General features: G+C 42.9%; 15 protein-coding genes, 2 long non-coding RNA genes, 2 other non-coding genes and 11 pseudogenes across 89 annotated transcripts; 12 read left to right on the top strand and 18 right to left on the bottom strand.

Moving 5' to 3' along the window:
• Nucleotides 1-7,635: 7,635 nt before the first annotated feature.
• On the bottom strand, nt 7,636-139,769 carry SCP2 (sterol carrier protein 2). 7 transcript variants are annotated; one of them, XM_055235250.2, is made up of 16 exons: nt 139,539-139,769; nt 125,565-125,622; nt 112,472-112,543; nt 109,678-109,809; nt 105,813-105,877; nt 99,642-99,768; nt 85,844-85,907; nt 83,908-83,994; nt 82,301-82,451; nt 80,130-80,277; nt 68,474-68,581; nt 43,822-43,975; nt 31,146-31,248; nt 20,209-20,338; nt 11,304-11,383; nt 7,636-8,640 (listed from the first exon to the last, which is right to left on the bottom strand). In XM_055235250.2, the coding sequence occupies exons 1-16, from the start codon at nt 139,605-139,607 to the stop codon at nt 8,545-8,547; spliced, it is 1,644 nt and encodes a 547-aa protein (XP_055091225.1). In that variant the 5' UTR covers nt 139,608-139,769; the 3' UTR covers nt 7,636-8,544. The 7 variants fall into 7 exon arrangements, with proteins under 7 accessions (XP_055091225.1, XP_063469918.1, XP_055091221.1 ...); XM_063613848.1 differs by lacking the exon at nt 125,565-125,622 and having other exon boundaries at nt 139,539-139,749; XM_055235246.2 differs by lacking the exon at nt 109,678-109,809 and having other exon boundaries at nt 139,539-139,730.
• On the bottom strand, nt 60,088-65,917 carry LOC129458880 (tubulin beta chain-like; annotated as a pseudogene).
• Nucleotides 71,605-73,143, top strand: LOC129458887 (DNA-binding death effector domain-containing protein 2-like; annotated as a pseudogene).
• Nucleotides 139,770-139,911: 142 nt separating the features above from the next.
• Nucleotides 139,912-142,708, top strand: LOC134731987 (ATP synthase subunit ATP5MJ, mitochondrial-like; annotated as a pseudogene).
• A 3,903-nt stretch (nt 142,709-146,611) lies between these two features.
• Nucleotides 146,612-182,121, top strand: ECHDC2 (enoyl-CoA hydratase domain containing 2). 13 transcript variants are annotated; one of them, XM_055235257.2, is made up of 10 exons: nt 146,612-147,244; nt 164,720-164,787; nt 164,857-164,944; nt 169,179-169,265; nt 170,490-170,582; nt 172,011-172,067; nt 172,329-172,453; nt 179,139-179,189; nt 180,866-180,913; nt 181,752-182,121. In XM_055235257.2, the coding sequence occupies exons 1-10, from the start codon at nt 147,124-147,126 to the stop codon at nt 181,827-181,829; spliced, it is 816 nt and encodes a 271-aa protein (XP_055091232.1). In that variant the 5' UTR covers nt 146,612-147,123; the 3' UTR covers nt 181,830-182,121. The 13 variants fall into 13 exon arrangements, with proteins under 13 accessions (XP_055091232.1, XP_055091244.1, XP_055091235.1 ...); XM_055235255.2 differs by having other exon boundaries at nt 146,618-147,244; nt 172,266-172,453; XM_055235262.2 differs by lacking the exon at nt 146,612-147,244 and adding an exon at nt 154,689-154,882 and having other exon boundaries at nt 172,266-172,453.
• On the bottom strand, nt 148,042-148,932 carry LOC129458890 (translation machinery-associated protein 7-like). Its single transcript, XM_055235276.2, has one exon. The coding sequence runs from the start codon at nt 148,390-148,392 to the stop codon at nt 148,201-148,203; it is 192 nt and encodes a 63-aa protein (XP_055091251.1). The 5' UTR covers nt 148,393-148,932; the 3' UTR covers nt 148,042-148,200.
• Nucleotides 182,122-183,780: 1,659 nt separating the features above from the next.
• ZYG11A (zyg-11 family member A, cell cycle regulator) lies at nt 183,781-247,503 on the bottom strand. Its single transcript, XM_055235239.2, has 14 exons — nt 247,290-247,503; nt 235,210-235,375; nt 224,068-224,819; nt 219,066-219,206; nt 215,773-215,949; nt 212,627-212,691; nt 211,559-211,658; nt 211,420-211,470; nt 201,344-201,505; nt 201,218-201,262; nt 197,578-197,772; nt 192,469-192,530; nt 191,335-191,432; nt 183,781-185,562 (listed from the first exon to the last, which is right to left on the bottom strand). Exons 1-14 carry the CDS (start codon nt 247,377-247,379, stop codon nt 185,387-185,389), a joined length of 2,280 nt encoding a protein of 759 aa, XP_055091214.1. The 5' UTR covers nt 247,380-247,503; the 3' UTR covers nt 183,781-185,386.
• On the top strand, nt 197,613-198,026 carry LOC134731988 (uncharacterized). Its single transcript, XR_010114765.1, has 2 exons — nt 197,613-197,643; nt 197,779-198,026. It is a non-coding gene; the product is annotated as an uncharacterized lncRNA (long non-coding RNA).
• Nucleotides 247,504-249,583: 2,080 nt separating the features above from the next.
• Nucleotides 249,584-366,366, bottom strand: ZYG11B (zyg-11 family member B, cell cycle regulator). Of its 4 annotated transcripts, none has more exons than XM_063613842.1 (14): nt 366,082-366,308; nt 335,545-335,710; nt 318,190-318,944; nt 309,970-310,110; nt 305,076-305,252; nt 299,467-299,531; nt 291,045-291,144; nt 290,655-290,705; nt 284,371-284,532; nt 284,212-284,259; nt 272,072-272,269; nt 271,893-271,945; nt 269,110-269,207; nt 249,584-255,584 (listed from the first exon to the last, which is right to left on the bottom strand). In XM_063613842.1, the coding sequence occupies exons 1-14, from the start codon at nt 366,109-366,111 to the stop codon at nt 255,508-255,510; spliced, it is 2,121 nt and encodes a 706-aa protein (XP_063469912.1). In that variant the 5' UTR covers nt 366,112-366,308; the 3' UTR covers nt 249,584-255,507. The 4 variants fall into 4 exon arrangements, with proteins under 4 accessions (XP_063469912.1, XP_055091218.1, XP_063469913.1 ...); XM_055235243.2 differs by lacking the exon at nt 249,584-255,584 and adding an exon at nt 257,557-264,397 and having other exon boundaries at nt 366,082-366,366; XM_063613843.1 differs by lacking the exons at nt 249,584-255,584; nt 284,212-284,259; nt 284,371-284,532 and adding an exon at nt 257,557-264,397 and having other exon boundaries at nt 366,082-366,328.
• Nucleotides 281,231-281,335, top strand: LOC129459037 (U6 spliceosomal RNA). Its single transcript, XR_008649853.1, has one exon. It is a non-coding gene; the product is annotated as a U6 spliceosomal RNA (small nuclear RNA).
• LOC129459012 (U4 spliceosomal RNA) lies at nt 284,000-284,137 on the bottom strand. The gene has a single exon (XR_008649831.1). It is a non-coding gene; the product is annotated as a U4 spliceosomal RNA (small nuclear RNA).
• LOC129459000 (uncharacterized) lies at nt 337,673-337,827 on the bottom strand (annotated as a pseudogene).
• Nucleotides 366,367-383,576: 17,210 nt separating the features above from the next.
• On the bottom strand, nt 383,577-383,984 carry LOC129458253 (NADH dehydrogenase [ubiquinone] iron-sulfur protein 5-like; annotated as a pseudogene).
• Nucleotides 383,985-395,850: 11,866 nt separating this feature from the next.
• On the top strand, nt 395,851-427,626 carry COA7 (cytochrome c oxidase assembly factor 7). Of its 2 annotated transcripts, none has more exons than XM_055235270.2 (3): nt 395,851-396,092; nt 401,768-401,908; nt 407,295-408,580. In XM_055235270.2, exons 1-3 carry the CDS (start codon nt 395,987-395,989, stop codon nt 407,741-407,743), a joined length of 696 nt encoding a protein of 231 aa, XP_055091245.1. In that variant the 5' UTR covers nt 395,851-395,986; the 3' UTR covers nt 407,744-408,580. The 2 variants fall into 2 exon arrangements, with proteins under 2 accessions (XP_055091245.1, XP_055091246.1); XM_055235271.2 differs by lacking the exon at nt 407,295-408,580 and adding an exon at nt 423,115-427,626 and having other exon boundaries at nt 395,919-396,092.
• Nucleotides 427,627-437,117: 9,491 nt separating this feature from the next.
• Nucleotides 437,118-464,068, bottom strand: SHISAL2A (shisa like 2A). 3 transcript variants are annotated; one of them, XM_055235273.2, is made up of 4 exons: nt 463,887-464,068; nt 454,826-454,965; nt 448,866-449,040; nt 439,701-439,976 (listed from the first exon to the last, which is right to left on the bottom strand). In XM_055235273.2, exons 1-4 carry the CDS (start codon nt 464,066-464,068, stop codon nt 439,970-439,972), a joined length of 504 nt encoding a protein of 167 aa, XP_055091248.1. In that variant the 3' UTR covers nt 439,701-439,969. The 3 variants fall into 3 exon arrangements, with proteins under 3 accessions (XP_055091249.1, XP_055091248.1, XP_055091247.1); XM_055235274.2 differs by lacking the exons at nt 439,701-439,976; nt 448,866-449,040 and adding an exon at nt 437,118-437,323; XM_055235272.2 differs by lacking the exon at nt 448,866-449,040.
• TUT4 (terminal uridylyl transferase 4) lies at nt 463,948-687,333 on the top strand. Of its 30 annotated transcripts, XM_063613823.1 has the most exons (32): nt 553,433-553,456; nt 553,780-553,939; nt 574,616-574,731; nt 580,670-581,479; nt 591,931-592,094; nt 598,526-598,642; nt 612,239-612,416; nt 613,901-613,989; nt 615,756-615,807; nt 618,592-618,661; nt 620,379-620,505; nt 627,500-627,619; nt 627,802-628,014; nt 631,532-631,706; nt 634,062-634,765; nt 637,439-637,589; nt 641,524-641,610; nt 644,578-644,681; nt 647,997-648,054; nt 648,149-648,252; nt 648,548-648,637; nt 651,638-651,751; nt 663,760-663,837; nt 663,974-664,151; nt 664,413-664,460; nt 664,548-664,630; nt 671,925-672,040; nt 673,283-673,482; nt 674,782-674,882; nt 679,107-679,554; nt 685,099-685,257; nt 686,606-687,333. In XM_063613823.1, the coding sequence occupies exons 4-32, from the start codon at nt 580,762-580,764 to the stop codon at nt 686,671-686,673; spliced, it is 4,914 nt and encodes a 1,637-aa protein (XP_063469893.1). In that variant the 5' UTR covers nt 553,433-553,456; nt 553,780-553,939; nt 574,616-574,731; nt 580,670-580,761; the 3' UTR covers nt 686,674-687,333. The 30 variants fall into 30 exon arrangements, with proteins under 30 accessions (XP_063469894.1, XP_063469885.1, XP_063469902.1 ...); XM_063613831.1 differs by lacking the exon at nt 627,802-628,014; XM_055235217.2 differs by lacking the exon at nt 553,433-553,456 and having other exon boundaries at nt 553,782-553,939; nt 673,268-673,482; nt 686,695-687,333.
• On the bottom strand, nt 494,862-503,608 carry GPX7 (glutathione peroxidase 7). Of its 2 annotated transcripts, none has more exons than XM_055235275.2 (3): nt 501,278-503,608; nt 496,840-497,101; nt 494,862-495,521 (listed from the first exon to the last, which is right to left on the bottom strand). In XM_055235275.2, the coding sequence occupies exons 1-3, from the start codon at nt 501,413-501,415 to the stop codon at nt 495,358-495,360; spliced, it is 564 nt and encodes a 187-aa protein (XP_055091250.1). In that variant the 5' UTR covers nt 501,416-503,608; the 3' UTR covers nt 494,862-495,357. The 2 variants fall into 2 exon arrangements, with proteins under 2 accessions (XP_055091250.1, XP_063469883.1); XM_063613813.1 differs by lacking the exon at nt 501,278-503,608 and adding an exon at nt 500,241-501,102.
• On the bottom strand, nt 532,436-533,137 carry LOC129458252 (elongation factor 1-gamma-like; annotated as a pseudogene).
• On the bottom strand, nt 599,492-603,198 carry LOC134731986 (uncharacterized). Its single transcript, XM_063613850.1, has one exon. It carries the CDS (start codon nt 601,524-601,526, stop codon nt 600,885-600,887), a length of 642 nt encoding a protein of 213 aa, XP_063469920.1. The 5' UTR covers nt 601,527-603,198; the 3' UTR covers nt 599,492-600,884.
• A 6,378-nt stretch (nt 687,334-693,711) lies between the features above and the next one.
• Nucleotides 693,712-708,145, bottom strand: PRPF38A (pre-mRNA processing factor 38A). Of its 2 annotated transcripts, XR_010114764.1 has the most exons (11): nt 707,711-708,041; nt 706,755-706,914; nt 703,552-703,673; nt 701,061-701,146; nt 699,641-699,751; nt 698,270-698,382; nt 697,616-697,642; nt 697,404-697,501; nt 696,877-696,925; nt 695,328-695,530; nt 693,712-694,172 (listed from the first exon to the last, which is right to left on the bottom strand). XR_010114764.1 is itself a non-coding variant. In XM_055235254.2 (10 exons), the coding sequence occupies exons 1-10, from the start codon at nt 707,838-707,840 to the stop codon at nt 695,488-695,490; spliced, it is 939 nt and encodes a 312-aa protein (XP_055091229.1). In that variant the 5' UTR covers nt 707,841-708,145; the 3' UTR covers nt 693,849-695,487. The 2 variants fall into 2 exon arrangements, 1 of the variants encoding a protein (XP_055091229.1); XM_055235254.2 differs by having other exon boundaries at nt 693,849-695,530; nt 707,711-708,145.
• LOC129459101 (uncharacterized) lies at nt 700,743-700,822 on the bottom strand (annotated as a pseudogene).
• Nucleotides 708,121-741,752, top strand: ORC1 (origin recognition complex subunit 1). 8 transcript variants are annotated; one of them, XM_055235232.2, is made up of 17 exons: nt 708,121-708,344; nt 710,364-710,460; nt 711,100-711,227; nt 714,682-714,860; nt 716,188-716,506; nt 718,751-719,105; nt 723,546-723,650; nt 724,231-724,426; nt 726,911-727,008; nt 727,598-727,699; nt 728,134-728,305; nt 728,919-729,026; nt 729,286-729,435; nt 731,094-731,213; nt 738,977-739,146; nt 739,672-739,759; nt 741,205-741,752. In XM_055235232.2, the coding sequence occupies exons 2-17, from the start codon at nt 710,366-710,368 to the stop codon at nt 741,397-741,399; spliced, it is 2,580 nt and encodes an 859-aa protein (XP_055091207.1). In that variant the 5' UTR covers nt 708,121-708,344; nt 710,364-710,365; the 3' UTR covers nt 741,400-741,752. The 8 variants fall into 8 exon arrangements, with proteins under 8 accessions (XP_055091207.1, XP_055091206.1, XP_063469907.1 ...); XM_055235231.2 differs by having other exon boundaries at nt 710,361-710,460; XM_063613837.1 differs by having other exon boundaries at nt 708,147-708,344; nt 710,361-710,460; nt 729,352-729,435.
• A 2,843-nt stretch (nt 741,753-744,595) lies between these two features.
• LOC134731985 (group XIIA secretory phospholipase A2-like) lies at nt 744,596-747,963 on the bottom strand (annotated as a pseudogene).
• Nucleotides 747,964-748,014: 51 nt separating this feature from the next.
• CC2D1B (coiled-coil and C2 domain containing 1B) lies at nt 748,015-768,576 on the top strand. Of its 6 annotated transcripts, none has more exons than XM_063613841.1 (25): nt 748,015-748,163; nt 749,623-749,705; nt 751,192-751,336; nt 752,321-752,427; nt 752,799-752,954; nt 753,385-753,510; nt 753,701-753,860; nt 754,051-754,229; nt 754,401-754,476; nt 754,578-754,685; nt 754,778-754,908; nt 755,178-755,250; nt 755,474-755,604; nt 756,037-756,154; nt 756,237-756,409; nt 756,809-756,934; nt 757,498-757,556; nt 757,638-757,754; nt 758,102-758,175; nt 758,285-758,343; nt 758,502-758,553; nt 759,012-759,111; nt 759,253-759,343; nt 760,293-760,422; nt 768,085-768,576. In XM_063613841.1, exons 2-24 carry the CDS (start codon nt 749,637-749,639, stop codon nt 760,419-760,421), a joined length of 2,559 nt encoding a protein of 852 aa, XP_063469911.1. In that variant the 5' UTR covers nt 748,015-748,163; nt 749,623-749,636; the 3' UTR covers nt 760,422; nt 768,085-768,576. The 6 variants fall into 6 exon arrangements, with proteins under 6 accessions (XP_063469911.1, XP_055091211.1, XP_063469910.1 ...); XM_055235236.2 differs by lacking the exon at nt 768,085-768,576 and adding an exon at nt 760,702-761,409; XM_063613840.1 differs by lacking the exon at nt 768,085-768,576 and adding an exon at nt 760,667-761,409.
• On the bottom strand, nt 765,484-968,160 carry ZFYVE9 (zinc finger FYVE-type containing 9). Of its 4 annotated transcripts, XR_010114760.1 has the most exons (20): nt 967,667-968,160; nt 897,323-897,428; nt 880,559-880,664; nt 876,675-878,770; nt 852,574-852,673; nt 849,625-849,801; nt 847,827-847,996; nt 841,904-842,024; nt 838,044-838,166; nt 835,157-835,312; nt 823,611-823,835; nt 821,339-821,421; nt 813,391-813,495; nt 783,608-783,758; nt 779,809-779,889; nt 776,664-776,826; nt 774,358-774,463; nt 769,339-769,515; nt 767,398-768,228; nt 765,484-765,771 (listed from the first exon to the last, which is right to left on the bottom strand). XR_010114760.1 is itself a non-coding variant. In XM_055235227.2 (19 exons), exons 3-19 carry the CDS (start codon nt 880,626-880,628, stop codon nt 768,067-768,069), a joined length of 4,266 nt encoding a protein of 1,421 aa, XP_055091202.1. In that variant the 5' UTR covers nt 880,629-880,664; nt 897,323-897,428; nt 967,667-968,009; the 3' UTR covers nt 766,594-768,066. The 4 variants fall into 4 exon arrangements, 2 of the variants coding, with proteins under 2 accessions (XP_055091202.1, XP_055091203.1); XR_010114761.1 differs by lacking the exon at nt 849,625-849,801 and having other exon boundaries at nt 967,667-967,982; XM_055235227.2 differs by lacking the exon at nt 765,484-765,771 and having other exon boundaries at nt 766,594-768,228; nt 967,667-968,009.
• Nucleotides 862,120-862,708, bottom strand: LOC129458892 (anaphase-promoting complex subunit 10-like; the record flags this gene model as incomplete). The annotated part of the gene is made up of 2 exons (XM_055235277.2): nt 862,120-862,379; nt 862,501-862,708. Coding segments are annotated over 2 exons (255 nt in total), but the record flags the coding sequence as incomplete, so codon positions are not given.
• LOC129458790 (mitochondrial import inner membrane translocase subunit TIM14-like) lies at nt 863,145-864,369 on the top strand (annotated as a pseudogene).
• On the bottom strand, nt 934,210-936,008 carry LOC129458885 (phosducin-like protein 3; annotated as a pseudogene).
• On the top strand, nt 945,727-948,379 carry LOC129458884 (transformer-2 protein homolog alpha-like; annotated as a pseudogene).
• A 95,763-nt stretch (nt 968,161-1,063,923) lies between the features above and the next one.
• On the top strand, nt 1,063,924-1,066,129 carry LOC129458191 (uncharacterized). The gene is made up of 3 exons (XR_008649558.1): nt 1,063,924-1,064,040; nt 1,065,156-1,065,261; nt 1,066,095-1,066,129. It is a non-coding gene; the product is annotated as an uncharacterized lncRNA (long non-coding RNA).
• The last annotated feature ends 38,112 nt before the right edge of the window (nt 1,066,130-1,104,241 follow it).

The raw sequence follows: 1,104,241 nt of genomic DNA, 5'->3' as shown, positions 1-1,104,241 counted from the left end.
AGGAAGTTTATTCTGGATTATCCTGGTGGGCCTAATCACATGAGCCCTAAAAAACAGAGAACTTTCTCTAGCTGGAGAGAGAGGAGATGAAGCAGAAGAGGAGGTCAGAGAGATTTGAAACGTCAAAAGGACTTGACTAGCTTTAAAGATGAAGAGGGTCATAAGCTAGAGAATAAGGCAGCCTCTAGAAGGTGAAACAACCGTAGGCTGCCAGGAAGGGTACAGGGACTTCAGTCCTATAGCGGCATGAAACAGAATTCTGCCAGCATCTGAATGAATGTGGGAGCAGAGCCATCTTCTCCTCTGGAGCCTCCAGATAAGAGCCCAGGGCAGCAATACTTTGACTTCAGCCTTGTGAGACCCAGAGCAAAGAAATCAGTCAAACCCGACCAGACTTCTAGGCTATAGAACTGTGAGATAACAAATTTATGATCACTACTTTGTGATCATCTGTTTCAGCAACAATAGAAAATAAAACAAACATGAATAACTAAAACTGGTACACACTTTCCCACACACAGTTTCACTTGATCTTCACAGCAAGCCTGTTGGTATTATTGCCCCCTTATTTTAGAAAAGGGATGCTCAGGGAGGATATGCAACTTGTTCAGGTGACCCAGCTAATGAGTGCTTGAGTCAGAATTCAAACTCAGTCTTCAGGTTCCAACTCCAGTGAGAGTTGTCTCCCACACTGTAGCCAGCCAACTAGCTGTTACCTTAAGCTAAATAAAAATGGATGAAAAAAAAAGACAAAAAACAAACTCAGACTCCTTTCATACTACAAAAACTTGAAGCTTTTGAATTCTCATTTCTTTTGAAGACCGTTTCTTCCAAAGGTAGTCATGTTTCTTCCAAATTAAGTTATAAACCAGTCAGGGTATAAACAAGTAAGCGAAAAGATCTCAAGTCTTCCTTCTAGCATATAGAAGAAAAAAAGATTTTGATCAACTGCAAAAGGAGAAATCCTCAAGAGCGGCTGTCAATGAAATACCACTTTCTCCTGTTCAGATGATCTTTCAGCCACTATTAAGATACATCTCCCACAATGACATGCCCTGTTTTTGCCATGTGGGTCTAGAAATAGCTCTGTGGTTGGGGCTTCTAGTCCACTTATGACCAATTTTTATTGTCTGGAAATTCAATGGTATTCAGTCTGAAATTTCTCTTTCTGTGTTTCTTCCCCTTACTTCTAATAACTAAGCAAAATAATTCCTCTCCCTCTTTGGTCTTTCCATCTCTTGAATATTCGTGAACTGATATCACACCCTGCATCTGGGTATCATTTTGCTAAGCTTAAGGCTTCTTTCAGCCTGCCGTAGTCAATTGTTCCTATACTACTGTGTCTTCATGTCAAATTATTTTCTATTTCTGTTCTAATAAAGTGTCTAATCTTGAACAGAGTGCTCTGTACACAACAGAAGGTGCCATATTCTAAAAGGTGAATCACACAACAACTTCCAGAGAGAGAAAAAAACATCACTGTTTGGTAGTTGGTTAGACAACTACCTGCAATTTAAATGAACAGCAGACTACAATTAATTTCCCCCAGTTCTACATGAAAGTTTATGGCCATAAATTCAGAAACAAAAAGGTCAAGCACTTACTACATGCTGCTGGAAACAGTACTGTGAATATTTACAAAGTATTTAAATGACCATTAATAGAATAGATAGACCAAATGCACATGACTTTTTGCAATAAGCTTTGGTTACATTTTAAAAAAATTATTTCCCCTAGAAGTCTGGCTAAAATTCCATACCAAATTAAACTTCCAGCCAAATGGAATCAGACTCCACATTTCTTAAGGGCCAGAAATCTGGCCCAATATTCTTTGTTCTTACCAAGAACTAAAGAGCTGTTTGTTCGCAGCAGTCTCCAGATAGATATAATACGAGACTGTTCCAGAAGATTTTGTAACTCTCTATTGAGAAAAACTCTAAAATTTGGCCAGATATGGCTGTAGTTCCTAATAGCTCATAAATCTTTTAGGCCCCTCATTAGCTGTTTAGTACCATACTCCACATTCCTAATTCATATCATTGTGGTCTCTAAACAAGCTTACTCCCACAGGGTAATTTGCCCAGAGGTACAATCTGGCTGATTACCATTTTTTTTTCCTAGTCAATAACATCAAGTGACTTCTTTCTGTTCAAAAAGTAATCATGGCATGGGCAGCTAGAATTTAATCTTTGGCTAAAATGCAAAACTTCTGAAAGTCAAACTAAATAATTCTATATCCATTCACTTAAGTATAGAGACCATTAAATTTTAATAGTTCTTGAGGAAAACATAAGGATGTAAACAGTTAATAAAAGCAAATTGTCCTCAATCTGAAGCCAGCTGATGATGTGAACTCAAAAGAGTATCATGGGCTGGGCACAGTGGCTCACGCCTGTAATCCCAGCACTTTGGGGAGGCAGAGGCGGGAGGATCACAAGGTCAGGAGATCGAGAACATCCTGGCCAACATGGTGAAACCCCATCTCTACTAAAAAAAATACAAAAAATTAGCTGAGTGTGATGGTGCACACCTGTAGTCCCAGCTACTTGGGAGGCTGAGGCAGGGGAATTGCTTGAACCAGGGAGGTGGAGGTTGCACTGAGCAGTGATCATGCCACTGCACTCCAGCCTGGGTGACAGAGCAAGACTCTGTCTCAAAAAAAAAAAAAAAAAAAAAGATTATCACAAAATGTTCCAATGAATAAATTTCATGTTAAAAAAAATTACTTAAATAACATTTTGCAGCATCTACTCAGTACCTACTAGGTGCTTGACATATTACAGCTGCAATTGCTCATCTTCCTAACAACCAGGAAGGCAGACATTATGAGTCCCTTTTCACAGAGGGAGAAAGTCTCAGAGTCTTTCCTTATTATTAGCTCAAGGTGGTCCCAAAGTTGTGTAAGTGCCAAAGGTAGAAATAGAACCCACTCTGATGGGCCCCAAAGTTTTCCCATTATACCAGGCTGTTCTAAATGTACTATTTTCTTTCTTTCTTTTTTTTCAGACAGCATCTTGCTCTGTTGCCCAAGTTGGAGTGCAGTGGCGTGATCTCGGCTCATTGCAACCTCCGCCTTCCGGGTACAAGTGATTCTCCTGCCTCAGCCTCCCAAGTAGCTGGTACTACAGGCGCGTGCCACCACACCCGGCGAATTTTTTCTATTTTTAGTAGAGACAGGGTTTCACGTTAGCCAGGATGCTCTCGATCTCCTGACCTCATGATCTGCCCGCCTCAGCCTCCCAAAGTGCTGGGATTACAGGTGTGAGCCACTGTGCCCGGCCAAATGTACTATTTTCTGAGACTGCTAAAGTTTCAGAAGATAAAGCTGTTAATTGTAGGATTTAATTTCATTTTTTTTCTAAGATGACATATATGGGGAAAACAGAGGGAACTTATATGTAATTGAACCTGTCACAAAGTATTTTACAATTTAAAAATAGCATTAATGATCATTGTCTAACACTTATTTGTCCGAGAAACAGTTATTGATGCTACTCTGGTGGACACTGAATTAACACTAGAGACACAGAGATGAGTAACAGAGTTACTGCATTCAAGATGTATAGTCTAATGAGAGTGACTGTAAAAAAAAAAAACAAAAAAATTCAACAGTGTCCCTCCTTTGCAGAGGCAGAAACTAAAACTAAATGCTGGTGAGGCTTAAATGCCTTACCCTAACTTAGCTTCCAGGAGGCAGAGACAGGACTTTTTGACCTGAAATTTCTCAGTGACTCCTTTGTCATACCCCCACCTCTACATGGACTTGACATGCTAGGAATGCTTTCCATTATTTTTCCTCTACACATCCAACAAAAATTGTAGAAATCTGAGAGTGTGAATTCATCTGAAAAAGTACAGCAACAAGACTAATGATTTTAATGCAGAAAGAACCCACCAGGCAACTTTTTATTTATTTATTTAAGACAGGGTCTCACTCTGTCACCCAGGCTGGAGTGCAGTGGCAGCAATCTCCTGGCTCAAGAGATTCTCATGCCTCAGCCTCCCAAGTAGCTGGGATTACAGGCGTGCACCACCACACCCAGTTAATTTTTAAATTTTTAGTAAAGATGGGGTTTCACCATGTTGGCCAGCCTGGTCTTGAACTCCTGGCCTCATGTGATCAGCCCACCTCAGGCTCCCAAAGTGCTGGGATTACAGGCATGAGCCACCACGCCCAGCCGCCACTTTGTTTTTAAAAACATAAAAAGACCATTAATAAACAGATTTTTCTTACTACTTCCAGTTGTTTCAGTCTGAAGTTGAAAGATTGTTATGGGAAGCTGCAAATATTTTCAAAGAAAAATTAGGAAAAGTTAGGCTAAGGGAAAAATTTTTAATATTCTCTTTCATCATCAGGGCTACAAAAAGTCTTTGTAACAGAGAATGCAATTCTGTGACTAGGCTCTCATCCTCAGAAATGCTCCCTCTGTGAATATAAAATTGTTATTCGCCTATCTCCTTCATTCATTTAACAACAGTAAGCCAAGACTATGCTGGAGATCTCAAAATGGATGCATGAGGCAGTCTTTTCCTTTAAGAACCTCTCTACTGGGTGGGAGACAGAAACAAATGACCAGGAAGGAATGATTAGCTCTACTGTGTAACAAACCGGGACAGCTTCCTGAAAGTGAAGGTACCTAAGCAGGTCTTGAAGGATGAAGAGAATTTGCCAAGTGGACTGTGTGGTGGGGGGCAAGAGTGGGGACGGGGAGAATGGTGAGGGCAGGCACAGAGAACGGCATGTGCAAGATGACCTAGCTTAGACCTGTACTAGCTAATGTGCTTGCTCTATATTCGTCACTTCGAAACTCAGCATATCACTACCAAATGGAACTCTTCTGTTCCTATTTTTCGTAAAACTTTATGAAACCAATTCCAATATAGCTTTTATCCCTACTGCTCCACTGTTTTTTTTGTTTTGTTTTGAAACTGATTTTGCAGTGATCACCAGTGACTTTCGTGTTGCCAAATTTAACCCAGTAGACACTTTTCAGAGATCATCCTACTTGACCTCTCTATTGAGATCAAGTGACATGGTTGACCATTCCCATTTTGGCCATACTCTCTTCTTGGAGTTCTCCCTCTACCTCTCTGGCCCCTTGTCCTCCTCTACCAGACCTCAAAAAGCTGAAGTTCCTCAAGGATTACCGTAACCTTCCTTTTCCCCAACCCAGGTAATATCCATTCCTGTAGCTTTAAATTCAAACCACGTATTCATGACTTCCAAGTGTGTATCTCCAAGATGACCTCACCTCTAAGCTCGTCAAATCCAACCCTCTCCTTAATATCTCTATTTGCAAATCTCTCAGGCATCTCCAAGTTAAAATTTCAAAAGCAGAACTTATTTTAACTACTGCCCCTGAAACCTGCTTATGTCACTGCCAGTCCAGTCACGATCCACCATTCGGCTGGCCCGTCACTAGAAGTCACTCTTGCCACCCGCTCCCCCACCCTGCCCCGCCCCCAACATTCAGTTACCAAGTTCTGTCAGCTCTACCTCTGCCTGTTTTTCCACATCTATCTCTACTACCGACACCCTAGTCCAGGACGCCATCTTCTTGCACCCGGACAGCCATTCTCCAGCCCTCTGCCACCAGTACATTCTCCACACACCAGCTACAGTGATAGTTTAAATTATTTCATTCCCATTTGCAGCCCTTCTGGTGGTCATCAGTTCTCTTCACGAATGTTCCCACTCTACTTTCTCCTTCTGGTACATGTTAGGTTTCTGAAGTTAGGTGGGGCATGTGACTTTCTTTGGTCAAGGAGATGGGAGCAAAAGTGGTATGTATCACTTCAGGCAGAAGCTTTAAGAGCCAACATGCACTTCACCTTTTTCTCTTCATCTGCCATGATGGTCATGATGTTCCAGGTAGTGGTTACTCCGTTAGTCTGGGTTCCAGACCTAGGATATGATGGCAAGATGAATATGTGGCCTAAGTAAGAAATAAACATCTGTAAAGCTATATTGTCAACAGCTCCTGACTTCACTAAGAATGAAATACAAAAAAAGCCTTACCACAATGAACAAATCCCAATGAAACTAGCTTCTGTGTGTCTATCCGATCTTATCTCAGGCCTATCCTTCCTGCTCACTATTCCACTCACACCGGCCCCCTTGCAATTTTTGGAACAAGTCAAGCCTGTTTCTACCCTTTCATGCAATGTTCTTTGCATGGTTTGCTCCTTCTTAACCTTCAGATCTCAGCTTAAAAATTACTTCCTCGAAGACATCTCGTTTAACTACTTTATCAAGGTCCCTCGCTATGACTGCTTATCACAGCACCCTAACCATTTCCTGCTGGGCACTTCATAGTCAATAATAATTGTCTCTGACTGACTGTCTCACCCATTAGAATGTAAGCACCTTGAGAAAAAGAGCTGACTAGTACCTCCAGTGAGATTATGCCTTCTATATAGTACTCTGTATATGGTGGGCACTCAATAAATACTTGTTAAATGAATCAAACGAAAGACTCCAAAAGTGGGACATAACACTACAAACATCATTATCACATATCACAGGAGCAAGTGGTGCTGCTAATGGTGAGAAGAGCAAGGGAACTCACATTTACTGAATGACTACCCTAAACTAGCAACTGCTGTAGGTACTTTACATGTTATCTCTCTCGCTTCTCATAATCCTAGGAAGCCGCTATTAGTATCTCCACTTTATCAATCAGGCAACTGAGACTTGATCTCTTCAACTAACACAATTAGTAACGGCAGTTTTAACTCAAATTAAAACTTAATCTCCTTCCTCCAAACTATAATACCAGAAGGGGGAAAAATCAAACTATTTTATCACTAAGTACTTTTCTATCATGCAACAAATTATGTCATCTATGAACATATTCCTACCCTAAGAACCAGTTTTTGTTTTTCCTTTTAGTTTTTGAGTTTCATCCTAAAGCCTATTTCAGGTATCTCTTGTTATCTGGGGCAAGTGAGGACAGAATGATGCAGTGAATCCAAACTACAGAGAAATCAGACATTTTGTTGAAACTCTTTTCTTGAAGTCTTTGTCTTCTCAGAGTAAGAAGCTACTATGATTAGGAAGTAGGTCTGTGTTCTGAATTCATTTTATGGAACTTGGGATCAACTTCTATTGGCTTAATGTATCCTCTTTCCCTATCACCAAATGCTGTTCTGCTGGTCACAGAACATGCAAAGCTAAATGGTCTTAGGAGATCTGATCCATAGTCCTGACTATATTAGCAAGGGCTCCAAACACCTAAACAAATGAAACCAGCTGGTTTTCTACCTCTGACCACCTTTGGGTGAAGTAATGAGTTAATAACAGAAAGGTGGGGCCTGGATAATTCCCAAACCATTCTACTGGGCTCCGAGGAAACTCACAGGATTCTGAGCAGAAGGGACCTTTGGGATCATCTACTTAAAATCTCCTAATAGTTTAGCAAACAGGTCCAGGCAGGCAGTTATCTGCCTAAGAGAAGCAAGTCTCTTGGCTCCCAGTCAAGTGCTCTTTCTATTATACCACACTGCCTCCCCAATCAAAAATCAGTGATTATGTCCAGATAACATTCAGTTTATAAATCCCCCAATGTTTCTCTTTATTCTGCATTATCTAGAGAGCCCTGAACAAGAAGAACATACACAGTAAAAACAAGGGAGGCCAGAAAACGTTATTTTAATTTTCTATTAAACATTCTTCTCAAAGCATTATTTTATTCCATATCTCACTGAATTTTAAGAAATAACATTAGTATTAGAAAAACTAGGAAAAAAGATAAATGCAGATAATTAAACTTATATGAAAAAGGAAAATTATAACAAAAGACCGAGACTTTATAAATTGAAATGAGATTATAATTTGAAAACTGTGCATCTCAAAGCAAACTTTATTGTTCAATTATTCTTAATAATAGTGTTTTATGACTAATACACTGATTTTTCAAGAAGGAAACCCATTTTAAAAAATATTTTTATTTTAAAAATAAGCCTGTGTTCAAGCTCTGATCATATTTCTTTTATTTTTGATTTGGGAAGAAAATACTGTTCCTGATAGCATGAAGTGCAAAATTTTTAGATTTTTTTTTAATCTCACTAATTTTAAAAACTATTGAGAAATTGATTAATGACATTAAGTGCACAACACTAATTACTGGCCAGCTGTTGGCACTGTGTTTCTTAGTTCTCCCAAGGAAAACTCTTAAATTGAATCTTCAGCAGAATAATCCTTAAATATACTTTGTAAGCAAAACAAAAGCTTTTTTGTTTACATAGTTCTTTGGATTTTACTGTTCCTAATTTTATTCTGAAACTCAATGTTACCCCAGACCATAATTACCATATTAACTTTGTAATGCACAGTTGTATGCAATTCTGCAAAGCAGTAGTATACCATCAGGCTCTATTCACCCAGAGCACAGGAAAAACAGGATTGGTCACACCCATTAAGAAACAAATCTATCCCACACTATTTGCCAATGTGTAGTTTCAGTCTAAATTCTGACAATGAAATGTATGGATATATATCTATATATCTCATCTTGATTTTCAAAAGTAGCCAAAGGGAGTTCTTCAGAGCTTAGCATTGCCTGGCTGAAGCTGAAGATTCTGTAACTTCATAGCCAGACCCATGTTGCCAGTGATTTTCAATTTGCCTTGAAAGAAGGCCTGTGAATAAGAAAGAAAATTCATTACTTGGTGTTTTTTTTGTTTTAAGATTGCTAATGTTTCTACACTATCTAGCCCTGAGATCATTTATTTATCCAGGTCACATGACTTTCTCTAAAATATGAAACTTGGCTTTCTGGAATAGATTTGGAACCAGATTCTTCAAAAGGAAGAATTTGTAAAGGCCATGCTTTTCGCAGAGCAGCAGAAAGGAGCAGGTTTCCCAAATTTCTCATAGAAATTGAGCCTGTTTTCACCTGTCCTCCTCAAAGTGGGTTCATACTAGTCTGATTCTGTTTTAAAACATTCCATGTAGGTGGGAAATATGAACTCCAATTTTTAGCAGGCTGCTGAGAGAAAAAGCATACACAAAAAACACAGAAACTCTTGGGATTCAATCCAATGTGCATGTGGATGAAATGCCACCAATGATAAAGGACTTGTCCCTACAGAGGGCACAGAGCCTGCTGAGAATGAGGTGCTTGTGTTACTCTTTGGCTCAATAAGAAGAATCAAACCAATCTGAAGTGCAGAGCCACAATTTGTTCCATTTAACAACTGCCTGGGATTAGATCACATGATGTTTGCTAAATTTACCATGTAACAAAATCCCAGGAAAACTTAAGAGAAATAGCAAAATTGGGAACATAGCATAATTTCCCTGCCATGATCTCAGTATTTTAACTGAATGCTTAAAATAAGGAAGAGCTAGATTTTTTAAAAGTTTCTCGTAGTCCTAGGTTTTTAACAGTACATTAAGAAGCTAGGAGCTCTTCTACATCATCCATGGGAATGTAAGGAGCTCTGTTTTTTTCTGTACCTCCTGGTAAGGGTGACTAATTCCTTTTTTTCCCCTTCCTCTGACTGGACAAACTAAATGTTTCCTTTCTATATGGCACAGTCTTCTGTCTGATGGCTTAAAGGTCAGGTGTCTCAGAACACAATATACTGAACAAACACCATTTAAAAATATGGACCAGTAGTACAGAAGAAACTCGCCACCTTTCCCCTTTTAAGTTAACAAAGAAAATCACTTTCTATTTACTAACAATAGAGAAAACATGAATCGTCACCCTTTAGAGAGTCCATACACAAAGATGATTTTAATCTGGCCCCTAGGTGTTCTTCATGTACACTTGCTGCTGGAGCCAAACACTGAAATTAGAATTTCCACTGCATTTAACGATTTCCAGTCAAATCCTCTGGAAATCCTCTGAGCATAAGGGAAGTCCATTAGCACATTAACAGAAAGGTCTGCTATTTTCATCTTTAATTCCTTTGGGTGTTAACAGGTGCTGAAGGAAAATAAGCTGACACCTTGTCCCCAAAATGGGCAGTACAAAGATAAATGGAGAGAATGAAGCCAGCTGATGTGTGAAGTCTGAACAGCCTGCCAAAGCTGTGCATGGCATGTGCAGTGGGTGGGAAGGAGGATGCCAGCCACCTCCTATACTGGTGGCCTCTGTTCTGTCCAGATTTCTGGAGCGGGCTCAGTGGAAATGTCAGTGCCGATGGTGTGTATTCAGCTGAAACATCACAGATGCAAATCTCTCACCTGTCATGGCATCAACTAAAATGTGCTTGGTTACTTAGAAAAAGCATTTTAAAAAAGCAAGTGGGAGTGAGATTTAGTTGTTTTATCCAATCTTGCAAATTACCAGAGAACTACAGGAATAAAACCTAAAACAAACCAGACTGAGACAACAAAAAAATTAAGTTACATTGGAAAGAAACATCTTAGTTTCTTTTTTATTAACGGAAAGCTCAGTATATCAAGTTGACAGAAATCTCACTATATCAAGTCCATTCAACACTGCAGCTGAAGAGTCTAAGAGGACCCTTGACAATGTGGGGACCAGGAAAATCTATACGAGGCATAAACACACTAGACAAATGCAATTTAGTCCAACGGTTGTTTATAGAATACCTAAAAACGTCAGATACTGTGCTAAATTCTGGAAACATAAAGACAAATAAGATGTGCTTTGATGCTTTGAGACACTCACAGCCTAACAGGGAAGAGAGAGAGGCATATTATGACTGACATAACACGACAGGCACTAAGCTGGCAGTCCAGTATGTGGCTCAGGAGAGGGACTGGTTACAGCTCCCCAGCAACTTGGAAAGAGGTCCTTGGAGATAACATCTGAGCCAATTTTGAAAGACAAGTCATTTGTCAGGTAAGGACAGGTCAGGCAAAAGGAAGAACATGGGGAAATAAATGGAATGTAAAAGGTCATGCCTTTGTTCATGCCACCCCTCCCTCCTCCTGGAACGCTCCTCCTTTCCACCTGGGCACTAAGCTCAAGAGCTGCTTCCTCTGTGGGGCTCTCCTTGATGGCCCAGAGAGATATAGCTGTTCCTGCCTTCATCCTCCCTGACCACAAGCCAGGTATGGCACCTTGGATCTCTGGCTGCACTCACTCTTTTACAGATCTGTGGATGCCCTGGGCGTGGGAACTATTTCTTATTCTTCTGGGCACTTCCAGCACACAAGACAGTGTCTGGCACATAGTTTGCTCCACAGACGTTTGTCAACTGTTTGGAGAACACTGAGTTTTGTGAGTCTGACCACTTTGCACTTTACAGTCTGAGTCAGGAGATGGAGTAGAAAGGGCTGCAAGACCTACCTACTAGCAGGATATAAGCTCTATCATACTTACCGACTGAGGATTCATTTTACCAGTCATTAAAGCCAGGAAGTCTGAGTCAGCCATTGTGATTGTGCAGTCAGCCTTCTTATCTAAAACAGATACACAGGAGAAGGAAGGAGAAAAGGAGGTGTTCAGTTTCACATACACATTTTTGTCAAGAGCCACTGACTGCAACAGAATTACAACCAGCACTGAGGCAGTGTGGGGAAATGGGCACTCACATATACTTCTATGGCAGCCTGGTAAAATGTGACATAAACCACAAGCAATCCTGACATTTAACAAGACGGAATTGATTAAATAAATTATGGTATATTCAAATAGTGAGGTATGATACAAGCCACAATAAGAAATGATATGGATCTGGACTTACTGACATGAAAAAAATGTTCATGTTACATTATTCATGATATTATTATATAAGCCAGTTACAAAAGAAACTGTATGATGCCATTTTTGCATAAAAACAGAATTCAACTATATAGATATAGAAAAACATCTGTAAACTTAAGACACCAATATATTACTAACTGTGACAGACTCTAAGGTGATCCTCCTGGTGTACATCCCCTTCCTTCCAGTGTGAGAAGAACCTGTGACTTGCTTCTAGCCAACAGAATATGGCAAAGATAATGAGATGTCACGCTTGTCATTTTGTTACATTAAATGATTCCACCTTGCTAGAAGACTCATTCTTGCTCTCCTGCTGGCTCTGAATGAGCTCACTGCTATGTTGTGGACTTCCTATGGAGAGGGCCACGTGGCAGGGAACTGGCCGTTAGGAGCTGAAGGCCAGCTCTGGCCTATAGCCAGTAAAAGAGGAAAGCTATCATTCCCAAGGCCACAGGGAAATGAATTCTGCCAGCAACCTGAATGAACTTGGACATGGATCCTTCCCCAGTGAAGCCTCCAGATGAGAGCCCAGCCCTGGCCAACACGTTGACTGTAGCCTTGTGTGACTCTATGCAGAGGACCCAGCTAAGCTGTCCTCAGCCTACTTATCCATGGAAACTGTGGGCTAATAAATGTGGGCATTGTTTTAAGCTACTAAATTTGTGGCAATTTGTTATGCAGTAATAGAAAATGAATACAGTTATCCAGATCGAGGGTTAACAAACTTTCTGTAACGGATCAGACACTAAATATTTTAGGCTTTGCAGGTCAGTAGGTCTCTATCACAACTACTCAATTCTGCTCTTGTAGTGCAAAAGCAGCCATAGATAATACATAAACAAATGTTGGCTATGTTCCAATAAAATTATTTTAAACAGGTGGCAGACAGAGAGAGAAAAAGATATTTGCAACTCATATATCTCTGACAAAGAACTTGTATCCAGACTATATGAACTCCTTTCTAAGGTACAGTGGATTACAGGAAAAGAAAAAAAAAAGAACTCCTACTGCTCAACTAGAAAAGGTTAGACGATCCAATATAAAAATGTGCAAATGACACATATAGGCGTTATATAAAAGAAGATCTCCAAATGGCCAAGAAACACATGAAACAGTGCTTCACTTCATTAACCATCGGAAAATTCACACTAAAATCATGATGAGTGCCACATACCTACTAGAACAAATTAAAAAAAAAAAAGACAATACCCAGTGTTAGTGAGGATGTGAAACAAATGAAAGGTCAACATAATACCAAAAAGACTGTAAAATGATACAGCCACTTTAAGAAAACAGTCTGGAAGTTTCACGTAAAGCTAAACATACACATACTATATGAACTAGCAATCCTACTTCTAGGTATTTACCGAAGAAAAATGAAAACTTATGTCCACACAAAAACCTGTACGTGAATGCTTATAGTGGCTTTATTCATAATTGCCAAAAGCTGGAAAAAACCCAAATGTGCATCAATTGGTGAAGGGGTAACCATTCAGCAGCAAAAAAGAACAAAATACTTGATGATCCATGCAACAACATGTATAAATTTCAGTGAAAGAAGGAGGCTCAAAAAGCTACATACTGTATCATTTCATGTGTATGACTTCCTAGGGAAAGCAAAACTACAGGGAGAGAAATCAAACTAGTGGCTGAAAGGGCCTGAGGGGGCTGACTATAGAGGGACATGATGACACTTTCTGGGGCAATTGAAACAGTCTGTCTATATCTTGATTTCTGGTGATAGTTACACAAGTGTATGCATTTGTCTAAATTCACAGAATTATACATCTAAAAAGGGTTGATTTTATTGTTTATTGTTAATTGTACATCAATTAACCTGATTTTTTAAAAAACCTGGCAAGTACTGTCAAAAATGCGGAGGAGCTAAAACTCTCATATAATGTGGAAAGAAATGTAGAATAGTACATCCACACCAAAAACCTGTTTGGCTATACTGTACTTTATCACCTAGCCCTGGGTACATGTCCAGTGGAAATAAGTATAATGGAAATGTCCACTAAAAGACATCTATAAGAATATTCGTAACAACTTTATTCATCAGGCCCCCAAATTGAAACAATGCAAAGATACATCAAATGCACAGGGAATAAATTCTGGGGTATTTGCATAGTAAACACAAACTACTGCCACACGCAAGCATATGAATGAATCTTATGCTGTTGAACAAAAAAAAGCCAGACCTAAAAAACAGTAAATGTTATTGTTCTATGGTTCTATTTGTATGAATTTCTAAAATAAATAAAATCAAGCTATGGTGATAGAATTCGAAATAATGGTTCCTTTTGGGAGTGAATAGTGATAGCAGGGGGGCAGGAGGGAGGCTTCTGGAGTACTGGCAACATTCTGTGTCTTGACCTTGGAGGTGTATTCATTTGTAAACATTGATCAGGTGGTACACTCTGGAATTATGCCCTTTACTACAGGCTAGACTTCAATAAAAATTTTACAAAACGCAAAATAAAAAAACAGGTGATGGGCTAGAATTGGTCTGCAGGGCATAATCTGCCAACTCCTAACCTGGACAGTGGAATTTTGGTAGGGTAGTTCTTCGTTTTCTTTGTCTATTTTTTCTAATTTTTTTTACATCAAGTGTATGCAATTTTAATAATACAAAGCTTTTAAAATATTAATTTTATTATCAAAGTAAAATAGTGGAAAAAAAGACTGGACAACAAAGACTAATATCTCATTGCTTAATCAGCCATGTCTACCTTGTCCAAATGAAAGGTTTCAAGTGCAAAAAGAAAAATTCACCAAGAAATCAACATTTTCAGCAGTCAACGTTTTAGGCAATCAATTAATATAACGATAGGATTCCAACAGTTGGCTCCTCCTCTCATTAAGAATTAGCTCAAATTAAAGCTGGCCTCTCCCTGAAATGAAGTCATATTTTATTCACAGTGCACTGATCTGAAACTACTTATATGTGTATGTGTTTTCTGTCTGTATTCGTCCAATAGAATGAAAACTTCAAGGGGGCAGAGCCCTTGTCAGTGTTGATCACTGCTATATCCACAGGCCCTTGAAGAGTACTTGACACATAGGAAATCAATAAATACTTGTTGAATAAATGAATAGATTATGTGAATTTCAAAAGATGATCAAATTATGTCATAATAGCTAATCAGATAATCTGTGCCTTAATAAAAGAGATGGAATAGAAGCCGGGCACGGTGGCTCACATCTGCAATCCCAACACTTTGGGAGGCTGAGGTGGGTGGATCACCTGAGGTCAGGAGTTTGAGACTAGCCTGGCCAACATGGTGAAACCCCATCTCTATTAAAAATACAAAATTTAGCCGAGCATGGTGGCAGGTGCCTGTAATCCCAGCTACTCGGGAGGCTGAGGCAGGAGAATCGCTTGAACCCAGGAGCAGAGGTTGCAGTGAGCCAAGTTCATGCCATTGCACTCCAACCTGTGTGACAAGAGTGAGACTCCATCTCAAAAAAAAAAAGAGAGATGGAATAAACTGTTAAAGCAAAGTATGCCTATAGTATTAAATAACTGAAACAAGATAGAAAAAAAGGTTTTATTATGTGTCTTACAACTCAGGGATTGCCCCTAAAAAGACTGAGATTCAATGGTCATCCTAACTTAGCTGCTAAGAAAATTTTCTCTTAATACTGGAAAAAAGGTCTAAATCCTTAAAAAATAAACAAATTTACAGCCTAGAAAATCCAGTTCTATTGCAGATATATAACATCAAAGAGCACGAGGTAAAAAACAAACTGAGATAGTTGGACCTGGTCGTAATAGTCCAAAAAGGACTCTTGGTCATTGAAAGGGGGCTTCAGGAAGTAAAATCTGCTACTGCTGCTGCTATAATATCAGCATTTATTGAGCTTTCACTATGCTGAACACCTCAACATATCTGGTCTCATCTGATCTTTATAACAATCCTATAAGGGTCAGAGGGACCAAATAACGTGCCCAAGACCACATAGCTAGTAAGTAGCTGAGCTACATCTGAATGCAGATTCCTGTTGCCAAAGCTCATACTCCCAATTCCTATGCTCTACTGCTTCCTTTTGTTTTAGGAAGTATGTAAACATTCAACAGCTCAGTTTTAACTGCACCTTCACTGATTCATAGCATTTGATGAATCCCAGATGGTTTCCAAGTTTTCAAAGTCCTTTTGAGGGGCTGAGACAAACCTATGTGTCTAAGCAAAATTAATGTTTAACATATGGTCTGGGGAGGAAACAATGATTTACTGAGCACTTACTATGCTAGATGCTCTATCTTCCTTATCTCATTTAATCCCCACAACAGTTCTATGGATAGAAATTATTCTCATCATATTCTAGATAAGACCATTGGACTCAGGGAAGGTATATACCCTCTGAGTGACAGAGCCTAGATCTGAACCCAGGTTTGGCAGTTTCTAAAAGGCTATGCTCTTTCTAGTTTACCTTGGGGATAGGAGACCCTGAAGCTTTCTGTATCATGCTGCCCATAAAGGGACAGAGTTGAGAACTCAAGGTGCTGAAGGGGCAGAAAAAAGGAATGAAGGAATAATATGTTATGTTAGATTAATCACAGTTGGCCTCCTGGAGATATGCTATATGAGTCATTTCAAAGGAGATGAGGGAAAGGCAGAACTCATGGAGAAGATACTAAAAGGTACCCAGGCAGCAAAAGAGATGATGGAAAATGCACAAAATCTAAAAATCCATAATATAATCATCTCAGTAATCATTACCAAGCTCTTACAAATTACATTTAAGTAAATCTTACTTTGTTAACAATAAACAAACCCCCTAACATTATGTACATGCCAAATGAACTAGCAATTCTCCTTAAGATGCCGGTTCAAACTAGGACAGGTTATTAATGCTTTAATGTAGCTAATCTCTAACAAATAGCCATTTGTTGGTTGATGTAAAAGGAGCTGGCAATTTCCAGTGATGGCTTTTCTTGGTAAGTCTGTATTTCAACACCACTCTTGGCTGCCAATAAGTGTCAGTTTCAGCAGAAACTATCCTTCCCCAGGGTAAGATCCCTTGGGGTCTGGGGTACAGCACCTAATGTGGGAAGAACATGGCAAGAATCTATCTGGAGGGAACACAGCTTTTCAAAATCATTCAACAGCTTTCCATCAGCATATGATCTTTGATGACAAACCAACGCTATCAACCAACAACAACAAAATAGGAGGAAAAGGAGAAATTTTTAAAAAAAACAACCTTAATATCAGTATGGGCATATCTAAATATAAAAGTAACCATTAACCTTCAGTCATTAAAAAAAAAAAGATCATTACTATAATTCCTGAAGTTCTTTCTATTTCTAAAAGCTGGAATCCAGATAAAGCCTTTAGCTTTTCTTTGTACACCACCTTAGAGTGGCAGCTCATAGAATGCAAAGTTATGGCCATTTTTTTCCCATTCATTTTGGAAGGAAAAAAGGGGACTCTATAATTCAGGAACCTTCCACAACAAAGCCATGCTGCCCACACTAGATGGATGCCCTAACTACTGCTCAATTTTTCTTTCATTCATCTCTCATCAATCCCTTAATCAACCGTGCATGTGGTGCTCTTCACTTTTTCTCCTGACTCCAAGCTCTACACTCTACTCCAGGAGCTCACCAACCTCCTCTCCTGTCAAAATGCCCCTGAATATTTAACTACCCTTGCAGAGAAAGAAGTTTCCATCCATCCCTTCTTACTAAAGGTAACCTTGCTTCCACCTGTGCTCCCAATGTCATCCTTTCCTACAGGACCTCCCTCAAAAATGGGTCAGTAATGAAATTTCACCACCTTTGACAGACATGCTTCTTCTATACAATTCCCAGGTCCCATTACCTTCACCTCCAGTATCTCTGGCATCCACTGCTAGAACACTTACTTTTCCCACTGCCTACACTAAGGCTGGCCATCCTCTCCGCTCACTTAGACAGTGGCAACATCTATCCTCCTGATGGCCCTCTCTGCTTCTGATCTCTCACCCCTTTCAATTCATCAGGTCTAATGTACCAGCTTCCTCCTCTAAAACACAGCTCTGACTTCACTTTTCTATTTAGGAAGCTCTAATGTATATTAAAAAGCTTTGGTATACTGGTTATATACCAAATGACTTTCAAAGTTCCTATCATGGCATTTTTTTTTTATTCTCAAGACAGAGTCTTGCTCTGTCGCCCAGGCTGGAGTGCAATGGTGCCATCTCAGCTCACTGCAACCTCCGCCTCCTGGGTTCAAGCAATTCTCCTGCCTCAGCCTCCCAGGTAGCTGGGATTACTGGCACGCACCACACGCCCAGCTAATTTTTTGTATTTTTAGTAGAGACAGGGTTTCACCATGTTGGCCAGGCTGGTCTCGAACTCCTGACCTCGTGATCCGCCCGCCTCGGCCTCCCAAAGTGCTGGGATTACAGGCGTGAGCCACCGTGCCCAGCCCCTATCATGGCATTTTAAGCCCTCCAAAAAGCTGGTCCCAATCCATAGTGTTTCTAAATAACCCTAGGCTCTCTCCAACAAGAGAAGCATAACAGTACAGTACAGCTACCATTTACTGAATGCTTACTCGATGCCATTCAATCATTCTGTTGTCCATTTTTAAATTATTCATTTTTGAAGGCCTTCCATGTGTCAGGTACATTCTAAACACTGGGAATGCAGCAGTGTACCTCAGACAAAAAGCTCTGTCTTCAAGGAACTTACAATTCAAGTGAGAGAGATGGACAATAAGAAAATAAGTAAAATATTACATGGTATATCAGATGGTAATAAGCGCTATGGAGAAAAATAAGGCAGAAAAGGGCAATAGGGAATAGTAATGGGGGTAAGATTTTTTTTTTTTTTTTTTTTTTAGATGGAGTCTCGCTCTGTCGCCCAGGCTGGAGTGCAGTGGCGTGATCTTGGCTCACTGCAAGCTCCGCCTCCTGGGTTCACGCCATTCTCCTGCCTCAGCCTCCTGAGTAGCTGGGGCTACAGGTGCCTGCCACTATGCCCGGCTAATTTTCTTGTATTTTTAGTAGAGATGGGGTTTCACCGTGGGGGTAAGATTTTAAAAAGGTGGTTAGGGAGTGGCTCACTCAGAAGCTGAAATTTGAGCAAAGATCCAAAGGAAAGGAGGGAATGGGCCACAAGGATATCTGGGAGAAGGTAATTCTGGACAGTGAACAGAGAGTAGAAAGCCCCCAACCAAGAGAATCCCACATTCATGCAACAGCAAAAAAGTCAGTGTTCCTGGAGCCAAGTGAGCAAGGACATACATAGTAAGACAGTGAAAACTGGGGCCAGATCATACAGTGCAATTTTAAGAACTTTGCTTTTACATGCAGTGAGACAAAGCTATTGGATGCTTTTGAGCAGAGGAAGGTAACAATTCGACAAGTTTTTCAATGATCACTCTGGCATGTGTGCAGAGTAGTGGGCAAGAATAGAATCGGGGAGACCAGATAAAACAATGATGCTGGCTTAGACCAGGGTGGTGGTGGTTACAGAGGAGGACAAGATGTGTTGATGGGTTAAGCTGTGGAGTATAAGAGAAAAAGAAGTGGCCAAAGATGACTTCAAGGCTTTTAGACCAAGGAACCAGTAGGACACAGGAGCAATTTACCAAGAATGGGAATAACAGCAGGAGGAGTACATACTTAGAGGGGAGAAGAAGAAAGATCAGTAGTTCAGTTTCACACATTAGCTTTGTGATACCTATCAGGTGTCCAAGTAAACTTGTCAGTTAAGCAGCTGGATGTATACCTTGTAGTTCAGTGGCTGGGTCCACACTAAAGACAAAGTCATCAGTGTAGAAACTGTTTCAAAGCATAGGACTAGTTAAGATCCCCAAGGAATTAAGGCAAATAGAACCGAGCCTTGGAACACTCCAATGCTTAGAAATTTGAAGACAAAAAGAAACCATCAAGAGAGGCCAAGGAGGAACAGCCAGTAGGTAAGGAAAACGTGTAAGTGTAATATCATGCAGGCTGGGAATTAACCACTGAATTTAGCAATGTGGTAGTCACTGGTGACCTTGACAGGAACAGTCTGGGGATAGTGATGAGGACAAAAGCTGACTAGAGTGGGGTCAAAAAAGATTTGGATAAGAATAACCGGCGATTGTGATTTATGGACAGGTCTTCCAAGGCCACTAGCCATGCACTGGACTGTGTGCTTTACAGGTTAATTAAGAAAGAATCCTCTTAATCTTCATACCAACCTTATGAAAAGGGGCCATTTATTAAGCCCATTTACAGAAGAGAAAACCGAGTCTCAGAAAGTTAAATAACTTGTTCAAGGTCACATTATGTGAATGGCATGGATGGGACTCCAACCCAAGTTTGCCTAATTCCAAAGCGTAAGATTGGCAACTCTGTGATGGAGGCTCCAAATCCTTGGGAGGAGGTGGCTTTGACCTGTTCCTGTTCCCTGGAATTTACTGGTTCTTTAACATTAAAAGCCAGTCCTTTTTGGGAACAGTAAAGCAGACCCCCATTTTCCCAGCTGACAGCCTTCGTAAACTTGTCAGTGCTCCTAGAATGAAGTCATTCCCAAACTAACCTGAGTTAGGAAGCACTGATCCTTTGCCATTCTTCACATCCACCACCCAGGTGGCCTCTTTACCCCCAGGGCCATCTTTCACCTTGAAGGCAAAAATACCACCGATTTTCTTCACAAACTGTTCCCCTTCCTGGAAAGAAAAATAACACTGGGGTTACATTAAGTCCATTTCTCTGGCTTTCTCCTCAAGCAAATTCATGTTTAAATAGATACATGATATGAGTATCTGGGCCAGGGAGCAGTCCCCAAGGTCCCTTATGATCTTTTACCCAGAAAAGTCTGAAAGGCAAGCAGGCAACAACTCCCACATCTGCCAAGTCTTTTATTAAAAATGGCTTTTTAAGCCAGGCACGGTGGCTCATTCCTGTAATCCCAGCACTTTGGGAGGCAGAGGTGGGGGGATAACTTGAGCCCAAGAGTTGGAGGCCAACCTGGGCAACATAGTAAGACCCGGTCTCTACTAAAAATAAAAAAGTTAGCCAGGCATAGTGGTGCACGCCTGTGGTCCCACCTACTCAGGAGGCTGAAATGGGAGGATCACTTGAGCCCAGGAGTTTGAGGTGATGGTGAGCTATGATCATGCCACTGCACTCCAGCCTGGGCAACAAAGCAAGACCTTGTCTCAATAAAAAACAAAAAGGGCTTTTTAGATGTAACTGGTAGAAGGGAAGGAGGGACAGGGCAGCATTTTCTGCCAAAATAGCCCTCGTATGTTTCAATAATTTGGGAAAGATTCACTCTGGAATCTTTAATGTAAAGATCCCAACCTGCCCTTCTCCGTGTGTGTGTGTGTGTGTGTGTGTGTACACACACATATATAAATGACATATATATATATATATATAAGCATATAAATGGTATATATATAAACACATATAAATTATATATATACACACATATAGGCTTTTTTTCTTTTTTTTGAGACAAGGTCTCACTCTGTCATGCAGGCTGGAGTGCAGTGGCACAATCAGGGCTCACTGCAGGGTTGATCTCCAGTGCTCAAGCAACCTTATACTTCAGCCTCCCCCAAGTAGTTGAGATTACAAGCATGTGCCACCACAACTGGTTAATTGAATGTGTGTGTGTGTGTGTGTGTGTGTGTGTGTGTGTGTGTAGAGAGACAGGATCTGGATCTGTCTGTGTGAGTGTGTATATGTGTGTGTGTATAGAGACAGGATCTGGATCTGTGTGTGTGTGTGTGTGTGTGTGTGTGTGTGTGTAGAGACAGGATCTCCCTATGTTGCCCAGGCTGCTCTCAAACTCCTGGGCTCAAGCAATCCTCCTGCCTCAGCCTCTCAAAGTGCTAGGATACAGGGGTTAGCCACCACAGCTAGCCTTACGTATATTTTTGGTTCCTTGCAATCAGAACTTAAAGACAAGTGGTTCTGAAATCAAGGCCTTTTTTGTTGTTGTTGTTCAACTCATTTTCTCTATCAGTATAAAGAATTATATGAGTAATATACCATCCACCACTTGCTTTTGGACATTGGGGAAAGAAGCTGGCCTAAATACAGAAAAAAAACTCAGACCTGTATCTCTGCAAAGGGGTTTCCCTTCTCCCTCCCGTCCTCTTTTTCCCTTCATTCCCAGTCTTTCCTTCCTGAAGCATTTATTGAGCTAAATATTGTTACAGGCACCAAGGATATAGAGATAGGAGTCAGAAAAGTAAGTAATGTCAATACGCTATGATCACTATGACAATACACTGGGATCAAGAGAAACACAGGGGACTGCAGGAGCACAGAGGAGCAGCTAAGCCAGCTGGCAGGGTGAATAATGAAAGGAGGACAACAACCTCACACACCTTGTTTAAAAAAAACAAGAGCAACATAATAATTTTATTGAAAAAAAAATGTTTAGAGAAGGAACATTTATTTCACTGTGGAAAAATTAGAATACCAGTAAGCAAGAAGAAGAAAATATAAATCATTCATAATTTTTTATTATTATTATTTTTTGAGACAGAGTCTTGCTCTCTCGCCCAGGCTGGAGTGCAATAGCACGATCTTGCCTCACTGCAACCTCTGCCTCCTGGGTTCGAGCGACTCTCTTGCCTCAGCCTCCTGAGTAGCTGGGACTACAGCACACACTACCATGCTATTTTTTCGTATTTTTAGTAGAGACAGGGTTTAACTATGTTGGCCAGGCTGGTCTCGAACTCCTGACCTCAAGTGATCCACCGCCTCAGCCTCCCAAAGTGCTAGGATTACAGGCGTGAGCCACTGCACCCGGCCAAAATCATTCATAATTTTATCACTCAAAGAAAATCATTTTTGGTACATATATATGCAGACAAAAAAATGAGTTTTGTACCAAAAACAAGAAAATCTTTCTGTAAACAGAAAAAATAGATTACAAAATATGATCTCATTTAAGATATATATCTTTTAAATGGAATCTGTTTAGTTATATTAAACAGAAAAGATTATATATGTATCTTAAATGGGATCTGTTTAATTATATTAAACAGAAAAAGTAGATTACAAAACAATATGATCCCACTTAAGATATATATATAAGATTTATAGATGCTATATATGCTATATATATTATTATATATATTCAAGAAGGTCTAATAACTTAGCTAGGTCTGTATTAGTACATGGAAGAGCAAGAATTCAAACCTATTTTGATTCCCAGATTTGGTGTTCTTAATTAGCAAAGTTTAATTCTAGGGATTTACCCTTAAATAAATGAGGCCCTGTAAAAATATTTAGATATGAGAATGTTATTCACAGCATTGTGATAAGAGCCAGAAGTTAGCACGAACCTGAATAACAATTAACAGGGTACTGATTAAATAAAATATAGTATATATATGTTATATATAAAGCTTTTATATATATATATATATATCTTAAATGGGATCATATTTTTATAATCCACTTTTTTTGTTTAATATAATTATCCTAATTACTATGTCACTAATATTCTACATAATTTTAAATGGTCATATATAGTCTTTAATTGTAAAAGTATACCATATTTATTTAACCAATATCCTGTTGATTGTTATCAACAAGTTAGCCAAGTTATTAGACCTTTCTGAATCTCAGTTTTCATTTTTTTCTTTTTTTTTTTTGAGACAGAGTCTCGTTCTGTCACCCAGGCTGGAGTGCAGTGGTGCGATCTTGGCTCACTGCAAGCTCCGCCTCCTGGGTTCACACCATTCTCCTGCCTCAGCCACCCTAGTAGCTGGGACTACAGGTGCCCAACACCACGCCCGGCTAATTTTTTGTATTTTTGTATGATTCTCAGTTTTCTTATCTGTTAAATGGGAATAAAACAGTAACTACCCTCGTAGAGCTGTATGAGAATTATATAAATACCCACAACACACAGAGTACTCAATGAATGTTAGCATTTTGTTGTTGTTGTTTTATTCTATGATCTAGCTGCTATTTCTGTGCCAATATTATAGCTTTATAATACACTTTACTCTTTGACACAGCAAATCTCAATTATAATTCCTCTCTTCCAAATATTCTTGGCTATTTTTGAATTTTTTTGGACACATTTTCCTTTATATGTACTTTATAATCACTTAGTTCTTCTCCCAAAATGTTGTTGGAGTTGGATGGGGTTACATAAAATATATAGATCTGTTTAGGGGAGAGGTAATATCTTCACAATATTAAGTCTTCCCATCCATGAATATAGTAAATCTTCACCTTTTCTTTAATGTCCTTTGGGAAAATGTTGCCTTTTTTTTCCCAACATAGCCTTCTGTACATTTCTTGATAAGTTTATTCTTAGGCATTTTATATTGTTTTTGTTAATAACACAGCTTTGCATTAAATTTTATGGCTAGGTTATTTCAAATATATAGAAAATATACTAATCTTTTAATGTTTATTTTGGAACTGGCTACCTGTTCTCTTTAATTTCTAATAGCTTTTATTTCCTATCTTCTTTATTTCAGCCTTACATATCTGCAATAATTTATACACAAAATTCTTCCTTTTGGTATCATATTAATTTTTTTTTTTTTTTTTTTTGAGACAGAGTCTCACTGTGTCACCCAGGCTGAAGTGCAGTGGCACGATCTCGGCTTACTGCAAGCTCCGCCTCCCAGGTTCATGCCATTCTCCTGCCTCAGCCTCCTGAGTAGCTAGGACTACAGGTGCCCGCCACCACGCCCGGCTAATTTTTTGTATTTTTAGTAGAGTCAGGGTTTCACTGTGTTAGTCAGGATGGTCTCGATCTCCTGACCTCGTGATCCGCCCGCCTTGGCCTCCCAAAGTGCTGGGATTACAGGCGTGAGCCACCGTGCCTGGCCTCATAATATTAATTATTTTAAGAAAGACTTAAGTGTTTACAGTGTTCAGGCACTGTGATAAGTACCTGAAATACGCAAATAATTACTGCCTCTGAGGAACTTACATAAACTGACATTAGATACTAACCTCTGTTTCTAAGTATGCAGAGAGCCTGGCCTAAGTTCACTATTTCTTTTTGCTGTGTTTTGTGTTATAACAGCATTGAGATATAATTTATATCCTATAAAATTCACTCTTTTAAAGTATTCAATTTAGTGGTTGTTTTAGTATATTCAAGGTTGTGCAACCAAAACCACTATCTAATTGTAGAGCATTCTCATTAACCCCAAAAGAAACTCATACCCATTAGCAGTCATTCCCTGTCTCCTCCATCCCTCAGCCCCCGGCAACCACTAATCTACTTCCTGTCTCTATAGATTTGCTTATTGTGGACATTTCATATAAATGAAATCATATATTTGTGACTGCTTCTTTCACTTAGCATGATGTTTTCAAAGTTTATCCACATTGACAAATACATCGATCAGTCTTTCAATCCTTTTTTTTTTTGAAATGGAGTCACTTTGTCACCCAGGCTGGAGTGCAGTGGCATGTTTCAAACTCACTGCAACCTCCTCCCAGGTTCAAGTGATTCTCCTGCCTCTGCCTCCCAAGTAGCTGAGACTACAGGCATGCACCACCATGTGCCAAAAAAAGTACTAAAAATTTTGGTGTTTTTAGTAGAGATGGGGTTTTACCATGTTGGCCTGGCTGGTCTCAAACTCCTGACCTCGAGTGATCCACCCACCTCGGCCTCCCAAAGTGCTGGGATTACAGGCATAAGCCACCATGCCCGGCCTCCTTCAATCCTTTCTACAGCTAAATAATATTCCATTGTATGGATATAACATATTTTGTTTATGTATTCAGCAGTTGATGGTTGTTTTCATTTTTTCCTATTATGCATAATACTGCTATAGACATTTGTGTACAAGTTTTTGTGTGAACATAGGCTCCTAATTTCTTTTGGTTACATATCTAGAAGTGGAATTGATGGGTCATAAGGTGATGTTTAATTATTTAAGGCACTCCCAAAGTGGCTACATCATGTCACAATCCTACCAGCAATTAATGAGGGTTTCAAATTTCTCCACGTCCTCACAAACAATTGTTATTGTCTTTTTTATTTTAGTCATCCTACTGGGTGTATCAACCTTTTTTTTTTTTTTTTTGAGATGGAGTTTTGCTCTGTCTCCCAGGCTGGAGTGCTGTGGTGCAATCTCGGCTCACTGCAACGTCTGCCTCCTGGGTTCAAGCGATTCTCCCGTCTCAGCCTCCTGAGTAGCTGGGATTACAGGCACACGCTACCACACACAGCTAATTTTTTTGTATTTTTGGTAAAGATGGGGTTTCACCATGTTGGCCAGGCTGGTCTTGAACTCCCGGCCTCAAGTGATCCACCCACCTCGGCCTCCCAAGTGCTGAGATTACAGGCATGAGCCACCGTGCCCAGTATGTCAACCTTTTTCTTATATATAGGTACATTCCCTGAGAGCCAACTGGAATCTTGGACATGGGTCTTAGGACAAAACACTTGTTTTGTCCTAAAATATTTAGTCAGGGACTACTTATCTCAATAGTCATGGCGGCATCTCTTACATGTGAGTATCCTGAAATTAACTACCAATATTTTCTACTTAAACCAAGAAACCAAAATGACTGTCAGGTTTTTCTTTTAAGTGAAAAAGAAATTCTCTTATGTTGGCTTCCCTTAAAAGAGCTCACTTAAATTATTTTAAGTTAACTGTAGAAAAAAACTACTAACAATACTAATATTTTGAGGGGCCTTCAAGTTGTTAATACTTTTGTATATATAATTTCTTTAATCTTCACAAAACCATACAAATAGTTGGGCAGACATTAGTATTAGCTCATTAAGCAGAAAAAGCAATTGAGGCTTATAAAGATTAAGAATGCTTCTCCTCTATACTGCTGCCAAGTAGTCCATCTAATACTAACATATCCTTCTGACACTCTCAGGCTTGAACTTCTTAGTGGCTCCCCACAGCCAACAGGATGAAGTCTGTCTTTACATATTATCCTAGAGTCTTCATGATCCGAAGGATATTTGTCTGTTATCTCCAGCCACTTTCTCTTCCTCTTCATCTCTGGATTCCATGAACATGTTGAATTCCATGAACTTATGTGCCAAGTGCTTGTATGCCTCCATGCCCTTACTCCTACCCCATACCAGCACACTCACTTCTTCCTAGCCTCCACTCCCACCCCTGACCTCATCATTCAAATCTCAGCTCACATGCTAACTCTTTTGGAAAGGAGTCTCTATCTCCACCAGTTATTTTGATGGCCCTCTGCACAAAAACCCATGTTACTTTTTTCTGGAAATATTTTTCCATGTCTCTCTTCCCACTAAACTCTGTGTTCCCTGAGAGGCAGGGACATATGATAGTGAGTAGTAAAACCAGAACTCAATCCCAGGTTGCTTTAATCCCAAATTCAATGCTACTTCCATTTGACCATAACACACTGAAACTGCAGGTCACATCAATATTTCTAAACTTTAGCCAATGACAGCAGAGCTGTATCTGCCACCATAAAATGAAGAAAGTTCAAAGTCTTCTTCACATTCCTTAAAATCTTTTATCTCTCAAGGTTCTGTGGAAATAATATATGAGAGGGGGTTAATGACATTAGTGTGTTAGGCCACCTGAGAGGAAGGCTTCCTCTAGGGCCAGTGGCCCATGAATTACTATTTCCAGGTGCATCCATGCCATCTGCTTGCACAGTGCCTCAGAAATACAGCTATGTGCAGACACCAACAAGTTACAGCAGGAAAACACCAGCAAACATTTAGAAATTCTACCTGCATACTTGAAGAGAAATTCCTATAACCTTACTACTTCTCCTCCCATCTCCTTAAAATAGATAGAGAATAATTTGCGCTTGCTGTTACTTTTCAGAAACAGCTGATCCTCTTATAAAATCACATCCCTTCGACAATAAAACATTTTCAATTGAAGTGGGAGTGAGAGAGGGTAAGGAAACTGATGAGGAGAGAGAGTTAAAAGGGAAAATAAAATACAGTTGTGAAATTGGAGATCATTAGTACTGAGAAAGTTCTGAGTGCCTCCTTGCTTGAAGAAAAGTACTTCTTTCTGAGTAGGCAAAAGGTTAAGGAGTAGGTCCTGTGGCAAACTTAATAGGGACAAAAAATTAAGACAGAATTCAAAGAAGGGCAATGGAGAATTGCTAACAAAGACAAAAGTGGAAATAAAATCTTTTGCCAGGCTGCCTTTGCTAATCAGAAATTGCATGAATTGACAAAAGATTCCAAGACTTTTACTTTCTAGTGCTGCAAACACTTAGGAAACTGACAATCGTGGGAAGGAGAAAGAAACAAGGGAACAAGGTTGGTAGGGAGGTTATAGAGAAAAGAATTAAATGGAGCAAGCGGCATACATTTGCAAAGCTAAAGGAATACTGTAAAATAAAAACCACACTAATTTGTTAATCCCAGTAATGAAGTATTCAATGATTGATACACTGCCATCCCTCATACTTCATAGTAGATAATCTCTATATTAATTTAGTTGATTTTATTTTTAGATGGAATAGGGTTGAAATAAATGAAGCAACTTGTCAGACACAACTATCCTATGTGTTCCTCTGCAGGAATATATTGGCAGCATTTATAAAAACCAAAACTTTTAAGCCGAGACTTTATAGAGTGCAACTTCATTTTATAGGAACACTTGTAATGAAAGAAGTTCAAGAAACAATGAGATATTTTTTCCTACTAGGTTGGCAAAGACTTTTTTTTTTTTTTTTTAATTTTTTGAGGTGGAGTCTCGCTCTGTCACCCAGGCTGGAGTGCAGTGGCATGATCTTGGCTCACTGCAACCTCCGCCTTCCAGGTTCAAGCGATTCTCCTGCCTCAGCCTCTCCAGTAGCTGGGACTACAGGTGTGCGCCATCATGCCTGGCTAATTTTTGTATTTTTAGTAGAGACAGGGTTTTGCTATGTTGGCCAGGTTGGTCTTGAACTCCTGACATCAAGTGATCCACCCGCCTCAGCTCCCACAATGCTGGGATAACAGGAGTGAGCCACTGTGCCCAGCCCAAAGATTTTTTTAAAAACCAGCCAACATAGTATCAGAAGTGTGAAGTAAAAATAGTTACTCTCCAACATAGCAAGACCCCATCTTTACAAAAATAAAAATAAATGTTTTAAAATGAAAAGATAGTCACTCTCATGAATTGGTAACGTTTATAAATTAGTACTTTCTTTGTGGTGGGTAGTTTGGCAATATGTATCAACATACAAAATGCACATAGCCAACCACCCAACAATTTTCCTCCTTTATTTATATTAAATTGATCATAGCTTAAATACTTAAATATGAGTGCAAAAGGAAATTTATTACAGCACTGTTTTACTTGAAAATGTTAAATACAACCTGATATTCATCACAGGAAGCTACTTAAATTTTGACAAATGCATATGAATACGTACTATGTATTAAAAATGAGGATAAACGGCCGGGCACGGTGGCTCATGCCTGTAATCCCAGCACTTTGGGAGGCCAAGGCGGGCAGATCACGAGGTCAGGAGATAAAAGATCATCCTGGCAAACATGGTGAAACCCCATCTCTACTAAAAATACAAAAATTAGCTGGGTGTGGTGGCACATGCCTGTAATGCCAGCTACTCGGGAGGCTGAGGCACAAGAATCGCTTGAACCCGGGAGGTGGAGGTTGCAGTGAGCCAAGATCACACCACTGCACTCCAGCCTGGGTGACAGAGCAAGACTTTGTTTCAAAAAAAAAAAAAAAAATGAGAGTAAAGATTTAGATTTATGGCCATGGAACGTACTGTCAAAAGAAAAACACAGGTTATAAAACAGGTAGCCCCATGTGGATGCATCCCAAGATGGTTGCAGGACAGGTCTGCAGCTTCTAGGCCAATGCCTGGCCCTGCTCTCCCTCAGGACGGTTGTAGATTATAATGAGTCCTGGTAATATTGGGTTCTTTCACAAGACACATCAGTTATATCACCTGTATTCCCATCCACAGTGCAATCGTCTCAGATATTAAGTAGTCCTCTGGCCTACAATAAGGGTTATGAGATAAGCACAATGTTTGCCTTTCACACCGTGGCTCTAACGTGAGTGAAATACAGTTTAAACATTCTATTTATTCCAGCCCACTTTGATCACCTTAATAGATGTGTAATTTGCATTGTGATTATGGCTGTAACCATGCCTTGAATGGTCTCAGATCTAAAATCAATAATGAAATACATCCAGGCAGAGGCTCACGCCTGTAATCCCAACACTTTGGGAGGCCAAGCTGAAAGGATCACTTGAGCCCAGGGGCTCAAGGCTGCAGTGAGCCGTGATCATGCCACTGCACTCCATTCTGGGCGACAAAGTGAGACTCTGTTTCAAAAAAAAAAAAACAGAAAGAGATCACAAGATTCTTCTAAGTTTAAAACAATGAAATAAATATCAATTTTGCCTGAAGAGAATAACTCTCTTTCTGGAGAGTTATTTTTAGATTGCCTTAGTATGATTATTACCTATCAAGAACTAATTATTGTACATAAAAATAGATCTGCATATATAATAAAAAACAACAGATGTAGTGGGCACGGTGGCTTACCCCTGTAATCCCAGCACTTTGGGAGGCCAAGGAGGGTGGATCACTTGAGGTAAGGAGTTCAAGACCAGCCTGACCAACATGGTGAAACCCTGTCTCTACTAAAAATACAAAAATTAGCCTGGCGTGGTGGTGGGTGCCTGTAATCCCAGCTACTCAGGAGGCAGAGGCACAAGAATCACTTGAACCCGGGAGGTGAAGGTTGCAGTGACCCAAGATCGTACCACTGCACTCCAGCCTGGGCGACAGAGCAAGACCCTGTCTCAAAACAAAACAAAACAAAACAAAACAAAAAACAACAGGTTTTTTTGACCCTAGGTTAAAATTGTAAGTTAATATACACAGAGATGTCTGAAAGAATGTTAACCACTGTTAACATTTCAGTAAACTCTGAGTGGCAGAATTTGGGGAGATTTTAAACTTTCATTTAAAAGGTTAAAACAAAAGTATAGTATAAAATTTATACTATTCATAAACATATATTTCTGTATAGTATAAATTTTTTAAATTAGCATCATTCTTAAAACAAAAAAAATTTTTAAACTACTTTAAGAAATCAAAACACAATTTCTTTTTACAAAGAATTTTGATATATGTACAAAAAAAGGCTTATTTTAAATATTATTCTTTGGAATGATTTTAACTAAGACCTTTTTAATTCAAAGGAAATTATACCAAAATAAATTAGAATCCCTTTACATTTGAACTTTGCCCATAACTGAATGACCCTCTGACAAAGAGGACCTAGAAAAGAGTGACAATTTTAACAGTATTTACTATAGTTCTTTAGCTCAAATCTGGAGATTCATACATTTCTGAAATGCATTCCTTTTAGAATTACAAGGAAGCCTTAATAGACACTCAGAAATCTAACTACACTCAATACTTGACAACATGATATAAATTTTCAATTGTACCACCTTGTGGCAACACCTGAAACCTGTGTCTGCTTCCTCTAGCCTCAAGGTCCTTCCTGGCAATATTTTACATAAATCTTACCTCTTCAAGTTTCTTCTCAATCTCCTTAAAAACAAGATTTGCCTTAAATCCATCACTTGCAGAGCTCGTTGGAACAGCTTCAATTTGATGAGTTCTAAAAGAACTGGCGGAAAGAAACCATTTCAATTCATGGAGTCACATAGGTACTCGGTTTTTCAACATTTATAAAATAGTAATTTTCAAAATTTTCAAAAACCCTAAGAACAGAGATGTTGCAAATCTTACCCAAAGGAAATCTTTAGTTAAGCATATAAAATAATTAAGCTTGGCCGGGCGCGATGGCTCAATGCCTGTAGTACCTGCACTTTGGGAGGCCGAGGCGAGCGGATCACCTGAAGTCGGGAGTTCGAGACCAGCCTGGCCACCACGGAGAAATCCCGTCTCTACTAAAAATACAAAAATTAGCTGGGCATGGTGGCACATGCCTGTAATCACAGCGACTCAGGAGGCTGAGGTAGGAGAATCGCTTGAACCTAGGAGGCAGAGGTTGCAGTGAGCCGAGATGGCGCCATTGCACTCCATGCTGGGCAACAAGAGCGAAACTCCGTCACAAACAAAGAGACAATTAAGCTCTTCTCCTCATTTTTTCAACACATAATCAGCTCATTAGGAGCTAGAAGTTTTTCTTGAAAATACAGTAAACCAAAGAAGCTACCCTCATGAATCTTACATGCTAGTGGAGGAGACAATTTAGAAACAACAAAAAAAAATATAGTTAGCCAGGCACAGTGGCTCACACCTGTAATCCTAGCACTTTGGGAGGCCGAAGCAGACAGATCGCTTGAGCTCAGGAGTTCGAGACCAGCCTGGGCAACATGTTGAAACCCCTTCTATAAAAAATACAAAAACTGGCCTGATGTGGTGGCGTGTGCCTGTAGTCCCAGCTACTCAGGAGGCTGAGATGGAAGGATTGCTTGAGCCTGGGTGATGGAACCAGACCACTTCTAAATAAATAAGTTATTTATTAACTCTATTATGGTGGCATGTGTCTGTAGTCCTAGCTACTCAGGAGGCTAGAGTGGAAAGATCACCTGAGCCTGGGAGATAGAGGCTACAGTGAGCTATGATGACACCACTGCACCCCAGCCTGGGTGACAGAGTGGGATCCTGTCAAAAAAAAAAAAAAAAAAAAAGTGCAGCAGTTGTTCAATAAGCATCTATCTTTTTCTACCCCTCTCCTCTCATGTATGTCTCCCTGCAGTCCTCCAATCCATTTCTCCTTCCTCTTTCCCTTTTCCTTCTATTATTTCATACTTTTTCTCTCTCTCTCTCCCACAGTGACTCTGTCGCCCAGGCTGGGATGCAGTAGTCCAATCACAGCTTACTGTAACCTCGAACTCCTGGGCTCAGGCAATCTTGCCTCAGCCTCCCGAGTAAGCTGGGACTATAGGTGCATGCCACCATGCCCAGCTAATTTTTCAAATTTTTTGTAGAGGCAGAGGCCTTGTTATGTTGCCCAGGCTGGTCTCAAACTCCTGGGCTCAATCGATCCTCCCACATTGGCCTCCCAAGGTGCTGAGATTACAGATGTGAGCCACTGTGCCTGGCCTGGTTTCATAAATATTTAATGACTTCTTGCTACATGCCAAGTAAGACATTTCAAAACACTGGGGATATGATAGTGAACAGATCAGACCCAGTCCTTGCACTCACTGAGTTTATATTCTTCCAGTGGAGGAGAAAAAGAAGTAAACACAAAATAACTGCAAACTGTACCAAGTATTATGAAACAGGAGTAGGGTGACTATAGTTTACTATACATTTACATTTCTAAATAGCAAAAAGAGAATAATCAAAAGAGAATAATTCAAATGTTTCTAGAATAAAGAAAAGACAAATATTTAAGGTGATGGATATCCCAAGTATACTGATTTGATTTTCACAAATTACATGAATGTATTAAATTATTACTTGTACCCTGAGACTGTGTACATCAGTTATGCATCAATAAAAAATAATTTTAAATTTAAAAAAAAAAGGAACCTACTTTAGGAAGTACAGTCAAGGAATGACCTCTAAGACCTTATTAAAGGAAGAAAAGGAGCTAGCCATTCAAAGAGGAAACTGCAAAGATCCTGAGGGAGAAAGGAGTATGTTAAAAGAAAGTCAAATAAGACCAGAGTCTCTATAATACAGTAGGTATGGGGAGAGTGACATGAAATGAAATTGGAGAACTAGGCAGGCCACATGATGATGCAGGCAGGCCAAAGTAGGGAATTTGGAAATACACAGAAATGGTAACAGGGAAGTGAAATTGTTTGATTTGTGATTATTCTTACAACAGTGTGCTGAATGAATGACGATGGAGAGAGGAGCAAGAGGAGTGGGCACTAGTTAGGAGGCTGTTGGAATAATCCAGATAGGAGGTGATGGTGTCCTGGACTTACAGAGGCAGTCTGCCAGTAGATAGAGAGTGGGAATAGATTCAAAATAGAAATAGAATCCACAAGCCTTGCTGTGGGGGTGAGGGAGATACAAAGAGGAAAGGGCAAGGATTATCCAGGCATTTGGCCTAAATAACTGGGTGATGCAGATGCCATTACTAGGACAAGGAGGAATGTAGTGGGAATAGAGGGCATCCAAGTTCTGTTTAAGGCACAGTAAGTATAATATTTTATAAAACAAGAAAGCCATTGGATATGAGAGTCTGGAGCTCAGTGGAGAGGGCCAGCTAGAGATAAAATGGAGTAATCATCAGCATAGTGAAAGCATTTAAATCCCTGGGCAGGGACTGTAAGAGAATTATAGAGAAACAAGAGAGCCCAGCACAATGCCCTTTAGACCTCCATTACTCAGAGTCAGGGACAGAAGAGAAAGCAGCAGCCAGTGATGCAAGAGGAAAACCAGAAGAGCATGGTGTCATAGGAGCCGGGAGCAAGATTCCAGGAGGGAGGGGCAAACTATCAAATGCTGCCACAAGGTCAAGTATCCACTAGATGTGCACATGGAGAGTACAGATGACCTGACCTTGACAAAAGCAGTTTTCAGTGGAGGGTGGAAGTCAGATTATAGTGAATTGAAGAGTGAATAGAAGAGGGAAATAGACACGGCGTGGCTCTTTTGAGACATTAGTTTTAGTGGAACAGTAAAATGAGGTGGTTTCTGGAGAGGAAGGTGGTGGTATCAAGGAAGAGTTGTGGGGTTTTTTTTGGTGGGGGGGATAAAGATGACATCTTTATTTTGACTAATCTCTTAAAGAAATGTAGCATTTCTGGGCATGTGTGGTAGCTCATGTCTGTAATCCCAGCACTTTGGGAGGCCGAGGCAGGTGGATCACCTGATGTCAGGAGTTCGAGACCAGTCTGACTAACATAGTGAAACTCCATCTCTACTAAAAATACAAAAATTAGCCAGGCATTGTGGTGCATGCCTGTAAACTCAGCTACTCGGGAGTCTGAAGCAGGAGAATTCGCTTGAACCCAGGAGACAAAGGTTGCAGTGAGCAGAGATCATGCCACTGCACTCCAACCTGGGCAACAGAGCAAGACTCCGTCTCAAAAAAAAAAAGAAAGAAAGAAAGAAAGAAATGTAGCATTTCCTTCTAGATGTGGGCATACGAGAGTCCTGTAACTTTTAAAAAATATTTTATTTTCCAATTTTTTATTGTGTTAAAATATACATAAAATTTACCATCCTAACCATATTTAAGTGTTCAGTTTAGTAGTATTAAATACAGTCATAATGTTGTGCAACCATCACCACCTTTCATCTGCATAACTCTTTTCATCTTGCAAAACTGAAACTCTACCCATTAAAGAGTGACTCCTCACTTCCCCCTGCTTCCAACCCCTGGCAACCACCATTCTACTTTCTGTCTCTATAATTTTGAATACTCTAGGTACCACTAGGTACTATGAAGTGGAATCATATAGCATTTGTCTTTTTGTGACTGACATATCACTTGGCATAATGTTCTCAAGGATCATCCATCTTGTAGCACATCAGGATTTTTAAAAAGGCTGGGTTTCATTTTAAGATGAACAAATCAGAACAGGTATGCCTGATGATGGTAAGGAACCTGGAGAAAGGAGATGGAAGGAGAGAAATCTTGTGGCCTGTGACAGGACAAGGAGACTCAAGCAAAGAAAGAGGATCAGATGGGCGTAATTCTAGTGTAGTGAGTCTGTAGGTCTTGGATGGAAGTTAAGGAAGTTTGGGTTTAATGGCTTCTATTTCTCAACAAAGTATAAGGCAAAGTAATCAGCAGAGAGTGAGGGTGAAAGGGAGGGTGTGGACAGTCTAAATTGAAAAGAGAACCTACTAGAGGAATCATATTAATATATGAACAGAGAATGGAACCTTAGCTCCAGCAAGCAGACTCTGTGCAGTCCTGGTTGCACAGAATGCCACCTCACACCTCTATGCCTTTGCCACTGCTGCTCCCTGGGTCCAGAATACCTCCATCTTAGCAAACTCCATTTCTCCCTTCGAGACCCAGCCCTTTCAGGAAACTCCTTTTCTGTGAAACCCTACTAAATGTCAATGGCTTAAGAGCAGATACCATACCTTTTCTTTAAAAAAAATCTCTGTATTTTCCAGTTCCCAGCAAATCATAGGCATTTAGTGAATAGTGACTGAATGGAACTGAAGTTATCCTGAATTCTCCCTTGCCTAACTCCTAATTCCTTCCTGTTCCATTCAGAGCAGAATTATCTATGGTACACTATATCGTCTTGGTCAAAAGTCTGAATATGTGACCTAAAATCAAGTAGCCACAACTAGTTCTCCACAACCCAATTTCATTTCATTGGTCCAATTTTTCAGTTACTTTTAATCATCATTGTGCCCTTTTCCAAACTTGCCACGTCTTGCATGTTCCCAAAGGTCACAGGTGTGTCTTTTATCTTGCTTATTTTGAAAAGCTCATGAAGTTAGTGATGAACCAACTTTTCATCCAGATTAAGATAAAAGTTAATATGTAAAGTTTTATCAATATTTTCTGAAAACCCCTCATTCCTTAAAATTTATATATGTGCCCTGCTCTAAGAAAACCGAATATATCAACTTAAACTCAGAGAGTATTCACATTCACAAAAGGATGTTCCTCATGATTTCTTTACATAAAAAGTTCTTTTATCAGAAACTAAATTCCAGTTGGTTTTATTTTTTTAAATTTGGTTTATATATGTTTCCTGGAATAAATCTAGTATATAAACATTGAAAGGAAACTTGAAGATAAAAACCAGCAAATATCCTACTCAGCATATGAATTCCCTCCATGATTCTTGAAAATTTTCATTCTAAGGCCTAAAACAGGCTCTGCTACAACAATGTCAAAGACTGAGAGCACAGAGTAGCCAGGAAAACAGAAGCACCGCACTCAGCTACCTTGATTCCTACCACTCAAGGCTCTCTCTCCTTAGATAAGTTATTTTAACTCTGATCATCAATCTCATCTATAAACAGAAATACCTAATGTGTGGGACTTTTATGAGGATTAAACAAAGAAGTACATGTGAAACACGTAGGCCCTCAAAAAGTGATTGTGAAAGAACTCTTACAACTCAATAATTAAAATACAAAGACCCCAATTTTCAAATGCCAAAGGATCTGAATAGGCTTTTCTCCAAGGAAGATATGCATATAGCCAATAAACATGAAAAGATGCTGATCATCAATAGCCATCAGGGAAATGCAAAGCACAATGAAATACCACTTCACAACCACTAGGATGGCTAACACTAAAAAGATAGGTAACAAGAAGTAATGACAGAATGTGGAGAAATTGGAACCTTCAGCCATATAAAGGAATCAAGTACTGATATCTGCCACAACATGGATGAATCTTGACAACATTATGCTAAATGAAAGAAGCCAGTCACCAAAGGCCATACAAGGTATGATTTCATTTACATACAATGTCCGTAACAGGCAAATCCATAGAGACAGAAAGTAGGTTAGTGTTTGCCAGAGACTGCAAGAAGGAGGGATTACTAATGGGTACACACTTTCTCTTGAGGTGATGAAAACGTTCTAAGATTAATTGCAGTAATGACTGCACAACTTTGTGATATGCTAAAAACCACTGAACGTACACTTAAAATGCGTGAATTGTGGGCATGTGAATTAGGTCTTAATAAAGTTATCTGAAATAATTTTTAAAAAATGGTTGATGAGGCCGGGCATGGTGGCTCATGCCTGTAATCCCAGCACTTTGGGAGTTCAAGACAGGTGGATCACATGAGGCCAGGAGTTCAAGACCAGCCTGGAAAAAATGGCAAAACACTGTCTCTACTAAAAATACAAAAATTAGCTGGGCCTGTGACTGTAGTCCCAGCTACTCGGGAGTCTGAGGCACAAGAATCGCTTGAACCCAGGATGCAGAGGTTGTAGTGAGATAAGATCATACCACTGCACTACAGCCTGGGTGACAAGGCAAGACTCTGTCTCAAAAAAAAAAAAAAGTGGTTGACGGCCAGGCATGGTGGCTCATGCCTGTCATCTCAGCACTTTGGGAGGCCAAGGCAGGTGGATCACTTGAGCCCAAGAGTTCAAGACCAACCTGGGCAACATGGCGAAACCCTACCTCTACAAAAAAAATACAAAAATTAGCTGGGCATGACGGTGTGTGCCTGTGGTCCGAACTACTCAGGAGGCTGAGGTAGGAAGATTATCTGAGCCTGGGGAGGTCGAAGCTGCAGTGACCCATGATAACACCACTGCAATCCAGCCTGGATGACAGAGTGAGACTCTGTCTAAAAAAAAAAGTGGTTGCTGTTATTCTTAGTGTTTGGGAAGATTATAAAGTACTGCATTGTAATCAAACCTTCATCCCTAAAACAAAAATTTAACCAGTAATCAGTTTGTTCTGATTGGAGACGGTTGTACAGTACACATAAGTTTCAGGGAATATCAAGTTCATTTGTAATCAGCTACTCCCCATGACCTCAGAGCAGGCACATGGTTCCATCACACATAGAAATACAGCCCACAGAGTTGAGAGTTGGAAGACAAACAAAGAAATCTCATAGAGGTATGGTGGGAGATATGATAAGATCCTCTTTGGCCAAGCTGTGGGCTTCAATGAGTTGGATATGTTCCCCATTCTGTACTAAAAATTTAAGTTCATTTTTTCCTAAACCCCTAAGTAATATTTATAATTAATAAATAAAACCATTTTCAGGCTGGGCGCAGTGGCTCACACCTGTAATTTCAGCACTACAGGAGGCCGAGGTGGGCAGATTGCTTGACTCCAGGAGTCTGAGACCAGCCTGGGCAACATAGCGAAACCCTGTCTCTATAAAATTGAATTAAATTAAACTAAGATAAAACCATTTTTGACCTTTAACCAGTGACACGACTAGAGAAATAGGAAAGAAGAAAGGAAAATGCACTGGGAAATAAAAAACCAACAGTTTATTGAGCAACTACAATGTGTGGCAGATATTTTTAGTTTGTTATTTTCTGATCCCTAAAGTACGTATTTTCAGTATTTTCTAAATAAGGAAAAGGCTAAATTAATATGCTCAAAGCCAGTAATGTGATCAAAAAGTTGATAAGGTGCTCTTCCCACTGATCAAAACTGTCTCTGATGGCATGGCATGGTGGCTCACGTCTGTAATCCCAGCACTTTGGGAGGCTGAGGCAGGCGGATCACTTGAGTTCAGGAGTTCAAGACCAGCCTGGACAACATGGCAAAACTCCGTCTCTACTAAAAATACAAAAATTAGCCAGGCATGGTGGCACGCACCTGTAATCCCACTTACTCAGGAGGCTGAGGCACAAGAATTGCATGAACCCAGGAGGTGGAAGTTGCAGTGAGCCGAGAATGTGCTACTGTGCTCCAGCCTGGATGACAGAGGGAGACTCCGTCTCAAAAAAAAACAAAAATCTGTCTCCGGTAACTCTAGTCTATAAAATTTAAAAAGTTGTCACATACAAGTGACATTTAACTAGTTTTATAAATTCCTCATTCTAACTGCTAACAAACTGGTGGCTACGTGAGTATGGAAACAGATACACATCACATTAAGATTATTGCATGCATTCCTTAAATATCTGTTTTAAAACAAAACTAAAGTAATGCTTGTATGTGCTACTGCGCTTGCTGAAAAGGCCTAGAAGTAATAATAACAAGCACACAGCTAACAGCCATTTGTGGTTTCCATATACCATTCTCTACTAAAAGGAACCAGGACTCAGAGAAATGACTGATCCTAGGGCTGAGGCATGGAAAGCACAGGACGAGCCTGGAATACCTTCTTGTGCCAGAAAGTAAGGAACTACTAAAAGGAATCATAGGGAAAAATGAATCAACTTGATCAGGTTCCCACTGGCCAAATCAGGGGCATTTTGAAAATCAAAATAATTGATACCACTTTACTATAACCCAGTGAATACAATAAGAATTCATCAGTTTGTATGTATACATATATAAATATATGAATAAATTTTGAAATAGAAGACAAGGGAAAGCTCTTCTTTACAGAATAATGCCAGTTAATAAGTATAGAAAAAATGGTATCATCTCAAAGCATCGTGCTACAAATTACTTATTAATTACAAGGAAAAGAACAGCAACTTTTCAGAGGAAAACATGGTAGATGCCACATTAAGTGATTAAAGCTAACAATATCAGTATGGGTTAAACAACCTCATGCACCTCCAGATATGATGCACCTAGAAGGACACAACATAATTTCATGCTGCAAAAAATGTATAATCTGAATCTAATTTGGGGAAACATTAGGCAATTGCAAATTGAGAAACATTCTACTATTAAAGAATATACTTGTACTCTTAAAAAAAAATCATGGTCAAGAAATACAAAGAAAGTCTGAGGGATCATTTCACATTAAAGGAAACTAGAGAAACAAGACAGCTAAATGCATTTTTAGGGATTTCTCCTGACAGGGAGGAAAAATAAAGCTTAGAGTATATTTTATAAATATATTATTGGGACAGTTGTTGAACTGTGACTATGTGTTATTTGAATGAGTTCATAGTATTGTATCCATGTTTTTTCTTTTTTCTTTTTTTTTTGAAACAGAGTCTTGCTCTGTTGCCCAGGCTGGAGTTCAGTGGCGTGATCTCAGCTCACCGCAACCTCTGCCTCCCAGGCTGAAGCGATTCTTGTGCCACAGCCCCCTGAGTAGCTGGGACTACAGGCGTGTGCTACCATGCCTGGCTGATTTTTGTATTTTTAGTAGAGAGGGGGTTTCACCATGTTGTCCAGGCTGGTCTCAAACTCCTGACCGCAAGCCATCCACTCGCCTCAGCCTCCCAAAGTTCTGGGATTACAGGCATGAGATACCACGCCCAACCCTATTAAGTTTCTTGAGTTTTACAACTACTATGGTTAAGCAAAAGCATATCATTGTTTCTACAATTACACACTGAAATATTTAGGGATAAAGAAGCATAACAACTCCACCTTTGCTCTCAGATAGTTAAGAAAAAAATATATACAGATATAAATATATGTAGAGGAAAAATGATAAAGCAAATGGGCAAAATGTCAACAATTGGTAAATCTAGGTAGAAGGTATAAGGGAGTTCCTTGTATTATTCTTAGAATTTTTTCCTGTTTGTTTGTAACTACCTAACAGGTTCTAATTGAAAAAGAAATTCAGGCCAGGTGCAATGGTCCATGCCTGTAATCTCAGCACTTTGGGAGGCAGAGGCAGGTGGATTACCTGAGGTCAGGAGTTCGAGACCAGCCTGGCCAACATGGTGAAACCCTGTCTTTACTAAAAATACAAAAATAAGCCGGGCGTGGTGGTGAGCACCTGTAATCCCAGCTACCTGGGAGGCTGAGGCAGGAGAATCACTTGAACCTGGGAGGCGGAGGTTGCAGTGAGCTGAGATCATGCCACTGCACTGCAGCCTGGGTGACAAAAGCCAAACTCTGTCTCAAAAAAAAAGAAAAGAAAAAAGAAAATATGAACAAGTTAATCACCTGCAATGCTACTACTCCGACAATTTTTCTCTATCCATTTTTCTGTATTGCTTCTCGTTGTCATTTATGGGCATGCATACAGTTGTAATCATTATATAGAAACAATTTTTACTTCTAATTTGACTTCTTATATCACTTAGGATCTTCAAATAGTACCCACTGGGTTAAACTTTCAAGCTAACTTAGTTTTCCATTAAAAAGAAAATGGGAATAATCCAAATATGCCTCAACCAAAGAATGGGTAAGCAACTAACACTTCCATACTATGGAATATTATTGAGCAATAAAAGGGGCAAATTACTGATACACACAATAATGTGGATGAATTTTAAAATGTGTAATATTAAATGAAAGAAGCCAGACTCAAAGGCTTTTTGATTCCATTCACATGACACTCTGCAAAAAGGAATACTACAGGGGTGGAAAACAGATCAGTGGTTGCCAGAGGCCAGAAGAGAAGGAGAAGGGTTGACTGCACAGGTGCACAAGGAATTTTTTGGGCAATAAAACTATTTTATATCTTGATTATGGTGGTAGTAACATGACTGTGTGTTTATCAAAACTTGTGGAAATACAATACAAAGAATGAATTTTACTGTATGTAAATTATACCTTAATTTTAAAAAAAGAAATACAAACAAAGTTGGGCTTTAAAATGGGGTTTTATTTAACAGAATATAGAATACAAACCTATTCTCAGACTGCAGCACAAAAGCTCCTCTCTTACATAAAATGAATAGGATGTTATAATACAAAGTTGATATTCATGTTCAAAACTGGTCTAAATTAAAGTTTAATTGTGAATCAAATGTAGTTGTTCACAGCTCTTAAATGTGACCTCTCCTCTTCATTGTTCACAGCCTGTGTTGCAACACTAAAGATTTCTCCTCCACACTCCTACCAACAGCTTCCTAAGCATTCCTGGCCTCTGGTCTCTCCACCACCAGCTCAGAGTAATGCCAGACTGATCTACCTAATGTGTAATATAGTCACATGATCTTTTGCTAATGAGTATCTTTCCATATTCTATAGGATAAATTCCAAACTCCTAAGCATTGCATCTGAATCATTTCAAAACCATAATCCCACTTTGTCCCTCTACCCAGGCACACACAAAATAATCTACTCTGTACCCACACAGCACAACCACTTGTCAAACCTTTTTGTATTTTCAAATTTCTATACCTATGTACAGACTTGGAATGCCCTTCCCCTATACTTCTCCTGGGCAATCCTAGTCATCTCAGCTCAAATTTACTTTCTTCATAATAATTTCTTCCTCTGAGCTTCTACAGCATTTTGAAAAAAGTATGTTGCCTTCCCCATATATTTAGAGGACCACACAAGACTCTGTCTCAAAAAAGAAAAAAAACCCACAAAAACTTAAGATTCAATACCTTTTATTCCCATTCAATAAACATATGAGAGATTCTAGGAACAAGAGATGTAAGTCACAGTCTTAGGCCTCAAGGATTTCATATAATAAGGGGAATTAAAAGCTGAATACAGTGCAACCAAACCAACTAGATAGTACCCAAAAACATACAAAGTGCTGTGGATATTCAAAAAGAGATGATATTTGAGACGGGCTTTAAATTATAAGTTTTACAACAGAAATTATATTCTGGGCAGAGAAAGAGGAGAAGACAAGAGATCTAAGAGCTTACAGAAGAATCAAATAGACTCAATAAAAGAAGCGTGTCTCCATGTATACATATGTAACAAACCTGCAAGTTGTGCACATGTACCCTACAACTTAAAGTATAATAATAAAAAAAAAGAAGTGTTTCTCATATCCTTTGTTGGAGAAACAAAAAAGTGTGAATAAATGATTAAATAATTACCAAGAATTTCAAAAGAAAAAAGGGAGCCAATTAATGTCAAAAGCTACAGCAGGGTTAAAGAGAGTAAATAGGGAAAATAAAGACAAGGTTATTCAATTTCATTTAGATCCTGGTGGCCTTATCTGACACTGACCTCGGTGGTGAGGTAAAAAATTAGACTGTGAGGTATTCCGGCTTGGAAAAATAAAGGTGGCTCAACATAAAACGCTCATCATGAACAACAACAATTAAGGCAAGGAGAAAAAGAGATCTAAGGGAAGACCTGAACATGTATGCTGACAGAGGGAAAGGAGTCAATGGAAAGATAACCAAGTTAAGAAAGTGACTGGAAACAAAAGCATGGAACAAGGAAAGCTGAGCCTTTCACAGGAGGGGCGCTTTTTTCCTCTGGGGAGGAACACTTCTCTGAGAGATGAGCAAGGGAGTTGAGGGATCCTGAGTGGGATGGGAAAGAAAGTGCCTGCAAATTGAGGAGCATGGGTAGTTGAAGGAGAGGAAGAAATTCAGCAAGAGACAAAAAGAATTCTAGCAGCAACGAGGGCTTATTAGCTGGACTCGGAAATACAAATTTGCAAAGATCCAATCAGCACATTTAGTGACTCCCTAAACCACCGCAGCCTGGAAGGCCATGAGGAGACCTGCCTAAATAACCCAGGTTGCTAGGGCGGAGACCCATACCCAGCCAGCTCGGGCTTCTAGTTCAGTACTCCCGTGACTATCCTGGGTCCTTTTTTCAACAGAATTCTCCTAAAGTTGGTTAAATTTAAAACCTGATGGCCACTTTTAAAGCCATGTTCTTAAAACAATGTAATGAGATACTTTTCCTTAAATACTAAGACAATAAAATATTTAAGAAATTTTTACATGTAAAACATCATCAACTGTGAAAAGTCAGAAGGATTAATTGACACACAAAACTCAGAATGTCACTCACCTGGCGGCTTCCGGAAACCCCATCTTGTAGAGTGTTACAACCACAGCTCCTCCAATGCCTAAATTGTGCTGCAGAGCCACCTTTGCACCGGGAACTTGCCTCTTTCCGGCTTCTCCTCTCAGCTGCCAGCAGAGTTCTGCACACTGAGCAAGACCTAACAAATCGAACACAGAGCACTGAGTCTGTTGGATTAGAAAGCTGCTTCCACCAGCTTTCTCAAGCCAGAAAAGGGATGTTTGTGACTTTAAATTAAAGCATTTGATTAAGCCGAGGCCATGTTTGTGTAAATAGTAACTTCTCTTAAAACACTGAAGGGTTTTGCAGCTAGTTATTTTCTAAATTTCTTTCCTGCACTCTTTCAACTTACTCAACCTGTCGTTTTCTGGCATGTTGAAAGAGAAAACATCGAATCTACAATTCTCTAGTCCAGGGAAAATGGCATAAAAATAATTTAATTTTACCATTTTTAATGTATTAAAAGAAAATAAACAAGGATTTGGAAGTTCACATTCCCTAAAAAGGTTAGCTGGTATGGGAAATTTTTCCTATTATTTTCCTCGAAGTAGTTCCCAACAGGAATGAGTTGTTTTCCAGACCTATTCACAGCTACTCACAAGAAAAGTTCTGGATTCACAAGGATAACATTCTGTCCCCTGAATAATAAAATCAAAGATGTTTAGAGCTGAAAGGAACTTACTGATGTAAACACTGAGGAACAGAAAGGTTAATCTGTGAATGGTTACAAAGCAGGCTAATTCCAGAGGTAAGGTTAGAACCCATGACTCCAGATGTACATTTGTTTGCCTTTCTATCGGACCAGCTATTGAAAGAGAGCTGGATTAAGAATGTTCTATCAGGGCCGGGCGCGGTGGCTCACGCCTGTAATCCCAGCACTTTGGTAGGCCGAGGCGGGTGGATCACGAGGTCAGGAGATCGAGACCATCCTGGCTAACACGGTGAAACCCTGTCTCTACTAAAAATACACACACACACACAAAAAATTAGCCGGGCGTGGTGGCGGGCGCCTCTAGTCCCAACTACTCGGGAGGCTGAGGCAGGAGAATGGCGTGAACCCGGGAGGCAGAGCTTGCAGTGATCCCAGATCGGGCCACTGCACTCCAGCCTGGGCGATAGAGCAAGACTCCGTCTCAAAAAAAAAAAAAAAAAAAAAAGAATGTGTTCTATCAGGACAGACTGGTCTGCAGGTCTACTACTTACAGTGCCTATTCTTCCATGCACATCCCCAGCCACAACTTCCAATTCCTGAGTACCTGTGACAATTTCCTGTATAAACCCCAACTTCCCCAAGAAATTTAACTGCTGCTTTTCATTTCTAAGCAGTGTCTATATATTTACAGACCATGTATCTTAAACACTATTTTAAAATAGGTAGCTCCCAGCGTGGACAACATAGCAAGACCTAATCTCTACTAAAAATAAATTTATTTTATTTATTTATTTTTGAGATGGAGTCTTGCTCTGTTGCCCAGGATAGAGTGCAGTAGCACGATCTTGGCTCACCGCAACCTCCGCCTCCCAGGTTCCAGCGATTCTCCTGCCTCAGCCTGCCAAGTAGCCGGGACTCCAGGCATGCGCCACCACTCCCAGCTAATTTTTCATTTTTTTATTTTTTAGTAGAGACGGGGTTTCACCATATATGCCAGGCTGGTCTTGAACTCCTGACCTCATGATCTGCCCACCTTGGCCTCCCCAAGTGCTGGGATTACAGGCGCAAGCCACCGCACCCGGCCTAAAAATAAAATTTTTTTAAATCAGCCAGGCATGGGGACACGTGTCTGTAGGCCTAGCTACTCAAGAGGCTGAGGAAGGAGGATGGTCTGAGCCCAGGAAGTCAAGGCTGCAGTGAGCTATAATCATGCCACTGCACTCCAGCAGGGCGAGATTATAGGGTGAGACCCTGTCTCAAAAAAAAAGGTAGTTCCACACCTGGTAATAACTTTTTGAATTGTGAACATTTTAGAAATTAATGAGGAAGGTCAAATTGAAATGACTCTATTATACCCAAACTTGGGGACAATCAGTTTTACTGGAAATCTGCCTTTATAAATGAATATGTAAAACAAAAAAGACAAAAAAAATTCAAACTGGTCTTAGATACACTGCTAGTTGTCTTCACAAAAGAACGGATGCAATTTACAACTATTTGAGAAAATACTCGATCTCGCCATTGATAAAAATCAAATAGATACCATTTTACGCCAATCAAATTGGTAAGAATATTTAAAAATGGGAATAATCAATGCAAGCAAAACTACAGCAAGATAGCCACCTCTATACAGAACTGGTCAAAGTTTAAACCAGGACAACCTTTTTGGAAAGCAATGTACAAAGTTATGAAGAGTCTTTAAAATGCCTTCAAAACCATTCCATGGAAATAATCAAATAAATGTAGGGAAAGTTTTACACACAAAGCTATCTGTTCATCATATTGTTATAACAGTGAAAAACTAGATAATCTAGAATTGAAATAACTGGGGAATGGTTATGTAGAGAAGGGCAAAGGGAGCAAATTCTCCTTGGCCCACTGAAGGTTTCCTGAAAAATCAACTTGCAAAAGTCAGATTAATTAGAGAAAGGGTATACAAATTTAACGTGTATACATAGGAGCATTCGGAATAAAGACCCAAAGATACAGGGGAAGTTGTCCATTTTATGCTTAGGTTCAACAAAGTATGGAACAGCCGTGTAGAAATATGACTGGACAAAAAGCATATGATCTAATGCTAATAGACTGAGTGGGGAAACCCAGCCAGGCCTGTCCATCTAGGTTCTTCTTGGCCTCTCTGAACATGCATTCCTTCCTTCTGGGCGTGGGGCAGGAACCTTTCTGGAATGGGGGTCTTATGACCTACAGTCAAACAAGATAGGTCAGATAATTTCTTTATGGCCAGTTTTTACACAGAAAGGTGAAGGAAGTTATAGTAGTATTCTAGGTATTATGACTGGCTTTGGGGAAAAGGGGTTAGGGTTTTCATGATCTGCCTTGAGGAAGAGGGATTCTAGTTTCTATGGCTGGCCTTGGTGGGGAGAATGGGACTGAGAGACAGGAGGCCAGGAGAAGGCCAGAGAAAAATTGTTGCTTCTGAGGCTTTTATTTTGGTGTATTGTTTTCTAAGCCCTAACAGTGATGTAAATTAAAAGCTAGATATAAATAGAAAAAGCAAGCTGTTTTTCCTCTCTACTCAACATACTCACAGCACACTTCTGTGACCAGATGTCGGGAAGTTGAGGGCTTCCCCCAGATACCAAATCGATTCTTTTACAGACACCAATGAGGTATGCTGTAATTCGTTTCAATTCTAACACTATTTACCTGGAGATAGTGTCAGATCCCATGGGTTGAGGGCTGAGTCCCACCAGGCTGTTCATACTTCAGATGCCAAATGCAAGTCCAGGCCACCTGTACTTCCAACCAACTGGTTACAAACCATCTTGCTGCAAACATTTCCTAACAAGATGTTGGTCAACCTTTTTACATGAAAGTAACTGACCTAGGTAGGACTCAGCTACATAGATAAGGGTATACAATCTGGTTGCTTCTAAAAATGAACCATTTGAACATGTATCAAGCATTCTACCAAATGTTAAAGATAACAGAGGATTCACAGTGTAATGTAAATGCAAAGTGCTAACAAAGATAAGGATGTTAAGTGCTATGAATAGACATAGAATGGAAAAGCTATAGGGGATAAAATTTTGAGTTATGATCTGAGGTCTTTTCTTCCTTCTCCTTGAACCTATAAACCTTCCTATACTATCAAGACAGCCAAGTACAATAAAGTCATAATTCGGCTTTAGTTTCAAATTAGACATTTAAATGCTTTTCCAAAAACAACATTAAAAAGCATGGTTTTCTACTATCAGAGCCTGAATTTTTGAGGAAGAAAAGCCTTGTTGAGCTTCAAACAGCAAAAAGTTTTCACAGACTCAGCATACACTGAAGAATGTATATTTATAATAGAGCAGTTTTTCTCTCCAAAAGATAAAAAATTTGTCACGCGCGTCCGTGTGAAGAGACCACCCAACAGGCTTTGTGTAAGCAACAAGGCTGTTTATTTCACCTGGGTGCAGGCGGGCTGAGTCCAAAAAAGGAGTCAGCAAAGGGTGGTGGGATTATCATTAGTTCTTATAGGTTTTGGGAGAGGTGGTGGAGTTAGGAGCAATTTTTTCCGGGCAGGGGGTGGATCTCACAAAGTACGTTCTCAAGGGCAGGGAGAATACTACAAAGTACCTTTTTTTATTATTATACTTTAAGTTCTAGGGTCCATGTGCACAATGTGCAGCTTTGTTACATATGTATACATGTGCCATGTTGGTGTGCCGCACCCATTAACTCGTCATTTACATTAGTATATCTCCTAATGCTATCTCTTCCCCCTTCCCCCACCTGACGACAGGCCCTGGTGTGTGATGTTCCCCACCATGTGTCCAAGTGTTCTCATTGTTCAATTCCCACCTATGAGCGAGAACACGTGGTGTTTGGTTTTCCGTCCTTGTGATAGTTTGCTCAGAATGATGGTTTCCAGCTTCATCCATGTCCCTACAAAGGAGATGAACTCATCCCTTTTTACGGCTGCATAGTATTCCATGGTGTATATGTGCCACATTTTCTTAATCCACTATATCACTGATGGACATGTGGGTTGGTTCCAAGTCTTTGCTATTGTGAATAGTGCCGCAATAAACATATATGTGCATGTGTCTTTATAGCAGCATGATTTATAATCCTTTGGGTATATACACAGTAATGGAATGGCTGGGTCAAACGCGATTTCTAGTTCTAGATCCCTGAGGAATCGCCACACTGTCTTCCATAATGGTTGAACTAGTTTACAGTCCCACCAACAGTGTAAAAGTGTTCCTATTTCTCCACATCCTCTCTAGCACCTGTTGTTCCCTGACTTTTTAATGATTGCCATTCTAACTGGTGTGAGATGGTATCTCATTGTGGTTTTGATTTGCATTTCTCTGATGGCCAGTGATGATGAGCATTTTTTCATGTGTCTGTTGGCTGCATAAATGTCTTCTTTTGAGGAGTGTCTGTTCATATCCTTCACCCACTTTTTGATGGGGTTGTTTGATTTTTTCTTGTAAATTTGTTTAAGTTCTTTGTAGATTCTTTGTAGATATATATATATATATGGTACCATGCTGTTTTGGCTACTGTAGCCTTGTAGTATAGTTTGAAGTCAGGTAGCATGATGCCTCCACTTTGTTCTTTTGGCTTAGGATTGTCTTGGCAATGCGGGCTCTTTTTTGGTTTCATATGAACTTTAAAGTAGTTTTTTCCAATTCTGTGAAGGTCATTGGTAACTTGGTGGGGATGGCACTGAATCTATAAATTACCTTGGGCAGTATGGCCATTTTCACAATATTCATTCTTCCTATCCATGAGCATGGAATGTTCTTCCATTTGTTTGTATCCTCTTTTATTTCGTTGAGCAGTGGTTTGTAGTTCTCCTTGAAGGGGTCCTTCACATCCCTTGTAAGTTGGATTCCTAGGTATTTTATTCTCTTTGAAGCAGTTGTGAATGGGAGTTCACTCATGATTTGGCTGTTTGTCTGTTATTGGTGTATAGGAATGCTTGTGATTTTTGCACATTGATTTTGTACCCTGAGACTTTGCTGAAGTTGCTTATCAGCTTAAGGAGATTTTGGGCTGAGACGATGGGGTTTGCTAAATATACAATCATGTCATCTGCAAACAGAGACAATTTGACTTCCTCTTTTCTGAATTGAATACCCTTTATTTCTTTCTCCTGCCTGATTGCCCTGGCCAGAACTTCCAACACTATGTTGAATAGGAGTGGTGAGAGAGGGCATTCCTGTCTTGTGCCAGTTTTCAAAGGGAATGCTTCCAGTTTTTGCCCATTCAGTATGACATTGGCTGTGGGTTTGTCATAAACAGCTATTATTTTGAGATATGTCCCATCAATACCTAGTTTATTGAGAGTTTTCAGCATGAAGGGCTGTTGAATTTTGTCAAAGGCCTTTTCTGCATCTTTGAGATAATCATGTGGTTTTTGTGTTTGGTTCTGTTTATATGATGGATTATGTTTACTGATTTGCATATGTCAAACCAGCCTTGCATCCCAGGGATGAAGCCAACTTGATCATGATGGATAAGCTTTTTGATGTGTTGCTGGATTTAGTTTGCCAGTATTTTATTGAGAACTTTTGCATCAATGTTCATCAGGGATATTGGTCTAAAATTCTCTTTTTTTGTTGTGTCTCTGCCAGGCTTTGGTATCAGGATGATGCTGGCCTCATAAATTGAGTTAGTGAGGATTCCCTCTTTTTCTATTGATTGGAATAGTTTCAGAAGGAATGGTACCAGCTTCTCTTTGTGCCCTGGTAGAATTCGGCTGTGAATCTGTCTGGTCCTGGACTTTTTTTGGTTTGTAGGCTATTAATTATTGCCTCAATTTCAGAGCCTGTATTGGTCTATTCAGGGATTCAACTTCTTCCTGGTTTAGTCTTGGGAAAGAATTTCATATCCAGCCAAACTAAGCTTCAAAAGTGAAGGAGAAATAAAATCCTTTACAGATGAGCAAATGCTGAGAGATTTTGTCACCACCAGGCCTGCCTTAGAAGAGCTCCTGAAGGAAGCACTAAACATGGAAAGGAACAACCGGTACAAGCCACTGCAAAAACATGCCAAATTGTAAAGATCATCGATGCTAGGAAGAAACTGCATCAACTAATGAGCAAAATAACCAGCTAACATCATAATGACCGGATCAAATTCACACATAACAATATTAACCTTAAATGTAAATGGGCTAAATGCTCCAATTAAAAGACACAGACTGGCAAATTGGATAAAGAGTCAAGACCCATCAGTGTGCTGTATTCAGGAGACTCATCTAACATGCAAAGACACACATAGGCTCAAAATAAAGGGATGGAGGAAAATCTACCAAGCAAATGGAAAACAAAAAAAAGCAGGGGTTGCAATCCTAGTCTCTGATAAAACAGACTTTAAACCAACAAAGATCAAAAGAGACAAAGAAGGCCATTACATAATGGTAAAGGGATCAATTCAACAAGAAGAGCTAACTATCCTAAATACATATTCACCCAATACAGGAGCACCCAGATTAATAAAGCAAGTCTTTAGAGACCTACAAAGAGACTTAGACTCCCACACAATAATAATGGGAGACTTTAACACCCCACTGTCAACATTAGATCAACAAGACAGAAAGTTAACAAGGATATCCAGGACTTGAACTCAGCTCTGCACCAAGCAGCCCTAATAGACATCTACAGAACTCTCCACCCCAAATCAACAGAATATGTATTCTTCTCAGCACCACATCACACTTATTCCAAAACTGACCATGTAGTTGGAAGTAAACCACTCCTCAGCAAATGTAAAAGAACAGAAATTATAACAAACTGTCTCTCAGATCACAGTGCAATCAAACTAGAACTCAGGATTAAGAAACTCACTCAAAACCGCTCAACTACATGGAAACCGAACAGCCTGCTCCTGAATGACTACTGGGTACACAACGAAATGAAGGCAGAAATAAAGATGTTCTTTAAAACCAATGAGAACAAAGACACAACATACCAGAATCTCTGGGACACATTTAAAGCAGTGTGTAGAGGGAAATTTATAGCACTAAATGGCCACAAGAGAAAGCAGGAAAGATCTAAAATTGACACCCTAACATCACAATTAAAAGAACTAGAAAAGCAAGAGCAAACACATTCAAAAGCTAGCAGAAGGCAAGAAATAACTAAGATCAGAGCAAAACTGAAGGAGATAGAGACACAAAAAAACCCTTCAAAAAATCAATGAATCCAGGAGCTAGTTTTTTGAAGAGATCAACAAAATTGATAGACAGCTAGCAAGACTAATAAAGAAGAAAAGAGAGAAGAATCAAATAGACGCAATAAAAAATGATAAAGGGGATATCATCACCGATTCCACAGAAATACAAACTACCATCAGAGAATACTATAAACACCTCTACTCAAATAAACTAGAAAATCTAGAAGAAATGGATAAATTCCTGGACACATACAGCTTAGTTTGGCTGGATATGAAATTCTGGGTTGAAAATTCTTTTCTTTAAGAACGTTGAATATTGGCCCCCACTCTCTTCTGGCTTGTGGAGTTTCTGCCAAGAGATCCGCTGTTAGTCTGATGGGCTTCCCTTTGTGGGCAACTCGACCTTTCTCTGTGGCTGCCCTTAATATTTTTTCCTTCATTTCAACTTTAGTGAATCTGACAATTATGTGTCTTGGAGCTGCTCTTCTCGAGGAGTATCTTTGTGGCGTTCTCTGTATTTCCTGAATTTGAATGTTGGCCTGCCTAGCTAGGTTGGGGAAGTTCTCCTGGATAATATCCTGAAGAGTGTTTTCCAACTTGGTTCCATTCTCCCCGTCACTTTCAGGTACACCAATCAGACGTAGATTTGGTCTTTTCACATAGTCCCATATTTCTTGGAAGCTTTGTTCGTTTCTTTTTATTCTTTTTTCTCTTAACTTCTCTTCTCACTTCATTTCATTCATTTGATCTTCAATCACTGATATCCTTTCTTCCACTTGATCAAATCAGCTACTGAAGCTTGTGCATGTGTCACATAGTTCTCGTGCCATGGTTTTCAGCTCCATCAGGTCATTTAAGGTCTTCTCTATGCTGTTTATTCTAGTTAGCCATTTGTCTAATCTTTTTTCAAGGTTTTTAGCTTCTTTGTGATGGGTCTGAACGTCCTCCTTTAGCTCGGAGAAGTTTGTTACTACCGATCGTCTGAAGCCTTCTTCTCTCAACTCGTCAAAGTCATTCTCTGTCCAGCTTTGTTCCATTGCTGGTGAGGAGCTGTGCTCCTTTGGAGGGAAGAGGCGCTCTGATTTTTAGAATTTTCAGCTTTTCTGCTCTGGTTTCTCCCCATCTTTGTGGTTTTATCTACCTTTGGTCTTTGATGATGGTGACGTACAGATGGGGTTTTGGTGTGGATGTCCTTTCTGTTTGTTAATTTTCCTTCTAACAGTCAGGACCCTCAACTGCAGGTCTGTTGGAGTTTGCTGGAGGTCCACTCCAGACCCCGTTTGCCTGGGTATCACCAGCGGAGGCTGCAGAACAGCAAATATTGCAGAATGGCAAATGTTGCTGCCTGATCCTTCCCTTGGACGCATCATCTCAGAGGGGCACCCGGCTGTATGAGGTGTCGGTCAGCCCTTACTGGGGCTACCTACTGGGAGGTGTCTCCCAGGTAGGTTACTCAGGGGTCAGGGACGCACTTGAGGCAGTCTGTTCGTTCTCAGATCTCAAACTCCGTGCTGGGAGAACCACTACTCTCCTCAAAGCTGTCAGAAAGGGACGTTTAAGTCTGCAGAAGTTTCTGCTGCCTTTTGTTCAGCTATGCCCTGCCCCCAGAGGTGGAGTCTACAGAGGCAGGCAGGCCTCGTTGAGCTGCGGTGGGCTCCACCCAGTTCAAGCTTCCCGACCACTTTGTTTACCTACTCAAGCCTCAGCAATGGCGGACACCCCTCCCCAAGCCTCGCTGCCGCCTTGCAGTTTGATCTCAGACTGCTGTGCTAGCAGCGAGCGAGGCTCCATGGGTGTGGGACCCTCCAAGCCAGGCGTGGGATATGATCTCCTGGTGTGCCGTTTGCTAAGACCGTTGGAAAAGCGCAGTATTAGGGTGGGAGTGTCCCGATTTTCCAGGTACCATCTGTCACGGCTTCCCTTGGCTAGGAAAGGGAATTCCCCGACCCCTTGTACTTCCCGGGTGAGGCAATGCCCTGCCCTGCTTCAGCTCACACTCTGTGGACTGCACCCACTCTCCAACAAGCCCCAGTGAGATGAACCTGGTACCTCAGTTGGAAATGCAGAAATCACCCATCTTCTGCATCACTCACGCTGGGAGCTGTAGACTGGAGCTGCTCCTATTTGGCCATCTTGGAACCTTCTTAAGGGCGGGGAGGGTATATTGTACAAAGGACATTCACAAGGGCGGGCGAACATCACAAAGTAGACTATCGCAAGGGTGAGGAGGATGTATTGTCACAAAGTCAATTGATCAGTTAGAGTGGGGCAGGAACAGATCACAATGGTGGCATGTCATCAGTTAAGGCAGGAACAGACTATTTTCACTTCTTTTGTGGATCTTCAGCTGCTTCAGGCCATCTGGATGTATACGTGCAGGTCACAGAGGATATGATGGCTTAGTTTGGGCTCAGAGGCCTGACAAAATTACCTATCACATGTAAAATATATTTCAAAAACAAAAGTAAAATACAGTAGTGCCCTCACATCCATGGTTTCACTTTCCAGTTTCAGTTACCCTCAGCCGATTACAGTCTAAAAATATTGAATAGAAAATGCCAGAAATAAACAATTCATAAGTTTTAAGTTGCATGCTGTTCTGAGTAGCATGATAAAATCTCGCACCATTCAGCTCCATCCCACCTGGGATGTGAATCATCCCTTTGCCCAGCATATCCAAGTGGTACATCCTACCCACCCATTAGTCAGTTAGTAGCTATCTTTGTTATTAGAACGACTGTGATGGGTATTGCAGTGCTCGTGTTCAAGTCATCCTTAGTTTACTTAATGATGGCCCCAAAGCACAAGAGGAGTGAAGTGGCGATTCAGATGTGCATACAAGTGCTTCCTTTAAGTGAAAAGGTGGAAGTTCCCAACTTTAAGGGAAAAAAATGATATGCTGAGGTTGCTAAGATCTACGGTAACAATGAATCTTCTACCCGTGAAATTGTGAAGAAAGAAAAAGGGGCCAGGTGTGGTGACTCACGCCTGTAATCCCAGCTTTTGGGGAGGCCGAGGAGAGAGGACCGCTTGAGCCCAGGACTTTGAGACCAGCCTGGGAAGCATAGGGAGACCCCACCTCTACAAAAGAAAAAATAAAATAAAATTAGCTGGGCATAATGGTATGCACCTGTGGTCCCAGCTACTTGGGAGACTGAGGTGGGAGGATCACTTGAGCCCAAGAAGTAGAGACTGCAGTGAGCATGTTTGCACCATGTTTGCACTGCACTTCAGCCTGGGCAACAGGGGAAGACTCTACCTCAAAAAAAAAAAAGAAGGCATGACAGCTCATGCCTATAATCTCAGCACTTTGGAAGGCCAACATGGGCGGATCGCTTTAGCCCAGGAGTTTGAGACCAGCCTAGGCAGCATGGCAAAAGCCCATCTCTACCAAAAATGTAAAAAATTAGCCAGTATGAAGGTGTGTGCCTGTAGTCCCAACTACTTGGGAGACTGAGATAGGAGAATCATTTGAGCCCAAGAAATCGAGGCTACAACGAGCTGTGATCATGCCACTGCACTCCAGCCAGAGCAACAGAGCAAAACCCTGATTTCAAAAATTAAAAAAAGAAATAGAAATAGAAATTCAGGGCTTTCTCCTAGTTATCTCTAGCTAGCAACAGGTATCTAGAGTAGACACCGTCTCCTGGGCTCCATTTGTCCTGGCACAGAGTTTAATGATAAAATTTACCTCTCCTCACATTGCAGTGGTAAAAATGCAAAACTCTGGGCAATGGAAATAAGGATGGGTAGCCTGGAGGATATGCTGAAAGGTAAAATAGAAACTTTGGTGAAAAGCTAATCAGCCCTTACTGACTTGCTGGCTTTTTAAGAGCTTATATTGGATTTAGGTCTTACCAGTCATTGTCCTAGGATTTATTTTGGCAACCTCTTACAGAGTAGACAAGCTAAGCCATGGCTTGATTTGAAAATGCTAGGTCCCTTGGCTAAAATTCCACTTATTCTCACATCATTTTCACCCAAATTCTTAAGACCTGAGAAGTTTATAATGCCTTTAAAAGTACTGAAACATGTAAACAAAAATCACAGGATAGAATAATAATATACGTGTCATTAAAAACATCAAGAATTATGTGAATGCAGAAAAAGAAATAATTACTTCCCATAGGAGATCAGAGAATCTTACAATAGAATTGAAAAGGATCTATGAATTCATCAAATCCAAGGCCCAACAGATGGGCAAACTTCTCCTTACAACATTCCTATCAAGTTGTTACATGTATTTTTTGTGCACAGCCTCTGTGACAGGTAAACGCATGCTCTCAGGAGGCAACCTATTCCATTTTTGAGAAGCCATGTTAGAAAGTTCTGTCTTGTATCCGGCCAAAATCTAACTTCCAATGAATTCTTCCTAATGATCCTAATTCTTCCCACATTAAACAAATGTATTCCCTTTGCTCCATGCCACGTTCTAGATGTTAAAGGAGCAATAATATATTCAACTATCCCTTTAAATATGCAATGTATTGCGCACCGTTCAAGGTAGAGAGACAAATGAAATATGCATCCTGACTTCATAGGCTGTTAAATAGGGAAGTTTTTTTTTCTCTTTCTTTTCTTTTTTTTTTTTTTTTTTTTGAGACAGAGTCTTGCTCTGTCGCCCAGGCTGGAGTGCAGTGGCGCAATCTCGGCTCACTGCATGCTCTGCCGCCTCCCAGGTTCACGCCATTCTCCTGCCTCAGCCTCCCGAGTAGCTGGGACTACAGGTGCCTGCCACCACACCCAGCTAATTTTTTGTATTTTTAGTAGAGACGGGGTTTCACCATGTTAGCCAGGATGGTCTCGATCTCCTGACCTCATGATCTGCCCGTCTTGACCTCCCAAAGTGCTGGGATTACAGGCATGAGCCACCACACCCGGCCTAAATAGGGAAGTTTTTTTAAACCTTATAAATAATTATAATATATACTATGAGCATAAATGTCAAAAGAAAAGTACTGAGAAAGTATAGGAGTTCAGAAAAGGGAAAGATTAATTCAATCTATGGAAAGAATCAGTGAAACAAGAAAAGCTTCATAAGGTGGATAACATTTGAGAGAGCACTTGAAGATGTGCGTTTCCACTGAGGAAAGGACACTGAAGCACAGCATAATGGTTAAGACCCTGGAAGCTAGGAATACATAGCCTGCGTTTGAATCTTAGCTTTGCCGCTCTCTAGCTGGATGACTTCATACAAATCATTTAAACTCTCCATGCCTCTATTTTCTTCTTCTGTAAAACAGAAAAATTGATATGAAAATTGAATGCACTTGTACATGAAGTGTACTTAGAACAGTGTATTATTATTGGGAAAATAACAAAGGTAGAGTTTGTATAGGCAAGAAGGAATTAAACCTGTTTGGTAAAAGCAAACAGTTTGGTTTAAACGTGCTTCCTCTTTGTGCATCTCCTTCCCCAAAACTCAAGTAGATAGAAATGCTGGCAAAACACCAGGCATATGATGGGATTTAGCAAATCTTCGTGACCCTGCCATCCTCCTTTCCCTTTTTCCCCTCTTCATACTTCTGCTTTGTGCTTCCCCTACAGCACATTCTGCCTTGTATTATAATTACTTATTTAAATGTATAAGTATTTGTGTTCTTGTATTATCTGCCTCTTACACACTTCCTGAGGCTAGTAGTTACCTTGTATATCCTAACCCTAGCCCTCAAATCTGGCTATGCATGAGAAGCTCTGGGGGAACTTTAAAAAAATATAAATTGTTTAGGACCAACCCAGACCCAAGAAAATGTCTAAGGGTAGGACAGGAACATATATATATATATATTTTATTTATATATATATATATATTATATAGAGAACATATACAATATATATAATAGAACATACATAATTATATATAATATATAGGACATATATAATATATATATTATATATAGAACATATATTTTTTATATATATATATATATAATTTTTTTTTTTTGGAGACAAGGTCTGGCTCTACCACACAGGTTGGAGTGTAGTGGCATGATCTCAGCTCACTGCAACTTCTGCCTACTGGGCTCAAGCTATCCTCCCACCTCAGGCTCCCGAGTAGCTGGGACTACAGGTATGCACCATCACGCCTGGCTAATTTTTGCATTTTTTGTAGAGACAGGGTTTCACCATCTTGCCCAGGTTGGTCTCGAACTCCTGAGCTCAAGCGATCTGCCCGCCTCAGCCTCCCAAAATGCTGACATTATAGGCATAAGCCACCACACTCAGGCAGGAACATAGACTTTTAAAAGCTTCAGGAGGCTCCGAATTGGTCTATGAGTAGACCTCGTATTTCACAGCCCTACAGTACCTAATGATGAGGTGGGTGCACAATAAGTCACTACTGAACTGATGTTGACTGAATAACAGAAGATCAGGACCTAACACTAGGTTGAAGCCTACTGGAAAGGCACAGAGGCCTTTCTTAAAGGCCTAAAAGGCCATGCTGAACTACGACAAAAGGCCAAACTAAAAAAACCCACTTCTAGCTTCAAAGTAATCAATAATCCTTTGTCAGGAGCTTTATCTCAAAGGCACTTTCATGTCCTTTCAGTAGATTACAGACATTAATATGGATTTTTTAAAAAGTAGAGATAGCTAAGAATAAACTAAAGCCAAATTTTACTTATTCTTTTTTTTTTTTTTGGTAGAAACCAGGGTCTCGCTTTGTTGCCCTGGCTGGTCTCGAACTCCTGGCTTCAAGCTATCCTCTTGCCTTGGCCTCCCAATGTGCCGGGATTATGGGCATGAGCCACCATGTCCAACCTTTATTCATTTAAAACAAGTGATCAGGCTGGGTGTGACAGCTCACGCCTGTAATCCCAGTACTTTGGAAGGTGGATCACTTGAGGTCAGTAGTTTGAGGCCAGCCTGGCCAACATGGTGAAACCCCATCTCTACTAAAAATACAAAAATTAGCCGGACGTGGTGATGGGTCCCTGTAATCCCAGCTACTCCAGAGGTTGAGGCAGAAGAATCACTTGAACCTGGGAGGCGGAGGTTGCAGTGAGCTGAGATCATACCACTGTACTCCAGCCTGGGCAACAGAGTAAGACTCTGTCTCAAAAAAAAAAAAAAAAAAAAAAAAAAAAGTGTTCAGTAGGTGTTGGACAGTATATGTAAAAGCACTTTGAAAACTGGAAGAAAATACGACATTATTACCTGAACACTAATGTGTTTTTTGTCATACGATCACTGCAAAGTAATCAAAAAAAGTTCAAGTTTAATGTAATTTTCCTGAATGGAAATCTAAAAGGAATTAATGTTTTTAAACTAACAATGAACAAAAGAATACTTAATTCGAATGCTGAAAAGTACAATTTTCTTCTATTATTGAGACTGTTATGGCAGCTAGAAACTTTCATCCAGATCTAAACAAAATCAGAAACCAGTATCACGAAGCTTTAACTTTTAAAGCTAATTCCCCAATACTGAGTTCCCAACCAAAGTAGCACTGTCTTACAATTGAATTAATACCATTTACAGAAGAGAATCTTACACTCTCATCACGAGGCTTAACACATTTTGGAACTTCGCTTGACCATTTTCTGAACCTCTTAGAATCCTATTGCAGTTTGTTATCCAAGTAACTAGAGAAAAAATGTTTAAGCTACTCATAACTGTCATTGTGATATAAATTCAAGGAGTCTGAATTCTTTCTTGGGGCACATTACAGCTAATGGCCATGTGCCAAATTTACTTGAAATATATCCAAATCCTTAATATGCAGCAAGGAAACATTTACTTTTCAATAATTCCTCATCCCAATTCAGACTACATACTCAAATGTTAGAAAGGGTTATCAAAGGATACTGCAGGAAATGCGAGTCTCTCTTTGAATATTTAAAAATTGAGTAAATTCTATCTTCCTGGGGTGTTTTAGGTTACCTTTTCAGTACCCAGGGAAGAAAAACAGATGACCTGTCAAGACTGGCAAAATTTTTAACATTTGAGGAAAAAATCCAGTATTAACAAGACTGAAGGAAAAGAGGCACTCTCTTACTCTGCTGTTGGAAATATACACTGATACAATCTTTTCTGAAGAAAATTTGGCAATCTCCACTGATTTTTAAATGTATACTACCCTTTGACACAATGAGTCCACTGTTTGAAATTTATCCTCTGGATATACCTGCAAAAGTATGGAAAGACATAGGTAGCTGGGACCACAGACATGCGCCACCACGCCTGACTAATTTTTGTATTTTTTGTAGAGATGGGGTTTCACCATGTTGCCCAGGCTGGTCTCAAACTCCTGGGCTCAAGCAATCCCCCTACCTCGGCCTCTTGGGTAGCTGGGACTACTGGTGCATGCTATTGCTCCCAGTTAATTTTTTAATATTTTGTAGAGACAAAGTCTTGCTTTGCTGCCCAGGCCGGTCTCAAATTCCTGGCTTCAAGCAATCCTCCCACCTCAGCCTCCCAAAGTGCTGGGATTACAAGCGTGAGCTACTGCACCTGGCCTTTTTGACAGTTACTCATATGGATCTCTCCTATGACCCAGAAATTTTGCTCCAAGTTATCAACCCAAGAGAAATAAAAGTATATGTCTCCAAATAGACTTTTATACAAACATTCATAGCAATTTTATTCATGCAGCCCTAAACAGGAAACAATTCAAATAGCCATCCACAGGACAATGGATAAGCAAACTGATATATTTCAACAATAGAATACTACTTGGCAATAAAAAAGAACTACTGATAAAAAGAAAAACTTGGATTAATTTTATAATCTGCTGAGTGAAAGAAGGCAAACACAAAAGAAAATATACATGTGCTGTATGATTCCATTTATATGAAGTTCTAGGATCAGCAAAACTAATCTACCATGAGAGAAGTCAAACATCTCAGCCTGGTGGTGGTGGAGAGTGAGAGAGAAGTGTTTCAGGGAGGCCAGAGGATTGACTGGAAATAGACAGGCTAGAACTTTTGGGGGTAATGAAAATGTTTTTGATCTTGTTTTGGCTGGTTGCTACCTGGATGTATATAATTTTCAAAAACAATTATCGATTTAAAGTGTATAATTCAGTAGTTTTTAGTGTATTCACAAAGTTGTGCAACTATCACCACAGTCAATTTTAGGACATTTTCATCATCTCAAAAAGAAACTCCAACCCTTTAGTTATCTCTCTCCTGTGTTCCCTAGTCCAAAGCAATCACTAATCTATTTTCTGTCTCTATGGATTTGCCTATTCTGGACATGTCATAAAAATGGAATTTAAAAATGTTTTCAAGGTTCATCTATATTGCAGCATATTTCAGTACCTCATTCCTTTCATGGCCAAAAAATATTCCATAGTATAAATATACCACATTTTGGCCGGACACAGTGGCTCCTGGGAGGCCGAGGCAGGCGGACCATTTGAGGTCAGGAGTTTGAGACCAGCCTGGCCAACATAATGAAACTCTGTCTCTACTAAAAATACAAAAATTAGCTGGGCATGGTGGCAGGTGTCTGTAATCCCACATACTCAGGAGGCTGAGGCAGGAGAATCACTTGAACCAGGGAGGCAGAGGTTGTAGTGAGCCAAGATCGCACCACTGCACTCTAGCCTCGGGGACAGAGTGAGACTGTCTGGAAAAAAATCTAAAAAAATAAAAATAAATATACCACATTTTGCTCATCAGTTGATGATAGACATCTGGCTTGTTTCCAGCTTTTGACTATTATGAATAATGCTGCTGTAAACACTCGTGTACACATTTTTGTGAGAACTGTGCATTTTTTTTTTCCAATTCCCATTTATTTTTGGCTCTTGGAGCAATGTCACATTTTCAATATGAAAAAAAGCAGCAAGTTCAAAATAGAAATCTGTAGTGTGGGACAGAACAAAACCAAGTGTAAGCGGGAAAAAAGCAACAGCAAAAGGAAGATAGGAGATGTTGCAAAGAAGATGGAGGAGGGTTCCCCTTTCCTCTGGGGAATGACTCAAACACTGATGTGACAGTATATACCATCCCACATAAAGTCAGGGATGTTAATCCTTTTTGGGGGTTAAGAAAAGGTGGAGATTAGGAGGGCATTTCTGGAGGCCTAGGCACCAAGGCTGATCTCTTTCCCCCCTTGATCTCTTTTTCTAATCAGGGGAAAGGGAGGAATTCAATATGTGAGAGAGGTAGAGTCAGAGAGGGAAAGATTCCACTTGACAAAGTGGGGAAGACCTCTCCAAAGGGCAGAGCTTGGAGGGAGACTGAAAATGGAGAAAATACTGCTAACACCTCCCTTGAAGCTGAGAAATGGAAAATGGAAATACCTGGAAATTATGACTTTAATAGCCTGGATTTCCCTCTCCAAAACTTTTAGGATGGAAAATCCCATCCCCTTCCTTGCAGTGACTTCTACCTGCCACCTTCTACCATCTTTCGCTTTGGGATTAGGATGGTGGCCATTATCCACATGGGCTTTCAAAACCCAGTTGGTTCTAAATGAGATCTGGATGAGACCCAGCTTCTTGGAAATTTTAAAAAGGAGGAAATATTAACTGGACAGATGGAAGGGATGGGCACCAGAAGGAAATACAGGGCCACCCAGAGTGGCAGAAACCTAGGCTTCCCAGAGTGGAAAGAGAAAGGAAACATTCAACAAACAAGTACTTATTGAGTGCCTACTACGTGCTAGGCACTGTTCTAGATCTAGATTTGTGTTTGAGGCAGCAAACACAAATTCTGAGGGAGAGAAAAGGGGCAGGTGAGTAAGATGGCTAAGGGAACTGAGAAGCCTGAGGCGGTGGGGGCTCTGCCTTAGGCCTCCTCTTCAGCCTCCTCACCAAAATCCTCCTCCTCTTCTGTGGTGGCATCCTGGTACTGCTGATACTCAGAGACAAGGTCGTTCATGTTGCTCTCAGCCTTGGTGAACTCTTATCTCACCCATGCCCTCGCCTGTGTACCAGTGGAGGAAGGCCTTCCAGGGGAACCTGGCAGTGAACTGCTCCAAGATGTGCCTGAAGAGCTCCTGGATGGCTGTGCTGTTGCCGATTAAGGTGACCGCCATCTTGAGGCCATGAGGTGGGATGTCACAGACAGCTGTCTTGATGTTGTTGGGGATCCATTCCACAAAGTAGCTGCTGTTCTGGTTCTGCACGTTGAGCATCTGCTCATGGACATCCATCCACAAAGACAGCAGCCACAGTGAGATATAAGCTGTAGCAGGGGTCACAGGCAGCCATTATGTTCTTGGCATCGAAATCCTGCTGGATGAGTTCAGGCACTGTGAAAGCTCGATGCTGCTGGCTTCCACAGCTGGTGAGAGGGCAAAGCCAGCCATGAAGTAGTGGAGACATGGCAAGGGCACAGTTTGACTGCCAACTTACGGAGGTCAGCATTGAGCTGGCCAGGGAAGTGGAGATAGGTGGTAACACTGCTTATGGTAGCTGAGACAAGGTGGTTCAAGTCCCCATAGTTTGGTGTGGTCAGCTTCAAAGTGAGGAAGTAGATGTCATAGAGGGCCTCGTTGTCAATGCAGTAGGTCTCATCTGTGTTCTCTACCGACTGATGGACGGAGAGGGTGATGTTGTAGGGCTGAACCATGGTGTCAGACACTTCGGGTGGAGGCACCACACTGAAGGTGTTCATCATGCAATCAGGGCACTCTTCTCGGATCTTGCTGATAAGCAGAGTACCCATTCCAGAGCCCATTGAGTGGGTCAGCTGGAAACCCTGCAGGCAGTCACACCTCTCTGCCTCCTCCTGCACCACATCTACAACTGAAGCAATCAGCTTGGCCCCTTCTATGTAGTGGCCTTTGGCCCAGTTGTTGCCTGCTCTAGACTGACCAAAAAACAAAGTTGTCTGGTTTAAGCACCTGGCCAAAAAGGCCTGAGCTAGCAGAGTCCACGGTCCCAGGTTCTAGATCCACCAGGATAGCACAAGGAACATATTTGCCATCTGTGGCTTCACTGTAGTACATGGAGACACAGTCCAGCTGCAGATCACTGTCCCGTGTTAGGTGCTGGTGGGGTCGATTTCACATTCATCACTGATCACATCCCAGCACTTGCCACACTGACTGGCCTGGATGTGCACGATTTCCCTCATGGTTAAAATTTATTTTAATTTTTTTGCTCACCTCAAGGTATGCATGGGGCAAGAAAATATGTAATTTTTTTTCTCTGCTAGTTGCAAGCTGAAAGGATGGAATGCACCCCAGAGGCTAGAGCAGCAAGGTGCAAACGCGGCAGCAGGAAGGTTCTGAGAGGCAGAACTGTGCATTTTATTGTATAAAAATTAGATCTAAATTTTAATAACAAATATAGATACGAAAAATTATATTGTTACTATAAAGCATGATTTCTGAGTATTTCAGTGGATGGCAGAACAAAAATATCTAATAATGGCAATCAAGCAAATTATAATAAAAACATGCTATTTCACAGGAGAAAAACGTTGTATGTCAACAAGAACAACTAAAATGAAATATCATATTCATCTCCTAATGAAACAGAGGTTTCCTAGATGAGTAAGGAAGCTGTCTGAAAGGAGGATTTAAGTCACTTCTTTACACACAAACTACAACATAACTCTTAAAGGCTTCAGTGACCATACCACAGGAATATTTATTATCATCCAGACATCTCCATGTCCCATTAGCAACAAAATCAACACTGAAGTATGATCTAATTCTTTTGAGGAATAAAGAAAACAGTTTAGTCTATTTACCAAAGGCAGAAAATAGTTTTAAAATAATGTCTGTGTAGCATTGGGCAAAACATTTATATACAGATACAGTACCTTGAGGGTGTCACACTAGAAAATAAATCTTCTTTACAAATTAAAGAACATTCTTTTCTAAAAATGGTTAAAAATTATTTTTCATACTGTGATAAAAACAAAAAGTTTGGGCTGGGCGCGTTGGCTCATGCCTGTAATCCCAGAACTTTGGGAGGCCGAGGCGGCCAGATCATAAGGTCAGGAGTTCAAGACCAGCCTCACCAACCTGGTGAAACCCCATCTCTACTAAAAATACAAAAATTAGCTGGGCGTGGTGGCACATGCCCGTAATCCCAGCTACTTGGGAGGCTGAGGCAGAAGAATCGCTTGAACCTGGGAGGCGGAGGTTGCAGTGAGCCAAGATTGCGCTACTGCACTCCAGGCTGGGCGACAGAGCAAGATTCCGTTTCAAGAAAAAATAAAAGAAAAAAAAACAAGAGGTTTATTACTGGCAAACAAACAAACAAGAACCAGTTTAGTAGATCCATCATGGCTCCCTTTTGTAGTTGGGAAGAAAATTCTGGAAGTTATTGTGTTCCTACCCTTTTTGGGGGACTCTACTATATACTTTACATACATATATTTCCTCATTTAATCCACAGAACAGCCTTATAAGGTAGGTACTATATTCCCATTCTATAGATAAGAAACTAGGATTAACTGGCTAAGCTACATACTAAAGAGAGTGAAAAGGCTAGGTTCAAACCCAAGACTTCATTCATACAGAACACATACCTATAATTCAGGTACATCCCTTACATATATATCACTTGCCATTCATAGCCACTATTTCTACAAGTGTACCTGCACTATTATTGCCACTTTCTCACTTATAATACTTTCTGAATCTCATCTGCTTCCATGCAAAACACTTCTTCAAAATTGCTCCAGGATTGCCAACGACTTTGTAACAGCCAAATCCGAAGGACACTTTTCATTCTTTATCTAACTTTTGTGGCCTGATCTCTTACTTTTGAAACACTCTCCTTCCTTGGATAACTGAGCATTCCCTCTCATTATTCTTAAATGGTTCTTCTTCTCCACCTATACCTTTAATTTTTTTTTTTTTTTTTTGAGATGGAGTCTCGCTCTGTCATCCAGGCTGGAATGCAGTGGCACGATCTCGGCTCAGCAAGCTCCGCTTCCCGGGTTCACACCATTCTCCTGCCTCAGCCTCCCAAGTAGCTGGGACTACAGGCACCCGCCACTGCGCCCAGCTAACTTTTTGTATTTTTAGTAGAGACGGTGTTTCACCACGTTAGCCAGGATGGTCTTGATCTCCTGACCTCATGATCCGCCCGCCTCAGCCTCCCGAAGTGCTGGGATTACAGGCATGAGCCACCGCGCCCGGCCCCTATACCTTTAATTTTGATGTCCACTAAAATTTAGGGTTTTATCCTTGATGTCTTGTGCTAGATTTATTTTCAACTCCAGAATTTCTATTTCTATTTTCTATAATTTCCTTGGTTTTTTGTTTTTTATTTTTATTTTTTTGTTTTTTTACACTCTGTTCCCCAGGCTGGAATGCTGGAATGCAGTGGCGCAATCACAGTTCACTGCAGCTTTAACCTCCTGGGCTCAAGTGATCCTCCTGCCTCAGTCTCCCAAGTAGCTGGGATGACAGGTGCACGCCACCACACTCAGCCAATTTTTTATTTTTAGTAGAAAGGAGGTCTCACTATGTTGCCTGGGCTAGTTTCGAACTCCTGGGCTCAATCCTCCCACTTTGGCCTCCCAAAGTGCTGGGATTACAGGTGTGACCCACTGTGCCTGGTTGTCTTTTTTATAATTTCCATTTATTCATATTCTCTACCTGGAGAAACACTGTTCTCATACTTTCCTTTAGTTCTTTATGTATGGTTTCCTTTAATATATTTAAAATAGCTAGTTAAAGTCTTTGTCTAGTAAGTCCAATGTTTTGGCTTCCTTGGGGATAGTTTCTATTGACTGCTTTTTTTCCTAGGTATATAGGTCACCCTTTATTGTTTATCTGCAAGTCTTTCTTTTTTTGTTGTTGAAAACTGGACATTTTAAATAATATAATGTAGCTTCTCTAAAAATCAATCAAATCCTCCTCTTTCCCAGTTTGTTGTTGTTGTTGCTGTTTATTGTTGTGGTTGTTTATTTAGTGACTTTTCCAAGCTAATTCTATGAAGTCTGTAATCTTTGTCCCACATGGCCACTGAATTTTCTCTTCCCTCAGCTACTGACTGGACAGAGATGTCCTTAAATGACTGAACTAAAAAGTCTCCTGGTCTTTACTGGACCTCTACCTGCATAATGTGGTACTCAGCCAGGCAGTTTACAATTCTACCTTAGCCTTTGCCTTTTGCTTGTGCAGAGCCCCACGTTCAGCCAGAGGTGAGCTTAGGACCTTCTCAGGTCTTTCCTGAGCATGCACACAACTCTGACCTTATATATGCTACTAGCCTTCTAGATTCTCAGGAACATATCAGATCTTTTCAAAGCCCTCTATGGACATCTTACTCCCCAACTTTTCCTTTTAAGTTTTTTGGTTATTTTGTTGTTTACCCCAATTGGCACCTGAGGTAGCTACTTTGTTGAACAGTTGTGGCTGATTTTTCTTAACAATTGCCTCTAGGGAAAATACTCTGCACTGGGTGAGTTTTCAGTGAGGTGAAATAAAGACAAAAGCTTTCAAGTGGGACACTGCCAGACAGGTCATATAATGACAGTTCTCTGAGGAAGGGGCTTTGAAAGAGCTCCAACTCTGTTCTGATTTGTTCAGTGCCAGCTAGGCTGCTAATTTTCACCATGACTGCAAGCTGTAGGTTTTCAAGGCTACAGTGGAGCTGCAGAAAGGGGGAGGTGTTAAGGCAGGTGAAAATGCCACAAAGCTTGTTGCTCTCACAGAGATTATGCTCTTTGTTGTTGTTTTAAGCACCCCCCACCTCCACTCCCAACAGATTGTTGTAAATCTGGTTAATTTTTAAAGTTATGGAAAAAGTTGATCTTGACAATTTTTGCCAGTGTTCTCCAAACTTTTATAAAGGACAGGATTTTTGGATGTTGTTATTTTGCCACTTCCCATAACATCACTGATCATCCCCATCATTTTTAGGTTTCTTTGAAAGATATTAGATTGTTTAAAGCAACAATAATAATAGTATATCATGGGGGTTATAATATACTTAGGAGTAACTGTATGGAAACAATAACACAAAAGATAGGAGAAGGTAAATAGATAGGCAGCTGTAACAGTCTTACATTATATGCAAAATGGCATAACACTACTTGAAGGTAGACTGTGATATATTAAAAATGCATGTTGTGGCCACGTGTGGCCCATGCCGGTAATCCCAGCACTCTGGGAGGCCGAGGCAGGTGAATCATTTGAGGTCAGGAGTTCACGACCAGCCTGGCCAACATGGTGAAACCCCATCTCTACTAAAAAAAAAAATACAAAAATTAGCTGGGCATAGTGGCACAAGCCTGTAGCCCCAGCTACTCAGGAGGCTGAGGCAGGAGAGTGGCTTGAACCCGGGAGGCAGGGGTTGCAGTGAGCAGAAATTGTGCCACTTCTTTCCAGCCTGGGCAACAGAGACTCCATCTCAAAAAAAGAAAAGGAAAGAAAAGAAAGAAAGAAAAAAGGAATTGCATGGTGAGGTTTGGGCTTAATTTTTTATTTAAAAAAAAAAGAAACTGCATTGTACATGTTTGTCATTTTATAATTAAGGAATTAAAAGTTAAAGTGATTGACTGATAAAAATAGTTTCACACGGCCGGCCAGTCAACAGCAGAGCCATAGTAAAATTCTTACTTTATAAATTCTAGTCCAGTTGTTTCAAGAGAAAATAATTTCCATGCAATGTCAACCATGTATACAACTACATATAAATAACATGCTCGTTTCAAATGATTCTTATTTAGCAGATCTAGTAAGATCTCTATTTGGAAACATCCTGAATTTAGTTTTAATTAATTCAAATTCTCATCAATTAATGAAGATTATTTAAGTGTGCTCTACTTAATGGAACATCAAAAATATTGCAATTAAACAATCATTTAAAGCACCAGCTACCAAGTTCAGGGAATATAATCTTTCATTCAAATGAAAGACTAACTCGTTCACATTTAAGGAAAAAATGATTTAAAAATGTATGAAATCTGTATGTAGCATTACCTGTAGCGCCTAGTGGGTGTCCCTTTGAAATCAGTCCACCACTAGGATTTATGACCCACTTTCCTCCATATGTATTATCTCCTCTATCAACCAGCGTTGCACCTTGTCCTATAGAAGAAAAAATAATATTCACAAATGTTAATATTAACAATAGAACAAATGATATGCTTTTAAATTCCAAGAATTTCTTGGAGCAAATATTTCTTAACAGTTCAAACTAACAACAATTTGACACAAGCACTTTTAAAAGTAATAAACACTTACATTTTCAGAACATTTCCTGTATGAAACAAAAGCTCCTATTAGTTCCTTAGAGCTCTCTGGCTTCCAAAATTGCTCTAAATATGATACAGATTCAGAGAACTAGGAGAATAGAACTGAAATGAATATAATGCTATAACTAAAATAACTGTCAGCTTTAAAAATGCATAATTTTGCCAAAATGTATTCTTTTCTGTTTTCATCTATACTGCTATATACTATATAAGTATTTTTAAGAAATATGGAAAAACAGGAGAAAAAAGGCACTTTCATAAAATGAGGAGAAATGTCTGAAAACACTGTTGAGCCACAAAAGTAAGGTTAAAGAAAAAATTACTTCACATGCTTGGTGGCTTCAATGTTCCTGTCAATTTCCTGGTCATTTGGTCATTCTTCCAGATGCTTAAGAAGTAAATAAAAATGTATGTAGTGTATAAAATTGTCTTCCACATCATATTTACGATAAAGTAATAAGATGTGGATGCTCCAAATAATGATAGTAATGATGGTGGCAATGCTGTCAAAGGTAGCTAATAGCTTTGAGCACTCACTCTGGGTCAGCTCTTGTTCTAATTATTTTCTGTATATATAGTCAGCATCCATGGGTTCTACATCATGGATTCAACCATCCACAAATCAAAAATATTCAGAAGAGGCTGGGCACCATGGCTGATGCCTGTAATCCCAGCGCTTTGGGAGGCAGAGGCAGGTAGATTACCTGAGGTCAGGAGTTTGAGACCAGCCTGGCCAACATGGTGAAACCCCATCTCTACTAAAAATACAAAAATTAGCCAGGCATGGTGGCGCACCCCTGTAATCCCAGGTACTTGGGAGGCTGACACAGGAGAATCGCTTGAACCTGGGAGGCAGAGGTTGCAATGAGCCAAGGTCGTGCCATTGCACTCCAGCCTGGGCGACAAGAGCAAAAGTCTGTCTCAAAAAAAAACAAAAAACAAAATATATATATATATGCAGAAGAAAAAAATTACAAAAAGCAAAACTTCAATTTGTATGTGCTGAGTACTACATTGAATCCATGTGAATGAAGTGATATGTAGTTATTATAGGTAATCTAGAGATTATTTAAAGTATACGGGAGGGTGTGCATAGGTTATATGCAAAAATTATGCCATTTTATATAAGCAACTTCCATGGATTTTGGCATCTGTGGGAGGTCTTAGAAAAAAAAACCCACAGATACTGAGAGATAACTATTTATAAAATTTAATATTCAATCCTATGAAGTAGGTGCTATCATTCTCATTTCCTAGATGAGAAAACAGACAGAGATATTAAGAAATCAAGCAAGGCAACAGCAAGAGATCTAGGATTAATACTCAGGGAGCCTGCTCTACAGCCGTGTTCTCAGCTAATATATTATACTGCCTTCAAAAACGAAAGTTCCTCTGTTGGTAAAATGAAATACACTAATTACAGGATTTTAGATGACTGATACTTCTAATTTGGCTTTAAATCTAGGTTATAGATAAAACCATTGGTTAAGGCATTCTCTCTTTTATTTTTTGGTATGTTTCTACCTTAGAAATTGCTCTGAGGCTGTAGTCATAAGAGATACATCTATCTACTATTGCTACTTACAAACTGCTAAATATTGTTTCTGTAGCAAGTAATAGCAAACTAAACACAAGCTAACCCCTAAAAGTGAATAATTCACTACACTTTTCCTATAATATATACAATCTTGTAAAGTATTAAAAGATTCCAAAGGGAAGTTATCTTGAACTCATCAACTAAAAATATTCAGAGATTAAAGTACTGTAAATGAACACTCTCACCTAGCATAGATAGGAAAACAAATGCATACGCTTTTGGAAAACAATTATTATACCTGCTCTGTGCCAAAAACTAAACTAGGAACTTATGGATACAATAGTGAACCAAACGAAAATCCCTACTATCATGGAGTTTAAGTTATTGTGGGGAGAGGGGTGAGGAAAAGACAGACAATATATAAAATAAGTAAAGAAATATGTAAAGTGGTGATAAATGCCAAGGGAAAAAAGAAAGCTGGAAAAGGGTATAGGACACATTGAGACAAGGAAGATGGAGGTGAGTGGTTTATATTTCAAACAAAGTGATCGGAGAAGGCTTCCACTGAGAAGGACATTAGTCAAAGACCTGAAGGGAGTGAGGGAGCAAATCATGTATGTTTGGAACAAAGGCCCTGAAACAGGAGCGAGCTTCCAGTGCTTGAAGAAGGAAGCCAATGTGGCTGCAGCAGAGTAGAAAATTCAGAGAAAAGCAGAGGAAGTCAGAGATGGGAGTGGGGAGTAAGGAGGACAGATCATATTTGGCTTGCTCGTCTGAGTGAGTTGAGAAACTACTGGGTTTTGAATGAATTAATTAACTGATTTGCTGCACATTCTAGCTTCAGTCTAGAGAGACAAGGCAGAAGCACGGGACCAGCCGTAAGATTCCAACAATAATATAAATGAGAAACGATGCTGTTCTGCACTAGGCTGGCAGTGACAAAAGTGGTGAGATGTGGTCATATACTGGATTTACTTTGAAGGTAGCGTCCATAGCCAACAGGACTTAGAGATAGATTTAATGATGATTGTGTGAGAGAGAAAAGAATTCAAGCCTGATGGTTTCCAGTTTAAGCAACAGGAGGATGGGGAAGACTGAGGGAGAAGAAAGTTTGAAAAATATCCATAGCTCAATTTTGGACTTAGGTTTGAGATGCTTATGAGACATCCGAAGACACCCCTAAAACGTAGGCAGCTGGATTCTTGAGTCTAGAGGTTGGAGAAGCAGTTCAAGCAAGGAGTATAAGTTTGAAAGTAGGGGGCTCAGGGCGAGGAGACGCGCCTGCGCAGTTCTCCGGGTCACTCCCGGGCTAAGCGTCGGAAAGTTCTGTAGAGAAATGCCGGCAACCTTTGTGTCTCCAGAACGCTATAGCTATGGCACCTCCAGCTCTTCAAAGAGGACAGAGGGTAGCTGCCGTCGCCGTCGGCAGTCAAGCAGTTCTGCAAATTCTCAGCAGGGTCAGTGGGAGACAGGCTCCCCACCAACCAAGAGGCAGCGGCGGAGTCGGGGCCGGCCCAGTGGTGGTGCCAGACGGAGGCGGAGAGGGGCCCCAGCCGCACCCTAGCAGCAGCCAGAGCCCGCCAGACCTTCCTCCGAAGGCAAAGTGACCTGTGACATCCAGCTCCGGGTTCGAGCAGAGTACTGTGAGCATGGGCCAGCCTTGGAGCAGGGCGTGGCATCCCGGCGGCCCCAGGCGCTGGCGCGGCAGCTGGACGTGTTTGGGCAGGCCACCGCAGTGCTGCGCTCAAGGGACCTGGGCTCCGTGGTTTGTGACATCAAGTTCTCAGAGCTCTCCTATCTGGACGCCTTCTGGGGCGATTACCTGAGTGGCGCCCTGCTGCAGGCCCTGCGGGGCGTGTTCCTGACTGAGGCCCTGCGAGAGGCTGTGGGCCGGGAGGCCGTTCGCCTGCTGGTCAGTGTGGATGAGGCTGACTATGAGGCTGGCCGGCGCCGCCTATTGCTGATGGAGGAGGAAGGGGGGCGGCGCCCGACAGAGGCCTCCTGATCCAGGACTGGCAGGATTGATCCCACCTCTGAGTCTCCGGGCCACCTTCTCCTGGGAGGACGACCATCTCTACCCCTAGAGGACTGTCACTAGCATCTTTGAGGACTGCGACAGGACCAGGACAGCAGGCCCCTTGACAGCCCCTCCCACAGGATGTGGGCTCTGAGGCCTAAACCATTTCCAGCTGTTTCCTTCCCAAACTCCTCCTACCCCCAGGTGTGCTCACTTAGCCTCTGGAGGCGGGGGCTGGGCCTGTATCTCAGAAGGGAGGGGCACAGCCACACACTCACCAAAGGCCCCCCTGCACATTGTATCTCTGATCTTGGGCTAGCTGCACTCTCACAGGTGCACCCACTCGCTCATGCTCGCACTGCCCCTGCTGAGATCTTCCCTGGGCCTCTGCCCTGGCCTGCTTCCCAGCACACGCTTCTTTGGCCTAAGGGCTTCTCTCTCAAGACCTCTAATTTGACCACACCCAACCTGGGCTTCAGCCACACACCAGTGGGCACTGGAGCTGGGGTGCACATGGGGCCTGCTCACCTTGCCCACACATCTCCAGCCAGCCAGGGCCCTGCCCAGCTTCAATTTACAGACCTGACTCTCCTCACCTTCCCCCTGCTGCCCAGAGCTGAACATAGACTTGCACTTGGACTCTCACCTGGGGTGTCACATGGGAGTGTGGCAGCATCAGACCAAGGCCTACTGGCACATGAGGCCAAAACCAATAAACAGCCGCCTTCTTAGAAAGGGAATGCAAAGGCTTTGGGGGTGATGGAAAAGACCTTTTACAAATGATACCAATTAAACTGCCCTGGAAAGGGCATAGGTGGGCAAAAAAAAAAAAAAAAAGAAAGTAATCATTTTGGCCAGGCGTGGTGGCTCACACCTGTAATCCCAGCACTTTGGGAGGCCGGGGTGGGTGGATCACCTGAGGTCAGGAGTTCGAGATCAGCCTGACCAACATGGTGAAATCCCGTCTCTACTAAAAAAAATGCAAAAATTAGCCAGGCGTGGTGGCATACCCCTGTAATCCCAGCTACTCGGGAGGCTGAGGCAGGGGAATCGCCTGAACCCAAGAAGGGGAGGTTGCAGTGAGCTGAGATCTCACCATTGTACTCCAGCCTGGGCAGCGAGAGCAAAACTCTCTCTCGGAAAAAAAAAAAAAGAAAGAAAAGCTGGGTATGGTGGCTCACACCTATAATCCCAGCACTTTGGGAGGCCAAGGTGGGCAGATCACCTGAGGTCAGGAGTTCGAGACCAGCCTGGCCAACATGGTGAAACCCCGTCTCTACTAAAAATACAAAATTAGCTGGGCATGGTGGCACATGCCTGCAATCCCAGCTACTCAGGAGGCTGAGGCAGGAGAATCGCTTGAACCCAGGTGGTGGAGGTTGTGGTGAGCCGAGATAGTGCCATTGCACTCCAGCCTGGGCAACAAGAGAGAAACTCCATCTCAAAGAAAAAAAAAAAAAAGAAAGTAATCATTTTATATCTCTATCTATATAAAATATTTAACTTTCAGATTAAGTTCCATATTAGGCAGAATATGTTCACTACAGTTTATCTCTTGCATTGATTACAGCTGAAAACACTGGATATAAAAATAAAAATAAAAAAAACTACCTGAGGACTCTGAAAAGTAAATAAAAGCAGGGGAATTATAGAGCAAGTCAAAACTTGGAGAAGCCACTGCATAAGGGTGAGGTCCTGGTTGTCTTTTTTTCTTTTTAGGCTCTCTCTCAACAGCTTTGCCCCAAGGTTGAGCACAGCCCTGGAACAGCATGGCAGCAGAAGCAGCAAAGGTAGCTAAAACTCTAATAGAAACCCCATCTTCCTAACCAAAGGAATTAGGAAAAGAAATCTCTGCAGGCTGGAGAGTAAGGGAAGAAGTCCACAGTGGAGAGAGCCAGAGAAGAGGATCTCCTAATTCTCTGTATAGACCTGTACAAGTCTCAGGCTCACTCTGACATACGCATACGTTTAGAGAGCTGAGCAAAGACTTTAACCACCACTCTCAGAAGTCAAGACAGAACTTATTGTCAGAACATACTGGCTTAAATGCTTGCTAAAACAAAAACATCAACATTCTCCAAAGGATCTATATAATAGGACATTCACCCTATCCAGGATACAATCCAAAATTATTTGCTATACAAAGAATCAGAAAATATAACCAATACTCTCAAGGTAAAAGACAATCAACAGATGCAAAACCCAAGAAAGCCCAGATTATGGAATTATTAAAGACTTTAAAACAGCTGTTAGAACTACAAGGTAAAGAAAGCCCACTAGAAATGAACAAAAAGATGTAAGCTCTCAGCAGAGAAACAGAAACTATGAAATGAACCAAATGGAAATTTTAGAACTGAAAATACAATATTTGAAATAGAAAACTCATTAGAATGGTTCATGAGTAGAAAGAAGATGAAGGGCTTCCTTCCTTCCTTCCTTCCTTCCTTCCTTTCTTTCTTTCTTCCTTTCTTTCCTTTCCCGCTCTGGCCCAGGCTACAATCTACTCGGCTTGCTGCAGCCCGCTGGGACTGCCGGCGCGCGCGACCGCTGCCTGCCTTTTCTCCTTTCGATACATGCACGCGTTCGCCATCTTGGCCACGCTGGTCGCCAGCTCCTGACGCCGAGTGCTCTGCCCGCCTCAGCCTCCCGAGGTACTGGGACTACAGACGGAGTCTCGCTCACCCGGTGCTCGCTGTTGCCCGGGCTGGAGTGCGGTGGCGTGATCTGCCCTCGCGGCAGCCTCTGCCCCCCAGCCGCCTGCCTTGGCCTACCAGGGTGCTGGGATTGCAGCCCCTGCCCGGCCGCCGCCCCATCTAGGAGGTGGGGAGCGCCTCTGCCCAGCCGCCCCGTCTGGGAAGTGAGGAGCGCCTCTGCCCGGCCACCCACCGTCTGGGAAGTGAGGAGCGCCTCTGCCCGGCCACCCACCACCGTCTGGGAAGTGAGGAGCGCCTCTGCCCGGCCACCCACCACCGTCTGGGAAGTGAGGAGCGCCTCCGCCCGGCCACCCACCGTCTGGGAAATGAGGAGCGCCTCTGCCCGGCTGCCCCATCTGGGAAGTGAGGAGCGCCTCTGCCCGGCCACCCATCATCTGGGAAGTGAGGAGCACCTCTGCCCGGCCACCCATCATCTGGGAAGTGAGGAGCGCCTCTGCCCGGCCACCCCATCTGGGAAGTGAGGAGCGCCTCTGCCCGGCCGCCCCGTCTGGGAAGTGAGGAGCGCCTCTGCCCGGTCACCCACCGTCTGGGAAGTGAGGAGCGCCTCTGCCCGGCCACCCACCGTCTGGGAAGTGAGGAGCGCCTCTGCCCGGCCACCCACCGTCTGGGAAGTGAGGAGCGCCTCTGCCCGGCCACCCACCGTCTGGGAAGTGAGGAGCGCCTCTGCCCGGCCACCCACCGTCTGGGAAGTGAGGAGCGCCTCTGCCCGGCCACCCACCGTCTGGGAAGTGAGGAGCGCCTCTGCCCGGCCACCCACCGTCTGGGAAGTGAGGAGCGCCTCTGCCCGGCCACCCACCGTCTGGGAAGTGAGGAGCGCCTCTGCCCGGCCGCCCCGTCTGGGAAGTGAGGAGCGCCTCTGCCCGGCCACCCATCGTCTGGGAAGTGAGGAGCGCCTCTGCCCGGCCACCCATCATCTGGGAAGTGAGGAGCGCCTCTGCCCGGCCACCCCATCTGGGAAGTGAGGAGCGCCTCTGCCCGGCCACCCCGTCTGGGAAGTGAGGAACGCCTCTGCCCGGCCACCCATCGTCTGGGAGGTGAGGAGCGCCTCTGCCCGGCCTGCCATCGTCTGGGAGGTGAGGAGCGCCTCTGCCCGGCCGCCCCGTCCGGGAGGAAGTGAGGAGCGCCTCTGCCCGGCCGCCCCGTCCGGGAAGAAGTGAGGAGCGCCTCTGCCCGGCCGCCCCATCTGGGAAGTGAGGAGCGCCTCTGCCCGGCTGCCCCGTCTGGGAAGAAATGAGGAGCGCCTCTGCCCGGGCGCCCCATCCGGGAAGAAGTGAGGAGCGCCTCTGCCCGGCCGCCCCATCCGGGAAGAAGTGAGGAGCGCCTCTGCCCGGCCACCCATCGTCTGGGAGGTGAGGAGCGCCTCTGCCCGGCCACCCATCGTCTGGAAAGTGAGGAGCGCCTCTGCCCGGCTGCCCCATCTGGGAAGTGAGGAGCGCCTCTGCCCGGCCACCCATCGTCTGGGAGGTGAGGAGCGCCTGTTCCCGGCCACCCATCGTCTGGGAAGTGAGGAGCGCCTCTGCCCGGCCACCCATCGTCTGGGAAGTGAGGAGCGCCTGTGCCCGGCCACCCATCGTCTGGGAAGTGAGGAGCGCCTCTGCCCGGCCACCTATCGTCTGGGAAGAAGTGAGGAGCGTCTCTGCCTGGCCGCCCCGTCTGGGAAGTGAGGAGCTCCTCTGCCCGGCCGCCCCGTGTCTGGGTAGAAGTGAGGAGCTCCTCTGCCTGGCCGCTCCGTCTGGGAGGTCTACCACGGAGGCCAGAAGCAATGTGGGGGCTGGACGTGGTGGCTCACGCCTGTGGTCCCGGCACTCTGGGGGGCGAGGCGGGTTGATCACTTCGGGCTAGGAGTTCGAGACCAGTCTGGCCAACTTGGCGAAACATGAAGAATACAACAGACAAACCAACCAACCAACTCAGTGACAACAAAACAGGTCTACCCTGGAGTCATACTCTAATTTTTTCTATTTTCCTCCCTTTCTGATCCTTTATCCCACTTTCTTTTTCTTCCTCTTCCTTCTCCCTCTTCTTTGTCAAATAGAGGATTGAGTTATTATCACTGATCCATATAAAGTCCCTCTCTCATTTATTTTAACTCCCACCCCCATTTCTATTCCCCGACTTCCCATGTGCAACCTTCCTAATATGTTTGATACGCATCTTTTTGTTTGTATGTATTTTTAGAAAATGTTTATTGTTTTTGTATGCAAAAAAAATTAATAAAAAAAAATAAATAAAAATTAAAAAAAAAAAAGATGAAGGAAGAGTTAGTGAATTTAAAGATATATCAACATAAATTATCAAATGTGGAGAACAGAGAGAAAAGGGATTCAAAGTGAACAGTTTCAGGGACCTATGGGACAATATCCAAAGGTCTAATATATGCATCATTGGAAGTCCAAAAGAAGAGGAGAAAAAAATTGGGACAGAACATACATTTAAAGAAATAATGCCGGGTGCGGTGGCTCACGCCTATAATCCCAGCACTTTGGGAAGCTGAGGCGGGCAGATCACGAGGTCAGGAGATCGAGACCATCCTGGCTAACATGGTGAAACCCTGTCTCTACTAAAAATACAAAAAATTAGCTGGGCGAGGTGGCAGGCACCTGTAGTCCCAGCTACTCAGGAGGCTGAGGCAGGAGAATGGCATGAACTCTGGGGGGCAGAGCCTGCAGTGAGCCGAGATCGCGCCACTGCACTCCAGCCTAGGCGACAGCGAGACTCTGTCTCAAAAAAAAAAAGAAAAAAAAAAAGAAATAATGGCTGAACACTTGCCAAATTTGGTAAAAGATATGCATTTTCAGACTTAAGAAACTCAGAAAACCCAAGAGAGAATAAATTAAAAGAAAACCATGCCTAGACATGGCACAATCAAACTGCTAAAAATCTTGAGAACAGCTAGAGAAAAATGGCCCATCACATACAGAGAAACAACAATTTGAACGACCACAACTCCTCATTAGAAACTATGGAGGTCAGAAGACTGAAACAACATGTTTTAAGTGCTAAAAGACCTGTCAACCTAGAATTCTATAATCAGCCCAGAGTTCCTTTAGGAATTAAGGTTAAGAAAAGACATTTTCAGTTGAAGGAAAACTAAGAATTAATCTCCAAGAGATCTGCTTTATAAAAAATGCTACAAAAAAGTTCCTTAGGCTAAAGAAAATGATTACAGAGAAAAACTTGGGTGTTCAAGAATGAAGAAAGAGCAACAAAAACTGCTCAATATCTGGATAAGTATAAAATACTTTTTCCCTCTTAGTGTCTTTAAAATTATGTGTGACATTTCTACCCATGACATATAACAGACATCTAAGTGTATGACTGTTAAAAGCAAAACTTATAATATTATATATTGGGGTTTTCTATGTAAATAGATATAACACATATGACAATTATAACATAAGGGACAGTGTAGGGCAAAGGGGAGTCAGTGAATGGACCTATACGGTTGCAAGGCTTCTACATTTTATGTGAAGTGGTACAATATTAACTCAAAGGAGATGCTTAGGGAGGCATACTATAATTCTTATCGCAGTTGTTCTCAACTGGGAGAGTTTTTTTAGTTTTTTGTTTTTTGTTTTTTTTTTTTTTGAGACAGAGTCTCGCTCTGTCGCCCAGGCTGGAGTGCAGTGGCGTGATATCGGCTCCCTGCAAGCTCCGCCTCCTGGGTTCACGCCATTCTCCTGCCTCAGCGTCCCGAGTAGCTGGGAATACAGACGCCCAACACCATGCCTGGCTAATTTTTTGTATTTTTAGTAGAGAGGGGGTTTCACCGTGTTAGCCAGGATGGTCTCGATCTCCTGACCTCGTTATCCACCCGCCTTGGCCTCCCAAAGTGCTGGGATTACAGGCGTGAGCCACCGCACCCGGCCAACTGTGAGAGATTTTACCCCCCAGAAGACATTTGACAATATTTGGAGAGAGTTTATGGTTGTTACAACTGTGGGGGGTGGTGCTACTGGCATTTAGTAGATAAGAGGTAGGGATATTGCTGAATATCCTACCATGCACAAGCTGTATCACAAGAATGATAGAGCTCAAATGTCAGTAGTGCCAAGGTTGATAAACCATGCTCTATAGCAACCACTGGGATAAACAAAGAAGAAGAAACAAAGAGATATGGTGAAAAAAACAATCGATAAGTTGAAATGGCATACTAAAAATATTTAAATAATGCAAAAGTCAAGAGGAGGGGCACAGAGGAACAAAAATTACAGAAGACAAATAGAAAACAGATAATTAAATGACCAGCCTAAATCCTACTATATCAATAATTACATTAATGATTTAAATAAATATTGTCCAACAGAAATATAATGCCCACACAATACTTTAAAATTTTCTAGTATATATTTTATTTAATATATACATTTTATATACATATAAAAAATATTTTCATTCAACATGTAATCAACATAAAAAAATTACCAGTGGGCCAGGTGGCTCATGCCTGTAACCCCAGCACTTTGGGAGGCCTAGGCGGGTGGATCACCTGAGGTCAGGAGTTTGAGACCAGCCTGGCCAACATGGTGAAACCCTGTCTCTACTAAAAATACAAAAATTAGCCGGGCGTGTTGGCGAGTGCCTGTAATCCCAGCTACACAGGAGGCTGAGGCAGGAGAATCACTTGAACCCAGGAGGTGGAGGTTGCAGTGAGCAGAGATTGCACCACTGCACTCCAGCCTGGGCTACAGAGAGAGACTCCATCTCAGAAAAACAAAAAAACAAAAAAAAATTATTGCTTACATGCTGCCTATAAGAGATACACTTTAAATAAATTAACATAAATAGGTTGAAGGCAAATGAATAAAATCTTATGCAAAGAATAAGCATAAGAAAGATGGAGTCGCTATTTTGGCCAGATAAAAGAGCCTTCCAGACAAATAATATAATCATAATACAAATTATTTGGACACTCCATCATCTTAGTGTTGGTACTGCCTAATACCACAAGTTCTAAAAAGTCCACCACCAAAACAGCTTACATTCACTTCCCACAGTGTGGCAGAGCCAATGTTAAGGGAAAAGTGAATGGTGAATTCTTTTATCTAATGGTCAAAGTGAAGTTTTTTCAGTGAAATTTACTGAATTAATCTGCCCTATTCAAAGACGTTACCTTCTGGACAGAGTCCCAATGCTTCATAAGTAAGAAGTTCGTTGGTAGAAAAGCAATCGTGAAGTTCTATTACGTCAATATCATTTGGTGTCAGGCCAGATTTCTCATAGCATTTTCTTGCAGCTTCTTTACTCATATCAAAGCCAACCTAAAACCAAAACCGTATATAAATAAAGAGCACCAAAACTGGGCCTTTAAACAAGTATTTTAAGAGATTAATAGATGCATAACCTTAACAACTGATAATTGACCACATATATTAAAATCTTGGCCAGGTGCATTGGCTCATGCCTCTAATCCAAGCACTTTGGGAAGCTGAGGCAGGAGGATCGCTTGAGCTCAGGAGTTTGAGACAAGCCTGGGCAACAATGGAAGATCCTGTCTCTACAAATAATTTAAAAATTAGCCTGGCGTGATAGTATGTCCCTGTGGTCCCAGATACTCGGGAGGCTAAGCTGGGAGGAGCGTTTGAGCCCAGGAGGTCAAGGCTGCAGTGAACCAGGATCACCCCACTGAATTCCAGCCTGGATGAAAGAGCAAGATCCTGTCTCAAAAAAAAAAAAAAAAAAAAAAGAAGAGAAGAAGAAAAGAAAGAAAGAGAGGAAAGGGAAAGGGAAAGAAAGGAAGGAAGGGAGGGAGGGAAGGAGGGTCGGTCAATTGATTCTATATTACACAGAAAGTCTAAATAAAATAACATCTAGGAGAAGGATGTACATATTCAATTTTGTACTAAAAAAATTACAGAATTTTTAAATAAAATATATAAAAAGGACCCAGAATTCGTCAGAGCATATCTTGTGCTAAGTTACAAAACTTCTGTCAAACTACAATATATAGTTGTGATAAACAAGTTGAAGACATTTATTACCAGATCATTATGAGTCAGATACACTGAAAAATATGGGAGAATTTCTATATAAAATGACACGATCTTCTTTTAGAAAATCATCTAGGATTCAAACCATTTTTCCAAAGTCCATGCTCTTAACATGTCTTTGGCCTCAAATAATAAAATAACTTTTCTTCAAGGAATAAAACCGTGAGGCCAGGCGTGGTGGCTCATGCCTGTAATCCCAGCACTTTGGCACTTTGGGAGGCCAAGGCAGGTGAATTGCTTGAGTCCAGGAGTTCAAGACCAGCCTGGGTAACATGGCGAAACCCTGTCTTTACACACACAAAAAAAATATATACAAAAATTTAGCCAGGTGTGGTGGCACATGCCTGTAGTCCCATTTACTCGAGAGGCTGAAGTGGGAGGATTGCTTGAGCCTAGGAGGCAGAGGTTGCAGTGAGCTATGATCGCACCACCACGCTCCAGCCTGGGCAACAAAGCAAGATCCTGTCTCAAAGAGAAAAAGAAAAAGAAATAAAACTGTGGTATAATGAAAAATGTACTATAACCAGGAAACTTAAATATAAATTCCACCTCTGCCACAACCTAACTGTGATCTTGGGCAGTTACAAAAACATCTTCCAATTCACAGTGTTGTTGTAAAATCATTTGTAAACTATAATTTAGCATGCAATTTTGTGTATTGTGTGTATGTCTTCAAATATTCAACTAACTCTAGGTCTGAATTTTCATCTTTTTTACTTCTTCTATTTTGTACTCAATCTTTAATCAGTATTTTTAAAGTGCTGAGGGTCAAGAAAGTTCATTAAAATCATCTTTGTGGCAGTGTGTGGTGATTCACGCCTGTAATCCCAGCACTTTGGAAGGCTGAGGCAGGTGGATCACTTGAGCCAGGAATTCAAGACCAGCCTGGGAAACATGGCAAAACTGTGTCTCTACAAAAAAATACAAACATTAGCCGGCAGTTGTGGCATATGCCTGTAGTCCCAGCCACTTGGGAGGCTGAAGTGGGAGGATTGATTGAGCCTGGGATGTGGAAGTTATAGTAAGCTGAGATCGCACTACTGCACTGCAGCCTGAGTGACAGAGTAAGACCCTGTCGAAAGAAAGAAAAGAAAAGAAAAGAAACAACAAAACAAAACAATCGTTTTTCCCTTAACTCTGTAAGATTGGAGTTGTAGGCATAGTCAACTTAAAATAATGACAAATAGCATGTCTAGTTAATTAAAAGTTATTATATAATAATGCATGGCTCCATCACAAGAAGCATGAGCCTCTATCTTAAAAATAAAAATAACAAATAGAATCTCAGACATACCATTTTAATAACGCTTTTTTCTTCAAACGAGCTTGGCAAATCAGTCATCATTTCCTGTGCCAAAATTTCCACAGCTTTGGATTGCAGGCCATACTTCTGTACAAATGCTTCACTGGCCAAAATTGCTGCTGCAGCACCATCTGAAGTGGGACTAAGAGGAAGTAAAAATAATTCTCCACACCCAGTAGCACCTGATCGGAGGATTTCAGACTAGGAGTTCCTTCTATGTGAAAGGAAAGGCCAAATATGCCTGCTGGTCAGTGGATTGTCTTCTTTGTGATATCTACAGTTGTAAATCACACCTGCTTCCCACCTGAGGACTGAACCTCTATCAAGAACTTAAATGTTGTCAATCACTACTTGGTATCTAAGAGTCCCAAAAAGTTCTTTTTTTTTTTTTTTTTTTTTTGAGATGGAGTTTCGCTCTTGTTGCCCAGGCTGGAGTGTAATGGTGTGATCTTGGCTCACTGCAACTGCAACCTCCTCCTCCCAGGTTCAAGTGATTCTTCTGCCTCAGCCTCCCGAGTAGCTGAGATTACAGGCATGCGCTACCACGCCTGGCTAATTTTGTATTTTCAGTAGAGACGGAGTTTCTCCATGTTGGTCAGGTTGGTCTCAAACTCCCAACCTCAGGTGATCCGCCCGCCTCAGCCTTCCAATGTGCTGGGATTACAGGCGTGAGCTACCGCGCCCAGCCCTAAAAAGTTCTTATTGCAAAGAATCACCAATTTGCCTCTGGAGATGCATAAGGCATCTTCTGAGGAGTGAGTCCAAAAGGTTATTCCTATCCTAGTACAATAAAGATTCTCCTACAGACCGCCCGAGCTCCAACTTTGCTATCTCCAAATAACTCAGTCCTGAAATGCTTTTGGAAACTGGGAAAAGATAGCTTGGGAATACTAAACCATCTGCTTTAGTTAAGACTCTCGAGATCTTAAATAGATCTTTTTCTTACAGCAAACAGTGATGGAAGGTAGCAAACACATGAAGCCTTCTGGGAGTTCAGTTAGACTTTCTAAATGGGCACACCCTCATATCACAACAAATAAAAGCTGACCCGACTTATTTCTTTCCATCCCGGCCTGTATCTACAGGGCACAGCTAGGTGTTAACTAGGACACAGGCAGGAGCTAGGCAGTACTCACTCAATTGTCTAGGAGACAGATACTGTCAAGCACTTTGCAAGAAACAACTACTATCATCATTAGAGCTATGAATTTTTCCTTGTTTTACTTTTACTCATAGCTACTATTATAGAGTAGAATTTCCTGTAGTAGAAGTACATAGCAGGGAAAACAAAATGCTTTGGGCTCCACTGGCCCCCAAGCCACAGTTTAATGAATAAATACAATTGAAATCACCAAAGTAGATAGAAGTCCTGCAAGAAGAAGTAAAATACATCATTTTCCAAGAGAAGACACAGTCTGTCTCCAGGCAGGAGTAAGAAGTAAGGGTACTCCAGTGAAGTGACCCAGAGAGGGGAGGGCACTGGGAGGAGTTCTGTGAAAGCTCCACCCAGATACAGAGCCTAAGGTTTAACCACAGGGGGGTGGCAGGAAGGGGAGCAGTTACTTCCCTCATTAAATGTTAAAATATATTTTTCTTACCAACATTGTAAGATAGTCAAAAAATCAAAAACTTCTTTAGATGCCATCACTTCATCTAAGCTGTATTCATCTTGGAACTGGGAATACCTAAATACGAAATAAATATTAGTTACAGAATGTGAGATAGCAACTGTAATTTTTGTTGCAGAGTTAGAAACAGAATAATATGTAAATATTCTTTTCACAATCAGAAGACAGATTTTTATGAATAGCCATAAATGTCATCTGAGTTGACCTTTTAAAAAATCCTAACTCTAAAATACAGTATGTTTTATTTTTTAAAATTTGGTCTTTGTCCTGGGTTCCTGGCTTGGAGCTTCCAAAGCCCTTGGAATTTCCTGAATGATAGAAGTGTCTTTGTTATGCTAATGAGGTCACTTATAGTGGGCCTTGTTATCTTGAAAATGGGAGACTGACCACCAAAAGACCAACCATGTGGTTACAGAGTTGAGACTTTTGAGCCAGCTCAACCTCTGAGAAGAAGAGGAAAGCTGGAGATTGAGTTCAGTTACGTGGCCAGTGATTTAATCTAGCATGCCGACATAATGAAGCCCCAGCAAAAAGTCTGGACATGGTTTTCAGCGGGGCTTCCTGATTGGTGAACATCTTGATGTATCTGGAGGATGACATGCCCTGACTCCATAGGGAAAAGGCAAGAAATCTTTGCTTGGGATGCTCCCAGACCTCACTCTATATGCCTCTTCATTTGACTGTTTCTGATTTATATCCTTTATAATAAAACTGTAATTTTAAGTGCTTTCCTGAGTTCTGTAAGTTGTTCTAGTGAATTATTGAACCTGAGGAAGTCATGGGAGCCCCTGGATTTGTGGTCAGTTGGTCAAAATACAGGTGGCATGGGCATCCCACTTGCAGCTAATGTCTGACGTATGAGCAGTCTTGTGGAGGACTGGGTCCTTAATTCATGGAGTTTGCATTAACTCCCAGGCGCTTCATGCCGGAATTGAGTTGCAATATACCCAGCTGGTGTTAGACCAGTTGGGGATTAAAACAGAATACCATATTTATGTTTCCTGGCAAATTAAAGAATACTAGTTCCTTAAAAGCAAAATCAAATGACTTGCAATTCAGCCAACTTTTGAGCTGATAATATTATACATTAATTAAGGCTAATGGAGCTTTTAAATAAATGTACAAAATAGCCAGGTGTGGTGGCTCACACCTGTAACCCCAGCACTTTCGGAGGCCAAGGCAGGAAGATCACCTGAGTTCAGGAGTTCAAGACCAGCCTGGCCAACATGGCAAAACCTCGTCTCAACTAAAAATACAGGCTGGGTGCAGTGGCTCACACCTGTAATCCCAGCACTTTGGGAGGCAGAGGCAGGTGGATCACGAGGTCAAAGTTCAAGACCAGCCTGGCCAAGATGGTGAAACCCTGTCTGTACTAAAAATACAAAAATTAGCCAGGTGCTGTGGCAGGTGCCTGTAATCCCAGCTACTCGGGAGGCTGAGGCAGGAGAATCACTTGAACCCAGGGCACAGAGGTTGCAGTGAGCCGAGATTGTACCACTGCATTCCAGCCTGGGCGACAGAGTGAGATGCCATCTAAAAAAAAAAAGAAAAAAAAAATTAGCCGGGCATGGTGGCTCCTGTAGTCCCAGCTACTAGGGAGGTAGAGGTTACAGTCAGCCAAGATCACGCCAATGCACTCCAGCCTGGGTGACACAGCGAGACTCTGTCTCAAAAAAAAAAAAAATGAGTCATTAGCTTAAATGATATTCTAAATATAAAGTGGCCAAAAACTGGAACCGAAAAGTTGTCAAAAGTTTACTTGTGTATAAGCCTTTTGTAAGAAAAAAAATAAAACATTCTAGTTAACATATTTGAGATCTCGGCATTTGCTTTTCAAGTATAAAATTGCATATTATACAGTAGGATAACCCAGATTTTCATTATTTCATGTCTCTGAAATACTTACGGGTTATTAACTGAATGTTTATGATTTTTCCATCCAATTTTTGCAAAGTGTTCAATTTTTGTTCCTGTAAAGAAAGCAAACATCTACCAGTGGGTGAATGTTTTTCCGCTGCTTATTAACAAATCTTGCAATGGTACTCAGTGTTCTGCTAAATATTTCCATATTTTCCCTTTCATATATATCATCAGTATTAAAGACTTCAGCACTGTTCCCTCAAAAAATTTTTATTTATAATTAAATGTGGGCCTAATTAATGAACTGAATCTACTAATAGGCACATAAGATAAAAACAGTTCAAACTCATCTATTCTAATTAAAATAAGTAGAACCCAGTTTCAAAAACAAGAAACATAGTGGTTTTAAGGCAGGAGAACACTGCAATTCCTCTAGGAGTCTGTCAAACACCCCAGTACCCTAGACTGAGAGAATTTTACACAACTCACACCCTCCAGGGCATGATAAGATATTTCATCTTCCTCCCTTTCCTTATGATAAAACAGAAAAGTTTTTAGAAGAGTTATATCCTGATAAGAAATATGTATGCCTTTTAAATTCCTTAACAGAAAATTTAAATAATCGTGTCAGGAAAATTAAAAAAAAGTACAGTAATGAAGTAAAACATGCAAAAAAAATTTTTTTTACTACTTTTAAAAAGACAAAACAGAATAAAATATGCTTTGAATTCTCATTTGGTGCTGTAAAGGCCAAAGAAAAAAGAAAGCCACCAATTAGAGCTGATAATGTTATATTAATGGCACAGTAAAGTACAAAGTTCCCATGTCTGTTTTATCTCTCTCTTCTCTATCAAGGAGGATGATCTTCAGAGCAAAAATGACATACATATAATTAAGCAAATCTTATCCCAATTCTAATAAAAAGAGAAGATAAATTCCACACTTGTGATCTTCTAGCAATAAAAATAGCGATCAGGGCCAGGCGCGATGGCTCATGCCCATAACCCCAGCATTTTGGGAAGCCAAGGTGGGTGGATCATTTGAGGCCAGGAGTTCAAGACCAGACTAGCCAATATGGTGAAACTCCGTCTCTAGTAAAACTACAAAAATTAGCCAGGCATAGTAAAAACACAAAAATTAGCTAGGTATAGTGGCATACACCTGTCATCTCGGCTACTTGGGAGGCTGAGGCAGGAGAATCACTTGAACCCGGGAGACGGAGATTGCAGTGAGCCGAGATTGCGCCACTGCACTCCAGTCTAGGTGACAGCGTGAGACTCCATCTCAAAAAAAGAATAATGATCAGGAGGAGGCCAATATGGGCTCAATAAGAATAAGACAAGTCAAATTATATGTTATCTTTTCGTGACTGAATTGACTGTTATATCAAAGAAAACAGTATCTGGATAGCAGCAAGAAAATTAACAAAATTTCTCAAAACATTTTGGACGAGATAAGGAGATATTGTAGTGTGGGATTTTGAGGGGTTATTTTCATTTTTATCTTTCTGGTGTTACCAAAAAAAAAAAAAAAAAAAAAAGAGTGTTCTTCTGTCAAGTAAGTTCAGACTATGGTTAAACAAAGCTAAACATTTGTCTTTACTGTAAGACATTTGGAGTCTTTACTATTGCACTATGTGCATTACGACCATCTAGAAGAGGATTAAAGTATGAAGCATTTCCCAATATTACACTCATGTGAAACAACAGGCATTAATTAATGCATTGACCTAGAGAAAAGTTTCTAGCACTAACTTCTAACCTCAGCTCTGGTCTTGTTAATATTTCTATTACAAAGTGAGTAAGAAAACTAGAGGTTCTCTCACCAAACCTAAAGCTGGAAGGGACTGCTATAATGTTGAATTTCAACAAGGTCTATCAATAGGATGGATCAGAACATAAATTAAAAGCTCAGTTCTATTCTTGAACTCCCACAACAACCTGCAAAAAGGAGCAACAACTATGAGAAACCTCAAGCTCAGTGAGATTTCATAGTGTGATGTGACTAGCAGAATAGCTTACATGGGATCACAGTACAGCAATTAGACTGGTTATGGGTTATGAAACAAGTCTAATGAGAGTAGTTAAGAGAAGAAATTAAATATAGGGTCAGGCTGGCTTCAGATATTTGAAGGGCTACAAGGTAAAATAGGCTTTTCTGTCATTCTCAGAAGACAAAAACAAGACCATGGATGCAAACCATAGGGTGAGAGATTTGAGTTCAACATGAAAAAGGGAGTTGTAACAATTGGAATCTCCTAAAAATTGGGATTGGTGACCTCAGTTGGTGACAAATTCCTTGTTTTAGGAAGTACACATGCTTTATTTTCTCTATTAGATTTGCAAGCAATCCATGCCTAGATTGGTAGGAAGAAGGGTGGCTAAAACAGTAGAGTATTTCGCATGGTGTCTGACATGAGAGATGTCCAATAATGTTCGTATCTTTTCTTCCTTTTTTCGTAACATGGGATCTGATTAATCAATAAAAGATAGCATCCCCTTGAAAAATATTCTGCCAGTCACTTACATATTTATTAAGCCTGGGCACTGATGAAGGGCTTATTGACTACTGATTCTGAATTGCCAATTAAGATATTTGGCTATTCAAAAGCTATGCCTTTATGTCAAACTATTTTAATATCCTATAATTTAATTATGAAACCACAAAATCGGCTGGTTCTACAAATGATTTAAGCTACTGTAAGCTTTCTTACATATTCATTTCTAGTGCACATTCACAACATTCACAAACAGCAATTTTAAATAACAATTTAAATCATATAAAATTCTACAATTCATTTAGAAATCTGTTGAATGAAGAATAAAGAAACAATATCCCAAAATGATAGCCTCAGAAGCAAAAGTTTTCCACTGACCTTCTCCTACCCTCCTGTCTCTCAGGCCCATTCTCTCCCGAGGCTAACCATAGAAACTAGAATCCCTCTTCCCCAAGGCAGGTCATAGAAACCAGAACTCCTTTTCCCCAAAGCCAGTCATAAAACCTAGAAATATTACTTTAACTTCCTCCACCTTTCTGTGTAAAAACTGGTCATAAACAAATTATCTGACCTATCTTGTTTGACTGTGGGTCATAAGATCCCCATTCCAGAAAGGGACCTGCACCACGCCCAGAAGGAAGGAATGCACGCTCAGAGAGGTCAAGAAGAACCTAGATGGACAGGCCTGGCTGGGTTTCCCCACTCAGTCTATTAGCATTAGATCATATGCTTTTTGTCCAATCATATTTCTATTCGGCTGTTCCATACTTTGTTGAACCTAAGCATAAAAATGGACAATTTCCAGGCCGGGCGCGGTGGCTCACGCTTGTAATCCCAGCACTTTGGGAGGCCGAGGCGGGCGGATCACGAGGTCAGGAGATCGAGACCACGGTGAAACCCCGTCTCTACTAAAAATATAAAAAAAATTAGCCGGGCGTGGTGGCGGGCGCCTGTAGTCCCAGCTACTCGGAGAGGCTGAGGCAGAGACTCCGTCTCAAAAAAAAAAAAAAAAAAAAGGACAATTTCCCATTTCTTTGAGTCTTCATTCTGAATGTTCCCGTGTACACACGTTAAATAAATTTGTATGCCTTTTCTCCTGTTAATCTGCCTCATGTCAGTGATTTTCAGTGAAGCTTCAGAGGGTCAAGGCCCTTGTTCCCTGCAATGACATTTCCACTAAAATAGTGTACATTTATATTTCAAATTTTAGACTAGAAAACTGTCCAATTATTCTGAGCAATGTAAAACCTAAGAAAATATATACACTTAAAAACACACCAGCAACAGGATTTCCAGGTAATTGAGGAAAAAATGGAGGCCACGTAAATCTGTGTCTCTCGGCCGGGTGCGGTGGCTCACGCCTGTATTCCCAGCACTTGGGGAGGCCAAGGCGGACGGATCACGAGGTCAGTTGATCGAGACCATCCTGGCTAACATGGTGAAAGCCCATCTCTACTAAAAATACAGAAAAATTAGCCAGGCGTGGTGGCGGGCATCTGTAGTCCCAGCTGCTCGGGAGGCTGAGGCGGGAAAATGGCGTGAACCCGGAAGGCGGAGCTTGCCCTGGGCCGAGATCGCACCACTGCACTCCAGCCTAGGCGACAGAGTGAGACTCTGTCTCAAAAAAAAAAACACTGTGTCTCTCTATAGCCTCTAACACCAATACAGAATAACCAGAAAAAATAAAATAGCACAAATCATACTCTCAGCATAACTAGAAAATAGAAAATGGCAAATTTCAAATTATCTATGTTAAAAAAAAAAAAAGAAAGAAAAAGAAAAGAAAAAATATATAAGACCAAATCCCAGCCAACAACTGCTCACGTTTCTACACAAACCTTTAAGGGTACAAAGGCAGGCTGATGAAACTGTGCAGAGAAGAGGGGAGATAATGGCAGGCCAACAACTGCTCTAAACTACCAAGAAAAGAAAGACCTCCTCCCCAAGTGTGAAAATATTCCTATAAATCAAACCATGACTATATGGAACGGGCTGAAAAACACAGGAGATCTGAGATGGGAATCTTAAAGGTATAGGTTCTGAGAGGGAAAAAAAAAAAAAGCAAAATGAAAGGGCAAGGTCCCTTTTGGTGCAATTGAGCAGTGAAGGAGAAAAGCAGCAAAAGAGGACATTTGTATGTAAGAGGACATTTGTATGTAAGAGGACATTTGTATGGTGCAATTGAGTGGTGAAGGAGAAAAGCAGCAAAAGAGGACATTTGTACGTAAGAGGACATTTGTATGGTGCAATTGAGTGGTGAAGGAGAAAAGCAGCAAAAGAGGACAAGGCATACCTGTAGTCCCAGTGACTCAGGACGCTGAGACAGGAGTATTGCCTGAGCCCAGGGGTTTGTGGCGGTGGTGCACCATGATTGCACCTAAAAAGAGTCAGCCTGGGTAATATTGCAAGACCCCATTCTACTACACTTACAGAAGAGGGCACCATAGAACTAAGAATCTCCTCAACCTACAAACACACTCAAATCACCAGGCAATAAAACTAGAAATTACTAATAAAATTAAAAGTCCACCTGAAAATTTAAAAAATATTTCCATGAAATAATTCTTGGGTAAAAAATGAAAATAGAAATGGCAATTATAGAACTTATCAGAAAATAATGATAATGAAAATACTACATATCAGAATCAATGTGATACATTTAACACAGTAATCAGGAAAATATATACCACTAATCATTTATTAATAAGAATAAATGACATAAGGCATATTATTAAGCAGTAAAAAGGAATGAGGTCCTAATATATGCTATGACATGAATGAACAGTGAAAATATACTAACTTAAAGAAGCCAGTCACAAAAAGACACTTTTTTTTTCTGTTTTTTTTGCTTTGTTTTGTTTTGAGATGGAGTCTAGCTCTGTCGCCCGGGCTGGAGTGCAGAGGTGCAATCTTGGCTCACTGCAACCTCCACCTCCCAGGCTCAAACAGTTCTCCTGCCTCAGCCTCCCCAGTTGCTGGGATTACAGGCACATGCAACCACGCCCAGCTAATTTTTGTATTTTAGTAGAGATGGGGTGTCACCATGTTGGCCAGGCTGGTCTCAAACTCCAGACCTCAGGGGATGCCCCCACCTCAGCCTCCCAAAGTGCTGGGATTACAGGTGTGAGCCACCGTGCCTGGCCTTTTTAGAAAAAACAAAAAACAAAAAACAAAAAACGGTCTCACTCTGTCAACCAGGCTGGAATGGAGAGGTGCGACTTTGGCTCACTGCAGCCTCCTCCTTCCAGGCTCAAGCAGTCCTCCCACTTCAGCCTCCCAAGTAGCTGAGACTATAGGCATGTGCCACCACACCAGCTAACTTTAGTGTTTTTTGGAGAGATGAGGTTTCACCATGTTGCCCAGGCTAGTCTTGAACTCCTGGGCTCAAGCGATCTACCTGCCTCAGCCTCCCAAAGTGCTGGGATTACAGGTGTGTACCACCGTATCCAGAAAGGCCACATATTAATTATATTTGACTCTTGAACAACACAGGTTTAAGCTGCACGGGTCCACTATAAGGGGACTTTTTTCAATGACAGTTACATCAGGTATGCCTGCCTCTTCTGCCTCCTCTTCTACCTCTTCTGTCTCTGCCACCTGGGACAGCAAGACCAACCTTCCCCTTCCTCCTCAGCCTACTCAACAAGAAAATGAAGGAGAGCAACAAGGATGAAGATCTTTAAGATGATCACCTTCCACTTAATGAATAGTAACTATATTTTCTCTTCCTTATGATTTTAATAACATTTTCTTTTGTCTAGCTTACTTTATTATAAGAGTATAGTGTATAATATATGTAACATACAAAATATGTGTAAATCAATTGTTTATGTTATCACTAAGGCTTCTGGTCAAGAGCAGGCTATTAGTTAAATTCAGGGGGAATCAAAAGTTATACACGAATTTCTGACTGTGCAGGTCAGTACCACTAAACCCCCTATTGTTCAAGGGCCAACTATACATTTACATAAAATCTCCAGAATAGGCAAATCCAAAGAAAAACAAAGTAGATGAGTGGCTGCCAGGAACTAGAAGAGGAGGTAATGGACTGCTAATGGGTACAGGGTTTCATTTTTGGTTAATGAAATGTTCTGAAATTAATCATGGTGATGGTCATGCAACTCTGTGAATATATTAAAAATCACTGAATTGTACACTTCAAAAGAGTAAATTATATGATATATGAATTATACCTCAATAAAGCTGTTATATTAACAAGAAATAAAATATTAAATTCTCCAAGTCAAAAAACTAAAGATAAGAACAAAGTAAACCAAAAGAAAGTACCAGGAAGATGAAGAAATGAATGAGAGTAAAGAATAGAAAGAATAGACATAATTAATCAAAATCCTGTTATTTTGAAAAATTTAACAGAAGAGACAAACTACCAGCTAATTTCATCAAGGGAAAAGGGAGAAACCATAAATGCACACAAAGAATAAATGACAAGAGAGGCCCGCGTGGTGGCTAACAGCTGTAATCTGGCACTTTGGGAGGCCAAGGCGGGCCGATCACCTGAGGTCGGGAGTTAGAGACCAGCCTGACCAACATGGAGAAATGGCATGTCTACTAAAAATACAAAAAATTAGCCGGGCATGGTGGCACTCACCTGTAGTCTCAGCTACTCAGGAGGCTGAGGCAGGAGAATTGCTTGAACCTGGGAGGCAGAGTGTTACAGGCCGAAAGAATGAGGGTCGTGACCAACTCAGTATACCACTGGAGGCTATATAAGCAAACAGGAAACTGGATGAAAGCAGGATGTTGGAAAACTGACAACTGCATCTGCTGCCAGAAGGGGTGCTCAGGGCAGTCACACCCCAAGCACAGTGTTCCTTGTGATTATCTATAGGAACATCAGAAGCCTGCTGTACAAAGAAAGCAATTGTGTGTACCTGTGATAAATCAAGCAGCAGACCAACAGTTACCTCTGCCTTCCTGCTCTTTCTACCCAATAAATATGAAGGGCTGTAAAAGCTCAGGGCGCTTGTTCACTAGAAGCAAGGAGCCCCCCGACCCCTTCTTTCAAAACAGATCTTTTTGTCTTTCTCTTCATTTCTGTGTTTGTCCCCCTTTGTTCAATTCCGTAGCAACCGACAGCCACAGTGGAGGTTGCAGTGAGCCAAGATAGCACCACTGCACTCCAGCCTGGGCAATAGAGCAAGACTCCATCTCAAAATAAACAAATGACAAGAGGAGAATATCATTGAAATAGAAATAAAAATTTACATTGTTAAAATACTACTTTTCAGACTTCTATACAAATTGATTTGAAAATCTAAATGACGTGGATAATTTCCTGGAGAACTACAGACTACCAAAATTGGCCCCATTGTATATAGAATGTTTAAACATAAAAAAAAAAAAAATAGGCCGGGCATGGTGGCACACGCTTGTAATCCCAGCACTTTGGGAGGCCGAGGCGGGCGGATCACGAGGTCAGGAGATCGAGACCACGGTGAAACCCCGACTCTACTGAAAATACAAAAAGTTAGCCGGGCATGGTGGCGGGCACCTATAGTCCCAGCTACTTGGAGAGGCTGAGGCAGGAGAATGGTGTGAACCCAGGAGGCGGAGCTTGCAGTGAGCCGAGATTGTGCCACTGCACTCCAGCCTGGGTGACAGAGCAAGACTCCGTCTCAAAAAAAAAAAAAAAATAGATTACCAAGCAACTACCAAGCCAAAAAAAAGAACCAGGCCCAGATGTCTCACAAGGAATTCTACCAAACCTACAAAGCAGTTGGTTTCAATGTTCCATAAATTGTTTCAGAGCATTAAAATAGCTTCCTATTTCTTTCTTTTTTTTTTTTTTTTTTTTTTAATTGAGAAGTCCCAGTCTGTTGCCCAGGCTGGAGTGCAGTGGCACAATCTCGGCTCACTGCAACCTCCACCTCCCAGGTTCAAGCCATTCTCCTGCCTCAGCCTCCTGAGTAGCTAGGATTACAGGCGCCTGCCACCACACCTGACTAATTTTTTTGTATTCTTAGTAGAGACAGGGTTTCACCATGCTGACCAGGCTGATCTCGAACTCCTGACCTCAGGTAATCCGTCCACCTTAGCCTCCCAAAGTGCTGGGATTACAGGCATGAGCCATCGCGCGTGGCTCCTATTTCTTTTTAAGACGGAGTCTTGTCCTGTCACCCAGGCTGGAGTACAATGGCATGATCTCGGCTCACTGCAACCTCCACCTCCTGGGTTCAAGTGATTCTCCTGCCTTAGCCTCCCAAATAGCTGGGATTACAGGTGCACGTCACCATGCCGGCTAATTTTTTTTTTTTTTTGGTATCTTTAGTAGAAACGGGGTTTTGCCATGTTGGCCAGGCTGGTCTCGAAGTTCTGACCTCGTGATGTGCCCGCCTCTGCCTCCCAAAGTGCTGGGATTACAGGCGTAAGCCACCACACCCAGCCCCTATTTCTTTAGTATAAAATTAACACCCAAACTTGATAACAATAAAATATATATATATATCACTTACAAATAATGATTTGAAATTACTAAATAAAATAATAGCAACAGAACCTAATTCCATGTTAAAAACAGCAATACACCATGATCAACTGGCATTTATTCCAGATATGCAAACTTGGTTTACTGTTAGGAATCCATTACTAAAATAGTTTAGCCATAGATCTAAGTGGGGAACATAATGCAATTATCTCCATAGATACTGGAAAAGCTACAAAATTCAATACCCATTCCTGGAAAAAAAAAAACTCAAGAAAACAGACACTGACGGATACTTTTTCAACATATAATAGCTATATCTGTGTGCTTAACTCAGTACCTTACTTAAAAGAAAACACCAAGATCAGGAACAGGACAAGGATGCTTACTGTCTTCCACTGCTACTTAACATTGTACTGATGGTATTTGCAAATACAATTAGATAAGTCAGTTCAAATATTACAATGAGCAAAGGAGTAGTAAAACCATCTCTTTTTGTAGATGATATAATATAGCTGCATATGTGGAAACCCCTATAAGTAAAATCAATAATAAAACTAACTCAAAAATTAAAAACTTCAGTGAGATAGCAAGTCATAAGATTAATATATAAAACTCAATAGCCAGCCGGGCATGTGGCTCACACCTGTAATCCCAGCACTTTGGGATGCTGAGGTAGGTGGATCACTTGAAGTCAGGAGTTCAAGACCAGCCTGGCCAACATGGTAAAACCATGTCTCTAAAAAAAAAAAAAAAAAAAAACTACAAAAATCAGCCAAGCTTGGTGATGCACGCCTGTAATCCCAGCTACTTGGGAGGCTAAGGCAGAAGAATCGCTTGAATCCAGGAGATGGAGATTGCAGTAAGCCAAGATCATGCCCTTGCACTCCATCCTGGGCAGTGGAGCAAGACTCCATGTTGGGGGGAAAAAAAAAATCAGTAGCCTTTGTATAAACAAGTAACGACCAGTTTAGAGGATATAACACCAGTGAAAAGTCCATGTGCAACAGCAGCAACAAGGATGATTAAAGGAATTAAAGAAGGTATTTAGGAATAAGTATAACAAGAAATTAAACACTTAGATGTGAAGAAAACTAAAACACTCCTGAAAGACACAAAGACAGAACTGAATAAATAAAAAGATAATTCCTATTCTTTGACAGGACAATTCAGCCTCATAAATACATCAGTTTTCCCTAAATTAATTTAACAAGATTAATACAATCCTAGTAAAAATACCAATAAGGTTTTTTATGGAGCTCAACAAATTGAATGTAAAGTTCAAATGGAGAAAAAAAAAAAAAACCCATGCACATAACCTATGCATAAATGGAGACAAGAAAACACTGAAAAAGGAAAACTGAGGGCTCTTGGGCCAGAAAAAGATGTTAGTGAGATAACTGGTGAAATTTAGAATGAGGTCTGTAGATTATATAATCGTATCATATCATTATTAACTTCCCAATTTTTATCACTGTAGTGACTATGAAAGAACTGCAACTTACTCTCAAACTTTTTTAAATTAATTTTGTTGTTGTTTGTTTGGTTTGTTTTTTTTTTTTTTTTTTTGAGATGGAGTCTCACTCTGTTGCCCAGGCTAGAGTGCAGTGGCGCGATCTCGGCTCACAACCTCTACCTCTCGGGTTCAAGCGATTCTCCTGCCTCAGCCTCCCAAGTAGCTGGGACTACAGGTGTACACCACCAGGCTCGGCTAATTTTTTGTATTTTTAGTAGAGACGGGGTTTCACCATGTTGGCCAGGCTGGTCTTGAACTCCTGACCTCATGATCCATCCACCTTGGCCTCCCAAAGTGCTGGGATTACAGGCGTGAGCCACAGCACCCAGCCTTACATTTTTTTAAAATTACATAGCAATATAGATAAAAAGAATTCATTAAAACAACAAGCATGGCAAAATGTTAATTTTTAGAAAATCTAGAGGAAAAGTATTAGGAATTCTTGTACTATTTTGGCAACATTCTTGTTCAGTCTGAAATTACTTCTAAACAAAATATTTTTAAAGTATATTACAATATACCTCTAAAAATGAAGCATATCATCTTTTAAAATTGACAAACCTGGGCCAGGCGCGGTGGCTCACGCCTGTAATCCCAACAATTTGGGAGGCTGAGTTGGGCAGATCACGAGGTCAGGAGATTGAGACCATCCCGGCTAACATGGTGAAACCCCGTCTCTACTAAAAATACAAAAAATGCCATGTGTGGTGGTCGGGTGCCTATAGTCGCAGCTACTCGGGAGGCTGAGGCAGAAGAATGGCGTGAACTCGGCAGGCGGAGCTTGCAGTGAGCCAAGATCATGCCACTGCACTCCAAAGCGAGACTCTGTCTCAAAAAAAAAGAGAAAGGAAAAAAAATTGACAAACCAAAAAAAAATGACAACCATAAACAAATTTAATTTCAAATTATAATCTGGCCACATTCATTATCTAATTAAGTAATTTAAAATATTTATGATTTTTAAACAAAAATGCTATTACAATATTCAGTTTTCCTTCCCCTTCACAAAATAGGTCAAAAAAGAAAAAAGGAAAGCCAAGCACAAATGAAAATTCCAAGCAAAACATGTTTCTGTACCTATAATAAATGCTAACAAAAAGTACTTAATGTCCCTCAACTATGTACAGGAATGATAAGAAAACAAAAAGTTAATATACAGTAAAAGCTTTTTATTATTTAAAATTAAATATAGCTATATGAGAAACAATGAAAAGAATGGAGGTTTTATAGCATGGCAGATTTGAGTGTGAAACCCTCTCCTATCACCTATTAGAAGAAGTTACTCAAATTCTTCAAGCTTCAGGTTCCTCATATGAAAAATAGGCATACACTTACCTCTTAAAATAGTTGTTATATTTGGTATGTTAAATATCTAAGATGTGTGAGGCAGGCAACAAAGAGCAGCTACTATTGCTGGGAGAAAGGGCTACACAAGGGCTTTTGAGTGAGACAGAAATAGAATGGAACACAGGCTCTGCTACTTATTGACCCTATGATCCTGGTCAAAAACTTGTCTGAATATCAGATTCTTCTGGTATAAAATGAGATAATAACACCTCCAATAACAGATTCTTGTGATAGCTGAATGACATAACATACATATGGAAATTCACTCCTTCATTCAATAAATGTTTGTTGAGTATTTAAATATGCTGCAGACTATAGAAGAGAAAAAAAAAACTTCTTTCTGGTTAAATAACATGCCAAGCTCTGTGCTTGGCTGTGTATATCAAGGTAAACAAAGCAGACATGGCCCCTGCTTTCATGGAGTTTACAGACTAATAAGGAAGACGAAAATTAAACAAGTAAAACCACATATGATAAATATACAAATATAAATAGTGCTAAGTGCTGTGAAGGAAGCAATATGAAGCTATTTAAGAAAGAGAATAACAGGAGGGGGCTACTGTGATTTGAATAGTCATGGAGGGTCTTTCTAAATTTTAAAGATGAACTAATTACACAACACTGACTTGTGCCAGGCACTATTCTTTTTTTTTTTTTTATCCTTGGTTTAGCCAGGTACTATTCTATATTAACAATCAATGTGCAGGAAATAAGACAAATAAAAATCCATGCTTTTGTTGAACTTATATTCTGGTTGGAAGAGTCAATAAACAAGAATATATATATATACATCTCATGTCATATGGCAACTATAATAATCTGACATATATGTACGTGTCAGATATATGTCAGATTATTATAGGTGCCATATAAGATGATAAAGCAGGAGATAGTGAATAGGAAGTTCTGGGAAGGAGAGTGATGAAAGAAAGCAGAAGGTGGCTTTTAAGCAAAGACCTGATGGAAGCAAGGGAGCTGGCTCTGATGATCTTAGGGTAGAGGCTAAGGCCCTACCTGAAGAAAAGCTTGGGAAGAACAGAAAGAAAGGATAGTGTGGTTGGAGCAGACTAGTGAAAGAAAAAAATGGTGGGAGATAAGGTCAGAGAGCTAATGAGGGAGGAGGGCATCATCATGTAGAAGCTCATAGGCCATAAGAAGACATTTGGGTTTCAATCTGAATGTCATGAGAAACAATGGAGAATTTTAAGCACAGGAGTGAAATGATCTGACATATTTTAAAAGCATGGCTCTGGCTATAAAGTAGAGAATTGACTCTGGAGGTGCATAAGCAGAATTAAAGAAACCAGTTAGAACACTCCTAAATTTCAGGTGCGAAATTATGCCACTACAGCAAAAGTAGCAGAAATGGTGAGAAATGGATATTACTGAGAATACAGAGAAAAGGCTTACTGATATATTGAATGTAGAGTATGAATAGCTTGATCTTTCACCTCTTCTTGGTTGACATTTTAAGATCCTCAATTTATAGTCCATGGCCAGTCATGGTGGCTCACGCCTGTAATCCCAACACTTTGGGAGGCCAAGACAGGTGGATCACCTGAGCTCAGGAGTTTGAGACCAGCCTGGGCAACATGGCAAAAAGCCACCTCTACCAAAAATACAAAAAATTAGCCAAACATGGTGGTGCACATCTGTAGTCCCAGCTACTCAAGAGGCTGGGGTGGAAGGATCGCTTGAGCCTGGGAGGTGGAAGTTGCAGTGAGCCGAGATCGCACCACTGCACTCCAACCTGCATAACAGAGTGAAACCCTCAGCTTGGAAAAAAATAATTTATAGTCCATGATTAAAGGAGACAAGATTTGTGTTATTTTTCCTATTTCAACTTCCTGCTATAGAGTACTCTAGGTACTTCCCATACCATAGTCTATATATAAATACTTTCTCTATGACTAAGTTCTACAAGAACTATTACTTCGATTTACATCCTGGCATCCTCCACAGTTCCTTAATAAATAACTGTCATTTCTCATCTCATGTATATAACTAGTAGGATGCCTCAAAGTTTTTTAACTGTAACATACCATATTTTTCCATATGTTCTTTTCCAGCATACCCAAACATCTGAGGAGCAACTGGGTGAGCAGACAATCCATACTTATTGATCAGGAGGTCAAGATGCTTATCAGTGGGAATGGTCCTATCCAAAAACTAAGAGGGGGGGACAAAATTTCATAAGTAGCTGACATGATAAGTGTCTCTTTCAAAACTACTACAGTGCTATTAAGACATTTATTTATTCTAAACACATAGTACACCAGAAATGGTCAATGTGAATAAAATCAGTTAAGACATGCTCCACAGGGAAACATGGGAAGAAGAAAAAATAATCATGTGACCAAAGAGGTATTAACTCTTTCAAGAAATATTTATTGGGCATCCAGTATGTGCCAGTAACTATTCCATCCTGTCATGGGGTGGGGGCTGGGGGGAGGATAGCATTAGGAGATATACCTAATGTAAATGACGAGTTAATGGGTGCAACACACCAACATGGCACATGTATACATATGCAACAAACCTGCACATTGTGCACATGTACCCTAGAACTTAAAGTATAAAAAAAAAAAAAAAGAACCAAAGGAAATAGGCTGGGTGCAGTGGCTCACGCCTGTAATCCTAGCACTTTGGGAGGCTGAGATGGGTGGGTCACTTGAGCTCAGGAGTTCAAGACCAGCCTGGCCAACAGGGTGAACCCCATCTCTTCTAAAAATACATAAATTAGCCAGGTGTGGTGGTATGCACCTACAGTCCCAGCTATTCGGGAGGCTGAGGTGGGAGAACTGCTTGAACCCAGGAGGTGAAGATTGCAGTGAGCCGAGATCACACCACTACTGCACTCCAGCCTGGGCGACAGAGTGAGACTCTGTCTTGGGAATGAATAAATATATATATACACACACACATGCACATAATATATACACACACATATATACATACTATATATATATATACAGTAGCCAGGCATGGTGGGTCATGCCTGTAATCCCAACACTTTGGGAGGCCCAGGTGGAAGGCCCACCTGAGCCCAGGAGTTCGAGACCAGCATGGACAACATAGCAAGATTCCATCTCTGCAAAAAATTAGCTGGGCATGGCTAATTTAAAATAAAGAATAAATTAAACCCAAAGTAAGGAGAAGAAAGGAAACATCAAGAATGAGAACAGATTGAAATAGAAAATGAGCAGAATGAAAAAGAATGGGTAGAAGTGAGCAGAATAAACTAGAAAAAAGAATATAGGCCATTCACCACGGCTCACACCTGTAATCCCAGCAATTTGGGAGGCCAGGCGTGTGGATCACGAGGTCAGGAGTTTGAGGCCAGCCTGGCCAACATGGTGAAACCCGGTCACTAGTAAAAATAAAAAAATTAGCTGAGCGTGGTGGCAGGCGCCTGTAATCCCAGCTACTCAGGAGGCTGAAGCAGAAGAATTGCTTGAACCCAGGAGGCAGAGGTTGTAGTGAGCTGAGATCATGCCATTGCACTCCAGCCTGGGTGACAGAGTGAGAGTCTGTCTCAAAAAAAAAAAAAAAAAAAAAAAAAAAAAAAGAAGAGTATATAGAAAATCAGTGAAAACAAAAGCTGGTCCTTTTATTGTAAACTTTCTTTTTCCATGATCACTCTGACAAAAGATGACCATGGAAAAAAGAGGGAAGATAAAAATTACCAACAACAGAAGAAGGGAAGGGAAAAGATATGTCCAAAGATCCTGCATTAAAAAGACGGGAATAACATGAATGACTTTTTACCAATAAGGTTAGCAATTTGGATGAACTACACAAATTCCATGAAGGACATAAACTATCAACACTCACTTTACAAAAAAAATAGACAACCTGAAAAGTAATATATTTACTAAATATATATATATTTATATATAAACTTAGAAGATTGAAAACTTTCCCATAAAGAAATCACCAGGCCATGACCCAAAGATGAGAATGCAAAAAAAAAATATTTTTTAAATTAAAAATATTTTAGGGCTGGGCGCGGTGGCTCATGCCTGTAATCCCACTTTGGGAGGCCGAGGTGGGTGGATCACCTGAAGTTGGGAGTTCAAGACCAGACTGACCAACATGGAGAAATCCTGTCTCTACTAACAATACAAAATTAGCATGGCATCATGGCACATGCCTGTAATCCCAGCTACTCGGGAGGCTGAGGCAGGAGAATTGCTTGAACCTGGGAGGTGGAGGTTGCAGTGAGCCGAGATTGCACCATTGTACCCAGCTTGGGCAACAAGAGCAAAATCCATCTCAAAAAAAAAATTAAAAAAGAAAAGAAGTCATCAGACCAGATGTGAACTGGTGAATTCTACCAAAAATTTAAAAGAAAAAAATACCAATTTACGTACAAACTATTCCAAAAAACAGAAGAGAAGAGAACACTTCCCAGCTATTCTATGAGGCCAGCATTATTCTCGTATTAAAACTAGACTGGGTATGGTGGCCCACACCTGTAATCCCAAAACTGTGGGAAGCCAAGGTGGGCAGATCACTTGAGCCCTGAAGTTCAAGACCAACCTGCACAATGGAAAGAAAAAAACAAACCAACACCCTTGCGGACATAAACACAAAAATCCGTAACAAAATTTTAACATATCAGGCCCGGCGCGGTGGCTCACACCTGTAATCCCAGCACTTTAGGAGTCCAAGGCAGGTGCATCGCCTGAGGTCAGGAGTTCGAGACCAGCCTGGTCAACATGGGAAAACCCCGTCTCTACTAAAAATACAAAAATTAGCCCGGCATGGCGGTGGGAGCCTGTAATCCCACTTACTTCAGAGGTTGAAGCAGGAGAATCTCTTGAAACAGGGAGGCAGAGGTTGCAGTGAGCCAAGATTGTGCCACCGCACTCCACTCCAGCCTGGGTAACAGAGACTCTGTCTCAAAAAAAAAAAAAAAAAAAATTGTGAAAAAATTCAACAGAAGGACTGACACTACTCAATTTCAAGACTTATCTAAAGCTGCAGTAATTAAGACAGTGTGGTATTGACAAAAAAAATTCAGACAAATTAGACAAATAGATAAATGGAACAGAATAAAGAGTTCAGACATAGACCTACATAAATATAGTCAACTGATCTTTGACAAAGAAGCAAAAGCAATATAATGGAAAAAAGATAATCTTTTCAACAAATGGTGCTGGGACAACTGGACATCCACATGAAAATAATGAATCCAGGCACAGACCTTACACCCTTCACAAAAATTAACTCAAAATAGATCGCAGACCTACATGTAAAACACATGTGACAGAAAACCTAGATGACCTTGGGTTTGGCATTGGCGTTTTAGATACATCACAAAAGGCACAATTCATGAGAGAAAGAATTGAAAAGCTGGACTTTGTTAAAATTAAATTTTCCTCTGTTGCCCAGGTTTGGGGTGCAGTGGCACAATCATGGCTCACTGTATATCAATATGTTCTAACCAGGAAAGATGTTCAACTGTTAATTGAAAAAGTAACATGTAAAATATCATTAATCTTATCTATATATTTACAAAGGTTTTTTATGTGTGGTGTTTTGTTTTTTTGGCAGAGCTAGCTGAGGTTTTATTTTGGAAAAAAAAACAATTGAATTGTTTTGTAGCTGGAGGCATGGGCAAGGGGGGTACCCCAGGCAGTAAATTTACAAAAGTTTTTTAACATGTATGTGTGTATATGCATATGAATGCTTACTTACATGTGTCTGTATTAATTTGGGAAAACGGCAGGAGATATAGATACTTAATTATTAACATTGGTTACCTCTGAGGGACAAGATTAAATAGACAGAAGGGGCTAGGGGCCAGGGGCGGTGGCTCACACCTGTAATCCCAGCACTTTGGGAGGCCGAGGCGGGCGGATCACGAGGTCAGAAGTTCGAGACTAGGCTGGCCAATATGGTGAAACCCCATCTCTGCTAAAAATGCAAAAATTAGCCAGCCGTGGTGGTGGGCGCCTGTAGTCACAGCTACTCAGGAGGCTGAGGCAGGAGAATCGCTTGAACCCAGGAGGCAGAGGTTGCAGTGAGCCGAGATCGCACCACTGCACTCCAGCCTGGGTGACAGAGGGAGACTTGGTCTCAAAAAAAAAAAAAAAAGGCAGAAGGAGGGACTTTTAATTTATATATATTTCTTTTTAATTGTACTATGGGATGAATTTTACTATTTTATAATTTTCAATAATTTTCAAATAAAAGTCACCAGAGTATGTACCATTCACTGCTGAAAAAAACACATATTTTTCATGTGTCATAAACATTATATATTCACTTACACAACCTTATTTCTCAGTCTTCTCCAGCTGCCACTCTAATCCAGACAGTTTTTAAAACTGTTCCCTGGGTATATCATATTCATTCAAACACCCATGACTAGGCTCATGATGCTTTCCCTGACATCTAGGAAGAGCTCATTTCCCCTTACCGACTCCTAAATTATCTTTAAGATCCAACCTAACTTCTACCACTTTTTAAAGGCATTCTTTAAAGAGGGAAACAACTCATTGATTTCAATGCCTATTAAGTGCCACTTTTGTGGTTTCTAAGAAATATTATCACATGTATTTCACTTAATTTGGGGTAGAGGTCCTTTAAAGTTTCAACAGAGAAAATGGGATCAGGTTGATCACATAAGTTAGATAATAGTATAATCTTAGATAACAGTAAAAAATTATCTTCAACCCATTTTCTTTCTTTTTTTTTTTTTTTTTTTTTGAAACAGAGTCTCACTCTGTCGCCCAGGCTGGAGTGCAATGGCACATCTTGGCTCACTGCAACCTCCACCTCCTGGGCTCAGGCGATTCTCCTGCCTCAGCCTCCCGAGTAGCTGGGATTACAGGCGCGTACCACCACACCCGGCTAATTTTTTGTATTTTTAGTAGAGACGGGTTTTGCCATGTTGGCCAGGCTGGTCTCGAACTTCTGGCCTCAAGTGATCCGCCCATCTCAGCCTCTCAAAGTGCTGGGATTACAGGCATGAGTGAATTTTTAATTTTATTTATGTCATTTTTCTTTTCTATAAATTCCATTTAGGTTTTTTTTTTTCATGCCAATAATGTTCTTTTTTGTAGTTTCCTATAGCCTAAAGCGGTTCCTAAGCTGTCTTTTATTTCTCTAAACATAACAAACATGGTTAAATCTGCATCCAATAAATCTAGTTTTGGCGGTCTTCAGAGATTACTTCTTACTGCTCCTTCTTTCTTTCGTTTCTCAATTGTGGTGTCTTGTTTCTTTAATCCTTGGTTATCTTTAACTGCGTGTCCTTGAAATTTTACTTGAAGGGTTCTCAAAGCCTCAAGAAGGGTGCTTTCCTCCAGAAGAAAATTTGTCTAGGTTACTACCATTCTGGAACTAATTTAGATTCAATTCATGGTTTGAGGTTTCCTGGACGACTTAGATAATGAGAATGTTGGCAGTGATCCCACATGAGGGCTAGTCTGTGATTTATTAACTCAATGAAAGGTTTTATTGGGTTTTTTATTCTTTCTCTTTTTTTTTCTCCCCTGTTTCACTGGATGCCATGGTAACTCTCCCTATCATCTCATGGAAGTGGGCAGTTTTACTTCAGGTTCGTCCTACCCAAAGAGTTTACCTTACTTAGTATCAATTTAATGTGGGTATTAAACTTCTGATCTTGGGAAGGCCTGAGCTTTGACTACTTCCCCTTTCGTTCCAGGGGGCTGTTAAAATTGTGGCTCACAGCTGCCTGATCAGCAAAGATCTTCAAGGCAAAAGTAGCTGCAAATGCTGATGTTAATTCTCTGGCACTCATCTGCAGTTCCTCTCTCTTGCTAGTTCTTCAAGACCTTTAGGATTTCTTTTTTCATATTCTATCCAAATATTTTAGTTGTCATCAGTGAGAGAACTGGCTCAAAAAACTTGGCTTGCCATTACCAAAATTAGAAGTCCCACATTTTATTAACTCTCTTCAATTTGTTGAAAGAATTTCATTTATTGAATGTAATTCGTTTATCAAAAAAATGAATACATTAATGGCTTTCAAATTAAATAGATAAATCAACTTCAAATTCAATAACCTCATATCTTTGAACACCAGTTTCATCATTGGTAAAATAAACAGTTTGAACAAAATTATCTCTAAGATTCTTCACTGTTCTAAAATACCAAGATCTACGCATATATATAAGTATCACCTTTCAACTTTTGGGTTATATTAGCTCATTTAGTAACTATGCCAAAATAACACTCACTTTTATTCCAAGGCTTCCCTTACTCATCTTCTCAAACCCAAGAGCCAAGACACATTCTGCCACACCTTAAAGGAAAATGTAATTATTTTGAAAATTCAAATTTCCAAACACCAACAAAATACCATTAAATACTTCAATTCAAATAAATACGTCAAGTGAGCGCACAGTGGCTCGAACTTATAGTCCCATCAGTTTGGGAGATCAAAGCAGATGAACTGCTTGAGGCCAGGAGGTCAAGACCAGCCAGGCAACATAGTAAGACTCTGTCTCCACAAAAATTTAAAAAATTAAAATGTTTGAAAAATTAGCTGAGTGTGGTGGTACACACCCTGTAACAGTCCTAGTGACTTGGTAGGCTGAGGCAGGAGGTCACTTGAGCCCAGAAATTCTGTCTCTAAATAAATAAGCCCATTTAAATAAAATATAAAAACATACTATAATCCCACAAAGGTTTTTGTTTTTGTTGTTGTTGTTGTTTGTTTGCTTTTTTTTTTTTTGACACAAAGTTTCAGTCTGTCACCAAAACTGGAGCATAGTGGCAGGCTCACAGCTCACTGCGGCTTCAACCTCTCAGGCTCAAACGATCCTCCCACCTCAGCTCTCTATTAGCTGAATGGGGTGACACAGGAATGTGCCACCCCATTCAGCTAATTTTTGTATTTTTTGTAGAGAGAGTGTTACCGTGCTGCTCAGGCTGGTCTTGAACTCCTGGGCTCAAGCGATCTGTCCACCCTGGCCTCCCATGTGTTAGGATTACAGGCATGAGCCACTGTGCCCAGCACCACAAAGGTTTTATTGGGTTTTGGTTGTTTTTTTTTTGTTTTTTTGTTTTGAGACAGTGTCTCACTCTGTCACCCAGGCTGGAGTGCAGTAGTGCAATCATGGCTCACTGAAGCCTAGACCTCCTGGGCTCAAGCAGTCTGCATGTAGCTGGGACTGCAGGCCTGTGACACCATGACCAGTTTCCTCGCATTTTTTTTTTTTTTTTTTTTGCAGAGATGGAGTCTCACCATGTTGCCCAGGCTGGTCTCAAATTCCTGGGCTCAAGTGATCCACCCACCTCAGCTTCCCAAAGTGCTGGGATTACAGACATAAGCCACCAACCAGCCAAAGTTTTTAATAACAGAAAAATTACAGAGAAAATCTTTATATTCTTCTAGATAAGAGGAAAAATCGGGCCAGGCGCGGTGAATCACGCCTGTAATCCCAAAACTTTGGGAGGCCAAGGCAGATGTATCGCTTGAGACCAGGAGTTCAAGACCAGTCTGGGCAACATGGCAAGACCCTGTCTCTACAAAATATACAAAAATTAGTTGGGTGTGGTGGCGCACGCCTATGATCCCAATTATTAATACTTAGGAGGCTGAGATGGGAGGATCACCTGAGGCCAAGAGGCACAGGTGGCAGGAGCTGAGATCATGCTAGCACACCCTTGCCTTGGTGAGAGAGTGAGGCCCTGTTTCTAAAAAAAGAAAAGAGGAAAAATCAATAAGGTGCTTAATTCTTCTCTTGAGTCTCAATATGTTAATAAAATTTCATGTTAATGTAGAAATATGTTTCAGTAATGAATATAAAAAGGTAATTTAGAATCACATTTAGAAAAACATTTAAAATTTGAAATTAAAAATTAAAAAATGAACCCAATGAAAATCTCAAAAGAATCATTTTTAGAGAGAGGGGGCACCTAAAAATGATGTTAAAGTTCAACTGAAGAGCCAAATATTCCTGCAGGAGCTGAATTAAAAAAAAAAAAAAAAGACAGAATTGCCACATTTTTTCTTAAAAAAAAATAAGAGAACAGAAACAGGGACCAGTAGCATTATCAAACAATGTAAAGTTCCAGTAATTAAAACGCTGGGTAGTGAAATAATAATCAACAATCAAATCAGTGGAACAGAGAGAGGACCTAACAAAAAATCCTAGAATATATGGAAACAAGGGATATGATACATATACAAAAGAACTGAAAATACACGGCCACACACACAAAAAATTATACACAATGTTTACAATGTCATTATCTTCGCCCTCCCCCCTACCCTGATTTTTAAAAGACAGTGTCTTGCTCTGTTGCCCAGGCTGGAGTATAGTGGCGCAGTCATAGCAAAATGCAGCCTCAGTCTCCTAGGCTCAAGTGATACTCCCGCCTCAGCCTCCCAAGAAGCTAGGATTATAGGTGCCAGACACCATGCCCACTATGGCAGCATTATTCATAACAGCCAAAAAATAGAAACAATCCCTCAACTGATGGAAACAAAAAATTGCAAGCAGCAATGTCCATCAACTGGTAAACAGGTAGAAGAAATGTGGTGTAGCCATCCTAGCACTTTGAGGGGCCAAGGCAGGAAGATCACTTAAAGCCATTAGCTCAAGATCAGCCTGGGCAACGTAGCAAGATCTCATTTCTACTTATTTTATTTTTTATTTTTCTTGTACATTTAAAATACAGTCCATCTATTTTTTAATGTGATATATCCATACAACGGAATATTAGTTGGCCATGAAAAGGAATTAAGTACTGATATATGCTACAACATGAATAAACTGTGAAAACATTGTGTTAAGTGAAATAAACCACAAAAGGCCATGTATTGTACAATTCCATTTATATAAATATTCAGAATATGAAAATCCACAAAGAGAAAGTAAATTAGTGGTTTCTAGGGACTGAGGGAAGAAGAAAATGGAGACTGAATGCTAATGGGTACAGGGTTTCTTTCTGTGGTGATAAAAATGTTCTAATATGATGAGGTGTGGTGGCTCACACCTGTAATCCCAGCACTTTGTGAGGCCAAGGTGGGCAGATCACTTGAGGTCAGGAGTTTGAGACCAGCCTGGCTAACATAGTGAAACCCCTCTCTATTAAAAATACAAAAAAATTAGCCAGGCATGGTGGTGGGTACCTGTAATCCCAGCTACTTGGGAGGCTGAGGCATGAGAATCACTTGAACCCGGGAGGTGGAGGTTGCACTGAGCTGAGATGGCACAACAGCACTCCAGTCCAGGCAACAGAGCAAGACTCCCTCTCAAAAAAAAAAAAAGTTATAATATTACATAGTGGTGATAGGTATACAATTCTGTGAATATACAAAAAACACTGAATTGTACACTTTTAAAAGGTGAGTTTTATGGTCTATAAATTATATCTCACAATGCCTTTTTATTTTACCTTAATTAATCTTTTTTTTTTTTTTAGAGACGGTCTCACCGTGTGGCCCAGGCTACAGTGCAGTGGTATGATCATACATCCTCCAGCCTCAGCCTCCTGAGTAGCTGGAACCACCATGCCTGGCTAATTTTTTTTAATTTTGTATAAACACAGGGTCTCACTACATTGCCCAGCCTGGTCTTGAACTCCTGGGCTCAAGTGATGCTCTTGCCTTGGTCCCCCAGAGTGTTGAAATTATGAGTGTGAGCCACCATGCCTGGCTGATAAAGCCTTTTTTGTGTGTTTTTTTGGGTGGTTTTTTTGAGACAAGGTCTGGCTCTATCGCCCAAGCTGGAGTGCAGTGGTGCCGTCTAGGCTCACTGCAATCTCTGTCTCCCAGGTCCAAGTCATCCTCCCACCTCAGCCTCCCAGGTAGCTGGGACTACAGATGCACGCCACCATACCTGGCTAATTTTTGTATTTTTTCTAGAGACGGGGTTTTGTTATGTTGCCCAGGGCTAGTCTCAAATTCACGAGCTCAAACAATCCACCAACCTCGGCCTCCCAAAGTGCTGGGGTTACAAGCATAAGCCACCACACCCGGCCTGATAAAGCCTTTTTAAAAACAAGTACATTATAAAATAATTCCTCTGATGGTCGTGTGATTAAATGATTAAAATGGGGCATATTTAAGTACACTAGACAAGCACTCCTTACCACCCTGAATCAGCTGGCGGGCCATAAACAAAGCAGTAGAACCAGTAGCGCAGTTATTGTTGACGTTGATTATAGGAATTCCAGTCATTCCCAAACTGTGATAGATAGCCCTCTGCCCACAGGTAGAGTCACCTGAATAGAAAAACAAAAATTTTAATATAGAGAATTATGGAGCTGCAATGCAACATAATACTACATTATAGGTTTTTTCAATATTATACCTTTGCCTAGCATATAACATGTGCAAGACAGGAAATATCTTAGAAACAGTTTTAACACTAACCATCATTTACTCTGCAAAAAAGACTGAAAACAGAATATATGTGCACTTTCTTTGTATAATACAGAGGTAGAGAAGTAAAGAAATAATCAGTTAATGGAAAACAATTCCATCTGGCTAAGGCTATATGATAAAGAAAGCAATATTTCATTAACACCTAAATGTCAGAAAAAAATCTTTAAACCTTGGCCAGGCGTGGTGGCTCATGCTTGTAATCCCAGCACTTTGGGAGGCGGAGGCGGGCAGATGATGAGGTCAGGAGATCGAGACCATCCTGGCTAACATGGTGAAACTCCATCTCTACTAAAAATACAAAAAATTAGCCAGGCGTGGTGGCACGCACCTGTAATCCCAGCTACTTGGGAGGCTGAGGCAGAAGAATGACTTGAACCAGGAGGCAGAGGTTGCAGTGAGCCGAGATTGCACCACTGCACTCCAGCCTGGGCGACAGAGCAAGACTCGATCTCAAATAAATAAATAAATAAATAAATAAATAAATAAAATCTTTAAACCTATGCCAGTGATTAAAGGCCATGATTTACTTTTCATATAAAGATTTCACAACTTCAAAAAGTTTAAAAGACCCTGCATGCCAAGGCATTCCAGGAAAACATGATCCATGTTAAATACACATGTGACTTCATTTCCCAAGTGTAAAAAGTAAAGTAGAGGTTCCTCTTCAAAGACTTTCCTCCTCATTTAATTAGGAACAAATAGTAACTTCTCTTAGAAGCAAAATTTATTCAAAGACCTGTGCTAATATTCTTAAATATCTGCTAGCCATGGTAAAGAAATCATTATACTTTATGTTCTTAGCTCCCACAATTTAGCCTAAATATTTGCCCTGGCCTGCTTATACTGGTCTAAGCAAGCATTAAGTCACAGCCTGTTCCTCTTCCTTATTTGAAGGTGTTTTTACCTTTCTCAGCATTCCACAAGTTACTTCCTCCTTCCTTTGTTCTCCTCTGCCTTTGCCTCTTTTAAAAAGTTCTAAGTTGCTAGCCAATCAGGACAAATACAGAATGTGAGGTCCCGTTCCAGCCAATGGAACTGGACACAGCAGTAGGGTGGACGCATCAGGTTATAAATGACCCTGTCTCCTTTGTTCAGTGTACTCTCGTGGCAAAACTGCTGGCGAGTGTACCCTTTCTGCAGGAAGTAAAAATGGCCTTGCTGAGTAAATTAAATTTATGTTCAAGTGCTATTTCTTTACAGCACCAAGGAACAAGCATTTCAAACACAAGTAACATGACCACCAAGGTAGCTATGCTGGAGCAGTGTGATGGGAACATCTGAAGGTACAGGCTCCAGGAGTCTTCAGCAAAATCAGGAAAGTTAGGGATCTGCTTTTCAATAAATATATTCTGCATCCCTTTAACCCAGTACGTTTCACTTCTAGAATTCTCTTGATATCTTGATATCTCAAAGAAAGAAATCATAGATATGCACAAATATTCACCTATAGTAACACCTACTATAGTATTTTAATAATACTGTATATATTCATAGAATTTTTATAATAACTAGAAATTAGAAAATATCATTACTACTTCTAAATAAGCTATAGTAGATCTTCAAGAGTAGAATATCATATAATCATTTAAAATGATGTAGGGGTTCCCACCCCTTTGCCAAAAACAAAAAAAAATGTTGTTGGGGTTAGGGGAAACAGAGATGTTAGTCAAATGGTACAAACTTCCAGTTATAAGATGAACAAGTTCTGTGGATCTAACGTACAGCATGGGTGGTAATTAATGGCTAATTAACTGGATTGTGGTAATTATTATACAATATATACATAAATCATCTTATTTTATACCTTGAATATATTCAATCTTTATTTGACAATTAAGTATTTTTTAAATTCTGTGAAAAGACTGGAACTTTTAAATATCCATTAAAAGTGGATTGATAAAATAAATTATAATACATTTATTCAATGAAATACTATGTTTTTTTTTTTTTTTTGAGATGGAGTCTTGCTGTGTTGCCCAGGCTGGAGTGCAGTGGCATGATCTCAGCTCACTGCAACCTCTGCCTCCCGGGTTCAAGCGATTCTCCTGCCTCTCCCTCCTGAGTAGCTGAGACTACAGGCACATTTTTTGTATTTTTAGTAAAGGAAGGGTTTCACCGTATTAGCCAGATGGTCTCGATCTCCTGACCTCGTGATCCGCCCGCCTCAGCCTCCCAAAGTGCTGGGATTATAGGTATGAGCCACAGTGCCTGGCCATATTTTTAAAAAGACTAAAGAAGATCTTTACAGTATGATTTGGAATAGTCACCAAAAGAAAAATTACACTAGGTTGACACATAAGGAAAATCTATAAATAGTGGTAATTCCCTTAAATCAGACTTTGAATTCTGAGGGTTTTTTTCTTTTTTTCTTCAATGCAAATATAATTGAATGAATTCTGAGTTTTTGAGGGTTAAAATTCACAAATGCCTCTGCATTGTTTGTGTAGTTGCTGCTAGATTTAGGTAAAAAAATGTTAGAATACACAGTTTAATACATACCAAAAACATAGCCAACACACGCCTGGTCCACTGCTGAATAAGGGATCTGTGCATCAGCTAAAGCCTTCTTGCCTATAAAAACAAAAGGTTTTTATCAAAAAGTGCTTTAAGTATTTGTTTTAGGAGAGTAAAAATTAAGTTTAGAGTTTTCTCAAAGTAAACTACCTCTATATAGTCTATGCTCAATTCAAATGACAAATCCTTCATCAAATAATCTCAGATCTCTATTTTCAGAAGTAATCATTTTTTCCTGTAAGCTACTGCATCACTTTTCCATATCTCCCTTTTGGTACTTAACACTTTCTGTTATAACTTCACATCTATCTACATTAAATCTGAAGAGTCTTACAGCTCCTTAATGACAAGGTCCTTGCCTTATTCATCCCTGTAGCTCCACTGCACATCTAGAGGGTAAAATGAGAAAGACTGTCATTACTGGGAGCAGATGGCACTAATGTGCTCATCTTACAAAGCAAAGATCAAGAGATGACTCTGTCTATAGAACAAGAAAGAGAGCTTAAGGATGCTATCAAACTGGCAGAAATAACTAGTGGAGGAACTGAGAAAAATTATGTAAGTAAATGGGGAAAATTATGTAAGTAAACTGGAAAGAGGACAGTGAGATTGAAAAAAAAAGTGTGAGCTAAATCCTCATTTATGACAGTGAGAAGCAAACAGACATCTAAAACTGACAAATCAAAAACTTGAGGAAGTATTTAGATAACCACCAGAAGAACTAAAGCAAAACGAGTTAAAAGAAGTTGTCCATGGGGGACAGGCCTGAGAATTATAAGCCACTCTTCATTCTTTTTTTTTTTTTTTCTTTTGAGGACAAGGTCTCTCTCTGTCACTGGAGTGCAGTGGTGTGATCATAACCCACTGCAGTCTCAAACTCCTGGGCTTAAGTGATCCTCCCACTTCGGCTTCCCAAAGTGAGGGGATAAGAGACATGAGTCACCACACCTGGCCCTGTATTCCTGTATTTTCCATTTTTTTTTTTTTTTTTTTTGAGACAGAGTCTTGCTCTGTCACCCAGGCTGGAGTGCAAGGGCGTGATCTCGGCTCACTGCAACCTCCACCTCCCAGGTTCAAGTGATTCTCCTGCTTCAGCCTCCCAAGTAACTGGGATTACAGGGATAACAGGCGTCCACCACCACATTACTTTTTGTATTTTTAGTAGGGGGTTTCGCTATGTTGGCCAGGCTGGTCTCAAACTCCTGACCTCAAGTGATCTGCCTCCCTTGGCCTCCCAAGGTGCTGGAATTACAGGCGTGAACCACCAAGCCTGGCTTCTTTATTTATTTATTTTTTAAAAACCATATAAATGTATTTGAAATTTTTTTAATTCACAAAGATACTAATTATAATAATCAATTATTATAATTTATGAAGTAATTGATTACAGAATTGGGTTAGTCAAACAATGAGTTATCCTTTCCTGCTTAATGTATGGGCAAAAAAATAAATGTCTTATAATAATGTTTATGAGACTATGTTGAGAAGAACATTCTCATATGTTGCCAATGAGACTCTAAGGGTGTAAACGCTGAAAATTAATTTGGCAAGAATCTTGGTTGACACGGTGGCTTACTGTACTTTAGGAGGCTGAAGTGCAAGGATCACTTGAGCCCAGGAGTTTGAGACCAGCCTGGGACCCCATCTCTACAAAAACTAAAAATTAGCCAGGTGTGGTAGCATACACCTGTGGTCTCAGGTACTTGGGAAGCTGAAGAGAGAGGATCACTTGAATCCTGGAGGTCAAGGCTACAGTGAGCCGTGATGTCACCACTGCACTCTAGCCTGGGCAACAGAGCCAGACCCTGTTTCAAACAAACAAAAAAAAAGAGGCCAGGCATAGTGGCTCATGCCTGTAATCCTTGCACTTTGGGAGACCAAGGCAGGAGCATTCCTTGAGCCCAGGAGCTCGAGACCAACCTGGGCAACATGGCAAAACCCCGTCTCTACAAAAAATACAAAAATTAGGGAGGCATGGTAGTGTGCGTCTGTGGTCCCAGCTAGTTGGGAGGCTGAGGTAGGAGGATTGCTTGAGCCCAGGAGGTCAAGGCTGCAGTGAGCCATGATCACACTACTGCATTCCAGCCTACTGCACACTACTGCATTCCAGAGGAAGACCACGTCTCAATTAAAAAAAAAAAAAAACTTAAAAATGATCGTATTCACTATTCCTACGATTCCACTTCTAGACTCTTTTCTCAAAAATAAACAGAGATTATGTTAGGTGACGCAAGGCACCAAAAGATGGCGCTGGTTCCGGGTTCTTCTTCACCCAGCACTACGTCGGCCCGCCAAATGAGACCCAATAAAAGAAGGCACCTCCTACTCCTCCCTTCAGGCCTGCCCCCCATCCAATCATCAGTGCCCATATAGCCCTGGGGGCTATAAATTACTCCACCCAACAGCTCTCTCTCTCTCTCTCCCCCTCCCCTGTGCGACCTGACCTCAACCTCTCCAATAAAGATCTCTTGGCCGTACTCGGTGTGGTTTGAGTTTGCCGCATCCCTTTCATTTGGTGCCGTGACTGGGATCGAGACTCCCCACTTTTAGTGGGATCCCGATCTCTTCTTAGACTCAACCCAAACCCCTGACCGGCCTTCACCCATTCTGTTCGCCAAGCTGTTCACCCAACACTGGCCTCGTCTCGGTAAGTCTTCCCTTCTGGGGTCTACCTCTCTAGGCAGGCAAGAGACCCCACGAAGCGCCTCACCTCAAGCCCCTAAGGCCACACTAGACCCCAAATAGCAAAACTGGCCCACATATCCCCTAGACAACCAAAGCAAATGGCCCACTTATGGGTCTCTCGATCCTAACATTCTCCAGGATCTCTACAATTATTGCGAGCGAACAGGAAAATGGGTAGAGATCCCATATATCCACGGCTTCTTTCTCCTACGGGATAGACCTAACCTTTGTCTCCCTTGCAAACCGCAGCAGCTCCTTGCTCTCTTCCTCTGCCCCTGACTTCGACCCAGCCGACAAACCCCCCCATACCACCACCCTCCACCACACCCTCTGGCGGCCACCCAACCGGAAGTCGCCCAGCCTCCCGCTGCCCCCACCTCTCCACAACCTCAACCGCCTATCCCGTCAGCCCCGGCCTTCAGCACCCCCACCACTTGCTCAAAGTCACACCCCCACCTCCTTGTCCCCCTTAGAGAGGTGGCAGGAGCTGAAGGTATTGTCTGAGTCCACGTCCCCTTTTCTATGGCTGACTTATCACAAATAGAAAAATGCCTAGGCTCCTACACTTCCAATTCTGCTTTATATATCAAAGAATTCCAATACTTTATCCAAGCTTATAGCCTTACCTTCCATGACATCTATATGATTCTCTCTAACACCCCCCTCCCCGAGGAGCGTAGGTGAGTCTAGGAACAAGCTCGAACTTATGCAGATGAGGTTCATCAAACAACCCCAGCCCTACCGCTAGGAGCGCAGGCAGTACCTGAGCATGAGCCCAATTGGGATTATAACACCCAAAATGGAGTATCAGCCCGAGACCATTTCGCTACTTGCATCATAGCCGGTCTACGGAGGGCAGCTCAAAAGGCAGTTAACTTTGAAAAACTTCATGAAGTCATACAGTATAAAAATGAAAACCCGTCCGCTTTTCTAGACCACCTTACACAGGCACTCCAACAATACACCAACATAGATCCCGAAACCCCAGACGGTAGGCAACTCCTCATGTCCCGTTTTTTTGCTCAGAGTTTTCCTGATATCAAAGGTAAACTAAAAAAACTGGACAAAGGCCCCCTCACCCCTCAAACAGAGATCTTAGCGACGGCATTTAAGGTGTATCACAATCGAGATGAGAAGGCAAAGAGGCAAAAGTACCAGTTACTGGCACAAGCCCTTCAAGCCTCCCCTGGATCACATGGCCATAAGTTGTCATCTGCCCATCCATCCCAACATCGGCCCCCAGGGCCCTGTTTCAAATGCAGAAATGAAGGGCACTGGGTCCGAGAGTGCCCAAATCCCAGGCCCCCCAACTGGCCATGTCCTAAATGCCACCAATCTGGCCATTGGGGCATAGACTGCCCCGGCTCCCGAAGGGGGGCCAGGCTGGCCACCATCCCAACTCCCGATCTTCTAGGATTGGCCATTCAAGACTGACAGGGCCTTGGGACTTCCTTCCCGACACAAATCATCACCACACAGGAGCCCAGGGTCTCTTTAACAGTGGATGGACGTCCCATCACCTTTCTCCTAGACACCAGAGCTACTTTCTTGGTTTTAAGGGAATTTTGGGGCACCACTTCCCTCTTTGGATCTCCCATAGTTGGGGTCGGAGGCCAAACCATACGTCCAAGAGCCACTCCTCCCCTCTCCTGCACTTTCTCCGGCCACATCTTTTCCCATCGATTCCTAGTCATGCCACAATGGCCACTCCCTTTGTTAAGAAGAGACATTCTCTCTAAATTTAAAACCTCCATCACCTTCAACCCAATCACCCTCCCGCAATCCACCTCACTCACTGCCTTGGTGGTGAGTTCCATAGATCAAACTCTTGCTCCTACTCTGCCTTCACTCCCAGCCAGCATCAACCCCATAGTGTGGGACACCACCATCCCCTCAATAGCACTCTGTCCTCTCGTACAAATATTCCTTAAAAACCCACACCACTTCCCCAGCCAACCCCAATATCCTCTCCCCATCTCCAGCCTGAAAGGATTACAACCAATTATTTTAGACCTCTTAAGAAAAGGGTTCCTCAGGCCAACCCATTCTCCATTTAACACCCCTATTCTAGCAGTAAAAAACGCAATGGTATGTTCCGCCTCGTCCAAGACCTCAGCTCTTATCCTCTATTCCTCCTAGTGCCACACATTTCTCAGTCATAGATCTTAAAGATGCCTTTTTCACCATTCCCCTCTCCCCTCAGTCACAAGACCTGTTCGCCTTCACTTGGACTGACCCAGACACTAAACAGTCACAACAGCTCACGTGGACAGTGCTTCCCCAAGGGTTCAGAGATAGCCCCCATATCTTTGGTCAAACTCTTGCCTCAGACCTACAAAAATTACACTTTCCCCAGTCCACCCTCCTACAATATGTTAATGACCTCCTCCTATGCAGTCCCTCTCTAACTGTCTCACAAACCGACACCACCTCTTTTCTCAACTTCCTTGCTGACCGAGGCTACTGAGTATCCCCCCAAAAGGTCCAGCTCTCCCTCACTCAAGTCACCTATCTAGGAGTCCTCCTTGCCATGACTCAAAGGCCATCACCCTAGACCGAAAGTGCTTCATTAGATGTCTTCCCATCCCAAAAACCAAACAAGAGATACTCTCCTTCTTAGGACTAGCAGGCTACTTTAGAACTTGGATCCCCAACTACTCTTTATTAGCAAAGCCCCTATATGATCTCTCCCGAGGTACCCCATCCGAGCCTGTAGAGACCACAGTCAACCAGCCCTTCCTGTCACTCCAACAGGCACTACTCAAAGCCCCCAGCCCTACATCTTCCAGACTTACAACAACATTTCATTACATGAGCACAATGGCTTGGCTCTTGGAGTCCTAGGTCAGATGCACGGACCCACCTTTGCAGCAGTTGCATACCAATCCAAACAATTCTGAGAGTGAACTCGGCCCACAGGGAACTGAGTTTTCTCCTTTCCCTCCTCATTCGTCCAGCCTGGGTTTCCTCCCTTCTCTCGCTCAAAAAATCCTGGTACCAGGTAACCCACGGCCCTCGGCCTTACAGAGGCCCATCAGTTCTTTCGTTTCGGTGAAGACCGGCTCGAAGGTTCTGACTCGCAACACGGCCATCGGCTAATAGGGGACGCCCTGTTCATCCAGCTGCCACATACATATGCCCCTTCCTCTCTCACCGTGGGAGGCTCTGCATCCCTGCTGGCCGACTAGACCCCACCGTGCAAGGGTGGGCCCCCTGCCTTCGGGCCCTGGCTGCAGCCTACCTACTACTTCAAGAGTCAAAGAAATTAACGTTTAGGGCAGCTGTTGTCATTATCTCCCCCCATCAACTCAAGGAACTCCTGACCTACAAAAGTCTACAAACCCTTCCCCCTTGCCACGTACTGTCTCTCCTAGTTTCCTTCCTGCACGATTCCACTGTAACTTTCCAAACATGTGCACCCCTCAATCCCGCCACCCTCCTGCCTGCTCTCCTTAAACACAAACCCACAAACCCCTCTAAAGCCAGGCATGCCCGTACCCCACAACCCTCTCAAAGTTTGCATTTCTAAAATGCCCTCCCTTCCTACTATTCCTAAGGCGTAAGCTGCCGCCCTCATGCCTGCTCTGAGCCCGCTCTTCTGGCTCTCCTCCTCTTACATCTTCTTCTACGGACCCTCCTCCGCCAACATGCCCCCTTCACAACCCTACTACCTGTTCACCCTCAAAGAAACCTACAACGATAACCGGAGGTCACACACCAATGTCATCAGTTACACCCGATGCTCCATGGACGCATCCTCAGTAGACCTTACCCTCCCTAAACTCACCATGATAGATAGCGGTTGGGACCCTTATTTCCACATGTTCCACTTTGCCATTTGCTTTCCACACCAATAATCCTGCAGTGCCTGTAAAACTGAATGGCCCCAAAACTATGGGTGTCCCTGGTCCAGCTGTGTTATGAATTGAATCACCAAAAAAAACAGACAGACAGACCCCCTCATCTTGAGCAATTCACATCACCGACCCAGCCAACGCAATCTGGGGCCAGGCAGCAACAGGGGGAATATACCCAAGCAATGCCTGGTCTTATCCAGCACAAACTATAACCATCACCCGTACCGTAAAAACTGACTCCCAATAGGTTCTAGCCAAAATTAACACACCTATTTCTCAAAGAGAGACTGAACTACAATCCTAGCTACACCCACAGGCCGACACAACCTCCATACAGGCTTCCTGGCTTCTGTTCCTCAATCAAGGATTACTACTACTAAACACCTCTCAGGTCCCTACTTCGATTGTTTCTTATGCGCAAACATCAACAAACCCCCTCTTGCTGCGGTTCCACTATCTAGCTCCATAAACACAAGCAACTCCTCCCCGCCCAACCACCGGCTTTGTAATCTCCCATGTCCCCCTCCTTGCCAACCTCAGCGTTCCTATCCCTACCTGTTACAACACCAGCTACCACCCCCCATCGCCCCACAATGTAACATGCAAACAAACTGTCACACCCCCCAACTTTCCAGCTCCAGACAGCCTTTTTTTTTTTGGTGTAACGGCCATTAATTCCTCTATCCCTGGCCCCTGCATACCCACCACACTAGTCCCTCAACTCACATTGCTCTCCTTCTCTGAAGGCCTTCAAGCCTATCAGTTTAATCACCCTAAACCCAACTCTCCTGAGGACCGTCAGAAAAAAAAAAAAAGCAATCTTCCTACCTATCATGCTTGAAATCTCTCTAACAACCTCTCTCATAGGTATACAGCATATCCCAATTTTCAGACGGCCATTGAGGAAACGGCTCAGTCTCTAGCCGCCCTCCAACGACAAATCACACCTCTAGCTGGTGTCACCCTTCAAAACCGCCATCGACCTACTCACAGCCGAAAAAGGCGGTACTTGTATCTTCTTACAGGAGAACTGTTGTTATTACATTAATGAGTCCCAAGTAATCAAAACTAGCATTAAAACCTACATCAGATAAAACGTAAACTAATGAATGCTAGCACTACTACCTCCCTTTGGGAAACCCTCAAAACCCCCCTCTTAGCTTGGCTCCTTCCCTTTTTAGGCCCCCAATGGGTATCCTCGCTTTCTGCGCACTACTCCCATGCCTCATTAAGTTTCTCTTCCATATCTAGCCAAACATTTACCCAGCTTCTCCTCAGAAACTACCAACTTTTAGCCACCAGCGAGGACAGGACAGATTCCACAGACGGGCTCACAACCTGCTAACCCAAGTCAGTCATGACAACCGCCAACCGATTCCACAAATTTCTCAACGATCTCCACGCCGACAGCTGGCTCACAGCCAATCCATCACTACCCTTCGAATGGATCACAATGTTAGAGGAACCTTCACGGACTTCACACCCCAAGAGGTGTTTACATACACCGCCACACTACTCGGGCTTATTCTACTGATAGATGCCCCCAACAGTCCTCCCTTTACTCCCCCTCAATGCCCCCACTCAGCAGGAAGTAGCCACATGAGATACGACACCCCTCCACCCATCTCTAAGACAAACAAAAGGGAGGAATGTTAGGTGACGCAAGGCGCCAAAAGATGGCGCTGGTTCCAGGTTCTTCTTCACCCAGCACTACGTCGGCCCGCCATATGAGACCCAATAAAAGAAGGCACCTCCTACTCCTCCCTTCAGGCCTGCCCCCCATCCAATCATCAGTGCCCATATAGCCCTGGGGGCTATAAATTACTCCACCCAACAGCTCGCTCTCTCCCCTGAACGACCTGACCTCAACCTCTCCAATAAAGATCTCTTGGCCATACTCGGTGTGGTTTGAGTTTGCCGGCATCCTTTTCAGATTAGAACAAACATTTATTTAGCAAAATGTTCACTACAATTTTTCTAAAATATCAAAAACTTGGGAACCTAAATTTACAACAAAAATAATGGCATATATATATATATATAACAATATATTGTGCACAACTTAAACATTCTTTTTCAAACAATTTTTTTTTTGAGGCACAGTCTCACTCTGTTGTCCAGGCTAGAGTGCAGTGGTGCTAACTCAGCTCACTGCAAGCTCCACCTCCCGGGTTCCCACCATTCTCCTGCCTCAGCTGCCTGAGTAGCTGGGACTACAGGCGACCACCACCACATCTGGCTAACTTTTTGTATTTTTGGTTGAGATGGAGTTTTCACCGTGTTAGCCAGGATGGTCTCAAACCCTTGACCTCAGGTGATCTGCCCTCCTCAGCCTCCCAAAGTGCTGGGATTACAGGCATGAGCCACCACGCCTGGCCCTTTTCCAAACAATTTTAAGTAAAAGGGGAAATGCCCATGATAAAATAAATTTCAGAAATTAGGATACAAGCCAGGCACGGTGGCAAGTACCTGTAGTCCCAGCTACTCAGGAGGACTGCTTGGGCCCAGGAGTTTGATGTGGAGTGCACTATGACTGGACCTGTGAATAGCCACTGCACTCCAGCCTGGGCAGCATAGTGAGATGTTGTCTTTAAAAATATATAAATAAATAAATAGGATATGAAACTACAAATGTGATCCCATATAGCCACAGGGGAAAAATGCTAACATAGTATAACACCAAGATACTAATAGTGACTAGGTCTGGGTCAAAATTTTGTTTTCATTAGTACATAATTATTTGTTACAATAAAACACATGCATTGCTCTTATATTCAGTGGGAAAGAATGAGTTACAAAAAGGTATGTTTAGCTGGTACTCTGTACCTCCTTTAAATGCTAACAGCAGGCCAGGCACGGTGGCTCACGCCTGTAATCCTAGTGAGAGGTGACTGCGTGCTGGCAGTCCTCACAGCCCTCGCTTGCTCTTGGCGCCTCCTCTGCCTGGGCTCCCACTTTGGCGGCACTTGGGTAGCCCTGCAGCCCACCGCTGCACTGTGGGAGCCCCTTTCTGGGCTGGCCAAGGCGGAAGCCGGCTCCCTCGGCTTGCGGGGAGGTGTGGAGGAAGAAGCGCGAGCGGGCACTGGGGCTGCGCGTGGTGCTTGCGGGCAAGCTGGAGTTCTGGGTGGGCGTGGGCTTGGCGGGCCCCACACTTGGAGCAGCCGGCGGGCCCTGCAGGCCCCAGGCAATGTGGGACTTAGCACCCAGGCCAGAGGCTGCAGAGGGTGTACTGGGTCCCCCAGCAGTGCCGACCCACCGGCACTGCGCTCGATTTCTCACCGGACCTTAGCTGCCTTCCCGCGGGGCAGGGCTCAGGACCTGCAGCCCGCCATGCCTGAGCCTCCCACCCCCTCCATGGGCTCCTGTGCGGCCCGAGCCTCCCCGACGAGCGCCACCCCCTGCTCTACGGCGCCCAGTCCCATCAACCACCCAAGGGCTAAGGAGTGCAAGCGCACGGCGCAGGACTGGCAGGCAGCTCCACCTGCAGCCCTGGTGCAGGATCCACTGGGTGAAGCCAGCTGGGCTCCTGAGTCCGGTGGAGATGTCTGGTGAAACCCTATCTTTACTAAAAATACAAAAGTTAGCTTCAGGTGCTCCGCCTGCCTCGGCCTCCCAAAGTGTTGGGATTACAGGCGTGAGTCACCATACCCGGCCAGATTTCTTATTACTAGTCAATCCCCAGAGTTAATTTCAAACACCATAACTTTACCTCAGTATTAATCATTTTATAATCAAAATGTTATATACACACTAAAGTAACTTCAAATTTTTTAATGAAATAAAAGAAATTGGTCAAAAAATATAGAGAAAACTGATCAAAGCATCTCCCACTTCAGAGACAGGCAGAAGCTATTTGGAGGCATCAATTAAGAGGAGAACATTTAACAACGCAGAAGATAAACATTAAATGAATAGTGTCTGCCCTGAGAACCACTGCAATTAATATAATCTCTTGAACCTTCCTTTTGGAGGACAGACATGCTCTGATTTCTTGTATAACATTTAAGTATTGAGTTGAATAATAAGAGTTGATGTTGAAGGAATGGTTAGAAAGAGAAAAAAGAAAACAAAAAAAAAGTTGAAGCAAAATCTAAATATGTATGCACTGGATTTCCCCATAATATTACTTATGGTAATAAGCAGGAACATCTAAGGAATAAACGCAGTAACTCCTTTTGGGTTGCCTGGCAACAAGGTAGCAGGAATTGAGTTGGGGAGGCTCCCTAGGAAAAGGACTGTGCCTAACAACTTACGGGATGAAAGAGAAGGTCTCCAAGTGTTGACAGCAGGTATTTCCCAAAATTCCCCTAAACAACTGGCACCTAAGCTTAGAGTACTTGCTCCCAAACCAAAACATTTATTTAGGTGTTCCAGCAGCTGCTGCCCCTCTCTATCACCAGCACCACCTCTAGCTGGCAGAATTCCACCCAAAGAAGGAGGGTAAGTAAGGAGGTCTCTATACCATGGCTAGTACAAAGCTGACTGCCCAAAATCAACCAGTGGTAAAGCATCCAGGAAGCAACTGGCTATAAAAGCCACTCGCAAGAGTGTGCCCTCTACTGCAGGGGTGAAGAAACCTCATCATTACAGGCCTGGTACTGTGGCACTCGGTGAAATCAGATGTTATCAGAAGTCCACTAAACTGATTCGCAAATCTCCCTTCCGGCATCTGGTGCAACAAATTGCTCAGGACTTAAAAACAGATTGGCACTTCCAAAGTGCAGCTATTGGTGCTTTGCAAGAAGTGAGGCCTATCTTGTTGGCCTTTTTGAAGACACCAACTTGTGCACTATCCATGCCAAATGAGTAACAGTGACGCTAACGGACATCAAGCTAGCATACTACATATGCAGAGAATGTGCTTAAGAACCCACTATGGGCCGGGCGCGGTGGCTCACGCCTGTAATCGCAGCACTTTGGGAGGCCGAGGCGCAGATCACGAAGTCAGGAGATCGAGACCATCCTGGCTAACACGGTGAAACCCCGTCTCTACTAAAAATACAAAAAATTAGCCGGGCATGGTGGAGGGTGCCTGTAGTCCCAGCTACTCAGGAGGCTGAGACAGGAGAATGGCGTGAACCTGGGAGGCAGAGCTTGCAGTGAGCCGAGATTGCACCACTGCACTCCAGCCTGGGTGACAGAGCAAGACTCCGTCTCAAAAAAAAAAAAGAACCCACTATGTTGGGAACCATTTCATTCTCAGAAACAAAAATATTCTCTTCTTCTTGTTATTGGTAGTTCTGAATATTAGATTTTTTTTCCCCATGGAGTCAAAAGGCACCTAAGCATATGATTGCAAGTGGAAAAATAGGAGACAGAAATCAAGTATTTGTAGTTTTTCCATTTTCATGCGTGTGTGAATTTTTACTATAACTGAAGGGATATAAAGAAGCCCGTCAGGCTGGGCGCAGTGGCACACGCCTGTAATCCCAGCATTTTGGGAGGCCGAGGTGGGCGGATCACCTGAGGTCAGGAGTTCGAGGCCAGCCTAGCTAACATGGTGAAACCCCGTTTCTACTAAAAATACAAAAAAATTAGCCTGGCATGGAGGTGCGTGCCTGTAATCCCAGCTACTCAGGAGGGTGAGGCAGGAGAATCACTTGAACCTGGGAGGCCGAGGTTGCAGTGAACTGAGATCATCCATTGCACTCCACCTTGGGCAACAAGAGTGAAACTCCATCTCAAAAAAAAAAGCCTGTTAAATTTTTCTGGCAATGCCAGCATTTGGATTTTTAAAAAATAATTAAATTTCTTATTGATGGCAAAAAAAATTCTTTATATATATCACGTAAAGAAGCTTTCATACTTGTCCCCTTTTTTTAAAAAAAAGAAGAGGTGGGGGAAAAGAGGAACAATGGGTGGGGATCTCTCTGCTACAACTCAGACCCACGGTGCAGCCAGATGCAGCCTGGCCGTGGCATGTCTCTAAAGAATGCTGAATGCTTAGAGAACCAGGACCCATACACCTGTAGATCCTTCTCCCTGTTAGTTCCACTCACACCAATATTCACCCGTCTTTTGCTCAAAAGTACTAATACTCATTAGAATAAACAATAACAAACTGCATCACCTCCTTTAGTCATGCAGTAATCTAGTGACAGAAAAAGAATTCTCTATGTTGGCTCAGTGAAGTGAAGAAAACCACCATATAGGTATTTAATACATTTTGAATGTGATTATCCCTTTTCCAGGAAAGGAAGACACTAATTTTGTTAGAACTCCTGAAGTTAACACACACTAGAATGATGTTATCCCTTTTAATGACCCTACCTCTCTCTCCCACAGATCCCTTAACCATCTCAACACATATTCGGATAGCACATAAAATTGTAAGCCACTCTCTGCTCTGGCTATGTAGCTGCTAAGAATGCCCAAGCTCTTTTCCTTTGTAGTGAAGTCACTAGGCATTTCTCCGCACAGGTTCTTCTCCCTTGACTGGGCTTCCTTTTGTGCTTGCAGGGCTGCCCCATCCGTGAAATCAAGACAGACCACATAATAAACTATGAATGTTCAAAGATCTAAATGTTCTATGTTACCTGCTTCTCCTGCCAAGTCAGGGTAGTCTCTTGAATTCTCAGCTCCAGGCTTCACGAACTAGAGATATATAAAGAGATAATAAATACAAACAAGTATAGTTACATTTTTTTTTTTTTTTGAGACGGAGTCTTGCTCTGTCACCCAGGCTGGAGTGCAGTGGCATGATCCCGGCTCACTGCAACCTCTGCCTCCTGGGTTCAAGCCATTCTCCTGGCTCAGTCACCCCAGTAGCTGGGATTACAGGGGCATACCACCATGCCCAGCTAATTTTTCTATTTTTAGTAAAGACGAGGTTTCACCATGTTGGCTAGGCTGGTCTCAAACTCCTGACCTCGTGATCCGCCCACCTCGGCCTCCCAAAGTGCTGGGATTACAGGCGTGAGCCACCGCACCCAACCAAGTATAGTTACATTTTCTACACAATAAAAATCTATTCATTCACTACTCATTCAAACAAAAAACACATTATTAGACTCTAATAATAAATAATATAAAATCCTTGCCCTCAGGGTGCTTCCAGTCTAACCTAAGACAGATAGTTACACTACAGTGTCAGAAGCACAGAATGTCTTGACAGAGACATCTACCCAGACTTGGAGGGAGGACAAGAAAGGCTTCCCAGAGAAACTGCCATTTAAATTAAGTTCTTATGGATGAGTAGCAGTTAGCAAAGTGAAAGAGAAGGAAATTTTGGAGTAAAGGTCTAGAAGTGAGAGAATACAGCAGCTTTTTTCTCGTGGAAGAACTGTAAATAATTTGTATGACATAGGTTAAAACACAAACTGGAAAGTGTTAAGGATGGCTGGGTGTGGTGGCTCCCGCCTGTAATTCCAGTACTTTGGGAGGCCGAGGTGGGAGGATCACTGAGGTCAGGAGTTCAAGACCAGCCTGGCCAACATGGTAAAACCCTGTCTCTACTAAAAATACAAAAGTTATCCAGGCATGGCAGTACACACCTGTGATCCCAGCTCCTCAGGAGGCTGAGGCAGAAGAATCACTCGAACCAGGAGGCAGAGGTTGCAGTGAGCCGAGATAGTGCCACTGCACTCCAGCCTGGATGACAGAATGAAACTCTGTCTCCAAAAATAAAATAAAATAAAATAAAAGTGATATGAACATAAAAGTAACTTAGGTCCAAACAATGATAACAACTAATATTTATTGGGCGCTTACTGTGGTACGCATTGTGTTAAGCATTTCACATGTATTTACTCATTTAATCCTCACAACCATCCTAAAAGGTAGGTTCCATGCATTACAGATAAGAAAACTAGGACACAGAGAGATAAACAACTAACCCAGGGGCATAGAGCTAATAAGTAATGGAGCTGAAAGTTTAATCTAGCTCTGGAGGCAACTCACAAGGGACCCTTTATGCCCTGCAATGCTGGTCTGGGCTTTATCCTGAAGACAGTGTTTTTGTTTGTTTGTTTTTTGAGACAAGGTCTTGCTCTGTCACCCAGGCTGGAGTGCAGTGGTATGATCACAACTTACTGCAGCCTCAACCACCCTGACTCAAGCAATCCTCCCACCTCAGCTCCCTTTGCACCCACAGTAGCTGGGACTACAGGCGCACACCACCACGCTAAGTTAATTTTTGTATTTTTTGTAGAGATGGGGTATTGCCATGTTGCCCAGGCTGGTCTCAAATTCCTGGGCTCAAGTGATGCTCCTGCCTCAGCTTCCAAAGTGCTGCAATTACAGGTGTGAGCCACCATGCCCAGATGACAATGTTTTTTAAAATGAGACTGGAATAAAACAACAATCAGATACCACTATTAATTAGAATGGCAAAAATCCAAAACACTGACATCGAATGCTGGCAAGGATATGGAGCAATAGGAAGTTTGGCAATTTCTTACAAAACTAAACATGTACAGGCTGGGCATGGTGGCACACATCTGTAATCCCAGCACTTTAGGAAGCCGAGGTGGGTGGATCATTGGAGGTCAGGAATTCGAGACCAGACTGGTCAACATGATGAAACTTTGTCTCTACTAAAAATACAAAAATTAGCCGGTCGTGGTGGCCAGCACCTATAATCCCAGCTACTCGGGAGGCTGAGACAGGAAAACTCAGGAGGCAGAGGTTGCAGTGAGCCGAGATTGTGCCATTGCACTCCAGCCTGGGCAACAGAGCAAGACTCAGTTTCAATAAATAAATAAATAAAGCAAAAATAAAGCATACACAATACATGTATGAATTAGCAATAGCACTCCTTGGCATTTACCCAAAGGAGTTGAAAAATTATGTCCATATAAAAACCTACAAATGGATGTTTTTTGTTGTTGTTTTGTTTTGTTGAGATGGAGTCTCACTCTGTTGCCCAGGCTGGAGTGCAGTGGTGTGATCACAGCTCACTGCAGCTTCAACTTCCCGGGCTCAAGCAATCCTCCCACCTCAGCCTACTGAGTAGCTGAGATCACAGGTGCTCATAATCATCCCTGGCTAATTTTTAAGTTTTTTTGTAGAGATGGATCTCACTATGTTGCCCAGGCTGACCTCAAACTCCTGGGCTCAAGCAATCCTCCTGCCTCAGCCTCTCAAAGTGCTGGGATTACAGTCATGAGCCACTATGATGGAACCACACAGATGTTTATATTAGCTTTATTCATAACTGTAAAAACTTGGAAGCAATCAAGATGTCCTTCAGGAGGTAAAAGGATAAACTGTGGTACATCCAAACAATGGAATATTATTCAGTGCTAAAAAGAAATGAGCTATCAAGCTATGAGAAAACATGGAAGAACCTTAAATACATATCATATTACATGAAAGAAGCCAATCTTAAAAGACTACAAACTATGATTCCAAGTAAATGACACTCTGGAAAAGGTAAAATTTATAGAGACAGTAAAAAGATCAGTGGTTGCCAGGAGGTGGTGGGAGAGAAGGATGAATATGTGGAACACAGGATATTTAAGGCAGTGAAACTATTCTGTATGATCCTATAATACTGGATACAGGTCATTACACATTTTTCAAAATCCATAGAATGTACAATACCAAGAGTGAACACTAAAGTAAATTATGGTCTCTGGGTGATAATGATGTGTTAATGTATGTTCATCGATCATAACAAATGTATCACTCTGGGTGTGCCCTTGCTGATAGTGGGAGAGGCTGTATATGGAGGGATAGGGGAAACACATGGGAAATCTCTGCACCTTGTACTCAATTTTGCTGTAAACCTAAAATTTCTCTTAAAATGTCTATTTTTAAAAAGAGAAAGAGACTGGGATGACGAGACTTGCATTGTAGATCATCCTAGACACAATGTGGGAAATGATGAAAGGAGCATGGCAGGAGGCAGCGAGACCAACTAGCATAATTCTGAAACAGGCCAGGTGAGGGCTAAGACAGAAGCAAAAAAGAAAGAAATAGACCTCAGAAATACAAGGGAAGTAAAATCTACTGATCTTGATGACTGATTAGGTAAGATGTAGTGCTTTGCTGGTGAGTGGTCACATTAAAGAGAAATGGCTTTGAATATTCTTTTGACTGCAAACCAAAATAAAATACATTTTACAACACAACCCAGTACACGCATATATACATACACAAGTGAAGCAAAACTTTCATGAAATATTTATTCTTGTTATTTCAAGGTAGGATACCAACAGGACTTGTTTCCCAAGCCTCAGTCACTACTGATCACCCTGCTGATCAAAAAAGGATGTGACAAATATACCAGCTGAAATCAGCTAAGACCAAGATGGCAATGCAAGCAACCTCTAGTTGCCCTCATTGCTCATTATATGCAAATTATAACACATTTACATAAGACACAACCACCAGCAGCATGACAATTTAACTATTATGCTGTGGCAATGCCTCAGAAGTTATCTTATATGACTCTGGGGACTCCCTGCCCCTTTTCCAGAAAGTTCATGAATAACCCACTCCTTTTAACAGTGGGTATAAATATAGCTGTCCAGCAATCCAATGGGCTACTCTGGGCTGCTCTGCCTATGGGACAGCCCTGCTCTGTCTATGGAGCAGCCATTTTGCTGTACCTCGTTGTTCTAACTTGCTTTCTTTCACTGTTGGCTCACTCTAAATGAAGCCGAGAACCCTCCCAAGATAAGCCCCGATTTGTGGGCTTGCTGGCATCAATATTTTCTGTTCTATTTCAATTTTTAATTCTAAGACAACCTTCTAAATTGAGTTCACGACTCACTAATGGGTCACAAAAGTTTGAAACATGATATGTGACTTAAATGCCACATTTCATTGCATAGTACCAAAACACTTAATGTGTTCCTAACTCTGACCCATCCCAATTCTTCTCCATAATTCTTCAATTACAGAAAGTTTTTTAAGGTTTAAGCCAGAATTAATCTAGCACATTAAGGGTCAGAAGTCAGAATAATAGTAACCCTTTGAAGGCAAGGGGTCAGTGGCTGGAAGAGGACACAAGAGGGCCTTCTGAGGTGCTAGCAATGTTCTATTTATATTTTATTTTTTCATAAAAGAAATTCAAAAACAAAAGACAAAAGTACCACAAACTTTATAATAAAAACAGCAATCCTGTTTCACTACTCTGCACCCAGTAGTCTTATTTGCTCCCAAAACATCCAATTTCAATTCTTTCAGATATTTCTTATTAGAAACTGACATGTTTCTAAATATTCTTATACTACTATTTCTTTCTTCATCAATGTAAGAAGTCATATCATAATCTCTTATAAGGACCAATGAGGATCAGGCCTTTTCTGCCACCCCACATATACGTTAGTTTACATATCTCTTACCCTCCTTACATAGCAGAATCACAATTTGGTGTTAATTTAATTCTCAGTGTTTGCTTTATTAAGTACATTTTTTTCAACTGCTGGGCCAGTTGTCTACTTACAATTCCATTTCCTTACTGTACAATTTTTAGGATTTTTTTTTCTGGAGTTAAATTCATATCCTAATGAATTGTTTTAAGGCAAACACCCTTGCTACCATCACCCAGATCAAGAAATAGAACTTTGCCCTCCACCCCAGAAACTCCTCCATGTACTCTGTCCCAATCTCAATCCCCACTCTACCCCCAAAGTAATTACTATCCCAATTCTTACAGTAATTACACTCTTGGAATATTTCATACTTTATCACCCAAATATGCATCCAAAGACATTCTAGTTTAGTCTTGCCCATTTATTAAAAAAAAAAAAAAGTTTAGTCTTGCCCATTTATTTATTTAATTCTCTTTTAATCTACAGGCTTCCCTCTACTACTTTCTTTTCCTTTCAAATACAGTAAGATGTGTCTGTTGAAGAACCAAAGCATTTGACCTACAATTTCCCAGAGTCTGGATTTTGCAGATTGCATACTCATGTAGTTGAACATGTACTTCTGTTCTCTGTATTTCCTGTAAATTGGCAACTGGATCCAAAATTTGATTGTACATTCTATCCCTTTGACAAAACTACAGGTAGTAGTGTATTCTTTCATTAGGAAGCATATATCTGATTGTTTCTCTGTGTTGTTAGCAGCAGAGACTAGGTCCAGGGATTCTCAAACTTCTTAGTCTCAGGACCCCTTTACACTCTTCAGGATTATTGGAAATGCCAAAGAGCTTTTGATTATGAAGGTTATATCTACCAATAGCTATCATAATAGAACTTAAAACTAAAGACATTTTAAAAGATTTTCCAATTCATCAAAAACAATAAATCCATTACATGTTAACATAAATAATTTCTATGAAAAATAATTATATTTTCCAAAATAAAGTGAGAAGAATGGCATTGTTTAGCATTTCTGCAATTCTCTTTAATTCAGGAGACAGCTGAATTCCCATATCTGCTTCTTCATTCAAACTTTAGCATTATGTTGTTTCAGCTGAAGTCTATGAAGTACATCATGTGACCTAACACAGACATGTAGTTGGAAAAGGGAAGAGTATTGGAATTGTGGATATTCTTTTTTTTTTTTAAAGATAGGTTCTTGCTCTGTCACCCAGGCTGCAGTACAGTGGCATGAACATAGCTCCCTGCAGCCTCGAACTCCTGGGCTAGAGCAATCCTCCTGCCTCAGCCTCCTGAGTAGCTGGTACTACAGGCAGGCACTACTGCACCCGGCTAATTTTTCTATCTTTTGTAGAGACGGGGTCTTGCCATGTTGCCCAGACCGGTCTCAAACTCCTGGGCTCAAGTAAGCCTTCAACCTCAGCCTCCCCAACAACTGAGTGTGGACCTTCCTTTTTTTTTTTTCTTGAGACAGGAGGTTTCTTTTTTTTTTTTGACTGAGTCTCACACTGTGGCTGAGGCTGAAGTGCAGCGGCACAATCTCAGCTCAATGCAACCTCCACCTCCTGGGTTCAAGTGATTCTCCTGCCTCAGCCTCTCGAGTAGCTGGGATTACAGGCATCCACCACCACGCCTGGCTAATTTTTGTATTTTTAATAAAAACGGGGTTTCGCGGTTTTGCCATGTTGACCAGGCTGGTCTCGAATTTCTGACCTCAGGTAATCCACCCTCCTCGGCTTCTCAAAGGGCTGGGATTACAGGCATGAGCCACCACGCCCAGCCAAGTGGAGGTTTCTTTTTTTCTTTTCTTTTCATTTTTGAAACGGAGTTTCACTCTTGTTGCCCAAGCTGGAGTGCAATGGGCGATCTCGGCTCCCTGCAACCTCCGCCTCCTGGGTTCATGCGATTCTCGTGCCTCAGCCTCCTGAGTAGTTGGGATTATAGGTGCGCGCCACCATACCCGGCTAATTTTTTGTATTTTTAGTAGAAACGGAGTTTCACCACGTTAGCCAGGCTGGTCTCAAACTCCTAACCTCAGGTGATCAGCCCACCTTGGCCTCCCAAAGTGCTGGGATTACAGGCGTGAGCCACTGCCCCTGGGCCGAGGTTTCTTAAAAGTTAGCTGGAATGTAGAATTTGAAACCGTATCAATGAACTCTTCATACTCTTGTTATAATAAAATCTTGTATTTGAATGGATCTCTTACTGATCCATTCAATGGATCCATAAATGAGTGGATTATTATTTAAAGAATGCAGAACATCATTGGTTTTTTGGAAAAATAGCGGCTCCATGAGTTATACAGCCCTTTCAAATTTTGACTTTATATAATTCCAAAAACTTACCTTTGTTAATATTACCTATCCTGTTAAAAAACAAAAAAACAACTTTTAAGTAGTAGGAAGGTATCAAGCAGATACCAGTTTTCTAAAATTCCAATTTTCACTTGAAAGCCCAAATTTTATCTTTAGAAACAAACACTTCAGTTGTTTTCCTTGAAGTGATTGCTGACTTCATTCATTTTTGAGAAAATGTCTGTAAAATACTCAAGTATGAATTAACCATCACATGTGTGCCATTTGTTCTCTCAAGTAAAACGTGTTTCATGAAAAAAGTAGTTGGTTTAGCTCATAATGCAAATCATCTCTTAAGGGTTGAGATTCAATAAAATTAACAAATGTTTTCTGCTTCATCGAGGTCTTAAGTGAAAATTAGTGCTTTTCTTTTTCCTGTGAATGCATAAGTGCATGACAAATACAGTGACTACTAGTTTGGTGCCAGTGCTTTGATTCATGCTAAGATGCCAACAGTGTTACCCACCATTACTTTTGCACCATCAGTGTAAATGTCAACATACAATGAAAATGGCAAACAATATCTTAGTGTTATTATGAATAGTCTTGATCTTTCAGGTCCCCTCAAAGGGTCTCAGAGACTACCCCAAGGACTCCACAAACCATATTTTGAGAACCCCTGCTAGATCAATTCATTGGCAGCTGTCAAAAATGATGGTAATGTTCTGTCATTTCTTTTTCAGTTATTACTTAAATACATTTATAGAAGACACTACTCCTCATCTACTATTTAATTATCCAGTGATACAGTTCATACAGGAAAACAATAAACATATGATTGTTTCCCTTTGTCAATTTTCAAGACAATGAGTAGGTTCCCTGTTATCCTCCAAAGACTATAATTAGTTGATTTTTAAAATATTATCACAAACTCATGTTTACACATACTTGATGGGTTTTTTTTCTTAATTTTTGATTTTTATTTTTTTAGTAGAGACGAGGTTTCGCCATGTTGCCCAGGCTGGTTTCAAACTCCTGGGCTTAATTAAGGCTCGGCCTCCCAAAGTGCTACGATTACAGGCATGAGCCACCATGCCCAGCCTGATGGGTTTTAATCAATTGCAATTACTATCTTTTTTAAAGCTCAAATTTTCTCAGCTTTGGTAAGTGAGAACTACAGGTTGGCTCCTGAATCCTTTCAGCATCACTCAAGTAGGCTTTGATAACTTCCTTGCAATTAGGAGTGACAAAATATTCTAGACTCACGTTGTACATTTCCTGCCCTATGTGGAATAAGCAATTTCTGCAACCAGCCATTTCTTCTAGTAGAAAAAGAATTTTAAGATCACAATGGTATGGATGTAACAGATTTGGTCATTATTTCTAAGCTTCTTCAGTGGACAGAGCCAGAAAAATATTTAAAGATGAAATATTAATTAAAGTTTATACTAATACTTTTTCAGAATTATAGAATTTTTTACCTACTCCCTTCTGTATTACATCTGTATCTCTTTTCTTCTCCACCAAGAATCTTAATTCTCAAGCACCAAGGGATGAAGTAGAATTCTATTTATTTATGTATTTTAAGCCATGTTACACACATAATAATCTCATAACAATACTAATGCTAATGCTCAGTAACATAATTACTGAGTTTAATTTGCCTAACTCATGTATTTCATTTGCTTTTTATATGCCTAACTCCAACTCTAATATACTCACCTCAAAAATCTCTCCTAAAACCATAGTCCACATGGTCAAAATGTTTTTTTCTAGAGACCTCCCTCCTGGAACCACCCAGAACATATTCCGAACTGAGTCATTGCACAGACGCCATCCTGGGGCTTTTCTCACTATTCTATGTTACCCTGTTTCCAGGATCCAGTATCTTCTTCCTTGGTTTACTCCACCATTTTGGTGGACACATTCATTCTCTAATTAGCTTTATGAGTAGGGATGTGTAAAAAGTTAATTTTTTAGTGCTTACATTAAAAAATTTTTTTCTACCCTCAAATTTGGATTATTTATTAGGGAATAGAATTCTAGGATAAAAAATTTTACTTAAGAATTTTGAAAGCATTATTCTGTCATTTGTAGCTTCCAAGGTTTCTGTTGAGAAATCTAATGCTACGGTTCTGATATTTCATGATAATGTGCCTTGATATGAGTTTTCTTTTTATTCATTGGATTGGCTTTTCAAACTGAAAAATTCAGTTCGGAAAATTCTCTATTATTTCTCTGATAATTTCCTAGCTTCTGTGTTCTCAGTTCTTTTTCTAGAACTCATTAACTAGATATTGGATCTTTTTTATTAGTCATTTAATTTTATTTTCTTTCCTAATACCCATTTCTTTGTTCTTGCTCCATTTTCCAGATTTCCTTTACGTTATCTTCTATTGAATATTTTGTTTTGGTCAAAATATGTTTAATTTCCTAAGAGCTCTTTCCTATGTCTTTTTTTTTTTAATAGCATTCAGTTCTTTGAGATGTAGTATTTTCGCTTATCTCCCTGAGGTTGTTGCAGTTTAGGTTTTCTTTTGTTCCCTAAGTGTCTTCTGATCCCTCTTCCAAATTTTTTCCTTAGTATTTTGTTGTTTTTGAGTGGGGGGTTGAGGTTGTCTTGTTGGAAATTTTCCTTGAATATCTGGTGATCCTTGGCTATTTGTTCATAATTAAAACAATTAAAAGCCTGAAGGAAGCTCTCTGCATGAATGAAGCTTATCAACTGCTGATCTTCACCACAAGATGATGGAGTAGCAAGCTGGCTTTTCTCTGGAGCCGTTTCAAATAGTTTTCCAAATCTCTGCCAGGAAGGTAGTATATGTGTGACTACCAGTGTTGCTTCTCACAGCTAGGAAGTACTACTACCCTTTAGCATGCAGAATTCAATTTAATTCCCTTTTTTTCAACTTGGGCCTAACAGCTCAGATGATTCTAGAGCCTCTTCATCTGTTCAGTTTCCCCAGAGAAAAAGTCTCCAATACTCTGCTAAGAAAAGGTAAAGTCACCTGGTAATAAAAGATATCTTGGGACCTAACTGTTCCTTAGAATAGTCTTTTTCTTCTTTCCCACCCTACCTGGCACCTAGTATATCCAAGTTTTGGGCCTTCTGGAGTTCTGCTGGGAGACTCAACCAGTATAACCCCTCTTCAGGAACTCAGGTAGTGGTCCCTCTGCTCTGAGTCAGTGACCACTTTTCCATCAACTTTAGAATCTTCCAAAAATTTTCCACTATCTCTCAGCTATTGTTTCCTTTCCTACTCACTTTGCCCTTGTGGATTAATATCATTTTCTTTCCTTATTGTTGCTTTAGTGGGATATGGAAAGCACCAACAGAGATAAATTCATGTTCTCAATCTGCCATGTTTAACCAGATATCTCAAATAATCTTATTTAAACTACTGGTTTATTCTTTTCTCCTCCAGATTAGACATTTCTTTAAAACACGAACTTTGTTTTTTTCATTTTTGCATCTCTAGCATATAACCCATAGAATATTTACTGAATATATGTTTCAATGATAAATTATAACAGTAGTATACAGTAGAGATGGCATGGAAAGAGCACAAGATTTTAAGAAAGGCAGTTCCAAAACTTAAAAGCTGCACCAAAATAAAGTACTTAGCCCCTCTGAGCCTCAGAGTCAGATAATTGAATGGATATAAAAATCCATTACATGGTGAGAATTAAATAATGTAATATTTTTCAAACTGAAATTTGAACTTATTAGATTATGACCAAATCAATTTAGTAGGTTGTGAGCAGCACTTTTTTTTTTTTCTGAGACAGAGTCTCCTCCCATTATCCGGGCTGCAGTGTGGTGGCTCAAACAGGGCTCACTGCAGCCTCGACTTCCCAGGCTCAGGTGATCCTCCCAGCTAAGCCTCCCGAGTGGTTGGGACTATAGATGTGCGCCACTAAGCCCAGCTAATTTTTTGTATTTTTAGTAGAGATGGGGTTTTGCCAATATCGCCCAGGCTGTTCTCAAATCCTGGGCTCAAGAGATACACCCGCCGCAGCCTCCTAAAGTGCTGAGATTTGAGGCATGAGCTACCACATCCAGCCAAGCAGCAATTTTTTTTTTTTAAGATATACCTTAGGGATACCAAGAGTTCACCACATGTAATAAGCGTTGTTTTAACAAATTGTTTCAGTTGTTACAAATAAGTTTTGTATGTGTGTACTGGATTGTGATGTAAAATGTATTTCATGAAATTACCACACATAAAAGTACTAGAAAACTGAAGTGCTAAATTATATGTTCTGACTATAAGGGCACCAGAATTTCAAAAAAGGTGACCAGTGTAACTTAGAGTAGTCTGAGGAAGTTTTAAGAAGGTATGGGACTTAGACTAGTTCTTGAAAGATAAAATTTAAGTAGATGAAAAGAGGGTATATCAGGAGATAGGCAGCATAAGTCAAGAGGCTTGCTGTCAGCCAGATGGCAGCTGTGACTTAGTTGTGTCAAAACCTGTTGACGGCCAGGTGCGGTGGCTCACGCCTGTAATCCCAGCACTTTGGGAGTCCAAGGCGGGTGGATCACGAGATCTGGAGGTTAAGACCATCCTGGCTAACACGGTGAAACCCCATATCTACTAAAAAATACAAAAAATTAGCCGGATGTGGTAGTGGGCGCCTGTAGTCCCAGCTACTCGGGAGGCTGAGGCAGGAGAATGGCGTGAATCCAGGAGGAGGAGCTTGCAGTGAGCCGAGATCCCGCCACTGCATTCCGGCCTGGGCAACAGAGCAAGAATCTGTGTCAAAAAATAATTAAATAAAAATACAAAAAGTAGCTGGGCATGGTGGCACACACCTGTAATCCCACCTACTTGGGAGGCTAAGCAGAAGAATCACTTGAACCTGGGAGGCAGAGGTTGCAGTGAGCTGAGATTGCCCCACTGCACTCCAGACTGGGGGACAGAGTAAGACTCTGTCTCAAAAAATAAAAATAAAAATAAAGTATTATGATAAATTATAACAGTAATATATGGTAGAAATGAGACCCATCTAGTAGTAAGCAGTGAGACCCTGTCTCTACAAAAAAAAATTTTTTTTAATTAGGCAGGTATAGTAGCATGCCTGTAGTCCTAGCTACTTGGGAGGATTGCTAGAGTCCAGGAGTTCAAGGCTGCAGTGAGCTATGATTGCACCACTGCATTCCCATCTGGTTGACGGAGCAAAACCCTGCCTTCCAAAAAAAAAAAAAAAAAAAGTGTTACAGTGTTGTCTGGTCAATATTTCTCCCTCCTCCATCAAACTCTGCCCCAAGGTGCAGAAGACCAGACCCATAGGAAAGTACACTGGCCAAACAGGCACATCATTAATGGCACTACCCAAACTCCTCACCACATTCCTCTGGACTGTAACACCTCCCCAACCTCTAACTCCCAACTTGAGGAAAAAGGAATACAGCTATTTCCCAAAGGTTTAGACAACTGTGTTTTTCCATACAGCACATATAATCAGGCATTCAGCAGCCAGAGGAAGGTTTGACTGCATTAATACCTTACTTCGAAAGATCTTACTGTCCACCTGTGTTAGAAGCCTCCCCTTCTGCCAAACACTAGGGTGATGTCCTTCTGCTTCATAAGGATTGGTCCACTTTTCCATTTACATGGATATTTTTCGTTTTTGTTGAGACAAGGACTGACTCTATGGCCCAGGCTGAGGTGCAGCTGCGTGATCTCAGCTCACTGCAACCTCCATCTCTCAGGCTCAAGCAATCCTCCCACCTCAGCCTCCCGAATAGCTGGCGTATGCTACCATGCCCGGCTAATTTTTGTATTTTTAATAGAGATGGGGTTTCACCATGTTGGCCAGGCTGGTCTCGAAATCTTGACCTCAGGTGATCCACCTGCCTTGGCCTCCCAAAGTGCTGGGATTACAGGCGTGAGCCACCGGCCTCGGCCTATTTACATGTTGGACTGGATTAGGTATGCTCAGCCCACTGGTAAAATAATAAACATTTTAGGGCTGTTTTCTCAGAAATAGAACTCTCCCTAGAACTCTTTCACAAAGCATATCCATTTAGTATTGTTCAACTAACATTCACTGAGGGTCTTCAGGCATCAGGAACGTTCAGGACGAGGGGCACAGCAGTGAATAAGCCAGGTACTCGGTCTAGAGGAGCTGCCATGCTAAGGGGGCGCGCAGACGCATATGAGCTTCGGTACTGCCCGGTACTGCAGAGCACAGTAAGTGCAGGACAGAGGTAAGCACAGTGCAAGGCTCTAGGGGAAAGTCAGGAGGATCCGAGGCGTCCTGGAGAAGATCCGATCTGAACGGATCCTTTCAGGATGCACAAAAGTTAACAGGTGAAGATACACGGTACAAACAGAACAGAAGCAAAGCAACAGAGGCATCAGACAACTGCGTCCGGGGAGAAACGAAAGGCAGTTTGGCATTAAGGAGCATGCGGGCGATGAGGGGAAAACGGCCATGGGAGCCTGCGGCGTCCGGGTCCCAAGCAGTCACTGGAGGGACAGAGGGAGGCCGGCATCTGCCACTCGGGCCGGGCGCTGGGCATCAGGAGCGTTTCTCCTCGCCATCCACATCTGGAGCTGTCTCTACGAGGGCTCCTGTGGGGGCTGCTCCTGGGAGGGCCGAGCAGGCGGCATTCGCGACCTGCCTCCCTCCGGGACAAGCCAGCCCACACACCTTGGGACTCCGCTCAGAAGCTAAAGAGGTGAGATCCTTGGATTATCTCGGGGCTGCCTCATGAACTCTGACCAGAAGAAAAGGGAAGGAGGAAGCAGAAGGCCGCAGGAACCAGCCCGAGACGCTATGACCCCAGAGATTCCGCAGATTACAAGCCACCAAGTCGCCACGCCGATGCCCCACGCGCGGAGCAGCAGAAGCTAGGAGACCGGAGGGACAGAGAAACCCAGGCACCGACCGCCCCCGAGCCTCAGCGGGCCAGCCGGGCCGCTGCTCGGTTTACCTTGGTCATGCCAACCCCCACCACGAACACCCGGCGCAGGGGCGCAGGCTCCCACTGGGAAGAGGACATGGCTGCACCAGTGCGGGACCGGGGCGGGCGCCGAGGATGACTTTCGGCTCTGACAGGCGGAGACTGCACCAGAGCTCCCTGAGGCCCGAAGGCAGGGCCGCTGGCGGCAACACAGGCGCGTGAGAGTGCGCGTGCGTGGGGGGAGAAGGAGGGGGCGGGGCGCGGGCGGGGCGCGTCCTGTGGGGCGGGGAGAGTTCTCTAGCCCTTAGGCAGCCGAAGCCCTAATTTGCGGACTTGGGCGTGGAACTGAGTCAGCCCGTTCCCATCTCTGATCCTGTGCTTAGGTTCTGTACGGTGAGCGGGAGTAGGCTTGCAGTGGGGCCTAAGACTGAGAGGAGGGGTTGGCCGGAAAGCGGACTCATGAAAGGTGACCCTGAGGAGAGCCGTTGGGGTTCGTGTTGGAATTGGCCTGTGTCCTGTTAGCGGTGGCAGTTGAGAGTGAATTCATGAATTAAAACTCACAGGACACCAAGAAAGCGGGGATGGGCAGGATTTCACACATGGATACAATGTCTAAATCAAAAAACCCAGGCTCCGTCACCAGCTGCCTGACCTTCTTTTTAAATCTTGTGAACAAAAGTTCTCCGAAAAGGAATTTGGAAGACAGAGACTTTATTCCAGCAAACCGGGGAGAAACAGCCTTCCATGTTTATTTGTTTGTTTGTTTATTTGAGACCTGAGTCTCGCTCTGTCGCCCAGGCTGGAGTGCAATGCCGCGAACTCGGCTCACTGCAACCTCCGCCTCCAGGGTTCAAGCAATCCTCCTGCCTCAGCCTCCCGAGTATCTGGGATTACAGGCGCGCGCCACCACGCCCCGCTAATTTTTGTATTTTTAGTAGAGATGGGGTTTCGCCATGTTGGCCAGGCTGGTCTGGAACTCCTGACCTCAGGTGATCTACCCACCTTGGCCTCCCAAAGTGCTGGGATTACAAGCGTGAGCCACCGCGCCCGGCCCCCAGGCTTATTTTATCTTATGTAAAAATGCAGATTCATTGAGCTAGATGAATGCATAAGTGACTATTTCTCTACCCGCCTCTCACATGTGAAGGCTGATCAAAGACTCAGAAGAATGCAACCGTTTGCCTCTTATCTACCCACATCTTTTTTAAATTTATTCATCCTTCCCCAATATCTGCCCCTTCCGCTATAAAAACTGAAGCCCTCAAAATCATCTTTGGAGAAAGGCACGGACCTGTCTCCAAAGATGATGCACGTCCTTAAACTTGGCAAAATTAACTTCTAAATTAATTGAGATCTGTTTCATATACTTTTTGGTTTGCAGTATCAGCATTTAGAAAGGCTCTCCTAGAAGATTCTAAGGATTGCTTCTTGGCCATTTGGCTAAGATCAAGTTTAGGAGATTCTAAGAAGCCCCCTCTGTGCTAAGTAAAGAACTACTGAGCTAGGACTAGACCAACTTAGTAAAATCTGCTGTGCTCAGTGATGCACGCCTCCCATCTGCTCAGGAGGCTTCGGCAGAAGGATCACTGGAGCCTGGGAATTCAAGGCTACAAATGTGCTATGATTACCCCTCTGAATAGCCACTGCAGTCCAGCCTGGGCAACATACCAAGACAATGTCTCTAAAAAAACAAAACGAAACAAAAAAAAAAAAAAAAAGAAAAACAAGCACAAGTCAGGGCACTGACGTGTACAGTTGTTTCTCAAAACTGATGGACTGACAAGACAGCAATATGATTGGTAGATCAGACAAAGTTACCAACCTAATAGAACAACAAGTCCTAAGGTCAAGATTAATTGTTATGTAACAAATGCTGGCTGTCCACTGGATATTGCTTTCAAAATAAGAGTCCATAGAGGGGCAGAGGGGATAGATAGTAACATAAAAGGTATTTGTTAATACCGAAAAGACTGAGAAAAAACACTTCCCTTTCCAAGTGAAGGACTAAATAAGCCAAACATTTCCCACTATAAAACACAGACTTTTCTAAGTCATTGGTTGTGGGGCTCTGGGGTAGCCTGAGCTGTTTGTCCCACACCAATATGCTTCAAAACATTATTAAAAATGTTTGGATCCCCATGAAGCCCTATTATACCCAAGTTTATCAGGAGATTTGAGTAGGAATGGGGTTGATGAACCTCATCATTTATAAAATCAGGAGTACTGATACAATAAGTAAAACAGTGAAAGCTTCTGCACCTGCTTATGGTCATCACTAACCAGCTTCACTTAGCGTGCACATGAAATGAAACATTAGTCGACCTGTGAATTTAAGCAAGCTATGTTAGAAAGGAACCTGGTAAATCACTGTACACTTACATAAGTACCACTTACTTTGTGGCATGAATAAGTGCACCAAAAAAAAACACCCAGAAATGCCAGATAAAATATAACAAATATCCTTTTAAGCTGGGTGTGGTGGTACACGACTGTAATCCCATGTACTTGAGGAGCTGAGGCAGAAAGGCTGCTTGAGTCCAGGAGTTCAAGGCTGCAATGAGCTATGATTATGCCTGTGAATAGCCACTGCGCTCCAGCCTGGACAGCATAGTGAGACCTTTTCTGTAAAAACAAAAAGACAAAAAGCAGCAAGGCACAGTGGCTCATGCCTGTAATCCCAGCACTTTGGGAGGCCAAAATGGGAGGACTGATTGAGCCCAAGAATTCAAGACCAACTTGGGCAACATAGCTCCCTATCTCTAAAAAAAAGAAGAAAAACAAGAAAAATCTTTTTAAATGGGTGGAGGCCAGTCATGGGGGCTCGCACCTGTAATCCCAGCACTTTGGGAGGCTGAGGTGGGAGGATCACTTGAGGCCAGGAGTTTGAAACCAGCCTGGGCAACATAGGGAGACCTCTGTCTCTACGAAAAATTTAACAATGAGCTGAGTATGGTGGCCCACTCCTGTAGTCCCAGCTACTTGGAAGGCTGAGACAGGAGGATCCCCTGAGCCCAGGAGTCTGAGGTTGTAGTGAACTGATGGCACCACTGTGCTCCAACGTGGGCAACAGAGCGAGACCCTGCCTCAATAAAATAGAATACAATAAATGCATGGAATATGGAGGAGGGAGGGTTTTTCTTTTAATCTTATACCTAACTATAGTTTGTATGTTTTGTTTTTGCTACCTTTTTTTTTTTTTTTTTTTTAAGACAGAATCTCACTCTGTTGCCCAGAGTGGAGTGCAGTTGTGTGATCTCGGCTCACTACAACCTCCACCTCCTGGGTTCAAGTGATTCTTGTGCCTCAGCCTCCTGAGTAGCTGGGATTACAGGCGCCCACCACCACACCTGGCTAATTTTTGTATTTTTAGTAGAGACAGGGTTTCACCATGTTGGCTAGGCTGGTCTTAAACTCCTGACCTCAGGTGACCCACCCACCTCAGCCTCCTAAAGTACAGGGATTACCGGCATGAGCCACCAGGCCTGGCTAGTTTGTATGTTTTGATTTTGTGTATATATTAGTTTTATTTTTATTTTTGCTAAGGCATGTTTTTAATTTTTGTCATTGTGCTTTATTTTCATTTTCATTATTTATTTTGAGTAAGTTATACTTCAAACATCAAGATTCAAAAAGTATAAAAGGGGCCAGGCATGCTGGTTCACACCTGTAATGCCAGCACTTTGGAAGGCCAAGGTGGGCAAATCACTTGAGCTCAGGAATTCGAGACCAACCTTGGCAACATGGCAAAACCCCATCTCTACAAGAAATACAAAAATTAGCCAATGTTGTGGCATGTACCTGTGGTCCTAGCTACTCAGGAGGGTGAGGTGGGAGGATCACCTGAGCCCAGGAGGCAGAAGCTACAGTGAGCCAAGATACTGCCACTGCACCCTCCAATCTGGGCAACAACAACATCCCATGTCCAAAAAAGTGTAACAGGTCAAACTGTAAAACTTGTCTCTGTTACCCCTATTCCCAGCCTCTCAGTTCTTCCCCCCATCCTTCCAAAGCTATTTTATGTAAATACAATCAAATATACACATGCATACTGTTATCCCCTTTGTTAACACAAATTTTTGTTTTCTTTATTATTTCTTTTAATAGAGGTGGGGTTTTGCTACGTTGGCTAGGTTGGTCTTGAACTCCTGGCCTCAAGCAATCCTCCTGCCTCGGCCTCCCAAAGTGCTAGGTTCATGAGCATGAGCCACCAGACCCGGCCAAATTTTAGCTTTCTTTACACACTATTCTGCATTTTGACTTGTTTCATATACCAATAGATTTTGAAGATTGTTTCATATCAATGCATAAACGTTTCCTGTGTTTTGTTATAGCTGCATAGTATTCAGATTCTCGATGTACTTTTTTTTTTTTCTTAAGTAGAGATAGGGGCTTGCTATGTTTCCCAGGCTGCTTTCAAACTCCTGGCTTCCAGTGACGGACCTGCCTTAGCCTTCCGAAGTGTTGGAATAATAGGGCGAGCCACCACACACAGCCCCATAATTTATTTAACCAACCCTCTATTGATGGATATTAAGACTGTGATATAGTTTGGGTGTTTGACCCCTCCAAATCTCATGTTGAAATATGATTCCCAATGTTGGAGGTGGGCCCTGTTGGGAGGTGATTGGATCATAGCGACAGATCCCTTGTGAATGGTTTAGCGCCAACCCCTTGGTGATAAACTGGGACCTCCCCACCTCATTTTCTTGTTCCTATTCTCGCCACGTGACATGCTGGATCCCTGTCACCTTGAGCCATGATTGTAAGCTTCCTGAGGCCTCACCAGAAGCACATGCCAGCACCATATGCTTCCAATCTTTTGCTATTATAAACAATGCTGCAATGTACAGCCATGAACACATGTCATTTCACAGCTGTGTGGATTTATCTGTAGGTTAAATTTTTTAAATTGGAATTTCTGGGGCAATGAGCTTGTGCATTTATAATTTTGATATAAATTACCAGTTGCTTTTCATTTAAAGATATTCACATCAGCAGTGTGTATATGCTGTGTTTAAAACTAATAGAGTAAACTTTTTTTTTGAGACAGAGTTTCGCTCATTGCCCAGCCTGGAGTGCAGTGGCGCAATCTCAGCTCACTGAACCTGTGCCTTCTGAGTTCAGGTGATTCTCCTGCTTCAGCCTCCCAAGTAGCTGGGATTACAGGCGCCCGCCACCATGCCCAGCTAATTTTTTTGTATGTTTAATAGAGACAGGGTTTCATCATGTTGGCCAGGCTTGTCTCAAACTCCTGACTATTGCGGGATCTGGCCAGCAGCCCGCAATGCAACGGGGCTCTCTCTTTGTTCCCAGGCGGATTGGCAGGTTGAGAAATAATAGACACACACAAGATAGTGAAAGCTGGGTCCAGGGGAGTCACCGCCTTCTGGTCCCGTGGTGCCAACAATGCACTGGATATACCAGCATTTATTATTAAGTTTAGTGAGGGCAGGGGTAGGTTAGTGAGGGATTTAGGGTCATTTGATTATGAGGTGAGATGGTCACATGGGGATGAAGTAATTCTTTAACATAACATTTGTATGTAGAAGTACAGTACATTTGTATGTAGAAGTACAGTATACAGAGATAAGAATTTACAGTATAGTGTGTGCATCAGTAATTTCTAACTGAGCCTTCCAATAGAAACACAATCTTTCCATAACCTATGATTAGCAAGATATTAATCAGCAGTAACAATTGCAACAAAAGCTGGTTACAAACAATCCATGGAAATAGGACGTGAAGCTAGACAATGGTTAGACCAGAAATTCTCAGAAGGGAGTATGCCTTAACCCTAAAGAGGCCTAGAAGAGCCGTGGCAAGATGAGGGCCTTATAGCCCTATCTTACCCATATGGACAGGCACCCCCCCATGCGTCCGTTTATAGGCTCTCCACAAGGGTCGCATTCCATTCCCAGAGTTATGAACATCTGCTTTTCTGGGATAGGGAATCTTGGTGATGTGAAACCTCCCTGACTGCACGTCCATTCATAGGCTCTCTGCAGGGGGAAGCACATCAAGCACTGTTGGCTCGTTCTGGCAGTCCCACCTGGCATTGTCTTTACACAATCCTGCACGTAATTTTGTATTTACAATAATCAGGAGCATTTCATCTTTTATTCCGTTGCAATAGTTTCAGGGGGTCTCCCTACATTTACCCGTGTAATGACAAACATGCACATGTACCCCTGGAGCCTGAAAGGAAAGTAGAAGAAGGAAACAAATAAACTACCCAATCAGGACTCAGTTATTTTCAGCCAACTGGGACTGAAATGTAAATCCTTTATTTGCATATGTAGACCTATTTGAGAGCTAGAGAGGAAACTTCCTGTTTAAGCCAGTTCCCCTCTACTCCAGAATGTGGTGCAATTTACACCAGAGGCAGTGTCTCCCCAATCTGCAGATTACTTTTGGTTTTTAAGAAAATAGGCCATCTTGTCCCAGCTGCCGGGGAGACTGAGACAGAAGAGTGGAGTGAACCCGGGAGGCGGAGCTTGCAGTGAGCTGAGATCATGCCACTGCACTCCAGCCTGGGTGACAGAGCAAGACTCCATCTCAAAAAAAAAAAAAAAAAAGAAAAGAAAATAGGCTGGGTGCAGTGGCTCACACCTATAATCCCAGCACTTCACAAGGCCAACATCAGCGGATCACCTCAGGTCAAGAGTCTGAGACCAGCCTGGCCAACATAGTGAAACCCTGTCTCTACTAAAAATACAAAAATTAGCCGAGCATGGTGGTGCATGCCTGTATTCCTAGCTACTTGGGAGGCTGAGGCAGGAGAATCACTTGAACCCAGGAGACGGAGGGTGCAGCAAGCCAAGATCTTGGCACTCCAGCCTGGGCAACAAAACGAGACTCTGTCTCAAAAAAAAAAAAAAAAAAAAAAAAAAAAAAAAAGGCTGGGCGCGGTGGCTCATGCCTGTAATCCCAGCACTTTGGGAGGCCGAGGCGGGCAGATCATGAGGTCAAGAAATCAAGACCATCCTGGCCAACATGGTGAAACCCCGTCTCTACTAAAAATACAAAAATTACCTGGGCATGGTGACGCACACCTGTAGTCCCAGCTACTTGGGAGGTTGAGGCATGAGAATCGCTTGAACCCAGAGGCGGAGGTTACAGTGAGCCAAGATCAAGGCACTGCACTCCAGCCTGGGCGACACAGCTAGACTCCGTCTCAAAAAAAAAAAAAAAAGTGAGGCGCAAATGGGAGGTGAAGCAGTGAAGTTTGCGAGTGTAGACACGCTCAAGGGACTCCTTAAATGTCATTTCATTTAAAAAATGAAATTGAGCATATGTGCAAGCAAGGTTCACACACCCCATTTAATCTTCACACCACCACAGGGTAGTCACTATTATCCCCATTTTACAGGATTAAAACACTGACGCTGGGAGGTTGACAGGGTTACCCCAAATCACACAGAGGAGCTGGGCTTCCCCCGACCTCCTCCGCTCAAGTCTCCCTGCCCCCAGGAGGTGCGGAAGGAGGCAACAGACGCTTGGCCCATAGGTGGAGCAATTGGCGAAGGCTTCGCCCGCCGCCGGAACTGCGAGCTCTCAGCGGGAGCCGAGACGGTGCAGGGCCGGAGAAGCACCTTCACTCCCAGCCTGCGCCCGGATGCTGCGCGTTCTGTGCCTCCTGCGCCCCTGGAGGCCCCTTCGGGCCCGCGGCTGCGCTTCCGACGGGGCGGCCAGGGGCTCCGAGATCCAAGTGCGCGCCCTGGCGGGTCCGGACCAAGGTAAATGCGCAGTCCCGGGGCGCGCGCATGACGCGACTGGGACTAGGCCGGGTCCGGAGGCAGCTGGGGGCACGCAGGTGGGCCGCTCAGTGCGTTGAAGGATTCGATCCCCAGTCCCTCCCTCCCAGTTCTAGGCGCCCCAAACCGCTCCAGGCCCGAGAGGTGGGCGGCCGCCTTAGTGGCTTCCGACTCTAGCTGGGGGCGGGGGGCCTCTGGCAACCTCGGTCTCTTCAAACCTTTGGGGTCTTCCGACTGTGTGGAAGGGGAAGCGGGGTCCGCACGGGTAGGACTGGGTCCCGCGGCCCCCAGGCCAGGAGCGTTCAAGTGCGCGTTCCCCTCCCCCGCCAAGGGTCCCGGCCCGGTTCGGGGGCGGAGGCAGCGGAGCCAGTCCCAGTGCCCAGTGCGGCAGCGGTCAGAGTGAGAAGGGTGCTTCTCCAGCCGCGCCCCGCCCTGGGCCGCTAGCGAACCTTTGCGTCCTTCTGGCTCCAGGGAAAAGTTCGCTGTTTCTCCGCCTTTTGGCCAAGATCAAGGGTAGTATGGAGCGGGGGCGGGGGTTGGGGACAAAGTTCGCGGGTCACTGGCAGAAAACACCTCCGATCGCGTGTTGCGTTTTTGTTGTTGTTGTTGTTTGGACTTCTGGAGCATTCAGTGGTGCTGATAACGCTCCTCAGTCCTCTGCTCGTAACCATCAGGGCTAGGCGCTTCTCCTGCCTTGGGTCTCCTCCCCCCATCTCATCCCGTCTCCTGCATTTGATACACAGATGGCATTGTACTGTACATTTCGTTGTATTGCTTCCTTTTTTTTTTTTTACAAAAGTTTATTCTTAAATGTACAACAGCTCCAAGACAACACTTAATTCCAGCTATAGGTGGCAAAAGATGTTATGGCAGGGAATAGAGGGGTTTAAATACGGATGAAATAAAGGGTCACCATCTCCGTAGGCACAAGGAACAGCTTACTTTTTGCCAGATTTCTTAATTCCACTTGTGGCTAAGGGCCTCTTCCCCGTGGCCTTCGATTTTAGCTCCTCGAGTTTCTTCTGCTTCTCCTTTTGTTTCTGCTTGAAAGCCTTATCTTCCTCGTCCATCTCCTTGGCCTGCTTCTTGGGCTGTTTCAGTGGCTTCTTGCCACCTTCGTGGCCGGACATGGCGCCTGCCGCCCCTTCCCCAGCAGTATTGCTTCCTTTTTACCGGCTTGACACCAAGTTTGAAGGGGGGCTTTGCCATAAAATCCAGTTCCTTGCTGCCTGCTGTTGCCCACTGTTCCCAAGTGTGCATCTACCACTTTCAGTGGACACGGACAGGCCACCTAGTGTCCCACTGCACCGCTTGGTGAGAATTTCCTTGAACGGTTGATATTGCTGAACCTTATACCCCCAATCTCATGCTTAGTTCACTACCCAACTGGCAACAGCTCTTGAGACAGTCAAGATTATTCTCCCCACTTTACAGATTAAAAACCTGAGGCACAGAAGGTTAAGTTATTTGAACCAGGTCTGATTTCAAAGCCTGTGTTCTCAACCATTAGGTAATCACCGGCTCTTCTAGTAATTCAGTGACTCAAAATACAGACTTGTACATCTGCAAACACAAAATTGTCATGGGTTAAAGACCTTTAGGTTCACTTGCAAATATCGGGAATCATTTTTCCAAACAAGAATGACAAGTATCAGCAGATTAAGCCTCTGCCCCTGCCAGAGGGCTCAAAGGGCAGGAAAAGTCAGTGAGAGAAGGAGAGACAGAAACCAAGATGACAGTGCGGAGGAGGCATGGGGACGAGATCACACAAGGAACCCTCACAGGGAATGAGTTGGGGTCATTTGATGTTCATATTAGAAGCTGCGGGTTCCGCCTTCCACTGGGGCTGATGGCACAAGAGCACTGTTATATTTTACCTGCTGCCCTTGAGCTTGAGGTTGGGTGGTAAACCACTCTTCACTGTTCTTAGCAGCTTTATTTCTCATAGAGTCATGTGTTGCTTAACAACGGGACTACATTCTGAGAAATGGATTATTAGGTGATTGTGGTCATTGTGGGAGCATCACAGAGTGCACCTACACAGTCCTAGATGGGGTAGCCTACTGCACACTGAGGCTACGTGGTGTATAGCCTGTTGCTCCTAGAATACAAACCTGGACAGCATGGTACTGGGCTGAATACTGTAGGCAACTGTAACACAATGGTAAATGTGTATCTGAACATAGAAAAGACACAGTATAATACAGTCTAAAAGATTTTTTAAATAGTACACCTGTATTGGGCAGTTACCATAAATGGAGCTTGCGGGACTGGAAGCTGCACTGGGTGAGTCAGCGAGTGAATGGTGAGTGAATGTGAAGGCCTAGGACAGCAGGGACTGGTTTGGCACCAGGGACTGTTTTCATGAAAGACAGTTTTTCCACGGACTTGCGGGGGGCCAGATGGTTTGGGGATGAAACTGTTCCACCTCAGATGATCAGGCATTAGATTCTCATAAGGAGCTCGCAACAACCTAGATCCCTCACATGCACAGTTCACAATAGGGTTCTCACTCCTATGAGATTCTGATGCCACCACTGATCTGATAGGAGGTGGAACTCAGGTGGTAATTCAAGCCATGGGGAGCTGCTGTAAATACAGATGAGGCTGCTCACCTCCTGCTGTGTGGCCCAGTTCCTAGCAGGCCACAGACTGGGATGGGTCCACAGCCCGGGGGTGGGGGACCCCTGGCCTAGGACATTACTGTACACTACTGTAGACTCTATAACACTGTACACCTAGGCTACACTAAATTTGCTTTACAAATGTTTCTTTCTTCAATGATAAATTAACCTTAGCTTACTGTTTTTACTTTATAAACTTTTCAATTTTTTCAACTTTTGACTCTTTTGTAGTAACAACTTAAAACACAAACACATTGTACAGCTGTACAAAAAATGTTTTCTTCTTTAGATCCTTATTTTATAAGCTTTTAAAAATTTTAATTCTTAAACTTTTTTTGTTAAAAACAAAGACACAGGCACACACACGAGCCTAGGCCTGCCACTGTCTTCCACCTCCACATCTTGTCCCACTGGAAGGTCTTCAGGGGTGATAACATGCATGGAGCTGTCATCTCCTATGATAACAATCAGGAATACCTACTGAAGGACCTGCCTGAGGCTGTGTTACACTGAACTTTTTTCTTTTTTTTTTTTTTTAAATAAGTAGGAGTACACATGGCCCAGGCCAGGTACAGTGGCTCACCTGGCTCACTCTTGTAATCCCAGAACTTTGAGAGGGTGAGGCAGGCAGATTGCTTTAGCCCAGGAGTTTGAGACCAGCCTGGGAAACATGGTGAAACCCCTTCTCTGCAAAAAAATACAAAAATTATCCAAGTATGGTTGTGCATACCTGTAGCCCCTGCTACTCAGGAGGCTGAGGTGGGAGGATGGCTTGAGCCAGGGAGGTCAAGGCTGTCCAATATGAAGGATTCCTGATATTTGCAAGTGAGCCCAAAGGTCTTTAACCCATGAGCGAGCCATGATCGTGTTACTGCACTCCAGCCTGGGCAACAGAGTTAAGACCCTGTCTCAAAAAAATTAAAAATAAAAAGTAGGAGTATACTCTAAAATAATGGTAAAAATAATATTGTAAATATGTAAACCCAAAACATAGTAATTTATTATCATTATCAAGTATTATGTTGTGGGCCTAATTGTATGTGCTGTGCTTTTGTATCACTGGTAAAGCCGGCTAGTTTACACCAGCCTCACCACCAGCATATGAGTGTTGCATTGCGCTATGATGTTACGACAGCTATAGTGTCACTAGGCAATAGGAATTTTTCAGCTCCATTACAGTCTGATGGGACTTGTATGTCTTATATGTGGTCTGTAGCTGACTAACTAAAACATCATCATGCTGCCCATGACTGTAATTAATGGCTGTCCTTCAACTCCTTAGCTGCACTAAGGTTCTCCACCACAAGCTGACCTTTCCATCCTCCCTCCTCTACCCATGGGCTCATTTGAAGGTGTGTTACCTCTGTGTTTTGCCCTAGCTGTGCCCTGACTTGGCTCCTCTTCCTTCCTTTCTGCCTATGGAAATCTTTTTGGAACTCCCCTGCTCTGCTGCCCCATCCCCCACACTGTCCTTTTATGTTTCATGTGTCTGAACTTGTCTCTCTTCTAGGCTGTTAGCTCTTTGAGAGTCAGGATTGCCAGCTGGGTCCAGCTGTTATTTGAGCAAATCCTCTTTGTTTCGGGCGTCAGTTTCCTCTTCTGTATAGTAAAGGTTGTTAAATCAGTTGTTCTCCACACTACCCTCCAGTGGTTTCTTTTTTTTTTTTTTTCTTTGAGATGGTCTCACTCTGTTGCCCAGGCCGGAGTGCAGTGGTATGATTTCGGCCCACTGCAGCCTCCGCCTCCTGGGTTCAAACGATTCTTTGCCCCAGCCTCCCAAGTAGCTGGGATTATAGGCGTGTGCCACCACGCCTGGCTAATTTTTGTCTTTTTAGTCAAGACAGGGTTTCACCATTTTGGTCAGGCTGGTCTTGAACTCCTGACTCAGGTGATCCACCCGCCTCGGCCTCCCAAAGTGCTGGGATTACAGGCGTGAGCCACCACGCCCGGCCCTTCCAGTGCTTTCTGTTGACTTCTACCCACACCACCTCGCCTGTGACCCAAGCCATCTGGACAGAAGTGATCGTAGGTCAGCTGCTCAGTGGTATGGTAAGTTTGGTAAGAGTGGGAAGGGTGCAGCACCGCCCCGTCCCCGCTGCTGGGGCCAGAAGGGCAATGTTCCCAGCATTGGGGCTAGACTAAGAACACAGGGACCTTGGCTGATTACTCTCCATTTCTCCAGGACCTGGCATGTGGTAGTGCAAATTAAATGTTGCACAATTGAATGTTGGCAGCCAAAGACACCCTGCCTGGCTCCTGGGGGGCTCCCAGCTTAAAGTTCAGACACTGTATTAGGTCCAAGACTTGCCCTAGTATCTGGGCGTTTTACACAAACTCTGGTTAGACACTTCAGTGCATTATCTCTTTTTAATCCTAACAATAACCTTTTTATTATTTCTCTTACAGATCAGGAAATTGAAGGCCAGAAGGGTAAAGTGGTTTGCCCAAGGCCATGGGGGTGGTGTGTGGCTGAGTTGTGGCTTGAGCTAAGGGCTGTTAAGAGTTGGCAGTCAGTATTCCGAGACGGAGATGTAGATGGAGACAGGAGATGAAGCTGAAAGACAAGAGACAGTCAGCCACAGAGAATGGAAGGAAAGAACAGGAAAGCAGAGAGAGAAGTGTCTGCCAGTCCTAGGACACCACGGCTATATCAGCTTTCTATTACTACCTAACAAATGATCACAAACTTTCATACTCAAAGTCACACACATTTATCATTTTTTAGTTTCTGTATGTCAGAAGTCAAGGCACAACCTAGCAGAGTTCTCTGCTTCAGGTCTTGCCAGGCTGGGCTGCAGTCAGGAGTTGTCCAGGGCTGTGGTCTCATCCCAGGCTCGACGGGAAAGATCTGCTTCCAAGGTCGTCAGGTTGTTGAGACCTGAATTCACCTCCTATGGTTGTTGGACTGAAGTCCTGTTCTCTTGCTGATTGTTGGCCGGGGGTCACTCTCAGCAATTAGAGGTTGCCCGCAGTTCTTTGCTACTTGACCCTCTCCTTAGGCCCATGAGTGTCTCTAATAAGACAGAGCCTTTTATATACTATAACCGAATTACAGAAGTCACATTACCTTTGCCATATAACTTAACCTAATCTTGGGAGTGACATTGTATAACCTTTGCTGTATACTATTGCTTAGAAGCAATTCACAGGTCCCACCCACATGCAAGGGAGGGGATTATTCAGGATATAAACATGGCCACTCTGGGGACCTTGGATCTAGACTGCTCTGAAGTTTGTGGGGGTCAGGGTCCTTGACTCCTCCTGATCTGGCATCTCTCTATCCACTGCAGTCTCCCTTCTCCAGAGTTGCCCCATTTTCTCTCCTGGAGCACTGGTGCTGGAAGCGACCTTATGGCCATCTGCACACTTCCCTGGAGCCTCCAGACCTGCTGGGCTCTAAGAGCTCTTTGCAGGTTTCTGGGGAGGCTAAGGAAGTCCAGTTTGCCTGAATGTTACAGTTCTTTGCCCCTAGCCATAGTTCTGTAATTCCCGACTGAACACCCTGTCCGTTGAGAGCCCAGAAGCTTTCATTGGCCTTTCTGTGTCTCTGATCAGCTTACACTGAGAATGCCAACTTCATAAACACTGCTTGTTCACAGACAAAGCCGAGGACCCTGGGAGATAATAATAAGGGTCTTTGAAGGCCAAAGGGTTGGGAAACACTCCTCTGGGCACCTCCTGGATTTCAGCCCTGGGAAGACCTGAAATGTCCATCCTGATATTTCGTAGGAGGAGAAACAGCCTAGAAGGGATGATAAGGGTGTGAGCTCCTTCCCAGAGCCCATCTCTCTTCCCCAGACCCTGACTAGATGGTGGGGGTGAATTGGGGCCAGAGTGGGTGCAAGAGTCAGATTGCAGGGGCCTTGTGGTCGGTATTAAGGAGTTGAACTTTATTTTGAGGAAAAGAAGGGGGAAGGGGAGGGGTGTGGTCGGATTGGGGTAAGAAAGATGACTGTGACCCAAGTGTGGGAACGAATGTATGTGTGCTGGGAGGGAGCAAGACTGAGGACTCAAGGGCCAGGTGGGTGATCCGAGGGATGCAGGAAAGAGCCTATGCCAGGTTAGTGGCTGTGAGAAGCAGTGTGAGCTGAGAGGCCTGAGATCTCTTTAAGAGGTTGGATTAGCAGGCCTCAGTGACTGAGTGCATTTTGTAGGTGAGGTAAGAGCGAGGTGACAGGATCAACTTCTGGGTTGATAGCAAGGTCATTGGCTCACCAATGGAGCAGGACATATCAGTTGAGATATCAAGTAGGCATTTGGCTATTCAGGCCTGGGGTGCAGAGGAGAGCTCTGGGCTCCTGGGCACACACAGGAGCCCTGGGTGTACAGGGGGCGGGCGTGTGTGAGCTGTGGAAGGGAGGTCCCTCCTGCCTCAGCTTATCCTGCTCTCCCTCCGCCTGAACTCCTCCAGTTCTGGAAGGCACCCTGCAGTCCCACACCTGGGCCCTCTTCTCTGCTGCTCCCTCTGCCTGCAACAGGCTTCTCTCCTGGACTGTCCCCTTCCCTGCACCTTGCCAACATGCATGCACACACACAGGCACTCATGCACACACTCACATACGCACCCATGCATACACACTTACATGCATACATGCACTCTTACATCTTTTGCCTGGCCAATTCCTACTCTCCTGTCAGCTCTTAGCTTAAAGGCCACTTCCTCCTCTGAGAACTCATTGCTGACCTTCTATACTAGGGCTCCCCTCTGCCCACTGGAGGCCCCTTACCTGTTTGTCCTTTTTCTCCAAGTTCTCCTCACAAATATTAATTATTTAATGTCTGTCTTCCCTGCTGGGCTGTAGGTTCCATGAGGACGGGCCTTGAGTCTGTCCTGGTCTCTGGAATCATGGTGTCTAGTAGAGGCCAGCACACAGCAAATATATAAATGTACAAATAAGTGAATGAAGAGAATCTGATTGGCCTTAAGGAACTTACGCACTTAAAATAATTGGGCAGAAGAGAAGCAGTGAAGGAGTGCAGAGGCATCACCTGAAAGGTAGGAGGAAGGAGAATGGGGGCCTGCCAAAGCCAAGGCAGATACGTGTCGTTATGCATCTGTGTAAACCCACAGAGTGTACACCACCAAGAGCGAACCCCAATGTACGCTAGGGCCCCCGGGTGGCGACAGTGCATCAGCGTAGGTTCGTCAGTTGCAACACACGTGCCTCTCTCTGTTGGGGGATGGGGATTGCGGAAGGGGCTATGCCTGTGTAGGGACAGGGAGTATATGTGAACTATATTGAATTGTATTTTCCACTCCATTTTGCTGTGACCCTAAAACTGATCTAAGAAAATCATCTATTTATAAACAAATACATATTCTTCTAAGAAGCCAAAGCAGAAAACGATCAAGCGGAGTGTGTTAATGTCAGTAGAGGTTTTTGCCACCACGAGGTTGAGGCAAGGAGAGAAACGTGTCCCTTGGTTAGTGATGTGGCTATATTCATCACTTTAATGAGAATAATGTCTGCTGAGTGACGGGGCTGGAACCTAGATTGGAGAAGGTTTGAGCGAATGGAAGGTAAGGAAGTGACTAAATGAGTATAGAAAACTAGCAAGAAGCTTGGCTGTTGCTGGTGAAAGAATATTACACAAGTAGGGCCAGGGTTACTGTCTTGCTAAACAGGACAGAACACCAAGCCTCTGTATTTAGTTGCTAATTTCTTTTTTTTTTTTATTATACTTTAGGTTTTAGGGTACATGTGCACAATGTGCAGGTTTGTTACATATGTATCCATGTGCCATGTTGGTGTGCTGCACCCATTAACTCGTCATTTAGCATTAGGTATATCTCCTAATGCTGTCCATCCCCCCTCCCCCCACCCCACAACAGTCCCCGGAGTGTGATTAGTTGCTAATTTCTTTTTTTTTTTTTTTTTTTGTTTTGTTTTTTTTTTTTTTTTTCACTTGCACGCATGCTTTATTCATGTTTAAATAAAACCACGAAAACTGCAAAAAAAAAAAGTAACACCAAAAATGTGATGAAGCATCAAAAGCACGTGGAACCTGCTACCGCCACTGTGAACACCAGTCATAGCCTTTTATTCTAGGAATAATAACTAGGGCAAAGCTTTCTTCACAAAAGAAATCAAACACAGAGAAATCTGGGCTCCCTGTATAGAGCAGCAGGATAGATGGATTGTAGTGCTGTTGACTGAGATGACATTGACACTGCAATTGTGCCTTCCTGAGGAAGACATCCAGTCCCCTATTCAAGTAATTGGCACCCACACCAACATTTTGTTCATGTCATATTTAGGAATCCAGAGGCCTCATTTCAAAAAAAATTTTTTTGAAACAGGGTCTTACTGTGTTGCCCAGGCTGGAGAGCAGCGGCACAGTCTCGGCTCACTGCAGCCTCGACCTCCTGGGCTCAAGCGATCCTCCCACCTCAGCCTCCCGAGTAGCTGGGGCTACAGCCATGTGCAACCATGCCCAGCTAATTTTTAAACTTTTCTGTAGAGACGGGGTCTCCCTATGTTACCCAGACTGGCCTCAAATTCCTGGGCTTAAGTGATTTTCCTGCCTCAGCCTCCCAAAGTGCTGAGATTACAAGCACGAGCCACTGTGCCCGGCTTCCAGAGGCCTCATTTTACAAATGCAGGAACAGAGACTCAGAGAGGTGAAGGACTTCTCAGGTCCACACAGTGAATTAAGCCCAAGTCTTCTGGCTTCTAGGAAAGATTTCTTTATTCTTTTTTTTTTTTTTTTTTTTTTTTTTTTTTTTTTTTTTGGCAAATAAATAGCTCAGATTTATTTTGTTTCATTATAGTTTTGTTTTTTCCTTCAATGATCAAATTCATTTTTATTATCCTAGAAATTTCCCTGAATATTCTTGTATACATCTCCTAGTCCTAAATTTTAAAAAATGAATGATACTCCGGGTTCTAATTAATTGATGAAACCTTATATGGCCATTACAAATGATGTTTTTACAAAGATTTTTAAGAATACAGAGGAATGCTTATAACATAAAGTAGCACCATGTAAATTAGGAGGAAGCCAGGCTTCCCCCTCCCACCTCCTCAAGAAAACATCTAGAAAACAGATGGGAAAGTTTCATTGTGCTATCATTGGGTAGGAAAATTAGGAATAATTTCCTATGTACTTTTCTTAACTTTCTATAAAATTTTTTTTTTTCATACAAAAACAATAAACATTTTCTAAAAATACATACAAACAAAAAGATGCATATCAAACATATTAGGAAGGTTGCACATGGGAAGTCGGGGAATAGAAATGGGGGTGGGAGTTAAAATAAATGAGAGAGGGACTTTATATGGATCAGTGATAATAACTCAATCCTCTATTTGACAAAGAAGAGGGAGAAGGAAGAGGAAGAAAAAGAAAGTGGGATAAAGGATCAGAAAGGGAGGAAAATAGAAAAAATTAGAGTATGACTCCAGGGTAGACCTGTTTTGTTGTCATTGAGTTGGTTGGTTGGTTTGTCTGTTGTATTCTTCATGTTTCGCCAAGTTGGCCAGACTGGTCTCGAACTCCTAGCCCGAAGTGATCAACCCGCCTCGCCCCCCAGAGTGCCGGGACCACAGGCGTGAGCCACCACGTCCAGCCCCCACATTGCTTCTGGCCTCCGTGGTAGACCTCCCAGACGGAGCGGCCAGGCAGAGGAGCTCCTCACTTCTACCCAGACACGGGGCGGCCGGGCAGAGGGGCTCCTCACTTCCCAGACGGGGCGGCCAGGCAGAGACACTCCTCACTTCTTCCCAGACGATAGGTGGCCGGGCAGAGACGCTCCTCACTTCCCAGACGATGGGTGGTCGGGCAGAGGCGCTCCTCACTTTCCAGACGATGGGTGGCCGGGCAGAGGCGCTCCTCACCTCCCAGACGATGGGTGGCCGGGCAGAGGCGCTCCTCACCTCCCAGACGATGGGTGGCCGGGCAGAGGCGCTCCTCACCTCCCAGACGGGGCGGCCGGGCAGAGGCGCTCCTCACTTCTTCCCGGACGGGGCGGCCGGGCAGAGGCGCTCCTCACTTCTTCCCGACGGGGCGGCCGGGTAGAGGCGCTCCTCACTTCTTCCCGGACGGGGCGGCCGGGCAGAGGCGCTCCTCCCCTCTTCCCGGACGGGGCGGCCGGGCAGAGGCGCTCCTCACTTCTTCCCGGACGGGGCGGCCGGGCAGAGGCGCTCCTCACTTCTTCCCGGACGGGGCGGCCGGGCAGAGGCGCTCCTCACTTCCCAGACGGTGGGTGGCCGGGCAGAGGCGCTCCTCACTTCCCAGACGGTGGGTGGCCGGGCAGAGGCGCTCCTCACTTCCCAGACGGTGGGTGGCCGGGCAGAGGCACTCCTCACTTCCCAGACGGTGGGTGGCCGGGCAGAGGCGCTCCTCACTTCCCAGACGGTGGGTGGCCGGGCAGAGGCGCTCCTCACTTCCCAGACGGGGCGGCCGGGCAGAGGCGCTCCTCACTTCCCAGACGGTGGGTGGCCAGGCAGAGGCGCTCCTCACTTCCCAGACGATGGGTGGCCGGGCAGAGGCACTCCTCACTTCTTCCCGGATGGGGCGGCCGGGCAGAGGCACTCCTCACTTCTTCCCAGATGGGGCGCCTGGGCAGAGGCGCTCCTCATTTCTTCCCGGACGGGGCGGCCGGGCAGAGGCGCTCCTCACTTCTTCCCGGACGGGGCGGCCAGGCAGAGGCGCTCCTCACTTCTTCCCGGACGGGGCGACCGGGCAGAGGCGCTCCTCACCTCCCAGACGGGGCGGCCGGGCAGAGGCGCTCCTCACTTCTTCCCGGACGGGGCGGCCGGGCAGAGGCGCTCCTCACTTCTTCCCGACGGGGCGGCCGGGTAGAGGCGCTCCTCACTTCTTCCCGGACGGGGCGGCCGGGCAGAGGCGCTCCTCCCCTCTTCCCGGACGGGGCGGCCGGGCAGAGGCGCTCCTCACTTCTTCCCGGACGGGGCGGCCGGGCAGAGGCGCTCCTCACTTCTTCCCGGACGGGGCGGCCGGGCAGAGGCGCTCCTCACTTCCCAGACGGTGGGTGGCCGGGCAGAGGCGCTCCTCACTTCCCAGACGATGGGTGGCCGGGCAGAGGCCCTCCTCACTTCTTCCCGGATGGGGCGGCCGGGCAGAGGCGCTCCTCACTTCTTCCCGGATGGGGCGCCCGGGCAGAGGCGCTCCTCATTTCTTCCCGGACGGGGCGGCCGGGCAGAGGCGCTCCTCACTTCCCAGACGGGGCGGCCGGGCAGAGGCGCTCCTCACTTCTTCCCGGACGGGGCGGCCGGGCAGAGGCGCTCCTCACTTCCTCCCGGACGGGGCGGCCGGGCAGAGGCGCTCCTCACTTCCTCCCGGACGGGGCGGCCAGGCAGAGGTGCTCCTCACCTCCCAGACGGGGCGGCCGGGCAGAGGCACTCCTCACTTCCCAGATGATGGGTGGCCGGGCAGAGGCGCTCCTCACTTCCCAGACGGGGTGGCCAGGCAGAGGCGCTCCTCACTTCCCAGACGGGGCGGCCGGGCAGAGGCGCTCCTCACCTCCCAGACGGTGGGTGGCCGGGCAGAGGCGCTCCTCACTTCCCAGACGATGGGCGGCCGGGCAGAGGCGCTCCTCACTTCCCAGACGGTGGGTGGCCGGGCAGAGGCGCTCCTCACTTCCCAGACGGTGGGTGGCCGGGCAGAGGCGCTCCTCACTTCCCAGACGGTGGGTGGCCGGGCAGAGGCGCTCCTCACTTCCCAGACGGGGCGGCCGGGCAGAGGCGCTCCTCACTTCCCAGACGGTGGGTGGCCGGGCAGAGGCGCTCCTCACTTCCCAGACGATGGGTGGCCGGGCAGAGGCACTCCTCACTTCTTCCCGGATGGGGCGGCCGGGCAGAGGCACTCCTCACTTCTTCCCAGATGGGGCGCCTGGGCAGAGGCGCTCCTCATTTCTTCCCGGACGGGGCGGCCGGGCAGAGGCGCTCCTCACTTCTTCCCGGACGGGGCGGCCAGGCAGAGGCGCTCCTCACTTCTTCCCGGACGGGGCGACCGGGCAGAGGCGCTCCTCACTTCCCAGACGGGGCGGCCGGGCAGAGGCGCTCCTCACTTCTTCCCGGACGGGGCGGCCGGGCAGAGGCGCTCCTCACTTCTTCCCGGACGGGGCGGCCGGGCAGAGGCGCTCCTCACTTCTTCCCGGACGGGGCGGCCGGGCAGAGGCGCTCCTCACTTCCCAGACGGTGGGTGGCCGGGCAGAGGCGCTCCTCACTTCCCAGACGATGGGTGGCCGGGCAGAGGCCCTCCTCACTTCTTCCCGGATGGGGCGGCCGGGCAGAGGCGCTCCTCACTTCTTCCCGGATGGGGCGCCCGGGCAGAGGCGCTCCTCATTTCTTCCCGGACGGGGCGGCCGGGCAGAGGCGCTCCTCACTTCCCAGACGGGGCGGCCGGGCAGAGGCGCTCCTCACTTCTTCCCGGACGGGGCGGCCGGGCAGAGGCGCTCCTCACTTCCTCCCGGACGGGGCGGCCGGGCAGAGGCGCTCCTCACTTCCTCCCGGACGGGGCGGCCGGGCAGAGGTGCTCCTCACCTCCCAGACGGGGCGGCCGGGCAGAGGCACTCCTCACTTCCCAGATGATGGGTGGCCGGGCAGAGGCGCTCCTCACTTCCCAGACGGGGTGGCCAGGCAGAGGCGCTCCTCACTTCCCAGACGGGGCGGCCGGGCAGAGGCGCTCCTCACCTCCCAGACGGTGGGTGGCCGGGCAGAGGCGCTCCTCACTTCCCAGACGATGGGCGGCCGGGCAGAGGCGCTCCTCACTTCCCAGACGGTGGGTGGCCGGGCAGAGGCGCTCCTCACTTCCCAGACGGTGGGTGGCCGGGCAGAGGCGCTCCTCACTTCCCAGACGGTGGGTGGCCGGGCAGAGGCGCTCCTCACTTCCCAGACGGGGCGGCCGGGCAGAGGCGCTCCTCACTTCCCAGACGGTGGGTGGCCAGGCAGAGGCGCTCCTCACTTCCCAGACGATGGGTGGCCGGGCAGAGGCACTCCTCACTTCTTCCCGGATGGGGCGGCCGGGCAGAGGCACTCCTCACTTCTTCCCAGATGGGGCGCCTGGGCAGAGGCGCTCCTCATTTCTTCCCGGACGGGGCGGCCGGGCAGAGGCGCTCCTCACTTCTTCCCGGACGGGGCGGCCAGGCAGAGGCGCTCCTCACTTCTTCCCGGACGGGGCGACCGGGCAGAGGCGCTCCTCACTTCCCAGACGGGGCGGCCGGGCAGAGGCGCTCCTCACTTCTTCCCGGACGGGGCGGCCGGGCAGAGGCGCTCCTCACTTCTTCCCGGACGGGGCGGCCGGGCAGAGGTGCTCCTCACTTCCCAGACGGGGCGGCCGGGCAGAGGCACTTCTCACTTCCCAGACGATGGGTGGCCGGGCAGAGGCGCTCCTCACTTCTTCCCGGATGGGGCGGCCGGGCAGAGGCGCTCCTTACTTCTTCCCGGATGGGGCGCCCGGGCAGAGGCGCTCCTCATTTCTTCCCGGACGGGGCGGCCGGGCAGAGGCACTCCTCACTTCCCAGACGGGGCGGCCGGGCAGAGGCGCTCCTCACTTCTTCCCGGACGGGGGCGGCCGGGCAGAGGTGCTCCTCACTTCTTCCCGGACGGGGCAGCCGGGCAGAGGCGCTCCTCACTTCTTCCCGGACGGGGGCGGCCGGGCAGAGGCGCTCCTCACTTCTTCCCGGACGGGGCGGCCGGGCAGAGGCGCTCCTCACTTCTTCCCGGACGGGGCAGCCGGGCAGAGGCGCTCCTCACTTCTTCCCGGACGGGGCGGCCGGGCAGAGGCGCTCCTCACTTCTTCCCGGACGGGGCGGCCGGGCAGAGGCGCTCCTCACCTCTTCCCGGATGGGGCGGCCGGGCAGAGGCGCTCCTCACCTCCCAGACGATGGGAGGCCGGGCAGAGGCGCTCCTCACCTCCCAGACGATGGGAGGCCGGGCAGAGGCGCTCCTCACTTCCCAGACGGGGTGGCCGGGCAGAGGCGCTCCTCACTTCCCAGATGGGGTGGCCGGGCAGAGGCGCTCCTCACTTCCCAGACAGGGTGGCCGGGCAGAGGCGCTCCTCACTTCCCAGACGATGGGTGGCCGGGCAGAGGTGCTCCTCACTTCCCAGACGATGGGTGGCCGGGCAGAGGCGCTCCTCACTTCCCAGACGGGGTGGCCGGGCAGAGGCGCTCCTCACCTCCCAGACGGGGTGGCCGGGCAGAGGCGCTCCTCACCTCCCAGACGGTGGGTGGCCGGGCAGAGGCGCTCCTCACCTCCCAGACGGTGGGTGGCCGGGCAGAGGCGCTCCTCACCTCCCAGACGGTGGGTGGCCGGGCAGAGGCGCTCCTCACCTCCCAGACGGTGGGTGGCCGGGCAGAGGCGCTCCTCACCTCCCAGACGGTGGGTGGCCGGGCAGAGGCGCTCCTCACCTCCCAGACGGTGGGCGGCCGGGCAGAGGCGCTCCTCACTTCCCAGACGGTGGGCGGCCGGGCATAGGCGCTCCTCACTTCCCAGACGGTGGGCGGCCGGGCAGAGGCGCTCCTCACTTCCCAGACGGTGGGCGGCCGGGCAGTGGCGCTCCTCACTTCCCAGACGGGGCGGCCGGGCAGAGGCGCTCCTCACTTCCCAGACGGGGCGGCCGGGCAGAGGCGCTCCTCACCTCCCAGACGGGGCGGCCGGGCAGAGGCGCCCCTCACCTCCCAGACGGGGCGGCCGGGCAGAGACGTTCCCCACCTTCCAGATGGGGCGGCGGCCGCGCAGGGGTTGCAATCCCAGCACCCTGGCAGGCCAAGGCAGGCGGCCGGGGGGTAGAGGCTGCCGCGAGGCCAGATCACGCCACCGCACTCCAGCCCGGGCAACACCGAGCACTGGGTGAGCAAGACTCCGTCTGTAGTCCCAGCACCACGGGAGGCTGAGGCGGGCAGAGCAGTCGGCGTCAGGAGCCGGCGACCAGCGTGGCCAAGATGGCGAACGCGTGCCTGCATCCAAAGGAGAAAAGGCAGGCAGCGGTGGCGCGCGCCGGCAGTCCCAGGCAGTCCGTGGCGCGGCCAGCAGCAAACCGAGTAGATTGCAGCGTGGGCCAGAGAGGGAAAGAAAGAAAGAAAGAAAGAAAGGAAGAAAGGAAGGAAGGAAGGAAGGAAGGAAGGAAGGAAGGAAGGAAGGAAGCAAGCAAGCAAGCAAGCAAGCAAGCAAGCAAGCCTGGGCCAGAGAGGGAAAGAAAGAAAGGAAGGAAGGAAGGAAGGAAGGAAGGAAGGAAGGAAGGAAGGAAGGAAGCAAGCTAGCCTGGGCCAGAGAGGGAAAGAAAGAAAGGAAGGAAGGAAGGAAGGAAGGAAGGAAGGAAGGAAGGAAGGAAGCTAGCCTGGGCCAGAGAGGGAAAGAAAGAAAAGAAAAGAAAAGAAAAAAAGAAAGAAAGAAAGAAAGAAAGAAAGAAAGAAAGAAAGCTAGTTGCTAATTTCTTGTGACAGAGGATCATATTGATCTGTCACCGTGGTTGTGCAGTTAGCAAAACCCAGGCTTTGAGAAAACCTATAGATCAAATGCCCCAGGCTCCTCCACAGATAATCTCTGAGGGAAAGACAGAGTTGTGGGGAGCATGTGGGGATTGTACCAGGATTTAAAAGATACATGGCAATTTTAGAAATTAGCGAGTCTAAACTATGATACCTAAGGATGCACACCTGGGTGATAAAATTATAAAGAAATGGCCAGGTGCGGTGGCTCACACCTGTAATCCCAGCACTTTGGGAGGCCGAGGTGGGTGGATTACCTGAGGTCAGGAGTTCGAGACCAGCCTGACCAACATGGAGAAACCTCGTCTCTACTAAAAATACAAAATTAGCCAGGCGTGGTGGCACATGCCTGTAATCCCAGCTACTCCGGAGGCTGAGGCAGGAGAATTGCTTGAACCTGGGAGGCAGAGGTTGTGGGGAGCCGAGGCAACAAGAGTGAAACTCTGTCTCAAAAAAAAAATTATAAAGAAATACACAGAGGTGATTACTATAAGTCAGAGCGTTACTTGTTCAGGGGGAAGGAGGGAGCTACGATTGAGTCAGGGCGTGTGGTGGGGTTTCTGAGGTGGCCGGCACAGTTCTATTTCTTTATTTGGGTGGTGGTTATAAGGGTATTTGCCTTATCATAACTCCTCAAACTCTAGAGGAAGAAGTCTGCTGTGAAGAAAAGATTGAGGCCGCATGGTGGCTCACACCTGTAATCCCAGCACTTTGGGAGGCCGAGGTGGGCAGATTGCTCGAGCTCAGGAGTTTGAGACGAGGCTGGGCCAGATGGCGAAACCTCGTCTCTACAAAAACACAAAAATCAGCCAGGTGTAATGGCGCATGCTTATAGTCCCAGCTATTTCAGGGGTTGAGGGAGGAGAATTGCTTGAGCCCAGGAGGTTGAGGCTACAGTGAGCCGTGTTTACACCACTGTACTCCAGCCTGGGTGACAGAGTTGAGACCCTGTCTTAAAAAAAAAAAAACAAAACTCTCCCCCGCCCAAAAATAAAAAAGAAAAGATGAATATGGAGGGAGCTGTAAAATTAAAGAAGGTACATGGGTGCATGTGTGCTTGTGTGTGTGTGTGTCTGTCTAACAACAGCAGAAGCAGGCAAGGGCTACTGTGGTGGTCATTCTTGTTCCTCTCCCCATTTTGCTCCACAGTTTACAAGCCCTTCCACTTTCTCTCTGAGGCAGAAAGAGCAAGGGTTTTTCTCTCCATTTTATGGTTGGGAAAATTGAGGCCCGCCTGAGTGTATGACTTGTGGCAAGTCACTCTGGTCATCTGGGGCAGAGGCTCCCCAGAGCCCAGGCCTCCTGCCTCCAGTCCCCAGCCCGCAGCCCAGGATTAGGCAGAGCCAGCTGCTTTCCCGTGGCTGCCCTGACTCCTTACAGGGATCACTGAGATTCTGATGAACAGACCTTCTGCCCGCAATGCCTTGGGGAATGTCTTTGTCAGTGAGGTAAGAAAGGGCGGGCACCAGGGTGGGCTGGGGATGGGCTGGCAGTATCTAACTGGGTGTCCTCTGTAGCTGCTGGAAAGTCTGGCCCAGCTGCGGGAGGACTGGCAGGTGCGTGTCCTGCTCTTCAGAAGTGGAGTGAAGGGCGTGTTCTGTGCAGGTAGGTTCTCTCTCCTGCCCCCATCTGGGCTCTGCAGCGTGCCCACCAGCCTCCAGGGGTTGGGGGAAACCTTAGATTAGCTCCAGCATGGGACTCATTGTTGCCATTTTACAGATGTGAATGCAGAGACTCAGGGAGGAAAATTCCATTGCCTAGGATCACATAGCTAGTAAGAGGTAGGATAGACTTTAGTTTGAACTTGGTCTCTCTAACCCTTAGATCCTAGTTATTTCGGCTATGCCATGCTTTGTTCTGACCCTTCACGGGGGAAATAAGAAAATGGAGTCCAAGACAGGTGCAGTGGCTCACATCTGTAATTCCAGCACTTTGGGAGGCTGAGGTGGGTAGACCACTTGAGGCCCGAGTTCGAGACCAGCCTCACCAACATGGTGAAACCCTTTCTCTACTAAAAAATACAAAAATTAGCTGGGTGTGGTGGCAGGCATCTGTAGTCCCAGCTACTCAGGAGGCTGAGGCAGGAGAATCTCTTGAACCCGGGAGGCAGAGGGTGCAGTGAGCTGAGGTTGCACCACTGCACTCCAGCCTGGGAAAAAAAAAAAAGAGAAAATGGAGCCCAAAGATGCTCATAAGGTCAGTGGCCAAGATGGAACTCTATGCCCTTTTGCCTACCAATAGGGTCTCATTCCCTGTCACCAAAGCCCTCCACTGTCCCTGTGTCATTTGGTCCTCACAACTGGGTAAGCACCATGAACTTGCATTTTAGAGATTGGAGGAAAAACGTACACCAGGCCCACAAGAAGCAAGTCAGCTGCCAGTAGAGCTGAGCTGAGAACAGACTCTGAGACGGTGGTCGGGGAGAGGCCGACAGGGGCCACTGTGGATCAGGAGGAGACTGTGGAGGGATGGGAAAGGGGTAGCATGATGCTCAGGAGATTTCAAGGGGAGGTGGCTCAGCCCTTAGGTCTGAGCGGTCAGGGTCAGGGTGCCCGGCCTGAGGTCTGCGCTGACAAGTGCACAGACCAGTCGGCCTGACCCAGCTGCTCTGCCTGAGGTCTTTACCCTACCCTGGCCTCTTCCTTTGGCTCCATCTCTGACCTCTGTGAAGGTCATGTCATACCTGCTCTCTCCTGTTAGCTTTGATCACTCTCCCAGCTAAGCACAGAGAAGGAAGGGGCTGCATGAGGCTCAGGTCTGCCTCAACTAGCTCTAGAATTCCTGGGCTAGTTCCTGCCCCTCTCTGAGCTTCAGTTTCCCCATCTCTCACAGAAGGGCTGGAACTAATCAAAGATTCCAAAGGCTTTCCCAGCTCTGACTTCCTGTAGTCTAGGACTGGAAGAGTCTATTTACCCCCTACTCCTGCTCACCCCTGCATCTGGCCTTTGAGGACCCCACCACGGTCACTCTTCCCGCCAAGGCGCTTACCCACCTGCATGCCACTGTATCTTGTGCTCACTTCCGTTCTCTTTTACTTGACCTTTGACCTCTCAGCCTTCTTGGACCTTGCTGACTCTGCCTGTAAAAATGCGTCAATTTTTAATTTTCTTATTACTTACATATTTTAGAAATTGTGGGCCGGGTGCAATGGCTCACGCCTGTAATCCCAACACTTTGGGAGGCCGAGGTGGGTGGATCACCTGAGGTCAGGAGTTCGAGACCAGCCTGACCAATATGGTGAAACCCCATCTCTACCAAAAATACAAAAATTAGCCGGGCATTGTGGCCAGTGCCTGTAATCCCAGCTACTCGGGAGGCTGAGACGGGAGAATTGCTTGAACCTGGGAGGTGGAGGTTACAGTGAGCTGAGATCATGCTACTGCACTCCAGCCTGGGTGACAGAGCACAACTCCATCTCAAAAAAAAAAAAAAAAAAGAAAAAGAAATTGTGGTGAAATATAAGTAACACAAAATTTACCATTTTAATTGTTTTTAAGTGTACAATTCAGAGTGGCATTAAGTACATTCACAATGTTGTGCAATGTCACCGCTATCCATTCCCAGAACTTCTTTATCATACCAAACAAACTCAGCCTGTTCAGACAATGACTCCCATTCCCCCTTCCCCTCCAGCCTGGGTAACCTCTATAGTACTTTGTCTCTATGCATTTATCTATTCTAAATACCTCATACCAGTAGAATCATATCGTATTTGTTTTTTGGTGCCTGGCTTATTTTACTTAACATGTTCTCGAGGTTCCTCCAAGTTGTGGCGAGTGTCAGAACTCCATTCCTTTCTATGGAGTAACATTCTATTGTAATGAGCAGCATCCTATTGTATATATACCACATTTTGTTTACCCAATCATCTGTTGATAGATACTTGGGTTGCTTTCACTTTTGGCCACTGTGAAGAATGTCCCCAAGTACATTGGTGTACAAGTACCATCAGCCCTCTGCATCTGCAGGTTCCGCACCCACAGACTCAACCAACCGCAGATTGAAAATGTTAATGACAAAAATAACAATGCAACAATAAAAAATGATACAGATAAAAACAACACAGTACAACAGTTTACATAGTATTTACATTGTATTAGGTATTATACGTAATCTAGAGATGATTTAGAGCAAGCTTGTCCATTGTCCAACCCTTGGCCTCTGGGCCGCCTATGGCCCAGGACGGCTTTGAATGTGGCCCAACACAAATTTGTAAACTTCTTAAGACATTATAAGATTTTTTTTTTTTGTGTGTGTGTGTGTGTGTTTTTTTTTTTAGCTCATCAGTTACCGTTAGCGTTAGTGTATTTTATATGTGTAGGCCAAGACGATTCTTCCAATGTGGCCCAGGAAAGCCAAAAGATTGGAACCCCTGGCTTAGAGTATACAGGAGGATATATGGGCATAGGTCATATTGCAAATACTACAATATTTTATACAAGGGGCTTGAGCATCCATGGATTTTTGTATCTGAGGGGTCCTGGAACCAGTCCCCCACGGATAAGGAGGGACTGTATCTGTTTGAGTCCTTGCTTTCAACTCTTTTGGGTATATACTTAGGACTAGAATTGTGTGGTAATTCTGTTTAACATTTTGGAACTGGTTTCCACAGCAGCTACATGGGTTTACACTCCCACCAGCAATGCACCAGGGTTCCATGTCTCCACATCCATGCCAACTTTTTGTTTTGTTTGTTTTAAAAGCCATTCTAATAGATGTGAGGTAGTATCTCATTGTGGTTTTGATTTGCATTTGTCTAATGACGATGATATTGAGCAACTTTTCAAGTGCTTATTGACTATCTGTATATCTCCTCTGGAGAAATGTCTATTCAAGTCCTTTTTCCTTTTTTTTTTTTTTGAGACTCTGTCACCTAGGGTGGAGCGCAGTGGCACGATCTTGGCTCACTGCAACCTCTGCCTTCTGGGCTCACGCGATTCTCCTGCCTCAGCCTCAACCTCCCTAGTAGCTGGGATTACAGGTGCCCACCAACACACCTGGCTAATTCTTGTATTTTTAGTAAAGACACTGTTTCACCATGTTGGCCAAGCTGGTCTCGAACTCATGACCTCAGGTAATGTGCCCACCTCGGCCTCCCAAAGTGCTGGGATTACAGGTATGAGCCACTGAGCCTAGCTAGCCCTTTGCCCATTTTTGAATTGGGTTGTTTTGTTGTTTAGTTGGAGGAGTTCTTTATATATCCTAGATATTAAACCTTTATCAAATATATGATTTACACATATTTTCTTCCATTCTGTGTGTTGTCTTTTCTTTTTTTCTTTTTTCTTTTTTGAATCGGAGTCTTGCTCGTCACCGAGGCTGGAGTGCAGTTGCTGCGATCTGAGCTCACTGCAGCCTTCACCTCCTGGGTTCAAGTGATTCTCCTGCCTCCACCACCTGAGTAGCTGGGATTATAGGTGTCCGCCACCACGCCTGGCTAATTTTTGTATTTTTAGTGGAGACAGGGTTTCACCATGTTGATCTTGAACTACTGACCTCAGGTGATATACCTGCCTCAGCCTCCCAAAGTGCTGAGATTGTAAGCATGAGCCACTGCACTCAGCCATTTCTGTGGGTTGTCTTTGTATTCTATTGATAGTGTCCTCTGACACACAGAAGGTTTCCGTTTTGATGGAGTCCAGTTCACCTTTCTGCTGTGTCACACAACTCCTTGTTCGATGCTCCTCTTTTCCCTTGACTTCCTTGCCCGGGTTCCTCGTGTTTCTCCTTCCTCGCTGGCTGCCTGTCCTCAAGTCTTCTTTGCTGGATCCTTTAACCACCTGGGATTCCGTAAAGTGCCATTTTCCTAAGGGCTGGTACCAACCCTCGCCATCTGCAGGTGCAGACCTGAAGGAGCGGGAACAGATGAGTGAAGCAGAGGTGGGGGTGTTTGTCCAGCGACTCCGGGGCCTGATGAATGACATCGGTGAGGATCTGGGTGTGAGGTGGAGAAGGGGGTTTGGGGGTCCCCGCCAATGACAGCCCCGCCACCCCCACCAGCATCTAAGGAGAGTCTTCTTTCTGTTTGGAGTTCTGTGGTAAGACAGATGACTCACCCAGGGGGATGGGGGAGGATGACCGAGGGCAATTCTCTCAGGGAGTTCTGGCTCTTCAACTTTTGTGTCCCGCCCCACCCTCAGGGTTCAAGCCTGGCCATTCCAAAGCAGTTAAGTTTCCGCAAGCATGCTTTCAAGTTTTGACAACTGCTGTTCCCTTTGCCTGAGATACCCCTTCTTGGTTACTTGAACTTTTACTTGTCCTTCAAGCCCTCTAGTACCTCCTCCTCCAGGAAGCCTTCCCAACCCACCCTCTGAGCTTTTTACTGGAGCACTGATGATCCTGGGTCAATAATGCCTAATACACATTTGTCTTCCCCATGAGACCGAGCCCCATGGGAACAAAGGCTATGTCTGATTCATTCTGTGTTCCCAGTTCCCAGCACCCAGCACAAGGCTTGGCACACAGAAAGGGAGGTCCCAGGGAGGCCAGCGGATTAGGCCTGAACAGGGATCATCCATCCCATCCTCCCATTCCTCTTCCCTGGCTGATTCCATAACTTTCCCTAAAGGGAAAATTGGCTTCTGAGATAACCTGGCTGCGGGAAGCAGAGGTGAGCAGAGATTGTGCCGTTGCACTCCAGCCTGGGTGACAATAGCAAGACTCCATCTCAAAAACAAAAAACAAAAACAAAACAAAGAGGCCGGGCGCGGTGGCTCATTCCTGTAATCCCAGCACTTTGGGAGGCGGGCGGATCACGAGGTCAGGAGTTCAAGACCAGCCTGGCCAACATGGTGAAACCCCGTCTCTACTTAAAAAAAAATACAAAAAAATTAGCTGGGCGTGGTGGCGCACATTTGTAATCCCAGCTACTCAGGAGGTTGAGGCAGGAGAATCACTTGAACCTGGGAGGCAGAGGTTGCAGTGAGCCAAGATCGTGCCACTGCACTCCAGCCTGGGTGACAGAACTAGACTCTGTCTCAAAAAAAAAAAAAAAAAAAGAATAAGATAACCTGGCTGAGGTTCCATATAATGTCCCCAGACCTGGGTCCACTGAGGCCTCTGTCCCAACCAGCTTGCCCCTCCCCAGCCTTGAGTCTCTATCCTGGTCCCACCAGGGCCTCGCAGGCTGAGCCTTGCTTCCTCTCCACAGCAGCCTTCCCTGCACCCACCATTGCGGCTATGGATGGGTTTGCCTTGGGCGGAGGCCTGGAGCTTGCCCTGGCCTGTGACCTCCGAGTGGCAGGTACTGGGCCAGGACTGGGGGCAGGGGGTGGGGCTAGGGAGTCGGGGGTGAGGGAAACAGGGTGAGTCTGGGCATTCTGCGGTCAGCCACTGTTCTTGGCATCCAACCAAAAGCAAAACTAAGGCAAGGCAGAGCACAGAGGGTGCTCAGACAGAAGCTGCTTCCCCTCCTGGTGCAGCCACTAGCTGCTGTAGTATCTGTGACCTGTCAGAATCTGCTTCCTTCATTTTGGGAATATTTGACCAGCCTCAGAACAATTGCTGTTACGAGCCAAGGAGGTCAAAGAGCAATGGCCAGTCTTCCCATTCTGTCCAAGTCAGATTTATCTACGAAGTTTCAGAAAAAGGTGAGCCCCAGGGATAGTTTGTCAATGGCTGGGCTAATCACAAAGGTGCCTGGGCAGGAATACTGGCACCAGCCAAATTTGCATTACTTGTTCTGAGCAACTGAGCTTTGTTTGAAGAATGGGAGGGGACAAAGAAGATAACTGATCATTTTCTCAGGTGACTGACCTGGTGATTAGGAGCAGCCTTCTTGGATGCAGTTAGGCACAGTCTGAATGTCCTCTCTTCTCCCCCCACCGCTCTCTCCTGCCACCCCAGGAGCAACATATAAAAATGTATAACTCCATTCATGAAAGTCGCTTCTGTCTACACAATGCAGGTCAAAGAGAAGGAACTGACCAGGTGTCCAGACACCAAAATACCAGGCTGGTCTAGCCCCAACTCTGCTTCTCACATGCCCATGTTCAGGCGACTAACTCACAGGGTTTTGGGGAAGACTAAGACAGAGTGAATGTAAAACCCACTCCCTTCTGCCCACGTTCACATGGCCCATGCTGAGGGAATTCAGAAAAAGAGACAGACCCGGGGAGGTGCGCCAGTCAAGGCAAGTTTCTCGAAGGAAGGAAGCAGAACTCAGGAGGACATGGACTGGAACAGTCAGGGCAATTTCAGGTTGTGACAAGGCTGGAACGGACGACTGTAGCAGGAGCAGGAGTCACTGACATTCTAGGCCAGGCCAGGGCTAAGCCAGAGAACCTATTAATAGTAATTCACAAATAGATATGGGGCACCTCCTAGGAACTCTCCTTGTTCCAAGCATCGTACCTCGTGTGATCCTTAGCGGCTCTCTGAAGCAGACAGAAGAGGGCCAGCCATCTTTCTTCCACCTTTGAGGCTTGGGAAGGGTGAGACTTGCTGGTGACACACAACTCCACCAAAGGGGCATGGTGAAATAACGGCCTGGGCTCCTGACTTCTGGGCTAGGGCTCTTCCAAAGGCAGAGTCTGGAGAGGCCTGGCTGTGGCCAGACCATGGGGCAAGTGGCTAGAGGGGCGAGTAGACAGCAGAGGCAGGTGTGGCCCCAGGGATTAGCACTGGGGGACTGGATGGGGGAGGGAGGCCTCACTTTGTTCTATCTGAGCAGCTTCCTCGGCTGTCATGGGACTGATTGAGACCACGCGAGGGCTCCTCCCGGGGGCAGGTAATCGCAACTACAGCACCCGCCCAATTCCACCCCATCCAGGGTCCTTGGCTGCTTTCCTTTTTTGCCCTGTTGTGGGCTCTGCCCTCCCACCTGAACCCTGCTCCTCTGAGAAGTCTTGGCTGAGTCCCAGGCTGGGCCTTCTCTGGGTTCCCACTTCTCATGCTGATTCCCACCCTGCTCCCTTCATCCTGGCAGGAGGGACTCAGAGGCTGCCCCGTTGTCTGGGGGTGGCCCTGGCGAAGGAGCTCATCTTCACAGGCCGACGACTGAGTGGAACGGAGGCCCACGCACTGGGGCTGGTGAATCACGCTGTGGCCCAGAATGAGGAGGGGCACGCCGCCTACCAGCGGGCACGAGCACTGGCCCGGGAGATCCTGCCCCAGGTATAGTGACAGCTCGGCACCAGAAGGAGGGCCGGAGTCATGGGGAGGGATGTGTGGGGCAGGGTGTCCCCTTGGGCTGCACATCCATTCACCCAGAGACATATGATTAACCCTCTTTGGAGTTTGTTTAACCATCCAGTAAACACAATCAAGTCAAATTTTAATTTTGAATTAAAATGTAAATTGAATTCCAAAAGGCTAGAACCAAATGGGCTTGAAAGCCCTCTGAATGTAACAGTGTCCAGTAGACCATTCTGAGATGAGATAAATGTTCTATACTTGTGCTTATCCAGTATGGGAGCCACTAGCCAAATGATTTAAATTACAGAAAATGAATGCAGTTCCTCATTCACACTAGCCACATTTCAAATGCTAATAGCCACATGTGGCTTGTGGCTACTATACTATATAGCACAGCCTTAAAATCCCCCAAAGACTGAAAAAGCAAGATTCTAAAATAGATACAGAACTTCCAACCCATATTTCCTACCATACTGCCTGGTGGAGATATTCTTGAAATACACCATGTGGGCTGGGCATGGTGGCTCACACCTGTAATCCCAGCACTTTGGGAGGCTGAGGCGGGTGTATCACGAGGTTAAGAGTTCAAGACCACCCTGGCCAATATGGTGAAACCCTGTCTCTATTAAAAATACAAAAATTAGCTGGGTGTGGAGGTACGTGCCTGTAATCCCAGCTACTCGGGAGGTTGAGGCAGGAGAATCGCTTGAACCTGGGAGGCGGAGGTTGCAGTGAGCCGAGATCGCGCCATTGCACTCCAGCCTGGGCGACAGGGCGAGACTTCGTCTCAAAAAAAAAAAAAAAAAAGAAATACAATATGCAGGACATGTATTAAGCATTTTTTTTCTTTGAAGAGATAGGGTCTCGCTCTGTCATCCAGGCTGGAGTGCAGTGGTGCAATCATGGCTCACTGCAGTTTTAAACCCCTGGGCTCAAGTGATTCTCCTGCCTCAGCCTCCCAAAGTGTTAGAATTACAAGCATGAACCACTGTGACAGGCCAGGACTCATGTTTTAGCCAGATGTGGTAGTTCGAGCCTGTAATCCCAGTTATTTGGGAAAAAGCATTGCTTGAACCCATGAATTCAAAGCTGCAGTAAGCTGGTCACGCCACTGCACTTCCAGCCTGGGCAACAAAGCAAAATCCCGTTGCTAAAAACAAACAAACAAAAACAAAAAGCCAAAAAAAAAAAAACCAAAAAACCCCTCATTAAAAAAAATCCTCAAATAGCATGGGAAGGGGTGAGGGATAAAAGACTACACATTGGGTACGGTGCACCAAAATCTTAGAAATCACCACTAAATTACTTATCCATGTAACTAAAAGCCACCTGTTTCCTAAAATCTATTGAAATAAAAGAAAAAAATAAAAAATCCTCAAAGAATAACCTCTCAGCATGGTATCCCACAAGGGTACCATGCTCAGTAGGGAGCAGGTTAGGCCCTGCCCAGGTGCAACCCTACCAGCTGCAGGGCCCAAAGCCCTCAGCAGGGATATCTGGGATCTGGCTGTCTGGGGTCTCCAAGGCCCTGCAAGGGTCTGCTGGCTTCTCCCAACTCTCAGGGGGCCCAGGATAGAGGGGGTTGAGTAGAGGAGATCCCAAATTTCCATAAAGATTAAAAGTGGCTTAAATGGAGCTAAGTTAGACTAATTTATAATAAATTTGTCTTAGCCTATAATGCCAGGTACCTTAATATAGTGTCTCAGCTCTGAGAATAATCCAGTTGAACTGATTATCCCCATTTTATTTGTGAGAAAACCCATAAAAGTTCAGTGACTTGCTCATCAAGGTCACAAAGAGTGATTGCAGTATTAGAAAAAAAAAACCACTGGTATTTTGGCATTTATTTTGCACAATACAGAATGCAATATAAAAAAGGTATTTTAAGAGAGCAAAATATGTACCAAATTTTAAAAACTGAAACTAAATATTTAATGCATTTCAAATACAAAAATTTACAAACATGTCACAAAACAAAGTTAACCATACATCATTTTAATATTGACATATATTGAATTAATCATATAAAAGTAACCATTTTGGCTTGGCATGGTGGCTCACGCCTGTAATCCCAGCACTTTGGGAGGCTGAGGTGGGACCAGCCTGGGCAACATAGTGAGACCTCGTTTGTATTAAAAAAGAAAAGAAGCTGGGTGCAGTGGCTCATTGCTGTAATCCCAGCACTTTGGGAGGTCAAGACAGGCGGATCACTTGATGCCAGGAGTTTGAGACCAGCCTGGCCAACATGGCAAAACCCGTCTTTACTAAAATTACAAAATTTAGCTGGGCATGGTGGCTCATGCCTGTAATTACAGCTACTCAGGAGGCTGAGGCACGAGAATCACTTGAGCCTGGGAGGTGGAGGTTGCAGTGAGCCAAGATCGCACCACTGCACTCCAGCCCAAGTGACAGAGCAAGATTCTGTTAATAAAATAGTATAATTTTGAACAAAAATCCTTTCTTTCCTGTCTCTCAAATGTAAATAATCCTAATACTTCTTAAAACAGATCTTCTTTAATTTGGAGGTGAGGGACTATAGCTTTTTGAAAGCATTTGTTTAGTCTTTTTTTTTTTAAGTTTCATCATATATAAATGAAGAGTCTGATGCTATTGCCTAGACAATATTAATGCCGTCAAGTTTCTATTATACTTGGTTAGAAAGTCTCTGAACTAATACAGAACTCTGGGTCACTCAATGGAGTGGCTGATTGCAGCTTTCATATCTAGACCTGTAGACTATAGGGTTTGTCTTTTTGCATTAACTAAATAACAATCACAAAATAATTCAGATTTCCAAATATACTAAAATATTGGTACTATATAATTATTGATATTTTCAGTACTGAAAAGTGGCTTTGTATACCGAAACACCAGTCTACCAAAAACAGGTACTGGCATGAGTAATCCCAGAGCTGAGACCTTCTGGGTCAGCCTGAAAAACAAAACTTCAACTTCCACCTATGTTACTGTGTGCTCAGAATAAAGGTTTCCGGATAGGAGAGGGCCAGGGATGGTGTAGATGGCCACCATCTAGTGGACAAACCACTCTGATAGGGTAGCAAATGGTTCCAGAGTTTTCTCAGCCCAGAAAAAAACTGTCAATATCTATAGTTTGCATCAGATTTCCTTCTTAAATAGTAAATACACATTACACTTTGAGAAATGGATTCAGCTGTGTTTTTTTTCTTTTCTTTTTAGAGACAGGATCTTGCTCTGTTGCCCAGGCTGGAGTGCAGTGGCACGATCATAGCTCACCACAGCCTTGAAGCCCTGGGCCTGAGCAGTCCTTCCACCTCAGCCTCTGAATAGCTGGGACTACAGGTGCAAGCTACTGACTTGGCTAGAATTGGGCTGTTTTCACTCACAAACATATGTACATACCGTTTTTAACTTTAATAAAAGGTTACTTTTTTTTTTTTGTTTTGAGACAGGGTCTGGCTCTGTTGCCCAAGCTGGAGTGCAGTGGCATGATCACAGCTCACTGGAGCATTGACCTCCCAGGCTCAAGTGATCCTTCCACCTAAGACTACTGAGTAGCTGAGACTACAGGTGCAAGTCACCACACCCAGCTAATTTTTTATTTTTTGTAGAGATGGGATCTCACGATGATGCCCAGGCTGGTCTCAAACTCTTTGGGCTCAAGCAATCCTCCTGCCTCAGCCTCTCAAAGCCCTGTGATTACAGGTGTAAGCCACTGCACCTGGCCAAGATTACTTCCTTTATTGGGTAGTTACCTAAATAATAACACATATGGCAAGCAAATCTAAAAGAACAGAGGAGTAAGAAGGGCAAAGGTAAAAATCAAAGGCAAGATGACCAGCTAGTCCTGGTTTACCTGTGACTATCCCAGTTTTAAAAGTGGAAGTCCCACATCCCAGTAACCCATCAGTCACAAGCAAACCCAAACAGCTCTTCATTTCCCAATCCCTCTCTCTCCCCAGATCATCACTATTAAGTTTCCATACTCTTCCAGAAGTTTCCATACTCTTCCAGAAATTTCCATCGCATATAGAAGGATGTGTATTATGCACATATGCTTACATATTTAAATAAATTCCTTTTAATGGCTTAGAGGACAAGAAATATCTTTCGAGGCTAATCTGGTTCTAACAAATTTTAAAAACAAAATTTAAATATGCATAGTAAGGAATTCAAACATGGAAGAATATAAAACAAAACCTTCACTTTATATAACAAAACATTTATAAACCTTCGTTTGAATCTTCCATGTTTGAATCCTTTACTCCATTTCTCCCTAAAGGTATGTTGTACAAATATTTTATGCAAATTGTATCATAATATACATACTACGATGCACCCTTTTTTTTTTTAATTGAGATGGAGTCTTGCTCTGTTGCCCAGGCTGGAGTGCAGTGGCACAATCTGGGCTCACTGCAACCTCCGCCTCCCAGGTTCAAGCAATTCTCCTGCCTTAGCCTCCCGAGTAGCTGGGTTTACAGGCACCTGCCACCGCAGCCAGCTAATTTTTGTATTTTTAGTAGAGATGAAGTTTCGCCATGTTGGCCAGGCTTGTCTTGAAATACCGACCTCAAGTGATCCCCCCTGCCTCGGCCTCCCAAAGTGTTGGATTACAGGCGTGACCCACCATGCCCAGCCTGCTTTTTTTATTTAGTATCTTTTGGAGATTTTTCCATTTCAGTGCATAACTGACCTCATTCTTTTCAACAACTGTACACTCTCATTCGTGGTAGGGATGTGCTGTCATTTAACCAGTACTCTAACAATAAATCTTCCTGTTGTTCCTTTTTGCTACCACAAGACAGCTGGAGTGAATATACAAGTGCCTACAGGAGCCACAGCTCAGAGAGCATGCACACCAGCATTTTGCCAGTTTTTGCCAAATTGCTCTCCTGTGGCATACTCTTTTACTTTTCTATCAATAATGTATGTAAATACTGGTTTCCCCAGTCTCGGCAGTAGTAGGCATATTGATATTTTAGTATTTGCTGGTCTGAAGTGAAAGGGCACAGTACCTCACTGTTTTGATTTGCCTTTCAAGCCTGTAGCAGCTGCTGGACATCCTTCACGTTCATACTTCTTTTCCGGTGAAGGATCTTTACATACTCTTTTGTAAATGGTTTAAAAGTTACTTTATACTAACTTTTTTGTAAATCAAGGAAATTCATCTGTCATAAGAAGCACTGCAATTCTTTTTCCCAGTGGTTTTTTTTTTTTTTTTTTTTTTTTTGAGACAGAGTCTCACTCTGTCGCCCAGGCTGAAGTGCAGTGGCCCGATCTCGGCTCACTGCAGCCTCCGCCTCCCGGGTTCAAGCATCCTGCCTCAGCCTCCCATGTAGCTGGGATTACGGGGGCCCACCACTACGCCCGGCTAATTTTTGTATTTTTATTAGAGATGGGGTTTCACCATGTTGGCCAGGCTGGTCTCAAACTCCTGACCTCAAGTAATCCACCCGCCTCAGCCTTCCAAAGTGTTGGGATTACAGGCGTGAGCCACCACACCCAGCCGTTTTTCCCAGTTTTTTGTCTTTTTTTTTTTTTGAGACGGAGTCTCACTCTGTCGCCCAGGCTGGAGTGCAGTGGTGCAATCTCGGGTCACTGCAAGCTCCACCTCCCGGGTTCACGCCATTCTCCTGCCTGAGCCTCCCAAGTAGCTGGGACTACAGGCGCCTGCCACCAGGCCCGGCTAATTTTTTGTATTTTCAGTAGAGACGGGGTTTCACTGTGTTAGCCAGGATGGTCTTGATCTCCTGACCTCGTGATCCGCCTGCCTCGGCCTCCCAAAGTGCTGGGATTACAGGCGTGAGCCACCGTGCCTGGCCTACTTTTGTCTTTTAGTCATGGTGTTTTTCCCAATTGGAAGTTCTTCATTTTTATGTAGCTAGCATTTTCATTTATAGTTTTTATGCTAATAGACTTTAAAAATGGACTTTTCCTGAGAAAGTTTTATAAACACTTCAAGTAATATGATAAAAGAAGTAATTCCTCCTTGCCTGGAAGTGGGGCTGAGACTGGAGTGCTAGGGCTGGTGTAGAACCAAGGCCAGTGACAAAGCAGACACTGTTGCTTCTACGTGGCTGTATTAAAATGCACCCGCCCCTCCGCACTGCCCCACAGACCAGGATTTCAACACAGCCCTGTCGACTTGAAAGCCCAAGTTCCTAACCCTGACTTTGTTTCACTCTGCTGGGGTAAAACCTGCTTACCGCAGAGGCTGGCATTTGCTGAAATGAGGTCGAGGAAGTGGGAAAGGTGGTTGGGAGTCCAATCCAAGTCTCACCAATGATTGGATAAACACAGCCAAGTGCTTCACCTCCCTGCACTGCAATCTCACAGCTGTAAAATCACAGCTGGGTGATCAGTGATGACACCAGCCTGGAAGTGTGGGTAGCACCATTAGATGAGTCTGTGGGGAGGAAAGCACTTTGTAAACTAGTTATGTTGTGCATGTTGGAAGGATGGGCTGAATAACAAGAAACCCTGGGATCAGAGTCTGGCTTCTTTCATGATAGAAAAAGAACCTCAGCTAACAGGTTATAGGACTAACGCTAAAGAAACGTGTCAGTAGAATGGCTGGAACTAGACCCAGACATCTGCCTCCCTCCTTCAAAACAAAGCTGTGCACCTCAGACCTGCAACTATCAGCCTTGATCCCCTCCTCAACCAACACTTTGCTTTTCCCCAGGCCCCCATTGCTGTGCGGCTGGGCAAAGTAGCCATTGACCGAGGAATGGAGGTGAGAGGGTTTTGGGTTGGGACTTGGGTCCACTAAGGTTGGTCATGGCTGGGACGCAGTGCTTTCAGAGCTCAGACAGACAGCACAGCTGGAAAGAACTCAGGAAGTGGACTCTTCTAACAGACTTTGACTCTGACCTCGTGCTCTACCTCAGTTTACACATCTGCGAATTGGAAGTTTGGCCAGACGATATTATTGTTTACATTCTATCCTCATCTTTCTCCCTTGGAGAGAGGATGAGATTGAGGTTAAGAAGGGGTAAATGATTTGCCCAAGGTCTCAGAGGAAGTGAGTAGAAAGAACCTGGGTCTATGTGGCTGCCAGTCCATGCTGCAAGATTTGTGCTGGCAGTCAGTAATGTGGCCTCAGGGCAGGGCTTGGGGTGATGCCTTGGGTGTGGCTAATCCATCTGTCCACCTCAACTCTCCCATCTATTCACTCATCACACACTGAATCCAGACCAAAGCTGGGAATTGGGATACAGATGGATGAGTTAAACATGGTCACTGCCCCCGGGAGGGGGCAGATACAGACACAAATCAAGGATAATGGTACCACGCTGACACCCCAGAGAGGTTAGAGCTTTGCAGTCCATTATGATATCCATGTGTGGCTTTTAAATTAAAAGTAAAATGTGGCCAGGCACAGTGGCTCACGCCTGTAATCCCAGCACTTTGGGAGGCTGAGCGGGCCGATCACGAGGTCAGGAGATCGAGACCATCCTGGCTAACACAGTGAAACCCCGTCTCTACTAAAAATACAAAAAATTAGCCAGGTGTGGTGGCGGGCACCTGTAGTCCCAGCTACTCGGGAGGCTGAGGAAGGAGAAGCGCTTGAACCCAGGAGGTGGAGCTTGCAGCGAGCCGAGATCACGCCACTGCACTCCAGCCTGGGCGACAGAGCAAGACTCCGTCTCAAAATAAATAAATAAATAAAATAAAATAAAATGTTCAGTTTCTCCTTCACACTAATCACAGTTCAAGTACTTGACATTCACATGTGGCTAGTGGCTACCATACTGGGCAGTGCTGGGTTAAAGAATGTTTTCTACAGTTGGACTGTGGGAAGGATAAGAATTCCAGAGGAAAAGTATGGGCAAAGGCACAGAGGAGGATAAGCAAGCAGCTCGTCCAGATGACAGTGAGGAAAGAAGACAGTGCAAGTTTGAGGCACTGGGCTGTCTGGGTTCAAAGACCTGCTCTTCCACATACTGTTGTGAACTTTGACAAATTATTTCACCTTTCTATGCCTCAGGTTTCTCACTGTAGAAAAGGGATACTAACCCTTGCTGTGAAAATTAAGTTCACACACGGTACTTTTCTTAGAATGAGGCTTTTAAGTGCCAGTCAGTGGGCCCTAGAGGCTGCAGCAATTGCCAGGGCCCAGGTCATAAAGGTTCAGGAATTAACGGGTGACAGGAAGCGTGGTGAGGCAGCCAGATGGGAAGGAGAACTCTTCTCTGGCAAAATGTCTCAGTCTGTCTCTTGTTTCTCCCAGCACTGTTTTGTCATAGTTTTATGGTGTTTATGAATGGTGTTTCTTCTCTAGGAAGGGAATTCCTTCTCATAGCTATCCCTGCTCATATAGATGTCTGTAGGCAATAGGGTGGGCTGGCTTCCAGTGTGGGTGAAGATGGACAAGGTCAGACCAATCCAGGGAGCACGTCTTTCTTGCAGGTGGACATTGCATCCGGGATGGCCATTGAAGGGATGTGCTATGCCCAGGTATGTAGCAACCAGCCCAAGCCTGCTTGTTAACATAGGCTGGGCCAGGCTGGAGGGACTTTGTATGGTACATGACCAATTTAGAAGGTTCCTCTCAACACAGTCTGACCGCATCCATCGTCCCTCAAGTCACCTGGAGTGGCTTGAGGAGAGCCACAGTGCTTCTCTCTGGGACTTTTCCCTCAACCATCTAATGTACTGGGGTTCATCCTGCCCACTTAATGCCGAGAATCACAGAATACAGGTCCTTAAGAGGAAGAACCGCTTCTTTTGCCTCTGTATCAGTTGCCACTGTAAAGGTCAGGGTGGAGTTGGGAGGTCAAGGGCTTGGTTGTAGCCTGCAGGCTGTGTTCAATGTAGGGGCTGTACACTTGGGACTGACCTATTAAAATTAAATCTCTTACTCATGGGTGAGTAAAAAATGCTAATCTCCAGGTTAACAGATATCCAAAATACTCCTAAGGGGTCCTGGGACTTGGAGAAACTAGTGTGAACCTGGATTCAAAGCCAGATTTCTTACTGCAAAGAATTTTTTTCTCTACTGAGCAGCTTCATGTCAGACCACTGCAGATGGCAGTTGAGTTCTCAGGAGGCATGAAAGCAGTGTGCAAGTGGAGGCTAATGCTGATGGGGCACAGAGAATACAAAGGCTGGCCTGTCTTCCCCAGGAGACAAAGCAGCCATGGAGGCTTATACCTTTGCATGCCTCAAGACCAGAGTCCAGAGACAATGGAAACACTTGGACCCTGGCTTTGTCATGGGCTGGACAAGCTTAAGCAACTCTTTTTAGGCCTCTGGCCCTGCTCCCCCAAAACTAATATTTTGTACCTTGTTGCAGAACATTCCAACCAGGGACCGGCTAGAGGGCATGGCAGCCTTCAGGGAGAAGCGGCCCCCCAAATTTGTTGGCAAATGACCCCCATTTTAACCTTCAGCATGGGAGATGCATGCCCTGAAGAGCAGGATCCAGAAGGAAGATTTGTGGCCGGATTGCCTTCATCATTTCACCTCTCCAGGCTTCCGTTTCTTCACAAGGATGATGATGGAGATAAAATGACTGGCGTGATGCCTGGAACCAAGGTGCTGATCCTACCACCTACTGCTACCTTCCTTAGCTTCACCCTGACTAGAAATAAATAATCACGAGGGTTGGGTTTGCTTTGGAAAAGGCCTGTCTCTCTACTTGAATGATAAAGAATTAGATTAGATCTCTCTGAGTCTTGGTATCATTGGCTCTCAGCCCCTGACCTCTCTCAGTTGTCAGGCACTCACTAGAGATGTCAGAAAATTTTAAGATACCCCTAGTTTCTTCCTGTGGACAACAGAGGTAATAAATAAACTCTGACATTGGTTGAACATGTGTCAGGAGTCAGACTGCAGATCCCAGTCTCTGCCAGTTACTTGCTATATAACCTTGGACAAATTGTTTAAACGCTCTGGGCCTCAGCTTCCTCACCTACAAAACAAAACTTGTGAAGATTTAGCAAAATAAAAACACTTCATATTCAATAAATATGTTTTAATTGTTAACTTACAGTGTTTTCGTGAGGACCAAATGAAATCATCACTGTGAAACACTTTTGTAAACTATAGGGTGGCAGAAAATTCTTTCTTTTTATTTTTTGAGACAGGGTCTCACTCTGCCACCCAGGCTCCAGGCTAGAGTGCAGTGGCACCATCTCAGCTCACTGCAGCCTCCACTTCCCAGGCTCAAGTGATCCTCCCACCTCAGCCTCTGGAGTAGCTGGGACTACTGGCGAATGCCACCATGCCCAGCTAATTTTTGTATTGTTTTGTAGAGACAGGATTTCGCCATATCACCCAGGCTGGTCTTGAACTACTGGGCTCAAGCAATCCGCCCGCCTGGGCCTCCCAAAGTGCTGGGATTACAGGTGTATGCCACTACACCTAGCCTCCAGGAGACTCTGATAGCATTTAGGAGCACTGAGAAGGGGGGAATTACTCTAATGGAAAGAAGGGAGGATCTGGAAATGGGCAAGTAACATTGGAATTGAAGCCTGAAGGATTAAGGAACATTTCAAGTACAGAAGAGGAAGCTTGACACAGCATGAGCAAAGCTGAGGAAGAAGATGATACACTTAGAAAACCAAGAGCAGGCTGATACATAACCATACTGGTCCCATTACCCTTCCCTCCTCTGGTACCAAGGCTACATCTTAAGCTATGGCCTTGCAGTCATTCTCCAACAGGATCTGGGCGCTGGTTAAGCTTAGCCTCGGCCTGGCCTAGAGTCACTAAACCATGGGCATGGATACAACATAAGTAACATTGCTGATTTCTGCAAAATACAAATGTGCTCCCAGGGTTATGCTTGTATCCTGGAAGGGAGAGTAACATAGGAGAGCCCAGGCCTTTACAGTCAGCACAAACCACACCAGCTATGACAACCCAGGAAAGTAACCACCTTACTCAACTTCCTTTTTCTCATCTGTTAAGTGAGGAAAATAAAACTCACCTACCCATGAGGATTGTTGTGAATGACACAGAACTTGAAGGGATGTCTTGTCCAGAATTGGACTTAACACACTGGTTCCCATAACACATCCTCATATTAGCATAAGCTAGCATCTGATAACAATGCTGTGAGGTACTAGAACCCAGGTCAGGAAGATATCCTTTTGGAATCATGCAAGAGTGTGAAAAAATACAGTACAGTTTAAGGACTATGGAAGGAAGTAACGTTATAAATTCTGCTTATCTGGTTGGACTCTGGTAATAGTTTAGAACATGGTTTAGAATAAGTGAAAATGAGCTTCTTCCTCATTTGATTTCCAAAGACAGTACATGATACTCTAGTTAAGAATCTGAACCAAGCCAGCTAAAAGCACAAAAATCTAGTCCTAAAATGTGCTAATAAACAGAAATTTACTTTTATTTTCTGAAAAACTTAAACAGATAAATGACAAAACATGTTCATTAACAGTCAACAATAAGGCAAGGAAGGAATTCACACTCTATTCCTCAGAGCAGCTCCGCAGGGCTTATCAAATAAGCTTCTGATACAGTTTATACTGTAGTTGAAGCTGGTTTCAGAAAAGCCCATGTTTTCTTTAGTCAGCATGCTGGGTAAGAAAACTCCGTGAACTCTTTGGCAAAGTCTCTTTCTGGCCTTTCCTCTTCCTACCAGTTTTGGTCATGGTCCCACCCAAATAAAATGGAGGGATTCAGATTTATCTTACATATAATCTTTCATCTAAACACTGTCTGCAAATGCCTAAGTCCCACCACGCCCTACAAGCTCACTCACATACACAGCATGTCATGCTCACATAACAGGAAACATGCCAAAGATAGACACCCAAAATTGTAAAAAGGCCAGGTGCAGTGACTCACACCTGTAGTCCCAGCACTTTGGGAGGCCAAGGCGGGCGGATCACGAGGTCAGGAGTTCGAGACCAGCCTGACCAATATGGTGAAACCCTGTCTCTACTAAAAAATACAAAAATTAGCTGACGTGGTGGCATGTGCCTGTAGTCTCAGCTACTCAGGAAGGCTGAGGCAGGAGAATCGCTGGAACCTGGGAGGCGGAGGTTGCAGTGAGCCGAGATTACTCCAGCCTGGGCGACAGGGCAAAACCCCGTCACAAAAAAAAAAAAAAAAAGTAAAAAAATATATTTCTCTTTTCTCCACCCCTCTATTCTTTTGAGATGAGGTCTCACTCTGTCACCCAGGCTGGAGTGCAGTGGTGCAATCTCGGCTCACTGCAACCTCTGCCTCCTGGGCTCAAGTGGTCCTCCCACCTCAGCCTCCAAGTAGCTAGGAGTAAAGGTGCACACCACCACGCTCAGCTAATTTTGTATTTTTTTGGTAGAGATGGAGTTAGTTTTGCCATATTGGCAAGGCTGATCTCGAACTCCTGAGGTCAGACAATCCACCCGCCTTGGCCTCCCAAAGTGCTGGGATTACAGGCGTGAGCCACCATACCCAGCCATAGATAAATAAATAAGTAAATACTTTTCCCCACTCTCCAACAGGGGTTCTGCCTTCTAAACACCACATTTTGAAGCATATGCTTCCCAAGCTTTTCTCATAGCTTCACATGACGATAACAACTAAGGAAATTTAATATAAATATCAATGCTCCCTGTAGGTCTTTCCTTTCTCTTCTAGTGAATAGGTCCCGCTCCCATGACAAGCTCCCAAAGGGAAAAAATTGTCCAGGGCTAGAGAAAAGTAACTGGCATAGCTGTTCCAACACAAGCTCCCAGGTCTTCCCAGAGTCCACGGTTTGAGTCTTCAAAATTGCTGCTGAAAGGCTGCAGAATGAGTCCAACTTGACTTGGGATTACGGCTATCATACAAATCCAACCTTTTGTAACATATATAAAATCAACAATCAAAGGCCAATGAGACAGCCAACTCACAAACTCCAATGATAACTGATGTGCAATTACTGCCAGGGCAGAACACCTGGCATTGAGGAAGAGCACACACCTCTGAAGTCCCTTAGGTTCAGAAGGGCATTTGACACAGAGTGGGCCTCTGATAATTCATGAAATGCATTCTGAAGTCATCCAGAATGGACGCTGCAATCTGCTGTGCTTGGGGGGTTGCCTCACTGTGCTCCTGGATATCACACAAAAGCTGCAACCCTTCTTCTTCAACTAACATTTTGCAGTATTTGCTGGCTGAAAGAAAATCAAGCAGAGACACTCCATGGACAACTGGCATTTTAAATATTCCCATGTCACCACATTCACCTTGCTGAAGAAAGAATACAAAGGTCTAAGCTCTTTGGCCTAGGAATTAACAGATAAAATGAGTCAATTCTAAAGCAGTACGTCAAAACTGAAATAATGCTTGGCTTGTAGGAGATAACAGATGCTCATTTTAGTATGTTTACTTCCAGACAACTCTATGCTTCAAACATTTTTTTTTTTTTTTTTTTTTTTTGAGACAGAGTTTTGCTCTTGTTGCCCAGGCTGGAGTGCAGTAGCGCAATCTCGGTTCACTGCAACCTCCACCTCCCGGGCTCAAGCAATTCTCCTGCCTCAGCCTCCCAAATAGCTGGGATTACAGGCATGCGCCACCACACCTGGCTAATGTTTTTGTATTTATAATAGAGATGGGTTTCACCATGTTAGTCAGGCTGGTTTGAACTCCTGACCTCAGGTGATCCACCTGCCTCAGCCTCCCAAAGTGTTGGGATTACAGGTGTGAGCCACCACGCCTGGCCCAAACATCTTTAATCCTAGCTAAATGATGTTGAAAACACCAGATGTGGCCGGACGCAGTGGCTCATGCCTGTAATCCCAACACTTTGGGAGGCTGAGGCGGGCAGATCACAAGGTCAGGAGATCGAGACCATTCTGGCTAACACAGTGAAACCGTTTCTACTAAAAATACAAAAAAATTAGCCGGGCATGGTGGCGGGCACCTGTAGTCCCAGCTACTTGGGAGGCTGAGGCAGGAGAATGGCGTCAACCTGGGAAGTGGAGCTTGCACTGAGCCGAGATCGTGCCACTGCACTCCAGCCTGGGTGACAGAGCAAGACTCCGTCTCAAAAAAAAAAAAAAAAAAAAAAAACACCAGATGTTAAATAAAATATAATTCATAAAATTTTTAATGCATAGATGAATGTACAAACTAAAGGAATTTTCCAGGAGCTGGAAACAAAGAGCACTTCAGCTAGTGTAAGCTAACCTGCAGCTAAGCCTGCAGCAGAAAGAAACTGGTGGTCTTAGTAATCGAGGCATTTCAATTTCAGCTTGCAGAGTTGGAGGCAAAATCCATACATAAAAGTAGACCCACAAACGGCTAGATAAGAAAAGGGATAAGATACTGAAGCATCTCTGTCATGGATGGGGCTGTAGGGGTATACGGGAGTAGGAGAGGAGAAATCTTCTCATGACCACAATCCCAAGTGGGTAATAAGGTTTGAATTTACACTACCTGAATGTTGCTGAGAAATTAATATAAAAAAATGAGCACAAGCCTAGGGAAACCTCTGGAGCACTTCACAGAAGCGAATACAAAACCGCCGCAGGGACACGCCAATCCATTCTAAAATGAATTCTCAGAAAAACAAGCCCTGCTAAAGTTGACTTCACAATCCAAAATTGCCCCCCCTCAACATTAGCACACATAAGATCAGATAAAGACCACAAAATAATTACTTTTAAAGAAGAAAAAAATAGGAATATCTGGAAAAGAAGCAAATAAAATGTTCAGGCATTTAAAAATGTATCACTGAAATTAAAGACTTCAGTCCAAGAGCAGATTTAGACCCAGTTGGCTGGGTGCGGTAGCTCACACCTATAATCCCAGCACTTTGGGAGGCTGAGGTGGGTGGGTCACCTGAGGTCAGGAGTTTGAGACCAGCCTGTCCGACATGGTGAAATCCCATCTCTACTAAAAATACAAAAAATTAGACGGGCATAGTGGTGGGCCTCTGTAATTCCAGCTACTCGGGAGGCTGAGGCAGGAGAGTCACTTGAACCCAGGAGGCAGAGGTTGCAGTGAGCTGACATCATGCCACTGCACTCCAGCTTGGGCAACAAGAGCGAAACTGTCTCAAAAAAAAAAAAAAAAAAAAGAAAAGAAAAAGATTTAGACCCAGTTAAAGAGAAATAGGCCAGACACAGTGGTTCATTCCTGTAATCTCAGCACTTTAGGATGCCTGGGCAGGAGGATCAAGGCAATGTAGTGAGACCATGTCTCCACAAAAAATAAAAAAATTAGCTGGGTGTGATGCTACATAGTCCCAGCTATTCAGGAGGCTGAAGTAGGAGAGTGACCTGAGCCCAGGAAGTTGAAGCTGCAGGGAGCTGTGACTGTGCCACTGCAGTCCAGCCTGGGCGACAGAGTGAGAGTGAGACCCTATTTCAAAAAAAAAGAAAAAGAAAAATTACCTATCAAGAAATGATAATTAGGCTGACAGTAGACCCCAACAGCAACGATAGAAAATAATGAAAATGGCCAGGCGTCGTGGCTCATGCCTGTAATCCCAGCACTCTGGGAGGCTGAGGCGAACATCTGAGGTCAGGAGTTTGAGACCCAGAATGGCCAACATGATGAAACCCCGTCTCTACTAAAAATACACAAAAAATTAGCCAGGTGTGGTGGTGCATGCCTATAGTTCCAGCTACTCAGGAGGCTGAGGCAGGAGAACCCCTTGAACCTGTGAGGCAGAGATCACGCCACCACACTCCAGTCTGGGCGACAGCGACAGACTGTCTCCAAAAAAAAAAAAAAAAAAAAAAAAAAAACTAAAAGAAAATATTTTTCTCCCAAATGCTAAAATACAGTAACTATCTGGAATTCTACACCCAGCTATATTATTAAGAGTAAGAATAGGGGTGGGGTGACAAAGAGATTTTGTCAGTAATACACTATCAAAACCTGAATCCAGAAAAGGAGTGGTGGGGGCTAAAAAAAAAAACAAAAAAAAACAAGCAGTGATGAGCAAAGAAAATGGTATTCAGCAAATTGAGGCTGGGCGCAGTGGCTCATGCCTGTAATCCTAGCACTTTGGGAGGCTGAGGCGGGCGGATCATGAGGTCAGGAGATCAAGACCATCCTGGCTAACACGGTGAAACCCCGTCTCTACTAAAAATACAAAAAAATTTAGCCGGGCATGGTAGCAAGCAGCTGTAGTCCCAGCTGCCTGGGAGGCTGAGGCAGGAGAATGGCGTGAGCCCAGGAGGCAGAGCTTGCAGTGAGCCGAGATTGCACCACTGCACTCCAGCCTGGATGAGAGCGAGACTCCGTCTCAAAAAAAAAAAAAAAAAGAAAAGAAAATGGTATTTAGCAAATTGAAATAAGCCTTGACTGTAAAATAGTAACACCTAAACTATCTTTAAGGATATGAAAACAAGGTAGAACTAAACTATATTGATTAGTCATGTTCTTGGATAGAAATACTCATTTGTGGCTGAACATGGTGGCTCATGCCTGTAATCCTAGCACTTTGGGAGGCTGATGCAGGAGGATCACTCAAGCCCAGGAGTTCACAACCAGCCTGGGCAACATAGCAAGACCCTGTTGCTTTTTGTTTTGAGGTGTTTTTTTTTTTTCAATTTAAAAGAAAAAAAATTAAATACATTTTTTAAAGAAATACTCATTTGTCATAGGGATGGGAATTCTCTTTAGGTTGACTTATAAATCTAACATGATGCTGATAAAAATACTGTAAGGGTTGCTCTTTTTGGAGAGAACCCCAGGCATGGTGGTGTACACCCATAGTCCCAGCTATTTGAGAGGCTGAGGTGACAGCATCACCTGAGCTGAGACTGCAGTGAGCTGTGATCAAGCCACTGCACTTCAGCCTTGGCAATGAAGTGAGACCTTGTCTCAAAAATAAAATAAATTAAATTTAAATTAAATTTTAAAAATAAAATAAGATGCTTATCCTTCTAGTTGTTGTGAAGATTAAATGAGTTACTCATAAAGTGCTTACAACATTGCCTGGCACATAATAAGTACTCAACTGAATTCTAGTTGTGGTTAGTTTCTCCTGTTATAACTGTATGAGTCTGTTTCAGGGCTATTCTGATCCAATCATCTGCTGTCTATCTATTCATATGTCAGAACCATTCATGGCACCGTTTTACAATGTTAAGAGAAGTCTACGGGCAAGCTCCTAAAAACCACATTTCTTTCTTTCTTTCTTATCTTAGAGACAAGAGTCTAGCTCTGTTCCCCAGGCTGGAAGTAGGCAGTTGCCTGATCATGGCTCACTGTGGCCTTGAACTCCTGCACAAGTGATCCTCCTATCTTGGCCTCTCAAAGTGCTGGGAATAAAAGTGTGAGCCACCAGGCTGAGCCCATAAAACACATTTTTCTGGCCAGGAGCAGTGGCTCACGCCTATAATTCCAACACTTTGGGAGGCCGAGGCGGGCAGATCACCTGAGGTCACAAGTTCGAGACCAGCCTGGCCAACATTGTGAAACTCTAACAAAAATATAAAAATTAGCCAGGTGTGGTGGTGGGCACTTGTAATCCCAGCTACTCGGGAGGCTGAGGCAGGAGAATTGCTTGAACCCAAGAGGCAGAGGTTGCAGTGAGCCAAGATAGCACCATTGCACTCCAGCCTGGGCAACAAGAGTGAAACTCCGTCTCAGAAAAAAACAAACAAACAAACATTTTTCTTTGTTAGTTCTTTCCTGTTGATTCTATCAGATAAACTTTAGAATAATTTTCAGATCCTCCATCTCTTACCTATTCATTTGAATTATATTACATTAATAAACTGAAAAGAAATGACATCTATATATCTAATAGGTCATTCCATCTTAGAAAATGGAATGCTCTCATAATTATTTCAGGCTTTTAAATGATCTCAGTTTACTGCATGTCTCATTACCTGTTAAAGGCATTTTAAAATATTTTATGTTTTTGTTAATAAAGTGAGCGATGGTATATTTTCCCTTAATTACATTTTCTGATTTTTGCTGGCATAAAACTATTGGTTTTTATACACTTGCTTTACAGCTAGATAACAAGCTAAACTTTTAATTCTAAAAGTTGTCTCTTGGGTTTCCTGTTGTAAAATAATAGCTTATATCTCCTATAATACAATGAAAAATTGTATAACAATTCTCAACAAAGGATATCAACAGAAAATTCTCAAAGGGGATTTTACTTTTTTAAGACAGAATGCAGTGGCACTATCATAGATCACTGCAGCCTCGAAATCCTGAGCTTAAGGGATACTTCCACCTTGGCTTCACGAGTAGCTGCGACTATAGATGCATGCCATGCATACCTGGCTAATTTTTTTTTTTAATGGAAAAAACGTGGGTGGGGTCTTGCTATGTTGCCCAGGCTGGTCTCAAACTCCTGGCCTCAAGCGATCTCCTGCCTCGGCCTCCCAAAGTGCTATAATCCCAGCACTTTGGGAGACACCTCACCTGGCCTCAAAAGGGATTTTAAATTGCAAAACATGCAGAAATATTTAATCTGTCTGGGAAATAACCCCTGACTCCTGGCCTCCCAGTCTCCCATAGACCATTACACAGAAGTAGGTCCACGTTTTACTAAAGAAGAATGTCAGCAATAAACTGTTGAGTGAAAAGACCAAGCTATAGGACAGCATGCACAGAATGAGCCCATTTTGTTAAAAAATATATTTCATATATACAGCACCTACTAAATATAGCATGGATATAGAAAAGTATCTGGGAGATTAGGTATCAAATTATTAATGGTGCTTGTCTGTGGGGAATACAAGTAGGAGCAAACTTTTACTTTCTATTTTGCTTGCTATCTACCCCCAAATAGATTACTAATTCTGAAGCATTGCTTTAAGCTAGTAAGATCTTTTTTCAGTTTCTTTTTAAACACACCTAAATTCAGAGGACAGAGGTAGACAATTTTTGCACATCCATCTCGAACTTAATCATTACACAGAAAAATAGGTGGAAAACTATTATGTTTTGAATATATGTTGAATACATACGATTTTTACTGCAGACATGATACATAGCCCATAGTGCCCAGAGCTGAACCTCTGGTTGAGAGAAGTTGCCAAGGAGTGGGAAAAATGTCTTGAAAGATCTAAAACAAAAAGAAGTACAAAGATGTTAATCCCGAACTCAGGCCAGTGTTCAGGGATATAATAATTTATACTACATAATTAATATAATAATGTATATAATTTTCACAGCCGGGCATGGTGGCTCATGCCTGTAATCCCAGCACTTTGGGAGGCCATGGCAGGTAGATTGTTTGAGCTCAGGAATTCGGGACCAGCCTAGGCAACAAGGTGAGCCCCCATCTCTACAAAACAAACAAACAAAATTAGCTGGGCCTGGTGGCACATGCCTGTGGGGCCAAGAGGGAGGATCCTCAAGTGGGAGGATCACTTGAGCCTGGGAAGTCAAGGCTGCATTGAGATGTGATCCCGCCACTGCATTCCAGCTCCAGCCTGGGCAACAGAGTGAGACCCTGACTCAAAAGGTTGAAAAAAAAAAGAAATTTCAACATTTTCCCCACAGGGTCAACTCCTCCCTGTGACCGAGCATACAATGAAGCTATTATTTAAGAAACTGCATTCTGTGTTAAACTCTTTATATGTTCAATATCTCATTGCATCCTCAATCTTGCACACTGTCAGCTTCATTTTACAGACAAGGAAAGCTGACCTTCTAGAAATGACCTTCCCAATATCACAGAGAAATAGGATTTGAACATAAGGCTAACTGACTCTAACACACTATCACTGTATCACTGAGTACGGCCTTTAAGAAAAGCACAACATTGGGCCAGGCACGGTGGCTCACGCCTGTAATCCCAGCACTTTAGGAGGCCGAGGCAGGCAGATCACGAGGTCAGGAGATCGAGACCATCCTGGCTAACATGGTGAAACCCCGTCTCTACTAAAAATACAAAAAATTAGCCTGGCATGGTGGCGGGTGCCTGTAGTCCCAGCTACTCAGGAGGCTGAGGCAGGAGAATGGTGTGAACCCAGGAGGCGGAGCTTGCAGTGAGCCAAGATTGCACCACTGCACTCCAGCCTGGGTGACAGAGCAAGATTCCATCTCAAAAAAAAAAAAAAAAAAAGAAGAAGAAAAACACAATGCCATGAAATTACCTATAGGTCACCAATGCTGTCATCTTACAACTTGAACTTGGCCAATTCTGTATGGTTGCATGCTACTCCAAAAACAAGAGAGAGAAACCAAGATTTGAATAATCCATCATTTACAACAAAATGTTTCAAAATCTGGGAATGGTTGAACAAATTTAGATACATTTACTTGGCAAAATATCAATCACATAACGATTATATACATAGAATATCTTAATAATGTGGGAAAAATTACAAGAACAAGGGGCATCTGTTTAAAGATACTGGACTGAGCACACATTTACCTCTACTCCCTCCATAATCCCATTAACAGAAAGTAAAACAAAGAACAATGCACATGGAAAAATGGTAACTGATTTAATACCTAGCACTTGGAAAGGTTAAAACACAAACCAGGCTGGGCGCAGTGGCTCACGCCTGTAATCCCAGCACTTTGGGAGGTCAAGGCAGGCAGATCACGTGGTCAGGAGATTGAGACCATCCTGGCTAACACGGTGAAATCCCGTCTCTACTAAAAATACAAAAAAAAATTAGCCGGGCATCACACACACAAAAAAAAACCACACACACAAAACAAAACAAAACAAAAAACACAAACCAATTTGAAGAGAACCCCTAAGAGACTTAAAAATTTGGCACATGAGGCTGGGCGTGGTGGCTCACGCCTGTAATCCCAGCACTTTGGGAGGCCGAGGCGGGCGAATCACGAGGTCAGGAGATCAAGACCATCCTGGCTAACAGGGTGAAACCCCGTCTCTACTAAAAATACAAAAAACTAGCTGGGCGCAGTGGGGGCGCCTGTAGTCCCAACTACTCGGGAGGCTGAGGCAGGAGGATGTCATGAACCCGGGAGGCGGAGCTTGCAGTGAGCCGAGATTGCGCCACTGCAGTCTGGCCTGGGCGAAAGAGCAAGACTCCATCTCAAAAAAAAAAAAAAAAAAAAAAAATTGACACATGAGGTACTTCCTGAAGTAAAATTACAGGTAGGGCTGAAAATAGGAGGAGTGGGCCAGGCACGGTGGCTCATGCCTGTAATCCCAGCACTTTGGGAGGCCAAGGTGGGTAGATCACCTGGGGTCAGGAGTTCGAGACCAGCCTGGCCAACACAGTGAAACCCCGTCTCTACTAAAAAAAATACAAAAATTAGCCGGGTATGGTGGTGTGTGCCTGTAATCCCAGCTACTCAGGAGACTGAGGCAGGAGAATTGCTTAAAGCCAGGAGGCAGAGGTTGCAGTGAGCCGAGATGGCGCCACTGCACTGTACTCCAGCCTGGACGACAGAGCGAGACTCCATTTTGGAAAAAAAAAAAAAGAAAGAAAAAGAAAATAGGAAGACTGGTTCAAAGGATTCGGACTCCCCGATTTCTTCTGTGATCCTTAATAAAAACGTCTGGACTGGGCAACCCCATAAACAGTTCAGGGTGGGAACACCATGCTAAAAACGGGTGTGTCTGGAGTTAAAACCTAAATACTAAATGTTGAGATTCCCCGCCCCTCAACTCTCTTCTTTTACTAGGTTTTCAGACTATTGGCAATGAAGCTCATAATTTTTTTTTTTTTTTGGAAGATGAATTTTCACTCTTGTTGCCCAGGCTCATGGAGTGCGATGGCACGATCTCGGCTCACTGTAACCTCTGCTTCCTGAGTTCAAGCAATTCTCCTGTCTCAGCCTCCCAAGTAGCTGGGATTACAGGTGCCCACCACCATGCCTGGCTTTTTTTTTTTTTTTTTTTTGAGGCGGAGTCTCATTCTGTCACCCAGGCTGGAGTGCAGTGGCGCGATCTCGGCTCACTGCAAGCTCCGCCTCCCGGGTTCACGCCATTCTCCTGCCTCAGCCTCCCGAGTAGCTGGGACTACAGGCGCCCGCCACCACGCCCGGCTAATTTTTTGTATTTTTAGTAGAGACAGGGTTTCACCGTGTTAGCCAGGATGGTCTTGATCTCCTGACCTTGTGATCCGCCCGCCTCGGCCTCCCAAAGTGCTGGGATTACAGGCGTGAGCCACCGCACCCGACCATGCCCAGCTAATTTTTTTTTTTTTTTAATTTTATTTATTGGCTGGGTGCAGTGCCTGACTCCTGTAATCCCAGCACTTTGGGAGGCTGAGGTGGGTGGATCACCTAAGGTCAGCAGTTTGAGACAAGCCTGACCAACATGGTGAAACCCCGTCTCTACTAAAAAAAAAAAAAAAAAAAAAAAAAAAAAAATACAAAAATTAGCTGGGCGTGGTGGCAGGCCCCTGTAATCCCAGCTACTCGGGAGGTGGAGGGATCACTTGAACCCAGGAAGCAGAGGCAGCAGTGAGCTATGATCGTGCCATTGCACTCCAGCCGGGGCGACAGAGCGAGCCTCTGACACATTCTACCTGTCTGCAGTTTTCAATCAGTCCCACTCTTAGCTGTCCTCACGGACAGCTCAGGATCACCCTAACTTTAGGAAAATCTCTAACACAATGGAACAAAATAAATAGGAAAAAAAGCAACTTGCAGGAAACGAACAGGAAAACTTAAAAATTAGGCTGGGCATGATGGCTCATGTGTGTAATCCCAGTACTTTTGGAGGCTGAGGTGGGCAGATCCCTTAAGGTCAGGAGTTTACAACTAGCCTGGCCAACATGGTGAAACCCTGTCACTACTAAAAATACAAAAGTTAGTCAGGTGTGGTAGCACACAGCTATAGTCCAGCGACTTGGGAGGCTGAGGTGGGAGGATAACTTGAACCCAGGAGGTGGAGGATGCAATGAGCTGAGATCACACCACTGCACTCCAGCCTGGACAACAGACCGAGACTCATCTCAAAAAAAAAAAAAATCTCTTTTTTAAATTGGCCGGGCATGGTGGCTCACGCCTGTAATCCTAGCACTACAGGTGGCCAAGGCAGGTGGATTGCTTGAGGTCAGGAGTTCTAGACCAGCTTGGCCAACATGGTGAAGTCATCTCTACTAAAAACACAGTAATTATTGTGGTAATTATAATTACCAAAATAACAAAATACAGGTGTGCGTTACCACACCTGTAATCCCAGCTACTTGGGAGGCTGAGGCAGGAGAATCACTTGAACCCAGGAGGTGGAGGTTGCAGTGAGCTGAGATGGTGCCACTGCACTCCAGCCTGGACAACAGAGTGAGAGCCTACCTCAAAAATATTAAAATAAAATAAAATAAAATAACATAACATAACATAATATAAAAATAAAATAAAATAATAAAATAAAATTTAAAATTATCATTATTACATTCAAAGAGATAAAGAGAAAAATAGATACAGGAACTATGAAACAAAAACAGGATATTATATTTTTAGAAGAGGATTCAGAACAAAAAAGAAAGTGAGACAGATATGAAAAGATGAGTCTGGGAAGGCCAACATCCCAGAAAAAAATGATTAAAGAAATGTCGGCCGGGCGCAGTGGCTCACACCTGTAATCTCAGCACTTTGGGAGGCCAAGGCGGGTGGATCACGAGGTCAGGAGATCGAGACCACGGTGAAACCCCGTCTCTACTAAAAATACAAAAAATTAGCCAGGCGTGGTGGCGGGCGCCTGTAGTCCCAGCTACTCGGAGAGGCTGAGGCAAGAGAATGGCGTGAACCCAGGAGGCGGAGCTTGCAGTGAGCCGAGATCGCGCCACTGCACTCCAGCCTGGGTGACAGAGCAAGACTCTGTCTCAAAAAAAAATAAAAATAAAAAATGAAAATAAAAATAAAACCCACAAAGAAGAAAAAAATTAACAAAAAATTAACAAAAAAATGAAAATAAACCCATAAGGCAAGCCATTGTGATTTCTCAACACTGAGGACAAAGGACAAAAACCTTAAAGCTTAAAAAAAAATTCCACGGGAGTTCTCAACAGTGATCCTGACAAGTAAAAGACAATGGAGCAAACATTTTTAAATTCTGAAGGAAAAGTTTTTTTTTCTTTTTATTATTATTATTATTATTATTATACTTTAAGTTTTAGGGTACATGTGCACAATGTGCAGGTTTGTTACATATGTATCCATGTGCCATGTTGGTGTGCTGCACCCATTAACTCGTCATTTAGCATTAGGTATATCTCCTAATGCTGTCCCTCCCCCCTCCCCCCAAGGAAAAATATTTCAAAGCTAGAATTCTATACCCAGCCATTTGATCAATTAAATGTGAGGGTAAAATAAAGGCCTTTTTAAACAGGTATAGTCTCATTTCATGACTGTCTTAGGAAGCTACTGGAGAATATGGTCCAACAAAAGGTGGGAGTAAACCAAGATATAGGGAGGCACATAAGCCAGGAAACACGGAATCCAACAAGAGAGAGGCAAAGGGAGTCCCCAAGGATGATAGTAAAGGAACATCCGAGGATGACAGCAGTCCACCATATACTGTATACAAAACAAGCAGACCACATGGAAGGAACGCAAAGGCTCTGGGAAAGAAAATCCTGAGAAGGTGAAGTATACAGAATATATATGAAGATTTATACCTTGAGTATACACTTACAAAGGCTGTGCATCGAAACAGTGAGAAAAAGAATCTTAGTTTCCCAAAGTGGGAAAATGAATTGATAGATTCCTAAAGCGATGAAGTCAAGAACAGCAGCATAATATGTTATTTAGAAATAAGGAAGTTGGCTAGGCACGATGGCTCATGCCTGTATTCCCAGCACTTTGGGAGGCCAACCAAGGTAGGCAGATCGCTTGAGCTCAGGAGTTTGAGAACAGCCTGGCCAACAGGGCAAAACCCCATCTACAAAAAATACAAAAATTAGCTGGGTGTGGTGGCACACATCTATAGTCCCAGCTACTTGGGAGGTTGAGGTGGGAGGACCGCCTAAGCCTCCGAGGTTGAGGCTGCAGTGGGCTGTGAATTGTGCCACTGTGCTCCACCCTGGGAGACAGACCCTGTCTCAAAAAAAGAGAAACAATAAATAGTTTTTAAAAAAAGCTGATGAGAATGAGGACTGAAATAAGTCATATGCAACAAAATGTTAAGAGAGAGAGTTTTGGATGGAAAGATATGGGTTAGTAGTAAGTTTTTCTATATTTTTCCCACTTTCTACAATCATATTATTATGATTTAGAAAACTACATTTTCTGTAATTAGAGATTACTCTGGATGAAGAATGTGGTTCCTGTACCAGATCTTGGAGAAGAGTACGCCTCTGGAAGTCACGGGATATCCAAAGCTGTCTGTCAGATGTCAGGTGGGCTATGATACCTGCAGCAAAATAGCTGACTTCCATTTCCCTGCTACAGAGTAAACTGTTGATATGCTTCAGCACATCTTCGGTCACCAGCTTGGAAGAGAGCTCTCTGACTTCTGCTATGTTGTTCTACAGGTCAGATGGAATGGAGAACCCCAGAGACAAGGAGGGTAGAATCAGGAATTGGCTTTTTTCACTTTCCTGCTCCTCAGGTCAGATAAATTCAGAACTCTTACTTCTATACCCGCCTCTGCCTCAAGCTAGCCTAAAACCCACAATCTAACTCCCTTGATGAGGATGATCATTAACAACAATCATTAAATAAGTACTTACCAAGTGCCAGGCACAGTACTAGATAAATAAAGTTGTCTTTTTATCTACCATATCTCGTTTAATCTTTAAAATACTACTACAAAGAAATGTGACACTAAGCAAGACAAACTTGTCAAGTTCACACTGCTAATAACTGGATGAACTAGAATACAAATCAAGGCCTAACTCAAATACTTAACATTACTGAAGGCCTGCTCAATGTTATGTTATCTTTTAACAACAACAATGAAAGTCAGGCAGTATTTTATTTTATATGTTACACTAGTTTTCTATGCTGTGTAACAAATTACCACAAACTTAGTGGCGTAAAACAACATGCATTGATGATTCCCTGGTTTCTGTGGGGCAGGAGTCTCAGCATGACTTAGCTAGACCCTCTTCTCTGAGATCTCACAGGGCTGCAATCAAAGTGTTGGCTGGGCTGCATTTTCACCTGGAGGCTCCACTGGGGGAGAATTTACTGCCAACCTCACTCAGACTGCTGGCAGAATTCATTTCCGGTGGCTGCAGGACTGAGTGATTCAGTTTCTTGCTGGAGGCCATGTTCAGCTCCTAGAAGCTGCCCCAAGTTCCTTAAAAGGTGAGCTTCTCCCTCCTCCAACCACTTACTTCATGACTGTTTGCTCCTTCAGGGCCAGAGAGAAAGAGTCCCTACAGTGGGCCTGCTAGCAAGACAGATACATATAAGTATACAGTAACATAATCATGGGAGTGATATCTTATCATCTTTGCCATATTCCCTTGGCTAGAATCAAGAAACAGGTCCTGCCCACACTCAAGGGTAGGGGATGTCAATGCCAGGAGGCTGGAATCACTGGGAGATTCTGTCTACAAAAATGAAAAACCAAAGGTTTAATGAGGTTAAACAATCAAAGTAAACACAGCAGTTTGTGTTAGCGTTAACTGCTGCTTCTGATGAACCATTCAGGAAAGCACACTCTAGACACTAGTATATTGAGGTGCATAGGACACTAAAGATTGAAGCAGAAATTGAGATGTCCCCCCAAAGCCTGTTTTTCCCAAGACCAGCTATATCTCTCATCTACGCATGATTTCAGTGTTAAGTCTATCATATGTTACCCCCTAACAAGACATTCTTAGCACAACCGAGAGGGGCACCACAGGTGAGTCCCAAGATTTTTCTTGTAAATCCTCACATTCTGGATCTCTCAAAAAAAAAAAAGTGGGCTGGGCGCGGTGGCTCACGCCTATAATCCCAGCACTTTGGGAGGCTGAGGCAGGTGGATCACAAGGTCAAGAGATTGAGACCATCCTGGCCAACGTGATGAAACCCTGTCTCTACTAAAAAAAATACAAAACTTAGCTGGGCGTAGTGGCACATGCTTGTAATCCTAGCTACTCGGGAGGCTGAAGTGGGAGAATCACTTGAACCTGGGAGGCAGAGGTTGCAGTGAGCCGAGATCACGCCATTGCACTCCAGCCTGGGTGACAAGAGCGAGACAAAAATAAATAAATAAATAAATAAGAAAAATGGAAGATCTTTTAGGTCAGCTGGTAGGATATGTAGAATTGTATAGGATATATGAGGCATCAATCCAACTTTCTGGCATTATTTCCCATTCCTTTTCACCTTCCTACCTTTTCCCCAAATTCTAACCATTCCATTTTACAGTGTTCCTCAATGATTACACTTATTGATTACATTATAAATAATCTTCCCTAGCTAAAAATGACTGTCCCTTCTTTATACTTTTCCATACCTTCCAGATTTCCAGTATTAATCATTTACTCCTCTCTGTGAAGCCTTTCACATCTACTTTGTTGTGAGTCCTGTATGTGTGAGATACATGAAAATAAGGCACAGTCCCCTCCATGTTTTCAACGAGTTCAGGACCTAGAACCAAGGCTCCCAATGGACTCAGTGCCTCTCTTGCAGCAGTCACTTGTCAGTTGTAAATCAGACACCTATTTGTACATATGTCTAACACTGCCTTCCCAAAGTTATGAGCACCATCACCTTGACATACTTCATGCATCTGTGTCTTTCCAATACATATGGCATGGCAAAGTGCAGGTGCTTACTATATGTCTTTATTACTTATTGAAAAATCTTCACCTTTAGCTTTAGGAAACAAAGAAATTTCTCAATTGTAGAATACCTTGATTGAGAGTCAGTAGATAAGTATCAACAAAGAAACTGCTAAAAAATAGACTTCCTGGATAAAGAAGTAGTATAGTAAAGTGATTAATATCAGAGGGTCTGGAGCCAGACTGACTGAGTTTGAGTTTTTTTGTTTGTTTTTTGTTTTTTGAGCAGAGTTTCGTTCTTGTTGCCCAGGCTGGAGTGCAGTGGCACGGTCTTGGTTCATTTCAATCTCTACCTCCCAGGTTCAAGCGATTCTCCTGCGTCAGCCTCCCAAGTAGCTGGGATTACAGGCATGTGCTACCATGCCCAGCTAATTTTTGTATTTTTAGTAGAGACAGGGTTTCGCCATGTTGGCCAGGTTGGTCTTGAACTCCTGACCTCAGGTGATCCACCCACCTCAGCCTCCCAAAGTGCTGGGATTACAGGCATGAGCCACTGTGCCCGGCCGAGTTTGAGTTCTAATTAGGATAAACGGCATTTCTGGGACTCAGATTCTCTATGAAACGTGGATAACAGCGTATGGTAGAATATAAAAATAACACAACTTTTCCTATCCCTGTATATACACCCCATAGCAATGTGACTTTACTGCCTTTAATCTGGGCTTAAATATATAACCTGTGTTGTCCTATGAAACATTAGCAAGGTGACATAAGCAGAGGTTTAAAAAGCACTTGGACAGTGGGGCCTGCCCTCTAGAGACTGCCATGTGGATAAGCCTGTGGACACAAAGCCCGCCAGCTAGTAAGCAGCACCAACTGTCAGACACGAGAGTCAGGCCATCTTAGACCCTCCAGCCCCAGTCAAGCCACCAGATGACTGCAGCTACATAAGTGACCCCACATGAGACCAGACAGACCAGAAGAACTTTACAGCTGAGCTGAGCTCAAACTACTGACCCACAGATTCATAAGTAAATTAAATGGCTACTGTTTTAAGCCACTAAGCTATAGTTTGTTCACAACAATAGATAACTGACATACAATACTATTTACTCTATAGGGCTAATGTAAAGATTAAATGAGTTTATACATGTAAATTGCTTACAATAGTGCCTAGCATATAGTAGGTACTATATAAGTGTTAGGTTTTGTTTTAAAGCAATTAAAATTAATTCAAAACAATTCACCTTACCAAAAGACCAAGTACTTTGCTTTGTATTGCTGACTCTGAAAAGGTCTGTTGAAAAAATATATACATACAGGTTACTTTATCATGAAGAAAAGAACTTTACATATAAACTCAATCCTGTCTTCCCACCTCCAAGACTTGGATGAAGATTTCCAATCCTTGATTTTCAATAAAGTGTTTGCAGGCAGCTGGAGACCCATCTGTAAGATTCCAAAGTGCTTTCAAAGTAAACAAGAGGGTGACATCATCTAAATTCTCAGTAGTCTTTTGTTTTACTATTGCTAGAAGTTCCTAAAAACCAAACAGATAGGGAGTTAGATGCTCTAATGAATAATCAATTGCAGTATAAGGAAAGCAATGTTAAGACACATCAAACCTCGGTTCTAAACCCAAGTTCTGCCACTTAGTAGCTTTGTGATCTATTTTCTTTCTATAAAATAAATTACAACTACTTCTTACAGTTTTTGTGAGGATTAAATGAAAAACAATTTAAGTTTAGTGAGCACTTACTCCAGTTCTTGGTATATGGTCATCAAGTTCATATCAAGTACATTATTAGCTATTCCATTATTTTTATTTAGAACACTTAGTCAACACCTTCTCTAAGCCAAGTACAAAAGAAAAAAAAAAAAAGGGTAGAAGGCAGACAAAACAAAAGTTGGCTTTTCTCATTAAATAAAAGAATTTTAGGGCCGGGCGCGGTGGCTCACGCTTGTAATCCCAGCACTTTGGGAGGCCGAGGCGGGCGGATCACGAGGTCAGGAGATCGAGACCACGGTGAAACCCCGTCTCTACTACAAATACAAAAAAATTAGCCGGGCGTGGTGGCGAGCGCCTGTAGTCCCAGCTACTCGGAGAGGCTGAGGCAGGAGAATGGCGTGAACCCGGGAGGCGGAGCTTGCAGTGAGCCGAGATTGCGCCACTGCACTCCAGCCTGGGCGACATAGCGAGACTCCGTCTCAAAAAAAAAAAAAAAAAAAAAAAAAAATAAAAGAATTTTAAATTTTGGTTATCTGATGGAAACACATAAAAGCCTAAAATTTAGGCTTTAGGAAGGGTGGGAGAGGGAAGCCTCCATACAAAGATATTATGTAACTGAGACCAGAAGAAAAAGAGGATAAGCCAGCCCAGTAAGAAATGGGGACATGAAGGAACAGGGCTGGAGGGAGAGGGGGAGGAAGCACATGCCAGGCAAAGTTTGGGGCAGGAAAAAGTCTGCTGCTCTAAGCCACTGAGCAGGTCAGTGGGGCTACACCACCAGGCCAGCATTCCATCACGTGACCTCACATCTTGAAGAGGCCACTGGTTCACTTAAGACTGCAAAGTACCATTTGAGATCAACATTTCTAGAAAGAAGTCAAGCTAGTATTTATGGTCTCTTTCAATATCAGACTGTCATGTGAGAGGAAAAAGACAAAACAATTTTCACTTTAACCAGCTGATGAAAAGATACATAAAATATAACAAGGCACCAAACAAATCAGAATGTATATTTTCAAGAAGAATGAGACCAACTCAAATATTCTGCCCAGTCAAGAGACTTCATCACAAAAATAAATCTGTGGCCGGGCGCGGTGGCTCACGCCTGTAATCCCAGCACTTTGGGAGGCCGAGGCGGGCAGATCACGAGGTCAGGAGATCAAGACCATCCTGGCTAACACAGTGAAACCCCATCTCTACTAAAAATACAAAAAATTAGCCGGGCGTGGTGGTGGGCGCCTGTAGTCCCAGCTACTTGGGAGGCTGAGGCAGGAGAATGGCTTGAACCCGGGAGGCGGAGCTTGCGGTGAGCCGAGATTGCACCACTGCACTCCAGCCTGGGCAACAGAGTGAGACCCCGTCTCAAAATAAATAAATAAATAAATAAATAAATAAAAATAAATCTGTGAGAGTCAAGAGAAGAGTGTTAGATGAGACAGGTGCACTCACCTAGGCAGCTAGTTAGATGAACAAGAGCAAGGCCAGGAGCAGGGGAAGTGAGCCTGTCCCTGAGCGTATCACAGTGGCCAGCCCTTGGTCATACGATTTAGCTTAATGATACTCAAAATAACTGTACACTATTACTACTATGACAGATACCATTTTTTCAACTGAGGCCCCTTTTTCAGATGAAAAATCTAAGACACAGAGGAGACTTATCTGTTGTCATATGACAAGTGCCTGGCCTGCTCTCTTTATCTGTATCTTATCTAGTCCTGTTACCCCTTCCAGCAACTTTATATTCCTGGGATATGTTCCTGCATTATATTATATGGCAAAACTCCTACCTGAGTTAAATGTAACTATCAGTCTACTCCATACCTCCCAACATTCAACATATTAATGTTGAAAAAGACTGAGCTCACCTGGTCTCAATTTCAATATCTGCTCATAAATTTCAAAACAGCACTTAACTGTATTTGTCATACTACTTTACTTCCCAACGAATTTGCTCCAAAGACTACTATTTCTTGATTCTCTCTCCTCAAACTTGAATCACCATCTTCTCACTCCCCTCATTTGATTTCATCTTCTTTTTCATTGAGAAATACACCCACTCTTCCTAACAAAAGCTACCAACCTACTTGCATTTCCATCAACATACTCTGCCTTCCATTCTGCTCCAATCTAAAGCAAACATCTTTACTTCTACTCTAAACTCAATTTCTGCACATACAGAGATTCAGCACCAAAATTATTTCCTTTTATTTTGCTTGTGGCGTCAACTTCTCCCTCTTTAGAACTCTTCTCGTGGGCACAAAATATGTCTTAATGTAGTCGATCTTTTTAAAGACTGACCCCACCTCTGCTTTCCTTCTCATTAAATTATATCAAAAAGTTAGATCCATTTCTCACCTCCCATTTGCTATTCCATCCTATTCCAATCAGGTTTTGGCCTGCCACCTCACTGAAATAACATAATCAAGGTGACTAATGACTTCCTCTTGCCAAATCCAATGGTCAACTCTGTCCTCATGTCACTCAACCACTCAGTAGTATTTGCTATGATGGCCCAATTTTTCCTGAAATATTCCTCTTAGATTCTAAAACACCCTCTCTCGGCTTCCTTCTAATGCACTTTGGATGCTCCTTCTCAGTCTCCTTTTCTGGTTCATCCTATTTTTTTTCCAATAAACAGGCGCATCTAGGAGAGACTGTGGGTGCAATTCCAGACCACCACAATAAAACAAGTAACACAAATTTGTTTTTTTTTTTTTTTGAGACACAGTCTCACTCTGTCGCCCAGGCTGGAGTGCAGTGGCGCAATCTCAGCTCACTCCAAGCTCCACCTCCCAGGTTCACGCCATTCTCCTGCCTCAGCCTCCCGAGTAGCTAGGACTACAGGCGCCTGCCACCACGTCTGGCTAATTTTTTGTATTTTTAGTAGAGACGGGGTTTCACCACGTTAGCCAGGATGGTCTTGATCTCCTGACCTCGTGATCCGCTCGCCTCGGCCTCCCAAAGTGCTGGGATTACAGGCATGAGCCACCGCGCCCGGCCACCACAAATTTGTTTTCCCACTGCATACAAAAGCTATGTTTACACTATAATGTAGTCTATTAAGTGTGCAATAGCACTACGTCTAAAAAACAATGTGGATACCTTTTTTTTTGAGACAGTCTCACTGTGTTGCCAAGGCTGGAGTGCAGTGGCGTGATCTCAGCTCACTTCAACATCCACCTCCCGGGTTCAAGGGATTCTCCTGCCTCAGCTTCCCGAGTAGCTGAGATTACAGGCTCGTGCCACCCCACCCGGCTAATTTTTATATTTTTAGTAGAAATGGGGTTTCGCCATGTTGGCCAGGCTGGTCTCAAACTCCTAACCTCACGTGATCCGCCCGCCTCAGCCTTCTAAGTTGCTGGGATTACAGGCATGAGCCACCACACCTGGCCCAATGTAGATACTTTAATTTAAAAATATTTTATGGGGCCGGGCGCGGTGGCTCACGCTTGTAATCCCAGCACTTTGGGAGGCCGAGGCGGGCGGGTCACGAGGTCAGGAGATCGAGACCACGGTGAAACCCTGTCTCTACTAAAAATACAAAAAAAATTAGCCGGGCGTGGTGGCGGGCGCCTGTAGTCCCAGCTACTCGGAGAGGCTGAGGCAGGAGAATGGCGTGAACCCGGGAGGCGGAGCTTGCAGTGAGCCGAGATTGCGCCACTGCACTCCAGCCTGGGCGACAGAGCGAGACTCCGTCTCAAAAAAATAAAAAATAAAAAAAATAAAAAGATAAAAATAAAAATATTTTATGGCTGGGCACAGTAGCTCACGCCTATAATCATAGCACTTTGGGAGGCAGTGGCAGGAGAATCGCTTGAGCCCAAGAGCTCGAGACCAACCTGAGTGACATGGCTAGACCCTGTCTCTATCAAAAAAAAAAAAAAACGTAAAAAATTATCTGGGTGTGGTGATATGCACCTGTGGCCCCAGCCACTCAGGAGGCTGAGGCAGGAAGATCACTTGAGCCCAGGAGGTCGAGGCTGCAGTTGAGATGTGTCCCCACCACTGCACTCCAGCCTGGGCAACAGAGCAAGACTCTACCTTAAAAAATATGTATATACATAGAGAGAGCAAGCTAAAAAACACTAAATCACCTGAGTCTTCAGCAAGTGATAATCTCTTTGCTGGTGGAGGGTCTTGTCTCAGTGTGGATGGCTGCTGACTGATCAAAATGGTGGCTACTGAAGGATGGGGTGGCTGTGGCAATTTCTTAAGATAGCAATTATGTTTGCCCCATCAATTGACCCTTCCTTTCAAGAAAGAACTTCTTTTTCTTTTTTTTTTTTTTTGAGACGGAGTTTCACTCTCTTGCTGCCCAGGCTGGAGTGCAGTGGGGCGATCTCGGCTCACTGCAACCTCCACCTCCTGGGTTCAAGTGATTCTCCTGCCTCAGCCTCCCCAGTAGCTGGGACTACAGGCGTATGCTACCACACCTGGCTAATTTTTGTAGTTTTAGTAGAGATGGGGTTTCACCATGTTGGCCAGGCTGGTCTCGATTTGTTAACCTCGTGATCCACCCACCTCAGCCTCCCAAAGTGCTGGGATTACAGACATGAGCCACCGCGCTCGGCCTAGAACTTCTTTCAAATTTGGAGTCAATCCTTTCAAACTCTGCTGCTGTCTCATCCAACCAGGTTTATATAATAAGTCAAAGTCCTTTGTTGTCATTCCAACAATGTTCACAGAATCTTCACCAGAACTAGATTCCATCTCAAAATACGTCTTTGCTCTTCCCTAACAAGCAATTCTTCATGTGTTAAAGTATTAGATTGCAGCAATTCAGTCACATCTCCAGGCTCCATTTATAATTTTAGTTCTCTTGGCATCTACAGTTACTCCTTCCACTAAAGAATTGGACCCCTCAAAGTTATCCACAAGGGTTCCAATCAACTTCTGAACTCCTGGTAATGTTCATATTTTGACCTCCTCCCAAGAATCATGAATATTCTTTTTGTTTGTTTGTTTTTGAGACAGGGTCTTTCTCTGTCACCCAGGCTGGAGTGCAAGGGCACAATCACTGCTCATTGCAGCTTCAATCTCCCTGGGTTCCGGTGATCTTACCATCTCAGCCTCCTGAGTAGCTGAGAGTACAAATGCATGCCACCATGCCTGGCTAATATTTTATAGAGACAGGGTTTCGCCATGTTGCCCAGGCTGGTCTCAAATTCCTGGCCTCAAGTAATCTGCTCGCCTTGGCCTCCCAGAGTGCTAGAATTACAGACATGAGCCACCGCTGTGTGTTTTCTTAATGATATCTAGAATGGTGAATCCTTTCCAAAAGGTTTTCAGTTTACTTTGTCCAGATTCATCAGGGGAATTCCTACCTATGGCAGCTCTAGCCTTATGTTTCTTTTTTCTTTCTTTCTTTTCTTTTTTTTTTTTTTTTTGAGACAGAGTCTTACTCTGTCACCCATGCTGAAGTACAGTGGCTTGATCTCAGCTCACTGCAACCTCCACTTCCCAGGTTCAAGTGATCCTCCCACCTCAGCCTCCTGAGTGTCTAGGATTACAGGCGTGTGCCACCATGCCGGGCTAATTTTTTTGTATTTTTAATAGAGACGGGATTTTACCATGTTGGCCAGGCTTGTCTGAAACTCCTGACCACAAGTGATCTGCCTGCCTCGGCCTCCCAAAATGCTGAGATTGCAGGCGTGAGCCACCACACCTGGCCACAAAATGTTTCTTAATAAATAAATAATATAATTAATAAATAATAAATTAATAATTACTCCCTTATCCATGGGCTGCAGAATGGATATCGTATAACAAGCAGGAAAATATTAACTTCCTTGCTTGTACATCTCCATCAGAATTCTTGGGTGGCTGGTGCATTATCAATGAGCAGTAACATTTTGAAAGAAATCTTGCTGGGTGTGGTTACTCACACCTATAATCCCAGCACTTTGGGAGGCCGAGGTGGGTGGATCACCTGAGGTCAGGAGTTCGACATCAGCCTGGCCAACATCGTGAAACCCCATCTGTACTAAAAATTCAAACTAGGCCAGGTGTGGTGGCTCACACCTGTAATACCAGCACTTTGGGAGACCAAGGCGGGTGGATTACCTGAGGTCAGGAGTTCAAGACCAGCCTGGCCAACATGGCGAAACCTCATCTGTACTAAAGATACAAAAAAATTAGCCGGGCATGGTGGCACACACCTGTAATCCCAGTTACTTGGGAGGCTGAGGCAGGAGAATGGCTTGAACTCAGGAGGTGGAGGTTGCAGTGAGCCGAGATTGGGCCACTGCACTCCAGCCTCGGTGATAAAGCCAGACTCTGCCTTCTTGACATCTCAAACATCTTAGTAATGAACACATCCAAAATCATTCTTGATTTTTATTCTTGATTTCATCTCTATTGTAAACAGACATACAAGTTAACAAGACAAAATAAACCTAATACTCAATATTAAATACTCATAAGCAGAAGATTCCACCCATAACAGCAATGCAAATGACAAACACTTGAACATACTTCTGGAGGACATGAAAGACTTGAAGAAACACACTTTTGTTCCAAGACAGGGGAAATTACAGGATGTCAATTTTTCTACATCAATCTATAATACAATCCCAAAGAAAATAGTTTTTTTTTTTCTCAGAAACAGGCAAGCCAATTCTGATGTCTGCACAGAAACAACAAATAGATAAGGATAACTAAAAGAAATCCGGGGACAGATCTTAAATATTTAAGTATTGATAAAGTTAGTGACCAAGCTGAACAAAATGGTAAAACCCCGTCTCTACTAAAAATACAAAAATTATCCTGGTGTGGTGGCATGTGCCTATAATCCCAGCTACTCAGGAGACTCCCACTTGAACCCGGGAGACAGAGGTTGCAGTGAGCCGAGATGGCGCCAGTGCACTTCCAGCCTGGTGACAGAGCGGGACTCTGCCACAAAAAAAAAAAAAAAAAAAAAAAAGATAAAAGTTACTGAGTAGACAGACACACAAATTAATGGAACAGAATAAAGTCCAAAACTAGATATATACAGGGGAATTTAATGATAAAGGTAGCATAATGAGTGCAAAGGCAAGTAGAAACACACAGAGAAGAAAACTTGAACTGACCCAACGTCTCAAAACAATTCCAAAGAAAAAAAAGAAAGAACAGAAATCATAGGATTAAAAACGTGAGGAGGCTGAATGTGGTGGCTACAAACACAGCTACTCAAGAGGGTCGCTTGAGCCCAGGAAGATGAAGCTGCAATGAACCATGATCATGCCACTTGCCACTACACACCAGCTTCAGCACAGGGTGAGATCAAGTCTCTTAAACAAAGCAAAACAAAGAATATTTTAAAATACTTCATGATGGAGGGAAATACTTTGGAGGTGTTCCATCAATCCCAGATGCATAATAAAAAAGAATGAATTCAACTACGTGAAAATAAAAAATTATTGCATCATAAAACATGCCATAAATGAATTAAAAATAGATAAACAGTAAAATGGGAGAAAATACATGCACCCAATATCATAGTCAAAGGCTTGTTTCCTTAATGTATAAAAAAATCCTATAAAGTAGAAAAAAGCCAGTAACCCAAAAGAAAACTTATAAAGGCCATGAATAGACAGTTTACAAAAAATATAAATGACTTGGCTGGGCGTGGTGGCTCACTCCTGTAATCCCAGCACTTTGGGAGGCCGAGGCGGGTGGATCACAAGGTCAGGAGTTCGAGACCAGCCTGACCAACATAGTGAAACCCCATCTCTACTAAAAATATAAAAATTAGCGAGGCATGGTGGTGCGCTCCTGTAATCCCAGCTACTCAGGAGGCTGAGGCAGGAGAATTGCTTGAACCCAGGAGACGGAGGTTGCAGTGAGCTGAGATTGCACCACTGCACTCCAGCCTCAGTGACATAACGAGACTCCATCTCAAAAATAAACAAATAAATAAATAACTCAACGAAAAAGAAAAAAAAGCCAGTTGTGGTGGCTCACACCTGTAATCCCAGCACTTTGAGAGGCCAAGGTAGGAGAACCACTTGAGCCCAGGAATTCAAGACCAGCCTGGGCAACACAGCAAGACGTCGTCTCTACAAATAACTAAAAGAAATATACATACACACACACACACACACGCACACACACACACATATGTATATATATATATATATTGGCTGGTCATTTGGTGGCATGCACCTGTGGCCCCAACTACTTGAGAGGCTAAGGTAGGAGGATCACTTGAGTCCAGGAGGTCGAGGCTGCAGTGAGCCATGATCACGCCACTGCACTCCAGCCTGGGCTACAGAGAGAGACCACACAGCTCAAAAAAAAAAAAAAAAAAAAAAAAAAGATGGCTCAAATGCCATCTAAAAAAAGTACAAAAATATGCTGAGACATTAATGATAAACATTCATAATAGGCTGAGTGTGGCAGCTCACACCTGTAAACCCAGCACTTTGGGAAGCTGAGGTGGGTGGATCAACTGGGTCAGGAGTTCGAGACCAGCCTGACCAACATAGTGAAACCCTGTCTGTACTAAAAATACAAATTAGCCAGGTGTGGTGGCACATGCCTGTAATCCCAGCTTTTTGTGAAGCTGAGGAAGGAGAATCGCTTGAACCCAGGAGGCAGAGATTACAGTGAGCCAAGATCGCACCATTGCACGCTAGCCTGAGCAACGAGAAAAAAAAAAAATCATATAATAAAATGAAAATAAAAAAATAAGTACAGAATAAAACAATGTTGTTTTTTGTTTCGTTGTTTTTTGAGACAGAATCTTACTCTGTCACCAGGCTGGAGTGCACCTGTACGATCTTAGCTCACTGCAACCTCCACCTCCTGGGCTCAAACAATCCTCATGCCTCAGCCTCCCAAGTAGCTGGGATTACAGGACGCACCACCACACCCAGCTAATTTTTATATTTTTGTATTTTTAGTAGAGACAGGGTTTCACCACGTTGTCCAAGATGGTCTCGATCTCCTGACCTCGTGATCCGCCCGCCTCGGCCTCCCAAAGTGCTGGGATTACAGGCGTGAGCCACAGCACCCGGCCCAATGATATAAATTTTTTAGTGAACGATGTTAACACAATCATAACATAAATACTGATTAATGATTTATTTAAAATCATGATATAAATTTGTTGGGGACTAGAGGAGGAAGTAATTTGTAGAAAGATATGTAGGAGGGCTAAGTTCTTATCTACCATAGTAGCAAAATCAGTAACACCTAAAACTGCTCTATCAAGAAACTACAGTATAAGCATTTTATTTAGAAATGTGGAGGTATGGCCAGGCGTGGTGGCTCACGCCTGTAATCCCTGCACTTTGGGATGCCGAGGCACACAGATCACGAGGTCAGGAGTTCCAGACCAGCCTGGCCAACATGGTGAAACCCCATCTCTACTAAAAATACAAAAATTAGCTGGGTGTGGTAACGCATGCCTATCATCCCAGCTACTCAGAAGGCTGAGGCAGGAGAATCGCTTGAACCCAGGAGGCAGAGGTTGCAGTGAGCCGAGATCGTGCCACTGCACTCCAGCTTGGGCGACAGAGTGAGATTCTGTCTCAAAAAAAAAAAAAAGAAAAAAGAAAAAAGAAATGTGGAGGTACATACCAAAAGAAATAGCTACAAAATTAGAAAGTTTCTTCTGGGGAGAAAGTCTTACAGATTTCTCACTTTAATAGGCCTTTTGGAATGATTTGATTTTTTTTTAAGCTACAATCATAAATTTGACTTTTTTTAAAAAAAGGTTATGAACATGACAAGGAACCTACCTTAACTGCCATGAAAAGCTCTTCAAGCTGTGCCATTTGCTCAGGTGAGAGCTATAAGCAAACAGAAAGGCTCAAGTGAACTATGGAATCTGTATAAAGACTAGAGAGACAGACATCTTGCCTTTAAGAAATCACAAACCTGCAGAGCCAGAATAGAGGTGACACTCACTGCCATTGTTTGCATCTTGGGGTTTTCATGCATACAGAGCCATCTCATGACAAACTTGGCGGCATCAAACCTGAAAAGCAGTATTTATTTTTCTCACAATTATATATAAAGTTTGTGAAACTACACAGAAGAAATCATTCGGCATTCCCCAAGTAATCCTATAACAAAAACAGTCTTGGACTTTTAAATCCTCAGCTATGAAAACCAAGAGCATTTGGCAGAGAGAAGACCAGGCAGGGGATAGGAGAGTATGCAAATAAGAACGTAAGCAAAATACACAGAATTTACATAAAGATGAGCAAATCTAAGAAAAAATGTATTTATCATTCAGTTTCTACTATGATAGGTCTGAAAAAGAAAGGGAGTTTCCAGAGTGGTAGCAATTTGTAATCTGAGTAGCAGACAATGCTAAAATGCTGCAGCAAACATCACTCAGTTACAAAGTGACTGAGCCTAAACCTTGTATTCACAAATCAGGGGCTTTGCTCTTGTTAGCTTGTGCCTCAATTCTCTGCTTTTTTATGTCAACTATTATAAATGTTTTAAAACTTGTGAATCTGAGAGACTGCAAAGGCCTCAAATCCTTCTGGAATGGCTAGGATGATGATGATTTTCTAAATAATTAAAAAGTAAATTACTAATAAAATAATAATTACATAACAAAATGAATAAATTACTAATATTCTTTATAATAACCTGTACTTACACTAGGAATTAAGTACTTTACAGACACTATCGTATCTAATGCTGGTAAGAGTCACTATTTTACAAATGACGAAACATATAAGCAAAGATAATGGAAGGGCTAGATCTTGAGTCCAAGTATGTTTGGCTCTCGGAGCCTGTTCTTATCCACTATCCTGTACTAGAATCACTTTAGGAGACAACATTTTCTAGTAGGGTACTTCTAATCACTTCTCTGTGGAAGAAACTCAACAGAACCTTCTCTCCAAACACCTTATCCTAGCCTTAATCAGGCCCCTGCATTTAATAACCAAAGGCCAACACCCCAATCAAATGACCAAGTCTTATACTTGCCTGTCAAATGGAACATCCACAAGAATCCTGGAATTGGTTAAGGAGAGAAGACAATTCTTCTGTAACTTTTAGAGAATAAAGAAAAATAATTTTGAACAAATGTAACATTCCATTCTAAACAAAGATTCCATGTATTTGGAAGTATTACCAGTGAGCTTTTCTTATTGAGAGCTCATTGTGTACCTGTCCCTATCCACGATTTTCATTTAATGCTGTAACTGATGACTGCCATGCAAGAATGAAGACTGAGTAGGATTTTCCAACTTTAAAAATAAGGTAGAAATAAACGAGGAAAACCACCTTCCTAATTGTATTTTTAAAAAATCAACTCCCCTGGCCGGGCGCGGTGGCTCACACCTGTAATCCCAGCACTTTGGGAGGCAGAGGCAGGGGGATCACGAGGTCAGGAGATTGAGGCCATCCTGGCTAACACAGTGAAACCCCGTCTCTACTAAAAATACAGAAAATTAGCTGGGCGTGGTGGTGGGCGCCTCTCGTCCCAGCTACTCGGGAGGCTGAGGCAGGAGAATGGCGTGAACCTGGGAGGCGGAGCTTGCAGTGAGCCAAGATTGAGCCACTGCACTCCAGCCTGGGCTACAGAGCGAGACTCCGTCTCAAAAAAAAAAAAAAAAAAAAATCCCTTTACAAAGTACACATTTGAATTAGATTTCACAAATCCATACCCCTGTGTAACCACTGCTACAATCAAGATATAATACTTTTATCACCCCCAGAGAGTTCCATTGTCCCCTCTTCAAGTCAGTCTCAACCCTATAAACCCTATCCTCAGAAAATTACAGTCATTATAGATTAGTTTTTTTAAGGTGTTATGCAAATGGAATCGTGTACTTCTGCTCTTTTGAGTTTGGCCTGTTTTGCTCAGCATATAACATTTTTGAGTTTCATCTACACTGCAGATATCAGTACTTCATCTCTTTGTGTGCCAAATAGTGTTTCCCTAAATAGATTTATTACAATGTATCTATTCGCCTGTTGTTGGACATTTGGGATGTTTCAAGTTTTTGGCAATAAATAAAGGTACTATGAACATTTGTGTAAATATCTTTATATGGATATATGCTTTCATTTCTCTTCAGTAAATACCTAGTAGTGGAATGACTAGGTAGTTTATAAAGTGTATACTTAATTCCTAAAGAAACTACCAAAGTGTTCAAATCTTTTGATCATTTTTATAACTGGTTTATTTGTACTGTATTAACAAGTTGAGTTCTTTATATACTCTGAATGAAGTCGATTCTCATATATATAAAATGAACATGTTTCCCAGTCTATCATCTACCTTTTCATTTTAAAAATGTTTGTTGTGGGGGAGGGAGCCAGGCATGGTGGCTCACTCCTGTAATCCCAGCACTTTGGGAGGCTGAGGCAGGAGGCAGAGGTTGCAATGAGCCAAGATCGTGCCACTGCACTCCAGCTTGAGCAACAGAATGAGACTCCGTCTCAAAAAAAATAATGAAAATAAAAATGAGTGTAGGCCAGGCGCGGTGGCTCACGCCTGTAATCCCAGCACTTTGGGAGGCCAAAGCAGGCAGATCATGAGGTCAGGAGATCAAGACCATCCTAGCTAACATGGTGAAACTCATCTCTACTAAAAATACAAAAAAAAAAAATTAGCCAGGCATGGTGGCAAGTGCCTGTAGTCTAAGATACTCGGGAGGCTGAGGTAGGAGAATGGCACAAACCCAGGAGGTGGAGGTTGCGGTGAGCCGAGATCACACCACTGCACTCCAACCTGGGCAACAGAGTGAGACTCTGTCTCACAAAAAAAAAAAAAAAAAAAAAAAAGTGTGTGTATATATGCATGTGTGTGAGAGAGAGAACAGCTTTTAATTTTGATGAACTTTCATTTTTTTCTTTTATAATGTGTGCTTTTTGTATCCTAACATATCTTTACTTACCCCAAGGTCACAAATGTTTTCTCTTATTTTTTTTTTTTGTTGTTCGTTTGTTTTTGTTAGACAGGGTCTTGCTTTGTTGCCTAGGCTGGAGTGTAGTGTCTCAGTGCAGCCTTCAACCCCTGGACTTAAGTAATCCTCCTACCTCGGCCTCCCAAGTAGCAAGGACTACAGATGCTTGCCACCATGCTCAGCCAATTTTTATTTTTTATTTTTAGTAAAGACTGGGTCTCACTATGTTGCCCAGGCTGATCATAAACTCCTAGCCTAAAGTGAGCCTGCCCCCTTGGTCTCTCAAAGTGCTGGGATTACAGGAATGAGCCGCTAAGCCCAGCCTTGCTTTTATATTTAGATGTATGATTCAATTCAGCTTAATTTTCATGTGTGGGGTGAGGTAAAGGTCTAAACAATAAAGTGTTAATAGATGTTTCTGGGCAAAGGGTTTCTGAGAGATTGTTAAAATATTAACCTCAGGCCAGGAGCAGTGGCTCGCACCTGTAATCCTGAGGTCTGGAGTTTGAGGCCAGACTGACCAACATGGTGAAACCCCATCTCTACTAAAAATACAAAGGAATTAGCCAAGTGTGGTGGCATGCACCTACAGGCCCAGCTACTTGGGAGGCTGAGGCAGGAGAATCGCTTGAACCCGGGAGGCAGAGGTTGCAGTGAGCCAAGATCACACCACTACACTCCAGCCTGGGCAACAAGAGTGAAAATCTCTCAAAAAAAAGAAAATTTTAGCCTCACTGCTTATCTGTATTTCCTATTTTTTCTATAACAAACACAAACTATTTTATTTACTCTCTTTCTCTAATAGGACGAAAAACCAGAACTAAATAATATATATTTTTCACATATTTATCCTCATGTTAAAAAACACAAATTGTCTGACGCATGCCGTGGCTCATGAGGCCAGGAGTTCGAGACCAGCCTGACCAACATGGTGAAACCCCGTCTCTACTAAAAATACAAAAATTAGCTGGGCGTGGTGGTGCACGCCTGTAATCCTAGCTACTCAGGAGGCTGAGGCAGGAGAATTGCTTGAACACGGGAGGCAGAGGTTACAGTGAGCTGAGATCGTGCCACTGCACTCCAGCCTGGGTGACAGAGAGACTCTGTCTTTAAAGAAACAAAAACAAATTGTGCCACAGCACTCTGGCCCGGGCAACAGAGCTGAGACTCTATTAACAACAACAAAAAAAGCATAAACAAATATTCAATTGAAATTACCTGCTGGTAATGGGGGAAATTTTTCAGAGCCTTGAAAAGTAGACAGGTGACCTCTGACAACAGGCGAACAGGCATCCCCTTGGCCAGGCCCTGGCGTGTTAGGTTGAGAGCGCAAGCACTGGCTGTGAACTGCACTCGCAAATCCAACGGGTGATTCCTCATTCCTACAGCCACAAGCTGAAGATGAACCTATTTTTAGTGCATATGATGGCAGTAACATTCTCTATGCTGTCTTGTGCATGTTTTGGTTGGCAGAAATCTTCGTTTATTGGGACAGGAACAGATTTTCCCTATCCCAAGCATTTATTCTTTAGAACATCAAAGTATTACAGCAAAGCCTTCTAATCCAAATGGAGTCACTAACTATCTGTGTCACTTTGGCCAAGTCACTTCCTTTCTCTAGACCTCTATTTCTTTATCTGTGAAATTAACTTCAGAATCATTTATTGAGCCTCACTCCATACAAGCTACTGTGACAGGTACTGCAGGGGACACAAACATGAGTGAGAGCTACTCATTAGCATAAAGCCTTGTGAGAGTAATAACACTGTGAGAAATGCCAAAAACATAAAATTGAAGAAAAGCACCATAAAAGACGCATCAATGAAGTGATATCTGAGGTAGTTATGGAAAGAGTGGCCATTTCTGGGAGAGAATCAGAAGAACACACTGAGAGAGCACATTTAGGCAGAGTCTCAGGATTTACACAGGAGGAGAAAAATGTAGGGGCAGAATGGACAGGGTATTCCTAGGGGAAAGAAGTGTGATAAAGAAAAACAGAAAGTGGGAAAAAGGGATGGGATAAATCCACCAACAGAGGAGAAGAATTTGAAAAATGGTAAAACAAAACATTAGGTAACTTGAAGCTATACTGTGGAAGACCTAGAACACAAATGTAAAATGAGGGCACTGTTCTAAGCTTAGACCCCACATGCTCTGCCATTCAGGGACACTGTGATCTGTTTCCTCTACTAGAGACAGACCTGGGATATACTTCTGCTATGGAAAATGACTTTTTTTTGTATATTGCTAAATTGATTTTTCAGTTTCATTAGATTGCCATCATCTGCAATTTAGAAATCCAGAAACCAAAAGAAATGTAATTTTCACAAAATCTACAGAATCTTAGCATGAAAAGAAATTTAGAACATCTAAATTCAGCCTAGGCAACATAGTAAGACCTCATCTTTATGGAAAAACAAAAAAATAGCCAGGCATGGTGGGGCATGCCTATAGTCCCAGCTACTCAGGAGGCTGAGGCAGGAGGATCACTTGAGCCCAGGAGGTCAAGGCTGCAGTTAGCTGAGATCATATCATGCCACTGCACTCCAGCCTGGGCAACAGAGAGAGACCCTGTATCAAAGAACAACAACAAAAACAAACAAACAAAAACAGAAAACATCTAATTCAATATCTTCCTTATAGATGGAAAAAAAGGTCCAGAATTTTTAATTTATTATATTTTTTTGAGTTGGGATCTTGCTCTGTTACCCAGGCTGGAGTATAGTGGCACCATCATAGCTTACTGTAGCAGCCTCAAACTCCTGGGCTTGCCGGGCATGGTGGCTCACGCCTGTAATCCCAGCACTTTGGGAGGCCAGTGCGGGCAGATCACGAGGTCAGGAGATCAAGACCACCCTGGCTAACATGGTGAAATCCCGTCTCTAGTAAAAGATACAAAAAATTAGCCAGGTGTGGTAGTGAGCGCCTATAGTCCCAGCTACTTGGGAGGCTGAGGCAGAAGAATGGTATGAACCCAGGAGGTGTTGCTTGCAGTGAACAGAGATCGCGCCACCGCACTCCAGCCTAGGTGACAGAGCGAGACTCCATCTCAAAAAAAAAAAAAAAAACTTCTGGGCTCACGTAGTCCTCCAATCTCAGTCACCCAAGTAGCTGGGACTATAGGCATGTACAACCATGCCCAGCTAAATTTTTTTTTTCTTTTTTGAGACAGAGTCTTGCTCTGTCGCCCAGGCTGTAGTGCAGTGGCATCATCTGGGCTCACTGCAACCTCCGCCTTCCAGGTTCAAGTGATTCTCCTGCCTCAGCCTCCTGAGTAGCTGGGATTACAGGCACCTGCCACCACGCCTGGCTAATTTTTGTATTTTTAGTAGAGACGGGGTTCTACCATGTTGGCCAGGCTGGTCTCAAACTCCTGACCTCAGGTGATCTGCCCACCTCCGCCTTCCAAAAAGTGCTGGGATTACCGGCGTGAACCATGGCGCCCAGCCAGAAGATAATTTTTTTTTTTTTCTTAAATTTTTGTAGAGAAAGGGTCTTACTAATGCTGATCAGGCTAGTCTTGAACTCCTGGCCCCAGGAAATCCTCCCATCTCGGCCTCCCAACCAAAGTGGCGGGATTACAGGCATGAGCCACCAGAGCTGACCCAGAGTTTTTCTTTATACAGCTTTTGAGCTGTAAATAAAGTTAATCTCCCATGCTGTAAAAATATTTTTTTTTTGAGTCTCACTCTGTCGCCAGGAGGGAGTGCAATGGCGCAATCTTGGCTCACTGCAACCTCCGCCTCCCGAGTTCAAGCGATTCTCCTGCCTCAGTCTCCCAAGTAGCTGGGACTACAGGAGTGTGCCACCACGCCCAGCTAATTTTTGTATTGTTTTTAGTAGAGACGGGGTTTCACCATGTTGGCCAGGATGGTTTCAATCACTTGACCTCGTGATCCACCCGCTTCGGCCTCCCAAAGTGCTGGGAAAATATCCATATTTTTAAGGAATTGCAAAAAATTACAAATAATAAACACAAGATTTTTCTTAAGACCTTTCATTGTTATGTTTCACTAAAAACAACTACAATTTTCAAATAAACACATGTATAAAAGAAAAATAAGTAACTGCAGTTTTCTTTCCCAAGCCACTTAATACTTGTAATTACATTTACAATAAAACGCAACCTTCCCTAAACCAAAGCTAAGTTTGGCTATATCAATAAAAGCAACTTTATGTTATTCACAAAATACTTCAAGTGGTAGACTTGGCCACCCTTAATTATTTTTATTTTGTTCTGTGCTCGTTTTCTTTCAGAAAGCCACATGATCCTATTATTCCCTTACTTAGACCAAATTTTAACTGTTTTGATTCTAATTTATTCCACATAAATCCAGATGCTCAAAGCAAAAGACACTTTGGCAGCTAAGCTTAACATTCTTTGCTTTATGAGAGCACTTGACTCACTATAGAATAAAGCATATAATTTATTATATTCAGTGTGGTTCGTGAACAATTATTAATTGAACCAAGTTAAGAAGTAATAGCAAAAATTGTCTTTCTTCAATTACCTTTAAAATAGCAGGCATGGTTACCTCCATTGAAAATGTCTCTGTGAATAGCCTGTAGAGGGCTTCCTTCACAAAACATGATCTGTTCCTATATCGGCTCAGTGCTTCTGAAATATGACTCATACTGGCTCCTCCAGCAACCTGAAAATAAAGATGTTACCAAATAGGTTTCACCATTCACATTTTTTCACCATTCATTTTTAACCACAGGGTTTTTGGGGGTATACAGTGTTTGAGACAATAATAACAAATGTTCAATTAAATGTTCCAGGTGTTGGCCAGGCGCGGTGGCTCACGCCTGTAATCCCAGCACTTTGTGAGGCTGAGGCAGGTGGATCACCTGAGGTCAGGAGTAGAGACCAGCCAATATAGTGAAACCCTGTCTCTACTAAAATTACAAAAATTAGCCAGGCGTGGTGGCAGGCGCCTATAGTCCCAGCTACATGACAAAATATGCTGAGAGAAATTAAAGATCTAAATAAATGCAGAGATATACTGGATTCAAGAATCAGGAGACTAGCGCCAGGCGTGGTGGCTAATGCCTATAATCCCAACACTTTGGGAGTCTGAGGCACAAGGGTTGCTTGAGCCCAGGACTACAAGACCAGCCTGGGCAACATAGTGAGACCTCACCTCTATTTTTTAAAACAACATGAGACTCAACGTTATTAAATGGCAATTTTCCTCAAACTGACCTACAGATTCAATGCAATCCCAACTAAAATACCAGTAGTCCTTTTTGTACATATTGACAAGTTGCTTTTATGATTTATATGGAAATACAAAGAACCTAGAATAACCAAAACAATTATGAAACAGAATAACAGTTGAAGAAGTCACATTACCCAATTTCAAGACTTCATATAAAGTTATAATAATCAAGACAGTAGGCCGGGGTGCGATGGCTCAGGCCTGTAATCACAATACTTTGGGAGGCCACCGCGGGCAGATCACCTGAGGTCAGGAGTTCAAAACCAGCCTGGCCAACATGGTAAATCCTCACCTCTACTAAAAGTACAAAAATCAGCTGGGCATGGTGGTGCATGCCTATGCCTATAGTCCCAGCTACTAGGGAGGCTGAGCCAGGAGAATCACTTGAACCCGAGAGGCAGAGGTTGCAGTGAGCCGAGATCACACCACTGCACTCCAGCCTGGGTGACAGACCAAGACTCTGTCTCAAAAAAAAAAAAAAAAAAAAAAAAAGACAATATAGTATAAGTATAGACGAACAGATAAAAATAAAGAGCCCAGCTGGGTGCAGTGGCTCACAACTGTAATCCTAGCACTTTGGAAGGACGAGGCGGGCAGACCACGAGGTCAGGAGATAGAGACTATCCTGGCTAACACGGTAAAACACCATCTCTACTAAAAATACAAAAAATTAGCCAGGCGTGGTGGTAGGTGCCTATAGTCCCAGCTACTCTGGAGCCTGAGGCAGGAGAATGGCGTGAACCCAGGAGGCGGAGCTTGCAGTGAGCAGAGATCGCGCCACTGCACTCCAGCCTGGGCGACAGAGCAAGACTCTGTCTCAAAAAAAATAAAAAATAAAGAGCCCAGTAACAGACTCACACATATACAGACACCCAATTTTCAACAAAGATGCCAAGTTAATCCAAGGGGGGAAGAGAGAATCCTTGGTGGTGAGCCAAGATCGGACCACTGCACTCCAGCCTGGGCGACAGAGCAGGACTCGACTGTCCCAAAAAAAATTTGGGGATCTCGGCTCACAGCGGAGTTGCAGTGAGCTGAGATGGTGCCATTGCACTCCATCCTGAACAACAGAGTGACTCTGTCCCAATAAAAAATTAATTAATTAATTAATTTACAACAATTGCTAATTTCAAATAAAAAGAATAAAATATTAACACAACTAATGAGTATACAAATCACTTTATTCTCTTCCCCTACAAAGAACTAAGGAGGTATTATTATAAAGAAAGAGTTATTTTAAAACAACAGCTCTGGGCCAAGCATCGTGGCTCATGCCTGTAATCCCAGCGCTTTGGGAGCCCAAGGCGGGTGGATCACCTGAGGTCTGGGAGTTCGAGACCAGCCTGACCAACATAGCGAAACTCTGCCTCTACTAAAAATACAAAAAATTAGCCAGGTATGGTGGTGCACACCTGTAATCCCAGCTATTCCGGAAGCTGAGGCAGGAGAATCGCTTGAACCCGGGAGGCGGAGGTTGCAGTGAGCCGAGATTGAGCCATTGCACTCCACCCTGAGCAACAAGAGCACAACTCAGTCTCCAAAAAAATAATAATAATAATAATCAGGCCAGGAGCGGTGGCTCACGCCTACAATCCCAGCACTTTGGGAGGCTGAGGCGGGCGGATCACTTGAGGTCAGGAGTTTGAGACCAGCCTCAACATGGGGAAACCCCATCTCTACTAAAAATACAATATTAGCCAGGTGTAGTGGTGCATGCCTGTAATCTCAGCTACTCGGGGGGCTGAGGCAGGAGAATTGCTTGAACCTGGGAGGCAGAGGTTGCGGTGAGCCGAGATCGAGCCATTACACTCCAGCCTGGGCAACAAGAGCAAAAACTCCACCTCAAAAAAAAGATAAATAAATAATAATAATAATAGCTCTGAACCTTGGCTCTAAATTATAATTAGCTGGGAGTTTTTTTAAAATCCTGATGCCCAGGCCAAGTCCCAGACCAATTAAATCATAATCTCTGGGGGACATGACACAGGCATCAGTAAAGCTTCCCGGTGATTACAATGTACATCTAAGGTAAAGAACCACTGTTTTAAAAATATATATTCCTAGCCACATATATTTAAACATATGTTCAAAAGTAACACCATGAGCCAGGCACAGTGGCACGTGTCTGTAGTTCCAGCTACTTGGGAGGCTGAGGCAGGAGGACTACCTGAGCCCGGGAGTTCTGGGCTGTAGTGTGCATGCCAATTGGGTATCCACACCAAGCCCAGCATCAATATGTTAAGCTCCTAAGAGCAGGGGACCACCAGGTTGCCTAAGGATGGGTGAACTGGTTGAAGCCGGAAATGGAGGTCAAAACTCCCATGCTAATCAGTAGTGAGGTCATGCAACATAGTGAGACCTTGCCTCTAAAAATATTAAAATTTTAATTTAAAAATTTTAAAAATGAATAAAAAATTAACATCATGTGCATCTATAGACTTACCCCATCATCCCATCAATGCTCAATACTTTTCTCTTAGGTAATCTTTTTTTTTTTCTTTTTTTGAGACAGAATCTCACTCTGTCACCTAAGATGGAGTGCAGTGGCGCGACCTCAGCTCACTGCAACTTCTGCCTCCCAGGTTCAAGCGATTCTCCTGGCTCAGGCTCCTGAGTAGCTGGGATTACAGGGGTGTGCCACCACATCCAGCCAATTTTTGCATTTTTAGTACAGAAGGGGTTGGCTAGGCTGGTTTCCAACTCCTGATCTCAAGTGATTCACTCGCCTTGACCTCTCAAAGTGTTGGGATTACAGGCGTGAGCCACCATGCCAGGCCATCTTAAGTAATCTTTCTAAAATTGCTTTTCGTATGATGTAAATGTTCTAAAGAACAACAACAAAAACCCCAAAATGTAAAATTGCTTGTCAACACTTCACCCAAAAATAATGTTAGCCATGTTGATCACATACCTTATCCATTATATTCTGCTCTTCACAGAGGTGAAGAACACAAGTTTTAGAGTCATAAAGACTTTGGCACAGGTCCCCGCTCTAGCACTTAATAGTTCCACGATTGTGGGTAAGTTGCTAAACCTCCTCAAGCGTCCACTTTCCTCATCCGTGTAAAATGGGAGGATGAAAGGAGAAAACCACATGCAGAGCATGGTGCCCGGCACATAACAGGGAACATATAAATGGTCCTGATCGCCGGGTGCAGTGGCTCACTCCTGTAATCCCAGCACTTTGGGAGGCCGAGGCAGGCAGATCACCTGAGGTTGGGAGTTCGAGACCACCCTGGCCAACATGGTGAAACCCCGTCTCTACTAAAAATAAAAAACTAGCTGGGCATGGTGGTGCATGCCTGTAGTCCCAGCTACTCGGGAAGCTGAGGCAGGAGAATCACTTGAACCCAGGAGGCAGAGGTTGCAGTAAGCCGAGATGGCACCACCGCACTCCAGCCTGAGTGACAGAGGGATACTCTATCTCAAAAAAAAAACAACAGTCCTGATTATCAAGCCAACAAGGAGACATGGAGGCTGGGACTATATCTTCTTTTTTTTTTTTTTGAGACTGAGTTTCACTTTTGGCCAGGCTGGAGTGCAGTAGTGCAATCTCAACTCACTGCAACCTCCACCTCCCAGGTTCAAGCGATTCTCCTGCCTCAGCCTCCCAAGTAGCTGGGATTACAGGCGCCCACCACCACACCAGGCTAATTTTTGTATTTTTAGTAAAGACCAGGTTTCACCATGTTGGCCAGGCTGGTCTCGGACTCCTGACCTCAAGTGATCTGCCCGCCTTGGCCTCCCAAAGTGCTGGGATTACAGGCGTGAGCCACCGTGCCCAGTCTATATCTTAATATTATATTCTCACGTGTGGCCGGGCACAGTGGCTCATGCCTATAATCCCAGCACTTCGAGAGGCCGAGGCAAGCAGATCACCTGAGGTCAGGAGTTCGAGACCAGCCTGACCAACATGAAGAAACCCAATCTCTATTAAAAATACAAAACTACCCGGGCGTAGTGGAACATGCCTGTAATCCCAGCTACACGGGAGGCTGAGGCAGGAGAATCGCTTGAACCCAGGAGGCAAAGGTTGCAGTGAGCCGAGATCGCGGCATTGTACTCCAGCCTGGGCAACAAGAGTGAAACTCCATCTCAAAAAAAAAATAATAATATTCTCACAACCTTCCACATAGTAGGTGCACAATAATCGTTAATTATTAAATAAGCTCTTTAAGGATTTTTTTATCTGTCTCTGTAACCCTAATACCTAGTAAAAATTCTGGTCTATAGCACGAGTTTAATAATGTTCTAAACAAATGAAATAAAACTTATTCAGATAAGAACAAACCCTCAAGCCTTGCTTTGTAGTAAAGAAGTCAGAATAGCCAGCATCTGTGGCCAATAGTCCCACAAATTGCATGGCAGGCCGCTGTCGTATAAACAGTTCTACAGCTTCATCAGTGATGCAATTGCCCCCAGAAATATCCAAAGACACAACATTGGGCAGGATATCCTTCTGCTGCAGCAAATGAAAAGCTAGGTCTGATTTGAGTTGCCTGTGATCAGAAATATCAAGGTGAAGCAGACATTTAAGTTCTCTAATGACTGCAAGAATTTGTGGTTTGGTCATGGTCAGGCATTTCAGATAGTGCATTGTGAGAGACTTCAATCGATCCTTACAGGTAAGCAGTGCAGAAATATCAGTGACTAGAGTATTAGAGATATCTAAGCTTTCCAGTCTTGGTAACTGAGAAACATTAGCCAGGTCTTCAGTATGAAAACAAACATTAAAAACACTTAAAATGCGAAGACCAGTGAGCTGACTAAAGAACAGTAATCTTGAATTTTGAGGGATGCTTGTTGAGTCTAACAGGAGACACTGGAGGTTTTGCTGGATCCAGCTATTGCTGCAGAGTCCACTTATGATGTCTGGAACTGGGAGGTCAGGGTGCACTGCAGTAGCATTCAGTTCAATGAGCTTATGATGGCAGAAGGCTTTTATGAATGCAGCTGTAGAGATTTTAGCTTTTTGGATATTGACCAGCTTCAGTTTCATTTGGTTGCCTCGGAAAATGCTTGCTGTTCTGTCAGTCAGCTTGCCTATAAAAGAACCAGAACCAACTTGTAATGACAACTAGATCTCATGTCTTTCCAGGATAAAATGTGGCAAATAATTAAGACAGATGTTAATAGTAACAATAATGACAACATTTACTGCTCTGTGCTAGCATTGTTCTAAACTCCTTTAATAAGATGATTATCTCATGTATTCTTTGCATTAATACTATAAAGGAATTATTGTTACTACTACTATGTAGCTGAGGAAACTGAAACTTGAATAGGTTAAGTAATTTATCCAAGGTCACCATCAGAATCAGGAGTCAACCCCAGTTTGGCTGTAGAGCCCAAAATTTTATCTACAGTAACCTTGCTCACAGAAAGGAAGAACAAAATAAAATAGGTAGATAAGTACAGGATATACAATATACAAGTACCACTACTAATATTATTTTTAACCAAATTAGTAGATAATATTTGACAAGTAACTTACCTCTCTGGGCCTCATTTTCCTCATCGTTAAACGAATGGGTTGTCCTATTTTTCATTCACTACACATCTTTTTTTTTTTTTTTTTTTTTTTTTTGAGATGGACTCTTGCTCTGTCGCCCAGGCTGGAGTGCAGTGGGGGGATCTCGGCTCACTGCAACCTCCACCTCCCAAGTTCAAGCGATTCCCGTGCCTCAGCCTCCCAAGTAGCTGGGACTACAGGCATGAGCCACTGCACCTGGCCTACTACACATCTTCTATGGTGAGATCCTATGTTATGTAACAGGCACGTAAAGTAATCAGACACCTGTGACCACAAGGAATTCAGTATAGGGAGGCATACCAGGTAAATAAATAAGAACAGTAGCGTGCTATGTGTAGTAGTGGTATGTACCTGGTATTGAATTTGCACAGATGAGACCGACTTAACTTTGAGGAAGGTTTTAAAGACAAAATCAGTTTGCCAGGGGGAGGGTGAATATGTCGAAGAAATGGAAGACACAGAGCAGCAAAGCACTCAAAACGCAGAACAGCACTACTGGAACATAGGGCCTGTTGGGGGGCATGGCTGGAAGCAAGGATGAAGAGGATGGTAAAAGGCCTGTCCACAAAGCTAGGAAATTCAAACTTTTACCCTATGGACAATGAGGAACAATTCAAGACTTTTTGAGCAGAAAATGAATGGTCTTTTTTTTTTTTTTTTTTTTGAGACTGAGTTCTGCTCTTGTCACCTAGGCAGGAGTGCAGTGGCGTAATCTCGGCTCACTGCAATCTCCACCTCCTAGGTTCAAGTGATTCTTCTGCCTCAGCCTCCCCAGCAGCTGGGATTACAGGCACCTGCCACCATGCCCGGCTAATTTTTGTATTGTTAGTAGAGACGGGGTTTCACTATGTTGGCCAGGCTGGTCTCAAACTCCTGACCTCAGGTGATCCACCCGGCTCGGCCTCCCAAAGTGCTGGGATTACAGGCGAGAGCCACTGCACCTGTCCGGTCATCACATTTTGATGTAGCTTCTTTAAAAAAAAAAAAAAAGAGGGTTATAATTACATTTTTAGAAATACCAATTTTGTGACAGAGTAAAGAATTTAGGGCCAGGCACAGTGACTCATGCCTGTAATCCCAACACTTTGGGAGGCCAAGGCGGGTGGATCACTTGAGGTCAGGAGTTCAAGACCAGCCTGGCCAACACGGTAAAACCCCATCTCTACTAAAAATACAAAAGTTAGCCGGGCGTGGTGGTGCACACCTGTAGTCCGAGCTACTCAGTCGCTGAGGCACGAGAATTGCTTGAACCTGGGAGGGAGGCAGAACAGTGAGTCGAGTTGGTGCTACTGCACTCCAGCCTAGGGGACAGACTGAGACTGCCTCTAACCAAAAAAAAAATAAGAGAGAAAAAAGAAAAATTTAAGCTGTGCACAGTGGCTCATGCCTGTAATCCCAGCACTTTGGGAGTCCCAGGTAGGTGGACTGCTCAAGCCCAGGAGTTTGAGAGCAGCCTGGGCAACATGGGGAGACTCTGTCTCTACAAAAAAAAAATTTTATTTAGCCAGGCATGGTAGTGCACACCTGTAGTCCCAGTTACTCGGGAGGCTGAGACAGGAGGATCACTTGGGCCCAGGAATTTGAAGTTACAGCAAACCATGATCACACCACTGCAGTCCAGCCTGGGCAACACAGTGAGAACCTGTCTCAAGAAACATAAAATAGCTCCCTCCCTCCCTTTCTTTCTTTCTTTCTGATGGTCTCCCTCTGTTGCCCAGGCTGGAGTGCAACGGCATGATCTCGGCTCACTGCAGCCTCCCTGCCTCGGGCTCCCGTGATTCTCCTGCCTCGGCCTGCCGGATACCTGGGATTGCAGGCGCACACCACCACACCTGGCTAGTTTTTGTATTTTTGGTGGAGACGGGGTTTTGCCGTGTTGGCCAGGCTGCTCTCCAACTCCTGACCTCGAGTGATCTGCCCGCCTCGGCCTCCCAAAGTGCTGGGATTACAGACGGAGTCTCGCTCACTCAATGCTCAATGTTGCCCAGGCTGGAGTGCAGTGGCGTGATCTCGGCTCGCTACAATGTCCACCTCCCAGCCGCCTGCCTTGGCCTCCCAAAGTGCTAAGATTACAGCCTCTATCCGGCCGCCACCCCGTCTAGGAGGTGAGGAGCGTCTCTGCCTGGCCGCCCATCGTCTGGGATGTGAGGAGCGCCTCTGCCTGGCCGCCCCGTCTGGGAAATAAGGAGCGCCTCTGCTCGGCCGCCGCCCCATCTAGGAAGTGAGGGGCGCCTCTGCCCGGCCGCCCCGTCTGGGAAGTGAGGAGCGCCTCTGCCCGGCCGCCCCATCTGGGAAGTGAGGAGCGCCTCTGGCTGGCCACTGTGCAACCTTCCAGGTGTGAAGTGACAGCCTTCGTTGTAGAATGAATGAAGACACTGGCACTGATTATATAACACCTTGGCACTATCTCGTCGTTGATGGTGGAGGTATTGGAATTACAGAAGAAAGCAAACACACAAATTTGACTAAAGGCGATTTTGTGACTTCTTTCTATTGGCCCTGGCAAACCAAGGTTATTCTGGATGGAAATAGCCTTGAAAAGGTGAGATATATATATATATATATATATATGAACGTATCTGAATTTTTTTCCCCGTATAATTCTTACTTTGTGCATTTGATATTCAGTTGTGTTTATAATCATGGAAAAATAAAAGCATATATTTTCTTTAAAAAAAAATAAAATAAAATAGGCTGGGTAGGCCGGGCGCGGTGGCTCACGCTTGTAATCCCAGCACTTTGGGAGGCCGAGGCGGGCGGATCACGAGGTCAGGAGATCGAGACCATGGTGAAACCCCGTCTCTACTAAAAATACAAAAAATTAGCCGGGCGTGGTGGCGGGCGCCTGTAGTCCCAGCTACTCAGAGAGGCTGAGGCAGGAGAATGGCGTGAACCCGGGAAGCTGAGCTTGCAGTGAGCCTAGATTGCGCCACTGCACTCCAGCCTGGGCGACAGAGCGAGACTCCGTCTCAAAAAAAAAAAAAAAAAAAAAAATAGGCTGGGTGCAGTTGCTCACGCCTGTAATTGAAGCACTTTGGGAGGCTGAGGCAAGCAGATTACCTGAGGTCAGGAGTTTCAGATCAGGAGTTCAAGACCAGCCTGGCCAACACCGTGAAACCCATCTTTACTAAAAATACAAAAAGTTGGCAAGGCATGGTGGCAGGCCCCTGTAATCCCAGCGGGAGGCTGAGGCAGGAGAAATGCTTGAACTTGGGAGGCAGAGGTTGCAGTGGGCTAAGATCGCGCCATTGCACTCCAGCCTGGGCAACTCTTAAGAGCAAAACTCCATCTCAAAAAAATAAAAAATTACAAAATGAAAGTAGCAGCATTCATTGAGATAGGAAGAAAATCAGGAGAATATGATGACTCAGCTGCCCAGAGAAAAGTGCAGGACACCAAGGGAATAATTGGTAACATGATTCAAAAGTTTATGATAAAGGGCTGGGAACTCTGGGGAATGACAGTAGACGAGGTAAAATAAACCAAGGAAAATCAATCAAGGAGTGTTCAGAGTATCCAATATAGGACCTTAAGAAGCACAAAATATGGCTGGGCACCGTGGCTCACACCTGTAATCCCAGCACTTTGGGAGGCCAAGGCGGGCGGATCACAAGGTCAGGAGATGGAGACATCCTGGCTAACATGGTGAAACCCTGTCTCTACTAAAAATATTTTTAAAATTAGCCAGGCGTGGTGGGGGGTGCCTGTAGTCCCAGCTACTCGGGACGCTGAGGCAGGAGAATGGCGTGAATCCAGGAGGCGGAGCTGGCAGTGAGCTGAAATCGCGCCACTGCACTCTAGCCTGGGCAACAGAGCAAGACTCCATCTCAAAAAAAAAAAAAAGGAAGAAGAAGCACAAAATACTTAAGGTGCAGATAGAAAAACAGGAGGAAATTGTGGAAGAGTAATCCAGGATACAAGAAAAAAAACAAAACAGAAAACTAGGCCAGGTGCAGTGGCTCACGCCTGTAATCCCAGAACTTTGGGAGGCCGAGGTGGGCGGATCACAAGGTCAGGAGATCAAGACCAACCTGGCTAACACGGTGAAACCCCGTCTCTACTAAAAATACAAAAAATTAACTGGGCGTGGTGGCGGGTGTCTGTAGTCCCAGCTGCTGGGAGGCTGAGACAGGAGAATGGTGTGAACCCGGGAGGCAGAGCTTGCAGTGAGCCGAGACTGCACCACTGCACTCCAGCCTGGGCGATAGAGCGAGACTCCGTTTCAAAAAAAAAAAAAAACACAGAAAACTATTCTAAACCAGAAAGGTGAAGGAGAATAATGACCACTAAAAGTCAAACCAACAAGAAACTCTGATAATTTTTTTTTTTTTTTTTTTAGACAGTTTCACTCTTGTTGCCCAGGCTGGAGTGCATGGTGCAATCTTGGCTCACCGCAACCTCCACCTCCCAGCTTCAGGTGATTCTCCTGACTCAGCCTCCCGAGTAGCTGGGACTACAGGTGCCCGCCACCACACATGGCTAATTTTGTATTTTTAGTAGAGACGGGGCTTCTCCATGCTGGTCAGGCTGGTCTCAAACTCCCGACCTCAGGTGATTCGCCTGCCTCAGCCTCCCAAAGTGTTGGGATTACGATTTTTTTTTTTTTTTTTGAGACGGAGTCTTGCTCTGTCGCCCAGGCTGGAGTGCAGTGGTGCATTCTTAGCTAACTGCAAGCTCCGCCTCCCAGGTTCATGCCATTCTCCTGCCTCAGCCTCCCAAGCAGCTGGGACTACAGGTGCCCGCCACCACACCCGGCTAATTTTTTGTATTTTTAGTAGAGACGGGGTTTCACCGTGTTAGCCAGGATGGTCTCAATCTCCTGACCTTGTGATCCGCCCGACTCGGCCTCCCAAAGTGCTGGGATTACAGGCTTGAGCCATGGCACCCAGCCTTTTTTTTTTTTTTTTTTTTTTTTAAGAGACAGAGTCTCACTCTTGCCCAGGATGCGGTACAATGGCACCATCACAGCTCGCTATAGCCTCGAACTCCTGGTTCCAAGCAGTCCTCCCACCTAGGCCTTCCAAAGTGCTGGGATTATAGGCATGAGCCACCGTGCCCAGCCACTCCCGATAATTTAATGGATCTAGACAATGATCATCCATCTGTGGCCACCACAATCACAAAAACAAACCAACCTCATCAACTCCCTGAAGAAAGCACATAGCACCACACCAAGAGTTTAAAAAACAACAACAACAAAAAAAAACCCAACATGAACTTGATCAAGCGTCTACCTCCAACGTTCAAGTGACAGGATATACAGGGATCAGAGGAACACACCAAAATCATAGCACTTATATGACAAAATCCCTATTGTGGAAAATTTACACAACAAATGATCAGTTTTATAACCTGGGATTACAGGTGTGAGTCACCACGTCCGGCTGTAATTTTTGCATTTTTAGTAGAGACAGGGTTTCACCATGTTGGCCAGGCTGGTCTCAAACTCCTGACCTCAAGTGATCTGCCTGCCTCGGCCTCCCAAAGTGCTGGGATTACAGACGCGAGGCACCGTGCCTGGCCCATAATCAATTTTAGAACCTCAAACTTTCCACCACCTCATAAAGAAACCTTATGCCCTCTAGATTTTACTTTCCTTTTCCCACATCCCTCCAGCTCTAAGCAACCACCTTCCATCTCTACAGATTTGCCTATTCTGAACATTTAATATAAATTAAATCATCCAATATGTGGCCTTGTGTGCCGAACTTTTTTCATCTAGCATGTTTTTTTTTTTTTTTTTTTGAGACGGAGTCTCACTCTGTCGCCCAGGCTGGAGTGCAGTGGCGCGATCTCGGCTCACCGCAAGCTCCGCCTCCCGGGTTCACGCCATTCTCCTGCCTCAGCCTCTCGAGTAGCTGGGACTATAGGCGCCCGCCACTGCGCCCGGCTAATTTTTTTGTATTTTTAGTAGAGATGAGGTTTCACAGTGGTCTCGATCTCCTGACCTCGTGATCTGCCCGCCTCGGCCTCCCAAAGTGCTGGGATTACAGGCGTAAGACACCGTGCCTGGCCTCATTTAGCATGTTTTTAAGGCTCACATTGTGCAACATGTGTATCTGTACTCGTTCCTTTTTATAGTCGCATATTCTACTGTATGGACATACCACATTGTATTTATCTGTTTTTCGGTTGATGGACATTTGTGTTGTTTTCACTTTTGGGCTATTACGTATAATATGCTACCATAAAGATATGTGTGCAAATTTTATTTTAAAACTTAAAAAAATTTATTCTAAAGTTTCTCTGCTCCATATGAATCTGCAGGAATGTGTAAGAGTTTCTATGTGGACATAAGTTTTCATTTCTCTGAGTGAAATTGCTGGATCAAATGGTAACTCATTATCTTTTTGAGGAACTGCCAGACTATTGTTTGTGGCTGTACTATTTTACATTCCCACCAGCAGTGTCCAAGAGTTCTAATTTCTCCACGTTCTCACCAAGACTCATCTGACATTTTGATTATAGCCATCCTAGTGGACGTGAAATAGTATCTGTTGTGCTTTTAATTTGCATTTCCCTAATGACTTATGGTGTTGAGCAACTTTTCATGTGCTTGTTGGCCATTTGTGTCTTTTTTTTTTTTTTTTTGAGACAGAGTCTCTATTGCCCAGGCTGGAGTGTGGTGGCGCGATCTTGGCTCACCACAACCTCCACCTCCTGGGTTCAAGTGATTCTCCTGCCTCAGCCTTTATGCTACCATAAAGATATGTGTAAAAATTTTAGTTTGCATTATTCTAGAAACTTGTCCCTTTCATGAAAGTTATCGAATTTATTGGCATACACTTGTTCATAGTATTCCTTTCTAATCCATTTCATTTCTGTAAGGTCAGTAGTTGTGCTCCCTCTTTCATTTATTTTGCATTTTATTTATTTTTGATACATAACTGTACATATTTGGGGGTATAGTGTGATATTTCTATATGCGTATATATATTGTGTGATCATCAAATCAAAGTATTTAGTATATCCATGACCTTATACATTATCATTTCTTTGTGGTGGGAACATTCAAAATCCTCTCCTATCTATTTTGAAATATATAATACATAGAAACCCTACTGTGTAATAGGCTACCAGAATTTATTCCTATCTAACTCTAACTCTGTACTTGTTGACTAACCTCTCCCTATTTCCCCTTTCTTCCTCTTCTCCCCAGCCTCTGGTAACTACTATTCTATTCTTTTCTTCTATAAGATCAACTTCTTTAGATTTCATGAGTGAGATCATATGGTATTTATCTTTCTGTGCCTGGCTTATTTCACTTAACATAATGTCCTTCAGGTTCATCTATGCTGCCACACATGACAGGATTTTATTCTTTTTTATGGCTGAATAGTATTCTATTGTGTGCATATTCCACATTTTCTTTATACATTCCTCCATTGATAGACACTTAGATTGATTCCATATCTTGGCTATTATGAAGAGTGCTGCAGTATATTTTTTATACATTCATGACAAATCCTTTTCTTACCTTTTGATATTTCTATGCTACAAAGTTTGCGAGTTTTTTCAAATTGTTGCAAATCTCCAAAAAAAAAAAAAACTGCAGTATATTTACTGAAAAGGATTTGTGTATGGGTGGATCTGTACAGTTCAAAGTTGTGTTTTTCTCGGGAGGCTGAGGTGGGAAAACTGCTTGAACTGAGGAGGTCAAGGCAGCAGTGAGCTATGATAGCACCATTGCACTCCAGCCTGGCCAACAGAGCAAGACCCCCATCTCAAAACAAAAACAAAAACATTATCAAGCAGAGTAAACAAAACAAAACTAAAAAAGCAGTAGCACACAAAAATGACCAAGTGGGATTTGTCCAAAGGATACAAGGTTGGTTAAACATCCAAAAAGCAATTAATGTAATATACAATATACAGGCCAGGCACAGTGGCTCATGCATGTAATCCTAGCACTTTGGGAAGCCATTGCATTACAGCCTGGGCAACAAGAACGAAACTCTGTCTCAGAAAAAAAAAAAAAAAATCCAGGCATAGTGGCTCACACCTGTAATCTCAGCACTTTGGGAGGCCGAAGCCAGCAGATCACAAGGTCAGGAGTTCGAGACCAGCCTGGCCAACATAATGAAATGCTGTCTCTGCTAAAAATACAAAAATTAGCTGGGCCTGGTGGCAAGCGCCTGTAGTTCCAGCTACTGGGGAGGCTGAGGCAGGAGAATCACTTGAACCCAGGAGGCCGAGGTTGTGGTGAGCCGAGATCACGCCACCACACTCCAGCCTGGGCAATAGAGACTCTGTCTCAAAAAAAAAAAAAAAAAAAAAAAAAAAAAAGACACAAATGGCCAACAAGCACATGAAAAGTTGCTCAACACCATAAGTCATTAGGGAAATGCAAATTAAAAGCACAACAGATACTATTTCACGTCCACTAGGATGGCTATAATCAAAATGTCAGATGAGTCTTGGTGAGAACGTGGAGAAATTAGAACTCTTGGACACTGCTGGTGGGAATGTAAAATAGTACAGCCACAAACAATAGTCTGGCAGTTCCTCAAAAAGATAATGAGTTACCATTTGATCCAGCAATTTCACTCAGAGAAATGAAAACTTATGTCCACATAGAAACTCTTACACATTCCTGCAGATTCATATGGAGCAGAGAAAGTTTAGAATAAATTTTTTTAAGTTTAAAAATGAAATTTCTACATATATCTTTATGGTAGCATATTATACATAATAGCCCAAAAGTGAAAACAACACAAATGTCCATCAACCGAAAAACAGATAAATACAATGTGGTATGTCCATACAGTAGAATATGCGACTATAAAAAGGAACGAGTATGGATATACATGTTGCACAATGTGAGCCTTAAACATGCTAAATGAAAAAAGTTCGGCACACAAAGCCAAATATTGGATGATTTAATTTATATTAAACGTTCAGAATAGGCAAATCCATAGAGATGGAAAGTAGACTCGTGGTTGCTTAGGGCTGGAGGGATGTGGGAAAAGGGAAGTAAAATCTAACGGGCACAAGGTTTCTTTCTGAGGTGATGGAAAGTTTGAGGTTCTAAAATTGATTATGGGCCAGGTACGGTGCCTCACGTCTGTAATCCCAGCACTTTGGGAGGCCGAGGCAGGCAGATCTCTTGAGGTCAGGAGTTTGAGACCAGCCTGGCCAACATGGTGAAACCCCATCTCTACTAAAAATACAAAAATTATGGCCGGACATGGTGGCTCACATCTGTAATCCCAGGTTATAAATAAATAAATAATAAAATGACCTTTTTTTCCTTTGTTTTTTTAGTGGAGTTCTTTAAGCCCAGCTACAATGGGAGGTAAGACTCATAACCATAATGAAAAGAATGGTAAACAAGACTACAGCAAGAGCATTTTGAAAAAGCGAGAGAGCAGGCTGGGCACAGTGGCTCACTCCTGTAATCCCAGCACTTTGGGAGGCCAAGGCAGGCAGATCACCTGAAGTCAGGAGTTCAAGACCAGCCTAACCAATGTGGTAAAACCCCATCTCTACTAAAAATACAAAAATCAGCCAGGCGTGGTGGGCGCCTGTAATCCCAGCTACTCGGGAGGCTGAGGCAGGAGAATCGCTTAAACCCAGGAGGCGGAGGTTGCAGTGAGCAAAGATTGTGCTACTACACTCCAGCCTTGGCGACAAGAGCGAAACTCCGTCTCAAAAAAAAAGAAAGCTAGAGAGCAGATGGATGAGTGATAATTTAGTAAGTGAAGAGTGGAAAACGAAGTCAATAGCAGGGCTATCCCAGAAGACAATTTCCATCATGGAATCCCAGAAAGAGTGAGTCTCAACTTCCAGACAAATGAAATGGAAATACTTTGTGAGAATCACAATAGAAATTGTGTGTGAAAGTGCTTTTCAAATAGTAAAGTGCTGCAAGAGCTGACTTTAGAGAAGCCTTATCACTACCTTGCCAAGTCATCACCCTGAGAAATCGATCAGCTACTTCCTGAGGGAAATTCCAATGCTCCGGAAGGCACAGTGTTCCATCAGGTCTTTCAGAACACAATTTCTCCAGGTTAGCAATCAGGACATTCAGGCAGATGTTGACCAAAGTGTAGGGAGATGCCTCTTCCTAGCAAACAAAACCCCAAACAAACTTTGTTAGAATACATCTGTAAAAATTCAACATGAAACTGGTCATGCCATATATATTCCACTTGATGAGGGTATGTGAAGATACATCTGTCATACTCTAATGATTTATATGTAATGAAACCATCTCATTCCAACTGTTAACTGAATGGAAAATTTAACCTGTTGTCCTTTCTGTTGTACAGCTGTCCCTCAAAATCTGCAGGAGATTGGTTCCAGAACTCTCTGACCAGTATCCACAGATGCTCAAGTCTCCTTATATAAAATGGGGTAATGTTTGCATACAACCTATGCAGACATTCTCATATACTACAAATCATTTCTAAATTACTTATAAACACTAATACAGTATAAATCCTTTATACTGTATTGTTTACAGAATGACAAGAAAAAAGTCTGTACATGTTCAGTACGGATGCAGGTATTTTTCCCCAAATATTTTCCATCCAAAGTTGGCTGAATTCACATATACTGAACCCATAGTCAGAGAGAACATATTGTATCTTGAAAAACATTAAGTTCTTTTTTTCTTTTTTTTGAAACAGGGTCTCACTGTCGCCTAGGCTGGAGTGCAGTGGCACAATCACAGCAACTTTGACTTCCCCAGTCAGGTGATCCTTCCACCTCAGCCTCCTGAGTAACTGGGACTACAAGCCCATGCCACCACGCCCAGCTAATTTTTTGTACGTTTATTTATTATAGAGTCCCACTTTGTTGTCCAAGCTAGTCTCGAAACTCGTGGTATCAAGAGATCCTCCCACTTCAGCTTCCCCAAGTGCTGGATTACAGGCATAAGCCACCACACCCAGCCCCAATATTAAGTTCTCTTAATCCTTTACTTATCACCTGTTCTGTGCTAGCCACTGAAAATACAGAGATGGGTAAGATACGGTTCTAGTCCCTTTAAAGCTAAAGTTTAGTGAAGAATACAAACAAGAAATCTGACAATTTCAATGCAACATTTGGGACACTCCAAGCAGAGATCACATGGTCATTCACTCAAAAAAGATGTATTCATTGATTATCCTGTGTCTATTCTCAAAACTGTTCACAACCTCAAACAGTGATACAGTCAAGGTCCTATGAAAGTGTAAGAAACTGACAGTAAGGTGAGGCTATAAAGGCATGTACAGATAGTTCCTGACTCATGATTTTTGGAATTACAATGGTATAAAGTAGAAACCATACTTCAAATTTTGAGTTTTGATCTCTTCCCGGGCTAGTGACATAATATGATACTCTTTCAGTGCTGGTCAGCAGAGTGAGCTGCAGCTCCCAGTCAGCCACACGATCACAAGGGTGAACAACCAATACGTGATATCTTCTTGAACACTATGCCTGCTAAACCATCAACAAGTGTCAATGGGCTCCAATGCTTAGAAGAGCAACTGGTGACCCTGTTGATGTAGCTTCTCCATCATCCAGCAATTAACTTTTAGTTCAATGCTTCAAACATTCTTCAGGCCCAGAGTGCTTTCAGCTGTGTATGTTAACAGTGAGTACCCATATGACCACTGTTTTTCACTGTCAGTATCAATAAAGTCCATGAGATATTCAACACTATAATGAAATGGGCTTTGTGTTAAGATGATTTTGCTCAACTGTAGGCTAATGTTCTGAGCACATTTAAGGTAGGCCAGACTAACCTATATTTGATAGTTTAGGTGTATTAAATGCATTTTGGACTTAGAATATTTTAAATTTACAAGGGTTTTATTGGGACATAACCCTATCATAAGGCAAAAAATGCCTTTCTCCTCTACAAAATAGAAAGGCTGGCCAAGCGTGGTAGCTGTTAATTCCTGCATTTTGGGAGGCCGAGGTGGGTGGATCACTTGAGGTTATGAGTTTGAGACCAGCCTGGCCAACATAGCAAAACCCTGTTCTAAAAATAAAAAATTAGCCAGGCATGGTGGCACATGCCTATCTATAGTCCCAGCTACTCAGGAGCCTTGAGGCAGGAGAATCCCTTGAACCCAGAAGGCAGAGAGTGCAGTGAGCCAAGATAGCATCTCTGCACTCCAGCATGGGTGACAGACTCCATCTCAAAAAAAAAAAAAGTTGCTCTAAAATTAACTGTCGGGCCAGGTGCAGAGGCTCACTCCTGTAATCACACCACTTTGGGAAGATGAGGTGGGTGGATCATCTGAGGTCAGGAGTTCGAGACCAGCCTGGCCAACATGGTGAAACCCCATCTTCACCAAAAATACAAAAATTGGCCAGGCATGGTGGCTCACGCCTGTAATCCCAGCACTTTGGGAGGCTGAAGTGGGTGGATCATGAGGTCAGGAGTTCGAGACCAGCCTGGCCAACATAGTGAAACCCCGTCTCTAATAAAAATACGAAAAATTAGCCGAGGGTGGTGGCAGGCGCCTGTAATCCTAGCTATTCGGAAGGCAGGGGCAGGAGAATCACTTGAACCCGGGAGGCGGAGGTTGCAGCAAACCAAGGTTGTGCCACTGCACACTAGCCCGGGTGACAGTGCGAGACTCCATCACAAAAAAAAAAAAAAAAATTAGGCAGGCATAGTGGCAGGTGCCTGTAATTCCAGCTACTCAGGAGGCTGAGGCAGCAGAATCACTTGAACGAGGGAGGTGGAGGTTGCAGTGAGCTGAGATCATACCACTGCACTCCAACCTGGGCAACAGAGTGAGACTATATCTCAAAAAATAAAAAATAAATAAGATAAAATTAATTAATTAAAATAAATAATAAAATAAACTGTGGGCTGGGCATCGTGGCTCACACCTGTAATTCCAACATTTTGGGAGGCAGAGGCAGACTGATCACTTGAGGTTAGGAGCTCAAGACCAACCTGGCCAACATGTTGAAACCCCGTCCCTACTAAAAATATAAAAATTAGCCAGGTGTAGTAGCTCGTGCCTGTAATACCAGATACTCGGGAGGCTGAGGCAGAAGAAACGCTTGTAGCTGGGAGGCAGAGGTTGTAGTGAGCCCAGATCGTGCCACTACACTCCAGCCTGGGTGACAGAGTGAGACCCTGTCTCAAAAATAATAATAATAAATTGGCTGTGGTAATGGTTACACATATATGCACACATATATGAAAAGTCTCCTGGTTGGGCACAGTGGCTTACACCTGTAATCCCAGCATGAAAGGCCAAGGCAGGTAGATCATGTGAGCTGAGGAGTTCAAGACTAGATGTGGAAACATGGCAAAACCCCGTCTCCACAAAAAATACGAAAAAATTAGCCAGATGTGGTAGGGTGTGCTTGAGTCCCAGCTACCTGGGGGGCTGAGGCAGGAGAATTGCTTGAGCCCAGGAGGTCAAGACTGCAGTGAGGCAATGGGCCATGATTGCGCCACTCCACTCCAGCCTGGATGACAAAATGAGACCCTGTCTCAAAAAAAAAAAATTTAAAGTCTCTGAATTGCAAAATATATATAGACACTCAAAGTAGCATCCATAAAGTTCAGCTTACAATAAAATATCAGACATGAGAAGCAGGAAAAAAAAGTCAATAGAAACAAATCCCAAAATAACTGAAATAACCTAACTGACATGAATTTAAAATGGCTATTATAATTCACGGGTTTAAAACAGAACATGAACTCAATAAAAGAACAAATACGGAATCAACAGAAAAACAGAAGATATGAAAAAGACCAAAAGAAAACGTCTAGAGTTGAAAAAAATACACCAGGCCAGACGTAGTGGTTCACGCCTGTAATCCCAGAGCTTTTGGAGGCCGAGGCGGGCAGATCACAAGGTCAGGAGATCGAGACCATCCTGGCCAACATGGTGAAACCCCACCTCTACTAAAAATACAAAAATTAGAAGTTGGGCGTGGTGGCTCACGCCTGTAATCCCAACACTTTGGGAGGCTGAGGCAGGCAAATCACAAGGTCAGGAGTTCGAGACCAGCCTGGCCAACATGGTGAAATCCTGTCTCTATTAAAAACACACAAAATTAGCCGGGTATAGTGGGGGGCACCTGTTATCTCAGCTACTCGGGAGGCTGAGGCAGGAGAATAGCTTGAACCTGGGATACGGAGGTTGCAGTGAGCTGAGACCACTCCACTGCACGCCAGCCTGGGCAACAGAACGAGACTCTGTCTCAAAAAAAACCAAAAAAAACAAAAAAAAAACAAAAATTAGCTGGGGCCAGGCACGATGGCTCACGCCTGTAATCCCAGCACTTTGGGAGGCAGAGGCAGGCGGATCACAAGGTCAGGAGATCGAGACCATCTTGGCTAACATGGTGAAACCCTGTCTCTACTAAAAATACAAAAAATTCGCCGGGCGTGGTGGCAGGCGGCTGTAATCTCAGCTACTCCGGAGGCTGGGGCAGGAGAATCGCTTGAACCCAGGAGGCGGAGGTTGCAGTAAGCCGAGATTGTGCCACTGCACTCCAGCCTGGCGACAGAGCAAGACTATGTCTCAAAAGAAAAAAACAGCAGATAGGATTATCAGCAGATCAGAACTACAAAATAAGAGATAACTAAAGATGAAGTCAGGACAATAGAAATGACTCAAACTGAAACAGAAAAAGGTTGGGAAAAAAGTTGAAAACCATGGTGCCCCAATTAAGGCACTTCTTAACCAATCTTAAGCAGCCTGTTAGAAATGTATAATTGAGGCTGGGCACGGTGGCTCACGCCTGTAATCCCAGCACTTTGGGAGGACGAGGGGGGCGGATCACGAGGTCAGGATATGGAGATCATCCTGGCTAACACGGTGAAACCCCGTCTCTACTAAAAATATTTTAAAAATTAGCCGGGCATGGTGGCGGGTGCCTGTAGTCCCAGCTACTTCGGAGGCTGAGGCAGGAGAATGGCATGAACCCACGAGGCAGAGCTGGCAGTGAGCTGAGATCGTGCCACTGCACTCCAGCCTGGGCGACAGAGCGAGACTCCGTCTCAAAAAAAAAAAAAAAAAAAAAAATGTATAATTGAAACTCTAGGCCAGCACAGTGGCTCACGCCTGTAATCCCAGCACGCTTGGAGGCCGACGCAGGCAGATCATTTGAGGCCAGGAGTTCAAGACCAGTCTGGCCAACATGGTGGTGAAACTCCATCTCTACTAAAAATACAAAAAAATTAGCTGGGCATGTTGGAGAACACCTGTAAATCCCAGCTACTCAGGAGGCTGAGACATGAGAGTCCCGGGAGGCAGGGGGCTGCAGTGAGCGGAGATCGCACCACTGCACTCCAGCCTGAGCAACAGAGCAAGACTTGGTCTCAAAAAAAGTAAAGAGGCTGGGCACGGTGGCTCACGCCTGTAATCCCAGCACTTTGGGAGGCTGAGGTGGGCAGATCACAAGGTCAGGAGATCGAGACCATCCTGGCAAACATGGTGAAACCCTATCTCGGCCGGGCGCGGTGGCTCAAGCCTGTAATCCCAGCACTTTGGGAGGCCGAGGCGGGCGGATCACGAGGTCAGGAGATCGAGACCATCCTGGCTAACACAGTGAAACCCCATCTCTACTAAAAATACAAAAAATTAGCCGGACGTGTTGGCAGGCGCCTGTAGTCCCAGCTACTCGGGAGGCTGAGGCAGGAGAATGGCATGAACCCGGGAGGCGGAGCTTGCAGTGAGCCGAGATCGCGCCATTGCACTCCCGCCTGGGAGACAGAGCAAGACTCCGTCTCAAAAAAAAAAAAAAACCCTATCTCTACTAAAAATACAAAAATCAGCTGGGCATGGTGGCATGTGCCTGTAATCCCAATCCCAGCTACTCAGGAGGCTGAGGCAGGAGAATCTCTTGTACCAGGGAATCGGAGGTTGCAGTGAGGTGAGATCACGCCACTGCACTCCAGCTGGGCAACAGAGCAAGATTCGGTCTCAAAAAAAAAAAAGAAGAAACTCCAAAAGAGAGAATTGGGAAAGAATATTTTAACAAAAAATACTTAATAAGGACAATGTCCTATACTTGGAACCTATAAAATTGCTTTGTGGTTTAATATCTATTGAAATATAGTTAATTAATTCACTGGGTACAAAGAATAGTAAAATAAATTTGATGTCTCCATTTTTTTTTTTTACTTTTAATTTTATTTTTATTTTTGAGACAGAGTCTAGCTCTGTTGCCCAGGCTGCAGTGCAGTGGCATGATCTTGGCTCACTGCAACCTCCACTTCCCGAGTTCAAGCCATTCTCGTGCCTCAGCCTCCCAAGTAGGTGGGACTACAGGCATTTACCATCACTTCTGGCTAATTTTTGTATATTTAGTAGAGATTCTCCAGGCTGGTCTTGAACTCCTGGCCTCAGGTGATCCGCCCACCTCAGCCTCCCAAAGTGTGGGAGAAACCCCGTCTCTACTAAAAATACAAAGTGTGGGAGGCTGAGGTGAGAGGACTGCTTGAGACCAGAGCTCAAGACCGGCCTGGGCAACAAAGCAAGACCCAGTCCATCTTTATTTTATGTCATTTTATTTTTTTAAGTTCAAATCAGATGCAAGATATAAACCCACTGATTTCGGAAGTAAAATAGACTCAAAGCAGAATAAACAAAAAAAGCACAATATGGGAAACTTCTAAAAACCAACAATGAGAAAAAGCTTATGATGGAGGAGTGGACACAGAAGAAAAACAAGGTATGATCACTGAATTGTCATCAAAACAAAGCGTGTCGGCCGAGTGCAGTGGCTCACGCCTGTAATCCCAGCATTTTTGGGGGGCCGAGGTGGGCGGATCATGAGGTCAGGAGTTTAATACCTACCTGGTCAATATGGTGAAACCCCGTCTCTACTAAAAATACAAAAATAGCTGGGCACGGTGGCTCACGCCTGTAATCCCAGCACTTTGGGAGGCTGAGGCAGGCGGATCATGAGGTCAGGAGATTGAGACCATCCTGGCTAACATGATGAAACCCTGTCTCTACTAAAAATACAAAAAATCAGCCGGGCATAGTAGCAGGTGCCTATAGTCCCAGCTACTTAGGAGGCTGGGGCAGGAGAATGGCGTGAACCCGGGAGGCGGAGCTTGCAGTGAGCTGAGATTGCACCACTGCACTCCAGCCTAGGTGACAGAGCAAGACTCCGTCTCAAAAAAATAAAAAATAAATAAATAAATAAATAAATTAGCAAGGTGTGGTGGTACGCACCTGTAGTCCCAGCTACTCGGAAGGCTGAGGCAGGAGAATTGCTTGAACCCAGGAGGCAGAGGTTGCAGTGAACTGAGATCGCGCCACTGCACTCCAGCCTGGCAACAGAGCGAGACTCCGTCTCAAGGAAAAAAAAAAAAAAAACCAAGTACGGTACGGGGAAACACTGTCAGATGCATGAAAACATCTTTCAAATATGAAAATGAAATATATTCTCAGATAAACAAAAGCAGAGACAACTTGTTGCCAGCTCATATGCTATGAGAAATATTAAAAGTTCTTTAAGCTAAAAAAAAAAAAAAAAAAAAAAATGACAGGCTGGGCACGGTGGCTCATGTCATGCCTGTAATCCTAGCACTTTGGGAGGCCAAGGTGGGCCGATCACCTGAGGTCGGGAGTTCGAGGCCAGCCTGACCAATATGGAGAAACCCTGTCTCTACTAAAAATACAAAATTAGGCCAGGCACCATGGTTCATGCCTGTAATCCCAGCACTTTGGGAGGCTGAGGTAGGCGGATCACAAGTTCAGGAATTCAAAACCAGCCTGATCAACATGGTGAAACCCTGTCTCTACGAAAAATACAAAAATTAGCCGAGTGTGGTGGTGTACACTTATAATCCCAGCTATTCAGGAGGCTGAGGCAGCAGAATCGCTTCAACCTGGGAGGCGGAGGCTGCAGTGAGCCGAGATCAAGATCGCGCACTCCAGCCTGGGCAACAACAAAACACCTGAGGTCGGGAGTTTGAGACCATCCTGACTAACAGAGTGAAACCCTGTCTCTACTAAAAATACAAAAATTAGCCGGGCGTGGCAGCATGTACCTGTAGTCCCAGCTGCTGGGGAGGCTGAGGCAGGAGAATGGCGTGAACCCAGGAGGCGGAGCTTGCAGTGAGCCGGCAATGCGCCACTGCACTCCAGCCCGGGTGACAAAAAAAAAAAAAAAAAAAGTAAATGTGAACAGACAAAAATGTAATTTTAAAGCCTAGAGATGTGGCTCCCAAGCTTTTTGGTCCTAGTACTACTCTACACTCTTAAAAATTGGGTTATATCTATCAACATATACCACGTTAAAAATTAAATCTTAGCAATCTTTAAAATATACAGTAATTCACTTAGAAAAAATTTAAAACTCAGAGCATGTTAACATAGATAACATTTTTTAAAATAGCCATAATTGACCGGGCACGATGGCTTGCCTGTAATCCTAGTACTTTGGGAGGCCAAGGTGGCTGGATCATGAGTTCAGGTGTTCGAGACCAGCCTGGCCAACATGGTGAAACCCCATCTCTATTGAAAATACAAAAATTAGCCGGGAATGGTGGAGTGCACCTGTAGTCCCAGCTACTCAGGAAGCTGAAGCAGGAGAATCGCTTGAAATCGGGAGGCGGAGGTTGTGGTGAGCCAAGAGGATGCCACTGCAGTCCAGCCTGGGCAACAGAGCGAGACTCTGTTTCAAAATATATATATATATATATATGAAATAAATAAGTTTAAAAAGCCATAGGTTCCAAAAGAATTAAAAACTAGCTTAGTTGAGAACAGCAGCACTGTTTTACATTTTTGCAAATTTCATTAATAGGCGGGCTAATGGAAGAGATGGGATTCTGGAGGTCCTGGGGTCCACATTTTGAAAACAGTTCTACCTTTGAGTGACCATTAAAGAGTAAGAAGGAGAAAGGGAGAGAAAGAGAGAAAGGGAGAGAAAGAACTACTAAGTCAAAAGAGAACATGGTATTTTTAATTCAAAAGAAAAGGAAAAAACAAGACAAATGGAACATATATAGCAACACAGTAGACTTAAACCCAACAATACTGATAATTATATTTACTCTAATTAAAAAGCACAGAATGGCCAGGCATGGTGGCTCACATCTGGAATCCCAGAACTTTGGGAGGCTGAGGCCAGAAGTCTGAGACTAGCCTGGGCAATAAAGCAAGACTCAGCCTCTACAAAAAATAAAAAACAGCCAGGCATGGTGGTGCACACCTATAGTCTAGCTACTAGGGAGGCTGAGGAGGGAGGATGAGCTATGATCGCAGACTGCACTCAAACCTGGGCAACAGAGTGAGACTCCTCCCTGCAAAAATCAATTAAAAATACATGTTTTAATTAAAAAAATTAAAATGTTTACTTTCCTGTCATCTGTAAAAAAAAAAAAAAAAAAAAATTCAAAAATAAAGGTTGGGTGCAGTGGTTCATGCCTGTAATCCCAGCACTTTGGGTGGCCAAGGTGGGCAGGTCGCTGGAGGCCAGGAGTTCAGGACCAGCCTGGGCAACATGGTGAAACCTCGCCTCTACAAAAATACCTGTCTCTACAAAAATACAAAAATTAGCCAGGAATTGTGGCACACACTTGTAGTCCCAGCTACTCAGGAGGCTGAGGTGAGAGAATCGCCTGAACCCGGGAGGCAGAGGTTGCAGTGAGTCAAGATTGTACCACTGTACTCCAGCCTGAGTGACAGAGCAAGGCTCCGTCTCAAAAAAAAAAAAAAAGCACAGATCATTAGGCTACATACAAATGCAAGACTGCTGTTTACAAGAGACGCAATTTAAAACATAAAGACAGTTGTTAAACACTAGACACAAGGAAACTGGAGTGACTACATTGTCAGAAAAAATGAGGCTTCTGGACAAGAATATTGCTAGAGATCAAGATGGACATTTCTTAATGATAAAAGGGCCAATTCAACAAGCAGAATTAACATTCCTAAATGCATATGAACTTACTAATAGCTTCAAAATTCATAAAGCAAAAAACTGAAAGGATATGGGAGGCCAAGGCAAGAGGATTGCTTGAGCCCAGGAGTTCAAAGACCAGCCTGGGCAACATAGGGAAACCACCGTCTTAATTAAAAACAAAAAATTAAAAGGATAAAAAGAAAATAACATGACTGTGTAGAAAATCTTTAAAAATTTACAAAAAAATACAGAAACTAAGTGACTTTGGCCAGGCTGTAGGATACAAGATCAATATACAAAAATCAATTTTATGTATTCCTATATATACACAAGGTAATATAAAGTTTCAAAAAATATTTGCTGGCCGGGCACGGTGGCTCATGCCTGTAATCCCAGCACTTTGGGAGACTCGGTCTCAAAAAAAAAAAAAGTATTTACAATAGTATCAAGAACAGGAACAAATTTAACAAAATGTGAAAAGACTTATATTAAAAACTACTAAACATTGCTAAGAGAAGGTTAAAATGACATAAATGGAAATAATTGTATGTATGTTTCATAGGGAAAAAAGTATTCATGCAATATGTGTAATTAAAATAATTAATTAAAAATAAATAAAATCCTTAACAAAGAAAATGAGATATACCCAGAACTAGACAAAGAAAATGGGTGTGAGTACTTTTGTAAAGAAATCTTGTTTCGATTCCAAGCAGCAAAAAATGTGCTTGAGACGATGCTAGTACACACGTAAAAAGTCCAAGTTTTCCATTAATTACAAATCCACAAATTATATAACGACTTTTCTAAGTGAGTTCAAAAGATTACAGGCTAGATCACTGCAGGGCATAAAGTCTTCCAACAAGGCGTTAATATGTAAAGCACAACCTTAATCAGAACATTTCCTTCTCTCTATAAATTTTGGTTCGAGCCTTCACCACTCAGTCCCTCGAGTTCCCCAAGGGTGGCCCTTGGCGGGTTTTTTCCAAAGTGGGGCCAGAGGTCTGAACACCTGAGGTGAAATTCAAGTTCACCAGCAAGTCAACTAAATTTCAGAGCTCCCAACTTCCCTACATCGGTAAAATGGAGCCTAGCAAAGCCTACAAAAGACTAGAGGTTACCAGACTGCTTTAGAAAGGCGACACTTGACCGGGCGCGGTAGCTCACGCCTGTAATCCCAGCACTTTGGGAGGCCGAGGTGGGTAGATCACGAGGTCTGGAGTTCGAGACCATCCTGGCAAACATGGTGAAACCCCGTCTCTACTAAAAATACAAAAAATGAGCCGGGCATGGTGGCATGCGCCTGTAGTTCCAGCTACTCGGGAGGCTGAGGCAGGAGAATCGCTTGAACCCGGGAGGCGGAGGTTGCAATGGGCCCAGATCGCGCCACTGCACTCCAGCCTGGTGACAGAGCGAGACTCCGTCTCAAAAAAAAAAAAAAAAAGAAAAGAAAGGCGACACTTGACACACAGTAGGCGCTAAACACACATTCTTTGGGTTTGCATTTTGTCCAGAGCTAAGAGTAACAGGCACTCGGCAAAGGCTGGGGACGGGACGGAGACGGGAGCGGACGCGTGGAACTGAAAGAATCTCAGACTTCGGGTTCCAGTTCTCCCATCCGGACTAAGCTACTCGCCCGGCCCCCGGCCCAAAGGCCTCAGGTGGTAGCGGCCAAAGGGTCACCGCCTCCGCGGGGCGCCGCGTCCACAACGCGCGTGGGGAAATGGTCAAGGTTTGGGGCTTTTGGGTTCATGACTGTAAAAACACCGTCCACTACGGGCCAAGCCGAGTGCCATGCCCTGCACCTACGTCTAAGCTCACAGCAGCCCGCATTGGGGCGAGGAATCCTGAGGAGGCTCGCCCGGGTCTCCGGGGCTGGGCTCTCGCCGCGCTGCCTCAGGGCGCAACTTCCACGCGCTTCGCCCGGCGCAGAAAAGCCCCCCAACCTCGCGGCGCCCAGGCCGCCTCCCCCCACAACGCACCTCCGCGGCGACGCCTGCGCCTGGAAGGGGCTCGGCATCTAGACTGCAGCCCCGCGCGGGCCACACTCCCCAGCAAGTGCCTCGGCAGCGTCCCAGGAGACTCGCCGCGCTCGTCGGAGCTGGACGTGGCGCCGAGGTCCGCGTCGCCGCCCGCACCCCGGTGCTCACCTGTACCACGCAGCAGCCCAGGGCATCCTTCTGAGCGTCAGGAGGGACGATGTTCCGGGGCGTGTGGCCTGGGTGCAAGAAATGAACCATGGCGACCCCGGCGGCGGGGCGTCAAAAAGAGAGCGAGCGTCGAGTCGGGGCCCGGATCCCGCGAGAACCGGGCGGGCGGCTGCCAGGACGCGAGCACCACGCCTGCGAGGCACACGGAGCCAGCGCCGCGCCGGGCCGGCTAGCTTTTGAAATGCCCGGAGAGGCGACGCGCACGCGGGGGCCGGCCTGCCGCAGACCCCACCCCCTCGGGCGGCCTCCTAGCCCCACCCGCCCCCCGACACGCCGCCGCCGGGGCCAACTTTCTCCTCCCGCCTCCCCAGCCTCCCCAGACCAACCTGCCACGGCCCAGCCGCTCACCCACTCCTTCCCAGCCCCGCACCTCAGGGCTTGAGAGGATATTCCCCGAGGACCGGCTGTGTAGGTTTGGGGAATACTATATATATATATATACATACACATACACATGTATATATATACATACACATACATACACACACACACACACACACACACACTCTTATATATACATACACATATATATTCATTATTTCTATATATGTATATATTTTTTAAAGCTCTGTTTCAACTCCTAGAGTCTCTGGATAAATCAAATATAAAACGAATAAAAAATATTGGCAAGTATCTACCAAAAAAACTATTTAGCTTTCTTGTTACCTAAAAAGTACCCGAGAAGACCCTTATAACCTGCTCCAAGAAAGAAACCCCGAGAGACCCTTCTAACTGTCTCCAGGAGAGAAACTCCACAAGTTAGTACGCATTAGCTAATTTGAGACAGCAATACCTTGGAAAAGGAAAGTTCTCAAGAGCATGAGCCTTGGAGTTTGAATCCTGAATTAGAATGCCCGCTTAACCATGTACTGTTTGAGAACCTGGAGCAAGATGCTTGATGTCTCTGAAGCTCAACTTCCTCATCAGTAAAATAGAATGAGAATGCTTTATCTCACAGGGTTAATGTAAGGACTAAATAATGTATGTAAAACACATCACAATGCCTTTTACATAGCAAGTCCTTGATAAGTGGATTGGATTCAGATGTTAAAATTATTTTTAAGTACTTTGCCTAATGCTTTTCTTTCATTTATTTATTCTTTTATTTAATCCACTTACTACAAGAAGAAAAAAAATCCTGTGCTGTAGGTATCATCCCCATTTTACTCACAGGGAAACTGAAGAACTGACAGTTGAATAGACAACACGTTTTTTAGCCAGCTGATGAGTGGCCAACCTGGGAGTCAAAATTGAGTTTTCTCACTGCAAGTCCAATCAATATGCTTTTCTTTTTTTTTTTAGACGGAGTCTCGCTCTGTCGCCCAGGCTGGAGCGCAGTGGCGCGATCTCAGCTCACTGCAACCTCGGCCTCCTGGGTTCAAGTGATTCTCCTGCCTCAGCCTCCCAAGTAGCTGGGACTCCAGGCGCGCGCCACGCCCAGCTAATTTTTGTATTTTTAGTAGAGACGGCGTTTCACCATGTTGGCCAGGATGGTCTAGATCTCCTGACCTTGTGATCCGCCCGCCTCGTCGTCTCAAAATGTTGGGATTACAGGCGTGAGCCACCGTGCCCCGCCAATATGCTTTTGTTAATGGTGGAGGGTGTTCATGTTCTTGGTGTCTTGAACAAAGAATTGGACAACACGCATAAACGAGGAAGGAATGAAGGGATTTTTTGAAAATGAAAGTACACTCCACAATGCCACAACGTGGGAGTGGGCCCGAGCATTGGGGCTCAAAAGCCCCGTTACAGAATTTTTGGGAGTTTAAATATCCTCTACTTGGGGTAGGCCCTATGTAAATGACGAGGATGAAGGAAAATTACAAAGTCATTTCCTCGGCTTTTGCCCAGTGGAGAAGATATTTCCTATTACAGCTGAAGTGTGAATTTCAGCAATTTTAACTTTAATATAAAACCTGGGCCGGGCGCGGTGGCTCACGCTTGTAAACCCAGCACTTTGGGAGGCCGAGGCGGGCGGATCACGAGGTCAGGAGATCGAGACCACGGTGAAACCCCGTCTCTACTAAAAATACAAAAAATTAGCTGGGCGTGGTGGCGGGCGCCTGTAGTCCCAGCTACTCGGAGAGGCTGAGGCAGGAGAATGGCGTGAACCCGGGAGGCGGAGCTTGCAGTGAGCCGAGATTGCGCCACTGCACTCCAGCCTGGGCGACAGAGCGAGACTCCGTCTCAAAAACAAAAACAAAAACAAAACCTGGTAAGTTATGAGTTATGTTCTGATAAAGTTTGACTATTTCCAGCATCGCTAGAGGTGTGGCCAACTCCACATGTCCCAGGACTTACCGAGCTGGAAAGCAGGCAAGTTAAACAATTTTCAAAAGCCAAGGAAGCAGTTTATGACCTTAAAGCATTTAGCAAACCTAATATTTGAACATAATTTTGACCACGTTTACATTTTGAAGACATTTGTATTTTATCGATAATCTTTAAACCCATCTTTATTTCCCAAAGATTACCCAAGTCACATGAACTAAATAAAAGGCATTATGTTTTTCACTTTTCTGACAAAATATTTTATTTAAGCTCTTATTATTAAACCAATTAATACAAAACGTAACACATGAGGCTGGGCACGGTGGTTTACGCCTGTAATCCCAGCACTATGGGAGGCCGAGATGAGTGGATCACCTGAAGTCAGGAGTTCAAGACCAGCCTGGCCAACATAGTGAAACCCAATCTCTACTAAAAATACACAAAAAAATTACCTGGGCATGGCGGTGCATCCCTGTAATCCCAGCTACTTGGGAGGCTGAGCCAGGAGATTTGCTTGAACCCAGGAGGCAGAGGTTGCAGTGAGCTGAGATTGCGCCATTGCACTCCAGCCCCGGTGACAAAGCAAGACTTCGTTGCAAAAAATAAAAATAAGTAAATAAAAGTGGCGGGGCGCAGTGGCTCACACCTGTAATCCCAACATTTTGGGAGGCCAAGGTGAGCGAATCACCTGAGGTCGGGGTTTGAGACCAGCCTGACCAACATGGAGAAACCCCGTCCCTACTAAAAACACAAAAATTAGCTGGGCATGGTGGCATGCGCCTGTAGTCCCAGCTACTCAGGAGGCTGAGGCAGGAGAATCCCTTGAACGCGGGAGGTGGAGGTTGCAGTGAGCCGAGATGACGCCACTGCACTCCAGCCTGGCGACAGAGCAAGATTCCCTTTCTTAAAAAATAAATAAAAATAAATAAATGGGCTTTGCCATTTCTGTCATGGGCACAAAGCAGTGGCCTGATTGTCAGTCTTCTCCTGGCATTTTTTTTTTTTTTTTTTTTTTTTTGAGACGGAGTCTTTCTCTGTTCCCTAGGCTGGAGTGCAGTGGCGCGATCTCGGCTCACTGCAAGCTCCGCCTCCCGGGTTCACGCCATTCTCCTGCCTCAGCCTCCCAAGTAGCTGGGACTACAGGCACCCGCCAACACGCCCGGCTAATTTTTTGTATTTTTAGTAGAGACGAGGTTTCACTGTGTTAGCCAGGATGGTCTCGATCTCCTGACCTCGTGATCCGCCCGCCTCGGCCTCCCAAAGTGCTGGGATTACAGGCTTGAGCCACCGCGCCCGGCCTGTCGTTGTTGTTGAGATGGAGTCTCACTCTGTCGCCCAGGCTGGAGTGCAGTGGCGCAATCTTGGCTCACTGCAAGCTCCGCCTCCCGGGTTCACGCCATTCTCCTGCCTCAGCCTCCCGAGTAGCTGGGCCTGCAGGTGCCCGATTCTCCTGGCATTTTTAAGGCCAGGAGCCAAGTGCCGCATGTGGGCAAATAACCTACAGAGCGGTTTCGCTTTTAAAATTATTGTTGTTGGCCAGAAGCGGTGGCTCACTCCTGTAATCCCGGCACTGTGGGAGGCCGAGGTGGATGGATCACCTGAGGTCAGGAGTTCGAGACCAGCCTGACCAACATGATGAAACTGTCTCTACTAAAAATACAAAAATTAGGGGCCGGGCGCGGTGGCTCAAGCCTGTAATCCCAGCACTTTGGGAGGCCGAGGCGGGTGGATCACGAGGTCAGGAGATCGAGACCATCCTGGCTAACACAGTGAAACCCCGTCTCTACTAAAAAATACAAAAAATTAGCCAGGCGTGTTGGCGGGCGCCTGTGGTCCCAGCTACTCGGGAGGCTGAGGCAGGAGAATGGCGTGAACCCAGGAGGTGGAGGTTGTGGTGAGCCGAGATCGCGCCACTGCACTCCAGCCTGGGGGACAGAGAAAGACTCCGTCTCAAAAAAAAAAAAAAAAAAAAAAAAAAAAATACAAAAATTAGCCAAGCGTGGTGGCAGGTGCCTGTAATCCCAGCTACTTGGGAGGCTAAAGCAAAAGAATAACTTGAACCTGGGAGGTGGAGATTGCAGTGAGCCGAGATCATGCCATTGCACTCCAGCTTGAGCGACAAAAGAGAAACTCTGTCTCAAAAACTAAATAAATAAAATCGGCTGGGCACGGTGGCTCATGCCTGTAATTCTAGCACTTCAGGAGGCCGAGGTGGGTGGATCACCTGAGGTCAGGAGTTCAAAACCAGCCTGGCCAACATGGTGAAACTCCATCTCTACAAAAAATACAAAATTACTCGCGCTTGGTGGCAGATGCCTGTAATCCCACCTACTCGGGAGCCTGAGGCAGGAGAATCGCTTAAACATGGGAGGCAGAAGTTGCAGTGAGCCCAGATTGCGCCATTGCATTCCAGCCTAGGCAACAGAGCAAGACTCCGTCTCAAACAAAAATAAAAAATAAATAACAATAAATTTTAAAAATGAAATTATTATTATTATTTGGAGCACAGAACAGTCCACCTGGGCACCCTGTCCTGTGTCTTTTGATACTCTATGTTTAAGGATAAAAAACAATTATGTGTTTTATTTTATGAATCAGTTTTGGAGGGCTTCTGGCTATCCTTTTTTCCTCATATTCTACTGAGATTATACAAAGCAGCATGTTGCCAGGCACGGTGGCTCACGCCTGTAATCCCAGCCCTTAGGGCGACACAGACAGGAGAATAGCTTGAGCCCAGGAGTACGAGACCTGCCTGGGCAATATAACAAGACCCCATTCTCCACAAAAAGGAAAAAAAAAAGACAAAAAACAAAAACAAAAACAAAGCAGCATGTTTTCCACAGAGTAGGAAATCCAATGGCAAGATAGTGTGTAGGTTTGAGGTGGGTGCAGTGGCTCAAACTTGTAATTAACCCCATTGGCAGGCCAAGGTGGGAGGAGTGCTTGAGTCCAGGAGTTCGATGCCAGCCTGGGCAACATAGTGAGACCCCCCTCACATCTTTTTTTTTTTTTTTGAGACAGAGTCTCACTTTTGTTGCCCATGCTAGAGTGCAGTGGCGTGATCTCGGCTCACCACAGCCTCCACCTCCTGGGTTCAAATGATTCTCCTGTCTTAGCCTCCAGAATAGCTGGGATTACAGGCATCTGCCACCATGCCTGGCTAATTTTGTATTTTTAGTAGAGACAGGGTTTCTCCATGTTGGTCAGGCTGGTCTCAAACTCCTGACCTCAGGTGATCCGCCCACCTCACCCTCCCAAAGTGATAGGCCTTCCAAAGTGATGGGATTACAGGCGTGAGCCACCGTGCCCTGCCAAACCTCATCTTAAACAAAAATTAAGAAAAAAATAGTGTGGATATTTAATCTACAAGTTGCTCTATTTGCTACCTGTGTGATTTGAGGCAAGTCATTTGACCTCAGTAGGCTTCCCCTCATCTGAAAAAAGGGAGGATAATTATCTTCCTTACAAGCTTTTTTTTTGAGATGGAGTTTTGCTAGGTGCCCCAGGCTGGAGTGTAATGGCACCATCTCAGCTCACTGCAACCTCTGCCTCCCGTGTTCAAGTGATTCTCCTGCCTCAGCCTCCTGAGTAGTTGGGATTACAGGCACCTGCCACCATGCCAGGGTAATTTTTTTTTTTTTTTTTTTGAGACAGAGTTTTGCTCGTCACCCAGGTGGGAATGCAATGGCCCGATCTCGGCTCACTGCAACCTCTGCCTCCTGGGTTCAAATGATTCTCGTGCCTCAGTCTCCCAAGTAGCTGGGATTACAAGTGCCTGCCACCAAGCCCAGCTAATTTTTGTATTTTTAGTAGAGATGGGGTTTCACCAAGTTGGTTAGGCTGGTCTCAAGCTCCTGACCTCAGGTGATCCACCCGCCTTGGCCTCCCAAGGCGCTGGGATTACACAGGAGCCATAATGCCTGGCCCTTGCCCAGCTAATTTTTGCATTTTTAATAGAGACGGGGTTTCACCATGTTGGCTAGGCTGGTCTCCAACTCCTGACCTGACCTCAAGTGATTTATCTGCCTCGGCCTCCCAAAGTGCTCGGATTACAGGCGTGAGCCACTGCGCCTGGCCTTAAATGGTTCCTTTTATAATGTGTATTAATGTTCAGGGACAAGAGAGCTAAGGTTTGTTGTTGTTGTTGTTGTTTCCTTATCTCTTAGATTTACATTCCAGTCTAGGAGACACTCTTCAGAGGCAATCCTTGACCGAGTCACTGCAAGATGAATATATTTACTTATTTATTTTTTTGAGATGGTGTCTCATTCTGTCGCCCAGGCTAGAGTGCAGTGGCATGATCTTGGCTGCAACCTCTTGCCTCCTGGGTTCAAGTGATTCTCCTGTCTCTGCCTCCTGAGTAGATGGAATAATAGTTGTGAGCCACCACGCCTGGCTAATTTTTGTATTTTTAGTAAAGACAGGGTTTTACTATGTTGGCCAGGCTGGTCTTGAACTCCTGACCTCAGGTGATCTGCCTGCCTTGGCCTCCCAAAGTGCTGGGATTACAGGTGTTAGCTTCCATGCAAAATGATGTTAAACAGCTATTCTACTGAAAGCACAGGAGTCTTCAACATCTGGCCACCAGCATCACCTCCCCAAGCCTGCTCCAAAGACTGGCTTCTGGAAGCCAAGAGCTCTTATGGCTACTCCACACTATGGCTTGCTTTTTCATAAGTTGGAGCCTGTATAAAGGCTGAATTTTGAGACTGCATTAGAGTCTTAAATTCATAAGGGATGAAAACGATTAATGTGAATGCTCAAGGTTTCCACCCTTTGCTCCCACTTCTCAATTTGTGGAGTTATGCAGATAGACCAATTCACTGGACTTTTATGATGTAGATTGACGATGCCGGACTAGAAGATAAAAGTGTAATGGGGAAAGAAAGGAACACTTCAGTTAAGAAGTGGTTAAGTCAATCAACGTAACAAAAACTTCAAGTAGGGGAAAGGGAAGAATAAAGGATGGCTTTTTATGTTTAATTTATTTTTATTTATTATTTTTTTGAGACAGGGTCTCACTCTGTCACCCAGGCTGGAGGCAGTGGTGGGATCTTGGCTTACTGCAACGTCGACCTCTGGGTCCCAGGGTTCAAGCGATTCTCCTGCCTCAGCCTCCAGAGTAGCTAGCTTACAGGCGCGCACCACCATACCTGGCTAATTTTTGTATTTTTGGTAGAGACAGGGTTTCACCATGTTGGCCAGGCTGATCTAGAACTCCTGACCTCAAGTGATCCGTCTGCCTTCGCCTCCCAAAGTGCTGGAATTACAGGCATGAGCTACCGTGCCCGGCCTTTAATTTTTCTCTTTTCTTTTTTTCCTTTTTTTTTTTTTTTTTTTTTTTTTGAAGTGATGGCACTCAACAACTTATTTGGTTCAATATTAGCTAAAGGAATTTTTCTTCCTATGTATGGCCCATAGTAACACCAGTATCTGAGAATGAAACCTCATGGAGAAGACATCTCTTGAGAGATAGGTAGAAACAAAGCCTTGGTAAGGTACAGTGTTGGCCTGTAATCCCAACTCTTTGGGAGGCTGAGGTGGGAGGATCACAAGGTCAGGAGTTCGAGACCAGCCTGACCAACATGGAGAAACCCCGTCTCTACTAAAAATACAAAAATTAGCCAAGTGTGGTGGCACGCGCCTGTAATCCCAGCTACTCAGGAGGCTGAGGCAGGAGAATCGCTTGAACCCAGGAAGCGGAGGTTGCAGTGAGCTGAGATCATGCCACTGCACTCCAGCCTGGGCGGCAGAGCAAGATTCAGTCTCAAAAAAAGAAACCAAGCCATGGTGGTATTTTTGAGATGTGGATCCAGTTCTCCAGGAAGCTCGACCTGCAGGTCAGTCATGTAAGATGATACATTTCTTCTCTTCCTTCTCCTCTTCCTTATGCTTTTTTGTTAAGCCAGTTTTTCTTGTGTTGTCTTGTTGCTGCTGCTCTTAGTAACTGAGTCTCATTTGATACTGAAATGAAAGGACATTTACTATAGTAGGTAATGAGAATCTTACCTATATTCAGATTTTCATTTTTACAAGTTGTACATAATAATATTACCATATTTACAAGTTTGATATTAGTCAGGGTTCTTCAGAGAAACACAACTGTGTGTACGTGTGTGTGTGTGTGTGCGTGTGTGTGTGTGTGTGTATGTACTGGCTCATTCGATTATGGAGGGTGGCAAGTCCAAAATATACAAAGTGGCAGGTAGGCTAGAGACTAGTAATTGCTAATATTGCAGTTCAAATAGAAGGCCATTTGCTGGAGAATTCCTTCTTGCTCAAAGAAGTCAGTATTTTGTTATCCTTAGACTCTCAACTGATGGGATGAGGCCCATCACATCCTGGAGGGCAAATTACTTTACTCAAAGTCTACCAACTTAAATGTTAATCTCATCCAAAAACACCATCACTGGATCATCCACAGTATTGTTTGACCAAATGCTGGCATTGTGGCCCAGCCAAATTGACACATAGCCGGGTGCGGTGGCTCACGCCTGTAATCCCAGCACTTTGGGAGGCCAAGGCGGGTAGATCACCTGCGGTCAGGAGTCCAAGACCAGCCTGGCCGACATGGTGAAGCCCTGTCTCTACTAAATATACAAAAGTTAGCCAGGTATGGTGGTGCATGCCTGTAATCTCAGCTACTGGGGAGGCTGAAGCAGAATCACTTGAACCTTGGGAGGCAGAGGTTGCAGATTGTGCCACTGCACTCCAGCCTGGGTGACAGAGTGAGACTCCATCTCAGAAAAAAAAGCATTGTAGTGCAGTCTGTCACTGACTTGCTATGTGACTTCAACAAACTCATTTTACTTTTTTTTTTGTGAGACAGGGTTTAGTTCTGTCGCCCAGGCTGGAGTACTTGACCACCCAGGCTCAAACAATCCTCCTACCTCAGCTCCCGAATACTCTGTAGACCTAATTTATTTATTTTTTGTAAATTTATTTAAATTTTGTAAATTTATTTAAATTTTGTAAATTTATTTATTTTTTGTTGCCCAGGCTGGTCTTGAACTCCTGGGCTCAAGCAATCCTCCCACCTCAGCCTCTCAAAGTGCTGGGATTACAGGTGTGAACCATCATGCCCAGCCACACCTATTTTAACTGTAAAATGAAGGTTCTGAAACTAAAATCACTAAGGATTCTTCCCAGCCATGGAGTCCTTATATTAATATAAGAATATAATACTTCAGTCTCTAGGATCCCCCCTCACTAAGTGCACTGAAACAATATACGTTATGCCAGTTAATTATCTCAATCTTTGTGTGAATGCCAACTCAAATCTTTTCTCCAGGAAGTCTTCTTGGACTGTCTAATGGGTGTCCAGTCTGGACTAGGTGTGGTCTCTGTCTCTCTACAACAAGTACTGAGGACTGGTCTGTAATACACTGTTATGCAATATTCATCTGTTTATTTAATATTTACTCTTCTCCAGTAAATTTAAGTTCCCTGAAGTATTTATAAGTTATGTAAGTTACAACACTTAAATAGTACTTAGCATAGGTATTTAAGGAAATGAATGTTAAAGGCCGCCGCTGAGTGGGGAAAAAAAAACCAAAAAGGAAATGGATGATGTTCCAGTATTAAAAATGTCTGCAGGCTGGGCGTGGTGGCTCACACCTGTAATTCCAGCACTTTAGGGGGCTGAAGCAAGAGGATAGTTTGAGGACAAGAGTTCAAGACCAGCCTGAGCAACACAGGGAGACAAAAAATTTAAAAATTAGCCGAGTGTGGTGGCATGCACCACGATCATGCCACTGCACTCCAGCCTGAGTGACAGAGTAAGACCCTGTCTCAAAAAATAAAATAAAAACTTCTCCAGTAAAAGTAGCCTTTTTCAGAAAGCAGTCATTAGAAGTGGATCACTAAGGAATTTGAAGTTTGCATTAATTTTTAAAGCCAAATGTCTAGAATAAAAGTAGACAAGACACCCTTTACATAAAATTTATAACATTTATTTAGGCAAAAAAAAAAATCCCAAAACAAAAATCTGTACACACAACATTAATACTTAAGTGATGTCCTGATTTAAAATATAGCATGATTCATGTACAGAATACTCCCATTCATCTGGCCATAGTGAGAACAGTGCCTTCAGTACAGATAATTGAGAGTCTTTGAAATATACACACTTGGCAATGAATTTTTTATATCCTTAGAAAGGAGTTAAACTGTTCTATCAGAATTCAAACAAAACATAACTTTTCTCACACTCGTAAGTCAGTGAGAATTTGACAGTGGGAATTCTACAAAAGCGAGGGATTTCTTAATTTTTGTTGTTGCAGATTATCTGAGAGTATAAAGTTTTTAAGGGGCCGGGCGCGGTGGCTCACGCTTGTAATCCCAGCACTTTGGGAGGCCGAGGCGGGCGGATCATGAGGTCAGGAGATCGAGACCATGGTGAAACCCCGTCTCTACTAAAAATACAAAAAAATTAGCCGGGTGTGGTGGCGGGTGCCTGTAGTCCCAGCTACTCGGAGAGGCTTAGGCAGGAGAATGGCGTGAACCCGGGAGGCGGAGCTTGCAGTGAGCCGAGATCGCGCCACTGCACTCCAGCCTGGGCGACAGTGCGAGACTCCGTCTCAAAAAAAAAAAAAAAAAAAAAATAAAGTTTTTAAGGAAAAACAATGCTCTTAAGATCCTGCTTTTATTAAAGTGTCTCAGCTTTCATTAGCTAAGTAGCTTCTTCTAGGCTGCTTAAAATAAGCTTAAAAGGACCCAATTTGAACAGTTGTTCCCAAAATAAGTCCAAAATTAAGCACATAATATTAATAAAGTAGATTTATGATTTCCCACAAAATAATTTTGATAAATTTGGATTTGGGAAATATTCTTAATAGCCATTCTGTCTAGCTGTAAAGTTAGGCTGTGCTATCCAAAAGAGCTTTACTTTAGAGTCATGAGAAACAGCACTGATCTTTGCAAAACTTACCCCAAAAAATGGGGAGAGAGAAAAACAGGAAGAAAAGTCTCTTTCTTAGGCTACCAGTCAGTTAACAAAGTATCTTAGGTTAAGATTTGGAAACCAAAGAATGCATAATTAGGAGTGTACCATATCATGCAAAGTCTATGAAATACTAAAAAAGGTAAAACAGTTACTCATTTAAAGCACAATGAGCAAATTCTCTTATCATACAGCTATTCTCATCACCGGACAAAGGTTGGTTTTGCATTATTCCTAAAATAAAACAGTTGGTGAGTGAATACTGCAAATTAAAAACTGTCAATACACAGCAAATGATAAGGACTAAACATCCATTATCCACAAACTCATTTGAAACTGCTACCATGGATTTGAGAGGGAAACCAAAGTTTGCAAACCTCTCTGGGAGCTGTGTCAAAGTTAGTATTCTGAAGTCCTAGCAATACAAAGTCCCCAAAGAAGTAAAACACAGATAAAAGTGGAAGAGCCTACATCAGCTCAAAGTAACATACTTCCTTTAACTTATGCCTTCAGTTTAATAATACTGTTTATACCACTATAAACGTTGTATAATAACCAAATAATGTAAACGTACCATTAGAGGGCAGGAGAGGGATGGGTTTCACCATATACAAGTTTGTTTCCCCTGCTACCTCTTTTCAACCTTGGGTACAGCTGTACATTGTTCTATAGGAGTAATGCGTTTAAAAACACTAAGCTAAATCTCTGGTAAATTAACCTAATTTAGCATATAAAATATGTTTTAAAATGTGCTCAAAAGGGATAGGAAGATGGTCCGATGTTATGTTGATGCATGGCATAATTAAAAACACAGCTAAGACCAGGCGCTGTGGCTCATGCCTGTGATTCCAGCACTTTGGGAAGCTGAGGTGGGAAAATCACTTGAGGCCAGGAGTTCGAGACCAGCCTGGGCAACACAGTGAGACACCGTCTCTCTCTCTCTTGCTCTCTCTTTTTTTTTTTTTTTTTTTTTTTTTTAACATAGCCAAATAAGATGACTGGGGAGAAAACAGATTAACACAAAAGGTCTCACCTGTAAGGGCAACTTCCTAAAGCTAGATATATAGAACTGATGGTTTTAAACATAAAACTTGATTATGTGGAAGTTTGCAAATGAAATATATCATGAAAGCAAATTCCCATGCAGCTTTATTCACTTCCACCATGTGTTATCTACTTAAGGTGACTAGTGCCACTATAAGGCATTACTGTCCCCGGGTGACAAGAAGCAATATTTATAGTCAATTCCTGAAACTGGGGGTCTGATATGCTTTTTTTTTTTTTTTTTTTTTTTTTTTTTTTTTTGAGACGGAGTCTTGCTGTGTCACCCAGGCTGGAGTGCAGTGGCGCGATCTCGGCTCACTGCAAGCTCCACCTCCCGGGTTCAGGCCATTCTCCTGCCTCAGCCTCCCGAGGAGCTGGGACTACAGGCGCCCGCCAACACGCCCGGCTAATTTTTTGTATTTTTAGTAGAGACAGGGTTTCACCGTGTTAGCCAGGATGGTCTCGATCTCCTGACCTCGTGATCCGCCCGCCTCGGCCTCCCAAAGTGCTGGGATTACAGGCTTGAGCCACCGCGCCCGGCCCTGATATGCTTTTTAAAAATCCTAAACTAACTAAGATCAGTAGCCATGGAGTCATTGGCTTGAGGGTAAACTAATCCTTTATACCACTTGATTTATTTTATTAATTAGTTAATAATGCAGTTAATTTTCAACTGCAAAAAGAAAAAATTATTTTGTGGAGTAGAAAGACCACAGCAATAATTACTTGATGCAAAAAATAAGACGCCTTAATTGTATTTGCTCAAATCTGTATGTTTTACTCAATGATACCAATATTTATCATTATAATCTATTTTTTAAAAATTTTCCTCATTATGCCCTAGAACACCATTATACTCTAAAAAGTCAAATTCCATTTCCTTTAGATTTACTGTTGCTTGTGGACTGATGTAGCGATATATATATATATATATATTTTTTTTTTTGAGACGGAGTCTCGCTCTGTCGCCTAGGCTGGAGTGCAGTGGTGCGATCTCGGCTCACTGCAAGCTCCGCCTTTCGGGTTCACGCCATTCTCCTGCCTCAGCCTTCCGAGTAGCTGGGACTACAGGCGCCGGCCACCACGCCCGGCTAATTTTCTGTATTTTTAGTAGAGACGGGGTTTCACCGTGTTAGCCAGGATGGTCTCGATCTCCTGACCTTGTGATCCGCCCACCTCGGCCTCCCAAAGTGCTGGGATTACAGGCGTGAGCCACCGTGCCCGGCCTGATGTAGTGATATTTTACATTGGAGCCCACCAATGATTTGAACAATGAGTGGTTCAACCCTAGTCTAAATTGTGCTTGAAATAGCACCTCTAGCCACTGAGAGATAACACTCAAAGTCACCAATAAAAGTTACATTCTAGTCTACAGGTGCAAAAGGGAGGCCTTGTAGATTCTAACTATAGATACTGGCCACTTATGCCTCATAATTCCAATATATACATCCACTGTATTTTAGCCAGATTCAGGACCTTACAGACAATTCTGTGCCTTAATTCTATACACAATTTTAGGAACCATCCTGACTGCAAAGGCACTCAAATTTTTATATATTTGGGATGTAATAAATTATTATGCTTTTAAGACTCAGAAGTATCTGGCCACTACTGATGTTCACGAAGTAGGAAATTTAGCCTGTAGTTCCAGCTACTCCAGAGGCTGAGGGGGTAGGATCATGTAAGCCCAAGAGGCTGCAGTGAGCTATGATTGTGCCACTGCACTCCAGCTTGGGCAACAGAGTGAAACTCTGTCTCTACAAAAAGAAAAAAAGTAGGAAATTTAATTTTTTTTTTCTCCCAGAAGAGTCTCACTCCGTTGCCCAGGTGGACTGCAGTGGCACGATCTTAGCTCACTGCAACCTCCACCTCCTGGGTTCAAGTGATTCTCATGCCTCAGCCTCCCAAGTAGCTGGGACTATAGGCGTGCAAAAAAGCCACCATGCCCAGCTAATTTTTGTATTTTTAGTAGAGACAGGGTTTCACCACGTTGGCCAGGCTGGTCTCGAACTCCTGATCTCAAGTGATCCGCCCGCCTCGGCCTCCCAAAATGCTTGGATTACAGGCAAGAGCCACTACGCCCACCCTTGCTTTTAAATATTTTGGATGCTTCATCTATTAAGAAGTTATTCTGAGTAAAGAAGGGATTTACTGTTTTCTGTACACTTTTAGCCATTTCTGAAAATAATTTGTAAAGACAAAAACCTAGCATTAGCCTGTAACGAAATATGCACTTTTGTCTTGAACACTATAAAACAGAAACTTGAAGCCAAACTTCTTAAATAGGCTTTCCCTTAACTACACTAGATAAAAGACCTGGAAACAGTCAACATATCTAGCAATTTCCAAACTACCACAGGCCATCTCGTTTTCTGAACTTTGTCTTAGACATTAACATACAGAAAAGAAAAAAAAAAAACTTTTAAAAGAATTCTCTATTTTGTCTGAAATAAACTTAGTCTGTGAAAATTTATCTTACACTGATAAAAATTCCTTAAGCCAATTAAGTCAGCATTAACCCAGCATTTAATATGGTTTTCAGTGATTCTAAATATCTATTTAGATATTTATTTGAGTCAGTGTCTCGCTCTGTTGCCCAGGCACCACCACACCCAGCTAATTAAAAAAAAATTTTTTTTTTGGTGGAGGTCGAGTCTCACTATGTTGCCCAGGCTGGTCTTGAACTTCTGGGCTCAAGCAATCCTCCTGCTTCAGCCTCCCAAAGTGCTGGGGTTACAAGCATGAGCCACTGCATCCGGACCTAAATGCCTACTTTCTTTTAACTCAGTTTTCATTCACATGAAGGAACTCCAAAAAAATTCAAGTCTGATTATTGTGATAATGGTATAAAATATGTTTGTCAAAAAATGTCATCAGTGAACTAACAAACTAGCTCCTTTCTCAATTAAAATGCTTCTGAGTAATCACTATAATTTTAAATCTCTATTGAAAACACTGGCCATCTATGAAAAAAATGTAGTTATCTGGGATTGTAGATTGACCTTATTCACAAAATAAAATTTTAAATGAAAATTAAGTTTCTTGGTGACTTGCTATCTCTCAAGTGCTATTACTGATATAAGTGATTCTTTTTTTTTTTTTTTTTTTTTTTTTTTGTGACGGAGTCTTTCTCTGTCCCCCAGGCTGGAGTGCAGTGGCGCAATCTCGGCTCACCGCAAGCTCCGCCTCCCGGGTTCATGCCATTCTCCTGCCTCAGCCTCCCGAGTAGCTGCGACTACAGGCACCCGCCAACATGCCCGGCTAATTTTTTGTATTTTTAGTAGAGACGGGGTTTCACCGTGTTAGCCAGGATGGTCTCGATCTCCTGACCTCGTGATCCGCCCGCCTCGGCCTCCCAAAGTGCTGGGATTACAGGCTTGAGCCACCGCGCCCGGCCAGTGATTCTTTATTATACTGTATCAGATACCTTAAGGAGAGGTAATTGTCTAAAAAATAATCCGTCAAAAATATGTGCTGTTATGCACTGCGAGTAGAATCATTACATTTAATCATTTAAAGAGTTTCTTTTCTTTCATTTTTGGCAGTGAGATGGGGACACTTTCTCTAACATGAACACATTAACAAGATACACATATTTTGAACAAGAGATTTTAACTTTTTATGGCAAAATTTACTGGTGTCAATTGTATTTTAACTGAGAGGTTAACACCATGTTGTTGTCTCTATTCCACTGAACAAAAATGACTTTGAAATAGAGGAGAAGAATAGCCAGTTTTAACTGGCGATAATTTTTTAAAATCACATTTTCACAACAATACGACATATGGAGATGTAGACAGTTAGTCTTTAACACAGAGTGCTGTAATATTTTATACTGTGGTGCTTGGGGAAATATTCCTAGAGAATAACCAGCAGTCTGTGCAGGAAGCAGCAGTCCACACTTCTAGGTATAAATATGGAGAACAAGCTTCTGCTCACCGCCTCAAGAGAGGTGGGCTCCCGAAGGGTAGCCTGTCTCATTTTAAAACCTATACCATGAAAGCAATTCCCAGTTCCTACACTCTGTTCTCCCTTCATAATTTTTCTTTCTCATACATCTTTCTGCCAGCCATCCAGGCTCCTGCCAGTGATTAGCTTCCACAAGATGATCCACATTTCCCTTCTTTCACACTAAGAAGGACATCTTATAAAAGATACACAGATAGAGAAGAAAGGCATTTTATATAGAAGCAGTATAAAATTTACAATGGAAGCAGTGTCAGAAATCAGGTCAACAGCTTATGTGAAGCTGCAAATTGACTGGAAGGGACTCTGAGATCAGAAAAGTCTGGCCTAAGGGTTCGTGCAAACTTTACCATAAAACTGTAGAATCTCAAGCACAAGTAAGTTCAAACACCGAAAGATGTGGAAAATTTCCTAAAAGGCAATGATAAAGGAAGAGACCCTTCTTGACTAATAAGTTAAAATCACAAGACAAATTAGAGACTGTTCACATGGGCAGTACTATACGGTATCAATCCCAAACTGATATTATGACTCTTGTCATAGAAACCCCCAAAACATCAGGGAGGGTAAGATATTCCAAATGGACCAATCACAAAAAGGATTCCTGTGATTCAATTATCCAATACTTATGGCTATCAATTTAGTCTGGCTTGGGGCTGTTTTTTACAGGGAGGTGGCCTCCCATGGCGCACAATGTGTTTTTCTAAGCTATCCAGAATGGCCACAGCAATCTGTTGGACATGAGGATCAGTATGTTCATGATCTTTGATGTTGTATAAATGCTGCAATCCTCCTTCTTCAATCAGCATGCTGCAATACCTTGAAGCTGAAAAAAAAAAAAAAAAAACAAACCACAAAACAGGAGAAATAGCTTTTCTTAAAACATTTGAAAATTATTCCACAAAAAAATGACATCTAGGAGCCATTTTTCTTAGCTGTTTTGTTATTGACCACTAACATGCTACAGCTTGATAAATAACCTCTATACTGATGTTATGTCTACAGTGCAAGGCCTACACATTCAATCAATAAATAGCTAACTTGATTTTTCTAACCTCAAGACATATACAATCTGTATTAAAAAAATAAAAACAATCATAACTACCTTATCTTTGACCCAAAATCACAGGTAAGTGTTGTTATATTTTTATGCATTTCCTATGCTTTTTTTTTTTTTTTTTTAGACAGAGTCTTGCCCTGTTGCCCAGGCCGGAGTACAGTGGCACAATCTCAACTCACTGCAGCCTCCGCCTCCCGGGTTCAAGCGATTCTTGTGCCTCAGCCTGGAAATACAGGCACATGCCACCACGCCTGGCTAATTTTTTTATTTTTAGTAGAGATGGGGTTTTACCATGTTGCCTAGGCTGGTCTCAAACTCCTGCCCTCAAGCAATCCTCTCGCCTCAGCCTCCCAAAGTACTAGAATTACAGGCATGAGCCACAGTGCCAGGCCGCATTTCCTATACTTTTTAAAAACTTAATGGCACTCATACTGCACATACAATTTTTAAATTTTTGAAGTATTTTATTTGCCTTTTTTTTTTTTTTTTTTTTTTTTGAGACAGTCTCATTCTGTTGCCCAGGCTGGGGTGATCATGGCTCACTGCAGCTTGCTGTGTTTCCCAGGCTGGAGTCCAATGGCACAATTTTGGCTCACTGCAACCTCTGCCTCCCGGGTTCAAGCAATTCTCCTTCCTCAGTCTCCTGGGTAGCTGGGACTATAGGCACCAGCCACCACACCTGGCTAAATTTTGGTATTTTTGGTAGAGGCAGGGTTTTACTAGGCTGGCCAGGCCAGTCTCAAACTCCTGACCTTAAGTGATCTGCCTGCCTCAGCCTCCCAAAGTGCTGGGGTTACAGGTGTGAGCCACCACACCCAGCCACATTAAAACATTTTAATACAAATAGAAGTGAATTCCATTTAAATATAAACAAAATATGCCCACAAGGTAGGAACCTAAACTATCTGAGTTGGAGACAAAATATTCTAATATTCCCCAAATTACAGTGCATTTTAGAATAAATTATTCAGGTGCTGGGCGCGGTGGCTCACACCTGTAATCCCAGCACTTTGGGAGGCCGAGGTGGGCAGATCACGAGGTCAGGAGGTCGAGACCATCCTGGCTAACATGGCGAAACCGCGTCTCTACTAAAAATACAAAAAAATTAGCCGGGCGTGGTGGCAGGCGCCTGTAGTCCCAGCTACTTGGGAGGCTGAGGCGGGAGAATGGCGTGACGTCGGAGGCGGAGCTTGCAGCGAGCCGAGATCACGCCACTGCACTCCAGCCTGGACGACAGCAAGACAACGTCTCAAAAGAAAAAAGAATAAATTATTCAGGGCTGTCATTCCATAGAGTAAAACCTAAATAATACCTAAAAGTAGTGACAAAAATAAATATTCGTATGAAAATGCACTATTATTATTATTATTTTTTTTCAGACAGAGTCTCGCTCTGTCGCCCAGGCTGAAGTGCAGTGGTGCGATCTTGGCTCAATTTAACCTCCACCTCCTGGTTCAAGTGATTTTCCTGCCTCAGCCTCCCTAGTAGCTGAGAGTACAGATGTGTGCCACAACGCCCAGCTAATTTTTTGTATTTTTAGTAGAGATGGGGTTACACCATGTTAGCCAGGATGGTCTCCATCTTCTGACTTCGTGATCCACCCACCTTGGCCTCCCAAAGTGCTGGGAATACAGGCGTGAGCCACCACACCCAGCCGAAAATGCACTATTATTTACTTATTATGTTTTATTTTCTCCTACTGAGCTGTGAAAGGTCCATTCCTTGAGTTATGAGGAAAGGAACCTATAGATTAGAGACTGGGAATATGATGGGATCAACTGTTAAGAAACTCGGGAGTCCTCAAAACCTGTGGGTACAGTAAAAAGAAAAAGACTTTAGGGCACAGACAATTTAATGTAGCTAGACAGTTTTCGATTCATGAGTGAACAACTGCTTCTGGGTAATCTAGTAGGAAGGACCAGATAAGCCTCCAGGTGGGAGTTCAGGTGGGTACAAGGCAGTTTTCTCGGTCACATCCCATTCATTGAATTATTCTTCTCTATCTGACACAGAAGAGCTTTTACTGCATTGCCTTTTTGTGGTATGCAGTGAGTTTTCATCAAAGAATACAAGAGAAGGAGCTGGGTGCGGTGGCTCATGCCTGTCATCTCAGCACTTTGAGAGGCCAAGGCGAGTGAGTTCGAGGCCAGCCTGGCCAACATAGTTAAACCCAGCCTCTACTAAAAATACAAAAATTAGCTAGGCATGGTGGCACGTTCCTGTAGTCCCAGTTACTCGGGAGGCTGAGGCAAGAGAATTGCTTGAATCTGGGAGGTGTAGGTTGTGCTGAGCTGAGATCGTGCCACTGCACTCCAGCCTGGGCAACTGAGTGAGACTCCGTCCCCCAAAAAAAAAAAAAAAAAACAACCCCAAGCAAAAATCTCACAAAATGTTACTACTTCTGCTAAAAGGATATTGGTAAAAACAACTCTCACATATCCTATACAAGGCCCTTTATAGTATGTCCCCTATTAAGGTCCAATAGAAGAAATTTAATTCATAGTTAACTGCTCGTAAAAAGTTCTCTCCCCTCCCCGTCTCCCCTGACAAGGATATGGAATGTTTCCCTCTTATATGGAGAACCATGTCGCTTTTTACTTGCAGCAGAGCCACGAAAATCCCAATGCATCGCCTACAGGTCTACATTTGACTATTTTCCCTCTATCTTAGAATTTTTTTTTTCCTTTTTGAGACAGAGTCTCACTCTGTCACCCAGGCCGGAGTGCATGGTGCCATCACAGCTCACTGCAGCCTGGCTTTCTGGGCTCAGATGATGCTCCCACCTCAGCCTCCCAAGTAGCTGGGAGTACAGGAGCACACCACAATGCCTGGCTAATTTCTTTTACATCTTTTATAGAAACTAGGTTTCGCCATGTTGCTCAGGCTGGTCTCAAACTCCTGGGCTCAAGCGATCCACTCACCTCAACTTCAGAAAATGCTGGGATTATAGGGATGAGCCATTATGCCCGGCCCCTATAATTTTTGAAAAACTATTTTTCCTTACTTCTAATTAAAACTAAAAATAGGCCAGGCACAGTGGCTCACACCTGTAAGCCCAGCACTTTGGGAGGCCGAGGTCAGCGGATCACCTGAGGTCAGGGGTTCAAGATCAGCCCAGCCAAAATGGTGAAACCCTGTCTCTACTAAAAATACAAAAATTAGCCAAGGGTGGTGGTGCAGGCCTGTAGTCCCAGCTACTCTGGAGGTTGAGGCAAGAGAATCGCTTGAACCTGGGAGGTAGAGGGTGTGGTGAGCCGAGATCGCACCACTGCACTCCAGCCTGGGTGACAAAGTAAGTGAGACTCCATCTCAAAAAAAAAAAAAAATATATATATATATATATATATACACACACTTTACTATTAAAGTGGTTCTGTGTATTTCTTGTGTCAAATCATTTGTGGAATTAGTTTATATTAATAAATAATTAGGCCACGCTTGATGGCTGACATCTGTAATGCCAGTACTTTGGGAGGAAGAGGCAGGCAGATCGCTTAAGCCTAGGAGTTTGAGACCAGCCTGGCCAACATGATGAAACCCTGTCTCTACAAAAAATACAAAAAAAAGCCAGGCATGGTGACATGCACTTGTAGTCCTAGCTACAAGCTGAGGAGGGAGGATCATTTGAGCCTGGATGTCAAGGCTGCGGTGAGCTGTTACTATGCCACTGCACTCCAGCTCCAGTGATAGAGAGAGAGACCCTGTCTCTAAATAAATAAATGAGTTGCATCATAGCTTTCAAAGAATAATACAGAACCTGATTCAAACACTTTGCTTCCTCAGAAACCATGGGTGCTAGGAGCGACATCTTGAACAACAGAATTTTGGGTGAATGAGAATTGGGCACCGGAATGTACCATAAACAATGGATCTACTTAAGACCTTTTACTCAACACATGGACTCACTGTAGTCTCCTAATCTTTAAATTCCTTGAGGTGAGAACAGTGTCTCATTCACCACTGTCATTCAGTGCCTAGTTACACCATGCTCATTCTGAAAGAATACCTTAAAGTTGGCCAGGCACAGTGGCTCACACCTGTAATCCCAGCACTTTGGGAGCTGAGGTGGGCGGATCACCTGAGGTCAGGAGTTCGAGACCAGCCTGGCCAACATGGTGAAACCCCATCTCTACTTAAAAAAAAAAAAAAAAAAAAATTAGCCGGGCATGGTGGCAGGTGCCTGATATCTCAGCTACTTGGGAGGCTGAGGCAGGAGAATCGCTTGAACCCAGGAGGCGGAGGTTGCAGTGAGCCAAGATAGTGCCACTGTACTCCAGCCTGGGGAATAAGAGTGAGACTTCATCTCAAAAAAAAAAAAAAAAAAAAAGAATACCTTAAGTTTATAACCTAAGATTGCCTTACATTTTAAGTCAGTGTGCTTAAAAATCACTTTAATACACAATTTAGAAATATCTTTCCTGGGAAATGAGAATTTCACTTAAAGAAAAAAAACACAGTTCTCTTTTTTTGGTACATACGATTCTTGCTGCAGACATGTTGCATGGCCCAAACTGCCCATAGCTGGACTCCTGGTGTTGTGAAACAGCCAAGTAATGGGAAAAATGGATTAAAGGACCTAAAGGTTCAAAAGAAAAGAATCAAAGTTACATCCCATACTTTGTTTAATTTCCTAAAGCAGTGAATCGTAAACTTTTCATTTTCAAAATTTTATCCTATTATATTTAGACTAATATAAATGAGCTATAGAATATCATTTCTTTGTCTTAACCATTTCAGAGAAGACTGCATTCAGACACGACTCAGTACAGAAGATGGAAGGGGATTAGAACATGGTACTAAAAGAGAAAAAATTTTTCCAAAAGCACTTTTTTAGTCTTAAAGATACACATTTGAAGATAAGTAGACCTTGGTTTGGAAACTAAGAAATAGAGAAATTAGGTGATAACTAACTAGTAGAACACTATGAAAAAGAGTATAATTATCCCTTCTATTTTCTACTGATCTGAATAAAAATAGGTAGAACATAAGTTGGAGAAATAAAAAAAATGTTGGCAACATCAGCACTTATGAACCAAACAAAAAAAATAAGTTGAATAAAAATTAAATACTTCAGGTAATTAGTAATTTAGTTATCAAGTTATCTAATTACAAACAGAGTTAGGCAGCCAGTATGCACTTTCTTTTTTTATTTTTGTTATTTATTTATTTTTTTATTTAATTAATTAATTTATTTTTTTGAGACGGAGTCTTGCTCTGTCGCCCAGGCTGGAGTGCAGTGGCACGATCTCGGCTCACTGCAACCTCTGCCTCCTGGGTTCACGGCATTCTCCTGCCTCAGCCTCCCGAGTAGCTGGGACTACAGGTGCCCACCACCACGCCCGGCTAATTTTTTTTTTGTATTTTTAGTAGAGACAGGTTTTCACCGTGTTAGCCAGGATGGTCTCGATCTCCCGACCTCGTGATCTGCCCGCCTTGGCCTCCCAAAGTGCTGGGATTACAGGTATGAGCCACCGTGCCCAGCCTATTTATTTATTTTTATTATTTATTTATTTGAGACAGGGTCTCGCTCTGTTGTTCAGGCTGGAGTGCAGTAAGGCAATCTCAACTCATTGCAGCCTCAACCTCACAGGCTCAAGCAATTCTCCCACCTTAGCCTCCCAAGCAGCTTGGACTATAGGGATGTGCCACCACAACCGGCTAATTTTTTATTTTTTGTGGAGACAGGGTCTCACTATGTTGCTCAGGCTGGTCTCAAACACCTGAGCTCAAGTGATCTACTTGCCTTGGCCTTCCGAAGTAGTGGGACTACAGGTGCATGCCATCATGCCCAGGTTTTTTTATTTTTTAGTAGAGATGAGGTCTCACTATGATGCCTAGGCTAGTCTCCAACTCCTGAACTCAAGTGATACTACCACCTCAGTCTCTCAAAGTGTTGGTATTATAGGTGTGAGCCACCATGCCAGGCCCAGTATGCACTTTAATAAATTATTACAAACTGTTTCCCCAACCAAACCTGGTGTTATTCCTTTTTTGAGAGTCTCATTCTGTCACCCAGGCTGCAGTGCAGTGGCACCATCTCAGCTCACTGCAACCTCTACCTCCCAAGTTCAAGCGATTCTCATGCCTCAGCCTCCCAAGTAGCTGGAATTACAGGTGTGCACCACCATGCCCCACTATGTGCACCACCACACCCCACTAACTTTGTTTTTTCAGTAGAGACAGGGGTTTCAACATGTTGGCCAAGCTGGTCTCGAACTCCTGGATTGAAGTGATCCACCCACCTCAGCCTCCCAAAGTGCTGAGATTACAGGCATGAGCCACAGTGCCTGGCCCGAATCTGGTGCTACTTCTAATTCCTTCAATGTGTCATTTTATTTTAGACCTTCCTGCATTAATACGATGCTTTTTCTTCTTAAAAATCTCCTGCCTCTCCTTATCTTTCAACACTCAGGTTACAACTCACTTCCTCTGAAAGGTGTGTGTGTGTGTGTGTGTGTGTGTGTGTGTATTTACATTTGGAGTCTTGCTCTGTCACTCAGGCTGGAATGCAGTGATGCAATCACAGCTCACTGCAGCCTCAAACTCCTGGGCTCAAGTGATCCTCCCAGGACTACAGATATGTGCTACCCTGCTGGGCTTCACCTTTAATTTCATAACATTCTATGGACATCTGGCGTAATGGTATTTTATCTGATCCACATTTGCTCTCCCTCACAAGGATATAAAATTCGTGTGTGCAGACACCATGTCTTTGTTCATCTTTGAATTTCAAGAGCATAGAACAAATTCCTAGCACTTGTCTTCAACAAATGTGAAATGAAGGAAACATGAAGAGTGATAGGTGGTAGAAAAAAGTCAAAATACTTTGCTTCTTTTAAAGCCAATACTTTTGGCTGGGTGTGGTGGCTCACGCCTGTAATCCCAGCACTTAGAGAAGCCCAGGCAGGCAGATCACCTGAGGTCAGGAGTTCAAGACCAGCCTGGCCAACATGGTGAAACCTCATCTCTACTAAAAATACAAAAATTAGCCGGGCGTGGTAGTGGGCGCCTGTAATCCCAGCTACTCGGGAGGCTGAGGCAGAGGAATTGCTTGAACCTGGGAGGTGGAGGTTGCAGTGAGCCAAGATCATGCCATTGCACTCCAGCCATGGCAACGGAGTGAAACTCTGTCTCAAAATGAATAAATAAATAACCAATACTGAGGTGCCTGAGGGAAAAATTATGCATCTCGTAGGAATGACTCTTAGGAATGATCTCTAGACTAGGTTGCTGGTTTACTGTTAATTATGATACTAATTACCTGTATGCTACCATCTCACACTCTGGAGTTGGCCATTTCAAAATAGCTGAATGCTGGAAGACAAAAGACACACAAGAAAGGATTACAATATTTATTTAGCACGGCATTATTTACTACATTATGAGGCTTTGATAGTTTAACCACTATGAATGTCTTTTGTTGGTATGGAATGACCCTACCAAATCATCCAGCAGAGAATTCCTCTGGCTACGACTCAATGTCCAAGCTTGTTCACCTCTGGATATTAAATGGGCAATAATTCCAGCTGCAAAGTAACTGACTTCCACTTCCACACTGTGTAGAAGACTACTGATGTGGTCTATAAAGTCTTTCCACATTAATTCAGAATGCAATTCTTGTACTTCAGCTATATTGTTCTGGAAAAAAAGATATAAAAATTAATGTAATATGTATAGTAAATGGTTAAGATAACTGTTTTTAGGCCCTGGATAACAGGCAATTCAGGAAGGTGAGAGAAAAGTATTTCCCTGAGAGAAAGTATTCAAATGAGGGCAGTTTACAGACTGCAATGAAGGTAACAGGAAGCCAAAGAGAAAGTAGCAGTTTTGTTGAAACAGAGATCATAGTTCAGGGTGGTCAAGCAGCAAAACTCTGTAGAACAGAGTGCTGGAAAGGACAAAGCTCCACACTCAGAGACAGAGCACACATGACCTGTATCCCAAATCTCTGGCTCAGTAATGACAAGGGTGAAACTCCAGGAGGCTAGGGAAAGAACTACCAGAAAGTAGTATATGAACAAATCCCAAAGTCACACAGGGATAGGAGCAGTTCACATTTCTGCTAGCCAGACTCAAGAGACCTCATAATAAGCAAAGTATTTGATAGTAGTAGGGCTAAATTATATATGAACCGTAGGGTAAAGTCTGATAAGACGCCACTCTAACAAAACAAATAAACAGGGCTGGGTGTGGTGGCTCATACCTGAGAGGTCGGGAGTTTAAGACAAGCCTGGCCAACATGGAGAAAGTCCGTCTCTACTAAATACACAAAAATTAGCCAGGTGTGGTTGTGCACGCCTGTAATCTCAGCTACTTGGGAGGCTAAGGCACAAGAATCGCTTAAACCCGGGAGGCAGACGTTACAGTGAGCTGAGATCACACCACTGCACTCCAGCCTGGGAGACAGAGTGAGACGCCATCTCAAAACAAACAAACAAACCAAAAACAGCCAAGCACGGTGGCTCACGCCTGTAATCCCATCACTTTGGGAGGCTGAGGCAGGCAGATCACCTGAGGTCAGGAGTTCGAGACCAGCCTGGCCAACATGGAGAAACTCCATCTCTACTAAAAAAATAGAAAAATTAGCTGGGCGTGGTGTCATGTGCCTGTAATCCCAGCTACTCGGGAGGCTGAGGCAGGAGAATTGCTTGAACCTGGGAGGTGGAGGCTGCAGCGAGTGGAAATCGTGTCACTGCGCTCCAGCCTGGGCAACAGAGCAAGACTCTGTCTCACACACAAAAAATAATAATAATAAAATAAAATAACATAAACAAGCTTCAAGAGGAGCAACTTGATCTGCAAGTTAACTGCATGCAAGAACAAAGCATAAGACCCTTTAGAGAAAAATAATAAAACCTAGCAATCACCAAGTTACATTTCACAAGGACTGGCATCCAATAAAAAAATTACCAGGCATACAAAGGGGCAGAAAAATATGATTAATAACCAGGAGAAAAATCAATCCATAGAAATGGACTAAAAAATAACAGAGATAATAGAATTAGCAGACAAGGACTTAAAGCAGCTATTATAAATGTTATAAATATAATTCAGACATAAAAATGAAGGGAGAAAATGAAGATATAAGAAAGACCTAAACGTAATTTTTTTTTTTTTTTTAGACGGAGTCTCGCTCTCGCCCAGGCTGGAGTGCAGTGGCGCGATCTCAGCTCACTGCAAGCTCCGCCTCCCAGGTTCACACCATTCTCCTGCCTCAGCCTCCCAAGTACCTGGGGCTACAGGCACCAGCTACCATGCCTGGCTAATTTTTTTGTATTTTTAGTAGAGACGGGGTTTCACCATGTTAGCCAGGATGGTCTCAATCTCCTGACCTCATGATCCACCCGCCTCGGCCTTCCAAAGTGCTGGGATTACAGGCGTGAGCCACCACGCCTGGCTGACCTAAATGTAAATTATAGAAAAAAAAAAAAAAAAAAAATTAAATACCTGAAAAGCAAAATATATTGGATGAGATTAACAGCAGAGGAGATGCTTCCGGAAAAACAATCAGTGGACTAAACAACAGAGAAATAAAAAGCATCCATGGCAGGGCATGCTGGTTTACACCCGTAATCCCAGCACAGGAGGTTGAGGTGGGAGGATCACTTCAGGCCAGGAGTTCAAAACCAACCTGGGCAACATAGGGAGACCCTGTCTCTATTCACACACACAAAAAGAAATAGAAACCATCCAAATCAAAGCACAGAAGAAAAAATCAGACTGGGGAAAAAAGCCAATATCCTGTGGGATAATGTCGAGAAGTCTAACATGCTTATAACTGAAGTCATAGAAGAAGCAGAGATTAGAGAGGGAATGAAAAAAGGTATTTGAAGAAATAATGGCCAAATTTTTGCAAAATGTTATAAAAATTATAAACCCAAAGATTCAACTGAAAAAAATTGTCCACTTAGACTTCAACAGCCAACTAAAAATTTATCATTCAAAAAATCAAAGCAAAATAAAAAACTTTGTTAGGTAAACAACGCGTGAGTGAGAAGTCATTGCTAGCACACCTATAGGATAATAAATGTAAGAAAATAATAGAATGAGAAATGTGAGTAAACATGAAAGATAAATTTCTCTCTCTTTTTTTTTTTTTTTTTTTGAGATGGAGCCTTGTTCTGTCGCTCAGGCTGGAGTGCAAAGGCGGGATCTCAGCTCACTGCAACCTCCACCTCCTGGATTCAAGTGATTCTCCTGCCTCAGCCTCCGAGTAGTTGGGATTACAGGCAGCCACCACCATGGCCGGCTAATTTTTGTATTTTTAGTAGAGACAGGGTTTCACCATGTTGGCCAGGCTGGTCTCCAACTCCTGACCTCAGGTGATCCGCCCGCCTTGGCCTCCCAAAGTGTTGGGATTACAGGTGTGAGCCACCCTGCCCAGCCAATTCCTTGTTTTTAAATTGAGGATTGATGAGCACTCCTGCTTCTGGCCAAGGTGGAGTAAAAACAGTCAGATTTACACATCTGCCTGAAACAATTAAAAAATCCAAATAAATATGGAAAAACAATTCTCAAGATACTGGTCACAAGCAATAAAGGACAGTGACTCTTAGTGTCCTTTACTGGATGGAAAACAAAGTGAGCTATTGCCTTGAAAGAGTTTCCAGGCTGTAGCACAGGGATATAGACCTGAAGCAGAGTTTAGTAGACTGAATGGAGTAGGAGATGAGGTGAACAGTCCACAGAAATGAAGGTAACTCACAGGACAGAACACCAGGGAGAAGAGAATGTGCACATAAAGCGAGTTCAGCCATCTGTACAGTCCCACTCTATTCAGCAGAGTAATGATAACAAAATGAACACAAGGAAGCTGAGGGCAGGAAAAGAACCATCTAAAGAGTTACAGAAAAGTGCGTAGTGCTCACAGAGGGCCAGGAATAGTGCATGTTCTCACAAATTCTCATCACCCAGTATGGAAAAACCTTTCATTCACAAGGCACTGGGTAGAGTACTCAGGAAGGTCTTGTTTCAGTAGTAGAGAATAATTAGCCATAGCCTGACCACTGCTCTGGAACCTCCTAATAAATCATAAAAAGCAAGTGATCAAAGTGATCAAAATGTTTAAAAGTAAGTTAACTGCATCCCAGAACAAAGTTCAAGAATATTCATAGAAAAACAAAAATATTCAGCAACCAAGAAGGTAAAAATTCACAATGTCTGGCATTCAATCAAAAACTACCAAGCAGAATGGGAGAAAACATTTGCAAGACATATATCTGATAAGGGATTAATATCCAGAATATATAGAGAACTCCTAAAATACAACAACAAAAACACAAACAACCCAATTTAAAAATGGGCAAAGGAATTGAATAGATATTTCTCCGAAGAGGTTATACAAATGGCCAATAAACCCATACAAATATACTCAACACCACTTATCATTAGAGAAATGAAAACAAAAACTGCAAGATACTATCTCAGACCCATTAGAATGGCTACTATTAAAAAAAAAAAACAAAATAACAAGCAGTGAGAATGTAGAGAAATTGGAATGCTTGGACACTGTTGGTGGGAATGTAAAACGGTAGAGCTGCTGTGGAAAACAGTATGGTAGTTTCTCAAAAGTTAAAAATAGAATTATCACATGATACAGTAATTCTATTTCTCGAACTATACCCCACAAAATTCAAAGTAGAGTCTTAAAGAGATATCTGTGGCCGGGCGTGGTGGCTCACACCTGTAATCCCAGCACTTTGGGAGGCAGAAGCAAGCGGATCACCTGAGGGGAGTTCGAGTTCAAGACCAGCCTGACCAACATGAAGAAACCCCGTCTCTACTAAAAACACAAAATTAACCAGGCGGGGTGGTGCATGCCTATAGGGATTATAATCCCAGCTACTCAGGGAGGCTGAGGCAGAAGAATCGCTTGAACCTGGGAGGCGGAGGTTGTGGTGAGACATTTGTACACTCATCTTCATAGAAGCATTATTCACAATAGCAAAACCAAGGAAGCAACCCAAGTGTCCAACAAATGGATGGATAAGGAAAATGTGGTCTATACATACAATGAAATACTATTCAGCCTTAAAAAGGAAGGAAATTCTGACATACACTACAACATGGATGAACCATGAGGACAATATTGTAAGTGAAGTAAGCTAGTTACAACAAGACAAATACTGTATGATTCCACTTACATGAAGTAGTTAAGGAATTAAAATCATAGAGACAGAAAATAGAATGGTGGTTACCAGGGGCTGCAGAATGGGGGAATGGAATAGTACTGTTTAATGGTTACAGACGCTCAGTTTTACAAGATGAAAACAGTTACAGAGATAAGTGGTAGTGATGGTTCTACAACATTATGAACGTATTTAATACCACTGAACAATACACTTAAAAATGGTTAGGATGGTAAATTTTTTGTTGTTTACCACAATTTAAAAAATAATAAATTTTTTAAAGAGTAAATTAAAACCTAAGCATGCCAAGTATCAGGAAAACTGACTCATAATGAGGAGAATAATCACTTGAAATTGACCCTGAACTGGCCAGGCGCGGTGGCTCACGCCTGTAATCCCAGCACTTTGGGAGGCCGAGGCGGATGTATCACGAGGTCAGGAGATCAAGACCATCCTGGCTAACACAGTGAAACCCCGTCTCTACTAAAAATACAAAAAATTAGCCGGGCGTGGTGGTGGGCGCCTGTAGTCCCAGGTACTCGGGAGGCTGAGGCAGGAGAATGGCTTAAACCCGGGAGGCGGAGCTTGCAGTGAGCCGAGATTGCGCCACTGCACTACAGCCTGGGCGACAGAACGAGACTCCTTCTCAAAAAAAAAAAAAAAAAAAGAAATTGACCCTGAACTGACATAGATACTAAATAAAACTAGCCGATTAGGATATTAAAAGAGTTATCAAAATTTTATTTCATATATTCAAAAAGTAGGAACATGGAGATACAAAAAACACCTAAATCGAACTTGTAGAGACGAAAATGACAATGTCTAAGATGAAAAAATTACTAGATGGCATTGTAGATTAGATATTGCAGATGAAAAAAATTATTGAACTGAAGGCATAGCAAGGGAAACTATCCAAACCGAAACACACAGAATACAAAAGAACAAAAACATTAAAGAGCATCAGTAAGCTGTGGGACAATGTCAAGCAGCTTAATATGTGCAAATTAGTGTCTCCAAAGGACTCCAATGTGGGGAGAAGGGCTGCAAAATTTATTTTAGAGAAATGGGCAGGTCACAGTGGCTTACTCCTGTAAGCCCAGCACTTTGGGAGGGCAAGGTGGGAGAATCACTTGAGGCCAGGAGTTTGAGACCAGCCAGGACAATATAGCAAAATCCCATCTGTACAAAAAAATTTTAAAAACAAATAATGGCTAAAAACTTTCCAAACTTGATGAAAACTGTAGACCTATATATCTGAGAAGCTCAATAAATCCCAAATACAGGAAACATGAGGTTAATTACATCGAGACACATATAATCAAATATTCAAAATTGTTACTAATCTTAAATCTTTTTTTTCTTTTTTTGAGATGGAGTTTCACTCTTGTTGCCCAGGCTGGAGTGCAATGGCGTGATCTCGGCTCACTGCAAGCTCCGCCTCCTGGGTTCAAGCAACTCTCCTGTCTCAGCCTCCCGAGTAGCTGGGATTACAGGCGCCTGCCACCACACCCAGCTAATTTCTGTTATTTTTAGAAGAGACGGGGTTTCGCCATGTTGGCCAGGCTGGTCTCAAACTCCTGACCTTAGGTGATCCACCCGCCTTGGCCTCCCAAAGTGCTGGGATTCCACGCGTGAGCCACCCACCGCGTCCGGCCAAGTAATCTTAAATCTTAAAAGTAGCCAGAGGAAAAGAACGTGTACATACGTAAGTACAAAGATAATGATGACATCAGATTTTTTATTAGAAAGAAGCAAGTCAGAATAAAGCTAATCAGTATCATTAAAGTAATGTCAATTTAGAATTATATACCTGGTAAAAGTATCTTTCAAAAACAAAGGTTAAGTAAAGATGTTTTCAGTCAGACAAAAGCTGAAGAATTCATCATCAGCAGATCCACACTGTAAGAAATGTTAAAGGATGTCTTTTAGGTTGAAGAAAAATGACACCAGGCTATGGTGGTGCACACCTATAATCCCAACACTTTGGGAGGCCAAGGTGGGTGGATCACTTGAGTTCAGGAGTTCAAGACCAGCCTGGGCAACATGGCAAAAACCCATCTCTACAAAAATTTAAAAATCAGTCGGGCATGGTGGTGTGCGCCTATAGTTCCAACTACTCAGGAAGTTGAGGTGGGGGAATTGCTTTAGCCCAGGAGGTCGAGGCTGCAGTGAGCTGAGATCATGCCACTGCACTCCAGCCTGGGTGACAGAGTGAGACCCTGTCTCAAAAAAAAAAAAAAAAAAATGTACTCTTAGCAATTCTGAAGTATATAATACATTATTATTAATTTAGGGATTATAGGTATGAGCCACTACACCCAGCCAAGAGTAAATTTTAAATGCTCTCACTACAAAAAACAGTAAGTATGTAAGGTCATGGATATGTTAATTAGCTTGATTCAATCATTCCACAATGATTAAACACATACATCAAAACATCACATTGGGCTGGGATGGTGCCTCACGCCTGTAATCCCAGCACTTTGGGAGGCCGAGGCTGGCGGATTACTTGAGGTCAGAATTTCGTGCCGAGGCTGGCGGATTACTTGAGGTCAGAATTTCGTGCCGAGGCTGGCGGATTACTTGAGGTCAGAAGTTCGTGATCAGCCTGGGCAACATGGCAAAACCCCATCTCTACTAAAAATACAAAAATTTGCTGGACACAGAGGCAGGCTCCTGTAATCCCAGCTACTGGGGAGGCTGAGGCAGGAGAATCGCTTGAACCCGGGAGGTGGAGGTTGCAGTGAGCTGAGATTACACCACTGCACTCTAGCCTGGGCAATAGAACAAGACTCCGTCTCAAAAAAAAAAAAAAAAATCACATTGTACTCCACATACACAATTATTATTTTTTATTATTTAAAAAAATTTAAAAATCACAGGAAATGTAAATGATCCAAATACCCCAAATAAAAAACAGATATTTTCAAACTAGCTAAAAAAGCAGGATGCAAGGTATATGCTATCTACAAGAAATACATTTTAAATATAAAGACAAACATAGGTTAAAAGTAAAAGGATAAAACAAGAAATACTATGCTAACACTAGTCAAAAGAAAGTACAGATGGCTATATCAGTATCAAAGCAGACTTCAAAGTAGAGGATATTAGCAGGAGTAAAGAAAGTAGTTTGGTAATGGTAAAGGAGTCCATTAAACAGGAGGACATAATTCTAAATGTTTATACATCTAATAATAGAGTTTCAAAATACATGAAGAAAAAGCTGATAGAACTGTAAGGAGAAACATATACATCTACAGTTATAGTCAGAGATTTCAAAACTCCTTTGTCAATAATTGATAGAACAGGTAGGCAGAAAATTAGTAAGGATGTGGTAGAATTGTACAGTGTCAACTGTGACACTGTACAATCTAATTATTAATTAGTGTTAATAATCAAGCTAATTAACAATCAGTGACCTGATTGTCATTTATAGAACACTATACCCAATAATAAGACAATACACATTCCTCTCAAGTGTACATGGAATATTTACCAAAATAGACCATATCCTTGGCCATTCACAAGTCTCAATAAATTCAGAAGGACTCAAACCAAACAAAGCATATTCTCTGACCATACAGAATTAAATTAGAATAAATATCTCAAATTAAATTATTGAAAAAATTTAATCACAAGGTAATAGAGAAAAATATGGAAGGAAACATATAAAGTTATATTAATAACTTCATGGAGATAAAAATGATGAAGGGTTGGAGACAGAGCCTTAAGGATGTTAAATACAGTTTTGCACTGTTTCACTAGTTATAACAAACATGTATTCCTTTGGAAATTTTTTTAAAATATAGGTTTTTTTTGAGATGAAGTCTTTTTTTTGTTTTTTTTGTTTTTTTGAGACAGAGTCTTGCTCTGTTGCCCAGGCTTAGAGTGCAGTGGCACGATCTTGGTTCACTGCAGCCTCTGCCTCCCAGGTTCAAGCAATTCTCCTGCCTCAGCTTTCCGAGTAGCTGGGACAGGCATGGGCCACCATGCCTGGCTAATTTTTGTATTTTCAGTGGAAACAGGTTTCACCATGTTGGCTAGGCTGGTCTTGAACTCCTGACTGCACGTGATCCACCCACCTCAGCCTCCCAAAGTTCTGGGATTACAGGCATGAGCCACTGCACCCGACCCACAAATATTTAAAATAAATTTCACCTTTCCATTTCAGGTGACCTGAGCCAACTTCTGTATCAAATAATCATATTAACTCTGAATAAAACAATCAAATGCTGTAATTTTTTAAATAATTCCTCTATTACTGGACATTTAGGTTGTTTTCCATTTTCTACCTTATATCATGAAGGCTACAACAACAGATAGGTCTTCCTTAAATGGTAGTCCTCAGCTTTCCTAAAAACCCATCTCCTCATTGCTCGCATGTGGAAAACAAGCTCCAATTTACATTTTTTAACTCACTAATCTATGCCTCTCATAATCTAATTCCTTGAGAGCAGAGGTCTGCCTTTGTGTGCTCACTTGACAGCATACATACTAAAATCGGAACGGTACAGTGAAGATTAGCATGGCCCCTGTGCAGGGATATATGTAAATTTGCAAACTGTTCCATATTTTTTTTTTTTTTTTTGAGACAGGGTTTTGCTCTTGTTGCCCAGGCTGGAGTGCAATGGCGCGATCTTGGCTCACAGCAACACCCGCCTCCCAGGTTCAAGCGATTCTCCTGCCTCAGCCTCTCGAGGAGCTGGGATTACAGACATGTGCCACCACGCCCGGCTAATTTTGTATTTTTAGTAGAAACGAGAGTTCTCCATGTTGGTCAGGCTGGTCTTGAACTCCGGACCTCAGGTGATCTGCCCGCCTCAGCCTCCCAAAGTGCTGGGATTACAAGCATGAGCCACCGCACCCGACCAATATTTTTTTCAAAAATAAAAAATAAAATGGCTTTTGCCACATAGGCACTTCGCCTGTTGCAGCAATTAAGCTGATAAAACATTTGATCTTTTACCTTTGTCTCAAAATCCTAGAGGGCTTACTTTAATCCATACATATCCAATATGTTAAGAAATATGTGATTTGTAAGAAGGTTTTTGTTTTTTTTTTTTTTTTTAGACAGAGTCTCACCCTGTTGCCCAGGCTGGAATGCAATGGTGCAATCTTTGCTCACGGCAACCTCCACCTCCCAGGTTCAAGCGATTCTCGTGCCTCAGCCTCCTGAGTAGCTAGGATTATAGGCATGTACCAGCATTCCTGGCTAACTTTTGTATTTTTAATAGACACGGGGTTTCACTATGTTGGGCAGGCTGGTCTCAAACTCCTGACCTCGGGTGACCCGCCCGCCTCACCCTCCCAAAGTGCTGGGATTACAGGCATGAGCCACCATGCCCGGCCTTCGTAAGCAGTCTAAGTAGTAATCATTAACTATCAAACACAGAATCTAAGAACACTTGTAGGTTAATGACTTTTGTTTTTTTTTTTAAGAGACTGAGTCTCACTCTGTCACCCAGGCTGGAGTGCGGTAGGATGAGCACAGCTCACTGCAGCCCTCAAACTCCTAGGATCAAGTGATCCTCCTGCCTGGGCCTCCCCACTAGCTGGGACTACAGGTACATGTCACCATGTTCAGCTAATTTTATTTCATTTTTTGTAGAGATGGGGTTGTGCTTCATTGCCCAGGCTGGTCTCAAACTCCTAGGCTCAAGCAATTCTCTCACCTCATCCTTCCAAAGTGTTGGGATTACAGGCATGAGTCACTGTGTCCAGCCTGATAACATTTTTTAATGAGATCTGTTTTACTAATTACAAAAGTGAAACATGAGGCCAAGTGTGGTGGCTCATGCCTGTATTCCCAGCACTTTGGGAGGCCAAGGCAGGAAGACTGCTTGAGCCCAGGAATTTGAGACCAGCCTGGGCAACATGGCGAGACTGCAAATCTACAAAAATAAATAAATAAATAAATAAGCTGGGCATGGTGGCACATGCCTATAGTCCTAGCTACTCTGGAGGCTAAGGTGAGAAGATTGCTTGAGCCTGGCAGGTCAAGGCTGCAGTGAGCCATGATTCTGCCACTGCACTGCACAATGGGCAAGAGAGTGACAGACTCTGTCTCAAAAATAAATTTAAAAAAGTAAAACATGCTCAGTGTGAAACTTTGTACAATACCAAAAAATACAAAGAAGCATATGCATATTATATTTTTTCTTTTAATGTGGTAAAAATCTTTATATATATATATATGTTGTGGTTTTTTTTTTCTTTTGAGATGGAGTTTCGCTCTTATTGCCCAGGCTGGAGTGCAATGGCGTGGTCTCAGCTCACTGCAACCTCCGCCTCCCAGATTCAAGCAATTCTCCTGCCTCAGCCTCCCAAGTAGCTGAGATTACAGGCACCTGCCGCCATGCCTGGCTAATTTTTGTATTTTTAGTAGAGATGGGAGTTTCACCATGTTGGCCAGGCTGTTCATGAACTCCTGACCTCAGGTGATTTGCCCACCTAGGCCTCTCAAAGTGTTGGGATTACAGGCGTAAGCCACTGCACCGGGCCTATATATACACATATATATACATACGTATATATATGTGTATATATAGTGGCAAAAATAAAAAAATTTAAAAAAAAATAAAGTTGTAGGGTTTTTTTTGAGATGGAGTCTTGCTCTGTTGCCCAGGCTGGAGTGCAGTGGTGTGATCTCAGCTCACTGCAACCTCCACCTCCTGAGTTCAAGCAATTCTCCTGCGTCAGCCTCCGGAGTAGCTAGGACTACAGGCGCCTGCCACCGCACCCGGCTAATTTTTTGTATTTTTAGTAGAGACGGGGTTTCACCATGTTAGCCAGGATGGTCTCGATCTCCTGACCTCGCACTGTATTTTTATAGTCTTTTTAAATTTAATAATATTTATTTCCTAATGTCATTGTTTACAAGTATCATAGCAGCAACTTTCTCTCTCTCTCTCTCTCTTTCTTTTTTTGTTTATTTGCCTATAAATTGTCAAAAATTGCCACTGCTGACCGGACAGCTCATGCCTACAATCCCAGCACTTTGGGAGGCCGAGGTAAGAGGATTGCTTGAGCTCAGGAGTTTGAGACCAGCCTGGGCAACATGGCAAAACTCCATCTCTACAAAAAATACAAAAATTAGCTGGGCATTGTGGTGCACACCTATAGTCCCACCTACTAGGGAGACTGAGCTGGGGGAACTGCTTGAGCTCAGCAGGAGGTCCAGTCTGCAGTGAGCTGTGATCACACCACTGCACTCCAGCCTGGGCAACAAAGTGAGACCCTGTCTCAAAAAAAAAAAGAAAGAAAGAAATTGCCATTGCAGACCACATTTCAAGTCAACATGGAGAGGTACTGGGAATAGTTCTCAATTAGCAATGATCGTGCCTTAGATAAGGGGCTATGATACTGCCACTGCAGAGCTGCAACTTTCAATGTGTTACTTCAGACAGCAAATAAATACAGCTTGGAACTTAGCAGGAAGTGCTTATATCTTACCAAAAGTCCTAGAACTTTCTGCTGAATGGATGACTCAGTTGGGAAAGACTGCAAAAAGAAAGAGAAACCTATAATTACCTAAAGAACCAAATATAAAATAAATGCTAAAGTAAATAAATTAATAAATATCAAAACTGTAAGCTAAATTCCCATTCTAACCTCTAGAACCCTCATGAAGAGTTCTAACCCTTGGTTTTCAATAAAGTGTCTACAAGTGGTTGGGGATTCATCTGTGAGGTTCCAAAGTGCACTCAAAGTAAATTTCAACGTAGTGTCCACTGAATTTTGATTGGTTTTCTGCTTCACTATTTGAAGAAGTTGCTGAAAAAAAAAAACAGAATTAAGTTTTCATTTTTGAACTGTTGTTACAATTTATGGTGATTAATAACCACAAGTCCATGAGGATTAGTCTCATGGCTTAAAGCATTTCCTGTAAAGGTACTTAAACAGCCCCTTGGACTGAACTTTTCTTCAAGAAAAAAGTGTAAGATTTTCATAAATACTTCTACATTACTCTGATCATACCTATAATGCAATCACCCATAAATAACATAGGCAAAATGATTAAAACTTGGGTCAACTATCTTACTCATTCAGTCACAGCATATACTTATTTTAGATTCTAGAATTAAAAAGGCAAAGGAAGAGAAGGGCAAATGAAGCTAACATTTATTAAGGATTAGCAAATTATATTCTATATTGTAGTACTGTTATTCCCATTTTTTAGGAGAGAAAATTGAGTCTGAGAAATATTAACTAATTTGTTCATAGTCAATTTAGTCAGAGAAAGTAAGAATAGGAAGACCTAATCTATCCAAGTTTTCCTTAAGAAAAAGACTTCCTTCCTACCTTCCTTCCTTTCCTTTCTTCCTTTGACCTAATCTATCCAACTCCAAGTTTTCCTTAAGAAGAAAAAGACTCTCTCTCTCTCCTCTCTCTCTCTCTCTCTCTCCCTCCCTCCACCCCCACCCCCCCCTTTCTTTCTTTCCAGAAGATCTCCCTCTGTTGCCCAGGCTACAGTGCAGCGGCATAATCTCGGCTCACTACAACCTCCCTGCCTCTGGCTCCCGTGATTCTCCTGCCTCGGCCTGCTGAATACCTGAGATTGCAGGCACACACCACCACACCTGGCTAGTTTTTGTATTTTTGGTGGAGACGGGGTTTCGCCGTGTTGGCCAGGCTGCTCTCCAACTCCTGACCTCGAGTGATCTGCCCTCCTCGGCCTCCCGAAGTGCTGGGATTACAGATGGAGTCTCGCTCACTCAATGCTCAATGTTGCCCAGGCTGGAGTGCAATGGCGTGATCTCGGCTTACTGCAACGTCCACCTCCCAGCCTCCCAAAGTGCTAAGATTACAGCCTCTGCCCGGCCGCCACCCCGTCTAGGAAGTGAGGAGCGTCTCTGCCTGGCCGCCCCGTCTGGGAAGTGAGGAGCGCCTCTGCCCGGCCTTCGCCCCATCTGGGAAGTGAGGAGCGCCTCTGCCCGGCTGCCCCGTCTAGGAAGTGAGGAGCGTCTCTGCCCGGACACCCCGTCTAGGAAGTGAGGAGCGCCTCTGGCTGGCCGCTGTGCAACCTTCCAAGTGTGAAGTGACAGCCTTCGTTATAGAATGAATGAAGACACTGGCACTGATTATATAACACCTTGGCAGCTATCTCAAGTCGTTGATGGTGGAGGTATTGGAATTATAGAAGAAAGCAAACACACAAATTTGACTAAAGGCGATTTTGTGACTTCTTTCTATCGGCCCTGGCAAACCAAGGTTATTCTGGATGGAAATAGCCTTGAAAAGGTGATATATATATGAACGTATCTGATTTTTTTCCCCGTATAATTCTTACTTTGTGCATTTGATATTCAGTTGTGTTTGTAATCACGGAAAAATGAAAGCATATATAAAAAAAAAAAGAAGAAAAAGAAAGGAAAAACTACATACAATAAGAGAATTAAAGTCTATATTGACTATAACTAAGATAATAGCCCCTCCCTCCTCAGCCTTCCCTGACAGCAGATGCTGCAGTACCTCTGTCTTGCTTTTGCTTATTTTTCCCCCTTTCTCCTTCCCTTTTTATTTCCTTTTCCCCTTCCTCCCTTTCAAAAAAAACAAGAAGATAATAGCTTTGAAATTCCAGGTATAAATTAGTTCTATCATAGCTTTACCCTAAAAAATTTATGTTTGAAAAGTAAGTGGTTTTAAAACTACATAAGGCATCCATAATTCAATTTTTAGATTATACTTTCGGAGGTAAAAAAAGAAGCTCTGGGCCCGGCGCGGTGGCTCACGCCTGTAATCCCAGCACGTTGGGATCACGAGGTCAGGAGATCGAGACCATCCTGGCTAACACGCTGAAACCCCGTCTCTACTAAAAAATACAAAAAATTAGCCAAGCGTACTGGCGGGCTCCTGTAGTCCCAGCTACTCCGGAGGCTGAGGCAGGAGAATGGCATGAACCTGGGAGGCAGAGCTTGCAGTGAGCCGAGATCACGCCACAGCACTCCAGCCTGGGCCACAGAGCGAGACTCCGTCTCAAAAAAAAAAAAAAAAAAAAGGAAGCTCTGTTAAAACATATAAGAAAACATTAATGAACATAATACTAGTGGCTATACACAATTCAGGAAAAAAAAATTGAAGAAACACAAACATGTAGGTATAATTAGGTATCACTACTATTACTAATTCCTTCTTTTTTTTTTCGAGACAGAGTGTTGCTGTTTTGCCCAGGCTAAGTGAAGTGGCGCAATCTCAGCTCACTACAACCTCCGCCCCCCCGGGGTTCAAGTGATTCTCTGCCTCAGCCTCCCAAGTAGCTGGAATTACAGGCGCATGCCACCACACCTGGCTAATTTTTATATTTTTAGTAGAGATGGCGTTTCACCATGCTGGCCACACTGGTCTCGAACTCCTGATCTCAGGTAATCCACCCGCCTCGGCCTCCCAAAGTGCTAGGATTACAGGCTGAGCCACTGTGCCTGGCCTACTAATTCCTTCTTTAAGCTTGATTTCCTCCCAAAGCATATGAGTAGATTTCCTTAAAAATCTTTGAAGATACCAAAATTACTGAGAGACATATATAGCAATAAGAGGTCATTTTTTAAAACTGTCACCCCTGAAAATAGTAAAAAAAAAACAAAATAAGCATCTTTTTCTACTTATCTAATGTATATTATATTTAGTGTTAGGTACTTAGCATATACTACCTCAGTTAATCATTTTTCTTTTTTTTTGACATGGACTCTCACTCTATCACTCAGGCTGGAGTGCAGTGACACAATTATAGTTCACTGCAGACTCGAACTCCCAAGCTCAAGCGATCCTCTTGCTTCAACCACCTGAGTAGCTGAGACTACAGGTGTGTGCCACCATGCCCAGGTAATTTTTTTTTTTTTTTTTTTTTTTTTTTTTTTTGCTGATTAGAGCCAAAATCTTGCTATGTTGACCATGCTGGTCTCAAACTCCTGGCTTTAAGTGATCCTCCCACCTCAGCCTCCCAAAGTGCTGGGATTACAAGCATAAGCTTTTCTTTTCATTTAATCTTCATAATAACTGTATTAAATATTTTTTATCATCCCAAAGAAAACTGTGATTTGCCCAAAATACATGGCTAGTAAGAGACAGAACTGAAAATAAATCCAGATATGTCAACTCCAGAATTCCTACTCTTTTCATTATTCCCGAATAGCCTTCTCTCTCTTTATAACATTATTTTTTCTTTTTTCTTTTCCTTTTTTTTTTTTTGAGATGGAGTCTCACTATCTTGCCCAGGCTGGAGTGCAGTGGCCCAGTCTCGGCTCACTGCAACCTCTACCTTCCCAGTTCAAGCGATTCTCCTGCCTTAGCCTCCTGAGTGGCTGGGATTACAGGTGCGTACCACCACGCCCGGCTAATTTTTGTATTTTTAAGTAGAGATGGGGTTTCACCATGTTGGTCAGGCTGGTCTTGAACTCCTGACCTCGTGATCTGCCCACCTCAACCTCCCAAATTACAGGCGTGGGCCACCATGCCCAGCTATTTTTTTCATTCTTTTTTTTTTTTTTTTTTTTTTTGAGATGGAGTCTCGCTCTGTCAACCAGGCTGGAGTGCAGTGGTGTTATCTCGGCTCATTGCAAGATCCGCCTCCCGGGTTCACGCCATTCTCCTGCCTCAGCCACCCGAGTAGCTAGGACTACAGGTGCCCGCCACCACACCCAGCTAATTTTTTGTATTTTTAGTAGAGACGGGGTTTCACTGCCTTAGCCAGGATGGTCTCGATCTCCTGACCTTGTGATCCACCCGCCTCGGCCTCCCAAATTGCTGGCATTACAGGCGTAAGCCACCGTGCCTGGCCTATTTTTTCATTCTTATCTTTATTTTTTATTTTTATTTTTATTTTTTTCTTGAGACGGAGTCTAGCTCTGTCGCCCAGGCTGGAGTGCAGTGGCGCAATCTCAGCTCACTGCAAGCTCCGCCTCCCGGGTTCACGCCATTCTCCTGCCTCAGCCTCTCCGAGTAGCTGGGACTACAGGTGCCCGCCACCACGCCCGGCTAATTTTTTTGTATTTTTTAGTAGAGACGAGGTTTCACCGTGGTCTCGATCTCCTGACCTCGTGATCCGCCCGCCTCGGCCTCCCAAAGTGCTGGGATTACAAGCGTGAGCCACCGCGCCCAGCCCATTCTTATCTTTATTATTATACTTTTTAGATTTTGTTACAACCATAGCTACATAGCTAATTTTTTTTCTATTGTACTGTTTGTTATGGGTAGAATTTATAGATATAATTCAGTGTGAATAATTACATAATTATAATTCAGTGTGAATTCCTTAACATCTAGTAAGGTAGCAAGTATCATTCATTTGATATCACGGGTACTGTATACATATTTATCAAATGAATGGTTTACTTTCTCATTACATACATAATTTATAAGTCATGGAAAAAGGGAGTCTCTTATTTGACTTTTCCATGTAGTATTACTATTCAAACACCTCATGCCAGGATTTTAACAGGCATGTTTAAATATACTTTTTGCCTCTAAGTCTTCCCTAAGACATTGTTTATATCTACTCCCTTTAAAGCTTTTTAAAGTTTTCATGGTTTACTAGTCTTATTTCCTCAACTGATTGTAACCAAGCAAAATCGTATATCTGCTTCCCCAAAGCATACAGCACAACCTTATGCCTGTAATAGAGTCTCTACATTTTCTATATAAATAACAAAAATCACAGAGTTTTAGAATTAGATAGCTGTTTTGTATTTTTGGAGACAGGGTCTTGCTCTGTCACCCAGGCTGGAGTGCAGTGGCGTCATCACGGCTAACTGCAACCTTGACCACTTGGGCTCAAGCAATTCTTCCACCTCAGCCTCTTGCGTAGCTGGGACCACAGACATGTGCTACCATGGCTGGCTAATTTTTAAATTATTTGTATAGATGGGGTCTCATCATATTGCCCAAGCTGGTCTTGAACTCCTGGGCTCAAGCAACCCTCCTGCCTTGGCCTCCCAAAATGCTAGGATTACAGGCATAACCACTGTGCCTGGCCTTAGATAGGATCTTAATACTTATGTAGACCCCAATGGTTCAAGTAATTTTCCCAAATTCACAAAGTGAGTTTACAAGCTAGATCCTAGGCCATCTGACTCCTAGGTCAGGGCTTTTTCCATTTCTGTTAAGGAGTAAAACTGCATATATGAAAAGAAATAAATACACTTCTTTAGAAGTAACCAAAAAAAAAAATTTTTTTTGTTTTGAGAAAGGGTCTCACTCTGTCACCTAGGCTGGAGTGCAGTGACATGATCACAGCTCACTGCAGCCTTGACCTCTTGGGCTCAAGTGATCCTCCCACCTCAGCTTCTTGAGTAGTTGGAACCACGGGCGTGTGCCACAATGTCCAACTTTTTTTTTTTTTTTTTTTTGGTAGAGAAGGGGTCCCATTAGATAACCCAGACTGTTCTGGAACTCCTGGCCTCAAGTGATCCCCTCCTGCCTTGGTCTCCCAAAGTGCTGGGATTACAGGTGTGAGTCACCACATGCCTAGCCACAAAAAATTTTTATTAAAATATAAAATATTGGCTGGGCACGGTGGCTCACGCCTGTAATCCCAGCACTTTGGGAGGCCGAGGCAGGCAGATCACAAGGTCAGGAGATCGAGACCATCCTGGCTAACACGGTGAAACCCTGTCTCTACTAAAAATACAAAAAAATTAGCAGGGCATGGTGGTGGGCGCCTGTAGTCCCAGCTACTCGGGAGGCTGAGGCAGGAGAATGGCATGAACCCGGGAAGCGGAGCTTTCAGTGAGCCAAGATTGCACCTCTGCACTCCAGCCGGGGCAACAGTGCAAGACTCTGTCTTAAAAAAAAAAAAAAAATATATATATATATATATATATAAAATGTCAGAAAATATACAATACTGCCTGAAAACAATAAACATGAATATCTAGTGGCCTGCGTGGAGATTATAGACTTACCCTGACAATGAAGAGCTCAGTACCAAGCTGTGCAGTTTGTTCTGTAGAAAGCTGCAAGTAAAAAACAAATTCAATGTTCAAGAACTCATTAATGTGAGTTTAATATCATTCACTGTACCTCACACCAAAGGTCAGACTAAAATCTCTGATCAACTTGGAATTCTGCTGTGTATCTGTTTTTCGGAGGCTTGCCTCGGCCTCCCAAAGTGCTGGGATTACAGGCGTGAATCACTGTGCCCAGCCAAATTCTACAATATCGAATGTAGCTTGAATAAGCAGGCTGGCAGAGAGATTTACTAATGTTTCTGGCACATAGATTTTGGGGGGGAAACAGTAAACGTAGTGAGAAACAGCTGCCTACAGAAAATTATTCAGCAAGAGTTCACATACCTTGGCGGCCAGGATGGAAATGATGGCAACTGCCATCCTTTGCATGTTTTGATCCTCATGGTTGCAGAGCCACTGCATGACAAGCTTGGCTGCTTCAAACCTGAAAACACAAAAAGGGTTTCATGAATTAATCGTGGAGGCCCAGGCACAATTTCAGAGTTCCAGCTAGGAACCGATGCTACAACTTAAATACATGAAAAGGCAAGGGAAAATTCCTCTGAACTGGTAGAGAGTAACAATTACACTTAGTGTTTTAGAGATGATGCCATATTAATTCTGACAACATTTTGTAAAGAAAGAAGGGTTTGGAAAATATGATTCCAACTATCTGGCATTTCATCTTGTAGAATTATAACATATTTCTATTCTGTATTTCTAAATTATAGTGATTTCCATATTATAGTTGTAATTTAAGTATTTTCTGGGTTCCTCATAGCACCTAGCACAACAAAAACATTCATTCATTCATTCACAAACATATATTAAACTCTTGCTTTGTGCCAGATATTGCTCTTAGTGCTGGAGACAGAATAGTAAACAAAACAGAAAAATGTCCCTACTTTCATAGAGCTTACACTCCAGTGAGGAAGACAGGTAATAAATCAGATAAGTAAGTAAAATATACAGTATGGTTAGGTACTGACCATATGCTACGGAAAAAAAAATAAAGCAGGAAAAGAGGATATGAAATGTTGAAATTTTATGTAGGGTGGCTACGGAAGGCCTCATTGAAACTTTTGAGGAAGTAAGAAAGAACCACATGGAAATTTAGGGGACAAGCATTCCAGGGAGAGGGGAGGAGAAATACAACAGCCCTGAAGTGGGTATGGGCATAGAAATGTCAACAAATAGCATGGAGGTCAGTGAGGACAGAGCAGAGAGAACAAGGGAAAAGTCCTGAGAGAGAAAGTGAGAGGTAACAGAGGCACCAGATCACGTAGAATCTAGTTATTAGTCCATTTTTGCATTGCTATAAATAACTACCTGAGACTGGGTAATTTATAAAGAAAAGAGGTTTAATTGGCTCATGGTTCCACAGGCTGTAAGGAAGCACCACTGGGAAGGCCTCAGAAAACTTGCAATCATCATGGAAGGCGAGACTGGCACATCCTACATGGGTGAAGGAGATGGAAGGGCAAAGCCGGAGGTGCTACACACTTTTAAACGACCAGATCTCGTGAGAACTCTATCACAAGACAGCACTCAGGGGATGGTGCTAAACCATTAGAAAACACCCCCATGATCCAATCACCTCCCACCAGGCCCCACCTACAGCACTGGTGATTATAATTTAACATGAGATTTGGCTGGGGTCACAGGGCCAAACCATATCACTAAGGAACTAGCTTTTACTCTGAATGAGAGGGAAAGCCATAGAAGGCTTCTGGGCAGGAATATAACATGAGCAGGACTACTCTATCAGCTGTGTTTAGAATAAACTCCAGGAGGGCAAAGACAGAAGCAGGAGGGCAGTTCTGAGGCTACTGCAGTAATTCAGGAGAGAAATCACTTTTAGTCTACTCCAAGTGATAGAAATGGAAGTGAAGAGAAATGGATGAATTCTGGATAAATTTTGAAGATAGAGCTGGATTTGCCAAAGAACTCAATGTGGGATACAAGGAGAAAAACCAAGATGAGGTCAAGGAATACATCTGATTATCTTACCCATAGTTTCATCCTTAAGACTCAGATCAAATGTCACTGCCTTTGAGGTGGTTTCTTTGACACACTGATCACTGCCTTCTTAGCTCCTTAGTACTTTAGGTATAGCTGATCCACAGTCATCTGCAGACTCACTTTAGGTCAGTACTTTAGGTCAGAGATCCACAGTCATCTGCAGACTCACTTGAATCCCCATTTGGCCTGTGCGCTCCTTGAGGGCAGGGACTATATATCCTATTTAGCCCTTTATGCCATGCACACACTCAATACAGTGATTGAAACATAAATAGTGTTTAATATATGTTGACTGAATGATTATTTTCAGGTAGATTACTACTTACAACTTCTCTTAAATTTACTATTACCTTCTTTCTGTTTCCAAGGCCATTTCTGATTAGGCCCACTACTTATATTCTTCTACAATATATTCCTAGTTGGCTTCCCTGTCTCCACTAGTTTCCAATCAACGTGTGCCTGCACATTAGAAATAAACCTCTGGCCAGGAGCGGTGGCTCACGTGTGTAATCCCAGCACTTCGGGAGGCCGAGGCGGGCAGATCACAAGGTCAAGAGATAGAGACCATCCTGGCAAACATGGTGAAACCCCGTCTCTACTAAAAATACAAAAAATTAGCCTGCCTTCCTCCCTCCCTCCCTCTCTCTCTTTCTTTCTTTCTCTCCCTCTGTGGCCCACGCTGCAAAATTAGCCTTCCTCCCTCCCTCCCTCCCTCTCTCTCTCTCTCTTTCTTTCCTTCTTTCTTTCTTTCTCTCCCTCTGTGGCCCACGCTGCAATCTACTCGGCTCGCTGCGGCCCGCACCGCGAACTGCCTGGGACTGCCTGCGCGCGCCACCGCTGCCTGCTTTTTCTCCTTTGGCTGCAGGCACGCGTTCGCCATGTTGGCCACGCTGGTCGCCAGCTCCTGACGCCGTGTGCTCTGCCCGCCTCAGCCTCCCGAGGTACTGGGACTGCAGACGGAGTCTCGCTCACCCGGTGCTCGGTGTTGCCCGGGCTGGAGTGCGGTGGCGTGGTCTGGCCTCGCGGCAGCCTCCGCCTCCCAGCCGCCTGCCTTGGCCTACCAGGGTGCTGGGATTGCAGCCCCTGCCCGGCCGCCGCCCCGTCTGGGAGGTGGGGAGCGTCTCTGCCCGGCCACCCATCGTCTGGGAAGTGAGGAGCGCCTCTGCCCGGCCACCCCGTCCGGGAAGAAGTGAGGAGCGCCTCTGCCCGGCCGCCCCGTCTGGGAGGTGAGGAGCGCCTCTGCCCGGCCACCCATCGTCTGGGAAGTGAGGAGCGCCTCTGCCCGGCCACCTATCGTCTGGGAGGTGAGGAGCGCCTCTGCCCGGCCACCCCGTCTGGGAGGAAGTGAGGAGCGCCTCTGCCCGGCCACCCCGTCCGGGAAGAAGTGAGGAGCGCCTCTGCCCGGCCGCCCCGTCTGGGAAGTGAGGAGCGCCTCTGCCCGGCCGCCCCGTCTGGGAAGTGAGGAGCGCCTCTGCCCGGCCACCCATCGTCTGGGAAGTGAGGAGCGCCTCTGCCCGGCCACCTATCATCTGGGAAGTGAGGAGCGCCTCTGCCCGGCCACCTATCGTCTGGGAAGAAGTGAGGAGCGTCTCTGCCTGGCCGCCCTGTCTGGGAAGTGAGGAGCCCCTCTGCCCGGCCGCCCCGTGTCTGGGTAGAAGTGAGGAGCTCCTCTGCCCGGCCGCTCCGTCTGGGAGGTCTACCACGGAGGCCAGAAGCAATGTGGGGGCTGGACGTGGTGGCTCACGCCTGTGGTCCCGGCACTCTGGGGGGCGAGGCGGGTTGATCACTTCGGGCTAGGAGTTCGAGACCAGTCTGGCCAACTTGGCGAAACATGAAAAATACAACAGACAAACCAACCAACCAACTCAGTGACAACAAACGAGGTCTACCCTGGAGTCATACTCTAATTTTTTCTATTTTCCTCCCTTTCTGATCCTTTATCCCACTTTCTTTTTCTTCCTCTTCCTTCTCCCTCTTCTTTGTCAAATAGAGGATTGAGTTATTATCACTGATCCATATAAAGTCCCTCTCTCATTTATTTTAACTCCCACCCCCCATTTCTATTCCCCGACTTCCCATGTGCAACCTTCCTAATATGTTTGATACGCATCTTTTTGTTTGTATGTATTTTTAGAAAATGTTTATTGTTTTTGTGTGCAAAAAAAATTAATAAAAAAAAGATAGCAAAAAAAAAAAAAAATTATCTGGGTGTGGTGGTGCGCACCTGTAGTCTCAGCTACTCGGGAGGCTGAGGCAGGAGAATCACTTGAACCTGGGGGGCAGAGGCTGCAGTGAGCCGAGATCACGCCACTGCACTCCAACCTGGAGACAGAGTGAGACTCCATCTCAAAAAATAAAGAAGAAAGGGAAGGGAAGGGGAGGGGAGGGGAGGGGAGGGGAGGGGAGGGGAGGGGAGGGGAGGGGAAAAGGGGAGGGGAGGGGAGGGGAAAAGGGAAGGGAAGGGAAGGGAAAAGGAAAGGGAAAAGGGAAGGGAAAAGGGAAAGGAAAAGGAAAGGAAAGGAAGGGAAAGGAAGAAAAGAAAGAAAAGAAAGGAAAGAAAGAAAGGAAATAAAGAAAAAGAAAAGAAAGAAAGGAAAGAAAAGGAAAGAAAGAAAGAAAAGAAAGAAAAAGAAAGAAAGAAAGAAAGAAACAAACAAACAAATAAACAAACCTGTCCGAGGACTTAGGTATGATGTCACTCCCATCCTCAAAGCATTCTAGGACTTTAGCGTGGGGCCATATCAAGTTTTCCTGCCTACCCTATGCTTTCTGCAAAGTGGATTGCTCATTAGCCTTCACACATGCCCACAAGTATGAGGTAACACAGGCTAGTGGTAAAGCGTAGAGATTCTCAAGTCAGTTCTGGGTTTGAATTCTAGTTCTACTTAATGTTAATGATAACAATAAAATAAATTATTTTATCATGTGAGGCAATGTAGTCAAGCTGTTAAGAACAACATACGCTTTGGAGTCAGCCTGGATTCAAATATCATGTCCACCACTTATTAACTTTTTGTTTTTGAGACAGAGTTTCACTCTTGTTGCCCAGGCTGGGGTGCAGTGGCACAATCTTGGCTCCCTGCAACCTCTGCCTCCAGGGTTCAAGCGATTCTCCTGCCTCAGCCTCCTGAGTAGCTAGGAGCCGCCACCACACCTGGCTAATTTTTTGTATTTTTAGTAGAGACAGCGTTTCACCATGTTGGCCAGGCTGCTCTAGAACTCCTGACTTCACGTGATCCACTTGTCTTGGCCTCCCAAAGTGCTGGGATTACATTCTCCATGAGCCACTGTGCCTGGCCTAACTTTGGGACTCTGACCAAACTCCTTAACCTTGCTGAACTTCAATATTCTTATCTGTAAAACAGTAACAAAAACTTATTCCAGGCTGGGTGTGGTGGCTCATGCCTGTAATCCCAGCACTTCGGGAGGCCAAGGCGGGCAGATCACCTGAGGTCAGGAGTTTGAGACCAGCCTGGCCAACATGGCGAAACCCCGCCTCTACTAAAAATACAAAATTAGCCTTGCGTAGCGGCACACACCTTTAGTTGCACCTACTCAGGAGACTGAGGCAGGAGAATTGCTTGAACCCGGGAAGCAGAGGTTGCAGTGAGCCGAGATGTTGCTATTGCACTCTAGCCTGAGCAACGAGAGCGAAACTCTGTCTCAAAAAATAAATAAATAAATAAATAAATAAATAAATAAATAAATAAATAAAATAAAAACCTATTCCATAGGGTTGTCATGAGGATTAAATGATATCACATAGAAGCTTAAGACTTAGTACAGAATTTGGCACAAAATAAGTTCTTTATAAAAGTTAATTTTTACTAATATAATTGACTTTCTCTGTGCCTTTACTGATGCAGTTTCAACAACATAAAACAATTCAACCAGCTCTCATCTTCAAAACAACATAGCATGGATGAAAAAATGGAGGACCTGGAGTCAGACTGAATTTAAATCTAGACTCTGCTACTTACTATCTTATTACCTTGGGCAAGTTACTAATCCTTTCTGTGTCTCTCTTTCCTCATCTGTAAAATGAAGATCATAAGAGTAATAATTTCACAGGATTGTTCTGAGGACTGAATAAGCTTACATAAAACACTTTAGCACAATGCCTGCCTGGCAGTAGTAAGTGCTTCATAAACGTTAGTTTTTACCGTTTTTATCTCAAGTGCCATAACTAACAGGAAATCCTTAATGATCATCAGTCAGACAGAATCTTTCCTTCCTTGTGTGGGGGCCCAATGCATTTCATTAACACCTCTTCTATGAAAAATTCTGTCTCATGTAATATTCATTCATTCATTCATCCATCGATCCATTAAATATCCACCCAATCACTAGAGACAAAGAGATGAACCAATCATAGCCTCTGACCACAAAGAAGGTTAATTCTAGCAGAGTGCATTGGCTGGATGAGAGGTAAGCAAAGTACATAGCCTGTGAATCTGGCTGCCTGTTTTGTAAAGTTCTGTTGGGACACAGCCATATCCATTTGCTTACATATTACCTATGGCTGCTTTTGAGGGACAATTGCAGAGTTAAATAGCTGCAACAGAGACTCTATAGCCCATAGGCCTAGAGTATTTATAATCTAGCCCTTTAAGAAAACATTAAGGAGTAGAATATAATCTTTAGGAGAGTGACTATGTTTTTCCTACCTTAGACTTTGTTACAATGATGAGCACAGAGATTCAATATTTCCAAAATAAAATTAGCAATCTACATGAGATACATGTAGTTATATTTTTATCCAAATTGTTTATTTCAAATAAAAAATGGAACACCTCTTTCCTTACCCATGCCAGATAAGTGTACTCTGTTACTCAAATAAAAGTAAATCACCGTAAAATTGCTGCTTGAAGGCTAGGAGCAGTGGCTCACGCCTGTAATCCCAGCACTTTGGGAGGCCGAGGTGGGTAGATTACCTGAGGTCAGGAGACCAGCCTGGCCAACAGGGTGAAACCCCATCTCTACTAAAAATACAAAAATTAGCTGGGTATGATGGCACATGCCTGTAATCCCAGCTATTTGGGAGGCTAAAGCAGGAGAATTTCTTGAACCTGGGTAGTGCAGGTTGCAGTGAGCTGAGATTGCGCCATTGCACTCCAGCCTGGGCAATAAGAGTGAAACTCCGTCTTTAAAAAAAAAAAAAAAATTGCTGCTGGAGAAACATACTTTTCATTAAATAATGAAGTATAAATTTCCTTTCCAAAATGCCATCATTAAAAAATTATATTTTAAGACTGGGCATGGTGGCTAGCACCTGTAATCCCAGCACTTTGGGAGGCCGAGGCAGGTGGATTACTTGAGGTCAGGAGTTTGAGACCTGCCTGGCCAACATGGTAAAACCTAGTCTGTACCAAAAAATACAAAAATTAGCCCAGCATGGTGACCGACACACGCCTGTAATCCCAGCTACTCAGCTGAGGTAGGGGAATCACTTAAACCCAAGATGAGGTGGTTGCAGTTAGCTGAGATTGCACCATTGCACTCCAGCCTGGGTGACAGAGCGAGACCCTTTCTCAAAAAAAAGAAAAAGAAAAATTATATTTTAAAATAGTAAAATAAAAAAAAATTTTTTAAGCTCCAAAATTACATCTTAGAAAACAAAGGACCCCTTTATAGGCCGGGCGCGGTGGCTCACGCTTGTAATCCCAGCACTTTGGGAGGCCGAGGCAGGCGGATCACGAGGTCAGGAGATCGAGACCACGGTGAAACTCCGTCTCTACTAAAAAAAATACAAAAAATTAGCCGGGCATGGTGGCGGGCGCCTGTAGTCCCAGCTACTCGGAGGCTGAGGCCGGAGAATGGCGTGAACCCGGGAGGTGGAGCTTGCAGTGAGCCGAGATTGCACCACTGCACTCCAGCCTGGGCGACAGAGCGAGACTCCATCTCAAAAAAAAAAAAAAAAAAAAAAGGACCCCTTTATATTTAATGGAATCTAGTTATAAGGCCTCCCTTAACCTCTCCTTAAAAAGTTTCTTCCATAATTCAATACCAAATAACAATAATAATAAGAGATATGTTACAAAAAACAGAACACTAGGCTTAGAATTAGAAGATCTATGTCTTTTTTTTTTTTTTTGAGACAGAGTCTTGCCCTGTCGCCCAGGCTGGAGTGCAATGGCGCGATCTTGGCTTACTGCAACTGCTGCCTCCCGGGTTCAAGCGATTCTCCTGCCTCAGTCTCCCGAGTAGCTGGGATTACAGGTGTGTGCCACCACACCCGGCTAATTTTTTGTATCTTTAGTAGAGACGGGGTTTCACCAGGCTGGTCTCGAACTCCTGACATGGGGATCCTCCCACCTTGGCCTCCCAAAGCACTGGGATTATAGGCGTGAGCCACTGCGCCTGGCCAAACCTGCATCTTTCTAACCTTGCAGTTATTAGTCACAAAGTCATAGTAAAGACAATGAATCTCTATATATGCCCTAGTTTTTTTATCTTTTGAATGGCGATAACAATGCTCATAGCTTACAATATCATGTGGATATCCTGAAAACTATAACCAACATGAATCCTAAGCAAAGGACTATGACAACATAGGTCAATTTGCTATCATGAATGTCAAAGCACTAAATTAAAGAAAGTAGATTTAGCATTCTATAAAATAACCCACAATTCTGTCTACTCAATTAATCTTATAAAAGGGATATCCTAAATGGTAAGAAATGACCCAAGACAGATTTCTAACATTCTGTTTTGCCCCACTTTAAGTTCTAGAGCTATCACTTGCCTGTTAAATGGAACATCTTGAAGGATCCGGTCACTGCAAAGTGAAAGGAGGCAATTCTTCTGTAACTAAAGAATCAAAGGAAGAAAAAAATCCTAAATAAAATATCACTTTGTTATATTTTAACCAAAGTAGCTTCTATTAAAAAAAAAAAAAAAAAGAAGAAGAAGACTGATGAAACACCAGTTATTTCTTACAACTTTTATCTGCCCCCCTAGTATTGAAAGGCTGAGTTCCAGGAAACCCATACAAGTTTACTTGTACCTTTTTTTTCTTTTCCATTAGATGAGAAATAGGGCAATAAGTAGGATAATTACAGCTAATCTCCTTCTTTCTGGTGGCCTATGAAGTAACCTTGTCTTCTGTATTTTTTGAGATAGAATGACAAAAACAGTGGCTGAAAGTTTTACCTGTTGACATAGCATCAAAGAATATAGACGAGCCTGCTTGGAAGCCTCTAACATAGAGTACACAGTGGGCAGTGTTCTACACACTGGCCTCTAAAGAGTGACTGACAGACTTGGCTCTATCTTTTAAAAAAAGTTTAGACCAGCACAATTAAACAAGAGTAAATGAAAATATGAATAATTAATTGACACAGTTAAGGTGCACCATCATAATAGAAAGGTGATTCAAGTTATTCCTGTGAAGCAAAATAAGAAAATAAGGGTGGGCTTAAAAAAAAAGTCACAGTGTATATACTACTAATATTTTTTTATTTGGACAAATGGCTTTAATATTTTTTAAAGGTTTTGGTATAAAATTGGAAGATTTCTTATCTACAGAAGACTTAATATAGGGAATTCAATCATAAAAGGCAAAAGTCAGTTAATGGGATATATACAGCTAGTCAAGAAATAGAAAAACAGATACAAAATGAACACCCTATTTGTTTCATGGAAGATGCAGAAAGATTACATAATAGAAGAAATGGCAGAGAAAGGGCAAAGTGGTAGTAAATCCCAGGTGAATGATATGGAATGGGTTAGGTACAAGTGTAATTAATTAAGAGGGTTTCTCAGGGAAGTTTTATATTCATCACAGATGGTCAAGGTGCTAGGACAGACTCCGCCTGAGGATCCATTTAAATCTGAATCACAGTCTGGCAGATTGATTAGTGGCATAACTTTCCTCCTTCACCATTTTTCTCCTCCCAAATAAACACAATAATTTGTACAGGATCCATAGAAGTAAGAAAGGCATTAATGCTATTCTAATTACCTCCACTTAGAATGCCCATCCCTCCTGTTCCTTTAGCTGGAAAACTCCTAATTTTCCTTCACAATTCAACTCAGGGAAGAGATATTACCTCACTGAGGAAGACTTCTTAGTTTTTTTGTTTGTTTGTTTTTGAGACAGGGTCTCGCTTTGTCACCCAGGCTGTAATGCAGCGGCACAATCATAGCTCACTGCAGCCTCAAACTCCTGGTGCTCAAGTGATCCTCCTGCTTCAGCCTCCCAAAGTACTGGGATTAAAGGCAAGCCACAGTGCACAGCCTCTAATTTTCAAATTGCCCTAAATGCTCCTCCTGGGTTCCCAACAGCACTTGTTTCTCTTAGTACTTGCTACACTATGCTACATTATGTGTTCCTGTATCTGAATGCTTAGAACTTAGCACAGGTGCACACAGTCTGAATTCAACAAAGAGCTGCTAAGCTTAACTAATGGCTAAATTAATAACAGAAGATAAATTTCACTGAATCTATCCCTTACTGCATTTGAAAAACACCACAGGCAGAAATGGAAAAGAGGAAGACTTTTGCTGTAGTCTTCAATTTCCGCCCAGCTAGAGTTTAGATTTGGGGGACTACAGTCTGAACTATGCAAGTATTTAGGAATTTTCTTTAAATTTTTTAAGGAATTCAATGTGGAATCAAAATTTCCTGTGCTGGCATTCATCAAATCTGGCCCTAATCTGGATATCACTGGCCTCATCCTACACTGCCTTCCTACACTCCAGTCACATGCAACGTGCCCTTCCTGGAATGCCTGCACATTCACATATATATTTACAAAATATATGTAGGCAGAGGTCCACTGTTTTTCTGCTTTTCTCCATGGGAAATCTTACTCATTTTTCAAGATGTGAGTCAATGTCACTTCCCCTTTGAAATCCTGCCTGGTACCTTTGTCCATACACCAATCCAGCCAGCAGAATTAATCATTCTCAAGTTTCTGTAGCGCTTAGTTAAAATAGCTGAAGATAATTTACATAATAGTTTACAGTATTTGCATTTCCAACTAATAGGTGAGTTCCCAGGGTTGCTTTTTTTAATTGAGTTGTTTTTAAATGTTTTTACTAAATAAGAAATACAGAAAAATATTTACAAAATATTTGTAGGCATAAGGCAGTGCTTCTCAAACTTTAATGTGTATACAAATCACTTGGAGATCTTTATAAAATGATTCTCTAAGTCTGGGATCTTGAGATTCTGCCTTACTAACAAGCTTGCAGGGGATGCCAACACAGCTGGTTAGCAGAACACACTTTGAGTAACAAGAGTGTAAGGAATAACAATACAGTGAATACTACCGCTGTGTAGGTGTACCTACCACTCAGTTTCAGAAAAAGAATCTATTACCAATAGTACTATTAGCAAGCCCCATTTGGCCCGCTCTTTTCCCTCTCATTTCCCCTCAGAGGAACTACTAGCCTAAATTTTGTGTTTAACAGTCCCTTGCTTTTTATCAAAACATGTATTTATATTCCTAAATAATGTGCCATATAGTTTTGTAAGGTTTTGAACTGTAAGTAAATTGAATCACATGTATGTACTCTTCTGCATTTTTAAAAATACCCAACTTGTAATTGAGATTGATCAAGGTTGTCATCTGGAATTGTAATTCATTCATCATTCACTGCTTTTAAGTATTCTGATGTGTGACTAAACACAGGCTGATGGACATTTGGTGTTTGGTATTTCCAATTTATTATCATTATACACAGTTACACAGTGCTACTGTGACCATTTTTTTTTTTTTTTTTGAGATGGAGTTTCGCTCTTGTTGTCCAAGCTGGAGTTCAATGGTGCGATCTTGGCTCACTGCAACCTCCCCATCCCAGATTCATGCAATTCTCCTGCCTCGGCCTCCCGAGTAGCTGGGATTATAGGCATGCGCCACCACACCTGGCTAATTTTGTTTTGTTTTGTTTTGGTTTTGAGACGGAGTTTTGCTCTTGTTGCCCAGGCTGGAGTGCAGTGGCGCAATCTCGGCTCACCGCAACCTCTACCTCCCAGGTTCAAGCAATTCTCCTACCTAATCCTCCCAAGTAGCTGGGATTACAGGGATGCGCCACCACACCTGGCTAATTTTTTATTTTTAGTAGAGATGGGGTTTCTCCATGTTGGCCAGGCTGGTCTTGAACTCCTGACCTCAGGTGATCCACCCACCTTGGCCTCCCAAAGTGCTGGGATTACAGGCGTGAGCCACCACGCCTGGCTAATTTTGTATTTTTAGTAGGGACGGGGTTTCTCCGTGTTGGTCAGGCTGGTCTCAAACTCCTGACCTCATGTGATCTGCCTGCCTCGGCCTCCCAAAGTGCTGAGATTACAGGCGTGAGCCACCACGCCCGGCCCGAACATTCTTGTTTGTTTATTTTGAGACAAGGTCTTGCTCTGTTGTACAGGCTGGAGTGCAGTGGCTCAATCACAGCTCACTGCAGCCTTGAGTGCCTGGTTCAAACAATTCTTGCACATATGGATTTAAATGCTTTTAGGCATGTACTCTTTAGGCTCCTGAGTAGTTGGGACCACAGATGTGTGCCACCATGCCGGGCTAATTTTTTTTGAGATGGAGTCTCGCTCTGTCGCCCAGGCTGGAGTGCAGTGGCGCGACCTTGGCTCACTGCAATCTCTGCCTCCTGGGTTCATGCCATTCTCCTGCCTCAGCCTCCCGAGTAGCTGGGACTACAGGCGCCCGCCACCACGCCCAGCTAATTTTTTGTATTTTTAGTAGAGACGGGGTTTCACCGTGGTCTCGATCTCCTGACCTCGTGATCCACCCGCCTCAGCCTCCCAAAGTGCTGGGATTACAGGTGTGAGCCACCATGCCCGGCCCTGATTTTTTTTTAATCATTTTTAGAGATAGGGCCTCACTATGTTGCCCAGGTTGGTCTTGAACTCCTGGGCTCAAGTGATCCTCCTACTTTGGCCTCCCAAAGTGCTGAGATTGCAGGCATGAGCCACCGTGCCTGGCCTACTGTGAACATTGTTTTTAAAAAATATGTAACAACTTTATTGAGATACAGTTCATGTACCATACAATTCACCTACTTAAAGTGTACAATTTGATGGATTTTAGTATAGTCACAGAGTTGTGCAACCATCACAATTTCATCATCCCAAACATTTTCATCACCCCAGAAGGAAACTCTATACCCATTACAGTGACTTCCCATTTCCCCCACCCCATTTCCTAACCTTATTTATTTTATATGCATCCTTTCTCATTTTTCCCTCATCAACTTTGCCAATGAGTATTCAATACTATTAAATACGTTTGAAGAACCAATTCTTGGAATTATTGATCCTCTCTAAAATAATGGTATGTTTTTTATTTTATTAATTTTTACTTTCATCTTTGTTATTCCTTCCTTCTACTTTCTTTGGGCTTATTCTTTTGTTGTTTCCCTAACATAGGCAGACTTATTCATAGCTCCCTTTTAGTAAGAATGTATCTTTGGGGAGGAAGTCATAGCTTTATGCTAGGAGTCTTCTGTCTGATGGGCTTTCAGAGGCCATGGAAATCAAAGCCCAAGTTTCACCTAGTTTGCCCTCAATGAGGAAAGCTGGCTTTAATGATCCACTCACCAATGTGGTTTGCCATTTTTACTTGCTTTTGGGCCTCTGAGTATTTTTTACTAACTTGCCAACTCAATGGTCAATTTCAAATGACCTAAAAAAAAAAATGTTAAGGGCCCGGGGAGGTGGCTCATGCCTGTAATCCCAGCATTTTCGGAGGCTGAGGTGGGCGGATCACAAAGACAAGAGATCAAGACCAACCTGGCCAACATGTTGAAACCTTGTCTCTACTAAAAATACAAAAATTAGCTGGGTGTGGTGGCACACACCTGTAATCCCAGCTACTTGGGAGGCTGAGGCAGGAGAATTGCTTGAACCCAGGAAGTGGAGGTTGCAGTGAGCTGAGATCGCACCACTGCACTCTGGCCTGGCAACAGAGCAAGATTCCATTAAAAAAAAAAAAATTTAAGCAACATTTTTAGTATTCATCCTGAGTATAAGACAGGTTACACCTTCTACCATACTGCTAGAAATGGAAAAGACATGTCTTAATCATTTCTGTATCCCAGCACTTGATAGTGCCTAGCCCGGAACAGATCCTCGGTGCCTATCTGCTGAAATGATCACAAACTCGAGATCTAGGAGGATGAGTTTTGTATGGCTTGTACTATGTCCCCCAACATATGGATTTAGGTGCTTTTAGGCACAGAATATACTCCTTTGGTGTCCACTTCTGTTTTCTTACACTCAGTCATACCACAGCCTCCAAAGGCATTTGAATTTCCAGCCTTGGTCTATTAAACTGAACTGTAGGAGATGAGTAGAAGACACCACAAGGACTATTTGAAACGGAATTCACATAAGCTTACCTGCTGGTGATTGGGAAAATGTTCCATGGCTTTGAGCAGCAAATGGGTCACATCAGCCAGAAGTCGGACAGGCATTCCTGCAGCAAGATCCTGCTTGGTTAAGTTAAATACACAGGCGCTTGCAGCCAGTTGCACTGGCAAATTCATAGGGTGGTTTCTCATCCCAGTAACCACAAGCTGGAAAAAAAAAAATTAGTCCTCTTAATTCACCTTATAAATACAAGCCCTCTTCACAGAGCAGAGTTATTTTGTTGGTCTATAGTAATTTCAAAGATGTCCTAAGTTTCTTTTTCATCTTCATGTGCAAAGAGCCTAGGATATAGCAGTTACTCACAAATAGTTCCAGTCTACCTCATCAAGGCAGGTATTCAGCTATTCATATCTAGAGGTTTTCTGTAAAGCTAATGAATCTTTTCAACACAGGTCACTCATCTTTGTATTTCCAAGACCTACTTATGGTGCCTGTTATATGGAAGGCAGTGAATAAATTCTCACTGACTTGAATAGAGCACACTTCACTCTCAAATCTCAATCTTCAGTTCCTCGAGAACACTGCTGAGGTTAGAGTGCAATAAAATCCATTCACTTCCCGTGGCCTAGACAACTATTTCTCACTTTTTCCTCTACCCTCAAACCCCCAACGAATCCTTCCCATTCCTCACTATCAGCTGAAGATCTTGCTTTCAACTACACTAAGAAAACTGCCAGCCTGGGCAACATGGTGAAACCCCATCTGTATAAAACAATACAAAAATTTGCTGGGGGCCAGGCGTGGTGGCTCATGCCTGTAATCCCAGCACTTTGGGAGGCCAAGGCAGGTGGATCACTTGAGGTCAGGAGTTTGAGACCAGCCTGGCCAACATGGTGAAACCCCACTTCTACTAAAAATACAGAAATTAGCTGGGCATGGTGGCGCATGCCTGTAATCCCAGCTTCTCGGGAGGCTGAAGCAGGAGAACTGCTTTAACCCAGGAGGCGGAGGTTGCAGTGAGCCAAGAGCGCACCATTGCACTCAAGCCTGGATGACAAGGGCGAAACTCCATCTCTATCTCTCTCTCTCTCTATATATATACACACACATATATGTGTGTGTATATGTGTATATATACACATATGTATGTGTGTGTGTATAAATATATATATAAAGCTGGGCATGATCGTGCACGCCTATAGTCCCATCTACTTGGGAGGCTGAGGTGGGAGGATCGCCTGAGCCCTGGGAGGCAGAGCCAGTAGTGAGCCATGGTTGTGCCACTGCACTTCAGCCTGGGGGACAGCGTGAGACCCTGCCTCTAAGAAAAAGAGAAAAAAAAAAAAAGAAAGAAAGAAAGAAAACTGAAGCAACCAGAAAAGAACTTCAGATTCTCATTACCACATGTATCCTACTTACCAGCATACATACATATACATGTCACCTTCCTGCCTGCTACCATAAGGAATCTTTCGGGGTCCTTTGTAAAACAAATCCCTCCATGTATATGTTAGATCATTATTTTCTTGTCTACTGAAGGGAAGCTGTTCACCCCTCCTACTCCTATATCAATTTTTTATTCTGTACTGGATCATTCATATCAGGATACAAACAAGATATATTTTTCCTGTTAAAAAAAATCAAAACATCCCTCTTTTAATCTCACTTCCTGAAACAATTACCATCTTTTTTCTTTGCTCCCTTTTGCAGCAAAATTCCCTATAAGAATTGCCTTGGCCAGGCATGGTGGCTCATGCTTGTAATCCTAGCACTTTGGGAGGCCGAGGCAGGTGGATCACTTGAGATCAGGAGTTCGAGACTAGCCTGGCCAACATGGTGAAACCTCATCTCACTAAAAATACAAAAATTAGCTGAGCGTGGTGGCGGGCGCCCATAATCCCAGCTACTCGGGAGGCTGAGGCAGAAGAATCACTTGAACATGGGAGGCGGAGGTTGCGATGAGCTGAGATAGCGCCACTGTACTCCATCTTGGGCAACAGAATGAGACTCAGTCTCAAAAAAAAAAAAAGGAATTGCCTAGGCTAGGTGCAGTGGCTCATGCCTGTAATTATAGAACTTTGGGAGCTCAAGGCAGGAGGATCACTTGAGGTCAGGAACTCGAGACTAGCCTGACAACACAGCAAGAACCTGTCTCTACAAGAAATTTTTAAAAACTAGCCTGTGTAACATAGTGTGATCCTGTCTCTACAAAATTAGCCCAGTGTGGTTGCATGGGCCTATAGTCCTAGCTACTCAGGAGGCTTAGGCCAGAGGATTGCTTGAGCCCAGGAGTTTGAGGTTATAGTGAGCTATGATCATACTACTGCACTCCAGCCTGGGTGACAGAGTGAGGCACTGTCTCAAAAATAAATAAATAAATAAATTTATTTTTAAAATTTTTAAAAATTAGCCAGGTGTGATGGCACATACCTATAGTCCCAGCCATTTGAGAGGTTGAGGCAGAAGATTGCTTGAGCTCAAGAGTTTGAGGTTGCAGTGAGCTATGATCGTGTACCACTGCACTCCAGCCTGGGCAATACAGCTAGATCCTGTATCTTTAAAAAAATAAAATAAAAGTGGCTCACTCCTATAATCCCAACGCTTTGGGAGGCCAAGGCAGGAGAATCACTTAAGCCCAGGAATTTGAGACCAGCCTGGGCAACATAGTGGGTCTCCATCACTACAAAAAACAACAATAATAATAACAAATTTTAAAATTCAGCCAGGCATGGTGTTATATGCTTGTAGTTCCAGCCACTCTGGAGGCTGATGCAGGGGGATCATTTGAGCCCAGGAGGGAGGTCGAGGCTGCAGTGAGCCATGATCATGCCACTGCACTCCAGCATGGGTGACAGAGTGAGATGCTACCTCAATAAATAAATAAATAAATAGCCTATATTCTTTCATTTAACTCTGAATGTCTGAATATTTCAGATCAAGACTAGACATCTAGTCCTTTGTTGCTCAGTTCACAGTAATCAAAACCAAAAAAAAAAGACAATTCATATACCAAGTGCCAACATCCTCTGATATATACAAAGGGAGTGACAGGTGTTGTGATAATATCCTAAGGACTAAAATGTTACTGGTTCCTACCCAAGCATCTCATTCTCAGAATTTAAGATATGTAAGATGTCAAGTTGTGGCTCTGCCACTGACTCATTATTACCTAACATCACAGAACCTCAATTTCATAATCTGTAAAACAGAAGATAAAACCCATCTCTTGGAATTGTGCCCACTAAATGAGGTGCCAAATATAATACAGTCCTATGCTCATTGGTTTTCAAAACTGAACGTGCGTAAGAATTACCTTGGAATTATCTTGGGGGCTTATTAAAACGCAGATTCCTGTGCCTCATCTAGCCCTAGTGAATCTAAATTTTGTGGGGTGGGGTTTACAAATATCTTTTTTTTTTTTTTTTTTTTTCAGACAAGGTTTCACTCCTGTCACCCAGGTTGGAGTGTGGTAGCATGATCTCAGCTCTCTGTAACCTCTGCCTCCCTAGCTCAAGCAATTCTCCCGCCTCAGCATCCCGTGTAGCTGGGACTACAGGACTACAGGTGCGTGCCACCACACCTGGCTAATTTTTGTAATTTTTGTAGAGATGGGGTTTTGCCATGTTGCCCAGGCTGGTCTTGAACTCCTAAGCTCAAGTGATCTGCCTGCCTTGGCTTCCCAAAGTACTGGGATTACAGGTGTGAGCCACCACACCTGGCCACAAATATGCTTTTTAAATAAGCAATATCCTAGACTTCTAGTGGTCAAAGGACCACTTTTATTGTTGTTGTTGTTTTTTGAGAGAGTCTTGCTCTGTTGCTCAGGCTGGAGTGCAGTGGCACGATCTCAGCTCACTGTAATCTCGGCCTCCCAGGTTCCTCATGCCTCAGCCTCCTGAGTAGCTGGGATTACTGGCGTGCACCACCAGGCTCGGCTAATTTTTTGTATTTTTAGTAGAGATGGGGTTTCGCCATGTTGGCCAGGCTGGTCTAGAACTCCTGGCCCCAAGTGACCCTCCTGCCTCAGCCTCCCAAAGTTTTTACAGGTGTGAGCCACTGCGTCCTGGCCCAACGGACCACATTTTGATAAATGTTACCCTAAGCTTTCAATAAAATTAAGAAATCTCCTTTCTTGCCCTTCAAAAGCTGTCTTTGTTAAAATAGCTAGGTGCTGTGATGTACACCTGTAGTCCTAGCTACTTGGGAGGCTGAGACAGGATTGCTTGAGCCCAGGAGTTTGAGTCCTGTGAATAGCCACTGCACTCCTGCCTGGTTGCCTGGGGAACACAGTAAGACCCTATATCTTAAAAAAAAAAAAAAAAAAAAACTTAACTGGGGAGTATAGGGAGTAATGTAAATCAGTTAAGAATGCACAGTAGGTTCTAACCAGCATGGAAAAGTGCCTTACGGAATTCTGGTATTTGCTTTCTTTGTCTTTACTTCTCTCTGTTTTTGTTTTTTTTATATACTTTTTGTAGAAATGCGGTTTTGCCATGTTGCTCGGGCTGCTCTCGAACTCCTGGGCTCAAGCTACCCATCTGTCTCAGCTCCTGAAGTGCTAGGATTACAGGCATGAATTACCATATTTGGCCCAATATTGTATTTCTAAAAAATCTATTTGGGAAGCAATATAGGGTTAATATACAATACAGTGTCCTGATTCCAGTCATATACTTTCATTTTCTACAGTAGCTGGCGATAAAATACAAGACATTTATATTGCTTAATGAGACTACTATAAAACTTCAGTAACATTGTACAACTATCTTCTCTCTCATTTATAGCTAATGATTGAAATCACAAGTCATCAATCACATTATAAATAACAAAAGACTAAATGCAAATTTTCACCAATTTTCTTCAAAAAATCATCTGCCCAGGGAGATCATTTCGAAAATTTCATATCCAGTTTCTTATTCTTACCTTTAAAATTTCTGGCTTTGTTTTTTCCATCACATGAGTCAGACTAAAAAGATGAAATAGAGCTTCCCGAACAAAGAATGCCCGTTCACTGTAACGCTTCAGTGCTTCTGCAATCTGAGTTTCATTGGCTTCTCCAGACACCTGTGAACATAACCAGATTAGCTTTTAGAATTCTCTCTCTTTCTCTATCTAAATATCATTTGTGGCTGGGTGCAGTGGCTCATGCCTGTAATCCCAGGACTTTGGGAGGCCAAGGTGGGTGGATCATGTGAAGTCAAGAGTTCAAGACCACCCTGGCCAACATGGTGAAACCCCATGTCTATTAAAAATAAAAAAATTAGCCAAGCATGGTGGCGCATGCCTGTAATTGCAGCTACTCAGGAGGCTGAGGCAGGAGAATCGCTTGAACCCAGGAGATGGGAGGTTACAGTGAGCTGAGATCGCGCCACTGCACTCCAGCCTGGGCAACACAGCAAGACTCTGTCTCTAAATAAATAAATAAATATCATTTGTAGCCGGGCGTGGTGGCTCACGCCTGTAATACCAGCACTTTGGGAGGCCAAGGCGGGCGGATCACGAGGTCAGGAGATCGAGACCATCCTGGATAACACAGTGAAACCCTGTCTCTACTAAAAATACAAAAAAATAGCCGGGCATGGTGGCAGGTGCCTGTAGTCCCAGCTACTCGAGAGGCTGAGGCAGGAGAATGGTGTGAACCCGGGAGGCAGTGTTTGCAGATCGCGCCACTGCACTCCAGCCTGGGCAACAGAGCAAGACTCCGTCTCAAAAAAAAAAAAAAAAAAAAAAAAACAAAAACAAATAAATATCATTTGTATACATGGCATCTTGGATAGTTATGTAAAGCTGGAATCAAATAAAAATGATTATACTTTCCAATCTATCCAGATTAGTCATCTTAAAAAGGTATATCTGTCTTGAAGAGATGTATATTAGATAGGCTCAGAACCTAGCATAAGACCATGGGTGAAATTTTCTGTATTATACCTAAAATAAATCTCAAGATATTTAACACTATTATAAGGCCTTACCGCTTGATTAGGATCCTATCTGCCTCTTAATCCCCTCCCTCTAGCTCACAATGTTATAGCGATATGACCTTTTTTCCTCATCTTTCCGTAAGTCAAGCTTTTTCTCAGCAAAGGACCACTCATACAATGTCTTCTCTGACTGAAAACTTCCTTTCTCTCTTTGCCTGACTAATTTCTACTCATTCTTCCTTATTCAAGTTAAGGACACTTTCTTAGAGAAGTCTTCGTTGAGCCACTGATTTAAGTTAGGTCCCCTGAAACATCTCTTTCATAGCTGTTATCATAATCCCCCACTAGATCAATCCATTCACCATTGTACCCCAATAGCTAGCATTATGCTTGGCTCAGAATACGTTCTCCATAAGTATTCATCAAATAAATGTATCAATTAATTTCCCCAGATTTATCACGCTCCTTTTCAGCACCAAGAAGTTCTGTTTAAAATTAAGTCTTTCTAGGGATTCCCAACATAAAAGTATATTATTTTAAGATAATATACTTATCTTAAAATGTGGTTCAGGTGCCACTGGGCAACCAAATATAGGTAACAGAAAGTGGCTCTTTATAAAAGTAATCCAACTAGTAAGTGAAAAATAAATGATTAAAATATCACCATAATCCCCAATGAATTGATAGATCTAGCTACTAAGTGTCAGTAATTGCTAACATCACAGAAAGAGAAACAACTAGATATTTATGTGCCTCAAAACGTAAGAATACAACACCTAAGGGTCTGGCCAAAGGGATCTAACCTAAGTCTAATTAAGCCTCCAAATCCAGCTACCAATTTGCAGAAAATACAAAGAGAAAGATGCACCATTAGTATACAATCAGCAAAATCCAGGCTGGCAGAGTGGCTTATATCTGTAATCCCAGCACTTTTGGAGGCTGAGGCAGGACCATCACTTTAAGCCCAGGAGTTCCAGACCAGCCTGGGCAACACAGCAAGACCCTGTCTCTACAAAACAGCAACAAATACAATAAAATCCAGACTGAGGGAAACTACAAATCCAAATGATAGATTCTTCAATAAACAAATTATAAGGAAAAGAAAGGGATGAGGAGGAACCTATAAACTAAAAGATACTCAAAAGACATCAAATTGTTTTAAACAGACAAGATTATACAGGTCCCTAAATAGTTGGGTCATAAAATTATAAAGAAATGAAAGGACATGGCTGGGTGTAGTGGCTCATGCCTGTAATCCCACCACTTTGGGAGGCCGAAGCGAGCTTTGGGGTAGATGACAAAGTTCTGTTACTTAACCTGAGTGATGGTCTCAAGTGTGTTCACTTTATTTTCAACTCATTAAGCTACATAATTATTTATTTTCTGTCTCTGTGTTATTTCACAATAAAGTTTTTAAAAATGCCAAAAAATGTCATTCAGAGAGACTATCTCATAATAAGGGGAAGATTTAGTCTTTTTTGGCAGTAACATTATACAGTGTGACACAAAAGTAATCAAATATTTTAAAAATATATTACTCAGTAACTAAGTTTTATATAAACATATAATATTCAGCCAGGCATGATGGCTCATGCCTGTAATCCCAGCACTTTGGGAGGTAGAGGCAGGAGGATCGCTTGAGCCCGGGAGTTCAAAACCAGCCTGGGGAACATAGTAAGACCCTGTCTCTATAAAAGAAAAGAAAAATTAGTTACGTGTGATGGTGCATGCCTGTAGTGCTAGCTACTTGGGAGACTGAAGTGGACTGCTTGAGCTCAGGAATTTGAAGCTGCAGTAAGCCATGACTGTGCCACAGCACTCCCTGATGGGCAACAGAGTGAGACTCTATCAAAAAAACAAAAAAGCCTATAATATTCAGATTGGAATACGCAGCTTTGAGGAAATGAAGGGATGTATCATGGCTGACATTTCAACCATTAATAGGATATGCTACAAGAGTCTGAAATGAATTAGACTACAGTATTGATATATGTCACACGACACAAGGGCACATATTAAGAATTTCTAAGACTGTTGAAATAATAATAAAAGTTTCTTTACTTCCATTACTTTACATCTTTTCTTTTTTTTTTCCTTTTTTTTGAGACATGGTCTCACTGTCGCCCAGACTGGAGTGCAGTGGCATGATCTCGGCTCACTGCAACCTCTACTGCCCGGGTTCAAGCAATTGTCATACCTCAGCCTCCTGAGTAGCTGGGATTACAGGTGCCCGCCAACACGCCCGGCTAATTTTTGTATTTTTAGTAGAGACGGGATTTCGTCATGTTGGCCAGGCTGGTCTCGAACTCCTGACCTCAAGCCAACCTCGGCCTCCTGAAGTGCTGGGATTACAGGCATAAGCCACCACTCCCAGCCTCCATTACTTTACTTCTTTAAATGCTTTTTAAACTTTCTATTTATGTATAACACACATACACAAACTGGTTTGGACTACATATTCACATATACAAATGGGTATTTAATAAAATTTTTCAAAGTGTTCAGTTCATTGAATCACCCAGAACTTTTTCTTATAAATTCAGAGAAAAACACTGAAATGTGAAATAAAAAAAACTGTAAGAGGGAAATATAAAATAATCTAAATCAGACTTTATTCTTCCTTTACCCACATTTGGTTGGTTCCAACAGCTTTATAAATCTCTTATATGAAATATATCCTCAAGTTAACTTGAATATAAAATTAAAGAACTTTTGTTACTGGAATGTTTAACACTCTAAGCCAATTTTTTTTTTTTTTTTTTGACACAGTCTCTCTCTATTGCTCAGTCTGGAATGCAGTGGCATAATCTCGGCTCACTGCAACCTCCACCTCCCGGGTTCAAGTGATTCTCCTGCCTCAGCCTCCTAAGTAGCTGGGACAACAGGTGTCTGCCACCATGCCTGGCTAAATTTTTTTGTATTTTTAGTAGAGGAAGGGTTTCATCATGTTGGGTAGGCTGGTCTCCAACTCTTGGCCTCAAGTGATCCGCACGTCTTGGCCTCACAAGGTGCTGGGACTATAGGCATGCTCTAAGCCAATTTTATTGCATGCATATATATATATATATATATTTTTTTTTTAAGACAGAGTTTCTCTCTTGTTGTTCAGGCCGGAAATCAATGGCGCCATCTTGGTTCACCACAACCTCCAACTCCTGGGTTCAAGTGATTCTCCTGCCTCAGCCTCCCAAGTAGCTGGGATTACAGGCATGAGCCACCATGCCTGGCTAATTTTTTTTGGATTTTTAGTAGAGACGGGGTTTCTCCATGTTCGTCAGGCTGGTCTCCAACTCCCGACATCAGGTGATCCACCTGCGTCAGCCTCCCAAAGCACTGGGATTACAGGCATGAGCCACTGCATCCAGCCATTGCCTCTATGCTCATTCAGTGAACAACACTTCTCTACCCAGTGACAAACCCTCACATCTGGCTGCTCAAATTACAAGTATATTCTTTTTTCTCCCAAAGTGCTGCGATTACAGGCGTGAGCGACCACGCCTGGCCGACTAAAGCTATTTTTAAATTAGTCTGTATCTTCTCCACTAGACTAGAAATCCTCAAGAGCAGGGATATTAACAGATATCTTTTTGTTGTCGTTTTGTTTTTTGTTTTTGAGACACAGACCTGCTCTATCGCCCAGGCTGGAGTGCAGTGCCACAATGCTGGCTCACTGCAACCTCCGCCTCCCAGGTTGAAGCAATTCTCCTGCCTCAGCCTCCTGAATAGATGGGATTACAGGCATGTGCCACCATGCCTGGATAATTTTTGTATTTTTAGTAGAGACGGGGTTTCACCATGTTGGCCAGGCTGGTCTTGAACTCCTGACCTCAAGTGATCCATCCGCCTTGGCCTCCCAAAGTGCTGGGATTACAGGTGTCAGATGGGGGTCTCACTATGTTGCTCAGGCTAGTCTCAAACTCCTGAGCTTAAGCAATCCTCCCACCTCGGCCTCCCAAAGTGCTAGGATTAAAGGCATGAGCCACTATGCCTGACCAAAAAACATTTATGTACCTTCACTGCATGTTGATTACTGCAGTTCAATACAGGAGTCTGACTTCAAGGGAGAGCTCTAAGTTAAGACAAATTTAGGAGTCATCCGCATATAGATTTAAGGACTGAGGTGCAGAACACTCCAACAGTTAGAGGCCTGGAAGATGAGGAAGAACCAACAAAGGAAATTGAGGCTCAGTGGCAAGACAAGTAGGAAAAAAAACAAACAAGACAAGTATGATATCCTGTAAGCCAAGTTAAAAAAAGAAAAGGAGGGCTGGGCGCGGTGGCTCACGCCTATAATCCCAGCACTTTGGGAGGCCGAGGCGGGCGGATCACGAGGTCAGGAGATCGAGACCAACCTGGCTAACAGGTGAAACCCCGTCTCTACTAAAAATACAGAAAAATTAGCCGGGCATAGTGGCGGGCGCCTGTAGTCCCAGCTACTTGGGAGGCTGAGGCAGGAGAATGGCGTGAACCTGGGAGGCGGAGCTTGCAGTGAGCCGAGATGGCGCCACTGCACTCCAGCCTGGGCGACAGAGCGAGACTCCGTCTCAAAAAAAAAAGGTATCTCAAGGAAGAGACAAAGATCAACTATGTCAAATACCATTTTACTTTGGGTCAAATAAAATGAACACTAAGAACTAACACTGAGTTTAGCAGATTTTCAATGTTCTCATGAGTTGGGAGCCACAGCATGGTAGATAATCCAAGTATGGGATAAGGTGGCCAACAAATGTAAGAATTCTAGTTGTGGAGAAATGGAAGGTTCAGGAAACTGATGGTGACAGAAGAGAAAACTGAGTAGGGAAATAGAAGAGAAAATCGAGTGGGGAAATACTGATGACAGAGCTGGAAATTCTATGCTAAGAAAGCCAGGCTAGGCTCAGGGGCTTACACCTATAATCCCAAAACTAGGAGGCCAAGGTGGGAGGATCGCTGAGCGAGAACCCATCTTTGCAAAACCCCCCAAAAAAAAAAAAAAAAAAAATTAGGCCAGGCGCAGTGGCTCACGCCTGTAATCCCAGCACTTTAGGAGGCTGAGGCAGGCAGATCACCTAGGTCAGGAGTTCAAGACCAGCCTGGCTAACATGGTGAAACCCCATCTCTACCAAAAATACAAAAATTAGCTGGACATGGTAGCAGGCACCTGTAATCTCAGCTACTCAGGAGGCTGAGGCAGGAAATTCGCCAAAACCCAGGAGGTGGAGGTTGCTGTGAGCCGAGATTGCGCCATTGCACTCCAGCCTGGGTGACTCCATCTCAAAAAAAAAAAAAAAAAAATTAGCCAGTTATGGTGGCACATGCCTGTGGTCCCAGCTACTCAGGAGGCTATGCCAGGAGGATCCACTTGAGCCCAGGAGGTAGAGGCTGCAGTGAGCCTATTCATGCCACTGTACTCCAGCCTGGGTAACGGGGCAAGACCCTGCCTCTGAAAAAAAAAAAAAAAAAAGTTATTGTAAAACAGTGATTCATGAGTTTGGCTGGACACTGCAATCATCTAAGAAGCTTTAAAAAATACTGATGCCTGGGTCTCACCTCTCTTCCTAATGCAGTCTTTGCACATATTATTCTATCTGCCTGGAATGCTCTCTACTGATCTACTCACCCTTAAGATCTCCACTCATCCATCAATTTCTCAGAGAAACAGGTGGCTCACGCCTGTAATCCTGGCACTTTGGAAGGCCAAGACAGGTGAACTGCCTGAGCTCAGGAGTTTGAGACTAGCCTTGGCAACATGGTGAACCCCTGTCTCTACTAAAATACAAAAACTTAGCCGGGCGTGGTGGTGTGTGCCTATAGTCCCAGCTACTTGGGAGACTGAGGCAGGAGAATTACTTGAACCTGGGAAGCAGAGGTTGTAGTGAGCCAAGATCACACTACTGCACTCCTGCCTGGGCAACAGAGCGAGACTCCATCTCCAAAAAAAAAAAAAAGTATATATATATATATATATCTCTAGTTTAAAGCATGTATCTATAAAAGTATATAAACAGGTATAAATATAAAATGTATTTGTAATCATATAATCACCACTCCCATTAGGTTAAGCTCCTTGGAGGCAGATCCTATATCATTTTCTTTTTTTTTTTCGAGACAGAGTCTCATGCTGTCACCCAGGCTTGAGTGCAGTGGCACAATCTTGGCTCTCTGCGACTTCCACCTCCTGGGTTCAAGTGATTCTCTTGCCTCAGCCTCCCGAGTAGCTAGGCACATGCCACCATGGCTGGCTAATTTTTGTATTTTTAGTAGAGATGGGGTTTCACCATGTTGGCCATGCTGGTCTCGAACTCTTGACCTCAAGTGACCTGCCCACCTCTGCCTCCCAAAGTGTTGGGATTACAGGTGTGAGCCACTGCACCCGGCCTCATTTTCATTTTTGAATCCCAAGCTCTACCAAATCCAACTGATGTTTGTTAAACTAAATTTAAACCATTAGGCATGAGAAATCTTAGGAAAAGCAAAATTCTACCATTTCTACAGTAGGGATCTCCTTAGAAAACTTGATCTCCCACTAGGTATTCAATTCAACAAGGGGTGTCCTTAGTTTCTCTGAAGTTATCCATTAAAAACACTATATGTAGCTGGGCGTGGTGGCTCATGCCTATAATCCCAGCACTTTGGGAGGCCAAGGCGGTTAGATTACGAGGTCAGGAGATTGAGACCATCCTAGCTAACACAGTGAAACTCCATCTCTACTAAAAATACAAAAAATTAGCCAGGTGTGGTGGCGGGCGCCTGTAGTCCCAGTTACTTGGGGGGCTGAGGCAGGAGAATGGCGTGAACCCGGGAGGCAGAGCTTGCAGTGAGCCAAGATAGCGCCACTGCACTCCAGCCTGGGCGACACAGCGAGACTCCGTCTCAAAAGAAAAAAAAAACAGTATATGTAAATGGTTCAAAATAGCTAAACATTATCATCATAAGACGACCTATTGTTTAGCCAGGACCTACTATGTGACTTGCACTTTACATAGATTATTATTAATCTTCAGAATTCCGCAAGGTAAGAATAGTATCTATTCTACAAATAAAGAAATAAAAACTCAAAGTGACATCATAGCTTGTTCTGGGTCATGAAGCTGAGATTTTAATTAGGACTCTAAGCCTTTCAACTATATGCGGCCCTGTTTCATGAACATGTTCCATATATTACAGACATTCATCTTTAATAGAGTCTTATGCAACTAGGTATTGGTCAGCCTGACAAAATAATACATTTTTAAAGTCTAACCTTCAAATGTCCTTCGCCTGTGAGGAATTCAGAGTAACCAGCATCAGTAGCCAGCAAACCTACAAATTGCATGCTTGGACGTTGTTGTATAAAGGCTTCAACAGCTTTATCTGTCACGTGCTTTCTCCCAGAAACATCCAGAGAAACAAGGTTAGGTAGGATGTCTTTTTGTTCTAGTAAGCGAAGAGCTATGTCTGATGTAAACTGTTTATCATCTGAGATATCAAGATGATTCAGATGTCTGAGTTCCCGAACTACATCCAGTATCTGGGTAGTTGTCATTTTTAAACATTTCAAGTGGTGCATGGTTAGAGACTTCAGTCGGTCTTTGCAGGCCAGTAGAGCAGTGATGTCTGTGATCGAGGTGTTAGAAATATCCAAACTCTCTAATCTTGGCAATGAGGCAACTTCAGCCAGGTCTTCATTGTAAAAGAGAACATTCGTGATGCTTAAAGCTCGAAGGCCAGAAAGCCGGCTGAAGCAGCGCTCGTAAGGATCCTCGAGGGAGAGAGTTAATGAATTCAGCACCAGGCACTGGAGATTCTGCTGGATCCATTTGTTACTGCCAAGCCCACTGATAATGTCTGTAATCGTGATATCAGCATTCACACCTGTGGCATCAAGTTCCACTAACTTGTGGTGGCAGAAAGCTTTCCGGAAAGCAACAGCAGAGATCTTTGCTTTGCGAATGCACGCTCGCTTTAAGCGCATCTGGTTGCCCCTAAAAATACCCACAGTTCCATCATTCAGTAGACCTGTGGAAAAACAAGCAGCATTTTAACTTCAAAAAACAGTTAAAGAATAGCTAAAATTTCCATCACACTTTACATTTCCAAAGCGCTCCCATGTAACAGTATCTCGTCTGATAATCACAATTCATTGAGGTGAGAATATTATTGTTTACAACTTGTAGATGAGTAAACTGGGGCTCACAGAGTGGCTTTCCAAGGTCACAGGGCTACCAAGTGGCAGAATCAGGACTGTGGCAGACATTATTGATATCCATTAACATCTAGTTCTTACCTTACCAGACAACTACATTTCCCAGCCCATCCCTGGAGTTAGCTGGAGCCATGTGCCTAGTTCTGGCCAATGGACTGTATGCTGAAGCACCTGAGAGCCAGTGCATGATTTTCCATGCTGTCTTTTCCTGCTATGACAAATGAGAAGCCTTCACGTTCTAGAGATTATAGTTATATGAGGAGAAACCTTCCATCAGTTTGGACCCTAGGGTGACCATGAAGCAGAATCCTCTATGGACTTGCAGAGTTTACGTACCACAAGTGAGGTATAAACCTGTGTTAAGGTATTTGATTTGTTACATTTCTAGCCTATCCTTTAAATTCACCTTAATATATTATTATACAAACACATATACACATAATATATTTAGCATGCACTTAATGCCTTGTAATTCATTAATAAACCACTAGCCAGATCTCAAACCTTATTAAAGTGATCTAGGCCTCGGAAACATAGCGAGACCCCATCTCTACAAAATAACTGAAAACGAGTTGGGCATAGTGGTGAATGCCTATAGTCCTAGCTACTAGGGAGGCTGAGATGGAAGGATCATTTGAGCCCAGGAGTTTGTGGTTATAGTGAGTTATGACTGCACCATTACACACCAGCCTGGATGACAAAGTGAGACCCTGTCTCTGAAAAAAAAAAAAAAAAAAAAATCTAGTAGTTATAGCTTCCCCCCACACTCCTCTCCCGCAGATGAATGTAAATGAAGTCGACACAGTAACCTCTTGAAGTGCCTTCAAGATCTACCTGTCTACCAATCAACAGTGCCACAAGCATATGATACTTTGGAGGCACATCAACAATATCACGTATCAACTAAACAACATTGACTGTGAAAGAAGTAACAATCACGCCAAAAACAGGTAGTCTAAGAATAGTCTGGGGTGAATGAGCAATTGAGGACAGGTAAATAAATAGCCTGAAGTCAAGAGAGGAACTCTAAGGCGGCACCTTAGCTGGCCCATACTCAAAATGTAGCTAGGCTGCCAGCCAGTCACCCTTAAATTAGAAATGAGGTGTTTTTAAAAAGGAGCACTATTCTCTAATGAATTTTGCAGACTTAATTACAGTTACACAGTTAAAATCAAGAAAGTCCTGTGCAAAACCTGCCAAAGTGGACAAAAATGACTAATTACATATTAAGAACTCCATTATATTTTAGAGCTGTGCTGCCCAATACATAGTCACTAGCTCCACACAGCTGGAGAGCCCTTGAAAAGCAGGTGGTACACAGTGAGGTCAGCTATAAAGTACAAAATATACACCAGATTGTGAAGACTTAATACAACAAAATAATGTAAAGTATCTCAATTTTTTATATATACTACAGGTTGAAATGATCAATTTTTAATATATTGGGTTAAATAAAAATTATTAAAACTAGTTTCACTTGTTTTTCTTTTTATTTTTTTATGTGGCCACCGGTAAATTTAAAATTACATTTCTATTAAACAATGTGGTTCTAGAGACAGCCTTTCAAATTACCTGCACTCTATTTCAGGGGAGTAAATTTCATGATGGGGTCCATTCAGCAAACAGTTTATTAAACAATTACTATATGTCAAGTACTCTAAATGTTGTAGATACAAAGAAAAATAAGATATGCCCCTATAATCAAAGGATTCATAATCCCATGGAGTAAAAAAGACACAAACAGCCATAACAAAATGAGATTTATGGTATATCAATGTCAAGTATAAAGTACCACAAAAACAAAGAAAAGGAAGTAAACCATCATGAATGAAGATCTGGAAAAGATTTGATGGGAGAGGTGATCTTTGAGTAAGACCTTTGAAAATGCTGGAAGAATTCAAAGATAGAGAAAGAAGGTTAGTAGGCCAGGTGCAGTGGCTCATGCCTGTAATGCCAGCATTTTGGAAGGCTGATGCGGATGGATCACCTGAGCCCAGGAATTCGAGACCAGCCTGGCCAACGTGGCAAAACCCCGTTTCTACTAAAAATGCAAAAATTAAACGGGTGTGGTGGCGCACGCCTGTAATACCAGCTACTTGCAAGGCTGAGGCAGAGAATCACTTGAACTTGGGAGGTGGAGGCTGCAGTGAGCCAAGACTGCTCCACTGCACTCCAGCCTGGGCGACAGAGCGAGACTCCATCTCAAAAAAAAAAAAAGAGAAAGAAGGTTAGGTATATGAAAGAAAGAATATACAGCATAAGCAAAGTCTTAAAGATGTGAAAGCATATCACAGGTTAGGAAATGTCAAGTAGTTCTTTCTATGTTGCTGGAACATAAGAAATAGCTAGAGCCGTAAGATGTGGTGCATTTCTGGGGATATAAGCATGCAAACGGGAGAAGAAATGAGGCTGAAGGTGAGCTGGAGCTAGATCACTCTGAAAGGCGAAGAGATGAAAGCAGATCAGCTAGGGACCTTGGGACCCATGGAACAACGCAGTAAAGTTCCTGGTTTTTTCTGGTCATATATCCCAGATCTAAAGTTGAAGGAGCCAGCAGCCTGGAAACGCCAATGGGCACAGGCAAAAAAGCTCCCCCAAAATCTGCTCACTCTAGCCAACGTACCAGGAAAGGAGCAACTAGGAAGACAGGAAACAGCTAGTAGACAGTAACTGCTTTACTTCAGCCAAACACGACAGAAAAAACTGCGGCCCCACCCATGCCAGCAAATGCCAATAGGGGCCTAGATTTCTATCCCTGCCAGGCTGTAATTACTTACCCCAATCTGCCCACAGGGGAGGTGTTAGAGAATCTGAGTAGAGAGCAAGGACTTTCATTCCTGCTGGGTAGTAAGAACTATCCCCCACCACGATGTCAGTAGACACCATTTGAGGAGCCTGAACTTTAACACTCATCGAGCAGTGATGAAGTTCTCTACCTGCTTCCCTGCTGGGGTGCTGTCATGGGAAGTCTAGTGGAAAGTCAGGACTTTCACAACTGCCCAACAGTAATGAGGCCACCTCCTCCCAACATGGTGTCAGTAGAAGCCAACTGGGAAGCAGAAATGACATACCCATACCCCTCTCAGTTAGGGAAGTATCAATAGAGTCCTAGTGGGGAGTCAGAATTCCAACCTCTGCATAGCCCTGCACCTTGGGTGTCAAGCCAAGTGGGGAACCAGAAAGAACATTAACCCTAAACTGGCCGGGCACAGTGGCTCATGTCTGTAATCCCAGCACTTTGGGAGGCCGAGGCGGATGGATCACAAGGTCAGGAGATCGAGACCATCTTGGCCAACATGGTGAAACCCCGTCTCTACTAAAACACAAAAAATTAGCCAGGCCTGGTGGTGCATGCCTGTAATCTCAGGTACTTGGGAGGCTGAAGCAGGGGAATCACTTGATCCCGGGAGACAGAGGTTGCAGTGCGCTGAGATCGTGCTACTGAACTCCAGCCTGGCGATACAGCAAGGCTCAGTCTCAAAAAAAAAAAAAAAAAAAATTAGCCGGGCATGGTGGTGCGTGCCTGTAATCCCAGCTACTAGCGGGAATGAGGCAGGAGAATCGCATGAACCCGGAGGCGGAGGTTGCGATGAGCCGAGATCACACCATTGCACTCCAGCCTGGGCAACAAGAGTGAAACTCCGCCTCAAATATAACATAACGTAATATAACATAACATAAAATAAAATAACAAAATAACATAACATAAAATAAATAACAAAATAACATAAAATAAAACAACATAAAATAACATACAATAACAAAATAACATAAAATAAAATAACAAAATAACAAAATAACAACAAAATAACATAAAATAACATAAAATAAAATAAAATAACATAATAAAATAAAGTAACATAAAATAACAAAATAAAATAACATAAAATAACAAAATAAAACGTAACATAAAATAACAAAATAACATAAAATAACAAAATAAAAATAACAAAATAAAATAACATAACATAACATAAAATTAAAATAAAATAAAATAATTTTTTTTTTTTTTTTTTGAAACAGAGTCTTGCTCTGTCACCCAGGCTGGAGTGCAGTGGCACGATCTCGGCTCACTGCAAGCTCCGCCTCCCGGGTTCACACCATTCTCCTGCCTCAGCCTCCCCAGTAGCTGGGACTACAGGCGCCCACCACCATGCCCAGCTAATTTTTTGTATTTTTTAGTAGAGACGGGGTTTTGCCGTGTTAGCCAGGATGGTCTCGATCTCCTGACCTTGTGATCCACCTGCCTCAGCCTCCCAAAGTGCTGGAATTACAGGCGTGAGCCACTGTGCCCAGCCTATAAAAATTTTTAAAAAGAACATTAACCCCAATCTGGCAGTAACAAGGCAGTGCTCCTGCCTTCCACTGCTGGGGTGACGTCAGAGACTCAAACTAAGACAGAAAAGTCTCATATCACCTAAAATGTCCTGGTTTCAATAAAAAATTACTCTGAATCATGCTAAGAACCAGTAAGACTTCAAACTCAAAAAGAGATAATCAATATATGCCAACAGTAAGGTAATAGAAACGTTAAAATTATTTGACAACGATTTTAAAGGAGCCATAAAAAAATGCAATTAAATTTTCAAAAGTAAACAAACATGCTTAAAAAAAAATGAGTGAACAGGCCAGGCGTGGTGGCACTTTGGGAGGCCAAGGCAGGCAGATCATGAGGTCAGGAGCTCGTGACCAGCCTGACCAACATGATGAAACCCCATCTCTACTAAAAATACAAAAATTAGCTGGGCATGGTGGCACACGCCTGTAGTCCCAGCTACCCAGGAGGTTGAGACAGAAGAATCACTTGAACCTGGGAGGCAGAGGTTGCAGTGAGCCAAGATCACGCCACTGCACTCCAGCCTGGGCGACAGAGCAAGATTCTCCGTCTCAAAAATAAATAAAATTTAAAAAAAATTAATAAGAAAAAAATGAAAACAGACTCAGCAAGGCAAGAGAGGATATAAAGAAGAATCAAATAGAAATTTTAGAAGTGAAAAATACAATAATGCTTGAGGTCAACAGTAAAATAGAGAGCAGAGAAATAAGATCAGTGAACTAGAAGATAAAAGAATATAAATTACCTAATTTAAATAACAAGAACAGAATGGGAAAAAAAACAAAACCAAAAACCTAAAGCTATATTTGTGTCACTGGAATATCTCAAGGACAGGAGAAAGACAGTGGGGTTGAAAAAGTACTTAAAGAAATGATGAGCAGGCACAGTGGCTCATGCTTATAATCCCAATACTTTGGGAGGATGAGACAAGAGGATTACCCGAGGCCAGGAGTTTGAGGCCAGCCTGGGCAACACTGCAAGACTCCATCCCAACAACAAAAAATTTTAATTAGTCGGGCATGGTGATGCATACCTGTAGTCCTAGCTAGTCAGGAGGCTGAGGTCGAAGGATCGCTTGAGCCCAGGAGTTTGAGATTATAGTGAGCTATGATTGCACTGTAGCTTGGGTGACAGAGTAACACCCTGACTGGGAGAGAACAAAAAACAAAAAACTGAGCGTGGTGGCTCATTCCTATAACTGGGAGGCTGAGGTGGGAGGATTGCTTTGAGCCCAGGGGTTCAAGACCAGCCTGCAAAACATAGAAAGATATCATCTCCATTACAAATTTTTTAAAATTAGTCAGATGTTGGTGGCATGCACCTGTGGTCTCAGTTACTTAGGAGGCTGAGTCAGGAGGATTGCTTGAGTCCAGGAGTTCAAGGCTGCAGTGAGCTATAATCATGCCACTACACTCTAGCCTGGGAAACAGAATGAGACCTTGTCTCAAAAAATATTTAATTAAAAAAAAAGATAGGCTGGATGCAGTGGCTCACGCCTATAATCCTAGCACTGTGGGAGGCCAAGGCAGGAGGACTCCTTGAGGCCAGGGGTTCAAGACCAACCTGGCCAACATAGTGTGACTCCATCTCTATTTTAAAAAAAAAAAGATCACTCAGAAAAATTGGAAGCAGTGGTTTACATGTAGTTAAGGGAATTTTATCTGATGGCTTCAATTTTCTTACTAAGATAAATGGTAGAAAGTCTGAGAAGGGCAAAGAACATCTGAAACTACTGTGAGGAACACTAGTTAACTAGGGAAATACTCCAGAATTCCTGGGCAGTGCCGAGGGGCCCACCTTTATGTTACTGACTTCCCTCCTTGTCATACAGGTCTCAGTCTAGTATCACCACTTTAGAAGCTTTCTCTGATCATCCAAGTTAAAACACCTCCCTTCCTTTATTATTCTTCTTAAGAGAACAGTGTTCTTTTTCCCTCAGAGAACCTGGCACAACCTGTAATTCTATATGTTTACTTCCTAATTGTGTCTCCCACTGGACTATATGCTCCATGAAAGCAAGATTCATGTTGCGTTGTCTTATTTAAATATTCACAGTAATCCCTGTGAGGGAGTTATAATTATCAACATTTTACAGATGAGGAATCTTAGACTTGTAAAGTAACTTGTCCAGCATCAAATAGCAAATTAATGTTGGAAACAGGACTCATACCTAGGACCGATTTCTAGATCTCATGCTCTTTTCTTATTTAAAAAAAAATCTTGGCTGGGCACGGTAAATCACATCTATAATCCAAGCATTTTGGGAGGCCGAAGCGGGTGGATCACCTGAGGTCAGGAGTTTGAGACCAGCCTGGTCAACATGGCGAAACCCTATCTCTACTAAAAATACAAAAAACAAAAATTAGCCAGGCATGGTGGTGCATGCCTGTGATCCCAGCTACTCAGGAGGCTGAGGCAGGAGAATCACTTGAACCTGGGAGGCGGAGATTGCAGTGAGCCGAGATAGTGCCACTGTACTCAAGCCTGGCAACAGAGCAAGACTCCATCTCAAAAAAAAAAGATAAAATAAAATAAAGAATCAACATGCTCTAAATGATAACTCAAAGGCTTCTTTCCTTCTTTCAAGGAGTAAAATACAGACGCATAAATACAAGAATTGTGCCCCAGAGCCTTTTTTCTTTCTTTCTGATTTAGGACAGACAGCTGAAGTGACCAGCAATGTGATTTACAAATAAGTGGGGTGCTAGTCTGGGAGTGTAAGCTTTCAATCACCTAGAAAGTCTATCTGGCTAGTCAAGGAAGCAATTAATAATGTTTCAAATTTTCAGTTTTATCTCGAACCAGAAGGCTGAACATGTCAAGATTTGTAAATTTAGATTAGATTGACAGTATGACACAGAAACATTATCTTTAGATGGTAAAATTCTCACTCTGATTTCTAGCTCTTATGCCCATATTTCCTGGAAAATTTTTAGCATGCAGACACAGATACAATGAGAAAAGATAATGACAAGAGAATCACAGACCCCAATAAGTAAAACTCTAGCATCAGATTTATTTTAATTAAGACTGCTACTGGCTGAGTGCAGTGGTTCATAACTGTAATCCTAGTAATTTGGGTGGCTGAGGCAGGAGGACTGCTTGAGCCCAGCAGTTTGATACCATCCTGGACAACACAGTGAGACCCTGTCTCTACAAAAAAATTTCAAAGTAGCCAAAATCACACCACAGCACTCCAGCCTCGGTAACAAAGCAAGATCCTGCCTCTTAAAATAAAAAATAATTATTAAAAAAACTGCTTTGGATTTTTGTATTTTTTAATTAATTTTTTGCAGACAAAACAATAAACATTTTCTAAAATACATACAAACAAAAAGATGCATATCAAACAGATTAGGAAGGTTGCACATGGGAAGACGGGGAATAGAAATGGGGAGTGGGAATTAAAGAAAATAAATGAGAGAGGGACTTTGTATGGATCAATGATAATAACTCAATCCTCTATTTGACAAAGAAGAAGGAGAAGGAAAAGGAAGAAAAAGAAAGTGGAATAAAGGATCAGAAAGGGAGGAAAATAGAAAAAATTAGAGTATGACTCCAGGGTAGACCTGTTTTGTTGTCGCTGGGTTGGTTGGTTGGTTTGTCTGTTGTATTTTTCATATGTTTCGCCATGTTGGCCAGGCTGGTCTCGAACTCCTAGCCTCAAGTGATCGACCCGCCTCAGCCTCCCAGAGTGCTGGGACTACAGGCATGAGCCACCACGTCCAGCCCCCACATTGCTTCTGGCCTCCGTGGTAGACCTCCCAGACGGGGCGGTCGGGCAGAGGCACTCTCCACATCCCAGATGGGGCGGCCGGGCAGAGGCGCTCCTCAATTCCCAGACAGGGCGGCCAGGCAGAGGCGCTCCTCACTTCTTCCCAGACGAGGCGGCCGGGCAGAGGCGCTCCTCACTTCCCAGACGGGGCGGCCAGGCAGAGGCGCTCCTCACTTCCCAGACGATGGGTGGCCGGGCAGAGACGCTCCTCACTTCCCAGACGATGGGTGGCCGGGCAGAGGCGCTCCTCACTTCCTAGATGGGGCGCCCGGGCAGAGGCGCTCCTCACTTCCCAGACGAGGAGGCCGGGCAGAGGCGCTCCTCACTTCTTCCCAGACGGGGCAGCCGGGCAGAGGCGCTCCTCACATCCCAGACGGGGCAGCGGCCGGGCAGAGGCTGCAATCCCAGCACCCTGGGAGGCCAAGGCAGGAGGCTGGGAGGCGGAGGCTGCAGCGAGCCAAGACCACGCCACCGCACTCCAGTCCGGGCAACACCCAGCACCGAGTGAGCAAGACCCCGTCTGCAGTCCCAGCACCTCGGGAGGCCGAGGTGGGCAGAGCACTCGGGGTCAGGAGCTGGAGACCAGCCTGGCCAACATGGCGAAACCGCGCCTCCAGCCAAAGGAGAAAAAGCAGGCAGCAGTGGTGACGCGCGCCGGCAATCCCAGGCAGCCCGCAGGCCGGGGCAGCGAGCCGACTAGATTCCAGCCTGGGCCACAGAGGGAAGAAAAGAAAGAAAAAAGGAAAGAAAAGAAAGAAAGAAAAGAAAGGAAAGAAGGAAGGAAGGAAGGAAGGAAGGAAGGAAGGAAGGAAGGAAGGAAGGAAGGAAGGAAGGAAGGAAGGAGAAAGGAAAGAGAAAGGAAAGAAAGGAAGGAAGGAAGGCAGGCAGGCAGGCAGGAAGGAAGGAAGGCTAAAAAAAACTGCTTTTATAGCTACTACTTAAAGCAATTTACAGATTCAATGCAATTCCTATCAAAATACCAATGACATTCTTCACAGAAATAGAAAAAATATCTTAAAATTTGTATGGGACCACAAAAGACCGTGAATGGCTCAAGCAATCCTATGCAAAAGGAATAAACCTGGAAGCATCATACTACCAGACTTCAAAATATACTATAAAGCTATAGTAACCAAAACAGCAAAGTACCAACATAAAAATAAACACACAGACCACACAGAAACAGAAGAGAAACCCTAGAAATTAATTCACGTATCTACAATCAACTGATTTTTGACAAAGGCACCAATGACATTGACTGGGAAAAGAACAGTCTGTTCAATAGATGGTGCTGGGAAAGCTGGATATCCACAGGCAAAAGAATGAAACTAGACCCCCCAATCTCTCACCTTTATAAAAACCAACTCAAAATGAATCAAAGACCTAAATGTAAGACTCAAAACTATAAAACTACTAGAAGAAAATATAGCGAAGGGCCAAGCGCGGTGGCTCACACTTGTAATCCCAACACTTTCGGAGGCCGAGGTGGGCAGATTACCTGAGGTCAGGAGTTCAAGACCAACCTGACCAACATGGTGAAACCCTGTCTCTACTAAAAATACAAAAATTAGCTGGACATGGTGGCGGGCACCTGTAACTCCCAGCTACTCGGGAGGCTGAGGCAGGAGAATCACTTGAACCTGGGAGGCGGAGGCTGCAGTGAGCTGAGATGGCGCCACTGCACTCCAGCCTGGGTGACAAGAGCAAAACTTCGTCTCAAAAAAACAAACGAAAAAAAAAATAGCAGAAACACTTCAGGACATTCACCTGAGAAGATTTTATGAACAAACCTCAAAAGCACAGGCCAGGCATGGTGGCTCATGCCTGTAATTCTAGCACTTTGGGAGGCTGAGGCAGGAGGATCACTTGAGTTCAAGACCAGCCTGGGAACCATGGTAAGGCCCTGCCTCTACAAAAAATTTTAAAAACTACCTGGGCATGGTGGTACATGCCTATAGTCTCAGCTAATTGGGAGGCTGAAGCAGGAGGATTGCTTGAGCCTGAGGGGTTAAGGCTGCAGTGAGCCACGACCACACCACTGTACTCCAGCCTGCGTAACAGAGTGAGACCCTGTCAAAAAAAAAAAAAAAGCACAGGCAACAAAAACAAACGTAGACAAACGGGATTATATCAAACTAAAAGCTTCTGCACAGCACAGCAAAGGAAACAATCAACAGAGTGGAAAGACAACCTACAGAATGAGAGAAATTACTTGTAGATTATTCAGCTGGTGGGGATTAATATCCAGAATATATTAAGAAACTCAAACATCTCAACAGAAAAATAAACAATCCAATTTAAAAGTGGGCAAATGACCTGAATAGATATTTCTCAAAAGAAGACATACAAATGGCCAACAAATATATAAAGAAATTGCTCAAAACCACTAATCATCAAGGAAATGCAAATCAAAACGACAATGAGGTATTATCTCATCTCAGGATGGCTATTAACAAAAGACAAAAAATAACAAATACTGGATGTAGAGAAGAGAATTCTTATACATTGTTGGTGGGAATGTAAACTAGTATAGACTCTATGGAAAGCAGTGTGAAGGTTCCTCAAAAAACTACAAATAGAACTACCATATCCAGCAATCCCACTAATGGACATTTATTCAAAGGAAAGGAAATCAGAATATCAAAGAGACATCTGTACCCCCCCCCCCGGTTTACTGCAGCACTATTCACAATAGCAAGATGCAGAATCAATCTATGTGTCCAATAACAGATGAATGAATAAAGAACAAGTGGTGTACATACATAATGGAATACTATACAGCCATCAAAAAGAATAAAATCCTGTCATTCACAGCAACATGGATGGAGGACATTATGTTAAGTGAAATAAGCCAGGAGCAGAAAATTAAACACAGCATGTTCTCACTCATATGTGAAAGCTAAAAAAAGTGATCTCGGGCCGGGCGCGGTGGCTCACGCTTGTAATCCCAGCACTTTGGGAGGCCGAGGCGGGCGGATCACGAGGTCAGGAGATCGAGACCACGGTGAAACCCCGTCTCTACTAAAAAATACAAAAAATTAGCCGGGCGCGGTGGCGGGCGCCTGTAGTCCCAGCTACTCGGAGGCTGAGGCAGGAGAATGGCGTGAACCCGGGAGGCGGAGCTTGCAGTGAGCCGAGATTGCGCCACTGCACTCCAGCCCGGGCAACAGAGCGAGACTCTGTCTCAAAAAAAAAACAAAAAAAAAAAAACAAAACAAACAAACAAACAAAAAAAACAAAAAAGTGATCTCATAGAAGTAAAAGTAGAACAGGTTAGTAGAGGCTGGCAACTGGTAGAGGGAAGAGGAGGATAGGCAGAGATTGATTAAAGGATACATAATCACAGCTAGACAGGAGGAGTTAGTTCTAGTGTCCTACACACTGTAGGATAACTACAGTTAACAATAATTCGTAGTTTCAAATAGTTACAAGGATGATAGTGAATATTTCCAATGTAAATGTTTGAGATGATGAATATGCTAATTACTCCAATCTTATCACTATACATTATATGTATTGAAGCATCATTACATACCCCATAAATATGTACAATTATTATATGTCAATTTAAAAATAGGCCAGTGCCAGGCATGGTGGTTCACACCTGTAATCCCAGCATTTTGAGAGACCAAGGAAGGTGGATCATTTGACGTCAGGAGTTTGAGACCAGCCTGGCCAACATGGTGAAACCCTGCCTCTACTAAAAATACAAAAATTAGCTGTGCATGGTGTCAGGCGCCTGTAGTCCCAGCTACTTGGGAGGCTGAGCCAGGAGGATCAAATGAACCCAGGAGGCAGAGATTGCAGTGAGCCGAGACTGCAGTGAGCCGAGACTGCACCACTGCACAGAGTGAGATTCCATCTCAAAAAAAAAAAAAAAAAAAAAGTAGGCCAGGCATATTGGCTCATGCCTGTAATCTCAGTACTTTGGAAGCCTGAGGCAGGAGGCTAACTTGAGGCCAGGAGTTCAAGACCAGCCTGGGGAGCATGGCAAGACCGTCTCTACAAAAAATAAAAGAAGAAAAAGAAAATTTTTTAACACACACAAAAAAGACTGCTACCAATATCACTGATCCTTTGAATTGAGTAAATAAGTAAAAAAATTTTAAATGTGTATGTTAAACATTTTCTAAAATCAATATGCTATTAGAAACTGTATGATATTACCAGTTTTTTGTTTTTGTTGTTTTTTTGTTGTTGTTGTTGTTAGAGTCTCACTCTTGTCGCCCAGGCTGGAATGCAATGGCGCAATCTTGGCTCACTGCAACCTCCACCTCCGTGTTCAAGCAATTCTCTCTGCCTCAGCCTCCTCAGTAGCTGGGATTACAGGCACCCACCACCACGCCGGGCTAATTTTTGTATTTTTAGTAGAGACAAGGTTTTGCCATGTTGGCCAGGCTGGTCTCGAACTCCTGACCTCAGGTGATCTGCCTGCCTTGGCCTCCCAAAGTACTTGGATTACAGTCGTGAGCCACTGCCCTCGGCTGCTATTACCAATTCTAGAAGTATTCACAAGGCGGGAGCGGTGGCTCACGCCTGTAATCCCAGCACTTTCGAAGGCCTAGGCAATAGATCACTTGAGGTCAGGAGTTTAGGACCAGCCTGGCCAACATAGTGAAATCCCATCTCTACTAAAAAAAAAATACAAAAATTAGCCAAGTGTGGTGGCATGTGCCTGTAACCCCAGCTACTCCGGAGGCTGAGGCACGAGAATTGCTTGAACCTGGAAAGCAGCGGTTGCAGTGAGCCAAGATGGCGCCACTGCACTCCAGCCTGGGTGACAGAGCAAGACTCTGTCTCAAGGAAAAAATAATAACAGTAATAAATAAAAAATAAAAGTATCAACTGAATAACTTTCTTCTCAGTATGAATATTTTCAAACACGAAGAAAAATGTATAAAGCAACTTTTACAAATTGAGACAAGAACTGGCAACATGTTCCTTTGCATATTCTCAGTAGTATCAAATCTTGACTGTTTGAAGATGGATATGATTTGTATAAAGAGATTAAATAATTCAGAACCCTTCTTGATGAAGAAGACAGGTAATCACACTGGGGTAACACAATTAGGGACAAGTTATTTTTCTGACCCTCAGTTTCCTCATCTGAAGGCAGTCTGAAGAGAAGAGGTAGAAAATACATTTCAAGCATGTAGCCTCTCAAAGACATTACTCTGAGGACAAATATTTAGTCAGACTTGCTTAAAACCCACACCTATTATCTTATCCATATAAAGCATTTGCTATAGTGCCTAACATACAATAATAAGCATTTAATAAATGTTAACTACTACTATTAGCTAGTAGTTACATTTCCAAAGGATAACTGAATCTAGCAAAGTTAAGGCCTTAGCATTTGTTCTTTTGATTTACAAGACAAGTTTTCTCTTTTTAATCTAATATACTGAGCACTGGCTAGGGGCAGTGGCTCATGCCTGTAATCCCAGCACTTTGGGAGGCCGAGGCAGGTGGATCACTTGAGGTCAGGAGTTCAAGATCAACCTGGCCAACATGGTGAAACCCCATCCCTACTAAAAATACAAAAATTAGCTGGGCATGGTGGTGGGCACCTGTAGTCCCAGCTACTCAGGAGGCTGAGGGCAGGAAAATCGCTTGAACCCAGGAGGTGGAGGCTGCAGTGAGCTGAGATTGCGCCACTGCACTGCAGCCTGGGTGACACAGCGAGACTCCATCTCAAAATAATAATAATAAGGCCGGGCGCGGTGGTTCACGCTTGTAATCCCAGCACTTTGGGAGGCCGAGGCAGGCGGATCACGAGGTCAGGAGATCGAGACCACGGTGAAACCCCGTCTCTACTAAAAATACAAAAAAAATTAGCCGGGCGTGGTGGCGGGCACCTGTAGTCCCAGCTACTCGGAGAGGGTGAGGCAGGAGAATGGTGTGAACCCGGGAGGCGGAGCTTGCAGTGAGCCGAGATCGCACCACTGCACTCCAGCCTGGGCAACAGAGCGAGACTCCGTCTCAAAAAATAAATAAATAAATAAATAATAATAATAATAATAATATACTGAGCATGATCATTAAATTGAGATTAGAAAGAAATGCTAACACTGGCATGATCTCCTAAATTGTTGTGCAGCTGTGTAAGTGACTTTTAACTTTAACATATATAATACAGAAATTTACCCTAGTTCCTATGACAGGCTGGAAAAATTCAAAGAGACTGCAGGCATGAAGAACTTTGTGAAAAACAAGGAATGTAGAGGTCTTCTTCTTTCCTAAATTATTCCAAAATGCCTCAGTTACAGCCTCATTTCATCCTACTCTTCCTTGGAACACATTATTGGAACTTAACAGTTTTATATATATAAAGTCACAGCAAAAGTATAAACCAGTATGTGGCATCCAGGAGCAGGGATACCTCTAACATAGGTGTAGGAAGGCTGTGTGGCACAGTGGAACGAGTATATATTTAAAATTTGACAGACTTGCACATGAATTAGGACTCCACTATTTACTTGCAGTATGACCCTCAGGAAGTTAACTTCTCTGAACTTCAGTTTATCTGTATGTAAACGGGAATGATAATAGCTACCTTACAGAGTTTTTGCGAAAATTCCACGAAAATATATGTAAAATGCCTGGCACATAGGCATTCAATAAATGACAGTTATTATTATTGCCAAATTTACATTCTATTCTACAGCTGTGGACAAATCATATTCCATACTTATGAGTTTATCAACTGTAAAGATATAAAGGTGTATCTTTTTTTTTTTTTTTTTTTGAGACAGAGTCTTGCTCTGTCACCCAGGCTGGAGTGCAGTGGTGCAATCTCGACTCACTGCAACCTCCGCCTCCTGGATTCAAGCGATTCTCCTGCCTCACCCTCTGAGTAGCTGGGACTACAGGCATGCGCCACCACACCCGGCTAATTTTTGTATTTTTAGTAGAGACGGGGTTTCACCATGTTGGTCAGGCTGGTCTCGAACTCCTAACCTCGTGATCCGCCTGCCTTGGCCTCCCAAAGTGCTGGGATTACAGGTGTGAGCCACTGCGCCCGGCCAAGATAGATCTCTTTCAAATTAAAACTTGAAGTAACAAAATTTCTCCACACATAAGCAAAACTACACAGATAAGACCTTCCCAATTGATTTTCAGCATTGGTTTTTGAAAACCAAAGTACTAAATTGGCTGTGATTTCCCATCTCAAAGGTCAAAATCAGAAATTAGTTTTTCCATAACAGTAATAATTCTCCCACTGTCAAATGAAGACATAAGGTTTTTTGTTGTTGTTTGTTTGAGACAGAGTCTTGCTCTGTCGCCCAGGCTGGAGTGCAGTGGTACGATCTCGGCTCACTGCAACCTCTGCCTCCTGGGTTCAAGTGATTCTCCTGTCTCAGCCTCCCGAGTAGCTGGGATTATAGGCACGTATTGCCACACTCAGCTAATTTTTGTATTTTAGTAGAGATAGGGTTTTGCCATCTTGGCCAGGCTGGTCTCGAACTCCTGACCTCAGGTGATCCACCTGCCTCAGCCTCCCAAAGTGCTGGGATTACAGGCATGAGCCACCACGCCCAGCCCGATGTAAGTTATTTTATACTGGCAAACCTCTAAATGGATACAAGTTATAGGAGTTATTTCTGACATAAGAATGAATTCTCAACTGCGCATAGTGGCTCATGCCTATAATCCCAGTGCTTTGGGAGGCCAAGGTTGGAAGATTGCTTGAGGCAAGGGGTTTGAGGCCAGCCTTGGCAACAGAGTGAGACCTTATCTCTACAAAAATAAAAATAAAAAAATTAGCCAAGCTATAGTCCCAGCTACTCAGGAGGCTGAATCAGGAGGATCACACGAGCCCAGGAGTTTTGTGCTACTGCACTCCAGCCTGGGCAACAGAACAAGGCCCTGTTTCTTAAAAAATTAAAAAAAAAAAAAAAGACTTCTCAAAGTCAAAAAAAAAAGGTTTGCCCCATTAGAAATGAAAAATGTTGAAATTAGCCAGGCGTGGTGGCACAAGCCTGTGGTCCCAGCTACATGGAAGGCTGAGCTGGGAGGATCACTTGAGCCCAGGAGGTTGAGACTGCAGTAAGCCGTGTTTGCACCACTGCACTCCAGCCTGGGTAACAGACTGAGACCCTGTCAAGAAAAAAAAAAAATGAAAAATGTTTATTATAAATTACACAGTAAGAGGCAATAAATGAATTCATAGTCCTGGCATCAGGCTCATTTGGCCTTCTCAGTTATTTCTAAGAAAATAATTAAATGGCTACTGTAGCACTTCAAAATCAAATCCAATTGACAGCTCATAATTTTTGTTTCCTCTGTTTATTTTTTTTACCATGAAAAGCCATGGTCCGAAGCAGTCGATCAGCCACCTCCTGTGGGAATACTCCAGGTTCCTGCAGACACAGTGTTCCATCTTGTCTGGCTGAACAGAACTTCTCAAGGTGAGTAGTCAAGAAATTCAAGCAGATATCAAGTAAGGAATAGGGAGATGCCTCCTCCTTGGAGCCCAGGGAAAAATATAAAAGAAACACAAAAACCAACAAGTTAGTTTCCAGAAAAGCAGAGAACAAAACATTCATGTACTCATTTCACAAGTATTTCTTTAGTGTCTATCATATGCTAGACACTGTGTAAGGCATACAATCTGTGATCTATGTTCTCAAGAAGCAATAGAAGTGAAAACACTGAAACAAACATTTACATACAGCCCCTTTAGTACTAAAATAGAGGACACACTGGGTACTAAGTATGCACAAAGCAGGGGGTTCTAATCAGTCAGGGATGGTGAGTGGAAGACCTCAGAGCTTAGGAAGCTCGAAACCAACTAAAGCATCACAATATGCTGTTCAGACATGAGTATGAAGCTGAGAGAGCTATTTTTTAAAAATAGGGTAGGGCCGAGGTGGGAGGATCACTTGAGGCCAGGAGTTCGAGACCAGCCTGGCCAACATGGCAAAACCCATCTCCACTAAAAATACAAAAATTAGCCAGGCATGGTGGGGGACACCTGTAGTTCCAGCTACTCAGGAGGCTGAGGCAGGAGAATCACTTGAACCCAAGAGGCGGAAATTGCAGTGAGCCGAGATTATGCCACTGAACTCCAGCCTGGGTGACAGAGTGAGGCTCTGTCTCAAAAAACAAGGCCAGGTGTGGTGGCTCACGCCTGTAATCCCAGCACTTTGGGAGGCCGAGGCGGGTGGATCACCTGAGGTCGGGAGTTCGAGACCAGCCTGACCAACATGGAGAAGCCCTGTCTCCACTAAATACTAATACAAAATTAGCCAGGTGTGGCGGCACATGCCTGTAATCCCAGCTACTTGGGAGGCTGAGGCAGGAGAATCGCTTGAACCTGGGAGGTGGAGGTTGCAGTGCGCTGAGATCATGCCATTGCACTCTAGCCTGGGCAACAAGAGCGAAACTCCATCTCATAAAACAAACAAAAAAGACAAGCTTATCCTAAGACTCATATGGAAATCCAACACCTAGAATAGCCAAAACTATCTTGGAAAAGAAAAACAAAGTTGAAAGACTTTGACTACTAAAGCAATCAAAACTGTATGGCACCAGCATAAGGATAGACATATAGATCAATGAACTAGAATTCAGAGTTCAGAAATAAACTCTTACACTCGTGGTCAATTGATATTGACAAGAGTGCCAGGATAATTCAACGGGCTTGCTTTTTGGCTGGGCACAGTGGCTCACGCCTGTAATCCCAGCACTTTGGGAGGCCAAGGCGGGCGGATCATGAGGTCAGGAGATCGAGACTATCCTGGCTAACACGGTGAAACCCCATCTCTACTAAAAATACAAAAAAATTAGCCAGGCATGGTGGTGGGCGCCTGTAGTCCCAGCTACTCCGGTGGCTGAGGCAGGAGAATGGCGTGAACACAGGAGGCGGAACTTGCAGTGAGCCGAGATCATGCCACTGCACTCCAGCCCAGGTGACAGAGCAAGACTCCGCCTCAAAAAAAAGAATAGGCTTTTCAACAAATGATGCTGGGACCACTGGACATCAACACACAAAAGAATAAAGACAGAGTCCTATCTCACACCATGTAGAAAAATTACCTCAAAATAGATCAAGGTCCTAAATATAAGAGCTAAGATTGTTTCTCTTAGAAGAAAACATAGGTGTAAAAAGTCCGGGCTTTAGATTAGTAAAGTTTCTTAGATATGACACCAATGTATATCTATTAAACTTCAAAAAAAATTAAAAACTTTTGTGCTTCAAAGATCACCATAAAGAAAGTGAAAAGGACACGGTGGCTAACTCCTGTAATGCCAGAACTTTGAAAGGCTGAGGCAAGAATATTGCTTGAGCCCAGCAGTTTGAGACCAGTCTGAGGAACATGGTGAAACCCTGTCTCTACAAAAAATACAAAAATTACCCAGGTGTGGTGGCGCATGCCTGTAACCCCAGCTACTTGGGAGGCTGAGGCAGGAGAAATCGGTTGAACCGGGGAGGCGGAGGTTGCAGTGAGCCAAGATTGCACCATTGCACCCCAGCCTGGGTGACAAGAGGGAAACTCCATCTCAAAAAATAAATAAATGTAAAATAAACTGATAAGAACAGATACTACACTTGATCTTAGCCAAAAGGCCGAGAAATAGTCAAAGGTAGGCCGGGTGCAATGGCTTATGCCTGTAATCCCAACACTTTGGGAGGCCAAGGTGGACGGATCACCTGAGGTCAGGAGTTCGAGACCAGCCTGGCCAACATGGTGAAGCCTCATCTCTGCTAAAAATACAAAAATTAGCTGGTGTGGTTATAAGTGTCTGTAGTCCCAGCTACTTGGGAGGCTGAGGCAGGAAAATTGCTTGAACCCAGGAGGCGGAGGTTGCAGTGAGCCAGGATGGTGCCACTGCACTCCAGCCTGGGCGATAGAGCCAGACTCCATCTCAAAAAAAAAAAAGGCAAAGGGGGCCGGGCACAGTGGCTCACACCTGTAATACTTGGGAGGCCGAGGCAGGCAGATCACCTAAGGTCAGGAGTTCAAGACCAGCCTGGCCAACATGGAGAAACCCCATCTCTACTAAAAATACAAAATTAGCTGGGCATGGTGGTGCATGCCTGTAATCCCAGCTACTTGGGAGGCTGAGGCAGGAGAATTGCTTGAACCCGGGAGGCAGAGGTTGCGATGAGCCAAGATCGCACCATTGCACTCTGGCCTGGGCAACAAGAGCGAGACTCCGTCTCAAAAAAAAAACAAAAAACAAAAATTAGCCAGGCATGTTTGCAGATGCCTATAATCTCAGCTACTAGGGTAAGGCTGAGGCAGGAGAATTGCTTGAACCCAGAAAGTAGAGATTGCAATAAGCCAAGATCACGCCATTGCACTCCAGCCTGGGTAACAGAGCGAGACTCTGTCAAAAAAAAAAAAAAAAAACAAGAAGAAGAACAATAGCAACAACCAGAAGAAGAAGAAGAAGAACCATGGACAATAATTGCTGATGGGAGAAAAAACTGGAAACCTCATACATTGCTGGTGGAAATGAAAGATGTTGCAGCTGCCTTGGAAAACAGCTTAGCAGTTTATTACAAAATTAAACAGAGTTACCAACATGATCCAGCAATTCTACTCCTAAGTATATACCCAGAAATAAAAACATGTCCACACAAAATCTTGTATATGAATGTTTACAGAAGCATTGTTCATAATAGTTAAAAAGTGGTCTGAGGTTGGGCATGGTGGCTCACACCTGTAATCCTAGAAGTTTGGGAGGCCAAAGTGGGTGGATCATGAGGTCAGGTGTTCGAGACCAGCCTAACCAACTTGGTGAAACCCCGTCTCTCCTAAAAATAAAAAAATTAGCTGGGTGTGGTGGTGCACTTCTGTAATCCCAGCTATTCAGGAGGCTGAAGCAGGAGAATCACTTGAACACAGGAGGCGGAGGTTGCAGTGAGCTGAGAGCATGCTGCTGCACTCCAGCCTGGGCGACATAGCGAGACTCTGTCCCAAAAAAAAAAAAAAAGTTGTCCGAATTGTTTTTACTCACAACACTACTGACACCAAATTTCTGGGCTTTTCCCACACCAACAACCAGTTCTGACACCAACTGGGTATCCTACAATTCAATTCGATTCTGACACTAACTACCCAGAATTAGCATAGCACTACAGTTTAGGCCACTGCCCCCACTGCAGGCGCCAGTCACAAGTCTCAGGTTTCCACCTGTACTTCTGACCAATGAACTATCAACTGCGGGATTCCAAGATTCCCTGAGGAGGGCCTCATGTTTGATTATCTGCTAATATGACTCACAGAATTCAGGAAGGCACTTCACTTGCCATTAACTTCCAGGGAGGGGAGAAGGACTCAAAGTTGTTAATAACCAATGGCCAATGATTTAATCAATCATGCATATGTAATAATGCCTCCACAAAATCCCCCAAAAATGGGGTTTGGAAAGTATCCAGGTTGCTGCACACATTGAAGTGCTGGGGGTGGGGTAGGATGTGCTGGAGAAGGCATGGAAGCGTCAAGCTCCTTCCCCCATAGGTTGCCCTATGTATCTCTTCCATCTGGCTGTTCATTTGTATCCTTTAAAATATCCTTTGTAATAAGTAAGTAAACTTTTCCTGGGTTCTGTGAGTACTCTGGCAAATTATCAAACCCAGGGAGGGAGGTGTGGGAACCTCCAATTTGTAGCCAAGACTGACAGGTGTTGTGGTTAATCCAGAGACCTAGTACCTGAACTGGCATCTGAGGGAGGTCATCTTGTGGAAGTGAGCCCCTCACCTGTGAGGTCTATGCTAATGCTGGTTACTGTCAGAACTGAGGTAAATTTTAGGGCACCCAATTGATGTCTGCTGAGAATAGGAGAATTGCTCCGTATAGGGAAAAAAAAAAAACCACACATCTGGTCACATAAGTGTTCTGTGTTGTGAGTACAGTAGGAGAAAACAGTTTGTTTTCTCCTAGTATATGGTTTGGTATCAAAAGTATTGACAGTGGTGTGAATATAAAGGAGTATAAAGAAGGAAAAAATGTTGTTTTTCCTATCATATGCCTTGGTCCTTCTGGCAACCAGCCCAGAAAGAAGCTATCTAGGTGCTCCTGGACACCAGTCAACTCATTAGCATACAAAAACTCTTTTCACTCCAGAGCTTCCAAGGGGTTTGGGAACTAACATGCGAGAAACAAGAGTATGAAGACCAAATTTGGGGGGGTTTTTTGTGTGTTTCTGAGACGGAGTCTTGCTCTGTCACTCAGGCTGGAGTGCAGTGGTGCAATCTTGGCTCACTGCAACCTCTGCCTAACATCAGGTTCCAGTGATTCTCCTGCCTCAGTCTCCAGAATAGCTGGGACTACAGGCACATGCCACCACGCCCGGCTAATTTTTGTATTTTTGGTAGAGACGGGGTTTCACCATGTTGGCCAGGCTAGTCTCAAACTCCTGACCTCAAGTGATCTGCCCACCTCAGCCTCCCAAAGTGCTGGGATTACAGGCGTGAGCCACCGCACCAGCTTTTTTTTTTTTTTTTAACTATATCATAGTAGAAACAACCCAAATATATCCATCAAAACTGATAAATGGGTAGGGTGGGATGGGGTGGGCGTAGTGGCTCACAATTGTAGTCCCAGTACTTTGAGAGGATCACTTGGGCCCAGCCTGGGCAATATGGTGAAACCCCATCTCTACAAAAAACACAAATTAGCTGGGTGTGGTAGCAGGTATCTGTAGTCTTAGTTACTCGGGAGCTGAAGTGGAAGATTGCAGTGAGTCGTGATGGCGCCACTGCATTCCAGCCTGGGTGACAGAACAAGACTCTATTTCAAAAACAACAAAAACCAGATGACTGGATAAACAAAATATACTACAGCCCCACATGGAATACTACTTAGCAAAACAGGAATGCTGATGTACTGTACAACATGAATGAGCCTTGAAAACATGCTAAGTGGAAGAAGCCAGTCACAGAAAGACCACATATTGTATGATCCCATTTGTATGAACTGTTCAGAAGAGGTAAATCTACAGAGACAGAAAGGAGATTATTGGCTGCTTAGGGTTAGGGGGAAGGTGGGTTAGAAGAAAATGGAAAGTGAATGCTAGTGGGCACAGGGCTTCTTTTTGGAGTGATGAAAATGTTCCAAAATTGACTGTGGCTATAGTTGCACCACTCTGCATATACTAAAAACCACTGAACTGGGTACACTTTAATAGGTGAAATGCATGGTATGTGAATTATATCTCAATAAAGCTGTTATTAAAAATAGTTGCCGGAGTCAGGTGTGATGGCTCACACCTGTAATCCTAGCACTTTGAGAGTCCAAGGCAGGCAGATCACCTGAGGTCAGGAGTTCAAGATCAACCTGACCAACACAGTGAAACTCTGTCTCTACTAAAAATACAAAAATTAGCCAGGCATGGTGGCTCATGCCTGTAATCCCAGCTATTCAGCAGGCTGAGGCAGGAGAATCACTTGAACCTGGGAGGCGGAGGTTGCAGTGAGCCGAGATCGCACCACTGCACTCTAGCCTGGGCAACAAGAGTGAAACTCTGTCTCAAAAAAAAAAAAAAAAAAAGAAAAATAGTTGCTGGGGGCCAGGCAGAGTGGCTCACACTTGTAATCCCAGCATTTTGGGAGGCTGAAGCAGGAGAATCGCCTGAACCTGGGAGGTGGAGGTTGCAGTGAGCCAAGATTGCACCACTGCTCTACAGCCTCTACAGCCTGGGTGACACAGCAAGACTCCGTCTCAAAACTAGACTAAACTAAAATAAATAGTTTAAACAAGTGTAAACACAAGACTAGAAATAAATACATCAAAATGTTAATGATAGTTAGAGGTCATCTTATCCAAACTCCACATTTCAAAGATCCGGAAAAAGGCTAAAAACTACAGTGAATTGCACCTCAAATATGTTTCAATTCATGAGTTCATAATGATACAAAATAAAAACCAACTTGTTATCTTTGAAGGACACCAGGGAAATATCAACTCTGTATTTTGAAAATTGATAAGGATGGGCATGGTGGCTCATGCCTGTAATCCCAGCAGTTTGGGAGGCTGAGGCAGGCGGATCACCTGAGGTCAGGAGTTCAAGACAAGCCTGGCCAACACGGTGAAACCCCGTCTCTAATAAAAATACAAAAATTAGCCAAGCATGGTGGCAACCCGAGAGGCGGAGGTTGCGGTGAGCCAAGATCACACCATAGCACTCCAGCCTGGGCAACAAGAGCGAAACTCCATCTCAAAAAAAAAAACAAAAAAACAAAAAAACAAAAAAAAACCCACAAGATCACCAAGAAATTCCTGTTTGAACACTGGCTTCAGGTAATTCCCTCCTCTATTCCCCAGCAAGTTTAGTTTCTTCAGCTGTTACAAGTAAAAGTTGGAAAAAGAGAGACCTATAAAGTGTAGACACTTTAGCAAGGTATTCGAAACATTTTCCTAGCTAGTTCCAACCTTCCTCTCTAGCCTTTCTCACTGTTCCCTTCTCCCTGCCCCAAACAAGCTACCTGCCAGATACACTAAACTGCATGTTTAAGCAACCTAGCACTTACTGTTCCTTAAGTACTGTAAGAGACATTTTCACACCTCAGAGCTTTTGTTAGTCCTTTTATGGCAAAAATCTCACTCATCTTTCTTTTTTTATTTATGTATTTTGTTTATTTTTTTGGAGATAGTTTGGCACTTGCTGTCCAAGTTGGAATGCAAAGGCACGATCTCGGCTCACTGCAACCTCCACCTCCCAGGTTCAAGCAATTCTCCTGCCTCAGCCTCCCAAGTACTTGGGATTACAGGCGCACGGCACCACATTTGACTCATTTTTTTGTATTTTTAGTAGAAACGGGGTTTCACCATGTTAGCCAGGCTGGTCTTGAACTCCTGACCTCAGGCAATCCGCCTGCCTTAGCCTCCCAAAGTGCTGGGATTACAGGCATGAGCCCCCACGCCTGGCCATTTTTTTTCTTATTTTTCTTTTTTAAGATGGAGGCTCATTCTGTTGCCCAGGCTGGAGTGCAGTGGTGTAATCTTGGCTCACCGCAACCTCCACCTCCCCATTCAAGTGATTCTTGTGCCCACTGCAACCTCCACCTCCCAGTTCAAGTGATTCTCCTGCCTCAGACTCCCATGTAGCTGGGATTACAGGCGCGTGCACCATGCCCAGCTAATTTTTAGATTTTCAGTGGAGACAGGGTTTCACCATGTTGGCCAGGCTACTCTCAAATTCCTGACCTCAGGTGATCTGCCCGCCTCAGCCTCCCAAAGTGCTGGGATTACAGGCATGTGCCATCGTGCCCAGCCAGCCTCATCTTTCAAAATTCAAAGCTCACTACTTCTGTGATGTCTCTCCTAATTTCTAAGGCAGAATTAATTTTATTCTCAGCACCTGAAAAATTAAATTGTACCATTAACAACAGCTACTGTGTACTGAATGACAACTGTGTGGTGCCAGCCACCAATCTATGTACTTCATAAATATTTTCAATCTTCAATAAACAACTTTGTTTTGAACAAAAGTAAACTGAGGCTCAGAAAGATTAATTTACATATCAGAGATAAAACAGCCAGCAGATGGCAGAGCAAGAATAAAAATCACAACAGCTATCTTTTACAAGGCATTTAGTATGTATCAGGTCCTGGTGCAGATCTCTTTCCATTTCTACATCCTGAGCCGAGCACAATTACATTATTGCATTTTAAAGATGAGGAAACTAAGGCTTAGGTTAAATCTCTTCCCTATATTCACATGGCCAATATATTGCTAAACCCAGACTTCAACACAAGAATGAGGCCAAAGCTTATATTTTTAAGTTCTTAACTACTCTACTACTATCATAATTATAATTGTAGAGCACTTATATGCTAATATATGCTATGTGCTATATGCTATTAACTATGCTAAGTGCTTTACATATATAATTTCATTTATTTCTCATAAGAATTCTATAAATTAAATTCCATCAGTATCCCTATTCTACAGATAAGGACATTGAGGCTATGAGGGTTTAAGTAATTTGCTCAAGATTACAGAGCTAATAAATGGTAGAGTCAGGATTAGACCCCAGGCAATCCGACTCTACAGTTAAATCTGTGCTTTTACCACTACATACACTGCCCTTTATATCTGATTCCCAAGCTAGTTTTCTTTTACAATTCCATGTTAAACCATGGTTATCTATGACTGTATCTGTTTACCCCACTCAGCCATGAACTCTTCAAGTAGAAGGAACTTGTTAACCCTTCCTTTATCCCTAGAACCACATGCGGTCCCTGATTTTTACCTGTTATGAGAGAGAGAAAAAAAAGAGAGTTCAGATTAAGAGAGTGGTAAAGGAACTTTCCCAGTGTCACATACTGTAGAAAGTGGGGCCAAGATACAAATCCAGGTCTGTTAATAATGAAGTCCATACTTTTTCTACTACACCATATCATCTCTCAAACAGAACAATTATTAGTCTGGCTTTGAAATAAATGCCAAAATACAACTTGGGACTAACTAGTTACAGTGGCTCAGACAGGAGGTGACAATGCTATGGATTAGAGTAGAGGCAATGAAAATGCAAAAAAAAAAATCAAAAGTGAAAAATATTTTGCAGAAAAGAATTGACGAAATGTAGTAAACAATCAAACAGGAAATCAGTGCTGACTTTTTCTTAATACCCAGAAGCTAGCATAACATCTGGCACCCTAGTAGATAGGCAAGTGTTCTTTGAAAGACTGATCAACATTCATACAACACATTTCTTACACACATTATATCATTTACCCCTCACAACTTTCTTGTAGAACTGCTATAACAGATACCATTTTGTATATGAGGATGCTGGAACTCAGAAATAATAATGTACCCAAGTTCATATATTTAGAACGTGGCAGAACTGGACCTTGAACCAATCTTCAATGCCAAATATCATGCCCTTTGTCTTACCCATAAGGCCTCTCAGATGGAGGGAAAGGATGGAGGGGGGAGTTAAGACCTTACCTGCCAAAAAAAAAATAAATAAATAAATCCCAGATTTAACCCAGATCTGTTAATTATGGTCAGAAGAGATAATGAAGCCCTGTAATTACCTCAAGTACAGCAAGCAGAGTGACACAGTCCCTGAGCAATGGCTGAAAATATATTCTACAGCAAATAGGAAAAACAATTCCAGCCGCAAAAAAAAAAAAAAAAAAAATGGCGGCCGATCTTTATTTTTTTGGTTAATATAGTGTTTTTTTGGGACATGATATAAACCTGATAAATGTGAATTTTTCAAGGAAAGTTTGCCCAGATTGGTCCTCTCAAATACTGCTGGTCAGAGTGTAAATTGGCACAATTTTTCAGAAACTGGGGAAGTCCCTTTATCACTCTCCTAATTTGAACTCATTCTCCCTTTTGTTCTTCTAATAGGTAAATATCAGGGACTATGCTGGGTTCGGGGGATATAGGAAAGGTTAATAATTCTGCTTGGTGTATCTGTGAACTCCATTCTACTTCATGATGTTTCAAGAAATGCAAATAAAGACTTTGAGTTATTTCAAAATGACTTTTTGGTTGCAGGATTGTGTTCCATGGATTATGACACTGAACTAAGACTAGGCCACACAGGTCATAACTTAAAGAGTTAAATATTTGCCAAGTGCAGTGGCTCACACCTGTAATCCCAATGCTTTGGGGGGCCAAGGAAGGCAGATCACGAGGTCGAGACCACCCTGGCTAACACGGTGAAACCCCGTCTCTACTAAAAAAATACAAAAAATTAGCTGGGCGTGGTGGCACGCGCCTGTAGTTGCTACTCGGGAGGCTGAGGCAGGAGAATTGCTTGAACCCGGGAGGTGGAGGTTGCAGTGAGCCGAGATCGAGTGCCACTGCACCCCAGCCTGGGCGACAGAGTGAGACTCCGTCTCAAAAAAAAAAAAAAGAGTTAAATATTCAAGCGATTCTCCCCTTGTTTGCACCATTGCACTCCAGCCTGGGCAACAAGAGTAAAATTCCGTCAAAAAAAAAAAAAAAAAAACAGCTGGGCGCAGTGGCTCACCCCTGTAATCCCATCACTTTGGGAGGCTGAGACGGGTGGATTGCTTGAGGTCGGCAGTTCAAGACCAGCCTGGCCAACATGGTGAAACCCCATCTCTACTAAAAATACAAAAATTAGCTGGGCATGGTGGTGGATGCCTGTAATCTCAGCTGCTTGGGAGGCTGAGGCAGGAGAATCGCTTGAACCGGGAGGCGGAGGTTGCAGTGAACCAAGATCGTGCCACTGTGCTCCAGCCTGGGCAACAGAGTGAGACTCCATAACAAACAAAAAAAAAGAAAACCACCAGGTTAGAACAATGCCTTATACATCTCCATATCCCCTACGCTTACAGAGTAAATGTTTCAGTGTCTACTGAGTAAGAAGTATGAATAAATGAACTACCTATAAGCAGATCCCCTGCTCTTGAACCACAGCTTCTTATAAAAGCAAGGCATACCAGGGAGCATGGCGCAATGAAGACAAGGCAAAAAAGGAATCTTATACCATTAGCTCTTCCTAAACCTTCTCATAGCTTTCTTTTAATCTCTATCCTTCCTTCCCACAACCCCCACTCCGGTTTTTATTGGTCTTCCTAAATGCTCCTGCCTTGAAGTATTTAGTCATTTACACAACACTCAACTAGAGGTATTCTCAGTACTTTCCCCAAGACTCAGTCAGTTATCTGTTTTGTTGGTTAGTTTGTTTTGTGTATTAAAAGCTTCATTCTGTTACTGTATTGCCAGAGCCATGGCAAAGAAGCATTTCAACATTCTGAGCACTTGTGGACGGACTTCAGAACCTCTGAGCAATGAGGTTTATATTTTGGTTAATTATAAGAAAAAATATCCTTTGTGAATTATGCTGGTAACAATGCCTTACAGTAAACAAAGGATATTCACATCCTGATTTTCATTTGATACTCACAATAACCTTACAAAGTAGAAGAAAAAGTATTAAAATTTTCATTTTACAGTTAAGAAAGCTGAGGCACAAAAATGACTTCTCTAGAAATATTTTTGTTTTTTGGTTTTTTTTTGAGATGGAGTCTCGCTCTGCCAGGCTGGAGTGCAGTGGCGCGATCTCACCTCACTGCAACCTCCTCCACCTCCCGGGTTCAAGCAATTCTCCTGCCTCAGCCTCCTGGGTAGCTAGGACTACAGGCACGTGCCACCACGCCCGGCTAACTTTTTGTATTTTTAGTAGAGATGGGGTTTCACCATGTTAGCCAGGATGGTCTCGATCTCCTGACCTCGTGATCCGCCCGCCTTGGCCTCTCAAAGTGCTGGGATTACAGGCGTGAGCCACCACACCCAGACCTTCTCTAGAAATATCGTAGTTAAGAACAACAGTAGAACTGAAGCTGAATTCTAGTGGTATCACAATGGGCAAATTACCTAGCTCTTCTGACACTCAGTTCTGTTCTATGTAGAGTGGGGATAATATTAGTACAGTCACGTGTTGCTTAACAACAGGAATACATTCTGAGAAATGTGTCATTAGGCAATTTTGTCATTGTGTGATCACAGAGGTGGTAGATAGGATGCAAAAACCTGTACAGCATGTTACTGTACTGAATACTGTAGGCAATTGTAACAAAATGTTAAGTATTTGTGTATCTGAAAAACCTAAACATAGAAAAAGGCTGGATGCAGTGGCTCACACCTGTAATCCCAGCACTTTGAGAGGCTGAGGTGGGCAGATCACTTAAGGTTAGGAGTTTGAGACCAGCCTGGCCAACATGGTAAAACCCCATCTCTACTAAAAATACAAAAATTAGCTGGGTATGATGGCTTGTGCCTGTAGCCCTAGCTACTGGGGAGGCTGAGGCAGGAGAATCACTTGAACCCAGGAGGCGGAGGTTGCAGTGAGCTGAGATCAATCGTGCCACTGCACTCCAGCCTGGGTGACAGAGCGAGACTCGGTCTCAAAAAGAAAGAAAGAAAAGGTACAGTAAAAATAGGCATAAAAGATAAAAAATGGTACACCTGTAGAGGGGACTTAACATAAATGGAGCTTGCAGGACTGGAAGGTACTCGGAATAAATCAGTTGAATCAGTGATAGTGAATGTGAAGGCCTAGGACATTACTGCACACTATTGTAGACTATAAATACTTAGGCTACACTAAATTTATTTAAATTTTTTTTCTTTTTGGGGGGTGGGGGCAGAGTCTATCACCCAGGCTGGAGTACAGTGGTGTGATCATAGCTGACTGCAGTCTCAATTTCCTGGAATCAAGTGATCCTCTCACCTTAGCCTCTGGAATAGGTGGGACTACAGGTGTGCACCAAAGCACCCAGCTAATTTTTTTTATTTTTGGTAAAGACAAGGTCTTGCTATGTGCCCAGGCTGGTCTCGAACTCCTGAGCAAACTTTTTCTTTCTTTGATAATAAATTAACATTATCTTACTGTAACTTTCTTAGCGATTTATGAACTTTCACTTTTTTTATTAACTTTTTGACTCTTTTTTTATTTTTATTTTTTTGAGACGAAGGCTCGCTCTGTCGCCCAGGCGGGAGTGCAGTGGCATGATCTCCGCTCACTGCAAGCTCCACCTCCTGGGTTCAGGACATTCTCCTGCCTCAGCCTCCCGAGAAGCTGGGACTACAGGCGCCTGCAACCACGGCCGGCTAATTTTTTGTATTTTTAGTAGAGACGGGGTTTCACTGTGTTAGCCAGGACGATCTCGATCTCCTGACCTCATGATCTGCCCACCTCGGCCTCCCAAAGTGCTGGGATTACAGGCATGAGCCACTGCGCCCGGCCTACTTTTTGACTCTTGAAGTAACAAAACATAAACACATTGTACAGCTGTAAAAAAGTACAAAAAAATTCTCTTTTATATCTCTTTTTCTATCTTTTATTTTTTTTAGAGACACGGTCTTGCTCTGTCACCCAGGCTGGAGTACAATAGAATAATCACAACTCACTGCAGCCTCGACTTCCCAGGCTCAAGAGATCCTCCCACCTCAGCCATCCGCGTAGCTGGGACTACAGGCACGTGCCATCATGTCTGGCTAATTTTTTGTTTTTGTGTAGAGACGGGGTCTTACTATGTTGCTCAGGCTTGAACTCCTGGGCTCAAGTGATCCTCCTGCCTCAACCTCCAAAGTGCTGGGGTTATAGGCGTGAGTCACCATGCCTGGTCTCTCAACTCATAAGAGTCAGGCTCAAGATGTCCTACCCAAAAGCTTCCTAAGACTGACAATTCCTGTAACAGAACACAAGGGCTTTCACAATGCTCCTTTATTGTATCTTTGGATGACTTTTTTCTAAAGATTGGGCCAGAAATCAGGTGACTACAAAAATTACAAACTTGACAATTTAATGATAGAAATAGATTTTTTATGGACATCTTTCTAAAAGACTATGTAATACTATGGTGAAGAGTGTGGGCTTGGGAGTCAGACTGCCTGGATTAAAATGCAGCCTCTACCATTCACAAACCTATATAACCTTAAGCAAAGTACTTAATCTCCCTGAACCTCAGTTTCATGATTGTAAAATGAAGACAAGAGCAGTACCTATGTCATAGGATTGTTGTCAGAATTAAATAAATTCTAAATGCAACACACTGAGAACAGTAACTGGCATATACTACCTGCTCAATAAATGTTATTACCACAGAATATCAGCTGCATAGAAAAAAACCCCGCGTTTTCTTCACTACTGTATTCTCAGAGCCTAAAACAATGCCTACTACATAGTGGGCACTAAATGTTTATTGCACGAATAAATGAAAACTCAAGCACAAATTTATTGTTAAGCACAATTAAAATACATATTTGCCTCTAGAGAAAAAGACTACATGTCCAGAGAGAAATATTAAGTCCCAAGTCTAGCCTTGAAACCAAAATGAAACTGAAAGGCACTCAAATATCATTTGAGTTCACAGGTACCTATGAGAAATTGAGATATTAGATATCTCTGACTTCTCATCGTAATACTCCATGGAAAATCTCCTCTTAGTTGTTTGGGTTTTTTTTTTTTTTTTTTTGAATTAACTTAAATGATTTACTTATTTGAAATACCTGATGACACTGAACTAAAACTGGAATTATGTAACTGCTTTCAAAGTTCTTCTACTGACAGTGACGCAAAAGAACTATTGCTTCCCTTTACACATAAACACTTGTGGTTGATAATTAGTGCAATCACTTAGCATAGTCATTTCTCTAAATGTAAGTTATGTTGCAGAGTCGTATGCATATATACCTTCTGCAGCTGCATAAAGTAGATCCTGACACTTCTTCAGCAGACTTTACCCTTCTTGTTTTCATGTGGTCAGTGATACCACTATGGCCTCCACAGTGGTTGGTAAATGTCAACAAACATTTTGTTCAAGTTATTAATATACATTTGTTTGGGATTTTTTAAAACTTTCTTTTCTTTTCTTTTTTTTGAGACGAAGTCTCACTCTTTTGCCCCAGGCTGGAGTGCAATGGCACAATCTCAGCTCAATGTGACCTCTGCCTCTTGGGTTCAAGCGATACTCCTGCCTTAGCCTCCCAAGTAGCTGGGATTTCGGGTGCATGCCACCACACCCGGCTACTTTTTGTATTTTTAGTAGAGATGGGGTTTCACCATGTTGGCCAGGCTGATCTCGAACTCCTGACCTCAGTTTATCTGCCCGCCTCGGACTCCCAAAGTGCTGGGATTACAGGCATGAGCCACCCTGCCCAGCAAAAACTTTTATTTTCTATTACTAATTCAACCAAGTCAGGCTTCCGGAAATAAACATCTACTATAACCTTAGATACGATCTAATCCCTTTACCCTCCCCCGCCCCAACTGCAATCATTCTACAGACAAAGAGGAAGGTCAAGAAGGTAGTACCAGCAGGGCGCAGTGGCTCACACCTGTAATCCCAGCACTTTGGAAGGCCAAGGTGGGCGGATCACTTGAGGCCAGGAGTTGGAGACCAGCCTGGCCAACATGGTGAAACCCCGTCTCTACTAAAAATACAAAAAATTAGCTGGGGGTGGTGGCGCATGCCTGTAATCCAAGCTACTCAGCAGACTGAGCCATGAGAATTGCTTGAACCCCGGAGGCGGAGGTCGCAGTGAGCTGAGATCCTGCCACTTGCACCCCAGCCTGGGTGACAGAGACCCTGTCTCAAAAAAAAAAAAAAAAGAAGGTAGTACCAAGGGCGTAGATCACAGATAATAGATAATATTGTGTTCAAGGGTACAGATATCTTGAACTATTTGGTATAAACTATGGGGAATTGTTTTTCTTTTTAAAAGAACACCAACTACTCTTTGGAGACTCCTAGATGACAAATTGAAAAGCAAGTAAAGCAAGCTTCTTGCACATATCACTTTAAGGCCTGGCCACTATGGCAAGCGGATATGTGCTAAAGGGCAAGGAGGTAGAGTTCTACCTAAAAAAGATCAAGAGCTGGAAAGCTACATAAATGCCCTCCTCTTTCATCTAAGGTCATGTGATAAAGCTATTCTAGGAAACAAAACAAAAATTCAGGTCAGTGGCCATTGAGCAGATCACAGGAATTGTCAACTCAAAGAGATACTTTAGCATTATTTTCCTGTTACCTACAATAACCAGGAGTTTTGAAATATAATAAGGTAAACAGAGAAGTGAGGTTAATAATGGAAAGAACACTGGGCTTGCACAGTCAGTCCTGGCTCTGCTACTTACTAGCTGTGTGACCTTAGGAAAGTCAATTAACTTCTCAGTTTCCTTATCTGAAAAACTGAAGCTAAACCTGACTATCCCACAAAATGGTAATGAGGAATAAATGGGATATCCATGAAAATACCTTTAAAACAAGGGCCAGGAGCGTGGCTCATGCCTGTAATACCAGCACTTTGGGAGGCTGAGGCAGGCAGATCACTTGCGGTCAGGAGTTCAAGACCAGCCCGGCCAACATGGTGAAACCGTATCTCTACTGAAAATATAAAAATTAGCCAGGTGTGGTGGTGGGTGCCTGGGAGGCTGAGGCAGGAGAATCACTTGAACCTGGGAGGCAGAGGTGGTAGTGAGCCAAGACCGTGCTACTGCACTCCAGCCAGAGCTTCAGAGCGAGACTCTCTCAAAAAAAACAAATTAAAATAAATAAATAAAACAAAGTACTTTGCGAATATTAACTTAATTGAAATAAAAGGTCTCTGGTGTGAAAAAGGTGGGTAATACATTCAGAGAGGTTAGAGCTCAAGTTTCCACAAAATTTAAGCCTATAAAAACAGTTTGCCCAGATCCCATAGTAGAATGTATCTACTGGACTATAATACTTGCCTTTAACTTGCTAGAATCTTACTACCTTTTCTTTAAGAGATGGAAGGAATCACACAGAGGATTAATATAACCTTTTCATTTTACAAATTTAAAAATGGAGGCATAGAGAGTTAAAATGACTTGTGAAAGTTTACAGGGCCAGCTGCGCACTGTGGCTCTGGCTCACACCTGTAATTCCAGCACTTTGGGAGGCCGAGGTGGGCAGATCACCGGAGGTCAAGAGTTCAAGACCCACATGGCCAACATGGTGAAACTCTGTCTCTGCTAAAACTACAAAAATTAGCCAGGCGTGGTGAGGGGTAACTGTAATCCCAACCACTCGGGGGCTGAGGCAGGAGAATCACTTGACCCTGGGAAGCGGAGGTGGAGGTGGCAGTGAGCCAAGATCGTGTCACTGTACTTCAGCCTGGGTGATACAGTGAGACTCTGTCTCCAAAAAAAAAAAAAGGTTACAGGGCCTATGAAATGAAAATTATAAATGTTATATAACCAAGAATATTCCAGCTTTAAAAAAAAAGTCCTGGCCGGGCATAGTGGCTCACACCTGTAATCCCAGAACTTTGGGAGGCTGAGGTGGGCGGATCACCTGAGGTCGGAAGTTTGAGACCAACATGGAGAAACCCCATCTCTACTAAAAATACAAAATTAGCCAGGTGTGGTGGCACATGCCTGTAATCCCAGTTACTCAGGAGGCTGTGGCAGGAGAATCACTTGAACTTGGGAGGTGAGGTTGCGGGGAGGCAGTGGTTGCGGTGAGCCGAGATCACACCATTGCACTCCAGCCTTGACAACAAGAGCGAAACTCCATCTCAAAAAAAAAAAGTCCTCAGAAAAGAAAAATAAGACATTGAATAGGCATTAAGACACCTAAGAAAAACATTTATACAAAGGAGAACTGAAGATAACAAAGAAGAAAAAACAAAAGATCTTTATATAAAGCTATTAAGGCCAGGTGTGGTGGCTCATGCCTGTAATCTCAGCACTTTGGGAGGCTGAGGCGGGCAGATCACTTGAGCTTAGGAGTGGAGACTAGCCTGGCCAACATGGTGAAACCGGGACTCTACTAAAAAAGTACCAAAATGAGCAGGGCATGGTGTCAAACACCTGTAGTCCCAGCCACTTAGGAGGCTGAGGCAGGAGAATTGCTTGAATCCGGGAGGCACAGGCTGCAGTGAGCCAAGATGCCACCACTATACTCCAGCCTGGGCGACAGAGTGAAGACCCTGTCTCAAAAAAATAAAAATAAAGAAAAAGTTAATAAAAGTTTTTAAAAGAATTAACCACCCCTCTAGATTTAGCAGTAACTGACTATTTACTATCTGAGTTTAAACATTCTACTCTCTGGAAGGACACCTCTACAAATTATATAGACAAGTGACTTTCAAGTGTTTATACAAAGGGATACTGCTTCGCAATTCATCTCAAAATCACGAGGCTGTCTTCTCAGCTCTTCCTGTTAAATCCTTGTGGACAGAACATTTATCTTAGGTCAAAAGTGCCATTTAGGCTAGTAAAATAAACTATCTGATCTAACATTTCCTACCTATCCAAACTCTTTTCACCTCAGGGGACCTGTACAGAGTGTTCAATTTTTTTCATCTATCACAACATCTCAGTTAACATTACCTTATGCAATTCTCTATCAAACACACACTGAACAAACATTGTACTGCTCAGTATTGTTTTGGTTTTTTTGAGACAGAGTTTTGCTCTTGTTGCCCAGGCTGGGGTGCAATGGCACGATCTTGGCTCACTGCAACCTGTCTCCTGGGTTCAACCAACTCTCTTGCCTCAGCCTCCTGAATAGCTGAGATTACAGGCATGCCACCATGCACAACTAATTTTGTATTTTTAGTAGACATGGGATCCCACCATGTTAGCCAGGCAGTCTTGAACTCCTGACCTCAGGTGATCCACCCGCCTCGGCCTCCCAAAGTGCTGGGATTACAGGCGTGAGCCACCACGCCCAGCCAATATTGTTCAGTTCAATATTGATAAGTACTTACTACATGTCAAGCACTATGCTAAGTGCTTATGACATGAAACTGTAAAAACACAGCACTGTCCTGCCCTCAAAGAGTTCACAATCTGGAGACACAGCCAGCCTCATTAACAAATAATAATACCACAGAAAACAACTGCTATAACCAGGGCACATACACCGTACAGGAGATGCATACAGAAATGCCTAACCCAAGGTTTCCTGGAGGCAACCAAAGCCTTCATAAAAGAGGTAGGGCATAAAGGGACACTTGAAGGTTTAATAATTAAGAAGTAGTACCAGGCACAATGGCTCACGCCTGTAATCCCAGCACTTTGGGAGGCCGAGGTGGGCAGATCACTTGAGGTCAGGAGTTAGAGACCAGCCTGGCAAACATGGTGAAACCCCAGCATTCCAGGCAAAAGAAACAGTGTAAGCAAAACTTAGAGGCACAAAAAACAGCATAATGTTCATTCAGTATTACTGAGCATAAAATGTAAAGACTTTTTCTCATAAAATGAGAAATAAGGCTAAAGCAGTAAAAAAGATCAGATCATAAAGGTCCCAGTATACTACATAAAACACTTTCAGGCCAGGCACAGTGGCTCACATCTGTAATCCCAGCACTCTGGGAGGCCAAAGGGACAGATCACTTGAGGACAGGAGTTCGAGACCAGCCTGGCCAACATGGCAAAACCCCATTTCTACTAAAAAATACAAAAATTAGCCAGGCGTGGTGGCTCAAGCCTGTAATTCCAGCACTTTGGGAGGCCGAGGTGGGCGGATCACCTGAGGTCAGGAGTTCAAGACCAGCCTGGCCAACATGGTGAAACCTCGTCTCCACTAGAAATACAAAAATTAGCTGGGCATGGTGGCGGGTGCCTGTAATCCTAGCTACTCAGGAGGCTGAGGCAAGAGAATTGCTTGAACCTGGGAGGCCGAGGTTGCAGTGAGCCAAGATGGTGCCACTGCACTCCAGCCTGGGTGACAGAGCAAGAATCCATCTCAAAAAAAAAAAAAAAGAAAAAGAAAAAGAAAAAAATTAGCTGGGCCTGGTAGTGCATGCCTGTGATATCAGCTACTCAGGAGGCTGAGGTGGGAGAATCGCTTGATCCCGGGAGGCAGAGGTTCTAGTGAACTGAGATCACGCCACTGCACTTCAGCTTGGGTGACAGAGAGAAACTCCATCTCAAAAAATAAATAAATAAATAAATAAATAAATAAACAAACAAAACACTTTCATTCAATAACTATTTGCTGAGTCCCTACTATGTGCTAGACATCACTAAGTACACAGGATACAGATCTCTGTAGATTCACTGCTGTCTATATGAATGGCTGTTAGCTGAGTTGTGCAGTACAATGTGTATAGCACAGCAGCCCTATAAGACCACTGTAAACTAGCAGGGCCGAAACTGCAGGCTCCACAAGGATCTTAAGGAGTTTGCAAATTCCCATACATATAAAGTACACTCTGTACACAATAGTATCTTGATATTTTTAATGCATAATAGATGTTAGACTTAACAGAGTATCATTTTAAAATATTACTGAATTCCTACCGGACCTGCTTTTTGGTTTTTCTCCCCCACAATTAACATAACCTGAAAGTATGTTACTGTCCTGTCTCTCAAGGTTTTCAGTGTTAAAAAGGTATCTTCACAGGGTCTATTGTCTCAGACAATAGGGAGGAAATTAAAAATTCTGAGTAGGAAGACCAAGGCAGGCAGATCACTTGAGGTCAGGAGTTCGAGACCAGCCTGGCCAACATAGTGAAACCCCATCTCTTCTAAAAATTACAAAAATTAGCCGGGCATGGCGGTGGGCGCCTGTAGTTCCAGCCATTCAGAAGGCTGAGGCAGGAGAATCACTTGAACTCGGGAGGCGGAGGTTGCAGTGAGCCGAAATCGCGCCACTGCACTCCAGCCTGGGTGGCAGACAGAGACTCTGCCTCAAAATAAAAAAAATTCTGAGTAGGAAGAGTGGCACGCCCCCAGTCTTCTCTTCTCATTCCACCCTTGCCTAGTTACTATAGAATTTATTTTTCTTTCATTTATGAGCCTGAAAAATCTTAATCACAATTACTTAGTGTGAGAATAATACTTGTAGCATTAAGTTTGTCAAAGAAATACTTAAGTGCTGAAGACATATTCTTCTTCAAAGTGCTTTAGAAAAGTGATTTGGGCCGGGCACAGTGGCTCATGCCTGTAATCCCAGCACTCTGGGAGGCTGAGGCAGGCGGATCACCTGAGGTTGGGAGTTCGATACCAGCCTGACCAACATGGAGAAACCCCGTCTCTAAGGGTTTTGTATCTATTGAAAGATACAAAATTAGCCAGGCATGGTGGCACATGCCTGTAATCCCAGCTACTAGGGAGGCTGAGGCAGGAGAACCGCTTGAACCTGGGAGGCGGAGGTTGCGGTGAGCCGAGATTGCGCCATTGCACCCTAGCCTGGGCAACAAGAGCGAAACTCCATCTCAAAAAAAAAAAAAAAAAAAAAGTGATTTGGACCAGGCGTGGTGGCTCAAGCCTGTAATCCCAACACTTGGGGAGGCCGAGGCGGGCGGATCACCTGAGGTCGGGATGTTCAAGACAAGCCTGACCAACACGGAGAAACCCTGTCTCTACCAAAAATACAAAAATTAGCTGAGCACAGTGGCACATGCCTGAAATCCCAGCTACTTGGGGGGGCTGAGGCAGGAAAATCACTTGAACCCCGCAGGCGGAGGTTGTGTTGAGCCCAGATTGCACCATTGCACTCCAACCTGGGCAACAAGAGCGAAACTCCATCTCAAAATAAAAGAAAAAGAAAAAGAAAATTGGTCAGAGAGTGTGTACAATTTTGTGGTTCTTGAACTTATACTGCCAAATCACTATTTTTTTAAGCCAGAGTTTCACTCTTGTTGCCCAGGCTGGAGTGCAATGGCGCGATCTCGACTAACTGCAACCTCTGCCTCCCAGGTTCAAGTGGTTCTCCTGCCTCAGCCTTCTGAGTAGCTGGTATCACAGGCATGCGCTACCACACCTGGCTAATTTTTTATTTTTTATTTTTTTTTGAGATGGCAACAGATTGAGACTTTAAAAAAAAAAACACCTTTTATTCCATTGTTAATAATGACTATTTCTACCGCTTATTAAATATACTTTAAGAGCTAGTTTTAGGACGTATGAAAAAAGCAGTATTTTAGCTGGCATTTCCCAATTCATCTATAGGGTCACATCATTACATTCAATATTGATGTCTGCCAGGCTCATGGCTTGACATCCCAGCACTCTGAGGAGCTGAGGCAGGAGGATCACTTGAGCCCAGGAGTTTGAGACCAGCCTGGGCAACATAATCTAGACACTACCTCTACAAAAATAAAAAAAATTAGCTGGGCATGCTGGCATATGCCTGTGGTCCCAGCAACTCAGGAGGATGAGGCAAGAGATCATCTGAGCCCAGGAGTTCATGGTTATAGTCAGCTATGATTACACCACTGCACTCCAGCCTAGGCCACAGAGCAAGACCCTGTCACTATGAAAAAACAAACAAACAAAAAAAATTATGTCTATTTCAATTTGTATATTTTTGAATATTTAATAATTATCTAAACTTTTCTCCTTTATAAAAATAGAATAGTTTGAGAGTATCCAACAATTTATCTACTGAACGTGTGTCAATTAGTGGGAATTAGGAGAATGGCTCATGATAAAGTCATTCCATTGTTATAACTTAATCTGAACACTGAATACAGTAGCTTTTCTTTGTACAACAAACTATTAAAGACAAGAAATATAAGTACATTGATGACGAAATAAAAGAATAAGGCCAGGCGCGGTGGCTCACGCTGTAATCCCAGCACTTTGGGAGGCCGAGGTGGGCGGATCACGAGGTCAGGAGATCGAGACCATCCTGGCTAACATGGTGAAACCCCGTCTCTACTAAAATATACAAAAAATTAGCAGGGTAGGCCGGGCGCGGTGGCTCACGCCTGTAATCCCAGCACTTTGGGAGGCCGAGGCGGGTGGATCACGAGGTCAGGAGATCGAGACCATCCTGGCTAACACGGTGAAACCCCGTCTCTACTAAAAATACAAAAAAAAAATTAGCCGGGCGAGGTGGCGGGCGCCTGTAGTCCCAGCTACGCGGGAGGCTGAGGCAGGAGAATGGCGTGAACCCCGGGGGGCGGAGCATGCAGTGAGCTGAGATCGCGCCACTGCATTCCAGCCTGGGTGAAAGAGCGAGACTCCGTCTCAAAAAAAAAAAAAAAAAAAAAAAAAATTAGCAGGGTGTGGTGGCGGGCGCCTGTAGTCCCAGCTACTCAGGAGGCTGAGGCAGGAGAATGGCGTGAAACCGGGAGGCGGAGCTTGCAGTGAGCAGAGATCGTGCCACCGCACTCCAGCCTGGGTGACAGAGCGAGACTCCGTCTCAAAAAAAAAAAAAAAAGAATAAATGAGTACATTTATCTGATCATGATTCTTAAATGATACATCAAGATATCTGATTGATTGATTGATTGATTGATTTGACAGTGGCTTGCTCTGTTGCCCAGCCTGGAGTGCAGTGGTGTGAACCCTGCTCACTGCAGCTTCAACCTCCTAGGCTCAAGCAATCGTCCCACCTCAGCATCCTGTGTAGCTGAGACCCCAGATGTGTGCTAATTTTTTCATTCTGTGTAGAGACAGGGTCTCACTATGCTGTCCAAGCTGGTCTCAGACTCCTGGGCTCAAGCGATCCACCCACCTTTGTCTCCCAAAGTGATGGGATTACAAATGTGGATTACAGGTGTGAGCCACCATGCCCAGCGTCACAAAAACTACACAAAAAATACACTCTTGGAAATCATTAAGCATGACCTCTAGAACAAACACATGTAATAAAAAAGAATAAAAACTAACATTCTATTTAAGAGATATTACTATTATTTTGAAATCAAGGGAACCTATAAAACCACAGAGTAAAATTTGATAGAACTTTCTCAGTAACAAGATAATTTTATGTAGAGAAATTCAACGCAAGATACTCTGAAAATGACTAGAATGATGATCCTACAGAGAACTAGCTGAGTCTTGTTTGTAAATTTTACTGAAATAGGAAATAATTCTGTCTTTGTATACAATTGCTTCCACACATGAGCTTTACCTAACGAAAATAACCCGTAAGTTTGGAACGGATTTCAATTTATTTATTGATTCCCCTACACATATCCTTTTTCAAGTTTCAAGAACACATTTACTGATATCAATAATAACTTCCATCTTTTTAGTTCAAAATGTCACTGTCATAAGAAAAAAATAGGCTGGGCACGGTGGCTCAGACCTGTAATCCCAGGACTTTGGGAAGCCGAAGTGGGCAGATCACGTGAGTCCAGGAGTTTGAGAGCAGCTTGGGCAACATGGTGAAACACCATCTCTACAAAAATACAAAAATTAGCCTGGCGTGGTACTGCACGCCTGTAGTCCCAGCTGCTTGAGTTGGATGAGGCGGGAGGATGGCTTGGGCCTGGGAGGTCGAGACTGCAGCAAGCCGTGGTTGCACCACTGAACTCCAGCCTGGGTGACAGAGTGAGATCCTGTCTCAAAAATAAATAAATAAATAAAAGCTATTAGTGTTACTGCTTAACCATCCTATCTAAAATAGTTGCCCTCTCACACACACACAATATCACTTTATATCTTAGCCCGGTTTATTTTTTCTTAGTATTTATTATATAACTATTGTAATTATACATTTATAGATGTATTTATTGTGTATCCCCTCACTGTACCCCATGTCTTTTTTTAATTTCTGTAATCACAGTGCCTAGAACATCACCTAGCCCTTAGGAACTGGTCAAAAATCATGTCTTTATCAATGATTTTTATATTCTGGACATGGAAAGAGACTCTAATCAAATAATTACTGTAAGAAATATAAAATTACTGTTGCTACGTATTCAATGAAAAAGTGCTACATAATAAAGAGGGGAGTGACCTAGGTTTTTTGGACAGGGTTTCCCTGAGTTCCTTGAATTGAGAACTCCAGGATATGTTAGAGTTAGGCAGGCAAGACAGAGTATCACCACAGGTCATTTGCACATGCTGCTCCTTCTGTCTGGACTCTTTTTTTTTTTTTTGAGACGGAGCCTCACTCTATTGCCCAGGCTGGAGTGCAGTGGCACAATCGCGGCTCACACTGCAGCCTCCACCTCCCAGGTTCAAGCAATTCTCCTGCCTCAGCCTCCCGAGTAGCTGGGATTACAGGCGCCTGCCACCATGCACAGCTTATTTTTGCATTTTTAGTAGAGACGGGGTTTCTCCATATTGGTCAGGCTGGTCTCGAACTCCTGACCTCAGGTGATCCACCCACTTCGGCCTCTCAAAGTGTTAGGATTACAAGCATGAGCCACTGCACCCGGCCTATCTGGACTATTCTTTACATAACTCCTACAATTTAATCCCTCAGTTCTCTACCTGAAAGTAAGACCCTCTGCAGAGCCACTCCTAACTATTCCATTCCATTATTCCACAACTTCTCTTTTCTTTCCTTACTATTTTTTTTTTTTTTTTGAGACGGAGTCTTGCTCTGTCCCCCAGGCTGGAGTGCAGTGGCGCAGTATCTGCTCACTTCAAGCTCCGCCTCCCCGGTTCACGCCATTCTCCTGCCTCAGCCTCCCTAGTAGCTGGGACTACAGGCGCCCGCCACTACGCCTGGCTAATTTTTTGTATTTTTAGTAGAGACGGGGTTTCACCGCGTTAGCCAGGATGGTCTCGATCTCCTGACCTTGTGATCCGCCCGCCTCAGCCTCCCAAAGTGCTGGGATTACAGGCGTGAGCCACCGCGCCCGGCTATTTTTTTTTTTTTTTTTTTTAATGAGGTCTCGCTCTGTTGCCCAGGCTGGTGTGCAGTGGCATGATCATAACTCAATGCAGCCTTGAACTGCTGGGCTCAAGTGAGTCTCCCACCTCAGGTTCTAGAGCAGATGGTACTACAGGCATGCACCACCATGCCCAGCTATCAACTTGTCCTTTTTCAGCACACTCAAGATATATTAAAACTCTTCACATTTAAAATTACTGTATACAGCTTGGATGCAGTGGCTTGTGCCTGTAATCCCAGCACTTTGGGAGGCCAAAGCCGGAAGATCACTGGAGGCCGGGAGTTTGATACCAGCCTGGCCAACACAGGGAGATCTCTTCTCTACACAAAAACAAAAAATCAGCTGCACATAATAGAGCACACTTGAAGTCCTAGCTTTACTTGCGAGGCTGAGCTGGAAGGACTGCTTGAGCCTAGGGGTTTGAGGCTGCAATGAGCCGTAATCATGCCACTGCACTCCAGTCTAGGCGGCAGAGCGAGACCCTATCTCAAAATAAATAAATAAATAATAAAATAAAATTACTCTATATACATGAGATGAAAAATGCCACAGGTCACATCTGTTTTACTATCTGTGATTTCCCCAATGCCAACACAGTCAAAGACACTCCACAAACATTGTTAGATTAAAAGTAAGGACTATGTCTTAGACCAGTAGTTCTCAAATTGTGGTTCACAGACCAGCAGCATCAGCATTACGTGGGTTTTGACAGAAATGCAAACTTTCATAGTGGTTCACGTCTATAATTCCAGCACTCTGGGGAGGCTGAGGCGCGAGGATCACTGGAGCCCAGGAGTTTGAGGCCAGCCTAGGCAACATGGCGAAACCCCATCTCTACAAAAAATATAAAAATTAGCCAGGTGTGATGATGGGCACCTGTGGTCCCAGCTACTTGGGAGGCTGAGGTGAGAGGATCGCTTGAGCCTGGGAAGTCAAGGCTGCAGTGAGCTGTGATCATGCCACTGCACTCCAGCTTAGGGACACAGCAAGACCCTGCCTCAAAAAAAAGAACTGCAAACTCTCAGGCCCTGCCCTCAGTTCACTGCAACCTCCGCCTCCTGGGTTCAAGTGACTCTCCTACCTCAGCCTCCCAAGTAGCTGGGATTACAGGCGTGAGCCACCACACCCAGCTAATTTTTGTATTTTTAGTAGAGACGAGGTTTTGCCATGTTGGCCAGGCTGGTCTCAAACTCCTGACCTCAGGTGATCTGCCTGCCTTGGCCTCCCAAAGTGCTGGAATTACAGGTGTGAGCCACCACGCCCAGCCAAGAATTCATCTTAAACATCTTAACTATTCAAACACAACCTAATTAACATTTAACAAATATAAAATACAAAGCTTTATAATAATCATTCATTCAACTGTATTTATTATCTACAAAAATATTGCACGAGGAAAAGTGGCCTTTACTGATAATTCCTAGCTCAAAATAAGCTAATATTCTGCCTTCTCCTCACCTCTCCCATACATAAACTGTTACTCTGTGTGTGTATGTTTTAACAAGCAAGGAAAAATCAAGTTAATTAGATGCAAAGTTTAAAACATAATCATGCCTAATATGTCTGCTGTGGTCTGAACGTTTCTGTCTCCCTAAATTCATATGTTGGAATCCTAACCCCCAAGGTAATGGTATGAAGAGGTGGGGCCATTGGGAAGTGATTAGATCACCAGTGTAGTGCCCACATGAATGAGATTAGTGCCCTTAAAAAAGAGGCCCCAGAGAGCTGCCTGGCCCCTGCCACCATGTGTGAAAACAGTGAAAAGGTGACTTAGGAAGAGCCCTCACGAGACACCGAATCCGCTGGGGAATTGATTTTGGACTTCCCAGCCTTCCAAACTCTGAGAAATAAATTTCTGTTGCTGACAAGCTACCTAGTTTATGGTATTTTGTTACAGTAGATTGAATGGGCTAAGACAGTATCTTAGCTAGCCTCATTTCCTACTACACATCTTCATTCTTGCATCCTTCCATGCTATATAAGGGTAATACCACTTCCTACAATGCATCCTAATTCCTTCCTACTTTCTTTCTTTTTTTTTTTTTTGAGACGGAGTCTCACTCTGTCACCCAGGCTGGAGTGCAGTGGCGCGATCTCGGCTCACTGCAAGCTCCGCCTCCCGGGTTCACGCCATTCTCCTGCCTCAGCCTCTCCGAGTAGCTGGGACTACAGGCGCCCGCCACCACGCCCGGCTAATTTTTTGTATTTTTAGTAGAGACGGGGTTTCACCGTGGTCTCGATCTCCTGACCTCGTGATCCGCCCGCCTCGGCCTCCCAAAGTGCTGGGATTACAAGCGTGAGCCACCGCGCCCGGTCCCCTACTTTCTTTCTTTAAAAAAAAAAAAAAAAAAAGGACGGGCGCGGTGGCTCACGCTTGTAATCCCAGCACTTTGGGAGGCCGAGGCGGGCGGATCACGAGGTCAGGAGATCGAGACCACAGTGAAACCCCGTCTCTACTAAAAATACAAAAAAAAATTAGCCGGGCGTGGTGGCGGGCGCCTGTAGTCCCAGCTACTCGGAGAGGCTGAGGCAGGAGAATGGCGTGAACCTGGGAGGCGGAGCTTGCAGTGAGCAGAGACTGCACCACTGCATTCCAGCCTGGGCGACAGAGCGAGACTCCGTCTCAAAAAAAAAAAAAAAAATCCCTGTGAGGGGATCCTTTCTACTTGCTACTCACATTCACAATGAGGCATTCTTCCCCTTCCCAAAATGATCTATATAAATCCTATTCGACTTTCAGGCCCAGCTCAGAGGACACTTTTGGATCCTAAATACCTCAAAGGGAAGTTCATAACTCCTCCCTCTCATACATTCGTTCTCAATAGAAGGGCCCACACTTTCAAAAATCTAGCAGTGTAATGTCTTAGGTAGGATAGCTCTTTATTCTGAAAAGCATATCATCATACCTCACTCAATATCATTTTTGCACCAAAATTAAGATACTCTGCCCAGGCATGATGGCTCATGACTGTAATTCTAGCACTTTGGGAGGCCAAGGTGGGAGGATAGCTTGAATCCAGGAGGTCAAGACCAGACTGGGCAACACAGCAAAACTCCATTTCTACAAAAAGTTTTACAAATTAGCGGGGCACAGTAGTCCATGCCTGTGGTACCAGCTACTTGTGAGGCTGAGGTGGGAAGATCGCTTGACCCCAGGAGTTCAAGGCTGCAAAGAGCCATGATTGTGCCACTGCACTCCAGCCTGGGCCACACAGCAAGATCGTCTCCAAACAACAATTCTCAAACTCACTCTTTCTGTGTAGTCCACTAAGTTACCTCAAATTTCAGTTTAAGTTTATACTAGTCAGGTGGGAAATGAGACCATAAAGTGAATCATTCAAGCACCTAGCTGGCCTGGGCACTTGGAATAATAAGTAAGGCACGGTTGCTACCTAGATCTTACATTCCACAGGGAGAAACAAGTTAGCATACAATAACAGTGTGTGAAAGTGAAGGAGACAGACACAGGAAAATGACAGACTAAAAACGCAGGAGCGAGTTAGGGAAAATTCATAGATTAAATAATTTTATAGTACATCACTTTTCTAAAAACAAATGGAGGGAAAAAAAGAAACTGACTAACCTCCTAGGGGAACATAATTATCAGGACTTAGTTTTGCCTTATTCCTCCCAGAGGCCAAAATTTAGCTTGTTGCATATGATGGAGCAATGTTTTCAATAACTGTACAGCAAACCACTTATAACCCAACTCAATGAAAAAACCAACTGAAGCCTCAACCTATTTTCAAACAGAAAGAAAATTTGCAAATATAAGGTTCTCCCAACTAAAGGCAGACAGGGCAAAACGAATGAACTCTTTAGAAGGTTTAAAGAGACTGTCACAACCTGCCAACCTGATTGTCAGTCCTCAAATGCCCTTGGTCTCTGCCTCCAAATGAAAACAAATCATTTGTTTTAAGTAATAATAGCCAAGCTTGTAAATAACTATTTTTAAACTTCTCCAACTGCACCTCCACATTAAAAGATGCTCAAAATAAAAAAGAAATTCAGAACATTTTTTAGCTATTTCTGTCAAAAGACTAGATCTCTCCTGAGGTCACAGTATGCATGCTGGCCCTCACTTCATTGCTCTGTAACACACCACTTCGGTTTTGCAATGACACTAGGTAAATAGGCTTCCAGGATCTCTTCGATGCCTCCAAAAACGAAAAGGAAGAAGCAAGCCTACAAATCTCTATCTGCCCGCCCTACAGTTCCCGGGAAGCAACAGTCCTCAAATTGTTCCTGCTTAGACCCCTGAAGCCCGTAGAAGGAAATGGGGACAGCTGCGACGGCGAACCGAGCGAGGACATCCGATAAGGGAAGAGGAAACGTGGATGGGAGAGGACGAAGGGGAGAAGGAACACGGAGAGGAGGGGGCAGTGGAGATAAAATGGTGAAGAGGGGTGAGAAGAGCAAGGAAGAGCAACGAAAACTAGGGAAGAAAGGGGGGAAAGTAAAAATCACATAAGAGGAAAAAAAGGCAAAATGATAGAGGAGAAAGGAAGGAAGGGTTAGGGTTAAAGGACAAGGAGTGGGCGACAAAGGGAATGCGAAAAAGGCTGTCACTGGGGGTGATTAAAAAGGATGTCATTGGGGAGAAGGGAGATTCAGGGGGTGTCACCTAAAGGGGTTCACCGAAGCAGGTGAATGGGGGAGCACGGGGAAGGAGGAGCTGAACACCGAGGGGGCGGTAACGAGGGAGAGAGGTAAAGGCAGGGAGCCCGAGGGGACACCAGAGACAGGGAGGGGCAAGACCGCAGGGGCTAGCGCGACGGGCGGGGGCTAGGGTGGCGGGCGGCTGCGGCTAGGGCAGGCCTTGCTCCCTCACCATGGCTGCGCCGGCCTGGTCCTCGGGCATGCAGCCTCCGTCCTGGGTGCGGCGGCGGGCTGGACCGGAGCCCGCCCCCAGGCTGAGCCGGCGCGGAGGCTCCAGGAGGCTCCGGCGAGCGGCGGCTCCGGGCTTGGCCCAGGCCTCGGCCTCTTTCCCTCAAGCTAGAAGTGTAACAGCAGCAGCCGCAGCCGCAGCCGCAGCCGCAGCCCGAACCGGAGCGCAGACTCCGCCCCCGCGAGGACCCGCCCGGGCGCGCGAGCCCGCGCCTGGACCCGCCTCCCCTCTCAATGCGCAGACTCAGCCGGGGGGTCCCGCCCCCCAGCCCAACCTCCAGCTTCTCCCCCTTCCAGGCCCTTAAAGGAGCCACACACACCCAAATCCTAGCATCCCTTCAAAATATGAAGACCTTTAAATATTACATCATGACGAGAAATTAGAGCACCACTCGCTTCGGTCACCTATAGACTCCTCTGTCATTCACCATCATCCTCTAAGATTTGGGCTTCTGGTTCACTGTCATTCATTACTACTATTGTCATAACTCTTGGTTATTTCAAAATTCGCTTAATTCTTCCAACCCTCTGGCCTCTCAGATTCTTCTCTAGGGATCATTCTTGGCTCAGCCTCTCACTCTCATGCTCATACGAATAATTGTAACTTCTCTACAATCTCAATTTTAATCCTCTAACTCCCATCGCAACCTTCTTCCTTCCTTTCTTTCTTTTTTTTTTTTGAGATGGAGTTTCACTCTTGTTGCCCAGGCTGGAGTGCAGTGGTGCGATCTCCGCTCACTGCAACCTCCACCTCCCGGGTTCAAGTGATTCTCCTGCCTCAGCCTCCCGAGTAGCTGGGATTACAAACACCCGGCACCACACCCGGCTGATTTTTGTATTTTTAGTAGAGACGGGGTTTCACCATGTTGGCCAGGCTGGTCTCGAACTCCTGACCTCAGGTGATCCACCCGCCTTGGCCTTCCAAAGTGCTGGGATTACAGGCGTGAGCCGCTGCGCCCGGCCACAACCTTCTTCCTTTCTAGCTCACTCTCTCTGATAATACTCCACCTCCAAAAACTTCAACTCCAAGACCCCATATCCATTGATTCAACTACCTTTTCGTTATTCCTCCCCACACTGGCCTCATGTAGTCACTTTCTTCCTGAAGCAGCTTAGATTCTATCGTCCATCATGAAATGGAATCTAATAGAATCTAAGCTGTTTGGGGAAGAAAGTGAGTACATGAGGTACATGAAATCGATTTCTTCAGTATTACCTTCATTTCTCTGGTCGTTCTCCGCTTTCTTTGTACTGACAGAACACCAGCAATGGAGTGGGTGGAGAAAAAGCCAAAAGTGGTTGACTGACTCCCCGTAAATTTGAGATCATTATTCTCAAGGGGCCATAATGCGTGGCTACCCTACCACATTTCTCCAGTTTCACACACTGTCCCACCTTGCTACATAACTATTTCAAGTCTCCTGTCTTTTCAAACCTCCGACACTTCCTCCCTCATCCTCATTTAGCTGATGATTTTGCTTCCAATTAACGAGAAAATCAAACAAACCAAAAAGAACATCTACAAGTTCCCAGCACCCACCATGACTTCCAACGAACGTGTAACTCTGCTTTGATGCTCTCTCTGCCTTCCTTTCCTTACTACAAGTGAATTATTTGTCTTTTAGCTAACATCAAATCCTCCTCAGTTCTCAAGCATCTGTGCTAAAAGACCCAGGTTTTATCCCCAATCACAAAACTAAATTTCTGTAAAATACAATCAAAATTAATTACTAGAAAAAATTAAAATTTAAAAACAAGCATCCAAAATGTAAGCCCAGATTTTTTAAACCTGCTTAACCATTTTAAAGTGTACAGTTCAATGGTATTAAATACATTCACATTGTTGTGCAACCATCCCCATCAAGAAGCTCCAGAACTTTTTATTTTTTCTTTTATTTATTTATTTATTGAGACAAGGTCTTACCCTGTCACCCATCAGGAGTACAGTGGCACAATCACGGCTCACTCAGCCTCAAACTCCTGGGCTGAAGCAATCCTCCCACCTCAGCCTCCTAAGCAGCTAGGACTACAGGCACATACCACCACACCTGGCTACTTTTTCTTTTTTTTCTTTTTGTAGAGGCAAGGTCTCACTGTGTTGCCCAGGCTTGTCTCAAACTCCTAGGCTCAAGTAATCCTCCTGCCACAGACTTCTAAAGTGCTGGGATTATAGACATGAGCCAATGTGCCAGGCCTCCAGAACTTTTTTATCTTGCAAAGCTGAAAGTTTGTACTAATTAAACAATAACTCCCCATTCCTAACTTCCCCCAATCCCTGGCCATCACTGTTCTGCTTTCTATGTCTATGAATTTGACTACTCTAGGCAGAATTTTTATTATTAAATCCAACACATATAACATTTTTCAGTCAAATTGTTATAAAAGTTTCAAAATATTAATTCTGAATTGCTGCCACAAACTGGTGAAAAACCATTTCTAGATGGTCACTAGTCCACTGATCACACTTCGAGAAGCTCAAGTACCACGTCACTTTCTCGAAGACACCTATCCAGCAATTCTTCCTCTCGCCTACATCGCTATTTTTCTGCTATTACCTCTCATTGCTATAGCAACATGATTTTATTTCTTCCATCTTAAAACAATCAAACAAAAAGCCCTCCCTTAAGTTGCAGTGAGCCGAGATTTAGCCACTGCACTCTAGCCTGGGCAACAGAGCGAGATTCCATCTCAAAAAAAAAAAAAAAAAAAACCCTCTCTTGACTGGACTTGACCCCCACCTACTGCCCCATTTCTCCATTCTCTTTTCTGCAAAATGCCTCACAAAGGTGGCTTGTACATGGTCTCACTCTGTTGCTTAGGCTAGAGTGCAGTGGTGCAATCTCAGCTCACTGCAACCTCAGCCTCCTGGGTTCAAGCAATCCTCCCACTTCAGCCTCCCAAGTAGCTGGTACTACAGGCGTGTGCCACCACATCCAACTAATTTTTGTATATTTTGTAGAGATGAGGTTTCATTGTGTTGCCTAGGCTGGTCTTGAACTCCTGAGCTCAAGCAATCTGCCTGCCTTGGCCTCCCAAAATGCTGAGATTACAGACATGAGCCACCTCGCCTGGCCTTGACTACCTTTTTCTCATTTTCGGTGAGATCCTCTTTGGTTAAGCTTTTACCTCCTCCACGCCACTGAAATGCTCTTGTCAAGGTCACTAGTGGTGTCCATTTGCTGACACCAGTCAATTCTCAGTCCTCGTGTTACTTGACCTACCAACATAACTAGACACAGCTCATTACTTCCCCCTCCTTGGCTACCATGACATTTCACCCCCTCGGGTCTTCCATCTCACTGGCTGCTGCTAGTTTCTCCTCATTTCTCTGACCTCTAAATACTGCAGTACCCCAAGGCTCAATATTTAGACTTTTTGTCTTTTCCATGTACACTCCTTGATAATCTTATCCCATCACATTACTTTAAATATTATCTATGCTGTGATAACCCCAAAATTGTATCTGCATTCTGAATTTCATACTTATATATCTAACTGCCAGCTAAACATTTCCCCTTATATGTCTAATAAGCTACAATTTTTCTTAGTAGTTACTCAATAGACTTCCCTTCAGGTACCATGGGTAAGCCAATAAATACCAAAGAGAATAGGACCAACAATAGTAGCTTAGACCGATCATGATTTACTCTCCGTCTGATCTGTGAGTTACTTTCCCTAAGGACTCGCTTGTAGTGGAGGAAAATCGTCATTAAAAATTAGAGTTCTAGGCTGGGTGTGGTGGCTCAGGCCTGTAATCCCAGCATTTTAGGAGGCTGAGCTGGGTGAATCATGAGGTCAGGAGATCAAGATCAGCCTGGCCAACATGGTGAAACTCCATCTCTACTAAAAATACAAACGAAGTTAGCCGGGTGTAGTGGTGCGCACCTGTAGTCCCAGCTACTCGGGAGGCTGAGGTAGGAGACTCGCTTGAACCCGGCAGGTGGAAGTTGCAGTGAGCCAAGATCACTCCACTGCACTCCAGCATGGGCGACAGAGAGAGACTCCTTCTCAAAAAAAAAAAAAAAAAATTAGAGTTCTAGCCAGCCAAAGTGGTTCACACTTGTAATCCCAGCACTTTGGGAGGCCAAGGCAGGCAGATGATTTGAGACCAAAAGTTTGAGACCAGCCTGGGCAAAATGGCAAAATCCCATCTCTACAAAAAAATGCCAAAAAGTAGCTGGGCATGGTGGTAGTTTCAGCTACTCAAGAGACTGAGGTGGGAGGATCACCTGAGCCCTGGAGGTCGAGGCTGCAGTGAGGCATCATTGCACCACTGCACTCCAGCCTGTGTGACAGAGTAAGACCCTATCTCAAAAAATAAATAAATAAATAAGGGTTCTGCCATCAAGAAAGAATGGAGTCACAGATGATTTGCTTGATTTGCAATCAATGAAGCATAAAAGGATGAAAAATACATCCAAATTACCTAGGAATTTAGTATAATACTGAAGGTAGCATTTCAAGTCAGAAAGCAAAAGGTGGAATTGTATTTGGTGTTAGAATAACTGGATAGACATCTAGAAAATTTTAACTTGGATTTATACTTCACACTATTCACCAAGACAAATTTCAAATATATCAAATATTAAAATGTAAAAAAGAAGACCGGGCATGGTGGCTCACGCCTGTAATTCCAGCACTTTGGGAGGCCCAGACAGGCAGATCACTTGAAGTCAAGTACGAGACCATTCTGGCCAAGATGGTCAAACCCCATCTCTACTAAAAAAAATACAAAATTAGGCCGGGCACAGTGGCTTCCAGCACTTTGGGAGGTCAAGGCGGGTGGATCACGAGGTCACGAGTTCAAGACCAGCCTGACCAAGATGGTGAAACCCCGTCTCTATTAAAACTACAAAAATTACAGGCAGATGCCTGTAACCCCAGCTACTCGGGTGGCTGAGACAGGAGAATCGCTTGAACCTGGGCAGCAGAGATTGCAGTGAGCTGAGATCGAGCCACTGCACTCCAGCCTGGATGACAGAGTGAGACTCCATCTCAAAAAAAAAAAAAGGCCGGGCGCAGTGGCTCACGCCTGTAATCCCAGCACTTTGGGAGGCTGAGGCAGGCGGATCACGAGGTCAGGAGATCGAGACCATCCTGGCTAACACAGTGAAACCCCGTCTCTACTAAAAATACAAAAAATTAGCCGGGCATGGTGGAGGGTGCCTGTAGTCCCGGCTACTCGGGAGGCTGAGGCAGGAGAATGGCGTGAACCCAGAGGCAGAGCTTGCAGTGAGCCGAGATCGCACCACTGCACTCCAGCCTGGGCGAAAGAGGGAAACTCCGTCTCAATAAATAAATAAATAAGTACAAAACAAAACCAAGATCCCATAACAGAAAAGATTGATAAATTCAGCTATGTAGAAATAAAAAATGTAAGGCAAAAGTCACCATAAGAAGAGTCAGATAACAAATGACTATGTGTATATATATATGTATTTCATATAGGAAAATGAATAATGTTTATATTTGTATTCAGAGCTGAAATCAGTAAGAACAAAACCCAAGGGGAAAAATGCACAAAAGATGTGAACTGATTGTTCACAGAAAAAGAAATAGAAATGGCTCTTCAATGCTCACTCTTACTTATAATAAGATAAATGCAAATTAGAATTTCTTTGAAATAACCATTTCTCACCTATAAGATTGGCAAAGATCTATGATTGATAAGATACTGTGTGGAAAGGAGGGGTGATGTTGAACAGGTATGCTCATATTTTGTTGTTGGGAGTGTAATTAGGATAACTTCTATGGAGGATAATTTAACGGTGGCATTTATAATTTGTCTAAATGCACATTCCCTTTGACCCAGCAATTTCCCTTTTTTTATTTCAGCAATTCCACTTTTAAAAGTTTAATTTATACACATGCTCAAGCCTTATTTGTAATAGCAAAAGATTGAAAACAACTTAATGTTTTATTTTTATTTTATTTATTTATAGAGACAGGGTCTCACTCTGTTGCCCAGGTTGGAGTGCAGTGGCCCAATCATCATTCATTGCATCCTTGAACTCTGGAGCTCAAGCCATCCTCCCACTTCAGCCTCCCAAGTAGCTGATACTATAGGCATGGTAGAAAAAATGAAAAAAAATTAACTTTTTGTACAGACGCGGTCTGGTTGATGTTGTCTAGGCCGGTCTCAAACTCCTGGCTTCAAGCAATCCATCTGTCTCAGCCTTCCAAAGCACTGGGATTATGGGCGTGAGCCACTGTACCTGGCTTAAATGTTTATTAATACAGACCTGGTTAAATAACAGTATAGTTATACAATGCATAATCTACAGCCTTAAAAAAGAATGAGAAAGCTTTTTGTCTACTACTAGGGAAATAGCTTCAAAATCTACTGTTAAGTGAAAAAGCAATGCCCTAAATAGCATGTATTGCATGCTAATATTCCTGTAAGAACTGATGATAGTAATATCCATTCATAATTGCTTATATATGCATAAAATATCCCCAGAAGAATTTAACAGAAACTTACATCATTTCTGCAATGAAGAAAACTGGATGGCCAGAGACAGGTAGGAGGGAGATTTTCATAGTATACAATCTTTTGTATCTTTTTATTTATTTTTTATTTATTTTTACTTTTTTGAGACAGAGTCTTGCTCTGTCACCCAGGTTGGAGTGTGGTGGCCCAATCTCTACTCGCCTCAGCCGCCACCTCACAGGTTCAAGTGATTCTCCTGCCACAGCCTCCCAAGTAGCTGGAACTACAGGTGCCGACCACCACAGCTGGCTAATTTTTGTTTTTGTTTTTGTTTTTTGAGGCGGAGTTTCACTTTGTCACCCAGGCTGTAGCACAGTGGCACAATCTCAGCTCACTGCAACCTCTGCTTCCCGAGTTCAGGCAACTCTCCTGCCTCAGCCTCCCGAGTAGCTGGGATTACAGGCGTGTGACACCACACCCGCCTAATTTTTGTATTTTTAGCAGAGACAGGGTTTCACCATGTTAGCCAGGCTGGTCACAAACTCCTGACCTCAAGTGATCCACCTGCCTCAGCCTCCCGAAGGGCTGGGATTACAGGTGTGAACCACCACACCCGACCTGATTTTTTTTTAATCATGAAAATATATTACCTATTTTTAAAGTAAATCAATAATTTTAAAAGTAGTAATTTAGAGCTACTTATTCTACAAGTAAAAATGATTTTTACAATGAGGAATGGCTTTATTGATGTTCTAATTTTTTTTTTAAGACAAGGTCTTGTTCTGTCACCCTGGCTGGAGTGCAGTGGCACAGTCGTGGCTCACTGCAGCCTCAACCTCTTGGGCTCAAGCAATCCTCCTGTCTCAGTCTCCCGAGTACCTCAGACTACAGGCACAAACCACCATGCTTGGCTGATGTAAAAAATAGTTATTGCAGGGCACAGTGGCTCAAGCCTGTATCCTAGCACTTTGGGAGGCCAAGGAGCCAGGCAGATCACTTGAGGTCAGGAGTTTGAGACCAGCCTGGCCAACATGGCCCCCATCTCTACTAAACCCCATCTCTACTAAAAAATACAAAAACTAGCCAGCTGTGGTGGTGGGTACCTGTAATCCTAGCTACTTAGGAGGCTGAGGCAGGAGAATCACTTGAACCCGGGCGGCGGAGGTTGCAGTGAGCCGAAATCACACCACTGCACTCTAGCCTGGGCGACAGAGCAAAACTCCTTCCCCAAAAAAATTTTTTTTTTAAATGTTCTAATTTTAAGAGGGTCTGTACAGTTGTTTTTTTTTTTTTTTTTTTAATTTTTGTTGAGTTAATTAGAATCAGGGAGCCAAGATCCTGCCCCTGCACTCCAGCCTGGGTGACAGAGTGAGACTCTGTCTCAAAAAACAAACAACAACAACAAAGACTAAGGAGCACTGTACCAGGAGTCAGGATTGAATTCTAGTCCCTGGCTCTGATACTGGGGAGGTAGGATTTGATGACCTCTAGTCATTTGGCGCCCTGAGATGCTGAGGCCTTGGACAAATCTTTCCTCTCCCTTTGGGGATAGGGGCTAGGTTTGATCATCTGTAAAGTGTCCTGAGGGGGTAAGTGGTCAGGAGGGGTGAACTTCAAGGTCTCCACCAGTTCTAACATTCTGGCTCTGTACTTAATCTCTGTCACCCAGGCTGGAGAGCAGTGGCATGACCTCAGCTCACTGCAACCTCCACTTCCTGGGTTCAAGCAATTCTTCCACCTCAGCTTCCTGAGTATCTGGGACTACAGGCATGCACCACCACCACGCCCAGCTAATTTGTGTGTTTTTAGTAGAGACGGGGTTTCGCCATGTTGGCCAGGCTGGTCTCGAACTCCTGGACTCAAAGGATCTGCCTGTCTCAGGCTCCCAAAGTATTGAGATTACAGGCGTGAGCCATTGCACCTGGCCCCTAGAGTCTTAATTTATTTAGGCACCTATGCCTCCAGGGTAGACAGGAAGTATCTAATATTTAACATGGGCCATAAGAATGCTGAGATATTAAGTGTATACATGGAAAGTCCTCTTGACATGATGGCTCCAAAACCTCATAGGGAAGCTGGTAAGAACTCCTCACTATGGAATTAGAAATTATTATTATTTTATTTAGAGATGGAATCTTGCTCTGTCGCCCAGGCTGGAGTGCAGTGGTGCAATCTTGGCTCACTGCAACCTCTACCTCCTGGGTTCAAATGATTCTCCTTCCTCGGCCTCCTGAGTAGCTGGGAGTTGTGCACCACCACACCTGGCTACTTTTTTTGTATTTTCAGTAGAGATGGAGTTTCACCTTGTTGGCCAGGCTGGTCTCGAACTCTTGACTTCAAGTGATCTGCCCACCTCAGCCTCCCAAAGTACTGAGATTTTTTTTTTTTTTTTTTTTTTTTGAGACGGAGTCTTGCTCTGTTGCCCGGGCTGGAGTGCAGTGGCGCAATCTCGGCTCACTGCAACCTCCGCCTCCCGGGTTCACGCCATTCTCCTGCCTCAGCCTCCCGAGTAGCTGGGACTACAGGTGCCCGCCTCTGCGCCCGGCTCATTTTTTTTTGTATTTTTAGTAGAAACGGGGTTTCACCATGTTAGCCAAGATGATCTCGATCTCCTGACCTCGTGATCCACCCGCCTCGGCCTCCCAAAGTGCTGGGATTACATGCGTGAGCCACCGCGCCCGGCCCCAAAGTACTGAGATTACAGGCATGAGCCACCACTCCTGACTAATTTTTGTTTTTTTAGTAGAGATGGGGTTTCACCCTGTTGGCCAGGTTGGTCTTCAACTCCTGGCCTCAAGGGATCCACCCGCTTCAGCCTCCTAAAGTGCTGGGATTACAGGCATGAGCCACCATGCCATCCTGGAATCAGAAATTATATCTCCAGAGAAGAAAAAGGTAGATTAAAAAGCAATTAAGTATCTTTTCAACCTATCTTGATTGAAAGGAACAACAAAATGAAAGTTTTGTACAGAAAGAAAACAAACTCCTTGGACTTATATGTATATGTATATATGTACAGTGATGTAAACCAGGCCTTCTTTTTTTTTTTTTTGAGATGAAGTCTCACTCTGTCACCCAGGCTGGAGCGCAGTGGCATGATCTCAGCTCACTGCAATGTCCATCTCCTGGGTTCAAGTGATTCTCCTGCCTCAGCCTCCTGAATAGCTGAGACTACAGGCGCCTGCCACCACTCCCAGCTAAGTTTTGTATTTTTAGTAGAGACAGGGTGTCACCATATTGGCCATGCTGGTCTGGAACTCCTGACCTGGTGATCCGCCCGCCTTGGCTTCCCAAAGTGCTGGGATTATAGGCATGAGCCACCGTGCCCAGCCAAACCAGGCCTGCTTATGTGACTGATTAGGCTGACGCTAAGGTCTTCAGCAAGATTACATTTTACCATGCTCTGTCTTTTCTATAAATTACAAGTCCTTCTTGTATTTTCTTTACCTTTTTTTTTTTTTTTTTTTGAGATAGGGTCTCACTCTGTCTCTTAGGCTGGAGTGCAATGGCATGATGACAGCCCTCACTGCAGCCTCCACTTTCCAGACCCAAATGATCATCAAATCTCAGCCTCCCAAGTAGCTGGTACTACAGGCATGTGCTAACACGACCAGCTAATTTTTTTTACTTTTTGTACAGACAGGGTCTCCCTATGTTGCCCAGGCTGGTCTTGAACTCCTGGGCTCAAGTGATTCTCCTGCCTTGGCCTCCCAAAGTGTTGGGATTACAGGCGTGAGCCACCGTGCCCAGCAATTTAATGACTTTTAATGTAAATAAGGAAGGTTAACTTCTATAGCTTGTGAACTACATTTCAGAAAATTACATAAATGTGCAAAACATATTTATTGTCAGAAAGAACATTAGTTTGAGACATGTGCCTTCTATTATTCACTCTATAAATGACCTCTCTAGTATTAGCTTTACCTTTTTTTTTTTTTTTTTTTGAGAGATAGTCTCCCTCTGTACCCTAGGCTGGAGTGCAGTGGCATGATCTCAGCTCCCCTCAACCTCTGCCTCTCAGGTTCAAGCAATTCTACTGCTTCAACCTCCAGAGTAGCTGGGACTACAGGCACATGCCATGTCCAGCTAATTTTTGTATTTTTAGTAGAGACAGGGCTTCACCATGTTGGCCAGGCTGGTCTTGAACTCCTGACCTTAAGTGATCCACCTGCTTCAGCCTCCCACAGTGTTGGGATTACAGGCATGAGCCACCGCACCTGGCTTTTTTTCCTTTCCTCACCCCCCAACACATAGTGAAATCTCTGGAGGTGGAAAGCAGTTTGGCAGTTCAGTCTGCTTTTTCTCCCTGAAGTTGCTGGTTTTAGAATAAAGCTGGCTCCAGCTATTTCTGATTCAAACATCAAGGTGAAGAGTATTCCATTGAATATGAAATTAAAGCCCTTGGCTGGGCGCAGTAGTTCACGCCTAGCACTTTGGGAGGCCGAGGCGGGCGGATTGCTCAGGAGTTCGCGACCAGCCCAGGCAACATGGTGAAACCCCGTCTCTACTAAAATACAAAAAAAAAAAAAAAAAAAAAAGGCATCTCTAAAAAAAAAAAAAAAGGGATATTAAAGCCCTTGGACACAGAGTTTAAAACCAAGAAAGAGAGCTAAAGGTTGCCCAAACTTCTGCTGTGGTTAGGGAGAAATATGTGGCCAAGGAGGGCAAAGAACTGGCTACCAGGTGAAACATCCAAGTGTTAGGGTCATATTTTAAATCAACCATTTAAGGTTGCTATCTCTCCCTCTTCATTGCTGTCATCAACTGAATACATTCATAGAAGATCTTGACGCCTGACTCAATCTTCACTCTACTACAATAATTGCTAAAGTGTGGACCTGACCCTTGTTCCCAGGTGAGGCTTGTTAGAAATGCAAATTATTGGGCCACCAAGACCAACTGAATCAGAAATTCTGGGTGTAAGGCCCAGGAAACTGTGTGTGTGTGTGTGTGTGTGTGTGTGTGTGGTGTCTATGTGTGGCGTGTGTGTATGTGTGGGGGATGTGTGTGTGTGTAATGGGGTCTCGCTATGTAACCTAGGCTGGAGTGCAGAGACTATTCACAGGCGTGATCTCACTGCTGTCCAGCCCAGGAGTTTTGGCCTCTTTTATTTCCAACCTGGCAGTTCACCTTTCCTTAGGCAACCTGGTGGTCCTCTGCTCCTGGGAGATCACCACATTGATGTTGAATTTAGTGCAGACACCTGGTTGGCATAGCACACTAGAGCCCAGAATTCCTGTGCTCAAACGATTCTCCTGCCTCTGCCTCCCAAGTAACTGGGACTACAGGTGCATGCCACTGCATCTGGCTAAACTATATTTTAATATGCCTTCCAAGTGATTCTGACTCACACTAAAGTTGGAGAGCAACTGGGCTATTACAATCCTATAACAACTTGGGTGACTTGAACATCCACCTCAATGACCCATCCAGCTCTCCGGCCTCTCTGCTCCTTGACATCCTCGAATCTAATGAGTCTCCCTTTGACTTCAGCCACCCACTCCCATAGCGGGGCCCTAAACCTTGTCAAACTAAAAATTATTTCATGTCTAAAGTCTGAAAACATTCTACATACTCATCACAATCTTTTATCTTTGGACCCTCCCTCCCTCTCTCTTTTTTTTTTTTTTTTTTTGAGACAGAGTCTTGCTGTAGCCCAGGCTAGAGAGCAGTGGTGTGATCTGTGCTCACTACGACCTCTGCCTCCCAGGTTCAAGCGATTCTCCTGTCTCAGCCTCCCAAGTAGCTGGGACCACAGGCGCGCACCACCACACCTACTTAATTTTTGTATTTTTAGCAGAGACGGGGTTTCTCTGTGTTGGCCAGGCTGGCTCTAGATATTTTCAACCGCAGGACAATACCCTCACAGTAATACAGTATTCAGGATAAGTGAAAGGTATAGCTTTTCTTTTTTTTCTTTTTTTTTTAAATTTTATTATTATTATACTTTAAGTTTTAGGGTACACGTGCACAACAGCTTTTCTTTTAAAAGCAAAGGAAAAGCTATTGTGAAAGTGGAGATATGAAAGGTAAATTCTCAGGCAGATTAATGTTAAGAAAGAGTATACATATCAGAGTTGTGAGAAGTGGTTACCATAAAGTTATGCATGCTTGTGTACCCCATCGAAACTCTTCATGGCCCTCCAGGAGGATGGGTTCTCCTGTTTGAAGCCTGAGCTTACAGCACTGCTGTTCTTTCCTCGCGGGTCACTCTGGTGCAAGTCTTTATAATTCACATGCCACAAAAAAACTCAGTATTTTAAAGTGTACAATTCAGTGGCCCCTGGCAACCACTAATCTACACTCTATTTCTGTGGATTTGCCTATTCTGGATATATATATATATATATATATATTTAATGCCATGTATATATATACAGATATATATCTGTATATATATATATATATACAGATATATATGTGTGTATATATATATATACAGATATATATGTGTATATATATACAGATATATATGTGTGAATATATATACAGATATATATATCTGTATATATATATATATACAGATATATATATCTGTATATATATATATATATACAGATATATATATGTGTATATATATATACAGATATATATGTATATATATATACAGATATATATATCTGTATATATATATATACAGATATATATATCTGTATATATATATATATATACAGATATATATATTCAAGACAGGAGCTCGCTCTGTCACCCAGACTGGAGTGCACTGGCATGACCAGGGCTCACTGCAGCCTCGACCTCCTGGGCTCAGGTGATCCTCCCACTTCAGTGTTTTGAGTAGCTGGGTCTGCAGTTGTGCAGCACTATGCCTAGCTAGTTTTTTGTGGTTTTTGTAGAGATAAGATTTCGTTATGTTTCTCAGGCTGGTCTTGAACTCCTGGGCTCAAGGGATCCTCCTGCCTGGGCCTCCCAAAGTGCTGGGATTAGCGCAGGGCCGATTCTGGATATTTAATATTAATGAAATTATACAATATGTTGCCTTTTGTATCTGACTTCTTTAATTTAGCATTATATTTTAAAGATTCATTCATGTTACAGTATGTATCAGAACTTCACTCCATTTTATAGCTAATATTCCATTGTATGGGGGTATCATATTTTGTTTATTCATTCATTAGATGATGGACATTTGGGGTGTTTCCAATTTTGGCTACTGTGGATAATGCTGCTATGAACATTGGTGGACAAGTTTTTATATGAACGTTTACCTTCATTTCTCTTGGATATACACCTAGGAGTGGAATTGCTGGGTCAGGTGGTAACTCTAACTTATTTATTTATTTTTTTGAGAGGAGTCTCACCTGGTCACCCAGGCTGGAGTGCAGTGGCATGATCTCAGCTCACTACAACCTCTGCCTCTCGGGTTCAAGTCACTCTACTGCCTTAGCCTCCTGAGTAGCTGGGATTACAGGTGTGCACCACCACACCCCACTAAGTTTTGTATTTTTAGTAGAGACAGGGTTTCACCATGTTGGTCAGGCTGGTCTCAAACTCCTGACCTCGTGATACACCCACCTTAGCCTCCCAAAATACTGGCATTACAGGTGTGAGCCACCATGCCCTGCCAACTCTAACTTTTTAGTGAACTGCTAAACTGTTTTTCAAGACAGCTGTACCATTTTGCATTCCCACTAGCAGTGTCTGAGAGTTACAATTTCTCCACATCCTCATCAACACTTGTTATTGTTCATCTTTTTTGTTATAGTAATCCCAGTGGGTGCAAAGTAGTATCTCATTGTGGTTTTAATTTGCATTTTCCTAACGAGTAATGATGTTGAGCATCTTCCACTGTGCTTAAAAGCTCTCTCAAGGCTCAAACCTTTGAACGATTCTCCTGCCTCAGCCTCCCCGGTAGCTGGGACTACAGGCACGTGCCACCACGCTCAGCTAATTTTTGTATTTTTAGTAGAGATGGGGTTTCACCATGTTGGCCAGGATGGTCTCGATATCTTGACCTCGTGATCCTCCTGCCTCAGCCTCCCAAAGTGCTGGGATTACAGGCATGAGCCACCACGCCTGGCCTCAGGAATTTTCAATGGCTCTACAACTCCTATAGAATAAGGACCCTTTTTTTTTTTTTTTTTTTTTTGAGACGGAGTCTCGCTCTTTCACCCAGGCTGGAGTGCAGTGGCGCGATCTCGGCTCACTGCAGGCTCCGCCCCCCGGGGTTCACGCCATTCTCCTGCCTCAGCCTCCCTTGTAGCTGGGACTACAGGCGCCTGCCACCTCGCCCGGCTAATTTTTTTTTTTTTGTATTTTTAGTAGAGACGGGGTTTCACCGTGTTAGCCAGGATGGTCTCGATCTCCTGACCTCGTGATCCGCCCGCCTCGGCCTCCCAAAGTGCTGGGATTACAGGCGTGAGCCACCGCACCCGGCCCTTTTTTTTTTTTTTTGAGGCAGTTTCCCCCTTGTCACCCAGGCTGGAGTGCAGTGGTGCAATCTCAGCTCACTGCAACCTCCGCCTCCCAGGTTCAAGTGATTCTCCTGCCTCAGCCTCCAGAGTAGCTGGGATTACAGGCACGTGCCATTGCGCCTGGCTAATTTTATTATTTGTAGTAGAGATGGGGTTTCACCATCTTGGCTAAAAATTAGCACCCGGCTAATTTTTTTTTTTTTTTTTTTTTTTTGAGACGGAGTCTCGCTCTGTCGCCCAGGCTGGAGTGCAGTGGCGCAATCTCGGCTCACTGCAAGCTCCGCCTCCCGGGTTCACGCCATTCTCCTGCCTCAGCCTCTCCGAGTAGCTGGGACTACAGGTGCCCGCCACCACGCCCGGCTAATTTTTTTGTATTTTTAGTAGAGACGGGGTTTCACCGTGGTCTCGATCTCCTGACCTCGTGATCCGCCCGCCTCAGCCTCCCAAAGTGCTGGGATTACAAGCGTGAGCCACCGCGCCCGGCCGCACCCGGCTAATTTTTTGTATTTTAGTAGAGATGGGGTTTCATCATGTTGCCCAGGCTGGTCTTGAACTCCTGAGCTCAGGCAGTCCACCCGCCTTGGCCTCCCAAAGTGCTAGGATTACAGGTGTGAGCCACTGCACCTGGCCAAGGGCCACACTCTTAATTTGACAATTGAGGCACTTTTCCATCTGGCCTGTCTCTATGTTTTGAGCATCAACGCTTTCACTCCATGTCTTCTGGCTCTGCTCTAGCTATACTGAATTACTCGTAGCTCTTGGAATATATAGTGCTACTTTAAGCCTTTATGTATTTGCTCATGGCTTTCTTTCCGCCAGGAAACTCTTTCTTGCTTTCTTCAAATGTGCCTTCCACTTGCATTTACTACTAGATGGAGGCATCTCCTCCTCACAGCCTTTCCTGATCACCCTTCCATAATTAGGTTAATTGTCCTTCATGAGTTTCCCTCCGAAGAGTCTACTCTATTGGGGTTGTGCCTTTTGTTTGCCTTCCCAAATAGGCTGTGAGCTCCTCTGGAGCATTGACTGGATTTGATTTATCTTTCTTTTTTTTTTTGAGACGGAGTCTCGCTCTGTCGCCCAGGGTGGAGTGCAGTGGCGCAATATCGGCTCACTGCAAGCTCCGCCTCCTGGGTTCACACCATTCTCCTGCCTCAGCCTCCTGAGTAGCTGGGATTACAGGTGCCCGCCACCAGGCCCAGCTAGATTTATCTCTCTCTTTAGGGCCCAGAACATGGCCCGACTGGAAGGAATTAATTTCATGGTATCCTGTTGTCCCTCAAATGCCCTCTGGCTCAAGTGCTAAGAACCTTTTCATTTCCTCAAGAGAAAGCAAAGCCAGCTTACCTTTAGGCATCTTAACCCAGACCTCAGACAGAAAACCTTCCAGTTGCAAGAGTATTTAACAGTTAAGACGTTTAAAAAAGGAGCAATAAGGTAATATTTTTCTCCTTATTTATAATCCATTTTATTTCATCTCATCAACTATGGGCACTGGATTACCTTTCTTATTGTCAATATTTGTTATGCCTTATTATAGGCAGACATCTTCACTTTTATGTAATTATCTTATTGGAGGAGTGACATAGAGTACAGTACTTGTTAGGAGCATGGACTCTAGAGCAAGCCATTCTGCCTGGGTTTCACTCCCAGCTCCACATTTACTAGCCATGTGATCTTAGAGAAGTTATGTGACACATCTGTGTGTCTGTTTCTTTCTTTTTTTTTTTTTTTCAGATGGAGTCTCACTCTGTCTCCCAGGCTGTAGTGCAGTGGTGCTATCTCGGCTCACTGCGACCTCCGCCTCCCAGGTTCAAGCAATTCTCCTGCCTCAGCCTCCAGAGTAGCTGGGATTACAGGCACCTGCCATTGCGCATGGCTAATTTTATTATTTGTAGTAGAGATGGGGTTTCACCATCTTGGCCATGCTGGTCATGAACTCCTGACCTCATGATCCACCTGCCTCGGCCTCCCAAAGTGCTGGGATTACAGGCATCAGCCACCACGCCCGGCTGTGTCTCTTTACCTATAAAATTGGTGTGATAATCTTACCTAACTCAGAGCATCTAGCAGATTAACTGAGTTACTATATATTTATACTATTACATATATAAGGCTCTTAAAATAGGACCTGGCAAGGCCAGCCACAGTGGCTTAGTCATATAATTCCAGAACTTGGGAGGCCAAGGAGGGTGGATTACTTGAGGCCAGGAGTTTGAGATCAGCCTGGCCAACATGGCCAAACCCTGTCTCTACTAAAAATACAAAAATTAGCCAGGCGTTGTGGTGCACACTTGTAGTCCCAGCTACCTGGGAGGCTGAGGCAGGAGAATTGTTTGCACCCCCGAAGTGGAGGTTGCAGTGAGCTGAGATCATGCCACTGCACTACAACCTGGGCGACAAAGCAAGACTCTGTCTCAAAAAAAAAAAAAAAAAAAAGAAAAAAATAGGACTTGGCAAGATATAACTGTTATATAAGTATTGGCTATTACTGTAAAATCCTCGTGCAAATCCTGCAAGCTAGACATTATTTTTTGGGGGGTTGGAGAATGGAGCAATCCTTTATTTTTACACACTTTGACAAGGAGGTTTTCTGTAAACAACCTTTCCAGTGGAGAACAGAGAACAGGAAAATCAGCCTCCAGCCATCAGCAGCTGCTCTGCTCAGTGCCAAGGCTCCCCATTGCCCACGTGGTGAGGTGGAGGGGTGTACTTCCCTTCCTTCATCAGCTTATCCCGCTGCTTCCTAATGGTACTCAGACGTCTCATCATTTTCTGCTGAAGTATACACTCTACAAAATCATCATATTCTATCTTGCACTCTTTCTCTGCCTGGATGCTAACAATTCCATGTGCACATTGTATCCATTCTTTTTGAAAAGCCTGGCATCGAGCAGGAATCTTGTAGGGCTGTTCAGCACTTTGGATTGTCCACCATCAATCTATGTTAAGGCTGAACCTTTTCAGCACATCCAAGAAAGGCATGGCAATCCAATGCTCATGCCCTTGTCTCTTCTCTGGCCCCCACCCCTCCACTTTTTTTTTTTTTTTCTGAGACAGAGTCGAGTCTCGCTCTGTTACCCAGGCTAGAGTGCAGTGGCATGATCTTGGCTCACCGCAACCTCTGCCTCCTGGGTTCAAGCGATTCTCCTGCCTCAGCCTCCCGAGTACCTGGGACTACAGGTGTGTGCCACCATGCCTGGCTAATTTTTGTATTTTTAGTAGAGACGGGGTTTTGCCATGTTGGCCAGGCTGGTCTCAAACTCCTAAACTCAGGTGATCCGCCCACCTCGGCCTCCCAAAGTGCTGGGATTACAGGCATGAGCCACTGAGCCTGGCCTCATGCCAGACATTATTATCCCCATTTTACAGATGAGGAAACTGAAGCTTAGAGAGAGAAGGGACTTGTCCCACATTATAGAATTAAATCAACTCCTAGAACTGATAACTGATCCAGATTTCATAATTTGTGTGCACATTTTCTTGGGGCCTTGTATCCAGAGGACCCTTTTTTTTTTTTTTTTTGAGGCAGAGTCTTGCTCTGTTGCCCAGGCTGGAGTGCAGTGGTATAATCTCGGCTCACCACAACCTCTGCCTCCTGGGTTCAAGCGATTCTCTTGCCTCAGCCTCCCAAGTAGCTGGGACTACAGGCATGTGCCACCACGCCCAGCTAATTTTTGTATTTTTAGTAGAGATAGGGTTTCACCATGTTGGCCAGGCTGGTCTCGAACTCCTGACCTCGTGATCCACCTGCCTCGGCCTCCCAAAGTGCTGGGATTACAGGCATGAGCCACCACACCCGGCCCAGGGGACCCTTCTATAAGAGGGTGCTGTGTCCATCTCCTACAAATTATGCATCTACCAGGAACAATGTATGTGTGTTTTGGAATGGTGATAAAATTATACTTCCCTAGTCATTCTCACCTGTCATCTACTATTCACTGTTCTAGCCTTTTCCTAGGAGGTCAGATGCTTGTAAATAATTTATTCTCCAACAAAAAAAGCCTTTCCTAAACTAGGAATTCCTTGGAGGTGTGGGAGTAAATTCCCTAACCGATGATAACTCTTTTACTGCACATTCTTTTCACTGGGCATGTGCTCAATAAATACCTCTCCTTTGTGTCACGCTGTGTGCTGGACACTGAGGACACAGAAATAGATAAAACCCAGGCCCTGCCCTCAAGGTACTCAAGTCTAGTAGGAAGGGAAGGAAGACAACAGAAAAAGAACATGGTAAGTACTCTTATAAAAAGAAGCATGTTGGTGTGTGGTGGCTCATGCCTGTAGTTTCAGTTACTCAGGAAGCCGAGGCGGGAGGATAGACTGAGCCCAGGAGTTTGAGGCTGCAGTGCACTATGGTCATGCCTGTAAAATAGCCACTGCACTTTAGCCTGGGCAACATAGTGAAACCCTGTCTCAAAAAAGAAAAAAAAAATAAGGAAGCAGCGCACTTGCTAAAGCACAGAGGCATCCAGCCTGGTGGTGGGGGCAGTCAGTGGTCAGAGCAGGCTTCCTGAAAGAGGCACTACTCGACCTGGGTTTTTGTCGTTGTTGTTTTTTTTTGTTGTTGTTGTTGTTGAGACGGAGTTTCGCTCTTGTTGCCCAGGCTGGAGCGCAATGGTGCGATCTCAGCTCCCCGCAACCTCCGCCTCCTGGGTTCAAGCGATTGTCCTGCCTCAGCCTCCCAAGTAGCTGGGATTATAGGCATGTGCCACCATGCCCTGCTAATTTTGTATTTTTAGTAGAGACAGGGTTTCTCCATGTTGGTCAGACTGGTCTCGAACTCCCGACCTCAGGTGACCTACCCGCTTCGGCCTCCCAAAGTGCTGGGATTACAGGCGTGAGCCACCGTGCCTGGCCTTGACCTGGGTTTGGAAGGAAAAATAATTACCTTAATTAACGGAGAGGGAAGAGCATTCTAGGCATAGGGAATCACATGTGTGAAGGCACTGGAACGTGAAACCAGGTGATGTTTATAGGGTCAACAAATAATTTGGGATGAGGTTCAAAGAGTGTGTATGGGAGGGAAGAGAACAAGCTGGAAAGGCAGGCTGGGGCAGATAGCAAGGTTTGTGGCCAAAGGTTAGGGGCATATACTTTAATGACACGTGACATCTAGTTACAGTTCTTTTCTGGCACAACTGCTTTTTTCTGACAGTCAGTATTTGGTTACATTTAGAAGTCCAGATTAATTTATTCACTCAACAACATGGGCTGAGCACCTCACTGTGTCAGTTTTTATGTGCAGGCAGGAGGGCTCAGGAATAGACTTTTGAGGTTACAGCTTGAAATCTTGTAAGCTTTTTTTAGAAGGCAGTAAATCTCACCCCTGACTTGAGATGATTTGTCCTGAAACCTGATCCCTTCCTTGTCCTTGGTGTTGCAACCCTTCTTCCTAATTTGGATTTCCATGAGCATGCTGCAGTGACCTGGGTCCACACACACATTATGGGAATGGCTATAATCAGAAGCCGAGCCAGCCAGCTTACGTGGTGAACACATGCCCATTGTGCTCTGCACGTGAGCCTCATGAATGAGATGGAGCAGGCAGAGAATATCAGGTCCCTACTCTTTGGGATTTCATAGTCTTAAAAGCAGAAAGTTGGCTGGGCGCAGTGGCTCACGCCTGTAATCCTAGCACTTTGGGAGGCCGAGGCAGGTGGATCACGAGGTCAGGAGTTCAAGACCAGCCTGGCCAAGATGGTGAAACCTCCTCTCTACTAAAAAAAATACAAAAAGATTAGCCGGGCGTGGTGGTGGGTGTCTGTAATCCCAGCTTCTCGGGAGGCTGAGGTAGAGAACTGCTTGAACCCGGGAGGTGGAGGTTGCAGTGAGCCGAGATCACGCTACTGCACTGCAGCCTGGGGGACAGAATGAGACTCCATCTCAAAAAAAAAAAAAATTAGATCTGGAGGCATTGTTATAAGTTATTAACCACATAGGATAAACAGAGCACTTACAAAGTGCTTCACTCTGTGTTGGGACCTGGAAGGCACATAAAGAAATCAGATTTGGTTCCTATCCTTAAGGTGCTCACAGTTTGGTAAAACAGGCGATGACCACAGTGCTTCAGGAAGTGGAGGAGCCCTCAGCTGGCTAACCACAGCCCACTGTCAACCAGTAAGGATTAGGAAGGCATCCTAGACAAAGACTGGCGGTTGGGCAACATAGTTTGAACTGACACTGGAGAGAGGTGGAAAGAGCAGCCCACACAGACAAAACAGCCTGAGGAGTTCAGAGAAGAGGAGTGGGTCAGAGGGATTGGTTTGTCTAGTATAGGTGGGGAAGTAGCAAGTGGAGTGGTTGGCAGGGGCCAGATGGGAGGGCCTGGAATGCTGAGCTAAGGATGTGGGCATTGTGGAGCCTTTGGTTTCCAAATGGGAGTGACACAGGCCTTTTAGAAAGACAAGTCCCTTTCATTCCTGGGCTCAGTGCACTCACCTGTAAAATGAGGGAGTTGAAGATTATTTTCAAAATCATTCCAGTGCATGTATCCTGTGATTTACAGCATTGCTTCTTAAAGTTGATTGTGTATCTGTGTCACCTGGGGATCTTAGTAAAATGCACATTCTGGCCAGGCAGTGTGGCTCACACCTGTAGTCCCAGCTGCTTGGGAAGCTGAGGTGGGAGGATTGCTTGAGCCCAGCCTGGGCAACATAATGAGACCCCAGTCTCTAAAAATAATAATAATTTTAGGCCGGGTGTGGTGGCTTATGCCTGTAATCCCAGCACTTTGGGAGCTCAAGGCAGGTGGATCACCTGAGGTCAGGAGTTCGAGACCACCCTGGCCAACATGGTGAAACTCTGTCTCTACTGAAAATACAAAAATTAGCTGGGTGTGGTGGCACATGCCTGTAATCCCAGCTACTCAGGAGGCTGAGGCAGGAGAATCACTTGAACCTGGGAGGCAGAGGTTGCAGTGAGCCAAGATTGTGCCATTGCACTCCAGCCTAGGTGACAAGAGCAAAACTCCATCTCAATAAAATAATAATAATTTTTAAAATGCATATTTTGGTTCAGTAGGTGTGGTGGGGGTCCCAAGGTTCTCCATGTCTACTAGGATCTCACATGATATGGATGCTGCTATTCCTCAAGCCACACTTTGAATAGCAAGGATTTAGTTCTTGGGTACTCAAAGTGTAGTCTGAGGTCCAGCCTGTGTAAGTCATATAATGTTCTATAAGTTATCTCATTAGGGCCAGGCGCGGTGGCTCACACCTGCAATCTCAACACTTTGGGAGGCCAAGGCGGGTGGATCACCTGAGGTCAGGAGTTTGAGACCAGCCTGACCAACATAGAGAAACCCTGTCTCTACTAAAAATACAAAATTAGCCGGGTGTGGTGGCGCATGCCTGTAATCCCAGCTACTCAGGAGGCTGAGGCAGGAGAATCACTTGAACCCAGGAGGCAGAGGTTGCAGTGTGCCAAGATAGCGCCATTGTGCTCCAGCCTGGGCAACAAGAGCAAAACTCCGTCCCCCTCCGACCCAAAAAAAAGTTATCTCATTAGAAATAGTGTCTTACCTAATTTTTACAGTGTTTTAAGGTTTGCAAAGAGATATACAAACCTTATTTCCTTCACTACTTTCCGCAGTTCTTCTTGAGTGGTAAATTTTTTTTTTTTCGAGACAGGGTCTCACTCTGTTATTCAGGCTGGAGTGCAGTGGCACAATCATGGCTCACTGAAGTCTCAAATTCCTGGGCTCAATCAGTCCTTCCGCCTCAGCCTCCCAAGTAGCTGAGACTACAAGCACATGCTGTCACACCTGGCTAATGTTTTTATTTTTTGTAGAGACGGGGTCTCTTTATGTTACTCAGGCTGGTCTTAAGCTCCTAGGTTCAAGGGATCCTCTCACCTTGTCCTCCCAAAGGGCTGAAATTACAGGCATGAGCCACAGCACCTGGCCAAGACAACACTTTCATGGTTATGTAAAACACCGTTTAAACTTAGGTATTGAGGTTGGTTTGTCTTTCCCCAGCATCAAGGTGGGGTAGAGATTGGGAGTCCCATTTTACAGATGAGAAGACTGAGGATCTAAAAAGAGAATAAAAGAGATGGATTTAGCCAAAGCTGAACAAACACTATAGAAGTGGCAGAACAGTAATTAGTATTGAAACTCTGGCTGGGCGCGGTGGCTCACGCTTGTAATCCCAGCACTTTGGGAGGCCGAGGCGGGCGGATCACGAGGTCAGGAGATCAAGACCACGATGAAACCCTGTCTCTGCTAAAAAATACAAAAAATTAGCCGGGCGTGGTGGCGGGCGCCTGTAGTCCCAGCTATTCGGAGAGGCTGAGGCAGGAGAATGGCGTGAACCCGGAAGGCGGAGCTTGCAGTGAGCCGAGATTGCGCCACTGCACTCCAGCCTGGGCGACAGAGAGATACTCTGTCTCAAAAAAAAAAAAAAGAAACTCTATTCCAGTGCTTATTTCCAGCAAATGTCTTTATTTTTATTTTTTATTTTGTATTTTCTGAGATGGAGTCTCGCTCTGTCACCCAGGCTGGAGTGCAGTGGCACAATCTTGGCTCACTGCAACCTCCGCCTCCCGGGTTCAAGCGATTCTCTGCCTCAGCCTCCCAAGTAACTGGAATTACAGGCACATGTCACCACGCCCAGCAATTTTTTTTTGTATTTTTAGTAGAGAGGGGGTTTTACCACCTTGGCCAGGCTGGTCTTTAACTCCTGACCTCATGATCCACCTGCCTCGGCCTCCCAGAGTGCTGGGATTACAGGCATGAGCCACTACACCCGGCCTTTTTAAAATTTAATTTAATTTTATTTTTTGTCTTTCTTGAGATGCAGTTTCATTCTTGTTGCCCAGGCTGGAGTGCAATGGCACGATCTCAACTAACTGCAACCTCTGCCTCCCCAGTTCAAGTGATTCTCCTGCCTCAGCCTCTCATGTAGCTGGGATTACACACACCTGCCACCATGCCTAGCTAATTTTTGTATTTTTGGTAGAGACAGGGTTTCACCATGTTGGCCAGGCTGGTCTCGGACTCCTGACCTCAGGTGATCCACCCACCTTAGCCTCCCAGACTGCTGGGATTATAGGTGTGAGCTACCACACCAGCCTCCTGGCCCTTTTTTTTGAAAGAGAATCTCACTCTGTCACCCAGGCTGGAGTGCAGTGGCGTGATCTCTGCTCGCTGCAACCTCTGCCTCCTGGGGTCAAGCAATTCTGCCTCAGCCTCCCAAGTAGCTGGGACTACAGGTGCCTGCCCTGAGGGAAGAGTATGGCTCTGTCACTAACTTGCTGCCTACCCTGGGACAAGCCCCTTTCCTCTCTGGACCTTGGTCCTTTTCCCTGTAACGCGAGGGCCTGTCCAGCTTAAAGCACAGCCCGGGAGCCTCAGAGACAGGCAGGAAGTCAAGGTTGCAATGATTCGGGTTTCCGAAAGCCTTGCGCTTGCCCTAGGCCCGACAGGTCACGTGGGGACTACGTGATGTGCAATCGCCGCTGTTGAAACAAGAGCATGTGCAGGGCTGGCAGCTGTCACAGCCTTTCCTTTGTTTTGGGGGGATGGGGAGTGATGAGGTGAGGAAGGGCTGCAGACTCTACGGGCACGGGCTTGAGGGGGTTGACTGGCCACAGCAGGAAGGGCAGGGCGTCTCCACGGCTAACCCACACAATGCTGAGAGTCCCGAGGGGATCTGCAGAGGACGGAGAGCTGGGCAGCCGCCGGGCAATCCACCTGGAACCTCCCTCAGCTGCACCAGCCACTGAGAAAGATCGGGTCCGTTTAGACATGAGCACCAATCTCAGGCCTCCAAAGTGACCTCACAGCAAACGTGATTGGTCCGGTCTCTCTCGCGGGGCGGCTCCTCTTACCAACGTGTAACCCTTCGGGAGGGGTTTAGCGGGCTGTGTGACCTGGTGGAAATCACTTTACTTATCTGGACCTCCTTTATAAAAAGGAGGTATTAAGACCTACCCTGAGGCCGGGCGCGGTGGCTCACGTCTGTAATCCCAACACTTTGGGAGGCCAAGGTGAGTGGATCACCTGGGGTCAGGAGTTCGAGACCAGCCTAGCCAACACGATGAAACCCCATCTCTGCTAAAAATACAAAAATTAGCTGGGCATGGTGGTGGGCGCCTGTAGTCCCAGCTACTCGGGAAGCTGAGGCAGGAGAATCCTTGAACCCAGGAGGCAGAGGTTGCAGTGAGCCAAGATCTCGCCACTGCACTCCAGCCTAGGTGACAGAGACTCTGTCTCAAAAAAAAAAAAAAAAAAAAAATGGGGCCGGGTGCAGTGGCTCACGCCTGTAATCCCAACACTTTGGGAGGCCAAGAATGGATAATCTTTCTAACAAATGGTGCTGCAGTAATTACAAACCCACATGCAATAAAGTGAACCTCAACTGTTATCTCATACTTTATGCAAAAATTAATCTGAAATGGATCATAGGCTTTCTAAATATAAGATTTATCTTTTGTTTTTTTTGTTTTTTTTCTTTTTCGGGAGAACGGGGTCTCGCTATATTGCCCAGGCAGGTCTCGAACTCCTGGGCTCAAGCTATCCTCCCACCTCTTGCCTCCCTGAGAGCTGGGATTACAGGCGTGAGCCACCGCGCCCAGCCTAAATATAAGATTTAAACCATAAAATTTCTACAAGAAAATATAGGATAAAATCTTAGTGACTTTGGGTTTGGCAAAGACTTCTTGAATATGAAAGAAAAAGCACAAACTATTAACAAGAGGAAAAAAATCAATAAACTAGACACACCATTAAAATGAAAAACTTTTGGTTTTGAAAGACACTGTTATAAAAACAAAAAAGGCAGGCAAAACTGGGAGAAAATATATGAAAAACTTCTGATAAAGGACTTGAATATATAAAGAACTCTTAGAATGCAATAATAAAAAACAATCCAATAAAAAGGGGGCGAAAGATTTTAACAAACATGTCATCAAAGATACACAGATGGCAAATAAGCACATGAAAAGACGCCAACATTATTGGTCACTCAAAAAAATACAAACTAAACCCATGATAAGATACTGTTATACTCACTATAATGGCTAAAATTTTAAAAGACTGACCACACATCAAATGATGGTGAGGATGTAGGGCAACTAGAACTGTCAAACACTGCTGGTAAGAATGTAATGGTAGAAACACTTTAGAAAACAGTTTGGGCATTTCTTAAAGTTAGATATATACCTACCATATGATCTAGCCATTCCACTCCTAGGTATGAACCCAAAAAATGGAAATGAATGCCCATACAAAGACTTGTACACAAATATTCACAGCAGCTTTATTTGTAAGCCAAAAACTGGAAACCCAAATAGATAAACAAATTGTGATATATCTACATCATGAAATATCATTCACTAACAAAAAGAATGAACTATTAATACATGTGGTAACATGGATGAATCTCAAAATAATTATGCTGAATCGAAGAAACTATAAAAAAGAAACAGTACTTACTGTATGATTCTATTTAGATAATATTCTACAAAATGCAACCCATCTGCAGTGACAGAAAGCAGATTAATGGTTGCTGGGGAGGGAATGAAGTACAAAGGCACATGAGGAAACTTTGAGGTGATGAATATGCTCATTATCTTGATTGTGATAATGGTTTACAGGTGTATACATAGGCAGAAACTCATAATTGTTACTTTAAAGTTATGTGCAGTTTCCTGTATGTCAATTAGACCTTCATTTAATGTTTCGTATAGCTTTAAGAAAAACCTGGGTCAAAAGAGCAAAAGTCAGTGATATTCTAAGTTCCATTAAAGAAAACCAAATTATTTGGAATGATAATCCCTCTTCTTAATTCAATCAACAATACTTGGGCACCTAATATTGCTGGGCACAATCAAGACACTGTGATTATAACAAGAATGAGCTACGACCACATGGACGATGTCAAATTGAAGCAGAGAACTTAAGAAGGCAAGCCAAAAAAAAATACAGGGGAAAAGCACTCTAGGGCAGAGGCAACAGTAAGTTCAAACGGATCACGAGGTCAGGAGTTCGAGACCAGCCTGGCCAATATGGTGAAACCCCATCTCTACTAAAAATACAAAAATTAGGTGGGCACGGTGGTGGGCGCCTGTAATCCCAGCTATTCGGGAGGCCGAGGCAGGAGAATTGCTTGAAACCGTAAGGCGGAGGTTGTGGTGAGCCAAAATCACGCCACTGCACTCTAGCCTGGATGAAAGAGCAAAACAAAAAAAAGTGACCTCTTACTTGGTTCAGCCTTTCATCACCAATTAACTCTCTTGTGCCCTCTACCGCTCAGGTGATCTCATTTCAATGCAGTTCAATTCATAAAATAAAGGGAAACATTCCCAGATTTCAGTAATCGACATCACCCTGCTGTATTCTATCATCAAGCCCTATTCTATTCTTGGCCCTGTGACCAGCATACAGGACACAGAGGTCACAGTCTGGCAGGGGACACAGACTTTCACGCCATTTTGGAATGACAAGAAACATTCCTGGAACAGGAATGACTTTGACCCAGGCGCTCTGCCAAGCACATTGCATACATGAACTTGTAGTCCTTCTGACAGCCATTACAAATGGATTTGCATTTACAGAAGAGGATTCAGACTCACAAACATGATTGGTTTAAGGTCACAATTTAATAAACATGGAACATGGATTCTGAACTAAGATCTGTCCCCACTCCAAAGCCAGTTCTTTCTTTCCTACTACACTATACCAGAATAAACCAAGTGGTGTGGAACACCAAAATGGGAGCATCTAAATCTAATTTGAATGTGTGTAGTTGTTGTGTCTGGGAAGACTTTACATAGGAGAGTATTTCCGATTTGTGTCAAAAAGGGTGGTCCAGGCATCAAGAACATAGATAAACAGGGACACAAACTTGGGATCTATTCAGAGAACAGAAGGTTGGTGGGATGTGGGGGAAGAGAGGCAGAATATAAGGCTAGAATCAGATTGCACAGGGTCTTGAAGGCCATCCTAAAGAAGATGACCTCAAACCAAAGTTCAAGGATTCCCATCCTAGGCCATGTGTACTGAGGAGTCCCCTAAGGTGATCAGGGTATAAGAAACCACAGGTAAATGTGGTATATTGCCTGGAATGTCAATTTTATTCAAAGGCTTGGCAGGGGAAGGCAATCTTCTGTTATCCTATGAAAGATGTATTATGGGGAATTGAATGTAAAATCATATGAATTTAAAAAATAAAACTGGGATTTCAGACATTATTGGCTGCCTTCCAATAAATAAGTGGTTGGAAATAGTCCATTCTTTGCTGCCATTGGGGATAGCTTAATAATGGAGCCATTTGGAAAGCATTGTTATAGGCGATGGGAAGCCATGGATTTAGCTCCATTGAGAATTCAAAAGTAGGGCTGGATAGGATTCAAAGATGAATGGGAAGTCAGCCGGGTGTGGTGGCTCACGCCTGTAATCCCAGCACTTTGGGAGGCCGAGGCCAGCGGACCACCTGAGGTTAGGAGTTCAAGACCAGCCTGGCCAATATGGTGAAACCCTGTCTCTACTAAAAATACAAAAAAAATTAGCCGGGCCTGGTGGTGGGCACCTGTAAGCCCAGCTACTTGGGAGGCTGAGGCACGAGAATCGCTTGAACCTGGGAGGCGGAGGTTGCAGTAAGCTGAGACCGCGCTATTGCACTTCAGCCTGGGCAACAAGAACGAAACTCCGTCTCAAAAAAAAAAAAAAAAAAAAAAAAAAAAGATGACTAGGAAGTGGCTATCTTAGGAGAACTTTCCATCTAGGCTTTACGGAACTGATGATTCTTAGCAGGAACAGGAGCAGGAAAACAAAGCAAAATGTAGGTAAACTTCCTCTCCTCTTCCCCATCTCCTTGACATGTTCCTTTTCTACCTCATTCTTTTTTGCTCTTGTCGCCCAGGCTGGAATGCAATGGCACAATTTCAGCTCACTGCAACCTCCACCTCCCAGGTTAAAGCAATTCTCCTGCCTGAGCCTCCCGAAGAGCTAGGATTACAGGTGTGTGCCCTGTAATTTTGTATTTTTAGTAGAGACCCCTGCTAATTTTGTATTTTTAGTAGAGACAGAGTTTCACCAGGTTGGCCAGGCTGGTCTCGAACTCTTGACCTCAGGTGATCCACCCGCCTCGGCCTCCCAAAGTGCTAGGACTACAGGCGTGAACCACCGTGCCTGGCCTCATTCATTCTTTTATTAAAAAAAAAAAAAAAATTATTGCATACCAACTCCCTCACTGTGTGACCTTGGACAAATTACTTAATTTCTCTGTACTTTAGTTTTCTTATCTGTAGAATGGGGATAATAATAATACCTACCCCACAGTGTCACTGTGAGTGTAAGTTTACAGTGACATGATATATAATGAGAATTAAATGAGTTAATTCATATAAAGCATTTAGAGCCTGGAACAAATTTCAGCACTGTTTGAGTACTAGATGTTATAACAGTGACATTGCTACACCCTTCACTGCTACTGTGTTCCAGTCAACATCTCCCATAGCCATTCATTGCTTAGGTAATTCATGTTGGTGGCCAAGACAGGTCTGGGAAGAAGAGAGATGAATCAGACTGCTCACTGCACTTTGTCCAGCTACACCTGGCACATATAGAAGGTCCTCTAAATGCTTGCTGAATGGATAAGCGAATGTCTTCCTATTGAACTCCAAGTTCTTTGAAGGCAGGGACCACATTCCTAGCTGTCATATCCCTAGAACAATGCACTGGTGAGGCACACAGTAGGCGCTTAGGGATTATACATAAATAAATGACTGCAGGTGGAAAATCACAAAGGCTACAAAGCGAGCATAGATAAGGTGCTGCAGAGAGACCGCCCCCAGTTTCAGGAAGGGGGTTAGCCTTGGAAGCGTGGTTGCCAGCGCTCTCAACGGCGCGAGGGCTGCTGGGAAGCGCAGGCTCGCCTGGCTCGCCCCGGGATCCCGGGAGAGCGCCGCGGCCGGCGTCAGCTCCACGCCCCGCCCCGCTCCCTCCGCCGGCTCACGTGACCGTTTCTGGGCCAGCGCGAACTATGGCCGGCATGGTGGACTTCCAGGATGAGGAGCAGGTGAAGTCCTTTTTGGAGAACATGGAGGTGGAGTGCAACTACCAGTGCTATCACGAGAAGGACCCGGACGGTGAGCGGCTCCAGCGCAGCCCGGCGACGCGTCGGGGAGGGGCGTGCCCGGAGAGGTCTGGTCTGCGACCTCTGAGAGGCTGGAGAAGGAATCACGTGGCGGGCGGGGGACGGGGTCTGTGGATCGCGGTGACCGCGTGTGTTGGGAAGGGCGATGTGTTCCGGGAAGACCGAGTCTGGAGGCCGGGGCGGGTAGGAAGAGACGTGCTGGGGTTTTTGGGTTAGGGACTGGGCATCCATCGGTGAACAGATAGAAACTCCCTGCCCTCGTGGAGCTTCTAAGCTAGTGCGGAAGTCGGGCAGTAAGCCTCAGGTAATTCATAAAATCGTGTTCGAAAGTAGTACGTACCGGCCGGGCGCGGTGGCTCACGCCTATAATCCCAGCACTTTGGGAGGCTGAGGCGGGTGGATCATGAGGTCAGGAGATCGAAACCATCCTGGCTAACACGGTGAAACCCCGTCTCTACTAAAAATACAAAAAATTAGCCCGGTGTGGTGGCGGGCGCCTGTAGTCCCAGCTACTCGGGAGCCTGAGGCAGGAGAGCGGCGGGAACCCGGGAGGCGGAGCTTGCAGTGAGCGGAGATCGCGCCCAGCCTGGGCGACAGAGCGAGACTCCGTCTCTAAATAAATAAATAAATAAATAAAATAAAATAAAAAGAAAGTAAGTGCCCTGGAAAAAGGACTGGGTGAAGGGTATCAGGAGGACAGGAGGGCAGTTTTAAATTGAGTGATCAGGGAACTGAGAAAGTGGCAATTGAATAAAGCCTTGAAGAAGGTAAGGGAGTGAACCATGCAGATCTTACCATAGGTAACAGCTGGCGAAGAGGCCCCGAAGCACAATTGTGTCCCGTGTGTTGTGTGAACATTGAATTGACTTGAGAGTATAGGTGGATGGTGGTGACCAGTAGGGGTCCACCCAGAGCAGCTAATAATACCTTTGGGTGGTTTTCTTCTTCTTGCTTTATTTTTATTTTTTATATTTTCTTTCTTTTTTGAGATAGTATCTCACTATGTTGTCCAGGCTGGTCTAAACTCTTGGGCTCAAGTGATCCTCCCGCCTTTGATTACAGGCATGAACCACTGCGCACTGCCTACTTTTTAATTTTTTTGCTTTTTTGAGACTGAGTCTCACTCTGTCACCCAGGCTGGAGTACAGTGGCTCCATCTCAGCTCACTGCAACCTCTACCTCCTGGGTTAAAGCAATTCTCCTGCCTCAGCCTCCCGAGTAGCTGGGATTACAGGTGCTCACCGCCACGCCCTGCTAATTTTTGTATTTTAGTAGAGACAGGGTTTCACCATGTTGGCCAGGCTGGTCTCGAACTCCTGACCTCAAGCAATCCATCTGCCTTGGCCTCCCAAAGTGCTGGGATTACAGGTGTGAGCCACTGTGCCCAGCCTTTTTCTTTTTTCTTTCAAATAAAGGTCTGGTGTGGTGGCACAAGCCTGTAATCCCAGCTCTTTGGGAGGCTGAGGTGAGGCGGGAGGATCACTTGAGGCCAGGAGTTCAAGACCAGCCTGGGCAACATGATGAAACCCTGTCGCTACTAAAAAAAAAAAAAAAAAAAAAAACAGATAAAAAGTGGTACTGGCCCTACCTTCTAATAGCTTGCAGTTTAGTCAGTTTAGTTTGCAGAAATGACATAGCTATTCCTTGAAGCTAATCCATAACATAGACCATAACATAACCATATACATATCATAACATAGTCATGACACAGAGTTGCTCTGCAGTATGATGGCTTAAAAAGAACCTGGGGTTGGGCCGGGCACAGTGGCTCACACCTGTAATCCCAGCACTTTGGGAGGCTGAGGTGGGCAGATCACCTGAGGACCGGAGTTCAAGACCAGCCTGACCAATATGATGAAACTCTGTCTCTACTAAAAATACAAAAATTAGCCGGACATGGTGGCATGCGCCTGTAATCCCAGCTACTCGGGAGGCTGAGACAGGAGAATTGCTTGAACCTGGGAGGCAGAAGTTGCAGTGAGCCGAGATCGCACCATTGCACTCCAGCCTGGGCAACAAGAGCGAAATAACGTCTCAAAAAAAAAAAAAAGAACCTGGGGTTGTTCTTTGAGAGCTGGTCCATGTCCTAAGTATAGAAAGAACTTAGAGGAATTGGGGTCACTAAGGAACAGGGTGGTTAGGGAAGACTTTGAGGGGAGGTCTGGAGGGCTGGGCAAGTGTTGATTAAATGGAGGAGAGTGTGGGCAGAAAGTGCTATCTTTTGGAAGGTTGAGGTCAGGATGTAGCACGTTTGCAGTGGGAGTCTGGGCTACAGTATGTCAGGGCTTGAATGCCAGGGTAAGGAATATAGACTTTGCTCTGTAGGCAATGGAGAGCAAAACATGTCTGAGAAGCAAGTTCTTGGAATCGGGAAGGGTAGATATATGAAAAGGACTGGCTGCAGCACTTTAGGAGACCTGAGAAGAGGCTATAGTTACCGTAGCAACTGGTGTAGTAGTTTCCTTGCATGTCACGCTCTCTTACCTGGATAACTGAAGTCACCTTCTAACCTGTCCCTCTCTTTGCACTTTACTCCCTTAAAATCCATTTCTACTCACAGATAAACTGATATTTTAATTTTAATTTTGTTATGTTAAATATTAGATTTAAAATAACATTTGTTATCAGTGCCCAATTATATGCCCTCACATACTTAAATTCCTCCATACTCACCCAGGCATATATGAACATATATACCAGAGTAACGTTTTTGTTGGGGGGTGGGGTTGTTTGTTTGGTTTTGGTGGCTTTTTGGTTGTTTGTTTTCTGAGACAGGGTCTTACTCCGTCGTCCAGGCTGGAGTGCAGTGGCGCAATTTCAGCTCACTGCAACCTCTGCCTCCCAGGTTCAAGCACTTCTCCTGCCCCAGCCTCCCAGGTAGCTGGGATTACAGGCGTGTGCCACCACACCTGGCTTTTTTTTTTTTTTTTTCCCTGAGACTGAGTCTTGCTCTGTTGCCCAGGCTTGAGTACAGTGGCACGATATCAGCTCACTGCAACCTCCGCCTCCCGAGTTCAAGTGATTCTCCTGCCTCAGCCTCCCAAGTAGCTGGAATTACAAGCATGGGCCACCAAGCCTGGCTAATTTTTGTATTTTTAGTAGAGACGGGATTTCACCATGTTAGCCAGGCTGGTCTCGAACTCCTGACCTCAAGTGATCTACCTGCCTTGGCCTCCCAAAGTGTTGGGATTACAGGCATGAGCCACCACACCTGGCCTGAATCATATTACTTATTTTCTTAAAACCCTCCAGTGGTTTACTGTTTCAGGTGGAAAAAATCGTAAGTCCATCCTATGTTTCACAAGGCCTGTGGTCTGGTCCCTACCTTCCTTCTTCATTTCCTGACCCTCCTACTTGGTTCAGCCATGTTGTACCTTATTCGTGCCAAATTTATTCTCTCTTTCAGGTCTTTGTATTTACTGTTCCTTGTGCCAGGACTTTGTGCCCCAGCCCATTTTGTTGTCTTTTAATTTCATTTTTTATTTTTTATTTCTAAGTTTTTTCCAAATCCCTGCCCCACTCCCATTTCATTGTCTTTAAATAGCTAGTGCTTTCTTCTTATTGAGGTCACAGTCCTTGGTGAGCCCCCTCCCCAGTGGCTCAGTCTTTGTTAGCCATTCACCCAAAGTTGACAGCAAACAGTTATCCTGTTTTATTTCAGTCATAGCATTTATTTATTTATTTTTTTATTTTTTATTTTTTTTTTTTTTTGAGACGGAGTCTCGCTCTGTCGCCCAGGCTGGAGTGCAGTGGCGCAATCTCGGCTCACTGCAAGCTCCGCTTCCCGGGTTCACGCCATTCTCCTGCCTCAGCCTCTCCGAATAGCTGGGACTACAGGCGCCCGCCACCACGCCCGGCTAATTTTTTGTATTTTTAGTAGAGACGGGGTTTCACCGTGGTCTCGATCTCCTGACCTCGTGATCCGCCCGCCTCGGTCTCCCAAAGTGCTGGGATTACAAGCGTGAGCCACCGCGCCCGGCCTATTTATTTATTTGTATAAATTTAAGGGGTACAAGTGCAGTTTTGTTACATGGATATATTGCCTGGTTGTGAAGTCTGGGCTTTTTTTTTTTTTTTTTTTTTTTTGAGATGGAGTTTCGCTCTTGTTGCCCAGGCTGGAGTGCAGTGGCGCCATCTCGGCTCACCACAATCTCCGCCTCCCGAGTTGAAGTGATTCTCTGCCTCAGCCTCCCGAGTAGCTGGGATTATAGGCATGCGCCACCATGCCCGGCTAATATTTTTGTATTTTTAGTAGAGACGGGATTTCTCCATGTTGGTCAGGCTGGTCTAGAACTCCTGACCTCAGGTGATCTGCCTGCCTCAGCCTCCCAAATTCTGGGGAAGTCTGGGCTTTTAATGTAACCATCACCCAAATAATGCACTTGTACCCGTTAGGTAATTTCTTATCCCTCACCATCCTCCCACCCTTTCCAATCTCCAGTGTCTATTATTCCACACTTCCTATGTCCATGTGTACACAGTATTTAGCTCCCACTTATAAGTGAGGACATGCAGTATTTCACTTCCTGTTTCTGAGTTGTTATAATATTTATTACCGTTTGAGTAAATTTTGTTCATTTATTTACTTATTGTATTTCCTCCCCTAGAATGTAAATTTTAGGAGGGCAAATGAGTATATTCTCAGCATCTATAACCATGTCTGGTATATAGATGCATAGAGATGCTCAAGTATTTGTTGAACGAAAATGAATGAGAGATATATGTTGTCACTGGTGGTGAAGAAGAGGGGAGAGAGATTAAGGAGAGAGGTTTACTGGGACTGGGAGACTGCCAAGCAAGTTGAGCCTATTTCCATAGAAGCTGCCATCTCTACTCTTTCTGTTTGGCTTTCATGTTCCTACCCTGGCTGAGGAGTAAGGTATAGTCATCACGGCACCCTTTTCTTTTTCTTTCTTTCTTTTTTTTTTAAGACAGAGTCTCGCTCTGTCACCCAGGCTGGAGTGCAGTGGCGTGATCTCGGCTCACTGCAACCTCCGCCCCCTGGGTTCAAGCGATTCTCCTGCCTTAGCCTCCCAGGTAGCTGGGATTACAGGTGTGCGCCACCACACCTGGCTAATTTTTTTATATTTTTCCACTCCTGGCTAATTTTTTTGTATTTTTAGCAGAGACAGGGTTTCATCCTGTCCAGGCTGGTCTTGAACTGCAGACCTCAAGTGATCCTCCTGCCTCAGCCTCCCCAAGTGCTGGGATTACAGGCATGAGCTACTGAGCCTGGCCCAGCACCCTTTTGTTGCTGCTACAAAGACTAGCCTATGAGCCTTTTAGGTTTTCACTGTTTTTACCATTGAACTTCATGAGAGTTTCCAAAACTAGCAAAGTTTCAATCATGGAAGTCAGTGGGTATTTGGACGTGGCTGACAGGGAGCAGAAGGGCTGGTGAGTGGTGGAGCCAGTGCAGGGGCTGAGGTCTCCCCAGGCCATACATTGCTCAGTCCATGGCTATGGGGAGACAATGCCATTTGTAGGAATGGCTAAACGCCACCTACATTCTTTGTGGTAAGGTCAACTTGCCACACCTCAGGAGGACAGGGGCTATCTTAAAAGACATAGCCTGGCCTGCCACACCTGGGCACCCCCTACCCCCAAACCCCCACTGTGAAGCAGCAGCCCCAGACATGAAGAACAGCCCTTGCCCTCTCCTCGCAGGTTGCTATCGGCTGGTGGACTATTTGGAAGGGATCCGGAAGAATTTTGATGAGGCTGCCAAAGTGTTGAAGTTTAACTGCGAAGAGAACCAGCACAGCGATAGCTGCTACAAACTGGGGGCCTACTATGTGACTGGAAAAGGTAAGGAGGGCCCGCTTTTTGGGTCCTTGTCATTGATAGCAGTGCTGGCCTCACACCTGAGCCCCATGATAAGCTCTTGCAGAAGGGTCTCGCAGGCATTGGGAAAGTGCATTGTAGGAAGATGGAGAGGTAGGAGTTCAGCAGAGTGATGGGGGGAAGACCACAGCCTTTCAAGTTAGGTAAACCTTAGGGAATGCTATTTGCAAGTAGTTGGACCTTGAGCCAATCACTTCAACTCTGTGCCTCAGTTACATCACCTGTAAATTGGAGGGAAATAGTACTTGCTTTGTAGGGTCGTGAGGATTAAATAGGATAGTATAGGAAAAGGCGTCAGCATGTGTCCGGCACAGAGTAAGGGGTCAGTAATTATTGATTGTCTTCCTTCTGTCTTTTCTCCTCGTATTCTAATTGTAGTTATCACTGGCATAGTGTTTACATCCTCTATGGCTAAATAACAAATCACCTCAATAGTTTCTGTGGGTCAAGAATTTGGGAGTGGTTTAGTGGGGGTACCTCAGGGTATCTCATGAGGTTATAGTCAAGACATTGGCCAGGGAGCCAGGGCTGTAGTCATTGGAAGGCTTGACTGAAGTTGGAGTTTCCAATTCTAAGATGACTCACTCTGATGGCTGGTAGCAGAGGCCTCTAGTTCCTTACCAGCTGTTATTGGGAGAGCTCAGATTGTCATGACATGGTTCTCTCCATGGGCTGCTTGAGTGTCCTCATGACATGGCGTCTGGCTTCCCCCAGGGTGAATAATTTAAAGGAGAGAACAAGGTAGAATCCACAGTGTCTTCTATAACCTATCTTTGGAAGTCACACGCTTTTCATTTCTATCACATACTTATTAGATGTAGCCTACACTAAGGGAAAGGACTTAAATTCCACTTCTTGAAGAGAAAGGAATATTAAAGAACTTATGGACATATTTAAAACCACCACAGGCCAGGCGTGGTGGCTCACACCTGTAATCCCAGCTACTCAGGAGGCTGAGGCAGGAGAATCACTTGAACCCTGGAGGCAGAGGTTGCAGTGAGCTGAGATCGTACCACTGCACTCCAGCCTGGGCAACAGAGCAAGACTCTGTCTCACACACGCACACAAAAAAAAAACCAACACAAATAAGTAATAGGACCTTTGACAGGCAGGTTTTTTGTTGTTGTTGTTCTGTTTCTCAGACTGGAGTACAGTGATAAAATCATAACTCACTGCAGCCTTGAGCTCCTGGGCTCAAGCAATCTCCTGCCTCAGCCTCCCCCAGTAGCTGGAACTACAGGCACGTGCTCCCATGCTTGGCTAATTTTTTATTTTTTGTAGAGACAGGATCTCACTATGTTGCCAGGCTGGTCTCAAACTCCTGGCCTCAAGCAATCCTTGCACCTTGGCCTCCCAAAGTGCTAGCGTAAGGTGTGAGCCACTGCACCTGGCCAAGGACATCTTTGTTTTTTTTTTTGAGACAGGGTCCCACTCTGTCACCCAGGCTGGTGTGCATTGGCATGATCTCGGCTCACCGCAACCCCCTGGTTTAAGTGATTCTTCTGCCCCAACCTTCTGAGTAGCTGGGATTACAGGGGCGTGTGCCACTACCACCCAGCTAATTTTTGTATTTTTAGTAGAGATGGGGTTTCGCCATGTTAGCCAGGCTGGTCTTGAACTAACCTCAAATGATCCACCCGCCTCGGCCTCCCAAAATGCTGGGATTACAGGTGTGAGCCACCGCGCCCGGCCCCATTTTAATTTTTTAAACTAAATTTTAGGCCAGGTGCAGTGGCTCACTTGGGCCCAGGAGGTGGAGGCTGCAGTGAGCTGAGATTGCTTCACTGCATTCCAGCCTCGGCCACAGAGCAAGATTCTGTCTCTAAATAAATAGATAAATATAAATAAATGAAAATAAAAATGATTCTAACCTTTTAATATTTTTTCTAAACTCTTGATAGCCCCAGTGGCTCATTTAGGAAATGTCACTATGGGCTAAAAATATTAATTTGTAGGTCAGCAGTTTCCTTAGTTTCACTTCAGTTTGGTTTTCTTCTGATAAATTCAAGTAAAATCAAAGTTAAATATTTTACTTAAAATAGCATCTGTGATCCAATTTTCCCAAACACTTCTATCTAGTATCCATTCAACCAGCCAGCATTTAATCTGAACACATGCTACAAAGATGACTGGAATGGTGTTCACTTAATGATAATGATGGTTATTTCTAGGTGGATTTGGATGGTTACTTAAAAGAATAATGTTAAAATGTTTATATTTTTTGAGATTGAGTAATGGTACATGGGGATTTGAAGTTTTGCACACATACAAACAACTAAAAAAAGTGAGCCCTGCCACCACTTCTACTTAAAATTATTTGTTAGTGATTTCCCATTGTTTTAAAGATTAAATTCAGGGGTCCTTAATGTGACCCTGCATGATCTGGTCCCCGCTTGCCTGCCTTGCACTATACTTTTCCTCCATGGTCTTTTCACACTTAAAATTATCTTTTTTTTTTTTTTTTTTGGTGAGACAGGGTCTCTCTCCATTGCTGAGGCTGAGTGCACTGGCTCAATCATAGCACACAGCAGCCTTGACCTTCTGGGCTCAAGCGATCCTCCCACCTCAGCCTCCCGAGTAGCTGAGCTATTTTTGATTTTTTTGTAGAGATGGAGTCTGGCTATGTTGCCTAGGCTAGTCACAAACTCCTTGATGCAAGTGATCCTCCTGCTTGGCCTACCAAAGTGCTGAGATTACAGGTCTGAGCCACCATGCCCAGCGAAAATCATACATTTATTTGTATTGTTATTTATTTATTTAGAGGTGAGGTCTTGCACTCTTGCTCAGGCTAGAGTGCAGCTGTCAAAACTTCCAGGCTCAAGCAGTCCTCTTGCCTCAGCCTCTCCAGTAGCTGGGACTACAGGCCCATGCCCCCATGCCTGGCTAATTTTAAATTTTTTATAGAGACAGAGTCTCACTATGTTGCCCAGGCTGATCTTGAACTCCTGGCCTCCTGAGGTCCTCCTGCCTGGGCCTCTCAAAGTGCTGGGATTACTGGCCACCGTGCCTGGCCTGTATGGTTATTTCGTGTCTGTCTCATTAGCCCATAAGACAGGTCTCATTAGGCCTCAAAAGCAGGACAGTGTCGTTTGTTCCCCAGGACCTAGCACAGCAATTGGCAACTATTCAGTATTCAGTTGTCCCTCAGTATCTTTGGGAAATTTGTTCCAGGACCCTCACTCCATTCTGCCACAGATAATGAAGTCTGATGATGCTCAAGTCCGTTATATAAAAATGGCATAGTATTTGCATATAACCCTACCCATATTCTCCTGTGTATTTTGTTTTATTTTTTGTTTATTTGTTTGTTTGTTTTGAGATGGAGTCTTGCTCAGTCGCCCAGGCTGGACTGCAATGGCACAATCTCAGCTCACTACAACCTCCACCTCCTGGGTTCAAGCAATTTTCCTGCCTCAGCCTCCTAAGTAGCTGGGATCACAGGCACCCACCATCATGCCCAGCTAATTTTTTTTTTTTTTTTCAAAACAGAGTTGTGCTCTGTCATCTAGGCTGGAGTGCAATGGCGTGATCTCCGCTCACTGCAAGCTCCGCCTCTGGGGTTCATGCCATTCTTCTGCCTCAGCTTCCCGAGTAGCTGGCATTACATGCCCCTGCCACCATGCCCAGCTCATTTTTTTGTATTTTTAGTAGAGACAGGGTTTTACCATGTTGGCCAGGCTGGTCTCGAACTGCTGACCTCGTGATCCACCTGCCTCGGCCTCCCAAAGTGCTGGGATTACAGGCGTAAACCACCGCGTCCAGCCTAATTTTTGTATTTTTGTAGAGATGGGATTTCGCCATGTTGGCCAGGCTGGTCTTGAACCTCCTGATCTCAGGTGATCCGCCCACCTCGGCCTCCCAAAGTGCTGGGATTACAGGCGTGAGTCACCGCATCTGGCCTCCTGAGTATTTTAAATCAATTACTTAGAACAGGGGTGTTCAATCTTTTTGCTTCCCTGGGCCACACTGGAAGAAGAAGAATTGTCTTGGGCCATATATAAAATACAGTAACAATAGCTGATGAGCTTAAAAAAAAAATCACAAAAAAATCTCATAGGCCAGGTGCGGTGGCTCACGCCTGTAATCCCAGCATTTTGGGAGGCTGAGGCAGGTGGATCACGAGGTCAGGAGTTCGAGACTAGCCTGAGCAACATGGTGAAACCCCTTCTCTACTGAAAACACAAAAATTAGCCCAGTGTGGTGGCATGCACCTGTAATTCCAGCATTTTGGGAGGCTGAGGCAGGAGAATCGCTTGAACCCTGGAGGCAGAGGTTGCAGTGAGCCGAGATCACGCCACTGTACTCCAGCCTGGGCGACAGAGCAAGACTCCATCTCAAAAAAAAAAATAATAATAATAATAAAAATAATTTCATAATGTTTTAAGAAAGTTTATGAATTTGTGTTAAGCCACTTTCAAAGCCATCCCAGGCCCGTGGGTTGGACAGTCTTGACTTAGACTATCTAATACCATGTAAATACTGAATAAATAATTGTTCTATTTTATATATTTTGTATTTTTTAATTGTATTGTTATTTTTCCCTAATATTTTTGATGTGTGGTTGGTCGAACCCATGGATATGGAGGGCCCACTGTATGTTTAAATTAATGAACAATTAAGTGCTTGTAATATGCCATGTTCTCACTGTAACCCCATGAGGTAGATATTATTATCATTCCCAATTTTCACCTCCTTTACCTGTTTGAGTTTCCTCATAAGGTATCATTTGAACAAAAGATTCTACGGCTGAGAAAGCTAGGAGTTCTATGCACTATGCCAGGCTACCTTTCATGCTGCCTGAGCTCATAGCATGGACATTTTTTTTTTTCTTTTTGAGGTAAAGTCTTGCTCTGTCGCCCAGGTTGATCTCGAATTCCTGGCCTCAAGCAATCATCCTGCACAAAGTGCTAGGATTACAGATGTGAGCCACTGTGCTCAGCCTTAAACTTTATTCAGGAATTGTGGGCCAGGTGTGGTGGCTCACGCCTGTAATTCCAGCACTTTGGAAGGCCAAGGTGGGAGGATCGCTTGAGTCCCAGAGTTTAAGACTAGCCTAAGCAACATAGTGAGATCCTTCCTGTCTGTACAAAAAAATTTAAAAATTAGCCAGGCATAGTGGTTGGGGTGTGTCTGTAGTCCCAGCTACTTGGGGAGGCTGAGATGGGAAGATTGCTTTAGCCTGGGAGGTTGAGGCTGCCGTGAGCTGTGATCATGCCAGTGCACTCCAGCCTGGGTAACAGAGCAAGACCCTTTCTCCAAAAAAAAAAAAAATTATTCGCTGACTTTGGCCTGAGACATTTAGGTTGTGCCCTGGCTTGGGTCTATTTTTTCCTACTTTCCTTCCTCTCAGGTGGTCTGACCCAGGACCTGAAAGCTGCCGCCAGGTGCTTTTTGATGGCGTGTGAGAAGCCTGGAAAGAAGTCAATAGCAGCATGTCACAACGTTGGCCTCCTGGCACATGATGGACAGGTTAATGAGGATGGCCAGCCTGACCTGGGGAAGGCCAGGGACTACTACACAAGGGCCTGTGATGGTGGCTATACTTCCAGTTGCTTTAACCTCAGTGCCATGTTCCTGCAGGGTGCCCCAGGCTTTCCCAAGGATATGGACCTGGCATGTAAATACTCCATGAAAGCCTGTGACCTGGGTCATATCTGGGCCTGTGCCAATGCCAGTCGCATGTACAAGCTGGGGGATGGTGTTGATAAGGATGAGGCCAAGGCTGAGGTGCTAAAAAATCGAGCCCAGCAGCTACACAAAGAACAGCAGAAAGGTGTCCAACCCTTAACATTTGGGTAATGTGGTCCACCCCCCCTCCCAGGCAACAAACTGCTTGAGGCTGGCAGCTCCTATTTCTGAAGACTGATGCAGCCCTTGAAGGTCAACCTGCTGGAGCAAAAAAACTTGGGACTTGAATTTGTAGCTCCATCTACATGGATCCATTGCCCCAGCTACTGGAGTATAGCCTACAATGTTTATTACAGTCAATATTCCTTCATCTGGGTGTTCTGTGAAGATAGCCATGTTTATGGAGGTCTTAGTTTTCAAACTCTGGCAACTCCGAAAAATAGGAGCAAACTAGAGAGCCCTAGAGATTGGTGGTAGGGAGGGGAGGATAGCAGGAAGTTTGAAAAATTAGCAGCCCCGGGGCCTAAAGGAATCAGCTATCATCATTTTCATCATTATTATTATTTTGGTTAGGATGGCTTGAAAATCAGAACGTATCTTGGTTTACATAACTAAGGTCTTAAAGAACTAAGAACAGTTAAATAGTCAAAACTACCACCCTCTGACTTACATAATCATTGGTGTGGGCTTCATTTTGTCTTTAGAGTCACATCTTTCAGTAAATTCACAGAGATCAAGAGGGACATGCAACATACAGCTTAAAGGCTGTTATGCTTCAGGGTTGCTGAAGAAGATGAAACATCAGCCTGCCATTGTCTAGAGGAGACATTGGCAGTTAAAAATTAGCACCTCCAGTGTAGTCACCTGGCACTGCCCATCATGCTGAGGGAGCAGATTCTTCCCAAGGCAGCTTCATCTAGGAGTTTGTAAGCAAGGACTTTGTGACACATTTGTCCCCTGGAACTGAGCCTTTTTAACTGTCCCTGTGAATAAACAATTTTGAGTGACCTACGGTTTGTGCTAATTAGTGTTCTACCAGATTCCAGGTACCGTAGAGAGTATGTTCTTTGTGGTGGTTGTGCCTTTTAAGAACATTTGTGGCCGGGCGCGGTGGCTCACGCCTGTAACCCTAGCACTTTGGGTGGCCAAGGCAGGCGGATCAAGAGGTCAGGAGATAAAGACCATCCTGGCTAACATGGGGAAACCCCATCTCTACTAAAAAATACAAAAAATTAGCCGGGCATGGTGGTGGGCGCCTGTAGTCCCAGCTACTGGGGAGGCTTAGGCAGGAGAATGGCGTGAACCTGGGAGGCAGAGCTTGCAGTGAGCCGAGATCGCGCCACTGCACTCCAGCCTGGGCGACAGAGCGAGACTCCGTCTCAAAAAAAAAAAAAAAAAAAAAAAAAGAACATTTGTTGTCTCCCCAGCTTGTCACCAGGGGGCGAGCTTGTCATTTCCCTGCTGGTAACAATACCATTCTGTGTCACCATCTACTGTTTTAGGCTTCCGTTTTGCAGCCGTCCTGAAAGGAAGGCTTGCTGTGTAAATGAAGGTTTGTGAGCGCAGCAGCCAACCTCTCAAGTTGATAGAGGACAGGGACTTCCCCAAGTGCACAGAGGAGATTTCAAAAGACATCAAATTCACTTTTTTAAAATGTAAAGTAGCTTTTGGTATGCTTAAACTAGGTCAGGCCAGGCGTGGTGGCTCATGCCTGTAATTCTAGCATTTTGGGAGGCCAAGGTAGGCGGATCATTTGAGGTCAGGAGTTCGAGATCCGCCTGGCCAACATGAAGAAACCCCTTTCTCTACTAAAAATACAAAAATTAGCTGGGCGTGGTGATGCATACCTGTGATCCCAGCTACTTCGGAAGCTGAGGCAGGAGAATCGCTTGAACCTGGGAGGCAGAGATTGCAGTAAACTGAGATTGTGCCACTGCACTCCAGCCTGGGCAACACAGCAAGACTCTGTCTCAAAAACAAAAGCAAAACTAGGCCAGGTGCAGTGGCTCACGCTTGTAATCCCAGCACTTTGGGGGGCCGAGGCAGGTGGATCATGAGGTCAGGAGTTCGAGAACAGCCTGGCCGACATAGTGAAACCTCATCTCTACTAAAAATACAAAAATTATCTGGGTGTGCTGGTGGGCACCTGTTGTCCCAGCTACTCAGGAGGCTGAGGCAGGAGAATCGCTTGAACCCAGGAGGCAGAGGAGCCAAGACCACCCCATTGCACTCCAGCCAGGTAACAGAGTGAGACTCTGTCTCAAACACACACACACACACACACACACACAAAAAACTGTAGGTCAAAAAACATGAAAATATGTTCAACATCACTAATCAGGGAAATGCAAATCAAAAACCACAATGAACTCTTAAAATTCAACAGTAAGAAAACAACCTGATTAAAAAACAGGCCAAAACCCTTAACATACCTCAGCAAAGAAGATAGACAGGTGGCAAATAAGCATATGAAAAGATGTTCCATATAACATGTCATCAGGAAAATGCAAGTTAGAACAACAGACCACTATACAACTATTAGAATGGCCAAAATCCAAAGCACTGACAGCATGAAATGCTGAGAAAGTTGGAGCAACCAGAACTCTTATTCCTTGCTGGTGGGAATGCAAGATGGCACAGCCACTTTGGAAGACAGTTAAGCAGTTTCTTACAAAAACTAGGCAAGCTCTTACCATGTGATCCAGCAGTCTTGCTCTTTAGTATTTACCTGAAGGAACTGAAAACATGTCCACACAAAAACCAGCACATGGATGTTTATAGAAGCTTTATTTATAATTGCCAAAACTCAAACCAAAATGTCTTTCAGTAGCTAAATGGGTAAATAAATTGTGGTGCATCTAGACATTATTCAGTGCTTAAATCAAGCTATGAAAAATTATGAGTTATCAAGCCATAAAAAGTCACAGAGGAACTTTAAATGAATGCTACTAAATGAAGCCAGTCTGAAAAGGCTTCATATTAAATGATGCCAACTATATGACACTGGGTTGTATTCTAGAAAAGGCAAAACTATGGAGACAGTAAAAACCAGTGGGTGGGGGAGGGGAGGGAGGAATAATTGGAGCACAGAAGATTTTTAGGGCAGCGAAACTACTCTGTATGATACTATAATGATAGATACCTGTCATTGTACATATGTCCAACCCCCTAAAATGTACAAACAACACCAAGAGTGTTTTTTGTTTGTTTTTTTGTTTTTCTTGAGACGGAGTCTCGCTCTATCGCCCAGGCTGGAGTGCAGTGGCACAATCTTGGCTCACTGCAAGCTCCGCCTCCCGGGTTCACGCCATTCTCCTGCCTCAGCCTCTCCAAGTAGCTGGGACTACAGATGCTCGCCACCACGCCCGGCTAATTTTTTGTATTTTTAGTAGAGATGGGGTTTCACCGTGGTCTCAATCTCCTGACCTCGTGATCCGCCCGCCTCGGCCTCCCAAAGTGCTGGGATTACAAGGGTGAGCCACCGTGCCCGGCTAACCAAGAGTGAACCCTAATGTAAACTGTGGACTTTGAGTGATAATGATGTGTCAGTGTAGGTTCATCAATTACTGCAAATGTACCTCTTTGGTGGGAGATGTTGAAAATGGTGGAGACTGGCCAGGCGCGGTGGCTCACGCCTATAATCCCAGCACTTTGGGAGGCCGAGGCAGGCGGATCACGAGGTCAAAAGATCGAGACTATCCTGGCCAACGTGGTGAAACCCCGTCTCTACTAAAAATATAAAAATTAGCTGGGTGTGGTGGCACATGCCTGTAGTCCCAGCTACTTGGGAGGCTGAGGCAGGAGAATCGCTTGAACCTGGGAGGCAGAGGTTGCAGTGAGCTGAGATCATACCACTGCACTCCAGCCTGGCGACAACGCGAGACTCCGTGTCAAAAAAAAAAAAAAAAAGAAAAGAAAATGGTGGAGACTATGCATGTGTGGGGGGCAACAACTATATGGGAAATCTCTGTACCCTCTCAATTTTGCTGTAAACCTAAAATTGCTCTAAAATATAAAGTCTATTAAAACCACAATGATATTGCCTTATATCCCATTAGGATGGCTACTATTAAACACAAAAACAAAGTAAGTGTTGTCAAGGATATAGAGAAATTAGAGCCCTGTGCACCGGTGCAGCTCCCCCAAAATGAAAAACAGAATTGCCGTTTAATCCAGCCATTCCACTTCTGGGTACATATCTGTGTTAGGCCATTCTTGCATTGCTATAAAGAAATACCTGAGACTGGGTAATTTATAAAGAAAAGTTTAATTGGCTCTCGGTTCTGCCGGCTGTACAGAAAGCATGGTGCTGTGCATCCTATTGGCTTCTGGTGAGGCCTCAGAAGCTTACAGTCATGGTGGAAGGCACAGGGGGAGTCAGTGTATCACATGGTGAGAAGGCAAGAGCAGGAGCAAGAGAGCGAGCAAGGGGAGATACCACACACACACACATCTCCTGAGGACAGCACCAAGGGGAAGGTCCTAAACCATTCATGAGAAATCCTCCCCATGATCCAATCACCTCCCACCAAGCTCCACCTCCAACATTGGGGATTACATTTCAACATGAGATTTGGGGAGACAAATATCCAAACTATCAATATCCAAAAGAATTGAAAGCAGGGTCTCCAAGAGGTATCTATACCCATATTCTTAGCAGCACTATTCACAGTAACCAAAGGGTGAAAGGAACCCAAATGCCCATCAGCAGATGAATGAATACACAAAAGGCGGGATGTACATGCAATGGAATATTATTCAGGCTTGAAAAGGAAGGAAATTCTGACACATGCCACACAACATGGCTGAATCTTGAGGACATCATGCTAAGAGAGTCACAAAAAGACATGCTGTATAAGCCAGTCACAAAAAGACATGCTGTATATGAGGCATCTAAACTTGGGTATGAGTTGTACATAAACTCAGAAAAAGAAAGTAAAATGGTGGCTGCCAGGGGCTGGGGTGAGGGGGAAATGAGTTTTTTGTTTTTGTTTTGAGATAGGCTCTTGCTCTGTCGCCAAGGCTGGAGTGCAGTGGCACTATCATAGCTCACTGCAGCCGCTAACTCCTGGGCTCAGGTAATCCTTCCACCTCAGCTTCCCGAGTAGCTGGGACTACAGGTATACACCACCACGCCCAGCTAGTTTTTGTATTTTTTGTAGACAAGGTTTTGCCATATTGCCCATGCTGGTCTTAAACTCCTGAGCTCAAGTGATCCTTCCGCCTTGGCCTCCCAAAGTTCTGGGATTATAGGTGTGAGCCACTGTGCCTGGCCAAAATGGGTTGTTTAATAGGTAAAGAGTTTCAAATTTGTAAGATGAAAAAATAATGGAGATTGTTACACAGCAAATGTGAATATACTTAACACTACTGAACTATATGTTTAAAAATGGTTAACCCAGCCTGGCTTACATGGTGAAACCCTCTCTCTACTAAAGATACAAAAATCAGCTGGGCGTGGTTGCATGCGCCTGTAGTCCCAACGACTCGGAAGGCTGAGGCACGAGAATCGCTTGAACCTAGGAGGTTGCAGTGAGCTGAGATTACACCACTGCACTCCAGCCTGGGCAACAGAGTGAGGCTCCATCTTAAAAAAAAAAAAAAAAAAAAAAAAAAGAGGTTAAGATGGTAAATTTTATGTTTTACCACAATTTTTTTAAAAAAACAATATTGACTTTTAAAAAATGCAAGGTTTTAAGTTTTTTTATTATAAAATTAGTATGTTCTCATAAAATGCAATTTGAAACAGAAGAAACCATCGCCCCTCACTTCTTTATCACCTATGGGCATTCGTTGGCACAATAATGTTCTCGTTATTTAACCATTTTTTTAAAGAATTATATCTTTTTTTTTTTTTTTTTGAGATGGTGTTACCCAGGCTGGAATGCAGTGACGTGATCTCAGCTCACTGCAACCTCCACCTCCCAGGTTCAAGTGATTCTCCTGCCTCAGCCTCTTGAGTAGCTGGGACTACAGGCGAGTGCCACCACACCCGGCTATTTTTTGTATTTTTAGTAGAAATGGGGTTTCACCATGTTGATCAGGCTGGTCTCTAACTCCTGACCTCAGCTGATCCACCCACCTCGGCCTCCCAAAGTGCTAGGATTACAGGCATGAGCCACTGTGCCCTGCCAAGAATCATCTCTTTTCAATTAACAGGTTTTGCAATTTTTTTTTTTCTTTTTGAGACAGGGTCTCTCTCTGTCACCTAGGCTGGAGTGCAGTGGTGCAATCATAGCTCACTGCAGCCTCAACCTCCTGGGCTCAGGTGATCCTTCTACCTCAGTCTCCCAAGTAGCTAGGGACTACATGTGCATGACACCATGCCCAGTTAGTTTTTGTATTTTTTGTAGATACAGGGTCTCGCTGTGTTGCCCAGGCTGGTCTGAAACTCCTGGGCTGAAGCGATCCTCCTGCCTCAGCCTCCCAACATGCTAGGATTAGACATGAGCCACTGTGCCCCGCTGGGTTTTGTAATTTTGAAGAACTTTGATTTTTGGGTGGCAGATGTACTGGATTTTTTTTTTTTTTTTTTTTTTTTTTTTGAGATGGAACTTCACTCTTGTTGCCCAGGCTGGAGTGCAGTGGCATGATCTCAGCTCACCACAACCTCCGCCTCCCGGGTGCAAGCAATTCTCCTGCCTCAGCCTCCTGAGTAGCTGGGATTACAGGCATGTGCTACCACACCCGGCTAATTTTGTATTTTTAGTAGGGACAGGGTTTCTCCATGTTGGCCAGGCTGGTCTCGAACTCCCGACCTCAGGTGATCCACCTGTCTCGGCCTCCCAAAGTGCTGGGATTACAGGCGTGAGCCACTACACCCAGCCCCTTTTTTTTTTTTATGGACCAGTTCCTACCTGGGACCTCTGGTACTTGCCTTCCTGAGTCACATACTTAGTGGGGCAGGGAACAATAGAGTGAGCATTAACTGTATCAAAATGTTATATTTCCCTAAAGTTATTAAAATGCAAAGAATAATAATTTACTGTTCAGAATGGCCCAAGGCCATTTCATACCCAGGCTGCTGTGGGAAGCAGTAGGTTGGTAAGAGCCAGCATGGATAAGTTTCTCACTTTAATGCAGCCTTTGAGGCAAGGTTTGAAAATGGCTTTTCAGACTCTGGTCACAGCAAGCAGTATCATTACTGTGTCTTCTAGCCAGCAGGCATTGGGTCATCATTAACAACTATTTCCTACATTTTTCCTCCATGCTAGGCTTGGGCTGGATACAGGACATTCAGAGCTGGCCTGATGGTCTAATGGGGAAGACGGCTCGTAATTGACTCTAGTGGTTTGTGTTCTCACTCACTAAAATCTTTTTTTTTTTTTTTTTTGAGACACAGTCTCACTGTGTTGCCCAGGCTGTAGTGCAGTGGTGCGATCTTGGCTCACTGCCACCTCTGCCTCCCGGGTTTGAGCGATTCTCCTGCCTTAGGCTCCTGAGTAGCTGGGATTACAGGCCACCATGCCCAGCTAATTTTTGTATTTTTTAGTAGAGATGGGTTTCACCATTTCACTATGTTGGCCAGGCTGGTCTTGAACTTCCAATCTCAGATGATCTGCCTGCTTCTGCCTCCCAAAGTGCTGGGATTACAGGCGTGAACCGCTCTGCCCAGCCAATGCTCTCACTAAAATCTGACAGTATGGTGCTCAGTACTGTGAGGAAAGAAAGGAAGAGTCCCAGAGAGGGAAGGGAAAACCTGAGGGTATAGAGATTTGGCTTTTATCTTGTGGGTAATGCAGAGTCATGAAAGGGTTTTGATCAGGTTTGGAAATTAGAAAGATCATCCCCAGTGCAGAAAATGAATCACAGGGGGAAAGACTGGAGGCAGGAAGACCAATGAGGAGACAGCTGCAGAGGTCAAGGTAAGACATGGTGGGGCCTGAGCTAAGGCCTGTCAAGCAAGGAAGGGAGCACAGGTGAGAGGTCAGACAGCTGAATAAGCAAAATTTAGCCATGTGGGGGTGGGAGGAAGGTGGGGTTGAGCATGAGGTTGAAAAATATAAACCAAAACAGGGTTAGCTTGGGCATCTAGGTGGACAGTGGCGCTATTCATATTGATTTGGAGCCTGTGGTGTGGGGATGGGGACAAGAACTCTGAGCTGTTGGGTGATTTTTTAAATTTTAGAAATAAATAGCATTTTTATTTGTTTTATGAAGTTGCTTGAAAAATTTTATGAAGGGCAGCGGGACAGAGGGAAAATGCCTAGACTTCAGATCCTACAGATGTGGACAATTCTGGATTAGTCAAAGGCAGAATACGCATGTATGTTTAGGGCACCTAACAAAGAATGAGAAATATATAAATTTAAAAATAGTAATGTTACATTTCTTTTTTTTTTTCTTTTTCTTTTTTGAGACAGAGTCTCGCTCTGTCACCCAGGCTGGAGTGCAGTGGCTCGATCTCGGCTCACTGCAAGCTCCGCCTCCCAGGTTCACACCATTCTCCTGCCTCAGCCTCCCAAGTAGCTGGGACTACAGGCGCCGGCTACCATGTCTGGCTAATTTTTTGTATTTTTTTTTAGTGGAGACAGGGTTTCACTATGTTAGCCAGGATGGTCTCGATGTCCTGACCTTGTGATCGGCCCGCCTCAGCCTCCCAAAGTGCTGGGATTACAGGCGTGAGCCACCACTCCTGGCCTACATTTCTTTTAAAGCATCAAGTAATCACTTTGTGGGGGGAATGGAGACTTTTTTGGGTTCTTTATGTTCATTTTGCAGTTTAGACTTCTTTTATTGTGAATTCTATATTAGGGTTGGTGGGGGCGGGGTGTACCAGACTATTTTCAGTTCTTAGGTCTAAAGGTCTTAGCCTGGGTTCTGACCTGAGTTTTGCTTTTTATTGGCTGTGTGACCTTAGACAAGTTACTCTACCCTCTTTTTGGATTTTGTCACCTCTCAGGTGAGGATAACAATGTCTTCTTTTTTTTTTTTTTTTTTTGAGACGGAGTCTCCCTCTGTCGCCCAGGCTGGAGTGCAGTGGTCCAATCTCGGCTCACTGCAAGCTCCGCCTCCCAGGTTCACGCCATTCTCCTGCCTCAGCCTCTCCGAGTAGCTGGGACTACAGGCGACTGCCACCACGCCCGGCTAATTTTTTGTATTTTTAGTAGAGACTGGGTTTCACCGTGGTCTCGATCTCCTGACCTCGTGATCCGCCCGCCACGGCCTCCCAAAGTGCTGGGATTACAAGCGTAAGCCACCGCGCTTGGCACAATGTCTTCTAATAGGGTTGTTAGGAGGAGTAAATAGTAACTCTTATCGTAGAATGATAAATGCTGATTTAAAAAGACTTTTGTGGAATGAAATCTTACAATTAGATAATTGTCTTTTTTCTGAGTGGTATTGTTACCTTGTGAGAGAGTCTAGCTTTTAAAACAGCCTGCCTTTGCTGCCATTCTTTGAATACCCAGGGAGCTGACGGCGAGGCTCTCTAGGGGTACTTGATGGCACAAAACAGCTGCAGGGTGCAGGCCTGGGACAGGGAAGTGGGGGCTGCCCCTACTTTTTCCCTTCTCCACTGCCTGAGCAGAGAGAGAGTCACACAGAAGACTTGCACCTGCTGGGGGCCCAGAGTGGAAACTATTTCCAGCTGGTGCCCCTCCCCAGGCTTGAGGAATGGTGATTGTATTACAGTTTATAAATCAGGCCTCCCCACTGTCTAAAGGGGAAAGGCCAAAATTCTTTGCCCAATGTGTCTCCCCACTCCCATGAGATGATCCCTGCCTCCATATTTAGCCCCATCTTATTCCTAACTCAGGCATCTTTGCATCAGGAAACTGCTTGTGGTCTCTGCACCACCCACCCCACCCCCCAAAATATCCCTATCTCTCTCTCTCTCTCTCTCTCTCTCTCTCTCACACACACACACACATACACACACACACACACACAGAAATTAAGTGGTGATGGATGTGTTCATTAATTTGACTATAGTAATTACACAATGTATATCAAACCATCACACTGTATACCTTGAATATATACATTCTTTGTCCATTAAATATTTTAAAAGAAAAAGTAACAACAAAACACCCAGGCTGTTTCTTACAGCCAAGTTTTGCTGATGCCTGCCTGGGTCCACCAAGACCTACGGAATGAAAATCTGGATTTTAAATAAGAAAACCACAGGAAATTCTTATGCATACTAAAATAGGCAGCCCACTCAAGTGGTATAAGGCCGGGCGCGGTGGCTCACACTTGTAATCCCAGCACTCTGGGAGGCCGAGGCGGGCGGATCACGAGGTCAGGAGATCGAGACCACGGTGAAACCCCGTCTCTACTAAAAATACAAAAAAATTAGCCGGGCGTAGTGGCGGGCGCCTGTAGTCCCAGCTACTCGGAGAGGCTGAGGCAGGAGAATGGTGTGAACCCACGAGGCGGAGCTTGCAGTGAGCCGAGATTGTGCCACTGCACTCCAGCCTGGGCGACAGAGCGAGACTCCGTCTCAAAAAAAAAACTTAGCCCACATGTCACCTTCTCCAGGAAGTCATGCTGGACCCTCAAGTTCTGTGGTCTTCTGATAGTCCTTGTGCTTCTCTCAGTTCTTTCTTTTTTAAAATTTAATTTTTTTTTTTTTTTGAGACAGAGTCTCACTCTGTTGCCCAGACTGGAGTGCAATGGCATGATCTCGGCTCACTGCAACCTCTGCCTCTCGGGTTCAAGCGATTCTCCTGCCTCAGTCCCCAAGTAGGTGAGATTACAGGCACCCAGGATCCTGCCTAATTTTTGTATTTTTAGTAGAGACAGGGTTTTGCCATGTTGGCCTGTTGGCCAGGCTGGCCTCGAACTCCTGGCCTCAAGTGATCCATCTGCGTTGGCCTCCCAAAGTGCTGGGATTACAGGCATGAGCCACTGCGTCCAGCCTTAATTTGATTTTTTAAAAACAGAGACAAGTTCTCACTATGTTGCCCAGGTTGGTCTCGAACTTCTGAACTCAAGCAATCCACCTGCCTCAGCCTCCCAAAATGCTGGCACTACTACGCCCAGCCTGTCTCTGTCCTTTTCACATGGTTTGGGACAGGCTGTTAAGTGCCTGTCCCAATAGATTATGTCCTAATAGATTATGTCTCATTTCTATTCCCTGTGCCTAGCTCAGGATCTGGTACAGATTAGATACATAATAAATCTTTATTGAAGGAAAGGGAAGGGAAGGGAAACTCTCAGAGACAAATGCTATCTTCCAGTAGATCAACTGAGCATTGAAAAAGTAGCGTTTTGGAAAAGAATCTGGATTTAAATAATTTCTCTGCAAATGTGTTATGTTTCCTCTATGAGGCTCATTTTCCTCATCTCTAGAGTAAGGATAATGTTTACTTTTCAGGTTTAGTGTAAGGGTTAAAGGGTTTCATGAGATAAAGTAAGTGCGGTGCCTGGCTCGATGCCTGGCATATTCTAAATTGTGTAATAACTCACTGGAGGGCTATCTTTTGGAAGCAGAACTAGGCTTGTTCTGTACAGCTCCAGAGAGCAGAACTAGGCTCAATGGATGGAAGCTGCTAGGAGACAGAACTCAGTTCATCGACATCTGAGTGGAAGAAAGAATTTTCTAGTTGGCAGAATGAGAAGCTCTGGGAGGAGGTGAACTTCTATTATAGGGATATGCAAGCAGAGAGTAGATGCTCACCTGTCAGGGCTGATGCAGAGGGGACTAACTCTGTATGAGATTTGGGTGGAGTGAGTATGCAAAATCTGAAAGATGGGAGCCAGATAAGGCATTTCCATTCAGTGCCCTCCACAATTCATTATTCATATGGCCAACACTGAGGGCTTCCTCTAGGCTGGGTGGCCCTAAGTTGGGCGCTGGGGATACAGGGCTGGATTTGACAGAGTCTTTGTCATTTAGGAGATTACAGTCTAAATTTTGATCATTTATTGAGCAACTACTTTGTACCACATGCTCTAATCATCTCAGGAAACTTTCATTCTCACTGTTTTTCAAAGAAACTGAGGCTCAGCCAAAGTGGCTTACAGAAAGACTCACAGACCAATGAGTATTGCAGCCGGGATTAGAACTTAGTCCTGCTTGTCTCCTAAACCCTCTTCATATGACTCAAGGCTGCCTTACATCCTGACGTTGGAAACACTTTGCAGTCTCAGGGAGATCCTCAAACAGCACCCAAGGACCTTTTGGGTACCAAGTAGATGCTGATGAACAGAAGCTAAAAGGCTATGGTCAGCTGCAGGAGGACATGGACTCCCTGTAGCACGCTCTGTGCCCGAGTTCCCTCCAGCTGGGGCCATGCGGAGAGTCCAGGAGAACTTGCTGAGGTCAGACTTCACTGCTCACATGACCAGCCAAGCTGCCTGGGCCAGGGCTCCCTGAGGGAACTTGAAACCCGGCTGGGTTCCATCAGCTCCAAGAATAGCAGCTGACCCTACTCTCCCCAAGATGATGGTGTCCGATCAGGTTCCAGGAGGCCCCAGTGGACTCCCGACATCAGTGGCAGCAAGCTTTGACCTTGAAGCTGCTCTGGGGTGGTGTAATAACAGCAACATTCATTAACTGCCCACTGTGTGCAGGGCGCCTCCTGAAGTGGGGGACATCCTGTAAGGGAGGTCTAAGAAGTATGGAACCCATTTTACAGGTGAGGAAATTGGGGCTCAGAGATACTGAGAACTTGCTCAAAGTCACAGTGAATATGCGGCAGAGCTGGGTTGGAGCCTGGGCTCCCTCTGCCAGTGACCCTGCTTCTGTGAGGAGAGAAGAGCACTCTCAAGACCTCAGAAGACTCCTGGGCAGAGGAGACAAATCCCATCAGCTTCTAAAGGAATGAAGGCAGGGTGCAGTGCCTCACATCTGCAATCCCAGCACTTTGGGAGCTGGGAGTCTGAGGCAAGAGGATCGCTTGAGCCCAGGAGTTCAAGACCAGCCTGAGCAACACAGTGAGACTTCATCTTTAAAAAAAAAAAAAAGAAAGAAATTAGCCAAGCATGGTGGTATGCACTTGTAGTCCTGGCCACTTGGGAGGCTGAGGATCATTAGAATCCAGGATTTCAAGGCTGCAGTGAGCTGAGATTGTGCCAGTGCACTCCAGCCTAGGTGTCAAAGTGAGACCTTATCTCCAAATAAATGAATTAAAAAAAAGTTCCAGGCCAGGTGCAGTGGCTCACACCTGTAATCCCAGTACTTTGGGAGGCTGAAGTGGGTGGATCACCTGAGGTCAGGAGTTCGAGACCAGCCTGGCCAACATGGCAAAACCCTGTCTCTACTAAAAATACAAAAATTAGCCAGGCGTGGTGGTGGGTGCCTGTGATCCCAGCTATTCAGGAGGCTGAGGCAGGAGAATCGCTTGAACTTGGGAGGCGGAGGTTGCAGTGAGCGGAGATTGCGCCATTGCACTCCAGCCTGGCAGACGAGTGAAACTCCATATCAAGATTTGAGAGCATCAAATCTTTGAGAGTCTAGTGTTTGTACCACTAATCCACCAAACCTAGAGGGCTGCCTCTGACAAAGGGGGCCCGAGAGATGGTGGGCAGCCTGAATCTTATAGCCAGTGAGGTTCAAGGCAGACTTACAGTTAATTGATGGACTCGAGGGCACAAGTGAGCTGTAACTCTCTTGGTGCTAAATGCTTTCTGTGTTTCTCTGGTGTATCGGGAACTTCCCAGGCTCAGCCTCCACATGAGCACATAGTGGGATGGGATGGTGGTGGGATGAGGTGATGAAGAACTGAAGATAGGGCTGCTGCTAGGGCTGATTCATGGATGTGAGTCCTGCGCATTTGCAAGGGCCCCATGCCTGGTTTAAGCCTCTACTATCACTGTCTTGAAATTCTTCAGAATGTTGAACAAGGGGCCCTGCATTTTCACTTTGCACTGGACCCTGCAAATTATGTAGTTTATTTATGTAGCTGTTGGGCTGTGGGGTAGGAGGCAGCAGCCCCCGACCTGCAGTGCTCCTGGGACTTATCAGAGGCTTGTCAATCCATCAACTAATGGCTGAGTCACCAACAGACAGGAAGGAAACCAGACTAAGCCCCACCAGACAGGTTTGGCCTGTAACTGCAAATCCCTAAGAGACTGTAACAAGGCAAGGCTCTAAGGAGATTCTGGGGATAGAATTGGAACCCACGGAGGAGGGGCATGGTCTGAGGGGGATTTTAACTCAGTGTCAGAAAGATTTTCCTAACAGTCAAAATGTAATCATAATACATAAAATATACCTCAATAAAGCTGTTGAAAATGTAATCATCTTACTGGCAACTGACATTGAGTGCTTACTGTGTGCAAGGAGCTGTGCTAAACACTTCATTGAAAATATGGAGGATAGGCTGGGCATGGTGGCTCACACCTGTAATCCCAGCACTTTGGGAGGCGAAGGCAGGCAGATCATCTGAGGTCAGGAGTTCAAGACCAGCCTAACCAACGTGGTGAAACCCCCATCTCTACTAAAAATACAAAAAATTAGCCGGGCGTGGTAGCACACGCCTGTAATCTCAGGTAGACAAGAGGCTGAGGCAGGAGGATTACTTGAACCCAGGAGGTGGAGGTTGCAATGAGCTGAGATGGCGCCACTTCACTCTAACCCGGGCAACAGAGCAAGGCTCCGTCTCAAAAAAAAGAAAGAAAGAAAATATTGAGAGTGGTCAGGAAGAACATAGTCTCTGGAGCCATATTGCTCTACTGCTTATTAGCTGTGTGAGCTGGGGCAAGTTACTTGGCCTCTCTGTGTCTTAGTTTCATCATCCGGAAAATGAGGATAAGACTAATACGTCTCTCTCACAGGATTAAATTATTGTGAAGAATGGCCAGGCACAGTGGCTCTGTAATCTCAGCACTTTGGGAAGCCTAGGTGGGTGGATTGCTTGAAGCCAGAAGTTCGAGACCAGCCTGGGCAATATGGCAAAATCCCATCTCTACAAAAAATATGAAAACTGGCCAGGGCTGGTGGTGCATGCCTATAGTCCCAGCTACGTGGGAGGCTGAGATGGGAGGATTGCTTGAGCCTAGGAGGTCGAGGCTGTAGTGAGCCAAGATCATGCCACTGCACTCCATTCTTGAGTGACAGAATGAGACCCTATCTCAAAATTTTCTTGTAAGGATTAAATGAATTTACATATGTAAACACCTAGAACAGTGTCTGACATATACTAAGTACCATATATAAGTTAGTTATTATTTAATCCTCAGAACAATCCTATGATGGAGGTATTATTATTATTTTACATTATTCCCATTTAACAGACAAGTAAACTGAGCCTTAGAAGAGGTAAGTGACTTGTTGATCCCAGAGCTATTGGGTGGTGGAGCAGGAGATTCCGCTATGGGAGTTAGGTCAGACTTCATGATCGTCATGCCTAGTGCTTACACTACAGCAGGCATCTGGTGAGTTTTTGTTAAGTTAATCAATTAATTATTATTTCTTTCAGCTCTGAGATTCTAAACCTGTAAGAAATATGTGTTCTGGCCGGAGGAGGATGCACAGACCTAGACATCTTAGGATTTCTTACCAATTGTTGGCCGCAGCATAATCAAATATCAAGTATGTCCCACTCTAGGCCTTCTGAATTAATTGCCTGTTTGCTCCCTCTCCATCCCTGCAGGCACTGTCCAAGTTCTCGTCTCATCATCTCTCTGGACTCTGAATTCAGCAGCACTATATCCTAACTCATGTCTCTCACATCTGCACAGCACTTCACAGTGTACAAAGTGCTTTCAAATTCAATGGTTTGTTGGTCTGTGTGGCAGACTTTGTGGCACACAGCTCAGTACTCATTGCCAGGCCTCCAGACAGATCCCAGCCAGCGAGGACTTCCTGCCTCAAGAGGCCAGAGCCGACTGCATGGGAACAGGGAGTGCAGTCTGGATATGCCATGTGGGGGTGCTTATTGAGTTGTTGCTCTCTAGATGGAGTTTGGGGATTTTCTAAGCCAAAGCATGGAGTGAAAGGGGCCAGGCCCTCACCAGGGAATGTTCACTGCCACTCCTCACACTTACCATCTCAAATTCAAGACCCCTGCTGGGGGAGAAGTGGCTGAAGGCAGGCAGTCCTTTAGCTCCTCTGCAAGTTTAAAAAATATCTCAGCCGGCCGGGCATGGTGGCTCACACGTGTAATCCCAGCACTTTGGGAGACTGAGGCAGGCGAATCACCTGAGGTTGGGAGTTTGAAACCAGTCTAACACGGAGAAACCCCGTCTCTACTAAAAATACAAAATTAGCCGGGTGTGGTGGTGGATGCCTGTAATCCCGGCTACTCGGGAGGCTGAGGCAGGAGAATCACTTGAACCCGGGATGCGGAGGTTGCGGTGCGCCAGGAGTTCGAGACCAGCCTGGGCAACATAGCAAAACCCTGTCTCTACAAAAAATACAAAAATTAGCTGGGTGTGGTGGTGCGTGCCTGTAGTCCCAGCTACTTGGAAGGCTGAGGTGAGAGGATCACCTGAGCCCAGGAGGTCGAGGCTGCAGTGAGCCATCTGCACTCCAGTCTGAGCAAGGACAGAGTGAGACCCCATCTCAAATATAGATATAGATATAATATATATCTCCTGCATGCATTTGCAACTACAAAGGGCTGGTGCGCTAAACCTCATCCCTGACACAGAATGCATTTTTCCCAAATTGCCATCAAGGATTATATGCAGGATTTTGTAGAAAATACAGTGGAGTGCCACTATATCTACATTAAATACAGTAAGAGCAAACACTTATAGAGAGCTTACCCTGGATCAGGAACTGTTTTGAGTGCTTTATAAATATTAACTCTTTTGGCTGGGCATGGTGGCTCACGCCTGTAATCTGAGCACTTTGGGAGGCCAAGGCAGGCGGACCACCTGAGATCAGCAGTTCGAGACCAGCCTCGCCAACATTGTGAAACCCTGTCTCTATGAAAATACAAAAATTAGCCGGGCATGGTGGCGGGAGCCTGTGGTCCCAGCTATTCGAGAGGCTGAGGCAGGAGAATCGCTTGAACCCAGGAGGCAGAGGTTGCAGTGAGCCAAGATCGCGCCACTGCACTCTAGCCTGGGTGACAGAGCGCAACTCCTTCTCAAAAACAAAACAAAACAAAACACAAAAACCTAGGTCTTTTAATTGTCACAACCCTATGAGATAGGTACTATTTCTCTTTAATTTACAAAAACTCAATTATACTTGCTGTGGAGAAACTAGAGAAGGAAAGAGAAAGAGTAATACTATATTAAATATTATTTTACTCACATAGCATAGGCCCCAAGTGTGTCGTGAAAGAGGTTAATCTGCTGTTCCCTTCATTGGTCTCAGTTCCCAGGTGCCTCATAAAATCTTCAGTGTGGCGGCCTGGCGTGGTGGCTCAAGCCTGTAATCCCAGCACTTTGGGAGGCCGAGGCGGGCGGATCACGAGGTCAGGAGATCAAGACCATCCTGGCTAACACGGTGAAACCCCGTCTCTACTAAAAATACAAAAAAAATTAGCCGGGTGTGGTGGCGGGCGCCTGTAGTCCCAGCTACTCGGGAGGCTGAGGCAGGAGAATGGCGTGAACCCGGGAGGCGCAGCTTGCAGTGAGCCGAGATTGCGCCACTGCACTCCAGCCTGGGGGACAGAGCAAGACTCCGTCTCAAAAAAAAAAAAAAAAAAACTTCAGTGTGTGTGCATGTCGCCATACTAAGTATGGGTCTAGTGTGTAAGCCCCCAAGCAAGCCAATCTCTTTATCAGTTATCCACCGAAGAAACAGCAATCTGTTCCATTGCTAGAGGAAAACTTGGCTATGCTATTGGGAGATGGTTCTGTACTTTAGGAGTGATAAAAGGGGTTTCCAAAGATAATTCTGATTATACATTTTTTTTTTTTTTTTTTGAGACGAAGTGTCACTCTTGTTGCCCAGGCTGGAGTGCAATGGCGCCATCTGGGCTCACCGCAACCTTTGCCTCCCGGGTTCAAGGGATTCTCCTGCCTCAGCCTCCTGAGTAGCTGGGATTACAGGCATGCGCCACCATGCCCAGCTAACTTTGTATTTTTAGTAGAGATGGGGTTTCTCCATGTTGGTCAGGCTGGTCTCGAACTCCTCCTGGCCTCAGGTGATTTGCCTGCCTCGGCCTCCCAAAGTGCTGGGATTACAGGCGTGAGCCACCACAACCGGTCCCTAGATAAGTTTTGACTGAGCTGTAACTCATAGATAAGGTGACCAACCGTCTCGATTTGCCTGTGACTAAAGAGTTTCCTGGGATTGAGACTTTCAGGGTTAAAACCAAGAAAGTCCCAGGCAAACCAGGACAAGTTGGTCACTCTACCACAAAATACATCTCTGTATCTATTGTGAGGGCTCTGTTGACGCCATGGTCTATTATATTATTCTTTATGAGGCTCTCAGGAGAAATTCTTGTCTGGTCTACATACCAAGAATAGTTGTATATCCTCTAAGGAGTAAGTGGTTTGTTTTTATCCTGTGAACACTGTGAACTGTGTGAGTGAACAGGTTTCCCTTTTTGCCTTGGCTGCTGGAAGTCATAGAACTAAGTATGTATGACACAAATTTAGCTGCATAGGTCACTATGTTCTGTACTTTTTGTATTATTCCAGGCTCCACTTTTTCCCTACCTTGTTTTTTTTTTTTCTTTCAATTTTACCTTGCCCTGTCTTAAATTTAATGATCTTGTTTTATTTTATTTATTTTATTATTTTATTTTATTTTTGAGATGAAGTCTTGCTCTGTCACCCAGGCTGCAGTGCAGTGGCATGATCTCAGCTCACTGCAACCTCCACCTCCCAGGTTCAAGTGATTCTTCCACCTCAGCCTCCCGAGTAGCTGGGATTACAGGCACGCACCACCAAATCCAGCTACATTTTTTTATTTTTTATTTTTAGTAGAAATGGAGTTTCCCCATGTTGGCCAGGCTGGTTTAGAACTCCTGACCTTCAGTGATCCACCCACCTTAGCCTCCAAAAGTGCTGTTGATTACAGGCGTGAGCCACCACACCCAACCGATCTTATTTTATTTTAAATGTCTTTCTGGATCAAGGCAGGGTAAAATTAAACAGTTCTTAGAGTCTAGGGACTCTGCCATGAGTCACTGAATATATGGAATGATATGTAAAATTTATGTGTATAAACATATTTTTCTAGGGAGATGGAGCCATAAATTTTAATAATTTTCAAAGAAGTCTGCATCTCCCCCAAATATTAAAAGCCTCTGGTATAGGTGAATCAAGAAACAAATAAATGATGTTAGTTGGAAGCTTGAAAGTTTGACTTATAGTGCTGATATTTTAAAATGTTGCAATGATGGCATGGAGGAATGTTGGTGGGATGGAACACTGGAATGGCAGAGAGGAATGTTGGTGGGGTGGGGTGCTCCCCAGAATGGAATGACAACATGACAGAATGTGGTGTGCTAGAACATTAGTGTGTCAGAATATTAGGATATTCTAGAATGTTGATGTAACTGGGCCTACACAAATGTAGCTATGTAGGTCACTATGTTCTGCACTTTTTGTGTCATTCTAGGCTTCACTTTGTCCCTACCTTGTTTTTTTTTTTTCAATAGAACATCACCTTCCAGATGTCTTAGCATCCTCTTGCTTTTTTTTGTTTGTTTGTTTTGTTTTGAGACAGAGTCTCACTCTGTCACTCAGGCTGGGGTGCAGTGGCACGATCAGGTCACAGTTCATTGCAACCTCCACCTCCCAGGTTCAAGTGATTCTCGTGTCTCAGCCTCTCAAGTAGCTAGGTTTACAGGCATGTGCCACCAACCTCAGCTAATTTTTGTATTTTTAATAGAGACGGGGTTTCACCATGTTGGCCAGGCTATTCTCGAACTCCTGGCCTCACATGATCTGCCCGCCTCGGCCTCCCAAAGTGCTGGGATTACAGGTGTGAGCCACTGTGCCTGGTAGTATCCTTTTGCCTGTAGTTCAGTTGTATCTCAGGGTTGGGCTGCTATCTGATTCAGCCTCTAAATCTCCAACATTCCCTAGCTCAGTGCCCTGTAAGGGTCCAGTAAAGATCCAATTGGTGGTTCACGCCTGTAATCCCAGCACTTTGGGAGGCCAAGGTGGGAGGATCGCTTGAGCTCAGAAGTTCAAGACCAGCCTGGGCAATAAGAGAGGCCCCATCTCAAAAAAAAAAAAAAAAAAAAAAAAAAAAAGGTCCAATTGGCTGCTGGTACATGGGCTTGTGTCAGTTTTATTTTACACTGAGCCGCTTTTTCCTTTCTGACTGTGCTCACTCTCCTTCGAGATCTGTCTCAACTACCTTGCAGGCTCAGGACTCGGGTAGACTACCTTGTCCATTCCTGTGTCTTCAGTGCCCGGTTCAGGGGCTGCCCAGAGGGCATGCCAACCCTGTGGCTTAGTCAGGGTAGCCTGACTAGGCTCCTGGCCAGAGGCCTGTCTGCAGCTGGGACTCTTAGGGATGGAGTTCAGCTTCTGGAGCTGTTAGGCTGAAGGAGACTCAGGATCCTTGAGGTTAGTCAGGAGCAGGGGAGGCCAGATCAGAGTTTGCTGGGGGAAAGGTGAGGTTTCATTACCAAAAGAACCTAATCCAAAGGCCAAATCCAAGAGCTGGGGTAGGGCAGAGATTGGAGTCCAGAGTAGGAGCGGATGGGGAGGAGTTGGGGTAAGGGCTGGTCTCCTAGACGTTCACTCCTCCTTTGCTCCACGCACTCATTCGTGTGGCTGACACTTGCTGAGGCCTCCTCTGAGGCAGATCTGTCCGTGCCCTGGAATTAACAGTCCCTAATGGGGAGATAGACACATAGAAAATGACAACCCAGTGTGGTCAGGGCTATGACACAGAGAAGCTGTGGGAGACCTGAGGAGATCCCAACTCAGCTTGGGAGTCAAAAACAATTTCCTAGAGGAATACTGTCTAAGCAGATGCTGGAAGAAGTCAGGGAGGGGTGGGGGGCATTTTCAGATGGGAAGGCTGCCTCAAAAGCCAAAGTGCATGGAAATTTCCCAGTACCTACGTGTGGGCCTCAGATCAAGGTGCTAATCACAGACTGTTCAGTTCTTTGAGCCACACATGTTTGGTCTGTCCAGGTCTAATTACCTTCAGACTTTCCCCAGCTATTGCAATAACACACAAATTGAAGTCTGTTGCAATCAATTGCAACCAGGAGAGGATAACTGCATCTTAAAGTGTGGAGACATTTCCTGATTTTGAGAGAACAGAATTTTCTGGACGTGCAAAGCCTGCTACATCCCAGCCACCCTGCTGCCATGGCCTTTCTTCTGGGCCCACACATTAGCTAGGTACTCATCCCAACAGCTGGGTGGGCCATTTACTCCCGGGGTGACCATCTCAGTTACTTCAACTTTGAAATGAGCTCCTAATGGTGTGGGGAATGCTTACTAAACTGGGTGGCAAGAGAACTGTATTCAAACCATGGAGGCTTCACCGATGGCACTGTGTGAGGTTGGGTAGGGCATTTCTCTCTAGAACTCAACTTTCCTATCAGTGAAAAACCAGAAAGGATGCAAAGGGGCTAGGATCTCCCTGCCTTGATGGTCCATGTCTATGTCAAATGCTGGATGTCCTGTTTTTGGCCTGCTTCTTTGAAATAGAGGCCATGTGATAGCGTGGATTCTGGAGACAGAAGATTTAGATATGATTCTGGCTCTGACTTGCTTTGTAAGTCTGGAACAGCCATGAAACCCCCTCTGAGCCCCAGTTTTCTCATTTGGTAAACTGAGGTAATACCTACCTCACAGGGTTCTATGAGGCTCCAGTGAGCTAAAAGCAACATAATGATGACGATGACAATGATGATGCTGGTTGTGGTGGTGATGATGGTGATGATCTGTCTCCACAGCAGTCAATCTCTTGGAATGAATTATAATTGTGGTTGTTGCCAGGAAGTTACGAACCAGCTGCAGGGTCATAGAGAATGTGAACAAATCTTTGAAAGACTTCCCCATGGCGGAGCAAACATTCCCAGCAAGAGCTATTACTGAGGGGAAAAGAGGAATGAACTCGTGCCGACTAACTACGCCCATTTACTTCTTCCTGCAAGGTAGGTGTTCGTGTACCCATACTAGCTGGGTGACCGGTATATAAACCTTTCAGAGCCTCAGTCTCTTCACCTGTAAAATGTAATATTACCAGACTCAGAATTGGTGAAGGCTATAGTGGACATTGATTGCTCTGGGCCGCCCAGCATCCAAACACTCCCTATTTGGAGGAATTCCAAGCTATGTGGGAGCTGAAGGAAGCAGCAACTCCTCCTGACCCTTGTGGGCTTGTGATTGGCCAAGTCAATGCCCTACGTGGGCTTTGAGTCTGGTGGCAGTTAGCAGAGGGGCAAGGACAGTCAGAGATTACTTCAGGTGGCTGCAGTGGGGCAAGAGCCTAGCAGTGCAGTGGTGACCAGCAAGTATCTGTGTGGCTAGAGGCAGAGTCTGTCCTAAATACATAGTTCCCATGGCAGGACTTTGGCTGTGCCCAGCTGCCCTTGATTCTCGTCTAGCTTTGTGGTCTCCCTGTCATTTCAGTGAGACATTCAATAGTCCTCCAGTAAAGCCTCTTTTTGCTTAATTTTGCCAGAGGTGATTTCTGTTGTTTACAGCTGAGAATCTTGACTGCTACAGCGTAAACCCCATAACATGCCAGACACAATGCTCAGCATATAGTAAGCACTCAAAAAACTATAGACACACACACACGTGCGCACGTGTGCACAGAAACAAAAGTTCAGAGAAGTAAAATGATCTGCCTAAGGTCACACAGCAGGTAGTGCTATGGGGCTGGACATGGACATCTTGGTGCTACACTGCATTTAATTAATTAATTAATTAATTAATTTGAGACAGAATCTCACTCTGTTGCCCAGGCTGGAGTGCAGTGGTGCAATCTTGGCTCACTGCAATCAAGTGATTCTCCTGCCTCAGCCTCCCAAGTAGCTGGGGACTACAGGCACCCGCCACCACGCCCAGCTAATTTTTGTATTTTTAGTAGAGGCACGGTTTCATCATGTTGTCCAGGCTGGTCTTGAACTCCTGACCTCAAGTGATCCACCCATCTCAGTCGTCCAAAGTGTTAGGATTATAGGCGTGAGCCACCGCTCCCAGCTGGTACACTGCATTTAGATATCACTTTACTTCACAACACGTTGTAGAACCATGTATTATTAACATATTTGTTCGTAAGTCTCCAAACAACCTGGTGAGGCCAGAAGGGCTGGGATATTCTCGAGACAGAGAGGAAGGCATTAGCTCAAGGTAACCCTGTAAACAGTGGCGGCCTAGAATCCAGGTCTCAAGTCCACAGCCCAGGGCCGGTGCTCTGGTTGTGTTCACACATGTGAGCTCACACATGCACACGGTGCTACATTTTATGAAGCAGCTCCGTCTGAATACATGGCTACCTGGTGCATTAGCAAGCTGGGGTGATTCAGCAGCTGCCTGTGAGGCCATCAGGGAGGGAACACCATGTACCAGAACTTGCAGAAAGGAGTGCTTCTGCAGCTTCCATGTGATCTGGGGTACAGGGAAGTGGGGGGGATGGTGCTTGAGAAGTAGGATGGGAGGGAGGAGGGGATGGGTAGATTTGTCCTAACTTAGGGCCTCCTCTGGGCCCTAGTAGGGCCCACACTTATTGAGGGAGATTTTGATTCCTGCAGTGTTGGCAAAGTGGCTTAATTCGACTTAATGGAAGAAAAATGTGTAATGAATATGGATAATGCATACAATGAGGCCCCAGGGAAGGCTGGCTGGAGGAAGGGTGATGAGCTCATGATAAGTCTGAATGATAATCAGGCTGTAGCTCCAAGGGTGAGCCCAGGTAGAAGACATCAGGGACAACTTCTCCTCCCTAGGGGCCTGGGATCCTCCTGCTGACCTCTGTCCCCACCCTGCCCTGGCCTTCAGACCTTGACCTCCCACTTGGATAGAGTCAGAGAATGTCAGATTCACAGGATTCTGGCTTCACAGGATTAGAATCAGGCTCAGGATTCCAGAATTACAGACCTTTAGCACCACATATGTTAACAATAGAAAATTTCAGAATTGAACAATCTGACAATTGGAGCCCCTTGGGAAGAAATCTAGGAGATCTTTCCCCAACTTTAATAACAATAAATAACATCTGTCGAGCACATCGCAACTTCCAAAGTCCTTTCACATCTGTACAGACATCGCATAGGGGTGGGTGGTATTATACCTTCAGCTTAAGTATTGTGGAGAAGATCAAAATGGGCTGGCTGGCGGATTGCTTGAGCCTGGGAGTTCGAGACCAGCCTGCACAACTTGGCAAAACCTCATCTCTACTAAAAGTACAAAAATTAGCTAGGTGTGGTGGTGTGCGCCTGTAGTCCCAGCTACTCGGAAGGCTGAGGCAGGAGGATCACTTATGCCAGGGAGGTCAAGACTGCAGTGAGCCATGATTGCACCACTGCACTCCAGACTGGGTACAGAGCAAGATCCTGTCTTAGAATAAAAATAGCCCGGGTGTGGTGGCTCATGCCTGTAATCCCAGCACTTTGGGAGGCCGAGGCGGGCGGATCACGAGATCAGGAGATCGAGACCATCCTGGCCAACACAGTGAAACCCCGTCTTTCCTAAAAATACAAAAAATTAGGGCTGAGCGCGGTGGCTTACGCCTGTAATCCCAGCAACTTTGGGAGGCCGAGGCGGGCGGATCACCTGAGGTCGGGAGTTTAAGACCAGCCTGACCAACATGGAGAAACCCTGTCTCTACTAAAAATACAAATAAATTAGCCGGGCATGGTGGCACACGCCTGTAATCTCAGCTACTCGGGAGGCCGAGGCAGGAGAATCGCTTGAACCCGGGAGGTGGAGGTTGCGGTAAGCCAAGATTGCACCATTGCACTCCAGCCTGGGCAACAAGAGCGAAACTCAGTCTCAAAAAAAAAAAAAATTAGCTGGGCGTGGTGGCGGGCGCCTGTAGTCCCAGCTACTCGAGAGGCTGAGGCAGGAGAATGGCGTGAACTCGAGAGGCAGAGCTTGCAGTGAGCGGAGATCGCGCCACTGCACTCCAGCCTGGGCGACAGAGACTCTGTCTCAAAAAAAAAAAAAGAATAAAAAAATTAAAAATTAAATAAAATGGGCTGGTCTTGCAGGACAAATTCTATTTTCCATATGCCAAGGTTTTGATACCCTTGTCTTCTGTAGTTATATAAACACTTCTATTTGGTATAATGTGTTCAAATTCTCTGTTGTGTAAATTCTGTAAGGTCAAGTATGGTTTTTCGGGATGCATTTTGGCATATTGCAACGCTCAAAAATATGACTATCATTGTTGCATCAGCATAATCAGGGTTGGTACATTCTGCGATAGCTTTTTGGCAGGTTTTATCATCCAGCACTATTTTCAGTTCACAAAGGACTTAAACAACATATCCAAGAATAGATTTAAAGTCACTAATGTAAAGACTGAACTTCAAGTTACTTCAAGGGTTAGTCAGCACATGTTCTGATTTTCTTTCTTTTTTTTTTTAGACGCAGTTTCGCTCTTGTTGCCCAGACTGGAATGCAATGATGCAGTCTCAGCTCACTGCAACCTCCACCTCCCAGGTTCAAGCGATTCTCCTGCATCAGCTTCCCGAGTAGCTGGGATCACAGGCATGCGCCACCACGCCCGGCTAATTTTTGTATATTTAGTAGACACGGGGTTTCACCATGTTGGCCAGGCTGGTCTCAACCTCATGACCTTAGGTGATCCACCCGTCTCGGCCTCCCAAAGTGCTGGGATTACAGGCGTGAGCCACCGCGCCCGGCCACATGTTCTTATTGTCTTAGAATAAAAAGTTAAACTACCAAAGATACGGAAAGAAGAAAAAAAGCAAACATAAGCTTTGGTGGATAGGAGCGCATAATGAATGCCACACAGAGGGGTGGTTGCGGGGAGGGCGGAGGAGGTGCTTGGAGGGAACGAGGGAACCTGTGCTTGGGATTCTGCCAGTAACGGGCTGCGAGGGGTCTGGGGCAAATCCCTCACGCCTCTGGGTCGCAGTTTTTCCCTATTTCAAATTGGGATAATAATTCTCACCCTTGGTAAAGTTCGGGAGTTGATCAGCCCGGGAGGACATCTGCAGCCACAGGACAAAGAGCTAAGAGAGATGGCGAAGGGGGAGGGGTGTGGAACCGCAGGGAGCTGCGAGGGGCTTACGGCTTCCATGGTAACCTACCGCAGCTTGGAGAGAAGGCGGGGTCTGAGAGCCCGGAGCTGGAGGTTTAGAAGATGAAGGTTTCACAATGAAGCTCCCTACTTCCCGGAGAAAGGCCTCCTTGGAGATAAGGCTGGCTGCACGACAGCAGCCCTCTGTGCTGGACAAGCAGTGATTTTGCCCTGTGCTTGAATAAATAAACCATAGCACTTTCCACACTGTATTTAACTGTCTATTTAACCTAGCAGTCTTCCTCCAGTAGCCTGAGAATTCCCTGAAGGCAGGAATTATGACTGATTCATTTCTTTGTTCCTAGAGCCCAGGACAAGACCTGGCACACAAAAGATAGTCTGTTGGTTAGTGGACTGTGGCTGAGGGTGGGGCTAGAGAGACCTACTTGTCCAGAGCCCTTGGAACCCTAAGGGGTACTCTCTTTAAAACAGAAAGTCGGGGGGTGGTGGGGGGTGGGGTGCAGTAGCTCATGCCTGTAATCCCAGCACTTTGGGAGGCCTAAGTGGGCAGATCACCTGAGGTCAGGAGTTCAAGACCAGCCTGGCCAACATGGTAAAACCCCGTCTTTATTTAAAAAAAAAAAAAAAAAAAAAATTAGCTGGTCATGTTGGCAGGTGCCTGTAATCCCAGCTACTCACAAGGCTGACGCAGGAGAATCACTTGAACCCGGGAGGTGGAGGTTGCAGTGAGCCAAGATTGAGACATTGCACTTCAGCCTGGTTGACAGAGCGAGACTCTGTCTCAAAAAATAAATAAATAAGTAAAATAAAATAGAAAGTTGACAGGATAGAATGCTTCCTCTACCTGGATGAGACCCTTCAAGTATTGCCATGGTCCATCAAGGTTAAGTTCAACCCCTGCTTCCTCCGTGAAGTCTTCCAGACTGTTTCTTTTCTTCTGCCTTAGAATCTTTGCAACTCTAACGGTCCTTACCCCACATCTTGGCATTTGTTTGGGATCTCTCTCTGACTGTTCTCTAGGGGTTTCACGGGTCAAACCTACTCTTCATCTCTAGTAAGTAAGGTCTGAAAGGTGGGGTTGCAGGATTTTTTTTTTTTTTTTTTTTTTTTTTGAGATGGAGTCTTGCTCTGTCACCCAGGCTGGACTGCAGTGGCGCAATCTCAGATCACTGCAACCTCCTCCTCCTGGGTTCAAGCGATTCTCCTGCCTCAGCCTCCCGAGTAGCTGGGATTACAGGCACCTGCCACCATGCCTGGCTAATTTTTTGTATTTTTAGTAGAGACGGGGTTTCACCATGTTGACCAGGCTGGTCTGGAACTCCTGACCCAGGTTATCCACCCTCCTCGGCCTCCCAAAGTGCTGGGATTATAGCCGTGAGCCACCATGCCCGGCCGTATTCTATTCTAAGGGCTTGTCACAGTGGTGGGCCCACAGTGTGTCTTCAGTCAATGCTCTCAGAGTGGGTCATCTGCTGTGGGTGGCCTTGATCCTGTGAGGGATGGAGAAGGTATGCAAGGAGCCCTTCACACCCCTGTGAGTGTTCCACACACGAGACTTCCCAGGTGGGACCCAGGGTTCTGGGACCGAGGAAGGCATGGAGCTCTCCTGGGCTGTGGCCTGCAGCCTGGCTTTGGCTGCCTTGTGCCCTGGCCCCTGAGCCAACAGGCACAGACCAGGAGGAGCAGTGTCATGAGTCAGGCAGTATAATGGCCTCCCCCTGACCAGAGGACAGATGTCTAGGGCCCGAGTCATTTCTTGTGGATACATGAGCCATCACTGTCCTTTAGACATCTGAAGGATCTGCAACCAAAGGGCCCCAAAGGCAGAGATCCTGAATGGCAAACTTCACTTCAATGTTACAGAGAACAGGGAGCAAGTGCTCACAACAGGTGTTGTCGAGTTCCTTTCTATGCTTGAAACCCTTTCCTGTGGCTCCCTTTTGCCCTCGGGATAAAGACCAAGCCCCTTAATATGGCAAAGCCTTCAGGACTTGGCTCATCTACACTTCCAGCTTCATCTCTCACCATTCCCACCTTGTGTCTACCCAAACTGAACTACTTATTGTTACCTGAAAGAACCATATGGTCTCTCTTAGCTGTAGGTCTTTGTGTATGCTGTTCCTTCTGCCTTAAATGCTATTCCTCATCTTGTACCAGAAACCTCCTTTCACCTGTTGGTGGGTCCTTTAAACTTAATCCAGTTATTGCTTACTCCAGGAGGCCTTCCCAAAGTCTTTGGCTGGATTAGGGATCTTCTGTAAATGCCTGTAGCCATGAGCTTCTTGAAGATAGGGATCAGGACCTCATTTAGCCAAGATTCTGGCAGAAAATCATTGTCAATCAATGTTGAATGGACAAACAAATGTGAACGTCTGAGAAAAAACACCTAGCAGGAGAGCTGTAAAGGGGAGTGGAATGTTCTAACGTTTCCGAGTTCCAAGATTCAACATTCTCTAATTCTGGGCTGAAGATTCACTCCCCTCCATCCGAAGCCCACTCTCCAGCTAGCTCCTCCGCCCTGTGCCCTCTGAGTGTTTGTTCTCAGGCAGGCACACACACACATGTTCTGAACATAACCGGGAAAGCAATTTACAAGAAATAATTGCCGGTCGATGTGTGCTTGGGAGCAGCGGTGAGCTCAAACTATTTCTGTCTGCGCATCAGCCCACCCAGCTTCCTCCCACTGTGGCTGCCCTGGGGGAGGGGCTCCTATCACACAGCGTGGGCAGTTTGTTTCTAATGCAGGACCCAGACTAGCCAACCCCAGTGACAGCCGGCTCTGAGCCTTGATTGAATTCAAAGGAGAGGAGCTGTTGGGGGGCAGGGAGGAGCTTTATGAGGCCTAGGATGTGTAGGTCAGCAAAAGCAGCACGTACATTCCCTTTCTCCAACTGTTGGGGAAATTCTACCAGGTCTTCAGGGCCTTGCTCAGTGTGCGGTCTCCCCCAGACCTCTCTGGCTCAGAGTCCTCAAAGCTTGTCTTTGTTCTTGCAGAGCCTGTTGTGCTCAAAGGGTGGTCTCAGACCAGCATCATCAGCATCACCTGGGATTTGTTAGAAATGCAAATTCTGGGGACTTACTCCTGACCTACTGAGTCAGACGCTGGGGTAGGGGGCCAGCATTCTGTGTTTTAACAAGCCCTCCACGTAGCTGATTCTGATGCAGCCTCGAGTTTAAGAACCACTGCCTTAGGCCGCGGATGACCACTTGAGTGTTTGGAATGCACACAGCATCTCCCCCTTCTGACTGCGAGCAGCCTAAAGGCGAGGGCATTATCAGATTCTTTCCTGAAACCTCCCAGTCTCCCTTGAAAGTGTTCAGAGAAAAGTTGGATTTTTCCGATGAGGATACCAAGGACAGAGAAGGGATTTGTCCTGTGAGGGGTCGCAGAGAGCGTCAGGGACTAAACATCCCAATAGCATCCAGCCCCACCACATATATACAAGTACCCTAAGCTCTTCCTGTAACAAATAACTTGCAGTTCCTGGGCCACGCTGGCTCTCTCTCACTGTTGTGAACAAGCTGTATTCTGACCATAATGTTTTCCGTTCCTGTCTCACCTGGAAACTTTGAGTCATCTTTGATGATTCAGCTCAGACATCATTTCTTCCTCCCTAAAGCCCCATGAAGGGCCACCACTGGGCCTCCTGGCCATTTGTGTGCCTGCCTTGTCCTCCATATGAGCCCCTTGAGGGCAAAAACTGTCTGATTCCTCTTGTTTCTGGCAACCTGCACAGGTCCTAGAATAGAATGGATACCACTAAGTGTACAGTAAATGGACAAGGGTGCTGGGTTTTGAGTGCTGAAAATAGGCTGGGCACAGTGGCTCACACCCGTAATCCCAACACATTCAAGACCAGCCTAGGCAACATAGCAACCACCCGTCTCGATAAAAAAAAATTTAAAAATTAGCCGGACACAGTGGCACGCACCTGTAGTCACAGCTACTTGGGAGACTGAGGCAGAAGGATTGCTTGTGTCAGGAGTTTGAGGCTGCAGTGAGCTATGATCTCCACTGCACTCCAGCCTGGGTGACAGAATGAGACTATCTCAAAAAAAAAAAAAAAAAAAAAAGAGTGCTGAAATAAAAGAGCACACACACACACACACACACCACCACCACCACCACCACCAACAACAACAACAACAAATGAAGCAAGACCAGAACCAAAATCTCTTGACTTCCAGCCTAGAACACTTCTGTGGGTGACTCACCCTGTCTTGCCAACCCATCATGTACCCTTTGGCTGCCTCAGGCACAGGTATCTAAGAGTGACTCTTTCACTGTTGCCAAATCCAGCAGCAGGTCATGTCACTGTCTGAAATGTCAAGAGCTACTTTTGGTGGCTGCTGAGCTGCGTTTCCACGGTCCTTGTCTTGCATTCCCAAGGCGAAGCCTAAAAGCCATTGCCAAAGTTAGGAGAGCAGCCAGGAGGGAGGGCTGGCCGTCAGCATCTTGCCCTAAGATTCCTTTGCGATCAGATTAATAACAAAACATGTTAAAAATAATAATAATAGCTAACACATAGTGCTTTCCATTTGCCAACACTTTTCTATGTACTTGCATGGACTCAGTAATTTAGTCCTTCCCCAAGCCCTATGAGGAAGGTACTACTAAGATTCCAGCTTATATAGATGAGAGGACTAAGGCATAGAGGTTACCTAGCAAGTAAGCGACGGGGGCAGGATTTTAACCAGGCATTTGGCTCCAGAGTTTTTCAGTATTACATAGTTTACTGTTATTGTCCATTTGTAATTTAAAAAGTCTTTTAGCAGGATTACTATGTTATCATCCATTGGTAATTTAAAAAGTCTTTTAGCAGGCCAGGTGTGGTGGCTCACACCTGTAATCCCAGCACTTTGGGAGGCCAAGGCAGGCGGATCACTTGAGGTCAGTAGTTCAAGACCAGCCTGGCCAACATGGTGAAACCCCATCTCTACTAAAAATACAAAAATTAGCCAGGCACGGTGGCACACACCTGTAGTCCCAGCTACTTGGGAGGCTGAGGTGGGAGGATCACTTGAACCCGGAAGTTGGAGGTTGCATTGAGCTGAGTTCATGCCACTGCACTCTAGCCTGAGTGACAGAGCAAAACTCTGTCTCAAATAAAAAAAAAAAAAAAGTCTTCTAGTAATTTAATGTTTATGAAGTGAGTTCAAATCCATCACCTCACTGAACACTTGCAATAACCCAGCAAGGGGACTGAGGGTCAGGAAGACAAGGGATTTTATCAAGGCCACATAGTGGCAGAGCCCACCCTCTGGAGCCTGTATTCAGTCTGATAACCATTCATTCATTCATTCATTCACTGATTATTATTCTTTTTTTGTGATGAGGTCTTTCTTGCCCAGGCTGGAGTGCAGTGGTGTGATCATAGCTCACTGCAGCCTTGACCTCCAGGGCTCAACTGATTCTCCTGCTTCAGCCTCCCAAGTAGCTGCAACTACAGGTATAAGCCACCACATGTGGCTAATTTTTAAATTTTTTGTAGAGTCAGGGTCTCAACTGTGTTGCCCAAGCTGGTCTTGAATAAGTGGGCTCAAGTGATCCATCCACCTTGTCCTCCCAAAGTGCTAGGACTACAGGCATGAACCGCTGCTCCCTGCCCCTATTCATTCTCTCACTTACTTAGCATTCACTCCTTCATCTACCTAAGAAATAGAATGATGGCTGAGCCCTGTGCACACCATACTCCCTCTCTATCCGTCCCTCTGCAAGGGGCTTACTCCAGGATGGCGCACTCCAGGGTGAGGCAGAGCTGCTGAAGAGACAGAGATCATCCCCCTCTGAGGGCTAATCATCTTCTCAGGGCTCCTAAATACACCTACTGTGCGGCAGGAAAACCATGTCAGAGTTCTCTGACTTCCCAGTTGGGTGAGGGGCTCCTCTGTGCCTTCAGAGGCCCCAGGCTTCCACCCGATTGCATGGAGTTGTTACTGACCATTTTTCTAGGAGTCATGTCAAAGTTCGTTGGCCCACAATAGGCCAAGCAGAACAGTATGGCAGGGTCCACAGCAGGGCTAGGTATCTTTGCTGGGAGAAGCCCTCATTTATCATGCTAGGCTCTAAAGTCCTTTCCCACTCCCACCTTTCACTGAAGAGACTCCAGAAGGGGATGGTGTGGAGACATTTATTGAATGTTTATGGGACTGGTCCACATGGGTCAGGGTTGGGTACAGAGGCTTCCTCAGGGCTGCCTGGAATGTCACTGGTGGTCACTGTGGCCATGAAGCAATGATGGAAGAGGCGTTTGGAGTTCACAGCCTGCCCCTCATTGCTCTCCAGCTGTGGGTTCAAGCAGGGGTAACTCTGCTGGAGAGGGCTCACTCTTGGCACTTCTGCTGCCATGCCTGTGTTCACACCTTGGCAGTCAGGAGAAACCTCCTCAGGGCCTGGAAAACAGCAAACTGGGGGTGTGGGGCTCTCTTCTTCCCCATCAGGATCACACTTCCCAGCTGACTTCTCTGGTGCCTACCTTGGGCAGTGCATTGTGGTCAGAGCTTTAGAAGCATCATTTGTTTAACATGTATTTACTAACAATACACCACACCATGCACTGAGAGCTGTCAGTGTTGCTCATGAACTTGCAGTTTGGTGGAGGAAACAGATAAGAAACAATTGTTAAGAGCTACGAAGACTTGACCTTCACCATAACCCTATGAGGTAGGTACTATTAGAAATCCATTTTATAGATGAGAACACAGGATTATCATACAGCTAGTATGGAGAAGAGTGCTGGACATTTTTAAAACATAGATTGTTCTCACTTTGAGAATAGATTCCATGCTTCTCTTTGTTGAGTGACTTATCTTCTCTCTTCCTCTTAAATCAAAACTTGAAAGGAAGTCCACTTGGCCTTATTATTCTCTACCTTCCATTCATGACTTGTTCAGCTGCAACTTACTTGGTTCTGCCCCCACTATACCTTCAAACTATTTGTCACTAAACCCATGGTCACTTCTAAATCCTTATCTCCCTTGTCGGGCACGGTGGCTCACGCTTGTAATCCCAGCACTTTGGGAGGCCGAGGCGGGTGGATCACGTGGTCAGGAGATCAAGACCACGGTGAAACTCCGTCTCTACTAAAAAAAATACAAAAAATTAGCCGGGCGTGGTGGCGGGCGCCTGTAGTCCCAGCTACTGGGAGAGGCTGAGGCAGGAGAATGGCGTGAACCCGGGAGGCAGAGCTTGCAGTGAGCCGAGATTGCGCCACTGCACTCCAGCCTGGGCGACAGAGTGAGGCTCCGTCTCAAAAAATAAATAAATAAATAAATATATAAATCCTTATCTCCCTTGACTTATCAGGAACATTTAACATTATTTATTTATTTTAAATTTTACTTTACCAGTTATAGGACTCTGGTTCTTTTTTCCTTTTTCTTTTTTTAATCAGGAGCATTTGACACAATTGAACATTTCTGTCTTTCTAGATAAAAAGTGTATCAAGTGTTTAAGCCAAAAATTCGAGTCATCTCTCACACCTTCTACCTCGGCCCTTTCAAAAAGCCAGGTCCTGCTGGTTCCACCTAATAGCCATCTGTGGTATCCACCCATTTCTCTCCATCCTCAACTCTATCACCTTAGGTCGGGCTTTCATCATCTTCTGCCCAGACCCCTGGAACGGCCTCCAGTGGGGGCCCCTCCATCACATCCTCCGTGCTGTAGCCAGAGAGATCTAAGATCTTTCTAAGATCAAGTGAGTCTATGTACTATTCTTTCTGAAAGCTTTCAATCTCTTTCCATTACCTGTGCTCCTTGAGATGGCATCTCATTGTGGCTTTAATCTGCATTTCCTTAATGACTAATGAAGTTGAACATATTTTCATGTGCCTATTTGCCACCTATATGTCCTTTTTTAAAAACATTATTTTATTTTGAGATAGGGTCTTGCACTGTTGCCAAAACTGGAGTGCAGTGGCTTGAACATGGCGCACTACAGCCTTGACCTCCTGGGCTCAGGTGATCTTCCCACCTCAGCCTCCTGAGTAGCTAGGTTTATGGGTGTGCACGACCACATCCACCTTTTTTTTTTTTTTTTTTTGTAGATACAGGGTCTCATTATATTGCCCAGGCTAGTCTTGAAGTCCTGGGCTCAAGCTATCCTCCCACCTTGGCTTCCCAAGTTGCTGGGGTTACAGGCCTGAGCCACCATGCCTGGACATTTTAAAACATAGATTGTTCTCTGTTCCTCTTTAATGAAGTGTCTGTGCAAGTCTTCTGCTCATTTTCTAATGGGATCATTTGTTTTCTTAATGTTGAGTTTAGGGTATTCTTTATATATTTTGTTTTATTTATTTATTTATTCATTTATTGAGACGTATCACTCTGTCACCCTGGCTGGAGTGCAGTGGCGTGATCTCAGCTCACCACAACCTCCATTTCCTGGGTTCAAGTGATTCTCCTGCCTCAGCCTCCTGAGTAGCTGGGATTACAGGCTTGTGCCACAAGACCTGGCTAATTCTTTTTGTATTTTTAGTAGAGACGGGGTTTCGCCATGTCAGCCAGGCTGGTCTTGAACTCCTGACCTCAAGTGATCCACCCACCTGGGCCTCCCAAAGTGCTGGGATTACAGGCATGAGCCACCACACCCGACCAATCCTTATATATTTTGGATAAAAGTCCTTTGTCAAATATGTGAATATATTCTCCAGTCTGAGGCTTGCCTTTTCATCCTCTTAACAGGATCTTTCACAGCATTAAAATTTTGAACTTTGATGAATACTGGCTTATCTTTTTAAAAATGTATTGTGCTTTTGATGTCTTGTTTAAGAATTCTTTGCAAAACCGCATGTCATGAAGATTTTTCCCTGTTTTCTTCTAAAAGTGTTAGAGTTTTTTGGTTTACATTTAGATATTTTTTGAGATAATTTTTGTACAAGGTGTGAGATCTAAGTAAAGGTTTATATTTTACTTATGGAAGTTTAGTTGTTTTAACACCATTTACTGAAAAGATTGTTCTTCCCCAGTTGAATTGATTTTGCACCTTCGTCAAAAATCTGTTGGACAACCTTATGACATCAGTCTACTTCTGGACCATATTTTGATCCATGAATGTGTCCTCCCCTCCTCTAATACCGCACTATCCTCATTACTGTTTATTATTGTTGCTATACAATAAGTCTTAAAATTGAGTAGTGTGATTTCCTCCAACTTCATTATTCTTTTTCAGTATTACTTTAGCTATTCTAGTCCTTTTGTCTCTCTCTATATAAATTTGAGAATTAGCTTATCTATCTATTATCTATCTATCTATCTATCTATCTATCTATCTATCTATCTATCATCTATCTATAAAACTGCCATTTTGGCCAGGCACAGTGGCTCACACCTGTAATCCCCGCACTTTGAGAGGCCAAGAGGGAGAATCGCTTGAGCCCAGGAGTTCAAAACCAGCCTGGGCAACATAGCAAGAACCCATCTCTACAAAAATAAAAAATTAACAAGGTGTGGTGATCCCTCTCCAATTGTGGGGGTCTGAGCAGCTGCCAGTCAAGCCTTCCAGAAGTTACAAGACCTTGGCTCAAGTCCTCATTCTGGTATTAAACATTGTGCTACTTTGTGCCAAACCCTTCTCTTCTCTGGATCTCAGTTACTACTTCATAAAATGGAATCAAAAATACAACTGGCCTAATTTTCTGTTTATTTTCTGTGAATTCTTTTCCATTGAGCTCCTTGGGAGGCTGAGGTGGGAGGGTCACTTGAGCCCAAGAAGTTGAGGCTAGATTGTGCCACTGTACTCCAGCCTGGGTAACAGAGCAAGGCCCTGTCTCAAAAAAAAAGGGCAGGTTGCAATTTTTATGTTTACTATGTTGAGTTTTGCCATTCATGAACATAGTGTATTTCTCCATTTTAGGTCTTCTTTGATTTCCTTCATCAGCATTTTGTAGTTTTTTTGTTTGGTTGGTTATTTTTAGAGATAGGGGTCTCCCTCTGTTGCCAGGTTGGAGTACAGTGACATGATCATAGCTTACAAGTGAGCCTTGAACTCTTGGGCTCAAGGGATCCTCCCACCTCAGCCACATGCCATCAAGCCCGGCTAAGCATTTTGTAGTTTTCTTTTTTTTTGAGACAGAGTCTTGCTCTGTCACCCAGACTGGAGTGCAGTGGTGTGATCTGGGCTCATGGCAGCCTCCGCCTCTTGGGCTAAAGCAATCCTCCCATCTCAGCCTCCCAGTAGCTGGGACTACAGGCACACGCCACCATACCCTGCTATTTTTTTTTTTTTTGTAGAGACAGGAGTCTCGTCATGTTGCCCAGAATGGTCTCAAACTCCTGGGCTCAAGTGATTCTCCAGTCTTGGCCTCCCAAAGTGGAGGGATTTTGTAGTTTTTAACATACAGAACCTGTACATGTTTTGTTAAATTTTACCTAAGTATTTCATTTATTTTAGAGTAACTGTAAATGGTATTATTGTGTTTTTAGTTTGGGTTTCTAATTTTTTGTTAGTAATATATATAAATACAATTGATGTTTGGTTTTGACTTTACTGTGACCTTGCTAAACAAACTTATTTCTTTTTTTTTTTTTTTTTTTTGAGACAGAGTCTCACTCTGCCGCCCAGGCTGGAGTGCAGTGGCGCAATCTCTGCTCACTGCCAGCTCTCCCTCCAGGGTTCATGCCATTCTCCTGCCTCAGCCTCCCGAGTAGCTGGGATTACAGGCGCCTGCCACCACGCCCCGCTAACTTTGTTGTATTTTTAGTAGAGATGAGGTTTCACAATGTTAGCCAGGATGGTCTCAATCTCCTGACCTCATGATCCACCCGCCTGGGCCTCCCAAAGTGCTGGGATTACAGGCGTGAGCCACTGCGCCCGGCCCAAACACACTTTGTTCTAACAGGTTATTTTGTGCATGTTTTATAGACTCCTTGGGATTCTTGGTTATTTAAGCTTTCATTTTTTTTTTTTTTTTTTTTTTATTATACTTTAGGGTTTTAGGGTACATGTGCACAATGTGCAGGTTTGTTACATATGTATCCATGTGCCATGTTGATTTCCTGCACCCATTAAGCTTTCATTTTAAGGCATTCCAACTGGTACAGGGATTTACTTCAACCTTCTCTCTTCAATACAAGAATCCCCTTAGTGCTGGGCGCGGTGGCTCACGCTTGTAATCCCAGCACTTTGGGAGGCCGAGGCGGGCGGATCACGAGGTCAGGAGATCGAGACCACGGTGAAACCCCGTCTCTACTAAAAATACAAAAAATTAGCCGGGCGTGGTGGCGGGTGCCTGTAGTCCCAGCTACTCGGAGAGGCTGAGGCAGGAGAATGGCGTGAACCCGGGAGGCGGAGCTTGCAGTGAGCCGAGATTGCGCCACTGCACTCCAGCCTGGGTGACAGAGCGAGACTCCGTCTCAAAAAAAAAAAAAAAAAAAAAAAAAGAATCCCCTTAGCTGAATCCCATATTTAGCCTTTTCCTGATTACCTTCCATGGATAGAGGTGCTTTTTTAACAAACAAAACAAAACAAAACAAAACAAACCCAAGGATTACAAATTTGTGAGTGAAATATGGCCCAGAGTGATGGAGTTCTTTTTGCAGTATTTCAGGTATACTCTAAAAAAGTTCTACCTTTATTGACTCAACATCCATCTCCCTATGGCTTTCTCCACTGATTTCAGCTCTGTTCTCTTGATTCTCATAAAAATGTCTGATCCTCTTGTCCCAGAACAACCTTACAGAGATCTGAGGCCCTAGGCTGTGAGCCCGGAGTCTCCTCTGTTCAAGGCCAACTATCCCCAGCTCTTTACCTAATCCTCACATGACCTGGTTCCCAGATCTGAAGTAGTCAACTGCCTCTGATCATCTGATTGGTCAAAGTCCATCTCACATTATGGGGCTCTGAGCAACTGGCCAGCCAGGGCTCTGGGGAATCCCTTGGGCTTCCAGGAGTTACAAGACCTTGGCTCAAGTCCTCATTCTGGTATTAAATCATTGTGCTACTTTGTGCCAAACCCTTCACCTCTCTGGATCTGTTACTACTTCATAAAATGATGTAGAAAATACAACTGGCCTAATTTTTCTATTTCTTTCCCTTTGAACTCCAAGTTCTGAAGGATTTTGTCTACATAATAGACTGCATTTATTAAGTACTAATTTTTTCCATTCTGTATTAATCAAAGAGCTCTGATCAGCAGGAGAGCACCTATGTTAATTACCCCCCTGGAACTGATATAATTCTAGCTCAAAGAGAAGAAACTTGGTCCGTGTAAAACCTTTGCAATATTGTAGCCAGCTGAGGCAACAGAATTGCTTGAACCTGGGAGGCAGAGGTTGCAGTGAGCCGAGATGGCGACATTGCACGCCAGCCTGGGCAAGAGGGTGAGACTCCGTCTCAAAAAAAAAGAAAAAAATTGTTGGGCTGGGTGCGGTGGCTTACACCTGCAATCCCAGCACTTTGGGAGGCCGAGGCAGGTGGATCATGAGGTCAGGAGTTCAAGACCAGCCTCTGGCTAAGATCAGAAACTCCGTCTCTACTAAAAATACAAATATTAGCCAGGCGTGGTGGCAGGGGCCTGTAATCCCAGCTACTCAGGAGGCTGAGGCAGAGAATTGCTTGAACCCGGGAGGCGGAGGTTGCAGTGAGCCGAGATCACACCACTGCACTCTAGCCTGGGCAACAGAGCGAGACTGTCTCAAAAAAAAAAAAAACAAAAACAAAAACAAAAAACCTTTGCAATATTGGAGATTGCTCAAGAATCCCCACTGCTATGTTTGGGGACCCTCAGGAAATTGGAAACCAAAGTTGGGAACCTACAGAGTAGACGATAAAAAGTTATTTCTGAGATGTGATGGCTGGTGAGTTCTATCCAACTGAAAGTTAATATAGATCATCACTCCTTTGCTTCCAGACCTTATACTCTGTTAATGTGACCTGAGGTTCCACTCACTTTTTTTTTTTTTTTTTTTTTTAGCAATTACATTACATTTTTGGCTTATGCGGGAAGCTGTTAAAAAAAAAAAAGGTTAGGCCAGGCGTGGTGGCTCATGCCTGTAATTCCAGCACTTTGGGAGGCTGAGACAGGTGGATCACCTGGGGTCAGGAGTTCAAGACCACCCTGGCTAACACAGTGAAACCCCATTTCTATTAAAAATACAAAAATTAGCCGGGTGTGGTGGCAGGTGCCTGCAGTCCCAGCTACATGAGAGGCTGAGGCAGGAGAATTGCTTGAACCCGGGAGGTGAAGGTTGCAGTGAGCCAAGATCACAACACTGCACTCCAGCCTGGGTAACAGAGGGAGATTCTGTCTCAAAAAAAAAAGAAAAGGTTTTTAAAAAAAGAAAATGGTATGTTTGAGATTGCCAACATGTGAAACTTGAAGCGCCTAATAATAATGAAAATGAGAGCTACTAATTGTTAAAAGCCTACTATGTATTTGAGACCAATTAAATACCAGTAAGCATCACTTCTAGTTACTGCAACAACTTTCTTAGTAGCTATGATGGTACACATTTTAGAGTAAACTGAGGCTGAGAGAAAAATGACTTGCTTAAGGCCACACACTGACAGCAGCAAGGCCAATATTAGAACCAGGTTTTCTGGCATCTCTGCCCAGCGCTGTGCCTTCCCTCCTTTCTCCAAGGACCTCTGTGGCCAGTCCCCCATTACCTGGGGTTCTCAACCCTGAACATGGGCCTAGCCTGTGGTGACCAGCTTGGAAAGGAGTTCTCAGGTTTTCCCCCTGTTTGGAGGAGCCAAAACAAACTCACCACTGAGTGAAGCATGTTTGGTTCCTTGGTGTTACCTCTCAAGTATGGTTAATTAAAAAGCAGTGGGCTCTGGGGTGACATGACTGAGCCTTCCGTGGAAGGTGGGAGGGGCTGATGAAAGTCTTTCTGCAGTATAGGGGCAGCTGCTACAGGGAAAGGTCTCTGGCTGGGAGGCAAAGGCTTGGCCACCAATTGGCTGGGTGACCTTAGGCACATGACTGCCTCTCTCTGGGCCTCAGCTGCCCCATCTATACAGTGAGAGCATCAGACTTTACTTCTAGGAGCCTTTGAGTTCTAGTTGATGAGAATGGCTGACTAATGACCTCTTCACCAACACCTTTCAGAAGAGGATAAGAATTGGACTCCTTAATTTTTCCCCCAGTGTTTTAGTATCTTATTAAATGTACCTAGATATCACCTCTACACTCACCTCACTGACCTCATCTGCAAAATGGGAGTTGATAATCATCACCAGGCAGAGTAGCTGAGCAGTTTAAAGGGGATGATGTGTTTGAAGTCCTTAGCACAGTGCCCAGCTCAACAGTAGGAACTCACTTTTCTGATCTAGCCAGTTCCTCACAAAGTACCAGAATAAGAAAGTTATGGTCTCCATTGCCATCCCAAGTTTGGGGATGGAATGGGTGTGAGGGTGATGGGACAGAGTACAGAATGCCTGGGCAGGGGAAGAAGCCTGTTTCAGAAACTGCTTTTCCATTTACACTCTGCTCTTGCCAAGGCACTCCCCATCCCACCCTTGCCTCCATACTCAGAGCCGAGGACCCCAAGGGACAGTGCAGTCATAGGCTTTAGAGTCTGGGAGATCTGGGTTGACATCGCAGTGACACATGCTCACTGGCTGTGTGGACTTAGTTCATTTCCCTTGGCTGAGCCTTGGTTTCCTCTGCTATAAAATGGGGGTAAAGACCTCTCTCCATGTCTTATTGAAGGGCAAGAGAGCAAACAGAAATGAAAGTCTGTCAACAGTAAAGCTCTGATGAATGTAAGATAGTGGGCCTGTAACCATCTCAGATGCAGAAGGAAGCTCCTGGGTTGATGCTTTGGGTGCAGAGGGAAGGAGAGAACAACACTTAATGAAGAAGAAGGGGAGGAACTAAGAGCTGAGTTTGAGCAAAAGGCAGAGAGAGCCTAAACCTGTTATTTAGTAAAAGGTCAGGCAATGCACTTTTCTTCTTAAAAATAAGAAGCAAAAAGCAAGAGGACATGCTGTCTCAAATCCTCGTGACTGAATAATCCAGCCGGTGGCTGAGCAGTGAAAAGCGGGAGGATGGTTTCCATTCACAGGGCCAAGGGATGAACTGTATTCCCCTTGAGCCAGAAAAGTAGGATCTGGGGGATGGGTAGGGCGGGGTGAGATTAGCAGCACAGAGCACAAGCCAGAACATCCCACAGTCCTGCTCTAGGAGGATGGAAAGAGCAGGACTTTGGAGGCAGAAAGACACATGTTTGATTTCCAGCTCCACAATCACAAGCTACATATGACCCCTTGTGCAAATCATCTAAGCTCTCTGAGACCTGATTTTTGCATCTGTAAAATGGGTTATAATGAGACCTACCTCATTGGGATAGCTGGAAAGATTAGAGGAGATGGTGCGTGTGAAATTTCAAACAGTGTCTGGCACACTGTAGGGATGCCCCTTTCACAGCAACAGGGATAAGGAGAGGAAGGAGGGTGAAGGGGAGAGTTGGCTCTGTCACTCATTTGGTGACTTTGGGTCTCAGTTTCCTCATCTGTAAAATGAAAGTAATAACATGATCTATACCCTACCCAGTTACCATAAAGAGCAAATAATATGGTACATTTAGAGCTAGTTCATTCCTTTTACCTATATGGTATCAATATTTCATTATTCTATTATACCACAGTTTATGATCCATTCCTCTACCTATGGACATTTAGTTTCCAATATGACAGGTTCTTAAGATGTCTGTCTTTATGAAGCCTCTCCTAATGCAACTATTTCTTTAAGGCAGCTAATTAGAAGTAAAATTACTGAGTAACAGGGTATATATATAAAACTAACAATTATATAATATTGATAATTAATTATGTAATAATGAAATATATTATATATAATAATTATATATTAATATATCATATATAATTATATTTTAACATATCTAATATATAATTATGTATGATATTATATATTATTATATATATTATTTAAATTGATATTGCCAAAATTCTCTGTAAAGTGGTTGTACCAATGCATACTCTTACCAGCAGTATATGAGAGTACCTGCCTCCCCCACCCCAACCTTCCAACCTTCTCACTTTTAATATGATACATTTTTGGGCTTTTGCTAATTTGCCAATGTAATTTTTTTTTTAATAAAGATTTTTCTTTTTTTTTTTTTTTTTGAGACAGGGTCTTGATCTGTTGCCCAGGCTGGAGTGCAGTGGCTGATCTTGGCTCACTGCAACCTCCACCTCCTGGCCTCAAGCAATCCTCCCACTTTAGCTCCCCAAGTAGCTGGATCTACAGGCATGCGCCACTATGCCTGGCTAATTTTTGTATTTTTTGTAGAGATGGGTTTCACCACATTGGCCAGGCTGGTCTCGAACTCCTGACCTCAAGTGATCTGCCCGCCTCCATCTCCCTAAATGCTGAGATTATAGGTGTGAGCCACAGTGCCTGGCCTGGATGTATCATTTTTGAATTGCATTCCCCTGATTATTAGTAATGTTGAGCATCTTTTCCTGTGCATTGGGCATTTGTATTTCTTTTTTAACAAATTACATTTTTCTCATCTTTTAAGGTGTACTTATATCAATCCTGCCTTGTTTTATATATAGTTGATTCTCATTATTCATGGTAGTTATATTCTACAAAGTCACAGCAAACACTAAATTAACAAATACTGAATTATTGCTCCTAGGGGAAATACAAGGTTATGTTCCTGTGAGCCTCTGGTCACATTTTTGTCAACTGATCAATATGTAACTTTGTTTTTCTATGTGTGTTTCTGTTTAAAGCGACCTTATTTAATATGTTATTGATTCATTAACACTGAACTCATGGCCAACAGCACTATAACCTAAAACTCATGTCTCTAAAACAAACAAAAACAGGCCGGGCACAGTGGCTCACACCTGTAATCCCAGCACTTCAGGAGGCCAAGGCGGGCAGATCACCTAAGTTCAGGAATACAAGACCAGCCTGGCCAACATAGTGAAACTCTGTCTCTACTAAAAATACAAAAAAAAATTAGCTGGGCATGATGGTGGGTGCCTGTAGTCCCAGCTACTTGAGAGGCTGAGGCAGGAGAATTGCTTGAACCTGGGAGACGGAGTGAGCTAAGATCGCACGACTGCACTCTAGCCTGGGTGACAGAGCAAGACTCCATCTCAAAAAATAAAAATAAAAATAAACCAAAACAAAACAGTGAAATCACCCATTAAAAATAAAAAAATACAAAAACCATGGCACTAAATAGACTGAGAAAAAGACACTTGCTTATACCATGAGAGCTGCAAAGAGAAGGCAGAGCATACCTTATTCAATATCACCTAGGATACATGTGTAAATCAAATTTTTTGCTACTCTGTGTGTGCCCACATTTACAAATGACCTCAGAATTGCCTTGAGTATTGATGTTGACATTACAAGTAAATTTTAGCAAGTAGAGAAATTTGCAATACAGAATTGGAGAATATGAGGACTAATTGTGTGTGTGTGTGTGTGTGTGTGTGTGTATAGATATTTAATGTAATACAATATCTTTGCAGCCCATCATTTGTTTTTTGTTTTTTTTTTTGTTTGTTTTTTTTTTTGAGATGGAGTCTTGCTCTGTCCCCCAGGCTGGAGTGCAGTGGCGCATCTCGGCTCACTGCAAGCTCTGCCTCCCGGGTTCACGCCATTCTCCTGTCTCAGCCTCCCGAGTAGCTGGGACTACAGGCGCCCACCAACACGCCCAGCTAATTTTTTTGTATTTTTAGTAGAGATGGGGTTTCACCGTGTTAGCCAGGATGGTCTCGATCTCCTGACCTCGTGATCCGCCCGCCTCGGCCTCCCAAAGTGCTGGGATTACAGGCTTGAGCCACCGCGCCCGGCCCCATCATTTGTTTTTTAACTTCACATACAGTGTCATATTATTTGTACTTGACATAGGGACATTTGCCAATCTTTCCTTTATTTTTTAGAAAATTATACATTTTATACAAATTCATATATTTTAATTAGTCTGTTTCTGGACTCTTTCTAGTCTAGGTTTTTCAACTTTAGTACTCTATTCTCTACTCTAGGGTTTCTCAACTGGTACTATTGACATTTTGGGCCAGATAATTCTTTGTTGTGAGGTACTGTCCTCTTTATTGTAGGCTGTTAAACAGCATCCCTGGCCTCTACCAATAGTTATCAATAGTATCCCTTCCCCGATTGTGACAACCAAAAATCTTTACAGACATTGCCAATTGTCCTAGGGAAGCAAATTTGTACTCAGTTTAAAACCACTGCATTGCCCAATTCTATTTGTCAATTTCTGTGCCAATATCACAAAACTTATATTTTTAAACAGAAATCCTGTATTTTAAAAAATGTCCTGCTGCCTGATAGAGCAAGTCCCTCCTCTTCTTTGTTTTCCAAAATTGTGTTGTTCACTCTTGCACCTGTATGCCTCTAGATTAACTTAGAATTAATTTGACAAATTCCATGAAACATTTTTATTTATTCTTATGTATAGGTTAATTTAGGAAGAACTGGCATTTCTATGATATTGAGCCTTTCTATCCACATACATGCCATATCTCCCATATAGTCAGGTTCTTTTATGTCTTTCATTAACCTCTATAAAAGGTGAAACCAGCTGGGTGTGGTGGCTCACACCTGTAATCCCAGCACTTTGGGAGGCCAAGGCAGGTGGATTGCTTGAGGCCAGGAGTTTGAGACCAGCCTGAGCAGGACAGTGAAACCCCATCTCTACTAAAAATACAAAAAATTAGCCAGGTGTGGTGCTGCGCACCTGTAGTCCTGCTATTCAGGAAAATGAGGTGGGAGAATCACCTGAGCCCACGAGTGCAAGGCTGCAGTGAGCCATGATCACGCCACTGCATTTCAGCCTGGGCAACTAGAGTGAGACCTTGTCTCAAACAAAACAAAACAAAATGTTGAAGCCTCAGTTGTCTCTGGTCTCCACCAGGTTGGGTCTATGTGCAGACGTTTTTCTTTTCCCCTGCCACTGCCTCTCAGGTCTTTCTCACTCCAAGGGGAGCCAGCTGAGTCCTTCCACCCTCAAAAGTGACCCCTCCTGCTTTTCGCTGCTCAGTCACAGCTGGATTATTCACAGTCATCAGGATCTGAGAAGGGTTCTTGTGCTGTTGCTTGTTGTATTTTTATTGTTAACTTGGAAAATTCGTGTTTACAAATGATGGCATTCAGCCCTCTCTTTCTGAGACTTAGCTACTACCCACCTTGCCCCTTCTACCTCCCCAATGCCTCCTGTCACCCTTACTTCTTCTTCTTCTTCTTCTTTTTTTTTTTTTTTTTTTGAGACAGAGTCTTGCTCTGTCACCCAGGCTGGAGTGCAGTGGCGCCATCTCTGCTCACTGCAAGCTCCGCCTCCCGGGTTCACGCCATTGTCCTGCCTCAGCCTCCTGAGTAGCTGGGACTACAGGCGCCCACCACCACGCCCAGCTAATTTTTTGTACTTTTATTAGAGACATGTTTTCACCGCATTAGCCAGGATGGTCTCGATCTCCTGATCTTGTGATCTGCACGCCCTGGCCTCCCAAAGTGCTGGGATTACAGGCGTGAGCCACCGCGCCCGGCCCCACTTTTTTTTGAGACACAGTCTTGCTCTGTCTCCCAGGCTGGAGTGCAATGGCGCAATCTTGGCTCGCTGCAACCTCCGCCTCCCGGGTTCAAGCGATTCTCCTGCCTCAGCCTCCCGAGTAGCTGGGATTACAGGCGCCTGCCACCACACCCAGCTAATTGTGCATTTTTAGCAGAGACAGGGTTTTGCCATGTTGGCCAGGCTGGTCTTGAATTCCTGACCTCAGGTGATCCACCTCCCTTGGCCTCCCAAAGTACTGGAATTACAGGCATGAACCACCACAACTGGCCGTCAACCTTACTTCTTTTGCTTAGCTTAAATTTCTCCCCCAGGCTGCCTGGCCTTATTCCCTGTGGTGCCCAGTGTGAATGACCCTGTCACTGCAGAGGGCTCACTCAGTCCTGCCCACACACATGTACCCACTACTTACCCTATGCTGGGACAGCCTTTCTCCTTTTTTTTTTTTTTTTTTTTGCCTTAGCAACTTCTTCACTAAACTCAACACTAACTCAAGTATCCTTCCCTGTTTGAAATCTTCCCTACACTTTGTATCAAACAATTTTGTGCTTAGTTATATACTTGCACAGACCCAGTGTGGTGACTCGAGGCAGACAGATGTGAGCTGTATTTCAGCCCACCACTTATTAGCTATGACAACTTAAGCAAGTCATCAAAACTCTCTCAGTCTTGCTTTTCTCATCTGTAAAATGGATTTAATAATACCTATTTTGAGCATTGGCTACCAAACTATACTGAAAGATCTTTTGCCAATAGAGACTTACTTCCTTTCTTCCTTCCTTCTTTCCTTCCTTCCTTCCTTCCTTTCTCTTTCTTTCTCTCCCTTCCTTCCTCCCTCCCTCCCTCCCTCTGTCTCTCTCTTTCTCTCTTTCTTTCTGAGACAGTCTCGCTCTGTCGCCCAGGCTGGAGTGCAATGGCGCGATCTCGGCTCACTGCAACCTCCGTCTCCCAGGTTCAAGCGATTCTCCTGCCTCAGCCTCCTGAGTAGCTGGGATTACAGGCACGCACCACCATGCCCGGCTAATTTTTGTATTTTTAGTAGAGACAGGGTTTCACCATGTTGGTCATGCTGGTCTTGAACTCCTGACCTTGTGATCCACCTGCCTCGGCCTCCCAAAGTGCTGGGATTACAGGCGTGAACCACCGCGCCCAGCCCAGAGACTTGTATCTCTCATAATACCTTTCAGGAAGTTGTCAAAATGTGTGCAAAAAAGGCTTGTGAAAAAGCAACACTTTATTTTTTGCTCCTTAGAGGCACTTGATAACCTATACTAATGAAGAAATGTGTAGTCTGGAACATCAGATTATTTAAAAAAAACACATACACACAATAAAAGCACTTGTATTTCGTTTCTGATAAATTATGAGTTTGGAAGCAGCAAATTTTAAAAATTAATTCTATTTTGTTTGAGTTAATATTAAAATCAGTTTGCATTCCCAAGGCTAAGATTAAAACATCATCTTAGACAATCCACAACATGGATTAATCTTTGTGTGACAAATGGAGTGTCGTCTACATTAAATTATTTTGACAAACAATGTAAACATGAAGAGTTTAGGATGGAAATGTTTAGATCACGAATCTCCTGAAAAATGTGCCGCTGCTTCTGCATATTCCAGGAATAGTCATGAGGCAAATGTTCCAAACATCATCTCTACATTTCTCCCCCTGAAAAGGTGCTAGTCTACTGAATACAAGGACATCACCTGGCAACTTCCTTACCTGCTGTCTGTAAGCTCAAGCCCGGGTCCAACTTTGTGTGGGGCTTAGAGCTGATGAACAGGTAGCAGAGCACACAGGCGGTAACAATGAAGGCGAGAAGGACCACTGCTGCTATGGACAGGCCTATGAGAGCGCCAATGCTGGGAAGAGAAGACCACATGGGAGCTGAGAGTCAGGAATGGACTTGGGAGACATGTTATAGAAGTGCTGTAGCTAGGCTAGAATGACTCTGCTGGGAAGAAAATGTACAGAATAAAAATATTTAAAAAAAAATTTAGGCCAGGCACAGTGGCTCATGCCTGTAATCCCAGCAATTTGGGAGGCCAAGGCAGGCAGATCACTTAGGATCAGGATTCAAGACCAGCCTGGCCAACATGGTCTAAATACTAAAAATACAAAAATTAGCCGGACGTGGTGGTGGGCTCCTGTAATCTGTAATCTCACCTACGCGGGAGGCTGAGGCACGAGAATCACTTGAACTCGGGAGGCGGAGGTTGCAGTGAGCCGAGATCGTGCCACTGCACTCCAGCTTGGGTGACAGAGCAAGATTCCATCTCAAAAAAAAAAAAAAATTAGTGTTGTGTTGTAGGAATCAGCTTTGACTTTTGTTTTGTCCCTACTTATCTTAAACAAGTTCTCTATGCTTCAGCATGGGAAAGAAAGTACACCAACTATACGCCAAGGACTCACCACCAAGGACTCATACCTGACCCCACTCAGCAGCACCATCTCCTTCCCTCCCTACTTTCCTCACCTGCTCCCACCCCAGGGAGCTGGAGATGGTCTTAGGGGACCCCCACACTGCTGTTTCTTAAGAATCAAGACACATATAGTAGGCCTTAGTTAAAAGCCAGCTGTCCTTCCAGCCTTAGGCAATTTCTTTTCTTTTTGTTTTAAGACAAGTTCTTGCTCTGTCACCCAGATTGAACTGCAGTGTTGCCATCTAGGCTCACTGCATCCTCAACCTCCTGGGCTCAAGCAATCCTCCCACCTCAGCCTCCCAAATGGCTGGGACCACAGGCATGTGCCACCACGCCCAGCTTATGTTTTTGTAATTTTTGAAGAGATGGGGTTTTGCCATGTTGCCCAGGCTGGTCATAAATTCTTGAGCTCAAGCAATCTACCCACTTTGGCCTCCCAAAGGGCTGAGATTACAGGCATGAGCCACCATGCCTGGCACCCCCTCCCACTCACCCCCCCTCCTTTTTTTAAAAAAGAAAGAAAATAGAGACCAGGTTTTGCTATGTTGTCCAGGCTGGTCTCAAACTTCTGGCCTCAAGCAATCCTCTCACCTCAACCTCCCCAAATGTTGGGATTACAAGCATGAGCCAACCGTGCTCAGCCAAGCCTCAGGTAACTTCTGACCCAACCTCCATGGTTCTGCTGACAACATCAGTGTCAACTCCATGTCTCAAATACCTCCACTGCTGGTCCCTCACCCTCCAACCTCACTGCCTCTGCCCAAGTCAGGCCTTGGTCACCTGGTCTGAAGGAAGAAACAGCTTCCTTTTTTCCTCCCACAACACTCAACACAACACTTCTGACACCAGATGTATGGGAGGTTTTTCCCCACACATCAAGCAATTCTCCAGCAGACACCATCAATTCTGGCACCATCTCTAGGCAAACAGTGTCAGCTCCCACAGGTTACAGGCTCAGTCCCACAAGACTCCCTCCTGCCCTCCCATACCAATTGCAAGTAGTAGGTTGTCACCTATACTTCTGACCCACCAGCTATAAATCAGTGTGCCCATTGCCCCTTCCTTGGGGTTGATTAATTTGCTAGGACAGCTCACTGAACTCAAAAAAACACTATGTTTACCAGTTGATTAGGAAGGATATTACAAAGGATACAGTTGAATGGCCAGTTGGAAGAGATACATAAGGCAAGGTATAAGGGAGGGGCATGGAGCTTCCATCTGGTCTCCAATCACACAACCCTCCAGGGACCTCCACGTGTTCGGCAATCCAGAAGTTCTCTAAACCCTGTCTTTGGGATTTTATGGAGGCTTCATTACATAGGCATGATTGATTACCACTGGTGATCAGCTCAACCTCTGGGCCCTCTCCCCTCCCTGGAGGTTGGAGTGAGGTGGGGCTGTAAGTTCCAGTGCTCTAATCACATGGTTGGTTTCCCTGGCAACCAGCCCCCATCCTGAGGCTCTCCAGGAGCCCACCATGAGTCATCTCATTAGAACAAAAGATGCTCCTATCACCCAGGAAATTACAAGGAATTCAGGAGCTCTGTGTCAGGAACTGGGGGTTCAGAGACCAAATTTTAGAACAAATGATGCTCCTAGCATCTCTATCTATAAGGGCTTTAGGAGCTTCAACTCAGAAACCAGGGGCAGAGACCAAATATGTATTTCTTTTTTTTTTTTTTTTTTTGAGACGGAGTCTTGACTCTCCTGCCTCAGCCTCCCCGGTAGGTGGGATTTCAGACCTCAAGTGATTCCCCCGCCCTTGACCTCCCAAAGTGCTGGGATTACAGGCGTGAGCTACCGTGTCTGGCCAAGACCATGTTTAATCAGCCTTATCCTCCCATTGTCTAGGCCCCGGCATATGGTTGGCAGTTGGTAAATATCCTTTGGTACCTACTATGTGTCAGGTGTTATGGAACACTCTCCCAATGAGAAGGCATAGGTGGCATCAGGCTTTGTCCTTGCCTACCCTTTCTTCTCTAGCTCTCCTGCCCATTTTCTTCCCTGACTCTGGCCCCAGACACCTGCCCTTGCCACTTCTGCAGGATTTCCCTCCCTGTTAGTTAATGGCTAATTTCACTCAACCAAAACACCTGAGAGCTTTGAAGAGCCTGCCTTCCCATGGCTAAATAAATTATTGGACATCTCTGCAATGGAACAGTATAGCACATATAGAGACCTTATTAATAATAGAGATGTTTTCAGGCAGGGCGATGTGGCTCATACCTGTAATCTCAGCACTTTGGGATGACAAGGCAGGCGGATCACTTGAGTCCAGGAATTCAAGACCAGCCCGGGCAACATGGTGAAACCCCATTTCTACAAAAAATACAAAAATTAGCCTGTCATGGTGACCACATGCCTATAGTCTCAGCTACTCAGGAGGCTGAGGCGAGAGGGTTGCTGGAGCCAGGGAGGTGGAGGCTGCAGTGAGCCATGATGGTGCCACTGCACTCCAGCCTAGGTGACAGAGCAAGACCCTGTCTCAAAAAAAAAAAAGTTTTCAGATCTTTTAGATTTTAATATGTTTTGTTTTGTTTTTTGAGATGGAGTCTCACTCTGTCGCCCAGGCTGGAGTGCAGTGGCGCAATCTTGGCTCACTGCAAGCTCCGCCCCCCAGGTTCATGCCATTCTCCTGCCTCAGCCTCCCAAGTAGCTGGGACTACAAGCACCCGCCACCATGCCCGGCTAATTTTTTGTATTTTTAGTAGAGACAGGGTTTCACCGTGTTAGCCAGGATGGTCTCGATCTCCTGACCTCGTTATCCGCCTGCCTCGGCCTCCTAAAGTGCTAGGATTACAGGCGTAAGCCACCACGCCTGGCCTAGATTTTAATATCTAAGATAATGGATAAATTTTTATGAACTTATTGATGATATTAATTGAAAAGAGCAGGACACACTACTAATTACATGGCATAACCCCAATTTAACTAAATAAGTATACATATATGCATAACTATACACATGTACACATGAAAGGTTGATGGAGATACAACAACTAACAGGCTGTCTCTGGGTATAGTTCAGGATGTGGATGTCCTGTCCGGGGCCCCTTGGATCTTATCATTGTGAAATATTCTGATACTCTGGCCAAAGTTTCCTTCTTTTTCTTTTTTTTCTTTTTTTCTGAGACAGGATCTCACTCTGTCACCCAGGCTGGAGTACAGTGGCACCATCATGGCTCACTGCAACCTCAACCTTCCAGGCTCAGGTGATCCTCCTGCCTCAGCCTGTTGAGTAGCTGGGACTACAGGCATGTGCCAGCACACCGAGCTAATTTTGATATTTCTTTGTACAGACTGGGTTTCACCATGTTGCCCAAGGTTGTCTCCAACTCCTAGGCTCAAGCAATCTGCCCGCCTTGGCTATCCTGGCCAAAGTTTCTACTGCAAACAGCTGTTACCTCTTTGTCTGAGGGGTTTCTTGGGCCCAGAACAGGCTCTGTGGACACATTGGCAAGTCAATAGTGCAGGATAATCAATGCCTTCCTTACCCCACCAGCCCATGACTGATGACTGACAGAAATTGTCAGCTAAATATCCAGCTTCCTGGCCATCAGGTGGGATAACCCTGAGGAGTACATTCTACACTGGCTGGCAGAGTTTAAGCTCCAGTTACCTCTGGTGTAATTTGCTTGGTAATACACCCATTGTTGGCTTCTTCCTCTCCCTGTCTCACTTTCTCATCCTCTACCAGTGATTTTTGGGATCACTTTCCACATAAACTACTTGCCATCAAATCCTCATCTCAGAGTCTTCTGGTGAATCCAAGCTTAGACACTGGATTACTCATGACTTCTTTCTCTTTTCGTTTCTCTTGTCCTTTTCACATTTTTTACATTGAGTGTGTAGGGCTTTTTAGTTTTTTAGTTACTTTAATTAAACACTGTTTTCTCATTTGAGATATGCTTACTGTTCGTAGGGCTGTTATCTAGGAGAATTGTGCTTCGCTTGGGGCCCGTGTGTGGGACAACTCTGGGTTCCTGGATGGAAAGGGGCCTCTAAGAGAGGCCCTTTGAGGAGTGAGGGGGAGAGTTTTGTCTGTCCCTGTCTACCATTCTTTCTCCAGCTTTCTTGCCCTCTTCTTCCCTGACTCTGGGGTGATACATTCCAGATCGGAGGTCAGTCAGGGGGCAGGCACTGTCTCTGCTGGTCTGTCCTGGTGACAGAGGAACCAAACTCCAAGGACAGAGTTGGGAACAACAGGGTAGGCTCCAAAGAAGGAAAATCTGTACTTAGCATGAGATGAACTTCAAATGATCAGAGTTGTTCCATGGTGAATGTACTGCCTCAAGCAGGGATGAGTCCCTGTCATGGGAGAAGCTTGTGCAGGACACATGAATGAGTTATATCTTTCAATGAAGTTAGAGATTCCTACCCTGGGTAGGAAATTGGATTAGAGAGCCTCGAGTCTTCGAGGATTTTACCGTTCTGACTCTGAAAGATAAAAACCCACTGTGACTCCTAAGAAAGAATTGGAGGGACAACCTAACAACCAAGGGCTTTGGAGTCAGGTAGTTTTAAGTTCAAATCCTGATTCTGCCACATTTAAGCTGAAAAATCACTTTACCACTCTGACCTTCATTTTCTTCATTTATAAAGGTTTCTATCTCACCAGGTGGTGGGAAGGATGAAATGAGGTGCTGTAGACACGGTCTGACCACAAACTCTGCCTTCCGGCAAGGCTGCTGTCTTCTGGCTCACACCCTGGTAAAAAAACAGAACTAGTGATGGAGGAGGGTGTTTGGCAAGTGGACCAGACGGTGTGACAGCACCAACTGCCTCTCCACAGGGTGTCTTCACTTCCTGAGGCACAATTTCAAAGACAGCAATTCTCCTTGAGCACTGTCTCTCCCAGGAAACAGTGCTTACCTGGAGATTTTGATGTCTTTTTACTGACTTGCATGAAAAGGGCCAAGTGGAATTTACAGCAAAACAAGGTCTCCGCCCTGCAATATCCGGGCTCTGTTAGGAGCATGCCGGAAGGGTTATTTCAAGGTTCAGAGCACAGTGATGCCCGAGACATCCTGAGGACTTTCGGTTCCTCTCCTGCACTTTGCAGTTGTCTGTGGTATTTATGAATCACATTATGTCTGAGTCCAGGAAGAGTCACCCTAGAGCCTTTTAGCCTCCTTGGGGTCACAGAATGGGAACACACTGACACGGGATGTTACCTCAGAGATCAGCCCATCCAAACCCCGAAGAAAGCATTGTCTGAGCCACTAAAGCATGCCACGTCAGGGTTTCCAGGGCAACGGAAGGGACCACAAGACAAGAGCTGTGTAGGGAAGGGGTTAGTGGAAGAGGGAAAGGGTCCTGGCTGGGTGCTGAGAGAGTTACTCACTTCTGTGTCCCCAGGGGCCAGCACAGTGCCCAGAAGACACTAGAGGGTCAGTGAGTATTTTTCAGATGATCTGAGTGGATCAGGTTATAAGAGCGATTCAGACAGTAGTAGACAGGACAAGCCAGGGCTTGAGATGAGACAGGCCTGAGTTTTCAACCCAGCTCTGCCACTGCCTCTCACTGGGACACTCCCAGATAGTAACTTAACCGTTCTCAAGTTTTCTCATGTGTAACATGAGAAGTGCCAGGGTTGTGAATGCGTGAGAGCATCTAACCCTTGGATAGTCTTAGGTAATGTTCTTTAAGTCTCAGTCTGCTATGATATTGCTAGGAGATCTCGGACAATTCACTTCCACACTGAATTTCACTTCCCACACCTGTGAACCAAGGAAAGGGAACTCTCTTATTGAGCACCTACTATATGCACTGGTCACTTTCATGTGCATTATTTCTCTTAGTTCTTACAATTCCATCACACAAATATCCCTATCACCACTTTAAAGTTGAGAGAAAATACTAGAAAGTTAAATAACTTTTCCAATCCACATAGATAATAAGTGACAGATTCTGACCAGCCCCAAAGCTCCACATTGTCTTTGTACTTACAAGGGAGGTCAGTACCATCTTATTTCAGCACCTAGCTCAATGCCAACTACACAGTGGGCCTTCAACAAAACTTCATTGCTTCACTTTAGGTGAATGTTGTGAAAGTGCCCTAGCGAATATTATCACAGTAAGAGAAATCTGATATAGAAAAATTATCACAGTGACAGAAATCTGACATAGCTGACTCCATCTTGCGTCTAACTTTACGAGCTGTCTTTCTTCATTCCTGGGCACAGGCCAAGTTAACTATAAGAGGAATTTAGTTTATAGTTTAACTTTAAAACAAAGATGATAACAGCCCCTTTCCAAAACTAACACCCTCCTTGCTCAGGGACTGCAACTGCCTTTGTTAAACTAATAAATTAACCACAAGGTTAGAATTATGGTTCAGGAGTCCTGTAGCTGGAGGTCACATGATTTGTAATCTCCTCAACTCCTCCTATAGGAGGAATTGTAAAACCTAAAACTGGTGTTTGAGGTATCTTTCAGACTTTTCATTTTGATAGACCAGTTGGTGCCACCTGGACCAGTAACCCATACCAATAAACTGGCTCAACTGGTCTTGTGAGCCCCCCTACCCAGCAACTGACTCAGTGCAAGAAGGTAGCTTTGATCCCCTACGATTTTATCCCTAACCCAACCAATTGGCATTCCCCATTCCCTAGCCCCATCTGCCACCAATCCTTGAGAAACCATAGTCTCTGAATTCTCTGGTGGGGTTGGGGGGTGGGGAATGAGGGTGCGGATTTGAGAATTATGTCCTATTTTGCCACTTGGTTGGCACTGTGATTATTAAACTCTTTGCTGCAAAACCTGTTGTTCTCAGTGCATTGGTTTTTCTGGGCAGCAAGCAAAATGAACTTGTCAAGTGATTACCATTGTATCTCTAAATAAACCGTGAGTTCCTTAGGGGCAGGGAATAATTGATTTTTGTGTTTCCAATGCCTTGCAAAGTGCCTGGCACAAAGTAAAGGCTAGAATGAATGAATGAATGAACGAACGAACGAATGAATGAATGAATGTATGAACAGAAAACACATTAATATAATTCCCTGAGTTATAGATAGCACAAATATGTAGGATCTGATAACCTGGCCATCTGAAAATCATTTAGAATTGTGGATCGAGTCACCTAGAAAAAGCAATAATATTTGTAATTGTCATTGGCATATGTCAAGTTGATTTCATCTCTGTTATGTCATTTGACCCTTAGTCAGAAATCAGGACAATGATTGATCATTCTACTGCCCATTTGATAGATGAAAAGCCAGAGACTTGAGAAGTTTTGGTGGCATAGGACGCTGTGCTTTCCCACCCAGAGGGCAGCAGCCTCTGCTCCTATACCTCCAGGGATAGGAAAATCACTAACTACTGAGATGGCCCACTCAATTTTTGCTGATGCCTGTTTCCCAAAGTAGGCTGAGGATCAAGTTCCATTCTCCAGGTGAGGCCTTTGGAGACCCAGGGGGATTGAGACCTATTACCCTCTCAACCCAACACTTAGGCTCCAGGAATGCAACTTCTTCCCTGAACAAACGGGGAAACTGAGGTCCTATGGGTGGAGATTCAACACTTCTATGAATATAGTCTGAGCTAGCTTCTGCACTATGCCATTGTCTCATGATGAACTTGGAGGCAGCTCTGACTCCCGAGTCTTCTGCCTTAGCTTGAGGATGGGGTACATCCCCAGCACTCACCACAGGGCTTGGCACACACTAAGTGCTCAGTAGAGAGTGCCCGAAAGAATGACTAAATACAAAAGGGAACCAAGGGTTGACGCTAGGCTGAGGCTGGGGTTGGGGTGTAGCACCAGGCGAGGGTTAAGGCTGGAGGCTGAGGTTTGGATGTAGATCTAGATATTAATAATATTTGGAGTCAGGATGTGGGAGAAGAGCTGAGGTGGAATTGCAGGCAGGACAGAAGAGGAGGTTGGGGCTGGTGATAGAATAAGGTCTGGGGTCAGTACTGGGAAGTGTAGAAAGTCAGGGATAAGGCTGGTGTTGATATTAGGAAGGGCACCTTGGTGGGATGATAATTGGGGTGGAGTTGGGCTGCCTGTGAATGTTTGAAGATGGAAGTTGCTGTTAGGGGGAGGCTTGATATGTGATTTGGGGTTGGGATAAGGGTGGTGATGGAATGAAGTTTGGGGTGGGGATAGAGTGAGGATTGTTTTGGGTTAGAGGAGGGGGAGGTCCGAGCATGGCTCTAAATAATGGTTGGGGTCAGGATGAGGAAATCGAGCTGAGATGGGGTTTCACGGGGTGGTAGGGCTGATGCTGTGGGCACGAAGACGGTAAGGGCTAGAGCTTGCTGCTGATGTTCAGGTGGGCACTCGGATGAGGGCTGAAGCTGGGGTGAAGGGGCTGAGACTGGAGTGGGGTTCAAGGTAGGGTGAGGGCCAGGGACGGTACCTGAGCCACCACATGTAGCTGTGCTCGTAGGGGAAGAAGCTGTGCGGGTCGTCGCAGCAGTACTTGTGGTCGCGGAAGCCGCAGCAGAAGACAGCGGCCGCCTCGCCTCCCGGCCGCGGGCAGCTGAAGCCGCGCACCACCTCCTGCTCTGCGCTCACGTAGCTCGTGCAGGCGCCGCTCATCGCGTCCCGCGCCCGGCCCGCCGCCACCTCGGGCTACCAGACGGCCGGCTAGAGCCCAGCGGGGAAGCGAGGGACCGAGCGAGACGGAGCTGAGCCTGAGAACGGCAGAGACGGAGAGACGGAGGGGCCGAGAGAAGCCGAGACAGAGACAGAGACAGACAGCAGCGCGGGGCCCCGAGGACCGAGCGGCGGCCAGGTGCGCGGCCCGCGCGGAGGGGATGCGCGGGCGGGGCGGGCGGCGGGGGCCGGCGGCGGGAGTGACGGCTGCTGGAACGCGGCGGGAGCCGGAGCGGACGCGGGGAGCTGGGCCGGGAGCCGCGTGCTTGCCCGGCTCTGCCTGCGCTTCCTGCCCCCTCCCCACTGCGCTCCCCCTGCCTGCACGAGGGCGTTGGGTGCTCAACGACAGCACGACGCGGCCAGAGTGGCGGGGCGGGAATTCGAGGCCAGGGCGCGGGCGCCTCACCTGCGCCGAGCCGGCGCCGGGAGTCTCGGGGCATTCGGGGCTGGGGCAGACAGACAAGGCACCAGCCGGCGTCCACGTGGCGGGGTCAGTGAGGAGAGTGAACACAACCTCACCCAACCTCCGCAACAACCCAGGGGCCCGGGGCTGTTCGCAGCCGTGTTAAAGGTGAGAGCTGAGGGCCAGAGAGAAGCCATTTCCCGGAGTCCCTAAGCCCATGAGATTTTAACCGGGGGCGGCCTAGTAGGAAGTCCTTGCTCTTTCTACGGCTTTCATGGTGCCTCTTTTCTAGCGGGCTTTTAGATGTCCTCATCATCTGGAGTCCCTGCTAGTCTCCCTGAGAGCTAGCTCGTGCACGCACAATGTCCACACTCTTCTGTTCATACTGCCTGCCACTGGCCTGGGACAAGGAGCCGAATATGGGTGTGGATGGGCCCAGACGGTAACCTCCTTCCCCACACTGACCAGCAAAGCCAGCAGACCTGTCCATTTTGAAAAATTACTTCCAGAAAACAAGGGCAGTGTTCTCACTAGCATCAGAGAACCACAGTCTGAAGGGGCTCTCAGCGCCTTGGCTTCCCCCATGTACCCTGTTGCCTTACGCCATCTGGAAGGGCTTCATACAGCACCTTCAGTGCCTTAGCTCTACATTTTTCACAGCAGTGGGTAGGGTAGGAAATAGTTACTGTGATGCCTTGGGCACCCCCGATTCCTTCACCCTTGCTTTGGACGTGTGGGGAAAGGGCCGTGGGTATCAGGGGATCTGGGCTCCAGCCCAGCTCTACCCCTTCCCTGCTGTTTCTCTCTGAGCTTTGGGTTCCTTGTCCTCACCCAGGCCAGCTCCTCAGATGCTGATTGTGCCGCTCCCCTGACCTGGGCCCTAGGGCCCCTGAGAGGGATCAGATCTGGGCCTGCCATTGAGAAACACACAGTCTGATGGAGGAGTCAGACTGACTGACGATCACAGCACAGGGCAGTAAAAAGGGAAATGCAAGGAACTGGACACAGAGGGGCACCATCTGAGGAAGCAGGGGAGGGCTTTTAGGGAGGTGGTGTCCTCAAGAGTCACTGTAAGGTCAAATATGAAAGCTGGAGGGAACTGTTATTATCCTCCAGAACATTCCTCCCCTGAGCTGTGGGTCTGTACAGACTGGGAGCTGGAGAGCCTACACTAATGAGTGTGCACTCCAGCCTCTTTATTTATCAGATGGAGAGTACAGGGGAGGGATCCTCTGGGAGGGAGAGGCTTCCTGGAGGCCTGGAGATCAGCTGGGAGGAAGAAAGCGCTCTGCCCTGGCTTTTGGCAAAACTAGAAAGCCTCCAACAATTTCCAAAACCCTCTCCCAGCCAAGAATTAATTTGTTCCTTCCAACAGCCCTCTGGGGTGATCCAAGCAGGGGTGAATGTGCCTGAAATAACAAGTCCAATACCACACAGCGATCAATGGCCCAGGCACGGCTGATACCCATGTCTGTCTCCATGTCCCCCTTGGCAGTCTGATGAAGCCTATGAACCCCTATTCAGAATAATGGTTTTTTTTTGTTTTTGTTTTTTTGTGTTTTGTTTTGAGATGGAGCCTCACTTTGTCATCCAGGCTGGAATCTCGGCTCACTGCAACCTCTGTCTCCAGAGTTCAAGTGATTCTCCTGCCTCAGCCTCCCAAGCAGCTGGGATTACAGGCATGCGTCACCATGCCTGGCTGATTTTTGTATTTTTAGTAGAGACAGGGTTTCACCATGTTGCCCAGGCTGGTCTCGAACTCCTGACCTCAAGTGATCCACCCACCTCAGCCTCCCAAAGTGCTGGGATTACAGGTGTGAGCCACCGCACCAGGCCACAAATAATGTTTTTAACTAAAAAAAAAAATTATTTAGGGTTACAAAGGATACCAATTATATTGAATCATGATTTAGTCCTGCTTTTTAAAAAGTGTCAATAAAATCTAGAGATGAGTCTATTAATTACTATAATTTTGAAGTGGTGAATGAAAATAACTAGTATTTCAATATGTCTCTACTGTAATACAATATGAAAATATCTGTGATTTCTATTGGTGACAAAGTCACAAGTACTACTAATACTATCATGGGTTTTCTTGCCAATATGCATGATGAAAGAAAATACTGAATTTCAGTTAGAGGTAATGCATACCAAGGATGTGATTTTTCCCATGTAAATTCATGAACCTTCTACACTCTATCCAGAGGCTCCTTGGGCTCCATGGACTCTATGTGAACATCCTCTCATGTCTCTGTTCTAGCTCCTGCTTTAATGCTTTTTCCTTCATTATATGCATTGTGTTCCTTCATTCTGTTTTCCTGCAGACACTTATTACAGAGCTATGATGTGCCAGGCAATACCCATCCTGTATGTCATGTAGTCCTTGAAAACTTCCTTTGAGGTAGGTGTTAGTTTTCCCATTTTGCAGACAAGGTAACTGAGAGAGAGGTTAAATAATTTACCCAAAGCCACATAGCCAGTGACTGATCAGAGTCCTGTACCGCCTCTTCCTCCCTTCCCAAATGAGGCCTGGGGCCAGAGTCCCCAACTCCAGAAGGGAAAAAAGGCATAGGAGGGAAGTGTGGGCAGGAAGAAATATTTATGGAGAACACACTGTGAATGGGAAATTGTGCTCTGTGCTTTTCATTATCTCTTTTAATCGTTATACCAACTATGTGTAGTATTACTCTCTTCATTAAGAAAAATTAAAAATAGGCCAGGTGCAACAGTTCATACCTGTAATCCCAGAACTTTGGGAGTCTGAGTCAGGAGGATTGCTTGAGCCCAGGAGTTTAAAATCAGCCTGGGCATGGTGGCATGCACCTGTAGTCCTAGCTACTTGGGAGGCTGAGGCAGGAGGATCACCTGAGCCCAGGAGTTTGAGGCAGCAGTGAGCTGTGATGGTGCCATTGCACTCCAGCTTGGGTTACAGAGTGAGATGACACCCTGTCTCTAAAAAAAAAAAAGAAATAAAAAGAAAAAATAACAAAATGCATATTCATTATAAAACAACAAATTAGAAAATACAGATAAGCCAAAAGGAAAAATAAAAATCACCCATAATTTCACCACACAGAAATATCTATCATACACCCCCAAACCCTGCCCCCATGCACACAATTATGCGCCCACTTTATGGGTAGGAAAACTGAGACCCAGAGAGGTTAAGTAACTTTCTCAGGGATCTACAAGTCAGAAGTTCCAGTCACCTTCTGTGTGAGCTTAGGCTGGTCACGGTCACTTTCCCTCTCTGCATATAGGGCACTAGCTAAGATTACTCCAGATGGAGGATCCTAAAATCTGGTACTGGGCCAGCCTTAACAGGACCCCCTTCTGCAGTGTACACAAAACAGTGCCCTCAAGACCTTGGCAGCTTTTGCTCCAGGAGCCAAGTTCCCTCAGGGAGCGTCGGGAAAGAAATGTCCCCTCTCTATGGTCTGCTGCACAGCCCAGTGACCACAATCCCGGGGACAACCCCTGGCTAGAAGAGCCAGTTCTGCTCGTGTCACATGGCAACCAATGGCCCAGGCAGAACTAGTACTCTGGCTGTGTGTGGTCCCTGGTGGGTCCCTGGCCTCTGGCCCTGGCAGAGTGAGAGCAGCCCCTCCTCTTGCCCTCCTGCCCTGGCTGCACTGGCCTGAGAGTGTGTACATGGCCACCGAGCTTCCCCCCGGCCAGGATCGGGTACCAGTTTGCAGTACCACCTTCTGCAGCTGCAGAAGCAAAGAAAGGATGCGACATGCATCAAATCCCTCTGAGTGCCTGGTCAGGAAGGATGTTTTCTCTTTTCTTCCAGAATGAGGCCCTTGTGTCTTGATCAGAGAGAAGCAACCTACACGGTTGGACAGCAAATCCAGGGACAAACCAGTGGCCCACATACCAGCCAGGCTCTTCCTCACTCTTTGTGGCCACACTTTCTGTTTAGGTCTTCGTTGGTTTGCTGTCTGTTTGTTTTACTAGGCGATCTTTCAGATACACAAAGCGACATGAAGAAGAATACAGGGACCACCCACATAGTTTACAAAATACAAAAATTGGCTGACTCTGAGTTCACTGCTTGGGAGTTAGCCCTGCTCTGAAAGGAACAGCTTAAAAAATAAAAAAGTAAATAAAATAAAATGTAAAAAAAAAAAATTGATTGATCCGGTTTGAAGTCCCTTGCATACTCCCCCCTCCTCCCCAAGAGGTACTGCACTCCTGAATTTGGTATTTATTATTCCCATATTCTTATTTATGCTCACATATGCGTGGATCTTTGAGCAATGTGTGGAATTGCTTTGCACGTAATTAAATTTTAAATAAATAGCATCATGCTGCATGTATTCTCCTGGAACCTGCTTTTTCACTCAGCCTTCTGTTTGCGAGCTTTGTCTATACTGATGTGTATACTCTATTTAGCTTATTCATTGTGCTATATCATTCAGTTATTGAATATGTGGTGATTTATTATCCATTCTCCTCCTGGACGTTTAGGTTTCTTCCAATTTTTTATTGCTATTTCAAACAATGATACTTTTTTGAGCTGTTTTTTTTTTCTTTTAAAATCAACTTACCGGCTGGGTGCGGTGGCTCATGCCTGTAATCCCAGCACATTAAGAGGCAGAGGCAGGTGGACCACCTGAGGTCAGGAGTTTGAGACCAGCCTGGCCAACATGGTGAAACCCCGTCTCTACTAAAAATACAAAAATTAGTTGGGCATGGTGGCGGGTGCCTGTAATCCCAGCTACTTGGGAGGCTGAGGCAAGAGAGTTGCTTGAACCCCAGAGGTGGAGGTTGCAGTGAGGCGAGATTGCGCCACTGCACTCCAGCCTGGGCACAGAGTGAGATTCTGTCTCAAAAAAATAAGTAAATATAATAAAATCAACTTACCAGCTTGGGCAACAAAGTGCGATCTCATCCCTAAAAACAAAGAAAAGAATTAGCGGGGCATGGTGGTATGTGCTTGTAGTCCCAGCTACTCGGGAGGCTGATGTGTGAGGATTGCTTGAGACTGGGAGGTCAAGACTGAAGTGAGCTGTGATTGCGCCACTGCACTCCAGCCTGGGTGACAGAGCGAGACTCTACCTTGAAGACAAAAATCAACTTTATTGAGGTCTATTTTACAAACCATAGAATATGCTTAAGTGTACAGCTTGGTGAGTTTTGACAAACATGTATATCTATGAAACCAACACCACAGTCAAAATACAGCAGTTTTCCGTCACGTATCTCTGCCCACTGTGCCCGTTTGCAACCAGCTCTCTTCTCCCTGAGCCTTGCCTTAGGTACCACTGCTCTGCTCTCTGTCCATATAGATTAGTTCTGCCTTTTCTTGCATGTCCTTCTTTGGGTCTTACTTCTTTTTGCTCATCGCAACATCCTTGAGATACACAGAAACTGTTTTATGTACAAGTAGTTCCTTCCTCTTTATTGCTAAGTAATACTGTATTCTATAGAAATACTACAGTTTGTGCATTCAACTGTTAATGGGCATTTGGGTTGTTTCTAGTTTGGGGCTATTATGGATAAAGTTGCTATAAACATTTTTGCAAATATGCTTTGTTTTGGGACATGTGTTTACATTTCTCCTAGCTGGATACCTAGGAGTGGAATTTCTGAATTATAGGGTAGATATATGTTTAACCTTATAAGAAACTGCCAAGCCTGGGCAACACAATGTGACCCCATCTCTACCCAAAAAATAAACAAAAAATTAGCTAGGCAAGTTAGCGCAGGCCTATAGTCCTAGCTATTCAGGAGGCAGAGGCAAGAGAATCACTTGAGCCTGGGAGTTCAAGGCTGCAGTGAGCTGATTGTGCCACACTGCACTCCAGCCTGGGCAACAGCCCTATCGAGAAAGAAAGAACAAAAGAGAGAAAGAGAGAAAGAAAGAGGAGGGGAGAGGAGGGGAAAGAGAGAGAAATTGCAGAAATGTTTTCACTAGCACTTGATATTGTCAATATTTTCTACTTTAGCATTCTTACAGGTGTCAAGTGGTTTCTCATTGTGGCTTTAATTTGTGTTTCCTTAATGGCTAAGATAAAATACTTTTTTTTTTTTTTTTAAGAAAGGGTCTCAACTGTCTCACTCTTTTGCCCAGGCTAGAGGGCAGTGGTATAATCTCGGCTCACTGCAGTCTCCGCCTCCCAGGTTCAAGTGATCCTCCCACCTCAGCCTCCCCGAGTAGTTTAGCTGGGACTACAGGCACACGCAGCCACATCCGGCTGATATTTGTATTTTTTGGTAGAGAGGTTTCACCATGTTGGGCAGGCTGTCTTGAACACCTAACCTCAATTGATCCACCTGCCTCAGCCTCCCAGAGGGCTGGGATTACAGGCGTGAGCCACCGTGCGGGGCCAACTAATGATAAAGATCTTTTCATGCACTCAGATGCAGTCACAGTTCAGAAATATTGCAGGTTCAGTTCCAGACCACCACAATAAAGTGAATATCACAATAAAGTAAGTCACAGAAAATTTTTGGTTTTGCAGTGCAAATGAAAGTTACTTTGCCAAGATCCATCAGTGGAATCATTATCTATGGCAGCTATAGCCTTAGGAAATTCAATAATATGACTTAAAAGTCAAAATTACTCCTTGATCTATGGGCTGAAGAATGGATGTTATGTTAGCAGACATTAAAACAACATTAACCTCCTTCTTTGTACATCTCCATCAGAGCCATTGGTTGACTAGGTACATTGTCATTGAGCAGTAATATTTTGAAGGGAATCTTTTTTCTGTTCACTAGGTCTAAATAGTGGGCTTAGAATTCAGTAAACCATGCTATAAACAGATGTGTTGTCATCTGGGATTTGTTGTTCCATTTATACAGCACAGGCAGAGTAGATTGAGCATAATTATTCTTTTTTTTCTTTTTGAGATGGAGTCTCGCTCTGTCGCCCAGGCTGGAGTGCAGTGGCACAGTCTCGGCTCACTACAACCTCAGCCTCCTGTGTTCAAGTGATTCTCCCACCTCAGCCTCCCAAGTAGCTGGGACTACAGTCACATGCCACAATGCCTGGCTAATTTTTGTATTTTTAGTAGAGATGTGGCTTCACTATGTTGGCTGGGCTGGTCTCAAACTCCTGACCTCAGGTGATCCACCTGCCTCGGCCTTCCAAAGTGCTAGAATTACAGGCGTGAGCCACCATGCCTGGCCAGATTGAGCATAAATTCTTAAGAGCCCTAGGCTTTTCTGAGTGGTAAAGAGGCACTGGCTTCAGGCTGAGCATGGTGGCTCATGCTTGTAATCCCAGAACTTTGGGAGGCCAAGTCAGGTGGATTGATTGAGCTCAGGAGTTCGAGAGCAGCCTGGCCAACATGGCAAAACCCTGTCTCTACAAAAAATTTAAAAATTAGCTGGGCATGGTGGTGTGCACCTGTAGTCCCAGCTACTTGGGAGGCTGAGGGGAGGATTGCTTGAATCCAGGAGGCAAAGATTGCAGTGAGCTGAGATTACGCCACTGCATTCCAGCCTGGGTGACAGAGCGAGATCCTTTCTCAAAATAAAAATAAAAAAAAAAAAAAAAAAGAAGGAAAGAAAGAAAAAAAAGCTGGCAGTCACCAGCTACATTAACCCCTAATAAAAGAGAGTCAGTCTGTCCTCTGGATTTGAAGCCAGGTATTGACTTCTCTTCTCTAGCTATGAAAGTCCTAGATGGCATCTTCTGATAAAAGGCTGTTTTGTCTACATTGAAAATCTGTTGTTTGGTGTAGCCGCCTTCATCAATTATCTCAGCTAGAACTTCTGGGTAACTTGCTACAGCTTCTCCATCAGACTTTGCTGCATCACCTTACACTTTCATGTTATGAAAACAACTTATTTCCTTGCTTTTTTTTTTTTTTTTTTTTTTGAGACGGGGTCTTGCTCTGTCTACCAGGCTGGAATGTAGAGACGTGATCTCGGCTCACTGCAACCTCTGCCTCCCGGGTTCAAGCGATTTTTCTGCCTCAGTCTCCCAAGTAGCTAGGACTACAGGCATGCACCACAACCCCTGGCTAATTTGTGTATTTTTAGTAGAGACGGTGTTTCACCATGTTGGTCAGTCTGGTCTCAAACTCCTGACCTCATGATCCACCCACCTTGGCCTCCCAAAGTGCTGGGATTACAGGTGTGAGCCACCGCACCCAGCCCACTTTTTTGTTTTATTATTATTAATTTTTGAGACAGGGTCTTGGTCTGTTGCCCAGACTGGAGTGCAGTGGCATGATCTTAGCTCACTACAGTCTCAACCTCCCAGGCTCAAGTGATCCTCCCATCTCAGCCTGCCAAGTAGTTGGGACTACAGGTGTGCACCACCATGCATGGGCAATTTTGAATAATTATAATAATAATTATTTTTTTTTCTCACTTTGTCATCCAGGCTGGAGTGCAGTGGTGCAGTCTCGGCTCACTGCAACCTCTGCCTCCCAGGTTCAAGTGATTCTTCTGCCTCAGCATCTCGAGTAGCTGGGATTACAGGTTCTCACCACCATGCCTGGCTAATTTTTGTATTTTTAGTCTCATTTTGTCTCCCAGGCTGGAGTGCAGTGGTGTGATCTTGGCTCACTGCAAACCCTGCCTCCAAAGTTCAAGTGATTGTTGTGCCTCAGCCTCCCAAGTAGCTGGGACTACAGGTGTACACCACCATGCCTGGTTAATTTTTTCGTATTTTTAGTAGAGACGAGGTTTTTCCACGTTGGCCAGGCTGGTCTCAAATTCCTGACCTCAGGTAATCTGCCCACCTCAGCCTCCCAACATGCTGGGATTACAAGCATGAGCCACCACACCTGGCCTTGAGTTGATTTTTGAATATGGTGTAAGACCAATTCATTGTTCTGCATGTGAATATCCAGTTTTTCCAACACCCTTTATTGAAGAGGCTTTCCTTTTCCTATTGTGTGGTCTTGTCTCCTTTCTTAAAAATCAATGGGATGAAAATATGTGCATTCATTTCTTGGCTTTCTATTTGGTTCTATTGGTCAATATGTCTATTTTTATGCTACTATCATGCAGTTTTAATTATTATAGCTTTGTAATATATCAAGAAATCAGGTAGTGCGATGCCACCGGCTTTATTCCTTTTGCTCAAGATTGCCTTGGCTGGTCAGAGTTTTTCTGTGGTTCCAAATAAGTTTTAGAACTTTTTTCTATATCTGTGAAAAATGACATTTGAATTTTAATAGGGATTACATTGAATCTATAGGTTTATCTTCTTATTGAGTTATAACTGTTCTTAAATATTCTAGATGCAAATCTCATTATCAAATATATTATTGTAAATCATTTTTTCCAGTCTGTGGGCTTGCCTTTTTTTTTCTTTTTCTTTTTTTTTTTTTGAGACAGAGTCTCACTCTGTCACCCAAGCTGGAGTGCAGTGGTGCGATCTCCGCTCACTGCAAGCTCCGCCTCCCGGGTTCACGCCATTCTCCTGCCTCAGCCTCCTGAGTAGCTGGGACTACAAGCGCCCGCCACCACGCCCAGCTAATTTTTTTTGTATTTTTTAAATAGAGACAGGGTTTCGCCGTGTTAGCCAGGATGGTCTCGATCTCCTGACCTCGTGATCCACCTGCCTCGGCCTCCCAAAGTGCTGGGATTACAGACGTGAACCACTGCGCCCAGCCTTATTTTCTGTTTTTTAAAAAGTGTCTTGTTAAAAGAAAAATTTGGCTGGGTGCGGTGGCTTATGCCTGTAATTCCAGCACTTTGGGAGGCCGAGGTGGGCGGATCATGAGGTCAAGAGATTGAGACCATCCTGGCTAACACAGTGAAACTCCGTCCCTACTAAAAATACAAAAAATTAGCCAGGCGTGGTGGCGGGCGCCTGTAGTCTCAGCTACTCGAGAGGCTGAGGCAGGAGAATGGCATGAAACCAGGAGGCGGAGCTGGCAGTGAGCCTAGATAGTGCCACTACAGTCTGGCCTGGGCGAAAGAGCGAGACTCAGTCTCAAAAAAAAATAAAATAAAAATAAAAAATAAAGGAAAAATTTTTAATTGTGCTAAAGTCTTCTTTATCACCTTTTTCTATTAAAGTCAGAGCTTTTGTGTCTGTTTAAAAAGAAATCTTTGCCTACCCTAAGATTACAAAGATTTCTTTCTGTGTTTTCTTCTGGAATATTTATAGCTTTAGCTTTTGCATGTATGTCTTTGGTCCATTTTGAGTTAATTTTTATGTATGGTGTAAAACAAAGGTCAAAGTTCACTTTTTACACAGGGATATCCAGTTGTTGCAGAACCATTCTCTGAAAAGACTAGCCTTTCCTCATTGAAATAACTTGACAACTTTGTCAAAAATCAACAATACATGTCGAATTCTAGATTTTCTATTTCATTTCATTAATCTTTTTTTTTTTGAGACAGAGTCTCGCTCTGTCACCCAGGCTGGAGTGCAGTGGCACGATCTTGGCTCACTGCAAGCTCCACCTCCCGGGTTCACACCATTCTCCTGCCTCAGCCTCCCGAGTAGCTGGGACTACAGGTGCCCACCACCATGCCTGGCTATTTTTTTCTATTTTTTAGTAGAGATGGGGTTTCACCATGTTAGCCAGGATGGTCTTGATCTCCTGGCCTCGTGATCTGCCTGCCTCGGCCTCCCAAAGTGCTGGGATTGCAGGCATTTCATTAATCTTTGTCTGTCCTTCTATCTATAAGCCAATACCACTCTGTCTTAATTACTGTGGCTTTACAAGTAAATCTTGAGGCTGGGCATGATGGCTAATGCCTGTAATCCCATAACTTTGGGAGGCTGAGGCAGGTGGATCACCTAAGGTCAGGAGTTCAAGACCAGCCTGGCCAACATAGTGAAAACTCATCTCTACTAAAAAATAGAAAAATAGCTGGGCTTGGTGGTGCCCACCTGTAATCCCAGCTACTGGGGAGATTGAGGCAGGAGAATCACTTGAACCCAGGAGGCAGAGGCTGCAGCCAGCTGAGATCGGGCCACTGTACTCCAGCCTAAGTGACAGAGAGAGAGTCCATCTAAAAAAAAAAAAAAACAAACTTTAAATCAGATCGTGTAAGTCCTCTAACTTTGCCCTTATTTTTCAAAGTTGTTTTTGTGGTTCTAGGGCCTTTGCATTTCCATATAAATTTTAGAATTAGTTTGTCAACTACAAAAATACTTGCTGGGATTTTGCTTGGGATTGCATTGAATCAATAGATAAATTTGGAGAGTGTTAACATCTTAATATTGAGCTTCCCAATCCATGAACATGGTATATCTCTTTTTTATTTTATTTTATTTTTATTTTATTTTATTTTTTTATTTATTTATTTTTTTTTATTATACTTTAGGGTTTTAGGGTACATGTGCACAATGTGCAGGTTTGTTACATATGTATCCATGTGCCATGTTGATTTCCTGCACCCATTAACTCGTCATTTAGCATTAGGTGTATCTCCTAATGCTGTCCCTCCCCCCTCCCCCCACCCCACAACAGTCCCGGAGCGTGATGTTCCCCTTCCTGTGTCCATGAGTTCTCATTGTTCAATTCCCACCTATGAGTGAGAACATGCGGTGTTTGGTTTTTTGTCCTTGCGATAGTTTACTGAGAATGATGTTTTCCAGTTTCATCCATGTCCCTACAAAGGACACGAACTCATCATTTTTTATGGCTGCATAGTATTCCATGGTGTATATGTGCCACATTTTCTTAATCCAGTCTATCGTTGTTGGACATTTGGGTTGGTTCCAACTCTTTGCTATTGTGAATAGTGCCGCAATAAACATACGTGTGCATGTGTCTTTATAGCAGCATGATTTATAGTCCTTTGGGTATATACCCAGTAATGGGATGGCTGGGTCAAATGGTATTTCTAGTTCGAGATCCCTGAGGAATCGCCACGCTGACTTCCACAATGGTTGAACTAGTTTACAGTCCCACCAACAGTGTAAAAGTGTTCCTATTTCTCCACATCCTCTCCAGCACCTGTTGTTTCCTGATTTTTTAATGATGGCCATTCTAACTGGTGTGAGATGGTATCTCACTGTGGTTTTGATTTGCATTTCTCTGATGGCCAGTGATGAGGAGCATTTCTTCATGTGTTTTTTGGCTGCATAAATGTCTTCTTTTGAGAAGTGTCTGTTCATGTCCTCTGCCCACTTTTTGATGGGGTTGTTTGTTGTTTTCTTGTAAATTTGTTTGAGTTCATTGTAGATTCTGGATATTAGCCCTTTGTCAGATGAGTAGGTTGCAAAAATTTTCTCCCATTGTGTAGGTTGCCTGTTCACTCTGATGATAGTTTCTTTTGCTGTGCAGAAGCTCTTTAGTTTAATGAGATCCCATTTGTCGATTTTGGCTTTTGTTGCCATTGCTTTTGGTGTTTTAGACATGAAGTCCTTGCCCACGCCTATGTCCTGAATGGTATTGCCTAGGTTTTCTTGTAGGATTTTAATGGTTTTAGGTCTAACATATAAGTCTTTAATCCATCTTGAATTAATTTTTGTATAAGGTGTAAGGAAGGGATCCAGTTTCAGCTTTCTACATATGGCTAGCCAGTTTTCCCAGCACCATTTATTAAATAGGGAATCCTTTCCCCATTTCTTGTTTTTGTCAGGTTTGTCAAAGATGAGATAGTTGTAGCTATGCGGCGTCATTTCTGAGGGCTCTGTTCTGTTCCATTGATCTATGTCTCTGTTGTGGTACCAGTACCATGCTGTTTTGGTTACTGTAGCCTTGTAGTATAGTTTGAAGTCAGGTAGCGTGATGCCTCCAGCTTTGTTCTTTTGGCTTAGGATTGACTTGGCGATGCGGGCTCTTTTTTGGTTCCATATGAACTTTAAAGTAGTTTTTTCCAATTCTGTGAAGAAAGTCATTGGTAGCTTGATGGGGATGGCATTGAATCTATAAATTACCTTGGGCAGTATGGCCATTTTCACGATATTGATTCTTCCAACCCATGAGCATGGAATGTTCTTCCATTTGTTTGTATCCTCTTTTATTTCATTGAGCAGTGGTTTGTAGTTCTCCTTGAAGAGGTCCTTCACATCCCTTGTAAGTTGGATTCCTAGGTATTTTATTCTCTTTGAAGCAATTGTGAATGGGAGTTCACTCATGATTTGGCTCTCTGTTTGTCTGTTATTGGTGTACAAGAATGCTTGTGATTTTTGTACATTAATTTTGTATCCTGAGACTTTGCTGAAGTTGCTAATCAGCTTAAGGAGATTTTGGGCTGAGACAATGGGGTTTTCTAGATATACAATCATGTCATCTGCAAACAGGGACAATTTGACTTCCTCTTTTCCTAATTGAATACCCTTTATTTCCTTCTCCTGCCTGATTGCTCTGGCCAGAACTTCCAGCACTATGTTGAATAGGAGCAGTGAGAGAGGGCATCCCTGTCTTGTGCCAGTTTTCAGAGGGAATGCTTCCAGTTTTTGCCCATTCAGTATGATATTGGCTGTGGGTTTGTCATAGATAGCTGTTATGATTTTGAGATACGTCCCATCAATACCTAATTTATTGAGAGTTTTTAGCATGAAGGGTTGTTGAATTTTGTCAAAGGCCTTTTCTGCATCTATTGAGATAATCATGTGGTTTTTGTCTTTGGTTCTGTTTATATGCTGGATTACATTTATTGATTTGCGTATGTTGAACCAGCCTTGCATCCCAGGGATGAAGCCCACTTGATCATGGTGGATAAGCTTTTTGATGTGCTGCTGGATTCGGTTTGCCAGTATTTTATTGAGGATTTTTGCATCAATGTTCATCAAGGATATTGGTCTGAAATTCTCTTTTTTGGTTATGTCTCTGCCAGGTTTTGGTATCAGGACGATGCTGGCTTCGTAAAATGTGTTAGGGAGGAGTCCCTCTTTTTCTATCGATTGGAATAGTTTCAGAAGGAATGGTACCAGTTCCTCCTTGTACCTCTGGTAGAATTCAGCTGTGAATCCATCAGGTCCTGGACTCTTTTTGGTTGGTAAGCTATTGATTATTGCCACAATTTCAGAACCTGTTATTGGTCTATTCAGAGATTCAACTTCTTCCTGGTTTAGTCTTGGGAGGGTGTATTTGTCGAGGAATTTATCCATTTCTTCTAGATTTTCTAGTTTATTTGCATAGAGGTGTTTGTAGTATTCTCTGATGGTAGATTGTATTTCTGTGGGATCGGTGGTGATATCCCCTTTTTCGTTTTTTATTGCATCTATTTGATTCTTCTCTCTTTTCTTCTTTATTAGTCTTGCTAGCAGTCCATCAATTTTGTTGATCTTTTCAAAAAACCAGCTCCTGGATTCATTAATTTTTTGAAGGGTTTTTTGTGTCTCTATTTCCTTCAGTTCTGCTCTGATTTTAGTTATTTCTAGCCTTCTGCTAGCTTTTGAATGTGTTTGCTCTTGCTTTTCTAGTTCTTTTAATTGTGATGTTAGGGTGTCAATTTTGGATCTTTCCTGCTTTCTCTTGTGGGCATTTAGTGCTATAAATTTCCCTCTACACACTGCTTTGAACGTGTCCCAGAGATTCTGGTATGTTGTGTCTTTGTTCTCGTTGGTTTCAAAGAACATCTTTATTTCTGCCTTCATTTCATTATGTACCCAATAGTCATTCAGGAGCAGGTTGTTCAGTTTCCATGTAGTTGAGCGGTTTTGAGTGAGTTTCTTAATCCTGAGTTCTAGTTTGATTGCACTGTGGTCTGAGAGACAGTTTGTTATAATCTCTGTTCTTTTACATTTGCTGAGAAGAGCTTTACTTCCAACTATGTGGTCAATTTTGGAATAGGTGTGGTGTGGTGCTGAAAAAAATGTATATTCTGTTGATTTGGGGTGGAGAGTTCTGTAGATGTCTATTAGGTCCACTTTATGTAGAGCTGAGTTCAATTCCTGGATATCCTTGTTAACTTTCTGTCTCGTTGATCTGTCTAATGCTGACAGTGGGGTGTTAAAATCTCCCATTATTATTGTGTGGGAGTTTAAGTCCCTTTGTAGGTCACTGAGGACTTGCTTTATGAATCTGGGTGCTCCTGTGTTGGGTGCATATATATTTAGGATAGTTAGCTCTTCTTGTTGAATTGATCCCTTTACCATTATGTAATGGCCTTCTTTGTCTCTTTTGATCTTTGTTGGTTTAAAGTCTATTTTATCAGAGACTAGGATTGCAACCCCTGCCTTTTTTTGTTTTCCAGCTGCTTGATAGATCTTCATCCATCCCTTTATTTTGAGTCTATGTGTGTCTCTGCACGTGAGATGGGTTTCCTGAATACAGCACACTGATGGGTCCTGACTCCTTATCCAGTTTGCCAGTCTGTGTCTTTTGATTGGAGCATTTAGCCCATTTACATTTAACGTGAATATTGTTATGTGTGAATCTGATCCTGTCATTATGATGTTAGTTGGTTATTTTGCTCGTTAGTTGCTATAGTTTCTTCCTAGCCTCGATGGTCTTTACGATTTGGCATGTTTTTGCAGGGGCTGGTACCGGTTGTTCCTTTCCATGTTTAGTGCTTCCTTCAGGAGCTCTTTTAGGGCAGGCCTGGTGGTGACAAAATCACTCAGCGTTTGCTTGTCTGTAAAGTATTTTATTTCTCCTTCACTTATGAAGCTTAGTTTGGCGGGGTAGGAAATTCTGGGTTGAAAATTCTTTTCTTTAAGAATGTTGAATATCGGCCCCCACTCTCTTCTGGCTTGTAGAGTTTCTGCTGAGAGATCAGCTGTTAGTCTGATGGGCTTCCCTTTGTGGGTAACCCGACCTTTCTCTCTGGCTGCCCTTAACATTTTTTCCTTCATTTCAACTTTGGTGAATCTGACAATTATGTGTCTTGGAGTTGCCCTTCTCGAGGAGTATCTTTGTGGCGTTCTCTGTATTTCCTGAATCTGAATGCTGGCCTGACTTGCTAGATTGGGGAAGTTCTCCTGGATAATATCTTGCAGAGTGTTTTCCAACTTGGTTCCATTCTCCCCATCATTTTCAGGTACACCAATCAGACGTAGGTTTGGTCTTTTCACATAGTCCCAAATTTCTTGGAGGCTTTGTTCATTTCTTTTTATTCTTTTTTCTCTAAACTTCCCTTCTCTCTTCATTTCATTCATTTCATCTTCTATCAGCGATACCCTTTCTTCCAGTTGATCGCATCTGCTACTGAGGCTTCTGCATTCTTCGCGTAGTTCTCGAAACTTGGCTTTCAGCTCCATCATCTCCTTTAAGCCCTTCTCTCCATTGGTTATTCTAGTTATCCATTCTTCTAATTTTTTTTCAAAGTTTTTAACTTCTTTGCTATTGTTTTGAATTTCCTCTCGTAGCTCAGAGTAGTTTGATCGTCTGAAGCCTTCTTCTCTCAACTCATCAAAGTCATCCTCCATCCAGCTTTGTTCCATTGCTGGTGAGGAACTGCATTCCTTTGGAGGAGGAGAGGTGCTCTGTTTTTTAGAGTTTCCAGTTTTTTTTGTCTGTATTTTCCCCATCTTTGTGGTTTTGTCTACTTTTTGTCTTCGATGATGGTGATGTACAGATGGGTTTTTGGTGTGGATGTCCTTTCTGTTTGTTAATTTTCCTTCTACCAGACAAGACCCTCAGCTGCAGGTCTGTTGGAGTTTACTAGAGGTCCACTCCAGACCCTGTTTGGCTGGATGTCAGCACCGGTGGCTGCAGAACAGCGGATTTTCGTGAGACCACAAATTCAGCTGTCTGATAGTTCCTCTGAAAGTTTTGTCTCAGAGGAGTACCCGGTTGAATGAGGTGTCAGTCTGTCCCTACTGGGGGGTGCCTCCCAGTTAGGCTGCTCAGGGGTGAGGGACCCACTTTAGGAGGCAGTCTGTCCGTGCTGGGAGAACCACTACTCTCTTCAAAGCTGTCAGTCAGACAGGGACATTTAAGGCTGTGGAGGTTCTGGCTGAGTTTTTGGTTGTCTGTGCCCTGCCCCCAGAGGTGGAGCCTACAGAGGCAGGCAGGCCTCCTTGAGCTGTGGTGGGCTCCACCCAGTTCAAGCTTCCTGGCTGCTTTGTTTACCTAAGCAAGCCTGGGCAATGGCGGGCGCCCCTCCCCCAGCCTCGTTGCCGCCTTGCAGCGTGATCTCAGACTGCTGTGCTAGCAATCAGCAAGACTCTGTGGGCATAGGACCCTCCGAGCCAGGTGCGGGACACAATCTCCTAGTGTGCCGTTTTCCAGGCCCGTTGGAAAAGCGCAGTATTAGGACGGGACTGACCCGATATTCCAGGTGCCGTCTGTTTCCCCTTTCTTTGACTAGGAAAGGGAACTCCCTGACCCCTTGCACTTCCCGAGTGAGGCAATGCCTCGCCCTGCTTCGGCTCGCGCACAGTGCGCTTCACCGACTGTCCTGAACCCACTGTTAGGCACTCCCTAGTGAGATGAAAGCGGTACCTCAAGCAGAAATGCAGAAATCACCCGTCTTCTGTGTCGCTGGGGCTGGGAGCTGGAGACCGGAGCTGTTCCTATTCGGCCATCTTGGCTCCACCCCCCCTCTTTTTTCTTTCTTTCTTTCTCTCTTTCTTTCTTTCTTTCTTTCTTTCTTTCTTTCTTTCTTTCTTTCTTTCTCTCTCTCTCTCTCTCTCTCTCTCTTTCTTTCTTTCTTTCTTTCTTTCTTTCTTTCTTTCTCTTTCTTTCTTTCTTTCTTTCTCTTTCTTTCTTTCTTTCTTTTTTTTTTTTTTGACAGAGTCTCGCTCTGTCACCCTGGCTAGAGTGCAGTGGCATGATTTTGGCTCACTGCAACCTCTGCCTCCTGGGTTTGAACTGGTCTCCTGCCTCAGCCTCCCAAGTAACTGGGATTACAGGTGGATGTCACCACACATGACTAATTTTTTTGTATTTTTGGTAGAGACGGGGTTTTGCCATGTTGGCCCAGTTGGTCTCGAACTCCTGACCTCAGGTGATCTACCCACCTTGGCCTCCCAAAGAGCTGGGATTACAGATGTGAGCCACCACACCTGGCCTGTCTCTTCATTTATTTAGTTCTTTAATTTACCTCAGCAATATTTTATATTTGGTGTATAGGACTTACAGTATTTTGTAAAATTTGTCCCTTTTTCTTATTTTTGGTACTTTTCTAAATGGCGTTTCTTTTTTTATTTTTATTTTATTATTTTTTTTGAGACAGAGTCTCTCTCTATCGCCCAAGCTGGAGTGCAATGGCACAATCTCAACCCATTGCAACCTCCACCTCTTGGGTTCAAGAGATTCTCCCAACTCACGCTTCCGAGTAGCTGGGATTACAGGCACGCGCCACCACAACACGCGGCTAACTTTTTGTATTTTTAGTAAAGACAGGGTTTCACCATGTTGGCCAGGCTGGTCTTGAACTTCCAACCTCAAGTGATCTGCCTGCCTCAGCCTCCCGAAGTGCTAGGATTACAGGCGTGAGCCACTGTGCCCAGCCTTGAAACGGCATTTTAATGTGATTTTCTAATTGTTTGTTCCTAATATGTATGAATACAGTTTACTTTTGTATATTCACTTTATATCTTGTCATCTTGATAAATTCACTTATTAGTTCTAGTAGCTTCATTGTAGATTACTTAGAATTTTTTATGTACATGATTGTGTTGTCTGTGAATAAAGGCAGTTTTACTTTTACTTTTCAGCAGGTGCCTTTTATTTATTATTCTTGCATTATTGCATTGTCCAGTATAATGATGAAGAGAATTCTTTTGATTTTGGAGGTAAAATTGTGCTATTCTTTTTTCTCTGGACAATTGTGTGTTTTTACCACTTGATTCTTTCCCACCACACATTTATCAACAGAGAGCTCTTCTGAAGACTTGATCAGAGCTTTTGAAGTACCCCCAATTATTCCAGTCTGACCTCTAAAATCTGAACTCTCCCTATTTCTCCAATTATTCCTACCTCATCTTTCCTACAGGAAGCCTCTGATTCAGCTAGTCTGACTGGGGAAAGGAGCCTTCTTTCGTAGGTTTTTGTCCACGTGATTTTCCCTCCTTCTGCTTACTTAAATTGTCTCCCATTCTTCAATGCCTGGCTTGAAGAAACCCCTCTTGCAGCAAGCTCTTCTGTGACCAACTTTCAGCACATCATTCTTTCTTTCAGCATCTGCTGTCTTGACTGTATGTACAGCATTCATTGAGCACCATCTGTGTGCCATCACCTTACTTAAGAATCACAGCTTCAGACTCTGGCATTCTCTAGAATAGAGAAATACAGCCAAGAATGGTAGAAATTGGGATTTGCCTTGGGGATGCCTGTCCCCAAAGTTCAAGGAGACACTGCCTCTGCCTACCTCCTTCTCTGATCTCAGCATGAGTTCAGCACTTTACACATTATCAAGCATTTATCATGTTCATGGTTCTTTTTCAGCCTAATATCAGCCACTTCTGGAACTTACTCCAAGACTTTTGTACCTTGGGTGAATGGCCCTTTCCTAGAATCAGTGTCTTTAACTGCATACCAGGGGTGTCCAATATTTTGGCTTCCCTGGACCACATTGAAAGAAGAAGAATTGTCTTGGGCCACACATAAAATACACTAACACTAACAATAACTGATGAGTTTTTGTTTGTTGTTTATTTGTTTTGAGACGGAGTTTTGCTCTTGTTGCCCAGGCTGGAGTGCAATGGTGCAATCTCGGCTCACCGCAACCTCCGCCTCCCAGGTTCAAGCAATTCTCCTGCTTCAGCCTCCCGAGTAGCTGGGATTACAGGCATGCACCACCATGCCTGACTGATTTTGCATTTTTATTTGAGATGGGGTTTCTCCATGTTGGTCAGGCTGGTCTCGAACTCCTGACCTCAAGTGGTCCACCTGCCTCAGCCTCCCAAAGTGCTGGGATTGCAGGCCTGAGCCACCATGCCCAGCCTTTTTCATTTGTTTAAGCAAAAAAAAAAAAATCATGTTTTAAGAAAGTTTACAAATTTGTGTTGGGCTGCATTCAAAAGCCATCCTGGGCTGCAAGTGGCCCATGGGCTACAGGTTTGACAAGCTTGCTGTAAACCCTCCCTCTCCTTGCTGGAGAGTTGCCAGAGTCCAGGAAACAAGGAATACAAGGAAAGGCAAGGACTTTGGCACCAGATCAGCCTGGATTCCAGTTACTACTTGGCAACTGACTTGCTGGGTGATCTTGGACATCTCTCTCTGTCACTCAGGCTGAAATGCAGTGGTGCAATCATGACTCACTATAGCCTCGACCTCCTGAGCTCAACCAGTCCTACCACCACAGCTTCCCAAATAGCTGGAACTACAGGCACACGTCACCATGGCCAGCTGGAAAAAAAATTCTTTTTTTGAGACAGAGTATCGCTTTGTGGCCAAGGCTGGAGTGCAGTGGCAGGATCTCAGCTCACTGCAACCTCCGCCTCCTGGGTTCAAGCCATTCTTGTGCCTCAGCCTCCTGAGTAGCTAGGACTACAGGCACCCACCGCCATGCGCAGCTATTCTTTTTTTTTTAATAGAGACAGGGTTTCACCATGTTGGCCAGGCTGGTCTCTGTCTCCTGACCTGAAGTGATCTGCCCACCTCAGCCTCCCAAAGTGCTGGGATTACAGGTGTGAGCCATAGTGCTCAACCTTTTTTTAAGTGTAGAGACAGAGTTTTGCCATGTTGCCTAGGCTGGTCTTGAACTCCTGAAATCAGGTGATCTTTCTGCCTTGGCTTCTCAAAGTGCTGGGATTATAGGTGTGAGCCACTGTACCCAGCCCAGATAATTTTTTGTTGTGGGAAGCAGTTCTCTGCATTGTAGCATGTTTAGCAGTATCTCTGGCCTTTGCCTATTAAATGCCAGTAATATCCACCGCCCAGTCGTAACAACAGAAAATGTCTCCAGATACTGCCAAATATCCCCCAAGAAATAAAATCACTCCCAATTAAGAACCACTGCTCTGGCCGGACGCAGTGGCTCATGCCTGTAATCCCAGCATTTTGGGAGGCCAAGACAGGCGGATTACTTGAGGTCAGGGGTTCCAGACCAGCCTGGCCAACAATGGCAAAACTCCATCTTTGCTGAAAATACAAAAATGAGCTGGGCGTGGTGGTGCAAGCCTGTAGTCCCAGCTACTTGGGTGGCTGAGGCAGGAGAATCACTTGAACCCAGGAGGCAGAGGTTGCAGTGAGCCAGAGTTGTGCCACTGCTCTCCAGCCTGGGAGACAGAGAAAGACTCTGTCTCAAAAAAAAAAAAACAACAAAAAAAGAACCACTGTTCTATAGTCTAGAGTCCTGGACAATGACGTTCTTCCTCTACAATATGATGGAACTAAGGAAGCTTCTTTCCTGCTAAGGGTCAGTAAAAGAAATAAACTACAGACAGATATGATACTAATGGTAACACCGTTTTATATTTGTTACAGCCTATTCCCACATACAAAGTGCCTTCTCAGACAGTTTTATCTGATTGTCCTAGGCAAGAGATCTCATAGAAGGAAGTGTCTACACAGTGCCTGGCATTTATTAGATAAAATCTTGGTTTCCTTTCATTGGGTAAATGAATCAATGGATGTTCAATGAGGTTAAGTGACTGTCCCAAGGTTACACAGCGAGTAAGGGGCTATTGTCATTTGTTATGTTAATTCACCTGTTAGTTATTGTTCTCAACTCTTTTACTATAATCCCAAGAAGAGTTTCTGCTTTCACTGGAAGGAATAAGGCAAACTAGAAGAATCTTAGGAGCCAGGTGTGGTGGCATGCACCTGTAATCCCAGCTACTTGGGAGGCTGAGGCAGGAGGATCGTTTTAGCCCAAGAGTTCTAATCCACCCTGGAAAACATAGTGAGACCCCCGTCTCTAAAAAACTAAGTAAATAAAATTTTAAAAAGAATCTTTGAATCTTTGTTTCCTGGAGTTGAGAGGGTTCTATAGGCTATCTAGTTCAATTCCCTACTACATGGTTCTCAACCCTACATTAGGGTTGCCAGATAAAATACAGGATGATCAGTTAAATTTGAATTTCAGATAAACAATGAATACTTCTAAAATATAAGTATTTCCCATGCAATCATCATGAATACCAGGTCTCCTGTGGCCCTGGGACTCCCCTCTGGAGAATGATGAGTGGGGCTTCATTGGCCTTGTGATCAGAAGAGAGAGCTGATATTCTAAGGGATTAGGAAGAAGGGGCCTCTGCTTGGGCTTTTCCATCACACTGAGAGTGGACCCCCTCCCTGGGAGGATTTGAGTCTTTCATGGGGAACCTAGCTGGTACAAGAGTTCAGACTGTTCTTGGGACATTCAGAAACAGACATGGATGATGACAATAAGGTTAGTCAATCAGCAAATGCATGTTGAACACCTACTATGGGCCACGCACTTGATAGGTTAAAGGAATACCCTGGAGATAAAACACTCAGCAATTTCAAGGCAAGGAAAATAATTTCCACTTGTGCAATGGGAAGGTGTAAAAGAGAGCACAGCAAGCAGTTTGGTGTTGGGAGCACACTGAAACAGACAGCTGATGTGTTCAGATTTGCTTTTTAGAACATTCAGCTTGCAATGTGAAAGATGGATTGGAGGAGGGAGTTGGGGCCAAAGAGATAATCTAGAAGGATGAAAAATCCCCATGTCTCCTTCAATCCCTACATCTTTTATTTTTTTATTTTTATTTTTTGAGACAAGGTCTGGCTTGTCACCCAGGAGGGAATGCAGTGGCGCGATCACTGCTCACTGCAACCTCTGCTTCCTGGGCACAAACGATTCTACTGCCTCAGCCTCCCAAGTAGCTGGGACTACAGGTGCGTGCCACCATTCCTAGCTAATTATTTTGGTATTTTTTTGTAGAGATGGGGTTTTGTCATATTGCCTAGGATGGTCTCAAACTCTTGGGCTCAAGCAATCTGCCTGCCTCGGCCTCCCAAAGTGCTGGGATTACAGGTGTGAGCCACTGTGCCTGGGCAATCCCTACACCTTAACCCTTACCTGTGGCTTCTATCTCTCTGTGTGAGGATAGCAATTTGGCTGCTCTAAAGGAACCCAGGTTGGGCATGGTGGCTCACACCTGTAATCCCAGCACTTTGGGAGGCCAAGGCGGGGGGATCACTTGAGGTCAGGAGTTCGACACTAGCCTGGCCAATATGGTGAAACTTCATCTCTACTAAAAATACAAAAAATTACCCTGGCATGGTGGTGGGTGCCTGTGATCTCAACTACTCGGGAGGCTGAGGCGGAAGAATCTCTTGAACCTGGGAGGTGGAGGTTGCAGTAAGCCAACATTGCTCCACTGCACTCCAGCCTGGGTGACAGAGCAAGACTCTATTTCAAAAAAAAAAAAAGAAAGAAAGAAAAGAAACACAAAGTAAACAATCTCAAATGAAGATGGAGGCAGAATGCAGCAGAAAGAAGGAGAGAGGAGAGATGTGAAAGATGTTAAGGTGTGGGGCAGAAATGGCCCCTCAGCATCTGTTCTCCCCCTCTGCTGTGTTAACGGAACCCCTGATTTTCATTTGGGCACATGGCCACACAGCATAAAAAGTTTACTTCTGACTGGGCGCAGTGGCTGATACCTGTAATCCCAGCACTTTGGGAGGCTGAGGCAGGTGGATCACAAGGTCAGGAGTTCGAGACCAGCCTGGCCAACATAGTGAAACCCGTCTCTACTAAAAATACAAAAATTAGCCAGGAATGGTGGCACGTGCCTGTAATCCCAAGGGGGCTGAGGCAGGAGAATCACTTGAACCCAGGAGGCAGAGGTTGTGGTGAGCTGAGATCGCACCACTGCACTCCAGCCTAGGTGACAGAGTGAGACTCCGTCTCAAAAAAAAAAAAAAAAAAAAAAAAGTTTATTTCCTAGTGATCAGGGTGTGGCTATGTGACTAAGTTCTTTTGACCTGTAAGATGTGCTGTAGTGCCTTTAAAAGAATATGGTCAAGGTGGTCAGCCATTTTGGGTCATGCAGATGGTGGCAAGATCCTAGGGATGGCAGAGCTATAGGCCTCGGCCCCTGAGAGTTCATAGAGCAGAGTAGAGGTCTGACTTTCACATGGGATAGAAATAAACTTCTACTTCATTTGAGACTCTGTTTCCTCTGAGTTCCTGTTATAACCACCAAATCTCTATCCTCACACAAAGTGGTAGATGCCACAGGTGAGGACTGAGATGTAGGGATTAAAGGGTATTTGGGGAGGAAGCTGTAGACTTTTTGTTGTGCCCAGGGAGTGTTTCTTTCTTAAAATGTGGTCTTTGGGCCGGGTGCAATGACTCAAGCTTAGATCCCAGCACTTTGGGAGGCTGAGGTAGGAGGATCACTTGAGGCCAGGAGTTTGAAAGTAGCCTGGCCGACATGGCAAAACCTCATCTCTAAAAAAAATACAAAAAAGTTGGGCCAGGCACAGTGGCTCACACCTGTAATCCCAGCATTTTGGGAGGCCGAGGCAGGCAGATCAACTGAGGTCAGGAGTTCAAGACCAGACTGACCAACATGGTGAAACCCCATCTCTGCTAAAAACATAAAATTAGCCTGGTGTGGTGGCCCATGCCTGTAATCCCAGCTATTTGAGAGGCTGAGGCAGGAGAACCGCTTGAACCCAGGAGGCGGAGGTTGCAGTGAGCCAAGATAGCGCCATTGCACTCCAGCCTGGGCAACAAGACTAAAACTACGTCTCAAACAAAAAACAAAAACAAGGTAGCTGGGTGTGGTGGCACGTGCTTATGGTCCCAGCTACTCGGGAGGCTGAGGCACGAGAATCACTTGAACTGGGGAGGCAGAGGTTGCAATGAGCCAAGACTGCACCACTGCACTCTAGCCTAGGCGACAGATCGAGACTCTGTCTCAAAAAAAAAAAAAAAAAAAAAGTGGACTGTCTGCAATGTAATCACTCCAGGGGTGTCCAGGAATCCGTGAAAGCAGGTGGTTAGTAGGGACTCCAGTCTTGACAATCTTCTCAGCTACCCCTTGGCTGGCTCTGCTAGAGAGCTGGGGGATTTCAGGGCTGCCTGCTTTCCACAGGTGTCTCCTTGGTGACCTGTCCTCCAGGCAGCCCCCAGAGCAGAGCAGCCTACTCTTTTTTTTTTTTGAGATGGAGTCTCACTCTGTTGCCCAGGCTGGAGTGCAGTGGCACAATCTGGGCTCACTGCAACCTCTGCCTCCCTGGTTAAAGCGATTTTCCTGCCTCAGCCTCCCCAGTAGCTGGGACTACAGGCACAAGCCACTGCCCCCGGTTAATGTTTGTATTTTTAGTAGAGACAGGGTTTCGCCATGTTGGTCAGGCTGGTCTCGAACTCCTGAACTCAGGTAATCCACCCTCCTCAGCCTTCCAAAGTGTTGGGATTACAGGTGTGAGCCACCACATTCAGCTGCAGCCTTCTTCTACCAGTAGTTCAATGACTGCCTCTGCCCCAGGGTTTATTTCTGGCCGTCAGATTTGGGACTCTAAGGAAGATCTTCTTATACCAGTAGAAGACAGATGCTTCATGCTAGGCCAGGTCACATCATTTCTCACTTAGATTCCACAAGGCCCTGCATGATCTGGCATCTGCCTACCTCTCTGGTCCTTCTCCTTATCATGTGGCTCCAGGCAGCACTAGCTCCATCATATCAGCCTTTTCCTTCCTTTGGGCTTTTGCCCAAGCCACTCTATCTGCTTAGGACTTCCCTACCATTTTTTCCCTAACTCTTATTAAAATTTCAGCTTTCAGCTTTAATGTCATTCCTCAAGGAAGTCTCTGAATCCCACAATAGGTCAAGTGCCACTTTTATACACACAGCTCCCTATACTTATCATAATCCCTGTGCTTATCATAATTGTAATCACATAATAATCAGAATAACTATTTGTTTAATGTTTATCTTTTCTACTATTCTCTAAGAGCCATAGCAGCTGGGAACATGCCCATTTTGTTTGCTGATGTACAGTTAGAACTTAGGGAGAACTTGACAGATATGCAGTGCTCAAGAAATATTTGTTGATGAATGAAAGTCCCTGCCAATCACAACATTCCAGGTAGTCCCCTCCAGCCTGGCTCAGAGAAACAAATAAGAAATTAGGATGGGACCTCCTTTTCTCTCAGGACCTGGGGCCGTTTGATGTTGAAAGAGAATCGTTTGGGGGTGAGAGGAGAGCTCAGCAAAAGACAAAGGCCTGTATTTTTCCATATCCAGAATTGACCTCTTCCCCAAACTCCTAACTGATGGTTTCTGACTTGCTAATCTACTGTAAACTCAGCAGAGAGCTAAGGGATCAGGTAATTAAAATATTGATTAAGGCCAGGCGTGGTGGCTCACACCTGTAATCCTAGCACTTTAGGAGGCCAAGGAGAGCAGATCACTTAAGCCCAGGAGTTCAAGACCAGCCTAGGCAACATGGCAAAAACCCATCTCTACAAAAAATACAAAAATTAGCCAGACATGGTGGTGAGCACCTGTGGTCCCAGCTACTCAGGAGGCTGAGGTGGGAGGATTGCCTGAGCCTAGGAGGTTGAGGCTGCAGTGAACTGTGATTGCAGCACTGCACTCCAGCCTGGATGAGAGAGTAAGACCTTGTTTTAAAAAAAAAAAAAAAGAAAGAAAATTTGATTAATAACTAAGACATAGCAAATACTTTTAAAATAGTAAGTCCTAAGATATAATCTAATAAATAAAGTATTTGGCTTGTAAATAAGGTGTTAGAAGATAATTAAGGTGGTGTTAGTAGATAATCAAATATTAACTACTCAAGTGTTATTTGATAACCAAGGGATTAATTTAAAACCAAGATCTTAGCAGATACTGGTTAACCAATGACTAAGGCAACTGTTGATAAGGATTTAAAGTAACTTTTTCCTAGGGGACTCTTGCATGTATTAGAGGGGGGTTGGGAATAGCAGAAAGCTGATAAAGTCCACAGAAATGCAGGGCTAATTGGGAGCGTAAAGTCCTCAGACAGACTCTAAATTTCTGGGGAAATGGGCTTGCTCATCTTTGGTTTCCAGATAGGGCTTAGGCAGGAGCAGGCATGGAGTTGGTGCTCCAAAGGCTTATGACATAATTTAATTTCATTTATTAAGGGCCTAGCACTGTGCTCAGGAGAGGGAAGGGAGGGCAGTTTCTTAAGTGATGGGAATAGAGTGTGATAAGTAAGTGGTGTATGAAAGAGAAGGCTCCAGGGGCTGCCAAGGCAGAGTGGAAGGGAGAGCAGATGTGTCAGGGAAAGATGAGGGTGAATTTAGTCCTGGCCATGTTGAATTGAGGTATCTGTAGAGATGCCCAGGAGGCAGGTGGGTGGGAGTCCTGCATGGATATAGAGATTTGGGTGTCAGCAGGGTGTAGATGGTGGTCAAAACCATGGGAAAAAATGAGCTGGCTATGGAAGGGTATGTGGGGTGGGAAACTAGATCAGACTAGAACCCCATGGAAGACCAACAGGGAAGGGGTGGATAGAGAAGGGAGAGACATTGACACTGAGAACGAAGGAACACTTAGAGAGATGGGGGAAACTAAGAGAAGACAGACACAGGAATGCCAAGGAATGAGCAAGTGCCAGGGAGAAGAGCAGAGTCTGCAGTGTCACATGCAGCTGAGAGGTCAAGGAGGACAAGGTGAGAGATATTCATTGGCTTTAACGATAAGGCTCTAAGTGGTGGCCTTGGTGAGCACAGTGAGGGGAGGCATACATATGGGTGGTGGAGACAGTGGGTATGGAGGGAGGAAGGTAGCTACAGGAGACTGTGGTTCCCAGATGTCCAATGTGAACATGTGTGCAAGCTGGGCTTCACTGTGTGTGTGTGCATCCACACAAGCACATGCAGAGCTGCAGCTAAGAGGAGGGTGTGTAAGGGCAGCTGAGAGGCCACCGTAGGAGGGGCTGTGGTCACCCCATGGACAGCCTTTACTTTACTTTTGTTAGCTTTTGAGAAGCACCATGAAGGGAGACTGTGAAAATCCTAAGCACAGTTTAACCTTTTCATTGTCCAGTGAGAAAACGGAGGACAGCAGAGAGGAAAGAATTTGCTGTGAGTCATGGGCACAACCAGAACTTGAATCTGAGTCTCCAGACTTCTAGAAGAGTGACCTTAGATAAAGTACACCTGAAATTCTTACTGGCCAATGAATTATCTACCAGTGACTCTGCCCATCACCCCATTTTTTTATAGTATTTTGCTCTGTTGCTTAGGGTGGAGTGCAGTGGCGTGATCATAGCTCACTGCAGCCTCAAACTCCCAGGCTCCAGTGACCCTCCTCACTCAGCCTCCCGAGTAGCTGGGACTATAGGTGTGCACCACCACACCTGGCTAATTTTTTGATTTTTTGTAGCGATGAAGTCTCACTATGTTGCCCAGGCTGCACCCCAATTTTTAGCCACCTTTCCATATTTATATAAAGGTGAAATATGGATCTGACACACAAAATTCAAACATTACAGAAACTTAATGAAAATGACTCCTGTTATCCTACCTCAGCCCCTCACAGACAACCACCATTAAGAGTTTGGTCTATTATTTTTCCCTCTCTCTTTCCCTCCCACTTAACACTGTAAATTTTTTAAAAATTTGGGACAGGGTCCACTCCCATTGCCCAGGCTGGAGTACAGTGGCGCAAACACGGCTCACTGCAACCTTAACCTCCTGGGCTCAAACAATCTTCTTGCCTCAGCCTCCTGAGTAGCTGGGACTACAGGTGTGAGTGACCACGCCTGGCAAATTTTTAAATTTTTTTGCAGAGACACGGACTTGCCATGTTGCCCAGACTGGTCTTGAACTCCTGGGCTCAAGCAATCCTCCCACCTCTGCCTCCCAAAGTGCTGGGATTACAGGCGTGAGCCACCTAATGCACCCAGCAACATTTTTGTAAATTTTTAATAAAAACATTACACTTGTTCATGCTGGTTTTTCCGGTTACGTGCATGTGTTCATTCTGTTTTACAACTTATCGTTTTTTCACTTTTGGACAACTTTCTATGGTAGCATATAGAGACTTCATTCATTCATTTTAATAACCACATTAGTTTATAATTTGAGGCAAGGTCTCCTCTGTCACCGAGGCTGAGTGCAGTGGCATGGTTACGGTTCGCTGCAGCCTTGACCTTCCAGGCTCTAGCAATTGTCTCGCCTCAGCCTCCTGATAGCTGGGACTACAGGCATGCACTGCCATGGACAGCTAATATTTTTTTGTAGAGGCGGGGTCCCACTATGTTGCATGGTGGCGTGTACCTGCAGTCCTAGCTACTCAGGAGGCTAAGGCTGCAGTAAGCTACGATCGAGCCACTCTTCTTCAGCCTGGGCAACAGGGTGTGACCCTGTCTCAAAACAAAAAGCAAAAGCAAAAGGTATGAACATTTTGTTTTAAAAGATATTGCCAAATCACCCTCCAAACACTTGTGCCAGTTTATCGTACCACAGTTTATGTGAATGCCCATTTCCTCACATCCCTGCCAACCAGGGGTATTATCATTAAAAAAATCTTTCAGCCGGCCGTGGTGGCTCATGCCTGTAATCCCAGCACTTTGGGAGGCCGAGGCAGGCAGATCACTGGGTCAGGAGATCGAGACCATCCTGACTAACACGATGAAACCCCATCTCTACTAAAAATACAAAAAACAAAATTAGCCGGGCGTGGTGGCGGGCGCCTGTAGTCCCAGCTACTCAGGAGGCTGAGGCAGGAGAATGGCGTGAACTTGGGAGGCAGAGCTTGCAGTGAGCCGAGATTGTGCCACTGCACTCGAGCCTGGGCAACAGAGAGAGACTCCATCGCAAAAAAAAAAATATATATATATATATATTTCCAACTTCAATGAGGCTAGACATCTTTTTGTATCCTTATTATGCATCTATAATCTTCTGTGAACTCTCTATTCATGTCCTTTGCCTATTTGTTATTGAGGTGTACTTTTGGCTAGTGGATTACTCAGTGATTTTTTTTTTTTTAAGACGGAGTCTCTCTCTGCTGCCCAGGCTAGAGTGCAGTGGCGTGATCTCGGCTCACTGCAATCTCTGCCTCCCAGATTCAAGCTATTCTCCTGCCTCAGCCTCCCGAGTAGCTGGGATTACAGGCAACTGCCATCATGCCCGACTAATTTTTATATTTTTGTAGAGATGGGGTTTCACCATGTTGGCCAGGCTGGTCTCAAACTCCTGACCTCAGGTGATCCACCCGCCTTGGCCTCCCAAAGTGCTAGGATTACAGGTATGAGCCACCGCGCCCAGTCATGCCAGGCTAATTTTTGTATTTTTAGTAGAGATGAGTTTTCACCATGTTGGCCAGGCTGATCTTGACCTCAGGTGATCCGCTCACCTCGGCCTCCCAAAGCGCTGGGATGACAGGCGTGAACTACCGCGCCTGGTCACTCAGTGAGTTCTTATTGGGCAATAATGATTGGCTTAACCAAAGGCCTGGCAGCCTTTGTACCAAACTGCTAGCACTATTTACCTCTAGGGAGGGAGACTATGGGAAATGAGGATACTTTCATTTTTATTTTATATCATGAGGTATTGTTTGGATTTTTACAATGAACTTGCATTTCTTTTGTAATGAAGAAAATAATACAGAGGAAATAACAACAACTAAACCTTTGGCCTGGATTATCATCGGCTGGAAATTCATGTTGGATGCAAGTTTTTATTGATAACAAGTTATTTTTTGGTTTATATGCAAAAAAATGTTTATTGAATGCCTCCTATTTGGCTGGTACTGCCTAGGCACTTTCACAGGTATTTCATCCTAATCCTCACAACAGCCCTATGAGGTAATAATTGGTCCCAGTTTACAGAGGCCTTGGGTGGGAGATTATTGCTTGATATACTTCTATTTGCCAGCATTTTTGTTGGCAAGACGTTCGTATTGGCTGGTGATTCACTGGTCAAGAGCTCTCATTGGCCAGGAGTTCCTATTTGTTGCTGTAAGATTCAAATAATCAAAATACTAGAATTTTTCCCCCACAAGAATGATGGGACCAGTGGCATAAGAGTGAAGGAAGGAGAGTCAGTGGGTCTCTCCCTTTGAAGCACCATTTGAGTTTGCATTGGTCAGCCCCACACAGGTGGGCGGGATGAGGTGGTCGAGAAGGAGACGCAGTGGTTATAAGTCTTCTCGCTTCAGTAGGATGAGCTTCCTCACGAGCGCTGTGATCTGGGGTCTGACCTCCTCCACTGACACAGTTGGGTCCCAAGCCCCTACCACCTTTCCATCTGGGGCTACAAGGTACTTCCAGAAGTTCCAAGTGGGCTCCTTCCCAGAAGTCTCTAGAGAAAAAGGAAGGAGAGCAAAGTGTGCTACCCTGCGTACCCTCTCCTGGGACTTCACTCTCAGTGTCCATCTTTCCCTGGTGGCAGCTAATTCTGATGCCCAGTCCACACCCCAGACCACTCCAACCAGAATCTCTGCGGATGAGGCTCAGGCATCAGCATTTTTCAAAAGCCCCCTGGGAGGTTCCAAAGTGGGGCCAAGGTTGAGAACGACTGCTGTACGATTCTGTGACGTGCTTGATAAAGTGGTATCAAATCCTCTTTTATTAATGACTTCAAACCACTGAATAGTCTACACCCTATTCTCTAATTCAGTTTTAATGGTTTCCAAATGTTAGTCCATGGACTGGTTTCATCAGAATCACTGGGGGTCAGGGGAGTGCTTAAAATAAAGATTCTTGGGCCCTGCTTCAGTAGGTCTCAGCCTTGTGCATTTTTAAGAGCTCCCCAGGTGCTTCTAAAAGCAAGGCCGGGTTTGATCTATAACTGTGCGAACTGGGAAGGAACTAATAAAAGAACACAGAGAAAAAAATAAACATTAGGACTGAGCCACAGAGGAAAACGCAAACCTGCCTCAGTAAGGGACCTTTTGTTTGCTGCACTGTTGCTTCTCATTTACCCCTCCAGGTGAATGGGTTGCAGGGTGGGGTGGTGGCGAGGGATACAAAGGCCACCAGAAGCACGGAATGAGAAAAGGCAAAAATGGGGCCTCCAAAGGAGAAGGCCTGAGGGAAGAAACAGGGTCAGAATGGCAAGCTTAGCCCATGACCCCATTCTGTGGCTCTGAGGCTTCTGCAGCTGGAGAAGGGATCTAGTTCTCAAATATTAAGATCTGGTATTTTAGCTCAGAAGGTCTCCCTCCATGGCCTACAGACTCCGCCACTGACTCAGGGTGGAGACGCCTGTCCGCCATCTTGGTCAGCTTTCTCCAAGCAGGTGGCATCCCCTGTCTATGCCTTGGTTTCTCCATCATATGTCCATAAACTCATCTAGCTCACACTGACTTAAATGTCTCCTTCTAGGAGCCCCTGAATATGAAAACAGGATCCCAGAAAAGTCCAAAAGAGTGACTTCTGAGGGAGAAGTGAGAGGCAGCAGGTATGGAAATATTCTTAGGCAGGAATACCCCTCAGCTTGTACCTGCCTCCACTCTCCTCAAAGATTAGTGCTGGAACAAAGCATCAGTCCACCTGAGAGGATCAGGAAGGGGAAGGGGCCCCAGGTCACGCAACCAGCCAGTGGCTTCTGCTGCCCAGGGAGCCATGGCCTCAGCCAGCTGAGGGAGGTGTGAGGGGATGAAGAGACCAGGACTTACGGGCCAGGTACTTGAAGGCAGGATGGGCACCAGTACCGGTGACTGCAATCTTGCTAAACATGGGGAATGAGACACTGTAGGTGCGGCGGGCAAAGCTCTCAATCTCCTTGTTGCTGTCAGGCTCCTGTTGGCCAAACTGGTTGCAGGGGAAGGCGAGCACGTTGAAGTGGTGGGGACCCAGGTCCCGCTGCAGCTGCTGCAGGGCTCGGTAGTGCTGGTCTGTGAAGCCGCACTCGCTGGCCACATTCACCACCAGGGACACCTGTATGACAGAAACAAAACAAAACAAAGCCCAGACAAGCCAGTGAAGAGGCATGAACCTGTACATGCCCTGACACGTCTCCACATGTGACTCCCTCAACAGTTAATACTGCCTCACACATACAAGAACACTGTACACATATGTAAATGTGTGTCCAGTGCTCTCACACATACACAAACATGCACACAGACAGGCACATATGAAATCAAACATTCAGGAGCTTACAGATGTGTGCGCACATACAAGAACATCTGTGAACATAAGTATACAACATACATAAATAGGTATGCACATGTGCCATGATACAAACATATGTTAGCAAACACCACACATGCCCATACACACAGCACATCCACAGACAGAGGCACACATACTGGTGAGCACATACTGAGAGCTGATAAGAGGGGGTACAAAGGCAGACCTGGGCTCAATTTTTGGCTCAGTCATCTAGCACTCGCCACTCTGCAGTGTGTCAGTTTCCCTTCTAGAATGTGAACCTACTGAGGGCAGGAGCTATGTCCACTTCATCTCTGGGCCTGGCATATGAAAAAGTCTCGGTAAGTTTCAGCTGAATGAGTAAGTGTGCACACAAACACAAACGCCTGCATGGGAACATAGACAAACACAGGTTTTCTTGACAAAAGAACCCTCATAACCCCAGGGCAATACCTTTTTGTCCCCCTCCTCTCCAGAGAACCAATACCACTTTTTTTGTTGTTGTTGTTTCTGAGACAAGGTCCATGGCTGGAGCAATGGCATGCATAATCATAACAGGACATCCCCCCAACAGTTTGCAGTCTCAAACTTCTGAGCTGGAGTGATCCTCCCACCTCAGCCTCTCAAGTAGCTAGGACTACAGGCATGTGCCATCACACCTGGCTAATTTTTTAATTTTTACTTTTGGTAGAGACAGGTCTCGCCATGTTGTCCAGGCTGGACTCAAAAACTCTTGGCCTCAGGCAATCCTACCAACTAAGCCTCCCAAAGTGCTAGGATTAAGTCATGAACCACCATGCCTGGCCTACCACTTTCTTTTATCACTAGACTAATCCCTACATTTATTAAAGCCTTTAGGCAATAAATATAAAGCTGGCTAATGGAACTTGATTATAATACTGTGATTAGAATTTTGGCTTAAATGCTATGTTTTTAGCTTCTAGGTATATATTATTAAAGGATTTTAAACGTTACCCTGTGCCTAGGCAGCCTAGCCCTATCCTCCATAATTGACATTTGGGTCAGATAATTATTTGTTGTTGGGGGGATGTCCTGTTTATTTATTGTCAGATGTTTTTGGCAGTATCCCTGGCCTCTACCCACTAGATGCCTAGTCTTGACAATCAAAAATGTCTCCGGACATTGCCAATTGTGCCCTAAAGGGAATAATCACCCCTAGTTGAGAACTACTGGGCTAGACGATTGAACTACTGAGCTGTACCTCCTGTACCCTACCTCCACCAGGTGAGAAAGGACCCATGCCTGGGGCCACTGGCTATTAGAACAACCTCCTCAATTTGAGGTCAGCATACACCATACTCTGCCTGGAATGGTGAGAAACTGGGACTCTTAACTCCCTTCCTCAGTTAGGGTTCTTCCTTTTTTCCCCCTGCTGGATCCCTGGGCAATGAGAACATTAAAGCTTTTTTAAATTATTTATTTATTTATTTATTTATTTATTTTTTAAGACAGGGTCTTGCTCTGCTACCCAGGCTGGAGTGCAGTGGCGCGATCTTGGCTCACTGCAACCTCCACCTCCTGGGTTCAAGCAATTCTCCTGCCTCAGCCTCCTGAGTAGCTGAGATTATAGGCACATGCCACCATGCCCGGCTAATTTTTGTATTTTTTTAGTACAGACGGGGTTTCACCATGTTGGCCAGGCTAGCCTCTAACTCCTAACCTTGTGATCCGCCCGCCTCAGCCTCCTAAAGTGCTGGGATTACAGGCATGAGCCACTGCGTCCGGCCAAAGCTTGCTTATTTTTAACTCACACCTTGCATGTCTGCCCACTCTTTTGGAAGGGGGAAAATCTGGCTTCTAGTTCCATCCCTGAAACCAAAAAGCTTGGTCCTTAGAAACCAAAACACAGACAGACACACCCAAGTACACACAGTTAATTTACATATGTACATATACAAGCACAGACACAGACTCAGATTTGTACACAGAAGAAGTAAACAAATAAACCATTCACAAACACACACACTACACGTAACCCCACACATTTCCAAGTGGTCACCCATTCATCCATACTGGTCTAAATGACTATGGTCCCAATTAGCCTGAGGGCATCAACCATGTCAATCTTGCTCATGACTATGTCATCAGAGCCGGACCCAGTGTCAGACATGTAGTAGGAGCCAGTAAATGTTTGCAGGTGAAGGAATGAGCATATTGCCCAAGCAGCCGGCCTAGCTTGGGTTAACTCAGCACCAATTACAGCTTTTCTGGACTCACTGTTCCCCGGTTTACTGCTGAACTTGGCAACTAAGAGCATAGACTCTGCGCTGGACTGTCTGGGTTCAAATTCTAACTCTCTTACTAGCTGTGTGACCTTGTTCTATTTTTGTCTTAGCACTTACTACTACTAGGAATTACCCTGTGCATTTCTCAGTTCCTTGTTTATTGTCTCTTTCTTCTCCTGACCCCATATAAGCTCCACTTAGCGGAAATGTATCTGTTTTGTTCACCACTGTATCCCCAGGGCCTGACCTAGTATCTAGTTAGCATACAGTAGGTGTTCAATAATGAACAACGAATTAAGTAGCAGAGCTGGTCAGAGGCTAAACCTGGGGCTCTCTGGTGAGCTGCCCTAGAGAGAACAGGAGGCCTGAATTGGAACGGGCCCTGTTCTTGGTTCTTTGCCCAGAGTTCTAAATGAAGTTCCTGCTGGGATCCACCAAACACAGGTGCAGAGCACTGTACAGTTTACTAAGTGCATCCACGCCATCATCTGATTTGAAACTCACGACACTCTGGGGGACAATCAAGACAGGGATTACTGCCCCCAAGACTCCCCAGCATAATCGAAAATTTCAAGGCTTATAGAGTACTGGTCTTCACTAAAGATGGTGTTGCTCCCAGGAGAAAAATGTTGACATCTATTTTTGTGTGGTTCATCCAAAACTGGACGCTGGCCCACCTGTTCATTAGATTTCAACTCCCCAGCCATTTCACACCAGTCCCCAGGTCCATCCTGAAGAGGTCCACTCCGGGAGTTCTTCACTGCACATAATGTGACATGCAGGCTTCTCAATGTAGTGTTCAAGGTCCCGCCTGCTCCCTTGCCAATCCTTTCAGCCTCATCTTCCACCACTCTTAGCCTCCAGCTTTAGACTCTTTGAAGCACAACAGCTGGAACTCCTGGCCCCCCCCACTCCCCACCCTTCTTGCTGTTTGCTTCTTAGTCTTGCTAAAATCCACTCGTATTCAAAGACTCAACCCAGATACCCTTCCTCTCCGAAGTCTTCTCTGAGCTTAGATTCCCTCTTGGTAAGGAGGGGGCAATTAGCCTGGATGACTCTTATCTGTGCCCGAGCTGCCATCTAACGACTTGAACTACAGAGAACCCCGGATGTGGCGGTGGGGTTCTCTTCCAGGCCCCGTCTTTCTAGTGTAGTGTGACCTTGTGCGAATGCCTGCCCTCTCTGCGCCTTTGTGCCCTCTCCCAAGGATGATTCGTGTGAGGTCTCCGTGCATCTGAAATAACTCCCTCTGCCCTGCACGTAGATCTCCACAGTGTTCTTCACTGGACTCCGAATCAGCCACTCCCCGTTCCAGATGCAAAAAATGGGGACGGGAGAGGGAAAGGCCGCACGATGCTACGGTTACTTTTTTCACCCGTGAATGGCAAAGGCTGGGCAGTGGTGCCCGGCCTTCCGGCGAAGGTCTGGACCCCGCTGCCCAAAGGTGCCGGTAGCGAAGTGGGCGCCGACTGCGAGCGCTTCGGGTTCCTCCGCGCCAGGGCCGTGCCACGTAGCCGCGGGCCGGGCCGGGCGCGGGATGGGGGCGCCGCGCCAGAGGTCACGGCCGAGTGGGGCGGGGGCCGGGGTTTGGCGGCCGCGCGGCTGGGGCGTCCTCGGAGCCACACCGCGCGGGGGCCCGGGCTGGGGGGCGCCCCCAGCAGGCCCCGCCAGGGCGAGTCCGGGCCCCGCGGCACCCCAGACCCCGCGCACTCACCGAGCCGCGGTACTTCTCCAGCGACACCAGTTTGCCCCGGATGTTGACCGCCTTGAAGTCGTAGAAGTCCTGCTCCTGCTGCGCGCAGGCCGCAGCCCACAGGAGCAGCCACGCCGCTGCCGCCGTCGCCGCCACCATGGCTTGTTCCCGAGGTGGCGGCGTCGCGAGGGCAAAGACGGGGCGGGGGGATCCGGCGCGGAGGGCGGGAGGAGGCGGCTCTGGCGCCGCTCGGTCCGCAAGGCAGGACGCGCCCCGTTCTCGTTCTCCTCCGCAGGCGGGTGGATGCCTGGCTCTGGACCTCAGTTTCCCCGTCTGTCCTGAGGCAGCGCCCCCCTGCCCCGGACCCCAGAGCCAGGGTTTCAGGATTCTGTCCCCTGAGACTGGAGTTCGTTTCAGTGAGGCTCCCTCTTGTCCCAGGAAGCAGCGATTTGGCAGGGACAGGGAGGCAAAAATCCGAGAGCTCAGCTTCTCATTAGTGCAGCGGCCTTAGGCTGGCCTGGTCACGCCCCCACTCCGACCTCAGTTTCTCCACATGTTAAGTGGAGCTAGTTGGTATAAGATGGAAGTAATAGAAAAACGGATGCGAAACACTTTTAACAGTTGAATGGTGCCTGCAAACTTCAGGTGAATGAATGCATGTTCCCTGAAAGTGATGGCTGGGAGAAGAAGAGAGGACCGAGAGGGCCTGTTGCAGGTTAGGTTCCTGGAAGCAGATTCTGAGATGGAGATTGGAGTGCAGGATGTTTATGAGGGAGCACCCTTGGGATCAACACGCGTGGGAAGGATGGGAGGGAACAGGAGTGGCAGAGGGGGAAAGTAGTGAGCTCCATGCAGGCCCCAAGACAGTTTTAGCTGACTCGACAGGGACTCTGGAGCTAGAGTAGCCCATCAGATGAGCTAAGATGGCCAGGTCACCCTGCCTTTATCAGTCCTTGGATGTGGGGCCACCTGGCAAGTGGGGCAACAAGGGCCAAGATGGCCCTGTCTGTGGAGAAGCTGACATTACAGGCTTTGTGCTAACAGCACTCCTAGTAGCTGGTGTCTGTCCTAAGTCCTCAGTGATGGGGGATCCGGGCAGCACATCACAATGTCTCTCCTGCTCAGAAAACCCCTGCTGAGCCCATGAAAGGTCAAGCATGGGGCTGGATCCTGTACTCACAGGCTGTGAGTTTTTTCCGGAAACTCACAGGCTGGTGTGAGAGAAACCAGGTAAACTGCAGATTTCATGTAATGTGGTAAGGGCTAAGCACTCCTGTGGTCATTCAACAAAAACTTCCTGAGCACCTTTTCTATGCCAAGTTTTGCTTTACGTGATTCTTAGGCAGGGATGAACAGGAGGGCATGATCTCTATCCAGGGAGACACAGGAATTAAATAATGTATAAATAGCTCTAAAATTACTATTGTGGTGAGTACCACCTAAACTAGCCTGGAGGGCCAAGGAGGGCTTTCCAGAAAAGGGGAGATTTGAGCTGAGCTCTGAAGAATGAGTAGAAATTGGCCAGGATGAAGCAAGGTACAAGTGCAAAGGTCCTGGGGGGAAAGGAACATGGTGCATTGAGTAACAAAGAAGGCTCGTTTGGTTGGAACAGAGAGGACAAAGGATGAGAGGGGAAGGTGGAGAGGTAGGCGGAAGTGAGATCACACAGAGCCTACTAGGCCACAGTAAGGACTATGGTCTTTAAACTAAAAAAATAAAGGTTCTTTTTAGCAGGGAGGTATCACAATGAGTCTTATGTTGTAGAAAGATCTCTTTTGACAGGGCCCAGTGGCTCACACCTGTAATCCCAATGCTTTGGGAAGCCAAGGCTGGAGGATTGCTTGAGGCCAGGCGTTCAAGACCGGCCTGGGCAACATAGCAAGAAATGTCTCTTAAAAAAATTAAAAAATTAGGCCGAGTGCAGTGGCTTACACCTGTAATTCCAGCACTTTGGGAGGCCTAGTCAGGCAGATCACAAGGTCAGGAGATCGAGACCATCCTGGCTAACGCAGTGAAACCCCATCTCTACTAAAAATACAAAAAATTAGCCAGGTGTGGTGGCACACACCTGTAGTCCCAGCTACTTGGGAAGCTGAGGCAGGAGAATCGCTTGAACCCGGGAGGCAGAGGTTGCGGTGAGCAGAGATTGTGCCACTGCACTCCATCCCAGGTGACAGAGCAAGACTCCATCTTAAAAAAAAAAAAATTAAAAATTAGCCTCGTGTGGTAGCATGTGCCTGTGGTTCTAGCTATTCAGGAGGCTGAGACAGGAGGATTGCTTGAGCCCAGGAGTTCAAGGTTGCAGTGAGCTATGATCATACCACTGCACTCCAACGTAGGTGACACAGACACTATCTCAAAAAAAAGAAAAAAAATCTTTCTGGCTGTTCTGTGGAGTGGACAGGAAAGGGCAAGAGCAGATGTGGTCTAGATGTTGGAGTTGATGTAGCTCCAGGGCTACCTCTTAGAGGCCCAGAGGCAGTTGCTACCTAGCCTGAGCAGCCAGGCTAGGTGACAGCGGAGTTATACCTTGAAAGAGGAATGGGAATTCTCTAGGAGGGTTAGGGCAACAATGTTAGACTGAAAGAGCAGTATCTATGACGGCACAGAGTCTGACAGAAGTGCTTGGCTGTTTGAGGTGAGAAGAGGTGTGGGGCAGATGAGATTGGAAGGGTCATGAGGATAGAGAAGGGCCTTGAGTGCCAAGTCACTCTCTAAAGTGTGGCAAGCAAAGGTTTTGAAGCTGGCCACAAAATCATATAGTTACTAGGACTCGAACCCAGGCCTTCAGATGTAGACTATGGGATTTTTCTGCACCGCCAAGGTGGCCTCACTCTTCAGGAGAAGGCAACATTATCAGGAGAGGTGGAGAGCAGGGGAAAGGGCGCTCCAGGCAAGGGCCAAGGCATACATAAGGTGCCCCTGCCCATCCTGCTCCTTCTTCTCCCCCTCTTTTGGGAGCCTTAAGCCTGTGATGGGTCCCACAGCTATTAAATGGTCTCTTCTCTCTCTGCCCTCTGGAACCATTGGGCTCTCTTCCTGCCACCTGTCCCTTTCACTCAGCCTCTTCTCCAGTGTCCCAGTAACCAGGAGTTCTCAAATTCTACTTCATATAACTTGGAGTGTTGCAAGTTTGGCCAAGCTATTTCCTTTTAAAATCCAGATAGATGGGCCGGGAGCAGTGGCTCACATGTGTATACAAAATTAGCCGGGCGTGGTGGCGCATGCCTGTAATTCCAGCTACTTGGGAGGCTGAGGCAGGAGAATTGCTTGAAACCAGGAGGCAGAGGTTGCGGTGAGCCAAGATCGTGCCATTGCACTACAGCCTGGGCAACAAAAGCGAAACTCCCGTCTCAAAAAAAAAAAAAAAAAAAAAAAAAATCCGATAGATGGGCATTTCTACTAAGCAGGGGGAAAAAAGTTAATAGTTAAATATTTCTCAGCTGTAACTTTATTTCCTGGGCACTTTTCTCCTTTCCTATTTATGCTTCAAAACCCAGCTCATATGTGAAAAAGATACTTGCTCATGCATGTTTATAGCAACAGAATTTGTAATTGCAAAAATGTGGAACCAACTGAAATACCCGTCAATCAACGAGTGGATAAAGAAACTGTGGCATACTCCATACAATTGAATACTACTCAGCCATAAAAAGGAATGAATTAGTCAAACCAATCCCCTGAGCCCTATGCAAATCAGACACCGCCTCCTCCAGCCTCCTCGTGTAACTGGCTGGTTTCTGCTGTACTTGGGGTTTCCTCTCACAGCTTTAGAGCCCCCCCACCTCTGTCTCTGTACAGGAAGCGTTTCTTCCTTCTTCCTTGCCTGTTGGGAGAGAGAAGAAATAAAAACTAAAACTAATAATACAAAACCTATAGTACTTTACTTTTTTTTTTTTTGAGACAGACTCTCACTCTGTGGCTCAGGCTGGAGTGCAGCGGCACAATCTCGGCTCACTGCAACCTCTGCCTCCCGGGTTCAAATGATTCTGTGCCTCTGCCTCCCGAGTACCTGGGATTACAGGCACCCACCACCACGCGCAGCTAAATTTTTTTAGCATTTTTAGTAGAGACGGGGTTTCACCATATTGGCTAGGCTGGTCTCAAACTCCTGGCCTCAAGTGGTCCTTCCGCCTTGGCCTCCTAAAGTGCTGGGATTACAGACGTGAGCCACCGCGCCCGGCCAACATGTGGTACTTTACATGGCATTAAGCTGGGCAGAGGGTAGAGTAGTATGGTAGTAGAGTAAGAAGGGATCGTAACTTTAATTTGAATGATCAGGAAGCCTCACTGAGAAAACGGTATTTGGGCAAAGACCTAAAGAATGTCAGAGAGCAAAGTAGAAGAGCAATCTCGGTAGAGGAAGCAGCAAGTACAAGGGCCTGGAGGCAGGAGCAGGCACGATGTGTTTGCTGAACAGCAAAGAGTCTAGTGTGGCTGGATCAGAGTGAGCAAGGGGAAGAGTAACAGAAGGTGACATCAGAGAGGTAAGGGATGGGTACACAGCTACCGTAGCATCTTACAAGCCATCGTGAAGACTGTGGCTTTGACTCTGAGTGGGATGGGAAGCCACTTAAGGGTTTTAATCAGGGAATGGACATTTCTAATTTATGTTTTAACAGAATCATTCTGACTGCAGTACTGAAATGAGGAAAATAGTCAGGAGGCTATTGCAGTAATCCTCATAAGGGGACATGTGGGCAGTGGAGGTGGTGAGAAGTAGATTCTGAATATATTTTGAAAGCAGAGGCTGGGTGTGGTGGCTCATGCCTGTAATCCCAACAAGAATCTCTTGATGCTAGGAGTTCAAGACCAGCCTAGGCAACATAGTGAGACCCTGTTTCTAAAAAAAAAAAAAAAAAAAAAAAAAGTAGCCAGGCATGGTAGTGTGCACCTGCAGTCGTAGCTACTTGGGAGGCTGAGGCAGGAGAGTCGCTTGAGCCTAGGAATTTGAGGCTGCAGTGAACATGATTCCTTCACTGCACGCCATCCTAGGAGACAGAGTGAGACTCTGTCACTAAAAATAAAAATAAAGGTAGGGCGCAGGGGCTGACGCCTGTAATCCCAGCACTTTGGGAGACCGAGGTGGGCGGATCACCTGAGGTCAGGAGTTTGAGACCACCCTGGCCAACATGGCGAAACCCTATCTCTACTAAAAATACAAAAAGAGGCTGGTCATGGTGGCACATGCCTGTAATCCCAGCTACTCGAGAGGCTGAGGCAGGAGAATTGCTTGAACCTGGGAGGCGGAGATTGCAGTGAGCCGAGATCGTGCCACTGCACTCCAGCCTGGGCAACAGAGTGAGACCCTGTCTCAAAAATAAATAAATAAATAAATAAATAGAAAGTAGAGGCAAAAGTATTTCCTGACAGGTGGAATATAGGGAATGAGAGAAAGACAAGAGTCACAGATGACTTTAAGGTTTTTGGCCAGAGCAATTGGAAAGATGGAGTTGCCATTAATTGGGATGAGGATGCTTGTTGGGGGAACTGGTTCGGGATGGAAAATCAAGAGCTCAGTTTTGGACATGTTAAGTTTGAGTTGCCTGTTAGCAATGTAGTAAACATTTACAAATTGGCTTTGTAGGAGAAAAAGGTGCGTGTGTGTGTGTGTGTGTGTGTGTGTATAAGTTTATTATAAGGTTTACTGATATAAATGATGCATAGCACACAATTCACAAATAATAAAATATATAGTACTTCTTATTGTAAATTCCATATGGCCAATTTATTCCCAGAGAATGTTTTAATTGATGTTTGCCAAACTCTTATATCTATAGCCAAGTAATGGTTGCAATTGCTGAACATGTATAATTCCAAGATTAATGTTGGTTGATATTTTTATTTCCATTAATAGTAAGATGAAAGCAAAACAATAGAGATATATGCCAGAACAAGGATAAAGTCAATAATACAAGGGCTTTCTTTGTAGCATCTGAGAGTAGTTTCCAATACCAGAAGAATATTTACACTAATTTTTGTGTTATTCACAAAGCAATGGCTATAGACACAATATACTCTCAATTTAATCTGTATTGTTAACATTTTTTCCATTACTTTCTTAAGTCTAGGCAATAAACAAAACAATAAATCAACCCCTGATAGCAACATTTGCTAATATGTGGTGTAATACTCCCACCCTGGTTGATTTTGAGCTTCCAACATGACGTTACTGAACGTGGAGTTAGCAAGAGATGTGAGAATAGCATACCATTATGTAGTATTTCCACAATACAGATAGAATAGACATCAATAAACTTGAGAGCACAGAAAATCATAAAACAGAGTAAAACAATTAGAAAATGATAAGTTTTCAATATTACCTTTCTTTTTAACATAATTTCTTTAATTTTAAAAATGTAATTTAATTGTTAGGAATGGCTGTGGTGGCTGGGTGCAGTGGCTCACTCCTGTAATCCCAGCACTTTGGGAGGCCGAGGCAGGCAGATCATGAGGTCAGGAGATCGAGACCATCCTGGCTAACACGGTGAAACCCCGTCTCTACTAAAAATACAAAAAATTAGCCGGGCGAGGTGGCAGGCGCCTGTGGTCCCAGCTACACAGGAGGCTGAGGCAGGTGGATCATCTGAGGTCAGGAGTTTGAAACCAGCCTGGCCAAGATGGCGAAACCCCATCTCTACTAAAAATACAAAAATTAGCGGGGCGTGGTGGCAGGCACCTGTAATCCCAGCTACTCGAGAGGCTGAGGCAGGAGAATCACTTGAGCCTGAGAGGTGGAGGTTTCAGTGAGCTGAGATCATGCTATTGCACTCCAGCCTGGGTGACAGAGTGAGACTCTGTCTCAAATATATATATATATATATATATATATATATATATATTTGGGAGTGGACAGCACACAGAATATTTAAAACCATGGTACTGGATGATGATGGTGAGTTGGAATAGAGAGAAAAGAGAACAAAGGACAGCCCCTGGGACTCCAGCATTCGGCACCAAGGAGATGAAGACATGAGGGAGCCAGAAAAAGACACTGAAAAAGAGTAGCCACAGGAAGGACCAAAAACCCAAAAGAGTGCGATGTCATGGAAGCCAAGTGATGAATTTGTTCCAGAATGAAGAGAGCGATTAACTGGTAAAATGCTGTTGATAAATCTAGGAAGATTAGGACTGAGACCTGAACATGGGATTTAGCAATTTATCCTTCAACCACTAAAGGGAATTAAACAGACAAAATCACATTTCCGTGCCTCTTTGCCATTCCTCATCTGCTTCCCCTGCCTATATTGTTTTCCCGCCCTCGTGCTTACAGCAAGTTCCTATAGGGCTTCCAGGTTTTATTAATCAGGGCCTCAATAGGAAACAGATGACACACTCAGATTAGGGGAATTTGAGGAAGGCTCATTTACACAGGGACTAATTTCCATTGTGTGGGTGGGGTGTAGGAGAAGACAGGGATCGTTCAGGAACCTATCTGAACTGTTAACATCCCTTGACCTGAATGGATGGGAAGAGGGAGGAGAGATTTTGGAAGCTGGAAAAAGAGTCCTATACACCAAGCCATCTTGAAAGGGGCAGTCCCCCCCATTTTTTTTTTTTTTGAGACAAAGTCTTCGTCACCCAGGCTGGAGTGCAGTGGCGCGATCTCAGCTCACTGAAACTCTGCCTCCTGGGTTCAAGTGATTTTTGTGCCTCAGCCTCCCAGAGGCTGTTACTTTCAAAGGAGAATCACAGCCAGCCCAAGGTAAACTTACAGGGAAGGAGCCAGGGAGTTAATTCATCTCCTCTTTCTCACCAGTCTCCTTCGGGGATATTGGCCGGTACCTGAGTGGAAGCCAGGGAGCAAAGGAGCCCATCGATGTCAGCTGTACAGGTTCAGTGTACCAAGCAGACAATGGGGGTGGACAGTGGATCCAAAGAGTCAGACAGAAGGTGTGCAGCACACAAACCCAACTCAGAAAACAGCTTTTCTCTGAGGCTTTTCTCAACACTTTTATTTAGGTAGTTAGTTGCCCCCATTCTAAGCTTTCCTTTTCTTGTTTTTTTATTTTATTTATTTATTTATTTATTTATTTATTTGAGACAGAGTCTTGCTGTCGCCCAGGCTGGAGTGCAATGGCGCGATCTCCGCTCACTGCAGGCTCCGCCCCCCGGGGTTCACGCCATTCTCCTGCCTCAGCCTCCCCAGTAGCTGGGACTACAGGCGCCCGCCACCTCGCCCGGCTAATTTTTTGGATTTTTAGTAGAGATGGGGTTTCACTGTGTTAGCCAAGATGGTCTCAATCTCCTGACCTCATGATCCGCCCGCCTCGGCCTCCCAAAGTGCTAGGATTACAGGCGTGAGCCACTGTGCCCGGCCTTGTTTTTTTATTTTTTAGAGACGGTGTTTCATTCTGTCACCCAGGCTGTAGTGCAGTAGTGTGATCATAGCTCACTGCTGCCATCAACTCCTGGGCTCAAGCAGTCTTCCTGCTACAGCTTCCCGAGTAGCTGGAATTACAGGAATGGGCCACCACACCCAGCTAATTTTTTTTCTATATTTTCAGAGATTGGGGGTGGGGGTGGGGTCTCACTATGATGTCCAGGCTTGTCTTGAACTCCTGGCCTATCTCGGCCTCCCGAGTAACTGAGATTAGATTACAGGCGTCAGCCATGGAGCCCAATTTGTGCTTTCATGTAATGTAGCACTTATCATGCTGTATTGCAATGATCCACAATACTGTCTGCACCTTAGAATCACCTGGGGAACGTTTAAAAAACACTAATGCCCAGGCTCCACCCTAGACCAACTGAATCAGGAAGTCTGGGGATAGGGTCCCAGCACTATGTATTTTAAAAATACCCCAGCGGATTTTAAGGTGCAGTCAGGATTGACAATCACTGTCGTGATGTCATTGCCTGTCTACCTGTATGTTACCTTGAGGAATTTGTAGCTCTTTGAGTGCAGGACCGTGTTTGATTCAAACCTGTCACTAACCTGCAGCATGGGACCTTGTACAGGGCGGATGCTCAGGACATGAAAGTTCACATTAAAGAGTATTAAGATTTTAATTTTTGTGTAATTTTGTTATGATTGTGATATGTATGTCATCTAGGGCATTGTTTTTCAAACTGAGAGTTGCAACCCATTAGTAAGTCATAGAATCAACTTAGTAGCTCAGACTAGCATGGAAAAAAAATTGAATAGAAAAGTCAGAGAATGTCCTATACAGTAATGGTTAGGGTAGTATTGTGAAACACACATGTGTAATCCAGGATGCAATGTAATCTATACTTCTCCCGTGGGTTTCATTCAAAATGCTTGAAATTCACTGACCTAGGACAAATAATATAACTATGCTTGTGTTTTGTTATCTTTGAAATGGGGATAATAATACTACGTTCTACCCCATGGCATTGTAATGAAGATTAGATGAGCTATCATATATAAAGTGCTTGATGTCCAGCACAGAGTAAATAATCAACAGTAGCCGTTAATGTTGTGCGACAACAAACATTTGTAACGAGTAGAATATAAAATTGTATTCATGCCATAGTTACTGCTGTGTGATATTATGCACGCAGTTAGACAAGTGTGATTTATCTTACTATATTAGATCAGTTATTATTGGTAAGTGCTATGGCAATAAATAAGCTTTTACAAATAGGAAACAGTGTACCCAGCTTCTTTTCTTGAGGCCAGGAATATTCTGGGGCCTGATTAGAGTGGCGGAGGTGCTGTCTTAGATTCTATCTAAGGCTACATCCTATTAATATCTTTACTGCATTTGACCGGTGCCCACAAGCTATCTCTGCACCTGCTCTTGGAAAATTAACACAGCTCTGTTTAGAGGCCCTAGTGGGGAGGGACTCAGCAGGCCTTAGTTATTTAAGTGTCTAAAACATTTTGCACCATGCCTGGCACTCAATAAATGTAGGCTAAATTGAATTGAACTGTTGATAACTGTTGCGTGACCTTGATCAAGTCACTCCCACTCTCTGGACCAGATTTTCCTGTATGTAAAATAAGGGAGGCTGCATGGAAGGTTAGAAGTAGAAGACACCTCTGATTTTACAAATGGGGAAGCTGAAACCCAAATAGGGGAAGGGACTTGCCCAAGTTCAAACCCGAGAGAGACAGAGGTTACAGCTGAAATCTCCCCACTCTGTGGTAGAGCACTTTGGATTGCCAAATATAATAGTAGCATTGTATTGTCAATCCAGTTCTGTAGTCCTGGGAACAGTTAGAAGCAACAAACTAAAGATACTCATAGCAGCAGGGATAGATTGAAAAAATATAGTGTGGTATGCAAAAGTAAAATACAGATGATATATATAACCTAGTACCATTTATATAAATGTAAAATATGTGCACACAGAATGAAAATGCATATTTTGCAAGAACAACATAAATGGCTACACAATAAACACATTAGAAGAGTTGTCTGTAGGGATAGGGAGAGGAAAGGGAATGAAAGGCAATAAGTTGGGCCCAGTGCAGTGGCTCATGCCTATAATCCTAGTGCTTTGGGAGGCCAAGGCAGGAGGATCATTTGAGGTCGAGAGTTCGAGACCAGCCTGACCAACATGGAGAAACCCCATCTCTACTAAAAATACAAAATTAGCCGGGCGTGGTGGCACATGCCTGTAATCCCAGCTACTCGGGAGGCTGAGGCAGGAGAATCACTTGAACCTGGGAGGCGGAGGTTGTGGTAAGCAGAGATCGTGCCATTGCACTCCAGCCTGGGCAATAAGAGCGAAACTCTATCTCATAAAAAAAAAAAAAAAAAAAGGTGGGAGGACGGTAAATAAAAAAGAAAGAGGCCTTTGAGGCCAAAGGATACAGTGTGCTATGAATTGAGAAATATGTTTACCTCAATTCTCTGTACCTGAAGCTGAAAAATAATATAAGCCATGTGTCTCGTGGATTTTTTTCTATTATTATGTATAAAAGGAAAGCAGGTAAGTTCTGAAATTGATTTCTAAAAGTCCCTTCCTCCTCTCTTTGGCCTCTACCCTCCTTTGGGCCTTGGCTTCTCTTACCTGGACTCCTGGAACACCTTTTTTTTTTTTTTTTTCTTTGAGACAGAGTGTCCCTTTGTCACCCTAGCTGGAGTGCAGTGGCATGATCTCGGCTCACTGCAACCTCTACCTCCCGGGTTCAAGCGATTCTCCTGCCTCAGCCTCCCCGAGTAGCTGGGACTGACAGGCACATGCCACCATGCCTGGCTAATTTTTTTTTTTTGTATTTTTAGTAGAGACGAGGTTTCACCATGTTGGCCAGGCTGGTCTCGAACTCCTGACCTCCAGTGATCTGCCCGCCTCGGCCTCCCAAAGTGCTGGGATTACAGGCGCGAGCCACTATGCCTGGTTCTGATGAGAAGTCCTTTCTTTGTGCCCCCACACCCCTGTGTATTTATCATGCAGTGTTGTAAATTTCTGTTTACCTAATATGCAGAATTTGGCACGTGATAGGTATTCAAAAATTTTTTTTAAAAAACTTCTTATTGACATATAATATACATACAGCAAAGTTAAGATATTGCAAGCATATGGCCTTGATAAACTTTGCGAAGTGAACACACCATATAACATACATTCAGATTTTTTTTTTTTCTGGGCTGGTGGGGACAGGATCTCACTTTGACGTCCAGGCTGTGGTGCAGTGGTGTGATCATGTCTCACTGCATCCTCAACCTCCTGGGTTCAAGTGATCCTCCCTCCTCAGCCCCCCAACTCCCCAGTCGCTGGGACTACAGGTGCATGCCACCACACCCGGCTAATTTTTGTATATTTTGTGGAGATAGGGTTTTGCCATGTTGCCCAGGTTGGTCTCGAACTCCTGGGCTCCAGCAAATCTACCTGCCTTGGCCTCCCAAAGTGTGGGATTACAGGCATGAGCCACTATACCTGGCCTGCCCCCAGATTTATAGTATTTCCAGGACTCCAGAAGGCCTCCTTATGCTACTTCCAGTCACTACTTCCCAAGCCCCCAATCCTGATTTCTGAAAGCATAGATTAGTTTGGCCTGTTTTTTATTTTATCTAAATAGAATCATACAGAATGTACTCTTTTCTATTTGGCTTCTTTCACTTATCATATGTTTCACTCATCAATATTCCATATTTTTGTGTGTAATTGTAGATTGTTCATTCTCATGCCATATGTATGCTATTAAATTGTGCAAATATGCTACAACTTGTTTAACCATTGTACTGTTGATGGGCACTCAATACATATTTCTTGGATGAATGAAGAAATCTGTCCATCTTGCTACTCTGTGAGTTCTTTGACGAATGAGATAGGGTTTTATTCATCTCTAAGTCCCCGGTATCTAGCATGGGGCCTGGTACTTGGTTGGAGCGCAGTGAGAATTTGAGGAATGAAGTGATGTATGATTCCCCCGAGCCTTTGTAATTAACTGGTCATTTCCCCATCCACGGTGGGGCCCCAGCTTCAGATCCCTGGGTGATGCAGGTGAGTTGCTAGGCAACAGCATGAGGTTGGCTCTGGGGTCACAGTGGAGAGTGTGCTGCTAAGGCCAGCCTGACGGTAATTGGAAACACTTCTATTCAGCAGCCTCTGGTTCCTCCTTTCCAGCCCATCCCCTCCCCCCAGTCCCCTCCCCCCACAGCTGCAAGAAGGATTGTTTTAAAACAGGCATCAGATCCCTGTGCTCCCCTATTCCAAAACCTCCTGGCTCTCCTGGAAGAAACCAAGGTTTAGAGAGTTGAAATAACTTGCCCAAAGTCCAGAAAACAAGTAAAGTCCAGAATCAAACCCAGGGTTGTCTGAGTTCTTTCCACTATTTTGATTTTGGAAAAGTTGAATTTGAGGTGCCCACTGGTGGAGAGATCCGAGCTGGACTCTGCTGTGGTCACCTTGCTGCTCTCCCCAGCAAAGCTTTCCATGGAGTAGGTGCTGCAATCACAAACAAGAGCCCAGAGGCCAGGAGGACAGTTTCCCGTGGGAGAAAGGATAACCTTGAAGGTTCTCTCCAACTTGATATCTGAAATTTGGGATTGGTGGGCTTTGAATCATAGAGCAGCAATACCAGAACCCCAGAGCCTCTCTGCCTGACCTCACTGATCCCCAAAAGGCACAACAGATCAGTAAGCACTTGACCCAAACTATAGGAAGAAAGGAAGGCTGTCAGAAAAGGATTCCAGGACAAGGGAATATTTTGAACAACGACTAGGAGGCAGCCAGGTAGAGACCGGGGAACATGATGGAGGCAGTTCAAATGGCATGTGATATAGGTTTAGGAGAGCTTTAATAATCTGGTTGAAGCTTACTTTCCTGGGTGAAAATGTTACCAGTTGAAGGTATCCAGGTTCTTGGTGTCTTGAACAAAGAATTGGACAAAACGCACAAACAAAGCAAGGAAAGAACGAAACAACAAAAGCAGAGATTTGTTGAAAATCAACGTACACAGGGGCTCAAAATCCCCTTTACAGAATTGTCTAGGGTTTAAATACCCTCTAGAGGTTTCCCTTGGGTTACTTGGTGTACACCCTAGGTAAATGAAGTAGTGGCGGGCAATCAGTCTGATTGATTGTGAAAAGCAACCAGTCAGAGGCTGAAGTGAAGTTACAAAATTAACACTTCTATGCAAACAAATACTTGGCCCGAAATTAGTCTGATTGGTTGCTCAGCGGCTGAAGGGAAGCTACAAAGTTACGCTCCTATGTAAACGTCTGATTGGTTGCAGAAATACTTTCAATTTTCCAACTGCCACACAGAAAAAAAGGCGGGGGGGTTTGCAAAGGGAGTAGCCTCCAGTCCTTTTGTTACTTGGGTGTGGAAAGTTGGAGTTTTCCTTTTGATTTGGTTCTAGGAAGTCAGCATGAATCTGCCTTAGATTCCCTGCCTCCAGGCCCTATTCTCCTGCCTCAAAATTACAGTTCTTTCAGGTATTCATCCATTCATTCATTTATTCCACAAATATTTATTGTGAGCCATGTACCCTGTGCTTCAACCACACTGAAGTTCTTATTTCTTTTCATATAATGAAAACTCTATCCACCTCAAACTTTTGCATACATACACAGTTCTATGGAAAGCCATGACATTATGTCTGTAATCTGCATGTAGAATGGGGAAAGGGCATGTGAAAGAAGGCTTCCAGGAGGAAGTGTCACTCCAGCTGATACTAGAAAGATGTGTGGTTTTACTCAGGTCAGGAAAGGGGAAGAGGGAACTGGTCTAGAGAGAGGAACAACACGAGTAAAGGCTCAGAGGCGAGACAGCGTGGTCCATTTGGACAAGCAAAAGAAGCTTCTCACGGCAAATTTTTTTTTTTTTGAGACGGAGTCTCGCTCTGTCTCCCAGGCTGGAGTGCAGTGGCGCGATCTCGGCTCACTGCAAGCTCCGCCTCCCGGGTTCACGCCATTCTCCTGCCTCAGCCTCTCGGAGTAGCTGGGACTACAGGCGCCCGCCACCACGCCTGGCTAATTTTTTTTTTGTATTTTTAGTAGAGACGGGGTTTCACCGTGGTCTCAATCTCCTGACCTCGTGATCCGCCCGCCTCGGCCTCCCAAAGTGCTGGGATTACAAGCGTGAGCCACCGCGCCTGGCCCTCATGGCAAATTTTTACACATTCTTTTAGTCTCCACTGAAACATAAGCCTTCTTCGTGGAGCCATTCCCCATGGCTCCACATGGGTGCCATGTCCCAGGGAGACTTCTATCCTCTCCTGTTCCCTGAAGCCTTACAATGTCTTTTCTTAGACAGGATTTATTACATTATATTATCATTTATCTGGGTTGTAATATTTTGTTTATATTTATCTGCCTTCTAAAGACTGTAAGTTCTTGAAGACAGGGAACTATGTCTGATTCTGCCTTGCAACAGCAACTAGTGAATAGTGGGCACCTAACAAATATTGTTGAGGCTGGATGCAGTGGCTCACACTTGGAATCCCAGCACTTTGAGAGGCCAAGGGGGGAGAATTGCTTGAGGCCAGGAGTTTGAGACCAGCCTGGGCAACATAGCAAGACCCCATCTCTACAAAAAATTTTAAAACTTAGCTAGGTGTGGTGGTGCCCAGCTGTAGTCCAAGCTGCTGAGGAGGCTAAGGCAGAGGGATTGCTTGGGCCCAGGATTTCAAGGCTTCTGTGAGCTATGAATATGCCACTGCACTCCAGCCTGGGTGACAGAGCAAGACCCTATCTAAATAAATAAATATTTTTGGAAAACTGAATAAATGAACAAACTATTTCTGTGTCTTTCTCCTCCACTGAAGAATGAGTTGCTCAAAGGCAAGAATCCTATCTAATTAGTCTCTAAGAACTCTCGTGGCTTTTCCTATAGTGGAGAGTGCCCGGGCTTTCAGGAACAAACAAACTAAGGGAAAATCTCAGTTGAACCCCATACTAGCTTGTGAGTTTGAGTAAGTTACTTAACCTTCTTTGACTTCACTTTCCCAAGGGTCAAGTGGAGCAATAGTTCCAGCCTCACAGGATTGTTGTGAAGGTTGAATGAGAAAATGCTATAAATGCCTATCACAGTACTTGGCACATAGTTAGTGCTGGCTGAATGAACGGACAGATGGGTTGCATAGCAGTGGCTGAAGAGAAGAACAAGGAAAAGACGGTTCCCCTTGGCCAGGTGTGGTGGCTCAGACCTGTAATCCCAGCACTTCAGGAGGCCGAGGCAGGTGGATGGCTTGAGCCCAGGAGTTTGAGACCAACCTGGGCAACATGGCAAAACGCCGTCTGTACAAAAAAATGCAAAAATTAGCATGGTGGTGCATGCCTGCAGTCCCAGCTACTTGGGAGGCTGAGGTGGGGGGACTGCTTAAGGCCGGGAGTTTGAGGCTGCAGTGAACTAAGATCATGCCACTGCACTCCACCCTGGGCAACAGAGTGAGACCCTGTCTCAAAAAACAGAAAAAAAAAAAAAAAAAAAAAAAAAAAAACAGCAAAAAAGACAATTCCCCTTTATCTTCAGATAAAGAGGATTTTTTCCCTCCATCATTTTTGGGAGAAGACTAAAGAGCTTTCCACTTCTTCTTGACAGGTGAAGCCAGCTGGGCTTCCAGGTCAGGTGGGGACTTGGAGAACTTTTCTGTCTAGCTAAAGGATTGTAAATGCACCAATCAGTGCTCTGCATCTAGCTAAAGGTTTGTAAATGCTCCAATCAGCATGCTGTAAAAATGCACCAATCAGTGCTCCGTGTCTAAAAGTTTGTAAATGCACCAATCAGCACTCTCTAAAAACGGACCAGTCAGCACTCTGTAAAATGGACCAGTCAGCGCTCCGTAAAATAGACAAATCAGTAGGATGTGGGCGGGGCCAAATAAGGGAATAAAAGCTGGCCAGCCTAGCAAGCAGCGGTAACCGGCTCTGTCCCCTTCTACAGTGTGGAAGGTTTGTTGTTTCACTCTTCATAATAAATCTTGCTGCTGTTCATTTTTTGGGTCTCCACTACCTTTATGAACTGTAAACACTCGCTGCAAAGGTCTGCGGCTTCACTCCTGAAGTCAGCGAGACCACGAAACCACTGGGAGGAACAAACAACTCTGGACGCGCCACCTTTAAGAGCTGTAACACTCACTGAGAAGGTCTGCGGCTTCATTCCTGAGACCACGAACCCACCGGAAGGAAGAAACTCCGGACACATCTGAACATCTGAAAGAACAAACTCCGGACACACCATCTTTAATAACTGTAACACTCACTGTGAGGGTCCACGGCTTCATTCTTGAAGTCAGCAAGACCAAGAACCCACCGGAAGGAACCAATTCTGAACACATTCTCACTCAGGGAGCCCAAATTCCAATTTAGAACCCCCTAACGGCCAGGCGCGGTGGCTTACGCCTGTAATCCCAGCACTTTGGGAGGCCGAGGCAGGCAGATCACAAGGTCAGGAGATCGAGACCATCTGGCTAACATGGTGAAACCCCATCTCTACTAAAAATACAAAAAATTAGCCAGGTGTTGTGGTGGAGCCTGTAGTCCCAGGTACTCGGAGGGCTGATGGAGAAGAATTGCTTGAACCCAGGAGGCTGAGGTTGCAGTGAGCTGAGATAGTGCCACTGCACTCCAGCTTGGGCGATAGAGGGAGACACTGTCTCAAAAAAACAAAAACAAAACCCTCTAACTGGGTGTTGTGTGCTCACTCCCCCTTAGACCTTACTTTCCCCATCCTTTTATTCACTCCCTTGTACCATCTGCGAGTACCAGTCTATTTTATCCCCAGACCGGAAGCCCTTGAAGGGCAAGGATCAGGATAGATTCATACCCTTGGCTCCTCAATGCCTGGTACATGGGGGAGCAGTTCTCATTAAGCACATGTGAAGTCGAAATATAAGGAACACTGAGTCTGAACAGTACATTCAGGACGACTACAGACTCTATTTCCACTCAAAGACATTCATTTAAAAATATATATATTGTTATATTGTTTCCTGGTAGCAATTTTTTTTTTCTTTTTGTTGTTGTTGTTGTTGTTTTTGAGACAAGAGTTTCACTCTGTTGCCCAGGCTGGAGTGCAATGGCACGATCTCAGCTCACTGCAACTCTGCCCCCTGGTTCAAGTGATTCTCCTGCCTCAGCCTCTCGAGTAGCTGGGACTATAGGCCTGTGCTACCACACCTGGCTAATTTTTGTATTTTTAGTAGAGACAGGATTTCACCTTGTTGCCTAGGCTGGTCTCCAACTCCTGACCTCCAGTGATCCGCCGGCCTCGGCCTCCCAAAGTGCTGGGATTACAGGCGTGAGCCACTGCGCCCAGCCTAAAAAATCTTTTGAAATTGATTCTCCTGTAAACACTCAAAGAATGTCTATCCTGTGGCTGGGCTGTGACTGACTCTTAGAATAAAGTGGAGGTCTCTTAATTGTAAAGACATGAAATATCTGAATCTTCCTGCTTACTTATTTGGAGTAATTGGCAATAATTTTCCCTTCCCCCACCTTCTGATTGAGAGACAGCTCACTTCCTACGAGAAGAAAACCAGATCACTAACCTGGGAACCCGAGTCTTGGAAAGAGTTTATTTTACCAGAGCATGCTTCCAGAGGGAGCGGAAAGCAGGAAGCCTGCGTTTTCTCTCTGTTTCAGTCCACCTGGTACCTGGACTTATCACCATCCTTGTGACTGATCTCAGCTTCCCCCCCTCCCTCTTGGGACACTTTGCAGCCTCTGAAATATTTGGGCAGATGTTTCCTGTGGAAAATATTCCATAGCGCTGCCCTCTGTTATATGGGTTTCTGGTAGAAGTATCAAAGGTCTGAAGCTGGGCCCCATATTGAGATGCTAGGAGGTATACTGTACTCGTAAGGAGTCTGATGTGATATTAGAAAATTCCTTTTTTAGAAATTTATTTACATTGTCAACAATTAAAACCTCTTCTTTTCTTCAGCTGGCAAACTTTGGGATTTATCAAACTCTTAGCCCTACCACTGATTAACTACATAGCTCTGGACAAGTTTCTTAACCTCTCTGGAACTCGATTTCCTTTTCTGAAAAAAAATTTGGGGGGAAATAACAGTTCTTACCTCCAAGGGTTATGATGAGGTGGGGAAAGAAGGTATATGAAATCCTGGCATATAGTAATTGCTAGTAAGTTTTAACCATTATTACAGCTCTACCGTTGAACCAAAGGCTCGGCTCTGCCCAGTTTTTTAGCCAATCCTGGCCAACATGGGGGCAGAAAGCTTCATTTATAATAGCAGGCAGGGCCAATAATTAGACTGGTTTGGGATAGACCAGGTGTGACCCCTGGTTCAGTTTGCACAAGTGGTCTTTAGCTGAAATTCTCCCGCTTAATACACCCGCCCATGGTCATCAGCCTGTGTAAGTCTTACTAATCCTAACCCAGGTAGGGAGTGGGGCTGGATCCTGTTCCTTATGCAACCGGCTGGCATATGGCCATGAGCAGACAGATAACCCAGAACCACAATGTTTCTCCACATCAGGCTCTTTTTTCATTCTATATTTTTTAAAAATAATAGAGATGGGGTCTTGCTATGTTGCCCAGACTAGTCTTAGACTCATGGACTCAAGTATTCCTCCTGTCTGGCCTCCCAAAGTGCTGGGATTACAGGCATGAGCCACTGCACTGTCCCAGACTCTTATTAGTATCACTTACTGCCTAGGCTCCGGCTTCTGTTGCCTAAACCATGTATCCAGAGTGTGTCTATGCTCATCACACTCTTTGAACATTGTGCATTGGCCCAAGAAGTTCTTAAGTCTCCTCCTCACTAGGTTTCCACTTCTTCTGTCTTCCCCCAGCCCAAGGGAAAAATAAGAAAGGATTTCAACATTTATTAGATGTTAGGCATCTTTCTTACTTAATCCTAACAACTCCATGAAATAGGTATTATTTTTCATTTTTGTTTTATAGATTAGAATATGGAGGTCCAGAAAGGCTAATTTGCCCACTTATGCATTAAGTGATTGGGTGAGATTTTGAAGCCAGATCTCTGCTGTTGAAGTCCTGGATCTCTCTGTTATAGCCTATGTATTCATTCCAAGACTCTCAGTCTTGGGGTCCATATAAATACTTTCATTGGTGTTAAGGAATTCCCCTAGGCTTCCAGTCTTACCTTCTGCTTTGCACCTCCAAGTCCACGCTTTCCTGGGGTCCTGCTTGGCTTCACACCTTGACTCTTCCTTCTTGTCTTGCCCTATTTGCATATTGTAATCTTATTCCAATTTGTGACTGACCAGGAAATAATTTATTCATCCATTGAATCAATCATTAAATGTCATCAGGATTTGTATTAGTTTTCTAGGGCTGCCATAACAAAATACCATAGACTGTGTGGTTTCAACAACATACATTAATTTCCTCATAGTTCTAGAGGCTGGAAGTCCAAGATCAAGGTGTTGGCAGCTTTGGTTTCTTCTGAGGCCTCTTTGGCTTGCAGGTGACCTTCCTCTCCATGCTTCTTCATATGGTGGTCCCTCTGCACATCTATACCCCATAGCGTCTCCTCATGTGTCCAAATTTCCTCTTCTTATAAGCACACCAGTCAGATTGGATTAGGACGCACCCTAAAAGCTTCTTTTTAACTTAATCATCCCTTCAAAGGCACTTTCTCCAAATACTGTCACCTTTGGAGGTACTGGGGCTTAAGGCTTCAACATACAAATTTTGAAATGGGGTTGAACCCAATTCATCCTATAACAATACTGTAAGTAGTAAGCAACAGAAACGGACTCTTATGGATTTCGGCAGAAAAATATACCCAAAGGGCACTGAAGATTTCACAGAATCACAGGGAAGCCTTGGAAAACAGGCTGGAACCAGAGAGGCAAGGCAGTGAGTACCCAGCCCACAACCCAAATCACACAACCAAACCAGACTGGAGAGGTTGCTGCCATGACCATTACCACTGCCTTCTCTGGGCCCTGTATGTTGCCACTGCTCCCTGGAAACCACGTATGCCTGCTGCTGCTCCCACTGCCATAAGAATGGATTCTCGATGGTCACCAGTATCTGATTCAAAGTTTTGGTTGGATACAACTAATTGGTGGGTACATGCTTATCTGCAAGGGAGGCTAGGAAAACGAGCATTTTGCACTTTCTGCTTCTATATTAGCTTTCTATCTTTCACCAAGACCCATAAGGAGTCTCCCAACATAGAGAAGAGGTTCAGATGTGGGGCACTCAGAATTGCAACTGTCCTCTACACTCAACAGATAGTTATTGAACTTGTAATATTGTGCCTTGAGAATACAAAGGTGACCAACACACAGCATCTGCCTTCGAGAATTCCAGGTCTGGTTTGGTAGGAGACAAGTGAGTACGTGGACAATTTGAATGCACTGTGATAATGGCCAGGATAGAAGAAAGCAGAGGGGACTCTGGGATTACAAAGGAGAGGAACTGATTTTTATAGGAAATCAGGAGACATCAGGGAAGATATTCTGCAAAGATGACATCTGAGACCCGAAGGACAAAGGAGTGTTAGCCAACTAAGAATTACGCTCTCCCTTAAAAAATTAGCCAGGTGTGGTGGTGCCCGTCTGTGGTCCCAGCTTCTCAGAAGGCTGAGGTGGAGGATCGCTTGAGCCTGGCAGGTTGAGGCTTCAGTGAGCCATGATCATGCCACTGCACTACAGCCTGGGCGGCAGAGCAAGATCTTGTTTCAAAAAAATAAAAAAGAAACTAAAAAAGAATTATACCCTTCCACCTCCCATCCCAGGTACCTATTCTCAAAGTCTTCAATACCAAGCACTTTGTTTGGCACCTGGCATCCAACTCAGAATTGGAAACATCATTGGCCAGGTACCCCAGCCTCCTGATATGAGGACGGAGACTGAGCACAAGTTTCTACAATACAGAGACATATTCCCATATGCACTGAATATATTCCTTCTTTCCTTAGTATTACCAGTCACTTTAGGAAGTTTCTTGTGGGGGGCGCGGTGGCTCACACCTGTAATCCCAGCACTTTGGGAGCCCAAGGTGGGTGGATCGCTTGAGGTCAGGAGTTCAAGATCAGCCTGGTCAATATAGTGAAACCCCGTCTCTACTAAAAAAAACAAAAATTAGCTGGACATGGTGGCGTGCACCTGTAGTCTCAGCTACTCGGGAGGCTGAGGCAGGAGAATTGCTTGAACTTGGGAGGCAGAGGTTGCAGTGAGCCAAGATCACACCACTGCACTCTAGCCTGGATGACAAAGTGAAACTCCGTCTCAAAAAAAAAAAAAAAAAAAAAAAAAAAAAAAAAGGCTTGGCTGGGGATGGTGGCTCATGCCTGTAATCCCAGCACTTTGGGAGGCTGAGGTGGGCATATCACAAAGTCAGGATTTCAAGACCAGCCTGGCCAACATAGTGAACCCCCATCTCTACTAAAAATACAAAAAGTAGCTGGGTGTGGTGGCACGTGCTTGTAGTCCCAGCCACTCGGGAGGCTGAGACGGGAGAATTGCTTGAAACCAGGAGGCAGAGGTTGCAGTGAGCTGAGAATACGCCATTGCACTACAGCCTGGGTGACAGAGCGAGACTCCACCTCAAAAAAAAAATAATAATAATAAAAAGAGGAAGTTTCTAGAACTTCCTAGCCCTGTGCTAGGCAGAGGTAGGAGACGAAAAAAAGAGAGCGAAGTCATGGCTTCTGCTCTTAGAGTTTACAGTCTGAGATGGATACAATGGTACAAGTTATAGTCCCAGCTACTCAAAGACTGAGGAAGGTGGATTGCTTGAGCTCAGGAGTTTGAGGTTGTAGTGCACTATGATTGTGCCTGTGAATAACCACAGCACTTCAGCCTGGGCAACATAGTGAGATCCCATCTCTAAAAAAACCCAGAGCTTACAATGTGGCTGTTTTACCTTCTGATATGTAACTTGCTTTTTCTGTTTGAAGAAATAATTATTTATATTTGAAATTCAATAATAACCAGGATTGATCTGTCTTTTGATGGTATTGCTGGAGAATTTATTATTTGTCTAAAATTTGCTGAGTAACCTGAGGAAAAGCCTCACTCTCTGGACCTCATGTTTCTCAACTGTATGAGGAGGGGGATAATGAGTCTTGTCAGTGTCGTCGGTCTATACTTCCCTGACTGGATTTATGAATGAGCAGGCAGAGCAGGAAGTTTGAATTTTATATGGGCTGTGAGCAAAAAGTTGCATAAAAACTGAGTTTGAAGAACTGTTTATGAAGGCTGCATCAGGACTTCAAGCTCTTGAGGGAAGGTGGACTACAATAACTACCTTCAATTCAACTCAAGGTTCTTTTCCATCCCATAAGTGAATTTATGATAATAGTGCCTTGTTATGTTTCTGTGATTGGTGCAGTTGATTAAAGTCTGATGTTTCACGGAAGTTTAGAGTGGAAGTCTATCTCCAAGCCCTTCTAAACCAATGCTGTTATTGTACACACTGGCAACTGGATGTTCAGACTTGTTCAAGGTCACACGATGTTGGTGGCACAGCAAGGACTGGAATCCAAACTTTCTAATTCCCCATCTATACTTTTCCCTCAGCAATGTAGTATGATAATGGGACTAAAAACATAGTTCTAGAGCCAGGGTAAGCCCATTAGCTTGACACTGCCTTGCCACTATCAACTGATGCCAGTGGGTCATCGATCTTTTCAGTGGGAGCCTCTGGTCACTTCCAGTGGGGTTGTGGGGAAAGCATAAAAGCAGACAGATACCCCCTTCTTTTGTTAACTCCATATTGATGCAGTTATACAACATGCAAGTATTATTCACAAATAACTGTGAGTAAAGGAATAGGGAATTTGGCTATTTAACAGAACTCTCCTACTGTGTTCTCCACAAGAGGGTCACCATATGAATGTGACAGTTATAATGTCCCTAGAGTGAGAGTTGGGCAACCAAGTTTCCTTTCTCCTTAGAAAACTGCCTACCACCTACAAATAACTATCAGTGACTAACAATAATCTTTACAATTGGTAGCTCTATGGCTCTTAGGAATAATGCAGAGGATGAATCAAACAAAAGGCTACTCTTAAGACAATTGCTGGCCAGCAAACCCAAACTGTGGAAAATTCTAAAAATATCTAACCAGTATTCTTCAAATGCGCCAAAATTACAATAAAAGAGTAAAGACTGGAGGAACCATCACAGATTGGAGGAGACTAAGGAGGCTGACAACAAAATGCAAGGTGAGGCTGGCCACAGTGGCTCATGCCTGTAATCCCAGCACTTTGGGAAGCTGAGGTGGTGGGTGCCTTGAGCTCAGAAGTTTGAGACCAGCCTGGGCAAAGTGGAGAAACCCCGTCTCTACAAAAAATACAAAAATTAGCCAGGTATGGTGGTGCACCCCACCACCCAGGTATGGGGGTGCACCCAGGCGAGAGGCTCACTTGAGCCAGGGAGGTCAAGACTGCAGTGAGCCAGGGAGGTCAAGACTGCAGTGAGCCATGATTGCACCACTGCACTCCAGCAACAGAGCTAGATCCTGTCCCAAAAAAACAAAAACAAACAAACAAACAAACAAACAAATGCAATGTGAGACCCCAGACTGGATCCAAGATTAGAAAAAGGACATTGTGGAGAAACTGGTGAAATCTGAATAAAGATTTTAGTTTAATTAATAATATTGTGTTAATGTTAATTTCTAAATTTTGATAATTATACTACGATTGTGCAATATATTGGCATTAAAAAACTGGGGCTGGGTGTGGTGGCTTACATCTGTAATTCCAGCACTTTGGGAGGCCAAGACTGGCAGATCACTTGAACCCAGGAATTCAAGACCAGACCCTGCTTCTACAAAATACAAAAATTAGCCAGATGTGGTGGCGTGTGCCTGTAGTCCCAGCTACTTGGGAGGCTGAGGTGGGAGAATCACCTGAGCCCAGGAAGTTGAGGCTGCAATGAGCCATGGTCCCGCCACTACACTCCAGCCTGGACAACAGTGTGAGATCCTGTCTCAAAAAAAAAAAAAAAAAAAAAAAAAAGAGTAAAGGATATATAGAGCTATCTGTACTGGTTTTGCAACTCTTTTTAAAAAATTATTTTAAATTAAAGAGTTTAAAAATACAAAATAACACTATACATTTTTCAGGGGTACAAATACATATTGTAAGTCTAGAAACACACATAGGAACGAAAAACAAATTCAAGACAGTGGATACCTCTGGATGCTTGGGAAGAGAGGATTAGACAACTGGGGAGGAGTACACAGGGGCTTCCATTTTATTGGTAATGTTTCATTTCTTAAGGTAGGTGATGGGAATACAGTATTCAGTGTATTGTTTTGTATAATTTTGTGTATACCTGAAATATTTCCTTTAAAAATTGAATATATAGCTCAATGCCAAAATGAACATTTGTGATAAGGCCTTACCCTATTCCTTTGCATAGATTTCCCATTGAACAACTGCCAAAACCTGAGCCAAACTTGCGAAAGGTGAGTTGGTCAGCAGATTGTAAAGGACCTTGAATGCCTGCACTTTATTCTAAGAGTAACAGATGCTATCAGAGGTTTTCAGCAGAGGAGGGATGTGATCAGAGTCGTGTTTTGAGAACATCACTCCAGTTACTGTGGAGAATGGATTGAATGGCATTTGAAAATAGAAACAAGGAGATAATTGAGGGAGGCTGTTGCAATAGTCCAGAATAAAGTTTATGAGGTCTAACTCAGGACAGTGATGGTGGGCATAGAGAGAAAGGGAGAGATACAAGTGCTAAAAAGAAATAGAACAAGAATTGGAGAGGGATTAGATGTGTGGTAAGTGAAAAGGAAGACTCAAGAATGATGACTCTTCTAAACTTCTTTATGAAAGAGGAAATACCCTTTGTGTCTTCAATAGACTGGGAGCTGCTTCAGGGTAGGAACTGTTCTTTCTTTGGCTCCTCCACACACCCAAACTCTTGCCTTATGCCAGAGCTCACTAGTAATGAAGGTTGGTAGGATCTGAAGAGGTGTTGAGTAAGATAGTCTGGGGCCAGAAGCAGTAATATTCTGCTGCCCGGGCAAGGCTGTGGAGGAAAGGTGGCTCCTGGTGCTGGCTGGATGGGGCAAGCCTTCGAAGATCCAGGAAGAGGACCTGGAGCTAGAGATGAGTTGAAAGCTGGTATAAGTAAAGTAAAGCCAAGTGCGGTGGCTCATGCCTGTAATCCCAGCTACTCAGGAGGCTGAGGTGGGAGCATAGCTTGAGCCCAGGAGATTGAGTCCAGCTCGGACAACATAGTGAAACCTCATCTCTAAAAAACAAATGTAAGCCTAGGAAGGAATTTTGATAGCAAGGAGAGGATCACCAGAAAGAACAGAGGGAAGGCAGGGTGCTGTGGCTCACTCCTGTAATCCCAGCATTTTGGGAGGCAGGAGGATCACCTGAGGTCAGGAGTTTGAGACCAGCCTGGCAAACATGGCAAAACCTCTACTAAAAATGCAAAATAGCCAGGCGTGGTGGCAGGTGCGTGTAATCTCAGCTACTTGGGAGGTGAGGCAGGAGAATCGCTTGAACCTGGGAGACAGAGGTTGCAGTGAGGCGAGATTGTCCTCTGCACTCCAGCCTGGACGGCAGAACGGGACTTTGTCCCACCGACAAAAAAAAAAAAAAAAAAAAGAGTAGAGGGAAGAAAGTGGTGTGAACAGAGGGCCACCTAAATCTTCTTGGATAAGGCATTGTTGCCTCAACTACTTGCTCTGCAGAGCAACAACCCTGATTCTTTTTTTTTGAAACGGAGTCTCACTCTGTCACCCAGGCTGGAGTGCAGTGGCATGATCTCGGCTCACTGCAAGCTCTGCCTCCCAGGTTCACGCCTTTCTCCTGCCTCAGCCTCCCAAGTAGCTGGGACTACAGGCACCCGCCACCACGCCTGGCTAATTTTTTTTGTATTTTTAGTAGAGACGAGGTTTCACCGTGTTAGCCAGGAGGGTCTAGATCTCCTGACCTCGTGATCCGCCCGCCTCGGCCTCCCAAAGTGCTGGGATTACAGGCGTGAGCCACCACGCCCAGACCTTTTTTTTTTTTTTTTTTTTTAATGAAGACAGCGTCCTGCTGTGTTGCCCAGGCTAATCTCAAACTCCTGGGCTCAAGCTATCCTCTGCCTTGGTCTCCCAAAGTGCTGGGATTCCAAGTGTGAGCCACCACCCCCGACCACAACCTTGATTCTTAATGGTGCATGCGAAGTGCTTCTAGTACTAAATCACTACATGGTGATTCACTGATTTGATTAGTCTATTTTTTCTTTTTTTGAGACAAAGTCTCACTCCGTCACCCAGGCTAGAGTGCAGGGGCACGATCTTGGCTCACTGCAACCTTTGCCTCCCAGGTTCAAGTGATTCTCCTGCCTCAGCCTCCCAAGTAGCTGAGACTACAGGTGTGTGCCACTATGCCCAGCTAATTTTTTTTTATTTATATTTTTAATAGAGATGGGGTTTCACCAAGTTGGCCAGGCTGGTGTCAAACTCCTGACCTCAAGTGATCTGCCCACCTCAGCCTCCCAAAGGGCTGGGATTACAGGCATAAGCCACCGTGCCTGGCCCTAGTTTGATTTAATGATTTTAATTAATTCCAGTCCACCACGATACCACATAGAGATTCCTGAAAACCGAGCCACTAAAATCATACTTAAAAACACATAGTAGCACCTTATTCATTTTTTCAGTAACTTATTCAAAATAATTTTTATTGAGCATCTGCCTTATATGCTGTAGTCCAAGTGCTGAATTATGAAACTTACTATTTTATTTATTTATTTATTTATTTATTTATTTATTTTTATTTTTTTTTTTGAGACGGAGTCTCGCTCTTTCACCCAGGCTGGAGTGCAGTGGCGCGATCTCAGCTCACTGCAAGCTCCGCCTCCCGGGTTCACGCCATTCTCCTGCCTCAGCCTCTCCGAGAAACTTACTATCTAAAGGAGAGAGAATAATTAAGTATCTACAAGTATGACAAATGACACCAAAGAAAAATATAGGGCGTTAAAGGCCATATAATAGGAAGGTCTAATTGTGTCTTCAGGTCAGGGAAAGCTTCCTTCAGAAGTAATGTTTAAGCTGAAAGCTGAGTAGAAGTTAGTGAGATGAAGAGCTGGGAAATGGGTGGGAAGACAATGGGAGTGGCATTGGCATGTGTGAAGGCCTAGAGGCTTTAAGCAGCCAAATTTTGCCCAGGTAACTGAAAGGTGTTTAATATTGGCTGAAGCACAGAGTATGGGACACAAGACAAAACACAGCTTGTTGGGGGTCAGTTCATTTAGGACTTTGTGGTCATGCTGGAGTATTCACAGATCCTCTGGGCCTGGCTTTGTTCTCGGTATGAGGAATACACAGAATCGAATCAGATCTTAATGCTCTTTAATCCAATGCCTTAAATAGCTCACAATCAGGTAGGATAGACACATTTTGACAATGGTAGTGCAGCATAATAAATATGATAATAAAGAAGGGATTTTCATGGGAATTTATAGGAGTGATAATTAAGAAATAACATTATTCCATCATGTTACCTTTTAAGTTATTTCATATTGCTTCCAAATTCTTACTAAACAAGCCAATTGTAAGACTAAGTTTAGATTAATGTTATTTTTAGACACACAGAAAAATGATTTAGCCATTTAGGCTACAAAGCAATTTCTATTACAGTTCTTGATCTTACTTTTCGCCTCTATACTACATCTTTCTTTCTTTTTTTCTTTTCTTTTTCTTTTTTTTTGAGATGGAGTCTCACTCTGTGGCCCAGGTTGGAGTGCAGTGGTGTGATCTCGGTTCACTACAACCTCTACCTCCCAGCTTCAAGCAATTCTTGTGTCTCAGCCTCCCGAGTAGCTGAGACTACAGGCATGTGCCACCACGCCTGGCTAATTTTTGCATTTTTCATAGAGATGAGATTTTACCACGTTGGCCAGGCTGGTCTTGAACTCCTGACTTCAGGTGATCCATCCACCTCGGCATCCCAAAGTGCTGGGATTATAGGCATAAGCCACTGCGCCTAGCTAATAACCTCTTTCTTTTCAACTCTCACTTATCCTTTAAGACTCTGGTGAGCTTTCCCCCTTCCACTTTACCCCAAGTAGAGTTAGAAATCTTTCCCTCTGTGTCCCTGAAGAACCCTGGGAGATCTCTATTATAGCACTTATCACAATATACTACAAGTGTTTATTTTCCTGTATCCCCTCTAGGCTTTTTTCCCCCAGTAGACTTCTGTATTTTTTTATTTTTTAAGAAACAGGGTCTTGCTCTATTGCCCAGACTGGGGTGCAGGGGCACAGTCATAGCTCACTGTAATTACTCATGGGCTCAAGAGATCCTCCCACCTCAGCCTCCAGAATAGCTAGGACTACAACCACACACCACCATGCCGCTAATTTATTTATTTTTGTAGAGATGGGGTCTTGCTATGTTGCCCAGGCTGGTCTTGAACCTTTGGCCTCAAGTGATCCTCTTGCCTGGGCCTCCCAAAGCACTGGGATTATAGGAATGAACCACAGTGCCCAGCCTCCCTAGACTTAAGCATAGAGATTTTGTCTTGCTCGTGCTTCAATCTGTCATTCAAAAAATATTTGTCAGGTACCTACTATATGCCAGACATCAGGCTAGGTGCTGCAGATTCAGTGACAACCTGGATAGACTCAGTTCTTGCTCTCGTAGAGCTTATAGTCTAGTGCAGAAGGTGGACAAGCAAATGGGCAAGAATAGTACGTATGAAAAATGTTATGATGAGGAAAGTGTCAAGTGCCATGGGATGCCCAGAGCAGGTGTACCTAACTTTCTTTAGGGCACTAATGGAAGTCTTTCAGAAGGAAGAAATTTAAGCTGAGAATTGAAGAAAAAGTACAAGTTAGCTAGTCAATGTGGCAATCACGAGTCAGAGGTGGGAGAGAGCACAACACATTCCAGAAACTGAAAGAGGACTGGGCACGGTGGCTCATGCCTATAATCCCAACACTTTGGGAGGCTGAAATGGGAGGATTGCTTGAGTCCAGGAGTTTGAGACCAGCCTGGGCAACATAGCTAGACTTTGTCTCCCCAAAAACATATTAAAAATTAGCCAGGTGTGATGATGGGCACCTGAAGTCCTAGGTACTCAGGCTGGAGGCTGGAGGCTGAGGCAGGAGGCTCATTTGAGCCCAGGAGTTCCAGGCTACAGTGAACTATGATCATGCCACTGCTCTCCAACCTGAGTGACAGGGTAAGACCCTGTTTCCAGCAAAACAAAACAAAGAAATTCACAGACCAGTCGAGGTTGGGGCAAGCAGTGAAGATTGTGTGAAGTGGGGTGTGGCCGGGGTGAGGAAAGCAGAGATTGGTGTTTAGTGTGATAATTATACACATAGAAAGCTCTATGTAAAATGTTTGTTAAATGAATGGATGAGCCATTCCAAAACCTGAGAAAGCAAGACATTTGGGAAAAGCAAATTTGTTTGTGATTATTCGTTCCTTTGTTCACTGGGAGGCATTGTGGTGTGTTGGCTAAAAGTCTGGACTCACACCGACTGCTTGGGTTTGAATCCTGGCTTTGACAATTAACAGCTGAGTGATCTTAGACAAATTACATAACTTTTCTATGTGCCATTTTCCTCATCTGCAAGAGAGAAATGATAATAATTCATAGAATTGTCGTGGAGATTAAACAAGTTAATAATATTTGTAAAGCACTTGGAATAGTGCCACTTGGAATAGCACTGAGTGTTTGCTATTATTATTCCTCCATTCATCAAAACATTTATTGAGGGCCAAGTACCATGCCAGGTGCTGTGAAAATATGTGGCTTCAGCCATGGAGGAGGACCATAAAATCTGGTGAGGGAGAAGATTCATAAATAAGCAATTACAACACAATGTGATCAAGTGAGGCGATAGTGGTAAATCCTGCAGAACTGAACAAGAGAGAGTGACTCATTCTCTCCAAAGAAGCCAAGAGAAGCTTCAGAGAGAAGAACGTATTTAAGTTGGGTGACGCAGAATGAACAGAGTTTGGCAGCAGACAAAAGCAGTAGGGTTTATCAGGCCAAGGAAGCACCATGTTGCAAAGGTTTAGTAGGATGCAAGTCTAAGCCATGTTTAGAAAATGGCAAGGGGGTCTTGACCACCTGTTATGTTCCAGGGTCTGTGCTAGGCACTTTTTATAAGTTCTTTCACTTTCCATAAGAACTTAAGAGGTGAGAATTATGGTCTAAATTTTTTATGAGAAGGTGATTGGAAAGATTGAGAGACTTGCTCAAGATCATGGAAAGCAGTGGGTCTAAATTTGAATCCAAAACTATGTGACTCTAAGGTTTGTGTTCTTTGTTCTTTGAGGAAAGGATGGGGCCTGACAATGACCTTGTAAGTTTTTAGCGTAGCTGAAAGTACATTTATTTATTTCTTTACTTTTAGAATAAGGTCTTACTCTATTGCCCAGGCTGGAGTGCAGTAGCGCAGTCATAGCTCACTGCAGACTCAAACTCCTGGGCTCAAGCGAGCCTCCTAGCTCATCCTCCCGAGTAGCTACGATTATAGGCATGCATCACCATGCCCAGCTAATTTTTTATATATTTTTTGTAGAGACAGAATCTTGCTTTGCTGCCCAGGCTTGTGTTGAACTCCTGGCTTCCAGCAATCCTTCCTCCTTTGCCTTCCAAAGTGCTGGGATGTGAGCCACAGGTGTAAGCCACCACTCCCGGCCCAGTATTTTTATTTTAAATGTTAATAATGTTGGATGGCAATCTTGTTAAGTCGGCACTTGGTATTTCTCAGTCTTCATAAATGGAACTGACCTTAAATTAAACTTTTTTTTTTCAATATTCAGTTTCTTTTAATGATCCCCATCTCCTTAAAGAACAGGTGCAGGAAGCAAGGCAATGGCAAGGGCAAGAGCTGTTTACTTGAAGATCTTGCCCTGATTGAAGTTAGCCCACCTGCTGGAAGGCCCCTTTCCAGGAACAGTACTCACAAACCAGTGTCTGGGTGTCCTTGCTGCCAGGATCCAGTTTCTGCCACGTGTATGACTCGAAGACCACCTGCCAATCTGGACTCAGTGTCAAGGCAAGCTTCTGGCCTGTGAAGACCCAGGCTCCAGAAATGGAGCTGATATTGTTGCTTCCAAAGAGGATGGCACTGGCAAAGGCATTCTTCCTCAGTTTGTTCAATTCCTGGAACATTCCAGCGATGAGACTGCAACTCCAGAAGGTCTGGGTGAGCTTCTCAGGAAAGCAATACTCAGACCAACCATCCTCATCAGGGTGCTCCCGAAAATACGGCAACACCACATTGTGTCCTTATTGGAGTACTTGTGCTTAAATTCATCCATCACAAAGGTACTCGGGCAAGTGAGCAAAGGGGTCTTGGCTTTAGGCTCAGCAGCCGGTGCCTGCTCACATTCATCCATCTCCTCAGGGGCAGGGTCAGCCACGTTTTTCTCCTTTCTGTTCAGCCTAGGGCTTCTGCTTCTCTTCCCGTGAACTTTTCTCCTGTGGGGTGTCCTTTTTAGGCCCGCTCTCTGCAAATATTTTAGCATCAAATAGGGCCATTTTCTTATATCATTTTACTTCCCCCAAGACAGCCTGGAACTGGGGCTGGTTAATGCAGGTGAGAAAGTTATTATCATGACCACTATTTGTGATTCTGTGATGTTCTGTGTTAATATCCTGAGGGTTTGTTAGGGGATTTCCCTTTTATACCTGTGGTTCCCAAATTGTCTTTTGAGGAGCCCTGGGACGCCCTAGCTAACTGAGGGCTCTAGAGAATATTTTGACATTTTAGGAGAAATACAAGCTGGGCGCAATGGCTCATGCCTGTAATCCCAGCACTTTGGGAGACCAAGGCGGGTGGATCACTTGAGGCTAGGAGTTCGAGACCAGCCTAGACAACAAGGCAAAATCCCATCTCTACAAAAACTACAAAAATCAGTTGGACATGTTGGCGCACACCTGTAACTCTAGCTACTTGGGAGGCTAAGGCATGAGAATGGTTTGAACACAGAAGGCGGAGGTTGTAGTGAGCTGTGATCGCGCCACTGCACTCCAGCCTGGGTGAGACAGTGAGACTCCATCTTAAAGAGACAGGAAAAAGAGAGAAGGGAGAGGGGAGAGGGGAGATGGAGATTCAATATATGTCTGATACCACACAAGCTTGAGTTCAAGGTTTAGACATGCCTCTGGATGATGTCATGTCTTTTTGAAGCTGAGTTTTCAGAGGTTGCTGTAATAAAAAGCAAGTACCAAGTGAAAATCACTGTGGGACAAGAAATGACTGTAGCAGTATACGATGAGATCCCAAAGTTTGAGAAGGGAATTGCTAAACAGGCACATACATCCCTTAGCACAAAATTATTAATATTTAAGAATAAAAACTGGCTGGGCACAGTGGCTCATGCCTGTAATCCCAGCAATTTTGTTACCAGTGGAAGGTGCCCAGGTTCTTGGCTTCTTGAAAAAACTGGACAAAACACACAAACAAACCAAGGAAAGAATGAAGCAAGAAAAGCAGAGATTTACTGAAAACGAAAGTACACTCCATAGTGTGGGAGCAGGCCAAGCATAGGGGTTCAGGAAACTGGTTACAGAATTTTCTGGGATTTAAATACCCTCTAGAGGCTTCCCATTGGTTACTTGAGGTACACCTTATGTAAATGAAGTAGTGGCCTGTGATTAATCTGATTGGTTGCTTTCTGCAACCAATCACAGACTGAAGTGAAGTTACACAGTTAAACCCATGCAAACATCTGATTGGTTGCATAAGGTGACCAATCAGAGGCTGAAGTGAAGTTACAAACTTATACTCCTATGCAAATGAAAACTTGGCCTGAGACCAGCCTGATTGGTTACGGAAGGGGACAAATCACAGGTACTTTCAGTTTTTCATCCGCCACGCAGAAAAGTGGGGGATGCAAAGGGAGTAGCCTCTGGCCCTTTTGTTACTTGGGTGTGGAAAGTTGGAGTTTTCCTTCTGACTTAGTTCTAGGAAGTCAGCATGAATCGGCCTTATGTTCCCTGCCTTCAGACCCTGTAGTGTGTAGTGGTCTGAAGGCAGGGAACATAAGGAGGGAGGCTGAGGCGAGTGGATAACTTGAGGTCAGGAGTTTGAGACCAGCCTGGCCAACATGGCAAAATCCATCTCTACAAAAAGGCAGAGGTTGCAGTGAGCTGAGACTACACCACTGCACTACAGCCTGGGTGACAGGGCAAGACTCCGTCTCAAAAAAAAAAAAAAAAAAAAATGCTGGGCATGGTGGCTCTAATCCCAGCACTTTGGGAGGCTGAGGCGGGTGGATCACCTGAGGTCAGGAGTTCGAGACCAGCCTGGCCAACATGACAAACCCCGTCTCTACTAAAAATGCAAAAATTAGCTGGGTGTGGTGGCGCACACCTGTAATCCCAGCTACTCAGGAGGCTGAGGCAAGAGAATCACTTGAACCCGGAGGCGGAGGTTACAGTGAGCTGAGATGGCGCCACTGCACCCCAGTCTGGGCGACAGGGCAAGACTCTATCTCAAAAAGAAAGAAAGAAAGAAAGAAAAGAATAAAAACTTATATAATTATCATTTCAAATGGTTAGTAAATTATTAGGATGTTATAAATACTGGTTAAATTGTTTGAACTTAACTACTTAATAAACAGAATTATTACTTTGGTTTTCTTGTGGGGGGGTGGACATGGAGAAGGCACCATGAAAAAATTACTGAGACACTAAAGGTGCCTTTGAGCTGAGAAAGTTTGGGAACCTCTGTCTTACACGGTTGGATCCTAGAATGCTCTGTTTTCACTGCTTTTTTTTGGTTGGTTTGCTTCTTTGCTACATCTCATCACTACTGTTACCAATGTGCCCTCTCTATACTCATATAGTACTTACAATTGCAGGCACTTAATATATATTAACTTATTTAATCTTTATGACAACTGTGCAAAATAGCTACTATTATTATTCTCATTTTACAGATGAGGAAATTGAAGCTAAAAGGTTAAATACTTCAAAGTCATACAGTTAGAAAGCAGCACAGGATTCAAAGACTCAGTTTGACTCCAGAATCTGTGCTTTTAACTATCTTATTCTGGCCTCCCAACCCCCACCCACTAATTGTTAATTTTGATCTGCTATAGACATGGAAACTAAATATCCAAGCTTGTTGGAACTACATGTAAAGCAAGAGCTGAAAGTCACTACTGGGAGAAAAGTGCATGAACTCTACAGTATGTGCGGTCTGCACAAGACTGAGCTGCATAAAATGCTCAAAAATAACTCCTTTTGGCCGGGCGCGGTAGCTCACGCCTGTAATCCCAGCACTTTGGGAGGCCGAGGCGGGCAGATCACCTGAGGTCAGGAGTTCGAGACCAGCCTGGCTAACATGGTGGAACTCTGTTTCTATTAAAAATGCAAAAAATTAGCCAGGCGGTTTGGTGTGTGCCTGTAATCCCAGATACTCGGGAGGATGAAACAGGAGAATTGCTCGAACCTAGGAGACGGAGGTTGCAGTGAGCCAAGTTCATGCCATTGCACTCCAGCTTAGGCAACAAGAGCAAAACTCCGTCTCCAAAACAAAACAAAACAAAACATAAAAAAACCTCCTTCCCTCTAACTTCCCCAGCTGCTGTAGCCAGCAAAGGTGGGGGTGGGAGTGGGTGGATATTTATTGAATTACACAGGATGTCTCAGGCTCTCCATGTTTCTCCGGGGGTCCATGTTTCTCCAGGGATCCATGTTAAACTTGGGTCTTCCAACCAGCAAGTTACTCTTCTACGGAAACAAAAAAGTTTAAAATGCTCCCTTCACTGTAGGAGAGGACAAAAGTGGGCAGAAAATGCAATACAGATACATGACAAAAACAGGATTACCTAGAGGTAGGCAGTCCCATATTAATTCACAAGGAGAAATGTCATTTCAGGGGCAATAGGAAATAAGAAGCGGAAGTTTTGCAGACCTACTGGAGAAAGCAAACTTCCTCAGAAACAAGATTAAGACTGTACTTAAAGTGAACCTTCAGCATATACAACCATGGCGACTTAGATGAATATCCTGGACAGAAAAGAATCAGCAGAATTTGGATAGTGGAAGAAGGAAAGTTCAGCTCAGATCAGAGGAACTCATATTGGTTAAGAGGTTTCCCTAACATTCTAGGGAGGAGGAACTGAAAGTTTAAAACAGAACCTACTAAGCCACCTTTGGAGATCTTTATACAGATTTCTGCATAAATCAATCAGTGGGTAGTAAACTGTATGCTTTCATTTCAGACTTGGGTTCAACCTTTCTCAGTGAAAGATTTTTTTTTTTTTTTTGAGGTGTAATCTCGCTCTGTCACCCAGGCTGGAGTGCCATGGCTCGATCTCAGCTCACTGCAACCTCTGCCTCCTGGGTTCAAGCGATTCTCCTGCCTCAGCCTCCCAAGTAGCTGGGATTACAGGCACCTGCCACCACACCCGTGTAATTTTTCTATGTTTAGTAGAGATGGGGTTTCACCATGTTTCCAGGCTGGTCTTGAACTCTTGACCTCAGATGATCCACCCCCCACCCCTTGGCCTCCCAAAGTGCTGGGATTACAGGTGTGAGCCACTGCGCCTGGCCTCAGTGAAAGATTTTTGTGAGCTTCATAAAAAACTCATAAAAACTTTTTGTGAAGAATCCCCCTATGTGGTGATTTCTAGATAGCAACCTGGATGGCCAGACCCCACCTCATGTGCAGTCAAAATCCTGATTCCCAGAATGGACAAAATGAGAGGAAAACCTTTTTTAGTCTGAGTGTAATATACAAACTTCCTGACAATGCTGAGGATGTTCAGAGTGCTTGCTTACGAAACTGCTTGAGAGCTGGATTCTGGATAGGTGGCATTTATAGCAACATTATGTCCCAGATTTCCGAGGACAGCCCAGATTTCAAATATCCTATCTTACTGTAATTATAAGTAGGCTTAGACTTCTGCTCTTAGGTATCCTGATTTGGATAGAATGAGGAAAATATGGGCATAATATAAGTGATCCTTTCGTGGAGTGTATGATAAGGATAAATACTAGAAGGAAGTCATGGTGGGGTCTAGAAGTATTAACAGCGGTCTACTAAGATTATTCCTTGGTAACATGGTATGAAAAAAAAGCTATATTTGGCATGAAACAGGCAGAAAGAAACTCCTGCAAATTCAGGGATGGCATGTGTGCCATTTGAAAAGAATAGAAGAGCCCAGGGGCAAGAAGTCTGGGGACAAAAAAAGAGGCTACTCCTAGGAAAGGTCAACTGTGTCCCCTTGAGAGAGGAGGAAAGGACTAAAGTCTGAGACAATTAGAAGGACGGTGGGGTGGGGGTGTGGGGGGGTAGAAAACAGTCACACAAAGACTCAGCCGAGAGAGGGGAGAGAGAGAAAGAGAGAATATTAAAAGTAAGGCTTAAAAAGAAATTTACAAGATAGACTCAGGAGGGCACACTTAGCAAGAGGAGAGAGACAGTTGGGGGAGGAGAGCATATGAAGAGAAGCTAGGGAGAACAAGAAGAGGAGAGAGAGCGAATGAAGTGGGGGGAGCCGGAGCATGTATGGGCGAGAGAGAGATGGTGAGAAGCTTGCAATTTCTCTTGAGATTGTGGATGTCTGGAGGGCCCCAGAGGAATGTTGGGAGAGATCTAAGGCTGGGATCTCTAGAACTAGACCAAAGACTGTCCAAACAAGAAAAATTTAGAGCTGCAGCTCTAAATCTGCTAGAACTGACGATCCCTTCAGGGATCCCTTAGAAGTCCTTCCTCCAAAGCTGTGAGTGATCTTATTCTCTGGGGAACTTCAGAGACACCCAGCAAGACAGTTTGTTGATGTTGTATAACCTTAAGAAAATTTCTCTTTAAAATATTGTTGGCTTGCAAGGTGGAGGTACTTAGCTGACTAAAAGGTATGTTTCTTGGGTTCTTGGGGATGTCAAGGGAAGTAAAGTGTGTGAAACCCTCCCTGCAAAATCTGAGACTTTATGCTACCAGGCAATATTTAGTTTTCAAAGGAAAATACATGTGTGGATGCTATAGCCCTTGCCCAGAGATTCTGAGAAGCTTATCATTTTTAAAGCTTAAGAATGTTTAGTTGGTTTTCTCTCCCACATAATAGTGTAAGTGGAATTTAGTACAAACCTCTTAAAAAGCAATTTGGCAGTGCATATCAGGAACCTTTTAAATTTTCACACTACTTGATATAGAAATCCCACATCTGAGAATTTTCCCTGAGGAAATAACCTTATAGTGCTTTATGCATTTATGCAAAAAGCATTATTTATAATAGCAGAAAATTAGAAGTAACTTAAATGCCCAACAATAAGGGACTGGTTAAGCAAACTCTGGCACCTTCTCTTAATGTATTTTGCAGATGCTAAAACTGTATTTGTAAAACATTCTTAAGGATATGGGAAAATACAGCAAAATATTAAGTAAAAAATTATAGACAAAATATGATCTCAACCATGTTAAAAGGCATTTAAAAAAAGACTGGAAGGAAATATGCCAAAAAGTTATTTAAATTGGTGGTCTTAAAATAATGGAGTTACAGATTATTGTTATCATTATTTTTTTCTTTATGTTTTCCTATGTTTTCCAGATTTTCTGTAACAGACCTTTAATACTATTATAATCAGAAAAAAGTTTAATTTTAAAAGTTTAAAAACATCAGGCAACTAAACGTTTACACACATAAAAGTCATTTTGCTAAAAATAATATTTTTAGGCCGGGCACGGTGGCTCATGTCTATAATCCCAGCACTTTGGGAGGCAAGACAGATGGATCACTTGAAGCCAGGCATTCGAGACTAGCCTGGCCAACATAGTGAAACCCTGTTTCTATTAAAAATACAAAAATTAGCCAGGCGTGGTAGTGCATACCTGTAATCCCAGCTACTCGGGAGACTGAAGCACGAGAATCACTTGAAGCTGGGAGACGGAGGTTGCAGTGAGCCAAGATGGTGCCACTGCACTCCAGCCTGGGTGACAGAGTGAGACTCTGTCTCAAAACAACAATAATAATAATAAATTTTAAAATTTTATATTCTTGCATTGCTATAAGTTAAAAATAATTTTACAAAAGATTTAGGAGTAAAAGGCTAACGAAAAGAAAACAAAAAAAGTGTTAAAAGGAATAAAATGAAATTTAACCTCTGGAAAAACAGGTATTTATGAAAGCTATAGAACAACATGAAAAATGCTTATGATTTAAGGTGAAATGAAAAGAGGCCAAAATAATTATGATTACAGCCATCCAGTTTAGCACCTTTAAGCAATCATACTCAGCCCCACAGCATGCAGTAGGCACCCAGTAAAAGGAATTTCCCTACACATATTGCCATTCTTGCTGTATTAGTCTGTTCTCACACTGCTAATAAAGACATACCTGTGACTAATTTATAAAGGAAAGAGATTTTTAAAAAAAATTCATTTTATTTTAGGTGGAGTCTTGCTCTGTCACCAAGCTGGAGTACAGTGGCGCAATCTTGGCTCACTGCCACCTCCACCTCCCAGGTTCAAGCCATTCCCCTGCCTCAGCCTCCCAAATAGCCGGGACTACAGGTGCATGCCACCATGCCTGGCTAATTTTTTATATATATATATTTTTAGTAGAGATGGGGTTTCACCATGTTGGCCAGGATGGTCTCGATCTCCTAACCTCATGATTTGCCTGCCTCAGCCTCCCAAAGTGCTGGGATTACAGGTGTGAGCCACCGCGTCAGGCCAGGAAAGAAGTTTAATTGACTCACAGTTCAGCATGGCCGGGGAGGCCTCAGGAAACTTACAGTCATGGAGGAAGGGGAAGCAAATCCTTCTTCACATGGCAGCAGCAAGGAGAAGTGCCAAGCAAAACAGGGAAAAGCTCCTTATAAAACCATCAGATCTCGTGAGAAATCACTCACTGTCACAAGAACAGCATGAAGGTAACTGCCTCCATGATTCGATTACCTCCCACTGGGTCCCTCCCATGACACATGGGATTATGGGAACTACAATTCAAGGTGAGATTTGGGTGGGGACATAGAGCCAAACTATATCATCTGCCGTGGCTAGCTCTCTGTCTTAGTCTGTTTGGCTGCTGCAACAAAATACCTTAGTCTGGGTATTATAAACAATAGAAATGTATTGCTCACGGTTCTGGAGGCCATAGAGTCCAAGGTCAACGTGCCAGCGGATTCAGTGTCTGAAGAAGCCTTACTCTCTGCTTCAAAGATGGCACTTTCTTGCTGCACCTTCACATGGTGAAAGGGGCAAGACAGTTTCCTTCCATCTCCCTTTATAAGGACACTAATCCCATTCATGAGGATGACACCTTCATGACTTAATCACTTCCCAAAAGACCCCATCTCTTAATACTATCTCATTGGGTATTAGGTTCCAAAATACAAATTTTGGGGGGACACCAACATTCAGCCTATAGCACTCTTTTTTATTTTTAGAGATGGAGTCTTGCTCTGTCAAACAGGCTGGAGTGCAGTGCACAATCACAATTCTCACTGCAGCCTCAAACTCCTAGGTTCAAGGGATCCTCTTGCCTCAGTCTCCTGAGTAGCTGGGACTATAGGCACATGCTACCATGCCTGGCTAGCCTATAGCACTAATTTTTAATTTTTGTGAGTACATAGTAGGGGTATATGTTTGTGAGTTACACGAAATATTTCGATACAGGCATGCAATGTATAATAATCACACAGGGTAAATGGGGTATCTATCACCTCAAGCATTTATCCTTTGTGTTACAAACAATCCAATTTTACTCTTTTAGTTATTTTTAAATGTACAATTAAATTATTTTGACTATAGTCACCCTGTTGTGCTAGCAAATACTAGGTCTTAGCCGTTCTTTCTATGTTTTGTATATATTAATCTTCTCCACTTCCCTGGCCCTTTCTATGGCACTCTCGAACTTTTCCACCTTTGTATCTTTGCTCTTTGCTTCCTTCTTTTTTTTTCCCCCCTTGAGACAGGGTCTCACTTTGTGGCCCAGACTGAAGTGTAGTGGTGCAATCATAGCTCACTGTAATGAACTCCTAGGCTCAAGTGATCCTCCCGCCTCAGCCTCTGGAGTAGCTTAAACTACAGGGGTGTGCCACTACACCCAGCTAATTTTTTAAATTTGTATTTAGAGACTGGGTCTCACTATGTTGCCCAAGCTGGTCTCAAACTCCTAGGCTCAAGCAATCCTCCCGCCTTGGCTTCCGGAAGTGTTGGGATTACAGGCAGGACCACTGTGCCCGGCCTGCTTGCTCATTTTGACACATATTTCTGACTTGGTTTTTATTTAAATTTTGTCTTGCTCCTGCCAAAATAAGCTTACTGACTACTTTTGGTTATGTCTCTCCAGATCTGACCTAGACCATTGTACTCTCCTATCAGCATAGGCCAGCTGCCTCATCTTGAAGAGCTGTTAAAATAAAAAGAAAAAACAGAATGGTAGGAAATCCAGAATACCAAATAGCACTATGGTGGGATTGTGGGTAGTTTATGTCATTTTTCTATAGGTTCAAAATTTTGCAATGTGGTTATGTTATTTTAAATAAAAATATTTGAAGTTTACTGAAGTCACTCATCAAGTGCTTTCATAGATAACTATTGAATTTTCTTCCCTTTCATGATTTCCAAGGATGAATATAAAATTGATATTCCTCTACCCAACAAGATATGGGGTTTGAGATCCTATCTGGGTCAGAGAATCTGTTCTCCATCTTCCTCCCTTCAAAGCGGACTCTGCACTGCCCCCAGTTTATTTTCCAAAACAGAGATACAAGCACATATTTCCCCTACTTCAAAACTTTGAATGCTCCCCAAATGTTTGCAGGATCAAGTCCAAGTGACTTAATATGGCTCCCAAGACTTTTTTTTTTTTTTTTTTGAGACGGAGTCTCACTCTGTCGCCGAGGCTGGAGTGCTGACTGTTACCTCCACCTCCTGGGTTCAAGTGATTCTCCTGCCTCAGCCTCCTGAGTACCTGGGATTACAGGCGCCTACCACCACACCCGGCTAATTTTTTAATTTTCCGTAGAGACAGGGTTTCACCATGTTGGCCAGGCTGGTCTCAAACTCCTGACCTCAGGTGATCTGCCCACCTCAGCCTTCCAAAGTGCTAGGATTACAGGCGTGAGCCACTGTACCGGCCCTTTTACAATCTATTGTCATTCCATCTCTCCAATTTTATCTCCCAGTTGTCTGCAAACCATTTTTTCTTCCTCTCTGTATGTGATATCAGACTACTTGCCATTCCTTAAACATTTATTATATGTTTAACATATATTAACTATTAACATTTTTCACTTTTTTTTTTTAGATGAAGTCTTGCCCTGTCGCCCAGGCTGGAGTGCATGGCATGATCTTGGCTCACTGCAACCTCTGGTTCCTGGGTTCAAGTGATTCTCCCGCCTCAGCCTCTCAAGTAGCTGAGACTACAGGCCTGCACCACCACACTCGGCCAATTTTTGTATTTTTAGTAGAGACGGAGTTTCACTATGTTGGCCAGGCTGGTGTCAAACTCCTGACCTCAAGTGACCCACCTGCCTCAGCCTCTCAAAGTGCTGGGATTACAGGCATGAGCCACCATGTCCGGCCCATTTTTCACGTTTTTATTCACATAAAACATTTGTACAGTGAGGAGTATAAAATTTCAGTGTATAACTCAGTGGACGGTCACATAAGTATACACATGTGTAACTGTGACTCAGTAAGATCTAGTTAATTTCCAACTCTCTAGAAGGCTCCCATATCTTTTCCTGTCCATATCTATACCTCCACAGAGATAACCACTATTCTGACTTCTATCAACAAAGATTAATTTTTCCTGTTCTTGAATTTCAAAAAATGGAAACACACCATATGTATTCATCAAAACACAGTACCTTTTTAAGTTTCTCCTGCCTGAGAATAGGAGTGTTAAGTATTTGTCATCATGTGTCAATGCTCTCCCATTCTGCATCCATTGTAGACATTACTAATTCACTATTTTTTCTCATTGTGCCTAGGTTGGGCTTTAGGCTCTTTTTCTAAACTGCACACCAGCAGCCGCTACTAGTTATTCAGAACTGAAATAACTAGTTGGTACTAGTGAAATATCCCTGGAGGAGAATGACCTCTTTTTTTTTTTTTTTTTTTGAGACGGGGTCTTGCTCTGTCACCCAGGCTGGAGTGCAGTGGTGCGATCTCGGCTCACTGCAAGCTCCGCCTCCCGGGTTCACGCCATTCTCCTGCCTCAGCCTCTCCGAGTAGCTGGGACTACAGGTGCCCGCCACCACGCCCAGCTAATTTTTTTGTATTTTTAGTAGCGACGGGGTTTCACCGTGGTCTCGATCTCCTGACCTCGTGATCCACCCGCCTCGGCCTCCCAAAGTGCTGGGATTACAAGCGTGAGCCACCGCGCCCGGCCTGAGAATGACCTCTTCTACATGAAAACTATCATCTCCACCACCCACAACACATTTAATAAATTATTTGTCTTAACTGATTCTATCACTAATATCTCTCTAATCTGCCCCTTTTCCCACTCCTACTGCTTCTTTTTTTGTTTGTTTTGAGTGCAGTGGTGCGATCTCGGCTCACTGCAACCTCTGCCTCCTGGGTTCAAGCGATTCTTGTGCCACAGCTTCCCAAGTAGCTGGGATTACAGGTGCACACCACCATGCCTGGCTAATTTTGTATTTTTAGTGGAGATGGGGTTTCACCATGTTGGCCAGGCTGGTCTCCAACACCTGACCTTAAGTGATCCACCCACCTCGGCCTCCCAAAGTGCTGGGATTACAGGGGTGAGCCACCATGCTGGCCTACTGCTCCTATTTATATAATCTCTCACCTGATTTTCTGCAATAATCCCTTACTGTTTCCCTTGCTTTCAGTTTGGCTCTTTTATTCTTTTCCACACACTGCTGTTTCCTCTCCAGAAGAAAACAGCATAAATATCCAGATATAACTACATCATTATCCTGGGTAAGACCCTTGAAGGACTACCTTTCCAGTTAAGCATAAGTGCTTAGCATGGTATTACTGGCCTCATGATCTTGCCCCACTCATCTCCTCAGTACCATTTCCTATACCTTGCCCCTCCACCCCTAGATGCCAACTATCTGCAGTTTCCTGAATTGTGCCCTGCCCCTTTTCTCTTCTGTGTCTTGAATGCTGTTTCCCCTACCTGGCTAAGTCCACTCACTCTTCAAGACTCAAATGTCTTTTACTATCTTTTTTTTTTTTTTTTTTGAGACAGGGTCTCACTCTGTCACCCAGGCTGGAGTGCAGTGGTACCATCTTGGCTCACTGCAGCCTCTCCTTCCTGGGCTCAAATGATCCTCCCACCTCAGCCTCCTGAGTAGCTGGGACCACAGGCACATGCCACTATGTGCCTGGCTAATTTTTTGTATTTTTAGTAGAGATGGGGTTTCACCATGTTGCCCAGGCTGGTCTCGAACTCTTGGACTCAAGCGATCTGCCCGCCTTGGCCTCCCAAAGTGCTGGGATTACAGGTATGAGCCATCGCACCCGGCCCCAAATTTTTGTTGATCATTCTTTCGCTACTAAAGTTATTCTCTCCCCGGCAAAATCAATTCTCTCTTATTTGTGTACTCATAATACTTCATACATATCCTTATTGTGGCAGTTATATTATTATCTGTTTATATTTCTGAGAGATCCTTGATGGGAAAGAACTTTATAGCTCCAGAACTCATCAGACTGCATAACATTGTCCTCTAATTTAAAAAATTGTGGTAAGGGCCAAGTGCAGTGGCTCATGCCTGTAATCCCAGCACTTTGGGAGGCGGAGGCCAGAGGATTGCTTGAGCCCAGAAGTTCAAGACCAACCTGGGCAATATAGTGAGACCTTGTCTTCTATCCAAAAAATTTAAAAATTGAGGTGAGAGGATGGCTGAAGGCTGGGAGATCGAGGCTGCAATGCGCTGTGAATGTGCCTCTGTCTGAATGACATGGCAATACCCTGCCTCAAAAAAAAGTGGTAGAAATACACATAACATAAAATTTACTATGTTGGCTGGGTGCAGTGGCTAACGCCTATAATCCCAGCACTTTGAGAGGCCGAAGTAGGCGGATCACCTGAGGTCAGGAGTTCAAGACCAGCCTGGCCAACATGGTGAAACCCCATCTCTGCTAAAAATACAAAATTAGCCGGGTGTGGTGTCACATGCCTGTAATCCCAGCTACTTAGGCAGGAGAATCGCTTGAACCCAGGAAGCAGAGGTTGCAGTGAGCTGAGATCATGCCACTGCACTCCAGCTTAGGCGACAAGAGTGTAACTCTGTCTCAAAAAAAATTTACTATATTAATCATTTTAAAGTGTACAGTTCAATGATGTCAAGTATATCCATATTGTGCAACCATCACCATCATCCATCTCCAGGATTTTTTAAATGATTTTTTTTAGAGGCAGGGTCTTGCTCTGTCATACAGGCTGGAGGACAGTGGCACAATCAGAGCTTACTGCAGCCCCAACTCCTGGGCTCAGGGGATCCATGTGCCTCAGCCTCCCGAGTAGCTGGGGCTACAGGTGCACGCCAGCGTGACTGGCTTATTTAAAAAAATTTTTTTGTAGAGATGCGGTCTTACTATGTTGCCCAGACTGGTCTTGAACTCCTGGCCTCAAAAGACCCACCTGCGTCAGCCTCCCAAAGTGCTGGGATTATAGGCATGAGCCACTGCACCCAGCCCACTTTCTTCATCCGATAAAACCGAAACTCTATGCCAGTTAAATGATAACTCCCTAGTCTCCCCTCCCACAGCCTCTGGCAACTACCAACCTACTTTCTGTGTCTATGATTTTGACTACTCTCATCACCTCATAAAAGTGGAATCATACAGTATATGTCTTTTTGTGATTGGCTTATTTCACTTACCATAACATCCCCAATGTTCATCCACGTTGTGGTATATTGCGGAATTTCCTTCCTTTTTAAGGCTGAATAACATTCCGTTGTATGGATATACCACATTTTGTTTATCCATTCATACACCAATGGACATTTGGGATTGTTTCCACATTTTAGCTATTGTGAATAATTCTCCTACGAACACGGATGTACACATATCTCTTTGAGACCATGCTTTCAATTATCTTGTGTACATCCCCAGAAGTGAAACTGCTGGATCGCATGTTAAGTCTTTTTTTTTTTTGCCCAGGCTGGAGTGCAGTGGTGCAATCTCAGCTCACTGCATCCTCCACCTCCCAGGTTCAAGTGATTCTCATGCCCCAGCCTCCCAACTAGCTGGGACTACAGTCGCGTGCCACACACCTGGCTAATTTTTGTATTATTAGTAGAGACAGGGTTTCACCATGTTGGCCAGTCTGGTCTCAAACTCCTGAACTCAAGTGATCTGCCTGCCTGTTTCGTCCTCCCAAAATGCTGGGATTACAGGTGTGAGCCACCACACCCAGCCGGTAATTCTATTTTTAATTTTTAGAGGAACCACTATACTGTTTTCCACAGTGACTATCATTTTACATTTCCACCATGAGTGTACAAAGGTTCCAATTTCTCCACATTCATAACAACTCTTGTTATTTTCTGTGTTTTGGTAGAGATGGGGTCTCCCTATCTTGCCCAGGCTGGTCTTCAACTTTTTGTTTCCATAGCCATCCTAATGGGTGTGAAGTGGGATCTCATTGTAGTTTTGATTTACATTTCCTTTATGATTAGTGATATGTCTTTTTTGGAGAAATATCTGTTCAAGTTATTTAGACATTTTTCAATTGAGTTTTTTTGGTTTCTGAGTTACAAATATTTTCTCCCATCCTGCGGGTTGCCTTTTTACTCTGTTGATCCTATCTTTGTTTTTTCTTTGCTTCTTTCCCTTCCTGACTCTTGTTCTGTTGCCCAGTCTGATTCCTGGACTCAAGCCATCCTCTCACCTCAGCCTCTTGAGTAGTGGTGACTACAGGTGCATGCCAGTGTCCCCAGTTCTGATAGTGTCTTTTGACAAACAAATGTTTTACATTTTCATACAGTTTTTCTTTTGTTGCCTGTGCCTTTGGTGTCATATCCAAGAAATCATTGCCAAATCCAATGTTGTGAAGCTCTTGTCCTATGTTTTATTCTAACAGTTTTACAGTTTTAGGTCTTATGATCCATTTGAGTTAATTTCTGTATATCGTCTAAGGTCAGGGCCCAAGTTCATTCTTTTGCATCTGGGTATTCCATTCTCCCAGCACCATTTACTGAAAAGACTGTCTCTTATCCATTGAATAGTCTTGGCATCCTTGTTGAAAATCATTTGACCATATATGTGACGATTTATTTCCAGAGAGAGGGCATTACATTTTGTAGGGCACAAAGGTGCATCAGAGTGCAGACTGTTCTAATACATTAGAATTGGTCAGAGGGACATTGTTTAGAATGGAGTTGGATCTCGTTTTTGTTTCAGAGAAAAAGGGGAGAGATTTGACTTCGAGGGAGGTAAATTAGCTGACTTAAAGGAAGTTCATGTCAGAATTATAGATATTTAGAGCCAGGTGAGGTGGCTTATGCCTGTAATCCCAGCACTTTGGGAGGCTGTGGCTGAAGGATCACTTGAGTCCAGGGGTTTGAGACCAGCCTGGGCAACATGGTGAGACCCCCCACCTCTACAAAAAATAAAAAATTAGCCAGGCATGGTGGTGTGTGCCTCTAGTCCCAGCCACTTGGGGGGCTGAGGTAGGAGGATAGCTTGAGCCCAGGAGGTCAAGGGTGTAATGAACTGTGATCATCCCATTGCACTCCAGCTTGGGTGACAGAGTGAGACCCTGTCTCAAAATAAATAAAAAAGAATTGGCCGGGTGAAGTGGCTTATACCTGTAATCCCAGCACTTTGGGAGGCTGAGGTGGGCAGATCATCTAAGGTCAAGAGTTTGAGACCAGCCTGGCCAACATGGTGAAACCCTGTCTCTACTAAAAATACAAAAATTAGCTGGGCGTGGTGGCGTGCACCTGTAGTCCCAGCTACTGGGGAGACTGAGGCAGGAGAACAGCTTGAACCCGGGAGGCAGAGGTTGCAGTGAGCCGAGATCATGCCACTGCACTCCAGCCTAGGCAACAGAGCGAGATTCCGTCTCAAAAAAATAAAATAAAAAAGAATTATGGATTTTTAGACTCCTTTCCTGACCTAGTTCATCTGGCTCACACCTTTTTCTTTCTTTTTACATTTAAGAGTCAGGGTCTCACTCCGTCACCCAGCCTGGAGTGCAGAGGCACATTCATAACTCACTGAAGCCTCCACCCCCTGGGCTCAAGTGATTCTCCCAACTCAGTCTCTCAAGTAGCTAGGACTACAGACATGCACCACCATTCCTGTTTAAATTTTTAATTTTATTTAATTAATTTATTTTTTTGAGACAGAGTCTCCCTCTGTCATCCAGGCTGGAGGGCAGTGGCATGATCTCAGACCACTGCAACCTCTACCTCCTGGGTTCAAGTGATTCTCCTGTCTCAGCCTCCCGAGTAGCTGGGACTACAGCCATGTGCTATGCCCAGCTAACTTCTGTATTTTTTAGTAGAGATGGAATTTTAACCATGTTTGCCAGGCTGGTCTCGAACTCCTGATTGCCAAGTGATCCAACTGCTTTGGCCTCCCAAAGTGCTGTGATTATAGGTGTGAGCCATGGTGCCCAGCCAAATTTTATTTTTTTTAAGATGGGGTCTCACCATGTTGCCCAGGCTGGTCTCAAGCTCCTGGCCTTGATCCTCTTGCCTCAGCCTCCCAAATTGCTGGGATTACAGGTGTGAGCCATCATGCCTGGCTCCCTCGTTTTTATGTATAAAGAAGGCTGATGTTATTCCTAAGGCCAGGATTACCAACAAATATGTATCACGGAAGGAAAAGTTCAGCTCTGTTGAGGAAGTACTTCTATTTCCTAGAATAGGCAGATTTGGTAAGGAATGAGCTCTCTATAGCTACGCATGTACAAACAGAAGTCAGATGAACACCTGCTGTATAAGGCAAGTCTGAACATCTCTCTCCTTGTTTATAGATGTTCCGTGATTGCCCATTAACTTCAGAATAAAAACTTGCTTTTTTAAAAATGATGCGGTCCTAGTCTAACTTTATAGCATCATCTTCTGCCATGTATATATGTTCTTGATATCTCTAACTTTATGAACGCTAATGTCCTTTTAAATTCTAAAATCTTATTCACTTAAAAAAATGCCATCTTAAGAAAAACTGACTTTCTAATGTTTCAATGAAGTAAGCTACAGGGTGTGGCTGTAGTTTAAAATTCCACACATAGAATCCTCAGGACAGATGAAATGGAATCAACAGGTAGCAAGTACACACATGTGAGTCTAAGGACACATGAAATCCAAATGGGGCAGATGAGAAGAAACTACATTTTAAGAAGAAAGGGAATTCATTTGTGTGGAACGTTTACCATGAAATAGGCATTTTTACACATTTTCATCTCATTGACTTTTAAGAATGCAAACAGCCAAAGAGAAGTAAATCCTTTACACTATCTTGAGGTGAGCACACACCTTAAGAGCTCTGGTATTGTCATGATCTTTGCAAGAATCACAAAAATTTTAAACACTGACCATATCTTATGCTTTACAGACAACTTAGAGTGTCAACAAGCAATTTCTGAGTGCTTTCTATGTGTCAGGATTATGCTGGGTGCTGAAAATACAAAGGTAAAGGAGACTTGGTTAGGACACATCATGGGGGTGATGCACTGTTTTTCACTAGATATCATTATCCTCCAGGGCCTATAGTCTCTCTCCTTGGAGAAATCAAGTACACAGGAAAAAAAATGGGGCTCACAGAAACAGCGTAGCAGGTCTGATTGTATTTATCTCTGCGTAAGTGATCAGTGATTCCCAATTACTACAATATAAAGCCTGCTTTTTTTCCAATGGCATACAGGGCCCTTTATGATCAAACAGCAAAACTTGGTTTGAACAGACTTAGGCACCTTTCTTTTTTCTTGAAATGGAGTCCTGTTCTGTCACCCAGACTGGAGTGCAGAGGCATGATCTCGGCTCACTGCAACCTCTGCCTCCCGGGTTCAAGTGATTCTCCTGCCTCAACCTCCCGAGTGAGTAGCTGGGATTACAGGCACCCACCACCATGCCTGGCTAATTTTTGTATTTTTAGTAGAGACGGGGTTTCACCATGTTGGCCAGGCTGGTCTTGAACTCCTGACCTCAAGTGATCTGCCCACCTCAGCCTCCCAAAGTGCTGGGACTAGGCACCTTTCTTGTTATAATTTTACTTACCAAGTCACCTTTTCATTCAATATTATTAGTTTTTTACTAAGTTTTCTTATTCACCTAGGAAGACAACAGAATATGAATATTGATCTGCTGAGTAATTATATTCCTCATGAAATACAATGAAATAAGATTTTTGCTGCAAGTTATTTTCACCCGGGTTTGGATGAAACTAAGTTTTCAGAACTTCCAGACTGGAGGCTTAACCACAATCATGAGATTTCCTTTGAAAGTGTAAGTCCTCAGAGTATTTTTACATAGAAATCAGACATTTACCATTTTATATCTCAAAAACCTGTGGTTCAATGGAAAGAATACAGGGCTGGCATTCTAGTCCAGCCTGTGACTTACTGTATGACCCTGGGCATGAATTAAACCTTATACTCCATAAATTTCCTTATTCTTTGTGTCAGAACCATACTTGCTCTAGCTGTGATGATAAACAAAATTATAGTTGCCAAAATTTTCAACTCGACAAGTATGTAGGTATCAGAAGGAATACCTTGTAAGTATCTGTGCTGAAGTGTACAATCTATTGGGGTCACGGAATTCAGAGAATAGAGGGATCACATTCAGTGGAGTGCAGAGGAGGGGTGGTAATCAGGAAGATTTAATAAAGAAGGTAGAGGTTGAGCTGGGTATTGGGGAATAAGCAAGGTAGTAGAAGAGAGTTATCTGGCGGGGATAAGGGCAGAGAGGCACTGAAATTCTCAGTCTGGCCCCAGTTTTCTTTTCCAGACTCATTATCTTCTGCACACTCCCGACTCAATGCTGTCCTCTGAATCACAGACATGTGTCTGGCACACAGCAGGCAAATCTTTTTTTTTTTTTTTTGTTGAGACGGAGTCTCGCTGTCACCCAGGCTGGAGTGCAGTGGTGCGATCTCTGCTCACTGCAGGCTCCGCCCCCTGGGGTTCATGCCATTCTCCTGCCTCAGCCTCCAGAGTAGCTGGGACTACAGGCGCCCGCCACCTCGCCTGGCTAATTTTTTGTACTTTTTTGTAGAGACGGGGTTTCACCGTGTTAGCCAGGATGGTCTCGATCTCCTGACCTCGTGATCCGCCTGCCTCGGCCTCCCAAAGTGCTGGGATTACAGGCGTGAGCCACCGCGCCCGGCCAGCAGGCAAATCTTCAAGGTCCAGCTTCTAGTTCTTCCACTGAGGTCTCACCAAAGTGGAATTTATCACACTCTCCTCTGGATTTGCCCAGCTCTTCGTTAATAAGACCTGTTGCTTTTATTGTAGCTCACCTGCTTGCTCAATGGTGAACTTTTTGGAGACAGGATTTGTCTCTGTCTCCCTAGGCACCTAACAACGCTTTGCTCTTAATTAGGAAATGTTTACTCAATTGAACTTGTTCTAAGGACACTGATATCACTGAATTGAAGGGCAGGTCGGTATCTTCTTAGTGTCTCTATAGGCTTTTAGGCTTTCAGCCTGTTGAAGTAGGGATTTTTTTCTTTGTTTCTAGGCTAGCCAAGCGAAGCAGGGATACAGATTAAGAATTTGCAGATGAGGAAACTCAGAGGGTACATTTGCTCAAAGGCATCATGTTGATAAACGCCAAAACCAGGTAGGGCTCTTTTGACTTGAAATCCAGTCCTCTATCCATTGTACCTGGGCCTTGTAGCATCAGCCAGATTGGGGTAAAATGCACTAACTCTGAACCCTAGTTTTTTCATCCGTAAATGGGAGCAACAGTACGTACCTCACAGGGCTATCGTGAAGTGGAGCGTCCCTCTGTAACCTCTAACCAGTCCCAGCCTGAGTCACATTATAAGAAAATTTATAAGGCACTATCTTGTAGATACTTAAGATTTAACATCTTCCCTTCACCTCTACGTCCACTCTTTTTATGCCTTTTTCCTGCCTAGCATGTGTTAAACTCAAAGGGCTGGGCAAAGAGCACAAAGGTTGTGGACTTTGTCCAGCTTTGAGGTCAGAGGTTGGCTAAATAATCTCTGAGGCTGGGGTCTTAAAAAAAACAACAAAAAACAAGACTAACAAAACCTTAAGTCCGTTCTGCCCGTGACTTTAAATAATTATGTAGAGGAATGTAATACGTTAAAAGCAAGGGGATGAGGGGGCCCATTGATGGTAGTTGGTTTTATGCCTGCCTGCAGCTAAAGAAATGATTTCTAAAACCACTTTTGAGGGTGGGAGATGGAGTGCTCCAGAGATTTCTCTTTGAGCTCCTTCATTCCTGAACTGACTGCCTTTTAAAAGGAAAAAAGGTCCAGCTGCTGTGGGCTGGAGGCCGTGGTGAGTGGGTGGGGGTCGACCCTGGCGGCTTCCTCTGTCCCGCTCCCTGCCGCAGTTGCTCCGAAGCCCGCTCGGGCTTCCGAGGGTCCGCCGAGGCTCGGGCCGGGCCCAGTCCGAGTGCCAGGCCAGACGGTACCCATTCCAGGCCGGCCTTCCTCCCCAGGGGGAGCAGCCTTGGACGCGAGGCGCCGAGGCGGCTCTCGGGCTCGGCTTCCAGCTCGGGGGGCCTCGGCAGAGACCAGGAACCAGACTGGGGCAGCACTGGGGTGCCCGCCACCCCCACCCACTCCGGCAAGCGGGCGAATCAGCGCGGCTCCCTCGCGGCGCCCAGGCGGGCTGCGGGACCTCGCGACCTCCGCTCGGTGGCCCCGCCCCTGCCTGCGAGCCCCGGGTGGCTCCCTCCTCCCCTCTGCCCGCGGCCCGCCCCCTCCTCGCGAGCTAACGAGTGTCTCTCGCGCGCTCCCTTCCCTCCGCGTGGGTGTGAGTGCGCGATCCTCCTACCTCGGCCTTCTCCCCATTGTTTCTTCGCGGCCACCACGAGACCCCTCCCCCAGTGCTGTTTCTCCCTCCCCTGCCCCGGTGTAAACGGTGCCTGTGGGGTCCCCCGAACCCTTTCCTCCGCGCGTAGCTCCTCCTCTCCCGGGCCTGGACCCCATTACAGGCTCTGTCCTCTCCCCTCCCCCTCTCCCCCGGCTACCGCTCTTCCTCGCCCCCTCCCCTCAGCCGGTCCTCCTCTTTCTCTCCCTCTCCCTCTCCCTCTCCCTCCTCTTCCCCCTCCCCATCCCTTCCCCCCCACAATGCAGTTCGCGGCGCGGCGGACATGGCGGTGGAGTCCTGAGCTCGTCGTGTCCCGGCCTCCAGCGGCGGCAGCGGCGACGGTGGCGGCAGCAGGAGGCGGAGGGAGAGCGGGAGCCACTGAGATGAGGAGGCGTCGCGCGCGCCTGTAGCTCGCGGGCCTCGCAGGTACGAGGTTCCGGCCGCGGGGCAGCGCCGGGTGCCGAGGGGGTGTGCTCGGGAAGGCCGGGCGGCCCCCGTTTCGCCCTCCCCAGGTGCGGCGCTTCGCAGGTGTCGGGGGCCTGGCCTGAGAGCGTCTCAGCCGCCCCTTGGGGCCTGACACTTCTTTCCTTCCTGGAACGGGCTTCGGGTGTCCCAGGGGAAGGCTGAGGCAAGGGAGGTAGGGACGGCGGCCTGGGCGGCCTGAGGAGGGCATTGGGGCGCTTTGGGGATGAACTCCACACTGTGGCTGGGGCTCCCGGTCCCGGACCGAAACCTGTTGTAGACCAGCGGGGCGGATTTTGAGTTAACAGGATTGGTTTGAACATTTCTCTTGGGTCCAGTTACGATTTCCTGTCATGTGTACCTTTTTCTTTCACCCTTGCTTAGACATAGGTGACTACATAATGTATATAAATGTATACACGCATATGATACATACTGAATGTTTCCCTGGGCTCGTCCTTGTAGGGAGAAGGCAGAGGTGTTTGTGTGGATTTCGTTTCTTGCTCGCCCGCCTTCACTCTCCCTCGCCCCCCAGTCGAAAGGTGGTAATGCGCGGTTTTGACGTGGGTAACTGAGATTCGTATTTGTAAACAGATAGCGCTCTCCTAGTGTGTTGCGCGCCTCTGCGAAGGGTTTCAGACTCCTGTTGGTATCTGGATTGCGAAAGAATGAGATGTTTAGACCTGAAAGAAGCACATCAGCGGGATTTCTAGTCGTACTTGAATGGGATGAATTACTGTTGCATTAATAACATTGATTACACGTTTTCTTTTCAGAAGATTACCAAGTCTTAGATGACTTTTGCGTGAGATCTTAGATTCCATATATCTGCTTCTTCATTTTGATAGTAGTTCGTTACACATTTGACCTGCCCTGACGTGATCTTAAATTGTGTCCAGAAATGCAATTCGAATTGTGTATTGTTGGCATGCATTTAGTAATTAGCTCGAGTGGATCAGATTACCTTTTATTTCCAAAGATTTTTTTCCCTCCAGTCTTACAGCAGCGAAATGTTTGTAGCACTTGATGAAACAGAACATATCCTGTTTCTGTTTTTAAAGTAATGAGAACTGTTAGCTAATAAAATAGGATAATCCTAGTCGGATATGATAATTTAGAGAGAATGCCACACTGAGGTGTTGAATTGTGGGATGGTTTAAAAAGAAAAGCCGACTTTGTGTGTGTGTGTGTGTGTGTGTGCGCGCGCGCGCTGAAATTTTCTTTAGGTTCAGAACTCATGTATGTCACTACACTGCAACGTAGTACTGATTAGTCACAACTTGTAAAATGATGAAATATTGATTCGCTTAAAAAGCTGTGCTTAAGATAACTCATTAGTGTCTAGTGTGCTATGTTGCTTTTATAAACAAATTTTTAAAGAGTGCTTAGAAACCATATACTTTGGGGAAGATAAGAATTTTAAGTCGTTTTATGCTTTAAAAATATTTATATTTAATATAAACAAAAGAAACTTTTAAAACTCTTAGATAAATTTTCCTGCTGCTTGCAGTTTTTCACTTGGCAAGTGTGGAAAATGAAAAATGAAGTTTTCTTAAAATAATTCAGAAATGGAAGTGAAAGTTAATGACATTTGATATTTTAAATCCAGCAAACATTTAAATATAGAAAAGAAATTTAAAGTATTTTCATTGTCATAGGCCAAGTTGTTAGTACAGATAAATTAACAAATATTGTCGTGCATATAAGTTCAATTTTATAAATTCTGAGTGACATCTAAAATTACATTTATTTTTAGTTGCTGGAGCTAGAACAGTAGTGTCTACATTTTAATTTTAGACCTTTTAGAATTAAAATGTATAATTATAAATTTCTCTGATTAACAAAGAGCTGTTTAAAGAGAATTTTTATTAGCTCTCAGCAGATTCATTTTAGAGTAAGTAATTAGAATTTTTTTTGTCTCAAAGTTAACCTTGACATACAAAATAAGTACCATTAATTATGTTGTGTTCTCTACAGAATGTCAAATCAGGATCTGTTGGTCAAGAAAGGTGTTTGAATTTATTCACTGTAGAAAGTTTCTAGTTTCAGAGAAACAAAATAACCAACACTTACCTGTAGGGCCTGGCCAGGTCGCTCACGCCTGTAATTTCAGCACTTTGGGAAGTGGGGGAGAGAGGATTGCTTGAGCGTAGGAGTTTGATATCAGTCTGGGCAGCATAGTGAGACTTTGTCACTACCAAAAAATAAAACAAATTAGCTGGGGGTGGTGGTGTGCGTCTGTAGTCCCAGAAGCTGAGGTGGGAGGATTGCCTGAGCCCAGAGTTCAAGGTTGCAGCGAGGCACAATTGCGCCACTGTACTCCAGCCTAGGCAACAGAGTAAGACCCTGTCTTAAAAAGCAATACTTACCTGTTAATGTTGATGCCAGAACGTTTTGTTTGACAAAACAGAATTCAATGAGTTGTGTTCCTTTTTCAAATAAATTACAAATACTTGAATTGATTAAAAAATGTTAAATTCAGTTAAAGCCACTGCTGTAGGATAGAAATATGTTCTAAAAATGAACAATTCTAGAAAGACCTAAAAAAGACAAAGGAAAGGGACACCATAGTTTAAAACAGGATATGTAGACTTTTTCTGATTAATCTTAGAGCAATTAGAGTTGTTTACATGGTACTAACTGAATTGTTCTAATTCTAGAATCCTAAATAATTACATAATTTGGGGGAAATGTTTAAAAACCATCATTTCTGCAGAGTATTTTTCTTTCCTTTTTTAAATCTTTATTTTATTATGTACAGACTGTATTCAAATAAACCACACACTCTGAAAAAGCAGGTTCCAACTTTTCCTCCAGAGTATTTCTTACAGACCCAAAGAAAGGGTATATGAATGCAAAGATTAATGTTAGGATTTTCCCCCCTTAAGTGAGAGATTTGTGTGGTGCCTTATGTTCAGATTATTTTTATGTCAAATCATCTCATTGGATATCTATAATTATGAGTTGAGGGAGAGAGAAGGGAACCAAAATTTTTTAGAGTGCCTGTTTTGTTCCAGGCACTGTGCTAGACACTGTTTATGCGTTTTTTTTCACTTGTTCAGTATAACCCTTTGAAACCTGTTTATAGGCAAGGAATCTTTGACTTACAGAGGTTAGTGATTTGCTGAAGATCATAGAATTAGATTTCAAAGCAGATCTCTCTTCCTAATATAATGTATATGTGATGTTACTTTTCAGGTGTATTATTTTCTCAATTATTTAGAATGGGAAACTGCCTAAGGTTGTTCATTCATTCATTCATTTAAACATTCATTTCATCAAACATTTGCATTTGTATCAGTCTACATATAATACAGTAAATTACAACACACTAGATTGTGGGAGTTGAGAGGGAAGAAACTAGCTCTTGAAGGGTGAGTAGGAGTTTGCTAGGTGGAGAGGAAGATGGACTGGAGGTTGGAGGTCATTCCAGACCTAGGGAACATGCAAAGATGATAAATTGTAATGAGCCTTGGGGAGTGAGTGAGAGTGAGAAATTCAGTGTGGTAGGAATTGATATGGATAGAATGGTGAGATAAATGATTGGAAGTAGCAAATTGTGAGGGACCATTTATGTTGAATTAAGGTGTTTGAATTTTTATCTTGTGAGATCACCAAGTGAGATAGTGGTTGAGCTGTGATTAGAACTATGTTTTCTGACTCCTAGTTTTGTATTTCTTTCTCCTTGGCTTCCTTGCTAACAGAGTTTACCCGTTTTTAGTGGACAGGCAAGCCTTCTTTTCCATACCACTCTTCTCTCCCTGTATTCTAGACTTTTATCTTGAGGATTCTGTGATCCAAATCTTACTGTCCAAGAACTTTTAATTTTTTAGAAAAGTCTTTTGAGATGAAAACACCTCTGGGGGAAATCACCTTGTTATACTACTTAGGAAGTTTTTTCACTTGTTGGCTTGGATTAGTTGACTATTTTCTAGTTTAGCTCCAGAAAACAATAGCTTAAGGTGTTGAAGAGCATGGGCTGAAAGAAGGGAGACGCTATTCATGCAAGTTTGATGTTCACCACTATAGATGGGCAAAGTCCTAATCTTTACATAAGGCATCTTGTACTTTTAAAAAGAAATAGGTATGTTTATTAACCACACAACAATCTGATTGCTTTAAGTGGGTATTTGATTTACAATGATAATAGATAACATTGCATAGTTACTACGAGCTAATTTCTTTGTCAAGATCTTTGAAGTGTTAACTTAGTCTTCAAAACAACCCTTTTTATATTATCCTCATTTACAGATGGGGAAAGTCCATGTAGAAGGGTTGAGTACCTTGGACAATATCTTATAGCTAGTTTGCTGCAGTCAGGATTTGAATTCAAAGTGTCTGAGTCTAGAGTCACAGCTCTTTGCCACTATACTGTGTTGTACCTTCAAGCTTAGGGTGTCAAAATTTTGTGTTCAGAGAGTATTAAATTCTGTAGTCACATAGGTTGTCAAAAATATTTTGCAAGTATGCAAAATATCAATTATAAAGAATAAACCTGATTGCATTTTGTCAGTGTGTAGTTTAATAATATAATTATTAAATTAAATATTTGACTAACACTATAGTTTAAATAATTGACCAATCATTAAGTGTTCATTGAGTGCTAGTCATGTGCTGAGTATCAGTTTAGGCCAGTGGTATTCAAACTATGTTTGGGGACCTTTTGGAGAGGGGTGTCTCTGAGTCAAACTGTTTTCATGGTAATATTAAGACACAATTTGACTTTTCCCTTATTCCCTGGTCTGGAGTGACATGTGAAGACTTTATTGCTTTGATGGCTAGTGTAATGTGTAATAGTGTATTTTTTTTCCCATTTTTCTTTGAGATATAATTTACAATACCATAAAATTCACACTTTTAAAATATACAATTCAGTAGCTTTTAGTGTATTTATAAGGTTGTGTAACCATCACTATTTAATTTTGGAATATTTTTATCCCATAATGAAACCCAGTTCCCATTAACAATCACTCCCCATTCCTTCCTCCTCCAAGCCTTTGGCAAGCACTAAGCTACGTCTCTAGAAATTATGGACATTACATATACAAGGAATTATATAGTATGCGGCTGTTTGTGCCTGGCTTCTTTCACTGAACTTAATGTTTTCAAGGTTGGCCATAGTGTAGCATGTTTTAGCTTTTTTCTGGCTGAATAGTATTACCTTCTATGGAGATACCACGTTTTGTTTAACCATTCATCATTTGATGGACATTTGGGTTATTTCTACTTTTTGCCTATAAGGAATACTGCTGCTGTGAACATCATTAAAAGTTTTTGTGTGGATGTACATTTTCATTTCTCTTGGGTATATACCCAGATTGTAATTGCTGGGTGTTTTGATAAACTTATGATTAACTATGAGGAACTGCCAAACTGTTTTCCAGAGTTGTACCATTTTACATTCTCAGTGGCAATGTATAGAAGGTTCCAATTTCTCTACATCCTCACTATCATCTGGTGGGTGACACTTCACCCACTATCTCACTACCTCATTGTGGGTTTGATTTGCATTTCCCTAATGATTAATAAGATGTTGAGCATCTCTTCATGTGCCTATTGTGCATTTGTCTATCTCCTTTGAAAAGATACCTATTCAAATCCTTTACCCGTTTTTAAAAATTGTTGAGTTTTAACAACTCAATATATTCTGGATACTAGATGCCCCCACTTTTTTTTTTTTTTGAGACAGTCTTGCTCTATCACCAAGACTGAAGTGCAGTGGCGTGAACACGGCTCACTGCAGCCTCTGCCTTCTGGCCTCCACCTCCTGGGCCTCAAGCAATCCTCCTGCCTTAGCCTCTTCAGTAGCTAGGACTACAGGTGCATGTCACCATGCCCAGCTAATTTTTTTGATTGATTTATTTATTTTTGTAGAGACAGAGTCTCACTATGTTGTCAAGGCTGGTCTCAAACTCCTGGCCTCAAATGATCCTCCTTCCTCAGCCTCCCAGAGTGCCAGGATTACAGGTGTGAGCCATCTCGCCCAACCTAGACCCTTTTTAGATATATTATTTACAAAAATGCTGTCTCATTTTGTGGAGTGTCTATTCACCTTAAAAAAGATTCTAAAAATTGTGATAAAATGTACATAACAAAATTAACCATTTAGCCTTGTTTCCAACTTTTAAAAATTGCAGTAAAATATACATAACACAACATATCATCTTAATGATTTTTAAGTGTATCGTTCAGTGGTATTAAATACATTCATAATGTTGTGCAGCCATCATCACCATCCATCCCTATAACCCTTTTCATCTTATAAAACTGAAACTCTATACCCATTAAATGATAATTTCCCGTTCCCTTCTTCCCTCACCCCTGACAACCACTATTCTGTCTTTACGATTTTGACTACTCTAAATACCTCATATAAATTGAATCATACAGTATTTGTCTTGTGGCTTATTTCACTTAGCATAGTGTCCTCAAGGTTCATTCATGTGGCATATTGCAGAATTTCCTTCTTTTTTAAGGCTGAATAACATTCCATTGTATGGATATACCACGTTTTGCTTATCCCTTTGTCTATGAGTAGACACTTGGGTTATTTCCATGTTTTAGCTATTGTGAATGATGCTGCTGTGAACATGAGTGTACAGTATCTCTTAGCCTGCTTTCAGTTTTTTTGGTGTATACTCAGAAGTGAAATTATTGGATCATATGTTAATTTTATTCTTCTTCTTCTATTTATTTATTTATGAGACAAGATCTGGCTCAGTCTCCCAAGCTGGAGTGCAGTGGCATGGTCTTGGCTCACTGCAACCTCTGCCTCCTGGGCTCAAGCCATCCTCCCACCTCAGCCTCTTGAGTAGCTGGGACTGTGGGCGCTTGCGACCACACCTGGCTAATTTTTTTTTTTTTTTTTGTATTTTTGTAGAGATGCAGTTTCACCATTTAGCCCAGGCTGGTCTCGAACTCCTGAGCTCAAGTTATCTGCCTGCCTCGGCCTCCCAAACTGCTGGGATTACAGGCATGAGCCATCGTGCCTGGCCTATTATTATTATTATTTTTGACACCTTAGCATCATTGAGTATATTTTTAATTTTTTGAGGAACTGCTATTTTCCATAGTGGCTGTACCATTTTACGTTCCTACCAACAGTGCACAAAGGTTCTAATATTTCCACAGCCTTGCCAACAATTGCTATTTTCTATTTATTTAATAGTAGTCCTGTCCTATGGGTTGTGAGTTGGTATCTCATTGGAGTTTTGATTTGCATTTCCCTAATGATTAGTGATATTCAACATCTTTTCACGTGCTTGTGGCGATCTGTATATCTTCTTTGGAGAAATGTCTATGTCAGCCCTTTGCCTATTTTTGAATCAGGTTTTTTGTTCATTTTTTGGAGTTGCTATATATTCTGGAATTAGTCCCTTATCAGATACATGATTTATAAATATTTTCTTCCATTTCTGTTCTGTGGGGTTAACTTTTTTTTTTCTTTTTTTTTTTTGAGACAGAGTCTTACTCTCTGTCACCTAGACTGTAGAGCAGTGGCGCAATCTTGGCTCACCACAACCTCCAGCTCCCAGGCTCAAGCAATTCTCGTACCTCATTCTCCTGAGTAGCTGGGATTACAGGCGCTTGCCACTACTGCCCAGCTAAATTTTATATTTTTAGTAGAGATGGGATTTCACCATGTTGGCCAGGCTGGTCTTGAACTCCTGACCTCAAATGTTCCACCCACTTCGGCCTCCCAAAGTATGAGGATTATAAGCATGAGCCACCGTGCCTGGCCTTTACTCTGTTTCTTTTCTGTTTTTTTTTTTTTTTTTTTGGGACAAGGTCTCACTCTGTCCCCTAGGGTGGGGTGCAGTGGCGCAGTCATGGCTCAGTGCAGCCTTGACCTCCCTGGGCTCAAGAGATCATCCCACCTCAGCCTTTGGAGTAGCTGGGACTACAGGCACATGTCACCACGACACTCGAATTTTAAGATTTTTGTAGAGACAGGGTCTCACTATGTTGCATAGGCTGGCCTTGAACTCCTGGCCTCAAGTGATCCTCCTGGCTGGGCCTCCCAGAGTGCTGGGATTATAGGTGTGAGCCACCATGCCTAGCCTGGCCACCATTTTACTCAGTTGATAGTGTCTTTTGATTAACAAAAAGTTTTAAATTTTCAGCCAGTCTAGTTTGTCCATTTTTTCTTTTGTTGCCCGTGCCTTTGGTGTCATACTCAACAAATAATTGCCAACTCCAATGTCATGAAGCTTTTCCCTTCTGTTTTCGTCTAAGAGCTTTATAGTTTTATGTTTCTTAGTTATGGTTTTATAGTTACAAGTTTAGGTTTCTTAGGTCTTTGATCCATTTTGAGTTAATTTTTGTTAATGGTCAAAATTCAATCTTTTGCAGGTGGATTACCAGTTTTCCCAGTGCCATTTGCTGAAAAGACTGTCCTTTCCCTATTGAATAGCTTTGTCATCCTTGTTAAAAATTATTTGACCACATATGTGAGGGTTTATTTCTGGTCTGTTTGATTCCATTGGTCTATCTGTCTGTATTTATACTAATACGATACTATTCTGATTACTGTAGCTTTTTTTTTTTTTTGAGACGGAGTCTCGCTCTGTCGCCCAGGCTGGAGTGCAGTGGTATGATCTCAGCTCACCGCGAGCTCTGCCTCCCAGGTTCACGCCATTCTCCTGCCTCAGCCTCCCGAGTAGCCTGGGACTACAGGCGCCCACCACCACACCCAGCTAAGTTTTTGTATTTTTAGTAGAGACGGGGTTTCACCGTGTTAGCCAGGATGGTCTCATCTCCTGACCTCGTGATCTACCTGCCTCGGCCTCCCGCAGTGCTGGGATTACAGGCGTGAGCCACCGTGCCCGGCCTGATTACTGTGGCTTTGTAGTTAAGTTTTGCAACTAGGAAGTATGAGTCTTCCACCTTTGTTTTTCTTTGTCAAGACTTTTGGCTATTTGGGGTCTCTTGAGATTCCATGTGAATTTTAGGATTGATTTTTGTATTTCTGCAAAAAATGTCATTGGGATTTTGATAGGGATTGCATTAAATGTTTAGATTGCTTTGGGTAGTGTGGACATTTTAACAACAGTAAGGCCAGGCGTGGTGGCTCATGCCTGTAATCCCAGCACTTTGGGAGGCTGAGGCGGGTGGATTACCTGAGGTTAGGAATTCAAGACCAGCCTGGCCAACATGGTGATACCCTGTCCCTACTAAAAATACAAAAATTATTTGGGCCCAGTGGCAGGCACCTGTAATCCCAGCTACTCAGGAGGCTGAGGCAGGAGAATTGCTTGAACCCGGGAGGCGGAGGTTGTAGTGAGCTGAGATTGCGCCATTGCACTCCAGTCTGGGAGAGAGAGCGAGACTCCATCTCAAAAAAAAAAAAAAATTAAGTCTTTTGGTCTGTGAACATAGAATGTGTTTCTGTTTATATATTTCTAAATTTCTTTCAGCAATGTTTTATAGTCTTCATTGTACATGTTTTTCACTTCTTTGGTTATGTAATTCCTTAGTACTTTATTATTTTTGATGGTATTGTAAATGGAATTTTTAAAATTTCCCTTTAGATTATGTATTGTGTTTAGAAATGCAGCTGGTTTTTTGTGTGTTGACTTTGTATCCTGCTACTTTGCTGAATTCATTTTTTAGTTGTTGTGTGTGTGTGTGTGTGTGTGTGTGTGTGTGTGTGTAATCTTTAGTGTTTTCCACATATAAAATCATATTATTTGCAAACTGACATAATTTTACTACTTCTTTTCTAATTGAGATGCGTTTTGTTTCTTTTGCCTAATGGCGTTGGCTAGAACTTCCAGTACTGTGTTGAGTAGAAATGGTGAACACAGGCCGGGCATGGTGGCTTATGCCTATAATCCCAGCACTTTGGGAGGCTAAGGTGGGTGGATCACCTGAGGTCAGGAGTTTGAGACCAGCCTGGCCAACATGGAGAAACCTTGTCTCTACTAAAAATACAAAATTAGCTGGGCACAGTGGCCTGTAATCCCAGCTACTTGGGAGGCTGAGGCAGGAGAACTGCTTGAACCTGGGAGGCAAAGGTTGTGGTGAGCCAAGATCGTGCCATTACACTCCAGCCTGGGCAACAAGAGCAAAACTCTGCCTCAAAAAAAAAAAAAAAAGCCGGGCACAGTGGCTCATGCCTGTAATCCCAGCACTTTGGGAGGCCGAGGTGGGCGGATCACGAGGTCAGGAGATCGAGACCATCCTGGCTAAAACGGTGAAACCCCGTCTCTACTAAAAATAGTAAAAATTAGCTGGGCGCAGTGGCGGGAACCTGTAGTCCCAGCTATTTGGGAGGCTGAGGCAGGAGAATGCCGTGAACCCGGGAGGCAGAGCTTGCAGTGAGCCAAGATCGCGCCGCTGCACTCCATCCTGGATGACAGAGCAAGACTCCATCTCAAAAAAAAAAAAAAAAGAAATGGTGAAAACAGACATCTTTCCCTTGTCTTGATGTTAGAGGAAAAGGTTTTCATTTTTATCATTGAGTATGATGTCTACTGTAGGTTTTCGTTAGATAGCTTTTATTATATTGAAGTAGTTTCTTTCTATTCCTAGATTGTTGAGTGTTTTTGTCATGAAAGGGTATTGAATTTTGTCAGATTCTTTGTCTGCATCAATTGAGATGATCATGTGGTTTTTCGCTTTGTTTGGTTAATGTATGTTACATTGATCTGTTTTCATATGTTGAACCATCCTTGCATTCCAGGAATAAATCCCATTTGGTCATGATGTATAATTCTTTAACTGTGCTGCTGAATTCAGTTTGCTAGTATTCTGTTATGGATTTTTGCATGAATGTTTATACTATTTTCATTTTAAGCCTCAGCCTCCCAAGTAGCTAAGCATACATTCAGTGACATTAAATTTATTTACATGATTGTGCAGCTATCACCACCATCCATTTCCAGAACATTTCCATTTTCCCAAGCCGAAACTCTGTCCCCATCAAACAATAAATTCTCATTTCCCTTGCTTCCTAACCTCTAGCAACCACCATTCTACTTTATTTCTCTATGATTTTGACTGCTCTAGGTACTGCGTTATCAGTAGACTCATACAATATTTGTTGTGACTGGCTTCTTTCATATAGCATAATGTCTTCAAAGTTCATCCATGTCATAGCATGTGTCAGAATTGTCTACCTTTTTAAGGCAGAGTAGTAGTTCATTATATGTATGTCCCACATTTTGTTTATCCATTCATCTGTTGGTGGATACTTGGGTTGCCTTCACATTTTGGCTATCGTGAATAATGCTTCTTTGAACGTTGATGTTCAAATACCTGTTTCTGCTTTTGGTTATTTGGGTATATACTTAGAATTGGAATTGTTAGATCATTCTATGTTTAATTTTTTGAGGAGTTGTCATACTGTTTTTTCATTTTCTTGAGTGTGCTCATTGAAATACGAAAGTTTTAAATTTGATGAAGTCCCATTTATCTTTTCTTTAGTTTTCTCTGCTTTAAGTGTCATACCTAAAAAATCATTGTTGATCCAAGATTATGAAGATTTACTCCTATGTTTTTTTACACTTTTAGCTTCTACATTTAGGTCTTTCATCCATTTTGAATTTTTTTTTTTTTTTTTTTAATGTGACATGATGTAGGAGTTTCTTTCTTTTTTTTTTTTTTTTTGAGATGGAGTCTCGCTGTGTCACACAGGCTGGAGCGCAATGGCACGATCTCGGCTCGCTGCAACGTCTGCCTCCTGGGTTCAAGCGATTTTCCTACTTCAGCCTCCCAAGTAGCTGGGATTACAGGTGCCCGCCACCATGCCCAGCTAATTTTTGTATTTTTAGTAGAGATGGGGTTTCACCATGTTGGCCAGGCTAGTCTCGAACTCCTGACCTCAAGTAATCCACTGCCTTGGCCACCCAAAGTGCTAGGATTACAGACGTGAGCCCCCGTGCCCAGCCTGATGTAGAAGTTTTACTTCTTTTTTTTTTTTTTTTTTTTTTAGGACAGAATCTCGCTCTGTGGCCCAGGCTGGAGTGCAGTGGCGTGATCTCGGCTCACTGCAACCTCTGCCTCCTCCCGGGTTCAGGCAATTCTTGTGCCTCAGTCACCCTAGTAGTTGAGATTACAGGCGTACACCACCATGCCCAGCTAATTTTTGTATTTTTAGTAGAGACAGCATTTTACCATGTTGGCCAGGCTGGTCCCTAACTCCTGGCCTTGGGTGATCTGCCTGCCTTGGCCTACTAAAGTGCTGAGATTACAGCCATGAGCCACTGCATCTGGCCAGTGTATTCTTGTATTTGAAAAATTTCTCAGCTTTACTAATCTAATGATGCATGTATCAATAGATATAACACACAAAGACAAAGGTTCTTTGGATCCTCAGTATTTTAAGAGTATAAAGGTATTCTGAGACAAAAAAGTTTGAGAATTACTGATTTAGGCTCAGAGACATACTCTAGTACATAAACTTGGACCAAAAATTGGGAGTCATGTTTCTTGTAGTCATATACCAGTCCCATTTGTGTTATCTTAGGCAAGTCATAAACAGGGTGCCTCATTAATGTATAAAATGGAAATACTACAAGACTATAGTAACTTCACAGATGTGTAAGGATAAGTGAATGGGCATGCTAGACAGGTAGTGTTTGTCTTTTTTTTCTTTTTTTTTTTTTTGAGTCGGAGTCTTGCCCTTTCGCCCAGGCTGGAGTGCAGTGGTGCGATCTTAGGTCACTGCAATCTCTTACCTCCCAGGTTCAAGTGATTCCTCTGCCTCAGCCTCCTGCGAAATTGGACTACAGGTGCATGCCACCACGCCCTGCAATTTTTTTGTCTTTTTAGTAGAGATGGGATTTCACTGTGTTGCCCAGGCTGATCTCAAACTCCTGACCTCAGGTGATCCACCTGCCTTGGCCTCCCAAAGTGCTGTGATTATAGGTGTGAGCCACCGTGCCCTGCCCTGCCATCTTTTTTTAAAACTGAAAATTTGTAAGAGCTCCAGGACTTTTTGTAGGAACTTGTGGCATTGTTAATGTGGGTAATGTCTTGAACATTGCTTTTCTGCCCATACCTGTTTCCTCAAAGCCAGGAAATATATCCATAGTTTACTACCTAATATCTATTCTTCGTTCTCTTGTGAGACTGGTGTCCTGCTGGCTATATTTCTTATCTGACATTGTCATTTCAATCTAGGAATCTCTAGGTCACCCCTTTATATTCACTGATACTTTGGTGTAATTCCTGACATCCATATTGGGCGATTGGAAGCATAACATTGAATGTATGTAACACTTTATTTCCTTAATTTCTATCTTCTAGTGATATTCAGCTCTACTTTCCTTGATAGCTCCTATTCATATGATTCAAAATGATTCTTCTAACCAAAATTTTCTGAATTATCTGTATATGTATTTTTAATGTTTCTTTAGTTTTTTTTATCTATCCCTAATTTCACTGTAAAGCCTCTTTTTGGCTTTATCCTTTCCCTTCATCAGCATGATTACTGTTGTGTTCCTTACCCTATTGAAATAGTGATTCTGTAACTTCGCAACCCAGTACAAATTATCTACAAATTGTATAACTAGTGGTGGCTCACACCTGTAATTCCGGGATTACTTTGGGAGGCTGAGGTGGGAGAATTGTCTTGGCGCCCTAAAGTGTTGGGATTACAGGTGTAAGCCACTTTACCTGGCCTCAACACTCTCTTTAACTTGGTGATAAGTAAGGCAGGAATGAAAGGAAAAGGAGATATGAATTGCACTGTCTTTCCCTTTCCTTCTGCATCATCATTTTTAGAATAAATGTTTAATTCAGGGAAGTAACACTAGTAGGGAAAGATATGATAGGATTCTTTGATCATTCATGTTTCTTTTATCTTCTTTTTCCTTTTTCTTTTTCTTTTTCTTTTTTTTTTTTTGAGACAGAGTCTTGCTCTGTTGCCTAGGCTGGAGTGCAGTGGCATGATTGCAGCTCACTGTAGCCTTCGCCTCCCGGGTGCAAGTGATCCTCCCACTTCAGCCTCCTGAGACTGGGACTACAGGTGTCTGGCTAATTTTTTGTATTTTGTAGAGATGGAGTCTCCTGTGTTGCCTAGGCTGGTCTCAAACTCCTGGACTCAAACGGTCCTCCCACCTTGTCCTCCCAAAAGTGCTGTGATTACAGGCATGAACCACCGCACCCAGCTCCCTTTTCCTTTCTCAGTTGCCAAAACAAGAGCATTTATTTGTCTTTCATGTTACATGCCCATTGTGGATAGAATGTATATTCTGCTGATGTTGGATACAGTCTTTATATATCTGTTAGGTCTAATTATTTTATTTTTTTGAGATGGAGTCTCTTTCGCTCAGGTTGGAGTGCAGTGATGCAATCTTGGCTCACTGCAACCTCCACCTCCTGGGTTCAAGCGATTCTTGTGCCTCAGCCTCCCAAGCAGCTGGTGGCCCACACCTGGCTAATTTTTGTATTTTTAGTAGAGACAGGGTTTCACTATGTTGCCCAGGCTTTTCTTGAACTCCTGACCTCAAGTGATCCGCCCCCTTTGGTCTCCCAAAGTGCTGAGATTATAGGCATGAACTGCCATGTCCAGCCAGTCTAATTAGTTTATTTATTTATTTTTGAGACAGTTTCGCTTTTGTTGCCCAGGCTAGAGTGCAGTAGCCCGATCTTGGCTCACGGCAAAGTGCCTCCTCGGTTTAAGCGATCTTCCTGCTTCAGCTTCCTGAGTAGCTGGGATTACAGGCATGCGCCACCATGCCTGGCTAATTTTTGTATTTTTAGTAGAGATGGGATTTTGCCATGTTGGCCAGGCTGGTCTTGAGCTCCTGACCTCAGGTGATCCACCCACCCTGGCCTCTCAAAGTGCTGAGATTACAGGTGTGAGCCACTGCGCCCAGCCGGTCAAATTAGTTTATAGTGTTACACAAATCCTCTATTTCCTTTTTGATCTTCTGTCTGTTTGTTCTATCTGTTATTGAAAAGTGGGGTATTGAAGTCTCCAAGTATGATTATAGAACAATTTCTCTTTTCAATTGTGTTAACTTTTGTTTCCTATATTTTAGGTCACTGTTGTTAGGTGCATATGTTTATAACTGTCATATGTCCTTGGTAGATTGAACCGTTTATCAATATATAATATCTGTCTTTGTTTTGTAACCTTTTTTGACTTAAAGTGTTATTTTATCTGATAATAATTTAGCCCCAGCTCTCTCTTTGTTACTCTTTGCATGGAATATCTTTTTTCATTTTTTCTTATAACGCTTTTGCTCTTTGTATCTAAAGTGAATCTTGTAGATAGATGATAGATTTGTGTTTTCCAGCCGGGCGTGGTGGCTCACACTTGTAATCCCAGCACTTTGGGAGGCCGAGGCGGGCGGATCACGAGGTCAGGAGATCGAGACCACGGTGAAACCCCGTCTCTACTAAAAATACAAAAAATTAGCCGGGCGTGGTGGCGGGCGCCTGTAGTCCCAGCTACTCGGAGAGGCTGAGGCAGGAGAATGGCGTGAACCCGGGAGGCGGAGCTTGCAGTGAGCCGAGATTGCGCCACTGCACTCCAGCCTGGGCGACAGAGCAAGACTCCGTCTCAAAAAAAAAAAAAAAAAAAAAAAAAAAAAAAAAAAAAAAAAAAGATTTGTGTTTTCCAATTTGCCAATCTCTCTATTTTAAAAAATTTTTATTTATTTATTTATTTTGAGATAGAGTTTCGCTATTATTGCCCAGGCTGCTGGAGTGCAGTGGCACAATCTTGGCTCACTGCAACCTCCACCTCCTGGGTTCAAGCGATTCTCCTGCCTCAGCCTCCCAAGTAGCCGGGATTACAGGCATGTGCCACCACACCTGGCTAATTTTGTATTTTTAGTAAAGACGGGGTTTCTCCATGTTGGTCAGGCCTGTCTTGAACTCCTGACCTCAGGTGATCCACCTGCCTCAGCCTCCCAAAGTCCTGGGATTACAGGTTTGAGCCACCATGCCCAGCCTATTTTTATTTTTATTATTTTTTAAAAATTTTTTTTGAGATGGAGTCTTGCTCTAATGCCCAGGCTGGAGTGTAGTGGCACGATCTGGGCTCACTGCAAGCACCACCTCCCGGGTTCATGCCATTCTCCTGCCTCAGCCTCCCGAGTAGCTGGGACTACAGGCTCACGCCACCACACCCAGCTAATTTTTTGTTTGTAGAGACGAGGTTTCACTGTGTTAGCCAGGATGGTTTCGATCTCCTGACCTCATGATCCGCCTGCCTCGGCCTCCCAAAGTGCTGGGATTACAGGCATGAGCCACCACGCCCGACCTATTTTTTTAAATTTAATTTAATTTTACTTTTTTGAGATGAAGTTTCACTCTTGTTGCCCAGGCTGGAGTGCAGTGGCGCAGTCTCGGCTCACTGCAACCTGCACCTCCTGGGTTCAGGTGATTCTCCTGCCTCAGCCTCCAAGTAGCTGGGATTACAAGCACCCACCACCACGCCCCCTTATTTTTTTTGTATTTTTAGTAGAGACAGAGTTTCACCATGTTCTCCAGGCTGGTTGTGAACTCCTGATCTCATATAATCCACCTACCTCGGCCTCCCAAACTGCTGGGATTACAGGCGTGAGCCACCATGCCTGGCCAATCGATTCTCTTTTTAATTGGAAAGTTTAATTCATTTACATTTAAAGTAATTACTGGTAAGGAAGGATTTACTTCTGCCATTTAGCTCTTTCTTTTCCATATGTTTTTTATGCTTTTTGTTCCTCTAATGCTGCCTTTTTATGTATTTAGTTGAGTTTTTATAGAATTATAATCCTGTTTTGATTTTGTGTGTGTGTGTTACTTTCTTAGTGGATGCCTTGGGGATAATGATGTAATTAACATCTTAAATTTATAACAACCTAGTTTGAATAATGCCAGCTTAGTTTAAATAGTACGCAAATACTCTGCTCCTACTCATCTTTCTCTCCTCCTTTATATTTTTATTGTCACAGATTATATCTTTATATAGTATGTGCCTATTAACAGAGGTTTGTAATGAATTTTTATGCATTTGTTTTTTAAATCATGTAAAAGGGAAAAACCCAAGAGTTACCAAAGTTACAATAACATTGGCTTTTATATTTACCTATGTAGTTATTTTTACTAGTGTTCTTTATTTCTTGTTATGGATTTGAGTTATTGTCTAGTGTCTTTTCATCTCAGCATTAAGAATTTCTTTTAGCACTTGTAGGGCAGAATGAACTTTCTCACTTTTTGTTTATCTGGAAATACAATTTCTCCTTCATTCTTGAAGGGTGGTTTTACTGGCTAGAGAATTCTTAGTTCACAGCTTTTTTCTTTTAGGACTTCACATATGTCACTGCATTGCCTTCTCATTTCCATGGTTTCTTATGGGCAATCAGCTGTTAACTTTTGTTTGATGAGTTAAACTCCCTTGCTTCTTTCATAGTTCTCTTTGGTTTTGACAATTTGACTCTGTGTCACAGTGTGGATTTCTTTGAGTTTATGCTGCTTAAAGTTTATTGAGCTTTGTGGAGGTATATACTTGTGTCTTTCATCAGATTGGGGAAGTTTCTGACCATTGTTTCTTCAAATATTTTTTCTACACCCTTCTCTTTCTTCTTTCGGTGACTCCTATTATGCATATGTTGGTATGCTTGGTAGAGAAGAAAATAAACAGTATTGCCCAGGGAACAAAATGCCAGAGAACAAAAAATACAGAGGGCAGAAAAAAGTTTGAGAAAGAATTTTAGTGTTCTGAATATTAGTGGTCTTTAGAAATATGAGATCATAACTATGAAACAAGATCAGAGTGCTTGTAAAAAGGAATAATTAGAGAGTGAGAGTTCTTAGAAGTAAAAATATGATAGAAGAGTTGGAAGACAGAGTTGAGGAAATCACCTAGGAAGGAGAACAAAAAGAAAAGTGGAAAAATGGAGAGAAAAGATAAGAAAATTGGAGAATCAATTTAGGAGGCCCAAGTCTAATTAATAGGAGCAATAGAAAGAGAACAGAAAAGATGAAAAGGAGGAATTTATAGTAGATAGAAGGAAAAAATTTTACAGAAGTGAATGATGTGAATTACTGATGAAAAGAGCCAGCTGACTATGCAACAAGATGACTATGCAACAAGATGAATTAGGAGATATCTACAGCAGGCTTATCGCTTTGAAATTTCAGAATACCAAAGCAAAGAGATCATCCTAGAAGTTTTCATAGAGAAAAAAACAGGTCAGTAAAAAAGGTAAAGAATAAGAATGGCATAATTTTCTCAGTGCTAGTCCCAGAAACTAGAAATCATTGAAAACATTTTGAATGAATAATTTCTAACCTAGAATTTTAGTTTATTTTTTTGGGACAGGGTGTTGCACTGTTCAGTGGTGCCATCACGGCTCACTGCAGCCTTGACCTCCCGGGCTCAAGTGATTCTTCCACCTCAGCCTCCGAAGTAGCTGGGACCACAGGCATGCACCACCACATTTGGCTGATTTTTTTTTTTTTTTTGGTAGAGACAGAGTTTTGCCATGTTGCCTGAGCTAGTTTTGAACTTCTGAACTCAAATGATCCTCCTGCCTCAATCTACCAAAGTGCTGGGATTGCAGACATGAACCACCGTGCCTGGCCCTAACCTAGAATTTTATACCTAACTAAATGAGGTGTGAAGATACAGTAAAGACATTTCAAATACGCAGTTTTATAAAATTTACTTCTGGTTGGAGTTTACGGGGGTCCGATAAATAGCACCCCTTTTGCTTTCCTGAATTTTCAACAAATCGGGTGAAACAAAGGAAGCATATGGAGACCAGAATATAATTTTATTTTTATTTAGTTTTTATAATTTTATTTTTGATACGGTTCAATTTGGAGAAGGCAGCTTATACTTTCAACTGGTTTACTGATAACGAGTGCCAGAATTAGGCAGACTTAGCCCTCAGGAACTGGCAGAGCTGAACAACTGCAGGCCCTATGTGAGGCTTACACCTGTAAATGTTAGGGTGTGATGGAACAGAATGGGAAGGAGAGGGGACGAGGCTAAGTTTTGTCTGGATTATTTTCCCAAACTCACTGATGAAGTAAGTTACCTCTTCTCCTTAGGTAAGGAATGAATGAGGGGAGTAGAAAGAGGTCAGGAATGTTATGATAACGGGTATCCCTCTACACAGAATGAAATATCAAAAGTGGGGCATAATTATTTTCTTCAATGTCTTTCATGTTTTCTTCCTTTTTTTGAGACCGAGTCGCACACTGTTGCACAAGTTGGAGTGCAGTGGCGCAATCTCAGCTCACTGCAATCTCCACCTCCCAGGTTCAAGCAATTTTTGTGCCTCAGTCTCCCCAGTAGCTGGGATTACAGGTGTGTGCTACCATACCTGGCTAAATTTTTTTTGTATTTTAATATAGACGAGATTTCGCCATGCCAGGCTGGTCTTGAACTCCTGGCCTCAGGTGATCTACCTGCCTTAGCCTCCCAAAGTGCTTGGATTACAGCCGTGAGCCACTGTGCCTGGCCTCATGTTTCCTTTCTTAGAAAGCTGCTGGAGGGTATGTTCCACCAAAAACAAGGGAATAAATCACGGAAGAGGTAAAAAGAGGAGTCAACATGAGAGGGTGTATGGGAATTGGTAGGATGATAGTGAAAGGAAGTCTCAGTATAATGACAACTGTAGTGAAAGTGTAGTAATGACCAGAAAGCTCCCAAGAAGAGATATCCAAGGAGAGAACAGCAACAACAAAACCAAATTACTTGATGTGTTTGATCTTACTGAGAAGATATTTATAGTTCTGTCAATGAATTATGGATAGATATGTAGAAGAAGCTTAAGAAAAATGAAGAAGTGATTAATTTCAGGTAAAACTGAAAAGTAAACCAAAAGGGAAATGTGATTAAGTATATATATTTCTTAAGTCAAAAGCTAGATCCAGTAATAGAGTGGCTTAAAAAACAAAGAGTTTTATTCCTGTCTCATATAATAGTTGCTGGGTAAGTGAGTGGTCAGGAAATCTAGATGAGTAGTTTGTTCCATGTGGTCATTCAGGGGCCCAAGTTACATTGATCCTGCTGTCTCACCAAAAGTGTGGCCAAGGACTAGCTGAGTGGACGTGACCTGGGTTTGTTTGAAATGCAGAATATGAGAACCCACTCCCAATCTACTGAATCAGAATCGCATTTAGTTGTTTATTCCTATACACAAAAGTTTGAGACTCACTGGTCTGGATTAGAACATGATGGTTGGTTGAATGATTGAAGCTGGGCAGTTGAGAATTTTATTCAGTGAGAAGAGAAAGAGAGCATGAGGAAGTGAGAACTTTATCAGAAGGCCACACCAGACTGCAGAGAAGTTTGTGAAATGTAGACTAGTCATGTGCTCAGGAAAAAGGAGACAGTTAATTTTTAGGGACATCTAGGAACCTCTGTGCTACAGTATAGTTGGCTTAACTGTGAATAATATTGGCATATCTTATTAAAATCATCCTAGGAGGATGGTGGTAGGGTGGGGAGGTACTTACGTTGCACAGTTATCTATGTTTTTACGGGGAATATTTGAGATAGCTAAATCCATACCTTTCATGTAGGAAGTTAGCAGATAATAGCTAAGGCCGGGCGCGGTAGCTCATGCCTGTAATCCCGGCACTTGGGTAGGCCAAGGCAGCAGGATCACTTGAGCCCAGGAGTTCGAGACAGCCTGGGCAACATGGTAAGACCCTGTCTCCATAAAAATTTTTTTTTTAAATTGCCAGGTGTGGTCGTGTGTGCCTGTGAGGCTGAGGTGGGAGGCTCGCTTGAGCCCAGGGGTCAAGGCTGCAGTGAGCCATGATTGCAAGCCCCTGCACTCCAGCGTGGGTGACAGAGTGAGGTACTGTATCAAAAAAAAAAAAAAAGCTAAAACAAAACAAGAAGTATTATCTTAAGCATGTTATTTAGAAATATGGAGATGAATAAAAATAATTGAAAGTAGGTAGTTGCTTCTGAGGAGAGAAATTGGGAGTTGGCAAGAGAGTACTGTTTTTCAACCATGTAAATGTATTTGTTTTGTTAAAAACAAATTAGAGGCCTGGCGTGGTAATCCCAGCACTTTGGGAGGCTGAGGTGGCGGAACATGAGGTCAGGACCATCCTGGCCAACATGGTAAAACCCTGTATCTACTAAAAATACAAAAATTAGCTGGGCGTGGTAGTACACACCTGTAGTCCCAGCTACTTAGGAGGCTGAGGCAGGAGATTTGCTTGAACCCGAGAAGCGGAGGTTGCAGTGAGCTGAGACTGCACTCCAGCCTGGCAGCAGAGTGGGATTGTGTCTCAAAAAAAAAAAAAAAGATGAGAAAAGACAGTCTCTACTGTTCAGATAGGAAGTAAAAACATAAATAGGTTTAAGTGCTAAGTGCTGTGAGAAAAGTAAAAAGAGTTCATTAAGAAGAGGCATACTTATCTGAGCCCACCCTGGGTAGGAGGGTGGAGGAGTAGGTTATGGAAAGCTTTCTGAAAGAGAGACATTTCCTAGTTATATTGTAGACAACATAAAGTATGATGCAATTAAACATCTTTTGGATTTCATGTATTTTTAAAGTGTGAACAATTAAAAATAATTCAGATTACTTTAAAAAAATCCATTTAACGCATTTATTGGGTGCCTACTTTGTATTAGGCACTGTGGTACGCCCAGAAGATGTAATGATAAGCAAAATCAGAAATGATTTCTTACCTCATAGACTTGAGAATCTCATGGGGAGACTGACATGAATCAGATTGTTCATGGTAAGACTGTACAGAAGTCCCTTCATTTCTGCTTTCAGGATCACTTCTTACAGCCATGGTTCATTAAGTGTGGCCCCCCAGTCCAGCCACATCAGCTGGGAGGATTGCCTTAGCTCAGGAATTCGAAGCTGTAGTGAGTTAGAATGGCATCACTGCACCCCAGCCTGGGTGACATAGGGAGACCCTGGCTCTGAAAAAAAAAAAGTACTTTTTCTTGATAATTATTAAGATATAGTTGGTTATTTAAGGTTAGAATTTCATTTAATACCCATTTACCACATTCTAAAAATGTAACCAAGAACTAGAGGTTAGTTCTGATAATATTTTTTTCCATGATTTGAGGTTATTTGAATTCTATTATTTTTATTTGTTTCAACCAAATAAAGTGTGCAGGGGAAGCAGTGAGCCTTCATTTATTTTCTTTTTTTGAGACAAGTTCTGGCTCTGTCACCCAGCCTGGAGTGCAGTGGTGCTATCTCAGCTCACTGCAACCTCTGCCTCCCGGGCTCAAGCCATCCTCCTACCTCAGCCTCCCAAGTAGCTGAAACTACAGGCGCATACCACCACACCTGGCTAACTTATGTATTTTTTGTAGAGACAGGGTTTTACCATGTTGCCCAGGCTGGCCTCGAACTTGCGAGCTCAAGCAATCAGCCTACCTCAGCCTCCTGTACTGCTGAGATTACAGGTGTCAGTCACTGTGCCCAGCTGAGCCTTATCTTCAAAATACTCTCTCCTCAGAGAGAACTTCATTTCTAGGAATTATAGCTTTTTGGGGAAAATTTTGTACTCTTGAAAGCTTCAAAGAAAAAACTGAAAATAGCAATTTTGTGATAAAATTTTTGAGGCAGTAAGACATTGGCTACTCTTACAAGAAAAGATGTGGGGGCAGTTATCGTTAATTATAACTTAATTGTACTTTTACAAATAAAGAGTGTAATTGGATTGTTTGTAACTCAAAGGATAAATGCTTGAGGGGATGGATACCCCATTCTCTATGATGCACTTGTTTTACATTGCATGCCTGTACTGGAACATCTCTTGTACCCCATAAATATATACACCTACTATGTACCCTTAAAAAGTAAAAAATAAAGTTGAGGAAGATGGGAAAATACAGTCTTTTTCATAACACATATTCCTATTAGCAATTTTTTTTTTTTTTTTTTTGAGATGGAGTCTCACTCTGTCACCCAGGCTGGAGTGCAATGGCGTGGTCTCGCTCACTGCAACCTCCTATTAGTAATTTAAATGTATTTTTAGTTATATGAGAAATTACTCAAAGTGGCTGATGCAGTGGCTCATGCCTGTAGTCCTAGCAGTTTGGGAAGCCGAGGCAGGAGGATCGCTTAAGCTTAGGACTTTGAAACCAGCCTGGGTAACACGGCGAAATCCTGTCTCTACAAAAAAATACAAAAATTGGCTTGGCATGGTGGCACACACCTGTAGTCCCAGCTAGTTGGGTAGCTGAGATGGGAGGATTGCTTGAGCCTGGGGAGGTCAAGGCTGCAGTGAACCGTAATTGTGCCACTTTACCGCCCAACCTGAACGACAGAGCAAGACCATGTCTCAAGAAAGAAGAAAAAAAAAAAAAAGATTACTCAAATTGAAAACCTGTCAATTTTCTGAGCCTGGGACTCTCCAGGTACATTGATCTATATTAGGTACTTTGATTTTTTTTCTTTTTTTAATCTTTGTAGCGTTTGTTTATGTATACAAACTTGATGTATGGAGTATTTTTTGAGTGGATGAATAAATTGTCTAAAATGTTTTACAAGCAAAATTGTGGCTCAGCATTGTTATTTCAAATCTTTATTGTTTATGGCTTTTGTCAGATGACATCTACAAAATTATTAAAGAATCGTTATAGCAGACTAGCATTAAAAATTTAAAGATATTTTGGCTACTAGACAAGGTAAAACTAATCTTTTAGAAATATAACTCATTTTAATTTTTGAAATAGAGCTCATTTTAGTTTTTAAAATGAGGAACCTGCAGCAGTTCTCACAAGAATTTAGAAATAGTCATATGTTTTGACAACTTTTCTGACAGTTATGTAAAACACCTTATCAAGAATAATAAAAGCAAAATGTATTAAACAAATTCATATGTATAAAAATTAGGAGCAAAAGCATTCTTTTGCAGTTGTAAGTTTCTATAGCTTTTACTGGAAAATGTTAGTCAAAATATTAATGGTGAAAATGTAGTGTAGTTTAAAATTTTTTTTAATTAAAAAATTTTTTAAAATACTTTGCTAGACCCCAACTGACACCGTATCTAGTATGGTTTTGACTTTAATTTTCATTATAATAATTTAGAAAGAAGAACCTTTAGAAAGACAATATTACTCTGGAAAAGCAAGGCAGAGAATGTAGAGGACTGCACTATAAAGAAGAATTATTGGCCAAGTGTGGTGGCTCATTCCTGTAATCCCAGTGTTTTGGGAGACTGAGGTGGGAGGGTCACTTGAGGCTGTGAGTTTGAGACAAGCCTGGGCAACATAGTGAGACTTTGTCTCTACAACAAAAAAAAGTTAGCCAGGTATGGTGGTGTGTGCCTATGTTCTTAGCTGCTTGGGAGGCTGAGGCAGGAGGATCATTTGAGCCCAGGAGTTCCAGGCTGCAGTGAACGATTATTAAAGAGTGAACTCTTTATTTTAGGTAAGATTTTTTTGTTTATGTGATGTAAAGTTATATGATAGAGATGTTTACCTAAATTTGTAATTTAGCAAATCAACCAAGTAAAATCAAAGATGGTACATTTTAATTCTATGCAGTTTGCTTATGCAGGCAGAAGGACTCTGATTTTTATTCATATTATTAATCTTTGTTTAGAAACGGATCTGAATTTAAGGTGTATAGGGCAAAGTGAATAGTAAAAAACATCCTGATTTTTTAATAAAATCACTGTTTTTTTTTTTTTTTTTTTGAGACAGGGTCTCACTCTGTTGCCCAGATTGGAATGCAGGGATGCAATCTTGGCTCACTGCAACCTCTGCCTCCTGGTCTCAAGCGATCCTCCCGCCTCAGCCTCCTAAGTAGCTGGGACTACAGGCGCATGCCACAGTGGCCGGCTAATTTTTGTTTTCTTTGTAAAGATGGGGTTTCACCATGTTGTCCAGGCTGGTCTTGAACTCCTGGACTCAAACAATCAGCCAACCTCGGGCTCCCAAAATGCTGGGATTACAGGTATGAGCCATGTGCCCGGCCTTGACATTATTATTATTATTATTATTTTTTTTCGAGATGGAGTCGCTCTGTCACCCAGGCTGGAGTGCTGTGGCATGATCTCAGCTCACTGCAACTTCCGCTTCCCGGGTTCAAGCAATTCTCCTGCCTCAGTCTCTTAAGTAGGTAGGATTTTACAGGCGCCCGCCACCGTACCCAGCTAATTTTTGTATTTTTAATAGAGACGAGGTTTCACCATGTTGGCCAGGCTGGTCTCGAACTCCTGACCTTGCGATCTGTCCACCTCGGCCTCCCAAAGTGCTGGGATTACAGACGTGAGCCACCATGCCTGGCTGACATTATTTTTTAGAACACTTTTAGGTTCACAGCAAAATTGAGCAGAAAGTACAAAGTTGCCATGTATACCCTGCATCCACACATGCATAGCCTCCGCCACTTTCAACATCTGGCACCAGAGTAGCATGTTTATTACAGTGGATGAACCTACATTGGCCTGCATTGATACCTGATCATCCAGTGTCCATAGTTTACTTTAGGGTTCATTCTTGGTAATGTGCATTTTGTATCATTATACAAATGTATAATGACAGATATTCACTATTATAGTGTCATAGAGATTATTACTATTACTTTTTTTTTTTTTTTAAATCTTAAGTTCCTTTTTGTTGTTGTTGTTTTTGAGACAGTGTCTTACTCTGTGGCCCAGGCTGGAGTGCAGTGGTGCAATCTTGGCTCACTGCAACCTCCGCATTCTGGGTCCTGGTTCAAGCAATTCTCCCGCCTCAGCCTCCCGAGTAGCTGGGATTACAGGCACGCGCCACCATGCCCAGCTAATTTTTGTGTTTTTAGTAGAGGCAGGGTTTTACCATGTTGGTCAGGCTGGTCTTGAACTCCTGACCTCGTGATCCACCTGCCTTGGCCTCCCAAAGTGTTGGGATTACAGGCATGAGCCACTGCACCCGGCCCCTGTTGGTTTTTAGAGTATACTTCGGCGAATTCATTTGAACCCGCTTTTACTTCAAGGTGGAGAATGTCTATTGTTTTCCCATATTTAGAGAGTCAAGTTTGAGGTAAGTTCGAGGTAGGCTAGAGGTACAAATAGATGCTAGTTGGTGGTAAAGTCTTGTGGGCAAGATTTTACCATTTAGGATTCCATAAACTGATTCATTTATAGCACATAAAGATTGAGATTCTCCATCTTTGAGATGGAGTTTCGTTCCTTCTTGTTGCCTAGGCTGGAGTACAATGGCGCGATCTCGGCTCACTGCAACCTCTGCCTCCCGGGTTCACGTGATTCTCCTGTCTCAGCCCCTGAGTAACTGGGATTACAGGCGCATGCCACCATGCCCGGCTAATTTTTGTATTTTTAGTAGAGACGGGGTTTTATCATATTGGTCAGGCTGGTCTTGAACTCCTGACCTCAGGTGATCCACCCACCTTGACCTCCCAAAGTGCTGGGATTACAGGCATGAGGCACCACACCTAGCCAAGATTGGAATTCTTGTGTTTTCTTTATTCTGTTTCCTTTCATGTTAATTGTGATATATTCAATTGCAAGTTTTAGTTTTCTATTGAAAATCTTAAAGAAATATGAAACAACCTTTACTTCTAAAATTATTTATTTTGGTGCTGTTTTACTACAATTACATGAGAATTCCCTTGATGAGCATTTGGCTATTTACCTAGTGCGCTGTAACTCCTTCTCATATAGTATCCTGAGTTTTGTCTTTTTTTTTAACGATTTCTTCAGTTTTTAGAACAAGTTTAAAAAATTGTTTTTTAATATCTAACCATTAAAAAATTGTTTTTGCATTTTAAATAACAGATTTTTCTCTTTTTTTTAACCCAATAGTTTGCTTGCCTAACTGGATTTGAAGCAATTTAAACTACTGGAGATCTGCCATTTTATAATATCACAATTGGAAAGAAACAGATTTTCAAATAATGGAAGAGTCTAAAACCTTAAAAAGTGAAAATCATGAACCAAAGAAGAATGTTATTTGTGAAGAAAGCAAAGCAGTTCAAGTTATAAGTAATCAAACATTGAAAACTAGAAATGATAAATCCATAAAAGAAATTGGGAACAGCTCTCCAAATAGGAATAGTAGTAAAAAAAATAAGCAAAATGATATTTGTATAGAAAAAACAGAAGTTAAATCATGTAAAGTAAATGCTGCCAACTTTCCAGGTCCTAAAGATTTGGGGTTAGTCCTTCGAGATCAAAGTCATTGCAAAGCAAAAAAATTTCCTAATTCACCGGTGAAAGCTGAAAAGGCAGCCATTTCACAGGCAAAATTAGAAAAGGCAACCAGTTTACAGGCAAAAGCAGAAAAATCACCAAAGTCACCTAATTCAGTGAAAGCAGAAAAAGCATCCAGTTATCAGATGAAGTCAGAAAAGGTACCGAGTTCACCAGCAGAAGCAGAAAAGGGACCCAGTTTACTGTTGAAAGACATGAGACAGAAGACAGAATTACAACAGATTGGAAAAAAAATTCCAAGCTCCTTTACTTCTGTGGACAAAGTGAATATTGAAGCTGTAGAGGGAGAAAAATATGCTCTGCAAAACTCACCACGATCTCAGAAGCAACAAACATGTACAGATAATACTGGTGATTCTGATGATAGTGCTTCAGGAATTGAAGACGTATCGGACGATTTAAGTAAGTCATTTTTTGGAGGGATTTTTGTTTATTAATGTTCTTTAGATTATCCCTAGTTTAACCATTTTAATACAAAAAGTCATGTTTATACATAATTGTTTAGCACTTTTGTTCTCGTATGAAAACATCTATATTAATAATACTTGAATTAATGGTTTCTTACTAGATTGATCCTTGGTGAAGCTAAAAAAAAAAGCGTTTTCATTTATTATGGTAGGTACAAAGACTGTGCAAATAAAAATTCAGTGTCTTCTTTAGTTGGTACACACGTGCTTGTACACATACACACTCTGTTTAAATGGTCTTGATATTGTATTGCTCATTCATTCACCAAATATGTATGTATTGAGTTCTTCTTATATATATATCAAGCATTTGTTTACAATGGAAAACCAAAAAAAAAAAAAAAAACCATAGCCCTAAACTTCAAGGAAGCTTCCAGTCTGATAGGAGGGGGATACAGATAAACAATGATTTTCAGCACCAAAAACGTAATTGAAGTTGAGAGAACACATGATGAAATAGTGAGATTTAGACTTTGGGCAGACAAAATAGGTGATATAAATTGTGAGATTGAGTATTACTGAGACTTAATATGGCTGGAGCAGAAAGTTGAGGTTGAGAACGGCAAAAGATGCAGCTGAAAGGGAACACAGGAATATCAGGGCCTTCTAAGCCATGCCAGAAAGTTTGGACTTTATCCTGAGTATTTTGAGAAGCCATTGAAGAGTTTTTATTTTTATTTTATTTTATTTTTTTCTGAGACAGTGTCTTGCTCTGTTGCCCAGGCTGGAGTGCAGTGGTGTGATCTCGGCTCACTGCAACCTCCGCCTCCTGGGTTCAAGCAATTCTGTCTCAGCCTCCTGAGTAGCTGGGACTATAGGCACCTGCCACCATGCCTGGCTAACTTTTTTATTTTTAGTAGAGATGGGATTTCACCATATTGGCCAGGCTGTTCTCGAACTCCTGACCTTTTGATCCGCCTGCCTCGGCCTCCCAAAATGCTGGGATTACAGGCATGGAAGAGTTTATTTTTTTATTTTTTTATTTTTTTGAGACGGAGTCTCGCTCTGTCGCCCAGGCTGGAGTGCAGTGGCGCGATCTCGGCTCACTGCAAGCTCTGCCCCCCGGGTTCATGCCATTCTCCTGCCTCTGCCTCTCCAAGTAGCTGGGACTACAGGCGCCCACCACCACGCCCGGCTAATTTTTTGTATTTTTAGTAGAGACAGGGTTTCACCGTGGTCTCGATCTCCTGACCTCGTGATCCGCCTGCCTCGGCCTCCCAAAGTGCTGGGATTACAAGCGTGAGCCACCGCCCGCGGCCTTTGGAAGAGTTTTAAGTAAAGTAATGCTGTGATCAGATTTTTAAAAAAAATCTCTGAGTATAATGCAGGAAATTCTTTGATAAGAACAGGACTGGAAGCAGAGATTGGTTAGGACACTTAGAGTTTGCTTGAGAACTGTTGTAAAATTCATTTTGTTGTGGGATCCTGATTTTAGTTTTAATTGTTTAGAAATATTGTCTGTGTCTTTTGAGTAACTTTAATCCTGATTTTGTTTAAATTAAATGATTTCTTTTATAATCTTTTTTTCCTAGTGTTTTCATGGCTGGAAGAATACAGCGTTATCTTGATGTAGAAATAAAAAGAACCTATTTCTGAATCATTATTTGCCACACTTTGAGAAACACTGGTAAAGAATTCAGAAATAGCTTGTTTTTATTTCTTGTGGTACACAGATGATGGTATATTGACAGACTTAAAAGAATTTTAATAGAGTTGACTTTATGTGTCTCAGTCTCATAATTGTATATTAAGGCTGAGGACAAGGCCAAATTTAAAAACTAAGTCAGTTTAGAGACAGAATCAAGTAAGTGATAATACTAGTAATGTTTAGATATGGGAAAAATGTAAACATCATGGTACTTGAATGATTCAGGAAATAGTGGTGGTTGTTTTTTGTTTTGGTTTTGTTTTGTTTTTGAGATGGGGTTTTGCTCTGTCACCCTGGCTGGAGTGCAGTGGTGTGATCTTGGCTCCACTGCAACTTCTGCCTCCCGTGTTCAAGCAATTCTCCTGCATCAGCTGGGACTACAGGTGTGCACCACCATGCATGGCTAATTCTGTATTTTTAGTAGAGACTGGGTTTCACTATGTTGGCTAAGCTGGTCTTGAACTCTTGGCCTCAAGTGATAACCCCCACCTTGACCTCCCAAAGTGCCGGGATTACAGGCATGAGCCACTACACCCAGCCAGGAAATAGTGGTGTTTAAGGTCACTTAGTTGGCCAGGCGCAGCGGCTCATGCCTGTAATCCCAGCACTTTGGGACGCCGAGGTGCATGGATCACCTGAGGTCAGGAGGTCAAGACCAGCCTTGCCAACATGGTGAAATCCCATCTCTACTAAAAATACAAAAATCAGCCAGGTGTGGTGGCACATGCCTGTAATCTCAGCTACTTGGGAGGCTGAGGCAGGAGAATTGCTTGAACCAAGGAGATGGAGGTTGCAGTGAGCAAGGATCGCGCCACTGCACTCCAGCCTGGATGACAGAGTGAGACTCTGTCTCAAAAAAAAAAAAAAAAGATCACTTAGTTAAGGGTCTTGTTATTTGAATTGGTGAAAAACTTGATTTAAAGATTATTTATTTTTTGAGACAGTTTCACTCTGTCGTCCAGGGTGGAGTGCAGTGGTGTGATCTCGGCTCACTGCAACCTCTGCCTCTGAGTTCAAGCGATTCTCCTACCTCAGCCTTCCAAGTAGCTGGGACTACAGGTGCCTGCCACCACACCCAGCTAATTTTTGTGTTTTTAGTGGAGATGGGGTTTCGCCATGTTGGCCAGGCTGATCTCAGACTGCTGACCTCAGGTGATCCGCCTGCCTCAGCCTCCCAAAGTGCTGGGATTACAGGCATGAGCCACTGCCCTGGCCAAAGATTATTTTCTTTTAAAGCCAACAAAATAATTGAGATGACATAGAGAGATAGTTAAGAATATGGGCTCTGGAGTGAAATTGCATGGGTTTTGAATTCCAGCTTCTTAGTAACTTTGTAACCTTCAATAAACTGCTTATCGCTGAAAAATATGTTTTCTCATTTTTAAAAAAGTGGAGATGCTGCTGCCTATGTTATAAAGATTAAGTGAAATAATCCAGTAGAGGGTTTCATGTAGTACCAGACACAGTGGGCATGCAATGGCAATGATTATCACTTATTATATTACTCCAATTAAATGCAGTTTTTACTTGTTAACATGGAGAATGAGTTGAACTAGTTTCAGGAAGCTAGCTTAAGGAAGCTAGTGGACCAAGTAGAGGTTCTTTTGGGAAACTTGGTTTAACAAAGTAATAAAAATGATTTGTAGTATACAGTCATTTTTCGTAAGTAAGTGCTTCTCATGTTTTAAAGAATTCTCTTTAAATTCATGTATAATATGATATGTATAATATTTGCCTTGAAGTCATGTTTATATGTAATTGTTTAGCACTTCTTTTTTTCCCCATATGAAAACATCCAAATTAATAATATTTGAATTAATGATTTCTTATTAGATTGATTCTCGGTGAAATAAATACAGTAAAACCCTTACATCTAGATCATTATCTTTTTTTTTGGAGACAGAGTCTTGCTCTTTTGCCCTGACTGGAGTGCAGTGGTATGATCTTGGCTCACTGCAACCTCCATCTCCTGGGTTCAAGTGATTCTCCTGCCTCGGCCTCCTGAGTAGCTGGGATTACAGGCACATGCCACCACACCTGGCTAATTTTTGTATTTTTAGTAGAAATGGGGTTACACCATGTTGATCAGGCTGGTCTCGAACTCCTGACCTTGTGATCCACCCGCCTTGGCCTCCCAAAGTGCTGGGATTACAGGTGTGAGCTACTGCGCCCAGCCGTCTTTTTTTTTTTTTGAAACAGAGTCGCTCTGTCGCCCAGGCTGGAGTGCAGTGGCACGATCACAGCTCACTGTAACTTCCACCTCCGGGCTTAAGTGATTCTTGTCCTTCAGCCTCCCGAGTAGCTGGGACTACAGGCATGTACCACCACACTGGGCTAATTTTTGTATTTTTAGTAAAGACGGGGTTTCACCATGTTAGCCAGGCTGGTCTCGAACTCCTGACCTCAAGCCATCCGCCTTCCTCGGCCTCCCAAAGTGCTGGGATTATAGGCATGAGCTACCATACATGGCTAGATCATTATCTATTTGGACTTGATAGGTTATATAGAAATTTGATTGATCTCAGTCTTCTCCATTAGGCCTAACTTTAGCTCCCACCTGGCACATCATTTTTCTTTTTGTCATTTATTCATTCATTCAATAAAATTTCGTCTTTTGGTGTCCACTACATGCCAGGCAGTGAACTAGTCATTAGGAATATAGAAGTGATGGAACCGATAATTCCACCCTTACGGAGTTAATATTCTAGTGGGATGAAACAGATAACACACAATAAATAAGAAAAATATGTAGTAAGTTGGCCGGGCACAGTGGCTCACACCTATAATCCCAGCACTTTGGGAGGCCGAGGCAGGCGGATCACCTGAGGTCAGGAGTTCAAGACCAGCCTGGCTAACGTGGTGAAACCCCGTTTCTACTAAAAATACAAAAAATTAGCCAGGCATGGTGGCGTGTGCCTGTAACACCAGCTACTCAGGAGGCTGAGGCAGAAGAATTGCCTGAACCTGGGAGGCGGAGGTTGCAGTGAGCTGAGATTGCGCCATTGCACCCCAGCTTGGGCAACAAGAGCGAAACTCCATCTCAAAAAAAAAAGAAAAAAGTATATATATAGAGTAAGTTAAGTAAGATGGTTTTAAATCCTTTGAGAAAAATGAAATAGGAACGATATAGGGAATGATGCTACTATTGCTATTGGTGGAGTTAAAGTGTCAATGAGAAAGTGACAGTAGAGCAAATACTTGAAGGAAAGAGGTGAATGAGCCAAGTGAATATTTGAGGAGAAAGTATTCTTGATCTGGGTTTCTCAAACTTTAATATGTATATGAATTGTTTGGGATTCATATTAAAATGCAGAGTCTTGGGCCTCATTTCCAGAGTGTTTTGATTCAGAAAGCCTAGGATAAGGCCTGATAAATTGGATTTCTAATAAGCTCCCAAGTGATGCTGATGCTGCTGGTCAAGATAATGCTTTCAAGCAGCATGCACCAACTCATCTTACTTTCACTTACATCACCCTTCATTGTGTTTTCAGTATAGTAAGCAGAATGATCCTGTTAAAATGAGTCAGATCACATTACTAGTATTTACAGCGTTTCAGTGGCTTCCCATCCATCAGAGTAAAAGCTAGTGTTCTTACAGTGGCTGTAGAGCCTTACACGATCTGTGACACTCCCCTATTTCTCTGCCTTGCCCTCATTTGTTTACTTCTCACCCTTTCTGCTCCATCCGCATGGTTTTCTTGAATTTCCTCAACTGAGAAGATAGATATCCATATGAGGAACTTTGCATTTGCTTTTTCCTCTGCGTCAAACACTCATTCCCCAAATGTCCATATAGCTAGCTCTCTTAAACTTTTTTTTTGAGATAGGGTCTCACTCTGATGCCCAGGCTGGAGTGCAGTGGCGTGATCTCAGCTCACTTCAACCTCCGCCTCCCGGGTTCAAGCAATTCTCCTGCCTCAGCCTCCCAGGTAGCTGGGATTTATATGTCATAAAATTCATCCTTTTAAAGTATATACTTCTGTCTTGCTGTTGGGTCAGTTTTTCTATTTAAAAAATCTAAGTATTCAAGGCTGGGTGCAGTGGCTTGCGCCTGTAATCCCAGCACTTTGGGAGGCCAAGGCGAGCAGATCACCTGTGGTCAGGGGTTCGAAACTAGCTTGGCCAACACGGCGAAACCCCGTCTCTACTAAAACTACAAAATTAGCTGGGCATAGGTGGCGCCTGGCTGTAATCCCAGCTTCTTGGGAGGCTGAGGCAGGAGAATCGCTTGAACCTGGGAGGCAGAGGTTGCAGTGAGCCGAGATTGCGCCACTGCACTCCAGTCTGGACAACAAGAGCGAAACTCCGTCTCAAAAAAAAAAAGGAATATTTTACTAAAAATCTAAGTATTAATTATTCAGTAGTTTTTATTATATTCACAAAGTTGTGCTGCCGTCACTATCTAATTCTGAACATTTTCATCACTCCACAAAGAAACTCCATACCCATTAGCAGTCACTATTCATTACCCCCTCCTCCTCCCCTTGAATCTACTTTCTTTCTCTTTAGATGTGCCTATTTTATATAAATGAAATAATACAATATGTGGCCTGTTGTGCCTGCCTTATTTGGCTTAGCATATTTTTTTCAAAGTTAATTCATGTTATGGCATGTATTAGTATGTCATTCCCTTTTATTGCCGAATAGTGTTCCATTATATGGTTATATTACATTTTGTTTGTCCATTCATCAGTTGATGGATATTTGGATTGTTTCTATCTTTTGATTATTCCGAATAATGCTGTTCTGAACATTTGTGTAAAAGTTTTTGTGTGGATGTATGTTTTCATTTTTTCTGTATATATATTTAGAAAAGGAATTGCTAGTTGTATGCTAACTCTATATTTAAATTTTTTGGTGATAAATATATATAAGATTTACCATCTTAACCATTTTAAAGTATACAATTCAGTGGCACTAAGTACATTCACAGTGTTGCACAGTCATAACTACTGTCTAATTTCATCATCCCAGAAGGAAACCTCATGCCCATTAAGAGTTACTCCCCATTCCCCACTTTCCCCAGCCTCTGGCAACTACTAATACACTTTCTATTTCTATGTATTTGCCTATTCTAAATATTTCATAGAAATGAAATCATACAATATGTGGTCTTCTGTGTCTGGCTTTCATTTAATGTCATGTTTTTAAGGTTTATCCATGTTGTAACGTGTATCAGTACCTCATTCCTTTTTATGGCTGTTGTTATGGACTAGATTATGTCCCCTCCCAAATTCATATTTTGAGGCCCTAACCTCCAACGTAATTGTATTTGGATACAGGGCTTTTAGGTGGTAATTTTTTTTTTTTTTTTTTTACAACTTAGAAAAAAAACTTTATATTTTCTTTCTCTTTCTCTTTTTTTTTTTTTTTAAATTATACTTTAGGTTTTAGGGTACGTGTGCACAATGTGCAGGTTTGTTACATATGTATCCATGTGCCATGTTGATTTCCTGCACCCATTAACTCGTCATTTAGCATTAGTTATATCTCCTAATGCTGTCCCTCCCCCCTCCCCCAACCCCACAACAGTCCCCAGAGTGTGATGTTCCCCTTCCTGTGTCCATGAGTTCTCATTGTTCAATTCCCACCTGTGAGTGAGAACATACAGTGTTTGATTTTTTGTCCTAGTGATAGTTTACTGAGAATGATGTTTTCCAGTTTCATCCATGTCCCTACAAAGGACATGAACTCATCATTTTTTATGGCTGCATAGTATTCCATGGTGTATAGTGCCACATTTTCTTAATCCAGTCCATCATTGTTGGACATTTGGGTTGGTTCCAACTCTTTGCTGTTGTGAATAGTGCTGCAATAAACATACGTGTGCATGTGTCTTTATAGCACCATGATTTATAGTCCTTTGGGTATATACCCAGTAATGGGATGGCTGGGTCAAATGGTATTTCTAGTTCTAGATCCCTGAGGAATCGCCACACTGACTTCCACAATGGTTGAACTAGTTTACAGTCCCTTAAGTGGTAATTAAGGTTAAATGGGGTCATAATGGTGAGGTCCTAATCTGGCCTTATAAAAAAGAAGGAGAAGAGAAAACCTCTCTCCTATAAGGAAAGGCCATGTGAACACACAGCAAGAAGGTGGCTGTTTGCAACCCAGGAGAGAGCCCTCACCAGACAGTGACCCTGCCAACACCTTGACCTTTGACTTTCCAGTCTCCAGAACTGTGAGAAAATAAATTTCTGTTGTTTAAGCCACCCAGTCTGTAGTATTTTGTTGTGGCAGCCTGAGCTGACTATGACACCTGAATAATATTCCATTGTATACATATGCCTCATTTTGTTTATCCATTCATCAGAAATGGGTTTTTGGATTGTTTCCACCTTTGGCTATTGTGAATATTCTGTGAACATTCATGTACAAGTTTTTGTGTGGATACAGGTTTTCAATTCTTGTTTTGTGAGAGTATTAACATGTAATGAACTATTGTTTTTGGAACACAATTTAGGATGTTCTGCCTGATATTATTTTGTTTTATATGTTGATTCCAGAAAATTAAATAATTTCATATATTTCTGACTTTTAAAGAAAGGCAGCTTTCTCTAATTCTTTATGTTAGCAGAAACGATACTTTCACAAGATTTGCTGATGTTGGTTACCTTGTCACACAAGGCCAGTTATACATATGGAAAAGAGAAGAAGGTTACATTATTATATTGTCTTCTTACTATCCTTTTTCACGAAAAGTAGAAATAATACTAGGATTTCATCTTTTCTTTTACATTTCCATAATAAAATGGTTACTAAAAAACTAAATCATTTTTCCAAATATTAGGACGTAAGTGCAAGTTGCTTATAGTGCATCAATGTTCCTCCAACTGTAATTTAAGAAACACTTATGTAACCTAGCCATACTTCTCATGTTTGAGTCCTTTTTATAACATCCTTATCTGAGTTTGCCTTCCTAGTCTAGAAACTCCTGTGCTCTTGTGGTAGGAAATGCACCATCTCCAGAGGCATACCATTTCTTTGTTCAGAAAATTAGTGCTATCAAAAGGTAGGCTTGACTGTCAGGGTTCCTCTAGATGCCATGCAATTGGCTTTTGAGGACAGAATGGAGAGATTTGTTGATGATCTATGAGCATTTCTTTTTCAAAATACTTATAGATACATCCAGATTCATGTATTTATTCAACATGATACAGAGCATTAGCTCGGATCTAGGCATTGTATTAAAATCTGAAGGTAAAAGTAAGACCCCGGTCATTAGCATCAAGAAATCCATCATCTAATATAGGAGACAGATAAATGAATACAAATTCCATTACTTGGTAAATGTGAGATAATAGAGGGTAATAGAACAAGAGAATGTCAGACTGGCTTATGGAAACAAGTGGTGCTTAAGCTGAATTTTGAAGGACAGGTAAATATTAATTTAATGGGGGAGTATCAGTGGAGGAGGGAGTAGCATATGTAAAGACATTGAGACTTGAAGCAGCTTTGGTGATTAATTCTAGCACATTTAATATGAAGCGAAAAGTGTTGTGACAAGATCTGAGGTTAGAGTTACAGGTAAGTTAGCTAGATTTTTTTCTTTAGGTTTTGTCTTAAATGATACCTCCTCAGAGAAGCCTTCTCTGGCTCCCATATCTAGAGTTGGTCTCCCTCTCAGTTCCTTGCTTTTTTCCTTTGTAACGTTTATTACAACTTGGAATTATTCTGTTTACTGCCTTCATGAGGTCAAGGGACTGTGCGTAATATGCTAGGGAGTTAAAACTTTATTCTGGGCCGGGCGCGGTGGCTCACGCTTGTAATCCCAGCACTTTGGGAGGCCGAGGCGGGCGGATCACGAGGTCAGGAGATCGAGACCACGGTGAAACCCCGTCTCTACTAAAAATACAAAAAAATTAGCCAGGCGTGGTGGCGGGCGCCTGTAGTCCCAGCTACTCGGAGAGGCTGAGGCCGGAGAATGGCGTGAACCCAGGAGGTGGAGCTTGCAGTGAGCCGAGATTGTGCCACTGCACTCCAGCCTAGGCGACAGAGCGAGACTCCGTCTCAAAAAAAAAAAAAAAAAAAAAAAAAAAACTTTATTCTGAACTCTACAAAAGCCATTTATGTGTTTTAAGCAAGAGAATAAAGTGATTTGGTTTAGATTTTAAAAATCGCGCTGGTGGGAGAACCTACTGTAGGTTAGATACATACTGCTAGATGCTGCAGATGCAAAGGTGAAAACATAGTCTATGCCTCAGAGAGATTACAATCTAGTTAGGAGGCAGAGAAGCAAAGGAAAACCATTGATGTAGTGGAGATGTCCAGGAGTTCTGTGGAAGGAAAGAAGAAGGAGCCTTGTGTGGGTTTGTGGTCTGGAGTATACATATGTTGTTTCAATTGCTAGTGAATTTAGTTCAGTGACTAATCTTCTTTGAGTGGGACTCCAAACAGTTTTTTTATCAGATTGACTTCAGAGATTCTACAAGATGATTATGTTATATTAGCTTTGTATAGTTAGCTTTGTGTAATGTAAGTCTCGGTTATGTATCTCTTGATGGATAGGTTGGAAGAACAAGCTAGTCATTTGACCCATAAAGGTTTTTCTTTGTGACTTTTGATACCATGTCTCTTACCTATATTTTATATATGCATACCAACTTGTATACTTTCCTAAGGAAAATATAAGGAAATAATATTTTTCTGTGTATAACTTCAATGTCTGTTTTCCATTAAAAAATTTAAAAATTTACCAGTTCTGATGATAACTGAGTGATTGCTTTCTTTTCTAGGTAAAATGAAGAATGATGAATCTAATAAAGAAAATTCTTCAGAGATAGACTATTTAGAAAATGCCACTGTGATAGATGAATCTACATTGACACCTGAGCAGAGGCTGGGGTTGAAACAAGCAGAAGAACGCTTAGAAAGAGATCACATCTTTCGACTTGAAAAAGTATACTATGTTGTTTTAGTTATTTGGGGGGAAATGTGTGTTTCATAATTGTTTTCCCCAAGTACAGCTCTTTTTATTTTTCTTTTATTCATAAGACAGGGGTAGCATTCATCTTTCCTTGCTTCCCTCTTCTCTACCTTTCTTCTTCTTTCCCTCTTTTCTTCCTTGCCTCTCTTTTTCAGCAGTTACTTACTATCTGTGAGTCTGACTTTATTCATCCCAAGGGTTGGCAAACTATGGTCTACCCCTTGTTTTTGTTTTTGAATGTGTTAAAATACACCTAGTCTCCCCACCGTTTTTGGTAAACATTTTATTGGAATATAGCCATGCCTATTTGTTTACATATTGTCTATGGCTACTTTCATGCTATGATAGGAAATTTGAGTTGAGTAGTTGTCACAGAGCTTATATGGCTTGAAAAGCATAAAATATTTAGTCTTTGCCAAAGCATAAAATGTCTATCAAAATATTTATTTGCCCCTTTATAGAAGAAGCTTGCTGACCTCTGATTTAGTCACTCATCAGATAGATACTGAGCACTTGTTTTGTGCCAGGTATTATGATAAGCACTGGGGATGTATTGGTGAAAATGGCAGTTTCTTCCCATTAGAAGTTAAAAGTCCATTCAGGTAGATGGAAATAAAATAGCAAACACCACACAACACACTATACTTCTTCCTTTTTCTCTTTTCCTATATTTATTGAACATTAACTATGTAATAGGAACTATCCTAGCCATTGGTATCTTATTCCTGTGTATTAATTTCTTAACCTAGAAATACACATTCCTGGCCTCAATAAAAACACTGCTAGATTTTGAAGGAAAGAATCACAAATCACGGCCAGGCCCAGTGGCTCAAGCCTGTAATCCCAGCATTTTGGGAAGCCGAGGCAGGCAGATTGCTTGAGGTCAGGAATTCGAGACCAGCCTGACCAACATGGTGAAACCCCGTCTCTACTAAAAATACAAAAATTAGCGAGGTGTGGTAGTCGGTACCTGTAGTCCCAGCTACTTGGGAGGCTGAGGCAGGAGAATTGCTTGAACCCAGGAGGCAGAGGTTGCAGTGAGCCAAAGTTGTGCCACTGCACACCAGCCTGGGCGACAGAGCAAGACTCCGTCTCAAAAAAAAAAAAAAAAAAAAAAAATCACAAATCAAACTATTAACAAATAGATACTTGCATTATTTGTAAATGTGCTTACAAGGAAATAGGTCATCATTCTTGATAAATAAGGAAAGAAATGATATGATTTTGTGTAGTTTAGAAAAATGAAATTATACCTAGATTGAACAAGACAATCCTGGGTTATTATTAGAACTTACAGCAGAGTAGTTGCCACATGAAAAGAGAAAGGAATATCAAGGAGTAGAGGACCATAATACACGAGAGAGAGTTTGGGTTGTATAGTTAGTATTACAAGATCCTAGTTAAAAGGAAGTCTTTTTTGCAATTTGCTCTTTTACTTTGTTTGTTTGTTTGTTTATTTGTTTTTGAGACAGAGTCTCGCTCTGTCGCCCAGGTTGGAGTACATTGGCATGATCTCAGCTTACTGCAACCTCCACCTCCTGGGTTCAAGCAATTCTCCTGCCTCAGCCTCTTGAGTAGCTGGTATTACAATTGTGCGCCACCATGCCTGGCTAATTCTTGCATTTTTAGTAGAGACGGGGTTTCACTATATTGGCCAGTCTGGTCTCGAATTCCTGACCTCAAGTGATCCACCCACCCTGGCCTCCCAAAGTGCTGGGATTACAGGTAGAAGCCACCGTGCCCGGCCTTTTACTTAGTTCTGTCTTTACTTAGTTCTTTCAGTTTTCCTCTGGAATTAGTAAATTTCTGGATGACATCTCAACTGACCTTGGATAAATCTCTGTCACTGGAAACTGATTCTATCTCCTTATTTATAATATAATAAAGATTGACCTACCTGGTAAAATAATTCAATTCTGTTCATCTTTATTTAGTACTTAATACATAGCAGATTTTGTGCCAAAAACTTTACTTGTGTTATTTAATCCTCATAACAGCCCTATGTGCTAGGTGTTATAATTTTGTCCATTGTGAGAATAAATATTGAGTGCCTTTTATGTTCCATGATCTAGTACCTGACGTTTTAAAAAACATGATTGCTTTTCTAGGAGTTCACTAGAAAAAGACACATAAGCAAATAATAGTGATAATAACAGTATTTTTTGAAAATGGTATCATAGACAAAAGAGTGACCAACTTAAGTCATGAGTATAGAGGCATCAGTTTGGAGAATGCTTTAAAAAAGGTGACATTGGAGCTGTCTCTCAAGAAATGGCTAGGAAATGACCAGGTAGGTAGGAGAAGGATGGTGTAGGTAAATTGCATGTATGAAGGAAATACGAAAAGATGTATTTTCAACAAAAATAAGCAGAGAACTGGTTGGGAAGTTACATAGGAATGAAGCAGGAAAGGTCAGTTGTTATTGAAAGAAGGAAGAAGTTAGGATGGAATAGGTATTTGATGGTAGTAGGAAAAATGGCCTGGGGTGAAAGTAAAGCTTGGAAGCATTGGAAAACATTTTATTTATTGTTCAATTTATAGTCAGTAATGTCGTAAAGTTACTGTGCCAGTACCAGCGTAGATATTTGTAATCCCTTTCCTTTCTACCTCTTTATTTCTCATGCCCTCCAAACTTATTTTCAATTCATTGTACTCTTTTTTTTTTTTTTAAATGGCCTCCTGAACTTGGTACAATTCATTGTACTCTTTTATTGTTTTGTTTTTGAGACAGGGTCTTTTTTTTTTTTGAGACAGGGTCTCATTCTGGTTGCTCAGGCTGAATTGCAGTGGTTCAATAATGGCTCATTGCAGCCTTGACCTCCCAGGCTCAGGTACCTCAGCCTCCAGAGTAGCTTGGAACTACAGGCATGTGCCACCAAGCCTGCTAGTTTTTTGTATTTTTTTAGAGATGGTGTTTTGCCAGGTTGCCCATACTGGTCTCGGCCTCCCAACGTGCTGAGTTTACAGGTGTGAGCCACAGTGCTCAGGCAAATTCATTGTACATTTTTTTTTTTTTTTTGAGACAGGGTCTCATTCTATCTCCCAAGCTGGAGTGCAGTGGCGCGATCTCGGCTCATTGCAACCTCTGCCTTCCGGGTTCAAGTGATTATCATGCCTCAGCCTCCCAGGTAGCTGGGACCACAGGCATGCGCTACCGCAACTGGCTTGTCCTCTTAACATTTTTCTTTACCAAATTTAGACACTCATTAAGAATATTCCCAGGTTTTTTTTTTTTTTAATTTCTTCATGTCCTTTGGTTCAGTGTTTCCGTAGATTATCTAATTGAGGAGTAAAGATGTAGACTGTAGATTTTTGCTCTGTACCAAAGAAGAAATAAATCCAAATCATTAGATCAGAAGGGTAAATTTTCCTATGGTTGAATGTTAAATATTGAGTTGGAAATACCGAGAAATCTTTGTTCTAGCTTGTTTGCAGAAAGGTAAAGATTTACTAGTTGGTTTATTTAATAGTAAAATAAAATATAATAAAAAGTGTTTAACTTTTTTTATGTATTTTTTTCTGTGAAACTAGAAAGTTTATGATAATAGCAGTTTTGTCTGATTTGATATTGTGCCCAATACGTGCCTTGCACGAAGTGGTTGGTTGGTAATTAGACTGTGCACAGTGGTCAAGTGCATGGATTTTGGAGTCATTGGGTCTAGCTCTGCCACTTATTGGTTGTATAACCTTGGATAAATTATTTAAATTCTTTAAACATCAGTTTACTCATCAGTAAAATGGGATTGATAACAATTATAACACCTAGCTCATAGGACTATTATGAGGATTAAATAAGATAATACAAGTAAAGTTTTTAGCACAAGTCCTGGTATGTAGTAAGAAATAAAGATGAGCTACTTGTAGAACTGAATTATTTTAACCAGGTGAGGCAGTTTTCTATTATAAATAAGGAGATAGAATCAGGCTGCAGTGATACAGCTTTATCCAAGGTCAGTTGAGATGTCCTCCAAGGCCTTCTGACTCCCCATTCAGTGTAATACCAAGATTTTCTTGGTAGACTTGTCTTTGGTCTGCTAACATTTTACAATTGAAAAGTTTATATGATTGATTTCATGACTTCCTTGGTGACCTCATCAGTACACAGGGCTTTAGGTATTCTGTATATATGCTTTCAACTCCTGAAAACAACCCTTTTTACCACCTTCACCACTCTCACCTTGAACTAAGCCAACATAATCTCTTTTTTGGATTATTGAATTATGCTGTTAACTGCAATAGCCTTTTCCTGCTTCTATTCTCAATATAGAAAGCAAATGATCCTTTTAAAATATAAATTAGATCTTGTAATTCTCTGCTTATAAACCTTCAATGGCTTTCCCTCATACTTAGAATAAAAGCCAGAGTCTTCACAAGGGATTTTGTGATCTGTCCCCTATTAGCTCTCTGTTCCAGTTGTGCCAACTTTTTTGTAGTTTCTCAAATATTTTAGGTACCTTCCTGCCTCAGGGCCTTGGCATTCACTTTTCCCTCTGCTTGAAATGTGCCTTTTCAGATATCCACACAGCTTAATCCTTCACTTCCTTAAAGTTACTTTATCAATAAGGTCTTAAGTGATGTCTCTACTTTTAAAAAACAGTAACTCCCCCAACCCCAGGCATATTTGTGCATTTGTTTATTACCTGTCTCCTTACACTGTAATGTAAATTCATATAGACAGGGATTTCTATTTTATTTACTGCTCTTATCCCCAGCTCCTAGAAAAATGTTTGCTGTGTAATATGAGCTCAGAATATATTTGGCGAGTAAAGAAGTAGTTGTTTTGAAACTAAGAAGTAGCGTTTTCTTTGAGGACTTAATTCATTCTCCAATAGGAACTGATTTGACAGCATTTTTATGCTAGAGAATTGAAATAACTAGATTGAGTCAACTTTTCTTATTTACTTGTTGCCTTGGGCAAATTATTTAATCCCTGAGATTTAGTTTGCCAGTAAAATGGGGAGTTCTGATAGGGTTGTTGAAAGGTTAATACTCTATAAGGGATGGCCATATTTATTTTTAGTCTGTAGCAGGATCGTTGCTAAATTTGGAGCAAGTTTCTCATTTAAAATAAATTATGTAATTTTCTGAGGTGAAAGAATCTTTTTGTCAGAAGCTGAAGGCTGTTGAATATCGTAAATCAATCTGAAATAAAAACTAAGCATTGCTAAAGTTTCAGTGTAAGGCATTAGAAACTTTTAAAATTCCACGTGTATTTATTGTGTGTTTGTAATTTTTTATTGTGTCATCTGCGTAGAATGTTGACTTCAGATTCAGGTGTACAGGAATTTAAATTCAGTGTCTTCCACTTAATACTGCTGTATCCTTGTAAAGGGTGCAGGTTCTATGGGCTTTTGTTTTCACATCTGTAAGATGAAAATAATGCCAATTTAATCGGATGATTAGGGGAATTAAAATGACAAATTGTATATCGAACACCTAGCATAGTGCCTGGCACATAACAGGTATTCAGTAATTACTAAGTTTTATTAGTATTTTGAGAATACATACACGAAGTGTGAGTGACGTTCTGTGACTGATAGTTTAGTGTGTTAGAATTGTTATTCCCTTCAGTAGTGACCTCAAGAGGTTGTTCATTTATCTCCATGATACTGTGACTGGAGTGTTTTTTGAACTCAACTTTTGAAATTTCTTACGTATTTGTGGCCCATTTTTTTGAAATCCCCAATTGGAGGGCAGATTTTATTTTTTTATAGTAATCAAAATGGCTGCAAGTTAAGTTTGAAATCAGTTTTGGGGAAAACATTGGAATAAGACTAAATAGCAAGACCACTTTTTTTTGTTAAGACGAAGTCTTGCTCTGTTTCCCAGGTTTGAGTGCAGTGATGCGATCTCGGCTCACTGCTGCAACCTCTGCCTCCCAGGCTGAGACAATTCTTCCACCTCAGCCACCAGAGTAGCTGGGATTACAAGCCTGCGCCACCATGCACGGCTAAATTTTGTATTTTTAGTAGAGAATGGGTTTCTTCATGTTGTCCAGGCTGGTCTTCAACTCCTGAGCTCAAGTGATCTGCCAGCCTCTTCCTCCCAAAGTGCTGGGATTACAGGCATAGCCACCACACTCGGCCCGACTGCTTTTCTTACATTGGATTCTAAAGATGATAGTAGGTGAATATTAAACATAATTTAGCATTACCATGATATTGTTAGATATTGTATTAAAGTTAGTATGTAATCTTCTATGATAACTATTTTGAAAAAGGACTACTATCTCTTTGGTATATAAGTTTATTAAAAACTATTACTTTAGAAGAAGGAAAGGATAAAGAAAAAACCTTCAGTGCTTATTTCTGTCTACTTACATAATTGTATTATTCACTTATATAGTCAATAGTTTACTCCTCTGTTTTCTGAATAAAGTGCATTTTTTAAATTTGTCTCTTCAGCGATCACCAGAGTATACCAATTGTCGGTATCTATGCAAACTTTGCTTAATTCACATTGAAAATATCCAGGGGGCTCATAAACATATAAAGGAGAAACGACATAAGAAAAATATTTTGGTAAGTTCTTTTTAAAAAATTTATTTATTTTTCAAGTTGTAAAACCATATCGAATATTTTTTATTTGTGAAACTAAAAATGAAATATTTGTCCAATATTATATTAGTAACTGAAGTGATAGCTTTGGAAGCTATTGTTGCCTTCCTTATCCGAGATAATCAGGAAGGAACCTTGTTGAGACCAGTTTGCTCATCCTGTAGAATGTTGATTCCTAAGTTTAGAGCTGTTAGGTACAATTAGTCCATCCAACTGATGTTTATTGAGTTCTTGTGTGCTAGTTCTAGGCAGTGGTGAGTAAGATAGTTGTGGTTCCTGCCCTCAGATTTTCTAAGAATTGATGAGGGCATGCGTTGAATAAAGATTTAAATATAGTGAGTCTTGTTAGAGGGGGAAGATTGTGCTAAGGAGGTGTACGAGGATATTTTACTTGATCTAGAACAGGGGAGATTTCTCTGAGAAAGTGACATTTGAATGAAGTAGTAGTTTAAATGGCAAAAAGGTGAGTGGCCTAGAAGGGTAAGTGGGAGAGCATTTTACACAAAAAGCAGCATGAATTAAAAGTCTTTAGGCAGGAAAAGGCATGGCATATGAGTAACTTTAAGTCTAGTATGATTGGAACAAAGAGAGCTGGGAGAAAATGGTGTGATGTGAAGCTGGAGAAGTGTAGGCCATTAAGAAACTTATAAGCTTTGGTAATTTGTAATTTTTTAGTTATTTCTATTGAAATATCCCATAGACATAGATATGAATAAGAGTTCTTTTAAAAATGTATTAGTAAATTAGCTATTTAATTTTTTCTTTTTAAAGTTACAACAGCAATAATAATACTGTGTAACCTCTTACTTATCTCTAAGTCTTAGCTCATATATCTTCTTTAAGAAATATTCTGCCTGACCCTCTCAGCAAGTCTGGGTTGGATACTCCTTCTCTGTGCCCCCATAACAACTTTCACATATTTTGATCAGAAAATCTAACACATTGTATTCTGGCTGTCTACCTTCTCTTCCCTTCTAGACTTCAGTATGCAGTGTTCTAGAAGGCATATTTAGTTATTTTTGTTTCTGAGTTGCTTAGGACAGTGTCTGACAACAGTAGGTGCTCAACATAGTTTTCTTGAAAAAAATAAATGAACTGAAGCAGATAGAACAGGGACAAGGGAATAGTTTAGGTGATAATAATCAGGAATTTTCCAGAAATGTCAGAAGATGCCTATCATTAGTTCCAGGAAGCTCAGGCTTGCAAGCAAGAAACCTTTTTTTTTTTTTAGGAGACAGAGTCTCACTCTGTCTTCCAGGCTGGAGTTCAGTGGCACAATCTTGGCTCACTGTAACCTCTGCCTCCCAGGTTTAAGCGATTACCCTGCCTTAGCCTCCCAGGTAGCTAGGATTACAGGCATACCATGCCTGGCTGATTTTTGTATTTTTATTTTTATTTATTTATTTTTTTCATAATTGAGATTTTATTGGTTGAGGATCAGTGCAGACATTTCAATTTGTACACAAATCTTAACATAGGTAACGAAATTCTAAAAAGCCGTGTATTGTAATTCTTTTTTAAAGTTATTCCAGTGACTTTCCAGCTTAAAATTTGGCAGCAAATTTTCCTTAAGAGGCTATCAAGTACCGGTATCTTCACATGTTGGTCAGCTGTTACATACAGCCCACCAGTTCACAACTCAATAGCACGTAAACTACATATTCAAACTTGTAATCTTTCACAGCACAGTAACAAAGTTACTAGGAAAACAGGACTACCACAACCAAAGATGTTACAGAGTGCACATAATTCTGACAGGGAGAGCCATGATCAAAGAGTGGTTTTCTTTAGGAAACAATTCTACTAAAAAACAACATGGGAATAGAAGTAATTTAAAATGTTCAAGACAGTAAATGCGGGACTGACTCCATATTGCCATTTAATATGCTTTGTATTATAGGATATAAAAACTAACTCCCCATCTATAGAATGTTAAGCTGACATCCGAGACAGCCAGAGCCTCCCATAATTCAACATCTCACACTATTTTCTGGTTGTACCAAAAAATAAACAACCAGCAAATGATTTCACCTCTTAAAAAAAAGCATTTACACTTAAAAAATGGGATGAGGTGGGATTCCCTCCTTCTTAAAAATGTTTCTAGAGCTACTAAAAAACTTGCATTTACAAAATAGTTGATAAAAGTATTCCTCTGGATTGTACAAGAAGGGAGACAGGGACCACTGATAAGACATGGTATATGGTATTAATCAGACTTGGCTTCTTTCTCTCCTGCTTCATCAGAGGCTGGACTCTCCTCAGTTTTCATTTCCCCGTTTTCTGCAGGTAAATCTTCTTTAGTTTCTTGGTTAACCACTTCGGCCTGTTTTCCCTTTGCTCTCCTTTTCCCTTTTGTTTGCACCTTTTTGTCTGAAGATTTATCCTTCGCTGCTGCCTTTTTCGGCTTTGCTTCCACTTTTGCAGGAGGTTTAGCTGACAACCACGCCGATCTCCTCTTGGGCTCTTCCTTGGCGGCGCCTTCGGCGGAACTGACCTTCCTCTTGGGCATCCTGGCGGCGGGGAAGGCGCGTGTTGGGTGCCTGCGGGTCGCGGCCCGCCGAGAGCCTTCGCGAAACTGGGCTGCCTGGCCGCTGCCACTCCTCCCGCCGCCCGAGCTGCTCGATTTTTGTATTTTTAATAGAGACGGGGTTTCACCTGGGCAAGCAAGAAACTTAAAAAGAAAATCATACCTAGGCTGGGTGCAGTGGCTAAGGTCTGTAATCCCAGCACTTTGGGAGGCTGAGGCAGGTGAATTGCTTGAGCCCAGGAGTTTGAGACCAGCCTGGGCAACGTGGCGAAACCCTGTTTCTACTAAAAATACATAAAAATTAGCTGGGCATGGTGGCATGTGCCTGTAATCCCAGCTTCTTGGGAGGCTGAGGTCTGAGAAATTCGTTTGAACTCATGAGGTGGAGGCTGCAGTGAGCCAAGATCACACCACTTCACTTTAGTCTGGGCAAGGGAGCGAGACTCTATCACAAAAAAAAAAAAAAAAAAAAAGGAAAACTATACCTATACACATTACAGATTGAGTATACCTTATCCTAAATGCTTGGGACCAAAGTATTTTGGATTTTTTCAGATTTTGGAATATTTGCATTATACTTTAATGAGCATTTCCTTTGAGCATCATGTTGGTGTTCAAAAAGTTTCAGATTTTGGAGCATTTCACATTTTGGATTTTCAGATTAGGGATGCTCAGCCCGTATAGGGAAACTTTAGAACATTACAGAAACGAACAAAAAGAAAGTAAACTTGAATGCAGCCATATAGGACTTATACTTTTGGTGAAGTTAGAGTAACAGTGGATTTACTTTTCCCTTGAAATGACAAAAAAAAAAAAAAATACAGAAATATGAAGCAGTGGTTTTCAGGCGACAAAGGAGAGTCAATGAATGAAAAACAAATGGCCTGAGCCCAATGTTGGCTCCAGCTTGAGAGTTTCTAGGTTGCACCAAAGGGAAGGGAACCCAGTGGACTCTCACAGTTGAAGAGAGGGACCTTAGAGTGCACTAAGTCCAAGATAGCTAGAATTCACAGGACAGTGTAACTAAAATGAGAAAACTGCACAAAAAGAAATCCAGAGAACTGTGGATGATCCTCTTCAAGTATTCAGCACAATGCTGTTTGGTGCATGCATATGAAGAAGCTACCTGAACCCAGGGAAAGAACTGTCAGAGGAAATTAGACCAGTGATTGGTGCTCACACAGGACTTCTTCCTGTCCAGACTGGAAAGCCTCATGCTTCATGGGACACTGGGTAGACTACTCAGAAGACTCTTGTTTCAGTAGTGGGGATATTTAGCCCTAAATTAAATGTGGTCTGGTCCTACATAAAATATTTTAAAGGCAAGATTCAAAATGATAAATGGTTTCCAAGTGTTTAATGTCATTACAGAACAAAGCTTAGGAATATTACAGAAATACAAAAATACTCATCACTGAAAAAAGTTCACATAATGTGGCATTTAGTCAAAGATTATCAGGCATGCAAAGAGGCAGGAAAATACAAATCATGAAGAGAAAAGTCAGCTATAATAACTGATCTTGAACTGACGCCTTTGTTAGGATTAGCAGAGGACAGTAAGACAGTTAATATAACTGTATTCTTGATGTTCCAGAGATGAAGTAGAGACATGGAAAATATAAAAAAGATATGAACAGGACCTTTAGAAATGAAAACTACAGCATCTAAGATTAAAACTATATTGGGTAGGAATAATAGTACATCAAACATTGCAAAAGAAAAGGTTAGTGAACTCTTGAAGATATAGCAGTGGAAACCACCAGAGCGAAACACAGAAAGAAAAAATTAAACAAAAAGAAAAAAGAAAAAAGTCAGTGAGCTCTGGGATAATTGATCAATATACATGTACTTGTTCTATACAGATTTTTCCAGAACACTGAAGAGGAGAAATACTTCCCAGTTCAGTCTGAGTATGAGGTCCACATAACTCTGATATTCAAACCAGAGACATATATTACAATAAAGGAAAACTTTATTCTTAACTTGACTCCGATGGGAGAAAAAAAAGAAAGAAAACTTTAGACCAAAACTCCTCATGAACATAGACGCAAAAATTCTAAATATAACTTTAGCCAATTGAATCCAACAGCATATTAAAGGAATGAATATGTCATGATCAAGTGGGGCTTTATTCCAGGAGTGCAGTGTTAGTTTTACATTAAAAAATCGCTCATTGGCCAGGCACAGTGGCTCACGCCTGTAATCCCAGCACTTTGGGAGGCTGAGGAAGGTGGATCACCTGAGGTTAGGAGTTTGAGACCAGCCTGGCCAACATGGTGAAACCCCGTCTCTACTAAAAATACAAAAATTAGTCGGGCATGGTGGCTCATGCCTGAAATCCCAGCTACTTGGGAGGCTAAACCCAGGAAGTTGAGGTTGCAGTAAGCTCAGATCGTGCCACTGCACTCCAGCCTGGGCAACAGAGCAAGACTTCATCTCAAAAAACAACAAAAACAAAAAAAAACCCCGCTCATTGTAATTTACCATGTTAGCAAACAGAGAAAACTATGTGATTATCTCAGTAGATGCTGAAAAAGCGTTTTCAAAAATGCTTTGATAAAAAGTCTAAGCACGGCCGGGTGCGGTGGATCATGCCTGTAATCCCAGCACTTTGGGAGGCTGAGGCAGGCAGATCACCTGAGGTTGGGAATTCGAGACCAGCCTGGCCAATGTGGTGAAACGCCCTCTCCACTAAAAATACGAACATTAGCCAGGCTTGGTGACCCGCACCTGTAATTCTAGCTACTCGAGAGGCTGAGGCAGGAGAATCGCTTGAACCCCGGAGGTGGAGGTTACAGTGAGCTAAGATGGCGCCACTGCACTCCAGCCTGGGTGGCAGAGTGATACTCTGTCTCAAAAAAAAAAAAAAAAAAAAGTCTAAGCAAACTAGGAGTAGAAGACGACTTCTATAACATGATAAATACATCTACAAAGCTGGGTATGTTAGTCCCAGCTCCTTTGGTTGTTTGAACCTAGGAGTTTGGATCAGCCTGGGCAATATAATGAGACCCTGTTAAAAAAAAAATCACAAAAAACTAACAGTTATCATCATACTTAAGTGTGAAAGACTGAATGCTGTCCCCCCAAGATTAGGAAAAAAGACAGGTATGAAAGTAGTGTAGCTGCCACGGAAGAGTACGGTGGTTCTTCAACAAATTAAAAATAGAACTACAGTATGATCCAGTAATTTCACTTCTGGGTATATACGTAAAAGAATTGAAAGCAGGGTTTCAAAGAGATATTTATACACCCAGGTTCATGGCAACATTATTCACAATAGCTAGTATGTGGAAGCAATTCAGATATCCATTGATGGATGAATAGATAAGCAAAATGTGCGGTATTCATACAATGGAATATTACTCAGCCTTAAAAAGGATGGAAATTCTGCAATATGCAACAACATGGATGAACCTTGGGAAATTATGCTAAGTTAAATAAGCCTTTTAGAAAACGAAAAATAGTGTATGATTCCACTTATATGAGGTTTTTAGAGTAGTCAGAATCAGAGACACAATAGTGCTTGCCATAGGCTTGGAGGAGGGGGAAATGGGGAGTTATTGCTTGATAGATAGTTTTGATTTTGCATTTGTGTTCTGTGTTAGAGTATTTGGATTTGATTTTGAGCATTATGGAGTTTAATAACATGTTTGTTTTTTTTTTTGAAATAGAGTCTTGCTCCATTGCCCAGACTGAAGTGCAGTGGCGCTCTCTCATCTCACTGCAACCTCCGCCTCCTGGGTTCAAGCAGTTCTTCTGCCTCAGCCTCCCGAGTAGCTGGGATTACAAGTGCATGCCACCACGCCTGGCCAATTTTTGTATTTTTAGTAGAGACGGGGTTTCACCATGTTGGCCAGGCTGATCTCAAACTCCTGACCTCATGATCCGCCCACCTCAGCCTCCCAAAGTGCTGGGATTACAGGTGTGAAACACTGCGCCTGGCCATAGCATGTATTTCTGCAAGGTCACTCACCCTGGCCTCTGTGAAAGAAGCCTGAGAAGGGTCTGTTTGGGGAGACCAGTTAGCCTTTCATAATAATCTAATTAAGCTGTGATGAACACTGACCTGAAGTAGTAGTTAGTGAGAATGGAGTTGAGTTTTAAGAGAGATTCAGGATGTAGAATTGTGGGAGTAGAGGCCTAGGATGTCTTGAATGATCATAAGATAGCTGATTTGAGATGTTATCATAGATTGTGGTGCCATTTACTTAGCAGAAATAAAAAATGTTTCATAACGTTCTGAGTTTGAGACACTTACGGAACATTTCAAGTAGAGATGTCCCACAGTCATTTGAATATAAGGATCTGGAACTTATATTAGCAGTTGGAGATTAAGGTTTGGTAAACTTCAGCAGTTGAAATCATAGTTGTGGATGAGGTCACCAAATGAATAAGGACAGAATGTCACGGAATACAAACATTTAAGGGACTAGTAGAGGAAGAACAGTGAATAGATTGGTGAATGAGTAGAATAATAGGAAAAGTAGAGAGAGAAAGGTGTTAGAGAAGCTAAAAGAAAGTTTTAAGATGTTAGTTGAAAATGTGATAATATAGATAAAAATAATCTAAAAGCTTAAAAATGTCTGATTTGGTGCCTGTAGTCTCAGCTACTCAGGATGCTGAGGTGGGAGGATTGCTTGAGCCCAGGGGTTTGGGTCCGTACTGGGCCATGTAGCAAAATCCTGTCAATTAAAAAATAAATAAAAATTTAAAATGTCAGATTTGGCAACTAAGGAGGTTTTGATAATCCTGGGAAGAACAGCTTCTGCTTTAGAACTAAAAAAGACATAGTTTTGAGTGAGAAGGGATAAGGAAATAAAAGGAGAGTAGACTCAACTTTCAGGAAACTTAATTGTGCAGAAAAGAAAGGAAGATTGGTAGTAGCTAGAGTGGCACACAGTTTTTTTTTTCTTTTAATTTGGCAGAGTAAAATTCTCATCACAGTTTTAATTTTTTAATTTAAATAATCATTTAATCTTTCTTTCCCAGCTCCATGAGGGCTGGGAATATATGCATTATTTTTTTCCCATCTTAGCACAGTACCTGGCATATAGTTGTTCCATAAATATTTGTTGATTAATGATTTAAATGGAGTGGAAAGAGCATATGTGTTGGAGTTAGAACTAGATTTAATTCTCAGTTCCACCTTGTAGTTGTAGGACGATATTTAACATCTGTAAGCCTCAGTATTCTTATCTATAAAATGGTTTTGATAGTATCTATCTGGGGAGTGATATTGTGAGAATTAAATGACATAACATCTCTAAAGCACTTGGCAAGGTGCCAGGTCCATAGTAGGTACTCAATAAATGATAGTTGTTGCTGTTCTTAATGTGCTGGGCTTGGTGGCTCACACCTGTAATCCTAGTACTTTGGGAGGCCGAGGAAGGTGGATCTCCTGAGCTCAGGAGTTTGAGACCAGCCTGGGCAACATAGTGAAACCCATCTCTACCAAAAATACAAAAAATTATCTGGGCGTGGTGGCACGTGCCTGTGATCCCAGCTACTTGAGAGGCTTAGGTGGAGGAGCACTTGTATCTGGGAGGTGGAGATTGCAGTGAGCAGAGATTACTCAATTGCACGCCAACCTGAGTGGCAGAGTGAGATCCTGTCTCAAAAAAAAAAAAAAAAAAAAAAAAGAGGGCTAAGAGGGCTTACTTAATGAAAACACAGACTAGTAGATTGTGTAATGTTTAAAATAAGGAGAAGGAGATTATTACTGAGTAGGTAAAGAAGGATGGAATTCAGAGCACAGGTGATAGTATTGATCACGATTTAAATGGAGCATTTCATTATGTTGGAAAAGAAAGATATTAAGAAGGGTTCGCTGAATATTTGACTTTTAAGCTATACCTTGAAGGATGATTAGTTTTACCAGGTGGATACACATAGGGGACAAAATGATTTAAAGGCGTGGAGGCCCAATGGCACATAGAGTATTTGGAGACTGGTGACTGTTTAAATGTGGATGTCTGTCAAAAATATTGGAGAGGGTGGAGGGAATGGTTGGAGGAAGGCCTAGAAATGCAAATTGAGACCAAAACGCTTTATATTCCATGTTGAGAAGATGTGGCATTGTCTTATTGGCACATTGAAGGTTTTTTTTTTTTTGAAATTTTTTATTGTGGTAAAATATATATAAGATAAAATTTACCATTTTAACCATTTTTAAGTGTACAGTTTAGTGACATTAAGTACATTTACATTGTTTTTCAATCATCTCCACTGTCTACCTTCATTCAGAACTTTTTCATCATTCTATACTGAAACTCTGTATCCATTAAGCAATAACTCCCCATTCGCCTCTCCCTGCAGCCCCTAGTAACCACCATTCTATTTTCTGTTTCTATTTGCTTGTCTATAATAGGTACCCCATATAAATGGAATCATACATTATTTATCCTTTAGTGTTATTTCACTTAGCATGTCTTCAGGTCAACCGTGTTGTAGCATCTATCAGAATGTCTTTCCTTTTTGAGGTTGAATAATATTCCATCGTATCTATATGCCATGTTTTGTGAATCATTTCATCCATGGATAGACATTTGGGTTGTTTCCACCATTTGGCTGTTGTGAATAATGTTGCTGTGAACATCGATGTACAAATACCTATTTGAGTTCCTTTTTTCATTTATTTTTTGTATATACCCGGAATTGGAATTGCTGGGTCAAATGGTAAATCCATGTTTAGTTTTTTGGGATTGTCATGCTGTTTTCCACAGTGGCTACATCATTGTACATCTTTACCAGCAATGCACAAGGGTTCCAATTTCTCCACATTCACACCAACTCTTGTTTTCTGCCCCCCATCCCCCCAACCCTCATAATAGCAATCCTGATGGATATGAAGTGGTATTTCATTGTGCTTTTGATTTGCATTTCTCTAATGATTAGTGATATTTAGCATCTTTTCATGTACTTATTTGGCATTTGTATATCTTTGGAGAAATGTCTATTCAAATCCTTTGTTCACTTTTGAATTGGGTTGTTTGTTTTCTTATTGTTGAGTTTAAGGGATTATTTATATATTCTAGATATTAATCCCTTATCAGATACATGATTGCAAATATGTTCTTCCATTTTGTGGGTTGTCTTTTTACTCTGTCAATAGTATCTTTTGATGAACAGAAGTTCTAAATTTCGTCCAGTCTAATTTATCTGCTTTTACTTTTGTTGCCTATGTCTTTTGTGTCATATTCAAGAAATCATTGCCAAATCCAATGTCATGAAACTTTTCCCTTCTGTTTTTTTCTAGGAGTTTTATGATTTCACATTTCTTAGTTATGGTTTTATAGCTATAAGTGTAGGTTTTAGTATCTTTCTTTTCTTTTTTTTGTTTTTGAAATGAGGTCTCTCTTTGTTGCCCAGGCTGGAGTACAGTCATGGTTCACTGTAGCCTCTACCTCCTGCGCTCAAGTGATCCTCCTGCCTCAGGCTTCCAAGTAGCTGGGACCACAAGCATGTGCCACCATGCCTAGCTAATTTTTTATTTATTTTTATTTTTTTGAGACAGAATTTCATTCTTGTTGCCCAGGCTGGAGTGCAATGGCACAATCTTGGCTCATTGCAACCTCTGCCTCCTGAGTTCAAGCAGTTCTCCTGCCTCAGTCTCCCAAGTAGCTGGGATTACAGGCATCTGTCACCATGCCCGGCTAATTTCTTGTATTTATTAGAGACGGAGTTTCACCATGTTGGTCAGGCTGGTCTTGAATTCCTGAACTCAGGTGATCCACCCGCCTCAGCCTCCCAAAGTGCTGGGATTACAGGCGTGAGCCACCGTGCCTGGCCTAATTTTTTATTTTTGTAGAGGTGGAGTCTCAACTATGTTGCCCAGGCTAATCTCAAATTCCTTGGCTTCAGCAATCCTCCTGCCTTGGCCTCCCAAAGTATTACAACTGTGAGCCACTATACCTGGCCTAGTTTTAGTTTCTGACATTTAGATCTTTGATCCATTTTGAGTTAATTTTTGTGTATGATCTAAGGTCAGAGTCCAGCTTCATTCTTTTACATGTAGATATTCAGTTTTCCCAGCAACATTTGTTGAAAAAACTGTCCTTTCCCTATTGAGTGCTCTTGGCACCCTTGTCAAAAATAATTAGACCATACATGCCAGGGTTTATTTCTGGGCTCTCTGTTCTTTTTTTTTGAGCAGAGTCTAGCTCTGTTGCCCAGGCTGGAGTGTAGTGGCATGATTTCAGCTCACTGCAACCTCCACCTCCCTGGTTCAAGCAATTCTCCTGCCTCAGCCTCCCAAGTAGCTGGGATTACAGACAGGCATGCACCACCGCACCCAGCTAATATATATATATATTTATTTATTTTTGTTTTTTTAGTAGAGACAGGGTTTCATCATGTTGGCCAGGCTGGTCTTAAACTCCTGACCTCAAGTGATCTGCCCACCTCTGCCTCCCAAAGTGCTTATAGGCGTGAGCCACCACGCCTGGCCTGGGCTCTCTGTTTGATTCCATTGGTCTATTTGTCTGTCTGTATTTTTATTTTATTTTTTTGAAGCAAGGTCTTGTTTGTCACTCAAGCTGGAGTGCAATGGTGCAATCTCAGCTCACTGCAACCTCCACCTCCGGGGCTCAAGCCATCCTCACCTCAGCCTCCCGAGTAGGTGGTACTGCAGGCAGGCACCACCATGCCAGGCTAATTTTTGTATTTTTTGTAGAAACGGGTTTTCACCATGTTGCCTAGGCAGGTCTCAAACTCTTGGGCTCAAGTGATCCTCCCACTTCAGCCTCCCAGAGTGCTAGGATTACTGGCATGAGCCACTGTGCCCAGCCATGTCTGTCTTTATGCTAGTACACATACTGTTTTGTTTTGTTTTGTTTTGATTTGTGTTTTGAGATAGAGTCTTGCTCTGTTGCCCAGGCTGGAGTACAATGGCACGATCTCGGCTCACTGTAACCTCTGTCTCTGGGTTCAAGCAGTTCTCCTGTCTCAGCCTCCTGAGTAGCTGGGATTACCATTGTGTGCCACCATGCCCGGCTAATTTTTGTATTTTTAGTAGAGATGGGGTTTCTCCATGTCGGCCTGTCTGGTCTCGAACTCCTGACCTCAAGCAATCTGCCTGCCTCAGCTTCCCAAGTTGCTGGAATTACAGCTGTGGGCTACCTGGCCTGGCCATGTTGTTTTGATTACTATAGCTTTGTAGTACGTTTTGCAGCCAGTAAGTGTGACTCCTCCAGCTTTGTTCTTTGTCAGGATCGTTTTGGCTATTTGGGGTCCTTTGAGAGTCTGTGTAAATTTAGGATTGATCTTTATATTTCTGTGAAAAATGTCATATATATATATATATATGTATATAAATTTTTTTTTTTTTTTAGATGGAGTCTTGCTCTGTCACCCAGGCTGGAGTGCAGTGGTGTGATCTTGACTCACTGCAACCTCCGCCTCCAAGGTTGAAATGATTCTCCTGCCTCAGCCTCCCAAGTGGCTGGGATTACAAGTGCCTGCTACTATGCCCACCTAATTTTTGTATTTCTATTAGAGACAGGGTTACACCATGTTGGCCAGGGTTGTCTGCATCTCCTGACCTTAAGTGATATGCCTGCCTTGGCCTTCCAAAGTGGTGGGATTACACATGTGAGCCGCTGCATCTGGCCTTTTATCATTTTTTCATTAAGTCTGTTGCTATTAGTTCTTTGGATGGATCCTCAGTGAAACGGCCGGGCGCAGTGGCTCACACCTGTAATCCCAGCACTTTGGGAGGCCGAGGTTGGCGGATCACGAGGTCAGGAGATTGAGACCATCCTGGCTAACACAGTGAAACCCCATCTCTACTAAAAATACAGAAAATTAGCCAGGCAAGGTGGCGGGCGCCTGTAGTCTCAGCTACTCTGGAGGCTGAGGCAGGAGAATGGTGTGAACCCAGGAGGCGGAGCTTGCAGTGAGCCGAGATCGCGCCACTGCACTCCAGCCTGGGTGACAGCGAGACTCTGTCTCAAAAAAAAAAAAAAAAAAAAAAAAAAGAAAATAGTACTGAAACTTAGATGCTCATCTAAGACTTAGATTATAATTAAGAATTGCAGAAATGATCACAGAGACTTAGAAAAATGAGTTTGACTTACCCCTCATGTTTGATAATTCCATACCCGCGGTAAGTTTTACTTAGGTTAAGTCTGAATATGGTAACAATTAGTGAAAATAGGAATGGACCAAAGTCTTTAATATATTTGATTGGGTGGGGAAACCAACTAGCTTTGGCTATTATATCTGATAGGAGCGTCATGTTTCAAAAGATAAGAGATGGTTTCTTGAGTGAAAAATGTTAATAGAAAATGCCTGCGTGGGGAGGGGATGTGTTAATAATACTAAATAAAAGAGAATGATTGTGGCTCAGTTGTGTTAAAGAATGAAGGAGATAGTAGGATATGAAATTGTGGGTTATTTTCTTCTTTGTATTTTCCTGTGTTTTATGTAGCTTTTGTAATTAACATTTTTTAAATCAGAAAATACATTAATTTGTAAAAGTCATTGCATATATATAGCAAAGTGTCTTTTTACCTCCTAGATTTAAATTGGCTTTAAAACTTAGCAGAATAGAGGTTTTTTGATCATTTTGCATAGCGTTGGATAAAATCACAAAGAGAAATCACTGGTAAATAGTAGGCAGAAAGTTTTCCTGTGACCATTTAACTTGATACTGTATATACTGATTAGATAGGATTCAAGACTTTTCTGCTACATCTAAGACAATCTGCCTTGGTGCAACAAAATCATCAAGTAAGTATTGTACTTAAGGTACCTTGGCTTTAATGTAGCATTTCAGAATTTATGCAGACAGTACAGTGGAACAAATTTTTAAAAACTTAGTAGCATCCCCTCCCCACTCAGTACCTCTCATTCTCAAAACCCTGCTTCCCAAAGGCAGAAGTCTCTCTTTCGTTCACTTCCATATTGTAGGTATCTGGTATATGGAAGGTGAATATTTGTTGAGTTAGTTTATTTCTGTCTTTCCCTGCTAAATATAAGGACACTAAAATAGAAACCTTTTTTGTTTTTATTGTTGTGAATCATTACATTAATAGGAAAAACAAGAAGAAAGTGAGCTTCGTTCTCTGCCACCTCCTTCCCCTGCCCACTTGGCTGCTTTAAGTGTTGCAGTCATTGAATTAGCAAAAGAACATGGAATAACAGATGATGACCTCAGAGTCCGTCAGGAAATTGTGGAGGAAATGTCAAAGGTTATAACGACATTTTTACCAGGTAGAAATACATTTCATATTTGATTTTGAAAATCACAAAACTCTTCCCTTGCTCCTCTTGAACTAGGGTACATTTCTTAATGTTTTTCTTCTCTTTTCTCCTTAAAAGTAGATAAATTTTATTGTTTTATGAATGAATTTTTGAGGGAAATATTTCACACAAGGAAATTGAGAATTATGGCACAGCACACTTTTGTACTAAGAAAAAAAGATTTAAAAAATGCCAGATGTAGAATTATTTCTTAGCAGTCAAATATTTTAGTTTTTCAATATCACTGATTTCTGAGTGGACTATTTTGTTATATTATTTTCAGTATAAACATTTCATCCAGTCACTGAACTAAATTTCTGTTGCCTGATGGTGGGGAAAAATTAATTTACTTTAATAGGGCCTTTAGAAAAAGGTCCTTGTTTGGTACAAGGGAGTGTCAGATTTATTTTAGATATTTATATATGGACTATTTGCTTAACCCATACCTTTTTTGCCTCAGTATAGGCTTAAAGTAAATGTATCTGACATAAGACTTATTTCTTCCCACCAAAGGGATTTTGGAAAGTTGATAAATTATACTTTCATATAGATCCATTTTGAGATTTATAAGAAAGAATATAAAATTGAAATTTAAAAATGGAATTTTTGAAGTATTTATATCGTAATATGGCTTCCTACCTAAAATACATTGAATCCTTGTTTAAGTTACATGTAAAAATTATTTACTATGATAAGAAAAGGAGTGAAATTTTTATGGGTTTAGTGACTTGAATGACTTTCAGACATTTTATGAACTTGAAAAGTAGACTTTTTTATATATAACTGAGGATGAAGTTAAACTTTCTAAGAAACTAAATCTGCCTGATCTGTCTCAATCATACTATTTTCAAATTGGCCTCTGGTGAGATCCTTTTAACATTTGCCTTATTATGATTTTTGGAATAACATGTTTCATAGTCTGGGAAAGCTGTAAGTAGTGTGTTATTGCTTTTTTTTTTTCTATAAACTTGAGAACCACAGTGTTTTGGGTTTTAGGTTTACAGAATTAACTGACTTGGCTTCACTTCGTATTTTATAAAAGCATTGGCATTGAATGTTTATGATCCTTTCCCCAAAGTGCTCTTACATAAATATTTAAGAATAAATGTAGTTTGTGACAGTAGCCATAGCTAAGTTGGTACATTAGTTACTGTTATATATTGAATGCTAAACATATTCTCAGTCATTTCTAAATGAACTATTACTAAAATTTTGTTTAAACACTAAGCTTCTATGAGTAGTTTCTCTCTCCCTTCTCTGTGCCTACACTCCATAACTGGGAACCACTTTTTTTCTTTTATAGATCAGTTAGAAAGGGTGTCCTTCTTGTATAATTGTCTTACTAGAAATGGAAGACGTAGAACTGAAGTGTGTGAAATTTTCCTGTCGCTGTTTTTTTACATCTCTCATATTTGCATGCTATTTCATGCTTTGATGTTTTTCCTTTATTCCAGAATGTTCACTTAGGTTGTATGGCTCATCTCTGACTAGATTTGCTCTGAAAAGTAGTGATGTTAATATAGATATAAAATTTCCTCCCAAGGTAAGTAATTAGAATGTTACCTGTGTGGTTCTTAACTAGTACTTAGTAATTTTTATGGATTATCTTTGTAGAGAAAGGATAGGGGAATATAAAACTCTGGTTTGTATAGTGTTACCATCATGACTAAACAGTGCTTTTGGAAATTACTATTAGATTTCAGACAAAGGCAGGATACAAGAAATAAGGGACAAGGGCAAAAGGAAGCAGAAGAGGAAAGCTGGAAAAAGGAAAAATGTTTATATTTGAGCATGTTGAATAGTTAATACTTCTGGTAAGCAGTATAGAAGGTGGGAAGAGTTTTGAAATCAGATACCTAGATTCAGATCTTCTCTGTGATAAGCAAGTTGCCTGAACTTTTTGAGCTTCAGTTTTCTCATTTCCAAAACAGGAATAATAATTTTTATATTAAATGAGATAATATTAATATATGTCGGGTGTTTTAATATAGTATCTGGTGCATATGGGTATTTTAATAAGTAGTACCTAGAATCATTAGAACAATATCAATATTGTTCTAATATTGTTGTCAGTATTAGAACAATATTGTTTAGCGCTGCTGACATTCTTTATTGACATATCAATCTTAAAATAAGTCAATATTTTATGTTTTAAATTGAATTGAATAATATGTTTATGTTCAGGGAGGTTTGATTTGGGTGAAAATTTGGTGTTTTTAGGGTGATAACATTTACTTTATAATTGATGTATGGTTATTAAATATTTTTGTTGTTTGTTTTCTGAGACAGAGCCCCACTTTGTTGCCCAGGCTGGAGTGCAGTGACGCAATGTTGCCTCACTGCACCCTCCACCTCCTGGGTTCAAGCGATTCTCCTGTCTCAGCCTCCTGAGTAGCTGGGATTACAGGTGTATGCCACCATGCCCAACTAATTTTTGTATTTTTAGTAGAAACGGGGTTTCACCACGTTGGTCAGGCTGGTCTTGAACTCCTGACCTCAGGTGATCTGCCTGCCTTGGCCTCCCAATGTGCTGGGATTACAGGTGTGAGCCACTGCACCTGGCCTAAATATTCTTAAATAGCAAAAAACACTTTAAACATTTGACAAGCTTGTTACATAAAATAGTATTTTATTCTAAGCCTTTTGACTAAGCTGCCAGTTGTCTATATCCCTTAAAGTTTTTATCTCAACAATTTCTTTTTCACAGTCATCTGGTCAACTCATTTCTTTTTTGTTTTGATGGGAAATTCCAGAACCTTTTCTTGCTTTAAGAAACCATTAATTCTAAGAGTGTTTCTGGAATAATAGTGCTATATCATTTATTAGATTCTACTTCTTTGAACAAGATTTGTCGACATAAAAGTAAAACATGTCCAGGCAAAGTGGCTCATGCCTATAATTCCCGTGCTTTGGGAGGCAAAAGTAAGAGGAATCATTCTTGCTGGGAGTTCAAGACCAGCCTGGGCAATATAGCAAGACCTCGTCTCTTAAAAAAAAAAAAAAAAAAAGTATTAGCTGGATGTGGTGGCACACACTTATACTCCTAGCTACTCAGGATGCTGAGGCAGGAGGAGTCTTTGAGCCCAGAAGTTCACGCTGTAGTGAGCTGTGGTCACGCTGCAGCCTGGGCAATACAGGGAAACCTCATCTCAAAAACAAACAAACAAACAAAAAACGATTCTGTTTTCACAATTTAAAACACAGAGCATGATTATATTTAAATGTTATTTAATGAAATTGAGTTCTCCTTAATGTTCTGCTGTCTAAACTTTGAAATTAGTATATCGATTTATTTTGAAACTTTTTTAGATGAATCATCCAGATCTTCTGATAAAAGTACTTGGAATTTTAAAGAAAAATGGTGAGTTTCTTTTCTTTTTCTTTTTCTTTTTTTTTTTAAGTTTGTCTTTCTAAAGATACATGTGTTGTTTATATATGGCTAACCAAGTTTAAACTGCTGGCATAGTTGAGTCATTGCATTACAAATGGAGATACATACACACACTTGTTTATAGGTATACTAGAAAATATAATTTTACTGTAACTTAGGTGAAAAAAAAATGCCATATTAAAATTGACATGTAGGCTGGGCACAGCGGCTCACACCTGTAATGCCAGCACTCTGGGAGGCCGAGATGGGTGGATCACCTGAGATCAGGCGTTTGAGACCAGCCTGACTAACATGGTGAAACGCCGTCTCTACTAAAAACACAAAATGAGCCAGGCGTGGTGGCACGTACCTGTAGTCCCAGCTACTTGGGAGACTGAGGCAGAAGAATTGCTTGAACCTGGGATGCGGAGGTTGCAGTGAGCCGAGATTGCGCCACTACACTCCAGCCTGGGCGACAAAAGTGAAACTCCGTCTTGAAAAAACAAAAACAAAAAACCTTCATATGCAAAACACTACTGCCTTTTGGGTAATTAAAAAATATTTGCTTTGAATATTATGGGCATTTCTTATGTAAAAGAAGACAAAACCTATAATCATTATGAGGTCACTACTGAAAAATTAAGGAGAGACTTGGAATAAAAATGTATGCATGCATTGAGTAAATATGTTTTTTCCCACCTAAAGCATCTATATTTAATCATTTATATTACATCAGTTGAATCATACCTAGTTGAGTTTTTCATGTGTGCTTTGTCTGTCTGGATTGTCTTTGTAAACACATCATTCATATAGGTAAAAAAATTTTAAAAATTACAAGATTCTCAAACCAGGCTCCAGGTCATGTGTTACAATCTACAAGATTTGCTTGGTTTTTACTTACTGTTTTTCTTGTTACAAAGTAAATGCTTAAGATTAAGCTTGGGATCTGGAGCTAGACTTTCTGGGCTCAGATTTTAGTTCTGCCACTTATTGGTTGTGTGTCCTTTGACAAATTATTTGTGTTAATACCTTAGCTTTCCCATCTGTAAAATGGCAATATTGTATCTTTTTGATGAGAAAGTTGTTGTAAGAATGAGATAGGCTAAGCTATAATTTAGAAAAGTGTGGGATATACAATAACTTCTTATTACATTTTTGCTGTTGTGATTGTTATTATTACCCTAAATTATGTGAATCAAAAGTATTTGCAATTTGGGTTAGAAGAGAGAGCTTTTTTTTTTAAAGCCATACTCTCTCATTGGCTTTAATATGAATTCTAAATTTCTTTTTTCTTTCTGTCCACACAATCAGCTCTTATTTATCAGTTTCCTGTTGGCCATTGTCTTGGGAAAATAGTTTTCTAGGAATGAGTTTGGTACAGTTTATCATATAAAGGTATTTTAATACAGTTTTCTTTCTTAAATACTTGTTTCTAATTGCTGAAAAACTTTAAAGTTTACTACAGATAAGACATAGACATAGCATTTACCTCTTCAGACTTCCTAGGTAGTATCATCCTAGCACAAATATTTAATATATGCCTTTTCCATCCAAGATATATAAGTAGATCATCTTAAGTCATACAATGTAGGCTTATAAAACTCAGTCTGATTGTAAAATTGATTATTTCTTCCTTTATGTTCTTATTGTATCTTGTACAGGTCACCTACAGGATTTGTTTATATATTTGTGTTCCAAACCCCTTATTGACCTTTTTTGTGTCTTACTCATTGTCATATTGACCCTGCTTAATGAAATTTCTGACATACAGGTCTTCAGCATGTGTTTTTTGACTAAATTAATCGTTACAACAAGTACTATTGAGAAATTTTCTTTGAATTACAAGTGATGTTAATCTATCTGGTTTTTTGTTGTTGTTATTTTTGTTTTGTTTATTTTGAGATGGAGTCTCGCTCAGGCTGAAGTGGAATGTAGTGGCGCGATCTCGGCTCACTGCAACCTCTGCCTCCTGGGTTCAAGCAGTCTCTGCCTCAGCCTCCCGAGTAGCTGGGATTACAGGCGTGTGCCACCACATCCGGATAATTTTTGTATTTTTAGTAGAGACGAGGTTTCACCATCTTGGCCAGGCTGGTGTTGAACTCCTGACCTCGTGATCCACCCACCTTGGCCTCCCAAAGTGCTGAGATTACAGGTGTGAGCCACTACGCCCGGCCAATCTATCTGTTTTTATTTAGATTAGACATTTATGGCATGGGGCTTACCCTTGGAGATACAGAGAAAGATTTCAGGGTAGAAATGTGCTTCATCCAGTTAGTCCTTCCTTAGCAGCTTTGATTAGGCAAACTTTTCGTTTACTAATGGGAAATGTGGCCAGAAGAGTTAGGTTGCAATTACATTGGTAATTTAAAAGAACGAAACTGTCAAAGCATGATAGGTCTTCCTTTCCTGGCTCCTGTGGAACTAGCTCTCAGGAGTAAGGAGTGTCCTCTCTTTGCAATTATCTATGAAGGTTTAACCACTTTGACGAGATTATCTACTTACTTGGAAATATTAAAACTTTTAGGGATGTTAAGACCTTTCTTAAGGTGATTATAATTTTCGGACAGTATTTGGGGCTCTACCTGTGGTTTGTGATGTACAGTGAATGACACCAAGAGAGGTAAGAGATTTCGTTGGGTTGGTGCTCATAATGAGAAGAGTGGATTATCCCACAGAAGCAATGAGAATGATTTTCAGAAGGAAACTGTTACTTAATGTTTGCCGTAGAGTACATATTTTAGAGATGTTGACATTAGCTTTTTTTTTCCTTATTAGTATTATATGTAGATGTGGAATCTGATTTTCACGCTAAAGTTCCTGTTGTGGTGTGCAGAGATCGAAAAAGGTTGGTAACAATGAAGATAAAATATTTAAAAAAACAAACCCCAACAAACAACAAAATTTATAGTGAATGATCTTTAAGAGAGAAAGTTTTTGTTTTAGATTTCTCTTTGGATGAATATGACTAAGCTAGTTTCTATTCATTAAAAATAGCAAGCTTACCAAATGCATGTGAACAAGAAATATATAGAACACCAGACAGTTGGAAATAAAATACTCTAGGCAAAACTTTAATTTTTTTTTTTCAAGTCAGTCACTCACCCAAGAGTACCTGCATTTACTTATATGCAGGTACTACTTTGCTCTAGGGATACAGACATAAAGAAGAAATAGCCCCTCTTCAGTCACTTGAGCCCAGGAATTCAGGACTAGCCTGGGCAACATAGTGAGACCTTGTCTCCACAAAAAAAATCAAAAAATCAGCCGGGCATGGTGGGTGTGTGTGCCTGTGGTCCCAGCTACTCGGGAGGCTGAGGTGAGAGGATGGCCTGAGCCTGGGAGGTTGAGGCTGCAGTGAGCCGTGATTGTGCCACTGCACTCCAGCCTGGGTGACAGAGTGAGACCCTGTCTCAAAAAATAAAAATAAAAAAGAAAAAATAAAAGCCTCTCTTCTAAAGGATCTCACAATCTATTAGAATTTAGAATTTAGTTTTTAGTTCACTTAAATTGAATGAGTTGATTTAAATTGAATAAACTCAAGATCAGTCCTAAATTGAAGACTGATCTTGCCTTTCTAGTTAGATTGTCTATAAGTCTAAGAGAGCAAAGTGCCTTTGAAAGCAAAAGCTAAATCCTATTTGAAAGTCGTATGGGAGACATGGAAACAATACAGAAATGATATTCTTTTATTGATTATTAACTTGTATTATATTTTAAGATCAAGGTATTTTCTTATTCAAAGCTGGATGAGTCTATGGCGATCTAGTTCAGATTTCTTATTTTCTAAACTAGAAAAATGCGACCTGGAGTGGTTTATCAATTTATCTAGATTCACATCATTTAGGGGGAAACTATAATTGGAAAATGGAGGCAAAGTGACTTTTAGTGTTTTTTTCTGCCACATTGTATTAAATTGCCTGTGTGTGACACCTCAAATTTATTCTTCTCCCTGCATCTTCTCCCTGTATCTTCACTACACTTCTGTCATCCCATTTAAGGTAGCTGCTATTTTCACTTACACAGAAGTATAATTTGTGGGTTAATCTGCAAATCCTGTCTAATCTTTACTCTGAAAACATATTAGTACAATTGTAAAAGCTTGGATAGGAAAAATTAGAGTCAAGAAGTATAGCCAGTCAGTTAAGTATTCATTTTTTGCTATTATCATGTACAAAGCAAGAGGATTGAACTAGGAAATTACCTTGCACTATTTGACATTGAAGAGATCAGTGCCCTGTCTCTCATGTATATCAGTTTTGATAATTCATAATGATGCTTTTGAAATTAATTTCTCATTAACTTAAATACTAAGTTTGGTCGAAATTTATTTCTGAAGTACAAATGAATGTTAAAAACATCTTTCTTTAAATTGTATAGAACTCTAGTAATGGAATGACATGTAGTTTTCAGTTAGCTCTCAATTTATTAAAACATTTGTTTTTATTAGGGCTTTTAAGGTACTGTATTACAATATGATAACTAGAAAGAGTAGCCACAGGATTTGAAGTATTCTGCTTTTAAGGGTATTAATACAATGAAATTTGTTTCTTTCTCATTCACAGTGGTTTACTTTGTAGAGTGAGTGCAGGAAATGATATGGCATGTCTCACTACTGATTTACTTACTGCCCTTGGCAAAATAGAACCTGTCTTTATTCCCTTGGTGTTAGCCTTTCGCTACTGGGCTAAGGTAAGTGAAAGAAAGGAAAACTACTTATTTATATTTTTAGACGGAAATGTATTTAATCTTCAAAATTAGGCCTTTTCTTGTACTGACATGTAACATCAATCATAACATGTGGGACAAAGTAGTTTTCTGTGCTAGACAGAAAGTGGTGTGGCAGGTTGTAATTTATGGACATAAAAATAAATTTTTATAGACACATACACTTACTGATATATTTTAGAATTTTTAATTGTCATGCTTTATTCTCCTTTTATGTACTATAGAATGTTCTCTTTCATATCGCATATGAGGCTCAAGTTTTCACTCTTATTGTAAGTTAAACTTGTAAGGTTTTACGATGTATATACGTTAAGATTCTTTTGTTGGCATATTTTTTTCCCCAGTCTCTAAGAATGCTATTCTCTTTCCTCTAAATCATTGATAACATGTACCAATTTCTGATTGGGCAACTGCTGAGCATTAGTTATTTAAATTTCCTAAATTAGAATTAATTTGTATGTCTGAAGGCTGTGGTTGCCCTGTGTCTATTTCTTTGGTGTGGGGATAGGGAGGAGTGGTTAGTTATCAATATCAGTCCAAATGACTAGAGAGAGACATTTTAGCTTTTTGTTTGTGTATTCCTGCCCCATCAGTAGAGTATTCATCACTTGTTAGACTGGTGATAAGTAAATTCTCAGTCGTATACAAAGAAAACTGATTAAGGGGATGGTGTTAGAGTGGTAACTTCATAGCAAAAATAGAGAAGTCTCTGGAATTTTTTGTCTGGGCTCTGTTTAGAGAATTGCCCCCATGCTTGAGGCAGCACCAGCTGGCCGAGTACGGAACAGTCTCAGAAAGCCTAAGGTTGGGGCTTCTTTATACTCAAGGCCTTTGTATTTGCTGTTTCCTTCATCTAGAATGTTCTTACCTTCGGTATTTAGAATGCTTCACTCTTTTACTTTTTTCAAGTTTATGCTCACATTGATTACCACCTGCCATACATAAATTTGTTGCAGTCTGTTCTGTGAAATTGTAAACTCTTTGAGGGCAGGGATTTTAATGTTGTTGTATTAATGGCTGATCCCCACTTCTGCTTATTTTACTGTGTCAGCATATAGTAGGCACTCAGTAAATATTTGTTGAATAAATGACCTAGTTTCTTCAGAAAGGAGTTGTGTTTTGTTTTTTTTTTTTTTTTAAATAGAGATGGGGTCTCATGATGTTGCCCATGCTGACCTTGAACTTCTGGGCTCAAGCAGTCCTCCCACCTTGCCCTCCCAGGTGCTGGAATTACTGGTGTGAGGCACTGTGCCTGGCCAGAAAGATTTTTAACCCATGGAAGTGAGTGGAGGCAGTAAAATAGGTTGAGGGAGGGTGACTACTTCCTCTCATTTATCTTATACTCTATGCCTAGCATACTATAGGAAATCAGTGCTATGAAATGGAGTAAACCAATTCCAGGTCTGGTTTTTTTTACTAAGTTTTTTTTTTGTTGTTTTTTGAGATGGGGTCTCTGTCACCTAGTGCTGGAGTGAGCGATCACGGCTCACGGTAGCCTTGACCTCCCAGGCTCAAGCAATCCTCCTGCCGCAGGCTTCCAGAGTAGCTGGGACCACAGGCATGTACCAGCATGCCTGGCTAATTTTTAATTTTTTTTTTTGTAGAGGTGGGTTCTCATTTTGTTGCCTAGGCTGGTCTTCAACTCCAGGGCTCAAATGATCCTCCCACCCTAGTCTCCCAAAGTGCTGGGATTACAGGTGTGAGCCACAGCACCCGGCTTTGCTAAGTCTTCAAGCAAGGTACTTCACCTATCTGAGCTTCAGTTTTTTTCACCTGGAGAGAATATTTTGGTAATGCTGTTAGATAATTCATGAGAATATATTTTAGGCTCGAAAATACTACAGAAACATAAAGGATGATGGAATACATAGCTGCTTCTGTGTTGGTACTTTCAAATTATGCCCTAATTTTTTTTGTGGTCATAAAGTCATGTCAGTTTTCTCCCAGACATTGTTCTACTCAGTAAAATAAGTAGTCTGTGTTAGAAGATTATAAATGATACTCAAATACATTCCTTTTATTTTGGAAAAAAATGTGGTCTATAAATATTGTTTCCTAAAGTGACTCTTGGAAAAGGTTGCTCGAAGTGTTTTAGTAGTTGATCCATATAGATTCTAAATATGCCAGTCAATGGACACTGAAACATATATTACAAAACTGGTTGTAGAGTGGTTCCTTTCTGTTTCCAACAGAATAACATGTCTCATTTTTGTCATTTGTGTTAGTTGCAAAGAAAGTTTTCTCATGGTATTCATTTTCTTAAGAAACTTGGAAATAATTCCTAGTATATTTTTCTTCTAAAGTTTTTTTTAAATAGCTTTGTTTTTCTTTAAGTTTTAAGCCATATTGTACATTATCTAGTTAAGCACACATTTTTCCATGATTTGGGGGTTCAGGACAATTCTAGTATATAATTTATTCTTATAACTGTGATATGAGATTGCAGTTGATTATTCTCTGGCTGTCTAAAGTAGTTATAGTCTTTGCATTTTAATAATAGGAAATAGTTTTCTAGATAAAGCTTCTTAACTCTAGGTGGCAGAACTCTTTAGCCTTATCATCAGTACATTATTAGTCAAGTTACCGGACTTAGAGCCGCTTTTTGTGGTTAATATAAGAATTGCATTTTAGCACTATTTGTCACCTGAAAGAGATATCTGGGTTTTAAGAGCTCTCTCTTAAACTGCCTTAATCTTGTTTATCTGTGAGATGTCTGGTAATGTTAGCAGAATGTATTAACAGTTCTTTATAGTTGCAAAGGAATTTTTGGTTAAGTTGACTTACTTATTAGGCAGTTTACCCTTGTCTTAATATTTTGGATAAGTGAGAGTTTATTCTAGTGGAATGTTTCAAACTCTTTTTTGACAAGTGTTTTTAGTTGTCTTTTATTTTGAGTTGCAATCTTAAATGTACCAAGATATTATACTACAGTATAATTACTCTATATTATTATTATCCTAAATCTTCATTGTCTACAGAAGAAAACAATGATTTAAAAATGAATCCAACCAATCCAGTATAGACCAATCGTATATAGATGCTACAATCTAAATGAAATGTAAGCAAATGAAATATATCCATGTATCAAAGGTTAATATGCCATGATCATGCATGATTTACTTCAAGATTATAAGAATGGTTTAATATCAGGAAGTCTGTTCACATAATTTATTATATTAACACATGAAGCAGAAAAAAGAATGCTAGATGCTGAAAGGGCATGTTCCCCCTAACAGAAACTTTTAAGTCAGCTAGAAATGGAAGTTTATGATGAAAGCCATTTATTAAAAACACACAAAAAACAAAGCCAAACAAGAAGAAACATCATTTAAGCCATATATGTTAAGATGAATATTGCAGAGAAGTTCACCATTGATGTACATTGTTTTGGGATTTTAGGAAATGCAATAAGAAAATGAAATAATTAATGTAAATATTGGGAAAATGATAAAAGTATCTCTTTGTGCTAATGATATGATTGTATGCCTAGAAAACCCTAGTAAAAAAACTACTAGGATTAATAAGAGAATTTAGTAAGATGACTAAATACAAGATAAATATACAAAAGTGAATGGCCATTCTCTGCCATAAAAATAACCTGTTAGAATGGAAATGGGGAAAAATATGTACCTTTATGACAGCAACATAAATTATAAAACACTAAGGAAGAGATTTAATAAGAAAGATATAAGAAGAAATTATATTATTGAAAGATGAAAGCAAAATCTGAACAAATCCATGGGTTCAGCAAACATTCGTTAAATGCCTTCTGTGTGTCAGACACTGTTCTAGAGGCTGGGAACATCTAACAGGACATACAGAGTCCTGCTTTCATGGTGCTCACATGCTTCTGGAAGAGTCAAACAGTAAAGAAATATATAAATAATAATATCTGCTAGAGCTTAGTGCTACAAAAATGAAATGATAGAATTAATGACATTACTCTGAATGGTCAAGAAAAGACTCGAAGAGATGATATTTAAGCTCAGACGGGTAATAGCCACATGAAAATCTGATGGAAAACTCTCCAAGGGACAGTTAGTCCAAAGCTTCCAAGGTGGGAATGAACTCAGGAGGAGCAAAAAGGAGGGCTGTAAAACTGCTTTAGTCAAGAGCATGCTATTGGCATAGAAATAGAAAAATAGATCTGTGGAACAGAATGGAATGCTCATGATCTAGTGTATAGATTTTATTAAATAGTGCTTTCACAACTGTATCTTACTGGAAGGAAATAATGTTGGACTCAGCATGGTAAATGCAAAAATAAATTTTACTTAAATGAAAATTTAAAATTTTAGAAGAAAAACGTAGGAGTATGTATATGTAAATAATGGGATAGGGAGATCTTTTTACTGTGATAGGATACCTAGAAGGTGTACAGTTGTCCTCAGTGTCCAGTGGTGGGGGGGATACCCCCAAGGATACCAAAATTTGAGGATGCTCAAGTCCCTTATACAAATTGTGTGTTATTTGTATCTAACCTTCACATAGACTCCAACATACTTTAAATCATCACTAGATTACTTATAACATCTAATACAGTATAAATGCTCTGTAAATGGTTGTTGAACTGTATTTTTTAATTTGTATTTTTTATTATATTGCTATTTTTAGTTTTTAAAATTTAACATTTTAATTTTTTTCAGAGACAGAGTCTCACTCTGTTGCCCAGGCCAGAGTGCAGTGGTGCCATCATAGCTCACTGTAACCTTGAACTCCTGGGCTCAAGGGATCCTCCCACCTCAGCTTCCTGAGTAGCTAGGACTACTGGTGTGTGCCACTGTGCCTGGCATATTTTTGTTTTGTTTTGTTTTGCTTTTTCAAGAGCAGGGCCTTTGCACCTGGCGTTTAACAAATTTTTCAATTATATATATTTTTAGAGACGGAGGTCTTGCCATGTTGTCTGGGCTGGACTCAAACTCCTGGACTCAAGCAATCCTTCTGCCTCTGCCTCTTGAGTAGTTAGCTGGGACTACATCAACTGCAGGTGATATGTGTCCATCACCACACCTTGCAGTAAATAAATAAATAATTTTACTTAATGAAAAAAATGTATATATAAATTTTTTGATGGGGTGTTGCCCAGGCTGGAGGCGCAATCTCAGCTCACTGCAACCTCCACCTCCTGGGTTCAAGTGATTCTCCTGTCTCAGCCTCCCGAGTAGCTGAGATTAAAGGTGCCTGCCACTGTGCCTGGCTAATTTTTGTATTTTTAGTAGAGACAGGGTTTCACTATGTTGGCCAGGCTGGTCTCGAACTCCTGACCTTAAGTGATCCACCCACTCTGCCTCCCAAAGTGCTGGGATTACTTGCATGAGCCAGTGAGCCCAGCCTAAAAAATATTTTCAGTATGCAGCTGATTGAATGTGCAGATGCAGAACCCATTGATATGGAGGGCTGAGTGTCTGAAATAAGCATATTTAAACTAAAGCATAGTGAAAATTAAAAAATTTTATATGGTAAAATATATCATAAATAATATCAAAAGAAAAATAGTAGATTGGGAAAAATAACATCTTTCAAATGCATATATCAGATGTAAAGGGTTATTATCTAGTATTAAAACTCTTATAAATTGATGTATTGCATGAAAATAGAAAAACTGGCATAATATTTAATAGGCAATTTAGAAAAGAATAAATCCCAAATGGTAAACATACACAAATTTCATAATCTCTTTAGGGTCAAGGACATGCAAATTAAAGTAACCATCAGATATTACATTTCACCCATCCCATTGAAAATTATTGAAAATTATTTTTTAAGTGATAATACCTAGTGTTTGAAGGCGTGTATGCACTAGATAATACCTAGTGTTCGAAGAGGTGAACACACCTAGGTTCCTGGTGGAAAATACAAATTTTTGTAGTGATTTTGGAAAAACGATTCTTAACAATATATTTTAAGATTAAAATATATCACTCATTTTTTAATTTAACAAACATTCCTGGGAATACAGCTCATAGAAATAAGCACCAATACTTAGGAAACATGTATAAGGATGAACATTACAGCATTATTTGAAGTGGCAAAAACTGGGAACAACATGGGAATGTTCTTGAATGGGGGAACTATTATGTAACCATCCATATCATAGACTATAATTTAAGCATTTAAAAGAATGTGTTGGCTGGGCATGGTGGCTCATGTGTATAAATACCCAGCACTTTGGGAGGCCGAGCGGGGAGATCTTTTGAGCCCAAGGGTTCGAGACCAGCCTGGGCAACATAAGTAAAATTTATCTACAAATAGTCTACAAAATAAAAAAATCTGTCTACAAAATAAAAAAAATTAGCTGAGCATGGTGGTGCATGCCTGTAGTCTCAGCTACGTGGAAGGATCACTTGAGCCTGGGAGTTTGAGGCTGCAGTGAGTCGTGATCATGCCACTGCACTCCACCCTGGGCTACAGAGCGAGACCCTGTCTCAAAAATAAAATACCGTGTTAGATCTTGCTAATTGATTTAAAGGGACTTTCTTGATATATTGTTAAGGGAGAAGAGTAATATACAGAGAGGTGTCTATAATATACTATTTTGGTAAAATAATGTTGAAAAACTTAAACTTCTCCGTATACCTATATAGGAAATAGAAATGTATGTGTATTTGTATATGAGTATAGAAAAAGGCCTAGAAGAAGACATAGAAGGTTGTTAATTGAAGTAGAAGTAGAGGCAAGATGAGAAAATATTTTTAAAATGTATCCACAGTAAAATAACTACATATAATATTATTCCTTTTAACAAAAATATGTATCTTTGTATGAATTTTAAAAAGAATGAAAAAATGATCACCAACATTTTAATGGTTATTAGAATGATGATATTTCAAGTTATTCCTTATATTTTTCATTGTCATTTGAACTTTTTACAATGATTAGGGTAGGAAAAAACAAGCTAATTTTATCATGAAAATTAAGAAAGCTAAATGGTAGTACTTTTTTCCCCTTCATTTTGCAGTTGTGCTATATTGACTCCCAAACTGATGGTGGAATCCCTTCTTACTGTTTTGCTTTAATGGTGATGTTTTTTCTACAACAGAGAAAACCCCCTCTTCTTCCTTGCTTACTTGGAAGTTGGGTAAGCATGAGTTTATGATATATATATGCATATATATATATATATATATATATATATAGTTTGCTCTTGCAGAGAACTCTGCTCAAACATTTTAAGCTGGAATTCTGGTTTGTCTGTTTGTCCATCTTTTTTTTTTTTTAAATAATTTTTCCACTACCAATTTGGAATGCCTTTTTATATAGATTGAAGGCTTTGACCCAAAAAGAATGGATGACTTTCAGCTGAAGGGCATAGTAGAAGAGAAGTTTGTGAAGTGGGAATATAATTCAAGTAGTGCAACTGAGAAAAACTCAATTGCTGAGGAAAACAAAGCTAAGGCAGACCAACCAAAAGATGATACCAAGAAGACAGAAACAGACAACCAAAGTAATGCCATGAAGGAAAAACATGGCAAAGTAAGCCTTTTTGTTTTTGTTTTTTTGGCTTTTCTATCTGTAGAATTTGTGATGCCTTCGATTGAAGCTATTTTAATTGTAGATTGACCTTGAGCAAGCCTCTTGGCCTCATTTTCCTCATCTATAAAGTGAGGGGTTGATCTGGTTTAGTTTTTCAGTACCAAGATTCTGTAATGAATTTATGCCTTGTTTTGGAAAACTTGTGTTGTTTGAATCATGTCAAGATAAATCTGTCATTTTTCATCCAGACAAGGAAAATTTCCTTCAAGAGTTGGGCTCTGACCAGACTTCAGCATATGGGAATTTTGTTGCCAATTGGGTGGAGAAATAAAGCCTCTGTGCTGTAAGAGAGGGTAGCTTTGCTTATTTGATCATTCAGCATTCATTTATTAAGGACCTGCTATGTGCCAGGCATTATCTTGAGTGCTAGAGAACTAAAGGTACATGGATTATGTCCTTCAGAAGCTTGTAGTCTTCTAAATGGACAGATGCATTATTACAGAAATCTGAACATTTCTGAAATCATTGCTCTAGCTATACTGAATTATTTGTAGTTTCCTGATATACTTGCCTATTGTATTCAACTCTTCCACTTTCCTGGACTACTGTACACTCTCATCTCAAACCACTAATACTCTCAGCCAATGCTTGCTTATTACTTCACTGAGAACTTGCCATGTTCTTATCTAAAGTCATTTTCTTCACTTGTGTATTCAGTCTCATCCTTTCTTGTCTTTTCCAGAATATCACTCTAGCAATTATTCCCTCATAAATTACCAATTTTTCATTCCCTACAAAATCAAACATGCTCTTATTTCTCCCACTGTGAGAAAAATCTGACATCACTTTCCCTCCCAGCTATTCCTTTGCTCCCTTTTGCAGTGAAACTTCTTAAATGTCTGTATTTACTGTTTTTGATTTCTGTTTCCCGTTAACTCACACTAATCAGGCTTTGATATCACCCCATCAGTTTGCCAAAACTTGTATCATCAATGTCAGTAACCTCCACATTACTAAATCCAGTGGTCATTTCTCAGTTTCTGTTGTTTTTGATTTATTAGGAACATTTGCCAGTTAATTACTTCCCTCTCTGAAAATTTTGTTCACTTGACTTTCAGGACACCAGACCCATGGCTGGTTATTCCTTCTCAGTTTCCTTTGCTGGTTTCTTTTTTCCTCTGTAATCTCTTAAAGTTGAAGTGCTATAGTTCACGATCCCTTTATTCTTGTGTATGTACATTCCGTTGGTAATCCCATCTAATCCTGTGGATTTTAAGTACTGTCTGTATGATGATCACTGTCAAATTCAAATCTCCAGCCAGACCTCTCTCCTGACCACCATAATTGTATAACCAACTGCCCATTTACTGTCTCTACTTAGATGTCTAATAGATGTCTTTTTTTTTTTTTTTTCCTGAGACGGAGTCTCACTCTGTTGCCCAGGCTGGAGTGCAGTGGTGCAATCTCAGCTCACTGAAACCTCTGCCTCCCAGGTTCATGCCATTCTGCTGCCTCAGCCTCGCAAGTAGCTGGGACTACAGGTGCCCGCCACCACGCCCGGCTAATTTTTTGTATTTTTAGTAGAAATGGGGTTTCACCGTGTTAGCCAGGATAGTCTCAATCTCCTGACCTCGTGATCTACCTGCCTCGGCCTCCCAAAGTGCCAGGATTACAGGCGTGAGCCACCGCGCCCAGCCATCTAATAGATGTCTTAAACTTAATGTATCTAAACTGAATTCCTGATCCTCCCTTTAAACTTGCTCCACACTTAGTTTTTTAATCTTAATTGTTCGCACTGCATCCTTTCAGTTGCTTAATTAACTGAAAGGATGTTTCTTTTAGTTAACCTTGGAGTCATCCTTTACTCCTCTTTCATACCCCATATCAAGTCTTGTCAGGAAATCCTGTCATCTTTACTTCAATATATATCCAGAATTTGATTACCTCTCACTACCTCCACTGTTACCTTCCTGGTCCTAGCCACCATCATCTCTGGCCTGGGATACTACTATGGCCTCCTAAGAGGTTTCCCTGTGTCTACCCTTTCCTCTTATGGTCTGTTCTTAACAATCAGAACAGTTCTTCTAAAACTTAAGTCAGATCATGCGCTTCCCTCTCCCCACACTCAAATGCTTCAGTTGTTCCTCATTTCATTTAGATAACAAGCCAAACAGCCCTTCCTGGCTCTTTGCTTTCTTTCCTCTTCTACTCTTCCTCTCACTCTATCTTGGTTTTCTTTTTAAAACTGGTCTCATTCTTTGTGTGTTTGCACTGTTTCCCATTCCTACAGCACTTTTCCCTCTTCTTAAACCGTACCTTCTCAATAATTCTTATCCTGACTACTCTACTGAACACTGTAACCTTCTCTTGCTTCCACACTCCCATCCTTTTTAGCGTACTCAACTCTCTTTTTTTCTGTAGTACTTATCTTTTAAGTTACTATGTAATTTACTTATTAAATATGTTTGTTGTCTTTCCATAGAAAGTAAGCTCCATGAAGGCAAGGATCTTTGGGGTTTTTTTCCCTCAAAGATATATCCTAAGTGCCTAGAACACTGCCTTGCACAAAGTAGGCACTCAATGAATAGTTGCAGAATGGAATGTGAGAATGATTGTTTCATTGTGTTTATGCTGCCTAGTGGTTACTTTCAGCCAGGTTTCATCTAGCTAATTCTTTGGAATTCAGGTGTTACCTCTTCTGTTATGATTCCCCTGATTTAGAGGCCCATCTTAGCATGTAGCCCTTACTATAATTGTTAAATTGTCTCTCCCCCTTCTAATAGTCTATGAAGTAGGACCTTATTTAGGTGGCAGTATAGTATAGTGATTCACTGCATGGACCCAGTAGCCAGGTGGTCTTCTAACTATCCACTTCATGGAATAGTTAGAATTAATTGTTAATATATGTGCAGCTTTTAGAAGAGTGAATGGTACATGGTAAACCTTATGTATAAGTGTGAGCTTTCTTTATTTTATGATATTCCCAACAATGTCAGGGACATAGGAGGTTCTAAAGAAATGTTTGCTGAATGAAAGAATTAGTGTTTTTGAAAGCCAGGGCATTTGCTTATATTTTAAAATTAATTATTGGAAAAAGGAGTTGTAGTAGTTATGCAGTGGTTTGCAGCTTTGGCTGCACATGAAAATTACTTTAGGGAGCTTTAAAAATACCATGGCCTAGGCCGATAGGCTAGTCAATTATCAGAATCTTGGGAGGGGTGTAGAAGGTGGGGGTGGTGTGGAATTCAGGTATTAGTATATTTTACTGCTCTCCACATGATTCTAATGTGCAGCCAAGGTCGAGAATCACTGGTTCGGTGGAAAGAATGCAGAATTCCTAGGAGTCAGTAAACTGGGACTTTGTTCCCAGCTTTGCTTCAAACTGACTGCTTTTTGGCAAATTACTCCTTCATGTCTCAGTTTTTGAAAATGGGATCTCCAAGGTCTTCTCTAACTGAAAATCTGTTGATTTTATGGTTTTGTTAAGCTTAAATGAAAAGTGTTTTTTCTTTTGCAGTCTCCTTTAACATTGGAAACACCAAATTGGGTATCCTTGGGACAGTTATGGTTAGAGCTGCTAAAATTTTACACACTGGATTTTGCTTTGGAGGAATATGTCATATGTGTACGGATACAAGATATTTTAACAAGAGAAAATAAAAACTGGCCTAAAAGGCGAATAGCCATTGAAGGTGAGATGATATGTTGTATTTCATTTGGAGAATATTTTTTATGTGCTACTCATTATCTAATTCAGTGTTAATAATCCTTTGGCTTTGTAGCACTATATATATATGTCACTAAATTGTCATTCTTTATTTTTAATTTTTTTAGAGACAGGGTCTTGCCCTGTCGCCCAGGCAGGAGTGCAGTGATAGGATCATGGCTTACTGAATCCTCAAACTCATGGGTTCAAGGGATCCTCAGCCTCCTAAGTAGCTAGGACTATAAGCTTGTGCTACCATGCCCAGCTAATTTTTTTAATTTTTTGTAGAGATGGGGGTCTCACTGTGTTGCTCAGGCTGGTCTGGAACCCTTGGCCTCAAGTGATCCTCCTGCATTGGTCTCTCAAAGTGCTGGGATGATAGGTGTGAGCCCCCGTGCATGGCCTTCATTATTTATTTAGATTCTTTGTCAAGTCTATTATAGTTTTATAGAATTAGTATTTATTTAAAGATTTCTGCCATATATGGTTAAGGTCAGTAATTAGCATTTTTTAAATTCGAAAACTTTATTTTTTAATTATGCAAACTTACAGAAATACAGAAAAATATAAGTTATGAATACCATAAGATCTTTTTGAATAAATTTGTGTCATAAGATTATGAGAAAGTTTTCATTGTCTTTTAAAGTACCTCACCTAATAAATGTGGCTTCGCTAAGGAGAAAAATAAAAATTGATGTTGACAAAGTTTCACATCAGATCCCAAGACTATTAAGATCTTCAGAGATACAGAAAACAATAGAGTGGCTCCTCAATTCTTAATCAAAAATTTAAATTTCACAGCATTTCACTTACCTTTTGTAGATAAGAAATTGAATTTATGTCCGTTTTAGTCTGTTTAGCCTACATCTTATTCCATTCCCTCACTCCTGCTGGCCTTTTCTGCTGTGAGTTCAACCCAGAAATATTCTGAAATATACATGCAAACATTTATACACATCTTGTACTCTTATATATAGTAAATAAATGAGCTCTGAAGCCTTCCAGCCATAATTTATCTCTATTTTTTTCTTTCTTTTCCCCCCCTTTTTCATTTTCTTTGGGAAGTGAGGAAGAAAGTAGAAAAATCTTTTTAAAGCCTGTGGATTTAGATAGCAGCAAAAAGTAACAGATGCCCCAACTTTAACAGTTTGAAGCCTGGCCTGTTAATACCAAAAGATCTTCAGTAGTGGAGAGCATATGTATTGTCTTTTTGGTGCACTGTTCATTTTTCCTGGGGCTTGTCTATATTTAAGGCTTACAGATATTTTCAGAAATCTGCCATGTTAATAATAAGTATGCAGCTGTGTCAAGACTTTGCAGGGTAGTTATTTTTGACTGGATCGAAGTTTAAATATTGGATTAATTTTTACTTTTTTAGGTTTCTTGCTTTTTTGCTCTTTCTTCCTACTACTGTCTGTTACATATTATTACTATTATTTTGAGACAAGGTCTGGCTCTGTTGCCCAGGCTGAAGTGCAGTGGTGCAATCTCAGCTCACTGCAACCTCCGCCTCCCGGGCTCAAGCTATTCTCCCACCTCAGCCTCCTGAATAGCTGGGACAACAGGCGCATACCACCATGTCTGGCTAATTTTTGTATTTTTTTGTAGAGATGGGATTTATCTCACTAAAGTTAAATCTTAAAATCAGTTTTTTTTCAAGTTGAAGCCTTGAGAGTTTTAGGTTTTACTTGTTTATATTGCAAAGAGCATATAACTATATTAAAGAACACTATGACCTGGGCGCAGTGGCTCATGCCTGTAATCCCAACACTTTGGGAGGCTGAAGCAGCCGGATCACCTGAGGTCAGAAGTTCAAGGCCAGCCTGGCCAACATGGTGAAACTCCATCTCTACTAAAAATACAAAAATTAGCTGGGCATGGTGGCATGTGCCCATAGTCTCAGCTACTCGGGAGGCTGAGTCAGGAGAATCTCTTGAACCTGGGAGGCAGAGGTTGCAGTGAGCTGAGATCATAGCACTGTACTCCAGCTTGAGGGACAGAGCAAGACTCCATCTCAAAAGAAAAAAAAAAACTCCTTTTTCCACAATTTCATCATTGAAACTAATTACTTAGTTGGCCTTCTCAGCCATCCCATTATTAGTTACCTTATTATTAGTCTTGTTTATTTTTCCTTTTAGCTTTTTATTTTATGAGCGAAAGAAAAAAAATGTTGCAATTGTATTTCCTCCCATTTTCAGGAACTTTCGTTGGGAGTCTAGCTTAGAAAAACCCCTTAGGAAAATGTATTCTGACAATTTATCAGTTAAGATCTACTTGTATGAGCTTGGAAATGTAGTTTGTTAGTAGAGACTTAGCTATTTACCATTTTCTGTTTTGCTAGATCCATTTTCAGTCAAGAGGAATGTTGCACGGAGCTTAAACAGCCAGCTGGTTTACGAATATGTTGTGGAGAGATTTAGGGCAGCTTATCGGTATTTTGCCTGTCCTCAGACGAAGGGTGGAAATAAGTCTACAGTGGACTTCAAGAAAAGAGAGAAGGGGAAAATAAGCAATAAGAAACCAGTCAAGTCGAACAATATGGCAACCAATGGTTGTATTCTGCTTGGGGAAACCACAGAAAAAATAAATGCAGAAAGAGAGCAACCTGTTAAACATGATGAAATGGAATGTACATCACAGAGATGTATTATTGACAACAACAATTTGTTGGTAAATGAACTAGATTTTGCTGACCATGGACAGGACTCTTCATCTCTTTCTACCAGCAAAAGCAGTGAATTAGAGCCAAAATCAGATAAGAAACAAGATGATTTAGCGCCTTCAGAAACTTGTTTTAAAAAAGAGCTCAGCCAATGTAATTGCATTGATTTGTCTAAGTCGCCTGACCCAGATAAATCTACTGGAACAGACTGCAGGTCAAATTTAGAAACAGAGAGTTCACATCAGAGTGTGTGCACCGACACATCTGCTACCTCTTGCAACTGCAAAGCTACAGAAGATGTTTCTGACCTTAATGATGATGATAATCTCCCCACCCAGGAATTATATTATGTGTTTGATAAATTTATTTTAACCTCTGGCAAGGTAGGATACAGTTTGTAAATGATCTATAAGATTTTGTGGTTGTTGTATGACTATGTATATTTTTTAGATTAGAAATGTAAAAATAGCTATATATAGTGGTGACTTGTTTTGGAATGATATTTTGGTATGTATTTTACCTTTTGTGTTTTTCATATAGTTGCCTTTAAATAATGTATATAAAGCCTCAAAAGATTTCAGCATTCTATTACCAGTTGGTTTCCTTTACTTTCTCATGTATGAAAGGATTCATCTGATATTTCATGAAAATCTTAGCAAAGGTAGCCTGCATTTTAAATATTGCTTATTTTGTATTTGTTTCTTTTTTTCCCCAACAAAAGCCACATTCAAGCTTATTTTTATACATAAAATTTTTCTTCCCCCAAAAATAAAAGGTTTGTAAATTCTAATAGTATTCTACTTTAAAGATATTTTTAGAGGGGGGAAATATAAGCATACTAAAGGTAGTTGAGGGAAACTAAGATTAGTAGTCAAAAAAATGAAGAATCCAGATTCTGTTTCTGCTGCTGAGCCTCTGGATTTTGGCTTATCCTGTATGAATTACAGGAATCCAAACTTTTCTACTTTTTCTTTTCAAGTAAGATAGCATGAACTTATTATTACTATTATTTTGAGACAAGGTCTGGCTCTGTTGCCCAGACTGAAGTGCAGTGGTGCAATCTCAGCTCACTGCAACCTCCGCCTCCCAGGCTCAAGCCATTCTCCCACCTCAGCCTCCTGAGTAGCTGGGACAATAGGCTCATACCACCATGTCTGGCTAATTTTTGTATTTTTTTTGTAGAGACGGGATTTCGCCATGTTGCCCAGGCTGGTCTCGAACTCGTGAGCTCAAGTGATCCGCCTGCCTTGGCCTCCCAAAGTGCTGGGATTATAGATGTGAGCTACTGCACCCGGCCAGATAGTCTGAACTTTAAGTCATAAAGGAAATCATTTAAAATCATAGGAAAAAACCCATTGAACAGGAAGTAAGCAATAACTGCTTTGTGAATAAAACAAAGTTTTAACTGAATCACATTACTTCAAGTGCATTCCAGATAATTGAAATATCATTATTATTATCCATGTGAAAAAATGATTATACAGATCATTCATAAGCCAAGTAGAATATTAAAAAAAAAAAAAGAGAAGTCATCTAGCCTTATCCAGGCTTATTGTTTTATCAGTAATTATTGACAAGCTTTAAGATGTTTAACCTAATTATTAAATAGTATTGCCTATTTTTAAAAAATCTGCTTTATTAAAGTATGGCTAGCATTTAAAGAGCTATAGATATTTAATGTCTACAACTGGATGTGTTTGAACTTAAGTATATATATTATTATCACTGTCAATGCCACAAACCTATCCATCCATCAGCTCCAAAAGTACCCTCCGCTTTTTTTCCTTTTGTTTTTAGAGAGCTTAAGAGGTACCTTATTAGCAAATTTAAGAACATAATACAGTATTGTTAATCTGTACAGATTTCTAGAACTACTTTGTACAGATCTCTGGAACTTATTTATTTTGCATAAATGAAACTTTGTACCCTTTGACCAACACCTCCCCGTTTTCCCCTCCCAATAAGCAGTATTTCTTCATTCTGTATAAATATACATCTGTTGCATTTTATCTAGGTTGCAGTATTTAAGGCACATGGACTATTGAAAGCATCAAATAAATGGCAGGTTTTTAGAAAACTTAATTATATAACTTCAGTTTACATGTCTTATGCTTTATACTTTTTTTCCTGGAAACTTAGGGTAAGTACTGTTTCTCCAGTTTTCATTTTTACTATTTAAAGAGTTTCCTGCCTAAATATGTCATTTTTTAAAAAAAGCTTTGAAAAGGTGATAGAGATTCTTGTAGTACTGTTAATTAGCCCACAGTGCATCATTCTTACAAAGAGAGATTTCTTTATATAATTTGTATCAGAATTTATGGCTATATAAATGTCCAGGCTAACATTGGAGAAAGACACTTACAGGATGTAGGCATATTACAGTAAAGAAAAGAGTATTGGTGTTTTTTAAACATATGTGTTTGTTTCATTGAGTTGGCATAAATTTTTGTGTTTTAACCACTTGTTTGGTGTCCATTGAAATACATTTAAAATGGTTATATAGGGTTTGGAGTTCATTTTGTGGCTATTGAATAAGTTACTGTTCGTATGAAGCTAATTTATTTTTAGTGTTCAGTCTGCAGTTTGGTCTCTTGAGCAATTAATTTAATAAATTGAACCAACTAAGTGAGGGTTCTGTGATTCATTCAGAAAATAGAAAATGTTTGGAGTGAAATGAAAGGTGCACCTTAAAATTTCTTTATAACCTATTTTGTTAGATCTCAGTAAGTTAAAAATATAATGCATATATTTTCCTTTGGGAGCTGTTTGAATGAACTCATACTTTCTGCATCTCCTGGCATTTTCTGTATCTTCCATTTTCAGGTTAATTTAATCCTTGATATAATTTTAGTGGGGAAGAAAAAGTGGTTGACTCAAAAAAGTTTTTTGTAGCTAATACTGCATTTTAACAACATGTTTTTTTTTTTTTTAATTACCTCCTGAAAGCACAGGTTATCAAAATTGAGTTACATAAAAGATTTGTTTTGAATTCACTTCCTAAGTGATGATGTCCCTCAAAAGTTTATTAGATTAGATTTCTTTTTATCTTTGTGTAGCCACCAACGATAGTATGCAGCATCTGCAAAAAGGATGGCCATTCAAAGAATGATTGCCCAGAGGATTTTAGGAAAATTGATCTAAAACCTCTACCACCAATGACAAACCGATTTCGGGAAATACTTGATTTAGTATGTAAAAGATGTTTTGGTAAGTCTTTCATTACTACAAGTACTGGGACTAGATTCCTTCTTAGATATTAAATATTAATTTTCTGATTTAAAAACAGTTTGTTTACGTTTTGTTTTGCTAGAGGTTTTTGAATAGATACCCAAGCACAGATATTTACTAAATGACTGTTATGTGCAAGGCATCATGGTAAATGCCAAGGGGAATTGAGAGTCCACATATATTGCTTTTAAGGAGCTTAAAATATGGATATGAGCTGTCTAACATGGTAGCTTCTAGCCTATGTGGCTTTTAAATTTAAATCAATTAAAATTAAATTAAAAACCAGGTTCTTCAGTTTTATACTAGACATATCTCAAGTACTCAGTAGCTATATGTGGCTAGTGGCTGCTGCATTGGACAGCATTGATAGAGAACATTTTCATCATTGCAGCGTTCTTGGATAACACTGCTCTAGATGGATTAATATGGCATTTATGTAAATTGCCATAATTGGAAATAGAATGTGTTACATGCTATAGTAATGGTAAATGAAACGCAGTGTAAACAGTTTTATCTGGGGTGGATTAGAGGAATCAGGATTAATGATGTGATATTTGAGATGGACCTTGAGCTGCATTTTTAAATGTCAAAGACTTATGCATAAAACGTCAAAGATTATGCCTGTAATCCCAGCATTTTGGGAGGCCAAGGTGGGCGGATCATGAGGTCAGGAGTTCGAGACCAGCCTGGCCAACATGGTGAAACCCTGTCTCTACTTAAAATACAGAAATTAGCCGGGCATGGTGGCCGGTGCCTGTAGTCCCAGTAACTCGCGAGTCTGAGGCAGGAGAATCGCTTGGACCCGGGAGGTGGAGGTTGTGGTGAGCCAAGATTATGCCACTGCACTCCAGCCTGGGCAACAGAGTGAGACTCTGTCTTAAAAAAAAAAAAAAAAAAAGCATAGAGTGCGTAATTTGTTTGGGGGAATAATTGCCTTTGATTTGGTAGGGTATAAGAAAGACAATAGAGAGAGATAAGGCTATAAAGATATTTTGGGGAAAGTCCTGCATGCCTTTATTCAGCAAACGTTTACGGAGTACCTGGGAGTCACCTTTACTCAGCAAACATTTATGAATTACTTGCAGTGTCCAGGTAAGATAAAATTTCTGGTCATAACATTTAGTGCTTCATTGTAATCTCTCCCTTCTTCCCCATTTCTGCCTCCCACTTTTCTGCTTTTGTCACTATAGATAGTTTGCATTTTCTAGAGTTCTGTGTAAGTGGAATTATACAGAATGTATTCTTTTTTTGTCTGGCTTTTTTCACTCAGTATAATTACTTTGAGATTTATTTATGTTGTTGTGTATCAGTGGTTAATTTCTTCTTGTATCTGAGTAGTGTTCCATCGTATGTTTATACCACAGTTTGTTTATCCATTCACCTGTTGATAAATATTTGTCTCATTTCAAAATTTTGGCTGGGTGGGTCTGGGTATGGACATATGCTTTTATTTATCTTGGCTAAATACTTAGAATGGCTGGGTCATGGCACATGTTTTTTTAGCAGCTTTATTAAGATACAATTTACATTTACTTTTACTTATTTAGTCATTTATTTACCTCAATGTGGGCTCATAGATATTTGATACTTTGGGTTATAATTGAATATAATTTTCTTTTGTTCAGATTATTCTAGCTTTGGCCATTGGGAGCTCTTTTACTTGACTACCTAGTCCCTTTTATATATATCCGTCAGTGTGTGGTTTTTTTGTTTGTTTGGGTTTTAACACTTCCATACTTTCTGGCACTACAAGATGCTCCTGGCACTGCATGTATATTTTGTGCCTTACTCCTAGAATTGGACATTTGTCCAAGGAGCTGTGGTTCCTTCTATTGGAGAATGAGATTAGAAACCAAGACCCGAACACTAGATGTGCTTGCTGTTACTGGGCTGTCATTGCTTTGAGGCCATCTCAGAGCAAGAAAATACGTGTGTATATACTAATCTACGTATATAAACTTACTATAAATATTTCTATATGTAGCCGTCTATTTTTTTTTTTTTTCTGGAGACTGAATCTCGCTGTGTCGCCCAGGCTGGAGTGCAGTGGCGCCATCTCAGCTCACTGCAAGCTCCGCCTCCTGGGTTCCTGCCAATTCTCCTGCCTCAGCCTCCCGAGTAGCTGGGACTACAGGCTCGTGCCACCACACCTGGCTAATTTTTTGTATTTTTAGTAGACACAGGGTTTCACCGTGTTAGCCAGGATGGTCTTGATCTCCTGACCTTGTGATCCGCCCTCCTCGGCCTCCCAAAGTGCTGAGATTACAGGCGTGAGCCACGGCGCACAGCCTATATGTAGCCATCTTATCTGTATTAAACCAAACATGATTTCATAATGGTATATCCAACTCTAACTCATTACCACATGGCTCGTTTTAGCCACGCATATATGTAAACCCCCACTCCAACAGTGAGAAACCTGGTTCCCACCATCTATTATTCATTTTTTAAATTGTTCCATTTTAGTACATATGTATAGCAGTATCAGAACTGTTAACCAATACCCCTGTGGGAAACAGCTTTATTAACTAGAGTGCAGTGCTTATGTATGGTTTCTTTTGCCCTTAGTCTTATCAATTCCACTCATTTTCAAATTTACTTAGGTCAGCACCTTTCCCCCCACTCCCTCATGTGAAGTTGTTTCATACATTTATAATACAGTTAGATTATTTTGTTACAGTCTACATTACATCCTGAGATCCTCTGACCTCCTAGATGATTTTTTTTAAAATTGCATAGATTAAGGCTCACTCTTTGTGCTGCAAAGTTCTGTGGGTTTTGACAAGTGCATTGTGTCATGTGTCCACCATTAGAGTGTCATACAGAATAGTTTCACTGCCCTAAAACAAGTTAACAAATTACATTAATTTCGTTTATTTAACTCCCCTTCTGTGAGCACTGATAAACTGCATTTGTCTGTCGCCCAGGCTGGAGTGCAGTGGCGCAGTCTCGGCTCACTGCAAGCTCTGCCTCCCGGGTTCATGCCATTCTCCTGCCTCAGCCTCCCGAGTAGCTGGGACTACAGGCGCCCGCCACCACGCCCGGCTAATGTTTTGTATTTTTAGTAGAGATGGGGTTTCACCGTGGTCTCAATCTCCTGACCTCGTGATCCGCCCGCCTCGGCCTCCCAAAGTGCTGGGATTACAAGCGTGAGCCACCGCGCCCGGCCACTGCATTTGTTTTTAAAAAGCTGAATATTAGTTTAATTCATTATAACAAATTATTAATAAATTACTGCTTTGTTTCTGTTACTGTATTAACTTTTGGGGATAAGTCTGGAAGAGATAGGGAAAAAAAGACTTTGTTCTTAAGAAATATATGGACTTATTTGGAAAAATAAGATGAATATAAATGAAATAACTAGAAAACCAAAAGGACAAAATAAATTAGGTACTAGACTGTGGCACACAGTTTGAAGAACCAAAGAAGTGTGGAACTAAGGAGAGATGATTGAAGGCTGTGGTTAGGCAAAACAGTTTATAGGGAAGATAGAAATTTTGACCAGGCATTTGAGGGAACTGTTAAATTTGAGTGGGCCAGATGCCTAGTGTAGCAACATGAATACAGATCTTAACAGATGGGAAAATAAGCATGGATATGGAGGAGAGTGAAGAAGTAAATAGGTTTGTAGCTATACGGAAAATGATCATGTGAAATGTACATATATCTTAAAAATTATTTTTCTGTTTCATTTATTTTCGTTTCTTCCCCTGGGTTGCTAAACAGAAAAACGGTTTTTTTCCTTCTGTCTCCCAGACCCTTCCCCAGTAACATTTATGGTTTTAAAGTCAGAGAAGTCAACAAATAATGAACAAACTGTAAGTAAAATTTTTAGGGTAAAAACTTGAAGATGTTTTCAGATTCTGTTTTCCTTACATTGCTTTTTCCTTTTTTCTTCTTTTTATAAACCCAGATGAGTTATCACCACCTTGTTCTGAACAACACAACAGGGAGCAAATTTTAATTGGCTTGGAAAAGTTTATTCAAAAAGAATATGATGGTATGTCATAGGTTAAAAATTTTATTGCATTTTTGCTGTGGTCATGTAGTCTTGAGTTTCATTTATTTAAAAATATTTATTGAATGTTATCTGTTAAGTGCTATTTTAGTTGCTGGGAATACAGTGATAATAAAAGAGATGAAACCTCTCATGAAGCTTATGTTTCAAACGGGGAGACAAATAGTTGACTAATAAATATATAATATTATGTCAGCAAATAATACATGCTGTTAAAAGTGTAGGAGATAAAAGAATTGAAGTGATGGGGTGTTATGATAGGCCTCTCTCATAAGGTAGCATTTGAGCAGAATCCTGAAGAACATGAAGGAGCAAGTTATATAAATATCCAAGGAGAAAACATTGTTGATGGAACAAGACTAGATTATGTCTGGCATATTTGAGGAATAGCCAGGAAGTCAGTGTGGCTGGAGTGGAGTATTAGAGGTAGATTGTAATGTATAGAAGAGGTCAGAGAGGTGGTCTAGGGATTGAGTCATTAGTGCCTTATGGATATTGGTAGAAAGACTTTGAATTTTATTTTGAGTACCTAATGAGAATCTTTTAGAGGATTTTTAGTTAATAAATGACATGATCTGAGAGAATGGTTTGCTGAGCTATAAGACTAGAAGCAAGCAGAACATTTAGGAGGCTGCTGTGTGAGTCCAGAGTAGATGAGAAGTGGTCAGATTTGGGATATATTTTGAAGGTAGAACCAGTAGGATTTGCTGATGGAAAATGTGAGGTGTGAGAGAAAGAAAGAAATCAAGGATGGTTTCAAGGTTTTTGCTATAACAGTTACAATGGGTGGTCCTATATAACTGAGATGGCAAAGATAGCAGGAAGAGTAAGTTTTGGGCATGAGGATGAAGAATCAAGATTTTTGTGACTAAATATTTTAGAAAAGGATAAAAGTTTACTTTAATCAGAATGAATTTGTACTTTTACAAGATGACCCATTATGTGCTATATATTACATTTAAAAGTATTTGAAAACAGTATTTTTTAATTAAAAAATTATATTATCATTATTGTTTTTTAGAGACAGGGTCTCACTCTGTTGCCCAGACTGGAGTGCAGTGGCATGATCATAGCTCACTGCAGCCTCAAACTTCTGGGCTCAAGCAGTCCTCCTGCCTTAGCCTCCTAAGTCGTTAGGACTACAGGTGTGTGCCACCATGCTTGGCTAATGTATTTTTTATTAAGAAATTTTTTTTTTGGCCAGATGCGGTGGCTTACACCTATAATCCCAGCACTTTGGGAGGCTGAGGCAGGTGGATTACCTGAGGTCAGGAGTTCGAGACAAGCCTGGCCAACATGGTGAAACCCGTCTCTACTAAAAGTACAAGAATTTGCTGGGCGTGGTGGCACACGCCTGTAGTCCCAGCTACTCAGGCTGTGGCAGGAGAATCACTTGAACCTGGGAGGCAGAGGTTGCAGTGAGCCAAGATCATGCCTTTGTACTCCAGCCTGGGTGACAAGAGCGAAACTCTGTCTCAAAACAGAAATATATGTATATATATATATTTTTCATTTTTATTTTTTTTGAAATAGGATATTGCTCTGTCACACAGGCTCAACTGCTCAAGCGATCCTCCTACCTTAGTCTCCTGAGTAGCTGGGACCACAGGTGCATGCCACCACACCCAGCACATTATTTTTTGTAGAGATGGAGTCTCACCATGTTTTCCAAGCAGGTCTCAAACTCCTGAACTCAAGTGATCCACCCACCTCAGTTTCCCAGAATTCTAGGATTACAGGCATGAGCCACCGCACCTCGCCTTCTTTTTTATTTTAAAAATTTTTTATAAAGACAAAGTCTCACCATGTTGCCCAGGCTGGTCTCAAACGATCCTCCCACCTTGGCTTCCTGAAGCACTGGGATTATAGGAGTATATAAAGTATTGACCAAATCTAAGTCTCTATTATATAAAACTCATGCTCAGTTTTGTTTGCTGATGAGTATAGCTTCTTTTTTGCCTCTCAGCTATCATTGAAATTTCAAGTAGAGCATCAGAACTGGATGAGGGTATGAAGTTTTGAAGGTACAAAGTGTCCTATAAATGTGTAGTCTACTTTAGAATTAATAGGAAGAGCCAGGCCCAGTGGCACACACCTGTTATCCCAGCCACTTGGGAGGTTGAGGTGGGAGTATTGCTTGAGGCAAGGAGTTCAAGACTGTAGTGTATAATGATTGTGCCTGTGAATAGCCAGTGCATTCTAGCCTGGGCAATATAGCAAGACCCTGTCTCTAAAAAAAAAAAAAAAAGTAATAGGAAGAAAAATCCAATTCTGTTAAACCATAGCTTATTTGAAATGGTAGCTGTTATTGGATGACACTGAGTCTGAAGTGTTAACCGTGTCATAATTTATATCAAGTGGACTATAATCACCCATTTTTGGAAGAGAATCATATACTAAGGTGATATTTGTAAACCTACATGAATTGTGCTTTGAAAGAACTAATTTATTTTTAAGAGGGCAGTCCTCAAATATTGATCTTAACTATTGGTAGTGATGTCGAGAATGTATAAAAGCAGATGGATTTATTACGTAAGTCGGAAAAAGCTAAAAGTCTCAATGATTGTTTGGATGTGGACATTGAGAGAGAGATATTAAGGATTGCACCTGTATTTCTGATGTGGGCAGCTGAGTACATGATGGTACTATTTGCTAAGAAGAGGGATAATAGAAATAATAATAGACTTGGGGCAAAGTTGATAGTTCAGACATGTTGAATTTATGATGTCTATGGAAAATTGGAAAAAGCAGTTGGGTACATCGGTATGGGAACTTGGGCAAAAGCTTGGGCTCAAGATGTTTTGGAATTTCTCAGTATTTCTTCCAGTGGTAGGTAATTTAAATCATAGAAATGGACAAGAGCATGTTGTATTAGGTCATTAGTAGATAACAGAAGACTCCTCCTCTCTGCTTACAATAAGGCTTTGGACTTTGTTTTCCTTTGCTTAGAAAAGGCAAGGTTGTGCTTATTTGGCTCTTCTAAGAATGGATTTGGATTTCGTGATAGTGATCTGGATATTTGTATGACCCTGGAAGGCCATGAAAATGCAGAGGTAAGAGTGTTTGGAAAGCATTATGTAAGTTTATTTTCTCCCAATGACGATTCTATGTTTATTTTTGTATGTGATATTGATAAAAATGTGGTATCACTCTTTGTATAAATATATTAGCAAAATAAGTGTTTGAAATATGAAAACAGTAGCATTTTCAGTTTAGAAGACATTGAACTCTTAAGTAAAACTGTTCCAGTAATTTTATGATACAAAAACCATGTCACTGAGAGTTACAAGTGATTTGTAATGAATTTTGGGAAAAAGTTAATATACCACGAAGTTGGAATTTTTTCACTAGAACCAATGGGAAGCTGATGCGTCAGTTTTGTAGTGAACATTGATCTTTCATACTTTGTCTTCTCATATCTCTTTCATTAGATGATGTCTTTGCGTTACTATAGGTAGTAAATATAGGTGGTCATCTAATTTATAATTGGTTTTGTTTTAAAAGTTAGTTATAATTTTTGACCACTAACATAAAATTTTTTCCATAGAAGCAATGTTATAAATGATATGCTAAGGGCTGGGCGCAGTAGCTCATGCCTGTAATCCCAGCACTTTGAGAGGCCAAGGTGGGCAGATCATGAGGTCAAGAGATCGAGACACTCTTGGCCAACATGGTGAAACCCTGTCTCTACGAAAAATAAAAAAATTAGCTGGGCATGGTGGCACGCCTGTAGTCCCAGCTACTCAGGAGGCTGAGGCAGGAGAATCGCTTGAACCCGGGAGGCGGAGCCTGCAGTGAGCCGAGGTCGCACCACTGCACTCCAGCCTGGCGATAGAGTGAGACTCCATCTCAAAATAATAAATAAATAAATAAATAAATAAATAAATAAATAAAATGCTAAGATAGCTTTTAGAAACTCATTTTGGGCGGGGAGGAGAACTAACATTTATTGAGTTCCCAGTATACACTTTTACATACATTATCTCATTTCATTCTTACAACCACCTTCGAGGTAGGTATTATTTCCCCCATTTTACAGATGAGGAAACTGAGGCTTTGAAAGATAAACTGACTTGTCCAAGTTCACACAGCTAGTAATTGTTGGAGCCGGGATTCGTAACCCAGGTCTGTCTGACTCCAGAGTTCATGCTCTTTCCATTGTATCTCACTGCCTCTCTGTAATTTTTTTAACCCATAATGTAGCTGAAATATAGTACTAATAGTACTGTAGAACCTAACCACTGCTTTCTGAAACTGATAGCTTTCTGAGTTCCACCGTGAGATGCCAGGAGCAGACCTTCCCCAAGTGCAATTTCAGCAGTAAGAGTGGGTACTTACGCTTTCCTTTTTTGTATACCAGGCCTTAATAGTGGGAAGGAGATTGTCCAAGCTCCAGGGAAGAAAAAGACTGATTGGACAGGGAAGAAGTGTCCCAGGCCTTCTCAACAGCAACTAGCAAAGGAGGGTATCCTTGTAGATGTTTAGTCCTTTACCAGCCTAGCTATTGTTATTTATGTTTCAAAATGAGGGACTGCTTGCAAGATTGGGGTGAGGCCCAGCTTCTGGCATCTGTAGTGGTGTCAGTATCGCCTCTGTTACGTTATAAAAGAATTCAGCAGAATAGTGTGCTTTTCTAAAATCATTCTTTTGAATGGTAGTTTTGAAATTGTTAGACCCGGAGTAAAGATGGCAGTGATGACTTATTTCTGGCCATAAGAATTTGCTTCTGGTGTCTTAACATCTTGTTTTATAAAGAAACTGAAAAGTTGCAAGTATTTTATTTGTTCTCCTTTACTTAAATTCTGCTTAGAGCCACCTACTTGGAAAGTGGCTGCCCTTCTCCATTCTGAAGAGTAAGAATTGAGGGAATAGGAAAAGATTTTTATACCCAGGAAAGAGGTTAGAGTTTTAGATATCTTCTATGTAAAATTTATTAAACTTCTAATCACTAAGGGTTTGTATATTATATATAATCTGTGCCATTCCTACTGGGAAGTTGAAACAATGAAAATAATAAATCATTTTCTTTCAGATGAGCCATAATTGAAACTTTTAAGATTTAGCATAATTGTATCCTTGGATAACAAAGAGAAAAATTACCTTCTTTGTTAATTTTATCGTACGTGAATTAGTAACTAATGGTTTCTTTGAAATCCTTTGGTTTAGCTGCAATGGCTCCTGCTCTCATGTAGCTAAAAAGAACATGTTGGAAAAATGCAAGTGACTTTATTACTCTTGGGATTGATGTTTATACCCTTCAGCTATTTCCAGTTAATTTTTAATGCCATAATCATTATGTATTATGATTATCATTACCATACCAACTCTGCTGTCTCTGGTTTTTACAACAGTAACACATTTAAATTTACAGAGGTAAGAATTTCCTTGGAGAAATAGGTGCTGGTGATAATAGGAGTATCTTTCTTTTCCATATGAACATAATTATAATAAATAACTCACAGATTTAAAGGCTTATTTTGTGCCTGGCATTCTGCTGAGTGCTTTACATACATGTCTCATGTAATCCTCCCAACAGCTCTGCAGGACAGGAGTTTATGATTATCTTGATTTTATAGAATAGTGATGTAATGCTCAGAGAGGTTAAACATCTGGTTAGTCACACAGCTAATCAATACTTAGTTTAAGATTTGAGACCGGGCGCTGTGGCTCACGCCTGTAATCCCAGCACTTTGGGAGGCCGAGGCGGGTGGCTCACGAGGTTGGGAGATCGAGACCATCCTGGTGAACACGGTGAAACCCCGTCTCTCATAAAAATACAAAAAAATTAGCTGGGCACGGTGGCGGGTGCCTGTATTCCCAGCTACTCGGGAGGCTGAGACAGGAGAATGGCATGAACCCGGGAGGCAGAGCTTGCAGTGAGCCAAGATAGCACCACTGCACTCTGGCCTGGGTGAAAGAGCGAGACACCGTCTCAAAAAAAAAAAAAAAAAAAAAAGATTTGAATCCAGGTTTGTCTCAATTCAGAGCCTATGTACTTACTTAATCAGTATATTGTTTTACCCTCACCAAACTCACCTCTATTTGTTTATTCACTTATTGAAAACCATATTCTTCTCCTGACTTTGTGCTTCTCGAACTTTAATCTGCATGTGAATTACCCTGGGATCCTGTTAAAATGCAGATTATGATTTAGTAGACTGGGGAGGGTCCTCAGATTCTGCATTTCTATCAAGTTTCCAGATTATGCTGATACTGTAGGTCTATGAATCACTTACTTGGAGTAGCAAGGTTATTATAGAGCTTTATGGCTGGGAATTGTAAATGCTACTATTAAATGCCTAGATTAAAGTAGAATTTGCACAGGGTGAAATTGAGTCAAACTTTTATTTATTTGATTTGTTTTTTAGAAATTAAATTGTAAGGAAATAATTGAAAATTTGGCAAAAATTCTTAAGAGACATCCAGGTATGAATTTTAAATCTTATCTTTAAAACAAAAGAAGTTTTTTTAGCATATATGAAAATTATTTAACCTACTGAAGTCTTTTTTTTTTAATTAGGTTTAAGAAACATTTTGCCTATAACTACTGCCAAAGTGCCTATAGTAAAATTTGAACACAGACGAAGTGGGTTAGAAGGCGATATCAGTTTATATAATACGTTGGTAAGTTTATCCTTATGGGCCATGTATATACTTTTCATTTTAAAACTTTACAGATTACTGACTCTACCTTTATGTTTAAAACTTTCAAACGTGAACAGTACAAGGAAAAAGTATTTTACTAGTTATCTTGATATTTCCTTCAGATTGAAGGTCAGTTTTTGTTTGACTCATTAATAGGTATTTTACATTTTACATTTATATATTTTGTATTTGGAGTGTATTATATTTTTAAGTCTGATTTGTAGTTTAATTTTAAGAAATTTGAAATCCTTTCAAATATGTAATTATTTTTCAGGCTCAACATAACACAAGAATGCTAGCTACTTATGCAGCTATTGATCCTAGAGTGCAGTATTTGGGATATACTATGAAAGTGTTTGCTAAGGTATTTATGAAAAAATTAATGATCTGCTTTGTTCATGATAATTAAAGTGAAACGTAACTAATGTCAGATTTGTGAAAAATTTTGTCTCAGTTTTGTTTATCTGAGCTTTTAAAAAAGAAACTTTCAGTATTACATAGGTTGAATTGATACCTATCAGAGTAGGGTGGCTCTGTCTTTTTTTCCTGTATGTGTTCTATTCCCATGTGCAACTGACTAGTCAGTTTCTCAGCAGTAACATTTCTTAATGCAGTGGTTTTCAGCCCCAGGCATGGGAGTTGGCATATCATCCTAGTTAAGAATTTCTGGGTTAAGAAATCTTATATTTGAGTTGAGTGATAAATTTTTCTGACCCAGAAAACAAAACAATACCAATAATACCTTATGCTTCTCCTATTATAACACTTGTTATGACATTGAATTTAGTTTTCTCATTCTTTTGCTAAATGTGTAAACTAGATGAGAACAGGGACCTCTGTTTCCCTAGTTCATTGTAGTGCCTGCTTTATGGTAGCTGCTCACTAGAATGTGTTAGTGGAAGAGTTTTAGTAGGGGAGAAACTTGGTCAGGTTTTCATTTCATAAAGCTTCCTCTTTCTAATAGGAAGGCTGTTGTTGTTGTTGCTGTTGTTGAGATGGAGTCTCACTCTGTCACCCAGGCTGGAGTGCAGTGGTGGGATCTCAGCTCACTGCAACCTCTGCCTCCTGGGTTTAAGCGATTCTCCTGCCTCAGCCTCCCAAGTACCTGGGATTACAGGCAGTCACCACCATGCCTGGCTAATTTTTGTATTTTTAGTAGAGACGGGGTTTCACTGTATTGGCCGGGCTGATCTCAAACTCCTGACCTCAAGTGATCCTCCAGCCTCGGCCTCCCAAAGTGCTGGGATTACTGTGCCTGGCTGGAAAGCATATTTTTAAAGATATTCCTGTACATGTCTTTCTAGACAAGAGTGTATCTTAGAAAAGCATTCAGGCACATACTACATACAAGACTTGATATGCCTACTTTTCTAGATTCACCTAACAAGGTAACTCTAACATGACAGTTTTGTTATAACTACATAGAATTCTGTTAATGAAATCACCCCTTTCCCCTTTAAATATAGATATAAGCTAAATCCTTGCTCAAGGGAAGAAGTCTCTGAAGATTCTTTCAGGTTGCATTCCCCCCCTCCCCTCCCCCCTCCCCCCTCCCCCCTCTCCCCTCCCCCCTCCACCCACCCCCCTCCCCTTTTTTTTATTTTTATTTTAATTTTATGTTTTTTTGAGATGGGATCTTGCTCTGTTACCCAGGCTGGAGTGCAGTGGCACAGTCTCGGCTCACTGCAGCCTCCATCTCCTGGATTCAAGCAGTTTTCCCTGCCTCAGCCTCCAGAGTAGCTGGGATTACAGGTGCCTGTTACCACGCCTGGCTAATTTTTGTATTTTTAGCAGAGACAGGGTGTTGCCATGTTGGCCAGGCTGGTCTTGAACTCTTGACCTCCTCCGCCCGCCTCGGCCTCCCAAAGTGCTGTGATTAGAGGCGTGAGCCACCGCGCCCAGCCTTTATTTTTATTTTTGAGGCAGGATCCCACTCTGTTACCCAGGCTGGAGTAAAGTGGTGTGATTACAGCTCACTGTAGCCTTGACCTCCTGGGCTCAGTTGATCCTCCCACCTCAGCCTCTTGAGTAGCTGGGACTACAGGCATGTGCCACCATGCCCAACTATTTTTTGTATTTCTTTTTTTTTTTTTTTTTTTTTTTGAGACGGAGTCTCGCTCTTTCACCCAGGCTGGAGTGCAGTGGCGCGATCTCGGCTCACTGCAGGCTCCGCCCCCCGGGGTTCACGCCATTCTCCTGCCTCAGCCTCCCGCATAGCTGGGACTACAGGCGCCTGCCACCTCGCCCGGCTAATTTTTTGTATTTTTAGTAGAGACGGGGTTTCACCGTGTTAGCCAGGATGGTCTTGATCTCCTGACCTCGTGATCCGCCCGCCTCGGCCTTCCAAAGTGCTGGGATTACAGGCGTGAGCCACCGCGCCCGGCCTATTTTTTGTATTTCTTGTAGAGATGGGGTTTCGCCATGTTGCCCAGGCTGCTGTTGAACTCTTGGGCTCAAGCAATCCACCCTCCTCAGCCTTTCGAAGTGCTGATATGACAGACATGAGCCACCATGTCTGGCTTCCTTTTTTTTTTTGAGACGGAGTCTCTCTCTGTTGCCCAGGCTGGAGTGCAGTGGCGCTATCTCGGCTCGCTGCACGCTCCGCCTCCTGAGTTCACGCCATTCTCCTGCCTCAGTGTGCTGAGTAGTTGGGACTACAGGCGCCCGCCACTGCGCCCAGCTAACTTTTTGTATTTTTAGTAGAGACGGGGTTTCATCATGTTAGCCCCTTGTTCTTTTTTATTTGTTTTTTATTTATTAAAAAATGTTTTTCCTAACCACGAGACCATCAGGGGACTTCGTTCTTTTATAATGGCTGCATACCATTCCATTTTGTGAATAGTGCTTAGTTATTTTAAACCTGTGCTTTATTGATGAACCTAAAACTATTTCTGATTTTTTGCTATTATAATAGTGCTGCAATTAAAAAAACCTTAGTCATTTCACATATTTTTTGGCATGTTTGCAGGGTACATTCTTAGAATAGGACTGCTGGTTCAAAGAAAATGTGCTTTTGTAATTGTGATATTGTCAAATATTCTTCATAGTGTTTGTATTAATTTACACTCTCACCTGCAGTGTGTGAGAGTACCTATTTCCCCACATCATGTATAGTAGTTTTTTGTTTGTTTGTTTGTAAGATGGGGTCTCACTGCATTACCCAGGCTGGTCTTGACCTCCTGGGCTCAAGCTTTTCTTTCACCTCAGCCTCCCAGAGTGTTGGGATTATAGACGGTGCAGTTTGTTTTTAACCCAATTTAACCCAGTTCTATGGGTTAAAAAAAAATGATGTGGCAGAATGTTTAATATACTTCTGCATGGAGTAAGACTCTGAAGTTTTGTTTTCAATCATGTTGTTTTTTAGCGATGTGACATTGGGGATGCTTCCAGAGGAAGTTTATCTTCATATGCATATATCCTTATGGTGCTGTACTTTCTGCAGCAGAGAAAGCCACCAGTTATCCCAGTTCTACAAGAGGTAGGTGTTTAAGAAAACTATAGAGGAGTTTTTTTGAAAACAATAGATCTAAACACAGGAGATTTTGCTTGGTTCATGTCATCGTGAAGGATTTTTCCATCATGGATGTCCTAAGTTTTCTCTTTCCATTAATGCTATAATTAAACAATGAATCTTTTTGTAAAATTTATTATGGGAGAATATAGACTACCAAAAGAATATTAGATGAACAGAACCATTGAATATCTTTTGTAATGTTTTTAAATTTTACAGTCTTAGAGTGCTGTGGATGATTGTGAAGTTCTTGTAGCCAGCCATGAACTCATATATTTTATAGTCTCCAAGATGCAAGTACACAAGTTTCTTCTTTCTAGAATATTTTCCCTCCTGTTGCCTGGCAATGAAGATTGATTTATTCTTATGTATACTTTGGTCAACCTTGTGAATTGGTTTAGAATGAACCCAGGGAAACTCTTCCTTATCTCTTCTGAAGTCATATTAATTACATTAAACATAAGAATGTACATTGAAAGAAACAGATTATACTTATTCACTCAGAATTGGTGACTTATAAAGTTCATTTTTGTAGTCAATTTATACTCTCTGAAATTGGTACAAAGGAGATATTAATCATCCGTCTGTTCCTCCTGATTCTTGGCACAAAATAGATTTGTAGGCGTTAGGGAGGATCCAATTCAAATTTTTTAGACTGGTGACTATTTTTAGTTAGGAGACAAGCGTCAGACTTGGTTGGAAAAGTCACATATTCTGGTTTCACGTAAATTTTGATAGTTATGGCAAAGAAGAAAATCACAAAATAGGCCAGGCCCGGTGGCTCACGCCTGTAATCCCAGCGCTTTGGGAGGCCGAGGTGGGCAGATCACGAGGTCAGGAGATCGAGACCATCCTGGCCAACATGGTGAAACCTCCTCTCTACTAAAAATATAAAAATTAGCTGGGCGTGGTGGTGTGTGCCTGTAATCCCAACTACTCGGGAGGCTGAGGCAGAATTGCTTGAACCTGAGAGGCGGAGGTTGCAGTGAACTGAGATCACACCACTGCACTCCAGCCTGGTGACAGAGAGGGAGAGTCCGTCTCAAAAAAAGAAAAAAAAGAAAAATCACAAAATTATAAGCCATATAGTAGATGTCAGATAGCCTTACTAAGTTTTAAGAAGTTCTAATGAATATATATAGTTTTACCAGCGTTTCCTTCCCTGTTTTAAACAACGAATGGGAATCCTTTCCTAGCCAAAGATTTAAGTTGCTGAATCTGTGTTGGGTGATGTATGTTTGGGTGTGTTTTTAAAGTATTTTTTCAGAGCACTTTTAAGTTCACAGCAAAATTGAGAGGACGGTAAAGAGTTTCCAACATACCTCCTGTACCCACACATGCATAGCCTCCCCCATTATTAACCCCACCAGAGTGGTACATTTTTTACAACTGATGAACCTCCATTGACATATAATCACCCCAAGTCCATAGTTTGCAATTAACATTTATTCTTGATGTTGTATATTCTAAGGGTTTGGACAATATATAATGATGTACACATTTTATCATAATCAATGATACATCAATATATGCCATTACAGTATCATACAATTTTCAGTGCCTTAAGAATTTTTGTACTTGGCCTAGTCATCCTCCCCTCAACCCCTGGCAACCACTAATCTTTGTGCTGTCTTCATAGTTCTGACTTTTCCAGAATATCATATTGTTGGAATCATACAGTATGTAGCTTTTTCAGATTGACTTCCATCACTCAGTGATATGTGTTTAAATTTCCTCCATGTCTTTTCATGGCTTGATAGCTCATTTCTTTTTCTGTTTTTTTAATTTTTAAATGTTCAGACTTTTTTGTTGAACCTGTAAATCTATTTTATCTTTTTTTTTTTTTTCTTTTTTTGAGACACAGTCTCACTCTGTTGCCCAGGCTGGAGTGCAGTGGCACGATCTCAGCTCACTGCAACCTCCACCTCCAGGGTTCAAGCGATTAAAGCGATTCTCTTGCCTAAGCCTCCTGAGTAGCTGGGATTACAGGCATGCACCACCATGCCCTGCTGATTTTTGTATTTTTAGTAGAGTGGGGTTTTACTATGTTGGCCAGGCTGGTCTCTAATGTCTGACCTCAGGTGATCCACCCGCCTCGGCCTCCCAAAGTGCTGGGATTACAGGCATGAGCCACCATTCCTGGCCTATCATTTCTTTTTAGTGCTCAGTAATATTCCGTTGTTGGGATGTACCACAGTTTATTCAGTCATATATGGAAGAACATCTGTGTTACTTCCAAGTGTTGGCTATTAAGAATGAAGCTGTTACAGACATCTGTGTGCAAGTTTTTGTATGGACATAGTTTTCAAGTCTTTTGGGTGAATACGAAGGAGTCACATTGCTGCATCATACGTACGAGTATGTTTAGTTTTGTAAGAAATGGCCAACTGTTTTCCAAAGTGGCTGTACCAGTTTGCATTTCTACCAGCAATGTGTGAGAGTTCCTGTTGCTCCACATCCACCCAGCATTTGAGTACTTGTCCATGTTCCAAATTTTGGCCATTCTCTTAGGTGTGTAGTAGTCTTTCTTTGTTTTCTTAGGTGTATAATTGTCTGTCCGTCCGTCCGTCCATCCTCCCTCCCCCTCCCTCCCTCTCCCTCCCTCCCCCTCCCTCCCTCCCTCCCCCCACCCTCCCCCCACCCTCCCCTCCCTTCCTCTCCCCCCGCCCTCCCCTCCCTTCCTCTCCTCTCCCTCTTTTTTTTTTTTTTGTTTTTTTGAGACGGACTCTTGCTCTGTCGCCCAGGCTGGAGTGCAGTGGCGCAATCTCGGCTCACTGTAAGCTCCGCCTCCCGGGTTCACGCCATTCTCCTGCCTCAGCCTTTCCGAGTAGCTGGGACTACAGGTGCCTGCCACCACGCCCGGCTGATTTTTTTGTATTTTTAGTAGAGATGGGGTTTCACCGTGGTCTCGATCGCCTGACCTCGTAATCCGCCCGCCTCGGCCTCCCAAAGTGCTGGGATTACAAGCGTGAGCCACCGCGCCTGGCCTTTTTTTTTTTTTTTTTTTTTTTTTTTAAGATAGTGTCTCACTCTTGTTGCTGCCCGGGCCGGACTGTAGTGGTGTAGTCACAGCTCCCTGCAGCCTCAACTTCCCAGGCTAAGGTGATTCTCACACCTCAGCCTCCTGAATAGCTGGGACTACGGGTGCACACCACCAAGCCCAGCTAATTTTTTATATATTCAGTAGAGATGGGATTTTGCCATGTTGCTTATTAGGCTGGTCTCGAACTCCTGGGCTCAAGCCCACCTCGGCCTTTCAAAGTGTTGAGATTACTTTTAATGGCAAAACCGCAATTACTTTTGCATCAATCTAATATTTTGTTTTATTTATCTATTTATTTATTTTTGAGAGAAGGTCTTGCTCTGTCGCCCACGCTAGATTACAGTGGCACAATCTCCAGTCACTGCAACCTCCACTTCCTGGGCTCAAGTGATCCTCCTACATAAGCCTCCCAAGTAGCGGGGATTACAGACATGAGCCACCATGTCTGGCTAATTTTTGTATGTTTTACAGAGAGAGGGTTTCTCCATGTTGCCCAGGTTGGTCTCGAACTCCGGGCTCAAGTAATTTGCCTGCCTTGGCCTCCCAAAGTGCTGAGATTACAAGTGTGAGCCACCTCACCTGGCCATTGTTGTATTCTAATTTGCATGTCCCTGATGACATTATGTGGAAATCTTTTCATGTGCTTATTTTGCCATTCATATGTCTTCTTTGGTGAGGTTCTTTGGTCCATTTTTTTAAACAGGTTATTTTCTTACTGTTGAGTTTAAGGAGTTCTTTGTGTATTTTGAATAATAGTCCTTTATCAGATGTGTGTTTTGCAACTATGTTCTCCATGTCTGTGGCTTTTTTCTTCATTCCCTTGACATTGCCTTTTGCAGAGCAGAAAATTTTAATTTTAGTGAAGTCCATCTTGTCAATTATTTCTTTCATAGCTCTTGCCTTTGATGTTGTGTCTAAAAAGATATCACTATACTCAAGGTCATGTAGATTTTCTCTTGTGTATTCTTCCAGGAGTTTTATTTTACATTTAGGCCTGTGAGCCATTTAGAGTTAATTTTTTGTGAAGGGTATAAGGTCTATGCCTAGATTCATTGTTTTGCGTGTGGATGTTCATTTGTTTCAATACCATTTGTTGAAAAGAATATTATTTCTCCACTGTATTGTCTTTGCTCCTTTGCCAAGGATCAGTTGACTCTATTTATGTACTATATTTATATACTTTTGGGCCCTCCACTGTCGCATTGATTTATTTATAATTTCACCAATGCCATACTCTCTTATTTATAGTGGCGTTATAATAAGTCTTGAGGTTGGGTTGCATCAGTCTTCCAGCTTTGTTCTTCTCCTTCAATATTGTGTTAGCTATTCTGAGTCTTTTGCCTCTCTATGTAAACTTTAGAATCAGTTGGTCAATATCCACAAAATTACTTGCTAGAATTTTGATTGGGATTGAATTGAATCTGGAGACCAAGTAGGGAAGAAGTGACATCTTGACAATTTTGAGTCTTCCTGTCAATTATAATGGAATATCTCTCCATTTATTTAGTTCTTTGATTTTGCTCATCAGAGTTTTATAGTTTTCCTCATGGAGACCTTGCACATATTTCGTTAGACTTATACCTATGTATTTCATTTTTTGGTGCTGATGTAAATGGTATTGTATTTCTAATTTCAAATTCCACTTGTTCATTGCATGTATCTAGGAAAGTGTTTGAATTTTTTATATTAATCTTGTGTCTTGTAAACTTGCTGTAATTGCTTATTACTTCTTGGAGTATTGTTCCAATTTGGATTTTTTGCATAGATTATCATGTCATATGTAAACAGTTTTATTTCTTCTCAACCTGTATACCTTTTATTTCCTTTTTTTGTTTCATTGCATTAGCTAGAACTTCCAGTATCAGTATTACCTAAGACTTACCAGATGTTGAAAAGGAGTAGTGAAAGAGAACATCCTTATATTATTCCTAATTTTACAAGGGAAAGCGTTGAGTTTTTCACCATTTGAGTATGATGTTAGCTGTAGGATTTTTATAGATTTCTTTAACAAGCTGAGGAAATTTTTCTCCATTCTTAGTTTATAGAGAGGTTTTTTTTTTTTAATCATGAATGGGTGTTGGATTTTGTCAAATGCTTTTTCTGCATCTATTGATCTGTGACTTTTCTTCTTCAGCCTATTGATGTGATGGGTTACTGAGGAGAAAACACACACTCAAACCCAAAATGTTTTTTATTTCTTTTTGTTTTGAGACATAATTTCGCTTTTGTCACCCAGGCTGGAGTGCAGTGTTGCAATCTCGGCTTACTCCAGCCTCCGCCTCCCGGGTTCAAGTGATTCTCCTGCCTCAGCCTCCCCAGTAGCTGGGATTACAGGTGCCCACCACCATGCCCGGCTAATTGTTTTGTATTTTTAGTAGAGACGGGGTTTCGCCACGCAGGCTAGTCTCGAACTCCTTACCTCAGGTGATCCACCTGCCTCAGCCTCCCAAAGTGCTGGGATTACAGGCCTGAGCCACCACGCCCAGCCCCCAAAGTGTTTTTTTTATTCTCTTACTCAACAACAATAATCACAAAAGACTTCTGTGACCAAATGTGTTGGGGGGTTTTCCCCACACACCAAGCAAGCAACCACTTCTGCACTAAACACCATGGTGTCCTCCAATTCAATTCTGGCACCGTCTATAGCATCATATTCCACTGGTTGAGGGCTCAGTCTCATAAGACTATCTCCAGTTTAGACACCAGTTGAAGTCTAGGCCCTCCAGAGCTTCTGACTGACCAGCTTAAAGTTTGGGTTCCTATGATGGCCTCTTTGGATTTGATTAATTTGCTAGAATGGCTCACAGAACTCAACCATTTACTTAGGCTTACTGGTTTATTATAAGGGATATTACAAAGGATATAAATGAAGAAATACATAAAACAAGGTATGGGAGAAGGGATGAGGAGCTTTCATGCCCTATCAGGGCATACCACCATCTAGGAACCTCCATGTGTTCAGCTATCAAGAAGCTATTTGGACCGAGACCTTTGGGTTTTTATGGAGGCTTCATTACATATGCAAGATTGATTAAGCCAAGCTGTTTGCCATTGGTGATCAACTTAACCTTTAGCCCTTCTCCGCTCCCCAAAGGTTGGGGTATAGGGCTGAAAGTCCCAACCCTGTAATCATGCCTTGGTCTTTCTGGTGACCAACCCCTATTTTAAAGATACCTAGGGGCTGTCAGCCAGTAGTCAACTTGCTTGCGTACAAAAAGACTTCTCTTTGGAGATTCCAAGGATGTTAGGAGTTGTATGTCAGGAAATGGGTTTGGAGGCCAATTATAATACCACAGTTACATCAGTTGATTTTCAGATGTTGAACCTGCTTTGTATAACTCTCTTTTGTACATTATTGGATTTGATTTGCTAATATTTTGTTGAGGAATTTTGCATCATTGTTCATGAGAGATTGGTCTGTAGTTTTCTTTACTTACAATGCAATGTCTTTGTCTGGTTTTTGTATTAGGTTAATGCTGGCCTCGTAGAATGAGTTAGGAAGTGTTCATTCTGCTTCTGTCCTCTGAAAGAGATGAGGCAGAAGGAACACTTCCTCACTCATTCTTCGAGAATTGGTTTAATTTCTTCCTTAAATGTTTGGTAGAATTCATCAGTGTACCCACCTAGGCCTAGTGCTTTCTCTTTTGGATGGTTATTAATTATTGATTCAGTTTATTTAATAGATATAGGCCCATTCAAATTCTCTGTTTCTTCTTGTGTGAGTTTTGGCATATTGTGTCTTTTTTTTTTTTTTTTTTGAGATGGAATCTCACTCTGTCGCCCAGGCTGGAGTACAGTGGCGTGATCTCGGCTCAGTGCAATCTCCGCCTCCTGGGTTCAAGCAATTCTCCTGCCTCAGCCTCCCGAGTACCTGGGATTACAGGTGCCCGCCACCATGCCCAGCTCATTTTTGTATTTTTAGTAGAGACAGGGTTTCGCCAATGTTGGCCAGGCTGGTCTTGAACTCCTGACCTCAGGTGATCCGCCCGCCTTGGCCTCCCAAAGTGCTGGGATTACAGGCATGAGCCACCGCCCCTGGCTGGTATATTGTGTCTTTTAAGGAATTAGTTCATTTCATCTAGGTTATCAAAATTGTAGTTCATAGTATTATTATTCTTTTAATGTCCATGAGATATGTATTGATATCCCCTCTTTCATTTCTGTCGTTAGTAATTTGTATACCTTCTCTTCTTTTCTTAATTAGCCTGGCTAGGAGTGAATTGTTTTTTAACAAATTTGTTCACTGGATGATATTTAAAATTTACCATAAATTAATTAGGCCTGCCAAGGCCAGCATTACTCTCTGTATTATTATCATTATTATTATTATTTTTTGAGACAGAGTCTCGCTCTGTCGCCCAGGCTGGAGTGCAGTAGTGCAATCTCGGCTCACTGCAAGCTCCACCTCTCAGGTTCACGCCATTCTCCTGCCTCAGCCTCCCGAGTAGCTGGGACTACAGGCGCCCGCCACCTTGCCCGGCTAATTTTTTGTATTTTTAGTAGAGATGGGGTCTCACCGTGTTAGCCAGGATGGTCTCAATCTCCTGACCTCATGACCCGCCCACCTGGGCCTCCCAGAGTGCTGGGATTACAGGCGTGAGCCACCACACCCAGCCTACTCTCTGTATTATTCTAATCATTGTTTAGGCTTTAAATAGGGATCATATGTACTAATTCTCCAGTAATATCATTTGCCACTTTGCCAGAATACTATGATTAACAAAAATGGACCACAAATTTGATTTTCTTGGTGGTTTCTCTGTATTCTCTCCTTACCCATGGATTTAGGAGTCACTGAGGTAGCATGAAGTAATAGAAATAGCAAGGCATGGTATTTAGAGCCAGAGATAACTAGTCAGAATCCTAATTCTAACATTTTGGCCTTCAACAATCTGCATAAGTCTGAGTTTCATCATCATTAAAAATGTAATAATGATAATATTTCAGTGTTGATATGAGGAACAGAAACATTGAATGCTTTTGAGTGTAGTAGGTGCGAAAGTAGACATTCATAAACAGTGCTTGCTTTTATTATTTTTACTATTAGGATTTATGCTCATTAGCAGCATTATTACTATTATTATTGGAAAAATGTAGGTAGGACTACCATATTCAACTTTAAAAACTCTTTCATTATCTGTTTAACAGACATCTGCTTAATATTGATCAAACGAGAGACAGTTCATGGAATGTTTCCCATCATAATGAGGTTTGATTTCGGGGGACTTTGTGATATATATACACTGATGATACATGGATTTTTGTTTCTGGCCTTTTTTAATGGTTGTCATATGGGACCTCATTGTCCATTGCTCTGGCATCATTTAAGTATTGACCATTGGCATCAATTATCTTTTAAGGGTAAGGATATGTTTAAAGAAGCTAATGATGTCTGCCTCCCTTTGTAATTAAGCTTTAACTTTATGTGGCTGGGTATTACTAAGGCACAGCTAAGAGCATTTTTTTGATGGTCAGCAGTACAAAGTTCTTTACGTCAAAAAGAGCTGTCCTAGGCAGAAGATTTTTGCTCTAACCTAGCAAATCATAATAAGTAAAAGCAAATTTTCACATAAAAATTAATTCCTAAAGAGATTTGGGAGTGTTCACACATGATTTTATGAAAAATTTTTTTAACCCATATCAGCTTAAAAATTGCAACTTAATGGATGAACCTTGAGGACATTATGCTAAGTGAAGTAATCCAGTCACAGAAAGACAAATACTATTTGATTCTACTTATATGAAGTACCTAGAGTAGTCAAATTCATAGGGACAGAAAGTAGAGTGGTGGTTGCCAGGAAATCAAGGAGGGAGAAATGGGAAGTAATAGTTTCATAAATATAGAGTTTTAGTTTTACCAGATGAGAATTCTGTGAATGGATGGTGGTGATGGTAGCGTGACAGTATGACTATACTTAGGCCGCAGAACTGTATGCTTATGATGGTAAATTTTATATTTTGTGTATCTTACCACAACTAAAAAATTACAAGTTGGGCCAGTCTCAGTGGCTTACTCCTGTAATCCCAGCACTTTGGGAGGCCGAGGGGGGTAGATTACTTGAGGTTAGGAGTTTGAGACCAGCCTGGCCAATATGGTGAAACCTCGTCTCTACTAAAAAATACAAAAATTAGCCGGGCTTGGTGGCATATGCCTGTAATCCCAGCTACTTGGGAGGCTGAGGCACGAGAATGGCTTGAACTGGCAAGGTGGAGGTTGCAGTGAGCTGAGATTGTGCCACTGCACTCCAGCCTGGGTGACAGAGCAAGACTCTGTCTAAAAAGAAGAATGCAATATAAATATAGCAGTACATATTAGAATATCACAATAAGATAAGAAATTTGGAAATGTTTAGGGTCATTCTTTACATAAATATGATTGACTTATTTGGTGATCCTTGTAATATGATTGACTTGTTTAGAGGGAGGACTGAGTGCTAAGTTGAAGATGATTCGCGTTGAATGAGAGAGAACAGAGAGACAGCAGGGAGAGAGAGAGAGAGAGTGTGTGTGTGTGTGTGTGTGTGTAAAAGTGGATAGCATTAGTGCTTCTGAGGGCTGAAACAGAGTGGGGAGAATTAAACACAGTAAAACATGATAATTCAAAAGAGTAGGCAAAATGAGCGATGATTAACGTTCCAATGCCCACAGACCTACTCCACTGCGTTATCAGCCAACATAGTTGGGTTGGATCATGGATATTACTGAAAAATATGAAATCTCTTAAAAACAATCAAGATCTAAAGAGTTGGATTGTTGTTACTCAGAAGTATGAATTATCTGAAAACAGGGTTCTAAAGAGGTAGTTTATTTCAATATCTCGCAAATAAATCTGTGTTTACAAAACATGAAGTACCTATAATAGCGTCTGAATCTTTAAGGGTAAAATGTTACACGTCAGCCCCTTAATATCTTCACTTCTTTCTTGAGGTCAGAAATCCTATATCTTTTGTTTCAGATATTAATAGCTGTAATTGCCTCTTACTTTTTTTTTTTTTTTTTTTTGAGACAGAATCTCGCTCAGTCACCCAGGCTGGAGTGTAGTGGCGCAATCTCAGCTCATTGCAACCTCAATCTCCTGAGTTCAAGCGATTCTCCTGCCTCAGCCTCCCAAGTAGCTGGGATTACAAGCACAAACCACCACGCCCGGCCAATTTTTTGTGTTTTTATTAGAGACCGGGTTTTGCCATGTTGGCTAGGCTGGTCTTGAACTCCTGACCTCAGGTGATCTGCCTGCCTCGGCCTCCCAAAGTGCTGGGATTACAGGCATGAGCCACTGCGCCCGGCCTCAGTCTTTCACTTTTTTGTTTTATGAAATGTCAGAATATATGCTAGATGACTTTTGGTAAACTGTATCTGTTTAAGTAATATGTAAATGTAAAAAAGCAACTACTAGCCCTAGTCCCTGGAAGCTTGATTTCTGTGTAACATACTTACATAGTAAATGTAGTCATTCAACAAACATATATTAAGTGTTCTCTATGTGGCTTTGGTCTAGTAGGGTTCTGGGTTTCAGAGATAAGCCATAGTCCTTACCCACAAAGAACTTAAATCTGAGAATAAAATTGGAGGGGCCAGACATGTAGTTAATTTTATAAATCACTGTCACATCAAAAATGGAAATGGCCATTGGGCCCAGGCCCACCTTAACTAGTGGATTTAAATGGTATTGTGGTTTAACTGTATTCTGGGACCCATTAGTCAGGGTGGAGGGTAAAGAGAAGGTGGTGTGATATGTTTTCTCCATTTATAAACTACTGACTGACTAATTTATATAGTCTTTTCTCATTTTCACTGGGAAAACTGAGCACTTAGGGAGATGATTATCTTGCCCAGAATCACTATTCCTCAGGATAAGAGGCTAGAAATCAGGTCTCCTGACTGAATCTATTGCACCTTCCTACTTTATTGCATCTCTTTCTTAAGCCTCCTTTAGAATAAAAGTATCAATTACTTGTGGAAGTCAGTTACACAGACATCTTATGGGATGGATACTTTTCTTCTTGTAAAAATAGCGTTTTTTCTCCTTTTTTCTTCTCCTTAGGACAGCGAATTATTATTCATAATTAATAAAGTTTATAGTCTTTATCAAAATGTAAGGGAAAGCTTCCTAATTTTCCTTTTTTTTTTTTTTTGTTTTGTTTTGTTTTTTTGGTGAGACAGAGTCTCGCCCTGTCACTCAGGCTGGAGTGCAGTGGCACAATCTCGGCTCACTGCAACCTCTGCTTTCCAGGTTCAAGTGTTTCTCCTGCCTCAGCCTCCCGAGTAGATGGGATTACAGGTGCACGCCACCACGCCCAGCTAATTTTTTGTATCTTTAGTAGAGACTGGGTTTCACCATGTTGGCCAGGCTGGTCTCAAACACCTGACCTCATGATCCACCCTTCTTGGCCTCCCAAAGTGCTGGGATTACAGGCATGAACCACTGTGCCCAGCCCTAATTTTCCATTTTTACAAAATGATTGTCCAATTGCTTTTTAGCCTTATCTGATACAGATAAATGATTAAAAGTACTAGGTCTCAAAACAGTTCTGTTGACTTCCTTTGGGTGCACAATCAGTAGGTATTATCTATTTTGTATTTTTACATCTGTGATCCTTTGATGAAACTGCTGTTTCATCATGACTGCTGTTTCTTTTTTAAGTTTTGCTTCATTATTCTTGGACTGGATATGTTTTGATAGGCCAAGTAGATAACATCAGATGTATCATTTGGAGTTTGATGCTCTTAAGACATCCTTTTCCAGCTTTGGTCTTTCAGATACGTTTTATTCATTAATTTCTTGGCATCAAATTATACCATCATCGTGACATGTTCTTTTTGGAAGAAGTATTTTACTGTGTCTTATAGGTAAATTCTAAAATGGTATTAGAGTATTTGGACCTTTGGGTTGGATCACTTGAAATCTAATAATACAATTAATTTTTTTATGCAGATCTTTGATGGAAAACAGATTCCACAGAGAATGGTTGATGGATGGAATGCTTTTTTCTTTGATAAAACAGAAGAACTGGTAATTTTAAAATAGTCTTTATGTTCTAGAATGCTCACTGATATTATTGTTTAATTTAATAATTTTACTTGGATTTGCTGTCCATGTTTTGGATAGTACTGTATAGACATTGTTCTTTTCTTTTTTTTATATGTAGAAAAAGCGTTTACCTTCACTTGGAAAGAACACAGAATCATTAGGGGAGCTTTGGTTGGGACTGCTTCGTTTCTATACTGAAGAGTTTGATTTCAAGGAATATGTAATTAGCATTCGGCAGAAAAAGCTGTTGACAACTTTTGAGAAGCAGTGGACTTCCAAGTGCATTGCAATTGAAGGTAATCATTTAAACTGATATTAATTCAGGAGCAACCAAAATTTGGTCAAGGAAATTGAGGGGAAAACTGAAATACATTAGGATTTGGAAGATTCTTCCTCTTTTATCAGTTTTCATCCTTTAATGTGTAATTTTAGAGGAAGAGTTTGCTGATTTGTATAGTCTGAGTACATATAAGTATTAGACTTTAGCAATGACCTCTAAGTATATTTTTATGGTACAGTGAATGTAATTCTTAATCATTGATATATTTCTTTTGTAGACCCTTTTGACTTGAATCATAATCTTGGTGCTGGAGTTTCTAGAAAAAGTAAGTTTTAAATATAGAGATTCTCTGATTTTAAAACTCTGACACATTAATGTCTGCATCTTTATTGTTTTCTTCTTTCTTTAATAGTGACCAATTTCATCATGAAAGCATTTATCAATGGAAGGAAACTTTTTGGTACCCCTTTTTATCCACTCATTGGCAGAGAAGCTGTAAGTTTACATTATATGAATTGTGAATCTTTTCTCTTTTTAAATAGAACAAGAAGCTTAATCGTGTTTCCAAACTGATGTTAGATATAGAGAAAGAGATGGTCATAGCTTTGTATATTTTTTCTTAATGCATTTATCATAGTCCATAATGAGATATATATTTTCAAAATTTTATTTGTTTAAACTATTTGTTAAATTCTGTCTTCTCCACTAGACTATAAACCCCATGAAGACAGGATTCATGTCTGTAAGGTTCACCTTTCTATTTCCAGTACATACATAGTGTCTGGCACATTGGATGCACCAAATAAGGATTTGTTGAGTGAATGAGAATAGATAGTCAAGACTCTGGATTGTTGAATTTTAGGTGCTGCTCATCATCCCTCTTTTATCTCCAGAAATCTTGATGAAAATATACACATAGAAGACAAAACCAAAGAAATACTTTATTATTTGTTGGGGCTTCCCTAATTTTTGTATAGCTTTAGTAAGCTGAATTAGATAGCATGGAACCGAGAAGTTTCCTTCTGCCTGAATTGGGTGGGAGAGTGTCACACATTCCTCTTGGTCACACATTGTCACACATTCACTGTGGTTTTTGCCTGCTTTCTTATGGTTAGGGAGACTGCAGGAGGTTTTAGCTTCAGAGCAAGAGACTTAGAAGAAATCTCAAGAAAGAGAACAAATGTATTAGGGTTCTCTTAGAGGGACAGAGCTAATAGGATATATATATATCCTATTATATATATACACACACACATATATACATATATATACCCATATATACATATATATACACATATATACATACATATACATATATATACATATATATACACACACATATATGAGTTTATTAGTATTAACTTACATGATCACAAGGTCCCATAATAGAGTGTCTGCAGCTGAGGGGCAAGGAGAGCCAGTCCAAGTCCCAAAACTGAAGAACTTGGAGTCCGACATTTGAGGGAAGGAAGCATTCAGCACAGGAGAAAGATGTAGGCTGGGAGGCTAGGCATGTCTTGCCTTTTCACGTTTTTCTGCTTGCCTTATATTCACTGGAAGATGATTAAATTATGCCCACTAGATTAAGTTCGGATGTGCCTTCCCCAGCCCACTGACTCAAATGTTAATCTCTTTTGGCAACACCCAACAGACATGCCCAGGATTAATAGTTTGTATGCTTCAGTCCAGTCAAATTGACATTCAATATTAACCATCACAACAAACATGCATTTACTTAGTGAATGTCCTTGAACTTGTTCAGTCCAGTTTCAGGTGTCTTATTTCTTGGGGGTAGAATAAGAAAAGCAGACAGAAGTCTTCTTTTCCCTTGGAGCACTGATTCTCAGATACTTTTATTTTCTAGCCTCTTATGGGGTAATAATAATTACAATGGAGAGAAATAAAATAATCGTAAAATTTGAAACAATGCAAAAAATGTAAAAACAAAATTACTGAAAAAAGGAAAAGCAAACAATTTTTTTTTTTTTTTTTTGAGACGGAGTCTTGCTCTGTCACCAGGCTGGAGTGCAGTGGTGTGATCTCGGCACACTGCAGCCTCTGCCTCCTGGATTCAAGCGATCCTCATGCCTCAGCCGAGAGTAGCAGGGACCGCAGGCGCCTGACACCACGCCCAGCTAATTTTTGTATTTTTAGTAGAGACGGGATTTCACCATGTTGATCAGGATGGTCTCAATCTATCTCCTGACCTCATGATCCACCTACCTTGGCCTCCCAAAGTGCTGGGATTGCAGGCATGAGCCACCGCATTTGGCATAAGTTGACTAATATTTTAATTGAAATAGAAACAATGAAAAACAGATCAAAACAAATATGATGATACACTGATAAAGCATTTTACCTGAGAATGGTGAGGAATCCAACTATTTGTGTTTATATATGCATGTGTTCAGTAGGAACCTCACAGTATTGCATGCTGTCAGACCTTTTGGTTAATTTTTGTTTTTTTGATACAGGGTCTTGCTCTCGTCCCCAGGCTGGAGTGCAGTGGTGCGATCATAGCTCACTACAGCCTTGGACACCTGGGCTCAAGTGATCCTCCTGCCTTGGCCTCCTAAAGTGCCAAGATTTCAGGCATCAGCCACCATGCTCAGCCCCATGTAGTGACACTTTTTTTTTTGAGATGGGGTTTTTGCTCTTGTTGCCCAGGCTGGAGTGCAATGGCGCAGCTCACCACAACCTCCACCTCCCAGGTTCAAGCGATTCTCCTGCCTCGGCCTCCCAAGTAGCTGGGATTACAGGCACGTGCCACCACACCTGTCTAATTTTTTTGTATTTTTAGTAGAGACAGGGTTTCACCATGTTGGTCAGGTTGGTCTTGAACTCCTGACCAGGTGATCCGCCCATCTCAGCCTCCCAAAGTGCTGGGATTACAGGCGTGAGCCACTGCGCCCGGCCTTTTTTTTTTTGAGACAGAGTCTCACTCTTGTTTCCCAGGCTGGAGTGCAGTGGCACAATCTTGGCACACTGCAACCTCTGCCTCCCAGGTTCAAGCGATTCTCTTGCCTCAGCCTCCCAAGTAGCTGGGATTACAGGCATGTGCCACTACGCCCAGCTAATTTTGTATTTTTAGTAGAGACGGGGTTTTGCCATGTTGGTCAGGCTGGTTTTGAACTCCTGACGTTAGGTGGTCCACCCGCCTCGGCCTCCCAAAGTGCTGGGATTACAGGCGTGAGCCACTGTGCCTGGCCGAGACTTTCTAGTAGAATACTAAATTAGAGTCCTCGGTAAACTGGAAATGGGCCCGTTTTAGTTTATGCATACAAATTTTTAGTAATTCTTAATGCAATATATTATAATTACATGTAGATGTCAAAATCTTTGGTCTTGAATGTCATTTGGGGCCTAGCAGAAGGGGCCCATGAGTCTGCTAATCATTTTTTGATTTACTTCATTCTCTTTCAAAAGTCAGTATGTAGTATTCCATAACTTGGATATACTAGTTTATCTAACTTTTCTTTTGATGGACATTTAGGTTATCTTCATTGTGTCAGTGTTACAACTTACACAGGTTGAGCACCCCAAATCTGAAGCCTGAAACTTATTGAGCACTGACATGGCCCTCAAAGGAAATGCTCATATGGAGCATTTGAGATTTCTGATTTTCTGATTTGGGTGCTCAACTGGTGTAAATGTAATGCAAGTATTTCAAAATCCAAAACACTTCTGATCTCAAGCATTTTGGATAAGGGATACTCAACCTGTATGGTCGAAAATGTCCTTGTACGTAGTCTTTCATGCTTACACTTCATACCTATGTCACTCCTAGTTACTGAGATTATAACAGCATGCAAGATAGATTTGCCTTATTTCCCTAAATTATGAAAGATAAAGATAAGTATATTTCCTGTCCTTTCATCTTTCTTGTTCTTTCAGTTATTTTTCTACATCATTATGTTCTCCTATATATTGACCCATTTTGTCCCTGTCCATCAGCTGTCTTCTGTCATTTTTCTTCCCCATTTAACTTAGATTTTGTCTGCTCTCTAGTATATACTTTGGCTTTTTTTTTTTTTTTTTGAGATGGAGTCTCACTCTGTCACCCATGCTGGAGTGCACTGGTGCCATCCTAGCTCACTGCAGCCTCCGCCATCCAGGTTCAAGCGATCCTCGTGCCTTGGCCTCCAGAGTAGCTGGGATTACAGGTGCACGCCACCATGCCCAGATAATTTTTGTATTTTTAGTAGAGACAGGGTTTCACCCGCTGGCCAGGCTGGTCACAAACTCCTGACCTCAAATGATTGCCCGCCTTGGCCTCCCAGAATGCTGGGATTACAGGTGTGAGCCACTGCGCCCGGCCATCTAACATATATCTTGAATTCCTTTGTGCCACAGTCCTTCCTGTGCACTCTTCTGTATCGTACCTTATATGAATTCAGGTATCCACCATGTGCCTGTCCTTGGGTAGCTGTACACTAATGGAAAAAAGTCAAAAAGCTAGACAGTTTTAAGTATATATTACAGTCATAAACGTTTACCAGCCTCAACTGGACTTTTAGTAATGTGTGACAGTCATATTTCTTCAGTTACCTTTAGCTCCTATTCTGTTAGCACTATTTCAGATTTACTTATTTTACTCAAAATGCAGTATGCCAGCCAGGTGCAGTGGCTCACTTTGTAATCCCAGCACTTTGGGAGGCTGAGGCAGGCAGATCACAAGGTCAGGAGTTGGAGAACAGCCTGCTCAACGTGGTGAAACCCCGTCTCTACTAAAAATACAAAAAAAAAAAAATTAGCTGGGAGTGGTGGTGCACGCCTGTAGTCCCAGCTTGGCTGAGGCAGGAGAAGTGCTTGAACCCAGGAGGCGGAGGTTGCAGTGAGCTGAGATTGCGCCACTGCGCTCCAGCCTGGGCAACAGAGTGAGACTCTGTCTCAAAAAAAAAAAAAAAAAAAAAAAGCTGTATGCCCTGCACTTTGTCCCACCTTTTACCTCTGCGCTTCTCACTCCAGTGGATGCTTTTCCTCTGAGACAGTACATAGTATCAAATAAATAGTCCTTTAGCTTTCTGCTACAAGATCTGTAAATCTACCTGCATCTGTAGGTATTTCTTCTTTATGAAAGATTAGTTCTTACATATGTACTCTAGATTATTCTATCTCCTCTGAATCTTCAACCTCTTCATCTGTGAAAAGCGTTTTTAGTTAAAATACATAAAATGTCATTGCAGATCAGCATTTATAGATGAACAGTTGCTCTCAGTTTTAATGATAGGGAACACTAACTTTGAACCCCAATTAAATAAACTATATCTCCCTCCAAAATAATTATATTCTTCTTACTAGTAAACTTATAAAAGATTATATCTAATTATTTCTATTAGCATATTTAACATTTCTTCAATAGAATTTTTTTGTGGAAATTTGCTTTCTCTCATTATGTAAGTACCTATATTACATCTTCAATTTTGTCACAGCACCTAAAAGATTTACTACCTGACTCTTTACAGAATAAGTTTGCTGGCCTCAGGTGTAGGCCACCCTAACTGGGGTGGAAGGATAGAGAAAAGTGGATTCAAGAGATATTCAGCAATAGAATGGATACAACTTGGTCATTAATTAGAAGTGATGGGCGAAAGAGAACAAGTTCAGAATGCTTCTTAGGTTTCTGTCTTAAGCAGCTTGGGTGAATTAAGACCTTCATGTTGTCCTGACAAAAAATAGGATGATGATTTTAATTAGCTACATTGATTTATCAGTAGTAATGAAGAATTGTATCTCTTGTCTTTAAAAAAAAAAAACACAAGATGGGCATGGTGGCTCATGCCTGTAATCTATTATTTTGGAAGGCCAGGGCAGGAAGATCGCTTGAGGCCAGGAGTTCAAGACCAGCCTGGCCAACACAGCGAGATGCTGTCTCTAAAAAGGCAAATAAAACCAAACCAAACAGCTTCATTGGAATAGAGTCCACATTATATACAACTCACTGTGCAATTCAGTGGTTTTTAATATATATATACAGGATTGTGCAACCATCCCTACAATTTAATTTTAGAACATTTTCGTCTTCTTTTAAAATAAACCCTTGTCCTCATTAGCAGTCAGTTCTCATTCCCTCTCTTCCCCTCTTCTCAAACCATTAACCACTTTTTGTCTCTGTAGATTTGCCTATTTTGGACATTTCATATAAGTGAAATCATATGATATGTAACATTTTGAAACTGGCTTCTTTCATTTTAGCGTGATGTTTTCAAGGTTCCTTCATATCAATACTTCATTCTCTTTTATGGCTGAAAAATATTCCATTGTATGGATATACCACATTTTATTATCCATTCATCAGTTGTTGGACATTTGAGTTGTTTCTACTTTTTGGCTATTATGAATAATGCTGTTGTGAATATTTGTGTGCAAATTTTTGTGAGAATGTATGTTTTTATTTCTCTTGGTATATACTTAATAGTGTAATTGCTGTGTCATTTTGATAAGTTTATGTTTAACTTTTCAAGGAACTGTTTTCTAAAGTGGCTGTGCTACTTTACATTCCCACCAGCAATACGTATGTGTTCCAGTTTTTCTGCATCCTCACCAATACTTGTTATTGTCTTTTTAAAGCTATAGGCATCCTATTGGGCATGTCTCTTATACTTTTATCCTTGAGTTTAGGGAAATGTGAAAATAGCTAAGTGGACATGTTCTCTTGACTTCCAGAAGGATGGACACTGTTAGGACCAGCTAGTCTTTGTGACAATGCAAAACTAAGCTAAAGTTTAGAGGGATAAGCAAGGTGCAAAGATAAAGCAGAAATAAGTCTGGTTCTAAGACTTTGGAAAATTATTTACTTCTTTTTAATTCCCTGCCTTTTCTTTAGGTCTGTTCCTCTTTACATAATACATGTTACGTGTTCTTAAAAAGCTGTATTAAATCCGATCATATTTCACATAAACCAGAGAATTGCTTTTTTTGTTGTTGTTATTTACTTATTTATTTTTAGTTTTTAGAGACAGAGTTTCACTACTTCGTCCCAGCTGGAGTGCAGTGGCTATTCATAGGCACAGTCATTATGCACTACAGCCTCAAACTCCTGGCCTCGAGTGGTCCTCCCATCTCGGCCTCCTGAGTAACTGGGACTGCAGTGGCACGATCTTTGCTTACTGCAACCTCCACTTCCTGGATTCAAGCAACTCTCCTGTCTCTTCCTCCTGAATAGCTGGGACTACAGGCACATGCCACCATGCTCAGCTAATTTTTGTGTTTTTAGTAGAGACGGGGTTTCGCCATATTGGCCAGGCTGGTCTCGAACTCCTGACTTCAGGTGATCCCCCTGCCTCAGCCTCCCAAAGTGTTGGGATTACAGGCATGAGTCACTGCACTTAGCCTACAGGCAATTTTGTACAGAGAATAATTCCTTTCCAAAAGTAGCCCAATATAGCAGAAAGCATGAGTTTTGTTGTGAGACAGACTTAGCTCTACATCTTTTATCTGAGACTTAACCTATTTTTTTCTATGGGCAAATGACTTGAACTCCTGAATCAGTTTCCCCACCTATAAAGTGAGGATGAAAATAGTATCTACTTTATTGAGATTTTTCTTATTCATCTGTAGCATCTTTGTGTAATGTCATATGGATGTAACTTGGTTAGTACTATTAGCAACTGTGATGATGATGATTGTGAATCTTATTTTCATATCTTGGGTTTTACTTACAAGTGAAATATTTGTTGCTGTTATTTTCTTTGTAAAAATAAACCATGTTTGCATCTTGGTCTTCTTTCCATTTGGATTCAAAAGTTTTATAGTGATTCCTCCTAGTAAAATTGCATTTTCTCCCTAGGAGTACTTCTTTGATTCCAGAGTATTAACAGATGGAGAACTGGCTCCCAATGATAGATGTTGCCGTGTGTGTGGAAAAATAGGCCACTACATGAAAGACTGCCCTAAAAGGAAAAGGTTGGCAAATGTATATATATCAACATTTTGAGGAAAATAAATGAGAGACCAATTTGTAGCTATAATTATGTTCAGAAATGTTTAAGTGAGAAAGTTTAGGGTATTTAATTATACCTAAGGTAAATGTTCATTCGAGTGGAATTTTGTAATAGGGTAAGATTTGTATGTGGTATAATAGTATCTTCTAACATTCGTTTGTTCATTTTTCCATTAATTCACTCAGTTTTTTTGTTTTTGTTTTTGTTTTTGTTTTTATTTTTTTTGAGACGGCGTCTCGCCCTGTCGCCCAGGCTGGAGTGCAATGGTGTGATCTCGGCCCACTGCATCCTCCGCCTCCCGGTTTCAAGTGATTCTCCTGCCTCAGCCTCCCAAGTAGCTGGGATTACAGGCACGCACCACAATGCCCAGCTAATTTTTTGTTGTCTTTAGTAGAGATGGGGTTTCACCAGTGTTGGCCAGGCTGGTCTCGAACGCCTGACCTCGTGATCTGCCTGCCTTGGCCTCCCAAAGTGCTGGGATTACAGGCGTGAGACACCATGCCAGCCAGTTTTGTGGTTTTTTTTAAATGAAGAAGTGTTTATTGACACCATCTATGTGTTGGGAATTGTTCTAGGAGAAATAAAAGTGACCAAGACATTGGGTTCTTGCTGAGGATCTCACAGTCATGCAAACTGATAATTAAAATATAATTAATGGAATCTGTGAGCTATATTTATAGATCTTGGGGAATGTACATCTTCTATACTCCCTCAAAATATATCTACGAATTATAGTCTCCCAGGTTCTGTATATTGTAGTAGGTCAGGAAGATCTCTTTCTTTTGTCATCAAGTCTGGCCTAATATAAAAACTTGGAACTTTTGAGACAGAACAAACTTCCAGTTTCCATCACTGCTATTTACTATTAAATTTAGTCAAGCCACTTATCTTCTCTAAGCCTCAATTTCTTTTTAAAACTGGAGATAATAAATATCAACCTCTAAGGATTGTTAAAGGTTTAAAATTTGGTATTTTAAAAAAATTTAATATAATATTGTTTTACAAAACTGCTGGAAAACCGAGTTCCTGCCAAATGAGCAGGTGTGCCATAAATGTTTGTTCCCTTGCCTTCAAAAAGACACAGGAAATGATGGGCATGTTAGTCCTTTTGTTATTGTGAGAGTCCTGCATAGTTTATTCTGTGACTCACTTAATTTACAAGTCCCTAGCCCCACATTATTGGTATCAGCAGTTTACTGTTTAGACTAAAGAAGAAAGACAGTGAAGAAGAGAAGGAAGGGAATGAAGAAGAGAAAGATTCCCGAGATGTTCTTGACCCCCGAGACCTCCATGACACTCGAGACTTTAGAGACCTCAGATGTTTTATATGTGGAGATGCTGGACATGTACGAAGGGAGTGCCCAGAGGTCAAGCTGGCCCGTCAGAGGAATAGCAGTGTGGCAGGTAAATAGAAAAGGCCAAACACAGTTTCTGGTAGAAACGAAGTCATTGATGTTGCTTGCATGCTAAATGACCCTAATTCCTCTCTATTGCAAACCTAATTGTATGATTTTGGACCTTACAATTTCTTAAAAAGATAAAATTTAGACAATGAGGCTTTTACTTTGAATAGTACTTGGATAAGTTCATTATCAAGGTCTCCACAGTCTGTTGTATTCAATTATCTCCCTGTAAGTATTCTTTGGATTTTTTTGTTTGTTTGTTTTTTGTTTTTTTTTGAGACGGAGTCTCGCTCTTGTTACCCAGCCTGGAGTGCAGTGGTGCAATCTCGGCTCACTGCAACCTCTGCCTCCCGGGTTCAAGCGATTCTCCTGCCTCAGCCTCCTGAGTAGCTGGGATTACAGGCGCATGCCACCATGCCCAGCTAATTTTTGGACTTTAGTAGAGACATGGTTTCACTGTGTTGGCCAGGCTGGTCTCAAATTCCTGACCTCAGGCGATCCACCTGCCTTGGCCTCCCAAAGTGCTGGGATTACAGGCGTGAGCCACCGTGGCCAGCCTATTCTTTGGATTTGAGTCAGATTCTTCATCTGTTTCTGTCACTAACATTCTTTACAAGAGACTTTTTTCCTAGAAACATATTGGAGAAATTATATTTCTTCCCACTGCTGCTATGAGAGAAGGATACCTGTTCATGTTATATTTCACAAGGAATTTTGAGAATTAAATAGTAACCCAAGTAAGAGTTTATTGAAAGAAAATAAGAGAACATTTTAGAAGTAGTGATTTCCAGTTACTCAGATTCTTACTGCAGAAAGGTTTTTGTTTGTGTGTGTGTGTGTGTGAGAGAGAGAGAGAGAGAGAGAGATAGACTCTTGTTGCCCAGGCTGCAGTGCAGTGGTATGATCACAGCTCAGTGCAGCTTTGACCTCCCAGACTCAAGTGATCCTCCCACCTCAGCCTCCCAGAATACTAGGATTACAGATATGAGCCACTGCACCCAACCAGAAAGTATTTCTCAAATAAATATGTTGTCTCCTTTAGAAAAGCAGAATGACATTTGTTCTTGCTTCTAGGATCGGTGTATTTTTTTTCTTGATCTGCTAGTTTGACAAATAGCTTTTAAAATTAAGTAGCTCAGTTGCTGCAAGTCCTTCGCTAATATACTTAAGTTTTAAAAGTCTAAGTTTATAAAATTGCAGAGATATTTGAGATTCTTTTACATAAGAAGGGAGTTTATTTATTGTCATTTCTCTGCTACTTTCCTTATCTGTTGATTTTCTTTGTGATGCCTTCTCTTAGCAGCCCAGCTGGTCCGCAACCTTGTAAATGCTCAACAGGTGGCTGGTTCAGCTCAGCAACAGGGTGATCAGTCCATAAGGACTAGACAGTCCTCAGAATGTGTAAGTATTCTGCCTGTGAATGTGTTACTCTTGACTGATGATAGCGGTATCTTTAATGGGTGATAGTGTTTTCTCTGACTGGCAAATACGATCTTCCAGATTACACAGTGCTTTGTATATATGTCCTTGCTAGGCACATAAGGTGGAATGAGCATTCCTTTTGGAATAATGTAGATCTGGGTTTCTATCTACAGAGAAGCTACTTAATTTACATGAGCCTACTCTTAAATTGTACAATAACTACCTAATAAGATGGATTAAAAATAAGGTAATGACTTTGAGGTTTCAGACTTCGCTTAGTGGAAAAATATCAATACCATTAATAAAAATAGACATAAAAATTGAGATGTTTTAGGCATTTAGTGTTGTTAGGGCAATATATACATGGCATTTTGCTTGCATGAAACTTCTGTCTTCTCATAGCTTGACCTGTGGATACCTAGTGAAATACACCCTGTAAAAAAACAGTATTGAATGAGAATTCAGACTCATAAGTTTATTTTACTATCTTTTCTTTCTTTTTAAGATGGAGTCTTGCTCCATTGTCTAGGCTGAAGTGTAGTGGCGCGTTCTCGGCTCACTGCAACCTCCGCACCCCTGGGATCACGCAGTTCTGTCTCCATCTCCTGAGTAGCTGGACTGCAGGCAATGCTATCACGCCCAGCTAATTTTTGTATTTTTAGTATAGACGGGGTTTCACCATATTGGTCAGGCTGGTCTTGAACTCCTGACCTCAAGTGATCCACCTGCCTTGGCTCCCCACAGTGCTGGGATTACAGGTGTGAGCCATTGTGCCCAGCCCAGACTCATAAGTTTAATATTAAGTTTGCTGAGTTGCTCTTAACCTTTGTGTAAATCTGTATTCACCTTGTACTTCTTAATTAATAATGACTCTAAATAACACTCTAAATCTGACAAAATGTTCAGTGCTTTACACTTAGCAAATTTAATCCTTCGAGTGGCCATGTGAAGTGGTAGGTATTAGTATCATCAAATTCTACCAATTGGGAAACTGAGAATAAGAGATTATAAAAATCAAACCGAAGTCTCTCTAGCATCAAATCCGTTAACCATTTAACATGCTAAATCTAATGTGATTTGTGTTGTAGAAAAAACTTTCAAGTATTTGAAGAGTATTAGGGAGAATCTTTGGAAAACATTTAGGAAATTTTCCACCCTCACCTCAAACACTTGAATACCTATTATGTGCTTGATACTTTCATAAACACAATAATCACATTTAATGTAGTTAACATTTTTTGAGTGTAAACTGTGTGCTATACATGCATTCATTCTTTGTGATTATAAAATATTTCAAAAGTACAGAAAAGTATAGAAAATAAATCTCTATGTATCACTACCAGGCTTTAACAGTTTTTAACACTGTTATTTTAGCTTTATTAAAAAATTACCCTCAGTTGAAACCCCTGTACATTCTTCTTTGATCCCATTCCTATCTTAAAAGCTTCCTACCATCCTTCCCTTGCTACAGAAATGTATCTGCTGTCTTGAACTTGGTGGTTATATGTTCCACATGCATTGTTCAGTTAATCTTCTCAAAAACCTGAGGCAAATTCTGATTATATTTTATAGGTAAAGAAACCGAGGTTTCAGTTTCTTGCCTGAGGTCAATAGACACTTGGAATCAGAACGTGAACCCTCAGGCTCTCTGTCAGCAAAGCTTATGCTCTAACCACTTTTCTATGCTGCCCTAATTTTCATTTTATGCCACTAGTCCTCACTTTTCTCTCACCCGTGCTTTCGGAAAGAGTCTGTCTAATGGACATTGCTACTCTGATGTCTAACAGAGCACCTCAACATGTCTAAAATATAGTTAATCTTTCCTTCCAACCCCCAGGACTTGCCTCTTCCTCCTGTGTTTTATATCTCATTGAATGATCCCATTTTCTATCTAGTTTCCAAAACTTTTCCTTCTCCTTCAACCTCTATATTCAGTCACTAAGTCCTGTTGTTTCTGCCTTTAAAAAAGCTAGGTGTGGTGGCTCACTCCTGTAATCCCAGCACTTCAGGAGGCTGAGGTGGGTGGATCACCTAAGGTCAGGAGTTTGAGACCAGCCTGATCAACATGGTAAAACCCCATCTCTGCTAAAAATACAAAAAATTAGCTGGGTGTGGTGGCAGGGAACCTGTCATCCCAGCTAGTTGGGAGACTGAGGCAGGAGAATCACTTGAACCCAGAAGGCAGAGATGGCAATGTGCTGAGATTTGCACCACTGCACTCCAGCCCGGGCAACACAGCAAGACTGTCTCAAAAAAAAAAAAAAAAAGTATCTCACAGCCATTTGCTTCCCTCTATCCCTGTTTTTTTTTTTTTTTTTTTTTTTTTTTTTTTTTTTTTTTTTGAGACGGAGTCTCGCTCTGTCGCCCAGGCTAGAGTGCAGTGGCACAATCTCGGCTCACTGCAAGCTCCGCCTCCGGGGTTCATGCCATTCTCCTGCCTCAGCCTCTCCGAGTAGCTGGGACTACAGGCGCCCGCCACCACGCCCGGCTAATTTTTTGTATTTTTCTTTTAGTGGAGACAGGGTTTCATTGTGGTCTCGATCTCCTGACCTCGTGATCCGCCCACCTCGGCCTCCCAAAGTGCTGGGATTACAAGCGTGAGCCACCGCGCCCGGCTATCCCTGTTTATATTTCCTTAGCCTAGGCTACTATCATCTCAGGACTGCTATATTATAGCAACGTCCTAATCAGTCTCAACAGCCTTTTAATTTTTACTTATTTATTTATTCATTCATTTTTGAGATAGCGTCTTGCTCTGTTGCCCAGGCTGGAGTGCAGTGGCACAATCATGGCTCACTGCAGTCTCGTCCTCCTAGGCTTAGGTGATTCTCCCATGTCAGCCTCCAGAGTAGCTGGGACTACAGATAACGCACCACCACACTTGGCTGATTTTTGTATTTCTTCTAAAGATGGAATTTCAACATGTTGCCCAGGCAGGTCTCAAACTCCTGAGCTCAAGTGATCTGCCTGCCTCAGCCTCCGAAAGTGCTAGGTTTACAGTCTTGAGCCACTGTTCCTGTCTCTCATCAGCCTTTAAAAAAAATTCTGTTTTATTCTTATTAAACCAGGATAATCTTTCTAAAGTTCAGATTGATCATGTTCCTTACCTGTTTAAAACCCTTCAGTGGTTTACCGCTGCACTTAGGATATAGTCTAAATTACAAGGCTTATAAGATACTTCATTGTCTTGCCCCTATTTAGCTCTTCAGCCTCGGCCGTTCCCCTGCCATTATACGTACTCCAGTAATATTAAACTTCTTTCAGATTCCAATTACTTTGAAAAGCCATGTGTTTTCATACCTCCGGACCTTCAATCATATTGAACACTCTTCCTCTCCCCTTATCTCTCCCTTCTTGTATCAGACTGATTTCTGTTTACCCTGAGTCTCAGCTAAAAGATCACTTTTTCTGGGAAGCTTTCCTTGATTTCTCTTCTCTCCTTCTCCCAAAGTGGCTTTAGGTGTTCCAGCACTGGGATTTCATTATGTAGCTGACCCTTGAGCAAAACAGGTTTGAACTGCGTGGGTCTACTTACACATAAATTTTTTTCCAACAGATTGTGGTTGGAAAATACAGTATTCCCAGGATGCAAAACCCAAGTATTCAGAGATCCAACTTTTTGTATATATCCATTCTGTAGAGCTGACTGTGGGACTTGAGTACAGGAGGATTGTGGGGGTCCTGGAACCAATCCCCTGCATATCCTGAGGGACAACTGTATAGTATACATTCTTTATCATAGTACTCATTATACTTATTGTGATTGCTTATGTAATCTTTATCTGCTCCCCTCCTTATCCCCCTTAAACGTTGAGTTCCATGAGGGCATACATGTTGGTATTACATTTTTATTACCTAGAACAATACTTAGTACATAATTGACACAATAAATACTTGTTGAGGGACTGAAGGAAAGTGACTATGAGATACTTAGATGGAAGTTTTGAGTTTGCAATAGGAAGTATGTGTTCTGCACTATGGGAACCATGTCTGGGCTCTCTTTTCTTTGGACAATAAAACGATTTGTGAGGCAATACCTACTTGAAAAGGGGGGTTGAGTACCTTGGGAAAAACTAATTATTTGTTATGATATACATCATAGAGTTCTGTTTTATAAAGTTTTTAGTTTTGTATTTTATCTCTACTTTGATAAAATTAAGATGTTTATAAATTAATTTAAAATTTTTTTTTTTTTGTCTGCAGTCTGAATCACCATCTTATTCTCCTCAGCCTCAGCCATTTCCACAGAACTCTTCCCAGTCAGCTGCTATTACTCAGCCTTCATCTCAGCCAGGATCCCAACCTAAGCTTGGCCCACCTCAGCAGGGAGCCCAACCTCCCCATCAGGTCCAGATGCCACTGTATAACTTTCCCCAGTCACCACCAGCTCAGTATTCTCCCATGCACAATATGGGATTGTTGCCAGTGCACCCTCTCCAGATCCCTGCCCCGTCCTGGCCCATCCATGGCCCAGTGATCCACTCTGCACCAGGCAGTGCCCCCAGCAGTATTGGCCTGAATGATCCCAGCATCATCTTTGCACAGCCTGCTGCCAGACCTGTGGCAATCCCTAACACGTCTCACGATGGACACTGGCCCCGTACTGTGGCTCCGAATTCCCTGGTGAACAATGGTGCAGTGGGGAATTCAGGTAACCTTTCCTTTTCTTCTTTTTTATCTGCATGTCTTTTCTTCTTTTGTATCTGTCTGTAGAAACAATGTGAGGAAAAAGAAGGAAAGCAGTATTTGTGGATGGACGGTACAGGATTAGATAAAGATTAAGAATATGGGCTCTGGATTCAGACTGCCTGGATTTGAATCCTGGCCCTGCCATTTATTATGTAGCTTGGGCAATTACTTAATCTCTTCATGCATTGGTTTCATCTGTAAAATAGGCCATCTAACTCACAGGGATATTGTAAATGTTAAATGAGGTGTAACACACATAAATGTTAGCTATTATTTTAGTATTTTAAAAAATTTTCACTGCCACCCTGTTTGGTGTGTTATTTATTATACAGTTGATGAAATTGAAGAGTTAAGTAACTTCACTGTCTTACTGTCATGGTTAATAATGGTAGGTTGGCCGGGCATGGTGGCTCACGCCTGTAATCCCAGCACTTTGGGAGGCCGAGGCGGGTGGATCACCTGAAGTCTGGAGTTCGAGACCAGCCTGGCCAACATGGTGAAACCCCATCTCTACTAAAAATACAAAAATTAGCTGGGCGTGGTGGTGCACGCCTGTAATCCCAACTGTGTGGGAGGCTGAGGCAGGAGGATCGCTTGAACCCAGGAGGCGGAGGTTGCAGTGAGCCGAGATTGCGCCATTGCACTCCAGCCAGGGCGACAGAGCAGAACTGTCTCAAACAAAAACAAGATCAAGGAAACCAAAAAAATTAATAATAATGGTAGGTCCAAGACTTAAACTAATTTCTTTGTTCAAAACTGTGCTGCTGCATGCCCTAGACACTATTTTTTCTCAGTAAGGAACAATTCTTTAAAAAAGAAAAATAGTTTTTTTTCTGATAGCTAAGTAATACATGTTCATTATAGAGTATTTGAGAAATAAATCATCTATCATCTCAATTCCTAGACATAAATACTAAGGAATATTTTGGTGTATTACCATTCAGTCATTTAAAAAAAAAAAAAACTGCCTATTTAAGAAAATAGTTGATACATGCTATAAATCTAGTTTTATATCCAGCTTTAAAATATACATATATATATATATACACACACACACATACATATAAATGTTTATACACACTTACACATACACACACAGGCTGGCACTGTGGCTTACACGAGTAATCCCAGAACTTTGGAAGGCTGAGGTGGGCAGATCACTTGAGGCCAGGAGTTTAAGACCAGCCTGGCCAACATGGCAAAACTCTTGTCTCTATTAAAAATACAAAAATTAGCTGGGTGTGGTGATGCACACCTGTAATCCCAGCTACTCAGGAGGCTGAGGCAGGAGAATCACTTGAACCCAGGGAAAGAGAGGTTGCAGTGAGTTGAGATCATGCCATTGCATTCCAGCCTGGGCAACAGAGTGAGACTCTCTCAAAAAAAAAAAAAAAAAAAAAAAAAAAAAAAAAAAAATATATATATATATATATATATATATATATATATATTTAGACACTTAGACAAAGTCTCAAAGTGTTGTCCAGGTTGGAGTGCAGTGGCTATTCACAGGCCAGTCTAGCACACTACAACCTTGAACTCCTGGGCTCAAGTGCTCCTCCTGCCTTAGCCTCCTGAGTAGCTGTGGGACTACAGGCACACACCACTGTGCCTGACTTATGCCCAACTTTTTAGTGATAATTATTTTTATCTTAAGAACTGTTAGCACTTTGGGAGGCCGAGGTGGGCAGATCACAGGGTCAGGAGATCAAGCACATCCTGGCTAACACGGTGAAACTCCGTTTCTACTTAAAAAATACAAAAAATCAGCCGGGCGTGGTGGCGGGTGCCTGTAGTCCCAGCTACTTGGGAGGCTGAGGCAGGAGGATGGTGTGAACCCGGGAGGCAGAACTTGCCATGAGCCGAGATCGCGCCACTGCACTCCAGCCTGGGCGACAGAGCGAGACTCCATCTCAAAAAAAAAAAAAAAAAAAAAGCTATTATGGAAATTTTGAAACATACACAAAAGACAGTAAAGTATATAATGAACCCCCCTCCCCATTAACCAACTTTAACAGTTATCAATAATTTGCTATTCTTTTATCTAGCACTCCTAACCATTAAAAATATTTTTGACTTGACTGATCAAATCTCACACATTGGATCAAATTTGCTTTTTAACTTCAGTTGTGTCACTTAAAAAAAAATCATGAGATCATTGCCATACCTAGTATCATCTAATACCTAGTACTTGTTCAGTTTTTCCTGTTTATCTAAAAAAGTATATAGTTTATTGAGACAGTCTTGCTCTGTTGCCAGGCTGGAGTGCAGTGGCACGATCTCAGCTCACTGCAACCTCCGCCTTCTGAGTTCAAGCGATTCTCCTGCCTCAGCCTCCCGAATAGCTGAGACTACAGGTGCACACCACCATGCCCAGATTTTTTTTTTTTTTTTTTAGAGGGAGTCTTGCTCTGTTGCCCAGGCTGGAGTGCAGTGGCACGATCTCAGCTCACTGCAACCTCCACCTCCTGGGTTCAAGCGATTCTCCTGCCTCAGCCTCCCAAGTAGCTGGGATTAGAGGCGCTTGCCACCACGCCCAGCTAAATTTTGCATTTTAGTAGAGACGGGGTTTCACTATGTAGGTCAAGCTGGTCTTGAACTTCTGACCTCAAATGATCCGCCTGCCTTGGCCTCCCAAAGTACAGGGATTACAGGTGTGAGCCACCGCGTCTGGCCCTAATTTTTGTATTTTTAGTAGAGATGGGTTTTCATTCACCATGTTGGCCGGGATGGTCTCGATCTCTTGACCTCATGATCCGTCTGCCTCGGCCTCCCAAAGTGCTGGGTTTACAGGCGTGAGCCACTGTGCCCAGCCTAAAAAAGTATTCCTATTATTATTTGAATCAAAATTAAAACTGTGTGTTTGATTTTTATATCTCTTAACTGTCCTTTGTAACAGTTGCTGCTTCTATTTTTTTTCCAATATTAACTATAAGGCACTGTAGAATTTCCCATATTCTGGAGTTGGCTGATAATGTCTTTGTGGCATCATTTAATGTGTACCTCTGTCTCTGTATTTCCTGTAAACTGGGATTTAGATTCAGAGACTGGATTAGATTCAGGCTCTTTCAGTTGGTAAGAATGCTGCTTGGTGGGTCCCATATAATTTCCAGTTTCCTCACTTGAGAAGGAACTTACTGTCTGGTTGTAACTATTTTAGTGACTTAAGATTGATCTGTGAGTTAGGTTTTATCAGCCTGTTTTATCCATTATCAAGTTCATCATTAATTTTTACTTAATAGCCTTAGCTGCCATTGATAATTGTTGCCAGTATCCATTATTTTGCTATCTCCAGCTTCTTTTGGAACAATGCAAGTAAGGTATTTTGCTGAGCAAAAATGCCAGAATATGGTAACTTAATTAGATTTCTAAGATCAAAGGATGTATGGCATACATGGTCCTTCTCATATATCATTCAACGTGTTTATTGTGTACATGCCATGACATGTACTGTGATAGTCACTGAGTTAAAGAACCATGAAGACAGACCCAGTGTTTTGCCCTTTGATGTATCAGCTCCATTTTTATAATTTCAAGTCTTCCATCCCCCTGCCACTTGTTGTTCTCAATGTTTTAGTCACAGTGAACTAATTAATGTCCCACAAACATACTGTACTGTCTCTTACCCCTGGTTATCTAAGTTGTTCCTTCTGCTTGGAATGTCCTCTCCGTTAACCTCTGCTGCTCACTCTTACCTCCTTCTGTGCTGCCTCAAAGCTTGGCTAACTTACTCATCCTCCATTTTTAAATTTAGATCACTTTCTTCAGGAAGTCCTCCTTATTTTCTTAATATCCATATCATAACATTTGTCTTACTGTGCTGAAATTGTCTGTTTACTCATCTGCATAACCCATTAGACTGAACTTCTAGAGGCAAAAAATTGTTGTCATTTTCCCTCTAGTAGCGAGTTTAGTTTTCTCTTTAGTAGCCTGCCATGTTAGATACATTATTCCTGTTATATAGTATTATTATCTAATAAATTATACTTAATATTATTCATTGTATAGATACCCAATTCATAATTGATATTAAAGCTACAGTTACACTGTGTTGAAAGTGGAAGGACTGAATGGAAATATATTAAAATAATAATCATAGTTGTATCAGAGAAGATTATTATATGAGTTTTTTTCCCCCATTTTTCAAGTTATCTTTAATGAGATTGTATTACTCGTTTTATGGAAATTTTGGGTTATGAAAAACAGGCAAAGGGGATTGGAATATATCTTTTAAAAATACCTTTTTATGTTAAAACATCATTTCTCATTTGGTTATGACCTAATTCTGGATATACCGGTTTCACTTATTTTTGTAAACCCTGAGCCCTTCAGCTTCAGCCCTTAGTTGTAACTTGGCTTTTATGAATTCACAGTGAACTAGCTGGTTTGCTTACCTCCTGAGAAGATTCAGCTTCTAAGAATGCAGTTCACACAGGCTTTAGTTTTTTCGCTGTCTACTCTTGCCTATCCCGTACTTAATTTGAGTTCTTGCTGGGAAGTTTAGTGAATAAGGGCAGTTATTCCCTTTTATTCCCTAGCACATTTTGACTCTGAATGAGAAAAGCCACCAGAAATGATCCAGAATATCAACTGGGTACTGCACTTCGAAAAGTGTACTTAAAGATACATTTTAAAGGGAAATAGAAAGATTTAGGGGGATAGTTAGCCATAAAAAGAATAGGACTTACATTTTTTGAGTACCTACCTATATGCTAGCTCTTGTGCAAGCTACTTTCTTTTGGTTATCCAATTTAAACCCCATAACAATCTGAGGTTCAAAATGGAACCTTAGTAGTTTTAGGAAATGAGATTTGAGCTTAGACCTGTTTGGCCTCAAAGCCCAAGTTCTCAACCATTATGCCACAATGCCTCAAGCTTGTAATAGGATCTCCTTCCAGGCCAAGATATAATTGATTCTGGGATAGTTGGCATTGTCTTTAGGATAAAATCTTAAGTTCCTTTGCATGATGTACTAAGGTTTTTTGAAATGTATATCCCCACCTACCTGTCCCGCCTTTTCTCTTACCACTTCCTCTGTCACTCCTGTCCCTATATTGCAGATTGTTAAGCATTTCCCCAAACTTGATGTGCTTTCGTGCTTTCAGGCTTTTGTACATGATACTCCTTCTCTCTGAAATGCCCCCCCACCCCTCCCTATTTTGCCTAAATTTTTCCTTGTTTTTTAAAACTCAAATTAGTCAATCATCTTAGGAAGACTGTCTCTAACCTTCAAAGACTGGGTTAGCCCTCTCTTCAGAACATTTTGCCTGTTCTAGCAATTATTACATATTGTTGTATATATATATATCTTCTTGTATGTCTCTTATGAATAATTTGAGCAAATACCAATGCTTTATTCTTTAAAAAAATTTGTTTAGTATTATCTGAATTTAGCATAGTTCTTAGCCAATAGTAGGTACTGAATATATCTTTGTGGAATGAAGGGCTATTTCAATGAATGAACTAATGTTTTTAAATGTCTTTTTCCCTTCTTGTTGAAATGCAGAGCCAGGCTTTCGAGGACTGACTCCTCCAATTCCTTGGGAACATGCACCGCGTCCCCATTTCCCCCTTGTCCCAGCTTCGTGGCCTTATGGTTTGCATCAAAACTTCATGCATCAGGGAAATGCCCGATTTCAGCCCAACAAACCTTTCTATACTCAAGGTACCATTGCATACAAATTAGTTAACAGACTTGGGTGGGGTTTATTCTGGGATAGAGAGCCTTAGTGAAGGCCAGGATCTGGGAGTGAAAATTCATAAATTCAGTAAACATTTACTGAGAGATTATACTGTGTGTCAGATGGTGCTAGGTGCTTGTAAAACAAAATCTCAATTACTCGATGCACATTTTATTAGGAAAGCCAGACATGTTAAATAGAAAAGGAGTTTAGATGAATCAGTTAACATTGCCCTAGCAAATCCAAACAGGATGTGGATGTAAGAGATTATTACATCACAAGATTTTGACAGTTGAGCTAGATCTTGAAAGAGACGCAGGAATTCTTTTTTTTTTTTTTTTTGCCTAGAGATGAGAGAGGAGGAGGAGTATGCTTAGCTGAGGGATTAATATATGCAGTCACTGAGTTTTCCCTGGCATAATGAAGAAGAGGAGAAAATATTTGGGCTAGAGGACGGAGGTATATGGGAAAGATGGTGATAAGGCTAGAGAGGGTAGGCTTAGACCATATTATGAGTTTGGACTTGGTTTACTGAGCATTGGGGATCCAATGAAAGGTTTTTAGTGGAATGAAGACATAATCAGATTTGTTTAGTAAACGCAGGACTTGAATGACATTAAAATTTATTATGTTCTGCTGGTGCTATTGTAGTACTAATAATGGCTTTGACTGGGTAATGAATATTACAAACAAAGAATTCCTAGAAACTTGGAGCATTTTATCTAACCTACTTGCCTCAGGTATTTGTTCTTACAGGCATTGTCTGAGTCTGGCCTTCAGCTCCTTGTTAGCCTAGTTCAGAACACTTGGGTCAGTCCATATAGTTAAACTAGGAGTTCAAGAAGTTAAAACAGGCACTCAGGAAATGCTGATTGAATGAAATGATAAAGGGGAGGTGCCTGGTATGGTCTCAAGCTTGTTATATTTAAGCCTTCTTAAACCACCCATATACTACTGGGGCATCCCTGTATTATAGAGTGGCAGAGCCTTGACTGTGGTTGAGCTCTTCTCTTGAGCAAAGAACTGGGGCTGAAGGAAGTTATTATTAGTCATAAGCCCTTTTAGGAGGGGAGAGTCTGCAACTCTTCTCTAGTGAGTTTTTTCCCTTTGATTCCTCCTCTCCATCTTTCGTGTCCTCTCCTTTTTTCACAAACAGGTATTTCCTTCCCTTCTTCCTTTTTCTCCCCACCCTCTCAGATGTTTTGCAGCATGCTTTATCTCCTCCTATTATATAAATAGAAAAAAAGAAAGCTAACTACAAGTTAATTCTAAGGTGTTGTCAGATAAACAGGCACAAGCCTTTCAGTTTCCTGTCTGTGTTGTATCCAACAGACAGATGTGCCACCCGTCGGTGTAGAGAGCGTTGTCCCCACCCACCAAGAGGAAACGTGTCGGAGTAATGCGAGTCCATTTTCTTTCAGCTGGTCTACCGATGCACAGCAACCAGCCAATCCTGCTGTCTCAAGGGTATCCGTACCTCAATGTCAGTTACATTCAGCAGAAAAAGTGACATTTAATGGAAAGCAAAACAAATCAGGTCCTGATTTAAAATTTTAACACGTTTAGATAGCTTATTTAAATTCTAAGACTGTTTTTACAGACTGTATTATTTGTATATAAATATGAACTATAGTTTTTACTAGTATCACCAAATTGAGTGATACAAATTTCATCTATTTTATTACCCTATTTTTAAGGGAATTTTATGTTTTGTTTAACCTTGATGAATTGTATAAAGAGAGAATTTAAAAAATTACATTCTTTATTTTCTATTAGCTGTATTCATACTTTGGTTGCTTCAGACTTTATATATTGTTCTTAAAAGTTAGGAAAGAATTTCATGTGTTTTAAATTGTCACTTCTATTCTTTACAGAACCTTGTAGTGCCAAAAACTTTTTAAAAGGTAAAAAAATAAAATAAAATTACAACATGAAGATTCAGATTTTTTTTCTTTTCCATACTTGTATATTGAACATTCAAACTTGAACAGAAAGTTGATTTTGTCTGTATTTGAAGTACTTCTATTTTAAGTTAATAAATCTTTTTGACAAGAGTTAAATTTGGTTAATCTGTTGTATAGATGATGGAAATATTATGTAACGAGATTTCTTTTAATTTCAGTGAATAGAGCATTCTAAATCACAGATTTTAGTTTTAGAGATTCAAGTATCATTTCATGTCCTTTATTTGGTTGGATGTTCACAACACCCATATGAGGTTGATAGAAGCAGAAGCCATTTCCATTTTATCTTTGAAAATAAAAACTGAAATGCAAAGCAGTAAATTCCAAAAAGCAAACTTACATGCTGGAGTCTGAACTGAAAAGTATTTGGAAAGAGAGTTTTAAAACACTGAGACTAATATTGGCAATTAGAGTGGAAGGAAGATAACTTTTTTTTTTTTTTTTTGAGATAGAGTCTATATCTGTCACCCAGGCTGCAGTGCTGTAGTATGATCTCGGCTCACTGCAACCTCTGCCTTCTGGATTTGAGCGATTCTCCTCCCTCAGCCTCCCAAGTAGCTGGGATTACAGGCACGCGCCACCACACTTGGCTAATTTTTGTATTTTTAGTAGAGGCGGGGTTTCACCACGTTGGTCAGGCTGGTCTCGAATTCCTGACCTCAGGTGATCCACCTGCCTTGGCCTCCCAAAGTGCTGGGATTACAGGTGTTGAGCCACCGCACCCAGCCCAGACTCTATTCATTTTGAGTCCTATACTTCCACCTGGAAAGCACACTTGCCAAGATGATAATTAATTCCAAGTATATTTACCAGTAATACTTGGAATTAATTATTATTGGGTATTGGAATTCAGACTCGAGTTGTTAGTGGCATAATGTTTTAGCTGTTTTAGCAGTGAGGTGAGGCAATTTTCTCTAACCCCTTAATTAGTCTGTCCAGTTGCCTGGGATTTTAGGCTAAATGATGCTATATATCTATTTGGAAATGTGCAGAGTAAGTAGACAAAAATGTAAGGACAGTGGGTTATCTTTGCTGTGCTTCCTCTGATACACATTACTTAAATAGGAGACTGCTTGGGCCCTTGCCATATTTTGCAACATGGAAGATATCTGAAACCTATTGCAGGAGGTTGAGGGTATTCATGCTGTATTTACAGCCCTGAGTTAAAGTCAGGTATATTTACCATTTTTTCTTATTAAAGCGTCAGCATCCTTCAGAGTCCTATCAAGTGGTGGACTTAAATCATTTATTAACAAGATACCCAACCCAACTATGCATTTATGTTAAAATGACCTGGAGCATTCAAGATTTAAATTAACATTCAATACTTCATGTCCTTCCACATCTTGGAGAACAGGTAATGATGTATACAGGGGTGTTTATTATTCTCTTTACTTCTGTACATACAGTAGCCCCTCCATATCCATGGGTTTTGCATCTATGGATTCAACCAACCACGGATTGCAGATATTAAAAAAAATTGTGTCTGTACTGAACTTGTACAGTTTGTTATTATTCCCTAAACAATACAGTATAACAACTTTTCCCACAGAATTTACATTGTATGAGGCATTATATATAATCTAGAAATGATTTAAAATATAAAGGAGGATGTGCATAGGTTATATGCAAAGACTACACTATTTTATATCAGGGACCTGAGCATCCTTGGATTTTGGTATATCTGCGGGAAGTCCTGGAACCAATCCCCCACCAGATACCAAGGGGAGGATTGTATTCGAAATATCCCTCCCTCCCTCCCTCCCTCCCTCCCTTCCTTCCTTCCCTTTTCCCTCCCTCCCTTTCTTCCCTTTCTTTCTTCTTTTTTCTTTTCTTCCCTCTGTGGCCCTGGCTGGAGTACACTCCGCTCGCTGCAGACTCCCTGCGTCCGGCTCCCGTGATTCTCCTGCCCTGGCCTGCGGGCTGCCTGGGATTGCCGGCGTGCGCCACCACCCCTCCCTGGTTTTTCTCCTTTGGCTGGAGGTGCGGTTTCGCCATGTCCGCCAGGCTGGTCTCCAGCTCCTGACCTCCGGTGGTCTGCCCGCCTCGGCCTCTAGAGGTGCTGGGACTGCAGACGGAGGCTCGCTCACTCGGTGCTCGGTGTTGCCCGGGCTGCAGTGCGGTGGCGTGGTCTTGGCTCGCTGCAGCCTCCGCCTCCCAGCCGCCTGCCTTGGCCTCCCAGGGTGCTGGGATTGCAGCCTCTGCCCGGCCGCCGCCCCGTCTGGGAGGTGGGGAGCGTCTCTGCCTGGCCGCTACCCCGTCTGGGAGGTGAGGAGCATCTCTGCCTGGCCGCCCATCGTCTGGGTTATGAGGAGCTCCTCTGCCCGGCCGCCCCGTCTGGGAGGTGAGGAGCGCCTCTGCCCAGCCGCCACCCCGTCTAGGAAGTGAGGAACGTCTCTGCCTGGCCGCCCATCGTGTGGGATGTGAGGAGCGCCTCTGCCCAGCCGCCCCGTCTGGGAAGAAGTGAGGAGCGCCTCTGCTCGGCCGCCCTGTCTGGGAAGAAGTGAGGAGCGCCTCTGCCCGGCCGCCCCGTCTGGGAGGTCTACCACAGAGGCCAGAAGCAATGTGGGGGCTAGACGTGGTGGCTCACGCCTGTAGTCCCAGTACTCTGGGAGGCCGAGGCGGGTTGATCACTTGAGGCTAGGAGTTCGAGACCAGCCTGGCCAACATGGCGAAACATATGAAAAATACAACTGACAAACCAACCAACCAACCAAGCGACAACAAAACAGGTCTACCCTGGAGTCATACTCTAATTTTTTCTATTTTCCTCCCTTTCTGATCCTTTATCCCACTTTCTTTTTCTTCCTCTTCCTTCTCCTTCTTCTTTGTCAAATAGAGGATTGAGTTATTATCATTGATCCATACAAAGTCCCTCTCTCATTTATTTTCTTTAATTAATTCCCACCCCCCATTTCTATTCCACGTCTTCCCATGGGCAACCTTCCTAATATGTTTGATATGCATCTTTTTGTTTGTATGTACTTTTAGAAAATGTTTATTGTTTTGTGTGCAAAAATAAAAATAAAAAAATAAAAAACAATATTCATTAAAAATAAAACAACTTCCAATAACAGAATGCCCCAACCCCTCAACCTTTCTTCCTTAAGGAAGGCAGTATAATACCACTTGGCAAAACCTATTAACTGGCAACCTAGTAACCAATAGCCTAGGTTTTACTTATATGATAGTGTTATAGATACTAGTTTTCAGCATCTCATTTGCCCCTCCTTCAGTAACTGCCAGTGTTCAATAATTGGCAAAACTGTTCTGTTGGAAAACATATATAGTTTAAAATTGATACAGTAGAAACTCAGATTTTAAGTTTGCAAAGTAGATTATGAGTTCAGGTTCATTGTAGAGCAGTTAAGTAGAAAATTATCAATCTTATACAGGGAGAACACACACATTTAAGACCAAATTGTTTTGAAATGTTCTGTTTAATAACATGGAGATTAGTATTTTCCCTTGACATTAGGATTATTAAAAATATAAATATGTACTGTATATTTATTTATATCCCCTACAGATGGATATTTTTGCTGTTTCCAGTTATTCTTATATATACATATTATATATATAATGTGTAAAATGATGATGGGATAAAGCTATTTGTGTGTACATGTAATTATTCTATTAGGGTGAATTCCCGTAAGTGGGATTACTGGGTAAAAGGATCAAAAGTTCTAAGGTTCCTGCTACATATTGCCAAATTGACCTTCATAAAAGTGGTTATTAATTTGTAGTTCCAGCAAACAATACGTAAAATGTGTTGGTATGCTTATAAAAAAGCTTTTAACTCCCAACAACTCATTTCTTCCTTGTAGAAATTAACATGTTTATTGTAAAAAGAAAATAAGCATTATATAAAAGTACAAAGAAGTTTAATCAATCACTCAAAAGTTCATCAGCCAGAAAGAAGTACTATCTGGTGAACTTCATTCATTCCAACCATCTCTGTTAATCATACAGGCACATAGATACAAATAGTTTTACAAAAGTGGGCTCATATGCTATATTTAACAAATATAGCACATTAACAAAAGGAAAACAAGTGTGAAACTGAAAAAATGCTCAATTTAAATACTTTTTTCCCACAAAAGAATCTAGTCTTTTGTAAGATTTCTCCTAAAATTAAGGACAATTACGGAAAATAAAGAGGCTATTTTTTTCTAGCTTCATGTTTGTTTTAATTAGACTGTACGTGATCCCTGCTATGAAAGATGATGAAACCAGCACACTCTACTTATTTCTATGTAGACAGTGTTCATATTTTTGACTTTATAATCATTGCCCATTATTTTTAAAGTTTCTGAAGTGTTTACTAACACTCCTTTTACTGATTCTTTGTTCCTAAGTCCTTAATTTGATTCATTTCTTCTTTAGTTTAATTTCATTATTGGGCAGTTTTTTCCCAAAGGCTCATGATTTGTACTTTTAAGTTCTTACAAACTTGAGAACATCTGTAGCCTTGTATTTTAAGACAACTTTGGCAAAGTATAAAATTTCTGGCACACTTTTTCTCAAACCTTTGGAGCCTTTTGCTTCATTGCCTTCTTGTTATAAGATCTGAGACCATCCTGACCCCATTTAATTCTTTTTTCTTTTTGAGATGGAGTCTCACTCTGTTGCCCAGGCTGGAGTGCAATGGCACGATCTCGGCTCACTGCAAGCTCCGCCTCCCGGATTCACACCATTCTCCTGCCTCAGCCTCCCTAGTAGCTCTGCCTGCCAGCACGCCCAGCTAATTTTTTTGTATTTTTAGTAGAGACGGGTTTCACTGTGTTAGCCTGGATGGTCTCGATCTCCTGACCTCGTGATCCACCTGCCTCAGCCTCCCAAAGTGCTAGGATTACAGGGTGAGCCACCGCGCCCGGCCAATTCTTCTTAAACCATCAGAGTATTTCTTTATTCTATATATTTCTCTTTTCCATTTTTTATTTCCTCCAGCCTATTTTCTCTGTGCTGTTTTATGTTTTGTGGTTTCTAGTATAAGGCCTTTAAACTCCACCAATCTTATTTTCCATCTCTTAATCTGTTTTGAACCTTTTTTTTTTTTTTTTAAAAGAGATCATGTCTGCTGTCTTTTTTGAGCATGTGGAGAATTTGTCACATTAACCTTTTTGAGGGAGTGGGCAATCTGTGATCATTCTAAATAATGCTTCTTTAAACTTCGGTCTACTGAAGAATAACAGGAAGAGGTTAGAGGAATGAGCTTGAAGTTGGGTTGTTAATATTGGAACTCTCACCAAACCCATTATTATTATTATTATTATTTTTTGAGATGGAGTTTCGCTCTTTTTGCCCAGGCTGAAGTGCAATGGCACGATCTCAGCTCACCGCAGCCTCTGCCTCCTGGGTTCAAGCGATTCTCCTGCCTCAGCCTCCCGAGTAACTGGGATTACAGGCATGTGCCACCATGCCCAGCCGTATTTTTTAGTAGAAACGGGGTTTCTCCACGTTGGCCAGGCTGGTCTCAAACTCCAGACCTCAGGTGATCTGCCCGCCTTGGCCTCCCAAAGTGCTGGGATTACAGGCGTGAGCCACCGTGCCCGGCCAAAAATGCATTATTTCTTTTGCTCCTTGGAACACATCTCCCTTAATTTCTTAGTATTAAAAGGCGATTGTGCCCTATGGCAAAGCTTTTAAGTCAGTGTATTTCAAATTATTGGAAGTAAAATCGATTAAGTGGTTTCATCCAATATTAAAAACTGTTACCAAGTAGGAAATACCAGAATTCACTTTGCATAGTAAGTATTCTTTCCTGAAATTTGTCTCAGTACAGAATACAGATGTGTACAGAAGAGGTAAAATACGTTTTTAAAATGTATGCTGTAGTCAAAAAGTTTAAAATGCTTCATCCATAGGCAAGCATGTGGATGACAGAAAGAGCCTTACAGCAAGGTTTGTCCTCAAGCTCCATCTCCCGTGTAATTTTATCAAAACGGTATCTACAGACATGCAACATATCTTACTCTTACCTCCTTCTTCTAATTAAAGAATAGGGACATTCTCCTTCCTGCTATTGATTGGCTGTACCTCAATTTTGGTCCACATATTACCATACATCTAAACAAGTATGTTTTAACGTTTGTTTAGGGAGGTTTATTTCTGTTACTAAAATTTATTGGGCTTTGTGTGTGGGTTTATTTTTACTTTAAAACGTATTTTAAGGCCGGGCGCGGTGGCTCACGCTTGTAATCCCAGCACTTTGGGAGGCCGAGGCGGGCGGATCACGAGGTCAGGAGATCGAGACCACGGTGAAACCCTGTCTCTACTAAAAATACAAAAAAATTAGCCGGGCGTAGTGGCGGGCGCCTGTAGTCCCAGCTACTCGGAGAGGCTGAGGCAGGAGAATGGCGTGAACCCGGGAGGCGGAGCTTGCAGTGAGCCGAGATTGCGCCACTGCACTCCAGCCTGGGCGACAGAGACTCCGTCTCAAAAAAAAAAAAAAAAATAAATAAATAAAACATATTTTAAGATAAAGTTTTATTTTAAGAGTGTACTGGATGACAGCTTGGTTGGTCCATAGGTCACTTCTGTCTGTGCCAGAAGACATTTCTTTCTACCTAGATCACTTTCATAAAGAAATAACTGCTATGACACTGTAATACATTTACGTACAGATGCTTATATTTAATCTTAAAAGGTAGTCCTATATAGTTGTATTAGAAACCGTAAGAGCTCTTTCAGACCACTTTTATTAACTCAGGTATTATGAAAGGAATCACTGAAGAATATGAAAGCTCAAATAAGATTAAAAAATGCTTTAATACTGCTGAAGTCTTTCAATTCTAGAGCAGGCATAGAATATATAGAATGTTTACCTTATGACCAGATACAGACTCCCAAGAAAAACTGGATCCTGCAGGGCAGCTGGTCTTCACAATTCCTGCTGGGACTACAGTTGCAGGAAGTCATTCCATCACTTTTCTCTTTTTAAGGGAGTTAAGTACAGGTAAAGGAACTCTTCTAGCAAAGATCTTAATAATCTCTTGATTATTGATGTCCGTGGAGGCTTTTTAGTCCTTCCTTTGCTTCTGCATTCTTGACCCTTGGCTTCTTTCACTCATTCTCTCCTAATTCTCCTGTGTTTCTGAATGGGCCATTCCAGTTTTCAATAGGTGACTTCTGTTTCTTCCTGTCACCAGTGTTGGTGTTGCCTATGGTTCTGTTGTGTGCATTTCTGATATATATAAACACTCTGGGAAGTCTTATTGACAGATTCCACAATTACTTACTTAAACATTGTCAATTCTGGCCTAGATAGCTATGTTAAACTCTGGCCCCTATCTCCAACTTTATGGGCTTTTGTTTTTAGCTATACCATAGCTATCTCAAATTAAACTTGTTAAACTGAATGCATCATTTTCATTACTACCACAATCCTCTAATTCTCTGCCCCTCTAAAAGCTGTCTCTTCCTGCTGTATTTTCTGACTTTGTGAATGGCACAACTGTCTAGCAATTTAGGTCAAAACCATGACTAATATTAGATACTTTCCTCTCCATCAAATCTTTTTCAATCCTGTTACCCTACTGCTACTGACTAGGCCTGGATAATGTCAATGCTTATATGATAAAGGCCGGATACCTTAACCAGGATTTCAAGCTTGTGGGCAAGAACAAATGAAACTATGAAAAAATGGGCTGTATAAAGGGTATTAAGTGCCGCTCTCTGTTGAACTGTTTGATGAAACTGGCTTTAATGATCCAGAAGAGGCCTTACAATTGAATGCATTCTGTTCTTTCAAAACTGCTACAAACCAGTTTTCATGTTTATTACCACTTGCTGCTGCTGGAAAAAAGTTAGGAGCTACTATGTTTTACTCCTTTGATCTTTGAATAATAGCAGCAACACAAATCCCAGGATTCTCAAAGCAGTTCCAACCACAACAAACCAAAACTAAACTACAGAGAAATGGGAAACAGGTGTGTCTGGTTTAATAAAAAGGGAAAGGGTCATCCAGTGGCCACATTCTTTCCTTGTCATTCATATCCCCAACCTCCAGATCCTTTCTACTCATAAGTTTGATTACAGTCAAGGTTAGTTGGGTCAAAAACTTATGTAGATTATGATTAAAAAGATACAAAACTCAGCACCTCCTTCATTAAAAATAAACGTTGAAACTTGATAAGAAAAAAACTAAAATATTCTTATAGCTGCCTGGGGGAGATCTTAATCCTTCCACATAGACAGATATCCTCATATCCACAGGAGGTCATGTGGACTAAAACCAAACTGAGTCCATTACTCATTCCCTCTCCGGCTCTTCTTGTGGCTCTTCTTAGACCTGAAATGGCAACACATATAAATAATTATATTAAGAAGCTGGGCAGCCAGGCATGGTGGCTCACGCCTGTAATCCCAGCACTTTGGGAGGCCAAGGTAGGCAGATCACCTGAGGTCAGGAATTCGAGACCAGCCTGGCCAACATGGTGAAACCCTGTCTCTACTAAAAGTACAAAAATTAGCCGAGCATGGTGGTGGGTGCCTGTAATCCCAGCTACTCGGGAGGCTGAGACAGGAGAATTGCTTGAACCCAGGAGGCGGAGGTCGCTGTGAGCCGAGATTGGGCCATTGCACTCCAGCCTCAATGACAGAGTGAGACTCCGTCTCAAAAAAAAAAAAAAAAAAAGGAGTCCTGAGAAAGACCTTGGTATGCTGACATTGATGGGGATGGAGCTGACACTCAATATTCTTTAAACTGGTTGGTATTTTTCTGATTCAGAGCAACACTATTGAGTCAGGCATGACTATCCAAATTTTACCACTGAGGAAATGTTTTACTCCTTTGATCTTTGAATAATAGCAGCAACACTATTGAGTCAGGTGAGTCACTATAGGTCATTTCACCTCTTGGAGGTTAAGAGTGCACCCAACAGGCCGGGCGCGGTGGCTCACGCCTGTAATCCCAGCACTTTGGGAGACCGAGGTGGGCGGATCACAAGGTCAGATTGAGACCATCCTGGCTAAAATGGTGAAACCCCATCTCTACTAAAAATATAAAAAATTAGCCGGGCGTGGTAGTGGGCACCTGTAGTCCTGGCTACTCGAGAGGCTGAGGCAGGAGAATGGCGTGAGCCCAGGAGGTGTAGCTTGCAGTGGGCTGAGATTGCGCCACTGCACTCCAGCCTGGGCGATAGAGCAAGACTCCGTCTCAAAAAAAAAAAAAGAGTGCACCCAACCGTATATGGCACGTGGGGGTTTCTAATGAAATCTTATCAAATGAAAGTGACTTGTCCAAGGTCACTCAATTGTTAAGTTTTAAAACTTGGGACTAAACCCCATGTTTTCTGAGACCAAAGCTCATCCTTTATCCAAAGCTGCAATCCTGTAAAGCAAAACAAAGCAAAACAGGTATCTCGCTTGAACCCGGGAGGCAGAGGCTGCAGTGAGCCAAGTTCACACCATTGCACTCCAGCCTGGGAGACAAGCACGAAACTCAGTTCTCAAAAAAAAAAAAAAAGAAATAAGAAAAAGTTATCTAACCCCAGTAATTCTCAAAGCAATAGACCAATTTTGTCTAGTAATGAAGGAGAATTCCTAACATCCTTCAACAAAACAAGAAAATTTCAGGTCCAATTAGTTGTAATTTGGACTACTTCTGTAAAGTTAAAACAGAGGTCAATTCATTACCTTTCGGGAGACTTTGAGTGGCTCCTGTGTCTGTGACTACGGTGATGACCTGGGGAAGAAAAGGCCATTGTGTAAGATCTTACCCTTCTACTCTTATTAAACTGTCATTCTCACCTCCCCTAATACCTGCCATTGGCTTAATATTCTTTTGGCCTATGCAGGGGACACCTCTTAGTGGAAGCAACTCTGAATTAGTGGAGGAAGAGGGACCAAAGAAAGTAGTAATGAGACCAGTTCAAATACATATACATTCAAGGGCTTTATGGCTAATTTCACAAACATCATATTGGGTTTTCACTATTATGTTAGATCTTATTCCTATAATTTTAGATGAAAAAACTGAAGCAAACCTTATCAGCAAAGCTTATAAGTGACAGTCAAACTGTGAACCTTAATTTTCAAATTCTATGTCCATTTCCTTTTCTGTTAGGCAGTACAGTCAGGCACTCCTGTACTGCAGGAGGCTAACTACTCCTTTTACATTTCTTTGTTAAGACAACCTGTGGCAAAAGGCCCACATGCTTTACCTGGGGACTTGGAACGGGATCTGTGCCGCCGATCTCGGGACCTGCTGCGGTGACGTCTTGGACTCTTGCTCCGATGCCTTTCTCGGCGAGGGGAGGGGCTGTAGAAAAGACTGGTCAGACTACCACATCTAGTTAGCAATATACGTACAACACCAATACCACCACACCCTCCCCAAAGCCCTAAAATTCATCACAAATGACTGAAGGCCTACCTTCTCCTTTTGGGAGATCGACTCCGCCTATAAAGAGGAGAGGAAGAAGAAAGCCTAGGTTGGTGCACTGGATGTTGTAGATTGCAAAAACGGCCCCAATCTTATCCTTCACGCTTCTCTGTATCACCCTTCTCTGTGTCTATGTCTTTTGTCATGTAACTCTAGCACCCTCCCATTCTAACTTTAGGACTGGCCACATGACTTGCTTTGGCTAATGGGATATTTGCAAATGTGATAAAAGCAGATACTGGAAAAACATTTGCATGACCGGGTTTGTTTGCTCTTGAGTTCTGCCACTACCATGAGAATATGCCCAACTTAGCCTGCTGGAGGATGACACAGAGAAGAGAAATTTCCCGTCATCCAAGCTAAGGCAATTCCATACCAGCCAGTAGACAGCCGACAACAGAACAGGTACTTAAAAAACTGCCTATCCAAGCTCTGCTTAAATCATTGACTGCAGACTTGTGAAAGGAACAAATGGTTATTGTTGTCTGCCAATGAGGTTTTATAGGTGGTGGTTTTGCAGCAACAGATAACTAATACATTGGGCAAACATTCTCCATAGACTGGCATTTTTCCTTCTCTAAAATTCAAACTTCTAGGTTACAGTGCTCAAAATCTCCTGGGAAAAGGCCAATGACTAGGCTTTACCTTCTGGGAGACCGGCTCCTACTCCTTCTGTAGCGCAGTGTGGGAGAGCGACGGGGCTTGTCCAAGTCTCGGTAGCTTCTCCGGCGGTGATCAGGTGATGGCACTCTTTCCAACTGGAAACAAGATGACTGGGTCATTGAAAGGCACAGGCTTATAAAGAGCCATCTAGGAACACTAATTATACTTCATGCCCCATCTTGTCCTAAAGTCCATCTCCATGTGACTTTAAAGCACAGTAACCTGACTACAAAGAGGGAGGCACTTACCCTATTAACTAACAAAACTTATTATGAGCTATATAAGACAGCCAAAATGACTCATAGGAGAGGGAACAGAAACAGACCTGTGTGTGTGTATGTGTGTATGTTTAGTTTATCTGCAGCCTGGGCAACATGCTGAAATCCCATCTCTACAAAAAAAGTACACAAATTAGCCAGGTATGCTGGCACACACCTGTAGTTCCAGCTACTTGGGAGGCTGAGGTGGGAGGATTGCTTGAGCCTGGGAGGCTGAGAATGCAGTGAGCCACTGCACCTCAGCCTGGGCAACAGAGCAAGACCCTATCTCAAAAAAAAAAGTCTGACTGCTTCCTGAAACAACTGGGCAGCTTGGTTGTTTTCAACTTTTCAGCACTGTAACTAGTACCGAAAGAACATGACTATGCGGTTGACATTTTCCCCCTCCTAAACAAGGCTTATTCCTTAGGATAGGTGCAATTATGAAAGTGTTACTTCTTTCCAAGTATTTAATAGCTGCCACCATTTATTAGGCAATTATAATGTGCCAATACTCTGCTAAGGGCTTTAAGTTTATAATCTTATTTAATACTTTAAACAGTCTTGGGGAAAAAGTATCATTAACCTCACTTTACATAGGAGAAAACTAAATTTAAGTAATTTGCGTTAAGATTATACCACTAGTATATGGCAGAGCTGAGGTGCTTTTAATAAAGAAATATTGTTTTTGGTTAGAGTTAAAAAACATTTTTTTTTTTTTGAGATGGAGTCTCACTTTTGCCCAGGCTGGAGTGCAGTGGTGCAATCTTGGCTCACTGCAACCTCCACCTCCCAGGTTCAAGCAATTCTCCTGCCTCAGCCTCCTGGATAGCTAGGATTACAGGCACCCGCCACGACGCCAGCTAATTTTTGTACTTTTAGTAGAGAAGATGTTTCACCACCATGTTGGCCAGGCTGGTCTTGAACTCCTGACCTCTGGTCATCCACTCACCTTGGCCTCCCAAAGTGCTATGATTACAGGCGTGAGCGACCACGCCTGGTGAATAGAGTTAAAAATTAAAGTCTAAAAACAAAAAACCATTCCCATTTTCTATTACTCCCTCCCCTACAACCATAAAAGTCTCAGGTGCCTGACCTTCTCATCCTCCTCTTCTTCCTCTTCACTGGACTCCACATCATCCATGTCCTCTTCCAGAGCACTAACTCGAGGCTCCAGTTGCTCAGCCTCCTCTAATACATAGCGTTTCTACAGAGAACATAATGAGAGTTAGGGGTTGTTGCCATTTCCCCTGTTTCTTGAAACCTCAACACTGGGCTTCAGGGTTCCAAGGAGCAACAGCTGAGGCAATTTCATTTCAAAGACAGTTCAAGATTTTCCTAACAAGTTTAATAGACCTGAAATCTATAAAGTTCTCCTATAAACATAAATACAAACCTCAAGAGAACATCTTCATTTTCTATTGGCTCTATTCCCTGTATCTTACACTCTAAAGTCATGGGAGTATCATTTCAGTATAGGTATAGCCTAGAACCAAAAGTAAGGGCTTCACACACAGAGAAAATTCAAGGGCTAGTAAGTTCATGGCTGGTAATTCCACTAGAAGAGGCCTAGCCCTAGAGTAGCACCAAATCTCCAGTAGACCCAGGATCTCAGGAGCTGCTGATATTCATGCATTTTGAACTGGATCCATTTTAATCGGGGATATGGCTTAGCAATGTTTGAGTGGCTAAGGATCAGGAAGGCAAAGCTGATTTCAAAAATGCCAAATGGCTAAATGTAGTGGCATGTACCCATGGTCCCAGCTCCTTGGGAGACTGAGGTGGGAAGATCCCTTGAGCCCAGGAGTTTTAAGACCAGCCTGGGCAACATAGCAAGACATTGTCTTGCTATAAGAATTGGGCCCTCAAAGTAGGTTTTCAAATTTATAATCTCATTCTTTCCACTACATGCCCTACAGTGCCAACATGGAACAGGAGAGCTGTATCACACTCATTTCCTGAAAAGATGCCTCATGGATGATCGTTTATCACTAGGAAAGGGAAGCAGGATGGTAAAGGCAAGTTTAAGGGATTAAGGGCTCAGTCTCCCACTCCTGGCCCTATTTTTATCTGTTTTATGTCCTGGCTTTTTACATGAAGATTAGTTTGAAGAAAACTGTTCATGGAGTTAAAAAATCCCTACCTACTCTAGCTATAATACCCTTGATGTAACATCCTTAATAAATTTCTTTTTTCATTGTAGATGGGTAATGTGCTGACGTTGTAACAAGGTTTGAGGGAGGCACAACTCACACATGCACGTGAACTACAAAAGGATGGAGAAAAACAAAGTTTCCTTGTTTTAAACTATTCACTTTTAAAGCCCTACCCTTCAAATATTTTATCTATTTTCCTCTCACTCCCAATCCACTATCTTTCTCCCAGACAGGAAGACTATTCATTAAGAGGACCCATAAGACCCACAGGCTTCAGTGTTTAAGCTGTGTGTATGTGTTTGCCTGCCTGCCTGTCTAGGAAGAGAAGGGTGACTCTGGTAAGAGACTTTTATTTCTTACCTGTAGTCGGGGCAGAATGATATCACAGACTCTCTCACTGTGCAATAGTTCATCAATAAACTCATCAACATGCATCAATTCAAACTCTGCAAGAAAAAGTCATTAGGGCAAACAACCTGGAAATAATAGATTTAGACGCCAAAAAGTAAAAGAAGTGTTAAGACCTCATATCGGGACATCTATGTGCTAGGCCTCTTTAGAAGAGATTAAGGGATGAATGAAGATGTCCCAATTAGCAGGAGACAAACACAAAAGCAAGCACAAACAGTCCTGAATTATGTAGGGGTGATCTTGAAGACATCATATAACTCAAATATAATTTCTCATCTGAACCTGCAATGTTTCTGAATTTAGAACATGTATCTTATATGGCACATGGAGTGATAGCTTTTGAGAACTGGCTAGGAGTGGTGGCTCACGCCTGTAATCCCAGCACTTTGGGAGGCCAAGGCAGGCAGATCACTTGAGGTTAGGAGTTCAAGACAGGCATGGCCAACAGGGCGAAACCCCATCTCAAAAATACAAAAATTAGCTGGGCATGGTGGTGGGCACATGTAATCCCAGCTACTCAAGAGGCTGAGGCAGGAGAATCATTTGAACCTGGGAGGCAGAGGTTGCAGTGACCTGAGACCACACCACTGCACTCCAGCCTGGGCAACAGAGCGCGACTCCGTCTCAAAAAAAAAAAAAAAAAATTATATATATATATATAAGAATTGTTATATATAAAAATTATATATAATTATGTATATTTATATATAAATATAATTATGTATGTATATAAATTATATATAATTATATATTTGTATATATTTGTATATATAATTACATACTTGTATATATAATACATTTATATATAATTATATATATTTGCATATAAATTATATTATTTATATAATTAAATTATATATAATTTATATATAATTACATATATAATTTATATACACATATAATTGCACATGTATATATTTATATATAAATCATATATAATTATATATGTATATGTATATGTATACATGTATACATATACATATATATGTACATATAATTATATATAACTATATATGTATATATAATTATATATGCATATATTTATATATAAATTATATGTGTATATGTGTGTGTATATACATATACATATATACACATATATATACATATATGTATACACATACATATATATAGCTTTTGAGAACTTCCATGGTAAACATTACCTTACTTCTGGGGTTCTCAATCATGGGCAATTTTGCACATGCCCATCCCCCTACTTAGAAGGAGGTGTTACTTCCATCTAGTGGGTAGAGGCTAGAGATACTGCTGCTCATTCTATGATGCACATGTCAATCCTCACACAAAAATTGTATTACCTAAAATGTCAATAGGTTCAGAAATTCTTAGTTTTACGTAATAAAATAATAAATAACTCCATCATGGCCATGACCATGTCCATCTTGTTCACCATGGTATTTACACCACATAGCACAGTATGTGACATGTCAATGGCACTTAATATGTATTTATTCAATGAATGAATTAATAAGTTTAAAGTATAATACCAAATTCTATTTTTTTTAAGATGGAGTCTTGTTCTGTCGCCCAGGCTGGAATACAGTGGCGTGATCTCGGCTCACTGCAACCTCCGCCTCCCAGTTCAAGGGATTCTCCTGCCTCAGCCTCCTGAGTAGCTGGGATTACAGGTGTGCAACTCCACACCCTGCTAATTTCTGTAGTTTTAGTAAAGACAGGGTTTCACCATATTGACGAGGCTGGTCTCAAACTCCTGACCTCAAGTGATCTGCCCACCTTGGCCTCCCAAAGTGCTGGGATTAGAGGTGTGAGACACCATGCTTGGCCCCAAATTCTTAACCTTCTACTGTTTAATGATACATGTGGGGGAAAGGTAAATGTTCCTATCTTCTGTTATGACACCAAGTGAGAAAAGGTTTTGACTGCATTACTTGGAATCCCTTCTTAACACATTAAGTAATCTCTTCGTAGAAGGTATGGAGCTGCCTCTCTTGGATATACTTATTTTTCAGTGGGATTCCTGTATAAAAATGAGTAGTCTTATATGCTGCAGTGTGAATTACAGTGCTAGAGGAGAGGACAGTAGAAAGAACTGTGAAGATGTAAAATGTGGAAAACTAATTTTGTCTGAGAGGGCTGGGGAAGGTTTTTATGGAGAAGCCATTCTGCAGCTAGATCTTTTGGGATGGAGCACATGTAAAGGGGGCATATGATGCAAGGCAGGGATTAACATAAGATGCACTTGGAAAGGGAGGCAGACAGAGGCAGGCTGGGTAAGGCCAACACGAAGCTAGTAGTCAGACTGAAAACTCCCATGAGGGACAAGGGAAAACCTTCATAGAGACAGTAACAATGTAGATGAAGAGCAGCATTCACATTGTCTATGACAATGCAAAGGTAGAAGTATTAGTGAAATAAAAACTGGCTTAAAAATGACAGTCAGGAAACTTAGCACCATACTCACCCCCATTTCGGTTCTGGCTCTTGATTTTTCGATAGTCATTGTACAAAGGCTCCAAGTACTTGTAGCAATCAATTGCAGTGCCTGTCAGCCTCATGTAAAGTGCCCCCAGCATGCGGACATACCTGATAGACAGATGACAGTGAAACAACAGGCCATTCTAGAAGTTCCTGAGTTTTACAACTAGCTTTTCTCATGACAGTAGTGGATAAACATGTTTTTCTCTTTGGCAGGTAAGAAAGCTGCAATTGTGGAGGTAGAATGCAGCAGAAGAAAGACAGCTAAAATATGGAGACCTGGGTTCAAGTTCCCATGCTACCATTTATGGCTGTGGGAACATCACACATATTGATCAACTTTCAAATATATCATCAGTAAAACTAGAATAAAACCTATTTATCTCACAGGATTACTCTAAGAATAAAAGAAATACTGAATTTTATTTTATTTAAGGCAGAGTCTTGCTCTGTAGCCCAGGCTGCAGTGCAGTGGCACGATCTTGGCTCACTGCAACCTCGGCCTCCTGAGATCAAGCAATTCTCCTGCCTCAGCCTCTGAGTAGCGAGGATTACAGGCGCCCGCCACCACGCCCAGCTAATTTTTGTATTTTTATTTATTTATTTATTTCTTGAGACAGAATCTTGCTCTGTTGCCCAGGCTGGAGTGCAGTGGCACGATCTCAACTCACTGCAGCCTCCACCTCCTGGGTTCAAGTGATTCTCCTGTCTCAGCCTTCCCAAGTAGCTGGGATTACAGGCATGTGCCACCATACCCAGCCTAATTTTTGTATTTTTAAAAAAGTAGGGGCCGGTTTTGCCATGTTGGCCAGGCTAGTCTCAAACTCCTGACCTCAGGTGATCTGCCTGCCTTGGCCTCCCAAAGTGCTGGGATTACAGGTGTTAGCCACCATGGCTGGCCTATTTTTGTATTTTTAGTAGAGACGGGGTTTCCCCATGTTGGCCAGGCTGGTCTCAAACTCCTGACCTCAAGAGATCCACCTGCCTTGGCCTCCCAAAGTGCTGGGATTACAGGTGTGAGACACCACACCTGGCCAGATATTGAATTTTAAAACAGAAAGTAGCCGGGCGCGGTGGCTCACGCTTGTAATCCCAGCACTTTGGGAGGCCGAGGCGGGCGGATCACGAGGTCAGGAGATCAAGACCATCCTGGCTAACGTGGTGAAACCCCGTCTCTACTAAAAATACAAAAAAATTAGCCGGGCGTGGTGGCGGGCGCCTGTAGTCCCAGCCACTCGGAGAGGCTGAGGCAGGAGAATGGCGTGAACCCGGGAGGCGCAGCTTGCAGTGAGCCGAGATCGCGCCACTGCACTCCAGCCTGGGCGACAGAGCGAGACTCCGTCTCAAAAAAAAAAAAAATAAAAAAATAAAAAAAAAAAAAATAAAAAATAAAAATAAAACAGAAAGTAGAAGATATATTTAATAACAATACAGGAACAAGTACACATAAACATGACTGCTGGTTTTGGAAAAAAGTAATCTGGGTTCAAATTCTGACTCCATAATTTACTAATTCTGTGACACTATTGGTCAAATCATGTGTTTTCTCAATCCTTGTAAGATGGAGATAATTATACCTAATTTATGGCTTGGTATATAAACAAGAAATGCATTTAAAGTGCTAAGTACAGCACAGAGCACACAGTAAGTGCCTAACAAAAGTTAGGTATTTTCTAGCTGTTAATGCTTTATAAGAGTCGTTCCAGCCAGGGGCGGTGGCTCACACACCTGTAATCCCAGCACTTTGGGAGGCTGAGGTGGGTGGATCACGAGGTCAGGAGATCGAGACCATCCTGGCTAATGCGGTGAAACGCCGTCTCTAGTAAAAACACAGAAAATTAGCCGGGCGTAGTGGTGGGCGCCTGTAGTCCCAGCTACTCGGGAGGCTGAGGCAGGAGAATGGCATGAACCTGGGAGGCGGAGCTTACAGTGAGCCGAGACTGCGCCACTGCACTCCAGCCTGGGCAACAGAGAGAGACTCCGTCTCAAACAAACAAACAAAAAGAGTCATTCCTCTTCCCTTTTTCCTATATCCAACTACTTAAATTTCCTCTTGGGTAACTAGGAGGCTTTTGAAACTCATAGTTTCTTTGTACGAGAAGCAGAATACTGTAGCAAAGAATATGAACTCTGAAGCCAGATTTGCCACTTACTAGCTGTTTGAACTTGGGCAAAATTACTTAATCTCTGTGCCTCAGTTTCCTCTCCTGTAGAATAGGGATTAAAAGTTTAGAAGGTTGTTGTGAAAGTGAAATGAATTATTATATGCAAAGCCCTTAGAGCATGGCACATAAGAAGCTATTATGTCTGTCTCCTACACTTGCCTGTGATTTCCTTGAGAATGGGTAATACGGTAATGAAAAGCTGACATTTTCTAGGTGTTTATCATGCAGCAAGTGCTGTGTTCAGAGATCTGCATGCATTACCTTCTTTCACTCTTATATTATAGTCACCATTTTACAGATAAGCAAAGTTTAGAAAATTAAGTAACCTCTCCAATGTCACAGTTAATGGGCAACAGAAATCTGGATGTGAACCCAGATCTTACACCTCTTAACCACCTTTTGTTGTTTGATTTTCACCCCTGAGCGTCCAGTGCCTACCAACATATCAGGCACTCACTTTTGCTTAATATATATTCAGTGAATTTGTGAAATCCTTTTTCAGGGAAAAATTACCAAAACTGAGAAAGTAAAGTAGAAGATTAATACAATCAGAACAGATAAAATACAAACTTGGCAGGGTGTGGTGGCTCATGCCTGTAATCCCAGCACTCTGGGAGGCCCGGGGGGAGGGGATCATCTGAAGTCTGGAGTTCAAGACCAGCCTGGCTAACATAGTGAAACCCCATCTCAACTAAAAATACAAAAATCAGCCAGGCGTGATGGCACATGCCTGTAATCCCATCTACTCAGGAGGCTGAGACAGGAGAATCACTTGAACCCAGGAAATGGAGGTTGCAGCGAGCCGAGATCACACCACTGCACTCCAGCCTGGGCAACACAGAGAGACTCTGTTTCCAAAACAAAAAACAAACAAAAAAAATACAAACTGAAGGGCTCAAAAGCAAAAATCTGGAGTGGAACTCTGCAGAAATGAGATACATTGTGTACACCCCTCTTAACCAAAGCCCAATTCTGAACCGCCAAAATTAAACCTCTTATATTAGCTAGTGAACATTGCACTCACTTGAAATCTTCATTTTTGATAAACTCTACAATGATATCCTTCTCGGGTTGAATCTGAAGCATCTTCAAGGTTAAACACAGAAAGGGTGTTGGTTTTATGTTGCCACCATAGACGCCACCCACAAACCTTAACTCCATGGCTTTATCGACTACAAGTTCAGCTAAAAAACAAAAACAATAGAGTGACATATTAGGGCTAAGCTCTTCCTAGTTGGAGTGGAGTTAGTTCAAGCTTTGGTTCTCCAAAATATACATCAACAGTGTAATATTAGGAGAACGAATGTGTATTAATAACAGTTAACGACAACAGCTAATACACATTGAGAATGGATAATAAAATAGGTACCCTGCTAAGCTTTCCATATTATCTCACTTAACCTTTTTTAACAAGTCATGAAGAAAGTTCTAGCAACGTTCTTCCAGGTAAGGAAAATGAGGGCTAAGAAAGGTAAAGTGACTTGCTCAAGGTCCACAGATTGTCACAGGACATGGATTTAAAGCCAGAATTCAAATCGGAAGATTACCTGGAAGACTTCTCTGAATCACTGATATTTATAAATACTGGAACCGGCCCAGATCTAAGGATAGTAAGATCATGAATTTGGTTTCTGGCATATTAACGTTAGGTCCTTAAAGACCTTCAACAGATTGTGTCAAAGTGTTATATCCGGATCCCTGAGCTTAACACTGTTGCAACCCAATCTGCTATCATTAAATACGGAATAACTCACAACACCCAACTGAAACACCCTTCAGAATATGACCTTATCAGATTCATCTGTGTCTCTAATACTCAACACAAGACGAGGCACTTAGCAGGCACTCAAATTTTTCTGAATGATCGACATACTCCGCTCTAGTACCACCCCCAGAGGCCAGTCGCTAGTCCTACCGGCGCTCGGTCAGGAGAAATGGGCCACAAGGGGGCTGAGAGGCGCTCCGCGCGCTTCCACTTACCCGTAAGGCCAAAGCACTCCTCTTTCCAGTACTTGGACTCATAGATTCGCGTTCGAATGATCTTCTCCACCAAATATTGAGGGTTGGTGCCGTGGATGCTGTGCGCATCCTTCACTGTACGGTTAGCCATTTTAGAATGCCTTCAATTCTATTTCAGTTGGCTCCTTTAATGCATCACATCCAGGTTCAGAAAAAGCACCTAGAGGAATGGAGAAAGGTGGAAGAAGTTTCACTAAACGGCTTAGGCGACCATCTCGAAACCGGAAACACCGCAGTGTAAAGAGCTTCCGCGCCCCGCGTCGCCGATCAAATCAATGATGGCGGCTGCACGTTAGCGGATATACGTCATGCGCCCCTCTTAGGTGTACGGAGTGGGCGGGGCGAGCTAGTTGGTGTCGCAACGAAGGGACGGTCTGGGGGCGGGGCCACGCCGCTTGGCGCGAAATTTTCTATTCTCCTTCCACCTTCCTTCCATTTCTAGCGAGACACACGCTTTGGTCCTGGCGTTCGGCCCGTAGCTGTAGAAGGAACCCTGCTGGTGCAGGTTAGAGGCGCCGCATCCCCCGCAGCTCTCGAAGCGGAGGCGGTAGGAAACGGAGGGCTTGCGGCTAGCCGGAGGAAGCTTTGGAGCCGGGTGAGTGTGGCGTCCCGCGGGCTGCCAGGGACTCGGGGGAGGGCGCATCCCAACCTCTGAAACTGAGGATGTTCTCTGTAGACTCAGTCATTGATTCTTTCAGCTGACATGTACCAAGCGCCTGTTCAGTGCCAGGCACTATTCTGAACTGTTAAGAGCGTTCCTGTGTTCCACATTCCGATTCCTAAAAGGCTTCCCGCGCTGCAGGGAACTGAGTTTGCAGGGGGGGAAGGCGGAAGTCAACAGCCGAGACGCAGGAGCGTTCCTGCCCTCCGCACCCTGAGGCTCAGTGATGACTTTCCCTCCATTTGCATTTGTAAAGCACTCTACTTATTTCGTCCTTTGAGCTATAGTGTAGGAATCACTACTGGGAAGGCGGAGCAGAGGTTATTACCCTATTTTACGGACGTAGCAAATTGCGCCCAAAGAGGGACGTGTCTTAGGTCGCTTTTCGTGACTGAGCAGTCTGGGCTCCTACCCAGATCTTTTTTTCAGATGAGCTCCTAACCGCTGGGCTGTCATTCACCTTTTCAGAAGAGAAGTCTGGTGGCCCCCTTTCTACTTCTCTTGTCTAACCCTGGAATTGAAGAGTCTTCTGCTGTGACAGTTGGAAAAAGCATTCTTATCCTGGTCTATTTGTGAAACCGCAATGATTAGATACGATTCTAGTTGTCTGTAATACATGAATAATAGTACCCTCTTCTCTGCTGTATTAGGTGGGCTGGAAATGCCAAAGGAGTTTCCAATATGACAGAATGGTTTAAGTCCCTTTGCAACAGTTTTTAACTTTAATGGAGGGCAATATGTGGACTTTAGGAGGTTTGTGAATCTGCCAAAATTGAATGCAAAATTTTGCTTGAATTATATGTTAGTTCCATAATATTCATCAAATGATACTTAATAAATAAAACCACTGTACCTTACAAATAAATGCAAGGGATTAAGGTAGTGGGAAAGTGGATTTACCATTTTGCATTTTTTCACTTAATCTTCCATTATCCTAAAGTAGTGCCTGGCACACGATGCGTACTTAATAAATATTGGTTGAATAAAAGGAAGATTCTATTTTCTCCATTTTGTGGGTAAGCAAATTGAGGCCCAATCCACAATGCTCAGTCAGTGGCTGGGAAGCCTGATTTATTGTAATAAGTACACCAAAAGCAAGCTCTCGGTTACATATTAACATTATCCAGTTTCACACAGTGTGTTGTAAGGTGAAGTAGTTAAGAGCACAGTAATTGCAATCTGGCTTTTCGGGGTTTGAGTTAAGGCTGTGCCATCCTGTATAAGATAGGACAAGTTATCACCTTGAAGTGATAATAACATCTACCTTTCTTTTTTTATTTTGAGACAGAGTTCTGCTCTGTCACCCAGACTAGAGTGCAGTGTTGAGATCTCGGCTCACTGCAACCTCCACCTCCTGGGTTCAAGTGATTCGCCTGCCACCACGCCCACCTACTTTTTGTATTTTTAGTAGAGACGGGGGTTTCACCATGTTGGCCAGGCTAGTCCTGAACTCCTGACCTCAGGTGATCCACTCACCTCAGCCTCTCAAAGTGCTGGGATTACAGGCGTGAGCCACTGCGCCCAGCCTTTGTATTTCTGTTTTATCCTTGTGTGCATTTTATAAGTGTCATGAAGACATTTACAACCCCTGTATCACTGTCTTTTAATTTCACTTTGTTAGATGTTTTACACCTATTGTTCTGCCTTATTCCTAGTATTTCTAAATGTTATAGTTTCATTTCTTAGGAATTGGCCTTTCTGTTTTCCTGGATGAGAAGAGATACGACATAGTACAAGATGGACACAGATGATACTAAATTGCCTGTGTGTAATCTTTGTAGACCATGACTTCAAATAAAATGTTTTCTTAGTCTAAAATGTATGGGAGTGTAGCAGGGGCAGAAAATAAGTCTGACCTCATTTGAAGGCAGGGACTGACTATGTCGTAGAATCCATCAGATAAATACCAAATATTTATCATGGTAACTCAGAGTTTGGACTCTTCCACAGAAGCCATGGCACACTACCCTACAAGGCTGAAGACCAGAAAAACTTATTCATGGGTTGGCAGGCCATTGTTGGATCGAAAACTGCACTACCAAACCTATAGGTGAGTGATGAGGTCCTTTGGTTGTCCTGGAAAAACAGCTTCTCAAGCTAAACAGTCAGCTTGTATCTAGCCTGTTCTAATTACTACAGATTGACGATGAATGAACAGGAGATTAGAACTGATTGTAAGGCGGGTTTTGTTTGATGCAAGAAGATGGTGGGATAAATATAGCAGTTAGTGATGGAGCAAAATTATGGCAGGCTCATAAAATTTTGTATGTAGGATAATGTCATGTCTGTTTAAGGTGAGTTCTATATAACTTTTGATGAAAACGAGATGATAGATGTTTTTACTGTGTCTTTCCCAGCCCTGGAGATCTCTGACAATTTGACATTGTTACTGGGCAGCTTGACAGCCTTGGGAAACATTTGTTGTGGGAAGCATTTGTTGTTCTTTGTCAATAACTGAAAGGAATTAGGGTTCATAATAAGACCTTTGGGTTCATTACTCAGCTAAAACAATTCATTCAACCCATTTTGCCTGTTCTTAAATACAACTGGGAGAATTGGTTTCCCAGTAGGAGAGTTGGTCAGCAGAAAGAAATCAGGATTGGAGAGCGCTCTCCTTTGTGCCCAGGGGATCTGAAGAGCTTGACCCACTTTAAGTTATTTCCTAATGTGCTTCTCTGTTACTTCCTAGAGAAATGTGTGTGAAAACAGAAGGTTGTTCCACCGAGATTCACATCCAGATTGGACAGTTTGTGTTGATTGAAGGGGATGATGATGAAAACCCGTATGTTGCTAAATTGCTTGAGTTGTTCGAAGATGGTGAGTTTGGGACTGGAATAATAAACCGTTCCTTGTCATGAATGATTGGGAGGTGGGGAGATTGTGGATTCTTTTGTGCACAGCAGTGTGCAGGGCACATTGGACTGAGGTGGGATCATGTAAGAACTAGCTGCATCTTCTTCCATCTAGAAAACTTCTTTACTCACCAAAGCAGTATTGAGTAAAATGGAACTGGAAGGCTCAATAATTTAACTTTTTCATTATTTTGGGGAGTAAGCATGGCTTTTAAGGCAGAATTAGGGGGGATGGAGAGAATGGATGAATTTGGGAGGAAGGGAGAAGGAAAAAACAGGTAATTTGCACTATCATAGAGATGTGTCCTTTAGTTTTGGCATGAAGGTTAGTAATATATTTTGCAAGTGCTACTTCATTACAAGTGAAGAGGTAAGTTGGATTTGGAAGGTGTCGCAATTGGGGCTTCAGTCAGGGAAAACAAAAACACTTAAAATATTTTACCCAGAGGAACTTGTGTGTTAGTGTTGGAAAGGCTAGAAGAAAAGGTGACATTTCCCAGAGATGAGTAAGTGCAGGAAGCCACTGCTGCCCCTAGGCTGGAGGAACAAAAGGGAAGGTTGCATCAACCAGAGCCTACAAGCCCACATTGAAAGCCTTAGCTGAGTTGCTGACCTTCTAACCCTCTGCAAAACAAGAGGAGAGCACAGAAATGTGGGAGCAGGGCACAGCTCCACAAGGAGGATTAGGAAGACAGCAATTTGAAACTATCTAAAACTGCCTTGTTCAAGAGACAGAAGAAGGACATGGTCATTAGGTAATCCTGTGGTAGTCTGTAGGCCCAAGAGAAGGAACTGATAGACTGAGTGGATAAAGATGTTTTATATTACTATAGTCCCCCTTATCCGTGGTTTCACCTTCTGTGATTTCAGTTACCTGACGACAACCATAGTCCAAAAATATTAAATGGAAAATTACAGAAAAAAACAAGTCATAAGCTTTAAATTGTGTGCCATTGTGAGTAATGTGGTGAAATCTCACGCTTTCCTACCCGGAATGTGAGTCATCCCTTTGTCCAGTGTATCTGTGCTGTACAGTATGTATGTGTAGGAAAAAGCATAGCATATACAGGGTTAGTGGCAGTATCTGCAGATTCAAGCATCTACTGGTCTTGATGCACACCCTCAGCAGATAAGGGGATAGTACTGCACATAGATAAGGGGGATTTTTGGCATACTTTCTCTTTGACATACTTGGAAGTACGGAGAAAAACCTCATCAAACTAATGTCCAGTAGAGGCAGCACATCAGAATCATGGGCTTCGGTGTATAGATTCTAGAATCCTCTCTTGGTGCTCCACTGGATGGCTTTAGTCTTTCTCTGAAGAAAGCTGAGAAGGGAAGAGATGATGATGATGATGATGGCACTAATGAGTTCTTTCGGTTGGAGCTATTGCTGGTATGGAGTGATACTAATCGTATGCTGTAATAATAAAGCTGAAGATTGCAAGCATTTGCCAGAAGTCATCTCAGTAGTTGATGCTGTAATTCTTTTGTGTGTGTGTGTGTGACAGAATCTTGCTCTGTCGCCCAGACTGGAGTGCAGTGGCACAATCTCAGCTCATGCAGCCTCAACCTCCTGGGTTCAAGCAATTCTCCTGCCTCAGCCTCCCAAGTAGCTGGGATGACAGGCACCTGCCACCATGCCCAGCTAATTTTCTTTCCTTTTTTATTTTTTTTGAGACAGTCTCGCTGTGTCACCCAGTCTAGAGTGCAGTGGCGCCATCTCAGCTCACTGCAAGCTCTGGGTTCAAGCCATTCTCCTGCCGCAGCCTCTGGAGTAGCTGAGACTACAGGCACCCGCCACCATGCCCAGCTAATTTTTTGTATTTTTAGTAGAGATGGGGTTTCACTGTGTTAGCCAGGATGGTCTCGAGCTCCTGACCTCATGATCCGCCCACCTCAGCCTCCCAAAGTGCTGGAATTACAGGCGTGAGCCACCGCACCTGGACAATTTTTTGTATTTTTAGCAGAGATGAGGTCTCACCATGTTGGGCAGGCTGGTCTCCAACTCCTGACCTCAAGTGATCCGCCTGCCTTGGCCTCCCAGAGTACTGTGATTACAGACGTGAGCCACTGCACCCAGCCTGATGCTATAGTTCTTGCTAAGATTTTTGTTTTGCTGCTGTTTGATGCTGTCTTTATAGTCACTGATTTTTATTTGTTCATTGCCTGTGTTTAGAGAAGCTCCTCTCAGAGGCCTTTTTGTCATTCCTTTGCCGGCTGATAGCACCATTAGGAAATGGAGCAATCCCAGAAGAGCGGGTGTGTAGGCTGGAATTAGATTGCTGCAGTTGGTCATGTGACCTTTGACAAACTCTTTAAGGTCCTTGTCACTTGATTTCTTTGCCTGAAAAGGGGGATAGCTGTAGTACCTACCTTGTAGGGTTATTAGAAGGATTAAGGATCGGCTGGGCATGGTGGCTCATGCCTGTAATCCCAGCACTTTGGGAGGCCGAGGCAGGCGGATCACAAGGTCAGGAGATTGAGACCGTCCTGGCTAACACGGTGAAACCCCGTCTCTACTAAAAATACAAAAAAAAATTAGCCAGGCGTGATGGCGGGCGCCTGTAATCCCAGCTACTAGGGAGGCTGAGGCAGGAGAATGGCGTGAACCTGGGAGGCGGAGCTTGCAGTGAGCCGAGATGAAACCACTGCACTCCAGTCCAGGTGACAGAGTGAGACTCCGTCTCAAAAAAAAAAAAAAAAAAAAAAAGATAACACATGTTGGGCCAGGCACGGTGGCTCATGCCTATAATCCCAGCACTTTGAGAGGCCAAGGCGGGCAGATCACTTGAGGTCAAGAGTTTGAGACCAGCCTGGCCAACATGGTGAAACCTCATCTCTACTAAAAATATAAAAATTAGCCAGGCGTGGTGGCACAGGCCTGTGGTCCTAGCTACTTGGGAGGTTGAGCCAGGAGAATCTCCTGAACCAGAGAGGCAGAGGTTGCAGTGTGCCGAGATCACGCCACTGCACTCCAGCCTGGGGGACAGAGCAAGACTCCGTCACGCAAAAAAAAAAATGTCGGCCAGAGGTGGTGGCTCATGCCTGTAATTCCAGCACTTTGGGAGGTCAAGGTAGGCAGATCACATGAGGTCACGAGTTTGAGACCAGCCTGGCCAACATGGTGAGACCTCGTCTCTACTAAAAATACAAAAATTAGCCAGGTAGGATGGCAGGCGCCTGTAATCCCAGCTACTCAGGAGGCTGAGGCAGCAGAATCACTTTAACCCAGGAGGCAGAGGTTGCAGTGAGCCAAGATGGGGCCACTACACTCCAGCCTGGGTGACAGAGACTCTGTCTCAAAAAACAAAACCACACATGTCAAGGGCTAAGCACAGTGTCTGGCACATAGGAATTGCTCAGTAAAGTGTCCTTGAGTTGTCTTAACCTTTCCCTTTCCACCGAATTCTTTCTAGATTCTGATCCTCCTCCTAAGAAACGTGCTCGAGTACAGTGGTTTGTCCGATTCTGTGAAGTCCCTGCCTGTAAACAGCATTTGTTGGGCCGGAAGCCTGGTGCACAGGAAATATTCTGGTATGATTACCCGGCCTGTGACAGCAACATTAATGCAGAGACCATCATTGGCCTTGTTCGGGTAGGTGATGCCACAATCCTTGGTTCTACCTTGAAGCTTATTTCTGTCTGCCTCCTGAACTTCATGACCCCAGAAATATTACCGGCTCTAATACTCCATGGGGAAATAAATGCATTATTTTCTGTCATCTTCTGTGCTTGCCTGTCTGTTTCATCTCAACAGATATTTATTGAGAGCACATATCATGTGTTAGGAGCCTCCTACAAGAAGTGACATTTGGGTTGTGACCTGAGGGATGAGCAGGAATTAGCAGATGTATCTCAGGGGGATGTTATATTTAGCTATGACTGTGGCATGCATAAAGCATTGTGAGGCTGAATATGCTGGCTTAAATGAGGACTGCACCTTGAGTAAATCAGTACAAAGAGTGCTAGTTGCTACAGACAAATTTGTATGACAGGATTTCTTAATAAATCAGGTGCTAATGAGCGGCTGGTTTGCAGGCTGAAGTAAGTCACTGGTTATGAGTTTTTCCTGAAGTGACTTCAGGCTCCCCAACATGGGATTAGGTTGTGATGTGAGGTGTGGTTGTATGCTGATTATGTGGTTCTTTGAGCATTAGGGTAGAGACTCTCATCTGGCATGATTATCTTAATTTATCTTTGAGTTAAATGAGTGAAGGAGAGAAAGCTAAAGGAGTGTGAGGCAGATGCAAAAGTTGAGGCAGCAGGATGAGTATATGCAGAGGCACAGGGCTTGGAGCATCTGGGCAGGAGCACAGTGGTGGAAATAGCAGGACTGTAACAAGACCACTTCAAGGAGTATTGCACACTCTGTAGGTAAAATAAGGCCAGATCTTAGAAGGCATTGAAAAATTAGTTTAAGTAATTTGGTCTTGCTACAGTGGGAGCCATTATTGGCTGTTGAGCAGGGGAGCATGTTTAGATAAGTTTATGGGGAAACTTGGCATAGCTGAACAGAATGGACTGGAAAAGAAAGCAATGGTAGGGTATAAGAATATCAGCTAGGAGGAATCTGTGAAAATAACCCAGGAGTGAGAGGATGCATATTTGAACTAGGGTAATAATAATAGGAATTGAGAGATGAACAATAAACATTTTTAAAATGAAATGAAAGGAATAATTTATTTATTTCATTGATGTCTTTAAAGCCATTAATGATTAAATGAGTAAATACTCAGTAAATATTCATTATTATGTGTTTTTCTAGCAATATGCTATACCATGTCTATGCGTCTTTAGATTGGAAAGGTAACATTTTAGGTACAGATGTGGACTTAAATGTTTTTAATTGTAGCTCTGATGGAATACTCCTTGGCTCTCTTGGGGCTTATCTCTTCCTGCTTATCTGTACTTCCTAAATTCAGGTGATACCTTTAGCCCCAAAGGATGTGGTACCGACGAATCTGAAAAATGAGAAGACACTCTTTGTGAAACTATCCTGGAATGAGAAGAAGTTCAGGCCACTTTCCTCAAAACTATTTGCGGAGTTGAATAAACCACAAGAGAGGGCAGCCAAGTGCCAGAAACCCATGGGAGCCAAGAGTAAGAGTGCAGAAACCCCTTCTTGGACCCCAGAAGAACATGTGGCCAAAAGGATTGAATCAAGGCACTCCGCCTGCAAATCTCGCCAAACTCCTACCCATCCTCTTACCCCAAGAGCCAGAAAGAGGCTGGAGCTTGGCAGTAAGTTGTGGAATGGATCACAGTGGGCAATACTGGGGCTAAAGGGTTATGTGATAAAAATGTTAATTTATGGGAAAGTATTGAGTTAGTAATCATAGTGCACTATAGCCTGGAACACAAGTGATCAAGCTTAAGCAATCCTCCTGCCTCAGCCTCCCCAGTAGCTGGGACTACAAGGATACATCACTGCACTTGGCTCTATTTTCTGGGTTTTTTTTGTTTTTGTTTTTTGAGACAGAGTCTTGCTGTGTCACCCAGGTTGGAATGCAATGGCACAATCACGACTTACTGTAGGCTTGACCTCCTGGGCTCTAATGATCCTCCTGCCTCAGTCTCCCAAGTAGTTGGGACTACAAGTGCGTACCACTATGCCTGGCTAATTTTATTTTAATTTTTTGTAGCAAGAGGGTCTTGCCATGTTGCCCAGGCTGGTCTCAAACTCCTGGGCTCAAGTGATCCACCCGCCTTGGCCTCCCAAAGTGCTGGGATTACAGGCATGAGCCACCATGCCCAACTATCAAAGTTTGTGTTTAATTTTAGGACTTCTCCCATTTTTTATTTAATTTTTTAAATATGTGAAACATTAATATCATTCGAGTCAAAACTACTTAAATGTACCCAGAAAAGCACTACTCGTTTCCTTGCCCTCGCACCCTGCTTACCCCACCTTCTGTATGTTAATTAATTGTTTTATTTTCTGGTTTATCTTTCGTATGTTTCGTTTTGGAAAAATCAGATATGTATACATATATGTATACCTATATACAGACACACATATATTTTTATTTTTCATTTTCTTACCAAAAGGGTAGCATACTGGATATATTCTTTTCCAACTTGCTTTTTCCCCTTACAATGTATCTGAAACTCACTCCACAGCCTTTCCTCATCCTCATCTTGTTACAGTCATTCATCCTTTTTTGAATTTTTTGTGTAGGTGTCAAGTTCAAGTATAAGTTACTTGTATTCTTGATAGCTCTATAGTACAGTATGTGTTTTAGGAACTGAATATAAATGTATAAAACATTTAGAAAATGCTGCAAAAATATTAACTAATCTGTAATATCATCTTCAGAAATAAAGGGGCTGACTGGACGTGGTGGCTCACACCTGTAATCCCAACACCTTTGGAGGCCGAGGCGGGTGGATCAACTGAGGTCAGGCATTTGAGACCAACCTGGCCAACATGGTGAAACCCCGTCTCTACTAAAAATGCAAAAAATTAGCCAGGTGTGGCAGCGCATGCCTGTAATCCCAGCTACTCGGGAGGCTGAGGCAGGAGAATCGCTTGAACCTGGGAGGCGGAGGTTGCAGTGAGCTGAGATCACGCTCTTGCACTCCGGCCTGAGCAACAGAGCGAGACTCTGTCTCAGAAAAAAAAGAAAAAAAAAAGAAAGAAACAAGGGTTTTTTTTTTTTTTCTCCTTAGGTCCTCATATGTCCCCTCTTCTTCCTCTTTCAACTCTGTTAAAATTTTACCTTTCTTTCAAGGTATATCTCAAAAGCCATCTTTATGAGCACTCAGGTGCTTCTGGACACTTATTTCACTTTATATAATATAATAGGCAGGCATGTATATCATCTGTTAGTGTTTTGTGTGTTGGAACCAGGATTAAGCCTCATTCAGCTTTTGTTTAACCTTAGCCCCTGGCACACGCCTGCCTTTTTAACTGCTCAGTTGGTATCTGCAAATGAGCAGCTGGGGTCCTTGGTGCTGTGGTTCTCGTGAGGAAGGAGCAATTCCACACAGTTTTGTGTATTCACAGAACCCAGTGGATTGTCCCCAGGAACCCCCTTCTCTCCATTGGCAGATATAATCTGGGTTAAAAAAAATCTAGGCCTCATGGTTACTTGATAGCATCTCTAGTATAAATTTCTTCAAATGTCATTGAGTTAGGGTTGAAGGTGTGTGATGTCACCCCTGATTGAGACCCACTGTTCTGATAGGTTATTTCAGGGAAACCTGTTAGAGATGAGAGAACACTTACCCCATTTATCTGCAAAAGCTGACTTAAAAGTTGACTTATGGTTCTAACTAGGAAAATCACTCCTAAAATTTAGGTGAGAGATGAAAAATTATTAGAGCTACCTGGGCTGGAGAAAGAAAGCCTGGAATGATTAAAAATATAAGATAATTCCTGTTTTACGTATAACTCAGTGGCTGAATTTGGCTGTGATGAGATTGCACGTTTATACATTGTTAGGTAAAAAATTTACACATTGTGGTGATTTCTCTTGGGTTTAGGTAACCCTCAGATGTCCCAGCAGACTTCATGTGCCTCCTTGGATTCTCCAGGAAGAATAAAACGGAAAGTGGCCTTCTCGGAGATCACCTCACCTTCTAAGAGATCTCAGCCTGATAAACTTCAAACCTTGTCTCCAGCTCTGAAAGCCCCAGAGAAAACCAGAGAGACTGAACTCTCTTATACTGAGAATGACAAGAAGGCTTCACCTGAACGTTGCGTAATCCTGAGAACCCGAATTCCAGCTTCGAAAACCATAGACATTAGAGAGGAGAGAACACTTACCCCTATCAGTGGGGGACAGAGATCTTCAGTGGTGCCATCCGTGATTCTGAAACCAGAAAACATCAAAAAGAGGTGACCAGGGACATTAGCCACAGAGCAAACTGAAATCCTTCACATCATGTAAAGTGTGTGGGTCATAGTCAAAAAAGTTAGAACAGTAGTTGAAAAACCTATGTCACAGAAGTATTGGGGAGCTTTCTTAAAATACAGATTTCTAGGCCTCTTCCCACACCTGGTGAGTCAGACTCCAAGCACTGGTCCTAGGAATCTGTATTTGGAAATGCTCTTCAGATGATTCCAGTATACTGAGCTGTTACTTGGGGATTATTGCTATAGAAGATAACTTCCCAAACCTGCATTGCTATCCAGTTTGGGATTTCATTAGTTCCTGTGGCTTTTTGCCACACTTTAACAGTCATTTTTTAAAGCAGTTTTTCATTGTTGTTTAATTTTATTTCAATAGTTTTTGGGGAACAGGTGGTCTTTGGTTACATGGATAAGCTCTTAAGTGGTGATTTCTGAGGTTTTGGTGCACCTGTCACCTGACCAGTATACATTGTACCCTATATGTAGTCTTTTATCCCTCATCCTCCTTCCACCCTTCCCCCTGAGTCCCCAAAGTCCCTTATATCATTCTTATGCCTTTGCATCCTCATAGCTTAGCTCCCACTTATAAGTGAGAACATATGATATTTGGTTTTCCATTCCCAAGTCACTTCACTTAGAATAATGGTCTCATCTCCATCCAAGTTGCTGGAAGTGCCATTATTTCATTGTTTTATGGCTGAGTAGTATTCCATGGTAGATATATACCACATTTTCTTTATCCACTCGTTGGTTGATGGGTATTTAGGCTGGTTCCATATTTTTGCAATTGCAAATTGTGCTGCTATAAACATGTGTATGCATGTGTCTTTTTTTAATATAATGACTTCTTTTCCTTTGGGTAGATACCCAGGAGTGGGATTGCTGAATCAAATGGTGGATCTACTTTTAGTTATTTAAGGAGTCTCCACACTGTTTTCTATAGTGGTTGTACAAGTTTACATTCCCACCAGCAGTGTAGAAGTGTTCCCTTTTCTGGCCGGGCGCGGTGGCTCACGCCTGTAATCCTACCACTTTGGGAGGCCAAGGCGGGCAGATCACGAGGTCAGGAGATCGAGACCATCCTGGCTAACACAGTGAAACCCTGTCTCTACTAAAACACAAAAAATTAGCTGGGTGTGGTGGTGGGCGCCTGTGGTCCCAGCTACTTGGGAGGCTGAGGCAGGAGAATGCGGCGAACCCGGGAGGCGGAGTTTGCAGTGAGCGGAGATTGCACCACTGCACTCCAGCCTGGGCAACAGCGAGACTCCGTCTCAAAAAAAAAAGAAGTGTTCCCTTTTCACCACATCCACACCAACATCTATTATTTTTTGATTTTTTAAATTGTGGCCATTCTAACAGGAATAAGGTGGTATTTCATTGTGGTTTTAATTTGCATTTCCCTGATAATTAGTGCTGTTGAATATTTTTTCATATGTTTGCTGGCTGTTTCTATATCTTCTTTTGTGAATTGTCTATTCATGTCCTTTGCCAACTTTTTTTACCTTTTGTTTTTTTTTGAGCGGGAGTCTTGCTCTGTTGCCCAGGCTAGAGTGCAGTGGTGCGATCTTGGCTCACTACAACCTCTGCCTCCTGGGTTCAAGCAGTTCTCCTGCCTCAACCTCCCTGAGTAGCTGGGACTATAGGCACTCACCACCACGCCCGACTAATTTTTGTATTTTAGTAGAGGCAGGATTTTGCCATGTTGGCTAGGCTAGTCTCGAACTCCTGATCTCAAGTGATCCACCCATCTCAGCCTCCCAGAGTGCTGGGATTTCAGGCGTGAGCCACTGCACCCCGCTCTTTGCCCAGTTTTTGATCGGATTATTTGTTTTTTTCTTGCTGATTTGTTTGAGTTCCTTGTAGATTCTGGATATTAGTCCTTTGCTGGATGCATAGTTTGCAAATATTTTCTCCCACTCTGTGGGTTGTCTGTTTATAGTTTGCTAATTATTTCTTTTGCTGTGCAGAAGCTTTTTAGTATCATTGGGTCCCATTTATTTATTGTTGTTTTTGTTGCATTTGCTTTTGGGTTCTAAGTCATGAATTCTTTGCCTAACAATGTCTAGAAGACTTTTTCCAATGTTATCATCTAGATTTTTTTTTTTTTTTTTTGAGATGGAGTCTCACTCTGTCTGACGCCCGGGCTGGAGTGCAGTGGCATGATCTCAGCTCGCTGCAACCTCTGCCTCGTGGGTTCAAGCAGTTCTTCTGCCTCAGCCTCCCGAGTAGCTGGGATTACCAGCGCCAGCCACTACGCCTGGCTAATTTTTGTATTTTTAGTAGAGACGGGGTTTCACCATATTGGCAAGGCTGGTTTCGAACTCCTGACCTTGTGATCCACCTGCCTCAGCCTCCCAAAGTACTGGGATTACAGGCGTGAGCCACCGCGCCTGCCCGTTATCTTCTAGATTTTTTATGGTTTCAGGTTTTAGATTTAAGTCTCTGATCCATCTTTAGTTGATTTTTGTATAAGATGAGAGATGAGGATCCAGTTTCTTTCTTCTTCTTTTTTTTTTTTTCTTTTTTTGGAGACAGAGTTTTGCTCTCGTTGTCCAGGCTGGAGTGCAATGGCACGATCTCGGATCACTGCAACTTCCGCCTCCTGAGTTCAAGCGATTCTCCTGCCTCAGCCTCCCGAGTAGCTGGCATTACAGGCACCTGCCACCATGCCCAGCTAATTTTTTGTATTTTTAGTAGAGACAGGGTTTCACTGTGTTGGCCAGGCTGATCTCAAACTCCTGACCTCAGGTGATCCACCCACCTCGGCCTCCCATTTTTGTATTTTTAGTAGAGACAGGGTTTCACCGTGTTGGCCAGGCTGATCTCAAACTCCAGACCTCAGGTGGTCCACCCATGTCGGCCTCCCAAAGTGCTGGGATTACAGGCATGAGCCACCATGGCTGGCCCCAGTTTCATTCTTCTACGTGTGGCTTGCCAATTATTCCAGCACCATTTGTTGAATAGGGTGTCCTTTTCCCACTTTATGTTTTTGTTTGCTTTGTTGAAGATCAGTCGGCTGTAAGTATTTGGCTTTATTTCTGGGTTCTCTGTTCTGTTCCATTGGTCTACGTGCCTATTTTTATACCAGTACCATGCTGTTTTGGTAACTATATCCTTGAAGTTATAGTTTGAAGTTAGGTAATGTGATGCCTCCAGATTTTTCTTTTTGCTTAGTGTTGCTTTGTCTATGTGGGCTTTCTTTTTTGGTCCATATGGATTTTAGTATTGTTTTTTCTAGTTCTGTGAAGAATGATGATAGTATTTTGATGGGAATTGCACTGAATATGTTGAATCTGTAGATTGCTTTTGCAGTGTGGTCATTTACACAATATTGATTCTACCCATCCATGAGCATGGGATGTGTTTCCATTTGTTTGTGTCATCTATGATTTCTTTCAGCAATGTATCAGATCTAGGACCTTTTTGGATGAGTCTTCAGAATTTTCTAGGTATATGATCATATCATTGGTGCACATTAACAGTTTGACATGCTCTTTTTTAATTCGGATGCCCTTTATTTCTTTCGCTTTTCTGATTGCTCTGGCTAGGACTCATTTTTTAACTGGAGACTATTCTCAAATACAAACTGTACAAAAAGATAAGACATTTAGAACAAACTTTGCTGTACAAATAAAAATGCAACAAGCCAGAAGTTACAATTTGTAGTATTTGCTACCTAGAAACTTCAGCAGCTGTTCCATAATAGGTTGCTCAATAAATGCTTTATATTGAATATATAGCTGCATTTCTGCTAACCTTGAGCCTGTGTGGATAATAAATTCATGCATGCATCAGAAACAAAAAAGGACAAGCACCTCTCCCTGGGAGTAGTATATTTTGGTCTCTAGTTGGGGAGGTGGTGAGTCTAATTTAAATAAGCTTAAGGCAGACTTTGAACTCTGGGTTTGAGTCAAGCTTCAATTATAACTTTTTAGTTATAATTTTTTGCCAACTTTTTAGCAAAAAGAAAGTTTTGCTCTTTTCTTTTTTTTTTTTTTTTTTTTTTTTTTTTTTGAGACAGAGTCTTGCTCTGTCACCCAGGCTGGAGTGCAGTGGCACAATCTCAGCTCACTGCAAGCTTTTCCTCCCGGGTTCACGCCATTCTCCTGCCTCAGCCTCCTGAGTAGCTGGGACTACAGGCGCCCGCCACCACGCCCAGCTAATTTTTTGTATTTTTAGTAGAGACAGGGTTTCACCGTATCAGCCAGGATGGTCTCGATCTCCTGACCTCATGATCCACCTGCCTCGGCCTCCCAAAGTGCTGGGATTACAGGCGTGAGCCACCGCGCCCGGCCAGTTTTGCTCTTTTCAAAGTATGTATAAAAAGACTGGGAGCCAGTCGGGCCACTTGACTATCTTCTGGTGCCTGTTGTACACTCTGGTATCCAAAACTGCTTCCCCTGACCTCGCTGTGATTTCTCGTAGGGATGCAAAAGAAGTAGAAGCTCAGAATGAAGCCACCTCTACTCCCCATCGTATCCGCAGAAAGAGTTCTGTCTTGACTATGAACCGGATTAGGCAGCAGCTTCAGTAAGACTACTCCTTGGCAGGCAGAGAAACATTGCTGCCATCTCTGATATCTATAATCTTATCACTTAAAGCCTCTTATGCTGTTTATTTGCCAATCCATTGAAATTGACCTTTTACCTAGCATGTCTGGAATTATGTTAAGTTTCAAATAATTGTCTTAGTTTGAAGGGGCAAGAAATACTTCCTGGGCTTAGGTGGCTCCCATCCCTAATCATCATGTCCAGCAAGACTGGTGGTGGGATGGGGTGCCTAAGAGCATGAAGTTGGATTCTGACAGATCTGGATTTGAACCTGGGCTTTGTCATTTACCATCTGTGTAACCTTGGGAAGGCAAAATTACCTTTCTAAGCCTGAAATTCCTCATCTACAAAATATAATAATATACATGTCATAAAGTCGTTGAGGGGTTTAATGAGATAATATAAATAACACTCCTAACAGATATGTCTCGGTAGCAAGCACCCATGTTGCCTGGTCACAGGAGGGACCCTGCAATACTTGTAATCCACACTAATCTTACAGAGTTCTTCTTATTTAGACTTGAACACTGAGTATCAAAAAATGTGTCCCTACCATTTAGGTTTCTAGGTAATAGTAAAAGTGACCAAGAAGAGAAAGAGATTCTGCCAGCAGCAGAGATTTCAGACTCTAGCAGTGATGAAGAAGAGGCTTCCACACCACCCCGTCCAAGGAGAACACCCAGAACTGTGTCCAGGAACCTGCAATCTTCCTTGAAGTCATCCTTACATACCCCCACGAAGGTGCCAAAGAAAAGTGTAAGGTTCTTCTAGGTTTACTTCCCATTGAAGCATCCCTCTCTTAGTTTAAAAGTTACAAATGCTGAGGTCACAGATTAGTAACAGCTGGAATCTGAGGACAGGTCTGTTATATTCAGTGCTATTCTCTGTGGAATATTCATGGAGAAAGGGACCTAAGTGAACACTAGGACTGAAAATGAATCTAGTAGAGAGTGATTTTTGAGGTAAGTCCCTTTTACGGTACAGAATCAGATGGCCAAGAGCTGAACTTCCTGAGGGAAGTACAAGACCCACTCCTCTTTGCATTTCCCATGGAGCACTGGCAGAGTGGGTATCGCATGTACAGCCACCGAGCGGTGGTGTTAGTTTTGTTGTCCCACTTGATACACCTGAGAAACCGGGAGTGCTACTTACATATTGGTAACAAATCGTGTCACAGCAAGATGGAAGGAGGAGATCAATGGACATCTTTTCTGCTTCCTGTGGAACTTTAGCAGAACACCAAAAAGGTATTCAGATCAGGATCTTCTCGTGTTCGAATGTGCTTGAGAAATGTTTGAATTAAAGTTAAACTGACAGAGCATCTTATTCTTTGGAACACAATTGAGAAATCTTAATTAGAAGACTTTCTAAAGCTGATGTCCATTTTTCCATGTGAAGATGTGATTTGGCTTGGGTTGAAATCAAAGAAAAATCTCGGCTGGGCACGGTGGCTCATGCCTGTAATCCCAGCACTTTGGAGGCCGAGGTGGGTGGATCAGTTGAGGTCAGGAATTCAAGACCAGCCTGCCAACAGTGGTGAAACCCTGTCTCTGCTTAAAATACAAAAATTAGCCGGGCAGGGTGGCAGGTGCCTGTAATCCCAGCTACTCTGGAGGCTGAGGTGGGAGAATCACTTGAACCTGGGAGGTGGAGGTTTCAGTGAGCTGAGATCGCACCATAGCACTCTAGCCTGGGTGGCAGAGTGAGACTCTGTCTCAAGAAAAAAGTCTCTAGGGAAAGGAATCCAGTAGATCAGTAGTCCCCAGCCCTTTTGGCACCAGGGACCCCCTTCATGGAAGACAAATTTTCTGTGGATGGCAGGGGCTCGGGGGATGGTTTCAGGATGAAATTGTTCTACCCCAGATCACCAGGCATTGGATTCTCATAAGGAGTGTGCAACCTAGATCCCTTGCACACGCAGTTCACAATAGGATTTGCACTCCTATGAGAATCTAATGCCTCTGCTGCTCTGGCAGAAGGCAGAACTCAGGTGGTAATACTCACCTGCCCACCACTCACCTCCTGCTGTGTCCTGGTTCCTAACAGGCCTCTGGTTTGATTGTGTCTCCTGGCCCCCACCCAAGAGTAGGGATATAGGGTGTAGGGTACCTTCAGCATAATAAAAAAGGGCAGAAGCCCATCAGGTTTCTTGATACCTTCTCAGCAAGGCCTTGTCAACTCTTTTCTGTTTTCTCCAAAATTAATAAATGTAAAGCTTTTTTTTTTTTTTTTTTTTTTTGAGACACAGTCTTGCTCTGTCTCTTGCCCAGGCTGGAGTGCAGTGGTGCAATCTCAGCTCACTGCAGCCTCAACCTCCTGGGCTGAAGCAATCCTTCCACCTCAGCCTCCTGAGTAGCTGGGACTACAGGAGTGTGCCATCATGCCTAACTAATTTAGAGGGGGCTTTCACCTCTGTGTTGCCCAGGCTGGCCTCGAACTCCTGAGTTTAAGCAGTCCTCCCGCCTTGGCCTTTCAAAGTGCTGGGATTACAGGCGTAAGTCACCGCACCAGCCTGTAAAGCCTTTTAAACAGAGTTTAAGTGCTTTCTGCCTCAGGAGGAAGTGGAGAGATTGTTCTCTCTCTAGCCAGGCTGAAAACAGAGGATGGGTAGAGTGAAATGCCCCATAGAAAGGAATGCTTTGTGGAAACGCCATGAAGATGAGGGAAGCAGCAGCAGGCTTGCTCTAGCCATGAGCAAGGAAGAAGATAGAGGGCTGTTAGACTACACTAAGCGGTGACCTGGGGGTTTGGAGTGGAAAAATCTGCCAGGTTTCTCCAAGTCCCATACCGTGGGCCATGGAAGTCCTGGGCTGATGCTTGACTACATCTTCAAATAAGCCCAGGGGAAGATCTAATGAATCAAACCTAGTTTATGCCTCCTCTTCTCTTCTGTATTTGGGCAGAGTAGTTAGGGTTTCTTAAACATTTCTTGTCTTTCAAGATATTTTACTTTTAAATAGTATTTCATCCAAACTTAATTCTTTCCTCAGACTGACATTGTTATAAATCCTGATACTATACATACATTAGAAAAAAGAAACCATGTTTGGACGATGAACAAAGTTTATGCAATGTGAGGTGAGAGAGGGAGAGTCATGGTCCTTTAAATCCAGAAAGGAACTAAGAGGAATTCACCACCTCTCTTCCTTTTATCAGATCAGCACAAATCACATTTGCTGGTGTGTCCTGGATGGTGTTTTGCTTTTCTCTTGTGAAATATGTTCTCTGTTTTGAATACAGCTCAAGCCTAGAACGCCACGTTGTGCCACTCCTCAGATCCGCAGTCGAAGCCTGGCTGCCCAGGAGCCAGCCAGTGTGCTGGAGAAAGCCCGACTGAGGTACTGCTGCTCTTGATTCCCCTTCAGAGAGGCAGGAACCATGGGGCCTCTGCTTTCATTCACATGAAATTAGCAGTCACTGGTCTACCTAATAAAGATAGATACACTATGTGTCTATACTTTTACCTATCTAGGTAAAGTGAGTGTGTGTTTAGAAAAAAGAAACCTCTCAGGTAGCATCTGGGTTAGCCAATGTGGACAGGCCCTGGGAGGACTGACCTTCCCGTCTGCTGCCATCATTTCCTCAGGGATGGAAGATGATTAGTCAGGACAGTGCCTCTTTATTATGATGCCCTTTAGAACCATATGGAGACTTTCATATAAGTCTGGATCCTGTCAGAAATGAAGCAAAATCTGAATCTCCTGTGGGATGAGGTCCACCCATGTGATTTGGGTGGAGAAACGGAGGCCAAGGATTATGAGGCCAAATGGAGGGATTCGAGAATGAAGGGGTTCTCTGGCATTTGAAATTGAGTTTTCAGGTAGAAACATAGACAAGAAACCATAATCATTTTCCATTGATTAATGAGTACATGGTTGGGGAATGTTCCTAAAGTCTTCCTTTTCTCTCATTTACCACCAATGGTAGGCTGCACGTTTCTGCTGTACCTGAGTCTCTTCCCTGTCGGGAACAGGAATTCCAAGACATCTACAACTTTGTGGAAAGCAAACTCCTTGACCATACCGGAGGGTGAGTCATGTGAGGCAGGCAGGGTAGTTTGGGGAATAAGGCCCCTGCTAGTAGAATGCCTTGGGTGTTACAGTTCAGCCATAGAGGCTTTCTCCAGTATCAGCAGACTAGACCAAATCATTGCTGAAGCCTAAAGCTTCTGAAACATTTGATGCCAAAGTAATCCTATAGGAACAGAAATTTTGCCTTTCAGAAAGAATGAAACTGGCCTTCATTGAGTAGGCAGTTTGTATATAGCATTACTTGTGGAATGAATGATTCTATATAAGCAGGTCCTACTCTGACCAGCTTCCAAGGATGGTCCCTACTGCCCCCACCTCCACATTTCAAGGGTCTTGGTCCTTCCCTCAGTATACATTCCCACACTCCTAACTGATTACAGCGTGTAGTGGCTGGCTGAGACCTACCCCACGGGTTTTCCCTTCTTGCTCTAGGTGCATGTACATTTCCGGTGTCCCTGGGACAGGGAAGACTGCTACTGTGCATGAGGTGATACGCTGCCTGCAGCAGGCAGCCCAAGCCAATGATGTTCCTCCCTTTCAATACATTGAGGTCAATGGCATGAAGCTGACGGAGCCCCACCAAGTCTATGTGCAAATCTTGCAGGTAAGCAGAGCTGTTTGGGCTTTTTGGAAAATACTGTTTCTTCGTGACACATGAAAAAGGAAAGAGTTACTTAATTTTGCGTGTATTGCATATTCATGATATACCAGGCATTGTCCTTTCTGTAGAGGTAGCAAGGGCAAGGAAGACAGAATTCTTACCCTAAGGGACTTCAAAGTCTAGGAGCTGGATAATGATTACAAGCCAGGAAGCCAGTACTTACCCACATGGTGAAATCTGTGAGCTCACAGGTAGCAGTGTGGCAACATGGAAAAGGAGTCCGTGGCAGGCCAGAGGTTGAGCCTTGCTCTTTTGTCCATGGGCTGTTATTCTGGAGCAGGTAACATCCAGTTATAGAATTATGTAATAGTGATTTTAAGGGGGCTTCTGGCCCAGCCTGTGACTCATTTGCATTTCAAACTCATATACTTTCTTTATCTTCTCTTTTGGTGCGTTCTCTTGTCCTTCCAAGTTAGGGTTAAGACTAGATTGGGAGGCAGAATATAGGATACCGAAGTCCTCAGGCTAAATGCCTCCCTCCATTTGCAGATTTAACTTTAAGCCCAAGGGAGTAAGATCCTTACAGTTCCTCACAACTGTGTTTCTCCTAATGCAGAAGCTAACAGGCCAAAAAGCAACAGCTAACCATGCGGCAGAACTGCTGGCAAAGCGATTCTGCACCCGAGGGTCTCCTCAGGAAACCACCGTCCTGCTTGTGGATGAGGTGAGGTGCCCATGGGAGGACAGGAGAAGAAACGGGGCTGTACTTACATTTCAGGAGCAAGTGCTGGGTGGGAGGGAGGAAAGTCCTGGCTCCCTTCTCCATTCATATGAGCCCATTTTCTGGTGCTGAGAGGCATGTGTCAATGCTTTGGTGCTATGACTTGGGAAACATGCAGCTAAAGCAGTGGTTATAGGTCTTCATATTGAAGCCGCAGCTCAGTCTCTGTGATTGACTCTGCACCTCTCTCCTTTTCCCTGAGCTCGACCTTCTGTGGACTCACAAACAAGACATAATGTATAATCTCTTTGACTGGCCCACTCATAAGGAGGCCCGGCTTGTGGTCCTGACAATTGCCAACACAATGGACCTGCCAGAGCGAATCATGATGAACCGGGTGTCCAGCCGACTGGTAGGTTCTAGGGCAGTTCCCATGCTGTTCTTGTAGATCTGTAAGCTTGGCCAAGAAGTTCTGCAAAAATGGTCCAGGTGTGGTGGCTCACGCCTGTAAACCCAGCACTTTGGGAGGCCAAGGCAGGCAGATAACTTGAGGTCAGGAATTCAAGACCAGCCTGGCCAACACAGTGAAACCCCGTCTCTACTAAAAATACAAAAATTAGCCAGGCTAATTTTTACTTACTCAGGAAGCTGAGGCAGGAGAATTGCTTGAACTCCAAAGACAGAGTTGCATTGAGTTGAGATCGTGCAACTGCACTCCAGCCTGGCAACAGAGCGAGACTCCATCCCCCCCAAAAAAAGTTCTACAAAAATGAATACTAAAATAAATGGGGACACTAAGAAATGTGATTTCTGCAATGCTTATAGTTTCTATGTTGGAATATATAACCATTGCATGATTTTCTGCAAACATCATATCTTGGTGTTCTGCTACTCGTGGACTTTTAAACTGCACCAAGCCATGGAGGTTTAATTATTTAAAAAAAATGTTTTAGGCTGGGCACAGTGGCTCATGCCTGTAATCCCAGCACTTTGGGAGGCCAAGGCAGGCAGATCACCTGAGGTCAGGAGTTCAAGACCAGCCTGACCAACATGGAGAAACCCCATCTCTACTAAACATACAAAAATTAGCCAGGTGTGGTGACACATGCCTGTAATCCCAGCTACTCGGGAGGCTGAGGCAGGAGAATCGCTTGAACCCGGGAGGCAGAGGTTGCGGTGAGCCAAGATCGCGCCACTGCACTCTCCAGCCTGGGCAACAAGAGCGAAACTGTCTCAAAAAAAAAAAGAAAAAAAAAAGTTTTAGCACTTATAACCTGCCAGGCAGCATTAGGTGCTTGGAATAGTGCAATAAACCAGGCAGATGCAATGTCTGCCCTCACGGGCCTTGCAGTTCAGCAGGAAGCACAACGAGAAATCATGAAGAGCCTGGTAAGTGAAGCCAAGTGCAGTGACAATGTATAGCATAGATCTGAAGATCCTCTCACTCACCAATTAGAGCACCTCAGCTTTTATCTACTTCCAAATGATTCTGATAGAATCAAAGGTCCTTAGGCTGGGCGTGGTGGCTCATGCCTATAATCCCGGTTTAGGCCGGGCGTGGTTGCTCACGCCTGTAATCCCAGCACTTTGGGAGGCCAAGGCGGGTGGATCACGAGGTCAGGAGATCGAGACCATCCTGGCTAACACGGTGAAACCCTGTCTCTACTAAAAATACAAAAAAATTAGCTGGGCGTGGTGGTGGGTGCCGGTAGTCCCAGCTCCTTGGGAGGCTGAGGCAGGAGAATGGCGTGAACCCAGGAGGCGGAGCTTGCAGTGAGCCGAGATCATGCCACTGCACTCCAGCCTGGGCAGCAGAGTGAGACTCTGTCTCAAAGAAAAAAAAAAAAAGAATCAAAGGTACATAAATTAAATGAGAAAATGGTTCAAGAACTACTGCCCTACAGGACACCACTGGTCATTGTCAGTAAAGGCAGTGGTAGTCTAGGTATGAAATGTGTAATTTGTTATATGGGACCTGGGAATCGGGTTTGGGGGCCCAAGGGTGACTTTCCACCTGGATAATCATTGGGCAATCAACGAACTTATTCCTCTGTTGTTTTGGCTCCCCAGGGTCTTACCAGGATGTCCTTCCAGCCCTATACATATAGCCAGCTGCAGCAGATCCTAAGGTCCCGGCTCAAGCATCTAAAGGCCTTTGAGGATGATGCCATCCAGCTGGTAGCCAGGAAGGTAAGTCACCAGCTACACCTATAAATCAGTCAGCACATCTTTGCTGAGTACCTGCTGGGTATGAGGCCCTATGCTGGTACTCTGAGGATGAAAAGAAATTTAGAAAGTCCTGTAAAAATATCAAAAAAGAGAGACAAGATTCTGAGAAATTCCTTAGCCTTGTTATTTTATGATTGATTAGAGGGCCCTAAGTATTGTGGGTTTATATGCAAACTAACAGGAATTGATTCAGGGAGCAAGCAGTTTGGCATAATGAAAGGGACAGTAGTCAGGTAGACAAACCTGGTTTGAATTCTGGCTGTAACGCTTAGTAGGCATGCAGAAGGTTATAGGCAAGTTACTTAAAAATTTCCTGAGCCTCAGTTTTCTTCTCTGAAGAAGAATGGGAGCACTTACCTCATAGGGTCATTGTGAAAATATAACAAGATCACGTCTATTACATGCCCAGCAAGGCACACTCTCCAGGCTAGATATGAGGTATTAGATGCCCCTCCCCTCCAAGTCTAATAGGAGAATGCTCCCTGAGAGTTCACCACAGACCAGTCTCCCCGGCTACTGAGGAACAAAGTGGGTTAAATGTCTGCCTCAAGCTGAAAGAAAGAAAAACCGTACATCCACAAGTATTTCAGCACGTAAAAGAATTATAAACTTATTTCTAGTTTCCTCTTGCCAACACACCCTTCACCCTGAATGGCTGTAGCAGCAGCACATGACTGTGACTCCTGCTTAGAACTAGCTACTATATTACGGACTGGGGTGAGAGGTGAGCCAGCTGTGTGCCTGTCTCCAGGCTTTGCTTTCCAGGAGAGAGATCCTCAAAGTTATCATCTAGGCATTTTATGGGTAGAGTTTTTCACTTTTGCTGTTATGCTGTCTATCTAGACTATCTAAGAGGCTTTTTCTTTTTCCGAACGATCCTTTTTTTATGCCATCCTTTTTTTTTTTTTTTTTTTTTTGAAACAGCGTCTCACTCTGACACCCAGGCTGGAGTGCAGTGGTGTGATCTCAGCTCACTGCACCCTCCGCCTTCTAGGTTCAAGCGATTCTTCTACCTCAGCCTCCTTAGTAGCTGGGATTACAGATGTGTACCACCATGCCCGGCTAATTTTTGTATTTTAGTAGAGATGGGGTTTCGCCATGTTGGCCAGGTTGGTCTTGAACTCCTGACCTCAGGTGATCCACCCACCTTGGCCTCCCAAAGTGCTGGGATTACAGGAGCAAGCCACTGCACTCAGCCAATGCCATCCTATTTATTTGAGATTGTCCTCTCCCGTTTTCCTCTGAGATGCTTCTGTCAGTTGATTTTGGTCTCTATCTTGCATTGTTAGAGACTTTCTGCAGTTGTCTTGGTTGTCCTCTCAGGTGTAAGTGTGGAGATTAAACAGCTGGCTCTGATCATGTGAGTGGGGCTTATTCACTATGAGCTTTGCTGTGGGATGATCTGAGTGGGCCAATATCACTGTCTTTCCATCTTTCCCATGGGGATAGTCAGATTTCTCAGTATGCTTCCCCTGTCCTGTCTGGAGGGCAGTGTTCTGGGAATGAGGGGCTGATGCCAGGTACAGAAGAGGTCTTCCAGTTTGGCATGCATATAGTAAGCATCTATTTTTGGTAAGGGACACTCTTCTACAATAATGCCTAGCATTCCTAGGACCAGAGACTTTTTGCTAAACTTCGCTTGAGAATAAATTTCCTTTGTTGTTGTTTTTTTGTTTGTGTTTTTTTGTTTTTTGTTTGTGTTTGTTTTTGTTTTTTCTTTTTGTTTTTGTTTTTTGTTTTTTTGTTTGTGTTTTTGTTTTTGTTTATTTTTGTTTTTGTTTTTTTTGAGATGGAGTCTTACTCTGTCTCCAGGCTGGAGTGCAATGGTGCAATTTCGGCTCACCGCAACCTCCGCCTCCTGTGTTCAAGCCATTCTCCTGCCTCAGCCTCCCAAGTAGCTGGGACTACAGGTGTGCACCACCACACCCAGCTAATTTTTGTATTTTTAGTAGAGACAGGGCTTAACCATGTTGGCCAGGCTGGTCTCAATCTCTTGACCTCCTGATCCACCCACCTCAGCCTCCCAAAGTGCTGGGATTACAGCCAATAAAACTTTTATTTATAAAAACAGATGGTGAGCCACACTTTGTTGTTTCCTGATCTAAGGCATCTTTAGTTTCTTAACGTCCTCAACTTTTTTTAACTTTCAACTGCAACCAAATAGTACCTACTTTTGGCCAGGCGTGGTGGCTCACGCCTGTAATCCCAGCACTTTGGGAGGCTGAGGCAGGTGGATCACAAGGTCAGGAGATCGAGACCATCCTGGCTAACACGGTGAAACCCCATCTCTACTAAAAATACAAAAAATTAGCTGGGCGTGGTGGCACGAGCCTGTAGTCCCAGCTACTAGGGAGGCTGAGGCAGGAGAATCACTTGAACCTGGGAGGCCGAGTTTGCAGTAAGCTGAGATCACACCACTGCACTCCAGCCTGGGAGACAGAGCGAGACTCTGTCTCAAAAAAAAAAAAAAAAAAAATCCCTACGTTAGCAAAACAACCCTGCTTTACCTCTTTCCAGCACCACTAACTCCTGAGCATTTTGAGGATTTTTAATGTAACTTAGATTTGTTCTTGGATTCCCCAATACAGGTTTAGGATTTGGCTTTCTGCAGTCTGCTGCACTAACTGCTACTCTTCCATGTCTTTCTAACTTGCAGAATTATAATTATTATTATTATTTTTTGAGACAGAGTCTCGCTCTGTCGTCCAGGCTGGAGTGCAGTGGCACGATCTCGGCTTACTGCAACCTCGGCCTCCCAGGTTCAAGTGATTCTCCTGCCTCAGCCTCCCTAGTAGCTGCGACTACAGGTGCCCGCCAACATGCCCAGCTAATTTTTTGCATTTTCAGTAGATACGTGGTTTCACCGTGTTAGCCAGGATGATCTCAAGCTCTTGACCTCGTAATCCGCCTGCCTCGGCCTCCCAAATTGCTGGGATTACAGGCGTGAGCCATCGCGCCTGGCACTAACTTGCAAAATTATATTTTTAAATCTCCCGTTGCTTCCCTTCCTTTTAGAGTTTTGGGTGGGTTGTTGTTGTTGTCATTGTCTTTTGAGACAGAGTCTTGCTCTGTCACCCAGGCTGGAGTGCAGCAGCACGATCTTGGCTCACTGCAACCTCCGCCTCCCAGGTTCGAGCAATTCTCCTGCCTCAGCCTTGTGAGTAGCTGGGACTACAGGCAGGCACCCGCCACCAGGCCCAGCTAATTTTTGTATTTTTAGTAGAGGCGGGGTTTCACCATGTTGTCCAGGCTGGTCTTGAACTCCTGACCTCAAGTGATCTGCCTGCCTTGGCCTCCCAAAATTAAAGGATTATAGGTGTGAGCCACTGCACCTGGCCAGAGTTTTGGTGTTTTTTTTGTTTTGTTTTTGTTTTGAGACGGAGTCTCACTCTGTCTCCAGGCTGGAGTGCAGTGGCATGATCTCGGCTTACTGCAACCTCTGCCTCCTGGGTTCAAGCAATTCTCCTGCCTCAGTCTCCTGAGTAGCTGGGACTACAGGCATGTGCCACCACATCCAGCTAATTTTTTGTATTTTTAGTAGAGACAGGGTTTCACCACGTTAGCCAGGATGGTCTCTATCTCCTGACCTCATGATCTGCCCGCTGCAGCCTCCCAAAGTGCTGGGATTACAGGCGTGAGCCACTGCGCCCGGCCCCAGCCCGGTTTTTTAAACAAAGATTCAGAAGACATCTGATTTGGATGCTGCTCTTCCTCAAATCTCTTGCTGATAGTTTCAAAGCCCCCTCTATTTCTTTTTTTTTTTTTTTTTTATGGATCAATGATAATAACTCAATGCTCTATTTGACAAAGAAGAAGGAGAAGGAAGAGGAAGAAAAAGAAAGTGGGATAAAGGATCACAAAGGGAGGAAAATAGAAAAAATTAGAGTATGACTCCAGGGTAGACCTGTTTTGTTGTTGCTTGGTTCGTTGGTTGGTTTGACAGTTGTATTTTTCATATGTTTCGCCATGTTGGCCAGGCTGGTCTCGAGCTCCTAGCCTCAAGTGATCAACTCGCCTCAGCCTCCCAGAGTACTGGGACTACAGGCGTGAGCCACCACATCCAGCCCCCACATTGCTTCTGGCCTCTGTGGTAGACCTCCCAGACGGGGTGGCCGGGCAGAGGCGCTCCCCACATCCCAGACGGGGCGGCCAGGCAGAGGTGCTCCTCACTTCCCAGACGGGGCGGCCAGACAGAGATGCTCCTCACTTCCTAGATGGGGTGGCGGCCGGGCAGAGGGGCTCCTCACTTCCTGGACGGGGCGGCTGGGCAGAGGTGCTCCTCACATCCCAGACGATGGGTGGCCCAGCAGAGGCGCTCCTCACATCCCAGAAGGGGCGGCCAGGCAGAGGCGCTCCTCACATCCCAGAAGAGGCGGCCGGGCAGAGGCGCTCCTCACATCCCAGATGGGGCGGCTGGGCAGAGGCGCTCCTCACTTCTCTTCCTAGACGGGGCGGCCGGGCAGAGGCGCTCCTCACATCCCAGAAGGGGCGGCCGGGCAGGGGCGCTCCTCACTTCCCAGACGGGGCGGCCGGGCAGAGGCGCTCTTCACTTCCCAGACGGGGCAGCCGCGCAGAGGGGCTCCTCACTTCCCAGATGGGGCGGCCGGGCAGAGTCGCTCTTCACATCCCAGACGATGGGTGGCCAGGCAGAGGTGCTCATCACATCCCAGACGATGGGCGGCCAGGCAGAGACGTTCCTCACTTCCTAGACGGGGTGGCGGCCGGGCAGAGGCTCTCCTCACCTCCCAGACGGGGCGGCCGGGCAGAGTAGCTCCTCATAACCCAGAGGATGGGCGGCCAGGCAGAGACGCTCCCCACCTCCCAGACGGGGCGGCGGCCGGGCAGAGGCTGCAATCCCAGCACCCTGGGAGGCCACGGTAGGCGGCTGGGAGGCGGAGGCTGCAGCGAGCCAAGACCATGCCACCGCACTCCAGCCGGGCAACACCGAGCACCTAGTGAGCGAGCCTCTGTCTGCAGTCCCAGCACCTCGGAGCACTGGAGGTCAGGAGCTGGAGACCAGCCTGGCCGACATGGCGAAAGCGCGCCTCCAGCCAAAGGAGAAAAACCAGGGAGGGGTGGTGGCGCGCGGCGGCAATCCCAGGCAGCCTGCATGCCAGGGCAGGAGAATCACGGGAGCCAGACGCAGGGAGTATGCAGCGAGCCGAGTTTACTCCAGCCTGGGCCACAGAGGGAAGAACGAACGAAAGAAAGAAAGAGAGAGAGAGAGAGAGAGAAAGAAAGAAAGAAAGAAAGAAAGAGAAAGAAAAAGGGAAGGAAGGAAGGGAGGGAGGGAGGGAAGGGAAGGAAGGACCCTCTCTATTTCTTTACATATAACGAAGCAAATCTGTTTTATATTCTGTATCTTATAATTATGATATCTGAAGTCTTCAGGGATCTGATTCTGATAACCATTGATTCTGCTGGTTCCCATGCATATGTGGCTTGGTTTTCTTATTTTTGTGTCTTGATTTTTATTTTATTTTTACTATATGCATGGGATTCAGCATGCTCCTTTATTTGAGAGTTAATTGGGGCCTGGGTTGAAGTTGAATTCATTTAGAATTTTTTTTTTTTTTTTTTTGCTTCTGTTATCTAGGGGCACTACCAACTGTTACCATTTTTAAAATAAAATTCTCCACTTGAGAATTGTAGGAAATACAACATAAATTTGGGCTCCAAATCCAAGCGAGGGCTTATGGTTGTAAAAACTCAGGGAAGTGTCTGGGTGGGGTGGCTCATGCCTATAATCCCAGCAGTTTGGGAGGCCAAGGTGAGAGGATTACTTGAGCCCGGGAGTTTGAGACCAGCCTGGGCAACATATTAAAACCACGTCTCTACAAAAAATTTAAAAATTAGCCCAATGTGATGGCATGTGCCTGTAGTCCCAGCTACTTGGGAGGCTGAGGTGGGAGGATTGCTTGAGCCCAGGAGGTTGAGGCTGCAGTGAGCCATGATCATGCCACTGCACTCCAGCTTGGGTGACAGAGCAAGACCCTCTCTCAGACAAAGAAACCAACAAAAAGTTGGCTGGGCGCAGTGGGTCACACCTGTAATCCCAGCACTTTGGGAGGGTGAAACCCCATCTCTACAAAAAATACAAAAAATTAGCCAGGTGTGGTGGCAGATGTCTGTAATCTCAGCTACTCGGGAGGCTGAGGCAGAAGAATCGCTTGAACCCGGGAGGTGGAGGTTGCAGTAAGCTGAGATCACACCACTGCACTCCAACCTGGGCATCAAGAGCGAAACTCTGTCTCAAAAATAAATAAATAAATAAAACGCATTTTTTGTGTGTGCCCACATCCACCTAGCACCAAGGTCAAGTAGGCTGTTTTCCCTGCCATCCCTTCTGCATGATGGGTCTCTCTCACCCTGTACTGAGGCTGAAGTGGAGGTCAAGTTTCAGGTGCATGCAGGATGTCCTGTTAGGTTCCATGTTGGCTGGGCCTTAGCTTTTTTTTGTGTCTCCCTTGTCCCAGCAGCAGCCTGAAGGGATGCATAGGGTCACCAAGTGTCACTGATACCCTCGGGCTCAGACTGGTTTAGGTGTTTTCTTACCCACCCCCCCCTTTCACTTTGTCCTGAGGCCCTTGAGTCCCTGCTATTCACCACACAGGATGCCGCTTCAAGAGGCTGTACAGGCGGTGATGGGAGGGGAGGGGAACTGACAAAGCAGAAGGTCTACAGGACACCCTTACCAGTTTGATGTTGGGGATTAGAGGAAGGGAAAAATATAAGCCGATAGTCATGTTTGTGTCCTGGGTTACTTGAAAAGTGATTTTTTTTTTTTTTTTTAGATGGACTCTAGCTTTGTCACCCAGACTGGAGTGCAGTGGCATGATCTTGGCTCACTGCAACCTCCACCTCCCAGGTTCAAGTGACTCTCCTGCCTCAGCCTCCCCAGTAGCTGGGATTACAGGCGCGTGCCACCATGCCCGGCTAATTTTTGTATTTTTAGTAGAGATAGGTTTCATCATGTTGGTCAGGCTGGTCCTAAACTTCTGACCTCAAGCGATCCACCTGCCTGGGCCTCCCAAAATGCTGGGATTACAGGTGGGACCCACCGCGCCCCCGACCCTGGCTAATTTTTGTGTTTTTAGTAGAGATGGGGTTTCGCCATGTTGGCCAGGCTGGTCTCAAATTCCTGACCTCAGGTGATCCGCCTGCCTCAGCCTCCCAAAGTTCTCGGATTACAGGTGTGAGCCACCGCGTCCAGCCCCTTCCTCCATTCTTGATTCTAGTCCTCTTAGCCGTTGACCAAGCCGACCCCAAATTCACCACGTGCTGTAAGGGGTGCCTGGCTATGGCTTTATCTCCAGATAGGCTCCGCCTCAGCCTCTTGTCTTTGGCTGGCTGCTTCTGGGGGCACACGTCTCTTTCTATACAAGGAGTGAGAACTCTGTTTGCAGATGCTTCAATAATGATCTTGAACCAAGCGTCTCTGATTTTAGACTTCATTTCCTGAATAGTAAAGCTGAGAATTTCTGCGTTGTCCACTTAGGAGTTAACTGTAAAACCAAGACAGAGGTTTGGACTAGAGGATTAGAGTCCCATGCACAATATAATAATTCATTTCTATTCTTCCTCAAGGTTCCCTGCCAGGGCTAAGTACTTAACTTTACGCTTATGTCCATTGCCAGCACTACCTTTTCTTTTTAGTTGAATACAGAATCTATTTGTTCTTCTGGGCTAAGGTGGCCTCAGGAATAAAATATTCCCTCTTGTAGGTAGCAGCACTCTCTGGAGATGCACGACGGTGCCTGGACATCTGCAGGCGTGCCACAGAGATCTGTGAGTTCTCCCAGCAGAAGCCTGACTCCCCTGGCCTGGTCACCATAGCCCACTCAATGGAAGCTGTGGATGAGATGTTTTCATCATCATACATCATGGCCATCAAGTAAGATGCTCCACTTCCTAAGCCTTCCTGGAAGGCTGTAGAAACATGTTTCCCTTTCTAAGCTTTTACTCATTCAACCTGCACTTACTAATAACACAGTTATTTTTCGTAGGGACATTATCTAGTCAGGGAAACAGAAATATAACCCTAGGATAATAGAATATTTGCCACTTATTGAGCTATATTATAGGTGTTTAGGGCGTAAAAGTGCTATGATAGGAACAAAAAAAGAAGCAGCTGCTTCTCTCACACTGATTGATGTGCTCAGCTCATGAAATGAGGGCACGGGTATTTATGAGTGACCAGTATATTTCCAGATGTAGTTGCTATGTTTCCTCACTTCCACAGTGACATTTTCTGTATCAGTTTGAGAGTTTGGGGGTCAGGGAGAACCTTGCCACATAATGTAGGAGAAATTATTTCCCAGGTTTTCTCTTTTCTAAAGACACAGAAAAGTTTTCTTTGGCTTTCCTCTGGGCTGAGGTTACAGCCACTAACAACTCACATCCCCTCGTTTCCTTTAAGAAATTCCTCTGTTCTGGAACAGAGCTTCCTGAGAGCCATCCTCGCAGAGTTCCGTCGATCAGGACTGGAGGAAGCCACGTTTCAACAGGTGATCTCCTCCTCTTTTCAAATCCTTCTAGATTTTGGACTTGCGCTTTTAAAATACGTGGAAATTTCCATGAATGTGTGACAGTCTCTATTTTGTGCCACCTAGAGTATGTGAAAGAATACCAGACCGGCACCTATTTTAATGTGACATTTTATAGAGCTGCATGAGAAGAGACCTTTAGTGACTGGTTTCTGCATGTTAGATTGAAGGCCTATGTGCCAGACACTGTTCAAAGAATGAGATGAACAAGACAGTTACTCCCCGATTACAGCTTATGTTGTAGTGGAGTCAAGGCTTTCAGAATGAGGCCATATTTGAGAACAAATCACAGATCAGTCCAATCCCTACATGGGTATGGTTCAATTAGATCAAGTGAGAGGAATCAGTAGGGCTTGTGCTTTGTTAGTTTACTTAAGACTGGTATCTCTAGGTAATTGGCTGCCTTGGAAGATGAATTGTTAAAGGTGTTTATGAGTGTGTACCTGAAAGTGTGTATGTCTGTGTATGTATGTTTTAGACATCTTTATTTAACTAAAATAAGTCAGGAAAACATTTTCCTTTCAGCTACTTATTTATTGGGTTGGTTGTAAATTCTTGTTTAAAATTTTAGCTACTGGTCATGTTTTTCCCATTACTGTTCTCTTCCTAGAGTCTGAGATAGCTCTTCTGCAGAGAGTGACTTTCATTTTAGTTTGTAAATATTTCCTGAACATCTGCAGTGTGCCATTAACTGTGATGGATCCTTGAACCCCAAGCTGATTTGGTTAACATCTCTGTTCCTGACAAGCTCCCAGTCTTGGGGCTGGGACGGGGATGGACTCATAGATACTTAAGAATGGAAAGTGACCAGAAATGCTGCAGATTTAGCTGACCCAGTTGAGAACGTTAGGGTAGGAATCTATGTTTCCAGCTCTCCTCCTGCCTCCCTTTATTTCTTTATTCAATTTTCTCTCTAGGCCTTTGTGCTTTTCCAAGGGTCATGCCTTGGCATTTGCTCACTGTACCTGATAAGGCAAGTGGCCTTGTAGTAAAATTTGACTTGAATTTTGACAATCTCAATTATGGAACTCTCAGCCCCTGGAAACAAGACTATTTGTATCACCAGTGAGAGTTACTAGTCATTTTATATCCATTAACTCACAAGGGATGTACAGTGTATTTTACAGATAAAAGTGAAGTTCAAAAGAGTGCAGTAACTTGCCCAGGTTTACATATTTAGGTAAATGGTAGCACCAGGATTCAGGCCTGCTGTTTTCTGATTCCAAGGCTAGCATTCCATTCTGCCTCTGCATTTTGTGTACCACTGGGGCACCAACTGATGCCTTCTGGAGTGTTTGATATCCTGGGGGCCATGTGTCTGATTTTCCCAAATGAAGAAAGAAAGGAACAGAAAAAGCCCCAGGATTGTATTTCCTCTTAACCTTTGCCTTGCTATTTGTGTCTAGATATATAGTCAGCATGTGGCACTGTGCAGAATGGAGGGGCTGCCATACCCCACCATGTCAGAGACCATGGCCGTGTGTTCTCGTCTGGGCTCCTGTCGCCTCCTGCTTGTGGAACCCAGCAGGAATGATATGCTCCTTCGGGTGCGGCTCAACGTCAGCCAGGACGATGTGCTGTATGCACTGAAAGAAGAGTAAAGGGGCTTCACAAGTTAAAAGACTGTGGTCTTGCTGGGTTTTGTTTTTTGAGACAGGGTCTTGCTCTGTCGCCCAGGCTGGAGTGTAGTGGCACGATCATGGCTCACTGCAGCCTTGACTTCTCAGGCTTAGGTGACCCCCCAACCTCAGCCTCCCAGGTGGGTGAAACTACAGGCACATGCCACCACGCCCAGCTGATTTTTTGTAGAGACAGGGCTTCACTATGTTGCCCAGCTAGTCTACAGAGAATCTGATTTCCTTTTTCTAAGTACATGGAATTGTTGTAACAAAGTATATTGAATGGAAATGGCTCTCATGTATTTTGGAATTTTCCATTAAATAATTTGCTTTTTCCTGAGTGTTTATGAAGTTATTACATTATAATCATTACAAACATCTGATTATGAAACCAAACTGTCCTTCCTACAATAGTCCTTCCATGTGACTTTTATTTCTGTTACTAGGCCTGCCATTTATTTAATGGTAACATATATAAAATATAAGTACACGATTTACTTGTATCTATATAAAATACTTCTGAGAGAGTATGCAAGAAACTGATTACACTGATTACCTCTGGAAAGAATCAGATGGCCAGGGTTAGGAGTTAGAGGAGGACTTTTCACTGTATGTCATTATCTGTCTTAAGTTTCGAATAATATAAACAAAATTTAGTTTATAGAAAAGGAACTACTGGAAATAATATAAATCATAAGTAATCTCTAGCCACAAATAGCTAGAAAGTGTAATTTTTACAAAGGTACCATTTACCATAAAAACAAAACAAATCTTTAAATACAAAAGATTTATATGTGACAGAAAATATAAGGTACTTAGAAATAAATTGATTTAAATATTTATTTTTTCCCTCTGTTACAAGGCTGGAATGCAGTAATGGATCATAGCTTACTCCAGCCTTAACCTCCTGGGTTCAGGTAATCCTGCCTCAGCCTCGTAAGTAGCTGGGATTCCAGGTGTGGGCCACCATGTCCATCTCCTAGGAATAAATCTAATAAAGAGATGCAAGTAATCTCCAGATAGAAATCAATTCCAATCAAAATCTTGGCAAGGTTTCTTGTATGACTTTGCAGTTAATTCTAATATTTATATGGAAACCAACAACAGGCAATGGACATCTAAAACCTCATGAAGTACTGAGGCTGGGTGTGGGTGGCTCATGCCGGTAATCCCAACACTTTGGGAAGCCAAGGCAGGCAGATCACCTGAGGTCAGGAGTTCGAGACCAGCCTGATCAATATGGTGAAATCTCGTTTCTACTAAAAATGCAAAAATTAGTCGGGCATGGTGGTGTCACCTGTAGTCCCAGCTACTTGGGAGTCAGGAGAATTGCTTGAACCCACCCAGGAGGCAGAGGTTGCAGTGAGCTGAGATCGCACCATTGCACTCCAGCCTGGGCGACAGAGCAAGACTCCGTCTGAAAAAAAATAAATAAAACCTAATATGAGGTACTGAAAAAAAAAACAGCCTCACCTGTGTACTAGTCCTGTCAGAAATGCTTGTCCTAAATTTATTGATGAGAAAATTATCAGACAATCTAAATTGAGGGAGGAGTACTCTGCAAGGCAGCTGTTCAACTCATTGAAAATACTAATATCACAAGAAAAAAAACATAAAACATGGAGGAACTATTCTACACCAAAGGAGAATAGAGACATGAGAGCTAAATGCACTATATAAACCTTGACTGGGTCCTGGATTTAGGAAATATAAACAATTATAAACATTATTATTAACTGTGTATTAGACAACAGTATTTTGTAAGTGTTAAATTCCCTGAGCATGATAAATTTGTGATTATATAGGAGAATGCTGTTTTTAGGAGATTCATAATGAAATATTTACAAGTGATGTGTTATATCTGCAACTCATTCTCAAATCATTTAGCAAAAATGTATTTCTATATTCACATATATATTTATAATTACATATAATGGATTGAGGATCAATATCAATATTTTTAAAACTTCTGCAATGAAAAAGAAAAAATGGGCCGGGCGCAGTGGTTCATACCTGTAATCCCAGCACTTTGGGAGGCCAAGGTGGGTGGATCACCTGAGGTCAGGAATTCGAGACCAGCGCGGCCAACATGGTGAAACCCCATCTCTACCAAAAATACAAAAATTAGCCAGGGGTGGTGGCGTGCACCTGTAATCTCAGCTACTAGGGGGTGCTGAGGCAGGAGAATTGCTTGAACCCAGGAGGCAGAGGTTGCAGTGAGCCAAGATCGTGCCACTGCACTCCAGCCTGGGCAACAGAGCAAGACTGTCTCAGAAAAAAAAAAAAAAGGAAAAAGAAAACAATGGGTAAATAACAAATAAGTCATCCAAAGAAGAAACACGAATGACTGAGAAAATCCATTTTGCATGCAGTAAAAGAGGCATGCAAACCAAAACCATTTCACATCTATTAGAAAACCTTTCTATGGTTATACAGAACAACTGGAACCCCAATACCCTGCTGATGGAGGTAGAATGACTTTTGAAGATTATTTGGTGAATCTTAGCCTAGGAAATGCAAGAAGTTGTATGAGCCAGTGTATTAGTCTGCCCTCACGCTATGAAGAAATACCTGAGACTGGGTAATTTATAAAGAAAAGAGGTTTAATTCACTCACAGTTCCTCATGGCTGGGGAGCCCTCAGGAAACTTACAATCATGGTGAAAGTCACCTCTTCACAGGGCAGCAGGAGAGAGAATGAGTGCCAGCAAGAGAAATGCCAGGTGCTTATAAAACCATCAGATCTCGTGAGAACTCACTCCTATCACAAGAACAGCATGAGGGAAACCATGATTCAATTACCTCCCACAAGATCCCTCCCAGGACACATGGGGATTATGGGATTACTATTCAAGATGAGATTTGGGTGGGGACACAGAGCCAAACCATATCAGCCAGTGTGATGGTTAATAGAGCATGCAGACAGCCTATTGTGGGACTACACACACACACACACACACACACACACACACACACACAGATATCCTATTCTGTTCCTCTAGAGAAACCTGACTAATGCAGCCAGCAATTCCATTCTAAGTATATGCTCTAGAGAAATTCACATACGTACACCAAGAGTCATATACAAAAAGTTCATAGCACTCTTTATAATGGTAAGCCATTGGGAAAGTGACTTATTTTCATGCTATGGAATCATATACAGAAATGAAAATCAGCTACCTAGATAACAGTATACATGTCAATTTGAGCGAAGCTTACAAACAGGGTTGAGTAGAAAAAGGTTGAAGAATTACACTGTATGTAACCAATGATATAATTTTTAAAAGCTTGCAAAAAAAAACTATGTATTGCTTAAGAATACCTACATAAAAATAGAAATGCTCAGGAATAATAAACACTAAATTTAGGATAATGGGTACATCTTTGGGAAAGGGAGGTGTTGCAATATGGGAGATGTACAGGTAGCTTCAACTACGTTGTTTTTTTCTTTTTTTCACAAAAATAAGACAGCTTTATGTTGTAAAAACATTAGTTATTTCTCAAAGGTTATGTTCTTCCGTCTTCATCTGTCACCAGCTGTCAGCATCTCCTTTAAAGATCGGTTTTTTCCTCATAATGACACCTGCATGCGGCTCATTGGCTGTCCAGATATGGTTTACAACCTACATGTATAACACTGTCAAACAAGAGCGCCACTGTTGTTTCACATGCCTGAACGTGCTAAGTTAGTCCTAGTGTTTTCTGTACATCTCGGCAGATCTTGGAGAGGCAATACTGGAATTCCTCATCACAGTCATTCTTGCTTTTGCCATAGGTCTCGTAGCACCTGTCGTGTTGGTTGCAACACTTTGTCAGGGAAGGGATACCAATGTTAAGATGAACACCAAACAGTGGAGAGCCACATCCATTCGGTGGGGAGGGTTTATAACCATAACGTGGGAAAGGCTTAGATCCGTCACTGCATTTATACTGGCAGAGACCGTTCTCGCCTCCCAGGAGGTCCAAGGCGGCGTTCAGGTATGTGTCTATCTTATGAACGCCGTTCCGGATGGTCTTCAGGGTGGCCCTCCAGTCGGTGGTCTGGGCCTGTTCCTGGCACCTGACAACAGCGGCCATGAGGAGCAGGAGGGTGAGCGCGGGGCGCGGGAGCAGGGCCATCCGCGCAGCGCCGGGCTCTACGGGTCCCCGAGCCACGGCGGGGGGCGCGTCCCCACAGAGTCCCCGGGACGCGCTAGGCAGCGGCGCGGGCCCCAGGCTTGGCAGCCGCCAGCTCCATATCCATGCCTCCTTCCCGGCTGGCCGGCAGGGCCTCGCTGGCTTTACGTGAACCGCCTCGGGGAGGCAGCGCGGTCGCGGGGATGCGCCCGCTCACCTGTTTTTTTTTTTTTTTTCCTTAAACTGGTAATAGATGCCCACGTAGTTAATTCACACACACAGCAAGGAACTATTGAGTGCCTACTATGTACCATGCACTGCTGTAGACACGAGACACTTGGAGAAGCAACAAAAAATTTCTCCCTCTGGAGCTTGCATTCTAGTAAATGTTAAATATTGTGTATCTTTGTGTATATCTTAAATGTTTCATTATAAAAATCTTTAAATAATTTTAAAAGGAATGAGAAATATGGATGTGAAACCTCAATTTAAAAATGGTAACGAGCAGGGCATGGTGGCTCACGCCTGTAATCCCAGCATTTTGGGAGGCTGATGTGGGTGGATCCCCTGAGCTCAGGAGTTTGAGATCAGCCTGGGCACATAGCAAAAACATGTCTCTACAAAAAAAAAAAAAGAAATGCTGGGCATGGTGGCACGTGCCTGTGGTCCCAGCTACTCAAGACGCTGAGGTGAGAGGATTGCTTGAACCTGGGAGGTGCAGGTTGCAGTGAGCGGAGATCCCACCACTGCACTCTAGCCTGGGTGATAGAGTGAGATCCTGTCTCAAGAAAAAAAAAAAAAAAAAAAAAAAAGTAAGCAATCAGGAGATGGAAAAGCCCTTTGTCCAAGTAAACTGGGAGATCTTTGAAACCGCTAACTACAAAACATAATTTAAAAGTTCAAGCCATAGGCAGGAGGGGAGATGGCAATGTTTTAGACAGAAGAAACTAATCCAGCAGTTTAACTTTAAAACACATTTTAAAACTTTTTTTTCCTTTCTCTTGGGTTTCAGGATATAACCTTGAAGCAAACTGCAAAAGCCTTTTTCCCTTAGCCGTAAAGTAGACCCCATATCCCTCCCCTTCTCACTGTATATACACCCTTCACATTTATCTTACTGTATGCTAGTATTTAATTATCTGCCTTCTTAGAAGTTCCAAGGGCTAATCTTGAGACAGACAAACCAAGCCTGGAGACACAGTTGCAAAATTCCAAAGATTACTTCAAGGTGGCTAGTCAACAGCGGGGCCATTGTGGAGATGAGACCAGCCCACGCTCCAGGTAGGCTGGGACCCGAGATAGCCACCAGAACGAGACACATAGACGTTGTACTCTGTACAATTCTTGCATGCTTCCCATATCAAATTTTCCTTTTAAGCCCTTCTCTTTCCCCCCAAAATCGAAGTGGTTACTTTAGATGGGAATCTGGCCACTTCCCCATTACTCTCTCGGTTTTTTTGTTTGTTTTCGTTTGAGACAGGGTCTCACCTTGTCACCCGGGTTGGAGTGCAGTTGACAGCTCATTGCAGCTTGGACCTCCGGGGCTAAAGCGATTCTCCTGCCTCAGCCTCTCAGTTGGTAGGACTACAGGCACGCACCACCACACCCAGCTAATATTTGTAAATTTTTGTAGAGACAGGGTTTCGCCATGTTGCTCAGGCTGGTCTCGGACTCCTGAGCTCAATCTCTTGTTAACTGGACTCTGCAAGCCGCAGGGAGAAACGTGCATTCCTTAGAAAACTAGACTAGAGCATATTTACTGATGCTAAAGAGGTTGGTTTTGTATTTCCCTGGGCAAATAATTCTCTCTGAGCCTCCGTTTCTTCTAGAGATGATGTCCATCTTGCAGGATTGAGAACTGGTATAAGCTCCATTATGAAAAGTGACTGACACAAGCTTGGCAGAAAACGGGTACACTCCGTTTCTCTCCTTAATACCCTCCATGCCATTTGATTGCACAGCAAGGTAGGCGAGTGAGAACTTAGTGTAGACTTTCTAAAGTATTTAAGATGTGCAGCGAGCTCTGCCTGTCTTAAGTTTTCAACGGACCGGAAAAGGATACTTTCAGGTGCTGAATTATTAAGAAAAATATGGTGGGCCCCATTTCCATTTCCCCAGACTTAAAGGACATGGACAAGCAGGCGAGCCCCGCCCCTGTCTCGCTTCCAGGGCGGAGCTTGGGTAGGCCCCGCCCTCTTGCTCGGTGGGGCGGGGCGAGGGCTGGAGGCGGGGTAAGTCCAGCGAGCGAGCGAGCGCCCAGCGCCTCGGGCTGAGTGAGGGAGGAGGTTCGGTGGAGAGGCTGCAAGTGGGCGAGGGCTGGGCGCAGCGACCTCATTTGAGCCGGCCGGTGGACGCCCTGGCGGAACCGCCCAGCGTTCCCGTCCTGCGCTACCTGCCGGAACGCGCATGCGCGCTGCGAACCCCGCCCTGGTGTCACCTGTCGGAGCCCCCCCGCCCGCGTAGCCGTGCACATGCGCACTGCCCGCCGCCGGCCAGTGGGGTCACGTGTTGCGCGCGAGCCGCCTCCCCGGCGGGCGCTTCCTGTCGCTACCGCTGCGGCCCAGGGCCCGCGGGAGCCCAGGGCGGTGCCGGGTGGGACAAGGCCGGGGTTTGGCTCGGATTCACCGCGAGGTATGCCGCGTCCCCGCCTCTCGGCGTGGGGAGCTCTGGGGACCGCGGGGTAGATGGAGGCGGCGCGGGCGGGGCAGGGCGGCGTCCCGCAGCGCGGGAGTGGTGGTCCCGTGTCGCCTCCCCCTACGGACTCTGTTGCACACCTTTCCTGAGGCCTGGCCCTGTCATTGGGGCCGCAGCCTTGGAGTGTCTGACCGGCCTCGCTTTCACCTGAGCCGGGGTCACTCCCGGGGCCCTGCCGCTCACCTAAGTCCCGAAATCTGACACTCAGAGTCCCCCGGAGCGCCAGCCAGCTCCTCCGCCCGCTCCCCGCCGCCTCCACGCCCGTCAGCTGGTCTCCCCGCCTGGGCTGTGGCGAGATGCGCCGGCTTCCTGCCTTTACCCCCTACCTCCTGTGCACCTTCCCTTTGCTGCCAGAATGGGGTTTCTGAAACACCGATCCGATCCCGCCACTTCTTTCCCAGCGCACTCAGAATAATGCCCAAACGCTTTTCGGCCTAGAGGTTTTCGTGTTCTGCTGCTTGCTCACATTTGCACCTCGGTTTGTGCATTCAGGCCTCACTGCTCATGCCCCAGTCATACCAGGCCTCAGGTTCCATTGTACAGGCCAAGCTGCTCCCCACTTCAGAGCCGTCAGGTGTTCCCTGGGCTTGGAATCCTATTCCCCTCTTTCCCCCAACTTTGCGTGACTCAGCCCAGGCGTCACCGCCTCGAAGGAGGAGCCTTTTCTCCCAGTGCTGAAGAAGGGGTCACCTCAGGGCACCCATGGCCCCTGGGGCAACCCCCTGTAGTCTACCTCCACCCTGTAAATGGTCACTGAAGGCTGAGACCGTCTTAGATTCATTTCTGCGCTCCCAGTGCCCAGCACAAGGTCTGACACAGGAGGTCCTGTGAATAACTGTGAGATCTTTATGGGAATCAGAATGCCGAGCCAGCTTTCTCCAGAGCACAGCTGTGAGATGGAACTTTGATGAAATGTCCTTGGATGATGGAAATGTTCTGTGTGTGTGCTGTCTGGTCATAGCCCCTCACCACATATGGCTGTTAAGCACTTGGAATGTGTCTGTTGTGGCTGATGGACTAGATTTTTAGCTTTGTTTCATTTTAATTCATTAAAATTTAAAATTAAATAGCCAGCTGTGACTTCCATAAGCACAGCTTTAGAACCTTTCTGAATTCTACCCAGCCTTCCACCCACCCTGAACCTAGAGTACTTCCCTGAGTGTGCTTTTTAAATTTGAGTCCGTTCAGAACACTCCCCAGTAAACCCATTAACAGGTGATCCCCCATCCCTCCCATGGCCTGTGCTGCTTCAGTGCTTTAATTAAAGGTAACCCATCCTTTGGTGTTCAGCATTGCCTTCTTTGGGAGTTTACTATCCACACCTTACCACAGGTAGCACTGTTGGGGGCATGGCTTATGGGCTACTCCAGCCTGAATCTCTGTAACTCTTCCATAGGTATCTAGGCTGCCATGATGCCAGGGCCAAGACCTCGGAAGGGCCCTCAGGCCAGAGGCCAAGGAGTGGCTGCTGCCAAGCAGGTATGGAACTTAGCCTTCTAAGCTACTGGGTCAGTTTGGGGATGGGGGTCCCTAGACAGCTTAGGCAAACTGGATCACGTGTAGTTCCCCCATTAGTTCAGAGACGGAGCAATGCCTCCTGGAGGTGGCAGAGTCCTTAGACACCCTCCTACTCGTCTCTGCCACATACAAGTGGGGAGAGGGTTCAGGAATCACCACAGTTTAGGATGTTCTGATGGGACCTCAGTGCTCTCAAAGGTTCCTTAGATAGGGTCAGAACTTTGCTTGTTAGCCAGGGATGCCAGGGCATGAGGACTGTAGTCCGTGGGAGGACTTCACTGCCTAGGGCCAGATGGCTGTGCCCCAAGTGGGAGAACAGGGGGGTCTCCTCTCCAGTTTTCTTCCTTTATTTCTTCTGGGCCTACGTCTTGAGACTTCTTAGTCCATTTTTACTGTCTTTAAAAAGGCAGGTAAGAAAGGAGGTGGGGTAAAGGGCATAGACCCAAGTCGCAAAGAGCTTGTTTTAAATTCTGATTGTCTCACAAGACTGTCTCAGTTTCATCTGAACATTGGGATAAAAACAGAATGTGAGCTGGGTGCCGTGGCTCACGCCTGTAGTCCCAGCACTTTGGGAGGCCGAGGTGGGTGGATCACCTGAGGTCAGGAGTTTGAGACCAGCCTGGCCAACATAGTGAAACCCCATCTCTACTAAAAATACAAAAATTAGCTGGGCGTGGTGGCATGTGCCTGTAGTCCCAGCTGCTTAGGAGACTGAGGCAGGAGAATCGCTTAGACCCTGGAGGCAGAGGTTGCAGTGAGCCAAGATAGCGCCACTGCACTCTAGCCTGGATGACAAGAGCCTGACTGTGTCTCAGAAAAAAAAAAAAAAGATGTACCTCTACTTAGAGTAGTCAGATGCATGGAAACAGAAGAATGGTGCTTACCAGAGGCTGGAAGGAGGGGAGGAAGGGGGGTTAATGTTTAATGGGTAGAAAGTTTGTTTCACAACATGAGAACAGTTCTGTGGATGGATGATGGCGATGGTAGCAGGATAGTGTGAATGTCCTTATGCCATTGAACTCACCCTTAACAGTGGTTAAGTTGGTAAATTTCATATTGTATGTGTTTTACCAGAGTTTTAAAAAATAGGACCACCTTCTCACAATTGTGAGAATTAACTGAGGTAGTTAAGATAATCACATAGAACGCTAAGAACAGTGCGTGGCAGCTATTGCTGTTAGTTGTAATAATGGTAGTGTGTTTTAAATTCTGACTCTCTCACAAGACTGTCTTAGTTTCAGTGTGGTCTTACTGGGTTTTTTGTTGAGTCCCTAGGAAGGTAAGTGTCTCAAGGAGTAATGTTGCAGGCCTCAGTTTCTTTCTGCACATTGGGCCTCACAGACTGAAGGAGCCACTGATTGGGACTTGGAGAGCCCCAAGTCTGGCTCTGGAGCTGGGCTCTACCCTGCTTGTTGTGTGGTTCCTAAGAGTCCTGCTCTGCTCTCAGATGGGGCTCTTTATGGAGTTTGGCCCTGAGGACATGCTGCTGGGCATGGATGAGGCTGAAGATGATGAGGACCTGGAAGCTGAGCTGCTGGCTCTCACAGGGGAAGCACAAACCACAGGCAAGAAGCCAGCACCCAAGGGGCAGGGTGAGTTTGGACACAGGGCTGGGCTTGGTGCTGGGACAAGATGGGCACAGGCTGGTGGTACCTTGCAGCTGGACGGAGCCAGCCAGATCCCCTGGTCCTTCCAATACCCATGTACCTTCTGCAGCACTCCCACCAAGAGGCGGCCTCGCCCTGCTTCCCCACCTTGTGTCATGGCTTGGGCTGGCCCCTCCCCATTATGGACAAATGTGTTTCTCAGACTGACTCAGGTCCCCATCCTTAGCCCTAGCCACGTTATTGGTGTAGGGTAGGGGCCCAGTTAGCACAGAATGAACTGGGTACATAGGAAGTACATAGAAATTGTGTCCAGTGAGTTAAGTGGAATCTCCCTCCACAGCCCAGATGAGAACAGAGACTTTAGGCCTGGGAGGATCAGGAGGTCTAAATCGTCCTCTCTTTTCACCAGGAGCCCTCAGAGAATCCCCCCATCATCCTCCACCATCCTGTGTGTCCCTGAGCTGAGGATAATGGGAGGACCTAGGAAGGGGCTCACTGCTCCTGCCTTGGGGTGGCACAAGCTTAGGTTTGAATCCTAGCTCTGCCACTTACTAGGATTGCAGTGACAGGAAAATTAATGTTGGAAGTTTCTCAATTTATTCAGTATATGAAAAGGGGATATTATCCATCTTGCAGATTTGTTTTGAAGCTCAATTGGACTTTGAAAATCTTTACAGATGTGAAAGGTGTTGTTGGAGGTTGGAGAGAGTGGATGGCCATGTCTATGTCAGGCCACTGTAGGCGGAGGTGCAGAGAAAGGAACAGCTTGTTGCTTGGTGGGGGGCCGAGGAAGGTTTCCCTGTTGAGGGTCTTTTGAACTGGGTCTTAAAGGAAGAACAGTTTTCCAGGTGGGACTCTGCTGTGGGAGGGAAGGGGGATTTCTGCCTGGGTGGATCTACCAAGCCCCTCCTTTACTCATCCCCAACCTTATCTGAGTTGTGCTGACTTGTTGTGACCTTCTTCCCCCAGCCCCCCTGCCCATGGCCCACATCGAGAAGTTGGCGGCAGACTGTATGCAGGATGTGGAGGAGGAGGAGGAGGAGGAGGAAGGGCTGGAGGAAGATGCAGAGCTGCTGGTGTGTCTGCCAGGCTGGTATCCCAGGCAAGCTTGGGCCTGGTGGAGGAGAGGGCAGTGGAGAGGAGGCTGGGGGTGCCCCTCTGTTCTCTGACTCTGAGTGAGTGCTTGCCCCTCCTGGCTGTACAGTGGGTGGCGTGTCTCTTTGACTTCTGGTCTAAGCTCTGCAGTTGGGGATTCTCAGATTTGGAGTAATTACTGTTTTCAAGGCTATCCTCGGTCAGATTAAAGAAATGTTTTGGTGAAGGGGACTCAGGCACAGTGACTGATGTTAGGGAATATTGCTGAGAGAGAGGGTCCTTTACTCTCAGGTCCTGTCGTGGGTATGGTCTTGAGGACCCCAAGCTCCTGGGCTGTGTTTTGTCTCCCTAGACGGAGCTGCAGGAAGTCTTAGGTGTGGACCAGGAGACTGAGCCCCTGGATGGTGATGAGGTAGCTGACCCAGGCGGCTCTGAGGAGAACGGCCTAGAAGACACTGAACCTCCAGTGCAGACAGCCTTCCTGACAGCTTCAGCCCCAGCAGCTCAGGTGGGTTCTGGAGGAGGGCCCCTGTGCGTCTGATGCTCCTGTGTGCCCAGACATAATACGTGTGTGGCCTGGCCTGCACAGCAAGGCTGCAGTCACCCTTTCCAGGACCCTCCTCCAGTAGCCGCCCCAAACAGAAACTGAGCACAAGAAACTCCTCCGTGGCCGCCAGCCTCAAAGGCCTCTCTGTTCTCCCAGACCACCCCCGGGAGCCACTTCCTGGCTTCCACTAATTGGGGCTCTGTATTTGCCTCTGCCATGGCCTCTGGCCTCTGGCCTCTCCAGTGAGCCTTTGCTTCCTGCCTTAAGGCTTTTAGGCTCTTCTGTCTCCTGGAGTCCCAGAGCTCCATCTTCTAGGGGAGCTTCTGCAGAGGGAGAATGGTAGGCCTAGCAGGCCCTGGAGTGGCCAGGCCCTTAGCTGAATTGTTCATAGGCCGGAGCATCTCAGGGTCTACATGCTTTGCTGGAGGAACGGATTCGAAACTACCGAGAGGCTGTGGCCAGTGCCAAGGAGGCAGGCGAAGCAGCCAAAGCCAGGCACTGTGAGCGTGGCCTGAAGGTGAGTTGGGCTAGGCTGGGAGCAGGGCAGGGGAGGGGGCTGCATGAATGGCGGCTGGTGGAGATTGCACCAGTGGAGGGGAGGTCACCCCACCAGACTTTGGGGGTTAGGGGGCCACCCCTGGCCTGTCTTGGAGCAGGGTCTGGGCTGAGATGGCTGGCTGGGTTTCTGGACCAGTTCTCTCCCTCAGACCTTGGAGTCACAGCTAGCCTCTGTGAGGAGAGGCAGAAAGATCAATGAGGATGAGATCCCACCTCCAGTGGCCTTAGGAAAGCGGCCCCTGGCCCCCAAGGAACCAGCCAACAGGAGCCCTGAGGCAGACCCTCCAGCTCCCCCCGTCTTGGAGTCAGGTATCTGCAGATGCCCAAATCCTGTTCTAGTTCCTGGGGTCATAGCCCACAGCCTGTGTCCCCAGCTTGCCACCACTGTTCATTACCATTAGTCACATCCTCCCCAGGACATCCTCAGGCCAGTGAGGTCCATGGGCACCTTCTTCTGTGACCCTCATGTGCTCTCTGGGGACTGTTTGTTTCCTTATAGACAACCCCTCCCAACCTGAGACCAGCCTCCTTGGCGTTTCTGCCCAGCCCGTTTCAGACTCAGACCCGGACCCGCGGGCCCTGCTGTCATCCCGACAGAGAGAGTACAAAGTGGCTGCCCTCAGTGCCAAGCGGGCTGGAGAGCTAGACCGTGCCCGAGAGCTCATGAGGATTGGGAAGGTATGGCATCTGGCTCAGGGCACCCACCCTCATTTTATAGATGGGGAAACTGAGGCTCAGAAAGGGAGCTAGACTGAGATTGAGTGAGATTGGCCTGAGTGGGGGTTGTTTCAGCCCAGGCTCTTGGGGTCCCCTGGCTTTCACCCACACCTGCTTTTCCAACTTCTGCAGAGATTTGGTGCTGTCCTGGAGGCCCTGGAGAAGGGGCAGCCTGTGGATCTCAGTGCCATGCCCCCGGCACCTGAGGGTCAGTATGCATCTGCTCAGGCTGTGGTGGGGTTGGGGAGGAGTAGCAGGCCTGGGGCTGGCCAGGCCCTCCCACCTACATCTCTACCCTGGGTCCCCCAGATCTGGAGCCCCGGCAGGCTTCTCAGGCCCCCACAGCACCCTCAGTCATTCCCCCAGCTGTGGAGCGAGTCCAGCCAGTGATGGCCCCTGATGTCCCAGCAACCCCAGGTAGGGCAGGATGGTGGGACTGTGGCATGGGGACCTGCAGGCATTGGGGGGCAGGCTGAGCTGATGCCCACTTCTTCCTTCTTTCCTTCAAGTGGCCCCTACAGAGTCACAGACAGTGCTGGATGCCCTGCAGCAGAGGCTGAACAAGTACCGCGAGGCGGGCATCCAGGCCCGGAGTGGTGGGGACGAGCGCAAGGCTCGGATGCATGAGCGAATTGCCAAGGTGGGCCCGTGGCTATGCAGCCCCTGCCTGTGCTGGCCTCTTCCCTGGCTGGGTGCTCTGTCTCCCTGGTCCTCCGGCTAGTCCTTGTCTTTTCTGAACCTTCATCTGTTTGTCTCTCTGGGGCTCTTGCTGCCTTAGGGATCTTTTTTTTTTCCCTTGGCTGCTGTCTTCCCACCAGTCTCCCTCTCCTTGCTCCACTGTGTGTCATGTTGGGCAGAGGGCCTGTGGGCTGCTGCCGACCACAGGCCCCTCCCTTCCTTCCCTTGCAGCAATATCAAGATGCTATTCGAGCACACCGAACAGGACGGAAAGTCAACTTTGCTGAGTTGCCTGTTCCTCCAGGTGAGTGGGGCATGGCCTAGGGGCTCTGTGAGGAGGTGGTCCCTGGGCAAGAAGGGAATAGGGGACAGCCAGTGGGGATGACTTCTCATGCGTCTGCCTCCCTGCTGTGGAGCCATCCATCCCAGCCATGCCCTAGCAGAGCTGTGCCCCAGACAGGGCCCCGGGTAGCTTTATGCTTCTCTGAGGCTGCTCCCTGCCCCTCCCATGCGTCTCTCTCCCACAGGATTTCCCCCGATCCCTGGCCTGGAGCCCACTATGGGTGTTGAGGAGGACGCAGTGGCAGCGACATTGGCAGCTGCAGAGAAACTGGCCTCCGCAGAGGATACAGCCCTGGCTGATGAAGACGAGGATGAGGTTTGGTTGAGGGCTCAACTCCAGGACTGGTGGGGAGAATAGCAGGTGAGGGGTAAACCCAGACCCTGTTGTCCATACTAACAAGCCCAATAAGGTACATATCCTTTCCTCCATTGTACAGAGAAGAAACTTGCCCAAGGACACCCAGCTAGGAAATAGCAGAGCTAGGATTCAAACCAAGGTCTTTCTGAACCCAGAGCCCCAGCTCTGTCCCCATTACCCTGCAGTCTCTCTCCTGTTGGGGAGGTTAGATGTGAGAGCTTCTGAGGCTGCTTCTAGCTCTCAGATCTTTTAGGGCCCAGGAAGAGAAGCCACCCATCTCAGGTCACACAGCAATTTAGTACAGCGTTAGGAAGACAGCCCAAGTCTGGGAGCTGCCATGGCCATGCTGGGGAAGACATCCCCTCCTAACAGCCTTCTGGGCACCTGCAGGGTGAGCCCCCAGCACAGGCCCCAGTGGCCAAGAAACCTGCACGGCCCGCAGTCCCTTCATCACAGCGCCTGCCTGAGCCCAGGGCCTCAAGTTCTAAGGAGTCACCGAGTCCATCTGGTGAGTTGGGGACAAGCAGGGTGAAGAACCGAGGGCCTAGAGAGGGCAGGTGTGGCCCTAACCAGTGGCCTTCTCCCTTTAGTGCGGGAGCAGCTGGCACTGCTGGAGGCACGGAAACTGCAGTACCAGCGGGCAGCCCTGCAGGCCAAGCGCAGCCAGGACCTGGAGCAGGCCAAAGCCCATCTGCGGGTGGCCAAATGTCTTGAGGCTCAGATCATCCAAGCCCGATCTGGCAGACCTGTTGATCTGTCCAAGGTGAGTCCCACCTGGTTAACCACCAGGACTTCTTAGGCGGAGAAGGTGGCTGGCGGGCTTGACAGGCTGTGAACGAGGGCAGCTTCTGGGATGAGGTGGGGTTTGGACAGGACATGATGACAGCTGGGAAAGGGCCTTTTGCTCATACCCCTCTATGTCACGGCCCCAAAGGAAACCAGGAGAAGGGAAGGTGGGCTGCCCGTGGTCAGAGATGACAAGACTGGGCCAGGCCATGGGAGGCAAGAGTGTTATCTTGGGATAGAATGGGAGGCGATGAGTTGTCATCACTGGACTTTAGTAGAAGCTGAGGAATTATTTAGTTTGGGTTCCTGCCTTTGTTGGACTTGGTAGAGGAGTAATCTGACTCTTGGGGCCCGAGGGGCCTTGTAACCTGGGTAGGTGCCTTCGCCCTTGACGGATGAGGAGGGTGACTTCATCCTCATCCACCACGAGGACCTGCGACTCTCCCAGAAGGCAGAGGAGGTGTATGCCCAGCTGCAAAAAATGCTTCTGGAGCAACAAGAGGTCAGCAGGCCCCTCGTCTGTTCCTCCCCTCTGTGCCCACAGCCTCCCCGTGGAGGAAGACCTGGAGCTCAGACCACACGGCCCTGGACTCAAATTCTTAGCTCTTCCACTTACTCGCTGTGTGACTTGGGCAAGGCACTTCCCTCTCTGAACTACATTTTCCTCATCTGTGAGATGGGTTAATACCCCTCTTTCGGGGTGGTACAGAGTTCAAACAACAGAGAAGAGGGAAAGAACATTGTGATGTGCATGTATGTTTATGTATGTATCTATCTGAACTGCCACCTGTTCTGGAAAGGCTGCCTTCTGAGGGGATGTCTGAGTTAGGTTTTGATGGAAAGAGTTGCTAATTTGGGAAATGGCTGTCCTCAGAAGAGAAAATGGCAAAAGTGTAGGCAGAGAAACGTGGTGGGACTTGGGAGTAGTGCCCTTGGGGCTGTGTTGTGGGAGGAGAGAGGTGAAGCTACAGAGGAAAGTTGAAGCTTTGAGAAGTCTAGCCTTGAATGCCAACTGAGGCAGGTCCTGCTCTGGGCTCGGCAGTCACTCTGGGCCTCTATTTTCAGAAGTGCCTGCTGTTCTCCAACCAGTTCATGCATCAGGGCAACGTGGCTGAGACCACCCGGTAAGTGCAAGGGCTGGGGCTGGGCTCATGGGGTGGGGAGCAGAAAATCCACCATCATGCTGACATACCCATCCCTGTCAGATTTGAGAAGCTTGCTCAGGACTGCAAGAAACAGCTGGAGATCCTGCAGCTGGCCCAGGCTCAGGGCCTCGACCCTCCCAGCCACCACTTTGAGTTGAAGACATTCCAGACTGTGAGGTACCATGGCCTAGGGAAACAGGGGCTCCAGGCAGGGAGGGGCAGGAGGCTGGGAGCCCAGGCCAGAGACTTCTCCCCTTTAGTGAGGCTTCCCAACCCTGGCCCCGCTGTGGGCACTGGAGCTGCTGAGGAGTAGGACAGGGTGCATGCTAGTGGAGAGCAGACAGCTGTCTGGGTGCTGTGGAAAGAGCTCCGGACCAGAAGTCAGAGACCAAGGTCTGCATACCAGCTCTGCCTTCCCTCCCTCCTGTCACCACCCAGCTGGGCAGACAGGCCCTGGAAGAAGGGACCTTGTTCCACCACTGTCCTTCACTTTTGAGCATTTTCTCCTTCCCTCTTGGCTCTAGGATCTTCTCAGAACTCAACAGCACAGAAATGCATCTGATCATTGTCCGGGGAATGAACCTCCCAGCCCCTCCAGGTAACCCTAGGGCCACCCCTACTCCAGGAGGCTCTTGCCCGGACACTCCACTCCAAGTGCTAGGCTCCTGGCCACTCCCTCTGACTTGACTCCCTTTTCTCCTTCCCAGGGGTGACTCCCGATGACCTGGATGCTTTTGTGCGGTTTGAGTTTCACTACCCTAACTCGGTGAGGTTCAGGTAGAAGTAGGATCCTCTGAAACCCGCCTTGCATTCCAGGACCCTGTGCTCACTTTCTTCCCATCCCTGGGAGGTGTGGCTGCAGTGCCTGCCCTGTGTGCCTCTGTGTTTATACGCTGTCCTGACTTCTCCCTCCTCACTGCTTAGGACCAGGCTCAAAAAAGCAAAACAGCTGTGGTGAAGAACACAAACTCTCCAGGTGAGGGCCACACGTGGGCCTCTTTCTCCTCCCTCAGTGTGTGGGCAGCACTGGTGTTTCCAGAGTGGGTTCCCATCTATGCCCTTAACTTGATCCACCCCACTTGAGAGATAAAGGTGCTGTTAACATGCCTCTTCTGTAGTTGGAGAAACGCGAAGAGAGGTGCAGGGACTTGCCTGGGGCCTCACGGCAAGGAAGTGGTAGAAATGGGATATGAACACAGGAATTCTGTATCCCAATTCCAAGTCTTTCCTACTTTGTTATAATCTATGTCTAAAAAGAGTACAAAAACTCACTTCCAAGGCCAGGACCTCGATGCTCTACCACCCTTTGGAGGCAGTCACCCCAAAATGCAGGTGGAGAGATCGGGGGAAGGCAGCCAGCCCTGGGCCTCCATTTCCACTTCCTCAGGAAATCCCGAGAGCCAAGCCCCTCCTTGCTTTCTCCCCCTTTGCCAGAATTTGACCAACTCTTCAAACTAAACATCAACCGAAACCACCGGGGCTTCAAGAGGGTGATCCAGAGCAAAGGCATCAAGTTTGAGATCTTCCACAAAGGGTGAGGCTCCCATCGGTCACACTGCCACACGGGCCGGGAGGAGGGAAGAGCATTTGCCACTGCTGCCCCTGTATGGGCTCAGCCAGCACATTCCTGCCTTCCCTGCCCAGTCCAATCCTCTGCTGCCTCTTGGCTCCCCAGGTCGTTCTTCAGAAGCGACAAGCTGGTTGGCACAGCACACCTGAAACTGGAGCGGCTGGAGAATGAGTGTGAGATCAGAGAAATTGTGGAGGTAGGGGCTGGGGTGTGGGCAAGCCAAAGGGGTTGGTACGAGAAGAGCCAATATGCACTGAACGCCACACTTTGTTGTAGGTTTTCATGCTCATTACTTAATTTGAAATTCTCCACAAGTGTGCTTAGAGTAGGTGGAATCCTCATTTCACAGATGGAGAGGTTCAGAAGGTCTGAGAAATCTCAGGACCCAGGAGAAGGCAGCCTCCTTGTTTCCATGAACTCAATGGATTCCATAGGCAAGGACTATACGACCTTGCCTCTGGCGAATGAGGAAACTCAGGTCCGAGAGGAAAGGGGGTTCTGTAAGCTCATATGGTGTGTCCTTGGCAGAGCTATGGCCAGCTCCTTACTGATAACCTATGTAGGCTGGAGCTCTTCCCACTGCAGCACACCTGCCCCTACTACCTGCCTGGGGAAGTTGTTCTTATGTGGGCCCTGGTCTCTATTGGAGCCACTGAGGGTGGTTGGACTTCTTGGGCCTGTCGTTCTGCTTTGTGCCCTAACTGCCTCATCTTCTGCCCAGAAGAGGGAGTAGCGTGGTGAATGGGAAGGAACCCTAGGCGTGGGGTTCCAGTGCTGACTGCCACATAGAGTCATCTGCTTCTCTCTCTTGGCCATCTGTGAAGTGAGGGTTTGGGTCAGTGGAAGGCTGCTTCTTCAAGCCAATGTTTCTTCCAGAAGTTGCTGTGGGGATGGAGGAGAAAATGAACAGAGCTCTAGGATGCTTGTCTAGATTTATTTATTACTTTTTAAATAAGACTCACGTAAAACCACCACCACCTCCTCCTCCAAATACTGGGAGGGTAGGGTTGTCATGAATGGAGATTCCTATGTTCATGCTACAGGACATCTTAGCTCCTCTCACTTCTTTCCTGGGAATGTAGGGACCTGCCTGCTCCCCATCTCTGTCCCCTTAGTTACCATCTCCCTCTCTGTGGTCCTCACAGGTCCTGGATGGAAGGAAGCCCACCGGGGGGAAGCTGGAGGTGAAGGTGAGGCTGCGGGAGCCTCTGAGTGGCCAGGATGTGCAGATGGTCACTGAGAACTGGCTGGTTCTGGAGCCCAGAGGCTTGTGAGGTGGGCAGTTCTCTGGGCCTTCAGAACCTTTGCCCCCTCCTTTTACTCAACTACTCAACTCATATCTGGAGAGAAAACCTAGGAGTTTCTCATCTGTGAGAAAGACGAAGAGGCCAAACTGTTGGGTAGGGCTTATGGGCTGAGTTTCTGATGTTCCTTAGTAGAACTGGGAAAAGAAGGTAACCTTCCAAGGTTTAACTATCTTTAGGAAACCCTTTCTAAAATCTTTGTGTTTTCACTGCAGTTTAGACTGACTTCTTGTGCTTTGCACCCGTGTAGCCGATGGCCAGCACCAGGAGAGGAGTCAGGCCGCAACTGCGCAGGAGTTGACTTTCCCAGCTTTGCTGGCTTCAGAAGCCTTTGTACATAAGAGAGATGCTGCTACCCAAGCACCAAAGACCTGTTAAGCATGTGCGCTACTGACCACAACCCTAGTCTTTCCTGTTGTTGGCCCCTCTGGGGCCTCTACAGAAACAGGCTGGGTTCCAGGAGCCCATCTCCCCGCTGTCCCCCCCTGCCCCCAGTCTGGAAGAGGGCAAGGACACCTTCGTTCCTCTGTACCATGGAGGAGTCCTGCAGCCCCTTAACCCCTGCGTGGCAACTGTGTACAGCTTACACCTGCCTCCAGTTGCACCACTTCTAGATGTGCCTTTAAAAGATAGATATGTAACTATGGGATGAGAGAACTTGAGGGTGATCGGGAACCTCCCCTACTGAGGGTGATGTCAGGGTTCCGTGACTCCAGTGGGCCAGTGGTAGCCTGTCCCAGACAACTCCGTCACCCCAGCTCTGCCTGTGCCTTTATCCCTGACAGCTGCTGCACTAGCCTTCCTGCTTCCCTAAGGACTTAGTGGAGGGGGAAAGTTGTTTGTTTGTTTTTGGTACTACTTGGTGGGAAGTAAGGGGAAGGTTGGATCTTGGGTTTGGTCCACCCACCCAAGAAAAAAGACTGTTAACTGGAAGAAAAAATATATATATAAAATTTTATGTAGACATGTTTATTTATTTAGGAAACTAAGTCTAACTCATTGTAGGGATTTTATACTCAACTACACAGAGTATCCATCAAAGTCCTAAACAAAAGTCCTGCTCCCTGTCACTTTTTAAAAGCCAGGGTAGTAGTAACGTGACAAATGGCTGCTGTGGCTTCCTCTTGAGAGAGGGCAGGGAAAGCCTTTCCTCTTCAGCTGGTTAACCTGGGGAACTTCCTTAGTTTTTTCCAAGAAACTCTCCTTTGGCTTTGTTTTTCTGAATGGATGGAGACTATGAAGGGGTTTGTAGTTGTAATAGATTTAATATTCAAAACTGAAATATTCTACATTTCTTAGAAATACCCCATCTTCCCCCACCCCCTTTTTGAATCATTAATTCAAGATCAACAAAGCATTCCTCAAGATCACTTTTAAAAAAGGTTAGAAGTGAAGCAAATATACATTCAGCTTAGTGATCACTATAGTATTGCATAAGCACAGCTCAACAACTGAGCTTTGTATGTGTGTCCTTTTGGGGGATAACAGGGCTGGACCATGCTTCCCTGCCCTTAAACGCAGAGCTTTTAGTGGGTCACAGAGCGGGAACTACACACAAGTGACTTCTTTTTCCCCGGGAGCCCTCTGGCCAATTTTTTTTTTTTTTTTTTTTTTTTTTGAGACAGAGTATCTGCCAGCCAGGCTGGAGTGCAGTGGCACGATCTCAGCTCACTGCAACCCCCACCTCCCAGTTTCAAGCGATTCTCCTGCGTCAGTCTCCTGAGTAGCTGGGATTACAGGCACCCACCACCATGCCCGGCTAATTTTTGTATTTTCAGTAGAGACAGTGTTTCACCATGTTGGTCAGGCTGGTCTCGAACTCCTGACCTCGTGATCCGCCCACCTCAGTCACCCAAAGTGCTGGGATTACAGGCGTGAGCCACCGCACCCGGCTGGCCAATCTTATCAGAAGTGAGCTACCAAAACTAACACAGATGTAAGATTTAACACTTAATTGCAGTCACGTGTATGCAACACAGCAATAATCTAGAATGAAAAGGAGGGTGTTTAGCCTTCATAAGATGACCTATAGAGCAAAGAAAGGTAGCTGGAAGGGTTCCTGACCCAACCTGCTCCCCTTAGGGTGTGTATCCAACCCAGTGCTTCCCTTTAAGAGGGTTAGGGAACACTGTGGTTATCCTCTAAAGTTCCGGCCAGCTCTAGGAGTTTCTAAATTCAGGCCTCTGCTGGAAATGGCCTATTTCTATAGATAGAAAGTTTTCTATGGCTCTAAAGGTTTCTCCTTTGCAACCCATTCAATTTCAGTCTGCTTCTTTGCTCTTTCAAAACAGAACCTCCAGGCTGAGGAGGCAAGACAAAGCCTCCCACCAGACTTGGAGACTGAAGTTCTTAAAAGGCCTTTGTTGTAGCCAAAGGCATGCATGTGTCACTGGTAGTGGGAGGAGCCTGTCCCAGCCTCATCTTGTCCTGAGATTTATCCACATATAGTAAACAGGCGGGACACAGTGGCTCATGCCTGTAATCCCACCACTTTGGAAAGCTGAGGCAGGTGGATAACCTGAGGTCATGAATTCAAGACCAGCCTGGCCAACATGGCGAAACCCTGTCTCCACTAAAAACAAAAACAATTTGCTGGGCATGGTGGCCAGCGCCTGTAATCCCAGCTACTAGGGAGGCTGAGACACAAGAATCGCTTGAGCCCAGGAAGCAGAGGTTGCAGTGAGCCTCGACTGTACCACTGCACTCCAGCCTGGGCGACAGAGCAAGACTCTGTCTCAAAACAAACACAAATACAGTAACCAAACACTGGAGATTAGTGACTCACCTGCAGTTCGGAGCCAGCTACAACCCAAATCATTTTAAAATTTTCAATTCTTTGATCTCATGCAATGCACACTTTCTTCTGAATTAGCGAACTGAATAAACTACGGAAATTTTTTAGAATCACGAAGTCTTGCTTACAATTAAAGGGCAAACTCTTGTGACTCTAACATTTTTCCTTTCTCATAGCACCATTCTGAAATTTGCATTGTTGCTTCTGGATTTTGAAGCCTTGTTTCCCAAGTATTTGTGGGCAGCTCCTAAAAGACTTTGTCCCTTAAGTAAGGGCAGCTGCTTTCAGGATGAAACCATGCGACTGAAACTGGCAGATCCTGGGAGCTTGCACCTGGGTCAGCTCCACAGACGGATTTGTTTCTTCTCTGCCTCAGCTGCCCAGGCTCTAAAATGGCATCATTTCTCCCCACTCCTTAGCCCTTCTGACTACATACAATCCCTGAATTCCCATTGCCATTATTATTATTTTTGCATTATAAAAATAGAAACCGGCCAGGCACGGTGGCTCATGCCTGTAATCCCAGCACTTTGGGAGGCTAAGGTGGGCGGATCACCTGAGGTCAGGAGTTCGAGACCAACTTGACCAATGTGAAACCCCATCTCTACTAAAAATACAAAATCAGCTGGGTGTGGTGGTGCATGACTGTAATCCCAGATATTGTGCAGGCTGAGGCAGGAGAATCACTTGAACCCGGGAGGCGGTGGTTGCAGTGAGCCGAGATAGTGCCATTGCACTCCAGCCTGGGCAACAAGAGCAAAACTCCATCTCAAGGAAAAAAAAAAAAAAAAAAAAGAAACATCATTACAAACTTGCTAATTCCAGAAATTATGTTCAGCAGGTTGATTGTTGTTTGAAATGTGTTAAATGCATAAATTATTTCCCAGGTGACCAGTTATCTAGAGGTAAATTTAACTGAAAATCTTGGGCCCACCAGTGTTGAGGAACCACTGTGGCTGGGGGAAGACAAGACGTGGGAATTTACAGAAGCATAATTTCAAATCTGTAGCCCTAAAGTCCAGTAGTTCCTCAGAAGATGTTGATAAAAATACATTGCCTAGCATTTGGTAAGCATTTAATAATTTTTAAAAATTTAATAAATTACCAGAATGGCAATTCTATTCCTCTTCAGTATAGAAGGATCGCTGTATCTCAATCTTTTAAGTTTACAATCCAGAAAATTTGCCTATTTCGAAATGTGGTGGTTCAGCCCCTTGCTATATATAATTCTTACAATATACACTGTATAAAAGCAAGGATAAACAAGGAAAACAATTAACTAGCATTGGCTATTTTATGCCCAATTCCACAAATGATTTTACTAAACACAGGACATTTGATGCAGCTGAGAAAGGATCTGAGGGCCAGAGTTTGTCCTTAGTGGGAGAATTTAAAAGCTTGCACTGAACCAGAATAAATAATTACAATGGCAAGCAGGAAGGTAAACCACAGGAAAACAGGACCAGTCCCTGTAGAAGTTCCAAACTTTTGAGGTATGTTCAGACAAAGCTGGCTATTAGACCAAAAATAACCTGCCCCTGTTAACAAGTGCTTCCTATTCTTGTCAGGTTTGGAGGTAGTGGTTCCCAGGGCTCAGTCCTGAGAAGCTGCTGCTCTGTGGGCCACGCTTCCCCCTTAGAAGCTCTGAGTACCTCTGAGCCTGTGGGAAAGGTCACAGTAAGAGTTCTGTGCAGCCACCATCGGTAAAACCTTTGGAGAGGCAGATGTCGACTATAAGCTCCCACCTCAGAGAGCAGGATGAACCTACCCAGACATTTCCCAGGCCAGGCCTTTAGGCCTCTGGAAAACAGCTGCCGCCGCAAACACAGCTCCACAGCCTGCTGTTGCCTCGTGCTAAACCCAGCACTAGCCACTGGGGAGCAGCCTGTCGCTGTCCCAGAAGCCTGCACTAGTTTCCAGGGAATTCTTGGAGCTGTACTAATACTGCAGAAAAACTAGTTTAGCCTTGGCTTTTAGAAGACGCCAGTGACAATGGAGTTCATTGCCCTAAAGCAGTATTTTCAAAATGTGCATTGTGGAATCCATTTGGTCTAAGATCAAAATAAATTTTTAATGAAACAGAAAAAGGTCAGAGTGCATCACACATATCATGGATAAACCAGATTTTGGTTTCTAATACCACTCCCATTAAAAGAAGCCAGGGCTCCTTGCAGAAATGGCTGATTCCAGGGCTAGGGCAGGATAAGCACAAGATAAGCCTGAAGCATCTTGTTAGGATAGAAATAAAAAGGAAGTACTCAAAAAAAAAAAAAAAAAAAAAAAATAGCATGTCACCAGGATGTAGGAGCCAGCTTGAAGAGTCTCTTGTCTAGCTAAAGCTGAGATCATTTGTGCACCAAAATAATGAACTGGAACCACTGAAAAAGGCCAGGCTTGGTGGTTCATACCTGTAATCCCAGCACTTTGGGAGGCCAAGGTGAGTGGATTGCTTGAGCCCAGAAGTTTGAGGCTGCAGTGAGCTAAGATTGTGCCACTGCACTCCAGCATGGGTGACAGAGTGAGACACTGTTTCAAAACAAAACAAAACAGTCCATGAGTGTATAATGAAAATTAAATGAATAAATTGGGAAGGAAGGGCTTCTGCTTATAGTAGATTACCAAATGCAACCTGTAAAGCTGGAGAATGCGCTAGAATTGGAAAATCGTTTTGCAAACATCATAGTAAAAGATCAGTGCAGGTAAGAAACATCAATGCATGCTAATTTAACAGGACACTTTCATAGGCAAGATATTTGCATGGTCTGAAAGTCTACATATACTGGTTATAAGCTCCAGGTAGGCGGATATACAGAGAAGTTGGACAACACCTTGACCAAGTGATTGAGATTTACCACTTTCAATGAGGGGGCAGATGGCTATCAAGTCATTACGGGCAAAAACACATAAACTGATTCTAAATATGAGGAAATATCAAACTGAGTTGTTTTCTGTTAAAAAAAAAAAAACAGGGTTGGGGGGGCTACATTCACCAAAAATATCAATGAGACTGAGTGCGGTGGCTCATGCCTATAATCCTAGCAGTTTGGGAGGCAGAGGATGGCGGATCACTTGAGGTCAGGAGTTGGGAGTCAGAGGATGGCGGATCACTTGAGGTCAGGCCTGGCCAACATGATGAAACCCTGTCTCTACTAAAAATACAAAAAAATTATCTGGGGGTGGTGGCGGGCATCTGTAGTCCCAGCTACTCCGGAGGCTGAGGTAGGAGAATTGCTTCAACCCGGGAGGCGGAGATTGCAGTGAGCCGAGATTGCGCCACTGCACTCCAGCCTGGGTGACAGAGCAAGACTCCGTCTCAAAAAAAAAATATATCAATGACATAAAAGATCAAGACGAGTCATGACAGCCATAGCCATGTCTGATTCTATACTGGAAGGTTTACTGGAGGGAAAAAATGCTACAAAGAACATCATTGGGCAGATGCCAGGTTAACGTATCAAATCAGTGTCTTACTGAAGTAGAGAACTGTCCTACCGTTGTGTAAGAGAATATCCTTATTTTTAGGAAATAAGCATTTAGGAGTAAAGGCCTATGATGTATGCAATTTACTCTCAAATGCCTCAATTTTTTTTTTTTTTTTTTTTTTTTTTTGAGACGGAGTCTTGCTCTGTCGCCCAGGCTGGAGTGCAGTGGCGCAATCTCGGCTCACTGCAAGCTCCGCCTCCCGGGTTCGCGCCATTCTCCTGCCTCAGCCTCCCAAGTAGCTGGGACTGCAGGCGCCCGCCACCATGCCCGGCTAATTTTTTATTTTTATTTTTTTAGTAGAGACGGGGTTTCACCATGTTAGCCAGATGGTCTCGATCTCCTGACCTTGTGATCTGCCTGCCTCGGCCTCCCAAAGTGCTGGGATTACAGGCTTGAGCCACCACGCCCGGCCAGTTTCAAATGCCTCAATTTTTTATGGAGAAGGAGAAAGGGAGAGAGAAACCCTGACAAATCAAATGGGGCAAAATGTTAATAAGTGAACAAGAGGGGAATCTGGGTAAAGTGTGCATGGGTTTTTTTGTACTTGCAACTTCCTAGAAGTTTAAATTATTTCTCAATAAAATGCATTTTTAAATTCCTCCAGTATTTATAACTAAAAATGTCCTGGGCGTATTCCATCAGCATTCACAGAAATACCCAGTTGAATACCTGCCATCCACACGGGCAGATCTCCAGCAATCCTGAACTCAGCTCTGCTCTCCATATGACATTTACACTGAGTTGCCTTTCTGAAACTAGAAGAGTAGATTAAGCCCTTGAGTCTTTGATTCACTTCAGTGAATAATCTGGTAAAAACAAAAATCTAAGTGTGACTTCTACTTGATAAACAGCTGTGATGTAACTGGGACAAGATCAGTGTGGAATTATCCTTTTTATATCAATTCTGTACAAAGAGTGCAAGAACTGATGCTTCATATTTTATTTCCCTCTGCCCTCCCATCCCACCCTTGGTGATGGTTGTACCCATTTGAGCATTTCTGAGCACATGACCATACGTAAATCTTGAGAGAGGAGCGGAATTCTTGTCTAAACAGTAACAGAATGGGATTAGCTGCAAGGATAGCATAACTGTTGTGCAGGAACAGAAGCTGCCCAGATCTTCTTGGTGGACAATGCATAGAAGACTTAGAATTATGGAACATCTGTCCCCCCAACCACCCTTTCCCACCCGTCTCCCAAACCCCCACTCCCACCCTATTCCCCACCCCATTAATAGTGTTAACAAAAGCTTAATCTTCCAGTTTTAAAGTGCAAATGATTTGGGTATGACTGCTGTTGCAACAAGTCTGAACAAAAAAAAAATGAAGTCTTCTCTGTTTATGCGATGTTTTCCAGAATATAAAAGATGAGTTCCATGACAACAGGGCCCTCACTAAGCTGGCAGGCCCCTCCATGGATCACCGGCACCAAGGCGCTGTCCAGATCATTCATGTACTGCGAGGGAAGGGGCTGGCCATTGCTCCCTGCTTGATAGCCAACCTATACCACAGAGAGAAAAGGAGGAGAGGTTACTGAACAGAGAAGGCCTCTCCAGGGCTGAGGGCAAGGAGGCTGAGCAGGAAAGGAGATGTCCTTTTTGGTCATAGGCTAGACATATGGCAGTGAATACAAATTTATCCTCCTTTCTGGATTGTCACTTATCCTGTTGTTTACTCCTCCTGACCACTTGACAACCATGAGGCACTGGGTAAGCCACTTAACCTGTTATGGTCTTAGTTTTCTGGGGAAGGGGAGAGGTGTGTAAAAAGTTATGGAGTATCAGAAATAATACCTTAATCTTTGGTTGTGAAAATTAAAATGAGAAATACACAATGTACAGCTCCCTAACATAGTAGGAACTGAATATTTGTTCTTGCATTCATCTATTCATCCATGCACCGTCTTCTGAGCAACTACAAACACAGGGATCCAAAGATGAATGTATCAGGTCCCTGCCCTCAAGAGGCTCACATATTTAGCAGAAAAATGCTTGTTCTTTGTTTTACGTGAGATAGTACCAGAATACTTCATTAGTATAGCATTGGGCAAACCGTTAAGCAGAAAATAAATATTTGTTGATGACTAGTCAGGAACTGGGGCCAGACACAGAACCTTTCATCATTCCCTGATAATGGCACAACCCTGTGCTCAGGAACCAGTTTCTCCTCATAAGCACTCAGGCCAGAAGCAGCTTGCTGGGCAGAATTAATACTCAGTGGGGAAGGGGGATCAAGCTGAGTCTACACCCAAGTTCTAAGTGACTCGAAGCTAAAGTGTTGAGGGAACAGAGAGGTCTGGTGATTTGTAAGCATCAAGGCAGGACCTGGCAGGTCCTACCACATGCTCCCCTCTTTACCCCACACTAAGAAGGAAACCAGCTCCTTGGAAGGCATGCAGGTGAAGAAGCCACAGTTCAAAGGGTTCTGAGAGAATCTGACCAAGCATCACATGTGGGTATAGTACTATTAAAGGGAGGGCCAGAACACTATATCTGGTCAGGCCACAAGGTCGGAGAATTAAGCTCTCTGGGGTGATGCAGAAAAACTCACATGTCAGAAATACAGATGCTGCCCAAGGCCAGCTTTAAAAGCTGCGGAAGACATGTCATACCTGATCTGAGTCAAGTGTCACACGTAGTCCCAGTTTGGTCATTCCATCTTCCTTCAGAAGCTTCAGGTGAGGACAGAGAGCAAGGCAAAAAGCTTTGGCAACATGCTCAGTCAATCTACTGTGATCTGCAGGATCACTGAGGCAATTGTGCTGGTCATCGTTTTCTAGGAAAAACACCTGTTCCCCAAACAAAAGAGACTTTTAAACTTGTGCCTAGATTTTGGGAGAAGTAGATTAGCTTACTGTATATGAGCACCCTGATTCTTCAAGATGTGCGGAAGACATGACAGGAACAGGACACCATAAAGTCCCTAGGCCAGGAAAAGTCGGACATTTATGTCTTCCACCTAAAAAAAAAAATCCCTGTCTCTCCATCTCTGCATCCACAAAACGGCAGCAGCAGCCTGCCTAACTCCCTGCAAGCCTCCATGGTTGCAATGGCACATTCTTCTCAGAACTAGAAAAGGCCTCCATTTTGCATTGTATGCCACTAAAAGGTAATCCCTATATGTGGACAATTTACCTAGAAAATGATCTTAAGTCTAAGAGAATGGCCCTTATAGCTGACGTGACTCAGCTGCTTTATTTTACAATTAGTCTTGGAAGGGAATTGACTGGCTCAAGGGCACAGAAGAACTTAAGAGACAGAGGAAGAGCCAGGCTGAGCCTGGCATCTGAGCCTTTTATTGCAGAGCTTTTTCCACCACACAGCCCTGCCACTATAGAGGCGGGCGCTGTGTCAGCACTGTGCACAGACAGAAGTGGAACACACTTGGAACTGATGACCCAAGTCCTAGCACCATAGAGGAAGGGTCATGAGCAAGTCCCTTAGAGGACTAAAGGAAGTTAAAGGACTTCCTTTTTTTTTTTTTTTTTTTTTTTTTTTGAAACAAAGTCTCGCTCTGTCACCAGGCTGGAGTGCAGTGGCATGACCTCTGCCCACTGCAACCTTTGCCTCTTAGGTTCAAGTGATTCTCCTGCTTCAGCCTCCTGAGTAGCTGGGATTACAGGCATGTGCCGCCATGCGTGGCTAATTTTTGTATTTTTAGTAGAGATGGGGTTTCACCATGTTGGCCAGGCTGGTCTTGAACTCCTGACCTCAGGTGATCTGTCCGCCTTGGCCTCCCAAAGAGCTGGAAGTACAGGCATGAACCACTGCACCTGGCCCAAAGGACTTTATTTTTTTTGAGATGGAGTCTCAACTCTGTTGCCCACTGCCCAGGCTGGAGTGCGGTGGCACGATCTCAGCTCACTACAACCTCCACCTCCAGGGTTCCAGCAATTCTCTTGCCTTAGCCTCCCAAGTAACTGGGACTACAAGCGTGCACCACCACACCTGGCTAATCTTTATATTTTTAGTAGAGACAGGGTTTCACCATGTTGGCCAGGTTGGCCTCGAACTCCTGACCTCAGGTGATCCTCCTGCCTCAGCCTCCCAAAGTGCTAGGATTACAGGCGTGAGCCACCGCACCCGGCCCAAAGGACTTTTTTTTTCTTTTTTTTGAGATGGAGTCTCGCTCTGTTGCCCAGGCTAGAGTGCAATGGCACAATCTCGGCTCACTGCAACCTCCGCCTCCCAGGTTCAAGCGATTCTCCTGCCTCAGCTTCCCAAGTAGCTAGGATTACAGGAGCCTGCCACCAAGCCAGACTAATTTTTGTATTTTTAGTAGAGACGGGGTTTCACCATGCTGGCCAGGCTGAAGACTTAATAATTAGCCTCAGCCGGGCGCGGTGGCTCATGCCTGTAATCCCAGTACTTTGGGAGGCCAAGGCGGGTAGATCACAAGGTCAGATCAAGATCATCCTGGCTAACACAGTGAAACCCCATCTCTACTAAAAATACAAAAAAAAAAAAAAACCACACAAAAAAGTAGCCGGGCATGGTGGCAGGCGCCTATGGTCCCAGCTGCTCGGGAGGCTGAGGCAGGAGAATGGCGTGAACCTGGGAGGTGGAGCTTGCAGTGAGCCAAGATCACACCACTGCACTCCAGCCTGGGTGACAGTGAGACTCCGTCTCAAAAAAAAAAAAAAAAAAAAGGCCAGGCACGGTGGCGTGGTGTCTCACGCCTGTAATCCCAGCACTTTGGGAGGCCGAGGCAGGCGGATCACGAGGTCAGGAGATCGAAACCATCCTGGCTAACATGGTGAAACCCCATCTCTACTAAAAATACAAAAAATTAGCCGGGCGTGGTGGCAGGCGCCTGTAGTCCCAGCTACTTGGGAGGCTGAGGCAGGAGAATGGCATGAATCCGGGAGGTGGAGCTTGCAGTGAGCCGAGATTGTGCCACTGCACTCCAGCCTAGGTGACAGAGCAAGACTCCATCTCAAAAAAAAAAAAAAAATTTAATTTGCCTCTGTAAAGTGGAAAGCACCTGACTTCTCTGGTTATTGTGAAGATAAAACTATATAAAGGCAAAATATAAGGCTGGGCATGGTGGCTCACACCTGTAATCCCAGTACTTTGGGAGGCCGAGGCGGGCAGATCACAAGGTCAAGAGTTTGAGGCCAGCCTGGCCAACATAGTGAAACCCTGTCTACTAAAAATACAAAAGTTAGCCGGGCGTGGTGGCACGTGCCTGTAGTCCCAGCTACTCAGAAAGCTGAGGCAGGAGAATCGCCTGAACCCGGGAGGCAGAGGTTGCAATCAGCCGAGATCGCACCATTGCAATCCAGCCTTGGCGACCAGAGCGAGACTCAGTCTCAAAAAAAAAAAAGGCACTTTGGGAGGCCAAGGCGGGCAGATCACGAGGTCAGGAGATCGAGACCATCCTGGCTAACGTGGTGAAACCCCATCTCTACTAAAAATACAAAAAAAAAAAAAAAATTAGCCGGGCATGGTGGCGGGCGCCTGTAGTCCCAGCTACTCGGGAGACTGAGGCAGGAGAATGGCGTGAACCCGGGAGGCGGAGCTTGCAGTGAACAGAGATTGTGTCACTGCACTGCCGCCTGGGCAACAGAGTGAGACTCTATCTCAAAAAAAAAAAAAAAAAAAAAAAAGGCAAAATATAAAAGATACAGAAATGCAAATACACGATGTTTCTATATAGCAACCCCTAGCTTACTGCTCCATAAGGAACTTACGCTGAGAGGACTACAAAGGAGGCAGCTCCGAAGCCCCGTACCTGGATGCACTGGAGAGTGGTGGCATGAAATGACAGAGTGGGAGTCAGGAGACCTGAGTGCTGGCCCCTGCTCTGCCGTTAACCAACATCAGTCCCAAAGTTACAGTCACATGACCTGTCTGAGCCTGTTTTCTCATTTGTATCTTAGGATGGGCAGCTTACCTACCTCACTGCTACTGGGGAGCAAAAAGGAGGGAACAGAGGTCAAACTGCTTTATAAGCCATAAAGTGTTTTACATGTTCCAGACTCTGCACTGCTCAAAATGTGTCAAAGGGATGAATCATTACATAGCAAGCAACTAAAATCCCTTGGCTGCATATGAAATCATGGAGCCTGTTACGCAGGATGAGTCCCTTAGGACAACTGCTCAGAACTGGAGAACCAGGTCTCATCTCTGCTATCAGGAACCAGCCATATGAACTTGAGTAAGAGATTTAACAACCCTGGGTCTCTGTTTCATGTGAAATGGAAAAGCTAGAAGTCACAGAATTTTTTTAAAAAAACATAAGAGTTTCAAAGCTCAAAAGAATCCTAGAGATCTTATAATTTAATCCTTTACAAATGAGCATACATGAGGTTCAAAAGTAATAAAGGGATCTAAGATCTACCTGTTTACTCATGAGAACTTTTAAAATTTTTTTCATATTTTATTTTTTCTCAGACCTCTTGGGGATAAAGAGAATAAACTTTCTGATCTATATGATATGTACATACAAAAAAGGGTCACTGGCCTGCTCCTCTCATTCCCAGGTGAGCCTCTAATACAGCTTTCAAGTTAAGGAGCAAATTAATACAGTGGGAAAGAGCTTAGGAGTTGGCCAGATCTGGGTTTTAATCAGGATTTTATCATTATTTATTTGCCTTGTAATCTTGAGCAAGTTAATTAGTCTCTGAGCTTTAGTTTTCTTTGTTTGTTTGTTTTTGGAGACGGAGTTTCACTCTTGTTGCCCAGGCTGGAGTGCAATGGCACAATCTCGGCTCACCACAACCTCCACCTCCCAGGTTCAAGCGATTCTCCCACCTCAGCCTCCTGAGTAGCTGGGATTACAGGCATGCACCACCATGCCCAGCTAATTTTGTATTTTTAGTAGAGATGGGGTTTATCCACGTTGGTCGGGCTGGTCTCAAACTCCAGACCTCAGGTGATCTGCTCACCTTGGCCTCCCAAAGTGTTGGGATTACAGGCGTGAGCCACCGCGCCCAGCCTAGTTTTTTTTTTTGAGACGGAGTCTTGCTCTGTTACCCAAGCTGGATGGAGTGCAGTGGCGTGATCTCGGCTCACTGTAATCTCTGCCTCCCGGGTTCAAGTGATTCCCATGCCTCAGCCTCTCAAGCAGCTGGGACTATAGGCATGCACCACCATACCTCGGCTAATTTTTATATTTTTAGTGGGTATGGGGTTTCATCATGTTACCCAGGCTGGTCTTGAATTCCTGACCTCAAGTGATCTGCCCACCTCAGCCTCCCAAAATGCTGGGATTACAGGTGTGAGCCACTGTGCCTGGTCTAGTTTTCTTGTTAGTGAAGTAAGTCTATTTTTTAAAGACCGTCGTGTTATCTAAGATAGTTTATAAGTGCAGAATAACTGACCCAGCTTTCTGAAGAATACAGCAAAGATGGAATGTACCACTCAGAGATCTACTCTTCTGGAGTTCCAATGCAAAGAAATATCTAAAAGTTAGTTCACAGGAAGGAGGATACATCAGACGGGTGCAGGATGCAACTGGCAGCATTTCTTCCTGGTGATTTCAGATAGGAATTGGAGTATAAACGAGAAAGATTTTTCTCAGAGATTTTTTTTTTCTCATCCTACAGAGTCAACCCAGAATGTGGCTCTTGGCCTAGCAAAAAGTTGTGCCCAAAGTGGGTCAAGTATGCCAAGTTTCATTTCCTTACCTCTGTCCATCTGATGACTTTTCCATTAGCTTTATATTCTGATCCATGGAATATCTTCACATTTGTTACAGTCTCCATGGACCTCCCATCTATAGGACTTACGACACTAAAATAGAGGCAAAGGAAAGACAGAAGCAGCTCTTGAGGTCAGAAAAGCCATTTTTCCTATCACGTTTTCCTGCAGAAGTCTTCCTGCTAATTACACTGGGTACCCTGCTGAACACACCTGTGCAGCACATCATGGCAAGAAGAAGCCACTGTATAAAAATATACATGAACTGGGCTCTTGGGAAAGAATCTATGCACTGAAATAATTCAAAGAACACACATGCAAAAAAGGAGTCATTTTTCCAGGAGCTAGTTCTCTTTAACGTAAAGAAATTGATTAATCAAACCTGCTCTTCTTCTAGTATTCCTTCTTTCAGTGAATGCATGGTCACCTACTCAATCTTGTTTTCACTCTGCTCCTGACTCTGTAATCATACTCGTCATGATATATTCTTCATGTCTGCATACCTGACTTACAAATGAACTTCTGAAGGGGAGGGAATATGATATATCCACCTCTATGTGCTTATATTCCCATTACTGACCCACTGCTTGGAACTTAGGAGTCTAATAAATATTTATTAAGAATCATTTGTTGGGCATGGTGGCTCACGCCTGTAATCCCAGCACTTTGGGAGGCCGAGGTGGTGGACTGTCTGAGCTCAGGAGTTCGAGACCAGCATCAGCAACATAGCAAAACCCCACCTCTACTAAAAACACAAAAAATTAGCTGGGCAATAGTGGTACACGCCTGTAATCCCAGCTACTGGGCAGGCTGAGGCATGAGAATCACCTTGAACCTGGGAGGCGGAGGTTGCAGTGAGCTGTGATTGCACCACTGTACTCCAGCCTGGGTAACAGAGCAAGACTCTGTCTCCAAAAAAAAAAAAAAGGAATTATTTGACCAAGTTGCTTGCTAATTATGACAGTGCTGGTGTAAACAAGTATCTATTTATCTGTCATAACACATTCCCTTTAGTGCTAAATTATCACTCCTAGATTCCTAAACAAAAAGGCCACTTCTGATAGTAATTTCCTCCCTGAAATACAACAAGTATAAATACATGGAGATACACATCCATTCTGATTAGGATTCAAAATAATTGGCACAAAGATTCTAAACTTTCCCTAACAATTTTCAAACCTGTTTATGTTCTTGAATCTCTATTTTTTTTTTTTTTCTTGAGACAGAGTTTCGCTCTTGTTGCCCAGGCCGGAATGCAGTGGCATGATCTCGGCTCACCGAAACCTCCGCCTCCCGATTCAAGTGAGTCTCCTGCCTCAGCCTCCTGAGTAGCTGGGATTACAGGCATATACCACCATGCCCAGCTGATTTTGCATTTTTTAATAGAGATGGGGTTTTTCCATGTTGGTCAGGCTGGTCTTGAACTCCCAACCTCAGGTGATCCACCTGCCTCAGCCTCCCAAAGTGCTGGGATTACAAACGTGAGCCACCACACCCGGCCAAATCTCTGTGTATTAAAAGTCGAATCTAACTTAAACTTCAATATCAGGCATTCACTTCATTTAGTCAAAATTACTTGAATTTAAGTTTAATTTCTAATTCATCAAATAGCAAAGTTAAAAACAAAAAAAAAGAGCACCCTTTGTTGTGTAGAATCCTTTGAGAAAGGATACAAAGTTCAGTTTGTAATGTATAAATGCAATGTTTTCCAGCTTGTCCCTGAATGTCTGGGTATGAGAGAAAGAAAGGGGTGAGGGGGAAAGAAAAGTGTCAAAGATGTCTCCAAGGTTTTGGCTTGAACCATTAGAATAGAGTTGCCGAACACTGAGAAAGAATATAGAGTTTGAAGCCCAAGAAGGTGGTTTTAAGAGCTAGACTTATCACTTCCTAGCTTTGTAGACCTGAAAAGTCACTTAGCCTTTTGGTACTTGTTTACTTATTTATAGAATGGAAATGTTAACACCCGTTATTATATCAAACAAAACAATGTTGGCAAAAATGTGTTGTAAATCTTAAAAGGCTCGGGTATTACTGTTATCTCAATAACTATAGAGGGACTTTTTTGCTTCATCAACGCCTCTACTTATACTTCCCTCAAAAATACATACAGAAACTCCTTCAGAAACTAACTTACAAAACCAGAAATTTAAAATTCTACGTTAAGCATACAAAGCAGTCTTTCTTTTAGGCAGGGCTTTCAGTAAAACTATAAAACACCAATGTAGACAGCAGACAAAACCCAGAGCCTAACCTATAACTAAAAGCCACAAGGGGGGACATGTGCTGCATTTACCCCTTGCTAACGTTCTTGTCATCATCCACCCACTGGATGTGGATGTGCTCCTGGGGTTCCTCCACGTCTGCCTTCCCACAGGTGATGGTGAAGTCCTTCATCTCTCGCAGTGCCTGCCTCAAGGAATCCATGTTCTCTGCAGTAATCTGGACCATAACACCATCTAAGAATCAGTACAAAGCCAAAGGAGAGGCAAATGAAATACAGCACCTGGCATCTAGCAAATCCCTCCGAGTTAAATGTAAACCTTAGCTCTGCTTTCCGAAGCTGACTGATACAGAGGTTTTGCACTTTGAGCTGAACCTCTTACTGAAAGTGTTGTGAGAAGCAATGCCAAGATTAAAACACTTGCTTGTTGATTTCACTTCAGACACAACTAAGAATTTCTCCTGAGACTACTTAAGGGGAAAACTTAAACACAGTCACATTCTTCTTCTGGACACACTGAACATTTTGTTCCTACTTTCACTCCTGCATTTATCATCCTCTGATCATATTTATTTGTATGCATCTCCATCTCTCTCACCTTACTATGACTGCCTGGCATAGAGTGAATGCCCAATAAATGTTTGCTAAATAAATCACTGAATAAATTACAGTGGTGGGCTTGGAGATAAATCCATTTATTGACTAGCAAATAAGGCAAACCTACCACAGAGTTTCATATGAGCTACCAGATAACCAACAGATGGTAACTTTTTCAGCTGCTACCTACCTGAGTTGAAGGCAAACACTGAAATTGACAGTAAAAGTTGTCACATGCTGATCAATTACTCTGCTTCATTGACACATAATGAAATAATTTCTAAAGAGTCTCAATAAAAATTTCATGGTCAGCCAATCACTCCACTGAAACACACAAGTGAAATGCAAGACCCAAGAAATTCCCAACCCAGACACATAAACACATAATTTTTAAACACACTGCTTTGAATTGGTAAGGATCTGTGTCCGGTTAATTTATCTTTTTGTTTTGTAAGAGATGACTGCCCAGGTTGGAGTGCAGTGGCTATTCACAGGGACGATCACAATGCACTGCAGCCTCAAGCTCCTGGCCTCACAGGGTCCTCCCACCTCAGCCTCCCAAGTAGCTGGTACTATGGCATATGCCACCATGCCCAGCTTATTTTATAATTTAACAACATTTAAGGGGTGTTTTAAAATCACCTTGTGAAGTCACAATTTCAACTATAGTCAACACTTGATCATATAGGCTTTAACTAGTTGCTTTAGACCAAATGACTGTTTAACTCCTAGATTTTAAGCTGGGTGTGGTGGTTCACACCTATAATCCCAGCACTTCGGGAGGCTGAGCCTGGTGGATCATTTGAGGTCAGGAGTTCAAGACCAGCCTGACCAATATGGTGGAACTCCGTCTCTACTAAAAATACAAAAAAATTAGCTGGGCGTGTTGACGCACAACTGTAATTTTAGCTATTCAGGAGACTGAGGCAGGAGAATCACTTGAGGTAGAAGTTGCAGTGAGCCAAGATTGTGCCACTGTACTCCAGCCTGGGCTACAAGACTCCATCTTATAAAAAAAAAACAAAAACTTAGATTTCATAACAATTTATTAATGGCATGTTTCTGTTTTGTAGTCGAGAGTTGTAAATTTTAGTTGTAAAATATTAGTGCACTCTTTCACTCACTGTTTTATTAGATTTACCAAAAGAAGACCAAAGCCAGTATCTATAAATATATGTAAGATTATCTATGTATTTCAATCAACACACTGGAATCCAGCCCTAAGAAAGGACCTATTTTTTTTTTTTTTTTTAAAGATAGAGTCTCACTCTGTCACCCAGGCTGGAGTACAATGGCACAATCTCGGCTCACTGCAACCTCTGCTTCCCAGGTTCAAGTGATTCTCCTGCCTCAGCCTCCCAAGTAGCTGGGATTACAGGCATGCGCCACCACGCTCAGCTGATTTTTGTATTTTTAGTTGAGATGGGGTTTCACCATGTCGGCCAGGCTGGTCTCCAACTCCTGACCTCAAGTGGTCTGCCCCCCACTCGGCCTCCCAAAGTGCTGAGATTACAGGCATAAGCCACCGCACCCGGCCTAAGAAAGGACTGTTTTCACACAGAGCTTTGGAGTGAGCTACCATAAAAATGAAAACCTGTCATCATGTGAGGCAGACTACATTTTCCATAAACGGCCATATCTCCCATCTCATTTTTCTATGATGCTATCTTCCCATTCTCCCATGTAGAAGTGAAGTCTAATTCCCCTCCCTTTTTCCAACACCAGAGTATGGTGGAAATGACACAATATAACTTCAAAGGATGGGTCACAAAAGGCAATGCAGCTTCCACCTTCTTGCTAGAACATTCATGTTTGGAGTCCTGAACCACCATGTAAAAAGTCCAGCTATCCCAATGCTACCAAGCCATGTTAAGGAGTCCCCATGTAAGTACCCCAGTCACCACTCCTAGTCTTTAAATCATCCCAGGCCAGGCCTCAGACGTGTGTGTGAACAAACCTTCATATAATTCTAGCTCCCAGTCATCAGATAACTTCAAGTCATCCCAACTAAGACTCTAAACATCATGAAGCAGGGTTAAGCCATCCCTGCATTGCCCTGTCAAGATTCCTGATCTAGAGGATAAGCAAGCATGATAAAATGGTTGTTTTAAGCCATCTGTTATGAAATAAGAGTAACAAAATCACAACACAATGAATAACCAACAAAATAAACGGTGTGCCAATTAGCCTTTAGTTTAACTTTTGTCAACATATGTGTCATGTCTAATTATAGCACACTTGCAGCAAGCACATCCCATTTTGTACTCCAAATGATGACCACAGCATTCTTGTGGACAGGACAGACTGACTCTCATCTACACATTTAGATATTAATATTTCCACCCAATGATATATTTGAACTCAGACTACATGCCCTCAGGTACCTTATCCCAGAGCTCTGAAAGGCCATCTCCTAGTTTTAATGTCATTGTCACATGGTATCCCTACCACTTATTCCTTTCTTCAGAGAACTAAGCACTCTCATGGCAGTTTTAATTTGCTGAAGAGATTCTACTGAAAAAACAGTAGGAGTCAGACATCTACAGCAGAAGTGTAAAGGATTCCCTTTATGTACGTAAGTTCAGTCCTTATTATGAGGACTGAACAATTCATTCTTTACCTTCCACAATACTGGACTTGGCAAGGTATCCAGAAGAGGATTTCAGAGCGCCACTGAACACAAAGAAACTGGCACCAGTCACTAAAACAGCAATAGAAATAGTTTAGTAAGACAGACCCTAAGCTGGAGGGATTGAGAACAATAACGAAATATTTAAAAGTTGAGAATTCCAACCATCATCATACAGAAAATGTAAAAAAATCAAATCTATATTCCACAATAAACATGTAACCAACAATTCCAATGCTGGGAACTAGGTTTTAAGATACACTCCACTCCCCCATTTTGTTTTGTTCTTCCTCTAATTAAGAATCCAAGTATCTTACAAGAAAAGGAATCTTAATGGTTGAGGTCAGGGGGTTGGCAAGCTATAGCCTGCTTGGCCTCCAGCCTGCTTTTGTAAATAAAATTTTATTGAAACACAGCCATGTCCATTCATTTACTTATTGTCTATGGCAGTTTTTGCACTATAATACTAGAGCCAAATAGTTGTTGACAAAAACCACAGCTTGCAAAGTCTAAAATATTTATCATTTGGCTCTTCGCAAAAAAAGTTTGCCACTCCCAATCTAATCCATTGATCTTCAGATTTTTTTAGATCAAATATATTCTGAAGATAGAAATATGGTTGCCAACTATTTTATCTGCTAAGTAATTTTTTTTTTTTTTTTTGAGATGGAGTCTCGCTCTGTCACCCAGGCTGAAGTGCAGTGGTGCTATCTCTGCTCACTGCAAGCTCCACCTCCCAGGTTCACACCATTCTCCTGCTTCAGCCTCCCGAGTAGCTGGGACTACAGGTGCCCGCCACCGCGCCCGGCTAATTTTTTTGTATTTTTAGCAGAGATGGGGTTTGACCGCGTTAGCCAGAATGGTCTTGATCTCCTGACCTCATGATCCGCCCATCTCGGCCTCCCAAAGTGCTGGGATTACAGGCGTGAGCCACTGCACTCGGCCAAGTAGAGTTATTTTTTAATAAAAGCATTTATTTAAAAGACAAACTCTTTTTACCACTATCTCTTCATAAAAGAAAAAAAAAAACCAGTTACATTTAGCTTTATGGAAACTTCACTGTACTTTCCTGATTTTTCCAGATCTTACTTAAACTGGACTGGACTAATCCAATTTCCTACCCACTGGCCCAACAATATTTCTTTTTTTTTTTTTTGAGACAGAGTCTCGCTCTGTCACCCAGTCTGGAGAGCAGTGGCGCGTGGTCTCTGCTCACTACAAGCTCCGCCTCCCGGGTTCACGCCATTCTCCTGCCTCAGCCTCCCGAGTAGCTGGGACCACAGGCGCCCGCCACCACGCCCAGCTAATTTTTTGTATTTTTAGTAGAGATGGGGTTTCACCGTGTTAGCCAGGATGGTCTCAATCTCCCGACCTTGTGATCCGCCTGCCTCGGCCTCCCAAAGTGCTGGGATTACAGGTGTGAGCCACCACGCCCGGCCAGCCCAACAATATTTCTAAGAGGTGGTCATCAAGGTTTTGTTAGAGACTCCTAGTGACAGGAGCCAACAATCATACAAGGCAACCCATTGTACCTCTGGATAACTCCCAGGTTACACACTGTGCTCTCAAATTGAGCCCAAATCTGGCTCCCTGTAACTTTCACCCATTGGTGCTAGTTCTGGCATTTTGTAGCTATAGAGAAGAAGCTCAGCCTTATTTCTACATAATAAAACACCGTAAGAATAGAGATGGCTACCTTTCATCCTCTTCTAATCTCTACCTTTCCAGGTTAAACATTCATACTTTATTCAAGAAGGCTTCTTTTGACCTCCAGATTTCTCACAGGTCTTGAATCATCCTCTGGAGACCCTCTAGTTTTATGACTATATTTTCATTAATGATATACAAAACTTAATTGAATATTCTAGATACAACATGACTAATAGGGAGCATTGTATCCTCAACACCTACCTTATTTTGGATACTGCATTTGAATATACATGTGCTAAGTTCCTTTTATACCTTTACTGAACAATTGATTTTAAAAATATATTGGCTGGCTGCAGTGGCTTGCACCTGTAATCCCAGCACTGAAGCTGAGACAAGTGGATTCACTTGAGGCCAAGAGTTCGAGACCAGCCTGGCCAACATGGTGAAACCCTGTCTCTACTAAAAATATAAAAATTTTCTGGGCGTGGTGGTGCATGCCTATAATCCCAGCTACTCAGGAGGCTGAGGCAGGAGAATCACTTCAATCCAGGAGGCAGAGGTTGCAGTGAGCTGAGATCACACTACTGCACTAGTCTAGCCTGGGCGACAGAGCGAGACTCTGTCTCTGTCTCTCTCTCACTCGCTCGCTGTATATAGATATAGATATATCATATTTCATATCTATATATATCATATATAGATATATCTTGAAGACAGTGACCTACTGTATGCCTAATAGACAAGTGTTTCACAAAACATACGAAGGAACACTGGTTTTGGAGAAACTCTGAGGAAAAAAAGACTTGTGGTTCAAATAAATTTGGGAATAGCTAGATGCTATCTTCCTTTTGAAAAATTAGATTACACATCAGCTTCTTAATGGGTCTATAAAGTCCCATAGTAAAGAAGCCTGTTTACACTTGTTTAACACACAGCGTTTGTTCTTTTTTTTTTTTTTTGAGACGGAGTTTCACTCTTGTTGCCTAGGCTAGAGTGCAATGGCGTGATCTTGGCTCACTGCAACCTCCGCCTCCCGGGTTCAAGCAATTCTCCTGCCTCAGACTCCCAAGTAGCTGGGATTACAGGTATGTGCCACCACGCCCTGCTAACTTTTTTGTATGTTTAGTAGAGATGGGGTTTCACCCCGTTGGTCAGGCTGGTCTCGAACTCCTAACCTTAGGTGATCCACCCACCTCGGCCTCCCAAAGTGCTGGGATTACAGGCGTGAGCCACCATGCCCAGCTCTTTTTTTTTTTTTTTTTTTTTTTTGAGACAGGGTCTTGCTATGTTGCCCAGGCTTGTCTTGAACTCCTTAGCTCAAATGATGCTCTGGCCTTGGCCTCCCAAAGTGCTGAGATTACAGGCATGAGCCACCATGGCTGGCCTAACACAGCGTTTCTTAAATGTATTAAACAAGACTTACTTTTTCATGTGAACAGTTTTTAACACCATAGAGCCTGAGAAAACGCTTTGGGTAATGCCTCTTGAGCAATGCTTCTCAAAGTCGAATGTGCACTTGAATCACACAGAGATCTCGTTAAAATGCAAATTTTGATTAGTGAATCTGGGGTGTGGAGACCACATTCTGAATAGCACTGAACCCTCCTTCAGAATCCTGTCAAGTTAATTAGGATTCTGTGGGAATGGTCATCCAACAAGCTTCAAATTTACCTAAACATACTCTCATTATGGGGCCTAGTCTTGCCTTCAAATGCCAGTGCTGGCCCTTGTCAATATCCTAAGGGCATATTTTCTTTTTTTTTTTTTTTTTTTTAATTATTATAAGTTCTAGGGTACATGTGCACAACATGCAGGTTTGTTACATAAGTATACACATGCCATGTTAGTTTTGCTGCACCCATCAACTCGTCATTTACATTAGGTACTTCTCCTAATGCTATCCTTCTCTCCAAAGGGCATATTTTCAAAACTGTTCCCTCAATAACACATATCCCATTTGCAACTCTGAGTCTGGCCACTTGGGGAGTCAACATAATCCTGAAGAATATGGTTGGAAAGGTTAATTAATTTGTTTGTGGTCACCTATCTAGAAAGTGAATGTTACGGGACTGAGTTATCTAACTGTCCAAGTCCAGTATAATTTTCCATTATCATAATCTCAACCAGCTCAAATGCTCACCTTTTCTGGGCTGATTGTGAATACTGATAGCCTGGGTCTGATAGTTTCCATCATCATTCTGCACACACACAAGATGAGAGTCTGCCTTTTCATTGAAGCAGGCACCTCCTGCCAGGACATGCTCATTGGACTTGTTCATGGCTTTCATCATCTGCAATCAAAGAGATAACCTTATTCTGACAAGAATGGGCATTTTTCTGTCTGACATGGTGCAATTCCATCTTCTCAAAAACAAAACTAACAGAATATTACATATTAAAGTGACAAAAAGGGCCACCAAATAATGAAACAAAGTAAAAAAATCAGTCACCATTAACAAATCAATGTACACAAAAATTCCCTGTACATTTTATAAGCGATTTGTACTATGACCTAATAAGCACATGACACATTTTGCATTCACTTTTTGTCTTATTGCTGCACTGAACTCAAGTGGCTAAAATTAGTTTAGCTAATTGTAGTTTCTCCTATATACTGGATTCTCTGAAGATACATAATCTGAAATTCTAAGTTCAAAAGAATGTCCCATATTTAAGTACAACTGCTTTCTTTTTCAACTTCCAAAGGAGTGAATCTTCCCTCTAAAAACATATGAAATTCAAATTGTTTCTTAATTTTACTAACTTATGTTTGAGATCTTCAATGAAATTAGTTACTAATATTTTGCTTTATTCTTCTCAAAAGATTAACATGATAATTCTGACCTAATAAAAAAAAAAATTCATAGGCCACTGTTTTCCATGTAATACTTAAGAACTCACCTTGATGTTAAACTCCAGCCCCTGGCTGAAACAGGTTAATGATAATTTGTTATTTATTTCTATGAAGAGTTTGGGCCGGGCACGTTGGCTCACGCCTATAATCCCAGCACTTTCGGAGGCCAAGGCAGGCGGATCACGAGGTCAGGAGCCCGAGACCATCCTGGCTAATACGGTGAAACCCCGTCTCTACTAAAAATACAAAAAAATTTAGCTGGGCATGGTGGCAGATGCCTGTTGTCCCAGCTACTCCGGAGGCTGAGGCAGGAGAATGGCGTGAACCCGGGAGGCGGAGCTTGCAGTGAGCCGAGATCGCGCCACTGCACTCCAGCCTGGGGACAGAGCAAGACTCTGTCTCAAAAAAAAAATTTAAAAAAATAAATAAAGAGTTTGACACTTTTTTTTTTTTTTTTTTTTTTTTTTTTGAGACAGGGTCTCTCTCTGTTGCCCAAGCCAGAATGCAGTGGCGCGATCTTGGCTCACTGCAAGCTCCGCCTCCCGGGTTCACGCCATTCTCCTGCCTCAGCCTCCCGAGTAGCTGGGACTACAAGTGCCTGCTACCATGCCTGGCTAATTTTTTTGTATTTTTATAGAGACAGGGTTTCACCGTGTTAGCCAGGATGGTCTCGATCTCCTGACCTCGTGATCCGCCCACCTTGGCCTCCCAAAGTGCTGGGATTACAGGCGTGAGCCACTGCGCCCGGCCGACACCTTTTTTTTTTTTTTTTTTAAGAGACAGGAATCTCACTATGTTGTCCAGGCTGGATTCAAGCTCCTTGGCTCAGGTGATCCTCCCACCTCAGCCTCTTGAGTAGCTGGGATTATATAGGCACATGCCACCTAGCCCAGCTCTGGGTTAATGATAATTTGTTTTTATTTCCCATTTTTTCCTTCATGTCATCCCATTTGTCCAACTTTCTGATCTAATCCTTTAAAATTGAGCCTTTAAACATCTAATTGGAAACTTATTTTGTTTTACTCCCCTCTTCCTCCTACAAATTGTAGTGTTGCGGGCCAGGCCCGGTGGCTCACGCCTGTAATCCCAGCACTTTAGGAGGCCGAGGTGGGTGAACTACTTGAGGTCAGGAGTTCAAGACCAGCCTGGCCAACATGGTAAAACCCCATCTCTACTAAAAGTACAAAAAAATTAGGTGGGTGTGGTGGCAGGTGCCTGTAATTCTAGCTACTCGGGAGGCTGAGGCAGGAGAATCACTTGACCCCAAGAGGTGGAGGCTGCAGTGAGCCAAGATTGCGCTACTACACTCCAGCCTGGGCAACACAGGGAGACTCTATCTCAAAATAAAATAAAATAAAAAAGTTGTAGTGCTGTCAGAGTTGTTTGACTCCATCTTGAACAGGGGCTGGGTAAAATGAGGCTGAAACCTGCTGGGCTGCATCACAGGAGGTTGGGCATTCTTAGGATAGGAGGAAAGTACAAGATACTGGTAACAAAGACCCCACTGATAAAAACAGAATGCTGTAAAGAAGCTAGCCAAAACCGGCCAAAACCAAGATGGTGATGAAAGTGACCACTGGAGGTCCTCACTGCTCATTATCGCTAATTATAATGAATTAGCATGCTAAAAGACACTCCCACCCATGCATGACAGTTTACAAATGCCATGGCAATGTCAGGAAGTTACCCTATATGATCTAAAAAGGAAGGAACCCTCAGTTCCAGGAATTTCCCACCCCTTTCCCAGAAAACCCTTTGTTTAGCATATAATCAGGAAATACCGTAAGTATACTCGGTCAGGCAGCCCACGACACTGCCCTGCCTATGGAGCAGCCATTCTTTTATTCCTTTTTTGAGATGGAGTTTCACTCTTGTTGTCCAGGATGGAGTGCAGTGGCACTATCTCAGCTCACCACAACCTCCAGCTCCCAGGTTCAAGCGATTCTCCTGCCTCAGCCTCCCGAGTAGCTGAGATTACTGGCATGTGCCACCACACCTGCTAATTTTGTATTTTTAGTAGAAATAGGGTTTCTCCATGTTGGTCAGGCTGGTCTCGAACTCCCGACCTCAAGTGGTCCGCCCACCTTGGCTTCCAAAGTGCTGGGATTATAGGTGTAAGCCATCGCACCTGGCCTGCTCATTTTTTAACTGGGTTGTCTTTTTTTTTTTTAGAGACTATGGTGCACCCATAGTCTCTAAAATACCACCGTGTTCGCCAGGATGGTCTTGATCTCCTGACCTCGTGATCCGCCCACCTCGGCCTCCCAAAGTGCTGGGATTATAGGCATGCGCCACCGCGCCCGGCCGATATGTAGGAATTCTTAAGACCCTTATGGGAGATATGATCTGAAAATATTTTCTCCCATTTTATAGGTCTTTTCATTTTCTTGATAATGTCCTTGGATGCACAAAATTTCTAATTTTTATTAAATCCAATTCATCTATTTTTTTTCTTTTGTTGCTTGTGCTTTTGGGGTCATATCTAATAATCCAATGCCAAATCCAAGGTCATGAAGAATTACTATGTTTTTGTCTAATAGCTTTATGGTTTTAGCTCTTATATTTAGTTTGTTGGTTGATTGTTTTGAGTCAGTTTTTATATATAATGTGAGGTAAGGGTAAGTTTTAAAATTGAGAAGTATAAATCCACCAATTTTGTTCTTCTTTTTTCAAGAATATCCATGAAGGGCCTATTCAGGGCCCCCTGCAATTACAGATGATTTGAATATTAGCTTTTCCATTGCTGCAAAAAGGCCATTGAAATTTTGATACGGCTTGCAATGAATAATTTATAGATCACTTTTAATATTGACATCTTAACAATATTAAGTCTTCTAATCCATGGAACATCTTTCCATTTATATAGGTCTTTAATTACTTTCAGCAACGTTTTGTAGTTCTCAGGGTACAAGTCTTTTACTTCCTTGGTTAAATTTACTCCTCGGTATTGTATCAATACAACTCTAAGGCATCATCATCATCTCTTGGCTTTACTTTGCTATAACTCTTTCAAAGCACCAGAGGTATCCAAACTATAACTGAATACTCCTCTTACACTGACATTTATCAACTTCACTAATCCAAACCACTTCTACCCAGGTTTTCCAAAGGTTACTTTGAAATAATTCTTCTGTAAATAGGATGAGTCAGCTAGAAGATTTCTGCTTAGCAAAGCCAACTGACAGACACATTTAGGTTCTCATTTGCAATTTACATTTGTATCACATGAAAGAAACTGAGATTATCACAATTTTAAAGAAATCATTTCTTCCGAATCATTAGGCTAAAGTGGTTTCTAATTTTGTCTACACTAAGCAGACTAAGAAACATTTTCAATCCAGACATTCTGAATAAATTAGCTGGCCTCAAAGGAAATCATTTCCTTGGATGTAAATTACAAGTCCAATGAAAGAAACTTCATATTTCTTTAGAGATAAATGAATATATTTTCTCTTAAAATAATGCTCAGTTACAACAAGAGCAGAGTTTTCAAGATATTCAAAGGACCTTACTGACCATAAAACAAACTTACACTAGTCATATAATGATATAAATACTTGACTATCCATTTTGGTTGTGTTATTCTGCTGTGAATTCAAATTCTGAAATGTTTCTTGTATCTATACCTATTTTCACCATAGTTCAAGGCCTAACTGCCTCTTTTCTGGACATAATGACCTTATAACTGGTTTTCTTACAGTGAATCTCTATCAGTTCTGATTCATCACATACAATGTTTCTGTACTTATCAAAGCACAGCTCTATGTCACATCTTCTCCAGCTTGTCCTCCATTTAGAATCTCAAGCTTCCTATGCTCTAACCCCAAATCAGCTCTCCTGTCTTGCCTCCCTCCTATAGTATCCTTATATACTGCTTACATGCAGGACTACTTCCTGATGGCCTACCATTTCCCATCCCTGAGGCTTTGCATTACTATTTTCTTTTTGGGTTTTTTTTTTCTTTTTGAGACAGAGTCTTGCTCTGTTGGCCCGGCTGGAGTGCAGTGGTGTGGTCCTGGCTTACTGCTGCCTCTGCCTCCTGAGTTCATGTGATTCTTCTTCCTCAGCATCCCAAGTAGCTGCGACTACAGGCGCCCGCCACCACGCCGAGCTAATTCTTTGTATTTTTAGTAGAGACGGAGTTTGACCATCTTGGCCAGGCTGGTCTCAAGCTCCTGACCTCAAGTGACCCACCCACTTCGGCCTCCCAAAGTGATGGGATCACATGCGTGAGCCATCGCGCCCGGCCTACCTTCTCTTTTCTTCTCCCATGTCCAAGCACCTGAAAAAGTCGTCCCCTGAAAATGCCAATTTCAGCTTCAAGACTTTTTTTTTGAGACCAAGTCTCCCTCTGTCGCTCAGGCTGGAGTGCAGTAGCACCATCTCGGCTCACTGCAACCTTTTGCCTCCCGGATTCAAGCAATTCTTCTGCCTCAGCCTCCCGAGTAGCTGGGACTTCAGGCACATGCCACCACGCCCACTAATTTTTGTATTTTTAGTAGAGATGGGGTTTCACCATATTAGCCAAGCTGGTTTCGAACTCCTAACCTTGTGATCTGCCCGACTCAGCCTCCCAAAGTGCTAGGATTACAGGCGTGGGCCACCGTGCCTGGCCAGCATGAAGACTTCTTTAACCCCCAATGAGACATTAATGTGACCATTACCTTCTTTGAAATGCCACAGCACATTCTCTGTACTTTTTATATGCCATCATTCACATTCAACCTTGAATAACGCTTAATTGCAAGACCAACAGTATTTTTGTTTGTTTTTGAGACAGAGTGTCGCTCTGTCACCAGGCTGGAGTGTAGTGGTGCAATCTCGGCTCACTGCAAACTTCGCCTCCTGGGTTCAAGCGATTCTCCTACCTCAGCCTCCCGAGTAGCTGGGACTACAGGTGCACGCCACCACGCCCAGCTAATTTTTGTATTTTTAGTAGAGATGGGGTTTCACCATGTTAGCCAGGATGGTCTCGATCTCTTGACCTGGTGATCTACCCGCCTCAGCCTCCCAAAGTGCTGGGTTACAGGCATGAGCCACTGTGCCCAGCCTTGTTTGAGATGGAGTTTCACTCTTGTTGCCCAGGCTGGAGTGCAATGGTGCAGTCTTGGCTCATTGCAACCTCCACCTCCTGGGTTCAAGTGATTCTCCTGCCTCAGCCTCTCAAGTAGCTGGGATTACAGGCACAGGCATGTGCCACCATGTCCAGCTATTTTTTTTTTTTTTGGTATTTAGTAAAGACAGGGTTTCACCATGTTGGTCAAGCTGGTCTTGAACTCCTGACCTCAGGTGATCCACCCACCTTGACCTCCCAAAGTGCTGGGATTACAGGCATGATCCACCATGCCCAGCCTTCGACCAACAGTATTTGAATACTGGCTTTGCTCGTAACTATCTGTGTGTCTTCGGTAAACTTACTTAACCTCTCTGTGTCCCAGGACCCTCTTCTGTAAAATGTGATAATAAAAGTAACTATTTCATAGAGTTATGAGAGTTAGATAAATTAATATTTACAAAGTGCTTAGGACAGCACCAAACATATAATAAGTACTGTTTTAACAAACAATTTGTTAAATAAAATTTGTATGCCTATCTTCCCTACCTGCCTACTGAACCTTAAAGCAACCGTAAAATCAGCAGCAAATAATTCAACCAGGTAGCTCCTATACCTCTTATAAGATAATGAAATTAAGGACCTTTCCTAAAAGTTTACAAATTATTGAGAATGACATACCAGTAAAAGGCAGAGAAACAACTGCTGTAACAACAGAATGTGCAAAGTAGGTAACATTTCCAGAGCACCAACCATGGGCCAGGCACTGAGCAAGCTGAGCTAAATGCTACAGGAGTATTATCTCAAAAGAACCATTTTAGCACATGAAGTGAAACAGCACGAGCTTTACCTCCCAGTGTTTCCCACCCTTGGAGTCCCGGAAAATCACAGGAGCCAATTAAAAGAACACAGTTCTATGAATGATTATGCTGCAGAAGTGTATGAAGAGTTATAACATCTAATCCATCTTTGAGTTAACACATCATGTACTTCAATTTCCTCTCTGAGATCTCATGTTTTAAAAAGGACTATTTAGCCTTTCGATTTGAACTGGAAAGGATTTTTAGATGAGTTTAAGCAGGGTCTTGAGGAGTGGATACAATTTGTATATGTGTTAGGCTTAGCATAGGGCCTTTGTCATGGCAGGCACTCCATAAATACTTGCTGAATATACTAATTAGTAAACCGAGTAAGTAGGAATAGATTTGGATGGCTTGTAATAGTCATAAAACTATACTGAGAGTTAATGTGGTTAGCACGATTTTTTTTGAAATCTTGATTCACTTGTAATTAGTGTTGCATAGATTGGGTATCTAATAAAATAAGTTTCTGTTTTTGTTTTCATTTCTTGAGACAGTCTCGCCTTCTCGTCCAGGCTGGAGTGCAGTGGCATGATCACTGCTCACTGCAGCCTTGACCTCTGGGGCTCAGGTGATCTTCCCACCTCAGACTCCCAAGAAATTGGGACTACAGGTATGTGCCACCACACCTGGCTAATTCTTTTATTTTTTATTATTTATTTAATTTTTTAAGAGACGGAGTCTCGCTCTGTCGCCCAGGCTAGAGTGCAGTGGTGCAATCTCAGCTCACTGCAAGCTCTGCCTCCTGGCTTCACACCATTCTCCTGCCTCAGCCTCACTGCAAGCTCTGCCTCACTGCAAGCTCTGCCTCCCGGGTTCACCATTTTCCTGCCTCAGCCTCCCGAGTAGCTGGGACTACAGGTGCCCACCACCACAGCCAGCTAATTTTTTGTATTTTTAGTAGAGACGGGGTTTCACCACGTTAGCCAGGATGGTCTTGATCTCCTGACCTTGTAATCCGCCTGCCTCAGCCTCCCAAAGTGTTGGGATTACAGGCGTGAGCCACCACGCCCAGCCTAATTCTTTTATTTTTAATTTTGTATGGACGGGGTCTTTCTTACTAGGTTGCCAAGGCTGGTTTCAAATCTTGGGGCTAAAGTGATCCTCCCTCCTCAGCCTCCCAAAGTGCTGGAATGACAGGCGTGAGCCACTGTACTTGGCCAAATAAAATAAGTTTTAGTGATTCAATTCTACAAACATTATCAAGTGATTAACAAAGGCTTTAGATAGGAAGATCCAGTATAAAGGTGTGGAAAATCTATGAAAAGTGAACAACTACAAGGATACAGGGAAGCATGAAAGACACTCTCTGCCCTCAAGAGGCTCACAATTCAGAGGACAGGATTCATACACATCACTCTGTGCATGTTACAGAAATAAAGAACAATAGGAAAATGGAGGAGAAAAACAATGACACTGTCTAGGGGATGGAGAATTCTAGGGAGGTTTGCTAAAGGCTATCAGGTATACAAAAAGGATATTTTGGACAGAGGAAACAGCATGAGTGAGGAACAGAACTAGAACTGAGAAAGAAACACTGAGCTGAAGAACGATGGAAAGAAAAGGTGGAAGAATATATTTTCTTGGAGTAATTTTAAGAAAAATGTAAATACATACCCTTCCAGTTAGCTGAAATTCACTAGTGTCCAGAGGCTAGACCCCATCTTCAAGTCCTATGAATCTACATATTGACAACTATGAGTCTTCATTCATTCTGTTTTGTTTTTGTGTGTGTGTGTGTGTTTTTTTTTTTTTTTTTTTTGAGACAGGGTCTTGTTCTGTTGCCCCGGCTGGAGTGCAGTGGCATAATCATAGCTTACTGCAGCCTCCAACTCTTGGGCTCAAGTGATCCTCCCACCTCAGCCTCCCAGGTATACAGACAATAGGTATGTACCACTATACCCAGCTATCTTTATTTTCATTTGGTTTTTTTTTTTTTTTGAGACTGAGTTTTGCTCTTGTTGCCCAGGCTGGAGTGCAATGGCACAATCTCAGTTCACTGCAATCTCCGCCAACCAGGTACAAGCAATTCTCCTGTCTCAGCCTCCCAAGTAGCTCGGATTACAGGCATGCGCCACCAGGCCCGGCTATTTTTTTTTTTTTTGTATTTAGTAGAGACAGGGTTTCACCACGTTAGTCAGGGTGGTTGTGAACTCTGGACCTCAGGAGTGATTCTCCTGCCTCAGCCTCCCAAGTAGCTGGGATTACAGGCATGTGCCGCCACGCCCGCCTAATTTTTGTTATTTTTTGGTAGAGACGGGGTTTCACCATGATAGCCAGGCTGCTCTCAAACACCTAACCTGAAGTGACCCTCCCTCCTTGGCCTCCCAATGTGCTGGGATTACAGGCATGAGGCACTGTGCCTGGCCCTCTGCCCTATTTTTTATTTTGTAGAGCTGAGGTCTCACGCTATGCTGCCCAGGCTGCCTTCACTCATTTATTTAGAAAATACTTATTCATTTAGCCAACAGGCATCGAGTATCTAATATGTGCCAGACACTGTTTCAGTGCTTGCTTTATTCAGTAGTAGACAAGCAAACAATTTTCTGCCCTCACAGAGCTTATATTCTTGTGTGTGTAGGAGGAGGAGACGAAAACAATAAACAAATAAGTAAAATACATAAAACCATTATACAATGATAAGTGCTACAGAGAAAAATAAAACATGGAAGGAGGACTGGGAGTATTGGTGGGTACAATTTTAAATAGGAGAGTCAGAGGATGTCTTACTGAAAAAAGTGAGGGAAAAGCCAAAGGCTCTTATCCCACTGCACGGGGATATGTGCACGGCCCTGGAGGGCAGTAAGGTAGCATGCCCTGGAATTTCAAGGAACATCGAGGACAGTGTGGCCAGAGCTAAGTGACAGAAAAGGAAGAGTTATAAAAACTGAGGTCACAGAGGGCTGGGCACGGTGGCTCACACCTGTAATCCCAGCACTTTGGGAGGCCAAGGTGGGCGGATCATGAGGTCAGGAGATCAAGACCATCCTGGCTAACACGGTGAAACCCCATCTCTACTAAAAATACAAAAAATTAGCCGGGCGCGGGGGCAGGCGCCTGTAGTCCCAGCTACTCGGGAGGCTGAGGCAGGAGAACGGCGTGAACCTGGGAGGCAAAGTTTATAGTGAGCCGAGATCGCGCTACTGCACTCCAGCCTGGGTGATACGGCGAGACTCTGTCTCCAAAAAAAAAAAAAAAGAGATCACAGAGATAATGAGTCAAGAAATACAAATGGTGTAGAGGACTTGTGTCATTCTGATTGGGATGAAAAATCTGTGGAAGGTTTTAAGCAGAGGAGTGATATGATATGACTTAGTTTTGAAAGGACTAGGCTGGGTGCAGTGGCTCACTCCTGTAATCGCAATACTTTGGGAGGCCAAGGCGGGCAGATCACAAGGTCAGGAGTTTGAGACCAGCCTGGCCAATATCATGAAACCCTGTCTCTACTAAAAATACAAAAATTAGCTGGGCATGGTGGTGCGCACCTGTAGTCCCAGCTACTCAGGAGGCTGAGGCAGAAGAATCGCTTGAACCTGGGAGGCGGAGGTTGCAGTGAGCTGAGATCGCGCCACTGCACTCCAGCCTGGGCGACACAGCGAGACTCTGTCTCAAAAAATAAAGAAAGAAAGAAAAGCAAAGACCACTTAGGCTGCTACATTGAGAACAGACTGACAAGGGTACTGACAGGAAGACCTGTTAGGAGGCCACTGCAGAAATCTAGGTCAGAGACCAGACTGGTCCCAGGATTGAGAGGCAGCTGGATTATAGATATATTTAGAAAGTAGAGGCAGCAGAATTTCCTGATAGGTTTGTCTATCAGGGAATGAGGGAAAGAAGATTCAAAGATGACTCTAAAGTTTTGGGCCTGGGTAACTGGAAAGATGACAGCACTGTCATTAATTTAGATAGAGAAGCCTGTAAGATGACCATGTCAAAGGTGAACTTGCTAAGCTTGAAATGTGTATGCAAATGGAGATGTCAAGTGGGCAGTAAAGACCGTCAAGTCTACAAAACAGCAGAGAGATTCAGGCTAAAAACAAACATTTGGAAGTGTCAGCTTAGAAACAGTATTTAAGCCCATAGAACTGGATAAGATTACCAAGGAAATGTATAGAGGCAAATAAGACTTACAAGAACTAATATCTTGGGTTTTCCAAAATGAATACAAAATGGGGTCAGAAAGGAGGGTGTACGGAGATAGAAATTAAATTATGATAAATGACGAATGCTCTAGGAGTCCAGAACTTCTTGTGGTGCTTGACATACACATAATGAGATTAAAGCTGATGGTCTCAAGGACAAATATGGCAGCGAGGTTGTGAGTTCTGGGAGACAGGGAAAGCCAGGAGTTTGACTAGAAAGAAGTCCAGTGTAGTAGAACCACTCCTGTCAATGGACATGTACACAAGAGAGAAGACAGTACTATCCTGGGCATGTGGGGTTCAGCAGTGGCCTCCTCTTGCAGTCAGTGGAGGTACAGCATCATGGGCTTCTTCTTAAGGATTCTTTTATTTGAACATATCTATTCTTAAATACTGTCTTTTATGTATAAACTAGGAAAAGCTATACCAATAATCAATGGAACATCATCTCTCTCGTCTGCACTATTCTCCAGAGGACCTTTGACCAACTCCTTTCATTCCTCTAAGAAAAGGACTATCAGCTCCTAATTCCCTAAAAGAAATGTATTCCTTGAAGGCCAGAGAATCAAACATTCCTCAAACAGATTTTAGCGCCATCTGTTCTCGCCGGTGCTACAAAGAACCTATGAAATTATGCTTTTGTAATTTCACACTTCTCTGAAGAATATGTGTAGTTTCAAATTAAAATAAACCAAAACTCCTATTTTAGAAGCTTAGAGTGGGAAAGAATCTCAAGAGGCCATTCAGTCTATTTTTCAGCCTGTCTTATACAAGATGGAGAATTGTACAAATACATGATTTCACAGATTCTTGTATCACAACCAACATAAACTTCTCCATTCCTATCTTTTTGGTGTTGAGTAAAGAGTTAACAAAACCTTGTTCCTTTTTATGTGAGATTTCGACAGGTTAACTCTTTGGCTATATCACTGCAGTGACCTGATCAAAGTTTGAATGTCTATTACATTACCAGAAAAAAAAATGATGTATTTTCTTTTACAGTTATATTTAAAATAACTGATGAATTACATATATTTAAAGTGTACAATTTGATGAATTCTGACATGTGCATATACTCATAAAAAGGCACTTGCAATCACCCCCCAAAATTTCCTTGAGCCCCTTTGTAACATATTGTTCCCTCACCCTCCCTCAAGCCAAAGGTCACTAAGATTTTTATCTCATGTTTTCTTTCAGAAGTTTTAGTTTTAACTCTGCATAAATCTATGAACCATTTCTAATTAATTTTTGTACATGGTATGAGGTAAAGGTTGAGGTTCATCTTCTTTTTCAAACAACTGGCTATACAATTATAAAGATCATTTTTGTTCAAAAGATTATCCTTTTCCTAATGAACTGCCTTGGCATCTTTATGGAAAAGCAATTGAGCATCTGTGAGCATCTATGTTTTGACTCTCTGTTCTGTTCCATTGGTCTATTCAAATATATTTACACCCAAACAATACTGCTTTGATCACTCTACTTTTAAAATACGTCTTAACAGCTGGGCGCAGTGGCTCATGCCTGTAATCCCAGCACATTGGGACGCCAAGGCGGGTGGATCACCTGAGGTCAGGAGTTCGAGACCAGCCTGGCCAACATGCAGAAACCCTGTCTCAACTAAAAATACAAAATCAGCTGGGCGTGGTGGCACGTGCCTGTAATCCCAGGTGCTCGGGAGGATGAGGCAGGAGAATCACTTGAACCCAGGATGCGGAGGTTGCAGTGAGCCGAGATCGCACCATTGCACTCCAGCCTGGGCAACAAGAGCAAACCTCTGTCAAAAAAAAATAAAGGTCTTAACATCATCTAAGAAGTCCTGCAATTATGTTCTTTTTCTTTTTTTTGAGACGGAGTCTCCCCCTCTCTGTCATCAGGCTGGAGTGCAGTGGCGCAATCTCAGCTCACTGCAACCTCTGCCTCCCGGGTTCAAGAGATTCTCCTGCCTCAGCCTCCCAAGTAGCTGGGATTAGAGGCACACACCACCACGCCCAGCTTATTTTTGTAGTTTTAGTAGAGATGGGATTTCACCATGTTGGCCAGGATGGTCTTGATCTCCTGACCTTGTGATCCGCCCACCTCAGCCTCCCAAAGTGCTGGGATTACAGGCCTGAGCCACTGTGCCTGGCTATTATGTTCTTTTTCAAAGTTGTTTTGGCTCTTCTAGGTTCTGTGCATCCCCATATAAATTTCAGGATCAGTACCTCAATTTTTATTTGTTTTTATTTATTTATTTATTTTTGAGACAGAGTTTTGCTCTTGTTGCCCAGGCTAGAGTAAAATGGTGTGATTTCGGCTCATTGTAACCTCCACCTCCCGGGTTCAAGTGATTCTCCTGCCTCAACCTCCTGAGTAGCTGGGATTACAGGTATGCGCCACCACACCTGGCTAATTTTGTATTTTTAGCAGAGATGGGGTTTCACCATGTTGGTCAGGCTGGTCTCAAACTCCTGACCTCAGGTGATCCGCCCACGTTGGCCTCCCAAAGCGTTAGGATTACAGGTGTTAGCCACTGTGCCCGGCTAATTTTTATTTTTAAAAAAGCCTACTAGTATTTTGATTGGGATTGTGTTGAAGCTACAGATCAATTTGGGGAGAACTGCAATCTTAACAGTACTGAGTCTACCAATCCATAAATATTATATATCTCTATTTATTTAGGTCTTTAAATTCTCATAACAATATTTTGTAGTTTTCAGTGTATAAGTATTATAGATCATTTAAGAAATTTATCCCAAATTATGTCATATTTTTGATATTGTGGTTTTTTCTTTTTTTTTTGAGACAGGGTCACACTCTGTCACCCAGAGTGAAGTGCAATGACACAATCTCAGCTCACTGCAACCTCTGCCTCCTAGGCTCAAGTGATCCTCCCACCTCAGCCTCTTGAGTAGCTGGAACTACAGGCATGTGCCAGGACACCTGGCTAATTTTTGTATTTTTTGTACAGACAGGTTCTCACCGTGTTGCCCAGCTGGTCTAGAACCCCTGGGCTCAAGCAATCAGCCCACCTTGTCCTCCAAAGTGTTGGAATTACAGGTGTGAGCCACCACACCTGGCCTACTGTATTGTTATTAAATTTCTGTATTCAATTGTTCATTGCTAGCATACCAAAATACTACTGATTTTTATACAATAATCTCATGACTTTGCTAACTTCACTTAGTAGATCTAGTGGCCATTTTGTAGACTCCACAGGATTTTCTACATAGCCATGTTATCCACGAATACCGACAGTCTTTTTTGATATATATAATTTTATGACTCTTATTTTTTTTCCCCTTATTACATGGGCTAGAAGCTCCATTACAATGCTCAATAAAAACAGGAGTGAACATCCCCTTCTTCTTTCCAATCTTAAAGGGGAAGCACTCAGTCTGTTACCATTACAGATGTTAATTATAGATTTTTCATAGATAATCACTAACTTGTGAAAGTTCTCTTCTTAGATTGCCAATACACACACACACACACACACACACACACACAAACACAATCATGCTCTCTCTAATCTTGAATGGAAATAGGATTTCATCAACTGCTTTTGCTGTATCATATGGTTTTCCTTTTTCATCCTGTTAAAGGATCCTGTATCCTAAACTATGGAATGAGTTTTGAATGTTAAACCAACTTAGCATTCCTGAAATAAACCACGTTTAGTCGTAATACACATTATTATTTTATGTATTGTTAGGGTGGATTTACTAAAAATTTGTTAACTATTTATGCAAATATCTTCATGAGAGGTATGATGTATAGTTTTTATTTTTTGTAATGTCTTTTCTTGGTTTTGTTATTAGTATAAGGCTGGCCTCATAGAGTAAGATTCCTTCTCTTCTATTTTCTTGGTGTGTTTGCACAGAAATGGTGTTATTTCTTCCTTCATTGTTAAGTTACCAGTGAAACCATCTGAACTAGGACTTTTCTTTGTGGGAAGGTTTTAAACAATAAATTCAATTCTTTTAATAAATACAGGGCTATTTAGGTTATCTAATCTTGAGAGCTGTGAAAACTTACTGTTCAAATAATTTGCCTATTTTATCTAAGTTGAACGCACACTGGCCAAAACATGTTCAAACTGTCTATCGGACCTGTAATGATAGTTTCCGTCTTTTACATCCTAAAAAGGTAATTTGTGCTTTCCCTATCAAATCAGTCTAACTAGAGGTTTATCAATTTTACTGCTCTTCTCTAAGAACTGGCTTTTGGTTTCATTAATTTTCTTTATTGTTTTTGTCTTCTATTTTATGGATTGCTTATCTTTATTATTTCTTCTCTTTTATTTTGTATTTCATTTACTCTTTGTTGTCTAATTACTGAAGGTAGACGAGTAGGTCATTGATTTGAGATGTCTTTTTTTTTTTTTTTTTTCTGAGACAGAGTCTTGCTCTGTCACCCAGGCTGGAGTGCAATGGTGTGATCTCGAGTTACTGCAACCTCCATCTCCTGGGATTACAGACACGCACCACCACACCCGGATAATTTTTTTGTATTTTTAGTAGAGATGGGGTTTCACCATGTTGGCCAGACTGGTCTCAAACTCCTGATCTCAAGTGATCCGCCCACCTCGGCCTCCCAAAGTGCTGAGATTACAGGCATGAGCCACCGTGCCTGGCCTTTTTTTCTAATATAAGGGTTTAATGCTATAAATTTATCTCTTATCATTGTTTTAGCTGTATCCCCCAATTTTTATATCTCATGTTTTCATTTTCAAGCAGTTCAAAATATTTTATAATTTTCCTTTTGGTTTATTCTTTGACCCATGGATTATTGGGAAATGTACACTTTATTTCCAAATATTTGGGAATTTTCTAGAGATCTTTCTGGTATTGGTTTCTTATTTAAAGCTGTGTGGTCACAGACCACACTGTATGATTTGAATCATCTTACATTTATTGAGACCTCCTTTACACCACAGAAAACGGTCTATTTTGTAAATGTTCTGTGTGCACTGGAAAAGAATGTGCATTCTGATGCTGTTGTGTGGAGTATTTTATAAAAATCAATTAAGTAAAATTGGCTGTGTTGTTTCAAGTTTTCCATAGTGCCGCTGATTTTCTATTTACTACTTTCTTCAATTAGTGAGACAAGGTTATTGAAATCTCCAAATATTATTGTGGGTTTCTCCATTTAACCCTTTGTTTTACCAGTTCTCGCACTGTGCATTTGGAAGCTCTGTTATTAGATACATGTTTTGAAATTGTTGTATCATTTTGATAAATTGATCCCTTTATAAATATGGCATGTAGGCCGGGCGCTGTGGCTCACGCCTGTAATCCCAGCACTTTGGGAGGCCGAGGCGGGCGGATCACGAGGTCAGGAGATCGAGACCATCCTGGCTAACATGGTGAAACCCCGTCTCTACTAAAAATACAAAAAATTAGCCGGGCGAGGTGGCGGGCGCCTGTAGTCCCAGCTACTCGGGAGTCTGAGGCAGGAGAATGGCGTGAATCCGGGAGGTGGAGCTTGCAGTGAGCCGAGATCGTGCCACTGCACTCCAGCCTGGGCGATAGAGCCAGACTCCGTCTCAAAAAAAAAAAAAAAAAAAAAAAAAAAAAAAAAAAAAAAAATAAATAAATAAATAAATATGGCATGTATTTCTTTATCCCTGGTAATAATATATGTTCTGAAATAACCTGGATATTAATATAGCCATTTCAGCTTTCTTTTAATTAATATTACTGTGCTATCTTTTCTACCCATTTACTGTTTTTTGTTTGTTTGTTTGTTTTTGAGACCGAGTCTCACTCTGTCGCCCAGGCTGGAGTGCAGTGGCGTGATCTCGGCTCAGTGCAACCTCCACCTCCCAGGTTCAAGCAATTCTCCTGCCTCAGCCTCCCGAGTAGCTGGGATTACAGGCACCCACCACCAAAGCCCAGCTAATTTTTGTATTCTAGTAGAGACGGGGTTTCACCATGTTGGCCAGGCTGGTCTCACACGCCTGACCTCAGGTGATGCACCCGCCTTGGCCTTCCAAAGTGTTGGGATTACAGGCATGAGCCACTGCACCCAGCCGTGGTTTTCTTTTCTTTTTTTTTTTTTTTGAGACGGAGTTTCACTCTTGTTGCCCAGGCTGAAGTGCAATGGCGGGATCTCGGCTCACTACAACCTCTGCCTCCCGGGTTCAGGTGATTCTCCTGCCTCAGCCTCCCGAGTAGGTGGGACTACAAGCACGCACCACCACGCCTGGCTAATTTTGTATTTTTAGTAGAGACGGGGTTTCTCCATGTTGGCCAGGCTGGTCTCTAACTCCTGACCGCAACTGATCTGCCTGCCTCAGCCTCCCAGTGTTGGGATTACAGGCGTGAGCCACCAACGCCCAGCCCCGGCCGTGTTTTTCTTATACGTATGCTTCTTACACAACATACAGATGAATCTTCCTTATTCAGTCTGACAATCTCTGCCTTTTACTTGAAGGTATTTAGATCATTTATATTTGAGTGATTTTTTTACATGGCTGGATTTAAATTTACTATCTTGGTATTTATTATTTGTCCCATCTCTTCTTTGTTATCTTTTTCAGCCTTCTTTTATGATTCCATTTTATTATTTTTGTTGATTAGCTATACCTACCCATTTTGATTTTTTTAGTGGTTGCTTTTGGGTTTATATTATGTATCTTTAACTTATCAATAAGCTTTTAAATAAAATTATACCACATCACATGTCATATACTTCCATATCTTCTTCCCTGGCCTTTTTGCTACTGTTCTACATTTTTGTCTCTACATATGGTATAAATTCCACAATACACTACTATTTAATATATGTTACTTTATTTTAGAGACAGGGTCTCATTCCATTGCCCAAGCTGGAGTGGAATGGTGTGATCATAGTTCACTGCAACCTCCAATCACTGGGCTCAAGCAATCCTCCTGCCTCAGCCTAGAGAGTAGCTAGGAATACTGGTATGTGCCACCATACCCAGCTAATTTTTGTATTTTTTGTAAAGATGGCATCTCATTTTGTTGCCTAGCTGTGTCCTTGAACTCCTGGCTTCAAGTGATCCTCCCACCTCAGCCTCTCAAAGTGCAGGGATTACAGGCATGAGCCACTGCACCCGGCCAAACGTTTAATTTGAAACAGTTAATTGTCTTAAATGTTATGTTTACCTATAAATTTATCATTTCTGTCACTTTTTATTCCTTTGTGTAGATCCAGATTTCCAATATTTGGTATTCTCCTTGACGGACTTTAACATTTCTTGTGGAACAGGTCTGTTGGTGATAAATTCTACGTATCTGAGAAAATGCTTTGCCTCAGTGGCACGATCTCAGCTCACTGCAACCTCTGCCTCCCAGATTCAAGCAATTCTTGTGCCTCAGCCTCCTGAGTAGCTGGGACTACAGGCGCCCACCACCGTGCCTGGCTAGTTTTTGCTTTTTTTTTTCTTTTTGAGACCGGGTCTCACACTGTAGTCCAAGCTGGAGTGCAGTGGTGCAATCTCGGCTCACTGCAACCTTTGCCTCAAGCGATTCTCCTGCCTTAGGCCCCCAAGTGGCTGGGACTAGAGGCGAGCACCACCACACCCGGTTAATTTTTTTGTATTTTTAGTAGAGACCGGGCTTCACCATATTGTCCTAGGTGGCCTCGAACTCCTGAGCTCAGGCGATCCACCTGCCTTGGCATCCCAAACTACTGGGATTATAGGCGTGAGCCACAGCACCTGGCCTACTTTTGTATTTTTAGTAGAGATGGGGCTTTCACCATGTTAGCCAGTTTGGTCTCGAACTCTTGGCCTCAAGTGATCCACCCACCTCGGCCTTCCAAAGTGCTGGGATTATGGGTGTGAGTCACTGCGCCCAGCCTGCCTTCATTTTTAAAACATATTTTTACTGGGTATAAAATACAGGATGACAGTTTTTCTTTTTCAGCATTTTAAAGATTTTGCTGCACTGTCTTGCAACTTGCACTGTTTTCATGAGAAATACGCTGTCATTTTTATATCTGCAAAATACCTAAGTATATAAGGAAGATTTCTTCCCTCAAGCTGCTTTTAAGGTTCTTCTCTTTATGTGAATTTCTATACAATTTGATTATGATCATAATGTTTAATGTAGTTTTTATCCTGTTTCTTGCAATTGGGGTTCATTGAGCTTCTTGGATCTGTAAGTTTATAATTTTCATTAAATTTGGAAATTTTTTAACCACTGTTTCTTCAAATATTTTTTAGGTCCACCACCTTTTCTCTCCTTTGGGTACTTCAATTACAGAATTTGGCTGCCTGACATGCCACAACTCGATGATGTGCTGTTCATTTAATTTTTCAGCCTTTTCTCTTTGTGTTTCATTTTGGATCATTTCTGTTGTTATGTTTTCATGATCATGAGTTTTTTCTTCAGCATTGTCTAATCTGCATTTAATTTCATCCAGCATACTTTTCATCCCGTTGCCACCTTCATTTCTTAAAGCTTGATTTGGGTCTTTTTTGTATCTTCCATAGCTCTCCTTAATGTGCCCATTCTTTCATCCTTTTCAAGCTTTCTTTAAAGCTTATTAGGTAGGATCAGAGCAGTTTGAATCTGTACATAATTTGAGTCATTAGACATAATGCGCCCATGTAGTACAAGAACCTTTTTCACTCTGGCTGGTAAGAATACAAACTATTCCTGGCCCTGTGAGAATTGTTCTACCCATTTCTTTGCAGTGCTTTCCTCGTATAGACACACTGACTAGTAAGTAATCAGCTAAGACTCCAGAAATCTTTCCAGATCTCCTGAATTTTTAAAAAACTTCTGGCAATTGGTCCTGCAAATTCTAACTAACCATCGTGGGCTCTCTATATTTCTCAACTCTGTCTCCTCAAGTCAGGGAGACCTCTAATTCAGTTTCTGTTTCCCCTACCTGTTCTATGGCCTGAAAACCACAGGCAGTAAGATAGGGTAAGCAGAAGACTCACCTTCTCTGCCCATTATCTTTTGTTTTTATCATACTTTGTCTTGATATTTAGTTGTTTAAGGTGGACTGGTGTGATAGCATGCTTGCACAGCTACATTAAAGTACAAGCTGGATGGCTTAAATAACAGAAATGCATTGTCTTACATTTCTGGAGGCTAGAAGTCCAAAATCAAGCCCAAAATCAACATCAGCAGAGATAGTTCCATCTGAGGGCTGTGACAGGAGGATCTGTTTCCAGGCCTCTATCCTTGGCTTGTAGTTGGCCATCTTCTCCCTATGTCTCTTCACATTATCTTCCCTATATGTGTGTCTGTTTCCATATTTCCCCTTCTTATAAGGACACCAGTCATATTGGATTTGAGCCTGCTCTAATGACTTCATTTAAACTTGATTACCTTTGTAAAGACCCTCTCTCCAAATAAAGTGATATTCTGAGGTACTGGGAGGTTACAACTTCAATATATGAACTTTAGAGGGACACAATTCAATCCATACAATCAATCCCTACTATTCCAACATGGGCAAAAGTGAAAGATAATAAATTATATTTGAACAAGGAGAACCATAAACCCCTGATAGATAGCCATAACTTTGGTCTTACTTGAATAGTCACTCTTGTAGCAGAGCAAGTCCCCTAGAGACACCCTGGAATCTATGCCTATGAAGTTTTTCCAAGAGATATTGGTTGCCGTCAGGAATAAGACTTCTAAGCCAGGACAGCTCCTACACCTGCCTGATGTGAATCTTGTCGTTTGAGCAGTTATCTGGGGATGGAGGAAGGCCCAAAAAGATGCTCCCAATTAGCTACGTCAGATGCTACATGGGTTGTTGCAAAGACTGTCAAAGATAACAAAAGCCTGACACTGTACTACTATCAAGCTATGGTTCATGTTCTACATCCTTATGGGAACCCTAGGGTTAAGTATATCCTATAACCAAATAACCTCATGAGTCTCAAAGTGTAATAGAGCCTATGCATATTGATGGTGGATGCTGTGCTATTCCTTTATAGTCTTCTTTTCCTTATATTAAATACCTAGTTAGATTCAATATATATATATTTTTAAATGATTTTTTGAGTCTTCACCACTTCACCTTCTTGTAGATTTACCCAGATGCCCTGTACTTCCTAACGGAATTTAGCTATATTGGCAAGTTAGATAAATCCTACAACCACATGAAAATGAGAAGTTTGTAACACAAGTTCAATAAAAGTTAACCAAATGAAGCCAGGCATGGTGGCTCATGCCTGTAATCCCAGCTCTTTGGGAGGCTGATGCAGACGGATCACCTAAGGTCAGGAGTTCGAGACCAGCCTGGCCAACACGGCAAAACCCTGTCTCTACTAAAAATACAAAAATTAGCTGGGCATGGTGGCATGCGCCTGTAATTTCAGCTACTCAGGAGGCCGAGGCAGGAGAACTGCTTGAATCCAGGAGGCGAAAGTTGCACTGAGCCAAGACTGTACCACTTCACTCCAGCCTGGGCGATGGAGTGAGGCTCCATCTCAAAAAAAAAATACATAAATAAATAAAAAATAAAAATTAACCATATGAACAATTAATCTGAATGATAAAAATAGACACAACAACAATAGCATACAATTTATGTACAATTATAGTATACCAGGCTAATACACAACACTAGTTATTTGACACATCATTGAAATGTCACAAAACTTCATAATATGAGCATACCCATATTCCAGAAGAGAGATTAACCCACTAAGGTAATACAGCTAGTAATTAAACATCAATCCAGCTGGGAGTGGTGGCTCACACCTATAATCCCAGCACTTTGGGAGGCTGAGGCGGACACAACACCTAAGGTCAGGAGTTTGAGACCAGCCTGGCCAACATGGTGAAACCCTGTCTCTACCAAAAATACAAAAATTAGCTGGGTGTGGTGATGCACATCTGTAGTCCCAGCTACTCAGGAGGCTGAGGCAGGAGAATCGCTTGAACCTAGGAGGTGAAGGTTGCAGTGAGCCAAGATCGCGCCACTACATTCCAGCCTGGGTGACAAGAGTGAAACTCCATCTCAAAAAAAAAAAAAAAAAAAAATCAATCCACAGTCTATTTGATTCTAACATCTCTTTTTCTTTCACTATGGCTCATCATTTTTCTGATCTTAAACAAACATATTAAATAACAGAGTCATGGCCAGGCATGGCGGCTCATGCTTGTAATCTCAGCACTTTGAGGAGGCCAAGGCAGAACTACTTGAGCTCAGGAGTTCAAGACCAACCTGGGCAACGTAGTAAGACCTCATCTCTACAAAAAACTTAAAAATTAGCTGCGCGTAGTGGTGCACACCTGTAGTCCCAGCTTCTTCAGGGGCTGAAGTGCGGGAATCCCTTGATCCCAGGAGGTGGAGGCTACCACTGAGCTACGATTGCACCACTGCACTCCTGCCTGGGCAACACAGCAAGACCCTGTCTCAAAAAAGAAAACAATGACAACAACAACAAAAAACTAGTCACATATTAGGAAATGCCCCAGAGGTAATTTTAGTTTTACCATTCCATGAGACTTTAGTATTCAAGTGCATGTACTAGCTATGCCAGTAATCTGGTTACATACAAAATGTAAATAGAACCACATACAATCACTTTAACTCATCAGCCCTAAAACTAAATTGGTAATTATTTAAACTAAAGTCTACAGTGCAGTGGTTAAGAGTAGGGACACCAGAATCAGAATGCCTAGGTTTGATGGCAGCTCTACTACTTGCTAGCTGTATGATCATGGGCAAGTTGCTTAAGTTCTATGTGTCTTTTTTTGCTTTTTTAAGAGATGAGGTCTTGCTATGTTGCCTAGGCTGGCCTCAAACTCCTGGGTTCAAGTGATCCTCCCACCTCAGCCTGTACCTAGGACTATACACATTCAATATGGCACCCAGCTAAGCTCTCTGCATCTTAATTTCCTCATCTGTAAAAAGGTATTTAGCATACTCATGTCATAGAGTTAGTGTAAAGATACATATATGCTTAGAATAGTGCCTGGTACATACTAAATATTTATTTATTATTAGTTAATACAATGGTGAAAATAATCTCATTATAAGAACATGAGGCCCAGTGCGGTGGTGCAATCCAAGCACTTTGGGAGGCTGAGGCAAGCAGATCGCTTGAGCCCAGGAGTTCAAGACCAGCCTGGGCAACATGAGGAAATCCCATCCCTACTAACAGAAAATTTGGCCGGACATGATGGCGTGTGCCTGTAGTCCCAGCTACTCAGGAGGCTGAGGTGGGAAGATCACCTGAGCCTGGGATGCAGAGGTTGCAGTGAGCCGAGATCACACCACCACTGTACTCCAGCTGGGCAACAGAGCGAGAGCAAGATTCTGTCTCAAAAAATACATATATATATGAGCCAGGTGACCTTAACCAACAAGGATCTTTAATGGCCTTGACAAAAGAGATTAGAAATTTTATATACGATGCTTATTTATTAAAATTTCCATGCTGTCAGAAGTACTATCTTCTAGCTTTCTAAGCTTAAAGTCTTTCCTTAGTCCCTCCCTCCCTCCTCATTTTCCATATAGCCACCAAACTCAGTTTTCCAAAATCTTGCTTTCATTAAGTCACTTTTTCTGCTTAAGAACCTACAAAAGCTCTTTATAAATTATCATATTAAAATCTAAATTCCTCTGAGTAGATTTTGAAGCCAGCAGTCTTAGTACAACCTCACATCCCACAAAGCCATCAGTCTGCTTTAACCCCCTCTTTGCTAGGCACTTTGTTGTCTCTCATTTCCCTATGAGATATGCTCCTTCCCTTCCTTTGTATAGGCAGGTATCTATCCCCCTTTTCGCTTAAGGTCTTTTCTGCCCTTTTTTTTTTTTTTTTTTTTTTTTTTGAGTCAGGGTCTCACTCTGTCACCCAGGCTGGAGTGCAGTGGAGAAATCTCAGCTCACTGCAGTCTCGGCTTCCTGGGCTCAGGTGATCCTCCCACCTTAGTCTCCCAAGTAGCTGGGACTACAGGGCATATGCCACCATGCCCAGCTAATTTTTTGTAGGAATGGGGTCTTGCCATGTTGCCCAGGCTGATCTTGAAATCCTAGGCTCAAGCAATCTGCCCACCTTGGCCTCCCAAAATACTGGGATTACAAGCGTGAGTCACCATGCCCAGTCTGCCCTTCTCTTTCTAGTGCCTAGGTATCATTCATTATCCATTTCAAATCTTTCATTCGTCTAGTTATTTGGTGAACATTTATGAATATCTCCTACATGAAATGTGTTGCTCTGTTAGGGATTCAGGGTCAATAAGAAATTAAGAAACATTGGTGTCTATTCTATTCATCCTCTAGAGATCTACTTTCTCTGTACCTTTAGAGTACTTGCAATAAATTTCACCACTGGTTTTCATATTGTTTTATCTATATTAGTTCTGTTCCATGTCTTCATCCAACAGATATTTCTTGCTACCCCACTCCGTACTAGGGTGTTTGCTAATGATACCTGTGGTATATAAGACAGACATAGTCCCTTATGGAACTCACAGTATAGTAGAGAAAACAGACACACAACAAGGAATTATAAATGTACTGATTATTACAAATAGTATGCATAGAATTCTAGGAATGCATATAATAGAGTTACCCCAGTTGGGAGTTAAATCAAAGTATATGTGAAAAAAATGTCATTTACGGTGACACCTGAATAATGAGTGGGGGTTAGGCAGGTGAAGAGTAGAGGAAGTATGAATCAATAAGGAAGCAGCTCTGCAAAAGCCATGAAACAAAAGAGCACACAATATGGGCAATAATAAGAAAGACTATGAGTATAAATAGAAAAAATGAATGAGAGGAAAAGAAGAATATTGTGATTAAATAAAATGTACAAGAAAATTATGGCCGGGTGTAGTGATGCCTGTAATTCCAGCACTTAGGGAAGCCAAGGTGGGAGTATCATTTGAGCCCAGGAGTTCAGGATCAGCCTAGACAACATGGAGAAACCCTCTCTCTACAAAACAAAAAAATACAAAAATTAGCTGGGTGTGATGGTACACGCCTGTAGTCCCAGCTACTTAGGAGGCTGAAGTGGGAGGATCACTTGAGCCCAAGAGGTTGAGACTGCAGTGATCCATGATTGTGCCACTGCACTCTAGCCTTGGTGACACAGTGAGACCCTGTTTCCAAAAAGAAAAGAAAAGAAAAAAGAAATCACTTTTTCAACAATGAAGTGGAATTATTAGACACAACACAATTTAACTGTATGAGATTGTAGGAGATAAAATTATGTTGAGTTAAAATAAAAATTTAATCAGAAGGAAAATTCAGTTTGCGGCCGGGCATGGTGGCTCACGCCTGTAATCCCAGCACTTTGGGAGGCCGAGGTGGGTGGATCATGAGGTCAGGAGATCGAGACCATCCTGGCTAACACGGTGAAACCCCATCTCTACTAAAAATACAAAAAATAAGCCGGGCGTGGTGGCAGGCACCTGTAGTCCCAGCTACTTGGGAGGCTGAGGCAGGAGAATGGCGTGAACCCGGGAGGCGGAGCTTGCAGTGAGCCGAGATCGCGCCACTGCACTCCAGCCTGGGCGACAGAGTGAGACTCTGTCTCAAAAAAAAAAAAAAAAAAAAAAGAAAATTCAGTTTGCTAAATCAGGTAAGAAAAAGACCTGACACATAATCCATAAAATAAATGACAGGAAATACTGTTACTCTTTTAGAACAAACGATTCTGAACCTGCACACCATAAATGGAGGCAGCAGAGTTCAGATAAAAACAGGTTATATGAATAGGAGCTGTTGTTGTGAATGTGTCCAGTCAGTACTGAAGTAACTATAGGGGCTTGACGCAGTGGCTCGCACCTGTAATTCTGGCACTTTGGGAGGCCAAGGTGGGTAGATGACCTGCAGTTAGGAGTCTGAGACCAGCCTGGCCAACAGGGTGAAATCCTGTCTCTATTAAAAATACAAATTTTGGCTGGGTATGGTGGTGTGTGCCTGTAGTCCCAGCTACTCAGGAGGCTCAGGTGGGAGAATTGCTTGAATCCTGGAGGCATAGGTTGCAGTGAGCCAAGATTGTGCCACTGCACTCCAGCCTGGGTGACAGAGCAGGACTCCGTCTCAAAAAAAAAAAAAAAAAAAGCAATAACTATGAGGGCCTCATAGCTTTTACAGATATACTTGTACAAACAAATGAAATTTCTAAACACACAGCACTACCTCGCAAACATCAAGGATAGCAATATATGTTATTTGCTTGGGAATGACATCTGATCATCTAACTGTTACAGGATCCTTGATGTGTTGCTTTTCTGGCTGGAAAGCTCTGTGGCCAGTGGTGCCTTTGCCTGAGTTTTGCTCAGGCCTGCTGGGCTTGTTCCAGCCACTCAGCCTGGCAGGCTGTGCTAGGCTTACACTACCAGCCTGGATCCCATGTCTGCCAAGGGTGAGCCAGGCATGGAGCAGCAAGGGGTATGTGAGAAAGCAAGCGTGGGTTCCGGCCACTGCACACAGTCAGGCATGCTGGATGCTGCAGTGAGGCAGGTAGCTCCAGGTGCCTGCACAGGCCCTGGCTCTCTGCCAGGCTGTGGCTGGACCAGGTGCACCGCAAGCAGCTTCCACAGCTGCCAACAGGGAATGTGGTGGCATTCGGAAGCTTGGAGACTTCAGTAACCACAGGGCCCCCAAAGAGGGAGTCACAGCCCTGGCTTAGGGAGCTCCCAAGCTTGGGCTCCCCAAAGGGCTGCAGCTTTTCTCTCCTCTTCACTTGCAATGTGGCAAGCAAGGGGCATGTTTCAGCCTTGTTGGTGTCACAGCTCTTTCAGCCCTGCCATTTGGCAGGTCCCAAGTTCTTGTCCTGCATCCAGGAAGAATGAGGTATGCAGACAAGTGGAGGGTGAGCAAAGTGAAGAGGAGCTTTATGAGTGACACAATAGCTCAGAGGAGGGCCTGGGGTGGGTGGCTCCTCTCTACAGGCAGGTTGTCAAATCGAGTATTCAGCTCTCAGCAGAGAGGAGACCCTGGAGTGAGCAGCTCCTCTCTACAGCTGGTCATCTCAATGTCTGCAGGTCTCAGCAGAGAGGAGACCCTGGAGTGGGTAGCTCCTCTCTGCATCTGGTCATCCCGATGTCTGCTCAGCTCTAGCTGATCCTAGGGCTTTTATAGGCCTCAGAGGAGGGGAAGCGTGCACCAACTGGTCCATGGACGGCCACGGGCAGGCCGAGAAAAGGCACCGCAAGTTCCCACTACAGTCCATGGGACTGGTGCCTTGGCCCCCCAGCCTTCAGGCCCTTCCTAGCCTGAAGGTGGAACATCAGCGGGGACCTGCCCTCTTCTGCTCAGGAATGTGTTTGCCTCCTGCTATTCATGGTGCCCAAACTGTAGGTTCCATGGGGTGTCTGCAGGCCAGCACTGAGCTGCACACATCCCCCATTAGCTTCCCTCCTATGTTTGTCAGTGCCCAAGGTCTGGAGGGGGCCAAGGTGGCAGGGCACTGGTGTGTCAGCACTGCCCCAACTTTACTCTGAGATTGGAGTGGGTGCTGACAGCAGGGAAAAGCCAGGCAGTAGGAGCAGGCATTTCCAGGGCCGTGAGGGAGGGGGTCCTTCACAGGCACCCAAGAGTGCGAGGATGCCTGGGTCCGTAGCCACAACTTGGGTAGCTACAGTTGCGCCTGCAAGGGTGGGGCTCCTGCCTGCTCCATGGAGCAGAAGGCCCAGGTCTGCACCCATAACTTGGGCAGCTGCACCTCGGGAGGCCCACCCCACCAACTTGGAAGGGGTGGGGCTCCCACAGGCTCCATGGAGTATGCAGCCCTGGCAGCACCTCCCTGCTGCAGCCAGCATGATGGCAGCAGCCACTCCAGACAGGCCACTGATGGCATCATTTTACTGGACAGCAAAGTCTCAGAAAGCAGGCATAAGATTTGTTTTTTTTTTTTTTTTTGGAGACAGAGTTTTGCTCTTTTTGCCCAGGCTGGAGTCCAATGATGAGATCTCAGCTCACTGCAACCTCTGCCTCTCATGTTCAAGCAATTCTCCTGCCTCAGCCTCCCGAGTAGCTGGGATTACAGGCGCCCAGCTAATGTTTGTATTTTTAGTAGAGACGGGGTTTCACCACGTTGGCCAGGGTGGTCTCAAACTACTGACCTCAGGTGATCCACCTGCCTTGGCCTCCCAAAGTGCTGGGATTACAGGCGTGAGCCATCGCGCTTGGCCAGCAGGCCTAATGTTCTTATCTCATCTTTATATTTCAAATCAAAGAACATATTTAATAAATGTTTGTGAAATAGACAATAATATTTCAAATTTGAGAAATAAAATAGGTTTTCAAAGCACAATCTCTTTTAAAACTTTTTAGGCCATGAAAGATTGCACTATTGCACTCCAGCCTGGGCAACAGAGCAAGATCTGTGAACTACAAATAGTTCACTTTAAAGATTTGACTCTACCTAGTCTCATCTATTACTCCTTGATACTCCAAGGCAGGATTATCTAAATGCTGAAGACTGCTAGTTGTATCCCAGAAAAAAGTAAGCACACATTCTAGCTACTATTTTCTAATATCCTTAAAAAAAAAAAAAATCACGTAGAAAGTCATGGGTAAAAGCTTTCTTCACAGAGGTCATTCTCATAATAATGCTGAGAACTGAGCTCACAAATCCAATAAAACATCTGTGTGATTCTACGTGCATACGAAGTACATAATGCTTATTCAACGCATAAATGATTCAGTGGCTAAATGAAGAAAAAAGGAAATGAAAAAGGAAAAAAAAGAAAAGGAAAGAAAAATTATTTTATACAAAGAAACCCGGCTGGGCACAGTGGCTCATGCCTGTAATCCCAGCACTTTGGGAGGCTGAGGTGGGTGGATCACCTGAGATCAGGAGTTTGAGACCAGTTTGGCTAACATGGTGAACCCGTGTCTCTACTAAAAATACAAAAATTAGCCAGGCATGGTGGTGGGTGCCTGTAATCCCAGTTACTTGGGAGGCTGAGGCAGGAGAATCGCTTGAACCCAGGAGGCAGAGGTTGCGATGAACTGAGACCACACCACTGAAAAAAAAAAAAAAAAAAAAAAAAAGAGCAAAACTCCAGCCTGGGCGACAGAGTGAGACTGTGTCTCAAAAAAAAAAAAAAAGAAAGAAAGAAATCTAAGAAATAGTGGAAGAAGTGGAATTATCACCCTAATAAAACAACAAATTTTAATCATTATTATACCAAACTAAGTTTAAAAATAAAATCTCTTTAAAAGCCCAATAATTATCATTAGACATTTTAGAACTGATTTTAAAAAATATTTAAATTCATGAAAGACTTCACGTGCAAATAGGCAAAGAATATTTACATAATTCTGTTAAATGTGTGTATAGTATGTACAATTTCACTTTAGTTACAAAATGTAGCTTAATTCAAAATGAATCATTTGCTTTTGGAACCTTATTTAAAGCCATTTTCAGACTTACACTAAGCTGTGCTTAAATACTAAGAACAGTTGAAAATAATAAATATTTGGCCGGGCGTAGTGGCTCACGTCTATAATGCCAGCACTTTGGAAGGTGGAGCCGGGTGGATCACTTGAGGTCAGGAGTTTAAGACTGGCCTGGTGAACATGGTGAAACTCTGTCTGTACTAAAAATCCAAAAATTAGCTGGCCATGGTGGCGGGCGCCTGTAATCTCAGCTACTCGGGAGGCTGAGGCAGAAGAACTGCTTCAACCCAGGAGGTGGAGGTTGCAGTGAGCTGAGATCGCACCATTGCACTCAAGCCTGGGCGACACAGCAAGACTCCATCTCAAAAAAAAAAAAAAAAAAAAAAAAAAAAAAAATAAATATTTACAGTAGGAGGGGGGATATTTTAAAAATCTCACCACTAATATTACAGATACAAGGCTAATTTCATGACCTAATCAAAATGCAAATCTAACACTAATTATCATAACATTAAAAGGTAAAATGACACATCCAGTGAACAACTAGGTCACAAATTTGACATCTTGTCTTTCTGTAATGAAATTCCCCATAACTGAACTAAGCCATACAATATTATGAACTGATTTCATTGTTAATTAATTATAAGTAAAATTTATACATAATCATGCATTTTTCACCTTCACTCATGTTTTCAACTATGAAAAATACGCCTTCATGGTAAATCTTACCTCATTGTATCTGTTGCTGGGAATTTTGATGCTGGTTTTCCGAACTTCCATATCAACCACCAAACCTTGAACTACTGGCAAGGTATACTGGTAATTTCTGAAGTCCTGGGCCAAAGCAGATTGAAGCAGAATAAATTAATTCATCAATGGTAGGGTTTAATTTATAGTAATAAAATTAACACAAATGGAAAAAATGTCAATATTGAAAGATCCTATTTATTTAAATAATAAGGAAATGTATAATGAAAGCCCCACTGTATGTATTTTAGCTCTTTAGTTTTTAAACTCTTATAAGTAAACCAAACATTATCATATACCTCTTATACACAACATTAAAAAATATTTTTGAATGTCTACCCTGCTTTACCACCACTTAACATTTTCTGTATTTATTTGTTAACTATTTGTCTCCTCCCTCTGAAGCTCCAAGAGAGTATAAACTCTCAGTTGTTTTGTTCTTGCTATATCCTTAACACCTGGAACATCTTAGGCACTCAATGATTATCTGTAAGGAAACGTATACACACTAACACACCATCTATCCAGTATGAGTGAAACAAAATGAACAAGAGTGGTAGACTCAAGGTCAAAGTAATAGCAAATGGCTAGATTTCATAGGTTCTTATAGGTCACCACGAGGACTTTTGCCTTTAGGAGGCTTTTGACCTGTTTTAACAGATCTGACTTCTTGGTAATGAATAGGTGGTAAGGGAGGAAGAACAGAAGATCAGATAAATACAATAAAAACAATCAAGGTAGGAGATAGTGAGAGCTTAGACCAGGATGTTAACAGTTTATTTATTTATTTTGAGATGGCGTCTCACTCTGTTGCCCGGGCTGGAGTGCAGTGGTGTGATCTTGGCTCACTACAACCTCTGCCTCCAGGGTTCAAGTGATTCTCATGCCTCAACTTCCCAAGTAGCTGGGATTACATATGTGCGTCACCATGCCTGGCTAATTTTTGTATTTTTAGTAGAGACAAGGTTTCACCATGTTGGCCAGACTGGTCTTGAACTCCCAACCTCAGGTGATCCACCTGCCTCGGCCTCTCAAAGTGCCACAATTACAGGCGTGAGCCACTGCATCTGGCCAGGATGTCAACAGTTTAAAAAGTGATGAGAAGTTGTCACTTTCTAGATATACAGATCTAGATTTTTTTTTGTTTTTTTTTCCTGAGACAGAGTCTCACTCTGTTACCCAGGCTGGAGTGCAATGGTGCAATCTTGGCTCACTGCATTCTCTGCCTCCCAGGTTCAATCAATTCTCCTGCCTCAGCCTCCCAAGTAGCTGGGATTACAGGAATGCACCACCAGGCCCAGATAATTTTTGTATTTTTAGTAGAGACGGGGTTTTGCCATGTTGGCCAGGCTGGTCTCAAACTCCTGACCTCAGGTGATCCGCCCACCTTGGCTTCCCAAAATGCTGGGATTACAAGTGTGAGCCACTGCGCCCAGCCTGTTTCCAGACATATTTTAAAGGAAAATCTGATAATATTTGCCATCGTGGATGTGGAATGTGAACAAATGATAAAAGTTAAAGATGATTCTAAATTTTATAGCCAGGGTTACTAGAAGACTGGAACTGCCATTTACTGAAATGTAGAATATGATGTGAGATGGAGGGTATTTCTAAGTAACTTGACTTCATTACTTGCAAAAAAACTCAAGAATATTGATAACCAGCACCCAACTGGTAAAATCAGAATGTCTGGCAACCAATAAAAAAATACCAAACATTCAAAGCAGGAAAATACGATTCAAAATAAAGGAAAAAAAATCAATCCATGGAAACTGAGCCAGAACTTATACAAGATGTTAGAATTACTAAAGGCATTACAATAGTTATGTTGTATTCTACATGTACAAAATGTTAAGCAGAGACATAAAAGATCTTAAAAGACCCAAGTATAACTTCTAGAGATGAAAATCACAGTATTTGAGATTGTTTAAAAGATTGATCGAATTAACAGCAGTTTAAACCAAAATAAAAGATCAGTGAAATTGAGAGCACAGCAATAAAACCCATCCTAAATAAAAACAGAGACAAAAAAGACTGAAAAAGAAATAAAAAGAACATTAGTAAGCCGTGAAACAATTTCAAGCAGCCTGATATATATGTAAGCGGAGTAATCTCCTTCGGGGAGAGAAGGTGATGAACAGAAAAAATATCAGATGAAAACTATAAACTCATAGATTCAAAAAGCTCAATGAACCCCAAGTACGGGAAACATGAAAACTACACTATGGCACATTATAATCAATTTGCTTCAAACTTGTAATTTTAAAAAGCTTTTGAAACTAGCCAGAGAAGGTCAGGCACAGTGGCTCATGCATGTAATCCCAATACTTTGGGAGGCTGAGGTGGAAGGATGGCTTGAGCCCAGGAGTTGGAGAGCAGTCTGAGAAACACTGTGAGACCTTGTCTGTATAAAAAATAAACAAAATTAGCTGGGCGTAGTGGCACGTACCTGTAGTCCCAGCTACTTGGTAGGCCAATGTCGGGGGGATCACCTAAGCCCTGCAGGTCAAGGGTGCAGTGAGCCATGATTGTGCCACTACACTCCAGCCTGGGCAACAGAGTGAGACCCTATTTCCAAAAAAAAAGATGGAAAAAGAAAAACAACATTAAGAAAAGAAAAAATTGTTATGTAGAGAGGAACAAAGATGAGAGGGAAAACAATGCAAACCAGAAGACAGTGGAGCAACATCTTAAAAATACTCAAAGAAAACTCGGGCTGAGCGTGGTGGCTCACACCTGTAATCCCAGCACTTTGGTAGGCCAGGACAGGAGGATCCCTTGAGGTCCGGAGTTCAAGACCAGCCTGGGCAACATAGTGAAACCCTGTCTCTACTAAAAATACAAAAATTAGCTGGGCATGGTGGTGCATGCCTGTAATCCCAGCTACTCGGGAGGTTGAGGTGGGAGCATCGCTTGAGCCGGGGAGGTGGAAGTTGCAGTGAGCCGAGATCGTGCCACTGCACTACAACCTGGGTGAAAGAGTGAGACTGTCTCAAAAAAAAAAAAAACCCGAAAAACAAAACTCAACCTAGACTTCTCCATCCACCAAAAGTATCTTCCAAATATGAAGATCAAATAAAGACGTTGTTAGAAACACAAAAGCTAAAAGAATTCATCAGTAGCAAACCTACACTGTAAGAAATATTACAGGCAATCATTTTGGCAGAAGGAAAATGACACCAGATGAAAATACAGAGTTATACAAAGGAATGAAAAACACTGGAAATGGCAACTAGATGGGTAAATCTACAAGATTTTTCTTCTTTTTCTTTTCTTTTTTTTTTTTTTGAAACTGAGTCTCATTCTGTTGCCCAGGCTGGAATGCAGTGGCACGATCTTGGCTCACTGCAACCTCTGCCTCCCAGGTTCAAAAGATTCTCCTGGCTCAGCCTCCTGAGTAGCTGGCATTTACAGGCACGTGCCACCATGCCCAGCTAATTTTTGTAGCTTTAGTACAGACGGGGTTTCACCATATCGGCCAGGCTGGTCTCAAACTCCTGACGTTGTGATCCGCCCGCCTTGGCCTCCCAAAGTGCTGGGATTACAGGCATGAGCCGCCGCAGCCAGCCAAGATTTTTTTTTTCTTATTGTTCTCTCTAAAAGACAGTGACATCAGCAAGATGGTTGACTGGAGTTGTCTGGCTCCTGCTCCCCTCTACTCAACAAAAGGGACCAAAACAACAATAAACAAACTATATATATATATATATTTTTTTTGAGACGAGTCTTGCTCTGTCACCCAGGCTGGAGTGCAGTGGCGCGATCTTGGCTCACTGCAACCTCCACCTCCCGGGTTCAAGCAATTCTCTGCCTCAGCCTCCTGAGTGGCTGGGATTACAGGTGCCCACCACCAAGCCTGGCTAATTTTTTTGTATTTTTAGTAGAGATGAGGTTTCACCATCTTGGCCAGGCTGGTCTTGAACTCCTGACCTTGTGATCCACCTGCCTCGGCCTCCCAAAGTGCTGGGATTACAGGCGTGAGCCACTGCGCCCCCTAAACAAACTATATTTCAACTGGAGTGGTTGTGGAAGTATGCTGGAGAGCACCAGGGGAGTGCTGAAATTCCTGTGGAGCACCAGATGCCCCGGATAGCACCACAGAGATGGGAGCGAAGCAGTCTGCCTCTGCCACACTGCCTCCCTGCAAGGAATGTCCTGGAGTCAGGAAGGACTACTTCTAATGGGGAAAGGGTAAGCTGGTGACCCATGGTCCCCATGACCACTGCAGCCTCCTGCATACCTTGCTACAGGACAGTCCCGCAGTCCCCACAAACCCTGAATCCAGTTTGTAATTGCCTGCAGTTCACAGGACTACACTGCTCCAGAGTTGGAGCCCACGTCATACAGCCCCCATTTCCAGTCATAGCATGGTGCCGTCTTGAAACTGGACCCACTGCTAGAGTTCATCCTGCCTGGGGGCCAACTGCCACTGCATCTCTCCATCTCTGAAGCCCCACTGTCAGTCTATAACACACACATGTAGCTGCATCACCACCATCCAGCTGCTGAGAGCCTAGGCCCAACAGAATGAGGAAGCCCTGGCACTGAACTCACATGGCACCTCCCTGCCCCAGGGAACAGGCAGACCTGTACAGTGGAGAAACCAACACACAGCTGGCTGGCCTGCTGTGCCCAGCCGGACAAGCAGCCCAGCACAATAAAGGCCATATGTGACAAACCCACAGCTAACATCATATTGAATGGGAACAGTGGAAATCTTTTCCTCAAAGATCAAGAACAAGACACGGATGCCCATTTTAATCCTTTCTATTCAACACAGTCCTAGCCAGAGCAACTAGGCAAGAGAAAGAAATAAAAGGCATCCAAACTGGAAAGGAGCAAGTCAAATTGTGCTTGTTTGCAAATGACATGACCTTATACATAGAAAACCCTAAAGATGCCACCAAAAACCTGTTAGAGCTAATAAATTCAGTAAAGTTGTAGGATACAAAATCAGCATGTAAAATCAGTAGTGTTTCTATATGCTAATAAAAATAAATAAAACAATTCCATTTACAGTAGCTATAAAAAAATAAGATACCTAGGAATACACTTAGTTAAGAGGTAAAAGATCTTTACGATGAAACCTATAAAACATTGACAAAGGAAACTGATTCCATGTTCATGGATTAGAAGAATTAATACTGTGAAAATGGCCATACTACCCAAAGCAATCTACAGATTTAATGCAATCTCTATCAAAATACCAATGATATTCTTCACAGAAACAGAAAAAAAAAAAAAAAAAAACCTTAAAATTCTTAAAAAACCACAAAAGGCCTCAAATGGCCAAAGCAGTCCTGAGCAAAAAGAACAAAGCTAAAGATATCACACTACCTGGCCAAGTATACTACAAAACTATAGTAACCAAAACAGCACAGTAGTGGCCAAAACAAACACATACTCCAACAGTACAGAATAGAAGGCCTAGAAATGAATTTGCACACCTACAGCCAACTAATTTTCGACAAAGGTGCCAAGAACACACACTGCAGAAAGGACTCTCTTCAATAAATAGTACTTGGAAAAGTGGATATATCCATATGCAGAAGAATGAAACTAGACCCCCACCTCTCCCCATATACAAAAATCAACTAAAAATGGATTAAAGACTTAAATTTAAACCCCAAACTATGAAACTATTAGAAGAAAACAGGGCAAATGCTTCACAATATTGGGCTAGGCAAGGAATTTTTAGGTAAGATCCCAAAAGCACAGGCAATAAAAGCAAAAATAGACAAATGGAATTACATCAAACTAAAAAGATTTTGCACAGAAAAGGAAACTATTAACAGAGTGAAGACACAACCTACAGAAATGGGAGGAAATATCTGCAAACCATACATCTGAAAAGGAGTTAATATCCAGAATATATAACAAACTTAACCTAGCAGCAAAAAGACAACCCAATTAAAAAACAGGCAAAAGGCACTTTGGGAGGCTGAGGTGGGTGGATCACTCGAGGTCATGAGTTTGAGACCAGCCTGGCCAACATGCGTCTCTACTAAAAATACAAAAACTAGCTGGGCATGGTGTTTCGTGCCTGTAATTCCAGCTACTGGGGAGGCTGAGGCACAAGAATTGCTTGAACCCAGGAGACAGAGGTTGCAGTGAGCCGAGATCGTGCCACTGCACTCCAGCCCAGGCGACAGTGCGAGACTCTGTCCCAAAACAAAAACATAAACAAAAACAAAAACAATTTTTTAAAAAAAGAAATTAAAAAAAGACAACTGGAATTATAGCTTTTAAGCATCACAGAGGGAGGAAATCACCAAACCCACTCCTCAAAAAGCAACCGAAAAGCTGTGTAAGTGGTTTAAAAAGAACCATTTCAGTGCTCCAGAATTAGATCAAAGGCATATAACATTAAGAAGCGTTTTGGCTGGGCGTGGTGGCTCATGCCTGTAATCCCAGCACTTTGGGAGGTTGAGGCGGGCAGATCACCTGAGGTCAGGAGTTTGAGACCAGCCTGGCCAACATGGTAAAACCCTGTCTCTATGAAAAATACAAAAAATTAGCTGGGTATGGTGGCAGGTGCCTGTAATCCCAACTGCTCTGAGGGCTGAAGCAGGAGAATCTCTTGAACCTGGGAGGCAGAGGTTGCAGTAAGACTGCGCCACTGCACTCTAGCCTGGACAACAGAGCGAGACTCCATCTCAAAAAAAAAAAGAAGTGTTTTTTCATGAAAACTACTTAACTTTGAATTGAGTCTGTGACCTTCTTGCTTGGGGCTGCCCCCTAGCCCCATTAGGTAGTTAGGTAGTTCAACCAGGGCAAGGTAGTTTGTAAAAACAATGAGCTTTCCAGCCGGGAGCAGTGGCTCACGCCTGTAATACCAGCAGTTTGGGAGGCTGAGGCAGGTGAATCATTGAGGCCAGGAGTTTGAGATCAGTCTGGCCAACATGGCAAAATGCTCTCTCTACAAAAAATACAAAAATTAGCTGGGTGTGGTAGTATGCTCCCATAGTCACAGCTGCTTGGGAGGTTCAGGCACGAGAATTGCTGGGAGGTGGAGGTTGCAATGAGCTGAGATCGCACCACTGCATTCCAACTTGGGCGATAGAGACTCTGTCTCAAACAAAACAAAGCAAAACAAACAAAAAAATGAGCTTTGCTACTTGAAGGAGTTTACTTGCTATGGAACATTGTCAAAGTGGTAATCTCAGTGGTTAGTAAAAACGGAGGCCCAGTAGCTTGATTAGCTTGAGTTCACTAAACCTGTTTGGGTCAAGTTCTGGGAGGTGAGACAACCATAGGGAGCTTCATAAACTGTCCAAATATCCAGGATCAATCCTAGTCTGTGCATATATGCAGCACAGAACTTAGTGGACTCAAGCCAACCAATGATCTTGGCCAACAGAGTCAGAACCTGTGCACGTGTGTAGGAGACATGAGAGAGCCCAGAAGAAAGGAAAACAATGAAGTTTAAATTCCAGTCCATATTCAGATCCATCAGCAGAGAGCAGTACCCTTACTGGCTTGGGGTATCTGGGTACAATCTCTGACCAATCTTTGCTTGGATAATAACCTATATAGACACAAGAGAAACTCATAGAATGCCAGTCTTAAAAACAAGACAGAATGCTAGGTGTTTTATTTATGTATTACTTCTAGTCCTCACAATAATTCTGCAAGGTTAGACAGTAAGTGTATAATCAGGTGCTGGAATCCTGTACCATTTCACTTCATGTTTGCAAATGAGTATGTGTGTGTGTGTGTGTGTGTGTGTGTGTGTGTGTATGTGTATACGTGTGTGTATACATATGAATATATATGTATATATGTGTATATACTGTTCTTTTTCTTCAGCATAAATCTTTACCTGCCTTAAGCAGCTTGGGCACTGCTACCAAGAAAATAATAAAATTGCTTTCTTCCTTCTCCCATATAAACTCCAGTAAGGACAAAGGAAAAAAAATTCCCAACTTACCGCAAGAAGATTCATGATGGTATGCCCCGTCTCTCCAAACAATGGCTTCCGAAATCTGACACTGAATAGTGGGCATGGATAAACTATGGAAATGAGAAACGATCAAACTTAAGTTTGGCAAGATAAAACTTTGGTAAAAGAGATTTCATGACCAATGCAATTTTCAAAATATAATTATAATGGCTCATTAGAACATACCAAATTTTGGGCTCAAAAAGTATTTGGCATGGTAGCAGACAAATGCTGAGCCATATTAAGTCTTCTGATAACCAGAATAAGCCTTTTGATGTAAATGTTTCAAAAATGACACACAATAGCCAGGCATAGTGGCTCATGCTTGTAATCCCAGCACTTTGGGAGGCTGAGCCTAGGAGTTTGAGACCAGCCTGTGCAACCTAGGGAGACCCTGTCTCTACAAAAAACAAACAAAAAAATTAGCTGGGTGTGGTAGCATGCACCTGTAGTCCCATCTACTTGGGAGGCTGAGAGGTAGAAGGATGGCTTGAGCCCAGGAGGTAGAGGCTACAGTGAGACATGACTGTGCCACTGCACTGCAGCCTTGGTAACAGAATGAGACCCTGTCTCCAAAACAAACAAACGAAACAAACAAAAAAACCCCACAAGGTCTTAGGGAGCAATCTTCTTCAAACTGAATTGATACGATCCAGGAAATAAATATCTCCTGATTCTTCTGTGCTCAATAAGTTTAAGAGTTCACTTTTTTTTTTTCCAAAAAGAGTTCACTCTTTTCTTTTTTTTGAGACAGAGTCTCACTCTGTCACCCAGGCTGGAGTGCAGTGGTATGATCTCCTGCCTTAGGAGGGTTCAAGCAATTCTCCTGCCTCAGCCTCTCCAGTAGCTGGAATTACAGGCATGCGCCACCATACCCAGCTAATTTTTTTGTATTTTTAGTAGAGATGGGATTCGCCATGTTGGCCAGACTGGTCTTGAACTCTTGACCTCAAATGATCTGCCTGCCTTGGCCGCCTCTCAAAAGTGCTGGAATTAGAGGTATGAGCCACCGCACTCAGCCAAGAATTCATTCTTCTATACCTCCTAACCAGGATCCTCCTTAGGAGAGGCAAATCACAGTCTGGCTCATCTCTTAAACTTTATGGTTTGAAATGTCTGTATAAAATAGGAAGATACACATGTTGCTTCTTCTGCACACAATCCTTCTCTTTCCCTGATTCATTTAGCTGATTCATATGCCTCCTTCAGAGTTAATCCAGAGGCACTCTGGTCCAAGAAAACTGAAGGTCCAACTACTCCTTCATTCCTGGTCAAGTTAGAGCCCGTCTTGGAGCTCCCAATGAACTTAACTTTGAGCACAGGTTTTAACACAATATACCACTATAATCATGATTTCTGTATGTATTCCTTATAAAAGTTCCTGAGAGCCTATAATCACGTCTTAGCTATTTCAGAATTCCCAGGATTCAGGATATATGGGAGGCCTTTATTAAATTCTTATTGAATTAATAAATAATTGGTGAAAGAATGAAGTTGACTTGCTGAGAACATAAACTGTTTTATGGTTTATAAAATAATGTTTCATTTATTCTCTCATTTGATCCTGTTAACAATCCAATATAAAATAAAAGGCAAGCATTATTATTTCCAGTTTACAAAAGAAACACAATCAGAGAACTTGAGTGACTTGCCCAAAGTTACAGAGCTCATAAGTGGCAGAGTTGAGAATCTTACTCAAGTAGTCTGATTCCTAGCACAGGGCACTTTTAATTAGATGGAGATATAAAATTTAAAATAAAGCTTGCATTTAACCATTAATGTCTTTTTAAAAATCACATCTTAGTTGCACTGCTAAAGCCATGGGCAAGGAAGCTCTTCTTCTGTAGCCTATATCTTACCAACTGAGAGTGGTTTCCATTCCACTAGCTTCCAGTATGTTAAGTAAAATATAATTGATCATAACTGTTTTCCAACCAAGTGACAAAGAATATGCTCATCATATACAGATACTATAAAAAATAAAGTTACTTAAGTTCAAATTCATTTTTCTAAAGATGATCATGTTTTTTATCAATAAACTATAAAAGCAGTAAGTTTACAAGGTAATACATAATCAACTTCCTCATTCGTTATTTTCAGTGCTTCCCATTATGCCCAATATACGCAGACAGTAGCCAAAATTTAGTTTAGCTATTTCAAAAGACTATTTCTGCTGAATTATATCACCAAACAGAGGGCTCTGAATATTTCAGGCATTATTTAGTTATCATGCCTTGAAAAACGTGTTTTTACTACTTACGTCGATATTCAGCTCCAAGTCTCAACATCAGACGGATAGGAAATACTTTAGCCCAAGGGGTTTCCCATTTCTGGATAAGAATCCCAAACAAGTAAGGTGGGGTTGGGAGTACTAGGTCTTGCAGTGACTGGTAGGTAGATGTCACATATAAGAATCCACCATGTTCTTTACTGCCAAGGAAACTTTGACTGAAGAAGGAATGTCCCAAGTTGCTCACCACATTCCCTAAAAACAAAAAAGTTTATTAGTTACTTTGTATCAATAAATTATCATATTTTTTCTTTTTTTTTTTGAGACGGAGTCTGGCTGTCGCCCAGGCTGGAGTGCAGTGACGCAATCTTGGCTCACTGCAAGCTCTGCCACCCGTGTTCACCCCATTCTCCTGCCTCAGCCTCCTGAGTAGCTGGGACTACAGGTGCCCGCCACCACGCCCGGCTAATTTTTTTGTATTTTTAGTAGAGACGGGGTTTCACCGTATTAGCCAGGATGGTCTCCATCTCCTGACCTCATGATCCACCCACCTCAGCCTCCCAAAGTGCTGGGATTACAGGCATGAGCCACCACGCCTGGCCAATTAATCATATTTTTAATAAACATTATGCAACTCTGGGCTGGATGGACACTACCAAACAGTAATTCCCAATCTTTCACTATGAAAGACTTACATTTAAAAAGCTGATTTTTAAATAAATGGCATTTATTAAGTGAAAATTTGGTTTCCAATTTTATCAGGGCTTCTAATGAGCATAAACTAAGTTATATTATCACACTGTTGAAGTTTGTCTAAGTAAAAGCCAAAAATATTGATGCCTTCCTTGGTTACATTGTACAGCTTTACTGTATGAATTGCTTTAGAGGTCTCAAGAACTATCACCTCGAAGGTCATAAAGAAATGTTCAAGGCCGGGTGCAGTGGCTCACACCTGTAATCCCAGCACTTTGGGAGGCCGAGGTGGGTGGATCACAAGGTCAGGAGTTCGAGACCAGCCTGACCAACATGGTAAAACCCCATCTCTACTAAAAATACAAAAATTAGCTGGGTGTGGTGGTGTGCGTCTGTAATCCCAGCTACTCAGGAGGCTGAGGCAGGAGAATTGCTTGAACCTGGGAGGCGGAGGTTGCAGTGAGCCAAGATTGTGCCACTGCGCTTCAGCCTAGGCGATAGAGTGAGACTCCGTCTCAAAAAAAAAAAAAATGTTCAGATTAGGAAGCTGCTGTCACCAAGCTTATAATTTCACTGGGCGAACAAAGTCAACTCATGAACATAATGAATTATGGTAATAAGTACAGTTATAAGACATTAAGGGAAGATGAGGATTTATGAAGATGGTACCACAGACAAGTTTTTTTTTTTTTTTTTTGAGATGGAGTCTTGCTCTGTCACCCAGGCTGGAGTGCAGTGGTGTGATCTTGGCTCAATGCAGCATCTGCCTCCCAGGTTCAAGCAATCCTCTCACCTCAGCCTCCTGAATAGCTACAATTACAAATATGCATCACCACACTAGCTAATTTTTTTCGTATTTTTAGTAGAAACAGGGTTTCACCATGTTGGCCAGGCTGGTCTCAAATTCCTGACTTCAAATGATCCATCTGCCTTGGCCTCCCAAAGTGCTGGGATTACAGGCGTGAGCCACCGTGCTTGGACAGGATTTATTGTTTATAATTTTTTGAGACAAATATGAAACATAGCTCTATAATTTAGGGCTTATCTAAATTCACATTAAGCAGGGTTTTTTTTTTTTTTTTTTTTTTTTTTTGAGACAGTCTTGCTCTGTCACCCACCTTGGATTGCAGTGGTGTAATCTCAACTCACTGCAACCTCTCCTTCCCGGGTTCAAACAATTCTCCTGCCTCACCTTCCCAAGTAGCTGGGACTACAGGCACCCACCACCACGCCTGGCTAATTTTTGTATTTTTAGTACAGATGTGGTTTCACCATATTGGCCAGGCTGGTCTTGAACTCCTGACCTCAAGTAATCCACCCGCCTTGGCCTCCCAAAGTGTTGGGATTACAGGTGTGAGCCACCACGCCTGGCCAAGGCATTTTATAATTCAAAATACTTTTGTGAATGAAACAGTAACAAACATATCAACCCTTCATTAAGGAGACATTTTCCTCAGTTTAGAATTGCTAAAGGACTTTCTGACAAGAGCTGCTCAATGATGGAACAACAAATGTGTTCACTAGCCACATACGAGCTTCCTTTGATACCTTTGAAAGCAATAACACCAAATGAAGCAATCTCCATCAGAGAAATTAATGCTTACTTTTCTTGAAAACTAGAGTTTATTCTTATAATGGTTATGGGTCTTTGCATCCTTGATTTTAGCGGATAGGTATCCTGACAGTAGGAGCCACAAGTGAAGGGAATACCTCCCCATTAAACTCAGGGAAGCTTTGTGGCTGAAGTCATGTTCACCTAAACATTATCATTTACATTTTACATTTAAGGTAGTACATTCAGGAATTTAGGGGTAGTACTTTTGCTCCAGGATTACCCAGGTCTGGATGCACAATTAAGCTGCTAGGCCAGATCTATAAAAACAAAACAATTGTCATATCAATGTAGCAGTATGGCATTTTGAAAAATAAATTGCAGATTTTGGAGTCCCAGAGATACAGGTTTGAATGCTACTTTGATCATTCACTATTGTGGGATCTGGGGCAAGTTACTTCTCTGAGCATCAATGTCCACGTTAAATGAGAGGAGAAACTATATTAAATTCCAGATGTGTTATAAAGAATAAATGAAAGGAAATCTATAAAATGCCTAACAGGACCAGCAACATTGTATTCTCAAAAAATTATAACTATTATTATTCTAATGCAAATATACATATATTGATCAGCCAAATATACGATCTTTGGGGGGACTTTCAATGATTTTAGAGTAAGATTTAGATAAATTTAATTTTTTTCTGGCAGCCACTGCAGGATCAGGGATACAGTGTCAGGAACTTTAGGGAGATAAGATCCCCAAATTCACCATTGCCTCTTTACCACCTCCCTAGATCCTGGAATTCTAGGATACAATATAAGAGACACTTCATACAAAATTCAACAGATAATTTGTCAAAGAGAAAAAATTTTTTTTTCATCTCTTTATCTAGCTTTGGTGAATAAGGAAGAGAATAGAGAATTAAATAGAGATGCTTTCCCGCCACAATGTAGGGTGCATGACAGCATTCCTCTAACTCTATCAACGGCATGCTATGGTTTGAATATATCCCTCAAAAAGCATGTGTTGGAAACTTGGTGCTAGGAGGCAAGGCCTCATGAGAGGTGACTGGATTAATGCTGTTATCCTGGGAGTGGGTTTGTTATGAAAGACCAAGTTTGGCCTCCCTTGTGCACATGCCCTCATGCACATGCACATTCTTTCTCTCTCTTCCCCACCCCATTTGCCCTTCTGCCACGGGATGATGCGGCAAAAAGGTCCTCACCAGATGCCTACCCCTCAATCTTGGACTTTGCAGCCATGAGAACTATAGGAAATACATTTCTGTTCATTACATATTATCCAGTCTGTGGTATTCCATTATAGCAGCAAAAATAGACTAAGACACAGCGTAATGTTTATATTTCACAAAGATTGTCCTAGTAAATATAGCTTAGAGGTGAAAAATATGTTGGCTTAGTACTCAAGGCATTCACTCATTATTCCTTTGCGATTTCCCTATTAGAGCCTGGAATCTATTGGTAGTTATTTTCCACAGATATTGATTTCCTTTCTGCCTCTTCCATTTAACACTCTCTTCATCCCAACTACAGATTCTTCACGAAGTCCCCTCTCATTATAAAATGTATGTTTTATCCTTTAAATATTAATCACTTTAAAAAGTGTAGATTACCAATAATAACTGATTTAGACTATCACATACCATCTCATCTACAAACAAGTAACACTGCACAGGTATAGATATTGGCAAAAATAAAACAGTGGGTATAAGAATTTGACAAAGAAAGAAAGACTTTTGTCTGAAGACCTAATCTGAGGCTCTTGAACTCATAAAGTCTGTTATGTACTAATTTATATAGGTACTTCTCGATGACTGCATTCAATGCAATGAATCCACAGAACTAATTTTATATATACTCCAATACTAGTGAAGAACCCATGTAACTAGATACCAAATCTTGCTTCTGAGTTTAAGTGACCTGTCAATGGTGTTAAATGCTTTATATCAATGGCTTACAAAGTAATTTTACAGAACATTAATGAGGTAATCATCAGATCAGTGCTAGTAGGTAAGCAGAACGGTACCATTTCCCTGAAATTTGGGGTTTTATTCAACAAACAAAGAAACTGAAGCTTAGAGGTAGAGGTGAAGTGACTCTGAAAAGACATGAGATAAATAAGTGGCAAAGTAAAACCTAGAAAGCAGAAAGCAGATCTTTCAATCTCCTAGTCTTTGTATGTCACACAGCCTTTCAAAAAATGTACAGATACAGTAATTTACAATTTTCCATCTTTAATTTGGAATTTAAACTGCTTTTTCAAATGCTTACAAGTAACCAGCCATCTTTCAATTCAATTCAAATATAACTTAAATATCTATGTGACAATAGCTTCCTTTTGTTTCAAAGCATATTAATCCTCACATCAACTCAAGTGGAACCATTTCCAAGCAAATGGTTCATTCATTTCAAGAAATACTAATATTTCTTTTTCTTTTTTTTTTTTTTTTTGAGACAGAGTCTCGCTGTTACCCAGGCTGGAGTGCAGTGGCGTGATCCCAGCTCACTGAAACCTCCGCCTCCCGGGTTCAAGTGATTCTCCCGCCTGAGCTTCCCAAGTAGTTGGGACTACAGGTGCTCACCACCATGCTTGGCTAATTTTTGTATTTTTAGCAGAGAAAGGGTTTAGCCATTGTTGGCCAGGCTGGTCTCAAACTCACGACCTCAAGTGGTCTGCCTGCCTGCCTCAGCTCCCCAGTGTTGGGATTACAGGCATGAGCCACCACGCCTGGCCTGTAATAATAATAAATACTAATATTTCTAAGTGCTAATATGACTAAAACTCAAGCCATCAAAAGAATTTAGAAAGTCTCTTGGAGTTCTTTGTCATGCAGCAAACTGCAGTTATGCATGTTTGTCCTCAGTTTAGTGTCGTGTCCTCAGTTTAGTCCTCAGTTTAGTGTATCTCTGACATGTCCTCAGTTTAGTGTATCTCTGACATTGATCATGAAAGCTCAAGAGCAGCCAGGTCAGGTGACTCATGCCCGTAATCCCAGCCCCTTGGGAGGTTGAGGAAGAAGGATCACTTGGGCCCAAGGAGATCAAGGCTGCAGTGAGTGTGCTATGATGGCACCACTGCTACCCAGCCTGGGTGACAGAGAGCAAGACCCCTATCTCTTAAACAAACAGCTCAAGAGACACTATAGTACTTCTTATGGTTCGAAACATGAGATTTACAGACGGCATAGGTGAGTTTAAACCTGGGTTCAGTCACTTATCACCTAACTGTGTGATCTTAAGTTACTTAGGCCTTTGGTGCCTTTCATTTTCCTCTTGTGTAAATAGAAACAGTAACAGTATGAATCTGAGTTGTACTTAAGAAGAAATAAAATAGTGTACATAAGGCAATGAATACACTGCTTAGCATATATTAAGTGTTCAAAAAATGTTAGGGATTTGTCTTAAATCACTTCTTCATAAATAGTTCCATATAACTTTCTCATCAGTTGAAAAATTACTTTGCAAAGCTACAATACCATAATTCTAATAAATTTACCAAAAGGTTCACAATTTGAAAAATAAAACATGAACCATGACTTGATATTATTATTATTTTTAAAGATAGGGTCTCACTGTGTCACTCAAGCTGTAATGCAGTGGAGCAATCATAGCTCACTACAGCCTCAAAAATTCCTGGGCTCAAGGACTCCTCCCACCTCAGCCTCCCAAGTAGCTGGGATTACAGGGATGTGCCATTAGGCCTAGTTAATTTTTTTTTTTGGTACAGATAGGGTCTCATTATGTTGAGCAGGTTAGTCTCAAAGTCCTGGCCTCAAGCAATCCTCCTGCCTCAGCTTCCCAAAGAGAGAGCAAGAGGGGAATGAACCCCCTCCTTTTATAATAGCACTAATCCCATCCATGAGGGTGAAACCCTCATGGCCTAATTGCCTCTTAAAGGTCCCACCTCCTGACATTGTTATAATGGCAATTAAAGTTCAACATGAGTTTTAGAGTGGACAAACATTGAAACCATAACAATACCAAACACTTTCTTAACAATAAGAGGTTAGACTGGGCATGGTGGCTCACGCCTGTAATCCCAGCACTTTGGGAGGCCCAGGTGGGTGGATCACCTGAGGTTGGGAGTTCGAGACCAGCCTGGCTAACATGGTGAAACCTCATCTCTACTAAAAACACAAAAATTAGCCAAGTGTGGTGGCAGGCGCCTGTAGTCCCAGCTACTTAGGAGCTACTTGGGAGGCTGAGGTAGGAGAATCACTTGAACCCGGGAGGTGGAGGTTGCAAGGTGCCAAGACCGCAACACTGCACTCTGGCCTGGGTGACAGAGCAAGACTCTGCCTCAAAATAAATTAATTAATTAAATTAAAAATAAAAGATTAAGGGAGTTCAGAAGAGATTACTTCTGTCTGGGAGGATCATCAAGAAAGAATTCATGGAGAAAGTGGTCTTTAAGATTTAGGACAACTGATAGGATTGAGACAGTTGGGGTGTTGGGAAATAGCACAGTTGGGAGTAGCATAATCATGGGTAATGAAATGGAAAATCATCAGAATAGAAAATCATCAGAATATACATAAAATGAACCAAGAAATGTTTCGTTTGGCTACAATGGAAGTATGGAGAGATGACTAGGAGGAAATGAGACTAAAAATATAGGAACAGATCATGCAGAATACTGAATGTTGGAGCACAGTTTATTCTAAAGGCAATACGAAGCCAAAGTAGCTTTTGAGTAAGATAGGGAAACAACCAGAGATTAACTCCAGAAATAACAATCTGGTAGAACAAGTCCAATTTCATTCAAGTCTATGTTCTGAATAGATTGTTTGCAAAAAACAGGTACAAAATATGGAGGAATGAATAGGAGACGGGGAGAAACAATATATAATCTAGAACCTTTGATGGCACTGTCATAACCGGAAGGCATTCTGAAACTCTCAGAACATAATTTCTCACAAATTATAATGTTTCCCTCCACTGCAGAATGCAAAAACTGTGTATGACAAAAAAGTGTGTGTGTATATATATGTGAAACATAGATACACACACATATATAGATATACAACACACATATGGTTATTAAATACCTGTAGTTTAGATTTTAAAATTCACAGGAAATTATAAAAAAGTTCATTCAATAGCTCCTAAGGCTTTTCTGTGATTTAGGGTAGAATAACCCTAAGCTAGTGATACAATATTCAAGGTTTCACACTCAGGAGAAATTTAAGATACAATTTGTCAATTTCACTCAATGTGCTACACAAAAGAGAAAGATAATAAATTGCGATAATTGTTTTTTTTTTGAGATGGAGTCCCATTCTTGTTGCCCAGGCTGGAGTGCAATGGCGTGATCTTGGCTCACTGCAACCTCCGCCTCCAGGGTTCAAGCAATTCTCCTGCCTCAGCCTCCCAAGTAGCTGGGATGACAGGTGCCTACCACCATGCCCGGCTAATTTTTTGTATTTTTAGTAGAGATGGGGTTTCACCATGTTGGCCAGGCTGGTCTTGAACTCCTGACCTAAGGTGATCCACCTGGCTTGGTCTCCCAAAGTGCTGGGATTACAGGCGTGAGCCACCGTGCCCAGCCTGCTATCATTTTAGAACAGTAGCCTCCAACCTTTTTGGCACCAGGGATGGGTTTTGTGGAAGACAATTTTTCCACGGACTGTGGGGAAGGGGAGATGGTTTCAGGATGACTCAAGCGCATTAAATTTATTGTGCACCTTATTTCTATTATTACATTGTAATATATCATGAAATAATTATACAACTCATCATAATGTAGAATCAGTGGGATCCCTGAGCTTGTTTTAGTGCAACTAGACTGTCCCATCTGGGGGTGATGGGAGATAGTGACAGATTATCAGGCATTAGATTCTCATAAGGAGCATACAACCTAGACCCCTCACATGTGTAGTCCACAACAGGGTTCGCACTTCTATGAGAATCTAATACCGCTGCTGATTTGACAGGAGGCAGAGCTCAGGCGGTAACGTGAGCGATGGGGAGCAGCTGTAAATACAGATGAAGCTTTACTTGCTTGCCTGCCCCTCACCTCTGCTGTGTGGCCTGGTTCCTAACAGGCCACGGACCAATACCAGTCCACGGCCTGTGGGTTGAGGACCCCTGTTTTAGAACACTCAAAATCTGCTTTTACTTTTTAAAAAATTTATAGTGAAATATATCAAGCTATTACCCTGATTATCTAAAAATAGGATTCTTAATAAATATGTATAGTATATAGATAATATATCTGTGTTTTTAAGAACTGATATATTATTAATGGATACACAGAGGCAACTGACATAATGTAAAGAATACTGATCTGGGAGCTATAGTCCCAATTCTGCCACCAACTTGGTCTGTGATTTAGGTGAGCCATTAACACTTCTAGGTCTGATTTTCCTTATCTAAAAAATGAAGAGTTTGTATTAAATTATCTAAAATGCCTTCTAGTCCCAATATTTGATGAGCTGTGAAATGATTCCTATTCAAGGAAAAACTCTTTCATCTCATTTATGCTTCTGAAATGTTATTTCCTTAGATATACATATATATGTTCATGTCCCTATCCTACATTACAGAAAATATTTTTAGTTGGCTTAGATGTATTATAGTCTGACCTTAGACTATCATTGGTATCTTGTAATCAGTTCCAAGTATTTTTGTTGTTTCAAAATTTTTGCAATTTAATAGTTCAAAATGGACTCAACTGACATATAAGTATCCTTTTTAAAAAAATAACCATTTATGCTAAACATGTTTTAATAATTCATGCAATAATTCACATCCTCTCCTTGAGAGGATGTCTATCTCTCAGGATTCCATCTACAGCCGTAGTCTCTTCACACGGGCCTATCCCATTTACAACCATACTCTCAACTATCACATGAAAGCTGTGTCTCCCAAATCCGTATTTTAACTCAGATCTATCTTCTGGGATCCATACCCATATATTCATCTGCCATTTTCATGTTTCATCTGATGTCATTATTTCAAATTCAGCACACTGAACAAAGAATTCCCTTTCCTCTGCCAAATCTGTTCTTCTATTCACCATCTTGATGAATAAGACCAACATACATTTAGGTGCTCAAGCGACGAATCTGAGACCAACCTTGACTTGTCCCCTCTAACCCCCCATATCCAGTTAGTTACCAAATCCTACTGAACTGAAGCACCACATCTTTCATATTTCTCCAAAACTCTTTATTTCCCCTGCAATTATTTAATTTAAATCCTGATAATTTCTTAATTTCTTGCTGGATTCCTGCAATATCTTTTTAAAATATAAATTTTACTGAGGTATAATCTATATATTATAAAAGCAATAGATTTTAAGTGTACATTTTAATGAGTTTTGGCAAGCACCCATGTAACCACTATCCTAATCCAGATATAGAGCTCTCATCTCGGAAGGTTTTCTGGGACTCTCTGTAGTCAGTTCTAGCACCTGCACCCCCACCTCACTTTAGGCAAACACTGACCTAATTTCTATCACCACAGATTAATTTTGCCTGTTTTAGAAAATCATATAAATGGAATCATCCAATATGTACTTTTTTCTGCCTGGCTTTTGCTCAGCATAATGTCTGTGAGATTCATGCACGTTGTTGTGTACATCAGCAGTTAGTTCATTTTTACTGTTGAGCAGTATTCTAGTGTATGAATATACATTTGCTTATCCTGAAATTGCTTAACTGCCACCAGACTCACAGACTTTGATCCATTTTTCACCCTGCTTCCAGAGTCATCTTTCTAAAATGCAAATCTGATTATGTCACTTATCATCTCAAATTCTTTCAATGGTTCTTCATTGCCTACAGAATAAAGCATGGGCTCCTAAATAAGACATTCATGAACCTCCCATACCCTAGTCTCTGACACCCTCTCAAAACCCACATGAATCTACAATTACTGGAACCTCCAATGCCATTTTTCTAGAGTTTTTAAAAGTGAATACATTCAGATTGAGGAGAAAAGTGAAAGTCCCCAGTTATTTCCAGGACTAAATTCAGCTCCAGGGTATTATGTGGCCTGGAGGACCTGGGTGATTTCAGATTTAACTCTATACATTTTGGAACAGGCAGGGTAAACACTAAAAGTTACTTCACAGGTATCATGTGGTCAGTTTCCAATGTATCACCTTGCCCTTATGTAATGCTACACCTAATTTATTGTAGAGACTAATGAAGACATAAAGGCACAATCTTTTACGTATAATCTACATCACATTAAAAATACAATTATATATCCTGCTTCTGTAATTATTTAAAGAGCATTTTCCATGTTACTACATTCTTTTCATAAATATTGTTTTAATGGTCAAAAAAAGTTCTCAAAAAGATGCTCACATCTAATAAGTATAACACAGTTAAACTTTTCACCTATAGCTAAGGCATTTAGGTTGCTTCTGAATTTTTGTGTTAAATTTAGGTAATGCCGCAATAAACACTTTCATTCACAGACGCGCATTTTATATTCTGGATACCGTCTTTGGCACAGAATCCCACAATGAAAATTATTGCATTAAGTCTGAATAATTTATGGTTTTAATATATGTATGAAATATTATCAAATAATACATGAAAATAGTTTTAATACCCCGGTCACCCTCACACCCTCTCCAAGCCTTCTTCCTCAAAGATAAACCCTACTTATCAAGTACAGATATTATATACTGACTTCGTGTTACAATAAATGAGAATAGTTCAATTACACCATTTTTTTTTACCTCATTTGTTAAATCAAAGGGAGGCTGACTTTGTAATGTCAAATAACACAATGTCATAATAAATAACTGTAACGTCAAATAAATAATGTGTTTCTTTTCTCTTAGTTTCTTTTTATGTTAATATCCTTAGTCTTTCCCAACTTCTAACCTCTATGCCTTTACTTTTAAATTGTTACAGTTAATATTTACAATTTATTTTGAAGCCATAAAGTCATCTATGCTCATTGTTTCTGAAATTTGAATATTCATTCACATTTACATTATGATTAAATAAATATTGTTAACAAAAGAAACAAGAAGTAAGTTACAAATATGCTTCCTTCTACCAGGTACCAATATCCTGACCCCTAGGCCACCAAAAAGAAAATATTCTTACATTTAGGTCACCAGATTCTCTTACAGCTTTGATTCCAGCCTCTGTAAAATAAAAACTATGCCAGGTACAATACTAAAATTTATAATTTCCTCAAACCATGGAAAGCTCCAGCTTGCCACTAATATCAAAGTCCCCTGCCATGCTTAAGTCCAAAGTTAAGACTATTATTTTGTATTTGAATTCAAAATTTTTTTGTCATCTACAAAGGGAGCAGACTAAGCCATAAAGCATTCCTACCTGCCAGAGCATCCCGATAAAGCTGCACAAAGTGATTAAAGATATCCTTTGGCAAACACTTTTCATCCGGTAAACACTGTAGAAGAATGACTATTTCAGACTGACCCACTGCATGCATTCCCTTGGTTGTGAAACACCAGCACTTCCTGTTCACATCTACAGATGGAATAAAAACACAAAAATAAAGACATTCCTATCAATCCTTACTCTTAAAAAAAGATGCACAGAAATCTACGTTACAATACAGCAAAGATTAAAATAGATCACACTGAGTCTGTATAATTCAACTGTGAACTGTCACTGCATTGAGCCAAAAACCTATTGTAGAAAATAAAACATGCCAATGCCTCTGGCTCTTTTCTGAACACTTAGAAAAATGATTGAAATGGAAGTAAAAGAAATAATAATAAAATGCACTTAAAACTTTTAACTCCTATTAAAAGAAGCAACATTCTATTAATACTAAAATAAAACCAAATTATGTATTGTAAGCCAAACATAGCCAAATGTGATTGAAGAACATAGTCTTCCACCTTTATATTTTAAAAAATCACATCATCAAAGGAAGTAATTACCTATGTAAGGCTAGAAGTAATTACAATAAAAGCCAATAATACAGCTTTGTCTTCAGGTTGTGACCTAAAGAAATATATTTTTATGTATATTTATTAAATTTAATATATGATCAAGAGATTCTAGCTATTTTAACTATAGTGCTTTCCAGGAAAAAATTCTAGATAATCAGCAACATGACTTTACTTGGCTTCATGTTGTAAAAATTAGTGAAAAGGATGGCTTTTCTGAACTACTTAGTTCCACTCCTTCACTTTAAGGCTATACGGAGAGTATGAACAGCAGAAACCACATGTGGTCAAAAACAATGTTTAATCCTTGACATTTTTACTCTTCATACCCCAACACAATGGGATCCCTAAAGGAACTGAAAAAGGATTCAAATAAAATTATGAATACCACCATGTAAATCAAAACAAATGTTAATCAAAAAAACAAAGACATCTTTATTTCACTTTGGGAATCCCTGCTTTATGTACCTAAATAGGACATTCCCCTAATGATGGTATATACTTCAAGAATCTAGGTTAGCTAAAATTTTTTTTTTTTTTTTGAAACAGGTCTCACTCTGTCATTCAGGCTGGAGTGCAGTGGCATGATCTCGGCTCACTGCAACCTCCGTCTCCTGGGCTCAAGGACTCCTCCCACCTCAGCCTCGAGAGTAGCTGGGACTACAAGAGCATGTCACCATGCCCAATTTTTTTTTTTTTTTTTTTTTTTTTGTAGGGATGAGGTTTCACCATGTTGCCCAGGCTAGTCTCGAACTCCTGGGCTCAAGTGATTCATCTGCCTTGGCCTCCCAAAGCACTGGGATTACAGGTGTGCACCATGGTGCCTGGTCTTAGGTTAGCTAATTTCTAAGCATAATTTATAAACTAGATATGGCAAATTGAAATTTCAAGCAAATTAATTTTAAATCTGATCCTAGAAGGAAAGGTAGCAAGCATTAATAACTGGCCAAATATACAAGAGTATGATTAGCAAGTAAGCCAGAAACCCACATTTCATCAATGTAGAACTTCTAAGGAAGTAGTATATGTTTCTGGTTTCCAAAATCAACTTAAGCACACATGGAGAACTGCAGGATGGTTCCCCACAGGTTCCTTCCTTTAAAATTGCCTATTAACACTCATTCAGAATAAATGCATTCTCTAAATAATTCTCAAAATTACTAGCTGGCGCGGTGGCTCACATCTGTAATCCCAGCACTTTGGGAGACCAAGGCAGGCAGATCACTTGAGTTCAGGAGTTCAAGAACAACCTGGGTAACATGGTGAGACTCCTGTCTCTACAAAAAAATACAAAAAAAATTAGCCAGGTATGGTGGTGCACAACTGTAGTCTCAGCTACATGGGAGGACTGCTTGAGCTCAGGAGGCAGAGGCTGCAGTGAACAGAGATCATGCCACTGCAGTCCAGCCTGGGTGACAGAGTGAGACTCTGTCTCAAAAAATTCTGAAATGCTGTCGTCTTTCTCATCCTGATGCCCACGATGCTAGCACCAACAATTGAGAAGTTTCTTCTGAATCTCAATTTATGATGTATTGAAGCTTTACCGTGTGTTAGTTAACACTTTTCCTAAATAAAGTTTTGCACCATAATTGAGGTTTCTGGGATTAAAACACAGCATGTAAATTATTTGAGTAGCCTGTATAATTTATCTATCACCAGTTATTCTGGTGGTAAGTTGTGATTTAACATACTCATCTCAAGAAGAACTTAACTCAGATAAGTTCAAGATTTGTTTGGCTTTCGTCCATGGAGAATTCACCTACCTCACCCATGTAACTAAATGTAAGAGTTTCAGTTAGTTCCACAGCTGTCCTCTGGGATACATTATTTTATACAAACCAACTTTTTCAGAACTCAGTGTTCAGTAAGATGCGGCTAGGCTGGGCGCGGTGGCTCACGCCTGTAATCCCAGCACTTAGGGAGGCTGAGGCAGGCGGATCACAAGGTCAGGAGATCAAGACCATCCTGGCTAACACGGTGAAACCCCGTCTCTACTAAAAAAAAAAAAAAAATACAAAAAATTAGCCGGGCGTGGTGGCAGGCGCCTGTTGTCCCAGCTGCTCAGGAGGCTGAGGCAGCAGAATGGCGTGAACCCGGTAGGCGGAGCTTGCAGTGAGCCGAGATCGCACCACTGCACTCCAGCCTGGGCGACACAGCGAGATTCCGTCTCAAAAAAAAAAAAAAAAAAAAAAAAGATGTGGTTCTATATAAAAATACTTGTGTGTAATAAATCTGAAAGTTTTACGTACTATCTATGAGTCAGTAAACCATCTGATTTTAATTTTTAAAAATTTATAACTTACAATTTACAATTTTAACCATTGACAACAAATTTGCATTTAAAACAAATACAAGTGGGTCAGGGCCACCATCCTCCAACTGCTGCATTACTGAAATCTGTGATGGTTTCTCTTCCACAGCATAGTCTGAAAGGGGAGAAAACAATGTAATAGATTGGTTAAAGGGACAAATCAAGAAAGAGATCAGATGGAGAAATGAATTAATTATTCACAGAAAAGAGACATGCATTTGATTTATCAATAGGTGCATATAGAGCATGGTTTGTATCTGCTGGCTCAGTATCATATTAATAGTGCCCCCTTTTACTCTCAAAAGTGACCCAGTCCACTTTAAAGGATGTGGTTATCCTCTATATAGACCTCTCCCCACAGTGTTTGTGCCACAATCTAAAGACTATCTTTCTATTTAATAAAAATTTTCCAACTATTATAACAAGAATTTCACATAATAAATGTTCAAGACCAGCATTTAAAATAACTCATGATATACAAGAAAGTGATAATACACTAGTTACCTCTGGAAAGGATATCAAATAGTTGGGGTAGAAGAGAGCCCTACCTTTTACTCTATGACCTTTTGTACCGTTTGGCATTTTTGACAATTAAAAACTTAAAACTTTAAAAAATGAACCCAGAAAATAAAAGTATCGTACATGACTGGCTTCATAAAACAATTCCTTTAAGTATAATTCAAGAGTTTAGTACGTATGTCACTAAAATCACCAGTAAATCACACATAAGATTCTGAACATGAACAAGTTAATACTGAATGTAACTCTTCCCATTTAATCTCTGGAAGCACAGTATGTGCTTCAGCATCTCATTTTGAATGACAGTGGTCCTTTCAGCTTGAAGTCAAATCATGGGTAATAATCACTGCAGAATCTAGAGATATGGGAAAGGAACTGAAAACCTAAAAGTTGAATGTTGCTTGGTTGGTCTTATATAAAATGCATCTTTGAGAGACAGTCAGGTAGAACAAAGTAACATCATTTCCTATTTTCTAATGGAAATTTTAAAATGGATTTTTTGGCTACAATGGGAAATATCTACCCCATTATTACAAATATTTATTGGAAAGAGAAATTCTAAGTTTAAAATTTTTTAAGTAGAGTCATCCCACTGGAATAAAAAATTGCAACATTTTGATGAAGAGACTGTAATATAGTTTAATTAAGTAATATAGATAATTTACTGTTCTTTCTTGGTAGGAGAAGTTTTGACAATTAGATTTAATGGACATAATTTTTTATGAAAATGGAATCCAACAATCTGACTCTTTTTAACAACAGAGTAGGCCAATTTAGTTCCTTGTTAATCTAAGATTTATTAAAATAAAAATCTGAACCCTAAGCAGCAATTTTACTAACAATAGATATTTTTACAGGGTCCTGGTAAAGGAGCAAAAGCATTATGCAATCAAAAGAACGCTTAACTGTATGTGAAAGTTCACTGCTGAACTATCTGGGACATAGCTGCATTTGAGAGTACAATACAGACAGCATTTGCTGAGAGCCTACTACGGGCCTAGCACCATGCAAGCAGCAATAAACGCAAGCATAAAATAAGATGAAGAAATTCACAGTCTAAGTGAAAGAATACGATCTGAAAATACAGTATCTAAATTGCAATGAGAAAAAGTGTTAATGTAGCCAACAGTCTATCGGAACCACTATTAGAACAGAGATAATGAAGCAAAACACTATTTTCTAAGCAGCCCAGGTAAGGATTCAGAGAAGAGTTAACCATTAAGCTGGATTTTAAAAGGTTGAGGTCTTCAGGAAGTCTACAGTAGAGAGGAGTAGTCTAGGCAGAAGAAAGGAAGAAATGGAAAATATTAATTACATGCCTACTTTATGCCAGATACTTTCTTGGTATGTACTTACTCAGGTATGATATCTAACTTAATACCCACAATGACTCTCAAGTAGGTGTAATTTTATAATTTTTTAAAATAAAACAGACTAGGAAACAAATTCAGAGAGGATGAATGACTTGCCAACTGGATCACACAGCTAGAATGGAATGGTACTGGCATTAAAAGTCAGGTTTGTTCAATTCTGAAGTCCATTCTTTCCCTTTATTCCACAGCACAAGAAAAAGTACAGAAGAATGAAAAGTAAATATTCAAAAAATAGCAAATAATCTGCAGTATACATGTAAGGTGCTGGGGAATGGTTGGAAATAAAGTTAATAATAAATGGCTAGAAAGACAGGCTGAGATAAGGTTATAAGAAACATTGTCAGACCGGGCACGGTAGCTCACGCCTGTAATCCCAGCACTTTGGGAGGCCGAGGTGGGCAAATCACCAGGTCAAGAGTTCAAGACCAGCCTGGTCAACATAGTGAAACCCCGTCTGTACTAAAAATACAGCAATTAGCCGGGCATGGTGGCATGTGCCTGTAGTCCCAGCTATTCAGGAGACTGAGGCAGGAGAACTGCTTGAACCCGGGAGGCAGAGGTTGTGGTGAGCCGAGGCTGTACCACTGCACTCCAGCCTGGCGACAGAGTGAGACTCCATCTCAAAAAAAAAAAAAAAAAAAAAAATTGCCTGCTAAGATAAGTAATTTACACTAAAGGCACTGGGAATCTGTTAAATATTTCTAAGTAAAAGCAATATAAGATAATATCTATGTTTAAAAACATAACTGGCAACAGTGTGGAAGACAAAATGAAGGAAAGAAAGACTGAAGGCAAGGAGACCAGGTAAAAGCCTAGGACAAAGTTCAGGAGAAGTTAATTAATAAGCCACCTTCTAAAAATGTAGTAATTGTATTCTGATCCGTATATGTCAGCAATAAAATTTCACACTAATCATCAGAGAAATGCAAATCAAAACCACAATGAGATATCAACTCACACCAGTCAGAACGGCTATTATTAAAAAGTCAAAAAACAATAGATGCTGGTGAGGCTGTGGAGAAAAGGGGACATGTATACACTGTTGATAGAAATGTGAATTAGTTCAGCCACTGTGGCAAGCAGTTTGGAGATTTCTCAAAGAACTTAAAGGAGAACTACCATTCAGCCCAGCAATCCCATTACTGGGTGTATATCCAAAAGAAAATAAATTGTTCTACCAAAAAGACACATGTACTTGAATGTTCACTGCAGCACTATTCACAACAACAAAGACATAGAATCAACCTAAGTGCCCATCAGTGGCTGACTGGATAAAGAGACCCTGTCTCAAAAAAAAAAAAAAAAAAAAAAAACAGAAAAAAAAATTTACCCGTTGGGTACTATGCTCACTACCTGGGTGACAGGATCAATCATAATCCAAACCTCAGCATCATGCACTATATCCATGTAACAGATCTGCACATGTACCCTTTGAATCTAAAATAAAAGTTAAAATTATAAAAATAAAATTTCACATATTAAGCATTTTTTTGATTAGATAATAATTTTACTTCTTACCAAGATCCCTAAAAATATTTTTAACAGTAAAATTGCCATTTAAATTCAGTGCTCTTCACACTTACCATACGTTCTTTCTGAATGTATATTATACCTCAAAATGAAAAGCTAAATAAATGACTGTATCAGGGTGGGTTCATCCTAAACCACAAGCAATCCTTGAGAATATTATGTGCTTTGAAATATTTTTTAAAACTGCCAATAAACTATATTTACATTATAAGTAATATTATATCCATTCAAAAAATAAAAATGACATAATATAAAAACATAAGCATCTACTCTAAAATAATAGCAGCAACAACTGTTTTCATAGTTTTGGGGGAGTTTGTTTTGTTGGATAAGAGAAAGGTGAATGTCACTCAAATTCTGTCTCTACCTTAATTAGAAGGTAACATTTGGCAGATAGAACTATCACTGTTTAAATATGTAGTCCACATACCTCCTTTTACACCAGTGGAGATGAGAATGGGAGGAAGGCCATCTTCAGGAATAAGATTCATTGCACTTCCAACAGGACTTCCGACCTGAGTTATACTCCCAGAGAATAGACAAATATCCGTCTAAGAAAAGCAAATCAATGAAGTGAGCACTACAAAGAATTCAAGACTTTGGCAGGACATAATTAAAAATATAAATGGGAACTTAAGTGAAAATTTGAAATTCATACTTTTTGAAAGATAGCACAAAATACTCATTAACCCGTGGGTTAAAAAAAAAAAAAAAGTAGGCCTATGCTATGAAAATGTTTTCAAATGTATAAGTTTCTCCTTTTGGTACCATCAAATCATGGTAATGACAGAAGAGGCCTTAAAACCTGCATTAAAGCTTCCTTTACCCAGATTTCTTTTGCCATAAGAGAAAAATATTTTTAAAATCTGCAGCGGCTAAAGAAACAAAATTTCAATATTATTTCATAATTTCTTAATCTTTAATACCTTGGGAACTACTTAAGGTCTAATTTATATTGCTTTTAAAAATTAACTTTGAAAACAGTGGTGACAGTTGCAAAACAATGTGAATGTACTTGATGCCAATGAATTCACTTAAAAATTGTTAAAATTGTAAATCGTATGTTATATATGTTAATATTTTTCCACAATAAAAAAGGGAAAAAAATCAACTTTGATAAAATGTCATCATTTTTCATTTACTATGTAATAAAATAAATCTTGAAGTTCATTTTTTTTTTTTTTTTTTGAGAAGCAGTCTCGCTCTATTGCCCAGGATGGAGTAAAATGGCATTATCTACAACCTCTGCTTCTCGGGTTCAAGCAATTCTCCTGCCTCAGCCTCCGGAGTAGCTGGCATTACAGGTGCGTGCCACTACGCCTGGCTAATTTTTGTATTTTTAGTAGAGATGGGGTTTCACCTGTTAGCCAGGATGGTCTCAATCTCCTGACCTTGTGATCCGCCAGCCTCGGCCTCCCAAAGTGCTGGGATTACAGGTGTGAGCAACCGCACCTGGCCTGAAGTTCATTAGTAGGCACATCACATTAGCTATATTTAATGAAGTATAAGATTGCAAAACATGTTGGTTGGCGTTAAATCCACTTAATTATTAAATAGAACATGCTCAAATATCTATTAAAATGATGCTCTCCTCTCTACATTCTCTGTAACTTTTATTTCCCAAACTATACAGATGTATATTCTCTATAACTTAAATATGAAACAGAAGCTTTTAAAGAGTTAAAAGAGGCCAGGTGCGGTGGCTCATGCCTGTAATCCCAGCACTTTGGGAGTTTGAGGCGGGTGGATCACCTGAGGTCAGGAGTTTGAGACCAGCCTGGCCAACACGGTGAAATCCCATCTCTACTAATAATACAAAAATTAGCTGGGCGTGGTGGCACATGCCTGTAATCTCAGCTACTAGGGAGGCTGAGGCAGGAGAATCACTTGAACCCAGGAGGTGGAGGTTTCAGTGAGCCAAGATCACACCATTGCACTCCAGCCTGGGCAACAAGAACAAAACTCCATCTCAAAAAAAAAAGTTGAAAGAAAAATATTTAAAAGCTGTTTTTAACGTGTATAACAATATTAATACGACTGGGTACAGTGGCTCACGCCGTAATCCCAGCACTTTGAGAGGCCAAGGAAGGCAGATTGCTTAAGGACAGGAGTTCAACATCAGCCTAGCCAATACGGTAAAATCCCGTCTCTACAAAAAATATAAAAATTAGCTGGGCGTGTGCCTGTAATCCCAGCTACTTGGGAGGCTGAGGCAGGAGAATTGCTTGAACCTGGAAGGTGGAGGTTGCAGTGAGCCGAGATCCTGCCACTGCATTCCAGTCTGGGCAACAGAGAGAGACTCAGAAAAAAAAAAAAAAAAAAAAAAAAAAGAGTATTTCTAGCAGCTTCATTTCATTCATAATAGCCAAAAACTGGAAACAATTTGAATGGCCACTAACAGGAGAACATACATAAATTATGTATATCCATACAATGGAATACTACTCAGCAATAAATTAATTTTTGATGCATATTGATAAATCTCATAAATATTAAGTTGAGCTTAAAAAGCTAAACAGAAAGCATTATATACTATTGTTTCGATTTATATGAATTCAAGAATAAGCAAAACTAATCTATAGGGACAGAAGAGAGAACAATGGTTACCTTAATGAAAGGAGAAGGTATTGACAGAAAAAGTGCATAAGGAACCCTTATGGAGTGTTGGAGATGTTCTGTATCTTCACCTGATGGTGGTTACATATTTTATATGTGTGTGTGTGTGCGTGTGTGTGTAAACATACACATGCACATATATATAAAACCATGTATAAATTCAAGGTGTTTCCTAAAGATTCATGCTCCTTAGTCATGCATTTTGCTATATATATTTTATACCTGAACAAACATTAAAACTACTTCTTCAAAATATGGCCGGACATGGTGGCTCAGGCCTGTAATCCCAGCACTTTGGGAGGCCAAGGAGGGGAGATCACCTGAGGCCAGAAGTTCAAGACCAGTCTTGCCAACATGGTGAAACCGTCTCTTACTAAAAATACAAAATTTGCCAGGTATGGTGGTGGGCACCGTAATCCCAGCTACCCAGGAGGCTGAGGCAGGAGAATCACTCAAGCCCAGGAGACGGAGGTTGCAGTGAGCTGAGATCATGCCACTGCACTCCAGCCTGGACAACAAGAGCAAAACTCTGACTCAAACGAAGAATAAAATAAAATAAAATAAATATGCCCATGTTTTGCCATATTTTTGTCTCTACTTAGGACAAAGTTTTTAGGACTATACATTTTTAGTGGGATTTCTAAAATTTTCCAGTATGGCATCATATAGGAACTTTATAAAATTTTACTGGCAAACTACTATTAACTGACTTGAAGGCCTGGTACAGAAAATAATCTATTCTAACCTACTACTGAATGGTGCAAAATCCTCCTTTTAATATCATAAGAAGCAGTCAGTTGGTCTCTATTTGAATGCCTTCTGTGAAAAGGCATTTACTGTGGGGCTTAAAATCTAGATGATGGGTTGATGGGTGCAGCAAACCACCATTGCACATGTATACCTATGTAACAAACCTGCAGGTTCTGCACATGTATCCCAGAACTTAAAGTACAATAATAATAATAATAATAAGACATTTACTTCATTTATTGGGCACTTGTTAAGTGCCAGGCACTCTACTAGACCATAAAAATGAGAAAAATATTAATATTTTCTAGTCTGACATTAAAGAGTTTGCTTTCTCTCATTTTACCACATAAATATTAGAGTGTTGCACAATGTGAGAGCACAAAATAATGTGGCTTAGCTTGTCTTATAATGAGCAGAAAATTGTTTCCCTACAACAATTCACTCACTAGACCTTCCTCATTCTTTCAAAAATATTTACAGTTTAAGAACCCATCATACAAACTAAGAGATAGGAGAGAAATTTAACAGAAAGAAAAAAATCGTCACCCTCTTGCCTCAGCCTCCTGAGTAGCTGGGACTGCAGGCATGTGCCATCATGCCCAGCTAATTTTTTAATTTTATATAGAGACAGAGTCTGACTATGTTGCCCAACCTGGTCTCAAACTTGGGGTTCAGGCAATCCTCCTGCCTTGGCCTTCCAAAGTGCTGGGATTACAGATGTGAGCCACTGCACCCAACCCAAACTAATGCTTCTTGATGTGATCCTTTAAGAAATCACCCTCACTTATGTAGGATTGTCATTACTGCCAAAAAATGTTTAACCTGAAACTAGTCATGAGAAAAAAAAAAAACCACACAAATTGAGAGTATCATGTAAAACATGGCCCAAATACTTAAATATTAATGATATAAAAACTTTAAAAAAAAAAAGTAAGAGAACTATTCAAGATTAAAGCAAACCAAAGAAATATGACAACTAAATGCAACTGTGGTCCTTAATGAGATCTTGATTTTTAAAAATAAATTTTATTTAAAAAATTAATATATCTGTGCACACACATATATGTAAAAATGAAAGCTATAGGCCAGGCGCGGTGGCTCACGCCTGTAATCCCAGCACTTTGGGAGGCCGAGGAGGGCAGATCAGGAGGTCAGGAGATTGAGACCATCCTGGCTAACATGGTGAAACCCCATCTCTACTAAAAATACATAAAAATTAGCTGGACATGGTGGCGGGCGCCTGTAGTCCCAGCTACTCGGGAGGCTGAGGCAGGAGAATGGCGTGAACCCGAGAGGTGGAGCTTGCAGTGAGCCGAGATTGCACCACTGCACTCCAGCCTGGGCGACAGAGCAAGACTCCGTCTCAAAACAAAACAAAAAATTAAAGCTATAAAGAACATTATTGTGACAACTGGGGAAACCAGAATTATATGTTAAGTTTCCATCTCATGTGATAATTGTATTGTGGTTATAGAAGAAAATGACTTTTCTTAGGGTACACAAGCTGAACTATTAAGTGGTGAAGTGCAACCAATCCTTAAATGGGTCATAAAAAAAATATGTGTGTACTGTGAAGTGGTAAGTAAATGTGGCAAAATGGTAACAGTTGATGAAGATAGGTGAAGAGTATATGGGTATTCACTGTACTGTTCTTGTAACTTTTCTGTAGGTTGAATTTTTTTCCAAATAAACAGTTGTGGCCAGGCTTGCCTATGGTACCAGCTATTTGGGAGGCTGTGGCGGAAGGATCGCTTGAGCCTGGGACGTTAAGGCTGCAGAGAGCCATGTCTGCGGCACTATACTGGAGCCTGCATGACAGAGTGAGACCTTGTCTCAAAAAAAAACACAAAACAAACAAAAAAACAGTTGGGGGGAATAAAGAAAAAACTTTCTTGACAAAGTCATTGTGGAGATACAAAGAAGGATAAGACATAGTTCTGGCTGTCACCCTCTGCAGCCACAGAAAAATTCAAAAAATAGAAATAGTTGAAGACAGATATTAATATGATTCATTAACTCACCAAACAGGTAAGTCAGCTCTGCATGTCAAAAAATCTAATCTTAACAACATGCAATTTCAATTACAATCAAACTCACAAATTATATAGGATGTAAATGTCTGAAAAAATATTACTTATCATTAATATAAATAATTAGTAACTAACAATTCTATGAAAACATCAGGAGTAAAATTTTTATCCAATCCTGATAGGGTGTGGTGGCTCACACCTGTAATCCTAGCACTTTGGGAGGCTGAGGGGGTGGATCACTTGAGGTCAGGAGTTCGAGACGCAGCCTGGGCAACATGGTGAAACCCTGTCTCTACTAAAAACACAAAAATTAGCCTGGCATGGTGGCAGGCGCCTGTAATCCCACCTACTTTGGAGGCTGAGGCAGGAGAATTGCTTGAACCTGGGAGGTAGAGGTTGCAGTGAGCCAAGATCACGCCACTGTACTGCAGCCCGGGCAACAGAGACTCTATCTCAAAAAAGAAAAAAAAGTATCCAATCCTAATGTAAAATGTGGACTTGGGTTGGCTATGATGTGTCAGTGTAGGTTCAACAAGTGTAACAAGTGTACCACTCTGGTAGAGGATGTTGATAAGCCAGGGTTTTCAACTCAGCTCCTCAGGCCCCTTCATGTTGCCTGCTCTTCTTCACCATGGCACTCCTGAGAGGCTGCCATGGAACCTGGGGAACATGCTTTAAAAACCAATGTAGCAAGGGGACAGAATTCCCTACAGCCCAACTGCTAGCTAAAGTGGAGCACCTGAGCTCATCTGAGAACAATCTTCATTAAGAACCTTTCTCCTGAAAAAACTTCTAAATATACAGCAAAGAACAACAGCTGATTTTACACACTAAGTTGTATCCAAAACCTACAGAGTTCCACACAAAAGCAATTCAACGTAGAAAAAGGCAAGACAGAGGCAGCACAATGCTGAGTAAAGTAGCTATGCAATTTTAGTTGCTGTTTTGTTTTCTTACCTCTGCTGGTAGAGGACTGGTAGTTACTGGCTTGACTGGGTCGTGTGACACAGCCAGGGTTCCTGCAGAGGAAGTTCCATTCATTGTTAATTTGGCTGCATCAGCAACTTCTCCATTGGGCAAGATCCCATCAGCAAACCAAACTCGCCTCTGCTCCCTGGGCTGAGCCACTTGAGGGGCCAGAAAAATAAAACAGGCATCAATGTGACATTGGAAGGTTTTCTAACATCAAAGAAGAGAAGGTCACCAATTCCAGATGTACAAAGAAATCACTACTTGGCAACTTACAATCAGAAACATCAGAAATGTAACTGTATATAAAAGTGGTTATAAATGAATTAAAAATACAAATTTAAATATATTCTTTATTTCTTTAACTTATATGCAAAGAGTAAAATACTTTGCTTTGAAATGGTAAGAGTTCTTAAATACATCTATGATTATGTCACATACTCTGTCCCGTATCACTGACAGAGAAACTAAGGAAAGTGTTCAAGGGCCTCGGAAATAAATTAATAGCATGGTGAAAAAAGCAATAGACATTCACATTTTCTAAAGGTATGAGGTTTCCAAAGAAATTAAACATCTGGTAAAGTGATATGGTACTTTTAAAGGGCAAAAGATGCCCTGAAGAATGTTAAAGAATAATTCATTTATAACAGAAGAGCTGGCACAGATATGTAAGAATCGGGAAGCAAACTGACCAGATCTTTGCCTGAAGTGTAACTGAAGAAGAAAAAGACTGATCTGGTAGTGCAAAAGTAATTTGTGTTTTAGTAAAAAGACAGGGAAAAAGCTGGAAAACTGAGTCTGATGAAATGATCCCTTTAAGTCCAGTTTTAGAAATCAATTCAAACAGCCAAAACACAGAGACTAGGGAAGAACAACAAAAACAACAAATGAAGAGAATAAAGATTTTAAGAAAGCCTAATTCATAAAAATACAAGGAGTATGACTAAGGGATGATCTGAAAAGAGAAAAAATGGGGAAGAGTATGATAATGTCAATAGAAGTCTATGATCTTCAAAAGGGAAGGTGGGTTATTTAGCAAGGGGAAGGGAATATTAATAGATGAAAAGATAAAATTAATGAAGGAAGACTGATTTTAATTACCAAGGGAAACTTGATAAGATCATTTTAAGGAAATAAATGTTATTTTTACTATTCATAATCCCCTGCACTTACACAGTGCCTTTCATCTGACAATATTATCATCATAAAGATATAATAAACCAACGTAAGTTGAGCCTATAATTTTCTACCTATCATATGATATAATCAGAACTAAAGTTCTAGATTTAAAGTCTATGTCCCTCACACAAAAATGTTCATATTTTTATATGGACAGATTAAAAATGAAAAGAGAAAATGGCAATGTATACTCCAAAAAGCAATACTTGAATGGGCTGGTCAGAAAGAAGAACTCTCATTTTTATCACTTACTAAACTCCTACAAAGAACATTAAGACAGGCATGAGGTAGGCTAGGAATTTACAGACTGACTTCAAATTCTGCACCTCTTTTTAAGGACAAGCAGTGTAATTACTCCATTCTTAAGTTGGAGAGGAGACTGACATATATTCTGAGGTGCCTCTAAAATACCAAGCAACACAATATTATTCTCTACTTGCCCAGAAATAGTCTTGACACATTTCTCACCTTGTTGTTCCATTTTAATAACCACCCAAAGAGACTTATCTGCAGTGTTTTTTTAAGACTTGTGCTGTAAAGTCATATCAGCACCTTTTCAGAGGAACTTCGTGAGGAAAAAGAGAGAGAATAGCACATGATCCCCTACCTTCTGCTCCAGGGTGCTTTAAAACTCCCACAGGTACCATCACAGTGGGAGGTGGAGAGCTCAGAGCTCCTGAGGCCTGAGCTTGCTGCAAGGGAGGGATAGTAGAACAGTATTCAGCAGGATTGTTAGGGTTAGGGCTCTGGCTTGAGGCACTCATCATGTTCTCCCAGGCTTGAGCTAAAGCAAATACAGACACAATCAATGTGAATGGATTGCAAAATATGGACATCAAGACCTCCACAATATTGGATAAATAATGCAGCTTCTCCTAATTAATACTCATAGTATGTCTCTCTTCCAGCTAGTGAAGGTATTAAAGAGATAGGTGATTTTATGTAATACAGGAGACCATTTAGCCAAGTAAACTATTTGGTTGGAGCAAATAAGAATAACATGATTTTTTTTTTTTTTTTTAAAGAATTAGATTGGGAGCAGTGGCTCATGCCTCTAATCCCAGCAATTTGGGAGGCCGAGGCAGGTGGATCACAAGGTCAGGAGATCAAGACTATCCTGGCTAACATGGTAAAACCCCGTCTCTACTAAAAATACAAAAAATTAGCCAGGTGTGGTGACAGGCACCTGTAGTCCCAGCTACTCGGGAGGCTGAGGCAGGAGAATGGTGTGAACCCAGGAGGTGGAGCTTGCAGTGAGCCAAGATCGCACCACTGCACTCCAGCCTGGGCAACAGAGTCCATCTCAAAAAAATAAAAAAAGAAAAAAGAAAAAAGAATTATAGGATACTTCTGATAGACTGATAGCAGATCAGTCTGAGTTAAAGGTTGGAGCCTGGCTTCTTTATAGAAGACCAAATATTTCCTTAAGAGGGAGTGAAACAACATCAAACTTTAAGAATTTGAAACTTGGATAGCATTTAGACATTTTTTCATTTAATATTTAATGCATTTTATAAAGTTCTATGAAAAAGCAAAATCAGGGGCTAAAATAGCATAACTCTACTGTATAATTTTAAGTTTCATTTCTAAACTTTTAAGGCTCTTGTTAGTTAAAATAAAATCTCATTAAAAATTTCTAAAGCCTAAAGCTCAGGAGGACACATCTCAATCTTTTTCTGAATTCTGCTTTTATGTAATCATCACCCTGTATAAAAGTATCCATCAGTAACAACCATTTCACATCTTTGGTGTGTCTCAAAAGCACAGGACCTATTTGAACATGAAAATGTGCCAATATCATGTAAGTGTGATCAACCAATATAAATGATCACAAATACATTAAGATTCTGTGTACCCTATAATTTCACTAAATACTGACACATCACCTATTGTCTTTAAAGCAAATAGGAGGAAAGGTGCTACAGAAATGAAAGATACCAAATTTTATCTTCTAGGTTCAGGTGATACCACATGCCCAGAAATAGAAGCCACCCTCTTTTTAAGCATCCTTTCAAAAATCTCATTCAACATCAAAGAATGATCCATGGGATTTGGAATATTTATTGCCTCCAAACTGCAAGACAAGGCTAGTAACAAAAACTATGTTCCTTTGAAAGCACTGGCAGGAAGAGGGGAGGAAGAGAAAAGGAGAAAGGGAAAAAGGGATAGGGAACACTGAAAAGCATCAAATTAAATATTAAGAAAAAGACCGGGCTAAGCCATGCGAGAGGAAAGACGCTGGAAAAACCAGGAAAAGTGGATTACCTTAGGATCCCCTGTTAAGGGCCTCCTTGGCTTAATAAAAAGTAAGTATTCCATGTGAATCCTCTGCCATTTCCTTCATCTTTAGCTATGCCAAGTTAAAAAAAATTAGCTATCAAGTTGGAAGATCTCATCAAATAAAAGAGGTATTAGGTACTATAATTAAGCAGCATGCTCTTATCTGTGAATATGTGCCCGAAAATGAAAGCAGCAGAATAAAAATCATCAATTGAGCAACCAAGTGAAATAACCACTATTTAAAAAGTAACCCTTAAGAGTGGAGAGAATGATTCATATTTGGTCAAAATTGTAAGAATTCAGAAATGGGAGGAAACTGGGTGGATCATAGGAAATTAGAACAGATCAGATTAACTGTCATGCAATAGGTTAATAAGCCAGCAACAGGAAAACATCACCATCAGCAATGCAGACAGACAGAGCAGGAGGGGTCTCAGAGCAGATAAGTTCCAGCCTCCAGGAGGCACACTATCCTGGCACAGGTAGTACTGGTGCTCAAGTTCAACATTTTATGTCTATTGGTAATTATTCCAGCAACCGTACAAAGATGCATTCAAAGAGAAAATACTATAACCTGAACAATTTTAGTGTATCTTTTTACAAGAATACTCAGGGTTTTTAATTAATATGCCCTTAAAATCATTTCCAGTCCAGCAAAAGATGAACACTGGGTAAGTTTTATTTACTTTCCCCGGCCATATTCTTTTTACCACGTGACAACTAGATTCTAAACCATTATACTCATAGCAAATCTAACTAGCATTAAAGAGATAAACGGGCTTTAAAAATGCATTTTCTACTTGGTCCTAGATGCTGAAATAGTTATTTTCAACAAGATGAATGAAACAAGGTGTCGATAAAAACGCATGCTAAGTTATTAAGTTGTTCCTTAGAAAGAGATGGCTTCTCTTAAAAGGAAAATCTCAGCCCAATTTTAACATCTCATCATCTGGTGATCAAAAGCTCCCCATTCCCACTTCACCTTGGTTATTTTATAGGAACACAAATAACTACCTCGCACCAGATTTCCAAAGAACTTCCATTATTCCTGCAAAACTTACCTGGCTTTAGCATTTATTCATTAAATTAGGCATAGGAATTCTGAAATGCTAAGATACTTTCAAAACATGGAAATTTAGCTAAATATTTTCAGTTAAAGTTATGACATTTGAGAAGGTGAGCAACTTGTAAAGAAAGGCAGGGGAAAAAAAGTCTTCTCATCGAATTCCCTTGTTCTGTCTCAATAACTATGAAATCAACCTGTTTTAATACTTACCATTCATTAGCACTGAATGGCAGATTACACACACTCTAGCTTCCTTTCTGTCCATGTATAACAGTTTACATTTCAGGCTACAGCAGGAAGCACAGAAAACCTGTGGGGGGAAAAGAACACACAAAATTTACTTGGGATTACTGTGCAAAGAGAGTGAACCAATACTGACAAATACTGATTGTCAGTGAACCTTATTAAACTACAATACTAAAGTTTCAAAGAAAATGTAGTTCAGGAAGTTGGATAATTCAAAAGCAAGAGTGAGATGACAAGTCTGTCAACAATAAAGAAATGGAAAACGTTGGCTGAAAATAAAAATCTTAGCTAAGATCATGTGGCAAATATACCGTAGTGGGGAAAAAACCACCTGAATTACCCTTGGGCAAGATTTCTATGCACACAATCACCTAACATGGGTATTGAAAGATAGTTACATCTGCTATTTCCGTTTGGAAAGGAATTATAGCAGGATGAAATAAACAAAGATTGGAATTTCTGCGTTTTAACTTCTGTTTGTTACTATCCTTATATGTGGAATAATAACCATACCAGCTGTTTTCACTGTTTTTGCTATGAAGGCCAAGGGTCAATACATACAACTCAATCATAAACAAATGCACTGCTTTAGCTACAGGAAATCACAGCAGGCAATCAAAATCTGCCATGCCAATTTCCACCTTCTGGGCTTGGTTCCTGGTAATCTCACTTCCTTCTCCCTTCTACACCAGGCAACAACAATCTCCTTTGTTCCTGTTATGATTTCTTTTCTTTCCTTTTTTTTTTTTTTTTTTTTTGAGACACAATTTGACCCTGTGGCCCAGGCGGAGTGCAGTGGTGCGATCTTGGTTCACTGCTGCAACCTCCACCTCCTGGGTTCAAGTGATTCTTCTGCCTGAGCCTCCTGAGTAGCTGGGACTTCAGGTGTAAGCCACCACGCCTGGCTAATTTTTTTTTGTATTATTAGAAGAGATGGGGTTTCGCCATGTTGGCCAGGCTAGTCTCAAACTCCTGAACTCAAGTGATCCACCCACCTCGGCCTCCCAAAGTGCTGGGATTACAGGCGTGAGCCACCACACCCGGCCGGATTTATTTTCTTGAGAACTCATCAGTCATTTACTACATAGAGCCTTACCGTGGCAAAAGCCTGTTCCCAGTAGGATAAATTCTACTTCTGCAGTTTTTACAGCCAAGAAGCATCCTATACCTTACAAAGTTGAACCAAGAGATGAGGGGTCATATTAAAGTCTAAGTTAAGCTCGATATCTCCCATCCTTCTATGTATAATTAATATCTAGTTACTATGACTGTTATCAGTTTACAATTTTTATAGGGCTTGACATTCTTAAATGTGATATAGGGAGATATCCCTGTGATATAGGGAGAACAAAGGGTATACATATTATCCTTATTTTCTATCAGAAGAAACTGAGTTTAGATGGTTAAATGACTTCCTCAAGTTCACAGCAAACTATATGACTACTATGCACTTTACATGTGTTACATTTAACCTCAAAAATTCCATGAAGACACTCATTTACAATTAGCAGTTAGGTAAACAGATGAATGTTCCAAAACTCCTATGTTGAAATCTTAATCCCAAAAGTGATGGTATTAGGTAGTGGGGCATATGGGATTAGTGCCCTATAAAAGAAGCCTGAGAAGACTCCTCACCCTTCTGCCCTGTGAAGTTAGAGTGAGAACACAGCTGTCTATAAGGAAGCAGGCCCTCACCAGATACCAAATCTACCGTTGCCTTGATCTTGGACTTACCAGGCTCCAGATTGTAACAAGTAAATCTCTGTTATTTATAAGCCATCCAGTCTATGGTATTTTGTTATAGCAGCCCGAATGGACTAAGACATTAAGTAAAACTACCAGGGTCATACAGCTAGTAAATTACATGATTAATCTGTATGACTGCAATGACTCTGTAGTTAACTACTCTGTAATACTACTTCATACTAAATTACATATTTCATTTAAATTTTGAGTCTTGACTTTTCCTTCTCCCTCACCATGACCACATCCAGTCAGTCATTAAGTCCCGTTAGTTTTTCCTCTGAAATTGTTCTTCCAAAATCACATCTTCTCCTATCTCTAACATTGCTGCCTCTGTTCAGGCTGTTATTATCTGAGGACTAAACGATCATGATGATAACCTAACTGTTCTCCTAATCTTCACATCTGCCTTTCCAATTAATCTTCCACACAAAGACTGAACTTTCTAAAAAATAAATCTAATAATGTTAAATTTCTTAAAATCCTTCAATAACCTTTCTAATAAAGAGACAAAACCAAGAATCCATCATTCACTCATTTATTCCACAAATATATGAACTCTTACTATGTACTGGGCACCAAGCTACCCAATGAGGATGTGGCAGAAAACAAAACAGACATGGTCCTTGCCTTCATGCAATGCAATTCAGGGAAAGGGTTTCAGGTTATAACCTAAAATCAAATAATAACACAAGGCTGGGCATAGAGGAGTACACCTATTGTCCCAGCTACATGGGAGGCTGAGGCAGGAAGATGGCTTGAAGCCAGGAGTTTGAAGACAAACTACACTATGACTGCACCTGTGAATAGCCACTGCACTCCTGTCTGGGTAACATAGCAAAACCCTGTCTCAAAAAAAAAAAAAAAAAAAAAAAAAAGAAAGAAAGAAAAGAAAAAGAAAAAGAAAAACCACACAAGTGAATATAAAATTACGTGTTTCAAAAGTGGTAAATGGTGAAATAAGATAATGTAATCTAGGCTCTAGCCTAGATTGGCAAGGTCAGGGAAGGTTTTATCTAGGAAATGACAAGACATCAAATCTGAAGGATGGGTAAGAGTTTTCTGTGCACAAAGAGGTGCCAAGAAGAGACAGTAATAGTAGAGGAAACAGTATGTACACAGTTCCTATTAGGGGAAGAAGCATGGACCCACCAAATAACTAAAAAAAGTTAATATGGCTTGAGGCCCCAAGAGTTAAGGGATGCATGGAATAAGCTGAGACCAGACCAAGCAAAGGCTCTGTAGGATCTGTTTTGACCTTTTTAATAGAGCAATGGGAGAGCCCTTAAGCATTTTTTTTCTTTGAGATAGAGTCTTGCTCTGTCGCCCAGGCTGGAGTGCAATGGTGCGATCTCAGCTCATTGCAACCTCCGACTCCAAGGTTCAAGCCATTCTCCTGCCTCAGCCTCCCAAGTAGCTGGGATTACAGGTGTGTGTCACCACGCCCAGCTAATTTTTGTATTTTTAGTAGAGATGGGGTTTCACCATGTTGGTCAGGCTGGTCTCGAACTCCTGTCCTCAGGTGATCCACCTGGCTCAGCCTCCCAAAGTGCTGGGATTACAGACGTGAACCACCGTGCCCAGCCCCCACTTGAGTGTTTTAATCAAAGAGAAAGACATGATCAGATCTGTATGGCCACAGTGTAAGGGGAAAAAAAAGGAAGAGAACAAGAATAGATTCAGGAAACCTTAATGAGCTACTGCAATTATTATAAAAAAATTAATTTATGATAAAAACATGAACTTCAGTGACCAACAAATACCTCCAAGGAAATAAGGCAAAGAACTTACATTGGTAAATACACAGAAAAAATAAATAAAATGGCCAACAGATATAGTAAATACCACTCATGATAAAACAAAACAATGAGGTATGTTTTTACTATGAGACTAGCAAAGATTTTTTTTTAAACACTGATAACATCTAACAGTGGTAAGGGTATAGCTCTCATATTCTGCTGGTAGTAATATACGCTGGTAGGTTAATTTGACAATATCTTTTAAAATTGTGTTTATTCAGTATGACTCAGCACACAGTTTTAAAATTTTACCCTACTGAAAACATCCACATGTGCAAAGAGATCTACACAAGAATTATCTCCATATTGTTTATAATAAAAGTTGTAAACCCAAGTGTTCATCAGTAGTGTAACAGCTAATTAAACTGCAATATACCCATAAAATGGAATCCCATTCCCATAAAAAGAATGAGATAGTTCTGTATGTACTGACTGACGTGGAAAAGAAAAATATAGTCAAGTTGGAGGATGAGATTGGAATGAAGTAGGACCTTTTTCTTTTTTATTTTTAGGCACAGTCTTGCTGTGTCACCCAGGCTGGAGTGCAGTGGCACCATTTCAGCTCACTGCAACCTCTGCCTCCCAGGTTCAAGAGATTCTGGTGCTTCACCCTCCTGAACAGCTGGCATTACAGGTGTGCACCACCGGGCTCAGCGATTTATTTTTATTTTTATTTTTTTATTAGAGACGGGGTTTCGCCATGTTGGCCAGGCTGGTCTCAAACTTCTGACCTCAAGTGATCTGCCTGCCTGGGCCTCCCAAAGTGCTGGGATTACAGGCATGAGCCACCACAGCTGGCTATCTTTTTCTCTCCTTTTACTTTATATAATTTTTTAAATGTTGTATTGGGATATTTTTATTTTATTCTGATTAGTTTTTTTGATTATTTTTAAATTAGAAAAAAATAAAATTAGTTGCTTTTATGGGTTGAACTGTATCCCCCACAAATACTTAAGTTGAAGTCTTAACTCCTAACACCTTAGAATGTGACCTTATTTGAAGATAGGGTCTCTACAGAGGTAATCAAAATGAAGTGATGAGGGTAGTCTCCTAATCCAACATGACTGATACCCTTATAAAAGGGGCAAATATGGACACAGGTATACATACAAGAAGAACACCATATGAACATGAAGATGTCCATCTATAAACTAAGGAGAGAGACATGGAAGAGATCTTTTCCGTACAGTACCCAGGAGGAACCAACCCTGCTATCACCTTAATTTCAGACTTCTAATAACTGTGAGATAATAAATTTCTACTTAAGCTGCCCAATTTGTGGTATTTTGCTAACTCTAGCAAACTAATATAGTTGGGAACAGTCAGAAGTAGTGAGTTAGGTTTTGGGACAATAATCTCAAATAAGAATGATTTTTTAAGAAAGAACAAAATATCTTACAAAAAAAAAAAAAAAGCAAGCAAGGGAGCAGCAAATAGAGTAAACACAGAAGAACCCAAGAATATCCATCTTTCTCAATATCCCACAGGCCAAAGAACAGTATAGAGAGATCCTTTACATTTCCAATGGGATTAGAGGAAAGCACAGGAGTTAGCTAGAAAAGTGGATGACTCTTCAAAGCCAGACTATGACGTAGTGAGATTCATAGGTCATAAGAATTAGTATCACAGAGGAGATGGGCAGAATCTAAGAGATTTGAGCCAGGCTTGGAATAGTTTAATAAACCTGAATTTGAAATTACTGGATAATAGTCAATTTGCCTAAAAAGATCAAGATGAAATTGCCTACCATGAGCCAGGTTAGTCGGTGCTTCTCAACAGGGGCACTCTTGGCATTTTAGGTGGGCCAATTCTTCATAGGACAGTACTGTCCCCTGTGCATAGCAAGAAGTTTAGCAGTCTTGGTATGCACAAGTTGCTAAATGACAGTAGCAACCTCAGTCATTCTGACAACTAAAAATACCCCATTATATTCCAAATACCATCTAAGTACCTTCTCCAGTTCTCTAAACTACAGGCTTAGAGTAAAAAAGTAAAGTCAGTTCTAAAAATTAAGAGAATTACGTATTTGCACACCTGAACTTAAATTATACTGCTGAAATATCTTACCATATGCCATATATCTTTATTATCACAACACAGTCTACTGCACTGATTGAACTTATTCTCCATTTCCCCACACTAGAATGTAAACTCCATGGAATAATGAGCTAAATTATTTTTAATACTGGTATCTTCAATGTTGTGTCTAAAACATAGTACTCAGTAAATATTTGCTTATTGCTTCCTTGAAAAGTAAAGTTATTGCATAAATAAATGTATGACTGGGACTGGGCGCAGTGGCTCACGTGTGTAATCCCAGCACTTCGGGAGGCCGAGGCAGGTGGATCACCTGAGGTCAGGAGTTCGAGACCAGCCTGGTCAAACATGGTGAAACCCCATCTCTATTAAAAATAAGAAAATTAGCCAGGAGTGGTGGCAGGCGCCTATAATCCCAGCTACTCAGGAGGCTGAGGCAGGAGAATCACATGAACCCAAGAGGCGGAGGTTGCAGTGAGCAGAGATCCCTCCACCGCATTCCAGCCTGGGAGACAAGAGCGAAACTCCGTCTCAAAAAATAAATACATAAATACATAAATGTATGAATGGAGAGAAACAAACATTAACGTAAACTTTTTTGGGAAGGACTATATGATTCATATCCAAATTCAGAAAATAATTTAGAGCCACTCAACTTTTGCAACAACACATTTTAATCTGTTTATAAGAATGACCTCAAGATTTGTATGCCTAATGGTTACGGCTGACATCATATGGCAGGATCTATATGACCTGCCTAAGTGTAAAGAGACAAAGTAAGGTAATTTATAATATATATTCTACACGATGTTCCAGCTAAGTACTGGTTAAAAGGTTCCATTTGTGTGTTTATATGTAATTTTCTTTAATGCGGTACTTCGGTGTTCCTATTTCAACTTGATTATTCTCTAGTCAGACGACCTTATGGGAATAATTTAAACTCTCTAGGTCTTAGTTTTTCTCACATGTAAAATATAAATGCTAATACAGTATTCCCTTCATAAGGCTTTTATGAAGATTAAATGAGATTATATGTATAAAATGTAGCATATAATAGGTTCTAAATGTATGTTGGTACCTTTCTTATTTCCCTTTCCTTTCCTTTTAAAATTTCCAACTGCAGGCTTTCCACATAACAAATCCTACTGCTAAATCTGTGAACATGCTTTATATTCAAAGTACCACTTTGTGCCTATTTATACCTTCTTACAGTGTGAATAACACTTATTCCTTTGCAATTCTTGAAAATTCAAATCATCAAATGCTCACTTATTTCTTTCCAAATTAGAAAATGCAAAAAATGATGTCCCAGGTCTTCAAAAAGCCCTATAATTATGACAAAAATAACTGTGATGTGAGAATAATAAAAACAGGAGAGGAGAGTACCAATGTCCAGCTGTTCACAAAGACCAGTGAAAGTAACAACTTATAAAAATTGTCAAATGCAAAAGAGTACTTCATCCCTCCACTTATTAGCACATAGCAAAAATCAGTATCATAAGATCTAAAGCAGTTCAAACAAATCCAGACCCTTGCCTCTGTCTAAACACCTGTTTAAACTTCACTGTTATTAATAGAAAACAATAACAATTATCAGAGTCATTTTAAGTGTCCATTACAGAAAGGGTTAAAGAGAGCTCTAATTCAGACTTTCAATATTATATCCAACTGAGGCTGTACCAGCCCAGCCAACATGGTGAAACCCCATCTCTACTAAAAATATATAAATTTGCAAAGCATGGTGGCACATGCCTTAATCCCAGCTACTCGGGAGGCTGAGGCAAGGAAAATTGCTTAGACCTGGGAAGGGAAGCAGAGGTTGCAGTGAGCTGAGGTTGTGCCACTGCACTCCAGCCCGGGCGACAAGAGCAAAACTGTCTCAAAAAAGAAAAAAAAAAAAAGAAGAACCGAGCATGGTGGCTCACGCCTGTAATCCCAGCACTTTGGGAGGCTGATGCGGACAGATCACAAGGTCAGGAGTTCAAGACCAGCCTGACCAACATGGTGAAACCCCGTCTCTACTAAAAATACAAAAATTAGCTAGGTGTGGTGGTGGTGCACGCCTGTTAGCTACTTGGGAGGCTGAGGCAGGAGAATCACTTGAACCCGGGACGTGGAGATTGCAGTGAGCCAAGATCGCGCCATTGCACTCCAGCCTGGACGACAGAGCGAGACTCCATCTCAAACAAAAAAAAAAAGAAAGGAAGAAAGAAAAGAGAGAAAAGCGTAGTATCTCAAACTCAATGAATTAAAAAAAATTTTTTTTTTTTTGAGTCGGAGTCTCCCTCTGTTAACCAGACTAGAGTGCAGTGATGCAATCTCAGCTCACTGCGACCTCCCAAGTAACTGGGACTACAGGTACACGCCGTAATACCCAGCTAATTTTAGTATTTTTAATAAAGATGGAGTTTTGCCATGTTGCCCAAGCTAGTCTTGAACTCCCGACCTCAGGTGATCCACCTGCCTCGGCCTCCCAAAGTGCTGGGATTACAGGCATGAGCCACTGTGTCCAGCCTAAAATTACTTTTTTTTTTTCTTGAGATGGTTTTGCTCTTGTTGCCCAGGCTGGAGTGCAATGGTACGATCTCAGCTCACCGTAACCTCCGCCTCCCAGGTTCAAGCGATTCTCCTGCCTCAGCCCCCCAAGTAGCTGGGACTACAGGCATGTGCCACCATGCCTGGCTAATTTTGTATTTTTAGTAGAGTCAGGGTTTCTCCACAGGTTGGTCAGGCTGGTCTTGAACTCCCGACCTCTGGTGATCAGCCTGCCTCAGCCTCCCCAAGTGCTGGGATTACAGGCGTGAGCCACCTGTAAATTACAGGTGCCTGGCTCTAAAATTACTTTTTAAAAATATGTTTTCCTTCAGACATATCTGTTTTTATGCCCAAGAATAATTTAATTGTAAACAAAGCATAAGCTTGCATTCTATTCTATTCATATGCCATCATAAGCATTTTCCACACTGCCTTGTAATAATTTTTAATGGCTGAAGCAAATGTATGTATTGTATTTAACTTACCAGTAACCTTTTTTTTTTTTTTTTTTTTTTTGAGACATGGTCTCGTTTATCACCCAGGCTGAAGTGTACTGGCACAATCACGGCTCACTGCAGCCTCGACCTCCTGGGTTCAAGTGATCCTCCCAACTCAGCCTCCCAAGTAGCTGGGACTACAGACATGCCCTACCATATCCAGCTATTTTTTAATTTTTAGCAGAGATGTTATGTTGCCCAGGCTGGTCTTGAATTCCCAAGCTCAAGGAATCCTTCCACCTCAGCCTCCCAAGTAGCTAGGACTACAGGCATGTACCACCACATCCATCTATTTTTTAATTTTTAGTAGAGATGAGGTCTCACTATGTTACCTGGGCTGGTCTTGAACTCCTGAGCTCAAGTGATCCTCTCACCTTGGCCTCCCAAAGGGCTGGGATTACAGGAATGAGCCACCACACCTGGCCCAATTTTGGACACAAATTACTTTAAATGTATTTGCTATTTAGTTTAGTAACACTAAAATACACATCTTTTTGTTTACTGCACTTGTTTTAAGAATTATTTACTCAAAAAAGGAATCATTAGCTCAAAAAATTGGAACATACGTCCCCTTTTGTTTGGCAGAGATGAGGTCTTGCCATGTTGCCCACACTGCTCTTGAACTCCTGGGCTCAAGCGATCTGCCTGCCTCGGCCTCCCATAGTGCTAGGATTTACAGGTGTGAGCCACCACGCCCAGCCACACATATGGCTTTTTTTTTTTTTTTTTTAGTAATGTAAAATATGTGAGCTTTATTGCATGTTAAAGAAAGATAATATGACCCAAATTTATCAAAATTACAATAAAATATTTTTAAGCATATACAAAACTGCAAATAACTGATGCTTTTTTCAATAAAGGTACCTGATATACTATTAAAAGACAGGATAAAACAAAGACACGTTTAATGACTTCCATATCATTTTAAAGCCACCTTATTGAACAATACATCATGAAATCTATAGTTGTACATCTAGGAAATTTACCAATGGCGCTCTCTTCTACCGGTGTGTATATTTTAATTTGTCTCATATGGGTGTCTTTTCCATTTTGATGATTGGCTAGAACAGCAATCTATATCATTAACGTGCATGGCTTCCTATGATTATCAGTTAAGGGAATGTGAATCCAGCCACTTGGTTCCACCAATTCAAGTTGCCGAATTTCTTGAAGGTTGTGAAAATTATTTCCTACTCTGGCTGAGATCTTGCTTGGAGTATAGCTTTCATCAGATTTGTAGTCTGCATAAATATATAATGTCTTAACTGTTGTTTTTCTTCTGAATTGGATGTTCACTAAATGAGGCTGGGAGCCATCTGATTGCCAATAAGTTTCTAGATTGTCATCTCGTAACTGATCCACTCCAAATCCTGGTTTGCAAGATGAGAGTGACCCAATTTCTTGTGACCCAATTTCCCGTACTGTTCCAGTCCTTTCCAACTGCTTAGGGTCAGCACCAGGAGGTGTCTTGTTTGGTGTGGTCGTTTTTTAAATATTCTGGCTGCTTGCCAAAACTCAGGTTCTCAGGATCTCCAGCAGCTCTGTGCCACTCCCACTTGGCTTCCTAGGACAGCCTGGGTTCCCCAGCGACCCACGTGTGGCTTTCTAAATGTGTAAATATGCCAGTGTCAATTTCACCAGCATTGAATACTATCAATATTTTCAATTTTTTGTTATATAGGCATAAAATTTTAAAAATTTTAATTTCTACGTCTTAGTATCAAATTAAAATTTCTCCATTGTTTACTAACCCACCTAAACATCTTTTTGCCCATTTATATATTGAAAATGTGATGGTTTTAACAACTAATGTAGATGCTATAAATAATAAAGACATTTTGCTAGTGTCTTTATTTATAGTTTATTTATTTTTATTATTATAAATAATTTATATTATTTTTTATTTTATTTATTTATTATTTATATTTATTATTTTATTTTTTATTTATTATTTATACTTTGCCAGTTGACACTGTATAACCAACTTCTGATTCGTTCCGCCAGAGAATGCATTGATTTAAGACTCAACATGCAACAACAACATAAACTCTGTGTTTTTCTTTCTTTTTTGAGATAGGGTCTCACTCTGTCACCCAGGCTGGAGTGCAGTGGTGTGAGCACAGCTCACTGCAGCCTCGATCACCCTGGGCTCAGGTGATCCTCTTGAGTAGCTGGGACTACAGGCACACGCCACCATGCCCAGGCTGGTCTAGAATTCCTGGGCTCAAGTGATCTGCCTGCCTTGGCCTCCCAAAGTGCTGGGATTACAAGTGTGAGCCACCACACCTAAACTGTTTTCCAAATAATTCTCTTGTTTAAAAAAATTATAATCCAGTGGATTGTGCTTGCCATCAGTGCCTGTGTCACTCTCTGGTAAAGGTGTGTCATTGTTGGCCACGACCTCTGGGCTGAGATGAGCCATGCTCCTGGTGCAGCAGGGGAGCCCAGCCACGGCCAGCACAGTGGTAGCAGTTGGACTGACCATTGCTGCTGCAGGATTTGCAGGCTGTTATGTTTTGCAACCCTTATATAAGGCATATGGAACCTCAAGTAAAACAAATTTTTCGGCCAGGCATGGTGGCTCATGCCTGTAATCTCAGCACTTTGGGAGGCCAAGGCGGGCGGATCATGAGGTCAGGAGATCGAGACCATCCTGGCTAACACGGTAAAACCTCGTCTGTACTAAAAATACAAAAAATTAGCCGGGTGTGGTGGCATACGCCTGTAGTCCCAGCTACTTCGGAGTCTGAGGCAGGAGAAAAACTTGAATTCGGGAGGCAGAGGTTGCGGTGAGCCGAGATTGCGCTATTGCACTTCAGCCTGGGCAACAAAGCAAGATTCCGTCTCTAACAAAACAAAACAAAACAAAAAAACCCCAAAACAAACAAACAACAACAACAAAAACCAAATTTTTCAAAGTCTACCAAAATCTGCCTTCGGTGGTGGCTATTACAGAGGTATGTCTGAACCCGAAATGACAAAATGGAAAGCAGCATTAATAGTAGCTGTAAGCACTACTGCCAATAAAGAGAAAATAAGAGGTGCTCATTGACAAATTACACTCTTAAATCATCCAGGTAGATCTTCTTCTATCATAACCAAAAATCAATGGAGCAAAAGATTTACTAGAATGTCAAGCTAAAAAATGAAGTAAGTGTATGAATTTTAAGTTCATATTACTTTATGTATATGAGTACCAATTTTTTGTAAAAAAAAATGCCTCAGCACTACAACAAAAATGTGACTCATCTAGATTAAATGGATAAACTTCTAGAAACACAAAATCTACCAAGACTGAATCAGTAATAAACAGAAAATCTGAATAAACCTATAACTAGTGGGGAGATTGAATCAGTAATCAAAAACTTCCCAACAAAGTAAAGCCCCAGATCAGATGATTTTGCTGGCAAATTCTACCAAACATTTAAAGAACACCAATCCTTCTCAAACTCTTCCAAAAAACTGAAGAGGAGGAAACACTTCCTAACTCATTCTGTGAAGCCAGCACTATCTTGATACCAAAACAAGGCAAACATATTATAAGAAAACTACAGACCAATATTCTGTATGAATGTATATTGATACAAAAATCCTCAAGAAAATAATAGCAAATTGAATTGAACATATTAATAGAATTATACACCATGACCAAGTGATATTTATTACTGGAATGCAAGGATAATTCAACATATGAAAACCAATTAATGTAATCACATTACCTGAACAAAATGAAACAAAAAACCCCAAATGATCATCTCAATTCTTACAGAAAAAGCATTTAACAAAATTCAACACTCTTTCATGATTTAAAAAAAACTTAAAAAAAACCCCTAGTAACAGAAGTAAATTATTTCGGCATAATAAAGGCCATATATTAAAAACCCAGAGCCAACATCATATGCACTGGTAAAAGACTGAAAGCTAGCCTGGCCAACATGGTGAAACCCTGTCTCTACTAAAAATACAAAAATTAGCCAGGCATGGTGGCATGTGCCTGTAATCCCAGCTACTCGGGAGGCTGAGGCAGAAGAATTGCTTGAACCTGAGAGGCAGAGGTTGCAGTAAGCCAAGATTGCGCCACTGCACTCCAGCCTGGGCAACAGAGGGAGACTCCATCTCAAAAAACAAAAACAAAAAACAAACAAAAAACAACAACAACAACAACAAAAAATGACTGAAAGCTGGCCAAGCATGGTGACTCACACCTGCAATCCTAGCACTTTTGGAGGCCCAGACAAACAGATTGCTTGTGCCTAGGCGTTCAGAACCAGCCTGGGCAACACAGTAGACTTCATGTCTACTAAAAATAAAAAAAAATTAGCCAGGTGTGGTGGTGCATGCCTGTTAGTCCCAGCTACTCAGGAGGCTGAGGTGGGAGGATGCCTTGAACCCAGGAGGTTGAGGATGTGGTGAGCTGAGATCGTGGCAGTGCACTCAAGCCTGGGTGACAGAGTGAGACCCTGTCTCAAAAAAAAAAAAAAGACTGACAGAACTTTTGCTTTAAGATAGAAACAAGACAAGGATATGTACTTTTGCCATGTCTATTTAACATAGTATTGGAAATTTAGCCAGAGCAATTACAAATAAATAAAAGGCATCCAAATTGGAAAGGAAAAGGTAAAATTATCTCTGTATACTGACAACATATGCTACATTTAGAAAACCTTGAAGATTCCCCATAAACACACAAAAACTGTTAGAGCTAATAAATGCGGCAAAGTTTCAGGATACAAAATCAACAAAAAAGTCCGTTGCATTTCTACGTAGTAATAATGAATTATCCAAAAACGAAATTAAGGAAACAATTCCATTTACAATAGCATCAAAAAGAATAAAATACCTAGAAATTAACTTAACCAAGGAGGTAAAATACTTACACCGTGAAAACTACAAAAGACAAAAGATTGCTAAAAGAAATTAAAGAACATATAAATAAGTGGAAAAACATCCCATGTTCATGGACTAGAAGGCTTATTATTAAGATGTCAACAATGCCCAAAGTGATCTATAGATTCAATGCAATCTCTATCAAAACCCCAACCATGTTTTCTGCAGAAACAGAAAAATCTATTCTCAAATTCAAATTGAATCTCAAGGGATCCAGAATAGCCAAAATAATCTTGACAAACAACAACCCCAGAGGACTCATGTTCCATGGTTTCAAAACTTACTACGAAGCATGGTAATCAAAACCGTGTGGTACTGACATTAAAGACAGACTTAAAGACCAATGGAATAGAAAAAAGCCCAGAAATAAACTCTCACTTATATGGTCCAGTAAGTTTTGACAAGAGTGCCAAAACCGTTCCATAGGAACAGAACAGTCTTTCCAACAAATAGTACTGAGAAAACCAGATATCCACATTCAAAAGAATAAAACTAAGCTAATACTATACACAAAAAATTAACTCAAAATGGATAAAAGACCTAAACACAAGCACTAAAACTGCAAAACACTTAGAAGAAAACATAAGGGAAAGACTTCATGACATCAAATTTGGAGATGATTTCTTTGATATGACACCAAAAGCACAGGCAACAAAAGAAAATGTAAGTTGGAGTTCATCAAAATTAAAAACTTTGGTGCATCAAAGGACAACAGAGTGAAAAATCCAAGAATGAGAGAAAATATCTGCAAATCATTTACGTGACAGGAGACTGATATCCAGAATTATATATAAAGAGCTCTAAAACTCAACCGAAAACACAACCCAATTTAAAAATGGGCAAAAGACCTGAATAGACATTTCTCCAAAGATTTTTAATATAGAGACCAGTAAGTACATGAAAAGATGCTCAACATCACTAATCATTAGAGAAATACAAACCAAAACCACAATGAGATACCACTTCACACCTATTAATATGGCTATTATCAAAACAATAGAAAACAAGTGTTGACGAGTGTATTAGTCTGTTTTCACATTGTTATGAAGAACTACTGGAGACTGGATAATTTATGAAGAAAAGGGATTTCACTGGTTCACAGTTCCACAGACTTAACAGGGAGCATGACTGGAAGACCCCAGGAAACTTACAATCATGGCAAAGGGCAAAGGGGGAAGCAAGCACATCTTACCATGGTGGAGCAGGAGAGAGACAGCATGCAAAGGGGAAAGTGCCACACACTTTCAAACAACCAGATCTCATGAGAACTCACTATTATGAGAACAGCAAGGGGGAAATCTGCCCCCACTATTCAATCACCTCCTACCAGGCCCCTCCCCCAACACACGGGGATTACAATTCGAGATGAGATTTGGGTGGGGACACAAAGCCAAAGAAGATGTGGAGAAACTGGAACTCCTGTGAATTGTTGACGGGAATGGAAAATTGTGCAACTGCAGTGGAAAAAGAATATGGTGCTTAATCAAAAAATTAAACACAGGACTACCGTATAATCCAGCAATTCTACTTCTGGGTATATACACAAAGAACTGAAAGCAGGGACTCAAATAGATACTTGTACACTCATGTTCATAGTAGCATTATTGGTAATAGCCAAGAGGTAGAAACAACTGAAGTGTGCACTGATGGTTAAATGAATTAACAAAATGTGGTACATACATACAATGAAATATTCAGACTTAAAAAGGAATGAAACTCTGATACACGCTATGTGATGATTAGTATTAAGTGTCAACTTGACTGGATTGAGGAATGCCTAGATGGCTGGTATTGTTTCTGGGTACGTCCGTGAGGGTATTGCCAGAGGAGACTGACATTTGAGTCAGTGGACTGGGAGAGGAAGACCACTCTCAATAGGGGTGGGCACTATACAATCAGCTGCCAGTGCACTAAAACAAAGCAGGCAGAAGAAGCAAAGATAAGCCTGCTTGCTGAGTCTTCTGGCTTGCTTTCTCTTTTTCCTTGCCAGACGCTTATATCCTCTCCTCCTGCCCATTCACATCAGACTCCAGGTTCTTTGGGCTCTGGATTCTGAGACTTGCACTAGCAGCCTCCTGGGGGCTCTCAGGCCTTAGGCCTCAGATTGAGGGCTGCACTGTTGGTTTCTCTGCTTTTCAGGCTTTCAAACTTGGGCTGAGCCCTACCACTAGCTTCTCCTTCCCGAGCTTGCCAATAGATTATTGTGGGAATTCACCTTCTAACCATGTGAGTTGATTCTCCCTAATAAACTCTTGTATATATACATATATCCTACCTATTAAAGTCATATATATATATCTCCATATCCTATTGGTTCTGTCCTTCTGACTAATACATGCTACAACATGGATGAAATGTGAAGATAGACATAAAGGTACAAGCATTGTGTAAGCCCTCTTATATGAGGTACCTAGAATAGTGAAATTCATACAAACAGAGAGTAGAATAGCAGTCACCAGGCATTAGCAGCAAGGAAAGATGGGAAGTTATTAAGTTTGAGACGATAAAAATGGCTGGGCATGGTGGCTCACGCCTGTAATCCCAGCACTTTGGGAGGCCAAGGCGGGCAGATCACCTGAGGTCAGGAGTTCGAGACCAGCCTGACTAACATGGCGAAACCCCATCTCTACTAAAAATACAAAAATTAGCCAGGCGTGGTGATGGGCACTTGTAATCCCAACTACTCGGGAGGCTGAGGCAGGAGAATCACTTGAACCCAGGAGGCAGAGGTTGCAGTGAGCTGAGATCGCGCCATTGCACTCCAGCCTGGGCAACAAAGCAAGACTCCGTCTCAAAAAAAAACAAAAAGTTCTGGAAATAGTTGTTATGGTTGTACAACAATGTGAATGCATTTAACGCCACTGAACCATATACCCTCAAACCCATATACACTGGTTAAATTTTAGGTTACGTATATTTTACAATAAAAAATTGTGACTAGTATTTAGAATGCATCAGCAGACTAGATATTGAGAGGGAGATGGCTTTCAGGAGAAGAGATGCAAAAAACAAAAAATAGCATGAACTTAGTGCAAACATTTTCTAGCTACATGTGTTTTATCCCACTTTGCACCTAGGTTATCTGTTAATAACATTTGGTACTGAGTGAGAGCCTACTACCTTTCTGCTTCCCAAGGAGTCCAACCAGTGGCCATGTTTTAAAATCAAAGGAAGCCAGGAACAGTGGCTCACACATATAATCCCAACACTTGGGGAGGCCGAGGTGAAGAGGATCCCTTGAGCCCAGGATTTCGAGACCAGCCTAGGAAACACTAAATTTTTTAAAAAATTAGTGGCTGGGCGCAGTGGCTCATGCCTGTAATCCCAACACTTTGGGAGGCAAAGGTGGGTGGATCACCTGAGGTCAGGAGCTCAAGACCAGCCTGGTCAACATGATGAAACCCTGTCTCCACTAAAAATAAAAAAAATTAGTTGGGTGTGGTGGCAGGCACCTGTAATCCCTGCTACTTAGGAGGTTGAGGCAGGAGAATCGCTTGAACCCAGGAGGCGGAGGTTGCAGTGAGCCAAGATCTTGCTACTGCACTCCAGCCTGGGCAACAAGAGTGAAACTCCATCTCAAAAAAAAAAAAAATTAGTTACGTGTGGTGGCACATGCTTGTAGACCCAGCTACCCAGGAGGCTGAGGTGGAAGGATCGCTTGACCTTGGAAGGTCAAGGTTGCAGTGTGCCACGATCATGCCACTGCACTCCAGCCTGGGCAACAGACTAAGAGTTTGTCTCAAAAAAAAAAAAAAAAAAACCAGGAAAAAAAAACAGGATAAAAAAAAATCCTTAAGAAAACTGATCTCTGAAGGTATAAGCCAAAACATTATTTGTCTTAATGTGTTACTAATTCAGATTTTATGAAGGTTATTCTCTGTTCACATCTAAATTCTCAAATGTTAAACAAAAATGACTTCAACTCAAGTTACTCAAAAATAAACTGCAACTTATTTAACACATAACTATTCAAAATAAGAAATTTATATCTAATAAAATAAATATTAGATATTTTTCATCTTTCTTTCTGAAATAGTGTTTAAGGCATTTGTTTTAAAAATTATGGCATAAAGGCCAGGCATGGTGGCTCACACCTGTAATCCCAGCACTTTGAGAGGCCAAGGCTGATGTATCAGTTGAGCCCAGGAGTTTTGAGACTAGCTCAGGCAACACGGCAAAAAGCACAAAATTAGCTGGGTGTGGTGGTGTGTGCCTGTAGTCCCAGCTGCTCAGCAGGCTGAGGTGGGATAATTGCCTGGGCCCAGGAAGTAGAGGCTGCAGTGAGTTGAGATTGCATCACTGCACTCCAGCCTGGGCGACAGAGTGAGACCCTGTCTCCAAAAATTAAAAATAAAAATAAAAATTATGGTATAAATGCAGACATTCCTCTCAGAAATGCAAAGAAAATAACATAAAAATCACCATAAAGAAACCTATTTGTTTTATTCTCTTAACTTTATTTATGGGAAAGAGCATGAGTTATACAGCTATCAAGACTGCGTCAGGGTCCTACCATAACAGTTTCTTCAATGTTAATTAGGTATACCACCAACTATCACACAGGTTTACAGTTAGATAATAAATAAAGCACAGAGTAGGCACTAAACAAATGCTAGCTCTCTTTTGTTTCTAGAAGTCAAAGTCCCTGAGTTTGAATCCTAACTCCACTTACTGGCTGTGTGATTTTGAACAAGTTACTTAATCTTTCTAGGCCTATTTTGTCACTTGTAAATGTGGATTTTAACAGTAGCTAGCTACTTCATAGGGTTGTTATGTGTATTAAATAAAGTCTGTAAGTCTGGATTTAGAAAAGCCTGGCACATGGTAAACACTCAATAAATATTAGTATCTCATTCTCACCACCACCACCACCACCACAATCTATCTGCTTCCCACTGCAGAGCATCTGCAGCTTTGTAACTGTTCATTTCTCATTTCATATCTTTAAGTCATCTACAGAAACATGAGTGGTATGTTTTACCAGGAGGCCCATTCTTTTCCTTTTTTTTTTTCGCTTCTCTTTAGTAAAAAACAGAATACCAAGCAATAAGTAAATGTTCACTGAATGAAACAACAAATAATATGTCATAATTTTTTTTTTTTTTTGAGACAGAGTCTCGCTCTGTCACCCAGGCTGGAGTGCAGTGGTGTGATCTCGATCTCGGTTCACTGCAACCTCTGCCTCCTGGGTTCAAATAATTCTTGTGCCTCAGCCTCCCAAGTAGCTGGCATTACAGGCACCTGCCACCATGCCCAGCTAAGTTTTGTATTTTTAGTAGAGATGGGATTTCACCATATTGGCCAGGCTGGTCTCAAACTCATGATCTCAAGCTATCCACCTGCCTCAGCCTCCCAAAGTGCTGAGATTACAGGCGTGAGCCACTGCATCCAGCTAAAATTTTTTTAAAAAAGAACAAATACATGGAAATAGATAGACAGTAGCACAGACTGGTCCTACAGAACTTTTCTTGCTTCTCCAACCTAAAATGTGTGTATTGCAAATATAATATAACAATCTCACCATATCTCCAAGGACAAATACTGAATCTAACCCATTAAGTCAGGACTGGACTAGATTATTTTTTAATTCATCTAACTGACTGAAAGTTTGATGCCAAGCACAAAGGGCTCTTGAAATTTCAATTCACTATTAGGCTTTACTTTCCCCCTCCAATGTAACTATCTCACTCTCCTCAAACCTTCATCATCTATCCCTATTTCACCCTTCACAATGTTTATATTTTCTAAATGAAGTATGAGCCAATCAGGTGTAAATTCTTCATGCTCTCACCACTAACCTCATAAACCAACCTCTGTCTGGCCCTACCCACTGAAGCGCAAATCCTCAACATGTTGTAGATGCCATCCCTTTGGCCTTCTCAAGGATTTTTCTCTTCCTTTGTTTAATCCTACCTTTCTCCTAAAACTTCTTTTCTAGAGAATCACCCATACCACTACATAAATACAACAGTATTTCCCATCCTCAAAAAGGCATCCATAACCACCATCTCCATCTAATAATGGCTACAATTTTTTTCTGTTTTCATGGCAAAAGTTTCATGAAAAAGCCATCCCCACTTCCTCCCTTCATATTCCACTTTCAACCCATTCCCACCTGGCTTCTGTATACATTGCTCCACTCAATCAGCTTTTTTCAATGACCCTGTTATAGCCAAGTCCAATGGTCCCTTTCCTACCCATATCTTACTGACAGTATTTTATAAAGGTGATAACCCCTTTCACAAACTACATTTCTCTTTTGACTTCCAAGAGACCATATTTTCCTGGTTTTCTATGTACCTCTCTGCTCACTCCTTGGCAACTGGTACTGGGTCCTCCTCTGCTTGACCACAAGGGCTCAGCCCTGAGTCCATTCTCTTCCCTTGGTAATCTCATCCATTCTCATGGCTTCCCACTGTGCTCCTTACACGACCTGCAAAGCTCTACGTCATCTATTCCTTAACTTCCTCATCAGCATTTTTTTTTTTTAATGGAGATGGGGTCTCAGCTCTGCCACTCTGGCTGGATGGAATACAGCAGCTATTCGCAGGCATGATCATAACATGCTCAGCCTATCAAGTAGCTGGGACAACAGGCCTGTGCCACCCCACCTGCTTTCCCATCTCTTTTTATGTGACTTTTCCCTTGTTCACTATACTGGAGTTCCTTCAGCTGGTTGAATAGGTGCCTTCTTAACCTCAATGGCTTTGTCCATGCTGTTCTACTTCCTGCAGCATTTTTCTCTCTGTTCTTTGAAGAACTGACTCAACCTTGATGTGTCATCTATGTCACTTCTCAGATGTCTTCTCATACCTTCTTCTCCCACCCCCATTTTTTATATTATTCCTCCTTATCTCCTTCATAGCCCTTGCCACAAGTCATTTTTTTTTTTTTTTTTTGGTTTTTGTCACTGGCCTAATCTGTACATACCATGAGGGTAGGGAGCACAACATCATTGGTGTAAGCTTGGCACCCAGCACAGTGACAGACAAATAACAGGCACTCAGTGTTTGTTAAATTAATCAATGATCTGAGACTCATTTACTCACTCATTAACAAACATTTATTGAGTACTTCATAGGTGCCAGGTTATTTGTGCTGGATGCTGGATACAAAGACAAATCAGAGGCAATCTCAAGATCTTTACAGCCTAATGGGGAACAAAGACAAAGACAATACTGCGTGATAAGTGCTATGACATGGGTGAGACCACTTTTAACCAATACAGCCTTTTGGAGGGTGTGTAATGGAAAATATTTCCCTGGGTTCAGCTTCACTAGAACCCAAGAGTAATCTAAATGTTGGTTCTGTTTTTTTCATGCCAGATGGCTAAAATCACAATAATTACAAGGCAAGACAGATTTTCATGCAAAGTATGAGGGAAACTGTGAATTGCCATGTAATATTCTAAAGCAGCTACTTACTACTCTCATATCTATTTGTTCCCATCAGTACATAAGTAAATAAGAAACTAGGGAAAGAAACATTTTGGTTTGAATCTGTTCTTAAGTAGGAACAATACATATGACTAATTTAAAATATTTTCCAAAGTTCTTACACCCGTTATATCTAAATTTGATACCATCATCTAAAGATTGAAGGCACTGGATTAAAAAAAAAAAAAGTACTGCTGCATTAAGAAATAGTATTCACTTATTTTTTAATTCATCCAACAACTATCTACTAAGCACCCATATGTTCTAGGGCTGAGGATACAGCAGCAATCAAGGCAGAAAAAATCCTTACCCTAATGGAGCTTAGAACTGAATTGCAAAAACAAATAATAAACTAAGATAAGACATAAATGAAATCATAATTAGAAAGTCAGTAGATCGGTTGGGCGCAGTGGCTCATGTCTATAATCCCAGCACTTTGAGAGGCCAAGGCAAGTGGATCACTTGAGGTCAGGAGTTCGAGACCAGCCTGGCCAATATGGTAAAACTCCATCGCTACTATGGAAATAAATAAATTAGCCATGCTTGGTGGCACATGCCTGTGGTCCCAGCGACTCAGGAGGCTGAGGCAGGAGAATTACCTGAGCCAAGGAGGCAGAGGTTGCACTGAACTGAGATCACGCCACACACTCCAGCCTGGGCAACAGAGACTCTGTCTCAAAAAAAAGATTCCCATGACATCATAAATTCCAATTTATATACCTCTGAATCCCCAATACCTAGCCTAGAACCTTTTATATATTAGACACAATATATGCTTGTTGCAGTAAAGGGAATATAGCTATAAATACTAAGTAATTACTACGTATGCTTAATTTCTACTGAAATGGAACAAACTTTCTTTTTTTCGATATATAACATTATTTGACAAAATCACATCGCTTGGGGTATTTTTCTAATTGCATTCTCAGCATAATCCAATTAGTATCTGTTTATAAGCCCTTTTCTTCTGAGAAGCTCAAGGATTTTTACAGATATTATCTCATTAATACTTATAACATCTCCAAGGTAAATGAGGGAAAAAGATGAAATTATGAATCCATAAGCCACACGAATCCATGAATTCATAAATTCCACAAATTCCACTCAGCAAAAATTCCAACCATTTTGCAATTTATGATGCATTTTGTGCATCATTTTCTTTCTGAATCCATCTAAGGTACCTATTTACTCATTATAACTGGATGTGCTGGCCTATACCAAAAATGTTTTCATTATTTACTTAAGAAAGCAAAAATTTCAGAAAGTGTTACAGTAAGCAAAATACAGAACAACATAAAAATGATGAACCTAATCTCCAAATAGTACTTCAGCTAACAACAAGAAGACTGGAAAATATTTAGGAATTAGACACATTATTTTCTTCAAACTTTAGCAATCAGAAACCAACAAGCCCAGTGTCAGCTTTAGCTTCTTTCTGCTCCCTGTAATTTGGTTCTTTTGTGCTAGGATCTTCTAGTAAACCTTAGTGACTGCCCACCTAGGAACCATTTTCCGCCTCTCCTTTTTTTAAAATAAATTTTATTGTATACATTTAAGGTATACAACATGATGTTATGAGACACATCCAGATAGTAAAAAGGGTGCTATAGTGAAGCAAACTAACCTATCTATTCTCACAGTTACCCATTTTTGTGGCAAGAGGAACTAAAATCTACTCATTTTGCACAAATCCCAAATATAGTATGATTTTATTATGCATAGTCCTCATGTTGTATATTAGACGTCTAGACTTACTCATCTTACATATTACTACTTCCCCTTCTCCTTTGTTAACAGAATCCCACTTTTTTTCAGGCAACATTGTGCTCAGCCCCAGGAGATAAATCATGATTGATTAGATAATCCCAGTTCCCTTTGCCTGTAATTGGTCATGGTCTAAAACTGGCCAATAAATTAAAGGAAGTTGCTGGAGGTCCCTTCCTCCCTGATAAGTGTGTGGCAAGAGTAGAGTAGGCTCTTTTGCCCCCCAGCCAGTTTCTTTGTGCTTAGGAAGTTGTCAGGTTGAGACCTGATAATTAGAACTGAGATAGTATCTTCTGACATGAGCGGAAGACCAAGAGAACTTCCACGATCCTGTCTCTGCACCCAGACATAAATCACTGAGTCTCATAGCTTCTGTTTACATGAAATAAATGTTATTTTCACCTAAGTCACTGGGGGTCAAACACTCTGTTCCTTGAAGTTGAAAGCACCCTAATTAATACAGATGGACCAAGAAATCAGGCAAGAAGGGAGGTAGAGATTAATCATTGAGCACTATGACTTCTGAGATCTCATTTAATCTTGACAACAGCCCAATAAAAGTTATTAATCTTTTTTGGTTTGTTTTTACAGATTATAAAACTAAGGCTTAGTAAAGTTATATAATAGTAACAAAGCTGAAATTTTATTCTAGACCTGACACCAAATCTCAAAAATATAAAATCTCCTTCCTTCCTTATTTACAACTCTAAACAAACAAACAAACAAAAAAAGATGTGTTTTTAGCTAACAAAATTTGGGGAGAGCTAAGGAATATTCTTACAACCTTGTCATAAAAATCTACAGACTTCAACTCTACTTTGTATCAAAGTTATATGGGAGAAAAGACAAAAATATGTGTGCATGTGTATAAAGAGTTCCAGAATGTTTTGTATAATGGCAAAAATCTCACAGAAAAAAGTGGGATAGATTCTACGTATAATATTTTTCAAAAATTAAATGTAATTTTTATTTTTATTTTTGTATTTAAATGTATTTTTCAATAAATAATGCAATAAGTTAATGACAAATATTTCCTAAACTGAAAGAATAACTTCCTTATTTCAAGCTATTACATTAACCAAGTAGCTATCAATACAGAAACCACAAAGTTTACACTTCCTCAATTCTCATCTCTTCATAAAAACTGATTCAGCATAAATCATGGCAACAAAAAAAAATTACATATACTATCTAAGAATCAGTGACGTCATTTTTTATATAGAAATTTACTAGAACTGGGTTTTCAAAAATGCTATTTATGTCAACCCAACCAGACATATATTCACCTTACATTGCCTTTATTACTATCTAATACAGCATTACAAAATGCGCATGCCCAATTTCTGAGCGTATACATGCCAACTTACCTTCCCACATGCTCTGCAGTGATGCCTCCTTTTGGTGAATGTAAACCTGGCTTCACATTTCATGCAATTTGGAGCCTGAGAATCCGGTACCCATACTGGAGCCACCTCACCCAGAGTGGTGAATGGCTTTCTGGCAGAAATTCCAAACTGACCAGCTCTGAGATCATTATCTGGGCTATCTGGAGCTAATGTAAGGCATGGTCTACTGGAGATCTCAGCCTCATAACTTTCTAAATGTTCCCCATTTGTATCAACATTAGAGATGTTTCCCAAAGATGGACTGCATACATTGGTTGCTGAGTTTTCCCCTAATTTTGCTTTCCCAAGAATATCATTTTTATTTTTAGTATTATTTCCACTGTTTGCAGGAAAGTCATTTTGTAAATGGTCTGATAATGGCTTTGGAATTTGAAGTTTAAGATTAGAAGGTTGCTTGGGTCTTGCACCACCAAAAGGAACACTGATATATGGCAGGCTTGCTACTACCTTGGGGGAAGATTGCCCAAGCACTGATGGAACTTGACTACAGAAATTACGTAAATAATTTTTCTTCATTAGGTCACCAGTACTGTTTAAAAGTAGTCCGCTCCCTTCTGTAGCCTCATTTCCTCTCTGTTCATAAATATTTGAGTAGCATTCTGACTTGCTTTCCTCTATTTCTTTTTCTTCTGTTACTGAATCTTCTTTGGAGGGTAAAGTCTTTGGAACAAAAGAAACACCTGGGCCTTGCATTCCATAGGAATCACAACCATTAGATAGAGAACTTGCTGCTGGTGTATCTATAACAGTGGAGAAATCACATTCTTCACTTTCACTGATGCAAGTTCCTTTTAAATCTAGACCTGCATCTGCCAATCCAACACACTGTCCTCCACTATCACCATTAGTGTCCTCAGGCTGACTAATCTGTAGAAACTTTTCCTTTTCTTCGTTTACTTGGCTATCATTCATCTCATTTAGTTTAGTCAACTTCCAATTAGTCATGTCCTGAGATTCAGAGAAATGCTCTGTCATATTAAGGAATTCTGCAGTGCCAAGAGTTTCTTCATGTTCATAACCTTCATTTTCATCAGCCCTAACTTCACTAGGCACAAGGCAATCTGAACACTGTTCACAGTCATTATTCCTTCCAGACCCACTAGGCACGTCTGGTTTGAGAAGCAAAGGTAAACCAGACCGAAGGGATTCTTCAGTTGTGCTCTCCTGTACTGGCTCTTTTTTCATCAAAATCCCCTCACTCATGTGGGAAAAGGAATTTGGACTCCCTAGATCTGTCCTAGGAGAGCTGATTTTGCCAGTGAGGTCCTCATCTGGTATATAGTTCTCTTGCTTTTTAATAGCAGGACCTCCATCTGTTCCCTGGGATGAGATTACTGAATCAACCATTAAACTTGTAATCGCAGACATGGAGGGGTCTCTACCTATACTTCCATCATCCTTTGATTGTGAAGGGGAACAGACACTGGCTAGACTATCAGATGAAGTAGGACACAGATGGTTGACAGAACTCCCCTCTATTTTCGGTCTATTCAATGGATCCATTTGTTTCTCTGAGTTCATATCTTTTTCAGTGGACTCATTTATACTAAAACTAAATTGATCAGTTTGTCTGTTTTCATTATCCAGTGAACAGCTAAAAGCATCCATAAGGGATTGACTATTATAATTATTACAATCCTGTAAATCGTTTTGTAATGTCCTTTTATCACAGTTATGCATGACGGCTACAACAAGAACATTCTTCTCATCTGGCAGACAAGCCAGGTTTCCACATTTCTTCTCTCCCACTTCAACAGCACTGCACTGATCATCCCGACTACAGTTTCTCTTAATTAACTGATCTTCTGCAACAGCATTTTCATCAATCCACATTGTGGCAATCTCTGGATTTAGATTACAGTCCTGTCCATTAGCACAATGATCCTCTTCCTCTGTGGTCAGGGGAGCTGAATGAGCCAGGGAGAAGACTTTCAGTTGTGGTTGTGACTCATTAGAAACTGCAGATTCATCCGTAGGGTTAAATGACAGCCGGTGAGAAGGGGGATCTAGAATCTTATTCCACTTTGTATCCAATAAAGTAGAAGAAACTGTTTCATCTGGAAAAAAATAAGTAATTACAATAAGTTTGCTTGTAACACTGGAAAAGCTTATGACTAAGTTAATAACATTTCTAATTATCCTTTGAAAATTAAATATTCCAAGGATATTAGATTTCTAATTTGGGGCTAAAAAATAATATATTTTAAAAAATATATTTCAGACAATTCTCTGCAATTATACGTCACCAAATGGTAGTATCTCAGACTATTCCAAACAACAGAAGAATTCTACCTCAATCTAGTAACATAATTAAACTGACCCACAGGTGAATGGGACCCAGAAAAGGGGAAAGCACCCTTGGATTGAGCAAAGCCAGGACAGGTGCTAATTTAATGGATTAGATGGAAAAAATATTAGAACAGTGGCTAGGATAAGTAATTAAGCAGGAAGGAAAATGAATAAATTTTCTGTAGAGACTGAATGCTCTACAATCTATATCATAATAGGGATGTAGGTTTGAGAGATATACCCATTTGCCAAAACTGGACAGTTAAGATCTATGCATTCTAATGTATATAAAGTTTACCTTTTAAAAAGCTGTAAAAAAATAAGAATGAAGCAGGGAGTGAGAAGGTGATAAAGGTATAAATGAAACAACATGGCAGCATATGAAATGCTGTGAAAGCTGGATGATGGGTACACTGGGGTTTATTATACTTTTTACTTAAAAATATTTTAAATTTGCCCAACACATGTTAAAAAAAACGTTTGCCACAGTATGTGAAATTCTGCTTGTAACCATGTCACAATACGTTACTAATCAGGTTCATATTTATATTATTATCTGAGGACATTGGGCAGGCATGGTGGCGGGTGGCGGGAATCCCAGCTACTCTGGAGGCTGAGGCGTGGGAATTGCTTCAGCCAGGGAGGCAGAGGTTCCAGTGAGCACTGCACTCCAGCTTGGGAGACAGAGCAAGACTTTCTCAAAAAACAAACAAACCAACAAACCAACCAACCAACCAACCAACCAACAAACAAAAGAAATGAATCTTAAGTGGACATTTCTACTGATGCTTGAGAATATATAATTAACCATTTAGGCAGTTGTGATGTAAATAGTTTTAAATGTATCTTTACTTTATTGGGCAATCAATATGGAACGAGCTACTTTTCTTAGTTTAGGAAATGCAAGCACATTTCTTGACCATACATTCATTGTATAGGGTAGGTAAAGCTCAGGTTCTAGTGTCACACTGCCTGGATTCTAATCCTGCCACTTGTTCGCAAGATAACTTTGAGAAAAGTGCTTAACCTCTCTGTGCCTCTATTCTCATCTATAAAATGGCAATTAGAAGGTCTGTGGGGGCCGGGTGCGGTGGCTCACGCTTGTAATCCCAGCACTTTGGGAGGCCGAGGCGGGCGGATCACGAGGTCAGGAGATCGAGACCACGGTGAAACTCCGTCTCTACTAAAAATACAAAAAATTAGCCGGGTGTGGTGGCGGGCGCCTGTAGTCCCAGCTACTCGGAGAGGCTGAGGCAGGAGAACGGCGTGAACCCGGGAGGCGGAGCTTGCAGTGAGCCGAGATCGCGCCACTGCACTCCAGCCTGGTGACAGAGCGAGACTCCGTCTCAAAAAAAAAAAAAAGAAGGTCTGTGGGATTTTAAGTATCTGGCATTTAGTGCTAAAAAATGTTATTTCTTCCCCTGTATTATTATTAATTAATATTACTATCATTTAGTCATCAGACCTGGTTTTATTTTTTTAAATACTGCATCCTCTTATATCCCCACATTCTCTATACCACATATGCAAACAGATTCACCAATATAAATTCTCACCTTCATTTTGTTCAAATTCATCTAACACCTTGTCCAGGTTGTAAGCTTCTGCTTGGAAGTAATTCTCCATCGGTGAGGAAACACCACTTAAGAGACTTGTTTAAACCTAAAAAGTAAATGCGTATTACATTTTGAGTTACTGAAATATAATTTATAAATCTTAAGTATATACACAAGGATAAAATCTCTTATAAATCTTTCCAGGTAATGGTAAACTATAAAACCTGGTATCGCACTGGATAAATTATAAGATCTTTAAGCTAAAAAATTCTAAAAACCTGTAAGCTGACAATCAACAAAATATAACTAAATATAAAAGGCTGACTTGGTGATCATTTCATGCTTCAACAGACAGATTTCAGATGCTGGGAAAGGAATCATTGTTTGGTATAAAATTGTGTTTCTGTTAAAGAACAAAGCTTACAGAATTTTTTCCAAATGGGAAATGACAGGAAAGTTTAAGTACAGGAGTAAGGGATACTAGTTCCAAAATGCTAATGATGACTCTGACCTGGTTATTCCTTTTTTTTTTTTTTTTTTTTTTTTGAGACGGAGTCTCACTCTTGTTGCCCAGGCTGGAGTGCAATAGCTCCACCTTGGCTCACTGCAACCTCTGCCTCCCGAGTTCAAGCAATTCTCCTGCTTTAGCCTCCCAAGTAGCTGGGATTACAGGCAAGCACCACCACGTCCAGCTAATTTTGTATTTTTAGTAGAGACAGGGTTTCACCATGTTGGCCAGGCTGGTCTCAAAATCCTGACCTCAAGTGATCCACCCACCGCAGTCTCCCAAAGTGCTGGGATTACAGGCATGAGCCATGCACTTGGCTCTGACCTGGTTATTCTTGTAACCCTCTTCAAGTACCATTTCTAAACCATTTCTTTAATGTTAATCGATCCAAAAGCATCCTCGGGCATACACTAGATGATACACTAGGAGTGTCAACGACTTAACAGATGCTAAGGGCACATAATAGGTGTTAAGTAAATGCTACCTATTATCTCCTTTTTTCCATCCATTACCATGATCTCCACACCTATTTCCTTAGTGTTTCAAATTTTTCTTTCCAAACTGAAAATTCTGCTTGGCTTCTTATTGATATAATACAGGCAGGGGAGGTCAAATTACAAATTCTCCAAAAAGTCTGAGTAAGAAACATGAAGAAGAGAGAAAATCAGAAATGTAATAGCCTGTCTTTGTAAACTTTAAGTCAAATATAATAAGTGATGAACTTTCTTTGACTTACTAAGGTAGTTTCTTCTTCTCTGAGGTATATAAAAGTGTCAATGATATTTCCCTCATTTTACAAATACAAAAACAAGCTCAGGGAATTTAACTGACTTATTCAAGTATTTCCCGGCCAGGCGTGGTGACTCATGCCTGTAATTCCAGCACTTTGCAAGGCCAACGTGGGTAGATCACCTGAAGTCAGGAGTTTGAGACCAGCCTGGCCAACGTGGTGAAACCTTGTCTCTAGTAAAAATACACAAAAAATTAGCCAGGCGTGGTAGCGTGTGCCTGTAGTCCCAGCTACTCAGGAGGCCGAGGAGGGAGAATCACTTGAACCCGGGAGGTAGAGGTTGCAGTGAGCCGAGATTGCACCACTGTACTCCAGCCTGGACAACAAGTGTGAAGCTCCATCTCAAAAGAAGAAAGACTATTTTCCCAAGAGTATTAACTTGGTTAACATTTATAGATTGGCTCCTATTAGGTTATTTAAGTATAGGTAGGCAAATAAGCTACATAATCTGTGAATGATTTTTTTCTGGAGACGGAGTCTCACTCTGTCACCCACGCTGGAGTGCAGTGGCTCGATCTCAGCTCACTGCAACCTCCCCCTCCTGGATTCAAGCGATTCTCCTGCCTCAGGGGCTACAGGTACGTGTCACCATGCCTGGCTAATTTTTGTATTTTTAGTAGAGACGGGGTTTCACCATGTTGGCCAGGCTGGTCTCAAACTCCTGACCTCAAGTGATCTGCCCACCTCAGCCTTCCAAAGTGCTGGGATTACAGGCATGAGCCACTGCACCCAGCCCATAATCTATGAATTTTTTAAATATCTATCTTTGTTGTCTAATTATTTATAGGTCAAAATCATTTTTATATGCATGCCATTTCAGATAGGTTGCACATTTAATCTGTCTACTAATGCTAAGAGCAAATGAAATTTCTCACAACACACAATCTGACACATTCAATATACATCTACAATATTTAACAGCATTTTATGGTCATTATAAAAATATTAGTAAACAAATAACATATTTACCTACTGCATCTACTATATGCATCTATACGGTAATCAAGTCTCAGATATCATCCCTAACATTACAAAGCCTATAATTTAGTCAACAGTAAACAAGGCTAAGTAAGAAAATTTAAATAACAAATGATTTTAATAACTCAGCACAGGAGATAGCAAGTGATTAATCTGTCAGATAAAATTAACAGATAAGTGCTACAGAATAAGTAGTACAGAAGTTCAAGAGGTTATTTAAGTTCATCATTCTTCATTTGATCTTTTTGCTCAAATATCACTTTCAAAGGGAAGTGTTATGTGAACCCCCAGAAAAGGTGATGGCTCCCCTTATAAGGGGACAGATAGAGACAGGAGGCAGCCAAGGGTACCCCAGCAAAACCCCACCTTCAAGTTTAAAACAGCATGAAGGCCGAAAAACCGAACTGCCCATCCTGTATGAAGCCTGCCCTTTTCCAACTGATTTTTTTTTTTTAAGTTCCAGGATACACGTGCAGAACACGCAGATTACATAGGTATATGTGTGCTGTGGTGGTCTGCTGCACCTACTGACTCATCCTCTAAGTACGATCCCCACCCCCGCAACAGGCCCTGGTGTGTGTTGTTCACCTCCCTGTTGGATTCTTTCTGAATGCCCACCTGTGCACTGTGCACTGGGAGGTCGGGGTGGGGCCTTGGGAAGTTCACTCCGTTTGCCTCTCCTGTTCCTGTGCGGTAACATGGGATTCAATCTGTGAGATGGGGGCCTGTTAACAGGAACCCCTCTCGCTTTGCTGAGTTTTTCCTTTTTTGCCTTCCCCCTCACCCTTCAAAGTGTCTGTGAGCCTCGGCAGGGTGCGGAGGCTCACGCCCGTAATCCCAGCACTTTGGGAGGCCGAGGCAGGCAGATCATAAGGTCAGGAGATCAAGACCATCCTGGCTAACACAGTGAAACCTCGTCTCTACTAAAAATACAAAAAAATTAGCTTGACGTGGTGGCGAGCGCCTGTAGTCCCAGCTACTCAGGAGGCTGAGGCAGGAAAATGGCGTGAACCCGGGAGGCGGAGCTTGCAGTGAGCTGAGATCACACCATTGCACTCCGGCCTGGCCGACAGAGCAAAACTTCGTCTCCAAAAAAAAAAAAAAAAAGTGTCTGCGAGCCTAATCTTTCCTGGTTGTGTGACAAGAACCCGCTTTTTCTACAACAATAATCCCTCATGGCACCCCATTCTTGGTCCTTAAAATATTTATCACCATCTATAAATACACATCAGTGTGATTATTTGTCAATCTCTCCCACCAGACTGTAGGCACCACAAGGGCACCCACCAGACTGTGTTCACCATGTATTCCTGGTGATTCACATAGAGCCTGATGTGCTAATGTGGTATCTATTTCAATTAATACTTGCGGAATGAATAAATGAACAGGGTATAAGCAGCTGGTCAATAAGTTGTACTGAATTCCAGTTATAACAACTGATTCAAACAAGCATTAAAAAGGGATGCTAAACTATTAAGTAAATTATTATTGGGGAAGAAACTATTCACAGTGCCTCACATTATCATTCCACAGGTAAATCACTAATTTCAAAGAAGGAAATGTATGTTTACAATGAAGAGATATAGCAATCATCACCTTAGCCAAATGATTTAACTCAGTACCACCACAACAGTTTAACAAGCTGACATTATGCACTTTCCAATATGATGCAATGAGAAATATAAAACATCACCTATACAGTATTCTTGCCAAAATATTTAGCCGATTTAATCACGAGGAGACAATAAGACAAATCTAGAATGTGAGGCATTCTATATCTGATCTGAACTTTCCAAAATATTAAATGTGGCTGGGCACAGTGGCTCACATCTGTAATCCCAGTACTTTGGGAGGCTGAGGTGGAGGATTGGATCACTTGAGCCCAGAAGTTCAAGAGCAGCCTGGGCAACATCAACAAAAATAAAAATAAAAATTGGCCAGGTATGGTGGTGCAGCTACTCAAGAGGTTGAGGTCGGAGAATCGCTTAAGCCCAGGAGTTCGAGGTTACAGTGAGCTATGACTGCACCACTGCATTCTAGCCTAGGTGACAGAGCAAGACCTTGTCTTTAAAAAAAAAAAAAAAAAAAAGGAAAAAAGATTATTCTCAACTAGAACAGACAAAATATTAAACAACCAAGTGTCAGGCACTGACTTGATTCTGGACCAAGAAAACACACAAATACACACACACAGCATAAAATAACGTTTTGAGAACAATCTCAGAAGAAATTTGGATATGGACGATACATTGGGTGACACATTGAATTAATTATCATTTTCTTAGATGTGATAATGGCATTCTGATTTTGTAGGAGAATGCCCTTACTTGTTCTCTTAGGAGATGCCTGCTGAAGTGTTTAGGGAAGAAGCATTGTGTTGTCTGCAACTAACTTTTAAATGATGTGAGAGTGTATGTGTGGGAAGGGGAGAAAGGTGTGCAAAAGGGACAAAATGGTAAAAACTGATAACTCTAGCTGAAGGATATATGGGTCTTAATTGTTCTAGTCTTTCCATTTTTCTGCAGGCTTAAGATTTTTTAAAAGAAAAAAGGGCACACTGAGCTGATGGGTGGTAAACATTCCTTCCTACTCTAAATAAAAAAATTCTAGACAAAACTAATTATTTTAAAGAGTTTAGCACTTTGGGAGGCCAAGGTGTGAGATCGCTTGAGGCCAAGAGTTTGAGATCAGCCTGGACAACATAGTGAGACTCCGTATCTACAGACAATTTTAAAAATTTGCTGGGTGTGGTGACACATGCCTGTAATCCCAGCTACTCATGAGGCTGAGGCAGGAGGATTGCATGAGCTCAGGAGACGGAGGTTGCACTGAGCCACGATGGCAGCACTGCACTCCAGCCTCGGCAACAGAGTGAGACCCTGTCTCAAAAATAAATAAATAAGTAAAATTCTAAATAAAATTTTTTAAAAGAGTTTAAACAGTCAAATTCAAAAGCAAGAAAGAGAAATACACAGATGCCATAAACCTAGAAGAAAAGCAGGAACTAAAGAGTGGCAGTCCATAGGAGTATCAAAACTAGACAGCAACCTTTAAGCCTGGGTTTTGAAAGGTAGCAGGAAGAATAAGAATTACTGGCTGCAAACATAGAAATTTATGCACCAGAGGGGCCAAACTGAGCTTTCTACATGAAGCCAGGAGCTACAGAAAAAGTCCCCTCCATGGTCCCAAGACTCAGCAATGGAGCAGGATGGAATAGAGTGCCAATAAAATCAACCATGAGAAATTAGAATTCCTAACCTAGTCCTCACTCAGGAGAAAGAATGATATTAAGTATTCTCATCCAGGAACATAACAGGGTTTGTCTTTATGCTAACCCCGCTCTTCCTATGAGTTTTAACAATGTTTTTAACTTTAAAAAGTCATTAAATATCGGATAGTCAGGGGAGAGGGTACATGCAACTACAAAGGAGTAGCAATAAGGATCTCTGGGGTGATAGAATTATGCTGTATCTTAACTCTGATGGTGAATACACAGCTGCAAAGAAGGCTGACTGGACTGCGACATCACAGCTGCAGCTACTATAGAAGGGAAAAATGGATTTTTGTGACTTTGGTGGATAACTGATAGCTTTTGCTACAATGGGTGGAAACTTCCTAAAAAGGCAATGCCTGAAGGATGAGATTTTGGCAAGTGAAGGCAGAAAAGGGCACTCTCTTCTCACACTCCCATGTAAAAAGGCTAAAGGAGGAGAAATAGCTTGCCAACTGCAGACTCAGAGTTTTGGTGAAGAAGGCATTGCTGCCAAGTACCTCTGCTCCATCCTCAACTGAAGAGAAAACGGGCTCAGTTTCCTATTAAACACTGCTGGTCCCATGCCTTTCCTTACAGCTTACATGGAAAAGTCAGATAACTCAACCAGAGTATGCAACATTCCATTAGTGAGTAGTGTAATCAGTTTTTGTAACCTTTCTCACCTATATACCCTCCACCATTTTCTACCCCTTCTGAAAGGAAAATCTTGGGGCTCCAAAATCACTAAGCTAAAGGGAAAAGTCAAGCTGGGAACTGCTTAGGGCAAACATCCCTCCCATTCTATTCAAAGTTACCCTACTGCTCAATGAGGTAAATGCGCATCTGTTGCCTCCTTTGGAGAAGCTAATCAGAAACTCAAAAGAATGCAATCATTTGTCTTTTATCTACCTATGATCTGGAAGCCCCCTCCCTGTTTCCAGTAGTCCTGCCTTAGCTTTGAATTGTCCCGCCTTTCCGGACAGAACCAATGTTCATCTTACATATGTTGATTGATGTCTCATGTCTCCCTAAAATGTATAAAACCAAGTCGTGCTCTGAGAACCCTGGGCACATGTTGTCAGTGATACAGGAGTTAAGAAGAAATCACTTACGCAGATAGTAAGGGTATGAGAGTCCTGGGTAAGGCTTTTCTTTTTAATGAAAAGCTGCCCCAAATCATTTTCTTTTTTCTTTTTGAGACAGAGTCTCACTCTGTTACCCAGGCTGGAGTGCAGTGGCGCGATCTCGGCTCACTGCAACCTCTGCCTCCCAGGTTCAAGAGATTCTCCTGCCTCAGCCTCCCGAATAGCTGGGATTACAGGCTTGTGCCACCATGCCCGGCTAATTTTTGTATTTTTAGTAGAGATGGGGTTTCACCAGGTTGGCCAGGCTGGAAATCATTTTCTAACAAAGAGCAGTCTGTGAAGTCGAGCTGCAGACATAAACAAGCAAGCTGGGAGCTTGCATGGGTGAATGCCAGCAGGAACTAGGGACTAGACATGCTCAAGATGGAGGCTCCATCTTCCCTTCTCTGCCAGCCACATGTACAGTAAGGAGCAGATAAGACGGCACCTGCCAAGGAGAAAGTTCGTTTGCATAATAAGATTAGGGTGGGGCAACCAGCCTTTCCTGCATGCTATGTAAACTTCATACCTGATGGAACCAATCTGTGAGCTCTACGTAAATCAGACACCGCCTCCTCAAGCTGGACTATAAAATCTGGTGCATTCACCACCTGCCAGTCTTTTCCCTCAGAAGACCCCTCTCTCTCAATAGAGAGAGCTGTTTTTCTTTCTCCTTTCTTCTGCTTATTAAACCTCCGCTCCTAAACTCCTTGTGTGTGTCGGTGTCCTAAATTTTCCTGGCACAAGACGATGAACCTTGGGTATATACCTCAGACAACACAGTTGCTTCATCATGACCTCTTGAGTGTCCTCAACCTTGGCAAAATAAACTTTCTAAATAAACTGAGACCTGTCCCAGATGTTGGGACAACTGAGTTCCTCTTGAAAGACTCAACTTCCTGGTCATAAGTTGTAAACAATCCTACCCCCTCTTCTGTTAAGCCTAACTGTTTCTTCTTTACCGCCACCCCTTCACAAATTGCACATTTACCCTATTTGGAAAAGTTTAAGCCTTGGCCAATCAGGATCAGCTTAGATTGTGCAGTCCGACCCAGCCAATAGGGGAAAGACACAGAAACAGGAACTGTATTAGGGTTAAAAACCCCTTCCTTCGTTTGGTGTGCTCTTGTATTTGTAACAGGCATAAGCAGCACCCTTCTGCAGAAGTAAAGTGCCTTGCTGAGAAAATTTCTAAGTGCAGGTTTCTTTTCGCTACACTGAGCACTTGTTTCCAACAAATCTGGGGGCTTGTCCAGGATCCCATTCTCCTTTGCGAGGGGCTAGTGATTATCTTTCATGGGGAGACGCATCCCACTGCCTCGTTGTGGTGGCCCCAGGAGTGGAGGATCGACTCCCACCCAAGGTGATGAATAAATCCAGACTCTCAGCAACATGGGCTATAGGGAGGATCCTTAAGAATTCCGCAGTGACCAGATAACTCTGTGCATAGACCAAGGTAAGAAATGTCGCTATTGGGGCGGCAAAGTATTCCTCGGTGGTTGGGATCTCTGCAGGTTGAAAGTGTGTGAGTGAGACACGCCATTGGGTGCGAAGCGAGTGTGGAGTCTGGACTTGGTTCTGTGGTCACCTTATACAGCTTAGGGCAGTTTTCCAGTCAGGGGATTACACCAACCCGCCAATACTAAGAGGAACCTAAAAATCCGACGAGGGCAGCAGCCAATAAGGACGAAGTGGGTGCTCACAAGAGTTCAAGAAACCTCCAGTGGTTTCCAGTGGGAAAAGGGGAGGTTCAGCTTCTAGGACACGGGAGTGCAAGAAATCTCTAATACAAGACATTTAGCCTCACCAACCGCCAGGATGGGAAATATCCCAAGTAAGACAGGGACTATAAAAGGCCAAGCAGACTATAAAATTCCCCCTGACAGTCCCCTATGCCTTATGTTAAAATACTGGAAGGATAATGAAAGGACGAAACACAAGAAAAGACAGTGTACGATAAAGTATTGCTGTTTTATTTGGACTAAGGAACCCATCCTCAGACCTTCAGTCTTTTGGCCAGAGTTTGGGTAAAATGAGGACCGGATACGTCAACTCCTGATCCAGTAGGTCAATGATAAAAGTCCAGTTTCTCAAGAGGAAATAGACGATGCTCTATGTTAGAGAAAAAGACCTGTCCTTCTCTATCCCCTAAAGGATGAGAAAGCAAAGCCAAACTCAATACCTCCCAAAGACGACCTACCTAAGTCAAATTCTGTATCTAAAGATGCATGGAATCCTCTAGACCACCTTCCCCTGCCTACCCCTCCACCCTAAGCAGAACACTCAGTCCTTCACCTGCCTACCCCTCCACCCCAAGCTGAACACTCAGTTCTTCCCCCATATAACCCTGCCCCATGGGCCTTGCCACCCCACATCCCCGCTGGACAGCCACCTGAACACGCCCCTTCCTCAGGAAAGCTCCAGTGGAAAATAGAACAATGCCAAAGGGATATCCAAAACTTTCCTTTCCTCTCTTCCTCAAAGAAGTCTGCCCTAACCCTTTTTCCCTTAAGGGAAGTACCACTAGGAGGAGGGGATATTGGCTTTGTAAATGCCCCCTTAACTAGTTCAGAGGTTAGAAATCTAAAAAAGGAACTCAAATCACTGTTAGATGACCCTTTTGGAGTTGCAGATCAAATTGGACAATTTCTGGAGCTACAACCGTACACTTAGGCTGAATTAATGTCTATCCTAGGTATTCTCTTCTCAGGAAAGGAAAGAACCATGATCTTCAGGGCTGCCATGATAGACTGGGAGCGCAAACACCCTCCTGTTCAAAATGTCCTTGCAGCGGAGCATAAATTCCTGGCCCAGGACCCTCAGTGGGATAACAACAATGAAGCCCACTGAGAAAACATGATAGATCTCAGGGATATGATAATTAAAGGGATTCAGGAATCACCTCCTTGAATCCTAATATTTCCTGAGCATTTAATGTACAACAAGGGAAAGATGAAGGGCCCATAGAATTCTAAAACAGACTTAAGGAACAGATAAGAAAATATGCAGGTTTAGACATAGAGGACCCACTGGGACAAGGGTTGTTAAAGCTCCACTTTGTCACCAATAGTTGGCCGGACACTACAAAAAAAATACAAAAGATAGAAAATTGGAAAGACCATCCCATAGAGGAACTTTTAAGAGGCCCAAAAGGTGTATGTACAGACGGATGAGGAAAGGCAGAGGCAAAAGGCAAAGATTATGCTGTCCACCCTACAACAAGGAACTCTTCAACAGGGAGCCCAGGAAAATAGAACTTGTAGACCTTCTAAGCACCTGGCTGTCTGACCCCTATACAGGAAGCAAAGGGATGAAACCTGAGAGTCAGGGAACAGGGAGGGGGAGAAGGGAAAACAGATGTTTCTAGTGTGGAAAGCCAGGACATTTTAAGAGGGAATGTCCCGAATGGGAGAGGGAAAAGAAAGTCCTTCCACTCATGACATTTGAAGAAGAATAGGGGGGTCAGGGACTCTACATCTTCCATCTTGAGTCCCACCAACAGCCCTTGATAAATTTAATGGTGGGACCCAAATCAGAGATAGTCACTTTCTTAGTCGATTCAGGAGCAGCTTGCTTTCCCTATGTTTTCTCCCATCAGGCTTAGCATGTTCAGCAGAAAACCATACTGTCTCAGGGTTTATAGGGGAAGGATTCGGGGCAAAAATTCTAGAAGAAACCAAAGTCAAATATAAGAACAAGTTAACCACTACTAAGTTCTTGTTAATTCCCAAAGCAGGAACTTATTAGGAAGGGACTTAATGTTAAGATTAGGCATAGGCCTATACGTTAATTAGGGAAAACTCCTTACCTTCCTTAAACCTGGTCACCATTTTGGAAGAAAGCCAAATCCATCCCGATGTATGGTCAAAGGAAGGAAATCGAGGAAAGCTACAGGTTCCTCCAATCCATGCCAAATAAAAAACTCCCAGGGAAGTAGTAAAAACAAAACAATACCTATTCCCTTGGAAGCCAGGATAGGTTTAAAACGTATAATTGAAAGCCTTGTCCACGATGGACTCCTTGAACCCTGTATGCCCCCTTATAACACTCCAATATTGCCTGTAAGGAAGCCAGACAGGTCATCCCTGCTAGTGCAAGACCTCCAGGCTATTACTCAAATAGTTCAAACCGCCCACCCTGTTGTTCCCAATCCTTACACCATTGTCAGTAGAATCTCATACAACCACCAATGGTTCACGGTGATAGATTTAAAAGATGCCTTTTGGGCTTGCCTTTTAGCAGAGGACAGTCGGGACATGTTTACCTTTGGGTAGGAGGACCCTGACTCTGGTAGAAAACAGCAGTACCAATGGACAGTCTTGCCCCAAGGGTTTACAGAGTCCCCAAATCTATTTGGTCAAATATTAGAACAAGTTCTAGAAAATTTCTCCCTGCCTTCATCCATATGCCTTCTCCAGTATGTGGATGACCTGCTCATTTCAGGAGATAACAAGAATCAAGTAAGAGCAATTTCAGTTAACTTCCTAAATTTCCTAAGGGAACAAGGGTTACAGGTCTCAAAGAACAAACTCCAATTCGTAGAACCTGAGGTGAAATACCTAGGACACCTAATCAGTAAAGGCAAACAAAAGATAGGACCCAAACAAATTGAAGGTATGGTATCTTTGCCTTTACCCGTAACGAAGCAGGAACTTAGGAAATTCTCAGGATTGGTTGGATATTGTCATCTGTGGACTAACTCTTATACCTTAAAAACAAAGCCCCTATATAAAAAACTCACTCAAGAAAGACCAGACCCTGTAAACTCTCCTTTGGACCCCATCAGAGATCCAACAGGTAGAAGAATTAAAACACCTACTTGTAACAGCCCTCGTTCTGGCCTTGCCCTCCTTAGAATAGCCATTCTACCTTTTTGTTAATATAAGCAAAGGGGTGGCCTTAGGAGTACTCATCTACAAACATGGAGGCCACCGATGGCCCATAGCCTTCCTGTCAAAAATCCTTGACCCCGTAACCCATGGATGGCCTGAATGCGTCCAATCCATAGCAGCAGCTGCCTTGCTAACAGAAGAAAGCAGGAAAATAACCTTTGGGGGAAACCTCATCATAAGTACCCCTCATCAAGTCAGAACTATTCTTAATCAGAAGGCAGGGAGATGGCTCACTGACTCAAGAATTTTAAAATATGAAGCTATCTTATTAGAGAAGGATGACCTAACACTAACCACTGACAATTCACTCAACCCCGCTGCTTTCCTAACAGGAAATCCAAACCCAGAAGAATCTAAGCATAAATGCTTAGATCTAATCAGTTCTCAAACTAGAGTCAGACTGGATCTAAGCGAAACCCCTTTCCAAACAGGGCATCACCTCTTTATAGATGGTTCCCCCTGGATCATTGAAGGAAAAAGGTACAACAGGTACTCCATAGTTGATGGGGAAATCCTCACAGAGGTAGAGTCAGGAAGACTGCCAAATAACTGGTCTGACCAAACGTGAATTATTTGCATTAAACCAAGCCTTAAAATCTCTGCAGAATCAAGAAGGAACTATTTACACTGACTCCAAGTATGCCTTCAGAGTAGTCCATACCTTTGGAAAAATCTGGACTGAATAAGCCTTCATCAATAGTAAGGGCCAAGATTTGGTCCATAAAGAATTAATTTTGCAAGTATTAGAAAATCTTCAGCTGCCAGAAGAAACTGCGGTTGTCCATGTCCCAGGACACCTAAAGAACCCATCTTTTGAAAGCCAGGGAAATAACCTCGTAGATCAAATAGCTAAGCAAGCTGCCTCTTCCAAAGAGGCACCCATTTTCCATCTATCACTTTGTCTCCCCCTCCAGCTGCGATCCCCATCTTCTCCCACGCAGACCTTTCTCTAAAGAAAACAGGAGCTCAGGAGAGCCCAGAGGGAAAGCACGCATTACCAGATGGAAGGGAAATGCTGTCTAAGCCCCTCATGAGGGAAATATTGTCACAGCTTCATCCAGGAACTCACTGGGGTCCTCAAGCTATGTGCAATGTAGCCCTCAGAGTCTATGCGTGTGTAGAGATATATACCCTCACTAGGCAAGTGGAGGATGGTTGCATCGTGTGCAGAAAAACTAATACGCAAACCCTAAAGAAGCAGCCTCCCACGGGAAGAAACCCAGGGTTAAGGCCATTCCAAAGCGTCCAAGTTGATTAAACTGAAATGCCCCCAATAGGCTGCCTCAAGTATTTACTAGTCATAGTAGACCATCTCACCCACTGGGTAGAAGCCATCCCCTTCCCAAGCACAACTGCCAGTAATATAGTCAAAGCACTGTTGGAACATATCATATCCAGGTTTGGACTAATAGAGAACACGGATTCAGACAATGGGACCCATTTCACTGCACACAACATTAAGGGGCTAACCCAAGCACTAGGAATAAAATGGGAATATCATACTCCCTGGCATCCACCTTCATCAGGGAGGGTAGAAAGAATTAATCAAACTCTAAAAAATCACCTAACCAAATTAATCTTGGAAATCCAGTTACCATGGACAAAATGCCTTCCCATTGCCTTACTAAGAATCCAAACTGCCCCTCAAAAAGATCTTGGCCTGGCAGGGTGTGGTGGCTCACACTTGTAATCCCAGCACTTTGGGAGGCCAAGGAGGGCGCATCACAAGGTCAGGAGTTTGAGACCAGCCTGGCCGATATGGTGAAACCCCGTCTCTACTAAAAATACAAAAATTAGCCGGGCGTGGTGGCTGGTGCCTGTAGTCCCAGTTACTCAGGAGGCTGAGGCAGGAGAATTGCTTGAACCTGGGAGGTGCAGGTTGCAGTGAGCCAAGATCGCTGCACTGCAGCCTGGGCGACAGAGTGAGACTCTGTCTCAAAAAAGAAAAAAAAAAAAAGATCTTGGCCTGAAATGCTCTATGGGCTGCCTTATCTAAATTCCACTACTGACCTTCCTACATTTGAAACAAAAGATCAGTTTCTAAAAATATATATATTTGGTCTGTCTTCCACCCTTTCCTCCCTCAGGACTCAAATCCTCCTAGCGCAAACTCCACCCCTCGAATTCCCAATTCACCAACACCAGCCCAGAGATCACGTCCTTATCAAATGTTGGAAAGAAGGAAAGCTTGAACCAACCTGGGAAGGACCTTATCTAATACTCCTAACCACTGAGACAGCAACCCGAATGGCCGAAAAAGGGTGGACCCACCACACTGGGGTAAAAGGGGCCGCAACCCTTGCAAAGTCATGGACCATCATTCTGGGATCAATGCCCTCCAAACTATTATTCAAAAAGGTTTAATCTGTCTTTTTATTCTTCCTTTAGCTACCCAAGGATACCTTATCATCAGTGTAACCCGATCACCCTCCCCCCAAACAATTACATTCGATGCCTGTCTTGTCATACCCTGCGGAAACCTCCACAGTCAAAGACAGCTAGCTTCTTCAGAAAAGTACCTCTGCCCCACATCCCCAGAAAAACCAGCACCACCCCCGACCCTTGTAATCGACAACCACAAGCCTTCCAGGGGTTATGTTATAGTTGGGGAGATGTTACCGGACCACGAAATATCAGGGCTGGACCTCCTCAGAGGGGTGCACCGCCTAAAACCCTACCTCCACTTCACCAAAGGAACCACCCCCTCAAATTGCCAAAACCACCAGTGCAACCCAGTACTTCTCTCTATTCCTATCCCCACCTCCACTGACCCTATCCCCCACTTTAGAGCACCTTTATGGCCTAGGAGCAGATGTCACTGCAAAAGACCCTACAGGCATCTTTGAAATGAGGTTTGCTCCTCCTCCTCCATCTCCCCCCATTACTCGCTTCCCAAAACCACAAAAATCAAACCATTTCTCGCTTCATGCTTACAGACAAAACCAAAGTAGCTATAGGAGAAGTTAAGGATTTACAGCAAACCTTAGCCATAGAAACCGGTTATCAAGATGTAAATGCCTAGCTGGAATTGATTAAATATTCCATTCGCACCCTAAATAAAACTGATTGTTACGCTTGTGCAACAGACAGGCCAGAAACCCAAACTGTTCCCCTCCCACTCGGATGGGCCAATACATCAGGCAAAGACTGTATGGTAGCTCTCTTCCAGCACCCCACAGCCTGGGGAAACATGTCATGTGCCACTCACTCACTATTTTCCCCAAAGGTCAGGAGCCGTATGGGACAGCCCCCAAGGGCCATTCAACTTCCAGCTCTCGATGCCAATTTTACCTCGTGTCTCTCACAACAAGGGGAAAATCTGACATTCCTTGGAAACCTGATGGGATGTAGTGGGCCTAAACCTTTTCAAAAGCTAACCAATCAGTCAGCCCTAGTCCATCCCTGAGAGGATGTATGGTGGTATTGTGGGGGACCAATATTTGGTACACTGCCAAGTGACTGGAGTGGCACTTGTGCTCTGATCCAATTGGCCTTGCCTTTCACCATGGCATTCCATCAGGAAGCAGGTAACCAGAAGAAAAAAAGAAGCCCCAATAAATGGGTCCTTCGACCCTCAAGTTTACATAGACAGCATCAGGGTCCTGTGGAGGGTACCAAACGAATTCAAAGCTCAAAACCAAATAGCCACCGGGTTTGAGTCTATCTTATTCTGGTGGTCCACTATAAACAAAAATGTAGACTGGATAAATCACATATACTACAATCAGCAGCAATTCATCAATTATATCAAAGATGCCATAAAAGGAATTGCTGAAATTAGGCCCCACCAGCCAGATGGTCTGGGAAAACAGAATAACCCTTGACATGGTGTTGGCCAAAAAAGGCAGAGTCTATGTCATGATCATGGTCCAGTGCTCTACTTTTATTCCTAATAATACAGCCCCCGACGGGACAATCATAAAAGCCTTACAAGGCCTTACCACCCTAGCAAATGAATTAGCCAAAAACTCTGGAATAGACAACCCCTTTACAGGCCTAATGGAAAGGTGGTTTGGAAAATGGAAGGGACTCATGACCTCAATCTTTACCTCCCTTGCAGTTGTTACAGGTGTACTCATCCTTGTCAGTTGTTGTATCATACCTTGTATTCATGGGTTAACCTAAAGGCTCATAAAAGCAGCTCTCACAAAAACCTCCCCAACCTCTTCCCCTCCGTACTCATATAAGCTCTTGCACCTTGATAATCAAGAACAACAACAAAGCCAGATCCTGTTAAAGAAATTTGAAGATGAAGAACTATAAGACAGAAGAGGGGAAATTGTTGGGACAACTGAGTTCCTCTTCAAAGACTCAACTTCCTGGTCATAAGTTGTAAACAATCCTACCCCCGCTTCTGTTAAGCCTAACGGTTTCTTCTTTACCCACCCTGCCCCTTCACAAATCTCACATTTACCCTATTTGGAAAAGTTTAAGCCTTAGCCAGTTGGGATCAGCTTAGATTGTGCAATCCAACCCCAGCCAATAGGGAAAAGACACAGAAACAGGAACTGTGTTAGGGTAAAAACCCCTTCCTTCCTTTGTTCGGTGTGCTCTTGCATTTGTAACAGGTGCAAGCAGCACCCTTCTGCAGAAGTAAAAGTGCCTTGCTGAGAAAATTTCTGTCTACGTGTGGGTTTCTTTTGGCTACACCAAGCACTTGTTTCCAACACAGATATTGGGGGTTCACACCCTTAAGTAACCTTAAGACTTGAAAAAAAACAACATGACTCCTAGCTAGGAAAAAGACAAGGATTCCTGCTCTACAAGAATACTTCCAGTTTTCTGCTGGAAATTATTGCTCTACATAATAACTTATCTAAAAATACAAAATAAAATAATGTGATTAAATTTACATTTCTGATTCCCCATCCCCAAATTAGCTTTACTTGTTTAGCTCTTGCATGAGCTAAAATATTGCTCAAATCCATATTTTTTTCTGAAATTACCTTTCTATGGTCAACTAACTCTAAAACAAATAAGCCAGCACTGGGAGGGAAATTAACATTGTGACCATTGTGACACAAAATAACAGTGATTTTTAAATACCCTTTTCCTCTGAATTTAAGTCAAATCTTTTTGAAAAAAAAGTCATACTCCTGATTTAATAAGATACAATGTTATAAATGAAGCAAGTAATATATATGCATCAGCATTATCTTCTATAGATCTCATTGGTTTCTCAAGTTCAATCTCTAAGAGAAATAAAAACATTTTCTTACCTTTTTCCCCTTATACACGTGATAAAGAACAGACTTCTCGGTGCTTACTCATGATGTTTGCTGCACCACCAGCCAGTCCTGCTGATTCAGTAAGCTCTGTTTGATCCTAAAGGAAAAACACATGGCTCATTACACTTGCTGAAACAATAAGCCCTCATTTTCTTCATATAAATCTATCATAGCCAGACAAATGAAAGCAATGGGGCTGAAACAGTATATACAATTATACCTTTGGATTCAAAGACCTGGCTTGCATACAAGGCAGCAACAGAGACATTTTATTGTCTGAAAAGGCCAAAAGTTAAATGTTTCAACAAAGAAGAGTTTTTGCATGTTTATTTTCAATGGATAATGCAAAGTGAAACATCAACAGCAGGCACTTTCTACCCAATGACTTTAATTATGTTAATTCTTAAGTATATAATTTGCCTTATAATAGGCCCTCCAAGAATCCAAAGCTAAGAAAACTGCTGCTTCACAAGAATGTCCTTCTAGTGCGATTTTTTTTCTATACACACAGAATTCTTGAGTTTCACAAGTTTCCTGTTGTGATTTTTATTGCCAAACTATTTTTTTTCTCCAAATGGAGTCTCTTGATTCCAGTCCTCCTCCAACTGCTTAGAAGCAATGGATCTATTAACCCAGTATTAACCTTCATTATCGGGGTGTATGCAAAAGACAAAGGCTCTTCAAATATTACTTCCTTCTTGTGAAAATACGACAATATCCATTAAGTTATGGCAGCCCAACTATAACTGCTTAGAGACAATGTAAAATTCTTTAAGGGCCTAATTTAGCCTTGAACAAGATTAGTAGTTGAAGCTAATCAGAATAAAACTAAGACTATGAATATTATACTATCAATATAAAATATCTAACACATAATCATAGTATTTTCAGAACAGGTAAGTATCTTGGAGATAATTTAATGAACACTACTTAATTTTAAAGATAAACTGAGGCAGCAAGAAAAATTTCCTGACATTACAAATATTCTATTATCAGATGTGAAAATGATGTGCTTAATAAAAAAATAAGAGAATAAGAAAAAGGCCTAAAATTCAAGTTTCCAAGACCCAATAAAGAATAAGAATGAAAATCACTGGTAAAAGATTTCCCTGTCTTGAGAACTAGAAAAATATGCACATGCTATGATATACTCTAAATGAGAAGAGCTACTGACACTAAGAAACAGATTTATATCTATTAAATAAAGGACTAAGTCATATCAGAAGTATGAAAGAATAAAAATACAAACCAAGGTCAAAATGAGAATGAAAGTAAAGTAACCACTCCTCTAATACCTAGCCAATTAAAGATTTTCTTAAACAAAATTAACTCTATAGATTCAAGGTCAAATCATATATATAGTTTTTCAATATGTGAGGCAAGTCCAATAATACAACAGATAATTTTATATATCAACTTGACTGAGACATGGGGTACTCAAATTAAATACTATTTCTAGGTATGTCTGTGAGGGTGTTTCTGGATGAGCTAATCTCATTTGAATCAGTGTACTGAATAAAACAGATTGCCCTCCCCAATGTGACCAGACATGATCCAATCCATTGAGGACGTGAATAAAATAAGGCTTGAGGAAGAGGGAGTTCTCTCTGATTGGTTGAGCTGGGACATCAATCTTCTGCCCTCAGAATGGGACTTACATCATTGGCCCTCTAGTCTCAGAATGACACCACCAGCTTTCCTGGGTCTCCAGCTTGCAGACGGCAGATTGGGAAACTTCTCAGCCTCCATAAATGCATGAGCCAATTCCTTATAATAAATTGAAACACACACACACACCCCTCCGTATACTATTGGTTCTGTTTCTTTGCAGAACCCTGACTAATACAAATAATATTATAGGTTTTTCTACTGGAATTATATTCCAGTCTCAGCCGGCAAAGCCTCAACTCTAGCTAAATCCAACCATCCACCTACTACACACATTCCCCTAAGTAGCTGAAATCTGGCTGGAGGAAAATCACACAAGACCACTAGTGGCTAGTCTCAACTTTACTATTTTATTTTATTATTTTTGAGATGGAGTCTCACTCAATCGCCCAGGCTGGAGTGTAATGGTGCAAATCTTGGCTCACTGCAACCTCCACCTCCCAGGTTCAAGAGGTTCTCGTGCCTCAGCCTCCTGAGTAGCTGGGATTACAGGCATCTGCCACCACGCCCAGCTAATTTTTGTATGTTTAGTAGAGACAGGGTTTCACTGTGTTACCCAGGTTGGTCTCAAACTCCTGAGCTCAAGAGATCTGCCCGCCTCGGCCTCCCAAAGTGCTGGGATTACAGGCGTGAGGCACTGCGCCCGGCCACATTTACAACTTTACATTTTCCTTTATCTACTTTCAACCTGCACCTCATCCCCTCCTGATATGCTTGGTACCCTTCAATTCAAAGTATCCTCTATTCAATTCTTCCAGAAAATAAACTTCTAGACCCCTGCAGGATGAAGGGGAAAGTTACTTGGCTACATAGGATTCTGCAAAACTAATCATTCCTTGTATCATATTCCAGCCAATCTACTTTCGGTACCACACCTCACCTAAGCCCTTAGAGATCCTTGGAGTCTCTATATCACAAATCTCTCTAAGGTGCTGTAGGGCTTCTCAACATATCTCCCTTTGCAGGCAAGCAGCTTATTGCGTCTTCAGTTTGAAGACCTTCACTCTTTCCATTTACTGAAATCTTTCATCCACTGTTATCTCCTCTTCTGTTCTTACTTACCATTTTATGAGGGTTTCAAGACAGAAAGAAAATAAATGGTGTGTGTGAGGAAGGGTCAATAAATCCTCTTTTTTTTTTTTTTTTTTGAGACAGCGTCTTGCTCTGTCACCAGGCTGGAGTGCAGTGGCACGATCTCGGCTCACTGCAACCTCCACCTCCCGGGTTCAAGCAATTCTCCTGCCTCAGCCTCCTGAGTAGCTGGGACTACAGATGCACACCACCACGCCTGGCTAATTTTTTTTGTAGAGACAGGGTTTCACCATGTTGCCCAGGCTGGTCTCAAACTCCTGAGCTCAGGCAATCCGCCCACCTCTGCCTCCCAAAATGCTAGGATTACAGACGTGAGCCACCACACCTGGCCTCATCCTGTTTAATTATAAGTCTCCATTCTTACCTTTGAGAAGTGACATATAATAAAATAAAATTATTGCATTCATTCTTAAAAGTAGACTTAAAGTTGCTAATGTCCTAATAAATAAAGAAATAGTTCAGAAAAAAAAAGGAAGGGAAAGGGAGACACAGAGAGAAACAGATAAACAATAGGTAGTGAAAAGAAGAATTCTATCACCTCCCATGGAGAATATGCTTCTTAGGTAAAGAGACAAATACTCCAGTGCTTTTTACCCAGAATGAGCATTACAGTAACGACTTATTCATTGCCTTTTGACTTTATAGAATCATTTTTTGGAAGGAACAAAAGAAGTTTGGTAAATGGATAGATGGATAGGTACACAACATAAAACAGTACAAATGTCTTAAATACGGTTCAAGATACACGAGAAGAAAACAAAGAATTTCACAGAACTCCTCTAATATTCCACTCAAATGTCATCTCTCAATGTGAAATTAATAATTACAATAATTAATCACATAGTTCTCCGTGTTCTTATAATGTTTATATTTCACATTACATGTAATTTCTCTCTTTACAAAACAACTACACTAAACCATAAGTTCACCCAAGATAGGAAACCCTTTTTATTCATCCTTTTATTCCAAGGCCCCAGCACAATTCTTTTCACATAGTAGTATTCAAAATATGTGGAATGATTTAATTATTTAATTAAGTATAGCATCTAACACACTACCATGGCAAGGATTCCAAAGAAGTTCCTAGTTTCATCACCCTCATCCCATTTCTACAACTGCCTCATCAGTTCTTGCCTAGAGTGGTTCATATAGTTACCAAACTAGTGTTATTGCCTTCATTTCTCTATAAAATATATCCTTCATAATCTTAACTGAAATAGCTTTCTAAAATCATAAATCATAAATCTGGCCAGGTGCAGTGGCTCACACCTTAATCCCAGCACTTTGGGAGGCCAAGGTGGGTGGCTCACTTGAGGCCAGGAGAGTTCAAAACCAGCCTGGCCAACATGGCGAGGCCCCATCTCTACTAAAAATACAAAAATTAGCCAGGCATAGTGGCTAATTAGCCAGGCACACATGTGCCTGTAGTCCCAGCTATTTGGGAGACTGAGGCAGGAGGACAGCTTGAGCCTGGGGGGTAGAGGTTTCAGTGAGCTGTGATTATGACACTGCACTCCAGCCTGGGCAACAGAGTTAGACCTTGTCTCAAAAAAATAAATAAATAAATGTTTTACTTTGAAATATAAAAACTGAAAAGCAAAGGGAATGGGAAAGATAAAGATCTAAAAAGATTATCTCCCTGGGATGTATAACAGAAGACTAAAATTTTAACTGTAATACGAAGGAATGTTAAAGAACCATCATTTAAAATTAAGAAACAAAGATTTTATTTCTTACATAAACTTTTAAGGAAAGGTGACAGGTATAAAGATGATGTTTAAAATGTAAAATGCAAGAAATTCATAGGAATCTCTGGTATGAACATGTTTATAACAGAAGAATTATTTTGTGAGGGTGAAAATTTCCAAAATCCTGGTCATAGATTTTAAAAAAGAAAATAAAATGATGATATATTAGAAAATATTATCAGTTAAAGATGTTTCCTATCTTGGCTGTGATTAATACTATTCTCTATAAACAAATTCAGTATCTGACCAGTAATCAAACTCTTAAATTTTATTTCTTAGAGATGGGGTCTCGCAGTGTTGACAAGGCTAGACTCAAACTCCTGGGCTCAAGTGATCCTCCAGGCTCAGCCTCCTGAGGCTGGGAGTAGCTAGGACTGCAGGTACACACCACTGCACCCGGCTCAGTTAAGAAACTTCTTAACATTTCTGCCAGAAAGTCTGACAAAGTGTTCAAATTCAACAGGTACAAAATCAAAATAACATTCAATCTTCCAAGTCCTCTCTTTCTGTTCCCAGTCTCAGTCTGAGCAGGATTCTCAGGTAGGGATGGCAGATTGTATTTTTTTTAAATGGCTGCTACCATATCTCCCATCCCACATGATTTTTTAATGTGATTGTGACATAGCACCTGTGACTCAGGTGTCACAGTCACAGTAAGAAGATAATGTGAGATGGGAGATTTCAACTGAGTGGTGAAATCTATGTCTAAACCTGGGCAGACATTCACAACTACCTCACCTAATGGAGCATAACAAAGGGGGAAACTATGTAACTTCCAAGGCCAGGTCATAAAAGGCAATACAGTTTCTGACCGCTCCTTTTGGGACACTCACTCTTGGAACCCAGTAACCATGCCAGAGAAACCACACGGAAAGCCCACATTTCGGTGATCTGCCCCATGAATCTCTATACATGTGAATGAGCAAGCCTCAAGATGACTCTAGACCAGCCACTGTCTGACTACAATTGCATGAAAACCCTAAGAGAGAACCACCTGGCCAGGGGCGGTGGCTCACACCTGTAATCCCAGCACTTTGGGAGGCCAAGGTGGGCAGATCACCTGAGATCAGAAGTTCGAGAAGAGCCTGGCCAACATGGTGAAACCCCGTCTCTACTAAAAATACAAAAATTAGCCAGGTGTGGTGGCAGGCACCTGTAGTCCCAGCTACTTGGGAGGCTGAGGCATGAGAATCCCCTGAACCCAGGAGGTGGAGGTTGCAGTGAGCCAAGATCACACCACTGCACTCCAGCCTGGGCGACACAGTGAGGCTCTGTCTCAAAAAAAATACACAGAGAGAGAACCACCTAATTAAGTAAGCCCAATCAATCCCCAGAACCATGAGAGATAATTAAATTGTTATTTTAAGCGACTACATTTTGGTGTAATTCAAATGGAACAGCAGGTTAGTAATCTGATCGTCTTCAAACCAATCTCATATAAACATTTTAAAGAAAAGAATAAAAACCTTAATAGGGACAGGAAAAAAAAGAAGACCCACAGATGGTAGCCACTCAATAAAACAAGCTTTGGGTCTCTTAAGAGTACAGTTTAGGAAACAACTAATGTTACTCAGGCAAAAAGCGAGGTGAGAGGGGGTTTTACTCCATCTACAGTAGCTTATCAAAGTTTTCCTCCAACCCACATACACTACTACTAAGTAAAGAGTTCCAGTAAATGGATTTTTTCTGACTCATTAATGTTCCAGTGCCATTTTAGTACTTATATATTGGCACCACAGGAACTTACCTAGCAGCCAGCTCCTTAATGAGTATGTGCATTATCATCCACTTGTCTCATAAACTCAGAAACTTAAGTACCATTCTAGAGGATCTCTCCTTCTCCCAACTCTACATTCAATCAAACATCAAGTCTTATCAATCTTACCTCTTAAATCTTTCAAATCCATTCACTTCTCTCCATTCCCACTGCCATATCCCATAACGCCTCCATCTTTCTGTTGCCTAGATTTTTGCAACAATCCTAGTCTCCCCGCCTCCTGTTTTGTACCCATCTAGCCTATTCTCCACACAAATACAAAACCCAAATCTGATTGTATCATTTCCGTACTTAACACCATTCAATGTCATCCTACTGCCCTTAGGATAAAGTCCGTACTTCCATAACATAGCTGGCAATGTTCTGTTCTGTTTGATTTGGTTTCGGCTTACTTCTCTAGTATGACATCTTATTCTCTATTCTCAGATTCTTACTCTATGCAGTAGTCATCTTGATCAACACAAACCCTCAATTCTCAATCTTGCCTATCTCTATTTTCCAAAACAACCTTCATACCAATACATGCTACAACATGAATGGACCTTGAAAACATTATGCTAAGTGAAGGAAGCCAGTCATAAACAACCACATGTTATGTGGCTCTATTAATATGAAATGTCCAGAATAGGCACATTCACAGAGACAGAAAGTGTATTAGTGTTGCCAGGGGCTGGGGAGAAGAGGAAATAGCGTGTGACTACTAATGCGTAGGGAGTTTTTGGGGTGATGAAAATGTTCTGGAACTATAAATGGTGATGGTTACACAACTCTGTGAATATACTGAAAACCACTGAATGTATGCTTTAAAAGTGAATTTTATGATACATGAATTATATCTTAAAAACCAGTTAAAAAAATGTCTTCATCCATATTATTATTTTTGAGCCTTGAACCCTCTCCAAACTTTGCCCCTGCCATTGTCAGTTGATTCTTACTTGTCCTCCTCATTCTATCCAAGACATCACTTCTTCCATTAAGTCCTTCTGATCTAGGTCTGAGATAGGTACCCCTTCGATCTTGTGTACCTTTTACCCCTATCAGAGCACTTATCAACTGATTCATGATTTTTCTAAAACTGTCTGTCTCTCCCTTCCAGGCTATTAAGGTTTCCCAGGATAGAGATAGCTTCTTTTGTCATTGTATCCCTAGTGTACGATACCACATATAACACAGAGTATGTGCTCACTACTTGTGAATCCAAATTAAAATAACTAAAGGATTTACTTTCAAAGAACTTCCACCTAGGAAACAGTCCCAAAGGATCCCAAGAGTTGTACCGGGACCACTAAAACTTCAGTGTACTTACTATTTCAAAGTTTATTAATGCCAATACATACTAAAGAACAATTCAAGGCCGGGAACAGTAGTTCACGCCTGTAATCCCAACAATTTGGGAGGCCAAGGCGGGTGGATCACCTGAGGTTGGGAGTTCAAGACCAGCCTGACCGACATGGAGAAACCCCATCTCTACTAAAAATACAAAATTAGTCAGGGGTGGTGGCACATGCCTGTAATCCCAGCTACTCAGGAGGCTGAGGCAGGAGAATCACCTGAACTCGGGAGGCAGAGGTTGCGGTGGGCCGAGATTGTGCCAGGCCAACATCGCGCCATTGCACTCCAGCCTGGGCAACAAGAGCAAAACTCCGTCTCAAAGAAAAAAAAAAAAAAAGAACAATTCAGACTTAAACCATGTTTTCTCAAGGTTTTGTGCTGTCTATTCACAATCACAAGTTATCAGAAAGTTCCTATTAGTTCGATATTGTACCTTTAAAGAAAGAAAAAGTATGATTCAAGAGTGTGACTACAGCAATGGAATATCTGGCAAAACTGAGTCTGGAATTTTAAATCAACCATTAGCAATATGTAACATACCTGGCTTGATATTTAATCCAAATGAACATCTTTTATGAAGAGTCACTGGAGTTTGGTGGAAGGAACACTGGTACAAAAATCTGGCTGATCCAGGCTTGAATTCATGTTCTATTATTTATTATTATTATATTTTAATAGAGACAGGTTTTTGCTGTGTTGCCCAGGCTTGTCTGGAACTCCTGGGATCAAGCAATCCTCCTGCCTTGGCCTCCCAAAGTGCTGGGATTACAGGCATGAGCCACCATACCCGGCCCATGCTATATTATTTAATAGCTGTTGCTACTTTGAGCAAGATAACCTCTCTCAATCTGTTTCTTTACACTTTATATGAAAACTATACTTTGCAGGATATTTTTAATGATGATGAAGGTATTTATATAAAGTGCCTTGCACAGACCTGATATGTAACTGCTCAATAAATGATAGCTATTATTATTCATCATCAAAAAAGCAATTTGTGTGAAAGAATTAGAACAGAAAGGCAAAGATGCAATTTGAATCATGAAACCAACCAGTGGACTAGTTTGTTTATACAATTAATAATCCATTAGGGCAACTGGTCTTAAGTGATCAACTCAAGTCTGAGCAATGAAACAGAAAACTAGGAACAGAAAAGTAACCTGATGTTCAACTTTCTGAAGAGGCTAAGTAAATTTGATCCTAAAAAGGCACCCTTTGAATATGAACACGCTTACTCACAGTGGCAGAAAAAAGAAATGAAATAAGCTCTGAAAAGAGCTTTATTCCTGCAGATCAAGACCAAAATACATTAAGAGAATAGGATCTGCGAAGCTGACATTGTTGCTTCCCCACATTCACACAGGGCTTCAATTTCCAGGATATCCATCTGGCATCTTTCACAAACATCAAATACCCAGTCAAGAGCTATAAAGAACAAGGTGATTGTTTTCACCTAGTTCACACTAAACAAAAAGCAGAGTAGTTTAACAAATATTGGAAAATGCGATAACAGATGTATCAAATATACATAGGCATTGAAATCGCTAGAACAGCAACTGATCTGCGATTGGGACTAAAAGAAGGAGCATGTTTAATTCTCATGTCTGGAGTAATCAGACTCAAAATGACACAAATTTGTATATACATGTCATAGGGACAGAAACTATTGAGATATACAACATCCCTGTGATGGTTAATTTTACATGTCAACTTAACTGGGCCAAGGAATGCCTAAACATTTGATTAAATATTATTTCTGGGTGCGCCTGAGAGAACGTTTCCGGAAGAATTAGTATTTGAATGGAACTGAGTACACCGGATTACCCTCCCCATGATATAAATACATGCCTACATACATATATATAATTCTCTCTGTGTGTGTACACACATAATGAGACTTATCAAATGAAACTGACTCACAAAACTATGGAGGCTGAGACATCTAATGATTTCCTGTCTGCAAGCTAGAAACCTCTATCTCCGGGCCGCGCACGGTGGTTCGAGCCTGTAATCCCATCACTTTAGGAGGCCGAGGTGGGCAGATCACCTGAGGTCAGGAGTTCGAGAAGAGCCTGGCCAACATGGCAAAACCCCGCCTCTGCTAAAAATACAAAAATTAGCCAGGTGTGGTGGCAGGCAACTGTAGTCCCAGCTACTCGGGAGGCTGAGGCATGAAAATGCTTGAACCTGGGAGGTGGAGGTTGCAGTGAGCCGAGCCGAGATCGTGCCACTGCACTCCAGCCCGGGTGACACCACGAGACTGTCTCAAAAAAACAAAACAAAACAAAACAAAACAAAAACAACAACAACAACAAAAAACCAGAAACCTCTATCTCCTTCTGGTTCTGTTTCTCTGGAGAACCTAAGGTAGTATATAGATTGTTTGTCCATGACTGAAATATTAATTAATACCATATTAGCCAAAGTCTGTATCTCCAATTTTGAGATGGTAGACATCTCTTGGATTATCTTTGCCAACAGAATTATAGAACTGTCGGCCAGGTGCGGTGGCTCACGCTTGTAATCCCAGCACTTTGGGAGGCCGAGGCGGGCGGATCACGAGGTCAGGAGATCGAGACCACGGTGAAACCCCGTCTCTACTAAAAAAAAAAAAAACACAAAAAATTAGCCGGGCGTGGTGGCGGGCGCCTGTAGTCCCAGCTACTCGGAGAGGCTGAGGCAGGAGAATGGCGTGAACCCGGGAGGCGGAGCTTGCAGTGAGCCGAGATTGCGCCACTGCACTCCAGCCTGGGCGACAGAGCAAGACTCCATCTCAAAAAAAAAAAAAAAAAAAAAAGAATTATAGAACTGTCTACCGCCATCCCATACACACATACACTTTCATCAACAGATAAAACGCCATGTTCAGGGAAAACCTATCCACCTAACCAGTTTATTGGCCTGGTGTGAGCTCCTGACCTAAGCTGAATGAATTACAGGCCCTTCTATGCTGTGCCTGATACAGATACAATAGCTGCCTTTAGATTCTGTGAGATATTGTCATATCCTTATAACTGTTATTTTTTTTTCTAACTTAGCTCCAGTGGATTGCCTTAACCTACAACAAGAATCTTAATATATCCCAATAGTATGATATAAATTGAGGCAAATTGCATCAAAATCAGTTTCAACTTTAATAGGGCACCTATACTTTCAAAGATCAGACGCTAAACTGAGATAGTCTATGTTCTACAAGTAGATAATAAACAAGGGATAAATTCATGGAAAGAGGGATGGGTCTTATATTTCGGATCATTCTAGGTGGCAGTCTAACAGGGAGATATAATTTGTATACCACAAATTGTGTGAACCGAGAGTAACAACAAGAGTATACATAGACTTCCAGTTTCTAGTGCAGCATTTAAGAAGCTTAGAAGTCACTATTCTGTTCAAACAACAAAGTAAAAAAACTGAAATATCAACAACTCTTCTTAGATGCATAAAAGAAGTGAGGTGGCCAGGCATGGTGGTTCACACCTGTAACCCAGTGCTTTGGGAGGCCGAGGTAGGAAGACTGCTTGAGGCCAGGAATTTGAGGCTAGTCGGGGCAACATAGCGAGACCTAGTCTCTATTTAAAAAAAAAAAAAAAAAATTTAATTAGCCAGGCATGGTGGTGCACACTTGTAGACCTAGCTACTCAAGAGACTGAGACAGAAGGATCGCTTGAGCCCAGGAATTCAAGGTTATAGTGAGTTACCACTGCACTCCAGACTCGGCAACAAAGTGAGACCCCATCTCTTAAAAAAAAAAAAAAAAAAAAAAAAAAAGCTGGGTTTGGTGGCTTCGCCCTGTAGTCCCAACACTCTGGGAAGCCAAGGTGGTCAGACAGCTTAAGTTCAGAAGTTCAAGACCAGCTTGGGCCACTCGCAAAACCCCACCGCTCCAAAAGATACAAAAATGAGCCGGGTGTGGTGGCGCACGGCTGTAGTCCCAGCTACTTGGGGAACTGAGGTGGGAAGATTGCTTGAGCCCAGGAGGGTGAGGTTGCAGTGAGCCCAGATCATGCCACCGCACTCCAGCCTGGGCGACAGAATGAGGTCCGGTCTTCCAAAAAAAAAAAAAAAAAAAAATCACAGCACAAACCCTGACCCAAATTCGAACGGACAGACAGGTGAATACAAAAAAAGTCACAAATTACCTGAGCAGAAACCCACAAGCAGGAACCTCTGTGGGAATCAGAGGTCGGGCAGAAAAGCTTGAATTATAATTGACAAATTGCTAGAGGCTTAGTGTGGACAACTCTGTGAGTTAAAAACTTCAAGGGGACTCCCACACTTTTGTGGGAAGCTTGACCTAGATCTCACAGCATCAAGGGGGAAATCCCCTCATTCTTCTGGCAGGGAAAGGGGAAAGGGAACCATTTTGAAATAAGCCAGAGCATTCTACCCTTTTTTCTTTTTTTTGAGACAGGGTCTCGCTCTGTTGTCCAGGCTGGAGTGCAGTGGCGAGATCTCAGCTCACTGCAAACTTCACCTCCCGGGTTCAAGTGATCCTCCCACCTCAGCCTCTTGAGTAGCTGGGATTACAGGCGCACGCCACCATGCCCAGCTAATTTTTGTATTTTTAGTAGAGACGGGGTTTCACCATTTTGGCCAGGCTGGTCTTGAATTTCTGATCTCAAGTGGTCTGCCCACCTCAGCCTCCCAAAGTGCTGGGATTAGCAGGCATGTGCCACCCCGGCCTAAGAGCATTCTATTCTTAATACGGTCTGCCCTCAGCAGAAACTATTTGACCAAAGCCTAACCTGCTAGGGTTATATCAGAGCCTAACTGACCTGGAGAAAGGAAACACCCAGCTCCAGCCCATTCCTGCTATCCTGTCCCCTCTAAACAGGGGAGAAAACTGAGAAGCAGTTGTGAAGTTCACAGTCCAGGGGCAGAGGCTTGCTAAAAGACTGAGACTTAATTGTAGAACTGTAGAATGCGCCCCTTGCCCCCAACAGCTTATCACATTACTAAAGGCCTATTTTCAGCAGTTCCTCTTACTCAATATATCATGTCCAGCTATCAAGAAAAGATTACAAGGCATAAGGTTAAAAAAAAAAAAGTTTGAGGAGAAAGAGCAAACATCAGAACTAGATTCAGATATAGCAGAGATGCTGGAATTATCAGACCAGGAATTTAAAACAACTATAATTAATATGTTAAGGGCTATAACGGGTAGACAGCATGCAAGAACAGATGGGCAATGAAAGTATAGAAAAATTCTAAGAAAGACCCAAAAAGAAATGCTAGAGATCAAAAACACGATAACAGAAATGAAGAATGCCTTTGATAGGCTTATTTAGGAGACAGGACATGACTGAGGAAAGAATCTCTAGTTTGAGGATATCTCAACAGAAACCTGCAAACCTGAAAAAGCAAAGTGAAATAATAATAATAATAATAGAACAAAATACTCAAGAACTGTGGAACAACTACAAAGGGTGTTAACATACGTGCAATAAGAATACGAGAAGGAAAAGAGAAAAAATACTTGTAACTAAAATGACTGAAAATTTCCCCCAAATTAATGCCACATACCAATTCCCAGACACAGAAAGCTCAGAGAACACCAAGCATGAAAAATGCCAAAAAAACCTATAGGTACTTATATTCAAACTATAGAAAATAAAAAAAAAATTTTTAATCTTTTTTTTTTTTTTTTAAAAAAGAGATGGTTCTGTAACCCCACCACTTTGGGAGGCCGAGGCAGGTGGATCATTTGAGGTCAGGAGTTCAAGACCAGCCTGGCCAACATGGTGAAACTCAGTCTCTACTAAAAATACAAAAATTAGCCAGACGGTAGTGGCGCAAGCCTGTAATCCCAGCTACTTGGGAGCCTAATGCAGGAGAATCGCTTGAGCCTGGGAGGTGGAGGTTGAGGTTAGCTGAGATTGGGCCACTGCACTCCAGTCTGGGCGAGAGAGTGAGATGCTGTTTCAAAAAAAACAAAACAAAACAAAAAAACACTATACCTACAGAGGAGTAAAGAAAAGAATTACAACCAATTTATCCTAAGAAACCTAAACAAGAAAGAGGAGTGAAGAAACCATATAAGCAAGAAGAAAGAAAAAAAAAAGACCAACCTAAAAATCTGTACCCCTATAAAATTGTCCTTCAAAAGTGAAGGAGATTATATCAATAATCACTTTGGGCTGTGCGTGGTGGATCATGCCTGTAATCCCAGCACTTTGAGAGGCCAAGATGGGCGGATCACCTAAGGTCAGGAGTTCGAGACCATCCTGGCCCACGTGGCAAAACCCTGTCTCTACTAAAAATACAAAAATTAGCCAGGCGTGGTGGCGCGTACCTGTAATTCCAGCTACTCGGGAGGCTGAGGCATGAGAATTGTTTGAACTTGGGAGGCAGAGGTTGCAGTAAGCCAAGATCATGCCACTGCACTCCAGCCTGGGTGAAAGAGTAAGACTTCATCTCAAAATAAATAAATAAATAAATAAATAAATACATACCTACATACATACATAACTACATAAATACATAAAATAAAATTTTAAAAAATACTGCTTTGAAGGTCAATGGTCTAAATGCACCAATGAAAAGGCATAGACTGTCGGAATGCATCAATAAATAAGACCTAGGCCAGGCACAGTGGCTCATGCCTGTAATTCCAGCACTTTGGGAGGCTGAGGCAGGTGGATCACTTGAGGCCAGGAGTTCAAGACCAGCCTGGCCAACACAGTGAAACCCTGCTTCTACTAAAAATACAAAAAAATTAGCCGGGCATGGTGGCACACACCTGCAATCCCAGCTACTCAGGAGGCTGAGGCACAAGAATCATTTGAACCCAGCATCTGGAGGTTTCAGTGAGCCAAGATCACACCACTGCACTCCAACTTGGGCAACAGAGTGAAACTCTGTCTCAAAAATAAATAAATAAAAAATAAGACCCAACTATATGCTATCTACGAGAAACCTGCTTCAAGTGTACACACATATAGATTAAAAGTAAATGGATGGAGAGGCATATACCATGCTAACACCAATCAAAAGAAAACAAGAGTAGCTGTATCAATTTCAGACAGAGCAGAGTTCAGATTGAGGAATGTTATCAGAGATGAAGAGGAGCATTACATAATGACAAAGGGGTCAATTAATTCTCAAGAAGACATAACAGGCAGGGCACAGTGGCTCATGCTTGTAATCCCAGCACTTTGGGAGACCAAGGCAGGCAGATCATTTAAGGTCAAGAGTTCAAGACCAGCCTGGTCAACATGGAGAAACCCCGTCTCTACTAAAAATACAAAACAAAACAAAAAAACTAGCCAGGAGTGGTGGTGGGCACCTGTAATCCCAATTCCTCGAGAGGCTGAGGCAGGAAAATGGCTGGAACCCAGGAGGCAGATGTTGCAGTGAGCCGAGATCGCATCACTGCACTCCAGCCTGGGTGGCAGAGAGAGATTTCATCTCAAAAAAAAAAAAAAAAAAAAAGAGACATAACAATCCAAGCCAGGAGCGGTGGCTCATGCATATAATCCGAGCACTCTGGGAGGCCAAGGCGGGTGGATCACCTGAGGTTGAGAGTTCAAGACCAGCCTGACCAACGTGGAGAAACCCCATCTTTAGTAAAAATACAAAATTAGCCGGGCATGGTGGTGGTGCATGCCTTGTAATCCCAGCTACTTGGGAGGCTGAGGCAGGAGAATCGCTTAAGGAACCCAGGAGGCAGAGGTTGACGTGAGCCAAAATCGCACCATCGCACTCCAGCCTGGGCAACAAGAATGAAACTCCGTCTCAAAAAAAAAAAAAAAAAAAAATCCTTAGCATGTTTGAGCCTAACAACAGAGTGTCAAAATATATGAGGCAAAAACTGATGGAACTGCAAGGAGAAATAGACAAATAAAAGTCTCCACTGTTACAGCTCTACCAGGCACCCCTGTATCAGAAATGAACAGATCTAGCAGGCAGAAAATCAGTTGAACTCAAAACACTATAAATAAAATGGACATTTGTAGACTACTTCATCCAACAACAGTAAAACATGCATACTTCTTAAGTTTACATGGGACATTCATCAAGACAGATCACATTCTGGGCCATAAAATACATCTTAACAAATTTGAAACAAATTTAAAAGAAAGAACAGAAATCATACAATGTCTGCTCTCAGAACACAAAGGAATCAAACTAGATATCCATAACAGAAAGCTTGAAACTCTCAAAATACTTGGAGATTTAAAAACATACTTCTAAATAACACAAAGGTCAAAAAGAAAACTCAAGAGAAACTTTAAAATATTTTGAAATAAATAAAAGTGAAAACACAACAAAATTTGTAAAATACAGCAAAAGCAGCACTTAGAAATTTATAGCATTAAATCCAAGTATTCAAAAAGAAGAAAGATCTAAAATCGATCACCTAAGCATCTACCTTAGGAAACGAGAAAAATAAGGGCACTATAAATCCAAACTAAGTTGAAGAAATAATAAAAATCATAGCAGAAATCAGTGAAATCAGAAACAGAAAATCAATGGAGAAAAATCAATGAAAAAGCTGGTTATTTGAAAAGGCTGATGAAATCAAAAGCCTATTGCCAGGCTAACTAAGAAAAAGAGAGGACAGATCCCATGGACATTAAAAGGATAAAGAATACTATTTATAACTCTATGGCCACAAATTTGATAACAACATGAAATGTACCAAATCCTTAAAAGACACAACCTGCCAAAACTTACCCGAGAATACAAATAGACAATATGAATAGGACTATATTAAAGAAAAGTAATAAATAATAACCTTCCAAAACAGAAAGCACCAGGCCCAGATGAATTCACTGATAAATTCTGCCAAAAATTTAAAGAAGAAATTATACCAAGCCTCTACAATCTCTTTTAGAAGACAGAAGCAAAGGAAATACTTCCTAACTCATTCTGAGGCCAGCGTTATCCTAATACCAAAACCAGACAAAGGCATTACAAGAAAAGAAAACTAAACACCAGTATTTTTCATGAATATCAATGCAAAGATCTCCAATAAAATATTAGCAAATCAAACATGACAATGGGCAAGGTGCAGTGGCTCACGCCTGTAATCCCAGCACTTTGGGAGGCCAAGGAGGCAGGCGGGTCACCTGAGGTCAAGAGTTTGAGACCAGCCTGACCAACATAGTGAAACCCTATCTCTACTGAAAATACAAAAATTAGCCAGGCGTGGTGGCGCACGCCTGTAATCCCAGCTACTCAGGGTCTGAGCGACAGAGTGAAACTGCATCTCAAAAAAAGTTGACAATGTGTAAGAAGAATTATAGACCACAACCAAGAAGGATTTATTCCAGGTATATAGGCTGGTTCAACATTTGAAAATCAGGCTGGGCACGGTTGCTCACGCCTGTAATCCCAGCACCACAGAAGGCCGAGGTGGGCAGATTACTTGAGGCCAGGAGCTTGAGACCAGCCTGGCCGACACAGCAAAACCCCGTGTCTACTAAAAACACAAAAAGTTAGCCAGGCATGGTGGCACATGCCTATAATCCCAGCTACTCAGGATGCTGAGACTCAAGAATCACTTGAACCCAAGCCTATAGCCAGGCTAAGAAAACACAACAACCTAAGAGGCAGCGGTTGCAGCAGGCCAAGATCGTGCCATTGCACTCCATCCTGGGTGACAGGGAACAACTCTATCTCAAAATAAAAAATAATAATAAGAGGCCAGGCGCGGTGGCTCACGCTTATAATCCCAGCACTTTGGGAGGCCGAGGTGGGCGGATCACGAGGTCAGGAGATCGAGACCACAGTGAAACCCCGTCTCTACTAAAAATACAAAAAATTAGTCGGGTGTGGTGGCGGGCACCTGTAGTCCTAGCTACTCGGAGAGGCTGAGGCAGAAGAATGGCGTGAACCCGGGAGGCGGAGCTTGCAGTGAGCCGAGATTGCGCCACTGCACTCCAGCCTGGGCGACAGAGCGAGACTCCATCTCAAAAAAAAAATAAGAAGAAGAAGAAGAAGAAATTGTTTAAAACTTGAAAATCAGTTAATGTAATCCATCACATCAATAGGCTAAGCAAGAAAAATCACATGATTGTATCAACAGCTGCAGAAAAACCTAATGGCAAATTCTAACCGATTCATAAGAAAAACTCTCAGTACAGTAGGAATAGAGGGGGATTTCCTCAATTTGGTAAAGAATACCTATAAAGAAAACCTATAGTTGGCCAGACATGGTGGCTCACGCCCGTAATCTCAGCACTTTGGGAGGCCAAGGCAGGTGGATCACCTGAGGTCAGGAGTTCAAGACCAGCCTGACCAACATGGTGAAACCCCATCTCTACTAAAAATACAAAAATCAGCCAGGCATGGTGGCACATGCCTGTAATCCCAGCTACTTGGGAGGCTGAGGCACGAGAATCACTTGAACCCGGGAGGCAGAGGGTGCAGTGAGCCAAGATGGAGCCACTGCACTCCAGCCTGAGCAACAAGACAAGGATGTCCCCTCTCACCACTGCTTTTCAACATCATATTGAAAGCTCCCAGCAAATGCAATAAAGCAAGAAAAGGAAATAAAAGGTATACAGATTGGGAAGGAAGAAATAAAACTATTTTTGTTCATGTACGACATCACCATCTATGTAGAAAATCTGAAAAAAATTACCAAAAAACCTCCAGGAATAAGTGATTATAGCAGGGTTACAGGATACAAGGTTAATACATAAAAGCCAATCACTTTCCTATATACCACTAATGAATAAGTCGAAGTTAAAATTAAAAACACAATTTACATTAGCACTAAAATAAACAAAATACCTCTGTATAAATCTAACACAATATGTTCAAGATCGATATGAAAAAACAAAAGAACTCTGATAAACACTCTAAAAGAACTAAATAAATGAGAAGATATTCCATGTTCACGAACGGAAAGATTTAATATTGTCAACACAATCCCAATCAAAATCCCAGAAAGTTATTTTATAAACATTGACAAACTGATCCTAAAATTTATATGGAGAGGAGAAAGACCCAGCATAACCAACACATTATTGACAGAGAAGAACAAAGTTCGAAGCCTAACACTACCCTACTTCAAGACATACTGTAATCAAGACAGCGTCAAACTGGTGACAGACAAATCTATAAAACAGAATAGAGAGGCCAGAAATAGACACACACAAATATAGTTAGCTGATCTTTGACAAAAAAGCAAAAGCAATACAATGGATCAGAGAGAGTATTTTTACAAATGGTACTGGAACTAGACATCCAACATACAAAAAAAGATAAATCTAGACACAGACCCCTATACCTTTCACAAGAGTTAACTCAAAATGAATCAGAAAACTAAATATAAAACACAAAACTATTAAACTGCTAGAAGACAACAGTCGAAAATCTAGATGTCCTTTGATTTGGCAATACAAAGTATTTGGTATTTGGTATTTTTAGATACAATACCAAAGGAATGGTCTACAGAAACAAGAATTGATAAGTTGCACCTTCACTAAAATTAAAAATTTCTGCTCTGTGGCCAGGCACAGTGGCTTACATCTGTAATCCCAACACTTTGGGAGGCCAAAGTGGGTGGATCGCTTGAGCTCAAGAGTTCAACACCAGCACGGGCAACATGATAAAACCTTGTCTCTACAAAAAAATATAAAAATTAGCCAGGCATGGTAGTATGTGCCTGTAGTCCCAGCTACTCAGGAGACTGAGGTGGAAGAATGGTTTGAGCCTGGGAGGTCAAGGCTGCAGTGAGCTGTGATTGCACCACTGCACTCCAGCCTGGGTGACAGAGTGAGAGCCTGTCTAAAAAAAATAAAAAATAAAAAATAAAAATTCTGCTCTGCAAATGACACTGTTAAGAGGATGAAAAGACAAGCCACAGACTGGGAGAACATACTTGAAAAAGATATATCTGATAAAGGTCTATTATCCAAAATGTACAAAGAACTTTTAAAACTCAACAATAAAAAAACAAACAACTGGATCCAAAAACAGGCCAAAGACCTGTACAGACACTTCACCAAAGAAGGTACACAGATGGCAAACAGGCATTATGATAAGATACTCCACATTATATGTTATATGGAAAATACAAATTAAAACAACTATGAGATTCCACCACACACCTATTAGAATGGCCAAAATCAGGAACACCGACAACACCAAATGCTAGAGGGGACGTGGGTGCAACAGGGACTCTCATTCATTGTTGTGAGCAACTTTGGAGGACAGTTTGGCTGTTTCTTACAAAGCTAAATACACTCTTACAATATGATCCAGCAATCGTGCTCCTCAGTATTTACACAAAGGACCTGAAAACATGTCTACACAAAAACCTGCACATAGATGTTTATAGCAGCTTTATTCATAATTGCCAAACTTAGAAGCAACTAAGATGTCCTTCAGTAGGTGAATAGTAGGTAAATAAAAGCTGTGGTACATCCATTCAATAGATTCAGCACTAGAAAGAAATGAGCTATTAAGCCACAAAAAGATATGGAAGAACCTTAAAGGCATATTTCTAAGTGAAAGAAGCCAATCTCAAAAGGCTACATACTGTATGATTCCAAGTATGTGACATTCTGGAAAAGTCGAAACTACAGAAATAGTAAAAAGATCCATGATTGGCCGGGTGCGGTGGCTCATGCCTGCAATCTCAGCACTTTGGGAGGCCGAGGCAGGCGGATCACGAGGTCAGGAGATCAAAACCATCCTGACTAACATGGTGCAACTCCGTCTCTACTAAAAAAAATACAAAAAGTTAGCCGGGCGTAGTGGCGGCGCCTATAGTCCCAGCTACTCGGGAGGCTGAGGCAGGAGAATTGCTTGAACCCAGGAAGCGGAGGTTGCAGTGAGCTGAGATCGGGCCACTGCACTCCAGCCTGGGTGACAGAGCGAGATTCCATCTCAAAAAAAAAAGATCCGTGATTGTCAAAGACTAGGGGAGAGGAATGAATCGGCAGAGCAAAAAGATTTTTAAGGTGTTAAAACCACTCTGTATTATATCATTATGATAAATGACAACATTAAACATATGTCTAAACCCATAAAATATACAACACCAATGAGTAAACCCCAATGTAAATAATAATCTTTGGGTGATAATGATGTATCCATGTAGGTTCTTAAGCTGAAACAATTGTGGAGGATATTGATAATGGCGGAGGCTATACATGTGTGAGGGCAGGAGGTACACAGGAAATCTCTATTTTCCTCTCAATTTTGCTGTGAACTTGAAGTTGCTCTAAAAAAACAAAGTCTACTAAAAAAGACAGAGTGTATATATAAAGCAGCGTTATGAGTCACTACTAATCCAGTCAATGCAAGTGATATATTTCACTTACAAAGTACCAATTGGAAAGCTAGCCAAATTGGTAGGTTCACAAAATCATATAGCCTAACACTTGCAGTAAAATTAGATCCTATGTATGCTCCTATCTTGACAACTCTTTGCGAGCATTTAGGGCATTGTTTCTAACTTTTAACCACATCAGATGTGAAAAGAACATAACCTGAATTGTCTCAGTCAAAGCTTACGATAATAGATGAAACAAATTCATGCTCAAATTACTTGTATTAAAGAACACTACAGGCTGGGCACAGTAGCCCATGCCTGTAAGGGAGATCGAGGAGGGTGGATCATCTGAACTCAGGAGTTCAGGACCAGCGAAACCCTGTATCTACTAAAAATACAAAAATTTTCTGAGCGTGGTGGTGGGTGCCTGTAATCCCAGCTACTGTGGAGGCTGAGGCAGGAGAATCGCTCGAACCCGGGAGGCAGAGGTTGTAGTGAGCCGAGACAGCATCACTGAACTCCAGTCTGGGTGACAGAGTGAGACTCCATCTCAAAAAAAAAACAAAAAAAAAAAAACACTACAGTATTATTTAATGACAACCCAAAGAAAATCTCTGCCTGTAGGTGCTCTTACCAGTTTGGCTCCCTTTTCTTCTAAAGTCTTTACCACCTCCATTCAAATGACTCAGATTTCTATAAACATCACCTCTCACTCAAATTCCGAGGCCACAGCTTCACCTATCTGATGTGAAATACTTCTCCATCTGGTTGTTCCACTATACCTCAAATTTCAAACAGTGAACCCTTCACATTCAAGAGGAATATTTTCTCAAGAGAGTTGTCTACTTTCCATGCATCCTCCTCTCCACCTTCTACTTATGCTCTCACTCTTCTCTGGCTTCCCCACCATTCTTGTTTCAAGTCACTGATAACTTCCATATTGTTAAAACTAATGGACACTTTTTGGTCCTAATTTCATCTGACATCTTAGCAACATTCAATTACATTAGATCACATCCTCCTCCTTTATGAAACTCTTCTTCCATGACTTGGGTGATACTACAAATTCTTACTTTCTTCTATTTTTTTTGACATCTATCTCTCATCTTCATCCCTGACTCCTCCTCTTCTACCCAATCTTAAATGTTGAAATTCCTCAGAGTTCTGTACTCAGTCCTCTTCTTTTCTCAATTTATACTGTTTTCCAAGAGAATTGTATCTACTATGATTGCTTCAAACACCATCTGTTAAGAAATTCCAATTTAAAAGAGTGATCTCTTTTCTGGGTTCTAAAGCTATACATCCAAGTGCCTACTCAATGTCTCCATGCCCCACACACATCTCAACATGTACATCTATTTTCATACTAATCAATGTTTTCTTCTCTATTCTCTATATCATCTACCCAGTTGTTCATGCTATAGTAATTCTTTATCACTCCCTCTCCCCATAATGCTCACAATCAACATTCAATCATGTCCTCATTTAATGAAAACCAATTTACTTTTCTGTCTACAACTACTATCTTCGTCCAAGCTACTATTATCTCACATCTGGATTACTGAAATATTATCTTCAATAATATTCTTATATCTACTTCTGCCTCCTCCTCCAATCCACTCTCCATTCAGCTGTTAAACTTATATTTTGAAAGATCTATTCAAGTGATTTCTTCTACCTGAAATTCTTCAGCTGTTTGATATTAAATATATCTTGATAATATAATTAAATATAATATCAAGACTCCTCACTAAGACCTTATGAGGTCTGGCACAATTTTAACACTTGCCTACCTCTCCAGTTTATACTTTTGTCACTTTCTTTTTTGCTTACTTCTCTACATCTATACTGACATCTTATTCCTCAAGAGTATCATGTTCTTTCCCCTCTCTGATTCTTTATCCATGTGAATAAATGCTGAGATTTTATAAATTTACAAGTTAATAAATGCCACTAAAAAATTTCTCCTATTAAATGCTATACAATTAATAACCAATCCTTCTAGGCTTTGTTGATGTTTATCATGACCTCCAATTTACCAATTTTTTCTGAGACCAGGTCTTGCTCTGTTGCCCAGGCTAGAGTGCAATGGTGTGATCTTGGTTCACTGCAACCTCTGCCTCCTGGGTTCAAGCGATTCTCCTGCCTCAGCGTCCCGAGTAGCTGGGACTACAGGCACCCACCACCATGCCCGGCTAATTTTTTGTATTTTTAGTAGAGAGGGAGTTTCACCATGTTGGCCAGGATGGTCTTGAACTCCTGGCCTCAAGTGATCCACCCACCTTGGCCTCCCAAAGTGTTGGGATTACAGGCGTGAGCCCGGCCAACTTACCAATTTTTATAATGTGTTGATCTTTACACTCTTGACTTCTCTATCATTTCCATCAAGACTCCTTAAAAGAACCACTGTAAAATTTTCACTTCAACATTAACACATTCTAAATATGTGACAGAGCACTCACTGTTTGAGAGCTTTTGTAACATGGCATATGGTAAGATTTACTGGCCAGTAGTGTACAAGTCTACCAAGTTAGAGCTCAATGACAAACAATGTATGGGAGCACCCAGATTGTGGACAAATATAAGACTATACTGGCTGGGCACGGTGGCTCACGCCTGTAATCCCAGCACTTTGGGAGGCTAAGGTGGGCGGATCACAAGGTCAGGAGTTCGAGACCAGCCTGGCCAACATGGTGAAACCCCATCTCTACTAAAAAATACAAAAATTAGCTGGACATGGTGCCGCAAACCTATAGTCCCAGCTACTCGGGAGGCTGAGGCAGGAGAATTGCTTGAACCCAGGAAGCGGAGGTTGCAGTGAGCTGAGATTGGGCCACTACACTCCAGCCTGGGCGACAGAGTGAGACTCTGTCTTGGAGGAAAAAAAAAAAAAAAAGACCATACTGAAACAGACTTCATGTATCTTTTAATGCTATTGCATTTATCAAAAACTTTCATAAACTAGTTAATACATTAATACTCTGTGTCCAAAATAAAAATAAAAAACACTCTGTGTCTATTTTGCAGGAAAGAAGAGAGGGAATAATAACATTTATTGACCACTATGTACCAGACACTCTTCCAAGTGCTTTTTAGGTATTAAACTTTTACTCTTCTTTACAATCCTAAATGGTGGGTATAATTAGGCCCTCCAAGATGTATACTACAAGAGGGCAGAGATCTTCTCTTAATGCTCTTTGTTGTATTGCTGGCACCCAGAACAGTGTCTGGGATATACAGTAAGCACTCAAATATTTGTTGTATGGATAATGAAGAAATATTTAAGGCAAAAAGAATTTAAGTGACTTGCACAAGGTCACACACAGTGACACAGCCAGAATTTGAATCTAGGCAATCTGGTTTCACATCTCAGATTCTTAACCACTAGGTATGTATCTATTAGGAAACAACATTCCTCCTTTACCTCTTTTCACCCTTTAGAAATATTTTCAGTGTAAAAATGCTTCCATGAGCTAGAAGCTGTGCTCACTGTTTTGCAAAGAAAAGAGAAAGAGAAAAAGGAAAAGAAAAAAATATAGTTTAATAACATATAAACACCATAGTATATCTGAATTTATTAATACTCCCACTACAGATGGCAGTAAGCACTACAGAGCAGGGAGAGAGGTATACGTTAACAGGTTACTACTATGGATTTTAAAAATATATACATGTCTATTGTTATATATTATTATAATATATTCATACATGCTGTTTAGCATAGCCTTATAATCAATCAGCACTACACAGTGCAGTATTAAATAAGTTATGCATGTACATCTAGACTTGCTGTCTTTTTAAACAGCTGAATAGCATTCCATTAAATAGACATATAATACTACAATTTAGCTCTTATCCCTATCAATAAGCCTTTAGATTGCTTCCATGTTTTTATGCATATCAACAATATAATGAATATCCTTGTACCTGTATCTTTACCCTTTAACGTGCAATAAATATCTAAAAGCAAAGTTTGAGAGAAAGGTAGTGCACATTTTAAATTTTAATAAATACTGCCAAGTTTTCCACCAAACATGCTGTTTGTTGAATTTTTTCTTCATGCTCTAATCATTATTGAATAAAATCAATCTTTTACCAATCTCACAGGTAGTAAATCGAACTTTATTTTCTAATTTGTATTTTTCATTATGAATAAAAGCTAAGCATCTATTTATATCTTTCATATGTTTATTGGCCTTCCTGCAAATTGCCTACAAATATTCCTTATATGTATCATGTTTAGAATCTTAGTTTCAGTTTAATGTTTGAGTGAGTTTTTTTATATGAAGGTCTTCCATTTTATGTAGTCAAATTCATCAATCTTCATTTTTGGCTTCTGTATTTCACATCATGCTTAGAAAAAGCCTTTTTTATACCAACATTATGAACACATTAGCCCATGTTTTCTATGCTATTTTCATGTTACTTTTGTTTGCTTCACTCTTTCATCATCTAGAATCTATTTTGGTAGAGAAGGCTCTATAACTTGTTTTTCTCACTCAATAATATATACTAGATATCTTTCCAGATAAACTACTTTGTTTGTTTTTGAGATGGAGTCTGGCTCTGTTGCCCAGGTTGGAGTGCAGTGGCACGATCTCAGCTCACTGCAACCTTCGCCTCCCAGGTTCAAGCAATTCTCGTGCCTCAGCCGCCCGAGAAGCTGGGATTACAACTACTTTGTTTTAATTGTACACATAGAATTCTAAAATATAACCATATCTTAGTTTTCTTGTTATTTATCAGTTATATAAAGCACGAATAAGCATTTACATTCTCCCCTATTTTTCAACGATTGCCAAGAATGCTCCCATTAACGCCCTTGTATATGCCTCCTTGGACACGTGTGCACGCGCACGCAAGATAAACATTAAGACATTAAGATGCAGAATTACTGAGTCATTAGTGTGTATCTTTTTTTTTTTTTTTTTTTTTTTTTTTGAGACAGTTTTGCTCTTGTTGCCCAGGCTTGAGTGTAGTGGCACGATCTCGGCTCACTGCAACCTCCTTCTCCCCGGGTTCAAGCAATTCTCCTGCCTCAACCTCCTGAGTAGCTGGGATTACAGGCGCCTGCAACCATGCCCGGCTAATTTTTGTATTTTTAGTAGAGACGGGGTTTCACCATGTTGGCCAGGCTGGTCTTGATCTCCTGACCTCAGGTAAGCCACTTGCCTCGGCCTCCCAAAGTGCTGGGATTACAGGCATGAGCCACCGCACCCGGCCATGTGTAGCTTTTTTTTTTTTTTTTTGATACTGACAAATTACCCTCCAAAATGATGTGCCTAATATGCTTTTGTTTTAAAAATTAATTACCTGTATCCATTCATTCAACAGATATTTAAATGTTTTCTTTCTGTTAGGCACTGTTGTAGAGGCTGGGTACACAGCATAATAGCCAACCCAGACAAGGGCACTACTCTGGTGATGAAGAGTGCAGGCTCTAAACTATGCCGGGTAGTCCCAGATACTCAGGAGGCTGAGGCAGGAGGACTGTTTGAGCCCAGAAGTTCGAGTCCAGCCTAGGCAACAACAAAAAAGAGTGCAGGCTCTAGACACTGACTGCCTGAGTTCAAATGGGGGTTCAATAAGCATGAGATGTCTGACCTTGGACATCTACTCTTGTGCCTCAAGTCCCTTATCAATAAAACAGTAATAATAATAATAGTACCTATCTCACAGGATTGCTGTGGATTGTTCTGCCTACAGTTTAGAAAGTACTCAAAGATTTCTTATTACTTAAGTTTGCTATTACTATTATTTTTGCCAATGAGAGGCAGAAATAATATTTCATTATGGAATCATCATTTTCCTGATAAAAAGTAAGACTGAACATGTATTTTTACTTTTTTAGCCTTTTGAATTTCCCATTCGATGACCTCCTGTTCAAATTCTTTGTCCATTTTTTTCTGTTATGATGTTTGCATTTTTCCTTAATGATTTGTCAGAGTCTTTACATATCCTGTGCATTAATCCTTTGGCTGTTAAATATGATGCAAATATTTTCTAGTATGACACCTATGCTCTGACCCATAGGCTGTCAGGTTTTGTTTGTGGCCAAATCACAAGGATGGCAGAATTGACTACTGTTTTGCCAAGAGAATTTCAAGTCCTGCTTTCTACTTTAAAAGGTTTGTAATTACTTAGATTAAGGGAAGGAGGTAGCAAATACTCTCTAAGCAACTGAGAGTATAAGCCAAAGGCTCAGGAGCAATTTCTAACTTATCTACCCTTGTCTCCTAAATACCTGGTACACGATCTTGTACATAATAGACTCTGGATGAACAAGCATATTTGAATGCAGCAAAATCTCCTTACTAGGTTACACACTTCTTATGGGCAATGATGGTGTCAAACTTACCTTGGTATCACTCCCACAATGCCTAAAAGTGCTTTTACACAGAAAAAGCACTCGAATGTTTTTATAGGATAGATTGCCATCTCTGAACATACATGAAAGTAGCCAAAGTAAACAATGTAAAACAAAGCAATCCCCTCCTCTAAGATTACACCCTGATTTGCAGCGGCATGTAGCTCTGCACAGAGTCTGATATTTGGGCCTCTTCCTCTTAAATTCACTGTGTTTCAGGTGTTTGTTCTAGAAAAAAAAAGCCCCTGCCAATTACTGTGTCCTAAGCCTGTCTAGGTGCTGTTAAGACCAAGTCCATTTAATATTTTTCATGTTTTAGTCTCTCTCCAAATTTCTTCTCACTACCATTATTTAACAATAAGTCCATTTCAGCACACTAGACACAGCTTTTGGGTCTCTGGATTTTATTCTTTTCCCATATACCATTCCCTGGTTGAGCTCTCCTTTGCTAAGTGCCGCTAGACTGGTTTCTTTCCAGGATATCACTCTTGGTGATCTAGGCTTACAGTTTCATGTGAAATCATGAGACAATGTGGTGTAATGGAAAAAGTGCAGGATTGTTGGAGCCAAATGATCTGGGTTTGAGTACTGGTTCAGACATTTACTAACTATATGACCTTAATAACCCTAAGTATCAGTTTCCCTACTTTCAAATGGGGATAATATCTAACCCATTTGGGTCATAGGACTGCAGTAAGGATTAGAAAATTAGATGACAATGCAGAAATACTTCATAAAGAATTCTACAAATATATGTCACTACTATATGAAATATGGCTCAAAGAAGTATCAGTAAAAGGGCTCCACCAGACAAGTCCCTTCATGAGGGCAAGTGTCTGACTGGGTCATGGCTGTACCTTCAAAGCCTGGCATATTTGTTGAAAGAATGACAGAATGAAAAGAGAACTTATCAGCGACCTTAGCCAAATTAATAAATCTCTGGGCTCCGGGTTTCAATTCCCTCATTTGTAAAGTAAGAACACTACCTCCCACCTCAAAAGATTGCTATGAAGATTAAAAGGAAATAATATTCATTGACTGGGCATGGTGGCTCACGCCTGTAATTCCAGCACTTTGGGAGGCCAAAGCAGGTGGACTGCTTGAGTCCAGGAGTTCAAGATCAGCCTGGGCAACATGGTGAAACCCTGACTGTACGAAAAATACAAAAATTAGCCAGGTATGGTGGCATGCATTTATAGTCCCACCCACTGGAGGGGTTAGGGGGCTAAGGCAGGAAGATCACTTGAGCCACAGAGGTTGAAGCTGCAGTGAGCTGGGATCATGTCACTGCACTACAGCTGAAGGAAGGAAGGAACGGAGGGAGGGAGGGAATGAATGAATATCCATGAAATATAATAGATATTTATCTATTTGCTTCTTCCTGTCAAGCCAGATATAGTTTATGACTTGGCTGTATAAAAAGTAGATGCTATTAATAGTTACTGACACAAATTCTTCTAGGGACAGTCAAGAAATATTACTATCATCTACCCTTTAATCTCAATAAAAATTAATATACTGACAAAGTGATTATTTAAGTACTTTATCTCAGCCATGTTTAAAGTGCTGCAGTTCACTGTGACTCACATACACACAGGCCCTTATGATGAACCACAGCCCCACTGCAGTCAAGAGCCTTCTCAGAGACAAGTGCTTCTTTATGTAATCCAGACATGACAATCTACTATTGATGAAACTGAAAATCTTTTAAGCATCTAATCCATATCAAAACAAGCTCCACTTATTGGTCACAGCACATGAGACAGAAACATTGTTTTATTTAGTTATCAACAGTATTAACATACAGAGAATCCAATCCATATTGTGCGTAATTTTGATGCACAATAAAATTAAAACCAGAGCACCTAACAGAGCCCCAAAGTACACTAAGCATAAACTGACAGAACTGAAGTGAGAAATAGACAATTCAACAATAACAGTTGAAGCTTTGCCACATCTACTGCAAGAATGAAAACAATTCTCAGCAATCAGGCTGAGAATTGTCAACATCATTCTGAAGAAACACACAGGTATTATGAAGGAACCCCAAGGTACCCTGCAGAGGGACATCAACGTAAAACACAATCTTGTTGGAAACAAAAAGTAGCAGCTCCAAGTTGTTAAGTGGTAGAAAAATGGGAACTGGTTACCATTTGCACTTTTTGTAGTCATGTACAGAACATGATCACTGGGCTTCCAAAATGAGGTCTATATATACTCACTTCTCATCAACATAGTTATCCAAGAGAATGGGTCTCAAAATTCAAATTTTCTTGGGTGAAAAATACATCTGCAGGTTTCAGAAGAGGCCAGGTGTTGCCTGTTTAGTATCTCAAGCCCAGGATACTAACACAATTCCATAAGGAAAGAACATTTTTCAACAAATGGTGTTGGATGTTCACATGCGCAAAAATGAAGTTGGACCTACCTCACACCATATACAAAAATTAACTCAAAATGGGTAAGAGATCCAAATATAAGAGCTAAAACTCTTCAAAGAAAACATAGAAGCAAATCTTTGTGGCCTTGCACTAAGCAATATGACACCAAAAGCACAAGTTAAAAAAAACAACAACAACCACCACCACCACCTAAGGCCAGGTGCGGTGGCTCACACCTGTAATCCCAGCACTTTTGGAGGCTGAGTGAGGCAAATCACTTGAGGCCAGAAGTTTGAAATCAGCCTGGCCAACATGACAAAACCCCATCTCTACTAAAAATACAAAAAATTAGGCTGGGCTTAGCACCTGTAATTCCAGCACTTTGGGAGGCCGAGGTGGGTGGATCATTTGAGGTCAGGAGTTAGAGACCAGCCTGGCCAACATGACAAAACCCCATCTCTACTAAAAATACAAACATTAGTCGGGCATGGTGGAGCACGCCTATAATCCCAGCTACTTGGGAGGCTGAGGCAGGAGAATCACTTCAACCCAGGAGGCAGAGGTTGCACGGAGCCTGGATCGTGCCACTGCACTCCAGCCTGGGTAACAGAGTAAGATCCTATCTAAAGAAAAAAAAAAAAAATAGGCTGGGCATTGTGGCTCATGCCTGTAATCCTAGCACTTTGGGAGGCTGAGGCAGATGGATCACTTAAGGTCAGGAGTTCAAGACCACCCGGGCCAACATGGTGAAACCCCATCTCTACTAAAAATACAAAATTAGCCAGGCATGGTGGTAGGTGCCTGTAATCCCACCTACTTGGGAGGCTAAGGCAGAAGAATCACTCGAACCTGGGAGGTAGAGGTTGCAGTTAGCCAAGATCATGCCACTATACTCCAACCTGGGCAACAGAGCAAGACTCCATCTCAAAATAAATAAATAAATAAATAAAAATAAAATAAAATAAAATAAGACAGTGGTGATTACCGCATGACTCTGTGAAAACTACTGAAAGTAATTCACAACAGAAAACTACTGAATTCTATACTTTGAACAGGTGAATTTTATGTTATGTGTGTATCTCAATAAAGCTATTTTAAAAACAAGAATTAAAACTAGAAATACTGTAATTCTGATCTGTCTGACCTTAACATGCGTATTCTACAATGTCCACCAGTCTACTATATAAACCAATGCAATTCATCTTCAATTATAAGATAGAAAAATTAGCAGCCAGTCCTCTCATACCTATAAATTCATTTTATAGGCTACAAAACTATGTTTTGTACAAAATTAACAAAACCATTATTTTTAATGAAATCATATTATTCAAAATATTCATCAAATGCCAATTCTAACTGTTGGATAAACTAGGCAATTTTATTCAAAAATTTTTTTAACCTATATTTTAGGTTCAGGGGTACAAGTGCAGGTTTGTTATATAGGTAAACTCGTGTCACAGGGGTTTATTGTACAAATTATTTTGTCACCCAAGTAAAGGCCTAGTACCTAATACTTATTTTTTCTGATCTTCTCCCTCCTCCCAGCCTCCACCCTCCAGTAGGACCCAGTGTCTGTTGTTCCCCTCTTTGTGTCCATGTGTTCTCATCATTTAGCTCTCACTTATAAGTAAGAACACGTGGTATGTGGTTTTCTGTTCCTGCATTAGTTTCCTAAGTGTAACGGCCTCCAGCTCCATCCATGTTCCTGCACAGCACATGGTCTCATTCTTTTGTATGGCTCCATAGTATTCCATGGTGTATATGTACCCATTTCCTTTATCCAGTCTGCCATTGATGGGCATTTAGGTTGATTCCATGTCTTTGCTATTGTGAATAGTGCTGCAATGAACATATGCATGCATGTGTCTTTATGCTAGAACAATTTATATTCCTTTGGGTATATACCCAGTAATGGGATTGCTTGGTCAAATGATAGTTCTGTTTTTAGCTCTTTGAGGAATCACAAAACAAGGGAATTGCTGTGGAAAGGAATCATTTTCCATAATGGCTGAACTAATTTACACTCCCACCAACAGTGTATAAGAATTCCCTTTTCTCCACAACCTTGCCAGCATCTGTTATTAATTGACTTTTTAACAATAGCCATTCTAACTGGTGTGAGATGGTTATCTTATTGTGGTTTTGATCTGCATTTCTCTAATGATCAGTGATGGTGAGCTTTCCTTCATATGCTTGTTGGTCATATGTATGTCTTCTTTTGAAAAGTGTTCATGTCCTTTGCCCACTTTTTAATGGAGTTGTTTTTCTCTCGTAAATTTGTTTAAGTTCCTTTTAGATGCTAGTTATCAGACCTTTGTCAGATGCATAGTTTGCAAAAATTTTCTCCCATTCTGTAGTCTGTCTGTTTACTCTGTTGGTAGTTTGCTGTGCAGAAATTCTTAAGTTTAATTAGATGCCATTTGTCAATTTTTGCTTTTGTTGTAATTGCTTTTGGTGTCTTCGTCATGAAATCTTTGCCAGTTCCTATGTCCAAAATGTATTGCCTAGGCTATCTTCCAGGGTTTTTATACTTTTGGGTTTTACATTTAAGTCTTTAAACCATCTTGTGTTGATTTTTGTGCATGGTATAAAGAAGGGGTCCAGCTTCAATCTTCTGCATATGGCTAGCCAGTTATCCCAGCACCATTTATTGAATAGGGAGTCCTTTCCCTATTGCTAGTTTTTGTCAGCTTTTGTCGAAGATCAGATGGTTGTAGGTATGGACCTTATTTCTGGGCTCTCTATTCTGTTCCACTGGTTTACGTGTCTGTTTTGTGCTAGTACTATGCTGTTTTGGTTACTGTAGCACTGTAGTATAGTTTGAGTGGGGTAACATGATGCCTCCAGCTTTGTTCTTTTTCCTTAGGATGCCCTTGGCTTTTGGGCTCTTTTTTGGTTCCATATGAATTTAAAAATTTTTTTTCTAGTTCTGTGTAGAACGCCATTGATAGTTTGATAGGAATATCATTGAATCTGTAAATTGCTTTGGATAGTATGGCCATTTTAATGATATTGATTCTTCCTAACCATAATCATGGAATGTTTTTCCATTTGTTTGTGTCATCTCTGATTTCTTTGAGCAATATTTTGTAATTCTCATTGTAGAGATCTTTCACCTCCCTGGTTAACTGTATTCCTAGGTATTAATACTTTATACTTTTTGTGGCAATTGTGAATGGGATTGCGTTTCTAATTTGGCTCTCAACTTGGCTGTTGTCGGTGTCTAGGAATGCTAGTGATTTCTGTGTTTATTCTGTGTCCTGAAACTTTGCTGAAGCTATCAGCTGAAGGAGCTTTTGGGCCAAGACTATGAGGTTTTCTAGATATAGAATCATGTCATCTGCCAACATGGATAGTTTTACTTCTTTTCTTCCTATCTGGATGCCCTTTCTTTCTCTTCCCTGATCTCCCTGGCCAGGACTTCCAATACTGTGCTGAATAGGAGTAGTGAAAAAGGGCATCCTTGTCTTGTGCCAGTTTTCAAGGGAATGCTTCCAGCTTCTGCCCATTCAGCATGAGGTTGGCTGTGGGTTGGTCATAGACGGCTCTTATTATTTTAAGGTATGTTCCTTCAATATCTAGTTTACTGAGAGGCTTTTTTGTTGTTGTTTTTTGGGTTTTTTTTTTTTTTGAGACAGAGTCTTGCTCTGTCACCCAGGCTGGACTGTAGTAGCATGATCTTGGCTCACTGAAACCTCCGCCTCCCAGGTTCAAGCAATTCTCCTGCCTCAGCCTCCCAAGTAACTGGGATTACAGGTGCCTGCCACCAAGCCCGGCTAATACTGTATTTTTAGTAGAGATGGGGTTTCACCATGTTGGCCAGGCTGGTCTTGAACTCCTGACCTCAAGTGATCCACCCGTCTCGGCCTCCCAAAGTGCTGGGATTATAGGCATCAGCCACTGCACCCAGCCAGGATGTTGAATTTTATCAAAAGCATTTTTTTTTTTTTTTTTTTTTTTGAGACGGAGTCTCGCTCTGTCCCCAGGCTGGAGTGCAGTGGCGCAATCTTGGCTCACTGCAACCTATGCCTCCCAGGTTCAAGCGATTCTCCGGTCTCAGCCTCTCAAGTAGCTGGGACTACAGAAATGCCACCATGCCCACCTAATTTTTGTATTTTTAGTAGAGATGGGGCTTCACCATGTTGGCCAGGATGGTCTCGATCTCTTGACCTTGTGATCTGCCCGCCTTGGCCTCCAAAAGTGCTAGGATTACAGGCATGAGCCACCGTGCCTGGAGATCAAGAGCCTTTTCTGCATCTAACCAATTTTATTTTTAAGAAAGGATTTAAAAGTGCTTAGCAATACTCTATATTAAAACTTCCAACTCAAACAGCATATCTTACTTATTTGGTTTATTAATTAGGGACTAATACTCTACAACTACTTAACAGAGCTAAGCAATAGAATTTTAGACATTCCTCAATAACATTTCCCAGGCTTATAATTTCACTTTTAATTTCATAAAAAATACACTAACCATTGATAATTTTGTCAGAATAAGTCTTTCCATAGGAATTTACAATTTTTTAGCATGGTGTGACATTAGAAAACTTGCTTAGCTTCTACCTGTTTTTTTCTCTTCTTAAATGAGGATAATAAAAATATCTGTTCCAACCCTTTGTTATGAAAATCAAAAAAGAAAGCACTCTGTAAGGTGTAATTATTACTCCCTCTTCAATGAAAAAGCTCAACTAGTAGGTATTAAATTGTTGAACACCTCTTAAGAAAAGCATAAACCTGGGATGAGTGTTGGGAAGTGGGGAGATAGTACTGCAATGGGGAGGCAGACCCAAAGGTTCCACTCCCAAGCAAACAAACAAAAAATGTTGTAGGTCATCAGATTTGCAAAACATTTTATCAATTCTTTTTTTGTTTTGTTTAGCTTAAAGATAGAGCCTCAGTATGCTGCCCAGACTGGTCTTGAACTCCTGAGCTCAAACAATCCTCCCCCTTGTCCTCCCAAAGTGCTGGGATTACAGGCATGAGCCACCATGCCCAGTCTTTGTTTTGTTTTTGAGATGGGGTCTTGCTGTGTTGTCCAGGCCGATCTCTAACTCCTGGCCTCAGGTGATCCCTCCTCCTCAACCTCCCAAGCATCTGGGATTACAGGTCACCGCACTCAGTTTCTCAATTCTTTTACACTGAACATTAGCAGCTATTTAAATCTAAAGGATGGTCATCTGGAATAATTGTCTTGGATAGTCAAGGAAGAATTTGTTTCTTTGCTGTTACATTAAGTATCTGATTGAGGACCCACCCCCCACCCCGCCACCCGCCACCCAAAAATGGAAAAGGCTGACTTCAAAATTATTTTCCTGGCCAGATGCGGTGGCTCACACCTGTAATCCTAGAAATTTGGGAGAACAAGGCGGGTGGATCACCTGAGGTCAGGAGTTCAAGGCCAGCCTGGCCAACATGAGGAAACCCCATCTCTACTAAAAAATATCCCCCCCCAAAAAATTAGCTGGACTTGGTGGCAGGCACCTATACTCCCAGCTACTTGGGAGGCTAAGACAGAAGAATCACTTGAACCCAGGAGGCAGAGGTTGCAGTGAGCCAAAATCATGCCACTGCACTCCAGCCTGGGCAACAAGAGTGAAAATCCATCTCAAAAAAAAAAAAAAAAAAAAAATATATATATATATATATACACATATATATATGTGTATATATATATACATATATATATATACACATATATATATATGTGTATATATATATATACATATATATATATATAAAACGACACTTGTCATTAAAGAAATGCCAAAAGGACAAATAGAACCATGAAATGACCTAATTTAAAGCTGCCAGCTAAAAAGGTGAACTATATCAAATCACCTGACCGTTGTGTGAATTTATGACATAACTCCATGATGTCCTCTCTGCAGCCCTACTCTACCTTACTGTGTCTTTTAAAAATTATTTTTATAAAAAGAAAAGCTCGGCCAGGTGTGGTGGCTCACGCCTGTAATCCCAGCACTTTGGGAAGTCGAGGTGGTTGGATCATAAGGTCAGGAGATTGAGACCATCCTGGCTAACACGGTGAAACCCCATCTCTACTAAAAATACAAAAACAAAAAATTAGCTGGGCGTGGTGGCGGGCGCCTGTTGTCCCAGCTACTCGGGAGGCTGAGGTGGGAGAATGGCATGAACCCGGGAGGCAGAGATTGCAGTGAGCCGAGATCATGCCACTCTACTCCAGCCTGGGAGACAGAGTGAGACTCCATCTCAAAAAAAAAAAAAAAAAAAGAAAGAAAAGAAAAGCTCTGACAAGCTTATACATTAAAGACACAGCTGAGGCTGGACGCGGTGGCTCATGCCAGTAATCCTAGTACTTCGGGAGGCCGAGGTGGGTGGAATGCCTAAGCTCAGGAGTTTGAGACCAGCCTGGGCAACATGGTGAAATCCTGCCTCTACTAAAATACAAAAAAAATTAGCCAGGTGTGGTGGCGCGCACCTGTAATCCCAGCTACTCGGAAAGCTAAGACAGGAGAATTACTTGAACCCGGGAGGCAGAGGTTGCAGTGAGCCGAGAGCGCACCACTACACTCCAGCCTGGGGAACAGAGTGAGACTCCGGCTCAAAAACAATCAAATAAATACATAAATAATTTTGAATAAAATAACTTAAAAGGCAAAAGTACAAACACAGGTCTCAATTTCCTCATACGTTCAATAAAGAAACTGGTCTAGAAAATCTCTTAGTTTCCTATGACTTCTAAAATTGAGTTTGAGTATTCTATATGTTGGTGACTGCTGTTCTAATAAGTTACAACAAACATATATCCCAAACATTCATAGTCTACTTAGCTGGTTTACTTCCCAATATATACGTTAATTAATTTTGAAACAATCTACTTTACAACATACTCAAAGTGCCTGGGTCCTCTGTCTTTTCAACCTTTCCCTTTTACAGCCTGTAAACATCCTCAACGTCTTTTGATAACAAACATTAAAACCTCTCCTTCAACCTTACATTTCCCTCTAATAACTGCCCTTTCGCCTTCCTTTCACAGCCACATTCTTTTAAAAGAAAAAAATTACTGACCCTTACTTACTTTCAATTCTTACTTCCAATCTACTAAAACTGCTCTGCCTAAGGTCAGCAATGACTTTCTAATTGCCAATCCTAATAGATAGCTTATTTTTATTTATTCACGTTTATTTAAAACTAAATATTTCTTTTTATAGTTATATGTCAAAAAATAGTGACTAGGTTTTATGGCTTACTTAAAATATAAATAAGGAAAATACACATGTGCCATACCAATAGCTGGTTTTAAATGAAATACTATAATTTTAAAAAGAGTTCCAAAATATTTAACAGAATTTCCAGCAATGATTATTTCTTTTTTTTTTTTTTTTTGAGATGGAGTTTTAATCTTTGTTGCCCAGACTGGCATGCAATGGTGTGATTCAGCTCACCACAACCTCTGCCTCCTGGGTTCAAGTGATTCTCCTGCCTCAGCCTCCTGAGTAGCTGGGATTACAGACATGCGCCACCACGCCCGGCTATTTTTGTATTTTTAGTGGAGACAGGGTTTCTCCATGTTGGTCAGGCTGGTCTCGAACTCCCAACCTCAGGTGATCCACCTGCCTCGGCCTCCCAAAGCACTGGGATTACAGGCGTGAGCCACTGCGCCCGGCCCAGCAATGATTATTTCTAAAATGTAAAGATTTGAAACATAATTTGTACAAAACTAAAAATCAGAAGAATTCATTCTTACTTTTTCCTTTTTTAAAAAGTCCAGACAATTTGTCACAAGAAAGTGATAGCAGCTGCAGCCTCAGTCACCCTCGGAATCACTGTCCGTCTTCATGGGGACAGAGAATTGCACTGAGGACAGCAATATATCTTCAACTGGCTTCTTAGGGTTTTCCTCCAGGTCCATCTTAATTGCTCCAGATTCAGACAGTTTTCACTCCAACTCATCTCTTGTCAGGTTCATGTCGCCAAACACCAGAGGACCAATAAACTGAGCCTTGATATCTCCTTCCAGGTAAACAAATATCATGGGCAGATTCTTATCCGGATAACTAGGTATGCAGGTTGTTGAAATGGCTTTGATAAATTTGACATCAGGAAACTTCCTGGCAACTCCACTGAGGTGCTGATTTATCAGGGCAAAGAGGGGAATTCCTTGTTTGTAAATGTGCAAGACGACCCACAAACCCTCACCGGCTTTGGTAACTTCTTTTTTTTGAGACGGAGTCTCGCTCTGTCACCCAGGCTGGAGTGCAGTGGTGCAATCTCGGCTCACTGCAAGCTCCGCCTCCCGGGTTCACGCCATTCTCCTGCCTCAGCCTCTCCGAGTAGCTGGGACTACAGGCGCCTGCCACCACGCCCAGCTAATTTTTTTTTTTGTATTTTTAGTAGAGACGGGGTGTCACCGTGGTCTCGATCTCCTGACCTCGTGATCCGCCCGCCTCAGCCTCCCAAAGTGCTGGGATTACAAGCGTGAGCCACCGCGCCCGGCCGGTAACTTCTTGAACATAATCCTTCGCTGAGATCTCCAAAACTTCTTCAAATTTATGCTTCAATTTAGTTACTTTCCACTCAGCCAGTCTCTGCTGTCTGTACATTTCAATAGCACGTTCATCCTCCTCATTAAACTTGTCTTCATGATCCTCCAGCTCTTCCGAAGTCATATCTTCCTATGTTGTCACGACTGACTGCTGGAGGATGCGCTGCTCCTCTTCTGCCTCCTCTTCCAATTCTTTCAGACTTTAAGGTGCCCTTTTTGTGTAAGATATCATTCCATTCAGTGTCTGCGTTGGGGTCCCGCATCTTGTTTCCAATTGCTCAAGCCAGCTGTGCCCCCTAATAGACACTTTAAATCCTTTTTATTTAGCCTATCCACAGGAACACTCCTTTTTAAAACTCTCCTCCTCTGCTCCTATAAAAACTTGATACTTTCTATTGATTTTCCTCCTTTTCTTTCTGTCTCCTTTTGTGGACTTTATTCCACTGTGTCACTTAAATGTGACTTTTTTTTTTTTTTGAGGCACAATCTTGCATAGGTTGGAGCACAGTGGCATGATCTCAGCTCACTGCAACCTCCACTTCTCGGGTTCAAAAGATTCTCCTGCCTCAGCCTCCCAAGTAGCTGGGACTACAGGCATACGCCACCACGCCCGGCTAATTTTTGTATTTTTAATAGAGACAGGTTTCACAATGTTAGCCAGGCTGGTCTCGAACTCTTGACCTCATGCAATCCGCCCGCCTCAGCCTCCCAAAGTGCTGGGATTACAGGCATGAGCCACCACGCCTGGCCTTAAATGTGACTTTTATCCAGTCTCATGTTCTCTCTCATGACCTCTTCTCTCTTCACTCTACATGGTTTCACTGGATGATCTCATTCACCCTTGTGGCTTTAACTACTCCCTAAAACCTAGTATGTCTTCTGCACTCCATCACCTCATCTAAGCCTGAATGATACACTCAATCATCCAAACCTAGACATCTAAGAACCACTCTACCCACCAATCAATCCTAACAATTCAAACCCTAAATATCTCTTGTGGCCAGGCACAGTGTCTCACATCTATAATTCCAGCATTTTGGGAGGCCACGGAGGGAGGGCTGCCTGAGCCCAGGAGTTCAAGACCAGCCTGGGCAACAAAGGCAGCCCCTGTCTCTATAAAAAACAAAAAAATTGGCCAGGCATGGTGGCACATGCCTGTGGTCCCAGCTACTCAGGAGGCTGAGGTAGGAAGATTGTTTGGGCCAAGAGGTCAAGGCTCCAATGAGCCATGATCACACCACTGCACTCCAGCCTGGGTAACAGAGCGAGACTCTGTCTCATAAATAAGTAATTATCTCTTGAATCCATCCCTTCCTATCCATTCTAGATGTTACTACTCTAATTTATATTATCTTCCCTGGCTTTGTTTTCTTCAAGTTTCCCCAATGATAACCTTGTATCCATTCTGGCCCTCGTTCAACCCATCTGCTACACAGACAACAAAATAATCTTTCTAAATCTTCAACCAAATAGGCCGGGTGAGGTGGCTCACGCCTGTAATCCTAGCACTTTGGTAGGCCGAGGCAGGTGGATCACAAGGTCAGGAGTTCGAGACCAGCCTGGCTAATACGGTGAAACCCTGTCTCTACTAAAAATACAGAAATTAGCCGGGCATGGTGGTGGGCACCTGGGTCCTAGCTACTCAGGAGGCTGAGGCAAGAGAATCACTTGAACCCAGGAGGTGGAGGTTGCAGTGAGCTGAGATCGTGCCACTGCACTCCAGCCTGGGCGATAGCGCGAGACTCCATCTAAAAAAAGAAAAAAAAAAAAAGCCCAAATATGCCCAAGTAGCCTACTTTTTTTTTTTGACACGGTGTCTTGCTCTGTCACCCAGGCTGGAGTGCAAAGGCGGGATCTGGGCTCACTGCAAGCTCCGCCTCCCAGGTTCATGCCATTCTCCTGCCTCAGCCTCCCAAGTAGCTGAGACTACAGGCGCCAGCCACCACACCCAGCTAATTTTTTGTATTTTTAGTAGAGATGGGGTTTCACCGTGTTAGCCAGGATTGTCTCCATCTTCTGACTTTGTGATCTACCCGCTTCGGCCTCCCAAAGTGCTGGGATTACAGGTATGGGCCACCGTGCCCGGCCTATTATTTTAAATTCTTCATTGGTTCCCCATGCCCTGCAAAAAAAAAAAAAAAAAAAAAAAAAAAAAAAAAAAACAAACAAACAAAAAAAACTACTTTTGATAGTATATGAAGTCTTTCATAATCTAGCTCCTATGTCTAAGTATCTACTTCACCTCTTGCCCTCAATTCCTTTCAGCCTACAAAACTAGCATAACACACTATTTGCAATTCCCCAAATTAGATAACATATGTTGCTCCACATACTGCCACATGTTTGTGCCCAGGTTTTCCTCTGCTTAAAACGCCCCTCTCATCTTTATCCATCTGGAGAACTGCTGTTAATTTTTCAATACTAAACAAAAGTGTCACCATTTCAGTCAAGCTTTCCTCGATCTCTCCAGATGGAACTGATCATCTTCACAGAATTCGGTGTATTTACTCATTTACATATTTGCCTTCCCAACCAGTCCTTTAATTCCTTGATGGCACAGATGTCTTATTCCTTTTTCTATATCTAGCACTTAAGCACGGTCTTGAGAGAGTACATGGGTCATGTATTAGACAGATCTCCCAGACAAAAAAATCAACACAGAAACATCAGACTTGGGCCGGGTGCAGTAGCTCACGCCTGTAATCCAGCACTTTGGGCAGCCAAGGCAGGTGGATCATGAAGTCAGGAGTTCGAGACCAGCCTGGTCAAAATGGTGAAACCTCATTTCTACTCAAAAATACAAAAATTAGCCAGGTTGGTAGCTCATGCCTGTAATCCCAGCTACTGGTGAGGCTGAGGCAGGAGAAGTGCTTGAACCTGGGAGGCAGAGGTTGTTGGTGAGCCAAGATTGTGCCATTACGCTCCAGCCTGGGTGACAAGAGCGAGACTCCGTCTCAAAAAAAAAAAAAAAAAAGGAACATCAGACTTAATCTGCACTATAGAACACATGGACCTAATAGATATTTACAGAACATTTCATCCAATAACTGCAGAATACACATTTTTATCTTCAGCATGTGGATCGTTCTCAAGCAGAGACCATATGTTCGGTCACAAAACAAGCCTTAAAACATTCAAAACCATGGAAATAGTATCAGGCATCTTCTCTGACCACAGGGGAATAAAATTACAAATCAATAACAAGAGGAATTTTGGAAACTATACAAACACATGGAAATTAAACAATATACTCCTGAATGGCCAGTAAGGAAATTGAACATTTTATTGAAACAAATAATAATGGAAACACAACATGCCAAAACCTATGGGATACAGCAAAAGCAGTACTAAGAGGACAATTTATAGCTATAAGTGCCTACATCAAAAAAGAAAAACCTTCAAATAAATAACATGATGCATCTTAAAGAACTAGAAAAGCAAAAGCAAACCAAACCCAAAATGAGAAGAAAAGAAGTAACAAAGATCAGAGAATAAATGAATTTGAAAATTAAAAAGAAAAAAGAAAGAAATGAATTCGAAATGAAAACAACACAAAAAAATCAATGAAACAACACAAAAGATCAATGAAACAAATGTCAGTTTCTTTGAAAAGATAAGTAAAATTGACAAACCTTTAGCCAGACTAAGAAAAAAAAAGAGAAGACTCAAACGAAATCAGAGATGAAGAAGGACACATTATTACTGATACCACAGAAATTCAAAGGATCATGAGTGGCTACTAGGAACAACTATAATATGCCAGCAAATTAGAGTAAATGGGTCAATAAGTGTCAAATGAATAAATGAATGCAATGGATTTACAAATATTAGTATGTTCATAAATTGTTATAGAAACTAAGAGGAAACAATTATTACAGCTTAGAATTATCTGACAAGACTTCATGAAAAGCTTTGAACTGAGTATTAAATGAAGATAGGAAGAATTTTTTAAAAAAGAGCAATAAAATTTTTCAAAATCTTCTTAAGTAAAATCTACAAAAGGTCAAAACGAATTCTTGGCTGTTTCAATGTATATAACTGTTACATCATATAACAAGAATGTATTCCTGCAGGAAAAAAATTGAGGCTTACTGATTGACAAATCCATTCAACAAATGTATTAGCTTACTATAGGCCTAGATCAAGTTGAAAATAAGAGGATAGCAAGGAGTTAGGGTACAAATACTTCATAATAGCAAGTTTTGGGGTCAAATCTCATTACAACATAATTACAATAAAAATCTCCACATAATTCATATTTATATAAATATTCACTCAACCAATACTTGAGCACCTGGTTACTGTGTTCCTTCAACAATCAAGGGTACAGATTAAGCCCTCTATTATTATAACATTTTTAAATAATTAAGTCAGTTAAACACTCAGTGGAGTTTATCTAACAAGGTTGTTGAATTTGAGTATAAGCACTGGAGATGAAACAGCAAGTAAACAGGCAAAACCTGAGCCCTCGCAGAGATTACATTCTAATGGATGGAAATGAATGATAAACAAGATAAACATGTAAAACATATGATATGCTAGATGACGGGTTAAGACGAAAAATAAAGAAAGAGAGAGGAAAATTTGAGGGTTATAAATTTATTTTATTTTATTCGGACAGTGTCTTGCTCTGTCACCCAAGCTGGAGAGCAGTGGCACAATCATGGCTCATGGCAGCCTTGACCTCCTGGGCTGTGGACCTCACATCTCAGCCTCCCAAGCTGGGAGTACAGGTGTGTACCACCATGTCTGGCTAGTTTTTTTGTATTTTTTGTAGAGATTGGGTTTTACCATGTTGCCCATGCTGGTCTCAAACTCCTGGGCTCAAGCAATCTACCCGCCTCTGCCTCCCAAAGTGCTAGGATTATAGGCATGAGCCACTGCACTCGGCTGCGGATTTACAATTTTAAATAAGGCAGCCAGAGAAAGTCTCACTGAGTCACATCGAGATCTGCATGTCAGGGAGCAATCTTGGAATTCAGAGGAAGGTAGTTAAAAACAGAGGGACAGCAAGAACAAAGCAGAGATTAAGGGAGGGAAAGAGTAGCAGATGATAGGAAAGGAGTTTCCAGGGGGGTCAGATTAGGGTTGGCCAACTGCCACTTATTTCCAGCAAAAATCAATACAGCAAAATTTCAATACATTAAAAGAAACCTGATACCTCATCTAGAATTTGCTTTTAAAGAATCTAATCTGGCTAGGCGTGGTAGCTCATACCTGTAATCCTAGTACTCTGAGAGGCTGAGGCAGGAATATTGCTTGATCCCAGGAGTTCAAAACCAGCCTGGACGACATAGGAAGACCTTGTCTCTACAAAATAGTAAAAAATTAGCCAGGCATGGTGGTGTGTGTCTGTGGTCCTAGCTACTTGGGAGGCCGAGATGGGAGGCTTGTTTGAGCCTGAGGTCAAGACCACAGTGAGCCACAATCAAGCCCCTGCACTCCAGCCTGGGCTACAGAGCAAGACCCTGTTGCTTTAAAAAAAAAAAAAAAGGGCCAAGCACAGTGGCTCACGCCTGTAATCCTAGCACCTTGGGAGGCCAAGGCAGGCGGATCACCTGAGGTCAGGAGTTTGAGACCAGCCTGACCAATACAGTGAAACCCATCTCTACTGAAAATACACAATCTAGCCAGGTGTGGTGGCGTGCGCCTGTAGTCCCAGCAACGCAGGAGACTGAGACAGGACAACTGCTTGAACCTGGGCAGTGGAGGTTGTAGCAAGCCGAGATTGCACCATTGCACTCCAGCCTGGATGACAGAGTGAGACTCTGTCAAAAAAAAAAAAAAAAAAAAAGACGACAAAGAGGAGGAGGAGGAGGAGGAATCTAATCTGTAACACAAAGTTAATTTGTTTCTATTTTCAAATTTGCTTTACGACAGATTTTAATAAGTTTTCTTAAATAAGGAGTATACTAAATGAAAGCAGTCCCTCCTAACTCCTAAGGAAGCCCCAAATTTCACACAGAAACCACTCTATGGTCTACACAATGACAAAATGCATATAATACTATAATGCAACTTACTTCTAACTCCTTTCAAAGCCTGCTGAAAATATTTCACTAATCCTAAATATATTTGCCTTTTCTCCAAAAAGCTACAGAAACAAAGATTTTTGCTGCAAGCATCTCACAGGATCTGAATGTTCCAAAGATCAACTGTGATTCTACTGTCTGCCCTCTGAGAAGTCATTGCTTTGGACCTGGTATCATGAAGGCTCTCTTGAAGTTATCTTCAGTTCATCTGCTTGTTGCCGTGACTTTGGATATGCAGAATCAAGAGTATTACTGTACTCTTGATTAGCTTCACATCAAAATTAAAGCAATGACAGTTGATGATTTGCATGTGCTTTCTGATGAGGTGTTTCTGAGAAGTGGGTGTCCTGTAACCAACGTGTGGCAAGATTTGTATACATTTTTGTACTCTACAAGTGACTGTGGCATCATATATCAGGGTAAAAGGGTAGGTTATTTTTACATCTATGCTAATATTCACCTCTAGAACGTTACCAAGGCGAGGATTCATATGTATCTCATGTGCTGTTGAGTGAAATGGGTCTTCATGGCAACCTGCAATTTCATTTATCCATCCAAGGCAGGCCAAATCACTGGCTTCGTCCACTTACCAAGACTACTGCTGAAACACTATCAAGTGCTTGAAATCATGCTTCAAAGCTTAAAACGTATTTTTCTTATTTATCCACCAAGATTGATGGGGTCAAGGAAGTACCTAACATTAGATCATTGCACATCCTATGCCTCATTTTTCTTCAATGGGAAACAGAAGGTGAGCTATGTAACGTCATATACAGAGGAACTGCAGCTGCCTGAGGACTTAGAAACAAGAGGCCTAAACTATAGCAATCCTGACAATGGCAGAGTTCTTACTGATAACATGTGTTTGTATTAATCTGCAACTTTAATAAAGCAGACATTTCTTTTTATGACTCCTTTTGCAAAATGTTTTTTAATTATATTGGAATCATATTCAATACATAATTTTTATTCTGCTAATGGGACTTATTTTTTATAAAGATCAATTGAAAAAAGATTTGTTCAGAGTAAGTAAGTATGAAATGCAAGCCTTAAAACATTTTTTTTTTCTTTTCTTAAGATCTGGTGTCACCCAGGATGGAGTGCAGTGGCATTATCACGGCTACTGCAGCCTTGACCTCCCCAGGCACGGGTGATCCTCCCACCTCAGCCTCCAGCTGGGACTACAGGTGCGTGTCACCATGCCTGACTTTTTTGTTTTTTGTAGAGATGGGACAAGATGTTGTCTAGGCTGGTCTCGAACTCCTGGGCTCAAGCAATGCTCCTACGTTGGCCTCCTCACACTGGGATTACAGGCATAAGCTACTGCACCCAGCCTAAAACTTTTTTTTTTTAATCATCAGGGTAGAATTAGTATATATAAGCAAACAATAAAGTGTTCAGATGAAAAATCATGAAGGATATAGATTAAGCACTGTATTATTAAAACATTTTTAAATGATAAGTCAGTTAAACACTCAATAGAGTTTACCTAACCAGGTTGTTGAATTTATAAAAACTTTTAAACAGGCTAGGTAATCTTATGAGGTGAAGCGCAGGTTGCAACATTCAAACAAAAAATGGGATGAGTTCAGATTAGTCCAGTGGTTCTCAAATTGTAGTCCACAGACTCGTGGGAATCCACATCTTAGTATGTATGCCCTTTTCACCATGTTGACAACTGCAGTGAAAGCACAATAGCAATGATGGGTAGAACTGCTTGCACCTTAGCACTAATCAAGGCAGCAATACCAAACAATACTGGTAGTCTTATTCTTCACTGCCATGCACTCTCAGTTGTTCTAAAATGTCAGTTTCACTTGACTGATGAAGCAATAAAAATTATTAACTTTGTTAAATCTCAACTCTTGAGTAAAGCCTTTTTAATATTGTGTGACAAAATGGAAATATGAAGAAGGCACTTCTACTGCATACCAAAGTGTGACGGTATGCAAACTCACCCCTTTTTCCACGTAACTACTGTTGCCTCAAAGAATAGAGGGCCTTAAAACAGAGCACAAATAACAGGAGAGTCAAAGAGGAGCTAAGTAGGATACAAGATATGCTTCCAATCCTCCAATAATTGATGACACAGTCTAGAAGACAAATTTGCTGTTATTATTTATATGCCCATCTCTTCAATGATTGTTCTGACAATTGCAATCACTTTGCCATGTTCTAGGAACTATGCTGATCACTAACTATTGAATTGAACCTGAAATAGTAAACTTTTCTGTCAGAAGAATTCAGAGTTCTAAGCCAACGGTTCTAAACTCTTAACAGCAAAACCTCTATTAACAGCAGAATCCCAATAGGAGCTCACAGAAAAGTGCTCTGATTGAAGCAGCATATAGAAAAGTTCAGATACACACATCCCATAAACTTGCCTTCTATCTCCCATTTATCTATTCTCAATGGTGATTCTACAGGCCATCTAATTCAATCATATTTTCCCCCAGGTCTCAACTGATTTATTCTGTTCCCTTTTATACATACACATGCATGTACACACACAACACTCCCTCACAGACTGTTCAGGGGTCCCATTATCCTTCCCCTTCCGTTTCTCTAATTCATATTGAAAGATCTCAGTGAGGCCCCTCCACCAAACCACTTGCCTTTTTCTAATGATCTCTTTCTTTCTTGTCTAATTACACTGACAGTTCCTCTGAAAATGGTGAAGGTGGACATTTTCTTTTGTTTCTGACTTTAATAAAAATTCTTTCAGTATTTCACCATTAAGCCTGATATGAGTTTCTTATTATATTTATATAATTAAAAACAAGACAGACAGTGGGGTTCCTTAACATTATTGTTACTATTGTTCAATACCAGCCTACTCTTAATTTATTTTCTGGATTTCTTTTTTTATTGTGGTAAAATATACATATTTACCATTTTAGCTATTTTTAAGAGGGTGCAATTTGGTGGCATTAAATATGTCCACACAGTTGTGCAACCATTACCTCTATCCATCTTCAGAAATTTTTCATCTTCCCAAACTGAAACTCTCTACCTATTAAACAGTGATTCCCCATTTCCCCTTCCCCACAGCTTTGTCTCTACAAACTTCCCAATCATATTATTTTACTGCTAAGAATCTCAAATCCTGAAAGGCTGAGTCACTTTTCCAAGATCACCCAGCTGATTACTGGCAGATAAAAGCCAAAAGCAAGCGCTTACTTAGAAAGGAAAACAGCAATCATCTATAACCAAATAGCTTCATTTCCTTTTCTGCCTCAATGACTTGTTAGCCTTAGTCTAGTGCATGTCTGCAAATGATGGATGGATGGATGGACAGACAAAGATATATACTCATTGTCAACTGGGCGCAGACAGACAGACAGATGTATAAAGATATATACTCATTGTCGGCTCAGTGCAAACAGATAGACAGATAGATAGATGTATAAAGATATATACTCATTGTCGGCTTGGCGCAGTGGCTCATGCCTGTAATCCCAACACTTTGGGAGTCCGAGGCAGGTGGATTACTTGAGGTGAGGAGTTCAAGACCAGCCTGGCCAATGTGTTAAAACCCCGTCTCTACTAAAAATACAAAAATTAGCTGGACATGGTGGTGCATGCCTGTAATCCCAGCTACTCAGGAAGCTGAGGCAGGAGAATCACTTGAACCTGGGAGGCAGAGGTTGCAGTGAGCTGAGATCATGCCACTGCACTCCAGCCTGGGCTACAGAATGAGACCCCATCTTTAAAAAAAAAAAAAAAAAAAAGATATATACTCATTGTCTTTTAAGCAATAAATGTAGAAATTCAGTCTGGGCAACATGGTGAAAACCTGTCTCTACAAAAAAAAAATTAGCTAGGTGTGGTGGTGCACATCTACAGTCCCAGCTACTGGGGAGACCAAGGTGGGAAGATGGCTTGAGCCTAGGAGGCAGGGGTTGTAGTGAGCAGTGATTGAGCCACTACACTCTAGCTTGGGCAACAGTGAGACCCTGTCTTTAAAAAAAAAAAAAAAAAAAAGTAGAAATTTGGGTCATATTCAATATGGTCAATTTTTAACAGGCTGAATAGTGTTGACCATAAATATCTATCCATCTGAAGGCACATCACCAATGGCATGGCCTAGAGCTTGATTCTTGGTCTTATTTAACATTTTTTTTTTTTTTTTAATAATTTAGATGAGGTCTCACTATGTTGCCCACACTGGTCTTAAACTCCTGGGCTCAAGTGATCCTCCCAAAGTCCTGGGATTACAGATGTGAGCCACCACGCCTGGTCCTGTTTAACATTTTTATTAATGATTTGGATGTGGCCATTTATGGCACAATAATGAAATATGTGATGGATATAAAGAAAATTATGACAGCTGAATCTGCTGGATCAAAGAATCAGTATTCGAAAGATCTAACCAAATTAGAATATTAGAATACTAAACTAAATCATCTCTAATAGACCTAAACTAAAAGAAAATTAATAAATAAAAATAAAATAGGTCAGCACCATTTTGCTGGAGCCTGCAACCGAGTGGGAGTGGAGTGGAGCGGCCATTGTTGCCAACTCTTTCCTCTCTCCCACAGTTTGGTCAGCAGGTTGATTAGGCCGTTGGCCCTCAAGCCAAGACTTGTCTCATATTTAATTCTGGGGAGCACCTCATAGACATGAGTGATGTAGAGGAGAACAACTTCAAGGGCATAGTTAATGTTCATGAAGAAACTGAAGAGTTTTTTCTAAGAATGTTGAAGATAAATCAAGATAAAAGAAGGCTAATGGAAAGTATTAAGGATCAGAAAGTTAAAATTGAATGGGGGAAAAAACTGAACAGAAGATTGGTCAGATAGAAGCACTTGAATTTTTTTAAGGCTATTTTGAATTGTTTGAATTGGGGAAGAATACATAAAGTACAAAAAGTGAAAAACTCAAGAATGAAGAGAAGTAGAAGGCAAAGGTGAAGTAGAATTAAAATAATCTGGAAGAATAAATGGGTCCTAAGTAAATGAGTCTTCACTCTCAGTCAAAATCTCCAACAGGAACTCCTGCTCGTGTAAAATTGAAGAGATGATCAGGATCTTGTAGTCCTTCAAGAGTTTCCAAACACTCTGAATCCCATTCTCGATCAAGATCAAAATGTCAAGGAGGCATTCTCATCAACATTACACACTTGATCCAGATCCCACTCTCGATCCAGATCCCACTCTCACAGGAGACGAAGTAGCTCATATATACCAGAATACTGACAGCGAAGGAGCCGAAGTCATTCTCCAATGTCTAACCGGAGAAGACATACTGGCAGAAGGGCAAATCCAGATCCCAACACTTGCCTTAGAGTGTTTGGCCTTAGTTTGTACACAACAGACAGAGATCTTCGTGAAGTATGTTCTCGATATGGAACTTTGAATGGTGCCAGTGTGGTTTACAATCAGCAAACTGGGCGATCTCAAGGATTTGCTTTTGTGTATTTTGAGGGAATAGATGACTCAAAGGAGGCTATGGTAAGGGCAAATAGAAAGGAGCTGGATGGCAGAAGAAATTCGGGTGGATTTTTCTATTACCAAGAGAATGCACACACCTACACCAGGCATCTATATGGGCAGAACAACTCATAGTGGTGGTGGCAGAGGTGGTGGTAAAGGCGGCAGTGGAGGTGGTCACAGACGTCGAGATTCTTACTATCATAGAGGATATGATCGTGGATATGACAGATATGAAGACTATGATTACCAGTACAGAAGATGATCACTTTCTCCTTATTATAGTCGATACAGATCACAATCAAGATCTCATTCCTACAGCCCAAGACACTATTGATAATGAAATGGTTGCAATGAAGGACTTTTTTTCCTCTTTATTTTCTTTTTTCTCTCCTTTTTAAAATTCTGGATGTCCCCAAGCTTCTGATTCTTCCTAGTCTTTAAGAAAAAAAATTTTTGGTTTATTTAGTATCTACATTATACTCCTAAAGATGTAATTGTTGTCATTTTGAGTAAACATCTTGAGTATCCTTCCTTCCTTCCTCCTTCCTTCCTTCCTCGCTTTCTTTTCTTCTTTCTTTTCTTCCCTCTGTGGCCCAGGCTGCAGTACCCTCGGCTCGCTGCAGGCTCCCGTGATTCTCCTGCCCGGGCCTGCGGGCTGCCTGGGATTGCTGGCGCGCGCCACCACCCCTCCCTGGTTTTTCTCCTTTGGCTGGAGGCGCAGTTTCGCCATGTCGGCCAGGCTGGTCTCCAGCTCCTGACCTCGAATGGTCTGCCTGCCTCGGCCTCCCGAAGTGCTGGGACTGCAGACAGAGGCTCGCTCACTCGGTGCTCGGTGTTGCCCGGGCTGGAGTGCGGTGGCGTGGTCTTGGCTCGCTGCAGCTTCCGCCTCCCAGCCGCCTGCCTTGCCCTCCCAGGGTGCTGGGATTGCAGCCTCTGCCCAGCCGCCGCCCCGTCTGGGAGGTGGGGAGCGTCTCTGCCTGGCCGCCCATCGTCTGGGTTATGAGGAGCTCCTCTGCCCGACCGCCCCGTCTGGGAGGTGAGGAGAGCCTCTGCCCAGCGGCCACCCCGTCTAGGAAGTGAGGAACGTCTCTGCCTGGCAGCCCATCGTCTGGGATGTGAGGAGCGCCTCTGCCCGGCCGCCCCGTCTGGGAAGTGAGGAGCGCCTCTGCCAGGCCGCCCCGCCTGGGAAGTGAGGAGCGCCTCTGCCCGGCCGCCCCGCCTGGGAAGTGAGGAGGGCCTCTGCCCGGCCGCCCCGTCTGGGAAGTGAGGAGCGCCTCTGCCCGGCCGCCCCGTCTGGGAAGTGAGGAGCGCCTCTGCCCGGCCACCCATCATCTGGGATGTGAGGAGCGCCTCTGCCTGGCCGCCACCCCGTCTAGGAAGTGAGGAGCGTCTCTGTCTGGCCGCTCCGTCTGGGAAGTGGGGAGCACCTCTGCCTGGCCGCCCCGTCTAGGATGTGGGGAGCGCCTCTGCCCGGCCACCTCCTCTGGGAGGTCTACCACAGAGGCCAGAAGCAATGTGGGGGCTGGACGTGGTGGCTCACGCCTGTAGTCCCAGTACTCTGGGAGGCCGAGGCAGGTTGATCACTTGAGGCTAGGAGTTCGAGACCAGCCTGGCCAACATGGTGAAACATGAAAAATACAACTGACAAACTGACAAACCAACCAACCAACCAAGCGACAACAAAACAGGTCTACCCTGGAGTCGTACTCCAATTTTTTCTGTTTCCCTCCCTTTCTGATCCTTTATCCCACTTTCTTTTTCTTCCTCTTCCTTCTCCTTCTTCTTTGTCAAATAGAGGATTGAGTTATTATCATTGATCCATACAAAGTCTCTCTCTCATTTATTTTCTTTAATTCCCACCCCCCATTTCTATTCCCCGTCTTCCCATGTGCAACCTTCCTAATATGTTTGATATGCATCTTTTTGTTTGTATGTACTTTTAGAAAATGTTTATTGTTTTGTGTGCAAAAAAAAAAAAAAAAAAAGAAATACCCGAGCCTGGGTAATTTATAAAAAAAAAAAAAAAAAAAAAAAAAAAATCTTGAGTATAAAAGCAACCCTAGTGTTATACTCTGTAAATTTTTTTTTTGCTTTTACTAACATAAACTCCTAGCTAATCAAATAAAAAATTATCTTTTTAAAGCTTCTTTTGTGTTAGATATTGTATTAGAGATCTGCATTTATGAATAACTCCTTTTTAAACTTTCTTTTGAGGAAGACAGTAACATATAAAGTAGTTCAGTCATGTCATGTTTGGGGTGGCATGGAACAGTCAAGTAGTTAAGTGCAGAAAGTTTGAAGCTATAAAAGAAAACACTTGGACATTTCTTTTGAAGAATGGAATTTTTGAGCCCTAAAAATTAAGTCATTTTTTTAGAGATAAAAAGCTTGCAGACTCCTATGAAACATGTATTTAAAATACATCTGTTAAAACTTTGGCTAGGCACGGTGGCTCACACCGGTAATCCTAGCACTTTGGGAGGCTGAGGCAGGCAGACTACCTGAGTTCAAGAGTTCAAGACCAGCCTGGGCAACATGGCAAAACTCTGTCTCTACTAAAAATACAAAAAATTAGCTGGGCGTGGTAGTGCCTGCCTGCTGTCCCAGCTACTCAAGAGGCTGAGGCAGGAGAATCGCTTGAACCCGGGAGGCGGAGGTTGCAGTGAGCTGAGATCGCGCCACTGCTCCAGCCTGGGTGATAGAGCAAGACTCTGTCTCCAAAAAAAATAAAATACATCTGTCAAAACTTAAAAACTAAAGTGTGATTTCTTTGTTAAATTTATTGAAGTTTAAGTATTCCCTTAATCAGTGAAGGACAACCCTTATTTATTACCTAGAGCAACTATATAATTTGCTGTTAGAAATTTTGGTATTGGAACTATGGATAAGCAGGTTATCATATAGTATAGAATCCTCAGAAAATACATGTGGGGAAAAGTAGTCTCCTTTCAAATAAAAGTTCATTTATTTGAAAAAATAAAATAAAAAGACCCAAACTACTGAATTGTCTGTTACAGAAAAAGTCATCAGGAAACAGGGTAATGCAATCTCAAACTGTGCTAGAAAATGTCCAGAATAAGGAGAGTGGGGATTACAATGTTCTATGCTATACTGATCAACTGCATGGTTCATTTCAACCAACATTCCCTGGACACCTACTATGTGCCAGACCACACTGAAATATTGTTTTCAATTTCAGTTAATATTACATATTAACAAATAAAAACATATTCAAGAGAAAATAAGAAAAATGTCTAAAAGGTTTTTATTCATAAAGAATCAAAGCAACTTAGAAAAATGTTACCAAGGCCGGGCACGGTGGCTCACGCCTGTAATCCCAGCACTGCGGGAGGCTGACGCAGGCGGATCACGAGGTCAGGAGATCAACACCATCCTGGCTAACACAGTGAAACCCCGACTCTATGGACTATTCCTTTGAATGTATTGGTAATGTGAAGGTCATGAGAGAAGCACATGAGGCGTGTCACAAGGGCTGGGGTGTCAGCGTGGTGGTTGGAGTAGCTGCTTCAGGTGAAGAAATTGCCACTCGTCCATTCCAGCTGGTAACAGGTCGCACATGGAAAGGCACTGCTTTTGGAGGATGGAAGAGTGTAGAAAGTGTCCCAAAGTTGGTGTCTGAATATATGTCCAAAAAGATAATGTTGATGAATTTGTGACTCACAATCTGTCTTTTGATGAAATCAACCAAGTCTTTGAACTGATGCATTCTGGAAAGAGCATTCGAACTGTTGTAAAGATTTAACTGAAAAGAGAAAAATAAAATCCATCCTATCGTGATGTGATGGGAGCAGCTTAACAGGCAGGGAGAAGCGCCTCCAACCTCACAGCCTCGTAGAGCTTCACAGCTACTCCAGAGAATAGTGTTATGTGTGTAATTCATGAATCTCTATAATCAAGGACAACGATAATTCAGTCATGAACCTGTTTTCTGGACGCTCCTCCAAATAAATAATTGCTAGCTTATTAAGGAATATTTTAACATACAAGTAATTTCTACAAAAGAAAAAAAAAAAGAAAAGAAACCCGACTCTACTAAAAATACAAAAGAAATAGCCGGGCATGGTGGCGGGCGCCTGTAGTCCCAGCTACCCAGGAGGCTGAGGCAGGAGAACGGCGTGAACCTGGGAGGCGGAGGTTGCAGCGAGCTGAGATCGCGCCACTGCACTCCAGCCTGGGTGACAGAGCAAGACTCCATCTCAAAAAAAAAAAAATAAAGAAAAATGTCATCAAAATCATCCTAACAATAATACCTAACATTTGCTTATTACATGTGGCAGCCATGGAGGTATGTCGCTTACATCAACCTTTAAGAAATAACTTTCCAATAAGCTTCTAGGTGCACAGTTAGCCGACAGCCTCCTACTGCAGTCCCTTCAGGATGCCCAGCTTTCAAGCTGAAGTCACACTCTTCCTGGGCAGGCCCACCCAATGACTGCTCATAACATAGGCACTAAGGCCTGGCCATTTCTGTCCAATGCAGGACTCCTTTAATGAACAATTTTTGTTCGACTCTTCACTGTGTTGTCTGAGACTCTGTCAGACCTGCATCGCACTCTGAGACTCTCCCTGACAATTGTGCCTCCTCCCCCTTTCCTTTCGCAGAAGTCCTCTCCTACTTCATATATCTCTTACAGTCCTGTCTCAGCAGCTGCTTCCTGAAGGATTCTTATAGTCCTGTCTCAGCGCCTGTAGTCCCAGCTGCTCGAGAGGCTGAGGCAGGAGAATGGCGTGAACCTGGGAGGCAGAGCTTACAGTGAGCCGAGATCACGCCACTGCACTCCAACCTGGGTGACTCAGTCTCAAAAAAAAAAAAAAAAAAAAATACAAGAACAATAAAGTTGGCTAGCTGTTAGATTGCCCAGGCTCCCTAGAAAGGGCAGCTAACAAACAACTGAAAACTAAGCGTGAAGGTCAGAGGGCTCTTTGGTAGCTGACAAACAGGTCCTTATCACCTACGAAGGGAGGCAGTAAAAGATGAAGAACAAACTCAGGATGGCTACAGACCACTGCTTCACGGTGGCTGAATGCTCAGCCAAGGCAGGTTTGTTATGCCAAGGTCAGGATCCTGATTTGGAAAACATAGAGGCCTGATAGACAGGTTAGGGATAGATGGCTGCCCCCAAAGATTGTCATTTCCAAATCCTTTGAACTCTGAGTCTTCAGGGATGAGTTAGCACTCCCTGCTGTGCAGAAGCACACTTCAGAGGTCTGTCACCTGCAAGGCAACACAGGGGCTCCCTCAGGATCTGTCCCTATCTGGATTCCTAGATGCCATGATAATAGCTAGTGCTAACCCTGCCAAGGACATCTTGGACCTCATAAAGGAGAACAGGGACTATAATCCCCAAAAGAATGGCAAGAATTAGCCAGGGTACTAGCAGGACTGGCATAAACCACAGTGCTAGATTTTCAAGGTGCTTAATCAAGCAAGCAGGAACATTAGACTGACTAAGGTCAAGTTTACTGGTTGAGAAAGGGGCTGTCTCAGGATATGAGAATTAACACTGTGGCAGGGACCTGGGAGATGGTATAAACTTGCTGTCAGGGTGGCTCCTAGCAGCCTGGAGAAAATGATGGCCCAACCTAAGTCAGGCTGAAATGACTGAATTGACATAGCAGAGAGCAGAGGACAGGATTAAAAGGCTCAGGAAAGTGGGTATGATAGAGTTGTGTATACCATGTGAGGAGAGAAGACCATTCATCAAAGCCATCAGGAATATACTGGGGAGAGAGGCACCAGCATCACTAAGTTCAGTGGTGGCGCTCCTCTAAAGGAAAGGCTCATTGTTAGCAATAGGGGCCAGGTGGTGGCACTTAAACACCAGAAGCTAGTAAACTCTTACCATTATGATTCATGCAGAAAGACAGCCAATAAGACTTAACTTTCAGGGAGCTGTGGAGATAGTTAAGAGAATAAGGTGCAGGCTGGGCACTGTGGCTCATTCCTGTAATCCCAGCACAATCTGGGAGGCTGAGGTGGGTGGATCACTTAAGGTCAGGAGTTCAAGACCAGCCTGGCCAACATAGTGAAAACCCCCATCTCTACTAAAAATACAAAAATTAGCCAGGTGTGGTGGTGGGCACCTGTCATCCCAACTACCGGGGAGGCTGAGACAGGAGAATCACTTGAACACGGGAGGTGGAGGTTGCAGTGAGCTGAGACCACACCACTGCACTACAGCCAGGGCAACAGAGTGAGACTCCATCTCAAAAAAAAAAAAAAAAAAAAAAAAAAAAAAAGAGAATATGGTGCCATAAGGAAAAAAACAGACAGGTAGTCAAAATCAGTGCTGCTTAATATATACAATCAAAACAAGGCAAGAATTGGATAAGCAGGAGGCTGAGGGTGATTACACCAATAAAAACCTACCATCCCTTTCCCAGTTCCTGGACCTGAGCTAGTTTTCAGATCTAAACTCAAATATATATGTAAAATTATTCCCAAGTCCATCCCGAAAGGAACCTATGGCCATTTACTCAGGCAAATATAAAGTGGGGAAAGGAAAATACCCAGACATTTCAAAGACTATGGGTCACAGAGTCTAACTTGATATTGGTATACAGAAACATGGAGCATCATTGTGGCCCTATTATAGCAGTAGAAATACAGGAACCAAGTAATAAATGGAGTCCTGGCCAAAGTCTAGCTTTTAATGGGTCTACTGGTCCACAGACCTACCCAGCAGTCACTTCCCCAGTCCCTCAATGTATAAATGGGATTGGCATACTTGGCAGCTGGGGTAACTCCCACCCCGGGTCTTTGACCTGAGGAATAAGAGCTAACAGACACAGAATGGCCAAGTGAAACCTTCTGAAAATAGCTCTCCATCCCCTGGGTGTAAATCAAAACCAAAATTGTGTAGGGGGCAGAGGTAAAGGGGATGGCAATGATTAGTGTCACCTTTAAGGATCTCAAAGATTCAAGGGCAGTAGTCCCTAAATATATCCATGTAATTCAAAAGTCTGGCCCCTGCAGGAACCAGTTGGATCTACCACAAGCTCAAACAAGTAGCAGCCATGACCACATTGCCATGCTAGATGTAGTATGTTTGTTGCAGCAGATAAATATAGCCTTGGGTACACGGCATGCAGCCATTTATATGGCAAGTAAGTTCCTTTCTATCCTAGTCAGAAAAGAGGATCAGAAGCAGTTCACTTTCACAATGAACAAACAATAAAATGCATTCATGGTTTTGCTTAGGGGCTATGTTAACTCTACTCTATCATAATACAGTCTGCAGAGATCTGGACTCAGAACAGCATATAGATCCACTATGTCAGTGATACATGCTGATCTTGCAAGATGCACAAGAGGTGGCTAACATACTGAAAGACTTGGTGAGGTACATGTGTTCCAAAGAGAGTAAAGAAAAACCCTACAAATATTCAGGGATCTACCATTTCAGCAAAGTTTTAAGAGTTCAGTGGTGGCAATCATGCCAACACATCCCCTCCAAAGCAAAAGACAAATTGCTGCATCTTGCATCCCCGACTACAAAAAAGGAAGCACAATGTCTGGTAGGCTCCTTCAGATTCTAGAAGTAACACATTCTATACCCAGGAATACTGCTGTGGCCCATATACTTGTTGACATGAAAGGCTGCCAGTACTGAGTAGGGGCAACAACTCTGCAGCAAGTCCAGGCTGTAGTGCAAGCAATCTCTATGCTGTTGGAGGTACCAATGGTGAGAAAAGATGCAGTGTAGCGTTTATAGCAAGGAAGAGAATCAAAATGCAGGCCCCTAGAGTTCTGCAGGAAGGCCATGCTATTAGAAAAACAGCTCCTGGTGTGCAACTGTGTCCTATTAAGATATACAATGCTTCATCACTGGGCACCATGTGTCCAGACTTTCCATAATGATCTGCATTCACTAGGACTCGCCAGGTCATAAAGCCAGGTGAGGTGAGCATAGCAGCAATACATTATAAGATAGGAATGGCACATCAAGGATCAAAATGAAACAGAACCAAAAGGCACAAGGAGACTGCTATAAGCAGGCAGCCAAGACTTCCCTGGCACTCACCATACCAGCACCATTTCCTCAGCTCACATTTATAGCTGTTTGGGGTATCCTATAAGACCAACTTAAGAAGGAGAAAAAAGCCAAAGTTTTGCTTATAAGTAGGTCAGCTCAGTATGTGAATGCAAGCTGAAAAAAACAACGGAGTTCATTATAGCCACACTTAGGGGTGACCTTGACAATGAAAAGGGAAAATCTTCTTAACAGACAGAGCTTTGAGTCGTGCACTTGGTTATGAATTTTATGCAGAAAGAAAAGTGGCCTGGGGTGAGAATATATAGACTCACAGGCAATGGCAAGTAGACTGGCCAACTGGTTAGAGGCCTTTAAGAAGAAGGACAAAGGCAAGAGGTATGGGTGGAGGCAAATGAATGAACATATGGGAGTGGGTGGAAAGTATGAAAATCTTTGTTTCATGTGTTAATGCCCACCAGAAAGTATCCAATACAGAAGAGCCAATGAACAGCCAAGGAGACAAAATGACTCAACTAGCTGACCAGAAGTCACCCAGAAGTGGCAAGATGGGGACATAAATGGAGAGGTCACTGTGGCAGAAATAGAGATGGAAGCAGAGAAGGAGACATGGACTCCCATTTACCAAGGCCAACTCTGAACATCCAACCTATGAGCAACAAAGACCAAAAACAAGCCCCCATATAGCATTATGCCTCAGGCAGACCAACAGACTATTAAGTGGCAAGCTGACTACACTGTGCCTCTTCCATCTTGGATGGGCCGGTGATTGATCTTCACAGGATTAGACACTTATTCCAGGTATGGGTTTGCCTTTCCTGTCCAGAGACCTAGCCAGTACCACTAAATATGGACTTATACAGCACTTAATCAAAAGACATGGAATCCAGCCAAGGGAATCACTTCACAGTGAAAGATTTGTGGCAGTAGGCCCATAACCATAAGCTCCAGCAGTTATATCCGTAACAGCTCCATACAAAAGGACCAGTCTTAGAGAGTATTGGAATGGTCTGCTGAAGGCACAGCTAATGTACTAGCTCAGAGACAAAAACGGTGTGCTATCCTCTTGTATGCAGTACATGCACTGATTTAGAGCTAGGTTCCCAGTAAGAATACATGGGTCTGAGAACCAAGAAGTGGAAAGGGAAATAGCCCCTACTTGCCATCATTCCCAATGATCTACTTTGTGCTTCCCATCTCTGCAATGTGGGGCTCTGTGGAGTTAGAAGTCCTGGTACCCAAAGCGGGCACACTTTTGCCAGGAGACACATGAAAGGTCACAGTGAACTACAATTTACAGCTGCAGCCTGAATATTGAGTATTCCTTGTGTCCAAGGACTAGAAAGCAGTAAGACGAATGCCCATCTTGGCAAGATTAATTAACCCTCATCCTCAGGAGGAAGTAGGGCTGCTGTTACACAAAGGGAACAAGAAGGAATATGTGTGGGACTCAGATGATTCCCTAGAATACCACTTAATACTCCCTGCCCAGTAGTGACTATGAATGGACAAATGCAACCACTCCAGTCTCAGACTCCTCAGAAATGAGGGTTTGGGTCAAACCACTAGGTAAACAACCAACACCAGCAGAAATGATAGCTGAGGGCAAGGGCAATTTAGACTACATAGTGGAGATGGCTCTAGAACCTTGTGGCTCTGAGACCAGCTACGGTGATGAGCCTGAGGCCTGTCTCACTAATCTCTTTCTACATTTCCTCCCTTGGAGGAGCTGCTCTCAGAAACTGTGAAGATATGGATCTGTGTATCATGAGAAATGGACTGTAGCAATCACTTGGATCTTCCTTCAAAAAAGAATTGCCATTCAGGTCCAAGAAGTTTGGTTAGCTAACAGCCTCCAGCTGCAGCATGTTCAGAATTGATCTCAGCTTCCCAGTCATGACCATGCTCTCCTTGGGCAGCTCTAGCCAGTGACTAAACATGGTGGGTGTACTAAAATCTGGCCATTTCTGCCCATGCAGGACTCCTCTAACAGGCAATATGTGCTCTGAAGTTCCCTGTTAGGTTGACTGAGCTTTCAGATCTGCATCACAGACTGAGGCTCTCCCTAGCCAATTCTGCTTTCTCCCCATTTCCTTTCATAGGCATTCCATCCCATAAAACCTCTTGCGCTACTACATCCATTTCAATGTCTGCTTCCCAGGGGACCTGAACCAATACACTATGTAATTAGCTATTTACATGTAACTGTTCATTTAACCCACTGATGTATTATTGTTAGTCCCATTTTACAGGTGAGAAAACTGAGGCACAAAGAAGTTATTAACTTGCCCAAGATCACAAAGTGAAAGGAGAATTAAATTTGAACCCAGACAGTTTGACTCTAGAGCCTGTAATTTAATCACTATGCTGGGAGAGACAGGATACTGCCTTGTCATCTTTAGATATTAAGAGTGATTATTTATTCTGTGTAATTTTAAAGCGTAAAAGAGCAAAAGGATATACACTAGAGGAAAAGCTAGATTTTTGGCTGAATATAAAAAGAAATAATACTGCTAATATTCTAATAACGTGCAGAATGAGCACCTTCAGGAAGTAATCAGGGCCTATCATCTGAGAGTTCAAAGTCTTGGATATGGTGAGGGTGAGACTTTAAAAAACAGATAAAAGTTGACCTACAACAGTAAAAGGTGTTAATTACTAAGGCCTATGTGGAAAAAAAGGGTTCCACAACCAAATAAGTTTGGGTAATATAACCAGGCACAGTGGCTCATGCCTGTAATCCCAGTACTTTGGGAGGCTGAGGCAGGTGGATCACCTGAGGTCAGGAGTTCGAGATCAGCCTGGCCAACATGGTGAAATCCCATCTCCACTAAAAATTCAAAAATTAGCCGGACATGGTGGTGCATGCCTGTAATCCCAGCTAATCAGGAGGCTGGGGCAGGAGAATTGTTTGAACCTGGAAGGCGGAAGTTGCAGTTAGCCAAGATGGTGCCGCTGCACTCCAGCCTGGGTAATGAGCAAAACTCCATCTCAAAAAAAAAATTGGGGTAATACATAGCTGAACAAAGTTAAACAAGTTTCTTCTACTCTTCAGTCTTTAGAATACTAATGTGCATTTGCAAACTTCTACCTGAGGGATATAGTAAGCTGAAAACCCAAACTTATTTGACTAAAGAACATTTCTTTGCTCCTAGGGAACATACTGTAGAAATCCTGGATGGGCCCGGAGCCGTGGCTCATGTCTCTAATCCCAGCACTTTGGGAGGCCAAGGCGGGCGGATTACTTGAAGTCAGGAGTTCCAGACCAGCCTGACCAACATGGTGAAACCCTGTCTCTACTAAAAATACAAAAAATTAGCCAGGTGTAGTGGTGGGTGCCTGTAGTCCCAGCTACTCAGGAGGCTGAGGTAGGAGAATTGCTTGAACCCGGGAGGCGGAGGTTGCAGTGAGCCGAGACCACACCACTGCACTCCAGCATGGATGACAGAGCGAGACTCCATCTCAAAAAAAAAAAAAAAAAAAGAAAAGAAAAAACACACATACACACACACATAGACACATGACAAGATTCACAGGATGAAAAAAGTGTGGACTTTCTAGTCAGAGATATATGAGCTTGATATATAAGTTTGAATCATGAATGTGGGCTTAAGCTTAGGAAAAGCAATAAAATTCTCCAAGCCTCAGTTCCCTCAGCTGTAAAATGCAAAATAATACAATGACCTTATAATATCCTTAGTAAGAGTTAGAAATAACATACGTGAAACACTTACCAGAAAGATGGCACACTACGGGGAAAGCTTTTATATTCCACAAAAAGTAATACAAGGTAAAAGAATCAAGGAAAACTCCATAAACCTGGAATCTTGGAAGAACCGGATGCAAAAACAGGAGTGAGGAAGATCAGCTTGCAACCAAATCATGAAGGCTGTATGCCAGGTTAAAGAATCTCAACCTTGCTTTTTAAACACTGAGCAGAAATTTCCAAGAGTGACCTCACAATAACTTCAAAAATAATTTACCTAGGCTACTACTACTAAAAAAAAAAGACAATTATCACCAGAATCACAAAAAGGCCTACATGATGTATTGTGAAGTTCAAGTTTCAAACTGGCAGTGTTTTATTTTAATTACCTTTTAGGGACTGTTTCTCCTGCTCAACTGAATATGAAAAATGGAGACTAAAGTTTGTATAAATCCTGACAGGGTGTTTTTACAAAATTTTGACATTGCTTGTTCTTTTTTTTTTTTTTTTTTTAAGACAGGATGTTCCCCTGTTGCCCAGGCTGGAGTGCAGTGGCGCGATCTCGGCTCACTGCAGCCTCCCCTCCGGGTTCCCAGGTTCAAGTGATGCTCCTGCCTCAGTCTCCTGAGTAACTGGGACTACAGGGGTCCACCGCCACGCCCAGTCAATTTTTTTTTTTTTTTTTGAGACAGAGTCTCGCTCTTTTGCCCAGGCTGGAGTGCAGTGGTGGGATCTCGGCTCGCTGCAAGTTCCGCCTCCCGGGTTCACGCCATTCTCCTGCCTCAGCCTCCCAAGTCGCTGGGACTACAGGCGCCCGCCACTGCGCCTGGCTGATTTTTGTATTTTTTAGTAGAGACGAGGTTTCACCGTGTTAGCCAGGATGGTCTCGATCTCCTCACCTCGTGATCCACCCGCCTCGGCCTCCCAAAGTGCTGGGATTACAGGCATGAGCCACCGTGCCTGGCCCTATCTATCTATCTATCTATCTATCTATCTATCTATCTATCTATCTATTTAGAGATGAGGTCTCACTATGTTGCCCAGGCTGGAGTGCAGTGGCTATTCTCAGACATGATCCCACCACTGATCAGCATGGGAGTTTTGAGCTGCTCCATTCCCAACCTGGGCCAGTTCACCCCTCCTTAGGCAACCTGGTGGTCTCCCACTTCCAGGAGGTCAACCCCTCCCAGGAGGGTCACCATACTGATGCCAAACTTAGTGCAGACACTGATCAGCATAGCACACTACAGCCCAGAACTCCTGGGCTCAGGCAATCTTCCCATCTCAGCCTCCCAAGTAACTGAGACTACAGGCACATGCCACCACACCAGTTTATTTTAATAAAGAGAATTTTGAGATAGACTCTGTTGGGCTATGAAACAAATCATAAAAATATGTACAATTTACTCTTTCTTCATTTTAATAAAATGAAATCTCACAGATAAACACCAAACTTTAATCATGAAAGGTTAGAAAAGAACCAAACTATATTGCAAACAGAAATGCATACCTTTTCATTAATCCTACCAAAAAGGCTCCAGAACTTCTGTTTTTGTAACTTTATACGGAAACTATACCATCCAAAGGAACTAAAGGATTGTATAATAAACCAGAACAAGTCTTTCAGTTCAAAATCACCACTACAGGCTGGGCACAGTGGCTCACACCTGTAATCCCAGCACTTTGGGAGGCCAAAGCAGGTGGATCACGAGATCAGGAGTTCAAGACCAGCCTGGCCAAGATGGTGAAACCCTGTCTCTACTAAAAATACAAAACTTAGCCAGGCATGGTGGCGGGGCATACCTTGAATGAGTAACGAAAACATCGGGTAATATTCTACATATAAGACAATGACATTTGTATTTATATAAAATTATGTATCATTGAGAGGTAACAGCAATTCTTAAAATCTTTCATGCCTGACTGCCTAGAAATGTTATGAAACTAGACTGTAAATTTTTAGAAACGTTTCAGTAGAGTTAAAGAAAAACTAAACTTAGGCATTACAATTGCCTTTTCTTAACAAATATTCATATTGCCCAGGCACGGTGGCTCACGTCTATAATCCCAGCACTCATTCAAGGTATTAAAGCCTTCCTATGAGGTTTTTTAGGACACAGTTCAAAGTCAGCAATAATTACTTGCTAATGTTTCTAAAGTTTTTTTCAAACCAGTTAGGAAATACTACAGGGAACCACTGTTTGAGTAAACAAAGTGCAAGTTTTAGACCTTCATTCTACATGTTCAAGATCAGCCTGGCCAACACGGCAAAACCCCATCTCTACTCAAAATACAAAAATTAGCGGTGTATAGTGACAGGCGCCTGTAGCAACAGCTACTCGAGAGGCTGGGTCAGGAGAATTGTTTGAACTGGGAGGCGGAGGTTACAGTGAGCCAAGATCACACTACTGCACTCTAGCCTGATTGACAGAGCGAGAGTCTGTCTCAAAAAAAAAAAAAAAAATCATGTTAAGGCTGGGCACAGTGGCTCATGCCTGTAATCCCAGAACTTTGGGAGGCCAAGGCAGGCAGATCACTTGAGGTCAGTTCGACACCTGCCTGGCCAACATGGTGAAATCCCGTCGCTACTAAAATTACAAAACTTAGCCAGGCATGGTGGCACGCACCTGTAGTCCCCGCTACCAGGGAGGTTGAGGCAGGAGGATCGCTTGAATCTGGCAGACAGAGGTTGCAATGAGCCAAGACTGTGCCACTGCACTCCAGCCTGGGCAACAGAGCAAGACTCCATCTCAAAAAAAAAAAAAAAGAAATATTCATATTAATAGAAGACCGCTTTTTATATAGCTGAAGTCCTCACACCACCATTTCTATCACCACCCAATGTGGTTAATCAGTTCTATCCACCAGAGTTCACTGTTTACTAAACAGGAAACTAGAAAGTTTACAGCTTTTTTTTTTGTTTTTGAGATGGAGTTTTGCTCTTCTTGCCCAGGCTGGAGTGCAATGGTGCAGTCTCGGCTCACTGCAATCTCTGCCTCCCTGGTTCAAGCAATTCCCCTGTCTCAGCCTCCCAAGTAGCTGGGATTACAGGTATCCACCACCATATAGTGGTGATTTTGAATCGAAGGCCTTGTATTTTCAGGAGAGACGGAGTTTCACCATATTGGCCAGGCTGGTCTCGAACTCCTGACCTCAGGCAATCAGCCCACCTCAGCCTCCCAAAGTGCTGGGATTACAGGCGTGAGCCACAGCGCCTGGCCTACAACTTTATCCTCAGGCCAAAAACATTCCTTATCATCAAAGAATCTGGCAATGTATCTGCAAGTAAAAGCTTCAACAATTTACCTAATGACTGTAAATAAAAGTTATTAACCAGGAGCATGGTGGCTCATGCCTGTAATCCCAGTACTTTGGGAGGCTGTGGGTGGATCATCTGAGGTTAGTAGCTCCAGACCAGCCTAGCCAACGTAATGAAACCTCGCCACTACTGAAAAAAAAAAAAAAAAATTAATGAACCGCAAATAGAGCCTTATGTTACCACTTCACACTCATTAGGATGGTTGTAATAAAAAAAACAGAGAACAAGTGTTGGTGAGGACGTGAAGAAATTGGAACCTTCATACAATGCAGGTGGGAATGTAAAAAGGTGCAGCTACTTTGTAAAAACAATCTGATAGTTTCTCAAAAGGTTAAACATACAGCTACCATTTGGCCCAGCAATTCCATCCCTATAAATACCCAAGAGAAATGAAAGCATATTTCCACACAATAATTTGCACACGAATGTTCACAACAACATTATTTATAGTAGCCAAAAAGCGGAAACAGCCCCAACTGATGAATAAATAAAATGTGGTATTTCCATACAATGGAATATTATTCAGCAATAAAAAGAAATGAAGTACTGACACTTGCTACTGAACCCTAAAACTATTATGCTAAGTAAGAGAAACCAATCACATATCTATGATTCCACTTACAGGAAATGTCCCGAATAGATAGGCAAATCCATAGAGGCAGAAAGTACATTAGTGGTTGCCTAGGGCTGGGAGGATTAGGGAGATCCTGGGAGTGACTGTTCATGGACACAAGTTTCTTTTTGGAGTGATTAAAATGTTCTAAAATTAGACAGCAGTGATGTTTGCACAACTCTGTGAATATATAATACTGTTCTAACTTTTCCAGTTCCGTAAATGGGCTATTTACCATAATTTAAAAGAAAAATATAAGTACTAATTAATTTGTAAAATAGAAAATACTTTATGCGTTGAGTATCTCTTATCTAAAATACTTGGAACCAGAAGCATTTGGGACAGAAGCATTTGGGACAGATTAGAATTGTGACACAAGTCTAAACACAAAATTCATTTGTTTCATGTATACTTATATGCATAGCATAAAGGTAACTTTATACACTATTTTTAACAATTTTGTACATGAAACAAAGTTTTGACCGTTTTGATTGTGACCCATCACATGAGATCAGGCGTGGAATTTTTCCACTTGTGAGATCATATCAGTGCTCAAAAAGTTTTGGACCTCTGAGCATTTCGAATTTTAGACTTTTGGATTAGGGATGCTCAACCTGTAAAAACAGCACTTTTCAAATTATTTTATTAAATAAATTTTACCATTATAAAGTACAAGGTATTCTACTACATAACTAAATACTAATTCTACTGACACCTTGGTTCCTCCTTAATTTAGCAATCTCTAATACTTCAAAACTGGATCATGCTGATTTTACTTATTAATAGTAAACTATATAAATAATTAACAATCTTTCAAGCTCTTTTTTTCAAAACTCAGAGAAATGTATTTTCCACTTCCAGAGTCTGGATTTACCAGGACTCATGGGACTGAACTATAGCTCTGATTTACCCATTAGATCATTTAATACTTACAATAATCCTGTAAGGTGACTATTATCAGTTGCATTTTACAGAAAAGAAAACTGAGACTTAAAGAGGGTAACAAACTTGTCCAAGGTTATAAGCAAAGACTGACAGGCTATAAAATCTAGTTCTAGCCTACTGTAGTTTATAAGGAAAAATCTATGTTCTGAAAACAGTTCTTAAGTAAATGTAATAAATTGAGAGTTTTTTGAAAACTAAATATATAAACTATTTCTATTCAGTGCCCGCAACTACATATTTTCCAATGATTATTATATACAGTTGTCTCTCTGTATCTGTGGAGGATTGGTGCCAGGAACCCACAGGATACCAAAATCTGGGGATGCTCAAATCCCTTATATAAAATGGCACAGTATTTGCATATAACCTATGCACATCCTCCTGTATACTTTAAATAATCTCTAGATTACTTACAATGCCAAATACAATGTAAGTGCTATGCAAATCAACTGTTATACTGTATTGGGTTTTTATTTATATTATTTTTATTATTGTATGATTACTTTTGTGTGTGTGTGTGTGTGTGTGTGGATATTTTTGAGCCTTGGTTGGTAGGACCCACAGATACAGAGATCTGACTGTACTAAGAATATTGCTCTATATAATGCAGGTCAAGTATACACAAGTAAAATTAAAGATCAATGTAAAACTCTGAAAATAAATAATTTGCAACAAGTGTACCCTATACAAAGGGAATACTAACTTATTGGCCAAAAATGAAATGGAAAACATACTAAAATCGAAACTGTTTTCCATAAAAAATTCCAAATCCCAAAAGTAGACTTAGTCTAAAAAAAATAAAGCAACCAAGTTTTAAGTCATGCAGAAATCCCAATGCCTGATTTTTGTTTTTCCCAAAAGGAAGAAAGAAATGTACATTTATTGAGCACCTCCTGCATGACAAACACTGAGCTAATTGCTTTCGGTTACTTTTATCTCATGGAACCTGTTCTACTTTGCTGGGTGGGGTAGTGTTACTCCAATAGTACATAAAAAACTCAGAATCTAAATGTCACATTGCTTTAAGAGGTGTAGTAAGGATTCCTGCTCACATCTGACTCCATACTCTGTACCACATTATGCAATTAACAACCATAAAACACACATATATACACCATCTCTTTAGGAACATAAGAACTTAAGCTAAAATCCAGGCAATTATCTTTTAAACAAGCTTTGTGCCTTGCAACCAGTCTGTGGCTAGCACGTTAACAAGGTGCCAAATAAAAGTTTACTGAATGGAATGAACAGTGGTAGCTTAGCAACAGAGGAAGGAATTATCATCTCTACTCACTCTACCTTTCTAAAAGAGTTAATACGAAACTATCGCCAGGCAATATAAACAATTATTTCCTTAAAGAAAACACTGAATCAGGAATTGGAAGAGAAAGGAATAATCATATATAAAAAGTATTATCAATGTCCTTAAAGGGCAAGATGAGACACAGAAGCCTTCAACAGAGATTTAGCAAGTTCTACTCAATTACACTTGTCTGACCTACCTTGTAACAGTTAATTAAAGGTATCCTGCTTCCACAGGACAAGTTTAGTAGAGCCCTTGGTCATTTTTGTGTTTCCTGGAATACCTACAACAGGACCTGGCACTTAAAAGCCAAAATTGTATAAAAATCTTTTACAGATTATAATACCTTTTCAGATTTATTTATCCTAAAAGCCTTGCAAGGTAAGCATAATAACTGAAGTATATGCATTTTACAGACAATGACATTGGTGTCCATTAAGTGCCAAAGTAAATGACGAGGTATTCTTCTATCACACCACAGCTATCACAGGAGGCTCTCAATAAATGGTTGCTGATTGGATCAGCTGTCCCTCAAAATAACACTTTTCTTTCTAAGATTATTTACTATGAAAAATGACATCCTTTGAGCTGGAGCTGTAAGGAAGTAAAAAAAAAAAATGACTATTGCCACTAAAGATTTATAGTTTTGCTAGAAAATAGACACCTTCCTTCGGCTCAGCAAGGTTAATTTTAAACCTACTGTATCAGTGATTCTCAAACTTTAGTAGGTCTAAGAATCAGGGAGACTGATAAAAATAAAGTTCTTTGGGCCATTGTCATCCCTAGAATTTCAATTCAAGGGGCCAAGAATCTGCATATTACATATAATACTTATGTTCTATATATAACAAGCACTTTCAACTGATTCTAATGTTGGTGGTCTTTAGGGACACACTGAGAACTGTATTCAAGTTGTTTTTTTTTTTTGAGATGGAGTCTCGCTCTGTTGCCCAGGCTAGAGTCAGTGGCCCAATCTTGGCTCACTGCAACGTCTGCCTCCCAGGTTCAAATGATTCTTGTGCCTCAGCCTCCCGAGCAGCTGGGGCTACAGGTGGGCGCCACCATGCCAGCTAATTTTTGTATTTTTAGTAGAGACGGGGTTTCACCATATTGACCAGGCTGGTCTTGAACTTCTGACCTCAAGATCCACCCGCCTCGGAGAGGGGCATCTTGCTTACGTTGCCCAAGCAGGACTGGAACTCCTGGGATCAAGGGGTCCTCCCCATTCAGCCTCCCTAGTAGGCCTAGCCATCACACTTTGCCTGAATTAGACTTTTAAAAATCTAAATTAACCTACCCAAATAACTGGTAATCAAGCCAATTTTTAACAGAAATACTTAAAATCTGACAAAAACAATGCAAGGCTACAGCATCTAACACAGTAGGTCTTCAAAAACGTGTACCATGCCAAACTTTCTCCCTAGATGGAGACCCCATGCTGCATAGAATGTTAAGTCAGGGATCTTTTAGGAAGTTACCCATATTCTTCTGTTTTAACTGATGAATTCAACTACGGTTCCAATGTAATTTAGTAAAATATTTTTATAGGTCTTATACAAATGACAATGTAAAATGGAACAGTCAGATAATTTTAAACCTAATATACAGAAATAGTAATTTTAAAAATCACTGTCAGTACAAGCCCATTATAAACCTGTACTGTTTACAATCTGTGAGATTATGGGTGATTTCTCCTATTATTAAATATGTATTAAGAGCCAACACGGTACCTTTCTATACTTCCCAAGTTTTCTATAATAAGCATATTTTTTCATGATTATAAAAGTTTTGCAAGTACCTGTAAGTCTTATAACTTTCACATACATAACAGGAAAACAAGAATAACCTTAAATCACATTTCTCACAAAACATAAGTATCTGACTTATGGTATCAAACTGTAATCACTAACATTTTTCAACATTAATATCAGAACAAATCATTTTATTTCTAAAATTTAGCATGTATCCCATTTCCTTCAGGTATTTATTAGGGTAGCTGGCACTTAAAGAGGACTTAAAATCCTTTTGCCAACAATTCTCTGGATCTCTTTAAGTGGAACATTTTTGTACCGAACACTGAAGCATAAAAATATTTCCTATGGCGGGGGAGGACGGGGGACAGACCTTTGTAAAAGACGTTTTTATAACTGTGAGTGTTTATCTACAAAACTCAGCATAGCAAAGATGCGATGGGGCTTTCTCCAAGGCAGACCACGCTTAGAGGCAAGATATAATATAAGGAGGCAGGGATGAGCAACCGGCAGGTGATGAGATTTCACCTCAAATAAGACGCAAAAGCTTGCTCTCGAGCAAGTCAGATCCATGAATGACACTCCAGGAGTACCAGGGGCTCTCTTGGTCCTGCACTCTCTGCACCCCCAGTTCTCACCCTGGCCTTCCTCTCCTCCCCCTTCCCCCGCCACAACCGGGATTCTGAGGGACTCGGTGTGGGACGCGTGGAAACCAAAGCTGTTTGCAAACAGGCGTCATCTGCCTCCCTCTGGGATGTACGTGCAGGGCCCTGGCTAAGACGCTGCGCTCGGCCCCGGCCCGTGCAAACCCGAAAGGCAGCCGTGCTCCTGCCGGCCCCCAACTCCACACACCGGGCCGCGCCGGAACCGAGGCCGGAGCGAGGGCTTCCCAACGGCGCGGGGCCTAGTCGCCCCCACGGCATTCAGCCTCCCGGGGGACGCGGGGAGAAAGGACTGAGGCCCCAGGACCGCAGGGTGGGGGAGGCGACCGCAGTGGCAGGACGCCCCGTCCGCCCGGTCCGAGATCTGCCGCCAGGGCCCCCATAGGCGGCGGGAGACTGGCGAGCCCCGGACCACGCCGCGCCACACTCACCTCGAGCAGCAGCCGCCTCCGCTTCAGCATGGCCAGGGGGGTCGTCCCTGAGCCGAAAGCCTCCTCCGGAGGGCACCGGCGCGGCCCCAGGCGCCGCCGCGAAACCTCCCACTCCTGTAGGAGCTGCGGTAGCTGCAGCTGCGGCTGCTACTGCTGCTAAGGCCCGGCACCCGCCCAGCCGCATCGGCGCCCGGGCCGCGGCAGCTACGCGGATCCCGGAGGAGCGCCGCCGAGCTGGGCCGGGGGCACAAGGCTGCGGCGGGACTACCGAGGTGCGGCAGGCGGAGATCCTCAGCGAAGCCTCCAGCGTCGGGTAGCCGCTCCTGCCGCCGGCGCCGCTGGGCCACAGCGCCCCCTGGACCCCACGTCCGGCTACGGCGTCGGGACTGCGGCGGCCGCGCCGGGCACGAGCCGCAGGGAACGCTAAGGAGCGCGGCCTGGGGGCGGCGAGGGCCCAGTGCTCCCTGAGCAGCCCGCGGCCGGCCCGGGACTCCACTTCCCGGGAACCGGAAGCCCCTCACTTCCCACCAACCCCTGGCGTTCCCCGCCCCCCGCCAGACCCGAGCACCTTTTCGTTCTCTCTCAAAGATACGTGAATGTTCTTGTCACTCGGACCCGCACCTGACAGCAGGAATGTAAGGGAATCTGTTCGTTTGTCTCTCACGGTTTCGGGGGTGGCGGGGAGACCCCTTCTAATTCCTTTAATGCGTCTGGATGAAAGAAGAGTGACCCAGAACAAACCTTTTTTTCAAACATACACACTTCTCTCCCAAAACAGACGAAGGAATTGTCTTTGACCTTAACTTTTTTTTATCTACTGTGTAGATCATTAAGAAATTTTCTGCAGATATCAACCAAACCCTTAACACCTAAACCACCACCCCCACAAAACAAAAATGAAAAATATATATATATGCCAAGCCAGAGAAGAGAATAGCCAACGGGTTGTCTTGAAATTCATACACAACTTAAAGGTAAGCAAAGAATCACCCATCTTTTACTAACACCCTCTCCGTCCCATCCTCTTCTCTCCCACCTCTCCACCCCTCATCCCAGGCAAATCCTAGTAAGGCTCTGAAGGAAGGAAATTATTACACAGTGGGGGCTATGGAATCATTCTGTTTACAGATGCCCCATATTTGATCCCAGTCAGCCTCTAGGGTGCAAACGTCAGAACAAAAAACAAACACGACTGTTAGAGGGGAAGTAGGAAAAGAAAATTCTCCAAATCCTCTGATCCCCAAATTTTCCAAATACACTTTTTTAACAGAGTGGTTTACTAGAATGTGTAGTGACTTTGGTGTCAGACACATACCGACACTACCAGTTCCAGTTCTGTCATGTATAGCTTTATGACCCTGGGGCAGTTATGTAACATTTTTGAACTTCAGTTTTCTCCTGCCTGCCTTGCTGGTTGTTGAAGATTGGAGATAAAGAGACTGGCCCGTAGAAGATACTCAATAAATGTTAGTTCCAATTTTTATTGGTTCCAGTTCTTAGGCTCAATTTTGTACTCATCTGTTTTTGTTTCTCATTCTCTCTCTCTCTCTGTGTGTGTGTGTGTGTGTGTGTGTGTGTGTGTGTGTGTGTAACTGTATTCCTATCAAAAGATAGATGCTCCATTCTTCATCCTCCCTAGTCTGGGTGAAACTTCCCTAAATTTTACTAATGGGTTTATGTAACACCCCTCCATGGAAGAATAGAGCCTCATACACTGGATCCTATGACATTCTGTTGCACAGCAGATATCAGCATGCAACCAGTATTTTTTATGTATAAAAAATGTTATAAGGCAATCTCACCCTACCTTAGGTTATGGCCTAATGATGATAAATAATAATGAGAAACTACAAAAGGTCTCCAGGAATCATTCATTTAATAATTGAACAGCCACCATGGAGAAGATGTCACCTAATAGCTCTCTTAATGAAAGCTGTTCCTGTGTAATCCTAAGTGTGCCTTTGCCACATACTCCTGAGTCACAAAAAAATCACTATACCCTTTCTATAACAAGAGAAACTGGGGCTCAAAGGGAAACCATGATTCATTCTCGCAGTGATTCTATGAGTTAGGTCCTATGCTACCACCATTTTACGTGTGAAATACATCCAACCTAAGGAAAAGCTGGAAGTAGACCCTGAGATTCCCTTCAGTCCCCAACCTGATGCCACAACAGGCCTTTCAGAAATATTAACAAAATGCTGTAAGGGTCATTTGTTGCTAAAAAATTTTCAGTCAAGAGAAATGGGCGCTTCAACTGATTGAGATCATTAGCGCTGTAACCTAATATTAGCACTGTATTTTTCATGCCTAGATCACTGCCACCACAGGAAACCTGCATTTGTTTATGAACAATCATGCAACCCAGGGCATAGCTACTACATGAAGAAGATGATTCATTTGTTCCCAAGACCAGTTTCCTCTTGCTTCACACTTTCTCTCCTTGTTGCTGAAAGCAGCTGCCTTTATCATCACCACCTCCTCCCTGATCAGAGTAGTCCACTTTAAATCCTTTCATCCTCTTCAATTTCATTCCATCGTTTTCAGTTGGCCCTCTGCTTCTAAAATGTCTCTCACCTGTTTTCCTCTCTTGTACTGTAAATCTCTTGTTCGTTTTAATCTACCTTGGGCTTCTGTCAATTGATTTGGCTACCCTCCTCTCAATTTTGCATTGATTTCCCCTATTAGCTAGCAACTGTAAAATGTCTATTCCCAACCTGGTAGACCTCCCCACTTTCATTTTTATACTGTCTACATCCTGTAGAAAGACAATATTCTAAGAATTTTTTTTCAACTGAGTTTAAGCTCTAGCACCCCAAGCAAAATATTCTTTGCTCTTTAAAATTAGTTTTTAAAATTCAGGCCAAAAAGATACCCATTTCCTGACTTGGTGAATGGCACCATCATCCACCCAGGTGCCCAAGCCAAAAATCTTGGATTCATTCTTAACTCTTGTGTCTTTCTCCTGAGCAAGTAGTTACAAAGCCTGATAAATTTTACTTTTTTGCTTTTTGAGTTTCTCTTCTCCTGTCCAACTCCACTGCCACTCACTTTGGTCTAGGATATATGCTCAATAAATTATAGGTGAACTGAATGAAAAAAAGGAAGAATTGATGAATGCGTATTCTGTTTGGATCTAAGAGTAAATACTGGCTGGGCGTGGTGGCTCATGCCTGTAATCCCAGCACTTTGGGAGGCCGAGGCATGGGGATCACCTGAGGTCAGGAGTTCAAGATCAGTCTGGCCAACATGGTGAAACCCCATCTCTACAAAAATACAAAAATTAGCCAGGCATGATGGCGAGTGCCTGTAATCCCAGCTTCTCGGGAGGCTGGGGCAGGAGAATCGCTTCAACGTGGGAGGCAGAGGTTGCAGTGAGCCAAGATCGCGCCAAACAGAGCAAGACTCAGTTTCAAAAAAAAAAAAAAATACTGTATAAAAGTTTGTTTAAAGGAAGACACAAAACCCCTTGCATGCTCCTATTAACCCTTGTGCTTCCCAATTTGTAACTACTCATCACTCTAGAGTCAATATCTATTTACTTATATGTCTCCCCTACCAAATTGTAAGCCCCTGTTTGACAGGTTCAGTGTTTGATTCATATCTGTGTCCCTAGAACCAGTCTCAGCACAAAGTACACCCCAGAGGATGTTAAGCTGAACTGAACCTCCCTCATCAGACTAGATAGCCTGCATCCCACATGCTCAGTGACTTTTTAGGACTTTTCCTTTAAATTTCAGGGCCCACAAAAAATAAGACTCCCGGCCGAGCATGGTGGCTCACACCTGTAATCCTAGCACTTTGGGAGGCCGAGGTGGGCAGCTCACGAGGTCAGGAGATCAAGACCATCCTGGCCAACATGGTGAAACCCTGTCTCTACTAAAAATACAAAAATTAGCCAGGCATGGTGGTGTGTGTCCGTAATCCCAGCTACTCAGGAGGCTGAGGCAGGAGAATCACTTGAACCCAGGAGGCGGAGGTTGCAGTGAGCTGAGACCACACCACTGTACCCCAGACTGGGCGACAGAGCGAAACTCCGTCTCAAAAAAAAAAAAAAAAAAAAAATTACCAGGCATGGTGGCAAGAGCCTGTAGTCCTGGCTACTTGGGAGGCTGAAGCAGGAGATCACTTGAGCCCAGGAATTTGAGGTTACAGTAAGCTATGATTGCCGCACTGCACTCCAGCCTCAGAGACAGAGTGAGACTCTGCCTCTAAAAATAAAATAAAATTATTTTTTAAAAATTAGCAAAGCAGTTCTCATTCTAGGAGATGAAGATATGTAACTAATCAAATATAAATATATGGACAAAGATATATGCAAAAATGTTAATTGTAGGTTTTACTGTAAGTTTATAACATAATGTGAGGAAAACCCTAAATAAATTCAGTAAATTAAAATACCTCCACATGCCAGGCACTGTGGCCCAAGCCTGTAATCCCAGCACTTTGGGAGGCCGAAGTGAGTGGATCATCTGAGGTCAGGAGTTTGAGACCAGCCTGGCCAACATGGCAAAACCCCATCTCTACTAAAAATACAAAAATTAGCCGGGCATGGTGGTGCATGCCTGTAATCCCAGCTACTCAGGAGGCTGAGGCAGAAGAATTGCTTGAACCTGGGAGGCAGAGGTTGCAGTTAGCTGAGATCATGCCACTGCCCTCCAGCCTGGGCAACAAGAAGGAAACTCCATCAAAAACTAAAATAAAATAAACCTCTACACAAAGAACTATTATGCATCCATTAACAATTGTTTTTAAATAATTTTAAATGACATTGAAAACTGCTTATGATTCAATATCGTTAATAAAAAAACAGTGTAAAGTACAAAAGACTATTATCCTAATTAGGTGCTTTATTTACTTACAAAATATATAAAATGATACTTAGAAGGAAATAGTTCAAAATGTTATATGTTTGTGGAATTTTTTGATTTTTTTATTTTGGAATAATACCAGATTTAAAGAAAAGTTGCAAAAATAGTTCCCCAAAATCCCACATACTTTTCACCCATATCTAACCACATTTGCTTTATCATTCTCTGTCTCTCACTCTTGCTCTATGTTTCTTCTATCTCTATAGAGAGATATAGATATTGTATTAGTCTGTTCTCCTGCTGTTATGAAGAAATATCTGAGACTGGGTAATTTATAATGAAGAGGTTTAATTGACTCACAGTTCTGCATGGCTGGGGAGGCCTCAGGAAACTTACAATCATGGCAGAAGGCACCTCTTCACAGGGCAGCAGGAGAGAGAATGTGTGCCAAGCAAAGGGGAAAGTCCCTTATAAAATCATCAGATCTCATGAGAACTCACTATCATGAGAACAGTATGGGAGGAACTGCCCCCATGATTCAATTATCTCCACCTGGTCCCACCCTTGACACGAGATTTTGTTTTTTTTTTTTGAGACGGAGTCTCACTCTGTTGCCCAGACTGGAGTACAGTGGCGCTATCTTGGCTCACTGTAACCTCTGCCTCCCAGGTTCAAGCGATTCTCCTGCCTCAGCCTCCCAAGTAGCTGGACTACAGGCGCCCGCCACCATGCCCGGCTAATTTTTGTATTTTTAGTAGAGGTGGGGTTTCACCATCTTGGCCAGGCTTGTCTTGAACTCTTGACCTAGTGATCCACCCGCCTCAGCCTCCCAAAGTGCTGGGATTACAGGTGTGAGCCACCGCGCCTGGCCCTGACACAGGATTATTACAAATCAAGACAAGATTTCAGTGGGGACACAGCCAAACCATATCAGATGTATAAAGAGGCTATTGTAATTTTTTTTTTTGAGACGGAGTCTCAGCCGCCCAGGCTAGAGTGCAGTAATGTGATCTCGGCTCACTGCAATCTCTGCCCCCTGGGTTCAAGTGATTCTGCCTCAGCCTCCCGAGTAGCTGGGACTACAGGCACACGCCACCATGCCCAGCTAATTTTTGTATTTTTAGTAGAGAAGGGGTTTCACCATGTTGGCCAGGATGGTCTCGATCTCTTGACCTCGTGATCCACCTGCCTTGGCCTCCCAAAGTGCTGGGATTACAGGCATGAGCCACTGTGTCCAGCCTAATTATTATTATTATTATTATTTTTTTTGAGATGGAGTCTTGCTCTGTTGCCCAGGCTGGAGTGCAGTGGCGTGATCTCAGCTCACTGCAAGCTCCCACTCCCGGGTTCATGCCATTCTCCTGCCTGAGCTTCCCGAGTAGCTGGGACCACAGGCACCTGCCACCACGCCCGGCTAATTTTTTGTAGTTTTAGTAGAGACGGGGTTTCACCATGTTAGCCAGGATGGTCTCGATCTCCTGACCTCGTGATCTGCCCACCTCGGCCTCCCAAAGTGCTGGGATTAAAGGCGTGAGCCACCATGCCCTGCCTATTATTATTATTTTTAAGAGACACTCTTGCTCTGTTGCCCAGGCTGGAGTGCAGTGGTGCAGTCACAACTCACTGCAGCCTTGAACTCCTGGGCTCAAAGAATCCTCTTGCCTCAGCCTCCTGAGTAGCTGGGACTGCAGGCATGCACCACCATACCTGGCTAATTTATTTATTTATTTTTTTGGTAGAGGTGAGGTCTCACTGTGTTGCTCGGGCTAGTCCCAAACTCCTGGCCTCAAGCAATCCTCCTGCCTCAGCCTCCCAAAGTACTGAGATTATAGGCCTGAGCCACCATGCCTGGCCCATTATAATCTTCTAATCTATCCCTAAATATTTTTCTGTGTATTTCATCAGAACAAAGACAGAGTACATATATCACATTATAATTATCAAAATTAAAAACTTAACATTGATACAGTACTGTGATCTAATCTGTGACCTTGGGTGGGCATGATGGCTCACACCTGTAATCCCAGCACTTTGGGAGGCCAAGGTGGGACGATCACTTTAGCTCACAAGTATGAGACCAGCCCGGGCAACATAGCAAGACCCCTATCTCTACAAAAAAATTTTTTTTGGCCAGGCACAGTGGCTCACACCAGTAACCCCAGAACTTTGAGAGGCTGAGGCGGGCGGATCACCTGAGGTAAGGAGTTTGAGACCAGCCTGACCAACATGGAGAAACCCCGTCTCTACTAAAAATACAAAATTAGTCAGGTGTGGTGGCACATGCCTGTAATCCCAGCTACTTGGGAGGCTGAGGCAGGAGAATCACTTGAACCTGGGAGGCAGAGGTTACGGTGAGCCAAGGTTGTGCCATTGCACTCCAGTCTGGGCAACAAGAGCAAAACTCTGTCTCCAAAAAAAAAAAAAAAAAAATTCTCCTGCTTTTTTTTTTTCTTTTTTGGCCAGGCACAGTGGCTCATGCCCATAATCTCAGCATTTCGAGAGGCCAAGGTGGGCAGATCACCTGAGGTCAGGAGTTCAAGACCAGCCTGGCCAACATGGTGAAACCCCATTTCTACTAAAAATACAAAATTTATACTAAACATGGTGAATCCCCATTTCTACTAAAAATACAAAAATTCGCCGGGCCTGGTGGCTCACACCTGTAGTCCCAGCTATTCGGGCGGCTGAGGCACAAGAATTGTTTGAACCTCAGAGGCAGAGGTTGCAGTGAGCTGAGATCACACCACTGGACTCCAGCCAGGGCAACAGAGTGAGACTCCACCTCCTGCCTCGGCCTCCCAAGTAGCTGGGACTACAGGCATGTGCCACCACACCCGGCTAATTTTTGTATTTTTAGTAGAGATGGGTTTTCACCATGTTGGCCAGGCCAGTCTCGAACTCGTGACCTCAGGAGATCCACCCTCCTCGGCCTCCCAAAGTGCTGGAGATACAGGCGTGAGCCACCATGCCTCGCCTAATATTCTTTATAGAAAAAGAAAATAAGTTTTTGATTCTGGTCCAGGATCCAGTGCAGGATCACACATTATAATTAATTTCAAGTTTCTTTTATTTTCTTTAATCTGGAACTGTTTCTCAGTATTTTTTCTTTTACAGTCTTTACACTTTTGAAGAATACAGGCCATTTATTTTGTAAAATATCCCTCGATTTGAGTTTTTCTGGTTTTTCTTCATTATTAAATTCAGGTTATGCATTTTGGGCAGTAATACTGCACAACTGAAGTTGTGTCCCTCTCAGTGTGTCTTATCCAGAGCCATGTGATACTTGTATGTCTCATCACTGATGAGAGTGACTTTGTTCACTTAAGATGGTATCGGCAGCTGGGTGCGGTGGCTCACGCCTGTAATCCTAGCACTTTGGGAGGCTGAGGTGGGCAGATCACAAGGTCAGGATATCGAGACCATCCTGACTAACATGGTGAAACCCCGTCTCTACTAAAAACACAAAAAAGTTAGCCAGGCGTGGTGGTGGGCGCCTGTAGTCCCACCTACTCGGGAGGCTGAGGCAGGAGAATTGCGTGAACCCGGGAGGTGGAACTTGCAGCGGGCAGAGATCGCACCACTGCACTCCAGCCTGGGCGACAGAGTGAGAATCCGTCTCAAAAAAAAAAAAAAGGAAAAAAAATGGTATCGGCCAGATTTCTCCACTGTAAAGTAACAATTTTTATCTTTGTAATTAATAAATATCTTGTGGGAGATAATTTGAGACTACCCACTTTTAACATTCACTGGTGAGTCTTGCTTGAGACAATTATTACTATAATGGTTGCCAAATGATAATTTTCTAATTCCATCATTATCATTCCTTATATATTTTAAATTTGTCTTTCTGCTGTATGGGAGAGCTTTTTTATTCTCCTTCATTTATTCATTTATTACTTTGTTTATATCAGATAAACTCATTGATTTTTATTCTATGAATTATGTAATGATTATTATTATATATAGATGCTCAAATTGTTTCAGATTCAGCTGGTTTCTGTGTTCTTTTAACATTTCTTCATCATTTTTTAAGACTTCCCTTACTTTCTGGCATTGTGTCCCAGGCACACCTTGTACTTTCCCAGCTCCATCCCTGGAATCACCCATTTCCCTAAAAGCTCAAGTTCCATTTAGTAGAGAATGGTCTTTAGAAATAAAGACCTATGTGCTAGTTGTGCTCATTGCTGCTATAATGTCATTGCTTCTAGGCGCTTTCACTCAGCAGAGCTAGAAAATACACACACACACACACACACACACACACACACACACACGTGCCCCAGTTTTATTTGAACTTCATTTTTACCTTAAAGAACAACAGACAAGCTATGGTTATCCAGAGTTGGAAATTTGGCAGACATTTTCTAGAAAATGGACAAAATAAGACTGTCGCTTCCAGGAAAACAACTAGCAGTGTTTGTTGCCAATGATAAAATTCAAGTTTTCAAATGAATATTAGAATTTTGAGGCCAGGTGCAGTGACACAAGCCTGTAATCCCAGCACTTTGGGAAGCCAAGGTGGGTGGATCAGCTGACGTCAGGAGTCCGAGACCAGCCTGACCAACATGGCAAAACTCCATCTCTACTGAAAATACGAAAATTAGCCAGGAGTGGTGGTGGGCGCCTGTAGTCCCAGCTACTCTGGAGGCTGAGGCAAGAGAATCATTTGAATCCAGGAGGCGGAGGTTGCAGGGAGGCGAGGTTGCAGTGAGCCGAGATTGCGCCACTGCACTCCAGACTGGGTAACAGAGTGAGACTCTGTCTTAAAAATAAATAAATAAATAAATAAATTAGAATTTTGAAAAACTCGTATTCACCACTATGAACCTGAGAGCTTTCTAAACTTTTCTGAAGAGATGGGTGGAGATATTAACCGTTGGAACTGTTGTGGGGTTTTTTTTTTTTAATATTGTATAATGAAATGTGTCAACATGTGGAAGATCTGCATAACTTAGTGAACCAGTATTTTTTCTTTTTTTTTTTTTCTTGAGACGGAGTCTTGCTCTGTCGCCCAGGCTGGAGTGCAATGGTGCAGATTTCAGCTCACTGCAACCTCTCCCTCCCAGGTTCAAGTGATTCTCCTGCCTCAGCCTCCCGAGTAGCTGGGATTACAGGCACATGCCACCACACCTGGCTAATTTTTGTATTTTTAGTAGAGGCAGGGTTTCACCATGTTGGCCAGGCTGGTCTCGAACTCCTGACCTCAGGTGATCCGTCTGCCTTGGCCTCCCAAAGTGTTGGGATTACAGGCATGAGCCACCGCACCCGGCCGTGAACCACTATTGTTTCAAATAATGAATGTGTAATGTTACAAAAGTACATATAGGCCAGGCCCAGTGGCTTACGCCTGTAATCCCAACACTTTGGGAGGCTGAGGTGGGTGGATCACCTGAGGTCAGAAGTTCGAGACCAGCCTGGCCAACATGGTGAAACCCCATCTCTACTAAAAATATTAAAATTAGCGGGGCATGGTGGCAGGCACCTGTAATCCCAGCTACCTGGGAGGCTAAGGCAGGAGAATCGCTTGAACCCAGGAGGCAGAGCTTGTGGTGAGCAGAGATTGCACCACTGGACTCCAGCCTGGGCGACTGAGTGAGACTGTCTGAAAAAAAAGGAAAAAAAAAAAAAAGAACTACATATAGATAAAATATCTATTTAAAATGTAATATAGACCAATGGATTCAATATAACAGTATGAAAAGTTCACTGATTTGGTTGCAGAGTCCGCATTGCAACTCACCTTTAATAAATTACCACCTGTGGCCATACATGGTGGCTCACACCTATAATCCCAGCACTATGGCAGGCTGAGGCAGGAGGATTGTTTGAGGCCAGGAGTTCATTAGAATGATTTAAATCTCATTACCCAGTAATGGGATTGCTGGGTCAAATGGTATTTCTGGTTCTAGATCCTTGAGGAATCACCACACTGTCTTCCACAATGGTTGAACTAATTTACACTCCCACCAACAGTGTAAAAGTGTTCCTGTTTCTCCACATCCTCTCCAGCATCTGTTGTTTCCTGACTTTTTAATAATCACCATTCTAAGTGGCATGGGATGGTATCTCATTGTGGTTTTGATTTGCATCTCTCTAATGACTAGTGATGATGAGATTTTTTTCATGTTTGTTGTCCGCATAAATGTCTTATTTTGAGAAGTGTCTGTTCATATCCTTCACCCACTTTTTGATGGGGTTGTTTGTAAATTTGTTCAAGTTCCTCGTAGATTCTGGATGTTAGCCCTTTGTCAGATGGATAATTGCAAAAATTGTCTCCCATTCTATAGATCTCCTGTTCACTCTGATGATAGTTTCTTTTGCTATGCAGAAGCTCTTTAGTTTAATTAGATCCCATTTGTCAATTCTGGCTTTTGTTGCCATTCCTTTTGGTGTTTTAGTCATGAAGTCTTTGCCTATGCCTATGTCTTGAATGGTATTGCCTAGGTTTTCTTCTAGGATTTTTATGTTTCAGGTCTTACGTTTAAGCCTGTAATCCATCTTGAGTTAATTTTTGTATAAGGTGTAAGGAAGGGGTCCAGTTTCAGTTTTCTGCATATGGCTAGCCAGTTTTTCCAACACCATTTATTAAATAGGGAATCCTTTCCCCATTGCTTGTTCTTTTTTTTTTTTTTTTTGAGATGGAGTCTTGCTCTGTCGCCCAGGCTGGAGTGCAGTGGCGCAATCTCAGCTCACTGCAAGCTCCACCTCCCGGGTTCACGCCATTCTCCTGCCTCAGCCTCTCCAAGAAGCTGGGACTACAGGCACCCGCCACCACGCCTGGCTAATTTTTTTTGTATTTTTAGTAGAGACGTGGTTTCACCGTGGTCTCGATCTCCTGACCTCGTGATCCGCCCGCCTTGGCCTCCCAAAGTGCTGGGATTACAAGCGTGAGCCACTGCGCCCAGCCTCCCCATTGCTTGTTCTTATCAGTTTTGTCAAAGATCAGATGGTTGTGGATATGTGGCGTTATTTCTGAGGCCTCTGTTCTGTTCCATTGGTCTATATATCTGTTTTGGTACCAATACCTTGTGGTTTTAGTTACTGTAGCCTCGTAGTATAGTTTGAAGTCAGGTAGTGTCACGCCTCCAGCTTTGTTCTTTTTGCTTAGGATTGTCTTGGCTATACAGGCTCTTTTTTGGTTCCATATGCAATTTCAAGTAGTTTTTTTCTAATTCTGTGAAGAAAGTCAATGGTAGCTTGATAGGGATAGCACTGAATCTATAAATTACTTTGGGCAGTATGGCCATTTTCATGATATTGATTCTTCCTATCCATGAGCATGGAATGTTTTTCCATTTGTTTGTGTCCTGTCTTATTTCCTTGAGCAGTAGTTTGTAGTCCTTGAAGAGGTCCTTCACATTCCTTTTAAGTTGTATTCCTAGGTATTTTGTTCTCTTTGTAGCAATTGTGAATGGGAGTTCACTCATGATTTGGATCTCTGTCTGTTTTTGGTGTATAGGAATGCTTGTGATTTTTGCATATTGATTTTCTATCCTAAGACTTTGCTGAAGTTGCTTATCAGCTTAAGGAGATTTTGCGCTGAGACGATGGGGTTTTCTAAATATACAATCATGTCATCTGCAAACAGAGAGGATTTGGCTTCTTCTCTTCCTATTTGAATGCCCCTTATTTCTTTCTCTTGCCTGATTGCCCTGGGCAGAACTTCCAATACTATGTTGAATAGGAGTGGTTAGAGAGGGCATCCTTGTCTCCTGCCAGTTTTCAAAGGGAATGCTTCCAGCTTTTGCCCATTCAGTATGATATTGGCTGTGGGTTTGTCATAAATAGCTCTTATTATTTTGAGATACGTTCCATCAATACTTTTTTTTTTTTTTTTTTTGAGATGACGTCTGGCTCTGTCACCCAGGCTGGAGTCCAGTGGCACAATCTCAGCTCACTGCAACCTCTGCTTCCCGGGTTAAAGAGATTATCCTGCCCCAGCTTCCCAAGTAGCTGGGAGTACAGATGCGTGCTACCACGCCCGGCTAATTTTTGTGTTTTTACTAGAGATGGGGTTTCACCATTTTGGCCAGGCTGGTCTTGAACTCCTGACCTCAAGTGATCTGCCCACCTCAGCCTCCCAAAGTGCTGGGATTAGGGGCATGAGCCACCATGCCCGGCCAACTATTGTTATTTTAAATAAATGTTTAAAATGTCTTAGTTTTAATTTCTAAAATGATACCTATCCATATATATAATCTATAGAAACGAAAGATCTTTTGGGTCCCTTATAATTTATGAGTGTATAGGGGACCTGAGACCAAAATGTTTGAGAACTGCTGCTGTAATTTATTCAACCATTCTCTTATAATTAGGCATTTTTGTTTCTAGTATTTTGCAATTACAATGTTGCAGTGAGTAATTTTGGGCATACATGTTTTTCTGTTGTTGTAGACGTATCTTTAGGGCAAATTCTTAGTTTTGCCTGATCAAATAATGCATATGTAGTTTTGTTAGATATTACCAAATTCCCTTTCCAAAAGGTTGTACCTCAGCGCTACCACTGTCCCTCTCTCCTACCAACACCCATACTTTCTGTCAAACCTGATACAATAAGATATAATAACACTTTCAAGACTGTGTAATGGGAGAAGCTTTGGAACAGACAGACCTGAGTTCAGTCCTGAGTAACTATTGGATATGAAGAGAAAGACCTGTTTTCCCATCAATAAAATGAGGCTAATGTCTGCTACATATACAAAGGAATTGGCACATAGTAGGTGTTCATTAAATGGTAGCTGACGTTATTTATTATCTGAATCACTCTGGGCAAGTGGAAGTAGTGGTCAAGGTTGACCAGCACTGATATCCTGGATTCCTTGGAGGTAAAGAGTGGACTATGCAAACTGGAACTGTAGATGATGCTGACCGTAAGAAAGCATATAGAGTTGAGAATCTTGGAAGTTATCTAGGGTACAAAAAGAGAATAGATCAACCTAACCAGAAAAGAGGCCAGAAGCAGATGCTGAAAGCTAGGGTATAGAGCCAGAAGTTAGAAGATGCAGGCAATGAAATCACCAAATAGTTCATTAATTCAGCCAGTTGGTCAAATATTTATTGAATGCTACCATGTACCAAGCACAGTGTTCTGTGGTAAGCAAGGCACTATTCCTTACAGACGTTAGACTCTACTGATGGGAGCAGATGAGGAAATAGGCAATTACAATCTTAAGGGGTAAGTGCAGTGTGTTCTAGGAACACAAATCAGGGTTATCTAACCTAAACTTAGGGATCAGGAAAAACTTCTTAGAGGAAGTGTCATCTAAGTTGAGACCTGAAAAATGTCAAGGACTTTGCTAGGTGAATTGGGTAGAGGTGAGGGAAGACAGTAGATAGGAAAAGAGTTTTTTGGGCAGCAGAAATAGAACATGCAACGACCTAGAAGCAGGAGAACGCATAGTATGGTATGCCTGAAGAACTGAGGACAATTTTGGCTGAAGCAGAGAGTACAAAGTTGGGAAGCAATGACAGCCAAGACAGAGGCCAAATCAAGAAAGGCCTTCTAATTCTTGTCAAGGACTTTGGATTCTATCAGCAGTGAGAAGCTGTTAGAGCTTTTAATCTGGTCAATGATGTTAACAGATTTGATTTTAGAAGAGATCACAATGGTGTTAACGGATTTTATTTTAGAAAAGATCACTAACTTCTATGTAAGAAATAGATTAGAGGACACAGACTTGGAGGCAGGGAAGCCACTTATAAGTGTTTATTGCAGCCATCCAGGCAAAAGTGATGGTGACCTGAATTAGGTAGAGGAGGGAAAATACAGATTTCAGGAAGTAAAATCATCAAACTCATGATTAGATTGGCATGTGAAAAAGAGGGAGAGGTCAAGGATGAAACTTGGGTTTCTGGGTTGGGTAACTTAGTGCTGTCAAGCAGGGAGACAGCAGAGAAGGAGGAGGCTTGAGGGAGAAGATGATGAATGCTGTTTCAACATGTTGCCAGATTAGGAAACAGGTTCAGAGAGGTGAAGTTGCCTGTCCAAAGTGATTGTAAGTGGCAGAGCTAAGATTCCAACCTAGATGTGACTACAGATTTTCTTACTGCTTGAGCATTGCCACACCTTCTCCCATGCTCAGGGTGGGAATATGCACCAAGCACCAGGGAGAGGCAAACCGCTGAGACCACTTCTAATGTGCGTAAGGTGCTTTCCTGTCAGTTAGATTTGACTGGAGAATAATGGAAGAGGGTATTCCCACAAGCATAATTATTGTTATTAACATTCTGTCCATGATGACTCAACACTGCCATCTTCTGGTGCCAGTGAGGAAGCATTAGGATACGCTTGACAGTGGGGAATGTTTATGTTTTTCGTAAGAATTCTGTATGAGGCAGCATGGCATGTGTGGTACAACGGAAAGACCCTGGGCTAGAGTGTGAAAACCTGGGTTCTAATGATGTAAACATGGACTGGACTGAGGAGGAAAGTTGTGTAGGCATTTGAATCTGTGGGCTTTTCCTCAGGGTATCCAGTTCAGTCAGAGCTCCTTTAGCCTACCAATCTATTTCAGACTGCCCACAAGTACAGAGATAGTGTAGTGGAAAGAGCTTGTGTTTTGCAGTAAGCAGATCTGAATTCGAATTACAGCTCCACTAATTTCAGGTTGACTGGAGGAAGTCACTTATTCTGAGCGTTGTTTTTCTGATTTGTATGGTACATAGTTGTAAGGGCTAGCAAGAAAGTGCCAGGCGCATGGTAGGCACTCAATTAAAGTTAATTATCTTCCGTTGCCTTCTCTTATCTTTTAAACCTAAAACACTGTTTCCCGTCACTATCTCTGGCAGCTCCAGAAAAGAGTTAACAACTACTTCATACCCTTTCCTGTTCTTTCCAATGTACATGTATTCTCTCTTAATCAGAAAACCAAATAAAAAACATTTCGTTGTACAGAATAGACCAGCCAAATAGTGAGCATCCGTTGTGGCCAACATTTATTTTATTTGAATGTGCTGCATCTCGGTTGTGCACATGAGCAAATGATGTGGACTCGTGTGTGTTCTCATGTGAATGTGAATTCACTTTAATTCTGCAAACGCTGAGTTCTACCTATGATCCGGACACTATAGGAATAAAGAGTTGGGTGAAAATAGTGTTTTTGCTTGGTTTTGAATGTATGAGCATACGTGCTTTGGCTGAAGGAAGGGAGGATTCATAAAATTGAGGGATGTATGAGGTGAAAGCAGTGAAGGGCTGGCACTAGCTCCTGTTGGCTCATGAGAGGCAATTGTTAGATTTTAAGAAACTTTGTGAGCCAATTGTTAAACATTGCCATAATAGTTAGAAGATTTGAAATGTTCCCAACTCAAAGAAATGATAAATCTGTAAGGTGATGGATATCATAAGTACCCTAATCTGATCAGTATATACTGTACGGAGGTATCTAAATATCATATATACTCCATAAATATGTAAAATTATGTATCAATTAAAATGTTTAGTTAAAATTTAAATTATATAAACTTACAATTAAATTATATTAAAAACCAAAGTAATAAATACAGGCAGCCCTTGCTTTGCACAGTTCTGAAATGCATGAATTTTAGTTACCATAGTTAACAACACAATTCAAATTTCATTTATCACAATATAGTAACTATAAGTAATTGCACACATTACAAACTTTGCTGCTAGCTCTTCAGTCCATGAATCACTATGTAAATAACAGATGCACATTATGATCAGTGATCAATCACACCACTTCTTTCAAAGTCAATCAGTGATAGACTTTGGTCTATCACTGCATATTTGTTATTCAGTTCTTGAACAAACAGCAAAGGATATATTGTGTTGCCTCCTTTTCTACCAATAATAAAACTCACATGACATTTTAGAAAAATGAATAATCAAAAAGGGGAATTAGAAAAAAAAAGATCGAGTGAAGTAAAGAAATGAAAAGTGATAAGGCTGGAAGTGAAACTTGAAGTGGTTGAGCATGGAGATTTTGACACTGTTCCCATTTGAAAGACTTTAGATATGTAACCGGAGGAACTCAGTGAAGGCAAACTTTTGAAAAAAATGAAGAAAATGGTTATAACCAAAAGGATGAAGATGTCCTAGAGACAGTAAGACCAGCAAAAAACTTCACATTAAAGGAACTCTTTGGCCAGGTGCAGTGGCTCACACCTGTAATCCCAACACTTTGGGAGGCTGAGGTGGGTGGATCACTTGAGGTCAGGAGTTCAAGACCAGCCCGGCCAACATGGCGAAACCCCATGTCTACAAAAATTAGCTGGGCATGGTGGCAGACACCTGTAACCCCAGCTACTTGGGAGGCTGAGGCAGGAGAATCACTTGAATCGGGGAGGCAGAGGTTGAAGTGAGCCAAGATCGCGCCACTGCACTCCAGCCTGGGCAACAGAGTGAGACTCCATCTCAAAATAATAATAATAATAATCATAAATAAGTAAATGAGTAAGGGAACTCTTAGAGATGCTTCAAGACATTGAGAGTACCAAAAAATTTTTGTTTTAAACAGGTTTTTCAAAATATATATTGAAAGTACAAAGAATAAGATGTTCGAAGTGGACCAGGCACAGTGGCTTAGACTTGTAATTCCAGCACTTTGGGAAGCCGAGGCAAAAGGATTGCTTGAGGTCAAGAGTGTGCAAGACCAGCCTGGGCAATATGAAAGACCCTGTGTCTACAAAAAATAATAAAATTTTTAATTAGTCGGGCATGGTGGCTCATGCTATATATTCCCCCTACTCAGGAGGCTGAGGCGGGTGAGGACTGCTTGAGCTCAGGAGTTCGAGGCTGCACTGAGCTACAATAGGGTCACTGCATTCCAGCCTGGATGACAGAGCAAGACCCTGTCTCTAAAAAAGTAAAAATAAAATGTTGGAAGTGGATCCAAACTTAGAACTAGGACCATGTTCCAAGCATGGAAACGTCGGTCACTCATAAATTATACAAAAACAAAGCAAGCACTATTCAAATTACTATTGATACTTTTTTTTTTAAAAAGAAATACTTACTAATGTTTCAAATTTATTGTTTTTAATTAGTATACCATATCATTCAGTGGGGAAAAAATGGTTTTCTCAACAAATGGTGCTGGGGGCCAGGCACAGTGGCTCACATCTATAATCCCAGCACTTTGGGAGGCCAAAGTAGAAAGATCACTTGAGGCCAGAAGTTCAAGACCAACCTGGGCAACACAGTGAGACCCCTGTCTCTAAAAAATATTTGAAAATTATCTGGGCATGGTGGCGCATACCTTTGAGTCTCGTCTACTCAGGAAGCTGAGGTGAGAGGACTGCTTGAGCCCAGGAGTTTGAGGCTGCACTGACCTATGATTGCACCACTGCACTTAAGTGTGGATGACAGAGCGAGACCTGTTTCTAAAAAAATAATGAAATGAAATTATTGGCCAGGTGCAGTGGCTCACACCTGTAATCACAGCACTTTGGGAGGCCAAGGCGGGTGGATTACCTGAGATCAGGAGTTCAAGACTAGCCTGACCAACATGGTGAAACCCTGTCTCTACTAAAAATACAAAAAATTAGCTGGGCCTGGTGGTGGGTGCCTGTAATCTCAGCTACTTGGGAGGCTGAGGCAGGAGAATCACTTGAACCTAGGAGGTGGAGGTTGCAGTGAGCTGAGATCATGCCATTGCACTTCCAGCCTGGGCAACAAGAGCAAAACTCCATCTCAAAAAAAAAATTAAAAGAGGGCTGGGCGCGGTGGCTCACGCCTGTAATCTCAGCACTTTGGGAGGCCCAGGTGGGAAGATCACGAGGTCAAAAGATTGAGACAATCCTGGCCAACATGGTGAAACCCCATCTCTACTAAAAAAAAAAAAAATTAGCTGGATGTGGTGGCACGTGCCTATAGTCCCAGCTCCTCAGGAGGCTGAGGCAGGAGAATAGCTTGAACCCAGGAGGCGGAGGTTGCATTGAGCCAGAGATCATGCCACTGAACCTCCAGCCTGGCAACAGAGCAAGACTCCATCTTAAAAAAAAAAAAAAGAAATTATTAGAAGAAAACATAGATGTAAATCTAACCTTGGATTATGCAGTGGTGTCTTTCTTTCTTTCTTTCTTTCTTTCTTTCTTTCTTTCTTTCTTTTTCTTTCTTTCTCTTTCTTTCTTTCTTTTCTTTCTTTCTTTCTCTCTTTCTCTCTTTCTGTCTTTCTTTCTTTCTTGACAGAGTCTTGTTCTGTCACCCACCCAGGATGGAGTTCAATCTCAGCTCACTTATGCAGTGGTTGCTTAGATATGACACCAAAAGTATAAGCAACCAAAGAAAAAAATAAATTGGACTTCGTCAAAACTTAACACTTTCGTGAAGTTGGCTATGGTGGGAATATTTATACCAAAGAAATTGGCAAATGCTGTATATCAGGGCTTGTTTTGTTAAGTGTCTAGACTTAAGAAAGTGATAGAGCAACTGTGAATAATGCAAATGAAACTTAAAATTGTGTTGTGTCTGTAGCTGTTACACTGGTAAAAACATGAAAAAAATTAAGAGATAATCTTTCAGTATTTGAAAACCATTACTTGATTCAGCAAAGAAATCACTGATATCATTCATAAATGAGTGAAGTTCCAATAGATGTCTTTGTTTCATTTTCGTCTTATTTGTTAAACCAACATTCATGTCAGAACTATACTTAGCCAGCAGTTAAAACATTTACCAGCATGCCACTGGCTAGAAAGGATAGCACAGATCCTAGAATCCAGCATCTCTTACCATTTTACATGTTGGGCACTGGAGCCCAGGACCTGCCCAGGGTCACAAGCAAGTGCATGAATGGTCAACATTTGAATTGTGCTATTCTTTTACATTTTAACACGACCTCCCTGAGTACCCAGGAAAATGTGTTTTCCTTCACATGCCACAGTGAGGATGGGCAGTGAAGATGTATGAAACAGTTGTCATCAGTTTAGTTAATAAAAAGCCCTTCTCAGGATCACCTGGGCCCGGGGAGGTCAAAGCTGCAGTGAGCCGTGATAGCGCCACTGCACTCCACCCTGGGCGCCTGGGAGACAGAGTGAGATGCTGTCTCAACAAAAAATAAAAAAACTAAAATAATAAAATAAAATAAAATAAAATAAAATAAAATAAAATAAGCCTTCTCTCCCAGGTTCTAACAAGGACACATACCTGCCCTGAGGGTAGGAGGAGCCAAGAAAATTAGGACACAAGAAGAGACCTGCTTGGTCTGCCTCCCTATCTGGGCAGACAGCAGTAGGGCAAGCAAACAAGCCATGTCTTATTTTGGACTTTCCTCTCATTTACACTCTCCCCACTGAGGCACTGAAGAGATACTCAGGCTTCTCTCCAATCAGGAATTAAACAATGGCCTGGCCCCATGAGAGAGAGTCAGGTTTGAACTTGGCCTCCAGTCCAAAGCCCTCACCTTGGCCTTAATCACTTGGAATATTACTTCAACCTTATCTTATTTACCCAGAGTCTTCTTGGGAGGTGAGCCAGGAATTAATAACAATAGACCTTTACTTTTACTTACAGCCCTTTACAGTTTACAAGACCTTTGTACACGCACTATCCTTTGTGAGCCCCATAATGGTCCCGTGTGGTGAACAGGAATGGGTTTAGTGAACCTATTTTGTAGATGAGGAAAATGTGGCTCAAAGAGAGTACCCAAATTCATGGAGCCAATTTCAGGACTGGAACCCAGGTATGCTGACACAAAATTTAGTTGTCTTCCATGGCACAGAAGTACTGTAACACATACGTAGGGGTACTCAATTATTCTTAGTGATAGTTATTAATAACAAAAATAGCTATCATTTATAAGCACTTATGTGTCATACTGCATTAAGTGCTTCATATACCTCCTCATTTAATCTTCACAGCAATCTTTTGAGGTTGATGCTAAATTGTCCATTTAACAAGTAATAAACTAAAGCTCAAAAAGTTTAAGGAAACGATCTTGGGTCACACAGCAGAAGTGTCAGAGCAAGGATTTGAACCCAGATCTGTTTTCAAAGATTATACCCTTAGCTCTTAAGATAGATGAATGGCCCCCTAACACATGAAACAATATGTTTGTTAGCAGCAAAGTATTTCATTAGGTGTGTCTGGTAATAATACAAAAAGTGAAGAAAGGGCCCAACACAGTGGCTTCATGCCTGTAATCCCAGCACTTTGGGAGGCTGAGGCAGGCAGATCACTTAAGGTCAGGAGTTCAAGACCAGCCTGGCCAACATGGCAAAACCCTGTCTCTACTAAAAATACAAAAATTAGCCAGGTATGGTGGCGGGTGCCTGTAGTCCCAGCTACTTGGGAAGCTGAGGCAGGAGAATTGCTTGAACCTGCAAGGCGGAGGGCGGAGTTTGCGGTGAGCCGAGATGGTGCCATTGCACTCCAACCTGGGCGACAGAGTTTTTTGAAACTCCGTCTCAAAAAAAAAAAAAAAAAAAAAAAGAAGAAGAAGAAGGAGAAGGAGAAGGAGAAGGAGAAGAAGAAGAAGAGTCAGGAATGGTGGCTCACACCCATAATCCCAGGACTTTGGGAGGCCGAGGCAGGCAAATCACTTGAGGTCAGGAATTCAAGACCAGCCTGGCCAACATGGCAAAACCCTGTCTGTGCTAAAAATACAAAAGCTAGCTGGGCATGGTGGTGGGCGCCTGTAATCCCAGCTACTCGGGAGGCTGAGGCAGGAGAATCGCTTGAACCTGGGAGGTAGAGATTCCAGTGAGCCGAGATCGCGCCACTGCACTCCATTCTGGGCGACAGCGAGACTCCGTCTCAACAACAACAACAAAAAATAAAATAAAAATAAATAAATAAATAAATAAAATAATAATAATAAAAAAAGAAATGAGCTTTAAAGTTAGAAATCCCTACCATGTTTCACCTATCAAATTTACCTTGTTTCTACCTTTATTTCACCCCTACTTGCAATAATAAATTTTGAGGGACTTAGATTAGCATTATGTTAAAGGAAACATTGGTATAATGAAAAGGCAAGGGCTCTGGAGAAGGGTTCAAATTCTAGCTACAACACAATATGGTTTTTTGCAAGTGAATTCACCTCTTAGAGCTTCAGTTTCCAAAGCTATAAAATGAGGATACTCATCCCTACCTTTCAGTGAGAAGTCATCAACTTGAGTTGCATGTGTTGTTTTAATTAAGCTTTTGGAGGTTTAGGAAACTCACTTCGATTATCATAAATAATAGGAGTTTCTTGTAAGGATCCATGTGGAAATGAAGAACCATGTCTGATAGGGACATTACAGCCAAGCCCATGGTAGTGCGGGAACTTCTGTGCAGTGCGGCGGCTTCAAGCATCCAGTAATGTAGTGTGGTACACCTCTCAGATACCCAATTCAGCATTAAGGCAATCCTAACCCCAGCTACTGAGTCATTTTCTGGGAACTGCCATGGTAAAGGAACTGCCCATCCAAGTGTATGACTCCATCCTTGGTGCTGTCTGCATCTAATGAGGGATTGATGATGGGATAAGTGGGAGGCTTAAGGGTCTCACCCCTTTGCCTCATTTCCAGATGACTCTAGAAGGTCGTTTTGGCTCCTGTGCTCTCTGAAGGATCAGTGGTGATTTGTTCATAACTGCATCACAGCCCAACCTCTTCCTCCTCTGCCCAATCACATGCCCTTCACTTCCTCTCAGGCGCTGATCTGAAGAGCATGCCCCAATAAGGCCTCTGCCCACTGATGTCTGATGCAGAGTGTTTGCGGGAGAAACTGACCTAAGACAGGGAACTAGGAGGCAGGTCGAGATCCAAGCAGGAGGCTGTCTCGTTAACCCTTCAGCTGCAGGCATTCTTTCCACTATGGTGGAAAGACTACCTATTGTCTACTTCTCCTGCTTTTGCAGCTATCAACAAACTTCTCTTTTAATTATCCCTTTCTTTGTTTCATGGCTTTTGTTTTCTGCCTCCTCTGTCTTTCAACTTTGCCCCCGAACCAAATGCTGATTCCTTCATTTAGTCAAATTTTCACTCTTTGCCTGTTAGGGGCCCAGCAATGTCCTAGACACTAAGAAGGATGCCTAGTGAGGAGGGTGGCGAAGAGGATGGCCCTTCCCTGATAATGATAACTTTATAGGAAATAAATGAGATTAAGTGTGTAAAATCAGTTAGTGAATGGGAAGTCTCTATACTAATGTGAATTCTTTGTACCACAGGAATTCATACCAGGGAAAGGATAGTTAGCTGTGGCAAACTGGGAAAGCCAGAGCAAATGAGATATTCCAGAGTCAGCCTGGCCAATATGGTGAAACCATGTCGCCACTAAAAATACAAAAATTAGCCAGGTGGGGTGGCGTGCACCTGTTGTCCGAGCTACTCAGGGTGTGGTGGTGTGCATCTGTAGTCCCAGCTGCTCAGGAGGCTGAGGCAGAAGAATTGCTTGAACCAGGGAGGTAGAGGTTGCAGTGAGCCGAGATCATGCCACTGCACTGCAGCCTGGGTGAAAGCGAGACTCTGTCTCAGAAACAAACAAACAGGCTGGGTGCATTGGCTCACTCCTGTAATCCCAGCACTTTGGGAGCCCAAGGCAGGTGGATCACGAGGTCAGGAGTTCAAGACCAGCCTGGCCAACATAGTGAAACCCCATCTCTGCTAAAGATACAAAAAATTAGCTGGGTGTGGTGGCGCGTGCCTGTAATCCCAGCTACTCGGGAGGCTGAGGCAGGAGAATCGCTTGAACCCAGGAGGTGGAGGTTGCAGTGAGCTGAGATCGTGCCATTGCACTCCAACCTGGGCGACAGGGCAAGACTTCATCTCAAAGAAACTAAAAACAGGCCAGGCCCAGTGGCTCATACCTGTAGTCCCAGCACTTTGGGAAGCCGAGGTGGGCGGATCACGAGGTCAGGAGTTCGAGACCAGCCTGGCCAACATAGTGCAACCCTGTCTGTACTAAAAATACAAAAATTAGCTGGGTGTGGTGGTGGGCACCTGTAATCCCAGCTACTTGGGAGGCTGAGGCAGGAGAATCACTTGAACCCGGGAGGCAAGGATTGCAGTGAGCTGAGATTGTGCCACTGCACTCCAGCCTGGGCAACAGAGTAAGACTCCATCTCAAAAGAAAAAAACAGATAAAATCAGCTTTGGCAAGGACAAAAAACCAAACACCTCATGTTCTCACTCATAGGTGGGAATTGAACAATGAGAACACATGGACACAGGAAGGGGAACATCACACACCGGGGACTGTTGTGGGGTGAGGGGAGGGGGGAGGGATAGCATTAGGAAATATACCTAATATCATGTATACATATGTAACAAACCTTCACGTTGTGCACATATACCCTAAAACTTAAAGTATAATTTAAAAAAAAATCAGCGTCGGAAAGTTTTTCCATGGCCTGGATTCTGGCTAACTGGATTCACCCAAGCTCAGCATAACCTGACACCGGTGGTCATTCATTCCACAAAGTATATACAAGATATAAATGGGCCGGGCACGCTGGCTCACATCTGTAATTCCAGCACTTTGGGAGGCCGAGGCGGGAGGATCACCTGAGGTTAGGAGTTTGGGACCAGCCTGGCCAACATGCTGAAACCTCGTCTCTACTAAAAATACAAAAATTAGCCGGGCGTGGTGGCGGGCGTCTGTAATCCCAGCCACCCAGGAGGCTGAGGCAGAAGAATGGCTTGAACCCGGGAGGCAGAGGTTGCAGTGAGCCGAGACTGTGCCACTGCACTCCTGCCTGGGCAACAGAGTGAGAAAAGCTATAAATGTTCTCTGGGTCAGGCACAGTGGCTCACACCTGTAATACCAGCACTTTGGGAGGCCAAGGCAGGCGGATCACTTGAGGTCAGGAGTTTGAGACTAGCCTGGCCAACATGGTGAAACTCTGTCACTACTAAAAATACAAAAATTAGTTAGGCGTGGTCATGGGAGTCTGTAATCCCAGCTTCTTGGGAGGCTGAGGCAGGAGGATCGCTTGAACCTGGGAGGCGGAGGTTGCAGTGAGCAGAGATTGCGGACTGCTCTCCAGCCTGGGTGACAGAACGAGACATCGTCTCAAAAAAAAAAAAAAAAAGATATAAATGTTCTCAAGCTCAAGCTCATTTTTACTAAAGGAAAAAATCACACTTTCACAATCATTTTTTAGTTAACTAGAGAAAAAAACCTTGATTTCTTGGTTATATTTTGCAAAAATTGCCAGGTGCAATGGTGTGCACCTGTGTCCCCATGTAGCCCCCATTACTCAGGAGGCTGAGGCAGGAGAATTGCTTGAGCCCATCAGTTCTGGGCTGTAGTGTGCTATGGTAGCACCTGTGAATAGCCCCTGCACTCCAGCTTGGGCAGCATAGGGACAACTGTCTCTAAAAAAAAAAAGAGGAGGGAGGAGGGAGAAGGGGAAAGGGAAGGAGAAGGTGAGGGAAAGGATGGAGAAGAAGACATATTAAATCTAATATATATAAGGTATTCAGTCTGCAGAAATAGGAGCCTGACATCTAGAGACCAACGTTCCTCCCCGATCTGCCACCATATCCTGCAGTGACATAATCTCATTATATTATTGAATGAGTGATATGGCAAAAACTGGATTTGAATTTAGGTCTAACTCCTTTTTTTTTTTTTTTTTTTTTTTTTGGAGACAGGGTCTTGCTCTGACACCCAGGCTGGAGTGCAGTGGTGTGATCTTGGTCACTGGTCACTGCAACTACTGCCTCCCGGGTTCAGGTGATCCTTCTACCTCAGCCTCCTGAGTAGCTGGGACTACAGGCATGTGCCACCAAGCATGGCTAATTTATTTATTTCAATAGTAGTGATGGAGTTTTACCATATTGGCCAGGCTGGTCTTGAACTCCTGACCTCAAGTGATCCGCCCACCTTGGCCTCCCAAAGTACTGGGATTACAGACATAAGCCACCGTGCCTGGCCTAAGCCCATTTCTTTTTCACTTGATCTTGATGTTCTCATAAGCATTCCTTTCCCAATCCCATGAAAATTACATTGAGAGGAATAAACGATAGTAAGTAAAATAAAAAGTTCTCATTTTGTGCAAAGCTGAAGCACAGGTCCTCTGTAAATGTTAAATAACAATGGTGATAATCAGTGGCAGTGTGCTTAGAATTTATAGAATCAGGCCTGGCGTGGTGGCTCACGCCTGGAATCCCAGTACTTTGGGAGGCCAAGGCGGGCAGATCACCTGAGGTCAGGAGTTCGAGACCAGCCTCAACATAGAGAAACCCCATCTGTACTAAAAATATAAAATTAGCCAGGCGTGGTGGTTCATGCCTGTAATCCCAGCTACTCGGGAGGCTGAGGCAGGAGAATTGCTTGAACCTGGGAGGCGGAGTTTGTGGTGAGCTGAGATCATGCCATTGCACTCCAGCCTGGGCAACAAGAGCAAAACTCCATCTCAAAAAAAAAAAAAAAAAAAAAAAGAATTCACAGAATCATACAGAATCCTAGGGGGTGGAAAACACCATTAAAGTCATGAGGTCCAGGGATTTTCAAACATGTTTAGGTAGTAGAGCTCCTAGAAGTCACAGTGCTCTTCACAAAACATCACAGATTACTGACAGCAAGTATCGTTATATGAACTAGCAATGATTTCACCAGCAGACACAGCATGATGTAATGGGAAAGATCAGGTTTTGAAGTCTCACAGACCTGACTTTTCCATTCACTGACTTGACTACCTGAGTAAGTTAATTAACCTTTCTGTGCCTCTAATCCTTCATCTGAAAAATGGGGAAAGCAAATCCCTCTTGCAGGCTTGAGTTACTTTTGATACATGTGTATGTACATATATGTAATATTTGAACCTTAAAAATGGTAGCAACGGGTCCATAATTCCTTATCCAAACTTTCTGGAGCCAGCTTTGTTTCAAAATTAAGAAACTTTTTTACTGAAAAAATGTAATATCAGACGTATGTCATCCAAATGATACCCCTAACTGAGTTTGTGGCAGTACCCCATAATCTAACACTTTACATTTCTGTAGAGTTTGCACCAAATTTATGAAAAATATTCTTTGTTTTAAAATCATTTTGAATTTAGTTGGTATTTTTGATCTGTGGACAAAGGATTGTAAACGTGTTATTATTTGAAGGTAATATAACTGCTATGTTTCAGGTCTACACAGCTTAAGAAAATACAAGCCAAGTTTAGTGGCTCACACCTAGAATCCTAGCACTTTGGGAGGCAAAGGCAGGAGAATCACTGGAGGCCAGGAGTTTGAGAACTGCCTGGGCAACATAGCAAGGGCCCTAACTCTACAAGAAAAAAAAACCATTTTTTTTTTTTGAGACGGAGTCTTGCTCTGTCGCCAGGCTGGAGTGCAGTGGCGCCATCTCAGCTCACTGCAATCTCTGCCTCCTGGGTTCAAGTGACTCTCCTGCCTCAGCCTCCTAAGTATTTGGGATTACAGGTGTGCACCACCACACTCAGCTAATTTTTTGTTTTTTTGAGATGGAGTCTCACTCTGTCACCAGGGCTGGAGTGCAATGGCGTGATCTCGGCTTACTGCAACCTTCACCTCCCAGGTTCAAGCAATTCTCCTGCCTCAGCCTCCCGAATAGCTGGGATTACAGGTGCCCGCCACCACACCTGACTAATTTTTTGTATTTTTTTTTTTTTTTTTTTTGAGACAGAGTCTCGCTGTGTCGCCCAGGCTGGAGTGCAGTGGCGCGATCTCGGCTCACTGCAAGCTCTGCCTCCCGGGTTCACGCCATTCTCCTGCCTCAGCCTCTCCGGTTAGCTGGGACTACAGGCGCCCGCCACCACGCCTGGCTAATTTTTTTGTATTTTTTAGTAGAGACGGGGTTTCACCGTGGTCTCGATCTCCTGACCTCGTGATCCGCCTGCCTCGGCCTCCCAAAGTGCTGGGATTACAAGCGTGAGCCACCGTGCCTGGCCTTTTTTTTTTTTTTTTGAGACAGAGTCTTGCTCTGTCGCCCAGGCTGGAGTGCAGTGGCGCGATCTCGGCTCACTGCAAGCTCCGCCTCCCGGGTTCACGCCATTCTCCTGCCTCAACCTCTCCGAGTAGCTGGGACTACAGGCGCCCGCCACCACGCCCGGCTAATTTTTTGTATTTTTAGTAGAGACGGGGTTTCACCGTGGTCTCGATCTCCTGACCTCGTGATCCACCAGCCTCGGCCTCCCAAAGTGCTGGGATTACAAGTGTGAGCCATCGCGCCCGGCCTTAATTTTTTGTATTTTTAGTAGAGACGGGGTTTCACCTAGGCTGGCCAGGCTGGTCTTGAACTCCTGACCTCATGATCTGCCCCCCTTCGGCCTCCCAAAATTCTGGGATTACAGGTGCGAGCCATGGCACCGGGCCATTTTTTTTGTATTTTTAGTAGAGATGGGGTTTCACATGTTGGTCAGGATGGAAAAAAAATTTTTAATTGGCTAGCTGTGGTCACACGCCTGTAGTCCCAGCTACTTGAGTGGATCGCTTGAGCCCAAAAGTTCAAGGCTGCAATGAGCTATTATGACACCACTGCACTCCAGCCTGAGCAACAGAGTGAGACCCTGTCTCAGCTGATACAACTCACAGCTGTCCCCTTCTTGGAGACTTGCCCTCAACCAAATGGGAGCTATCTCTCTTGGTGGTGAGGGAACCAAGGAGAAGACTTGTCAATGACTGTCTGACACAGTCCCTTGTTTCAAGGGACTAATTTTGGGGTACAGTTCTTGTTTCAGTTTCCCTGTGGGGTTAGACTGGAGCGGGAATCCACACTCTTCCTTACCTTTACTCCACTGCTTCAACAAGTTACTTCAATAAGTTACTTGAACCAGAATCCCTATCTCAGGCTCTGCTTCTAGGGAACTTAAGGTAAAACACTTGGTACCACGAATGGTCCTTGAAAGCAGATCTAAGGATGGGATTCTGGAGTTGGATCACACGTGGACTGGATGATAATGTGGTAAGTGGAATGAGAGTCTCTGGCATGCCATGTATGTAACTGCAAGACTTTCACCTATAGTGAATTGGGGTGGAATATAGGTGGAAGGAAGGGGATATTCAGTCTAGCTGGTGCAATGTCTCAGGCATTTGGGAGATATGTGGGAAATACCAACTATAAGGATAATGGAAGTGGCAGTCTGTGGCTAAATGCCATTGATTAACTGATGAAAGAAAATGAGCCAGGTGTGGTGGCTCACGCCTATAATTCCAGCACTTGGGAGGCTGAGGCAGGAGGATCACTTGAGCCCAAGGAGTTCAAAACCAGCCTGGGAAATATAGTGGGAACCTGTCTCTACAAAAAAATTTTTTTTTAATTAGCTGGCTGTGGTGGCTCATGCCTGTAATCCCAGCTACTCAGGAGGAGGCTGAGGTGGGAAGATTCCTTGAGCCCCGGAGTTCAAGGCTGCAGTGAGCCATGATCACACCACTGCATTCTGGCCTGGGCAACAGAGCAAGACTCTGTCTCTAAAGGAAAAAAGAAAAAAGAAGAACAGAAAAAGAAAGAAGGCCAGGCGCGGTGGCTCACGCCTGTAATCCCAGCACTTTGGGAGGCTGAGGCAGGTGGATCATGAGGTCAGGAGATCAAGACCATCCTGGCTAACGCAGTGAAACCCCGTCTCTACTAAAAAATACAAAAAATTAGTTAGGCGCGGTGGCGGGCGCCTGTTGTCCCAGCTACTCAGGAGGCTGAGGCAAGAGAATGGCGTGAACCCAGGAGGCGGAGCTTGCAGTGAGCCGAGATAGCACCAAGGCATTCCAGCCTAGGCGACAGAGCAAGACTCCATCTCAAAAAAATAATAAATAAATAAATAAATAAATAAATCAATAGAAAAGAAAAGAAAAGAAAAGAAAGAAAGGAAATGACAGGCTCAGATATATTAATCAACAATTTAAAGCAAAGGACCTCACTGGTAGCATTTAAAGAGACTTTCACCCCTTGCAGCCAGTAGGCAAAGGTAGTTAATTATCAGGCAGAATTGTGAGAGTGGGAGCTTCGATAAAAGGCTGAATTCTCAGCATAGGCAAATCTCCTCACAAAAGTTGGGCCCTAATAGGGAAGAAGTAGGACCCTGTGATTTGAAGTGAGGATCTGTAGGTAGATACATTTGAGAAGCTTGAATCTCAAAATTCCTTTAATCCCCCGGGCCTATTGAAGTGACTCACTGTCTCAAGCAGGAAGATAAAGGCCTGTTACCTACTCCCTTTGTAAGTAACTTATAAGACAATGCAGGCCCTCCTTAGAATCTGTCCTGATCATTCCTCCTGGCCACCAATCCCATAACTAAAATCAAATAGCACAACTAGGTAAATGCAGGGTATGCTAAGGGAAAAGGGAGATATATGCCAAAGTAGCTGTAGGATCTGGCTTACATGTGCTGGCAAGTACCAGAAGAATATGCCTGAGGGGTGGATAAATGGTGAAATTTAAAGTTGGATAGGAAGAGTTCATCAATATCAGGGCACTCTCCTGCGACATAGGATTTAAAACCCTACAAGGGCCCCAGGAGATAATTCTGTACACTGCTGGAATGGATCTTTGAAGCCTGAGAAAAGGGACAGCCTACATTCACATTAAAGTAGAGATGCCAGAACTGCCATGGCAAACTATGGTAAAGGGAATCAAAAGACTCAGAGAGGCCAGGTGCCATGGTTCACGCCTGTAATCTACCAGTTGATTTCCAAGGCCTACCCTTGGAAGGGCCTTGAGGACATGCCATTTACCAAGGAAACAAGGAATGCACTAGTTAGGGGAGGTACCAGCATCATGAAGTTTATAGCAACTATCCTCTAAGTCAGGACTAATGGTGGGAGATGGGCTCCCAAGTAGCAATGGGGATAGATCTCAGAATAGCAGAGGTCAGGTGGCAGCACTTAACCACTGAAAAAAGGGTGGACTTAATGTCAGAATGGGTAGCCAGGAGGGCATGGCCAAGAGAGATTTTGGAGATGACTCAAAAAACATGATGTTCTCAGGGACAAGATAGATGGATGCCCATTGTATAAGTAAAAGATTTCAAGAATGTATGAGAAGAAAAAAAGACAAATACCGTATGATTTCACTTATTTGAGATGTCTAAAGTGGTCAAATTCATAGAAACAAAGTAGAATGGTGGTTTCCAGGGCCTGGGGAAGGGGAAAATGGTGAGTTGTTTAATGGGTATAGAGTTTCAGTTTTGCAAAATGAAAAGGTTCTGGGGATCTGTTGCACAACAATGTGAATATACTTACACCATGAACTGTATGTACTCTTTTTTTTTTTTTTTTTGAGACAGAGTCTGGCTCTGTCCCCCAGGCTGGAGTGCAGTGGCACCATCTCAGCTCACTACAAGCTCCGCCTCCCGGGTTCACGCCATTCTCCTGCCTCAGCCTCCCGAGTAGCTGGGACTACAGGCGCCCGCCACCACGCCCTGCTAATTTTTTTGTATTTTTAGTAGAGACAGGGTTTCACTATGTTGGCCAGGATGGTCTCGAACTCCTGACCTCGTTCGTGATCCGCCCACCTCGGCCTCCCAAAGTGCTATGATTACAGGCTTGAGCAACCGCGCCTGGCCGTACTGTATGTACTCTTAAAGATGGTTGAGATTGTAAATTTTATGTTGTATGTTTATCACAATTAAATTTTTAAAAAAATTTTAATTATTGCAGGGGGTGGGTGTGATGGCTCACTCCTGTAATCCAGCACTTTGGGAAGGTGGGAAGATTGTTTGAGCACAGGACCTGGGCAATAAAAAGTCAGACTTCGTCTCTACAAAAAGTAAAAAACGTAGCCAGGTTTGGTGGCACATGCCTGTGGTCTCAGCTACATAGAGGGCTGAGGCAGGAGGATCGCTTGAGCCCAGGAGGTTGAGGCTACAGCGAGCCATGTTCATGCCATTGCACTCCAGCCTGGGCAACAGAGTGAACCCTACCTCAAAAAAAATTTGTGGGTACATAGTAGATGTATATACATTTGTGGGGTACATGAGATATTTTGATACAGGCTTACAATGTGTAATAATCACATCAGGATAAGTGGGGTATCCATCACCTCAAGCATTTATCCTTTCATTGTGTTAAAACAATCCAATTATACTCTTTTGGTTTTTCTGTTTGTTTGTTTGAATGTTTGAGACACAAGCTCACCCTGTTGCCCAGGCGTTGGAGTGCAGTGGCATGATCTTGGCTCACTGAAGCCTCCAACTCCCGGGTTCAAGTGATTCTCCTGCCTCAGCCTCCCAAGTAGCTGGGACTATGGGCATGCACCACCACACCTGGCTAGTATGTTTTTGTATTTTTAGTGGAGGGGGGTTTTGCCATGTTGGCCAGGCTGGTCTTGAACTCCTGACCTCAGGTGATCCATCCACCTCGGCCTCCCAAAGTGCTGGGATTACAGGCGTGAGCCACACCCAGCCTTCTTTTAGTTATTTTAAAATGTACAATAAATTATTGTTGACTGCAGCCACTTTATTGTGCTATCAAATGCTAGATATTATTCATTCTACCTAACTATATTTTTGTACTGATTAACCATCCTCACTTCCCCCTACCCTCCCAGCATCTGGTAACCATCATTCTACTCTCTGTCTCCATGAGTTTAATTTTTAGCTCTCACAAATAAGAGAGAATGAGAATATGTGGTTTGTCTTTCAGTGCCTGGCTTATTTCATTTAACATAATGACCTCCAGTTCCACCCATGTCATTGCAAAACAGGACCTCATTCTTCTTCATGGCTGAATAGTGGTCCGTTGAGTGTATGTGCCACATTTTCTTCATCTATTCATCTGTTGATGGAAACAGGTTGCTTCCAAATCTTGGCTCTTGTAAATAGTGCTGCAATAAACATGGGAGTACAGATATCTTTTAAACATACTGATACAATTTTAGAAATTAAAAAATTTTTTTTAAAAAAGAATGAGGAGAAAGCTGAGATCAGCTGCACTGGAAAGTCAAAAATCTTTGCCTGTTTTTGGACCTAGAAGCCATCAACTGAAGGAGAGACGAGGCCTCCATGAGGAGGGACTCTGCTAAACCACGGCAAGTATATATAGTAGTGATTCCTATGGTCATTTATTCAGATAACCTTACACTAGAATTAGGAAAATATCCAGATCTTTCAAGGGTTGCTGGACACTAGATCTAAGTTAACACTGATATCTGGGGACTAAAGCATCAAGAGTACATGTGGGTCAGGAAATAAATAGAGTCCTGACCCAGGTCTGTCGTACAATGGTTCCACTAGGTACATGGACCTACCCACTTGTCTCTCCTGTTCATAAATGTATACTTGAAATAGGCATACATAGAAATTGCAGAACCCTCACTGTAGACGAAGAACTACTGTAGTAGTAAGAAAGGCCAAGTGGAAGCCCCTGAAACTGCTCCCTTATAATGGCCAATATAATAAATCAAAAACCTATGACATTCTAGTGAAATGACAGAGTTTAGTGCCTCCCTCAAAACTTTAAAGAATGCAAGAATGGGCCAGGCGCGGTGGCTCACGCCTGTAATCCTAGCACTTTGGGAGGCCGAGGCGGGTGGATTGCCTGAGCTCTGGAAGTTTGAGACCAGCCTGGGCAACATGATAAAACCCTGTCTCTACTAAAAAATACAAAAAATTAGCCAGGTGTGGCAGCGTGTGCCTGTAGTCCCAGCTATTAGGGAGGCTGAGGCAGGAGAATGGCTTGAACCCAGGAGGCGGAAGCTGCAGTGAGCCGAGGTGACACCATTGCACTCTAGCCTGGGTAACAGAGCGAGATTCCATCCCCCTCGCTGGCCAAAAAAAAAAAAAAAAAAAAAGAATGCCAGAATGATGGTCCCTGTGATATTTCCATTTAACAGTTTTAATTTTTTTTTCTTAATTTTTCTTAACCTCTGCCTCCTGAGTTCAAGTGATTCTCATGCCTCAGCCTCCAGAGTAGCTGGAATTACAGGCGCATGCCATCATGCCTGGCTAATTTTTGTATTTTTTAGTAGAGACGGGGTTTCACCATGTTGGCCAGGCTGGTCTCGAACTCCTGCCATCAAGTGATCTGCCCGCCTCGGCCTCCCAAAGTGCTGGGATTACAGGTGTGAGCCATCACGCCCAGCTTCAGATGCCCTTGCTCTAAGATCATTTGGTGGCAAGGAACAGTCTCTCAAGCTGGCTTAAATGGAATGATGGTGGCAGAGGGAGGTGTTTTTAAGAACATAAAAATCTCACTGACAAGTTAGCAACCTAGGGACAGAAAAAGGACAGTCAGGCATCATGGGACAGAAATTGTGAAATCATTTTCTGAGGCTGTTCTCTTTTTAGGGTTGTCTATTATTTCGGCTTCATTCTTATAGCTTCCACTGCTTGTACCTGGCCCAACATGAGTGTTCTAGCTCCATCCTACAGGATCATTTAGTTCAAGGGTCCATTAGCATCTGATTCAGTCTTTCTTAGTACAGAATCCTTAGAAATAAATGGAATGGCTCAGCTGTTAGTCTATGGATTGGTTCTTGGGTCAGTGTTTTGCCCTTGGTCTGAGCATCTATTACTGGTGTGGAGTCACGCTCTGTAAACATGGCTGTCTAGGCTTCTTGAGAAGGATATGTGGATGTAAAACAATTTTAGAATGGGTGTGAGTTGGGCTAAATACACTGTGATAACAACCTTGCTCTAGCAAACATAAAGATGGGATGAAGATCCTTTTCTTCTGCGGCACTTAAAAAGAGTCTGTAGCACTGACCTGGTCCTTGGTATGACGTTTTATTTTTTGAGTGTATGCTATTTTCTAACAACTGCAATACCGTGGAGGTAGAGATTAGTGCCAACTCATCTCTGACTCCTCAGAGTACCAACTCAAGGTTTCTTAACACTGTGGTCTTGGGAATGACTTATTGCTGAGGTAAACTGTATCCATAATGTTTTTGATGGGTTATACTTACCTACAGTTGGCTGATCTCTTCCACATGGGGTTCCTAGAGGCATGTCACAGGTTTTTTTTGTTGTTATAGTAAAATATTCATAAAGTTGACCCAGCATAGTGGCTCATGCCTGTAATGCCAACACTTTGGGTGGCCAAGGCAGGCAGATCACTTGAGTCCAGGAGTTCAAGACCAACCTGGGCAACATGGCGAAACCCTGTCTCTACCAAAAAAAAGTACAAAAATTAGCTGGGCATGGTGGTACACACCTATAGTCCTAGCTACTTGGAAGGCTGTAGCAGGAGGATCGCTTGAGCTCAGGAAGCGGAGGTTGCAGCAAGCCAAGAACAAACCACTGCATCTCCAGCCTGGGTGATAGAACAAGACCCTGTCTAGAAAACAAACACACACACACACACACACATACACATACACACACACACACACACATATGATATACATAGTTTGTCATTTTAACCAATTTTGAGTATACAATTCAGTAGCATTAAATGCATTCATATTGTTGTGCAAACATCATGACTATCCATCTCCAGAACTTTTTCATCCATTCCAAACTCAAACTCTGTACTCATTACACAATAACTCTCCATTCTGCACTCCCTTTCTACCCCCTAGTAATTCTTTCTATCTCTATGAATTTGATCATTCTAAGGCAGGGGCCACCAACCCCCAGGCCATGACCCATATTGATCAGTGGCCTGTTAGGAACCAGACTGCACAGCAGGAGGTGAACAGAGAGTGAGTGAACAAAGCTTCATCTTTATTTACAGCTGCTCCCCATTGTTCACATTACTGCCTGAGCTCCACCTCCTGTCAGATCAGTAGCAGCATTAGATTCTCACAGAAGCGTGAACCCTGTTGCGAACTGCACATGCGAGGAATCTAGGTTGTGGGCTCCTTATGCAAATCTAATGCCTGATAATGTGTCACTGTCTCATATGACCTCCAGATGGGACAGTCTAGTTGCAGGAAAACAAGCTCAGGGCTCCCATTGATTCTACATTATGGTGAGTTGTATAATTATTTCATTACATATTACAATGTAATAATAATAAAGTACACAATAAATGTAATGCACTTGAACCTTCCCAAAACCATCCCCTAGTATGCCCCCAACTGGTTTGTGGAAAAAACTGTCTTCCATGAAACCAGTTCCTGGTGCCAAAAACATCGGGGACCACTATACAAAGGTACCTCATATAAGTGGAATCATATAACATTTGTTATTTTATGTCTTATTTCACTTAGCATAATGTTTTAAAGGTTCATCCATGTTGTAGCATGTGTCAAAATTTCCTTCCTTTTAAAGGCTGAAAAATATTCTGTTTCATGTATATACCATATTTTGTTTATCCATCCATTCATCCATCAATGGGCACTTGAGTTACTGTTGTGAATAATGCTGCTATGAACATTGGTGTACAAATATGTTTGAGTCCCTGCTTTCAATTCCTTTGGATATATACCTAGAGATAGAACTGTTGGATCATATGGTAATTCTACATTTAATTTTTTGAGGACCCCCCACATTGTCTTCCACAGTGGTTGTACCATTTTACGTTCCCACCAGCAATGTACAAGGATCCCAGTTTCTTCACATCCTGACACTTATTTCTTATAATAACCATCCTAATAGGTTCACACCTATTAGGTGTGCTAGCTCATTGTGGTTTTCATTTGCATTTCCCTAATGATTAGTGATGCTGAGTATCTTTTCATGTGCTTGCTGACTATCTGTATATCTCTGGAGAAATGTCTACTTAAGTCGTTTGCCCATTTTTTTTTGTATTTTGTTTTTACTCCTTTTTTGAGACAGGGTTTTGCTCTGTTACCTAGGCTGGAGTACAGTGGTCTGACCCTGGCTTACTGTAACCTCTGCCGTCTGGTATCAAGCAATCCTCCCATCTCAACCTTCCAAGTAGCTGAGACCACAGGTGTGTGCCACCACACCTGGCTAATTTTTAATTTTTTGGTAGAGACGAGGTTTCACTATATTGCCCAGGCTGGTCTCGAACTCCTCAGCTCAAGGGATCCTCCAACTTCAGCCTCCCAAAGTTGCTGGGATTATAGGCCTGAGCCATGATGCCTTGCCTTTCTGACCACTTTTTAATTGGGTTCTTTTTATATTGAGTCGTAGACATTCTTTATATATTGTGAATATTGATACCTTATCAGATATTTGATTTGCAAATATTTTCTCCCATTCTATGGGTTGCTTTTCTAATTTTTTTTAGAGAGAGGGTCTTACTCTGCTACCCGGGCTGTAGTGCAGTGGCCTGATTATAGCTCACTGTAGCCTCAAATTCCTTGGCTCAAGAGATCTTCCCACCTCAGCCTTTGGAATAGCTGGGACCACAGGTACGTATTACCATGCCTGCCTTTTCTTTTTTTCTTTTTTTTTTTACTTTTTTGTAGAGACAGGATAGCACTATGTTGCCCAGGTTGGTCTCCAACTCTTGGCCTCCTGCCTCAGCTTCCCAAAGTGCTGGGGTGATTACAAGTATGAGCCACCATGCCCAGCTGCTTTTCTCTTTCTAATGTCCTTTGTACATTTGAATTTTGATGTAATGCAATTTATCTACTTTTTTGATTTCATTGCCTGTGCCTTTTGGTGACACATTGAAGCAATCATTGCCAAACTTAGTTTCATGAAACTTCCCTTTCTTCTGAATTTTTTGCTTTTGTTTTTGTTTTGAGATGGAGTTTCATTCTTGTCGCCCAGGCTGGAGTGTAATGGCGCGATCTTGGCTCACTGTAACCTCCACTTCCCAGGTTCAAGAGATTCTCCTGCCTCACCCTCCCGAGTAGCTGGGATTACAGGCATGTGCCACCACACCCGGGTAATTTTTTATATTTTTAGTAGAGACGGGGTTTCACCATGTTGGCCAGGATGGTCTTGAACTCCTGACCTCAGGTGATCGCCCACCTCGGCTCCCCAAAGTGCTGGGATTACAGGTGTGAGCCACTGCACCCGGCTTGTATTTTTTTTAGACAGTCTTGCCCTATCTCCCAGGCTGAAGTGCAGTGGCGCCATCTCTGCTCACTGCAACCTCCACCTCCCAGGTTTAAGCCATTCTCCTGCCTCAGCCTCCTGAGTAGCTGGGATTGTAGGCACAGGTCACCACGCCTGGCTAATTTTTGTATATATATTTTTGAGACTGAGTCTCGCTCTGTCGCCCAGGCTGGAGTGCAGCGGCGGGATCTCGACTCACTGCAACCTCCGCCTCCCGGGTTCAAGCGATTCTCCAGCCTCAGCCTTCCGAGTAGCTGGGATTACAGGCATGTGCCACCACGCCCGGCTAATTTTTTGTACTTTTAGTACGGACGGGGATACATCATGTTAGCCAGGATTGTCTCAATCTCCTGACCTCGTGATCCGCCCGCCTCAGCCTCCCAAAGTGTTGGGATTACAGGTGTGAGCCACTGCGTTCAGCTAGGAATTCTCTTTATCTATGCTGTAGGTAATGTGAACTGGCATATTCTTTCTGAAAAGCAATTTGACAAAATGCATGAAGAGTTCTAAAAATGTTCATGGCTCTTTCAGCCAGTAACTACACTTTCAAGAATCTATAGAGGATGAGCGCGGTGGCTCACACCTGTAATCCCTGCACTTTGGGAGGCTGAGGTGGGTGGATCACCTGAGGTCAGGAGTTCGAGGCCAGCCTGGCCAACATGGTGAAACTCCTGCCTCTAGTAAAAATACAAAACATTAGCTGGGAGTGGTGGTGCGCGCCTTTAATCCCAGCTACTCAGGAGGCTGAGGCAGGATAATCACTTGAACTCAGGAGGCAGAGGTTGCAGTTAGCCGAAATCACACCACTGCACTGCAGCCTGGGCAACAACAGCAAAACTCCGTCTAAAAAAAAAAAAAAGAAACTATTGAAGGAACTCAGAACTCAGATTATCTATCTGTCTATCTACCTATCTATCTATAGATCTGTGTGTATATATATAATATATATATATATATATATTTTTTGAGACATAGTCTCACCCTGTTGCCCAGCAGGCTGTAGTGTAGTGGCACGATTTTGGCTCAGTGCAACCTCTGCCGCTCAGATTCAAGCGATTCTCCTGCCTCAGCCTCCTGAGTAGGTGGGACTACAGGTGCATGCCACTATGCCCAGCTAATTTTTGTATTTTTGTAGAGATGGGGTTTCGTCATGTTGGCCAGGGTGGTCATGAACTCCTGACCTCGTGATCCACCTGCCTCAGCCTCCCAAATGCTGGGATTACAGGCGTGAGCCACCACGCCTGGCCATGTTTTGTTTGTTTGTTTTGAGACAGGGTCTCACTCTATTGCCCAGGCTGGAGTGCAGTGGCACAATCACAGCTCACTGCAGCCTTGACCTCCCCGGGCTCAGGTGATCCTCCCACCTCAGCCTCCTGAGTAGCTGAGACTCTGGGACTACAGGCAGGTGCCACCATGCTCAGCTATTTTTTGTAAAGATGAGTTATATAAAGATGAGGAGTTCAAGACTCCTGGGCATTATATTACAGGCTCAAGGGATCTTCCTTCCTCAGCCTCCCAAAGTGCTCGGATTACAAGCGTGAGCCACCTTGCCCAGCCCTCTTTCAAGTTTCGTATCTTAGGTTTTTGTCTTTAATTATTTTGCGGTTTTTTGAGATGGAGTCTCATTCTGTCGCCCAGGCTGGAGTGCAGTGGTGCAATCTAGGCTCACTGCAACCTCCGACTCCTGGGTTCAAGCGATTCCCCTGCCTCAGCCTCCCGAGTAGCTGGGAGTACAGGCATGCGCCACCACGCCCAGCTAATTTTTGTATTTTTAGTAGAGATGTGGTTTCATCATGTTGGCCAGGATAGTCTCGATCTGACCTCGTGATTCGCCTGCCTCAGCCTCCCAAAGTGCTGGGATTACAGGCGTGAGCCACCACGCCCGGCCCATATTGCTGTAGCTTTTAAGTAAATAAGCTTTCAAATCAGCAAGTGTTAGTCCTCCAACTTTGTTGTTCTTTTTCAACTCTTTTGGCTATTTTGGGTCTTGAGATTCCACATGAATTCCCAGATGAGTTTTTCTATTTCTTCAAAAAACATCATTGAAATTTTGACAGGGATTGCATTAAATTTGTAGATCGCCGGGCGTGGTGGCTCACGCTTGTAATCCCAGCACTTTGGGAGGCCAAGGCGGGCGGATCACAAGGTCAGGAGATCGAGACCACCGTGAAACCCCGTCTCTACTAAAAAATACAAAAAAATTAGCCGGGCGTGGTGGTGGGCGCCTGTAGTCCCATCTACTCGGAGAGGCTGAGGCAGGAGAATGGCGTGAACCCAGGAGGTGGAGCTTGCAGTGAGCCGAGATTGTGCCACTGCACTCCAGCCTGGGCGACAGAGCAAGACTCTGTCTCAAAAAAAAAAAAAAAAAAAAAAATTGTAGATCACCTTGAGTGGTACTGACAGCTTAAGTCTTCCAATGTATTAACACAGGATGTCTAGTTAATTGTCTTAATTTCTTTTGGTGATGTTTTGTAGTTTTCAGTGTACATCCTGTCACTGCACATCACTGGTTAAGTTTATTTCTAAGTATTTTATTCATATTGATGCTATTGTAAATGGAAATGTTTCCTTAATTTCCTTTTTGGACTATTCCTTGTAAGTGTATAGAAATGCAGTTGAGGCTGGGCGTGGTGGCTCACACCTGTAATCCCAGCACTTTGGGAGGCCAGGGCAGGCGGATCACGAGGTCAGGAGTTCCAGACCAGCCTGGCCAACATGGTGAAACCTCTACTAAAAATACAAAAAAAGTAGCTGGGCGTGGTGGTGCATGCCTATAATCCCAGCTACTCAGGAGACTGAGGCAGGAGAACTGCCTGAACCCGAGAGGCAGAGGTTGCAGTGGGCTGAGATTGCGCCACTGCACTCCAGCCTGTGCGGGTGACAGAGTGAGACTGTCTCAAGAAAAAATGATTTTTTTGTGTTGATTTTGCATCCTGCAACTTGGCTGAATTCGTTTATTAGCTTTTTTTTGAGACGGAGTCTTGCTCTGTCGCCCAAGCTGGAGTGCAGTGGCATGATCTCGGCTCACTGCAAGCTCCGCCTCCCAGGTTCATGCCATTCTCCTGCCTCAGCCTCCCGAGTACCTGGGACTACAGGCGCTTGCCACCACGCCCGGCTAATTTTTTGTATTTTTTTTTTTTTTTTTTTTTTAGTAGAGATGCGGTTTCACCGTGTTAGCCAGGATGATCTCGATCTCCTGACCTCGTGATCTGCCCGCCTTGGCCTCCCAAAGTGCTGAGATTACAGGCATGAGCTACATGCTGTGATGTCTGAGACAGAGTTTTGCTCTCGTTGCCCAGGCTGGAGTGCAACGGCGCGATCTTGACTCACTGCAACCTCCGCCTCCTGGGTTCAAGTGATTGTCCTGCCTCAGCCTCCTGAGTAGCTGGGATTACAGGCGCCCACCAACAGGCCTGGCTAATTTTTTGTACTTTTAGTAGAGATGGGGTTTCACCATGTTGGCCGGGGTGGTCTCGAATTCCTGACCTCAGGTGATCCACCCACCTTGGCCTCCTAAAGTGCTGGGATTACAGGTGTGAGCCACTGTGACTATTAGTTTTTTTTTTTTTTTTTTTGAGACAGAGCCTCACTCTGTCACCCAGGGTGGAGTGCAGTGGTGTGATCTCAGCTCACTGCAACCTCTGCACCCCAGGTTCAAGTGATTCTCATGCCTCAGCCTCCCAAGTGGCTGGGATTACAGGTGTGTGCCAGCACATCTTGCAAATTTTTTGTATTTTTGGTAGAAATGAGGTTTCTCCATGTTGGCCTCAAACTCCTGACCTCCTCAAGTGATCTGCACACCTCAGCCTCCCAAAGTGCTGGGATTACAGGTGTGAGCCACCACACCCAGTCTCCTTTATTAGTTCTAACAGTTTTTGTGTTGAATAGTTTGATTTTAAACACAGAAAAAGTATGGCTGCAAGATAAATTCACTACCTTGTTCAAGTTTATAGAATTGTTTTTCTTTAACAAGATATGCCTAAAAGGTGGCAAAATTTTAAGAAACACCAGTGTCAAGATCAACATATATAACCCAAGAATTTTTGCCCAAATGCTGCTATGAAACATCCTGAAGTATGCAAAATATTCATTTATTAACTATATAAAAGTCAACTCCTGAATACATGCAAAAATTGCAAACCCTATTATTTAAAAAAGAAAATCCTTAGATCCCAAACAATCCTTACGACAGGTTTGACTTTCAGGCTAATATTGAGTGATATTAATTGGTGAGAATATCTAACTGGAGAGGCTATGTAAACATAATTTTCACTTCAATAAATATTTGTTGAGTGGTATGGAGTGATGAGTTTAGACCCTGGGATTTGATAGCTTTTGATTAGAATCTCGTTCCCCACCAATTAGTTGTTTGGCCTTTTGCCAATTTCCCTAAACCATTTTTTGTTCTTATTTAAGACAGGGTATAGATCGGGCATGGTGGCTCATGCCTGTAATCCCAGCACTTTGGGAGGCTGAGGTGGGCAGATCATTTTGAGGTCAGGAGTTCGAGACCAGCCTGGCCAACATAGTGAAACCCCATGTCAACTAAAAATACAAAAAATAGCGAGGCATGGTGGTGGGCACCTGTAATCCCAGCTACTTGGGAGGCTGAGGCAGGAGAATCGCTTCAAGAGGTTGCGGTGAGCCAAGATTATGCCACTGCACTCTAGCCTGGGTGATAGAGACTCTGTCTCAAAAAAAAAAAAAAAAAAAAAAGATAGGGATTATAATATCTGCCACACTAGATTGAGAATTAAATGAGATAACTTTGTATTGAAAAATGTTACATATTATGATGTTGAGTAGACTACACATCGGGCACTACGAGAAAGTAAAAAGAAAATCAAATAATCTTAATAACTCTACTATGGCAAACGAATAGTATGCTGGAAGTAAATGTAAGGACATGCTCAGATAGGAAATTTAGGTAGCTGGCTCCTGTGTAGTGGGCTGGAGAGAGTGGGTCATAAACAAAACTATTAAGAAAGCTATAATAATTCAGGCAAACTCTATGTGGCATAGCAATACAGGCTGAACCGGAGTGTTGTTCAATACAGGTTGAAATGCAGTGTAGAATGGAGACTTTCTGTGCCTAGAACCATGAGCTTCGGAAAATCTCCTAAGCCATAGCTGAGGAGATAATACACTTTAATCATCTTCTACCTTCACCTTAATAATTTAGGGGATTCTAAGATATCATTTGACTCTTCTAGGTACCATTTTATAGATAACACTGAGGCTCAGAGGGCAAGTCCATCGTTGCATTATTAACAGGGGACACTATTCACACTGCAGTCTATGAAAATGACACCTTCCGCGAGCCTGGGGGCCTGGCGGAGCTGGAAGAGGCTCAGGGTCACTTACAGAGAGACAGAGGTGGGTGGGTGGGGACGCTGGAGGTGGGACGGGGTGTGGGGAAGGGGAGGACGCTCGGAGCTCTGACAAGGCGGTGGTTCTTTTTTTTTTATTATTTTTTATTTTTTTATTTATTTATTATACTTTAGGTTTTAGGGTACATGTGCACAATGTGCAGGTTTGTTACATATGTATCCATGTGCCATGTTGATTTCCTGCACCCATTAACTCGTCATTTAGCATTAGGTATATCTCCTAATGCTGTCCCTCCCCCCTCCCCCCACCCCACAACAGTCCCCGGAATGTGATGTTCCCCTTCCTGTGTCCATGAGTTCTCATTGTTCAATTCCCACCTATGAGTGAGAACATGTGGTGTTTGGTTTTTTGTCCTTGCGATAGTTTACTGAGAATGATGTTTTCCAGTTTCATCCATGTCCCTACAAAGGACACGAACTCATCATTTTTTATGGCTGCATAGTATTCCATGGCGTATATGTGCCACATTTTCTTAATCCAGTCTATCGTTGTTGGACATTTGGGTTGGTTCCAACTCTTTGCTATTGTGAATAGTGCCACAATAAACATACGTGTGCATGTGTCTTTATAGCAGCATGATTTATAGACCTTTGGGTATATACCCAGTAATGGGATGGCTGGGTCAAATGGTATTTCTAGTTCTAGATCCCTGAGGAATCGCCACACTGACTTCCACAATGGTTGAACTAGTTTACAGTCCAACCAGCAGTGTAGAAGTGTTCCTATTTCTCCACATCCTCTCCAGCACCTGTTGTTTCCTGACTTTTTAATGATGGCCATTCTCACTGGTGTGAGATGGTATCTCACTGTGGTTTTGATTTGCATTTCTCTGATGGCCAGTGATGATGAGCATTTCTTCATGTGTTTTTTGGCTGCATAAATGTCTTCTTTTGAGAAGTGTCTGTTCATGTCCTTTGCCCACTTTTTGATGGGGTTGTTTGTTTTTTTCTTGTAAATTTGTTTGAGTTCATTGTAGATTCTGGATATTAGCCCTTTGTCAGATGAGTAGGTTGCAAAAATTTTCTCCCATTCTGTAGGTTGCCTGTTCACTCTGATGGTAGTTTCTTTTGCTGTGCAGAAGCTCTTTAGTTGAATTAGATCCCATTTGTCAATTTTGGCTTTTGTTGCCATTGCTTTTGGTGTTTTAGACATGAAGTCCTTGCCCACACCTATGTCCTGAATGGTATTGCCTAGGTTTTCTTGTAGGATTTTAATGGTTTTAGGTCTAACATTTAAGTCTTTAATCCATCTTGAATTAATTTTTGTATAAGGTGTAAGGAAGGGATCCAGTTTCAGCTTTCTACATATGGCTAGCCAGTTTCCCCAGCACCATTTATTAAATAGGGAATCCTTTCCCCATTTCTTGTTTTTGTCAGGTTTGTCAAAGATCAGATAGTTGTAGATATGGGGCATCATTTCTGAGGGCTCTGTTCTGTTCCATTGATCTATATCTCTGTTGTGGTACCAGTACCATGCTGTTTTGGTTACTGTAGCCTTGTAGTATAGTTTGAAGTCAGGTAGGGTGATGCCTCCAGCTTTGTTCTTTTGGCTTAGGATTGACTTGGCGATGCGGGCTCTTTTTTGGTTCCATATGAACTTTAAAGTAGTTTTTTCCAATTCTGTGAAGAAAGTCATTGGTAGCTTGATGGGGATGGCATTGAATCTATAAATTACTTTGGGCAGTATGGCCTGAAGGAAGCACTAAACATGGAAAGGAACAACCGGTACCAGCCCCTGCAAAAACATGCCAAACTGTAAAGACCATCGAGGCTAGGAAGAAACTGCATCAACTAATGAGCAAAATAACCAACTAACATCATAATGACAGGATCAGATTCACACATAACAATATTAATGTTAAATGTAAATGGGCTAAATGCTCCAATTAAAAGACACAGACTGGCAAACTGGATAAGGAGTCAGGACCCGTCAGTGTGCTGTATTCAGGAAACCCATCTCACGTGCAGAGACACACATAGACTAAAATAAAGGGATGGAGGAAGATCTATCAAGCAAATGGAAAACAAAAAAAGGCAGGGGTTGCAATCCTAGTCTCTGATAAAATAGACTTTAAACCAACAAAGATCAAAAGGGACAAAGAAGGCCATTACATAATGGTAAAGGGATCAATTCAACAAGAAGAGCTAACTATCCTAAATATATATGCACCCAACACAGGAGCACCCAGATTCATAAAGCAAGTCCTCAGTGACCTACAAAGGGACTTAAACTCCCACACAATAATAATGGGAGATTTTAACACCCCACTGTCAACATTAGACAGATCATTGAGACAGAAAGTTAACAAGGATATCCAGGAATTGAACTCAGCTCTAAACAAAGTGGACCTAATAGACATCTACAGAACTCTCCATCCCAAATCAACAGAATATACATTTTTTTCAGCACCACACCACACCTATTCCAAAATTGACCACATAGTTGGAAGTAAAGCTCTCCTCAGCAAATGTAAAAGAACAGAAATTATAACAAACTGTCTCTCAGACCACAGTGCAATCAAACTAGAACTCAGGATTAAAAAACTCACTCAAAACCACTCAACTACATGGCAACTGAACAACCTGCTACTGAATGACTATTGGGTACATAATGAAATGAAGGCAGAAATAAAGATGTTCTTTGAAACCAACGAGAACAAAGACACAACATACCAGAATCTCTGGGACACATTCAAAGCAGTGTGTAGAGGGAAATTTATAGCACTAAATGCCCACAAGAGAAAGCAGGAAAGATCCAAAATTGACACTGTAACATCACAATTAAAAGAACTAGAAAAGCAAGAGCAAACACATTCAAAAGCTAGCAGAAGGCTGGAAATAACTAAAATCAGAGCAGAACTGAAGGAAATAGAGACACAAAAAACCCTTCAAAAAATTAATGAATCCAGGAGCTGGTTTTTTGAGAAGATCAATAAAATTGATAGACCGCTAGCAAGACTAATAAAGAAGAAAAGAGAGAAGAATCAAATAGATGCAATAAAAAATGAAAAAGGGGATATCACCACCGATCCCACAGAAATACAATCTACCATCAGAGAATACTACAAACACCTCTATGCAAATAAACTAGAAAATCTAGAAGAAATGGATAAATTCCTCGACAAATACACCCTCCCAAGACTAAATCAGGAAGAAGTCGAATCTCTAAATAGACCAATAACAGGTTCTGAAATTGTGGCAATAATCAATAGCTTACCAACCAAAAAGAGTCCAGGACCTGATGGATTCACAGCTGAATTCTACCAGAGGTACAAGAAGGAACTGGTGCCATTCCTTCTGAAACTATTCCAATCGATAGAAAAAGAGGGAATCCTCCCTAACGCATTTTATGAAGCCAGCATCGTCCTGATACCAAAGCCAGGCAGAGACACAACCAAAAAAGAGAATTTTAGACCAATATCCTTGATGAACATTGATGCAAAAATCCTCAATAAAATACTGGCAAACCGAATCCAGCAGCACATCAAAAAGCTTATACACCATGATCAAGGCGGTGGTTCTTTTCCCCAGGGAAACCCTCTTGGGGTGGAACGGGCTGAACTGTTACCTTGGAAGAGCAGAGGAGAAAACCGTCTCTGCCCACAGAGTGATCTGGGGAGTGGAGGGTGGGGGGCGGGGGTGTCTTCCTTATCTGTTTAACACACATAGCGCTTACTGCGTGCCAGGTACTTTGCAAATGTTAACTCATTTAATTCTCAGGACAACCCCACAGACCTCGTTTTACAGCGGAGGACGCAGAGGCACAGGTTACCCAGTAAGTAGCAGAACCTGGACTCTACCCCAGGTAGCCCAGCTCTCCTGCGGCCTCCCCTCCCTCCTCATAGGGTGGGTAGAAGATGCTGGAAGGAGGCAGGTGTACACCCTCAGCGTTTATGGCCTCCTGCTTCATTCACTACCTCATTCACTCAACAAATCTTGGTGTGGGGCTTCCTGCTGCACAGGTGTGGTGCTCGCACTACTGTGGTTAGTGAAGCCAGCCACAGTCCTTGTCCTTGTGGAGCTGGTGGGGGAGACAGAGATTACTTAACTAATCACACTAACCACGTTCTCCAGATGAGCGTTCTAGAGAAAGGAACGTGCTCTCCCTCGCAGCCGCCTCTTCCTCTTGGTCCACCCTGTCCCTCCCATCCCAGGCCCACTGGCTTACCTGGCCCAGATGTGTCTGCTGAGATGCTAGCTCAGAGCTGAAGGGTGGACGGTGACTTAACTGAGTTGCACAGCCCTTGGGGACTCCCAAGGCGGACCACATCCGTTGTCTATTTTGGTCTTGTCCAGGGCAAGCTGCTGTGAGTCTCTTGGGGAGGCAGGCTTTTTAGAAGGAGCAGGTGGTTCAATTCAGAGAATGTTCTAGGGGATAGTGGAGGGAGTCTTTAGTTTCAAACTGGAATCTGAATCCAGGCTGTCACCTGCTTTGTAGTGTTTGCCGATTTCTGTGACCCATCTGTTGGTAGGTTTCAAGCCACCAGTGAGATACCACAGAGCAAACAGTTGGGAAGAGAGGCCCAGAAGTGACTCTCACGAGGCTGTGTGGTGCTCTGGCACTCCACTGGCAGTGTCTCTTCCTAGTTGTATGACCTGAGGCAAGTGATTTCACCAATGTAACGTCACTTTCTTCACCTGTAAAATGGGCCAACACCACCTCTCCCAGGCTGTTGGTGTGAGGATTAAATAACTTAGTGTTGTCTCCCACTTACTATACCCAGCTCATTTAATCCTTAGAATGGCCTTATGCATTCTAATTATTTGGTTTTATGTCAGTTTTTCCCAATGAACTACGAACTCCTTGAAGGGAGGGACTATGTCACATTTATCTTTGCATCCCCAGTGTCTAGTACAGAGCTTGGCACATAGTAGGTACTCAATAAATATGTCCCTTTCAAACCCAAAGCTATAGTTCTGTGCGAGTGAAACATGTGGTCCGCCCCTCAGCCTGGCCCTTCTCTGTGAGCCTGGGGAGGGTGGACCTGTGGACCCTTGCACGGATCCTTCCCAAGGAGCCTGCATGGCTCGTTGAGATTTCAGCTTTTCAAAGTCCTTCCTGGGAACCATGTGCCATCTGAGGGCTGGCTGTTGTAGGATCACCCTGAGCACATCCGCTGGGCACCTGGAGCCCCCTGCCCTGGCTCTATATCTGTAGAGGACAGTTTAGGGGCGGGGTCTGTATCACAGACATGAGCAGGTCCCTGGCTCCTCCCAGCTTCTCAAAGTTTCTGGAACAGGGTGTAGGGAACACCAAGGTAATGATGTCATCACCCAAACCTAAAACATATGCCTATACATGGGAAAGGAGCCACCCTGGTCCTCTCCCCATGAAACATAGAATCCATCCTCAGTCCTGCCAGCCCTAGCTCGGATGCGGCTTGAAAACCTCCCTGTGAGCTTCCACTGGTGAGATGGGCCCTCCTCACAGCTATGTTCCCTGACACCTCAGCTGCTGCCACAGGCCCCAGCTTGGCACTACACCCTGCCACCACGAGTTGCACACCCTTGCACCCCTGCTTCCCTTCCTGTTATCCAGCCACTCCTCTGTCTCTAGGGCTGTGTCCCTGAGTAAGGGGCTACATGGCCTGGTGAGCAGAGAAAAGAGCGGCAGGGAGGCTGTCAGCTCTCTGCGGGAGGCTGCAGTAACCACGCGCTTTCTTACTTTCCACGCTATTTGCTTCTCACCACCTGCGCTAGCTCCTCCCCACAATATCTGCTCAGTGGAGGATGCAAATGCTGTTCTCCAGGGTGGGCCTGGAGCATCTCACATCTCCAAGCCCTACAGGTTTCTTTTCCCAAGCAGCCCATTCCCCTCTCCCTCATTCATCAGGATACTGGCCAGGTGTCTTTAACACCTCTTGCCCTCTGTACACTGTATCCCATTAGTCTATAAGTCCTATTGAGCCCACCCTCACTGTTGATTGATTGTGTGCTCTTCTCTCTGTACCCATCACCACTGATTTCCCTGGTCTGGTCAATTCTCACCTGGATGATTGCTGTGAATTCTTTTTTTTTTTTTTTTTTTTGAGATGGAGTCTCTCTCTGTCACACAGGCTAGAGTGCAGTGGGGCGATCTCGTTTCACTGGAACATCTGCCTCCTGGGTTCCATATTGCTGTGAGTTCTTAATGGGGTCCTCTTGTCTTTAGTCCTTCCCCAGCCTCTACATTTAAGTATGTTCTCCAATGTAAATCATTCGTTTATTCTTTCCTTCCATCAATAAATGTGCCAGGTACTGTTCCAGGCACAGGGGAGATGGCTGTGAGCAAGACAGGATCTCGAGTGTCCATGGGGCACCTCTGTCCGTGGCCTTCTGGGGGTTTCCAGAACCATGGGGCTAAGGCACACATCCCTCGGTTGGCATTTGGAGCATGTCAGTATCAGTCCTGGACTCTTTTTGCAGCCCCTTGTTTTCCATCGCCTGCCTGTGAGCTCAGCTCTGGCCTTGCTGACCACTCGGCCTTCTCTAAACACATGATGCAATGTCGTAGGTCTGGAGTGTCCTTTTTTGCCTTTCCATCCACTCCCTGGCCTCCAGCTCCAACACATCCTGCACAGTGCCTCACACATGGCTGGTGCTCCCTAACAAGCATTGACTCAAATGGATTGATGGACTGGGAAAACCAAAGGAGTCCCTCTGTTTGCAAAACTGAACTAAGAGTCTCCTGATCTAACCACCTGAGGTCCTCAGAGTTGCCTCTTCATTGTCTTTGTCCAAGCTTTAATCAAAGTAGGATTCTGTTTACCTCCCTAGAAAATGTCTTGGTATGTCCTATAAAAGTGTTTGCTGTTACTGTTGCCAGAAGCTGACTCTGCTATATCCTTAAAACTTCTTAACGTCCTTGTGATATGGTGTGGCTCTGTGTCCCCACCCAAATCTCATCTTGTAGCTCCCATAATTCCCAGGTGTTGTGGGAGGTACTGGGTGGGAGATGATTGAATCACAGGATAGGTCTTTCCTGTGCTGTTCTTGTGATAGTGAATGGGTCTCAGAGATCTGATGGTTTTAAACACGGGAGTTTCTCTGCACAAGCTCTCTTTTTGTCTGCTGCCATTCACGTAAGATGTGACTTGCTCCTCCTTGCTTTCTGCCATGATTGTGAGGCTTCCCCACTCACGTGGAACTGTGAGTTCTCCATTGAACCTCTTTCCTTTGTAAATTGCTCAGTCTTGCGTATGTCTTTATCAGCAGTGTGAAAACAGACTAACAGAGTAAGTTGGTACCAGTGGGGTGGGGTGCTGCTGAAAAGATATCCAAAAATGTGGAAATGACTTTGGAACTGGGTAACAGCAGAGGTTGGAATAGTTTGGAGGGCTCAGTAGAAGACAGTAAAATGTGAGAAAGTTTGGAACTCCCCAGAGACTTGTTGAATGGCTTGGACAAAAATGCTGATAGTGATATGAACAATAAGGTCCAGGCTGAGGTGGTCTCAGATGAAGATGAGGAACTTGTTGGGAACTGGAGCTAAGATGACCCTTGTTATGTTTTAGCAAAAAGACTGGCAGCATTTTGCCCCTGCCCTAGAGGTTTGTGGAACTTTGAACTTGAGAGAGATGATTTAGGGTATCTGGCGGAAGAAATTTCTAAGCAGCAAAGCATTCAAGAGGTGACTTAGGTGCTGTTGAAGGCATTCAGTTTTATAAGGGAAGCAGAGCATAAAAGTTAGGAAAATTTGCAGCCTGACAATGTGATAGAAAGGAAAATCCCATTTTCTGAGGAGATATTCAAGCTGCCTGTAGAAATTTGTGTAAGTCAAGAGGAGCAGAGTGTTAATCCCCAAGACAATGGGGAAAATGTCTCCAGGGCATGTCAGAAGTCTTCACAGCAGCCTCTTCCATCACAGGCCTGGAGGCCTAGGAGAAAAAAGTGGTCCCCATGCTGTGTGCAGCCTAGGGACTTGGTGCCTTGCATCCCAGCTGCTCCGGCCATGGCTGGAAGGAGCCTACATAGAGCTTGGACCATGGCTTCAGAGGGTGCAAGCCCCAAGCCTTGGTGGCTTCCATGTGGTATTGAGCCCACAAAAGCACACAAGTCAAGAACTGGGGTTTGGGAACTCCTGCCTAGATTTCAGAGGCTGTATGGAAATACCTGGATGTCCAGGCAGAAGTTTACTGCAGGAGCAGGGCCCTGATGGAGAACTTCTGCTAGAGCAGTCCAGAAGGGAAATGTGGGTTGGGAGCCCCGACACAGTCCCTACTGGAGCACCGCCTAGTGGAGCTGTGAGAAGAGGGCCACCATCTTCCAGACCCCAGAATGGTAGCCACTGACAACTTCTACCGTGCACCTGGAAAAGCCACAGACACTCACCACCTGCCCATGAAGGCAGCCAGGAGGGAGGCTGTACCCTGCAAAGCCATAGGGGCGGAGCTGTCCAAGACCATAGAAACCCACCTCTTACACCAGCATGACATGGAGTCAAACAGTGTCTGCAGTGGACCTCCAGCAAACTCCAACAGACCTGCAGCTGAGGGACCTGACTGTTAGAAGGAAAACTAACAAACAGAAAAGAATAGCACCAACATCAACAAAAAGGACATCTACACCAAAACCCCATCTGTAGGCCACCAACATCAAACACCAAAGGTAGATAAAACCACAAAGATGGGGAGAAACCAGAGGAGAAAAGCTGAAAATTCTAAAAACCAGAGGCTTCTTCTCCTCCAAAGGATCGCAGCTCCTCACCAGCATTGGAACAAAGCTGGACAGAAAATGACTTTGACGCACTGACAAAAGTAGGCTTCAGAAGATTGGTAATAACAAACCTCTCAGAGTTAAAGGAGCATGTTCAAACCCATTACAAGGAAGCTAAAAACCTTGAAAAAAGGCCAGACAAATGGCTAACTAGAATAAACAGTGTAGAGAAGACCTTAAATGACCTGATGGAGCTGAAAACCATGGCATGAGAACTTTGTGACACATGCACAAGCTTCAATAGCCTATTTGATCAAGTGCAAGAAAGGGGATCAGTGATCGAAGATCAAATTTAATGAAACGAAGTGAGAAAACAAGCTTAGAGAAAAAAGAGTAAAAAGAAACAAACACAGCCTCCAAGAAATATGGGACTATGTGAAAAGACCAAAGCCACGTTTGATAAGCGTACCTGAAAGTGATGGGGAGAATGGAACCAAGTTGGAAAACACTCTTCAGGATATTATCCAGGAGAACTTCCCCAACCTAGCAAGGCAGGCCAACATTCAAATTCAGGAAATACAGAAAACACCACAAAGATACTCCTCAAGAAGAGCAACCCAAAGACGCATAATTATCAGATTCATCAAGGTTGAAATGAAGGAAAAAATGTTAAGGGCAGCCAGAGAGAAAAGTTGGGTTACCAACAAAGGGAAGCCCATCAGACTAACAGCGGATCTCTCAGCAGAAACCCTACAAGCCAGAAGAGAGTGGGGGCCAATATTCAACATTCTTAAAGAAAAGAATTTTCAACCCAGAATTTCGTATCCAAGCTTCCTAAGTGAGGAGAAATAAAATCCTTTACAGACAAGCAAATGCTGAGAAATTTTGTCACCACCAGGCCTGCCTTACAAGAGCTCCTGAAGGAAGCACTAAACATGGAAAGAATCAACCAGTAGCAGCCACTACAAAAACATGCCAAATTGTAAAGACCATCAATGCTAGGAAGAAACTGCATCAATTAACAGGCAAAATAACCAGCTAACATCATAATGACAGGATCAAATTCACACATAACAATATTAACCTGAAATGTAAATGGGCTAAATGCCGCAATTAAAAGACACAGACTGGCAAATTGGATAAAGAGTCAAGACCTATCGCTGTGCTATATTCAGGAAACCCATCTCACGTGCACAGACACACATAGGCTCAAAATACATGGATGGAGGAAGATCTACCAAGCAAATGGAAAGCAAAAAAAAACAAAACAAAACAAAAAAAAGAAGTAGGGGTTGCAATCCTAGTCTCTGATAAAATGGACTTGAAACCAACAAAGATCAAAAGAGACAAAGAAGGCCATCACATAATGGTAAAGGGATCAATGCAACAAGAAGAGCTAACTATCCTAAATATATATGCACTCAATGCAGGAGTACCCAGATTCATAAAGCAAGTCCTTAGAGACCTACAAAGAGACTTAGACTCCCACACAATAATAATGGGAGACTTTAACACCCCACTGTCAATATTAGACAGATCAATGAGACAGAAGGTTAACAAGGATATCCAGGACTTGAACTCAGCCCTGGACCAAGCAGACCTAATAGACATCTACAGAACTCTCCTCCCCAAATCAACAGAATATACATTCTCCTCAGCACCACATCACACTTATTCTAAAATTGACCACATAATTGGAAGTAAAGCACTCCTCAGCAAATGTAAAAGAACAGAAGTCACAACAAACTGTCTCTCAGACGACAGTGCAATCAAATTAGAACTCAGAATTAAGAAACTCACTCAAAACTGCACAATTACATGGATACTGAACAACCTGCTCCTGAATGACTACTGGGTAAATAACGAAATGAAGGCAGAAACAAAGATGTTCTCTGAAACCAATGAGAACAAAGACACAATGTACCAGAATATCTAGACACATTTAAAGCAGTGTCTAGAGGGAAATTTATAGCACTAAATGCCCAAAAAAGAAAGCAGGAAAGATCTAAAATCGACACCCTAACATCACAATTAAAAGAACAAGAGAAGCAAGAGCAAACACATTCAAAAGCTAGCAGAAGGCAAGAAATAACTACGATCAGAGCAGAACTGAAAGAGATAGAGACACAAAAAATCCTTCAAAAAATCAATGAATCCAGGAGCTGGTGTTTTGAAAAGATCAACAAAATTGATAGACTGCTAGCAAGACTAATAAAGAAGAAAAGACAGAAGAATCAAATAGATGCAATAAAAAATGATAAAGGGGATATCACCACCGATCCAACAGAAATACAAACTACCATCAGAGAATACTACACCTCTATGCAAATAAATTAGAAAATCTAGAAGAAATGCATAAATTCCTGGACAGATACACCCTCCCAAGACTAAACCAGAAAGAAGTTGAATCTCTGAATAGACCAATAACAGGCTCTGAAATTGAGGCAATAATTAATAGCCTATCAACCAAAAAAAGTCCAGGACCTGATGGATTCACAGCTGAATTCTACCAGAGGTACAAAAAGGAGCTGGTACCATTCCTTCTGAAACTATTCCAATCAATAGAAAAAGAGGGAATCCTCCCTAACTCATTTTATGAGGCCAGCATCATACTGATACCAAAGCCTGGCAGAGACACAACAAGAAAAAAGAGAATTTTAGATCAATATCACTGATGAACATCAATGTGAAAATCCTCAATAAAATACTGGCAAACTGCATCCAGCAGCACATCAAAAAGCTTATCCACCATGATCAAGTTGGCTTCATCCCTGGGATGCAAAGCTGGTTCAACATATGCAAACCAATAAATGTAATCCATCACATAAACAGAACCAATGACAAAAACCACACGATTATCTCAATAGATGGAGAAAAGGCCTTTGACAAAACTCAACAGCGCTTCATGCTAAAAACTCTCAATAAACTAGGTATTGATGGAACCTAACTCAAAATAATAAGAGCTATTTATGACAAACCCACAGCCAATATCATACTGAATGGGCAAAAACTGGAAGCATTCCCTTTGAAAACTAGCACAAGACAAGGATTTCCTCTCTCACCACTCCTATTCAACATAATGTTGGAAGTTCTGGCCAGGGCAATCAGACAAGAGAAAGAAATAAAGGGTATTCAATTAGGAAAAGAGAAAGTCAAATTGTCCCTGTTTGCAGATGACATGATTGTATATTTAGAAAACCTCATCATCTCAGCCAAAAATCTCCTTAAGCTGATAAGCAACTTCAGCAAAGTCTCAGGATACAAAATCAATGTGCAAAAATCACAAGCATTCCTATACACCAATAACAAACAGCCAAATTATGAGTGAACTCCCATTCACAATTGCTACAAAGAGAATAAAATACCTAGGAATCCAACTTACAAGGGATGTGAAGGACCTCTTCAGGAGAACTACAAACCACTGCTCAACAAAATAAAAGAAGTTACAAACAAATGGAAGAAAATTCCATGATCATGGATAGGAAGAATCAATATCGTGAAAATGGCCATACTGCCCAAAGTAATTTATACATTCAATGCTATCCCCAAAAGCTACCACTGACTTTCTTCATCGAATTGGAAAAAATTACTTTAAAGTTCATATGGAACCAAAAAAGAGCCTGAATTGCCAAGACAACCCTAAGAAAAAAGAACAAATCTGGAGGCATTACGCTACCTGACTTCAAACTATACTACAAGGCTACAGTAACCAAAACAGCATGGCACTGGTATCAAAACAGATATATAGACCAATGGAACACAACAGAGCCCTCAGAAATAACACCACACATCTACAATAATCTGATCTTTGACAAACCTGATTAAAAACAAGAAATGGGGAAAGGATTCCCTATTTAACAAATGGTGCTGGGAAAACCTGCTAGCCATATGTAGAAAGCTGAAACTGGATCCATTCCTTACACCTTATACAAAAATTAATTCAAGATGGATTAAAGACTTACATGTTAGACCTAAAACCATAAAAACCCTAGAAGAAAACCTAGGCAATACCATTCAGGACATAGGCATGGGCAAGGACTTCGTGACTAAAACACCAAAAGCAATAGCAACAAAAGCCAAAAGAGACAAATGGGGTCTAATGAAACTAAAGAGCTTCTGCACAGCAAAAGAAATTACCATCAGAGTGAATAGGCAACCTACAGAATGGGAGAAAATTTTTGCAATCTACCCATCTGACAAAGGGCTAATATCCAGAATCTACAAAGAACTCAAACAAATTTACAAGAAAAAAAACAACTCCATCAAAAAGTGGGCAAAGGATATGAATAGACACTTCTCAAAAGAAGACATCTATGCAGCCAACAGAGGCATGAAATGTTGTTCATCATCACTGGCCATCAGAGAAATGCAAATCAAAACCACAGTGAGATACCATCTCACGCCAGTTAGAATGGTGATCATTAAAGTCAGGAAACAACAGATGCTGGAGAGGATGTGGAGAAATAGGAACACTTTTACACTGTTGATGGGAGTGTAAATTAGTTCAACCATTGTAGTAGACAGTGTGGCAATTCCTCAAGGATCTAGAACTAGAAATACCATTTGACCCAGCAATCCCATTACTGGGTATATACTTGAAGGATTATTAATCATTCTACTATAAAGACACATGCACATGTATGTTTATTGCAGCACTGTTCACAATAGCAAAGGCTTGGAACCAACCCAAATGCCCATCAATGATAGACTGGATAAAGAAAATGTGGCATATATACACCATGGAATACTCTGCAGCCATAAAAAATGAGTTCATATCCTTTGCAGGGACATGGATGAAATTGGCAACCATCATTCTCAGCAAAGTAACACAAGAAGAGGAAACCAAATACCACATGTTCTCACTCATAAGTGGGAGCTGAACAATGAGAACACATGGACACAGGGTGGGGAACATCACACACCGGGGCCTGTCGGAGGGGGTTGGGGGAGGGATAGCATTAGGAGAAATACCTAATATAAATGATGAGTTGATGGGTGCAGCACACCAACATGGCACATGTATACCTATGTATCAAACCTGTACGTTGTGTACATGTACCCTAGAACTTAAAGTATAATAATAAAAAAAGTTCATGAGAAAAAAAGAAAAAGAAAAATCTTACTTCAAATCTAGATCCTCACTGTAACTGAAAATCATTTGGCTACATTTGGGTCAAATATTCTGGTATCACCATGGCTGAATAAAAGGGTTGCCAACTATCAGTACCAAAATGGCATTATTGAAATAGGTACAGAGGCTGGGTGCGGTAGCTCGCTCCTGTAATCTCAGCACTTTGGGAGGCCGAGGCAGGTGGATCACTAGAGGTCAGGAGTTCGAGACCAGCCTGGCCAACATGGTGAAACCCTGTCTCTACTAAAAATACAAAAATTCGCCACGCATGGTGGCGCATGCCTGTAATTCCAGCTACTCAGGTGACTCAGGCAGGAGAATCACTTGAACCCAGGAGGCGGAGGTTGCCACTGCACTCCAGCCTGGGTAACAGAATGAGACTCTGTCTCAAAAAAAAAAAAAAAAAAAAAAGAGAGAGGTACAGAATAAATAATTATGTAACTCTCTGGGCCTTGGTGTTCTCATACAAAATGGGAATAACAATAGCAACTCTCACTGAGCACTTGCTAGGCACTAGGCAAAGTTCTAAATCCTTGACATTATTTTATGTAGCTCATTTAATTTTCACAACAACCTTACAGGTTATAATATTCTCATTTTGCAGATGAGGTAACTGTGGCACAGAGAAGTTAAATAATTAGACCAAGGTTATCCAGCTAGTAAATGTGGATCTGAGCTTTGAACCTAGGCAGCTGGGCTTCAGAGCACAAGTTCTAATGATAGTAGTTCCTTCTCTTCCTTCTTCCTTTTCCTGAACTGCTTAAAAGCAGTTACCAGGAAAAGGCAATTACCATTCACTCTCATTTATTCTTTTAAATAGCTCCATCCTTCTTTAGCTAACCGAGGGGCTATGAGGGTCAGTTGCCTTTTCTTCTCCTCTTCATCTGTCCATCCATTTACCTGTTCCTCTATCCGTGGACAAGATCAATACAATGTAAACAACTACAGGGACGCCACTTGCCAGCTGTTAGCTACTCTTCTCTCTGAACATGAATTCACTCACCTGTATAAGATAGCATCTCTAATATTTGCCTTACAGACTGCCTGCAAGTACTAAATGAGCTGTTTTATGTATAATGTCTAGCCTTGAATTCATATTACTCTGTGTAGTTAAAAGAGACGTAATTATATTTTAAAAAATTCTACAAGTGGTAGAATTAAAGATTTCACTAGTGTTCCCACATTCACATTTATTCCAAATCAGTCATGTTTTCATTTTTGAAAACTTCATCTCACTGTACCCTGGGACAAGCGAATCCTCCAAATGTTGAACTGACTAAGGAGCTGAGGTCCACCTTGGCCATCACTGTCTTCCTGTGATCAAGGGAGCCATCTGCCTTTCGGATGGCAGGGATTCGGGCACCATGGACTGGCTTAGTGTCCTTACCTTCCTGAACTTGCGGTGGACAATGCTGGGCCGCTTCTTCCTGGAAGAAAGGGATAGGAGGCTTCAGATGTGGCTGTCCCTTCCTTTTCCAGGGAGGCAGTAGCAGGGAGAGCTTCAAGAGAAGCCAAGTTGGGCTGGCCCTGGGGGCAGCTGCAATATGTATCGACTTCTAGGGAGTGTTCCAACAGCAAGGCCAAGGGCAGTATTTAGAAATTTCTAGTTCCCTGTGCTTCTGATCCTGGACATGGGGTAGTGGGGGGAGGCAGACAGCCCTTAGCCAGAGAGAGCTTGGCACTCAGGCTCCTGCCATCTGGGTTGTGAGTGCTGTGTGTGTATGTGTGTGTCCCTGTGTGTGTGTCTGTTCATAGGCAGACTCTCCAGCCAGATGTCAGAAGGTCTCAAACCAGGTGCAGGGGAGTTTTTGATCAACTGTCTCCCCAACCACACCCCCAAGCATGCCTTCTGCCACTGGTTAAAATGTAGAACTAGATTACAGTTCAAAAGAAGTTGAATTTTCATACATTTATTGCCTTATATCTATGATACCAGGTAATACATTTTAAAAATACAGTCCCTATTACATAATAATCATCGATGGCAAAAAGAAGAAATAGGCAACACATAAGACAAATAAATCAAAGGCTCAAGCTATCTGCTGCAGTCCCTTCCCTAGTGTCCCAGGAAAGAGGATGACATTTCTGGATCTCTCTCTGCAGTCTGGGAGCAGGAGGGCACATGGTGAGCTGCAGTGTTGCTCAAGAGTCCAGGCTGCCAGCAGCCCCCAGCTGAGGCTGAAAGCTGAGCTGAAAGCTTGACTAGCTTGTCCCCATGGAAGCGTTCTCCTCCCAAGAACTCAGAGGCAGGAGAGCCCCCAGATCCCATGTGGAGAATGTGTTGGAGCATCTATCTGGACTTTTAATGCAGCTGGGGAAGAGTGAGCCATTGCTGCTGGAGTTCAGGGAGCAGAGAGTTTTCCCTATGGGTGAAAAGTCAGGTGACTGCTCTTGTGAACGGCAAGGCTTGTGACACTGTTTGACCTTGAAGGTGTGACTCTAGAAGGAACTTGCAATTACTAAACATACATTGGTTGGTTATTCTGGCACCCTGCTGAGCCCTGAAGATCCCAAGGTTCACTCCTTCAACAATCATTTGGTGAGCACTTACCTGCAACAGGCACTGCTCTGGGTGCTGGAGTCAGAGTAGCAGGCAGGACAGGATCAGTAACCCCATTGTCATCGAGCTTGCCTTCTAGTGGTGCTAGACAATGGACAAGTGAAATACACAGCATACTAGCTGGAGAGAAGCATCTAGAGAAAAACAAGGGATAGGAAAGGAGTGTTGGGGGAAAGGTTGTACAGCTTTAAATGGGGTGGCTAATAAAGCCCTCACTGAGAAGGTGTCATTTACACGATGACCTGAAGGAGGTGAGGAAATGAGCCTTGTGGTTATCTAGAGAAAGAGTAGAACAGGGAGGAGGAATGGCAGGTGCAAATGCCCTGTGGTAGGGGAGGCCAGTGAGGCCAGAGCAGAGAGTACAAAAGGGAGACAGGTAGGAGATGGTATAGGAAGAGGGGTGAGTCATGCAGCACTGTGTGGGCTGCCTCAAAGCCTTTGCTGGACAGTTGCTAGCAGAGGAGTGACTTCAGGTTTTACAGGATGGCTTTTGCAGAATGCTGAAGAGAGACTGAAACAGTGTTTGGCTTCCAGCTCTGGGGGCGTGGTGAGATGGTTCCTCGAGGGAAGACCCAGGTGAGGATACCTTCAACTTGGGCCTGAGCATGGAGAAACATGGATGGAATCATCGGGTACCTAGGGAGAGAGGTCGGAGGGGGAGGCTTTGAAATAAACTTGAAAGCACTCTTGACAAAAAGAGAAAAGTGGCTGTGAAAACTGCAGTGTGTACAGTACAATTCCATTTATGTAAAATTACACATGTATGTATGTAAGAAGTACTCGAGTTGTGTGAAAACTGGTCATTAAAAACAGGCAGTGGTTATTTCTGGGTGGTAGGTTTCAGGTGATCCTTTTTTCCCAAAGATATTTCTGTATCGTTTACTTATTTTTAAATTCTTACAAGAAGCATGTATTATTTATATAGCCAGAAAAAAAATTCAGTAGAGCCACTTTTTTTTTTTTTTTCTGAGACGGCGTCTCACTCTGTCTCCCAGGCTGGAGTGCAATGGCGCAGTTCACTGCAACCTCTGCCTCCCAGGTTCAAGCGATTCTCCCCTCTCAGCCTCCTGAGTAGCTGGGACTACAGGTGTGTGCCACTGCACCTGGCTAATTTTTGTATATTTAGTAGAGATAGGGTTTCATCATGTTGGTCAGGCTGGTCTCAAACTCCTGACCTCAGGTGATCCTCTCAATAGGCCTCCCAAAGTGCTGGGATTACAGGCGTGAGCCACCGTGCCCAGCCAGCAGAGCCACTTTCCTGGTGGAAGAATGAAAGATTCAGGGCGGTTACTGGATTTGTGTTTTGTTCTGCTGATACATTTAACCTTCTCACCGGTTAAAATGTAGAACTAGATTACAGTTCAAAAGAAGTTGAATTTTCCTACATTTATTGCCTCATGTCTATGATACCAGGTAATACATTTTAAAAATACAGTCTGTATTGTTTACTTATTTTTAAACCAACTGAAGTAACCAACTCAAAAACAGGATGGAACTAGTTGGATGGGGACGGGGGTGATTTCTTCTTCGCCAGTTGGTCAAAGAGCTAAATTTGATTGGAAGCTGTGGTGGTTTAGCTTCCGCGTGGTTCATTCCTGTTTGCTCCATTCAGAGCATTTCCCCTCTGTGCTGCAAGTTCACAAGCAGCCTGTCTGCCTCACTCCAAGCTCATCACTGTCAAGAGGTGGACGCTGTGAGGAGGTGAACTGCAGATGTAGGGCTGAACCTTACCCCACACCTGATGGGCGTGAAGAAGTGAAAAAGGAAGGAGCGGCGCCACCACCTAGAAATCCTGGGCCGCAGAGCAACCGTGGCCCCTTGCACCCACCCCTTTCGAGGAAAGAGTAGAAAGGGCTTTGCAGAGCGGAGTGTGGTGGAGGAGGAGGCTGGCAGGGCCTGTCTCCATAGTCCCAGCTCGCTTTCCTGCAGAATCACATCGTGTGAATAATTAACCCCCTGCAGGCTGAAGAACTGACCTTCAGCAAGCAGAGATTTCATGAAAATTTAAAGACCTGAGTTGAAGCAGGCTCTGCATGTTGTTTTCATGGTGGCTTAAATATCTTTGAAAACCCAAAGCCTCAAGGTCTCCCATGGAGGCCACTGTGACATCTGCGGGGCCTTCCTGGACCCCTGAGCTCTCGGGGCTGTATTCCCCAGGGACTTTGTCCTGAAAAGGAGGTCAGTGCCTGAGGGTGAAAACACCCCTGGATGCCTCTGCCTGATACCTGTGGGTGGGTTACAGGTGTCTCCCAAAGCGGTGTATCCATGCTGCTGGGTTACCAAGGCAACCCCATTCCGCCCAGGACACAGGAGGAAGGGCGTGCTGACAGTAGGATCTCAGAGCTGTTTTTCTGTAGGGATCCAGGCTAAAAATACCCCGCAATTGACACCCGCATGGTTTCAGAGGCCTCTGCCTTGCATCTCAGTGTATCAGAAACTGTGCCCTGGCTGTGTTCTGATTCCCCTGAGCAGGGCTTTGCACTGCTTGAGGGTGAGGAGGGCGGGCACATTGGAGAACTGATGATGACCTTACTGGCTGCAGGTGCAGAGGCCCGAGTTAGGGCGGTGTGAAGAGGAGGACAGCTACTTCCCTGGCAGACACAGGCCTGCCTTGTTTTACCTCGCTAGAAGTCATTAGATTGGTAACTCCTGGGCAGCCTGCTTAAACCCGTAAAACCATTGGCAGCTCCTGGGGGCACTGGAGACACAGGAGATAGGAGGGTCTCGTTCCCACCCGCCCGCCCTCCCTCGTGGCCACAGAGAGCTGAGGAGGCCCTCCTGGGTCATTGCAGAGCCTGGGCCTGGGCCATTCTGAGCTTTGCCAGCCTGTGACTGCTGCTCCTTTTGTTACGTGCTGCAGGGATGTGCACTGAAGCCGAGAAGGCAAGCTTCTGCTGCTCCCAGGCTGCCAGTCCACGCTTCAGAAGGCAGCCCTCATTCTGAGTTTACGTGTGGCAAGAGCTTAGGTCCTCACTGTGGTACTGACCCCATAGTGCTGTGGGTTTGAAGGTGTCCTGGGATTCTGATATCTAGGAAACTCCCACTGACAAGGACCTCTGAGGCCACTGCTACAACCTCAGAGCCCTGTAGGACGGTAATGTGGAGACTCAGACTGTGATAAAGGGCCCCACACCTGGTGACAGGCCGCCTCCCTGCAGTGCTCAAGCAGGGGACTGCCTGGCTGTCAGATGACCCACCAGGCTCACACAGAGGCGACCCTAACTGTCTTTAGGTGAGTGCTCCTCCCACCTTTAAAGTCACCGCAGGCTCTTGTTGCAGTGCAGTTTCTGATTGCGCAGGTCCAGTGGGACCTGAGATTCCGCATTCCTAAGGAGCCCCCAGGTGATGCTCAGGTTGCGTTTCTGTGGAGCAACACCACGAGAAGGAAAGCTTGAGAGCAATGGTTCTCAAACGGGAGCAAATACGAATCCTTGGGAAGCATTTGAAAGTTCCAGATTCCTGGGCCCTGTCTGAGACTTCCTGAATCAGAGTCATTACACGATGTGTCCAAACAGCTAACAGGTGATTTGATGCATGACTTTGATTTGCAACCACTATCCTCAAGCCTTTAGTGGATGGCTAGACACCGGGAGAAATGTCTCCCCAAGCCAGTCCAAACACTTCCTATTTTTAGCAAGATTTGCCCTTTGCAACCCTGGCCTACCATCATTCATGCTTCAACAAATTTTTATTAATTCTCTTCTGTATTTTCATAAGGGTCTATTCTTTCTCTTCTAGGTGGACAGACAGACAGCAGATGGCAGCATCTGCTTCATGCCTCCAAGGCTGTAAAACGGAATCAGAGAAATCTCCAGTGGCTTAGGGTTCGCTAGCTTGGCTTCCTTACATGGTTGCAGAACCACTAATGTTTTCTTAATGAGCTGCCATTTACTTATGCAAATAGCAGGGCACAGATGCCAGGGGGATGAGGGCTTAGCAGAGAGGCGTGCCTCTGCATATGGCTCATGTTTTAACATGAGAGCTGCTGTCCTTGGAGCCTGCCCTGTTATTAATCTTTAACAGCCACTGTGCGGGCCGTGTGTCTGTGTATGCATGTTTGGGGGTCTTGCCAAGCTACACTGGCATGAGGGCATCTCCACCAGACAGAGGTCCTGGTGGGAGTCATAGACCAGCCCCTGCTCTGCTGGTTCTGCCCACCTCTGTCTTGTGTCTGGCCTCACTGAGCTCTGTGAGGACTGGTAAAAGTGGCGGCAGGAGCTGTTGAACTGCACAGTGTAATGTGCTTGCTAGATCCAAACAGCGCTGTAAGTTTCATTTCTGGTCAGAGGTTCTGTTGCATCTTGCCAAAATATTAAAACCACTGTCTTCGTTTCTCTCTGGTTTTCCCAAGAAGCTTCCCCCATCACAAGAGAATTTGGTGCTCGGACTTTGATGGTATAAGCTCCCTGAGCATGTGGTTCCAGCATTGGTGTCAGCATCTTCGTTATTTAAAAGGAGTATCTTGCAGGGCTGTTGGCCTTTGGTGCCACAATAGGCACTGTTGAGACAGAACTGAATAGGCCCCTCTCCTCATGTCCAGGAACTTTTAGAACCTGCACAGGAAAGCAAAAACCTATCTGAAAAGGTGTTCTGGGTAGGGCTAGCAACATGCTTCTGAAGGGCTTCTGGGTCTGCCTGTCCTGGCATCTTATTCATGCTGCTTTGCCTCCATGTCCTTTCTCCTATAATAACCAGTGGAGCTGCTCAGGATGTTTCCATGGACACTGCTGAGAACAGGCTCTCCCTATCTGGCCAGGCTGCCCCATAGCCTGCTGTGAAACACCTGCTGTGGAATCACAGATGCTGCCTGGTGAGGCCTTCTGCCACTTTCTGGAGATGCCAGACCTGTTACTAACATGGCCTTCCTATCCCTATACCCCATGCTTCTCTAAGCCTCAGCCTATCCTTTTCTCTCTCTGTAGCTGGGACTTCTCTGCTGTGAACCAGTGTAGATTCTTCCTGGGAAACCAGCCTGGCAGGAAACACTGAATGGGCAGTGGATGGCAGGGGTGCAGCGTGGTAGAAGGCAGTGGGGGTTTCAGTCCTGGCTGTCACTTAAGAGTTGTGAGACATAAATCACCTTGCCTCATGGGTCTCTGTTTCTTTTCCTTTCTTTTTGAGACAGAGTCTTACTCTGTCGCCTAGACTGGAGTGCATTGGCAGAATCAAGCCTTGACCTCCCAGGCTCAAGCGATCCTCCCACCTCAGCCTCCCGAGTAGCTGGGACCATAGGCATGCTCCACCACACCCAGCTAATGTTTAAATGTTTTGTAGAGACAGGGTCTCACTATGTTGTCCAGGCTGGTCTCCAACTCCTGGACTCAAGCAAACCTCCCACCTAAGGCTCCCAAAGTACTGGGATTACAGGTGTAAGCCACCATGCCTGGCCTCAGTTTCTTCATCTATAAATGAGAAGATTGATTTGGCTTTATCTGGCCCAAACTGATTCCAAAAAACAATAAACAGCCACAAAACCAACAAAAAACCCCATTTGAACTAACATTGAAAAGTTTCATATAAAATTATGGATTTTGGCCAGGCTCATTCCTCTAATTCCATTACTTTAGGAGGCCGAAGTGGAAGGATCATTTCAGGCCAGGAATTCATGATCAGCCTGGGCACCATAGCGAGGTACAGTCTCTACAAGAGTAAGAATTAGAGTAAGTATAGATTTCTTCCTTCTCTAGGAAGATTGGCATATCTGGCATCATCAGGGACTCTTGGAAGCCATTGGCTGGACCTGAGTAACTGCTGCCCCTGGCTGTGGGATGTGCTATCAGGCCCATTTCTGTTACCATGCCAGGGCACTCAATAGTTTTACCTATTTGGTTCTCTAGGCATGTATATTAGTTTCCTGGGGTTGCCATAACAAATTCCCACAAACTGAGTGGCTGAGCGCAATAGACGTTTATTCTCTCACAGTTCTGGAGGCCAGAAGTCTGAGATCAAGGTGTTAGCAGGGCCATACCCTCTCCTGAGGGCTCGGGGGAAGACGAGCCTTTCCTTGCTTCTTTCTAGCTTTGTGTGGTCGGAGGCATCCTTGGTGCTCCTTGGCTTGTGGGTGCATCACTCCAACTCTACCTCCATCATCACAGGGCCGTATTCTCCCTGGGTGCCCATGTCCCTTTATAAGGGTGCTAATCATTGGATTGGGGCCCACCCCAAGCCAGTATGACCTCATCTTAACCTGATTACATCTGCAAAGACCCCATTTGCAAATAAGGTTATATTCTGAGGTTCCTGGTGGAAATGGATTTTGGGGGATCATTAGTCAACCCAGTGTAGCATGTGGGCTAAAACCTCTGGACCAGCTGATTTCTTCCATTGTTGTTGTTGTAGTTTTTTTTTTTTTTTAAGACAGGTCTTGTTCTGTTGCCTAGGTTGGAGTGCAATGGCATAACCATAGCTCACTGCAGGCTTGAACTCTTGGGCTCAAGCAATCTTCCTGCCTCAGCCTCCTGAGAAGCTGGGAATAGAGGTGTGCACCACTGCACCCAGCTCCGGCTGAGTTCTGATGCCCCTCTGAGTCTTAAGTACCCTGATTCACTGTCCTGCTGATTTCTGCCTTTAGTTTTCTTTCTCTGAATGGCATTTTTACTTCTTCACCTCTCTGGATATGAAGAGGAGGCACTACGATCTTCTGGTCTTGGTTTGGCCACTTGAAGGGCCACCTTGGTGACAGTCATCACTCTTCTGGGTATTTGTTTCCCTGTGTCACTGCAAGACAATGGAAACTTTCCTAACCTTTGGTGGAAGCATGCTGAGAACAGGATGTATTTTTTTTTTTTGCCTGGTGAGATTCAGCCTTCAGTGGCACTATCTCTGAGCAGCCCTTTCCCCATCTCACTCTGGAGGTCAGTTGTTTTTCCTCTGGACCCCCACAACACCTTGGATATACCTTTATTCTAGCACTTACCTGCTAGATGGCGATAATCTATTTACAGACCTGTTTCCTCTCTAGTCTTGAGCTTCATGAGGTCAAAGACTGTGTTTTTCCACCAGCCTTTCAGGTGGGAACATGGTAGGCTGTTAATAATTGTTTAATGAGTGGATGATGCTTCAGGGAGTCTACCAACTCTATAATCAGGGTGGGATCAATCCCCTACACCTCCACACCCCTTCATAACATCATAGGCTTGAAGTTACTCTTTGCTTTCTTGAATGCTCCAGCTTCTGACTCTTCCATGGGCTATCCAGCCTTAATTGAGTGGATAATGGGGAAGAGATGGAGAGCTGGAGCCTCCCTTGCCAGCCCTTCTTACTGCTAGGTCTGATGTTGTTTGTGTTTTGCAGTTTCCTTCTCCCAAATTTCAAACCTGCTGAAGAGTAGCATTTTCTAACTTAGGGAGGGCATATTCACCAGATCTCTGGATGTTGGATGCTGTCCATGGTCTGCCTAATTCTAGCTATACTTTACATCCTTCATCAAAGCCCTTCAGCACAGTGATGACTCAGTTTCCCCATCTGGCTGTGTCTATGTTTTATTCATTCATTTTTTCCCCAAGCATCTCTGGATTCAGAGATTAGATTCAGAGACAAGTCACTGACAGAGATGCTTCTCTGTCTCTTTTCCCCTCACTGAGTGTGTCCATTTATACCTCCATGAGAAACGATCACTTAAAAATACTTATTTGGGGGACTAATTTATCTATTAGTGTAATGGTAACTTGCAGTCATTAAAAAATATGATGCCCTTCTGTCCTGAAAGAGTTAAATGTCCTTCCCACAATGAGTCACTCCCTCAAGTGGGATATGTTTTCACGAGTGGATGGGAAACAGTGGACCTCAGAGCAGGTGCTTTAGTCACCCAGGTGCCCCAGGGACTTAGGGGATCACTTTTGCATCTCTACTTTTGATGGCAAGGATTGGCTAAGACTGTGTGACTGAAAAGCCTTTAGAAAGTTGACTGTGATGTAAAAATATAAGGTGTTGATTGTTGTCACTGTGGCTGCAGGTCCTCCAAGGAGCTGCCTGCTGCACCTTTCAGATAAGGGGCAACTACTGTCTCTCCAGTGCCTAGCACAGTGCCTGACATATATGAGGGACTCAGCCACTGTTTCCTGAATGAATGAACAATCCAACTGCAGAACTAGGGCTTACGTTTCTCAAAGCCTGGAGCTTGTGTCTGATTTACTTATGGCTATATCCCCAGCACCTAGAAGAGATACTTGTTAAATGAATGTATGAACTTCTAAGCTAGAATGGGCAACTTTTTACAACTGAGAATGCCCTCTTTTTACAACTGAGGAAACTGAGGCTCATGCCAATGATCACATCACTTTGTGGGTTTGGCTGTTGGTATTGCCCGCATCTGTAGTCCCGCAGGCAGAATTTTATTACATGTGACACTGTCCTTACACAAGAATTTTGCAAATTCAGTTCCTTGAGTCATTGTGCCAAACCCTTCAGCAAAATTGAAATCTGCCACATCTGCTATGTTCCTCTTAGTCACTAATTTTGGTAATTTGATTACAGAGAAAACCCTCTCTGTTGGAGCTTTTCTGCTCTGAACAAGGAAGCTGATTCTGTTTGAGGTGCTATCAGCCCTCCTTCTGAACAGGATTTTTTTAACTTTGTGTTTTGTTCTTGAGTTTGGAAAATACAGCATTGACATCAGCTGCAGTGGGCAAACTGCCTCCAGTTCTTTTTAGAGCAGGGCAGGGAATAAGCAAATAAATACTTTCACATATACATAAATACTTTAGGCAGATGCTTCCAGGAAGGATCAGTACCTGAATGTGTTTTCCTCCAAATAAATCTGGTTGGTGAAGGTGGGTGGGGGCAGAGAATGGAGGGAGGAGGACAGGCGGTTTGTTACAGATGACTTTATTCATTGGCCCTGGGAGCCCAGTCCAGCTGTTGGAACTGTGAAACCATGGGCAGGTCTTTGGTTTCTCTGGGCCTCAGTTTCCTCACATGGAAAAAGAGGGCATTAGACTAACCTCCGAGTTGCCCATCCTGGCTTAGAAGTTCATACATTCATATAACAAGTATCTGTTCTAGGGGCTGGGGATGTAGCCCTGAATAAATCAGACACTAACTCCCAGCTTTGAGAAATGTAAGTCCTCGTTCTGCAGTTGGATTGTTCATTCATTCAGGAAACAGTGGTTGAGCCCCTCCTATGTGTCAGGCACTGTGCTGGGCACTGGAGAGACAGTGGTGGCCCATGTAGAAGTGGGCTGTGCTTCTAGGAAGCCTGTGGTCTGAGAGGGAAGAAGGACTAACAGTAAGGGATCCTTGTCATAGTGCAATCAGAGAGGGTCAGGGAGTGTCTCCCTGAGAGGATAAGGCTGAGCTGAGAGAAGGGTGAGGAAGAGCGGGAGGGAGCATGTTCCCAGCCACAGAAGAGTCACAAGTTCAGAGTCTCCTTCAGCCAGTTCAGTTCCCCTCGCTTCTCACTCAGGCTCTTAGTGCCTTCTGGGCTGCTGGGATACCTTTTGCATTTGGCCTTCCACGCTAAATTCTTATCCCTAATTTCTATTTTTTTTAAACAATTTTTTCCCATGTCAATGGGGTTTGAGGCATCAAGGGTGTGTGACAGCATAGAAGCCTTTTGGAACTTTGTAGTCTTCTTTTTCTAGTAAGCGTGTGTCTTTTTTTTTTTTTCCTTCATGTTTTCCTTGGAAATGTGGCTGAGGGTTTGTCTGGAGCCCTTGCTTTCGTGGGGGAAGGGCACGTGGGAGCTGGGTCAGGGGACTGATCATGAACCATTTCATGCCAGCACCAGGAAGGACCCACACACATGTCCCACACTGACTAAAGAGCCAGTGGCAAAGTGTAACCACTGTGCACCTCAGCAATCTTGGAAGGAACCTCCTCTCATTTAAAAATAAAACACGGCCAGGCATGGTGGCTCACGCCTGTAATCCTAGCACTTTGGGAGGCCCAGGTGGACGGATCACCTGAGGTCAGGAGTTTGAGACCGGCCTGACCAACATGGTGAAACCCTATCTCTACTAAAAATACAAAAGTTAGCTGGGCATGGTGGCACACACCTGTAATCCCAGCTACCTGGGAGACTGAGGCAGGAGAATTGCTGGAATCCAGGAGATAGAGCCTACAGTGAGCCAAGATTGTGCCACTACATTCCAGTCTGGGCGACAGAGAGAGACTCTATCTCAAAAAATATATAAATAAGTAAAACATAAAACACACGGTTTTCCATATGCATTGTATACCCCAAGGCTGTGGCACCCAGGGGCACTCTCACCCTCTGAGCTTGGCCATATTGGCCACCTTGCAGCTCCTCAAACTCTCCACGTGCTTCCCTCCTCAGGGCCTTGGCACCTGCTGGGGCTGCTCCTTGGAGCCCTCTTCCCTTCGCCTCATGCTCTGCCTGGCTTCCCCTTATTCACCCTTCCTACCTGGCTCCACCTCCCTTCTTCAGAGGAGTCTTCACTGACCTAGGCAAGGTTGGGTCCACTTTAGCATTCGGCCATCACTCCCTATTCTCTTCCTTCATAGCACTCACCTTTGCTAGTAGTTATATATTTGGGGGGTGATTTGATTAGTGGCTGCCCTCCTGATTAGACTCTAAGTCCCTTGAGAGCAGGAGCCATGTCCGTTTGAGTCCCTGTTGTTTCTTTCATTCTTTTTCTTTTTTTTCTTTTTTTGAGATGGAGTCTCACTCTGTGCCCAGGCTGGAGTGCAGTGGCATGATCTCGGCTCACCGCAACCTCCGCCTCCCGGATTCAAGCAATTCTTGTGCCTCAGCCTCCCAAGTAGCTGGGATTACAGGCATGCACCACCATGCCTGGCTAATTTTTGTATTTTTCGTAGAGACGGGGTCTCACCATGTTGGCCAGGCTGGTCTTGAATTCCTGACCTCAGGTTATCCGCCCACCTTGGCCTCTCAAAGTGCTGGGATTACAGGTGTGAGCCAACATGGCTGGCCTCTGTTTTCCCTTGAGCACAGAGCACAGTGCCTGGCACGTAGTGAGGGCTCCACAAATCTGTTGGATGAGAAGCTGTCACCCATCACCACTGCCTGGCCTTTCTGGGTGTCTCATTTGCCACTAGGGGCCTCAAATGAGGAAAAGTCATATTTTCTTTTGGTAGCTTTCTGGGCAGTGCTTTTGTGAGACCTGGGCTGAGTCAAACCCATTGGGACAATATGCTTTAGTCATGTTTGACAACAGCTCTGGACAAAAGGGAAATGAATGGACTCTTTGCAGGCCAGGAGCTCAGTACCCCAGGAAAAAGATGAGATATTTTGGCAAACAGCTGGGAGTTTAAATCTAATGTACCTGAGATGGTGCTCATCAAATATCCACATGCTCCTTGCATATGCTGGCTTCCCTGGGCATTACACTGGGGCCATGCCTAGCTCTCTCCAGCCGGCTGTGAACGGAAATGATGGAGCCATTTCCAGGCAGACACAGTTAAGATGGAGTATGCCTTTTTATTTTTATCTTTTATTTTTCAGACTGAGTCTTGCTTTGTCATTCAGGCTGGAGTGTAGTGCACCATCACTGGTCCCTGCAACCTCTGCCTCCTTGGCTCAAGCGATCCTCCCGCCTCAGCCTTCTGAGTAGCTGGAACTACAGGTGCATACCACCATGCCCAGCAAATTTTTTGTAGAGACAGGGTTTTACCGTGTTGTCCAGGCTGGTCTCAAACTCCTGGGCTCAAATGATTCTCACGCCTTGGCCTTCCAGAGTGCTGGGATTACAGGCACGAGCCATTGCGCCTGGCCTCAGTGTGCTTTTTAAATCTCTTTCCTTACCTTGATGGCCATGTTTTTCCACAGGGCATAGTTGCAAGATGGAGGAGGCTCTCTTGACATGCACCAGCCTCTTTGTGAATGAGAAATAAATCTTTGTTATATTAAGCCTTCAGATTTAAAATTAATCTGATTAAGATTTCAAGATTTGTTACTGTAGCATGTCATGGATTGTCCTAATACTCTTTCACCATATTAGACCATCCTCACAATTCAGTTTTCTCTAAAACAGAATATTTATTTCCTTTTAAATTCATACCTGCTAGCCAGATGGCTTCAGCCATTCTGGGATTTGTATTAAGCATTCCAGGCATCCCACCAGTGATTTTCAGACACCACCTCTTCTGCCAACATTTGGTTGCATTGGTCTCTTGATACAGTTTCCTTCCTCTCCTCCAGGAGCAATGTTTCATATTAAGTAAATGTCTTCCAGCCCTTGGTGACATTTCTGACAGCTTCTAGAAGAGGAGTTCTGCTTGGCAGATTCCTGGAATGTCTCACATACCCTTCTGACTTCTCCTAGGTGATCTCAGGGCAGAGAACACGTCCCTGTCAAGCCCTGAGCTCTTCCAATTATTCAGCAGGCTCCGAATTGAGAGGATCAGACCTAAAGCAGACAACTCCCACCCACACAGACAAATAGTCACGTACAGGTAAAGGAGGCTCCTCTCTGCCCTAGTGGTAGAGGAGGAAGTCCTGCCGCTTCTTTCTCTCTGTCCTTGGAGAGCTCCTGGGGAGGTATCAGGGTACCTGCCAAGGACTAAGGGGCTTCTGCTCAGGTACCAGAGCTGGTGTCAAATGTCAGATTCTGTTAGAGCTGAAGGGGCCTCTGGCTTGTCTCAGGGTCTGATTGACCTTGGGCCAGCCCCTGGAATTTCCTCACCTGTAAAACAAAGTGTGTGAGGCCGGGCACGGTGGCTCACTCCTGTAATCCCAGCACTTTGGGAGGCGGAGGTGGGCGGATCACCTGGGGTCAGGAGTTCGAGAGTAGCCTGACCAACATGGAGAAACCCCGCCTCTACTAAAAATACAAAAATTAGCCGGGCATGGTGGCATATGCCTGTAATCCCAGCTGCTTGGGAGGCAGAGGCAGGAGAATTGCTTGAACCCGGGAGGCGGAGTTTGTGGTGAGCTGAGATCACGCCATTGTACTCCAGCCTGGGCAAGAAGAGCAAAATTCCGTCTCAAAACAAACAAACAAACAATCAAACAAAACAAAGTTTGTGAGTCGGGGGTCCAGGTGGGAGGATGGAGCACTCAATACTTTTCAAACCACTGGCCTTCAGGGATCATAAAGGTGAGAGATGGGGTCAGAGGGTCCTGGCCTCCTTTGCCTGAAAAGCCTTGCATTCATTATTTCATTTGCCTGGTGGGGTAATCCATTGAGGTTTTAGCTCATCCATTAATTCATGCTCTGTTCTCACTGCCAAGTGAGACTCCAAAGATCAAGGTGAGCTTTTTTCTACCTCCATCTTAAGAAAGTAGCCAAACCTTCCCATTTGGAATTCTGGCCTTCTTGCTTTAGGGGTTTATGAACAACTTTTGAGTTTTAGGATGAAAAACCGATGCACAGGGACCAAGCTAGGTTTTGTTTGGAGGTGGGGAGTTCTGGAGGAGAGGATAAGGAGTCTGGGGCTAAGAGTGTTCCTTCCTGGAAGAGAAGGGCTAGCAGGGGCCATGAGGGGTAGAGGTCCATGCCTTACCTGCCAAGGTGGTAGTGTTTGGTGGGTGGTTGGCTGCTGTGATTTTGAAGGCCAATGCTGTGGCCTTGAGAATAGTCATGGGTGGGAATGTCATCAAGTATGTGCTGGTATAAGGAATCACCAAAAGAGGCATTTCTGTGTCTTCCTGAGTAGCAGGGTCTGAGAGATGGGTGAGGGTTGAGGAGTGTGGTCCTTCCTATATGAGGAGCAGCAGCAGATGGCATTAAGAGCAGAGGCCCCTCCCTGGTGACTGAGGTGTGAACTGGGAAAGAGGCAGCTTTACAGACTGGACATGGTTGATATTGGACCTCTTGGCTACCATGATGTGTAGAGACTGGGGCCAGATTTAAGGCACTTTAGAAGAATAAGGAATGTGAGTGATGTGGGAGAATCCTCTGTTCCACTTGTTTGGCCTTTTAGATAAGAGTCCTTTTGGAGGAAAGGTGACTACACATTTGCAACCCACTGTACTGACTGGCCTCTAAGATTCTTTCTGGAATAGATACTTGATGACATGGTAGTTTTAATGGTGGCTTGAGGGTGCTAATGTCCCAAACTAGGGGAATTCCTCTTGCATCTCCCCTCCCTAGAACTGCTGTGCACCAGGGGGCACACTTGTGAAAACGATATAGTTTCAGCCATGGCTGGGGAGTAAAATGTGAACTACCAATGTGGATGTGGTTCACGGAGCACACGTGAGACTCTGGGAGGCATGGTTGGAGACCCTGGGTCCTGCCCTGCTCAAACCAGCACTGATCTACTGATAACTGGAAGCACTCCGGCAAATTTACGGAATTCACGTTTGACCTGTTGGGCCACAAAACTCTCCAGCTTTGTCAGTATTCTTCAAAGGCACAGCTCCAGCCAAAGCAGAAGAGCCACTGGCCCCACTGGGGGGCCCAGCATGGGGGTTCACATGAGGGAAATGCCCATGAAGGCAGGAACCAAAGTGCATAAATGAATCAGAGGTGGTTTTTATGTGCCAGGTCACATCGGTCACTGTCCTCTGTGTTTTCCACGTCCTCAACGGGGTATGAGGGTCATCCCCAGGATCTGTCCCATAGACCGACTCACTCCTTCTGTTTTCTGGAAATTTAATCCAAATCAATTTCTCGTTTTCTTATGCTCAGGGAAAGATTTGCTTGGAATTCATGAGGCTTTATCTGCAGGCTCTGGGAGGCACTGTGGCCTGTGGGGGATGGTGGGGGTGACAGAGTGTTCTAAGTGAAAGGGGAATTTCTATGTAAGCATTTCTGGCAAGTTGCCTAAAGAGATCTTAGTAGAAAAGGTCCTGAATTTCCAAGGCTCCAGTAATAATTTGTCATCATTGATCTTATTCTAAATAAATGTTCTTTCACACCTAATTTTATCTTAGGAATTCTGCGTTATTTTCTTTCTTTCTTTGTGCTTAGAGAGCACAAAGACTGTAGAAGCAGGGACCAGACAGGGGCTATGTCCAGCAGCCCCTCAAACACACCCTGTACTTCACGCTGTCGGTGCTTTTGTCAGGATCATTCACCTACTGGCGTGTCCTTCCCAATCCTCATGGTGGGGCCAGAGCCTGGCTCAAAGCCAGCTATGCTTGGTCTGGCATGACTTTTCCCTCCTTCCAACAGTCCTGGGCATTTTTTTAAAAATCCACTTAGCAAGTTCTCATGCACAACTTTATGATATTTCTTCTGTTGTTTGTCTTGAACTGAACTTCAATACCAGATTGTGATTAAACGTCTTGTGTACCTATTTTGTCATCCCTCCCCAAATCAGAGCATAAGCTCCTTGAAGACAGTGACTGGTTTTGCAAAAAGAACTTTGTATTTTCCACAGAGCGTGGCTCACAGGAAACACCTCAACACCTATCTGTTGGCTTATTTGAACATAATTCCTGTAATGTTTTTAAAGTTTTAAAAATTTGCTATCTATTCAATTTAAAAAGGCAGAACAGGTAGATATTTTCTCTGCTTTATAGAATCAAAAAATTCAGCTGAGACACAGCTCATGTAGGAACCAGAATTAGACCATTGTTCCAAGGTGAGACAATTAGAGACCATTTTACATAAATGGTTCCATCTTATTTAAGTTCTTTCAAGAAAGTAGAAATTTCTAGCAAGTTCCTTTCTAGCTGGTCTTGTTTATCGGGAAGACTTCTCTTCTGGCTACCCTGTCTCCCCTGTTCTGATTTAAGGTTTATTTGTCTTTTCTCCACATGACTGTAGAGATCTTTTCAAAACTCTAACCATGTCGGTGCTCTTGCTTAAAACCCTTCAGTGACTGCTTCCCCGTTGAGTTGAAAGAAACCCAGAATCTTCTGTGACTCACCACCCTGGTGAGCAGACCCTGCCTGCCTCCCCAGCAGTCTCTGCCCTCCACTTCCCTCACTCTTTTCTAGACACAGGGCTCGTCTTACACTTCCTAGGACACACCAAGTGCTCTCTGCCTCAGGACTTTTGTGCATGCAGCCAGTGCCTCTGCCTGCTATTCCTCCAGCTCCTTATCCTGTGGGTCTCTGCTTAAATATCACTAACCTCCTCTGATAGGCCTTTTGGATGACCCATCATGAGTAGGCTCCTGCTCTGCTGGACTCTGTCCCAGCACTATATTTATTTTCTAGACAGAATGTTTCATAGTCTGAAATAATTTTAGTCATCAGTTGCTCTAGCTGTTTATGATCTCTGGGACCCCACTAGATGTAGGTTCTATGAGGACAGGGACCCTGTCTGTTTTATTGAGTGTGGCGTTACCCCAGCCCCACCCCTACTTCTCACATGGCAGGGTTTTAATATGTATTTGCCAACTGGAGGACAGAAATATCTAATCTGTTGATCTTGGGGTAGAGGAGGGATTGGGACCTACCGCTCAGAGTTTGGTGGTAAGAGGTTCACCCAAGTCTGAGATGCCTGGGCAGGAGGCACCCTGAAGATAGGTGCCCATCTCTGGATCAAGTCCATCAGCTGGCTTGGCTGGCGGGACAGGGCCTTGTCTCCCTCTGCTCTGGGCCCTGTGCATATACTCATGAAGTCAGGAAGCATTTCCTTTGTCCTTCCCTCTGGCCCCTGCCTACCAGCTTTGAGAAGGCCAGCAGGGAGCTGGTGAGCACCTGGTACTGCCTGAATGGCTGGGAAAATGAGGTCGAGGAGACGCCCTCCTGTCCCTCATGGCTCAGTCTTTTCCTGAGGCCTCCAACGGTGAGCATTTGCCACTGAGCAAGCCTCAAGGAATAGATTTGGCAGTTTGTGCTCTCAAGGGAGGTGGAGATCACTCAGGGAGATGAGTCCAGATGAGGTTTTAAAATAAGCCATTGTTTGAGGCAACAGGGAACAGCCCATTTTGAGGCCCAGGGGCTCACCTGGGAGTTGGTGGATAAAAGAATGATCTCGTAGCTAGAAAAAGGGGAATCAGCTTCTGAGACTTTTTCCAGCTGCTCAGCTATAATACCATCCAAGAGTTGACCTTTAATGTGGGCATGTGAGGCCAGCGTGCTGGGACAGACCAAAGGAATCAAGCCAAGAGATGCTGATGGCAAATTTAAACCAGTCAAGGGTGGAGTGGCCAGGGTCATAGCCTGTAGAAAGGGCAGCCAGAGAATGGGAAATTAAAAGAACTCCAGAAGCCAGCAATCAAACGTTAGGAAGAAGCCCAGTGAATGGAGAGGGCTTTTGTGGAGGCCTGAAAACAGTGGGTGCCACAGTGGGAAAGCCAGCCAGCCAGTGCCCAGGGAAGTGGGTGGAGGGTACCACAACCCACCCTGAGAACTGGCAGTGCTCGGAGATGGGGCAGTGTCTGGGGGAGGCAGAGGGAGATGGAAAATGTCACTCCCCTACCCTCCCAGAGCAGGATGGGCAAAGATGCCTGGGCTTCAAAGGACATTTAGTGGCACTTAGTGAAGTCCATTTCATGTAAATAGCCTAATCCCTACCTTTAAGGAACACAACACCATCTCCATTTCCTAGATATGGAGACAAGCCCTGAGAGGTTGAATGAGTTGTCTGAGGCCCCTGGCTAGTTAGGGCAGAACCAGGACTTGAATCAGGTTTTCTGATGCTGAGATGAAACCCTGGTCAGGTGTTTGGTCAGCACTGCAGGTCCCTGGAGACTGTGCCTACCCCCTACCTCCCGGTTCTCCTCCCCGTCTCTCAGGAGCCTTCTCCTCCTCAGTTCCAGTCAGATCCAGGTACCAAGAGCCTTCAAGGCCCAAGCCTGGCAGGTTCTGCTGCTTTGCTCCATCACCCCATGAGGTGACACTTTTCACCCTGGATTCAGGACTCTAGGAAGCCCAGAGGCTGTGGCATTTGGGGTGGAGCAAGGCAGCAGTCTCTGGAGCCCAGAGTTCTCTTCAGGCTGCATCATCGGGGAAGAGGAGCCTGCATGTTTGTAGGAAGTGCCTGATTCCAACGAAACCTCCTTCAGTCCCAGGAGGATGGATCATTGGCCTGACTTGGGTGGTGCTTCTCCTTGTCTCAGAGAGGCTGTGGTAGATTGCACTAAAGGCCTCTATTCTTCCCTCACTCTGTATCCATGCCCTTTGCCATGTGACTTTGTGGATTTGATTTCCTTATTTTTTGAATCTGGGATTAGTCATGTGACCCACTTTGGCCAATAGAATAAGGTGGAAGGGAGTCTGAGGCTTCCAGCCTGGACCTCGAGAGGTCTTGTGTGTTTCTGCTTGCTGTCTTGCTGCCTCCCTGAAAGGAACATGCCTGGGCTGGTCTGCTGGCCTTAGAGATGGGGAGGATGAGAGACATGGGGCAGAGCCACCACAGCTGAGCATCCCAGAGAGAGCCCCCACAGGTCTAACAGATGCCGCAGTGAGCTTAGCCCACATCAGCTGCTCCATGCAGGCCTGTGAGCTGTCATTATTTAATTTTGTATGCCACTGCACTCTACTAATAACAGCTAACAGATACAGAGGCACTTTAAGGGTTGGGGAAGTACTAGAAATCTGAAGAACTAACTAAATATATTATGTAGAAACAAGAAAAAAAGAGTAAGAAAGCTAAATCTTAGCTCAGGAAGGGATTAGCTCAAGAAGACGGGTGCACTGAGCTGATGGGGACCCCGAGCATGTGGGTGAAGGTCAAAGGCAGGTGTACTCCATAGCCATGCTCCCAACCTCCATAATCTGCTGCCTCTTGGCCTTCCTCCACACATCGCTCCAGGGTCTGAGTCTGTGTCTGAGGCCTTACAGCAAGAGACAGACCTCAGAGTGGCCCTTCCACCTTTCAGTAAGGGTCTCCTGGCTCCAAATGGCAGCCAGTTGCTGCCAAACCCCAGAGGTCACTTTTGAGCTCTGCAATGCCAAATTGGTCCTGCTCCCAGAAAACGGTGACGTGGCCTTGAGCCTATTTAGGCAGTTAGATTATACTCCAAGCACTGGCATTGCCCTGCCCTTGGAGCCTGAGAAACATCTCTTTGTATACTGGGCACAGGAGAGAACAACTGGCTTGTGCCTTCCTTTGCTCCAGCTTCATTTCTTGCACATCTGTTTTCCCAGAGGTGGGCTAGGGTACCAACTCCTGACAGGCAGCTAGAGTGAGTTTACATATGCGTTTGTGTGTATGCGCATGTGTTTGACAGTGTAAGTGTGCGTGTGTGTGTGTGTGTAGGGAGTGAGACTGGGGCGGAACAATTCCGTGTGTGTGTGTGTGTGTGTGTGCGTGTGTGTATATATATATATATGGTCTGTGAAGCTCTCTTTATTCCTGGAGAGAACATAATGGGTTTACTGGATTATGGTTTTGCTCTTCAATAATTTTTCTGCCGAGGGGCCCTGCTCGTCTCATTGCCTTTTCATTCCTTTCTTACCGGAAGTGCAGGAATTAGATCTGTGCTGGGAGAATCAGGATTGCAGCCCAGTTAGGGGAAGAGGGAGAGAGCGTGGAGCCCCAGGCAGCCAGGCTGGAAAAGAACAAGCTCTACCTGAACCCTTCTGCTCAGCCCCCGCCTGTCAGCCTGGACTCTTCATCTTATTTCCAGGTGTCAGAAGAAGGCCTCTGGGATTCCTGGGTTGGTTGACTAGTCAGGAAAGAGAGCCGAGCTACAAGCAGCTGAAGGGAGCTTTGCAGCTCCTCCTGGTTCCCCAAGGCATTTTGTGCTGTGGTTCTCCAGCCCAGCTATACATATGAGAATCAGGTTAAAAAATACGCATGCCTCAGACAATAGAATCAGAAGACTTGGGGGTGAGCAAGATGTTTTTATAACTCCCCAGGTGATTCTCATATGCAGCCAGCGTTGGAACCACTGCTTCCAGAGGTGAATCTGTAAGCACCACCCATGAGCACTTTGACCAGATGGTGTTGGGGGCACCTGCTGGTGAGGCAGCTCTGTGAGTTAAGACACTGCCTGTAGTAGGCTGAACAGTGGCCCCAAAAGATATCATGTCCGAACCCATGGAACTTACTACCTTATGAAATACTACCTTATTTGGAAAAAGGGTCTTTGAAGATGTGATTACATTAAGAATCTTAATAAGGGGATGTTATCCTGGATTATCCAGGTAGGTCTTAAATGCTGTCACATGAACCATTATAAGAGAAGGCAGAGGGTGCTATTCACACCCATGGATGAGGCGATGTGAAAATGGAGCAGAGAGAGATGTGAAGAGGCTGGCCTTGCAGATTGGAGTGCTCGTTAGGGATCCCAAGACAAGGGATGCTAGAAATCACTGGAAGCTGGAGGAGGCAAAGAATGGACTTTCCCTTTGAGCCTCCAGAGGGAGTGTGGCCCTCTTGACACCTTGCTTTTGGTCCAGTGAAACAAACTCTGGCTTCTGGTTCGGGAACTGTGAGATGAATGTGTGTTGGTTTTAAGCCATGTGGTTTATGGTAATTTGTTACAGCAGCCACAGGAGACTCATACACTGCACTTCATGGGAGGCCACGTGAAATGTTAGGTCAGGGTTACCCTTTATAGGCTAATTACCTGCATTCCCTAGCCCAGCATATAACCTACTGAATTCAATCCTTCAGCCAACCAGTCAACTACTATTAACCAGGGGACCAGCCCGATGCTGGATACGATGGCAACTACCAAGCAGGATGGGCAGTGACGTGGCACGTGGTCAGGACTGGGGTTGGCAACCTTTTTGGTTTTCTCCTTGCTAGTCACATGATGGTCAAGAAGAACTCGAGCTGGTAGGGCTTATAGAAGCAGGGAGAAGTGGATAAGGGAAAGGGGATGGATTCCCTGGAGAGAACAGGTGAAAGTTTGGAGCTAGAAACATGTCCAAAATTTTTGGGAAACAAGAGCATGAACAAGCTTGTCTGGAGCTGAGATTTTATGAAGGGAGATTGTTCTTAAACTTCAGTGTGTTGAATGCCAGAGGAGTGGTGCCAAGAAATCTGTATGTAATACAAGCTCCCTGGGTTCTTCTCATTCAGATGATTCACTGATCACATTTTGAGAAACACTGAGTTTGGGGACCATTGAGATAGAAAGTTGAAAGAGTGGATGGCAGTCACACTGACTTTACTCTCTCAAATTAGCAAAATTTAAAATATTATTTGTTTGCTACTCAGCATTTCTTCTTTCTTTCTTTTTTTTTTTTTTTTTTTTTTTTTTTAGACAGAGTCTTGCTCTGTCACCCAGGCTGGAGTGCAATGGTGTGATCTCAGCTCACTGCAACCTCTGCCTCCTGGGTTCAAGCAATTCTCCTGCCTCAGCCTCCTGAGTAGCTGGGGTTACAGGCATGAGCCACCACGCCTGGCTAATTTCTGTATTTTTAGTAGAGATGGGGTTTCACCATATTGGCAAGGCTGGTCTCGAACTCCTGACCTTGTGATCTGCCACCTCGGCCTCCCAAAGTGCTGGGATTACAGGCGTGAGCCACCACGCCCGTCCTCAGCATTTCTTTTATACCTACACCATACCTTAAATTTTTACTTTTCTTCAAATGTCCAACAATGATAGACTGGATTAAGAAAATGTGGCACATATACACCATGGAATACTATGCAGCCATAAAAAATGATGAGTTCATGTCCTTTGTAGGGACATGGATGAAACTGGAAATCATCATTCTCAGTAAACTATCGCAAGGACAAAAAACCAAAAGCCGCATGTTCTCACTCATAGGTGGGAATTGAACAATGAGAACACATGGACACAGGAAGGGGAACATCACACTCTGGGGACTGTTGTGGGGTGGGGGGTGGGGGGAGGGATAGCATTAGGAGATATACGTAATGCTAAATGATGAGTTAGTGGGTGCAGCACACCAACATGGCACATGTATACATATGTAACAAACCTGCACATTGTGCACATGTACCCTAAAACTTAAAGTATAATAATAATAAAATAAAAAAATATATAAATTTAAGAATTCTAAAACTACTATAACAATTATAGTAAAAATCATCAGTTCCTATCTTCCTCTTTCATATTTCCAGAGGCAACCTCTTTCAATTCTTTTAGCTAATATTTATTCTGAGTTTTAGCCTCCATATTTTTAAATGACACGTGTGTACTACTATTTCCTGATGTTTCAATTTTCAGTGTTATCTCTTGACTTTCCCCTCAGGTTGATGATTCATTTTTCCGTTTATCCCTGTCCCTCTCAACAGACTCAGTTCTTTCCCTCCATCTTCCCCGCAAAGCTTTTCATAATTTTTGGTTAAATAAAAATCAGTGTTTAGTTTTCTAGGTAAAATTATTCACAGCTAAGCCATTTAGTGTATTATGATTACATATCTTTCATGATATAACTTAGGTGTGTCTTAGAATAATAATTTGCTTATTTTTTATCAGCTTTGTTTTCTATGTACCTGTGATGGAGACAGCTAGCTGTGCCTCAGCATCCTTCCTTCTCTTCTCTGTAATAAGAGAATTTTTAGCTGCATCTATTGGTGCCCAGCTAAAGCTACAGCTCCTATCCTCCTCCCTGATAGCTGGCTACAGTCACTGTGATGAGGTTTGGCTAACAGGAGGGTGGACAAATGTAATGTGGCCACATCTGGATCTTGCCATAACAGGCTAGGCATGTACCATCCCATTTCTCCTTCTTCATTCTTGCCGACTGAAATGCAGATGTGGTGGCAGGAGTGTAATCAGCCAACTTAGACCACATGGTAGAAGTTGCATGTTGAAGGAAGGACAACATAATACAAGATGCCTGTGTTACCATGAGAAAGAAAGATGTCTGTTATCTTGTTTGAGCTCCTACACTGTTGGGTCTGTGTGGGGCCTGGTATTAATAGTCATGATAGTACCTGTGGGCAGATTTTCCATGAGGTGAATGAAGCTCAAGCTTCAGGGTCTCTCACTTGCCCAGGCCTCTTTCAGGGCCCTGGGAGGAGCCCTAGTCATTTTGTGTTTGTAGTTCTGTATTCTTTTCATTAAGGAAGCCCTCTAGTTATATAAGCTTCAGGGCCCCAAAATTGGATCCCATCCCTCCCAGTATCTAAGGTAAAGACTGCTAGTTCTCCACCAGCATCCACACTCCTCTCTTTTGGACCTTAGTTAAACTGCGTGTCCCAGCCTATCTTCCAGTTAAGTGTGACCCTGTGAGCAGCAATGATGTATGCTGCCTCCAGGACTGGCTCATAAAAGCCTCCTCCAGGCCTCTCTGTGCATTGCTCCATTCTGTGTGCTTGGGAGGGTGACAACAAGCAGCTTGGAAGACAGGTGCTAAAGATGGGGGAGCATTTGTCAATCAGGGTCCCTGATGAATGTGATGGGGGAGTCACTCGCCAATATGAACATCTGCTCAAGGCCATTACACCAAAAAGAAATAAATGTGTTGACTGTAAGCTGCTGACTTTGGAGGGGTATATTTGTCTTTACAGATCAGCTTACTCTACCTAATACAGTGCCTGTCACTAATTGATCCCCACCTTACAGAACTCTAAATCTCATTGCAGCACAGTTAAACCTGCTTGCTAATCTATCAGTCCCAGCGATTTCTTTGGGAAAGCCTTCTAGGGATTGCTCAACACCTCTAATCTGTTTTCTTGCTAGGTCTGTTGTATAGCTGTTAACGCTTACTGTCATCTTAGGGAATTCCTTTTGCTACTCTCCTGTGTTGCAGCCTGTTTTCTGGATTCTATGTCCTAATTTTTCCTTATTTATTCCTTTGTTTTGTTGTAACAAAAAAGATCTTCCAGTAGTTTTTAAGAAAGAGTACATGAGAGGTAAAATTGAAGAAATTTTGTATGTCTAATTTATATTCTTGTCCAATTTATGTTCTTGTTTTCCATCTAATATATACTTTTTTTTTTTTTTTTGAGGCTGAGTCTTACTCTATCGCCTAGGCTGGAGTGCGATGGTACAATTTCGGCTCACTGCAACCTCCACCTCCCAGGTTCAAGCAATTCTCCTACCTCAGCCTACCGAGTAGCTGGGATTACAGGTGCATGCCACCACGCCTGGCTAACTTTTGTATTTTTAGTAGAGACGGGGTTTCCCCATATTGGTCAGGCTGGTCTTGAACTCCTGACCTCAAGTGATCCACCCACCTTGGCCTCCCAAAGTGCTAAGATTACAGGTGTGAGCCACTGCCTCTGGCCTTAGTTGTTTTTTTATAGAGACGAGATCTCACTGTATTGTCCAGGCTGGTCTCAATCTCCTGGCTTAAGCAATCCTCCCACCTCAGCATCCCAAAGTGCTGGGAATAAAGGCATGAGCTACTGTGCCTGGCCTCAAAAGTCCTTTTTTTTCTTTGAATCAATCGATCAATCTTACATTTTTCCCCCAGTGTTGTATCCTTGGTTCATGAATATGGTATCTTCTTTTATCTCTATGAGGATAAAATTACAGTTTAAAGAAATGTTTTCTTCTGTTTATTGCATTATTTCTTTTACCACTGAGTTTCTTTCTTTTTCTGTTTTGGCTCTTCATTGTCATGTTTGAGAATTTCTTCCAAATATCTGGCAATTCTTGGCTGTTTACATTTAAGAGAGAGGTATTCAGTCTCCTGGGAACTTCTGAGAGGTTTGTTGGCTGGTGAGCCTCCCTAAAGCCAATACATTGCAGGCTCCCAAAGGTCAGTATCTCTGTGTATTTTTTTTATGGCCCAGTTCCCAACAGAGAAATCCTTTAATCTCTTGCCTTGGAGTATAGCAGTGGCTGCTCAGAAAGGGAAAGGGTCTGTAGTGGAGATGGATCTCCACCTTCGAAAAAGGACATGTTGGGCCAGCTTCTGGGATTGCTGTTAGTGAGGGGCCCTCAGGTGCCATCCTTTATAGATATCCGAGCTGCAGGAAGCCACCTTGCCCAAGGTCCTTATGGTTTGGCCCACATCCAATGATTGATTAAGGTGGAGATATAAATGCCTGGCATTTTTGGCCCAACGTGGACCAGTTCTATTGGCCCAATGTGAGGCAATTTCAGTTCTAGAGACTCCATGGGTTGGCTAAAGCTGTCAGACTTGAGTTGCAGCTCTATTCAAGTGCTGATCCCAAGAGTACTCCCTAATAGACTCCCTGTGTGGTAAACTCTATCTCGTAGTCCACTTTCTAGGCAACCCAGTTTGCAGCAGTTTCTTAAGGAGCATTCCATAAAAGCAGATGATAAGATGGGGCTTTGGAGCTGGATCATTCACCTGCCTTCCCAACAATAATGACCCCATCGTTGCTGCTGGGTGGGGCACAGACAGTCCCTGGTACAAGTCTAGTGGTTCAACCTTTCATCAATTGTGGGTTTGAATGGTGTACCAGTAGAAGAAAACACATTAGCTGGTGCTATCCATCAGGTGTTAGAAAAAATGAGAAAAATACTGCTATAGACACAATAGGACTGGGTGATGTCTGTCTTCCATTGCTGCTGTAATAAATTACCACAAATGTAGTGCCTTATACAACTCAAATTTATTATCCTACAGATTTGTAGGTCAGAAGTCTGACACAAGTCTCAAAAGCCAAGATGTCAGCCGGACTGTGATTCTTTCTGAAGGCTCCAGGGGATAGTGTTCTTTTTTACCTTTTCCAGCTCCTAGTGGCTGTCCGCATTCCTTGGCTTATGGCCCTTTCCACCATCTTCAAAGTCAGCAGTAATGGGTGGAGTCCTTCTCATGCTGCTATTTCTCCAGTTCTCTGCAGTCAGGAAAAGTTATCTGCCTTTAAGGACTCATGTGATTAGATTGGGCCCACCCAGACAATCCAGGATAATCTCCCCTCCTTAAGGTCCTTAATCTTAATTGCATCTGCAAAGTCCTTTTTGGCATGTAAGGTCACATATTCCATGGGCTCTGAGGATTAGAGCATGGCTATCTTTGAGGACCCTTATTTTCCATTCATAGATGGATATTGCTGAGTTTTATGAAGAGATAGAGAAAGATAACAAGAGGCTGAGAGTGGTTATCAGCCAATTTAAAGCAAGGGATAAATCCTCCTTGGCAGCATGTGAACAGGTTGTCTTGTCTTACAGAGGGAGGACAGGAAAAGAAGGCCAGGTCCATGCCTTAGTGGTCAGAGTGGTTGATGTCCAAAGAAGGCTAAACTCCCAAACAAGGCAGGTCTTCTATACCAAGGTCAGGGCCCTGGCTGGAAGAGGATACAATCCTGACACATGTATATCTGGGCCAAATCTCCAAAAGTTTGACTTCTCAGATTTCCCTGAACTCTTTGAGCCTGCAGAAGTTGGCCACACCCGCTATTAAAAACTAGGATTACGGTTGGGCGTGGTGGCTCATGCCTGTAATTCCAGCATTTTGGGAGGCTGAGGTGGGCAGATAATGAGGTCAAGAGATCAAAATCATCTTGGTTTCAATGGTGAAACCCTATCTCTACTAAAAATTAGCTGGGCGTGGTGGCACATGCCTATAGTCCCAGCTACTTGGGAGGCTGAGGCAGGAGAATAGCTTGAACCCAGGAGGCAGAGGTTGCAGTGAGCTGAGATCATGCCACTGCACGCCAGCCTGGTGACAGAGTGAGACTCTGTATCAAACAAAACAAAACAAAACAAAACAAAACAAAACAAAACAAAACAAAAAACTAGGATTACCTCCACCCTCTTGCTTGAAGACAATGCAGAGGCCTCTCCCTGCGGGATAAATTGTGTTTCTCCTCCCTCAGTATTTGTCCTGCCTCCTTTTGGCCACTAGATATGTAACTAGGGTTAAGTCACAGCACAGTCCAGCCAGCGATATGCTGAGCTTGATAAAGGAGGAAGGGAACTATCTATCTCCCCAAATCTAGCCAGCATTTACTGGCAGGAACTGGAGGAGTTCTCTAGACTGGATTCTGAGAGTGCTTGATCATGAATGCCAGAGCTTAAGATCAAATAATGGAAAGTGTATTGATTTGGATATGTTCACAAGACACATGATTTAATCAGATGGTGTGAACCCAAAACTAGAGTGGCTCCTAGAACCATGCCCACCTAAGTTAAGTTAAAATGCCAGAGTGGCCAAAACAAATGGCAGAGAAAGAATTAAAAGACTCAGGGTCATAGGTATGCTGGATGTATATATCACACGAGCCCAGGAAACCCACTAGATGAGCTTACACAATTTAAGGAATGCACTGTTGAGAGAGTCACCAACATCACAAAGTTTGGTTGTGGCTGTCCTCTGTGGACCAGAGCTAATGGTAGGAGGAACCATTATAAAACTAGGCTCACTAGGCTGGGCGCAGTGGGTCTTGCCTGTAATCCCAGCACTTTGGGAGGCTGAGGCATGTGGATAACCTGAGATAAGGAGTGCGAGATAAAACTAGGCTCACTAGTAGCAGAAGGAATAGGACCCCAATACAATAGAAGCCAGGTGGCAGTACTTAGCATTCAGAAGCCATTTATGGATGCAATAATTGTAATGCATGGCAGAATCCATTATCATGGAGGCAATTTTTATAGTGAGCTGCAAGTTCAGAGTGATAGCCTAAGGGGGCCTGACTCACAGATAGTTGTGGAAATGATTAATGGAAGACAGTGTCCTTAGGGGCAAAATATATGGGCAGCAAACAAGGGTACTACTCAACTTGTACCAGCAGAAGAAATCAAGAATAGATTGTCAGAAACAGAATAGAGAGTCCAGAAATAAGTTCACACACCTAGAACCAACAGATTCTTGACAAAGAGCCAAGAACACACATTGGAGAAAAGATAGTCTCTTCAAAAAATGGTGCTGGGAAAATTGGATATTTACATGCAGAAGAACGAGACTAAACTCCTACCCCTCGCCATATACAAAAATCAAATACTTAAATGTAGAACCCAAAACCATGAAACTAGTGGAAAAAAATATAGGTGGAACATTTTATAATCTGGGGCTTGGCAAGGATTTTTTAAAGAAGACCTCAAAAGCACGGTCCATGAAAACATTAATAGACAAATGGGCCTACATCAAACTAAAAAGCTTTTGCATAGCAAAGGAAACAATTAACAGAGTGAAGAGACAACCTACAGAATGGGATAAAATATTTGCTAACTTTACATCTGACAAGCAGTTAATATCAAATATATAGGGAACTTAAACTACTCAACAGCAAAAACTCAAAGAACCCAATTAAAAAGTGAGCAGAGACCTTAATAGAGATTTCTCAGAAGAAGACATTCGAATGGCCAACAGGCACATGAAAAAATGCTCAACATCAAAATGCAAATCAAAACAATAGTGAGATACCACCTCACTCCAGTTAGAATGGCTATTATCAAAAAGACAAAAGAAATAAGTGTTGGTGAGGATGTGGAGAAAAGGGAACACTTAAGGCTCTATTGGTAGGATTGTAAATTAGAATAGCTACAATGGAAAACTGTGCTGAGGTTCCTCAAAAAGTAAAAATGAAACTACCATATGACCCAGCAATCCCACTCCTGTATTAAAAAAAGAAAAGGGCATCAGTATATTGAAGATATATCTGCACTCCCATGTTTATTGGTTCAGTATTCATAATAGCCAACATATGGCATCAACCCAAGTGCCCAACAATGGATGAAAGAATAAAGAAAAAATCATGTGTATACACAATGAAATACTATTCAGCCACAAAAAGAACAAAATCCTGTCATTTGTGATAACATAGATGGCCCTGGAGGACAGTCTATAAGCCAATCACAGAAAAAGAAATACCATATGATTTCATTCATATGTGGAATCTAAAAAAATAAAAAGCTGGAGGTGGAGCCAAGATGGCCGAATAGGAACAGCTCCGGTCTCCAGCTCCCAGCCCCAGCGACACAGAAGACGGGTGATTTCTGCATTTCTGCTTGAGGTACTGGTTTCATCTCACTAGGGAGTGCCTAACAGTAGGTTCAGGACAGTTGGTGAAGCGCACTGTGCGCAAGCCGAAGCAGGGCGAGGCATTGCCTCACTCCGGAAGCGCAAGGGGTCAGGGAGTTCCCTTTCCTAGTCAAAGAAAGGGGAAACAGACGGCACCTGGAATATCGGGTCAGTCCCGTCCTAATACTGCGCTTTTCCAACGGGCCTGGAAAACGGCACACTAGGAGATTGTGTCCCGCACCTGGCTTGGAGGGTCCTATGCCCACAGAGTCTTGCTGATTGCTAGCACAGCAGTCTGAGATCACGCTGCAAGGCGGCAACGAGGCTGGGGGAGGGGCGCCCGCCATTGCCCAGGCTTGCTTAGGTAAACAAAGCAGCCAGGAAGCTCGAACTGGGTGGAGCCCACCACAGCTCAAGGAGGCCTGCCTGCCTCTGTAGGCTCCACCTCTGGGGGCAGGGCACAGACAACCAAAAACTCAGCGAGAACCTCCACAGCCTTAAATGTCCCTGTCTGACTGACAGCTTTGAAGAGAGTAGTGGTTCTCCCAGCACGCAGCTGGAGATCTGAGAATGGACAGACTGCCTCCTAAAGTGGGTCCCTCACCCCTGAGCAGCCTAACTGGGAGGCACCCCCCCAGTAGGGACAGACTGACACCTCATTCAACCGGACAAAACTTTCAGAGGAACTATCAGACAGCTGAATATGTGGTCTCACGAAAATCTGCTGTTCTGCAGCCACCGGTGCTGACACCCAGCCAAACAGGGTCTGGAGTGGACCTCTAGTAAGCTCTAACAGACCTGCAGCTGAGGGTCTTGTCTGGTAGAAGGAAAATTAACAAACAGAAAGGACATCCACACCAAAAACCCATCTGTACATCACCATCATTGAAGACAAAAAGTAGACAAAACCACAAAGATGGGGAAAAAACAGACCAAAAAAACTGGAAACTCTAAAAAACAGAGCACCTCTCCTCCTCCAAAGGAACGCAGTTCCTCACCAGCAACGGAACAAAGCTGGATGGAGGATGACTTTGATGAGTTGAGAGAAGAAAACTTTAGACGATCAAACTACTCTGAGCTACGAGAGGAAATTCAAAACAATAGCAAAGAAGTTAAAAACTTTGAAAAAAAATTAGAAGAATGGATAACTAGAATAACCAATGGAGAGAAGGGCTTAAAGGAGATGATGGAACTGAAAGCCAAGTTTCGAGAACTACGCGAAGAATGCAGAAGCCTCAGCAGCAGATGCGATCAACTGGAAGAAAGGGTATCGCTGATAGAAGATGAAATGAATGAAATGAAGAGAGAAGGGAAGTTTAGAGAAAAAAGAATAAAAAGAAATGAACAAAGCCTCCAAGAAATTTGGGACTATGTGAAAAGACCAAACCTACGTCTGATTGGTGTACCTGAAAATGATGGGGAGAATGGAACCAAGTTGGAAAACACTCTGCAAGATATTATCCAGGAGAACTTCCCCAATCTAGCAAGGCAGGCCAACATTCAGATTCAGGAAATACAGAGAATGCCACAAAGATACTCCTCGAGAAGAGCAACTCCAAGACACAAAATTGTCAGATTCACCAAAGTTGAAATGAAGGAAAAAATGTTAAGGGCAGCCAGAGAGAACGGTCGGGTTACCCACAAAGGGAAGCCCATCAGACTAACAGCTGATCTCTCAGCAGAAACTCTACAAGCCAGAAGAGAGTGGGGGCCGATATTCAACATTCTTAAAGAAAAGAATTTTCAACCCAGAATTTCCTATCCCGCCAAACTAAGCTTCATAAGTGAAGGAGAAATAAAATACTTTACAGACAAGCAAACGCTGAGTGATTTTGTCACCACCAGGCCTGCCCTAAAAGAGCTCCTGAAGGAAGCACTAAACATGGAAAGGAACAACCGGTACCAGCCCCTGCAAAAACATGCCAAATTGTAAAGACCATCGAGGCTAGGAAGAAACTATAGCAACTAACGAGCAAAATAACCAACTAACATCATAATGACAGGATCAGATTCACACATAACAATATTCACGTTAAATGTAAATGGGCTAAATGCTCCAATCAAAAGACACAGACTGGCAAACTGGATAAGGAGTCAGGACCCATCAGTGTGCTGTATTCAGGAAACCCATCTCACGTTCAGAGACACACATAGACTCAAAATAAAGGGATGGAGGAAGATCTATCAAGCAACTGGAAAACAAAAAAAGGCAGGGGTTGCAATCCTAGTCTCTGATAAAATAGACTTTAAACCAACAAAGATCAAAAGAGACAAAGAAGGCCATTACATAATGGTAAAGGGATCAATTCAACAAGAAGAGCTAACTATCCTAAATATATATGCACCCAACACAGGAGCACCCAGATTCATAAAGCAAGTCCTGAGTGACCTACAAAGGGACTTAAACTCCCACACAATAATAATGGGAGATTTTAACACCCCACTGTCAGCATTAGACAGATCAACGAGACAGAAAGTTAACAAGGATATCCAGGAATTGAACTCAGCTCTACATAAAGTGGACCTAATAGACATCTACAGAACTCTCCACCCCAAATCAACAGAATATACATTTTTTTCAGCACCACACCACACCTATTCCAAAATTGACCACATAGTTGGAAGTAAAGCTCTTCTCAGCAAATGTAAAAGAACAGAGATTATGACAAACTGTCTCTCAGACCACAGTGCAATCAAACTAGAACTCAGGATTAAGAAACTCAGTCAGAACCGCTCAACTACATGGAAACTGAACAACCTGCTCCTGAATGACTATTGGGTACATAATGAAATGAAGGCAGAAGTAAAGATGTTCTTTGAAACCAACGAGAACAAAGACACAACATACCAGAATCTCTGGGACACGTTCAAAGCAGTGTGTAGAGGGAAATTTATAGCACTAAATGCCCACAAGAGAAAGCAGGAAAGATCCAAAATTGACACCCTAACATCAATTAAAAGAACTAGAAAAGCAAGAGCAAACACATTCAAAAGCTAGCAGAAGGCTAGAAATAACTAAAATCAGAGCAGAACTGAAGGAAATAGAGACACAAAAAACCCTTCAAAAAATTAATGAATCCAGGAGCTGGTTTTTTGAAAAGATCAACAAAATTGATGGACCGCTAGCAAGACTAATAAAGAAGAAAAGAGAGAAGAATCAAATAGATGCAATAAAAAACTAAAAAGGGGATATCACCACTGATCCCACAGAAATACAATCTACCATCAGAGAATACTACAAACACCTCTATGCAAATAAACTAGAAAATCTAGAAGAAATGGATAAATTCCTCGACAAATACACCCTCCCAAAACTAAACCAGGAAGAAGTTGAATCTCTGAATAGACCAATAACAGGTTCTGAAATTGTGGCAATAATCAATAGCTTACCAACCAAAAAGAGTCCAGGACCTGATGGATTCACAGCTGAATTCTACCAGAGGTACAAGGAGGAACTGGTACCATTCCTTCTGAAACTATTCCAATCGATAGAAAAAGAGGGAATCCTCCCTAACACATTTTACGAAGCCAGCATCGTCCTGATACCAAAACCTGGCAGAGACATAACCAAAAAAGAGAATTTCAGACCAATATCCTTGATGAACATTGATGCAAAAATCCTCAATAAAATACTGGCAAACCGAATCCAGCAGCACATCAAAAAGCTTATCCACCATGATCAAGTGGGCTTCATCCCTGGGATGCAAGGCTGGTTCAACATACGCAAATCAATAAATGTAATCCAGCATATAAACAGAACCAAAGACAAAAACCACATGATTATCTCAATAGATGCAGAAAAGGCCTTTGACAAAATTCAACAACCCTTCATGCTAAAAACTCTCAATAAATTAGGTATTGATGGGACGTATCTCAAAATAATAAGAGCTATCTACAACAAACCCACAGCCAATATCATACTGAATGGGCAAAAACTGGAAGCATTCCCTCTGAAAACTGGCACAAGACAGGGATGCCCTCTCTCACCGCTCCTATTCAACATAGTGCTGGAAGTTCTGGCCAGAGCAATCAGGCAGGAGAAGGAAATAAAGGGTATTCAATTAGGAAAAGAGGAAGTCAAATTGTCCCTGTTTGCAGATGACATGATTGTATATCTAGAAAACCCCATTGTCTCAGCCCAAAATCTCCTTAAGCTGATTAGCAACTTCAGCAAAGTCTCAGGATACAAAATTAATGTACAAAAATCACAAGCATTCTTGTATACCAATAACAGACAGAGAGCCAAATCATGAGTGAACTCCCATTCACAATTGCTTCAAAGAGAATAAAATATCTAGGAATCCAACTTACAAGGGATGTGAAGGACCTCTTCAAGGAGAACTACAAACCACTGCTCAATGAAATAAAAGAGGATACAAACAAATGGAAGAACATTCCATGCTCATGGGTTGGAAGAATCAATATCGTGAAAATGGCCATACTGCCCAAGGTAATTTATAGATTCAATGCCATCCCCATCAAGCTACCAATGACTTTCTTCACAGAATTGGAAAAAACTACTTTAAAGTTCATATGGAACCAAAAAAGAGCCCGCATCGCCAAGTCAATCCTAAGCCAAAAGAACAAAGCTGGAGGCATCACGCTACCTGACTTTAAACTATACTACAAGGCTACAGTAACCAAAACAGCATGGTACTGGTACCACAACAGAGACATAGATCAATGGAACAGAACAGAGCCCTCAGAAATGATGCCGCATAGCTACAACTATCTGATCTTTGACAAACCTGACAAAAACAAGAAATGGGGAAAGGATTCCCTATTTAATAAATGGTGCTGGGAAAACTGGCTAGCCATATGTAGAAAGCTGCAACTGGATCCCTTCCTTACACCTTATACAAAAATTAATTCAAGATGGATTAAAGACTTATATATTAGGCCTAAAACCATTAAAATCCTACAAGAAAACCTAGGCAATACCATTCAGGACATAGGCGTGGGCAAGGACTTCATGTCTAAAACACCAAAAGCAATGGCAACAAAAGCCAAAATCGACAAATGGGATCTAATTAAACTAGAGAGCTTCCGCACAGCAAAAGAAACTATCATCAGAGTGAACAGGCAACCTACACAATGGGAGAAAATTTTTGCAACCTACTCATCTGACGAGGGGCTAATATCCAGAATCTACAATGAACTCAAACAAATTTACAAGAAAAAAACAAACAACCCCATCAAAAAGTGGGCAGAGGACATGAACAGACACTTCTCAAAAGAAGACATTTATGCAGCCAAAAAACACATGAAGAAATGCTCCTCATCACTGGCCATCAGAGAAATGCAAATCAAAACCACAGTGAGATACCATCTCACACCAGTTAGAATGGCCATCATTAAAAAATCAGGAAACAACAGGTGCTGGAGAGGATGTGGAGAAATAGGAACACTTTTACACTGTTGGTGGGACTGTAAACTAGTTCAACTATTGTGGAAGTCAGTGTGGCGATTCCTCAGGGATCTAGAACTAGAAATACCATTTGACCCAGCCATCCCATTACTGAGTATATACCCAAAGGACTATAAATCATGCTGCTATAAAGACACATGCACACGTATGTTTATTGCGGCACTACTCACAATAGCAAAGAGTTGGAACCAACCCAAATGTCCAACAACGATAGACTGGATTAAGAGAATGTGGCACATATACACCATGGAATACTATGCAGCCATAAAAAATGATGAGTTCGTGTCCTTTGTAGGGACATGGATGAAACTGGAAAACATCATTCTCAGTAAACTATCGCAAGGACAAAAAACCAAACACCGCATGTTCTCACTCATAGGTGGGAATTGAACAATGAGAACTCATGGACACAGGAAGGGGAACATCACGCTCCGGGGACTGTTGTGGGGTGGGGGGAGGGGGGAGGGACAGCATTAGGAGATACACCTAACGCTAAATGACGAGTTAATGGGTGCAGGAAATCAACATGGCACATGGATACATATGTAACAAACCTGCACATTGTGCACATGTACCCTAAAACCCTAAAGTATAATAAAAAACAAAAAAAACAAAAAAAAAACAATTGATTATAAAAAAAAAAAAAATAAAAAGCTGACATCATAGAAGCAAGTAGAAAAGTGGTTACTAGAGACTGGAGAGGAGAGGGAAGAGGGGAGGATGGGGAGAGGTTGGTCAATGGATACAAAGTTACAATTAGATAGAGGAATAAGTTCTGGGGTTCTATTGCATAGTAGGGTGATGATGGTTAACAGTAAGATATGGTATATTAGAAAATAGCTAGAAGAGAGGCTTTTGAACATCCTTATCACAAAGAAATGATAAATGTATGAGGTGACCGTCAGGCTAACTACACTGATTTGGTCATTTTACAATGTATATATGTATCAAAACATCAAGTTGTATCCCATAAATATGTGCAATTACAATGTCTCAAAGTAATCATAAAAGAATATTATTATTAGAAGGAAGGATTTCTGTAAAGGAAAAGAAACAAAAAAGAATAGATGATCAGGACTGTAAGTGCAGTCACCCAATAAAAAGTCATAGTTCCTTGTCTGGTTTCTGGACCTGAGATAGTTTCCCGGACTCACTGAAGGAGAGGCAAAGTCCCCAGGAAGAAGGACATCTCTGCAGGTATACATGTTAATGATTCTACCATTCCTTCCTTCAAAGTCTCCTACAACCATTTATTCTGGTAATTATATTCTGGGGAAAAAATAATACTGAAATAGTTTGTGGCAGGTGGACATAGAGTTTGAGTTGACATAGACACCTCCCACTGCTCCTGCCCTCATTCACTCTGAGCCAGCTGCATGGGCCAGAAGTGGACTTACCTCAGGGCCTTTGCACCTGCTGTCCCCTCTGCCCACATGTCCTTCCCCCAAAGATCTGCATGGCTCCCCACCTCACCTCTCAGGGTGCCTCTGTTTCCTTTTTGTAAATGGGGTGATAACCACAGTACCCACCCCAGGGAACTGGTAGAAGTGTTGCATTAATGACATGAATTGCTATTTGTAAAGTTTTTAGAACAGTGCTGAACATGCAGGTGCACTGTATAGGTGTTTGACACCTATAAAAACATGGAGCTTGAAATCTTAGATGATGTCTCCTCATCTTAAGAAGTTCTTTCTTGATTCTTGCAGCTACCCTGGATTGGGCGAAACGGAGCTGAGCAGTTGAGGACTGAAGGTCACGCCTTTTGTGTGAGTGAAGGAGAGAGGAAGTCCAGGCTAGCCTTCTGTGGGGGTTCATCAGTGGTTACCTAGGCTCATGTCTGAGGCAGGCTGCCAGGCTGGCCAGTGTGTGTGACCTCCAAATTCCACCTCAGACCACAGGGTCCTGATTTCTGGGGATGGGAGCAGTGAATGAGTTTTTAAAAGGTCCTCAGTGAGCCGGGGGTGGTGGCACATGCCTGTAGTCCCCACTACTGAGGAGGCTGGGGAGGGAGGATCACTTGAGCCCAGGAGGTCAAGGCTGCAGTGCGCTATGATCATGTCTATGAATAGCCACTGCACGCCAACCTGGGCAGCATAGTGAGACCCCATCTCAAATAATAAAAAAAGGGCTTCAGGAGATTTTGATATATAACTAGCTGTGGAACTCACTGGTAGTGTTGATTTGCCTTTTCTGCCTGTTTTATTTTGCTTTAGTCTGTGGAGAGTGTGTGTTTGTGTGGGGATAATCCTTTGTAATCCACTTGTGCTGGCAGAGTTATTGTAACGATTGGTTTGGATGTGGTACTTTTGTATCAAAGCTCTTTCCATTTTCAGGTGGGTGAATAAAGATCATTATTTGTTCCTGTATGTCACTGTCAAGTAGAGAGCTTTCCTGTTCTCTCCCTGCATCTCTCTGTATGCAGTAGGTATGCGGGAATGTAGTTACGGCAATGACATGCCCTTTCTTATCATTTCCCATTTCCCTTTCTGAGTCAGGTAGAAATATTTGAGGGCCAGTGGGACTGACAATAGCTGTTCTAGGAGGTCAGAAAGGAAGTGGAAAGGCAAGGCTGGCTTGGTTCCTGGAGGAAGAGAAGCCAGTCCTGAGAGCTCTCCAGCCTCCCGGCACTACTAGGGGAACTGTCCAGTTGAGTTACTTAGAATCGCATCTCTACTGGGCCCTGCTGTTAATCTCCAGCCCAGCCCCCATCAGGACCCAGACCGATAGCTGAGAATGGAGCTGTCTGTCTTTCTGACCCCCCTGATTGTTTTGTTATTGCTGATGGGCTGATTTCCAGTTATGTAACCTCCTCTCTGTTAGATGAAATCTCATTATTTTACTGTGCTGTGCACATCAGGTCTGTTTCACGTTGAGCTACCTGAGAGGAGCTGGGAACGTGCTGTTTCTCATCATTTTCACCCAGCAAGAGAACTGGAGAGAGAGAGCTACACCCAAACCAATTATGGTCATGCCCTCTGGGCTGTTATATAATATTCCAGGAGACAGTGGAGTGAAGCAGACCTCAGCATCCCAGAGGTGTGCTGCCAAGACAGTGTGCCTTCCTTGCTTGAAGTCTTGGGCAAGTAAGTTCTCTTTCCAGCCCAGAAGATTTCGAGGGGCATTTGTATATGGGGTAGAGAGAATTCCTAAATTGACTTACGATTTTCTTGCACACAAATAAACAAAGAAGTAAGCAAACAAAAGCAAAGAGAGGCCTTCTTTCTAGGCCTGCTGTCTACTACGTTTTAGGGTCTGAGTGAGCTCTGATCCAGGCAAATCAGGTAACCAGTGTCATGGCCTCATATGAAAACCCTAACTCCCAGGCACAGTGTCCAGTGGGAAGCAGAAGGTCTGGTGAGATCCTAAGACCTGGAGTCCTCCGAGGTGGTTAGTGTGGTATGACCGGGGAGAGTGGGGGCTCCGGGGTCAGGAGAAGTGGTTTGATTCTGCTCTGCCACTTACCACCCATGTGATCTTGCACAAATCACTCTGCCAGTCAGGAAAACAGAAACAGGCCCAGGTCTTTCCACAGAGGGTGTTTAATTACACAGGCAATGGAAGAGCTGAGGAGACAAACGGCCAAACGGGGGCCAAACGGGGGCCGAGAGCACAGGCCCAGAATAGAGGGATTCCGCAAGAGGTGGGAAGCCAAGGGCCCTCCAGTGAGAGGGGCTGCCCAGTGTGAGCCAGGACTCTGGAGCCAGGGGAGGAGCTGGAATCATGGGGAAGACAGAGCTGAGAGATGTCATTTGGGGCAGAAAGAAATGAAGAGAAATACCCTGGCATCTCCCTTACTCTCTCCTCCAATCTTACCCTGATCCTCCTTTGGTTGAACCTACAGGATGGCAAAGGAGCTTGGGAAACAAGTCTACTGTGGGATAGAACAGAGCAGGGAAAGGGCAGGGAATGGATGAAAGAGCGAACGGGGGCATGGCCTGCGTAGAGGGAATGTCTTTGGATAAATTGTCTCCAATGTGAATTATTGCCACTGTCCCTAGGGCTGAGGCATGAGTGGACCAGGAGCTGGACTGGCCAGTGGACACTCTCAGCTATTTGGGAGGGGAAGGGGATGCAGTGTTTGCCCACACTGGTACCTCCTGTGACCAGCACAACAGCCCTTGGTGATAATCTCCACGGGGCAGATAAACATGACCCTGTGTACTTCCATTTTACTGCTTTGTTTCCTTCTTTTAGAAGCTTCCTACCTCCTCTAAGAAGATTTTCCAGGCAAAACCCAGATCTGCTTTAGTGACTTCAGAAGAAAAAGATCTGAGGGAAGATGAGAAGCCGATAGCCAACGGTATGTGTGTGAAAACACGTGGCAGACACACATGCTCTCCAGCATTCTATCTCAGTTGATGGTCAGCGAGCCTTGGGCCGTCTTCACCTCCTTCTCCTTTATCTCACTGTCTTTCTACCATGCCATCTCTATCAGTTCAGTTCCCAGTGGAAGACAGATGGTTGACCCGAAGAAAATCTAATGAGGGGTCTACTTATCTGTGGTCAGGGTTTGGGATGCCCATGTGCAGTAGTGATGCCCCAGGGATGAGCAAGAGTGGGAAGCTGTGGCCACCTTGAGACCTCAGGGCCAACAGAAGGGACTATGCCTCTGGAGCCCTGGGGAGCGGGAGCTTAGAAGAGGGGAAGAGGGGTCACCTCAGAAGCTATAGTCATAGAGAGATGCAACCACTGCCCAGACTGTGGCAAGGCATGGCGGGAGCAGAGGGAATCAACACCCAGCACCTGTCCCTTTGACCCTTTGACTTGCTGGTGCCTTGCATTGGCTAAACCAGAAACTGGAGAGCAAGAGCCCCTCAGTGTAGCAGCCTATGGGGGCCAACCTTCTGAGGTCAAATCAGGACAGAAGGTGGAGAAGGGACTTGGGGGGACACATGGAGAACAATCAACAAAGTTTACCCCCTTTGTCACTTGGCATTGGAAAATCTGAGAAGCACCAGATGTTGTGTGAATTACCTAAGAGGGGTTTGTTGCTTGAATGTCTTTCCAATTTGGGGGATTTTTGAAGAAAGTGTTTATGAGCAGGGCAGCTTCCCCTTTACCTAGTCTTCCAAGAATAAAAGACAAGGCCTCAGTTTTTAGTCAGTTGTAAACACTTATATTCTTTATTTTTAGGTTATGAGGATGAGGGTCGCTATCCAAAGGATTGAGAGAGTAGGCTTTTGCACTATGTAGCCATGGATTCAAATCCCAGCATTACCACTGATTAGCTTGGGGCTTTGAGAAAGTTAGTTACCTCTCTTAGTCTCGATTTGCCAAAATGTAATGTGTTAGAAATATCAAAACATAGTTGAAAGGATGGAATGGGGTAAGATGTATACATTGTTTAATTATGTTAGCTGCATGTTTTTATTTTGCAAACACATGGAGTGGAGTCATTGGGCAAGAAGCAAGACTGTCACAAGGGAAAGTCTTGGCCATTTAACCAGTTATGGGGTGTGGGGAGTACTTTGGTGACATGGCAGGTGCCCAAGGCCCTCAAAGTGGCAAATCAGTGCATTTAAGAGCAGTTTTGTCTGCCTGGCTGAACAGATGCTCCCCCAGGAGAACTATATCCACAGGTACTATCTGGAAGTTAGAAGGTATCCTGGTGGGCTGCCTGGAGGCAGGGGGTTGGTGACCCTTTGTCTTGGGGTGTGAGGTCAGATGTGTCTGATTAGACAGGACTAAGAAGGAGACAGGCTGCTGTCCTCTTGGATGGCTCATCTCAAATAACTGCCACCATCTAACATCTGACTAGTGCTCTGCCACCTATAAAACACTCTCATTTCCATCATCTCCTAATTTGACATGGACAGGGCTTAGCTTGCTTGTTCAAATCTCCCATGACTGACCACTTCTGCTGATTCTCACAGGAAAAATCATCTAGTCAAGGTGAAAAAACCAAACCTTGAATGTGTCTCTACAGACTTTGACATTTTGAGTAGGAAATAGAAGGACTTGAGGACTCATGAGTTTTCGTCTCTCCTTCCTGTTGAAGGTTGAGACTTTGCAAGAGAGAGGGGGCTGTGAGCTATGAGCGGCTGGCTCTGGGGAGGGTTTTAGAAGTATAAGGTTGGTGGAGGTGACACACCAGGGTGATGGGTTGCTTGCAGGAATGGAGTGGCAACCCAGGAAGGGTGGGGTTTTGGCCTGAATACTTTTGCCAAACCCATCTTCAGGATGGACTTTATTTATGTATTATTTTTTATTTAACTTTTATTAAGTTCAGAGGTACATGTGCAGGTTTGTCATATGGTAAACTTTTGTCACGGGGGTTTGTTGTGCAGATTATTTCGTCACCCAGCTATTAAGCCTGGTACTCATTAGTTATTTTTCCTGATCCTCTCCCTCTCCCTCTCCCTCCTCCCATCCTCCACCCTCTGATAGGCCCCAGGTGTGTTGTTCCCCTCTGTGTGTCCATGTGTTCTCATCATTTAGCTCCCACTTGTAAGTGAGAACATGCGGCATTTGATTTTCTGTTCGTGCATTAGTTTGCTAAGGATTATGGCCTCCAGCTCCGTAGGATGGACTTTAAAGGGGCATTTGAGACTGTAGAGAAAAATGCCCTGAGGAAGTATAAAGCTCAATACCATCCTTAGTAGGTGGAGCCCTATGGAGGCAGTGGTTATTTTTCAGGTGAAAATGAGAACGAAAGGGTTGGGGACAGGGTTGTAGACTTCAGACCCAACTGCACAGAGTGTGGGCCTGAAACAATTTAAACTTGAATTTTTTTTTTTTTTTTTTTTTTTGAGACAGAGTCTCACTCTTGTTACCTAGGCCGTAGTGCAATGGCACGATCTCAGCTCACTGCAACCTCCGCCTCTCAGGTTCAAGTGATTCTCCTGCCTCAGCCTCCCGGGTAGCTAAGATTACAGGTGCCTGGCACCATGCCCGGCTAATTTTTATATTTTTTAGTAGAGATGGGGTTTCAAATTCAAAATTAAGTCTCAAGTCAACAGGTGTTTATTGAGGACCCAGAAAACTCAAGATTTTTATGTGTTCAAAGTCCCCTGGGGAGCCTACACCTGGTTGGGAGTCCTGGATTGGTTATCCATGATAGTTCGATCTTGAATGAATCATTCAGCTTTCTTGACCCTCAGTTTTTCCATGTCTTCTAATAGTTATTGAGCACTCACCATCCCAGCAAGGTACCAGGCACTTTCAATTAGATTATCTCATTGAATACTGACAATCCTGCAAAGAATTTATGGATGAGGAGTAGTATTAGCGAAGTTGTGGGTTTCTTCAATGTCCCATGTCTCTGAGTGGTGCAGCTGGGAGGTGAGCAGAAGTCTGTTCCCTCCCCTGACCCTGATATGATGCATCTCCATACCTGTTTGCTACCGTTTCCATCAGCAGAAGAGGCACTGCCAGGGCCACAAGTCTATCACAGAGCAAACCTAGTTAATTATAATGAGTTATTTATTTATCTGTCTCTCCTGCTATGTGTAAGATTCTTAAAAAACAGGGGCTGAATACAAATTACCTTTTTGTATCTCTGGAGTCCAGTAGAACATCTGGTACATAACAGGGGCTCAGGAGATGTTGAACCAGGCATTAGGACAGGCACTGGGGATTCATAGATTAAAGGATTTAGATCTAGCCCTCAAGTACTCATAGTCTAAAGGGGATATGGGCATACAACTATGTAATGACAATGCAATGAGACACTTACTTTAATAGAGGTATGTATAATGTGAACATTTTTCTTGTTTTAGGGTTGAATTCATTTTAGTGAATACATTTTTTGAAATAAAAAATTAAGATCATTTTTATTTTTATTTTATAGCATATAGACAAATACAAATAATTTTTTAATGAATGTCTATCACCAAACTTATTAGATCTTGCCAAACATTTGCCAAACTTACTTTATTTTTATTTTTATACTTTAAGTTCTAGGGTACATGTGCACAATGTGCAGGTTTGTTACATATGTATACATGTGCCATGTTGGTGTGCTGCACCCATTAACTCATCATTTACATTAGGTATATCTCCTAATGCTATCCTTCCCCTGTCCCCTCACCCCACGACAGGCCCTGGTGTGTGATGTTCCCCTTCCTGTGTCCAAGTGTTCTCATTGTTCAATTCCCCCCTATGAGTGAGAACATGCGGTGTTTGGTTTTTTTGTCTTTGCGATAGTTTGCTGAGAATGATGGTTTCCAGCTTCATCCATGTCCCTACAAAGGACATGAACTCATCCTTTTTTATGGCTACATAGTATTCCATGGTGTATATGTGCCACATTTTGTTAATCCAGTCTCTCATTTATGGACATTTGGGTTGGTTCCAAGTCTTTGCTATTGTGAGTAGTGCCACAATAAACATACGTGTGCATGTGTCTTTATAGCAGCATGATTTATAATCCTTTGGGTATATACCCAGTAATGGGATGGCTGGGTCAAATGGTATTTCTAGTTCTAGATCCTTGAGGAATCGCCACACTGTCTTCCACAATGGGTGAACTAGTTTACAGTCCCACTAACAGTGTAAAAGTGTTCCTATTTCTCCACCTCCTCTCCAGCACCTGTTGTTTTCTGACTTTTTAATGATCACCATTCTAACTGGTGTGAGATGGTATCTCATTGTGGTTTTGATTTGCATTTCTCTGATGGCCAGTGATGATAAGCATTTTTTCACGTGTCTGTTGGCTGCATAAATGTCTTCTTTTGTGAAGTGTCTGTTCATATCCTTTGCCCACTTTTTGATGGGGTTGTTTTTTTCTTGTAAATTTGGCCAAACTTACTTTAAATGAACACACACACACACACACACACACACACACACACACACGTGCATTGCAGATCAGCTGAAAGAACCTGGATGTTCCTTTGGATCTCATTGTTCTCCCTCTCTAGAAGTAGCCCTTAATGTAAATTTAGGTTTATTATCCCCATGCATTTTCTTAAAGAGACAGTGTCTTGCTCTATTGCCCAGGCTGGAGGGCAGTGGTGTGATCATGGCTCATTGCAGCTCTACCTCCTGGGCTCAAGTGATCCTTCTGCCTCAGCCTCCCATGTAGCTGGGACTATAGGCTCACACTTACACACCCAGCCCCCATGCAAATTCTTATATACTATTGTGTGTGTGTGTGTGTGTGTATAAATATATAAATATAAATAGAAAGGAGCCTATACAGATTCTTTCCTTCCTCCTTCCCTCCTCTCTCTCTTCCTTCCTTCCCTCATTCTCTCTCCTCCTTCCTTTCCCCATTCCTCTCTTTTTCTTTTCTCTTCTCTCTTCTTCTTCTTTGTGATTCTTAACAAAGTGGAAATCTACTAGACACATTACTCAGAGACTCGTATTTTCCCAGTTAATCTATGCAGATTTATTGGATGAATGGCTTACTTGCCTTCCATCCTGTGTTTTGTGAAAGTGAGAGGTTAGGGTAGGGGCTATGCCTCACACCAGAGAGATGTCTTTTTGCCCTTAAACTGGTAAGAGAAGGTCTCAAGAGAGGCAGCATGGGAAAGAGGCAGAAATGCTCAGTTGGGTCATGAAGGACCCCTGGGCATTGGAGCAGGAACCCTCACAATCATCTAGAACAGCAGTTCTCCACAGAGAGGGGGCTGTTCATGTTGGAGTTAGGCCGCAAGAAGTATTTTGCTTTTAAAAAACATAATAGAAGCTTGAGAATTTTTTGCTCAAAGTTATCCCTAGGGGCACCATGATTTTTCAGGGGACCCCAGCTCATCCTCTGGCTGAGTGGTCTATCACGCACCCCCAAGAACATGCTCCCAGTGTGCTCCCACGTCCTACAACAGCTTTGTGTTAGTAAGGATGCAGGTTCTGCTACTCTGACAAAGACCCAAAGCTGGAGCTGCCATACATTTTCAGAAGTCTTGGGATCTGATTGTTACACAGAGCTATCATTAATAATTAAATTTTATAAACTTAAAAGTGAATATATTAAAAGTCAAGGTAATGAATACTCAAAACTCCCCCCTTCCTAATTCCTTGACTATATTCTACTCTTCTCGATGCTATTGCAGTGATTCACATGTATCATGTCTGCATGGGGCAATGCACTGTAATGGGGTGAGGCTGCAGCTCTGGGTTCTGACCATCCAGTCTCCTTTGATCCTGCTGCTCTAGCATCTCAACACCTTATTCCAGCCTGGGTCCAAGGAGGCTTGTCTAAGCTCTAACCCCTGCCTGCACCCCAGACCAAGGAAAAAGGGGAAAGAGGAGAGGGAGGGTCCCTTCTTTTCTTTTAAATGCATGGTCTTGACCTTGCATACATTGCTTTTGCTCTCTTACCTTAATGGCCACATCTAGCTGCAAAGCAGCCTGGGAATATAGTCTTCATCAGGGCTGCCATGTGCCCAGCTAAAACATTTCTAACTCTATAAGGAAAGAATGGATATTAAGGGACAGCTGGCCCTCTCTAACATTTCAAGGGTTCTACTCAGCTTCTAGGCCACCAAGCAGTCCCCCACTCCCTCATCCCAACTCTTCTGAAGGCCTGTTGCAAGTCTCTAGGAATGCTCTTGGAATTGTCCAAGCTGGTGTAGATGTGGCATCTTCTAGCCAATGCTTTCAAAACACTCATGGGCTTCCCACATCCCCCGCCTCCAGGCAGCGAGAAGAGACTCAGAAACACATGAACAAGGACCATCTTTGTACAGAGTGAGCACCAACAGATAAACCCTGGTGAAGGGGCCTCCACCATAGTTAGGGCTGAGCTGGACTCTGGGTGAGGAGGGAATAATGGTATCAGGAAAAACTAGATAGCCCCTGCTTCAAGGAGCTCCTAATCCAGATGAAACTCTTATACTTGGAGGATCATTAATACTATAGGCAGTATCTGGTAAGGACCAGGTAATTCTTTTCTAAATTTAAATTCTGGGGAGAGAACCGTTCTCCATGAGCAACCAACTCATTGTTGGTCTAAGATCTTATTTTGAACTTGGACAGTTATAATCAAATAAAACCTACAACAAAGTTTGGTTGAGATTAGTTAAAGATCTACCTAATTATTGTGCTGCCTAGTAATTACGCAGCAATGGTAAGCAGTCCACATAAATGACTAATTAGCATTATTTTTATGTGATCAAAGTTTTTAATTTTCACTGTTACCCCGTACAGTTTATTGGTTGTCACTCTCGGTTCCAGCCATAGCTAACACTTTGCAGTATGTAGGAGGCCCCGGCCCTCTCCAGCCTCTAGCCTGTGCCTGGAATGGTCTCTCTTGAAGTTCTCCATCAAGCCCTGTTGATACTTGGAAGAGGCATGGCACAGTGGTCAAGTGCTTGGGCTCTGGGGTCAAAATGCCTTCATGACTTAACTCCATTGTTTAAGCTGGGTGAGCTTAAGTGAGTCGCTTAATTTTCCACTGCTTCAGCTTGAGAATGTGCCTAGGACATAATTAATAATATATGTTATTAGCTCCTTTATTCATTCATTTGTTCAACAAATGTTGCAGGAAGTCAGGGACCCCAAATGGAGGGACTGGCTGGAGCTGAGGCAGAGGAACATAAATTGTGAAGATTTCACGGACACTTATCAGTTCCCAAATAATACTTTTATAGTTTCCTATGCCTGTCTTTACTTTAATCTCTTAATCCTGTTATCTTCCTAAGCTGAGGATGTATGTCACCTCAGGACCACTGTGATAATTGTGTTAACTGTACAAATTGATTTTAAAACATGTGTGTTTGAACAATATGAAATCAGTGCACCTTGAAAAAAACAGAATAATAGTGATTTTTAGGGAACAAGGGAAGTCAACCATAAGGTCTGACTGCCTGTGAGGTTGGGCAAAAAGAGCCATATTTTTCTTCTTGCAGAGAGCCTATAAACAGACGTGCAAGTAGGAGAGATATTGCTAAATTCTTTTCCTAGCAAGGAATATTAATATTAATACCCTGGGAAAAGAATGCTCCCCTTGGGGGAGGTCTATAAATGGCCGCTCTGGGAATGTCTGTCTTGTGCAATTGAGATAAGGACTGAGATACGCCCTGGTCTCCTGCAGAACCCTCAGGCTTACTAGGGTGGGGAAAAAACTCTGCCTTGGTAAATTTGTGGTTAGACCAGTTCTCTGCTCTTGAACCCTGTTTTCTATTGTTTAAGATGTTTATCAAGACAATACATACTGCTGAACGTAGACCCTTATTAGTAGTTTTGCTTTTTGACCTTTGCCTTGTGATCTTTGTTGGACCCTTATCAGTTGTTCTGCTTTTGCCCTTTGTCCTGTTCCCTCAGAAGCATGTGATCTTTGTTAGAGCCTTACTAGTATTTCTGCTTTTTGCCCTTTGAAGTGTGTGATCTTTGTACCTACTCCCTGTTCTTACATCCCCTCCCTTTTTGAAACCCTTAATAAAAACTTGCTAGTCTGAGACTCAGGTGGGCATCACGGTCCTACCAATATGTGATGTCACCCTTGGGGGCCCAGCTGTAAAATTCCTCTCTTTATACTGTCTCTCTTTATTTCTTAGCTGGCTGACACTTATGGAAAATAGAAAGAACCTATATTGAAATATTGGGGATGGGTTCCCCCAGTATATGGCACACCAACGTGGTTTTCTTTTTCCTAAGTGCATGTGGGAACCCGATTCCCTTTGGTAGGTGCGGAGAAACTTTCATCTGTCTGGTCCACAGAAAAGCTTGTTCGGCTCCCTGACAATTGTTGAGTTGTCTGTGTATTGTCTGGGTAACTATGGGTCATGCGGAGTCTAAACATTATGCTTATCTCTGCTATATTAAACTCCTGTTAAAACAGGGAGGAGTTCGGGTACCCATGGAAAATACTGTCACCCTATTCAAGGCAGTGGAAGAACACTGTCCTTGGTTTCCTGAAAAGGGAATGTTAAATGTGGAACTATGGGATCATGTTGGTGGAAAATTCCGGGAACTGGTCCTGACAGAAAATTATGTTCCTGTCACTGTTTGGGTGATTGGGCCTTGGTACATGCCATTCTAATGACATACCAATCCTGTGACCCCCTGCAGTTACCACAGTTTTCTGAATCTGGCAACCCTCTACCTCTTCCTCAGTTTCCCTCTCCCGCTCGGCCTTTGTTATCTGCTCAGCCTCTCCCTTTGCCTACTCCTCACCCACCTGAAGATATTGAAGATTCAATATCTAACTCCGGTGACTTTGGCTTAACATCACCTCCTGATGATCTTATTTCTTTTCATGAGAAGCCAGTACTTGTAGCTCCCGTGGCCCTGACTCAGACAGCCTGGGACCATATCTATGTTAACTCTTCGCTCTCCAAACCTTTGCAGGCTTTGCCTCCGGAGCTGTCTGATGGCTCCAGGACCAGACTACAATTTACCTGTAATTCTGCAGGCCCTCTCCCGTCCAACATAGCCCCTCACCCTCCTGTCATTTCGGTCCCTCAACTGGTCACTTTGCCATCCACTCAACCTGCTTCTCTGTACCCTTCTTCACACATGGACACCCCTGCCACTCTGGTTACACAGGACTGGGACAATAATCACCAGTATGCTTCTGCCTCTTCTGTTCCTCCAATGCCTCTTTCTCATGCTCTCATACTGGTCCAACCTCCTCAACCTCAGTTTCCCTTATCTACACATACTTTTTCTGTTACTTCTATGCTGACTCTGTCTCATGTGCCTGTTCTTGAAACTTCCATGCAACGCTTATTACACCAGAACAAGAAACAAGTGGATTAGAGGCATGGGCTTATCCAGTTGCGCTGGAACCTCCCAATGCTCAAGGGATATAAGTGCGTCGATATGCACCGCTCAATCTTACCTTTTTAAAATAATTCGAGGATGCTTGTACTCAGTATGGTCCTAATTCTCCATATGTTAAAATGGTATTACAGACTCTTTGTACTGAGTTCATTTTGCTTCCATCAGACTGGGACCTTTTGGCAAAAGCTGTTCTAACTCCATCTCAGCATTTACAAATCCGTATCTGGTGATCAGAGGAGGCCCATCTGCAGGCTCAGCTAAATTGGGCTGATGGCATTCCAATTACTCAGGCTCAGCTCACAGGCTCCGATAATTACTCTCACACTACCGTACAATTAGGCTTTGATGCTCTCACCATGGAACAAGTAACAAAGATGTGTATGAGAGCTTGGGATAAATTACGTGCCCTGGGCCAAGCTTCTGTTTCTTTTACTGCTGTTAAACAGGGTCACAGTGAATTATATCCTGATTTTTTGGGTAAATTACAAGATGCTGTTGAAAAATCTGTCTCTGATGAGTGCACTCAAGGTATTCTCCTTTGTATGTTAGCTTTTAAGATCACAGTTCACACCGGTCTCATTAATTCTGATTCCTCTGATGAGATTAAACTTATGGTGTCTGCCAAGTTTCCTGTTTCCATTCCGGCCAGTGAGTCAATTGCTCAATTACTTTTACTACCTAATATTGTTTTAAACAAAGGAGATAAGACACAGGGCCCTGGGATGGGCTCCGGCAGTGAAAAAGCCGCTTATTGGATTAATGTAATTTCTAAACAATGGCCCACCTGCACCATACACATTCAAGGAAAAAAGTTTGAGGGCCTAGTAGATACTGGGGCTGATGTTTCTATTATTTCCTCTAATTTATGGCCTTCCTCCTGGCTTAAACATCCCTCTAACATGGGACTAGTACGTGTTGGAAAAGCTGATGAAGTTCACCAGAGCACATTTATCTTGCCTTGCACTGGCCCTGATGGTCAAAAGGGTACAATTCAGCCTTATATCACACCAATCCCCATTAACTTTTGGGGTAGAGATTTGCTGGCACAATGGTGGGCTGAAGTTAATATTCCACATCACTCTTATGGTGCTCCCAGTCAGCATATAATGGAAAACATGGGGTTTGTTCCCAGACTCGGTCTCAGTCCAAGACATGAAGGAATTACTAAACCTCTTCAAGTTACTGTAAAAGAAGACAGGGCTGGTTTAGGCTATCCTTTTCAATGATGGCCACTGCTATGCCTCCTAATCCTGTTCCTCTACAATGGAAACCTGAAACACCTGTTTGGATTGAGCAGCGGCCACTCTCTAAAGAAAAACTGGAAGCTTTAACTCAATTTGTTTCTGAACAGTTACAACTTGGAAATGTGGAATCTTCTCTTTCCCCCTGGAATTCTCCTGTGTTTCTAGTAAAAAAGAAATCAGGCAAGTGGAGGATGGTAACTGATTTAAGGGCCACTAATGCTGTAATTAAACCTATGGGAGCCATCCAACCTGGCATGCCTGCCCCTGCTTTAATACCTAAGAATTGGCCTCTCATAGTTATTGATCTTAAAGACTCCTTACCATCTGCCAGCTTTATGTTGGACAGGTGCTTTCACCAGTTTAAGCTCAATTTCCCCAGGCCTATATTCTTAATTATATTGATGATATATTAATTGCTGCCCCCACTGATAAAGAATTAATTGACTGTTATCAATTTTTGAGTCACCGTGTTACAGAGGCTGGTTTACACATCGCTCACGATAAAATTCAACAAACCACTCCTGTTCAATATTTAGGAATGGCGGTCAATAAAGAATGTATTCAACCTCAAAAGGTTCAGATTAGGAGAGATTCTTTAAAAACCTTAAATGATTTCCAAAAACTTTTGGGTAACATTAATTGTTTAAGACCTACTTTAGGCATTCCAACAACATATGCGCTGTCTAACTTGTTTTCTACGCTGTGCGGAAATTCCAATCTCCACAGTCCCAGGACTTTGACCCCTGAGCCTTCACTGGAACTGGAATTCATGGAGGAAAGAATCCACACTCCCTAGTTGTCTAGGGTACAGCCATCTCAGCCTTTTCAGCTTCTGGTTTTCGCTTCATTGCACTCCCCTACTGGGCTAATAGTTCAATGTAATGATTTAGTGGAATGGTGTTTTCTTCCTCATTCTGTGTCAAAAACTTTGTTTATCTGGACCAAATGGCCACCCTAATTGGACAAGCTCAGTGTAGAATACTTAAAATTTCTGGATTTGATCCGAATTTAATTGTGGTTCCTTTAAATCAGCTCAAAGTTCAGGCTGCTTTTCAACATTCCATACTGTGGCAAATTCACTTGGCTGATTTTATTAGTGTTATTGACAATCGTTATCCAAAAAACAAATTGTTTGATTTTATAAAAATGACTTCTTGGGTGGCCCCTCGATTGACAAAAGATCAGCCCATTCCTGAGGCCGTTACAGTGTTCACGGATAGCTCCAGTAATGGAAATGCTGGTTATGTGGGTCCTACAGACAAGCTTATTTCTACCTCTTATACCTCTGCTCAAAAGGCAGAGTTAATTGCTGTAATTACTGCCTTACAGGATTTCCCCAAACCTTTAAATATTGTCTCTGATTCTGCTTATGTTGTACATGCCACTAAAAATGTGGAAACTGCTACTATCAAACATGTTAATAATTCTGAATTGGCTTCTTTATTTTCAAGGTTACAACAGGTGGTTCACCAATGTAAACACTGTTTCTATATTACATGTATTAGATCTCATACCACTTTACTGGGACCCATGTCTGCTGGTAACCATAAGGCCAACTGTTTGGTCTCTTTTGCAATCTAAGAGGCTCAGGAGTTCCATAATTTCACTCATGTCAATGCTATTGGATTAAAAGATAAATTTGCTCTCACCTGGAAGGAGGCTAAGCTTATTGTCCACTGCTGTCCTCAGTGCCAAGTTTTTGTACTTCCAAATCAGGAACCTGGCATTAATCCCAGAGGCCTAACTCCTAATGATTTATGGCAAATGGATGTGACTCATGTTAGCTCCTTTGGCAGACTTTCATATGTACATGTTTCTGTAGACACCTTTTCGGGTTTATTTGGGCTACTTGCCAAACGGGAAGGCACAGCCCATGTTAAAAGACATCTGTATTCTTGCTTTGCAGTTATGGGGCTTCCATATCAGATAAAGACAGACAACACCCCTGGATATGTTAGTAAGGTTTTGATTTATTTATGCAACAATGGGGAATTTCCCATATTACTGGAATCCCTTACAATCTTCAGGGACAGGCTGTGGTGGAATGGGCCAGTCGCACTTTAAAAACTCAATTGTCCAAACAGTCTGAGCAACAAAAGCATAATTTAACCACTCCCCAATCCCAATTACATTTAGCATTGTTTACTTTAAACTTTCTAAATGTTCCTAAAGACAATACTCTGACTGCAGCTGAACGCCATTACACAGGCAAAAAATTTTCCCTAAATGAAGGCAAGCCAGTGTTATGGAAAAACTCCCAAACCAATACCTGGGAACCTGGAACAATTATAACATGGGGAAGAGGGTATGTTTGTGTTTCACCAGGAGATCATCAATCCCCTGTCTGGGTGCCCACTAGAAGACTGAAACTTCGTGTGAATACTAACAATGAAAACCACAGGGAAGAGATGTCCGCGTCAGAGACCGCCTTCATACCTGGTGAGATCTGCACCGACTCCTCAGAAACTGGCATGGCAAATCGAGACGAGTCTGATTCAATTCTCCCTAAGGGCAACGGAGACCCCTCTAACTAATCCCACTTCTCCTAATTGCCTTTCTTTTTCTCCCTATGAACCTAAAAATCTCACCATTTCTATTAGCTTAAAAATAACATCCCCCTGTTCTTCTCTTCCTCCTTCGGCACTGGATCTCACTTACAATAGGTTTTATTTAATAATTTTCCTCCTTATACTTTCTGTCTCAGCAGTTTCCCCTCACACTGATTTACCTGCTAAACAAAATTATTCTTATTGGGCTTATGTGCCTTTTCCTCCACTTATTCGACCTCTCACCTGGATGGATGCTCCTGCGGAAATCTATACTAACGATAGTGTGTAGATGCCTGGAGTGACAGATGACTGTTGGCCCACTCAACCAGAAGAAAGCACTGCATTTAATGTTACTATGTGTTATAAATGCCCTCCTCCATGCCTCGGACATGCACCTGGTTGTATCCATCTAGAAACTCAAGTCTGGGCTGCTTATCTTCTGGAGAGATTAGCTACAGGGGAACAGGGACATTTGGTCTCTGGCCTCTCCCTTTCTCCTTTAAGACAAATGAAAAGGGGAGTAATAGGAGATACCCCATACTTTCAGTATAAACCTGTAGGAAAACCATGTCCTAAAAATTTTGAGGGCCCATCTAAAACTTTAATTTGGGAAGCTCGTGTTAACTCACATGCAGTACTATTAAAAAATGACTCATATGGTTTAGTAATAGACTGGGCACCAAAGGGCTATTTAAAAAACAATTGCTCCTCTGGGGAGGGAATGCCTGGAGGCTACTTATTTTATTTCTTATTGAGAGGACAAGGATCATCATCCTACTTTGCATAGGAGGTACAGCTCATTCTTTCCCTTAAAATGGGAAGATTAGGGCATTACTCCCCTGAGGCCTGGTATGATATTTCCCATTCTGAGCCCAGAACACCTAGAACTTTGGAAACTGGCTATTGCCATGTCTGGATTGTGAGTATGGGAAGCGGAAACCTTTCTGTCTGTTGTCCCCACTACCACCCCTTGCATCCGTGATTCTGAACCCCATGATAAATCTCCTTTGAACCCTTTTCCTCTTTTTGATGCTGATCCTCATTTATGGGACTCCAATTGGCAGTATGATAATTCTTCTTGACTGAGGGATGCCCCTCTACCTCTTCGGCATCCCCGGGCACCTCGGATTTCTTCTTTACAGCGGAGAACATTGGGCGTTGCCACCGCCGCTCCTCTCCCTCAGTATCAACACAGATTCAAACATTCTGCTTTGTTTACCTCCAGCCTGATTATTCCTATACAGAGTTGTGTTAAGCCTCCTCACATGCTGTTAGTGGGAAATATCAAAATTTGGATGAACAATCAAATTGTCCAATGCATTAGTTGTCATTTATACACTTGTGTTAATTCCCGTTTTGACTTCAGGAAAAGTGTAATGTTGGTTCGAGCTCAAGAAGGAATCTGGATACTGGTAACTTTACCCAGACCTTGGGAATCTTTCCCCTCAGTATGTTTAATTAATGAAGTGTTACAACGAATTCTCAGAAGATCTAAGAGATTTGTTTTCGCTTTAATGACTGTGATCATGGGCCTAATTACAGTCACTGCACTGGCCACCACTGCTGGAGTGGCATTACACCAATCTATTCAAATGGCTCATTTTGTTAATGATTGGCAAGCCAATTCCACCCAAATGTGGAATTCTCTTTTATTTTTTATTTTTTATTTTTTTTTATTTTTTATTTTTTATTTTTTTATTTTTATTTTTATTATTATACTTTAGGTTTTAGGGTACATGTGCACAATGTGCAGGTTTGTTACATATGTATCCATGTGCCATGTTGATTTCCTGCACCCATTAACTCATCATTTAGCGTTAGGTATATCTCCTAATGCTGTCCCTCCCCCCTCCCCCAACCCCACAACAGTCCCCAGAGTGTGATGTTCCCCTTCCTGTGTCCATGAGTTCTCATTGTTCAATTCCCACCTATGAGTGAGAACATGCGGTGTTTGGTTTTTTGTCCTTGCGAGAGTTTACTGAGAATGATGTTTTCCAGTTTCATCCATGTCCCTACAAAGGACATGAACTCATCATTTTTTATGGCTGTATAGTATTCCATGGTGTATCTGTGCCACATTTTCTTAATCCAGTCTATCATTGTTGGACATTTGGGTTGGTTCCAACTCTTTGCTATTGTGAATAGTGCCGCAATAAACATACATGTGCATGTGTATTTATAGCAGCATGATTTATAGTCCTTTGGGTATATACCCAGTAATGGGATGGCTGGGTCAAATGGTATTTCTAGTTCTAGATCCCTGAGGAATCGCCACACTGACTTCCACAATGGTTGAACTAGTTTACAGTCCCACCAACAGTGTAAAAGTGTTCCTATTTCTCCACATCCTCTCCAGCACCTGTTGTTTCCTGACTTTTTAATGATGGCCATTCTAACTGGTGTGAGATGGTATCTCATTGTGGTTTTGATTTGCATTTCTCTGATGGCCAGTGATGATGAGCATTTCTTCATGTGTTTTATGGCTGCATAAATGTCTTCTTTTGAGAAGTGTCTGTTCATGTCCTTCACCCACTTTTTGACGGGGTTGTTTGTTTTTTTCTTGTAAATTTGTTTGAGTTCATTGTAGATTCTGGATATTAGCCCTTTGTCAGATGAGTAGGTTGCAAAAATTTTCTCCCATTCTGTAGGTTGCCTGTTCACTCTGATGGTAGTTTCTTTTACTATGCAGAAGCTCTTTAGTTTAATGAGATCCCATTTGTCAATTTTGGCTTTTGTTGCCATTGCTTTTGATGTTTTAGACATGAAGTCCTTGCCCACGCCTATGTCCTGAATGATATTGCCTAGGTTTTCTTGTAGGATTTTAATGGTTTTAGGTCTAACATTTAAGTCTTTAATCCATCTTGAATTAATTTTTATATAAGGTGTAAGGAAGGGATCCAGTTTCAGCTTTCTACATATGGCTAGCCAGTTTTCCCAGCACCATTTATTAAATAGGGAATCCTTTCCCCATTTCTTGTTTTTGTCAGGTTTGTCAAAGATCAGACAGTTGTAGATATGCGGCATCATTTCTGAGGGCTCTGTTCTGTTCCATTGATCTATGTCTCTGTTGTGGTACCAGTACCATGCTGTTTTGGTTACTGTAGCCTTGTAGTATAGTTTGAAGTCAGGTAGGGTGATGCCTCCAGCTTTGTTCTTTTGGCTTAGGATTGACTTGGCGATGCGGGCTCTTTTTTGGTTCCATATGAACTTTAAAGTAGTTTTTTCCAATTCTGTGAAGAAAGTCATTGGTAGCTTGATGGGGATGGCATTGAATCTATAAATTACCTTGGGCAGTATGGCCATTTTCACGATATTGATTCTTCCAATCCATGAGCATGGAATGTTCTTCCATTTGTTTGTATCCTCTTTTATTTCATTGAGCAGTGGTTTGAAGTTCTCCTTGAAGAGGTCCTTCACATCCCTTGTAAGTTGGATTCCTAGGTATTTTATTCTCTTTGAAGCAATTGTGAATGGGAGTTCACTCATGATTTGGCTCTCTGTTTGTCTGTGATTGGTGTACAAGAATGCTTGTGATTTTTGTACATTGATTTTGTATCCTGAGACTTTGCTGAAGTTGCTAATCAGCTTAAGGAGATTTTGGGCTGAGACAATGGGGTTTTCTAGATATAGAATCATGTCATCTGCAAACAGGGACAATTTGACTTCCTCTTTTCCTAATTGAATACCCTTTATTTCCTTCTCCTGCCTGATTGCTCTGGCCAGAACTTCCAGCACTATGTTGAATAGGAGCAGGGAGAGAGGGCATCCCTGTCTTGTGCCAGTTTTCAGAGGGAATGCTTCCAGTTTTTGCCCATTCAGTATGATATTGGCTGTGGGTTTGTCATAGATAGCTCTTATTATTTTGAGATACATCCCATCAACACCTAATTTATTGAGAGTTTTTAGCATGAAGCGTTGTTGAATTTTGTCAAAGGCCTTTTCTGCATCTATTGAGATAATCATGTGGTTTTTGTCTTTGGTTCTGTTTATATGCTGGATTACATTTATTGATTTGCATATGTTGAACCAGCCTTGCATCCCAGGGATGAAGCCCACTTGATTATGGTGGATAAGCTTTTTGATGTGCTGCTGGATTCGGTTTGCCAGTATTTTATTGAGGATTTTTGCATCAATGTTCATCAGGGATATTGGTCTGAAATTCTCTTTTTTGATTATGTCTCTGCCAGGCTTTGGTATCAGGACGATGCTGGCTTCATAAAATGTGTTAGGGAGGATTCCCTCTATTGCTATCGATTGGAATAGTTTCAGAAGGAATGGTACCAGTTCCTCCTTGTACCTCTGGTAGAATTCGGCTGTGAATCCATCAGGTCCTGGACTCTTTTTGGTTGGTTAGCTATTAATTATTGCCACAATTTCAGAACCTGTTATTGGTCTATTCAGAGATTCAACTTCTTCCTGGTTTAGTCTTGGGAGGGTGTATTTGTCGAGGAATTTATCCATTTCTTCTAGATTTTCTAGTTTATTTGCATAGAGGTGTTTGTAGTATTCTCTGATGGTAGATTGTATTTCTGTGGGATCGGTGGTGATATCCCCTTTTTCATTTTTTATTGCATCTATTTGATTCTTCTCTCTTTTCTTCTTTATTAGTCTTGCTAGCGGTCTATCAATTTTGTTGATCTTTTCAAAAAACCAGCTCCTGGTTTCATTAATTTTTTGAAGGGTTTTTTGTGTCTCCATTTCCTTCAGTTCTGCTCTGATTTTAGTTATTTCTAGCCTTCTGCTAGCTTTTGAATGTGTTTGCTCTTGCTTTTCTAGTTCGTTTCATTGTGATGTTAGGGTGTCAATTTTGGATCTTTCCTGCTTTCTCTTGTGGGCATTTAGTGCTATAAATTTCCCTGTACACACTGCTTTGAACGTGTCCCAGAGATTCTGGTATGTTGTGTCTTTGTTCTCGTTGGTTTCAAAGGACATCTTTATTTCTGCCTTCATTTCATTATGTACCCAATAGTCATTCAGTAGCAGGTTGTTCAGTTTCCATGTAGTTGAGTGGTTTTGAGTGAGTTTCTTAATCCTGAGTTCTGGTTTGATTGCACTGTGGTCTGAGAGACAGTTTGTTATAATTTCTGTTCTTTTACATTTGCTGAGGAGAGCTTTACTTCCAACTATGTGGTCAATTTTGGAGTAGGTGTGGTGTGGTGCTGAAAAAAATGTATATTCTGCTGATTTGGGGTGGAGAGTTCTGTAGATTTCTATTAGGTCCACTTTGTGCAGAGCTGAGTTCAATTCCTGGATATCCTTGTTAACTTTCTGTCTCGTTGATCTGTCTCATGTTGACAGTGGGGTGTTAAAATCTCCCATTATTATTGTGTGGGAGTTTAAGTCCCTTTGTAGGTCACTCAGGACTTGCTTTATGAATCTGGGTGCTCCTGTGTTGGGTGCATATATATTTAGAATAGTTAGCTCCTCTTGTTGAATTGATCCCTTTACCATTATGTAATGGCTGTCTTTGTCTGTTTTGATCTTTGTTGGTTTAAAGTCTATTTTATCAGAGACTAGGATTGCAACCCCTGCCTTTTTTTGTTTTCCATTTGCTTGATAGATCTTCCTCCATCCCTTTATTTTAGTCTATGTGTGTCTCTGCACATGAGATGGCTTTCCTGAATACAGCACACTGATGGGTCCTGACTCCTTATCCAGTTTGCCAGTCTGTGTCTTTTAATTGGAGCATTTAGCCCATTTACATTTAATGTTAATATTGTTATGTGTGAATCTGATCCTGTCATTATGATGTTAGTTGGTTATTTTGCTCGTTAGTTGATGCAGTTTCTTCCTAGCCTCAATGGTCTTTACAATTTGGCATGTTTTTGCAGTGGCTGGTACTGGTTGTTCCTTTCCATGTTTAGTGCTTCCTTCTGGAGCTCTTTTAGGGCAGGCCTGGTGTTGACAAAATCACTCAGCGTTTTCTTGTCTGTAAAGTATTTTATTTCTCCTTCACTTATGAAGCTTAGTTTGGCTGGGTATGAAATTCTGGGTTGAAAATTCTTTTCTTTAAGAATGTTGAATATTGGCCCCCACTCTCTTCTGGCTTCTAGAGTTTCTGCCGAGAGATCAGCTGTTAGTCTGATGGGCTTCCCTTTGTGGGTAACCTGACCTTTCTCTCTGGCTGCCCTTAACATTTTTTCCTTCATTTCAACTTTGGTGAATCTGACAATTATGTGTCTTGGAGTTGCCCTTCTCGAGGAGTATCTTTGTCGTGTTCTCTGTATTTCCTGAATCTGAATGTTGGCCTGCCTTGCTAGATTGGGGAAGTTCTCCTGGATAATATCTTGCAGAGTGTTTTCCAACTTGGTTCCATTCTCCCCATCATTTTCAGGTACACCAATCAGACGTAGGTTTGGTCTTTTCACATAGTCCCAAATTTCTTGGAGGCTTTGTTCATTTCTTTTTATTCTTTTTTCTCTAAACTTCCCTTCTCGTTTCGTTTCATTCATTTCATCTTCCATCAGCGATACCCTTTCTTCCAGTTGATCGCATCTGCTACTGAGGCTTCTGCAATCTTCGTGTAGTTCTCGAAACTTGGCTTTCAGCTCCATCATCGCCTTTAAGCCCTTCTCTCCATTGGTTATTCTAGTTATCCATTCTTCTAATTTTTTTTTCAAAGTTTTTAACTTCTTTGCTATTGTTTTGAATTTCCTCCCATAGCTCAGAGTAGTTTGATCGTCTGAAGACTTCTTCTCTCAACTCGTCAAAGTCATCCTCCATCCAGCTTTGTTCCGTTGCTGGTGAGGAACTGCATTCCTTTGGAGGAGGAGAGGTGCTCTGCTTTTTAGAGTTTCCAGTTTTTCTGCTCTGTTTTTTCCCCATCTTTGTGGTTTTATCTACTTTTGGTCTTTGATGATGGTGATGTACAGATGGGTTTTTGGTGTGGATGTGCTTTCTGTTTGTTAGTTTTCCTTCTACCAGACAGGACCCTCAGCTGCAGGTCTGTTGGAGTTTGCTAGAGGTCCACTCCAGACCCTGTTTGGCTGGGTGTCAGCAGCAGTGGCTGCAGAACAGCAGATTTTCATGAGACCACAAATTCAGCCGTCTGATAGTTCTTCTGGAAGTTTTGTCTCAGAGGAGTACCCGGCTGAGTGAGGTGTCAGTCTGTCCCTACTGGGGGGGTGCCTCCCAGTTAGGCTGCTCAGGGGTGAGGGACCCACTTTAGGAGGCAGTCTGTCAGTTCTCAGATCTCCAGCTGTGTGCTGGGAGAACCACTACTCTCTTCAAAGCTGTCAGTCAGACAGGGACATTTAAGTCTGAGGAGGTTCCTGCTGACTTTTTGTTTGTCTGTGCCCTGACCCCAGAGGTGGAGCCTACAGAGGCAGGCAGGCCTCCTTGAGCTGTGGTGGGCTCCACCCAGTTCGAGCTTCCTGGCTGCTTTGTTTACCTAAGCAAGCCTGGGCAATGGCGGGCACCCCTCCCCCAGCCTCACTGCCGCCTTGCAGCTTGATCTCAGACTGCTGTGCTAGCAATCAGCGAGACTCCGTGGGCATAGGACCCTCCGAGCCAGGTGCAGGACACAATCTCCTAGTGTGCCGTTTTCCAGGCCCATTGGAAAAGCGCAGTATTAGGGTGGGACTGACCCGATATTCCAGGTGCTGTCTGTTACCCCTTTCTTTGACTAGGAAAGGGAACTCCCTGACCCCTTGCGCTTCCCGAGTGAGGCAATGCCTCGCCCTGCTTCGGCTCGCGCACAGTGCGCTTCACCGACTGTCCTGCACCCACTGTTTGGCACTCCCTAGTGAGATGAAACCGGTACCTCAAACAGAAATGCAGAAATCACCCGTCTTCTGTGTCGCTCAGGCTGGGAGATGTAGACCGGAGCTGTTCCTATTCGGCCATCTTGGCTCCACCCCAAATGTGGAATTCTCAACAGGGCAGTGATCAAAAATTAGCTAATCAAATTAATGATTTAAGATAGTCTGTTATTTGGCTTGGAGATCAACTAATGAGTCTTGAACATCCCATGCAAATGCAGTGCGACTGGAATACTTCTGATTTCTGTATCACACCATATTCCTACAACAAGACTGATCATTCATGGGAAATGGTCAAAGGACACCTTCTGGGTAGGGAAGATAATTTATCCTTGGACTTAACTAAATTAAAGAAACAAATTTTTGAAGCCTCTCAAGTTCATTTACCCATTGTGCCTGGAGCTGAGGCGTTAAATCAGGTGGCAGAAAGTCTTTCTGGACTAAACCCCACGACTTGGATTAAGTCTATTGGGGGCTCCACTGTAGTGCATTTTGAAATCATGTTTCTCTGCTTAATCGGCTTGTTTTTAGTGTGCCAGACCAGTCAAAGAATCTTGCGTCAAAACCAAGAGAATGAGGAAGACTTCATTGCCATGGCACATTTATATAAAAATAAAGGGAGAGGTGTTGTGGGAAGTCAAGGACCCCGTATTGAGGGACCAGCTGGAGCCGTGGTAGAAGAACATAAGTTGTGAAGATTTCATGGACACTTATCAGTTCCCAAATAATACTTTTATAATTTCTTATGCCTGTCTTTTTTTAAATTTTATTATTATTACACTTTAAGTTTTAGGTTACATGTGTAGAATGTGCAGGTTTGTTACGTATGTATACATAAGCTGAGGATGTACGTCACCTCAGGACCACTGTGCTAATTGTGTTAACTGTACAAATTGTAAAACATGTGTGTTTGAAAAATATGAAATCAGTACACCTTGACAAAGAACAGAATAACAGCGATTTTTAGGGAACAAGGGAAGACAACCATAAGGTCTGACTGCCTATGGGGTTGGGCAAAAAGAGCCATATTTTTCTTCTTGCAGAGAGCCTATAAATGGACTGCAAGTAGGGAAGATATTGCTAAATTCTTTTCCTAGCAATGAATATTAATATTAATACCCTGGGAAAGGAATGCATTGCTGGGTGTGGTGGGTCATGCCTGTAATCCCAGCACTTTGGGAGGCCAAGGCAGGTGGATTACCTGAGGTCAGGAGTTCAAGACCAGCCTGGCCAACGTGGTGAAACTCCATCCCTACTTGCTACCAAAAAATACAAAAATTGGTGGGGTGTGGTGGCGTGTGCCTATAGTCCCAGCTACTGGAGAGGCTGAGGTGGGAGAATTGCTCCTGTCATGTAGGAGCTGAAGCTGCCATCCACAGAGAATTGCTTGAACCCAGGAGGTGGAGGTTTCAGTGAGCCAAGATCACACCATGGCACTCCAGCCTGGGCAACAGAATGAGACCCTGTCAAAAAAAAAAAAAAAAAAAGTCAGGCATGTATTGCAGTGGGGAAGGAAGATGGTCGAGATTGAAAGAAGACCTTAGCAGCGGGAGAGTGGTTCTTGGCACATTCAAGGAACAGCAACAAGGCGGCCGTGGCCAGAGCTGAGTGAGCTGGTGGAGAAATGGTAGGAATCAGGGCCAGAGAGGCTGAGGCGCAGATTACACCAGTGTTTTTCTAAGTGATGGGAGAAACTTTAGATTTTATTCTGAGTGACACAGGAAAGCACTGGGACGTTTTGAGCCATGAGGGACATCATCTAGCTTACAATTTTAAAGGATAGTTCTGATTTTAGGGGCAAGATGGAGCAAGGAGATTGATTAGGAGGCTGTTGCAAAAGTCTCAGAGGGAGAAGCTGGTAGCTTAGACCAAGGTGAGAGCAATGGAGTTGGTGAGAGGTGATAAATTAGGGTCTTAGTTTTAAGGTGGAGATAACACAAGCTTTGCTGACTGGTTGGATGTTGGCCTGAGAGGAAAAGAGAACTCAAGAAGAACTCCAGATATTTGGCCTGAAATGGGAAGACTGAGGGAGATGCAGTTTTTCTGAGAGATTAGGGTGGAACTCAAGTGTTCAGTTTTGCTCATATTTAAAGATTCCCGTTAGACCTTTAAGGGGAGATGTCGAATTTAGATTTAGTTAAAGATTCCCATTAGAACTTGAAGGGGAGATGTTGAGCTGTGGTTAGAGGAACAGGTCAGAGCTAGAAATACAAATTTGGTGGTTTCTGGTTGCAAGTAGTGTTTAAAGCCAAGACATGTGTGAGCTCCTCGAGGGAGTAAGAGTGACAGAAGAGGTGTGAGGATTGAGGACTGGGGCATTCCCACATGTGAAGGTGTGGAGGACGAGGTGCCAGCAAGGGAGGTAAGAAAGGGTGGATGAAGGAGGAGAATTAAGTGAAGAAAGTGTTTCAAGGAGGAGGGAGTAGTCACCTGCTGTGATGCTGCTAGGAGACCGAGAGGCTGCTCCTCCAAGAAGTCTGCTCTAGCCCCTCAAAGTGGACCCTTGGCTTTTTCCTGCAGTCCTGCACATCCACTGCTGATTCTCTGTATTGTAGTTATCTTCTGTCACATCCATCTCCCCCTCTGTACCCCAAGTTCCTTGAAGTTTGTGTCTTGTTAAAGACACTGAGCTCATGCCATGCATATAGTGGTGTTAACAAAATTCACAAAACACAGGACTCAACCAAGGGGATGTGCACCTCCCCCCCGCACCAATCCCATGTACTGCCCAAACCTCCAGATTTGGTTCAAATAGCTGAGGTTCTCTATTTTTTTTTTTTTTACCTTCCAGGGGCCTGAAGACTCTTTTAAGCCTTCCTTTTATAGTAGCCAATGCCCCCACCAACAATCCTCTCCCTTATCATGCTGAACACTCTGGGACTATTTCCTCTGGCCAAGCTAGCTAGGTACCAGGAAATAGGGCTGCAGAATTGTGGAGATACATTTATACATTGTCTGTCTTGGTGGTGACCTGTTGAATTCTGAGGGGGTAGGAGAGAGGGCGGGGAGAGAGAGAGAGAGGAAGAGAAGGAAAGGGGAGGGGAGGGGAGAGGAAGGGAGGGGAGAGGACAGGACAGGAGAGGAGAGGAGAGGGAGAAAGGAGAGAAAGGAGAGCAGATCAGGAAAGGAAGAGGGAAAGAGACCCAAGACAGGGGTAGTGGCTCAGTATAAAAGAGGCGACCTTAGGAAAATTAGCTTTTTTTCCTCTGGCATCTCAGAAACTTGGGGCAGAAAAATGGTTTGGCTTAACACTTTCATTTTACAAAAGGAAAATTGAGGCTCAGAGAAGTGAGTGACTTATGATTTTAGAGGTGGCTGTGTGGCAGTGCTGGCCTAGAATGCATCCCTTGTGTCTCCCAGTTCAGTGTCCTCTTTATAACCTGGTGGTGACTTTGGGGAAAGGAATAGTTGTATTCCTCTTAGACGAATATCTTCTGCTTATTCAGTAATACCTGGAACTGATTTAAAAAACAGCCTTCTTGTCCACAAATGAGGCTAAAACTGCAAATGATTGAGAGAGAACAAAGGTGGGGCTGCTTCTCTGCTAAGGATTAATTGACAGCGATTCCTTAAGAGAGGGGTAGGGGATCAGGAGTTAGGAAAGGGAATGCTAGAGTTGTGGAATTCAAACTGAAATTGAGTGAGAGGCACAAATTTGCTATTTGCTTTCTGAGCATGAATGGACCGATTTCATGATGAATCAACCTGACTGCACACCCTTGAGAAGGCAGAAGAAAGCCACAGTGGCTCAGTTTTCATCCCACCAATGAGAGAATGAGGCCTGAATCTCAATTCTGCTTCTATAAGGGGCCAAATGATCTGCCTAGAAAGGCTCAGGTTAGTGCAGTCCGAGTGTGACCACGTAGGATCTGAGTGGGGCCATTCTCCTTCTGGGGACTGCCTGGGCAGCACCTGTCTTGCCCTGTTGGCCACTGGTGGTGGGGGTGGGAGGTGGGGCATATTCCAGGCCTTACTGGGATCTTTGGAGCTGGGTGGTCATGAGGTTCAGCAGTGGGCTTGGTGCTCAGGTCTATGAGCTGAGCGTTCCTGGGTTTGCTCAAGTCTTGGGGCTTTGCCAGGTTCTGTCTCACTTAGCTCTTTCTAACAGTGCTAATTTCCAAACCCAGTCACTTCCACAAAGAGCCTGGCAGCCTCACTTCCTTTCTCAGTGAAGGTTTAATAGCAGAGCCCTGAAACAGGTCTCGTTGCTAAGCCTTCATTATTTCCACAACATATACTACAGGACTCCTACTAATATACTGTGACGCATTGTCCTCATTAAATCTAAACGACTCATGTCAAATTAAATGAGCAGAGAACATTGGGTTAGCCAGGGCTCTGGCTTGCAATTACATGTTTGTTTACTTGTTAATTGTCCAAGTTTAATAATTTTAGTAGCCCTTTCTTCTCGTCAATACAAATTACTGATGCCTCGGACTTGGTTTTCTGGGGAGCCCAGACTGGGAGGCAGGATACTGATGATCAGTCCTACTGTGCTATATTGTACAAGACATTGAACCCTGTGCTGAGCCTCTCCTGGAGTACAGGGGCATGATCATCACCACCCACCCACTTCTCCAGGATGCTGCAGGGCTTCCATAAAGTGGCAACATCCAAAGGGCCCTAAGTGTGCTCCTCTCTGGAAGAGCTTTGGTCCAAAGATAAGTGTTCAGTTCAGGGGTCTAGCAGGGATTTGAAGGCTGGTGTATCCATCAGGGTTCTGCCAGAGAAATAGAACCAGTAGAATTTATTGCAAGGGATTTACTTACGCAATTATGGGGTTGGCTAGGCAAGTGAAAGCCACAGGGCAAGCTGTCAGGAAGGGCAGGCTGGAAACTCTCACATAGGAGCTGAAGCTGCCGTCCACAGGCACAATTTCTTTCTCCTCAGGGAAGCCTCATTTCTGCTCAGTTCTTTAGCTTGCAATGGATTGGACTATGTACACCAAGATTATTGAGGATAATATTCTTCTCTTAAAGTCAACTGACTGTAGATGTTAACCACATCTACAAAGTACCCTCACAAGAACACATACCTTAGTGCTATTTGCATAACTGGGTACTATAGCCTGGTTAAGTTGACACACAAAACTAACCATCACAACTCCAATCTAGAGACAGCCATTCCATTTAGCACTATTGCCTGTGCTTGGCTCAGTTGGTGCTAGAAAGTCCATGGGGTTCAGTTCAATTTTAAGAGGAATATTTTCTTCCAAACATTTCATTCATTTACATTTTCATCAGACATATTTGGAGCACTTGCTAGGGGCCAGGCACTGCACTAGGAACTAGAGGTACATGTGTGAGTAAGCTGTGGTTAGTCTGTGCTGCAGGGGAGCTCAAAGTCTGGTGAGTGAAATGAGCACATACACAGACGACAATGTGGTGAGTGCCACAAGAGTGCTACGCACATGGCTTTCAAGGAGCCCAGCCCTGGGAAGTCAGAGGAGGCTTCCAGGAGGAGGCAATGCCTGGTTATGAATGGATAGGGAAAGTAGAGGAAGCAGTAGGAAGGAGATGTTGGGAAATTTGGCATTTCAAGCAGAGTGGACACACAACTCCACAAAGGCACGAAGGTGAGGAATGCCACAGATTTGTAGGGGATTGTAAGCAGGTCTGTGAGCCTGGAGTGAGGACTGTTGATGGTGGAGGCTAGTGAGGCTGGGAAGGTGGTGCTGCATCCTGAAAAGCCTCATAGAGGAGTTTGGACTTATCCGTAGATGATGGGGAGCAATGTGATCACCTCTGCATTTAAAAGGGCCTCTTGAGTGGGGGCGGGGCTCATGCCTGTAATCCCAGCACTTTGGGAGGCTACAGTGAGAGCATCACTGGAGCCCAGGATTTGAGACCAGCCTGAGCAACATAGGGAGATCTCGTCTTTACAAAAAATATAAAAAATAGCTGGGCATGGTGGCATGCTCCTGTTGTCCCAGTTACTTGGGAGGCTGAAGCAGGTGGATCCTTTGAGCCCAGGAAGTCAATACTGCAGTGAGCTATGACGGCACCACTGCACTCTAGCTGGGACACTTAGTGAGACCCTGTCTCAAAAAAACAAAAAGCAAAAAAAACAGAAAGAAATAAAAAGAAAAAATGGTCCTCTCTAGAGTACGAGGGGAGGATGAGATTATGGGACAAGACTTGGGAGAAGAAGGCCCATTAAAGTCTAAAGACGCAGAGTCAGGCCAGAGCAACGATTTAAGGATTGGAGAGAAGGCACCCAGAATTATTTGGGAGGTGAAGTCCACAGAACTGAGTGGTTGGTTGGTCCCATGGGTGTGTAAGGAGAGGCAAGAATAAAAGATGGCACTAGTGACCCAGATAGAGAAAATGGGTAAGGCAGAGACCATAGAAGGCAATGATGAGCTCAGCTGGGGATATATTGAGTTTGAAGTGTCTGAGGGACACATAGCTGCCAGCTGGCACCTTGACATATGGATGTAGGGCTCAAGGAAAAGTTGTGGGCTGGGTATTGGGATATAAGATGTTTGGGAGCCATTAGAAATAGTGATGATCCAAAGTGTGGAGTAGTTAAGATCATATAGAAACAACCCCCTGAGACAGACATTGTGTCCAATTCACAGATGCGGAAACTGAGGCTCCGAGATTGAGTAGCTTGCCTAAGTTTACACACCTGATATTTCCCTCTGGTTTCGTCCCTCCTCAGAGCACACCTCCAGTGGTGTCCATCACAATGTGTGTCTACAGTCTCTTATCTGCCTGCCTGCCCTAACAAACTCTGAGCCCATGAGCACGCAGTTGCTTCAGGGTGGGTGGGTGATGGCCCTGTGTGTAGAAGCTCGTCACAGGAGCCCACTGCTATGAGAGAATATCTTCCACTGTTAACTGATGCCTGGGTTTCTACAATTTGGAATTTATTCTTTTTCTGGAAGTAATTTTCTTTTTAAATTTTTTATTAATTAAAAAAATTTTAGACTAATTGACAAAGATTGTGTATATTCAAGGTGTACAAGTAATGATTTGATGTACATATATTGTATAGTGATTATCACAACCAAATGAATGAACACACCCATCACCACCTACACTGTACATTAGATCCTCAGGATTTACTCATCTTAGAACTTGCAGTTTTGTACCCTTTCATCAACACTGCCCTATTTTCCCCACCCCTAGCCCCTGGCAACCACTGTTCTAGCTTCTGCTTCTATGAGTTCAACTTTTTTAGATTCTACATATAAATAAGATAATATGGTATTTGTCTTTCTGTATCTGACTAATTTAACTTAGCATAATGTCTGGCAGGTTGAGCACCTGAAATTTATTCTTTGGGTTTAAGGCTCCTATTTTGTGAAAAAGGCAAAATGGCCATGGGAAGCGAATTTGCCACATGTGGTCATTTTCTTTCTTTCTTATTATTATTATACTTTTAAGTTTTAGGGTACATGTGCACAACGTGCAGGTTTGTTACATATGTATCCATGTGCCATGTTGGTGTGCTGCACCCATTAACTCATCATTTAGCATTAGGTATATCTCCTAATGCTGTCCCTCCCCCCTCCCCCCTCCCCCCTCCCCCCTCCCCCCTCCCCCCTCCCCCCACCCCACAACAGTCCCCGGAGTGTGATGTTCCCCTTCCTGTGTCCATGTGTTCTCATTGTTCAATTCCCACCTGTGAGTGAGAACATGCGGTGTTTGGTTTTTTGTCCTTGCGAGGCACTATTCACATGTGGTCATTTTCACCAACTTGTGAATGCATTGACTAGGTTAGCACTTTTTCCACTGGTGCAGCCCTGTCTCACAGTGGAAGGGACTGAGATTCTGGGAGGTCATGCAGCTCGTAGGTGGCAGAGCTGGGTCTGGAACCACACCCTTTACATTCCAGTTATGTTTTCCCCTTCGTGTGATACCCCGAGGACTGGCTTTGGTTGGGTGAGTAAGGGAGCACATGTGCAGTTCTGGGTACCTGGGATGAGGAGGTGGTGTGGGAGATCCTCGGGCAGGAACCCTCCTCAAGCAGGGAAGGAGTCCTAGGGGAAGGGGCCCAGGCTGTTACCACTACAGCACACAGGGAGCACCTCCCTCTCACCTGGTTATTGTCAGAGTGAACACCCTACCCTTGTACCTCGAGGTGGTGTTCAGAAAACAACCCAGGCTGTCTTTAACCAGTTAGCATAATTTAGAACAAGCATGAAAAAGAGAGAAAGAAAAGGTGAGCAAGGGAGAGTTTGCCCAGGAGACAGACAGGGCAGCCTCTGGATGGTTTTCCCTGAGGCTGAGCGGTTGTCCAGGTCTACCTGGAGCCGGGAGCTGCAGTGGACACTTTGGTGGCTAAGGAGCCCCACAGGTGTGAGAAGACTCTGGCCTGACCACAGTGTTCAGTGTGTCCTGCTCTGCACCAACCATTCGGGAATATGTTAGCTACAACTCAGTGCACTTTGCACAAAGGCAAAAAGATGTACACGGGATCCTAGAATGTTAGTTGCTATAGCAACATCTGCCTTTATTATCACCTAAATCCATTCACCATGTAAATATAGTAACTATTTGACTTCCCCACCCCCAGTCCACTTGGTAGGATCAAAAAAAATTGTGACAACTGGAAAAAAACCCCAACAAACAGAAGCGTGTGTGTGTGTGCGTGTGTGTGTGTGTGTTTAGCAGGCTTTCAGAGGACAAAAGAGGATGAGGACATTTGTGGGGTGTGTAGATATTCATAGATTCCAAGTTCTTGGATGTAAGGCTGCTCCTTACAACCAAGGCAGGAAGATGAATTCCTAGAAGGAATGGGCCAGATTGCCACATGGAAAGTTGAGTGATGAGGAATGAGGTAGGTGAGGTGCAGAAGAGGGGAATGATTTCACAATGGGAAGAATTCTAGTTTGTAATCAGACAGACCTGGGCGCAAGTCTTGGCATCATTGCTTACCACCTGAGTAACACTGGACCACCCAATCACCTGAGCCTCAGTTTCCTCAACTGAAAGTGGGAAAACCATATCCCACAACCTGTTTCAGCAACTTGGTCTTCTTCCAGGAGGCCTCGGTACCCGTGGGCCTGAGCTAGAGATGTGCTCACCAGCAGGAGTTTGTTTCCTGTGCTCCAGTGCAGTTCCCTGGAGCGGCAGGTGAAAAGGGTCAGTGCCTGGCAGGGGTTGGTGAGAATGATCATCGTGCCAGTCTGAATAAAGGGGCCAGGCTAGCTGGAGAAAGCAGGGCATGGGACAGTACAGGGCAGGACACTGCAGGGCAAAATAGGCAGTGGAAGCTGGAGGTTCCTACCAGTGGACATTCCATGGGTCGTTTTTTCTTTTGAAGACCCAGTTTCCACAGATGGATGTATTAACTAGGATTAGACAGGGGTGAGGAATGAAACCATGGGCAGAAACTCAGCATCCAGCAGCCACTTATGGAGAGCCTGCTGTGATCCAGGCACAGTGCTGGGAACTAGGATGTGAAGGTGGACAGATACAGGCCTGCTGAGGCCAGGGGAACCACTGCTACCCAAAGGACAGAAATTTTCTTCTCATACCCATCCTGTGCTCCATTTCCTTTCTTCCTTGGAACCCTTATAGCAAAAGCAAACACTTGCTTTGCACTCACTCCTTGCCAGGCACTGTTCTAAGTGCTTTACACACATTAATTCACTTAACCCTTGCAATAATTTCCTAAGGAAGGAACTAATATTATCCCACTTTACAGATGAGTAAACTGAGGCACATAGAGTGACATGTGCAGGAGCAGTGCGAGCCATAAGGTACTGGCTCTAAGAGTGACACTCAATCCGATAGCTTCTTTTTCTATAATTCTCATGAGAAAATATACATAAAGCACTTAGCCTGCACCTGGCCACACTAAGTGCTCAGCATATGTTGGCTATTAGTTCTGTGGATATTACTGTCTGATGGAACTATTGTCAGGCTCATGAAATTCAATCTTTTCTCCTCTTTTTAGAAATGGCACTCAATGTGCTTCATTAAAATTCTGATCGAGGCTCGATATGTTTTTAAAACCTATTTTAGAGTATGCTCTGGTTATCTACTGCTGCCTAATAAACTGCCCTCAAATTTATTGTCCTCGCAGACTCTGTGAATCAGCAGTTCAACAGTACACAGTGGGGATGACTTGTTTCTGTTTCAGGATGTCTGGTGCCTTAGCCGAGAAGATATAACAACTGGGAGTGACTTGAAAGGTGGGGTTCTGGAAATATTTGGTGGCTATTCACATGCATGTCTGGATAGCCGCAAGACTGAGCTTAGCTGGGACTGTAGATTGGAATGCCTCCATATACCTACCTCTCCCTGGGCCTGGGTCCCCAGGGTAGTCAGATTTCTTTTGTACATGGTAGCTCAGAGCTCCAAGTGCAAGTGTTCCAGCAACCAAGGAAAAGCTGCATGGCCTGATGACCCAGCCTTCAGAATACTCTAGGTTGGAGAGGTCACAATTCCATTAATATCCAAAGGGAAGAGATATAGACTCTAATGGGAAGAGTATCAAAGGATATATCTGATTATCGAAGATTTAGGAGGTTTGTTCACTATATAGAGAAATGAAACTCAAAGATTAAGCCAAATACATGGTTAACATAATGTGGATAATTTGCTTTTGTCAACATTTCCTTTAAAAATATTTTTTAAAAAATTGCTTGACAAAAAGAATATACTATAAATGATATAGGTAATATTTCTCAAGTTATATTTCTTAGCTATTCCTAGAGTCATCCTATAAAACAAAAAGGAGACAAACAAAGTTTCTGTGGTCAAATAAGTTCAGAAAATGCTGCATTCTATACATCTAACTCCCTCTTGGAAAGTCATAATGCATATTAACACATCAAGGCCTCTGAGAATCCTGCAGCAAATAAATATTTATCTTCTGTCAGAGTTTAGATTTTCCTAAAGCTTATTTGAGCAAATAAACTTAAAATTTTTCTTTTTGGGCTGTAATAGCTGTTAAAAATCTTGCTGAACCAATGTCCCTTGAGCTCTTGTTAAGAAACGTTATCTAGGCTCTAGATTCCAGAGCAAACTTTTCCAGAACAAGCCCCAAAGTATTATTCAAGAACGTTTTCAATCATTGCACATAATTTTCAGAGCTTGACTTGAGCATTTGCACCAGACCAATAAAATCATAATCTATGAGGTGGGGCCTGAGCACTGGAATTTTTGAAAAGCACATCAGGTAGTTTTTTTTTTTTTAATTATTATACTTTACGTTCTGGGATACATGTGCACAACATGCAGATTTGTTACATAGGTATACATGTGCCATGTTGGTTTGCTGCACCCATCAACTCGTCATTTACATTAAGTATTTCTCCTAATGCTATCCCTCCCCCAGGCCCCCACCCCTCAACAGGCCCCAGTGTGTGATGTTCCCCGCCCTGTGTCCATGTGTTCTCATTGTTCAGCTCCCACTTATGAGTGAGAACATGTGGTATTTGGTTTTCTCTTCTTGTGTTACTTTGCTGAGAGTGATGGTTGCCAGTTTCATCCATGTCCCTGCGAAGGACATGAACTCATCCTTTTTTATGGCTGCATAGTATTCCATGGTATATCTGTGCCACATTTTCTTTATCCAGTCTATCATTGATGGGCATTTGGGTTGGTTCCAAGCCTTTGCTGTTGTGAACAGTGCTGCAATAAACATACGTGTGCATGTGTCTTTCTAGTAGAATGATTTATAATCCTTCAGGTATATACCCAGTAATGGGATTGCTGGGTCAAATGGTATTTCTAGTTCTAAATCCTTGAGGAATCGCCACACTGTCTTCCACAATGGTTGAACTAGTTTATAGTCCCACCAATAGTGTAAAAGTGTTCCTATTTCTCCACATCCTCTCCAGCATCTGTTTTTTCCTGACTTTTTAATGATGGCCATTCTAACTGGTGTGAGATGGTATCTTATTGTGGTTTTGATTTGCATTTCTCTAATGACCAGTGATAATGAGCTTTTTTCATATGTTCGTTGGCTGCATAAATGTCTTCTTTGGTGAAGTGTCTGTTCATATCCTTTGCCCACTTTCTGATGGGGTTGTTTGTTTTTTTCTTGTAAATTTGTTTAAGTTATTTGTAGATTCTGGATATTAGCCCTTTGTCAGATGGATAGATTGCAAAAATTTTCTCCCAATCTGTAGGCTGCCTGTTCACTCTGCTGATAGTTTCTTTTGCTGTGCAGAAGCTCTTTAGTTTAATTAGATCTCATTTGTCTATTTTGGCTTTTGTTGCCATTGCTTTTGATGTTTCAGTCATGAAGTCTTTGCCCTTGCCTATGTCCTGAATGGCATTGCCTAGGTTTTCTTCTAGGGATTTTATGGTTTTAGGTCTTACATTTAAGTCTTTAATTCATCTTGAGTTAATTTTTGTATGAGGTGTAAGGATGGGATCCAGTTTCAGTTTTCTGCATATGGCTGGCCAGTTTTCCCAGCACCATTTATTAAATAGGGAATCCTTTCCCCCATTGCTTGTTTTGGTCAGGTTTGTCAAAGATCAGATGGTTGTAGATGTGTGGTGTTATTTCTGAGGTCTCTGTTCTGTTCCATTGGTCTATATATCTGTTTTGGTAACAGTACCATGCTGTTTTGGTTACTGTAGCCTCGTAGTATAATTTGAAGTCAGATAGCGTGATGCCTCCAGCTTTGTTCTTTTTGCTTAGGATTGTCTTGGCTATATGGACTCTTTTTTGGTTCCATATGAACTTTAAAGTAGTTTTTTTCCAATTCTGTGAAGAAAGTCAGTGGTATTGATGGGGATAGTATTGAATCTATAAATTACTTTGGGCAGTATGGCAATTTTCACAATAATGATTCTTCCTATCCATGAGCATGGAGTGTTCTTCCATTTGTTTGTGTCCTCTTTTATTTCATTGAGCAGTGGTTTGTAGTTCTCCTTGAAGAGGTACTTTACATCCCTTGTAAGTTGTATTCCTAGGTATTTTATTCTCTTTGTAGCAATTGTGAATGGGAGTTCACTCATAATTTGGCTCTCTGTTTGTCTGTTATTGGTGTAGAAATGCCTGTGATTTTTGCACATTGATTTTGTATCCTGAGACTTTGCTGAAGTTGCTTATCAGGTTAAGGAGATTTTGGGCTTAGATGATGGGGTTCTCTAAATATACAATCATGTCATCTGCAAACAGAGGCAATTTGACTTCCTGTCTTCCTATTTGAATACCCTTTATTTCTTTCTGTTGCCTGATTGCCATGGCCAGAACTTCCAATACTATGTTGAATAGGAGTGGTGAGAGAGGGCATCCTTGTCTTGTGCTGGTTTTCAAAGGGAATGCTTCCAGTTTTTGCCCATTCAGTATGATATTGGCTGTGGGTTTGTCATAAATTATTTGAGATACATTCCATCTTATTGTTTTGAGATATGTTCCATCAATACCTAGTTTATTGAGACTTTTTAGCATGAAGGCTGTTGAATTTTTTCAAAAGCCTTTTCTGCATATATTGAGATAATCATGTGGTTTTTGTCTTTGGTTCTGTTTATATGCTGGATTACATTTATTGATTTGTGTATGTTGAACCAGCCTTGCATCCCAGGGATGAAGCCAACTTGATCATGGTAGATAAGCTTTTTGATATGCTGCTCGGTTTGGTTTGCCAGTATTTTACTGAGGATTTTCACATCAATGTTTATCAGGTATATTGGCCTAAAGTTTTCTTTTTTTGTTGTGTTTCTGCCAGGTTTTGGTATCAGGATGATGCTGGCCTCATAAAATGAGTAAGGAGGATTCCCTCTTTTTCTATTGATTGGAATATTTTCAGAAGAAATGGTACCAGCTCCTCTTTGTACCTCTGGTAGAATTTGGCTGTGAATCCATCTGGTCCTGTAGTTTTTTTTTTTTTTTTTTTTGGTTGGTAGGCTATTAATTATTGCCTCAATTTCAGAACCTGTTATTGGTCTATTCAGAGATTCAACTTCTTCCTGGTTTAGTCTTAGGAGGGTATATGTGTCCAGGAATTTATCAATTTTTTCTAGATTTTCTAGTTTATTTGCATAGAGGTGTTTATAGTATTCTCTGATGGTAGGTTGTATTTCTGTGGGATTGGTGGTGATATCCCCTTTATCATTTTTTATTGCATCTATTTGATTCTTCTCTCTTTTCTTCTTTATTAGCCTGGCTAGTGGTCTATCTATTTTGTTGATCGTTTCAAAAAACCAGATCCTGGATTCACTGATATTTTGAAGGGTTTTTCGTGTCTCTCTCTCCTTCAGTTCTGCTCTGCTGTTAGTTATTTGTTGTCTTCTGCTAGCTTTTGAATGTGTTTGCTCCTGCTTCTCTAGTTCTTTTAATTTTGATGTTAGGGTATCAATTTTAGATCTTTCCTGCTTTCTCTTGTGGGCCTTTAGTGCTATAAATTTCCCTCTACACACTGCTTTAAATGTGTCCCAGAGATTCTGGTATTTTGTGTCATTGTTTTCATTGGTTTCAAAGAACATCTTTATTTCTGCCTTTATTTCCTTATTTACCCAGTAGTCATTCAGGAGCAGCAGTTTCCATGTAGTTGTGCAGTTTTGAGTGAGTTTCTTAATTCTGAGTTCTAATTTGATTGCACTGTGGTCTGAGACACAGTTTGTTGTGATTTCTGTTCTTTTACATTTGCTGAGGAGTGTTTTACTTCCAATTATGTGGTCAATTTTAGAATAAGTGCGATGTGGTGCTGAGAAGAATGTATATTCTGTTGATTTGGGGTGGAGAGTTCTGTAGATGTCTATTAGGTCCACTTGGTCCATAGCTGAGTTCAAGTCCTGGATATCCTTAGTAATTTTCTGTCTCATTGATCTGTCTAATATTGGCAGTGGGGTGTTAAAATCTCACACTATTATCATGTGGGAGTCTAAGTCTCTTTGTAGGTCTCTAAGAACTTGCTTTATGAATCTGGGTGCTCCTGTATTGGGTGCATATATATTTAGGATAGTTAGCTCTTCTTGTTGCATTGATCCCTTTACCATTATGTGATGGACTTCTGTGTCTCTTTTGATCTTTGTTGGTTTAAAGTCTGTTTCATCAGAGACTAGGATTGTAACCCCTGGTTTTTTTTTTTGCTTTCCATTTGCTTGGTAGATCTTCCTCCCTCCATTTATTTTGAGCCTATATGTGTCTCTGCATGTGAGATGGGTCTCCTTAATACACTCAACCGATGGGTCTTGACTCTTTATCCAATTTGCCAGTCTGTGTCTTTTAAGTGGGGCATTTAGCCCACTTACATTTAAGGTTAATATTGTTATGTGTGAATTTGATCCTGTCATTATGAGGCTAGCTGGTTATTTTGCCCGTTAGTTGATGCAGTTTCTTCATAGCGTCGATGGTGTTTACAATTCGGCATTTTTTTGCAGTGGCTGGTACTGGTTGATTCTTTCCATGTTTAGTGCTTCCTTCAGGGGCTCTTGTAAGGCAGGCCTGGTTGTGACAAAATCTCTCAGCATTTGCTTGTCTGTAAAGGCTTTTATTTCTCCTTCACTTATGAAACTTAGTTTGGCTGGATATGAAATTCTGGGTTGAAAATTCTTTAGGAATGTTGAATATTGACCCTCATTCTCTTCTGGCTTGTAGGGTTTCTGCTGAGGTATCCACTGTTAGTCTGATGGGCTTCCCATTGTGGGTAACCCAACCTTTCTCTCTGGCTGCCCTTAACATTTTTCCCTTCATTTCAACCTTGGTGAATCTGATGATTGTGTGTCTTGGGGTTGCTCATCTCGAGGAATATCTTTGTGGTGTTCTCTGTATTTCCTGAATTTGAATGTTGGCCTGCCTTGCTATGTTGGGGAAGTTCTCCTGGATAATATCCTGAAGAGTGTTTTCCAACTTGATTCCATTCTCCCTGTCACTTTCAGGTACACCAATCAAACATGGATTTGGTCTTTTCACATAGTCCCATATTTCTTGGAGGCTTTGTTCATTTCTTTTCACTCTTTTTTCTCTAATCTTGTCTTCTCGCTTTATTTCATTAAATTGATCTTTAGTCACTGATATCCTTTCTCCTGCATGATCAATTTGGCTATTGAAGCTTGTGTATGCTTCACGAAGTTCTCATGCTGTGTTTTTCAGCTCCATCAGGTCATTTATGTTCTTCTCTACACTGGTTATTCTAGTTAACAATTCATGTAACCTCTTTTCAAGGTTCTTAGCTTCCTTTAGTTGGGTTAGAACATGCTCCTCAGTTCAGGTAGTTTTAACATGCAATCAGGTTGAGAACCATGGACTTAGACTATTATTTCAGAGAATGGCTGTTTGTTCTTGGGAGGCTGTGCACTTAGCTCAACAGTTTCTTGCTGGAGAGTTAGAAGAACAAAGAGGCAAATTCGTCAACTATTACTGAAGTAGGAATTACAAAACAGACTGATTACTGAAGTGGGAATCACAAAAGTGCCCAGACAATCATTGCCCAGGCATTGTGGCTCATGCCTGTAATTCCAGCACTTTGGGAGGCCAAAGAGGGAGGATTGCTTGAGCCTGGGGGTTCAAGACCAGCTTGGGCAATAAAGCAAAATTTAAAATATTAGCCAGGTGTGGTGGCATGCACCTGTAGTCTCAGCTGCTTGGGAGGCTGAGGCAGGAGGCAGGAGGATTGTTAAAGCCTGGGAGATAGAGGCTGCAGTGAGCCGTGATTGCACCATTGCATTTCAGCCTGGGCCACAGAGCAAGACCCTGTCTCAAAACAAAACAAAACAAAACAAAACAAAACAAACAAACAAACAAAAACAGAGAGAGAGATCAGATGTGTGATGTCCATATTTACCCTGTTCTGCTCTGTGGGTCTTGGATTGCCAACCGCTGACCTTTGCCCATTTCCTCCAGATTGCATTGTCAAAGCCATTGTTGACTATTCTGCTGAAGTCTCTTCTCCTCCTTCCCCTTCTGCCCTTCCTCCCTTGAAAAACAGGACCTTATTCTGGAATGGTTACTCAAATTGAGGGTCATGTGCTACTCAGAGAGGGAGACCCTCTGTTATAGATTGGAAGAGCGCTTTTCAAAACTAGTGTGCAGATTCAAAGGAGGTGGTTAGAAAAGAGGGAAGACATGGGGATTGGGGAGCAGAGATAGGACTGGGATGTATCAATGAAAGAAACCTTCTTCCCATCCGTGGGAGTTCCATGAAGAACTTATGCTTTAGCTTGCTCATCCCATAGGCTGGAGAAACTTCATACAGCATATAGCTTTAGGCTCTCTATTCCTACTTATAACTTCCTTTAATTAATCTAAGCTTTTCGTAAAAAAAAAACAAAAACGAAAAAACCTGCCACATTCACAGCCTATGGCTAGATATATGAAGAATAAAGTAAAACGTCAGTAAAAGGAAGTGTGGCTGGCCCCAAATCCAGCCTCCATGGTGTCACTGGAGATGGCTGTATCTAGGAGTTCTACATGGAGCCCACCTATGAAGTGAATGATGGTCCACAGTGGAGCTGGAAATGGCAAGATAAGCACCTTGAGTATATTTAAGGTGAAACATTCTCATTTCTCATATAGTAGAGGAAGGTGACCTTGAAAATAAAGGGTGGGAATCGGGTGGGGAAGAAGGACCGCATGACACCTGAGCTGTCAGGTGCATCATAATTTATTTATTTAACAATTTCTCTGTAGATATTTGGTTTGTTTCAGGATCTTTCTTTTTTCTATAACACTGCAATGTTATGCACATTATTGCATATAAATCCTAGCCTGCATCTTGAATTAATACCTTAGGATAAATTCCTAGGGGTGGAATCACTGGATTAAAGGATATTCATGTTTTTAAGTCTCTTAATATATGTGACTAATCCACCCGTAGAAAACTTGTATCAATTTATATTCCCATTAGCAGTGTACAAGCAAGCTAATTTCCCCACACGTCTGCCAACACTGGGCATTATAACTTAAAATATTTCTTGGTGCTCTTATTATTTTTCCCTTGATTGCTCCTTTTCTGGCTTATTCCTAGAGTTTTCTAATGGACTGAATTAAATCCTGTGAATGTCTCTCTGTTTTCTTTTCAAGAAGTAAAATGGCAAATATCTCTTTGCTTTTCAAAACATAACAATCAATTTTCTTTTTACACCCTCTGCCCAGTCAGAAGTAAGGAAATTTCAGATTACTAATAAAGAACAAGAAACCCCTTT

Source organism: Symphalangus syndactylus, chromosome 19 (assembly GCF_028878055.3).
Source record: "Symphalangus syndactylus isolate Jambi chromosome 19, NHGRI_mSymSyn1-v2.1_pri, whole genome shotgun sequence".
Taxonomy (NCBI): Eukaryota; Metazoa; Chordata; class Mammalia; order Primates; family Hylobatidae; genus Symphalangus; species Symphalangus syndactylus.
Note: the sequence above shows the minus strand (reverse complement) of the source record. Positions and strands in the feature narration are given on the sequence as shown.

What these genes read in the sequence shown, in the direction of transcription:
- SCP2 (XM_055235250.2), bottom strand. Translation starts at nt 139,607, where the DNA reads ATGTCCTCTTCCCAGTGGGAGCCTGCGCCCCTGCGCCGGGTGTTCGTG. An exon ending in AGAACATATGGAAAAATATG is followed by an intron (nt 85,908 to 99,641) that starts GTATGTTACAGT and finishes CTTTCTTTACAG; the next exon opens with GAACAAAAATTGAACACTTT. An exon ending in AAACATTCAGTTAATAACCC is followed by an intron (nt 83,995 to 85,843) that starts GTAAGTATTTCA and finishes TTTCGTATTTAG; the next exon opens with GTATTCCCAGTTCCAAGATG.
- ECHDC2 (XM_055235255.2), top strand. Translation starts at nt 147,124, where the DNA reads ATGCTGCGCGTTCTGTGCCTCCTGCGCCCCTGGAGGCCCCTTCGGGCC. An exon ending in GGGCCTGATGAATGACATCG is followed by an intron (nt 169,266 to 170,489) that starts GTGAGGATCTGG and finishes TCCTCTCCACAG; the next exon opens with CAGCCTTCCCTGCACCCACC. An exon ending in AGGGCTCCTCCCGGGGGCAG is followed by an intron (nt 172,068 to 172,265) that starts GTAATCGCAACT and finishes TCATCCTGGCAG; the next exon opens with GAGGGACTCAGAGGCTGCCC.
- LOC129458890 (XM_055235276.2), bottom strand. Translation starts at nt 148,392, where the DNA reads ATGTCCGGCCACGAAGGTGGCAAGAAGCCACTGAAACAGCCCAAGAAG.
- ZYG11A (XM_055235239.2), bottom strand. Translation starts at nt 247,379, where the DNA reads ATGGTTCATTTCTTGCACCCAGGCCACACGCCCCGGAACATCGTCCCT. An exon ending in GTGGATGTTCCATTTGACAG is followed by an intron (nt 211,659 to 212,626) that starts GCAAGTATAAGA and finishes ACTGCTTTTCAG; the next exon opens with GTTTGATGCCGCCAAGTTTG. An exon ending in TCATGTCTGCAGTAAAAATC is followed by an intron (nt 185,563 to 191,334) that starts GTATGTATTCAA and finishes ATTTTCTTTCAG; the next exon opens with CCAGCAAATACTGCAAAATG.
- ZYG11B (XM_055235243.2), bottom strand. Translation starts at nt 366,111, where the DNA reads ATGCCCGAGGACCAGGCCGGCGCAGCCATG. An exon ending in CTGAGCTCTTCATTGTCAGG is followed by an intron (nt 284,533 to 290,654) that starts GTAAGTCTATAA and finishes TTTTTTTTTCAG; the next exon opens with CAACTTCTTCAAATAGTGAA. An exon ending in ACATGTCTGCAGCAAGAATC is followed by an intron (nt 264,398 to 269,109) that starts GTATGTACCAAA and finishes TTTTTTTTTCAG; the next exon opens with CTTCAAGGTATTGCAGCATG.
- COA7 (XM_055235270.2), top strand. Translation starts at nt 395,987, where the DNA reads ATGGCCGGCATGGTGGACTTCCAGGATGAGGAGCAGGTGAAGTCCTTT. An exon ending in TCACGAGAAGGACCCGGACG is followed by an intron (nt 396,093 to 401,767) that starts GTGAGCGGCTCC and finishes CTCTCCTCGCAG; the next exon opens with GTTGCTATCGGCTGGTGGAC. An exon ending in CTACTATGTGACTGGAAAAG is followed by an intron (nt 401,909 to 407,294) that starts GTAAGGAGGGCC and finishes CCTTCCTCTCAG; the next exon opens with GTGGTCTGACCCAGGACCTG.
- SHISAL2A (XM_055235272.2), bottom strand. Translation starts at nt 464,068, where the DNA reads ATGAGCGGCGCCTGCACGAGCTACGTGAGCGCAGAGCAGGAGGTGGTG. An exon ending in AGCTACATGTGGTGGCTCAG is followed by an intron (nt 454,966 to 463,886) that starts GTACCGTCCCTG and finishes TTCTCTTCCCAG; the next exon opens with CATTGGCGCTCTCATAGGCC. An exon ending in CTTGAGCTTACAGACAGCAG is followed by an intron (nt 439,977 to 454,825) that starts GTAAGGAAGTTG and finishes GCTGTTTTCCAG; the next exon opens with GCCCTGAGGAGGTTTCTCCT.
- GPX7 (XM_055235275.2), bottom strand. Translation starts at nt 501,415, where the DNA reads ATGGTGGCGGCGACGGCGGCAGCGGCGTGGCTGCTCCTGTGGGCTGCG. An exon ending in TGGAGAAGTACCGCGGCTCG is followed by an intron (nt 497,102 to 501,277) that starts GTGAGTGCGCGG and finishes TCTGTCATACAG; the next exon opens with GTGTCCCTGGTGGTGAATGT. An exon ending in TGCCTTCAAGTACCTGGCCC is followed by an intron (nt 495,522 to 496,839) that starts GTAAGTCCTGGT and finishes CTTTTTCTCTAG; the next exon opens with AGACTTCTGGGAAGGAGCCC.
- TUT4 (XM_063613815.1), top strand. Translation starts at nt 580,762, where the DNA reads ATGGAAGAGTCTAAAACCTTAAAAAGTGAAAATCATGAACCAAAGAAG. An exon ending in CTTGCTTACTTGGAAGTTGG is followed by an intron (nt 627,620 to 627,801) that starts GTAAGCATGAGT and finishes CTTTTTATATAG; the next exon opens with ATTGAAGGCTTTGACCCAAA. An exon ending in TTGATAAAACAGAAGAACTG is followed by an intron (nt 663,838 to 663,973) that starts GTAATTTTAAAA and finishes TTTTATATGTAG; the next exon opens with AAAAAGCGTTTACCTTCACT.
- LOC134731986 (XM_063613850.1), bottom strand. Translation starts at nt 601,526, where the DNA reads ATGCCACCATGCCCAGCTAATTTTTATGTATTTTTAGTAGAAACAGGG.
- PRPF38A (XM_055235254.2), bottom strand. Translation starts at nt 707,840, where the DNA reads ATGGCTAACCGTACAGTGAAGGATGCGCACAGCATCCACGGCACCAAC. An exon ending in TCATTCTGCCCCGACTACAG is followed by an intron (nt 699,752 to 701,060) that starts GTAAGAAATAAA and finishes TGTTCTCTGTAG; the next exon opens with AAACGCTATGTATTAGAGGA. An exon ending in ATCCCGTTCCAAGTCCCCAG is followed by an intron (nt 696,926 to 697,403) that starts GTAAAGCATGTG and finishes TTTCTTCCCCAG; the next exon opens with GTCATCACCGTAGTCACAGA.
- ORC1 (XM_063613834.1), top strand. Translation starts at nt 710,366, where the DNA reads ATGGCACACTACCCTACAAGGCTGAAGACCAGAAAAACTTATTCATGG. An exon ending in TCCAGCTGGTAGCCAGGAAG is followed by an intron (nt 731,214 to 738,976) that starts GTAAGTCACCAG and finishes TCCCTCTTGTAG; the next exon opens with GTAGCAGCACTCTCTGGAGA. An exon ending in AGGAAGCCACGTTTCAACAG is followed by an intron (nt 739,760 to 741,204) that starts GTGATCTCCTCC and finishes ATTTGTGTCTAG; the next exon opens with ATATATAGTCAGCATGTGGC.
- CC2D1B (XM_055235235.2), top strand. Translation starts at nt 749,637, where the DNA reads ATGATGCCAGGGCCAAGACCTCGGAAGGGCCCTCAGGCCAGAGGCCAA. An exon ending in CATGCCCCCGGCACCTGAGG is followed by an intron (nt 754,477 to 754,577) that starts GTCAGTATGCAT and finishes TGGGTCCCCCAG; the next exon opens with ATCTGGAGCCCCGGCAGGCT. An exon ending in TTTGAGATCTTCCACAAAGG is followed by an intron (nt 759,112 to 759,252) that starts GTGAGGCTCCCA and finishes TTGGCTCCCCAG; the next exon opens with GTCGTTCTTCAGAAGCGACA.
- ZFYVE9 (XM_055235227.2), bottom strand. Translation starts at nt 880,628, where the DNA reads ATGGAGAATTACTTCCAAGCAGAAGCTTACAACCTGGACAAGGTGTTA. An exon ending in TCACAATCAGCCCAGAAAAG is followed by an intron (nt 779,890 to 783,607) that starts GTGAGCATTTGA and finishes TTGCTGTTTTAG; the next exon opens with TGACTGGTGCCAGTTTCTTT. An exon ending in GACAAGAACGTTAGCAAGGG is followed by an intron (nt 774,464 to 776,663) that starts GTAAATGCAGCA and finishes CCTCTATTTTAG; the next exon opens with TGTCGTAAGTCCTATAGATG.